Raw genomic sequence first — 1,041,494 nt, 5'->3', positions numbered from 1 at the left:
ATAAAATGTTCCCTTAACCCTCACTCTGGTAAAAAAAAAATCCAGCTGTTTTTCCTTTACTAATGTACTTTTTAAAGAATATTAGCATTTTAGAAAATGCCCTAGTTAAGAACCTATGCTCTAGTTTAGATTCTGGCTCTGCCACTTACTAACTTGGGCAGGTTTAGGCAAGTTACTTGACCTCTCTGTTCCTGCATTGTAAACTGCAGATATTACTTTCCTCAGCGTTGTGGGGATTATAAGAGATAATACATATAAGTGTTTTCTGCATCTAGTAAACACTCCCTAAATGTTAGCTTTTGTTATCATTGCTCATCTGCCACACCCCTTGTAGATAGATGGCAAGCTTCTTTTGTCTAGGGATCTTACCTTGTATAAGTCTCCCTCAGTTTCTTGCACTTATTAAATATTTAGTGAATGGCGGGAGGAGGAGTCAATTCTCTTGGTGTGTCAGAAGAAAACAATACCTCCGCCTCTATTCATTGGCTAATACAACAAATCCCCAAATGAATTTTCCATTCAAAGTAATGAACACAAGCCAAAAGAATTTTGTGCAACACATGCCAACCTTTGATTGCCTGCTTCTTTTCAGAAATGTTGCCTCTGGTTTTTAAAAGTAACTGCCCACGGTGTTTCATTAACAACAAACACCTCTAAGATTGCAAGTTTAAAGGTGAAATGAAATGAACTTTCGGTGCTTCCGAAAGCACAGGCAGAGGGCAACTGCTGAGCCTGCCTAAAGTTTGATTTAGAGATACAATCTTCACAACATTGGCCAACAACCTCAGGGTTACTCCTTACGTCATTCCCTGGAGGGAAAACAACCCTAGGTTCACCAAACACTATCAACTTAGCTAAGTCCAAATAAATATTTATTGACAACCTAAGCAGCTCCGTAACCGAGTCAGTACTGATAGGGGCAAAGAAAGTGCCATTTGCATGCAGTGTTCCTCATGTCTCCGTATCTGTTCTGAATTTTAGGAAGAGGAAAACAATTATGGGAGTGGGGGAGAGGTCTCGGGGGGGGGGGTAAGACAATATATGTGGAATCCAAGTCGCAAATGTTTTTCCCTTGGGAATATGAGGTTCTTGGAGATTGCTTTAAGTTCAGTACCCTTCTGTCTTGAGCCCTGCAGACTGCTCCTCTAAGCAAAATGCCAATCTTAAAATAAACAGAATGCTTTCCAGGTCATTGCTAATTTTAACACTTTGACTTAGAATTGATGCAACACTGCCTCCCTGCTGAATGGATAATTCAAGCAAAGACTCTTGAGAGGCAAACACTGCCCAGACAATTAGGCAGCCAGGTAAGGTGAGTGTTCAGGGAAAGGGCAATAGGGTCAAAAGAAAGATGGGCTAATATACGCCCTGCCTCCTAACTTTGCTCTGGCTTTCTGTTTAAGCACTTAATCATCCTCCCTACCTCGTCCTTCTACCTTTACTTTTTTTTCCTCGTCTCCTCAAAGGAATTGTAGGAAGAACTGGAAATGGCATCATTTGGAATGAATCCCTTTAGAATATACTCTCTTGGAAATCTGAAACCTTTAGGGCTGAACAGCACTGCCCCATAGCATAAAAAGCAGGCCAGGCCAGGGCGACAGTGGGCACTGCATGGACCTCTAAGCAAACCCACACCTGCTTATTGACTGCAGTCTTGACCCTGATACCCAGAAGGTCTAAATTTAAGGACAAGTCAGAGAAGGAAAGAGTTTTTCACACTTTACATTCAATTGCAAAATGGTTGAAATGGTTATATTTGGCTGTATGCTGTCATTAAGAGTAGGATATTTTTTAGTAGCTGAGCTGTGTGCTGAATAAATGTTTCCTTAAAAAGCAAAGCTGTAGCTTCCAGTTCCTGGCACTTTGAGAGCTACAGGCTTTGGCACAGATATTACCAAGTCCAAGAACCGCACCATGCACAACTAGTTCCAAAAATAGCACAGAAACAGCCTCAAGAAACCCTGATCACAAAGATATAGATCTCAAAGGGGTAGATCCCAAGTTCCTGAGGAACATGTGCTTCACCAGAAAAGCACAACATGAAGGGCCTGGAGAAGATGCAGGCCAATGATGCCAAGTCCAGGAGTGCACATGCCAGGGCTGTCAAGGCCCTTATCAAGCCCAAGAAGGTCAAGCCCAAGATCCCAAATGGTGGCAGCTGCAAGCTCAACTGACTTGCCCACATAACTCACCCCAAGCTTGGGAAAGTTGCTTATACCTCAATTGCCAATGGTCTCAGGCTCTGTGGGTCAAAGGCCAAGGTCAAGGCTCAAATCATGGCCCAGGCTGTGGCTGCAACTCTAGCTGAGGTTCAGGCGCCCGAAGATGCTCAAGCCCCAGAAAGGCTCCAGAGTTGAAGCCTCTGTCTGCCGATGTGAGCACAGAAGGACTGGTGTGGCCCCTGGGCCGTTGTCTGCATGGGGTTGGTATCCTCCTGTGCTATTTGTACAAATAAACCTGAGGCAGGATCTATAAAAAAAAAAGAAAAGCACACCAAAAACCTATAAGAAGAAATCTGTTCCAGAGTCACTGTGTGGCTAAATAGTGAGTGATAAGCATAGAGTCCCTACAGTGGTATGGTTCTCACACTGCGTTAAGTGACTTGCTAAGGAAAGAGATTGCTTATCAACCCCATTAACTGGCTTGTTTTCTGGGTGGGTTTTGGTGGAACCATCTCCTCTTGCTTCTCTTTCGCTGCTTCTCTCCTTCCTTAGTATGACCCCTTGCCCCACCAGCTCACAAGTGAGGCTCTCTTGCTGTTCCCTGTCTTAGGAAAGCATGTCCAGTGGAGCCTGGAGTGGACAGGATCTAATATTAGTTCCTGAACCAGGCACCCACATGAGCAGAACTCTTTTATTTTTTTAGAAAAATTAATTTAAAAGGGTGACCTTGATCAATAAGAATACATAGGTTTCAGGTAACCATCTCTATAGCATTTGAACTGTTGATTGTGTTGTGTACCCATCACCCAACATCAAATCATTTTCTGTCACCATATATTTGTCCCTCTACACTCTTCTTCCCACCTCTGTACCAACATCCCACTTCACTTTTATCTATGTCCATGAGTCTCAGTTTTATATCCCACCTATGTGTGAAATCATATAGTTCCTAGCTTTTTCTGATTTACTTATTTCACTCAGTATAATGTTCTCAAGTCCCATCGACATTGCCGTAAATGTCACTATGTCATCATTATTTATGGCTGAGTAGTATTCCATTGTATATATATATCTTCTTTATCCAATTCTCTATTAAAGGACACTTTGGTTGTCTTCATGCCTTGGCCACTGTGAATAATGCTTCAATGAACACAGGGGTGCATGTGTCATTACGAACCAATGCTTTCAACTGAGATCTTTATATAACAGAGATATCAACAAGATAACAACTATTGGTGGCTTTGTCTACTGTTGAAAGTTATTAAGTTCCAGGGTACCATTTAAAAAATTGTTCTATATAGTTACTTAAAAAACAGTATAGCATAATGGTTAAAAGCATGGCCTCTGGAACTGTATATCCTCTATGCCTCAGTTTCCTCATCTGTAACATGGGGATAATAATAGTTCTACCGCGTGGGCTTGCTCTGAGGCATAAATGAGTTAATTTAATTAAATAATTTAATGCAAAATGCTTTGAATTGTACTTAGTAAATACTCAGTATGCTAGCTGTCACCACCATAATCATCATCATCACAGATGTCTATAAGCACTTGCCTTTGAAATTTATTTACTTTGTTCATTGAATGATGAGCTGCATAACAGAAGAATGCATTGGCCTTTTATCCTCAATGAAATTGTAGTTTTGCCTCTTACTATGAGTTATTTACTTAATGTGTCTAACTTTTAGTATTCTTAACTGTAAATTGAGGCAAAAATAATAATACTCACATACCTTTAACATAGTTGTAAAAATTAAGATTGCCATAGAGATATACTTTAGTCCCTGGGTAACTAGGATAATGATTAGGCTAACCTCTCTTTGAAGTCTTTCTGCTCTGTCCTCTTGCAGGCATATACGCTGAAATTTTTTTTAAATGGAAAAGAAAGCCAAAATCACAATTTTTAAAAAATATTTAAAGTTCTTCAAGAAGCCTTTGTGGTGATCTGTAAAAATCTCAAAGCAATTTAAAGGTAACAAGATTATATATTTAATAATTAATTTAAATGAAGCACTGTTAGTAATACTCTTTGTATTTCCATATTATCTTTTTTGAAAAGTAGGAGGTGTTTTAGAAACACTATTCTTCTACTCTCTCAACATCTCCAGGTAACTGTCCTTAGGTCTAGTTGAAGAACAAAGGAACTGGATTGACTTAATAAAAGCAAATGAAGACACTCAGATGACAGAAGGACTGTGAGGCTACAGACTTTAGTGTCAGAAGATAACACTGGGGAACAAAATTTTTGTTGCATCCACAAAAAACACTTGTTCTTACCTAATTCAAGTGTGCTGATCTCAAGTCTGACATTAGTTTTTCTCTGTAAGCTACAGTATTTTTGCAATTCAAGATTTTAGGTTTTCATCTTATTGTAAAATTTTCAACACTTAGTTTAACATAATGAAGTAGAATGTCTTCTTGGGCATCATCTTTGTGACAATATAATAATTTATATAATGCAGTAAATACACTAATACACTAAAAATATGATTGCATCAGAATTTGTCTACAATTTCAAAATAGAACATATTAAAACACTTATTTTAATCATAAAATTTGCGCAAAACTTATTTAAATTCTATACAGGCAAAAATTTGCATTTGTAGCTCTTGCGTTTGTGTACTTGTTGAGGACAATCTCGTTTGATGCTCCAGCAGTAGTCTGCTCATCACTAACAGCTCCAAGGTTTTCAGGAAACTTATCAAGGTGACTGTTCAGAAAATGAATCTTAACGCTCATGTTACATCCAATGACGTGGAAAGCCAACAGCATCCTTTGAACCAGAAGTTCATAGTTTTCTGCTTTTTTGTTGCCAAGGAAGTTCTTTGTAACTGCCACAAAAGACTGCCATGCTGCTTTCTCCTCCTTATTCATCTTCCTGGCAAATTCTTTGTCACGTATGAGAGTTCGAATTTGAGGTCCATCAAATACACCTGCTTTTATCTTCTCGAAAGACAAGGCAGGAAAAGCAGAAATAATATGTTGAAAGCATTCACTTTCTCTATTCAAAGCCTGAACAAACTGCTTCATTAAGCCAAGTTTGATGTGAAGTGAGGGAAAAATGATCCTGTCTCGATTAACTACAGGTTCATTCACAATATTTTGCATCCCTACTTCCAGAGCTTCACATTTTGGCCACTCCTTCTGTGTCCAGTGTTTCTCCCAAGCTTGGCTGTCCCACAAACACAGAAAGTAAGAATACTTCATGAAACCTCTCTGTTGTCCTAGCAGGAAATTTACCATTTTAAGATCCACACAAATGATCCAGTTATGCTCCTCATACTTCAGAAAGCTGAGGACAATTTTTATGGCATTATAATCTTCTCACAGATGAGTTGAATAACCAATTGGAACCACTGAAAATAGGCAATATATGCACGTGTCACAAATGATGAAATATTGCACCTTTGACATTGAAGTGTGTAACAGCCACATATATAACAGAAGGTGTCAGGACTATTCTTACATTTACACCTACTCGAAGAAGCCATGATTCAATCTTAAAACAAAATAAGTGGGTGTTTTTTATCAGATAATAATTTTTTACATTTAAAAATAACTACAATTATGTAAAAGTGATGTTTGTAAAACATTAATTGCCTTGTGGTTATGTTCAATCCAAGAGTCGTTGCCCTTTAACTCCAATTTAAAGACCAATGCATGAAAACGGATTTCAGATTTGGAATCAGCAATGCAGAAATATATAGAAAGAGTTCTAAAACTTCATGCAACAGAAAATGAAAAAGATTGTTCCCCAGTGTAATTTCGTCTTCTTTCCCTGTTTCTCCCTAAATGCATCATAAATACAACCTCTTACTTCTAGAATAATGTGTTAAGCATTTTCCCCCAAGTTGTGATGTCCTATGCTTTGGTACAAAATGAAGGTAGATGAAAAGATAATGAAGGAGACAAATTCAATGTGTTTGACAAGAACACATTTATTTTAGACTAAAACAATGTAATAGGTTGTCTTAATCCAGTGGTGGTCAACCTGGTCCCTACCGCTCATTAGTGGGCGTTCCAGCTTTCATGGTGGGCGGTAGCAGAGCAACCAAAGTATAAATAAAAAGATAGATTTAACTATAGTAAGTTGTTTTATAAAGGTTTATTCTGCCAAACTTAGCAAAAATTCGACATAAAGTACTTGGTAAGTAATTATTATTATATGCTTTAACTTGCTGTAACTCCGCTTTATAAATTTTATAAAGTAAATTTACTTCCCTACTTTATAAATCACCATTACTGTGGAACCGGTGGGCAGTTAGAAAATTTTACTACTAACAGAGATACAAAAGTAAGCGGTAGCTATAAAAAGATTGACTACCCCTGTTTAATCTATTTCACATAGCTAGCAGGGAAATAGAACTATATTGTCAACATTTCAATATCCAACAGTAGAGGGCAGCACTGCCCTTCTTTTGCAAAATATGTATTGAGTGATCATGTGAAGAAAAATAAAAGCAGTCTTGATCACTGTGTCTGTGTGTTTACTTTTACCTAATGCTTTTTTAAAGTGTTTTTCTTATTGTTTAGGTGATTATGTAGAACGAACGTCAGAGCCTGTATTTCCTTGAAGGACCTGGTGGAAAACGCAGAAGCTTTCAGGTACTCGGTTCAGGATATGAGTTCTGTCTGGCGTAGATAAAGAGCAGCTCGACCCTGGACAATCAGATAGGGTTATTGTGTGAACAGAGCTAATGCTCCTGCACTTTCTGGGCAGAATTCAATCTACTGAACTAGAAGGATGTGGTTTTCAAATGTGTGTAACTCACACGGTCTGAGCTCTGATAACTGCTTTTAAATTATAATTCACTGACTTTATTGTGCTGTCTGTGTTAGTTTTTTCCTATCACACCTGAGTCAGATCAGACCTATCTTCACAATACCACGTGTATTGTGACTTTAAAGAATGATGTCAGGCATGATGGGGAGGAATGTCTTTAATGGGGTTGCAGTGGGCTGAATGGCTGTGTGTATATAGAGGAGAAATTGAAGCCTTGAATGCTAGTCCTCATTCTACTGCAGTATGATTTTTCTATGCAGTAAACAGCCAGAAAAATCTGTTGTTTTTTACTAAAAATTCTATGATGCTCTTGGGCAGAATGATAGAGCAGAGAATAATCCTAATTCTAGCAAATATAAACCACAGCATCTTTAGTATATTTGGATTCTGCTCTAGCCCTCAAAACTTTTTTGGCAGCAAATCTTCAGTGCCAATTTTAAATAAATCCCACCAGGAGTAAGAGCTGGAAGACACTGAGTCTAGTTCCCAGCTCTGCCTTATGAACTTGGGAAAATTATAACCTCTGAGCCTTTGTTTTTTCATCTGATAAATATAGATAATGCCTCCCACATCTAATAAAAGGGCCAATTTGGAATATATATATTAAAATGCTTTAAAAGCCATTTAAGTACCGAACACATATTTCTTTTGCTGTAGCTCAAAGAGATGCTTGCCTTTTCTAAACTATAAGACTTTGTGTCACATCTCCTCATTTAATATCACTATATTGCCTGAGATTGTTAATTTTGATGGGTACTTAACTTTTTCTTCCAACTTGATTGTTTGTTGAGAACTGAAACCATCAATTATGCCTCCACAGCAACAAGGTAATTTATACAGAGCAGGTACTCAAATATTTGTTGATTGATTAAAAACATAAATACCTGTGCAGAATTAACTATTTAAATTTAATTGTGGCAATAAATAAATAAATAACATAAAATTTGCCATTATAACCATTGCATTACTGTTATAGAACAGTAATGTTAAATCTATGAGCATTGATGTGCAATGAATCTCTAAAACTCTTCTACCAGAATTAATTTTAATAGCTGTCTTCCACATCCCCGTTTCCAATTCTCTTCTTTGGTGAGCACAAACAGGAGAAAGATACAGAACTTGCACTCTGTAACTAGGGATGTCTGGAGAAAGCTCATCAAAGATATCTATTCTGTTTTAAGCTCTTCCCCCCTCATAGAGGTTCTGCCCTGTAACTCAGCCATTTTATATAAAATTATTTTCTTTTTTAAATATTTTTTATTTATTCATTTTAGAGAGGAGAGGGAGAGACAGAGAGAGAGAGAGAGAGAGAGAGAGAGAGAGAGAAGAGACAGAGAGAAGGGGGGAGGAGCTGGAAGCATCAACTCCCATATGTGCCTTGACCAGGCAAGCCCAGGGTTTTGAACCGGCGACCTCGGCATTTCCAGGTCAATGCTTTATCCACTGCGCCACCACAGGTCAAGCCCTAAAATTATTTTCTTAATGCCAAAAAAGAAGACACCTTTATAAAGTGCTTTTAATAATATGTCAAGCATATAATTAAACATTTATATGAAGGAAACCATCACATTAAAATATAAACTCACTTGCCAATTATTTGATTTTCAGAGTATCTGGCTTTTGTTAATTACTGAAGGTAAGTGCTATTTTTAATCACTAATGCTATAACAGTAACATTTTTATTTAGCTGCTTTGTGTGAGGACTGGAGCTAGGATATGGAAGGAAACTGTCCCAGAAGAAGATCCTGCTGTAGCTGCAGATTTATATGCTTCTGGGACTCTCTCAGGATAGCACGATCATATTTAACTCTCGACGTGTGCCGTTAGAAACAATGCACCTTTTCAACCATATACCTGCATCTACTATGATTGTCAATCATGTCAAGTTTATTCGGGATAAAAAAATTGACTTTCTCCTTTGCATCAAGCACAAAATAAATTTTAGATAGATTTAAGACTTAAATATTTTAAACTATAATTTCAATAGGGAAAATAAAGGAGATTTTTGAAACAGTATTAGGATAGAATAGATTTTCCCAATCATGACACAATATCAAAAGCCATAAAGAAAAAAAATTGACTTTGTATGGTGATACACACCATAAATAAAAATATGATAACCTGGAAAAAACATTTACAACATGATTATCAGATGCATTCAGTATATATTCAAAGCTTCATTGTATTGATAAAAAAATGATTTAAGGATATAAAGAAATCAATCAGAAAAGAATAAATACAAATCACCAATAAATGTACTAAAAGTCATCCTCATTATATTGAAACCACATCAATTTTTCCACTTTTACCCATTGGATTAACAAAAATAAAAAATACTATTAAAATAGTGTTGTTGAGAATGCAGAAGAAAAGGCATTTTCATGCACTATTGGTGAGAGTGTCTATTGATAAAACCTTCTCAGAGTGCATTTTGGCAATATCAGCCAAAATTAAAATGCAGACACCATTTTACCAACCAAATTTCTCCTCTAGGGATCCATTCTAAAGAAATTTATACAAGTTTGCCGAAATATATAGTTAGGCATAGAGGTATAGAGTTATGCATTGCAGCATTGCTTTAATAGAAAAATAATAAACAATGACATACTTCCCAAAAAATGTGTTATTCATAACCTAAAAATCAAGATTTTATTGAAAAGATAAAAAATTTGAAAGAAACTTTACAAGAATACAAAATTAAGAAAACCCCTAACAATGATAATTAAATAGAACAGAGGGCAGAAGTAGTGCTTTGAAACTTCAGAAATCATGAAGACTGTTTTGATAAAGAAAATGTAGTGTGCTACTGTTTAGAGCAGATCTGGAAATTGAGGGAGTTATTAAAAAGCTCTTGATAGTAAAATAGTGATTTACAAAAATAATAATAAATTCCTGGATGCTATATCCCAGGACCTAAACCAGCTCCTAACATCTAGTAGACACTCAGTAAATATTGGCTGAAGGAATGATGAGGATGACATCTCCACCAGGGTTGTCATAAAAATTGATGTAAAGTGCCTAAATACAAGCACTTGATGCATAGCAAGCGTTAAGTAGTTCATTACTTTTTGGGGAACCTGTTGGTGCCTCATACCTGCCTACCATATAACAGGAGTTTGTTTATTTAAAACTATGTATATTGTGCTATTATTATATGCCAGGTACTGTTCTAAGTGCTTTACAAACACTGAATCATTTAAATTACAAGAATAACTGAAGTACATGGTCTTCTTATCCCACTTAACAGATGAAGCAATTGAGGCAAAAGCAATTGAGCAATTTGCCCAAGATGACACAACTAAGACAATGGTGGGCCCTGCTCCACTGCGCCACGTTGCCTCTGGTGTGACCCAAATTTATTGAATGAAAGAATGAATAAGATTGTACTGTTTTTATATTGTGCTTTTATTCCAGAGAGCTCAGAATATTTTCTATTAAATCATACCTGAAAATCAATACCACAACTTCTCTTTTGAGGTAGAGCATATTTTTAAAGCATTTTAAATGTATTTCTAAGTCATTAATTATGTTTTAAAAGACCATGGGAGGTTCTTATTTTCATGATGAACTCACTGCATTTGCTTTCTGACATCATATTAATTTCCATACAACAGTTCCAAGTTCTGAACAGAGACATCCTGCCCCAGAAGTGGGAGAGGCATTAGGGTTTACAGGGGCTTATAAAACAATGTCAAAATTATTGAAAAGGGTAAGGTATTGTGTATGAGTTTTAATCTTCCACATGACTGAAGCAATGGATCTCCAACTTTTCCTATCAGGAATCTTTCTTCTGTAAGCTAAGCTCTGTAGACTTCTCGAGAGTTGATTTTTAGTTTTAGTTTTAATTTTAGTTTTAGCCTTAGTTTAACTTCATCTCCTAACATACTATCATTCTGTTTCTTTTTCTTTATGACTTATTCATTCATTTGATTAATATTTACTGACAATCTACTGTGAGCCAGGCATTGCACTAGGGCAGTGGTCCCCAACCTTTTTTGAGCCACAGACCGGTTTAATGTCAGAAAATATTTTCACGGACCGGCCTTTAGGGTGGGACGGATAAATGTATCACGTGACTGAGACAAGCGTCAAGAGTGAGTCTTAGACGGATGTAACAGAGGGAATCTGGTCATTTTTTAAAAATAAAACATCGTTCAGACTTAATGTAAATAAAACGGAAATAATGTAAGTTACTTATTCTTTCTCTGCGGACCCGTACCAAATGGCCCAGGGACCGGTACCCCGGGGGTTGGGGACCACTGCTCTAGGGGGTAAGGGTAACAGGGTGAACAGAAAGACAAAGTCCTTATCTTCATGATTTCTATAATTTAATGGGGAGGATAATAAGAACATTAAATAAACACAATTACTAAAATTATAGCCATGTTAAGTGTTACATATACTTTCATGGAAAAGACACATGAAAGCATATAATAGGGGGAAATTATTTAGTTGAGACCTGTTCTTTCCCCCTCTGAAAGTTCCCTCCAGCATGGCAGCACTCCACTTCTAACTCCTCCCCCAGCGGTGCCTCCTAGGTCCTACAGCCCGCATATACTAATCTTCAGTTCTTGGGATATATATTGCCAGCCAATGTCTTCAAGAGAAAATAGCTCATTAAAAATAATGCTTTAAATTTATTATTTTATTATGACTTCTGGTTCTTTGTTTTAAAAGATAAAAACACAAAAAGATCATTTTTAAAAGTAATTTCCATTAGTAAGATAAAAATATTTTTTATCTTTGTGATTCAGTTGAGAAACAGGAAGCAAGAAATTTAAGAGTAACAAAGTTTGATTACATTAAAGAAAGAAGTATCAAGAGAAGAGAGAATCAGAAACAGCTACTTGTGTGTTTATTATTCTTATCCAACATAGGACAAGAATCTCTAATGGCTGAGAGGAAAACTGAGGACAGGCACTGTCCAAAGAGGCCAGCCGTGTCATCGAGGATGAGTAGATATCACTCACCTTCCTGTCTGATGACCATGGAAGCCAGTGATAGGTGCAAAGTCTCTTCTGGAAGACCATTGACCCAGGAAAGAAAATGGTGAGCAGAGACAAGCCAAGTTCAGAGCTGGGGCCTCTGGTTCCACGTGGGAGGATTGGGCATGAGAGGCAGTGGAATGAATACTAAGAGCCCCATGAGCTCCCCAAAAGGCAAATTATAGTCAGAGAAAAGAAACAGTATTGGGCAAGCTTTAGAATTATAGATGGGCCCTGGCCGGGTAGCTCCATTGGTTAGAGCATCATCCTGATGGCACCAAGGCTGCAGGTTCGATCCCCGGTCAGGGCACATGCCAGAGACAACCAGTGAGTGCACAGATAAGTGGAACCACAAATAGAATTATAGATGGTATGACAGCCAATAAGCTTAGAATCTTTTTAGTGCTATATTCAGGATATATCTCTGTGACAACCAGTTTCTTCTGTTGAATTCAGTTCTTCGTTACTACTTACTACTTTCCATCCGAGTGCTTACTAATCAGAGCTTGGTCCTCAGACCAGCAGCATCAGCATCAGCTATGTGCTGTTCAGAAGTACAAAATTTCAAGCCCCACCCTAAGTATCGCAAGTCGACATCTGCATTTTAAGAAGATCCCCAGATTTTTCCCTAAGCACATCAAAATTGAGAAGCACCACTTTACCCCCATCAACTTCTAAAACTGTTAAATAGAAATGGTCATTCCTGGCTCAACTTGCTTATGGCTTTGAACTCTATATGCCCTGAGATTTAAAAAAAAAAATAATAATAATAAATAATAACAAGCCCTGGCTGGTGGCACAGTGAATAAGGCTTGATCCCAAGATTGAGTCTGAGGTTGCCAGTTTAAGCCCCCATCAGGGCACCAGTGAGAAGTGATCAATGGGTGCACAACTAAGTGGAACAATGAGTTAATGCTTCTCTTTCTCTCTCCCTTCTTCTCTCTCTCTCCCCCTTCCTATCTCTCAAAATCAATGAAAAAAGTAGTAGTAGTAGTAGTAGTAGTAGTGGTAGTAGTAGTAGTAGTGGTGGTGGTGGTGATAGTAGTAGTAGTAGTAGTAGTGGTGGTGGTAGTAGTAGTAGTAGTAGTGGTAGTTGTAGTAGTAGTGGTAGTGGTAGTAGTGGTAGTAGTAGTAGTGGTGGTGGTAGTAGTAGTGGTAGTAGTAGTGGTAGTAGTAGTAGTAGTGGTGGTGGTAGTAGTGGTGGTGGTAGTAGTGGTTGTAGTAGTAGTAGTGATAGTAGTGGTAGTAGTAGTAGTAGTGGTAGTGGTAGTAGTGGTAATAGTAGTAGTAGTGATAGTAGTAGTAGTAGTAGTGGTAGTAGTAGTTGTAGTAGTGGTAGTAGTAGTAGTGGTGGTGGTGGTAGTAGTAGTAGTAGTGATGGTAGTAGTAGTAGTGGTAGTAGTAGTGGTGGTAGTAGTAGTGGTAGTAGTAGTAGTAGTAGTAAGTAAAAAGGAAAGCATTTTCAAAAGAAAAATGCTATACAACTATTAAGCATCAAATTTGTTTTCACCTGGACAACTTGATTTACTCCAGCTCTTCTCAGAGTAGACAATCAGTGACTATTTGACTGACTCAGTTTCCATAGGTGCTGTACTATCTTAAAGTGCTCTAGAATTCTATTCTGCTTTGTTTAATGTATAAATCAATGATTCTGCATTTTTCCGCACATTAGAATTTTCAGATTTTTTCCGTGACAGTCCAAAGCCTAAGCCTTTTCCCAAAGATTCTGATTCAGAGGGTCTGGGCTGCAGCCTGGGCATATGTAATTTTTAAAAAAGTTCCTCGGGTGAATCTGATGTACCACTGGGGTTGACAACCATTAATAGAGATGAATCGAGAGATGAACAGAATTAGACATATCATGCAGTAAACAAATGTAGAAGCGGTAATGAAACCAAAAAGTGGCTTGAACTTTGCCCTTGATCTTGCAATTCTGTGTCCAGGAAATCTGTTCTACAAGAATATGTGTACACAGAGGCTCCCTGCAGCACTGTTTGCAAGAGCAAACACACTGGAAGCAATTTTTTTTTGTGTGTGTATTTTTCTGAAGCTGGAAACGGGGAGAGACAGTCAGACAGACTCCCACATGCGCCCGACCAAGATCCACCCGGCATGCCCACCAGGGGGCGATGCTCTGCCCATCCTGGGCGTCGCTATGTTGCGACCAGAGCCACTCTAGCGCCTGAGGCAGAGGCCACAGAGCCATCCTCAGTGCCCGGGTCATCTTTGCTCCAGTGGAGCCTTAGCTGTGGGAGGGGAAGAGAGAGACAGAGAAGAAGGAGAAGGGGAGGGGTGGAGAAGCAGATGGGCGCCTCTCCTGTGTGCCCTGGCCGGGAATCAAATCCGGGACTTCTGCACGCCAGGCCGACGCTCTACCACTGAGCCAACCGGCCAGGGACCATGGAAGCAATTTTAATATCCTCCAATTAGTGAGTGCTTTCATAAAATGAATGAGGAAAATATATCTACTTCCACAAAAATATCTCCAACATATATACTCTTAAGTTTTTTAAAAGTTACATAACGATGTGTGACATATCATTTCATTTATGTGAAAAGGTAAGTACGCATACATTTAGAGAGATGACTGAGGATACTCACCACACTGTTGATAGTGGTTACCTCTGGGAAAAAAAATGGGAGGGAAAGGGACTTTTTTGCTGTGTAAACCTCTAAATATTTTACAGCAAGAATATATTCACGCACTACTTGTGTAACTATCCAAAACACATTCCAGGGCTGTTGGCTGTCATGCCCTCTGTAATCCTGGATTAGAGACTGTTTAAACTAATTATTATTTAAATATTATAATCTTGAATGTGTAATTTTATACTAAAGTATATTGGCTGACAAAAATAAAATAAATCTATATAATACCTACACAAAACCAAAACTGCTAGGACACCCAGGGTTTTTTAAGCCTGTCACTTCTGGACTCTGCCAACACTGGAACTGTGTTGCTCTGACTCCCCCAGACACCCTCCCTTATAGACTTCTACTGGGCATCAACTCTAACAACCTCTATGGTTCCTCTGATAACATCCCTGCAAGCAGATCCCACCTCCAGAAGGATCCCTGCCTTAGCACTTTGTAAATTCTCCCTTGTTCCACCCCTAAAAGTCACTAGGAACAGAAGGCCACCTACAGCTCGGCCTAGCTGAGAATCAGGTCGCCCCCAGTTTGAGCAGGTAAGAAAAGCAGGCTGATTAAGTTGCAGTCTGGAGGGTTGGGCGTCCTTTCCAGGGCAGAATTCTCCAAGGCTGCTCTGATGGCTCTTCCTCTTTGAAATGGTGATTAAGCGCTGGAAGTGTATAATGAGAGAAATTACTTATGAATCTGCACCTCTCAGCCCCAGGCCACTGCTCTTTCTCTGAGAGAAACTCAAGGATTTTACCCTAATAGCACTGGAACGAAGTCAGGGCTGAGGCCAGCCCACAAAGAGGGAGGCTTCCAGCCCTCGGTGGGGCCCTGCTGACAGCTCATTAGAAACTGTCCCTCTCCTGCTCCTCCTTTCATTTCTTCAAGTTACAAAGCCTGACAGGGTTTGATGGGAGAGCCAAGGAGGTAACACCCCCCGCGGCAACCCGGTCCCTTCTCATCTGTCTTTGTTTGACAGATAAGGAGAGTGGATGTCACCTACAAAACGCTTCACTCACCTGAGCCAAGTGTTCCAGGACAGTCCTGTCGCCTACAGGACCATACAGGAGGAATCTAGACAAAGCCCACCGACCTCAATTAAGATTTCGCTCAAGAGAAAATTATTTTAACTAGACAACCTGAAAACCAAATGCCCACTGTAGTTGTCCTCAGAAAAGTACATAACACCTGATAACTGAAAGGGAGTCGTGCTTTGATTCACAGAAGTCTTTTTCTGGTTTATACTCTCCACCTGCTCTTTGATGGCTGGTGACCGTCTAAGGTCTGACAAATCAGACTGAGGTTCCAGGTGAATGTCTGGGACTGCAACTTGGCCAGAATACCAGGAAGGGGAGTGTGAAAAGACGAAACTAAAACACCTCCCTGCCCCAGATGGCCGCTGAGGCCCACCAGTATCTCAGCTTTCTGCCAGTGGCTCTTTGATTTTAGCACACCTCAGAAAAGTCTGGGAAGCTCATTTAAAATGCAGACCCTGCCCTGGCCGGTTGGCTCAGCGGTAGAGCGTCGGCCTGGCGTGCGGGGGACCTGGGTTCGATTCCCGGCCAGGGCACATAGGAGAAGCGCCCATTTGCTTCTCCACCCCCCCCCTCCTTCCTCTCTGTCTCTCTCTTCCCCTCCCACAGCCAAGGCTCCATTGGAGCAAAGATGGCCCAGGCACTGGGGATGGCTCCTTGGCCTCTGCCCCAGGCACTGGAGTGGCTCTGGTCCCGGCAGAGCGACGCCCCGGAGGGGCAGAGCATCGCCCCCTGGTGGGCAGAGCTTCGCCCCTGGTGGGCATGCCGGGTGGATCTCGGTCGGGCGCATGCAGGAGTCTGTCTGACTGTCTCTCCCCGTTTCCAGCTTCAGAAAAATACACACACAAAAAAAATTTTTTAAAATAATAAAATAAAATGCAGACCCTGACTTGGTAGGTCTGGAGTAGGAGCAAGGAATCTCTGAGTGACTCTAGAGGCAGGTGCCCTGGGGTCCCACTTTGAGAAGCACTGCTGCTACTTGGGTTAGTGCCTCCAGCAAGGACTCTTACTGGTATTTCCATCATATCCTTAGCAAGAGTTCCCTCAACAGGCCCAGAGCCAGTTCTCAGCAGTTGTTCCTGTTAGAGGTAGATAGAGTCAGTTGTCTCTAGGATTCTCCTGGTGGTAACAGTAATCCCAGAGGCCACATCCAACAGCAGAGGCATCTCCCAGAGACTGTTCTCTCAGAACCCTTTTTAGAAGGCAGCTCCCGGCATTGAGCCCGGTGCTGCCACATGGTCTTAGTAGCTGTTGATTTTAACCAATTTCTTTTTATTAGATTACAGGTTCTTAAACATTAGTATGCATCAGAATCATCAGGGAAGCTTGATAAAGTCTGTGGACCCAGGCCCATCCCAGAACCACCTAAAAATATGACAATAGTTTAACAAGCTACCAGACGATGCAGATGCACACCAAAGGTTAGGAACTATTAATACCATCAAGAACAAAAGCAACAATCATAAAAACACTGCTTTAAAAGTCCAACTACTGCATTGCAAAAACAAATCTAGAGAGCATTGTTAACATTGAACACAATCGGTTCTCCTTGCTCTCTTACTGTCCCTCATAAGTTCCCACCCAACTGTTCAAATACTTTCCTAGAGAGAAAAGCTACTAGACTAGCTGACTTATTAAGTACGGATCTTCTGTGGTTTAAGAAATCTATACTCGGAAGTCTAAACTTTTAAAATTAGAGATCTTTATCAGTATAAGAAATTAAAGCGATAATAAATATTTATGTTATTATTATGTTCCAGGTACTGCTCTAAGCATTATTTTTCTTTTTTTCTTCTTTTTTGTATTTTTCTGAAGTTGGAAACGGGGAGGCAGTCAGACAGACTCCCACATGCGCCCAACCAGGATCCACCCTGCATGCCCACCAGGGGGCGATGCTCTGCCCATCTGGGGTGTTGCTCTGTTGCGACCAGAGCCATTCTAGTGCCTGAGGCAGAGGCCATGGAGCCATCCTCAGCGCCCGGGCCATCCTTGCTCCAATGGAGCCTTGGCTGCAGGAGGGGAAGAGAGAGACAGAGAGGAAGGAAAGGGGGAGGGGTGGAGAAGCAGATGGGCGCTTCTCCTGTGTGCCCTGGCCGAGAATCGAACCCGGGACTCCAGCACGCCAGGCCGACGCTCTACCACTGAGCCAACCGGCCAGGGCCAACTCTAAGCATTTTTACGTGTCAAAATAGTTAATATTTATTGAGCACTGCTTTGTAACAAAAAAGATTATTTTGGTTAGTCCTTCATTTCCTCTAAGCATTTTAGATGGTCTAACAGATGAGGAAACTAAGGCACAAATAAGTTAATTTACTTGCCAAAAGTTTCCCTAGTGTTAAGCAGTAGAGGCCAATTCTTAACTATTATGTCACCTCATTCATGTTAATAACAAACAATAATGCTTTATCATCAACAAACATCTAAGATGATTAAGTAACAGTATTGGAGGTTATGTTCTAAGTATTGGGGGTTATGTTTTATGTATACAGTGACAGACAGGACAAATATGCTCCCTGCTTTCATGGGGCTCATGATCTAGTGAACAATCCAAACACACTGCTCACAAAAATGAGGGGATATTTCAAAATGATTATGAAGTGATAAAATATCCCCTCATTTTTGTGAGCAGTAAACAAGCCATCCAATGCAGTGAAGAAGGCAGAACCAGACCAGGGGAAGCAAGGAGGGTTTCCCAGAAAAACTGAGATATAAGATGAGATCTAAAGGATGAGTGTGAATTAATCAAAAAGGAGAATGAAAAAGGAGGCTCAAGGCTGAGGAGACAGTAGTGGGAAAGGCCCAGAGCTCAGAGAGTATGTAACATAGTTAAAGAAATGAAAAATGGTTTCATGGCCTGGAGCAGAAAGAGAGGAGGGAATGTTTAAGTGATGAGATTAGAAAGATAAACTGCAACCAGATTTTGAAGGGCCACGTAAAGGGCTTTAGCATGTGGGAAATGAGGATCCCGTTAAGAGGCACTGGGCAGAGCATGTAGCTGAGGAGAGGGACTGGCCTGATCCATTGACTTTGATGTCATGGCATGGGTGGTAACTGAATCCTGGAGAAGATAATAGTATTGAAGGACGGGAGAAGTGGGCCCCAGGACAGCAGCCTTGGGAACACCAGCATTTCCGGGTTGGAAAGGGAAGGAGGAGAGGAGCCTCACAAAGAGATTCATAAGGGGTAGGAGGAAAACAATGAGAGGTGACATACAGTAAGTCCTTACTGGAGGTCGTTGATAGGTTCCATCACTACATCCAATGAAACCAATTTTACCATAAGCTAATCAATAAACAAGAGTTAAGTTCCCAGGCATCTCACCAATGTTATAACCAAATGATGTTGAAAGAAACCACCTTATTTGAAGACCTGCTGTAATTTGCTGAAGATCGCAAAGCTAGTAAGTAGCAAACTTTGAATTCAAAATGTCTCTATCCTTCTTCCAAAGCCATGTTCTTACCTTCAACATCTCTTAAATGTTGTTTTCACCTACTGCCTAAAATTATGGTTGACATAAAAGATTGTATTTGCGCATATTTTTTCTAGGAGTTCATTTATACAACAAAAAATTTTGTCAAGGGAATTTTGTTCAATGCATCCTTGAGTTGCATTAGAGAAGCAAACTCATGAAACACGCTTCTAGCCGCCTCCTCATCTCTCTCCTTGGTTACCCTGCCATATCTTTGGTTTAGATATGCTTTTGTGCTAGGGAAGAGTATGTGCCCTAAGGCAGAGCTGTACCCATACACAGTCCATTGGTAAATGTTTAGGATTTCTCTTCAGAATTCTTCCCATCTGGCCCAAGGACACTTACACAAATTCAAGAACCACTCTGGATATCCATAATTCTCCAAGAAGCAAGCCAAACATTGGTGATGATCTTGTTTCCTACAACATGCATGCCTTCTCGGAAAGACAGATTAGTGAAAACTATGGCTGCCTTTGTTAACTATTTATTGTCTTATTAAATCAATAAATAATCATTTTAAATACATATGTGTATACTGTTCACAAAAATTAGGGAATATTTTATTTCTTCAAAATTAGAGAATATTTGCCCTGGCCGGTTGGCTCAGTAGTAGAGCATCAGCCTGGTGTGCAGAAGTCCCGGGTTCGATTCCCGGCCAGGGCACACAGGAGAAGCGCCCATCTGCTTCTCCACCCCTCCCCCTCTCCTTCCTCTCTGTCTCTCTCTTCCCCTCCCGCAGCTGAGGCTCCATTGGAGCAAAGATGGCCCGGGCGCTGGGGATGGCTCCTTGGCCTCTGCCCCAGGCGCTAGAGTGGCTCTGGTCGCAACAGAGCAACGCCCCAGAGGGGCAGAGCATCGCCCCCTGGTGGGCGTGCCAGGTGGATCCCGGTAGGGCGCATGCGGGGTTCTGTCTGACTGTCTCTCCCCATTTCCAGCTTCAGAAAAAATACAAAAAAAAAGAAAAAAAGAAAATTATAGAGAACATTTTATGAAGCGATATTTTTATAAGCTGTATATATGTATATAATTAAGTGCAGGATATACAACGGTTCAGAAGTTATAAAGTAGAAATAAATTATTAAATTCCCCTGTCTCTGACCTGACCAGGTAGTGGCACAGTAGATAGAGCGTCGCACTGGGATGCGGAAGGACCCAGGTTCAGGACCCTGAGGTTGTCAGCTTGAGCATGTGCTCATCTGGCTTAAGCAAAAAGCTCACCAGCTTGGACCCAAGGTCGCTGGCTCGGGCAAGGGGTTACTCGGTCTGCTGAAGGCCTACGGTCAAGGCACATATGAGAAAGCAATCAATGAACAACTAAGGTGTCGCCACGAAAAACTGATGATTGATGCTTTTCATCTCTCTCCGTTCCTGTCTGTCTGTCCCTAGCTATCCCTCTCTTTGACTCTCTCTCTCTGTCCCTGTAAAAAAAAAAAAAAAAAAAAATCTTAAAAGTAAATTCCCCTGTCTCTGTTCCCCACTCTATTGCCCGTAACCCCACATAGAATTTCCCAGAAATATCATTGTTAACAATTGCTATATATCCTTACATGCATTTTTCTGTACACATATAAATATAGATTTTTAATGAAAAGGATCATGTTATCTGTATTGTTATGAGACTTGCTTCTTAAACAATGTAGTGGCCATCTCTTTACATCAGTGTATGTAGTGTTACCTATGTTATTCTTTCCACATACCCGTTCACTATATGAAGTTGCCATTATTTCTTTAACCAGTCCATTGGTATTGTTTCTGATTTTTTTGGAAGATGAAGGGGAATACTCTTATTCTACAGAATAGGAGGAATCTTAAAGAATGTTGGTTGGGCTGAGGTTTGGAATGAGCATTTTTCTGACTGCTATTGACTACCTTTACCTTTCCTCCCCTTTTGAGTGTGTTGGATGTTTCTTCCTGCTGTTCACTATGATCTTGCCACTACTCAGTTTAAGGCATGTTTGTTGCTTTAAAGATCTCCTTACAGAGTCTAAGGTTCTTTGGAGGAGGTAAGTTCAGCAAATAAACAAACTATTGTCCTAACTTTACATTCTTATTTTAGAGGTTTTCAGAGGCACTGGAAGAAGTTTTCTTGTTATCTGGGAAGCAGCTTAAAAACCTCACCTTGTTTGAACTGTGTTTTTCATCTCCTTTTAAAGAGCATCCTAGATAGAGATTGACTGAATATATTTAAAGAGAAGGCATATCCTATAACTTCAAAGAGTTTACTGTCTCCTACAGTCTGTTGGGAGGCAAAATTAACATTAGGGAAACAATTAGAGAGCAGTTGAGTGGTAAATTATGCATTACAAGCCCCTGGGCAAGAGGAGTTCAAGGAATAGAGACCTTGAAGGCGTTCTGTGCCTCCGAGGAAAAGGTGGAACTTGAGCAGGAGGTAACGCTGGGAAAGTCTAGGCAGAACGTGAAAGGATTTCAAGTATCTGGTAACTTTTCATGCCTTTTTATTTTCTGACATTTTAAATTTTTGTTTAGGGTCTGCCTAACCCCATAAGAACAAAAGTGTGATGAGGGCAAGGACCATGTCTGGTTCACTGCTGACTCCCCAGTTCCTGGTATATAGTGGATGGTCAACGGATATATGAAAGAATGAATGAATGAATCAATCAATCAATCAAAGAACAAACTACCTTGAGGTGAGTGGGGAACAGTGATAAGACTGGCCTGTTTGAAAAGAAGTGTCTCCCTGGAGAAGTAGAGGACTGCCCAGCAGACTGCCAGAGGGGGCAGCTATGTGGGCCTGTGTGAGATTCAAAACACAGGAGTAGGTGGAACCAGCTGAACAGGGAATGGGGACCCCTGACAATTGCCAAGGTGAACCCTGCATAGAATGCAATAGGGGCTTGAATCTGAAATGAAATTAAAGCACAAACAAATAAGACAAAATTGTTATGTACAGCCTCCTGAGTTCTGTGCTTGGTCATCTGATAGTTACATTAAAATAAAATGAAATGGATTTGTTCAGTCCTACCCTCCCCTTGTTAAGAACATAGTAAAATGTTAATACTTTTATTAATACTTACTATGATTATATTCACTATTAAAGCAGATTGGTTCCTTGTTATCTCACATCAAACCAGTTGTTGACCAAAAAATGTTTTGGTTGGTTTTTCCACATAAAATGTTGTTTTGTAGATCTTTCCATCCTATACTTATACAACTGATTAATGGATCAAAATGTGGTGCTGCACATTACTGGTGCATCCTGTCTTATTGATTTTAGGCCATCTTTCACCTCCCAGAATTCATTGTAAACCTTAATCCTATCGTTAATCACAGTAGTTATTCCTCTTAGCTTGGTGTCATCCATATATATGATCTGCAATCCTCCAGAGGTTTGGATGCCTCAAGGTAACGAGGTAAGGTGGGGAGTTCTAAGGGGCAAGGGTGTTTACCAGCTGATACACCACCAGCCTTGGGGAAAAAAGAAAGAACCTTTGGCACCAGGACTTGGGTGCGCAGTGCAAAATATAAGCGTAAAGTAGAGAAAGGAGAAACTGTTGGAATTCCAGGAACCCAAAAAGATTTCTTCTAGTGAGCAGCATTTTAGAAATGAAAGCGGGGAAGGTAGCTTGACAAGTTTTGAGGCAGGCAGGAAGGGGAAAGGGGCATGTTGTTCAGTTTAGAAGTAAAACTGGGGCGGAGGGCGGGGTGAGAAAAAGATGACCAGCCCACCTAAGCTGTGGACCTCATTCCTGGGCAGGCAGATAATATACAATATTCTTAGCACCACGGACTACTTTGAATATTCCTCCGCTCTAACGCTCCGGGGTGAATCCCACTGTGGTGTTTCAAGATGTTGCTCCTTTTAGCCACTCTCCAGGTTTTTCACGGGACTTCCAAGTCATAGAGTCTCCTTTGCCCCTCTCCTCGCGCTCTGCGTCTGCTGTAAAATCAATTACAATTGGCTTAGGCCCCCAGTTATGGCTACATTTTCCATCTGCTTCAAACATGCACACCCTTCGACTGCACCGTTCCCCGCTCCACCCACCTCCCCCACCCCATTAACTTTATCTTCTTAAGCAGCTCAGGAACACAGATGTTTTCACCCTGTCGCTCCAGCGCAAGGGTATTTTCTCAGTGTCTCTCTGTGTGTACGCTCCAGGCACTGACTCTCCAGGGAGGGAGAGAGTAAATGTTTTCATTCCAAACCCTCAGGGTCAGGTCTTGTTTGTCTAAACTGTGTTTGTTGCCATAATTATCAGATTAGCTGATCTCTGGCAGCAAGTTGGGGGGCAGGAGTGGGGGGAGTATTAACCCTTTGAAGGATGGTTGCTGTGCTTTGTCATGGGAATACGGTGGGAAGGAGCTGTCATTTCTCTGCTAACCGGGAAGATTTGGCTAGAATTCTTTTTGCCAACCCTAATAGACCTCAGTTAACAGTCTGCTCTGAGTCAATCCAGCCATCCAATGGGCTTCACTGCTGGGATCCAAAAGGCATTTAGCAGAAATGGAGGGTTGATAGGGCATCTCTCCAGGGATCTGCTGGAAAAAAAGAAAGAAATGGAGCTTAAAGAGGATCTGAATAAGTAACTCAACAAAGGGTATGGGTGCCTCCCAAGCCAAATAAGGAAACCAGGGGTATGCATTGGAGGTCTTCAGTTTGTCCATCAACCCCTCCCCCTCAGCATAAACACTGTGAGACTACCAGGCCCCGTTTAGGTTTGTTTGGGGATTTTCTGTTGCTCCAAAGAATATTAAGATCATTTTTCACCACTGCTGTTTAAAAAAAAACAAAACAAAACAAAAAAAAACACAACAAAACAAAAGACACCAGTTCTCCCCTTATTAAGCCATTTGCAAACCTTTGTCATCAGATTCAAATGGCTGGTCATTTCAAGATTTTCTCATCTGTCTTTGCCTCCTACCCACAACACTATTGAACTTCTTTCGTCAGGTCTCCAAAGAACCATAAATGCAGAGATAGCTCTTGCCTTACAAGTCAAGAGCAACTCTTTCACCTTTTACTTATCTCTTTTACAAGTGAATAAATCTGGTCTCCTCAAAAGGTTCTTTGAGGATAAGAACTATGCTTGAGTCTCATTCATTGATTACCTGATGGAGGACCTAAACATTTAAATAGTGTTTGGTAAATACTTGTTGAGGAACATTTCTCACCTCTGTTCCTTTCTGTTTTGTGTTTGATTTTTTTGTTGTTGTTTTTTATTGTTTACAGATCCTTTATTTCTGGAATGGTCCTACAATTTCTCCTCTTCAACTCAGTCCCTCCTCTTCACTCCAAACACACACACATGCGCGCGCGTGCGCGCGCACACACACACACACACACACACACACACACACACACACACACACAGAGGAGCTAGCATTTACTGAGGGGCTCTACTGAGTGAGCACTATGCAAACATATTTCATGTGCTTTTCAAATGTCTTTTTTGAAACCCACATTGGCTCATGTAAGATAAGTGTTATCACATCTAAGGAAGCAGAGACCTGGAGAGTTAAGTCACTCTGGAAAATATACAAGCTCCTATGATTCTTAGTGGAAGAATGAAGATTGAGCCCCAGTTGTGTGTGACCCTAAAAAATCCATATAAATTCCATCTGTCTAGTTACTGAAGAGAAGTTCAAACAATTAAGGAAAATATCCCTTTTGCCCAAAACCTAACTAAAAATTAATGAGTCTCTCTTCAGTATTTTTCTCCAACCAATTCAACTATAATAATGTGTATTTTTTAAAATCTAAAACCCAATAACAAATTTTGAACAATATTTTGTACAATAAAAAAGTTTAGGAATTGACTTAACATTAGTTATAAATTAAATTGGACTATTTTATGTCCATGTCCATACTGTTTATAAAGCTGTCATTGCTTGAAGGCAATTATGACTTTAAAATAGTCTATGTAGCCTGCACACTCATGTACCAAACTCATATTCAAAACAAAAACAAAACAAAAACCAGTTTCTTATGTAGAATAAGCCTGTGTTCTGAAAGGACAAGTCTTTTTTCTCTGCTGATGTTTGCAGACCTGGTTCCAAATGTGGATAAGGTCCTTAGGAAGAAACGTTAACAACCAGAACTGGGCAGGCATTTCCATGTTGTGTTCCTGGCCTGTCCCAGGATTCAGGTAGATTTTCTTTTTTTTCTTTTTTTTTGTATTTTTCTGAAGCTGGAAACGGGGAGAGACAGTCAGACTCCCGCATGTGCCCGACGGGATCCACCCGGCACGCCCACCAGGGGCAACGCTCTGCCCACCAGGGGCGATGCTCTGCCCCTCTGGGGCTCTGCTCTGTCGAGACCAGAGCCACTCTAGCGCCTGGGGCAGAGGCCAAGGAGCCATCCCCAGTGCCCGGGCCATCTCTGTTCCAATGGAGCCTTGGCTGCGGGAGGGGAAGAGAGAGACAGAGAGGAAGGAGGGGGTGGGGTGGAGAAGCAAATGGGCGCTTCTCCTGTGTGCCCTGGCCGGGAATCGAACCCGGGTTCCCTGCACGCCAGGCCGACGCTCTACCGCTGAGCCAACTGGCCAGGGCCAGATTCAGGTAGATTTTCATGGAAGCAAACAGCCAGCCATCTCCCTTCTCTCCTGCCACAGAGGTGTTCTGTTCAACATGCAGCCACTCACTCTGCCCAAGGTCCACCCCTCCCTGACACCTGCTCTCCCACTGCCTCTTACATCCTTCACCACAAGCCACATAGGAGGAAGGTCCAGCGGATCCTGACTAGGTCAACTGAACTGTGCTGGTCAGTTGTTGAGATAAGGGAGTCAGTGGCAGAGAAGTTTCAATGATTGTTCTATTCCCGATCCGGAAATCGAACTCTAACTTGGAAAGAAATTCAACTTGGCTAAACTAGAAAAGTTTTTAAATAGACTGAGAAATAGGAGAGGACAAAGTGCCTGGAAGGAAATTCAAAGAAAAGCTTATTTTAAAAGATAAAAAGATATGAAAAACAGAACAGTGATTTGGGCACCTGTGGCAGAGTATCAGCCACATAAAGAGCAAAACAAGACAGATATTTTACAAAAAAAAATTTCAAGTTCCTGAAATATTAAACTTGAGCTTGGCTATGAATGATGAGTCTTGTTATTATGTCATTTGAGATCCCACTCTACCACTAATAACTGTGTGACGTAAGGTGAGGCATGTACCCTCCCTGGGACTTAATCTGGAAAGTTGGAGATTGGACTAGATGACTAGATTCCATCTTTTGTTGATGTGCCGTTATATTCTGGACCCCTGTACAGAAGCAAATAGTAAAAGTTATTGAGAGAAATCATGTTTTCTTAATTTAATAAATGAAAAATGCTTGGAGCAATGCCTGGCATGTGGCAATTCTATGGAAGTGTTAGCTATTACTATTATATGTGATTATGAGGTTGATGAGGAAGGATCCATGCAGTACAAACACATTTTTACCTCCACATCTGTAAACTTTAAAAAAACAAATAATCCACCTGACCAGGCAGTGGCACAGTGGATAGAGCGTCGGACTGGGATGCAGAGGACCCAGGTTCGAGACCCCGAGGTCACCAGCTTGAGCAAGGGCTCATCTGGTTTGAGCAAAAGCTCACCAGCTTAGACCTAAGGTCTCTGGCTCAAGCAAAGGGTTACTCGGTCTGCTGAAGGTCCACAGTCAAGGCACATATGAGAAAGCAATCAATGAACAACTAAGGTGTTGCAACGCGCAATGAAAAACTAATGATTGATGCTTCTCATCTCTCTCCGTTCCTGTCTGTCTGTCCCTGTCTATCCCTCTCTCTGACTCACTGTCTCTGTAAAAAATAAATAAATTAATTAAAAAAAAAATTTTTTTTAAATAAATAAATAATCCAGTATTCTGATCACTTACTTGAATGCCCTTTCTCTTGCAAAGATCTTGATAGGAGGGGAATGATCTGTGGCTACTGAAAATTAAGAATAACTATCATTCATGGAAAGATAGTTTGCTAGTCAAACAACCACCATGACCAAACATAAGAACGTTTTCTTTAAAAATTCAGCTTTCTTATTTGGCCATGTAATGAATTTGGCTGCCTTGGGAGTAGTAAGTTTCCCTTCCCTGGATTCAGGGACGTCAGGTGGCTGGATAGACAGCACTGATTTTGAAGGACTTTCTGCAAAGTCTCTGTAATTCTAAAGCGAGGCCTGCTCAGAATTTCTAAATGTCCCAGTGCCTGTGGGCAGTACAGTGGCAGAGGCTGGGGCTACAGTCAGGATACTGTCCTGTAAGAGCTTAATGTCAGCCTGGAACATCTTGTACTTTAAATTGTGAAGCTGTGTCTTCTAACCTTGTAGTCAAAAGGCACTCTGTGGAGCATGTTACCGGCAGTATCCAGTTCATTCTCTCTTTCCAATGCTGATACTAAGATTGAAAAGACTGGGGGGAAAACAGAGCCACATAATGAAAGAAGAGCCAAAACCCAGAACTTTGTTTTGTTTGTTTGTTCTAGCTTTTCCTCCTCATGAAGAAAGAGGTGGAGTTATCTTGGGTTGAAGATGTAGACTTTAATAGGAGTAGAAACTCATATGCAGTATTAGAGCAAGATGAGTGAAAGTAAAACAGAAAAGGAAATAAATAATAATAATAATAAAAGAACAGAAGGTCAAAGGGGCAGGAGATAGAGAATTGGAGAGGCAGAGGAAGAAAAAATAAGGAAATGAAGGGACTTTTTTTTTTTTTTGCAATAGAGAAAGAGAGAGTGGAACAGACAGAAAGGGAGAGAGATGAGAAGCATCAGTTCTTCATTGTGGCACCTTAGTTGTTCATTGATTGCTTTCTCATATGTGCCTTGACCGGGGGGGCTCCAGCCAAACCAGTGATCCCTTGCTAAAGCCAGCGACCTTGGGCTCAAGCCAGCAACCTTGTACTTCAAGCCAGTGACCTGTAGGCTCAAGCCAGCGACCATGGGGTTATATCGATAATCCACACACAAGCCAGCAACCCCATGCTCAAGCTAGTGAGCTAACGCTCAAGCCGGGAACCTCAGGTTTCAAACCTGGGTCCTCAGCATTGAAGGTCAATGTTCTGTCCACTGCCCCACCACCCAGTCAGGCATAAAGGAACTTTAAAAAAATGTTTATACTCTGAATGAAAGAGAGCTATAAAGAGACAACATTTTAAAAGGACAGAGATTGCAAAGGAAGAAAGATGGTAACCTGCATCAAGTACTAAGAAAGCTAAGTGAAAGAGAGAAATTAGGGTTAAAAAAAAAGAAGTCTGTTGTAATTTAACCTAGGTTGTCTACAGAAGATGATAGCTACTTCTTTGCAAAAGAGATTCTCAGCCAGAGAGCTGTAGACAGAGATCTTGTCTACTCCCCAGGGATCTCAGCGTATCCAATATAATATTGATCAGTTGTTAATGTTGTAACTAGAAGCAAAGCTTCCATTGAACCACCTTAGAGCCTTCTACCCCTTCCTTTCCTTGGAGGGCTCCCTTCCTTCGTCCCTTCACTTCTCTCCAGTTTCTTCTTGACATCACCATTACCACTCTTAATTGAGTGTGGGATGGTTGCTTCAGAGAACCTTCAATACCTTCCAGTCCTCCAAGTCAACAATTCTCTACCTGTGCTTTCATATCTTTCTTTCTTTCTATGCTGTCTCCTTTATTGGGATCTGAGGTTCGGGAAATGATGTAAGGATATGCGATGGGAGCTGGGGCAACTCACATGGCAACTTAACTGTATTGCTATGGCTCAGCTATCTGCTTTTTCTGGCTTAAAAAAATAGAAGAGTTGGTGTCAGGTTCCTAGAGAAGTTGGTTGGGATTAGTTTTAGACATCATTGGAAGCAGAAAGAATGTTTCAAAATAGATGAATGTTACTTTATTAACAACAGTATGATAATGAACTAAGTAATTTAATGAATAAAGATAAAACCATAGAACCTGCCCTTGAAGAAGTCACAAATCAAAAGTGGTAGCCTCGGGTCCCTCCAGTTCAGTAATAATAATCACCACATGGTATTGAGCACCTAGGTGCTGAGTACAATGTTGGGGCATGTGACATTCATCTAGTTATTTAATCCTCATAACACCCCAGTGAGGCAGATACTGTTGCTGCCATCCCCACTTTACAGATGAGGAAGTGGAAGCCTAAAGGTTAAATGATTTACCAAGATCACTCAACCTGTGACAGATTGGGATTCAAATAGCTTGGAGGCACCTTACTAGACTGCCTTTGAGAGTCCCCTTTCTGAATTAGTCAGAATTCATTTAATGACTCAAAATTGACTGTGAGAGGAATGAGGTCCCCACATTCATCTCACTCCTATTCAAACACTCATTTTGAGGATTCATGCTTGGGAGCCACTCCCATGAGCCCTTTCTCACTGTGTCACCTGTGGTCCAACCTGCTTTAACCTGTCTGTTATCATACCTGTCTGAACCTGCCAGTGCCCACCCGGAGGGATCCCTGGCCCGAGGTTTCTCCCTCTCTACCCCCCGCCACCCCTCCCACTTCTCCACCAATCCACCTACAACCCTAACTGCATCAAACCTTCCTAGCAGTGCTAGCGGTACTCCCAATTACCCAGGCATGCCTTTGACCTTGGCATGCCTTTGACCTTGGCATGCCTTTGACCTTGGCATGCCTTTGACCTTGGCTGCTTGTCCCCTTCCTAAACCAAATTAATAACTGTCAAGCAGCATGAACCTCCTTCAAGATACAAAGTCCAGCTCTCTGGACTCTTGTCCTCCAGTCCAAGGCATGGTATCTTCTTTTCAAGTGCTTTCTGCCCATAACAACAGTCCAATAAAAACCTTTGCTTGGGCTCTGCAATTTTGGAAGTTAAAATCACTAGTTTTGGGAGATTATGCTAAGTATTCATGTAATCAGGATTTAGGGATAGAATAGAACAGAAATGTTTTCACACAACAACTACTGATATGGTTATTACAAACCATATCATGTGATCAGTTTTTACTTTCTCTAACAATACTATTTTTAGCCCCGTTTGAGGATTACAATTAGCTGAAAATAATAAAATAATATTAAAAATAATAATTCAGACTTTATTTTGTTTGGACCGACCTCCCCATTCCTTTAAATCCCCCTACCCTGCCTCCCCCAGTCCCTCCAGGCATCCTAGTACAATGTACATGAATAGGGCTGGGTATCTTATGAATACTCAGTAAATATTAACTAGTTGTCAAAATGAATTAATCTATTGGCCTCTGGTATAAGTGCTTTCTCTGTCTCTAATGCAGATCACTTCCTCTCCTTTTCCTAACATGGGCATTCATGCATTCAATTCAAACAGCCGTTTACTTAGGGCTGCTCTGGCCTCTACAATGCACAGCCTGGTAACCATGCAAGACAGTATGAGAGCAAGTCCCCACGTGAGGGCTGCAGCAGTGGGCAAATGAAAAGAACACGGTCCTTGACCACGCCAGACCTGGGCCCAAAGCAGGCCTCATCTGTGAAGTGGAGTATTGACACCCGGCTCATAAGGCCGTTGATTACAGTGAACATTTTGGGAAGTTGTTGAGTTCCTGTTCATTTACCTCTCAGTCTTCCCTGATGCTCTACATCAGAGGGAAATGGCACTTGGAGAGGCAGAACTATTTGCCCAGCCTGAGGCCTCATAGCTAGTGGGGGAGCTGCTGGAATTTGAGCACACTCCTAACTCTTCCTTATAATACCTGGTTTGTGGGATGGCCTGGAAAGTTAGACCGTCAGTTCCTTTCACACTGTGTTCAATGTGTCGGTGTTCTCTCGCCCTTGTCAGGAGAGAAGGACATTAGGTTCCAGGTATGGAAATCCATCATGTTACTTAAATGCTGGAGAGATGTGAAGATTCTTTCTCTGGGGGCAATCATCCATTTGGTCCCCAGACCATTGTTGGCCCAGAAAGAATGAAGAAATCAGGCCTGACCAGGAGGTGGCACAGTGGATAGAGTGTCAGACTGGGATGCTGAGGATCCAGATTCGAGACCCCGAGGTCGCCAGCTTGAGCGCTGGCTCATCTTGTTTGGGCAAAGCTCACCAGCTTGGACCCAGGGTCACTGGGTCGAGCAAGGGGTTACTTGGTCTGCTGAAGGCCCACGGTCAAGGCACATATGAGAAAGCAATAAATGAACAACTAAGGTGTCACAGCAAAAAATTGATGATTGATGCTTCTCATCTCTCTCCATTTCTGTCTGTCTGTCCCTATCTATCCCTCTCTCTGATACTCTCTGTATCTCTAAAAAATAAAAATAAAAAATAAAAAAAATTAAAAAGAAATAAAAAAAATTAAAAAATTGGTTTAAGAATGAAGAAATCAGGATTCTGCTTCTTAATCCTAAGGGGTTTGGAGGTGCAGCCCCCAAATGGGACGGCAGCCAGAATCGACCTGTCGCCCTCTGGAAGGACAGCAGCTGAATTACAAAGAGGATTCTCCCTGTCAGGGCACCTGCTCTAAAGCTTTTATCTTTCCTGGTTGCAGTTTGACTTGACTTCCTCTTATGTTCACAGTCAACATTCCTTTACTTTTGAAAAGTGCTCTCCTTGTTTCTGTTCGACTCAAGGAGAGGATTGAAGCATCTGTCCCTTGAATTAGGTGACGTCAGTGGTGGGATTCAAATAATGTATCAATAACAACTGGTTCTCTGCCCTAATGACCGTTTTAAGTATAAAAAAATGATATACCAAAAGATAGTTTATTATTTCATGCATTTAATAATTAAATAAGAACAATAAAAGAGGTACACAAAACTAGATTATGTTATAAGAAAAAGTTTAAAAATATTAATGAAAAAATATTAAATAATACCTGACAAAAAACAATAAAACTGTTACTTAAGATATTTCCATATGGCTTTTTTTTTAACCCAAGCTATAAATATTTTTTTCTTTTTTTTTTTTGTGACAGAGACAGAGAGACAGATAGAGGGACAGATAGGGACAGACAGAAAGGAAGGGAGAGAGATGAGAAGCATCAATTCTTTGTTGCAGCACCTTAGTTGTTCATTGATTGCTTTCTCATACGTGCCTTGACTGGGGGGCTCCAGCTGACTGAGTGACCCTTTGCTCAAGCTAGCAAAGTTGGGCTCAAGCCAGCGACCTTGGGCTTTAAGCCAGTGACTTATGGGTTTAAGCCAGCGATCATGGGGTCATGTCTATGATCCCATGCTCAAGCCAGCAACCCCACGCTCAAGCTGGTGAGCCTTTGCTCAGGCCAGATGAACCCGCTCTCAGGTCAGCAGTCTCAGGACCTCGAGGTTTCAAACCTGGGTCCTGTGTTCCAGTTTGACGCTCTATCCACTGCACTACCACCTGGTCAGGCTCCATATTGCTTCTTGATTGACGTTCTCGCTTGCAATTTTTTTCACCTATGGACGAAATGAACATTACTACGGGCAATGAATACGCTATTGCACAGATGAACGTTAAAGAGTAAGGAATGTAAATTTGTGATTTCCACATTGGGTGGCTGCCCAGGCGCCCACCTTAAAGAGAGCCCTGATTATAAGTGCCATTTTAACAACTGGTTTGCCAAACTCAACAAGAAATTAGGTATTGGCTCTACTGAACCGGTACGAACCAGCTGAATCCCTCTACTGGATGAGGTGATGGTTGTGGGAGAAGAAAAGGAACTGAAGGGAACAGGGCAGATGGAGGAGACAGAAGGTGGGAGGTGAGTCATCTCTTATTGTATCTTATTTTAGGATTAGATGAGGTCATGGGAGTTCCCTGAATACCTTTAAAAGAAAGAACACCAAAGAGTCTCTTTCTCTCTCTCTCTCTCTCTCTCCCTCTCTCTCTCTCTCTCCCTCCCTCTCTCTCTTTCTTGGCTATGTTAGGACATGGCAAGAAGGAGGCAGTCTGCAAGCCAGAAAGACAGCCCTCACCAGAACTTAACCATGGCATCCTTATCCCTCTGAAATGGTCTTCTCACAAGCAGGCTAACTTCGGGGGGCTCTGAGAGCGGCACCATCACCTAAATAAATAAAGACGAGGAAGAAATCCAAGGAGGAAGGGGAGGGAAGAGGAGGCGAGAGGCAGCATGGTGAAGTGCATTACTTCTCACTCGCTTCCACCAGCACAGCAGAGAACAAGGAAGCACACCGTCAGAAAGACTGGGGACACGGCCAGAAACATCTTTGTGCTAATATCTTTGAAGTCTTTTATTTTATCGTAAAAAGTCATGCAAATTCTGCATCTTACATTATAATGTGACTTTACACTTTTATTTATTTATTTTTTAATTTTATTTATTCATTTTTAGAGAGGAGAGAGAGACAGAGAGGGAGAGAGAGGAGAGAGAGACAGAGAGAGAGAAGGGGGGAGGAGCTGGAAGCATCAACTCCCATATGTGCCTTGACCAGGCAAGCCAGGGTTTCGAACCGGCGACCTCAGCATTCCAGGTCGAGAGCTTTATCCACTGCGCCACCACAGGTCAGGACACTTTACACTTTTATATCGAAATGTTTCCCCCAAAATATTTGCAAAGTCCCATTTTATGCTAAACCTTTGAAATAATCTCCTGGCCCTGCCTGCCTCTCCCGGCTTTACCCCGATGTGAGCAAAACAAGTGCATCAGAAAGAGCACGGGACTGGGAAATTTAAATCAGGTTCTTTTTCTGATTCCATTTTTCCTAGCCATGGGACCTCACAAGATCACTCGCCTTCTTCAAGCTTCTCTTTTCCCATGAGTAAAAGGGAAGAGGGCACCATTTCTACCATTCTTAGAGGGCTGTCAATCTCCAAGAAGTTAATGCAAAAGAAAGAATTTGGAGACCAGGAAGTTCTGGCTCCTTCGTCCTGTAAGGTGGTATCAGTATTCCAAGGCCATTCTGGAAGTTTCCCCAGCCCAGATTAATTGATTCTAGGACTAACCTTTTCTATTCATTCAGATATCTTTTTGTCCCAGTCCTTGCTAGGAAGAGGAGTACAGGGGTCAGAAAGGATGAAGAGGGGCTATTTAAAATCAGCCGTCAATGGGGATGAGAGAGAAGTCAGATCCTAATCTCATGTGATGCTACATCTCTCAGTTCCCCTCATTTCTACATCTTCTGTTTATATTATAAAATCTCAAGTTTCACTACTCAGAGGAATTTCAAGCCTGTACCTTTGTACTTGCCTATGAACAAATCACCTAAGATCTAGGGTAGAACAAGAAAGACAAGTTGGTTTCATCTTCAGCACCAGATCTGATACACTGCTTTCTTGGAACACTGTATTAAGGAAGTAAAAACAGCTCAATGGGAAAAATTATAGAGATCGATTTGAGATGTCTGCCACAGGCACTAGGAGTAAGAACTGGCTACCCCTGGTTCAGAGCTTCAAGATGAGTCAACTCTAAAAAATGCAGCAAATATTGAAAGCTGGAACGTTTTCAGAAAAATCTCAAACGTGGGAGTTTTCACCCTGGGTTCTTAGACCCCTAGGATATTTATAAAGTCAGAATTAATGGCTATGTCTATTTTTAATAATATGAAGGGCCAGCTCCTTATCTGTAAAAGAATTGATGAGGTTAACTAAATGTCAAGTTTCTTTCCTTTTGGATAGAATAGTATCAGCTCCATTCACTAACCCTGGGTGTATCATGTTAGTCGCTATGACTTATACTTGTAGAAATTATAGATGTTTTTGGAATGTTATTGGTCAACTTGACAGTCCAGCATCAAACCCATGAGCAACTGTGGACATGAATATAGAGCGAAGACCTAAAATAAGTAACTGATCACGGGGAACAATTAAGAGGTTGGAAATCGCTGTTCTAATGCAATCTGTTGTCAATCTTAAAGTAAGTGCTTCAAATCCTACCCCATATCTCTGAGAACTCTAAGGGTTTCAGGTTTGGATGAACACTCTACAAGTTTATTTCAAAATGCTTATTTCTATTTTAGTATGTGTTACTTGAGACTCTTTAAAAAATAACAAATAGCTTCCATTAAATAATTAAATGTCTTTTTGTTGTGGAATTCTAAAGGGTGAGCACTGTGTGCATGCATTGAATTCAAGCTTTTAGGAATTCATTTTAGCACTTTAATGCTTTCAGTTTGCTTGAGAGCAGGCCCTTGTGGGTGAAAGGTCCGGTGGATGTTTAAAAGCTGTCAATTTGCCTTCATCTGCTCATTCGGCCACTAGACTTCCTGGCTGTGTAGAGTGTGTTTGTTTAGTTTTAGTCGTGTCCTATTGTGCGACAAGAAGCCACACAATAACAACAAAAGGCATACCGATTAAATAATTTTGGGATTTCTTATTTTATGTTTTATTTTTTCTGGATGTCTTTGGGGCCTACTTTTATTTCTATGTTCTGAGCCTCCCTTGCAAATGAATTCCTGTATTTTAAGTAAGAGCCATGGAAGATAGAGCTGTGAGATGGCTAACATGTTACAGAAAACTCCCTCGGAGAACGCCATGGGGGGTTGGGGAGGCCGTTAGTGGGAGACAGGCAGGAAGGAGCTCTCAGGCGACGGGGTCTCTCCTACAGGCCAGGGAGGGGCAGTTCTAGTAGCAAGGAGCCTCTTGATTGGTTGTTTCCTGCTCCCCACTTTCTTTTCCTTGTTCTTTTTAAATTTTCCTCCCTCTCTTTGCATCCCTTTCTCCTTTCCTTTCCCTGTTGTCTTTCTGTCCTTTCTCTTATTTCTAATATCCCTTATGTTTTTATGCTTTCGCCTCCCCCCCCCCTTCTTTCTGCCCCATCCCTTCTTTTCTGTCCTCGCTCCTATCTCCTTCCTTCTCTGGGAAAACCATTTTCCACTTAGGGCATCAGACTGTGCTTCTCAAGTGGGGGAAATAAAAAAGATGTGGGCATGGGAGCTGGATCTGTGGTTAAGTGAGCTGAGAAAACATTGCAAACCACACACACACACCCCTTGGAGGGTCCCCACTGGCATTTGACAGGTTCAGAGAAATCCTGCTGTGAAGAGAATGGTCTAGTCTAGTTTATCCCATTCTTCCCAAAATGTCCTTGATCTCAGGGTCTGTTTTCTCCAAATAAACGGATCTCAATGAGAATACCGAACAGATGAGATCGGGCACGGACAGGGTAGTATGGCCGTAGATGTCTATTTGACTTTGGGTGATGGGTATGCAACATAATCAAATGTCAGAATAACCTGGAGATGTTTTTTCTGAACCTATGTACCCTGATTGATCAATTCACCCCATTAAAATTAATTAAAAAAAATTTCATGCAGGACAAAAAAAAAAGAGAGAGAGAGAATACGGTACATTTTGAAATCCCCCCCAGGGTAGACAGAGCCTCTTGTCTGGGTTCCCTGGGGCTGCAGAGCACTGACTGTATCCAGCACAGATGGTGTCAAGGTGTCTTCCCACGTATCTCAGCTTTTCTCAAGACTGTCCCAGCCAGCAGCTCCTTTTCCGTCTGTCCCCTTCACTGCCCAGTGTTGCAACCACCTACCGCTCAGGCTGGCGAAACTTCCGTATGTCTTGTGTTCAATGTTTATGGATGGTGGTTCTTTCTTTTTCCCTAACAAATTGTCAGAGGACATTTTTGAAGAAGACTGTGCAGCATGGCTGAGGTACAAACAGGGGACTGTTTTGATTCCCTGCTGGCGGCAATGGAAATTGGTATAATCATTCTGGGGGTAATGTGACAACATGTAGCCAAAAATTTTAAAATTCTAAACTTGGGACTTTATCCTAAGAAAATAATTAAGAAATGTAAGCAAAGATCTAGCTATAAGGATTTTTTTTTTTACTGGACTATTGTTTATAATAGCAAAACCCTGGAAACAACCTGAATATCCAATAGTGGGAGCTGTGTGAGCACACTGCAGCATATTCATATGACGGGGTGGCATGCAGCCCCGATAACTAGTATTTAGGAGGATTGCCTGACCTGTGGTGGCGCAGTGGATAAAGCGTCAACCTGGAAATGCTGAGGTCGCCGGTTCGAAACCCTGGGCTTGCCTGGTCAAGGCACATATGGGAGTTGATGCTTCCAGCTCCTCCCCACCTTCTCTCTCTGTCTCTCCTCTCTCTCTCTCTGTCTCTCTCTCTTTCTTTCTCTCTCCTCTCTAAAATGAATAAATAAAATAAAATTAAAAATTAAAAAAAAAAATACAAACATTTAGGAGGATATAAAATAGATGCCCAAAATTAATTCTATGTAAAAAATACACAAATGTACAGTGTGAATCGTTTTTGCAAAATCAGCATTCACTGAGTGTGATACTTGCACATAAATATGTAAAAGCTAGAAAGAGTATTTACCAAAAATTTGCAGTAATTATATCTTACTGTAGTGGAATTTTAGTAGTTTCTTACTGATCTGTACTTTTTGATTTTTACATAAAGAGCATGTGCTTTTTGTATATTAAAAGGAAACAATAAATTAGAAAAATTAACAAAAATGATTGGTGATCCGGTTGAACTCCCAGATCACTCCAAATAGGGCCCCATCAACACCAACTGGGACTTCTCTGCCTCCTGGGGGGTAAGTGCTTCATGAAGAAGGTCAGAGAATGTCAACCTTCCTTCTGCTATCTGAGGAAATCTGGATACAAGAACTGGCTTCTATGTTGTGATGCAGCAATTTACTGGGGGGGGGGGGGGAGATCAACACACCCCACCAACTATTTATTTAATATTAAAAATAATATTTCACTGAGTTTGGCTGGCGTCGGCTCGAGCAGTTACTCATACAGGAATTCAAACAAAAGCAGCATTGGCGCCAGGCCAGTGGGCTGGTGCTGGGTGGTCCATGTCCATCCTGAACCCAGAGTAGCTCCTAGGCTGCTTTCAGACCTGCTTCGGGTTGGGAAAATGATGTATTCATTTATTTATTAGAAATGTTTTAACAGGAAATGCTAATAGTTTGCATTTAGGGAAAATTGCCGTGGAGACAGCTGGCGGAACCCGGCAGACGTGGCTGGGAAGAGACTGTTGCTCTTGGCCTTGCGCTAGATCAGGGCCTGTTGTAGGCGTCTGCAGTGCAGCCCAGCACATCAAGTTCACCGGAGAGATTCTGGTTGCTTTGCGCCAGAAGCAGGGCCATTCTTTCAGGCCCTTGATTTCCCTTCTCTGTTGCCATTTGTTTTTGCTTTTTTTGTTGTTGTTGTTTTGTTTTTTTCTTTTTTTTTTTTGTATTTTTCTGAAGCTGGAAACGGGGAGAGACAGTCAGACAGACTCCCGCATGCGCCCGACCGGGATCCACCCGGCACACCCACCAGGGGGCGATGCCCCTCCGGGGCGTCGCTCTTTTGCGACCAGAGACACTCTAGCGCCTGGGGCACCGGGCCATCTTTGCTCCAATGGAGCCTTGGCTGCGGGAGGGGAAGAGAGAGACAGAGAGGAAGGGGGGGGGGGCGGGGGTAGAGAAGCCAATGGGCACTTCTCCTATGTGCCCTGGCCGGGAATCGAACCCAGGTCCCCCCGCACGCCAGGCCGACGCTCTACCGCTGAGCCAACCGGCCAGGGCCGCCATTTGTTTTTTAGAAGCCTCTTTAGGCTTTGTATGTTTCTGATATGACTGTGAGCATAGATGTTGGCCCCACGGGGGAAGAACAGATCCTGTGTGCACAAAGCTCCAGGTGGGAGCCCAGGAGCCCAGGTGGGAGCAAGCACGTGTGTAACTCGAAGCCACTTTTAGTGGGACTGTGGGCTGGTGGAATCATGTATGAGTTCAGGGGTTATATGTGCTCATCCTTTCTGTGTATGAGGAAGAACGAAAGACAAGTGCTTGCAGGGGATTTCGGGCGTGTCTTCAAGCTCCAGGGTACATTCCTTAATTCTAGCCATTCATGAGTGATTTTGTGGAGCCCTGAGGGAAAATAACTGCGGAGGGGCCTAGGAGTCAAGCTCAAATGTGTGTATGAGAAGAACATGAGCAGGTTTGTGTGCTTTTAAAAACTCTCTTCCAGCTGTTTGGAAGAGTGTAGAGCTCCGCTTGTGCGGGAAGGGTGTGGCTATAGTGCAATGGGGAGCGGGGCCCAACGTCTAACCCCGTCTGGCACGACAAAAAGGCTGTTCCTGTGCTTCCAGATAACAATGGAGGTAAAGCCTGACCCTGGAAACCAGTCAAGATTCCCAGAGATAAACCGTGGGGTAGCAAGAACACTGTCAATGAAAAGAAACTGACCTTTCGCTGTCTGGAGTCACAGAATTCCCACAAAGGCTGGGTCCTCCTCGGCTCCGGCAGGCTTCTCCAGCACAACCCCAGACTTCGACACCAATTCACAAACAGCGCGCAGGGCGCTGCTGGAGCCTCCAAGGAAGGGGCTGTGCTAGAAGTCAGGGCCTCTTCACTTCAGGGCCTTGAAGTGCAGGACCCCCCTCCCCATTTTCCTCCATGCTCACAGTTCTGAGAGAGCCCCTTAAAGGGTTTTACATTGACGGTGTGGTCTGGTCTGCTGCTGCTGCTGCTGCTGCTGCTGCTGCTGCTGAAGGTACCTCAGGTTAGCCTTTCTTTTTTTTCTTTTTTTATTTTTTTTATTTTTTATTTTTCTGAAGCTGGAAACAGGGAGAGACAGTCAGACAGACTCCCGCATGCGCCCGACTGGGATCCACCCGGCACACCCACCAGGGGGCGACGCTCTGCCCACCAGGGGGCGATGCTCTGCCCCTCCGGGGCGTCGCTCTGCCGTGACCAGAGCCACTCTAGCGCCTGGGGCAGAAGCCAAGGAGCCATCCCCAGCGCCCGGGCCATCTTTGCTCCAATGGAACCTTGGCTGCGGGAGGGGAAGAGAGAGACAGAGAGGAAGGGGGAGGTGGAGAAACAAATGGGCACTTCTCCTATGTGCCTTGGCCGGGAATCGAACCCGGGTCCCCTGCACGCCAGGCTGACGCTCTACCGCTGAGCCAACCGGTCAGGGCCACCTCAGGTTAGCCTTTCACCTGACAGAAGTATGGTGTTCAAAATCTGAACTGAGAGCCTTTGGAGGGATTGCACAGCCCTGAAACAGAGGCAGGAAGGGTGGTAGAAGTCTTGGGGTCCAGTGAGAAAGAGCAGGATGAGAGAAGTTTATGTCTCTGACAGTAACGGTAAGTAGAAGGTTGAAAACTCATTAAATTGCTTGTTTAAGGTCACAAAATTAATCTCTTTGAGCCCTGGGTTCTTCAGCGAAATGAGAATCTTAGAGTTTCTGTTTGATTGATTGATTTGAGAGAGAAAGAGACAGATACATTGGTCTCTGTTCCTATATGTGCCCCTGACCAGATATTGAACCCATAACATTTGCATTTGGGGATAATGCTCTAACCAACCCAGCTATATGGCCAGGGTGAGTTTCTGGTTTTTAAATCCAATAATTTATGACTTTATTCCTTAACAACTGCTTTCCCACACAATCCTAAAAACCATCAAGCATCCCATAAGCTGCTAGAACAATGGCTTTCAACCCTGGCTGCATGTGGAACCACTTGGGAAACTCTCGACAACATTAATACTCAAATCTCACTTCAGAGATTCTGTGGAATCAGTCTGGATGAGGACTGCACACCAGGATTTCTTTCTCCTTCCTCAAGTCCTTTCTCAGCTCCTACCCTACAATACAGGTATTTTCTAAACTGTCCTTAACTCATCTTTCTCTATATTTTTTCTATATGTCTCTTCTCATTCATTCTCACATCTTTGACTATCATTTCTTTGGGTAGAATGGTCAAATCCGTCTAAGTCTCACTTATCTGGCTTTCTTTTGTCTATCTACACCTGGAATGATGCTATGTCCCAAACTCAACATCTTGACCCCAGTTTTCTTGCATTCCTAGGCTTACCTATGTCTGTAATGATAGTTCTTCCATTCTCCTCTTACCAAGGCTCAAATCTTAGTGATGGCTGGTGGTGTAAAAAAATGCATTACACAAAGGGCTAACACATAACCTCTCTGTCACCAACCCCTCCCCATGAAGAGAATTTTGTCTTTGACAGCTTTGGGAAACCTCTCCTCTAAGGAGAGTGTTGCCTTTTCCAGGATGGCTCCAGGTTTTGTGATCCCAAACCAGGAGAGTGGGTAAACAGAGACAAAACTGAAGAGGCAGAAGGAAAGGGGGAGGGGACTAAAGACCAGGCCCCTGTGGGCTGAGGTTGTTGAGAGTTTCGGGAGAGAAGAAATGGAAAGTGAGGGGTGAAGAGAATGAGAAGCTCCCAGAGCTGATGAGATATAAGAATTACTGAGGAGAGCAAAGGGGATTAAGAATTGTTCCTAAAGCTTATGAAATGAATGCTTTTTAATATTGTTGGAGAATGGCAAGCTAAATTTTGAATTAGTTCTAAAATAGTTTGGATTGTTAGACTTTTTCTTCTTAGCTCATCATTGCTTTGAGACTAGGCCATGTGGAGCTCATATTTCGGTTATATATGACACCTCCTTCCCCTCATTTGCCAAATCTAAACAGTTGCCAAACCCTACGATTTCTTTCCCTTCCAGCCTTATCACTCTCTACTGTTCAGCAACACCATACATGCCAGCTAGATTTCCACATATTTCCAACTTTTTTTCTTTGAACTTTGGCTCATTCTGCTTCCTACTCCCAGAATCACTGCCCATTTCCATTGTTCGAAGTTCTTTCTAAGATTCAAGCCCAGCTCAGAATGTACCTTCTTAAGGAGACCTTCCCTGCTGATGCTGTACATTCCACATTCCTTCCTGTCTTTGCACATGCAAGTCTCCAAAGCAACAGTAATAACGATGATGACGACGATGATACTGATGATTAGCGTTATATTGAGCTCCTTATGTCCAGGCACTTTCTAGGCTCTTTGCACATATTATTTTACTTAATTTTTGTGTGTGACAGAGACAGAGAGACAGACAGGAAGGGAGAGAGATGAAAAGCATCAATTCTTTGTTGCAGCTTCTTAGTTGTCCATTGATTGCTTTCTCATATGTGCCTTGACCCAAGGGGGTGCTACAGCAGAGCGAGTGACCCCTTGCTCAAGCCAGTGACCTTGGGCTTCAAGCCAGTGACCTTTGGGCTCAAGCCTAAGACCATGGGGTCATGTCTGTGATCCCACGCTCAAACCGGTGATCCTGTGCTCAAGCTGGTGAGCCCGCGCTCAAGCCAGCAACCTCGGGGTTTCAAACCTGGGCCCTCTGCATCCCACTCTGATGCTTCATCCACTGTGCCACTGCCTGGTCAGGCTATTTATTTATTTATTTATTTTTGCTATTTTACTTAATTTTTATAACAACCTTATGAAGTAGTACTGTAGGAACTAACACAATGAAGAATCAGTGACATCCCCCAAGGTTACATAGCTCTAATTGTTACAGAGAAGATTTGAATCTAGGCCTTGGAGTCTGCATTATTTCCATAGTGTACTTATACTTTAATAGATTGATGCGTACCTGAAATAGCCTTATCGTTCTTCTCTGTCCACAGGCAGTGTTCATTTGTTATGACCTCCCATTTTGCACCTCCTCCATTCAACATTATCAAATAAATGCTTGTTCTTCACTGTCGTCAGATTTACATAGTCACTTAACAATTCCCACTGGTATCCAAATAGACGACATCAGCGTGCGTATGATCAGGATATTGACTTACAAAGATCCACTTTAGGTGGAAGTCTTCAGGGACACTTAATCTAAGAGCAGGGAGCATATGTTTATAAATCTTACCTTTGAGTTTCATCTTCTTCCTCATAATGTCTTTGACATGTCAGCTGTAAAGCAAACCACAGAATCGCTGTACTTGAGTGAGGTGAAGATTTAATGCTGCTGCTCTAGTTCAAGTGGCTCTACCTAGAACTACAGTTGTGTTTTGCCAGTCACTGTGAAGTACACACACAGTGATTTAATGCAGCTTGGTTTATATTCAGATGCAGCTCTACTTTAACATCTTGGAGTAAGCGATGGGGTTGCTATTAAGACAAAGGGCAATTCATTTGGTCACGAATAGTTTTCAGGTGAAGAAAACTAGAGTTTTCATTGAGAAATACATAAATCAGTTATTTTTAATTCTATAAACTATATAAAGAATTTTTATGATAGAAGTGTGCTTTAAATTTTAAATATGGACTTCCATTCAGACCAAGATGCAGGCTTGGTCTACCCCTCAACCTGAAACAACCCCTAAAATAGACAAAATATCTAAAGCAACAGTTTGAAAGGCACTGGGTATTAGGCCAAGAAGGACAGTGATCCCTGAGAGAGGTGAAACAAATGAAGTAAGCACTACAATTGTCCTCAATTCCTGCCTTGAGAGTTTCTAGGTCATAGTATGGAGAAGGGGGACCCAGGCAGATCTGGGTAAACTCAATCAGTTGAGAAAACAAAGCTGATACAAGATCAACATGTGAGAATTACTGTAATGTTATTTCTATATACTGGCAATGGATAATCAGAAATCAAAATGACATAAACAATGTCATTTATAAGAGCATCAAAAGATGTAAAACATGTAGGTATAAACCTAACAAAAAAGATGAAAGAATTGTACATTGCAAACTATAAAGCAATATTGAGAGACATTAAAGATGTAAATAAATGGAGAGATATACCATGTTAATGACTTGGAAGACACAATACTGCTAAAATGTCAATTCTCTAAAAATTGATTTATAGATTATATGCAATCCCAATAAAAAAATCCCAGCAGGCTTTTTACTAGAATTTGAAAAGCTGCTTCTAAAATTTATATAGAAATGCAAAGGACCTGGCACTGTCAAAACATCTTTGAAAAAGAAAAGCAAAGTAGAAGGACTCACACTATTTGTTTTTTAAAGTTGCAGTAATTAAGACAATGTATCATAGTAAAAACAGACCATTAGATCAATGGAACAGAATAGAATCCAGAAATTAATTCACACATTACGGACAACTGATTTTCCACAAAGGTTAAAATACAATTAATAGATTGTGTTTTTAACAACAACAACAAAAGATGAAAAAATTGGATTTCTATGTACAAAAAAAAATGGTCATAAATTTAAATGTAAGACCTAAAACTATAAAATTTTTAGAATGCACAAGAAAAAAATCTTTGTGATCTTGGATTAGGTAAAGATTCTTAGACACAACCCCAAAGCACATTCCATAAAAATGAAGATTGATAAATTATCTTCATCAAAATTAAAACTTCTCTTTGAAAGACTCTACTAAGAAAATGAAAAAACAGCCACAGATGATCGAAAGGAAATATTTTCAAATGATACATGTGATAAAAAGTCTTATATCCAGAATAAAGAACTTTTAAAACTTAATAAGAAAAAACTCAATAATAAGCATTTAACCCACACAATAAGAAAATGGCAAGAGATTAGATTTGGATAGATGCTTCGTTGAAGAGGATGTATAGATGGTAAATAAGTACATGAAAAGATGTTCACCTTCATTAGACATTAAAGAAATGCAAATTAAAAACACAATGAAATACTACCACATACCTATTAGGTTGGTATAAAATTAAAATACAGACCACACCAAGGATTGGTAAAGATATGGAGAAACTTGAACCCTCATCCACAGTTGGTAAAATGTAAAATGATCCAACCAATATGGAAGATACTTTGGCAGTTTCTTAAAAATATAAACATAACTCTCACATGATTCAGCAATTCCACTCCTAAATATTTACCCCAAAGAAATAAAGGTCTATGCCCATACAAAGACTTGTACATGAATGGTCAGTCATAACAGCTTTGTTTGTAATAGCCTGTTTTGGTGTAGTCCCTGCACCAGCACTATCAAGATCACTTGGGAACTTGTTAGAAATGCAAATTCTTATACCCCACCCTAGACCTACTGGATGAGGTTGGTTTATGGGTTTACCAGTTTCCCTTTGAACTGGGAATTATCCGAGCAATCTGAGATTAACAGACTTTTTGGGTAATTCTGATACAAGTGTAAGAATCACGACCCCCAACTTTATCCCATCACTTACCTCAGATGATGCTGGTACCCAAAACACACTTTGAGAACAACTACTTCAGAACAGTGCTTCACCAACTTCAATGTCCATGAGAATCACCTGGGATCTTGTGCAAATACAGATTCTGATTCATAAGTGTGGAAGGGTGGGGGCTTGAGATTCTGTATGTCTGATAAGCTCCCAGAGCTTATTGATTCTGCTGGTCCTGGAAACTGGTGAAGACCATCCTTGAAAACGCCCTAATTTCTTGAAAGCAGAGCACACAACCTCTCCTCCGTTCTGTCACAGAGAATCCATCAAATGTTACAATAGAATCTAGCCTTTCTTATTTTCTTCTTCTCTGGTACCTATGCAGTTTTAGAAGAGAACTAAAGCTCTTCCCTCTTCAGCAAAAAGAGATTCTGTTCTGGAATATTCTCTTCTAAAACATTCTGACATTCCTTTAGAGCAGGCGTCCCCAAACTACGGCCTGCGGGCTGCAATGCGGCCCCCTGAGGCCATTTATCCAGCCCCCACTGCACTTCTGGAAGGGGCACCTCTTTCATTGGTGGTCAGTGAGAGGACCACTGTATTTGGCAGCCCTCCAATGGTCTGAGGGACAGTGAACTGGCCCCCTGTGTAAAAAGTTTGGAGACCTCTGCAAGTTTAGAGCCTAGCCCAGAGGTTCCTGACATTAAATTCACCTATGAGCTTTTAAAAATATTGATGCCTGAGCCCCACCCCAGAGATTTTGTTTTGGTTGGTCTGGCATGGGACATTCGCATCACTACTTGTAGATTCTCAATACATAGTAACTGAATGAAATATCTCTGCTGTAGCCTGGGACATTCGCACCACTACTTTTAAAGCTTAACTCTGGCAACCTAACTGTGAGCCAGAACTTGGACTCCAAGCTGATGAGCCTTACGTGTATCCCCAGACTCTCCCCTCCCTCTCTAATATCCATTCCACAGCTATTGAAAGCCACCTTCTATTCCCCAGACCCTAAGCTAATGTTCTGGGGATACCAAGATGAGTAAGTCTGCCCTCAGGAAGTTTATATTCTGGTGGGAGTGACAGACAAGTCAATACACAATTTTTACACCTATGATAACTACTCCAACAGAGCTATTTCATTCAGTAAATATGTATTGGGAATCGACAAGTTTTAGGCACTAGGAATATTATAATGAACAAGACAGACATAATCCCCACCTTCATGGAACTCATGTCCAATAGGAACCTCAAGTCACAAGGAACACAGAAGAGGGGCCCCAATCCAGATTAAGAATAATCAATAAAGGTCCCTCTAAGGTCCTGAAGCTTCTGTTGATTTTTACAACCTCGTATCATTCATGCCTGAGAAAAGGGGAGTGTACTCCAGGCATAAGAGCAACATGGCAAAGGCACAGAGGCATGAAAGAACATTCAGAGTACTGACAATACCTTTGCTGAGGGTCTTCCCATAAGCCCAACCCTTGGAATCTAACAGCTTCTCCCTCCCTCCACCCCCATGCTTAAGGCATCATTCCCTCCTTTCCTTTAACAACACTCTCCAGGATTCCATCAGACATGCAGTTTTCTACCAGCCCATTCTATCCACTCAGAACTCCACAGTTCGGGCACTGTTTGTGAGGGAGTCTCAGGCAAGAACCCGCCTGGTCCCTTCAGACCACGGCCTAGACACCCTCAGCCTTTTTTCTGCTACCTCCGCCAGAAAAGGCCTCCAGGTGGAGCCCTTTCACTCAAATCGCCTATTTTCAGACTCGCTCACCCATTTTCGGTTCCCCTAATTTCCTCTCCCCTGAATTTCCTCCCCACAAACCCCTGGACTGGAAGTATAACCATCTTTACTCTAAGGAAGAGGATCATAGGAAGCATGTTCAAGTCACAAACCAGTTGAGTTGTGCAGTTTGCACCTTTCCCTTCGTTCAAGCAGCGCGGGTTCATTCTCAGTTCTCTCCGCCCTTCCACAGCTCCTGTTGAAGGCCACTGTTCTCCTACAGTGAGACTTCCCAACTCCACCCACCATGAAACGGATGCTCCCCACTCCCTGGTAAAGATTTCTTTTCACCCAGGCAATGCATGCGCAAAGAATTGTTTCCTGGATAATCTGACACCTGGATACATTATTTTAGAAAAAAAATTAAGATCCAACATACCAACCCTCTTCCCTTGTTCTCTGCCTAAGAGAACAAGAATGATGTTTTCCTCACATAATGTGTGCATCCCCTCATGGAACAGCCATTTGAACCTGTTTTAACCATCACAGCAATCATTTCCTGACCATTTTCCTCGCCACCGAGGGCATCTCCATTTTTCCGGTCATGCTTAACACCCAGGATGGAAAATCAGCAGAAAGGTGGGGAGGAATTGTTACCAACATTCCTGAGAGCAGGAGCCATGCAAAGTCATCTTGGTATTCCACGTAGCACTTAGTACAGTGCCTTGTCTAGTTCAGACAGATTAGTTTGTAACAGGCACAAATATAGCTAAATAAACAAATAAATAAATAAAACTATGGATTCTGATCTATTTGAAGAATGGACCCTGCAGCAAAACAAGGCCAATTCTCAGTTTTCCCCTATAGTCCATAGAGATATTCACTACTTCCCATTGATTTCCAGTTACTATGGATGGGTTGAGAAGGTGATTCAATTGCTCTATCAGACAACATCTATTGAGCATATGCTGCCTAATGGTGCTATGGCACTGTAACCAGATGAAAAGTCCCATAGGGCCAATTAGACATAAGGACTTACCCTACAAACAACATTTCTAACGAGGTCTTCCTTAACATGCCTATCCACCAACCTACAGGGCAATTGTGGTGGATTAATGATAACTGTCAGACTTTTGGTTCTATTTTTCCTTGTATCTGGCTGGCTAGAATGACTTGCTTGACCGATAGAATGTGATGAAAAAGATATTCCTGGACTTTCAAGACTAGATCATAAGAAGCCTTGCTGCTTCCCACAATCCTCTTGGAAGAATTGCTCTGGAGGATGCCAGCCGCTGCGTGATTATCTGAGACCACCCCACTGGCAGGAAGCTGGAGCCGCGAAAGGCCGCTTGGAGAGAGATAACTTACCAGCCCAGCTCCACAGGAGGAAAGAAACTTTCAGGTGACTCGAGTATCAGTTGTCATCTGATGGCAACTGAAAAAAAGATATCACAGGAGAACCAACTGAGCTCATCAAGCCCTGAAACCACCATAGATAATAATAAAGTATTTGTTCTTAGATGGTACATCTAACAACTACGATCAGGTAAGAAATCATCACTGGGGGAAGCTGGGGGAAGGGGACGCAGAAAGTATATGTACTATTTTACAACTAAATGTGAATTCTAATTTATGTTTTGCTATTAAAAATAAAGCACTATGCTCCCGTCCCCCCTGCCCCCCCCCCCATCTGAAAAAGAGCCATTTTGAAAGAACTAAAGACAGCTGGAGATTTCCCGAGCCATGTTCCAGATGCTGACAGAACCAGCACTGGCTGCCACCAACAGTGGCTGGCTTTGAAAGCTCAGGGAAAGGCTATGATTTCCCACCCTCCCAATGCCAGTGACTCAGCTTCTGTCCTAATGCTTCTTTCATCACACGTGGGTCTCCTACCAAGGAAACACCCAACTCTTCTTTTTGTCTAATGAGGAAGGAGACTGCTTTAGCTTTTCATTTTTCGAAGACTGACATAATGATATGAACAGGCATGAAATGTCACTCAGCCTAAGGAGAGAGCTTTTCTCTGCTAACATTTTTTTTAAAATACCCCTTTTCTTTTGTTCAAAAAAAAAAAATCTCATAACAAACAAGTGAAATCATGTCCTCATTTTGCTGTACCATGGAGCTGTTTCCCCTCTTCAGCTCTCCAGGGAGGCTGTGCCTCTCCCAGACAGCATCCCCAGAGAACAGACCTTGGCCTCACTCCCCAGATATGGCTTCCATCCCCTGTGATGTCCACTTGCAGACTCATGGGTCATGGCAAGCGGCAACAGCCACTTTGAGTTAGAGAAGATGGGACATAGGGGGGGGGGAAAATGAAGGTCTGATGAGGTCAATAGAGCAATCTACAAATAATTATTGGAGTGTCTAATTTTTCTCAACTCTGAACTAGTTACTGCTGGCATACAGAAGTGCGAGATAGAGACAAAAGACTATAGTGGAACAGCTATTGACTTCCAGGCCCTGGGCTGACATGCCAATTTTGTCATTTGCAATATGGCATTAGGCTAGTTTTTCTTTCTCTCTGAGGGGACAAGAATATTTTCCTTACCCATCTCAGGAGCTTACAAAAAAATCACAAGTGAATGCAGTGCTTTGTCAACCACTAAGCCAATGAAGGCTATTATTATCACATGCCATTGTGTAGTAGGAGGTCAGAGAAGGAAGAGGGAACTGGGCAGGAGCTGTCAGGGAGGACTTGATGGAGGACACTGGTCTAAAGTGGACCTTGGAGGAAGGAAAGGATTGGGAAAGGCAGAAAAGCCATTCCTCCCAAGGGGATCCAAGGGATTTGTATCCTGTGGGGGAGGGATGAAAGTAAGGAAATTTGACCTAACCTGGGAGAGGGGTTTTGATTGAGGAACCGCATGGAAAGTAAGTTTACGGAGATAAGGGAGCCTCTAATTTTGAGGGATCCAGAAAAAGTAAAGACATAGGAAAAGGTGAAGATGCTGAGGGAAAGATGCTCATCAACTTCTTCTTACCTGCACCATATGACTAACTCTATCAGTTTCATTCTTCTGAAATATATATTGTTCAGGTCTATATTGAAAAATGCCATAGAAAACTACATTTGACCATGAAAATTATGACAATAATAATATAATCAGTTACATTGACAGATGTTATACATAGAAGAAGGAGCACTTTGAAAATTATTCTTTATACTCTCAGAAACAAAATGATCTTTATTCAGTTGAATGCCTTCTAAAAGATGCAACAAAGCATCTTCCTAATTATAAGTTTCTAGGAAAGAAAACTTGCATCTCTCTCTTTTTCTTTTACACACTGATCTACCCCAGTACTAAATCAGCACAAGAAGAAAGGGCAGCATGTGTCCCTCCAAAGTCCTTCACCCAGATTGGCTAGAACCCCACAACTCCAATCTGTCATTTCCCCTAATCGTGGAACTATTTTTGGATGGGGGTATTCTAAGGTGGGAAATAAATTCCCTTATAGGTTAAAGACTATGAATCATGAGAGGATCTCTTTTTTTTCTTGTACAATTATCCCTAATGTTTCTTTGGCATCATACTACTTTGGGGAGAGAGGGAACTCCTTTTATTTAACCTGTATTTCCTCCTCATGGAAAGAAAATCTCCAGAAAGAGTCTGTTTGAATGCTAGAGAAATGCAGGGATAACAAATGTAAGAGTAGATCCAACCATATTATGGCTAATGACCATTTGAAAAGAATCACGTAAGACTTCCAAAGCTGCTGATTCTTATGGCCCTTGCAAGAATAATCTGACAATGTTTCACAAAATTATGGCTATTCTTGCTAGTCAAATTACTGCTTGCAAACAACTACAAAGCCAAAATAAATCAAATGCTTTTAAAATGAGGAAAACTTGGTTGATGCCTCAAGACCTAAAGTCTGAGATTGTGTCTTGTTATTTTTATATTCCTGTTACCTAGCACAATAAACATTTGTTAAATAAATACACACAGTAAAATCTATTGATAATGGTAAATACATATCATAAAAATAAGAAAAGGTGATGGACTTCTGCATCCAACACAAAAAGCAAATGAAAATGATTAGTGAAGAAATCCCGTGTACGCGATGTGAGTATAATCACATCACCACCGAGAGCAAACATCAACTAACTTCCCACAGTCCAAAAATAACTACGCTAGCTTCTTAGAGCAAAGTATATTTCCTATCCTGAGGGAGCTTACACATTATTGGAGAAAACAATACATGAACTCATTCAACAGAGATATTTGAAAACAATTATCTACATGCTGGCGTGAGAAAGACGGTATGTCAGAAATCGTGCTGGCAAGTTGAAGACTAGGTGGGGATGCTCAGGAAACATGAAATTCCTTACCATCAACTAGTGTTTATTGAGACTGATTCTTCCTGATCACAGGGAGAAGAAGATGAAGTTAAGACTAAGGTTGAGACTGAGAATAAAGTTGAACATAAAATGGCAATGAAGATGGATAATGAGGGTGAGGCTGAAGAGAAGAGAGTAGAGAATGAAGCTGAGGTTAAGAAAGACTAGGACTTGGTCACCCATACATTCTGGGATATTCTTATAAAAGGAATAGTGAATAGATTTCTCGCTAGTTCTTTAAGCAAATAACTCATCCATTTGAAATCCTGGTTTCCTTTTTTGTAAAATGAGATAAAAAGTCATTCCCCCACGTAATCACAATCCCATGCACTTTCTATGACCTAAGATGTGTTAGTATACATAAAGCACCTCCCACAGTGAATGGCAAAGAGTAGGTACTCAATAAATTATGGCTCTCTTCCTCAAATATTTGTCTGATGAATCCTTTTAAGATAATTCTACAGGTTTTCTAATCTGTCCTTTGTCTTATTAATTGTCAAAAGCTGTTGGTCGTGTGTGTGTGTGTGTGTGTGTGTGTGTGTGTCTGTGTGTGTGTGTGTGTTTGTCTGTGTGTGTTAGAGACAGAATGAGGGACAGATAGGGACAGACAGACAGGAAGGGAGAGAGATGAGAAGCATCAATTCTTCATTGCAGCTCCTTAGTTGTTCATTGATTGCTTTCTCATATGTGCCTTGACCGGGGGCTACAGCAGTCCAAGTGACCCCTTGCTCAAGCCAGCAACCTTGGGCCCAAGCTGGCGAGCCTTGCTCAAATCATATGAGCCTGTGCTCAAGCTGATGACCTCAGGGTTTCGAACCTGGGTCCTCTGTATCCCAGTTTGACGCTTATCCACTACGCTACCACTTGGTCAGGTTGGCTGTTGGCCCTTGCTCTAATTCCACCTCTAATTCACCAGATGACCTCAGGCAAATCTCATGTCTTCTCAGAGGTTGGGCTTTTCACTGATGAAATGGGGACAATAGCATCTGTTCAATATACCCTTCAGGCTTATGAGGATAGCATATGTGAAAGTACCATGATATATATCAAGTACCCAACAAATCTAAGATATTATTAAAATTAGGTCTGTATGTGATATTCCTCAAAATAGTATGTCCATCACCCAGGGCTGAAGTGAGGCTAGAGAAAGACTAGGTAACTTTGGTGAACTAATTATTGCACAAATTCCCTGGGATTGTATCACCAGCTCTGCATGCTTCTGCGGGGACTTTTGCACACCAAAGATGTTTAACTGAGTCTTTTAAATATTAAGTTGTAATGATAATTTGACTTTAGAAGAACAGAGGGAATCAAATAGTTCACAAGTATTTATCATACATATTCATATTATTGTTGTAAAAATGAACATAGCCTCTTACCTCAAAGAGTTTAGCAGTGATTCCAAGTTAGTAGAAAAGATAAGGCCACCAATGATAAGATACATGCACACAGACATCCATATTTGGGCACACAGATAGGCCAGGCTTATTTGCAGGTTAACAAACTGATTCATGGCCCAAGGCCCCAGGAAAATATTCTATCAAATTCCCCAAGAGGAGGGGGATTCGACGGTTATGAACATAGAATTCAGCTTTTGTTCACTTTCCCCAAACATGCTGAGAATAAATAATGGAGTTGATTTTTTCATGGGATAGTTAAAGGTTTCTTTTTTCTTGTTTTTGTTTTTATGTTACAGAGGTCTTTTATTTTATTGTTGTTTGTTTACACTTCTTTTTTTTTATTATTCATTTTAGAGAGGAGAGGGAGAGACAGAGAGGAGAGACAGAGAGAGAGAAGGGGGAGGAGCTGGAAGCATCAACTCCCATATGTGCCTTGACCAGGCAAGCCCAGGGTTTCGAACCAGCAACCTCAGCATTTCCAGGTCGACGCTTTATCCACTGCGCCACCACAGGTCAGGCTGTTTGTTTACACTTCTTATGCAATGAATTCATAGAGAATAGGCTCTGGCAGCTCAGGCTCCTGTCCCTTGGTTCTCACAAAGTGCTTCGCTGGGTGGAGCAGGCTGGCACTCCAGTTGAATCTGGGCACCCCTCTTTTTGGCATCCTTCTTTTTCTGGTCATTTTCTTTCATACTTTTCAGGAAGCTATCTCAGCCCTTAGACTGCTTAATATGTTCAATTAGTACATTAATTCTTCTGGCAAGAATCTTGCCCTTAACTTGATGTAGAAAATAAAAGAAAAGAAAAAAGAGAATCTTGCCCCTAACTTGATTATTTACAACAATGCCAATAGCATGCTGGGTAACACTGTAGACTCCTCCAGTTTTACCATGGAAATATTTGTGGGACATTCCTTTTTCAAGAGTGCTCATTCCTTTGATGTCAACAATATCACCTTGTAGATTTGCATGTATGTGGCCAAAGGAACAACTAAATGTTTTCTAAAAGGCTTTGAGACCATGTAATGTGTGTTTCTTCTCTTTCCCTTGGGTTGGTCATTGGGTGAATTGCTGAAAGATGGCAGTTCTGGCTGAAAAAAGGCAGATAGTTACATTTTAAACTGAGCTTACATGGTGAAAATCATGAATGCTTGAAAAACTATGCTTGAAAATCCTTAAGTCAGCCATAAAGTAGATAGATGTGCCTCTTCTCTCACACGCCTCTCTAAGATGTCCCCATAACTCAGCCTAGTCAGAATCTTTAAACACCAGGATCATGCTCACTGCAGCAAAATGCTTCCAGTAGGACAGGCACAGGGCACATGAGACCAAACAAGCGAAGAGCAGATTCACCTCTCTAGTCTCACTTCTTCTCCAGATGGAATCACCCCTGCTAGTTAAGTTTTTGCATTTTAAGTCTCAACTCTCTTCTCGGGAAGAGTTTATTTGGCTCTTTGCAAAGAGGCAAGCCTTTTTCAAAAAGTCTCTTTTTAAAAAAAAATATAATCTACAAACAATAAAACACATCTATCTTAAGTATATGGTTTGACGAGTCTAATAAGCGTATATACATCCATGGACTCATCACCACATGAAAGGGATAGAACATAACCATCACTGCAGAGAGCTCTGTGTGCCCCTTTTGCAGTAAATTTCTACCTCTAATGCTAGGTAACTATTGCTATGTTTCTCTTTTCTACAACTTTCTAGAATTTCTTAGAAATAAAATTTCCTTTTCCTAGAATTTCATATAAACAGAATCATATAATATGTACTTTCATTTCTGTGGAAATGACCCATTAAACAAAGGTTTAACTTTTTTTTTTTTTTACAAAGACAGAGAGAGAGAGAGAGTCAGAGAGAGGGATAGATAGGGACAGACAGACAGGACCGGAGAGAGATGAGAAACATCAATCATCAGTTTTTTATTGCAACACCTTAGTTGTTCATTGATTGCTTTCTCATATGTGCCTTGACTGTGGGCCTTCAGCAGACCGAGTAACCCCTTGCTCAAGCCAGCGACCTTGGGTCCAAGCTAGTGAGCTTCGCTCAAACCAGATGAGCCCGCGCTCAAGCTGGCGACCTCAGGGTCTCGAACCTGGATCCTCTGCATCCCAGTCCAACACTCTATCCATTGCGCCACCACCTGGTCAGAGATATAATACTTGCAGTAAGTGGCAAGGCCTTTGAATATAATATACAGGGAAAAAGGAACTTAGCATTGCAATAAAGAAGGGAAGTTGCTCTATAAATATGGGACAATTTGCTTAATCCCATAAAATAGGAGAATCAATTAATAATCACACTCAGAGGACCTCAATAAGGTCAACTTTAGTAGCAGGACGGTTCAGGATGGGTTACTGTGGAAGATGAAGGCAGATAAAAACTATTAAGAAGGATGTGGAGGTGGGAAGTAGAGAAAGCCTGGGAATGAGTGTCAAACCTTATTTTCAGTCATGGTTATATCACTGACAAACAATATGACCTTAGATAATGCCTGTTCTGATCCTGATTTCATTGTCTATATAATAACTGGACTGCAGACATGATTTCTGTGTCGTTGCAGTATTAGACATAAGTTTCGTGAGGGCAGGGGCTTTATATGTACTGTTGTGATCCTAGCACCTATCAAAATGCTAGCACTCAATAAATATTTGTTGAATGAATAAATAATCTAAGATCTCTTGTGACTCTGACATCTTATCACTTTTGTTAGAATCACTCGATATAATGTCAGTTCCTCAACTCTGGCCAGTTCCCCAATGAGTCTTGGCCCAAACTACACTTTTTGCCACACAACCTATGTACACATGGAGGCTAAAAGTTAGTCTTGCCCACCCATTAAAAGCCATTGAGACAAACACTTCCAATTACTAAGAAGCAGCAGCCTCCAGACTCCCAGAAGAGCCAAAGGTGCAGGACAAAGTGAGAAATGATCTGGCCCTAGAATTTGTGGCAGTACAATTAATGGCATACAGGTCTTTTAATGTGGTACACTCAGTGGACAAATAGGGCTGAAAGATCAGGTGTGTGACCTTCTAGAGTTACTAAGATGGTTGTAAGTATAGTTTTCCCTGGCTCAACAGCTTTCATTATGAAAGTTTGGCAGGTTCTACCACATGACAAAAGCCCTATCCCAAAGGTCGCAAACTCCAAGACCTTTAGGGGCTGGATAAGTAAAGAATGAAGTATGTTAAAAATATGCCAATATGGAATGTGAGAAGTATGGTGATCTCAGCAGGACATGTTGAAACTAAAAAAATAAATAAATTGTATTCAGATTTTAAAATGATTTGCTGGAAAAAAAATATTGCTTCCAGAATTAAGTCCCTGGGTTTGCAATTCAGGTGTTACTTCGTGATTGTATTCCTGATGGCAGGATCCTCGCCAGTGGCAGCTCTTTGAAAAGCCCAGGGCACACAGTTAGAGCTTAATGAATACTTTTTGAATTAACTGATGTGGTGATGGTCTGGGGTTTTATTGGGCTGGAAAATCTGATGGAGTGAGTCCAGTGATGGGATTTAGCCAGTTCGCACTGACTGGTTCAGCAGAACCAATACCTAATTTTTGTTGAGTTCGGCGAACCAGTTGTTAATATGGTGCTTGAAATCAGGGTTCTCTCTAAAGTGGGCGCCTGGGCAGCCACCAGTGTGGAAATCACAAACTTACATTCCTTACTCTTTTATAATGTTCATCTGCGCAACAGTGTATTCTAAGTGCCTGTAGTAATGTTCATTTCGTCCGCAGGTGAAACAATTGCAAATGAGGATGCCAATCAGGAAGCAATACGGAAATATCTTAAATAACAGTTTTATTATTTTTGTCAGGTATTATTTAATATTTTTCCATTAATATTTTAAAGCTCTTTCTTATAATATAATCTAGTTTTCTATACCTCTTTTATTGTTCTTATTTAAGTATTAAATGCATGAAATAATAAATTAATTTTGATGTATCCTTTTTTATACTTAAAACAGTCATTAGGGCAGAGAACCGGTTGTTTAATCATTTGAATCCCACCACTGAGTGAGTCTCTCTTATCATCTCTTCTCTCTACCTTGCTTCTCAGTAAAGTGCTAGTTTCAATGCCTGGCTGTTCATTCATTTCCACACTTTCAGCTTGGCAACCTTGAAGCAAACTTGACTGCAGTGGACCCAAAACACTCCAGTTCTCATTTGTCATTTCCATCTCTCTGCCTCCTTCTCTCTCTCTCTCCCTCCTCACCATGGCCTTAGATTCTCAGGATAGAAGCTGGGTCATTCTATTCCTCATTCCCCCATTTTCCTTCATGATTTTTGACCCTTGTATTTCAACTTTATCTTTCTTTTTTTATTTACTTTTATTGATTTGAGAGAGAGAGAGGAAGGGAGAGAAAGAGACTGAGAAACATCAGTCTGTTCCTCCTCCTATGTGCCCTGACCTGGGCGGGATCCAACCAGCAACATCTGCGTGTCAGGACAATGTGCTAACCAACTGGGCTCTCCAGCCAGGGCTTCAGCTTTCTCTTTATTTATTTATTTTCTTTTTAAGACTTTCTTTGTTGATTAGAAAGAGAGAATAGTTGCTTCTCATATGTGCCTTGACCGGGCAAGCTTGTTGTTTTGAACCAGCGACCCCTGTATTCAAGGTTGATGCTTTATCCACTGCACCACCACAGGTCAGGCAGCTTTCTATTTCCTTTTTTTTTTTTTAATTTTTAAAAAAATTTTATCTATTCATTTTTAGAGAGGAAGGAGAGAGAAAGAGAGAGAGAGAAGGGGGGAGAAGCAGGAAGCATCAACTCCCATATGTGCCTGGACCAGGCACATATGTCCAGGGTCTCAAACCAGCGACCTCAGTTTTGGAGGTCAATGCTTTATCCACTGCGCCACCACAGGTCAGGCAAGTTTCTATTTCTTAACCCTTCAAGTTCATGCATTTCTTTCTATTAAAAAGAACTAGCCAGTAAATCTATTCACACAAAGGTATTCATGACTTAATATGTTTCTTCTCTTAAGAATGTTTAGTTCCGAAAGGTTATGGCAATACTGAACGCAAAGGAATATACCCAGGTAACAACAACACAAAAAGCTGACCTTCTAGGTGACTCTCAGATCACAGGACCACTTTGACCTTACCAGTGGAATAAAGTAAAAAAAGAGCCAGGCAAACTTCCCATTATGGAGTAGGACGAACAAAGCTGACTTAGCGGAAAGTTTAGTAGCTATTTACTTAGGTTCGCATTCCAATTTTGTTTCTTACTAGAAGATCTTGGGCAAATTACTTAACATGTCTTTGACTCAGTTTTTTTTTCTTTCTTTCTTTCTTTGACTCAGTTTTACCGTCTCTAAGATGGAGATAATAATATGTAGTACCTACTTTATAGGTTACTGTAAGAGTTAAAAGAGTTAATATATCAAAAGTCCAGGAAGGGAGTTTGGCACATACTAAGGATACATTGGGAGTTAACTATTTTTGTCTGCATACTAGGCAGTTCTTACTTCATAGTGTTGGAGAATTAGAAGAGTACTTGTATTAGCGCACTTAGCACAGTACTTAGCACGTAGTAAATGCTCAGTAAATTCCTATAGGCTGAATTATGACCCTCAAAAATATCCAGATCCTAATCTCTGAAACCCGTAAATGTTTTTTTATGTGGGAAAGGAGACTTTGGGAGATTCCTCTGAATTATCCAAGTGGACCTTAAATGTAGTCACAAGTGGCCCATAAGAGGGAGGCAGAAACTCACTAACAGCAACAAAAAACAACCCATTCCAAAAATGAACAAAGGACTTGAAAAGACATGTATCTGAAGAAGATAAACAGCCAATAGCACATGAAAAGATGCTCAACAACATTGATCATTAGGCAATCACAAATCCCAACTATAAGATAGTACCTTAATCACACACCCATTAGAACAGTGACTATCAAAACAACAAAAAGTGCCTGACCTGTGGTGGCGCAGTGGATAAAGCATCGACCTGGAATGCTGAGGTTGCTGGTTCAAAATCCTGGGCTTGCCCGGTCAAGGCACATATGGGAGTTGAAGCTTCCTGCTCCTCCCCCCCCCCTCTCTCTCCCCCCTCTAAAATGAATAAATAAAAATAATTAAAAAAAAAAAACCAACAAAAAGTAACAAGTGTTGGCCCTGGCCGGTTGGCTCAGTGGTAGAGCGTCGGTCTGGCATGCAGAAGTCCCGGGTTTGATTCCCGGCCAGGGCACACAGAAGAGGCGCCCATCTGCTTCTCCACCCCTCCCTCTCTCCTTCCTCTCTGTCTCTCTCTTCCCCTCCCGCAGCCGAGGCTCCATTGGAGCAAAGATGGCCCGGATGCTGGGGATGGCTTCTTGGCCTCTGCCCCAGGCACTAGAGTGGCTCTGGTCGTGACAGAGCAACACCCCGGAGGGGCAGAGCATCGCCCCCTGGTGGGCATGCCGGGTGGATCCCGGTCGGGCGCATGAGGGAGTCTGTTTGACTGTCTCTCCCCATTTCCAGCTTCAGAGAAATACAAAAAAAAAGTAACAAGTGTTGGCAAGGGTATAAGGTAATTGGAACCCTTCTGCAATGTTGGTGGGAATGTAAAATGTGCAGCTGCTGTGGGAAACAGTGTAGCAGTTCCTCAATAAATGCAAAATAGAATTGCTATATGATACCACAACTCCACTTCTGTATGTATACCCAAAAGAATTAAAAGCAGGGTTTCAAAAAGATATTTGTTCATCCATGTTCACAGCAGCATTCTTCATAACAGCTAAAATGTGGGAGGAACCCAACTGTTCGTTGGCAGATGAATGGATAAGCAAAATGTGGAATATACATATAATAAAATATTATTCAGTCTTGAGAGATCAAAGGGACCAGAAGAAAAGAGGACAGAGGGAAAGGGGATGATAGGATGGGATAAATCTGAAGGGAAGGGGAGAGGGCACAATGGGGAAGGGGGCAAGGGAGATGTTGAGGGGAATATGGGGGGAGGGGGATGCATTTGGGGCAACACTAGAATCTATGTAAACACAATAAATTAAAATCAATTAAAATATATTATTCAGTCTTAAAAACAGTATTTCTGATATATGTTACAACATGAATGAAACTTTGGGGACATTATGCCAATGATATAAAGTGAAATAAACTAGCTGCAAAATGACTGTATTATTCCATTTATATGAGATACTTAGAGTAGCCAAAATCATAGAGACAAAAAGAAGCATGGTGGTCGCCAGGGACTGGGGTGGGAGGAAATAAGGAGTTATTATTTAATGGATATAAAGTTCCAATTTTTGCAAAATGAAAAGAACTATGGAGGGATGGTGTGATGGTTGCATAACATTTGAATATATTTAATACCACTGAACTGTACACTTAAAAATGGTTAAGATAATACGTTATGTGATATGTATTTTACCACAATAAAAAAAACATTAGGGGAATAAAAGGAAGCAAGGGGAGATTAGACTACAGTGGCAGAGGAAAGGAGATGCAAAGCAAGATGCTAGGCTACTTGTTTTGAAGGTAGAGGAAGGGGCCACAAGCCAAGGAATGCTGTGAGCCCTCAGAACCGGATGAACCAAGAACACATTCTCCTCTGGAACTTCTGGAAAGAACAGCCCTGCTGGAATTTTGATGTTAACCCCGTAAGACTCAAGTAGAACTTCTGGTTTCCAGAAATATTAAGAGAATGAATTTCTGTCACTTAAACCTCTAAAGTTTGAAGTTTGTTACGGCAGCCATATGAAACTAATACAGAGAGCTTGTTTCGTCCTGAATCTCCTTTGTTTATCTCCTTGGGGATAAACAAAGATATGAACATGTTTGGGAAAACACGTTTTTGGATCTCTAGTGACCATTGGTGGAATTCAGTTAAACTTTCTTTTGCCTTAAAGTTTGCCGGGAGGTAAAGAGCTGACACTTCCAATCTATTTGCAGCCACGCAAGAGTCAACAGCAAAAATTGTCATTTGTGCAGTTTTTTTTTTAAACAATGAAGTTTATTTCTTTTCTAAATGCATCAGCAGGGCCAGTGAAGAAGGTCTGGAAAGCGATAGCTAAGATTAGCTTCCAACCTCCCCACCGAGACCTTGAGGGGCTGTCAGCTCTGCCCAGAACAGCAGCAAACCCTCACGCAAATGGCCTATAAAAAAAGGCCTTGTCAGAGGCACCTTGACCTGCGGGGCTTCTCTGGTACTCGGATTCCCAGCGGCCCTCCCAGGGTTACGCTCCCTCGCATGATGTATTTCCCCTGCCTTTTTTAGAGCTGCATTATGCTTGCTCCAGGAAACAGCCTCTTCCTTCTCATAAACACAGCCTTGGGTTCCCAACCAAGTGCTCTGCCACTCCACGGCTCCTTGTCCATCCATCACACCTTGCTGTCACCCTGGCCATGATTGTGGAAAACTGGTCCAATTCCAGAGATGAACCCAGGGTGGGGAGAAGGAAGGGGAAAGCCCTGGGAGCAGCTGAGGGTCACACACGCCCCAGTTCCAGCTCACTGATAAGTTCCCTGGAAGCGGCTGGCCTGCACAGTGAGCAAGCCTTTCCGATGACCCAGAGGGTATGATGGAAAATCTTGATAAGGTCACCACCAGAGCTAGGCTTGGCGTCTTCACTCCATCAGCCGAGTGTGCCGTGTCCAGAGACGGGAGAGAAGAGAGACCCCATGAATAGCCTGAGAAGATGTAGTGAAAAACCCCGGCTCCTTGTAAGCAAGGTGGAAATGACTAAGGGTGTGTTTAAAAGGTCATCAAGACCAACCCCATATATGATATATGCTCCATTGCTTCTGGCAATGCGGCTGGAATTACCACCAATGGCTTAAAAAGAGGTAACATTTTCTGAGTGCTTATCATGTGCCAGGCACTGTTCTCGGTACCTCATTTAATTTTCTCCATCATCAAGTAGCTACCACTTTGCCCTATTTTACAGGTGAAAAAAACTGAGGTACAGAGATGTTCCGTAAGTTGTCAAAGGTCACGGAACTGAAATTCAAACCCAGGTGGTAGGCTGGTGTCCACATTCCCCCCATATTGTATCCTGCTTCTCAGGGACAGCTAAACATTGAAATCAGGTCTTCCCACCATAGGTTCACACCTGGAGTTGGAACAGTCCTCTAAAATCACAACCAAAGACACTGAGAGCACTTTCTAAAGTGCTGAGATACTCTATACCAGGATGTGAATAGTGACTATCCAGGCATAGACTGTGTAAAAAATTCATTAAGCTGTATGCTAAAGATTTGTGCACTTTCCTATATGTATGCCACCTTCGTGAAACACATACTTGATCTATCTATCTATCTATCTATCTATCTATCTATCTATCTTACCTTATCTATCTGTGATCTATGTATCATCTATCATTACCAAGAGCTTCCCTATTAATATTTTGGAGCACACAGCTGTAGAGGGCAAAGAGCCTTGTATTATAACTTCTTGCCAATATTTTTATTTAGCAAGGTGGTTTAAATGAAAAGTAGCAGATTTGAATATACTATGTACTTGCAAGAGAATGGCAGCTGGGACTTGGAGCAGCAGGAAGAGAGGAGGGAGTGCCCCATTCCTTTGCTGTGGGAGTGAGCCAATTTCCTTGTAGAGGAACATAAAGTGATGATGGAGGGATTTATGCTTATTTTGTCTCTACTTGACCCCATTCATAACCCTTCAATGTGATTTCCACCCCTTACTCAGTTCAGTAGCACACTCAGCTCTCATCAACACCCAATGGCCCTTTCTCAGTTCTCATTCTTTTCTACCATCCTGCAACCTTTGGTCTATTGATTAGCTCTCTGCCTTTCTTAAATTTTTTTTATTTATTTATTTTATTTTTTATTTTTTTATTTTTTTTTAATATAATTTTATTTTTTTAATGGGGTGACATCAATAAATCAGGATACATATATTCAAAGATAACAAGTCCAGGTTATCTTGTCGTTCAATTATGTTGCATACCCACCACCCAAAGTCAGATTGTCCTCTGTCACCTTCTATCTTGTTTTCTTTGTGCCCCTCCCCACCCCCTATCCCTCTCCCATTCCCCCTCCCCCCCCGTAACCACCACACTCTTATAAATGTCTCTTAGTTTCACTATTATGTCCCACCTACGTATGGAATAATACAGTTCCTGTTTTTTTCTGATTTACTTATTTCGCTTCGTATCATGTTATCAAGATCCCACCATTTTGCTATAAATGTTCCGATGTCATCATTTCTTATGGCTGAGTAGTATTCCATAGTGTATATGTGCCACATCTTCTTTATCCAGTCATCTATTGATGGGCTTTTTGGTTGTTTCCATGTCCTGGCCACTGTGAACAATGCTGCAATAAACATGGGGCTGCATGTGTCTTTACGTATCAATGTTTCTGAGTTTTTGGGATATATACCCAGTAGAGGGATTGCTGGGTCATAAGGTAGTTCTATTTTCAGTTTTTTGAGGAACCACCATACTTTCCTCCATAATGATTGTACTACTTTACATTCCCACCAACAGTGAATGAGGGTTCCTTTTTCTCCACAGCCTCCCCAACATTTGCTGTTACCTGACTTGCTAATAACAGCTAATCGAACAGGTGTGAGGTGGTATCTCATTGCCGTTTTGATTTGCATTTCTCTAATAACTAAAGAAGATGAGCATCTTTTCATATATCTGTTGGCCATTTGTATTTCTTCCTGGGAGAAGTGTCTATTCATATCCTCTTCCCATTTTTTTATTGGATTGTTTGTTTGTTTGTTGTTGAGTTTTATGAGTTCTTTGTATATTTTGGATATTAGGCCCTTATCTGAGCTGTTGTTTGAAAAAATCATTTCCCATTTAGTTGGCTTTCTGTTTATTTTGTTATCAGTTTCTCTTGCTGAGCAAAAACTTCTTAGTCTGATGTAGTCCCATTCATTAATTTTTGCCTTCACTTCTCTTGACATTGGAGTCAAATTCATAAAATGCTCTTTAAAACCCAGGTCCCTGAGTTGAGTACCTTTGTCTTCTTCTATGTACTTAATTGTTTCAGGTCTTATGTTTAGATCTTTGATCCATTTTGAGTTAATTTTTGTACAGGGGGAGAGACTGTAGTCCAGTTTCATTCTTTTGCATGTGGCTTTCCAGTTTTCCCAGCACCATTTATTGAAGAGGCTTTCTTTTCTCCATTGTGTGTTGTTGGCCCCTTTATCAAAAATTATTTGACTATATATATGTGGTTTTATTTCTGGACTTTCTATTCTGTTCCATTGGTCTGAGTGTCTATTTTTCTGCCAATACCATGCTGTTTTGATTGTCGTGGCCCTATAATAGAGTTTGAAGTCAGGTATTGAAATGCCCCCAGCTTCATTCTTTTTCTTTAGGATTGCTTTGGCTATTCGGGGTTTTTTATAGTTCCATATAAATCTGATGATTTTTTGCTCTATTTCTTTAAAAAATGTCATTGGAAGTTTGATGGGAATTGCATTAAATTTGTATATTGCTTTGGGTAATATAGCCATCTTGATTATATTTATTCTTCCTAGCCAAGAACAAGGTATATTCTTCCATCTCATTATATCTTTTTCGATTTCCCTTAACAATGGTTTATAGTTTTCATTATATAAGTCCTTTACATTCTTTGTTATGTTTATTCCTAAGTATTTTATTTTTTTTGTTGCAATCGTGAAGGGGATTGTTCTTTTGAGTTCCTTCTCAGTTGTTTCATTGTTGGCATATAGAAAGGCTATTGACTTCTGTATGTTAATTTTGTATCCTGCGACCTTACTGTATTGGCTTATTGTTTCTAGTAGTCTTTTTGTGGATTCTTTGGGGTTTTCGATGTATAGGATCATATCATCTGCAAAAACTGATACCTTTACTTCTTCTTTTCCGATATGGATGCCTTTTATTTCTTTGTCTTGTCTGATTGCTCTGGCTAGAACCTCTAGTACCACATTAAATAAGAGTGGAGAGAGTGGACAACCCTGTCTTGTTCCTGATTTAAGGGGGAAAGCCTTCAGTTTAGTGCCATTTAATATGATGTTAGCTGATGGTTTATCATATATGGCCTTTATCATGTTGAGATATTTTCCTTCTATACCCATTTTGTTGAGAGTCTTAAACATAAAATTGTGTTGTATTTTATCAAAAGCCTTTTCTGCGTCTATTGATAAGATCATGTGGTTTTTGTTCTTTGTTTTGTTGATATGGTGTATTACATTAACCGTTTTACGTATGTTGAACCATCCTTGAGATTCTGGGATGAATCCCACTTGATCATGATGTATTATTTTTTTAATATGTTGTTGTATTCGATTTGCTAGTATTTTGTTTAGTATTTTAGCATCTGTATTCATTAGAGATATTGGTCTGTAGTTTTCTTTTTTTGTGCCATCCTTGCCTGGTTTTGGTATGAGGGTTATGTTGGCTTCGTAAAATGTGTTTGGAAGTATTGCTTCTTCTTCAATTTTTTGGAAGACTTTGAGTAGAATAGGAACCAAGTCTTCTTTGAATGTTTGATAAAATTCGCTGGTATAGCCGTCAGGGCCTGGACTTTTATTTTTGGGGAGGTTTTTAATGGTTTTTTCTATTTCTTCTCTACTGATAGGTCTGTTTAGGCTTTCTGCTTCTTCTTGACTCAGTCTAGGAAGGTTGTATTTTTCTAGGAATTTATCCATTTCTTCTAGGTTGTTGAATTTAGTGGCATAAAGTTTTTCATAGTATTCTACAATAATTCTTTGTATATCTACGGTGTCCGTGGTGATTTCTCCTCTTTCATTTTGGATTTTGTTTATATAAGTTCTTTCTCTTTTTTCCTTGGTAAGTCTTGCCAAGGGTTTGTCAATTTTGTTGATCTTTTCAAAGAACCAGCTCCTTGTTCTATTAATTTTTTCTATAGTTTTTCTGTTCTCTATTTCATTTATTTCTGCTCTGATTTTTATTATCTCCTTTCTTCGGCTGGTTTTGGGTTGTCTTTGTTCTTCTTTTTCTAGTTCCTTAAGGTGGGAAGTTAAGTGGTTCACTTGGGCTCTCTCTTGTTTGTTCATATATGCCTGAAGTGATATGAACTTCCCTCTTATCACTGCTTTTGCTGCATCCCATAGATTCTGATATGTCGTATTGTCATTTTCATTAGTCTGTATATATCTTTTGATCTCTGCACTTATTTCTTCTTTGACCCATTCATTTTTTAAAAGTATGTTGTTTAGTTTCCACATTTTTGTGGGATTTTTTTCCTCTTTTTTGCAGTTGAATTCTAGTTTCAAGGCTTTATGATCAGAAAATATGCTTGGTACAACTTCAATTTTTCTGAATTTGCTGATGTTGTTTTTGTGGCCCAACATATGGTCAATTCTTGAGAATGATCCATGTACACTGGAGAAAAATGTATACTCAGTCACTTTGGGATGAAATGTCCTGTAGATGTCTATCATATCCAGGTGCTCTAGTGTTTTGTTTAAGGCCACTATGTCTTTGTTGATTCTCTGTTTGGATGACCGATCTAGAGCCGTCAGCGGTGTATTGAGGTCTCCAAGTATGATTGTGTTTTTGTCAGTTTTTGTTTTAAGATCAATAAGTAGCTGTCTTATATATTTTGGTGCTCCTTGGTTTGGTGCATATATATTAAGAATTGTTATGGCTTCTTGATTCAGTGTCCCCTTAGCCATTATGAAATGGCCATTTTTGTCTCTGAGTACTTTTCCTGTCTTGTAGTCAGCATTATCCGATATGAGTATTGCTACACCTGCTTTTTTTTGGATGTTATTTGCTTGGAGTATTGTTTTCCAGCCTTTCACTTTGAATTTGTTTTTATCCTTGTTACTTAGATGAGTTTCCTGTAGGCAGCATACAGTTGAATTTTCTTTTTTAATCCATTCTGCTACTCTGTGCCTTTTTATTGGTGAGTTTAATCCGTTTACATTTAGTGTAATTATTGATACTTGTGGGTTCCCTATTGCCATTTTATATCTTGCTTTCTGTTAGTTTTGTGTCTTGTTTGATCCTTCTCTTTTGTTTTTCTATCTTTTGTTTTTATTTGGTTGTATTCCATACATCTTTCCTCTGTTGCTATCTTTTTTATCTCATGTGCTTCTGTGGTGGTTTTTTCAATGGTGGTTACCTTTGAATAATGAAAAGGGTCCCTACCCTGTTCATTGTAGCGAACTATTTTGTGAGTACTTTTGCACTCCATCGTCCTTTGCTACTGTTAATCTCCATCTTCTCCCCCTCTTTCTTTTTGTTGTTGTCACAGTTTAAATTTGGTTTTATTGTGTTCTTCTTGGACCTTTTACTTGTGGCTCTGTTTTTTTTTTTGTTCTTTGTATCTGATTGGAGAACCCCCTTTAGTAATTCCTGGAGTGGGGGTTTTCTGATGATAAATTCCCTCATCTTTTCTGTATCTGTGAATGTTTTTATTTCTCCTTCATATTTGAAGGATAGCTTTGATGGGTATAGTATTCGTGGCTGAAAGTTCCTCTCTTTCAGGACTTTAAATATTGGGGTCCATTCTCTTCTAGCTTATAGAGTTTCTGCTGAGAAATCTGATGATAATCTAATGGGCCTTCCTTTATATGTTGTATTCTTCTTTTCCCTGGCTGCCTTGAGAATTTTTTCTTTGCTGTTGGTCTGTGTCAATTTCATTATGATATGCCTTGGAGTAGGTTTGTTGGGGTTAAGAAAACTTGGAGTTCTGTTTGCTTCTTGAACTTGAGGCTTTAGTTCTTTCCACAGGCTTGGGAAGTTCTCATCTATTATTTGTTTGAGTATGTTCTCCATTCCATTTTCTCTCTCTTCTCCCTCTGATATACCTATTATTCTTATGTTATTCTTTTTGATGGAGTCAGATAATTCTTGTAGGGCTATCTCATTTTTTTTTATTTTTGAGTCTCTTTCTTCTTCTCTCTGTTGTGCCTCAAGTTGCTTGTCTTCTATTTCACTAATCCTCTCTTCTATCTGACCTGTTCTATTAGCTAAGCTTGTTACTTCGTTTTTCAGCTCGTGAATTGAGTTTTTCATCTCTGTTTGATTTGTTTTTATAGTTTCAATTTCCTTGGACATATATTCTTTGTGTTCATTGAGTTGTTTTCTGAGCTCCCTAAATTGCCTTTCTGTGTTTTCTTGTATATCTCGGAGGATTTTTAGGATTTCTATCTTGAATTCTCTGTCATTTAGCTCCAAGGTTTCCAATATATTAAATTTTTTCTCCATAGATTTTTCCTCATCTAGCTGTGTTACCTCTCTTTCTTTTGTATCCATGATATTCGATTTTCTCTTCCTTAATGGCATCTGAGGGTGGTTTTGTTGATAGTATTAATGAGATTTAATAAAGAATAAAAAGTTTAAAAAAATAATAAAAAAAAATCGAAAAAAGTTGTTTTTTTAAAAAAAATTAATAATGAAATAAAGAAAAATAAAATAAAATAAAAATTAAAAAAAAAAAAAAAAAAAAGGAAATTATTCCCCCCCTCCTTTTTTCCTCTCCTCTCCTCTCCCCTCTTTCTTGATAAAATCTTGTGGTGGACTGTGAATTATAACAAACAATGCCTGTGATGGAGGGCCTGAATTGGGGAAAAGTAAGGCAAACAAAAAAAAAAAAGAAAAAAGAAGAAAAAAAAAAAGAGCGTATGGACCCACAAAAAGCAAATAAGGAAAAAATTTGGGTCAAGAATAAAATGATTTGCTTTTAGGTGTTGGTTGTCTAAGAGTTATGATGAGAGGATTAAGAGGAAAACGGAAAAATGGGGGGACAAATTAAAAAATTACTATTGTATTTAGTGGAACAAGAACTAGATAATATGGAGAGCCAGGGATGGGAGCACTGCTAGTGAGTTAAAAAGGTGAAGTAAAAACCCCCCAGAATGCCACAAACATAAGTTTGAGTCCCAGATAAGATAATTTGTTTGTTATTGAGGTTTGAGTGAGAGGAGATGTAAAGGAGAAAGGAAGAAACTAATATAGAGGGAGAAAAGAAAGAGAGAGAGAGAAAAAAAAGAGGGAACCACTAAAAGAAGAAAAAAGAAAGGAGAGAGAGAGAGAGAGTTAAGGGTTTTGGAGTGCAACCCTCATAGAGAGAAAGGAAGAGAAGAGAAAAGATAATGGGAGATGTAACACTTATGGGTAGTGTAGTTCAAGGAGAGGAGAGAGTAAAACCGGTAGAGAGTTAATCGGCCAAATTGGAGGAGGAAAAAAAAAGTATCAAGAATGAAGATAAGAGAAACAAACGAACAAATATAATAAAATGGGATAGGTTATAAAGTCTGCAGATTATTCTTGATTTTAAGAGGTTATCTTCTTGCTTTTTCTTTTCTCTCCCTCTTCCTGGTTGGTGACTCTGTACCCCGGGTTTTGACCCTTTGCCACGCTCAGGTGGAGGTTTGCAGTTGATAAGTCTCTATGGCAATGTCATGTATTGTGCTTTAGTCTCGTTGGCAGTCTAGGCTATTAGCATTTATAGGCTCCGACAGTGAGAGAGTCCGTGTTCCTAGAGCCTTTCTCCTAGTCTTTCCTTCCTCAATTAGTAGCCTGATAATCCAGCTATGGGGTTGCTGCTGCCTCTGCCTGGATAGTAAGAGGCTCAAAGAGCTGGCAACTCCCCACTCTATTTCCACTCAGCACAGGGCTCTGGGTAAGGCTCAGTCAGTCAGAGCTGCTAGCATAATCAGGCGGGTTTTCCGGCCATTCAAAGACCTCTGGCTCTGCCACTCTGTCCGGTAACACAAGCGGGTGCCCACTTCCAGGGCGCTTGGAGGAAACTCTCACTCACTGGCTGCGCGCGCAGACCAGGATATCCGGCCAGCAGTCTCACGCTCTGAGTGAAACCCCCTACCGCAGGGAAAAGTTGCAGCGTTGGAATTGAGTCTCGCTCCGTCCCCGTGCGCGGCTTTTGCAAGGCGCTGGGGCGGCCCGAGATTCCGCTTTGGCCCACACAAAGGCCCCTGACTCTGCCCCTCTGTGCGATAACACGGGCACGCACTGCCGAGGCACTCGGAGGAATCGCTCACTCCTTATCTGCGCGCGCAAACCCGGATATGAGGCTGGCCGCTTTCCCTCTGAGTGAAACACTCTCCGGCAAGGAAAATCTCCACCATTGGAATTAGTTCTCACTCCCTCCCGTGCGTGGCTTTCCCAGGGCGCTGGGGCTGCCCAGAGACTCTGCCCTCGGCCCACAGAAAGGCCTCTGACCCTGCCTCTCCGTGAGGCAACACGGGCACTGACTCCCGGGGCCTAGGAAGAAATCTCTCGCCCACTAACTGCGCACCGACCAGGAGACCGGGTAAAATGGCTGCGCCGCTTGTCTTTCTTTGTTTGGGTTTGGCGCGAGTGTTAGCTTGTATTGCCCGGGTTGCCACAGGATCAGATTTTCCTCGGCTTGGATCTCCGTGCCACAGCCTGGTTCGGCCGTTTGTTTCGCGGCCTGGATGTATTCACCCCCTTTGCCCGCCTCAGTTTCTATATTCACAGTTACCAGAGAAAGCCGCCCTGTTTAGGTTAGTGAGGAAGGCGGAGCATTTCTTACTCCCTATTTCCTTCGGGGTTTGGTTATATATTTAGCCAATTTTTCACTCAATCATACCTTTGGGTGTATTGCGAAGCATCTGGAAGCTCCAAGTATAGGTTTTTCTGTTTCTGGTTGAAGATCTTGTTGAGTTTTGGGGGAGATTTATCGGTATCGCTTCCTACCCCACCATTACTCTGACGTCATCCGCTATTTTTTATTTTTTGTATTTCTCTAAAGCTGGAAACAGGAGAGACAGTCAGACAGATTCCTGCATGCGCCTGACCGGGATCCACCTGGCACACCCACCAGGGGGTGACGCTCTGCCCCTCCAGGGCGTTGCTCTGTCGCAACCAGAGCCACTCTAGCACCTGGGGCAGAGGCCAAGGAGCCATCCCCAGCACCTGGGCCATCTTTGCTCCAATGGAGCCTCGGCTGCGGGAGGGGAAGAGAGAGACAGAGAGGAAGAAGAGGGGGAGGGGTGAAGAAGCAGATGGGCGCTTCTCCTGTGTGCCCTGGCCGGGAATCGAACCTGGGACTTCTGCACGCCAGGCCGATGCTCTACCACTGAGCCAACCGGCCAGGGCCTCTGCCTTTCTTGGTGGCAGAATCCCACCCATTCTCTATTCCCATTCTCTCTCTCTCTCTCTCTCTCTCTCTCTCTAGTGTTTCTCTTTTTTCTTTGTTCTTGGTTTTTCTCCTTCCTTCTCTTGATGACCCTACCTATGACCTCATCTTTGGTCCTCTTCACTCTCTCTGTCTCCACCTATCTCCTACCATGGCCTCTATCTACCATCACTTCTACTTCAACAATTCCTAACTCTATAGCCGTGCACATTCCACTCCTGAGCTGCAATTCTGAATCTCCAAATGACCACTTGACACCTCTCTCTAGATATTTTCCCAAGGCAATGTGCCAAATCATCAGGTACTGTGCCCATAATCATCCGGTACTGTCCTCCCTTCCCCCAAATCAGCTTTAAGCCCAAATTCTTCCTCTCAACTAAGCTCAAGTCTTGGCATCTTCTCTGATGCCTCTTCTTCTTTCCAAGTTCCAGAAAATTCCCAAATCATTTTAGATCTCCCTTTGCAAAATCTTCCCAAGAACTTCCTCCCCAAAAGCAGTCCCTCATGTGCTCACCTCCAACTCCAGGTGGAACAGTCAGAGATTGGTCTTTGGAAAGGTAGTTTTTCCCAAAATAAATTTCTCTGAAGCCCAGAATTCCACATCACAATTCATCACTGTGGTGGGAGTATAAATCGCTATAACCTTTTTTTTTTTTTTTTTTTACAGAGACAGAGTGAATCAGAGAGAAGGATAGACAGGGACAGACAGACAGGAACGGAGAGAGATGAGAAGCATCAATCATTAGTTTTTCATTGCGCGTTGCAACACCTTAGTTGTTCATTGATTGCTTTCTCATATGTGCCTTGACCGCGGGCCTTCAGCAGACCGAGTAACCCCTTGCTGGAGGCAGCAACCTTGGGTTCAAGCTGGTGGGCTTTTGCTTAAACCAGATGAGCCCGCGCTCAAGCTGGCGACCTCGGGGTCTCGAACCTGGGTCCTCTGCATCCCAGTTCGATGCTCTATCCACTGCGCCACCGCCTGGGCAGGCTCGCTATAACCTTTTTGGTGCATAATTTGGCAATACCTATTAAAATCTTAACTGCTTATAGACTATTTTTTTAAATAAAAATTTAAAAGAAGAGGGGAAAAGAGTAGGAAATAAAGTCTTCAAGAGAAATAGTAGAGATAAAATAACAAAAGATTTTCAATAGCAGATTGGTTGATTACCCTATGGTCCAAAGCGCCACTCCTGCTCTCAGAAGTTTTTTTTGTTGTTGTTTTTCTTGTTTTTGTTTTTTTGTGAGTGTGTGTGTGTGTATTTTTCTGAAGCTGGAAACGGGGAGAGACAGTCAGACAGACTCCCACATGCGCCCGACCGGGATCCACCCGGCACGCCCACCAGGGGTGACGCTCTGCCCACCAGGGGGCGATGCTCTGCCCCTCCGGGGCGTCGCTCTGCCGCGACCAGAGCCACTCTAGCGCCTGGGGCAGAGGCCAAGGAGCCATCCCCAGCGCCCGGGCCATCTCTGCTCCAATGGAGCCTTGGCTGCGGGAGGGGAAGAGAGAGACAGAGAGGAAGGAGGGGGGTTGGTGGAGAAGCAAATGGGCGCCTCTCCTATGTGCCCTGGCCGGGAATCAAACCCGGGTCCCCCACACGCCAGGCCGACGCTCCACCGCTGAGCCAACCGGCCAAGGCCTCTCAGAAGTTTTTATCATCACTTTAGGTGCCCATTCTTAGTCATTCTAGTATTGCCAGACATCTGAGGAAAGCCATGATATTGAAATACAAAGGCAAAAAGAAAATGTAACTTGATAAAAACATCAACTATGCAGAGAGAAGAAAACAAAACAAAATAAAATGATCAATATTACCTTCAGAAAAATAAGAGAAAGTTATTGCAGTCAGGAAATAAGAACAAGATTTGTATTACAACAGAGTAACATTCATAGGACAAAATTAAAGAGAACTTTTGAGAATTAAAAACATGGCAGCAACAATGTAAAGCTCAGTTATTAAGCCAGAGGATGCTGTGGAGAAAATCTCCCAGAACAATGAGCAAAAAAGTGAAAGAAGTTAAAAAAAGAAAGAATGAAAAGAAAATAATGGAGAATCTGTGTTAAAGATCCAATATTTAAATAATAGAAGAGAGAAAGAAGAAAACAGAGAGAATAAAAACCAATGAAATAATCCAAGAAAAAATTCCCCAAACTGAAGGACATGAACTGGTAGACTAAAAGGGTGCACAACAGGCGAACACAGATCCACAATAAGGCATGCTGTCACAGAATTTTATAACGATCGGGCAAAAAGAAAAGTTTCTACAAGGTTCCAGAGAGAGAACACAGGTGATTTAGAGAGGAATAAAACTTCTTTTTTCTTACATTTATGAAAGAACACAGGTGATTTAGAGAGGAATAAAACTTCTTTTTTCTTACATTTATTTTTATTTTTTAGATCTTATTCATTTCTAGAGAAGGAAGAAGGAGGGGAGAGAGAAAGAGAGAGAGAGAGAAGGAGGGAAGAGCAGGAGAAAGAGAAGGAGGGAAGAGCAGGAAGCATCAACTCCCGTATGTGCCTTTACCAGGCAAGCCAGAAGTTTTGAACTGGCGACCTCGGCTTTCCAGGTTGACGTTTTGTCCACTGTGCCACCACAGGTCAGGCGAGGACTAGGACTTCTTCACGCTAACGAAGAAGCTAGAAGACAATGAAGCAACATTTTCCAAATTCGGAAAATAATTTATTTTCCAAATAAGAATTCTAGATACATATAAATGATCAATCAAATATGAAGGTAAAATGAAACTCATTTTTAAGATATTCAAAGTCTCAAACTGTTGAATTCCCACACACCCTTCCTTTAAAACAAACAAACAACAACAACAAAAATACCAAAACAAAACCCTCTTGGAAATAGTGACCCTACAAAATAAAGCAATATGCCCTGGCCGGATAACTCAGTTGGTTAGAGCATTGTTCCAATATGCCAAAGTTGTAGGTTTGAACCCAGGTTAGGGAACATACAGGAACAAATGTCTGCTCTCCCCCAGCCTCTCTCTCTCTCTCTCTCTCTCTCTCTCTCTCTCAAATCAATCAACAAATTAAAAATAATAATAATAAAGTAATAACCATGAAGAGAACATGGGATGCAGGAAACTATAAGCTAACCTAGGAGAAGGCCGAAGGGAATTCCTAAGAGAGCATTGGAGATCCCAAGGGAACAGCGTGCCCCCATTGGAGAGGACAGCCAGTTCAGACTGAGCCATGAGATTCCCGGACAAGCCATCTGAGAACTATCCTCACCTGGACTTCCTCCACCACTGCCCCATCTTCTAAATCTAAGGACAGAGTTCCCAGATAAGCCTGGCCCAAAACCTTTTCTACACTCATTTGCCCTGACAATGTGTGGCTCCAATTCTAGCACAGGATCTCTCTCTCTCTCTCTCTCTCTCTCTCTCTCTCTCTCTCTCTCTCTCTCATGCTGGCTGCATGCATCAACTGAAGACATTCATTTTACTCCATGGAAGTCTTTTTGAATCTACTCATGAATGTTAGAGGGACTCTAGAGGAGCTTAGAAGCAAAACACACAGAGCAGCCCATTCCCATTGCCCATATGTCCACTGACTATCCTGTCTCTGTCCCACACTACAGCCCAGCTAGTTTTCCAGGTTCCAGAGCCTTAGACTTTCAGACTTATCTCGAGTCTTGCCCATTGATGTCTCCCAGATGGTTCAGGTGAACTCTCAGGAAAGCTGCAGTAGGACTATAAACCAAAGACTCTGTATACATACCCTCCTCTGGGCACCTCCATCTCATAGTGGCAATATTGTCCTCTCCTCACACAGTTAATTTTGTGATTGACACTCAGTTTTTCCCCTCAAATTAAGCAACATGGTACTTAGGAATATATACACATGTTAAAAAAAACCTCTAAAGACATACTTAGTACTAGCTGGGTGGGGAGAGAAGGCATACACTTGGGAAGGGTCATACAAGAGACGTCTAAGTACCAACGTTTAATTTCTTTACCTGGGTGATGAGTTCATAAGTGCCTATATTATTGTTGTTGTTGTTAAAATAAAACATATGTATTTTAGACATTTATATCTAGGTATTTAGTACACAGGCACATACACAATAATTTTATAGAAGAAACAATCTATAATCCCAACACCTAGATGCAATGTGTTAATATTTTAAATTATTTTCTGTCATCCGTTTTTCTGTGCATTTTATATCATTGAGATTATACTGACATATACCTTTTTTTGAGAGCCTGTTTAACATAAGCACCTTATGTTCTTAAATACTTTGCATATTTATCATTTTAAGGATTATTGTAATATTGCACTGAAACTCTTCACTGCTTCAAAGAGCATAGCTCCTGGTAACGACAGATTGAATCTTTGTGCTAGTAGAAGCTTGTACCTGAAATGTTTCCAGGGTAATCCAGAATTTCCTCCCAGCACCCGTTCACTCTGTCAAAATCCCACCCTACTGCAAGGCCCAGCTAAAATTCCACCACCTCCAGGAAGCCTGACTACCATTCAGGGAAACCTCCTTTTTTTTTTTTCTTTTTTTTTTTTTTTTTCATTTTTCTGAAGCTGGAAACAGGGAGAGACAGTCAGACAGACTCCCGCATGCGCCCGACCGGGATCCACCCGGCACGCCCACCATGGGGCGGCGCTCTGCCCACCAGGGGGCGATGCTCTGCCCATCCTGGGCGTCGCCATATTGCGACCAGAGCCACTCTAGCGCCTGGGGCAGAGGCCACAGAGCCATCCCCAGCGCCCGGGCCATCTTTGCTCCAATGGAGCCTTGGCTGCGGGAGGGGAAGAGAGAGACAGAGAGGAAAGCGCGGCGGAGGGGTGGAGAAGCAAATGGGCACTTCTCCTGTGTGCCCTGGCCGGGAATCGAACCCGGGTCCTCCGCACGCTAGGCCGACGCTCTACCGCTGAGCCAACCGGCCAGGGCCTGGGAAACCTCCTTTTTTAATCTGTTATCTAGTCTGCCTCTTTTTATAGCTATTTGCATTCATTTATTTTTCCTCTGGAACACTATAAATTCTTGGGAACAGAGACCTATGTCTAGAGGCCCCAGAAAATACTAAGTGCTCCATAAGTAATAAGTAAATAAATTTGAAAGCTTGCTTTTTTATTTTTTGCTTCCATATCCTGCATTACCAGTAGTGTTTGTCTATATAATTAAGTCACTTATGGGCTTTCACCCAAATTGAAGGTTCTCAAATGGAAACACATTCTGTTTGTCCATAATTGCCACATCCAGAAATTGGGAACATGACCACCCCTGTTGTCCCTGTTAATAGATTTGATATGTGCTTTGAGGGTTGGATTAAAGAATGTTTGTGCTCTAAAAACAATTTGTGTTTATTGAGGGCCTATTATGTGCCAGACACCAGCTTGAGTAGTTTACATGAATCTGTGATTTAATTCTCACTGAAACACTAGGAGAAAGAAAGCTATTTTGTTTCTTCATCTTACACCTGAAGAAACTGAGTCACTTGCCCATAGTCAGCCAGGTTGTGTATGGAGGAATTAGGACTCCAGCCTAGATCTGCCTGAGGCTCATGTTCTTCGTTTCCAGACAACGCTGTCTTCTCAGAAATAAAAGAATAAAATGTAAATCTTGATCTCCAACTCTCACTTCCATATTGCAAATCTAGTTGCCTACCAAATAGCTAACACTTGTGAATATATATTTATTTTTTAAATTTTTAAAATTGATTTTAGAGAGACAGAAAGGGAGAGAGAGAGAAAAGAAGTCAATTTATTTTTCCACTTATTTATGCATTCATTGGTTGATTCTTGTGTGTGCCTGACTGGGAATCAAGCCACAACCTTGGCCTATGGAGGTGATTCTCTAATCAAATGAGCTACCTGGCCAGGGTTACATATATTGATAAATGCAAAAAAATAATAGATAATGTTTAAAAGAAAGATAAGAAAGAAATCCATAATTTCACACCTAACAAATACTATCATTTTAGAGTACTTTCTTCCAGTTTTTTTTCATATGTGTATACCTTTTTAAAAATTCTCAGATAGTTGATATGTGCTTTTAAGCAGAAGAGTCTTTTTAGTGGTAAAGACAACAGTGGCACCAATGACAAACATCAGCTGTCCCACAGCCTTCTGGGGTCCATCTTACATCAGATGGAAACCTGGAAGTATGACAAATATAAGTGTAATGAACAAGCAGTTGATTTCCTATACACTCAAACATAGCGTGTGTGCAGAGGGGGACTCCTGAATGAGAAGAGGGGGTGGACCTGAATAGGTTTGTGCTTTGAGTTATCATATCTTATGTCTATAGCTACTGACTATGCAGTAAAATGCAAAATATAATTTACTAGAAAATGTTGAACTTTATAGCTGATTTTTAATTCTTAACGGTTCTGTTGTTGGAAGTCCATTTTTCTGGGAAAGACATCAGGCAAATGTTTCTCTTGCAGGCAAAATAATGGTCTCAAAGATGCTTATACCCTAATCCCTGGAACCTGTGAAACTGGTACCTAACTTGGCAAATTTGCACTGTGATTAAGGGTACAGACCTTGCTATGGGAAGATTATCCAGGTGAACCCAAACTAATCACATGAATACTTAATTTCCAAGCTGTGGTCAAAGAGAGACTTGACTACGGGAAAAGGGCCAGAGAGGGAACCAGGGAGATGGCAGCCGAGAAGAACTTAGCCTGTCACTGCTAGCTTTGAAGATGGCACTTGGGGACTATGAGCCAAAGGATGCAGGCAGCATCTAGACACTGGAGAAGGCGAGGAAATGTATTTTCTCTAAAAGCTTCCAGGAAGGCTAACACTTTGATTTTAGCACAGTGAGACCCATGTTATATTTCTGACCTATATAGAACTGTAAGATAATTAATTTGTCTTGTTTTAAATCACTAAAGTTTATGGTATTTGTTACATAATAACTAGTTTTCTCTATTTCTATCTCGCAGCCCTTCCTCTTTCTCCATCAGTTGTGGTCCTTATTGGTGGGTGTACGTGACTGTGCTGTGCTTGATTCTCCAGTCCAGGCTCATTCACTGCAACAAGATCCTGGGTTTGCTCCAGATTCTCAAATCCACCCCCCCCCTTTTTTTAATTAAGTGAGAAGCAGGGAGGCAGAGAAACAGACCCCTGCATGCATCCTAACCAGGATCCTTCCCCCCACCCCAGCAAGCCCCCTACTGGGTGATGTTCTGCCCATCTGGGGCTGTTACTCTGTTGCTCAGCAACTGAGCTATTTTAGTGCCTGAGGTGAGGCCATGGTGCCATCCTCAGTGCCCAGGGCCAATTTGCTTCAACCGAGAAGTGACTGCCAGGGGCAGGGGGAGTTGGAGAAACAGATAGTTGCTTCTCCTGTGTGCCCTGACCAGAAATCAAACCCAGGACCTCCACACACAACAGGCCAACACTCTACTGCTGAGCCAACTGGCCAGGGCCAGACCCACTCATCTCAAAAAGAAAACAAGGAGCCCTGGCCAGTTGGCTCAGCAGTAGAGTGTCAGCCCAGTGTGTGGAAGTGCCAGGTTTGATTCCAGCCAGGCCAGGGCATGCAGGAGATGTGCTCATCTGCTTCTCCACCCCTTCCCCTCTCCTTTCTCTCCATCTCTCTCTTCCCCTCTCGCAGCCAGGGCTTCACTGGAGCAAACATTGGCCCAGGCACTGAGGATGACTCCATGGCCTCTGCCTCAGGTGCTAGAATGGCTCCAGTTGCAGCAGAGCAACGCCCCAGATGGGCAGAGCATCGCCCCCTGGTGGGCATACTGGGTAGATCCCAGTCAGGTGCATGCAGGAATCTGTCTCTCTGCCTCCCTGCTTCTCACTTCAGAAAAATTTTAAAAGGAAAGAAAGAAAGAAAGAAAGAAAGAAAGAAAGAAAGAAAGAAAGAAAGAAAGAAAGAAAGAAAGAAAGAAAGAAAGAAAGAAAGAAAGAAAAACAGAAACTCTAGGTGTCACCCTTGGCACTGGCTAAAAGGACTGATGACAGAAATCTTGTCTGTCTTGTTTAGTGCTGATTCCCCAACACCTATTGCAATAGAACAGTGCTTGGTACACAGTACTAGGTCAATAAACATTTGTTGATTGATTGATGGATGGATGGATAAATGGTCATTTAGAAACTTGTATCTTTTCTCCAAGCCATGTGCTGTTGCCATTTGCTACTACTGACTCTGTGAGTTTTATCATGACCCCATCTTTACCAGGGTGAGGGTGAAGGCAGTGGTGGGCTCACTGAAGTAAAATTGAGGTTGAAATTAACATAGGAGTAGCCCTGCCTAGCCAATGAGAATTTTGTGTAAATATAGCTTACGCGAGGCTTTATGACATATATACAAAGCTTTCTTAATAATTCATTCAACCAAAATTAAGAGTCTGCTCTGTCCAGGACCCTCTGCCATGTGCTAAAGACACAAATATAAATAGGACACAGTCATTGCCATCCAACATCAACAACATAGAAGTGGTTGTTGGCTGCCTTACAGTGCAATGTAGCAGACACTCTTCTATATGCAATGATTTCATTTACATCTTAGAACAATGATCCAGAAAAATAGGTATTATTAGTCTCATTTTATGGATGAGAAAAGTGAGCCTGGAAAGTTAAATAACATACAAATGGCAAGTCAGTGGTTCATGCCAGGCTTGGCATCCAGGTCCATTTGGCTCCAAAAGCATATTGCATAGTGACTTACAGCTTAAGAAGCACTTTTATCATACATGATTTTTCTTACTTCTTCTAACAAGTATCTGAAATAGGCATAACTACACTCCTTTTACCAAAGAGAAAATTCAAACTCAACTATTTGCCTGCGGCACAAGTTTTTATGAAGACACACATTGGAATACAGTGAGACAAATGCTTCTGCTAGAGCTGAAGCTCATGCCAGGTGAAAATTTGTTAGTTAGAGCCGTGTTCACTCTGTGCATTCAATTATAATCACTTGCTTGATCTGGGGCCAACAATTTCATAATCATTGTAAGTGTCATGTTGGGTGTATCATGCACATTTCTTACATTTAGAAAAGCCCCACTTTGTTCAACACTTTAACATTAAAATGGTGCTCATCAAAGCTCATGGTCTAATTAGTCACCTTTTACAATAGAAAAGACAAGTTCCCAACTAATCAACATGCTACAAGCTCTTCCTCCCTTCCAACAAGTTTTCTGTTGCCTTTGGTGATTGTATAAACATCAAATCAGACCTGGTTTAAAATAAAAGAAAGCTTGATGCTTATCAGGGTTACTTAAGATTGACAGTGAGGAGCGAGGGCACCTGTGCGAATTCCATAAGGGTAGTGAACACTTTTTTATTCATTTCTGTACCTTTCAGAGCACCTAAAATAAGGTCTATTTCATGGTATTCATTGAGTGAATAAATGAGTGAATAAAAGTTCCAAAGGTGCCAACAGGGAAGAATTCTATAAAGGGCCTCAGAACTCAGAAGTACCTAAAAGCTAAAAAGAGACCAGTGCAGAATGCTGATGGAGAAGTTTACATAGGGCCATAGTGACATGGCTTGCCACTGGCCATGCGCTGTGCCCTGAACTTACCACCAGCAAGTGTGAGGGATTAAGCTTGACATTTTAGTATAGTGGACTATAGACCTGCCTCTGCCACTAGCAATGTTGCCTTCAGTGTTTCTTTATATATAAAATACAGGATCAAGGCAGAGGTGGGGACCAGTTAATTTTTGAAGTTTTTTCTGAGCCTCTGCTAACACATGGGGACCCTTCACCAAAATGTCCCATTCCAGCTTCCTTCCATGGTGTTTTTCCATGCCCCAGCCTACTGTGCCCACCAAGTTCATGTGCACCACATCAGATCGGACTCCACGGAAGAGCTTCTGCTCAAAATTCCTGCTCTCCTACCCCACTCCCACCTCTCTAAGGTGATATTCTCTTCATCATCCAACTGGCCAACCAAAATGATGATGCTGACCAGTGAAGTCCAGACAGAAGACATTCCACACTTTGTATGAAAACAATCCTTGGAGAATTCAGTTTAAAATGTAGTTTTCTGGGTCTACCCACAGAGTAGATCTTAGAAGGGGCCCTAGGACTTTCTCACAAGCACCCCTAGCCAATTCTGATACAGGTGATCTGAAAACCATTCTTTGAAAAGTAAAGTGAATGAGATTTTTTACCCTAAACCAGGGATTCTTAACTTGCAGTTTATGGGTTTCCAAGGTCTCTGAGGCTAGAATTCAAGGGTCTGTAAACTTGAAAGAGAAAAAGTCATCTTTATTTTTATTAATTCTAACTGTAATTTAACATTTTATTCACTTTTGAATGTTGGCAACAAACCCAGTTGTATTAGTAGTACCTATGACTTTGTCATCAATTGAAGTCACAGATATGTCACAGCACATTACTGTTCCTGCAGATACCTTGAAATCCCATTCACAGTCATTACTGCTTTTAAATGATGGTTGTTGTTAGACTTGCCATTGAATTATGTTCTTTAATTAAAAAGAAGCACATATATTATTATATTGTTATTTTAAAAAAAGATTTTATAACTGTATTTTATCAACAACACAGTATTTATTTTATGCATTTAAAGATATTATTCTGAGAGGGCATCTATAGGCTTCACCAGACTGTCAAAGTTGTCAAAGAGGTCCTTGGCAGAGGAAAAAAAAAAAAAAAAAAGATAAAAATTCCTTGCTCTAGGTAGAGCTAGTTATGCCAAAGGACCAAAAACAATTTCTGGCATCCTTCTGCTGTCTGTTTTTATTCTGTTGTCCCTCCCCCAAAGCCAACACTTTAGCCAGGTGAAGGCCCTCACAAAACTTACTAAATTCTCAGGGCTAAAGAAGGAGCAGCCTCCTGTTTTCTGAAAGTGATCTTGGCAAAAATTAGGAGAGGTCAGCTCCTCCTGAAGCTTCTCACGGCCTGGAGAACAAGTCCTTTTGTTTCCTCGATCAAACCGAGCCATTTTTCCTAGTTCATAATCCACTATTTTATCAATACAAATATTGACTTGAGGGAGTAAGAAAACCACACTCTATGATGAACAGAAACTTCCTGGACCAGGTCCCTAGATACTCATCAGAAACAGAAACTCAGAGGGGTGGAGAGCAAGGATGGTCTAATCCGCTGTGTGCTGGCACCATCGTCCTGACTTGATTTCATCTATAGGCTAGCCCAGGGGTAAATTAGATAGGCATTTATTTATATTTTTTTCTTAATTTTTTTTAACTTTTATTAATTTTTAGAGAGGAGAGAGAATGAGAGAGAGAGAGAGAAGGGGGAGGGAGGAGCAGGAAGCATCAACTCCCATATGTGCCTTGACCAGGCAAGCCCAGGGTTTTGAACCGGCAACCTCAGCATTCCAGGTCGACGCTTTATCCACTGCGCCACCACAGGTCAGGCTCTTAATTTTTTTTTTTTTTTTTTTTAAGAGAAGCAAAAGCAAGGCCACACAAGCCAGCCAAATGACGACCCTAGGTCACAGGCCGTTTGGGCAATGCCCACCGATTACTTCACAAACTCCTGTACTTCATAAACTCCTAAGTAGCTGCTGAAAGCACTATCCAGTTTACAAATGAGGAAGGAGCCTGAAACACAAGCATCCTGGCTGGCCCCTGGCACAATCTCCACTGGTTGTTCTCTGTTAAGGGTTTATCTGTACATCCACAGCCGGAAAGAAATCAGCATTCCTGGGCTCCTGGCTTAAAGAAAATTAATGACTAGGCTAGACGAGTCCTGGGGACTCCCTACCCTCGCAGTCTTAACACCCAGGGCGGGATTTCTAGGCTCGGGGAATGCCCCACCTTCTGGTTTTGGTCAAGACAGGGATTTCTTAGAAGGTTGGGGGGCCAATCAGAGGCCATAAATCTTGGAGAACCTTCATGGTTTTACAAGGGAGTTCGCGGGGGCCCGCTCTTCTCCCTCTTGAGGTCTATTTACAACGCCAAAATCTCCGTGTTAATGGACCTGGGATAATGGTGTTTACTTTACCGCGATAAAGCGCTCAGCTTCCTGGGGAGCGGCTGTAAAATGTCCTGGAGGTAGGGCGTGTAGGAGAGCGCCGTTAAAGGGGGCGCTGGAAGAACCAGGGCACCAGGTTCTCTTCCAGGCAGGGCCCCCGCCCTCCACCCCTAGACCCGGCTGAGCGGCCCAGGCCTCACGGGTGAGGACGGTTCCCACATAAATCACCAGCGCCAGAGTCTCGGGAAAAGGCGCATTTTTCATTGCTGGCTGCAGGGCAACTCCCGACAGCGAACGAGAAACAGAAGTTGTCTTTAGATAAACCGTTTACCGGAGCGCGCGTCCTGGCAGCGTGGCCTGCAGAGCACAGGGCAACGGGGTCTTGTTGCTGTGCAACACCCCCCCTAGCCCAGCACCTTGCAGAGGCCCCAAAGAAAAACCCAGATACTCCCGAACGAATGGCTGGCTCCACGTTCTCCCATCGACGGAAAGTGAGAACCAAGAGGGAAAGAAAAGGAGGACTTCAAGATTTGGGGAGACTGGAGAAGTGGTGTGCCCACGAAAACTCTAGAGTCCTAAGACCTGAGAGCTCAACTCCACATTTACAGCTGTGTGGTCTCCAGCAAGTGACTTGACCTCTCTGAGCTTCAGGAATCCTCAGTTAGATAAACGGATGTAAAAAGTACTATCTTCCTAGTCTATGTTCAAAATTAAATTAAATGGGATTTGCATAACCTGTAAAGCCAAAGTTATTTATCGGTGGTCTGTGTATGGGCCTAGTGGGTGTGAAAGTCTTAGAATCGTCAGTTGCTCAAATCCCAAAACGTTGAAGAACCACCACGCTCGTTCTGTAGCTAGTTCTGCAGCTGGACTGCAGAGCTCTGGCTTTGACACTAGCTGTGAGACCTTGCCGTGACTTAAACCTCCTGTTTCCTCTTCTGTAAATGAGATAATAGTTCCTAGGATTGTTGTGGAGAGTAAAAATGCTTAGCATGGTGTCTGGCACTAATAAAAGCTAACTGTTATTTTTACACATCAGCCCTAACCCCGTAGCAGAGACGCGTGGCTCCCACGCCAGGAATTCCAGGTCTAGTCCTTTTCGAGCTGAAAGCTGCTGCCAAGATCCCAGAAACCTTCGGTGGGCGCCAGCGGGTGGGCTACCTGCTCGCTGGCGAGTGGCGGCCTTTCCATTGTGCGAGGTGGGTGCAGAGGCCGCGTTTTGCTCCGGAGCAGTACGTGGACAGGCAGGTGCTCACCCGGGGCCGGGGGCCGTGGGCCTCCCCAATTCAGGGAGCGTGGCGACTGCTGGGCGGCCGCCCTTTGAAGGCGGCTCTCACCTCGCGGACCGCCAGGCGCCCGGGGCTCAGCCATAATCCGGATCTGGAGGCCGCAGCACTACACTGACCGCCACCAACACGGAGAATCAAAGCTACCGCTGTTCTAGTAGCTTCAGGTCTTGTTGACTTGTTGACATGTGCGAACCGGAGCGAGACGATCTCCAGTTTGGAAATCAGCCTTGAGAGAAAAGGGGCCGGGGAGGCCTCCTAGGAGCAGGCACCTCCAGCCGCCACCCCACCGAGGCCAAGTTTCCTATCGCGGGCAGACACGTTTCCTTCCCTCCCGAGGTCAGAGGTCGAGCCCAGGAGAGGCCTGCTCGCTGTTCCCTCCGGGCCCACCCCGTGTGGCCGCCCCGGAGCCCCGTTTCCAGCCCGCCTCCTTCCCCCCCTCCTAGCTTACCATCCATTAGTGTAATCCCCTGTCCAAACACTGCGGCTAGGACAGCCAGACGTTGGTGTAAACAGACCCAGGGGGACAATTCTAACGATATAAATAAAATAAGCATTAATAGCGCAAATTGTTCGATGAGCCGGAGGCCGAGCACTCAGGACTCCAGCCTCGTTGGAGTTTGTGTACACAGCGTGGACACCGCGCATCCCTCAGGTAAACCGAGGGTTCTTGCCTAGGCGGAAATCTAAATCCACGCGCAGGTGAGGTCTCCGCAGGCGCGCCAATCCGGCCCCAGACGCGCACAGGCCTGGGCACGCACGTGGCTTGGGACAGACGCACACGCGGGGACCGCCGCGCCGCTGCGGTTGGAGTTGATGCAACCGCCTGAGCCCCCAGACACAGCGGAATCGGAGTTAACCCAACTCGTCTTCACAAAACTTCGCGCACCTGTGTGTCCAGCCACGGCCCACCGGCGCCACCCGGCCCCGTCCGCCGCCTTAGTGCGCAAGGGACACGGCGCTCGCACTCAGAACGGGGAGAATCAGCCTCTACTAGCCCCGGGGTTAATACTAATAAACTAACACGTATGGAGGGTTTATTGTGCTAGTCACTACACTAAGCGCTTCACAGAGGTCATCTTTAATCCTCAGGGCGACCTACAAGGTAGTTACTTTTAGTATTCCCAGTTGTACAAATCAGAAAAGCAGAGCTCAGAATTCAGGAATTCGCCAGGAGCCAGAGTGGAGACAGTATTTGAACCCACCACTCTGCACCAAGAAGTGCATTGTGCACTCCTGAGGGGCAGGCGTTTGCTCAGTTCCGACTAACCAGGTTTCCAAGGCCTGGAGCTTGGTTCCAAGGCGTCCCCACCACCACCACCACCACCACCCCAATCCCAGCTGCAGTCGATGGTTTCTAGGGAGAAGTTCCTTCTTCGGAGAGAGTAGGCAGAGTGGCTGAGAAGTCTGAACAGAGAGGGAGGGAACCATCTCCAAAAGCCTTGTAGGCCAGGACGGGGAGAGGGGGCTCCCGGCACCCCCAGAGCTAGACCTCTGGGCTCCTGGGTTAGGGCAGAGGCCCAGACGCCTGCTGGCGCTAGCGTGGTCTCCTTGGGGGCAGGTGGCCTTGGAGTCCTGTTCCCTGGAATCCGGCTGGCTGGGGTAGAACGTTCTCTACAGCCCACCCAGGAGGTGGAGCGGCAGGTTCAGAGCAAGGACCCGGAAGTGTTGCATCCATCCCTTACCTGCTCTATGACCTTGGACGAGTCATTTCATTTTGGGGACCTCAATTTCCATGGCTTTAAGTTGAGAAGCAGAAGAGCAATAATATTTGTCTTAGGGATGTGACGATCGTGCATGTGGAACATTTTGTTTACCAGTGGGAAGTTTATTATTATAATTAATATTAACTTCATGGGGGCCACTTCAGAAGGCAGAGCCTAGGGTATAGCAGTATCCTCTTCTTTTTTAGGAGAAAGCAAAGAAGGCAGCTCTGAGTGCATGCCCTGGGGTGGGGGACTAGAAGGGGGGACTCCACATGGCTCCACCCCACCTCCCAGCAGTGTTTATCTTCAAGGCAGCTTCCAGCCAATCCCGACACCTGGGCACATTCTAATACATTCTTCTGGAGGGCTGTGGACAGCCACCTGGGCCCTACAGAAAGGTTTGGGGTGGGGGAGGATTGTCAAGCTGGAATTTGCTAAAACAGAGAGAACAGTGCCTGGGCAGATAGTCCGTGCATAGAGCTCAGCCTGGTAATGCTGGGGCTGTCCACAAAAGAGACAGAAGCAAAGAGAAGGGCTAAATGTGGAATGCAAGGAACTTAAACTTGGGCAAGTTACCTCACCTCTCTGAGCCTCAGTTTCCTCCTCTGTAAAAATGTTTACGTGAGTAGGACCATAGACAAGAGCTGTTGCAAGAAGCAGAAACAATAACAGTGGTGGACACTTAGAGAGGATTTACAGCACTCCTGGCACTGTTCTCTGATCTTCATAGCCAGGAGTTTCCTAGCCCCCATTCCTACTGAGGTCACTTGCCAGCGGTCTGACAGTTCATGTGGGAGTTGAGAGTGAGGAGCTTCTTAATCACTGCGCTATACATGTGCTTGTAGGAAAGCTGTCAAAGGCAGCTAATGTTATCTATATGACCATTGTTGGTGGGAGTATTGTTGTTGCTATTGTTATCAGCAGTATTATTTCTATTATTGCTGCTGCTCCTTCCTCCTTGAGAGGTAAGTCATCAATAACTCCTCTTTATGGAAAAGGAAATAGGCTTTAAAAGGGTAAGTGACTTGTCTGAAGTCACAGGGTAGCTCTGGGACAGAGTGAAGAGATAAGAAACCATGCAAATCAGAAGGCCAGACCTTCTTACCCACAGAAGGAAAAGGAGAAAATGAAGAGTATGGGACATTGCACCAAGGCAAGGTGGGGAAAGGGACGCCCACCACCCACAGGCGTAGGTCCTGAGCAGCCAATTTATTTACATTCCAGTGTGGACACTAATTAGCCAGATCTTTATCTAAACACGCTAACAATGACGTGAGACTTCGGAAATTTGTTTACTGCAGCTAGAAGTGATGCATTTGTGGGATCGGAAAGCTGGGTCAGGGTGCAGGATTTGTTTGCTATGGCTGTGTGTGTGTGTGTGTGTGTGGGGGGGTGATCCAGGAGGAGGCTGTCGATGGTTCCATATATCCTAAAGTGTTAGTATATACTAAAACTCCAATGATTGCCCTGGCCGGTTGGCTCAGCGGTAGAGCGTCGGCCTAGCGTGCGGAGGACCCGGGTTCGATTCCCGGCCAGGGCACACAGGAGAAGCGCCCATTTGCTTCTCCACCCCTCCGCCGCACTTTCCTCTCTGTCTCTCTCTTCCCCTCCCGCAGCCAAGGCTCCATTGGAGCAAAGATGGCCCGGGCGCTGGGGATGGCTCTGTGGCCTCTGCCCCAGGCGCTAGAGTGGCTCTGGTCGCAATATGGCGACGCCCAGGATGGGCAGAGCATCGCCCCCTGGTGGGCAGAGCGTCGCCCCATGGTGGGCGTGCCGGGTGGATCCCGGTCGGGCGCATGCGGGAGTCTGTCTGACTGTCTCTCCCCGTTTCCAGCTTCAGAAAAATGAGAAAAAAAAAAAAAAAAATTAAAAAAAAAAAAAAAAAAAAAAAAAAAAACTCCAATGATTAAGAGAACTAGTCTCCTTTGGAGGGAGCAAAAAAAAAAAAGTGCAAAATTTTATTTATAGTTAATGTTTGGGGGGTTTTTCTCCAAGTGAGAAAAAGGGGGACCTGAGAAGCCTGCTCCCTGATCTGCTCAGTGGAAGAGGTTCAGAGCCTTCCTCCTTGTACTTAACAATCACCCCTCTTACCCACCCTCAGACCCATCACAAAAACACTTAGCGCATGCCCCTCTGTGCTGAGATCTATAAGCACTTTCCATCATTTTTTAAAATCCTTACTGCAGGCCCATAAATTCTGCACCCTTATTATCGCCTTTTCTAAGTGAGAAAACTGCTGTTTATCAAGGCTGAAGGACTGGCTCCAGGTTACAGGATTACAAAAGTGGCCCTGACTCAATGCTTTGGCCCAAGGCAGAGACATGGGATGTGACTGTAATTTAGAGAAAGCCATGTCTTCCCAGTCCCTCATCTCAAACCCAGCCTTCTCACTCTGTGGGCTCTACCTGCAGAGAAGTGTGTTACAGCTGCCAACTCTTACACATGTGTGCTCATGAGATTTGGGTACATCCATTCATAGACATACTTACTGGTTTACTGGTGTGGGAGATGTAAAAAAATCATATGTGCCCATATCTGTGCTCACTCAGGATGAGGTGTACAATACTTACACTCACATACACACAGACTCCCCCCCCACCACCACCACACTATACTAATGGGAAGAGGGGCACGTGGAGTTTTCAAAAGTCTAAATTGCAGAATAATTTCAATGTGGTTTTATTACTTACAAGAACACACACAGTCATTACAACTCTGGCAATAAAAATCTATTCCCTCTTCTCTGACTACAGCTTAGACAGGTCCTTATGGGACCACTTTGGACAAGACTAATTGTAATGATCCCATAAATTGCCTGAATGGAAATGGTGCATCTGATACTCATGAAACCTAGTTTTCATCTTGGATCATATAAACACTTTTATCCAAATCTCATGTCACTACCAGTAATTCACATTTTTTTGTGTGGGGGAAAGGAAGGGAGGGTTTTTAGAATGAGTGTTGGCCCAGTCCTCCTGTTTTGGCCACACTCTCTGGAAGAGCAGAGCCCTGATGTGAGTCTACACTTATAGGGAGTATTGAGTGCCCTCTTTCTCATGCCTATCCACATATGCACACTGACGTGTTCACACAGGAAAGCCCCTGCCTTTTCATTCAAGGAGAAAGATAAGTCCATAGAAACATACATGTCGGGTGCATCTCTTAGAAACCCAGATTTATCAGAGTGTGGCAACTGCCATCAGCCTCAGAAACGTGGTTGCAGATGGGAGGTAAAGGGGTAGAGCGACTGGTTGGCTGCCTACTATGCAGCTGGGGAGCCCAGTTCACAGGGTAGAAGGCCACAGGCTGCGCCTCCTCTCCAGAGGCCTGTGACTCAGAGTCCCCACTGGTTCCCTACCCAGCAGCTAGGAAGTTAGTAAAAGACTCTAGGTGGGCTAGGAAAGACTACAGAGTGCTCAATCCCTGTCCCTCTGGCTGGTGTGAAAGCAGAGAACCCCACTTTCCTCTCCCGGATTTGGCCCTCTGTATTTTTTTTTTTTAATTTAGAAAATTAAATTTAACAGGGTGACATTGATCAATAAGAGTAGATAGGTTTCAGGTAAACATTTCTATAGCATTTGAACTGTTGATTGTGTTTGGTCCCTGTATTTTAAGGCAGTCTGAGAAATACTTCAACACTTCCCAGCTGGGGTGATCTCCAGGCTAAACAGCCCCTTCATCTAAAGTGGGGATGGCAGAAAAGAAAGAGAAGGGAAGGTTAGTTCTGGGGGGTGTGTGTGTGTGTGTGTGTGTGTGTGTGTGTGTAGTAGGGTGGGTTGGCTCTGGCCTGAGAGCCCCCATCGTGTTCTCAAGGGAGGCCTGGGGCCCAGGCCCTGCGGTCCCCTGTAGCTCCTCCGTGATCCTCTCTGTGCTGCCACAATAGAAGGAAATGGAGGCTCCGCAGGATCTGCCTGGAGTGGGGATTTCCACAGGGAGGGTGGCCAAGTCTGCCACCTGGAGCCCCACAGATCAGTCAGGGTCCACAGCGGAGGCTGCCGCAGCTGTGGGGGCAGGGAGATGGGAAAGGTCCTACGGGATGGAGCAGGGTGCCGAGGAGAGTCCCTATTACACAACCAAGGGGCCTGGGCGTTTCTATGAGCAGCTCCCAAGACAAAGTAAGCGAAGGACTGAAATGGAGGACAGGGGTCTGGAGCTCAGGAGTGGGGCGAGGCTCCACAAGTGTGGCCCCAGCCTTCCCGGGCAAGGGAGGGGGATGCCCTCCACATCAAACACCTGCAGTGTCCAGGGACAAAAAACATGAGAGCTTCAGAGTGGAGGAGTGAGGATGGAGGGGGAGAGAAATAAAATAAGATGAGGAAAGGAAGGATGGATCGAAAAGATAAGGAAAAATGAAACAGGTGGGGAGGAGCGGAGACCTACTAAGAAAGGAGGCAAGGGAGAGGAGAAGGTGAGGGGAGGAAGAAGGGGAAGGAAGGGATGAGGTGATGGAGCAAGAGATGGGCCCAGTGAAAGAGGAAGGGGCCGAAGAAGAGAGAGACTGGCTTTGAGGGGAAAAAAGAAGACTGCCACGGAAGTTTCAGGGTCCCGGACTCCGAGGCTCTCCCGTGTCTCTGTGTACCGCGGGCCGCCAGAGGTAAGGTTTGTCTTCTCGGTAGGCAGGAGTCCAAGGAGGTCGAGGGGAGCTCGAGAACCTACAGGCAGGTTCAAGGACAGAGGCCCAGCCAGCGTCTTCCGGGGCTCCTCGCTGGGCCCCGGCTTCTTGGCCGGCAACTGGAGAAAGACGCGCCCGGGAGAAAGCCCGCACTCAGTCCCCGACCGGGGCCGACAAAGAACGCTGGCTTGGAGACGCGCGCCGGTGGCCGACGCGTGGAGTGAGGCCTGGCCACCTGACAGTCTCCGCAGCCTCGTGCCCTCAGACTCAAGATCTCCGACCTGACACGGCAGCGTCTCTGCAAGCTCTGCAGGCTGCGAAGTCGAGGCCCCGAGCGCCGCCCGGACCTGCCTCCTCCCGCGCGTCGTGCCTTTTGTCTTGACGGCTGTGCGCCCTGGTGCCCTGCGGCTACCCGGGACCACGATCTTCTCCAGGACAGGTCGGGCGCCAAGCCTGTGCTGATCAAGGCCTGCAGTCTACAGCACCCGGACCTCCAAGACATCCTCTCGGGGTCAGGCAAGCTGGGGCTTTCGCCAGGGCAGTGCTAACTGTTGGTTGTTCCTCAGAGCTTCAGAGAATCAAGGGCAAGTTGGCGGCTCGGCCGGTAGACCCTGCCGCGCACTGACGGAGCCACCTTGGGAACCGCTCTCCGTTTGCGGACCAAAGACCGGGCCTTCCAGGCCGGACGCTGCGAAGAAAAGACAAGGAGTTGTTTAAGCGACAAGACTGCGGCAAAGATTTCTTTCCAAGTAAGAAAGGTCTTTTTCGTTCTCAAATGTTTTGACGTTATTTGCTCCAACTTGATCCCCACGGAGATTTGAGAAAAGATTTCTACGTCCGTAGCCAAAGTCCCACCGCTTGCGGTTGAGAGCAGACAGGGTTGAGAAGATCGCAGTAGGAAGAGGCACGAAGAAACTCTGCTTTTTGAAAAGTAATGACCACATTCCCCCACCTCCCACCATTACAGCTCGGGGATCTGCAGAGCAGGCAGATGCTCTGGTTTAAGGGAATTTATTTGCCAAAGACTGCAGCTGCAGTTCTGAAGTCAGACTATATTTTAAAAAGTCTATAGACATTGAAATTTCACTACAGGAAGTTACACACACACACACACACACACACACACACACACACAAAGTTAAGGAATGCATCCAGAATTCCAATTTAATCCCCAAGTTAAAAACCTCACTGCACTTCGAAACAGCAGACACAAATAGTACAAATACATGTCTGTGTTTAGGCATCTTTTATTTAGGCATTTTTTGTTTGAAAAAAATATTGCATTAATTTGCATTCGACAAAATGAACCTTTCCGACTTGTGTGTTTTATTGGTAGAATAAAACTTGTTAAGGTGACAAAAGTTGTATTTACCTTGGTATCTTAAATTATTTTGAAGTGAAGCAGATACAAATAGACGTGCAAGGTCCTCTCCCTGAGAAATCGAAACTCATTTCCTCAGCAAGGGCCTGTAATTTGCAAAGAATTACAGTGATTACCGAACCTGGACTGGTTTTCTCCCAGAGAAGGGAAGCGGTGACTTATTTAGAAAACTCAATTCCAAACACAAAAAGGAAAAAATCTGGCCTTTACACGAGCTCATGCAACACAAGCGAAAATGCTCAAAACACCATTTTAAAATTGCTTATAAGATTTCCAAAGTGAGGGAAAAAATTTCCTCTGAAGGAATTTAATCAGCTCAGTGTTTCCTGGCCCTGACCTTCCAAGTTGTCGTTTCTTGAAAATTAGAAAATGTATTCAACATCTCACAAAACACTATTGCCTCTAGATTGCTTTAAATTTTTAAATAGCTTTCTAACCTCTCTCAACAACAAAAGACAAACCAGAACACACGCACACATACACATCACCACCACCAACAACAAAATAACAAAAACCTATTTAGTGATACCGCTAAAGAGGACATTTTTCCTTTTATCCTATTTCTTGTTTATTTTTGGTAAGAGCCATCAAAAGTAAAATTTATAGGAAAGCGGTAGAAAATGAAAACATTCTATTAAAAAAATTCTGCTGAAATATGCAGTTTTGGCTAGTCGTGAGTTCTCGTCACAGGATGGTTTTTCTTCTTCAATAGAAAACTCAACTCTAACTTTGGTGCAATGTTTAGGTTAGAAACCGTGATAACTTTCAACTTTTTTGTGGTCTTGATTACATAATTAACTTGTTATTCCGAATAGTTGGAAATTCACAACATATTCAGTGGCATATATAACTAAAATGATTATCTGCCTATATTTATATGTATATTAATGAAGCAATTTTGGAGAATAATAACTTATGAGAACACTTTATATAGTTTTCAAAGAAGCATCACATTTTTATTTTATATATTTATTGTAGTGATCAGCATGTGACCTATCTCAAAAAAAGATATAATTTTATTTACCCCTCAGGCACCTATTTAGCACTTTTCCTTCATAGAACTTGCCGTCATTTTACTAAGCTCTTTAATCACAGATGGGAAGATGTATAATGTAAGTGTGTATATATAATGTGACATGCGTATGTAGGCAGATACACTCAATTAAAATAAAATCAAATGCTTCCATGGATGCAATGAAATCTACTTCGTCTGATAGTAATTAGCTAAACTGTATGAAACGAAAACCTATCATTAGTTGAGCACAGCTCTAGGATTGTAAAGATCCTCCTTTCAGACAAGAGAATGCAAATGTCCCAGAACGCGATCGTAACTGGATACTCCTTCGAACCAGATTCCACATTCTGATAAGTGATTCCGGAGAACCCACCAGGAAGGAGAACGAACGCGCGCTGTAATGTAACTCCTGCTCTATCGCTTTCTTCCCGGACAGCGGCGCGCAACTGGTGGCGTGCGCTCTCGCGGGCTTCGGGGCGGCTGGCTGCAGGCGGGTGCCAGAAATGCAGATCATTTAGATGGGATTTACCTGGGAAGTTCCGCTTGGAAAGAACCAGACCCCACCAAAAACAACCCAAAGAACCAGGGGAGGACAGCCGTAGATGACTCGAGCCCCTGCTTGGTACAGAAGGGCCAAGAGCAGCTCTAGGTATCAGAAATCCCCCCGCCCGCTCGATCTGTGCGCAGGGCTGTGTGAGAAAAGGGCACAGAAACTGGCTGCTAGGCCCCTGCATCTGAGCTCCCCACGCTCCGGATCCTCACCTGCCTTCAGCGGCTCTGAACTGCGTCCCCACACAGCCAGCTGAAGGGCAACACGGTCGGGGGATGCCGGAGATAACCCACTGAGGCCTGGCCCAAGGGTATGTGGCTGGATCGTGGTGGCAGGGGGTTTGCAGGCGGACGACCGAGAGGGCTTTTCGGTGGAGAGGAGACAGTCTTCTTCATGCTCTGGGAAGAAGCAACCGGGTCGAATCCAGTGGAAGCAGCCGGTGTGTGTGATATTCCCAGCGGCACTGGACCGCCGGCTCTAAGATAATAAGGGTTCTTAGAGATGGAGGCCTAGGAGCCAAGTACTGCGAAGTAAGAGAACGCAGTTTCAGGTGGATATGCGAGAGATTGTTGGGGTAGCTTTTTTTCTTTTTCTTTCTTCCTGAGTCTTGAAATCACGTAAGAAAAGCACCTAGATAGGCGTAAAAATAATGGGGAGCAGAGAGGAGCAGAAACATTCCGCTCTCGATGTCCAGCCCTGGAGATGGGGGTGGAGGAGTGGAGCTGGAGTCCAGCTTCCTTCTTTAGGTTTGCCTCCCACCACGATGCACATACTCCAAAACCCCGAACCTGCAGTGTTGCGCACTCACCCCCACCTCATTCTCGATCTTTGCACCCAGCATTCTCCATCTGCAGCAAAACCAGGCGCGTCCTTTTCTCTGCAACACCTTGGACTGGTTTGGAGACGCCGGCCCGCCTGGAGCGTTAGAGCCTGAGAATTCAAAGCAGAAAGGCTCGGGTGCCCCTGTCGCTGAGGGATGGTCTTCCCAGCGCCAGGCCGTGCCCATAGAGGGTTCCCAACAGCCCATCGGCCACAGCCACCTAAGAACTTCCTAGCGCACGCACGTGGCTGCGCTGCCGCATCCCAGCTCCCCCGGCGCCCTAGGGGTTGACTCCCCCACCGTTTCCGCTCCCTCCTGAACAGCCCCGCCTCTCTCCCCTCCCGACTGACCGGCTGTTCTTTCTCTCCTTGCCTTGGACACCTACTCCTACAGCCGTTGAAGGGGGAGGTGGACGAGTGAGGTACAGAGCAGCTCTCCACTCTCACCTCCTCCCCAAAAAAACCCCTCCCATTTCATGTCTACCACCGCCCAGGAGAGGAGGTCCCCAGCCCTGCACGGTTCACCCCGCTCCTTCCAGCTGAGACCAGTATCCCCCAGCTCCCCCTTCCCAGCAGCCAAGAAATGCTTGGGCCAGCTAGGGGCAGATCACCCGCATCAAGTTTGGGCGGGAACAGATCTCACATGGGTCCTTTTGTGGGGGCCTCATAGCAACACCAGCTGCTCCTCGCTGGGCTAGCCGTGCTGGCAGGCGAATGCCTATTGGAGAGAAGATGATTCCTACTGGCGAGGAGTTTCCAGAACCTCAGGGACCCCACAGACTGGCCCAGAAAACAACTAAGGCCGCACGGGGGCGCCAGAAGTAGTGGGTTGGAAAAATTAGATGCCTCCAAGGGTCAAGGACTAGAATCAGGCGCCCAATTTCAATAGGCGGAAAAGACAGCCTCCACGGTTGGGCCACCTCCCTTCTGAGGACAGATCCTGCACTCAAGACCTCATGAAACCACCCCCTGTTCACAGCACCACAGCTATGTCATCACCAGTGCAGCCAACAAACACTGCTTGACCTCTGATATTGAATAATAGTAATTGACATGTATTCGAGTATTTAACATGTGCTAGACCTTCCCCCTAGCTCCTGGCATGTTTTGCCTCATTTATCTCTGGCAACAACCTTGAAAAGGGTATTACCGTCTTCTTTTTGTAGACAAAGAAAATGAGGCTTAGAAAAGCCCAAGGCCACACACTAACTAGGCGAGGATTCAAACCAAGAGTTGTGAGTTCAGTAACTCCATCGTACTGTCTCACATACCTGCTTGGTGCAGCTGCTGCAAGGGCTACAAGGGCAAATGCAACCAGTACCCCACCCTCAGGGACTCATAGTTTAGCCAGGTGGAGCAGGTGGGCGATTTAGCTATAGTACTAGGTGTGAAGAAATAAATGACACGAATGTCCTTTACTAACACACGCTGCAAGTTCAGATTCGAGAGAGATGACTTCTGGCTAGGCGATCAGGGCGCACGGCTATTTGAAGGAGGTGGTATTTGAGCAGAACCTTGAACACACTTTTGACTCATGTAGACAAGGGTAGGGAAGACGTTCCAATGGGAGAGAACAGCTTGAGCAAAGTCAACGAGTCAGGAATGTACGCGTCGCTCATCCATAGATATAGAAAACATTCTGTCTCCTTGGGAATCCACTGCCCGGTATTTACAGGCCAGAAAGCTTTCCTGCCCCACAGCAGCTGGAAAAATTACGTTCCTGGTTCATCCATTCTTCCTGGGATTGGTTTGCAGACAGGAAACCTCCCAGAACCGGAGCTGGCCGGGAAGGTGTAGCAAGGAGGGGCGGGAATCGGTGTGCGGGCACCTGAGGCTGTGCAAACTTCACCAGCAGCGACTTGGACTTGGAGATTCTGGACTAGTTCTTGTCTATTTCTGGTAGCGCCACTAAACCCCACTCAGTGATGCGGGGGCGTGGTCCATGGGATAAAAACCAATGGGAAGGGAGGCCGAGGCGAGAGCCCCGCCCCCGACGTGACGCACGAGCTCCAGACACAGGCTTCGCAGCCGAGGCCCCAGTCCCTGCAGTGGCTGTAACAAAACCCAGACTCCCAGGTCCGGGCCAATGGAGGCGATTTAGACTGGAGCGGGATCGCGTCTGTCAAAAGCTCCACTCGGCAGCAGCGGTGGAGTCCAGAAGGAGAACTGGAGCCGCCACACTGCCTCCCGCCCCCGCCGGGATTTATTGAGTATTTGGACTGGACAATTAAGTGGCCCTGATGATGTTACCAAGCCCGGTCACCTCCACCCCTTTCTCAGTCAAAGACATTTTGAACCTGGAGCAGCAGCAGCAGCAGCAGCAGCACTTCCACGGCGCTCACTTGCAGGCGGACTTGGAGCACCACTTCCACTCTGCGCCCTGCATGCTGGCCGCTGCCGATGGGACGCAATTTTCTGACGGAGGGGAAGAAGACGAGGAAGAAGAGGGCGAGAAACTGTCTTACTTGAACTCACTAGCCACAGCCCACAGCCAGGGGGATGCAGGGCTCTGTCCCCAGAGTTACGTCCACGCAGTCCTGCGAGACTCGTGCAGCGGGCCCAAGGAGCACGAAGAGGAGTCCGAGGTCGTGAGGGACCGGAGCCAAAGTGAGTAGAGGGGGAAAGGAAACGCGCCCGTGCATCTGGAGCAATGGCGGAGCTCCCGTAAACAGCTCACACACTCGCCACCTCTGCTGCCTGCCCCTTCAGCCTCTGGCTGGGGTCGTGCCTCGCTCTGGCCACCGACAACTCCACAAAGAGCAGGTGCCTGAGAGGGAACCGGGGCGGAGGGAGAAGGACCAGATGAGCCCGACAGTTCCTCCTCCCAGAGAAGGGTCGATGCAGCCCCCGAGGGAAGGGAACGTGGCAATTGCTGCCCTGAGGCTAATAAGCAACAGGGGCTCAGCTGCTGGGTCCGGGCAACTCGCTGTATTTTTGCTCTTTGCAAGAGCTAGAGGGGCAGGAGCCTGAGTCTCTTCCACTTTCCCTCTAGGACAAGACAAATTTTCTGATGCCAGAGCAGTGGTCCCTATTCTCAGAGAAGAGGGTCCGAGCAGGTCGTGTCCCCAGCGGGTTGTGTCCGCTTGGCACAGGAACTTTGGTAGAAACCAGCTGAGTGATTTCCTCACCTCTCTACTTGGAACTCAGCGTCCTCGCCCCGCAGCCCCCGGCAGAGAGGGAGGGGAGAGCCGGAGAGTGCGTGGGAACACAGTCAATTCCTCAGAGCACTCGCACCCCTGAGGCGCTGGCCTTAAAAAAAAAAAAAAAAAAAATCATAACGTTCTGCTTTGTGTCCCAGGCTGTGCGGCTGCAGGCTGAGGAAAAACCGCCCTGAACTTAGTCCGAGGTCCTGGCCGCTCACGTCGTGTAGGAGATGACTTGGGTAGGAAAGTCGGATTACTGCATAATATATCCAAGAAAGCGTTGGTTTCTGAGGGGACACAGTGGAATCTCTTCCTCCAAGAGGTTTGATCTGGCCGAAGTCAAGGCCTGCGCTCTGACAGCTCCTCTGGGCCTAAAAATCAACGTGAAACTGTATAACCAGTCAATCAAATTTCCTTTTCTCTGTGAGGTAGCACAGATATCATAACACAGACATTTAGTCGTAAGTGTGTAAGAGCAAAATAGTCCCTGGGCTAGGCACGAGCGTTATACACTCAGACGTTTCCTAAAAGATTTTTGCGCAACTCTCGCATTACCGGGCCCCAAATAGCAACATGCCTCACACCTTCAGCTATCCGTGACGGTGTGGAAGGCAAACGAGTTTGCAAATGCTCGTAGTTATTATGTAGTTGCAAACTTGTATCCTGAAAATAGTCATTAGCACGCTGAGCCTCACATTTAATACAGGGTAATCTCTTCTCTCGCAGATGCTCAAGTTCTAAATAAACGCGCACTAACTACCCCTCCCAACGGAACGTGCCTCAAGGGCGTTCTGACTGTACTTGGGCGATCGCAGGGTCCCACGGCGCCAGGAGCCACAAACTTTCCAAAAACTCCAGGCGTTTACTACCGCACTCTCTGTGCTGCTACTACATGGGGCCACAGTGCTCCGGGGTCAGAGCTACGGTGAGGCCCGGGACATCTAAGTGACGCTGTTGTTTTTGCTTCTTCCGCAGAAAGCTGCCAGCTGAAGAAGCCTTTGGAGGCGGCGGGAGACTGTAAGGCAGCGGAGGACAGCGAGAGGCCGAAGCCACGCAGCCGCCGGAAGCCCCGGGTCCTCTTCTCGCAAGCTCAGGTCTTCGAGCTGGAACGGAGGTTCAAGCAGCAGCGGTACCTGTCGGCGCCCGAGCGCGAGCATCTCGCCAGTAGCCTGAAGCTCACGTCCACACAGGTGAAGATCTGGTTCCAGAACCGCAGGTACAAGTGTAAGAGACAGCGGCAGGACAAGTCTCTGGAGCTGGGCGCGCACGCACCCCCGCCGCCTCCGCGCCGCGTGGCGGTGCCGGTGCTCGTGCGGGACGGCAAGCCGTGCGTCACTCCCGGCGCGCAAGCCTACGGCGCGCCCTACAGCGTGAGCGCGGGCGCCTACTCGTACAACAGCTTCCCCGCCTACGGCTATGGGAACTCCGCCGCGGCCGCCGCCGCCGCCGCCGCTGCAGCCGCCGCCGCCGCGGCCTACAGCGGCAGCTACGGCTGCGCGTACCCGGCAGGCGGCGGCGGCGGGGGCGCAGGGGCCTCGGCGGCGGCCGCGGCCATGCCGCCCGCCTGCAGCGCGGCGGGAGGCGGCCCCTTTGTGAACGTGAGCAACTTGGGCGGCTTCGGCGGCGGCGGCGGCGCTCAGCCGTTGCACCAGGGCGCGGCGGCCGGGGCGGCTTGCGCGCAGGGCACCTTGCAGGGCATCCGGGCCTGGTAGGGTCAAGGCGGCCGGCGCCCCACCGCATTCTGGCGCCGCGGAACTGAAGCGCGAGCAAGGCTGGATTCAAGAGCCAGGTCCCCTCGTTAAAAAAGAAAGAAAAAAAAAAAAAAAGAAAATACACGTCTCATTCCCCAGGGCGCCGGAGCGCAGCTCACACGAGGCCTGAGGAAGGGGTCTCAGGGGTGAGGAGGATGCCCGGGACCGGTCGCGATCTGGGTGCAGGGCAGGACGATGGCCCGATCTGACCCCGAAGGGAGTGCGAGGGGCTGGGAATCTAGCTGCCGTCTGGTTCTCCCGAAGCGAAAAGGCTTCTCTCCCTCGGCTTTCCCATCGCCTTCTCCAGGCGTTGAAGGAGAAGCCAAGGACAAACAAACAAACAAACAAACAAAGCATGAAGGAGAGAAAAATGGGCGTCGTGGCTTGAGAAATCTCCAGGCCCGTATCGACCTTCTGTCCCCTTCGCGGGCCCGGAGCGTCACACTACAGTCGAGTTCCCTTTTTCCAACTGCTTCTCCTCAGCAGCAGATTCCTCGGCCTGGATCTCCGAATCGTCAGATGATTTCGAGAAAAACCAGCGGAGTGAGATATCAAAAGTTTGGGGGCTGAACAAATCCGGGACCTGGTGGCCCCTGGGAGGCGTTACCGGGTTCTTTTCTGTTTCGTATTCTGTATTCAGCACATATAATATATATAACCACATCCACACGCCATGTACACACCCGCTCCCATACACTACAGGAGTCAATAAACAAGGTGCAATATTTCCAAACGTTTGCCTGCTACAGACTGTGTTTAGCCCCCCAGAGTGGGAAGGGATCCTTTAAATAGGGCGAGCAGGGAAGGTACAGGTGGGGAAGGAGAGGCAGTAAGTACTCCTTGGGCGATCGCAGGCCAGGCTGCAAGTCTGGGCTCCTCATGGCTTTGTTCATCAATTTCTTTTTACTCTAGTGGGGAGAACAGGTCGGAGACTCAGGACCTTTTGAGGTCCGGGACTTTGTAATCTCCCTAATTTTTACCCAGATGCTTGGGCTAGTGCTCGAGCCTGCGTTAGATCAAGGTTTAGACTCTGCCCCACCTCGAGGTTCGCTCGGGAAAAGAAAACCTTGTCTCAAACCCAGCCGGTGGCGCCGCAAAGGTGGCTGCTTCTTCGGCCGCCGCCGCCAGGGCTTCCAGCGCGCCCGGGAGTGCTGCGCCCCGCCGCGGCCGGGTTCTCCCCCTCGGCCGCCCTCCCTTCTCCCCCGGCGGCCGTGGCTTTATGCCGCTCCTTGTCACTTGCGGAGAATGCCTGTGCGAGGTCTGTGCTGCCACACGGCCGATTGTGAGTGTGCCAAGGCGGGTGAATGGGGAGGCCTCAGAGCGCCGCGCCATTGTGGGGCCGGGCCTCGCTGAAAGGCGGCTCCGGGCCGGGAAGGTGCGGAAAGAATGGCTTTTTATTGGAGTCCCGAACAAAAGGTGTGGTAGGAAGGCGAAGTCTCCTGCGCGAACAAAAACCCCAGCGCGTCGGGATTGACGTCCCCCCCGAGCTCCCCATTGCTTCTCAGAGCGGGGGCTTTGTGCAGCAGTCTGCTCGACAGAGGGACGGAGAAATGCGCGGGGGTTTTGTTCCCCACTTTCTGTGCGCTGGGGGAGGGGGCGGCCAGGGGGAACGGGGGCTGGGCGGGCAGCGGGGAGGAGCGCGCTGATTAGGCCTGGCCGGCCGGGTCGCCGAGGCTTTAAGCGGGAGTCGGCGGCCTGAAAGCAGGGTCATTATTGCTACAAGTTTAGCAATTTCTCCTTTACAGGAGGGGGCGGAGGCTGCTAGGCTGCTGCAGGGCCGCCGGGCTGGGTAGCAGAAGAGACCACGGGGAGGAGGAAGAAAATAAGGAGGGGAGGAAGAGAGGGGAGGCAGGCGAGGGAATCCTCCAAAACCCGCTGACCGCCCAGGATGAGGCTTGGACGCAACCGAAAAGCCTAGAGGGAGCTTGAGAGGTGGCGCCTGGGGAGCGAAAACCCTCCCTCCCCTCGCGTTTCTGAAGGCAGAAAGACCTTGGAGCCTAGCCTGAGTTACTGCACCAAACCCACGGTCCCTCAGTTCTTTGCTGCCAGTTTTCTACTTTCTGAAAAGACGCCCTGGAGCTGAGATACCGCTTCCCGCCACCGCGTTCACCTCCATGACGCCCAAAGCCCCGTTCCAAGCAGCCCTTTCTTTTGGAGCTATTATCTTTCCATGAGCTGTTTAGGCTAAGGGCTAGGAAAGGAATTCTCGCTTCTTAACACATTCCTCATTGCTTGCAGCTGCTAACGACTCATTCACTCATCCATCCATTCAACTGCGTTGACTGAGCACCTACTATTGTAAAATGTGGTCACTTGCTGTTCTGGGTGCTGAGGACGATGGGGGGGGGGGGTGTCTGCCGGTGTATGAAGTTTATTTTCAGGGGTGTTTGTGGCAGAGAGGTAGACAACAAATAAATAAATGTTAAGAATAGTAGATAAATTCTAAAAATGAAATAGAACCAAGTGCTGGAGGGCAGGTTCTTTTGGAGAAGGTGGTCAAGAAAGTCACGTAAAGGAGATTACATTTAAGCTGATGTCTGAGTGACAAAGGAAGCCAGTCAAACAGTGCCTAGCTGTTGCGGTCTCCATGCCTCTGCACAAGGCCCTCCCTGCAGTCTGGAATGCCCTTCACCCCATCTATCTGGTGAACTCTTGCTCCTCCTTCAAGGCCAAGCTTCTTTCCTGAACCTCCCAAGTGGAGGTAATCACTCCCTTTTTTGTGTCACCAGAGTCTTAGGTACTTTCCAATATCACAACATAGAGTCGAGCAAAGATTTATTTGTCTCTCTCCCTCCACATGAGGTCCCAGTGAGGTGTGTGTGAGGGGGAGCAGGTTGGCATCTCTTTCTTCTGGGACAGATAACACAGAAGGAGATCATGGGGGCCAGGCTTCCTCAGGGCCACCTTTCTCAGTGCCCTAGGGCCATGCCGGTAGCCTCAGTGCTTTCGGGCTGTGCAGCATTGGTTGCTGGCTGCAAGGGAGATGCTTACCAGACTCTTGGCTCACATGGGCAGAGCCAGGAAAGCTGAAATCACTAGCGGAAGACATGCAATCCAACCAATCCAAGAGGAATGTCCCCCCTTTGGTACCCTACGATGCTGCCTAGGGATATGGCTTTCCTGGGAGGTTGTTGCTTGCTCTACAGCACACTTCAAAACCTAGGAAAGGAAGCTGAGAACTTGGTAATGACCTTGACACCAGGATGCAAAGTTTAAGTCAGGGGTCCCCAAACTACGGCCCGCCAGCCGCATGCGGCCCCCTGAGGCCATTTATCCGGCCCCTGCCGCACTTCCGGAAGGGGCACCTCTTTCATTGGTGGTCAGTGAGAGGAGCATAGTTCCCATTGAAATACTGGTCAGTTTGTTGATTTAAATTTACTTGTTCTTTATTTTAAATATTGTATTTGTTCCCGTTTTGGTTTTTTACTTTAAAATAAGATATGTGCAGTGTGCATAGGGATTTGTTCATAGTTTTTTTTATAGTCCGGCCCTCCAATGGTCTGAGGGACAGTGAACTGGCCCCCTGTGTAAAAAGTTTGGGGACCCCTGGTTTAAGTGTTAGGGATAACATGATACAGGGATAAGGTAGAGTGAGGACTGGGGGTGGCAGTGGAAAGCTGAGATGTATAGGATAAATCCTGGGCCTACATCTAGGACTTGATTTGGCTTTCCCTTCATTCACTAGGTGAGTAGTATGGTAGGCAATCAAGATGCTACCCTTGCACACCCCCAGCTCTCTCTCCTACTCCTCCTCCTTCTCCTCCTCCGTTTCTTCTGTATCATGACTTGATTCTCATCCGCCTCCAACATGAATTTAAATTTCTGAATGTCAACGTGTCTTTGAAGTTCTGAATGTCAATCTGTTGGCATGGAGATGGAAAAAAAAAAAAAAACCAGCACCAGGTGTTAGACCAGTGCAGTCAGACAGGACCTCAGCTCAGCAATCTCTATACTTGCGTTCTGGCTAAGAAAGAAGTCAGAGACAAGACTCAAACTCTAAGAGAACCGTTTATTTAGAAAGTCACAGGGGTAGAAGAAATGGACCTGGGAAACAAGTTACAGAGGCAAAAGAAGAGCCCTTGGAGCCTAGGAGAGAAAAAGGTAAAAGTAAGGTGCCTGGTGGAGGGGAGAGAAGTGGGTCAGGAATGGAGCCTAGGAGAGAAAAAGGTAAAAGTAAGGTGCCTGGTGGAGGGGAGAGAAGTGGGTCGGGAAAGACGCGGGAGCGCTCCCAGGAGGGAGAGCGCCAGAAGCGAGCACTTCTGAGGCAGGGTTTCAGGGCCTGCGCACCAGGAGCCCGAGACCCCGGGAGCAGACGCCCTTGCTCCGCTGGGGGTTTTCTAAGTAAGCAACTTTTTCTCCAGCCTAGTCTGTATTCTGCTGGGCCCTGGCCTCTCGGTACCCCCGGAGATAGATCCCACCTTCCTTGGCCAGGCGTCCTTCTGGCCCACGTTTATCTCCTTTACTCTGCACCCCCTCCTGTTCTGCACAAGAGGCGTATGACCCCCTGAGAGGAACCAGGGCTGGTTCTGTGGGTAGGCTTCCATGCAGTTTGCATGTCTTGGTATACTTAGAGCCAGTCTGGACCCAGCCCCTTTCTGCTCCCTACTCTTCCCTAGCCTGAAGTCTCCAGGCTAGGCTCCTATCTCTTCGCCCTAGGATTTCGGTACTGCCTCTTGCTGGGGTTCCAGGGCCTTGGCATTTGGAGGGTGAGACCCTTCACCAATACAACAGCTATCTCTCCCCTAAGCGCCCTCTGCAGGGGAAAAGATCTCTCCCAGGCTCAAACTGCTGCTGGTTTCTCCTGTGAGTCAGAAGGGATGGTAAAACCCAAGCAGGTCTACTAATGACCCATGAGATTTTGAACAGGTGAAGTAAGTCGTCCCTTTGGGCTCTGGTTTTTTATCTCTCAGGCAGAGAGAAGGATGAACTATATGATTTCAGAGTTTACTTCTGGCTCAGGCCTTCCTCGCTTCCCTGAATGGGTGGCTAATCCCTCTCCACCCTCTGACTGGTGCCATACCGAGTTTACGAAGTGAGTATGTGCCACTGGTGGAGGAGATGGAATAGATTCTGGAAGGCCAAAATTTTTTTTTCTTTCTGCAGAGCCCAATCTTGGGTCAAGAGGCTAAACTCTAGAGTAAGCCTGCCTCCATTCTAACCTCAGCACCACCACAACCAGCTGTAGAGACCTTGAGTAAGTTAGGAGCAATCTGAACCTCAATTTCCTCCTCTATAAAAATGGGTTTTTTTCATAGCACTCCTCTCATAGGTATTTTAAGCTACAATAAAATGCACAGATTTTAAGCATACAACTCTATTTGTGTTTATATATATAAACACTCATGTACAAATCACCTTGGCTTTGAAAATCAAGTGAGATGGTCCATGTAAAAGCAGCTTAGCGCCCTGTTTGGTAAGCACCAGGCACCGAGTTCATGTTAGAGGCCAGGCCGGTGCTAGGCGCTGTGCACGCCCCAGGTCTGCAGGGGTAGGTGGGCGGGTGTGGCGGGGCAGCGGCAGGCTGGAGGATTCAGAGCCCCTAGACCGCAGGCGCGCGTCGCCACAGAGGCGGCTCGGAGTCGCAGCTGGCAAGCCGGGGGAAAGCGGCTTCGTACAGGCTTGGACTTCTGCTGGGTTGATTGATTTCGAAGGAAGGGGATGGTGAAGGGAGGTTCCAGGTGGAGCCTTGGGTCCCCTCTGGCTCGTCGCTGCCGGGAGGAGGAAAGGTTCGGAGGGGAAACGCAGCCCGCTCGGCAGGGCTTCTCCGCGCCCACCCGAGTGGTGTGGCCGCGCGCCTCCGCGAGGGCGGGCCGGGTGGCGGGCGCTTCCCCGGCGCAAGGCTCTTGCTGGACGACAGCGGGTTCAAGGTCTCGAGCGCAGCCTCCTCCCCCTTCACTTCATAGCTCGGAGCCCGGGGCGGGGCCTTCCGGGGCGCCTTCTCCCGACTCGAGCCAAGCCCTGGAAAGACCGCGGATTCCCCGCGACCAGGAGTTCAGTGCCGGGCCGGAGCCTGGCTCTGCGCGAAGGGGAAGGACCCTGGGAACCGCCGGGGCAGCTCCGGTGACGCGGCCCGGACGCCTCCTCCCAGTCCGGCCCGGGCGGGCAGAGCCCGCGGGGCGGGGAGCGCGCCGGCGAGCCCCGGTAGAGCCTGGCCAATCCTCGGGCCGAGAGTCAAACTCGAAGAGCCGGCGGTCCTGACGAGCGCAGCCCGGGCGCGGAGCCAGGCCCGGCGCGCGGCGGGGAGGCAGGACGGCTGCGCAGCTTGGGTGAGTCCTCCAGGCCCCTGCGGGAGGCGGGGGCAGGGGGCTGCCCTGACCCCCAAACCGCATTTGTTTCATTGAAAGGGCGGGCTTTTTAAAAAACCTACACTGTAGGTAACGTTAATGACAGCAGTTTCTACAGGAGCTTATCGAAAATCTATTGAAGTACATACAGAAAAGACGTGAGAGTACAGCTCCCCGAATCTTCATCAACTGAACACGCCCCTGAGACCAGCTCCCACGTGAAGGAAGGGTGTTATTACCAGCCCCAAAAGTCCCCTCTGTGCTCTCTCGTCACTACCCCCACAGCTATCCTGCGTAACCACAATCCTGGTTTCTAACAGTAGCCAGGGTAGATTAGTTTTGCCTGGTTTGAAACATTATATATAACTGGAATCATATAGTATTTATTGTACGTTTATGTGCCTGACTTTTGGCATTGTGAGATTTATTCGTATGGCTGCGTAAAGTTGTAGATTGTTCCCTTTCCTTACTGAGTAGTATTCCATTGTGGGAACACACCACGATTTCTCCATTCTGCTGTTTGTGGGCAGTTAGGTAGTTTCTAGTTCGGGGCTGTGTTGAACAGCGCTGCTACAAACATTCTAGAGCAGGATGCAGTAGATCTGTCTGCAGTGTGGAAATGTGCTCCATCCGGGCTCTCCAACGTGATTCCCACTAGTCACATGTGACTGACGAATTGGATTTTACATTTTCTAAAATTATAATTAATTTAAATAAAAAGAGCCATGTGTATTGGACAGCACAGTTCTGGTATGTATGTCTTTTGGTGACTGTAATAAATATTTCTCTTTACCTGGGAGGGCAATGGCTATGCCACAGAGTCTGAAGACCAGCCTTAGTAGATTCTGCCAAGCAGTTTTCTAAAGTTGGCCATATCAGTTTACACTCCCACCAGCGGTAGTGCCACATGCTCCCCAGTACTTAGTATTTTTATTTCATTTCTCTCTCATTTTAGCCATTCTACTAAGCATGTAATTTAAAGAGGCTTTTGTCCACTTTTAAGTATGATTATGAAAATTGCCACATAACCATACTAAAGACGCGACTGCTGATGGTTGGAGAGATCCTTGGGAACAGAGAGCTGTAATAAAGGTCTAAAGTTCACCCTTTAGACCAGCCCTGCAGTCCTGCCTCCTACCCAATCAGCCTTCTCCCCTAGGAACCTGATTAGTGCTGGCAGGGCATATGGAAGGGGCTATGTAAATATTTGGAGATGATCTTCTCCTCCCACAGCTCCCGTTACTCTATGCCTTTTTAAAATCAGCGACACTCTTCCTCTACTGTTACTTATGGGAATCTCCCACCAGAGGAGATGGCGAGATTGCCTGGCAGGCTACCCCCATGGCAGAGAAGCCAGGTTTTGTGCTGCCTTAGTTTAAGTGTGTAACTTAGCTCTGCCTTATATAAAACGGCATTAACGGCCTTTAGGTGTGCTACCTTCCTTGGCTTGTTGAGAAGCACAGTAAGCCCTGGGAGGCCGCAGAGGGCCTGCCTACCATGTGTCAGGCTGTGTGTGTGCTGCTTTGTAGACATGCTCTCTAATCTTCAGAATTAACCATGTGTGTTAGGTATCCCTTGTTTACACATGTAGAAACTAAAGCTGAGAGATTAAGTCACTCTCCTCAAGGCCACACGGCTGGTAAACAGTTGCAGTAATCCCAACAGGGCTTTCCACCCAATGCTGCTGAGAACATTTCTGACGTTTTCTCTGGGTAAACAGAGCCCTGGCTAGTGTAGATCTTGAAATTCTTTATCAAATGAGATGTCCTCTGCTAAGCCTCTCTTTGGACTGGACCCAAACTGATCATTGATCATTTGTGAATGGCCAGTTAGGCAGAGGAAGTGTTTGTTATGTTGTAATACTAATGAAATTCACTTTGTGTGACGTACAAGTTCTTGAAAAGGACTTGTGTGCAAAGCGCTTTTTGCTTGTGGGGAGTGAGAAAACTGAGTACATTTTAAGTTCATCCTTGGAATTTGTTGCTTAAATTATCCCAAAATGAATTATTTTGTAAAGTGAGGAATCCTTTAAAAATATTAATAATAACCCAGAATTTGCTTTGTAAGTTTGTATTTTCAAGTAATAAACAAGGGTGAAGAGCAACTCAAAATTATATACAAGATTTATCAGTATTTCCTCTTCCATTGAGAAGGGTTCACATGAAAATTTTACCCAGACCATCCTGACAGTGAGTTCTCTGGGAGGTCCACAGATTAGTTCTCTTTCCAGATGACAAGTAATTAGAAACCCAGTGCTTCCAGTGGCTACTTATGGATTCAGGCTTAGCTTAGATGCATTTTACAGTTCCTGATCACTTGGTGAGCCTGTCATGGAGGCAGCTCAAGAGTCAAATGGGTTACTAGATTAGATGACCTTTAAGGTCCCTTCCAGCTTTGAGATTTATTATTATTATTATTATTATTATTATTATCATCATCATCATCATCATTCAGTGAGGAGGGGAGGCAGAGACAGACTTCCATATGTGCCCTGACTGGGATCCACCTGTCAAGCCAACTAGGGGTTGTTGCTCTATTGCTCAGCAACCAAGCTCTTCTTAGCACCTGAGGTGGAGGCTATGGAGCCATCCTTAGTGGCCGGGGCTAATTTGCTCAAATTGAGCCATGACGGCAAAAGGGGAAGAGAGAAGGAGAGACGTGAGAGGGGGGAGGGTAGAGAAGAAAATGGGGGCTTCTTCTGTGTGACCTGACCGGGAATCAAACCTGGGACAGCCACATGCTTATTAGGCCAATGCTCTACCGGCTAGGGCCCAGCTTTGAGATTCTTTAAGTTAAATTTGTTACATGCCTAAAGATTTCATTTGTGCTGGTTGGAAGGACCTTAGAAACCACCAAAGTCCAACTTTTTTCTGATACTAAATACTGTCTGTAACATTTTTGGCAAGTAACTGTCCCATGTCTTCTGGATGCCATTGAGAACCACTCACCTCTCCACAGGTGTGAGGAAGTTATGCCTTATGTTGGTGTGGAATCTGCCTCCTGTACCTTTTATCACATGCTCCGCCTTTTCTCACAGATGTTTACTCATGTGTGGTTCTTCAAATATTGGAAGCCAGCCATTGATTCCCATGTAAACCTCCTGTTCTCTCGGTGAAACAGCCTCAGTTCTTTGACTGTCTTCAGCCTCCTGGCCATTCCTCAGTGGGTGTTCTCCGGCTCTCTCATTTCTTCTGTGCCTGGGCTTTTCTGATGTACTCCCCACAAGCAGTCCCCTCTTCCTAATGCTTTAAACAGTTCCATCTTTAAGTACTCTTCTGAGAAGGCTGAAGTCCACTGAGAGGCTGGCCCTCATGGGTCCCACTCTCCTCAATTCATGTTTTTTATTCCTCTGTTTTCAGGGGAATAAGCATCTATTCTCTCTAAAAGTAACACTTCCCCTTAAAATCTAGATACAAATTCTTTCCTACTTCCAAAAACAATGCTTCTAATTTTGAGTCCTGAGGTCCCCCCACCCTACAATTTAATATTCTCTACCTTTCTTCCTTTCACCCCCAAACATATAGCAATCTCTTCATATTCTCCTTTAAGTCAGATTTTTGAATATTTTTCTTCACCAGCTACTGTCCTTTCCTTCAGCCTGAGAGATGCTTACCCACCAAGTGGTAACTATCGATGCCAGCTGGGAGTTACCGTGGCGGTCAGCTGGTTCAACTCTTTCCCGGGTGCCTGATCTCCTTCTCCAGCACTCCTGGGGAATTCAAGTCCTGCCACTTCCCCTAATTATCTGAGATGCTGTCTTTGTGATCAGGTGGCTTCTCTTCAGGCTTGTGTTCTCTTCAGTGTTTGGCAGAATGCCTGTTGTTTTTTTTCCTGGAAGGTCTTATTGTGGTTTTGACACCCTGTACTATCCTGATCATTTTATTTCTTTTTTTTATTTTTTTATTTTATTTATTCATTTTTAGAGAGGAGAGAGAGACAGAGAGGGAGAGAGAAGAGAGAGAGACAGAGAGAGAGAAGGGGGAGGAGCTGGAAGCATCAACTCCCATATGTGCCTTGACCAGGCAAGCCCAGGGTTTCGAACTGGTGACCTCAGCGTTCCAAGTCGATGCTTTATCCACTGCGCCACCACAGGTCAGGCAATTTTCTTTCTTAAAGAATAGTCACTCCTCTTCCTTCTCCAGCCCCACTGAATACAACCCTCCCAAGTCCCAGTGACTTTTCTACACTCTTGTTGTTTTAACGTTTATCTTTGCATACACAGTGTCAGCTGTCACTTTTATACAAAGAGTCCTGAATCTACAGATTTAGCTTGGTTGCCCTCTAATACCATACTTTCAGGTGCCTAGAAGATAATTCAACTTGTACCCCTTACCATTGCCATTTCAAGTTCATCGCTGTTCCGCCAAACCACTCACATCTCAACTTCTGTCAGTGGAATCACCTTTCCTTGTCCTCTTCCCTTTGGTTGGAAATAGTCAACAAAGGACTCCCCTGAGAGCTTCTCTTCACTTAGAGCAGAAGGAATAAAAGAACTAACATTGACTGAACACCTAATAACCTTTCAGCACTGCACTCTGCCTATCCTGACTGGCTTAGTACTGGAACCATCCTGAAACCTAAGTTCTGTGATCTCTATTTTACAGGTTAAGAAATTAAAAGTTGAGACTATAAACACCTTGCTCAAGGATATTCCGTTCTTAAGTGACAGACTCCAGAGTTCAAATCAAGGTCTTCTAGCTCATTCTAATGACTAAGCACTTTACTATAAAATGGCCTCCTAACTTATCACATTGGATTGAGCAGATCACTGATAAACTCCATCCTCATACCAGCACCAGAACCATTATTTCCAAATGCCTCTTAATCAAAGCTGCCTACATTTTCTCAATCATGCTATGGCTCCTCACTGTGCAAAGATCAAATATACTCTCAAGAGCACTAGTGAACTTGACTTGGGGTGGTGAATGCATGGTGCAGATGTATAGATTATTTATTATGGAATGGTACACCTGAAACCTATGTGATTATATTAACCAATGTCACCCAAATAAATGCAATTAAAAAGTAAAAATAAAATTAAAAAAAATTAACACAAAGAACCACTAGTGAATCCTTATTACTCTACTCCATCAATCAAAATTTTCATTATTTTTAAATGATCTATACAATCTCCTTACTGTCACAATTATAAAGTCTTTTCCAGCTACCACAGTCACCGTGATGGCACGTCACATTTTCTTAACATAGATGAAACGGTCTCATCTGCAAAATTTAGCTGTTGATCCAAAGAGTTTTATTGGCTGTCTCATTATCTTCATCCTTAATTAAAAAATAAACTCATTTAGGGTAAGGATCATATTTTATGCTTCTTCCCTATTGCCTACAGAGATAGACATAAATAAAATCATTTAGGAAAAATGCTTAGAAAAGTATAAAGTGCAAAATAAATGAAGTGTATTATTCTTAAAATTACTAATGTTATAAACATTGCCAAAGTGTATTGCCTGGTGGCTATAGGGCACAGGTTCAGCAAACAGTCAGCAGAAACCTGAAGGATTTGATAAATAAGTCAGACTCAGAGCTCTTCCTCCTCCTCCTCCTCCTCCTCCTCCTCCTCCTCCTCCTCCTCCTCCTCCTATTAAACCCTTAACAATACCTTCCTGCTCTCTCAGACTAAACATATGAAAGGAGAGGCATCTACATTGCCCACTAGATGACCAGGCAAGCCCAGGGTTTTGAACCAGCAACCTCAGCATTGCAGGTTGATGCTTTATCTGCTGCAGCACCACAGGTCAGGCAGATGACTGGCTTCTTAAGGATAAGGAATACTTGTCTTGTCCATCCAGTTTTTCCCCAGCACCTTAATACAGTACCCAGACATGCTGGATGTTTGATGCATGCTTAATAGAAAAATGAACAAGTGGCCTGACCAGGCAGTGGTGCAGTGGGTAGAGCATCAGCCTGGGACACAGAGGCTACAGGTTCGAAACCTGAGGTCGCCAGCTTAAGCGCGGGCTCATCTGGCTTGAGCGCAGGCTCACCAGCTTGTGCACAGGGTTGCTGGCTTGAGCATGGAATCATAGACATGACGCCATGGTCGTTGGCTAGAGCCCAAAGATCACTAGTTTGAAGCCCAAGGTCTCTAGCTTGAGCTCAAGTTTGTTGGCTTGTGCAAGGGGTCACATGGTCTGCTATAGTCCCCCCCATCAAGGCACATATGAGAAAGCAATCAATGAACAACTAAAGTGCTGCAATGAAGAATTGATCCTTCTCATCTCTCTCCCTTCCTGTCTGTCTGTCCCTTTCTCTGTCTCTCTTGCAAACAAACAAACAAACAAACAAAACAACAACAACAACAAAAAAAAAAAAACCAAGCAAACAAAAAAAACAAACCACTGGAAATGTAACTTGGAGAGGATGTTGGTGTTGTCCTACATTTCTACTTCCTTTGGGATTCTCTTCCTGCTTCCCTATGTGGAAAGAGAGAATGTTAGAGCTAGAAGAGATAAGCCCAACCTCTGCATTTGAAAGATGAGAAAATGATTCCAAAGAAGAGAATATGTATCCCTGGGTCACCACTTCTATTAATGGCTTTCTGACGTCTCATCCAATCCAGTGCTTCCCCCACTGTATTTCACTAACTCCTGCTTTCAGTGCTCTGTCCCTGCACCTATCCCCAGCCCTGCTTCCTCTTTGGCAGTTTTCCTTTCTCCACACCCCCCCTCCCTGCTCTGTACTCCACATGCCCCCAATTTGTGTTTCATCTTGTACACAGTGCTTTTGGACATGTAAACAAAAAGTACTTCCAAGGCTGTAAGCATACACACTTTAATAATGGTGACCATTTGGGAAGAACACAACCTCCAGCAGGAAGTTACAATTCAGAATCTCTTCGTGGGCTCTCTCTAGGGCTCAAATACCCTTTTAGAATTTCCCTGAGTCTAGAACATGGTAAGATTTTTATAACAATGAACTATAGTCTAGATCCGTAAAGTGCCAGGCAGTGTGCAAGACATTCTAGGAGACTCGTGGCAATCTGCAGCCCTAAGTCATAGTAGCTCCATTTTACAGATGAGTGAACTGAGGGCTCAGCTAGTATCAGAGCAGGTGATTGAGCTGGTCTATTTGCCTTCTCCAGAAAACTTTTTTTTTAATTATAATTTTATTTTTTTTAATGGGGTGACATCAATAAATCAGGATACATATATTCAAAGATAACATGTCCAGGTTATCTTGTCGTTCAATTATGTTGCATACCCATCACCCAAAGTCAGATTGTCCTCTGTCACCTTCTATCTAGTTTTCTTTGTGCCCCTCCCGCTCCCCCTTTCCCTCTCCCTCTCACCCCTCCCCCCGTGACCACCACACTCTTATCAATGTCTCTTAGTCTCACTTTTATGTCCCACCTACGTATGGAATAATGCAGTTCCTGTTTTTTTTCTGATTTACTTATTTCGCTTCATATAATGTTATCAAGATCCCACCATTTTGCTGTAAATGATCTGATGTCATCATTTCTTATGGCTGAGTAGTATTCCATAGTGTATATGTGCCACATCTTCTTTATCCATTCATCTATTGATGGGCTTTTTGGTTGTTTCCATGTCCTGGCCACTGTGAACAATGCTGCAATGAACATGGGGCTGCATGTGTCTTTGCGTATCAATGTTTCTGAGTCAGAAAACTTTTTAAAACATACTGACTGACTGTTGGCTACTTCACTTGGATGCCCACTTTCTCCTCGATGGCTGCTCTTGGTGAGGTCTCTCCTCTAAGAACTGCTTCCATACCTTGGCTCTATTACTGATCCCATCTGTTGAGCATCGCTGGAGCCAGAGAAGTAGTACCCTGCACGCGCCCTCTAGTGGTCACAGGCTGATGCACAGCACTTTTTGGTACAGTCTCTGAGGACCTCTGTCAGCACCCTCTGGCGTGTGCCGGGGACCCAAGGCCATATAGAGTCAGGCTTCAGCGGTGCATATGTCTCTCAGGTTTCCCTGCGCTGAGGAAGGACCTGAATTCTCTAGGTCCCCCACCCACACTAGTCCTTTGAGGAAGACCCACCCATGCCTGAAAGTAACCAAATTAAGATAAGAGTGGGACTTGGCAACAACCCCAAATTCCTCTCCAGAGAGTCAGCAAGAGCATCTGACTCAGTCGCTATAACTGATGTCTATTCTTAGCCTCCACAGTTCTTTGTTCATTGGCACACCTCTGCCTGGTATCGTGCTAATTTCCAGGTTTACTTATTTTACTTGCCCGTGAGTAGGTCTCAGTCTCTCCGAGCATCCCATGTGCAGATCGAGCCTCCAGAGCTGCCCGCAGCCTCCCAGCCGCCCAGCCTCCCTCAGATAAATAAGCCAACCTGCTGTCAATGGAGTCTGGCTCACATAGGACCACTGCCCTTTGGGAAAAATTAGAAAAAGGCATTGCTTCCTCCAAGTGCTTTGCCAGGTGCCTGGCTTGATGGGTGGGTGTGAGAGTCTCTTGGGCTGACCACCCTTGTTCATTGAATAACTCCCACAACAAAATGTGGTGGCTTTGGTGTCACACACATCTATCTATTCATTCCTCTCTCTACTCCTGGAATTATATGGTGCTAAATGGAGGTGCTGACCCCCTTTACGGGACACCGGAACAGTCGCTGGGGCAGAGTTCAGGGGAGGGACAGTCCAGCCCTCTGCCTGGGTTTGCTTGATTCCCATAAGCACTGGGACCAGTGTTGTTCCTGTCACTGCCCCTACAACCCAAAGAAGAATTCCTCCCTTAACTGACTGCAATCCTACAGTGGATTTAATCCTTAAGTCACAAAAAATACAGATGAAGACGGTTTATAGACAATGTGAATTAGAGACTTACAATTTGAGGGCAGGTGTGAACAAATAACCCTGTGATGAAAGACGACCACTCCGGTGATCAGCAGGGCTGATCAAGGGCACTTCTGGCTCTGCTTTCTTCTGTTTCCCCTGATGCTCTTTTCTCTCTCCCCTCCTCTTCTACCTACCTCTCTTTCTTCTCTCCATCTTTCCTCCTTCTCTGCTTTTCTGAATCTTCCTCTTGAAACCTTCACTTGTCATTCTATCATCCCCTCTCTCCTTTTCCCTTCCTTCTTTCTTTTCTCACTTCTCATTTTATCCATTTATAATATGGAATTAAAGAAGATTTAATAGCTTTATGTATTTTAGTGTTTGTAATTAAAAACAAGACAACTTGAGCCAATCATTATTCTTTCATGAAAAAAGCAACTATATTAAATTGCCTTTCAAAAAATTTTTATTGATTGATTTTAGAGAGAGAAGAAGAGAGAGAGAGACACACAGAGAGACAGAAAAGTTCATCTGTTTCTCTATGTGTCCTGACCAGGGATTGAACCAGCAACCTTTGCATATTGGTATGATGCTCTAACTAACTGTGTTATCTTGCTGAGGCTAAATTGCCTTTTTATTTGTGTATAACCCATATTAATTTTTTTTCTGTGAATGAGTGATCTTTACTTAAAGAAAAGTCCTCCCCCTGTACAAGAATAGGGAGGGAAGGAAAGCCAGCAAGGAGACACTCAGCTAATTAGCACCAAGGGGAAATCCTCGGAACATCAACAGCAAGGAAGGTGTAAGACCATGGAATATTGAAGGTGGAGCCTTTACTCCAAGCTCCTTACTTTATTTCAGGCTCCCCCCTCTGGAGTTTTCTGGAGAAGTCAAATGGATCATTTCAGTGCCCCTAAACAGAAATGGAATGCCAGAGAAGTTCCTGATTTGTCCAAGGTCACATAGCCAGTTATTTCATGGCAAGACCTTGCATAGAACCTCTTGGTATTCATTGGACACACAAATATATAACACAGAGTATTTATATGGAAGCTATAAGAGTTCAAATTAGCTTAATAAGACCCAGTTACCACTTAAATGGAGTAATGACCTCTAGGGAGAAGATAGATCACTTAACCAACACTCATTTACCAGGTGGACAAAATCAGATTTAACCCCAGTCTATAGATTACATGTCAAAATCACATTCATACACAATAGGTCACTCTAATGGAGTGGTCAGGGATATGGCATACAGAAGATGATCTGTTTTCTTCTCAGCACTCAGCACACACCCAATGATGACATGTTAGACAACAGCTCACCGCAAGCAGCTGTTCCCATTACTGTCCACCCTTGTGCATCCTCTGAGTACCTCCTGCAATAAGCCATGTGATTCCTCTGTCTGAGTAGGTTGTGATCTGCTATTATAATGGCAGTCCTGCTGACTGGCTTCGAGCTGATTAAGTCCTGAATCCCAGAGCACTTTTCTCTCTTTTTCTTTAAAGATGTAAGTGAGAAATGAGCCTGTAATCAATCACACAGGACAGAGTGGGTGGGGGCACTGATACTTTTCAATGTATACACTTCTCCTATGTTGCTATTTTTCACTCTGAGGTGTGGGGGATGAAGAGATGAGAAGCATCAACTCGTAGTTGCATCACTTTAGTTGTTTATTGATTGCTTCTCATACATGCTATAACCAAGGGGCTCCAGCTGAGCCAGTGACCCCTTACTCAAGCCAGTGGCCTTTGGGTTCAAGCCAGTGACCTTGCGCATCAAACCAGTGACCTTCGGGTTCAAGCTAGCAACCAGGGGGTCATGTCAATGATCCCACACTCAAGCCAGTGACCCCACCCTCAAATTGGTGGGCCTGTGCTCAAGCCAGATGAGCCAATGCTCAAACCAGTGACCTTAGGGTTTTGAACCTGGGACCTCAGCATCACAGGTTGACATTCTATCCACTGTGCCACCACCAATCAGTCTCCTTTTTCTTTTTAATGGCATCAATCATTTTCTGTTTGGTCATATATGGATTATTTATTATTACCAAGCACTGTGCTGGGCACTAAGAACAGACACAATAAACCAATCTAATGGGGGGTGGTCACATTCTTGTTCTTGTTGTTATTGTTGTTTTGAGAGGAGGGTGGATAGAGAGACAGACTCTGTAAGGTGCCTGGACTGGGATCCACCTGACAACCTCCATCTGGAGTCCAGGCTCAAATCAGCCAAGCTATCCTTAGTGCCTAAGGATGATGCTCAGACCAACAGAGCTATCCTCAGTGCCCGGGACCAATGCTCAAACCAATGGAGCCACTGGCTGCAAGATGGGGACAGAAGGAGAAGAGGAAGGGGAAGAGAAGCAAATGGTTGCTTCTCCTGTGTGTCCTGACTGAGTATTGAACCCTGGACATCCTCATGCCAGGCCAACACTCTATCCATTGCGCCAACTGGCCAGGGCTGGTAGCCACATTCATAAGGAACATTTTCCTCCTTCTGAGTTGGGAAGGGATAACCTGTGGTTTGCATAGTGTGATATTAGCCCAACGAGAAGGGCACAGGACTGACTTCTTGGAGGAAGTAAGATGAAAGCCAAGTTTTGAGGCATGAATAGGAGCTAACCAGGTGAAGGGAAAAAGAGTAAAACTAGTTCTGATAAAAGGAAAATGGGGAGTTGGTGAGAGAGGGGGTGAAGAGAGAGCTAGAGGCAGATTGTGTGCCTTGTTATGTCACTATGAAGTTTTTCACATTGAAACCATTTCTCTGGACCTGATCAGATAGTTTAGATGGTTAGAGCATCATCCCAAAACACAAAGGTTGAAGGTTCAATCCCGGATCAGCGCACATACAGAAACAGATTGATGTTTCTGTCTCTCTCTTTCTCCCTGCCTCTCTTTGTAAAATCAATCAATACTTTCAAAAAAACAAAGCAAACATCTCTTTGTGTTGGGAAGAAACAGGTAGACATGCATAGGTTTTGTTTTGACTCTAGGAACAATTTCCTTTGGCTTTAAGACTTATGTTGGATTAATAGGGGTAATTGTGTGCAGAAGAGAGGGGTATATGGGAACTACTGTACTATCTGCTCAATTTTTCTGTAATTGTAAAACTGTTCTAAAACGCCTGACCAGGTGATGGCGCAGTGGATAGAGCATTGGCCTGGGATGCTGAGGACCCAGGTTCGAAACCCTGAGGTTGCCAGCTTAAGCGCAGGCTCACCAGCTTGAGCACAGAGTTGCAGGCTTGAGTGTGGGATCATAGACATGACCCCATGATCATTGGCTTGAGCCCAAAGGTCGCTGGCTTGAAGTCCAAGGTCTCTAGCTTGAGGAAGGGTTACTCGCTCTGCTGTAGCCGCCCTGGTCAAGGCACATATGTGAAAGCAATCAATGAACAACTAACGTGCCGTAACTAAGAGTTGATGCTTGTCATCTCTCTCCCTTCCTGTCTGTCTGTCCCTGTCTGTCCTCTCACTCTCTCTCTAAAACTAAATAAATAAAAATTAAAATGTTCTAAAATAAAAATAAAGTATATTAATTTTTAAATACCTTATGGTGGGTTGTTTAATTTAAGGTATTTACTGAGGAAGAAGCCAATGTTATATTCATTGTCACTGAGAACATGGACCTTCATAGAGGTTATGACCAGGAGCCTTGCTTCTCTTCTCTCCCCTGCTTCTCCACAGCCTTTCCCCTTCTCAGCAAAAGCACCAGCATCACCCTGCCCAGGCCAGCCTGCCTTGGTCATCCTTGATCCCTTCATCTCCCTCACCCCATCTAGACCATCACCTATTTCTACAGATGGCGCTTTAAGCTCTCTCTGGAATTCATCCAGTTTGCTCCATCTCCTTTTCCTCCCTTCTAAAATGAGCCAACTTCATCTTTCTCCCAGCTTGGCTTCTTCAATGGCCTCTTATATGAACACCCCTGTTGTATTTGCCTGTTTAAGTTACTAACAAAGTACTGCAGACTGGTAGCTTAAACAGCAGAAACCGACGTTCTCACAACCCCAGAGACTGGAAGTCTAAGATCATGGTGTCGGCAGGGTTTGGAGGCCTCTCTCCTTGGCTGTCTTCTCCCTGTATCTTCACATGGTGTGTGCACGTGTGTGTTCTAATCTCCTCTTGTTATAAAAGGGCACTTACAAGGCTCCCCTTAAAGACAGTGACTGTGTTGAAGTTCCCATTAAAAAAAGTTTGCACGGCCCTGGCCGGTTGGCTCAGAGGTAGAGCATTGGCCTGGTGTGCGGGGGACCCGGGTTCGATTCCCGGCCAGGGCACACAGGAGCGCCCATTTGCTTCTCCACCCCTCCGCCGCGCCTTCCTCTCTGTCTCTCTCTTCCCCTCCCGCAGCCAAGGCTCCATTGGAGCAAAGATGGCCCGGGCGCTGGGGATGGCTCCTTGGCCTCTGCCCCAGGCGCTAGAGTGGCTCTGGTCTCGGCAGAGCGATGCCCCGGAGGGGCAGAGCATCGCCCCCTGGTGGGCAGAGCGTCGCCCCTGGTGGGCGTGCCGGGTCGATCCCGGTCGGGCGCATGCGGGAGTCTGTCTGACTGTCTCTCCCCGTTTCCAGCTTCAGAAAAATACAAAAAAAAAAAAAAAAGTTTGCACACAGTTGGCCCTCAGTAATCCCAGTTGGGGACAGTGTATGCCCGCCTCAGTCTCATGCATGATGTCAGTTGTGGAGACCCTCACACCTGCCTAACACCCTAGGGATGTTGGTTCTCTAAATTCCCATGTCACTCATATCCTACAGCCCTGTTCTGCCCATTCCATTCCTGATGGCCTCTCACCCTTCGCTTGTTTTCAGCCCTGGCAGAAACAAAGCAAGCCCAAAATACACCAGCCAACTGGCAAGTGATGAGTGATTAGCTGCCTGGCTCTAAAAGGCTGGAATGAGGCAGCCTTTCAGTGCTAAGTGCAGTAACCCTAGCCCTGGCTTGCTGTAACTCTAGATGGAGGTGGTCTGGGACTGGGCGTGGACAGAGTAACATGCACAGACCCTAGAGGTCCTCAGTCCGGCAGTGGGACGAGAGTGCATCTCTCTGCGGTCAATCGAAATGTGAAATTAACACTCAGATGGAGGTAGAGAAGATGCACTAGATTGTGTGAGAGGATGAATGATTCCTTTTATTAAGGGACAGCTCTCTGCAAGGTATAGGGTGGCAGGATCGGCGGCCCCACTTAACCTCTTTCTTGCTCTACACCTAAGATGAGATACCACATTTACAGGAAGATTCTCATTTCTTTATTCTTTACTTTGGTTCCATCAAATACCCTATAGCTCTGTGGCTTTGAACCTGTTTCCTCGCTGATGAAGTGGGAGTCATAGCCCATGCATCAAAGGATTGTTGTGAGAACCTAAATCAGTGAACATATAGATAAGTGGAACAACTCGAAACTCCCTCTCCCTCCCTCTCTCTAAAATCAATCAATCCAAATAAATAAATAAATAAACCATTCAGGGGATGGGGTAGGGAAGTGGTGGCAGGAAACTTTCTTTTGACATTGATTGTACAATACCTCCTGATTTCATTGTATTTTGAAAAAATGTTTATTTAGGCCCTGGCTGGTTAGCTCAGTTGGTTAAGAGTGTTACCCCAAAACAACAAGGTTGTGGGTTCGATCCCCAGGCAGGGCGCACATGGGAAGCAACCAATGAATGCACGACTGAGTGGAACAACAAATGAATGCTTCCCTTTCCCCGCCCCCTCTTCCCCTTCCTCTCTCTGTCTCTGAAACAATAAATAAAGAGAAATTAATCCCTGGCTGGATAGCTTGGTCAGTGGAGTGTCTCCTGGATTGTGGAGGTTGCTGGTTCGATTCTCTGGTCAGGGCACATACAGGAGCAGCTCGATGTTCCTGTCTCTCTCCCAAAATCAATCAATAATAATAATAATAATATGTTTATTTATTGATTTTAGAGAGAGAGAGACAGAAACATCGAGCTGCTCCTGTATGTGCCCTGACTGGGGACTGAACTGGCAACCTCTGCGCTTCAGGACAATGCTCTACCGACCAAACTATCTGACCAGGGAAATACCTTCTGATTTTAAAATACTAAATTGTTGGCAGAGACGTATTGTTCCATTTTAGAGTTGGGGAAATGATAGCCTTAAATTTAAGGGTTACCTCAGAGTCTAACCACATATCACCGAGAAAGAACAGGAGGGCTGGCTCCATAGTCAGGCCTTTACACTGAAGCCACAGAGAGAGAGGCGTAGACACAAAAGCAGCAGACAGGGCTGGGCTGTGGTCCGTCCATTGAAAATCTCTGAACTGGCCTCTAAGGCCACCCTGTGGAGGGAGAGGTTACTCAGTGCACATCAGACACTAAAGCTAAGAACCTGCTCCTTAGTTCACTATACCGTGCAGAGGCTTAGGGGCCTCTGGTGGCGGGACCCAGAGAGCTCTGGCTTCCAAGCCTAACTCTGTTTCTTCCATAATGCCACAAATTGCTTCGCCTCCCCAGGCCTTGGTTTCCTGATCTGTGCAGTTAGGAGAGTGATCCCTTCCTGGCCTGTCTCTCTGGGTTGTTATCAGGACCAAACCACACGAGATCATAGGGAGGGGAGCATTCTTTAAAATGAATACATGGTGGGTGATGATTTAGTTTGGGCCTGGATTCATATAAACTCATTTCTCTATTCATGCCACAGGTATTAATGAATACCTACCTATCTAACTTCAAAAGCTATTCCTTAGGCCTCCTAGAACTCATGCCTAATAACCACACCTTTCTGAAGCTTTGGGCTTTTCAGTAGTCTCCTTCTGAGGACTTTTTCAGTTTATTTATATTTTGGCTGAGGTCTCAAGGTCAAAACCATATGTAAAATGCACTATGGCCTGCTGATCAACAAAATACTCTCCGGTTTACTTTGAGTGCTTTCTCCAACAGTGCCCAGCGGACACCTTCTAAGATGGGTGAATTTTGCAACCTTTTTTTCTTTTTTGAGAGCAAAGAGGAAGGGAGGGAGAGAGAGGAAGGGAGAGAGAGAGAAGAAGGGAGAAAGAGAAGCATCATCTCATTCCTCCACTTAGTTGCGCATTGGTTTCTTTTTATATGGGCCTTGACTGCGGATCAGACCAGTGACCTCAGGCTTAAGTTGGTGACCTTGGGCTCAAGCCAGTGACCTTGGAATTGTGTCTACGACTCCATGCTCAAGCCAGTGACATCAGGTTTCCAATTGGCGACCTCAGCATTCTGAGTCAACACTCTGTCCACTGTGCCACCACTGGTCAAGGCTTTCAGCCTTTGATGAATATTGAAGAACTTGAGGTAATGTCTCCAAAGCATGCACCTCATATTGACTCTTTCCACTACCATATGCTCGGCTCACAAATGAGACACATATCACCCCTTGATGTTCTTTTTTTTTTTTTAATTTTAATAATTTTATTTTTTTAATGGGGTGACATCAATAAATCAGGATACATATATTCAAAGATAACATGTCCAGGTTATCTTGTCATTCAATTATGTTGCATACCCATCACCCAAAGTCAGATTGTCCTCTGTCACCTTCTATCTAGTTTTCTTTGTGCCCCTCCCCCTCCCCCTTTCCCTCTCCCTCTTTCCCCTCCCCGCGTAACCACCACACTCTTATCAATGTCTCTTAGTCTCACTTTTATGTTCCACCTATGTATGGGATAATGCAGTTCCTGGTTTTTTCTGATTTACTTATTTCACTTCGTATAATGTTATCAAGATCCCACCATTTTGCTATAAATGATCTGATGTCATCATTTCTTATGGCTGAGTAGTATTCCATAGTGTATATGTGCCACATCTTCTTTATCCAGTCATCTATTGATGGGCTTTTTGGTTGTTTCCATGTCTTGGCCACTGTGAACAATGCTGCAATGAACATGGGGCTGCATGTGTCTTTGCGTATCAATGTTTCTGAGTTTTTGGGGTATATACCCAGTAGAGGGATTGCTGGGTCATAAGGTAGTTCTATTCTCAGTTTTTTGAGGAACCACCATACTTTCTTCCATAATGGTTGTACTAATTTACATTCCCATCAACAGTGGATGAGGGTTCCTTTTTCTCCACAGCCTCTCCAACATTTGCTATTACCTGTCTTGTTAATAATAGCTAATCTAACAGGTGTGAGGTGGTATCTCATTGCAGTTTTGATTTGCATTTCTCTAATAACTAAAGAAGATGAGCATCTTTTCATATATCTGTTAGCCATTTGTATTTCTTCCTGGGAGAAGTGTCTGTTCATGTCCTCTTCCCATTTTTTTATTGGATTGTTTGTTTGTTTGTTGTTGAGTTTTATGAGTTCTTTGTATATTTTGGATATTAGGCCCTTATCTGAGCTGTTGTTTGAAAATATCATTTCCCATTTAGTTGACTGTCTGTTTATTTTGTTATCAGTTTCTCTTGCTGAGCAAAAACTTCTTAGTCTGATGTAGTCCCATTCATTAATTTTTGCCTTCACTTCTCTTGCCTTTGAAGTCAAATTCATAAAATTCTCTTTAAAACCCAGGTCCATGAGTTTAGTACCTATGTCTTCTTCTATGTACTTTATTGTTTCAGGTCTTATTTTTAGATCTTTGATCCATTTTGAGTTAATTTTAGTACAGGGGGACAAACTATAGTCCAGTTTCATTCTTTTGCATGTGGCTTTCCAGTTTTCCCAGCACCATTTATTGAAGAGGCTTTCTTTTCTCCATTGTGTGTTGTTGACCCCTTTATCAAAAATTATTTGACTATATATATGTGGTTTTATTTCTGGGTTTTCTATTCTGTTCCATTGGTCTGAGTGTCTATTTTTCTGCCAATACCATGCTGTTTTGATTGTCGTGGCCCATATAGTTTGAAGTCAGGTATTGTAATGCCCCCAGCTTCATTCTTTTTCTTTAGGATTGCTTTGGCTATTCGGGGTTTTTTATAGTTCCATATAAATCTGATGATTTTTTGCTCCATTTCTTTAAAAAATGTCATTGGAAGTTTGATGGAAATTGCATTAAATTTGTATATTGCTTTGGGTAATATGGCCATCTTGATTATATTTATTCTTCCTAACCAAGAACAAGGAATATTCTTCCATCTCATTATATCTTTTTCGATTTCCCTTAACAATGGTTTATAGTTTTCATTATATAAGTCCTTTACATTCTTTGTTATGTTTATTCCTAGGTATTTTATTTTTTTTGTTGCAATCGTGAAGGGGATTGTTCTTTTGAGTTCGTTCTCAAATGTTTCATTGTTGGCATATAGAAAGGCTATTTTATTGACTTCTGTATGTTAATTTTGTATCCTGCAACCTTACTGTATTGGCTTATTGTTTCTAGTAGTCTTTTTGTGGATTCTTTGGGGTTTTCGATGTATAGGATCATATCATCTGCAAAAAGTGATACCTTTACTTCTTCTTTTCCGATATGGATGCCTTTTATTTCTTTGTCTTGTCTGATTGCTCTGGCTAGAACCTCTAGTACTACATTAAATAAGAGTGGAGACAGTGGACAACCCTGCCTTGTTTCTGATTTAAGGGGGAAAGCCTTCAGTATTGTGCCATTTAATATGATGTTAGCTGATGGTTTATCATATATGGCCTTTATCATGTTGAGATATTTTCCTTCTATACCCATTTTGTTGAGAGTCTTAAACATAAAATTGTGTTGTATTTTATCGAAAGCCTTTTCTGCGTCTATTGATAAGATCATGTGGTTTTTGTTCTTTGTTTTGTTGATATGGTGTATTACGTTAACCGTTTTACGTATGTTGAACCATCCTTGAGATTCTGGGATGAATCCCACTTGATCATGATGTATTATTTTTTTAATATGTTGTTATATTCGATTTGCTAGTATTTTGTTTAGTATTTTAGCATCTGTATTCATTAGAGATATTGGTCTGTAGTTTTCTTTTTTTGTGCCATCCTTGCCTGGTTTTGGTATGAGGGTTATGTTGCCTCATAAAATGTGCTTGGAAGTATTGCTTCTTCTTCAATTTTTTGGAAGACTTTCAGTAGAATAGGAACCAAGTCTTCTTTGAATGTTTGATAAAATTTGCTGGTATAGCCGTCTGGGCCTGGACTTTTATTTTTGGGGAGGTTTTTAATGGTTTTTTCTATTTCTTCTCTACTAATAGGTCTGTTTAGGCTTTCTGCTTCTTCTTGACTCAGTCTAGGAAGGTTGTATTGTTCTAGGAATTTATCCATTTCTTCTAGGTTGTTGAATTTAGTGGCATAAAGTTTTTTTCATAGTATTCTACAATAATTCTTTGTATATCTATGGTGTCCGTGGTGATTTCTCCTGTTTCATTTTGGATTTTGTTTATATGGGTTCTTTCTCTCTTTTCCTTGATAAATCTTGCCAAGGGTTTGTCAATTTTGTTGATCTTTTCAAAGAACCAGCTCCTTGTTCTATTAATTTTTTCTATAGTTTTTCTGTTCTCTATTTCATTTATTTCTGCTCTGATTTTTATTATCTCCTTTCTTCGGCTGGTTTTGGGTTGTCTTTGTTCTTCTTTTTCTAGTTCCTTAAGGTGTGAAGTTAAGTGGTTCACTAGGGCTCTCTCTTGTTTGTTCATATATGCCTGAAGTGATATGAACTTCCCTCTTATCACTGCTTTTGCTGCATCCCATAGATTCTGATATGTCATATTGTCATTTTCATTTGTCTGTATATCTCTTTTGATCTCTGCACTTATTTCTTCTTTGACCCATTCATTTTTAAAAAGTATGTTGTTTAGTTTCCACATTTTTATGAGATTGTTTTCCTCTTTTTTACAGTTGAATTCTAGTTTCAAGGCTTTATGATCAGAAAATATGCTTGGTACAACTTCGATTTTTCTGAATTTGCTGATGTTGTTTTTGTGGCCCAACATATGGTCAAGTCTTGAGAATGATCCATGTACACTGGAGGAAAATGTATACTCAGTCACTTTGGGATGAATTGTCCTGTAGATGTCTATCATATCCAGGTGCTCTAGTGTTTTGTTTAAGGCCACTATATCTTTGTTGATTCTCTGTTTGGATGACCGATCTAGAGCTGTCAGCAGTGTATTGAGGTCTCCAAGTATGATTGTATTTTTGTCAGTTTTTGTTTTAAGGTCAATAAGTAGCTGTCTTATATATTTTGGTGCTCCTTGATTTGGTGCATATATATTAAGAATTGTTATGGCTTCTTGATTCAGTGTCCCCTTAGCCATTATGAAATGGCCATTTTTGTCTCTGAGTACTTTTTCTGTCTTGTAGTCAGCATTATCAGATATGAGTATTGCTACGCCTGCTTTTTTTTGGATGTTATTTGCTTGGAGTATTGTTTTCCAGCCTTTCACTTTGAATTTGTTTTTATCCTTGTTACTTAGATGAGTTTCTTGTAGGCAGCATACAGTTGGATTTTCTTTTTTAATTCATTCTGCTACTCTGTGCCTTTTTATTGGTGAGTTTAATCCATTTACATTTAGTGTAATTATTGACACTTGTGAGTTCCCTATTGCCATTTTATAGATTACTTTCTTTTAGTTTTGTGTCTTGTTTGATCCTTCTCTTTCATCTTTCTATCTTTTGTTTTTATTTGGTTGTATTCCATACATCTTTGCTCTGTTGCTATCTTTTTTAAATCATGTGCTTCTGTGGTGGTTTTTTCAATGGTGGTTACCTTTAAGTAATGAAAAGGGTTCCTACCCTGTTCATTGTAGTGCACTATTTTGTGAGTACTTTTGCACTCCATCGTCCTTTGCTACTGTTAATCTCCATCCTCTCCTCCCCCTTTCTTTTTGTTGTTGTCACAGTTTAAATTTGGTTTTATTGTGTTCTTCTTGGAGCTTTTACTTGTGGCTTTGTTTTTTTGTTGTTGTTGTTCTTTGTATCTGATTAGAGAACCCCCTTTAGTCATTCCTGGAGTGGGTTTTTTCTGATGATAAATTCCCTCATCTTTTCTGTATCTGTGAATGTTTTTATTTCTTCTTCATATTTGAAGGATAGCTTTGATGGGTATAGTATTCGTGGCTGAAAGTTCCTCTCTTTCAGGACTTTAAATATTGGGGTCCACTCTCTTCTAGTTTGTAGAGTTTCTGTTGAGAAATCGGATGATAATCTAATGGGCTTCTCTTTATATGTTGTATTCTTCTTTTCCCTGGCTGCCTTGAGAATTTTTTCTTTGCCGTTGGTTTGTGCCAATTTCATTATGATGTGCCTTGGAGTAGGTTTGTTGGGGTTAAGAAAACTCGGAGTTCTGTTTGCTTCTTGAATTTGAGGCTTTAGTTCTTTCCACAGGCTTGGGAAGTTCTCATCTATTATTTGTTTGAGTATGTTCTCCATTCCATTTTCTCTCTCTTCTCCCTCTGATATACCTATTATTCTTATGTTATTATTTTTGATGGAGTCAGATAATTCCTGTAGGGCTATCTCATTTTTTTTAATTTTTGAGTCTCTTTCTTCTTCTCTCTGTTGTGCCTCAAGTTGCTTGTCTTCTATTTCACTAATCCTACCTTCTATCTGGGCTGTTCTATTAGCTAAGCTTGTTACCTCGTTTTTCAGCTCATGTATTGAGTTTTTCATCTCTGTTTGATTTGTTTTTATAGTTTCAATTTCCTTGGAAATATATTCTTTGTGTTCATTGAGTTGTTTTCTGAGCTCCCTAAATTGCCTTTCGGTGTTTTCTTGTATATCTCTGAGTATTTTTAGGATTTCTATTTTAAATTCTCTGTCGTTTAACTCCAAGGTTTCCAATATATTAAATTTTTTCTCCATAGATTTTTCCTCATCTATCTGTGCTACCTCTCTTTCTTTTGTATCTATGATATTTGATTTTCTCTTCCTTAATGGCATCTGAGGGTGGTTTTGTTGATAGTATTAATGAGATTTAATAAAGAATAAAAAGTTAAAAAAATAAAAATAAAAAATCGAAGAGTTTTTTTATTTTATTTATTTTATTTTATTTATTTATTCATTTTTAGAGAGGAGAGGGAGAGACAGAGAGAGAGAGAGAGAGAGAGAGAAGGGGGGAGGAGCTGGAAGCATCAACTCCCATATGTGCCTTGACCAGGCAAGCCCAGGGTTTCGAACCGGCGACCTCAGCATTTCCAGGTTGACGCTTTATCCACTGCACCAACACAGGTCAGGCCGAAGAGTTTTTTTTTTTAAATTAATAATTATATAAAGAAAAATAAAATAAAATAAAATAAAGGAAATTATTCCCCCCCCCCTCCTTTTTTCCTCTCCTCTCCTCTCCCCTCTTTCTTGAGAAAATCTTGTGGTGAACTGTGAATTATATTGTACTAAATTGAACAAACAATGCCTGTACTGGAGGGCCTGAATTGGGGAGAAGAAATAAAGGGGCAAAAAAAAAAAAACAGAGAAAAAGGGGGCATGGACCCACAAAAAGTAAATAGGGAAAAACTTGGGTCAAGAATAAAATTATTTGCTTTTAGGTGTTAGTTGACTAAGAGTTATGATGAGAGGAATAAGAGGGAAACAGGAAAATGGGGGGACTAATTTAAAAATTACTATTGTATTTAGTGGAACAAGAACTAGATAAAATGGAGAGCCAGGGATGGGAGCACAGCTAGTGAGTTATAAGGTGAATTAAAAATCCCTCAAAATGCCACAAACATAAGTTTGAGTCCTAGATAAGATAATTTCTTCGTTATTGAGGTTTGAATGAGAGGAGACATAAAGGAGAAAGGAAGAAACTAATATAGAGGGAGAAAAGAAAGAGAGAGAGAAAAAAAGAGGGAACCACTAAAAGAAGAAAAAAAAAAGAGGAGAGAGAGAGTTAAGGGTTTTGGAGTGCAACCCTCATAGAGAGAAAGGAAGAGGAAAGAAAAGATAATGGGAGATGAAACACTTATGGATAGTGTAGTTCAAGGAGAGGAGAGAGTAAGACCGGCAGAGAGTTAAATGACCAAATTGGGGGGGGGGGGAATCAAGAATGAAAATAAGAGAAACAAATGAACAAATATAATAAAATGGGATAGGTTATAAAATCTGTGGATTATTCTTGATTTTGAGAGGTTATCTTCTTGCTTTTTCTTTTCTCTCCCTCTTCCTGGTCGGTGACTCTGTACCCCGGGTTCTGCCCCTTTAGCACACTCAGGTAGAGGTTTGCAGTTGATAAGTCTCTATGGCGATATCATGTATTGTGCTTCAGTCTCGTTGGCAGTCGAGGCTCATTAGCATTTATAGGCTCCGACAATGAGAGAGTCCATGTTCCTGGAGCCTCTCTCCTAGTCTTTCCTTCCTCAATTAGTAGCCTGAGAATCCAGCTATGGGGTTGCTGCTGCCTCTGCCTGGATAGTAAGAGGCTCAAAGAGCTGGCAACTCCCCACTCTATTCCCACTCAGCACAAGGTTCTGGGTAAGGCTCAGTCAGTCAGAGCTGCTAGCATAATCAGGCGGGGCTTCCGCCCACTCAAAGACCTCTGGCTCTGCCACTCTGTCCGGTAACACGGACGGGCGCCCACTCCTGGGGCGCTTGGAGGAAACTCTCACTCACTATCTGTGCGCAGTCCAGGATATCAGGCTGGAAGTCTCACACTCTGAGTGAAACCCCCGCCCGCATGAAAAAGTTCCAGCGTTGGAATTGGCTCTCGCTCCCTCCCCGTGCATGGCTTTTTCAGGGCGCTGGGGCAGCCTGGAGATTCTACTTTTGGCCCACACAAAGGCCCCTGACTCTGCCCCTCTGTGGGATAACTCGGGTGCACACTGCCGAGGCACTCGGAGGAAACTCTCGCTCACTATCTGTGCGCACAGACCAGGATATCAGGCTGGAAGTCTCACACTCTGAGTGAAACCCCCACCCACACGGAAAAGTTGCAGCGTTGGAATTGGTTCTTGCTCCCTCCCCATGCGCGGCTTTTTCAGGGTGCTGGGGCTGCCCAAGATTCTGCTTTTGGCCCACACAAAGGCCCCTGACTCTGCCCCTCTGTGGGATAACATGGGCTCCCACTCCTGAGGTGCTGGGAGGAATCTCTTGCCCTCTCTCCGTGCGCGCCGACCAGGATATCAGGGCAGCCGCCTCACCCTCTGAGTGAAACCCCCACCCGCACGGAAAAGTTGCAGCATTGGAATTGGCTCTCACTTCCTCCCCATGCATGGCTTTTTCAGCGCGCTGGGGCGGCCCGGAGATTCCGCTTTCGGCCCACACAAAGGCTCCTGACTCTGCCTCTCTGTGGGGTAACATGAGCGCCCACTGCTGAGGCACTCAGAGGAATCTCTCACCCACTATTTGCGTGGGCCGACCCGGAGATTGGGGAAAATGGCTGCCCCGCTTGTCTTTCTTTGTCTGGGTTTGGCGCGAGTGTTAGCTTGTATTGACTGGGTTGCCACAGGCACAGTTTTTTCTCGTCTTGGATCTCCGTGCCACAGCCTGGTTCGGCCGTTTGTGCCGCGGCCTGGATCTATTCACCCCCTTTGCCCACCTCAGTTTCTATATTCTCAGTTCCCAGTGAAAGCAGCCCTGTTTAGGTTAGTGAGGAAAGCGGAGCATTTCTTACTCCCTATTTCCTTCAGGGTTTGATTATATATTTAGCCAATATTTCGCTCGACCATACCTTCGGGTATATTGTGAAACATCTGGAGGCTCCAAGGATAGGTTTTTCTGTTTCTGGTTGAAGATCTTGTTGAGTTTTGGGGGAGATTTATCGGTATCGCTTCCTACCGCACCATTACGCTGACGTCATCACCCCTTGATGTTCTAATGGCTTTGTAATTATACAAGTGGCAAGAAAAGAAACTTGAAAAGTCCATCTATGGATGAATAGATAAACAAAATGTGACATATCCATACAATAAATAATAGACAGCAAAAAAAAAGAATGAAATTCTGATACATGCTACAACATGGGTGAAACTTGATGTTATGCTAATTGAAATAAGTCAGCCACAAAAGGACACATATTACATGATTCTACTTATGTGAGGTACGTAGAGTAGTCAAATTCATAAAGACAGAAAATAGAATACAGGTTATCAAGGGCTGGGGGGACGGGAGAATGGTGAGATATTTTTAATGAGTATAGAATTACAGTTTGGGTAGTGAAAAAATTCTAGAAATAGTGGTGATGACTGTACAACAATGTGAATGCACTTCTTGTGAGCAAATTGTACACTTAAAATGGTTCAAGTGGCCCTGGCTGGTTGGCTCAGCGGTAGAGCGTCGGCCTGGCGTGTGGGGGACCTGGGTTCAATTCCCAGCCAGGGCACATAGGAGAAGCGCCCATTTGCTTCTCCACCCCCACCCCCTCCTTCCTCTCTGTCTCTCTCTTCCCCTCCCGCAGCCAAGGCTCCATTGGAGCAAAGATGGCCCGGGCGCTGGGGATGGCTCCTTGGCCTCTGCCCCAGGCGCTAGAGTGGCTCTGGTCGCGACAGAGTGATGCCCCGGAGGGGCAGAGCATTGCCCCCTGGTGGGCAGAGCATCGCCCCTGGTGGGTGTGCCGGGTGGATCTCGGTCGGGCGCATGCGGGAGTCTGTCTGACTGTCTCTCCCCGTTTCCAGCTTCAGAAAAAAAAAAATGGTTCAAGTGGTAAATTTAATGTTATGTATATTGTTATGGCTTCTTTCCAGGATTTGACTTTTATGAATACAGCCACTGAAAAAAAGTTAAAGGCAGCCTTTAGAATGTATTATATAGTAAGGAGAAAAGTGGATTATGAAAGACTAACTAACATGCTTGCCAGCACCTTTCTGTGGTACCATAATGGTGCACACGAACATCCTGGCCACCTCTCAAGAACATCAGCCCCAGGTTGAGAAGAGAGGCAAACATCAGGTTCTTACTCGTTCTGCTCCAAAGTCATTGTCTGGTTTCTGACAATGACAATTAGTAATCACAGAACTGGAGAAGTTGTGAACCTTACAAGCAGGTTAAACAAAGGTGGAGTGATCAGCTCCAGATTTGGTGTACAAGTCAATAATCTAGAAGAAAAACAGACAATCTGCTTCCATCCATCAGTTCGGTTTCATTGTACTAATGACCTCAGCTGGAATCATGGAGCCCGAGAAAGCAAGATGAAACTCACAGGAGGAAAAATCCTGCGATTCTTCTTCTGGGAATGTAATACCTACTTGTAAATATAATACTTCAATGAACAATAACAAAAATGCTATAATTTCTATCTTAAGAAAACAATGATATGTACTATTATATATACATAGTAAAACATATTGGATAATATTCAACAAAATGCAAATAGTGAATAGCTCTCCATGGTGGGATTATGAATAATTTTGTTTTCCTTGCCTATTTCTGTCTTCTAATTTTTCTACAAATAGTTTTAATTTCATTATTTGTATGGTACAAAGATTACATAAAGTTATTTTTGAATGTGTATGTCTGCTTTCCTCTTGCCACAACAGAAAATTTAAGGAGGAATGGATTTCCCTTTCATTGATCTTACTGCTTCTTCCCCTCGTGTTCCGTGTGTACATGTTGAGAGGAGATGTGGTTCAAGAGGGGAGCTTGTGACCTTGCAACTGTCCCTTACTCTCTCTGAGCTTAGGTCCTTCACCCATTATATGAGAATAGTATTAATAATAACTCCTTCTGTGCCATGCAGAGGACTGTGAAAGCACTCAGGAAATACAACCGATGTTATTCCTCATTACAGAAAATCCATAACAGCTTATCACAGGAAATAGTGTTGAAGCTAATATTTTCAAAATTCTTCCCAAACCAATCAACTGTAGTGAATGAGGCTGTCACTGCCTCCACCATCATCGGTCCATTGCTCACATTCACCTCCCGCTCTTTTAACTTGAATATCCTAGAGAGTGACCACGAGGGGGCACAATTTCATCACTTGAAAGCGTGAGTCCCATTTTCCCCAATTTCTTACCAGTGCATTTTCCCATAAAAAATCATGTGAATAAGAACCTAAGTATTAAGGAAGCTTTCAGGTGGAGGGAAACTCAAGGTCACAGGCTCACAGTTCCATCCTTTTATATGGCTCCTTTTTCTGGCCTCCTTCCCTTCTGTCTGTCATTACTGGCACTAGTTCCCCTGGCCTTTGGTGACAGGGTCTTGCTGTACCTATTCAGCCAGACATTGCCAAAAAGGAACTTTTCTCCCTTGTGGACTATGTAGTTAAATGTATTTTGTTATTTTAAAGCACTGCTTAAGGCTGCTGTGGGCCATTGTTTTGTTTGAAGGATTTTTTTCTTTGCTTTGACCTAGCTCAGGTAGGCTACCAAGTTCAGAAACAATCCCCGTTTCTTTTCAACCTACCAATTTCTTACCAGATGTTTTTAGATCATTCCTTATCTGACCAGGTGGTGGTATAGTGGATAGAGCATCGGACTGGGACGCAGAGGACCCAGGTTCGAAACACCTAGGTGGCCGGCTTGAGCGTGGGCTCACCAGCTTGAGCGCGGGGTCTCTGGCTTAAGCATGGGATCATAGACATGACCCCATGGTCGCTGGCTTGAGCAAGGGGTCACTCGGTCTGCTGTAGCCCCCCAGTCAAAGCACATATGAGAAAGCAATCAGTGAACAACTAAGGAACCACAATGAGGAATTGATGTTTCTCATCTCTCTCCTTTCCTGTCTGACTATCCCTATCTGTCCCTCTCTCTGTCTCTCTATTTCTTGCACACACAAAAATAAAATAAAGATAATTCCTTAAAATATTTTTATTTGGAGGGTTGTCAAACTTTTCCCATGCCTCTCCCATTGATGACGCCACTCTAGATAAACCCGTGCTGTGCTCACTACCCCTTCTTTCTGCTGCTAAGATTTCAATAGAAGTACTACTCTCAAACTTTGGTGTAAAAAAAGGATCACGTGGAGGACCACAAACGTGCAGATTCTACCACTTTCCACCCATTAGGATAGCTATTATAAAAATGAAAATTAAAAGAGGAGCAGAAACTGAGTATTGAAAGGGATGCGGACAAATTGGACCCCTTATGCATTCTATTGAAGATGTAAAATGATGCAGCTGCTAAGGAAAAAAGTATAGCGAGTGCTCGATAAGTTATACAGAGGATGACCATGTGATCCATCAATTCTGCTTCTGGGTGTATACCCAAAAGAACTGAAAGCAGAGACTTGAACAGACTTTTTTCACATCTGTGTTGATCACAGCATTCTTCACAATAGCCAATAGGTGGGAACAACGCAAATTTTCATCTATAGAAGAACGGATAAACACAGTATGGTAGCTACATACAATGGAGTACTTTTCAACCTTAAAAAGGAAGGAATTTCTGACACATGCTACAGCATGGATGAACCTTGAGGATGTTATGAGACACCAAAGACAAATATTGTATTATTCCACTGACATGAGGTACCTAGAACACTCAAATGCAGAGAAGCGGAACGTGGAATGCGGAGCTGCTGCTTAATGGGTGCCGAGTTTTGGTTTGGGAAGATGAAAAACTTCTGGAGATGGATGGTGGTGGTAGTTAAGTACAACAATATGAATGTACTTATTGCCACCAAATTGTACACTTGAGAGGGATTAAAATAGTAAATTGTTATAATGGATATTTTAATACAATAAAAAAAAGGTGAAGATAATTTGTGCAGATTAGCGAGTTGCATGCTGCTGCTTCCATAGGTGTAGATCGAAGCCGAGGAATCTTCCTTTTTTAAGCCCCTGGGGTTCCTGGTACAAGTGGCCTTGGAGAGACATAGGCTTTCTGTGGCGATGACTGTGTTCATGCTTTCTGAAAGCCCTGCATGAGGATTTTCCGCCATCGGGCCTTTAGAACACAGACTGCCAAAAGAATAAATAAATACAAATACAAATAAAATACGGACTGCCACTTACCAGGGTGTGGCAAGCATTAGCCCTCTATGTGTCTCCGACTCTTCATCTCTGAAATGTGACTGCCAATCCCAACTGCCTAACAGGGTCTTTGTAAAAACCGAACAGCTGACAGCATGCAAAATGATTCTAACACCTAATGGCCGGGTCTACTAATTAAATGACTGCTTGTGAGTATGCTCCACGGCCAGGTAGCAGTTGCATTGGCAGTTCATTCAGTGACCCAGGGTGGGGTTTGGAAGCATCGCTGCTTCTGCTCAGGGTTTGAGGGTGAGGATCTGATCCCTTGGGAAGCACTGACCGCCTCTAAGGTGGGGGAGGGGGACATGAGACATCCCATAGACTTCTGGCAGTTTTATTTTCAATTATTCAGAGGCACTTAAAAAATATCAGAGGAGTAAGATTTGTGGCAGAAAGTAAAGGAGAACTTTCACTTTTCACCCTATTTACTTCTGGGTTGTTTATTTTACATCGTGAGGCATGTATTACTTTTGTACTTGGGGGGAAAAGGTGTTCTTAGTTTTGTGGATATTAAATATGGCTGCCTTCTCTTATTCAAAGCAGCACTGTCAGTAAACACACAAATACTCAAAATAATATCCTTTTATAATGCTATGGATGATGCCCTGGCCGGTTGGCTCAGTGGTAGAGCGTCGGCCTGGCGTGCAGGAGTCCCGAGTTCAATTCCTGGCCAGGGCACATAGGAGTAAGCGCCCATCTGCTTCTCCACCCCCCCCCCCCTTCCTCTCTGTCTCTCTCTTCCCCTCCTGCAGCTGAGGCTCCATTGGAGCAAAAGATGGCCCGGGCGCTGGGGATGGCTCCTTGGCCTCTGCCCCAGGCGCTAGAGTGGCTCTGGTCGTAGCAGAGCGACGCCACGGAGAGGCAGAGCATTGCCCCCTGGTGGGCAGAGCATCGCCCCTGGTGGGCGTGCCAGGTGGATCCCGGTCGGGCGCATGTGGGAGTCTGTCTGACTGTCTCTCCCTGTTTCCAGCTTCAGAAAAAAAAAAAAAAAAAAAAAAAAAAATATATATATATATATATAATGCTATGGATGATGATATCTTAGTCATTGGCAATTTACAAAGCATGTTCGCATCTATTAACTCATTTAATCTTTGGCATATTTTGTGAAGTAATATTTTACCCATTTAACAGCTGAGAAACTAAATGCACAAAAAATACACGTCACAGTTGTCTAAGTTGCCTCTTTCTCCCTCCTCATGTTCTGAGTGTTGTCTCTGGTTCCCTTTGCTGCAGTGTTTCTGGCACTTGTTCCAGTCCCATGTAAATATATTTATAGTCCATTCACTTGCAAATAAGTATCCTTTGCTGAAACTGCCTTATCTGATCCTCAACTTCCTCATTTTGAAAACAGAAATAAATATAGTACCTCTCTCACTGAGTTGGTTTAGAAGTAAATAAATGTAAAGTGCTTAAAACAGTGCCTACCACATTGTAAATTGTTGTTATTATTTACCCCTAGCATGGCCGGCTCATCTGTGTTTGCCAGAGATTTTTCTGATTTCATAACTGGAAGTCCTGAGAAAAGTGGGACACTCGGTCATCCTTAGCCCTATTGTCACATGCATTGTTTTCTTTTCCCCCTATCAAAACCATTCTATTCAGTACTTCCATTGAGTAGCTCAATTTTTTGCAGAAATATCACCAAATGCAATTTTTTTCATAAGCAAAAATCCATGCTCTTATCCCATTCCAATTTAGTGCCCCTCCCTGGGGCTGGTAGACATTCTTTGGCCATCAGAGCTTAATCTAGGATTTCCTCTGGTTTCCACCTGAGCCAAGATCAAAGAACGCCCCCCACCTCCTAGAAGGGGAAGGTGTGGGGGAGATAGAATTGGGGGTGAGGGGGTCAAAACAGGGCTGGACGAGATGACAGGGGCAGAATGACTCCAGAACATTGGAGACCCGGAACCGTTGGCTTCTAGACTAAAGAAACAGCCCTCTTCCTGGGACCCACTTGCCAGATTATAAAGAGCAGTTGCCTCCTTACTCACTGGTCACTGTAACTTCAGCCCTGTAATAGACTAGGATGCATCTCACCGGGGAGATAGCACAGTGTGTCTTTCTCCAATCCCTCCACCGAAGCTGTGCCAGCTCTGCAGAGGAGTGTAGAAGGCTTTGGACCCAAAAGGACAAAAGTGCCCAGGTCCTTGTTGATTGGAGGGGGGAGGGGAGTGGAGAGAAGATTCTTTGTATTGGAGAAATCAAGTCTTGGGCTTAATTAGACTTAATTTAATGGTGTAACAAGCAGAAGCCTGGACTGCAAGTCAGAAAACAAAGCTCTCATCCTATCCCTTTTGTGAACTAACCCCCACCACCCACTTCTCCCAGAGCCCTGTGCAACTCCAGGGGGTGCATGTCATTCACTGAGACATGTGACTGTGCCCCCCTGGAGCTGGCAGTACAGGACCCCCTATATCCTCTCTGGTCCTCTAGTTCTCCCTCTTTATAATGAAGAACTAAATTTGATGATAGTCTTTATCACGCCGTTGACATTCCTTTTTTTTTTTTTTTTTTTTTTTTTACAGAGACAGAGAGAGAGAGTCAGAGAAAGGAATAAATAGGGACAGGCAGACATGAATGAAGAGAGATGAGAAGCATCAATCATCAGTTTTTTGTTGCAACACCTTAGTTGTTCATTGATTGCTTTCTCATATGTGCCTTGACAGTGGGCCTTCAGCAGACCCTGGGTCCTCCGCATCCCAGTCCAAGGCTCTATCCACTGCGCTACCGCCTGGTCAGGCCGCCATTGACTTTTTTTTTTTTTTTTTTGTATTTTTCTGAAGCTGGAAATGGGGAGGCAGTCAGACAGACTCCCGCATGCGCCGGACAGGGATCCACCCGGCATGCCCACCAGGGGGCGATGCTCTGCTCATCTGGGGCGTTGCTCTGTTGCAACCAGAGCCATTCTAGCGCCTGAGGCAGAGGCCATGGAGCCATCCTCAACGCTCGGGCCAACTTTTGCTCCAATGGAGCCTGGGCTGCGGGAGGGGAAGAGAGAGACAGAGAGGAAGGAGAGGGGGAGGGGTAGAGAAGCAGATGGGCGCTTCTCCTGTGTGTCCTGGCCGGGAATCAAACCCAGGATTCCTGCACGGGAGTCTACCATGGAGCCAACCGGCCAGGGCAACATTATTTATGGTTCGCTTCTAATCACCAAACTGGGAGAAATGGGATTCTCTCACACAATGCTCACTTAAAAGTGTTGGTTGAAAAAACACTGTATTCTGATATTAGTACCACCAGGGATTTTTGACTCCTTCCCTAGAAACAAGATGAGGAAGAAAGTCAGAAGATAGCATGTCAAAAATCTGTTGTTTCAGCCTCACCCGCATCCATTCCTTTTTCTTTTGGTGACTGTTCTTAACTTTGCTTTGTGGAATCACCTCTTCTAATTGGACAAAGTCCAGGCACCGCATTCTCCCTTGGCCAAAGAATGAGCAAGTGACCCAAGTTTTGCCAATCAAATGCTCTCTCCTTTAAATTGGAATCTTTTTTTTTTTTTGCTTTTTTGTATTTTTCTGAAGCTGGAAATGGGGAGAGACAGACAGACTCCCGCATGCGCCCGACCGGGATTCACCCGGCACGCCCACCAGGGGCGACGCTCTGCCCCTCCGGGGCGACACTCTGCCGAGACCAGAGCCACTCTAGCGCCTGGGGCAGAGGCCAAGGAGCCATCCCCAGCGCCCGGGCCATCTTTGCTCCAATGGAGCCTCGGCTGCAGGAGGGGAAGAGAGAGACAGAGAGGAAGGAGAGGGGGGAGGGGTGGAGAAGCAGATGGGTGCCTCTCCTGTGTGCCCTGGCCGGGAATCAAACCCGGGACTTCTGCACGCCAGGCCGACGCTCTACCACTGAGCCAACCGGCCAGGGCCTAAATTGAAATCTTGAGCCAAGTGATATAAGGATCACAAATAGAACAGACTCATGCCAAAGGTTATATAGTCTAAAACAAGGATCAGCAAATTATGGCCATATACCAACTCCAGCCCTCCAGCAATTTTTGTAAATAAATTTTTATTGGGCCTGACCAGGCGGTGGCGTAGTGGATAGAGCGTCGGACTGGGATGCAGAGGACCCAGGTTCGAGACCCCGAGGTCGCCAGCTTGAGCGTGGGCTCATCTGGTCTGAGCAAAGCTCACCAGCTTGGACCCAAGGTCGCTAGCTTGAGCAAGGGGTTACTTGGTCTGCTGTAGCCCCACGGTCAAGGCACATATGAGAGAACAATCAATGAACAACTAAGGTGTCACAACGAAAAACTGATGATTGATGCTTCTCATCTCTTTCTGTTCCTGTCTGTCTGTCTGTCTCTGTCTGTCCCTCTCTCTGACTCTCTCCCTGTCTCTGTAAAAAATAAAATAAAATAAATTTTATTGGGACACAGGCACCATCATTTCTTTCGGTATTACCTATGGCTGCTTTTATGCCACAAGGAGAAAATTGAGTAGCTGGACCTTTATAAAAAAGGTCTGTTAATCTCTGTCTGAAGGGATTGCCCATGAATTCCTGCTGCATAGCTCCCGGGAGCCGTCCTGGTTCCTTTCCCTTCCCAAGCCTGGGTCTCCAGGATTTCCTTGAATTCTGTGAGCTCCTCCATATTTTCTGAGAAATTCATTTTTTCCTTAAGTTAGAGTGACTTGGTTCCTGTTTTATAACTAATGAAGAAGGCTAAACTTTTGGGGATTTAAATGTTTTTGATTTTTAAATTTCTTAGAGAAATGAGTATTTGATTGTATTTTTTAGTCTGACGAGGTGTGACCATTTAGGATAGCATCAATGGGGGCGTAGCCACATTTCTGTGGAGCAGCACTGCATGGCCATACAAATGACCCGTGCTGTGCTCTTTGACCCTATGCAGGATTTTTTTTTTAAGTGGCCAATAATCTATATCAAAACACACAGCGAGCCTGACCAGGTGGTGGCGCAGTGGATAGAGCGTCAGACTGGGATGCGGAAGGACCCAGGTTCGAGACCCCGAGGTCGCCAGCTTGAGCACGGGCTCATCTGGCTTGAGCAAAGAGCTCACCAGCTTAGACCCAAGGTCGCTGGCTCCAGCAGGGGGTTACTTGGTCTGCTGAAGGCCCGCGGTCAAGGCACATGTGAGAAAGCAATCAATGAACAACTAAGAAGTCGCAACGCGCAACAAGAAACTGATGATTGATGCTTCTCATCTCTCTTTGTTCCTGTCTGTCTGTCCCTGTCTATCTCTGCCTCTGTAAAAAAAAAAAAAAAAACAGTAGCCCTGGTCGGTTGGTTCAGTGGTAAAGCGTTGGCCTGGCATGTGGATGTCCCAGGTTCAATTCGATTCCTGGTCAGGGCACACAGGAGAAGTGAACATATGCTTATCTACCGCTCCCCCCTCTTGCTTCTCTCTCTCTCTCTCTCCCCTCTCTAAAATGAATAAATAAAATCTTAAACAAGTAAAGTTTAAAAAAAAAAGCTCACAGTGACGTCTAGTATGACTATGCCGGTTTACCCAGGACTAGGGATTTGTCCAAGACAAATCCCCGGTTTCCTGGGACTAAGGAGTTTGTGGACTGCAAGGCATTCCATTTCAAAACTGGGACAAAGTCCTAGGGAAACCAGGACAATTTGATCACCCTAGGATAGTGCATGACCAATGTTAAATATCTGTTATTTTTAAAAATCAAAATAAGAGTAGTATTTTTTAAAAAAATATGGAGTATTTTTAAAAGTCCCATTGCTTTCATTTATTTCTAGTCACACTACATTAAGTATTTTAAATTTTCAAGTTATGTTAAAAGAGAGCATCGATTTTCATGTTTGGCTAAAGGAGACACAAGTTTACTGTGTTTAAGGAATTCTATGCTATAATGGAAATAGTATTAATTGAATCACGGCATCATAGAATGAATGTGGGGTTAGGAATCTGCAGTTCTGAGTCCACATCCCGGCTCTGGGACAACAGCTTTTCGTATGTGAACATAACTTCTGAGAAGCATGAGCTGCCCCACAAATGCAATATGTTATAATTATTGGTGGAAGGAAAAGAGTACAATCACAGATAATTTCTGAAACCTCAGCCAAGAGCCAGAGCCTGGCTGCTGCCGGTGATTTCAGAAATGAATCCAGTGCCGATGCTTGTGTGAAGGAAGGAGACTGATCCTCTGGATTTGCAGAGTCCTGGAAAATACCTTCGGTGATGAAAAACATCTATTTGGATAAGGCAGCCTCCAGTAAGTAGGTGGATTATCCAGCTTCCTTCGTTCAGAACTGACTGGACTTGTTAGACGACTTTATAACGATCAGGAAGGAAGAGGGAGGGATGTGCAGATAATGTGCATGTTAAATCTAGTGCAAATATGAAACAGGCTGAGTTGGAAGATGGCAAGACGAGCTTCTTTCTATGTATGTGCAGAGGATGGCCAAGGAGCAGAAGGGTTTGGGAACCGGGCAGATGCCTAGAGATGGGAGAAACCCCAAAATTCGTTTTGAATCATCTCCTAGTCATGGAGGTTGTAGATCAAGGGTCCCCAAACTACGGCCTGCGGGCCACATGCGGCCCCCTGAGGCCATTTATCCGGCCCCCGCTTCACTTCTGGAAGGGGCACCTCTTTCATTGGTGGTCAGTGAGAGGAGCATAGTTCCCATTGAAATACTGGTCAGTTGGTTGATTTAAATTTACTTGTTCTTTATTTTAAATATTGTATTTGTTCCCATTTTGTTTTTTTTACTTTAAAATAAGATATGTGCAGTGTGCATAGGGATTTGTTCATAGTTTTTTTTATAGTCTGGCCCTCCAATGGTCTGAGGGACAGTGAACTGGCCCCCTGTGTAAAAAGTTTGGGGACCCCTGTTGTAGATGCTGGTAGTTTGAGTAGAGTGCATAAAAAAATGAAAAGGGAAAAGGGAAAGAGATTTGGAAATAATAATCTTCCCCCTTCACCTTTCCTAGGCTATTAAATATAGAAATTCTGTATAGCAGATGTCTGTTGACCTAGAACCCACTATTCTTTTAGAATTCAGGAAATCTATGAAGTTGGAGGGGGAAGAGATCTTTGTTTTACTAACATAAAATAAAATGTAGCATTTCCTTCAATTACAAATGTCCACAACTGACTGCCACTCTATTAGTGGACCTGAGGCTCATCACCAATGGAAATCACAGATGTTTTCGAGTCACATTATCAGGTTATGATATGAAATATTTGTGTTCACCACTAGTTTGAAATTATGATAGAAATTAGACTTACTATTAGACTATTTCTTAATGCACAATTAAGTATATTTATTATTACTATATTACATATTTTGATAATTGTATTTCCCTGTTATCAGTTTCTTTTATAGTCATCTGTATTTTATTTTTTACATTTCAAAGTATTATTCTGAGAAGGGGCCCCAGGGTTTGGCCAGCTTGCTAAGAGCTCTGGCCCTAGAGCTCTGCTCTGGACACTGCCCTGTGGCACAACCTAGCACCTGCCAGCACCCCCACGCCCTCCACCCATTTACAGACGCTTTTAGGGAGCTCTGTAGAAACACGGACCAGCATTTCAGATAATGTGATGAGGGAGTATTTCAGCATGGTTGCAGCTAAGTAAAAATATTTGTTTTACCTCTTGTATGTGGACAAGAACTGGAAAATAATTTTCAAAAAAGGAAACTAGCAGTGTTTACTTTTAAAGTGATGTTATATCTCTTCAATACTATGATATTTGTTTAAAGTCTGTATGATCTGTTTTTTACATAAGTAATATACATTGTTGAAAAATTACAAAATACAGTTGTATAAAAAGGAAAAATGCTTGGTCTTCCTTAACCTGTTAAAAAAAAAAGCATGCTGAATTTTTTAAAAGGACATGTAGCATTTCTAAAAAATGACATAGAGCTATATATATATTTTGACCTGGAAAGATTTCTACTGTATATTAAGTGAAAAAACAAGAATAATACATAAGTGAAATTAAAGTGAAACCCCACTTTAATTTTTTTTAAATAGACCATTATATATATATGTATGTATGTATGTGTATATATATATATATATATATATATATATATGAAAATTGTTTAGGAGACCACACATCAAACAAGCATCAGCATTATTAACAGTTTATGATGATGTGTTAATATTAGCCAGTACCAGTTTTGTTGAAGGAAAGGAAATCCTTCAGGGAAAAGCACAGTGTTGATGCTAGGATTAGCAGCCTCAGGGTGTCCCGGGCATATCCTGTGGCAGCCTATAAAGGTGGCTCCATGCATTAGATGGCTGGTGCCTGGGAGGGGCCCACTGGGCACCCCCACGCAGCCCTGAAGAGCCTGAGCCTCAGCTTTGCAGGCTGGAAGGTACTATTTGGTTTCTACACCCAAGGAATGGCTTCTCTCTAGGCAAATGACAAAACTTACAAGAAGCAAATAGATAAAGCAGAATTCAAATGTTTAAAAAAACTTTTTTATTGATTGATTTTAGAAACAAAGGAAGAGGAGACAAATACAGACAGACACATTGATCTGTTTCTGTATTTGCACTGACACGGGATTGAACCAGCCATCTTTGCATACTGGGACAGCACTCTAACCAAGCAAGCTATCTGGCCAGGACCAGAATTCAAATGTTTTAAATTAGCGTGATCACACCTGCCTAGCAAGGTATATAAAAACTGAACAAGAGAATATACTCAAAGCTGTTAGCAGAGCGCATGGCGGAGTGCTCTTGGTAAAGTGTGGGAAGCCTTCAGTGAAAGAGAACAGTTGTTCTTGTGAGGGTTCCCAAGAGTTATCTGTAGAGAGGTTAAGCTGCTCAGTATCCGTGAGCAACTATGGAGGTTTACTTTCCTTGTGCATGCATGCTGCTAAGGGCTTTGAGTGTATCTTTTCATTTCATCTTCACACACACCCTCAGGTGTTGTTGCCATTTTACAGATGAGGAGCTGGGGCATAAAACAATTAAGAAGCTGAACTGTAAGAGAACTGAGATTCGAACCTCATGCTGCTGACTCTTAACCAGCTTTGCCTTTGAGGATGACTCAGCAAGTGTGAGCTCAGAGCATGGAGATCACCTTGATGGTCTTAATGGCAGTATCATGCAGCTGTGGGTACTAGATAGCTCCATGTCCACTATCCAGATATGGCTTTGAGTGGTCACTTACCTCTCTGTGCCTCAAAGTCCTCATATGTAGAATGGGGATAATATTAGTGCCTACCTCCTGGGGTTGTAAGGATTAAATGTGTTTAAAATGGTGACTGGCACATAGTTAGTATTCAATGAATGTTAGCTGTTGTGATTGTGGTTGTGGTTGTTATCCGTCTCCAGAGCTGATCTCTAAGTTCTGGGTCTGGGCACTTTGTCCCCTACTTCATACTGAAAGTATAATGCCTCCCTCATTATCAATATCCACCATCAGAAAGGCACTTTGTTACTGTTGGCGCACCCACATCGACACATCATAATCACCCACAGTCCATAGGTTACATTAACGGTTCATTCTTGGTGTTGTGCATTCTATAGATTTGGACAAATGTATAATGACATCTATCCACCATGATAATATGATACAGAGTATTTTTACTGCCCTAAAAGTCCTCTGTACTTCACCTATTTATACCTCCCCAACCCTGGGATTTTTAAAGATGGCCACTCTCATTCCTAGAAACTGGGCCCAATCCCTTTTCATTCTCAGAGTGTGACATTAACCGGAACACACATTCTTTTCTCATCCCGTGGTATCAAATCATCCATCCCCAGGGACCCTGAGGCCCATTGACAAATGCAGTGTGAACTGAGCGGGCGTGGGGGTGGCCCCACACATGTGGATGTGGCTTCGGAGGCAGTAACCCCTCTGAGCTTAGTCCACCCAGGCTCCAGGCCCGGCGGGTGAGACTGAGGAAATCCTGCCCTTGCACAGCTGGGACCTAGCTCTTTGGCCGTACTAGGATCTGTCCTTGGACACCAGGCTCGGACAAGCACAGTTCTCTCCATGTGTCTACAGCAGGGCTGGCTCAGGTGTTGGGCTGAGTGTGGTCTCACTGGGGCTTGTTGGGGCTCGAAAGGGCTGGTGAAACTGCTGGTTCCTTTCCTCGGCGGGACCTCACTGCAGGCCCAGGAAAACTCAAGGATGTGCTGGTTTCATTCCTGGCCATTATTCCAAGACAATGTAGTTCTTTATTATTGAGAGGCAACTGCTAACAAGAATGCTTCCATGAAATCCTCCCCTCTGCCTCTGACCTTTGACCTTTGCATGAAGAACACCGTCCACCCCCTCTCACTGCACCCTCAGGGTACACCCAGGCCCTTATCATCATGTTGGCCATATCTAAGTTCCGCTTGTACTATGTATTATTTCCTTAATGTTTTGCTTTAAACGTGCTCATTTTTTTCTCAAATAAATTAATTTGCTAGGAGTTTTATATCAGAAATATCTATAAAATTACAGATTTAAAGAGTTCTATTTTTCTTAATATACATTAAAATGATATAAGTATTAAAAATTTTTAAAGTTTTCCCATAGATCACCTAAAACCACCTTGCTATGTGGTCCCCACCAGTGGTATCACAACCCTGCCACGGGAAACCGTGTCAAGGTTTGTAAACTCTTTGGGAGACCCTTCCGAGTCACCCATGTTATCGCTGTTGACTTCTCTCCCAAAGACCACTCAGTCTGAGCCCTGTGGGCAGCTTAGCGGGTCTCCTCTACTCAGAGTCCCCACCCTGTGAGTGGTGCCCTCTTCCATTCAAACTTGGATTTCCTTCCTATTGGGCAGATAGACAGCCATTCTTTTATTTATTTGTTTATTTATTTATTATTTAAAAAAAATTTTTTTATTGATTTTAGAGAGAGAGGAAGGGAGATAGAGAGAGAGAGAGAGAAGGAGAGAAAGAAACATCGATCTGTTTCTGTATGTGCCCTGACCGAGGATTGAACCAGCAACCTTTGCATATCAAGATGATGCTCTAACCAACTGAGCTGTCTGTCCAGGGCCCCGTTCTTTTATTGATCAGTGATGAAAATAGGGTGATGATTCTAATTGGCTCACCTCCCTGGGGAATGATGTGGCTAGACAAGACCCTGGGAAAGATGGCATTTAAGGCAGACAGAGGTTGGTGGCAGCTATAAAGAGAGGATGAACATGCCCAACTGTCTGACTGAAGGACAGATATTTGCCTCTTTTCACAAAAGGAATTGATGGATAAACATTTGCCTCTTTTTCACAAAGAATTTGAGGCAGGGAATGGATGTGGAAACACAAAGGCTATGTGGGTCCCAGCTCCATAAATTACTAGCTATGTAACCTTGGGCAAATCGTGTCACCTTTTGAACCTCAGTTCTCATAAAATGGGACTGATGACACTGAGTCCCACTTTTCTTAACTGCTGTCCAGGTGCAGTAAAGATTGAATTAGCGTGAGTGTTCCGTAAACTCTAAGGCAGGATACTCACCTATGGATGCACTCTGGAATAACCTGGGGAACCGAAAAAAGATGCCGTAAGAGGTCCGGAGCGGGTCCTGGGCATCTGTATTTTTTAATGTGCTTCTGGTGATTCTAACATGCAGCCAGCCTTGAGGACCACTTCCCTAGAGCTGTGCCATCCAATATAGTTGCCACTAGCCACATGTGGCTATTTAAACAGAAATTATTTAAAATTCAATAAAATTTAAAATTTGATTCCTCAGTTACATAAGGCACATTTCAAGTACTCGGGTAACTACATGTGGCCAGTGGCTGCTATGTTGGACAGTAGAGATACGATCGTGTCCTCCATGACAGGGAATTCTGCTGCCTCTGAAAGTGTGGTCTGTGGCCCAGCAGCACCAACATCATGTAGAGCTTGTAAGAAATGCATCCTCTTAGACCCATGCCCAACCTACCAAGGCAGAATCTGGATTTTAACAAACTTAAACAAAATCTCTAGGGACAGGATGACTACTTTAAATAGGGGCAAAGGAGGGTCAGAGTGCATCTCTAAAAGGAAAGGACATTTGAGTGGAACTGGCCTTCTAGACAGAGTTAACAGTGAGTAAATATATCACGAAAGTAGGTTGCAAATAAAAATACAGAATGTTCACTTAAATTTCAACTTCGACTGAACCAATACTTTCTAGTATATCCCGAATATCACATGGGACATACTTATACTGAACAAAGTATTTGTGGTTTACCTGGAATTTGAATGTAACTGGACATTTGTATTTTGTGGAGACCCTCTCTGAAAGAGGACCCAGAGGGGAGCCAAGCAGGCGAAGCACGAGGAGCAGAAGTGTGGCAGGTAGTCAGGTGGCAGCCCCCCCCCCCCCCCACCTCCCCACCCCCACCCCCACCCCCCACCCCACCCCCGTGGGCAAGTCCCCAGAGCAGGGCCCAAATCTGGGGCTACACAATGGCAAGTTTTAAATAACAAAATGGTCATTAAGAACTGTACTGACCTCTGCTGTTTCTTCCCCTTGATGAAGTCACTGGCTTTACCTTCCTGCAACCCTATGTTTTCTGGGAAGGGCTTCTTGGAAGATGAACAATTGTCCGGGCTGTTAGCCTGGGTGGTGCTCAGCGAGACCGCGGGCCGCTGGTTGACCTGCCCAGCATAGCGTGCAGTATACATTGTTTGGTCTGAGCTTTTAAGTGCTCTTTCCCTGTTTGTTTGTTTAATTCCTGTGCTTTTGTATGTGATCCCCTATAAATCTCCCTCTCCTTAAGGACTATGTTTGACAACTTCATTTCCCCCCAACTGGAAACATTTCCCTTGCTAGGGGTCAAAAAGACTAATTACCCTAAATTGCCAGTCGGAGACACCCTCAGGCTCACTCACACAGGACCCAGAAGTACATGATCCCGGCCATATTAATAGAAGAATACAATGAGAGCAGGCCTGTGCCCAGAAGCAATGACATCCTCAAAGCCCAAATGTATTCCTATTGGAAAATAAACTCCTGACCCCTTCAACGGCAAATGTGTGGAACTCATAGTGGAAGAGGTCATGAAAGAGATTCTGTTCGGACACTTTAGTATACATATGAATAAACTGAGGCCCTGGGAGGATCATGATTTGCCAAAGGTCCTAAAATTGATGATGGGGCTGGGACCCATGGTCAGGGCTCCTAACTCCCTGTCCAGTGCTTCTTTTACCCAAGTTGGGCTTGGTGTGGGGGGTGGGGGTGGGGAGGGGTTGTGGGGGCTGTGGGAAAGGCAGCAAAAGAGCAGCTGACTCTCATAAAGTGCTCTAACATTTACGAAGCACTTGCCTACATTATCTCATTCAAGGCAGGTACCATTTCTGTTTTGCAAGTGGCGGAGATGTATTTCAGAGAAGTTCAGTGACTTATCTAAGATCACACCGCTGTTAAGTGACAGAACCAGGATTCAAACCTAGATTCAGGCTCCTTGGTCTGTTTCCACCGTAACCTGGAAAAGGGGGACAAGGAGAGAGCAGCATTCTGGTCACCATTGTTTTCAGATCAAGGGCATGAAGATGTGAGAAGACTGCTTGCCTGGAGCCGCGTTGGGCACTTCACGTGCACAATCTCCTTCAATTGTCTCATTAAATTTATGAAGGGGGTATCAGCATCCACCTTACAGTTGAGGGACTGAGGCTTGGTTAGGTTAACTGGCCACCCAGTAGGTTACAGAGTTAGGACTTAAATCCAAACCTGTCCAACTTCAGAGCCTCGACAGGTCCCCACTGGGTTTGTTTTTTTGTTTTTTGTTTTTGTTTTTTTTTGTATTTTTCTGAAGCTGGAAACGGGGAGAGACAGTCAGACAGACTCCCGCATGCGCCCGACCGGGATCCACCCGGCACGCCCACCAGGGGGCGATGCTCTGCCCCTCCGGGGCGTCGCTCTGCCCAGAGCCACTCTAGCGCCTGGGGCAGAGGCCAAGGAGCCATCCCCAGTGCCCGGGCCATCTTTGCTCCAATGGAACCTCGGCTGCGGGAGGGGAGGAGAGAGACAGAGAGGAAGGAGGGGGGGGGGGTGGAGAAGCAAATGGGCGCTTCTCCTATGTGCCCTGGCCAGGAATCGAACCCGGGTCCCCCGCACGCCAGGCCGATGCTCTACCACTGAGCCAACCGGCCAGGGCCCCCACTGGGTTTTTGTTGGTGAGAGGGTCACTGGCAGTCTGCAGGGTGAAGGTGGGCGGGAGGGGGGCACAGAGAGCATGCAAGGAGAAGGGACCAGAAGGGCTTATGGGTGTAATTAATGAACCCTGGAGGGGGGGGGGGGCTCATCATCTCTGTATGCAAATAGTGTCTCAGATGCATCAGTCAAATTCCCTCTTCTTTTTACAGCCTGTAGATTTGCTTGGGATCTGTTCTGAGGCTCAGCCTATGTTGTGGGTAGGTTCCACTCTTGGGACTTCAGCGTTCTGCACCCCCCTGCCTCCCCCGCTTCTCTGGCCACGCCTCACAGGGCTCCCTTCCTCCCAAACTACCCCCCTTCCAAAGACCACCAGCATTAGGCAGGAAACAGCTGGATTGCCTTGTTTTTAGGCGAGAACTTGTCCCATCTTGTTCTGCCTCCTTCTACCTACCTCCCAGCCTCCTAATTTTGTTTCCAAAATAACTGTGAATTTTTCCCCAACTGAGGTTTCTGATCTGGCTACTCGTGGGGAAATTCCTACCAACCCTCCCTTATCTTTCCCTGTCAGCCATCCCAGGTTTTCTGTTGTGAGAGGCAGCACCACTGGCGATCCTTACCATTTGCCCTAGAACTCAGTTCAGTCCTTAAACATAGTAGGTTCACAGTAAGTCTTTTTGCCCTGAACTGACAGCTCAAAGAAAGAAGAGGTGAAATTATTTTGAAGGGCTGTCATTGCATTTATTTCCCTTGTTTAGACATCTTTTGAAGCTTGAATTTCTCAAGCCCAGCATCTGGGACGTTCCTCAGAAGCCTCCCCATTAGGAGAGTCACTGATGACCCTCTGTCCTCTGGGAATGCTGGGAGTCAGCACATCTGCTCCAGGGGCTCAGGGATCCCACATGGACAATGGAACCTGTGCCCACCGGCCAGCTGCCACATCCCTTTGCCTCACCCCCAGTGGGGGCCTGCGGTCCCCAAAATCCAAATAAAAATTTAAGTGCCAGAAAATATTAAAATGTAATCACAAAAGCTAACCAATATTTATCCCCAGCTGTAAAAGGCCAACATTTGGGACATGTGGATGAAAGATAGATATATGGAGACATATTGTACTGTTTTTGTGAAATTTCTGTTCATCTGAAAATATCTCAAAATAAAATGTTAGATAAACAAAATATGCTTTGTGACCAGGTTGAGTAAGAGTGAGCAAGAGCATTAGAGGCAGTGCGGGACAGACGGAGTCCGGGAGTGGGGTTAGCCTCTTGCTTTCCCATTTAAGAGCAGTCATACTTTGAAGGGGTTACTTAACCTCTTCAAGTTCCAGTTTCTTCATTTGGAAAATAAGGGTGTTAATGTCTCCCTCCCTGGGATATCAGTTTAAATGAGATAATGCCTGGGCAGCATTTAGCACCATGTCTAAATTAGTAAGGGTAAAAAAAAATATGGAAGAGAGCAAAAAGAGACACAGAAAGGACAAAGTCCTCCTGTATGGCTAGTAGTCGCCACCGTCGTGGCCATGCACATGCAGGTTCCCACTGAACTCGGGAAGACAGTAAAGAAACAGTGGAAGGCCCTGGCCGGTTGGCTCAGCGGTAGAGCGTCGGCCTGGTGTGCGGGGGACCCAGGTTCGATTCCCGGCCAGGGCACATAGGAGACGCGCCCATCTGCTTCTCCACCCCCCCCCTCCTTCCTCTCTGTCTCTCTCTTCCCCTCCCGCAGCCAAGGCTCCATTGGAGCAAAGATGGCCCGGGCGCTGGGGATGGCTCCTTGGCCTCTGCCCCCAGGCGCTAGAGTGGCTCTGGTCGCGGCAGAGCGATGCCCCGGAGGGGCAGAGCATTGCCCCCTGGTGGGCAGAGCGTGCCCCTGGTGGGCGTGCCGGGTGGATCCCGGTCGGGCGCATGAGGGAGTCTGTCTGACTGTCTCTCCCCGTTTCCAGCTTCAGAAAAAAAAAAAAAAAGACTCACACCAGCTGACGAGCAAACACACAGGGAAAACATACAGGGAAAACACTTCCCTCTTCATTCAGAGTTCGCAGAGCTACTGACACATTAGCTGGTTCCACAACCAGGAGAATCTTCTCCGGTTCCTCCTAGAATCAAAGGCCTCACCAGTCCCAAAGCCCCTCACCTCTGGTTCCCCATCTGCCAACATGGCTTCTTACTCTGCAAAACTGGCATCTTCTCTCTTTTTCTTTCATCTTCTCTCCCTCTTTTTTTAAAACTTTTCTGGTGCAAAACCTCTCCTCCATCAAACATTAACAAGACAATGGCCCTTCTCAAGCAGGAAGGTAATCTGCAATTTCCCAGATCACATACTTTTGAGCAAACTCAGAAAATATAAATTTTACAAACTCATTTGCCCAACACCTCCTTTAGCCAATCTCAATGATTTATCAGTTTCTGCCACATAAGGGCCTGAACCCCACACCAGGGACCACATTGTCTATTATAACCAGCCCCTGGCTTCAACCTCAGTTGCCCATGTGATGAAAGAGGCCAGGGCTGCTTCCCATAGAATATTTTCTGATATTCCCAAACTGTCATTTTATAGGCCAACAAGATGGTGTTTACAGATTCTTCTTAGCTTGTAACCTCGGGGACATATTCATTCATTCAGTCATTCAGTCAGTCAGTCAGTAAAACTTTACTGGAAAGAGTGGAGGGAACCATGAACCAAGCACTGTACTTGGCATGGAGATATAGCAGGGAATGGAACTTGGTCCTTGCCCTCCAGCTGCCTACATTCAAGGATCTAGTTCCCTATGGCCTTCTTTGGCTCTGTTCCTCGGCTCCATCCAGCCTTAGTCACTCCTCCAGAATGCAGAACTCCTTTACTGCAGCGTGCAGACAAGTCAGGCTCACCGCAGCCACAGAAAGCAGGGCACACGACAAGATGTTGGCAATGACTGGGCCCGATCATTCTTTGGCCGCAGGGCTAATTGTTCAGCCTCAGGAGTTTGGGAGGAGCTAACAGTAGCCAGTAGGGCAAAGCTGAAACTGCCTTATCTGCAAATACTTGAACTCCAGTTAGCTGCTCTACCACCCCCATTTCAGGCCCACTGTATTTTTTTTAACCTAGTCTTTCTCTTCCTTCTCTGTCCGCCATCCCTTTCAGCCTGAATTTTTTTTTCCAAACAGTTTTCCTTTCACAAGCGAATATGCTCTCTGCTCCCCCGCCCCTCTTCCTGCCCCACCCTCCCCCTGTCTCTCAGACCAGCTCCACCGAGAGCTCGTGCTTTCTAGTACCATAGCTACCAATCAATCATAAAACTGGCCTCAGCAAACCTGCCCAGCCTCTCTGTGTGCCAATTTTTCCACTCATTCGTTTTACGGAAAAACTGGAGTAATAACCCAAAACACAATTCAAATTGAAGGAGGAAGAATTTTATCTTTCAACCCTCATATTCACCATTATTTTAATAAACCTCTCATTTGTGAAAACTGCTTATATTGAATATTCTCAAAAAGAAATTATTTTGTTCCTTTTATTTTGTTCCTTTTAATATTACTTATTGAGAACTGCCTATATTTTAAAACCTATAGAGTCTTATATATTCATAAATAAGACCTACCCTATAACAAAACTAAAACTAAATACATCCTAAAGAAGAGATTCAGAAACTCTAAGATTGTGGGGTATGTGTGTGTGGTCAAGGAAAAAAGGGATATTTACCAATTATTTTGTGATTTTTTTTTATGTCATTAAAACTAAGTCTCCATGAAGCCTAAAAAATAAAAACAAAAAATTTTTCATAAAATAAAAAGGCTCTGGAGTCAGGTTTTATTCTCCTTTCCACTATGTACTTGCTTGTCGAATTGGTGCAAGTAAAAATTAAAAGGGATAATGGATATAAACTGATTATCATAGTACCTCAATAAATAGTAGCACAGGCTGTTAGCTGTGTGCCCTAAAATCTATTCTCCACTTTTTTTTTACTGACACACCCCTGATTTATCTGAGCCTACAGACTTCCTTGCAGGTCGGTGCAACCATGAGACTAATCCAATGAGTGCTGAACAGAAGCACTGCCTGGGGTTTCTGGGCAGTCTTCCTAAATAGAGGGACACTCTTCACCAGGGGTCCCCAAACTTTTTACACAGGGGGCCAGTTCACTGTCCCTCAGACCGTTGGAGGGCCGGACTATAAAGAAAACTATGAACAAATCCCTATGCACACTGCACATATCTTATTTTAAAGTAAAAAAAACAGAACGGGAACAAATACAATATTTTAAATAAAGAACAAGTAAATTAACAAACTGATCAGTATTTCAATAGGAACTACGCTCCTCTCACTGACCACCAATGAAAGAGGTGCCCCTTCCGGAAGTGTGGTGGGGTCCGGATAAATGGCCTCAGGGGGCCGCATGCGGCCCGTGGGCCGTAGTTTGGGGACCCTTGCTGTTCACCATCCTTCTGCCCGTTACTGGTCTAGACTCCCCACGTGATGGCCAGTGTCCCAGCTTAGCTGTTTTGGAGCATCTGGAGGGCCATGTCCTGGCGAAAGCATCGCAGAGAGCTAAATTAAAGACCTTGGGTCCTTGATGAGCAGGGAGCTGCCATTCCAGCTCTGGACTTCCTGAACATTTCTTTTCATAAAGTATAAATTATTTTTTCTCATATTTAAACCATTATTTTTCTGGTCTTAGTTTCTCAAAGTGAAGCTAATCCTAACTAATATACTATAATTATTATTGTCATTATTATTTTATTAACCCTGGCCCACAATCCTGTTCTTGTTCCCTCTGTAGGCCATTAGGAACAGCCTGAATGTCATCAATAGCACAAAGAATTTTGCCTTGGCTCTAGCTGCTGTTGCCAATCCATGCATGCATTTGCTGTGGGGGTGCCTTGTCCTCCTGGCTCCTGATGCAAGCATGGCATCCCCACTGCTTTCCCTCCTTTGCCCCCCCCCCACCTCTTTCTATATTCCTGATTCCAGATCTTTTCCCACTTTCCATGGCTCTTCTTTCAGAATTCTCATCCAAGTGGGTGGAACTGAGCCACCCTGACAGTGGAGGATTTGCACTTGACTAGACAGAAAGGAGGGAGGCCCTGGCTGGTTGGCTCAGTGGTAGAGCATCGGCCTGGCGTGCGGGGGGACCCGGGTTCGATTCCCGGCCAGGGCACATGGGAGGGGCGCCCATTTGCTTCTCCACTCCCCTCCCCTCCTTCCGCTCTGTCTCTCTCTTCTCCTCCCGCAGCCAGGGCTCCATGGGAGCAGGGATGGCCTGGGCACTGGGGATGGCTCCTTGGCCTCTGCCCCAGGCGCTGGAGTGGCTCTGGTTGCGGCAGAGCGACGCCCGGAGGGGCAGAGCATCGCCCCCTGGTGGGCAGAGCGTCGCCCCTGGTGGACGTGCCGGGTGGATCCCGGTCGGGCGCATGCGGGAGTCTGTCTGACTGTCTCTCCCCGTTTCCAGCTTCAGAAAAAAAAAAAAAAAAAAAAAGGAGGGAAGTATTCCAGGTGGGAGAGAACACAGCAAATGGGAATGCCGCAGATGGACATAATTTAGGAACAAGAAGGGAAGTGACTGAGGGTTCCTGCTGAGTGTGGTAGGGATGGGGAACGGTGGCCGGACCCAATTACATGAGGGTCTTCAAGGCCCAGTAGAGACGTTTGGACTTGATTCCAGAGGAAATAAAAAGTCATTAAAAGTTACTGAGCAGGATAGTGACACAAGGCAAGTGGTGTTTGCAAAGGAATTAATCTGGCTGAAGTGTGCAAAACAGACTGAAGGCAGGAAGAGCCCGGAGACAGGGAGACCAGGATAAATCTTCCACCCAGTAAGCAGATGGTCAAACATTGTCAACATTGACTTTGAAAGGGGCCATATGAAACAGCAAAATTAAAGTGTAGCGTAGTGATTTCACTTAAACAAAATAAAAAGCCTTAAACAAAGTCTTTCCCCAGAACTTCTCACACAGAAAAAGTAGTAAGCTTCCAAAATGCAGAAACTGGTTCAACCCTTCTGAAAAACAACTTGGCACTATGGATCAAGAGCCTTAAGAATGTTCACACCCTTTGACCCAGTAATTCAACTTCTGGGAATGCTAGGGAAATGATCCAAACCAGAGAAAGAAAATAACCCAAAAACGAAAAAACAAAAAACATGGAGATCTTAATCACAGTACACTTGATAATACCAAATAATTAGAAACAATCTAAATGCTTTGCAGTCGGGGTTGGTTAAGCAAATGACAGCTCTCATTCAAATGTTATCCAGCCATTAACTCCCAGGGATAAGACCAGGCAGGTGACATGGGAAATGCCCTGGCGCAATTAGAGGAAAGCAGGCCTCAAAATACAGCCAGTGTATATCACACAACAAACACCCCCCGTGTGGACTAAACCAGACTGAAAAGTACTATTCTAAATTCTGCCCAGTTGTTTTATTAAGGTCGAGGGATAATAGACTTTGCTTCTTTTCTCTTAAAAAAAATTTTTTTCGGCCCTGGCCGGTTGGCTCAGCGGTAGAGCGTCGGCCTGGCGTGCGGGGGACCCGGGTTCAATTCCCAGCCAGGGCACATAGGAGAAGTGCCCATTTGCTTCTCCACCCCCCTCCTTCCTCTCTGTCTCTCTCTTCCCCTCCTGCAGCCAAGGCTCCATTGGAGCAAGGATGGCCCGGGCGCTGGGGATGGCTCCTTGGCCTCTGCCCCAGGCACTAGAGTGGCTCTGGTCGCGGCAGAGCGACGCCCCGGAGGGGCAGAGCATCGCCCCCTGGTGGGCAGAGCGTCACCCCTGGTGGGCATGCTGGGTGGATCCCGGTTGGGCGCATGTGGGAGTCTGTCTTACTGTCTCTCCCCGTTTCCAGCTTCAGAAAAAACAACAACAACAAAAAAATTTTTCTCCAATATGCTCTTGTTACATTGATATTTTTTAACATAGAGAATGTCAAAGAGAAGTCTTACTCTTTATTCTATTCATCTGAGTTGTTTTGCTTTATGATAATGTATAAAGTACAAAGGGCTTGTATGTTTTTTTACATAAATGATTTTTCAAAGACAAAAGTATATTAATATAGGGAAACCATGCGACTGCTCTTGTCTTCATAGGCACAGTTGGTTATGTTCATCTTCTCTCTATGATGTGTTAAAAAAAGAAAGTTATAGGTTTTGGAGTGTAGGGGGTCTGAGTTTATTTATTTTATTTATTAATTTAAAAATTGCAATTACAGTTGATATTTAATATTTTATTAGGTTCACATGTACAGCACAGTGTTTAGACATTTCTGTAAAACTTACGAGGTACGCCTACCCAAAAGTCTAGCACCCACCGGCCACCATACATCGTTATTACAATATTATTCACGATATTTCCTGCGTTGTATTTTACATTCCGTGGGGCGGGGCTGAGTTTAAATCCCACTTTAGCTGGATGACCATGGCTAGCTAGCTCATCTGTGAAGCCAGGGGCAATGCCTTCCTCGCGTAATTATTGGGGAAACCATGTGAGAGAATGTAAGGAAATACCTTAGTGCAGGGCTCTGCAGTTAGGAGACATACAGTAGATATCGACAGCTATGGTTTTCTCCTTTCTGTTTTCTGCCTCTTGCAGGTGGGGAGCTGTGTGTTTCTGGGATGACTGGCTGAGGAGGGAGACAAAAACCCTGACAGCATCCTCAGTCTCAGCCATCTCACATCCCTGTGCCGCAGCCACCCGAAGTCTTCCCCACTCTGACTCCACTGGGCCATTCTGCCTTAGCTATACTTTCCCCTCTGCCCGGACCACGCTTGAAGTGTCTGATGAACTGATTGTACAAGACAGAGTTTATTTTCAGAAGGCAGTTTTATTTTTCATATAATCAACTGGCATGTATTTAAGAATGGTTTTATGTTTCGACACTTAGGTTGGAATGTAAAGTGGCCTTTGTTTGCATAAATCATTCTGTTACGTCTCCCTTGACCCCAGTTTTTTATGCAAGTCCCAGTTTACAACCCTGCTCAAAGCTGCGCAAGTCCCTTTGAAGGAAGTTATATGATTTTAAAGGGTCACTGAAATTAGGAGAGAAAGAGACAGGGAAGAAGACAAGGATGGATAGGAGACCACCTAAGGCAAAGCAAATTCATGTAAAAAATTATTTTGAGGGAGGAGCTACTGTACATCATACACTAATTTCTCCAACATCCTGCTTAAGAAAACTTTCATACTCAGCCATATTTTCCAAGTTTCTCAAGGACTATTTAAGTGGGAACATATTCAAAACCATTCAATAAACATCATTGCTCTGCATGGTCAAATAAGTCTTCGGTCTGTCAGGGAACGCTGCTCATTGACTCTAGGATGTCTGTCCCTAGCACATGGGGCACTGACTCTCTGAGAGGGAGGAAGATCCTTCTTCCTCCCCCTCCCCCCCCATTCTGGTCTTGAACCAAGGATGTGACCAGTCTGGGAATAAAAACACTGTATATGACCTTTGGACCACAGATCTGCTCCTCCGAGATGAGGGAAGCCAACAGGGCTGGTCACATGAGAGGAAAAAGCTGGGCTGGGGCCCCCCTTCCCTCGCTGCTGCCTGTTACCCCTTTTGCCTGGGCACTTGCTCATTAGCTCACCCAGTTTTATTTTCTAGTCTGCATGATGCTGTGCTGTGAGCTGACCTGGAACAAAGGCAGGAATCCCGTCTTGGGTGCTGCTGAACTCCCAGCATCAGCCACCTACTGGATGTTGACTGACCATCTGAAGAACACCTGAGCAGCAACACTGCTTCCCATTCACTCCACCCTGGGGCCCTCTCCCCTCTTTTCTCCTTTTCTGTTCTTTTTTTAAGTGAAAGGAGGGGAAATAGAGAGACAGACTCCTGCAGGTGCCCCGACCAAGATCCACCTGGCAACCCCTGTATGAGGATGATGATCTGCCCATCTGGGGCTCAAGCTCAGAACCAAGCTATTTTTAGCACCTGAGGTAGAGGCTTCACAAAGCCATGCTCAGCACCTGGGGTCAACATGCTCAAATCAATTGAGCCATGGCTGTAGTGGGGGAAGAGAGAGAGAAAGAAGGGGGAGGAGGAAGGATGGTGAAGCAGGTGGTCACATCTCCTGTGTGCCCTAATTGGGAATCGAACCTGGGACTTTCACACACTGGGTCAATGCTCTACCACTGAGCAAACTGGCCAGGGCTCCAGCCATTTTTCTTGTGACTGATTTTTAATAATTTTTTTTTTTTTTTTGTATTTTTCTGAAGCTGGAAACAGGGAGAGACAGTCAGACAGACTCCCGCATGCGCCCGACCGGGATCCAACCGGCACGCCCACCAGGGGCGACACTCTGCCCACCAGGGGGCGATGCTCTGCCCTTCAAGGGCGTCACTCTGCTGCGACCAGAGCCACTCTAGCGCCTGGGGCAGAGGCCAAGGAGCCATCCCCAGCACCCGGGCCATCCTTGCTCCAATGGAGCCTTGGCTGCGGGAGGGGAAGAGAGAGACAGAGAGGAAGGAGGGGGGGGTGGAGAAGCAAATGGGCACTTCTCCTATGTGCCCTGGCCGGGAATCGAACCCTGGTCCCCCGCACGCCAGGCCGACGCTCTACCGCTGAGCCAACTGGCCAGGGCCTCTTGTGACTGATTTTTAAAAGAATTATAATTTTATAAGAAAAAACTAGAGCTTTATTTGTTTGTTTTTAGAACATTACACTGGGGAACAAAATTTTTGTTGCATCCACAAAAACACTTGTTCTTACCTAATTCAAGTGTGCTGATCTCAAATCTGACATTAGTTTTTCTCTGTAAGCTATAGTTTTTTTGCAATTCAAGATTTTAGGTTTTCATTATATTATAAAATTTTCTTTTTTTTTAAATTTTATTTTATTTATTCATTTTTAGAGAGGAGAGAGAGAGGGAGAGAAAGGAGAGAGAGACAGAGAGAGAAGGGGGAGGAGCTGGAAGCATCAACTCCCATATGTGCCTTGACCAGGCAAGCCCAGGGTTTCGAACCGGCGACCTCAGCATTTCCAGGTCGACGCTTTATCCACTGCGTCACCACAGGTCAGGCATAAAATTTTCAACATTTAGTTTAACATAATGAAGTAGAATGTTTTCTTGGGCATCATCTTTGTAAAAATATAATAATTTATATAATGCAGTAAATACACTAATACACTAAAAATATAATTGCATCAGAATTTGTCTACAATTTCAAAATAGAACATATTAAAACACTTATTTTAATCATAAAATTTGCGCAAAACTTATTTAAATTCTATTCAGGCAAAAATTTGCGTTTGTAGCTCTTGCGTTTGTGTACTTGTTGAGGACAATCTCGTTTGATGCTCCAGCAGTAGTCTGCTCATCACTAACAGCTCCAAGATTTTTGGGAAACTTATCAAGGTGACTGTTCAGGAAGTGAATCTTAACGCTCATGTTACATCCAATGACGTGGAAAGCCAACAGCATCCTTTGAACCAGAAGTTCATAGTTTTCTGCTTTTTTGTTAACAAGGAAGTTCTTTGTAACTGCCACAAAAGACTGCCATGCTGCTTTCTCCTCCTTATTCATCTTCCTGGCAAATTCTTCATCACGTATGAGGGTTCGAATTTGCGGTCCATCGAATACACCTGCTTTTATCTTCTCGAAAGACAAGGCAGGAAAAGCAGAAATAATATGTTGAAAGCATTCACTTTTTCTATTCAAAGCCTGAACAAACTGCTTCATTAAGCCAAGTTTGATGTGAAGTGGGGGGAAAATGATCCTGTCTCGATTAACTACAGGTTCATTCACAATATTTTGCATCCCTACTTCCAGAGCTTCATGTTTTGGCCACTCCTTCTGTGTCCAGTGTTTCTCCCAAGCTCGGCTGTCCCATAAACACAGAAAGCAAAGATACTTCGTGAAACCTCTCTGTTGTCCTAGCAGGAAATTTACCATTTTAAGATCCACACAAATGATCCAGTTATGCTCCTCATACTTCAGAAAGTCGAGGACAGTTTTTATGTCATTCTTACTAAGTCATTCAATTTGTGTTGGCTAAACTGCTGAGGGGTTAATGACTGCTTGACATCAGAAGAAGACCCTTCAGATTCTACAACCATTTCCTCGTGCATCTTATCAAAATACACTTGATTACCATGTTCACTTTCTTCGTCCTTAGAAGAAATAAAACCATTGAAAACTGGAATTGGGAGTGTCTCAGAGTGTGGGATAGGTTGTATTGCTGAAGGAATATTAGGATATGCAATCATATGCCATTTTTTCTTGCCGATGCCCTTTGTATGGATCAGACAGAAATAACAGTCACTGCTGTGGTCCTTAGGTTCACGCCAAACCACGGGAATACCAAAAGGCATTCTTTTGCGTTTTCCTTTTGTCCAGTCACGAAGCATTTCCTCACAATTATGACACACATATGAGGAGCCCAATTCTTGTCTTGATCTTCAAGGGGAACTTGAAAATAGGCAATATATGCACATGTCACAAATGATGAAATATTGCGCCTTTGATATTGAAGTGTGTAACAGCCACATATATAACAGAAGGTGTCAGGACTATTCTTACATTGATGCCTACTCGAAGAAGCCATGATTCAATCTTAAAACAAAATAAGAGGCTGTTTTTATCAGATAATAATTTTTTACATTTAAAAACAACTACAATTATGTAAAAGTGATGTTTGTAAAACATTAATTGCCTTGTGGTTATGTTCAATCCAAGAGTCGTTGCCCTTTAACTTCAATTTAAAAACCAATGCATGCCATTAACTGTAACAAAAAGAAATTAAAATTGTATAAAAACTAGAGCATGCACCAAAAAACAGACTTCAGATTTGGAATCAGCGATGCAGAAATACATATATAGAAAGAGTTCTAAAACCTCATGCAACAGAAAATGAAAAAAAAAATTGTTCCCCATTTAAATGCAAACAAGAAATCTTATGATGTAACCACATGGAGCAGAACTACCAAGTGAACTGGAACCCCTGTGCTGAACTGTGTGTGGTGAGAGGAAAAAGTCTATGTTCTTGAAACAAAGAGAGAAATGAAAGAACAGAGAATGGGTGGGAGTACTCCCAGCAGGTATTATTTTATTATCCCCATTTGACAAAGAAAGAAGGGGAAAGAAGCAGAGAAAGACTGAGAAAGAAATTTGAGTTCTGGTGTGTGGCCCTGGCTCATGGCTTTGTAACCCGAGTCTCAGTGTTTCTATCTATAAAATGAGAGGTTGGACTGGACCAGCTCTCAGTCTCTGAGTACATCACAGTCACGTGCAGGGGGCTGTTAATCATGCAGATCCCTGAGCCCACCCACAAAGACTTTGGCTCTGGTCTGGGGCCCCGAGAACCTTCATGTTTAACAAGGCCAGCTGCAGTTGTCACAGAGGTCACTTTGGGACTACAGGACCTTATGGCCTCAGAGAGTCCATGGCTCTGACTCTTCCTCAAGGACAAGTCAATACTGGAGATGAACCAGTACAGGTATTCCTTATCTCTGGGGATAGTCAACCACTTTGGGGCATGCTTTAGCTGTGGTTCAGATGGGGATGACTCATTAATAAGTGCTAGAGGCAAAGAGAATGGAACATTAGCATCTTAAAAACTAGCAGACTCTTTCAGGGTAACCCTGGCCTTCCACTGTTAGAACTTGTTAAATGGGATCGGGATTAACACAGACAGACAGTGCCTTACAGTATCTCCCATCAGGAGTTAATTTGTGTATTTTCTAAGCACTTTCCCCTAGTGATCTCATTTGAAGGCATAAACCAGGGGTCTCAAACTCGCGGCCCGCCGAACAATTTTGTGCGGCCCGCAGACTAATCCACGAAGTTCAAAATATTTTGGATAAAATTAAGTAAGCCTAGGGGCCTACTTGTATTTTTCATTTCTCTAGCATCCTAGCTAGATATTAGCTTAGTTAACAGCAGTTATGATGCGAACTACAGTTTCTGGTCGTTTTGTGACACTGAAAAGTGTTGCGTAACAGTTGCCTTTTGTAGACCTAGTGCGGCCCGCCTAACGGCTGTGATCTTGCTCTGCGGCCCACATGCTGAGTTGAGTTTGAGACCCCTGGCATAAACTATCACCCTCATTTCACAGATGCGGAAACTGAGACACAGAGGCTTCTTGCTAGATTATACACTGCTCTTAATTGGGAGACACAGAGAAAGGGCTTAGCTCTCCTGATTCCTAGTATAATGGTTTTCCCTGCATACCATGGTGCGATAACTGTGTATTTATTAAACTAAAGGACTGAAGAGTTGTTAACAGTACATTTATTTATTTATTTATTCATTTTAGAGAGGCGAGGGAAGAGAGAAAGAAGGACAGGGAGAGAAACAGGAAGCATCAACTGCCATGTGTGTCTTGACCAGGCAAGCCCAGGGTCTCAAACAGGTGACCTCAGCATTCCAAGTGATGCTTTATCCACTGCGCCACCACAGGTCAGGCAACAGTACATTTCTAAAACTTTTTACTTATAACAATGATAAAGTTCCAGTGTGAACTGAGATGTCTGCTCTGATGAGATTAATGATAAAAATTCTAAGAAGCCCTGAGGGTACAGTTCATGCAATCCAGTCTCGTCGTAACGGGCTTACATGTATATAATAAAGATTTGCATAGATGTGCTTTGGATAAAATATTGAAAGGGGCCTGACATGTGGTGGCGCAGTAGATAAAGCATTGACCTAGAACGCTGAGGTGGCCGGTTCAAAACCCTGGGCTTGCCCGGTCAAGGCACATATGAGAGTTGATGCTTCCTGCTCCTTCCTCCTTCTCTTTCTCTCTCTTCCTCTCTCTCTGTCTCTCTCTAAAATGAATGAAGTCATTAAGAAAATTTAAAAAATATATTAAAAGGGATATACAAAATGGTAATAGTGACTATGAGTAGTAGAATTATAGGTGGTTTTTACTTTCTTCTTTATACTTTTTATACAGTAATATCTTGGTTTTCGTCGATAATCCGTCTGAAAACAATCGGCAAAATCCAAAACCAACGAAAACCGAGGCAATTATTTCCATATGAATCCATGTAAATTCAATTAATTCATTCTAGACACTCCAAAATAAATACCAAAAACACATTTTATAGAGAATAAATGTAGTTTAATACTAAAAATAATAAGAAATTAATATAAAATGAATATAAAAGACTAATGTAAAGAATAAATGAACATTTAACATGGCATTTACATTTCTGAAGACTCTTCTTGGCGTATGGAAGATGGCTAGGAGGGGAGAGAGAGGTGCAGATATTATTGTTTGGAAGGGGAATCCCCCTTCATAAGGATCTTAGGTATCAAGGCACTATCTGGGGTCACCTCCCTTCTTTGTCTTTTGGCACTGGGACCAGCTTCAGAGTCAGTGGACCCGTGTCACACAAGAAAGCTCAAAGAGGTCTGTTTCTGCCGCCTCTTTAAGATCTGCCTAAAATGGGGCAAGACATTATCATTAAACAAGTTGCAACTGGGTGATTTTTCTCCACAAACCCCTGTACCTTACTCCACATGGAGAAGATGTCCTTAATCTCTGAAGAAGGCGCATTCTCCCCTGTCTCTTCCTCCTCATCTGAAGCAACTGCTTCCTCTGCCGTCTGCTGCACTTCTAGGTGTAGATCTTGCAGCTCTTCAGTGGTGAGTTCTTCACTGTGGTCATCCACCGACTCTTCCACATCCTCACCACTCACCTCCAGACCCATGGACTTCCCCAAAGCAACAATGGACTGCACCACATGTGTAGAGCCATCAGGGGAAAATCTCTCTCGTGCACACACCCTGGCCTTAATTTCTCCCAGGAAGAGTTCATCATCCTGGATGTCACTCCCTGCCACGCCTTATCTATGAGGCTGATGCAGTTGAGAATGTTGAAATGTTTTTTCCAGAACTCTCTTAAGGACAATTCTGTATCTGATGTTACCTCAAAGCACCTTTGAAAGATTGTTTTTGTGTACAGTTTCTTTCTTTCTTTCTTTTTCTTTTTTTTTTTTTTTTTGTACAGTTTCTTGAAATTTGAAATGACATTCTGGTCCATGGGCTGGGTGAGTGGTGTGGTATTAGGGGGCAAGAACTTCAGTGTGATAAAACTGAACGCCTTGAACAACGTGTCTTCCAAACCTGCAGGATGTGCAGGGGCATTGTCCATTACCAGGGGGCACTTGAGGGGCAACTGATTATCCTGGAGGTATTTTTTCACACTCGAGCCAAACACTTTATTCATCCACTCAATGAAAATTGGCCTCGTGACCCATGCTTTCTTGTTTGCCCTCCACATCACACACAATTTACTGTACTTTTAATCACATTGTTTCTACTAAACACTCTAGGAGTTTCTGAATAGGTACACCAGTAAGGGCTTCACTTGACCATCACCACTAGCATTTCCACACAACAAAAGAGTTAACCTACATATCTGTCATAGGCTTATGTCCCTGATAGTGCCTTTTCCTCCTGTGTAATGAATGTCCTCTTTGGCATTTTCTTCGAAAAGAGACCAGTTTCATCACAGTTGATGACTTGTTGGGGGATGAATCCGTCAGCCTCTACATAATCATTGAATTCGGACATAAATTTTTCAGCCCTAGGCTTGTCCGAACTCACAACCTTCACCGTGCCTAGAATCACTGTGTATGCCAGTGTGCCTCTTGAATTTTTCAAACCAGCCTCTGCTGGCCTTAAAATTACCAAATACACTAGCACTTGTCCCAAGCATTTTCTTTTTTTTTTTTTTTGTATTTTTCTGAAGCTGGAAACGAGGAGAGACAGTCAGACAGACTCCTGCATGCGCCCGACCAGGATCCACCCGGCACGCCCACCAGGGGCTACGCTCTGCCCACCAGGGGGCGATGCTCTGCCCCTCCGGGGCGTCGCTCTGCCGCGACCAGAGCCACTCTAGCACCTGGGGTAGAGGCCAAGGAGCCATCCCCAGCGCCCGGGCCATCCTTGCTCCAATGGAGCCTTGGCTGCGGGAGGGGAAGAGAGAGACAGAGAGGAAGGAGGGGGGGGTGGAGAAGCAAATGGGCGCTTCTCCTATGTGCCCTGGCTGGGAATCGAACCCAGGTCCCCCGCATGCCAGGCCAACGCTCTACCGCGGAGCCAACCGGCCAGGGCCCCCAGGCATTTTCTTAATGTGACTAGCATACAACAGCCTGGCCTTTTAACATATGATGGCCACTGAAACAGAATCGCCACCTAACTGTTTTTGATTGATTCAAATTTATACTGTTTGACATCTTCAATTGTTTGTGATCTCTGTTTCATTAGCACATTCACACCTTTCACTACATTAGCCTCCTTGACTGCTTCCTTTTTCGCCACAGTGGAACTTATCATGGATGGCAACTTCCCATATATGCGGCCAATTTCAGCAATCTTGAAGCCGCTCTTGTACAGTATTTTTCAATGATCTCTTTCTTCAACTCGATTGTGTTCCTGGCCTCTTCTTTGAAGGGCTGCTGGCTCTGGAAACTTTCTTTGGTCCCATGATGGAGCTAAAAGGAAAGGGTTAACTTATTAGCAAGGGAAACACTTAACAGGGACAATGAGATTTGAGCACATGTGATTTTATCTTATGTGCATTACATACATTTTGAATCTGAAAAACACAAAATGAACAAATTACATCGAATATTGTATACGCAGTAATCACTTACATGTAGTTGTAGTATTAGCACTCACAATCAATAAAAAAAAAGCACAAAAACACTGGAAAGCAATGGAATTGTTTGGCTAGACGTGCGAGGTGATGCTCACACAACGAGAAACAACGCCACACTGAGCAGGAGAACACGTGGGTCACCCTTTGTTTTCGCAAAATCAGCAGCGAAGTCATCTGGGCACGCTGACAAAATCCGAGGCAACTGACAAAAACCGAGACAAATTTTTCACAGAAAAAAAATCAATGAAAACCGAAACTGACAATAACCAAGGTCAACGAAAACCGAGGCATCACTGTATATTGATTATATTCATGATCTTTTCCATGGAGTCATTTTTCCTATTTTAATCAGAAAAATATACACACATCTCTGTGTTTATAGTTTCTAAGATGTTTTTACATATTTGTCATTGAATTTTATCACCACTTTGTAAGAAGTACTCTCAACAAGTATTACTTGACAAAAGAAGTGACTTCCCTGTTGTCACCGCACACGGACACTAGGTGTCTGTAAGAGGTGGATGGGGGTACAGACCCAGACCTCCCAGCTGCTTTGGACATTTCTTCCTCCTCAGATCCCTGTGTCTGTTGGAGTTAGTGAGCTCTGAAGCACTCTGGCTTCTCACACTCACACTCGGGCCTAACTCACGCCCCTTCCACTGCCCCATACAAGGAACCCACGGTGGTGGTGGTGGGGGGGATGTCTTCCCACTGCACAGTGCCGGGAGGAGCCTGAGGTCCTCGGAGGGCAGATGTCCTCCTGTCAGCGGGTTGGATTATTTCCGTCAACGTGGGCCCTGTTTGGACAGAAGCATGGGAGCCCTGCTGCAGGGCACCAGGTGAGTGCCAGGAGGGATAGAGGCAGGTTTCCCTGGCAGCACGAGCAAGATTGAGCCACTCTTGTTGTTGGAGGGTGATCCAGGTGTGGCCCACTGCTTGGCTGGATGCTAGGTGGCAGCTGGAAGGGAGATAGTGACAGCGATGCTCTATTGTCCTTCTGCCCTGCCCAGGGACTCTAAATGGCTGTCTGGGTGTTGTGGTTTTCTTTCCGCTATTAGCCTACAGTCCCTGGACCACTGAACCGTGAATTGAGTCAAAGGAGCAGAGGAGGGCAATGCTGGGCTCAGAGGGCGGCATGGGAATGAGGGGCCTAGAATACATCCACATTGACAGGTAGGTCCTGCATCGATGACTTCAACTTGCACATGGCTTCTCTATGCCCTTTCCCTTATTTTTATTTTTTTATTTTTTGTCTTAATTTAATTTAGTTTTATTAATTTTAATTTATTGTGTTAACATAAATTCAAGTGTCCCATTCAATATAACTCCCTCACTCCCCACCCCCATGTTACCCCATTATAGATCCTTCCCTCCCAACCCACTCCCTCCCCTCTTTCCTCTGGGATTTGCTGTCCTGTTATCTGTATCTCTGTGTTATGTATATATAATTTCACTAATCCCTTCTCTGATCCCATCCCCTCATCCCCCTTCCCTCTGACAGCTGTCCCTCTGCTCCCTGTGACCCCGCCTCTGCCTCTATTCCGTTCCTCAGTTCACTTTGTTCATTAGATTCCACATATATGTGAGATCATATGATATTTGTCTTTCTCTGCCTGGCTTATTTCACTTAGCATAATAATCTCTAGGTCCATCCATACCATTGCAAAAGGTAAGATTTCCTTCTTTTTCATGGCTGTGTAGTATTCCATTGTGTATATGCACCACAGCTTTTTTTTTTTTCTTAGATAATTAAATTTAACAGGGTGACATTGGTCAACCAGAGAACATACATAGATTTAGAGAAAACATCTCCACATCATTTGGAAAGTTGATTATGCTGTATACCCATCACCCAAGGTCAAATCATTCTCTGTCACCCTATATTTTGTTTCTCTTTAAGACCTGCCCCTTTCCCATCCATCTCCCTCTCCTCCCTTCCCTTCCCCTTGTAACCACTGCACTCTTATCTATGTCCATGAGTCTTAATTTTGTGTCCCACTTATGTATGGAATCATACAGTTCTTAGCTTTTTCTGATTTACTTATTTCACTCAGTGTAATGTTATCAAGGTCCATCCATGTTGTCATAAATGATACTATGTTGTCATTTCTTATGGCTGAGTAGTATTCCATAGTATATATGTACCATAGCATTTTAATCCACTCGTCCACTGACAGACACTTGGGCTGTTTCCAGATCTTCACTACTGTGAACAATGCTGCCATAAACATGGGGGTGCATTTCTTCTTTTGAATCAGTGATTTGGATTTTCTTAGGATATATTCCTAAAAGTGGGATTCCCTTATTTTTAAAATGGTAAATAGGTTCATGATGTTCCTAACACCTTCCTTGAAGGATTATTGTAAGGCTAAAATTGATTTACTTCCTCAATGAATTATTTATTATCTCTTGTGTTCCAAATCCTGTTCGAGGTAGTAGGGGTAGAACAGTAAGTGGGGTAGAGACAGAAAAAGGCTCAGTTTTCACTGGGGAAGACTGACAATAAGCAGGTAAATACATAATAAAACTCAGACAATGATGAGTGCTGAAAGAGAAATGGAGCAGAGGGAAAGGCATAAAGAGATGGAGAAGGTGGCCCTGGCTGGTTGGCTCAGTGGTAGAGCGTCGGCCTGGCGTGTGGGAGTCCCGGGTTCGATTACCGGCCAGGGCACATAGGAGAAGCACCCATCTGCTTCTCCACCCCTCCCCCTCTCCTTCCTCTCTGTCTCTCTCTTCCCCTCCAGCAGCCAAGGCTCCATTGGAGCAAAGTTGGCCTGGGCACTGAGGATGGCTCTGTGGCCTCTGCCTCAGGCACTAGAATGGCTCTGGTTGCAACAGAGCATCGCCCCCTGGTGGGCATGCCAGGTAGATCTCAGTCGGGCACATGCAGGAGTCTGTCTGACTGCCTCCCTGTTTCCAACTTCTTTAGAGAAGGGATTCGAGGATGACACAGCCATCTCTTAGATTAGAACATCTAGGAGATGGGCAAGCAAGCTAAACCTGAATCTAGCTCCTCGCTCTCTAGCCTGTTTTAATGTCTTGTTCTCAGATGAAAAACCTGTCAAGCCATTAACTTGACAGGGAAGGTATACAGTGCCTGCTCTCTGCCTGAAGCGAAGAAGCAGCCCGTTTCTTCCCACCCAGGCCTTGGCTGTCTTCCAGCTCCTGCGCCTAGGGCCTCCTCCCTCTCTGGAGCCACAGGTGGGGCTTGTACTCACTCTGCCCCCACCCTGCTCTCCCCCAAGCCCATGGTTGTAACCATCTCTGTGATCCGTAGAAAGTGCTCTTAGAATCAGGTGAGCCAGGTAGAAGTTAAAGCAGAGAGCTTAGGATTTAGCCAGATACAAAGCATACCTTCAGTCCACATGTTCCAAAGGTGAGACTAGCAAGAACTATCTCAGCTCACAATTCCCCGTGTAATTGTGTGGCTTAGAGAAATTGAAACAAGTAGTTCATGGTCCTGGAAAAGAGAAGATTTGAGGGGGGCAGGGGAGAACACCTCAAATGGAAGAACTTGGTGCATATGTGGCCAGAGCTGGCTGGGGAGTGGATTGGGGGTGGCTGGCAGGGGTATCTGCTGGACAAGACCTCGGAAAGTGCTGCCCAGGATCTATCTCCTCCTTGCTGGCTCTAATCCCAAACCACTGTCAGCATTTTGTTTGCTTTCCTACCCAATCCTGGCCTGAAGGAATAAAGGTGACCTTAAGACCTGCGTGCCCTCACTCTGCCTGTGTCTTGTGCAACCAGATCTGTTGCAGATCAAATGTGCCTTCCGCATTCTGAGCCCCTCTGAGTCGGGAGTGGGAGAAACGGAAAGTGTTCCGTCTTATAAAAAAAAGACCGGGCGGTGACCGGGAGGGCCGGTTCCCTGGCCATCACCTCTGCTCTGTCCCTTGGGCACTCTGTCCAGGTGGACCAGAATCAGCTGAGTGGCCCAAACCAGCTCAGCTTCTGACCTTTGGTAAACCAGTGCCAGGAATTTGGTGTGTTTAGCTGAGGTGGGCGACAGATCTAAGTCACAGTGGTCTTTTACACTGGAGGACTCTGTTAACACTGCACGTGAAATCAGAGTGAACCATAGGGGGTAAGGAGCCCCAGACTAAGGGTCCAAAGAGCCAGCTGAGGAAGCTTGACTCTGTGGCCGTAAGCAGTGCTTGGCCTTTCTCAGCACCCGTTCTCTCATCTATAAAATGAGGATAATAATTCCTGCCACACCTAACACACAGGATTCTTGTGAGGCTCCCATTTGAGCAGATTTACAACACCTGCTACAAAGTGCTAGCAAGTACATGGTTTCCCACATAGTTCCCTCAGTGGTTGCGACGTTCACCCAAGTGATTAACTCAATGACCAGCACATAACAAACACTCAATAAATTATTATAAATATTTCTCATTGTAAGAATTCTAGATGTGCAAATATGATCTTAGACCACAGAGCCATATAAAAATGTAAATTCTTATTTTCACCTTTTATTGAACTGCTAGTAGGTAAGGTTAACTGACCATCACATTGCCACCAGTCCTAGCTCAAGCAAATTTCTCCCACCCGGTGACTTATGTTACCTCCTTGCCATTCTTTTTTTTTTTTTTTTTTTTTATTTTTCCAAAGTTAGAAGTGGGGAGGCAGTCAGACAGACTCCCGCATGCACCTGACCGGGATCCACCCAGCATGCCCACCAGGGGGCGATGCTCTGCCTATCTGGGGTATCACTCTGTTGCTGCCAGAGCCATTCTAGCACCTGAGGCGGAGGCCATGGAGCTGTCCTCAGCGCCCAAACCAACTTCGCTCCAATGGAGCCTTGGCTATGGGGAGGGGAAGAGAGAGATAGAGAGAAAGGAGAGGGAGAAGGGTGGAGAAGCAGATGGGCGCTTCTCCTGTGTGCCCTGACCGGGAGTCAAACCCGTGACTTCCACACGCGCGGCCGTCGCTCTACCACGGAGCCAACCGGCCAGGACACCATGCTTCTCGTATCGGTAAATTCCCAGTTCAGCCTCACACACAGTCTTTCTCCAGCATCATTCTCATCACAGTGCCCCTCTTGAAGCACAATGTCTTTTATGGGCATATGACCTCAGCAGCCTCCAGTTGGGTGTTTGAAGCAACCTCTTCTCTACTGTCAGGATCAGCCATCTCTCTGTACCTCTGCTTATTCCTTGAGCCAACCCTGCCTAATGAAACACTCCAGTCTCTTCTCCCTTCTTCAGAATCCATATCAACTCCTTCCTCTAGGAAACTTCCTCAGACTTGTCCAGCCCCTAGATCACTCAGCTGGTGTTGGCTCACTTTCTGTTCTGTGATTTTGCTTTTGCCTGCACGTGACTTTCTAAATATTCTTTGAGCCACATGGCAGGGACCAGGTCTTCTGTCTTTTTGGGTTCCTGACCAGCCCTTAGTGGGATGTGCTGTACTTGGAATCATTCGGGAGGGCCTGTCCTTGCCCACGAGGCCCTCACCTCGTCATCTACATTCCTAGGCCCCTCATAAGTGGCAGCAGCTCCCTGAGGAACGGTGCCGCCCTTCAATGACACATCCTGTGCCAGATGCCAGGGTGGGTCCCCACCTCCCACCACACCCAGGACAGCTTTCAGCTGGTGCCTGCAGGGGGCAAACCCTCCCTGACTCACAGCTTCCCTGCTCAGGTTTAATGGCTCCTGTTCTCCTATCTGACAGAGATCTTACAGCCAAAAGAAACCTATGCAAGGAGTATGGTAGAGTCCTGGGTCATTGTTTCTGCACCAAACTGAGATTTTCTCCTAGTTCATTTTTCTGTGTTTATCTGTAGGCAAATGCCGAGGGTGTGTCTTCCCTGGCCACCTCTGGTTTGGTTCCAGACCTCCCTGGGAGGCCCAGAATCTAAGCCATGTGACCTGATGCCATGTTGTCACTGGTAGGGAGGCCCTTAGGAAGAAGTGCAGTCCTGAGCTTGCTTCAGTGTGCAGAATTGCTCCCGAGTTCCTCTTCTTCCCTTGGGTTCCTGTGCACGTGGCCTTTGTGTGTGTGCTCGGCAGTGGGGCGATAAGATGAGTAAGATCCTGTCTGCCCTGGAGAGTCTCGCAGGCCGATGGGATTCCTAGCCCACTGGTGGGAGGCCTCTCCGAGGGCCCCTGAATTGCTGCGCTTTTCTCTCACTTCCATAAACCACTTTGAGAATATTGTGAAAGTTATGGATTCTCTCTCTAGAAAAAATACACACATATCCAATAGTCTGCATGAAAGTCCAGGAAGTTCACAGACCCCAAGCAGCCCTTCCAGAAACCCCAGAAGCCCTCGGTGAGGAATACTGCTCTTTAAAAAAAAAAAAAGAAGGGCCCTGGCCGGTTGGCTCAGCAGTGGAGCGTCGGCCTGGCGTGCTGGGGGACCCGGGTTCGATTCCTGGCCAGGGCACATAGGAGAAGCGCCCATCCGCTTCTCCACCCCTCCCCCTCTCCTTCCTCTCTGTCTCTCTCTTCCCCTCCCGCAGCCGAGGCTCCATTGGAGCAAGGATGGCCTGGGCGCTGGGGATGGCTCCTTGGCCTCTGCCCCGGGCGCTGGAGTGGCTCTGGTCGTGGCAGAGCGATGCCCCGGAGGGGCAGAGCATCGCCCCCTGGTGGGCAGAGCTTCGCCCCTGGTGGGCGTGCCGGGTGGATCCCGGTCGGGCGCATGTGGGAGTCTGTCTGACTGTCTCTCCCCGTTTCCAGCTTCAGAGAAATACAAAAAAAAAAAAAAAGAAGAAGAAGAAGGATGAGGTGAGGAGAAAAAAAACAGAACACCTAAAAATGAAATGCAAACATAAACAAATGAAACAATCTGTTTCAAATAAATAACATTACCTCCCTGAAGGGAGAATAAACAAAGAAAGAAAAACCAACGAATATAGAACTCTAGTTAGAAAGAGTTTTTCCATGGTGGTATGGGTTAGCAATCTTGAAATACTTTTTGTGTGCCGTAGAATTGAGCAAATGAGTTAAGATATTGGGGATAATGGGAGTCAGTACTTGCTGGTGGAGAAGAGAGTTACAAATGTGAAGAAAGGGAAGACTAATTGAATTGGAACTGGAGGTGTCTGTATGAGTTCATGGTTGTGTGTGTGTGTGCATGCAAACGTGTGTATACAGGTATAGACATGAATTAAGATATAAGTGTTTATTTAACCCTGGCCAGTTGGCTAAGTGGATTGAGTGTCAACCCAGCATGCAGGCGCCCTGGGTTTGATCCCTGGTAAGGGCACACATGAGAAACAACCATCTGCTTCTCTTCCCTCCCTCTCCCCCTTCCCTCTCTCTTCCCCTCTCGCAGCCAGTGGCTCAGTTGGTCTGAGCGATAGCCTAAGTGCTGAGGATAGCTCGGTTAATTTGAGCATCAGCCCCAGACAGGGGTTGCCGGGTGAATCCTGGTCAGGGCACATGTAGAAGTCTATCTTACTATCTCCCCTTCTCTCACTTCAAAACAAACAAACAAAAAAATTTATTTATATTTCTTAGTTCTGTCTGCTAACAGGCTTAGAGGTAGACACCCAGTTGCACTGTACAAATCTGGCAACCAGATCTTGGTTTCTAAACACTGAACCATAGTCCACTTCGAGGAACCAGGGCTTCTTGGAGAAATGCCTGGTTTCAGGGCTGAGAGAGAAAATACAAGATGAGCCTAGAATATTCTGTTGTACCAGGAAGCAAGGAAGTGATAAAAAGATAATGGTGATACATCAAAAGTACAGGAATCAAAAGGGGCTCTCACTGGTCAAATCTGGAACAATATGAATATCAAAATAAGTATCGAAGGTAATATTACCATAGAATAGTCGTAGAATAAAATAAAAATCTCTAACCTTATACTAATGTAAAGAAATAAAGAAGATGGAAGAGCTTCCCCTTATTGCAGAATATCAACTAGTAAATATTGACGGAATAATGAAGTTAGAATATTGTCATTGTGCAACTGTTATAGTAATAACTGATGTAGACAAGAATTATCAATGGTTATTAAAACTTGGAAGCTTGGTGAAGAATAGGATATTTGCATAAACTGAAGGTTCCTCCTTACAAATTACTTATTAACTACAAAAGGAAAATTAGCAATTCTAAAGTGGTCTAACCTAGTGAATACAACCATAAACATTTAATCAAAGTTAGCAATACCAGTAAAGACACAAACTGGGTGGCTTAAAACAATAGAAGTTTATTCTTTTACAGTTCTGGAGGCTAGAATACTCAAATTAAGGTGACTACAAGGCCATGCTCCCTCGGGAAGCCTGGGGAAGAATCCTTCCTGCCCCTTCCAGCTTCTCCCGGCTTACAGCAAGCCTTGGGTTCCTTGGCTTGCAGCTGCACCTCTCCACTCTGGTTCTTCTTCTCCCTGTGTCTCTGCCTCCTTTCTCTTCTCATAAGGACCCCAGTCATTGAATTTAGGGCCCTTCCTAATCTAGTATGATCTCATCTTGATCCTAACTAATGACATCTGCAAAGACCCTATTTCCAAATAAGATCACATTCTGAGGCTCTGAGTAGACATAAATTTCAAATTTTAGGACATAAATTTCAACCCACTACCCTCTCCCTTCACAAAACCATCTGCTGGATGCCAGAATAACCTTTTAAAAAACCCAAATCTGACTACAGTCCTCCCAGAATTAAAATCCTTTGGGGATTCACCATGGGGCCTATGAGAATTAGTAAAGAAAACCTCAACTAAAACTGGAAACAGAAGGCCTGTTGAAGAAGTTCTCACACCCTACCAGAGGGGTCCCCAAACTTTTTACACAGGGGGCCAGTTCACTATCCCTCAGACCGTTGGAGGGCCGGACTGTAAAAAAAAAAACTATGAACAAATCCCTATGCACACTGCACATATCTTATTTTAAAGTAAAAAAACAAAATGGGAACAAATACAATATTTAAAATAAAGAACAAGTAAATTTAAATCAACAAACTGACCAGTATTTCAATGGGAACTATGCTCCTCTCACTGACCACCAATGAAAGAGGTTCCCCTTCTGGAAGTGCAGTGGGGGCCGGATATATGGCCTCAGGGGGCCGCATGCGGCCTGCGGGCCTATAGTTTGGGGACCCCTGCCCTACCATTTGCCATTAAACACCCTCAACAAGGAAGAGGCATATCTTGCATCTCCAACAGAATGGTGTATCTATCTTGGCAGGAGGAAAGAAGATTTTCTTTTAGGCCAGTGACAGGCCCAGCCAATGGAGCTCAGCCAGTGAGAAGCCTGAATGTCACTTTCCTCCAATGAACTTTTATTTTATATTTTTGGGAATGATTTCCTTGCCCTACCATCCTTTCTATAAACAGCCTTTCATTTTATATAACTCCTTAGGGTATCTCTGTTTGCTAGATAAAATGCTGCCTGATTTATGAATTGTTTCATAAAGCCAATTCGATCTTCAGATTTACTTAGTTGAATTTTGTTTTTTAACAGATCAGATGACAAAAAATAAAACCCAGATTCCTTAGCATTAGGGAATGAGTTTAAAAAGAATTTGGCTTTTGTCCTCAAGTAGTGTATAATTGAATTGGTACATGAAAGATAACAATACAGTAGAGTAAATAGTGAGTCTAATTTATGGCACATTAACAACAGCAAATGCTTACACAGTGCCTACTATGTGCCAGGCCTGGTTTTAAACACATGCTTCATATTAGTTCAGGTAATCCTCACAACCTTATAAGACAGCTGCTGTTATTACTTTCACTTCACAGACGAGTAAACTGAGGAGGCAAGAGGGGCCAGGAACTTGTCCAAGGTCATCCAGGGGTCCCCAAACTTTTTACACAGAGGGCCAGTTCACTGTCCCTCAGACCGTTGGAGGGCCGCTACATACAGTACTCCTCTCACTGACCACCAATGAAAGAGGTGGCCCTTCTGGAAGTGTGGTGGGGGCCGGATAAATGGCCTCAGGGGGCCGCATGCGGCCCGCGGGCCGTAGTTTGGGGACGTCTGCGTGAGTAAAGGGTAGTGCTGGGATTTGAACCCAGTAAAGCCAGCACCACATGCCACACAGCCCAGAAGACGACACACCTGATTCAAAGTGAACATTCTGACTTCCATGAGCACTGAGACTTGAATCAGATCTAAATATCCCACTGGACAATTGCCATGCTGGCCACTTATCTATCTCTGTTACCCATTTGACTTTGAATTCTTGGGCAGCAGGAACTGGGTCCAGTTCATTCATTCATTCATTCTTCATTCATTCATTCATTCTTCATTCAACAGTTTTTTTTCATTTAACCATTTTTGAATGCCGGCCTTATATACATTGGAATGTTGTGTGGTTATTTGCACCGAGTTGATGAAAGAAAACTACACAGGTAGATAAGAGATGCTGATTGGAGATAGAGTTGATGTTCAGGTTGGACGTACAGTATTTTGTTACTTCCTGTCACTTTAGACTGGTAAGTAAAGATCAAGTTCTGATAGTTAAGACAGAATATCATTTACCAACCCTCCTAAATCAATGAATGAAGACAACATAAAGAATGTTTTGAGATTTTCAAGAAAATGTGTTGTTTGGAATGACTCATTGTCTATGTGTAGGTTTGGGTTGGAGAAATAGACAGGGGCCAAATTACGTAAAGCCTTGTTGAGGTAAAGCTACCATGAGGAATCTGGCAGCAGAAGCAGAGGAGTGAAGTGACCCTAGGAAGGAAGCAGGAGACCATGAAAAATAAACTTTCTGACTTTGCAACAGTGACATGGATAGTCTCGAGCAGCAGGGAGCTCTCGAGCATGGAGCAGGGGTGAGGAACCTGTCAGTCCAGCATGCTTCAGAGTGAGGCTAGGCTCCAGGAAGAGTGTGAAGCAAGATGACTTCTAAGAAATCACTCTCTCTGCCTCTGACATTCCTGCTGGCCAGCTTCATCCCTTCCACCCGCTACCCACACGCTGGTCCCGTCAGGATCTCTTCAGCACCCGCCAGGAGGTGGCGCCAAACTCCTCATTCTGAACCCCTCCACACTTAACCCCACTCTCCTCTTCAGTCATTCAACAATGCTCTTGACCAGGGGTCCCCAAAGTACTGCCCGCAGGCCACATGTGGCCCCCTGAGGCCATTTATCCGGCCCCCGCTGAACTTCCGGAAGGGGCACCTCTTTCATTGGTGGTCAATGAAAGGAGCACATTGACCATCTCATTAGCCAAAAGCAGGCCCATAGTTCCCATTGAAATACTGGTCAGTTTCTTGATTTAAATTTACTTGTTTTTTATTTTAAATACTGTATTTGTTCCCGTTTTGTTTTTTTACTTTAAAATAAGATATGTGCAGTGTGCATAGGGATTTGTTCATAGTTTTTTTTATAGACCGGCCCTCCAACGGTCTGAGGGACAGTGAACTGGCCCCCTGTGTAAAAAGTTTGGGGACCCCTGCTCTTGACAATAATTTATTAGAAAGGTGCAGCAAGGACTGACTGAATCAGCTCTTGTACATTTGTACAATGGAATATTGTGTGGTTATACACATTGAGGTGATGGCAGAGAACTTAATAATGTGGAAAGATGAGCACTATATACTATTATGTGAAAGATCTGATTTTGGAAAATTAACAAAAATAAGCAGGAAAATACTAGATGTGTACATCAAAATGTTGTCAGACCCTGGCCAGTTGGCTCAGTGGATAGAGCATTGGCCCACCATGTGGATAGCCCAGGTTCAATCCCCGCTCAGGGCACACATGGAAGCCATCATCTGCTTTTCTTCCTTTCCCTCTCCCCCTTCTCTCTCTCTTCCCCTCTTGTAGCCAGTGGCTCAATTGGTCCGAGTGTCGGCCTCAGGCACTGAAGATAGCTCAGCAGATTTGAGCATTGGCCCCAGATGGGGTTGTTGGGTGGACCCCGGTCCAGGAGCATGCGAGAGTATGTCTCTTTATCTTCCTTGCTCTCACTTAAAACAAAAACAAAACCAACCAACCAAAAATGTCATATTCTCTGGGTAATGGGACTAGAGGTATTTTCTTGTTAACTGTGATTTCTAAATTTTATAAAATTAGCATTACTCAACTTTTAATTTTTTATTTATTTATTTTTAGAGAGGAGAGAGAGACAGAGAGAAGGGGGGAGGAGCTGGAAGCATCAACTCCCATATGTGCCTTGACCAGGCAAGCCCAGGGTTTCGAACCGGCGACCTCAGCATTTCCAGGTTGACACTTTATCCACTGCTCCACCACAGGTCAGGCCTTTTACTCAACTTTTATAAAAAAAATTTTTAATTCTACTATTCAGCAAAGCCACCTTGTTTCTGTTAACTCTGACCTACACTTACCTCATCTTTTTGGTCTGTAAACCTCATTGTTCATTCTGTATAACCCAGTACTTGGCTATACTTGTGTTAGTACATGATTCTTTTATTCCCTGTGTGTCTTGTACCTCTAATTAAGAAAAGTTTTCTCTAGTCAAATTGTGACATTTTTTCTCTGTGCTCATTATGTAGCACTATGCAGGAATTGGCCACTTGATGGTGGCTTGATCCTGGTCCTCAAGACTCCACAGAACTTACCTGGCTTTCCAGAGAGGCCCCCAAACACTCACAGCTCTCACGGGGATGGTGCGCCCGTGGACGTGAGGCTTGCTTCCTGACCCAGCCGTCCACTCCCAGGCGTTCCAGACTGCTCCTCCTTATCGTCTGTTCCACCTGTCTTCTCTAGTGATTGGGCCAAGCGACAGGCAAATCCTAATGTACTGTCCAAATCTCAAACTAACTGTCCTCAATTAGCTAGAGCATAGTGGGATTGGAAGATCAACTTTGCATTTTTTTTCTCATTATTTGTGAACAGCATTAGAGCTCAGGGAGTCTTTAGTGACTACCATTCCTTCAGAAATTGCCCATAACCATTCTTTTTTTTATAATTATTTTTTTATTTTATTTATTCATTTTAGAGAGGAGAGAGAGAGGAGAGAGACAGAGGGGAGGAGCTGGAAGCATCAACTCCCATATGTGCCTTGACCAGGCAAGCCCAGGGTTTTGAACTGGCGACCTCAGCATTTCCAGGTTGACGCTTTATCCACTGCGCCACCACAGGTCAGGCACATAACCATTCTTGAAAAATGAGCCTTATTGTCATAGTGCCTGCTGAGGTCCGATCCTCTGTAGTAACTTAGTAAAGGTGACTTCAGGGGCAAGGTCCGGAGAGCATCCCTTTGTTCTCATGCCTAGTCCGTGCTGAGAGGCAGCTGCTCTCCTCCGTTTTTACTAGCAAACCCTCTGAACTGGCCTCTGCAATGATTTTAGCATGCCCTTTTACTCCACAGGCGAGTCAAACTACAGTGACCGCCACTTGGCACGATTAACATCTTTCTTTTCCATCGCTAAATCAGGGGCGACATAGCTTACTTAAGCAAGGCTTAGAACAGAAAACCCTGCTGTTTTCTTGACAGTTTTATTTCAAGTGCATTCAGACATGATTCTCCATAGATACTTGAAGGGCTGTCAGGTGGAAGGAGGACGAGATGTGTTCTGTAACCGAATCGTCTTGATTCTGCAGCCCTCGCATTGCTCCAGTCTCACACTCTTCTCCCTCTCCCTGCATGGTCCCAGTCCAGACCACCTTCCAGCCTCTCCTGAATGGCTGAGGTAGCCTCCGAACCGGTCTGCCTGCCTGTCCAGTCTTGCTCCTCTAATCCTTTCTCAGAGAGCCTCAGTAATCTGTTTAAATTGTCAATCTGATCACACCACACCTCTGCTTAAAATCCTGTAATGCCTCTGCATTGCCTTCAGGATAAGCTCTACACTCCTCAGCGGTGCTCTTGAGGCCCAGCCCCTGCTTAGCTCCCCAGCAGCGAGCCTTGCCCTGCTTGTCCGCTCCCAAACACCAACTCTTCTTGTTCTTCTACCTCCAGGTCTTCGCCTAGAACCTTTCCCTCTCCACTTAGTTAGCATATGTGTCTTCCAGGTGTCACCCAGATGTCACTTCCCGCAAAGCCTAGCCCCAGTCACCCAAGGCCAGGCTGGGTATTCTTATGTAGTCCAAACGAGTGTTCTAGGGTTAGCATACCACATTTCTTGTCATTTTATCTTCTAGTTGCCTGTTTGCATCTATCTCCTTCTCCAGACAGTAAGCTCCGGGAGGGCTGGGGTGGTCTTATTCACCATCACGCCTCCCAACCCCAGTGCTTGCACGCAGACCCTTTGTAGTTACAGAATGAATAAATGACGTAACAAGGACTTTAGGTGGAGGTCCCGTAGGTTTAGGGTTCTACTCTACGGAAGAAGTTGCTAATAACAACTGATGTCTCAAAAAAGGAACAGATGGGCGCAGAAAGCACAGTGAGAGCCCAATCCCTGAGTCTCCACGCAGAGCCCAAGTGTTTGTCGGGCAGGGAGCTCCCTCAGGAGACGGCAGGCTGGAGTCCATGCCCTCTGTTCAAGTCCTATCTGCAGGATGGCAGTTCGCTTCACTCCGGGGACAAGAGATCTGGGTTAGGGCCCAGTGCTATACTTACTAGGCCTTGAGCAAGTCATAGCCTCCGTGAGCTGTGCTTACCTATACAATAGGTATCTGCAGATGAGATCACATACGCTGAAGTGCTTGTAAAAGCCTTAAAACCGAATGAAAGATAGTCTTATTTACCACATAATCTTCAGGACTTGCAGCTTCACTAAATTTTAGTTTTGCCCTGGCCAAGTAGCTCAGTTGGTTAGAGCACTGCCCGATATGCCAAGGTTTGATATCCAATCAGGGCACATACAAGAATCTACTAATGAATGCATAAATAAGTAGACCAATTCACTATTTCTCTCAGCCCTTTCCTCTCTCCCATTCAAATCAATGAATGTAAAAAAAATTATTTTGCAACTCCATTAGAAAACAAAGTGCCATATGGAAAGTTTTACTGCTGCAGGCAGAGCTGAGAATTAGACCAGCGAGAGCTACCTTCCCTGCTTCCCTGCGCCACACCGCCGCCCCAGGGAGAAGGCAGCAGTGGAAGCAAGAGCACCTATTAGCTTCGATCAGTCAAAGGCCCATTGTTCCTGTCACCAGGGAGACTCCTTAGAGCCTAATTACCAAAACAAGGGGACTAGGGCCCCAATTTCTTACTCACTATGAAAATCAGCAAAAACAAAAATGACAAACACCTGCAGCAGACCTTCCCCGTGGGCCCCTTGTTTACACTTCAAGTCAAGAATAGTAGCCTGACCAGGTGGTGGTGCAGTGGATAGCGCATCGGACTGGGATGCGGAAGGACCCAGGTTCGAGACCCCGAGGTTGCCAGCTTGAGCACGGGCTCATCTGGCTTGAGCAAAGAGCTCACCAGCTTGGACCCAAGGTCCCTGGCTCCAGCAGGGGGTTACTCGGTCTGCTGAAGGCCCGCGGTCAAGGCACATATGAGAAAGCAATCAATGAACAACTAAGAAGTCACAACGCGCAACGAGAAACTGATGATTGATGCTTCTCATCTCTCTCCGTTCCTGTCTGTCCCTATCTCTGCCTCTGTAAAAAAAAAAAAAAAAAAAAAATAGTTGACAGGGCCCTGGCCAGTTGGCTCAGTGGTAGAGCGTCAGCCTGGCGTGCAGAAGTCCCGGGTTCGATTCCCAGCCAGGGCACACAGGAGAAGCGCCCATCTGCTTCTCCACCCCTCCCCCTCTCCTTCCTCTCTGTCTCTCTCTTTCTCTCCCGCAGCGAGGCTCCATTGGAGCAAAGATGGCCCGGGCACTGGGGATGGCTCCTTGGCCTCTGCCCCAGGTGCTGGAGTGGCTCTGGTCGCAACAGAGCGACGCCCCGGAGGGGCAGAGCGTCGCCCCCTGGTGGGCGTGCCGGGTGGATCCCAGTCGGGCGCATGTGGGAGTCTGTCTGACTGTCTCTCCCCGTTTCCAGCTTCAGAAAAATTCCAAAAAAAAAAAAAAAAGAATAGTTGACAGCATTTCACTTCCCCTTTGGCAGGACAAACTCAACGACCATTTAATTTAAAGGCGTTTTATTAGGAACCAGGGGAATGAGCTGCTCCCTCTGTAACAGTTGAGCAGGTCATCAGGCCCGGGATGGAGAGAGGTCGTCGAAGGTGCTGTGGTGTGCTTTGTCGCACTTGCTAGGGCCTGGAAGGAAAGGTGGCGGCGACAGAGCTTGGCAGGAACTGGTGTTAGCCAAAACACCAATAGCCTGGGGAGAGCCCTCTACCTTCCCTCCAACTGCACTCGAGGCTGGAGCCCGCCAGGAGGCGGCGGTGGCCGGAGTGGCTGGGGGCCCGCAGTGCTGCCTGCGCCCGGCTGCATTCAGTGCTGCTCACTTGCCTGCCCTCCACTCTTCCTGCCGTTTAGTGATCAGGTATTTGAAGAACTCATACACAGACCACGCGATGGCTGTGGAGGGGATCTGGTAAATTACCCTAGCTTGCACCCCTCGGAAGTAGGCGGTCACCCCACCTACTTGGTATACCGTCCTGAAGGCACTAGCCATGCCTGTAATATGTCCTGTGAAATTCGAGTTCAAAGCCAGGGACTCCTGGGTGTTGAGCAGTGTCTTGCAAACGTCCAGTGGGGTTGTGACAGCGGCAGCTACAGCTCCTGCGCAGGCTCCGGAGAGGACGTGGGAGCTGGGGTTGTACCGTCTCTGGGGGTTAAAGTGCTCCTGCAGGAATTCATAGGTCATGAAGTGAATGGCTTGGAAGGGAACGTTCATGGTCAGCTGGGTGGTGTAGCTGCGGTAAAAGGCCCCGGCCCCTTCGTTTTGCCACACTGCCCGTACACAGTCTGTGACCCGGTGGTAAGGCGAGTTGTACATCTGCATCCTCTGCTTGACCACTGGCAGTGCCATCAACAAGAAGGAAGAAAGGGTGACAGCAACCAGCCGGTGAGCAAGTATCCAGATTCAGAGTCCCGAGTCAGCGGATCGGCCAATGGAAGGGAGACAGAAAACACATGAGTGAGCTGCCAGCCTTTAAGGTAAGGTTTCCTTGTTTTGAGAGAAGGGGATCAGAGAGGGTTGATAAAAAGGCAAACAATAATGACTCATTTCCAGTAGGATTTCTTTAAAATCAGCTAGCTAACACCTTAGAGGGTTTCCTTGAAATACGCAGTACCTATTATCATTATATCATTATTATGTTACCTTTTTGTAACTCCTAAAGCAAGAAATGAGTTGGTGGCACTGAAAATAATTATGAACACACCGCCCTGACCATCCCAATCCTGAAGTACTAAGGGCACCTAACTGCCCTGGCTGGGAGGCTCTGTTGGTTAAAGCCCTGTCCGACATGTCTAGGTTGCAGGTTCAACCCTCGGTCAGGGCGCATACAGGAATCAACAATGTCCATAAAGGGAGAGATCAACAGACACTGGCTGATTCTTATATGTGCCCTGACCAGGACTAAACTCACAAACTTGGTGTATCAAGACAATGCTCTGAAACCTATATAATTTTATTAACCAATGTCACCCCTATAAATTCAGTTTTTTGGGTTTTTTTTTTTGTATTTTTCTTCAGTTGACAATGAGGAGGCAGTCAGACTCCCGCATGCGCCCAACCAGGATCCACTCGGCATGCCCACCAGGGGGTGATGCTCTGCCCATCTGGGGCATTGCTCTGCCGCAATCAGAGCCATTCTAGCACCTGAGGCAGAGGCCACAGAGCCATCTTCAGCGCCTGGGCAAACTTTTGCTCCAATGGAGTCTTGGCTGCGGGAGGAGAAGAGAGAGACAGAGAGGAAGGAGAGGGGGAGGGGTGGAGAAGCAGATAGGTGCTTCTCCTGTGTGCCCTGGCCGGGAATCGAACCTGGGACTCCAGCACACCAGGCCGACGCTCTACCACTGAGCCAACCAGCCAGGGCCTATAAATTCAGTTTTAAAAAAAGAATCAACCAATGAATGCATAAGTGGAATAAATCATTGTTTCTCTAAAAACTCAATAAAAAAGACTGAGAGACTGTATGTGTGTGTGATCTTCACATATCAGTTTCTTTAAAAAAAAAAAAGGGCACCTAAATCTTATGACAAGAGGATGGTTACAGCCTCCCACTGGAGAGAAGAGTGCTACTAAAAAGAAGACAAAATCTTTAGCCAAGAAGAGTGTGGCTTTAGTTTCCAAATATCTCCTACTCCCTCCAGTAGATTCCACGGTCTGAGCTCTGTGGGTCTGCACCTTAGCTTGGGTCCTCATACACCATGGCCTTGCCCAGACAGGCAAAGAATTAGAAATGAAGGAACACGGCAATTATGCTATCCCTTTGTATTTGTTTGAGTGCCTCGTTATCCAACGAAAACAACAAGATCCAAGCCACAATATAGGGACTGAGTTTTACAATTTACCCTTTCACTCCTATCTCAACTATCTTCATTCCAACAAGGCACTGGTATTTTCAAACGTCAAAATCCTCTTTGACGTTAAATAATCTACTAATATTTCAGATGGTATCAATTCCAGTACAAAGGGGACTTTCAAGAAGGCCCCAAAACAGGCTAAGTAGAGCCATCTTTTTCCAGGGAAGCCCCAAAGATGAATTAAATCTCCATGAATATGCTACCTGTCCAAGGGGCTCCTTCTAAGTTCGGACAGGGATGGAGCGCCCTCTAGTGGTATGACAAGGTAACATGGCAGGATTTCCCACCAAAACTCAGGTGCTTCTCAGCTTTCTTCTGCAAACCAGAAATAAAACAAAAGCCAAGATGCAGCTGCAGCTGCCCAGAGAGGGGAAGGCTGAGGAATCATTACCTTCAGCTGGATTCATGGCTGCATCATGAAGTAACGTTGCTACACACCCGGCCGCACCTGCAAAGGAGAAAACAACTGCCACATGGAGGGCCTGGAGAGCCCACCGGGGTCCGAGCGAAGGCAAGTGGCTGTGTTAACACAGGGGCTGCGGGAACGCCAAGAGCCAGTTCAGAAGATGGGAACCCACTGCTCCTAAACTCCGATTCTGAGAAACGCAGGTATTTGTTCCCACCAACTCAGTGAGGCCACCAATGTACGTTCCACATCTAGAATACCAGGGCAGGAGGGGGCAAAGCAAGCGGCCGGCTTCATCAATAAAGATGGTTCCCAGAATAAATTCGGTTCATGCCCCGAGTAGGAAACAGACACGCTGCTGAAGGGAGGCCAGCACGTCAGCGGCCTTCAGTGGAGGGAGAACAGGAGGGGTAGGTGGCCAGACCTTCACCACAGAATCTCACCTTCTATCCTGATGCCCTTCTGCTGCCCAGCCCACCTGCAAACCCTAACACCTGTCCATACAGGCCTTTCCTCAGGTCCCGAACTACTGTATTCCTCACCCTCCGCTCTCTACACTCAGCTCGGTGTTCATACAATCCTCAGTCTCAGCTGCTCTCCATTCCCTTACTTCCCACAACTTCCACCCCTCCCGTTTCTCCACACAGAAGCCCCTGGGCCCCACCCCCCATTCCTCTGTTGAGGCCTTGTCATGTCCTCAAGGATAAAAACTGCCTCTGGTCAGCTGGGATCCTGAAAAGGTGAGGCGAAGAGCTGGGGCTCCATTAGCGTCTTCCTTGTGTGGCTGGGGCACCTCCAATCCTGCCCTGAGGAGCAGGACACCACCCGACTATTAAGAAATGTACAGCGGGGGCAGTTCAGTGTGTCTCCACTTTACCAGGGCACTAGGAGTTGATGCCAGGGAGAAGATGAGAGGAAAGAGTCAAGCTGGTAGGTAAGAGAGGATACTGTAACCCTTTGTTGAGGCGCCCCAAAGGAGGGGTGGGGTTGAAGCAGCCCGTTGTCTGAGAACATCAGGTCTGGAAGTCCCTCCCCTATAATCTGGCCTACCCCAGCCCAAAGCTTCAGCTCCAAACCATGCTGAGATTGGAAAGCATTGATAGCAGCAAAGCCCAAAGAGTTGGGAAAATGGAGGGACCAGCACAGGAAGGCTCAATACCATTGGCAATATGGCTATTGCCCCCAGGATGGATTACATCACTCAATGTCTTTTTTAACTTTTCGTAGCAGGCAAAATAGAGGGCATGGGCAGGCCCTGCGCCTGTTGCTGTGACATTCAGCCCCCGCATGGGCCTCCATAGGCCCTCCGTTCTTATAATCCTCCAGAGGGCCTCCAACACATTGCGATAGCGGGCTGCTGGGTCAGGCTGTAGGCTCTGCATTCGTGTCTGAAATTACAGAAAGGAGAAGTGCAATGTCAGTGACGCCAACTTCTTGCTCAACCTCAACAGTCAGGCTTTGGGCACTGGGCAGACCTCCTTTCTTGGTGGAATCATGCCAGTGTGCAGGAGCGATACCTGGCATCCAGTTTTCCTTCCTTCCAAAGCTATATCCAATCTTTCTAAGCCTTGAACTTTCCTTTCTCTAGTCACCTATGACCCTAAGAACAGAATACCATTATTTTCCCCCAGAATATCACCCCTTGGTAAGTGTCCTTGAACTCCAAAATGATTCATAGCCCCAGCAACAAATATCAAGCCTGTGTTTCAGAAATTGCTTTGTGCCTTGATAACTCAGGCTAAGTCTTTACAAATGGATTCTAAAATCAAGTATTTGTCATCTATACATACTTCAGGCATTTCTGAAGACTGATCCTGGGCTTGCTTCTTGACCAAATACTATAATGACTAATGAGACGATGATGGCTCATACTTTGAAAAAACTGAGATGATTATCAGTCTTTTTCACAGTATTTGACATTGGCAGCTGGGTCTGTAAGATAAAATCTTGGCAAATGTAGCATTCGTCATAGATGCTAATTTCCTGGGAAGAAAGTTTACCCTGAAATTTTGAAGGTGGAAAATCGACCTAGTCTCTAAAACCGAATGGACTTCCAGATTTCTAACCTATCTAAATTGACCAAATCCAAAAATTGGCCATCAATCACTCTCAGTGAAATACAATCCTTGGAATCTCGAGAGGATTCCAAGTTTACAGTGAAAGTTTATGGTGGTCTTTTTTTTTTTTTTAACTTCTGTTACATGTAGTACCATCGATGAATCTCACAGGCATAATGTTAAAAATGCAGACACAGGAGTATATACTGCATGATTCCATTTATATGTGTTTGTCAATGGAAGAAATGTCCAAACCCATAGAAACATTTTTATAGTATATTTGAGCCACACTGACAACACGTGCTAGGGAACAAGTTCTCAGTGCTCCCAGTAGACATTTTTATATTCCTTGACAAAGTTTTTATTAAAGTGTGGGAAATTAACCTTCTTTGAAAACTCTGAAGGGTGTGTCTCCCAATGAAGATCTCTTTACTGACCTATTTAAAGGTTAAGGTGGCACTGGGACGAACAGTTAATATAAAATCAATATCCAGTGCCTGGAACACAGTCGGCACTCAAGATGAGTTTGCTGAATGAATGAATAAATGCAAGAATAACTGAATCTCATTGTGTCTGCACCAGTTCAGAAAGTAGAAAATCAGCAACTAGAGAGCCAGTAGGGGTTGATGCCCAAGGGCAGTTTAAATTCCTACTTCATTCTAACCACTGATGGAATCTGCATTTAAAGGAGTGAACCTTCCTGTTGGCCATCTGGAATCCAAGAGTAATACCTTTTCTCAAGAGCTGGGAGCAAAGAAACGAACTGGATTAACAGAAACTAACCAAGTTTTACAGGCCCTCGTTAGCCACGAGCAATCCACATTCCTCTATATTATTTTTTCTTGCCTGCTATCAACAAAGCTTGAAAGGCTAATTACTGGAAGTTCAGCCAGAAATACAACAGTATTACTTAATATAACTTTACGTATTCATTTCCACTTTTCAAAAAGCCCAAAAACTAAAAAAAATAAATATCCAGTAAAAGGTGTGCTTACTACTGATCTTTCACATCACCAGGGGGTATAATATCCATCAGATGAGTTATTCAGAGACTACAAGTCTTTGTTGGCTATGGCGACTAAAAGATAAACTGGGCCTAGTGGCTCAACAATGATGTTTCTGTACATTTGAAACTGATCTTGTACAAGGAGATGTTCAGAAATTGCACTGTTTTGCTGCAGTCAATGGCATATGTAGGCAAGCAGTCTTGAAAGGTTTGGCCTCAGAGGCCTGGGACCCTTTACTCCCAGCAGAAACCTGGCCTGAAGGTTAAGTGACTCTGAACATTTTACACACATGTCTAAATCTAACTCACAATTCTAACTCAATGAAAATAAACCTTTATAGAGAGGACCCAGGCATAAGCTATGCCAAATATAAAAATGACCTGTATGGCTCCCCAAATGTATGGGCCAATAAATCTATATTTTTGGGAAAAAATGACATCTATAAGACTTAATAGCTTTCAATATAAAAACCCCAGCTTTGAAGAAAAGCCAAACAAACTAGTAGGGAGATAAATGGCTTAGTAAAAGACAAGCCACACTGAGTCAGAAGGCCTGTGTTTAAGCCCCAGCTTACCTAGCTGTGTGGTCTTGGGTAATGTCAACCTTTCTGAGCTTCAATATTATCACCTATAGCATAAGACCAAGAATGGCTGGCTCACAGAGCTGTTGTGAGGACTCAAAGAGCTAGGGCATATAAAACCCACTGGTAATTGATAAGGTGCTAGAATAGAAGGCTTTTCATTGTATTCATACAGGATTCTCAGAAATATTAGTTATATTTTAGAATTTACAGATCATGGCAGTGTTGTCTCTTGTATAAGTCATTTCACAAATATGCATGGGAAACTAACTGGTCCTTAACCACTTAGAGATCAGGTTTAATTTAGTATTTTTTGTCTTCATTTTAAAGTTTCTCTGTGGCTACAATTATTTGTATGTCTAGCTATTAATCTGAAGGTCATTTTTAGGAGTATTACTGTGAAATTCTGTGCCTTGCTTGATTCTGGAATTCTGCTTTTGGGAGGCTGTATGGAAGTTCTGGGAGTCAGAATGGGTTCAGATCATGACTCTGACACTTAAATTATGTGACCCCGGACAAGTTACTTAATTTGCCTCCTTTTCTTCATCCGTAAAATACTGAAAATGGTGTCTACTTCATGAAGTTGTTTCAAGGATTAGATGAATAAATGAATATAAGTCATGTCAGATAGTGCTTGACAAATAAGAACAATTGCCATTTATTGAATATTTATTATTTTTATATACAAGAAAATCAAGTAAGTCAATGTTTCCATTTTTTAACCTTTCATCAGTAAATGTGTATAGATACCCATTTACATTTGGCATTTGGAAAAAATTATTTTCCTTTGCTCTTCCCCTCTTTAACGTACTATGGGAGTAGATTATTTGCTTCACCACAGAGCCAAAAAGCAGCACCTTGGTGCCTATTTCGAAGATGGTTTTAAGAAGAGTTCTGACTACTCTGAGTTGCAGAGCCTGTCCCTATAGATCAGGCATCCCCAAACTACGGCCCGCGGGCCACATGCAGCCCCCTGAGGCCCCCTGCCGCACTTCCAGAAGGGGCACCTCTTTCATTGGTGGTCAGTGAGAGGAGCACTGTATGTGGCGGCCCTCCAACGGTCTGAGGGACAGTGAACTGGCCCCCTGTGTAAAAAGTTTGGGGACCCCTGCTATAGATGAAGTCTGGTGCTTGCCTCTAAGGTGCAGAAAAGGAAAACTGGGATTTATCTGGGCTCTCAAAAAGCTCTATGACCATGAAAACACTTGGCTGAATAACTATGGCCTAGCAAGGCTATGTTGACTTCCTATGGTCCCTCCCCAAAGACCCTGATAAGTGGCTGGTGGTACACAGCAGGAATACCTGCCTCTCCTTAAGGTAAATACAGTTGAGCTGCTCTTCCTCCCTACAACTCATTTATGGTCAAGAGGAAGAACTGCCAAGGGACAGGTGAATGGGCAGCCTTTTCTAAAGGAAGAGATTTGAATTTTACTTTCATGTTTGCACAAGTGTTGAACATACTTGCTGACACTAAATCCTACTGGACTCACCTGGATCTTCCCTCTAGTCATTTAAATCCCAGCATTAATGGCAAGTGAACATTATTCTTCTAAAATAGCTTCTGTGTTTTTGAAGACTCCTGAGCATTCTATCCTCCAGATCAAAAAATTATTTCTTTAATGTAGGGCTCTGAGGCATGAGTATAATGTTGTATGACTAAATTTAAAAAAAAAAATTCCAAAGCTTATTATGTAAATGAGTAAGAACTGTTCTTCAAATATACGGTAGCTATCTTGGAAGTGACTCCGGCAATTCCGTGGTTATGCAAAACATTACTGGAACTCTTCTTCAGAAATGGCTCCTTCAGTAGATTACCAGCCTCAGCAGTTAATCAGTCTCCTCGCTTTTTGGTCCTACCTTATCTTTGACACTAACCAGTATTAACCCGTTTTGACTTCCCACCTCATCTGACATACTTGATTCTGAACGGTCTCAGTTACCATTCCATCTTGACACAGGACAAAGATTTACCCCAATAAGGATATGTACCCAGATATTCTAGAGACATTTCTAACAGAGAAATTTGTAAAATGTTTACAGCAACAATAGCATTATGCAAATCCATGGAGTAAGGAAATAGTCTCCCAAAGTAATGAGACACACTTAAATTGATAAGCTGTAGTAATATTTCTAAGTCAGTTATATTACATCATATTTTTCAAGTCATTAAATAATTTTCATTGTGTTCCTTGTTCTAATTTTCATTTGATACCTAGACCGAAAACACAGCACCCTAGACACTGCTCTCAGTCACAATCTGAGTACACTGACATTATTTTGCAGTTGGAGTGTATTAACTTTTGCATATATAGCATTAACAATTCAGTCATTCACCCTAGACTCTATTACTTAAATGTCTGAATCTTATTTATTTGCAGTTATCCATTTAACATTTCAATATTGTTAGAGCATTAACCTCTTCTTATTCCTCTCTAATAGATTTTACTGTTTATTTCTATTCCCAATTGCCGAGTGCATTTAAAATTCTAATGTCCACTTTCTCCAGGGCAAAGCACCCTTTCAATGGGTATGGCCCTTGTTAAGGAGTTACTTTCCAATGTGCTAGAATACTATAAACTCAGTGTCATCCACAATGCTTAATGAGCCCTTTCCTCATTTCATCATCCACATCACCAGTGAAAACATGAAACAGTACTGGAACCAGGGAAAGGCAGGAGACAGACTTTGCATTTCCCAAGGTGATACTCCCCTCCTTTTAAATATATAACATTTTCCTAAGATGAGGAGAAAACGTGCATCAAGGAGCTGACTGGATATTGTTTGACTCTACCCTCAACATGAAAGGGAAGCACCAGTCTGTCAGAGGCATTCTGAGTTTACTTCTCAATTTGGTTCTCATTTTTTTTCGTGGTTGGTACCTTAGTTCATGTACAAGAATAAAAACTGTAAAGAATAAACTGTTCCCTTCCTCATCCAGCTTTTTTCAGAAGCAACTGATTTGTGTATCTACTAACAAACAGCCCGGTGGCCGTGGATGCAATTACTAGATTTACCTTCATCCAAACCACGCCCTCGCTTTGAGCCCATTTCATTTTCTTCACACTTACACCCACTTTCTGATATCATAATGCTTCCCTTCTAGGCAACTTTTCCCTTTCTGTCAGCTTCAGATGGCCAAAGAACTAAGCTATCGGCTCCACTTCTCGGTTAGGAGCTGATGTGCTCCCAGAATATACACAGTCCTAACCCCAACTCAATTTTCATGCTCAGGAAATAGGTGGGGTGTCACCCTTGTTGCAGAGAAACCGAAACCTTTTCCTGAACAAGTCTTTTCCACATTATTTCCAGTCTGGTAGTCTGAATCAGGACCGCACAACGTTTTCCAATCACTCATGGGCTAAATTTCTTAAGTGAAATCTCTTATCTACATATAGTTGAGAGATCCCAGATTCTGGTTCCTGACCCCATCACTTTTAAGGGAAGACACAGCAAGGAGCTTGTAAAAGCACTCGCCCAGAGAACGTCTCAAGCCACTAAGGGTCTGATTCATGCCAGCTGGCTTTCACCTTAATCAAATTAGAAGCACTTACCTGGTCTCATCCCATCCCACCCTACTCCTGTTTAGTCCCAGCTGAGATCCAGGGCTTGGGCTGACAGATTTTCGTTCCAGAGTCCCGCTTCAGATCTCACTGACGGTTACAAATGGGTCCTGGTTCCTGACTGGGATCAACTCCCAGCCGGGACCTTGCTTGCATGGAGTATCTGTCGAATAGTGTGGTGGTAGCAGGAGCAAGGAAGGAACTCATGTCGGCTCCGGCTCTCGGCCGGGATCCTGGCTCCGGACTGGAACCAGGGGTCGGGTCAGCCCCAGGTCGGATTCGGAGCCGGTCCAAGTCTCACCTTGACGCAGTCGATGGGGTACATCACGCAGTGCTCCAGAATCCCTGCCACGGCGCCCGCCACCATGTGCGTGGTGACAGTGGCTCCCGCTGGCAGCGCCTCGTAGTCCGGGTCGGAGTCTGGATCCTGCCGGACCGGGGGCCTGCAGGCCCCGGCCTCCCCGCCGCCGGCCCCCCGGCCCACGCCCCGCTGCAGCCACCCGTCCAGCAGCGCCGACTCCCCGGGGCTCCGCCCCGGCCCAGCCGCTGGCCCTCCCGCCACACTGCCAGCACCCCGCCCCTCTAACTCCATCCACCCGGGCCAGCTGCGGCGCCCACCCTCGCCGCTGCTGCCGCCGCCGCCGCCCCCCGGCCCCGTTGCGTCTGCCTCAGGCGCTGCCCAGAGAGCCCCGGGCCTCCTGCTCCGGCTTGGCCCCGCGGACACGCCTCCAACGAGCCATTGGTGCCACCGCCAAATTAGCCCCGCCTTTTTGGTAACGTAAAAAAAATGTCTCTGCGCTATTAGTGAACTTGCCTGTCATTCTTCCGTCCCGCGGCGTTGCTACCACTGAGATCCCACCCCTTCCCCTTTGATCTTGGAAGCTTCTTGTTTATTGGCCACTGATTGGCCTACATATAAAACTTAAGGCTGAACTTTGATAGGCTCAACCACCCTTGATACTTGACCGCGGCCATTGGCCCGCACCACGTCTGGATCCGATTGGCTACAGGTTAGCGAGCGAAGCGCCTAGGGGCGATAGAGGCTGGATTTGGGCCTCGGACTTGGCACCTGTGGAGTCATCGCCGCTGCGAGTGGGATCGCCTGGGGGAGCGGTGCCAGGCCTCAAGGTCAAACTGCTGACTGCTACCGTTAAAAACCCGCGCTCGAGCGCCCGCCCCAAGTCCCGAGACGCGCGGGTCCCGAGACCGAGAGCTCTGTTCCCGCGGGATCTCGGGCTGGCATGAGGCCGAGCCGGCGTGAGCTGGGTATCCCCAGTCATTGCCCCCGGCTCTGTTACGGAACCTGTTGCGACAAGGACAGGCGGCGGCTCATTAGACTCCGGTCGAGTCTGGAGTGTCCGCCCCTCAGGGCCGCGCGTGAGCTGACTCCTGAGCGCCCGGTGTTCCTCAGGCTCCAGCGCGCCGCACTGAGCTTGCATCCGCGGTCGCCCAGTAAACCCCGCCGTTGTTGAATGAATGAGTTCTCCAGGTGCCGGCTGTCATTGGGCCCTGCGCCTGGCGGAGAGCCGGAGGCAGGGAAGGGAGGTGGCAAAATAGGGCGGGATGATTCTAAGATTTCGACAGGTGGAGAGGCCAGACCGGAGGCAGCTGCTTAAACAGCGGGGAAAGTACGGAAACTATGGGGAAGCTCGGGTGCACAGCTTGTCCCTGAGCTGACGTCCTGATGACAACTCCACCGCCTGGTGCGGAAAGTCTTTCGTGAAAAGACCGCTCCTCCCAGGTGGGCCGGCTGGAATCTGAGGGGTGCTTACTGTTTAAAGAACAATGCCGGCAGTTCCCAGCCTCGAGCACCACCTCCTGGGCCGTGACGTTGCACGGGACCTCGGCAGGCTCGGTTGAGTAACAGGCGCTTTCCCCACTGCGTCCTTCCCGGCATCGCAGTTTCCATTCACTGGAGCGGGCTTGCGCGAGCCTCCGCGCTGCTCCCCGCAGCCTTGACGACCTGTTTCACTGAGAAGATAACGCAATCGTGAACTTTTCGCTCTGACGAAAGCTTTTCCTTAAGATGAGGAAGAGATTTTCCCTTTTCTCTCCAAAACAACCCTTCTCTAGGCCTGTGGGTTTTTGTTTGTTAAAAAAATTTTTAAACTTATCTATTGTCTTTCTCTTCCAAATGGTTATTAACCTTTGAGTCCGACCTTGTGGAAAACAATGAAGCTACAAATCCTCATCTCCTCCCCCACAGCCCACGTGCAGTGCACGCACAAAATGTCACATGTAATTTCTGAGTTTGCAGAATCTCTGAAAGTGATTTGTGGACCCCTGAATGGCCCCTTCATCTCAGGCTAAGAAACCCTCCCAGAGCACGTCCAGTCTTCCCTGTTTTCTAGTTCATTTTCCTTGGAAATGAATACGTTTCAAGAAACCCACTCAGCCTGCTAGAGTACTGATTCTCTGCCAAACTACTCCTGATTCAACTACCAACGATTTATACCTGCTATGCCCTTTCCCTTCTAAAACCCTACATTGTTACACCTTTCTTCAGTGGTCACAAATCACCCTACATTGTTACACCTTTCTTCAGTGGTCACAAATCACCTTTCCAAATCTCATGGTCTTTTTCTTATTCCCATTATTCTTGACAAAGAGATGACAATTGCCCCCATTGACCTGTGTCTCGCTGAAACGTTTTCCTAGCTTTAGGAACCACTCCATCCTACCTTTTAGACATCTGTCTCCTACACCTCTCTACCCACTGGGGGAGAACATTCCTAAAGGTTTAATGCTCCTTGTTCCTCGTTAACATCTTAAAGAACTTGACCATTCCAAATGTTTTCTTCATTTGAGCTGTATGTGTATTTCTCTTACTGCCTACTTTTTAAGTGAAATTTCCATTTCCATGTGATCATTCAGTTAGTATTTATTGAGTACCACCTCCGTCTGACACTGTACTTGAAGCCGCTGGTACAGTATCAACTCTATGCTCTCAGGAAGTTTACTTTTTTTCTTGTGCTGTGTGCTTGTTGTTTATTTTCTGTTTGGAAAGGCTGTGTGTGTCTTGGATAGTGAAGAGCCAGGCTCTCTCAACTTCCTTTTTGGTATTTTGCTGTTTAGATAGAAAAGAAGCCCACGGTTCCTGCTTCCGGCAGCCTGCCTAGTCTGGGAAGCGGTGGGGTAGGGAGAAGGTAGAGTGGGATTGGAGGAGGGAGGGCTTCTAGAAGTCTAGTGGCTGGTGGTGGCCACTCAGGTTGGGAGCCCAGCCTTGGCCTTACTGTGCTGGCTGCCAGGCTGCTTCCTTGTGGCTTCCCAAGTCAAATCACAGGTGATCATGCTGCTGCTGGAGGCCTGGGGAGATTCTGAGTGCTCTGGGGACGTCAGCACTGGGGAGTCCGTGAACGGGAGCGTGGGCATCCTGAAAAAGAAGCTCACCTACCAGTGAGCAGGCTCAGCCTTGGGGAGGCCAGGATGGTAGGAGGATGGCTTCCCCAGGGCACTGGCTCCTCCACAGGGGCTGCTGCTGGAAGTGGAACCAAGCAACACTGGGAGTAGTCATGGGTAGCCATGAGGGAGGCAGTGGAAGGGATGGCTGCCAACTCTTGCTTGTGGGCTGGTGGAAACCTCCATGGCAACCCCTGGAGGGTCCTGGTGCGCTATCAAGGGGGGCGGGGACTGGGACCCTGGAGCCTATTCACAGAGCAAACTCGAGGCTGCTCTGTGACCAAGACAAGAGGAGTCATGGAGCTTACTTTTTAATGGGAAAGGCATAGACAAATAAGAAAAATATCAGGTACTAAGCCCATAGTGAAATAGGGAGGCGTGATAAAATGGGACTCAGTGGCTACATTTGTATGACCAGGAAAGGCCCTTTTGTTTTGTTTTTTATTTTTTTTGAGATGAAAGGAAAGAAGATAGTGAGGTAGACTCCCACATGCACCCTGACTGGGATCCACCTGACAAACCTATCTGGGGCTGATGCTCAAGTACTGAGCTATTTTTAGTGGCCAAGGCTGATACACTCCAACATAGCTATCTATCCTCAGCACCCACGGCCACGCTCAAACTGGCCGTGGGAAGGGAAAAGGGAAAGAAGGGGGAGAGGGAGGGAGGAAAGCAGGTGGTTGCTTCACCTATGAGCCCTGATCGGGAATTGAACCCAGGATGTCTGTATGCTGGGCTGATGCTCTATTCACTGAGCCACCAGTAAGGCTTGTTTTGTTTTTTAGAGAGAAAGAAAGGGAATGGAAGGGAGAGAGAGAAAGAGAATGGAAGGGAGAGAGAAGAGAAGCATCAACTTGTAGTTGTGTTACTTTAGTTGGTCATTGATTGTTTCTTATATGTTCCTTGACCAGGGGGCTCCAGCTGAGCCAGTGACCCCTTTCTCAAGTCAGTGACCTTGGGCTCAAGCCAGCAACCTTGGGCTTCAAGCCAGCAACCTTTGGGCCCAAGCCAGCAAACTTTGGGCCCAAGCCAGCAAACATAGGATCATGCTGACAATCCTACACTCAAGCCAGTGATCCCATGCTCAAACTGGATGAGCCTGTGCTCAAGCCAGTGACATTGGGGTTTCGAACCTGGGACTTCAGCATCCCAGATTGACACTCTATTCACTGTGCTGCCACTGGTCAGGCAGGAAAGGCCTTTTGAAGGAGATGTCAAGTTCTGAGTGACAGGAGTTCTGCTGGATTCAGAGAAGAGCATTCCAGAAGAAACGATATGACCACCCTCAGGAGAGAACGAGGTTGGACTATGAAGGAACAGAAAGATCAGCATAGCTGGAGCATGGTGAGTGAGGGGAGCAATGATACAAGATGAGGTTGGAAAGTAGGCAGAGGGTGAATATCCACCTTAATTTCTGACTCAGCACATCCAAAACAGTCTCAGTCTTTCTATTCCCACCCCAACCAATTTCTCCCAAATATTTCTTCTCTATGAAAGTCTTCTCTGTTTGCCCAGTCAGACTCTAAAGCTGAAAATCTCTTCTGCCTACTTCTTCAGAGTAATTATTCTGAAATATTCCTTTTATCATGCTCTCCTTTTCCTTCCTATTGATACACTTTTTCAGTTTCTGATCACTTTACATCTGTGTTGTAACAACTCTTTGAAAGGCCTCCCTACCTCAAGGATCTTCTAGCTTTACCAGCATTTTGACTTCCCTCCTTCCAGGTATATAGTAGGATTATTCGTCTCACCTTTTTGAAGATAGGCATGGTCATGGGGTTTGCTTTGGCCAATGAAATGGAAGAGAAGCATGAGAGCCACATATTAACTAACCCTGCCATGTGAGTTCTGATGTTCAAATGGTGGAGGCTCTATCAGCCCAATGAGGATGACAAGCAGAGTCTCCTAACTCCCACCCATTTCATCCCAGATGGACTTTTAGTATGCATGAGAAATAAATCTTTGTTCCTAAAATACAGAGATTTTAGGATTATTCCACCCATAGCATAATCTAATCCAGTGCTTCTCAGACTTTAATGTGATATTAGTTACCTGAAGAATTTGCTAAACTACAGATTAGAATTCTGTAGGTCTGGGTCAGGGCTGAGATTCTGCATTTCTGACAAGCCCCCAGATGATGCTGATACTGTGAGACCCTGGACCACACTTTGACAAGGACCTAACACATCCTGACTATCTGGCACCCCCCCCCCCAATATATCTACACACTATCCTACATCTCAAAAGCACTAAACCTTCCTAAAAAGCAAATTAGCAAGCAAAGAAACAACTTTCTTGGTAACACTCTTTCTGTGCTTTGGAACAATGCTCTAACCAACTGAGCTATTCAGCCAGGGCTTGTAATATTCTTTGTAAACCCTCAATAGCTTCCCACAGTGCAACTCCTTATTTAGGCACTGTACACTCTTACTTTCTTATACTCCTAAGACAGTTGTTTTCTACATTCTCCCTTCTAGATCCTGTAATTTTCTGTTCTTCATCTATCTATGGGACTACTAGTTGTCTCATCAAGTCTCATTTATTTTCTTTAGTAATCAAAACCTCAAGTTTTAGCTTGGGCCCATTGCTTCCCTGATGAAGTCCACATTATCCCCAGCTTCCCTTGCAGCTCGCATTGGCGGTGTGATCAAGTTTTGGCTAGTGGGATGTCAATGTAAATGACACGAAACATCTGGGTTCTGCCTTTAAAAGGAAAGATTATGTCCTCTTTGAATATTTTCTTCATTTTCTCCCTTCTTGTCATCTAGTCTACATACCCAGAAGATGTCAACCATTTTTGGCCAGAAGGACAAAGCCTGAACCTTAGCAGGTGGCAGAGCAAAGGGTAGATGCAACCTGCTGCCTATAGATGACAGTAGTACCATTTGACTACTTACGTTCTGATACATGAGAGAACTCATGTATGTTAGTCTGAATCTCTGCTTTAGCAGCTGATTTATATCCTAACTGACACATGTTCTTCTCCAGACTATATTCTCCCTCTGTTCTTAACAAAATTTTCACTGTTGAAGATCCCACTACTCCTTCCAGCGTATATTATCCTCTTTCCCTGAACTGCCATTGTACATGACCAGCATGAGGTATGATTATTGTACAGAAGGATATGGATTCCAGCAGCCACACATGAACATAAGACTGATTTCTTAACAGTCGCTTAAAGAGAAATTGCTTCCTAAATTATGAAGAATAGATCATAACAGCTGTAGGAATTCAAAAATGGGACAATCAGTGAGGACTGAACGGATGAGAAGCTATGATATATTTAAGCAGTTTCAAATGGAAGAATGTAGAATGTATACAGGAAGGCTTCCCAAGGGGTCTGTGGGGCACAATTTCAAGGGAATCAGTTTGCTATTACTCATCATCTGCTTCTTTCCTAAAACCCATCTTCCTGAGAAAGGAGTTGAGGCAGCTCTCCTTTCCTCCCTCCCATTTCTCAGTCTGTTCTCCCACCTCACAAAAGAAAAGTGTGCCTCTACCCACCCTTCTCTCGGTACAGTTCATTCCCTTGGTGTGTAAAAACCTCCAGGTAACCAAACAATCCTAGTGTGAACAGGCTCTCTTTAATCAAGGTATAACTAGACTTCCTATGTTCCCCTGACTTATATATATATATTTCTCTTAGTGCAAAATATGGCTTTAGGAGTGGATTTTAGTCCTTGGGGGATATTCAGTGCATACATATGTTGTACAGTGAAGCAGAGGGTTTTTAATTTACATGATCTATTCTAATCCCTGACTTTTATCAAAGAATACATTTTCTTTAAAGATTTTATTTATTGATTTTACAGAGAGAAGAGGTGGGGTGGTTGGGGGGAAGGGGAGCAAAAAATATCAACTCATAGTTGCTTCACTTTAGTTGTTCATTGCTTGCTTGTTGTATATGCCTTGATCAGGCAAGCCCAGGGCCTTGAACCTGCGACCTCAGTGTTCCAGGTTGACATTCTATCCACTGCCCCACCACAGGCCAGGCAAGAATACATTGTTTCTTAGGGAGATTCCACTTAGAACAAAGCAAAAAGACCATAATTAGATATTAAAAGTGGTAGCGCCTTATATCATTAGGTGACATTCATGGCAAGATCTATGTCATCTATCTGGGGACTAGGGACTAGGATATCAGGATTTTTAGAAATGCATCATAGGAAGTAATAATGTGCTACAAAGTACAATGTTTCTCCTCTGGTCAGAAACTAGGAAGAGCTGACCATACTCTTCATTTAGTCATCTCAGCTTGGGTCTCAATTTTATACACACACACATACACATTTTTTTTTCTGAAGTTAGAAGCGGGGAGGCAGTCAGACAAGAGTCCTGCATGTGCCCAACTGGGACCCACCCGGCATGCCCACCAGGGGGCAATGCTCTGCCCATCTGGGGTGTCGCTCTGTTGCGGCTGGAGCCATTCTAGCGCCTGAGGCAGAGGCCATGAGCCATCCTCAGCACCGGGCCAACTTTGTTCCAATGGAGCCTTGGCTGCGGGAGGGGAAGAGAGAGACAGAGAGGAAGGAGAGAAGGATGGAGAAGCAGATGGGTGCTTCTCCTGTGTGCCCTGACTGGGAATTGAACCCGAGGACTTCCACACGCCGGGCTGATGCTCTACCACTGAGCCAACCAGCCAGGGCCTTCAATTTTATATTTTGCATGACTTCTGGAATTATAGGGTAAGGTATGTGTTTAGTTTTCATAGATCAACATCATTAAAATGGTTAATTTTATGTTATGTGACTTTCATTTCAATTTAAAACCCAAAATATTGATGAGCACCCAACAGATGAACTGAATAAGTATCTCCTTATCCTCTCAAATGTCTATGCCTCTGTTAATTCCAAGCAGTGGCTCTAAACCAGTCATGTAACTCCCAGGTTGCCCACATCAACCTGAAGAAAATCTACTTTAGACCAAAGCAGTGGTTCTCAAACTCTTTGAAGTTGGGGCACATTTAAAATCCTACAAATAATTGTAGGAGCACTATATACAAATTTCTGAGAAAAATGTTATAATAATTGTCAACTATTAAAGAAAAATATAAAGTCCAAGTGTGCTTTTATGGTAATTAAATGAAATGAATACAACAAAATTAAATTTATTCTGACATTAAAAAACATTTTTGTTACTTTTTTGAGTTATACTTTTTAGAATTCATAAAAAAGAGGGGTTAAAAATAAAATGACAAAAAAGTTATGTTTATATATAGATACATTCTTAGTAAGATTTAGTAAATTCGGCAGGTCCCGGTGCAAATGTATTAAGTTTTTTCATCCTTGTGTTTATGAGAAACATGAGCCTGATGTGTCCTAGCGATTTCTTCAATGTTTAGGCATATATTTGAAAGGCAAACTCTCATTTCCTCATCAATATATTGAAGAATTCCTCTCTTTTTACTCTTGTGTTGAGTGCAGAAAACCCCCACCATACATATCATCTTAACTTTACACCAAACAAAGGATAGAAGAAACTTGCTTCCAGTCTTTCTGGGGAACTTGGGGGGTAGTGTAAACAATCCAGCACCACAGCTTAATAGCCTTTTACAACCTAATCAGCAAGTGAGGTGGGGGTTGGGTAGACCGACAGTTTACAGCCAATTCTCCATACCCCTGTCCCCAAAAAATCTAAAATCCAAAAACCCTGTTGTTTTTTGGTCCCCAACAGGTACATATTTCTCTGGAATACCATAGGGTGCACCTGAAATCTATGGCACACCAGTGCACCCTGGCGCACACTTTGAGAACCACTGGACCAAAATGAAAGATCTGAGAAGTGATTGCTAAAGGATACACTTTCTTTTTGGTTAATGCAAATGTTCTAAAATTATATTGTGATGATGGCTGCACAGCCCTGTAAATACACAAACCATTGAATTGAGGTAAATTTTATTGTATAAGAATTGTATCTCAATTAAGCTGTTTTTTATAAAGTGAAAGATGTAATTGACGTGTGTTGAAGACTATCTTCTTTTGGACCTTCAGTTTCATCATCCTTTAGCAATAAACTGTTTCCTTTGCACATCTTTCTGCGGGGGGGTGGCAGCAATGGTAGTCACATCCTTTCTTATTAAAGTTTTTCCTAAGGGATCGTATTTCTAAAAGAAAAGGCAAAGCAAGGAAAATTAATGATTTTGACCTATCTAAGAAACAAACATAATGTCATTTTTGGATCACAGGCAAAAATCCAGAAAAATTACTTTAATTGCACCGGTTCTTTTCTATTAGGAAGTGTCTGTTCATTACATACTCTAAGTTGAGAAAGATACAGTTAGAAAAAACTATTCAATATGGTAAATCCATATTCATTCTTATTTGGGCACAAATCTCCCTGCTACTCATTTCCCCTCTCAGTTATTAATTTCTATCATATCTCTGTTACCTGGGCAGAAACATGTAAATTCTGTAAATAATGCCCCTAAATAATTATTTTTACATCTTACCTACTAGCCATATAATACCTTCTTTTTTGCTGTTTATTTCCACTCTTAAAAGCTTTTACTTATGTATCTGGTAGGTAAAATGCAGTATTCCCAAAATGTAATCTAGGATATAATTCTTTTGCAATCTTAAAAGCATCTACTTATGTACCTAGTAAAACAAAATGTTCCCGAAGTATAATCTAGAATATAATGTCCTAAACTTTAGAAAATTGCTTCATTTAATTATAACTAATTTCTCTTCAGAGGTTGACAAGTTCTTTTCTTTTCTTTCTTTCTTTTTTTTTTTTTACAGAGACAGAGAATCAGAGAGAGGGATAGACAGGCAGGAACAGAGAGATGAGAAGCATCAATCATTAGTTTTTCGTTGAGCGTTGTGACATCTTAGTTGTTCATTGATTGCTTTCTCATATGTGCCTTGACCGCGGGCCTTTAGCAGACCGAGTAACCCCTTGCTAGAGCCAGCGACCTTGGGTCCAAGCTGGTGAGCTCTGCTCAAACCCGATGAGCCTGCGCTCAAGTTGGCGACCTCGGGGTCTCGAACCTGGGTCCTTCCACATCCCAGTCCGATGCTCTATCCACTGCGCCACTGCCTGGTCAGGTGACATGTTCTTTAGTGCTGTCTAATGTTTGATTTTAAATTTGTTCAAATCTTGAAATAAAATTATAAATAAACCTGTATGTAATATTTTTACATTACCAATTTCTGCCCATCTGTAATATCTTAAGGCACTTTAACATGACCTAAATAATTGAAATAGGTCTTTGTTTACAATCAACAAACTTTGTCTTACCAGTAATAAACCGCCAAAATAGAGTTAGTTAAAATAATTTTAAAAAAAGAAGAAGAAACAGAGCCTTATGTCTGACTCACCCTCCTTTGACTTGGTCATGACTCTGTCAGAAAATGTTAGAATGAAGAAGGAAACAGAGTAGCTAAAGTTCCATGACTGAATCTAAGTTTCAGTTACCTAATGTGTATAAGGTAATAGCGATAACAGGTACTTCACTGGATTGTTTGAGGATTCAATTAGAAAAAAGAATATTAAGTTATTAACAGGATTAGGCATATAGTAGTTAGAACTCAACAAATGTTGATTATTATTACTATTATAATTATTATGACCTATTTTTCCTTTATGAATGTCTGTCCACCCTTCACAGAAATTGATGGCATATGTTGTTACCTAATTGCGAAGCAAGAAATCAAGATGATCGACTAGTCACTGTCACTTGTTAGCATAATCAACTGGTTGGTAGACTAGAACAACAAATTTGGGCTATCTCACAAATAAGCCTTCTTTTCTCCTAACAATAACCTTACCTTAGGCATGTTATAATGACCTCAATTATTTTATGAACTTTGTATCATAAAGAGTAAACTTAAATGTTTTTTAATTTCTTAAGTAAAATGGCTAGAATTACAAAACTTTCCTTGAATATTATCAAATAACGTAATGTCTTTTGTCCTTGACATACAAATAAGATAAGCTATCAGCAGGGGATGAGGTTTGGGTTATTTATCCAAGTACTTATGATGTATTTTTAATGCTCTGTGGTATTGAATTCTTCATAAATGTAGGATATATTCTCAAAGCAACTAGCTAGGATTATGGAGGCAGCAAACATTATCAACAACATCATTGACAGAAAACTACTTATGCCAGCAGATGTGAACCTCAAATCAAATCCATGAAACTTGAAACCGTGAGTTACTTCTGTGATTTCCTTGGCTGTTCTCCAGGTCCTATTCCCATTTTTTTACTCTTTACTACTAGCGCATCCTAGTCTTCTGCCTTATCCAATGCTCATTTCTTCAATGCCTCTTTTAATCAGTCAAGTCTCTCTTCTTCACCCCTTGGTCTTTCTTGCCTTTTCATCTTACTAATTACAAACTAGCATATAAAAGCCCCAACGTTTACATCGACTGCAACAAAGAAGATAATCAGATATTTTAGGAAGTGGAAAGTTATATTCACAGTGACAAAGGTAAATTGTTTCACCTTTGGATTTAATTCCCTGCTTTTGAGAGTTACTTATTGGGCTTCTGTTACATGTGTGCCCAGCAGTGTGCTAAGGGGCGGAGCAGGATGAGGAGAGGCAGATAGTGCAAAAAAAGGGAATGAAATTTGCAGTTGTTGGTGAAAAAGGACATGCATGCACTATACAACAACAATTACAACTAACTTCTATGAAGGGCTTACTATGTGCCAGCCAACATATATATTTCTTTTCATCTTATGTGGCTCTATATTATTTACTGCTACCGAACAAATTACTAGAAAACATCATGGCTTCAAACAGCAATTAATTTATTATAAGTTTCTATGGGTGAGGAATTTGATAGTGACTTAGATGAGTCATTATGGCTTCGGCTATCTCATGAAGTTTTAGTCAAGATGTTGGCTGGAACTACAGTTATCTGAAGGTTTGACTGTGGCTGGAGAATCCACCTCCACAATGGCTCATTCACACGACTGTCAGGTTGATGCTGGCTGTTGGCAGGCCTCAGTTCCTCACCATGTGGGCCTCTCCAGAGAGCTGCTTAGGGGGCCTCATGACATGTAGCACATGGTACCGCTTTCTTGGAAAATTATTGCATGTCTTTTTAATTATAGTTATTCTAGTGGGTATGGAGTAGTATTTCATTGTAGTTTTAGTTTGCATTTCTCTAGTGACTAATGATATTGAACATCTCATGTGCTTATTTTGCCATCTGTATATCTTTCTGATGAGGTGTCCATATTTTTTTGTCCAATTTATAATTGGGTTATTTGTTGTCTTAGTGAGTTTTTTTTTGTTTGTTGTTTTTTTTTTACAGAGAGAGAACGTCAGAGAGAGGGATGGATAGGGACAGACAGACAAGAATGGAGAGAGATGAGAAGCATCAATCATCAGTTTTTCGTTGCAACACCTTAGTTGTTCATTGATTGATTTCTCATATTTGCCTTGACCGCAGGCCTTCAGTAGACTGAGTAACCCCTTGCTCGAGCCAGCAACCTTGGGTCCAAGCTGGTGAGCTTTTGCTCAAATCAGACAATAAACCAATAAGAAAAACATGTTGTATGTAAAATGGCGATTAGGCAAGGAAAATGGTGATATAGGAAGTGTGAGTGGGAAGGAAAGTTATAATTTTAAATAAGATGGTTAGAGGGGGTAAAAAGGGATTCCTGGACCCAATTCCAGTGTGTGTGCATGTGCGTGTGTGTGTGTGTGTGTGTGTGTGTAGACTTCCTCACACAAACAAGTAATTCTAAGGACACCAGCAGGGTGTCCGACAATTCAACTCAATTCTACCACAATCTACCCAGAGATTGAATCATATTCCACAGGAAAAGGGCTTAGTTCCACAAGGCCACCCTCCACTTCAGACACCAGTCACAACCCCAGGTTGTTACCTGTGCTTCTGACCAACTGGCTACAAATTGGAGCTTCCAACGACTCCCTCCTACTCAGGATGCCAATCACAAGGTCAGATGTTACCTATATTACTGACTATAAATCAGAGGTTCCTAAGACCTACCCCTTGGGTTTGATTAATTTCCTAGAATGGTTCACAGAACTCAGGAGAACACACTTACTCAATAGATTACTGACTTATTACAAAAGATATTAAAGGATATGAATCAACAGCCAGATGAAGAGATATGTAGGGTCTGTCCTCCTGACGCTTGGGACATGGCACAGTGGCACACAGAAGCATTCTGGTTCCCCAGTGTGGAAGCTCTCTGGAAAAGGACCAATGAGCTGTCCTTCTAGGTTTTTATGTAGTCATGATTCACTAAGTTATTGGCCATTGGTGAGAATTCAACCTCAAGTCCCATCCCCATTCCTTGAAATCCGGGGTAGGGCAGGACGTTCCAGTCCTCTTATCACATGGTTGGCTCCTACTGACATCCATTTCATACTGTTGGGTGGAGTCCAAAAGTCACATCAGTAACATAAAAAAAGAGACACTACTGTTGCTCTCATCAGGAAATTCCAAGGGGATTGGGAGCTGTGAGCCAAGGACTGTGGATGAAGACCAAATACACCTCAGAAATATATTTGGCTCATCTGAATGACTATATTTCTTCTTTTTTTTTTTTTTTTTGTACTTTTCTGAAGCTGGAAACGGGGAGGCAGTCAGACAGACTCCTGCATGCGCCCGACCAGGATCCACCAGGCATGCCCACCAGGGGGCGATGCTCTGCCCATCTGGGGCTTCGCTCTGCCGCAATCTGAGCGATTCTAGTGCCTGAGGCAGAGGCCACAGAGCCATCCCCAGTGCCCGGGCAAACCTTGCTCCAATGGAGCCTCAGCTGCAGGAGGGGAAAAGAGAGGGAGGAAGGAGAGGGGGAGGGGTGGAGAAGCAGATGGGCGCCTCTCCTGTGTGCCCTGGCCGGGAATTGAACCCGGGACTCCTGCACACCAGGCCGACGCTCTACCACTGAGCCAACCGGCCAGGGCCTGAATGACTATATTTCTTATAAGTCATAATATCACAGTGGGTCTCACTGAGAAGTTGATGCTTTAGTAAATACTGAAGGAGGTTAGAAAACAAAGCCTTCAGTAGGGAGAACAGATGTACAAAAGCTCTGGAGAAAGGAACACTAATTACAAAACGTAAAGCAAGAGAGGACCTGTCATGTTCTAGAAACAGTAAGGAGGCCTGTGTGGCTGATGTAGAGTGAGCAAAGGGAATAATAGAAATGAGTTTAGGGAAGTTAGAGGTGTGTATGTTGTAGGTTGTTATGAGGAATAGAGCTTTCACGCTGAGGTGAGAAGGTACTAGAGTTGGAAGGAGTAACATCTTATTTACACTTAAAAGGATCATGTTGATTGTAGTGTTCAGAATAGACTGTAGGGGGCAAGGGTGGCATAGAAAGACCAGGTAGGAGGCTACTGCAGTAATTCAGTAAGAAATGGAGTAGTTTGGACCAGGGTGGTAGCAGTGAAGTTAGTGAGAAATGGCTTGTTTCTGGATACATTTTTAAGGTCATGGCAACAGATGTTGCTCATGGACTGGATGTGGGGTTGGGAGCAAGAGCGGGATTAAGGATAACTCCCAAGATTTTGGACCCGAGCATGTGGAAGAATGGAGTATTTTTTACCCCTTTACTAACAATATATTATCAAACAGTTAAATCTTTTCCAGGGTGATAATTTGTTAGCCAACTGTACACAAATAATCCCGGACTCTCTCATAGGCCCCTTTCTGCAGTTCTGTCTGCTGCTGCCTTGCATGGGTCTCTTCTCTTTTTTTTTAATCTTTTTCTTTTTTCCTTACCAAAATTCCCCAAACCCAGTCTCTAGAGAGAATGCTCAAACTTCCTGTATTATATTAGGCAGAGTAATTTATCTTGGTCTAAACTTCTCCCATTTAGGCTAAGTCCAGGAGATCCCACTTTCTCTAACCAAACATACTCATTGAGGTCGAAAACCTAGATATTCTGTCTTCCTACCAGATAACTGGTAGCAAGTCCACTCAAACAGCTGCCAGCTTTTGAAACAGTTATTCTTGTCCTAATAGAAGTATACATGAGCAAAGTGCTATAAGAACAAAGAGGAAAAAGGCCTAAGCTGCCTGAGGGAGTGCACAGAAGAAGTGACATTTGAACTGTGTTTTGAGGGATAAGTAGGAGTTCATTTAGCAGAGGAATGAAAGTCATTTATGCAGAAGTAAGAGTAATTACAAAGGCACAAAGGTGAGAAAAGGCATAATTCTGAGACTTGTAAATATGGGTTGTAGGTAAGAATACCTATTGGGGTGCTTGGAAGATATTGGGGTCTATTTCACATTAGGCAATGTAAGCCACATGCATCAGGAGAAAACAGGTAACAATCCCCTGATTCAAGTGACTTAAAAATAAGAACAATAATAAATTTAGTGTCTCAAATAATGAATCCCTTGGTAAAGCTGCTCCCATATTGGTTAACTTAGCAACTTAATGATATTGTCAAGGACCCAGGTTTTTCCTGTATTTCTATTCTGATATTCCCAGGCTTGTCCCCCCAGCATAGCTGTAAGACACTAAAGCAGACATATCTTAAAAATTACTTTCTTAGGTAGAAGAAGGGTTTTTCTTTTCTTTCTCTTGTGTAAACTTTTTATTGACTTACACTCTTTTGAGTTTGTAGAAAACCTTTCCCAGAAATGTCTTTTCTTCTCCTCTTATTTCTTCCAACAGCTGATTTCCTTTCAATATCATTGGCTAGATTGCATCATATGTCCAGGCTCAATATTTGGTGAGGGAATGGGCCACCATGATTGACTTAGACCAGGGGTCTCAAACTCAACTCAGCATGTGGGCCGCAGAACAAGATCACAGCCGTTAGGCAGCCACACTAGGTCTACAAAAGGCAACTGTTATGCAACACTTTTCTCACTGCAGTTGAAAACAAAAAAAAATCAGTACAACAAGCACAATCGTACATGCAGTTTACTCAGTGTCACAAAACGACCAGAAACTGTAGTTCGCATCACAACTGCTGTTAACTAAGCTAATATCTAGCTAGGATGCTAGAGAAATGAAAAATACAAGTAGGCCCCTAGGCTTACTTAATTTTATCCAAAATATTTTGAACTTCGTGGATTAGTCTGCGGGCCGCACAAAATTGTTCGGCGGGCCGCATGCGGCCCACAGGCCGCGAGTTTGAGACCCCCGAGCCTAGCACTCTTTAAGCACATGGCAAAGTATAGGAGTATAGTTATGCAAATGAAATTGGGATTCTGTTATCAAGGTGGAAGAGAGATTGTTGGCTTTTTCGGTAGGCAGTCAGCAGAATCTGCCACACCATGCCAAAGGACTTGGACTATATCCCATTAGGATGGGGAATCACGGAAAGATTTTAAAACAGGAAGAGGTATGGTTGTATTTCACTAGGTACTATAATGGAGGGGTACCGCGGAGGGGCATGGATCTGGAGGCCGTGCCACAAGTTAGAAGCCTTCATCAGAAGATATTGGAGATTTTTAGGCACTTGAATTAAGAACACCTAGTGACTAATTGGATAGAATGGTGAAAGGATGTAGAAGGAAGACATTCTACAATGACTGCAGATTTCTGCTTAGGTGACTCATAGGGTATTTAATCAAAGTTGGGAATATAAACAGGTTTGGGTAGATAAGGTAAAGAGAAAATGAACTTGGTCTTGGACAGTGAGTGAGGTGCCTTCAAGACACATGAAGAGAGATGAATAAACTTGGAAGAGAGAGTGCAGACCACATTGCTTAAACTCCTTTAGAGGTTAGGGCAGAATGGAGTGTGGAATGAAGGAAAATTGGTGAAAGAAATAAAGCAACGCAGACAATTGACACCTCGTGTGGGACTGGTTTGGCTGATTTTGCTCAGGGCTGGGTAGAGTCAAGAACTGCCCAAGAAAATTGCAAATATAATTGTAGACAAGCCTTTAAAAAGCAGTTAAAAACCTGTTTTGAAATATGGATTTCTGTAATTTGTTTCAACATGTTGAGTTACAGCAAATGACATGGAGAAATGATCTCACCTCCCCCCCCCCCCTTTTTTTTGGCTCTCTGACTGGAAACCTCAGAACTTAGCCCAGTGAGCTGTTAATCAGATAAACACTGCAGGCTTTTGTAAAGAATCACGCTTTACAAATGCCTGAAGTTAGATGGACTTATTGAAGGAAGTATTGTCCAAACCAGGCAGACAAAAAAGTATAAGGAGAAAGTGTTGGGATTAAAATGTAGGGTCTTTTTCTGTTTTATTATAGTAGTTATGAACTGTAAATTAGATGTTTCAATGCACCTTCAAGTTCTAAGTTAATACAGTTCATAAACCATATGAATTAAGTAAGACATAAGTAGGAATTTTATTTCCATTCAAAAACACCCATTTGGTGGAACACTGGAATTTGAAATACATGTAGATTAGACCTAGAACTGCACAGTTGGCAGGCAACACTAATTTTTTTAAAAAATTAAAGCGATTTGTTTTTTCCATGTCTATTTTGTCTGGGTATTGAAGCGGGCTCTGGAATAATAAAAATACCTGACATTTGTATAGTTTTGTGGTTAAACATGACTTTCTGCAACTATTTTACTCAATGTGATTTCTGGGGGTTCAGATAACATATAACACTTGAAGAAGAATAGGGACTGAGAGACAGAGATGACCATTGTAACTGATGATTGCAGCATCTGAGATCTTGCTCCCCAGCATATGTTGTCAGTTTAGCTCAAATGAACTCTTATAAACATTCTCTATAGGTTTTTTTTTTTTTGTTTTGTTTTTTTTTTCCTGAAGCTGGAAACGGGGAGAGACAGTCAGACAGACTCCCGCATGCGCCCAACCGGGATCCACCCGGCACGCCCACCAGGGGCGATGCTCTGCCTACCAGGAGGCGATGCTCTGCCCCTCCGGGGTGTCGCTCTGCCGCTACCAGAGCCACTCTAGCGCCTGGGGCAGAGGCCAAGGAGCCATCCCCAGCGCCTGGGCCATCCTTGCTCCAATGGAGCCTTGGGTGCGGGAGGGGAAGAGAGAGACAGAGAGGAAGGAAGGGGGGGGGGTGGAGAAGCAAATGGGCGCTTCTCCTGTGTGCCCTGGCCGGGAATCGAACCCGGGTCCCCCGCACGCCAGGCCGAGGCTCTACCGCTGAGCCAACCAGCCAGGGCCAACATTCTCTATAGGTCTGGATGTTTCTCACCTCGACACAGGTACGGGGGTCTGTTCCACCTGCAGCTACTTGCCAGTCCATGTAGAGCAGGACGACAGCAGGCAGGCCAGGGCCCGGTCGGGTTGATCAGAACATAAACCTGGACTCTGAACCTGCACACTCATGAGCATCGCCAGTACCTTGTGTTCATGATGGTCCTAGAGATCATTATGTGCTCCGAATCTCTTAGGTTGATCACATTTCCTTTCATTTTTTTTTCAGATGTCTACATGAAAACACAAACTTCACTGAAATATATACTGCATCTGAAAGAAAAAAAAAGAAGAAACTGACAATTGAGGGAGAAAGACAAGTTAGGAAGTGCTGAGACCAGCTCAGCCGTGGGTGTGCACGAAAGGAAGGCACTGCAGGACTTCAGAAAAACACACAAGAACAACATAGAGAAAGGATGGGTACAGGGGACTCCCAGCCTCTAAGACTGAGAGCCCAGCTCTCTGCAGCTTCATTGTATTTATTGGTCTCTTTGCTCATCAAGCAAATTAGCAGAGCTTGGGTCAAATTAGTCTACAATGGATTCAGGTGCAGAGAAATATGACCAACCGAGGCCCCCCAGGCATATAGGAAAATAGCTATAGGGACCAACTCCTTCCTATAAACAATGTTAGTAGTGCTTGCCAGAGCAGCGTTCTGCCCCCCACAGAACTTGGCGTTCCATTTTCCTACATATCCCCTTTTTTGTTTTTGTATAGCTGCATAAGCAGTTTTTACCAGCCTTCTTCTGCACCAATTGTTGGAGGGTTTATTATGAACATCTGAGGACTAAAGAAAAACATATTAAAATAATACATATCCCAATGAGAACTCCCAATAATCCAGCACCCCATTGTTTTATCCAAGAAATATGATTGCAGGATTGCAGACCATCAGAATAGCAGTATGGTTGTAATCAGACACACGCCATCATAAAGCTTTATGGGAATTGCAGGTCTCATTCTCCTTGCTACAGTCTCGAACTGCATACCCCTTGGGGGCCTAGTTGATCACAGTTCCACAGGAACCATTAAGTAGCAAAATACTACTAGGCCCGTGACAGTCTTCCCAATGCATTTTTTCAATGGATGGAGTCTAAAGTGTAGGGATGGGCAGCTGTAGCATTGCATGCAGCTAAGGGAAGATTAGTAAGCGAATGAATGAGTGATACAGAAAAGGAAGCGGCATTGTCGGACAGTTTGGTATAATTGAGAAAAATGATTAATAAGAGGTTGTGGTTAAGAAGGTTTTAACAAAGCTGTTTCAATCATACTGGGGTTTCCACGCAAAAGAGAATAAAGAAGAGAGCTCACGTGTCATAATTCCCACTTTTGGGCGAAGCCGATTAATATCTCCTAATAATTTCTGTAAATCATTTAAGGTCTTAATGCTATCTCTGCATATTTGCATTTTTGGGGGGGTCGTATTGTAGTGCAGTCTATGATAGTGAGCCCGGGACAGTCTGTTAAATCTTTTCAGGTGCTACTTTTAAGCCAACAATTTGCACCTGTTTCTCTAAAGCAGACTAGACTTTAGTTAATTCTTCTTGGTTTCTTGCTGCTACAAGAATATCATCCATATAATGGAGGATGTAGCACTGAGGGAATTGTGACCGAATAGGTTCCAGGGCTTTAGCTACAAAGTTTTGACAAATAGGAGGGCTGTTAAGCATGCCTTGTGGCAATACTTTCCACCAAAATCTTTTCATTGGCTCTTTAGCATTAAGGGAAGGTACAGAAAAGGCAAATTTTTCTCTATCTTCCTGTGCCAAAGGTAAAATGAAAAAACAATCTTTTAAATCAATCACTATTAAGGGCCATTCCTTAGGTATTAAAGATGGATTTGGTTACCCTGGTTGTAAAGCTCCCATAGGTTGAATTACTGCATTTACTGTATGTAAATCTGTCAAAAATCTCCACTTTCCCGATTTCTTCTTAATCACAAACACTGGAGAATTCCATGGGCTAAATGATTCCTCAAATGTCCTTTTTCTAATTGCCCTAATACTAATTCTTGAAAAGCCTCCGATTTTTCTTTAGTTAACGGCCACTGTTCAATCCAAACATGCTTATCTGTTATCTGTTTTAAAGGCACTGCTTGGGATTTAGAGAGAAGGCTTTTGTGAAGAGAAGATGTGACGGATACTCTATTCCTTGTCTATGGCCTCTTATTTTAGGCTAAAAGTTTTGATTCACTGGCTTTAGCCCCGCCAGCCTTCAACAATTGTTTTAAGAGACAGATATAGGCCCTGGCCGGTTGGCTCAGTGATAGAGTGTCGGCCTGGCATGCAGGAGTCTCGGGTTCAATTCCCGGCCAGGGCACACAGGAGAAGCGCCCATCTGCTTCTCCACCCCTCCTCCTCTCCTTCTCTCTGTCTCTCTCTTCCCCTCCCGCAGCCAAGGCTCCATTGGAGCAAAGTTGGCCTGGGTGCTGAGGATGGCTCTATGGCCTCTGCCTCAGGCGCTAGAATGGCTCTGGTTTCAACAGAGCAGCGCCCCCTGGTGGGCATGCTGGGTGGATCCCCATGGGGAACATGCGGGAGTCTGACTGCCTCCTTGTTTCCAACTTCAGAAAAATACCAAAAAAAAAAAAAAAAAGAGAGAGAGAGAGAGAGAGACAGATATAGGGACGGAATTTCATAACACTGTCCCCATCCCCCATTGTTACCCTGTATTTTTCTGAGGGTGTCCTTACCACTTTCCTGTGACGGACTGAACTGAGGCCTCTATTTCCCCTTGTGGTCCAGCAGTTACTTCCTTTATCACTCTGGCGATCCTTCTTCCAATCGGGTCACTGTTCCAATCTGGTCCCTGTTCCAGTCGGGTCCCTGTTCCGGTGCTACTTGCCGAGGCAGCAGGACTTGGCGTTCCGAAGTCCACACCAACAACTTGTCTCAGGGCTGTAGTTTAATCTATCAGCCATTTTCCTACAAGGAAGCCAATTAGGTTGGGAGGTAATAGAAGGGAAAAACAATACCATTGATCCTTGAACAACAAAGGGCTTAGGGGTGCTGACCCTATGCAGTTGAAAATTCCCATATAACTTTAAAAAATGTATTTCTTGATTTTAGAGAGAAAAAAAGGAGAGAGAGACAGAAATATCAACCTGTTTGTGTATGCACCCTGACCAGGGATCAAACCGGCAACCTTTGTGCATCTGGATGTCACTCTTGAGTCTAACCAACTGAGCCATCCAACCAGGGCCGCATATTACTTTTGACTCCCTCAAAACTTAACTATTAATAGCCTACTGTTAACCACAAGCCTTACAGATAACATAAATAGTCCATGAACACATTTTTTGTATATGTATTATATATACACTGTATTCTTACAATAAAATAGCTAGAGGAAATAAAATGTTATTTAAATCATAAAGAAAATACGTTATAATACTGTACATATTTATTGAAAAAAATCTATGTGTAAGCAGACCTCTTCAGTTCAAACCGGTGTTGTTCAAGGGTCAACTGTAGTCATGAGACACAATATAAAAACTGGATAATGGCCAGACATGACAATTAGAACTCTGACCCACAACCTGTGCAGCAATCAGCCTAGAACTCGACTGGTCAAAAGACTGTTTCCCTATTTTTTGCCCCTCCTCCTCCAACTCAGGACCAACCAGAGAAAGCCAAATATGCTCTCCCCCCCCCCAACACAATTACATAATTTGCCGTTTCTAGTTAGTCACCTCCAGCTTCTTCATGCTAGTCCTCTCAAATCAGAGCGTGCGTGAAACCTTCCTCCCCCACCTTTTTCATTTTTAGCTTTCCCATTCCCGATACCCTTGAGTCTCTGCCCGACACAAGTGATGGTGGCTGACTGTCTTGTTATAGCAGGTGTGGAATAAATAGCCTCTTTTTGTTCTTGAGTTGTCTTCGTTTAATTCCACAGTTATTCACTTATATATCATATATTAGTGTATTTTATGTGCCAGGCAGTGCCCAGCATTGATGTGGAAGCAGATAGTACCCCGCCCTCAAGAATATTCTGTCCACTTTGACAGACACATAAACAGCATTGTAATTCAATGTGGTAAACGGAACAGTAGGCATATATAAAGGGGTGTAGGTCAAGCAAGGCTTTTAGAAGAGGTAACACTTAAGCAGAGTGCTCAGTGATGGGTAGGATTTGGCCTGGCTAAGAGGGAAGGATATGCAAGACAGTTGAAGGGGTTGAAGGAGGCAGAATGAGCAAAACCAAAGAAGGCCGAAACCCCAGAGGTGCGTTGCTGGAGCATAAGGGAGATAAGGAGCAGCAGAAGATACTGCACGGGCGGGTCGTGGACAGCCATATTATGTGCCACGTTTGTAAGGAGCTGGACTTTATCCTTTCCAAGTGGCTTCTTCCCGGAAATGAAACGGCTTGTGTAAGCAAGGAGGGAAAAACAAAAACCCAGCATTAAGGAAACATTACGTTTGTATATATTACTGTAAGGTCTGGTCAGGTATGGACACAGCTGCTCATTATGTGTGACATACAGTAGACAGTCAATTAATGTTGAATGAATGGATATATGCGCTTCAGTGTAGACCTCACTGTCTTCAATTTATATTTTTCTCATGGAAGAGAACAGGCCGAGGCATCAGTTTGGGAGGCTATAGAAAAGGTTTGAGGTGGGAGAACTGTCATTCTGCCGGGTAGGTTTGGTGGACACAAAACCTCTAATAGATTATAGGCAAGGGATGCACCACTGTCGCAGACACCCCAAGCCCCACCCACCGGTGTCGCCGTGTCCTGGAAGCTGCTGTGGAGAAAGCAGCGGACGGACTAATCCGGCCGCCGAGAGGGGACCCTGAGCAGGGATCCCCGAGCTCCCGTACCGCTCACCTGTGAGCCCTCCGCCCGCCCCTCCAGGAGGAGCCGCCGCACGACGCCCTTCCGGATTGGATGCACTCGAAATCTTGGGGCGGGCATGAGAGGTCGAACACTCTTGGGGATTGGCCACCCTGACGGACGGACGCGCGGCCGACGGAGCTGGTTCGCCGGTGGCCCTAGATCCCCTGTCAGACATTGGCTCCCTGCGGTTTCCTTGGGGACGTGGCGCCGCAGTCGGCGCAGACCTTCTTCCGGCTGGGCTAGAGGCGGTGGACAGTCGTGCTGAACCGAGAGGAGAGGTGCTGAAGGAGCTGGCGGGCCGGTCGACCCGTGAGTGTAAACGCCGGAGGCTGCGGGGCCTGGAGGGACGTGAAGGGAAATGGGGAGCCTCACCCTGCCGCCTGAGGACTGCTGGTTTCTCGAGGACATCGCTGGCCCTTGAGGACGCCCCGGGCCCGGGGAGCTGGGGTAGGGTCAGCTGGGCCCCAGGAACCGGGGCGCACGTGTCTGGGGTGGGCGCGCTGGCCTTCTCATGGAAGTCTGGTTTAGCGGGCACTCCTGAAGGTAAGTCTGAAACCCAACCAACTCTTTCCAGGCTGCAGGCTTAGGAGATGTCGAAGACAAGGAGACCACCTTCTCAGGGCAAAAGGAAAAGGAGGTGACAGGTGTTGAGACCACTGAAGGGAACCCATGGCTAGGTAAGGCTGCGCACTTTCTCCTCAGCTGGGGGTTCGGTGGGGGGCGGCAGGCAGTTTGAGGGGTCCTGGGAGATTGTTACAAGTGAAGATTGCCCTAGGGCTGCACCTGAACTTTGCATCTGGACACATGGATGCAAAGATCAAAGTTGCAATCTTTTGAAGGCAGATAGAATCGTTTCCAGCCCATAACCCCGTACTCACTGCTTGCTCAGCTCTGTAACGTGCTAGATTGTAGTGTTCTTTCAAATTGACATTTGAGAGGGGCTAGGTTTCTCTAGAAGAGGTTAAACAGATTTTTTTTACAATGAACTTTGAAAAGAGGTCCTTTTGAATCAATATAGAAAGTGAACTTAACAATCGAATAAACTTTTCCATACGTTGTAATGTTCTGAAGCTTTCAGAAAAGATTAATGTGGATCTGTGAGTACAGGACAGTTGTCAAATAGAGTAACCAGGGGGAAGATCCAGAACAGTATGAATGGTGTAAAACCAAAGAAGTGGAGATTCACACACACACAGACGTATTTTACCATATATGATCCATATCTGTGCTTGTGTATACATAGAATATCCCTGGAAAAATACACAGAAACTGTGTAGTAATTGTTGCCTCTCAGAGGGAAATGGTTGGGTTTGGACACAAGTCTCACTTTCCATTATGTATCCTTTTACACTGTTAGATTATTTTTTTTTACTATGTGAATAAATTACTTATTAAAATATTTTTAAAAATCAGTTGAATAAGTTTTCTGACTATCCAGTTGTTTTTTGACAGCATTCTTGGTGGGCATGTTGAAGTACTCTGATTCTTAAGTGTTATGAGGTTGCTCAGGGAGACTGATGATCTTTTCATTAAAATAAGATTAATTCCTTGAATTGCACACCAAAGTGCAGACTTGGGAAAAAATCAGATAATACTTTTTCTGATTTATGTAGTAGAAGTACCATGAACCATATAAATCCCTTCTCTAAAACTTGATACTAAAAGAACATTAAAATTTCCGGTGGCATGAATTTTTGCCTTTATTAAGAAGGGGTTTAATCTATGTATCGATAGTTTAAAGGGTATTTTTTATTATTCAGTTGTAGAGACTTTTCTTACTTAATAATGTTTGTCTCATTTCAGGATCAGTTTTTCCTACCTCTGCCCAGCCTCCTGGTACTTTACTGTGCCCACAGTGAGTCCATTTCCCCGTCAGCGAGTGGCATTCCTAGGACTCTTTTTCATATCCTGTCTCCTTTTACTTATGTTAATCGTGGACTTTCGACATTGGGGTGCTTCATTACCACGAGACAGGCAATATGAAAGGTGAGTCAGCTTTAGATCACTTTGATCAGCTTTACATTGAAGTCATAAATATTTTGATAAGCTGTTTTACACATAGCTACCTTTGACCCTTTTGGAGAATACTGCACTTTTATTAGTAAAATTGCATGCCACGGCCTGACCTGTGGTGGCGCAGTGGATAAAGCGTCAACCTGGAAACACTGAGGTTGCCGGTTCAAAACCCTGGCTTGCCTGGTCAAGGCACATATGGGAGTTGATGCTTCCTGCTCCTCCCCCTTCTCTCTCTCTCTCCCCCCCCCCTCTAAAAAGAATTAAAAAAAAATTGCATGCCACTTATTACATAAAGATCTTGACAACTTTTAGTTTTTATTTAGCAGTGATGATGCTACATTTTAACCATGAAAGGCATCTTTCTATTTTCTTGTTTTGGCGTACTAACTTATTGTGTATATAAGTGTTTAGAATTGTTATGTACTCTTGTTGAATTGACCCTTTTTATCATTATTAAATGATTCTTTATCCCTGATTATATTCTTTGCTCTGAAATCTACTGGTCTGGTATTAATCTAGCTACTTGAGCATCTTTTGATTAGTGTTAGCATGACAGATGGTTTTCCGTCTTTTAGTTTTAGCCTGTTTGTGTCTTTATATTTAAAGTGGGCGTCTTATAGGCAATGTTTAACTGAGTTTTGTTTTTTATTGCAGCTGACAATATCTACCTTTTATTTGGGGTGTTTAAGCTGTTTGCATTTAATTTGATTATCAGTTAAGTTTAGGTTTAAATCTATCTGTCTTGCTATTTCTTTTCTGCTTGTCACATCTGTTCTTTGTTTTTCCTCTTTTTTTCCCTTTTGAATTGAGTACATATCTTATGATTCTGTTTTGTTTCCTTTGTTGGCTTATTAGATATTACTCTTTTTATATTTCTTTAGTGATTACTTTAGGATTTAGCCTTTGTAGTACATATCTTTTTTTTTTTGTATTTTTCTGAAGTTGGAAACGGGGAGGCAGTCAGACTCCCGCATGCGCTTGACCAGGATCCACCCGGCATGCCCACCAGGGGGTGACGCTCTGCTCATCTGGGGCGTTGCTCTGTTGCAACCAGAGCCATTCTAGCGCCTGAGGCAGAGGCCATGGAGCCATCCTCAGTGCCCGGGCCAACTTTGCTCCAGTGGAGCCTTGGCTGTGGGAGGGGAAGAGAGAGACAGAGAGGAAGGAGAGGGGGAGGGGTGGAGAAGCAGATGGGCGCTTCTCCTGTGTGCCCTGGCCGGGAATTGAACCCGGGACTCCTGCACGCCAGGCCGACGCTCTACCACTGAGCCAACTGGCCAGGGCCTGTAGTACATATCTTTAACTTAGTATTGTCTACCTTCACTTTAAGTAATATCATACCTCTTCACACATAGTATAAGAACCTGCCCCTTTGGTCTTGGTCTTTGTGCCATTGTTGTCATACATTTTACTTATCCATATGTTATAAGTGCCACCATATATTATTTTAAACATTCAGTTGTCTTGCCTGACCAGGCAGTGGTGCAGTGGATAGAATATCGGCTTGGGATGCTGAGGACCCAGGTTCGAAACCCTGAGGTCGCCACATTGAGTGCAGCCTCACCAGCTTGAGTGTGGGGTTGCTGGCATGAACAAGGGGGTCACTGTCTCAGCTGGAGCCCCCCAGTCAAGTCACATATGAGAAAGCAATCAATGAACAACTAAGGTGCCGCAACTATGAGTTGATGCTTCTCATCTCTCTCCCTTCCTGTCTGTCTCTCTCTGTCTCTCTGTCTCTCTCATTCTCACAAAAAACAAACAAACAAAAACATTCAATTATCTTTTAAACAGATTTCAGAAATAAGAAGAAAAGGTTTGCATATTATTTCTGGGCCTCTTCATTACTTTGTGTAGATTCATATTTCCATCTACCACCATTTACCTTTTGCCTAAAGGACTTCCTTTAACATGTCTAGTAGTTTGTGTCTGTGATTGGTGAATTCTTTCAAATTTATATGACCTAAAAAGTATTTATTTTGCTTTCCTTTTAAAAGAAATGCTCATCTTTATTATATGCGGCTTAAGTGTCTGTTTGTCGCCGATAGCTTATTGGTTGCTTGCGTAACTGTACTAGCCAATGGGGTGAAGTTGCCACGGCATTCAAATAGTCCCGCCTTCTGGCATGCCACCTCACAAATTGAGGTTAAAGATTGGAGCAGTTATTATGCTGTTAAGAAATCTTAACACCAGAAGGGGTCTTTGCAATGGTACAAGACTAGAGGTTCTCCAATTGAAAAATGTCATAATAGCTAAGTCTTTGGCTCCTCTAAAGGTGAAATACATGTCATTCCAAGAATTGATTTGGCTCCATCTCAAACAGGGTTGCCGTTTCAATTGAGATGTAGACAATTTCCTGTAAAACTTGCCTTTGCTATGACCATCAATAAATCTCAGGGCCAAACGCTTAAGCGTGTTGGCATTTTTTTACCTGAGCCTGCATTTGGACACGGTCAACTTTATGTTGCCTGTTCAAGAGTTCGTGAAAGAACGGACGTAAAATTAAAAATAATTGATGGTCCTCTGCAAGACGAGCTTAAAAATGATGGAAAGATCTACACAAGAAATGTTGTGTACAAAGAGATCTTTGACATGTGAATTAACATTTTATTATTTAAATCACCTTTATTTATTGAGCTAGCGGTGGCTCTTAAGAAATGTACTGCCAGTGGTTTCCTTCATTGCACTCTACTTTAAGCAATTAAGCAAGTAGAAGGGGGAAACCCCGTGGGGCAGTAAGCAAAGGGGCGTCCTCGCCGCCTGCCTTGGGTAATTCAGTTTGAATTAGCAGACACCTTTGCACAAATCATTTTAATTACAATTTATAATATCTAGAACAGCGGTCATTTCATATGACCGCCGGGCTTTCTAGTAGGATATAGATCTCTAGGATGAATAGTTTTCTTTTATTGCTCTAAAGATGATACTCTGTATTTTGGCTTACATTCTCTTATTATTTTTATTTTTTGATTGATTTTAGAAAGAGAGAGAGATGGTGGGGAGGAGCGGGAAGTATCAACACCTAGTAGTTGCTTCTCATATGTGCCTTGACCGGGCAAGCCAGGGGTTTCCAACTAGTGAGCCTAGCATTCCAGGCTGATGCTCTGTCCACTGTACCATCACAGGTCAGGCTGGCTTGCATTCTTTCTAAGGAGAAGTCTGTAGTCATTTTTATCTTTCTTTCTTTCTTTCTTTCTTTCTTTCTTTCTTTCTTTCTTTCTTTTCTTTCTTTTCTTTCTTTTCTTTCTTTTCTTTCTTTTCTTTCTTTCTTTCTTTCTTTCTTTCTTTCTTTCTTTCCACAATGTGTATTTTCCTCTGTCTGTTTTTAAGATATTCTTTTTATCACCGGTTTTAAGCAATTTTCTTATATGTTCATTGGTGGAGTTTATATCATGATTCTTGTGCTTGTGATTTTTTGATTATTGAATCTCTGGATTTATAATTTTTAATCAAATTTGAAAAAATTTTGACCATTATTCATTCAAATACTTTTTCTGTGCTCTCCTACTTTATCTTTGAACTCTCTAGTATGTTCTTCTGTAGAGTCTAATAAGCTACCGTTAATTCCATCCAGTAAGAGCTGAATGATACCTCTTTTCACAGAAAATACATCTGAATTATTTGATATAGTTTCAATGACTTATCTATTGCATAGAAGATCTACATTTCTTTGTAAGAGTGATTCATTTTGGTATTTTTTTTTAGCTTAGCTTCTGATTAGACTACAAAATGAAATAATGACATGTTATGTTCATCTTCATCGTGATTTTCTCTCTAATACTCAGATGTATATCAGTTAGAAGGCTTTGGCCTGCAAGTAACAGTCAAACTGGCTTAAATAATAAGAAAGTTTATTGGCTCATATCACTCAAAGCCTAGAGGTCGCAGGACCACAAGTTCAACATTGGCTGGCAGGGTGGGAGTTTTTGTCTCAGTTGTCCAGTAGCAATAAGGGCTGCATGTATCCTCATTCCTGTCATATAGGAGAGAAATAGGCCTTCCGTGCTCTCCTGTAAGAATGAAGACCCTTCTCAGACACCTGTAGTAGCCCTCTTCTTGAATCTTTTTTGATTAGAATTGGGACACACGCCTACTCTCAGTATTTCTGGGTTCTGTCTCCATAATTTCCCATTTCTTGTTCAGTTTGCTCATTCATCCATTCATTCAATAAATGTTTATTGAGCAGCCACTATGCGCTGGGTGATAATGGGCATGAAGCCATGGAGACTTTGATACCTTTCTCAAGAAGTTTATGTTTTCAGCCTTTACTCCTTTAGTAGTACTGTTATATTTTTTACTCTTGCTTTCTAGAAGAGGAAACAGTTGTTTAGATGATTACAGTTGTCAATAACTGGCCTTAAGAAGCTTGTTAGCTTTAGAGAACCAAATCTATAATTTGAGTTTCCTTAATGCTTATAGGGATTTTTTTTTTCTTTTCTTTTTTTTTTTTTTTCTTATTGGGATTTTTTTTTTTTTTTTTTTTTTTTTTTTTTCATTTTTCTGAAGCTAGAAACAGGGAGAGACAGTCAGACAGACTCCCGCATGCGCCCGACCGGGATCCACCCGGCACGCCCACCAGGGGCGACCCGCTCTGCCCACCAGGGGGCGATGCTCTGCCCATCCTGGGCGTCGCCATGTTGCGACCAGAGCCACTCTAGCGCCTGAGGCAGAGGCCACAGAGCCATCCCCAGCGCCCGGGCCATCTTTGCTCCAATGGAGCCTTGGCTGCGGGAGGGGAAGAGAGAGACAGAGAGGGAAAGCGCGGCGGAGGGGTGGAGAAGCAAATGGGCGCTTCTCCTGTGTGCCCTGGCCGGGAATCGAACCCGGGTCCTCCGCACGCTAGGCCGACGCTCTCTTATTGGGATATTTTTGATAGACCTGAGCATAGTGTCCCCCTGGAAGACAGCGTGATCTGCTTATGGAATTCTGTGCAGGTCAATATGGCAAGAGTGAAGATTGTTAGGGAGTCAGTAGTGAGCTCTGCAACTGGAGAGCTAGACCAAGCTAGGCCTGTTAAGCCATTTTAAGGGATTTAGATATTATTCTATGGGCAGAGGGGAAGGCTTTCTAAAGGCTTTGCAGAAGATATGATCTGAAATGCTTTTTAATGAAAACTTATTTTGGTGGCATTATAAAGAATGAATCAGAGAAGAATAAAAGTAGAAGGGAGATGAATTGGAATACCCCAGTAGAGAGATGACAGTGGCCTGAACTTGTTTGGCAACCGTGACAATGGAGAGCAGTAAATGCATTTGAGGGATACATGGGAGGTAGAGTGATCTAATAGTTCTTGTCTGCTACTATACCCCAAGTGGCCAATAAATACTTGTTGAGTTGAATTAATTGAAACATTTTAGCTGCAGGGTTAAGGAACACTCAGACTGTGCCGATGTGGTGACCTTACCAAAGTCTTGACACCCTATAATGTCTGGCTGAGCAGCTAGCAGCTGTGTAGCATAAAGCTTCTTGTTTTTTAATAAAAAGTTATGTGTATATTGTCACAAATTACCCTATTTGAGTAGTTAAACTACTTATGGCAGCTCCCATGAGTCACTTAGGAAGCAAACTTTTGTTGAGACTTTGCTGTGTGTGTGACATTGCTAAGACCCTGAGGTACAAATATAAATAAAATGTGGCCCCTGAACTCATTGAGTTCATAATCTTGTTAGGGAAGCAGACACGAAGGAATAATTATTTCCCAGTGAGAAAATAATTTATGTATAGCTGTATGGAATCAGGAATAGAGAATCAATCTGTATACTTTCAAGAATCAGGAACAAAGTTAAGAATCGGAAATTAATCACAAAAGGCCCATGAGTAACCAAATTTGTTATCACTAAGTTCCTGTACTACAAACCCTTGTACTTTACTGATAAGATAGGATCTTATAGAGAGCCTGTTTGCTTTTATTTTACATACTGTTTTAATTAGCTGGGTTCTCTGTTGTCTCAGAACGCAGCAGATGACAAATTAGAATGGTGGTAGTGGGAGTGGGTGGTGGTTATGAGATGTAGGCTCTGATAATAACAATACTATCCAACATCTTTAAAAATAATCTATTGCTTTTATTAAGAGGAAGGGTTGGAGTGGGGCGGAGGAGAAAGACATCAGTCTGTTGTTCCACTTATTTATGCATTCATTGGTTGATTTTGTATGTGCCCTGACCAAGGGTTGAACCCCACAACCTTGGCATATTGGGATGACACTAACCAACTGCGCTATCCGGTTAAGGCTAACCTTGAATTTTCTGTTCTCTAGTTCTTTTTTCTGCCATACAGATATACACTGAAGATAATAGGCAGTATTGTCTCCATTTAAAAATTTCCTTCCAGAGTTTCTTTTTTTGTGGCAGCAGCTACTGCTTAATTGCCGGTGACCATTAGCTGATGATAAAATCATTAAGCAAATAATTAGGAATTGATGGCAACATCTATCACTTTAGTTCACCAGCTTATAAAAAATTTTAAGATAATGCTTGTGTTTGTGATTTTTTTTATTATATACATATAATATAGTCATATTTTTTCTATTTAAATTGTTCCTAATTTACACAATGAATTATGTCAGTATTTTGTGATGTTCCACAAAGAGTGTACAGCAGGTCCTTGAATAACATTGTTCCGTTCAATGTTGATGAGAAAAAAAAAATTGATTCTGGTCTGGGGCCACTGTCTGTGTGAAATTTGCACATCCTCTCCCGGTCTGTGTGGGTTTTCTCCGAGTACTCTGATTTCCTCCCACAACCCAGAAGTGTGTACGTGAGGTGTCTCAGTAGTCCCAGTGTGAGCGTGGGTGGGTGTGAGTGTACCCTCAGTGGAAGGGCATCTCGGTCATGTGGGTTTCCGTCTTGTGTCCTGAACTGCAGGGTGGACACTCTCTACCTGGGACCTTGAACTGGAGTCCGTGGGCTAGAAAATAATTATTTTCTTGTTTTTATTCATCTTTCTTTTTTTTTTTTTTTTTGTATTTTTTTTTCTGAAGCTGGAAACAGGGAGAGACAGTCAGACAGACTCCCGCATGCGCCCGACCGGGATCCACCCGGCACACCCACCAGGGGCGATGCTCTGCCCACCAGGGGGCGATGCTCTGCCCCTCGGGGGGGGGGGGGGGGGCGTCGCTTTGCCAGGACCAGAGCCACTCTAGCGCCTGGGGCAGAGGCCAAGGAGCCATCCCCAGTGCCCGGGCCATCTTTGCTCCAATGGAGCCTTGGCTGCGGGAGGGGAAGAGAGACAGAGAGGAAGGAGGGGGGGAGGGGTGGAGAAACAAATGGGCGCTTCTCCTATGTGCCCTGGCCGGGAATCGAACCCGGTTCCCCCGCACGCCAGGCTGACGCTCTACCGCTGAGCCAACCGGCCAGGGCTATTCATCTTTCTTAAATGTTATGTATAGCTCACATTTATTTCAGTGTTTAATATTAGAAGTGTTGTTTGGGGGTTTTACTTAGAAGTTGCTTATGTTTTGATGACCAGAAATATGCAATAGGAATTTAACTCTTGTTTATATCAATTAGCCTATGGTACAGTTGGTTGTGTTATAAGTAGTTTTGCTTAAAGTTACAGTTTCCAAGTACCTACTGATGACGTTATGTAGGACCTACTATACTCTGTTGCCAGGCACACTGACTTATAGGTGTCTTCACAGGAGCAAGTCTGGAAACCCTTGATCAGAAAAATATACCCATAAGAACACTGAATTCATAATATTGTCTTGATAAATGAGGCATTGCTTTAGTTAGAAATTATAATCTCTCTTATACACTGTAACTTTGTATGTTAATATATATGAAAGTAGCTAATGTTTAATAAAATCTTTATCTTTGTATTGAAAAAATTATTTCAATTCGAAGTTTTTTTCAGCCATTCATGGAACTTAGCATATCACTTTTGAGATGATAGTGTCCCACAACTACTTTAGAACCCTATGTGTGGGTTTTTCCCATCCGTAGTTTCAAAACTGAAAGTTTTTTGTTGTTGTTTTTTTAAGTGAGAGAGAGAGAGAGAGTCAGGAAAGGAGAGAGATGAGAAGCATCAGCTCATTGTTGCAGTGCTTTAGTTGTTCATTGATTGCTTCTTATACATGCCTTGACCAGGGGATTCATGACAAGCCAATCAATGACCCCTTGCTCAAGCCAGAGACCTGGAATTTCAAGCCACTGACTTTGGGCTCAAGTCAGCGATGGTGGGTTCGTGTCGATGATCCCATGCTGAAGCTGACGACCCGCGCTCAAGCTGGTGAGCATGCGCTCAGTCTGGATGAGCCTGCACCCAAGCGAGTAACCTTGTGGTTTCGAACCTGGAAACTCAGTGTCCCAGCTCAAAGCTCTATCCACTTTGCCATCGCCGGTCAGGCCATTTATTTTTCTTATGAATATATACCCACATTGCTTCTGAAAGGAGAAAGCAGGAGGTTTGCATTAGAACTAAAATTTAGGGAAGGGTAAACTTAGAGTGATGGGATGTCAGTAAGAATAGAATCCAAACTGTTTTGTTTTGTTTTAATAGTTATTATTATTTTAGAGTAGTTTTAGGTTCACAGCTAAATTGAGCAGAAAGTACAGAGATTTCCATTATAGCCCCTGAGCACTCCTCACCCCTATGCATAGCCAAGCTGTTTTTAAGAATAATTTTGGTTACATGTGTGTTTTCATTAACTTTTCACTTGGAGTGTGCCATATATTATAAGACATGCTCCAGCAACTTCTTTAGACTGAATACATATTTTACATTCATTTATTCACTCATCTATTTACTTATTTACCAATTAATACTGAATTGATATTGAATTTATTCAGTGGTATCCAGTAGAATAGCCACACAAGGGGTTATTTTAAATTAAAAAAATGAAATAAAATTAGTTCCTCACTGCACTAGTCACATTTCAAGTGCTCACTGGCCACATGTGGACCAGTACTGGCTTTCCTTAGCAGTTTCAATTTTGTTTAAAGCAAGTCAAAAAGAGGCATTGTTTTTGGTTAGAAAAAAAATTATTAACTTTAGGATATGCAGATAAGTATATTATTAACTTTAGGATATGCAGATAAGTGTTCTTATATACCATAGAACATTTCAGAGATTTTTTTTTTTCATTTCAGAGATTTTTACTCATGAAATGGAAGGCATTTATTCACATTTATTTGTTTATTCTCTTATTTGTTCTTAGTAGTATTTATAAGCAGAGCTTTAATTTGTAAATGTTCCTGATTGCTCTGATTAATCTTGTTAGGAGATAGAGTAACCTTACAAGATACTTTTCTGGGCATGTATTACTAACATCAGTCATGCACAGCTACTTTGGATTTAATGTCATTAATAATTGGTCTGAGCCTTGAATGAAGTTGAAGAATATGTGACTTTCTTTTTTATTTTTGGGTGAGAGGAGGGTGAAATAGTGAGGCAGACTCCAGCATGTGCCCCAACCAGGATCTACCTGGTAACCCCATCTGGGGCTGATGCTCAAGTACCAAGCTATTTTAAGCACCTAAGGCTGATACACTCCAAGGGCACTATCCTCAGTGACCCAAGACCCCTCTCAAACCAGCTGAGCTACTGTCTGCTGTAGTGGAAGAGGGAGAGAAAGGTGAAAGGGTGTGTGTGGGGGGAGAAGCAGATGGTCGCTTCTTCTGTGTGCTCTGACTGGGAATCGAACCTGGGATGTTTGCACGCTGGGCTACCGGCCAGGACCAAATATGTGACTTTCAGCAAAGACCTGGTAGCCCCATGCTGATGAGAGGTACTTTAATTGACCTTTGACACATTACTGAGTTCTGTTTGAACTCTAGAAGTGATATAATGAGATTTGATTTTGTGAGGTAGATAATGGTTCAGTCAGTTACTGCACTGCTCTGATGCTGTGAATGTTTTCAGGATAATGGCAGTGAAAAGCCAGTGTCTTCCAGTTCTACCTTGGGGAAATATATATGTGGGTAACTTGCTTATCATCGACTCAGCAGTGACCAGATGGGAAATAATGTTTCTTAAATAAGCAGAGAGACAATGTGTATGTGAGGGGGAGGGAGATAAGTATGTGATGGTGAATCAGATCTCTCCCGGGAAGGTGGGGATGAGGGATGCCAAGGCTCTCGGAACTTCTCTCTTGGGCTTTAGTTCCTCTTCAGGATTAACTTAGTGCAGCATCAGCAAAGCAGGAGGGTCCATTAATGCAAGTAATTGACCATGATGGCTAAGGCCAGGACTGCAAATCATGAATGAAAACATCCAAGAAGGACCAGTGATCCGTCTATGTTAGGAGCCTAGCCAGAGGAAAACCTTCAGGTGGCTGAAAAGTGTAAGAAATTTGATTAGGTCACAAGATGTCAAGAGATCCAGAAAGAGGCGATATTATTACTTCGCAGAGGAGAAAATTATTCTTCAGTTACTCATTTGTATGCAAAATGGGAAAAATGGAGATGTTCTGCCTGTAGCATTGATCAAAGACTCAAGTGGGAAGTGTAACCTAAATGCCTGTGGTCCTACCTTTCTCCTTTACGTTCTCATGTCAGCTGATATTTTTCTGCCAGTGTATAACGGGAGACTTCTAAGGCGAGAAAAAGGAAGTTGAGCTGCACTCAAGTTAGAGCTATAAAGTTATTTATTAACAGGAACCAAAGAGGGTGACAGGATTCTTTGGAAAACCATTGAAAGTCTCTAAGAAGACCAGTAGATTTTGACTATAGCAATACAAACATAGAGGAGTAAGTAACAAACCAACAGTTCATATTGCGAGCTCTAGGACCAGACTAATCACATATCAGAAATGTGAGGAACACTGTTACAGTATCAAGGCAGTGCATTAAGGTACCTACTCTTGAGAAATAACCTAAATGGAGAGGTAAAGCAAACGTATCTGAAAGTAGTGTTAGGTTCATACGGAAATATAAGTAAAGTACTCAAACAGTGAATAATAATACTGCATGTTTTGCGACAGAAGGAGGTGACCTTTTCAGATCATTGTGACTATTAAAGAGTCAGCATTGTGGAGTGGAGGCTTCTTGAGGACTGGGCAGTCATGTCAAAGAAGAGAAAGGAGAATGAACAGGTAGAGAGAGAAGCAGATGAATGTTAAGAAAGAAAAAAAGGTAACATTAGAGCATGGGTTCTCAAAGTGTTTACTGACTCTTTGGAGTCTTTGAGACCCTTACAGTGGATCTGTGACGCCAAAACTATTTTTATAATAATACTAAGATATTTGCTCTTTTTTAAAAATTGTGTTAACTTGACTAGGTGGTGGCGCAGTGGATAGAGCATTGACTTGGGACGCTGAGGACCCAGGTTCAAAATCCTAAGGTTCCCGGCTTGAGCACAGGCTCACCAGCTTGAGTGTGTGGTCACTGCCTTTAGTGCAGGACCATAAACATGACCCCATGCTTGCTGGCTTGAGCCCTAGGTCACTGGCTTGAGTAAGAGGTCACTGGCTCGGCTGGAGTACCCCCTACCCTATTAAGGCGTGTATGAAAAACAATGAACAACTAAAAGTACCACAACTATGAGTTGATGCTTCTCATCTCTTTCCCTTTTGTCTGTCTCTGTCTCTGTTTCTCTCTCTCTTTCTCTCAAAAACAAACAAAAAAACTGTGTTAAAAAACAAAATTTACTGTCTTAACCATTTTAAATGTCCAGTTCAATAGTGTTGTGTATTCACAATGTTATATAATCAATATCCAGAAGTTTTTTTATCTTGCCAATCTGAAACTTTCTTTTTAAGACTTTATTCATTTTAGAGAGAAGAGAGAGGAGGATAGAGAGGAGGGGGGAGGAGCAGGAAGCATTAATTCCCATATGTGCCTTGACCGGGCAAGCCCAGGGTTTCAAACTGGTGACCTCAATGTTCCAGGTTGACCCTTTATCCACTTTGCCACCATAGGCCAGACTCAATCTGAAACTTTATACCCACTAAACAACTCCCCTTTCCCTCCAAGACCCTGGTAACCATTATTCTGTTTTCTATTTCTACAAATTTGACTACATAATTCATATAAGTGGAATCATACAGTATTTGTCTTTGTGACTGGCTTATTTCCCTTAGCATAGTTTGCAATGCTCAACCATGTTGTAGTATGTGACAGGATTTTTTAAGCCCTAATAATGTTGCCTTGTATGTAGACACCACATTTTGTTTATTCATCTGTAATGGACATTTTAGTTGCTTCTACCTTTTGGCTATTGTGATGTTACTTGTTGACCTTTTCACTAGTTGACATTTACATGGATGATGCTAGAACAATGGTGGGTGTTGGGGGAAAGCCCCAAAAGTCCAAATTCAGGATCAATTCCAAAGAACTGACACATAGCCTTTTTTTTTTCTTTTTTGTACACATACGTGCACGAGAGAGACAGACAGGAAGGGTGAGAGATGAGAAGCATCAGTTTGTAGTTGTGGCACCTAAGTTGTTCATCGATTGCTTTCTCATATGTGCCTTGATGGGAGGGTGCCTCCAGCCAAGCCAGTGACCCCTTTGCTCAAGCCAGTGATCTGGGGCTTCAAGACAGTGACCTTCGGGCTCAAGACAGCAATCGTGGGTGGGGTCGTGTCTATGATCCCACACTTAAGCCAGTGATCCTGGGCTCAAGCATGTGAGCCTGCACTCAAGATGGAAACCTTGGGGTTTTGAACCTGAGTTTTCAGAGTCCCAGATCATCAGCGCTTTATCTGCTGCACCACCACCTGGTCAGGTCTGACACATAGCCTTATCCAAATTCATAGGAACTTAAATAGGGGAACATACATACACACGGGCACAGCAGCTGCTCTCTCCAGTGGTGGCCAGCTGGGTAAAATCCACCCCCTCCCCAGAAGGGTCTCCTTCATATAGGGGGTTAATAGCAAAGCCATATGGTGGGTAGTCAGGAAGATCATCAGAAAGAACAATGCATTTCTAAGTTGAAAGGTAACAGCAGGCAATTGTTATACTCTATACATTCATCAGCCTCCCTCCTGGACATGACGATTGTCTTCAGGCAGTGGCATTCTTGCTTTAGAGCAGCCAGCACAGTGTGAAGTTGTAGAGAGTCACAGAAAGCACTCACTGAGAGTGCAGCACTACCCACACACCGGTGCTGAAGCCATATTGCATCTCTATAGTGAGTTCTCCTACAGTGGATAAAACTACTGGTGCCTTAAATCAAGACAGAGATACCAAATTGTACTAGTAGTTATTGTAGTATTCATTGTCACACAGTTACATTGGGGAAAAATATCCAGTTAAGAATATCAATATTGGCCCTGGTCAGTTGGTGCAGTGGTAGAGAGTCGGCCCAGCATTTGGATGTCCTGAGTTTGATTCCCAGTCAGGGCACACCGGAGAAGCACCCATCTGTTTCTTCACCCCTCCCCCTATTACTTCTCTCTCTCTCTCTCTCTCTCTCTCTCTCTCCCTTCTCCTCCTGCAGCCTTGGCTCAATTGGAGCGAGTTGGCCTCAGGTTCTGAGGATGGCTCCATGGCCTCCGCCTTAGGCACTAAGAAGAGCTCGGTTGTTGAGCAATGGAGGAACGCCTCAGATGGGCAGAGCATTGCCCCACCCACCAGTGGGCTTGTCAGGTGGATCCTGCCCAGGGTGCATGTGGGGAGTCTGTCTCTGCCTCCCCTCCTCTCACTGAATAATAATTAAAAAAAGAATATCAGTATTCTGTATAACAAAATGGGAAATATACATTAAGCATTTCTGTTGCATATTGAAATCGTCTCAAGGAAAAGCTCTTAGGCAGTTGTTGAGTTATGAGCTAAACCTTGGAATACTGTTTTTACTTGAAAGAATGACGGCCAGAAAAAACTGTAGTGTTCAGACTTGGGTATTTCATAGACATTTGCTTTAAAATTCTTTTAAATTTATTTTTATTGATTTTAGAAAGGAAGGGAGAGAGAGAGAGAGAGAGAGAAACATCAATGTTGTTGTTCCACTTATTTATGCATTCATTGGGGTTGATTCTTGTATGTGCCCTGATCTGGGATCAAATCTGCGAACTTGGTATATTGGGATGATGCTCTAACCTATTGAGCTCTCCAGCCAGGACTCATAGACGTTTTCTTGAAAATGAATGAAATAAAAGCCTGTCACTTTAAGGAAAACAACTGCCAGTATTTATTGCCAATGATAAGATTTGAGCTTTCAAGTTAAAATCAGAAGTTTGAAAAATTCGCACTGCCACTGAGTTTACTAGCTTTCCAATACTTAACAGACTTTTTGATAAAGTTGGTAGTGATGTTAGTGAATGTTTTTTTAATACCATAGAATGATATGTGTGAACATTAGGAAGATTTGCATAGCTCAGTGAACCAGTATTTTCCAATATATGATGTTACAAAATTATTAATGGGTAAAAGCCATAGGAAGTGCAAGAGAACCAATGGATTTTAATGTTACAGAATATAAAAAGTTCCAAGATAGAGTTTTAGATTCCACATTGCAGCTAACCTTTGAAGAAAGTACACTTGAGTGTTAGTATTGTATCAAAGAAGAATATCCACAATGATCTGAAACGACTGCTGAAATGCTCTTTCCTTTCCCAACATGTGTATGTGAAGCTTGATTTTCTTCATATAATTCAATATATCACAACAGATTGGAGTACTGAAGCAAATATGAGAATCTAGATGTCTCCTATTAATCAAGATACTAAAGAGATTTGCAGAACTATAATACAACACCACATTTTTGCTTTAGAAAACAGTTATCTTTCATAAGATATATTAAGATGTAATAAATTTATTATCGTTATATCTAAATAATAAATATTTTTAAATTTCCTGTTCTATTTTCTAATATAATAAATATAGATAGATGTAATGGATGTACACAAATGCTTTTTGGGGTTCAGTAAGTTTTAAGAAAATAAAGGGGTCATAGGCCCCAAAAGTTTGAGAACTAGTGAACGAAAGAAAGATTATTCATTAAGCAGTGGGAGATGGGATCCAGAACGTGTCTGCGAGAAGTCAGAGGGTGGTTTTCAGAGAAGCGAAGCGGAGAAAGCTCTGTGAAGAACTGACATACAAAGGTGCCTGTGATGGGAAATGAAAAATCACTTTGGGCTGGAGATGGATTATCTTGCCTGTTTCTTTTCTATTTGTGGTATCTTTGAAGTCAGTATTTGCAAGAGTTCTGTAATGAACCCGGAACTCCACCCAGCTTTCTTGTCCTGGGAGTGAGCTATTCCAAGTTGACTGGTGGATTGTGAGTCCATCCCAGCCCAGTAATTTGACTAGCCTGGGAAAGAATGTGGTGAAATGGAATCTTTAGGACTATAAACTTTCCGTTGTGTAACAGATTTTTACCACCTGTTTCATTTCCCATAACTTGCTTTCATATCAAATCCAGAAAAAAGTTCTACCTGACCCCTATACTATGCAATAATTTACAGCATTGTATTGAAGCTCAAATAAGTCTCTTCTCTTAAAAAATAACATTTTGCATTGTATAATCGGAAAGATACTCAGGTCTACTTTTTTATTTTTAGAACAGTTTCTGCATGTTCTTCTTTTTAACAAGTTTGCTTTTCTGTCCAAAGGAACTTTGTTGTCGGTATAGCAATGTGAAGTCACCAGTCAGCACAGGCTAGATTGTTCTGAGGGGCATGGCCTGTGGCTTAGTGTTCTGACTAGAGGTGGATTTACTACGAAGCTAATGATACTTACACTTTTATGAAACTAATGATACCTCATTTTAAGCGCCTCACTTGCGTGGACCCCTTTTATATTTGTGATGTTGAATCTTTTTTTAAAAAGATCCCCCCCCTCCCCGATTGTATTAGCTTCGGGCTTTACAAACCTAGTCCTAAGAAGTTGAGGAGTTCTGTGTAAGGGGCTTGGTGGTCTAGGAGTTAGCTCTAAAGACAGATTGGATGAGTAGGACATATTTTGTAAGGAAGGGAGTTGAGCTGTAATTTTTTTTCTTTTATAAATTTTTGTTTTTTATTTATTCATTTTAGAGTGGAGAGGGAGAGACACAGAGAGAGAGAGAGAGAGAGAGGGAGAGGAGAGACAGAGAGAGAGAAGTGGGGGAGGAGCTGGAAGCATCAACTCCCATATGTGCCTGACCAGGCAAGCCCAGGGTTTCGAACCGGCGACCTCAGCATTTCCAGGTCGACACTTTATCCACTGCGCCACCACAGGTCAGGCCTTTTTTTTTTTTTTTTACAGAGACAGAGAGAGAGTCAGAGAGAGGGATAGATAGAGACAGACAGGAACGGAGAGAGATGAGAAGCATCAATCATTAGTTTTTCGTTGCGACATCTTAGTTGTTCATTGATTGCTTTCTCATATGTGCCTTGACCATGGGGTTACAGCAGACCAAGTAAGTAACCCCTTGCTCGAGCCAGCAACCTTGGGTCCAAGCTGGTGAGCTTTGCTTAAGCCAGATGAGCCCACGCTCAAGCTGGCGACCTCGGGGTCTCGAACCTGGGTCCTCCGCATCCCAGTCCAATGCTCTATCCACTGCGCCACTGCCTGGTCAGGCAGAGCTGTAATACTTGAATAACTCCACAGCATTGCTTTCAGGGCATTGATGCAATTATTAACTCAATAATACTCAAATTTAAAAGGGTTTAGAAGACAAAAATTTTAGTATGTCTACCAGGTAGTGTATATTCTTAGCACCAAGAAAAACTCTCTTTTTCTGAATAATAAGCTAAAAGGCATTCTCACAGGACCCCTCTCAAGTGAAACCCTTGGGCTCAGAGGGAACTTTAATATTATTTAAAGTCTCAGGGCTCAGCCTGACCAGGTGATGGCGCAGTGGATAGAGCGTCAGACTGGGATTTAGAGGACCCAGGTTCGAGACCCCGAGGTTGCCAGCTTGAGCACAGGCTCATCTGGTTTGAGCAAAGCTCACCAACTTGGACCCAAGATCGCTGGCTCGAGCAAGGGGTTACTCAGTCTGTTGAAGGCCCGCTGTCAAGGCACATATGAGAAAGCAATCAACAACTAAGGTGTCGCAACAAAGAACTGATGATTGATGCTTCTCATCTCTCTCTGTTCCTGTCTGTCTGTCCCTATCTATCCCTCTCTCTGACTCTCTCTCTCTGTCTCTGTTAAAAAAAAAAAAAAGTCTCAGAGCTCAGAAGTATTTACCAACTCTTCACCTCTTCTTTCTGGATTTTTTCAGCCCCGTCTACTTTTTGCTCCCCGCTCTTATCACGCGGTAAGAGCTGCAGGGCCGCACACACTGTGCTGACTGCTGGGCTCCGTGTGTCTGAGGGCAGAGGCTCCACCTGCCCTGTTTCACAGCGGAGGGAACAGTCTGAGAGAATAGGGAATTTGCTGAGGTCCCACAGTGTAGACAGTGCTAAGAGCTGGGGCTCAAACCTTGGTGTCGCTGGTAACATCTTTTACTTGTTTCATCTTCCTGCTATCAGTCAGGTGTCTTAGAATGAGAATCAAAAGAAAATCTCAACACAGAGTACTGTCTTGGGCCTAGAAGCTTCTATTTTTCACAGTGTATTATTTTATTTATAGTGTTACACAGTGTATTGTGGTAAGTACAAAGGCATTGTTTTATTTTTCTTCTTTATACCATATACTACATACTTTATGAATATTTTTTATAGCTAGAAAACTTTGAAAAGATTGTAGAAAAGAATAATTTTTATGAAATATACTTTAATTAATGCAGTTTTAGCAATTTAAAATGCAAAGCAAAAAAAAATCCCATAGAAAATAATGTCATTCCATAGTGTGTGTGTGTGTGTGTGTGTGTGTATTTTTTTTTTTTTTTTGAGACAGAGACAGAGAGAGGTACAAATAGAGACAGACAGACGGGAAGGGAGAAAAATGAGAAGCATCGGTTCGTTGTAGCATCTTAGTTGTTCATTGATTGCTACCTCATATGTGCCTTGACTGGGAGGCTCCAGCAAATCTAGTGACCCCTTGCTGAAGCCAGCAACCTTTGGGCTCTAGCCAGCAACCATGGGGTCATGTCTATGATCCTGCACTCAAGCTGGCAACCTCAGGGTTTCGAACCTGGGTCCTCTGCGTCCCAGTTTAACGTTCTATTCACTGTGCCACTGCCTGGTCAGGCTCCATAGTATATTTTATGTTTATATACTGAAAGGATAAATAGATAGATAGAAAAGAAGTTATTAGGATTATTTTAGTTATTTAGTGTATACAGCAAACCACCCCAGAAGTTAGTGGCTTATAACAAGAAAAACTAGTTATTTACTGAGGCCTAGAAACTTGTTAATGCTTGGTAAAAGGTTTGTTACCTCAGTCAGTTTCAGAGCTGCCCCCAGATATGGAGGAGTCTATTAGTTCTCTAACTTTATTGACCTCTAGGCAAAAGACCAGCAGTTGTCTCGTAGGCATCAGTACATATGGTCAATATTGTTTCATTGTTTTGTTAGGACCCATCAGTCCCATGTGCCTGGCACATATAGACAGTTAATGAAGAATTATGAATAACGAATGAAATGGTGGTGCCTTCTTTGGACCTGACTTCTTCACACTGAGTTCTCTTTTTTGCCTGGCTTAGGTATTTGGCTCGAGTAGGGGAACTTGAAGCTACTAACACTGAAGACCCAAATCTAAATTATGGACTTGTTGTGGACTGCGGCAGCAGTGGTTCCCGGATTTTTGTTTATTTTTGGCCAAGACATAATGGGAACCCTCATGATTTATTGGACATCAAACAGATGAGAGACCGCAACAGCCAACCAGTGGTTAAAAAAATCAAGCCAGGTACTAACTGGAATACTTTTTGTTATCCATCTCTTTATCTGCTGTAGGCATGAGAGAGGAGAGTAGAGAAGGAGGAGAAAGCAAAGCTACCCTTTTTTCTTGAGATTCTTGGACAATGGGAGAGATATCATTCATTGCCTTGCCCCCTCAAATAAATGTTTAGGACCTTAAGCAGAACCCTGTGGGCTATTAGTCTTCTGAGTATATGTGATCTGCTTTTTAAAGAAAATACTTTATCTTTACTAAGGAATCTCTGCAATGGCAGACACTCCTGAACATGCCAGCGATTACCTTCGTCCTCTGCTGAGCTTCGCTGCTGCCCACGTGCCTGTGAAGAAACACAAGGAGACCCCCCTTTACATTCTGTGCACGGCGGGCATGAGGCTTCTTCCTGAGAGGTGAGCTGCAGGGCCTGAGAAACACAGGAAATGGGTGGCGAGAGGGTGGGAAGGCCGATTCCATATGTGTCCTCTGTGGTTCCTGGTCTGAAGGTGGGGTGTGAGTGTACCGCAGAGTTGAGAGGTGGCACTGAAAGAGTCCTTGCTGAAAAACAGAGCCAGTCTTCCTCTCCATCCAATTATTTCACAGTCACTGTTCACACCCTCATTCACTTGCTTCTTTCAGATCCACATCTATCTGAGATGCCTGTAATGATTCTGAGTTTTGGTTGAGGGTTTGGAGCAGTGGTGATGGTGTTACATTAGGATCAGAAGGCGCCTAGAGGGGGAGCATAATGCGTCAGTAAGAGGGTCGCCGGAGGGACTGGGTACCTGGGGGCCGGTAGGAGGGCTCTGGTAGAAATGCTGCTGCTTTCTCTGACTGCCTGGCTCCCTGGTGTAGTAGGTGCTACTTGCAAAGCTCAGGCTCCATTGCTTTATATCAGTTTTTTCAACCCCAGCCAGTCAAGTCTTTCTCCTCTTGACCTTGGCAGGTTAGCCTGGCATCTTGCCATCTGATCCCCCTTTCCTCACTGGCAGAAGAGGAGGAAGAGGCAGTGGCTGTACTTAGGTTAGCCCGCTCTCCTCTGACCGTCTCCCTGACCCCTCCACAGATACGATCATGGGATGGGAGTGAGCTCCCTTAACTTAGAGTCCATCCTTCTGGAAGTTCTTAGTCTCATAGGCATTACGTATTTCTTTTTTTTTTTTTTTTTTATGATTTCTTTTTTTTTTTTTAACAGAGGCAGAGATAGACAGGGACAGACAGACAGGAACGGAGAGAGATGAGAAGCATCAATCATCAGTTTCTCGTTGCGCGTTGCGACTTCTTAGTTGTTCATTGATTGCTTTCTCACATGTGCCTTGACCGTGGGCCTTCAGCAGACCAAGTAACCCCTTGCTGGAGCCAGCGACCTTGGGTCCAAGCTGGTGAGCTCTTTGCTCAAACCAGATGAGCCCGCGCTCAAGCTGGCGACCTTGGGGTCTCGAACCTGGGTCCTTCTGCATCCCAATCCGATGCTCTATCCACTGTGCCACCACCTGGTCAGGCAGGCATTTCTTATTAGCTTAAATATTTTTCTTGGTAAATAGCAGTTCCCCTTGCCACAAATTTTATTTTGTGTACTTGGCCAACAACAACAAGACCTCAGCCATGCATGTAGGGCTCCGTGCGGCTTATCCAGACGTGCGGGCAGTCTAACGTGTCAGCACCGCTTTCCGTGAACTTCTTTCCTTCTGTTTAGACCGAAGTTACTGGTCTACTGTCTGATTTACTGTTGAGAAGCAGATTATTTTATACAGCCATCTGTCAGCATGAGAGGCCTTCTAGCTCCTTGTTTTCCCATATGTCCTGGTCTTTACATTTCTTTTTTTTTTAACTTATTTTTAAAACCAAACTAAAATATTATCCCTACCACTTTACATTATTAAAGGAAATCATAAAAGTATAAAAAACAAACCCAAAACAAAAACCCTTATAATCCTACTCTCAAAACTGTTTTATTTTGTCACATTCCCTTCTTCTCTGTACATCTGTACACAATTTGTACAAGTTGCAATCATAATGCACAATTTAAAATTTATTTTTGACTTAAGTAATATTTACATTGTTCAAAATTTTAGAAACCCAGGGAAGAGTACAGATGACAGAGGTAGTGCCACATCACAAGTCTGTGAGTAGCCTGAGCTCTCGCAGGGAAGGAGGGGGCAGAAGGGCCCGCGGGGAAGCTGACTGGGAGGTCAGAAAGGAGAGCCAGCCAGCAGGGCGATGGTTTGGCCACGTTCTGTACGTCTGGAGCAGGGAGGATCGCCTCACCCCCTGGCACTGCTCAGCACACCTCAGTTTGTCAAAGAAGTTCTCTCCGAACAGAGTCCCTGGGACCTCCGCCCCTGTCCTGGGCTTATGAAATCATCGCTCCCTCTAAGGCATCTGTAGTTGACATAAGTGTGACCAGCACTGCAAAAACCTGTTTTGTATAAGTGGTTTTCTAATTTATTAGCATTTTTGAGCAATATTCAGAATTGGATTTAAATTAGCTAGACTATATTTTGAATTTATTGGCACTAGGTTTAATTTCTTTGACAAAGGCCTGGACTAACAGAATTTGTTTCACTTCCTTTTTATTTTGTAGTGGAAAAACCGTTTAAAAAATTACAAAAGTGCTTGATTGGTTATGGCACAGTGGATAGAGAGTTGGCCTTAGAAAGCTGAGGTCCCAGGTTTGAAACTCTGAGGCCGCTGGCTTGAGTGCAGGCTCACCAGCTTGAGCGTGGGGTCATTGGCTCAGCTTGAGCACACCCCCCCATCAAGGCACATGTGAGAAGCAATCAATGAACAACTAAAGTGACACAACTACACAACTACGAGTCGTGTCATCTCTCTCCCTTCCTCCCTCTCTCCCTCTCTCTCTCTCTCTCTCTCGCTCAAAAAAAATACAGAGGTGCAATACAAGGTGATATTTAAGGAAATAAACCGCTTTTATTATGGGAAATTTCAAACATATATAAGAGTAGAGAATGATGTAATGAATCCCCATTTACCCACCACCCAGCTTCAACAGTTGTCAACATTTTGCCACTAAAAGGTTTTTTTTAATAGAGTATTTTAGAAAATGGAAGTTAGTGTTTTGTTTTGTTTGTTAACATAAATTAGGATATCATATGTTGTTTTGTAACCTATTAGAACTCAAAATGTATTGGGCAAACTTTCATGTTAGTAGATGCAGCTGTAACTTGGCCTCATTTCTTTTTTTCTTTTTTTTTCTTTTTTCTTTTATTTTTTACAGAGAGAGAGTCAGAGAGAGGGATAGACAGGGACAGACAAACAGGAACAGAGAGATGAGAGGCATCAATCATTAGTTTTTCGTTGCGCATTGCGACACCTTAATTGTTCATTGATTGCTCTCCCATACGTGCCTTGACTGCGGGCCTTCAGCAGACCGAGTAACCCCTTGCTGGAGCCAGTGACCTTGGGCTCAAGCTGGCGACCTCAGGGTCTCGAACCTGGGTCCTCTGCATCCCAGTCCGACGCTCTATCCACTGTGCCACCGCCCAGTCAGGCTTGACCTCATTTCTTTTAACCATGTACATAGTGTTACATTGTGTGGATAAGCTATAAGTTATTTAACTAATTGGCCTGTTTATGTATTTTAGGTTACTTCTGGTTTTTCATTGTTTAAATAATGCTGCAGTGTTCTTCCTCTTTGTATTTTTATTTGATGATTTCCTTGAAGTAGATTTCCAAATGTAGCAGCTGGGTCAGAGGTTAATAAGCACATTAAAATCTCTGAAGCAGAGTTCTAGATTGCCCCTTAGAAAGATCGTAGCAGTAATTGGCATTCCAGACAGCAGTGTGTTGGTGCCTGTTCTTCCATTCTTCTGTATCATAACTCAACCTAGCAAGCCTCTTTTCTGGGGTAGTTAAAGCATATCCCATGGGGAGAGCGAAAGAGCTCTTGCTGTTTCCTATGTGAAATTTATATTGCATGACTTTTATATGTATACCAATTTCTTAGAAACCGTATTTGACATTATACTGGAAGATTATGACAATAAATGTAATTTGCCCTGGCTGGGTGACATGGTTCATGGCAGTGTGGTCCCTGTGCACTGGGTTGCAGGGTTCTCCCGTTGGGGCACATGCAGGAGTCGACTGGCGAATGTGTGGTTAGGTGGAACAACAAATTGATATTTCTCTCTCTCCTTCTTTCTCTCTCTTTTTTCCTTCCTTTTCTTCCCCTCCCCTCCCCTCCCTCCTTCTTTCTCTCTACAAAAATCAAAAAGTAAAAAAAAAAAGTTAAATATAATTCTTCACTTTGAAGTGGTAAAAACATTGTTCACCAAGTCATGCGGACAACTGTCTGAACCGGTAGAATATTTTTGTAATGAGTAATTTTTAAAACCCAAGATAATTGGTCTTATTTTTAACCACTTTCTCTAGATTCATAGCGTAAGGTATTTTCCCCGCCAAGGAAGAAAGAAGGACGAAGCCACCAAATGTGGAATAGCAAAAGCTTTATTTAGTAGAGCGCATCCCGGATGAGGTTCTCTGGTCTGCAAAACGGGCCAGAGAAGTTGCACAGATTCTCCCTTTTGGGGGTAATTTATAGGGTTGGTAGGGTGAAGGCGAATTGATATGATGTGGTGAAATTTCATTGGCTGACACAGTGGTTCTTTTTCAAAGGGCTCCCAGGCGTTTGTTTTGGCGGGCATGGAGATGGGCGGTTCCAGACAAAGCTCCTGGGCCTGGTTCCCCACGTGACTTTCCCCCGTTGCCAACTGACCTCACACATTGTGTTACTTTTAGCTTTGTTTCTTGCTTTTTTTTTGTCTGATAATACTGATAACGTAAAACTTTAGAAGAAAAAAAACAACCCTATAGATACTAAGCTTCAAATGTTATTCCCAAATTGTTATGACCTTTGGGTTTTGATTCTGATCTGGGATTTTCAAATAGTAAGATTTTATAAAGAAGAAAAAAAACAGCTGTGAAATATAGAAAGGGAGATTAAAAAGTTTCTTACAAGCTTATGTAAAGGATTATGTAAAAACCGGTGGACCCTACAGTGCTTCTTGTGTGGTGAATGAAGTGAGGCATTGTTTCCGAGATTGTGTTCCTCAATTTAGCAGCTTTCTTTTGTAGTAGTTAGTTATAATGTAATTACATCTGTTTTATAGATTGTGAAACTGTGCTTCAACTTCCTGTGGCTTATGCAGCCTGTGAGAGGCATAAAACCATAATCTCATCTTTTAACACTGTTTGAATTGTAACATTATATAAAGGAAAAGTATTGCTATTAACCATAATTGCCTTTTAAGTAGGAGGTTATATTTTGGAGGCAGTTTAAACTTTTGGCATCAAAGGAGGTACCCGAGAAAAGCAGGGCTCAAAGAGATGGCATGACGTTGGTGAACAGTGAGGGCATAGCAAGGCTAAGTAGAAGGTCAAATTGAGGGTGTTTATGGGAAGAGAATTTAACAACTGACTTCTGGATTTTTTTGTTCTTTCTTACAGGAAGCAGTTGGCTATCTTGGCTGATCTAGTGAAAGATTTACCACTGGAGTTTGACTTCCTCTTTTCCCAGTCTCAGGCAGAAGTGATCTCTGGGAAGCAGGAAGGTACTGGGCTTTGGGGGGTGCGCTGGCTCACCTGCCGGCCAGCCAGCCATGACATAGTCTCTCTAATGAGTGTTGAGCATTACTTCTATGTATTTGATTTTTGTTTTTCTGACGGTAATTTTCTTGATTCTGCTGCGTAGTTTGATTATTTGCATGTTATGCTTTAGAAAATGTGCTTCTAGAAGTCATAAAATTATATGTTTTTAACTTTGTGCTAAGGACTACGTTAATAAGAATGTATTATTATTTAATGGTGATTCTAAATGGGTCTTTGGTTAGCCAAATGTGGTTTTGAAAACATATGTAGGTCTAGGAGTTGTACTGAGTTTGCCAAATTCAAGTGTAAAGCAAATTATTAGGTAAAAGTAAGGGGAAACTTTAATTCCGGTAGCTGAGCAGGATGAATTACTTTTGTTTTCTTATGGGCTCTCCCTTTATTGCATTTACTATGCAGTATTGATACTTTCCTTAAAAACGCACACTGTTGGGTTTGTAGTTTGGGGATGGAGTAGAAGGAGTGGAATGTGTGTCCTCATATCGCCCAGATGTGGAATGTGTGGTGAACTATGTTTTCATTTCTTGAAAAATAAGACCTTGTACGTCTGCTAGTTGCAGTCTACATAAGGGAAAAGATTTACCTTCTTCAGTTTCAACATTGCATTTTTCAGTCCTAAAATTTTTATTTGGCTCTTTTTATATTCTTTTCTTTGTTGAGACTTTCTATCTTTCCATTCATTGTAAGACTGATTTTATTTCTTGGTTATATAGCTGCTTGAATATCCTTGATAATTCTTATCTCTGTCGCATCATGGTTGGTGTCTTTTGACCATCTTTTCCCTTATGAGTTGAGATTTTCCTAGTTCTTTGTATGCCAAGTCATTTTATATTGTATCCTATACATTTTGAATACTACATGATGAGACTTTGGGTCTTGATTCAGTCATAAGAAGAATATTGATGTTTGTTTGAGCAGACAGTTGACCTGGCTAGGTTCAGGCCTCAAGTTCTGACCTGCCTTCTGTGGGCTGTGATTCTTTTGGTTCATTTTTCAAAGCAGTGGCACTATTTGAACTTGTCCCATGTGTGTGCTAGCTGTTGACCATTCTGGATCCTGAGTATAGTCCAAACAAATGGGTTGTCTAAACCCCTACCTCAGTTCTTAAAGCCTTTGATGTATTGTTTAGAGTCAGATTCATGCATGCATAGCTTGGAGGTGAGCCCCAGAGTTCAAACACAACTTTATTCCCTTCTCTCCACGACCTCCCCCGTTACTTTCTGGTTGCTCAGGGCTCGCTTTCATGATCCTCTGGTCAGAAAGCTAAGAGTTTTAACTTGTCCATTCTGCCATGCAGTCCATGATTGTGTCTGCATCCAGGGCTGAGTGGGAGAGGGCAGAGGGAAAAAATATGCAATAGGGATTTGCTGCAACTCTTGAGGCTACAGCTCCTCTGGTCAGAGAGAAGGATTCACATCCCTCAGGGTTTTAGTTACCTGCCAATATTCACCTTTGTTGCTGTAGGATTGCCTGGTAAGAGAAAACAAAGTAAAAAAAAAAAAAAAAAAGCAAGGGATTTCCCCCACTCTCCCTAAACCTGTAGTGTCAGTCCCCCTTTCCTTTTCCTTGGAACAGAAAGCAAAGTCTTTAAAGTTCTTTTTGTCCATACCCGGTGTGGACTTTTGTGTTGCAATCAAGCTGCTTTTGAGCCCAAGCCGGGCAGTATAAGAGGGGAAATAGGGAAAGCTCATCACTGGTTTAGTGGTTCTTTAAATCCTGGTCTCTGTCCCAGTGTGTCTACTATCATTTACTTTCAGCATTCTGAGAAAGCTGCCCCCACATCTATCCAGAGTTTAGACTTGTGTTCAGTGGGGAGTGGAATGTGCTTACTCCATCTGTCCAAACCAGAACTCCAAGATTAGCTTTGTTTAACACTTGTTTCTACAACAATGATTCCTATTCATTGTAGGAAATTTTAAAAATGCAAATGGTTTTAAAAGGGGGAAAAGAAATCACAAGATAAAAGATTTTACATTCATACACTGAGTGTATAGAGTAAAATACTATTAGTACTTTTGTCCAAGAAAAGGAGAATAAGCAGCCCTGTGGACAGAGAGGTGTGTACATGGCGTAGCTGTAGAGAATTAAGTGAGGGCTTTTATGTTTCTCTCTTAGGGGTATATGCATGGATTGGAATCAACTTTGTTTTGGGAAGATTTGACCATGAGGATGGTGAGTAATGTTGTCTTGTGAAGGACTAAAGGTTTAAGTCATACTCTATCAATAGCATCTAAGTGCTAATATGTTGAGTTGTTTCCATTTTTGTTTCTTAAAACTTAATTTGCTTCCTTTTTCAGCCTGATTTTTTCTTTTATTTTTTAACTTTTTAATATGGAAAGTTTGAAACTATCACAGAAGTAAATAATAAAATGAACCTTTATGAATCTGTTACCCAGACCCAACACTTACTAACATTTTGCCATCTTTTAGTCTTCTTTTTCTGATTGAGAGGCGAAGAGGCAGAGCGTCAGACTCCCTCCCGCATGCACCCCGACTGGGATCCACCTGGCAAGCCCATGAGGGGGCAATGCTCTGCCCATCTGGGCCCGTTGCTCAGTAGCTGAGCTATCTTATCTTAGTGCCTGAGGCAAGGCCATGGTACCGTCCTCAGTGCCCGGGTTCATCTTGCTTGAATGAACCATGGCTGAGGGAGGGAGGGAGGGAGGTAGAGAGAGAGAGAGAGAGAGAGAGAGAGAGAGAGAGAGAAGGGGGTAGGGGTGGAGAAGCAGATGGTCCCTTCTCTGTGCCCTGACTGGGAATTGAACCTGGGACCTCCACATGCCGGTTGACGCTCTACCACTGAGCCAAACGACCAGGGCCATCTTTTTTTTCTTTTTTTTTAAATTATTTATTTATTTATTCATTTTAGAGAGGAGAGAGAGAAAGAGAGGAGCAGCAAGAAGCATCAACTCCCACATGTGCCTTGACCAGGCAAGCCCAGGGTTTTTGGGTTTTTGAACCAGTGACCTCAGCGTTCCAGGTCGAGGCTTTATCCACTGCGCCACCGCAGGTCAGGCCCAGGGCCATCTTTTAGTCTTCATACTCCTTCCACACAACACAAGTTATTTTTTTCCCAATGAATTTTTTTTTTTTGAGAACAATAAACACCTTTACTACATGAGCTAAGATAGGAGGAAAGAGGATTGATGTGCCTTTCCAGGCCTTGATTTTGTCCAGCTAGAACTCCAGCTCCTGACCCTCCAGCTCAGAGCCATCTGCTTGGCCACACGGCCTCGTCTTGGAGCCATGCATGCAGGATGCTTGCCTTGCTGGAAATGTTCTTCCAGAAGACTGCTGATTTTGGCATTCCTTTTCTTTTCATCATATTTCTTCTGAATTTTCTTTGACTGTTTTTTGTTTAAAATTTCTATCTCCTCAGTAGTCAGTTTGGTCCCCTTCTTGTGACCAGGGGCAGTGTCTAGTGGGACTCAAACCACTGTCGGTATGGTGTGCTGTCAGTGAGCACATGAGTTCTTTACTGAGGTGTTAGTGCTGACCAGATTATTGGTGGATGCATTGTAGACAACATGAGTAACCTTTGTTTTGCCCATGCAACAATGTGAGCCCCAGGAGAAGTTGCCCACATCCATCCTCAAAACACGATACTTTTTGTGGCCTCCCCGCACGTGGACTGTGTGTCTGCGGTGGGGGCCAGTCTCAGTGTTGGCGGCAGGGCGTCCCAGCTTCTATTTTTGCTTTTTGTGCTAAAGCTTTCTCTTGCCCTCGGTCTTGTGGCGCTGTGACAGTTGTCCTGAGAGATGCCTATGGCTTGGCACCCACTGGAAAGAGCTTTCCTGTTAGATTTTTAAAAGCAAACTCTAGACCAGGGGTCTCAAACTCGCGGCCCGCGGGCCGCAGAAACAATTTTGTGCAGCTCCCAGACTAATCCATGGTGGGCGTGCCGGGTGGATCCCGGTCGGGCGCATGCAGGAGTCTGTCTGACTGCCTCCCCGTTTCAAGCTTCAGAAAAATACCAAAAAAAAAAAAAATATATATATATATATATATATATATAGATAGATAGATAGATAGATATAGATATAGATATAGATATATAGATATATAGATATATGTATGTAGTACGTATTGCATACACAGGTAGAAACTTCCCTGATTGTCTCAAGAATATTTATTTATATCTGTCTTCTTCAAATCAGAATCTAAACAAATTTCACAAGTTTTACTTGATTGATATGTCTCTTTTAATCTAACAGTTAACCTTCCCCCATCTCTTTTTCTTTCTTAAATCATTTATTAAGAAAAACAACTAGTCACTAGATATACTGAATTTTCCGTGTTCTAAATTTGGTTGACTGCATCTTTGTGGGGTCTTTAATGTTTCTCATCCCCCTTATATGTCCTATAAACTGGAGATTAGATATAGAACCTTTATTATTTTTTTATACTTATTTTATTTTTTCAGCGAGAGAGTCAAGGGACAAACAGGGACAGACAGAAAGAAGGGAGAGAGATGAGAAGCATCAACTCGTAGTTGTAGCACTTTAGTTCACTGATTGCTTTTTCATTTGTGCCTTGACCAGAGGGCTCCAGCTGAGCCAGTGACCCCTTGCTCAAGCTGGCAACCTTGGGCTCAAGCCAGAGCCCATGGGGTCATGTCTATAATCCCACACTCAAGCTAGCTACCCTGCGCTCAAGCTGGTGAGCCCGCGCTCAAGCCAGCGACCTCAGGGTTTTGAACCTGGCTCCACTTTATCCACTGCATCACCACTTAGTTAGGCTAGAAGCTTTATTAGACACCCATTCAATTCTTTCCAGAAGAATAAAGCGTAGATAGTGCTAAATGTTTCCTACTGCGTCACATCAGGAGTCTGGTTGTGATGTCTGGTTGTCTTACATTTAGCCATGTTAAAACTGATCAGGTGTTTGTCCATGGTTCAAGTATTGTCAGCCTGATATAATCTATTATAAAAATTCCCCACTCACTTTTCACCTAATGGTTTAGTAGGCAGTTATCTGTTGCTTAGATTTGTTTTTTCACTGGAAGTTGCAAAATGATAATTTGCTAATTCTGTCATTCCTTTTGCATCTGACGGCTGGAATTTTTTTTAATGTTTTTTTTTAACTTTTTTAAAAATTATTTTTATTTATTCATTTTAGAGAAGAGAGACAGAGAGAGAGAGAGAGAGAGAGAAGGGGGGAGGAGCAGGAAGCATCAACTCCCATATGTGCCTTGACCGGGCAAGCCCAGGGTTTCGAACCTGCAACCTCAGCGTCCCAGGTCGACACTTGGTCCCCTGGACCACCACAGGTCAGGCCGACAGCTGGAATTTTTATAAAATGAAATCTTCATCAACTATTTAATTACCTTGAAATATATAATAGTTCTTAGGGGAAAGACAGAATAAATCCTTGATTCTTTCCCTTTATTTAGCAAATTTTGGAATAATGATTTGGTATCCTAGCAGCTTCCATAGGTAACCAGTGAAGGGTTTTGTTTTATTTTTTTCAGCATTATTATGAACTTGTAGATTTTAATGTAGTTGATGCATTACGGTCCATCACATCACAAATTGTAGCATCACTGGTGAGTAGGAACACCTATAGGTTAGCTCTTGTACCTTTTAACATGATCCCAATAGTCTTATATTTCCCATGCTGTTTGGCACACCAGGGTATTCCATGTTCATCTTGTATATTTTTTTTTTTAATTTTTTTTTTTTTTTTTTTTTCATTTTTCTGAAGCTGGAAACAGGGAGAGACAGTCAGACAGACTCCCGCATGCGCCCGACCGGGATCCACCCGGCACGCCCACCAGGGGTGGTGCTCTGCCCACCAGGGGGCGATGCTCTGCCCATCCTGGGCATCGCCATGTTGCGACCAGAGCCACTCTAGCGCCTGAGGCAGAGGCCACAGAGCCATCCCCAGCGCCCGGGCCATCTTTGCTCCAATGGAGCCTTGGCTGCGGGAGGGGAAGAGAGAGACAGAGAGGAAAGCGCGGCGGAGGGGTGGAGAAGCAAATGGGCGCTTCTCCTGTGTGCCCTGGCCGGGAATCGAACCCGGGTCCTCCGCACGCTAGGCCGACGCTCTACCGCTGAGCCAACCGGCCAGGGCCATCTTGTATATTTTTATCCTAGACTTGATATCAGGATAAAAGTCATTCTTTTAGCCTTGGCTGGGTAGCTCATTGGTATGTTAAGATTGTGGGTTTGTTCCCTGGTAGGGGCACATATAGGAATCAACCAGTGAATGCATGACTGGGTGGAACGACAAATCAATGTCTGTCTCTCCCTCTCCCTAAAATCAATCAATCAATTAAAAAAATTTAAGAAGTCATTCTTTTAGTGGAAGATGGTATTTAGAGGCTGTTGTCTAAAATACTGGGAGTGCTCATTGTTCCCAGATTATCATTGCTTCTAGGCCTAGGCAGTCTGTATTTTTTAGAAAGAGAAAAATAAATTATGAGTTTATAGTGACATCTCCAACTCGTATTTAAGGTTATATAAGGTGATTAATTTACTTGATTTTATACTTCTATCTTGTTTCTCTTATGTTGAAGATGGTAACATAAATATTTGCTTCATTCCATAATATATGTTTAATGGTTTTAGCCTGACCAGGCAGTGGTGCAGTAGATATACCATTGGACTGGGACTCAGAGGACCCAGGTTTGAAACCTGAAGTCGCTGGCTTGAGCACAGGCTCATCCAGCTTGAGTGTGGCCTCACCAACTTGAGCGCTGGGTGATTGGCTTGAGCATAGGATCATAGACATGACCCCATGGTCGTTGGCTTGAGCTCAAAGGTCACTGGCTTGAAGCCCAGTGTTGCTGGCTTGAGCATGGGGTCACTGCTCTGCTGTAGCCCCTAGGTCAAGGCACATATGAGAAAGCAATCAATGAACAACTAAGGAGCCACAATGAAGAATTGATGCTTCTCATCTCTCTCCCTGTCTGTCTGTCCCAATCTGTCCCTCTCTTTGTCTCTTGTCTGTCTATGTCACACACACATACACACACACAAAATAATAATGTCAATACTATTACCAATAAGACTGTTAGAATGTAGTTTAAGTTACTTGTTTGTTTCCTTTATCATTAAGATATATTCAGCCTGACCAGGTGGTGGTGGTGTAGTGGATAGAGCCTCAGACTATGACGCAGAGGACCCAGGTTCGAAACCCTGAGGTCGCCAGCTTGAGCGTAGGCTCATCTGGGTTGAGCACAGCTCACCAGCTTGAACCCAAGGTCGCTAGCTTGAGCAAGGGATTACTCGTTCTGCTATACCCCCCCCCCCAATCAAGGCACATATGAGAAAGCAATCAATGAACAACTAAGGTGCCGCAATGAAGAATTAATGCTTCTCAGTTCTCTCCCTTCCTGTCTGTCCCTATCTGTCCCTCTCTCTGTCTCTGTCAAAAAAAAAGCATATATACAGTATGTATATATATTTATATTCTACAAGTGATACATTATCAAAATGCCATGTTTTAAGTCACTTGAAATAATTCTTTTCTATATAAATAAGAGTTGATACAGTTAATTTCTCTCAGTTTGCTTTTAATTTTTTAAGGAATTCCTGTTTTTTTCCCTTTTTGACCTAATTTTGGTTTTAAATTACTAGACCCCTTCTGTTCTCTTGTTCATTTTAGAATCAGATGCTGAAGCTCCCCAGGAATTGGCAACAGGACGCAAAAGGACAGTAGGAATACTGGATATGGGAGGAGCCTCTCTCCAAATTGCTTATGAAGTTCCTACCTCAACCTCTGCCCTTCCTCCAAAACAGGTATTTTACCTTTTAGGGAAAGTTGCTAGGAATGTCAGTATTTAAAAAAGAAGGGTACTGGCCCTGGCCGGTTGGCTCGGTGGTGGAGCGTCGGCCTGGCGTGCGGGGGACCCGGGTTTGATTCTCGGCCAGGGCACATAGGAGAGGTGCCCATTTGCTTCTCCACGCCCCCCTCCTTCCTCTCTGTCTCTCTCTTCCCCTCCCGCAGCCAAGGCTCCATTGGAGCAAGGATGGCCCGGGCGCTGGGGATGGCTCCTTGGCCTCTGCCCCAAGCGCTAGAGTGGCTCTGGTCGCGGCAGAGCGAGGCCCTGGAGGGGCAGAGCATCGCCCCCTGGTGGGCAGAGCGTCGCCCCCTGGTGGGCAGAGTGTTGCCCCCTGGTGGGCGTGCTGGGTGGATCCTGGTCGGGCGCATGCGGGAGTCTGTCTGACTGTCTCTCCCCGTGTCCAGCTTCAGAAAGATACAAAAAAAAAAAAAAAAAAAAAGGTACTGTGCCTGGCCTTTGGTGGCGCAGTGGATAGAGCATTGACCTGGGACGCTGAAGTTGCCGGTTCGAAGTCCTGGGCTTGCTCGGTCAAGGCACATATGACAAGCAACTAATGAACAACTAAAGTGAAGCAGCTATGAGTCGATATTTCTCCCTTCTCTCCTCTCTCAATAAATAAAATCTTAAAAAAGGGCGGGGGCACTGTCTTTGGATTTAGACCGACTTGCCTGGGTACAAGTATTTGTTGAGATACTTGCTAGCTTGTATGATCTCTCTGAGCCTTACTTTCCTTATATGTAGAAAGGGAATAATAATAGTATCTACTTCATAAAGTTGTGAGGATGAAATACTGCCATGTGGGTAAAGCACTAAGCAAACTGCCAAGCATTATAAATGTTTAATATATTTTAACAATTATAAGTATACTGCTTGTCTTCTAGGGTTGCCTGAGAACTAAACATGATAGTACGAATAAATCCCAGAGCACAGTATTTGATACACACTTATTCATTTAACTTTTAGTCCCTTTTCCTTACCAATAATACCATTCTTAGAATATTCCTTACCTGACTACAATGTAAAGGATGTAGTTTGAGGAAGAAATTTCATCTTAGAGAAGAAAGAAAAAATACAGACATTTGTGAGCACCTATTGCGTTCACGGAATGAGACATGTTACACTGATCCAAAAAGTTTGTACTCTATTAGTGGAGACAGTGTGCAATAACAGGCAAACCGTGACAGTGCTGTAATTTGATGAAAACCAGGGTTTCTTGTCCTTGGCACTATCGACATTTTGGGCTGGATAAGCCTTTGTTGTGGGGATTGTTCTGTGTATTGTATGCTGTTTAGCAGCATCCCTGGCCTGACCAGATGCTACTAACACCCCCACCCCCAACTCCCAGATTTGGTGATCAAAAGTATCTCCAGATAGTGCCAAATGGCCTTGGGGTTACAAAATCACCGTGTTTAGAACCTTTGGTCTAAACAAAGCTGTGGCAATGTGGAAACTGGCAGGGTAACTCCATTTGCAAGGCTTGAATGGAAGGCATGCCAGCTTCATGGAAGGTAAGACATCTACCTGGGCCTTGGGTGATGATAGTGGAGGCTGAAGGAAGGCCATATGTGTGGAGTGAACAGAATGCACAAAGGCACAGTGAAAGCAGAGAGCCCAGGGAATGGTGAATAGCCCGTTGCAGTATGGGACTTTCCATGGAGGTGAAAGGTAAGGCTGGGAAGATAAGATGAAGTAAATCATGAGGCTCTTGGGTGCCATAGGTGCCATGCTGGGGGATTAGGCTTTTATAGCTACAAATAGTGGGAATTCGCAAAGGTTTTTGAATAGGGTATTTGTAAGGACCTCAGTTTCATCATCTATGAAGTAATTAAACCCTGATGGTCCTTTCCATCTCTGAATTTTATGACTTATGTTAATTGTATGGCTGTGATCCAATCAATCTGTTTTTTAGGAAAGTAATTTTGGTGTTAAGAGAAAGAAATGTAGGGTCTGATCAGGCAGTGGCACAGTGGATAGAGCATCGGGCTGGGACATGGAGGACCCAGTTTCGAAACCTCAAGGTTGTAGGCTTGAGCATGGGCTCACCAGCTTGAGTGCGGGGTCACTGGCTTGATCGTGGGATAATAGACATGACCCCATGGTTGCTGGTTTGAGCCCAAGGTTTCTGGCTTCAGCATGGGGTCACTCGCTTTGCTGGAGCCCCCCAGTCAAGGCACATACTGTATGAGAAAGCAGTCAATGAACAACTAAGGTGCCGCAATGAAGATTTGCTGCCGCAATGAAGATTTGCTGCCGCAATGAAGAATTGATGCTCTCATCTCTCTCCCTTCCTGTGTGTCACTGTCTCTCTGTCTGTCACAAAAAAAAAAAAAAAAAAAAAGAGAGAGAGAGAGAGAAAGAAGTGTAGGTAAGGGAACCTTGGATGAGAAGTAATAAGGGGCTAAAGTAGATGATCTAAGAAATGGAAGGGAAGGGACAAATTTGAGATATTTTAGAGTGAAAAAACAATGTAATGGGGTGGTGTGGGTAGATCAGAGAGGGATGGCCAGTGGTTCCAAGGGGTCCAGCTCTGAGAACTAACCAGCAGGGTGAGGAGCCCGGTCACTGAGAGAGACCACAAGGGGAAAGGGCAGGGTTAAGACCAGGCAAACCAGAATGTCTGGCAGGTTTGGATGAGAACATCTTTCTAATCTCTAGCTGAAGTCCTACAACCAATGAGTTTACTTTTGAGTATGTTGAGTTTGAAATATCTGATGAACATATGTATCCAAATATCCTGCAAGACCATTGGACATTTGGGTTTGCCTATCCGCCAAGAAGTCTGTACTAGGGTTGGCGGTTTTGGGAATTAGGTTGAGGGATGTTTTAGTCTCTATTTGTTAGTATGTATGCAGCAGGTAAAATGAAGACATGGATCTGATACGAAGAGATAAGTCACAGCACTGGGCCTTAAAGTCTTGAATGACTTTTGTGTGTGCAGATTAAAAAAGCAACATTGGTATAAAAATACACTTGTGGACTACAGATTACACATAACATAATGGATCATAAAGATGGGTCTTAGTGCTTCATAAAAAAACGGAAGGAGACGAGGCATACCACAGTAGTACTTATAAAAATTTAAGTCATCCTAAATGCCTAATACATTTTTTGTACAATTCACAAAATTCTGCACATTCACATAATTATGCAACCACCATTGTTGAATTCTAGAATGTTTTCATCATCCCAAAAAGAAATTTTATATTCATTATCAGTCAAAAATAAATACATAGAGAGAATCTTTTCATTGGAGGTACAATAAAATTGAACTTTCCCAATTCCAAATCTGTCACAGGGAACATTAAGACTTCTTGAATAGTTTTAGAAAAACCCATAGAATAAATCTCATAAAAAATAATCTCCCAAATTCCATAAATTTGCTTTTACCAGAGGATTTTTTCCCCCCTAATTACAAAAATAGTACATTTCCATTTTGGAGAATTAGAAAATGAGAAAAGTACATGCAAGGTAATGACAACATCGGTAATGATTCTACCTTCTACATAACTACAAATAGTGTTTTAGGGGCCCCGGCCGGTGGTGCAGTGGATAGTGTCTTCCTGGAATGCCCAGGTTACTGGCTCAATCGGAGGGGAGGGCGCTGGCTTGATCCTGAGGGAGCTGGCTCCACCCCAAGGTCTGGTTCAAACCCAGGTCGGGCACACGTGAAGAGCAGTCAATGGCTCCACAGCTAAGTGGGACAACGAGTTGATGCTTCACTCTCTCTCCTTTCGTGTCCCCCTTTCCCTTCCACTCTCTCTCTCTCAAAAAAAAAAAAATAGTGTTTTAGCCTCTAAATTGGTATTTAGCCTCTGATTTGTTCTTTCTTGTACAACTTGTCATTTTATGGTTTTGGTTTTTTTTTAAATAATGCTTTATGGACGAAAGAATGTTATATTTTAAAGAGTAGTCAGTCAATGAAACTTGGTGTATTAGCAATGCCATAGCTCTAAGAATCAGCCTAAACTAAAATTCCCTTGTTTCTCTGTACATTTTTTTACAGGAAGAAGCTGCAAAGATCCTGCTGGCTGAATTCAACCTGGGTTGTGATGTGCAACACACCGAACATGTGTATAGGGTTTACGTCACTACCTTTCTGGGCTTTGGGGGCAACTTTGCCCGGCAGCGCTATGAAGACCTTGTGCTGAATGAAACTCTTAACAAAAACAGGTAGGTTTGATGTGGGATCTGTGCTTCCGAAATATGATGTTGTCAGGTTGCAGGGATTAGAAATGTTCATATCCTACTAAGATACATCCTTGCTTCCTCCTCCTTCCTGACCAGCCCTGCCAGTGGGGTGGCATCTCACAGAGACCCTCTGTTCATTGATCTGGGTCAGAGTGCATTCTGATCTTTGTTATTATGACTCATAATAACAAAGTTATTATGAGTTAATAATAGTTGTTAATTTTAAATGTGCAGTATAATGTAGATTCTAGCAATTCCTTCTACATGAAAGTGCTCAAGACATGTTTGTTGAATGATAGTGGAGTTGCATTTTATGCTGGAGTTAGTGTGCTTTTTTTTTTTATAATTAAATTTTATTTATTTATCCATTTTTAGAGAGGAGAGGGAGAGACAGAGAGAGAGAGACAGAGAGAGAGGAGAGACAGAGAGAGAGAAGGGGGGAGGAGCTGGAAGCATCAACTCCCATATGTGCCTTGACCAGGCAAGCCCAGGGTTTTGAACCGGCGACCTCAGCATTTCCAGGTCGACGCTTTATCCCACTGCGCCACCACAGGTCAGGCCTGGAGTTAGTGTGCTTTAAAAGATAAAAAGCATGTGTAGTCAAAATTAACCTTTAAATGTTCTGTTAATGCCAGAATCTGCAGCGTTTCCTTCAGTGGGGACCAGGTTTTCATTTGAGTATCAGATAACATAGTTATAGCGTAATATACAAACAGTTGTGGGGTTTTTTTTAGCATTAAAATTATCTTACTATTGTGTATATTGAAGGAAAGCATAGTAGATGGCAGAGTTCTTTTCACTGTACAATTATTTATCCCCATTTGTTTAGCTAGAAACACCAGTTTGAAAAGGTATTGATATAGCCCATTTGTAGAGGTCCTGGTGTATGCCAGTTCTCTGCACCACTCAGTCATGTTGTGTGGGAATCATGTTAAAAACATTTTGTCTCATATGTCTTTTTTGTTTTTGTAAGTAAGAGTTCAAGAAGTTTTGGCAGAATCCTGTTATCCTGGATAGTGATAAGTGCATTAAAATCAAGCAGTGTGGTTATATTCTGAAAGTACTCCTAAAACCACACAACTGTTGCTTGGGTTATAGAGCTCGGATCACGCCTGCTGGCACTGACATCTGAACAATTACTATGAGAGTTTCACACCAGTTTTGTTCCTTCATTAGCCACTGTGCTTCCATTTCTACTTTCTTCCTTGTTCTGCTGCTTTTTCTTTTCCGTTTTCTGCTGCCTCAGACCTTGCCAGGCTGCCTCGTCTCCTTCCCGTGCTTTGGCGTTTTCTAACCGTGGACCCAAGTCACCTAATTCACAGGAGTGATGACTCATCTTGTGTAGCTGCTAAACTAGAGAAACCTGTGTTTCCTGAGATGTCAGAACTTACTGGTTCTCTCTTCTTAATAACGATTTTCTAAGTTTACCTTGTAGTTGATGTCACATCCCAAAACTTGGTCCAGTGTGTCCAAGCATTTTGTTGTGTCGCTGCATTCCCATTCCCTTCTTCTGCCTTCATGCTTGTGTGGTGTCTGCATCCCAGAAGTGCACTTGTCAGTGTCTGTTCAGGAACTGCTGCAGATTTAACCTCAGTTGGCAGTCCCTTGGTCTCCACTTAATTTTTGTCCTTGGCAAGATGTGCATATTAATCTCTTCAGGAATGAGAATACTGTGGCTGGGCAGTCCAGACGAAGTACCCAGAACTGTGCGATGGTCGGGGTGGGGCTCAAACCTGCCCCTCCCCTCCCCTCCCCTCCCCTCCCCTCCCCACTCAGAGCCAGGTACATGCACCTCACTATTGCCAGCCTTTGACACTGGCAGCTGCCAGGTCCCCTCCTCAGGAAACTCCCCCAGCCCCTCCCACTTCGCCTCCTCCCAGCTGTTTTTTGAAACTTTAGAACCACACTCAGCAGGGTGCAATTTTGCACTTTTATTGTTTTGTTGTTGTTTTTTTGTATTTTTCTGAAGCTGGAAACGGGGAGAGACAGTCAGACAGACTCCCGCATGCGCCCAACCGGGATCCACCCGGCACGCCCACCAGGGGCGAAGCTCTGCCCACCAGGGGGCGATGCTCTGCCCCTCTGGGGCGTCGCTCTGCCGCGACCAGAGCCACTCTAACGCCTGAGGCAGAGGCCACGGAGCCATCCCCAGCGCCTGGGCCATCTTTGCTCCAATGGAGCCTTGGCTGCGGGAGGGGAAGAGAGAGACAGAGAGGAAGGAGGGGGGGTGGAGAAGCAAATGGGCGCTTCTCCTATGTGCCCTGGCCGGGAATCGAACCCGGGTCCCCCGTACGCCAGGCCGACGCTCTACCACTGAGCCAACTGGCCAGGGCCCAATTTTGCACTTTTAAAAGGCAAACAGGAATGAATACCCAGAGAGTGGGTAGCAGATTCACATCTGCAATTTTACATTACACTGGGAAATCTACATGTTGACTAAAAGGTTGAACAAAATTGAACACATATTTCTCTCATTTTCCTTTTTTCGCTTCCTTTGTCTTTTTTTGCTAAATTGAATTTGCTTAACTTAAATATTCGTATGACTCAACTCCATGGTTTTACTCTGTCCTTGTTTCTAGGGACATCATGTAAGACAGTAACAAGGTGTCTGTGAAGCACATTCTTAGACCAGGTTTCAACTAGGCATCTCTTAGAGCGGAATGAGTACAGCAGTGATGTGTTTTGTTCTTGTCACCGGGATAGGTTGCTGGGCCAGAAGACAGGTCTGAGTCCTGACAATCCGTTCCTAGACCCTTGTCTGCCCGTGGGACTCACAGACGTGGTGGAGAGGAACAGCCAGGCCCTGCATGTCCGGGGGAAAGGAGACTGGGCGACTTGTGGGGCAATGCTGAGCCCCCTGCTGGCTCGCTCCAACACCAGCCAGGCCTCGCTGAATGGCATCTACCAGTCACCAATTGACTTCAACAACAGCGAGTTCTACGGTTTCTCCGAGTTTTTTTACTGTACGGAGGACGTGCTGCGCATCGGCGGCCGCTACCACAGCCCAACGTTTGCCAAGGCTGCTCAGGTAAATTATTAATAAGGAAGATGACTCATGCCATCAGGGGCTATTTATTGGGTGCCTGACTTTGCTCCAGGTGTTGTGCAAAGCGCTTTGCATGCATGGTTTCACTTGGCTCTGTACAGGAGCCCTGTGAACCCTCATTTACAGATAAGGAAGTGGAGTACTTGGAGAAGGTAAGGGACCTGCTATGCTCTGCTGCCTGCAGTTGATTAAACTTAGCTTCACCAGGGTCTGAAACTGTTGTGGCAACTAATAGTTTTCCCTCCAAGTTACCAATAGTCGTGCTTAATGTTTGTGGCCAAGTAGTGTCATCTTTAGGTATTTTTCCTCTTCCTGGGAGTTCCCATTTGTAATGTGCTTTTGGAGATAATGTCCCACATCCATTTTCATTTTTTTGGTTTGAGGTATTAAAAAGTTGAAGTAGTATAAGGTCACTCAGAATATTAGAAAGGTGTGAAAATGTGCAACAATGGTGGAAATATTCTTTAAATTTAAAATGCAGAAGTAAAATTTCACTTTGAGCATATATAGGACTTAAGCATCCTATAGGCTTGAATCATTCGTTACCTGGGGGTGAAAGTTCAACTAGCTTTCTCTAGTTCCTGCTTTAGTTTAGATTCGCCAGTTGGCATTTTTGTGTATATCTCTCTGATCTTTTTTATTAGAGAAACTTACGGGAGGAACCTGTTTTCTCTTACAGTTTTTATTCTTCCCTTTCTGCTTTATTGTAATTCTCTGGAGTTCTCTTGGTGGAAGACTTCCAGGAGAATAATACCTTCAGTGTGTGTGCTGTCCTGTTCCCTAAAGGCAGTCCCCAAGAAATCCTGGTTTGTGTTTGCTTTTTCCTCTCCAGCCTCCAGGAATGCTTCCTATTCCCTTTCCTTTCCCAGCACACAGGGCTCCCTACAGTCCATGGCCTGAATTTTTCTCTCATTTTGAAACTTTTTAAAATTCTATTCCCTTGAATACCAAAGGACTCAAGTCGTTGCTTACCCAAGTTGGTAGTGGCTTAATGTGTTGTCTTTCCCAGGTCAAAGAGATGATTTTATTCCCTTACTTCTTTTACTTTGACTCTTATCTTCCCAGTGACTCCTTCCCTGGCCACCCTGGCCAAAATTGCAGCCCTCCCCATTATTACCTATTTCTCTTTCCTGCTTTATTTTTCTTGTGAGCATTTATGTCATTTAACACATTCCATATATGCATGTGTATACGTATGTATGTAAATTTGGTTATAATCAATCTCCTACCACTAGAACATAAGTTTCTGATAAATGCAGAAAATTCAGCAGCAGTTTTGTCTGTTGTATTTTCTGCTGGGTCCTGTGGCACCTGGAATAGCACCTGGCACATATCAGATATTTGGGAAGTGTTAGTTTACTGAACAAAGCAAAGGGAGTGATTCCTGTGGTGAGCATTGCCAGTGGAGGCAGGCCAGTGCCGGTGTGACCAGTCTGCTCCAGCTGCTTTACCTGTTCGTGTCAGTCCTGTGAAGAGCAGAATGAAGCTCTCTTCAGATTTTGATGTTGGCGTTGGCATTCCTGGTCCTAACCTTACCCCGTTCTGAAGTCTAAGAGGCTTAAGAGTCACCTCAGGCTGGTTTTGTTCTGGACTTGGAGGTGCTAGGAATAAAAAGGAGTATTTCCGATCCACTCAAGTCACGCTGCAGCCTGAGTTCTGGGACTTGCGTTGCATGGGACCTGGCGCAGTGTTTTGTGAATGAATATGCCATTTCTGTTTTCCTTTGTCAACCAGTAGCCCACAGGTCACTTTAGAACTGGAACAGCTGTGACTGTGGGGGACGCTGGTTTTCCTCCAGCTTCATGTTGCCCCATTTCTCTGTGGTCGTTCCAGGATTACTGTGCCATGGCTTGGTCAGTGCTAACTCAGAGGTTCAAGAATGGCCTTTTTTCATCACATGCAGATGAGCATCGACTCAAGTAAGTAACTCCCTTTCCCCCTTAGCTGTGGGCATAAAATGTAGATCAAGAATAATGAAGGAGATCAAGAGAGCAATAGTACAGATGGGATTGTATATTGAAGGAGAATTGATTACATCAGATTTTGATTTTTCTGAACAATAGGGGTTAAATAATGAGCCTATTTTATCAAAGCCAAAGGAAGCCAGTGGTTACCAGAGTTCTCTCCAAGTGTTTTGGAATCAAAAGTGGTGGTCTTTTGAAATAAAATTTTTTTATTACAATATCAAACATGTAGAAAAGTAGAACTAATGTAAACTCTGTAACTATCACCCAACTTCAACAAACATCAGTATTTTGTCAGTTTGGTTTCTCGGCCCTCCTATTTTTTTAAAAGATTTTATTCATTTTAGAGAGGAGATTTTATTTATTCATTTTAGAGAGAGTAAGAGAGAGAGAAGGGAGAGAGAGGGGAGAGGAGCAGGAAGCATCAACTCCCATATGTGCCTTGACCAGGCAAGCCCAGGGTTTTGAACCGGTAACCTCAGCGTTCTAGGTCAATGTTTTATCCACTGCGCCACCACAAGCCAGGCAGCCCTCCCGTTTTGTAAACATTTTAGTTTAAAACATTTAAAACAAATAAAAATAGTACACAGGGGGTCCTTGGGTTACGACAGTCTTGACATATGACGTTTTGAGTTCATGATGCTCACTCCCATAAAAATTTTTTTAAAAATTGAGACATGAGTATATTGGCTTACGCTGTTAGCATCATACTTACAGACTATGTGGGTGAACTAGTTTGGTTGCGCGGTGGAAGAATACACAGTATTCTTTTTCTGTGGCTTAGTTGTGCTTTTATGTTCTAGATTATGATTTTACAACTATGTTAGGGTAGGTAAATGACTTAGGCTAGGGTGTGATGCAGCTTACACCAAAATTCAGGTTATGTGAGTGTTGTTGGAATGGAACTGTGTCATAACCCGAGGACCCCCTGTAATGAACTTTTTTGTACCCATCACCCAGCTTTTCTACTAACACCAACTCCTGGCCAGTCTTGTCCCATCAATTTTTGCACCCATGACTCCGTTCTTATCATAATTGGGTTATTTTGAAGCAAATCCCAGGCTTCATAATTACATATGTAGATATTTCAGTATGTTCTTTGAAGAATTCTTTAAAGAAAAAAAGAAAGAAAGAAAAGGAAAACATAACCATAATATTATTACTACATAAATGAGTTCTTCACATTTGTGGTAAATGTTAAGAGAAAGTAGACTCAAATTTGGCTCCATCTAGAGGTGAGGAAGGTGGAGCCGGGAGAATAGATTTCTTTCTTTTTTTAGACATTTAGTGGGAATGTGCAAAGGAAAGCATTAGAATTTTCTTCTTTTAAAAATTTTTAAAATTATTTGTTTCTTGTCACACAGATATCAGTGTTTTAAATCGGCTTGGATGTACCAAGTCCTTCATGAAGGATTCCACTTTCCCTACGATTACCCAAACCTACGGACAGCCCAGCTGGTATATGACCGAGAGGTTCAGTGGACGCTGGGGGCCATTCTGTATAAAACACGATTCTTACCACTCAGGTATGGTGGACTAACCAAGCTGGCGTCTTGAGCTCAGAAGACGTTAGCACCTCAGAATAAGTTTCATAAGCGACACTCCCAAAACAAACAAACTCCCTTTATTGCTACCTGATGAACTGCTGTTACTACCAGGCATGTTGAAACAGAAAGAAGGTTGAGCATTATGGGTCTGGAGTCTGTTCTTCAGCATTGCAGTATCAGAAATTCAGTTTTATTTGCTAATCCACAACAAACTGGTCTCTAGGAATGAACTCTCACTAGCCACTCCAGCATACTGACTGACAAACTAAAATGTCATTCTTAAGTTACCCTGGAAAATATATCTAAGCAGAGAACTGGGGCGGGCAGGCTGTTTGAATAGAGCCATCTCTCCGAGGGGTAGCTCTACTCTAGAGATGCTGTCATTGCTTAGGAAGGCTTTTGGTAGGCCAGAATTCGAGGTTTTTCTCAAGCAATGGTAGCCTGATGTCTTGCTGTTGTGAACCATAAGATATTTGGCGTAGTCTGTAGGTGCTCTCTCCCCGGGTTATTTCAGATACCACTCAGAAGCTGTGCAGATGACAGATGTCAGAGAAGTGGGGAACCGCAGAGGTGTGCTCTTCAACTGTCACACACAAGTACTGTCCCTGCATTTGCAGTTCTCATTGTCAGAAGCCAGAAACCCATATTTTATATGCAGTCTCTCAGTTTGGAGTCACAATAAAAAACAACAACAAAAAGCCCACTGCAGGTCACACACACAAGACAAAACCGATCTGGCATCATGACCACCAAAGAATGGCTTCTGTTCTAGACAGGCAGACCACTGTACTTAGCTTTACATAGCTCTTCATTTTTGTTGAGCTTACCATAGAATTGATCAAGTGATGGCTTTCTTTAGCATAACCTAAATCCTCAAAAAGCACTGCAACTTTTTTTAGACATGCTCTGAGTTCTTGTTTGGAATCAGGGGCCACCCTCGTCTCATTAATACCATAGTTACAGACTGTATATAGGCCAGAGTGGTGTGGGGCCACTATTAAGTCTTACCTTACTGTTCATTTTTTTGGCTTCTGATTTTGTCCCCAGATTCTGGAGGGTGTAGGCCTGTAAGGCTTCCTCTTTAAGCTTGGAAAGGAAAGTACAGAGATTCACACAGCAGCACTGGGGCAGGGGACAAACTTCAGCATTTTTTTTTTTTTTTTTTTTTTTTTAGAGAGAGAAACACAAGAAGGGAGAGGAGAGAGAGAGGGAGGGAGAGAGAAGCATCAACTTGTAGTCACTTCACTTTAGTTATGCATTGATTGCTTCTCGTATGTACCTGGACTGGGGAATCAGATTTTGAGCTCAAGCCAGTGATCTTGGGATCATGGCAACAATCCATCGACCTTGCACTCAAGCCGACAAGCCACGCTCAAGCTGGGGACCTCCAGTTTTGAACAGGCAACCTCAGCATTCTGAGTTGATGCCCTCCACCGCACCACTACCAGCCAGGCTGTGCTCTATGGAACTGACACCATAGAATGCTTGTGTGGACGGAATAAATGGGCTAACTTCACTGAGCCTTTAAAATCAGCATGGTTTCTCTTTGAAACTAACACTTCTTTTCACCTTCAAACTTCCTTAGGGATCTACGGCAAGAAGGTGTCCGACAGGCCCACAGTAGCTGGTTCCGCCTCTCCTTTGTCTACAACCACTATCTCTTCTTCGCCTGTATCCTGGTGGTGCTACTGGCCATCATCCTGTACCTTCTGCGGCTGCGCAGAATTCACCACCGACAGACTCGAGCCTCAGCTCCACTGAACTTGCTGTGGATTGAAGAGGTGGTGCCCATGATTGGGGTACAGGTGGGGCCATGAGGCTGGGCAGGGACTCAAGTACCCCAGAGTTGCTGCTCATCGAATTCCACTACTTTCTTATACTAGCTTCAGATGCTGCTTCGCCTGAGCTTATGGATATTTGGCCTTGAAATTTCTACTTTTAATTCCTTCTCAATCTCCAGGTCCTCTTATCTGAGAGAAGCTACAACTTTGCCTGTAAAGAACCAAAAAATGAGACTGGTGCTGACAAAGGTGACCAGCCTTAGTCTAATTGAAGCACGCTTCTCCTTTATCTGAGAGATCTGGTGTGTTCCTGCGATCTAGACTTTTCTCCTCTTGCCAAAGCAAGAAGTTTGGCATTGGGCACACTGGAAGCTGGAGTGAAACCAAACTGGGAGCATCTGATGCAAAGCCGAAGACATTCTAGCAAGTGCAGCAGCCCCTTCTTTCTCTGTAACAGAGATGTCATTTATGTGGAGATCCACAACCTTCAGTAGGGACCCAAGATAATTTGCAGTTCAGTGGAACAAATATGAATTTACAGGCAACCAGAATAACACAGCCTGCGTCCTTGACAAAGAAGCCATTATGAGTGTGATCCAAGGTCCCTGACCTAATGTTGCTGATGTTAGCATGTGATTTTAAAAGGTTAGAACCTCTCCTAAGTGAATGGTTCATCGAAGATTTTGACTGTATCTTACATGATGTCTTGTATGACCAGGACAGAAAATTTTTTTATGTCTATGTGCCTGAGAGGCTATTTGGGCATTAGTTTTTCTAATTTTTCTTTTTGAGCCTTAAATGTTCTTGTAGGATGGAGAAACTGTGATGGGGATTGGAGACCTGGGTTTGGTTTCAGGTCACTGTTCCCCAGGCCTATTTTTTTTTAATTTAATTTAATTTTTAAGGAATTTATTGGGGTGACATTGGTTAATAAAATTGTTTCTGGTGTATAATTCTATAATACATTATCTGTATATGGTATTGTGTGTTCACCACCCCAAGTCTCTAGGCCTATTTTTATGAGGTCCATATGCAGGAAGATTCAAAAGAGTTCCTTTATTTCACTGCTAAGATAAAAAATAGTTTGGGAAGGGATGTATTCGGATTGTTTTTTAAAAAGGAAAGAACAGTACAAGGTTAGTGGGCAAAAGCAATAAAATCCAAGCTCTTATTTATTGTTTTTCTGAGAAATAGAAATTTTCTCTGTTTGACTTGGAATGTCTGAAAAGAAGCAAATTCTAATCCTTGGAATAAATAGATATATCTGTAAACAAGCCACTTGGAAACTTTCAGAACCTGCGCTAGGAGATTGCTCAGTCACAAACAGCATCTCCCTTCACCGGGAGAGAGGAAAAGCCATAATGAGTTTTCAGCAGATCCCTCAGGAGCTCTGCTCCTCCTCCTGTAGCCTTTACGCGGCACGAGGATTTCTCAATAATCAGCTCCCACCTTCCCTCCCCATGGAACCGTCTTTATACTGTATCCCTTCCTATCTGTAGCCGTGGATGTCTTGCCCAAGAATATACTCCCACAATCGAAGCAGCTGTCTTTGCTTTTTTTGGTCACCTTTGATTTCTAAAATTAGATGCACAGGAGAGATGGACCCTGACTTGAAAGAGGAAAAAGTGAGTTTCTTAAATTATAAATTTCATACAGGGAGAAGGGAATTAAATGCTTTGTAAAACAGGAAAAGAAATCAAGATACTTCTTCAAATAAACAGGAAAATGAGTACTGACCCTTAGTTGGCAGGTAAAAAGAAAACAAATCTTGAAATTGTTTTCAAAGTAGATATTAATGGCTCTAGCAAAGAATTGTATAGTTGTTGTTTGGGTTTTGTTTTGTTTTTTTAGGAAATACTGTTTTGGGACTTGTATCACAGCAATTTCCATTCATTTTTAAGACTTTTTATTTTTTTGTGACAGTGTCAGACAGAGGGACAGACAGGAAGACAGAGAGATGAGAAGCATCAATTCTTTGTTGTGGCATCTTAGTTGTTCATTGATTGATTTCTCATATGTGCCTTGACCTGGGGGCTACAGCAGACTGAGTGACCCCTTGCTCGAGCCAGCGACCTTGGGCTCAACCTGGTGAGCCTTGCTCGAACCAGATGACCTGTGCTCAAGCTGGTGGACTCAGGGATCTCGAACCGGGGTCCTCTGCATCCTAGTCCGACACTCTATCCACTGCATCGCCGCCTGGTCAGGCTCATTTTTAAGACTTTTAAATTGCCTTGATTTTCTTTGACTTCTTTCTGTCATTGTGAGTGAGCCCTCACCTGATGAATACTGCTTATAAATAATGTCAAAATATGTTTTTCTCAGCTATTGCTTACTCAGGTAGCTCTTTCTTTTCTCTTCACCTTGGCTTCCAAATAATATTTGTATTTTTCTTATAGCTCTAGTCAGTGATCTAGTCGAAAGCTCAATTCGACTGTTAGAATGTCTGGAAAGAAAGCGATTGCTTCCGTATTTCAAAATGAAGTTGAAGCGAGGAGGAGGTGATTTAGTCCCCTTGGAAAGCTCTTAGGAAGTTAGTCTTCATCCTGGCTAGAATAGCTATCATGTGTTATGCATTTATTGTGTACCACTCTGTTAAGAATTCTATATATATTCACCAGTCATTATAACAGCCTTTCAGATTGATCTTATTGTTCTTTTCATAGTTGAGAAACTCAGGATACCTGTGTATATCATTTTTTCACTGTAAATGTATTTCATGTTCTTAATTTATTTTAATTAGTGTTTGAGTTTTTGTTTCGTATGCTATATCCTGTACAGTATTTTCCTATTATAGGATCTAGGCTTGTCTTTATTACTGAGGAAAAGTTCTGAGTTCCATGGTATAAAAATAAGAACAAATTTTTATCACGTCCCTCAGAAAAACTGAATAGATCCTTAGTTAGTATTGGTTCCTGTGCTTCTCCCCTTGCTCCCAATTAATGATCTTAAATGAAATCTCATTAGCTAGAAACAGAAGCCATTTATTCCTTGCTGAGTGCCAGTTACTTATATATATATGTATTGCTTTCTCTTAATGACATATTCTTGCTTATAGTACTCAGTTTCTAAAGACTTTAAGAGTTTTTTATTTGCAGTTCTGCATTTTGAGTGACTCCTGTGAATAATTATGGTTTTGTAAAATTCAAATTCCACAGGCTTCTTTGCATCCTACAAACCAGTCTTTTTGCTAATAGCAATAGTGAACCTGAGCTGTTTTAGTACTTTTTTATTACTGAGACAGATCACAAATGCCAGCTCAAAGTCAAAGGCTTATAGGGGTGATGTTTTATTATTCTTAAGATAGCAAACCCATCACTTTTCTCTGAATTCTTATCACTAAAAATAAGGACAATATGTGTAATATACAATTATAAGGCTTTGCATTCACTTAAGTTGCGGTTAATTCTAAGGGAAATTATACCATCTTTCTCTCTCTGTACCTTAGCTCCTTGAATTGATTTCCCTTGGTCAAGGAAATTTTAATCACTTTCTACTGGTCTTGTATTTATTCTTTTAATGCCACCCAAAATACTCTGACTCTCCCCTCCTCAGTCTAAGAAAGCTTCCTTTAACTTCAGAGGAAGTGACTATTAAGATATAGTTGATTGAATCTGCCATCCATTGCTAAGCTCGTCTTTTTAAGCATTAATATTCTCATATCCATATTTACTTTTTTGAAATAACATATTTCTCACCGGTATTATCCAAATAGATTCCCCCATCCCTATTTTCATAGTTTTGCGTTTTGCTCTTTGTCAAGAGTGAAAAACAGGTGGGTGGTATGATTTAGGGGAAAGAACAGTAGACTTCATGAACTCGGATTCCAGCCCTGGCTGTCATTAACAAGCTCTGTTACTCTGGCGAGTCACTTGCCCTCTCTGGTTCGTTTCTCATCTATGAAACAGGGTGGCTAGACAAAACAATCTGAGGTTAGTTCCCAAGGGAGAACCACTGGCCTAAGGCACTAAAGGCAGGAGGGAAGATAGAAAAGTGATAAGGTTTCAGGAGGAGGATTTTGGTATTTGGTTTAGAAACCAGGCTGCCTCAAAGAGCCAGTGGTCATCTCCTAGTTTATTCATTACCCTGACATTCCCTAATGGGAATGGAGTTTCCAGCAGCCATCACTGTACATACATTTCAGAACATGAGATTTTAAAAGGGATTTTGGAAGTCTGGTTAACCTTGATTTTATGGATGATGAAACTGAGTCCCAGAGCAGTAGTAATATGTAGTTACTATTAGCAGTGACAGCTACCATGATATGCTCATTGACAGAATTTTCTGGAAGATTGTGTGTTTCAATAGAATCTATTTATGATACAGTGGGCTGCAACTAATCATGCCTAATCCTTATAACTCCTTCTGTTCTTCACTGTGATTGCTTTGCTCATATTTAGGCATAAAATACGAAAGACTTTGCTAGAAACAGTACCAACTTCTCACCACATCTATTCTAGCTTCTGTATTTAATACTTTAACATTTTAGAAGTCTTTTAAACAATTTACTTAATTTTGTACAATTTCCTCAAGCATAGCATCAAGTAATTCATATGATGGTTGCAATCTAAATTATCTAAGGCATAGATGCTTATTGGATCTACCTCATTCAGGAACTTGGTTGTAATTCTTGGGCAGTTTCCAGACTCTTTCTGGATTCCCTTTGCTGTCTTTAAGATATAGTTGATTGAATCTGCCATCCATTGCTAAGCTCGTCTTTAAAGATAGAAAAGTGATAAGGTTTCAGGAGGAGGATTTTGGTATTTGGAATCCAACAGTGGATTCCCTTTGCTGTCTTTAAAGCTCTTCATAATATTCAGAACTGGTATCTAATTCCCCTTCTTGCTGTGGCATGTAACTTCAGTTGGGATTAAGAATTAAAGTAGAGGCCCTGGCCGGTTGGCTCAGCGGTAGAGCGTCAGCCTGGCGTGCAGAAGTCCCGGGTTCGATTCCCGGCCACGGCACACAGGAGAAGCGCCCATCTGCTTCTCCACCCCTCCCCCTCTCCTTCTTCTCTGTCTCTCTCTTCCCCTCCTGCAGCCAAGGCTCCATTGGAGCAAGGTTGGCCCGGGCACTGAGGTTGGCTCCATGGCCTCTGCCTCAGGTGCTAGAAAATGGCTCTGGTCGCAGAGGAATAATGCCCCAGATGGGCAAAGCAACCATTGCCCCCTGGTGGGCATGCCGGGTGGATCCCGGTCTGGTGCATGCGGGAGTCTGTCTGACTGCCTCCCCGTTTCAAGCTTCAGAAAAATACAAAAAAAAAAAAAAGAAAGTAGATGAAGCAATGGATGTTTCAAATTCTCCCAAATTTGTTTCTGCAATTATGGTAGCTTCAGAATAATTACCACAAATCTTCCAGTCCTGCCACCTGGGCCATATATATGCTTTCTCGAACTTTGAGAATTTTGTTGGTGTTACAAAAACTATTTGTTAAAAAAATGAGGACTTCCTTTTTTGTATCCTAATAGACTTCCCTTGTATTAGTTCCACGTGTTTCCTTTGCTCTAATAGTTCTCAGTACTTTTATTGGAAGGACAGAGGGGAAATACATCTGTGGACCATTTTGTTTCTCTGGAAGTCTGAGCAATAAGGAGGTCCTTTTATTTGTAAGATGAATTATGTATTACTCATACTCTAAGGGCTTTCTACTTTTAAAATGTATTCAATCATTGGTTGCCATTTTTTTCTTTATTGCTTGCCACTTTTTAAAAAACCAAAGTTGAAAGAAATTTCTGAATCACAGGATGTTTATAGCCATGCGTGTCTGAGTCAGGCAAGCCTGGAGACATCTGCTCCTGAGCCTCTTTTGAAGTAGCACAGCCACTCGTACACCCTCCAGTGGCCTGCCAGTCCACCACCACCACTCCAGTGTGAAGGGGCCGATCCTTCCCTAAGCAGCTCCTGCAGAGCGCCTGCTTAGGTCTGCCCTGTTAAGACTACTGGTGCTGAAGGCTCTGCTGTTTATTAGCTTCATGTAAGTCTTTCTGTGCAAGCAAGGATCCAGAATACTTTGATTTCTGGTATTTGTCATTGTTGTGTTTGAAATTTTTATTCTACAATTCCTCTTTTGTTGACTCCGTGAAGTATATGCCTTGTCACCATTGTTTCTGCCTTGAGCGATGGGATTCAGCAGTATTGAAAGGCATCTTTTTCTTATGATCCACAATAAATAGACACTCCTTTCTGCTTTAAAAAAAAAACACCAAAGGCTACCTGTATTGCTTCACCTTTGGGAGTTACTAAGATTGTATGTTTTTTCTAATGTTTCACATTCAATAATTTTGTTGGAACAGTTCTTAAAATTCTCACTGATCAATACTGTTAAATCACTGGTGAGCAAAATGTGCAATGCATATTAGACAGGGGAGGCATTCTCCCTAATGCTGGGATGTGGGTATATGTGTTCCATATGCCAACGGACAACCCGCCATTCATTCCAGGACTGGAGAGATCGCTGCAGATAAACTGGTTATCCTAATATCATGATCATCAGTGTTAGTCTTTGCAACCAGCATCACTTTAAGGCTAATCGTTACCCCTGACATGTAGATAGCATTTGTCACTGTGAATTAAAGACAAAAATATTCCAGGTTGATTAAGAAAGGGAGGTATTTTAACTTCCTTTGATGTTTGAAAAACTGACAGAATTGTTGAGGGACCTTTGAAAATATGTAAAATTCATTCAATCTTCTAGGTATGTGATTTGTTTTGAAAAAGGTGTCAGAGACATCAATCTGTAATCATGTTCCCTTCACTCATGCAGTGTTCGCTATGTGTCTGATGCTGGGAATAGTGCAAACATAACATTCCGATCTCCGTCCCCACGAGCTTGTAGATAGGTATAATACAGTTATACGGCTAAATGCAACCAGCTCTGTTTTCCCAAACTTATTCGTCTTTAATAAAACAAAAACGAAGTAAAACATCTGCAACTTGAACTTCACTTTATTTGTTGCTACTCTGTTGGAGGGAACTGTAGAAGTATTAGCATATGGTCCTTGGTTGGGTCATACTGCCTTCTGCTGACCGTTACTAACTAAGGACAATCTTAGTTTGGGGATCAGGAGATAATGGTATGGGAATGTACCCCAGTGACTGTAGTTCCCTTTTTAAAAGAATTCTGTCAGGAAAAGTGATGTCCCATTAAAAGGAGAAACACAGCAGATTAAACAAGATATAGTGGGGTGGAAATTTGGAGAGAATGGGGAAAAGTGATGAAAACTTTCTAAGGTAAGTAGGCTCTTAGGCCTAGGCCAGTCGTTCCCAAACTTGTCAGCACAGGAATTACCCGGGGAATGGAAAAGTATGCCTAGTACTGCATCCAGAAATTATCATTTAATTTGGCCTTGAGTGAGGATTGGGCTTTAGGAGTTTCAAAGATTCTAATGTGAGAGAAGTTGTGAACCACTTCTAACCATAACCATACATAAGTATGGTTAGAAGTAAGTCCCAGGGTCTGAGATTTTCTAAAACTGAAAGACAAATTGTCTACTTCTGTTTTGCTAAGAACAACCTGAGAATGGTGCACTCACACCGAAGCTCGCAGAAACCCGCAGAACTGTCGACGTTGAAAGGGAGCTGAGATGCTCTAGTGCGGACTATAAATGGGCAAACCTTAGGTCGTTTACAGTTCCCAAATGTGTCCTCCCTGCATAGTGTCCTAAAAAACTTGAAATTAGTTGCCAGCACTTGAGAGCATTCACATAAAAATTCAGATGTTTGACTTCTTTTAAAAACCAGATCTGACAACCCTGGACATGCAGAGCAGCATGTCCAGAGCCCAGCAGTGGCTCAGCCCACGCACTGGGGCACCTGCTCTACAGTTTGCCACTGTCTCAACAAGAATGACCTTAGCGGGCATCTGATTTGGTCCGACTTTCTCTTGCCATCTACAAAACTGAAAACTAACTTCTGCAACCTTCACCCATTGCTCCAGCTTGACAGCACAATGGAAGCTCATTCCTTCTGCATGAGAAGCTTCAACTTGTCAAGGGAAGAACTGTGCTCTCTAAATGTTCTCCTCCAGTTAAACACCCCTAGTTCCTTCAAGTATTTCCTGTGATATGGGTTCTGGACTCCTCACCATCCTGGTCCCTTCTTGATACATACTTGGTGGTCCATGTCCTCCTTACATTTGGTACCCTAGAGCCCTGGTTGGCAAACTGCGGCTCGCAAGCTACGTGTGGCTCTTCCACAAAATACCACATGCGGGCGCTTCTTCGGTAAGGAATGTACCTACCTATATAATTTTAAAAATTTGGCTCTTGCCTGACCTGTGGTGGCGCAGTGGATAAGCATCGACCTGGAATGCTGAGGTCGCCGGTTCAAAACCCTGGGCTTGCCTGGTCAGGGCACATATGGGAGTTGAGGCTTCCAGCTCCTCCCCCTGTTTTTTTTCTCTCTCTCTCTAATAAAAAAAAATGAATAAAAAAAATTTTGGCTCTCAAAAGAAATTTCAATCCTTGTACTGTTGATATTTGGCTGTTGACTAATGAGTGTGCCGACCACTGCCCTAGTGAAATGCAGGGCTTACATTGAGGTATTCTGACTATAGCTGTGACATTTCTATTAGTAAAATCTGAAACAGCACTAATTTTTATTGGTATCATCACATTGTTGGCTCATGTTGAGCCTATGGTCAATGAAATCCCTGTATTTTATATGAAATGATATGAAGCTAAGTTTCTCCACCCCAAGCTTATACAACCTACCAAATTTAAATGAGGGTGTTCTATTTATGATCTAATTTCATTTTGATCTTGTCACTCTTGGAATTGTTTTGAGCTGTGACTGTCATCCGTTATATTAGCAGTGCTGGCGCCTCTACCAATGTAAAAGCCCTTGCTCTTTATTCAGTCACCTTTCAGGTAAAGGCTTGTTCTTTAATTCAGGTCCCAAGTCTCTCCTTTCTTCTTTTTTTTTTTTTCCAGAAAGTACTACCTGTGCAGAAATACAAAAATAAATTTTCTGCAGTCACAAATGTCACACATTATATTCTACTCTTTTATATACACATTTGTGTTACTAGCCTTTTAAAAAAAATCTATTTTTCTTCTCATTGCAACACTCATCTTTTGAAAAAAAAAATATTAGCAATGTTGGGTTGCTTCATACTCAGATCTGATCCAATCCCTTCATCCAGACACTGCTTTAAAAAATAAAGTAGATTATGACAGAGATCCCTGTGAAACAATAGAGACAAAAATCATACCAATTCATTAATCAACAACTTGTTTAAATTGTCCATGTCTCCCATTAAGGCCAGGTTTTTCTCATCCACAAGGAAACCCTTTCAGGAATTGATTTATATTATATTACCTATGCCATTCATTTGACCTAGCAATGTAACAGCACTCTATAGGATAGTGCTTGATGAATCCAAGTGGGTCATGTGATTATCTCCTTTTCTAAGTACCGATAATCCATTTCGCTGCACAGGTACCAAGCTTGTCAAAATCCACCCTACCCATTTTAAGTCAGGATACCAGAAGACAGTAGCTATTTCTTGTTGAAGGCTACCTGGCTGTTTTAGGGTGTGACAATCTTTCCCTATGAATCTTCACCTGATAGAAGTGGAGATCATAAAGAATTTCTACTTAGAATTCAGGACTCAGGAGGTCAATAAGACAGATGATCCATGTAGAACCAAAAGCTCGTCAACATGAGGAATCTGAGACAGAACCTATTAAGAAGCAGCAAAGTATATCCTTTTCTAAGTTAAAAACTGATTTTCAATGTGAAAAGTACAGACTTAAAAAAGAATCTTTAATGCAGCCATACCTAATGACATTCTTAATCCAGTGACTTTCAAAAACAGAAAAAGGATTTTTTAAAGCTTGACCGATCCGGAAACCACTTGATATGCCAAGGTCATCCTCTTAGCAAAACCCAAGTCCCTGTGCTCTTACTAGTTCTCAAATGCAGTTTCAGTCCTATGCAGCTGGTCATCTTGGAATTATTTTGGGACTCTTCGGAGTTCATTCATGAGCCAGAGGGCAACACTGAGCAGAGCCAAGGAGCCTGACTGGTGGGTGGCAGCCAGAGGAGTCGGAACGTACAGCAGCAGAGTGCTAATGCCCAAGCCCACCTGTGGCAGAGGAAAGAAAGCAGTAAGCAAAGCAGGAACCACAGATTCCGAGCTGAAATGACTGGGCACCGACAGCCAGATACACAAACCTAGATCTACATTCTCCCATCAGAACACTGGAAATTTTTATTTCACAAGTAAGTATACTTACCATGAATTAAAACCAACAAGTGTAAAATTTCCCTTAATCATCCTTCACCCTATCCAGTTTTACCAAAGCTAGTCTGTTACTGGTTTCTACACACTTCTGATTTTGTATAAATGCTTTCATAAAAACATAGTTTTATGCTTTAAAAAAAAATACATTGTTTGGTCACTTGCCTTTTGTCACTTAATATATGTCTTGAGATCTTATTTTAAACTGCTGTACGCCGTTCCACAGCATAACTTTACCATAGTTGTTTAATTACTTAAGTTGTTTCCAATTTTTCACCATAACAGCAATTCTATAATGAATTTCCTTACAGACACATTTAACATTTTAAAGGATACTGCCAGCCTGACCAGGTGGTGGCGCAGTGGACAGAGCATCAGACTGGGATGCGGAAGGACCCAGGTTTGAGACCCCGAGGTCACCAACTTGAGCGCAGGCTCATCTGATTTGAGCAAAGCTCACCAGCTTGGGTCCAAGGTCGCTGGCTCAAGCAAGGGGTTACTCGGTCTGCTGAAGGCCCACGGTCAAGGCACATATGAGAAAGCAATCAATGAACAACTAAGGTGTCGCAATGCGCAACGAAAAACTGATGATTGATGCTTCTCATCTCTCTCCGTTCCTGTCTGTCTCTGTCTATCCCTCTCTCTGACTCTCTCTCTCTTTGTCTCTGTAAAAATAAATAAAATTTTTAAAAAAATTAAAAAAAAAAAAAGATACTGCCAAACTGCTCTCTAAAAAATGCCAAACTCGCCTGGCCTGTGGTGGCACAGTGGATACAGCATCGACCTGGAAATGCTGAGGTCGCCGGTTTGAAACCCTGGGCTTGCCTGGTCAAGGCACATATGGGAGTTGATGCTTCCAGCTCCTCCCCCCCTTTTCTCTCTCTCTCTCTCTCTCTCTCTCCCCCCCCCCCTCTCTAAAATGAATAAGTAAATAAATAAATAATTTTAAAAAATGCCAAATTCATGCTACCCCAAAGAATATATGAAGGTATCCATTTTCTTATATCTGTGCTAATACCTGATTATCTTTTTCATTTTTTCCCAATCTGACAAGCACAGAATGGCATGCATTGTTTTCACTCGCTCCTTCGTGATCATGGGGAGACTAAACAGCTTTTCATATTTATTGGTCACTCATCATGCCTCTTGTGAGAACTGTGTATTTTCTGGTTATTAATCTTCTGGCCTATTTTAAAAGTATTGAAAATATTTTCTCTTTCCTGTTTAACCTTGTTTGGGGGACACCCTCAGGCTGAGAAGGAGTGGCTTATACCTGTGTATACGCCAAAGCTAGCAGGGTCAGTGCTGCCACTTTGGTCCTTCGAGGAAGGGGAACTCTCCGGGACAGGAAGTAGAGCGCTGTAACGGCAGTAACTGAAGAGATTCCCTGCAAGGAGAAAGTCCCATCAAGCGGCAGGAAGACACGTCCCACCCTCCTGACTGCCGCTCACCTTACACGGATTTCCTCGAGAACCAGTGAGTAAGGGCCAGGCACTCTCCTGTCCCAGAGCGCCACCTGCAGTCCCCTTGGATCACTGCTCCTGTCTCTTTCCCGCCCCCTGCCTGCTTGCCACTGAGTCGGTGTTCCCCAGGGCGCCACCTAAAGTTTCCGTCCCTGTCACTTTATATGCTCTCCATGATCTTACCCACCTTTCACTGACGAGTTCCCCAGGCACGGCCCTCATGTTATATTCATTCCCTAATTTTACCTCTACTCTAACCCTGTATTTCTAAAGCAGGGCTGGCTCCAGCCATGAGGGTTGTTATTTTCCTAGGCTGGGAGCAGCGGAGGCGGTGGTGTTGCCAGCTAGTGCTAACAAAGATCCCAAGTCTCTTCATTCCCGCCCCTTCAGAACGAGGTATGGGGCCGGCAGTAGGGTCTCCATCCCCCCACATGATGCCGAGGATGTTCCTCTGTCGTAACTGTACATCTGCTTCAGTGCTTCTCCTTCTCAAAGCTGTCCACGATTACAGTTTCAACCAGACTCTGCTCAATCTAAAATGCATGGCGGTGGGGACTGAGCCCCCACATGGCGACTTTCGCGGCCCCAGCAGCCCCTGTGGACAGCTGCGTCTCTGGACATCTCTGTTTACATGTATGCTATACGGTCACACTCAGCACACCTCAATCTGATGACATCCTCCCATCTCTAGCTCGTTCCAATAGTCTCATTTTTGCTGATCATGTTTTAAGTACTGCCCAGAGGAAACTTTGGGATCTCCCTTGATCTTTCCTCTCCTTCATTTCTACAGCCCGTCTTCTATTCCTTACAGCGTCCCTCGGATTCATCGTTCTTCTTAAGTCCACTCCCACCATGAATCCCTGCACCCCATCACGCTCCCCTGCTTTACTGCAGTAGCACTACTGCTCCTGGTCTCCTTGCTGACCCTCCCTGCTCCTGTTCGTCATGCCCGGGCCCCCAGGCCAATCTTAACACGACCCACAGCAGGCCCTTACAAACATTAGCTTACACAAAACAAAGTATGTATGATGCTCTTGACTCCCTGGGGTTCTGGTTCAGTTCTAACAACCACTGTCTTTGTCCTCTCTTCTCTACTCAGCCTGTATCTGCTAAAATGACTCTCCTACATGTGTGCAGGACAGAGAGAGGTTATTTGCCAGATGCTAAAAGGCAGATTTGAACTTTGAGAAGCTGGCAGTATCCTGAAAGCCAGAATTTGGCTGGAAGGTGTGTGGGTAATTAGGAGAAAAACATCACCTCCATTTCTTCTGAAACGGAAAAGAAATCCAGTGTCCACTCTACCCTCTCACTGTCACCATCAGTGCTTTGAACACCCCAAAGCCTGTGAGAGGCTCCCTGTGCTTAGTAGCCAGTGACCACCAGCCAGGCTTACCAGGATCCGGTGATCAAACTGCACCATGGTGGGATTCTCAAAAGCATTCCTCAGGATGGGGGAGAAGGTAAAGAGGTCCTCCGGGATCCAAGATTCTCCCATCTTGGGGAAGGAGTTGTAAACAAGCCCAGCATCCAGTCCTGCCACAAAAGCCCCTATAAGCCAAGGTGAATGGTATTTATTAAAATGAGAGAAGAGGCCAAATACTATTTTGACATAGAAAAAGTTTATTATCCCAGAGTTAGAGAAAAGGAAGTGCCAGAGAATGACACATAGAAATATTTACTGTAGGGGTTCTCAAACAGGTAATATACATCATGATCACCATGAGAACTGAAAAGAAAAGCAACTACACCCTCACTTGTTCCACGCCGAGTTTGGCACGCCTCCCCTGGAGAAGTGAACTAGAGGCTCTGGCGAGAGGCGTACTAATTTGGAAAAATTCCCTTAGTGATTCCCACACTGGGAACTACTGATCCATTCTGGAGTGCCCTTCCTCCAGACATCTGCATAATTTACTCCCTCACTTCCTCAGGTCTCCACTCGAATGTCACCTTGTCAGGGACCTCCCCAATGACCCTGTGTAAGACTGCACCCCTCCAACCCACCTCTGCCTATCGGGCTTTCCTCTTCTTCCCAGTGCTGAACACTGGCGTATTGTTTCTATTGTCTATCTCTTCCCCAGGTGCTCAAACAGTGTTCGAATGAACAGAGAAATGAAAAAAAACCTTATAAACTAAGTCCTGCATAAACACATGAACAGTGTATTCTTGAATTATTATTAAGGTCAAATTATTATTTTGATTCCATTACTTATTATCCCATTATTTGTGATCAAAGAGCATTTGGAGATGTTTAGATCACATTCCTTATTTTGTAATACCACTTATCAAGTCAAAATTCATTCTCTTTCACTAAAATAAAGGGGGGGAGGGTTGGGGAGATCACTGGTCTGATGATTTTAAAGCAGTGCTGTCCAACAGAACTTTCTGGGGTGATGGCAATGTTCTGTATCCGCCATGCAGTACCACAGCTGCTGGCCACAGGTGGCTCCTGAGCCCCTGAAATGCAGCTAGTGGGACTGAACACCTAACTTTTAAATGTTATTTAATTTTAAATAATTTAAGTTTAAATAGTCACACGAGACTACTAATTATTGTACTGGATAGCACAGTTCTAGAATGAGAGAGGTAGAAGTGTGACTTGAAGAATGAGAAAGACCTGTGCTGGTCGCTTTGCCCCAACGACCTCCCTACCTTAGACCTCCCTCCCATCTTTGAGGGAAGGCCTTCTGTCGGACCCATCTTGGTATATGTAATAATCACAATAATGTTTACATAATAATGGCAGTTAACACTTAAATAGCTTTTGTTACATGCCAGGTACTGTTGCAAGCACTTCACATATTCTACTCATACTATTATAACATCATCCCCATTTTACAGATGAGGTTACTGAGGCCCAGAGAGGCTCCACAGCTTGTACAAGGTCAAAGAGTTCACAGGTGGTGAACCAGGGTTTGAGTCTATGCAGAATGGATCCAGGAACACGACCAATATTTTTGTTCAACTGACTGGAAAGCAGGTTTTTTGGAAGGAAGGAACAGAAGACAGGGTAAAGATGATGGGTGAGAGAGAGGCAGCTGTGAAAGGGAACTATGAAGACACAGGGACGAAGGGAAAAGGGACTAGACAAGGGGCCCTCGCTGAGTGGAATGAAAACAAGCCATCTTGAAGGGTCCTACCTGAGAGAGCCGTGAGGAACACCAGGCCTGCTGTGCCATGAGCAAGTCGTCTCAACCACAGGAGTTGACGGGTTTCAGGCAACTGAAGAAGAGAATCATCAGGTTAACTGTACTGCAGGAGCTACAAGAGGCAGCGAAGACCTCCAAGGCAACTTGAGCTCACATTAGGTACTCCCAGCACGCATTCTCTTCTGACGGGCATCATATTTTGTTAAATGTGTACACCTACTACAACCTGTCTTCCCTGCTAGCCTGTGAGTTTTGTGAGAGCAGGAACTGCCATCTGTCTTGCTGATTACAGTAGTCCTGGCCCAGGGCTTGGCTGTAGGTATCACTATGTGTCTACTGAATACCTGAACGGTTTGCATGGTCCAGGGAAAAATGCTTCACCATGGTTGAAATGATGTGGTCTAAGATACAGGACTGGATTTTCATCTTTTGTGTGATATTTAGTGCTTAACAAATATAGTCAGAATCAAAATTGCATAAAATGCCTAGAGTGGAGATTCTTGCATTTCTTTCTTTTTTTTTTTTTTTTTAACTATAGCTAACTTCTGATACTAATCAGCAAATCAACAAATATTTACTAAGAACTTTATAAACAGGTAAACATAAAGATACAAAAAGGTTAGGTCAGAGTGCTGCCCACAAATGCTTTATAATCTAGTATGTGAAGGATTAGGTATCATCACTAAAACTTTATAGCACAATATGTCAGTGCTGTCAAATAGAACTTTCTGCGATGATGGAAATGTTCTATTATCTGTGCTGCCCAATATGTGGATAATGAGGACTTAAAAGAGGCTAGAGCAACTTAAAATTAAATAAAAAGTTTCTTTTATTTACAGCTGAAATAAGTAACAAGTTTGTTTAAAGTTAATTTTATTTTAATATTAATTAAAATTTAAATAGCCACATGTGTGTTGGACTATCATGTCAAACCTCTTCTGTAATTAGTGGAATATAAATAAATTTTCAGAAGAGGAAAACATTTAATGGATAATTAAAAAGTCATTAGTAACCTGTAAAATTCCATTTCAGTAGAGGGTGAGTAGGTGACTGTGGGGTTCTGTGTGCACAGGGGTTGGGGGAGCCAGATGATAAGAATTGAACAGATGGGCTGTCTGGATGTACATCTATTGATATAGCAATTCATTTTAGGATTTTGGCTTTGAAAGCCAGGAGAATAGGAGTTATTCAGATGTGGACTTGTCAACCATACCAGTGTGTCAGCTCCATCTGGCTTCCCTGAGGGGTGACTGCCAAGTCAACATCTCCTATCCTTACCAGAGTCCAGGCCACTGGCTCTAAGTACCTACTGGTGATTCTACTTAAATTTCCTCCTGTTTTCCGAAAATCCACTCCATGAACAGGTTATCTGGGTCAAGGATGACTTCAACACCTAAACTATTATTAATTTAAAAAACAAAACAAAACTAGAAAAACCTTTAATCAGCCTACTGAGAAAATCCTTTAAGGCAAGATCACTAAGGTTTACTGTATTGTTCGACTTGATGAATGGTACCTCCCCTTCTACAGAACAAACCACCCACATGGCTCTTGTGCGCCACCATGGGGCCAGAAATCGTCTCGCTCTGGCCTTCCTCACCTCACCATCTACCATCCCTGGGGGAGTCAGAAGTAGAGCAGTGGGGATACTCTTGTTGTTGGTACTCCTTCCCACTTTTTCTAAAATTCTTGTTTTCACCTTTCCCAGCAGGCAATGCTGACAAACTATTAGGCTCCTAAAACTACTTCTTTGCATGAGCTGCTCCAGTTCAAATTAACTCTGCACATTGTGGTCCCAAAGCTATATCCAGTCCCAACTTCAGTGTTCCTCTAACCTTTGGTTATACCTAGTTTCTGGTTAACTGATAGATGTCACTAAGGGAATATGTTCATCTTGACACAACTTCCTATCAGAACCAGAAGTGCTGTTTCTCGGACCCTGTCCGAGTCCGTGCGGATGTGGTAACAGCACAGACTGACTCCTACCTTGTGCTGAGGAAGCAGCAGTGAGAGTGAGGTCCACAAGCTGGCGCAATAAAGGACAAGGGCTGACCCCAGGTGGGCAGCAAGGCGGTACTGACTGACCCGAGGGATGTCATGAGAATCCGGTTTTTCTTCTAATCCACTTTTCACCATATACCACCCCAATAGGCCCTAGAACCGAAAAAGAGAACGAGCAAATAAAACAAAGTTGAAAGGATCTATTCAACTCTACTCTCTAAGAAAGTGAGTAATCAATTATCAGATGTAGTCCCCACTAGATCCCTCCTTTCCACACCGCTCCCCTGTCCCCAGTATCCTAGGAGTCATGACCTATCTACATCTCCACACACAGCTCCATAAATATTTAACCACTGACTAGATTTTATTGCAGTATGGTCAAATATAGAAGCGTACAAAAAAGTTCATCTGTGGGCAAAACCTTACATACACTTGATATGATTTAACCTATAAATCAGTGAAATATGAGAATAAAAAGAGAGCTGTTGATATGATTTAACCTATAAATCAGTGAAATATGAGAATAAAAAGAGAGCTGTTTGTATAAAAACTAAATTGAATGTTTTAGAAAACTTGAGAAAGCTTAAAAACTATGGTCAAAAACAAAAACAAGCCTGACCAGGCGGTGGCGCAGTGGATAGAGCGTTGGACTGGGATGCAGAGGACCCAGGTTTGAGACCCTGAGGTCGCCAGCTTGAGCGCGGGCTCATCTGGTTTGAGCAAAAGCCCACCAGCTTGAACCCAAGGTCGCTGGCTCCAGCAAGGGGTTACTCGGTTTGCTGAAGGCCTGCAGTCAAGGCACATATCAGGAAGCAATCAATGAACAACTAAGGTGTCGCAACGAAAAACTAATGATTGATGCTTCTCATCTCTCTGTTCCTGTCTGTCTGTCTCTGTCTATCCCTCTCTCTGACTCACTCTCTGTCTCTGTAAAAAATAAATAAATAAATAAAAAACAAACAAAAAAACAACAAAAACCCCCACAACTACTCTCAAGTTAGGTGGGAATAGGAAATTATACAAGTTTTGTGGGGAAAGTCATAAAAATCTGTAAGGCTTTGCAGTCAGATTGCTTTATAAGTATCGAAGTTCTCACTCCTCTTTAAGGAAAATGAAACCAAGTGATAGTTTATGGGGGTGCAAGAGATCTGAGGTTGAACTTCAATCAGAGGACTAAAGAACAGGCCTTAGCTCTACATTAAAAAAAATTTTTAAAAGACCCTGGCTGGTTGGCTCAGTGGTAGACTGTCAGCCCGGTGTGTGGAAGTCTGAATTTGATTCTCAGTCAGGGCACACAGGAGAAGCAACCATCCATTTCTCCACCCTTCTCCTCTCCACCACCCCCCTCATTTCCTCCCGCAGCCATGGCTCGAATGGTTCAAGCAAAGTTGGCTCCAGACGCTGAGGATGGCTCCCCAGCCTCAGCCTCAGGCACTGAAATAGCTCGGTTGCTAAGCAATGGACCTGCAGACCAGCTGGGCATAGCATCACCTGGTAGGGGCTTGCCAGGTAGATCCCAGTCTGGCACTTGCAGGAGTCTGTCTCTGCTTCCCTGCCTCTCACTTAATAATAAAAGTAAAACTTTAGAAAATAAAAAAATAAATAAAAATACATGTTTAAAAGTTGAAGCAATGTATTATTATTCTCTGATTCCCGCTTTTACTGACTTTTTCAAATAACACAAGCAAATGTCAGTTCCAATCATATCAGATACAGCCCTTTCACCCCACCCTGCCAAGCCAATAGAATCTCCCACCTCTTCTAAATATATTCTCTTCCTGAACTCTTTCTGCACATTTCCTTCCCCCGCCTGACTACCCTGGATGTAAATTATCTTCATTTCCTCTGCACAGGACACTGGAAGATGAAGGGTTTACGCGGGATTTGCAAGCCCTCACTTTCTGCCCTCCATCACCTATTTGCATCTTCAGTTTTCTGGCTCCCTGAGAGGCTGTCTTCAGGGGGCTTTCTTCTTCCCATTCTAAAACAAACTTTTGTTTTGTTTCACCCTGACCCCCACTTTTTTTTTTTTTTTTTGTATTTTTCTGAAGCTGGAAACGGGGAGAGACAGTCAAGACAGACTCCCGCATGTGCCCGACCCGGATCCCACCAGGGGGGTGACACTCTGCCCACCAGGGGGCGATGCTCTGCCCCTCCGGGGTGTCGCTCTGTTGAGACCAGAGCCACTCTAGCGCCTGGGGCAGAGGCCAAGGAGCCATCCCCAGCGCCTGGGCCATCCTTGCTCCAATGGAGCCTTGGCTGCGGGAGGGGAAGAGACAGAGAGGAAGGAGAGGGGGAGGGGTGGAGAAGCAGATGGGCGCTTCTCCTGTGTGCCCTGGCCGGGAATCGAACCCGGGACTTCTGCACGCCAGGCCGACGCTCTACCACCGAGCCAACCGGCGAGGGCCTGACCCCCACTTTCTATTAGGCTTTTCTTTGTCTCATTCTGTATTATTTCGATTGCCCCTATTTCATCTCTTCCATCTCTCTGCTTAATTCCTTCTACATATTTGCTTCATATTCTCAGCACTTCAAATTAAATGAACCAATGCACTTTCTCCTGATCAAATTTGGTATTTCTTTGATGCTCTGATACTCTCCCTTAGGGCCTGTATACTTTTTCCTTTTCTTGGCTTTCAGCCTCCCCTTAACTGTGACAGTTCTTCAATACTCTTTTCCGTAAAAGGAGTTCGACTCACATGATTTCAACCACCATTTAAACCAGGGGTCCCCAAACTTTTTAAACAGGGGGCCAGTTCACTGTCCCTCAGACCGTTGGAGGGCCGGACTATAAAAAACAACAACTATGAATAAATCCCTATGCACACTGCACATATCTTATTTTAAAGTAAAAAACAAAAACAAAACGGGAACAAATACAATATTTAAAATAAAGACCAAGTAAATTTAAATCAACAAACTGACCAGTATTTCAATGGGAACTATGCTCCTCTCACTGACCACCAATGAAAGAGGTGCCCCTTTCGGAAGTGCGGTGGGGGCCGGATAGATGGCCTCAGGGGGCCGCATGTGGCCCGCGGGCCATAGTTTGGGGACCCCTGATTTAAACAGTACTTGAATATCTCTGCGCTACAGCTATTATTTTAAGATTCCTCATCCACAAACTGTTTCTCTGTTTTGGAATTTTCCTCCTTGCTTCTGCGGCCGTTCTACCACAGGGATCCAGATGCTCACAGAGAAGGCAGGTCAGGAAAGGGGAGGAGAGGAGAACCCAAGAGGGGAGCCACAGTAGGAAAGAAACTATAATGCTTGTGACATGGAAATATATTTACTGCTAACTGATTCCAGCCTGAGTACCATATTCCCCATGGATAAGATGCACCCTTTTCTGAAAGATTTGGGGTCTAAACACTGGGTGCGTCTTATACAGTGGTTGTAGTCTTTTTTTACTTGCATTTCCTGCTTTCTCACACTTGTTTTTGCGCTCATTGTTGAAGACACTGATTCGTCACCAGACTCAGGTGAGAACAAGCTAATGGATGGGAGTTTTGATAGTGATGAGTTGTATGAATTTTATGATGAATAACTTTATGTAAGACATTTTTTTTCCAAATATCAGGTCCCAAAATTAAGGTGCGTCTTATACATGGAGAAATATGGTACTTTATATGCATGATCTCATTTAATATTCACGCAACCTAAAGAGTTAGGCACTATTATGATCCCTGTTTACAGGGAAGAAAAGCATAGCCTACAGGGGTTAGAACTTGCCCTACTAAGTGGCAGAGCTGGGCCCTGACGCCAGGAATGTGACACTAAAATCCACGCTCTCACCTCCTCTGTTATAAAATTACTTCCTTCAAAACAATGCCAACTAGGAAGCTCTTGGGAGCATCTTGGTTTCTCAAACTTGAATAAATCTCACCTGGAAGCACACTAACCCACAGAGGGCAAGCACACGTCCTTTCATGCCACGGCTGAGCCAGCCCTTTCTCCAAAAGTAGGCAGCAGGCAGGATGTATGCGAGGCCTACCAGGCGACCCCACATGCGATGTGAGTACTCCATGTACCAGATGAACTTGAATTCTGCCAATGTCATATCATGATTCAAGCTGAGTGAAAAGAGAAGTCAAAAAATAAGAAATAGGAAACATCCATCTGATTTCTACTTCCCAGTGGAATGCAGGAACATTCTCAGCTTCAAAGCTTGATAGGTCTGCCCTCTTCCTCATCAGTGACCTCACGATCACTTTGGAATTGGAGGTTTAGAGTAGGAAGCTCACTGAACATAACTAAGCCAAATGTCAACAAATAATGGAATCTAATCATCTGACATGTTTAAATAAGCAAAAGACTGAGTGGATCTCATGGGATGTTTAACTGGTTTTCTATAATACTTACATTTTAAATTCTGGAAATTGCTGATATTTTTGGAATTCTGCTTCCCATTCCCCTTGGCTTGTGGGTGGCTTCATCTCTTTTATTAAATGCCAATCTACCATTGAGAGGCCAGACTCTGTCAACCTTAGGAAAGGAATTGGAGAGAGTGTGCGCATGTGCACAATGCTGGATCACGCACGCACAAATGGTTTACAAGTGGATCTGGATACAAACCCCTCTAAAGAGAAACACATCGTTTCCTCTCTGACACCGTCCTCTTTTCTTACTACTTAGAATTTTGACAGAAACAGCAAAATCAACCTTAGACCAAAGAAATTTGCCCTAAATGCATAACCAGCCTTATGTACACAAGGAAAAGAGATTTAAGTATAAAACATTTTAGGTTCTTGAGGGAATTTAAAAATCATAAAACTCAAATTTGTCAGTTTCCCTTTAACAGCCTATCTAATACATACAGTATTTTGATATAAGGGTGTGGAAATATGGAGAGAATTTGAGAACATATACTTTATTAAAACCAAAAGGAGTTAGGGTCCCTAAAGTAAAAGGCTGATTTTAGGCCTGAGGCAGGAACCGGACAAGAAGAGCCTGGCCTAGCTTACCATCCAGAAAGCAAGGAATCAAAGGTTATTGGGGTCCTGTCATGACTCTGGAGCTGACTTGAGAGGCTCTCACAGACTAAAGATGGGACAGTTTGAGCAAAGCATCATCATTGCAAATGAAATAAAACATTCCAAGAATATTTTGACCTATGAGTTCATAATACTTAAAAACTCAAACACTTTTATCGGTTACCTTTGGAGGATGCTTGGGAACCAATTTATTATTTTGAAAATTGGTAAATAAAGGGAGAGAATCAAGTATTTACCCTTCCTTTCCTATACACATTGTACCTTAGGATAACCCAATTATTGATGAGGGAAGTTTCCCTTTAGAGCTGAGCTAATAGAATAATATTACAATTCTGCAACTCTCATGAAATAATGGATCTAGGCAATGACTATCGATGGCGGCTGACGTCTCTAATAGATACCAGGAATTTACAAATGTTATGATCACTTACGAAGTATTTTGCCCCCTGACCCAACCTGAATCTGATCAAGCAATGACCAGTTTACAGGAAATACAGGGGACCACGGGACTTGTTCAACACCACCACAGAATGCAATCAGGAAAAGCCAGCCTTGAAACTCTATAGGACAGCCCTGGCCGGTTGGCTCAGCGGTAGAGCGTCGGCCTAGCGTGCGGAGGACCCGGGTTCGATTCCCGGCCAGGGCACACAGGAGAAGCGCCCATTTGCTTCTCCACCCCTCCACCGCGCTTTCCTCTCTGTCTCTCTCTTCCCCTCCCGCAGCTGAAGTTCCATCGGAGCAAAGATGGCCCGGGCGCTGGGGATGGCTCTGTGGCCTCTGCCTCAGGCGCTAGAGTGGCTCTGGTCGCAACATGGCGACGCCCAGGATGGGCAGAGCATCGCCCCCTGGTGGGCAGAGCGTCGCCCCTGGTGGGCGTGCCGGGTGGATCCCGGTCGGGCGCATGCGGGAGTCTGTCTGACTGTCTCTCCCTGTTTCCAGCTTCAGAAAAATGAAAGAAAAAAAAAAAAAAAAGAAACTCTATAGGACAAATGATTTGGGTTTCTTCAACAAAAAACTGCAAAGATGAGGCTGGGGGGGAGGGGGAGGTTTAAAGAGAACGAAGAGGCATAAGAACTAATTGTGATGCATGGAGCTTATTTGGGTTGAATTCAAACTGTACAAAAATTTGGGGGACAAATTTGAACTCTGGTTGTAGGGGGAAATATACACAATGTATAGCTAATAGTTAAGATCTAAACCAGTTTTGTGAAGGGATCCTACTAAAAAAACTCGCAACTCTTCTCTATCAGGGCAAGCCATCAGACACATTCCCTTCGTAGGCCTCAGTTTCTGCGTTTGTAAAATGAGGGAGCTAGGATACACGATTCCCGGGGTCCCTTCCCACTTGGTCATCCTTTGCCACTACTGACTCAAAACAACTGACACACTAAGAGAAAATTACTCACCTAGTTACTCCACCAAGAATAACTGCTCCAGCCACTGCTCCACTGCAGACCAGGAGCCATCGGCCCACCACCCGCTCTGCAGCCTTGGAGGGAAGGGCCACTGTACCCCCTCCAGATTGTAAAGCTACTTCAGAGATGGTGCTGTATTGCCCTGGCCTCAAGAGGCTCCTCATCCCACCGCTGCAACCACACTAAGGATCAAGACAGATAAATTACAACTGGAGAAAGAGGGAAAGACCTCGCTCCACTGCCACGCACACTCAATCCACTCTGGAGTTGAGTGTGCTGTACAGCAACATCTCCACTGCTACTGTCCCGGGAAATCATCTCTTCACTGGATTATTGATTGCATCTTCCTTCCAACTGGTTTCCCTGCCTGCAGTCTAGGCCTCGTTCCCATCCATCCCCACACTGCATGAACCTAGTCTCTGCATACTTCCCCCACACTTAACCCCACACCTATATATGGGTTCTTTTCTTTCTTTGAGGGCCTTTCAACATTTCTCTCTGACTGGGACACTACTTGTCCCAACTGAAAATACAGGCATTTCTCATTTTACTGCACTTTGCAGATACTACTTTTTTTTCTTTTTACAAATTGCATGTTTGTGGTAGCCCTGAATTGAGCAAACTGAAAACCTACCAGAAAGGATTCATCACTCTAGATACCATTTAGAACATTCATGATTCATAGAAAAAGGAGAAAATATCAACATAACAGGAGCTTGGAAGAACTTAACTCCTGCTTGTGGATGACACTAGGGGGGAACCAAGCCTTTAGTGGAAGAAAGAATTCCAGATGTGGTAGAAACAGCAAGAGAACTAGAAGTGGAGCCTAGGCCCTGGCCGGTTGGCTCAGTGGTAGAGCGTCGGCCTGGCGTGCAGGAGTCCCAGGTTCGATTCCCAGGCAGGGCACACAGGAGAAGCGCCCATCTGCTTCTCCACCCCTCCCCCTCTCCTTCCTCTCTCTCTCTCTTCCCCTCCTGCAGCCAAGGCTCCATTGGAGCAAAGTTGGCCCGGGTGCTGAGGATGGCTCTCTGGCCTCTGCCTCAGGCGCTAGAATAGCTCTGGTCGCAACAGAACAATGCCCCAGATGGGCGGAGCATCGTCTGCTGGTGGGCATGCCGGGTGGATCCCGGTCAGGCGCATGCGGGAGTCTGTCTGACTGCCTCCCCATTTCCAACCTCAGAAAAATACAAAAAAAAAGCAGTGGAGCCTAAAGATGTAACCCAATTGCTGTAACCTAATCATAAAACTTCAATGGATGAGGAATTGCTTCTTATGGATGAGTAAAGAAAGTGGTGTCTTGAGATGGTATCTACTCCTGGTGAAGACTGTTGAAATGACAACAAAGGATGTAGAATATTATGTAAATTTAGTTCATAAAGTGGTGGCAGGATTTGAGTGGACTGACTCCAATTTTGAAAGAAGTTTCACTGTGGGTAAAATGCTATCAAACAGCATCGCATGCTACAGAGAAATCATTCTCATGAAAGGAAGTCAACCAATGTACTAAACTTCATTGTTATCTCATTTTAAATAATTGCTACAGCCACCCAACCATCAGGAACCACCACCCTGATCAGTCAGTCAGCAGCCATCTATATGTACCAAGGTAAGCCCCTCCATCGGCAAAAAGATTATGCCTCACTGAAGGCTTAGATGATGGTCCCCATTTTTTAGCAATAAAGTACTTTTAAATTAAGGTATGTACATTGTTTTTCTTTTAGACATAATGCTATTGCATACTTAACAGACTACCAGATAGTGTAAATATAACTTTTATATGCACCGGGAAACCAAAAAAATTCACGCCACACGATTTATTGCAATATTTGCTTTATTGCAGTGGTCTGGAACCGTACCTGCAATATCTCCGAGGTATGCCTGTAGTGCCTACTGCAGACCTCAGCTTAGATGTCACCTTCTCTGGGAAGCGTTCCCAGACTTTTCTAGGCCTGCACCAGGTCACTCCCAGCACACTTTCCTCCACTATCAATTCCAAACACACTCCAGGTTCTTCTCTATCTCCCACTAACTGTGAGCTGGGGGACAGCAGTGTCTGGCCAGCCTGGTTCTTTCCCTCCTGCTTCCTTTGTTTCAAGTACAGCTCCCTTACATAACGGGTCTTTAATAAAGCCTCACTAAATGAATTATAAACAAATAAACTGTAGCTTCCTCCAGGGCAACAGCCTTTTGGTATTTGTCTTTTGCTTCCCAGTTCCTAATACATAACAATCACTCAATACAGTCATTACTAGTTGAGTGGACACACGCCCTCTTCTAACTCTATCCCTCAGGGTCAAAGACCGGCATTTGGTTGTCTGCTTCTAATTAAGAAACTTTAGAAAACTTAAAATTAAGTCTCAATTTCCTTCTTTGTAAAAGGAGGTTATAATCTCTAACACAACTACCTGGGAAGTTTCAGCAAAAATCAAATATCTGGGTAAAATTTACCGAGCTTTTACTCTTTGCTAACTGCATGATGTGTATAGAATTTACTCCTTCCAGCAGTCTTAATAAATTAAGTACTGTTCTTATCACCATTTTTAGATGGGGACATTAAGGCACAGAAAGGTTACAGAACTTGGCTAATAGTACAAAGCTAGTAAGTGGCAGGTCCAGTTCAGAACTCAGGGACTCTGGACACACAAGGAAATGCGTTTTGAACTCTAAGGAGCTACGGAAAATCATGTGGGGTGACCTACTATCTTTCTCCAGCCCCCACCCCCCCCCCCCACACACACACACCTCCGCCCCAGGCCCGTTTCCCCGACTCTGAGTCCGCTGCGGAGCGGTACCTGTGCTCCAGGCGCCGCCCTCGGAACCAGGAGACGGAGAGACGGGCGCCCCATCAAGGCCTTCAAGGGCGGAAAAAGTAATCGCTGCATGCTGAGGACAGCGCCCGAGCGCGCCTCCACACCCTAGCGCTCCACGGTCTCCTCTCTCTGCTTGGAAAAGGGGAAGCACTTCCGGATCGCACAGCGAGCCCCTCCTCGTCAGACTGCGGGTGAGCAGTGACTGCGCCTGCGCTAGCGACTGGCTTTTCGCGGAGGCTGCTGGGGCGTGGACGTCGGGGGCGCGCAGGGGCGCGCGCAGCAGTGAGAACGAGCTTCTCTGGTCGCGCGCGCCCGGACCCGGACTCTGAGTGGAAACGGTCTACGCGCAAGGGAGGAACGCGTGGAAGATGGAGAAGCAGGGGTCCTCCCCCGAGCGGAAACGGGCGCGGATACCGTCTGGAAAGGCCGGTACGGAAGGGAGTGGAGAGGGGACGGTCGCCCATCCCTCGCTCCCGGGGCGGGCCAGCAGCGGGTTCTGCCCCGTGGTTTCGTGGCGATTCCCCTCGGAGCCCCCTGCATGACACGCTCTGTCATTCCGGCTTTAAACGCCTGGGAACGGATGGCCTGAGAAGGAGCAGGTAGCGAGAGGGGCCGGGCTCTGGAGCCGGACGTGTGGGTTCGACGCCACCCTGCGTTGTCGTGCGACCGTGTTCAAGTTGGTTAACTTCCCCAGCCTCTCGTTTCCCGTCGCCGCGCGAGGACCCCTGTACCCCTCCAGGCATCGCTGTGATAGTGGTTGACCTGAGGTCACCGCTCAATAAGCTGCGGCAGCGGCGGCGGGGATTGTCCCCAAAGCCACGCAGCTACCAAGGGGCAGAGCTGTGGCTGCCACAGTCGCGAGTTCTTCCTGCCGCGCCAGGGTAGGATGGCATGGCAGGGCCCTCCTCCGTGCACTCGTGGTTCCTCCGAACCAGCGGTCCTCGAACTTGGATCTCAGGACCCCTTTACCTTTCTAAAAATTGAGGACCTCAAAAGCCTTTTATTTATATAAGTTAAATATATTGATATTGACTGTATTAGGAATTAAAACAAAATTTTAAAATAAATATTAACTAGAAAATAAGCATGATAAACCCATTACATGTCAACGCAAATAACATTTTTTATGAAAAAGAACTACTTTCCTAAGGGAACAGAAAGACAAAAGAGAATAGTGCCAATGTTTTGTATTTTTGCAGATTTCTTTGCTATCTGGCTTAATGGACTTCTCATACCTGTATTTTTACACCTGCCTCTGCATTCAGTCTAACATGTCAGGTAACCTTCCAAAGACTCCACTGTGAAACAATGAGAGTGAAAAAGGCAAAGTTTTAATTAGTATCATTATGAATGATTTCACTGCAGACTCTGAAAGGATCTTCTAAGATTCTGAGATCCCTAGGGCAGAGCTAACTGACCTACCACACGTTGAAAACTTGCTGCTCCAAACAAATATTTTTTTTTCTTTGATCCCTACAAATAACTTCGTTTCTTAGGACAACTGCCCCACTCTGCCTTCTGTCATAGCCTGTGGTGTGCCCCCCACCCTCTCCTAGGCAAGGCCCTTTCTTGCATGAGACAGATGGTACCCCTTCAGCCTTGTCCCGTGAGTCTGACCTGACAGCTGGTGTGGGTGATGTCAGGAAACTCATGGAATTAATGCAGTGCTATTGGTTAAGAGCATAGGGTGGCACTTTTAACTCCTTCACCATTTGAGACTCATAGTCTTTTAAATAAATGAGACAGTTGCAACTTGATGTTAGCAGATGATAGATTTTTGTTTTTAAAATTAAAAATTGCTCAGCGGTAGAGCGTCGGCCTGATGTGTGGAAGCCCTGGATTTGATTCTTGGCCAGGGCACACAGGAGAAGCACCCATCTGCTTCTCCACCCCTCCTCCTCTCCTTCCTCTCTGTCTCTCTCTTCCCCTCCCGCAGCCGAGGCTCCATTGGAGCAAAGTTGGCCCAGGCGCTGAGGATGGCTCTATGGCCTCTGCCTCAGGCGCTAGAATGGCTCCTGTTGCAACGAAGCAAGCCCCCTAGTGGGCATGCCAGGTGGATCCTGGTCCGGCGCATGCAGGAATCTCTCTCTACTCCAGGAGTCCCTAAACTTTTTACACAGGGGGCCAGTTCACTGTCCCTCAGACCGTTGGAGGGCCAGACTATAAAAAAACTCTGAACAAATCCCTATGCACACTGCACATATCTTATTTTAAAGTAAAAAAACAAAACAGGAACAAATACAATATTTAAAATAAAGAACAAGTAAATTTAAATCAACAAACTGATCAGTATTTCAGTGGGAACTATGCTCCTCTCACTGACCACCAATGAAAGAGGTGCCCCTTCTAGAAGTGCGGCGGGGGCTGGATAAACGGCCTCAGGGGGCTGCATGTGGCCTGCGGGCCGTAGTTTGGGGACCCCTGCCCTACTCCCTACTTCTCACTTCAAAAAATTAAAAAAAATTTGCTTTTTTAAAAATGATAAAAGCAATGTTAAGTAGAAAAAAAAAATCAAGCAATATTAAAAGTAAAAGGAAGAGAGTAAAGGTGTTTCAAATCTCAGCACCTACTTGTAATCATTATCAGTATGTGGTAACTTCTTTCAGGTATTATTGCATGAAGTATGCATTCAGAATTCTTTAAGTAAACATTTAAAAAAAATTTTTATTTATTGATTAGAGACAGAGAAACATTGATTTGTTATTCCACCATTTATGCATTCATTGGTTGATTCTTATATGTGCTCTGACTGGGAATCAAACCCACAACCTTGGCATTATTAGGACACTCGAACCAACTGAACTATTCAGCTAGGACTCATCATACTTTTTAGTGTAAATTCCTGACTTTTTATGAATTTGTAATATTCAGCCTTTAGTAGATCTTTGCCTATTGTATACCAGCCTGTTTGCTGTGGATGACAATAAAAATTTCTCATATAAAGACCTTACTTAACTTAAATCAAGTAAAAGTGATCAGACACTTATCTACTTAAATAATAATAGAAAACAATTAGTGTTTTTGGCCTGGCCGGGTGCAGTGGATAGAAGGTAGACCTGGGATGCTGAGGACTCAGGTTCAAAACTCCAAGGTTACCAGCTTGAGCTCAGTCTCATCCAGCTAGAGCGTGGGATCATAGATATGACCCCATGGTTGCTGGCTTGAGCCCAAAGGTTGCTAGCTTGAGCCTAAGGCAGGGATCTCAAACTCGCGGCCCGCTGAACAATTTTGTGCGGCCCGCAGACTAATCCACGAAGTTCAAAATATTTTGGATAAAATTAAGTAAGCCTAGGGGCCTACTTGTATTTTTCATTTCTCTAGCATCTTAGCTAGATATTAGCTTAGTTAACAGCAGTTGTGATGCGAATTACAGTTTCTGGTCGTTTTGTGACACTGAGTAAACTGCATGTACAATTGTGCTTGTTGTACTGATTTTTTTTTGTTTTCAACTGCGGTGAGAAAAGTGTTGCATAACAGTTGCCTTTTGTAGACCTAGTGCGGCCCACATGCTGAGTTGAGTTTGAGACCCCTGGCCTAAGGTCACTAGAACTGCCACAACTACAAGTTGATGCTTCTCATATCTCTCCCTTCCTGTCTCTGTCTCTCTCTCTCTCTTGCTAAAAAAATAAAATAACTAAATTAGTGTTTTGAAGAGGTGTTTTAAAGATTATACTTAGGCCTGGCCTGTGGTGGCACAGTGGGATAAAGCGTCGACCTGGAACACTGAGGTTGCTGGTTTGAAACCCTGGGCTTGCCTGGTCAAGGCACATATGGGAGTTGATGCTTCCTGCTCCTCCCCCTTCTCTCTCTCTCTCTCTCTCTCTTACTCCTTCTTCCTCCCTCTCTCTTTCCCTCTCTCTCTCTCTTTCCCTCTCTCTCCTCTCTGAAAATTGAATAAAGTCTTAAAAAAAAAAAGTAAAGATTATAACTTATAAAGAGTTGTGTGAGTTCAAAAAAGAGAGATACAGTATCCTAGTTTGGGAAAGAGGAAATATGGAATATGATTTGACGTGTATCTTGGAAGAGTTTAGCAGTCAGAGATGGAGCTAGAAGGACTTTGTGGATTGAGGAGATGGCATAAGCAACTGCAGGGATGGGGATTAGGGGGAACTGGAGGCATAGAGAGAAAAGACCGTGTAGTTAATGAAACTAACAGTTAGTTAGTAGTATCCACTTTACATGAATTACTTCTTTATCTTTACTGCTCTGAGGTAGGTACTCAAGCTTAATCTGTTTTATACAAAACATAGGCTAAGTAATTTGTCTAGAATTATACAAGTATATGGTGGGGCCAGGATTTGAAGTCCTTTAAACATATTCTGCAGGTATTTATTGAGAAGCATTGAAAGAATCTTGGACTGGAATGTGATGATGAGATCTGTGTTTTAGGAAGATTAGTTTGGCATTTGGTATATATTTTTCTCAGTATAATTTCTTTCTTTTTTTTTCTTTTTTTTCAGAGGCAGAGAGAGAGTCAGAGAGAGGGATAGACAGACAGGAACGGAGAGAGATGAGAAGCATCAATCACTAGTTTTTCATTGCGACACCTTAGTTGTTCATTGATTGCTTTCTCATATGTGCCTTGACGAGGGGTGGGGGCTACAACAGACTGAGTGACCCCTTGCTCAAGCCAGTGACCTCGGGTCCAAGCTGGTGAGCTTTGCTCAAACCAGATGAGCCCAGGCTCAAGCTGGCGACCTCGGGGTCTCGAACCTGGGTCCTCCGCATCGCAGTCCCACGTTCTATCCACTGCACCACCGCCTGGTCAGGCTCTCAGTATAATTTCTTATACATATGTTTATGTTCTTGTTTCATAGTCCAGAGACATTAATTTTATAATTAACATGGTATTTTATTGCATTCATGGACCTTAGTGTACTTACCTACTTTCCTTTTATTGGATTTTGACAGCAATATATAAAATGTTAGTGGTAGCTTGGTCTGAATGAATAATCTCATCATGGCATTGCATTTTTTTTTTAATGTATTTTAGGGACAGCAAATGGATGTCTTATGGAAGTGTGTGTTGATTCGGTGGAGTCGGCTGTAAATGCAGAAAGAGGAGGTAAGAGAATTAGAGAATGAACGACAACTTACAGTCCTGTTAAGAGTCTGAAAATTGTCTTTCTGGTGGTAGTGCAGTGGATGGGGCCTGGACCTGAACACTGAGGTTGCCAGCTTGAGTAAGAGGTCGCTGACTCGGCTTGAGCCTGAGGTCACTGGCCCAATCCCCAGTCAAGGCTCATATGAGAAACAATATACTCAACACACCACTAAGTAGAACAATGAATTAATGCTTCTCTCTCTCTCCCTCCCTCTCCTTTCCCCGTGCTCTCTCTTCCTTTCTCTTTCTTTTTCTCTAAAAAATAAATAGTCTTTTTTTTTTTTTTTTTTTTTTTTTTTTTTTTCCGAAGCTGGAAACAGGGAGGCAGTCAGACAGACTCCCGCATGCGCCTGACCGGGATCCACCCGGCATGCCCACCAGGGGGCGATGCTCTGCCCCTCCAGGGCGTCGCTCTGTTGCAACCAGAGCCACTCTAGCGCCTGAGGCAGAGGCCACAGAGCCATCCCCAGCGCCCGGGCCATCTTTGCTCTAATGGAACCTCGCTGCGGGAGGGGAAGAGAGAGACAGAGGAAGGAGAGGGAGAGGGGTGGAGAAGCACATGGGCACCTCTCCTATGTGCCCTGGCCAGGAATTGAACCTGGGACTCCTGCATGCCAGGCCGACGCTCTACTGCTGAGCCAACCAGCCAGGGCAAAAATAAATAGTCTTTTTAAAAAAAAGTCTGAAATTGAATATTGTGAACTGAACTTGGGAGCCTTTCTAATTTGGAAGGATACTAGTAATCCCTTTGAAAACAATCCACAAAATAAAAGACCTGGAAAACTAGGATCCACTCTTACTCCTCTAGTAGGTCACATTCTGAGTCAGTGTTCACAGTAACGGTGCTTATTCACCAACTTCTTTTTTTTAATTGAACTTAGCAAAGATTTTTTTCCAAACCATTGATTTAAAGGTGATTTTAGAGATTTGTTGCCATTTTCTTCATTAGGACTTTTATCTTTTGGCAAGGGGGGAAGAGAAAAGCATCAACTCGTTGATCTACTTAATTGTGCCATTGATTGTTTCTCATATGTGCCCTGACTGGGGCTGGAACCAGCACCCTCAGGATTAAGCCTGAGACATCAGGATCAAGCTGGCAATCTTAGACTCAGCAACCCTGGGCTCGAGTTGGTGACCCTGGGATGCAGCTGGTGACCTTGGTGCTCCGGGATAATGCTCTATCTACTGCACCACTGGCCAGGGCCACTATCTTTTTTATTTTTTTTTTACATTATTTTACCTCAAGGTTTCTTTTGCACTGTAAACTTTATTTATTTTTAAAGATTTTATTTACTGATTTTACAGAGAGAGGAGAGGAGGGTGGAGGATAAGACGTATCAGCTTATAGTTGCTTCACTTTAGTTGTTCATTGATTACTTCTCATCGGGCAAACCCTGGTTTTTGAACCTGTGACCTCAGCATTCTAGGTTGACACTCTATCCACTGTGCCACCACAGGCCAGGCTATAAACTTGCTTTACATAGAATTTCCCATTATTTCAGGATTGGAAAAAAGTGTTAACTTTTTATTATGGAAACTTTTGTTTTGTTTTGTTTTTTTGTTATATTTTTAAAATTTTACTCTATGAGAAGCATCAATCATCAGTTTTTCATTGTGGCACTTTAGTTGTTCATTGATTGCTTTCCCACATGTGCCCTGACAGTGGGCCTTCAGCAGACCAAGTAACCCCTTGCTCAAGCCAGTGACCCTGGGTCCAAGCTGGTGAGCTTTGCTCAAACCAGACGAGCCCGCACTCAAGCTGGCGAGCCCAGGGTCTCGAACCTGGGTCCTCTGCATCCCAGTCCGATGCTCCATCCACTGTGCCACTGCCCGGTCAGGCTATTATGGAAACTTTTAAAAGTTTATAAAACTAAACAGTGTAATGACTCCCCATGTACTCATGGCTTAGCTTCGCCCACTTCAGTACCTGGCCAGTCTTTCTATCGCCAGGTGAGGGGCAGGGGACGGTCTGCAAACTGTTTTGTAATAGACAAATTTATGGAGACAAAGTAGATTAGCGGTTGCCTACTACATTAGGGCTGAGGAACATGAGGAAAGAGGGAAGTGGCTGTTAAAGAGTGCAGGGTTTTGGGGTAATGAAAATGTTCTAAAACTGATTATGGTGATGGTTGCAAAACTCTGAGTATACCAGCAACCACTGAACTGCACACTTTAAATGGGTGCATTGTATGGCATGTGAATTATATGTCAATCAAGATGTTAATTTGAAAAACACAAACTTTTTTAACTTGTAGGCCATAACAAAAACTGTGGGTCTTTGGCCTATGGGCCATAGTTTGCTGACCCTGATCTGTGTAACTACCTTTCTTTTTCCACCCCTAGATTATTTTGAAACAAATCCCAGACATCATGTTATTTGATCCTCAAACATTTTAATATGTGTCTCTAAAAGGACTATTTTTAAAAATAATAATAACCGTAATATCACTAACATATTTTAAAAACAGTAATTCCTTTTTTTAAAAAAATTATTTTGGCCCTGGCCGGTTGGCTCAGCAGTAGAGCGTCGGCCTGGCGTGCGGAAGTCCCGGGTTCAATTCCCGGCCAGGGCACACAGGAGAAGCACCCATCTGCTTCTCCACCCCTCCCCCTCTCCTTCCTCTCTGTCTCTCTCTTCCCCTCCCGCAGCCAAGGCTCCCCTGGAGCAAAAGATGGCCTGGGCGCTGGGGATGGCTCCTTGGCTTCTGCCCCAGGTGCTAGAGTGGCTCTGGTCGGGACAGAGCGATGCCCCGGATGGACAGAGCATCGCCCCCTGATGGGCATGCCGGGTGGATCCTGGTGGGGCGCATGCCGGAGTCTGACTGCCTCCCCGTTTCCAGCTTCAGAAAAATACGAAAAAAAACAACAAAAAAAACACTTTTATTTTAGTTTTATAATTTGATTTCTTCAGTTTAACACTCTTTGTGTTCTCTATTTGGAAATAAATTTTTTTTTTATTTTTTATTTTTGAGAAAGAGGGAGAGAGGGACAGACAGACAGGAAGGGAGATGAGAAGCATCATTTCATTGGGGCACTTAATTTGTTCATTGATTGCTTTCTCATATGTGCCTTGACCCAGGGGCTACTGCCAAGCCAAAGACCATTTGCTCAAGCCAGTGACTTTGGGCTCAAGCCACCAACCCCACGCTCAAGTCATCAACCTCGGAGCTTTGAACTTGGGTCCCCAGCATCCTTGGCCAGTGCTCTATCCACTGTGCCACCACCTAATTAGGCTGGAAAAAATACTGTTTGCTATTTAATAAGAGTTTATTTTGGGCAGTAATTTTTGAGCAGTAATTTATTTTTCTTAATTAAAACTTTTGTGCTGAGCAGTGCTTTTTTTCTTTTTCTCTTTTATAAATCACAGGTGCTGGTCGGATTGAATTATGTTCTGGTTTATTGGAAGGAGGAACCACACCCAGTATGGGTAAGTGTCCATTTTTTGGATTGCCTGGAAATAATTGGTAATCTGTTCCATTGGAATCCTTTACTGATGTTACTAACATTTCACTGTTCTATGGATATTGTATCAGTAAGAACTGTGTATGGTTGTAAATAAACTTGTCTATCAAAATGTGATCAAGTAGGGGTTTTTTTCCTTATATATAAAAAAATTGAGAGACAGGTAGTTACTCTTAGTATTGATTCAGTCGCTGTGCATTAATATTAAGGACCAGGATTTTTTATCTTTCCATTTTAGCATTTTCAGTTTACTGACTTTTCTTCATTTCCCCCTCTGGTCTGTGTGTTGTGGTCATACATTTTACTTCTATATGTGTTAAAAACTCCACACTGCGTTGTTGTTATTTTCATTGGGGCATTTTATTTGCACATATGTATTACACTCCTAGAAGAATTCCAGGATTTTCCCTCCTGTGTGTTTTGGTATTACTTCTTTGTGGCCCGCTGACATTGTCAGTGCAATGAAACCAAACTGACAGGCAGAGAGCAGGTCAGTAGGCCATTTTTTAGATCTTTGAGTTATATCTGATCATTCCACACTTGTTTGACCTGCCTGTGAGGTTCACAACAGTTTTCACAGCTCTGTGATTTTTGTTTAAAGATTAAGTTATCTTTTAAAGAGATTGAGATAATAAGAGAACAACTACATATTTATCCATGTATAGTTACCATTTCTGGTGCTTTTATTTATTGACTTCCTTGAGCTTCTAGCTCATATTTGCATCTTAGTTAGTCTGATTCGTGTTTTTGTAGGTGTCCTTCGAGTAGTGAAGCAGTGTGTCCAGATCCCAGTTTTTGTGATGATTCGGCCACGCGGAGGTGATTTTTTATATTCAGATCGTGAAGTTGAGGTGATGAAGGCTGACATTCGTCTTGCTAAGCTATATGGTGCTGATGGTTTGGTATTTGGGGCACTGACTGAAGATGGACACATTGACAAAGAGCTCTGCGTGTCCTTTTTGGGTAAGAATTTGTATCTGAGACCAAAAAGCCTATAATGATGATTGCATTTAGTATTCCTTAATAAAGAAAACTGCAATCACAGAACTGACTTTTCAGTCACACCTGCAGGCACTTATACTAACCTGTAATAAACAGTAGTTATTTCGGTGTTTGGGCGGAGGGTATGTGTGGTATAGCCTTCCTGGCTCTTTAATTGCTGCAGATCAGGTTTTGCTATTGTTCCTAAAGGGTTTAAGGAAAGTTTACCTTGATTCCTTTAATAATTGCACCAAAAACCACAAAAGCTATTGCACTTGGTAAGGATGGGGAGATGTGGAGAGGACAGAAGCAAACTATTTCTATTACTAGGCCAAATATTTCTTGAAGATTCCCAGAGGAGTGATTAACAGGTATAATGCTGCCCTTAGAGTTGCTAAAGTATATAATTTTTATTTGGTGCCTCTAAGGAGTGGATGATCACTTTTTTAAATTTAAAAATCAAGTTAACAGAAACAGGACTTTTGAATTTGGAAGGCTGCCATTTTATATTTAGTTTACTTAAGAGAAAAAGATATAAAAGATCCCATCTAACATGGAGAATTCTATCCATAGCAATCAGTGATGATCTCTTCACTCATGCTGTTATGTGACTTTCTTTTATAGCTCTGTGCCGTCCTCTGCCAGTCACTTTCCACCGAGGTGAGTCATTTCCATTTTAGAAGTTTTATTGAATAGTGTCAGTTTTCTAATTGGAACACAATTCTTTAGTGTTACAGTGTTACCAATTGGTTTCTTTATACTTATCTTGGGACTAACAGTTATAAATTTAGAAATGCACAATTTCTAGAATATATGAAGCATTCACTGTGAATTGTTAAAAGTAGACAATGGTAAAAAAAAATAGGTGATGGTGGTGGTGTGATATAGTAGAAGAAGAGAGTAAGTATTACCTATAAGTGTATGTAATTGTTACAACATTCCAAGCAAGAGTCCTGAGATTCACTTTTATTAGACTGCCTTAGGTCATATACAACCCCCAAAAGAATAAATTACTATGTCCAGTGAAATGAAATTTACTGCTTGGCTTAAGCTGGACAAGACAATTCTTGGAGCTAGGAGTGAAATTAGCTTTCCCAGAAAAAGATGTTTCATGGGCAGAGAGGGGTAGATATCTGAATAAGAATTGGATTCTGTTAGGAAGGAGGAAAGAAGATATAGATGCTAGATGGTCAGTGAACAGAAAGATGTTCACTATAGTACACAAAATTGCTTTTCATTATTGATAGCTTATCTACATCAGAATAATTTCTAAAATGTATCTAATTTCATATAAAAATACTTTTATGTAGCCTGACCTGTGGTGGCGCAGTGGATAAAGCATCGACCTGGAATTCTGAGGTCACAAGTTTGGAACCCTGGGCTTGCCTGGTCAAGGCACATATGAGACTTGATGCTTCCTGCTCCTCCCCCTTCTCTCTCTCTCTCTCTTCTCTGTAAAATGAATAAAGTCTTATAAAAAGTTCTTCTATCTATAAATCAGATAGTTATAATTTTCATGTACTTTTGTCAAATGTTGGTGAAACGAAGGAGCAGGTGTCAGTTTTGCCTTCAGAGGGCACTGCTATTGCACAGTAAGTGTTCAGTAAATTTCTTTTTCTTTTTTTTTTTTTTTTTAGTGAGAGAGACAGACAGGGACAGACTGACAGGAAGGGAAAGATAAGAAGCATCAATTCATAGTTACAGCACTTTAATTGTTCATTGAGTGCTTTCTCATATGTATCTTGATGGAAGGAGGGGGCTCCAGCCGAGCCAATGACCGCTTGCTCAAGCCAGTGACCTTGGGCTTCAAGCTAGCAACCTTGGGCTTTGAGCCAGCAACCTTTGGGCTCTGAGCCAGTGACCTTTGGCCTCCAAGCCAGCGACCATAGGGTCATGTCTGTGATCCCACACTCAGGCCGGCAACCCCACACTCAAGCTGGTGAGCCCACACTAAGGCTGGAGACCTTGGGGGTTTCGAATCTGGGTCCTCAGCATCCCAGGTCGATGCTCATCCATTGTGCCACTTCCTGGTCAGGCTCAGTCAATTTTTTTTTTTTTTTTTTTGCATTTCCCTGAAGCTGGAAATGGGGAGAGACAGTCAGACAGACTCCCACATGCGCCCGACCGGGATCCACCCGGCATGCCCACCAGGGGCGATGCTCTGCCGTGACCAGAGCCACTCCAGCGCCTGGGGCAGAGGCCAAGGAGCCATCCCCAGCACCCGGGCCATCTTTGCTCCAATGGAGCCTCGGCTGCGGGAGGGGAAGAGAGACAGAGAGGAAGGAGGGGGGGGTGGAGAAGCAAATGGGCGCCTCTCCTATGTGCCCTGGCCGGGAATCGAACCCGGGTCCCCCGCACGCCAGGCCGACGCTCTACCGCTGAGCCAACCGGCCAGGGCCAGTCAATTTTTTTTTACTTGATAGTATGCTTGAAAAATTGTCGAATGTTTTTCTGATCTTTTAAGTAAGGATTTAGAAATTAAAATAAGACTAGACACCAGCATTTGCATCCATTTATATAAACTAGAGGTAAAACATTTATTACTGTGTTTTTCTTTAGATGGATAGATAATACCACCAGAAAACTGTTTTCTTGACTTGCTATTCAGCATTGTTTCTCATTAACTAAAAGATGTTATATTGCATAAAAGTCAGAACTTTGAGGCCAGTCAAAAAAAGTTTTTAAATATTAAAAATAATTTTAATTAGTAAACATTTATCTGGAAAAGATAATTTAAATTCAACATGCTAAATAATTCAAAATAAACTCATGTTGAATGTATTCTTTTGTTCTTAAACTAAAAATCATTTCAAATTTCTGTTCTTTTCCTTTATAATCACAGAACTGACTTTTCAGTCACACCTGCAGGTATTTATACTAACCTATTATATATATAAATTTATTAAACTACCCAACAAAAATATTTTAGTATTCCCTAAACTTTATATTGGCCTGGGTTCCACATCTTTTTCACGCACGTATTTAATGAGATAGTATGAGTGTGATCACTGATGAGAGAGTGCTGCCACCCAAAGGAAAATCTTCTGTAGTAGATTGAGCTGCCTCCATACACTCGGGTGGGCATACGGGGCCTCGCAGCCCACCCACCACCTGTTAGAACTTCCATATCCTGTAGCAGTGCTGAGAACCAGAGCAGAAGTAAGTTTTCTCCTTGAAGTTCTTAGTGCTACTTTCCTCTCTGAGGAGGAGAGAAGTCTCTTAGAGAGTAGGATGGAGCCTGACCTGTGGTGGTGCAGTTGATAAAACATTGACCTGGAACGCTGAGGTCACCAGTTCAAAACCCTGCACTTGCCTGGTCAAGGCACATATGGGAGTTGATGCTTCCTGCTCTTCCCCCCTTTCTCTCTCTCTGTTTCTCTCTCCTCTCTCTCTAAAAATGAATAAATAAAATTTTAAAAAAGAAAGTAGGATGGAACTGTCTGTTGTAAACAACTGTTTTGTACAGTGAGCCTTGAGTATGCGACATAAGTAGATTAGTATAAAATATTAGTCAATAACAAGGATGTGATCCAAGACATTTTCTAGACTGGTGAGTAATGTTTCACTCTACTTGTTTAGTTTGTCTAAAGCCTTAGGGCTGAATTTCCCAAATTTGAGTTACTTGCCCATCACATTTACCATTTTACCATACCTGATTGCTACCTGTGCAAATTTATTTAACAATTTTCTTAAATTCTAAATAAATTTATTTTAAAGAGAAACTTTTATAATGAACGAAAAATGGAAACTTTTTCTCTAATCTGCATTTAAGTAAACACATCTATTCAAATGTGTACCACCTAAATCAGTGATCCCCAATCCCTGGGCCGCAGACCGGTACTGGTCTGCAGAGAAAGAATAAATAACTTACATTATTTCCGTTTTATTTATATTTAAGTCTGAGTGATGTTTTATTTTTTAAAAATGACCAGATTCCCTCTGTTACATCCGTCTAAGACTCACTCTTGACGCTTGTCTCAGTCATGTGATACATTTATCCGCCCCACCCTAAAGGCCCGTCCGTGAAAATATTTTCTGACATTAAACCGATCTGTGGCCCAAAAAAGGTTGGGGACCACTGACCTAAATGATCATGTATACCACCAGTTGTATGCATACTGTGGTGTGTTGTAAACTGGGTCTTAGGAAGAAAAGAGCCCTGATTTGTAGCATTTGTTGACTTCTGTAGTTTAACTGCCCCTACCCTAAGTGATTTTAAGCTCCTAATGATTAATAATCATGCCTGCAAAACTTCTGAATATTTAACAATTGGCTCTTGCAAGCCAGTACAAGCCAAGTCCAGCACACCACTGAGTATATAATACATTTTAGAAAGCATGGTATTAGTGATATCTGTTCAAAATTCAAATCAATTTTATTTATTTCAGCCTTTGACATGGTTCACGATCCAACAGCAGCTCTAGAGACTCTCTTAACCTTGGGATTTGAACGAGTATTGACCAGTGGATGTGACTGTTCTGCACTAGAAGGGCTACCTCTAATAAAGCGACTCATAGATCAGGTACACAAATTTGTCTCTTTTCTTCCTAATACTTTTATGGTTATTCCTTATATTCTGCTGTTCAGCTAGGTTGTGAAGCTAAATATTGCTGACATCGTGTTTACTCTATAGGAAAAAATAGGTATGCAATAAAATATTTATATAATTCTTGTTTCTTTCACATGAGCATTCTTAGTAACCAAAGCCTCCCCCCCCTTTTTTTTAGCAAGAGAGAGGGACAGACGGACAGAAAGGGAGAGAGATAATAAGCATCAATTCTTTGTTGCAGCACCTCAGTTGTTCATTGATTGCTTTCTCATATGTGCCTTGATGAGGTGAGGGGATTGGCTACAGCAAAGCGAGTGACCCTTGCTCAAACCAGTGACCATGGGGTCATGTCAATGATCCCACGCTCAAGCCAGTGACCCCACGCTCAAGCTGGTGAGCCCGTGCTCAAGCCAGCAACCTCGTGCCCAAGCTGGTGAGCCTGCGCTCAAGCCAGCAAACTCAAACTTGGGGTTTCAAACCTGGGTCCTCTGTGTCCCAAGCCAACACTATCCACTGTGCCACTGCCTGGTCAGGCACCAAGGCTCTTAAAATCAGATTATAGACAGTGCCTAAGGATCTTATCTAATTAGGTGACCAGAGCAAATTTTACTTTTTCTCTGCCATCAGCATTGCCTACTTTAAAGCCACATCATCTCAATGGCAGTCTGAGTATACTCAGGGGTCCCATATAAAATTTGAAACAATTATCATTTTTAGGCAAAACTGAAATTATATTCTTCTCTCATTTCTTTCTATATATCATGACAGGAGGAATACAGTGTTTTTCTCTTGGATGCCCTGAAACGTTAGCATCATTTGTAGAGCAGTTGGAATATGGCTTTGTAATTGGGGCCTGTCTATATTTTTCTGACAACAGTCCAGAGGCATTCTAAGTTAGTGAGTATGGACTTTGAGAAGAAAGAATTTTGGATTTGAGACTCAGGTTTGAAATTTACTTGCTCTGTAATGTTGAGTGGATTACTTACTTTTTTTTTTAATTTTTTTATCCAATAGCATTGACTTTTTTTATTCATTCATGTTAAGTCACCTGAAATGATATGTTTGCATTTAAATGCTCATTAATGTAAATGGCTGAACAAATCCATTTCAATGGATACTCAATATCCCACACAGTTAAGTCACTTCAACACAGCCTCATGACAACTCCCACACCAAAACAGTACTTTATTTTATAAATTTAACCCATTATTACTCCCATATTATGGTTTCTTTTTAGCTGTCAAGTGTACAAGGTGAAGAAAAAATTTAGTTTGAAGGGGGTTGCACCTGGAAAATAAAGTTCTTAAACTCCATATACATGTTTAAAACTGCAGGGTCCAAAGCCCATATATGAACTCCAGGGTGGCCAGTATCATGTGCAGCATATTAAAGCTACACTATCTGGATAGCTTATTAATTCTGCATAAATCAGGTCAATCAACGTGTCAGCCTGTAACAGACTGTGCACTTTTAACTGAACATGGCAAAATATTCACTCTTTTGAAGTTTACATCATCATTTGATGTCAAACAATGAAGCAAATCCCAACAGTATATACAAAAACAGCTTTGCATTTACAAAAGATTGTTTCCCATACTGATTAATCCAGGCAGTTAACTCATTGGTTTATGCAACTTTGTTGAAGAAAAATAAATCAATTACTAGCAGAGCTATTAGTTGATCACTCATCCATTGACAACTTGCATCATTTATTCAGTGCTGTATTAAACACTATATTGGAAGATAGATTAACTAATAGCTCCAAGCCTCCTCTAACAATTTAAATGAAAATTACAAAGATGTTTGAGACCCTATTTTGGAATACAAAGGGTGTTTGACTTCCAATTTCTATTCTCTGTAGAACAAGAACAGGTTATTCCTTTATTGACATGCATAAAATACATCACATTTTCTGTTCTGCTGATGCTATAAATTCAATACCAGTTCTCCAGCCACATCAGTTATGAGCATAAAGTATATCATGTAACCTCAGATCTCTAACAGTGGAAGGCTTAAACAGAATGGATGCTGCTAGAATAATGCTGCTTCCTTTGATGCGACAACTGAGCATCCATCTCCCTCCCCCTCAGATGATTTCTTCAGCATGTTAGAGCAGTGAGGAATGGTTTTAGTCTCATAACCAAGTTAGAGTGAAGACATTGGCCACATAATACACATGCTCCATTTTTTAAAAAATTCTGAATCTTGGGCAACTGTTCTCTTGCAACTACTTTACAGTTTCTAAAAGCAGTTATTGTCCAAAGCTGGAAGAACTTAAGTCTTCTCAGATGAGCATGTGAATGAATGGAGGGAGGTAAACAAAAAATAAAATAAAAAAATATGAGGTCTGATAGGGGAGCAGCTGGATAAGAAAATCAAAAAAGGAACAGTAATTTAAAGTTTATTCCAGCTATAATGCAGGTTATTCTGACTTTAAGGTAGCATCACATGGCATACTTCTGAGTCCATTCCCGAGATACTCTGTTGTACTTACCTCTGTTTTATAGATCCGTGCAATCTCTGGCACTAGAGGGTCATCTGGGTTTGGATCACATAGCAGTGAACAAATGGATAAAAGAACTTTAGAAATAGTTAAAGCAGGAGACCACTGTGATCTTAGAATATTGAGACAAATGCTGCCATTACTGTTAATATTTGGATGATAAATTCTTGTTGTAAATGCAACCTTAGGTGGTTTGAAGGGGTAGTCTGTAGGAAAATAAATTGTCAAAAAGAATACACCGCCTTGATATGGGCTGTCATTAGGTCCCATAATTGTGGCTTGCCAATGAAACATATCATCCCCAACTGGACCTGCAGAACATTGTGCTGGAGGGTCACGGGCCAAATCACTAAGTTCCTTATTAATCCGTTTCAGCGCCATAGTCTGTGCTTTGAGTCCGGCTCCTCACTATCTCGGTGTGTGCTCAAAGGTCCGGCCAAAACTCTTGATTATCCCGGTGGCAGGGAAGGATTGTCTCTTCGTCTCACACCGGCTCTGCCAGACACAGGCGCTTGGTATTGAGGCGGATCTCGCGATAACCTTGTGGCTGGCTTCTGGATTACTTACCTTTAAACCTTGTTTTCCTCAAGTGTGAAATTGAGATAAGTTTAATATTTCCTAATTAAGGTTGCTCTAAGGGCTGGTAGAGGTAAGATATCTAAAAGCCTTAGCACAGGGCTTCACATATAAAACATTTTAATACATATTAGTTTCTATTATTATTACTACTGCTTTTATTAATAGTATTATTTAGTGCTTCTGGGTAGACATCTGCACACCTGCTTATGTTTGCTTTCTATAGCCATGAAAATAATTTTTAGAAATTTTGCATAAGGATCTGATGTGACTTTGTTAGTCTGGAGTTTACAAATTCTAAAACTTTTATGAATATTTATTAAGTATGTAGTAGGTACAGGGCCTTGTATTATGGTGATGGCCAAGGGGCATGTGTTTGTGTGTAATTGTTGCCCTTACAAGTTAGTGCACAGTAGGCACTTTTAATAGAGCAAGCAGTTTTCTTTTTCTTTTTCTTTCTTTTAAGTGAGAGGAGGGGAGATAGAGACAGACTCCTGTATGTGCCTCAACCGCTATCTACCTGGCAACCCCCATCTGGGGCCAATACTGGAATCAACTGAGCTATCCTCAGCGCTTGAGGCTGACACTTGACCAACAGAGCCACTGGCTGTAGGAGGGGAAGAGGGAGAGCAGGGGGAGAGCGAGGAGGCAGATGATCGCTTCTCATGTGTACCTTGACCAGGGATTGAACCTGGGACATCTGCATGCAAGGTCAAAGCTCTATCCACTGAGCCAATCAGTCAGGGCAAACAAGCAATTTTCATAAAATGCTATAAAAAAGGTACTGTGGAAGCACATCGGAGAGGAATTAACTCCAGATTTGGGGATGGGGGTTGGCAGTAGTTAGCTTCCCAGAAGAAAAGACATCTACACTGCAGTGTCTTACTCATTTGAGAGATGATGAGGAGTTATCCATGTAAAAGGGGGTGGAGGAAAGGGAGATGGGGAAATGCTCCATGTAGAAGAAATGGTTTGTGCAAAGAAGTGGAAACAGAAGTGAGCATAACTTATGACACTGAAGAATTACTGTAATGTTGAATGTGAAGAGAAAAATACTGTCCAGAGTACTATTTAAGAGTTTGTATTTCATCCTTGGTATACTTGGGAAGTCTACAGGGTTTTAGTGGTATGGGTAATTTTTTTTAAAGACTTTATTTATTCAACTTTCAGAGAGGAGAGACAGAGAGGAAGAGAGAGAGAGAGAGAGAAGGGGGAGGAGCAGGAAGCATCAACTCCCATATGTGCCTTGACCAGGCAAGCCCAGGGTTTCAAACTGGCGACCTCAGTGTTCCAGGCCAACACTTTATCCACTGCGCCACCACAGTTCAGGCTACAGGGTTTTAAAGTAGAAGAGTTAATGAATCAGGTTACCATTTGAACATTTTTCCTTACCATGTAATAGAGAATAATTGCCATTGTCACATACTGTTTTTCAAAATCTGTGTGTGTGTGTAAGAGATCTGTAATTTAATTGTTGGCAGGAAGAGCTGGGCTGAGTATTATACACTTTTTAAAAAAATAAAAATTATATATATTTAAGGTATATAACATGTTTTGCTATACATATAATAAAATGATTACAGTCAAGCTCATATTTGTTTATATAGTTAGTGTGTGGGAGTTTGTGTGTGAATGGGGAATGTACCTGAAATCTACTCTCAGCAAATTTTCAGTACTATTCAGTATGGCATTATTAACTCTATTATGCTTTCCTCATCCCTCAAGGTTCTTCTGGCTGGTCTAATAATCAAATAGGTATGAGGCAGACTAGCAAGAGAAAATAACCAAATTTAATACATACCATATTTCCCGATGTGTAAGACACTCCCATGTATAAGACACACCTTAATTTGGGGGCCCGAAATTTGAAAAAAAATGTATTAATAAAGTTATTGAACTCAAATTTTATTCATCATAAAATTCATACTTCTTATCACTGTCAAAACTCCCTTCCATTAGCTTGTCCTCGTCTGTGTCTGATGATGAATCACTGTCTTCAACAATGAGCACAAAAACAAGCGTGAAAAAGCAGGAAATGCAAATTTAAAAATCTACAACCACTATATAAGACATACTCAGTTTTTAGACCCCAAATTTTTCCCAAAAAGGTGCATCCTATACATGGGGAAATACAGTACATATGTATGGGAACCCCACATACATGAGGGAGTCAGAGATCCCACCTGCAGGAGAGCTTCAGAGGTAGAAAGGGAACATGGGCCTGACCAGGCAGTGGCGCAGTGGATAGAGCGTTGGACTGGGATGCAGAGGACCCAGGTTCGAGACCCTGAGGTCGCCAACTTGAGCGCGGGCTCATCTGGTTTGAGCAAAAAGCCCACCAGCTTGAACCCAAGGTCACTGGCTTGAGCAAGGGGTTACTCGGTCTGCTGAAGGCCCGCCGTCAAGGCACATATGAGAGAGCAATCAATGAACAGCTAAGATGTTGCAACACGCAATGAAAAACTGATGATTGATGCTTCTCATCTCTCTCCGTTCCTGTCTGTCTGTCCCTGTCTATCCCTCTCTCTGACTCACTCTCTGTCTCTGTTAAAAAAAAGAAAAAAGAAAGGGAACATGGGTTATATAAGACATACTGAGCTAATAATGCACCTTGGGGGCTTCAAGGGTCATGGCAGGATGATAAGAACAGAGGTTTAGTAAGTTGAACTTTGCCCTTCCTATAGCTAGGTCAAAACAAAATATCTGGTAGTAGCTTATTATGGGCAAGGCCCCTAATTAATGTTCTTCTAAATAGTTGAATGGAGGGGCAGGAGTTAGAGGGAGCTGCTAAAAGTCATGTAGCTCGCAGTAATCGACATACCACTAAGTCACATCTTGGGGTGACTTGTTCTGACCCCCACAATGCTCTCCATTAGAGCTCTAGACTTGCTCATTCTACATAACTGAAGCTTTGAACCCTTTGACCAGCATTACCCTGTTTCCTCCAGCTCCCCTCCCCTAGTCACCACCATTCTCCTCTCTGCTTTTGTGTAGTCAGCTTGTTTAGAATCCACATATAAGTGGGATCATGCTATCTTTATCTTGAAGTAATTACCTTCAAGATATACAATATACTGGTTAAAGCCTACCTGGGCTTTGGGGTTAGAAGGTCTGTGTTTTAGTCCTAGTTTTGCATCTTATTTATAGTGACCGTGGAGAAATTAGTTAATCATCCTCAACTTTAGTTTCCTCCTCTACAAAGTTAGCATAATAATGGTAGCTACCTCCTAGAATAGTTATGGATTACTTCAGATAATAGTGCAATGTGTGACACTTAGTGCTTTAAATTGTTAAATTACTTTAATAACCTTAGGCAAGCATATAGTTCTAAATAATCCAAAAAAGTGATAGAATTAATCTCTTGAAAAGTATCATTTGTCTGTAGGGGTTTTTTTTATTGAATTTATTAGGGTGACACTCACTAACATAATTATTCAGGTTTCAGATACCCAATTCTACAGCACATCTCTGTACACCATATTGTGTTCACCCCGCCAAGTCAAGTCTTCATCCATCACCGTTATTGCCCCAGAACCTTCCCCGACTCCCAGCAATCAATCGCCTCACTCTTGTGTCCTTAAGTCATTTGTCTGGGTTGTAGAAAGCTTTCACTTAGAAGAAACAGTTAAATGTTACCTTTCCCTCCAAAAATCATTTAAGCTTTTTAGGTAAACATTTTGTTTTATGGATGCTTCCTTTAGTACATTTGAGAATACTAAAGTCTTGTTCCACTTATTTCTCTAACAATTACTAAATTTTATGAAATAGCCCCTCCCCTTTTACTTTACAATACCTTGCTTAATTTCTTTTCCCATTGTACTTATTGCTACCTGAAATTTTATTATATAAATATACCTGTCTGTTGTCTGTCTTCTTGAACTTGTAAACTTCGTGAAAGTAGGAACTTTCTCTGGTTCACCATGTCAGGGAAGAAAAACTTTTTCTTTATCCTCTATGTTCAGTATTTGAGGGCCTGCAAATTAAACTGACAGAAGACAAAGTAACAAGAAAAAAAAACCAGATTCTGATCACATAGGTATTTATGTATGAAAGTTCACAAAGAAATGTGATTCAAAAAGGTGCTTGGAATTTGGGGCTTCTGTACCATCTAAGAGGAGGAGGGAAAGAGCACTTAGGAACTTAGAAGAAATAGAAAAGGCACTTAGGGGAAAACAAATGGCTTTTTGGAAAGATAAATGGACCCTTAGAGAATAAATAGTAGATACAGTTTTATAACAATGTCTGTTTGGGTGTAATACTGATTAGTTGTTCCCAAGGAGGGGATTTATGGCAATTAAGTTCTAATTTTTTTAGTTCTTTGGGAAGCTCTACTTTTAGGCAGGTAAGGAATCCAGAACTCAAATGCCTTCAGCTCAAAATAATTTTTATGCCACAGTGGCATATTCTGGACCCCTTTAGCCACAGTACTTACCATGCCTAGAACAGTGCCTGATACGTAGTAGGAACTTAATAAGTATTTGATACATGGACGGACAAATGAGTAAATGACATTTTATTTATTTATTTTTGAGAAAGAGATATGAGAAACATCAACTCATTGTGGCACTTTAGTTGTTCATTGATTGCTTTCTCATACATACCTTGACCAGAGGGCTCCAGCCAAGCCAGTGACCCCCTTGCTCAAGCCAGCGATCTTGGGCTCAAGCCAGCCACCTTGGGCTTCAAGCCAGAGACCTTGGGATCATGTTGATGATCCCACGCTCAAGCCAGAGACCTTGTGCTCATGCTGGCAAGCCTGCGCTCAAGTTGGCACCTTGAGGTTTCAAACGTGGGACCTCAGCATCACAGATCAATTCTCTATCCACTGTGGCACCACTGGTCAGGCGAGCAAATGATATTTGATAAATACTTTCATAATAAGGTCAATTTGATGAAGGGTTAAAGAAAATTGTTCAAAAGGGGATTCTCTGAAAAATCTAAAATCTACAGATTTTCATAGAATAATATTTACATATAATCTTTTTTGCTAATTTTGGAGCTATTTTTCCAAAATGACATATAACCTAGCTTCCATGAGAAATTGTTTACCTGTTCAGTGAGTGACATATATGCCAGAAGTTAAGGTGTGAGGTCACTTTTGATCATTTTATTGAAGTTCTGTTACTTAAATTCTAGTCTGGGGAGTTCTAATTTTGCATAGTATAGGATACAATTTGTTGTTGACTCATACTGTACAAAAGAGTATGGGGTTTTATTATACCTTAATATTGTAACGTAACTTTGTATCAATCCATTTTTTGTGATGACCACTCTTTTCAAGTCATTTATTGGTCTCTGTTAACCTTTTTTGCACCAACTAATCATTTCTTACCCTCACTGTCTTTAAAAATTTTTTGGAATCCTTTTAGGTGTCTTCTACAATATGTCTGGCTCTTTGGAGCTGCCTTAGAATTTGTTGCTTTGCTATATGAAATCCCTCAAAGGCCAATCATATTGAACATTCTCCTTAACTTTACACTGATAGTTACTTAGAGCTCATTAAAGTATTTGATAAGTGAGGAGAAAGGTTGTTTCTCCCTCTACTAATGACTATCTCCGTTCTCTTCCCTACTGTTATTACCTTCTCTTTTCACTGCTTTTATGCTATCTCTGCTTTTGAGACTTTCTGCCCTGCTCCTTTTTTTTGCTTTTATTTCTGGAGTTAGTCAATTTTATTTTCTTCTTTTGGTTTCTGTTTTCTTCTGTCCTTTTATATCCTCTTCCTTCTTTACCCTCCTGCCCCTCTTCTCACACTGGCCATGGTACCTGTTTTTATCTTCTCCCCATTTCTCTTCCCCACATTAAGCCCATCTTTCATTTACTCACTTGTCTTAACTGGTTATGATGTAGAATTAGTAGAATTAAGTATTTTTTTCAACATTAATTAATTATACACACACACACACACACACACACACATACACTCTATACACACAGAGACATTAGTTGAATGTTTTTTAATTTTATGGAAAAAGAAACCAAGTTATGGGTGGTTCTTAACTGAATTTTTTTGTTGTTCAATAGTACTTAATAGAAGAAAGATTGTCTACCCAACCCTCGGACTCAAAATAAATTTTTAAAAAATCGGAATCCACATGTAAAAAAATTAAATTTGCCTGACTGGTGGTGGCGCAGTGGATCAAGCATTGACCTGGAAATGCTGAGGTTGTCGGTTCGAAACCCTGGGCTTGCCTGGTCAAGGCACATATGGGAGTTGATGCTTCCTGCTCCTCCCCCTCTTCTCTCTCTCTTTCTCTCTCTCTCTCATCTCTAAAATGAATAAAAAAATAAAAATAATTAAAAAAATTAAATTTATGTATAAAGGTTAATTTATTTTTTATTTTTTCATTTATATGAGAAAGAGAGAAGGGAAGGGGGAAAGATAGTGAAGCATCAACTTTTTGCTCCATTTAGTTCTTCCCGTTTTGTTGTGCACTCATCGGTTGCTTTTCACATGTGCCCTGACTGGGGATCTAACCCACGACCCCAGCATGCCAATATGATACTGTATCCGTTGAGCCACCCGGCCAGAGTTATAAAGATTTCATTCTGCAAATTAATGAACCTGACATAATATGTAATTTTTATTCTGTCTTTTCTATCTTCTACTAGTAGTTCCACTAAGTATGCATTATAATGGGATGATTTCCTTTTGCCTTTCAGTGATATATCACCAAAGTTTATTTAGGAAATATGATGGAAATTGGAATAAAAGTAAGGCAATTTCAATACCTATTTTCTAGAATTATGATAAATTAAATCAATTCATGTAGTCCAATTTTATTACTTAAAACACAATTAAATGGACCTATGGTTTTATTTAATTGATATAGAAAGCTAGAAAATTTAGTTGAGGATACAAAATTTGAGTAGATTTTTTTCCCAGTAATTTACAATTATACTACATTCTTTCTTTCCTGCTGAAATCTTGTTTAAGCTCACCTACTTCCATCCCATCACATACCAAGAATTCAGATTAGTGTTATTTTCCAGTAATAGCTTTTCTTAAGGAGGTATTATTGATTACTCAGTATTTATATTGTGTTCTTCTGTTATTTGTGTTCATAACAGTACACGTTTTAAAAGTAATACCATGAAGTAACTGGATGGAAAGGCTTTCTATGCTGAACATCTTACTGAAGATCCCAAAGAAACAAAAAAAACTATTGAAAATTAAATACTAATAGTAATTTTTAAAATTTAATATACTTATGTTTCTGTTTTTACCACTTTATTATCTCATTGAGAGAAAGGTTAAGATTTACTTATTTTTTCTTTTTTCAGGCAAAAGGCAGGATTGTGGTAATACCAGGTATTTATTTATCTATCCATTCACTAGTGTAACACTGAATTGTAGTGGAGGAAAGGCAGCATGGGAGAAAGTTTTAGTACATGATGCTCAGAAAGAAGAATATATGTATCATTTGATAAAAATGTTTAAGATTGGTAGATCTCTGCTAGAATTTAAAATGTTACATAAAGAGGAAAACATTCTAGCAAGGGTAAGCTCAGAGAAAAAGCAAAAAAAAATAAAGGTAGATTAGAATTAGACTTTCTCCGTGTTTGTTCTACCATAATTGAGTATTTTGTGAATGTGGATGTTCATCTCTGGTGAGGCACACCAGATTTGCTGCTACACTGTGGTAGGGCCAAATGTCCAAGCTGTTAAAAAGGTGTGAGTAAACATAATATCCCTGGATAAATATAATACTTAGTTCTTGAAAATCTCTGATCACCAGATTCTTCCTTGTAGTCAGAACAATCGGAGCATGTGTTCCTGACAATGAGATCAATTAAGTACATAATGGCTTATTAGAAATGAGCAATTTTTAAAGAATTAGATACGGCAACCTAGAATCAGAGGGAGGCAAATATAACGAGTATCTTAATTATTTCTTATTAAATTTCTCAAATATATGAGTAGAAAATAGCATGTACTTATTCCATAGATTTACTATTTCATAACATTTGTCTCATCTTTTCTTCCTTTGAGGTATTTTAAAGTTCATGATATTTTATCTTTATGCATCTTAAAAAATAAGAGCATTGTAGTATAATTACAATATCATTATATTTATCAAAATAAACACCAATTCTTTAATACCATTTACTATTCAATCAATACTCTACTTTCTCTAGTTGTCCCCAGAATGTGTTTTATAGCTGATATGTTCAAATCAGGATTCTTTCAAAAAATAAGTATTGCACTTAGTTGTTAGTTTTATATTTTTTAATATAGAAGTTTTCTTTTTCTTGAGTTTTAAAAAATGAAATTTAAATTGTTTGGACCACCTACCCTATAAGATGTCCTTCTTTCTGGATTTACCAAATTGTTTCCTTATTTTATTGTTTAGTTTGTATTTCCTAGCCTCTGCATTTCCTATAAACTGATAGCTGAAAGTAAGGCTTGATTAGATTCTGGTTAAATATTTTTGATGAGAATACTTCATGGGTGATACTGTATATATCTTAACACATCAGAAGGCATGCAGTGTCTGATTGTCTCACTACCAGTGATGCCAAGCCTGACCAGGAATCAAAATGCCACATAAATGCCAGCTTTTAAAAAGAGGCCAGATAAAGGGACAATGTTAGAAATTTAGGAAAGTTTTAACCTGTAGCAAGTCCCTGAAACATGAGTAAATAGAAAGTACGTTATCTGTCAAATTGAGACCCTTTATTAATTAATCAGGGACTGTTCAAGAGACTTAACTGAGTTTAATGCAATTCCATTTAAGACTAAATGTATTTAATTTTGACAACTAATAGCCAGACGTAGACATTGTTAATATAAGATTGCCTTTGCTTACTATGTAATTATTAAGTTATCTGCTATGTGCAGTGCATTACTTGGGATTCAGAGTTATACAAGAAACTACTTCCTCGCCTGACCTGTGGTGGCGCAGTGGATAAAGTGTCGACCTGGAATGCTGAGGTCGCCGGTTCAAAACCTGCACTTGTCTGGTCATGGCACATATGGGAGTTGATGCTTCCTGCTCCTCCCTTCTCTCTCTCTCTCTCTCTCTCTCTCTCTCCTCTCTAAAATGAATCAATAAAAAAATAAATAAATAAAATAAAATAAAAAACAAACTACTTCCTCAAGAGGCCAATAGTCTTAGGTGAGAAGACACTGAATACAAAAATATTTGTGGTTATTTAATAAACCTTACGAAGAACATGATAATTATATGCCAGGTTCTGTGGTAGATATGAAAAGAAAGAAATGAATATGGAGTGATCTTTTTACTGGAGGAGCTCACAAAATAGATCAATAAACAATTACAGTTTCATTAAAATAAGTAGCAACAGCCAAAATTCCTAGATAAACAAAACTGAATGCCTAATGAGTATTTATCATTGAGATATATAAAGATAAGTAGAACATAGTAGTTTCCTTCTAGAGACCTTCCAAAATGAAGTTTACAACATATTTAGGCCCCAGTTTCTTCATCTGTAGAGAGAGGATATTGAACTAATTGTCCTCTTAGGTTCCAGCTGTAAAGATGTATTACTCTGTGTTTGGAAAATGTATTAACTATGTCGTAAAGTTGCTGAGAACTGGAGCATCATGGTTTCAGTAGTTAGGTATCTTATGTGATAGAAGGAAATAACTTATTTGTGTTTCAATCCTTATAATAGGCAGATATCGCTCTTTTATTGATGAAAAAAATTGAGTCTCAGTGGTTTAAATAATTTATCTAAGATCACATAGCTGAGAAGAATTACATTGGTGAAACCAGGATTCCAATCTAAATCTGACTTCACAGTCTGTATTCTTTTTACTTCTTAGGGCTCAGTGATGTTAAGGTACCACTAGGAAAGAAAACGTTAATGAACCCAAGTGTATGTGAAGTCAGGTTACTTACTTAAGCAGCTTGAACAGCCTGAGTTACAAAGTACATATTTTATCAGTCATTAAAAATATTTATTGAATACTCATATATTAGGAGACAAGGATATAAAAATGAATAATCTAATTTTATGTTTATAATCTGATATCAGTTGAGAATATGATTCTTTATAAATACAGAGTTTGTTTGTCAAAACAAATGAGTCATAAAGTACTTGACTGTGCAGTTTTAATAAAGTAGATTCAGATTCTTTTGTGAAATGAAACAAAAAAATTGATATCATAGTGAATAAACTGTATAACACCTGGCCTTAGAGGGCTTGCAGCCATCCCATGAGCGGGCTCCTCCTGCAAGGGCGGGGCAAAAGCCTGGAATCAGGCAGAGACCCGCAGCTGAGCAAAGGTGCTCACCCCTGCCCTCAGGGCCAAACATAACACCACCCGTGGGGGCGGGGCGAAGGGCAAGTCCACTGAGGCTTGTATACCCGAGCATGTGATCACAGCCACTCCCGTGAAGGAGAGGCAGAAACCACAGCAACAGCCCCAGTGGGCAGGCAATGCCCATACCTGAACGCCCTAGGCAGCAACAGCAGAGGGGGTGGTGGGCCTGCAAACAGACCACACCTAGGGAACACAGAGGACACACCCAGTGGACTCCAGTGGCCAAAACCTTCTTTTACACAGACAAAATGAGAAGGCAGAGAAATGTAACACAAATGAATCAAGAGAAATCCCCAGAAAAGGACCTGAATGAGTCAGATATAACCAAATTACCAGATGCAGAGTTTAAAATAACAATTGTTAGGATGCTCAAAGAACAACAATAGATAGTCATTACGAACACCTAAATAAAGAGATAGCAAATACAAAAAAGGACATTGAAATAATAAAAAAGAATCAGTCAGAAATGACAAATATAATATCAGAAATGAAGAACACAATGGAAGGAATTAAAAGCACGATGGAGGAGGCTGAGAATCGAATCAGCGAGTTAGAGGACAAGATAAAGGCACGGAAACAGAAAAGAAAAGAGACTCAAAAAGTCTGAGGAAACTCTAAGAGAGCTCTGTGACAACATGAAGAGAAATAACATCCACATCATAGTGGTTCCTGAAGAAGAAGAGAAATAACAAGGGATAGAGACTTTGTTCAAGCATATCATAGCTGAAAACTTCCCTCAATTAAGGCAGGAAAACATCTCACAAGTTCAAGAAGCACAGAGAATTCCATTAAAGAGAAACCCAAAGAAATCTACACCAAGACACATCATAATTAAAATACCAAAGCTAAGTGATAAAGAGAAAATATTAAAAGCTGCTAGACAAAAAAAGACTATCACCTACAAAGGAGCCCTCATAAGGATGACTTCTGACTTCTCTACAGAAACACTTGAGGCCAGAAGGGAATGGCAAGAAATATTCGAAGTAATGCAAAACAAGAACCTACAACCAAGACTACTTTATCCAGCAAGGCTTCGTTTAAAATTGAAGGAGAAATAAAAAGCTTTCCAGACAAAAAAAACCTCAAGGAATTCACTACAACCCAACTAAGGCTGCAAGAAATACTAAGGGGCCTGTTGAAAACAGATCAAAGAAGAAAAAGAATATAGCAAAAGAGGAATACAGTTTTAAAGAATAAAATGGCAATAAACAATTACATATCAATAATAACCTTAAATGTAAATGGATTAAATCAGGGGTCTCAAACTCGCGGCCGTGCGGCCCGCCCACCAATTTTGTGCGGCCCGCAGACTAATCAAACTTCGTGGATTAATCTGCGGGCTGCACAAAGTTGGTGGGCGGGCCCATGCGGCCCGCGAGTTTGAGATCCCTGGATTAAATGATCCGATCAAAAGACATAGGGTAGCTGCGTGGATAAGAAAACAGGACCCATACATATGCTGTCTACAAGAGACACACTTTAAAACAAAAGAGGCACATAGACTGAAAATAAAAGGATGGAAAAAATAGTTCACGCAAATGGAAATGAAAAAAAAGCTGGGGTAGCAATACTTATATCAGACAAAATGGACTTTAAAACAAAGGCTATAGTAAGAGATAAAGAAGGTCACTACATAATGATAAAGGGAGCAATCCAACAGGAAGATATAACCATTATAAATAACTACGCACCTAATATAGGAGCACCTAAATATATAAAGCAGACTTTGATGGATTTAAAGGGCGAGATTAACAGCAATACTATAATAGTAGGGGATTTCAATACCCCACTAACATCACTAGATAGATCCTCAAGAAAGAAAATTAACAAAGAAACAGCAGACTTAAAGGACATACTAGATCAACTTGATTTAATAGATATCTTCAGAACCTTTCACCCTAAAGCAGCAGAATATACATTCTTTTCAAGTGCTCATGGTACATTCTCTAGGATAGACCACATGTTAGGGCACAAAAGTGGCCTCAACAAATTTAAGAAGATTGAAATCATATCGAGCACTTTCTCTGATCACAATGGCATGAAACTAGAAATCAGCCACAATAGAAAAACTGAAAAATGTTCAAACACGTGGAAACTAAATAGCATGTTATTAAATAATGAATGGGTTAACAATGAGATCAAAGAAGAAATTTTAAAATTCCTAGAAACAAATGATGAGTATACATCAACTCAAAATTTATGGGACACAGCAAAAGCAGTCCTGAGAGGGAAGTTCATAGCATTACAGGCATACCTCAAGGAGCTAGAAAAAGCTCAAATAAACAACTTGACCCTGCATCTAAAAGAACTAGAAAAAGAACAGCAAGTAAAGCCCAGAACTAGTAGAAGGAAGAAAATATATAATAAAGATCAGAGTAGAAATAAATGACATAGAGGCTAAAGAAACAATACAAAGGATCAATGAAACCAGGAGCTGGTTCTTTGAAAAGGTAAACAAGATCGATGAACCTTTAACCAGACTCACCAAGAAAAAAAGAGAGAGGACTCAAATAAATAAAATTAGAAATGAGGGTGGAGAAATAACAACTGACACAGCAGAAATACAAAATATTGTAAAAAAAATACTATGAAGAACTGTATGCCAAAAAACTAGACAACCTAGATGAAATGGACAAATTCCTTGAAACATATAATCTTCCAAAAATTAATCTGGAAGAATCAGAAAACCTAAACAGATTGATTACAACAAATGAGATTGAAACAGTTATCAAAAAACTCCCCAAAAAGAAAAGTCTTGGGCCTCACAAGTGAATTCTACCAAATATTCAAAGAAGAACTAACTCCTATCCTTCTCAAGGTATTTCAGAAAATTCAAGAGGAAGGAAGACTTCCAAGCTCCTTTTATGAGGCAAGCCTAATTCTGATTCCAAAACCAGGCAAAGACAACACAAAGAAAGAAAATTATAGGCCAATTTCCCTGATGAATTTAGATACTAAAATCCTCAACAAAATATTAGCAAACCAGATCCAGCAATATATGAAAAAAATCATACACTATGATCAAGTGGGATTTATTCTTGGGAGGCAAGGCTGGTACAATATTTGCAAATCAATCAATGTGATTCATCATATAAACAAAAGGAAGGAGAAAAACCACATGATAATTTCAATAGATGCAGAAAAAGCATTTGATAAAATCCAGCACCTATTCATGATCAAAACTCTCAGCAAAGTGGGAATACAGGGAACATACCTCAACATGATAAAGGCCATCTATGGCAAACCCACAGCCAACATCATACTGAATGGGCAAAAATTAAAAGCAATCCCCTTAAGATCAGGAACAAGGCAGGGGTGCCCCCTTTCACCACTCTTATTCAACATAGTTCTGGAAGTCCTAGCCACAGCAATCAGACAAGAAAAATAAAAGGCATCCAAATTGGAAAAGAAGAAGTAAAAACTATCATTATTTGCAGATGATATGATATTGTATATATAAAACCCTAAAGTCTCAGTCAAAAAACTACTGGACCTGATAAATGAATTCAGCAAGGTGGCAGGATATAAAATTAATACTCAGAAATCAGAGGCATTTTATACACTAACAATGAACTGTCAGAAAGAGAAATTAAGGAAGCAATCCCCTTTACCATTGCAACCAAAAAAATAAAAGTACCTAGGAATAAATTTAACTAGAGAGATTAAAGACTTGTACTCAAAAAATTATAAAACGTTGATAAAAGAAATCAGGGAAGATACAAACAAGTGGAAGCATATACCGTGCTCATGCTTAGGAAGAATAAACATTAAAATGTCTATATTACCCAAAGCAATTTATAAATTCAATGCAATACCGATTAAAATACCAATAACATACTTCAAAGATATAGATCACATATTCCAAAACTTTATATGGAACCAAAAGAGAACACAAATAGCCTCAGCAATCTTGAAAAGGAAGAATAAAGTGGGAGATATCACACTTCCAGATATCAAGTTATACTACAAGGCCATTGTACTCAAAACAGCCTGGTACTAGCATAAGAACAGGCATATAGATCAATGGAACAGAACAGAGAACCCAGAAATAAACCCACAGCTCTATGGACAACTGATATTTGACAGAGGAGGTAAGAGCATACAATGGAGTAAAGACAGCCTCTTTAATAAATGGTGTTGGGAAAATTGGACAGCTACCTGCAAAAAAATGAAACTAGACCACCAACTTACACCAGTCACAAAAATAAACTCAAAATGGATAAAAGACTTAAATGTAAGCCATGAAACCACAAGCATCTTAGAAGAAAACATAGGCAGTAAGCTCTCCGACATCTCTCGCAGCAATAAATTTGCCGATTTATCTCCACGGGCAAGTGAAATAAAAGACAGGATAAACAAATTGGGACTATATCAAACTAAAAAGCTTCTGCACAGCTAAAGACAAAAAGAACAGAATAAAAAGACAAACTACACAATGGGAGAATATATTTGACAATATGTCTGATAAGGGCTTAATAATCAAAATTTATAAAGAACTTTTAAAACTCAATACCAGGAAGACAAACAATCCAATCAAAAAAGGGCCAAAGAAATGAATAGACACTTCTCCAAAGAGGACATACAGATGGCCAATAGGCATATGAAAAAATGCTCAACATCACCAATCATTAGAGAAATGCACATTAAAACCACAATGAGATATCACCTCACACCAGTCAGAATGGCACTCATCAATAAAACAACACAGAATAAGTGCTGGCGAGGATGTGGAGAAAAGGGAACCCTCCTGCACTGCTGGTGGGAATGCAGACTGGTGCAGCCACTGTGGAAAACAGTATGGAGATTTCTCAAGAAATTAAAAATAGAACTGCCTTTTGATCCAGCTATATCACTTTTAGGAATATACCCTAAGAACACCATAGCACTGTTTGAAAAGAAGAAATGCAGCCCCATGTTTATGGCAGCATTGTTCACAATAGCGAAGATCTGGAAACAGCTCAAGTGTCTGTCAGTGGACGAGTGGATTAAAAAGCTTTGGTACATATATACTATGGAATACTACTCAGCCATAAGAAATGATGACATTGGATCATTTACAACAACATGGATGGACCTTGATAACGTTATACTGAGCGAAATAAGTAAATCAGAAAAAACTAAAAACTGTATGATTCAATACAGAGGTGGGACATAAAAATGAGACTTAGAGATATGGACAAGAGTGTCGTGGTTACGGGGTGGGGGGGAGGAGAGGGAGGAGGTTGGGGGAGGGGAGGGGCACAAAGAAAACCAGTTAGAAGGTGACGGAAGACAATTGGACTTTGGGTGATGGGAATGCAGCATAATCAAATGTCAAAATAACGTAGAGATTTTTTTCTGAACATATGTACCCTGATTTATCAATGTAACTCCATTAAAATTAATTTAAAAAAAAAAAAAAAACAAAAAAAAACACCTGGCCTTATTCCCATTTTCCCTGACAGCAGAGTAATCTTCGAATACTGGTCCAGGGAGAATCTTGGAGGTTCTCTTTCAGACACATTTCTGAGGCTGTGCTTTTGCAGCCTTGTCCTTGAGCTTATCCTCCTTTTGTTTCTATTTGATCTCTCTTTAATTGAGGGGAAGCAAGGATAGAGTGTTTGATGATTTTCCTGGCCCTAGAATAATCTTTTTAGATTTCAAGTCTGTATAATATAACATTGTTATATAAACCAATGAACATAGCCTGACGAGGTGGGTAGCACAGTGGATAGTGTTCAACTGGGATGCAGAGGACCCAGGTTCGAGACCCCGAGGTCACCAGCTTGAGCACGGGCTCATCTGGTTTGAGCAAAGCTCACCAGCTTGGACCCAAGGTCGCTGGCTAGAGCAAGGGGTTACTCGGTCTGCTGTAGTACCCCGGTCAAGGCACATATGAGAAAGCAGTCAATGAACAACTAAGGTGTCACAATGAAAAACTGATGATTGATGCTTCTCATCTCTCTCTGTTCCTGTCTGTCTGTCCCTATCTATCTATCTCTCTATCTGACTCTCTGTCTCTGTTAAAAAAACAAACAAACAAAAAACAATAACAAAATACCAATGGACATAGAAGATTCCATCATAGGTTCTATGACCTTATCAGTTCTTCAAAATCTATAGTTTGTCTTTCATCATTCTTTTCTAATATTATTCTAGCTTAGTTAGAATAAATCTTGAATTAATGAGAAATTTCAGTATTAGGATTCTATATAGAACAAGCAGTCATTATTCATAAAATTTTATGCAAAATTCTATTCTACTTAATGTATTGTTTATTTTTTTCAACAGGTGGTGGTATAACAGAAAGAAATCTACAAAGAATCCTTGAGGGTTCAGGTGCTACAGAATTCCACTGTTCTGCTCGGTCTGCTAGAGATTCAGGAATGAAATTTCGGTAAAAGTGTATACTTTGACTCATACAAGAAGGGATGAGATTAATCTTCCCCACATAGGAAAACCTTAGTTAATGGCATGATAAGTGAATGGAATGTTGTGATTAGTACGTAAGTATTGCAGTCATTTTGCAATTTTCAAAACAAAATGGTTTTTATTGTGCTTTAAGCAGGCTCTTTTGAACATAGGTCACCATTGTATCATTAAGTTATTGTTCAACTTAGATTAGTTAATAATAAACTAATTTAGCAGCTAATCTTCAGATGAGTCGGATAAGTATGTGTGCTCATTCACCTGTGCTTTCCTCTAGCTGACTTAATAATGTGGTGTAAGGATGGGAGAGTCGTCGTTATTTTTATCCCTCCTGCCTTTAATACTTCTCCCTTACCTGCGTTCTGTATTTTCAGTTATTTTGAAATTTTATCACCATTCAGGAATTGAAACTATTATGTGTTTTTTATTATACTTCAGAGAACTCTAACTTAATAGTTAGCAGTTGATTATTTATAAATTGGGAAAAATAAATGCAAAAGCCTTAGAACTTATATTTCTAGATGCAGTCAATTATACTGTCTGGTAGATTTGGCTACTAAATGTTTCAATTAATTAATTAATACAAATTTATAAGTTCTAGGCCATGAAATAGCTTATAAAATGAAGTGCCAGTAAGAGGGCTTGTTTAGCAATTTATATAATTATCTGTTTCTTTATTTCTGTTGCAGAAATTCCTCTGTTGCCATGGGAGCCTCGCTTTCTAGCTCAGAATATTCTCTGAAGGTAACAGATGTGACCAAAGTGAGGACTTTGAATGCTATCGCAAAGAATATTCTGGTTTAGCCAGACCTCTCTGAGAGACATGGATTCACAAGATGAAGGCAGAAGAGTAGTCTACACTTCTCTGTGACACAGCTTTACCCTTCTGCTCTGGCCAGGACAGTCACGGTCTTTGTTTTAAGTCTCACATGGCCATTGAGAATGTTTCCAAGAAGAAAAAGAATGTGAAACAGCTACAATCACTCTCTTTGCGTCATCTTGCCAGCCACCTCCATTGTCACGGTTAAATCTAGTCTATGCTTCTTCTGTAGACAAGGGCTTAGTTTGTTTTCAGTGGAATTAATCGATGAACTGAAGATTTGGCTGCAAAGTATGAATTTAGAGAGTGACCTCAGGGCCGATATCATAGCTCTATTTTGCATTTTCATTTGTAATATTAAACTGTTCATGCTATTATAGTGGAGTCTCTTATTTTTACACTGAATACAGTCTAACCAAATATGACAGGAAAGATTTTTGTTTTGTTTTTCCCTTCATTTTTTCTTTTAATTATGTATTCATTAGATATGCCCTGAGCAAGATGCCAAGGATACAGAATAAAATGATACAGCATAAGAATTCCCAGACTTGGGAAGCAGGATGTTAAAGTTCCCGGACTTTATAAAGCAGAAGTGATCTGTGGTGTTCACCAAGTTACTTCTACCTCTGTTCCAGATAGAAAAATGGCTTTATCATGACATTCATCGGACAGTTTACAAAGACCTACAATAAAAGTAGGGGAGGCTAGAGAAGTTATCAAAATAGCTACTATATACGTATATTTCTTTCAGTTGAGGTTACAGATAGGGAGAATGCAGTCTAATGATGAAAGATTAATTTTCCTATGAGCAGGTCCCACATGGTGAAGCTCATCACTAGCTTTATCTGTCCTTCTCATAGTTATAATATCATTTTATACTGACAATGCACTGATAATAGAACTGTTGTGTCTATTTTAGGAGAGTAACTGAAGCGTACTATAAAGGGCTTGCCCTGGGTTAGGAAGCTAGTTAATGGAGCCTCTGGAAATAGCTTGCACAGGTTTGGGTACTTAGGAATGTATATACGAAGAGCCTTGCCTTTATTTAAAAGTGTTCCTTCTCTCACCTTTAAATCTTTGTTTCTTTCCTCACTTGTTCAAGTACAATTTCAACGTAGAATTCAACTAAGGAATTTATGAAAAATGAGAGGCAACTATTTTAAAAACCAACAGTAACCTCAGTGGTTTCTTTTCTTGCTTATTCAGACTATTACTAAAGATAATAAATATTTTAAAAACTTGTTTTCATGATGGACTTTGGAATATAGAAACAGATGTGTAAGTATTACACACACACATCTAATCATATTTAATATTTTGGCCTAACCCTCCCCCATGCTTGGACTTTACTATATGATTTTCCAAAGATAAGAGCTGACCATCTCTACTGTATTATCAAGCTCTGTTCTATTAAAACAGATTAGCTAGGGATTTGAGAGGTGGTGGGAGTAGCTCAGAGTTTAAAAACAAATTAACATTGTTCAAATACTAAGCTACTAAATTCCAATCTTCTGCTTTAAGGTGCTTCTGATCTGTAGATGTGGAACAGAGAGCCATACTCCTGGACAAATCAGACACCTGATATCCAAATTTAAGCATGGGAACTGGCTTTAGACAGTTCTTGGACTTTAAGAAGAATTAAAGTTCTTGAAATTTAATTTTCTCACTTGTAAATCAGGAATAATAACTAAACTATGCTTTTTGGTTAAATGACATTTTAAAGCCACAAATACATGATAAGTAACCATTAAATGTATAGGTTAACCTTCTAGTAGCTATCTTTGATAGTTTAAAAGACCTTCCCAGGAAGCCATATTGAGTATTGAAATACTTTGTGCCTTCCACTGTGTAAATTGAAAGAAACGTAAAGGGAGAAGGTTGATGGAATAAGGAGAAAAATGATGAAAGGAATGACACTTATCCCCTCAGCAGTGGCTGGTCCTTGAGCCAAGAAAGAGGAGAGGCTTTAAATTCAATAGGAGTCTGTTTTGTGAGTGATAAAAATGTTCCAAAATTGTACAACTCTATGAATATGCTAAAAACCATTGAATTATATGCTCTAAGTGGGTAGATTGTATGGAATTCATATCTCAATAAAACTTTTAAAAAAACGAATGTGAACTCTGGCCAAATAACTTAGTTGGTTAGAGCATTGTCCTGATATGCAAAGGTTGCCGGTTTGATCCCTGGTCAGGACACATAGGAACAGGTTGATGTTTCTGTCTTTCTCCCTCCCTTCTTCTCTCTAAGGCAGGGTTTGGGAACCTATGGCTCACAAGCCAGATGTGGCTCTTTTGATGGCTGCATCTGGCTCGCAGACAAATCTTTAATAAAAAAAATAATAATGTTAAAAATATAAAACATTCTCATGTATTACAATCCATTCATTTCCTACCGCTCATGTTCATGGTTGCGGGTGGCTGGAGCCAGTTACAGCTGTCCTCCAGGACAACACCAAATTTTTATTGGATAATGCATAATGTACACAGGTCGTTGTGAGGTCAGGAAGTAAACTTCCCTCCTTTTAATCAAGTAATCAGCTAGCTAATTGCAGAAACCCTTTTGATGAAGATGGCTAAAAGAAAAAAAGATGAGGAGTATCGTACTTTTCAGCAGGAATGGACAGAGGAATTTGCCTTTGTGGAGAGAGCAAGTTCTGCAGCGTGTCTAATATGCAATGATAAAATTGCATCGATGAAACAGTCAAATATAAAGCAGTACTTCGACACACACCATACTACATTTGCATCAAAATATCCAGCAGGGAACAGCAGGAAGAAAGCATGTCAAGAGCTACTGTGCAGAGTGCAAGCTAGTCAGCAGCAACTTCATGTTTGGACCCAACAAGGTGACTGGAATTTGGCTAGCTTTGCTGGTGCTTTAGCAATTGTGAGAAACAGAAGCCATTCACAGATGGGGAGTATGTCAAAACATTCATGCTTGATGTTGCCAATGAACTTTTTGACAACTTTTTGGATAAAGACAAGATAATCAAACAAATAAAAGACGTGCCTCTATTGGCAAGAACTGTTCACGATCATACCATCATGATGGCAAATCAAATTGAGACAACCCAAGTGAAGGACATAAATGCAGCACCATTCTTTTCTCTCGCTTTGGATGAGTAACAGACGTAAGCTATTTATTCCAGTTCAGCATGATTGCAAGGTATGCTGTCGGTGACACACTACGTGAGGAAAGTCTTGCTGTTTTGCCTATGAAAGAGACAACAAGAGGAGAGAATTTATTCAAGTCTTTCACTGAGTTCACCAAAGAAAAAAATCTACCGATGGATAAACTTATTTCAGTGTGTACTGATGGTGCTCCGTGCATGGTGGGGAAAAACAGAGAATTCATAGCGCTTCTTCGTGAACATGAAAGGAGACCCATCCTAAATTTTCACTGCATCCTACATCAAAAGGCACTTTGTACTCAGATGTGTGGCGAGCAGCTTGGTGAGGTGATGTCGCTGGTCATTTGGGTGGTCAACTTTATTGTTGCCTGAGCTTTAAATGATCGCCAGTTTAAAACACTGCTGAATGAAGTTGGGAATAATTATCCTGGTCTGCTTCTGCACAGCGATGTGCGTCAGTTGTCAAGAGGGAAGGTGCTCAGCTATTTTGTGGCTCGTCTGAGCAAAATCCGGACTTTTCTTGAATGAAAAACATCGAGCATCCTGAGTTAGCTAACACTGAGTAGCTCCTGAAGTTCTACTATCTCGTGGACATGACTGAACATCTGAACCAGCTCAATGTGAAAATGCAAGGTGTTGGAAATACAGTCTTATCCCTTCAACAAGCAGTGTTTACATTTGAAAACAAGCTGGAACTCTTCATTGCTGACATTGAAACAGGTTGTTTACTACACTTTGAAAAACTGGGAGAGTTTAAAGATGCATGCACAGCAAGTGACCCTGCTCAACATCTTGATCTCCAGCAGCTAGCAGGCTTCACATCTAATCTCCTGCAGTCATTCAAAGCGCACTTTGGAGAATTTCGTGAGCACACTCGTCTTTTTAAGTTCATCACCTATCCACACAAGTGTGCAGTGGACAGCACCGACCTGAGTTATATCCCCGGTGTCTCTGTTAGAGATTTTGAGCTATAAGCTGCTGACCTGAAGGCCTCAGACATGTGGGTGACTAAGTAGAAGTCACTGAATGAAGATTTGGAAAGACTTGCACGACAGCAAGCAGAGTCTGCGAGCAAACACAAGTGGGGAGAAATGAAAAAACTTCAACCCACGGACCAGCTGATTGTCAAAACTTGGAACGCGCTTCCCATCACATACCACACACTGCAGCGTAAGTATTGCTGTACTCACAATGTTTGGCTCTACGTATGCATGTGAGCAGTCTTTCTCACATCTAAAGAACGTTAAGACTAATCTACGATCACGTTTAACAGATGGAAGTCTCAACGCCTGCATGAAGCTTAACCTCACCACGTATCAACCAGACTACAAAGCCATCAGCAAAACCATGCAGCACCAGAAGTTGCATTATTGGTAAGAAGTACTTTATTCATCAATGGTTAGCAACAGCCTAACAACGTTATTAAAAAGAGTTCAGAGGTTTATTGTACTTTAAAAGTGTTGGTCTTTCATAAAATGCACACATTTACTTGTATTTAGTGTTAAACATATTGTATGGCTTTCATGGAATTACATTTTAAAATATGTGGCGTTCATGGCTCTCTCAGCCAAAAAGGTTCCCAACCCCTGCTCTAAGGTCAAATAAATTTGAAAAAATAAAAATTTAAAAATGAATGTGAGAATATTTTAAATTAGTTTAGATTAGCCTGGACCTTTTAATACCTGAAAGAGACTAAAAAGTTATAGGATCTTTCTGAGATGTGGTCAAGGGCAGGAGAGGAGTTTTGATAGCATAGTTGAAGACAATAGTAGAAGCAAAATATTTCTTGTTTTCTATTAGTTTTACATCTTTCAATAAATTGGCTACACTGATTTAAGTAGATTTCTGTTCCCGGTAACCAAGAATTGTGACTGGGACACCTGAAGAATATTCATTTCTTCCATTCTTGTACAGGGTGGGGCAAAAGTAGGTTTATAGTTGTAGATATGTAATACCAGTTTATTACACCATTCTTTGTTAATTATTATATATTTCCCATGCAAACAATTGCAAACCTACACTTGCCCCACCCTGTATAGATGCTAAATATTATCCTTGGATAAAATTACAAATAGTGGTATACTTGTATTACATTGCTTGAGTCCTCTGTAGAGTTAAAAAAAAAAATCAAACCATGTTGACATTAAGCCACTTGTCTACATGGACGATATAATAGAAAAACAATATAAAATATTTATACAGATGTGTTATTGAAGACCTAGTGGAGGCTGTTTTTTTCTTACATGTTAGTCTGAGAAGTAGTTAGGCTTCTAAACAATTGATTTGTTTTATATTTGATGTATATGGAATTACATCATTATCAAGACATTTTGTCTGCTTGTTCTTTTTCTGCAGTGGCTCCTGAAAGGATGCCATCCTGGAGGGACGGCCAGTCACTTAGCTTCACTTTCCCGCCCCTGGGAGAGGGCACGGGACTCAGACTAGCCAGTTAGAGTGCCTCATTCTTTTGTCCACATTGATTGGTCTGGAGATGGGAACACAACACAAATAAGAGTCATTCAGAATCCTACCAAGGATTTTTCTGGAGTTCTCAGAGAAGAGATGCTCTCTTTACTACTGACCATCAGAACCCTGTAAGCTTAGAGCTTTGATGGTCATCTTCGCCAGCAAATGAAAAGAGCCTACTTGAGAATGAAATCAACAGAGGTAATGCCCTGAGGACATTATCTGAGTCTCTGGACCATCTGTGTTTAAAGCCAGTTCCACTCATGGTCTTTTCTATTAAATGAGCAAATTAATTTCCCTTTTTTGTTTACACCAGTTTGATTTGGATCTCTGCCACTAGGAACCAAAAGAGGCCTGACAGGTTCGGTTACGGATAAGGTTTTCTTCCTTTCATCGACAGATAGGAAGCTCGAGAGTCAAATTTGCACCCCACATGCAACATCATAGTGAATAAATTTAGTCTCAATTTCTTTTCCTATTCTTTTTTCCCCACTCATTTAATCTTGTTATAATTTATATATTTTTGTAAGCCATTTCAAATTCTTTTTATAATAAGGCAGTAAATAGCAGGCATTGTTTCCCATATTATCCTGAATCTGGACTGGAACAAAACTAAGAGTTTGCTCCTAATGGACATCACTGGTTTCCTACCCATACTTCGTTTCTCCTTTCTTCTCCCAATTCTGATCTTTTTTTTAATTTTTTAATTTTTTTAAAGATTTTTATTTATTTTTATTCATTATAGAGAGGGGGGAGAGAGAGAGAGAGAGAGAAGGGGGAGGAGCAGAAAGCATCAACTCCCATATGTGCCTTGACCAGGCAAGCCCAGGGTTTTGAACCGGCAACCTCAGCGTTTCCAGGTTGACGCTTTATCCACTGCACCACCACAGCTCAGGCTCCAATTCTGATCTTGTTGTAGAAGTCACCCATGAGTTTTAGTGAAGGCTGAGTCACCCACAGCTTCAGGGATGGGCCTGCTTAAGGGTAAACTTATTCTCCTTGCCAGGAATTGATGAGGGAATTTGGGCCATTGAGATGCCAGGAGAAAATTTGCTGGTGGCTTCTATTTCTGGGAGACCTGCAAGTGACCCTTTCTCTCTCTTGCTATACATTATGATGTGTGGGTATGAGTCCTGAAACTGTTTCAGGCACCTCACCACCTGTTCGAGAATAAAGGTGTCACCAAATGAGAGCAAGGCCAAAAGAATGAGAGGGAAATGAGGCATAGCCATTGGAATGAATTAATCCTGAGAACTGTACTATCTCTAGGTTTTTGAGTATCTGCACCAATAAATTCATTCAAATCACTTTAAGTTGGGGATACCTTTTATAAAGGTCCAAATGTAATTGGAGAATGTCAGTTTCCCTCCCAGCAATTGCTATGAGGGTTCTTAGTAACCTTCTTTAGTAAGGTTAAGATCTCGGTATGTACAGTGTGACAATTACAAGGGAAGTCCTAGCTTTAGAAAAATAATCTCACTGGTAAGTCACTTGGTTTGACTGAGCTCAAAGGTCTCTAAGTTTCTTATGGCTTAATTAAGCTGGTCAGAGTTCAGCCAACTTTGGACATCCATATACTTTATATATGGAACGTACTTTATACCTTGAATTTGTTCAGACGTCATAATTTCTATGAAGACTTTTCAACCCATTTAAAAATGACCCCCTCATAATATGCTGAAGAGATGACCTTTACCTTGCTTATTGGTCTAAGGCAGGGGTCCCCAAACCTTTTACACAGGGGGCCAGTTCACTGTCCCTCAGACCATTGGAAGGCCAGACTATAAAAAAAAACTATGAACAAATCCCTATGCACACTGCACATATCTTATTTTAAAGTAAAAAAACAAAACGGGAACAAATATAACATTTAAAATAAAGAACAAGTAAATTTAAATCAACAAACTGACCAGTATTTCAATGGGAACTATGCTCCTCTCACTGACCACCAATGAAAGAGGTGCCCCTTCCGGAAGTGCGGTGGGGGCCGGATAAATGGCCTCAGGGGGCCGCATGTGGCCTGCGGGCCATAGTTTGGGGACCCCTGGTCTAAGGGAAACAGTAGTCTCTCATGCCAAAAGTCATTATGAAAATAGCATACTTTATTTAACCTATATCCTTATGCCCAGCACTGTACTTGCTCTATGGATATAAAAGGATTTAAAATTGAAATTATATAACTGAAATGACAGATTTTTTCCTTTAAATAAAGCATGGGCTTCTTCAGAATTACCACTTGGTAATTCTTCTCAAATATGTTTATTCAGTGCTAATAAAACACTCTCCCAAAATTTCTACATGTATGCGTGGACATATATGTAAAGATGCAGAGAAATGCATATTTTACAGTCTTGGCAGTAGGCTAAATATTTGTTAAGCAAAGTTTTTTGGGCCTACTAATTTGAGCATTTTCATGTTCTCAATTCACTAAAACTGTATAATAATAATAATAATAACAATAATAATCCAACCATAAATATAAGAATGCATTTGGTATTATGAGTTTAAACAACTTCATAGTAAAAAGGCAAGGTGTGCTTTCTCTTACTGTGATAAGACGACAGTGATATTCAAGCTTTGTCTTATTAACAGGTTTTGATCAACAAGTTGTTTTGGTACTGCTTTGAGGGAACTAATATTCTATCAATTCAACATCTTATATGTAGTTATGCACCATGTAATAACGGGAATATGTCCTGAGAAATGTGTCGTCAATTTTGCCATTGTGCAAACATCATAAAGCACACTTACACAACCTAGACGGTATAGCCTACTACACACCTAAGGCTTTATGGTATAATCTGTTTGCTCCTAGACTACCAACCTGTATGGCACATTACTGTACAAAACAACACAAGATCCAATCAAACAAGAGAAATGATGCAATCAAGAGACTTAGTGAATATGAGATGTATGAAGCTGTTGTTGGCATACCACGGACCTACTGTTGCAGCAAACTTTTTACAAGTAGGGTACACGCTAAAATAACAATAAAAAGCCTGACCAGTGGTGCAGTGGATTGAGTGTTGGCCTGGGTCACTGAGGGCCCCAGTTCAAAACCCCAAGTTCGCCAGTTACAGCACGAACTCATTGGCTTGAGTGCGGGATCATCAACATGATCCAAGGTAGCTTGGCTAGAAGTCCAAGATCACTAGCTTGAGCAAGGGGTCACTTGGCTCAGCTTGAGCCCCTGGTCACATATGCAAAGCAATCAATAAATAGCTAAAGTAAAGTGAGTACAAGTTGATTCTTTTCATCTCTCTCCTTCCCATCTCTCCCTTCCTGTCTCTCTCTCTCAAAAAATGAAGTAAAATAAATTAACAATAAAAAGTATAGTATATTTGTATTGGCCAAGAGTTTGCTTAAAGGCTTTAATCACAGTAAAAAAAAAAATAAATTAAAAAAAAAAAATATATATATATATGTATATATATGACTGGATAAAGAAGATGTGGCACATATACCATAGATATACTACTCAGCCATAAGAAATTATGACATCGGATCATTTACAACAAAATGGTGGGATCTTGATAACATTATACAGAGTGAAATAAGTAAATCAGAAAAAAACAAGAACTGCAGGATTCCATACATTGGTGGGACATAAAAACGAGACTAAGAGATATGGACAAGAGTGTGGTGGTTATGGGGAGGGGAAGGAGGGAGAGGGGGAGGGGAGGGGGAGGGGCACAAAGAAAACTAGATAGAAGGTGACGGAGGACAATCTGACTTTGGGTGATGGGTATGCAACATAATTGAATGACAAGATAACCTGGACATGTTTTCTTTGAATATATGTACCCTGATTTATTGATATCACCCCATTAAAATTAATAAAACTTTATGTATATAAAAAAGTATAGTTTAGTAAATACATATATCAGTAATATAGTCACTTTGTCTCATTGCCCAATATTCTGTACCATATATAATTGTATATATATGCAACTGGCAAAGCAGTAGATTTGTTTATATCATCACCACAAACACTTTAATAATATGTTACACTACTACATTATGACGGCTATGATGTCACTAGGTAACGGTTATTTTTCAGCTCAATTTTAATCTTTTTTTTTTTTTTTTTTTTTTTAGAGAGAGAGAGAGGGATAGATAGGCACAAACAGACAGGAATGGAGAGAGATTAGAAGCATCAATCATCAGTTTTTCATTGCGACACCTTAGTTGTTCATTGATTGCTTTCTCATATGTGCCTTGACCGTGGGCCTTGAGCCTGCGCTCAAGCTGGTGACCTTGGGGTCTTGAACCTGGGTCCTCCGCATCCCAGTCCGGCGCTCTATCCACTGTGCCACCACCTGGTCAGGCTCCATTTTAATCTTATGGAACCACCATGGTAATACACTGTACATCATTGACCAAGATGTCATTATGTGGCACATGGCTGTATTTTCCTTTAGCTTGTTTTTTTATTCCTGAAATCAACCATTATGAACAATTTCTTGTTGGTAAAGCTATGTGTTTTACCATATGATAATAATTATTTATATTGCTCCCCATGTTATTTTGTCAGATGTATTTCTTGTGTTTGTTTTTATATTAATATTTGTCTTATAAAATTCTTTTGAAAATTAAAGCAAATTTTAAAGACATTTCTGTTTTCTGCTATCACCTCCTTTTTCTCCCAGAATTCAGAAGAGTATTTTTTCTCCAGTGCATTCTTTTTATGCTAGTCCATTTTCTTCTGTTGTCTTATAACCTGTCAAGAATATATTTAATAATAAGTAGTAGAGAACTAAATTAATTACATTTTTATGTTGCTACGCTGCTGTTCAAAAAACATTGATTAGTTAATCCTATTCTCTCTAGTTTGTCTAAAGTTAAAAGTATATCCTTTTACTGTACTAGGAACATTATTATGTATGATGGATAACTTTTATTATTTTTTAAAGTATGCAGTATATTCTTTTTTTAAAGTACATAAATCTTTTGTAGTTGACTGTTTTTGGAAGCTTTAAGTCTAATTCAGTGAGTTCATTCATTATTTAAATCTATTTCTTTTTGCAATTGGTTAATTCTTCCAGAAGAATTTCACTATATTTCAGGTTTTAATTATTAAAGGGCCTTGGCTGGTTGGCTCAGTGGTAGAGCATCAGCCTGGCATATGTCCCAGGTTCAATTCCCAGTCAGGGTACATAAGAGAAGCGACCATCTCCTTCTCTCTTACTCCCTCTCCCCTTTCTCTCCCTCTTCCCTTCCCACAGCCAGTGGCCTGATAGGTTTGAGCATTGACCCCAGGTGCTGAGGATGGTTCAGTTGGTCCAAGTGCATCAGCCTCAGGTTCTAAAAATAGCTCGGTTGATTCAAGCATTGGCCCCAGATGGATTTGCCAGGTGGATCCTGGTTGGGGCACATGCAAGATCCATCTCACTATCTCCTCTTCTATTACTTAAAAAAAAAAAAAAAAGATGTTGCACAAGAGAGGAAACTCATTTTAAGTCTATTTGTAATCATTAACTAAAAACATACAACTCTTTGGTTACCTTGAAATTGAACTTTTGTAGATTTTTCAGTTATTGAAATTCAGCCATTTATTAACATTTGCTTACTTAGTAGAAATGATTCAGCATATTTTCTCCTGAGTCATTGTGATCAAACATTCCTACTGAGTCATTTCTATGCAGTCAATTATTTATAGCACACACACATTGAACTATTAAGAAGAGATTTTTGGAGACCATTAAGAAGAGATTTAGGAGAAATATTTTTACATAAGACCAGCAGAGCTCAGGCCAGAATCCAGGTTTCCTAACTTCTGAACATCTTGTAGTCTTTCCTAGTGCAGTCTTTGAATACCAATAACATTTAAGAGGGGGAAATCGCTTCTCAGCCTTTTGGCTAAGATTAAGTGTAGTTAACTGTTCTTATCAGTTTAAAAAAGGGGAATTCACAGAACACCTTCTCTGATAGAATGACATCCCTCAAAACCTGCATATATTTGACATTCGGATCACGTTTTCAGGGCACTAGGAGAGCTTGTGATTTAAAGAAATCTTATGGTGTATCCTTAGATAAAGGGAATCCTCACAGTATTTTGTCTTTTGTGTAAATATTATATATATTAAATTATAAAATCTTCAAGATCTTCTAATCAGACCTTCTACCCAGAGCATATATTCTTTCTTCAGTGTTCAATTTTCTTAACCTTTCCGAACCTTAGTTTCCTAATTGTTAAACTGGAATTATAATACCTACCTCATAGTATTATTGTGATGATTAAATGAGACAAAAATTTCAGAGTGCCTAACATAGAAATATATTCATTATCTAAGAAATCTATGTGAGGTTAACATATAATAAACACCAATTAAGTGAATTCTTTTAATGCCAATCAGTCACTGATAAAAACGTTGAAGGTGCTGAAGTTACTGCTGACCCTTGTTCCTTCTTCAGTGCTCTTCCTTTCTTTATGTAGATCCAAGTTCCCAGGCTTTATAATTTTCCTTCTTTTTAAAGAACTTTTTAAAAACAATTCTTACATGGCAAGAATACTGGCAACAAATTCTCTCAGCCTTTGTTTGTCTGAGAAAGTTTTTATTTCTCTTTCATTTTTGAAGGATAATTTTGCAGGGTACAGAATTTTAGGTTGTTTTTTCTCTCTCTCAACATCTTAAATATTTTACTCCACTCTCTTCTTGCTTGCATAATCTCTAAGGAGAAGTCAGATGTAATTCTTACTTTTGCCCCTCTATAGGTAAGATATTTTTTCCTTTAGCTTCTTTCAGGATTTTTTCTTTATCTTTGATTTTCTGCAATTTAAATATAATATGACTGGGTGTGGTTTTGTGTCTCTGTGTGTGTTTATCCTGCTTGGTGTTCTCTGAGATTCCTGTATCTGCACTTTGGTGTCTGACATTAATTTGGGGGAAGTTCTTAGTCATTATCCATGTCAGTACATATCTATAACCAAAACATTTGTTTTAATGATTACTTAGATCCTTCACCTTCTCCATTTTTGGCTATTTAGAATGTTTTAAGCACAAACAAGTACAAATCCTCCTTGTTTTAAACATGATTATAATTCCTATCAGTCACTTTTTGTTCCTCTTATTTGCAGTAGACATCACAGGGGGCTTTAATTTTTTTTTTTTTAGAAAATGATCCCCCTCACACCATACCACTCACTAGGTCCTCTCTTCAGTCTCAATGAACATTTCCAAGCATAAGCAATTTCCTTTTTTATTTTTATTTTTTTTCTGAAGCTGGAAACAGGGAGAGACAGTCAGACAGACTCCCGCATGCGCCCGACCGGGATCCACCTGGCACGCCCACCAGGGGCAACGCTCTGCCCACCAGGGGGCGATGCTCTGCCCCTCTGGGGCGTTGCTCTGCCACGACCAGAGCCACTCCAGCGCCTGGGGCAGAGGCCAGGGAGCCATCCCCAGCGCCCGGGCCATCTTTGCTCCAATGGAACCTTGGCTGCAGGAGGGGAAGAGAGAGACAGAGAGGAAGGAGGGGGGGTTGGAGAAGCAAATGGGCGCTTCTCCTATGTGTCCTGGCCGGGAATCGAACCCGGGTCCCTCGCACGCCAGGCCGACGCTCTACCGCTGAGCCAACCGGCCAGGGCAGCAATTTGCTTTTACAACTACTTGCTAGACAAACCCATTCAAGTCAATAGATATTCTTCCATCTGCTACTGAAAGAGGTAGAGGACTGACATCACTGTCAAAGAACATCTTAGATATTTAATTAGATATCTGTATGCAAGTTCTTTTTTACATGAGGGAGATTGTTATTACACTGTTGTCGGTACACAAAGGCAAAACTAGGCTTTATGAAAGAGATGGGAAGAGAGGAAAATGTAGTTTGGGAAAAGTGAGGGTTTTTCTTAAGCTGATAAGCTGAAGGCCATCAAAGAGGTAAAGTATGGGAAGGCCAGTGTTGAGAAGGCTGGTTGGGTAATCATGGAAAACAATTTTCAGATATTTGTGAATTTTCTGAAAAGCCTTTGGAGTTTGGCTTTGAAGCATTCATGACAAGCTGTCTAATGCCTGCTGCATCACCACTTTAGGTAAGCCAGGTTAGTACCATTAATTCTCTCATCAGAATTGCTCATTGTCCCTCTTTGGTCAAATTAGCTCCTAAAGGAATGAATTCTAATGAGAGGATTTCATTCCCTTATTGAGACAATATCATCAGTTGGATGTTGACTTGGAGTAATGGCCATATAACATTTAATCATTCAGATATTTAACATTGAAGAAGGCAGCAAGTATGAGGACAATCATAGGTCCCTAACAAGCATTTGACACCCTGTTTCTATGCAGGTTTTCTTTATGCATTTATACATTTATGTAATAAGTATGAGAAGACCGTTTGAGTGTGCATATGGAAAAATGAGAAAGTATACATGAAAAAATTCTGTCTAAATTTAGTTGATTTAATCATGGAGAACAAATCCCTTGGGTGTAGACAAATCATAAACCGTAATCATGTGAGAAAATAATTGGACAACTGCTTGCATTATGTTTCTGTCTTTCTTGGTGTTCTTTGGGTTTATTTAGTATGCTAATCAAAAAAAGCTGACCCCTGTATGTTAAGGATTTTGTTCCTGTCTTTTAAGGCTCTCCTAAGATAGTGTCCTTTATTAAAGTTCAAAGTTTCTGTAGAGACCTACTGTATATTTTCATCATACCTGGTACAGGAATTCCATTTTTCAGATATTGACAACTAATGGGTAAAAATGAAAAACATCTAGAGGTTTAGTGGGAAGAAGAGGCCCTGATACTTAGAATTTTAGGAACTCATGTCTATATGAGTTCTATATGTCTATATGATTATCATTTTTTCAGGTTGTTTTTGTTGGCTTGGTCAGAGGTCTGTACCAAAGCCAGTATACTGATACTATGCCTCCATCGGCCCTGGGATCTGTCTTTATCCCAGGGCCTAAATCATTTTAACCCTGTTAGAGACACACAGAAAAGTGTAGAAGTCCATCTACCATTTTAGTCTCATTGGATATAACTGAATAAATGTCCTAATAAAATTGATATATCTTTCAATGTTAATAATCCAGAACAAATTCACCGATACCAATGGTAAATATTTTTATTATTTGTGAATTTAAAGTAACCAGAGATAGAGTTATCCTTAGGCCAGGTGTTAAGTATACATTAGACTATGTATGTATATATGTATGTAAGCTTAAGATATACGCTACTTTCTTGTTAATCTCTATAAATACAGTCTGTGTTATACTCACAGAACACAGAAATTTTTTGTGTGTGCTGATGACCAAACTGATTCCACATGATCTTCCAGATGATGGTGTTTGCCCTTTAATATATTGGCAAACATGTCTGGCTGCTATTACTTTAGGATGCCCTGATTTAATTTTATTTATTTATTAAATTTTAATGAGGCAACACTGGTTAACGTAATTATACAGGTTTCAGGCACCCATTTCTACAATACATCTTTGTACACTGTATTGTGTGTTTACCCCACCAAGTCGTCTTTTAAGTTTTTGGCCATCACCATTCTCCCCCTGTACCCTCCTCCGTTCCATCACATATTTATTTATTTATTTATTTATTTATTTATTTATTTATTTTAAAAGAGCGCTTTCTTTAGTGGCAGAAGAAGGTAAGGAGGAGTTGTTGTCTAATGGGTATTGAGTTTCAGTTTTGCAAGATGAAAACGTTCTGGAATTTAGTTGCCCAGCAATGTAAATATTTAACACTACTAAACACACTTAGGAATGGTTAGGATGGCAAATTTTAAGCCATGTGTATTTTTTTTACCACAATACAAAAAGTTGCTTTAAAAATATTATTATATGACTAATACTTGATAATTATGGAAAACCCAGAAAATACAGATAAGCAAAAGGAAAATAAAAATCACCCACAATCCTACAGCTAAAGTTACCATTTTGTTGCATAAATGTATAAATTATACATGCCTAAGTTCACATTGAATATGCTATTTTATAACCTGACTTTTTCAAAGTTTACACTATTTTTAACCATAATTAAGTTCTATGTTCTTGACTAAAAATCCATAGAATAGGATAGTTCACATTTCAGTGAACTCTCCGGCCTAAAACAGAAGTAAAAGGGCACATTTAGGGTGCACACCCATCTACTGACACAGCTATAGAGGTTTTGGTACTTGTGTGAACGGGGACAGACTACTTGTCCTGCGTCTTCTCAGTGGTATTGTATCCACTGGGATCACGTAAACATCACTTTGTGCTAGGTTAACGATTAAATTGTTGGGATGAAAGGTCAGGAGGCTTGCCTCCGGTTGAAACATCAGAATCGGAGCTGACACATCGCCTTCTACGATCTCTGAGGAAGAGTAAGTAAGAAACAACAGAGTCATACAGCAGTCTTCATTGCAGAAGACCAGGAATCATGCTGGAGAAGTTCTGCAACTCTACTTTTTGGGTGAGATACACTTATCCTCCTCTCAAACTCAAAACAACTAGTAGATTAGCCTAGAGTGGCCACCAATAAGGACCAGAAAAATTAGATATGCAGTTGTTCTAAAGCTCAGGGAAAATTTTTTTAATAAAAATACCTTACTATCTCTAGAGAATATTCTTTTTGGGAGAAGTAATATATTTATTTTGTAACATGTGTTTATTGTATCCCAGACTCTTTCTTGAACAAGCTACCTACAAAATTGCCTCTCTAAAGAGGAATAGAGAATGGCTTCCAATTTCATCAATGTTGGGAGTGGGAATTTTGTAATCTGTGGGGTAGGAGAGAGGAGAGAAGGCCTTTGATTGATTCCTGTTGAGATATGCTAATGTTGGAACAATAATGCACTATTCTGAAGGAACTGGCAATAAGCCACATGGACTGGAAGTTGAGGCCAGGGGTGCAAATCTGGGCATCATGGGCACTGAGACAATTTTTTGAAACATTAGAACAGAAAATTTCAAGAAAGCAGGGTGAGCAACAAAACCACATGGTTTAGTGGAATAGAGAATAAGAATTAGTGATTTTATATAGGTGTGGTCTACAAACTCCTACCATCAGCATCAGAATAACCTAGATTGTTAGAACAGTTTTAGTAAGTCTTCTTAATTCTAGGACAGGGGTCGGGAACATTTTTGGCTGAGAGAGCCATGAATGCCACATATTTTAAAATGTAATTCCATGAGAGCCATACAACGACGTGTGTACCTTACGCATTATCCAATAAAAATTTGGTGTTGTTCCGGAGGACATCTGTGATTGGCTCCAGCAACCCGCAACCATGAAATTGAGTGGTAGGAAATGAATGGATTGTAATACATGAGAACGTTTTATATTTTTAACATTATTATTTTTTTATTAAAGATTTGTCTGAGAGCCAGATGCAGCCATCAAAAGAGCTACATCTGGCTCGCGAGCCATAGGTTCTTGACCCCTGTTCTAGAGTGAGATAACTGTACGGAGAGGTAAGAAGAGCAGAAACGAGATAGCAGAGCACATGGGCAGCACTTCTCAATCTTACAAAGAACCTGGGCCCTCAAGGCCAGGAGATGTATGCCCTAGGAAGGTAGGGCTCAATAGGCCAGCCTTTGAGAATTCTCTCTGAGAATTATCTGGCAGATCATCTTGGTCAGGGCACCTCAACCTTTTCTCTAAAGAATCTGTGCAAACCATCATACAAAATAATTTAACAATATTTATTGGGAGAGAAAAACCTACCTTCACATGACTCAGCTATAAGAATTAGTGCCTCCCACCTTCAACTCACAAAAGTGCTTTGCAGAATGCAAAGACTAGCGTACAACTTCCCGGGAATAAGCCTTCGATCTGACAGTGTCATCGCTGCTTCTGTGCTGAAGGCCGCCTCGGGTTCTGTTGTAAGAAGCCCTCAGGAGTCTAGATGTCGTAGTATGACCAAGCATTCTGCCTGCCTGCACATTTGAATGTCTGGCAGTGAGTTCATTCAGAGCTGAAAACTCTGAACAAGAAGTTTTTATATTCCAGGGAACCATTCTCTCCTTTGGATTGGGGAATGAATGGTCCCTCTTCTTTCTACAACTTGGCAAATGCAGTGGTGAAGTTTAGTCAGAATAACTGGTGGGGAAATTTTACTTAGAATCACAGGAAGGAAGGTTGCATTGGCCAAACGAGTCACTAAATGTCATTAAGTAGTATATTTATATCAATGGAGACGAATAGAAAAATACAGTTAGTCAAAGGGCCAGGCCGGAGGTAGGTACAGGGGATCCTCAGGTTATGACACAGTTCCGTGCCTACGACAGTAACATAACCCAGATTTTTGTGTAAGTCAAAACACACCCTAGCCTAAGTCACTTACCTATCCTAATACAGTTGTAAAATCATAATCTAGAACATAAAAACACAACTAAGCCACAGAAAAAGTAAAAGGACGTGAGTATACTGTACTGTACTCTGTACTTATTCTTTCGCTGTGCGCAACCAAACTAGTCTGCCCACGTAGTCCGTAAGTATGACGCTAATGGTGTAAGCCAAAACACTCACGTCTCAATTTTTAAAAGTTTTTATGGGAGTGAGCGTTGTCAGTTTGAAACGTCGTCATATGTTGAGACTGTCATAACCCAAGAACCCCCTGTATAGAACTGAGTTAGCATTGTTTGGAAACGGGTTAGGGGTAGAGGGTGTGGGTAAGGGCTGGTCTTTAACAATCTTTACATTTTGGTCCTCCAGAATTCCTCCTTGCTGGATAGCCCAGAAGCAGACCTGCCCCTTTGCTTTGAACAAACTGTTCTGGTGTGGGTCCCCTTGGGCTTCCTTTGGCTCCTGGCCCCTTGGCAGCTTCTCCATGTGTACAGAACCAGGACCAAGAGATCATCGATAAGCAAACTCTACCTTGCTAAGCAGGTATGGGAACCCCACTTCTTTAAAATTGCTTCCTTGGTGCACCACAGAGACATTTCTTGGTGGTTAAGGAGTCTTCTTCCTGGTCTTTAACCAGCTTTCCCAGGTACTGGTGTCTCAGGTAGAGCCATGCTCTGAGCCATTCCTTTCTCTACCTGCCCCGTGCCTCACTGGTCCCTTGCCAGATTTCTTAGTTAAGGTGACTTTAATTTTTTTTATTTATTTATTCATTTTAGAGAGGAGAGGGAGAGACAGAGAGAGAGAGAGAGAGAGGAGAGACAGAGAGAGAGAAGGGAGGAGGAGCAGGAAGCATCAACTCCCATATGTGCCTTGACCAGGCAAGCCCAGGGTTTCAAACCAGCGACTTCAGCATTTCCAGGTCGATGCTTTATCCACTGCGCCAAGGTGACTTTAATTTTTGCAAAAAAAATAGTGGCTCAGAAATATTCTGGATAGTGGATACTCTAAACACCAGTAATGGGTACTCAATGAGTCAAACATGTAGTTCTTATCTTTTCAGTATTTGAGAAGCAAACACTGGATTGCCTATCTTTAAGCTGTTCTAATACATCAGGAGACTGTAATTCAGTTGGCATGTACCATGAGGTGAAAATAAATTATATAATGTGTCCTCTGCACCAAGTGGGTGATCTGACCATCATCATCATCACCCCCAAATTGGACCTGAAATAGGGCTCTCATTCTCCCACAATCTTCCATAAGTCTATGATCACTCACAGTAGAGGGAGAAAGGGTGAGTGCTCCCAGTGACATGCCTGAGCAGGGAAATAATGTCAAGGACAGGGCAGGGCCTGCAAGTGAGAGCCCAGGAGGAGTGAGGGGAGGAGCCCCCTCAGCCAGCTGCACTGATTAAAGCAGAGTGTCATGTGGGAAACGAAAGACCCTCAGCTGAGGTTGCTATCTCAGAAGATCCACCTGCCCTCTCACTAGGTTGTTCCCTATCCGTCCTGATCTTTATTTAAAAAAATTTTTTTAAAGATTTTATTTATTCATTTTAGAGAGGGGGGGGGAGAGAGAGAGAGAGAGAAGAGGGGAGGAGCTGGAAGTATCAACTCCTATATGTGCCTTGACCAGGCAAGCCCAGGGTTTTGAACCAGCAACCTCAGCATTCCTGGTTGATGCTTTATCCACTGCATCACCACTGGTCAGGCTGTCTTGATCTTTAAACAGGGCTTTAGAAAGGTGAATTAGACTCGGAGATCTGTGAGCAGACACACCAACAATATGAGGTTATCTGCCCTCTAACAGGAAAAAAGAAAGGAACTTGGCCAACGGAACTGGGATTCGCATTGACACTCAGAGGTGGGGCTGTCAGGGATTTTGTAGGGCTCTGAGACCCTGGGGCAGGGTCCCTGCCTGCCCTGCTGACCAGAGTTCTCAGCACAGGACCAAGCACTCGTTAAGACATTTGTCGAATGCTGGTAGTAAATGCACTATAGAAATAGGGCTTGAGGCAAGAGTGTTTTAGACTGAACATTGAACAATATACCTCAGTACCCTTGGAAACGAGTCAGCATGGTGAGCATGGGAGCACACCTGAAAGGAGTCACTCACACATGTTTGTGTCTTTCAGTCACTCACACATGTTTGTGTCTTTTCATGACACCAGCTTTATTAGGGGAAACCTCCCAAATAAGCCGATAGAGTCACATGCAGGTTACACACAGAGAGGGTGAGCTTACAGGATAGGAGCCAGCAGGGTGAGTCTCATGGGAAGTGTCAGTCACTGGGGGTGTCCCGAAGTAGAGAGGGGGACTGGGTCTCAAACCCCTGGAAGTGGCAGTCCAGGTCTGATGGAGTGGGAGTCTGGCAGGGCTCCACGTGCAACCCTTGGCGCAGCTAAGCTCAAGCGTTGGTGGCCAGAGCTCTAAGTTCTCATAGCCCACCAAGGTGGAGGTCTCACTCCTGTCGGTGTCCAGTTGAAGTTCTTATTCAAGTGTCCAGACTTGTGGCTTGGGGCATTCTGGGCCCCTCCTAAGGGTGTTCTGTTATACTTTATTGCCTCAGTCTTGACATAGCACTTGACATAATTATCATGGCCGAGAGTGACTCCATATTGGATTGTCAAGTGTTCAAAAGGTCCACTTCGCTCTTGCTCTATAGAGTCAGTCAAATTGGGGGGATTCTGCCACTTTCTGAAGCGACCAAGGAAAGCCTGGGTAATAGGTAAAAATGAGTAAATCAGTTTCCCATCCTAATCATAGCTGTTAAATCACCTTTTTTTTTTAGCCTAGGAGAGACAGAGACAGACAGGAAAGGAGAGAGAGATGAGAAGCATCAATTTGTAGTTGTGGCACTTTTAGTTGTTCTTTGATTGCTTCTCATATGTGCCTTGTTGGGGCGGGAGCCGGCTCCAGCCAAGCTAGTGACCTCTTGCTCAAGCCAGCGACCGTGGGATCATGTCTATAATCCCACGCTCAAGCCAGTTTCAAACCTGGGTCCTCAGCATCCCAGGTCAATGCTCTATCCACTGCGCCACTGCCTGGTCAGGCTGTTAATTCACTTTTAGAAAACGGCTTTTTTGAGATATAATTCATAGTACCATACAATTCTCCTATTTAAATACAATTCTTTTTTTTTTTAAGTATATTCACAGATGCAACCATCACCGCAATTTTAGATCATTTTCATTCCCTCAAAAAGAATTCCCCTATCTCCTTGTAAACCCTTAGCTCTAGGTAACTGCTAATCTACTTTTTGTCACTCCAGTTTCCCTATTCTAGACTTTTCATATGAATGGAATCATATGTGGTCTTTTATGATTGGCTTCTTTCACTTAGCATAGGGCTTTCAAGGTTAACTATGTGATAGCATTTACCAGTACTCCATTCCTTTCTATGGCTGAATAATAGCCCATCATATGAATGTCACATTTTGTTGAACTTTTATAAACACAAATCTCTATGGAGAAAAAGAAAGGCAATGTATTTGTTTTTTCTTTTTATAGAGAATTAGCCACCACTCACCCTTGCTCATAGTCTCAGGAGCTCCATTTATAATTTATATTTTACTTTTTTGTCCTTGAGAGTGACAGACACAGATTAGCTTTCTCTTAAATTTTTCAAAACACAACTAGTCTCTGAAAAAATCAGAAGTATAAGTCCTCACAAAGTAAAACTTCACTCCTTTCACGAGAACCTTCTTCTAAACTCACGCCTCAATTTGATTTTTGTTTTTTTATTTGTCTGCTTTCTCTACTTACCTGCCTTTGGGCTGTTTGTTCCTCTCTCACTCTCCTGAATCATTGTTACTGCTGCTCTCGGTTAGTCACTAACGCAGTGTTTACCTCATCTGAACTAAGTCCATTGTTCGCCCATGCTGGCCAGCGACACTGCAGTGACTTGTTTCAAGGTGCACAGTAGGTGACTGAATGGACTGAATTACAAAATGAGTGAATAAATGTCTGAATGAGCTCGAAGTCCTAGGGGAACAGAAGAGGAATCTGGTTCTGGAGGTTGTGGAAGTGCAGAGGTGAGAGAAAAGTGTGCAACAAAAATGAGCTCGGTGTTGAGCCAGTGAGATGTGGGAATCACCTTCAAGTATTTGCAGAAGTATAATCTAGAAGTTCGCCTAGCTTGTTCTGATAAATTTCAGAGAGCAAGATCAAAGTAAATGGATGGGGGCTGTTCCAGGGAAGTGGGTTGGATATACAAAAGAACTTTCTAATAATAATAGCTGTTTGATAATAGACTAGAAGACTGTTAGGGTATATGGTTCCTGAAAATATTAAAACTTAAGTTAGACATTTGTCTGCCAGGAAGTGATGGAAGTTGACTCTCTCTGTAATAGGTAAAACATTCAACCAGAGTACCTTGTCAAAAAAGTACTAGAAAGCCCTGGCTGGATGTCTCGGTTGGTTGGAGTTCGATCCAACCTCTGTATGTGGTCAGGGCACGGAAAAGAACAGACCGATGTTCCTCTCTCTCTCTCTCTCTCTCTCTCTCTCCTTCCCTTTCTAAAATCAATCAATAAAATAGAGAAATAAATAAATACATACATACATACTGGGAAAAAGAGGGCTGTGAAGAGATGGAGAGAGGTTAAACACGGCCAAACCATTCTCCTTTCTTTTTTAGATCCCAATGTAATTATATCTCCTTAGGAAGTTGAGTTTAGCAAACTCCATGTGCGCTTGAAGTTCTTCCAATAAATCAGAGATCAAGGGCAAAGACTGTTAATGACCTGGTAATCATTAAACAAACACAAGATTTCCCTAATCCTAAATAAGCAGTGTGTGTGTGTGATTCTGATTTTTAAAATAATGCTTGGCTATTGTAGAAAGTTTGGGAAATAGAAAGAAAATTTAATCTATTGATAATTGTATCACTTTGATATATTCTTGTTGACATTTTGGTATGTTTTCTTCCACTCTCTTAGAAAAGTAAAAATGTCTGCCTTGGCCAGCTAGCTCAGCTGTTTAGAGCATCATCCCAAAGCACAGAGGTTGATAGTTCAATCCTCGGTCAGGGCACATACAGGAGCAGATCAATGTTTCTGTCTCTCTCCCTTCCTCTTTCTCTCTCTAAAATCAATTCAATAAACATTAAAAAAAAGAAAAGAAAAGAAAAGTCTCTCATCCTACACCTTCCCAGTCCCATTTTCCAGGCTTCCATTAAAAATTATTGTGATGACTACCTCCATATCTGCAAATAATGTATTTATCTTGTATTTCTTGATCTATCAATTAAAGAAAAAATCTATTCCTGCTTTTATTGACACAACTCACAGCTTCCTTCTCCTCTCCTCCTCTTTCTCTCCATCTTTCTATTCTATATGACTATTTCCAGTTCTTCTGTTGGTTACTTTATAGCTAAAAATAACCTGCCATCGACTTTAGACTCTACGTCTTGATGCCTCTTTGTGAAAGATGAGAGAATTAGTGCCCCCAAATTTCTTGGATCTGGAGAACATCGACAAATTTTAATGTCAGAAAGCACAACAATAAATAGTCTCTAAACCCTTGCTTTCTGGAAATGTTCATCTGAATATGGAATGTTAAATTAAAAAACAAAAAAAAAATGTTTTAACTCTGAAGATGTCACTATATCTTATATATATGCCCCAGAATCCTGAGCTACTAAATTAGTTTTTTCATTCCTTGTTATCCTCTCTAGAAGCTTTTATTCTCTTTATTCTTGATGTCCTGAAATTTAATGAGAGTCTGTTTATGTGGGTCTTTTTTCATTCAAAGGGTTCTACGGTCTCAACCTAAGAACTCATGTCTTTCTTATCTCTGAGAAATTTTCATATATTATTCCTCTTATTTTTTTCCTTCCAATTTGGAAACTCTCTTTCTCCAGAACTTCTTTTAGAAGGGTGTTGGACTCTGAATTGAACCTTCTTCTTTAACTTCTCTCTCTCTTTTTTTTTTTACAGAGACAGAGAGAGGGATAGATAGGGACAGACAGACAGGAACGGAGAGAGATGAGAAGCATCAATCATCAGTTTCTCGTTGCGACACCTTAATTGTTCATTGATTGCTTTTTAATATGTGCCTTGACCATGGGGCTACAGCAGACCAAGTGACCCCTTGCTCAAGCCAGTGACCTTGGGCTCAAGCTGGTGAGCTTTGCTCAAACCAGATGAGCCCGCGCTCAAGCTGGCGACCTCGGGGTCTCGAACCTGGGTCCTCCGCATCCCAGTCCGATGCTCTATCCGCTGTGCCACCGCCTGGTCAGGCTCAACTTCTCTCTTTTTTAAATTTCTTTTTCTCTTTTCCCCCAAGTTCTGAGAGATTTCTCAAATTTTTTCTTCCTGTCATGCTAAAGAGCTTTTATTTTAGCAGTCACTGGTTAGACCTCTAAGAATTCTTCTTAATTTTTGAATATACCTCTTTAAAAAAAACACCCAGCAACCTATTAATGGGTGCAATGTCTTCTCAAATCTCTCATAGAACATTAATTTTAAAATAATTAAATTTTTTTCTTTCAGTTAATAATTTGTTTGTTTCATCCCAGAATCAATTGTTCTGATTAATTATATTGATTATCTTCTTTGATAGTACTGTTTTTCTCAACTTTCTGGTGGTTATTAGTGTTCTGTTTTTAAAAATATGTTTATATGTTAATGAACGTAGGTGGGAATAAATGGTCCCTCTGCCATTACATAAGTCGGCTTTCCCCTCTGGCCTCTTCTCGATGGGAGGACGGCCCATGAGCTCTGCGTCCTGGGTGACTGTCTGGACGTCCTGGGTGACTGTCTGGACTTACGGGCTTCCCCCGAGAACAGGATCCTGAGCTGTACCTCTCCACCCCTACTGCGCGCCACATGAATTTACTGGGACCAGGTTACTCTGGGTCAACAATACCCACACTACCCACTGGGCTTTTTTCAGGGACAAGGTTCAGTTTCTTTAGAGAGCACTTCCGCTTTAGACTGTTTGGGGTGGTGGCGGTACGTACAGTTGTCAGTGGATCTGCAGTGAAGGCTGGGGACCAGGGGAAGGAAGTGACTGGCGGAGCTGTACCAGGTCTGTACACAGAACTTCAAGTAAGACTCTGATTTCTGTCCTGTTTCCCATTCTTACTCACCGCCAAGCCTGACTACAGAGAATAGATTTATAGCTGTTAAGACTCTCTCGTCTGCAAGTCATACTTGTTGGTTTAAACAATAAATAATTTATTACTTTATATGAGAAGCAGTTCAGAGCTGGTGCAACTCCAGGGTTTGTTAATGGAGCAGCTCAACAACATCAACAGGCAGCTGATTATTTTCATCCTTCTGATAATCTCCACATATCGAGTGGATTACAGGGCCAGTGCATGACTGCAGGATGGGGCAGCAGCTCTGGGCACCACGTTCTTGTGCCAGTGTCCAGAGGCTGATAAAGAGGCCACGTGTCCTTATCACTTAAAAAAATAAGCTTTATTGTGATATAATCCACATGCCATAAAAGTCACCTGTTTAAAGGCGTATATAATTCAGCGGTTTTTAGCAAACTCACCATCACCGCTGTCTAATTACAGAACATTTGCATCACTCCAGAATGAAACCCTATACCTATTAAGCAGAAACACCCTCTTCCCGGCCCCGTCTCCTCCAGTCCCTGGTGACTATAAATCTTTCTGGGTCTATGAGTTTGCCTAGACAGAACATTGCATATACTTGGAATTAAGCAATATGTAACCTTTATTGTCTGACTTATTTCACTTAACATGTTTTTTCAAGGTTTATACATATTGTAACATGAATCAGGACTTCATTTTTTAAAGTTTTTTATTGCAGTAGAATATACATAAGATAAAATGTTTAACCATTTTAAAGTGTACAATTCAGTGGCATTAAATACATTCATAGTGGTGTATAGTCATCACCACTATCTAGTTCCAGGACTTTCTCATTACCTTTAATGGGAATCTGGTACCGGTAAACCAGTTACTTCTCATTCCCTCTTTCCCCTAGCCCCTGGCAACCACAAGTCTGCTTTTGGTCTTCCTATATGCCTAGTCTAGGTAGTTCATATATAAATGCAATCATACAATATGTGGCCTTTTGTGTCTGGCTTCTTTTATTTAGCATTATGTTTTCAAGTTTCATCCAAGTTGCAGCTTGTATTAATATATTTCATTCCTTTTTATGGCTGAAAAATATTCCATTGTAGGGGTACAGTATACCACATTTTGTTTATCTAGCCATCGGTTGATGGACATTTTGGTTGTTTCTGTTTCTCGTCTATTTTGAATAATGATGTTAGGAACATCTGTACACAAGTTTTTGGGTGGACACAGGTTTTCAATTTTCTTGGATATATAAATAGGAGTAGAATTGCTGATTTACTTGGTAACTATGAGAAACCCCATATTGTGAAGAACTGACCGACTGTTCTCCAGAGTGGTTGCCCACTTTTATATTCCTGCCAGCAATGTATGAGTTTCTAACACAACAGTCTCTCTAGTCTCCCCCCCCCCCCACCACCTCGTTCTTTGCTTTCCATGGTTTCAGTTACCTGAGGTCAACCACTACCTGGAAATATTAAACGGAAAATTGCAGAAATAAACAATTCATAAGTTTTATATTGTGTGCTGCTCTGAGTAGTGGGATGAAATCTCTCACCATCCAGCTCCATTCTGTCTGGGATAGGAACCCTCCCTTTGTCTCCATGCTGTATACGCTACCCATCTGTTAGTCACTTAGTAGCCATCCAGGTTATCAGACTGAGTGCCTCCGTATTGGGGCGCTTGAGTAAGTAGCCCTTATTTCATGTAATAATGGCCTCAACGTGCAAGAGTAGTGATGCTGGCAGTTCAGATCTGCCAGAGTGAAGCCATGAAGTGTATGCACATACATGAAAAAAACATAGGTTCTATAGTGTTCAGTACGATCTTCCGTTTGGGGCATCCACTGAAGGCCTTGCAACATATTCCCCTGAGGATAAGGGGGAACTACTGTACTCATCCTCATCAATACTTGTTACTGTCCATCTTTTATTTTAATTTTTATTTATTGATTTTAGAGAGAGAGGAAAGAGAGATAGAGACAGGCAGAAACATTGATCTACTCCTGTAGGTGCCTGACCAGAGATCGAACCGGCAACCTCTGCATATCAGGATGATGCTCTAACCAACGTAGCTATCTGGCCATGGCTTGCCCTTCTTCTTGATTGTCGCCATCCTAAGTGTGAAGTGATGTCTCATTGTTGTGGTTTTTGATTTGCATTTCCCTAATGACTAATAATATTGAGCACTTTTTTCTTATGCTTTTGGCCATTTGTATACCTTCTTTGGAAAAATGTATTATCTGAATAAACTTATTGCCCATTTTCAAAAAAGATTTTATTTATTGATTTTACAGAGAGGTGGGACTAGAAGTAGTTGCCTCACTCTAGCTGTTCATTGGTTGCTTGTCATATGTGCTTTGACCAGGCAAGTCCAGGGTTTTGAACCTGTGACCTCAGCGTTCCAGGTCAGCAATCTAGCCACTGCGCCACCACAAGCTAGGCCCTTTACCCATTTGTAAATTGTGTTATTGACTTTTTATTGTGGAGTTATAAAGCATTCCTTATCTTCTGAATTTATGTATCACTTTGAATGGTGAAGAAAACATGTCCAAAAAGTCTCCACAAGCTGGTTCCCACAAGCTGTCCCCCACTTCTCTTTCGCCAGAATTGTGTCATATACGCATGGCTAAAGCAGTCACAGGCCAGGGGAATGGGATCAGCTTGGCTGATTTTAAGTTACCTCATGGTGTTGGACATAAGTCCAGCTTCCATGCAAACATATGGCTGAGCTGAGTACAGTAGATATTTCACAAAAGGCAGGTTTTGGTGGGAAGAGGAGAATGGCTTTGAAGAGGCAACTCAAGCAGTCAGGGAGGGTCCCAACAGAAACAGATGGCTGAGGCAAAACTAAAGGGAGGAGGTTGTATTTACAGAGGGACCTGGGCTCAAGCAAACTTACCACTCCCGGCTTGGGGGAACGAGAGAGGTGAGTGAATCTGGTGGGACCAACAGAATATACAAGCAGCAGCAACCGGTGATGTTGATCACAACCCCCCCTTCATTCTTGCCTCTTCTTGTGTGTGTTTTGGGTCATGGTTTTCTCTGCTTTTACCTGTCACTGTTGACATGTTTGCTTTTCTTACTAAAATTTTTTGCTAAAATTTACCTGGTCTACTGTGCTCACCCTTCTTTATTCATATTCTCAGTGCCATTATAGATGTATTTCTTGGATACTTTGCTGTTATTTCAATTGGTTTGGGAAAAATGGGAGATAAAAGTACTAAGCATGGCATCTTGGACAGGAAATTACTGTCTTTTTCATTCATGTTTTTAAAATATAATTGAACTCATTGTATATGCTTTTTTTTTTTTTTACAGAGACAGAGGGAGAGTCAGAGAGAGAGATAGACAAGGACAGACAGACAGGAATGGAGAGAGATGAGAAGCATCAATCATTAGTTTTTCATTGCGACACCTTAGTTGTTCATTGATTGCTTTCTCATATGTGCCTTGACCGTGGGACTACAGCAGATTGAGTGACCCCTTGCTCAAGCCAGCGACCTTGGGTCCAAGCTGGTGAGCCTTGCTCAAACCATATGAGCCCGCGCTCAAGCTGGCGACCTCGGGGTCTCGAACCTGGGTCCTCTGCATCCCAGTCCAATGCTCTATACACTAAGCCACCGCCTGGTCAGGCTTTATATGCAATTTTGTAGTCTGCTTTTTTCACTTCAGATGATATAAAAAGCATTTCCCCATGTTAACTTTATTCTTAAACATAGTTTTGATGACTAAAATTGTTCATCAGAGAGTACACCATAATTTATTTTAACCACTCTTGCAGCATCAACTCCTCTCAACAAACCTCTCTACTACTGTTTTCTGGGTTATTTTAGGGTCTTCACTATTAAAAATGAGACTCCAGCTAATATTCTTGTACATAAATATTTGCCTGCAATCAGATTATTTTCTCAGAATAGATTCCTAGAAGTAGAATTACTATATCAAAGTATATGAACAGTTTGTTTTTTTTAATTTTTATTTTATTTATTCATTTTAGAGAGGAGAGAGAGAGAGAGAGAGAGAGAGAGAGAGAGAGAGAGAGAGAGGAGCTGGAAGTATCAACTCCCATATGTGCCTTGACCAGGCAAGCCCAGGGTTTTGAACCAGCGACCTCAGCATTTCCAGGTTGATGCTTTATCCACTGCGCCACCACAGGTCAGGCCAGTATATGAGCAGTTTGAAGCCTTTGAAACACAATGGAAAAATTTTATAATCTAGGAAGATTTTTGAAAATTTCTAGTCTCACCAAAAGTGTGTCAACATGCATTTTTCGGCACCCTTCTTATCATTGTGTAATATATTTTTCTTCAATTTTATATGCAAAATGGCATCCTGTTTGTTTACTTTGCATTTCTACATGTACTAATGCAACTGATTTTTTAAAATTTGCTAAGATTATTTTTTTAAATTTGTTAACTGTCTATTCACATCACTTGCTCATTTTTTTAAAAAAAAACGGGGGTTAGCGTATTTTACTTTTTATCTTTTTAATAAATAATTTACGGAGGGTTACAAAACTTAAAAGGTTCAAAAGAGTACATGATACTCTAATCACTTTTTGAGTTGGCAACCATCAATACTAGTTTCAGAGATAACTCATGTATATACAAATAACTGCCTACATATATTTTCTCACACAAATGTTAATGTCACATATGTACTCCTCTGTGACTTAAAGATTTTTTCATGTGGCACATAAAGATTTGCTTCTTTTTTTATTGGCTACTTGAGATGTTATTTAGATGTACCATAATTTAGGTGCCCTAATGATAGAAATTTAGGTGGTTTCTAACCTTCATAAGCAATGCAGCAATAAATAGCTTTGTACATGTGAGTGTGTCTGTAGGATAAACACTTAGAAATGAAATTACTGGGTTAAGGGTATGTGGACTCACATTTTATCTTTTTAATGGAGAGGAGAGGAGGTAGACAGACTCCCACCTGTTCCCCAAATGGGATCTACCCAGCAATGCTCAAATCAGCTGAGGGTCAATGCTCAAATCAACTGAGCTATTTTTAGCACTTGAGGCTGATGTGCTTGGACCAACAAAGCCATCTTCAATGCCTGGGGCCCACTCTCGAACCAATCCAGCCACTGGCTGTGAGAGGGGAAGATGGAGAGAGAGAGAGAGAGAGAGGGAGAGGAAGAGAAACAGATGGTCACTTTACTTATGTACTCTGACTGGGAATTGAATCCAGGATGTCCATAAGCCGGGCAGATGTTCTATCTAGTGAGCTACTGACTAGGGCACAATTTTTATAGGTAGTGTAAATTTCTCTCCATAAAGGTTTTTCCTCTGTCTAAACAACTTTTTATTATCAAACTTCTTGATATTTGCTAATCAGTTAAGTGAAAAATGGTATGTCATCACTTGAAATGGCACTCTTTTATTATTAGTAAGGTTAAACATCTTTTCATATGTTTAAAAGTCTTGTGATTTTTTTTTCCTTTAAATTATCCATTTATATCCTACTTTTCGCATCAGTTGTTGGTTTGTTGGTTTTTGAAACTTGCTTTGTAGGAGTTCTTTATAACGTAAATTAGTCCTTTTGGATATGAATTGCTTCGTGTGTTCCCAATCAGCTTGTACAAGTTTCATACACGGGCGTCCCTGACGAGGACGTGTATGAAAAGGACGTCCGCTGTCTAAAAAGTTGTTCTCTCGATGGAGAGAAATTTACACTACCTATAAAAATTGTGCCCTAGGCCCTGGCTGGTTGGCTCAGCGGTAGAGCGTTGGCCTGGTGTGCGGGGAACCCAGGTTCGATTCCCGGCCAGGGCACATAGAAGAAGCGCCCATTTGCTTCTCCAAGCCCCCCTTCCTCTCTGTCTCTCTCTTCCCCTCCCGCAGCGGAAGCTCCATTGGAGCAAAGATGGCCCAGGCGCTGGGGATGGCTCCTTGGCCTCTGCCCCAGGCGCTAGAGTGGCTCTGGTCGCAGCAGAACGACGCCCGGAGGGGCAGAGCATCGCCCCCTGGTGGGCAGAGCGTCGCCCCTGGTGGGCGTGCCGGGTGGATCCCGGTCGGGCGCATGCGGGAGTCTGTCTGACTGTCTCTCCCCGTTTCCAGCTTCAGAAAAATACAAAAAAAAAAAAAATTGTGCCCTGGTCAGTAGCTCACTGGATAGAACATCTGCCCTCCCTTCCCTTGGCCTGGGGATGCTGGGCTGGTTAGTATTCTCCAGTCACTCTCAAGGGTGGGTGCCTTGGCTCCAGCATGCTCTATTTCATTTCCTAATTTACCTAAACTCAAATGTAGCTTTCTACTTCAAAAGCAATAATTTTTTTCTAAGAAAACCAAAAAATAAAATAAATTCACAGTCTCATATGAGGAAAGCACGATACTGTATAGCGTCTTATATACTTGAAAAACACACATTTCCCTTCTTAAAGTGTATTTGACTCTAGCCTTGTTAAGTAATAACACTAGTCCTCGAGTTAAAAATAATTCATCTCCCTCCTTGGTTGATTTTCATTACAAAGGGCCAGGTATCTTTGCCTGAGTCATTCTGGATGAATGAGACACAGGAATGAGTAGAAATAAATGAACAGGAGTAGAAAGGGTAGGCAAGATAGTATTAAAGATCTTCATTTTTAGGGTTAAAATACTGGTGGGCATCCTTAGCAGATGTAGTAATTTTCCATCCTGATAGGTGGGGAGGGAGGTCCTTTAGAACATGTGTCGTGCTCATAGGACAAATATTGATTGCCTTGGAGTCCTCTTAGGACAGTGGTTCTCAAACTTTTTGAACTCAGGACGCATTTAAAATCCTACAAATAATTGTAGGCGCACTATATACAAGTTTCTGAGAAATATGTTATAATAATTAAGTCAAATATTAAAGAAAAAAACATAAAGCCCAAGTGTGCTTTTATGGTAATTAAATGAAATAAATGACAAAATTAAATTTATTCTGATATTATAAAACATTTTTATGTTACATTTTTGAGTTATACTTTTTAGAATTCATAAAAAAGAGGGGTTAAAAATAAAAAACGACAGAAAGTTATATTTTTAGATATATAGATACATTCTTAGTAAGACTTAGTAAATTCGGCAGGTCCCGGAGCGAATGTGTTAAGTTTTTTCATTCTTGTGTTTATGAGAAACATGAAACATCTAGGACCTGATGTGTCCTAGAAATTTCTTCAATGTTTGGGCATATATTTGAAAGGCAAACTCTCATTTCCTTGTAAATACATTGAAGAATTCTTCTCTTTTTACTGTTAATTGTGTTGAGGGTAGAAAATCATAATTCACATAAATAGGATGTTGAAAATCGTACTAAAATGTTCAAAGCTATTTTAGATATTGCCACATATTCTTCTTTTATAGAAATCCAAAAGGCTTCAAGAGACAATTCCGATGTTTAATCATCAATCCACGATCAGTGGATATAGCTGCCAGTTTTTCTTCTTCTATTAATGTTAAACCAAAATCACTTGAAGCTTCATGAATGGGTTTCTAATCCAATCGTATTGTTCAGTGTTAAGTGGTGGAAAAGGCTATAAATTAAATTCTTCCCATCAACCTTCAAGTCCTATTTTATTTACACTTAACTTTTGCTCACTTCCAGAATTGGATTCTTTTTTTTTTTTTTAATTTTTATTAATTTTAATAGGGTGACATCAATAAATCAGGGTACATATATTCAAAGAAAACATGTCCAGGTTATCTTGTCATTCAATTCTGTTGCATACCCATCACCCAAAGTCAGATTGTCTTCCGTCACCTTCTATCTAGTTTTCTTCGTGCCCCTCCCCTCCCCCCTCCCCTCTTCCTCCTTCCCTCCCCAACCCCCCATAACCACCACTCTCTTGTCCATGTCTCTTAGTCTCGCTTTTATGTCCCACCAATGTATGGAATCCTGCAGTTCTTGTTTTTCTCTGATTTACTTATTTCACTCCGTATAATGTTATCAAGATCCCACCATTTTGTTGTAAGTGATCCAATGTCATCATTTCTTATGGCTGAATAGTATACCATGGTGTATCTGTGCCACATCTTCTTTATCCAGTCTTCTATTTTTTTTTTACAGTGATTAAAGCCTTTAAGCAAACTCTTGGCCAATACAGCAAGAATCCATAAAAGAGTAGTGTCCTTAACATGTTCACCAAGTCCAAGTTGGCCCCAACACCATGCCAAATCCCTGAAAAATGCAACCCAACCCCAGTTCAGTCTGTTAGGAGCTGTCACTAGGAGCAGGAGTCCAGGGCAAGTCCACCTCCAGGAAAAGTCCACATGGCCCTGGAATTGTTGTCACAATTCTATACTTTGCAGCTCACGTCCAAGTCCCAATGACCACTGCTTCTAGCTGGTAATGATTCAGGTAGACTGGAAAAGCCATCTGCAGCATGTGTGGAGATGGAGCTTCTGTTCTCCTCTGCCTGGAGAGATGAGACCAGGTTGCTTTTCCCTGGAGCTCTGCAACTGTGGCAGAATTGGATTCTTCAATATCACACTTCTTTTTGAGAAATCTATCCATTTTATTTGGGTGTATTTATCTAAAAATAATATAATGATGTGTTAATAATAAATATAATAATGATGTATTAACAAAAAGAGCGGTATTTCTGTAATGAAATGGTATAATAGAGTAACTGTATTTATTTTTATATCTGTGCACATGCCACAAACCAGTGCAGCTAGTAATTCCAGGTCCCAAGTGGTAACGGTGCAGAATTAAGAAAATATGTGGAATTAAGAAAATACAAGGTCAGGAGAGCCCTGTAATTGCTGCTAGCAAGAACAAAGCATGCCCAAAAACCACATCTTGCTTTATTTATAGGGAAAAGTGGGCCATTAGCAAATCAATGAGATTTTTGATCATGTTTCCAAGGCAATCCAAGAATTTTTACCAAGTGCAGAAAACCCCCACCATACATGTCATCTTAACTTTACACCAAACAAAGGATAGAAGAAACTTGCCTCCAGTCTTTCTGGGGAACATGGGGGGTAGTGTAAACAATCCAGCACCATAGCTTAACAGTCTTTTGCAACCTAATCAGGCAAGTGAGGTGGGGGGTTGGGCAGACTGTCAGCTTACAGCCAATTCCTCACACCTCTGTCACCAAAAAATCTAAACTCCAAAAACCCTGTTGGTTTTTTGGTCCCCAACAGGCACATATTTCTCTGGAATACCATAGGGTGCACCTGGAAATCTTCTAGGGCAGTGGTCCCCAACCCCCAGGCCGCAGACCGGTACCAGTCCGTGGGCCATTTGGTTCCGGTCCGCAGAGAAAGAATAAATAACTTACATTATTTCTGTTTTATTTATATTTAAGTCTGAACGATGTTTTATTTTTTTAAAATGACCAGATTCCCTCTGTTACATCCATCTAAGACTCACTCTTGACACTTGTCTCGGTAATGTGATACATTTATCCACCCCACCCTAAAGGCCGGTCCGTGAAAATATTTTCTGACATTAAACTGGTCCGTGGCCCAAAAAAGGTTGTCCTAGGGCACACCAGTGCACCCTGGTGCACACTTTGAGAACCACTGTCTTAGGATGACAGAGTTGCAATCATTTGCAATATTAACTTCAAAGGTTATATGGGGGAAAAGCCTGGGACTACCAACCAAAGAAAGGTAATAGCGCCATTCCAACTGGGGTGGGGATCTTTCTAAATCTATTGTCTTACTTATCAGTTGCTGGGTTACCAATTACACCAAAACTTAGCAGTTTAAAAACAGTTTTTATCTCTCCATTTCCCTGAGTCAGGAATTTGGCAGCAGCTTATCTGGGTTCTGCTTCAGGATCGCTCATGAAGCTGATATAGTCACCTGGGACTAAGGTCATCTGAAGTTTTTGATTGTGGTTAGAGGAACTGATTCTAAGACAACTCATTCACCTGGCTGTTGGCAAGAAGTCTCATTCCTTACCAAGTGCAGCTCTCCATAGAGCTACTTGAGTGACTTTGTGATGAGGCTGGTAGCTTTCCCTGCTGTGAGTGATCTAAGAGAGAGAACAAGGAGGAAGCCACATTGTATTCTGTAACCTAGACTTGGAAGTCACACACTGTCACTTCCACCACGTTCTACTCATTAGAAGCAAGTCACTAAGTTCAGCTCACACTCAAAGTAAGGGGTGCTTTCTTGAAGGGAGGATCAAAGAATGTGAGGACTTATTTTTAAACCATCATACTCAACATTCCTCAAAAACGCTTAAAGCATACTTTGAACTTTATTTCATTGCTTGAACTCCATGTGTCATTCATGCCAGAAATATTTATTGAGTGTGTTATCTGAATCACTGCATATTTACTGGAACTGTTTTTATTGTAAAGAATGATCTCCTCCTAACAGTGGTCTTTTTTTTCTTCTCAGGTGCTTGTTGGGCTTCTTCTTATTCTAGCAGCCATAGAGCTGGCCCTTGTCCTCACAGAAGACTCTGGACTAGCCACAGTCCCCGCCGTTAGATATACCAATCCAAGCCTCTACCTGGGCACATGGGTAAGCCCCATCACCACTTCTGCCCTGTTTATCATATCTCTATTCATAGCCATCTAGCTGAAATGTACTCTTTTGGAATGGAATAAAGTTCAATTTCATCTACCCAAGGGATTTGTGATTAGCAAAGCTTGATTATAGTGGAGTGAAACAAATTTTAGCTTTTCATCTTCTTTTTTTATTTATTTATTTATTTTATTTTTCTGAAGTTGGAAATGGGGAGGCAGTCAGACAGACTCCCGCATGCACCTGACTGGGATCCACCCAGCATGCTCACCAGGAGGCGATGCTCTGCCCATCTGGGGCGTTGCTCTGTTGCAACCAGAGCCATTCTAGTGCCTGAGGCAGAGGCCATAGAGCCATCCTCAGTGCCCAGGCCAAATTTGCTCCAATGGAGCCTTGGCTGCGGGAGGGGAAGAGAGAAACAGAGAGGAAGGAGAGGGGGAGGAGTGGGGAAGGAGAGGGGGAGGGGTAGAGAAGCAGATAGGCGCTTCTCCTGTGTGCCCTGGCCGGGAATCGAACCCGGGACTCCTGCACGCCAGGCCGACACTCTACCACTGAGCCAACCGGCCAGGGCTTTCATCTTCTTTTGAACACTAGTTTCTAGAGCCTTGTCGTTAAGGTAAGTAGTAGCTTTAGTGGCTAAGATGTGTATCTCATGCTCTCATATCTTGCCATCTAAGGATCACATGTGAAATTCATGTTTATTATTGTAATCCAAAAGAATCTTCTTTTTTATAATAGTTCTTATCCTTTATTTCTATTTATTTTATATTTTTGTGACAGAGACAGAGAGAGAGACAGATAGAGGGATATATAGGGACAGACAGACAGGAAGGGAGAAAGATGAGAAGCATCAATTCTTTGTTGTGGCTCCTTAGTCTCCTTAGTTGTTCATTGATTGCTTTCTCATATGTGCCCTGACCGGAGGGGCTACAGCAGAGCAACTGACCCCTTGCTCAAGGCAGTGACCTCGCACTCAAGCCGGTGATCTTGGGTTTCAAACCTGGGTCCTCCCTGTCCCAGTCCAATGCTTTATCCACTGCGCCACCGCCTGGTCAGGCCAAAAGAATTTTCTTAAATGCTGTAAATATTACTTTTAAATTGATTGACTCAATGGATCACTGTCTAGAGTTGTTTGTATAAACTTGATGGCAGCAACTGATGTTTCTTCTGCAAGCATATTTTTGGGGGTCTGCCTATGCAGTGTTTTAAAAGCAATTGTACTAGATGCCGTCATTTTAAAAGGAAGATGCCTCAAAATTATTTGGATTTGCAGTCTATCTGGAAAAATCAGGATGTCTGGCTACTATGGGCCTACGTTCCCACAGGGCAATGGTCAAGCAGGACTGAGTAGCAGTTGCTACCATGAGACCAGGCACGTGCTCAGCACAGTCTCCCACGCCTCATTCAGTGATGTGGTCTGCCCAGCCGCTGCAGGCATGTGTTAATTCTGTTTAGAACAAACAAAGAAGGGTCTAAGCAGCAGTAAGCTGTGGGCGGCTCACCAGGCTGACTGGGGGCATCTATTCCCAACCCTGCACCCAGCGGCATCATGCTGGAACTTGGAACCCACCACAGTGGCAGTTGCCTCAGAAATTGGCAACTGCTACAAATCATGGCTTTATTCCCCCGCCCCCTCCCTGCCCCAGGATATTGTTTTACTAGCACAGGTACAAATCACAGGCTTTCCGCCCCCATCCAGAATATGGCTTTACTGAGTTTAGAAAACCAACATTTAATTAATTTTATCTAAGTGAGATGTTACAAGGGAAGTGGTTTCTATGAATAGCTTGGTCTGTGATATTATTAGAAACTCATGATTCTGGCCCTGGCCGGTTGGCTCAGCGGTAGAGCGTCGGCCTGGCATGCGGGGGACCCGGGTTCGATTCACGGCCAGGGCACATAGGAAAAGCGCCCATTTGCTTCTCCACCCCCCCCCTCCTTCCTCTCTGTCTCTCTCTTCCCCTTCCGCAGCCAAGGCTCCATTGGAGCAGAGATGGCCCGGGCGCTGGGGATGGCTCCTTGGCCTCTGCCCCAGGCGCTGGAGTGGCTCTGGTCGCGGCAGAGCGACGCCCCGGAGGGGCAGAGCATCGCCCCCTGGTGGGCGTGCCGGGTGGATCCCGGTCGGGCGCATGCGGGAGTCTGTCTGACTGTCTCTCCCCATTTCCAGCTTCAGAAAAATACAAAAAAAAAAAAAAAGAAACTCATGATTCAGACACTTTATACCTGTCTAGCAGAATCTGCCTCCACTACCTGCCTACTGCAGTGCCTGAAGTTAATGTGCTTGGGTCTAGAAAACATTTTTCTGGCTCCCAAAGTAACTCCATTAAAATGCAGATGGTGAGCCTCTGCCTTTTTAGCTAAGCCTCCACCCAAGTGTGGTGAGCAGAGACGGGGTGGGGAAGGGGACCCTGGGGAAGCATGGAGGCTGTGACAAGAGAGAGCTGGATGGTGACAGGAAAGAAAGCTACAATTTGGCACTTGCGTGCTTTCTGCCCGGACAGATGCAGTCCAACAGTCCCCTCCCCTAGCCCTCCTGTCCTTCTCTGTTTTCTGACATTTCTTTTTGCCTTTTATCCTTGGCTAGTGACAGTATTTTTTCAGAACTCGATGTGACTTTTTCTCCAGCTCCTGGTTTTGCTGGTCCATCATAGCAGGTTATGGTGTGTGCAGAAGGACTCCTGGATCCTGTCCCTCTTCTGGATTCTCTCCATCCTCTGTGGCACTTTCCAGCTGCAGACTCTGATCAGGATGCTCCTGAAGGTGAGGAGGAGAGAGGGGTGGCGGGACGAGAACCTGCTAGCCAAATTCTCAGTTGGAGCCCATGGCATAAAGCAAGTTGAGCTCAGGATAGACTTGTATTTAGGGGATTTGATACAGGCTTTGATCACAAATATGGACATACGTGGGCTGTTTAGACTGAAGTTGGATATAAAGCTCATTTTCTCTTTGTTTGGTGTTTTGTTTTCCCACAGGGTGACAATTCCAGTCTAGCCTACTCCTGCCTCTTCTTCATCTGCTACGCACTCCAGATCCTGATCCTCATTCTTTCAGTGTTTTCAGAAAAGGATGACTCAGCAGATGTGAGACTTAAAATAGACCCACCTCATAAATTATTCAATTGGATGGCCCCTTGACAACTATAGTGTCAGGTGTCAGGGTGAGGTGTCTAGATCTCATACAGGTCCCTCGAGCCCAGGATGGCATAAGGAAACAGAATATGGGAGTATTGACTTTGACATTTACCCACTAATCTTTAGCATAGATGATTATTTCATACATCTATGCCAGAAGATCTGATTATCATTCAACTGGTGACCCTTAGGTCTCCAAATAAATTTATGTTGACCAGCTTACTTTAGTATCATATCTAGTTTCTAGCGCAAAATTATATCAGTTTTTGATTTTAGAGGCCCATAGAGTTTCTGTTTCCAGTGGATATATTTTCTGATTTTTTTTTTTTTTTTTGTGTGTGTGTGTGTGTGTGTGTGTGTGTGTGTGTGTCTTTTGCAGAATCCATCACACACGGCTTCATTTCTGAGTAAAATTACCTTTAGCTGGTATGACAGGTAAGAAACACCTGGGGGAAGGGTTGACTGTAGCCCCGCCCCCTCACTCTTCTGAAAGTGATGAAAATCTTCATGTGTCAAAATGCCTCCTGCAGCCTCCATTTCGCCTCTTCTTAGAATTCGAGAATGTTAAAGCTTACAGATCGATCTAGTTCAGTCCCTTCATTGGGCAGACTCCGACGCTGAGGGAAGATGGAGGGAGATTTGCCCTTGGTAACCTGGGGGTTCCCTGGAGGAAAGGAAGGGCTGTAAGAAAAGGAGGTGTTAGTACAGGAACAGGGCACTGCGGGGGCAGGTGCGGTGGCACAGATGTGGAGGGTTAAGGGTGAATTAGTTGGCCTGGGCTTCCAGAGGATCTAGAGCAGGCGTTCTTGTCCTTTGTAGTTTCACAGACCCTTTTGTCTGGTAACGACCACGAACCCCTTCTCAGAGATTTTTTTTTTTTTAAATTTTAATTTAATTTAATTTTTTTACAGAGAGAGAGAGAGAGAGTCAGAGTGAGGGATAGACAGGGACAGACAGACAGGAATGGAGAGATGAGAAGCATCAATCATTAGTTTTTCGTTGCGCATTGTGACACCTTAGTTGTTCATTGACTGCCCTCTCATATGTGCCTTGACCATGGGCCTTCAGCAGACCGAGTAACCCCTTGCTCGAGCCAGTGACCTTGGGTCCAAGCTGGTGAGCTTTGTTTAAACCAGATGAGCCCAAGTGACCTTGGGGTCTCGAACCTGGGTCTTCCGCATCCCAGTCTGACGCTCTATCCACTGCGCCACTGCCTAGTCAGGCAGAGATTGTTTTGAATGCATAATGTAAAAATATAGACTGACCTGGGCACTGAAGATGGCTCCATGGCCTCTGCCTCAGGTGCTAGAATGGCTCTGGTTGCAACGGAGCAGCTGCCCAGATGGGTGGAGCATCACCTCCTGGTGGACATGCTGGGTGGATGCCGGTCAGGCACATGCGGGAGTCTATCTCTGCCTCCCCGCTTCTCACTTCAGAAAAATACAAAAAATACCAAAAGAAAGGTATAAAATTATAAAGGAAAATAAATATATTGAAATACAGTTAAATATTTTTTTAAAAACCAAATGTGTGATATAGTAATACAAATGCTTCTTTATTAATGCATTAAATAACAATATTCAGTGATAGGTCTAATAATGGCCATAATTTCAAAGTAGTGATTAGTATAAATCAGCCATGAAAACATCAGTGATTTCTCCCAGGGACAAAGGCATGTATCCTTTTTACAACTCTAGTTGGTGGCCTTTGCTCACAGTAGAGGGAAAGGCGAAATATCATTTTGAAGCTATTAAGAAGAAAGACATGATTTATTTTCCATTCATTTTCTCAAATCTTAGGTTGAGGAGCTCTCTGATCTAGAGAGATAGTATGAAGGTGGCCCCCGGGTCTGCTCAGTTTCTTAAGGGCATCGTGGACGCCCTTCAGGGAGATGTTGGAGCAGCAGCATGGCAGCCAGTGGCCGAGCAGGGGTGGAGGAGGCGATGCTCGCTTGGCTTTTAATTCAGTAGAGCCCCGCCCCTTCCCTTCTCTCGTCTTCTACCAACCTCTGCTACCCTACTCCGCATCCCTTTCCTGCTCTCCCCACTCTTCTGTCCAGATCAGAGGGTCCGGATATGGAGTGGTGGAGCAAGGGAGAGAAGTCTTATTTTTCTGTCCCTCCATTCCACAACTGGGAGGTGGGTTTTTTGTTTTGTTTTGTTTTGGGGAGGTGAGTTTTGATAGAGGCATTCAGGAGACAGCCTCTGACCCAGTCTGCAGGGTCTCAGCCTGGGTCTGGGTCGCTCTTATTCCAGCATTGTTCTGAAAGGCTACAAGCAACCTCTGACAATTGAAGATGTCTGGGATGTTGACCAAGAGAGTAAAACCCAGAGTGTGGTCAGCAAATTTGAAAAGTACATGGTGGGAGAGCTGTCAAAGGCCAGACGGGCACTCCAGAGACGGCAGCAGAAGAGAGCCCAGAGTCACTCGGGAGCCAGGCTGCATGGTCTGGACAAGAACCAGAGTCAAAGCCAAGACATCCTCGTCCTGGTAACTGTCCCCTGGGGGTCTGGGCAAATGTGCTGTGTGTTTCAGGAGAGAGGACATCAGTGTCACGGTGATTCTGTCCTCCCATTTTTTACATCACTTTATATTTTGCATTGTGTTTTATATTATCAGTAGTATTCAGAATACGAATAATACCTTAGTGGTGGATATATGTGGGGTATAATGTACTATATGCTCTTCTTTTTGCGTATATTTGAAATTTTCTCTAATAGAATGCTTTTTAAAATAGAAAGATAAAATAAAATAATACCTTAGCATTACTAGAATCTGTCCCTTGGTGGAATTTAGCAATAGCAGCTAATTCATTTACTTTTCCACTTGAAAATATCTACTGAGTGTCACCTAACCCTGTCCTGAACAAGGAAGGCAGTAGGGCTCAGGGGCTCACCACACAGGACTGTTCAGTGCAGGACGAAGTCTTCCACTCCACAGCTCTGTGGACACCCATTGCTTGGTTTTGTACCTAGGAAGAAGCTAAAGAGAAAAAAAAGAAGTCTGGATCCAAGAAAGATTATCCTAAGTCCTGGTTGATCAAGAGCCTTTTTAAAACGTTCTACGGCGTAATCCTGAAAGCATTCCTGATAAAGCTAGTCCACGACTTGCTCCTGTTTCTGAACCCTCAGCTGCTGAAGTGAGTGAGTCTCGGAACCGTGGCCAGCTCAGGGCCCCTCTGTCGTTCTACTTTTTGTCCCTCGTGTCTGCAGGCAGAAGCTTACCATTACATATCTTTTAAATTCTCGTTTTTAAAAACGCTCACAATTTTCTTCCACCTGACAGCATTGCGTTTAGGAAATGTATGATGCTGTGTCCTTTAGCCTCTTCCCTCTTTTCCATGTTTCCCCCAGTCCTCGCCCCATAAGAAGCCAGGTACCTGTTAGAGACTCTTTCATGTTAAACAGAACTGCTGTGGGCTGAGCCATGTCCAAGAGGTGGGCAGCATACCCCAGGAGAGCCCTGTACCTGGTGTCTGTAACCAAACTGCTCCACATTCAAAGCCTTCAAATGGGAGGTTCAGATTCATCATGACAAGATGTACCTGGTTCTATGGAATGAACTATCCTCCATGGGAAGCCCTTCCAACTCATTCTGGATACATATCCTAATTCCTTTCCAGGCTTGCATTGTCTGGGAATGAATTGACTTGTTCTACACAGCCTCTTTTCCCAGGGGCTGGGGGGCAGGGGGACACAGGGACCAAGCCTTGCCGCGGCAGCTCTGAGGGTCATTCATAGCCCCTCCCACAGCCATGGCCATCAACCCCACGCACTGCCTCTTGCTCCTCTTCAAACCTAAGCAACAGCACTGGCCCCACCGCGGCACTTGGTCTTCTAAGAGCATTGGGTAATTCTGGCCACATTTGTTACCCACAGGATAGGGTGGGCAGCTGCTGTGCACATGGCGTGTGGAGCCCTCAGGGGCTTGGTGGCCATCACTCACTCGCTCGGTTTTGCTCTGGCAGATTACTCATCTCCTTCGCAAATGAGAGTGACAGCTACCTGTGGATCGGATATATCTATTCCATCCTCTTCTTCGTGGTGGCCCTCATCCAGTCGTTCTGCCTCCAGTACTACTTTCAGCTGTGCTTCCTGCTGGGCGTAAACGTCCGGACCACCGTCATGGCCTCTATATACAGAAAGGTAAGTGGACTGTGTCGGGCATCACCAAAGAAAGCCCCCTTAGTGGACATGAGCACTTATTCCGAGACTGAGGAAAATTTGATGAAAATGATAATGAACCTGGCTCTGGCGGGTTGGCTCAGCAGTAGAGCCTCGGCCTGGCGTGCGGGGGACCCGGGTTCGATTCCCGGCCAGGGCACATAGGAGAAGCGCCCATTTGCTTCTCCACTCCCCCTTCCTCTCTGTCTCTCTCTTACCCACCCCCACCCCCACCCCCCGCAGCCAAGGCTCCATTGGAGCAAAGATGGCCCGGGCGCTGGGGATGGCTCCTTGGCCTCTGCCCCAGGCGCTAGAATGGCTCTGGTCGCGGCAGAGCGACGCCCCGGAGGGGCAGAGCATCGCCCCCTGGTGGGCAGAGCATCGCCCCTGGTGGGCGTGCCAGGTGGATCCTGGTCGGGTGCATGCGGGAGTCTGTCTGACTGTCTCTCCCCATTTCCAGCTTCAGAAAAATACAAAAAAAAAAAATGATAACGAACCTTAACATTGGATTTTTAAAATTTAATTTATTGCGTTTACATAGATTTTAATGTTGCCCCGATTGCATCCTCCCTCCCTTGTATTCCCCTCAACATCTCCGTTGCCCCCCTCCCAAAAGCTCCCCCCCTTCCCTTCAGGTTTAATTCCGTTCCTCAGTTCACATTGTTCCTTGGATTCCTCAAATGAGTGAGGTCATATGATATTTTCTTTCTCTGCCTGGCTTATTTCACTTAACATAATAGTATCCAGGTCCATCCATGTTGTTGCAAAAGGTAATATTTCCTCCTTTTTCATGGCCACATACTATTCCATTGTATATATGTACCATTGCTTTATAATCCACTCATCCACTGACGGACACTTGGAGTGTTTCCAGATCTTGGCTATTGTGAACAATGCTGCAATATACATGGGGGTGCATTTCTTTTTTTGAATCAGTGATATGGTGTTCTTGGGATATATTCCTAAAAGTGGGATGGCTGGGTCAAAAGGCAGTTCCATTTTTAATTTTTTGAGAAATCTCCATACTGTTTTCCACAGTGGCTGCCCCAGTCTGCATTCCCACCAGCAGTGCAGGAGGGTTCCCTTTTCTCTACATCCTCGCCAGCACCTATAGTGTGCTATTTTGTTAATGAGTGCCATTCTGACTGGTGTGAGGTGATATCTCATTGTGGTTTTAATTTGCATTTCTCTAATAATTAGTGATGTTGAACATTTTTTCATCGGTCTATTGGGCATCTGTATGTCCTCTTTGGAGAAGTATCTATTCATTTCTTTTGCCCATTTTTTGATTGGATTGTTTATCTTCCTGGTGTTGAGTTTTACAAGTTCTTTATAAATTTTGGTTATTAACCCTTTATCAGACGTATTGTAGAATATGTTCTCCCATTGTGTAGTTTGTCTTTTTATTCTGTTCATATTGTCTTTAGCTGTGCAAAAGCTTATTAGTTTGATATAGTCCCATTTGTTTATCCTGTCTTTTATTTCACTTGCCCATGGAGATAAATCGGCAAATTTATTGCTGTGAGAAATGTTGGAGAGCTTACTGCCTATGTTTTCTTCTAAGATGCTTGTGGTTTCATGGCTTACATTTTAAGTCTTTTATCCATCTTGAGTTTATTTTTGTCACTGGTGTAAGTTGGTGGTCTAGTTTCATTTTTTTGCAGGTAGCTGTCCAATTTTCCCAACACCATTTATTAAAGAGGCTGTCTTTACTCCATTGTATGCTCTTACCTCCTCTGTCAAATATCAGTTGTCCATAGAGCTGTGGGTTTATTTCTGGGTTCTCTGTTCTGTTCCATTGATCTATATGCCTGTTCTTATGCCAGTACCAGGCTGTTTTGAGTACAGTGGCCTTGTAGTATAACTTGATATCAGGAAGTGTGATACCTCCCACTTTATTCTTCTTTTTCAAGATTGCTAAGGCTATTTTGTTGTGTGAGGGTTTTTTTTTGGTTCCATATAAATTTTTGAAATATGAATCCTATATCTTTGAAGTATGTCATTGGTATTTTAATTGGTATTGCATTGAATTTATAAATTGCTTTGAGTAGTTTAGACATTTTGATGATGTTTATTCTTCCTAACCATGAGCATGCTTCCACTTGTTTGTATCTTCCTTGATTTCTTTTATCAATGTTTTATAATTCCCAAGTACAAGTCTTTAACCTCCTTGGTTAAATTTACTTCTAGGTACTTTATTTTTTTGTTGTTGCAATAGTAAAGGGAAATGTTTCCTTAATTTCTCTTTCTGACAGTTCATTGTTGGTGTATAAAAATGCCTCTGATTTCTGTGTATTAATTTTATACCCTGCCACCTTGCTGAATTCATTTTATCAGGTCCAGTAGTTTTTTGACTGAGACTTTAGGGTTTTCTGTATACAGTATCATATCATCTGCAAATAATGATAGTTTTACTTCTTCTTTTCAAATTTGGATGCCTTTTATTTCTTCTTCTTGTCTGATTGCTGTAGCTAATACTTCCAGTACTATGTTGAATAATAGTGGTGAAAGGGGGCACCCCTGTCTTGTTCCTGATCTTAGGGGGATTGCTTTTAATTTTTGCCTATTAATTATAATGTTGGCTGTGGGTTTTTCATAGATGGCCTTTATCATGTTGAGGTGTGTTTCCTGTATTCCCACTTTGGTTTGGTTTGATCATAAATGGGTGCTGGATTTTATCAAATATTTTTTCTGCATCAGTTGAAATTATCATATGGTTTTTCTCCTTCCTTTTGTTTATGTGATGAATCACATTGATTGATTTGCGAATATTGTACCAGCCTTGCCTCCCAAGAATAAATCCCACTTGATCATAGTGTATGATTTTTTTCATATATTGCTGGATCCAGTTTGCTAATATTTTGTTGAAGATTTTAGTATCTAAATTCATCAGGGAAATTGGCCTATAATTTTCTTTCTTTGTGTTGTCTTTACCTGGTTTTGGAATCAGAATTAGGCTCGCCTCATAAAAGGAGCTTGGAAGTCTTCCTTCCTCTTGAATTTTTTGAAATAGCTTGAGAAGGATAGGAGTTAGTTCTTTGAATATTTGGTAGAATTCACTTGTGAAGCCATCAGGCCCAAGACTTTTCTTTTTGGGGAGTTTTTTGATAACTGTTTCAAATTCATTTGTTGTAATTTGTCTGTTTAGGTTTTCTGATTCTTCCAGATTGATTTTTGAAAAATTATATGTTTCAAGGAATTTGTCCATTTCACCTAGGTTGTCTAACTTTTTGGCATACAGTTCTTCATAATATTTTCTTACAATATTTTGTATTTCTGTTGTGTCAGTTGTTATTTCTCCACTCTCATTTCTAATTTTATTTATCTGAGTCCTCTCTCCTTTTTTCTTGGTGAGTCTGGTTAAATGTTCATTAATCTTGTTTACCCTTTCAAAGAACCAGCTCTTGGTTTCATTGATCCTCTATATTGTTTCTTTAGCCTCTATGTCATTTATTCTGCTCTGATCTTTATTATTTCCTTCCTTCTACTACATTTAGGCTTTACTTGCTGTTCTCTTTCTAGTTCTTTTAGATGCAGGGTTAGTTTGTTTATTTGAGCTTTTTCTAGCTTTTTAAGGCATACCTGTAGTGCTATGAATTTCCCTCTCAGTACTGCTTTTGCTGTGTCCCATAAATTTTGAGTTGTTTTATGCTCGTTATCATTCATTTCTAGGAATATTTTAATTTCTTCTTTGATCTCATTGTTAACCCATTCATTATTTAATATCATGCTATTTAGTTTCCATGTGTTTGAGTATTTTTCAGTTTTTCTGTTGTGATTGATTTCTAGTTTTATGCCATTGTGATCAGAGGAAATGCTTGATATGATTTCAATCTTTTTAAATTTGTTGAGACCTCTTTTGTGCCCTAACAGGTGGTCTATCCTAGAGAATGTACCATAAGCACTTGAAAAGAATGTATATTCTGCTGCTTTAGGATGAAAGGTTCTGAAGATATCTATTAAATTCAGTTGATTTAGTGTGTCCTTTAAGTCTGTTGTTTCTTTGTTAATTTTCTCTCTTGAGGATCTATCTAGTGATGTTAGTGGGGTATTGAAATCCCCTACTATTATAGTATTGCTATTGATCTTGCTTTTTATATCCATCAAAGTCTGCTTTATATATTTAGGTGCTCCTATATTAGGTGCATAGATATTTATAATGGCTATATCTTCCTGTTGGATTGCTCCCTTTATCATTATGTAGTGACCTTCTTTATCTCTTACTATAGCCTTTGTTTTAAAGTCCATTTTGTCTGATATAAGTATTGTTACCCCAGCTTTTTTTTTTTTTTGTATTTTTCTGAAGCTGGAAACAGGGAGAGACAGTCAGACAGACAGTCAGACAGACTCCCGCATGTGCCTGTCTGGGATCTACCCGGCATGCCCACCAGGGGCGACGCTCTGCCCACCAGGGGGCGATGCTCTGCCCCTCCAGGGTGTCGCTCTGCTGCGACCAGAGCCACTCTAGCGCCTGGGGCAGAGGCCAAGGAGCCATCCCCAGCGCCTGGGCCATCTTTGCTCCAATGGAGCCTTGGCTGCGGGAGGGGAAGAGAGAGAGAGGAAGGAGGGGGGGTGGAGAAGCAAATGGGCGCTTCTCCTATGTGCCCTGGCCGGAAATCAAACCCGGGTCCCCTGCACGCCAGGCCAACATTCTACTGCTGAGCCAACCGGCCAGGGCTACCCCAGCTTTTTTTTTTCATTTCCATTTGCATGAAATATTTTTTTCCATCCTTTTATCTTTAGTCTATGTGTATCTTTTGTTTTGAGATGTGTCTCTTATAGACAGCATATGTATGGGTCCTGTTTTCTTATCCACGCAGCTACCCTATGTCTTTTGATTGGATCATTTAATCCATTTACATTTAAGGTTATTATTGATATATAGTTGTGTATTGCCATTTTATTTTTTAAAGCTATCTTCCTCTTTTACTATATTCTTTTCCCCCTTTGTTCTGTTTACAACAGGCCCCTTAACATTTCTTGCAGCATTGGTTTGGTTGTAATGATTTCCTTGAGTTTTTTTGTCTGGGAAGCTTTTTATTTCTCCTTCAATTTTAAACGATAGCCTTGCTGGATAAAGTAGTCTTGGTTGTAGGCTCTTGTTCTACATTACTTTGAATATTTCTTGCCATTCCCTTCTGGCCTCAAGCGTTTCTGTTGAGAAGTTGAATGTCATTCTTATGAGGCTCTTTTGTAGGTGATAGTCTTTTTTTCTCTAGCAGCTTTTAATATTTTCTTTTTATCTCTTAGCTTTGGTATTTTAATTATGATGTGTCTTGTTGTGGATTTCTTTGGGTTTCTCTTTAATGGAATTCTCTGTGCTTCTTGAACTTGTGTGACTCTTTTCTGCATCAATTTAGGGAAGTTTTCAGCTATGATTTGATTGAACAGGTTTCTATCCCTCGTTCTTTCTCTTCTTCTTCAGGAACCCCTATGATGCGGATGTTATTTCTCTTCATGTTGTCACAGTGCTCTCTTACAGTTTCCTCAGACTTTTTGAGTCTCTTCTTTTTGCTGCTCCACTTCCATTCCTTTTTTATCTTTTCCTCTAACTCGCTGATTTGATCCTCAGCTTCATCTGTCCTGCTTTTAATTCCTTCCATTGTGGTCTTCATTTCTGATATTGTATTTGTCATTTCTGACTGATTCTTTTTTATTATTTCAATGTTCTTTTTTATATTTGCTATCTCTTTATTTAGGTGCTCATTATGTCCATCTATTGCTGTTCTAAGATCTTTGAGCATCCTAACAATCATTATTTTAAACTCTGCATCTGGCAATTTGTTTATATCTGACTCATTCAAGTTCTTTTCTAGGGATCTCTTTTGATTCATTTGGGTTGCATTTCTCTGCCTTCCCATTCTGTCTGTCAACATTGGATTTTGACTAACCACACAGCCTTTTTTAGATGTTTCTTGGAAATTCAAAGATGAAACATGTGTACATAGACCTAAGTGTGTGTGCAGGGGAGAGGGGCAGTAATTTCATGGAAAAACTGCAAGCTGTTCTATGCCCAGCATCTGCCATTTGGAGTTTGCCTATCTTGAAGGTTTGCCTATCTGTCCTTCTCCTTACTCTCCCAATAAGGTATAAATGCCTTGGGAAAGATGTAAAATCGGAAAAGAAGCTGACCAAGGGCAGACTCTTAAAACCACCAACATTTTAATCCAATACTACATAAAACAACGTGTATAAGGCTTGGTACATCCATCATATTAAAATTTTATGATAGACTATAATGCTGTATGGACCAGGGCTTCATCACCCCAAACGCACTTTTGCCTACTGACTTTCATTTTCTAAATCTTTAGTGAGTGACCAACCCCTTCTCTGCCTATTCCATTTATTTATTTATTTATTTATTTATTTATTTATTTATTTATTTATTTTGTAGATATGTCCACTCTGCCTTCTTAGTTTGGCAGACTTGGGGGCTTTTCCATTTCATTAAGATGATTTTGCTTACCTTCCTTCTGGTACATCGCTTTTAACATTGAACTTTCTCAGGGCAACTATATTTTTCTTATATTCTAGATACCAAGCTGAAGTCTCAATTTGTCCCTAAGAAATAAAAGTAGTGTCAGTTGTATCTCAATAAAGAAGAAATAAATAGAAAGATAGAAATAAAAATAAAATAGTTATGATCAGTGACTATATAAACCTGGGGAGAAAATTTCCACATGAGGAGATAGGAATTTTTATAGGTCAGAACATCAGTTGCCTTTTCTTCCTGGTTTTTGTCCACCAGGAGAGAGTTCCATCACAGCGATTTCTCTGTTACAGTCCCTGGGGTCTCCTTTGCTCTCCTCTCTTACAACACCAATGTGTCTTTGTCTTCCCTGAGTAGATGTTGACTTATCAAGGGACCCAGGCAGGTAATCCAAACATCTTTAGGTCAGAAGTCTGATCTAGTCCTTAGAACTTCAGTAGTGGATTCCCTACTGTGTACCATGTGACACGATAGTGAAATGGACAGATGTAGCCTTTTTCCTCACAGAGTTTACATCTGGTGGGGAAATGGAAAATCAAAACAATTACAGTTCAGTGTAACAAAGGTAATGGCAGAGGTAAGCTCACACTGGCATTTGCCTTCTCCCAAATTCATGTTCTAACCCCTTATTCCTTTGGAGATCTATGACTTCTGCTGGTTTGCAGGATATCAGGTCACTGACTAGGCTGTCTCAGCCCTTTCTATGAATGTACACTTTTATAATTGTGATGATTCATTACCATTATTTTGATTCCTAATATATTTCAGAGTTTGCAACTGTTATGATCCATAAGGAATTTGTAAAATAGAGTTCTTAATGAGACAAATAAATATTACTACTAAAATAGAATTAAAATGGACTAATTTTCCATGTTTATGTTCTTCATTTATGAAATGTTATGAAACATTTTTTATATCTACCATCAATCCTTAGCCCTATGAAATAATTTTTAGCCCTATGAAAAAAATTTTAATCTATTATCTATCTTTAGCCTTATGCATTGTCCCTATTTTACAGAAAAGTAAGGCTTAGAGCAACTCAGTGCCTACAGTCACATAGCCAACACCTGCTACCAGACAGGGACTAGTGAGACAAAATTAAAGACTTTCCCACTTCAATGAGATTTATTGAGTAAAGAAAAGCATCACGATTACCTTAAAGGCTGATTAAATGTTACCTTTTTGTTTGTTTGTTTGTTTGTTTGTTTTCCATATCTAAGGGGAGGTGTAGAAGTGGACTGATTTCTCTAGGACCTCAGTAACCTAACATTTTAGGAAATTTTCCTCTTTTTACTATACAACCAAGAATTCTGGTATGTTCCAAAGAAGAATGTGTTGGTAAATTAAGATGACAGAGGATCTTCTAGGAAAAGCATTGAAGTGAATATCTTTGTGTGAATTAGAAGAAGGTTCTCTTTTCTCCTGGAAAATGGTGACTTGGTGAGCATAGTGCCAGCTAGTTTCAATAACCCTGACCCCAACCCAAGTTTCTGAGCTAGGTGCATTTGTGTCTTTTTTTTTTTTTTTTTTGTATTTTTCTGAAGCTGGAAACAGGGAGAGACAGTCAGACAGACTCCCGCATGCGCCCGACCGGGATCCACCCGGCACGCCCACCAGGGGCGATGCTCTGCCCACCAGGGGGTGATGCTCTGCCGCGACCAGAGCCACTCCAGCACCTGGGGCAGAGGCCAAGGAGCCATCCCCAGCGCCCGGGCCATCTTTGCTCCAATGGAGCCTTGGCTGTGGGAGGGGAAGAGAGAGACAGAGAGGAAGGAGGGGTGGGGGTGCAGAAGCAAATGGGCGCTTCCCCTATGTGCCCTGGCCGGGAATCGAACCCAGGTCCCCTGCACGCCAGGCCGATGCTCTACCGCTGAGCCAACCAGCCAGGGCCATTTGTGTCATTTTTTTAAAAATTTTATTTATTGATTTTAGTGAGAGGAGAGAGAGAGAAAGGAGGAAAGCAGGATGCATCAACTTGTAGTAGTTGCTCCTCATATGAGCCTTGACCGGGAAAGCTCAGGGTTCCAAACCAGCATTCCAGGTTGGCATTCTATCCACTGTACCATCACAGGTCAGGCTGTGCCAGGCATTGTTGTGATAGACCTGTGGGTATCAGCCTTCTGATCTCTTTAACATGAGAACAGGAGGCTCATACAATAAGATTCAGGTATCTAGACATTGCCTGCAAATTTCTCACAATAAACAAGTCATTTGCTTCAAATGTGTAAATCTGCGGCTTTCCTCTCCACTCTAAAATTTCTGTCCTTCTTGGGAATGGTCACAACCTCCTCATAGGAGTATGGCTCCAAATAACATTGTGAAACCAAAAGTCTGCAAGGTCAGAATCAGTACATGCTTCCTCCCTTCAACTTCCATTTGTTCCATCTTTCACTAGTGGATTCCCTACTGTGTACCATGTGACACGGTAGTGAAATGGACAGGCGCAGCCTGTCCTCACAGAGTTTACATCTGGTGGGGAAATGGAAAATCGAAACAATTACAGTTCAGTGTGACAAAGGTAATCGCAGAGGGTAAGCTCAGGATGTTATGGGAGAACACAGGAGGGGCATCTAACCCAAGCTTGAAAATTAGAGAAGTCTTTCAGAGTATGTTCTATCTAAGCTGACATAAAGGATAAATAAGAATTTTCTGAGCAAAGAAGTGTGTGTGTAAGGCAAGGGTGGGGATGTTGAAGAAGGTGAGACTAGCAGAAAAAAATGGCCAAGAATGAGAGAACACTGTGTGTAAAAATTGGAGGCAGGAAAGTATAGCGTCTTGAAACAGTTATGTCCATATGGAGCCCATCTTTCTGCTGTGTTCTCACTTCCTGGGTTTCTGCTTTTAATACTTTTAAGTATGCTTGGCCTTGTCCAGGGATCCCAATCCCAATCTTTATCTTTAGGCACTGAGCCTGTCCAACCAGGCGAGGAAGAAGTACACCGTTGGAGAAACAGTGAACCTAATGTCTGTGGATGCCCAGAAGCTCATGGATGTGACCAACTTCATCCACCTGCTGTGGTCCAATGTTCTACAGATTACCTTATCCATCTACTTCCTGTGGAGAGAATTGGGACCCTCTATCCTAGCGGGAATTGGGGTGATGTTGCTCCTAATACCAATTAATGCGATAATGGCCACCAAGAATAAGACTACTCAGGTAAAGAAACAGTCGCCCTAGGGATGCATACACCTTCTTCAAAGTCTAAAGCCTTTGCTTATTTTATCTAACTCTTGGTGGCAGTGTGGGCAAGGCAAAGCTGGTGGAAGACTTTCCACCATCCCAAATGAAGCTGCTTTTTTCTATCTTCCCTTGTCATGTTCTCACCCCTCTTAGGGTTTATATACTCTGTCTTCATGCATGTTAGAGGAAAGAACTTGATTGGAAAGAGAAGAGGAGAGCTTCCCAGGGACCCTGAACATAACTTTTCCACTTTGCTCCACTGGGCCCTTCTTAGGACAGTGATTATTGGCCCTATTTCTTCATCGTAGCAATCAATACAAACCAACCACACAGCAGTCACGGGAGTGACTCAAGCTTTAAACCTAAATCCTAGCAATGAACCTTGCTACCGCTAGGTGGCAGGGTTCCATGTGGACGTCCGTAGTTCTGCCAGAAATCATAAGTTGGTTGGATGGACTGTATGGCCTGCGTAATATATTCATTCGTTTTGCATTCATTTAGTTACAGAATATTTTTAAAATGCTAATCGTGCAGCCTGCTTTTCTGGGAACACAGCAGCATGTTAGACAAAGCTCGTGTTCGTGTGGAGCTTACATTCTACTTAGGATGGAGAGTCAGGCCATAAACACAAAAGCCGGGAAGAAAAAAATATCAGATCGTGATAAGCCCTACGCAGAGGATTAAACAAGGTGACGTGGTAGCGAGTGAGTGGGTGGTTGTTTCAGATGATCGGGCAGGAAAGGCTTCTGTGAGGAAGGGCTATTTGAGCCGAGCTCTGTCTGAACCACATAAGCCCCATGTGGAAGAGAGCTCGGTCGGGCCAGTGCTGAGGGGCAGAAACAAGAGTGGCATGTTCAAGGGTCAGAGAGAAGGGGATGTGGCAGGGGCAGAGTAGGCGAAGAGGAGAGCGGAAGAGACACATCTGGTCACTGGGCACCTCAAGCTCTTACCAAGTGACAGCCACACATGCCACCGAGACCTACCGTCTGCAGCAAATCTGGACCCTCTCACATGGAAGTGTTTTCTTTTTGTTTTCCTTTTTCCTGGCAGGTAAAAATTATGAAGCAGAAAGACAAACGTTTAAAGACCATGAATGAGATTCTCAATGGAATCAAGGTGAGAAGCCGAGTGCAGGTGGCCCGCCTCGGTGCGTGCGCAGAGATAGCGGCTCTGGGGCGTGGCCATACCGAACCCTGGCGGAGGCTGTGGGCTCCCTCTTCTAGGCTCCTGTGTCGGGTGGTTCCGGAGTACTCTACCCACCAGTCTCCTGTTTCTTCTCTTGCTCTCAGACCTTCGTTTGAACCTTCATTTCTATTTACTGACCATAACTGGTTTGTTTTGTTTTTATATTATTAGCTTCCAAATTATTCTATGTGCATAAAAGTAACCAGAATGATATAATCAACTCCTGTGAACATTACGCAGCTCCAGCAATTATCAACATGACCTAACTAGTTTCATCTATACCCCTCCACCCCCACCTCATGCCCTGATAAATTATTTTCAAGCAAATCTCAAATTATGCTGTCATTTAATTAGTAAACACTCTGAATATATTTGTAAAAGAAAGACTTGGTTTATAAACATAACCACAATACCATTATCACGCCTAAAAAAATTAACAACTATTCTTTGGTATTATGGAATTTCCTTAATTACCTCATACATCGCTCAAAAATAACACACAAAAAAAACCTGTTGGTTAGTTTAAATAAGGATCCCAAGATTATCTACACCTGGCATTTAGTCGGCAGTTCTTTTAATCTACAATGGTATCCCCCTCCACCTTTATTTAGTGATACTGGAGAACCAGGTTGCCTATGTCCTATATCTCAGGTAAATTGGTAGTTAGATCTAAAACTTGACTAGATTTAGTTATGATATTGGCGGGGTGGGGACAGGTGAGGATGCTTCCAGGTTGTGCAGTGTACTTCCAAACATCAGCGGCAATGAGTGTGCCAGCGTCCAGGTGCTGTCGGCCTAGATCCATCCCTTGTTAAACGTCCTGCCGTTCTTGCACCTAGAGCACTGCTCTGTGGCCCTGGCAGCGCATTTTGATCCCTTGGTAAATTTGTTACACCCACTGAGGCTTGGGCCCTACTTCAAACCATTTAAAATGGACTCCCTAGCGATGAGCTCCAGACATATATAGTATTTTAAAAGCTCCCTAAGTGATTCTAACATGCAGCAGAGGTTGAAAAACCAGTCATTGCCTTGATCTATTATTTCATTAGGAGTTACAAGAGGGTGATATTTTAATCCTATTACTCTTTTGGTGTTGATTAGCTGGAATTCTATAAAGAAGAATTATCTTAATCAATTAGTTGATCACCTTAAAATAAAATTTGTATAGGATAGGAAGAATAAATGCTTTCTTCTTTTCTCTATTTATCAGTTTTCAAAATAATGCATTTCATCCTCCAAAGGCGATGGATGAAATCTTTTAAAATATATATGTTGTTTTGAATTCATGGATTTTACGTTACCACAGAGTTCTTGAAAATGAAACAGAGGACCCTTTGAATGCCCTGATACTTCTCCCCCCAGAGTTCTGAAATGCCTTCCTGCTAACGTGGCAAAATGAACACCTGGTTTTGAGTCTCAGCTCTATGACTAGCTAGCTGTTGACTTCGGGCAAGTTACCTAGCCTCTTTCAGCCTGCTTTCTTATCTTTAAAATAAATACAGTAATTCTACAGAAGTAGGAAACTAACTCTCCCTAGTTTCCCCAGAACTCTCCAGGTTTAGCACTGGGAGCCCTGCTCCTGGGTAGCCCCTAGTCCCAAGCAAACTGGAACTGTTAGTGACTCTTAGATTTTATAGGGATTAAGTAAAATAATGTCTATAAAACGTTTGTACATTGTAGGTTGTCAACAAAAATAAGCTACCTTTCTTTTTTTTTTTTTCATTTTTCCGAAGCTGGAAACAGGGAGGCAGTCAGACAGACTCCCGCATGCGCCTGACCGGGATCCACCCGGCATGCCCACCAGGGGGCGATGTTCTGCCCCTCTGGGGCATCGCTCTGTTGCATCCAGAGCCACTCTAGCGCCTGAGGCAGAGGCCACAGAGCCATCCTCAGCACCCGGGCCATCTTTGCTCCAATGGAGCCTCGGCTGCAGGAGGGGAAGAGAGAGACAGAGAGGAAGGAGAGGGGGAGGGGTGGAGAAGCAGATGGGCGCTTCTCCTGTGTGCCCTGGCCGGGAATCGAACCCGGGACTTCTGCACGCCAGGCCGACGCTCTACCACTGAGCCAACCAGCCAGGGCCAAGCTACCTTTCTATAATCATACTTTATAATCTGGATTTCTCCCCATCCCCCAAATTTAAGGGCTATATCCTAAAACCTGGGTGGATGAGGTCTACCTGGTGTCCTTTGGGGACAATAGTGTGAGCTGTGTTCTTTTTTATCCCATTAGATCCTGAAATATTTTGCTTGGGAACCTTCATTCAAAAACCAAGTCCACAGCCTCCGGAAGAAAGAGCTGAAGAATTTGCTCACTTTTGGGCAGTTGCAGGCTGTGATCATGTTTCTCCTATTCTCAACTCCGATCCTGGTGAGTGACACAAGTCTGTGGGCTGGGACAGCTTCCTGAAGAAGGTCTGTCCTAGGTAGACTGCCCAGAGCCTTTAGCCCTGACCCGGAAATCCAGGGAACTCCACCCCCTTCCTCAACTCCCCATGCTGCTCTTCCTACCTCATGCTTCCAGCTCTGATTTCACCCTTCAGTACAGTTTGGTGGTCTGAGAGCCCAGAGCACATTGCCGGGATATTCAACATGAATGTGATCTCCAGGAATGGTTTGCGAAGGAGGGTTTCTTGTCTTCTTGGGGACGTCATGTGGGTTGATAGTGGAAGAAACACTAGAACTTGCCAGAGACCCAAGTTCTAGTTCCAGCAATGCCATTAATTGACTTTATGACTCAGGCAAGATATTTTGTACTTCTCTCAGGCTCAGCTTTCTCATCTGTAATATGAGAAGGTCGAGATAATCTCTAAGATTCCTTCAGTTCTAATCTGTGTTCCTGAAATTTAGCACAAGGCTGCTTGAGTCCTTTTAGGAATAAATTGTTCATGACCTTGCTTTTCTAGGTATCTGTGACCACATTTTCAGTCTACGTCCTGGTGAATAGCAATAATATTTTGGATGCAAACAAGGCCTTCACCTCCATCACCCTCTTCAATATCCTACGCTTTCCCCTGAGCATGTTTCCCATGTTAATCTCCTCCATGCTCCAGGTAGGTAGGAACTTCCACTGCTGATTATCTCTGATTAAAAGCCTCAGGTTTTAGGACAGGGGTCCCCAAACTTTTTACACAGGGGGCCAGTTCACTGTCCCTCAGACCGTTGGAGGGCCAGACTAAAAAAAAACTATGAACAAATCCCTATGCACACTGCACATATCTTATTTTAAAGTAAAAAAACAAAGCAAAACGGAAACAAATACAATATTTAAAATAAAGAGAAGTAAATTTAAATCAACAAACTGACCAGTATTTCAATGGGAACTATGCTCCTCTCACTGACCACCAATGAAAGAGATGCCTCTTCTGGAAGTGCGGTGGGGGCCGGATAAATGGCCTCAGGGGGCCGCATGCGGCCCGCGGGCCGTAGTTTGGGGACCCCTGTTTTAGAATGACTAGCCTATCATAACTCATCGCTAGCTTCTGCTGGTGAGCTTTCACCTAGAGAGAGTTGTCTGGTCTCTAAAGAAGGGTGGGTGGTTTGATCTTAGTAAAATCATAGGCCCTCTGAGCCCATGTATCTGACTATAACGGGAGGATTCTCTCTCCCTCACGGGTACAATGCTTGGGACCACATCTGTGATTCACCCTGGTATCTGGAACATTTCTAAACCCTTTCCCAACCGAGTTTTTCCCACATTTCCATGAGGCTCTTGGGGGCATTCACACAGCATTAGGGAACTATAGAAAGAAGGGAAAGAAAGAGCCCTCTCTGTATGAAGCCAGGTGGTGGTAAAACCAAAGGCAATTTGGGGACCTCAAGCTATCAGAAAATGAATTAGGAGGTCAGGAGAACTAGGGTGGGCCAGAGGGGACATCTGGGTCCTGGAACCTGAACCCAGTCTCTGAGATGGACCAGACCGTGCGGAAGATCACAGGGCAGACTGGCGAGCAGCCGGGACGACAGAGTGTGGTCATTGGCATTCATCTCAGAGGTGGCTGACTTTAGACTGCTCAGGCCACAGGGAAGGCTGGGGTTTAGGAGAAGGCATCCCTGTCCTGGAGGGTGTTAAGAAAAGCTGACAGGTATGGCCAATAAAGAAACAACATGCTCTTTTTGGATTAAGTTTATTATGTAGATAGCAAGAGTAAGGTCAGCAAAATGCAGGGTCAGCTCCCTGCATTCCCTGTCCCAGAAGATGACACTGAAACAAAAGTGACCCGATGCCAATGTAGCAGGACAGCAGGGTGCCCTGTTTCTGAGGAGCCAGTCCCTGCAGCAGCTGAGCAGCTCTATAGTCTGTGGTCGCACCCTAAGGAGAGGGCGGGGCAGAAAGCCTCACACGTCCTCAGAACCCCGGCGGTGAGACACTGTCTCATGACAGCATCCCTGGACGCCAGAGAGGCAAGTGAGAAATGTCCTTGAAAAGCTCCTGGAAATCTTCCCAAGTTCTCATGTCCCAGGGGGACCACAGGGTGTTCTGCCAGCACTTAGATCAACTGCAATATAAGCTTGACCTCTGTGGCCTATGTCAGAGTGTGCCATGGCCAGTTCCCCTCCAGAGTCCCGGTATGGGCTCAGTTAGAACACTGAATGGCTCATTAAAGCATGGACCCAGTAACAGAGGGGCATGCCAGGGGCCTAGTGGCCAGACCAGGTAGGAGTTAAGGCTCTATCCCAGAGAGAGGCAAGAGACAGTTTCTGGAGCTAGGAACAAAGACGGGGAGAGAGAGAGAGCAGCAGAGTCGCCCTCCTTCTCCCCGCAGTTTTCTGAAAGGTTGAAGCACAGTATCTCCATTGGCCTCCGTCAGAGGGATGGGCTGGCTGTCAGGGTCGAGGTGAGGTTGATTTGAGTCTGTAGTGGGGTCAGGAGGTTCCAGCGGCAAGTGCCAAACTGTGGGCAAGAAACCTGGCAGGTTGACTCTCTCCTTCCACACCCACGTCTGGTGACAACGTCAAAATCCTCTCCTGTTCGTGCTGTCATTGGATAGTTCATTCTTTTTTTTTTTTTTTTTTTTTTTGTATTTTTCTGAAGCTGGAAATGGGGAGAGACAGTCAGACTCCCGCATGCGCCCGACCGGGATCCACCCGGCACGCCCACCAGGGGCGATGCTCTGCCCACCAGGGGGCGACGCTCTGCCCCTCCGGGGCGTCGCTCTGCCGCGACCAGAGCCACTTTAGCGCCTGGGGCAGAGGCCAAGGAGCCATCCCCAGCGCCCGGGCCATCTTTGCTCCAATGGAGCCTTGGCTGCGGGAAGGGAAGAGAGAGACAGAGAGGAAGGAGGGGGGGTGGAGAAGCAGATGGGCGCTTCTCCTGTGTGCCCTGGCCGGGAATCGAACCCAGGTCCCCCGCACGCCAGGCCGACACTCTACCGCTGAGCCAACCGGCCAGGGCTGGATAGTTCATTCTTGAAATCTTTTGTGTTCTTCTCTAGGCCAGTGTTTCCACAGAACGGCTGGAGAAGTACTTGGGAGAGGATGACTTGGACACATCTGCCATTCAACAGGACCACAATTCTGGTAAATGAACTTGGAAACGGTTTCCCCAACTTACCCACAGGGCTGGCACCAGCCCTTTGACATACAAGGGCTCAGCGGCAGCAAACTGATCAAAAAGGAGAGCAAGGGGACTTACCTTGAACCCACATTTGCATAGAAGCGTGCTGTTTTTACTTAAATTATGTTTTCACGTAGAACCAAGTGGTTGGCCAGATGGCTAAACGAAGCTAAGCCAGCTGTTCTGAGGATAAGCAGGAATCTTGCAAAGGATCTAGAGGGCAGAGGCAGGATGGAGCTGAGCCCGTGGTGCTGGGACAGTAGGCTGGAGCAAGGACAATGCAGGTTCTGGAGGTTTAAGGGTTGGGGACGTCCACGGCCAGAGTGAGCTGCGGGTCTGTAATCCAGGGTAGGGAGTCAGTGGCTGTATATATGTAGGTGGACTTATACCGGGACACTCCTTGACAGGGCCTGGGAATGTACCCAGAGGGTCTATAGCAGGGGTCTCAAACTCGCGGCCCACGAGCCGCATGCGGCCCACCGAACAATTTTGTGCGGCCCGCAGACTAATCCACGAAGTTCAAAATATTTTGGATAAAATTAAGTAAGCCTAGGGGCCTACTTGTATTTTTCATTTCTCTAGCATCCTAGCTAGATATTAGCTTAGTTAACAGCAGTTGTGATGCGAACTACAGTTTCTGGTCATTTTGTGACACTGAGTAAACTGCATGTACGATTGTGCTTGTTGTACTGATTTTTTTTTTTGTTTTCAACTGCAGTGAGAAAAGTGTTGCGTAACAGTTGCCTTTTGTAGACCTAGTGCGGCCCGCCAAACGGCTGTGATCTTGCTCTGCGGCCCACATGCTGAGTTGAGTTTGAGACCCCTGGTCTATAGGTCTGAAATCTAGGCTCACAACAGGCTTGGCACTCCTGAATCAGAAAGGGCTTGGTACACAGGCCACTTCTGGTCTCCCCCAGGACGTTTCGCTAGCGCAGGGGCCAGCACCTGCCAGAGGTGATCGGGATCTGCTGGAGGAAGCGGAGAGGGACACGTGAAGGCTGTGAAATGGCAGACAGGCAGGTGGGCACCTACATCTGACTAAAAGAGAGCCTTCTTCTCAACAGACAAAGCCGCGCAGTTTTCCGAGGCCTCCTTTACCTGGGACCGTGATGCGGAAGCCACAATTCAAAAGTGAGCTGCCTCCTTTGCATCCTGCTGTTCTTTAGGACTCTCCCTGCTTGTCCCGTGAGCGAAAGAGTCCATGTACTAGAGCACATAGGGAGACGAGCTGCGTGTGCATCTTCAGTTAGATACCAGTGCAGGCTCCACCGCTGCAGGGCTGAGCTGACAGCGAAGATCCTGAGCCTCTTTGCTCGTAAATGCATCTGCCACCTGCTTTCCTATGGAGGGACCACATGGGTCCAGCTGAGAACCCATGACAACATTTGTTCTCCAGATTGTGGCTGGAAGCAGTGTGTGGTGGACAGGTGGCCTAGGTCTTCAGCTCAGTAGAGGATACACGCCAGAACCTGAACTCAATTGAAGTTAATTCATTCATTTAAGAATGTAATTAAAAATGTTGGAGCTTGACTGGTGATGGCACTGTGGATAGAGTGTCAACCTGGGATGCTGAGTTCCCAGGTTCGAAACCCCAAGGTCGCTGGCTTGAGCACAGGCTCGCTGGCTTGACTGCCGGATCATTCACATGATCCCAAGGTCGCTGGCTTGAGCAAGGGGTCACTGGCCAGTTAAGGTACATATGAGAAGCAACAATGAATAACTAAAGTGATGCAACTATGAGATGGTGTTTCTCATCTCTTGCCCTTCCTGTCTCTCTCAAAAAATTTTGTTTTAATTTTTTTTTCTTTTCCAAGTGAGAGGAGGGGAGATAAAGAGATAGACTCCTGCATGCACCCTAATTGGTGCAATCCCTGTCTGGGGCTGATGCTTTGCCCATATGGGACCATGCTCATAACTGAGCTATTTTTAGCACCTGAGGCAGAGGCTCCATGGAGCCATCCTCAGCGCCCAGGGCCAATCCGCTAGAACCAATTGAGCCATGGCTGTGTGAGGGGAAGAGAGAGAGAGAAGAAGGGGAGCAGGAAGGAGGAGAAGCAGATGGTCGCTTCTCCTTTGTGTCCTGACTGGAAATCGAACCTGGGACATCCACACACCAGGCCAATGCTCTATCCACTGAGCCAAATGACCAAGGCCAAAAAATTAAAATAAAAAACAAACAAAACATTGGAGTTCCTTCCTCAGAGTGGACAGTGGGAGCTGCCTCTGTAAGATTCAATTTCAGGTCTGGAGTTTTACATCTAAATAACCCATCCCTGCATTATACCCCGGAGGCCGCCTCCTCTGCCCTAAGCCAACCCCTTTTTTCCATGATGTTGCATATAATGTGTTTCTTTTTTTTTTTTTTTAATTTTTTTTTAAATTCATTTTTTAGAGAGGAGAGAGAGAGACAGAAAGGGAGAGAGAGAGGAGAGAGAGAGAGAGAAGGTGGGGAGGAGCTGGAAGCATCAACTCCCATATGTGCCTTGACCAGGCAAGCCCAGGGTTTCAAACCGGCGACCTCAGCATTTCCAGGTCGACGCTTTATCCACTGCACCACCACAGGTCAGGCCCATATAATGTGTTTCTTAAGCACTGTGTGTTACACAGCACCCGGCTCATCCGCTGAGCCCAGTACCCACAGAGAAGACCAGGAAGGAGCCTGAGCACACAGATCTTTCTTCCTAACTGAGCACCCCTTAGCATCTCCCTGCAACCACAGGCCTTTTCACCCTTTCTACTATTTCTACAGCCTTGAACACGGACTCTGGAGCTTGCTCCAGGATTTTTCAGGCCAGAAATTCCTCTGAACCCCAACCTGAAAGCTTCTCTTTGCAGAGAGGAGACTGGACACAGACCCCCTTTGCTCATATAAGTCTAGAAGAAGTTCAGCTTGATGGGCAGGTTCAGAAAGACTGTGAACAAGTTCCTGAGGTTCCTAATATTCCAGGAACTCAAACAATAGGGCCGGCACACAGATTTTCCAGGAGCCTAGCCCAGTATGGGCCCCTCCCCAGCCAGACGTAGCTAGACCTCCAGGAGAGGAGGAGTAGTCTATACTTTCAACAAGTGTTTCATTGAATGGCTAGTCTTATTGAAGAACCAAGTTTGGGAAACATTAATCTAGTGGAACACCAGAGGATGTGATGTTTTAAGATTACACAGCTTGGCAGTGACGAAGCTGGGACTTGGACTCAGGTCTCCAGACTCTCACAGGGGTGTTATTCAATAGCACCATATTAGCTCTAAAAGAATTTTTCCAGTGGAAACCCAAGTTTGCCACAAATGCTTAAAGATGAGTTGAATACATTAGGGTTCACTCTCTAGGCTCTCAGAGATTAAAAATAAATTAAAGAAGCACGTTGGAATCTTGTATATCCAAGACAAATTTTCCAGTCCTGAGAGAAAATCTCCAAATGTCAGATTTCCCATGGAGAGTCTGAGAAGTGGTTTGAACTCCTCTTGAATAAATTTCCTCATCTCCTTCGTATACACTTTCAGCGTGAACCTGGACATTATGCCAGGCCAGTTGGTGGCTGTGGTGGGTTCGGTGGGCTCCGGGAAATCCTCCTTGATGTCAGCCATGCTGGGAGAAATGGAAAATGTCCACGGGCACATCACCATCAAGGTGAGAGGGAATGCCCGGGAGAAGACTGTGACACTCACATGTGGGCTGCTTCCTGCTGCTCTGTCCTGTGGGAGAGGGACAGAGGACGACAGTCTGGCTGCCACTGCTGTTGTGTTGCTGTCTAGGTGAAAGGTCTTGGGGACATCTGGTAGACTTGTAACCTATGGATTCTTTGCCTGACCTCACATACATAATCAGGCTCAAGGGGTAGATTCTAAGACTGCAGTTTTAATGAGCTACTCAGGTGAAACTGTTGAACAGGATACCTTCTTTCCAAGCATAGGCGATTCTGCTATCTCTATCTCTGTGTTTCTGAAAACTTCACATTCTACAAAATTATGCAACAGAAATAACAAGACCTGGGGGAAAGAGCTGGAACAGATTATTAAACTTATGTAACTTTTTTTTTTTTTTTTTTTTTTTTTTTTTTTCATTTTTCTGAAGCTGGAAACAGGGAGAGACAGTCAGACAGACTCCCGCATGTGCCCGACCGGGATCCACCTGGCACGCCCACCAGGGGCGGTGCTCTGCCCCCCAGGGGGCGATGCTCTGCCCATCCTGGGCGTCGCCATATTGCGACCAGAGCCACTCTAGCGCCTGAGGCAGAGGCCACAGAGCCATGCCCAGCGCCCGGGCCATCTTTGCTCCAATGGAGCCTTGGCTGCGGGAGGGGAAGAGAGAGACAGAGAGGAAAGCGCGGCGGAGGGGTGGAGAAGCAAATGGGCGCTTCTCCTATGTGCCCTGGCCAGGAATCGAACCCGGGTCTTATGTAACTTTTTAACCAGGACACCAACCAAAACAATAACCAATAACAATAAGAACAGGAGCATGTAAAATCTCACGGCAACTGTACCCAGCATCACAGTTAGTTCAGGGCCTCCCCCTCCTCTTTTGGGGGCACTAGTTTCCAATACAGAAATTTGCTGCAAGGTGTAGACATCTGTATCAATTATGATGCTTTTAACAGAGAGGACATGTTTACATGGCAACTTCACCAGCGGTCCAGCTTACGGAGAGCTAAGTGTAGGGGTCACTCTAGGTACTTTGAATCACTTCACCTGTGGTTGCTTATGCCAAAAAGAGGCCTCAAGACCTTTATATATTGCTAATTCTTCTTTCTAATTATGAGAAATCTCGCCCCTGATTGCTTTTCATTTACATGCTCAGACCATTTTTAAGAACTTCTACTTCATGGCCCTGGACGGTTTGCTCAGTGGTAGAGCGTTGGCCTGGCGTGCGGGAGTCCCGGGTTTGATTCCCGGCCAGGGCACACAGGAGAAGCGCCCATCTGCTTCTCCACCCCTCCCCCTCTCCTTCCTCTCTGTCTCTCTCTTCCCCTCCCGCAGCCAAGGCTCCATTGGAGCAAAGTTTGCCCGGGTGCTGAGGATGGCTCTATGGCCTCTGCCTCAGGCGCTAGAATGGCTCTGATTGCAGCAGAGCGACGCCCCAGATGGGCAGAGCATCGCCCCCTGGTGGGTATGCCGGGTGGATCCCAGTCAGGTGCATGCGGGAGTCTGTCTGACTGCCTCCCCGTTTCCAACTTAAGAAAATCCCAAAAACAAAAAAAATAAAAAGAACTTCTACTTCATACTGATATTATTCCCTGATTTGCCAATCACCGATGAGCAAATTTGCATTAAATTAACATGCAGTGTAGCAGAGCAGACTCTACAAATACGTTTTTCCATTACAGTTGACATGCAATGCTATTTTATATTAGTTTTAGGTATACAGCATAGTGGTTAGACAATCATATACTTTATAGAGTAGTCCTCAATATTTGCAGTACCCACCTGGCACCGTATGTAGTTATTACAGAATTACTGACTCTATTCCCTATGCTGTACTTTATATCCCTGTGGCTATTTTATGACTACCAAGTCGTAGTTCTTAACCCCTTCACCTTTCTCGCCTAGTCCCCCAACCCCCGCCCCTCTGGCAACCCTCAGTCTCATCTCTGTATCTCTGCAGAATGCACAGATTTAACTCTGTCTCTTAACTCCTCTTAGGAAGCTTTTCTTGCTGTGTCATAACTGAGCTTTTCCTCAGACAGGCATATTTCAGGTTTATCTTTCTTCGGACGTGACCTGCTCCATGCGTCAGCCTGCACCCTAATCCCATTTCCTAGTTCTCGCTTCCTCTGATGTCGCCCATGCGCCCGGCAGTGCTAGTCCTCGGTCGGTCCTTGTGCACTCACTAGGGTCTGACTAGAACATTATTCTAAAAACTGCATGTGTATTCATCCTCCCGTTTTCAGGATCATGGCTAGAAAGTGAGAGTCAACGAAAGGGGACTTCACGTGATAAGTAGGACTTTGCATTCTTTCTCCCTGGTTGGTGCAATAAGCACATTTAGAAATAGATGTTCAGTTAACCTGACATACGTTTCCTCAAATCTAAGTTCTGTCTGTCCCTGCCTGCTCTGGCCACCCGTCCTTCAGCCCTGCATGTGTGGAGGTACAAGTGTCGTGTGGTCTGGTCCTCTCCCATCCAGGGCACGATAGCCTACGTCCCGCAGCAGTCCTGGATCCAGAACGGCACCATAAAGGACAACATCCTCTTTGGGTCAGAGTTCGAAGAAAGCAGATACCAGCAAATTCTAGAGGCCTGTGCCCTCCTCCAAGACTTGGAAGTGCTGCCCGGAGGCGACCTGGCCGAGATCGGAGAGAAGGTACTCAGAACCTTGAAGGGTGAAGAAGTAGGAAGGGAGGACGGTGAAGACGTGTGGGCAACAAAACAGTTGAGCAACTTGGATGGTGATGTTTGGAGCAAACCCCAGGAAACCTGAGTTTGCACTGTATTTTAGACAAATAACTCAGAAACTTAAAAATATTACTCTTGGCCTGACCAGGCAGTGGTGCAGTGGATAGAGCGTTGGACTGGGATGCGGAAGGACCCAGGTTCGAGACCCCAAGGTCGCCAGCTTGAGCATGGGCTCATCTGGTTTGAGCAAAAAGCTCACCAGCTTGGACCCAAGGTCGCTGGCTCGAGCAAGAGATTACTCGGTCTGCTGAAGGCCCACGGTCAGGGCACGTATGAGAAAGCAATCAATGAACAATTAGGGTGTTGCAACGCACGACGAAAAACTAATGATTGATGCTTCTCATCTCTCTGTTCCTGTCTGTCTGTCCCTGTCTATCTTTCTCTCTGTAAAAAAAAAAAAAAAATTACTCGTGGAAGCACATATAATGATTATGTCATCTAAAGGAAGATAATGCCTGACTAGGCGGTGGCGCAGTGGATAGAGGTCAGATTGGGAAGTGGAGGACCCAGGTTCAAGACCCCGAGGTAGCCAGCTTGAGTGCGGGCTCATCTGGTTTGAGCAAAAAGCTCACCAGCTTGGACCCAAGGTCGCTGGCTTGAGCAAGGGGTTACTTGGTCTGCTGAAGGCCCGCAGTCATGGCACATATGAGAAAACAATCAATGAACAACTAAGGTGTCTCAACAAAAAGCTGATGATTGATGCTTCTCATCTCTCTCCGTTCCTGTCTGTCTGTCCCTATTTATTCCTCTCTTTGACTCTCTCTCTGTCTCTGTAATAAATAAATAAATAAATAAATAAAATAGAAAAGGAAGATGATGAGGCTAGAACCTGAGAGGTTACATATCTGGTGACAGGCCCAAGGTGGACATCATGGTGGAGGGAGAGCAAGCAGCTTGGGTGTTCCGACTCTGCTGGAGGTCAGTGGACATCAGAAATGTTCCAGTAAACTGCTTCTAACAGTCAGATATGTAGTGTGAATTCTTTCCTCATGTTATTAAATGCCTTTCTTTTTCGTTTTCATTTTTTATATGTGCGCACATATGCACGCAAGAGAGAGAGACAGACAGGAAGGGAGAGAGATGAGAAGCATCAACTCATCATTGTGTAACTTCAATTATTCATTGATTGCTTCTCATATGCCTTCCCCAAGCGGCTCCAGTCAAGCCAGTGACCCCTTGCTCAAGCCAGTGAGCTTGGGCTCAAGCCAGCTACCTTTGGACTCAAGCCAGTGACCATGGGATCATTTTAATGATGCCACACTCAAATCAGCAGCCCTGTGCTCAAGCTGGTGAGCCTGTGCTAAAGCCGGATGAGCCCATGTTCAAGCTGGCGACCTTGGGGTTTTGAACCTGGGACCTCAGCATCCCAGGTTGATGCCTTATCCACTGTGCCACCACCAGTTAGGCAAATGCTTTTCTTTAGACTTTACTTATTAACCTTAGAGAGAGGAGAAAGAGAGAGTGAGAGAGAAAGGGAAGAGACTGAGAGAGAGCAACTCATAGTAGTTGCTTCTCATATGTGCCTCGACCAGGCAAGCCCAGGGTTTTGAACCGGCGACCTCGGTGTTTCAGGTTGATGGTTTATCCACTGCGCCACCCCAGGCCAGGTGCAAATGCTTTTTTAAAAAACAGATTTTTAATAACTACTGTATATCATATCCACTATATAGATGTAGCATAATTTGTTTAGAAATCCCTGATTATTACATATTTAGGATGTTTTCATTCTCAGTCCTGTTAAAAAACAAAATTCCACCAAGTAAATTTTTTTTTTTTTGTATTTTTCTGAAGCTGGAAATGGGGAGAGACAGTCAGACAGACTCCCGCATGCGCCTGACCAGGATCCACCCGGCACGCCCACCAGGGGCAACGACGCTCTGCCCACCAGGGGGCGATGCTCTGCCCCTCCGGGGCGTCGCTCTGCCGCGACCAGAGCCACTCTAGCGCCTGGGGCAGAGACCAAGGAGCCATCCCCAGCGCCCGGGCCATCTTTTGCTCCAATGGAGCCTTGGCTGCGGGAGGGGAAGAGAGAGACAGAGAGGAAGGAGGGGGGGGTGGAGAAGCAAATGGGCGCTTCTCCTGTGTGCCCTGGCCGGGAATCGAACCCGGGACTTCTGCATGCCAGGCCGACGCTCTACCACTGAGCTAACCGGCCAGGGCCCCACCAAGTAAATTTGAGACCTGGCTTTACTGAGCGGGGCAGCATCATCTCTAACAACTCCTAGAGCACTCGAAGGGCTGTACAAAAAAAGAGGGTGGGGAAAGGAAACTATTAGCAAAACATAAATAATAAAAAACGATTATTTGGGGGGGGCCCTGGACATCTGTGGGGTTTTTTTTGTTTGTTTGTTTGTTTGTTTGTTTTGAGGGGAAGTGAGCAGGGAAGAGTTTTATCATGCAGATTACCTGGGGTGGGGGGGTGCAGCGTTATATAAGGCCCGCAGGACAGATGACCTCATTGGCATTGTCCAGAAAATTTCACACTGGTTGATTAAGACAATCTTCTGGGAAAGGCTGAAACAGGTACTAAATCTAGATTTGGCATTCTACCTGGGTTTTAGCACAAGTGACACCATCTTGGGCCTGAGGTTTTCTCTTTCACAATCCCCATTCCTAAAACTGCCTTGAGCCCAGTCTTTGGGGACAAGGATCTTGAAGTATTAGAAGACTTGTGAAGACACAGCTCTAGGGTGACTTTGTTCATTAATTCAACATGCATTTATGGAGTACCTGTGTGCCAGAGACTACTGTAAGTGCTGGAGTTACACCATGAGTAAAACAGGGGAAGTCTGCCTGGTATATCACCACTATGTTCTCATGGGACAGGCAGCAACAAAGAGAATAAGTAAATTATACCGTAGGAATAGATAAATTGGGTCTACTTTTATTTATTGGGCCTAAAGTGATTTATCTGAATCAAAGTTGTTTATTTGTTTAAAGGAACTTGTTTTAAGCCCTTGAGACCATATTGAGGCAATCTGTTCCTTACCTTTCCCCGGTAGCCTCAGTGAAGGCGTGGCGTGGCATAGTGCTTGAAGGAAATGGGTTTTTCTTCAGGGAATAAACCTCAGTGGCGGTCAGAAGCAGCGGATCAGCCTGGCCAGAGCTACCTATCAGAATGCAGACATCTATATTCTGGATGACCCCCTGTCAGCCGTGGATGCTCACGTGGGAAAACACATCTTCGATAAGCTCTTGGGTCCCAATGGCCTATTGAAACACAAGGTGAGAAGTCATTTAAAGTGACAAAAACAGGTGACACGTGGGAGACGCACATCTCCCAGGACAGCTGCAGTCCTGGAAGTAGATGTCCTTCTGTCCCTGCTGCCTGCAGCCCTGGGCTTCTGAGGAGATACTGTGTCAGACTGGCTTCTAGGAGCTGACCCCGGGAGGGCTCCCAGTTTGACGTCATGACTAATTTTAGCTTTATTCTGTGGCGAGGACATGGAACCCATTAGGATGATTGATTAGGATAAAAAGTACTTTGAAACCTGTGGTATAAGAAGTAGTATATGTGGCCTTTGTCTCTAGTTTCTGGACTGAGCTTCTAACCTTGGAATTCCCTGAGTGAGACTAAGAGTAGCTTTGGTTATTCATAAAAATCCCCTTTAGATATCATGTTACTAAGTGACATACCGTGAAGTTTCCAAATAAGAGAAGGCTGTTCACCAGAAAAACCAAGTGATGAGAGGGTTGGAACTATTAGCCACACTCCACACCCGCTGCAGCCTCTGGGAGGGGTGGAGGAGCTGGATATGGGTAATAAAGATTCCTAAACAAGGAGACTCAGAGAGCTCTGGGTAGGTGAGCGTGTGGAAGTGCCGGGAGGATGGCACACTTGGTGAGAACATGCACCCCCGCACCACCCCCACCTTGCCCCATGCTTCTCTTCCATTTGACTGTCCGGAGTTATATCCTTTATAATAAACTGATAAACATAGATCAAGTATTTTTCTAAGCTCTATTTAGTCAGCTAGCAAATTATCAACCCCGAGGAGGGGTCTGTGGGATCCCTGATTTATATAGCTAGTGAGTCAGAAGTGTGGGTGGCTCAAGGCTTGTGACTAGCATCTGAAGTCAGGGCAGTCTTGTGGGATTGAGCTCTTTTCTCCTCCTTCTCCTTCTCCTTCTCCTTCTCCTTCTCCTTCTCCTTCTCCTTCTCCTTCTCCTTCTCCTTCTCCTTCTCCTTCTCCTTCTTCTCCTTCTCCTTCTCCTTCCCCCTCCCCTTCTCCTTCTCCTTCCTTTTCCTCTTCCTCTTCTCCAAGTGAAAGGAGGGAATATAGAGAGACAGACTCCTGCATGCGGCCTGACTGGATTCCACCCAGAAACCCCTGTCTGGGACTGATGCTCTGCTCATCTGGGGCCATGCTCACAGCTGAGCTCTTTTTAGTGCCTGAGGCGAAGGCTCTACAGAGCCATCCTCAGCATGCACTCGAATCAGTCATCGATCAAGCCATGGCTGTGAGAGGGGGAAGGGGTTGGGGAGAAGGGGGGAGAGAGAAGCAGATGGTCAGGAATGCAACCTGAGACATCTTCACACTGGGCTGATACTCTACCACTGAGCCCACTGGCCAGGGCCAAAACTGAGCTCTTAAACCGTGGAGTCTGTGCTAATTCCAAGCAGTTAGTGTCAGTATTGAATTGTTGAACGCCCAGCTAGAGTCAGAGAATTGGTTGGTGTCAGAAAACACCCCAGGGGACCCAACAACTCACCTTCTAGGTTATCCTGCAGGTAATAGAGCTATGCTCTAAGAAGACACTTTCCTGGAATCCTTGCAGGATGTAGGGACACTCTGCCCAAAAAGGAGGTCTCAGCCTGATCATAGACATAAAGCTGACACTTTTTGAGTAGTTATTATATCCCAGGCCTGTGCTAAGTGCTTTGATTGCTTTGTCTCATTCGATTCTCACAGTGCCACTGTGAGATAGATAAAGTGGCCAGAGCAAGTCACTAGAACTGCTCGTAGGTGGAGACCAGGCTTTTTTTTTTTTTTTTTTTTGTATTTTTCTGAAGCTGGAAATGGGGAGAGACAGTCAGACAGACTCCCACATGCGCCCGACTGGGATCCACCCAGCACGCCCACCAGGGGCGACGCTCTGCCCACCAGGGGGTGATGCTCTGCCCCTCCGGGGCATCACTCTGCCGCGACCAGAGCCACTCTAGCGCCGGGGCAGAGGCCAAGGAGCCATCCCCAGCGCCCGGGCCATCTTTGCTCCAATGGAGCCTTGGCTGCGGGAGGGGAAGAGAGAGACAGAGAGGAAGGAGGGGGGGTGGAGAAGCAAATGGGCGCTTCTCCTTTGTGCCCTGGCCGGGAATTGAACCCGGGTCCCCCGCACGCCAGGCCGACGCTCTACCGCTGAGCCAACCGGCCAGAGCCAAGACTAGGCTTTTCTTACCATGAGCAAGTTAGCACGTTTGTGCTGCCGCAGTAGACTGCTTGGGAGAGGAGCTGCACACGCTCTTCTTCACCAGCAGCAAGGATACATGGGGACTGCCATAACCACGTCTCCCTCAGCACAAGCAGTCGGACTCCATCTGTATTTGACCAGTTCCCTTCAAGGTTTCTGGAACGTTGCCAGTCACGATGGCAGGGTTGACGGCTGCTGTTCTGAAATCTCTTGCTTCTCTGTTGGATCAGTGAGTCAACAGGAACTCACTCTCCCTTGTTTTCCTGGCCCTGACTTCAGTCCCTGAGGTCTCTTGGCTCCATTCACTAATGACCTGGATACCTACCTTGTGCCTGATTTGTTTTCAAGCCTGGGCATGTATAAGTTAAAGGTCTGGTCCCTGCCCTCATGGAACTTGCAATCTAAAGAGAATCAGACAGAAAAACAACAATATAATACAAGAATTATTGGCCCTGGCCGGTTGGCTCAGTGGTAGAGCGTCGGCCTGGTGTGCAAGGGGTCCCGGGTTCGATTCCCGGCCAGGGCACACAGGAGAAGTGCCCATCTGCTTCTCCCCCCCTCCCCCCCTCCTTCCTCTCTGTCTCTCTCTTCCCCTCCCGCAGCGAGGCTCCATTGGAGCAGGGATGGCCTGGGCGCTGGGGATGGCCCCTCGGCCTCTGCCCCAGGCGCTAGAGTGGCTCTGGTTGCAACAGAGCGACACCCCGGAGGGGCAGAGCGTCGCCCCCTGGTGGGCATGCCGGGTGGATCCCGGTCAGGCGCATACGGGAGTCTGTCTGACTGTCTCTCCCTGTTTCCAGCTTTGGAAAAATACAAAAAAAAAAAAAAAAAGAATTATTTTATGGTGTGCTATATAAACTACAGTGGAAGCATTGGAAGAATACTCAAGTTTTGCCTGGGGACCCAGGAAGGGCTCCCAGATGAGCTGGCTTTAAGCTGAGACTTAAAAATGAGCACCTCCCAGGTCTTCGGGTAAGAAGGACCTGTGGGTTTGTGTAGTAGACAGAGACAGTGAGCTTGGGCTATCTCTCCAGAGGGCCTTCTCAGCCCCAAAGCCCCCATCTGAGCCTGATTACTGATCCATAAGTGTTTGTGTTTCTTTGAGTAGGATCCCTGTTTCAGCAGTCAATGTGGTTCATCAATAGGCAGGAATACAGGGAATGCCGTATCCCACACCAGGAAGGGCTTGGGCCAAAGACAAGATTTCCTGCCCCACTATGTCACTAGCATGCTGAAGAAATCTGGGCAGTGTTTGTTAGCTCAGGTCACGAACTGGTTAGGTTAGGGCAGGGGTCTCAAACTCAACTCAGCATGTGGGCCGCAGAGCAAGATCACAGCCGTTCGGCGGGCCGCACTAGGTCTACAAAAGGCAACACTTTTCTCACTGCAGTTGAAAACAAAAAAAAATCAGTACAACAAGCACAATGGTACATGCAGTTTACTCAGTGTCACAAAACGACCAGAAACTGTAGTTCGCATCACAACTGCTGTTAACTAAGCTAATATCTAGCTAGGATGCTAGAGAAATGAAAAATACAAGTAGGCCCCTAGGCTTACTTAATTTTATCCAAAATATTTTGAACTTCGTGGATTAGTCTGCAGGCCGCACAAAATTGTTCGGTGGGCCGCATGCAGCCCGTGGGCCGTGAGTTTGAGACCCCTGGGTTAGGGAAAGGGGCAGTTAGTTAACTGGTTAGTTACATCAGGTGACATCCCTAAGCCCAATGCCCGGCTACCTGAGAAGCTGGAGGATAACCTGTGTTGGGCACACTCTGTTGTCCTTAGAAAATATAACTTGGAAGATATCTACGATGACAGGTTTCTCATCTTAGGCACGGATCAGTTTTAGGAGGTGGTGGTCGGAAGGAAAGAGGAAGTAAAAGAGGCCCGGTGGTCAGGGCCACATTTTGAAGCAAAGCTCCACAGTGAGTTGAGGTGTCTGTTTTTCCGTCTCTAGAGTAGGACAGGGAAGGTGGTGGGCACAGAGGTATCAGCACTTACTGTTATTTTCCACAGACGCGCCTGTTGGTTACACATAGCATTCACTTTCTTCCCCAAGTGGATGAGATTGTGGTTCTGGAGAATGGTACCGTCTCAGAAAAGGGGTCCTACAGCACTCTGCTGGCCAAGAACGGAGTGTTTGCCAAGAATCTGAAGACATTTATCAAACAGACGGAGCCTGAAGGCGAAGCCACAGGTGTGTAAGGGATACCTGGGGTGGGATAGAATTTGGGTATGGCAAGGGATGGGAGTGGCAAACCGATATCTGCCTCCTGAATGGCTCAGGGGCCAGTGAACTAGATTTGAATGTGAATCACTCAGAGACCCCACGTCTGTTCTTTCTGTGTTTTGTGTCTCTGTAAAGAAACACAGACATAGAAACTTGATGTGTGAGCCAAACTGGAGGTTCATCCTGCTCATCTGCTCTTTGTCATGTAATCAGAGGGCACTGTTTAGAAGGGTCTGACTGGCCCTGGCCAGATAGCTCAGTTGGTTAGATCATCATCTCGAAGCAGAGGTTGCCGGTTCAATCCCCAGTCCTGACACGTACAAGAACAGATTAGTAGTGTTCCTCTCTCTCTGTCTCAAGTCAATAAAATAAACAACAAAAAAAGAAGGGTGTGACTGGAGGTTTGAGGTGATTGGACTCTGTGGAAGAAACACCAGTAGCACAAGAGTGCCCTTTTAAGGATACCCTGCTTCTAATGATTTAAGTCACACATAACACCTGCCTACCACCAAATTCATTAAAACAACTTCCTGGATGACTTCATAGGCTAGTACTAAATTCTTGATAAGTGTACTGCTAAATTATTTTTTCCCTCTTCTTTTCCAAGTGAGAGGAGGGGAGATAGAGAGACAGACTCCTACATGCACCCCAACTGGGATCCACCCGGCAACCCCCATCTGGTGCTGATGTTCTGCCCATGTGGGGCCATGCTAGCAACCGAGCTATTTTTAGTGCCTGAGACAGAGGCTCCAATGGAGTCATCCTCAGTGCCCAGGGCCAATGTGCTCAAACCAATTAAGCCATGGTTGCGAGAGAGGAAGAGAGAGAGAGAGAGAGAGAGAGAGAAGGGGGAGGGGTGGAGAAGCAGATGGTCACTTCTGTGTGTCCTGACCAGATATCAAACCTGAGACATCCACACAACAGCCCAATGCTGTAGCCCTGAACTAACCAGCTAGGACCGTGTACTGCTAAAGTCTTGCTAAGCCCTAACAAAGGAATCTTGACTAATATATCAAAAACCACTGGGCGTTTTGAACCAGAAAAAATTATACTAGGTGCACAGTATAACTCATAGTATAGCACAGAAATTGCCCTCTAATACCACCACCACTGGAGTCACCCATTAGCTTCTGCCAGTAATGGAGCCCTGCTCCCCAGGGTCCTTCCCAAGAACCTTCAGTAGTGCTGTGCATAGTTCCGGGCATTCCCCTCAGGAGCAGGCATTGACAGGAGGTCCAGACTGACAAAGCAAGATCTGGAGGGCACAGGCCACTCCAGAGCACATTCAGGCTTCAAGGTCAGTGATGAAGTTTTAAACCTTCAAGTGATTGGCCCTGGCCGGTTGGCTCAGCAGTAGAGTGTCGGCCTGGCGTGCGGGGGACCCGGGTTCGATTCCCGGCCAGGGCACATAGGAGAAGCGCCCATTTGCTTCTCCACCCCCCCTCCTTCCTCTCTGTCTCTCTCTTCCCCTCCCGCAGCCAAGGCTCCATTGGAGCAAAGATGGCCCGGGTGCTGGGGATGGCTCCTTGGCCTCTGCCCCAGGCACTAGAGTGGCTCTGGTCGCGGCAGAGCGACGCCCCGGAGGGGCAGAGCATCGCCCCTGGTGGGCGTGCCGGGTGGATCCCGGTCGGGCGCATGCGGGAGTCTGTCTGACTGTCTCTCCCTGTTTCCAGCTTCAGAAAAAAAAAAAAAAAAAACCTTCAAGTGATGGTTTAAAACCACTCTGGGTGCACAAAAGGGGAAAAAGAAAAGGCCGGGAAGTCTGTAAGTGTTGGAGGGAGAAGGCAGGAACAAAGAACAGGATGGTGTGGGTGGCAGGGGTCCAGAGCCAGCCCAGGATTGCAGGGCAGGGACATCAGGAAGCAGCAGAAGGGAATGGGTCAGAGCTTCTCATCAGCCTCAATATGCTCAGGGACTGGCCTGGAGACCACAGAGAGCGCCTGCCCCGGGGTGAAGGTCCAAGCAAAGGACAGAGTCTGATGCTGGATCCCTCTGAGTTACTGTCCAGGCAACCAGTCACCACAACCTGGATAGTTTTTCTATGCCAGTTGCAAACTTCTTTTTTTCTAATTTGTCTGAATCTGAATGTTTGGGTTCTGTTATAAACCCCCATGGGTGGATGGCCTTTTTGAAGAATCCTATCTTTTATATACAAAGGACAGTTTGCAAAATATCTCATTAAGCCCATGATCTGGGGAACGCTGATAGGCCGTTTCCGAGCAGCGGGGTAAGCCCAGTGCCTGGCGTGCCGAGGCGTCGGCTCTGGAGCTTGGGGCATGGACCGCAGGACAGTAGGGTGAGGGGAAGGGCATTGAGAATAAGAAACAGGGTAAGGGAGGAGCCTGTGTTAATATTGGCTCTATCTATTAGCTTCCTAATTAGCTAAATCAACAAAGCACTACAAACTGGGTGGCTTAATCAACAGAAATGTATTGTCTCAGAGTTCTGGAAGCTAGAAATCCAAAATCCAGGTGTTGGCAGAGCTGAGTCCTTCTGAGGCTCGCAGGGAAGACCCTGCTCCCGGCCTCTCCCAGCTGCTGGTGTTTGCCGGCCATTTCTGACATTCGTGGCTGGTAGACACATCCCATTGATCTGCCTTCATCTTCACATGGTATTGTCCCTGTGTGCATTTCTGTGTCCAAATATCCCCCCTTTTTAAATAAAGACATCAGGTGTATTAAATTAGTGGCCTATCCTGTTCTAGTCTGACCTCATCTAACTGAACTGATTACATCTACAATGATCCCACTTCCACATTCTGAAGAAGTGCGGATTAGGATTTCACAATATGAATCTGGGGGGAAACACAATTTAATTAATTAATTAATTCTTTTTCCCCAAAGTGAGAAGCAGGGGTGGGGTGTGGGAGGATGGGAGAGGCAGAGAGACAGACTCCCACATGCGCCCGACCCGAATCCACCTGGCATGCCCACTAGGGGGCAATGCTCTGCCCATCTGGGGCATTGCTCCGTTGCCACTGGAGCCATTCTAGTGCCTGGGGTGGAGGCCATGGAGCCATCCTCAGTGCCCAGGCCAACTTTGCTCCAGTGGAGCCTTGGCTGCAGGAAGGGAAGAGAGAGACAGAGAAAAAGGATGGGGGAAGGGCAGGAGAAGCAGATGTGTGCCCTGACTGGGAATCGAACCTGGGACTTCCAAATGCCAAGCCGATGCTCTACTGTTGAGCCAACAGGCCAGGGCCCAATTTAATTTGTAATATCTATCTTCTGGTATACCAAATTTGTGTGTTTCCCATGTGCAAAATATATTCACCCCATCCCAACATTCCCAAAACTCTTAATCATTTCATTATCAACTCCAAGTCCAAAATCTCATCTAAATGTCAACTCAAAGTCCTTAATTTCATCTTCTATCTCACACAGATCAGTTGTGGGTGAGACTTGGTGTCCTGTGGCAAAATTCTTCTTCATCTGGGAACCTGTAAAACCAAACAAGTTATCTACGTCTAAAATACAACAGTGAAACAGGCACAGGATTTCTCCAAAAGGGAGAAATCGGAAGGGAAAAGGGGTCACAAATTTCAAGCAAGTGCAAAACCTAGGAGAATGAGTTCCATTAGATTTTAAGCTTTGACAATAATCCTCTTTTGCTCTATTCTCTGGGGTCACCAGGGTGGTGGTCCCATCCCCTCCAGCCTTGCCTGTTGGTTCCAATCTCTGGAACTAAGCTGCAGCCAGCCACTGAATTGCCTTCAGGGATATACGCGCTCACAGCTAGATAGCTCTATCGACTCGTTTTCTTTCTGTAGAATCCCAGAACTCAGCAGTGCTCCTTCACTTTGTCTCTTCTCTGTCCCCTATGGTCCAGCTGGCAAGACTTCGTTAAGATGGATGATAAGATCACATCACACACCTAACCTCTAGGAAATCTGCTGTTGGACTTCTCTAGTAAACTTTTTATTTTAGTTATTGTACTTTTCAACTCTAGAATTTTTATTTCTTGCTCTTTAAATAATTTCTTTTCTTTTTTCTTTTTTCTTTTTTTTCTGAAGCTGGAAACGGGGAGAGACAGTCAGACAGACTCCCGCATGTGCCCGACCAGGATCCACCCGGCACGCCCACCAGGGGCGACGCTCTGCCCACCAGGGGGCGATGCTCTGCCCCTCCAGGGCGTCGCTCTGCCACTACCAGAGCCACTCTAGTGCCTGGGGCAGAGGCCAAGGAGCCATCCCCAGCGCCCGGGCCATCTTTGCTCCAATGGAGCCTTGGCTGCAGGAGGGGAAGAGAGAGACAGAGAGGAAGGAGGAGGGGTGGAGAAGCAGATGGGCGCTTCTCCTATGTGCCCTGGCCGGGAATCGAACCCGGGTCCCCCGCACACCAGGCCGATGCTCTACCGCTGAGCCAACCAGCCAGGGCCTAATTTCTATTTCTTTGTTGGTGTTCTCTATTCAGTGAGAACTTATTCTCATACTTCCCAGTAGATCTTAAGACATAATTTTCTTACGTTTTTTGAACGTATTTATAAGAATTGACTTAAAGTCTTTGTTCAGTAAGTCCAATATCTCCACATCCTTTTCCCTGTGTATGGCCCCATAATTCCCTGCTTCTTTATATGTCTCATAATTTTGTTGTTGTTAAAAACTGGTTATTTAAAATAACATAACTTCTCTGGAAACAGGATTTCTCTCTCCTCCTTTCTCTGCTGGAGTTTGTTGTGTTGTACCACCTGTTTAGTTTCCCGAACTATTCTGATAAAGTCTGTATTCTTTGTCATATGTGGTGACTGAAGTCTATACCTGGTTGGCTGAGGGGTCAGTTAATGATTGAACATGATTTCCTTAAATGCTGGGAACTAATAAGTATTTCTGCCTTTTCTGAGAGGCCGGGGAAGTGGGGGCATGTCTTTAACACACCAGCAGGCAATTCACAATTCTGTCTCAGGCTTTGTTTTCTGCTTGCACAAAGCCTGAAGGTTAGCCAGAGCTAAGATAATAGGGTCTTGTCCAGTTTTTCTTGGGCATGTGCACAGCCCTACACGTATGTGTGACATTCCAGATTGCCAGGAATATATTGAAGATATCAAAGCTTCTTATGACTGTCTTATTCCCCAGCTTTTCCTTTTAAGGTTTTGGTCAGCTTCTTATATTTACCTTAACTGTTATGATGATTTCAAGCCGCTGAGATATTAAACAATTGCTACTGATGATTTGAGCAAGTTCCAAGTCACATCCAATAAAGACCAGCCCTGTGAATGGGATTTTCCAGGAAACTGCCAGATAGGTCAAATAATAAAAATTCTCCAGGGATAAAGTGTTTGTAGGGAGTGTCAAACCAGTCTGTTCCCTCCTGCTAGGCTGCTGCTTAGCATGATCGTGAAGCTGTTGGTTTTCTAGGCCACAGCCGGTATGCAGAGAGGAGGATGGGAATAGAGTAAATTAAACTATCACAAAGCTTACTATTCTTACTAAGGTTTTTGTTTGTTTGTTTGGGTTTTTTGTTTTTTGAGGGTTTTTTTCTTTCTTTTTTTTTTTTTTGTATTTTTCTGAAGCTGGAAACAGGGAGAGACAGTCAGACAGACTCCTGCATGCGCCTGACTGGGATCCACCCGGCACGCCCACCAGGGGCGACACTCTGCCCACCAGGGGGCGATGCTCTGCCCCTCCGGGGCGTCGCTCTGCCGCGACCAGAGCCACTCCAGCGTCTGGGGCAGAGGCCAAGGAGCCATCCCCAGTGCCCGGGCCATCTTTGCTCCAATGGAGCCTCGCTGCGGGAGGGGAAGAGAGAAACAGAAAGGAAGGGGGGGTGGAGAAGCAAATGGGCGCTTCTCCTGTGTGCCCTGGCCGGGAATCGAACCCAGGACTTCTGCACGCCAGGCCGACGCTCTACCGCTGAGCCAACCGGCCAGGGCCTGTTTTTTGAGTTTTTTTACAGGGACAGAGAGAGTCAGAGAGAGGGATAGATAGAGACAGATAGACAGGAACGAAGAGAGATGAGAAGCATCAATCATCAGTTTTTCGTGGCGACACCTTAGTTGTTCATTGATTGCTTTCTCATATGTGCCTTGACCGCGGGCCTTCAGCAGACTGAGTGACCCCTTGCTCAAGCCAGTGACCTTGGGTCCAAGCTGGTGAGCTTTTTGCTCAAACCAGATGAGCCTGCGCTCAAGCTGGCGACCTCGGGGTCTCGAACTTGGGTACTCCACGTCCCAGTCCAACACTCTATCCACTGTACCACCACCTGATCAGGCTCTTACTAAGATTTAATAATTTAAAAAAATGTTCCTTGGATTGTTGCAAGTCTTTGACTAATGTCAGGATTATGAGAAGGTTGACTTTGACAATTTTTGGCCAGTGTTCTCATTGCTTTTATGGAGGTGCCAGGTCTCTGGAGGTCCTTACCACTCTGCCATCCTGATGCCCAGGTTATGTGTACATTTTCTTTTCTTTCCAGAGTATGTTTTTAAAATGCTTTAAATTTATAAAGCTTGTCAAATTATTTTAATTTCAAGAAGAGCATTTTAAATCTACACTTACTTCTTTAATCAGTTCTGGGGATTATGACCATGTTTGTCTACTCTAACCCTTAAAAGTTCTTTCCTGCTCCAAAGGACCTTAGAAGATTGTGGTGATATCTTTCTCCTTTTAACCATTTTACTTTCCCGCTGAATAGAAAATCCTGGCATTTTATCCTGGTATTTCTCAGTGAGAAAATGTACCAATAAGTAGTATTTCTGGAGTGAAAGATTCCAGCCTGGCGTCCACCTGGGCTCTCCTGCTGAGCCCAGCGATGTCAGACAAGACCTCTCTTCCTGGGCCCTGGCTGGTTGGCTCAGCAGTAGAGTGTCGGCCTGGCATGCAGGGGACCCAGGTTTGATTCCCGGCCAGGGCACATAAGAGAAGCGCCCATTTGCTTCTCCATCCGACCTCCTTCCTCTCTGTCTCTCTCTTCCCCTCCCGCAGCCAAGGCTCCATTGGAGCAAAGATGGCCCAGGCGCTGGGGTTGGCTCCTTGGCCTCTGCCCCAGGCGCTAGAGTGGCTCTGGTCGCAGCAGAGCGACGCCCTGGAGGGGCAGAGCATCGCCCCCTGGTGGGCAGAGCGTCGCCCCTGGTGGGCAGAGCGTCGCCCCCTGGTGGGCGTGCCGGGTGGATCCCGGTCGGGCGCATGCGGGAGTCTGTCTGACTGTCTCTCCTCATTTCCAGCTTCAGAAAAATACAAAAAAAAAAAAAAAAAAAAAAAAAAGACCTCTCTTCCTAGTTCGTCGGGCTGTGAGAACTCTCTGCAGCTCCCTCTCTAACCGCTGGTGTGTCTCCTAGTCAATGAGGACAGTGAGGAGGAAGATGACTCTGGGCTGATTTCCAGCGTGGAGGAAATCCCTGAGGACGTGGCCTCCCTGACCAGGAACAGAGAAACCAGTTTCCGTCGGACACTCAGCCGCAGGTTGGTCGTCTACCCAGCTGGCAGCCCTCATCGCTTTCATGTTTCCCCTTGATCCTTCTGATTTTCTACGTGGATAGTTCACACCACGAACACTCCCAGCCCTCCCCTTGTTTCCTGGTGTGGGGCGGAGGGGGCAGTGTGTTTCCCCGAGGCCGTCTGCTCTGAAATGAACTCCGGTGCAGTCAGAGCGGCTGTGACCTTAGCTTGTGAGGAGATCGGCAGGATGCACCGCGTGCTCAGGAGAGCTCTCCCCTTTTCAATCTCTCAGATCTAGGTCCAATAGCAGGTCTCTAAAGCCCCTGAGAAACTCCTTGAAAACTCAGAATGTGAATACCCTGAAGAAGGAGGAAGAACTAGTGAAAGGACAAAAATTAATTAAGAAGGAAATCGTAGAAACTGGAAAGGTGAATACAACAGTAAAAAGTACCAGTAGAGGTGATACAAAGCTTGGGATCCCCACATTTCAAAGTTTGATGACTTGATTACATATTTACAGAAGGGCTATGATGACTTATGATTGCTTTGTAAATCTTAAAATTCATCATTGAAATGTTGGTAAGGGCTCTGGGATTTCTATCGAATCATATTTCCATGAAGAATGACCTGTTTCCTCTGAACACATTCATGGCACAATTCATGAGTGTTTGATTCTATTCTGATATGTGGAGCAAAGAACAAAACTGCTTTGAGATGCAATTCTGGCTAATACAGCAAACTCAGAGTACATAATTTAATTTAATTTAATTTAAAACTAAGGTCTTATATTTAAGGTCTTAACTTAAATCCAAATTACTGAAACAAATTTCAGTGTCTGCAGTATAACCCCACATGTCCCATTCCATTTTTCTACCTTCCTCTCTTAATTGCATCTAGAAGTTCATTAATAATCTGATAATTACTTATCTTGCATTGTATTTAAGGATTAATTATTATCTTGGCCCAATGCAGAAATGATAATCACAGACTACCAAATTCTGCTACCAGCAATCCATTTTTGCAGAGGACTCCACTCCCCCTTGTGATTGATATTCTGTGTAATTCCCCACCAAAAGCCTATTAATATTGAGATGGGGGCTTCGCAGGTCAAGTTCTCCATCTACCTGACATACCTACGAGCAGTAGGATGGTATTCAATTTTCTTCATCAACCTGGCCTATATGATCAGTTTTGTGGCTTTGATTGGATCCAATCTCTGGCTCAGTGCTTGGACCAGTGATTCTAAAAACTTCAACAGCACCAACTATCCAGCCTCTCAGAGGGATACGAGAATTGGCGTCTATGGAGCTCTGGGTTTAGTGCAAGGTATGTCTGATGGCTACACTAGCCATTTCTCACATAATCTGTCAGTCAATGTACTTTGCTTGGCCTCAGGGAAAAGAATTGCCATTATATCCTTGGCAAAAGACATCAGGGACCCCTATGCATGGTGTTGACTAAACTTCTTCCATTTCTAGGTTTATTTGTGCTCATAGGAAATACCTGGAGTGTCTACGGTTTCACCCATGCATCAAACATCCTTCACAAGCAACTGCTGAACAATATCCTTCGAGCACCCATGAGTTTTTTTGATACGACACCCATTGGCCGGATTGTGAACAGGTTTGCTGGTGTAAGTATCTCAAGGGCTATAAGATTATGTATTTGTATGCTAAGGATCTTTTTATTTCTGACAGGGAAAGAATGCTCACGTCCCCCTGGACAATACTGTGTAGTGCCAGTTCTTTTGCCCTTCAGCATGCAAATTAGTTCTTGAGTACCTTGTGTGAGGTCTCAAGGATCCTGGGGATACAGGCCTGAACAGTTCTGGCCCTTTAAGTAGCTCGCCATCTAGTGAGTAAGAGAGCCAAGGAAATAAAGGCTTGCGATAGAATATGGCAAAGCCAAAATAATGATGTGTCCAATGGTGTTCTGGCAGTACAAAAGAATGACAGAGAAAAGAGGTACTAGCTCACCCTCAATTTCCCACAGCAAGGGTGGGAAATGTGCAAAAAGGTGAGACGAGTGAAGTTAGGGAAGTTAGCAGGGAGATGGCAGGGGAGGGGTACCTGAGCGGCAGTAGAAGCAGGATGAGAAGAATCACTCTGCAGAGGGGAAAACACAGGGAACGACCCTATCACTGGCCACAACAGTGAACAAAAGGAACAGCAAGCAACTCTTTGCTTTGTCTCTGCCTCCATTCCCAAAACCTCTACCTTCTATGCTTTAAGAATGAGTAAACGAGGTCTGGATTGTAGAAGAGAGCCACTGGTGACTTTAATGAGATTGTAAAACATAGTCTCCATCTACTACAGATCCTGGAATTCTTAGCATGTATTCATTTGTTTATTCAATGACATTTATTGAGCACATTCTATGAGCCAAAGACTATACTACCATTGGGATGCTCAATAAATGTTAAGGTTATAGTCAGACCAGACTCACTGATTCCTGGTGCATATGAGATGGAACTTTTAGGAACACAGGCAGATACTAAGCAGTTCTGAGTAATATTCAACTATCACTAGCACAGTTTTCAATCCTCTGTAGAAGAGGGAACACATAGCTTAAAGTGTCTGAGCATCTCTGGACCCTTATTTGTATGGTCCTGGGTCCTGGGTGGACACAGGAAGACTAGCTCCCAGCCCACTGCCAGGTTTTGGGGACATAGTGACTGATTCTAAAGTGGGCAGATGACTGGTCCTCATTCATCACCTTCCTCTGGGACAAAAATGGTGGGCATGATGACATTGGAGACAACTTTATTGGACACTCTGTTCTTTATAGTTCTATACCAGTTTAGATAGGGAGATTTCACACAGGAATTTTGTAAAAATTGCAACTCATTTCTGATGTTGTAATATGTAATTAATCTTCTGAAAAAGAGAACACAGGTTTTTCTGAGTCATTAGGCAACAGTCGTATTTTGCAAATTGCGTTTGCATGAAAAAAGAAACTGTCATTAGTTATACAGTGAGTTTTGTAGGGTAAGTGGCTCAGGCCCATAAAGGACAGTTCAATCTCGGGTCCTCTAGAGCTGAGGGTTGAACCCTTAAGAGGGGATGCAGGAGGAGTGGAGGAAAGAAGGAGAGTCCGTGCCAGGTAAGAGTCAAAAGTAATGTGCAGAGGACTGATAGTGGGCAGGGGTTTCTTTTTTTCTGCCAACCTGGACTTAACTGTTAGCTGCATTGTGCTGTGACTTTGGGGAAGAGTAAACTGGACTCAGGAGTCACCCACTCTTCAGTACGCTCTTAGGAAACTGTTACCCCTTACCCAGTTTGGGGCACTCCAGAGGTAATGTGGACTCAGTTTGATACTCACATATTACTGATCCTAGAACCAACCTAACTTGAGAAATATAGACAAGGGAAACGAAAAAATATAATTCAGGCTTCCTGTGTGTACTAAGCCATCCATCCTCCCTCCCTTCCTTCCTCTCCTTCCTTCCTCTCCTTCCTTCCTCCCCTTCCTTCCTTCCTTCCTTCCTTCCTTCCTCTCCTTCCTCTCCTTCCTCTCCTTCCTTCCTTCCTTCCTTCCTCTCCTTCCTCTCCTTCTCTCCTTCCTTCCTTCCTTCCTTCCTTCCTTCCTTTCTCCCTTCCTTCCTTCCTTCCTTCCTTCCTTCCTTCCTTCCTTCCTTCCTTCCTTCCTTCCTTCCTTTCTCCCTTCCTTCCTTCCTTCCTTCCATCCATTTGCTCATTTATTCATTTATTCAACATGACATAAAGGTGACATAGCAGTAAGACCCATCCATTTTCTCTGGTTAGCACACTAACCAGGCAGGGATCACATTCATTCTCCACATCCTTCTTCCCTTGAAGCTTTACATTTGACAGAGGAAACAACTTTCTAGGTTCCTCAGTCAAGGAGGGGTGACAGGGCTTCTTGACTGAAGCCTCTAAACAAATGTTTATTGAATGCTTGTTATATGCCAGGCTCTGTTCTAAGTACTCAGTGAAATTAGGACCTGTGTAAAGTTAGAATAATTGAATTGACTTGGCTCTAGGAGGATTTACCATGTAAGGCTCCATTAGCTTAGGGTGGTTATGAATGGTTTAATACATTTGACAAATTCTACTGAAGGAGCGGTTTAGAAAGATTTAGAAAGATAATGAAGTTAAACTGACCAAACAGTGGCACAGTGGACAGAGTGTTGGCCTAGGACACTGAGGACTAGGTTTAAAACCCTGAGGTCGCTAGCTTGAGGGTGGGATCGCTGGCTTGAATGTGGGATCATAGACATGACCTCATGATAGCTGGCTTGAGCCCAAGGTCACTGCCTTGAGCAAGGGGTCACTGGCTCAGCTGAAGTCCCCTGGTCAAAACACATATGAGAAAACAATCAATGAACCACTAAGGTGCCACAACGAAGAATTGATGCTTCTCATCTCTCCCTTCCTGTCTGTCTGTCCCTATCTGTCCCTCTATCTCACTAAAAAAAAAAAGATAAAGTATAGAAATGAGGTGGATTATTAGAGTGAGAACAGTCTATTGCAAATGAATATCCTGAAATGATTAAATGAAGGAGTCACTGGGAACTCAGAATTGAACACATTTCCTGCTGGAATGAGGAAGATCTAAAATGCCGTAAGAGTTCATTAGTTCACCATGTCCCAATCCTGTGTTCCTAGGACATTACCACAGTGGATGACACCCTCACTGTGTCCTTGCGCAGCTGGGTTTTGTGCTTCCTAGGGATAGTCAGCACCCTTGTCATGATCTGCGCGGCCACTCCAGCCTTCATCATTGTCATCATTCCTCTTAGCGTCATTTATGTGTGCGTTCAGGTAGGTTTGGAAATGGCTGGGTCTCCTTTCCTCCCTAGTTGCAAAAGCCCAGGCTCCTTCCTGAGCATCTTCTCTTCTGTTTATTGTTAGTCACGGCTCCTCTCCAGCACCTTTGTCATCTCCTCATAGATCGATATCCGAGCAGCCAACAGGCCACTGTCTGGAGCTAAAGTGTCAGCACCAACTGGTGTATGGCTCACAGCAAATCTCCCCCTAACTGCTTAAGTGGGGCATATTTATGTTTAGATCCAAGATTACCATGAGGTTGGCTCTGGACAGATTTGAAGCTCTGTAAAACCCCACACAGCGGTTAGGTCAGGGGTGGCTATGGCTGCTTGCTTGGTTGACTTGGGCTTATCTACTTGGAGATGTCTCTCAGCGGGAACTAGAGCTTTCTTCAGGTCAGGGCAGTTCCAGTTTCATGGGAAGTGGGGGTTGTCTTTGGATGGCTCAGGTTCATTTCCAGTGTGTTCTTGAGGGACCCGGTAGCTCGAGTCCCACGCCTTACAGAAACACTGGAGCAAGTGGAAGCGACTCTATGCCTGTCTGTCCGTCCCCAGGGCCGGGAAGCGTGGAGAGGACTCTTGTCCCACCCATTACCTTTGGGATAAACAGGAAAACAGGTCTGCCCTTCAGTCCAGGACAGCCTGTGGCCTGTGGTAACGTGACACCTCCTGGCCTGTATTAAGTTCTTCCTCAGATACATCCTCATCTTGGCAACAGCCTTTCAAATGTTAATGACAAACCAATAAATAAGAAGCAGGATATTTGAGAACACTTTCAGCTAGAACTTCTTGAATTCTGACTCAGATGCTGAGCTCTCCCCTGGTCTCCACAAACCCTCAGGGAATCTAGTGACCCCGCTAATCCGTTCCCCAGGCCTCGCCCCGCAGCCTCGTGGCGCAGAAGCCTGCCCGCACTCTGCCACCTCTGGTTCTGGTTCTGGTTCGTAGACCCTCAACATCCCACATACCTCCAGAACTATCTTCTCACACACCGTGCGGGCACGGTTTTGGTCACTGACCTGTATCCAGTCACTTTTTTTTCAAACCTCCTCATGACTTTCTCTGACCATCTCCACTTTCCACACGCCTTTAGGTCCCGGCTGCATTCACACAGTGGGTTTGGAGACCATTTATTCTAACTACTACTACTACAAAAAAACTGTCATTTGGACAATATATGCAGATTTGGGGGAGAATATGGATTAGGCTGTGGGATTGCCTCCTCACTGTCACCCTCTGTTCCCCACCCCCCTCAGATCTTCCCACCATCCCCCTCTGGGCCTCTGTCATCCTTGCTCTAGCCAGCGGTGAGCCTGGAGACCTCTGTCCTGTTCAGATGTGGGCTGTGACCATCTCGGTGAAGAACACTGGGTCATGGTCATGAAGGAAGAGGTGCAGCGGCACATGTGACATGATTGTGTGTCTGACTGGCTCCTTACTTTTCGGGTCCAGATGTTCTATGTGGCCACTTCCCGCCAGCTGAGACGTTTGGACTCTGTCTCCAGGTCCCCGCTCTACTCTTTCTTCAGCGAGACCGTGTCGGGTCTCCCTGTCATCCGCGCATTTCAACACCAGCAGCGGTTTCTCAAACACAGCGACGTGTTGATTGACACCAACCAGAAATGTGTCTTTTCCTGGATTATCTCCAACAGGTGAGGCTTCCCTGGGTATCTGCCCAAACGAATGCTTTGGGGTTCTGCATGTCTGACACGAGGTGTGGGAGAACGGGCACGGCCAGTGAGGTGAGCGTCACTCTAGCCACATACGCCTGTTATGTCAGCAGAGAGAAGACAGCATGAGCTTTGGAGTCAGAGACTGGGTCCCTGTGCCAAGCTGGGTGAATTGCCTTCACCTCTCTAAGGGAAATCTCATTTTCTTGGTGTTTCAATGGCTGGAACACAGCCTACCTCACAGGCCTAGGGTGCAAGTCAAACGGCATCCGTGAGCAGTGTGACATCCAGGTACTGCACAAGTGCTGGGTGAGCTGGATATTCCATTTGCTTCCCTGAGAGTGAACGTCAGCTTCTCCACAGTCGGGACAACTCTGGAGGGTAGGGAACAAAGCAGAGGCTGGAGTGCAGAGATTTGGGAATTTTTAGGGAAAGTCAATGATGACACTGGAAAGCTCACATCCTGCGGGTCAAACCCTGAGAAGGGTGAGCTTTCGCCATTCCTCCAGCGTCACTAGACCCTGGCATGAAGGCATGGGTCCTTGAAGGAAGCAGGTCTTATGGACTGAGTGACAGTTCTTGAGCACCTCCCACACTTTCTTGAGGTAGCAAGAGCAGGCCAATGATCTCAGTGTTGTTTGGAACATGGAGAGGTCAGGAATTTGATTGTAAAGATATTTTCTTTCTGAGGTACTTTTCAAGAAGGAAAACAGTCAATCCTATTGGATGCCCATTGTAAATATGTTTCATATTTGTTTATACAATGCTAGAATTATTGGTGCAAATTTATTTAACTACATTTTATCTGAGAAACTCTAATTTTATAAACCAGCCCTGGCCGGTTGCTCAGTAGTAGAGCGTTGGCCCGGCGTGTGGAAATCCTGGGTTAGATTCCCGGCCAGGGCACACAGGAGAAGTGCCCATCTGCTTCTCCACCCTTCCCCCTCTCCTTTCTCTCTGTCTCTTTCCCTCCTGCAGCCAAGGCTCCATCAGAGCAAAGTTGGCCCGGGCGCTGAGGATGGCTCCATGGCCTCTGCCTCAGGTGCTAGAATGGCTCTGGTAGCAACGGAGCAACACCCCAGATGGGCAGAGCATTGCCCTCTGGTGGGCATGCTGGGTGAATCCTGGTCGGGCACATGCGGGATTCTGTCCCTTTACCTCCCTGCTTTTTATTTCAGAAAAAAAATTTTTATAAACCATGTCTATCTATATCCTATTTAGTTCTCCATAGTTGATCTCCCAGTGAACAACTGGGAGATCTTTTTATTTTATTTTATTTTATTTTAATTTTATTTTTGACAGAGACAGAGAGAGGTTCAGAGAGAGGAACACATAGGGACAGACAGACAGGAAGGGAGAGAGAAGCATGAATTCTTCATTGTGGCATCTTAGTTCTTTATCAATTGCTTTCTTCTATGTGCCTTGATAGGGTAGCTACAGCAGAGCGAGTGACCCCTTGCTCAAGCCAGAGACCTTGGGCTCAAGCCAGTGACCATGGGGTTTCGAACTGGGGTCCTCTGTGTCCCAGCCCAACGCTCTATCCACTGCACCACTGCCTGATCAGGCTCTACCTTTTTAGGATCATGAAATCTGACGGGACACATAGTACCTTCCTGTGCCACTTACATGTGGTTCTCTGTGGCATTATTTCCCCGCCTAATCAGAAGAAATCATTTGGAACATTTGCTAAAAATGCAAGTTCCTGAACCCCATCTGAGGCCCCCTGAGTCACAATCTCCTGGGAAAAGTCCACACATTTGTTTTGCATGATTTTGTAGATGTTTAACAATTGCCCCAGATGATTTAGGATTTGGCACATTTGAGAGGCGCTGCACCATAGGATTCCCTTAGTTTAACAGACTCCTCTAGTATCTTTAAAGTGCAAATTTATTTCCCAAAATTCAACTTGAAAGACTTTGGAAACACATGCTACTACAGTCAAATTGAGGCACCTGCTAAGAACACTGGTCTACCAACTCAAGGCCTCTGAGAATGTCCTATAAACACCTCACTGCTGGGGCGCAGGCTACCGCTCAGTGACACCCCTCTCTCTGCTTCTGTCGTCCTGCAGGTGGCTCGCCATTCGTCTGGAGCTGGTAGGAAACCTGATTGTCTTCTTTTCATCCCTGTTCGTGGTTATTTATAGAGATACTGTGAGCGGGGACACCGCGGGCTTCGTTCTGTCCAATGCACTCAATGTGAGTCTGAAGGCTGGGAGTTTGGTTAAATTAATGCACTTATTCTTAAACTGTGTCTAGAGTGTGCCATGAGGTTTGTGCTCTTGGTTCTTCTCCAGATCCAGAGGCACTAGGGGAGACTGAGGTTCAAATCTCAGCTCCATCTCTTACTATGTAACCCATGGACACGCTCCTTACTCTGTTTAAATAGGTGCCAGTGTCATCTGGACATAAATTTTGTTGCCGTTGGGAGCTAAGAAAGCAATTTTTTTTTTTTTTTTTTTTTTTTTCCGAAGCTGGAAACGGGGAGAGACAGTCAGACAGACTCCCGCATGCGCCCGACCGGGATCCACCCAGCACGCCCACCAGGGGGCGACGCTCCGCCCCTCCGGGGCATCGCTCTGTAGCGACCAGAGCCACTCCAGCCCCCGGGGCAGAGGCCAAGGAGCCATCCCTAGCGCCCGGGCCATCCTTGCTCCAATGGAGCCTCGCTGCGGGAGGGGAAGAGAGAGACAGAGAGGAAGGAGAGGGGGAGGGGTGAAGAAGCAGATGGGCGCTTCTCCTGTGTGCCCTGGCCGGGAATCGAACCCGGGACTTCTGCATGCCAGGCCGACGCTCTACCACTGAGCCAACCGGCCAGGGCCAGAAAGCAATTTTATATTATTCAATCTAATAGTTCCCTCTCTCTTTGCCTCTTTGCTTGATCCTAGTCAAAAGAGAAAATAAGTTAGTTTCTTTTCCATAATATAGCAGTAACCAGAAATCTTTTGAAAAAATAATTTCTTGTTTATTTTTTTTTTTAGATCACAGAATAATTGGAAATCATTCTAATACAGAATATAGAGTCCAGTGAAACTATATACTGCGTCCCCAACATGACTAGGTGATAGATGTTAGACATTATTTCCTAGCATCTAGAGAGTGGCTGGCACTACAGGAAATGTTTAATAAATACTAAGTTCATGAATCATTTGGCCATCTTCCATGGCATCTTTTGAACTAACATGCTGTAGGTTTGCATGCTGCTGGCACGCTCTACATCAGGGGTCCCCAAACTTTTTACATAGGGGGCCAGTTCTCTGTCCCTCAGACCGTTGGAGGGCCGGAGTATAAAAAAAAACTATGAACAAATCCCTATGCACACTGCACATATCTTATTTTTAAGTAAAAAAACAAAACGGGAACAAATACAATATTTAAAATAAAGAACAAGTAAATTTAAATCAACAAACTGACCAGTATTTCAATGGGAACTATGCTCCTCTCACTGACCACCAATGAAACAGGTGCCCCTTCCAGAAGTGCGGTGGGGGCCGGATAAATGGCCTCAGGGAGCCACATGCGGCCCGCGGGCCGTAGTTTGGGGACCCCTGCTCTACATGGTGCTGTCTTTAGTACTAGTTGGTGAGGCCCAAGGCGATCCTGGCAGGCACCCTAAAGGACCCTGTGTTCTCCGCAGAGCCACTCGATTCCTGGTGCTGCTGCTGCTTCCTCCGTCCATTTCTAGGCTTATTAACCTAAGGGAGATGGGGCAAAGAATTAGAGAACTATTCTACTGAACCCAAACAAAAACATTATCAACCATCTCATGTGGTTCAGCCTACACTGCGTGGTTACTCTCGGTCCCCACAACCCGGCATTCTCCCTCTCTCCAACCACCATTCACTCAACAAAAACTCCCTGGTGTGAGTCTCTGTCTGAGAAGCCTGCATCTGACTGATCCTCAGATTCCCCAGACCCGAGACTGGCTCCGATCATGACAACCCCATTACTGGTGGTTAGTTGCATCTTTGAAATGGAAGGAAGGCAACTGTCATTTACTCGGGCAAGGAGGACAAGGATCCATGTGGGCGTCTCACCTTGAGGGCTGGGTTCTCAGTCAAGCTGCTGTTCATTGAGAGCAGAGAGAAGAGGCAGCATTTTAGAAGGCCTTTTCCTACCTTGTATCTTTTCTTCTATAGAAGGCCACCCACCACCTAGAATGCTAGGTTTCCCAGCAGGAGAGCCAAGTTCTGGTCCCATTCCATCAACTGCCAGGCTCTCCCACCCCAGCCGCCGCCCCAAGCCGCCCGAAGCTCACATTGCCTCTCATGTGAGCCCCTCCGAGTTGAGCACTTGTTGTCCTCCCGTCATTCACTGCACTGGTCTCGTTTCCTCCCACAGGGAGGTGAACATGGTGCCTGTGCTTCCCTTGCTTTCTCATAGAGCTCGGCAGAATGCTGGGTGCAAAGGAGGCGCTGGATGGACCTTGTGGTTGGCGCATGGCATTGGTTTCTGAGCCTGAGATGATCATGAGTCTTCTGCTTTTTCTGTAGATCACACAAACGCTTAACTGGCTGGTGAGGATGACATCGGAAATTGAGACCAACATCGTGGCTGTTGAGCGAATAAATGAGTACATAAACGTGGAAAACGAGGTGAGAGGGCATTAGAGAAACGCAGAGACAAAGAAAAGGGTGTGACTCCCTTAGAGAGAGCATCTTCACCTGCGCTAGCCACTACACGTGGGGCTTAGAAATATTCTCCAAAAGGTCCCCTTGTTCTAACTCAAATGACTTAATTTCTTGAAACTTAGACTAGGGAATGGTTTGGGAGAAGTCAGGTCTTGGAATGTACCAAGTGAAAGGGTGGCTTCATTCTGGAGATCCGCGGAGCAGACTTGTGGGGTAGGGTTTCTTTGATTGAATAAGGTAGGAACCTCTGGAATCCCAGTGTAGTTCAGTCTATTTCATTCAGGTGCCTGCAGGTGGCTGGGACACTACTACCCCCCTACTGCTCTGCGACATGAGTCCCATGGGGACTGTTCAGCGAGTTGACAGGTAAAGCACTTCTCCTTCTGTCTCCTTGCCAGGCACCCTGGGTGACTGATAAGAGACCTCCGGCTGGTTGGCCTAGCAAAGGGGAGATTCGGTTTAACAACTACCAAGTACGGTACCGGCCTGAGCTGGATCTGGTACTGAAAGGGATCACTTGTGACATCAGGAGCCAGGAAAAGGTAGGTGGAGCTGAAGAGAGGCCTGGGTGTGAGTCCTTGTGATGAGAGGACAGTTGGACACAGACGTGGTAAGCAGCTTTCATCATTCTGGGCTTTCATCATTCAAGCAGAGTGACAGATTCAGGGCACTGCCTTTACCGGAGAAATGTAAGGACACAGTGTGGCCACTAGAGGGCAGGATATCCACATGGGATCAAACAGACTTACTGAAGCTGTAATGCTTTCTGCTCAGCCCTTCCCTGCCTCCTTGCCCACCTGGCTTCTCCAGGAGCTGAGCAGGGTTGATTTCCTGAAAGGGCCGAGGGCACGGAGAGAGGGAGTCAAGAAGCATGTGGCCCGGGAGAGAACTGGTGAGAACAGCGGCCTGGAGGTTCTCCCTACACAGAGAATGGCCTAGTTCTCCTTCTGGTTTGCAAAGTCCTGCACTCCCGTTTAGTGTTCTTGTTCTCTGAAAATTTGGGGTCTGATGTTTGGGTAAGGATGCTGAGGTCCAGGTCAGGGTGGGGCTCTCAGCTGATGGCAAGCCCGCTCCTTCTCTTCTCATTTCTAAAAAAGGACTTGAAAATAAACTATAATTTCCAATAATAATTATGATAAGAGCTGTTGATGTGACCATGCCCAAATGTCACTGTAGTTCTCAGCAAGCAACAATTTAGGAGGTGGGAGAGGACCGCCATGTTTGTCTGACATTTGGGCCCTTTTTTCCCCCACTCAAATCAAAATCAGTTTAACATCTTAGAGATGAAGTGGCCAATCTCTGCCTCTTTCCGCCTGTGATTTGGACTGCCCCAGGCTAAATTCTTACCCATTAAGAATTACGTGGCGAACTAACCTGCAAAGGCCCTCTTTCCAGATTGGTGTGGTGGGCAGGACAGGAGCTGGGAAGTCATCCCTGACGAGCAGCCTCTTCAGAATCCTCGAGGCTGCTGGTGGCCAGATCCTCATCGACGGGGTAGATATTGCTTCCATTGGGCTCCACGACCTCCGAGAGAAACTGACCATCATCCCCCAGGTGAGCTCCAAAGCCTGCTGTCACACTCAGCGGGAGACTGGGGCAGGAAACGTACGCATCTCCTTCTTGGTGTAGAGTCAATTGGCAGTGTCAGTTCTGCAGTCTACCCAGGGTACCCGAGCAGTTCCCGAGACACACTGTTTCCAAAACTTAAAAAAAAAAATAATTCTGCGGCGTTTTGTTGTTGTTTTTGGTTAGATGCTTATGTGACTACCAGTATCTAGCCAGTAGGTGGCAGCAACACAACAGAAGTCAAATAAAGCAGCTGATTAGCATTTCTACAGCCCAGCATGGTTTGCAGGACCCTTTGCAATCAGCATTAGCAGTTTTCCCGATGAAGCTTGAAACCATTAAGCTTTATATTCCCCATTTGATGTGGTTAAAAGATAGGGCAGGGAGTGTGCTGCAGGTTTCTGCCAGCAAGCCAACGCTCAGTGCATCAGCAAGAAAGGCTTCCCCTCGGCTTCCTCTCCGGACCCCACCAAACCAGGACTGCGCCGGAGGCCTCTTGGTGGCACGTGGGCGCTCATTAGAACATCCCTCCTCCGCTCACTGCAGCCGCGTCTCTGGGGGTGGTTTTGGTTTGGCTGGCGCTCACTCCGCTCAGCGTTCTCTTCTCCAGCCTCCTCAAAGGCGTAATAAATTCTTCCGCTGTGACTGTACCACCCCTGATCCCTCCATCTCCACACCGTAAGACTTATTTGGGAGTGTGGGATGTTCATTTCACCTTTTAAAGAGGCGCTGAGGCAATTTTGGGAAATCCATACATGAATCTCAGAATGAAAAACAAAACAAGAGAAACAAAGACAAACCAAGGACCCGTCTGAATCGGGCTTAGCTCTCTGCTGGCCGCCGTGCTGAGCCTGCTGTGGGAACCCTTACAAAAGCTCGCCCGCTGGCCCTGGCCGGTTGGCTCAGCGGTAGAGCGTCGGCCTGGCGTGCGGGGGACCCGGGTTCGATTCCCGGCCAGGGCCCATAGGAGAAGCGCCCATTTGCTTCTCCACCCCCCCCCCCTCCTCCTTCCTCTCTGTCTCTCTCTTCCCCTCCCGCAGCCAAGGCTCCATTGGAGCAAACATGACCGGGCACTGGGGATGGCTCCTTGGCCTCTGCCCCAGGCGCTAGAGTGGCTCTGGTCGCGGCAGGGCGACGCCCTGGAGGGGCAGAGCTTCGCCCCTGGTGGGCGTGCCGGTGGATCCCGGTTGGGCGCATGGGGGAGTCTGTCTGACTGTCTCTCCCTGTTTCCAGCTTCAGAAAAATACAAAAAAAAAAAAAAAAAAAAAAAAAAAAAAAAAGCTCGCCCGCTGACCACCTTCCACTCTCTCTGGCCACAGAGTGCTGCTGGTCCCTTTCTGTCATCAGCCCCATTAGCCTCTTCCTCCCTTGACTTGCAGGATCCCATCCTGTTCTCTGGAAGCCTGAGAATGAATCTAGACCCTTTCAACAGCTACTCAGATGAGGAGATTTGGAAGGCCCTGGAGCTGGCTCACCTCAAATCCTTTGTAGCCAACCTGCCGCTTGGTTTGTGCCACGAACTTGCAGAGGCCGGTGACAACCTTAGGTAAAGTTTCCTAACCCACTTCCCCCACAGGCAGGGAGAGGCTCTTTGTGCTAGAGGGTGCCTGGCATCCCAGAATCGTCACTCCTCAGGTCTAATTCCTAATGCGTAACATGAACCCACTGTGAACGAGACAGGAGAGAGTAGGTGTGAATGTACATGGTCATTCTTGAGAACCTTTGCTGGTCCGTGTGCCCTCACGAGACACTACACCAGCAAGCTCACAGGTCCGCCACTGTGGGGGTTCCCTCTGAGCTCACTGCAGTCAGGACGGACAGTCCTGCCGCCTGGTCAGGCCCCAGGAAGTCTGATTCCACGGGGATGAGGCGTAGACTGGACGGGGAGTTCCCGAGGACCCCCAGTGGGGGCTGGGGCCATCCCAGTTTGAGCAGCACTGTCTAAAGGGCATGTGGATGACGGGGACATGGTGTCCTCAGAACCCCCGGGTACCTGAAACCCCTTCAACCGGCAGAGGGACTCTCAGCATCACCATTCTTGTTACCTTTGCAAAGATTTTCTATATCTGTTGACATTTCTGGCCTTCACTACGCTCTAACCTGTCAGTTAATAGGTTGGCCTGGCATTTTCCCTATGACAACTGCATTTTCTCCTCCACACCCTGGTCAGCCCTCAGCCAAAGCCCACTGCTCAGAGGTAGTTCTTGCTGCTGTTCAGCCTTCAGAGCGGTGTCGGGGGCCGGACCACCAGCAGGTGGAGCTCATTAATGGAGGGTGGTCAGGAACTCAGTGCATCAGCAGCTCCACCTGCGAACTTGTTTAAGTGCAGAATCTCAGGCTCCTGACCTGAATCTGCATTTTAGTAAGAGTTGCAGGTGATTTTTGTGTATATTACAGTTTGAGAAGCACTTTGATCTGTAACGAGGCTGCACACTAGAATCACTCAGGAATCTTAAAAAAAAAAACAAAAAAAACCCCCACAAATCTTGGCCCTGGCCGGTTAGCTCAGTTGGTTAGAGCACCATCCCAAAACACCAAGGTTGCAGGTTTGATCCATGGCGAGGCACACATGGGAAGCGACCAATGAATGCACAACTAACTAAGTGGAACAATAAATGAATGCTCCCCCCCCCCTTTCTCTCTCTGTCTTTCTAAAATCAACCAACCAGAGCCTTTAAAATCAATCAATTAAAAAAAATCTCAGCTCTGGCCGGTTGGCTCAGCGGTAGAGCATCGGCCTGGCGTGTGGGGGACCCGGGTTCGATTCCCAGCCAGGGCACACAGGAGAAGCGCCCATTTGCTTCTCCACCCCTCCCCTCCTTCCTCTCTGTCTCTCTCTTCCCCTCCTGCAGCCAAGGCTCCATTGGAGCAAAGATGGCCCGGGCGCTGGGGATGGCTCCTTGGCCTCTGCCCCAGGTGCTAGAGTGGCTCTGGTCGCGGCAGAGTGATGCCCCGGAGGGGCAGAGCATCGCCCCCTGGTGGGCAGAGCATCGCCCCTGGTGGGCGTGCTGGGTGGATCCTGGTCGGGTGCATGCGGGAGTCTGTCTGACTGTCTCTCCCCGTTTCCAGCTTCAGAAAAATACAAAAAATAAATAAATAAAAAAATCTCAATGCTCAGGCTGCACCCCAGACCAACTGAATCAGGGGCCCAAGGTGATTTCAGTGTGTGGCCCCAGAGAACACTTGGAAGCTTTGGAATGGAAGTCTGCCATGTTTGTTTTCCCTCAGCAACGGAGCTAGGAACTAGCAGGGCCAGTGGGCCTTCAGTCCTATGAAATAGACCATTCAGACATTCAGCAGACAAATATACATTGAGCATTTACTACAGGAGCATTTATGCAGGGACTGCAGAAACAGAGAGAAACCACACAGACACACCCCTGGCCTCCTAGCACTTACGGCATAATGGAGAAGACAGAGCCCGTGCACACTATGCAGTAAATGTTGCAGACGTGTGGGGCCATGTGGGATGCTCTGGCAGGATCTGGTTTGTAAGAACAAAAATCTCACCATCCTCCTCTGTCCGTGCTGGGAGCCATTTAAATGGTATTAACAGTGCTTCGATTTTAGACCTGCTTTGGGGGTGTTGAAACTTACATTTCTCTGATGAGTGATCAGAGATCAGAGCTCAATCATCTCGGAGAGGAGAGACAGCAGCCAAGAGCCGAACTGGGGCCCGGCCGCAGCCTGGGATAGGAAACCCGGCCGAGCCAGGCAGCAGTTTGGGACACAGTAAGGACATAGGTTTGCAGTTAGCTGCCTCTGCTTTTCTAGTACAGAGAAAAACTGGAAGTTCATCTTGGGTGACTTCTCATCTCCTACACAAATTTTCTCCCAGAGAACTGCAGAACTTTTAGTCTAGCCACCCTCTGTTTAATATGTTCCCTAATGGCCACAGCAGGAAAGAACAATTAGCGACCTACTGAATATTTCCTCCACATCATTTCCCAAAGCTTCTTTATGTAAGCGAGAGGTCCAGCCTTCATTACCGGCTTTTCACAAATTAAAGTGATTTGCATTTCACGGGCATATTCAAGTTTCACTTACATTGCATCTCACACCAAGACATCGCGTTCATTAGAGAGCTACGTCTCTAATCAAGGCAGAAGGCCTTGAACGAACAATTGGCCTTGAGACTAGCATTACACATTAAAATAATGAGTGGATTTGCGAAGGCTGCTAAGAAATGCCACTGAGGCATTCTGGTGCCATGTCACCTTATCTTAATGGTATCAGGTCAAACACAGCTGAGATGAACTTGGGGCATCCATCTTATTTTGCAATTGTTGTTGGTGTTCTGCGTTACCACTGTAGCCAGATACAAAGCACTATTCCTGGGCTAGTGTTTTCCAAACTTGTTAAACATGAAAACCACTGGGCTGCTATTAAAAATAAACATTCCTTGGCTCCTCCCCATTCTGATTAAGTAGTGTGGGGCCCACAAATATGAAATTTTACAATAAGTACTTGTGGGCCCTGGCTGGTTAGCTCAGTCAATTAGAGTGTTGTCCCGACATGCCAGGGTTGCAGGTTCAATCCCCGGTCAGGGCACGTACAGGAAGCAACCAATGAATGCACAGCTAAGTGGAACAACAAATGAATGCTTGGTTCCCTTTTCTTCTCTCTTCCTTCCTCTCTCTGTCTCTCTAAAATCAATCAATAAAAAAATAAATTTGTTGGCCCTGGCCTGTTGGCTCAGTGGTAGAGCGTTGGCCTGGCGTGCGGGAGTCCCAGGTTCAATTCCCGGCCAGGGCACACAGGAGAAGCGCCCATCTGCTTCTCCACCCCTCCCCCTCTCCTTCGTCTCTGTCTCTCTCTTCCCCTCCCGCAGCCAAGGCTCCATTGGAGCAAAGTTTGCCGGGACGCTGAGGATGCCTCCATGGCCTCTGCCTCAGGCGCTAGAATGGCTCTGATTGCGCAGAGTGATGCCCCAGATGGGCAGAGCATCGCCCCCTGGTGGGCGCATGCGGGAGTCTGTCTGACTGCCTCCCCGTTTCCAACTTCGGAAAAATTACAATAAATAAATAAATAAATAAATAAATAATAAATTTGTTAATGAAGTGCTTGTGGTGGGCCTTCTAATGAACTGGGGAAGTTTGGCAAACATTGCCCATGACAACAAGGAACAGGGAGGGGACGAGGCGAAGGCATTCTGGGCGGAGTTAGGAGTGTGGGTTTTCAATGTCTGATCTGATCGGCCCACATCCCTTCCCAGGCTATTCCTTGGTTCTTGGGGGCTAATGCTTGGTTTCTTCCATTGGCTGCAGCGTCGGGCAGAGGCAGCTGCTGTGCCTGGCCAGGGCTCTGCTTCGGAAATCCAAGATTCTGGTCATGGATGAGGCCACGGCTGCAGTAGATCTTGAGACAGATCACCTCATCCAGATAACCATCCAAAAGGAGTTCTCCCATTGCACGACACTCACCATTGCCCACAGGCTGCACACCATCATGGACAGCGACAAGTGAGTAGGGGGCAAGAGCTTGACAGACCCCGCTTAACCTTTGTCAGCAGTAATAGAAACAGCGGTGAGCTCTCTTACAGCACAGGAGATAACCGCCATCATTTTACTGAGGAGGAAACGGAGGCCGAGAGATTTCAAGTAATTTGCCCAATATTACATATCAAGCTAATGAAAGCCAACAGGGTTAAGGGAACTGCCTAGAAGAGGGAACAATGGAAAGCTGTGGAGCATTATAACTGCATATAGGAAGGTGGAGGCTTAAACGAGGAGAGCAGACGCTGGCTACAGAGCTTCCCAACCAAAGATCTCGGCTGCTACCCCTGTAAACTGCCTTCAGTTCCTCTGACGGATGGCATTCGAAATGGGGTAATGTCAGTGATCTCAGAAACTGGGTAGGATAGGCTCCCTTAAATCATGTGTATCTTTCAAAAAAAAAAAACTTATGGGCCCTGGCCGGTTGGCTCAGCGGTAGAGCGTCGGCCTGGCGTGCGGGGGACCCGGGTTCAATTCCCGGCCAGGGCACATAGGAGAAGTGCCCATTTGCTTCTCCACCCCCCCTTCCTCTCTGTCTCTCTCTTCCCCTCCCGCAGCCAAGGCTCCATTGGAGCAAAGATGGCCCGGGCGCTGGGGATGGCTCCTTGGCCTCTGCCCCAGGCGTTGGAGTGGCTCTGGTCTCAGCAGAGCGACGCCCCCTGGTGGGCAGAGCGTCGCCCCTGGTGGGCATGCCGGGTGGATCCCGGTCGGGCGCATGCGGGAGTCTGTCTGACTGTCTCTCCCCGTTTCCAGCTTCAGAAAAATACAAAAAAAAAAAAAAAAAAAAAAACTTATGTAAATTGGTTCATACTGCAGGTATTCCTCTATTTCTTGATTCTTTTGTTCAACATTACATATGGTTTTTGTAGCCTTGTAGGAATAGATGTACCACCACGTAGTGCTGGCTATTCTTACAAATGCCAAGATTTGACATGCTGCTGTCTAAGACCTGCACTTCCTTCTCCTTTGTTTCAGAGTAATGGTCCTAGACAACGGGAAGATCGTAGAGTATGGCAGCCCTGAGGAACTGCTGGAGAAACCTGGCCCATTTTATTTTATGGCCAAAGAAGCTGGCATTGAAAATGTGAACAGCACCGCTCTCTGACAGACGGTCCCATGGCTCAGAAAAGGACTAGAAAAATCATTCCTTTTTTAATTTTGTTTTTGGGAACTGTATCATACGTAGAGAAGTGTGTGTAGAAGGATCGTACATGAACACCCATGTGCCCACTACGAAGTTAGGCAATGAATATTATCAGCTACATTAGAACTCCCTGATGCTCCCACATGGATCCTACCTCTCTGCTAGCTTGCTGCTCACCCCCCGGAGGTAACCACTCTCCTGAATTTTGTGATAATTATCCCCTTGCTTTCCATTTTAGGTTTACCACTTTGTATGTGTCTTTAAACAATGTGTATCTTTTAAGAAACTTATGCAAATGGCCTGACTCATACTGCAAGCATTCTTCTATGACTTTTGTTCAGTATTACTTTTGAGATTTATCCATGTTGATGCCTAGCGAGGGGTTAGTTCATTCGCACTGCTCTGAAGTATAGCAGTGTGTGAACACGTCAGTTTTTCTATTTTAATGTTGGTCAGCAGTAGGGTTACTTCTAGGGTTTTTTCCCAATGATGAACAATACTGTTATGAACATTCTAGTATATCATTTCTGAGCTACATGTGCAAGACTTCCTTCGAGTATAATGCAGGAATGGGGGCTATGCACCTGTGCACATGCATATATTAGCAATGCCAATTTTAAAACATCTTGTCAATCCGATGAGTATGAATTGGTATCTCAATGAGGTTTTAATTTCTATTTCTCTGGTTACTGTTTAGGTTTCAGGGAGGTTTCCACTGGTTGTCTTTCATGGTGCTTTATCTCCTTGTGTGCCTTCTGAAGTTTTACAGCGAGCTGCTCACTCTCCTTAGCATTTTGTCCATAAACACTCTTGAGGTCTCAGTTGAACCTGAGCTGTGCTAAGAACTGTGAAAGTGCCTGCCTGTCACTTGGGGACATTTCCCAGAACTTTTTTGAATTAAATTCTCCTCTAAGGAGCCTGACCTGTGGTGGCGCAGTGGATAAAGTGTCGACCTGGAATGCTGAGGTCACTGGTTCAAAACCCTGGGCTTGCCTGGTCAAGGCACATATGGGAGTTGATGCTTCCTGCTCCTCCCCCCTTTCTCTCTCTCTCTCTCTCTCTCTCTCCTCTAAAATGAATAAATAAATAAAAATAAAAATAATTTTCCTCTAAGGAGTCTCAAACTCTATAGTTAGTGTGACTTTAGACCACAATCCTATGCAAGAGCCAGCCTGTGGTTTACAAATTTCCGCAGGCGATTCCTCCCCTTGACCTAGGTCAAGTTGGAGACAGCCGTGTTGCCTTGTTGACCCCTCCTTCACAGCAGTGTTTCTTCCCACTACTCTTAACCTTCCCTTTTCCAACCACATCAGTCATTGGGCCCTTCCAGTTTTGTTTCTCTGCCCCCATCACTTCTGCCATCATTCAGGTTCTCATCACATCTAACCTGCACTGATGGCACCAGTATCCCTACTTCCTGTATTGCTTTTCTCAAATCCATCCACCCGGAGATCTCAGGGTTCAAATATGCAGAACTGACCGGTAACTCTTCTGCTTGAACCCCTCCTTCAGTGGCAATCCAGAGTAAAGGTATAAAATTCCTTAGTATGGTTTAATAAAGCTCCCCGACATCCAACCTAATCTCATTGCTTCTAACTCCTGTATCTCACGTTAAGCTCCAGCAACATTAAAATGCTTTTAGGTTCACACACGCGCGTGCACACACACACACTGTTACCTTTTGATTCTAGCACTTTGCTTATCTATCCTGTCTGCTGGAATACTCTGACTGTGCTCTGGCTATCTCCAATTCATTAAGACTCAGCTAGGAGGTCATCTTCTCCTGAGACTCCCTCTCCTCTTATGCCCCAAGCTAGCTTCAGTGCTGTAGTGGATTTGCAATCTTTTGAGTAGCTTGGCACCTGAACCTCAGTTCTCCATTTGGGGACTTTCCTAATTTAAGATCATTGGTGGGAGCCCAGGGGGGCAGCCATGTGACTAGGTTCCATTAATCAGATGTGCTAGTGCCAGATTTTGATTCAGGTGCTGGTAACACAGAGGCAGGGAAATCCGTTACGGGGAAGGCGATGGCAGTCTTGACAGTCACATCTATTGTCCAGGGGTGGCAGTGGTGGTGGTTCTAGCAGCCAGGTCCAGTGACACTCAATATGACGCTGAGCATCACTGCTAGCTTTAAACACTCAAATCTGGCTTTCTCGCTCTCCTAGCATTAGTGAGATGCCTACTATCATTTGAGAACTTCCTTTCTGCTTAAGTTCAGCAGAGTTGGGAACTGTTGTTTATAACTAAAAAATATGCCCCAGCTAACTTGCTCTTATTGCATTTGTTACATTGTCGGATAATTCTCTGCTTGGGTGTCCCTCACTAAGCTGTGAGCATCCTGAAAATAAGAATCATTTCTTACTTATTTTTTTCTATCTCCAGTGGCTAGAATATAGCAAGTACATACATATTTCTGAATGTTCAAAAAATCTTTAAAAAGTTCACTGGGAAAAATGTAAGCCAAGATTGCAGCAACAGAGTTGAATAAAACAAAGTAACTCCACACTGACACATCGATACAAACAGGAAGAATAAATACCAATCAGACCTCAGTTTTTTGCAGGTGAGTTTTGTAAAAGTGCCTTTGGAAATACCTTCTGAAGAAATTTGTTTCATTTAGGTAATGGGATGAGAATATGTTTAAACACAAATGTATACTGATCACATCTTTATTTACAATCAGCAAACACTATGGTACAAACATTAACATCGAGGTCTCTAAAACTTTTACAATTTAGATTTAGTTAGCAAAGACCATGTTCAACTATAAGCATGAATTTAATCTTCTACACAGATGAGACACTAAACTGTTTCTAAAAGGCTTCACACTGTTCTAAGATACATGTAAAAAAGATTGTAAAAATGCATAAAAGAATTAGAAGCACTCCATTTTCATAATATTCCTTTTTTATTGGTTATGCTGTATAATTTACGGTAACTGTTACAGTGAGAAAGCAACTAGTTAGGGAAGAAGTAGAAAAAAGAAAGAGAAGTGGAGGGATGTAAGGCAGTATTTCCTCTAGGTAAAATTAAGCATAAAAATAAGAGTTACAGGAAGAAAAGAAAAATGACAAGACTATTTTGGTTCTTACTAGTTTTATTTTATCATGGATTTGAGAGAGGGAGAGAGAGAGAGAAGTATCAACTCACTATTCCACCTAGGTGTTCCATTGAGTTGTGCACTCAGTGGTTGCTTCTCATACGTGCCCTGAGCCCCAGGGATCAAACACAAGACCTCAGTGCACCAGGATGATGCTTTATCCACTGAGATACCCAGCCAGGACCCAGAGCTCCCTTCATTTCTAATAATCAAGGTCTTGGTCACATATTGGTAACCTCTTGGATAGTTGCCATGACAGCCATTTGGTTATTCTGCTCTTGGGTGTCCACTGGGAACGCTGGGCTCTGTTGAAGCAGCCATCTGTGGTATATTCACCTGCTGCTTAAGCCCATAGCTACTTGTTCTCTCTGGGCAAGAACTCTGTTGGTATCCATCTGTAGAGATTGTCAAGTTGTCCACTGGTTGTACCTCTGGACACAGAAGTCTCTCCCCATACGTGGTGCTAACACCCTTGCCGGCTGGCTTCTTTATTACTGAGCACCCATGTGCTGCTAAATTGTGACCTGGTTTGTCAGGGTTTACATCATAAAGACACCTCCTAGTCCTATAAATATATGCCTGATACATTTATTAGTTAGCCAGTTACCCATTTACTTTTATTTACATTTATCTGTAAAGCAATTACACTTTGGCAGGCATTTCATTTTCCTTCTTCGAAAGGTTTAATTTCTGCACACTTGACTTCAGTGTTAATGGCTGACCAGAATCCTTTTGTATTAGGTGGATCTAAAGTAGGTGTGTGGCTCAAGAACCACATCTGTCTTGTTTTTGTAAATAAAGTTTTTTGGGAACAGAGCCACGATCAGTTGTTTCTGTGTTATCTACGCCCGCTTCTGTGTTACAGTGGAGGAGTGGTGAGAGGGTGAATGGACAGCAAGGACCAAAACACGTGCTGTCTGGCCTTTTACAGAAGAGGTTCACTGACCTCTGTTCCGGAAACACTGGTATAGTCTGGTGTCGGTCGTTTCTGTTCTCAAAAAGACATTGGTCTAAAAAATGTTGTGACTTTATTCCCGTGGTGGATAAAATGGTCCCCAAAGATGTCTATGTCCTAATCCTCAAAACCCTACATGGCAAAAGGACTTTGCTGATGTGATTAAGGGTATGGTGATGGAGAGATTATCAAGCCATTTTAGGCCACGAATTTGTGGTAATTTCTGAATCTGTAGAGGATCACGCCATCAGTAAGCCCAGCCAAAAGTGCGTTCCAATGCTTATCTCATATCTGTTATCTTTCTCTCAAATAGCAAAGATCTTATTCGGCCAGGTCATATTTGGAGGTAAATCTTTTTTCGATCTTACCTGAAAGGCTGTCCCTGGTTAAAGTGAGTCATGGTGTGTCCTATGATCAGAAGAGGCTGGGACAGGTCGGGAGTCTCTCATTGTCAGCTTCCCTGATCTTGGAGCTGAGGAGGTGCCGCTGTGGGAAAGGCTTGGAGCTCGACTCCTCCTGGGGTCCTGGGATGCGCCGCCTGGCCGGGGGTGGGGGAGCACAGGTCCTGACACGGTCCTGCGGAGTCAGGGGCGGGGTCCCGCGGGTGCCTGCCAGCATCCAGTGAATGTTTCTGAAACACCCTGCCACTGCCCAGTCAGCGCCCGCCCGCTCCCTCCCACCGCCACCCACCCGAACTTCCCCCTGGGAAGGCGCTAAGGCCACTCCGCGCTCCTCGAGGGGCACCTCTGAGTGGTGGTATGACATGGATAGCCCTGTGTGGCTGGCCAGGCCAACCCCGCAGTTAGCTGGGGAAAACTCCGTTTTCGATACGTGCAAAACATGAATATTGGTCCTCACTAATAATGGCAAGAAGTGTCCGTGGGGTCAGTGAGATAACGCAGGGCCCAGGTCGGAGGTCATTACCCTGCTCTGTGGCACTAGTGAGTGCAGCACTAGCAAAGGTGAACAGTTAACATGTCAACGCGACACACTAACAGAGGAGAGGCTTTAACCCTGTGAGTAGCGTTCGGTGACCAGGGGTTTAGAAGGCTGTCTGTAAATCGGCCAGTTTCTCGGTCCTCAAGCCTAAAGTTCTGCAAGTGAAACAGAGTTCAGAGCACAGTGGTGTTCTTTCAGGGCCTGTTTACATTGCTGACCCTGAAACAAAACCCACTCAAACAGTCTCAGCTTCACAATTAAAACAGGGTGACACAAAATTCAATCCTTATTAAAACCTTGTACTTCTAGAGCTCAGAGCGCACAAAAATTTGCAGACATCGTCTGCAATAATCCCGAGAGGCCAGAAATCTCCACTTTACAGATGACGGTTAGATTTCCCCGAGCCCCACCCGTTCCCCGGGACTCTGGGATTAGAGCACACTGAAGCCGCTCCCAGACAGGAAGGGGAGAAAACTCGGGAGAGGAAGCAAGCCAGCGAACCGGATTTGGAAATTTGCTTCAGTAACACTTCCTCCTGTTGTGTCTGAAACATCTGACACCCTTTTCCTTCCTTAGTTTTTGTAACTCCGACTTTTCTGGCAGTAGAAAGTGCCATTAAAAACATCGCCCAGACGCTTCTCACACTTTAATAACATACAACCCCCTGGGGACCTAGCGAGGTGGGTGGGGCCTGCGTTCCCAGCCGGCGCCCAGGCCACCTGATGGAGATGCTGCTGATCTGAAGCCCACACCCGAGGGGCAAATGAACACCTGGCGTTTTAAAACAAAATCCATCGTTTTGTACACGTGCCCCTATCCCAGTGACCTCGCTTTTGCCATCGAGCCCATCATTTCTTCAATTTCATATGCTTCGCAGGATGCTCTTTTCCATTTATTCTTAGCTATCTTTTGCCCAAATCAGTTCTCCAGTAATTAGATTTTCTTGCCTTTGATCTTCCTCCGTTCTCTAAACTATCCTGTTACCTTTATCTTTCCTAACACAGGCAAGCCACTGAAGAACCTAGTTTACTACCAGATTCATCAAATCTAAATTCCTTGCTTGGACCACAAGGCTCTCCAATACCGTTTACTGTGCATCAGACTATGTTCTAGCACTCTCCATGAGCTAACTCATACCATCCTAACTCCACAGGTGGATAGTATCACTATCTCCACTGTAGATGAGGAAACAGAAGCATGGTTAGGTAAGTTGCCAAGGTCACAAAGCTCTTAAGTGTCTTAAGTCATGATAGTCTGGCTCTAGAATAAGGTGTAAAAACTCAGCTTGAGGGCCTGAGGCCCGAGTTTAAATTCAGGATTCATCAGCATGATGCGAGCAAGTCACAATGTCGATGGACCCCATTTTCCTAATCCATAAAGTGAAAGAGCTGACCTATAAGTTTCTTTCCCAGTCTACCTATTCAGCCATTAGTTCTGTCCCTTATCAAGATCATGTGATTGCCTGTCACCGTGCGTTGCCCTCAACCCCGCCTCTGCCAGCACCCCTGCTCTGCGGCCTCTCCCACTCCCAATCGTGCCGGAGCTACTGCCATAAGGCCCATCTAACCTCGCAGATGTCCCCAAACTTTTTACACAGGGGGCCAGTTCACTGTCCCTCAGACCGTTGGAGGGCCGCCACATACAGTGCTCCTCTCACTGACCACCAATGAAAGAGGTGCCCCTTCCGGGAGTGCGGCGGGGGCTGGATAAATGGCCTCAGGGGGCCACATGCGGCCCGCAGTTTGGGGACGCCTGCGTGCATTCGTTTCCACAGTTCAGGTATCAGGAAATACTAACCTTTTAGGAATTCAGCTCTTCTGTTCTGCCAGGATTTTAGAGTATAAAACAAAAAAAAGCAATCGCCTATAGTATAGACATCTTGAATATACAGTAATCCCCTTCATATTATATTTGACAAATGAATTTTTGACCTGAATTTCTTCAGTTCGCCACTCCCATCTTCTGGAATTTGGGCATCATTTAACTACCAGGAAGGTACCCTTGGAAACCGGAGAGGATGGATGAGTTAAACATAGAAGTTAAGAAAACACACTCACAGCCCTTAGAAATGCTTTTATTTATAAAATTACTACTTCAATAGAAACACCTCTAAATATAAACACTATTCACAAGAGGCTCACATTGCTGCCTTCTGACTGACCTGCCTGCACACAGGGGCTCGGAGTCCACAGCTACCTCCCAATTCATAAGGATCTTTAGGCCGAAGGTGCGCTTAGAAGAGCAGGGGCTGTAAGGCTATTAATTCCCTTCTTAAGACAAAATTCATAGTTTCCTGTTCCAAGGTAGGCTTTGTATCTGGGGCAGAGCTTAAGTAAGAGCCCTGCTCAGATAAAATCTTCAGGGGGAGAGTCTTAGTGTGAGGATTAGCAAATGTCTTCCTGAGGCCGGAGAAAGGTACGATCAGGCACTTTAAAATGTTTCTGGCTTAGACTGTGGTCTCTGAAGCTTGGAGGTTAGAGGTAAAAGAGGAAATGCTTATTTCCCAGTCTAGGATAAGCTACTTTTGGGACTGCTTATCCTAATTCAAATAAGACACGTGTTAGTTTTTTGTGTCTGTGGACAGTCGTGAGCTCGGATGGAGAATGGTACCCAGTCTTCCACCAGCTGGACTGGCCCCCACTCACTGCAGAGCGAGCCCTTCCGATGCAGTGACCAAGCTCTGAACCTGTTCTTCCAGGAAAACCTACTAGTTTTTGGGCTGCAGAAAAGCAGGCCAGAGAGATTACACACACAGACTATATGAAGCAGAGTTGACAGTCAGAAGGTATAAATGACTACACCTAAAAGAAACGACAACCTTTAGATAAAGGTTGAAGGAAAATAAAGACACTAAACACTTTCAAAAGCAGACAGAAAGCTGAATGCATAACCAATCTGAAAACGCAGTGAGACAAGAAAATGATTATATGTGGTAGGGTTTTCAGGACTTTTAGAAATCGGGATAGGCACATACGTGTGAATATATGCAAGATACTGAAACTTTAAAACACCAGAACTGGTACAATCTCAGCAAACTCCTTGCTACAGACAAAGGCACAATCTAAAAGGGTTTCCGGAGAAATTTTCATCCAAGTCGGTTTCCGTTAGGTGATTGTGGAGCATGGGGCCATCCAAACTCAGTGCAACCACCGGCAACACCTTCTAATGCTGTTGCATAGCTCCCAGCATGCACGGCGTGCCAACCTTCACTGGAAATCCCTCAGTTCCACCGGCTAAACCTCAGGGCTTGCTGCTCTTCTCATGGTCACAAAATTATTTTCAAGCCCTAGGGTTCATTGCAAATTCCAGAAATTCTAGTAAGAATCAAGGTTGGGAACCCAGTTGAGGAGAACAAGATGTGTCTGTGCCCCCGTGGCATGGCTAAGCGATGCGGACAGGGCCTATGTCTCTGGAGCAGGGGCCCCGTGGGCCACCAGACCCCTCAGCAGAGGGAGTGAGGGCGGCAAGGTCGAGTGGGCAGCAGAACAGTTTCAGGTGTACTCAGCTTTGCGAATATAATTGGATGGAACATAGCCCTTCCTCCCATTAACTTCGGCTAACCACCATTCTGTGTTTCCTGTAACATCTTTAAAGTCCAGGATCTTCAGTCTCTGATTGGCTGACACACTCAGCTCATTTGGGTTCCGCGCTTTGAAGGTATAGACAGCAAAGTAGACCTGTGTGAGGGAGGAAAGACGAGTTAGGCAATGGGAAACTGCTTGGAGGGCCGCTGTCCCACAGAACTTCCTGCAGCAATGGGGCTGGTCTACATCTGTCCCTTCCCACAAGGTGGCCCCCCTAGCCACATGTGGCTATGGAACACTTGAAATATGGCTAGTAAGACAGAGGAATTTGGTTGTGGGGTGTTTTATTCTTTTTTTATTTTAAGATTTTATTCATTTTTAGAGGGGGGGAGAGAGAGATAGAGTGAGAGAGAGAGAGAGAAGAAGGGGAGGAGCAGGAAACATCAATTCCCATACGTGCCTTAACCAGGAAAGGCCAGGTTTTGAACCGGCGACCTCAGCATTCCAGGCCGACACTTGATCCACTGCACCACCACAGGTCAGGCGAGGAACTTAATTTTTTATTTTTATTTCATTTTAACTGAAATGTTATCGTTACCTACATATAGCTGGTGGTTACCATAATGGACAGGACAAAGTCAAAGAAAATCAAAATTCACAGCATTGTTGCCTTGAAGGGTAGAAGGAAACCTCAGTCAACATGGAAGATGGATGAGATCTTAGGATACCCTTCTGTTCTCCAAATACAGAAATTCCGAATTTCAAGAACTTAAGAAAAAAACACACACAACTAACCTCAAAGCTAAAAAGGATAATCTGGTGCCAACAGCAAAGATATAAGGTGAAGAGAGGGTGGTACTCAGTGATTGGGGGAAGCCACGAGACCACTGGGCATAGATTGGGGTTGTAGGACCCGGTCAGGGGCAGGAGCCGATGAGGACAGACTGAGCTCCCCGTACAAAGTCAGAATCTAGGAAAGGGCCATTTGTCCCTCAACTCATCTAGGAAAGCTGTCCCCCGGCAGGTGCAGACCTGGGTCTGCCCGGGCTGTGGGCAGTAACGGAACCAGCAGAGAAGCCGCGGCACCGCGCTCTGCTGCAGCGCCCAGGAGCACAGCGGGCACGTCTGGGCTCAGAGACTGGGACAGCTGGCCTTCTGGAACCCAGAGCTTGGCAAAGGCAACCGCCTCCACGGCCCAGGGCATGACCGAGTCCTTCAGCAAAGGCCACCCCCACCGGAGACGAGCTCCCAGACAAATGCTGTGAAACAGACATGCAGCTCCCTGCTGCGGGACTGAGCAGGGGCACTGGGCAGCGAGCCAGGGGCTCCTCAGCTGGGGACATGAGAGTGGCTCTGAAACATGCGGGCACAAAAGAAGTGGGAAAAACTGAAACAGAGCCAGAATTTTATTTCTAAAATCTAGACCGAAAAATACAGTACTTGAATAAAAACTAAATAATGGGTTGAACAGGAGACTTGATACAACTAGGGAATTAGTTGATTAGAAGAGTGGGAAAAGGTTTCATCATCACACCTTGTAAATGCCCAATGACACGGAGAAGGGGCTCAGAAACAGCCCGGGAGGAGTCAGACACAGAAGGGGCCCCGAGGCGCTGAGGTGACCACACTCCCCATAGTGAGTTTCCACGTGTGCTTTACAACGTCGTCTGTGAGCCCATCTGCAGACCACACCCCGGGTCCTGGCAAGCCCCCAGCGCCACCCCCCCTCCACCCCTGGAAGCATTTCATGCACCCTCAACACGCCCACCACCTGTTCTGCATGGGAGCAGGCGCGCTCACCTGGCTGCCTTCTGCCTCACTGCTCTCTGCATCCTCGTTTTTGTCGTCCAGAGACGGAGCTGTTCTTGCACCTCCTTTCCCGAGGTCTGTACCCTGCCCGTCTCGCTCTGGTACGGAGCAACTGGCCACTTCTGGATGCCTGGGGTTTCGGGAGCTCCTCAGGGTGGGGGCAGGCTGGTCACTGTCTCGGGCCACATCTGCGCAGTCCCAGGACCTGGCCTGGGAGGTGGGGTGCGGGACTGCCAGGCAGCTGGGAGGACCAATCTCCGAACTGCCCGTGTTTAAGGAAGCGCTGAGAGTTTCTTGGTCAAGTTCCCTCAATGAAGATGTATCTTGAAGCTGCTTCTGGCAAGGCCCCGAGGTAAAAGACACAGCCATGCTGCTGGGGTTGAAGGTCAAGGTGCTGTTGCTGTTCTGCGGGGGGCCCCTGGGGGAGGAGCCACTGTGCTCGGACTCCGTGGAGGAGTGGCTGCCCACGGACACGTCCGAGTGGCTGCGCCGCGCGTTGTACGGCTTCAGGAAGGAGCTGTACACAAAGCCTTTGGTGACTGTGGGGAGGAAAATACACACGAAGAGCCTTTAGCAGAAGGCGCAGGGGAGAGGGGGAATCAACAGAGAAGAAACTATGGTTTAAAAGACACAAAATAAGATGCTCAGTGACAACCCAGGTTAGACATTCAATTCCTGGATACAATGTGGGTGGGTGGAGACGGCACGCAGTGACTGCCAGTCCATTCCTGTCACAACCTCAGAACAGAGGAGTGATAGGAGGCCTTGTGGAGTCGAGGGAACAGTAATGAAAGGCCCAGCTGGAGGAGCACCGGAGGGCGGTTTAACAGGATACGGAGATCACGAGATCACGGAAAAAGAGACTGAGGGACAACTTAATGACGGGTGTGTTCAAACACACAGTGTGGTGGGGAGGGAGCTGAAGAACCACCCTCCCCGCAGCAGGCCCCTCAGATGTGCCTCCCTGCCTGCTTTCATCACGACACTCGAGTCTCTGTGTCTGGGTTAGCAATGCGGTGGACTGCCGTGAGGAGTCAAGTGGGGCGCTGTTTACATCCACGAGACACACACATAACACACGCACGGTGCTTGTCACTTCCACATGCTGCCTGAGATGACGACAGGGTGCCCTGAACTAAAGCTCTGAAGCATAAATCAGTCAAGTGGGGCGCTGTTGACACCCATGAGACACACACATAACACATGCACAGTACCTGTCACTTCCATACGCTGCCTGAGATGACGACAGAGTGCCCTGAACTAAAGCTCTGAAGCATAAACCAGGAATTGAGAGCCCTAGTCCATAGGAAAACGTCTAACAGTGTTTTTCAACCGCAGGTCTGAGGACCAATGCCAGTCTGCTAGAAATTCCGTGCCAGCCACTGTTGTATAATACTAAGAAAGAAATATCTGTCCAGGCAGAGACCCAGAGTATGTACCCCATGTGAGCAACAGCCATCTGTCTTGACCTTCCACGTGTTCCTTGTAGCTGAAACCAGGCTGGCACACTAGGTTCTACCTGCTGAACGATGGGAAGGGGTCCCCTGGGCAGATGGCGAGGATCAGAGTCTCACAGCTGATCGTGATACTGTGGGCTTCTTGCTACCACTTTGTTCATCCGGGTTGATTGAATACAAACCCCAAGGATGATGGAACCCTCTGAACAGCTTGGATCTTTACAAGGAGTTCCTCTGTCCATGAACCCCTCAGTGTCTCACCTGTCCACCACCCTGGAAGGCCCCAGCCTTTGACCTTCCTTTCCCATTCCAATCTCTATATTTTTGGTAAGCAGGAATAGGGGGAGAAAAAAAAACCCCAAATACTTTTAAAGAAATTGAGAAATGCTAAAATGTTGTTCAGTTCTGGTCAATGAGAACATAGATATTTATTCTATATGCCCACAATCCATATCTAAAATGCTTAGGACCAGGTGTGTTTTGGAATTTATATATACTGTATATTTCATAATATGCTGAACAGGGTCAGTACCCCATATTAAAATCCATTAATATTTCTGTAACAAAATCTGACTCTTCACAAAGGACCAGTAACAAGTATAAATAGCCTCATATTATCATATTCACTTTTTTGCGACCAAATAAGTTCAGATTAGGCAGGTTATGGCAAACAAGTTCTGAAAAAAATAAAAACTTCGATTTTTCCCAGCTTTTGAGATTTTGGAAATGTGGGAAAAGGATTATGGATCAGTATTATTCTTCGCACTTTTCTCTATATTCTGTACATCTTCCTCATGCCCCCCACAAGACAAAAAAAGCTATGGGCTGTGCCTGACCAGGCAGTGGCGCAGTGGACAGAGCGTCGGACTGGGATGTGGAAGACCCAGGTTTGAGACCCCGAGCTCACCAGCTTGAGCGCGGGCTCATCTGGTTTGAGCAAAAAGCCCACCAGCTTGAACCCAAGGTCGCTGGCTCCAGCAAGGGGTTACTCAGTCTGCTGAAGGCCCACGGTCAAGGCACATATGAGAAAGCAATCAATGAACAACTAAGGTGTTGCAATGCGCAATGAAAAACTAATGATTGATGCTTCTCATCTCTCTCCGTTCCTGTCTGTCTGTCCCTGTTTATCCCTCTCTCTGACTCACTCTCTGTCTCTGAAAAAAAAAAAAAAAAAAGCTATGAGCTGTTTAAAGGTCATTCCCTGAATGGTCATGAGGTCATATTGTTATAGGGGAAAAAAAAATCTCAAAAAGCAAACAAAAACCTCTTTCCTACAGTTTTTTTTTTTTTTTAGGGACAGAGAGAGAGTCAGAGAGAGGGATAGATAGGGACAGACAGACAGGAATGGAGAGAGATGAGAAGCATCAATCATCAGTTTTTCATTGTGACACCTTAGTTGTTCATTGATTGCTTTCTCATATGTGCCTTGACCGTGGGCCTTCAGCAGACCGAGTAACCCCTTGCTCAAGCCACCGACTTTGGGTCCAAGCTGGTGAGCTTTTTGCTCAAACCAGATGAGCCTGTGCTCAAGCTGGCAACCTCGGGGTCTCAAACCTGGGTCCTTGGCATCTCAGTCCGACGCTCTATCCACTGTGCCACCGCCTGATCAGGCTCTCTCTTACAGGTTTTAAATTTGCACACTCATAAAACACATTCTCAGAACACGGAAGAGGGCAGCTCATGGTGTGGTTTGCTCAGACCAGGACGTGAGGGCACAGTCCCCACCAGGCAGCACCCACCGCCTGTCGGAGCTGGAAGACGTGGGCAGATCTTGCAAGGGAAGAAACGGAATCCCTCTGGAATTTGTAAAAACAGAAACAAAACTGAAGACAGGTTTTGTTTCAGTGATGACTTGGGCATTACACTCACTCTCTAGCGATGAATAGAACTTTCAAGGTTACATTTCCCTTTAATCAAAGGCTCTCATATTTTTTTTCCTGGCCTGGCCAGGGTTCAGGTGCAGCCCAAATCCTCCTCACTTAGAGTTACAGTAACCTGATGCCCACACTCTTACCTCCATTGTCAATCAGCCAGCGGTTCTGACTGCCCATGGGGTCCTTCTTTTTGATCACGCCCACCAGGTCACCTTCCAGAAGAGAGACATCCAGGTCTTGGGCAGCATTGAAGTTCCGGTCCGCCTGGAAGAGTTTTTCTGGGGGGTACCTCGCCAGAAGAGAGGCCCGGAGCTCTTCCGACTGCAGCAGGTAACTTGGCTGAAAGGCAATGCAAGAAATCCATACCATCGATGAAAGCCCTCCCCATCCCAGCTGCCACACTGAATCCTAACACCAGAGTCTAGAGATGGGGCCGTGACAACCGGCTGCTCGCTACCAGACAGACGTGCCTGTGCCTGAGCCCTCAGGCAGCTGGGTACAAATCATGATCTCTTAGTCACGCTTTGGTGCCTTTGTAGCTGTTAAGAAAAAACACACAGTTGTACCCTGTTACCTTGTAATACAAAAATGTGGTTAAAATTAACCAGGTCTTCTTCTTGTAGTTTGCTCTATGAAGCTAAACAACCGAGACTTTCCTCATGCTGACCTTCCCCATCTATAAAAACCAATAATAATCATAAAAATAAAATAAAGTAAAAAAATAATAATAAATTTGATTCTCCCTTGTAAGGTAGTATCAATGAATGTCTATGAGATTACATGGGGCAAAAATACTATAAACAAAGGCAGTCTCAGTCTTTCAGATTCTGACCTGATGTCATCCGGCGTATTTTACCAAAGGTTTCAAAATACGGAGGAATTGCATTTACAAATACATACAAGTCCAGGTGAAAAAGCAGTCAGCCGTGAACTGTGTCAGTAGATCAGATAATTACCTCTTCTAATACCTGATCAAAAACAGGGAGGCGTGGCAGAAGGAACACACCCTTAAGTCAGTCCCTTCATTCATTCATCAAAATACTAACACTTTCCTAACTCCTTTTACTGTCTAGACTAAAATCCAAAAACGCTTTCAGAGCCATTTGGAAGTCCCCATCAAGTGCGAGGGAACCATAGGTGGCCCCAGCAGGCACATCTGTGGTAGGTGATGCTCAGTAACAGTGAATATTTGCGTGGATGAGCCTAACAGATGGGAACTCAACAACCTTTAGTCTCCATTTACTGTGAAGTATTTAAACTGCTATTAAATTGCTAATCTGTAGAGACAGAGCTGGATCCATCAATATTAAAAATAACAATGACAACAGCTTACTTATAGAGTGCTTATTAATTGCCAGGCAATTTCTGAGTGCTTTGCATATATGAACTCAAACCTCATTATACCTCTATGATGCAGGCGTAATTATCACCTGTGTTTTAAAGACAAAGAAGCCAAGGCACGGAGGGTAAGGTCCTTGCTCAAAGACACACGGTGAGTGAAGCGTCTGTGCTGGGATCTGCGCCCAGGTGGCCTCGCTCCATGGCTCACCTTCTCACACTAGGCCCTGGGCCCCTTCTCTAGCTCTGGACTCACCAGGCCCAGGAGCGGCTTCCGAGCAGACTGGCGGTCCACGGTCCTCCTCTCAAACGGCCTCCTGCTCGCTGGGAGAGTCTCTGGGAAGAAGGTGAAAACTTGGAGTTGCTGCAGAACTCGGCTGTGCTCTTCATGGAAGACGGCAATCAAATTCCCCTCCCGGCCGGCGACTTTGAGTAACTGGAGTCCGTGGGAAGCGCGGAGATAGAGGAAAGACGAGAACACGCGTGAAAGATCCCAGGACGGGCAGCCTCATGAAGCCACTGTGAGCTGAAGTTCAGCAGCAGTCACTCCGTGTAAGCTACCAGCGCGGCAGCCCGGTGCGAGCACCTGGCCGGCTCTCCTAGGGACTGCGCGGGGCGGAGGGCCGTTACAAGCCCTGGGCTTCACCGCACCATCAAGGGATCAAGAATCCAATTCCTACCGGGCTTGACCTAATAACACAGTTCATCTACCTAGTTTGCATAATGTCTCAAACAACCCTACTGTGCCTTTCCAGAAAAAAAGCAGGGGAACTACCGGGGAGGAACTCTCCGCAGGGGGAACCAGGGACTCACCGAGAGCAGCGGCTGCAGCTGCTCCAGGGCCTGGCGCACGAAGTCGCAGTGCGCCTCGGCGTAGCCGTGGATGCAGTTGGTGAAGAGGCTCTGCGCGTACTGGTGGAACTTGGGCAGCTCGTCCAGCAGCTGCGCATTCAGGGCCTCGTAGTTGTTCCGGGCCGACTGCAGCTCCTCCAGAGTCTTCTTGTCCTTGAGCTTCTCCGCTCGCTCCGTACAGTTATAGAAGTCCAGCAGCTTGTCGAAGCGCTTCTGCACCAGCTTGTGGGGCCCCGTAAACATGCTCAGCAGCTGATTCAGGGGGGAGATGACAAGCCGCTCCGTCCTCTCCTTCTGTAGGGAGAAGAAAGGCGCGCTGCTCAGTAGTCCGTGGTTGTTATTTTCCAAAATACTCCTCAGGCTCATTTTGTTATGTCCTGTACCACCGGCTTTATTCCTAGAGCACACGGGTGACCATGACCCAACAGTGTCCTACTTACCTGATACCAGGGGCATGTACCTACTCCACAAAACTGCTCAATGTACAACTTTTCACCCAACAATTTGCTCACACCAGAGTTTATAAAATATGCTAATCCCTCCTTAGCTATGCAATTGGTATCAAATGCTAAACCACACACATTAATATGATGGTTGCAATGGCTGACCAGGCGGTGGCGCAGTGGATACTCATAAACCTGGGATACTGAAGACCCAGGTTCAAAACCCCAAGGTCGCTGGCTTGAGTGTGGGATCACAGATGTGACCCCATGTAGCTGGCTTGAGCCCAAGGTCTCTGACTTGAGCAAGGGGTCACTGGCTTGGCTGTAGCCCCACCCCCCGGTCAAGGTAAATATGAGAAAGCAATCAAAGAACAACTAAAATACTGCAACTACAAATTGATGCTTTTCATCTCTCTCCCTTCCTGTCTGTCTCTCTCGCTCTTTTTTTTTATTTTTTTATTTATTCATTTTAGAGAGGAGAAGGAGAGAGAGAGAGAGGAGAGACAGAGAGAAGGGGAGAGGAGCAGGAAGCATCAACTCCCATATGTGCCTTGACCAGGCAAGCCCAGGGTTTCAACCCAGCGACCTCAGCATTTCCAGGTCGATGCTTTATCCACTGCGCCACCACAGGTCAGGCTCTCTCGCTCTCTTGAAGAAAAAAAAAATTATGATTGCATTACAACCCAGATGTAACAGTCTGTCTGGTATCACTTCCTATGCACAGATGTCTCTGTAGCTTGAATTAGATTTAGTTGTTTACATAAACCAAGGCTAGAGAAACTTTCTCACACCTTTTCTGAACACGGCTAGTTGGTAATATCTGTTTTCATTTTTCAAAGGATTTTTCTCTTTAATTCTTTCCAGTGGGACAGACATTGAGGGCAGGGTATCGACACATAAAAAACATAAATAGGAACTTAGTTATTTTTTAAAATGCTAATGTTAGGTCACCTGTCAGGTCCTGAGTGCATGTTTTCTTCAGCTTCAAGCCATTCAGGTATCTATAAGATACTATCAACCCCACCAATGTCCTCCTACTTGGGACCAAACAAATACCACATACACTTGACTCTTGAACAACGCAGGGGTTAGGGGTACCGACTTCCTGTACAGTTGAAAATCCATGTATAACTTTTGACTCCCCCAAAACTGTACTATTAAAAGCCTACTATTGACTAGAAGCCATACCAACAGTCAATTAACACATACTTTGTATGTTATATGTAATACAATCTGTATTCTTACAGTAACGTAAGATAGAGAAAAAATGTTAAGAAAATCATAAGAAAAATCAAATACATTGATAGGATTTATTGAAAAAAGTCTGGCCTAACCAGTGTTGATGCAGTGGATAGAGTGTTGACCCAGAATGCTGAGGTCCCTAGTTTGGAACCCTAGGTCGCTGGCTTGAGTGTAGGGTCGCTGGCTCGGCTTGAGCACCCCAGTCAAGGCACATATGAGAAGCAATCAATGTACAACCAAAATGAAGCAACTACAAGTTGGTGCTTTTCATCTCTCTTTTCTCTCTTTCTCTTTCTCCCTCCCTCAAAAAAAAAAAAAATTTAAAAGAAAAAAGAGAAAAGTCTGTGTGTAAGTGGACCCGTGTATTTCAAACCTGTGTTGTCCAAGGGTCAACTGCGTATCTATTTAGAATTTCCCAACAATTTGGCCTTCAGTACTTCTTTAGTTTGTACAATCTCAAAGATCTATTTGTTAACCTCTTAACAATTCTCAAACGTTGCTTTTTTTTTTTTTGTGACAGAGACAGAGTCAGATAGGGACAGACAGACAGGAAGGGAGAGAGATGAGAAGTATCAATTCTTCGTGGAGGCGCCTTAGTCTGCTTAGTTGTTCATTGATTGCTTCCTCATACCTGCCTCAACCAGGAGGCTACAGCAGACTGAGTGACCCCTTGCTCAAGCCAGCGACCTTAGGCTCAAGCTGGTGAGTCTTGCTCAAACCAGATGAGCCCGTGCTCAAACTGGCGACCTTGGGGTCTCGAACCTGGGTCTGATGATCTATCCACTGCGTCACCTCCCGGTCAGGCTCAAACATTCCTTTTTTTTAAATTAATTAATTAATTTATTTTTTTATTTTATTCATTTTTAGAGAGGAGAGAGAGAGACAGAGAGAGAGAGGAGAGAGAGACAGAGAGAGAGAAGGGGGGGAGGAGCTGGAAGCATCAACTCCCATATGTGCCTTGACCAGGCAAGCCCAGGGTTTTGAACCGGCGACCTCAGCATTTCCAGGTCAAACGTTCCTTTTTAAGTTATTTGTATGAATACAAATAGGTCCTACCTGTCCCTTTAACCTACTGAAAGTCCTGTTTGAATATAAGATCCTGACAGAAGTGTCCTGGAGGGTGGCCAGGACTCCGATGCAGAGCATGTTTTGTGGAATTCCCTTTTCCATGAGCCAGACGTCAGAAGGGGCCCAGGAAGAGGAGCCACCCACGACAAGTGTGTGGAAGACAGTCACTTACAAAACCTGTGAAGAGCTGGTCACTGATGTAGCGATGCACCTTCTCGAACTGTTCCAGGTCCTTGTGTCCCTTCTCCACGCACACGTCCCACATGCTCACAGCGGCCACCACTTTGACGCAGGCTGATTCCTGGAGCCAGGCAGAAACAAACACAAACGAGCTCAAACAGAATGCTCTGGCTTTCACCATCCATCCTGGAGAGCAGCTGGGACAAAAGGGCTCCGGAATTAAAATTTTTCTGTATCGTGTAGCATTTCAAGCATACTCTCATGAACTATGGTTTACGAGCACATGAAAAAACTTTTAATTACGGAAAAATTGGTGACAGCTTTTATCATCTCTTTAGCATTTCTCTATGTCCCTAATTTGAGGTTTCTGAATGCATCAAAAAGTAAATTGCTGAATTAGAGTCAAGAAGATTCCTGTAGGATTATAATAATAAACAGTCACCCTGCTCTCAAGTCTTAGCCCAAGCTGTCACCTTCTCACAAACAACTGTCCCTGCCCTGTGGGTAATGACAGCCTTGCTCTCCACACTCGGCCTCAGCACTCCTGATTGCTCTTGCTAAAACACCGCCTTACACACAATACAATTTACTAATGTGGAGGCAGGACTTAATTATAAAGATGCTGAAAAAATAACAATGCCTAGCAAATACCTCCTGGCGGTCCCGACAACTTTTAAATCCCAAGCTGATTCTCTTTGGCTACTTGAAAGAATGCTGAACTTCTGCCTTCTTTACTTGAGTTCTGGGAAACCTTATTATTTTGATGTTAACCCAAATAAAATCTAAAAGTCTATTAATATATATCAAAGGTAAATGAAGTCCCTGAAACAAAAATCTCAGTGCCTCATCCATTGGTTTGATATTTCATTTTACCATATTTTAGACTGCTTGTCTGTAAGTCCTCTGTCTGTACACATAAATAAAGTCAGTGTTCCACTGGAAAGGCAAAGTGGGAAAGCTTTCTAATTTCCCCCAAGTGAGAGAATTAATGTGAAACATGATGTCCCCTTATTCTTTTACTTTTTTAAATTGTACTTTATTTTATTTCTTGATTTTAGGGAGAGAGGAATGGAGAGAGGGGAGAGAGAGAAAGAGACAGGAACATTGATCTGTTCTTGTATGTACCCTGACCAGGGATCAAACCTGCAACATTCTGTGCTTCGGGATGATGCTCTAACCAACTGAGCCATCCGGCCAAGGCTTCCACTTATTCTTTTAAAGGAATGTTGAAGTCGCAATATGTCAGTCCATATGTCAATGTAGAGACCAAATTACACTGTCAGTGACCCTCAGCTTACGTTCTCGCTGGCTCTTTCTATCAGCCAATCTATTATCTAATGCTATTACTGGCAGGGCCTTTTCATTTTATGTCAGTGATGAAACTGTTCAACATTTTCTCCTTCAACTTCCACTGTTAGTAGTCCGAACCAATCTCATCTGCCCTTCAAATGGCTGTCAATGTTACTTGTGTCCCACCTCAAAATGCTACCACCCACTGCTATGCAGATGAGCCTTTTAAGAGGTGGGGTCTTGGGTGTACACTTGCTATACATTTAGAAAACATGGAGAGAAAACAGCCAACAGGGGAGGTACCAAGTAGAGGAACGATAGAGTCAAGTCTCAAACAAGGGAACATACGTGGTGGTTCTCCGAATATTTTTTTGTCAAATCTCTCACTTGCAGCCAGTGTGCTCCTTAAATTTCATAAACCCTAATTTTTAATAAATTACTTTCTAAAAGGTATAGTAACGAGTTTTTACATGTGAAGGGAGAGAGTTTGATATTTAAAGGAAATGTAGGGGCATTTCAAATCAATGGGACTACTTAATAAATGGTGACAACTGGATAGCCAATTGTGAAAAAATAAAGGTGAATCCCTACCTAAAACCCTTTATATACTAAAGTGAATTCTAACTAAGTCATTAACACTAACATTTAAAAAAACGATAAAGGCACTAAAACATAGGAGATATTTGTTTTTATTATCACAGAATAGGAAAGGCCTTTTTAAGTGAGACAGAACTAACAAGTCATAAAACTTCATAGACTACACAAAAGTGAAACTTATACACAGAGAAAACACTTTAAGTGAACTCAAAAGCAACAAACTTGGGGGAAATATTTGAAAACCATCATCTCAGACATAGGGCTATTTTCTCCAACTAACAAATCAGTAAGTAAGTACCCCCCAAATAGAAACAAATCACAGAAAAAGAAATACAGTGACTTAAATAAGAAAATATCCTCAACTTTCATTCAAAGAAATGAAAATTTTAATTATATTAAAATAATGTGTTTATACCCATCATTTAGACAAAATAAGACACCTTAATTTTGATAACACTGTGCATTAGCCAGGGACGGGGAAACCGTTTCCTACATTAATATATATTTTATACACACATCAACAATATCTAGCAAAATTTACACTGTCATGATTTGTCAGAAAATCGAGTACTCTGGCTTTCAGATATACTCACATAAATCAGAAAATTATGCATCTACAAGGATATTCCTGTGCCAATGTTTCTAATTTTTGTAACTAAAATCCAAATGACTATCAATAGGGGACTAGTTAAATATATTATCCATCCAATGAAATATTATGCTGTAAAAAGAAAAGAGTAAGGCAGCTCTTGTGCGTACAGGTATAGACTGACTTCCCAAATGATGCTATTATGTGCAAAACCTAAGCTACTCACCAATGTGTAACACACACACACACACACACACACACACACGGCACTTGCCTCAATTAAAGACGACTAGGAGACCGGCGGGAAGAATAATTATTTTTACTTGTTACTTATCCCTTTGGTACCTTTTGAAGTTTATACCATTTACTTAGTAAAAAAAAAAAGATTCTTTTTTTTAATTTCTTGGTTTTTTTTCCCAGAGACAGAGAGTCAGAGAGAGGGATAGACAGGGACAGACAGACAGGAACGGAGAGATGAGAAGCATCAATCATTAGTTTTTCGTTGCGCATTGCAACACCTTAGTTGTTCATTGATTGCTTTCTCATATGTGCCTTGACCGTGGGCCTTCAGCAGACCGAGTAACCCTTTGCTTGAGCCAGCGACCTTGGGTGGGTCCAAGCTGGTGAGCTTTGCTCAAACCAGATGAGCCCGCGTTCAAGCTAGTGACCTCGGGGTCTCGAACCTGGGCCTTCCGCATTCCAGTCCGACGCTCTATCCACTGCGCCACCGCCTGGTCAGGCAAAGATTCTTTTTTTAAAAGCAGAGGACCTCTTTTTAAGAAAACTTTCATAGGATGAGATTTTTATATGTGAGGGACAGGGGTGCATCATATAAGTATGTTAACACCATTCTATAAACTGAACAGAGAAACGAGAAATATGAACAGAACGGAGCCTGGCCGTGGTTCTGACTTCATGAGGAAGCACTGTCCTGGGATGAGGCAGGACGCCCAGGCTTGATCCCCTGGGCGCCGCTGGCCCTCCAGACCCCACCCAGTCCATTGACCTGAGGCCTTCTGAAGACCAGCCAAATAAACTGGAAATGAATGTTATTAGAAAGACCTCCATAGGAACTCTTCAAAATGATTTGACAAAATGGACTGTGATAAGTGCTTCTTACGTAACTGGACACAGGGGGAAAATAGTGATGAGGATTGTGACGGAGGAAGGGCTGGGCCACTTTAAAATGAACACAACAGTGCTGACCTTCTAAAGGTTATTAACTATACAACCTATAGGAATTCCAATAAAAGTGTGTCATGGCATAATGGTCATTTGAATCCAACAACATGCAGAATGAACAGAAAGAGGACTGAATAACACCATATGTGACCCTCACTAGTGCGATGGCTTCACTCACCCGGATATGCTGGAGGTAGAGAGACAGGTCTCGGATAAAAGATTTGATCAATCTTTCTTGCATTCGGAAGTTCTTTTCTGTTTCTTCAAATGCTTCATCTTTTATCTATTCAAAATAAACAAGTGCTATTAGCAGATCTTGAATTCTCCCTCAATCTACCTTATCTGTTGGCAAAAGTATCTTTCTTAGGACATCTTTTATTTAAATTTTAAACCTTTGATGTTTCCCAGAATCATACTAAATTAAATTTAAACACCTCTTTTTAAAAAATTTTTATTTTATTGTGTTTACATATAGATTCAAGTGTCCCAACGAATATACCCCCCCCCGTGTCCCCCTCAACATCCCCCTATCCCCCACCCCCAATGCCCTCCCCTCTTCCCTCCAGGATTTGCTCTTCTGCTCTCTAACGCTGTGTTATGTCTATATAATTTCACCAACCTCTTTCCCTTCTCTGATCCCATCCTCTCCTCCCCTTTCCCTCTGCCCACTTTCCCTCTGGTCCCTTTGATCCTGCCTCTGCCTCTATTCTGCTTCTCAGTTCACATTTAAACACCTCTTGATGTTTTCCTGAATCGGAGGAAATTAAAACCTCTAAATGGCTTTGAGAGATCTCCAAAATACACCAGCCCCTCTGCCCCAGCCCACACAGCTTCCGCCTCGGCTCCTGACGGAGGCCCTGGGCTCTGGCCAGGTGGCTTTCTTCACCATCCTCTCTGGCACCTGCCACATTGGCCGATTCTGTGACTTCGCCCCGTGTTGCTGCCTTGCCTGGCTTGCCCTCGCTCTTCCTATGCCTACCCTGTCCCCTTCCTTACTTAAGGCTTAGATTAAATCTCTTGCCAATAGGCAGCTCACGCTCACTGAGCTCCTGTTTTCTTAAGAACTACAGCATGTAGCAAACAAACTGCAGAACTTAGCAACTGACTTTTTGCCAGCTTGCATTTTCCATGACTGGTATCGTGTATACACTGTATCATGAATGAAGTCTGGAGACTTCAGATCTACCCTCAGCACTGTCCATTAATTGTTTTTCAAATCACTAAGTCCCTTATGTGTGACATATGGTATTGAACTCAGGTGAGCTCTTAAATCCCTTCTAGCTGAATGGGTCTGTAATTTTCATTTTATCTCCCTAAATAAATTATAAGCTTAGATGGGTGTCCAAAACCACAATAAGTATATAGTGACTGATTTGGCCTTCTGACTTGCCTTTGTATGCTGGCACCTCACCAAGGCATGGACAGAAGACCGACATACCCAGGAGCTGCAGGTCCTTTATCTACCAGCCAGCAAACACCCGGGAGGGACTACGAGGGGAGTTGTGCCAACTGACACCATGCAGGCTGCCCCGTGGAGCCCTGAAAAGCTGCCAAAGACATGGTGAACCTTCCAGTGCAGGACTCTCACCTGTGGAGCAAATCCAGTGAGGTGCTTCAGGTGACTGCTAACTCGGTTGGATTTCTTGATGATGGAGTGGATGTTCAGTTTAGAAATTTTCTCCATGAGACTATCTTCATCGCCCTTCCGGTATTTGAGGACTAGGGAATGAGTCAAATTGGTGAGTTAAGAAAGCTCTTTCCTGGCCCAGGCCAGTGGTTCAGTAGATAGAGCATTGGTCCGCTGCATGGACATCCTGGGTTCGATTCCCAGCCAGAGCCCACAGGAGAAGTGACCATCTGCTTTTCCTCCCTTTCCCTCTTCCCCTTCTCTCTCTCTTCCTCTCCTACAGCCAGTGACTCGATTGGTTCAAGTGTGGCCCCTGGGTGCAGTGCTAAGGATAGCTTCATTAAAGCACATCAGCTTCAGGTGCTAAAAATAGCTCAGTACTTGAGCATCAGCCCCAGATGGGGTTGCTGGATGGATCCCGGTTGGGGCACATGTGGGAGTGTGCTTATCACCTCTCTCACTTAAAAAAAAGAAAGAAAGAAGGATCTTTCCTGAGCATAGATAGACTACAAAACACGCTACAGAACAAGACTAACAACCCCAACAGAGCTACTGCCTAATTTCAATGCACTTATAATGAGTAAAGACAAATTATTAATCCAAATCACCATTTATGAACAGATAGAATATTCAACAGCAGAGAAATACTGTACACAGACCAGTTAGAGATGAGGAGGAATAGTAGCAGGTGTAAGGACAAGAGTTAAGAATTGGATTTCAATCCCTGGGTCTGTCATTTCATCAAAGTGTAGCCTTTAAGTCACTTAACTTCTCTGAACCTCATTTTCTTCTCCAATAAAATGTAGAAAGTAACAGTATTTGCCTCGTAAGATCAACCTAAATGGTCTCATATACAAATGAGATATTTCTATCCAATTATCTCACACAGTCACGTGTTATACAGGAGTTATGTGATTAACCACCATGTCATATATTTGGCACAATCTTCAGAAAAGACTGGAGATCGCAGTAGAAGAATCTCCAGGGGAAAGTGGGGGGGCAGAAAAGTGATACACTTTATCATTGTGGAAGATGAAGATGACATTACACTAAAAAACATGAACCAGGACAGAGGGTTAGATGACCAGAAAGCTTTCATGGCCACGAGCAACATGACATATGAACGTGGGTGACATGGTTGAAGTAGAAGGCAAAGAAAACAGTTTTAGGTAAAGTGGGGAGAAGAGGGGAGAGACAGGCGAAGAGGATATACTCTATTACAGATTCCTTCAGGATATCAATAATGCATCAGTTTAGCATGGTCACCATACTACTCGAGTGTTCAAACTAGAGCCTTGACAACATATTTGATCAAAAAGAAAAGAAATGGGCCTGACCTGTGGTGGCGAAGTGGATAAAGCGTCAACCTGGAAACGCTGAGGTTGCCGGTTCAAAACCCTAGGCTTGCCTGGTCAAGGCACATATGGGAGTTGATGCTTCCTGCTCCTCCCCCCTCTTCTCTCTCTCTCTCTCTCTCTCTCTCTCCTCTCCATAATGAATAAATAAAAAATCTTAAAAAAAAAGAAAAGAAAAGAAATGGTTCCGTTCATTCCTGGGCAGTTTGACAACTGACTGTATAGGTTGGGAGAGGGAAGGAGAGGCTCGGACCAGAGAGGCAGGTTACTGGGCATAAGCAGGACTGATGAGACTCAGAGGTATGGGCACATTAGGCTTTTCTGGGAGAAGACCAAAAGTCCTAACTTAAGTGGAGAAAGTAAAATATCCAACCAGATGTGCAGAGCAAACAAATGTAAACACAGATTGAAAAGGACTGCCTTCAATGAGCTGAGGAGGCAATCACCTGTGCTTGAAGAAAACTCTTGACCAGCCATTTTTTCACCAGTCCCCCTATCTCTTGGGAAGGACTCTTGTTAAAAGCTTTATCAGAGATGTCTATTCCCAATACTCTATGGTTGAATTTTTATTATTATTGTGTTCTTTCTCATATCACATTTCCCCCAAATTCTATTACCATTTTTTCATCACAACCTTATGACCTACCATCTGCCTCGTTCATCTCTGGTGGAATAATTCTTTAGAGAAGAATGTTCTCAAGAGCATATCTCCTTTGTAGCAAGTATGCTTTTCTTACCCAGATCCTTTCGACGTTTATATTCATTAATGTTAACGTTGATTTCCTTGACTGCAAGGACTGCACTGGTTAAAGGCACTTTATCCGGGTGGGATTCCGGGGTGGAATTCAGCAACTCCATTAGCAGCAGTGGGTAACGCATTACTCTCTGTACTGGCTTGATGAGGAAGGAGCCCAGGTTAATATAATTTGTGCATCCCCTATAAGAGAAGAAGAAACAGAGACTTTAGTCCACTGTCAATAACCAACACAGGGCCGACACATAGTACTTGTCATTCCTGAAGACAGCACTGTCCTTTCATCTGCTTCCCACTTTCATTCATTCATGGTTACTGGCACCTAATAAGTACCAGGAACTGTTACAGGCACTAGGGATTTAGTGGGCACCCAAGAGCCCCTGCCCTGATGGAAGGAGACTGGCAACCAAGAAACAAATACAGAAAGTGTCGTTTGGTGGTAAGTGCTATGGAGAAAACTACGGCGAGGTAAATCTGTCTCTAGATTTCTGTCTATAAAGGAAGCAAATAAAGAAATGAGCTTGTGCAGCGGCACAGGGACTCACCATTCCTTGTACAGGCTCCTACGGGGCAGTGAGCATGAAAAGAAAAGAGACAGCTGGTTAGACACAATGCTGATTTTCACATTCTTCTTGGAAATATCAGGTGAACGTTAACGCCTATTAGTTGGGAGACAAAAATCACACGGGGTAAGAGAGAAATTATGAATGTCTATGGTAACATACCTATTCTGTTTTAACAAGTTAGTAAGCCCCTAACTTCGCTTTTATCTGCTTAGATACATACATCACCCTGCCTCCCTAAGACCAGGAGATTCTCACCTCATGGTCACGAATAACTGAATTTGCTCTTTTACCTACGCTCTTGTTTACTGGACCAAACTACCTTCCTGGCTACTTTTCCCCTGAAAATGCTAACTTAATACATTGGATGTATATATAAAGTGACCAAAATGGATAAAAGTACAAGCAGGAAGCCACTTAAGATGTGTATAATATATGCCTGGGAAAGGCAGGTTACCTAACAGAACCTATACTATAAGGTCTACCAGAAAGTTCTGTCCGTTTTTGGAATAAAACAAAATACAAATTTTTCTTACCATCAATAAACTTTATTAAATAATATAATTGCCATTATTATTAATGATTTTTTGCCAGTGTGAGGGCAATTTGTATATCCCATTTTTGAAAAATGTTTTATCTTTTGATACGAAAAATTGAACCAGTGCTTGTTTGATATCTTCTTAATTTTTGAATTTTTTGCCCTTCAAAAAATTTTGTAAGGACAAAAACAAGTGATAGTCGGTATTACTCCTTCACCAAACACTTTCAATAAATTTCTACATGCTTCTGTAGCATTTCTTCCTTGTTGAAATTCGTAAAAATTACAGTGGTGTAAATGAACTTTATCAGTAGCCATGGGTACACTATCGCCTCACACATAAGACTAACATGAATCAACTTTGTTCTAGTTAATTTGCTACGTCAGTATGTATACATTAAGTGATAAAAATAGAGAGGCACACATGCGCCAAATAAACGTGCTTATGTGTCAAAACTTGTGATAGAAACGGACAGAACTTTCCGGTAGACCTTATATATCATTTAAGTTTACAATAAGCTGGACAAGTAGATAGCATAAGAAGTCTAGACATATATATGGGAGTGACATTCAAAAGGCAGAAGTGAAGAGCTATGATGGATGCGAAGTGGTCACAACCCCCACCTGAGATCTGCCAGCGAGTCCTGAAGATGCTTCTGGACCCTCTCGTCCTTCTCATAGACCTCCAGCAGAGAGATGGCCTCGTCGTGGTTCTGGCAATAAACCTTGTACGTGCCCTCAAGCTCATCCCGGTGATCCAGAAACACGGGCCCTTGGAAATAGCCACAGACAGACAGTGTTTTTAGACTTCCTTCTCAGCATCCTAAATGTAAGGTCTAGTATATGTGCTGCCAAAGTGAGCACTAAATGTAAGGTATATCAGCAAACTTTTATATCAGTTGAATCCTATCCCAGGAAATGACAGTAAGACAATCTGTCGAGTTAATAAGAAATTTCCAAGTTATGGGTTAAAATTCTACATATTTAAAGCAAAATTTAAGAGAACCAGGCCATCCATGTATTTATTGTTCAGTACACACACACACACACACACACACACACACACACACAGCTGGATCCAGCCCTCTGCAGTCAGGCGGAGGAGGGAGCGTGCAGCTAGCTACTCTCCACACTGGTGTGTGATCCGACCAGTGAGGACCTCCACTCACTAAGGCCTGGGAAAATCTCCACAGGGATGACAGCATCAGTTTCCAATCTCTTCTCCATGCATAAATTAAATCCCCAGGACTTTAAATGAAATTTATTATATTAAAATATCTATTATATAACCCTAGACTATTAACATGTATTAATTAGCAAAATGTAGCAGTGACTCTAATGATAATCACCATAATTTCGAAGTATGATGAGTGACATAAGACTCTGGTAATCTGGTTGCTTCTGGTTGATAATGGCAACAATCTAATGTGCTACGAATGTGTGACTTCAGTTGATCACCTCACAGGTAGTGCTAACAGTAAGCGGTTTGTTCCCAACATGCACACCTTAGAAATGCTAAATTTCAGTTGAAAATAAAGATGTAATCATCTTTTTTGGTCCAAGTTCAAGGGCTCTTTGAAATGTAGCCACAGACAGCGGTCTACAGCCCATCGGGCAGAGGAACGGCTCCTACTTCATTCCCAGCTGCGACCGGACTGTGCTGAGCCCTTGACTTACTGGAACTGCTCTTCCTCCTCCCCTTCTCTCCTTCTCCTGGCACCCTCGGACCTTCCTTCTTCGGCTTGTACTGCTCTCCCCCAAACAGGGCTCCTCCCAGCCTCCCCTGTCACTAAGCCCCTCCCTCACGGACACCAGTCCCTGCTCTACAACGCCACCTCTGCTCCCTCTGTGTTGTGTCCTGTGGAATCCTCTAGTCTTGTGCAGATCAGTTTCTGTTTAAATGGAATGCATTTCCTTAATTACAGATTGGTTTTGTTCATAAACATCACACCCATGCTGCCCTGACTCACTGGCCACCTCACTTCTGTCTAATCCTGCAACTCAACAGGCACAGCAGCGGGCATGGGACTGGCTGCCTTCTTGACCTCAGGGCCACTCTGAAATCCCTGAGTCACCTTGTCCGCATCTAGTTTTACCACCTGATATTTGTCTCCTTCTCTTCCCTTACTCCCTTGAATCCATTCACTGGCAGCATCCCTAGAGCCTTCGCTATTATACAGATGATTAATTATTCACACTCCTCTACTTGCCATTCTTCCATCTTCCTGATAGTGACTACTTTACAGTAACTACAAACTAGCAGAGCTACACCTTAATTTCCAGCCTTCCAAACTGTGGGTCACAACCCATAAGTGCGTCATGAAATCTACTTCACGCGTTGTAATCAGCACTCTTTTAGGAAAATAAAATAGAAAATATCAGACATTAGACACAGTAAAAGTAAGCACAGACAAGTATGTACACACAAACACATAAATGAATATGTAAATATTTATCTATTTCTTTCTGCGGAACATGTTTAAAATCATTTAGAAGCCAGTTCCTGCCTGACCTGTGGTGGCGCAGTGGATAAAGCGTCGACCTGGAAATGCTGAGGTTGCCGGTTCGAAACCCTGGGCTTGCCTGGTCAAGGCACATTATGGGAGTTGATGCTTCCAGCTCCTCCCCTCCTTCTCTCTCTCTCTCTCTGTCTCTGTCTCTCTCTATCCTCTCTAAAATGAATAAATAAAAAATTTTATAAAAAAAAAAAAAAAGAAGCCAGTTCCTTTACACATTACTGCAGACGCAGGCTCCTGGTACTTCCTCTTCCTCTCCTCATCTTCTAACTCAGGCAAGCCCTGTACACCTCCCTCTCTTTCCTTCCCCACTAGACCAGTCCTGGCTGTGCTGGGGCCCACCCCGCTCAGGAGTAGTTAATTCAGTGTGCTTTCTCCAGCACCCTCGATTACCTGGACTTTTTGCTGAGTCGCCCTCTTTCCTGGGTCATTGAAAAAAGGCTTAGTGCACAACAGTTTGAATAGTATGCCGTCATTGGTGTAATTTATAAAAATGGGGATGGCAAACTGAGGTAGAAAAAATATACATGTAGCACCCTGGCTGGTGGCACGGTGGATAGAGCGCCCTCACAAAGCACCACTCTCCTCTCAACTGACCTGTGGTGGCACAGTGGATAAACTGTCTACCTGGACGGCCGAGGTCGCCAGTTCGAAACCAGTCAAGGCACATATGGGAGTTGATGCTTCCTGCTCCTTCCCTTCTTTCTCTCTTTGTCCCTCCCTCTCCTCTCTAAAATGAATAAATAAAGCCTTAAAAAACATTTCTGTAAAGTAAAAGAAAAAAAAAAGGGCACTGTGGTCACTGGTTCCATGCCAAGGGCACCAGCCCAACCCCAAGGACGCTGGTCAGAGCACGTGTGAGAAGCAATCAATGGCTGCACACAAAGTGGAACAGTAAGTTGATGCTTCTTTCTCTCCCCCAAAATAAAAATTAAATGAAAAAATGTATCCATGTAATCACTGACTATGATGAACGATCTCTGGAAGGAGATAAAAGAAACTAGTAACACTGGCTGCTTCTGGTTGAGCTAGGGGACGGGCAGGGCACTTTTCACAGCTTCTGTCTCTTTTTAACTCTGTGCCATGTGAATGTGCTAACATAAGTTAAACTTAAAATAAATTAACCAAAATTTAAAAGTTGCTTATATAATTCATGTCAATCTGCCGTTTGCTAATGCTTCAACAAAGCTTTATTTTCCCTTTCTCTGATTCTCAAAACTTTCCCTTATCAGCTGTTCCAAATCTGGTCCTTTATTTTGGTCCCCAATGAACCCATGACCCGGCCTTCTGGTTGACCAGGACTGGCGACCCCACACAGTGCTCTCATACAGTCTCCGCTCCACCCCATGCGCCCACAGGCCCTCTCCTCCTGCCAGGGTCCTGAGCCTTTCAGTTCCCAGGACCTCCCTCCACTACGCTCTGTGTACCTCCCGCACGTCTCCATCTGCTACCTCATTCCTGTCTGTCTTGGGAAAAGTCAGGGAAGAAGAAAAAATAAACACAGCTGGTATCTTATGGGGGTGATATTATGGATTTTTTTTTTTTTTTTTTTTTTTTTACAGAGGCAGAGATAGACAGGGACAGACAGACAGGAACGGAGAGAGATGAGAAGCATCAATCATCAGTTTCTCGTTGTGCATTGCGACTTCTTAGTTGTTCATTGATTGCTTTCTCACATGTGCCTTGACCGTGGGCCTTCAGCAGACCAAGCAACCCCCTGCTGGAGCCAACGACCTTGGGTCTAAGCTGGTGAGCTCTTTGCTCAAGCCAGATGAGCCCGCGCTCAAGCTGGCGACCTCGGGGTCTCGAACCTGGGTCCTTCCGCATCCCAGTCCGACGCTCTATCCACTGCACCACCACCTGGTCAGGCGGATATTTTGTTTTAATTTCCTATTTTATTGTTATAATATATAGATAAAAATAAAATTAAATATACATATTATAGATAATAAAATATATTAGAAAAAAATAAGTTTTTGATTAATTTTTTTTAGATAACAACCAATTTGTCTTGCTTCTTTCATAATTCAAATAAATGAGGCCCTGGCCGGTTGGCTCAGCGGTAGAGCATCGGCCTGGCGTGTGGGGGACCCGGGTTCGATTCCCGGCCAGGGCACACAGGAGAGGCGCCCATTTGCTTCTCCACCCCCCCCTCCTTTCTCTCTGTCTCTCTCTTTCCCTCCCGCAGCCAAGGCTCCGTTGGAGCAAGGATGGCCCGGGCGCTGGGGATGGCTCCTTGGCCTCTGCCCCAGGCGCTAGAGTGGCTCTGGTCGGGGCAGAGCAACGCCCCCGGAGGGGCAGAGCATCGCCCCCTGGTAGGCGGAGCTTCGCCCCTGGTGGGCGTGCCGGATGGATCCCAATCGGGCGCATGCGGGAGTCTGTCTGTCTCTTCCCGTTTCCAGCTTCAGAAAAATACAAAACAAACAAACAAACAAAAAAAACATAATTCAAATAAATGACCTATAGATATTTTTTCAATGCCTTATAAAATTTTATGATTTGGCTTTTTTATCATTCTGTTAAAACAGGATCACCATGACTTCATTCTAATCAATCAATGTGTGCTTTCCTTCCTCAATCACTCTGACCTTTCCAGTTAAAGCAAGACCCCTGGCTTCAGTTTCTCTTACCTTACTGTAAAGTACTGGACATATAGCTATTCTGCAGAGAAGTTAACAGACAAGCAGGGACAACAGAAAGACCTGAGTGTGAACAGCAATCCCATCAAGTACTAGCCATGTGACTCTGGGCCAATCACTTTCCCTCTAAGTCTCAGTTTCCTCATCTGTAAAGTAAGATTACTAGTAGCACCTAAACCTCAAAGGGCTGTTGTAAGAACAACTGAAATCAATCTTAGCATATCTGGAAAGGGTGTGTTGTGTATAATATAATACCACCGGAGAAGCATTAACCATGTTGTACTGTGACCTAACATCCTACAGCCATTCCCCCTTCCCTGAGGAGAGCAGAGCCCTGATTCTACTCCCTGATTTCTCTCCAAGGTGAGTCATGTAAGTACTGCCTAGTGTAAGCCTAATCATGATCGTGGTGCCACTTCTAGGGATTTGTTCATGTGTACGCATGTGACCCAGTTCTGGTCCACGAAAAACAGAGAATCTGATTAGGGAGCTCTGAAAGAGATTTGCTTACTCTTATGACACAGGGTCACTTCTGCTTTTGCTGGATGCTGTCATGTGTGTTAGTGGGACGGTAAGAACTATGGTAGCATCTTATGATTATGATTCCAATAAAATAGTGAAATGATAAGATGTCTCCTCCCACACTATAGCTGATCTGTATGACCAATGACATATGGCAGAAGTGATAGTATGTCACATCCAAGATCAGGGTTGGAAGACACTATGGCTTCCATCTTGAGCCTTCTCCGTTCCTTGGATCACTGACTTTGGGTAAGCCAGCTGCCACGTCACCAGGTCAGCCATGGGGAGGGGCTGGGCCTCAAGAACTGAGCACATGTTCTTGGAAGAGGACCCTAAGCCCCAGGTGACGACGGCAGCCCAGGCACCAGCTTGACTTTGGACTCCAACCTCATGGAAGACCCTGAGCCAGAGCCACCCAGCTAAGCTACTCCCAGATTCCTGACTCAGAAACCGTGATATATGTTTCTTGAGCTAAGTTGTAAAGTTTTAATATAATTTGTTATATAGCAATAAATAACAAATATAATTCCCTTGTTCAAAAGAAACAGATGATTGTTTTTCAAACACTTTTGACAATGACTCACATGAAAAAATGCATTTTAAATCAGGATTCACTACACATATGTAACTGAAATAAAAGTTTCAAGTAACTGTAGTTATTATTCATAGTACATTCTGATATTTTCTATTTTATTAAAAATATATATATACTGGGTGCAACCCACTAAACTGATCTCATGACCCACTATTTGGCTGCAATGGTCAGTTTGAAAAACATCTTACTAAGTAATAGCTAAAATTTCTTCTATTGATAACATCCTAGATCACCTCAAAGTAGGCTGTAGACAAAAGGAGAAGCTTTCAGACAAAAGAAGAAGTTAAGGGCCAAATAACCTCTGAACTAAGTAACTAAAATTTCACTTCTTAACTACTCAGTACCAGCAGGGCCCTTCTCCTGCCTCCTCCTATCCATGAAGTTAAGAAAACAAAAGCTGCTTCTGAAACAACGGCAGGAGCTCATACCTACAGCATCGCTGATTTCCAGGTCGGCCAATAATTGCTTTGAGACCTTTATCACCATCTGCATATTTCCAAAAAGTCCCTCAAAATCAATGTTTGGGATCTGAGATGGAGAAACAAAGTGTAAAAATGCACGAAAACAAAATTAATAGCATATCATTCATATTAGAAACACCTCTTCAAGGATAATACAAAAATTGTTCAAGATCATCTTCGCTTACAAACTTATTTCTGAGTAGCTTTAGTGTCACCCTTCATCCTTGATCCAACTATTCTGTGCTCCTTCCTTCCCACTCACTCCCTTAGTAAAATGACTGTGGGAATGATGTGATCTATAATACTGGCAATACATAGCCCCACCCAGGACTCAAAGTCTGATGGCACTGCCCACTTCCTATAGAAGTTCCTGGAAATGACTGCTCCCGAGATACAAACCCAAACCCAAACCCTGTCCAGGTGGTCGAGTAACAAGCAATAAGGGCTGTAAATGCTCAGGAACTGATAACCTCGTTTTCTATCTCCTGCATCTAGAAAATACCTAACATATGTGCATGACAGTTACTAGTTTCCTTAAGCCTTGTGCCATCAGGTGCTAGCACCAGTAACCCATAATCCTCAGACGTCATCATATTATTATACAACCTTTCCAGAAGAGTGACAACCCAGACTCCCTGGTACTGTTTTCAGGAGCCAAATAAAACAGAAATGGGTGTTATTGCAGTAAGCCCAACTAGTTAACAATGAACTTGGATGCTGATGGCTTAAGTTGACACACATATGTTGGGACTCTTGAATTAAGAGCATCAGCCACAGCCTTTCCTCAAACCCAACGAATCTCTGTGGTGAAAGCTCCCGTATCCCGATACTTCAGGCCTGGAGAGCTGTGTTCAAGGCAAAGCTAACTCTCCCGTGGTTCCCACCTGTGCCTGCTGCAGGGGCACCATGATCCGCTCAATACACATTTCCAGATCCCGAACGTAGTCTCGTTCCGTCTGATGAAGTTCTTCTACCACCTTGGCTCTCTTCTCCAGCATCCTCTGCTCTGGGTTTTCAGTGGACACAGACCCAGACGGGGCTACCGGTGACGAAGACTGGGAGGAGAGGAGCGTCATTTCTAGAAGGGAAGAGAACTGGTCAGCATCGCCCTGTGTGCTACAGCAGGACTCTTCACCAGTTTGATCTGAAAGGCTCACAGTCCTTGAGAATCAAAGGCCTCACAATTGTCAACAATCAGGAAATCTGACCCCGCACGTCAACTCTAATCATGAACAGATGAAGAGCTCAGGAGGCCATCCCTGAGAGAGCACTTCTCCTGGCCGTGAGATACCATTTAGAATTCGTCCTAAAAAAGAGTAGCTGGCCCATTTTATGAGGACGAATCAGTGAGGGTGAAAAGCTGCTGTTCACATCAAGAACTGCTCTCATTTAATTAGTTATGAAATCCATTCCTGATCTCAGCAGGAGAAATACTAAGCTGGAAGTTAAAGAACGTTGATCTAGCACATTAAAAAGAACATCACGGGGAACATAGTAAGAATTAGGCAGACATTATCCATCTGAGAGCTGGGTGACTGCAGGACCCACTGTGTTCCTTCCAGTCACGTGGTGGTGCATTAACATTAATATGTAATGAAATATGCAAAAATTATTTAGTCCCCCCTATCAAAACATTAATGGAGCATCACAAGCAGGTTTTGTTACTTTGAATGTCCCCAAAGATAGAAATGTACTATAAACGTGAAGTTCTTTAATGGTATTTTCAATTAAAAGAAACCTTCTATAACCACACTGCATGACCTAAAAATGAAATAAAATATGGATCTTGTCATTAGCATTTTCATTTACCTGTTAGAATCATATGAGTTATTTATACAGATGAGATGGCATTTGTTCATTAAAATAGACATTAAATACTAAAATAAACTACTGAAAATTTCAACAGTGAAGCAATCTTTGCTGTTTATTTCAAATTCCTTAAGATCCACTTCAAACAACCACGGATTTGGTAAGTAAATATATCAGTAAGTATAATCACAAGAATATTTTCTCCAGCTGGAAGATGCAAAATACAAGTGTTCAAACTACTTACTAAAACTAAACTTTCATAGTAGACTTTAGTCTCCAGAAATCTTTCCCACTGCCCCTTCTCTAAGAATTTAGGAATTCCTATGTTTAAAAAATGCAATGCAGATTCTGATTTCTAAAAACCACTCTCCACTAGGCCCTGGCTGGCTAGCTCGGCGGTCGAGTGTCGGCCCGGTATGTGGAAGTCCCGGGTTCAATTCCCAGCCAAGGCACACAGGAGAAGCGCCCATTTGCTTCTCTACCCTTCCCCCTCTACTTTCTCTCTGTCTCTCTTCCCCTCCCACAACCAAGGCTCCACTGGAGGAAAGTTGGCTTGGGCACTGAGGATGGCTCCATGGTCTCCACTTCAGGCACTAGAATGGCTCCGGTTGCAACAGAGCAATGCCCCAGACCAGGGGTCGGGAACCTATGGCTCACGAGCCAGATCTTTAATAAAAAAATAATATTAACAATATAAAACATTCTCATGTATTACAATCCATTCATTTCCTACCGCTCATGTTCATGGTTGCGGGTGGCTGGAGCCAATCACAGCTGTCCTTCGGGACACCACCAAATTTTTATTGGATAATGCATAATGTACATAGGTCGTTGTATGGCTCTCATGGAATTACATTTTAAAATATGTGGTGTTCATGGCTTTCTTAGTCAAAAAGGTTCCTGACCCCTGCCCCAGACAGACAGAGCATCACCCCCCAGTGGGCTTGCCAGGTGGATCCCAGTGGGGTGCATGTGGGAGTCTGTCTCTCTGCCTCCTCACTTCTCACTTCTGAAAAATAAATAAGTAAATAAGTAAACAAACAAACAAACCACTCTCCACTAAAAGAAAGCCTGAGGGACAGTTCCCAGACAAGACAGCTGAAGAGATGACAAACAAGTGCAATGTGTGATTCTAATTGGAGCCGGATCTGGGGGCAAATTGCTACAAAGGACATTGCTAGGGCAACTGATAAAACTGTAAACTATAGATTATATTAATGACTAAATCAGTTTAAAATGTCTTGGCCCTGGCCACTTAGCTTAGTTGGTTAGAGCGTACGTAGTCCCGATATGCCAAAGTTGTGGGTTTGATCCAGTCACAACACATACAAGAATCAACCAATGAATGCATAATGAGTAGAACAACAAATCAATGTTTCTCCTCTCTAAAATCAATCAAGAAAAAAACTTAAAATGTCCTGAAATGGCAAATCTACGTGGTCATGTGTGTACACATGGAGAGAAGGAAAGCTAACACAAGGCAAAGTGTTCAATACTGGCAGACCCGAATAAAGGGCACACAGGAGGTTCTCTGTACCGTAGCTATTTTCTATAAATTTGATATTACTCAAAATAAAGTTTAAAAAGACAAAGAAAAAATACCTTTCGTGAATTTATTTTTGGTAAAATGGATAATGACGTTTCAAACATAACTCTTATTTCATCAGAGTGCTGAATTATAATTCTAAACTAACTGTAGTGTATGTAAAATTTATTCTCAATAGCCTTGTTTTACATTTCTTTTGCAATTTCAAAGCAATAGAATCCCAGGCCCAAATGTGGTTTCATAAATGGTAAGTTGAAAAGAGAAAATCTTTTTTTTTTTTTTTTTTTTCATTTTTCTGAAGCTGGAAACAGGGAGAGATAGTCAGACAGACTCCCGCATGCGCCCGACCAGGATCCACCCGGCACGCCCACCATGGGGCGACGCTCTGCCCACCAGGGGGCGATGCTCTGCCCATCCTGGGCGTCGCCATGTTGCGACCAGAGCCACTCTAGCGCCTGAGGCAGAGGCCACAGAGCCATCCCCAGCGCCTGGGCCATCTTTGCTCCAATGGAGCCTTGGCTGCGGGAGGGGAAGAGAGAGACAGAGAGGAAAGCACGGTGGAGGGGTGGAGAAGCAAATGGGCGCTTCTCCTGTGTGCCCTGGCCCGGAATCGAACCCGGGTCCTCCGCACGCTAGGCCGACGAAAAGAAAATCATTTTTATTTATTTTATTTTTCTGAGGTATAAATGACAGAAAGCACTGTATTAGTTTCAGGTGTATAACATAATGATTCAGTATTTGTCAAAAAAACTCATTTTTAATACAAGACTGAATGAAAAGCTTTTAAAATAAAGAACATTTATTGAATTCCAACCATGTGCACTTTATATATTATGTTCCTAAACTAATTTAATATTCACACCCAGACTTTGAAGTAGTATTATTACTCCCATTTAATCGACCTAGGCTTTGAGAGGCTGACCAACTTGTCCCAGGTTAGTAGTGAGTAAATGGCAGGATGGAATTTGAATCTCAATATATTTAAATCCAAATCCTAAATACTTAATCCTGCACCACTTTGCAGCCCTAGCCTGGAATCTCAACCAGAAAAGGTCAGGGGTTTATTTGCCTCAAAATTAAAAATTCCCTGGAAACTATTATCTCCCAGAAATCAAAGTTCTATTAATTAGAGTTTTTGAAAGCATTAAAAACCAGCAAGTACTCGTCAGAAGCCAGTAACTTACATTAAGGGACTCAGTCAGATTTTTATTTGTATTAAAAGAAAGAAAAAAAAAAGTTAACAATTCTTTAAACTACCAGCATGCTTTCTTTCTTTTTTTTCTTTCTCTTTTTTTTTGCAGGTGAATTTATAAAACTCTTGTATGGCCTTTAAAAAATAAAACCAAACACACTTCAGTGTGATTAAAGCCCTGTGGGGTGTTTTTGTTAAACTGCAGTTTCCCACACCACTCCTGAGATTCTGAGTCAGCAAATCCGGTGGGACTCGGGTATGTGCAATTTTAACAAAATCCTAGGTGTTTCTGAAGACACAGGTTTCCTGCAGGCTCCACACACTTATTAAATACTTAAAAGATTAGGTCAAACTAGAAATATCTGGCTTGAAGCCTCCAAATGTAAGGCTGTTTTCCCATTATTTCAAATGTAATCTAAGGAAAAAGCTTACCTACAATGTTAGTACCCAGGACAACCAGTGTGAGAAGGCAGCCTCCCCCCTCTTCCAGCGCAGCAGAGGCCAGAGGCTTCCAACCTTGCACCCCCGCTCCCCCCCCCCCGGCTCTTTAGCTGGGGAGCCCCCACCCTCAGGAAAGTCCACTTTTACCTCTGGGCCACAGTTTTCTCATCTGTAAAATGAGTATAATAATACCCGCTTTGTAGAATTGTTGAGGGAATTGAACAAGGCAACAGACACACCAGGTTAGCCCTTTCCTCACAATGGGCTAGAAAATGCTGTCTGCACCAGGGTATGGTAAAATGCAGCACGTAGAAATGCTGTTCAGATACCTTACAATTCTGCTTTTCTTTAAGAAAGTCTGGGGATGAGGAAGCACATGAGGAAGTTGTGGCCCAGCACCAGTCCATCAATAAAACACGCAGAAGTCCCACTTTCATCCTAGGGTGGCCCTGCAGGTGTTAGAGGCTGGGGCTGACGGCACAAACTCACTGTGGTGATTAAACAATTCGTGGCGGGTGTCTCTTCCCTTTTGTTCCCAGTTCCAGCTCCCTTCCAACCCCACCCAGTTGCAACTCCAGTCCTTCTCAGGTTAGTACCTCACCACTGGGCTCATTCCTCAGTGTGCGAAGGGCTAAGGCAGGGGCCCGGGCAGCCTGCAGCTTCCCACAGCTCTCACGCACATCTGGAGTCGAGTTAAAGAGAAAAGCCTCTCACTTCTTCCCGTGCTCTGAAAGTTGGCTCCGTCTTTGATAAGGAAAGTCTTGGAATTCCTGGCTTGGTCCCAAGCTGCACTTGAGCGAGACAGAGGCTGACATTCTAACCTGCTTCTCAGTGGATTGCAGCAACCCCAGGAAGCACCTGCAGCGCCAAAAGTGTGATGGGTGCTCGGGTGCCAGGAAGCATTAGCAGAGTGTATCTTCCCAGAGCTCAGGAATGTACGCAGAGCCCCTAAAATTCCCCCAGGCTTTCCCATATTTACATATGAATCGCCCCAGTCCCCCAGGATATCAGAGCAGGGCCAGTTCTAAAGGATGGCGCTGGAATCTTCCGCTAACTGGACCGAGATGCAGAAGAGGGGCCATGCTTCTGCTCAGGACCAACACCTTCCCTGTATTACCTCTCCTTTCATTACCCTAAACAGCCACAATTCCCCACCTGGAGCTTTTAATCCAAGAGTACTATCTCTTCCTTTCCCTCCCTCTGCTAAGCGTTGCTTTTTGGGATGCTCTTTTCAGGGAAGAATTCTGAAGGCACATCCATTTCTTATAATAAATACGAGGCAACGCTGGGAGGCCGGCAGCAGCTGTCTCCTTTGTCTGCACTAGGACTCAGTGCAGTCCCTCTCCCAGGCCAGGCGCAGCCCTGGCTTTGCCAAGGGAGCCAGACTTCACCAAAGGCTTCAGAATACAGCTCCCAGCTGTCTGGTCCCAGCGCGGCCGGGACAGCACAGAGTAATTCACAGGGACTGGGGACCCTGCTCAAAGCTCATAAGCACTTAGATTAAAAGAAAAACAATGAAAAGAAAGTTGCAGAACAATATGCCATTTTTGGAGAGACGGAAAAAGAATGGAAAAGACAGAAAGAAAAAAGAAAGAGCCTGACCTGTGGTGGCACAGTGGATAAAGCATTGACCTGGAATGCTGAGGTCACCGGTTCGAAACCCTGGGTTTGCCCAGTCAAGGCACACAGGAGAAGCAACTGCTTCCTACTCCCCTTTCTCTCTCTCTCTCTCTCTAAAATCAATTTTAAAGAAGGAACAAAAGAGAAAACCTGCAATAAAACCCTACATATTTTCATATATACAGGGGTGGGCAAAAGTAATTTACAGTTACAATACAAATAAACAATACAACAATTAATAACAATACAAAAATGAACTCTTCTGCATACTCACAACTGTAAACCTACTTTTGCCCACCCTGTACTTATAACCTAAATGCACAGAAAAGGTCTGGAAGGAGAACACACCAAACTCATTAGAGTTTGCCTCAGGGAGGAAACTGGGATTTGGGGCTGAAGGATCAATGTGAACTTGATCTGAATCAGTACTTTCTAATCTCACAAGAATCTATTAATGTAGTCCCAGTAATTTAAAATGAACTGCATGCTAAGATACATCTCTACTGGTGGCATTCTAAGCAATCTGAATGGGCATTCTTCCCACTGCTTCTAAAATCGCACCATTAACCTGTGAGGCTTTATTGGATGCTAAGCCCCGGGGCTGTTGCTTCCCTCCATCCTTTTAGCTTTCAATTTTATTTTAACAAATATTTATATGGCACTTACCACGTGTCAAGCACTATTCTGAGCACTTTACAAATATTAGCTTATTTAATCCTCAAAATGACCCTACTAATGCCTCCATTTTACTGATGAAGAATGAAGAGAAATTCAGTAACTGGACCAGCAAGTGGAAGACTGGGATTGGAGCCCATGCTGTGCTCCTGACCAGTAAGTATTCTGCCTCCAGGCAAATCATAGCAATTGTGACCTGGAATTCTACTTGTTTGTGACTTTTGGTCACCTGGTAGCTAATGCTGGAACAGGGCAATTCTAAAGCACAACTTACCCTACAGAGCTACCCTAGAGCTACAGTTCATCCACCATTAAGACTGAACAATTACGTATTTAAACATATATACATATGTTCATATGATTATAGCGATAAAACTGTAAAATGTAAATAATCCCTTAGCAGAATCTAATCTGTGTAAGTGCCATACACAGTAAATATTTTTTTTGTTTTTTTAAAATTTTATTTATTGATTTTTTAGAGAGAGAGGAATGAGAGAGAAAGAGAGAGAGAGAGAGAGAGAGAGAGAAAGGGGAGGAGCAGGAAGCATCAACTCCCATATGTGCCTTGACCAGGCAAGCCCAGGGTTTCGAACCAGGAACCTCAGTGTTCCAGGTTGATGCTTTATCCCACTGTGCCACCACAGGTCAGGCCACAGTAAATATTTAATAGTATTCCAGATAATTTATGGCAGAAATTATGTGATATAAAAGGAAAGGCCTTTCAACTCCCCCTGCCCCCACTGATGTTGAGAGAGAGGAAAGGAAGACGAAAGAGAGAGAGAGAGAAGCATCAACTCGTTCTACTTAGTTGTACACTCATTGCTCCCCTGACCAGGTTTGAACTGGTGCCCTCAGGATCAAGCCAGCACTCCCTGGGATTGAGCCAGTGACTCCCAGTATCCAACCAGCAGCCTTGGCACTCCAGGACAACGGACAACTCTGTATCCACTGCACCACCAGTCAGGGTGGGAAAAACTTTTTTTTTTTTTCTAAATCATGTCCTTTCATAGATCTTTCTTACTTACGCATTGATCATATTACTCTGGACAGGGAAAGTTCCCTTCATGAAACCTCAGCTCCTCCTTGGTAACCTTGAGAAACTTGGCACCCAAAGGGATAGGGCAGTAAGTGAAAACCTTTAGTACTTTCTCTACTTCTTAAAAAGTAAAAGGTAAGCCTTTTAACCAAGGAATCTACTTTTAGGAATTTATTTTATGTAAATAATAGGGTAAGTGCACAAAGATGTACATATAGGAATGTTCTTCATTGTATAAAAAAAATTTAGAAATGACCTAAACAGAAACAGCCAAAATTTCTCCCCAAAGGGGCCTGGTTAAATAAATTATGGCATATCTGTGTAACAGAGTATGATTATAGCCATTGAGATATGGATATTTGTTTATTTATTATATTTTTAAGTGAGAGGAGGAGGGTAGGGAGACAGAGTCCCACATGTGTCTCGACTGGGATTCACCTGCCAACCCAGTCTGGGGCCAATGCTCAAATCAGCTGAGCTATATCCTTGGTGCCCTGGCTGATTCCTGAACCAATCGAGCCACTGGCTGAGTGAGGGGAAGAGAGAGAAGGGGAGAGAGAAGGGAGAGAAGCAGGTGGTTGCCTCTCATGTGTGCTCTGACTAGGAATTGAACCTGGGACTTCTACACACCCAGCCAGTGCTCTATCCATTGAACCAACTGACCAGGACCAGATTTATATTTATTAATATGAAACATTGTGTATTATTAAATTTAAAAAGATTACAAAGTTTATGAAAGAAATAAATTTTGTTTAAAAGGGAAAAAACATTTTCAACACAAATATTTGAAAATGAAAAAGTTCTGAAAATAGAAATTTGATTTTTTTTCATTTCTTTTCACTTACTGTATTTTTTTCTGTAGTGAACATGTAATATTGATATAGCAAAGAATAATAAATAAAAGAACATTTGCTATAAATGAGAATGTTGTAATGCTAGCAGCTCGCAATTACCTTGTTAATCCATTCCAAATTCTTTCCTCACTTTTTAATAATCTGAGGTTTCTTTTCTGACTTAAGCCTTTACATTGCTGAAGAAAATGAGTAATAAAGTGCAGTTGAAATGACAACCTGCTAGTTTTATGACAAAAATACAACACAACCGCCTCCTTCACAATCTCTCTAGAAAACCCTGAGAGGAAGCAATCTATAAATCTCTGCTCAGCTTCTCCCCGGGCCCAACGGGAGGAATCACAAATCCTGGTTTTCCATATCACCAGCCACTCCAGCCAGCCCACCCAGGCCCCACCCCTTCTCCTCTGGTTAGCACCTACACAGCTTCTATTCGCAGAAAGTTTGCTCAAGGTAAAACTTTCAGCACTGTGGTCACTGGCTCTCCTGCAGGACTCACAGATGGCTCTTCCAAGATCACCAAACTTCTGGTCCTGAATCTCAGCAGCAATTGACAAAACTTTCCCTGTGGCTTTTGCTCAGCAACTGCCCTGCCTCTTTTGGCAAACAGCCTGGAGTACAATCCCCGCTGGGCGGGTGTCCACCTCGGGAAACCCATCTCGAAGCCTCTCACCTCCCTCTTCCTTTCCCAGGCGCTAGCCAGAAGGGCAAACACGAGGCAAGTGCCCAGTGTAGAGTCTGCAGTTTCTTACCCCGCCAGGGTAGCGAGCTTAAAACTAGGATCAGGCCCTGGCCGGTTTGCTCAGTGGTAGAGCGTCGGCCTGGCATGCAGGAGTCCCAGGTTCGATCCCCGGCCAGGGCACACAGGAGAAGCGCCCATCTGCTTCTCCACCCCTCCCCCTCTCCTTCCTCTGTCTCTCTCTTCCCCTCCGGAAGCCAAGGCTCCATTGGAGCAAAGTTTGCCCAGGCGCTTAGGATGCCTCTGTGGCCTCTGCCTCAGGCACTAGAATGGCTCTGATTGCAGCAGAGTGACGCCCCAGATGGGCAGAGCAACACCCTAGATGGGCAGAGCATCACCCCCTGGTGGGCATGCCCGGTGGATCCCGGTCAGGCACATGCAAGAGTCTGTCTGACTCCCGGTTTCCAACTTAAGAAAAATACAAAAACAAAAACAAAAAAAAAACTAGTATCAACTGAAACACCATTTTGAACGCTCAATTAAGCTGTTGGTGTGCTTAAACCTGTGAAGCTGTTATTATGTCATCTTTATATAGCAGAAGTGAAGTTATCAAAAAGGCAAAAATAGTTTTCATAAAATAATTCATTAGAAATAAGTGATCACTGCTTAATAAGCAAGATTTGATTATAATCAACCAATAAAACTTCACCTAAAAAGCTTTATTTTCTAAACACACACATGTAACCTGATGTTATATGTAACAAGTCTTTTGAGGGAAGGTATTATTAATATTCTCATTTTACAAACGCACACAACACGATGAATGACTTGCCTGGGATCACACAGCTGCATATTAAAAACCAGCATTCCAAGCCAGCGCTTCCCATTAGATGCAAGTCCTGCCCTGGGTTATGTGTTTTTTCCATACGAGCACGACCATTTCCAGCATTATATTGTCATATATAATAACAACACTACAGTGATGTTTCAAAATGTGCTCATCTGCATGGCCCTCTGGCTATTTTCCTATCTCACTCTATAAAACCAGACATTCTTCAGCATCTATTAGGCGGTTTACTTTTACTACTTCCATTTGCTCTCATAACATTTTACGTATGTCTTATAACTGTGCACCAGAAAAAATCAGTTTGATCTGAATTATAATCCTCTTCCAAGTTTTAATTACAGAAATGTATAAATACCGAAGAGAGAGCAACCACCAGAGATGCCAAGGTGGAAATGCCCTCCAAGCTCTGCAGTCTCAGGTGAGTCACTTCATCTACTTGGTGTTCAAGAGCAGCAAATTGAGTGGCATTCAACTAGCTGGTCTTTAAAGCTATTTCCATTTGAATGAATGAATTTAGTTGAACAGACCAAACACAAATTCATGAAACAAAAGGATACTATAAAATGGAATTATCGTAAGCATGAAGTGTTTTTTATATATGTATTTATTTAAAAGGATAAACCTGGTCTCGCAAAATAAGGCTTATTTCTAAGTAACAATATTCTGATGGTAAAGTCTGATTAAACCTAGGCTATAGGTCAGTACTGTCTTATTTTCTGGCTGAAATGTGGAAAAAAATAGAACCTCAGTACAAGAGAACATAAGTTGGGTTTTCCCTGGACCCCAGTCATACTTGCTGTATAGGTTTAAATGAGCTCTAGCATCCCAACAGTTATTCCATTCTCCCATCTCTCCCCTGGCTTCCATTTCCCAGGATATCTGTGGAGCTTCTTCTAGATCTAGCCCTCCTGTCGCTCCTCCCTGTGTGATCTTGGACATGTAACAGAACCTCTCTGGGCCCCTGTTCCCATTTGTATGTATAACAAAGGGGTTGGGCCTTGTTCACTTCCTGGCTCTGAAATCTTACATGATGTGCATGTTCAGTACCTCAAAACAGAATATTTCATTTGACAACAAGTAGTCACTGAGCACCTACCGTATGCTAAGGTACTATGCAAGGGTCTGGAGATACCATCTTCACTGCCATTGTGGAGCTTAGACTCTACTGGACTTTTCTGCATGTGTCATGCGTACCTAATCTACAGTACTTAGCACAGTGACTGGCACTTCAATAACAGCAACTATGATTATTTAAAGCAATTATTATTATTTAGAGTGCCTCAAGCATGGCTGTGATGAAAACAACCACCCAAAGATTTTTAAGAGTCATTAAATACTCTAACTTTTGTTTGCCTTAGCTACACAGCTGCCACAACTGGTTAGGATTTAGAACCTATGGTACTGGAGTAAGTCAGATTTCAACCTTTCTCTAAGGGGAGGGGGCAGGGGGGCCAGAGAGCGAGGGAAATGGAATCCCTCATCTTCAAATCACCAAGGAGGGCCTGACCTGTGGTGGCACAGTGGGTAAAAGCGTCAACCTGGAATGCTGAGGTCACCAGTTCAAATCCCCGGGCTTGCCTGGTCAAGGCACATATGGGAGTTGATGCTTTCTGCTCCTCTCCCCTTCTCTCTCTCTGTCTCCTCTCTCTAAAAAATGAATAAATAAAATCTAAAAAACCCCCACAAATGTCTTTAAAAAAAATCACCAAGAAGGAAACTAGAGGAATGTTACAATACATCCGATTTTTGGTCCAAGTACTGCTGTGAGATCAGCATCAAGTGGAAGCATCTTCATATTTCAATAGATGCAAGATGTATTTTCCAACAAACAGTGCGTTCATAGAAGTATTCTAGTTTAATTAGAAGCCTTCTTTCTTTTTAATTTTTTTTTAAATTTTATTTATTCATTTTAGAGAGGAGAGAGAAAGGGAGAGAGAGAGGAGAGAGAGACAGAGAGAGAAGGTGGGGAGGAGCTGGAAGCATCAACTCCCATATGTGCCTTGACCAGGCAAGCCCAGGGTTTTGAACCGGCGACCTCAGCATTTCCAGGTCGACGCTTTATCCACTGTGCCACCACAGGTCAGGCGCCTTCTTTCTTTTTAATGCACATAAAGTTATTCAGTGCCTTACAACAGATGGTGCTTTAGATTGAACGAAATGCAATACATTTCACCTGTCTGTCCCCTCTCAGTTTATGATGAGAAGAAAGGGGTTTCTTGATACCGTAGAATAAGGTCAGCTGGGAAGCCATGGACACAAACAAGTACCATCCCATCAGAAATGACTGTGCATTGGCATTATCACACTCTTGTGACTTGACAGCCTGATGTTTATACAAGCGCTTCCTGGTTTCTCAGGAAATTTCAAATTGATAAACTCTGGTATCAGGGAGGGTGTGTCCAGTTTCTGAGCTCTCACCCCAGCTTCCCATGGAAGACAAGTCTGGCTTGGTATTACACATTAGCTGCTTTGACTCACCCCTCCTCCCTCCACACCTGTTAACATCTTTATGTCCATATAAAAGAAGCTGCCCTAAGATATTACCTCTTCCTAACCTACCTCAATTTCTTGCCTTTCCTTAATATCTCGTTCTTTTAGAGGCATGAATTCCCCCAACCCATATTCCTTTATTATTGATTCAATACAGTATTATATAAAAATAATTTACATAATGGCTTGTAGAGAAAACAGCGCTGGCCAGATAGTTTAGTTGGTTAGAGCATCATCCCAAAGCACAGAGGTTGCCGGTTCAATCCCGTCACGGCACATACAGGAGCAGATCAATGCTTGTCTCTCTCTCCCTGTCTCCTTTCCTCTTTTTCTCTCTCTAAAATCAATACAATAAACGCTAAAATTAAAACAAAAGAAAACAGGCAACCTAGCTTCTTCTTTTTTTTTTTTTTTTTTGGTGAGAGAAAGGGTAGGGGGAGATAGGCAGGAAGGGAGAAAGATGAGAAGCATAAATTCTTCACTGTAGCACCTTAGTTGTTCAATGATTGCTTTCTCACACATGCCTTAACCAGGGGGCTCCAGCAGAGTGAGTGACCCCTTGCTTAAGCCTGCGACCTTGGGCTTCAAACCAGCGACCTTTGGGCTCAAGCAAGTGACCACTGTCTATGATCTCACACTCAAGCCAGTGACCCCACACTCAAGCTGGGTGAGTCTGCGTTCAAGCTGGTGACCTTGGGACTTTGAACCTGGGTCCTCAGCATCCCAGACTGATGCTCTGTCCACTGCGCAACTGCCTGATCAGCGCAATCTAGATTCTTGAGACTTCAACTCATGATCCCAATAGGCAAAGTCTTTTGAGTTGGGTGGAGTCTGCCAGATTGGATCATTCTAATCTCAGGAGAAGGATGCCTTATTTTTGATAGATAAAATGGCTCCTCAACTGCCATCCCAAGAATAATGCAGGCCCAAAGGAGGAGGAAGGGCTTGAAACAGAACATTCCCTTCTCCCACAGTAAAGTTATAGTTAATTTGCTTGCTATTCTCTCTCAATGGCTTCCTGGCCTTTACTTTGAAATGTAGCAAGAAGTTTACCTTTGCAGAAATATCAGAAAAAGTTTACATTGGGGAGGAACCTGACAATTAGGGAAGTTTAAATCACAATACTTGTTTATAAAAACCTAGCCACAGGCCCAGAGGCACCAGGACCTGGCTGTTCCTGGGAGATACCTGATCCCAGCTGTCTTGGAGATTTACCAAGGACACCAGATAGGACCACACTGATTAGGCCTGTGCTACATCAGAAGAACTTGCAGAGGAGGTGTTTCCACAGCTGAACCCCCAACCTCCTACTCATTAAGTCAGTGACCAAAGCCATAAACCAAGATATGCTAATCCACCCCTAACCCCTATACCTAATGCCTCCTCCTGCAGCTCTGGGGATGACACCCTTTGTTAGTCTCAGCCCGCCTGCACCCAGGTGTTTTAAAATAAATTTTCCTTCTGGAACACACTAGCCTCGTGTTTTCAGTTCAGCCTGCAGTTTCTGCCTTTCAATTTTCTCTAAAGCTTCAATTATCTCCTAACTCTTAGAGAAATATGGCCCTCCATGTATTTCTTTTTGCTTCCACATTCTTTCTCTCTCTCTTGTCTCCTATCCACACATCTATCTTCAAACAAACACTGACAACACTAACACCTTGATTTTAATTTTTTTGAGAACCTGTCTGAAGCCAAATTTTATTTTTTTAATTTTTTTCTTTTTTATTTTATTTTATTTTATTTATTCATTTTAGAGAGGGAAGAGAGAGAGAGAGAGAGAGAGAGAGAGAGAGAGAAGGGGGGGGAGGAGCAGGAAGCATCAACTCCCATATGTGCCTTGACCAGGCAAGCCAGGGTTTTGAACCAGCAACCTCAGTGTTTCCAGGTTGACGCTTTATCCACTGTGCCACCACAGGTCAGGCCTATTTTTTTAATTTTTTAAATTAAATTTTATTGGGGTAACATAATTATACAGGTTTCAGGTACCTAATTCTACAATACATCTCTGTACACTATATTGTGTGTTCACCCCTACAAGTCAAGTCTTTGTCTATCACCCTGAATTTATTTTATTTTATCTTTTAAAATTTTTCCATTAATTTGGAAGAGAGAATGAGGAAGGGAAAGAGACAAAGTGGGATAAAGAGAGTAAGGGGGAGAGAGAAAGAAGCATCAACTCATTGCTCCAGTTAGTTGTGTACTCACTGATTGCTTCTCGTGTGTGCCCTGACTGGGAATCTAACCTGTGACCTTGGGGCAGTGGGGCAGTGAGCCACCGGCCTGGGCCTGTCGTCCATTATCCTGATTTGAAAAAGTAAGCACGTGAGCCCTGACTGGATAGCTCAGTTAGTTACAGTACCGCCCCAAAGCACAGAGGTTGGCAGTTCGATCCCCAGTCATGGCACATAGAGGAACAGATTGATGTTCCTGTCTCTCCTTTCTTCCTTCCTCTCTCTAAAATCAATTTTCAAATAATTAAATTAAAAAGTAAGCACATGAGGCTTCCAGTGAAGACAGCATGGAGTAACTAAACATGCTTGCCTCCTCCCACGACTACATCAAAATTACAACTGAACTATAGAACCCTTGAAAACCACACAAAGACTAGCCAAACAGAACTCCTGGAACTAAGGACATAAAGAAGAAGCCACCTGAGACTGCTAGGAGGGCAGAGGTGCAGAACAAGCTGGGCCCACACCCACTGTGGCTGCTGAGAATCCTGAGGGAGTATCTCGGCTGTGGAGGTCCCCCCGAAGAGTGAAGGGTCCCAGCCCAGAGCGCCAGTGCCGTGAAGAGGAGTCCCCACGAGGGGTGGCTGTGAGATGAAGGCGGCTGCAGACCCGAGCCTCCTCCTAACGGCCCCGCGCACAGGCTCACTCACTCACAAACACGTGCCCTGAGCGCCCATAAAGCAACAGCACAGCCTGCAGGCACAGGCGGGCACCCAGTCTGTGTCTCCCTTAACCCAATAATGCCACTCTCACTGTTGGGCAGATAAAATGTATTATGCTCACTTTGTTAAAGATGGAGGCCGTCGCCCAGGTGATATTAATGTGTGTTGAGAATCCTTGTAGCCTGGGGCTTGGTATTGGGATTAAGCCTTTCCCACCCTTGATGTGGGGTGATACAATCCAATCATGCCTCAGAGAAGTAACTTTGTATTAGAGACTTCCCTATTTTATATATTGGATTAGAGGTTGTGAAGCTACACTATAAAATGAGGGTAGAACGAGAGCTTACGCTCTTGGTTCCTGAGGTTAGCATGAGAGAGGAGAGAGAGGAGAGCCAGAAGCAGAAGGAGGCCACGTGGAGGAGGCCAGGAAAAGCAGCCAAGATGGCGGAGTGCTGAGTGAGATGCCAGTTTGTGTAGAGTTTGTATCTGGGATAAGGAAGGAGATGGGGAACTGAGGAGAATAAGTCTGGTGAGCTAGAAACCTTTGATTCTAGGAAACTCGGATAAGTCAGTAGCTTTGTGAGCACTGAATGTGACTGGGTTTTGGAGCCCAGTGTGTGTTTTTACTTGCCCGCCAGGTGCAAGCTAGAATTAAAGACTATGGCCCACCAGTTTGTGGCTCCGTTGTTTCTTTACCGACTGTCCGAATCCAATGCGAACCTGCATAGGCCAGAAGGCTGCTGTGATAGTGGCCCTGGCCCTGCCTCCTGGCTTTACACTCACCCTCCCTGGTGGCTCCCTGCCCCACCCAGTTCACGTGGAACTGCTTTCAGAGGCTAACCCAGAGGAGGGGCCAGCCTGGGCCAGTGCTTCAAACTTTCCTGAAATCTCTCAAAGGTCCCCAAATCCCAAATGAGCAGTGGCCAGCCTCAGCTGCCCCTCTTGGTAAGTGGCCCCTAGTCCAGCAGTAGCGACAGCCAGCCTCAGTTCCCAGCATAACCACTCCCAGGTGCCTGCAAGCCCAGCACAGGCAGCTGCCAACTGAGATAGCTTTGTAGCTCCTACCAGGTGGCCCCAGGCAGGACAGAGGCAGTGGCTAACCCTTGGCCTACACCAGAGCCCTTCCCCCACGAGACCCCAGAATGAACACACCCGGTGACCAGCTTCAGACTAAACCAGAGCACCACCTGGTTAGCTCCACAAACAACACAGCTAAAGGGTGACCTCAAGCACCCAAGACCCGCTAAAGCAAACCCTGTTTTGTGGGGTCACCCTCTGCAGAACAGTTTGTCTGCTGAGGTCTGGGCCAGTCCTCACAGCCAGTCAGCCTGAGGGGAGGGTCAGTCCCACTCACTGACATGCCAGCAGAATACTAAGGCTCAACTACAGCAGGAGGGCACACACGACCCCTCAAGGGACACCCCTGGAACACGAAACAGAAAGACTGTGCCACTGGGCCCCAGAAAACAGCTACTACATAAGGCCACTCTGGCAAGACTGACATAGCAGATCTACTTAATACATAGAAACAAACACAAAGAGGCAGCCAAAATAAAGAGACAGAAAAACAAAACATACAAAAAAACATGTCCCAAATGAAAAAACAGAACAAAACTCCAGAAAAGGAATGATACAGAATGGAGACATGCAATCTACCAGATAAAGAGTTTGAAATACTAGTTATAAAGATGCTCAGTGAAGTTAGGGGGAAAATAGATGATCTCAGTGAGAACTTCAACAGAGATAGGAAACATTAAAAAGGAGATAGAAAACAAAAAAGAACCAGTCAGAAATGAAGAATACAGTAACTGAAATGAAGACTACACAAGATGAAATTAACAGCAGACTACAGAAAGCAGAGAATCATATCAGTGACTTGGAAGACAAGGTAATGAAAAATACCCACTCAAACAGCAGAAGGAAAAAGAATTTTTAGAACTGAGGATAGATTGAGGCAGTGATTTTCAACCGCTGGTCTGCAAATTGTTGTGGGTCCACCAGAAATCTCATGACAGTCTGCAGAAGAGTTAACCACCTGATGTTGTATGGTGGTTGAAAACCACTGATTTGCCTGACCTGTGGTGGCGCAGTGGATCAAGCATTGACCTGGAATGCTGAGGTCGCCAGTTCGAAACCCTGGGCTTGCCTGGTCAAGGCACATATGGGAGTTGATGCTTCTTGCTCTTGCCCCCTTTTCTCTCCTGCCCCCCCTCACCCTCCCTCTCTCTTCTCTCTAAAATGAATAAATAAAATCTTAAAAACACACACACACAAAAACACTGGTTTAAGGGACCTCTGGGACAACATCAAGTGTAGCAACATTGGCATCCTAGAGGTACCTCAAGCAGAAGAGCAAGGAACTGAAAACCTATTTGAAGAAACAATGACATCCTGCTTCCTGTGACAGCTCCTAACAGACTGAACTGGGGTTGGGTTGCATTTTTCAGGAATTTGGCATGGTGATGGGGCCAACTTGGACTTGGTGAACATGTTAAGGACACTATTCTTTTATGGATTCTTGCTGTATTGGCCAAGAGTTTGCCTAAAGGCTTTTAATCACTGTAAAAAAAAAAAAAATAGAAGACTGGATAAAGAAGATGGAGCACATATACACCATGGTATAATGACATCGGATCACTTACAGCAGAATGGTGGAATCTTGATAACATTATGCAGAGTGAAATAAGTGAATCAGAAAAAAACAAGAACTGCAGGATTCCATACATTGGTGGGACATAAAAACGAGACTAAGAGACATGGACAGGAGTGGGGTGGTTACGGGGGGTGGGGGGAGGGAAGGAGGGAGAGAGGGAGGGGGAGGGGGAGGGGTACAAAGAAAACTGGATAGAGGGTGACGGAGGACGATCTCTCTTTGGGTGATGGGTATGCAACAGAACTAAATGACAAGATAACCTGGAAATGTTTTCTTTGACTATATTGATATGTACCCTGATTTATTGATGTCACCCCATTAAAATAAAAATTTATTTATAAAAAAAAAAAAGAAACAATGACTGAAAACTTCCCTAACCTGGTGAAGGAAATAAACATACAAGTCCAGGAAATGCAGGGAGTCCCAAACAAGAGGAATCTTCAGAAGCCCACACCAAGACAAATCATAATTAAAATAGCAATAAGCAAGAGAAAAGTAGTTAGTTACATACAAGGGAGCTTCCATAAGACTGTTGGCTGACCAGTCAACAGAAACTTTGCAGGCCAAAAAGACTGGCATATAATATTCAAAGTGACGAAAAGCAAGGACCTATAACTAATATACTCAACCCAGCAAGGCTATCATTTAGAATCGAAGGACAGATAAAGAGCTTTAAAGAGCTTCTTAGACAAGAGAAAGCTGAAGGAGTTCATTATCACCAAACCAGTATCACAAGCTATGTTAAGAAAGTTCTAGAAGAAGGAAGAGGAGGAAAAGCAGAGGAAGAAGAGAAAGAAGAAGGGAAAAAGGAAGGGGAGAGGAAGGAGAGAATGAAATAAAAATATGAATAGAAAAATAACACAAAGAAAAAGTTCTCACTGACAAAGAAAACACATAATAAAAGCAGTGGATCAACCAACACTAAACCTAGTACAAAGGTTAGAAGGTAAAAGTAGGGTAATCATGTGTAATTACAACAGGAAATTATGGGATACAAGCAAACACACACAGAAGAGAAGTAAAAAAATAATGACAGAAACATTAAGATAGAAGTGAGAGTAACAATGGTAGTGATTATACAATGTGTTCAAACTTAAGTGACCACCAACTTAAAACAGACTGCTATAAACATAGCTTGATATACAGGAAGGCATAACAACCAAAACCCCAAAATAAACAAGTGAGATTCAAGAAATAAGTAAAAGGAATCCAAATACAATACAACAGAGAGTCAACAACATAGAAGAAAGAGAATAAGAAAGAACTATAAAAACAACCATAGGACAATTTATAAAATGGCAATAACTACATTTCCAATAATTACTTTATATGTAAATGGATCAAATGCTCCAATCAAAAGACAAATGGATAAAGAAGTGGTACATATTACAGTGGAGTATTACTTGGCCATAAAAAGAATGAAGTCTTGGCCCTGGCCGGTTGGCTCAGTGGTAGAGTGTCGGCCTGGCGTGCAGGAGTCCCGGGTTTGATTCCCGGCCAGGGCACACAGGAGAAGCGCCCATCTGCTTCTCCACCCTTCCCCCTCTCCTTCCTCTCTGTCTCTCTCTTCCCCTCCCGCAGCCAAGGCTCCATTGGAGCAGGGTTGGCCCAGGCGCTGGAGATGGCTCTATGGCCTCTGCCTCAGGCACTAAAATGGCTCTGGATGCAACAGAGCGACACTCCAGATGGGCAGAGCATCGCCCCCTGGTAGGCATGCCGGGTGGATCCCAGTCGGGCACATGCGGGAGTCTGTCCAACTGCCTCCCCATTTCCAGCTTCAGAAAAATACAAAAAAATATAAATAAAATTTTTTAAAAAAAGAATGAAGTCTTACCATTTGTTACAACTTGGATGGATCCAGAGGGTACTGTGCTAAGTGAAATAAGTCAGTCAGACAAAGATAAATACCATGTGATTTCACTTATATGTGGAATCTAAAGAACAATATAAATGAACAAACAAAACAGAGACAGACTCATAGATACAGAGAACATTTTGATGGTCGCCAGATTGGGGGAGGCGGATGAAAAAGGTGAAGGGATTAAGAAGTACAAACTGGCAGTTACAAAAATTATGAGGAAGCCTGACCTGTGGTGGCGCAGTGGATAAAGCGTAAACCTGGAAACGCTGAGGTTGCCAGTTCAAAACCCTGGGCTTGCCTGGTCAAGGCACATATGGGAGTTGATGCTTCCTGCTCCTCCCCCCTTCTCTCTCTCTCTCTCTCTCTCCTCTCTATAATGAATAAATAAAATCTTTTAAAAAAATTATGAGGATGTAAAGTACACTTTAGGGAATATATTCAATACTGTAATAACCATACATGGTGTTGGGTGGCTGTGAGACTTACTGGGGGAGTCACTTTGTAAGTTATAAAAATGTCTTTCTTACCACTATGCATATAGCTAAAACCAATACAACACTGAATGTCAACTGTAATTTAAAATTTTTTTTAAAAGTAAGCATGTTGTTCAACTCTGTGCCCTCCTCAGCTGCAGTAAATCTCTTTTTGTGAAAGGTCTTGAAAGATTGGTCTTCATGCCTTCTCTCTATGACTTCATCCCTCAACTAAATCCTTTGCAATTAATTCTGTATCATCACTATTCCAGTAATATGGTCTTTCCAGTCAACCAATAACTTCCTCAACAAATCCAATGGTATCATCTTTGATTTTCTCATGGCATTTGAAGGTGTTGGTCATTCTTTCTTACTTTCAATTGTTTTCCTCCTCCTGACAACCTCAGATGATCTTGCCCACTTCCTAGCCTCCCTCCTCCTCCTGTCTCCAAGCAGTGGGCAACTCTTTGGCTCGGTTCTTAGACCCTTGCTCTCTCCTGGGCGTTTCTTTCCTCAGAGAAGTCACCTACTCACAGTTTCAGTGATTACATCTAAGAGGATGACTCAGCATATGCAGATCCAGCTCTGACTTATTCCTCAGGCTCCCACATGGTTTCTAAGATCTAGTATTTTAGTTCTTCACCCCACTGTGTTCCTCTTTGTCACCACAACTATGTATCTTTGCTCATATAGTTTCCCCAACCAGGAATGTTCTCCCTGCTTCTATCTCAACCCCCATTACTCCTTTAAAAGCTTTAGCTCAAGTTCAAACATTTTCCTAAAGTCTTTCCCAATAACTCAGGTAAAAACTGAGCTTTCTCCCTTCTGATTGCCCATAGCATTTATCATCTATGTTATATACTTTTACACTTTATTTAACTATTCATATTTTATATTTTGTCTCTTCAACTGATCTGTAAACGCCTCTGTGTCGGGGTCTCCACTCAGGATCCCCATGGTTGGCACAGTGCTAAGTGCAATTACAAATTAATAAATACCTGTTGGATTGAATTCAGAGGGGATGTGTGATCCATGATGATGATGGTGATAGCAGCTCATGTTCAGTTAGCATGTACTATGTGCCCAGACTCTACAGCACTAATCTAAGAAGTACTTGTTTTTCTATAAGTAACTTAAGCCTCTTAATACTATCATGTAGGTACATTATCTGGTTTTATTGATGAGGAAACTTCAACAAAGAGAGTAAATAATTTTTTTAAAATAATTTTTATTTATCATTTTAGAGAAGAGAGGCAGAGAGAGAGAAAGAGAGAGAAAGGGAGGAGGAACAGGAAGCATCAACTCCCATATATGCCTTGACCAGGCAAAGCCAGGGTTTCGAACCAGCGATCTTAACGTTCCAGGCCGACACTTTATCCACTGCACCACCACAGGTCAGGCTAATCATTTGTTCATATGTTGTTTTTGTTTGAAATTGTCAGTTCCTGAGGCAGGCACAAGTCTGACTCCTCTTCTCCAGGAAGAGGAGTGTCTCCAGGAAGACACAACTGGCACTTGGGCAGGACAATTCTTTACTGTGTAAGATGGTCCTAAATACCTAAGACATTTAGTGTCCCTGGCCTTTGCCTTCTACATACAGTAGTGCCCTGCACCTTGCCAATGTGACAACCAAAAGATACATTCACCTACTTTTAAATGCCAGGGCTGGTCTGGGCTAGCCAAGTGTCAGAATGCCTGCCCCCCGGCACACACACCCAGAGCCCAGTACATACCAAATTGGCACCATTAGTAGTCCCTGTAGCTATAATTTAAACTAGATGACTCCCATCCCGAACTTCACAACTGCCACTAGACCATGGATGCGTACCTAACCAATAAATGGTTAATTCTTATGGAAAGGCCTAAATAAGAAATTCAAGATAAGTCGATTATACTTGCTCTCCTGGGAATCTGATTTAAGAGCTGTCAGGCAGATCAGATAGGAAGAGAAAGCAGAAGCTACAAGGTTGCCCCAAAATAGTACTGGGACAGCTGTGCTCACGTGTAATCTAAAGAGAAATGGGAGCAGAAACTATGAGTCAACAGAAAGCATCGGTCTACAGTCAGAGGAAGCCAGAGCAGAAGCTCAGAAAAGCAAAGTGGTCAGGAGAGATGGCCCCTGAAAGAGAGAGTGGACAGCTAGTCTACACAGGATACTGCTTTTAGTCCACTTGCATTGGAGCAACGGCCTCATCCCTCCTCGAGCTCTTAAGGTAATCTTTGTCGAGAATGTAACATAGCATTTGGCACTCAATAAATTTCTGTTAAGTAAAAATACATGAATGGCATGTTTATCATAACAGAATTAAATTAGATAAGAGCTGCAAAAAGTGCTCTGAAAACTGTAAAGCATGTAAATTAAGTTGGTACTTTGATCACTATCTCTACTACTACTACTACTACTAATAATGAAATTCCATGATTGTTTGGATGGCTATTTGTCACTGTCCAGTTAATGCCTGTGAGTATGCTCCCCGTCTCCACAGTGGCAGAGACCTCATGACATCTGCTAGCCGCTTGTAATCAGAATATGAAATTAACCTGATAATATACCAATGTCTTGGATTGACGGGCAGGTATTTTATTCCAGTAGTTTGCATACACACTGCAGCTACAGAGGTATCAGGCTCACATACTTGCAATGAGAAGAAACCTTGACTATCAGAATCCTACAAACTTTGAATTATTTGTGTAACACTGGCAAAAGTGCCTTCTGAACTGTTCAGGTTCTTCTTATCTTGGGAGAAAAACAAAGCAGCAGGTTTTCCTGGATTCTGCTGCTCTGCTGCAATTACTGTCCAAACTTTTAAGAAACTGCTTTTACATCTTCACCACTGCTTCCCTCCTAAACTCCCGAAATATCCTTTGTGCCTCTGCTACCCATATGCCTTACCTCACCTACCAACCGCAAAGGTCCTTCCTCAGCCCACGCCCTCTCTGTGTCTCTGCTGCAGCCCTCCATCTGAAGCCCTTCCTCTGACTCCCCTAACACGATGCTTACCTGCTCTTCTAAGCTCCGTTATACAGAATAAACCCACAGCCGCACTCCTGGCTCCAGCTCTGGGATGTAGGAAACGTACTGGTCAGGGCATCAAGTGGCCCAGATTCTATTTCTGCTCTAAGGAGAGACTGGTTACCTCGGACACACATCTCAATTTCTCTGAGCTCTGTCTCTGTGTTTATAAAATAAATAGGTTGGGTTTAAGTGTTTTTCAAACATCTTTTCCTGTGACCCACACTTTACACTGTGACTCGGTGTATACATTTATTTACATAATGCATGTATGCATGTGTACATACACACACACAAAAGTATTACAGACCCACCTACTTCCACTACATGAGATATGCTTGAAATTTTCTATTTACCTCTATTTTATTTTTAAATTTTTTTAAATTTATATTTATTTTTTACAGAGTCAGAGAGAGGGATAGACAGGGACAGACAGACAGGAACGGAGAGAGATGAGAAGCATCAATTATTAGTTTTTCGTTGCGCGTTGCAACACCTTAGTTGTTCATTGATTGCTTTCTCATATGTGCCTTGACCATGGGGCTACAGCAGACCAAGTAACCCCTTGCTGGGGCCAGTGACCTTGGGTCCAAGCTGGTGGGCTTTTTCTCAAACCAGATGAGCTCGTGCTCAAGCTGGGGACCTCGGGGTCTCGAACCTGGGTCTTCCGCATCCCAGTCCGACACTCTATCCACTGCGCCACCACCTGGTCAGGCACCTCTATTTTATTTTTCAAAAACACTAACTCACTAAATAGACTTCAAGACCCAGTCAGAGCTGAGTACCCATTATTTTTAAAACACGACTTGCTGATATATAAGGTCCTTCTAGTAACAATACAAGGGGATTATATGTGGTAGCCACCCAACCCTGAATCACTAGCCTGAATTCTCACCTGAATTTCAGTTTCCTATTTCCCTCTGAAAGAGTTCTTCATTTCCATATCCTAATATCACTTGAATGACCCTGTTACCATGGAGTCTGAAGCAGCAGGTTCCCTTCCCAAAGTAACTGTTTAGATCAGGGGTCCCCAGACTACCGCCTGCAGGCCGCATGCGCCCCGAGGCCATTTATCCGGCCCCTCTCCGCGCTTCCCGCTTCCGGAAGGGGCACCTCTTTCATTGGTGGTCAGTGAGAGGAGCACAGGATGCGGATGCTCCTCTGGAGCATCCTGGAGTACTGTATGTGGTGGTGCTCCGACGGTCTGAGGGACAGTGAACTGGCCCCCTGTGTAAAAAGTTTGGGGCCCCCTGGTTTAGATCATCAGCAAGTGCAAAACCTTAGTGCTGACTTTTGATCTAGTCATAGAGAGTAGTAGTTTACATCGTACTGACCTCTATTAGCAACTCTGAACAAGAGGTGTTTTAAAATAACTATACAAAAATATTGGAAAACAGCCAAAAGCAGGCAGAAACTGGAGGAGACTGGAAATGAAAGAAGCGAGCTAGGTAAAATCCATATTTATCTGATTTCCTCTCCTGCCCCACGGCAAACCCTAGTCTTTTAGCATGAGAGGGAATAAAGCGAAACAACTGGCAATCCTACTGGGCTGAGAAGTCAAAGGTTCAAGTCTGGGGCTCTAAAGTGGCATGAAACTGAGAAAAATCCTAAAAAAGAGGAAGCCAAAGAAAGAACAGCCTCAAAATCTGTGTTCTCTTGAATTGTGCGGGGAGTGAGACGCTGGGGAGCTCGGCAGAAAGCAGGAAATGCTGGTGGCCTGAGCAGCCACAACTGTCCACAGCTGGGAAGACAGAGTTCGAAATCTGAGGCCCTCCAAGTTGGGAGGTTCAATAATAAACATCTTGAATATTCCACCGAGGCTCCAGAAGAGCAGCACCTAGGAGTACGGATCACTGCCCAGAGCTAGGGGTCACAGCCACGGACTAAGGGAAACCCCAATAGACCTGCCCTAACAGTAAGACAGGTGAGGGGACAGGCAAATCCTGATGAAACAGCCCTGGTTTCTAGCCTGGAGGCAGGCTGGGGGCAGCCACAGAACAGCTCTTTGTTTCCCAGAGGAGTGGGGGAAGAGTGAGAGAGTGGGAAGGGACAGGCCGTTCTACCGGATAATTACACCTGCAAACACAGGGCCCCTGGGTAGATGCCCAGGGGGCTCAGTGAGGATCTTGGGAGGGACCGTGCAATGACAGCCTGGTGGGGAAGCTTGTAAGTGGAAAGAAAGGTAGGTCATAAGAAACAAAAGAAATAGTCATTTATGAGAACCTACTATGTTCCAGACATATGATTAAATGTTTTATTCATATCATCTTACTGTGAGACAGTATTATTTATTTTACCAATAAGGAACCCAAAGCTCAGAGAGGTTCAGTAGTTCATCTAAAGTTATACTGTTAGTAAATGGTTGAGCTGAGGTTTGAACACCAGGTAAACACCCAACTTTAACCCTTGCTTCGTCTCTGTAATTACGTGTTGTGTCTATACACAGTTCAGGAGGGCATGTGCTGTAAGACACCCAGCAGAAAATGTTAAAGAACACAAAGATTCTGGGGAAAAAACAAGATTTTGTTATACGTTAAGGAAGATATCAGAGGTATAAAAAAAGGGGTATTGATCGAGGGAAATATGAACATACTATCAAAAGTTAAGTCCTCAAACAGAAAGAAAGTTTTAAAAACAAATGATATAGATGGAACTGAGCTGGTTTCTGAGAGATCAGAGGGCACTTTCCACACTCCCGAGAGAAGGGCTTGACTCCTGTGAAGTCAAACAGAATAAACACACTTTGATTACAGTTAGGAGACTAATGTAATAAGGAACTAAAGGTAGAAAACAAAGTTCATCTAAGAAACAGCTGTGGGGGAAGGAGATAGGAACAATATAAAACCAACCTCAGGAATCCTACAAACAGACCGTTTTTTGAGCTGCAGGTAATTTGGAAGTCATCCAATCCCTATCATTTCAGAGCAAAAATGCACCTAGAAAAAAAGTGGCTAGCTGCTAATTACCTAGTCTCCCAACTAAAGCCAGGTTTGGTTTCGGTTTCATCTTTATCTGTATAAACCAAGACAGAGAGCCTGCTCTGTCCACAATAGCAATTCAAGTTCAGTCAAGCCTGTGTTGGAAGACCATGGGATAAACCGCTGGCAGTTCCAGGATCACCCCGGGGACTTACCTCTCCAGTCTCTGCTGCCCCCCGACCCCCGCGGCTGCCGGTCTAATCAGAGAGCCTATTCTGCACTAGACGCAGGCAAGATACTTTCCACTTAGGAGGGAAGTGTCAGGTGGATTTCTCAAGTGCTTCACATTTTCTGACTCTAACCCACCCCCCCAGTCAGAACCTGGACTATCCCAAATTGGCCAGAACCAGAATGTCTGCTTGGCATAAGGGTAACATATATAGTAAATGCAAAGATTTAACAGGAAGTCCAGTAATTACAAAACCAACAACAGCAAAAATAAACAAATAAAACATAGTTCATTTCAAAGAACTAGAAGAAAGAAGACACATTGGCAAGAAAGAAATAACTTGTACATAATAAAAGACTCAATGTCCTCATTTTACAGATAATTTACTTAAGGCTCAGTGAGGTGAAACAATTTGAATACTGAACCTTGTACAAAGCACCAAGAAGAATAAAGAATCTTCTGAATTCCACAAGAGTTTCAGTGCTCATCATTCACTTACGGTTCCTGAATGTCAAGGAATGAACAATCTATAAGACAAGTCTTTTCCACCAATGTCTAAAGAAGTGTAGGAATTCAGAGAAAGAACATGCCAGAAAAGTAAACTTCTGCTTGGTGCCTGTTAATGAATTTGCCATCCCCTTAAGACAAAAATCATAAGTAAGAATAGAATATATTTGGGATTAGAGATGCCTGACAAAACCAAGAAAGGTAAAGGTAAGTTTCCATGAGAACACTGATTTTGAAAGCCACGTTACATATTTATAGCACTATATATGTCCATGCTTTATAAAGTGTTTCCCAAAGGAATTAAATCTCTAATGTTGTCCCTACTCAAGATACACGTAGTAAGAATTCTGGGAGCCCAGGTTCCTTAAGTACACAAGTGTTCCTGGTACCGGTATCACCACTGTTTTCATCTGTTTTTATGCTTTATACTTCTAAGAAGGCTAACTGCGCTCTTTCTTACCTTGGGTTCTCTTCCTGTTTTGCACAAATTCTGAGCGTCTCAGGGTGCTGGGTGCTGTGCGACGAAGGCAACTATTCCTTTTCCAAGTGTCTGGGCCATTTAATGTTCTCTCTTGCTCTAAATGCCAGCTATCACTCTCCGGTGAGGAGCCCTGAGGAAGGCCACAAGGCTCTCCTTGGTCTCCCCTGGCCCGCTGACTCCACGGCACATCTGGGGTGATCCCTCCAGATGTGCTCCCACGTGCTATCATTCCTGGTTTGTCAATGCCATTGGACCCCAAGTTCTTCATTTGGTGGAGAGAATCTGTCCCTCTATAATTCTGAAGTTCATACTCACAGTTTGCAAATAAAGTATCATTGGCTTTATTTTCTGTCTCAAAATTCCTCTGATCCATGGCACAAGTCTTTGCTTTGGGATGGATTTTATCATTTCGATAAACATTTCTGTCCCCTTCATAGTATTTGACAAATTCCTTACTTTCATTGACACCATTCAAATCTACAGGTGGACCATTAGTATAATTCCGAGGAACATGATATAAATCATTGAGGTCATTGTAATAAATACTAGTTTCTTTACAATCCTCAAGATTATAATTAAAATTCCTGTGGTCCCTATGCCAGTTTTGAGGTTGACCAAAATCCCCCAGGGAGTCATCCAAGCCCCTGTAGCCAGTCCATCGTTCAGCTTCCTTAGAGCCTTTGGGATTGTAATTCAGATTCTTACAATCTCTGTAGCCATTTGTCTCCTCATGTCCTCCAGTTTTCCAGGTCGCACCGGGGCTTCCTGGAAGCCAATTATCCCTAGTTCCAGGGCTTGGGTCCCCATAATCTACATTTTCTGAATTCCTATAACTGTTGTAGCCTCGAATCTCACTTGTGTGGTACATACAGTCCTTTCCACTTTCCTTCGCTTCTTCGTAGTCCAGAGAGCTTGGTTCACTCTGCTCAAAATCCCAGTATCCACAATGCCTTTTTCTGTAGGGCCGATTCCACCCTGCGCCCCCATACCTGGAATCCAAGTCATCCTCTCTGGAGAGTCCATCCAGCGCTGTAAGGCCCCCTTTCAGTAGACCCCTGCAATCTTTGTACTCCCAGCTGGAGCCCCAGGGACCTTTCTTCTCGGTGTCTCTTTCTTTCCTAATCTCCTCGGTTTCGCACATATTCAGTGTGCTGAAAGACACAAGCTTTGCTTCTTTCTTCCATGGGCCTGGGTTCGGCTGAAATGTGGACAGGTGCAGTTTGGCCTAAGGCTGTATCTGTCTTTAAAATGTCTCCCAAAGCTTTGAAGTCAGTCTTCTTGCTGCTCTGGCTGGAGCGCGGAACATGTGGAGTTATTTCAACCTCAAGATCCAATCAGTGAGCAGTTATATCTTTCCCCACAGAGACCAGGAGATAATTAGTAACTAGTGTTCATGTGATTGGAGTTGGCAGCCTTGTTCAGTGTTTCCCTCAAGCTGGTCAAACTGGCTTGGCTGCTTTAGGAACTGAAGGTGGAAGCATTCTGCTGCTCTAAAGGTTTTGTAGAAAAAGCAGTGGGAAAGAAACAGCCCCTCTAAAAGCCCGAGGCAAGGTCATAGATCAGTCTCATCTATCCTCTAAAATCCTTCAGCAATCAACCAGAGGTATAAACAAACACTTTCCTGTGCAGCTCAAATGGGACCTTCAAGCCCTGTCTTCCAGTTTGGCTTTCTAACCATCAGACATCTGAAACTCTGGGACTCCCTTCCCTTCAGCTAGAGGCAGAACCCTTCCTCCTTCGAGAGTTCTGTTCTACCGACTCAAGTTACCAACTAGTGCAGACTCAAATCACAAGCTGTTTCAGCTCCTCCTGCAGACACGCAGGACATTCCACTGAAGAGGAGAAAGTACCGCCTCTTACTCAGACTCGCTGCGTGGGTAAGTTCATCGTGCAAAACTCTTCGCCGGAAGAATACAGTTACGTGTGCTCCCACGTTCCTTGATACTCCTCATGCCAGAGAAGCAGCAAAATCACTCATTCCCAAATCTCTTTTCCAACTAATTCATACAGCATATTTATAGGACCTAAATGGAAAATGACGCTAGGAGTCAGAAAGTGGGGCATAAAAATACCTACTCGAACTAACAAACATTAGAGGGTAGCCTGACCTGTGGTGGCGCAGTGGATAAAGCGTCGACCTGGAAATGCTGAGGTCGCTGGTTCAAAACCCTGGGCTTGCCTGGTCAAGGTACATATGGGAGTTGATGCTTCCAGCTCCTCCCCACCTTCTCTTTCTCTCTTTCTCTCTCTCTCTCTCCTCTCTCTCTCCCTCTCTGTCTCTTTCTCTCCCTTTCTCTCTCCTCTCTAAAATGAATAAATAATAAAAAAAACAAAACATTAGAGGGTATACGTGAGGCACTGTGGCAGAGAAAAAGACCTAGTTGGTCCTTGCCTCTTACAATGCAGGAGCAACCCGCTGTAAAGTAAGACTGACTATGATAAGTGCCATAGCAAATACCAACGGCCAAAGCAACAAAGCAATGTCCCCAAGGGGGCAAATCGAGAGTTTGGGGAGGTGGTGGCCTTTGAACAGTGCCTGCAATCATAAGCAGGGTTTCCGTAGACTTTCTACATATGGAGAACAAGGAAATAGGGAACAGTTTGGAGGACATAATATGTGGGGAAAGTAATAGGAGGTAAGGATGGAGGGGTTGGTTAGGGCAGATCCCAAGGGACCTGAGTGCCATTTATTTCATTCAGTGGATAATGAAGAGTCATTGAAGGTTTCTGAGTAGGAGAGTAACATGCGAAGGGACAGTCTTCAGTAAGATTATACTATATCAGCTATCTGGTCATCATGTCCAGGAATGACTCCTTGAACTTCTATCTCATCCCTATTTGTAAAATAATATAAAGAACTCTAAGGAGACCAGGGTTATATGCTTTGCAATAATTAGATGTTTACTCTTGGGAAAACCACTCATTCTCTCTGGGACTCCATTACCCATCCATAAAATGAGCAGTGGCTTCAGTGATGTCCCTCCTTCCTTCAGTTTTAAAAACCCATGGTTCATGTTCTTCACAACTTCCTTTTACTTCCCTCAAATACTGCGTGTACTCTTATGCAAAACTCCTGGACTCTCTAAGTTACTGAATGAGCGTGTAGACTTTCAAAGCTTCTGATTTTTCACTCAAAGATTTTTGTTCATTTGTGCTGTTCCCTTACACCTTCCAAACCAACAGCAGAAGCGGCCAGAGCTCCCATGCTCTGAGTGTGCGCTGTGTGTGAAAGCAAGGCTAGAAGCTGACACGTTTTCTTTCATCTTCACTACCCGGCAAGAAGGGTCTTGTATTGTCCTTATTTTTACCGCAGATAAAGAATCTTTGAGAGTCTGAACAGCCTGCCCCAGATCACCAAAGCTAGTACAAGGTAGGGCCACAATTTCAACCCAGATCTGTTTGACTTCATCATGACACTAGACTATCTCAAAATAGAGTAAAACCTTAATTTTCCTCAAGCCAGGTAAACAAATAAACTCTATCATGGTCAAATTTAGAGGTGGCCCGTTATTACTGAGGCCAGGTTGCCATACCCCTGCCCATCTTTATTTCTCACCGCCGACCACAGGGGCACCGCACAGTGACAGGAAGAGTCAGTGCTGACTGACTCGGCAACCTAAAACCTACCGCCTAAACTCAATAAAGATTCCGATTTGGTTCGTCATTGAGGAGCCACTGAGCCATTTCACCCGCAGGTGTTGTAAAGTACCAAAGGCTACAGAATTAATATTAATATTTTAGGAGGCTTGGAGAACATTTTATTAATTTGGGTTAAGGTGTGCAGAGAAATTGTGAGAAATAGTCTCTGTGCTGTGTGATTGGCATAACCAGGATGGCCCTTGGCATTGTATTGTAAATGCAAGGGGAGGAAAACATGGATTCCCAGACATTCCACCAATGCCTGTGGGGAAAAGGGTGAATGGCTAGCCAGGTACAGGGAGAGAAAAGCCAAAATAAACCTTTTCTTTTTTTTTTTTAATTTATTTTATTTTATTTTATTTTACAGAGACAGAGAGAGAGTCAGAGAGAGGGATAGACAGGGACAGACAGACAGGAACAGAGAGATGAGAAGCATCAATCATTAGTTTTTCATTGCATGTTGTGACACCTTAGTTGTTCATTGATTGCCTTCTCATACGTGCCTTGACCGAGGGCCTTCAGCAGACCGAGTAACCCCTCGCTCAAGCTGGCGACCTCGGGGTCTCGAACCTGGGTCTTCCACATCCCAGTCCGGCGCTCTATCCACTGCGCCACTGCCCGGTCAGGCCAAAATAAACCTTTTCTTATAGCAATGAGCCATTTGCAGGCATTTGTCCCCACCGAAACTACCTCTCCTATGTAAATGCGTGTGTGACTCTGGACAGAGAGATAGCAGATAAACACTAGATAATATAGGAATGCCTTTAATATGTAAAGAGACATCTTTCTACCATTGCGTTGGCTTGTAAATTTGTTTTCTCCAAAATGATGTATGGTTTGCAAATTGAATGTGGTCCTATCATGTTAAAGGACATATGACTATAACCAATAGCGGTAAGGGGCTCCTAATTGCAATTTTTGCTTCTGGACTTCCCACTTACAAAACTATAAAAACTAAGTAGAACACAGGGCTGGCGCACTCTCCGTCAGATTTCTGTCGGAGTTCCCGTCGCTTGGCCAAGCTAGACAATAAAGCTTTGATGTGTAAACGACGGACCTTGCTCCTGTCTTCCATATTTCGGGTTCCTCCGTGTAAAGCCAGCAGGCAGGGCCAGAGCCACCATCAGAGCAGCCTGGTCCATGCAGGTTCGCATTGGATTCGGACAGTCGGTAAAGAAACAGCGGAGCCAAAAACTGATGGGCCATAGCCTTTAATCCTACCTTGCACCCGGCGGGCAAGTAAAAATACACACTGGGCTCCAAAACCCAGTCACACTCAGGGCTCACAAAGCCACTGACTTATCCGAGTTTCCTAGAATCAAAGGTTTCTAGCTCACCAGCCTTCTTCTCCTCAGTTCCCCATCTTCTTCCTTATCCCAGATACAAACTCTACACAAACTGGCATCTCACTCAGCACTCCGCCATCTTGGCTGCTTCTCCTGGCCTCCTCCACGTGGCCTCCTTTAGCTGCTGGCTCTACTCTCTTCGCTCTCTCATGCTAACCTCAGGAACCAAGAGCCCAAACTCTCGTTCCGTCCCCATTTTATAGTGTAGAAATCCAAACCCTTAATCCAATATACATAACAGGGAAGTCTCTTAATACAAAGTCACTTCTCTGAGGCATGATAGGATTGTACCGCCCTACATCAAAAAGGGTAGGAAAGGCTTAATCCCAAAACCAAGCCCCAGGCTAAAGGATTCTGCCTGCCTTTAGCCCACCCCAACACACATTAATATCACCTGGGCAACGGCCTCTTTAGCAAAGTGAGCATAATACATTTTATCTGCCCAACACTCCGAATTTGGATTAACAGTCATGAGTGACACAGAATGACTGTATAAATTCAATTTCTGCTAATAAATAAGTCGTAGCTGCATTTAACTTTTCTGGCTGTCAGTTTTCTTACGTGTGAAATGATGAAGCTATTGGTTTCTCTGCCATTTAAACATCTAAAATTCTCTGGTCTCACTTATTTCTAAATAGAGATTACAAGTAAAGATTAATCTTTCCCTGTTACAGAAAACAAAGTTCCCTTTAGCAACCTAGTATCTCAGATGAAGCTAGCATGATAAGGAACACAGCCTAGTAAATCAACAATGAGAAGAGATAAAAAGAGAGGATAAATTACAAGTAAGGAAGTATACTAGTTATAAAATGACCCAGTAGAAGAGTTACATGAAGCTAAAAGAAACCATCTTTAGATAAGTAGAGAGTGAGCTGCTGGTTACAATATGGGATCCCTCTTCCAACAACCTCTCCTTTGCTAAATTCTATTGCCTGCAGGGCACTGAAGAGAGTTTGCATCAAGAGGGTGGTAAACTGCCTCAGCTCTGCCTCCATAGTACTATAGCCTTGCACGAATGAAAAGCTGGGAACTGTTGGCTGTTTGCATGTGATAAAGCTGTGGAAAGAGACATGGCCTGAGAGCAAAGAGAGAGCAACTTGTCTACTTTTTTCAACCCCAGTACTGCTGGTGAAATTCAACCTGGTGGACCTCCCGCTCTCCCTTTCACCTGACCCAACAGTAACACCTACCCTTCCCCAAAGTCCTGAGGCAGCACTCCACCCCTGAGGTCTGTTGTTCCTTACTAGAGTGTGGGCGGATGAAAGCCCTGCTGTGAATACTACTAGAAGTGCAGATGGGACAGCAGGGTCTGGAGGGAGAGGGGGGGGGGGAGAAGGGAGAGGAAAGGTTAAGGAAGAAAAGGGAGGAGACAGTAAAACAGCCAGAACAGGGCCCTGGCCGGTTGGTTCAGTGGTGGAGCGTCGGCCTGGCGTGCAGAAGTCCCGGGTTCGATTCCCGGCAAGGGCACACAGGAGGGGCACCCATCTGCTTCTCCACCCCTCCCCCTCTCCTTCCTCTCTGTCTCTCTCTTCCCCTCCCGCAGCCGAGGCTCCATTGAAGCAAGGATGGCTCGGGCGCTGGGGATGGCTCCTTGGCCTCTGCCCCAGGCGCTGGAGTGGCTCTGGTCGCGACAGAGCGACGCCCCGGATGGGCAGAGCATCGCCCCCTGGTGGGCGTGCCGGGTGGATCCTGGTCGGGAGTCTGTCTGACTGCCTCCCCGTTTCTAGTTTCAGAAAAATACAAAACAAAACAAAACAACAACAAAAAACAAAAAAAAAACACAAAAAAACCCCAGCCAGAACAGGTAATTCCCTAGATTCTGTTACTAGTAGTCTCTGGAATGGCCTGTGGGGGTTCAGAGCTGGGCACCCCAAGATGTGCTTCTGTGGTATGTGGATTGTTTTGAGCTAAAGGCGACTTCAGCTGACAGCTCAGGAGAAACTTCTGTTGACTAAACGCCTGCTCTTCTTATTCTGCAATGAGCCTTTGAAGCCCTTAAGGCCCCTCACCTCATCCCTAGCTCAGAGGGTCTGTGAACCCATTTCCTCTGTCTCTGACCCTTCTGTGCAAAGAGGTTCTCGGGTTCTCTCAGGTATGCGGGGTTCCCATACCTATGTACATACATGTATACATTAAATTTGATTATTTTCTCTTGCTAGTCTGTCTCATGTCTATTTGATCATTAGACCAGATAAAGGAAGCTTGAGGGGGGAGGCAAGTTTCTCCTCCCCACATGTCCATGTCCTTCCTCCAGGCTGATGCTCCCTCCTCCTCACCTTCTAAGACTCTGCCCAATGACATTCTGTGATCCTAGAGTTCTTCCTATTTTCCGGAGAACTGCCACCATCTCATCTTGCCTGTGCTACTTTACAGTCATGGGCCACTTAAGTATAGGGATGTGTTCTGAGAAATACGTTATTGGGCGTTTCTGTCCTTGTGCAAACATCACAGGCTGCATTTACCCAAACCTAGGTGGTGTAGCTACCACTGTAATTGTACGTGTTATACTTTTCTGTACGACTGGCAGCCTGTCAGTGTGTTTGCACCAGCATCACGACAAACACGTGAGGAATTGCAGTGGAAGTCCTGACGGCGGGCTTTTCCTTTTGTCATGCAAGCGCCTGACTTAAGCTCTGATTGCTGAGGCATCCACTTCAAAGAGGCCTCCGCCCCAAAGGCAGCCCTCTGAAATAAACAGGAGGCCAGCTGCAGGACTAGCAAAAGACCAAGGCCGCCTCCCCGACTGAGACCCCTTTGTCTTACAGATCTTGATAACTGACACTTTGAACCACTTTCCACATTTTTTTTCTCTTCCTGAACTTTAAATTTCCACTCTTAAGTTTTAAATTCACCAATAAAGAGTAAGCCTGACTGATACGTAGTGGTGCAATGAACAGAACGTCAACCTGGAATGCGGAGGTTGCTAGTTCAAAACTCTAGCCTTGCCCGGTCAAGGCAAATATGACAAGCAAGTAATGAACTAAAAAAAAAAAAAAAAAAAAAAAGTGAGCCTGCAGAACCCTAAGGCCTCCGCCCTTGACCCCCGAGAAGAGCAGGACCCTAGATTAACTCTTTCTCTGTCCTCCACCCTCTGTGTGCCCACTGGTGTGCCTTGTATCGTCCAGGGCCTGTAAGTAATAAACTCTTTTTTTCTTTAAAGTTTCCAATGGTTGTTGCTGAAGCGCGTCTTGCGATCATAAAGAAAAGACCCACAGGGTTGGTCAGTCTTGACTTGACCTGACGTTGGTTTAGAAAGGGCAGTCTAAACCAACTCTCTGGGAACCAGGTGAGTGCCCCTGTCCCCCAACACTACTGAGCCAACAGCATTACTATGGACAGAGTGAGACAGCACAAAACAGTAATGCTTGGAGCTAGGACGTTACCATGGCTACCATGTCACTAGATAATAGAAATTTTTCAGCTACATTATAATCTTATGGGACCATCATCATATATGTGGTCTGTCATTGACTGAAACATGTGGCATGTAACTGCATTATACTTATTTCCTTTTATTATACTGCAAATTCCTTGAGGGCAAGGACTGTGCCTAATTTACCTTCCAATCTCCAACACAGCTCTGTATGTGGGGTATGTACGTAGTAGGTACTTACATGTTCAATGGGTTGATGCTTATAGCTCTTACTGGGCACATGCTAGATGCGAGGCAGAGGGTCGTGCGGTGGACAGGTTAAGAGTACAGGCTTTGCTAGCCCTGACTTTGAGTCTTGACTTTGCCACTTACGAGCTGTATAATCCCTAAACCTGTTTCTCCATCTTTTCATTATCAAATCTCCTGTCCTTCCTGTATCTGTGTCCACACACTTCGCCTTACCACCTGTGACAATCGGGGGACTCCAATAAGGCTTTTTGTCTCCTCATCACCACTCTACTGAAACTGCTTTTGACAAGGTCACTGAATCCAGTGGTCATTTAGATGACCACGGAGGTCACTGAGGGTAGAGAGATAGCGGCCCCAGGATTCTGCTGTTATTGGGGTCGAGGGTGGGGGCCTTATGTTTTGCAGGCTCACTCTTTATTGGTGAATTTAAAATATAAGAGCGGGGCATTAAAAGTACAGGAAGAGCACTGTGCAAACACCTCTCATCAAGTATGACTTCATCTTACCTGGCCTCTAAACTGCTTTAGGACAGCACCCCTTTCTCCTTCTTGAAACTCCCTCCCTAGACTGGCTGCTCCTTCCCCTTTGCTGGTTCAACTCCCTCGTTGTTCACACTCCTAAACACTAGCATGTCCCAGGGCTTCTCCTACAGACCCAATTACCTAGCACACAGTAGGAATTCAAGAAATATTGGTATCAGTGGGAATGTGATTTCTACGCCGATTCAGTGCGCTGCCTCTCAGCCTAAGGGCTGGAGAGAAGTTTTAAAAAAGACTCATCCTTCTGGCTAAAGTTACTCATAGTGTTAATGTGAGTACAGTCTCTGGAAGTGTAGGAGGAAGGTCTGGAAATGAGGAAGACGAAACACCTACGGTCTAAAGGTGACTGACCCAGCGGAGGAAGAGACCAAGCGCTGATGAAAGGAGACAAATGACTGGGAGAAGGAAAGGCAGAGACACAGGGAACCTGAGAGTATTGTAAGAGGAAATAAAGACTGGAACATGGGAAAATAAAAGGTGCTTGGGGGAAATCTGATACACTCACTCTCAAGGGTATAAATGTTCTAAACGGAACAGGGCTATGAGAAGCATTTAGGATGTTTTAAGAGTTTAAATGCTAGAATGAATTTAAAAGGTTATGGTTAAGGGAAGGTTCAAATAAGAGAAAATAAAACTGTGAGCAGCTTGGGGATGTTACTAGCATGAAGGGCTAAACATTTTGGAAAATTGAGTAAATTCACAAGCTAGCAGTCAAAAGTATTTCTGTGAAGAAAGATTGAATAGTTTAAAAATATTTTTAACAATGGCCTGACCAGGCAGTGGTGCTGTGGATAGAGCTTTGGACTGGGATGCAGAGGACCCAGGTTTGAAACCCTGAGGTCGCTGGCTTGAGCGCAGGCTCATCCAACTTGACCGTGGGGTCTCCGGCTTGAGCATGGGATCATAGACATGACCCCATGGTTGCTGGCTTGAGCCCAAAGGTCGCTGGCTTAATCAAAGGGTCACTCGCTCTGCTGTAGTCCCCTGGTCAAGGCACATATGAGAAATCAATCAATGAACTAAGGTGCTGCAACAGAGAATTAATATTTCTCATCTCTCTCCTTTCCTGTCTATCCCCATCTTTCCCTGTCTCTGTCTCTGTCATACACACACAAATATATATATCTTAAATTCATGGACATCTGTAACCTAGCAAATTATTTCAACATACTAACAAATACTATAACCGGTGTAAGGTTTTGGAAGATGGCATGAGTAAGTTGGACACTAACAGATCTAATTGTTTTCAAGTGTTACTTCCTACCACCCAGGCTCAGAGAGCAGGCTGTCTTTAAGCCACAACACACTGATACTCCAGTGTGACCCAGTGAAGGCCATAGGCCATGCAATGAACAGACCTGCATTTGAATCATCAGCTGTAAGACTTCGGGCAAACCTCAGGTTTCTCATCTGTCAAATGTAGACATTTTGGGAATTAGAAAAGGTGCATAAAAGCACCTAGTACTCTGTTTGACAATAATGATTGCCAATTAGTTATAATTACTGTCATCGCCCTACCTTTTCATTCCCTCTCTTCCAGAATGCTCATGGTGAGGCTTAATCCTTGGACCTCTTCTCTTATTCTCTATCTATACTCTTTTTTTTTATTTTTAAGTAATCTCACTAAATGTCATGGCTTTAAATAATGCCTATGGGTTATCAACATCTATTTGTCCCAAACCTTCAGCCCTAACCTCTCCCTTGAAGTTCAGGCCTGTATACCAAACTGTGTAATCAATACTTCTACCTGGTTGTCTTATGGGCAATCAACATAACCAAAACTGAGCTCTTGATCTCAGCCCTGTCCCATCTCCCCACCAACCAACATCTCCTGCAATCCTCACTATTAATTAAGAAATTACTGGAAACTCCAATCCTTCCAGCTGATCATCCTCAGGGTCATTTTTGACTCTTTTTTTTTTTTCTCTGTCACCTCCTGTCTGCTCCTCCAGCAAGTCCTACTAGCTCTAATTCCAGATACCAACAACTGAGCACTTCTCCTCATCTCTACTCTACCATCCTGGTCCAAGTTGCCATTTTCTCTTGCCTCCTTAAATGGTCTCTCTTTGTCTTTCCTGTCTATTAGCGACACTGCAGCCGGAGTACCTCTGTAAAATTGTAAGTTAGATCCTACCCTTCCACTGCTGAAAGACTCTCAGTGGCTTCTCATCTCGCCCTGAATGTCCTACAAAGCCCATGCCTTGCTGTAGCTGGACTGGCTTCCGTACTAGTCCTCCAACACCAGACACACTCTTGTCCTTACTGTCCCATCTGCCTGGAACAATTCCCACCCACCCCCAAAATGGCTGGCTCCCTACAATCATTCAGATCTTCAATCAAGTGCCCCTTTTCAGTGGGGTATTCCCTGGTTCTATGGATTCTTTTGCCTCTAATACATACACATCTTTACTTCTGGTTTGTCTCTCCCTGTGAAGGCAGATATCACTGCTGTCACTTCAGAACACTGTCTGGAATATAGTAGGAGCTCAATAACAGTTGTTGAGTAAATGTCTGCCTCAGAGTTTTTAGTCTTTTGGGTCTCGCTACATCTAGTGAAGGAGGCAGCCCACTCAGATATGGCCTGGTGGCACGAATGCTTGCAGCTGAGGGGTCTAGTCCCATGCCAGCAAGAGACAGGTCCTTTCACTAGGTACTGCAAAGCCTCAGTGAAATCTGAAACTGATACTTGAAGTCCCTGGATCTATTCCAGCCTCTCCACCCCTTGGCCTGGAGCTGAGGGTAAGAAAGTATTTCAAAGCCACACCACAAACTGCAAAGAAAAGTGATTCACAGGTTAATTATAATGAAGCTAACTATTCTAAATGACATTTCTTGACATACATTGAACCATCTATCCTAAAGGAAAAACTAGTTTCTGTCCTGAATTAACAGAAACTACTAATGGCTTCTGACTAGAGTTGCTGTTTGATACCAAGATAAAGCCCACTAGAAGTAACTGAGCTCATTTTTACCCAGGCAACACCCCAAACCAGATGTTATGCAGTTGAGGATACTTGTTTTTTATTATGTACTGACAAACTAGAAAGAAAGGTTACTATTTCTTTTACATAAACTTTTATCTTGAAAGACCACAAAATTACTTGGCTATTTAAATCTACCATATCTTATGAGTTTAAGAAAGAATTCTTATACCCAAAGCATTCTAAGAAGTCTTCAGTATAAGAACTTGCTTCTGTATGTAGAAAAATCATACTTTCCAATTTTAAACATCTATTCAGAATATTAGGTATCACTGTAGTATAAAAATTATCCCATATCAGTAATTCTCCAACTTGTTAACCTAATGGCTCTCTTCAATGAACCTTAGGTCCCACTCAATATCTTGCTGAACATGTTAATTTCCTGAAAAACATCTTCTGATTTGATTTGCTATAGTCACTTAAAATGAAAAATAAAAATTACCCTGAGAGTTTCTGGTCATCCTTCCTTTTGGCATTACCTTAAAGGGAAGAGAGAAGTGTAGGGCTGACTTACTCTACAGGTTACCATTCACTGATTCAGAACCACGGGGCCCTGGCCCACACCAAAAGTTACTACACCCACGATGCAAGGGCAGCAAGACAGATGGTGATTAAACGTAGAGATTAATATCAGTATAATCAACAGTGTTCCAAAGATACACAAATACGAATGATACTATGACTATATCCTTTTTGTTAATCAGGACAGCTAGTGGCTGGCTCACAGTATGTACTCAAGAAATCTTTTCTGATTAAAGAAACAAATGCACAGCCCTACCTGTCAGATTCAGGCATGTGACCTTCTCCTACAGAAGGAACCGGAGGGAACAGGACTAGGACGTGCTAAAATGAGCTTCTCTTGGTTCAGTGTAGCGCTTGTCAGGGCTTCCCAAAGTAACTTGTGCTGGGACATCTGAGTCTGTGGACTAACCCTGAATGTTCCCATGGCTTCAGAAGTCAACCTGTCTACCAGGTTTGAAGGTCCCGTGCTTTAGATATGACCTTAATTTATTAATTAGAAATTCATTTGACCAGAAGTTCCTGGAGGGCGGAGAGCATGTCTACGTTTATGACTGTTCCCCGCACAGTGTCTGGCACATGGTAAAACTCAACAAACATTTGATGGATGAATGAGTAGTTGAACCGAATACCATCCTGAAGCCAACAACGTGACATTTCATTCCCCAACACATTGTAATCCTAAATGCCCCCTAATAGTCTCTGCTGACTCTCCATAATGATAACAAATATAAAACTCCTAATTCTCAGAGCCAAACATTGGCTTACCTAAAACTACTAATACTGGGATTTTTATATAGTTCTAATAATTGAAGTTTAGGTTATTTGAAACAATCCTCACACAGAAAAACAGCTTAAAAAATTGGAGGAAATATTTTTTAAAAAATCTTAAAACTGCCCTGGCCGGTTGGCTCAGCGGTAGAGCGTCGGCCTAGCGTGCGGAGGACCCGGGTTCGATTCCCGGCCAGGGCACACAGGAGAAGCGCCTATTTGCTTCTCCACCCCTCCGCCGCACTTTCCTCTCTGTCTCTCTCTTCCCCTCCCGCAGCCAAGGCTCCATTGAAGCAAAGATGGCCCGGGCGCTGGGGATGGCTCTGTGGCCTCTGCCCCAGGCGCTAGAGTGGCTCTGGTCGCGGCAGAGCGACGCCCCGGAGGGGCAGAGCATCGCCCCCTGGTGGGCAGAGCATCACCCCTGGTGGGCGTGCCGGGTGGATCCCGGTCGGGCGCATGCGGGAGTCTGTCTGTCTCTCCCTGTTTCCAGCTTCAGAAAAATGAAAAAAAAAAAAAAAAAAAATCTTAAAACTATCAACACACTGACAAGATGGTCATGTACGGGCCAAAATCAAACGTAAAACTCGAGTTCAGAGAGGTGGATAACCACAGACACGGCACCGCCCCAGGGCGCTTACCTGTCCTACAAGATGGAACTGTCAGCTCAAGGCTGTGAGGGGAGGAGGAGCCCGACACTGCAAGCTAGGGCTGCCAGGTGAGAAGCCTAAACGGAGACCTTTAATGTAAGAAGCTAAGCTCCTAAAGGACTCCTGAGAGTAAATGAGAATTGGACCAGCCTTGCAAAATGACAGCTGGGGTCCCTGGTCATCCAAGGTACATTAAGCCTTGAAATAGTTTAAGGTGGAACTAGACTGAGAATGACTAGTGTTTCCATGTGGGAATTCTTTCTCAGCTTTTCTGGGGAAATGTATGTCTTTTTGAATCCTAAGAAGAATCAGCTGAGAAATCTGGGAACTCGGAGAAAACACTATAATACTCCTGTGAGAATAAAGCTCAACAAAGAGTGTAGAGACAGCACTGGTTTGAAGGAATCCACAGATGTCAAGGTGAAGGCGAGAGCAGAAAATACTGACACAGAGTAAAAGATTAAGGTTCACCAGGACAAGAGTGCAAAGGAAAGAAGTTATCAAAATCTAATCAGTTTACTTGTAGCTGTTGCTATGCTATGTGTGTATGTGTGTGCTTGCTAACAGTGAGTCATTCTTGCAAATAAAATTAAGAAGTTTATTTGTACAGTATATTTTACGCAAATCTTATAAGTGATGGTCCAAGAATATCAAGTTTTAGAAGCAAAATAAGTCCTTAAATTGGCAGTTCTGACACATATTTCTGTGTAGTGTAGTTAAATCTTGCACAGAGAGGTGAGTGTCCCATTGTTTGAACACTACCCACAAATGCCCAGTGTTTTCCAATGTTCATTTGCTGTGGGTTATAGATCTTTGTAAATATTTTAACAGAAGAAATGCAAAGAGAAGATGTGAATATTGTCACAAATTTATGTCTAAAATTTGAATTAGCAAAAACAGTATGCATTTCGATGGCAAAACCAAAATCAGAATAAGCAGATAAAATATTTTCATTGTTAAAAAAGAGAGTGAGTTTATACGGAGCACAATGTACCCTAATGGCCCCACCTGTAGGTGCTTTTGGATACACTCAACAATTCACTCAACATCCATGCAAAATGGAGACTTTTTTCTATATCTGGAATATTACTCACAAAACAAAGAGCAATACCATTCGATAGGCCACATAGTGCCTTGTGTATTTAATATTTTATTTTAAGGACTAAATATTTGTGGTTTTATTTTATAATTTTTAAATGATTTTTATTTAACAATTATTTTGTGTTAACGTTCCCTTCTTTTAAATGTTCTATATTATCAAATGTCTATTATGTTAATGTTTTGATTTTTATAAATATTTTATAGCTATGTAAGACGTCAGGGCTGGGGAAGCTTCGTGAAAGGTATATGGGAACTCTGTACTATTTCTGCAACTTTTCTGTCAACCTAAAATTATTTTAAAGTAAAAAGTAAAAAACATTTTAAAAGTCTGTTATCAGGAAGAAAATTCTTTCACATGTCATTAAAGTACATACTCTTGTCACAATATTTTGGTTCACAATAATAAAAAACTGCATTTATTTCATATGTATTTCCCACACATACTCAAACTTTTAGTACAATCCTAATGCAGGGAAATATTCACTGCTCACTATTATGGTCACTGCTATTATCATTTCATGGTTTTCTTTGTTGATTTGAGAGAGGAGAGAATGAAAGAAGGGTGTGGGGAGGATCCGGAGGCATTAACGCCTAGTTGCTGCTCCTCATATGTGCCTTGACTGGGTAAGCCTGGGGTTTCGAACTGGCGACTTCAGCATTGCAGGTCAATGCTTTGCCCACTGCCCCACCACAGGTCAGGCTATTATCATTTAAGAATACATAAATAAAGAGTTTTTGAAAGTACTTTTATACTTTTTAGGAACTGCCAGGAATTCTTTATAATTTATACTTTTAGGAATTGCCAGGAATTCTAATTTCTTGTTCCTGAACCCCAAAGATTGCTACCCTTTTGGGAATCTGAAACAGCTGACCACAAACAACTGAAGAAGACAAATGCAAATCTTTTCTGGTCAGGTGCCTTCCTCTCAGGTCTTAAAATTTTCCAAATACTATGACTAACACACAGTAAAAGATAGTTAGGCACACAGGGAGTCTAGACCACACTAACGAGAACCATGTGGCATCAAAAAGTTCCACTAAGGCCTGACCTGTGGTGGCGCAGTGGATAAAGTGTTGACCTGGAAATGCTGAGGTCACCGGTTTGAAACCCTGGGCTTGCCTGGTCAAGGCACATATGGGAGTTGATGCTTCCAGCTCCTCCCCTCTGTCTCTCTCTCTCCTCTCTAAAATGAATAAAAAAATAAAATAAAATAAAAGTTCCACTAAGACTTAATATCTTGGAATTACCAAACACAAATTATAAAACAACTATTCTTACCTATATAAAGAAAATTTTTTAAAAAGCTGAAGGGTATCTGCAGCAAACAAGAAACTATAAAAGGTAACTTACCGGATTTGTAAACAAAAAAAATTAATCCTCCTCACTTCGTCATTCCATAGTCTTAAGGATATAAAAACTAGTACAAATAATATATAGACTTAGGTGTGAACTATTATGAAAATGTGTGTATCATCCCATATTTCAATTTAATTTAAAAACGTACTACGGCCTGACCTGTGGTGGCGCAGTGAATAAAGCATCAACCTGGAAATGCTGAGGTCGCCAGTTTGAAACCCTGGGCTTGCCTGGTCAAGGCACATATGAGAGTTGATGCTTCCAGCTCCTCCCCCCTTCTCACTCTTTGTCTCTCTCTCTCTCCTCTCTAAAAATGAATAAATAAAATTTAAAAATAAAAATAAATAAATAAAAAAACAAAACAAAACAAAAAAAACATACTGCCTACAGAACACTAAGCCAGGTGCTGGGAAATGACATACTGACTAATACACAGTATCCGTCTGCTCAGTGGGCTTAAAATTTCATTGAAAGCATAGACACAACAAAAAATAATACCAATCAGAATTAGATAAATGCTATACTGAAGGTTCTTTAAATCTTGGGCCTTAAATTTCAAGATTAGAGATTTTACGAGACTGTATTTGAGGGATAAAGACTGGTGTTTAAACTGATTAATTTCTTCCTCTTTCAAGGGACTAATTATATTGTTGGATAGACTTTTTATGAAGACAGAAAAAGATGACGTAAGGGGCACTGTCAATGATTGCAAGGAATAAGTAATTTCATTATATTAGCAATTGACATAAAAATACACTTATTAAAAAACAATCAAGCCTGACCCAGCGGTGGCGCAGTGGATGGAGCGTCGGACTGGGACACAGAGGACCCAAGTTTGAAACCCCAAGGTCGCCAGCTGGAACGCGGGCTCATCTGGTTTGAGCAAGACTCACCAGTTTGTGCCCAAGGTAGATGGCTTGAGGAAGGGGTTACTCAGTCTGCTATAGCCCTCCGGTCAAGGCACATATGAAAGTAATCAATTAACAACTAAAGTGTTGCAATGAAGAATTGATGCTTCTCATCTCTTTCCCTTCCTGTCTGTCTGTCCCTGTTTATCCCTCTCTTTGACTCTCTGTCTCTGTCAAAAAACAAAACAAAACAAAAACAAAAAAAACAAGTCAACATTGATACACTGAATGTGTATTTGGTAGGTTCAAATAAAGGAAAGTCTTTCTGATTAAGACCCTACCCCCTTACTGTAGGTCTTCCACAGTATTAATCTTTTAGAATTAAAAAACACATAGTAAGAACACTGACTGAATTGTTAAATTAGTCCTGAAAAAGAGTATCAATTGAATAAAAAAGAACACCAATTTCATCATTTAGTACCAGTTCTTCAGTCCACATATTATTCACTGAAAACACTGCAGGGTGTTCTTAAGGATAGAAGACGTAACATTGCTGTGAAACATTGTTAATTCTTGAAAGGATCCTTACTGAGAAATTCCTGCTACCTGGAATGTGGGAGACTTGTTTTTCCACCTGCATATCTAATACAGAATAATTTATACGCTTATCTCAAACCTCGTAGGTCTGGAAGGCAATGGAGAGTCCTGGGCTTGCTGTGGCTTTGGGGATGAAGTGCCGAGCCGAAGTTCCCTTAGAATTCCTTCTCAGGCATTCTGAAATCATCAAGGTACCCGGCATTCCCCAAGAGTTCAAGTACTCCTATTAAATGTGCACCCTTTTAGGACATGTTTCAGAACCCACCCTCCTACTTGACCATGCGGGCTAATGCTGCTGCCCTGATTGAGCGCAAGTGCCCCAGGGGCCCAGCGGCCTAGCTCTTCCCCAGTTCGGCACACTGCACCTGTTCCCGGACGCCTACTCCCGTGCCGCTGCGTGTGGGGTTCCCCCAGAACAGCAGCCACATGCACAGCAGTCCTCTCCCAAGCAGACTTCAGGTAGAGGCTTCCCCTGTAACATCCCCCACTTTCCATCTTTCCGAAAATTACTCTATTTCTGGCCTTCTAATATTATTCTTTCTTCTTGGAATTTTTCATCGTGTCTTTCCACTGACTTTTAGAGGGCTAAAGGACAAGCGTCATAGTATGTATACTTGGTCTGCCATCGTGATCCAGTCACTCTGGGCTACCATTCTCCTGCTTTTATCTCTTATTCGTGCACTGCAATTTCTAGACCCAGAGAGTACTTTTATTACTCACTTTCCTGACGACGTGCAGGTGCAGAGCGCTCAGACACACATACCAAAGGCATGAGGTCATATTCTCCTTGGGTCTAGAACAGCTGCTGTTGTCTCACTCTCTTAGTGTTCCTACTTTGAAAATTATTTCTCCTGATAGCCTGGTGAATACAAATGAAGTCTCCAGAGGATGGTGCCCCTAGATTAAGAAATGGCATTTGACCCTATGAATGTGCAAGGTGGGAAGCAGTAAACTGGCGTGGTTAAAAACAAGTTTGCTCCCGGTTCGATTCCCGGCCAGGGCACATAGGAGAAGCGCCCATTTGCTTCTCCACCCCTCCGCCGCGCTTTCCTCTCTGTCTCTCTCTTCCCCTCCCGCAGCCAAGGCTCCATTGGAGCAGAGATGGCCCGGGCGCTGGGGATGGCTCTGTGGCCTCTGCCTCAGGCGCTAGAGTGGCTCTGGTCGCAACATGGCGACGCCCAGGATGGGCAGAGCATCGCCCCTGGTGGGCGTGCCGGGTGGATCCCGGTCGGGCGCATGCGGGAGTCTGTCTGACTGTCTCTCCCTGTTTCCAGCTTCAGAAAAAAGAAAAAAAAATAAATAAATAAAAATAAACAAAAAAACAAGTTTGCTCCCTTGGCAAATGACTTAATCTCTACAACTATTAGTTTCTCCATCTAGAAAGTAGTCATGAATTATTACAGTACCTCCAGGGTGGTTGTGACGATTCTTTGTATAAGTAAATAGTAACAAATCCTTATTAATAGGTTAATGAATGTTAACTGCTGTTATTATTGACATCTAGTCCCTACACCACAAAGATACAAGATGCAGTTTTCTCATGAGTCTTAGCCTAGACATCTTCAGCCCTTAGTAGAGCCTGGTTAAAGAAAGTTCTATTTGGGGACTTCCCGTCTGCATGACCTCTATGGACATCATAGTAGCACAGGAGGTGTGCCTGTCAGTGAGGTTTGAGCTTCTTTCCCTGAGCTGTAAACAAAGTCAGGAGGCCACAGTGGTTATAGGATACATCTAGACAGAGCAGTCTAATCATGGTGATAGAAGAAATTAGTTAATGAAAAAGCAAATCATCCTTTAACTGTCGATCAAAGATGGTAACATATCCCTAAAACACATGGGTAAATTGCTGCTTAGACTTATGTGTGTCAAGAAACAAGCATATATTTCCTCATCACTTACCTCTAAGTTGCTGGAGTTCAATATTCAAACTTTCTATGTTGCTCTTGTAGAACTCAAGATTCTCAAGGGTCTCTGCCCTTAAGGATTCCTCTTGCTTCTCCTCCAGCATTAAGTTTAGCTCTTCCTGAGCCCGGCTGTACATAGCCAAGTCCTGCTCCACTTCCTGAATCCTCGCCAGTACTAGCGGACACAGGGAAGTCTCGTCCAAAGTCTTTTCCATATTTTCAGCGGCCTCCTTTTCTAGGGTCTCACAGCTGGGACGGGTACAGGTCAGGAGCTTGGGGAGCACCACATTCACTCTCTGCTGTACTGCGGGAGGCAGGGGAGCTGGGCGGGAGGGCCGCACTGCCAAGGGTGGCGTGGGTCTCGGGCTCTGGTCCACCTGCAGATGGGGAGAAGCGGATGCTGGCATACAGGGACGGGGTGGCGGTGGCCTTAAGGCCTTTCTCCGCTCAGGCAGCTCCTGCTGTGGGATTAGCTTTGAGGAGCCTCGGACAATATCCTTCTCAGAGTTAAAGTCCATGATTGAAAAGTGGCGCAAAATTTTATCTGGTTCTGTGCCAGACCCTGACAAGCTCTTCTCAAACTCTATCAGCTGTTGTGTCAACTTAGAATCCAAGTCAATGTTGCCATCTCCCTGTGGAACGGCCAATGCTTCCATGGCGGGCGCCTTGTCCTGCGCACCAGACTTCATTTCCAAACATAAGGGGAAAGTGCTTCTTTCCTTGGGTGGGCAGTGCTTTTGGGCACACCTTGCCATGCCCTGGAGCTGAGGGCTCCACTGGCCAGGTCTGCCCACCCCAGAGGCTGGAAGGGAAGAGCCGCTGCGAGAAGGAGACACTGGCTTCTTCAGGGTTTTCGGCTGTGAGTATGTTTTTCTGGAAGGCAGGCTGGAATAGTCTCTAGCCCTTGCTTCTAGAGGAAAAGGGTCAGAGAACCGCTCCGAGCTTGGGTGGCTCCCTCCTGCCCTAGAAGAACACTGGTTTTTCTGCAGTTGGGGATGAAAAGGTATGTGAGGTTGGGAGGAAACACCATTGACTACCTCGGAAGGGTCCTTCATGAAGGAGTCTTTGACAGGAGGCTGTTGATGCCCTGTGTCTGGGCTTCTTAGGGGCCACCAGCAGGTGTCCTCATCCCAGGGAGAGATTTTGTTTACTTCACATTCAGAGGTCAGGTGATCCAAGGGAGAAGCAGATGTTTCAGAAATAATATAGTTGGACTTCTCTGCTTCATATTCATGACATTCATACCCTTTTTCCTCCACTGCTAAGGAGTTCTCTGAGCGATCCAACGATGTTTCGGGGACCCTGGTAAGACTGCTTTCCTGTGGCAGGCCCACGGTGTCCTCCACCCTTGTGTTGGGACATAACTTTACGAACCGGTAAGGAAAGATGCCCGTCCTGCCCTTCAGCGATCCTTCTAGCCAGCCATCCTCCAGGGTCCCCAGAATTTGGATCTTATCGCCTACCTCGAAATCCAGCTCGTTCGGCTCCAGGGCTTGGAACCTGTAGAGGGCAATTCCGTAGCCCCCTACGTGCTCCTCCTCCTCCTCTGGCCCTCTCTCCTCTTCGCCCATAGGGATGTCGACTTCACCGTTTGCAATGCAGTCATCGTGGTTTCCAGAACTAACCGACTCATCCACAGTCCTCAGGGGCCCCAGAAGCTCTACAAAACCTTCTGGGAAAATGCCTCTTCGACCCTCCAGTTCCCCTTCAAACCAGCCCGGCTCAGGAACTCCGATGATGGTAATCACGTCCCCTTCTCTGAAGTCCAGCTCTTCATCCAGCTGGGCAGAAAGCCCCATCAGCGCCCGGGCTTGGCCCATCGAGTAGTCAGGGATCTGGAGCAAGGCGCTCTGCGAGTGCCACCGCCGGCTCTGGGAGGACAGGCAGAGCTCCCGGACACACGAGGCTGGGAAGAAGCCCCGGGCCCCCCAGCAGCTTCGGCCCTGCAGCCAGCCGGCAGTGGGAGTGCCATCGAGGATCACCAGGTCACCTGAAGAAAGAGAAGCAAAGGTAATGACCCCACTCACCACCCCAGAAGGATATTACCATAACTAATAGTGCAAAGCATCATTTTAAACATCTACCAAAGTCAAGGAAATATACACCTAGAGTTTTAAGGAATGAACACTTTGGACAACTTAGTGAATTCTGAAAACATAGTGACTATATTCTGAAAATTTCTGCAAGCCAGTGGTTTTCAAAGTGTGGTCCATGTTGGATGTGGGGGTGATCTGACAGCGATATCTGTCACCCCACTGATGGCCAGGGTTGATCTGGCTGATCTGGCTGGCTAGGCAGGTGTCCCCTTCCTCCCTCACCGCTCCATGTGCGTCCCTCCCGAGGCTGCAAGCTGGGTCAAAGAGGACGACCCTCCCCGGTAGAGGAGAGGACCGCTCTTCAGCCAAGGGGATACGAGCAGCTGCGCTTTGTGGCTAGCACCCCCAGACAAGCCCAGGTCCATGTTACCTGGGACAGAGGGTCCCGAAAATCCCTTCAGAGAGTTTGTAAGGTCAAAACTGTCATATTGTCTTCATATACTTCAGTCAAATCAACATATTGCAGCAGACTAAAAACAGATACTACTAGGAAAATCCAGCTTTCTTTCATTAAACCAAATATTAATGAGGTTTGCAAAAATATAAACCAATGTAGTGAGAACCAAATGTTCGTTGTTTAGAAAACTAGTTATTTTTCATAAAAATATGCTATTTATGTTAATGTCATAGGTTTTAAAAAAGAATTGATAGGCCCTGGCCGGTTGGCTCAGCGGTAGAGCGTCGGCCTAGCGTGCGGAGGACCCGGGTTCGATTCCCGGCCAGGGCACACAGGAGAAGCACTCATTTGCTTCTCCACCCCTCCGCCACGCTTTCCTCTCTGTCTCTCCCTTCCCCTCCCGCAGCCAAGGTTCCATTGGAGCGAGGATGGCCCGGGCGCTGGGGATGGCTCTGTGGCCTCTGCCTCAGGCGCTAGAGAGGCTCTGGTCGCAACATGGCGACGCCCAGGATGGGCAGAGCATCGCCCCCTGGTGGGCAGAGCATCGCCCCTGGTGGGCGTGCCGGGTGGATCCCGGTCGGGCGCATGCGGGAGTCTGTCTGACTGTCTCTCCCTGTTTCCAGCTTCAGAAAAATGAAAAAAAAAAAAAAAGAATTGATAAGTATTTTCTAATTTCTCAGTTTTTATGGCTTCTATGGTAAAATATCAATAAACCCACACAAGCAAGAGCTCTGTAGGGTTTCAACAACTTTTAAGAGTATAAAGGGATCCCAAGATCAAAAAATTTGAGAAATGCTAATGTAAACAATGTTCTCACAATCTGTGTCACTGAATTAAATTACAAATGATAAAGAATATATTCATGTCCATTATAGTCCTTTGAATAGATGGAACTAATATATATATATTTTTTGTATTTTTCCGAAGCTGGAAACGGGGAGGCAGTCAGACAGACTCCCGCATGCGCCCAACTGGGATCCACCTGGCACGCCCACCAGGGGGCGATGCTCTGTCCATCTTGGGGCTTCGCTCTGCCGCAATCAGAGCCATTCTAGCGCCTGAGGCAGAGGCCACAGAGCCATCCTCAGCACCTGGGCAAACTTTGCTCCAGTGGAGCCTTGGCTGCGGAAGGGGAAGAGAGAGACAGAGAGGAAGGAGAGGGGGAGGGGTGAAGAAGCAGATGGGCGCTTCTCCTGTGTGTCCTGGCCGGGAATTGAACCCGGGACTCCTGCACGCCAGGCCGACGCTCTACCACTGAGCCAACCAGCCAGGGCTAATATTTTTTTAAATCATCATTTATTGGTTTTAGAGAAAGAGAGTAAAGGAGAGAGAGAGAGAGAGAGAGAGAAAGAAATATCAATTTGTTGTTCCATTAAGTTATGCATTCATTGCTTGTTGCTTGTATGTGCTCTGACCAGGGATCAAACCCACAACCTTAGTGTATCAGGACCATCCTCTAACCAATTGAGCTAACCAGTCAGGGCTAGATGGATTTAATTTCTCACACTAAATTATATTCAATATCAAATATGAAACAAAGAAAGAAATCTCCAGAAAAGAGGTACAGGGTATGGGCAATCAACTCTTCAATAATTTTCTCCAGGGGCCTGCCCAGGCAGTGGCACAGTGGCGAGCATCAGCCTGGTATGCTGAGGACACGCAGGTTCAACGCCTCAAGGTCACCAGGGAGTGCGGGCTCACCAGCTTGAGTGTGGGGTCGCTGGCTTGAGCATGAGATCATAGACATGACCCCAGGGTCGCTGGCTTGAAGCACAAGGTCACTGGCTTGAGGAAGGGGTCACTGGCTTGGCTGGAGCCCCCGGTCAAGGCACATATGAGAAAGCAATCTAATGAGCAACTAAGGTGCTGCAACTATGAGTTGATGCTTCTCATCTTTCTCCCTTCCTGTCTGTCTCTTTTTTTTTTTTTTTTTTTTTTTTTTTCATTTTTAGAGAGGAGACAGAGAGGGAGAGAGAGAAGGGGGAGGAGGAGGAAGCATCAACTCCCATATATGCCTTGACCAGGCAAGCCCAGGGTTTCGAACCGGCGACCTCAGCATTTCCAGGTCGACGCTTTATCCACTGCGCCACCACAGGTCAGGCCTGTCTGTCTGTCTCTTAAAAAAAGAAAAGAAAAAAAAATCATTTTTTCCAGGGGCCTTCTTAAACTATACATATCTTAAAAATGCATGATAATAAAATCTTAGAATTTTCTAGTAATTTTCCTTTTAAAAACAACTTAGAGTTCCAGCATTGGTGTTTCAGAATTATCTCATAAAATACCTGCTGAAAATTTAGCATCTATCTTACAGCTGAAAAAGTTCAGGTAAAGAAAGGATAGGGGCAGTGTTTGTTTCTGAAAAAAAGAAATCAAAGTTCAGTTTTAAAAGATTCACCTCATTTAAAAAATAACTCCATAGTTTTGCAAAAAACTGTTTTATAACAAACTCTTCATTATCTGATTATAAACTATTCACTTTGTAGATTATCAGTTTTAATCTTATTTTAACTTGCCTCTTACTTGACACCTAAGCCAACTTTACTTTCATGATTATAGGTGATCAAGAAATGCAATGCAATAGCCCCAAATAAAATAAAACCAGAAGAGCTGATCTTTTTTTAAAAAAAAATAAGTCTGTCCCATCTTCCTACCAAGTGAATTATAGATTCCTTAATGTCAGATACCACTTCTCTGTAGTACCCTAAGGGCCTGGTACAATGCCTTTCTCACAGCAGGCCCTACTGTCCATTTGCTAATGATGACTCTTCAGTTACAACTCTCAAATAAATGAATTATACCTTTCCTCCAAACGAGCACCATGCTGCCAACTTCCTTTATTTCCTCTCATTCATCTTTCAAAATGTGATACATATCCCACTCCTTACTTGCTCTTCGCTACCACCCTAGTCCAATTCCCATCATCTCATCTTATAGAGCTTGCCCTTAGATGTTGTCTCTTCTAGTCTACCAAATGATCCATGCCTAAGACTATAATTATACCAATTTTATCATATCCTCTCCATGCTCAAACTTCTACCACGAGGTATGAAGTTTTCTTCCTCATGGCCAAAGGCTTCCTCTCTAAAGAGCCTATTCACACTGCCTGAAATACATAACAAATAAGTTTGCTCTGGACACTCTCTACAGAGGTTTAGTTACTAAGGTACATGTTTGCGCCTCAATGTAACTTGGCATTCACATCCAGTCGCTATACCCCCTGCCCCCACTCCCAGCTAGCCAACACTATATCACCTTTGAGACCCTATTCCACATGAGGGGGCTCTCATTGTCTCCTATACAAGTCTCTTTATCTGAAATCTTAGCATGCTTCTCTAAAAAGCCTAAGAGCACACATTAATCTTGGCCATCTATAGCCTCCTAAAGAAATTATCATTTTTTAAAAAAAATTTTTTTTCCCTGTATTTTTCGGAAGCCGGAAATGGGGAGGCAGTCAGATAGACTCCCGCATGCGCCCGACCGGGATCCACCCGTCACGCCCACCAGGGGGCGACGCCCCGTCCACCAGGGGGCGATACTCTGCCCCTCCAGGGCATCGCTCTGTTGCGACCAGAGCCACTCCAGTGCCTGGGGCAGAGGCCGAGGAGCCATCCCAGCGCCCGGGCCATCCTTGCTCCAGTGGAGCCTTGGCTGCGGGAGGGGAAGAGAGAGACAGAGAGGAAGGAGAGGGGGAGGGGTGGAGAAGCAGATGGGCGCTTCTCCTGTGTGCCCTGGCCGGGAATCGAACCCGGGACTTCCGCACGCCAGGCCGACGCTCCACCACTGAGCCAACCGGCCAGGGCCAAGAAATTATCATTTATATCAGTGTTTTTTAACCACTGGCGGACCAGTCCACCAGAAATTTCATGTGGTCTGCAAAACAGTTAACTGCCCTGATGTTGTATGAAGATCACAGACCCAATGATCTTGGTCAATTCACTTATGCTCAGGGTGGTTTCTGCTGTAGCAGTCCCCAAAATAATTCCCTATTGTCACCGGTCCCCAAGTGTAAAAAGGTAGAAAACAACTGATTTATATCACTAATTTTGACACTTGTATTTTTACATACTCCACAGTAGCTAATGCAAAATTTTGCACTTAGTGGCAGGCACCCAATACATTTTCACTGATTCGATGCTGTTTTGTTTTGATGTTCCTGAAAAATGGGGTTTTGGTCCTATATTTCTATCTTCCTTTATGATTCAGTGTTCATCAGTCAGAACTTGTGGTCCTGAGAATTACAAGCGACTTTTTACCACATTAGCTCTAAGGCCATTCCATCAGGACCACAAAGGAAACTCACTGGAGACACGGCTACTGTTCAGACATAATAGGCCTTTGGTGAGTAAGAAGAATAAAAGCATGCCGTCCCTCCTACTCTGCTGGCTAGGAAATGAACTGAGTTTCTAACAGCTGTAGAATGACAGTATTTTCCTTGTTTGCCAGATCTCCATGAAACCCTGATAACAAGCCTTGTTTTCCTATTTTCAGCTGGGTGACTATTTTGTTAAGCTTTATTACCTGGTAAATTGTCATTCTGTTGGTTATTTCTATATACTATAGGTGAAACTTTTTTTTTTTAAATCATCATTTAGATCCTTTAGAAAGCACTTCAGAAAGCACTGTTTAGAAAACACTTTAGAGCCTGACCAGGCGGTGGCGCAGTGGATAAGAGCGTCGGACTGGAATGCCGAGGACCCAGGTTCAAGACCCCGAGGTCACCAGCTTGAGCGCAGGCTCATCTGGTTTGAGCAAAGCTCACCAACTTGGACCCAAGGTCGCTGGCTCGAGCAAGGGGTCACTAGGTCTGCTATAGCCCTGCGGTCAAGGCACATATGAGAAAGCAATCAATGAACAACTAAGGTGTCACAACGAAAAACTAATGATTGATGCTTCTCATCTCTCCTGTTCCTGTCTGTCTGTCCCTATCTATCTCTCTCTCAGACTCTGTGTCTCTGTAAAAAAAAAAAAAAAGAAAAGAAAGAAAAATACTTTAGAGATGACTGTCCACAGCCTTATTTCATAGACCTGTTACTAACTGTTTTGCATGAGTCTCTCATTTTCATCCGAAGGAGTCACGCAGCTCTTCCCCTGGCATCCCAGGTGATTCCTTAAGAACGGAGGCTGCCTAGGGGTTATTCCTAGTCTTCTGAAACGACAATATGAGGAACTCGTGGAGTACAGTGACCAGATTTTGAGAACAGAAAAATAGAAAGTGTGGTGACTCTTAGCCAGAGCCTTTCACTCATGTGCAATTCATCCCAGCAGCCATACTGCTTGCTGCTTCTGATTGGACTGTCTTATATGAAAAAGAAATGCATTAGGAATAAGATGATAAGAATAAATGCAGGGATCCTTAGAATCTGAATATAAGTATGTGGTCTTACTCTGAGTATTGGGTCCCTCACTGAATCCTAATGCACAGGGGACTATTGTGCCTTCTGTGGATGAACCATATAGTTTACTTAGGTTTACATGAGCCATATCAGAACCTTAATCCTGATATCTCACATTGCAGATTTGACTGATAAATATCATTTATCAAGTTATTGTTGGTCCCTTTTGGGGAGTGAGGCGGTGGCCTAGAAACATGAAGTTCTAGGCGAGGGATAAGCATTCTGTTATAAAGGGCAATGGTCAATGACATTTCACCTCTCCCGCTAATTTTTTTTCTCTTTTCCTTGTAAAACTCTCGTTTTGTTTTTTTTTCTGGAAGGTTCTCTCTTTTTCTTTTATTCCCCTCTCCTTTATTTTTTAGGATATCCAGTGGCCTTGGCTGCATTGATCCTTCTAAGAGATAGCCTTGTTGCCGAGTTGAAATACAATATAAAATACAGGGAGCAATCTAAAACAATCGGAGAGCTTTGGGAAGAGGAGAAAGGGTGACACCTGCTGGAAGAACCAGCAGGGTTCTGACTCCAGCTAGACTCTCCCTGGGAAAGTGTGCATACACCCAGAACTCCCCTAATTACTGGGAAGCAAGGTCCCTTGAAGCACAGCTAGGAACTCCAGGAATCCCAGGTTAAGAATAATAAAATAGCTAATCTTTACTAAGTGCTTACCTTGTGCCAGATGCTTTATATGTATGACCTCATTTATTTCTCACAACTACCCCCAGAATAGGTATTATTGTCCTTGTTTTATAGATAAGGAGGTTGAGGTCGAGACAACTTCAGGAAGAATCCAAACTGTGGATTTGGATTTAAATCTAGGGGTGTCAGAATGTGCATCCCCTAAGCTATACTGTCTGCTTTAAATACATATATATCATTCTATATGGATATAAATTTTATATAATATTATTTTATAATTAAAATATGTAATATTTTTCTCTTATGAATCCCAATGATATTTCTAAAAAGTAAGTAAATAACAACTCAGGGCAGTATGATAAAACAAAACAGATTTCAAACATTATCCCACATGCTCTAAAGCAGGGGTCCCCAAACTTTTTACACAGGAGGCCAGTTCACTGTCCCTCAGACCATTGGAGGGCCGGACTATAAAAAAAAAACTATGAATAAATCCCTATGCACACTGCACATATCTTATTTTAAAGTAAAAAAAAAAAAAACAAAAAAAACAAAACGGGAACAAATACAATATTTAAAATAAAGAACAAGTAAATTTAAATCAACAAACTGACCAGTATTTCAATAGGAACTAGGCTCCTCTCACTGACCGCCAATGAAAGAGGTGCCCCTTCCGGAAGTGCGGCGGGGGCCGGATAGAGGGCCTCAGGGGGCCGCATGTGGCCCACGGGCTGTAGTTTGGGGACCCCTGCTCTAAAGGATTCCAATTCTCCTCCTGATATGTATTGAATCACCAGAGTTTTATTTTCACAGAACAGGAGCAGCTTCACTGCTACACTGAAGGTACTAAGGAAAGAAAGAAACAACGGGATTAAGGATACTAAAGCCCAGGAATGAAGGAGTGTGTCCTACCACTCATGAGCTGAGAGGCTGATCTAAGAGGAACAGCCATTTTCAGTCTTAGAAGTAGACGGGCCATTCCAAGCACTAGACTTGAAAGTCAGGAAGCCTAGACTCAAGTTTATTCAACTATATGTGGTATAAAACAGTACTTTCATTTTTTAGCAACTGTGTTTTCAACCACTAAAATTAATACCTGTTAATGTGGACTGTCATGTAGAGAAAACACAAGGAATTAAAACCATTTCTGTGCCTCATGCTAAACTTCCCAGAGAAAGACAAATTGCATAGGTACCCCAACTTCCCCACCCTTAAAGGCTGGGTGTTCTGATAGGAAGACAGAGAGAGCCCGAAGGATGAAAAGCATAAAAGGCAAGGGAGCTGGAGAGTCAGCGGTATTCCCTGGCAGCAGCGAATCAGAGAAGAGGAGGAGACAGAACCACCGATACCCAGCACATGTCTTCCGACAGCCCTTCCCTATGTATCCCCCCTGCCCTGTAACTTCTTCCCTTGAGTTCCACTTGCATCATGAACTCATCAGGCTTAATTGATTAAGAGCTAGTCAAAATAAGATCTACAGATTCCAGGACCCAACCTGACCCTGATACAGGTGATGCACGCCAGGGTCTCCTTGTGAATCTGGGACTCCTGAGGTACATTTTTTTTTTTTACAGAGACAGAGAGAGAACCAGAGATAGGGATAGATAGGGACAGACAGACAGGAACGGAGAAAGATGAGAAGCATCAATCATCAGTTTCTCATTGCGATATCTTAGTTGTTCACTGATTGCTTTCTCATGTGTGCCTTGACCGTGGGCCTTCAACAGACTGAGTAACCCCTGCTCAAGCCAGCGACCGTGGGTCCAAGCTGGTGAGCTTTTGCTCAAGCCAGATGAGCCTGCGCTCAAGCTGGCGACCTCGGGGTCTCAAACCTGGGTCCGACGCTCTATCCACTGCGCCACCGCCTGGTCAGGCCTGAGGTGCATTTTAACTTTAAAACATGTTCAGAACACATGAGACAAGTCTTTCCATGGAAGGCATTCAGCTGAAAATCTCTCCTTTTAGTACCTAAGACTTGACTGCCTAAGATGTAATTATGAAACAAAAATGCTACTTTCAGAAGCCACATCCTCAATTCCACTGCATATTCCTGTACAGTATATTCTTACCCCAACTATCTTCTCCTGGAGCCAGATGTGAGAAAGGACAAGTCCATGCCATCCACATCCTTGGCACAGCTCTGAGGAGGCCCTTCTCCACACCCTTTGACTGGGCGATGTGGATCACAGCCCTCCAATGGGAGGTGACAGGGACAGATAAGGTTTCTTGCTATAACATGTCGATCTATTTCTGCCTGTCTTCCCAACACTGGTTAGCAAGGAGTCTCAATGTAAAGTGATGTGCAAGAAACTCTCAAAATAGATTTTGAGATTAAGGTCAAAATCCAGTATTTTCTTTCTTACTGACCAAGGGCTAAGGACGCGTGTAAGATTTCTCCCTCTCCCCACCTCTTCTCTCTCTCTCTCTTTTCTCTCTCTCTCTCATATGTGCATAGCGTTTAACCCTACTTGCTCAAAAGAGCAAGTAACAATATTAATAATATATTCAATAAATTCTACCATTGTGATGACTGCTCTCTGAGTCATCACAAAATTGCACTGATCACTATCTGTTAGCATGTGGAACACTACCGGGGTCTACGCTTATGCAGAAATGCATAGACGTCATCAGTATACTTGTTGAGAGAGTTTATAGCAGGGGTCCCCAAACTTTTTACACAGGGGGCCAGTTCACTGTCCCTCAGACCATTGGAGGGCCAGACTATAAAAAAAACTATGAACAAATCCCTATGCACACTGCACATATCTTATTTTAAAGTAAAAAAACAAAATGAGAACAAATACAATATTTAAAATAAAGAACAAGTAAATTTAAATCAACAAACTGACCAGTTTTTCAATGGGAACTATGCTCCTCTCACCAACCACCAATGAAAGAGGTGCCCCTTCCGGAAGTGCGGTGGGAGCCGGATAAATGGCCTCAGGGGGCCGCATGCGGCCCGCGGGCCGTAGTTTGGGGACCCCTGGTTTATAGTCTACCTGTAGAAGTTCACATGTCTATCAGAATGCAAGAAATGAAAAATACTTGGAATACCATTGAAACCTGGCTATGATGATCCATTTTAAACTACCTTTAAACTTCTGATGAGAATTTTAATAACATTACCTAATGTAGAATAGTATAATGGGGTTATTTTATATCTGTCTCTTAATTTCCATTCCACAATTTTTGTCATTAATACATTAATAAACAGTTATGTAGTTAGCAGAGCAATATTAGTTTTTACAAGAAAAAAGACAAATATAGTCTGCAGCATGGTCACAGCACGGGGCACTAGAAGAAGAACACAAGCAACTGTATCAGTCAGTGTCGTCCCAATACGCCATGGCTGTGGGGTTGATCCCAAGTCAGGGCACATATAAGAATCAACCAATTAATGCATAAATAAGTGGAACAACAAATCAATGTTTCTCTTCCTGTTTCTCTCTCTCTCTCTCTCTCTCTCAAATCAATAATAATAATAAAAAGAATACTGGACTTGTAATCAGATGATAGACCTTCACATTCTGAGGCCAAAACTTCTATCTGCAGGTAACACTGTTTGAATTTCATTTTCATCATTTATTAAATGCAGTTAAATACTCACTTTGCTACCTCCCAGGTCTCTGTTGAAGACCAAATGAGAATTTATTTGTGAGGAAATACTGTGGAAATTGTACAACGCTGCTAACATATGAGTCATTGTCTTTGTCAGCGCTCTCTCGGGATTGCTGAGGGCCTTCCAGAGGTTAGCCACTTAGAAAATTTTCAAAAAAAGATCTAGTTGTCAGAATGGACCAACTCCACCAAGCTAATTTTAAACAGTGTACTCCTGATGATCAACTTACCTCGATGGAGGGAAAGACTGTTCAATTCCTGGGATGTAAATTCACAGACACAGACAAACAGCCTCTCTCCCTCTTTTAGGCTGGGAATGGTCAAAACTTCCACAAAACTACTGGGGAACTGTCCTGAAAATAAAGGAAAACATTTCCAGTAATGAAATTTCTTTTTATGTCTGTGTACCAGGATACAAATCTTTTTTCAGGTCCATTTATGAGGCCCAATTAAAAACTGATGGAGTAAGAACACAGAGAATGCAATTCGATAAGCATTTACTGGGTGTCACTCTATGCAAGGCACACTGCAGAGGGAAAAACAAGGAAGACAGTCTGGGCCCTCGAAGATCTGAAAATCTAGTTCAGACATAAACAAAAATTCAATTCTAAAATCTAGTGTCACAACATAGGTACACAAGTTGCTACGGGATTTCAGAGATGGGAGAGAATGAATCAGGAAGAACATGAAAAAGCAGAGTCTAAAGATGGGAAGGGTTTCAAAAGGTAGTGGTAGAGAGATACAGCCTGTAGCTGGAAAGCATCGTGTTTAACTGACTCTACCTTCTAAATATCGCTGGTATCCGTCTACCCTCCTCCAGACCCACCGCCTTGGTCCAAGCCATCAGCAGCTCTCACCGAGATTATGGCAACAACCTCCCATTCCGCCTCCCCGCTTCCAGTTCTGCCCCTTTTATCATCCTTCCTCTGTAGCTGTGAGCTCCTAAAAATCTGATTAAAGTATTTTTTAACATTAATAACTCTTTATTTAAATGTTCCAAGGATCCCAAACACCATTTAAAAATCAAAACTGCAAAGCTCTTTATTTAATAAAAGACATAAAAACCTCATAATGTGTATCACAGTTCCCGATGCAGATTTATAAACTCTTTATTACAAAGGCGCAGAAATCATCTGAGACCTCAGATATCTACCCTAGAGCACATTAATGTTTCACTACTAATGTGCAACTTAATACAAATATCCAAGCTCATAGTACAGTTTTCCAATAACTCATCAGGAAATATAGTCTTTCTACAAATAATTAAGAGAAATACTGGACTTGAAGAGCAATATAGGCATAACAAAGGGAACCTGAAAATTTCTGCAAGGGTAGTTATATTTCTTGACAGAAGTTATCATTTTAACTGTGAACACCGACTACCTACAACAAGCACACTGTACCCAGCTTTGTCAAAGAACAAAGTGAAATGAGCAACTTCTTTTTTTCTTTTTAAAGGTTCAGATTCTTTATCAAATTTTGGGGGTGACATTGGTTAATAAAATTATATAGGTTTCAGATGTACAATTCTATAAAACATCATCTGTATATTGAACTGTGCGTTCACCACCCCAAGTCAAATCTCCTTCCATCACCATTTACCTCCTGTATAACCCTCTTCCACCTCCGAGCAACTTCTAACAAGCTAAAAAAATACTTTTCGTAAGCTCTGTATGAAAGCAGTAGTGAGATCATTTATAGATGATGCTATCATTCCATCAGTTTTCAGTCTTTAGAAATATTATGGCCCTGGCTAGTTAGCTCAGTGGTAGAGCATCGGCCAGGTGTGTGGAAGTCCCAGGTATGATTCCTGGTCAGGGCACACAGGAGAAGTGACCATCTGCTTCTCCACCCCTCCCCCTTCTCTCTCTCTCTCTTTCCTCGTTCTGTAGCCATGGCTCAAATGCTTCAAGCAAGTTGGCCCTGGGTGCTGAGGATGGCTCCATGGCCTTGCCTCAGGTGCTAAAATAGCTCAGTTGCTGAGCAATGGTACAGCAGCCCCAGATGGGCAGAGCATCACAGGGTAAGGGGCTTGCTGGGTAGATCCTGGTTGGTGAGCATGCAGGAGTCTGTCTCTCTGCCTCCCTGCTTCTCACCCTCTCACTTAAAATATACGTAGAGGGGAAAGACAGGCAGCTTTAATACATTTGGGCCAACCATGGATCTAGAAAAAGTGAACAGGCTGCATCACACTCCCTTTAATAAGCGTTAAAAGAAGACAGCCAGAGAAAACAAAGTGGAGAAAACCTTACGTTCCATCCACTAGAGATAAAAACTGGCAGTGAAAGGCTATGGCAAATAGAAGGGGGGTTCCGAAAAGAGGAATAATGCATATCTTCAGAAGAGAAATAATGATGCTGAATACAAGGGATAAAAAGGGGAGGCGGCCCTGGCCGGTTGGCTCAGCAGTAGAGCATCGGCCTAGCGTGCGGGGGACCCGGGTTCGATTCCCGGCCAGGGCACACAGGAGAAGCGCCCATTTGCTTCTCCACCCCTCCGCCGCGCTTTCCTCTCTGTCTCTCTCTTCCCCTCCCGCAGCCAAGGCTCCATTGGAGCAAAGATGGCCCGGGCGCTGGGGATGGCTCTGTGGCCTCTGCCTCAGGCGCTAGAGTGGCTCTGGTCGCAACATGGCGACGCCCAGGATGGGCAGAGCATCGCCCCCTGGGGGGCAGAGCCTCGCCCCTGGTGGGCGTGCCGGGTGGATCCCGGTCGGGCGCATGCGGGAGTCTGTCTGACTGTCTCTCCCTGTTTCCAGCTTCAGAAAAAAAAAAAAAAAAAAAAAAAAAAAAAAAAAAAAAAAAGGGGAGGCAAGGGATGGGGAAGAAACGAATAGAAAACTGGGCGGCGGCCCTGATATCTAACCACTGCAATCTTTTCAAGGAACCATTAAGGAGAGATGGAATGATAACAGACATTCTCTCCTTGCTGGCAGAAATCACAGTAAATAATACATATGGAAAACACAGGAAGATTCTGAAGTTTTTTGACTTGGGCTTCCCATTCAAGCTTTCTTTTCAATATGGAAAGAAGGGAGGGCTTGAGGTCCGTTTTGTACATGAAGAATTATGAGCCTCTTACCTGTAACATCCTCTTTCTTTCCTAAAAGCCAAAATTCATCCACCACTGCCAACACCTCAATAATATCTCCCACAAAGAGCGGCAGTTCTTCTGATACGCTAGGGCAGAAGTCAAAGATGGCTCGAACCACTGAGCCAGCCTCCATGTTTTCTAACCTGAAGAGAAAGGCCAAAATAAATAAATATTTAAGACAATGTAACATAGAACATATAGAGCATGACAAAGCTTAAAATATAAAGATACTTCTACTAAGGTCAAAGCTAGGCAAATAAAAAACTATACTTAAAAAATTAAAGGAGGCTCTGGCCAGTTGGCTCAGTGGTAGAGTGTCAGCCTGGCGTGCGGGGGACCTGGGTTCGATTCCCGGCCAGGGCACATAGGAGAAGCGCCCATTTGCTTCTCCACGCCCCCCTCCTTCCTCTCTGTCTCTCTCTTCCCCTCCCGCAGCCAAGGCTCCATTGGAGCAAAGATGGCCCGGGCGCTGGGGATGGCTCCTTGGCCTCTGCCCCAGGCGCTAGAGTGGCTCTGGTCGCAGCAGAGCAACGCCCTGGAGGGGCAGAGCATCGCCCCCTGGTGGGCAGAGCGTCGCCCCTGGTGGGCGTGCCAGGTGGATCCCGGTCGGGCGCATGCGGGAGTCTGTCTGACTGTCTCTCCCCGTTTCCAGCTTCAGAAAAAAAAAAAAAAATTAAAGGAGTCTAATTTATTTATATTAAAAATTATAATTTCCTCATACATTTTTTATTTGATTCTCAAAGTCATTCTGGAATTGAACCAAAAAAAGTGAACTATACCTGCAAGTTATAGAAAAACAGAAAAACTTGGGAAATATGGACTTTTCAATATGCCTGAAGAGGGCAATCAGGAAATGAACATTTTTCAAGTACCAGGAAACAGGGTATTTTTAAAATACGGAATTTAAAAAGTAGGGATTTTAAATATGGCACTTCATTTATTCCCTATAACCATCTTAAAAATTAGGCTACTGAGGCTGAGCAGGTTAGAAAGCCGATTTGTCCAAGCTCAGAGTCAGTTCAGAGCAGCAGGGCCAAGTCTGAGACAGGGCATCCAACTACTACCTTCTGAGATTGTGTCTGGAGGAAAAAAGGAACATGATGTAAAGAACAGCAACAGGACCACGCCTCAATGGCTGAGATCTCAAACATACTGAAAAAGTAAAAATTCATAAAAAAAAACAAAAATGGGCTATGCGAATGGCACTTCCAGACAAGATTTTATACACTACACCAGCTCAAGGATGCGTTTTTGGTTCAAAGCCATCATGGCCCAATCTTACATAGTATTCTTGTACTACCACCGTGCCTGTGCTATAACAAGATGATGTGTCCGTTACTTTGACATATGTGGTCAGGGAGCCTAAGCACATATTTAAGCAATAGAAACGGAGGAAATAAATAGAGGGCATATGCCCGCCTGTAAACATTCAGCCATGATTAGCTACATGTCTCCCTGGGTCTTTCATGTCCAGACCCCAAGTCTATTTTTCTTTACTTGTCAAATATTCATTTGGTGTTGGGACAGATGAGGATTCTAACTTTCATCATAGAACTACAATCAAATCAAAAAGCACTAACTGCCTAATTACGAAAAAAGAGATGGTTCTAGCTATTAAGTTTATAATCTAAAAAACAATGATATGGACAAACACGTCAAGCATATGATAAATAGTTCAGTAGATTAATTCAGAGTACTGATAAGATTTTAATAAATCTTGCATAATATATATTTTGCAACACAAACATTACATATTTAATTTGTACTTCTGAGTAAAAACTTAACATCTTTGTGTTACTGGGACTTTTTCTATAATGACATGACTTGGGTCTATAGTGGAAAAGAGAAGTGGCTAGTAACATTTCCCACATCCCCTGCCCTCTCCTACCACATATTTTCCTTAAGAATAAAAAAACAAAACACTAACTATAATCATACACCAAGGAGGCAGCATAATGTGAATGCAGAGTTTGAGGCTTCCAGAGTCAGAGACCAACGTTGAAATCCCAGCTCCACTCTTTATTAGCTATTTCACCTTGGACATATTATATAAATAAGCCCTCTAGGCTTTAGTTTCCTTATTCAAAGAAATGGAGATAATCATACTTTCATATCATCAAGAGAATAACAATAATGATAAAATGATAATAAAATAATCATGCCTAATATTTAATGAGGATTTACTATGTGCCATTCATTGTATTATGTACTTCCTTCACTGAGTCTTCACAACAACCTGATTATATATTATTAGTTCCTATTTTACATGTGAGGACACAGGTTCAAAGAGGTGATGTCATCTGGCCAAGGTGACACAGTAAGTCAGAGATAGAATTTGGAACTCAGATCTGTCTGTCTCCAAATCCTAAGGCAGGGCTGGTACAATAGGAGTGCCATAAATGTTAGCAATTATTACTACACAATCATTTCCATAGTCAGCTACAAGCTCAAATCTGTGTCACTGATAGGGAATCACTAGAGAATACTATTTCAAGTATAGAAACACTACAGACTTTACCATTTCAACATGTCAAAACTTGGTTAATTTGGACCATGCTTAAAAATAGACACAGTATGTATCTCTGCTTTTTTCAAAAGAAGACACTACACATGAGTTACTCTTTGGCCGATGGCTGCGAGTTCATTATGAAAACCATACATTACTGTACCTTGTTGTAACATGTAACACCAGTACTGTAGGTCTTTCTCTTTTGATGGCAGCCTTCCCTCTGCTATCAGTTTATCTCCTCTGTCAACTTTTCCAACCTCTTCCTAGATGGCTGTTTATAATCTACTGGGCAGGGGAGACCATACATACACCGCCAAAAACATCAAACGTTCTCAGAAAAATAAAAAGTAAACAAGCCCTAAATGAGAGGCCAACAAAGTCTTCTGTGGTGGTAAAATACATGTGTTAGTGCTAGAGTTTTTCAACAGTTATTTTTTATGTGCTCTGAGGCCCTGTTCTTAGTTTCTGGCTGTCTTCCAAAGGGCTGAAGTTGCCAGATGTCCGATTTCCACATAAGGGTGGTGGCATAAATATTTTTTTCTAAAACAAACATAATATTTTGTAAACCTCTTAGCCATTTTTACATCATTAAATCAACTCAAGATTGGTACAAGGATATTATTTTCCTCCTACTACATTTTCTCAAATTCCATTTCACTCTCATATTAAATATATACCTTGTTATCTAAAATACCAAGCAAAGAAAGCCCCTGCCAGATAGCTCAGTTAGTTAGAGCATCATCCTGAAGCTCAGAGGTCGTCAGTTTGATCCCTGCTCAGGGCACATACAGGAACAGCTCGATGCTCCTGTCTCTCTTTCTCCCTTCCTCTCTTGCTGAAATCAATAAATAAAAATGTAAAAATAAAATAAAATACCAAGTAAAGAATTGGTATAAACCCTGTAGGATTACTTAGAGAGCTACTCTATCACACCGACGAGTAACCTTTGCCATCTGAAAGAGTTAAAGCTTCTCCCTGAGAACTTCTTCGCTTTACCAGAAAATGACTCAGAAGCAGAGGAGGGTCTGGCTCAATAAATTCTTTTACTGACTGACCTCCTACCCTATTGGGATGAGTGTGTAATCGTCAAGGGATACACACCCTGGAAGGACGCTGAAGTCACAGCCTGGCTGAATTACAGAATTCATGCAAGAGACCAGAAAGGATATCTTAATGTCCTCTGTTTTACATGGAATAGCGTGAATTTCATCTCAGTCTTCTCTGTTCATAGAATACACTATGAAAAGCCACTATAATTGTTCCTATCTGGCTCATTTTAGAAGCCTGAACATATATTTTGAAACAATCGTAAATAGCTTATATAAGCTGTTCCACCAACTCCAGATGGAAGTCAAAAGAAGTGCAGAGGAAACCAGAGCACAGATGGGCTTGAGAGAAAGCAGAGAAAAGAACTGCCTACGCGGCATGGTGTCACAGACGTCAGAGTCGGCTGTGAAAACAACACCTTCTTCTCTCACTGCATGTCCACGTTTGCAGAGTCACTCTGCACTGGAGCTATAAAGATCCTTAATTCTTTACCCTGTAGAATGTGACCCTCTATAAGGAAGGAGACTTTCGTATGTTTTGTTCACTGGTCTACAGCAGTGCTCAGCACATGCAACACACTCAAATATTTGGTGAGCAGAGCATTTATTGAACTTTAGAAAAATATATGAAACCCTTCATAGCAAAATCTTTCCTTCCACTTTTCTAAAATTAAATCATTTCTTCTCCACAAATACTGTTACTTTCCAGCTTGCAAAACAGTGTCATATAAATCTTCCAGATCAAACATTAAAATCTTAGACTTCTCCACTTCATCCTCTGCAGCCGGCAGATGGTACACTAATGGCAACAACTATCATTTGAGAACCTAAAACATGCCGGACACTGAGCTAGGAGCTTGTATCATCACTCCACTGCAAGGTAGGGACCAAGGCACGAGAGTCAGGGCGCATGGGTTCAAATCCCAGGGCTACTGATATGCAATATACTTAACTCTCTAGTTAAGCCAGAACCAGAGCTCAGATCTGTCTGCCTCCAATGCCCATGTTATTTTTACTATAAACATTGCTTCTCTTAAATCTTAATTGATTCTTCCTTCAAAATTTTCTAGACTTTCATTTTCATCTCTTTGGTTCTCCAAAATTTTATTATAAAAAGTTTCAGTGAATTGAAAAAAATTTTACACCCATCTCTGAGATTCCACTATTTATATCTTAGAGCAGTCGCTTTAATCACTTATCGTCTTATCATTTTATCTGTCAACTCATGTTATTTTTGATGCATTTCAAATAGTGTTTTATTTTATTTTTGATGCATTTAAAAATAAACCACAGACATTTCCCCTGTACTTCAGCATGTCCATCTTAACTAGAGTTGATTACTTGTTTATAGAGTTTTTCTGAAAGTACCCTTTCCTCTCTTCTTGGCCAAAGATATAATATTGGTCAGTGAACCTGGTTAATCTTTTAAACCATTAATTTTTGTTCAGTTGCTTAAGAATTTACAAGACCTTTGTATTTTCCCCTATTCAACAAATATTTATCAAGTTAAATGGAGTCAAATTCCTATGTAGGCTAGAATTTTGGCCCTGGTGGGTAGGCTGATCATCTGATGACCCTTTAACCCAGTATTCTTTAAACGTTTATTCCCTAATCCTGTTGGTGGCTGACAAGAGCATTTAGACTCTCCTCTATTGTCCTAAGGCTAAGCAACCAGACTCTTATCCCAAAGTACCTACCCCACACAGGAAAAACAAAACCCAGCAGATAGCCTGACCACTGACCACTAATCTTAGAAGGAGGTTCTTAGGCTGATTTTAGAGAGAGACTGCCTGGATTATAAACCATAACTGGTCTTGGAGGGGTATAAAAATACTATTATATCAGAGACTAAGGCAATCTAGCCAAGAACCCTTTTTAATCCAGATTTTCTAAACTTGTCTGGCACAGTACCCTTTTTTTTTAGGTCAAACTTCAAATGTTTTTAAACCATATCTTACCCCACTTACTCATACATAGTCCTCAGTGCAGTCCTACCCAATCAAAACACTCTCTGCCTCATAAAGCTCTGTCCTGTCCAGAACCTTTTTTGTTTATTTGCTATTTCTTTTGTCCATGGGGGGGGGGGGGTCTTCCTGTCTTTCCACACATTTAAATACTCCCCACTCTCCACTTCCTCCAGTGATGGCCCCTCTCCTCCCCAACCCTCCTCACCATTCATGTTTCAGCTCCTACAAGCCTTACCTCAGCCTGTAGATCTGTGAGACATCACACTGCACATGTCAAAGGTAAAACCATGAGAGTAAAGGTATTCATACTCAGAAATAAAATAACATTTAAAAATGTGAATCATGCAACCTGAGTCCTTTTTTTTTTTTTTTTTAAGATTTTATGTATTCATTTTAGAGAGGAGAGAAAGAGAGAAGGGGGGAGGAGTAGGAAGCATCAACTCCTATATGTGCCTTGACCGGGCAAGCCCAGGGTTTCAAACCCGCCACCTCAGCATTCCAGGTCGATGCTTTATCCACTGCGCCACCCCAAGAGCCCTTTAAGAGATGAATGGATAAACAAGATGCAGTGTATACATATCATGAAATATTATTCAGCCTTTAAAAGGACAATCTGACACATGCTATAACAGGAATGAACCTTGAGGACATTATGCTAAGTCACAAATAGACTAACACTATCTATATAATTTCACTAACATGAGGTGTCAAGAAGTAGTCAAGTTCATAGAAACAAAAAGTAAAAGGGTGGTTACCAGGGGGCAGGGGAGGGGAATGGGTCCAGTTTCAGTTCTGAAAATGGTCGGTGGTGAGGGCTGCACAGCAATATGAGCGCACTTGATGCCAGAGAAATGTACCCTTACAATGGTAAAATGGTCAATTCTATGATATGTTTATCACAATAAAAAGATTTTTCCAAATGTATGTCATAAAATGTAAGAGGATATAAAAGAAGGCCTGGGAAACTTCAGTAATGTTTAAGAAGCAACATATCTACAAGTTTGGACATACTTTACTAAATATCTCCTGAGATCACAAACTATAAACATTTACCCTGCCACAAACTATAAACATTTACCCTGATAGATCTGTTATCAAACAACAAAACAAGTCATATCCAATGCAGCCTTTAGAGAAGAGGTCTGAACCTGGGACAGACTGAGGACCCTGAATGACAAGCAGGTGCTGTCTCACACTTCCTCTCCCAGGTCTGTCCCCCACACTCCCCACCCTAGCCCCCAAGAACCCCACCGAGGCGCTGCCGGTCTCTGGCTTCCAGCTGGGCTCAGACAATGGGTGACCCCAGCAGGAGGTCTGAAGGTAGAGGGCGGTGAGGCTGAGGCATTTAATCCCCTGGTCCCATCATGCTGGGCTGTGAATTGGCTACTTAGTTCTACTAGAGGCCACAGCTCCTTCAGAAGGCCCCCCACAAACAGCTCCTCTCCTGAGTCAGGTAACCACCGGTTCCCTGGCCCTCAGGCCTGGGGTGGCTCTCTTGCTAGCCCTGGGGTACAGTATAATTCTTTGTTATTTCCTCCAAAATTTGTCCATTCCATTTTAAGTAGGACCTCCTCAAATTACCCAATTTTGGTCTGCCTTCTACAGTGTGCTGGGCCCCTGATGGATACATGCCCAAAAGGATTTTTAGGATTTATGAGAACCATCCTTGAAAACAAAATAGGGAGAGTATAGGAAACTACAAAATTAGTTTCCTAAACCTACCATTCTAAATCTAGGCAAGAGACAGAGCTAGAGATATACGTATCAAAGGCTTTAAAAAGTATATATTTAGAAAAATACTGATGCCTGGGTCGCCCTCTCCCAAAACTACCCCCACTTTTGATGAGTTTGTTCCATAGGACTCAGACTCTAAATTCTCATTGTGAAATTCTGAGCAGTCTATTATACCACTAGAAAAGTAGGGTACAAAGTGCGAGAGATTAAAAAATTTACTATATTCTTTCAGAAAGCAATGATGACATTTTCTACATTCTTCTTAATATTTCCAATTCATAACAAGTCTAAATCCAAGACTCCCAGAAAAAACATCTGGAGGGTCCCGTGTCATCTGCTCCCACAGAGCGTTGCCGGGGAGCAGGGGTACCTCCACCCACCCGAGGGGCAGGGGGACGTGCTCTTTGCGGGGACTCTGCAGTATGGCTTCCTCCAGAGGAACATGCTTTTGTGAGCTTTGGGAAATTTCCATGTCTTGGAACTGAAATCTCCAGAAAACATTATCTTTTGGGAATGGGAATCCATTTTTAAAATTTCAAGCCCTAGCAATGAGAATATTTAATCACAAGAAGAACAGCATAGTTTTCTTATTCTTGACGATATAGGGCTAAAAAGAAGTCTCTTTCCTTCATGTGATAGGATAGAAGGTGTCATAAAATGAAGTCTAAACTTTTTCAGGAAGGAAATGTGAAAAGCTAGGAAAACAGCATTTCCTCCTCTGGTTTGTGTCACTGGAGCTCATTTTGGACAGAAGGTCAGCAGTCACTAACAGGTAATTACTCTGAGAACTTGCAGCGGGTGAAGAGGAAGAGAAGAACTCATCTTGACTGTGCTCCCCGTCCCCCCCCCCCCCAGGCTGAGGAGTGAGGCTTGTGCCCAGTGTCCTCCTCCAGCCTCTTCAGCCTACCCCCGCCCTCCTGATGACAGCAACACTGATTCATGTCCTTCGGTTAAACAGGCTACGGAATGTAGGACTGTAAGAGAAAATGAAAGCCTGTCTGTCTTACTTAGGTGGGATGATCCAAGAAATGAGGGAAGAAAAGGAAAGGAATCTGCTCTCATAAACTGTCTTACAATTTATATTAGATTTTGCTTCTTTCAAACGTTCCAAGTTGGAAAGCAATAACTGCAACAGACAGAACAAGATGTACATCAGAATTTCTGCCAGTTATGAATGGACCCATTGGTCCTTTTCAGAATTTAAACTGAACAGCTCTTAATTAAAACACCCAAATACATATATATTTAAACTAAGGAAGTTTCAAGATTGATTCTTATGGTATAGCCGTTTTCACCAACATAAGGATTCTACCCTTACCTCCCACCCCAACATTAAGTTGCTGCTTTTAAAAAATTTGTTTATGAACCTCTACATCAATTTTGTCTTTTGATTAAACTGCACTAGTGGAGGAAGTTTCCAAGACCTACAAAATTTTAAGAAATTGACAGTAAAGAAACATGTTCAAATGGGGTAACCTAAGAGTTCCTTAAATACTCTCTCAGATTCACATTTCTGATTCATGAATCTCAATTACGGAGGAAATTAAAGAATCACTGACTCATAAGTAAATACGTGGACATGTCTGAGCTAAGCAGCTTAGTGACACATTAACACTAACAGCTTCCCTACACTACACATGTAATACATGCCCAGATAATTCATACGATAGCAGTTGCAGAAGTGCAGAGTCAGGTAAAACTAAAATGAAACTTTAGGGTGAGGCTGCATCTAGCAAGGAGCCCAACACGTGAAAACAGGCAGCGTTTCAGACAGTTTCCAGGAGAGGCCAAGAACATTTACTAACCCAGGGTTCCAAGCTAGGAGGATAAATGTTACCGAGATCCGGCGATAGGCATCTTGTTTCTTTTCCTTATCTGTTTGAAGTACGTACAAGCTAGTTTTTTCTGCTAAAGAAGATTAAAAAGGACAGGGGGAGTGTCTCTGCCCTTCAGCCTCTCTTACAGTATTAAAGAATTCTTGGTATTTTAGAAGACTCAGGAAAGGAATTCAGAAAAGTAACAATTTGGAGGAAAAAAAATAAGGAGAAAAAAAACTGTGCAATTGGAGTTTAAAATAACTTCATCCTCAGGGTGGTGATTTAGATCATTTTAAGGAGCACCAACATCCAAGCACCTGGAAAACAGGGACCAGTAGCTTTATACAAACAACTGACAAAAACGAAAACTTGCCATTTATAGAAACTAGAAAGGAAACTTGGAAGGAAAATGTTTACACGGAATCTTCCAGTTTCTATTCAAGATGTACCAGAGAGTTCTGCCCAGACACCGCAAACCCAATGAATTGAATGGAGGATTCCTCAGAAAGTGTCGTGACAAGAATTTAATGTCCTGGATCAGGATGTTCAAACCTAAAATTCAACAATGAAAAGGTTCACCTGATATAAAAGAGATCTCTAACAGAAGAGAAGAGGCAGCATTAAAATGTAAAGAAAATAATATATTTATATGGATATCAGATATAGGGCTATTCAAATTCTCCATTTCTTCCTGTCTCAGTTTTGGTAAATTGTGTATTTCAAGAAATTTGTCCATTTAATCCAAGCTTAAATGTGCTGCATAAAGTTGTTCACAATATTCCTTTATTAACCCTTTAATATCTGTATGATCTATAATATTGGAAATTTGTGTTTTCTCTCCTTTTTTCTTAGTCTTGCTAGGGCATTATCAATTTTGTTGATCTTTTCCAAGAACCAACTTGTGGTTTTATGAAATGTCTATTGTTTTTCTGTTTTCTATTTCACTGACTTCTATTATTTTTGTTATTTCATCTTTCAACTTTAGGTTTAATTTGTTCTTTTTCTCATTCTTGTGAATACCTGTATAACAGATTTTAAACCCTTCTTACTATCTAATACAAGCATCTAAAGTTATAAATTTCCCTCTAAATACTGCTTTATCTGCATCCTAGATTCTAATGTAGGGCCTTCTTTTTCATTCAACTAAAAATGTTTTCTAATTTTCCATATGATTTCTTCTTTTAACTCTAGGTTATTTATAAATAAGTTATTTGCTTTTCAAATAGTTCAAATATCCAGAGATCTTTCTGTTATTAATTTCTAGTTTAATTGTGCTGTGGTCAGAAAATATATCTTGTATTATTTTAAGTATTTTTAATTTATTGAGATGCTTTATGCTCCTAGTGAGCGCTCTATGTTTACTTAGATAGAATATATATTATGCAGTTGTTAAGAATAGACTTCTATAATTATCAGTTAGGTTAAGGTGACTGATGGCATCATTCAGATCATATATATCCTTGCTGATTTTTAGGCTTTTCCTTGTATTTTTTTTTTTAATTTTTTGTATTTTGCCTAAGGGAACGGGGAGGCAGTCAGACAGACTCCCACATGCCCCTGACCGGGATCCACCTGGCACGCCCACCAGGGGGCGATGCTCTGCCCATCTGGGGCATTGCTCTGCCACAATCAGAGCCATTCTAGCGCTTGAGGCAGAGGCCACAGAGCCATCCTCAGCACCCGGGCAAACTTTGCTCCAATGGAGCCTCGGCTGCAGGCGGGGAAGAGAGAGACAGAGAGGAAGGAGAGGGGAAGAGAGAGACAGAGAGGAAGGAGAGGGGGAGGGGTGGAGAAGCAGATGGGCACTTCTCCTGTGTGCCCTGGCCAGGAATCAAACCCGGGACTCCCGCACGCCAGGCCAACGCTCTACCACTGAGCCAACCGGCCAGGGCTATCCTTGCTGATTTTTAAATCTATATCAGTACTGACAAAGGGGTGTTAACTCTCAAACTCATATAGGGATTTGTTTTTCTCTTTAATTCTGCCAGTTTTTGCTTTATGTATTTTGAAGCTATGTTATTAAATTGAATGTACATTAAGGATTTTTATATCATCCTGATAAATTAACCCGTTTATCATAATAAAATATCCCTCTTTATCTCTGGTAATGCTCCTTACCATGGAGTCTACTTTTTCTGAAATTAAAATGGCCACACTGCCTGACCTGTGGTGGCGCAGTGGATAAAGCGTCAATCTGGAGAGCAGAGGTTGCCGTTTTGAATCCCTGGGCTTGCCCAGTTAAGGCACATACAGAAAGCAACTACTACGAGTAGATGCGTCCTGCTTCTCCCCCCTTTCTTACTCTCCCTTTCTCTCTCTCTCTCTCTGTGTCTCTCTCTCCTCTCTCCAAATATCAAAAAATAAAATTAAAAAAATAAAAATAAATAAAATAAAAAAAATAAAATGGCCACACCAGCTTTTTTGCTTACTATTTGCATGATATAGCTTTTTCTATTTTTTACACTTTCAATATATCTATGCCTTTATATTTAAAGTGCATCTCTCGGTCCTGGCCGGTTGGCTCAGCGGTAGAGTGTCGGCCTGGCGTGCGGGGGACCCGGGTTCGATTCCCGGCCAGGGCACATAGGAGAAGCGCCCATTTGCTTCTCCACCCCCCCCTCCTTCCTCTCTGTCTCTCTCTTCCCCTCCCGCAGCCAAGGCTCCATTGGAGCAAAGATGGCCCAGGCGCTGGGGATGGCTCCTTGGCCTCTGCCTCAGGCGCTAGAGTGGCTCTGGTCATGGCAGAGCGACGCCCCGGAGGGGCAGAGCATCGCCCCCTGGTGGGCAGAGCGTCGCCCCTGGTGGGCGTGCCGGGTGGATCCCGGTCCGGCGCATGCGGGAGTCTGTCTGACTGTCTCTCCCTGTTTCCAGCTTCAGAAAAATACCCCCCCCCCAAAATTAAAGTGCATCTCTCTTTATATACGTGTGTGTGTGTGTGTATTGGACATATAACATTGTGTAAGTTTAAGGTGCACAACGTGATGATCTGCCTCCTGCTCCATTAGGGTCATCCAGTTAATCTTTATTTCAGCAATTGTACTTTTCAGTCCTAGAATTTCCACTTGGCTCTCTTCAGTAGTTCAATTTCTCTACTGATGCTCCCCATCTACTCATTCATTATGTTCATCTCTTCTTTTAAATATTGAAATATATTTATATCAGTTGTTTTAAATTCCTTGTGTGCTAAATCCATTACCTGGGCCGTTATATCATGTGTTGTTTGTATTTTTTCCTCTATAGGATGGGTCACATTGTAGCATATTTCACATATTTTCACTTATTTGTATACTAGTAATTTTTATAGCATGCTAAATATGTGAATAATCTGTTATACATGGTCTGAATTATGTTGGTTCCTTTAATGGTGTTGAATTTTTGTTTTTACAAGCCATTAAATTACTAGAAGGTCCTCTTGATCATGTTAAACTTGGTTCTATGCCATGTTGGGTGAGTCTATTTTGATTTTGTATTAAAGTGTGGCCCTTATTCTAGGATGTTGTTGTCATTCCTAACGTTGTCCTATCTGGAGTCTCAGATGAATGCCTTTAAGTGACCATCAAGGTCTCTCACTAGGGCTGGTCTAGAACGCCAACATTTCTGAACACTGCACCCTAACATGTCCTATTCAGCTCTCCGGCCCACAGCAGCCACTGAGTAGCAGATCTCCCAGAGTCCTGCCCTATGCATGCTCCTGCTGAGTCAGCTCAGCCTTGGCCAAGGACTTGAGGTAAATCTGTTCCTGCTTTACCCTGTCCTGCAATCTCAGCCATCGCCCTAGCCCCAAACCCTGATGTCTGTTCTGTGAGACCACTGCATCCACTTGCTCTCCATCCCTGGGCTGTAGTTGGGAAAGTGCCTCCAGGCAAAGAGCCAGGGTGACCATAGGGCTTATCTGGTGTTTCCTTTTTCTCAAGATCACATCCCTGTGCCACCTGCTCAATGCCTGAAAAAAGCCGTCTCACATATTTTTCCCAGTTTTATAGTTGTTTGGTTTACAGTAAAAGTGCAAGTCTGATACCAGTTACTCCCTTAGAGACAGAACCATTTTGTAATATTTTTTATTTGAAAATGTTTCATATTAAACTTCTTGGATACATAGATTAAAACTTTTTTAACTGTCTAAATCTAAGTTTGTATATGTGAATGGTAGGGTTTTTTGTAATATTAGGAAGCAGCCATTGTAACCTAAAGACTCAGCTCTTCCACTCCCGTTTTCTAGAAACATGTCCTAGATCTAGGAATCTCTCTGACGCCACTGGGAGCAGGGAAGGAAGACGGGCTCCAATGATGCCTGAAACTGACCTTCCAACCGCCAGGTGGAGAAGAACGTAGAATAGGTCAAGTATGATTTAGATAAATCAAGATATACTTAATATCTTTATACCACAGAGGTGTAATTAAAATTCATACCAGCAACACTGAATTAAAATAAGCCAAGAATCAATGAATCACCAGAATTCACAATTTGCCCCTAATCTTCTAATATTCTTGGCATACCCTGACAATTTTCAGTCATTCCTTTACCCATGTCCATTCACATCCATGTTCATGCTGGGTTCAGCTATTTCTTGTATTTATAACATACACTCTGTAGATCAAATTGCTATTCAAAATCTTTACCTTCTTTTAATAGAATTATATGCCCATGCCCTGTGCTGTATATAGTACAGTGCCTCCCACTGTGGACAGAGTGAACTTCCCTGAAACATTTTGTTGGACTTGGCCATGTGACTTGAAAAATGAAGATAACATAAGTGAAGCTTTAAACCATGTTTTCTGGTTTAGACTGTCCCCTTGTGCTCCTCTAAACTACCAGGAGAAGTCACTGTTCCTTTAGCCTGGGCTCCCAGAATGAAGACACTTGAACTTGAATGGAAACCTATAAAGTTCTGCCTGGTCCAGGCTAGATCAACCAAACTGCAGCCAGTCTTCAGACCTATAAAAATAAATGCTTGTGATAAGCTATTGAGATTTTGTAGTTGTTTGCTATACAGCCAAAAAAGAAAAGAACAATATAGATGTTGGATGTTTTGACTGGAGCAGCTCAGCATCTCACTCTTCCATCAAATACACATAATTCATCACCTGAGTAAATGTCTATTCTCTTTTAAGATCCAATTCAAATGATACTGCCTCTGTGAAGCCTATAAGGTGAGTCCTTATCCCCTGTATGCTCTGCAGGACAGGGATCCTTTTTGCCTATTGTATTCACTGATGTCTTTCAAGCACATAAAGCACACCTGGTACATAGAAGGGCCTCCATAAATATCTGCAGAGTGATTTAACACACTGAACTACTTAAAGTTATATATCAAAATATAATATATATTCACATCCCCAGTGATCATGCTACTCTTTCCCACAGAGCTGTACAAGGTCTCACAGGCCTAACTATCAGGTTAGCAATGTTAGACTTTGATTTTTAGGTACCTGGAAGCACCTGAAATGTTTGAGTAGGAAAGTATAATGGTCAGAATGAGAACTGGATGCAAACGACTGAGCACCCTAAATAAAGGGGAACCGAAAGTGTGTTTATATGCATGTGTGTGTGTGTGTGTGTGTGTGTATATATATATAATTTTTCAGATGAAGATAAAGAGAGTCTAAGAAAAATCATCCTGATTGTTTCTCTTCATACATATTTTAAAACAGGTTTCTTGAATTATAATTCACATACTATACTATTCCTTTAAAGTGTATAACTCATAAGGTGTTAGTATATTCACAACCTTCAGAACTATCAATATTAGAACATTTTCACTATCTTGAGAGGAAACTCCATCTCCAATAGCAGTCACTTCCCATTTCCCCCAATACTCTCCCACCTACCTGCAGCCTAGGCAACCACTAATCTACTTTCTGTTTCTATAGATTTGCCTTTTCTGAACATTTCACACACTATGTGGCCTTTTGCGACTGGCTGTTTTCACTTGGCATAATGCTTCCAAGGTCTTCAGACCATTTTGAAATATGATCAGCTTAAAACATATAATATTAATTAAGAGCACACAGTACAGGACCAGATGGCTCAGATGCATATGCTAGCTCCGACCCTTCGCATAGTTAAATGATTTGAGGCAACTTACTTAACTTCTGTGCCTTAACTTCCCCATCTGTAAAAATAGGTTTACTAACAGAACCTGCCTCATCGGGTCATAGTGAAATTTAAATGAGTAAATATATGTAAACCACTTAGAATAGTACATTACGTAAATAACACACAAGTGTTGTTATCTGCATTAATGAGAGGGGGGGTTTTGGATAGATATTCTCAAAATATTTTTCATAGCTTTGGGATGTATTTTGGCATAGAATAGGTTTGAAAAGTATCCCAGGAGGGAGAAATGGGGAATGACTGTTAATGAGTATGGGTTTCCTTTCAGGGCAATGCAAATGTTCCAGATGGAACTAGACCGTGATGATGGTTGCAGAACTTTATGAATATGCTAAAAAAAATCCCACTCAATCACACACTTTATTTTATTTATTTATTTTTTTTACAGAGACAGAGAGAGAGTCAGAGAGAGGGATAGATAGGGACAGACAGGAACGGAGAGAGATAAGAAGCATCAATCATCAGTTTTTCGTTGTGACACCTTAGTTGTTCATTGATTGCTTTCTCATATGTCCCTTGACCACAGTGGGCCTTCAGCAGACTGAGTAACCCCTTGCTTGAGCCAGCGACCTTGGGTCCAAGCTAGTGAGCTTTGCTCAAACCAGATGAGCCTGTGCTCAAGCTGGCGACCTTGGGGTCTCGAACCTGGGTCCTCTGCATCCCAGTCCGATGTTCTATCCACTGTGGCACCACCTGGTCAGGAAATCACACACTTTAAAGGGGTGAATTTTATGGTATGTGAGTTACATCAGTTTTTAAAAATTTGTTTCTCTATTTCAGAAATTTCTATACTTCAAGCAAAACAGTGAAGCTGTACATGAATAATCTGCCTTGAAAAAGATAGAAATCTAAATAGCTTCTGTATTCTACGCCTCCCCCTGTGAAGTTTTCCTGCACTTCATGTTTGAAAATGGTCTACACTTGTGTTTTATACCTGCTCTGACCTAGGAATGGAGGGGAGGTAGGTAATATAGTGATTACATGGACTTTCACTGGGCAGGGCTACATAAAAGGGCAAATTTAAAAAGAGAAATAATATTTGTTATTAAATTGTATTAAGTAATAACTACATTCGTAACAGTTGAGAGCTCAGACTCAAAAGTCAGAAAGAATTAGGTGCAGTCGCTGGCTCTGCCTTTCCTCTTCACGAGCTATGTCACCTTAGGCAAGTTATTTAAACCCTCCTGAACCTTAGCTTAGTTTGCCCGTCTGTAAACCGAAGAAAATAATAGTAATTTACTTCATAGGCAGTTACGAGGATTAAATTTGAGAATGTCAGTGAAGCATTTAATACAGTTCCTGGCAAACAGTAAGCACTCAGTAAATGCTAGTATGAGAAAGGCCTGATGATAATGGAGGAGGAAAAGATGGGGGAGAGAGGGAGGGAGAGGGGAGTTGTAGGGGGGAGGCGGAGGAGGACTCCAGTCATCACCCAGACTGATTGTAACATAAATAATACAGATGAGGCAGCAACTTCTGGGAGGGACTAACTGCTCAAAACTGCTATTGTCTTCTTGAGAGGAAGGGGGAGTAATGTAATTCTGTGGTTACCGGACACAAGGACAAAGCAATTGACATCCCCCTCGACTCTAAGCTCTAAATGAGCTGTGTATTCACAACAGACCCACAAGGATTTGGCAGCAGTTTACAAACGAGATCTTTGCATATGGGTCCAAGAAAACCTTTGCCAAATGCCTTCCAGGGATAGGAGAGGGATATGAAATTAATTGATTTACTCTTCCAAAAAAATTATCCTGTACTTCTAGGAAAACCATTGGCATTACTGTTAAATCCTTCAAATGCAACAACCTTTTACAGTTTTCTTTGGGGCTTGAAATTTACATATTTGAGATTGCCAGTGTCCCACTTGACTCTTGCCATCTTTTCTTTGGGACTACTGTGATAGCTTCCCAAATGGGTACCTACCAGTTTCACCTCCCTCTGCTCCACACTGCAACTAGGATGCTCTTTTTAAACACAAAATCTCATCATTCTCTACTTCTTGAAGTTGCACAGGGCTTGCCATCCCTCGCTTGTAGGAAACCACCACTAAAACTCCTTTGCAGACCACACAAAACCCATCATGACCTGATCCCTACCTCATTCCTGAACACTCTCTTCCTGAACTACCATACACCGTGAGCTCTAGCCTCACCAAAACACTGGCAGTTCTCTGCAAGCCACAGCTTAACAATACGACACAACGACGTCTACAAACCATTTTCCAAACACATTATTTCACGTGTGTATGGCGGCTACTGTAACTGGGTACGAATATGAAGTGTCTTTTTTTATCGTTAAATGACCACTGCAACAAAGAATAATCAATAAATCAGCAAATCACCTCTGGTTAATATTTTTATTGTGAATAATTATATTTTAATTTTTAATCATTCGAAGTCACCAGAAAAGAATATTGGCCAAACCTGACTCCCATTTATGGACTATAAAAATGGACATATTGGTAAAATTTAACATGATTTTCATTAATTTACTGTTATCAATGCCTTTACTTAAAGCAAATGTCTTTCTTAAAATAACCAATTAGTCCTGTAATAAAAGTAAAAGTAGGGTTGTAATAAACTTATTGAATGTCTTTCTCATTCTGCATTAGATTTTTAGCCTTGCTTTATTTTTATTAACCCTTTGGCTTTAAAACTAGATGAAAATGCTGACATTGAGATACTTTATTCTTACAACCTTCAAATAAGTAAATACAAACCTAGGTTCATACTTCAACAATTTTTATTCCTTCTATTTTAACATTGACTCACTACCCTGAAGAATTATCACAGCTGAATAGCAGGTCAAGGCAGCAAAACTGAAAAATAAAAGAAAACAAAACCAAAATTGGTTCTCTTCATGTCTACAGTGGTCCAGATATAATGTTTGATCAACAACTAGGTAGTAGTAGCAAAAAGAACAGGTAGTAAAAAACTATAGGTTTGAGAAACATATGTATTTGTGTGATGCCTCACAGCCTAGCTAGCTTCTCAAGAATACAGGACCCCAACAGGTACTACAAAAGTCTGGTTTTAATGTAAACTCATTCTCTTCTTACTTGACCCTCCAGGATTCTGTTTCCTGATAAGCAGATCTAGAGTGTAAGACAGTAATAGCCCAAGGAGGTTCTGGCACTGAGCCCAGCAATCCTTAAAGAAACAAACACTGCTTAAAAGAAGAAAACCACCAGACGACTCACTTCTCAACTTGCTCCCATAACTCAAGGGAACAGGAAAATGCCTGGCCATATAGAAGTTATAAAATTCCTTCAGAGGCAAATGTTTTGAAATAGAGATGGTCTGCTGTTGATAATGTCAGTCCCTGACACCTGGGACATTTTGGAAGACTCCTCAGAAATGACCTCTGAGCCAGACTAAGCTATGTGGGTCAGTTCAACCTTTCTATTTATGGAAGCTGAGCAACTTGGAAGCTCCTGTAGTGACCGACAGAAGAAAGGGTGAGTTTACACCATAGGTCAATCAAGTTTTGTCAAAAGTCATTTTTAAAATTCCAGAATGTGGGAAACAAAAAGCTAGTTTTTTCAACAAATAAATGGTAATCAAAACATTAAACTTAAAAAGAAAAGGGAAGTTACCAATTAAAAGCCACTTAAGAAACATTAACTAAATGCTATGTGTACAGTATACATTTCTTGGATCCCAATTCAAGCAAATTGATTGTTTAAAAAAATTGAGACAAATGGGGCAACTTTGAATATTGACTATATTACTGATTATATTATGAAGTTACTGCTTCTTTTTTTAGGTGACAATCATGGTATCATTGTCATATGTAAATAAAAGGGAATCTTTTTTATTTTTTTTAAGTGAGAGGAGGGAGGCGGGAGGCAGAGAGGCTCCTGCCTGCGCCCGACTGGGTGTTGGCAAGCCACTTACAGAGCAATGCTCTGCCCGTCTGATGCTCGGCAATTGAGCTATATTTCAGTGCCTGAGGCAAGGCCATGGAGCCATCCTTAGCGCCTGGGGCTAACTAGCTCAAACCATTCAAGCCATGGCTGTGGGAGAGGAAGAGAGAGGGGTAGAGAAGCAGATAGTGGCTTCTCCTGTGTGCCCTGATGGGGAATTGGACCGGGAACTTCCACACTCCAAGCAACACTCTACCACTGAGCCCACCGGCCAGGGCATAATCAATTTTTCTTTCTTTCTTGGGTATAATCAATCTTCCTTCCCTCTCTCCCTCCCTTCCCTCTTCCTTTTTTCCTTCCTTCCTTCCTTCCTTCCTTCCTTCCTTCCTTCCTTCCTTCCTTCCTTCCTTCCTTCCTCCCTCCCTCCCTCCCTCCCTCCCTCCCTTCCTTCCTTCCTTCCTCCCTCCCTTCCTCCCTCCCTCCCTCCCTCCCTCCCTCCTTTTCTTCCTTTATTTTAGTCATTAGAACAAGGTCTACAAAAGGCCAAAAGGAGGTGGAATATAGAAACCAACTCAGCTTTATAGGTCTTAAACTGAGTGTTGGATACATGGATATTTGTCTTATTATTCTTTTTTCATTTTTGAATGAAACTCAGTAAAATGGGAAGAAGAAATACTCATAATTATAATTCACAATATATTTATTGCTTCCATTATTGTTATAGAAAATAAAAAGAGATCCATGTGATTAGAGCAAAAAGTGGAGACAGGGAAGCAAATTAGTATTAGTATATATGGTAGATTGGATCAGACTTGCAGGCCAGGTAGCAGAGTTTAAGATTGGTTGGGGGGCGGGGCAAAGATTGGTTTGAAGTAATGGTGGGTAAAAAGTATCCAGCCATAGAGTAACCCACTGAGGATACAGAAGCAGCAGAATCCAAAGCTCCTCCTTCTTCTGGGACGAGGCAGCAGAGCAATGCTGGGTGAGTGTGGCGTGGACTTCCGTGGGTGAATCCCAAAGGGAGCAGTGGAGACCCAGGCATTCACTTTGCCTTACACAGAGAAAACACGGTGGGCCCCGGGCATGTGTAGTCTGATAATGGTTTATACAGGATAGCATTATGGTGTGTTTGTGGCAACTTTTTAGCACTTTATACTATTAATATGATTACTTGGCCTTGCTTTATAATAAAGTGACCAGGTACACACAGAATGACTGTTCATCATGACAATCCTGAACCAGATCCAGAAATGACGGAAAAGCCAAAAGGTTTCTGCTGGGAACAGGAGGAAAGAATAAACTAGAAAAGGGAGGACATGGCATGTGAGCTGGGGAGTTCAGCAGCACTTGCCACATCCACTGCAACTTTTTCTGCTGATGGGACACATCCTTTATCCTAGGAGAATCACCTCATGAGAACAATGCAGTGGGTGCTGGGCCCAGAACCCATGGCGAGAACGTCAGCACTGATTATTCTCCCAGGCCCTACTCCCACCACGTGCTTGTCAGCAGCACAAACACCGGCATACCCCTTTCAGAAACCATAGGCTGAGCAGCTAAAACAGATGTAGAGGTTAGCCCTGTGGCTGGGGGGGATAGTAAGGCATACACGGTCCGGTCCCTGTGGAAATGAGGATTCTGCTAGCTTACTGAGCCCATGTATTCAAGGAGGCTATGAGAACTTCCTTTCCTCCCTACTCCCTTAGAGTCCTCTTCTCTGTATCACAGCGCCGCCTCTTTAAGGATGGATTTGCTTTATGGATCCATTTATCGAGGGCACACTACATGCCAGGCGCAGCTCAGGATGCTTAGGATCTATCAGGAAACAAAACAAAGAATCCTGCCTTGTAGAACTTTCTCCTTGACAGATGGGGAAGGAAGACAACTGCGGTTTACAAGGTGACAGGTGTTCCTGCAACATGAACAAAACCGAACATGGTTGGAGACTGACTCTACCCGCCGATGGGGATGTTAGCTTTTGAATTCTGTCACCGCCCTCCGCCACCACTCTCCCTCACCCCTCATCACACTAGCCAAGGTGATTGGGGAAACAAGACAGTTGTGTTGGGTCTATTTCAAAGTCAAAGAAAAATAAATTACAATTACTTCTCCATACTCTTTAATTTTCTGAAAGATGAAAGCAAATGTGTTCTAAAGAAGGAAGGCGCTAACTGAGCTGATGCAAAAGTGACATCGAATAGATTTCTCGTCCCCTAAGCTAGTCTGTGGTTTGTTGGCATTTGAACTAGGACTGCTCCATATTGTGACAATGAGGCCAGGCTGTCATGCACAGTAGCTCCCTCAGGCACAGCCTGTTGGGAATTGCCAAGTAATTAGCAAGCTATTACCCAACTCCTATAAACTAATCCTATGTTTTCCCCCCAGAGGATCACTCAGAGCAAGACAAAAAAGATGTGATGATCTAACCTTGAAAAAGGGAGGGGGGTGTGTGATACAAATTATGCAGCCCAATTTTAAGTGCATTCTCCTCCTCCACAAACATCCCCCCCCCAAAAAAAGAGCAGAGGAAAAACCCAACATTCTAACAGGGGTTTGTGCCAAACAGCAAGAGTAAAGATTTGCTTCTCTCTATTTTGCAAATTTTCTACAATGAAAAGATAGGATTTTTACAATTAGGAAAAAAACAACCCAACCACAGAGAGATGCTTGAGAGCTGGCCAAAGAGATGGCCATGCAAATCAACTGCCCGACACCCTAACAGTTATGATTGCCAAAGAACTACCCACTGAACTCTTCACTACCTCATGAGATAACTTAGGTTAGATTTCTACCCAAAGTAGTGACTGATCCACAAAGTAAGAAAACCATAATCTTGCATATCTGATATTTATAATCATGCTGACAATTATAGTTATGATGTTGAATCTGGCGCTCTCTCTCATTCTTCATATCAGCTATTTAAATTCTGATTCTTAACAGCCGGAGGAAAAAGCTGCTCTAACAATGAAATAAACTTATATTGGACTCGAGATATTTACCATAAATTTATATATGTAGGTATCAAAAATATTGAAGATTTATTCCTCTTTTTTTTTTTTTTTTTGTACTTTTTCTGAAGCTGGAAACGGGGAGAGACAGTCAGACAGACTCCAGCATGCGCCCGACCGGGATCCACCCGGCACGCCCACCAGGGGGCGATGCTCTGCCCCTCCGGGGGGGTCGCTCTGCCGAGACCAGAGCCACTCTAGTGCCTGGGGCAGAGGCCAAGGAGCCATCCCCAGCGCCCGGGCCAGCTTTGCTCCAATGGAGCCTTGGCTGCGGGAGGGGAAGAGAGAGACAGAGAGGAAGGAGGGGGTGGGGGTGGAGAAGCAAATGGGCGCTTCTCCTATGTGCCCTGGCCGGGAATCGAACCCGGGTCCCCTGCATGCCAGGCCGACGCTCTACCGCTGAGCCAACCGGCCAGGGCCTCCTCTTTTGCTTGAAACTTAACCTTGGCATAGGTTTAGGATTTTGACAGGCAGTCTCTGAGACATGATTCACAATAGCAACAAAACAATGAAGTATTTAGAAATTAATTTAACCAAGAATACCCACTAAACCTTTATGAAGAAAACTTTTTAAAAGGAGCATAATGTCTGCAACTAACTCAAATGGTCAAGAAAAAATATGCACAGAAATACAGAGAGAGTAATAAAGCGAATATGGCAAAATGCTAACGTTGGTAAATCCAGGTGAGGAATACACAGAAGCTCTTTGTACTAATCTTAGCACGCTTCTGTTAGTTTTAAATCTTTTCCAAATAAAACAAAAGTTATTTTTAAAAGTTGAGCTGAAATAAATGGGAGAGACACATTACATGCTCTTGGAAGAAATGAGTTAAAAAGATGTCAAGCCTCTCCCAAGTAACTTATAAATTCAATGCAATCCCAATAAAAACTCTACCAAAAATAAAAGTTTGGAGGAACTTAATAAACTTATTCCAAATTTTATATAGAAAAATCATTATATGAAAAAATTATTTATTTCAGGATAGCTGAGTAAACTTCAAAATGAAGACCAGATATAGGGGCACTTGCTGTGCCAGTCATGAGGACATTTACAAAATCAGTGTAATAAAAACAGGACAAAGAAAAAATAAAGCAAGAACTGACTGACAGATGAATGGACCAGAGCCCTAGACAGACCAGTGTATCCATGAAAGAGGGTACCACAATTCAGGGGAGAAAAGCACAGATTTTTTTTGGAGATGTTATTGGAAAAAATGGAGAATAATGGGACTGGATCACTATCTAGCACCACATGCAATGTGGGCTCTAGATGAATTAGAAATCTGGCTGTGACCTAGGGACAGGGAGGGACTTCTTATACAAAAGCTGACAAGCATAAAACAGTCAAGGAATTTATTTATTTGATTACATCAAAATTAAGAATTTTTCTTGATCAAAGGACAAAAACAAAATCAATAGATGACCAATGAGAAATTATCTGTAAAGCCTAAACGTGACAAAGAGTGCCTGTCTATATTACAAAATGACTTCTACAAGTCAATGGCGACACAGATAGCAACTCCAACAGAAAATGGGCAAAGATATACAGATAGTTAAAATCATTAATAATCAAGGAAAAAGCAAAGTAAAAGGACAAGATATCACTGTGTACCTGTGAGATTAGAAAAGGTGAGGAGCTGAAGGAAGCTGAGTGTTGGTGGGACATAAGGACAGGGAACCTCGAACTCTTCTGGTGGGAGAGAGACTGGTGCGCCGTGGAGAGAAAGCCGGCACTATTTACTCAAATTCTGTACATGCAAGCCTGTAATCCAGCAACTCCCTTCTAAGTATATATCGCACAGATAAATTACACAGTCACTCAGCAACACCGACGGTGTTAGGGAGCAGGGATAACCTCAGTATCTACCACAAGGAGAGCAGATGAGTAAAACCATCATGCGCTCACAGCCCAGTGTAGAATGCAGCATTCAGAAACAAGGAAATAGGAGTACATAGAGAAACAGGGAGGGATCTTAAAAACTACTCAGAAAAAACGCCAACTGAAACACAGCATTACAAAGTAAAATAGGTATACACATAGAAAACAAACCCCCCCCACTTTGCAAGATCCAATACAGACAAAAAGAAACACATTAAATTCATTAGAGTGAGAGTATCGCCTGACCTGTGGTGGCGCAGTGGATAAAGCATCGACCTGGAAATGCTGAGGTCACTGGTTCGAAACCCTGGGCTTGCCTGGTCAAGGCACATATGGGAGTTGATGCTTCCAGCTCCTCCCCCCTTCTCTCTCTCTGTTTCTCTCCCTCTCTCTCTCCTCTCTAAAAATGAATAAATAAAATTTAAAAATATATATATCTAGAGTGAGAGTATCTACGAGGCAGAAAGTGAACGGGAAGGGGTAAGGAAATTAAATACAGAAGATATCTTTTCTATTCCTTATATGTTAAAAAGAAGAATTCAAATGACCTATGATAAATAGAAAAGTAGAATTGTTCCTTTCCCCAGTTTTCAACTTGCCTAACAACAAAAGCGGCGCTGGTTGCCAGCTCTGTTGATGAGTAACAGCTTTTCATCCTTCTTCAAGCAGGAAAGGAAACCTCAGGGACCAGCAGAGAATATCCATGCAACAGCGTTTTTGTTTTCATGACCTGACACCCTGACTGAAAAGCCCGATCACCTCTTGATTTGGAGTGACTCAGCTAAAGGTGTGTCAGCAGCCTCAAGTTTTCAGGTCACTTGAAGTTCTTTACTTCCAGAACCTCTTCACATGCTATCCTCTGGCCTCTCCGTGGTAATATTCCATACTAATTAGAATCATAAAATTCTGGACTATAGGTTAGGGTCACACGGCTAGTATAAAAGGGAAGTCGCTTGACCCCCTTCTGCCTATTCTTGCCCAACAGCTACAGTGACCCTGTTAAAATGTAAGTCATCATGGCGCCTCTGTTCAAAACTCTCTAATGGCTTGCTTCCCCCTCACTCAGAGTAAAGGCCAAAGTCCTTACAATGGCCTCCAACGATGTGCCCCCTCCCACTCCCACTCCCACCACCTCTTATCTACTGCTGCCAAGTACCCCTCGCCCACACTGGCGATGCCTGGTCACCATGACCTCAACGTCTCTCACACATGCTAAACATGCTCCTGCATCTGGGCTTGGAACTTGCTTATCCCTCTGGCACCTGTTTGCTCCCTCATTACCTACAAATCAGAGATCAAAAGTGATCTTAGCAAAGGCCTTCTCTGACCTCTTTGCATAAAAAGTAACCCTGCCCCCCAACACACGCCCCTTCCCACTTACACCTCTTCGAAGTTCTTCATAGTATTTATGATTATGTGGCCATCTGTCTGTTCACATGGTTATTTAGAGTCTATCTCCACTCCATTAAAATGTCTATTGTGTGAGGGCAAGCCTTTGACTGCTTCACTCACAGCTGTGCCCTGAGCACCCAGAACAGTGCCTGGCACATACAGGTGCTCCCTGAATATTTGGTATTTGGTAAATGAATGAACTAGTCAGGAGCAAAACCTACATGTTCAAACTTCAGACTCCTGGTACAATGCCTGTTTGCTCCACTGTGCTGCCTTGGTTCTTGGTGGTCACATCCTTCTTGTTAGAAAGCCCTACAAATCTAAAAATGAAGTAATACACTTTCACTACTCTATGTCTATTTTTCGTCCTGTGGCTGATTTTTATAGCACTGAGGATAAAGCACCCAACCAAAAGGTAACACCTTGGTTTGTTTAACGGCTCTTTCATTACAGAGGTGTTCTATGATATGATTTTATGGCTGCAACTATAGACCTTTTTGCTTTTCAGGCAAGAGACTGATTATCTCTTGATTAACTCCTGACCAAGAGTCTCCTGTTATCCAGTCTTGAAAATTCGTTTATTTAGGTGTTTTCCTGGGCTAGGTATAATCAACTAGTTAATATTAGTTGATGTGAAGATTCTGCAAGTATTCTAAAAGAATTTTAATAATGCTTTAGCTGAAGACCAAGCACACTTAAAAATTTCAGAGCAGAAAATCTTGTAATAATACTATGTTGTAGGAAATCCATTAACTGACGTAAAAAAAAAATGACAGAATAATAAACCTAAAAAATAATTCAAGCCTTATACTTGGCAATAGGTATGCAAACCTCAATTTGCATTCTATTTTAATTGTGTTTATCATCTTAAAATATGTCTCTATACAAACTTAATACTAAAGTATCTAGAATTTGAAAAATCAGTTTTCACTGATTTTAGCCCAACACTGATCAAGTGACTTGTGAGGGTTGAGAACAATAATGAATTTGAAGATTCACTAAGCATCCTGCAGAAAGGATTTGCCCCTGAGGCAAAGATAAATGACTTTTATTGGCCCTGCAGTCTTTCTAGATTGTAGCCTCCGAGCACAAGGAGGATACAAATCTAAACTGTCTACTTGACCTTCAGAACCGCCTCATGGAGTCTTGCACTATGTTCTAAAAATGAGTAATCATTCTTAGATTTTAGATTTTTTTTTTTTGAATTTTCACGAGAGATTATTTGAGGCAAAATGAGGACATATGCCTGGGAGCAAGATCTCAAATGCTCCTAGTGTTTAGATCTTAAATGGTGACTCAAGAATTATGACTTCTGGCCCTAGTCGGCTGGCTCAGTGATAGAGCATCAGCCCAACCTGTAGAAGTACCAGGTTCGATTCCTGGTCAGGGCACACAGGAGAAGCGACTATCTGCTTCTCCACCCCTCCCCTTCTCCTTTCTCTCTCTCTCTCTCTCTCTTCCTCTCCTGTAGCCATGGCTCAGATGGTTTGAGCAAGTTAGCCCTGAGCGCTCTAGGAGCTGAGGATGGCTCCACGGCCTCGCCTCAGCCACTGAAATAGCTCAGTTGCCGAGCAATGGAGCAGTGGCCTCAAGTGGGCAGAGCATCACCCTGTAGGGGGCTTGCCAGATGGATCCCGGTCTGGAGCATGCGTGAGTCTGTCTCTCTGCCTGCCTGCCTGCCTGCCTCTCACTTAATAATAAAAAAAAATTATGACCTTTATTCTCTGAGTGGATAAAAAGTAATGTAAGTTCAATCAATCAGTGCTTGAAAGAAGCTATGAATATTGCAACGTGGGGGAAAGGAATGTGACAAGGGTCTCTGCAGGTAAGAGGGACACTTACAAGAAAGGAGCCAGGAAAGAAGAAACAAGAGGAAGGGAAGGCTCTGCTTTGGGTCTATGAGACAGAATAAATAACTAGTACATATTTGTATAGCTTGCCTATAAACATTATTATTATATCTCAGCTGAAAATACACACCATATGAACACTGTTGAAAAGATATCATCACATTTTCTGAGGCAGAATGTTCTCATCTTATTGCAGAAGATGTCTATGCACTATACAGGCCCCACCTCGGGTCAGACTTTAGCTATTCTCTATCATACGCAAAGCGCTCCATTCCAACCTCTGAATTTAAGTGAATTTAACACCAAAGGATCTGTAATTCGAAAAATCACACTGATAAATAACAGGGAGGGCTGAGTATAATATTGAATTTTAAAATTCGCTATGCATCATGCAGAATTTTCTTAAACCTGTCTTCTTAAAACTTTTTGTTGTCACAATGAGTGACGTTTCAAATTAACACATAAAATGAGAGAACTTCAGAGATGGAAGGGGGCCTTAGAGAGTCTTTAATTCAATAATCCAGAGAAAAATGGGTACTAGGGGGTTAACGTGCTCACCACCTGGAGTCTATTCATGCTGAGAGTTATAAATGCACCATGAACTCTGTGAAACCATGTCTGTATGCTGACAGGTACTTCAGTCTTGCGAAATACAACTATGGATTTAATCAGTCCTCCTCTCCCCCTGTAAATCAGCCACGCAAAGAGTTGAACTATACTCAAACCCTAAGTAACAGTGTTAAGGCTTGCCATATACCACAGCATCACTAATTATGGGGGGGGGGGGTGCCTGACCTGTGGTGGCGCAGTGGATAAAGCGTCCACCTGGAACGCTGAGGCCGTCAATTCAAAACCCTGGACTTGCCTGGTCAAGGCACATAGGGGAATTGATGCTTCCTGTCCCTCCTTCCCCCCCTCTCCCCCATCTCTAAAAATTGAATAATTTTTTTTTAAATTTTAAGTTTCAATACACAATGCTCTTATTACTGTAAAAGAGACCTGAAGGCAAGTTACCAATATTACAGAATAACGTTTTTATGTGTCCTTCATTATTGTAGAAATGAGGCACACAATTAAGGGTTGCTTTTAAAGTGGGGTGGGTTTCTCTTGCATTTAAAATTTAACTCTATAACCCAAGCATTCTCCACAGTGCCTAATTTGCAACAGACCTGGCGTCTAGAACCCCGATATTTCTTCATTCAACTGACATCATGAACCTTTTGGGGATCATGTACTTTGAGAAATTGATGCCTGGTGGACATCAATCAGTACCTGTGGCAGGAATGCAGCTGTCTGCGGGTAACTGCAAAACTCCACCATAATCAAACTAGCATCTCTAGCCAAACAGGTCTTACTCTTGCTTTGGAAATCATCCCTCCCAGCCTCCCTGACACAGAATCATTAACTCCTGCACCGACTAGATGTGTCTCTGAGCATGCCAGAAGAATGTCTCCATCTGTAAAATAGGAGGCTGGGCTGTGGCTGAATTCTTTTCCAGCTCTCAAATTCAGCCTCTTTGCCGGATGGCAGGGCGGTGCAGTGAAAAGAGCCCTGGGCTTGCTTGACACCATTTAAAAAGCCCACGTCCGCATCCCTCCGACTGCGGGCCGCCCAGCCCCTCCAACTCCCTGGGACTTCGCAGGACCCGACCTGGCCAGAGACCTGAGGACTCCGAGGCGGGCCGCCTTCTGGGCGCTCTCGGCCCGGACAGCGGCCGCCGCGGGGAAGGGGCGGCGCAGGCCCCGCGGCGCGGCGCGTCCCCAGGGCGCGGGTTCCCTTCGCCCGCGGCTCGGGACAACTATCTGGGCTCCCCGCCCCGCCTCGCCCGCCCCTAACCTGATCTCCGCCGCCCGGCGGTCCCTCGGCGCGGCGGGCAAGTTGCGGCCGCCCGTCCCGGGCCGCTGTCACCTCCGCCCCTGGAAGCAGCGGGTGGGTCAATCCAATGTGACTCAGAGCGGCCGCCCCGCCTCCCGCCCCCCGTCCAGGCTTCCGCCCCGCGCGGCCCGAGGCGCCACACTGGGTTCGGGCGCCCACCTCCCGGCCCCGCCCACGCCGCGACGTCAGAGGGGGCGGTGCCCCGAGGACCTCCGCCGGGGGAAACCGGGACCTGGGCCACGCCGCCCCATCCCTAGTGCGGCCCGGGCGCCCTCTGCTCGTGCGGGTCGGTGCTGCACGCAGCTCCGGCTAATGGCAAGTTCCGCTCCTCCCTTGCAGCCCCCCCACCCCACCCCCAACGACACAGAAAACTAAAAATTCTGTGTAGAGGAGGCCAATGCAGCCCTGTGTGCTGTTATCACCGTCTGCAACACGTGGCGTTCGCTTCTGTCTGTCCTGTTTTGGGTTTTTTTTCCCCTGAACAAAGTCTCTCAGAGCATCGTTGAGAATTTAAAAGCAGGAGTGACAGAATGCAAGAACTGAGCAGGGCTGAGAGAACGTTGTTAACTCGTTAGTGAAGTCCCCTGTACTAATGGTCACCGAGTCATGCTTACTTGAATGTCTGTGCCCTAAGTTTCTGAGATCTACATAAGAGAGTCTTAGAATTCAAGAAATCGATCAGTGTGTGTACATAGCAGAGATAGACCTCTATTTCAAAAATTTCCCCAGGATATCATTTCTTTCCTTTGCTTTAAAAAAATTGTGATAAAATATACATACCATAAGATTGATCATATTAACCATTTTAAGTGTATGGTTTTGTGGCATTAAGTATGTTCACACTGTTGTACAACTATCACCACCATCCACCTCCAGAAATTTTCATCTTCCCAAACTGAAAGAGTATTCATTAAACATTAACTCCTCATTCCCCTCCTCCCAGCTCCTGGCAACCACAATTCTACTTACTGTCAGGGCCTCCGTTAAGTGGAATCACACAGTATTTGTCTTTTTTTGTGACTGGCTTATTTCACTTGGCATAATGTCCTCGAGGTTCATCCATGTTGGGGCACCTGGCAGAATGTTCTTTATTTTTAAGTTGGAAATAATAGTCCGGTATATGTCTATATCAAATTTTGTTTACCCATTCACCAGTTAATGGATGTTTTCCACCCAATATTTGCTTCCACCTTTTGGCTATTAAGAATAATGCCGCTGTGGCCCTGGTTTGTGACTCAGTGGATAGTGTCATCCTGGTGCACGGAGATAGAGGGTTCCATCCCGGTCAGGGCACATATGAGAAGAAACCAATGGGTGCACAACTAAGTGGAACAACCAGTTGATGTTTCTCTCTCTCCCTTCTTCTCTCTCTCTCTCTGCCCTCCCCTTCCTCCTCTCAAAATGATAGAAAAATTAAATAATAATGCTGCTGTGAGCATGTGTGTACAGATATGTTTGAATCTCTGCTTTTGGTTGTTTTGTGCCTATACCCAGAAATGGAATGGCCAGCTCACATGGTAATTCTATATTATGTATTTTGAGGAATCTCTGTACTGTTTTCCTCCTTTCATTAAAGAAAAAAAAAAGGATAAAATCAAAATTTTAATACATGTACATGGGGAAATTCATATAAGCGTGAAAGTCCAAAGACAGTGAGGCAACATTGGATATATGTGACATTTTTGGGCAAAGGAAAAAGAGTGGGGGTGAGGTATTAGATTTCCAAAGTGAGAATTGGTGATTTACAGGTAGTTGAGGGAGAGTAACACATGTATGGCAGAAACATACTTGCTAGGCAACTCAGAAACAATGGGACATAGTGGGTATCTAGCTAACAGGCTTGAATTCTTCCTGACTAATGCTAGGGTAAAGATTCTTAAAGTAGTTCAACCAAGGCTCCCTTCCTAAAGCAGGTTTTTCTGTCTGAATCTGTTGGCCAGGAAAGGGAGGAGGGCCAAAGGTTCTTTCTGAGTCTTTTGTTTCTTAATAAATATGTTAATATCAATATCCCAAAAGACAGCTTCAGGGTGGCAAAACTTTGGTTCTCCTTCAGTCCTGCCTTTAAAATTTTAAATAAAGCTTCATATTCCGGAAGCTAAGTTGGTAGGTTGCTCCATATTTATTGATCCAATCATTCAGTCCTGAGATTAAGTCAGTCCAGTTAAATTTCTGAGTCTCATTTCAGGAGGTGGTGATGCAGAGGGGCTCCCAAAGTGAGGCCCTACTGTGTAAGCAAGCAATTGGGTATTAAATAAGAGGCGTGTCTATGAAAACAAAGAGAAAAACAAAGCTTAATGATCAGAACAAATTAGAAACCAGTTTCTGAGTCGATAAGACTGTCAGTCGAGGCTAAAAGCTTCTTTTGCTGGAATGAAGGCAGCAGTGACAATCTGATAGATTCTCCTGGTCTGCAGTTTGAATGTCTCTGATGATATGATTCGGCTACATATATCCCTTGGCAATATTTGATCCGGGCACATCCACGAAGCTTTACGACATTGTGATCTTCAATGTCCTTCCTGAAAATGTGCCAGGAGTGGTATAACACACTCCAGAGGAAGCCTGACTCCTTGTGGGGCCTGGTGGTACTGTGCTATTTGGATGAAATGCTATGCTTCTAAAGCACACCCTGGGAATGCATTATCTACTAAAGCAATTGGACCACACTACTATCTCCTGTTGAACTATGGTTGTTTATGATCCCCCCCCCACTCCTCCACCCCCATATGATAATTATCTGTTTGAAATTAGTGTACAGTATTTCACAGAAATGAATCATCAACTTCCTACTATACTGACAGGCCAATATTAGCCAAGCAAAGTAGGGCACTGAATGATAATGTAGGTGATCATTCTTTGGCCTGCAACAGGGCTGGTCTCAACTGCTTCACACACTATTGTAAAAAGTTTTCTACCTCTCAGGGACAAGTGAATTTATCTTTGTATCCCTATTGCCTAGCAAAATGCCTGGCACATCAGTGGGCCTAATAAATGTTGAATGATTGAGTTTGCTTGAGTTAATAAGAGTCACAGTCAAAATGATGTGGCACTTGAATTTAATAAAATTGTAATGGCCTTTTATTGTTTTTCTCCATAACCATCCATTCTCCTTTATTTAGTAACAATGTTTTGGTTTTTTAAAAAATGGGAACCTGCCCTGGCCGGTTGGCTCAGTGGTAGAGCGTCGGCCTGGTGTGCAGAAGTCCCGGGTTCGATTCCCGGCCAGGGCACACAGGAGAGGCGCCCATCTGCTTCTCCACCCCTCCCCCTCTCCTTCCTCTCTGTCTCTCTCTTCCCCTCCCGCAGCCAAGGCTCCATTGGAGCAAAAAATGGCCCAGGCGCTGGGGATGGCTTCTTGGCCTCTGCCCCAGGCGCTAGAGTGGCTCTGGTCGCGACAGAGCGACGCCCGGGATGGGCAGAGCATTGCCCCCTGGTGGGCGTGCCGGGTGGATCCTGGTCGGGCGCATGTGGGAGTCTGTCTGACTGCCTCTCCGTTTCCAGCTTCAGGAAAATACAAAAAAAAAAAAAAAAATGGGAACCTGTCCTCTGCCTTCCAGGAAGGAGCATATAACCCTAGACTGACCAATCATAGTCAATATGACAATTTTAGGGACAGGCACATAACCCAATGTGTGCTATTGTCAGGCCCAATAGTTTGTTGCTAGACTGGTAGAATACAAGGTGGAAGCTACCTTATCTAGGTTGGTCATCTAGTGCCTTCAGGGGGAAGCCTGTATGAAACTGATGTCACCACCAAAGACAATGACATCCAGAAATGGAGAAAGATTCCAGACCACGTAATGGGACACCTAGATCCAACTGTCTGAAACCCTTCTTATACATTTTTATTTATTTGAGCCACCAAAGTTCCCATTTTTAAACTACTGGTTCCCAAATGCCAGTCTGAGATGAAATATTTACTGTTCCCAGCAAAATGAGAACTTTTTAAAAAATAACATCTTCCCTAATTTTTGGCATTAGAATATTTATGAATTGGTGGTGATAGTAGATAACAATTGTATTTTTTAAACTGTTCTTAATAAAAAATTAGAAAGTCCAAAATAGAAAGTTAGTGGACCCTGTATCTACCCCTCTCTCTTAGTCTGCTCCAGCTGCTATAAGAGATCACCACTGGGCAGCTGAAATAGCAAACACTTATTTCTCACAGCTCTGGAAACTGGAAGTCTGCGATCAGGATGCCAGCATGATTGGGGTCTGGTGAGGACCTACTCCCTGGCTTGTAGGTGGCCTTCTTGTAGCCTCACATGGCAGAGGAAAAGGGGGTACCATCTTCCTCTTCTTGTAAGAACATTAATGCCACCATGGGGCTCCCACACTGCCATCACCTCATTACCTCCCAAAGGCCCCACCTCCAAATATCACCACATTAAGGCATTGACATATAAATTTGGGGGATACACAAGCATTCAGTCCATAGCACCCTCCATTAAAACTTTTTTCATCAGTCTGAAATAAGTCTTTTATCAACTAAAGTATGCACAAAATACTTTATCTGAATATACAAACAAAAATAATAAAATTGTGATCCTTTTATTTTTAGTTTATTTATATTTCCTCTGATTCCAAAATGGATTTAAGGAAACTCACTCAACTCCTTTGATCTAATACCCAGGATGAGCTCATCATTCCTAAGGCCTCACATGGGACGATCCAAAATGAAGTCAAGAAGGCCTTTCCTCTCTCCTCCTGGGGAGCAGACATGGTTCCAAGCGTTGGTTTTCCTCACTCCTCCCGGGGACTGTGCAGGAGGAAGCAGCGCATCCGCAGAAACAAGCCCCACCCCTGAGGGGTTGCCCTCCACAGCTGGTCCTCTATTCAGTAATGAATCAAGTTGCCCCGCTGGCAGGTGACACTCCGTTCATAGGTAGCAGGGCCTTGCTGGGGGGCGGGGTAAGGGGTGCCGGGAGCGTGTGGGAATTGAAGAGAATAAAGGTAGGAGAAGGAAAGATCCTGAAAGGAGGTGCGGGTGGAAGAACATTACACGGTGAGGAAGGACTAGGGAAAGTGAGAGGGGAAAAAGCCTTTACAAATAGTGGAACCTAACTTTTGGGAGGAGGAAAAGAATTGATGTTTGTTTAGACATTTGTCCAGGGGGAATGCTTACTCATGGTTTATAAGCCAGAATAGAGTTAGTGTTAACGTGGAAGTGAAGAAATATTCCAGGCAGGAGGTGGGCATGATGGATTGTCAGTGCAGGTGTGTGTTGAGAGTGTGTGTATTTGACAAATCATGGTACCACATATGAGAAGATGATGCCCTAGAGACACTGGAACTTTGACTTTCTTTCGTTCTGATGGCAGATTGGTCTCAAGCTATGCTGTTTCTCAATCCTTGTGTTTTTGAAATGCCTGGCCGTGTTAGGGGTGTTTTCTGTGGCCATGGAAAAAGTGAATTTCATAGGCTCGCTTGTGACTAGACTCAGTGTGGTTTGGATGTTATCCTGTTTCTTGGATCTATGCTGGGTTAGGCTTCTAGCATGTTAGATCATAGATCAGGAAGCCATGCGTGTGCACGTACACACACACACACACACACACACACACACACACACACACCCTTAGACCCAAGAGATGCAGCGGCTATAAGCAGCCAGGTTCCTTCTTGCCACAGGGTACTTGAACTTGCTAGCCTTTCAGCCTGAAACTTTTACTCCTCATTTTGCAAGCCTTCCTTTTTCTTATCCTTCACATCTGAGCCCCATTATCACCTCTTCTGAGAAGTCTTCCTTCACCATCCTATCTCAAACGGATCCCCTGGCATTTCCTCTCTCAGCACTACTTCTCACATACTCATTTTTAAAATGTATTTGATTAACTTATTTGATTCTTTGTCTCTCCCTCCAAAGAAGTGGAGTGTGCCTCTCTGGTTTGCCTCTGTCTTCCCAGCTTTTAACACGGCATGTGATTCAGAAATGGGACTCAACTATTCATCAAATGAATGAATCAATACATGAGCTGCTGTGAATTCTTATCCTGGATCTTTAACAGATACAAATGTGACACAGTTGTGTTGGGATCTTATTGTCTTACAATAACAATTCAAACTGTGGGAAACTATGTTTGGCTATTTCAAAGGGCTCGGGCTCCTGCTTTTCCTTCCAAGTGTTTTGAGGTGGATAGAAGAGGTTGAGATGTTACATATTGTTTATTGATTTTGATCCTTTGAGAAACAGAGAAGAGGCTTAGTCTCTGAACATGCTTTACATTTTCTCTTGTTTTAGTATTTCTGCCAATGGTGCATATCTACAATCCAGTAACATATAATTTGGTGCAAATAATGGGAATTATTTGAGGCAAAACACTATAGTTATCCAAAGGCTGAACTCCCTGCTGCAGAGACATGTGCTCTTTAGAGAAAGAAAATGCTGTCACTGTCACCTACTGGGGAAAGTTGACACACCAGCCTGCTTATTTAAAAAGTTACATGTTCTTGTTTTTTTGCTGTATTTTGTTTTATACACACTCACTCAAGGTAGGAGCATGGCAGCTCTACCACTCAGTACAATGGTTATAATTGGTGACTTGTGTTTTATTTATTTATATCCTACCTAATTTACAAAAGCATTTGGAATAGTTTATATATTAATTTCCTAGTACTGCATAACAAACCAACCCGCAGGTAGAGGCTTAAAACAGCAGGAATGTATTATCTCTCGGTTTCTCTTTTGATCAAGAGTCAGGGCATTGCTTAGCTGGGTCTTCTGCTCTCATGAAGCTGCCCTTGACTTGAGCTGGTTGAGATTGTTCACATAACTCATTTCCTTGTGGTATGTGACTGTGGTCCTCATTTTTTTGCCAGCTGTTGGTCGGGGCTAGTATCCTCAGCTCCTAGGGGCTGCTCCTCTTCACAGACAGTTCACGACCGAACTGTCTGCTTCTTCATCCGGGCCACCTGAGAAGCCCTCTGCTTGTAAAAGTTCATCTGATTAGGTCAGGCCCACCCATGATAGTCTTCCTTTTGATTAAGTCAGAATTAATTGACTTGGGACCTTGATTTCATCTGCAACATAGTCATGGGGGGATATCTCATCATAGTCTCAGGGTCTTCCCATAGGCAAGAGAAGGAGTTATATTGGGCAGAACAATATAACAGATCAATATAATCTTTTCATGAAGAGTAATTTTATAATTGTGCCTAATATGGTTTATAATAATTTTTAAAAAGATGCTCTAGCCTGACCAGGTGGTAGCTCAGTGGATACAGTGCCAACCTGAGACACTAAGAATCCAAGTTCAAAACCCTAAGGTTGCCTGACCAGGCGGTGGCGCAGTGGATAGAGCGTCGGACTGGGATGCAGAGGACCCGGGTTCGAGACCCCGAGGTCGCCAGCTTGAGTGCGGGCTCATCTGGTTTGAGGAAAAAAGCCAGCAAGGGGTTACTCAGTCTGCTGAAGGCCCGTGGTCAAGGCACATATGAGAAAGCAATCAATGAACAACTAAGGTGTTGCAAAGCGCAATGAAAAACTAATGATTGATGCTTCTCATCTCTCTCCGTTCCTGTCTGTCTGTCCCTGTCTATCCCTCTCTCTGACTCACTCTCTGTCTCTGTAAAAACAAAAAAAACCCCTAAGGTTGCCAGCTTGAATGCAGGCTCATCCGGCTTGAGCATGGGCTCACCAGCTTGAACACGGGGTCACTGGCTTTAGTGTGAGATCATAGACATGACCCCAAGGTCGCTGGATAGATCTCAATGTCTCTGGCTTGAACAAGGGGTCACTGGCTCAGCTGGAACCCCTCAGTCAAGGCACATATGAGAAGCAATCAATGAACAACTAAGGTGCCGCAATAATAAGCTGATGCTTCTCATCTCTCTTCCTTCCTGTCTGTCTGTCTGTCCCTCTCTCTCTTGCAAAAATAAAAAGATGCTCTAATAAAAAACAATAGTGAAAGAGAAGAGAAGGAGGGGAAATGCAAAAATAATCCTGGAAATCACTCACTCAGCCAATACATATGATAAACTTATATAAGCCAGGTGGCCTTCTGAGTGCTAAGTGTCTTCACTAAAATGAAAAGACAATGTGGTTACAGTTTATCGGAGCAGAAACCTCTTTGGGAACTAGAACCAGGTCCAAAAGTTATTAGCTAGCTTCCTGTCTGAAAACCAGAAATTCTCTTATCTAGTCATGTAAGGAAGAGAATTATTATGTTACAAAATCTTCAATTTAGAAGGAAAAGTGCCAGGAAGAATAAGGAACTAATAAAGGCCATCTAGTACATGAGATTTTTTAAAAGGGAGGGTGGGCTTGGTTCAGATCCTCAGGCCCCTCACTCCAAACTCCCATTTGGATCCTAAGTCCTTGATGTCTCTCTCAGGCTTAAATCATCAGCCAAGGGCCTGGGGCAGAAGCTGTTCTCCCCTCATTACTGATTTGTGAGTATTATCATCAATCCTCACAAACTCTGAAGGAGGTAGATATTATTCTTATTTTTTGTCCAGATGTAACTATGACTCAGAGAAGGTAAGTTACTTGTTCAAGGTCACACAGCAAATAAGGAGCAGAGCTAGGATTAAAACCCAGGTCTGTTAGAGTCCCAAACTCATGCCCTTAACTACAGTATTGTAACCTCTTAAAAAACAACATCTATCGCCCTGGCCGGTTGGCTCAGTGGTAGAGCGTCGGCCTGGCGTGCAGAGGTCCCAGGTTCGATTCCCGGCCAGGGCACACAGGAGAGGCGCCCATCTGCCTCTCCACCCCTCCCCCTCTCCTTCCTCTCTGTCTCTCTCTTCCCCTCCCGCAGCGAGGCTCCACTGGAGCAGAGATGGCCCGGGTGCTGGGGATGGCTCCTTGGCCTCTGCCCCAGGCGCTAGAGTGGCTCTGGTCGGGGCAGAGCAACGCCCCGGAGGGGCAGAGCATCGCCCCCTGGTGGGCAGAGCGTTGCCCCCTGGTGGGCGTGCCGGGTGGATCCCGGTCGGGCGCACACGGGAGTCTGTCTGACTGTATCTCCCCATTTCCAGCTTCAGAAAAATACAAAAAAAAAAAAAAAAAAACCCCCCAAAAAACCCCAACAACACCATCTATCTAGGCTGGTATTCTACGCAGAAGATTTCTTCTGTAAAATAAAATCCTAGATATGAAATAGGAAGGGCAACATCCAGGAAAATGCCGAACTCAGAGCTGGTGGACTTTCCTTTGTATCCTTTGAATCCTGCCCTCCCTCTCCCCTGGTTGCTGTGATTTCACATTCTTCCTCAATATGCTACAAGAAACTTTTATACAATCATGGCCAGACCCTGTATTTTCCACATAATACTCTGTCCGCATAGTCACGTCCAACTTGAATGAGTTTTACTCAGGACAGTCTTGAGGATTTGGCTGAAAGCCCGCATCTCCTTTAGTGCTTAATAACTTCAGAGTGGCTGGCCGAAGGCTCTGAGTGAGAAGACCAGAAGTCTTGAAGAGGGCATGAAGCCCTAGGGGGCTGACAGGAAGCTCTCCGGATAACCTGGGTGGACTCAGTAACTTGTGAGTTGCCTAGTGTGTCCCCATCTGTGTTGCCCTGCCTGGGTCCAGAGCGCCTTCTCACCTGGCTTCCAGCAGCCTCCTCACTGACTCAGCCTCGCCTGCTCCTGCCTGCTCCACAGGCTACAGCAGGGTGATCATTCTAAATCCGATTCTGCCACTCCCCCCAGTAGGGCCCTACAATGGCTCCTTGTTCTTCTTAGAATAACGTCCAAACTCTGTAATATGGTTCAAAGGTCCTTCATGATCTGGTCCTTCCCGACCCCATTGGCCTCGGCTATCAGCACCTCCTGTCAGCTCCCGCCAGTCACTCCTTCGGGCCATGGCAAATTTCCTATCAGCTCCCGCCAGTCACTCCTTCCAGCCCTGGCGAATCTCCTGGAAGTTCCTGGAAGGCCGCACTCTTCCGAGCCTCCAGACCTCTGCACTTGCAGTCTCCCCAGCCAAACTCTTGCTCCCCCATTCCTTTCCACGCTGCCCAAGCCTCTTTCTCTGACCTATAGCTCACCTTCTGCTTCGCTAGCTCTGAGATGCCTTTCCTAATCTTCCCAGCTCGATAGTAGGGCTCTTCCAAGGGCTCCCTGCCTCCAACCCCAGAGTTCACTGAATCATAGTAATTATGACAACGCAGTGTCATAATGATCTGTTGTCTTCCCAAATAGACCATAGCTGCCCTGAGATCACTGGCTGTATCTTCTTTTCTTTGTATTCCTTTTTTTTTTTAGGTGACAGGAGGGGAGAGGAGTGGAGCAGACTCCCTCATGTGCCTGGACCAGGATCCACCTGACAACCCTTTCTGGGACCAGTGCTCAAGTACCAAGCTATTTTAGTGCCTGAAGCTGACCCGCTTGGACCAACTGAGCTATCCTCAATGCCCGGGGCCACACTCGAACCAATTAAGCCACTGGATACAGGAGGGAAAGAGTGAGAGAAGCAGGAAAGGGAGAAGGGAGAGAAGCAGATGGTCATTTCTCCTGTGTGCCCTGACTGGGAATCAAACCTGGGACATTCATACATTGGGTCGATGCTCTATCCACTGAGCCACCAGCCAGAGACTGTATTCTTTTATTTTATTGAGAGCAAGGACCCAATAAGTGCCCCATAAATGAATGAATGAATGAATAAAGTATGTGGCTGTGCCAGGAAAAGCACTGTGACCATACTTTGGAAACATAAGCTCTGTCAAGTGATTATGTACCAGGGAATCAGAAAACAAGTAAGTGATATTCAGACAATCTGGAAAAATTGAGTGTATCTGTCAACCTCAAGTACAGAGTTTCACTGAATTGAAAAGAGCCCTTTCCAGTAGCTTCTTCTTTATAACAAGGGAACAAAGAAATATGGAATTAAAAATGGGAAGAAAGAAAAAAATGTAAAGATTAATTGCCTGAGGCGAGAATACCTTTTCCAAATGGGAAAGATATATTTTTGTCTGCTTTCCTTTTGACCACAAACTGAGAGATTGCTCAAGTAACAGAAAAATAAATCATGTGTTAATCCTAATCTTGACTGGCCTCCCGCAGAGGGTGGGCTCTGCCAGCCGGCGCACCTCTGTTTTCTGATGGGTAGGACTACTTGTTGAGAGGAGCCAGATTGCTCAGAATTAAGAAAGGGCTGGAGGCCTTGACCAGTTGGCTCAGTGGTAGAGCATTGGCCTGGCGTGCAGGAGTCCCAGGTTCGATTCCCGACCAGGGCACACAGGAGAAGCACCCATCTGCTTCTCCACGCCACCCCCCTCTCCTTCCTCTCTGTCTCTCTCTTCCCCTCCCGCAGCCAAGGCTCCAATGGAGCAAAGTTGGCCTGGGCGCTGAGGATGGCTCTGTGGCCTCTGCCTCAGGTGCTAGAATGGCTCTGATTGCGGCAGAGCGACGCCCCAGATGGGCAGAGCATCGCCCCCTGGTGGGCATGCCGGGTGGATCCCGGTCAGGCTCATGCGGGAGTCTGTCTGACTGCCTCCCCGTTTCCAACTTCAGAAAAATACAAAAACAAAAACAACAAAAAAAGAAAGGGCTGGGCCCTGGCCGGTTGGCTCAGCGGTAGAGCGTCAGCCTAGCGTGCGGAGGACCCGGGTTCGATTCCCGGCCAGGGCACACAGGAGAAGCGCCTATTTGCTTCTCCACCCCTCCGCCGCACTTTCCTCTCTGTCTCTCTCTTCCCCTCCCGCAGCCAAGGCTCCATTGGAGCAAAGATGGCCCGGGCGCTGGGGATGGCTCTGTGGCCTCTGCCCCAGGCGCTAGAGTGGCTCTGGTCGCAACATGGCGACGCCCAGGATGGGCAGAGCATCGCCCCCTGGTGGGCAGAGCGTCGCCCCTGGTGGGCGTGCCGGGTGGATCCCGGTCGGGCGCATGCGGGAGTCTGTCTGACTGTCTCTCCCTGTTTCCAGCTTCAGAAAAATGAAAAAAAAAAAAAAGAAAGAGCTGGATTAGTTAGAGACTGAGGGGGTGAGGAGTGGGGAGGCTGGAGGGGTCAAGGTGGAGCAAGTGGGAGAAACTGGAGCCGGCCCCATCGAACTGAGGCTGAGCCCTGAGCTAGGGTGCATGGTAAAACAAAACAGAAAACATCCCACCAAGCCCTCACATGCCCAGTGAGGGTTATAAACTTGTGTGCTGTGTGGTGTGTGATGAAGGACTACACATTCCCTCACAATCTTTAGTAACATCTACTGTCCTCAGTGACACTTTTAGAACAAATGAGTTTATTCTGGGGAATTGAACAAGATTGCTGCATGTTGCTGACATGGGGCAGGGCACTTCCATGCCACAGGAACGTCAGCCTTACCCTGCCTACCCAAAACGTGTGTTAAAGATGCATACTGTTTCAAATGCTCATGTGCTAAAATGGGTAGCCGTGTGACTAGGTGTTTGTGTGTGAAAGGCCGGTGGCTCAGAGGATAGAGCAACGCCCGGCGTATGGACATCCTGGGTTCAATTTTCCCTCGTGGCACACAGGAGAAGCCTCCACCCTCTCCCCCTTTGCTCCTCTTCTCCTCCTGCAGCCAGTGGCTCAATTGGCTCCAATGTGGCCCCAGGCACTGAGGATAGCTCAGTTAATTTGAGCATCAGCCCCAGATGGGGTTGCGGGGTGGATCCCAGTTGGGGCGCATATGGGAGTCTGCCTCATTATCTTTTCCTGTCACCTAAAAAAAAAAAAACACTACTGGCTATTGTTGAAAGGGTCCTCCGGGATTTCTGATTTGGTCAGAAACCTGGTCTTGTTATGGGAGCAACATCAATGATGAATCATCTCAGCCTTTCAGCTCTCCATTCAGAAATCTTCCTTGAGTACCTATGACGCTGCAGACACTGTGCTAGACTACTGACCGAGTGGCCAGCCAGCCAGAACCAGTCGCTGGATGCAGTCTGGACTGGTGTGGAGCCTTCAGGGCCTATACCATTCCCCCACAATCGGAAAATCTCACTGAACACTGCTGACTCTACACACTACTGCATCAGAGGGGGCTACATCTGGAACAGATGGAGACCGTTCTGAGTTGTTCGGAATACGTTTATATTTAAATATGACCCAGGTAATAAAATAGAATGCTTCATCTGATCGAAGAGCAGGACCAGAGCCTTTCTGAGGTGTGTGGCCCGAGCCACTGTGGGTTGCCGTAGATTTCAGGCAGGGACTCTGCCCTGCCATCTCTGCATCCGTTTACCTGGCTACCCAGGGCTGTACTTGCTTTGGTAAGACTGCCTCCAGGTGCTGTGCTGGGACCTCGGTTACTTGAAGAATGCTTCTCTTGAGTTGGAAGTCAACCTGGAAGAAAAAGAAGAGGAAACAAGAAGAACAGAAGAGTCTGTTTTTGACTTCCTGGAATTGAAATTGGGGGAAGGCCTATTTGGATCTGGTTTTCCCACAATTGCAGATTCTGAGAGCAGGAGACCAAGAAAAAATTATCACAGCAATGACCCAGAACAGCATTGCTGGTGTCATATAGGCTTGGCTAATATTTCCCCTCAGAGTGGCACATTATCACTGATGATTCATAGGGTGTGTCTGGATGAATTTATTATTCGTTTATTTTATATGTGTTAGGAAAAAAATAGATCCACACCTCCAACTATGATTTCACCAATGATGGTGCCGTACTAATCCCCTTCATGCTGACTGTGTGAATCACAGGTGTCATGCTCAGGCAGGCATTCGCCTTGGACCTTTAGACCTAAACTTTGCCATAATCATTCAAAAGTGTAGATAGAAGAGATGATGTGGATTGTTAGTGTAGATTCTTTAATTCCAAATCTCCATGTACATTAACACATCATTTTAACAATGCATTAAAATTTTTTCTCCTGCTGTGGCACACGGACCTGAAAGGTGGTACTGACTGACCAGTTGGGCTTTGCCGGCTGTGCAGGAGCTGTAGGACCACCCCAGAAACGACAGGCAGAGGGAGTGGCTCGGTGTTCTAACCGCACTGCCCCGAGGCATCCTTGGCTTTCAAGCCCTTGGAACAATTTGAGCTGCTGAAGCCAGCTGGGAGTTGAAAAACTTGCAACCAAGAGGCCTCTCCATGGGCTATTTCTTGCCCGTTACACGCCAATCCCAGCCAGCTTTTCTGCTAGTTCCTCAAAGCCGGTGAAGCCAGAGCCGATGGCACTGCCATTATCATTTCCTATAGAGCAGGGGTCTCAAACTCGCGGCCCGCTGAACAATTTTGTGCGGCCCGCAGACTAATCCACGAAGTTCAAAATATTTTGGATAAAATTAAGTAAGCCTAGGGGCCTACTTGTATTTTTCATTTCTCTAGCATCCTAGCTAGATATTAGCTTAGTTAACAGCAGTTGTGATGCAAACTACAGTTTCTGGTCGTTTTGTGACACTGAGTAAACTGCATGTACGATTGTGCTTGTTGTACTAATTTTTTTTTGTTTTCAACTGCAGTGAGAAAAGTGTTGCGTAACAGTTGCCTTTTGTAGACCTAGTGCGGCCCGCCGAACGGCTGTGATCTTGCTCTGCGGCCCACATGCTGAGTTGAGTTTGAGACCCCTGCTATAGAGTAACACAGGACTCTAAGGAAGGAAGAAGAAAGAAAGAGGGAGAAACAACAAAGCGAGTAAAAGACAGAGGGAAATAAAAGGAACCTGGCACCTGCAAGGCTGGGGGGAAAGCAAAGGGGAGAGCACCAGACTGGGCGGCAGCTGGGGGGAAAGCAAAGGGGAGAGCACCAGACTGGGCGGCGGTTGGGGGGAAGCAAAGGGGAGAGCACCAGACTGGGAAGCGGCTAGGGGGAAAGCAAAGGGGAGAGCACCAGACTGGGCGGCAGTTGGGGGGAAGCAAAGGGGAGAGCACCAGACTGGGCGGCGGTTGGGGGGAAAGCAAAGGGGAGAGCACCAGACTGGGCGGTTTCTGACAGGGTCTTCATCGTAAAGAACCCTCCAGTCAAGGATCTTTGTCTTCTCTCTTCCCCCAGCCACGTGGGTCTCTGCTTTAGGATGGGAGGAGAGACTCGACTGTGATCAATAAATGAATTCTTAGTTGTTATGCTCTCTGGGAATTGTATCCAAACAATACAATAATAGGTTATGAAAATTTACTTAAAGGCCATATGACAAAAGAACTGAAATATTCTGAAGCAGAGGATGTTACTGAAATTTGCCATTGGTTGCATTTGGCACCAAGTAGACCTGCTTTCAAGCAAGACTCATGCACGCAGCTGCCTAACCGCCGCTGATTTTAGGGCAGATGAAGAACAGAGCATCACAGGACAAAAGGGAAAGAGACGGTGTTGGTTGGGAAACTGGGACTGGGGAGAGGCTGTGATGAAAGAGCTGCTCTTTGCTTCCTGCCTCTGCATGGCAGTCACTTCTAATGTGCAGGAGAGGCAGTGGAGGGACTGGGAGAGGAGAAAGGGAAACTAGAAATTTCTGAGGAATCTTCAAAGGATTTAAAAAACTCTACTCTGATCCTTGTGTTAGAAGGGGAGGGGCTTATGAACAGATTATAAATTTAGCATGATGCCCTATACCTCGCTGGCTAACTAGGCGGCCTGGAAAGCCCGGCAGATTCGAATGGTGGCTCCCACCACTTAGTCACTATAATATTGAGCGAGTCATAGGGAATATAGTCAATAATATTGTAATAACTATGTATTGGTGCTAGGTGGGCGCTGGAAATATTCAGTTTATAATTATGTAACCACTATGCTGTACACCTGAAGCTAATACTACAAAATTATGTTGAATGTTAATTGAAAAATAAAAGAATAAAAAAAATATTGAACGAGTTTCTAACCTCAAAATGCCAGGTTCCTTAGCTGCAAATGAGATTAGTTATATCTACTTCATAGGGTTGTTGTAAAGGTTGCATGAAATAGTTCTGGAAAGCTCTCATATAGTGTCTGATACATAGTGACTGTTCAATAAATAGTTCAAAACAAAATTCCTACCTATAACTGTATTTGAAAAGACAAGCGGGGAGGGAAGGTCTGCTAAGCTCTAGGGTTGTACAGAGAAGGAACCGGACAGACGAGGAGCCCCTGGGAAAGAGCTGACTCGTGGGAAAGCAGGTCTGTAGATGCTCATTAAATAGGACTGTCTTGTTATCTTTTCCTTGTCTGAGAAATTGAAGGATTAGAGTCCATGATTACTGAGTCTCTTTAGTTCTAAAATCTTAATTTAATATGAGCAGAGCTCAAAAGGTTCAGGCTGTAGATGAAAAAAGTTCTTTGCTTCTCACATAAAGAATGCAGTGGCGCCTGACCTGTGGTGGCGCAGTGGATAAAGCGTCAACCTGGAATGCTGAGGTCGCCGGTTCAAAACCCTGGGCTTGCCTGGTCAAGGCACATATGGGAGTTGATGCCTTCAGCTCCTCCTCCCTTCTCTCTCACTCTCTGTCTCTCTCTCCTCTCTCTCTCTCTCTCTCTCTCTCTCTCTCCTCTCTAAAAAATGAATAAATAAAATAAAGAAAAATTTAAAAAAAAAAAAAAAAAAAAAAATGCAGTGGAGAGTTGTAATATTGGAGAGCAGCTGGTCTTGGCTGAGGTCAGTGGAAAGCAAGGCACCAGAAGGGGGCAGAGCGCCATCTGGCGGTAGTCCTTGCTGATGGCACGGAAGAAGGCAGACCATGGGAGCCAGTGTATCAGGGCAAGGTCTCTGGGAAGTTACAAACGAGCACGTGTCGGGTACTTTCTATGTGTCAGTCCTGCACGCTTCACATGCACGTTCGCACTTCAACCTCCTGTGAAGGAGGTACTATTATCGCCAATTTACAGAAGAAGAAGATAAGAATGAGAACAATCGGGTAATTTGTCCACAGTCTGGATTTAGAAGCAGACGGTCCTTTTAATCACGATGCTATGTTAACCAGAAGAAAAGAAAAAGTCAAAAGGAAGTGGAGAAAGGTATAAAGGGAAAGTGGCAGAAGAAAAGTTAGCATATGAGAGCAATGAATTTTTGTTTATGGTGAAAGAGGGAAGTCTGGCAAAGATTAAAACTATGAGACTCTATAAGTGACTTTTATAGGGCTCTGTAAAGTTGAGCCTAACTCACCAGTTTTGGTTCTCCGGGACCCACGGTCACACTCACTGTCTCTGGGTCGAACCCAGGTGCTGTGGCAGTGACAATGTAAGTACCTGGAAGCAGCAGCCGGAAGTAATCACCGTGAACACCTAAACATTACAAGAATTGAGCTCAGTCTGCAGATTAGAAATTACCCCAGGCCCTGGCCAGTTGGCTCAGCGGTAGAGCGTCGGCCTGGCGTGCGGGGGACCCGGGTTCGATTCCCAGCCAGGGCACATAGGAGAAGCGCCCATCTGCTTCTCCACCCCCCCTCCTTCCTCTCTGTCTCTCTCTTCCCCTCCCGCAGCCAAGGCTCCATTGGAGCAAAGATGGCCCGGGCGCTGGGGATGGCTCCTTGGCCTCTGCCCCAGGCGCTAGAGTGGCTCTGGTCGCAGCAGAGCGACGCCCCGGAGGGGCAGAGCATCGCCCCCTGGTGGGCGTGCCGGGTGGATCCCGGTCGGGCGCATGCGGGAGTCTGTCTGACTCTCTCCCCGTTTCCAGCTTCAGAAAAAAAAAGAAAGAAAGAAAGAAAGAAATTACCCCAAACAGGCCTTTTATATGAAAAACAACTGAGTGTTTTAGTTGACCACAAGCTTGGTTTCTATTATTAGTGTGACGAAGCTGGTTAAGATCTAACAATCTATGCCCGTTTACAGACCAGGAGTATGGGCCTTGGCTTCTGGGAAGTAGGAGTCTCACAGGTGCTCTGTACTGAGACTACTGTGCTTAATTCTAGACACTGTGTTTTCAAAAACTCATGTCCAATAAAGGGTCACTAGGAGAAAGGCTGACTATCTATACATGTTTTTGAATATCTATAAATGTTTTGCCTGGTAAAGAGGACACATGAGACCTCTGTTTCAGCGATTGAAAAGTCCTATGAAGAAATGTGCACCTAAAGAATTAAGCATGAGAACTTTGCATTGAAGTTGACAGGAGGAACATTTTGCTTGTCAGAAGCAAAAACTATTGTGACACACAGAGCTTCCAAAAAATAAATGGAGTCCTTTGTGAAACTGTGAGTACTTAAGCAGAGACCGAACAAGGAGCCCAGGAAAATCTACACAGCTGTGCAGTGCCCAACCTGCGCTAGTGGGGGAGGGGCCTGGGCTGGGCCACCAGCTGCCTCAGTGGTGGTGTGTGTGCGTGATCTTATACTGGGGGTGGGGGCGGGTTGGACTAAATGACCACTAAAGGCAGACCTATCTGAGAACCCTATCTTTAATATTTCCTCCATCACCTTCAAAAAAGGGAAATAAAATTCAAAAGAAGGCCTGTTTCTCTGTGGCAGGGATGTCACATTTTGGCTCTTTTGTTTTGTTTTGTTTTTTCATTTTTCTGAAGCTGGAAACAGGGAGAGACAGTCAGACAGACTCCCGCATGCGCCCGACCGGGATCCACCCGGCACGCCCACCATGGGGCGACGCTCTGCCCACCAGGGGGCGATGCTCTGCCCATCCTGGGCGTCGCCATGTTGCGACCAGAGCCACTCTAGCGCCTGAGGCAGAGGCCAAGGAGCCATCCCCAGCGCCCGGGCCATGTTTGCTCCAATGGAGCCTTGGCTGCGGGAGGGGAAGAGAGAGACAGAGAGGAAAGCGCGGCGGAGGGGTGGAGAAGCAAATGGGCGCTTCTCCTGTGTGCCCTGGCCGGGAATCGAACCCGGGTCCCCCGCACACTAGGCCCATTTTGGCTCTTTTGAATCAATGGTGACCATGCTTTAAATTTAAGTGTATAGCAATGAATAATTGAAATAATAAATACAATTAAGAATGAGACAGACAATAGATAATGGGAAAGTCTTTTTTCTGCCCCCTATCAAATATCTGTAATTCACTTTAAAATGCTTTAGCAGAAGCAGTATCCTATTATACATGTGGCGGACAGTTGAAGCCATACCCAAGGCTGTCGTTTTCTTAACAGAGAGCTCTCGTCCAGAAATGGTAGCTAGCATTGCATCCGAAAGGCCCAATTCCAGATGCAGTTGTTTGGAGGGCTTCAGCTTTTTTCTATCTCTAGTCAACACTAGATGCTTTGTTAAATAATATAATGAATGTTAGCAATGAGTTTTTTCAGTGGTGAAATGAGCAATTTATTAATTTAGCATAATGGGTATTGGAAGTTGGTCCTTACTGGTGAAATTAGTGGTATTCAATATATGTTGATTGGCTATAATATTTCAGAGTCATTCCCCACCCTTACATGAATAAGGTTTAAGAGTCTAGCAAGCCCTGAAGTTCTTAGGATTGCCTGAAGTTTGATCCCTAAACAGTCCTGGGTCCAGCCAGTGGTGTAATACTTGACTATGTGGCTACAGAATTCTGTCTTTAGAATATCACTGCCTTTGTCTTGAATGAGCTTTTCATGGAAGACATGTTGGGATCATCCTAAAGTACATAATTTATCTCCTTAAAGCTGAGATTTCATCCACTTTAAAGAGATTGTCTGAATTGTAAGATGCCTGCTTGGTATGGCAGAATGTGGCTGAGCCTTGCTGATATCGGGGTTGTGAGAGGCAGGCAGATCTCATCTGCCCCTAACCATTGCTAATTACTGCTTTACTCTAAAAACAAAACAATCCAAAACCCCTACAAGTTGTGCGTGATCAAACTGGACAGTTTGCAACACCATTGTGCCCATTGTGCTATGAGATATTCTGTATCATTCTAGGAGGTTCTATCCCTCTTGCCCTAAAACAAGTTTATAGAATGCATCTTGCTAACTTTGCCCTGAATGGAGGTGTAGAGAGACACTTGGGTCAGAGACAAACTTAAACATCTGTTTCACAGTCCCTTTCTTTTTTTTTTTTTTTTTGTATTTTTTTTTTTCTGAAGCTGGAAACGGGGAGAGACAGTCAGACAGACTCCCGCATGAGCCCCACCGGGATCCACCCGGCACGCCCACCAGGGGCGACGCTCTGCCCACCAGGGGGCGATGCTCTGCCCCTCTGGGGCATCACTCTGCCGCAACCAGAGCCACTCTAGCGCCTGGGGCAGAGGCCAAGGAGCCATCCCCAGCGCCCGGGCCATCTTTGCTCCAATGGAGCCTTGGCTGCGGGAGGGGAAGAGAGAGACAGAGAGGAAGGAGGGGGAGGGTGGAGAAGCAAATGGGTGCCTCTCCTATGTGCCCTGGCCGGGAATCGATCTGAGGTCCCCAGCACGCCAGGCCGACGCTCTACCGCTGAGCCAACCAGCCAGGGCCTCACAGTCCCTTTCTTTTCTACCCCATCTCACACTATTATGTGAGCTAGTGATAACTTCAAGCCCAGAAAACACCCTTCACAAAGTGGTATGAGGAAGGAGCTCCTGAATGCTGAGAGAGATGTTACATTTGCATCTTCCTGGCCCTCGCCTCTTCATTCACTGTTCCCATTTCTATTACCCTTCCTTCCTCCAGTCCCCACCCCAGTGGCCAGCATATCCCTGCTAGTCTCACTGGTTTAACAATTTGGCCTCCTGATTATGCTGAAGAAGTAGAGGGACTGGAAGTTTCTTTCTCATCCCATTTGGTTGTGGCCACCTACCTGAAGTGACATCATGGTTAATCCCACTGACAGAAATGACAGCCTCAGGGACATAATTATTATTCTCATCAAGCACCATTCCTTTGATGCCATGGTGGACCTGTAGGAAAACCTTACAGTATAACTGTGGTCATAAAACATTGTGCAGCATTTGAGAGGCCCCAAAGCCTGTCTCATAGGCTTTTTTGCATTTGGTCTTCACAAAGATTATCCTAATAACCCCTTCCCCGGGCTATCTGTCTCCTCCCCTCACCCCCTAATAATCTCTTCTCAATAGAGCAGTCAAAAGGATCCTGTTAAAATCTAAGTCAAATCATGTTATAGGTCTAATTGACCCCAACTCAGAGCAAACGCTAAAGTTCTTATGATGTCACATAAGACAGCATAAGTCACAGCCTCAGTTAGCTGACTGATCTCACCTCCTGCTCCCTTTCCCATACTCTCATGATTATTCCAGCCACACTAGTGTCCTAACCTTGTCTGTCTTAAAATTAAAATTTTTTTTAGCCTGACCAGGCAGTGGTGCCGTGGACAAGAGTGTTGCCCTGGGATACTGAGGACCCAGGTTTGAAACCCTAAGGTCTCTGGCTCGAGTGCAGGTTCATCCAGCTTGAGCGCAGGGTCCCTGGCTTGAGCGTGGGATTATAGACATGACCCCATGGTCACTGGCTTGAAGTACAAGGTTGCTGGCTTGAGCAAGGGGTCACTGGCTCAGCTGAAGCCCCTCCACCTGGTCAAAGCATGTATGAGAAAGCAATCAATGAACAGCTAAGGTGCTGCAATTATGAGTTGACGCATCTCATCTCTCTCCCTTCCTGTCTGTCTGTCCTGTCAGTCCTTCCCTCTCTCTCCCTAAAAAGGAAAAAAAAGTCTTTTTAAAATTGTGATAAAATACCCATAACATACAATTTACTATTTCAACCATTTTTAAGTGTCTAGTTTAGTCATGTTAAGTATATCCAATCTCCAGAACTTCTTCATCCTGCAAAACTGAAACTCTGTACCCACTAAACAGGTCCCATCTCCTTCTCCACCCAGACCCAGGCACCATCATTCTACTTTCTGTCTATGAATTTGATGACTTTTTCTTTCTTTTTTTTTTTTTTTGTGGCAGAGACAGAGAGAGTCATAGATAGGGACAGACAGACAGGAAAGGAGAGAGATGAGAAACATCAATTCTTCGTTGCAGTTCCTTAGTTGTTCATTGATTGATTTCTCATATGTGCCTTGACTGGGGGGCTACAGCAGATGGAGTGACCCCTTGCTCGAGCCAGTGACCTTGGGCTCAAGCTGGTGAGCTTTGCTCAAACCAGATGAGCCCACGCTCAAGCTGGCGACCTCAGGGTCTTGAACCTGGGTCCTCCGCATCCCAGTCCGACGCTCTATCCACTGCGCCACTGCCTGATTAGGCATGATGATTTTTGATGATATGTCGTATAAGTGAAACTATAGGGCATTTGTCTTACTGTGATTGGCTTATTTCACTTGGCCTAATGTCCCCTGGGTTTATTATTTTGTAGCATGTGGCAGAATTTCCTTATTTTTTAAGGCAGAATAACATTCCATTTTATGTATAGACCATTTTGTTTATCCAGTTGTATCTCATTGAATACTTGGGTTGTTTCCACCTTTTGGCTCTCATGAGTGTGTCTGCTATGAATAAATAGGTCTTTGAGATCCTACTTTCAGTTTTGGGGGGTATATAGCCTGAAGCAGATTGTTGGTTCAAATGGTAGTTCTATTTTTAATATTTTGAGGAACTGTAGAACTGTTTTTCATAGTGGCTACACCATATACATCCCCACCAATAATGTACAAGGGTTCCAGTTTCTCCACATCCTTGCCAACATTTGTTATTTTCTGTCACTGTTGTCTGTTTTTTAATAGCTGCCATCCTAGTGGGTTGGTATCTCACTGTGGTTTTGATTTGTATTTCCCTAATGACCAGTGATGTTGAACATCTTTCATGTTTGTGGTTAGCCTGGTACTTATTTTTGTGACCTCACTGGGGAAACCCTTTTTCTCTAGACATCTGCATGGTTCTCTTCCTTACCTCCTTGAAGTCAGTTTAAATGTCACCTCCTCTGTAAGGCCTTCTTCTTTGCATTTAACATGCTATAGAACTTATTTTATTACTTTGTTTATTGTCTGTCTCTTTTCACTAGAATATAAACTACATGTAGACTAAGCTATTTGTTTGTTTGTATTCATAATCCCCAGCATACAGTACACTATTTGACAGATAGTCATGCTCAGTAATGGTTTTTGTTTGTTTGTTTGTTTTTGTTTTTTTAGCAAGAGAGAGAGAGAGAGAAAGAGACAGACAGGGGCAGACAGAGAAGAAGAGGAAGAGATGAGAAGCATCAACTCATAGTTGCAGTACCTTAGTAGTTTATGGATTGCTTTCTCATAAGTGCCTTGACTGGGGGTTCCAGCCAAGGCAGTGATCCCTTGCTCAAGCCAGCGACCTCTGGGCTCAAGCCAGCGACCATAGGGTCATGTTTATAATCCCACACTCTGGCCAGTGACTCCACGCTCAAGTTGGTGAGCCTGTGCTCAAGCCAGCGATCGTGGGGTTTTGAACTTGGGCCCATAGGGTCCCAGGCCAATGTTCTACCCACTGCATCACCACCTGGTCAGGCTCAATAATGTTGAATGGATAAATTTCAATGATAGAAGAAGCCCAGATCAACTGATGAGAGCAAAAGTCAGACCTGAGCCACACAGAAAACTCTGCCTACCATCGGAAAACTCTTCTCTTTCTGTAACCACGAAAGTTAAAGAATTCCATTTCACCTGTTCCAAGAATTGGACTAGGGCTTCCCGATTCCCCAACCACTCGCGCTGTAATTCCTCTTGGTGGGGAAATTTGTCACAACTCAGTTCCAGTGTGATCTCGAAACAGTTGGTGTGGAGATAATTAAAGTCTTGCATTCCTAGGGGAAAGAGGGCAGTGGCAAATTTGTACAAGCAGGTTCCCACCCAATGCCCCATCTCAACTCCCTTTAATCCCAACTTCTCCACACACACCTCATTACCGTCTGTTTTACCTCTTTGTCTCCATTTACTTCTCCTCTATAAAACCTTTCCCCAGGCCCTGGCCGGTTGGCTCAGCAGTAGAGCGTCAGCCTGGCTTGCGGGGGACCCGGGTTCGATTCCCAGCTGGGGCACATGGGAGAAGCACCCATTTGCTTCTCCACCCCCCCCTTCCTCTCTGTCTCTCTCTTCCCCTCCCGCAGCCAAGGCTCCATTGGAGCAAAGATGGCCCAGGCGCTGGGGATGGCTCCTTGGCCTCTGCCCCAGGCACTAGAGTGGCTCTGGTTGCGGCAGAGTGATGCCCCAGAGGGGCAGAGCATCGCCCCCTGGTGGGCAGAGCGTCGCCCCTGGTGGGCGTGCCGGGTGGATCCCGGTCGGGCGCATGCGGGAGTCTGTCTGACTGTTTCTCCCCGTTTCCAGCTTCAAAAACAAAGAAAAAAAAAACACCTTTCCCCAATTTTCCAGTTCACATGCCTTTCTACTGTTCCAGTTTTCTCTTTTCAAAAATGCTCATTTTGTTATCTCCACCCTCAACTTCTTTCCCATTTAATGACTTAAATTCACTTCCTGTCTCTCTTGGCATGTCCAAAATCTGCTTACTGGTTGTGCCTTAACATTAGACTATGCACATGTACTGCTTTCTGGGGGACAGATTTCCTCTTTGGACTCTGATGTCCTTCAGACCTAGGGGGTCAGAGATGAGACAAAGATCTTGCTTTCACATCCCTCTTTCTGTCGGGAACACAGCACTAGCCTGGAAAATAGTTATCCAGGAATTCAGAACCCTGAAAGGCAGAAGGCAGCAAGATTTTCCTTTCAACAGCTGCTGGTTTGCTTCTATCTTCAATATTATTCAATTGAATTCATTACTTCAAAATATGTTTCTGATGATGAGAATGGTGTTTATATCAGACATTTATTTGGGTTAAAAAGTGTCCGTTTATACCCTGCAGGAAAGCAGATCTCTTGCTATGAGAGGACACAGGAAAATTCCTACATCTAATCTGTCAAGTTAAGATGAAAATCCAGACTCTTTTTTTACAGTGACAGAGAGAAAGTCAGAGAGAGGGATAGATACGGACAGACAGACAGGAATGGAGAGAGATGAGAAACATCAATCATCAGTTTTTCGTTGTGGCACTTTAGTTGTTCATTGATTGCTTTCTCATATGTGCCTTGACCAGGGGGCTACAGCAGACCAGGTAACACCTTGCTTGAGCCAGCAACCTTGGGTTCAAGCTGGTGAGCTTTTGCTCAAACCAGATGAGCCCGTGCTCAAGCTGGCGATCTCAGGGTCTCAAACCTGGGTCCTTCGCATCCCAGTCTGACGCTCTATTCACTGTGCCACCGCCTGGTTAGGCGAAAATCCAGACTCTTATGTTAAATCTTTTAGTTTTAAAATTCTGGGAACTGATGGAAGCTTACACAGAAAACTCTGATTATTTAGTGACTCATCACATAGTCATAGTATTTGACATTAGCTTGTACTTTATTTGTTGTTCTGTGATTGTTTGCAGTGTATATTTATTCTCTCTAATAAAATGATAGTAAGTTTAAAAAGTATCCATTTAATTAACTTTCACCTGGTACTCTGTGTGCAAACAGCTGTTCTGGGAGGTTGGAGAACCTATAGCCTGTTACATCAGTTCTCTCTCAGCAGCAGAATCATCTAGGGCTGCACCTTCCAGCCAAATACAGGTTGTTGGGCTTTAGCCCCAGAGCTTCTGATTCAGTAGCTACAGAGTGGGGCCCCCAACTTTGCGTGTCTAACAAGTGTCAGGCAGCGCTGAGGATGCTGGTCCAAAGGCCACACTGCTGGAACAATTGTTTTAATGAATTGTTTTTTTTTTTTGTTTTTTTTTTGTATTTTTTGTATTTTTCTGAAGCTGGAAACGGGGATAGACAGTCAGACAGACTCCCGCATGCGCCCGACTGGGATCCAACCGGCATGCCCACCAGGGGGTGACACTCTGCCCACCAGGGGACGATGCTCTGCCCCTCCGGGGCGTCACTCTATCGCGACCAGAGCCACTCCAGCACCTCTGGCAGAGGCCAAGGAGCCATACCCAGCGCCCGGGCCATCTTTGCTCCAATGGAGCCTCGCTGCGGGAGGGGAAGAAAGAGACAGAGAGGAAGGAGAAGGGGAGGGGTGGAGAAGCAGATGGGCGCTTCTCCTGTGTGCCCTGGCCGGGAATCGAACCCGGGACTTCTGCACACCAGGCCGACGCTCTACCCCTGAGCCAACCGGCCAGGGCCTGTTTTTTTTTTTTTTTAATTTTATTTATTCATTTTAGAGAGGAGAGAGAAAAGGAGAGAGAGAGAGAGAGAGACAGAGAGGGAGAGAGAGAGAGAGAAGGTGGGGAGGAGCTGGAAGCATCAACTCCCATATGTGCCTTGACCAGGCAAGCCCAGGGTTTCGAACTGGCGACCTCAGCATTTCCAGGTCGACGCTTTATCCACTGCGCCACCACAGGTCAGGCTAATGAATTGTTTTAATAATCTTGAAATTGTACCAGCTCAATTTGGGGCAATGATCCTCAGTGGAGGCATGGACTATGCTTTCCCAGAGGATGGAAAGGGAGGAACAAGTTTAATTTGAAAAAGTTTATTTGATATTTTATTTTTTGGCACCTATTGCTTTCTTAATGCAAACTAAAGAAAAAAATTCAACAAAATCTTCTCACTTTGTGTTCAAGTGAGTTTTTAGGCCCTTTCCCAGCACATGGCGATGCCCTAACCTTCTTCCTTCCCACTCTCTACAGCAGGGGTCCCCAAACTACGGCCTGCAGGCCGCATGCAGCCCCCTGAGGCCATTTATCTGGCCCCCGCCGCACTTCCGGAAGGGGCACCTCTTTCATTGGTGGTTAGTGAGAGGAGCATAGTTCCCATTGAAATACTGGTCAGTTTGTTGATTTAAATTTACTTGTTCTTTATTTTAAATATTGTATTTGTTCTCATTTTGTATTTTTACTTTAAAATAAGATATGTGCAGTGTGCATAGGGATTTGTTCATAGTTTTTTTTATAGTCTGGCCCTCCAATGGTCTGGGGGACAGTGAACTGGCCCCCTGTGTAAAAAGTTTGGGGACCCCTGCTCTACAGGACCAGCTATCAGCTCAGTCTTCTCTGATGAGCTTTCTGCTCCTGGGGCTCCGGCCGGTCTAATTAGGGAGGATAGGGAAGACAACTGCTGAAACATGATTCCTGAAAGATCCCAGCTTCCTGCTTCTGCCCCTTCCCTCTCCTTCGGTTCCCTATCTACTGAAGGTTCATAAATAGAGGTTCTATCTCAACCCTTGGGGCTGGGGAAGGCCCAGGGAGCAGAGAGAGAAATCTCTTGTGGGAGGTTTCTGGCTGCATTCTCAATGGCCAGTGTCCAGACACACTCCTGCTCCTGGGACATGGGCAGCAAGGTGCAGAGCGCCCCCCAGAGGAACTGTTCATGTACAGGCCAGCACCCCTGCTCACCAGTTGCTATGTGAGGCAGAACTCTGTGCTAGTTAGAAAAAGTCTAATATTTATAAGCCAGGCATTTCCAGGTGCTTTGTGTGCATTATTTATCAAATACTTACATCAAAATTATGGGGCAAGTACAGTATTGTTACTTTTTTTGTATTTTTTTTTTCTGAAGTTGGAAACGGGGAGAGACAGTCAGACAGACTCCCGCATGCGCCCGACCGGGATCCACCCGGCACGCCCACCAGGGGGCGATGCTCTTCCCCTCCAGGGGGTCGCTCTGCTGAGACCAGAGCCACTCTAGCGCCTGGGGCAGAGGCCAAGGAGCCATCCCCAGCGCCTGGGCCATCTTTGTTCCAATGGAGCCTTGGCTGCGGGAGGGGAAGAGAGAGACAGAGAGGAAGGAGGGGGTGGGGGTGGAGAAGCAAATGGGTGCTTCTCCTGTGTGCCCTGGCTGGGAATCGAACCCGGGTCCCCCGCACGCCAGGCCGACGCTCTACCGCTGAGCCAACCGGCCAGGGCCAGTATTGTTACTTTTAATATGCACATAAGGGAACTAAAGCTCAGAGAGGGTACGTATTAGCCTGAAGCCACCTAGCTGGTAAATGGGCAAACTGGGTTTCAACCCAGTGTACCCTTGAAGCCTACACGTAACCACTTGATTACATTATTTATCTCCTATGCCCCAATATTCTGAGTAAACCACCAGTTTTAAAAGGTCACAAGGTGTCCCTGCCTTCATTTTAATAAACCACAAAATGCCACTAAATGCTAATAACATAAGACTTGCCACTTTCTTATCTCTGCTGAAATGCAAAATTCGACAGTATTCCTGTCATTTCTCAAATGACAGGAAAAACAAATGACAGTTCAGAAGGAGAAATGAGCCCTGTCTTCCTGCAGTGTGTGCAGCGTGTCGCACTGCTGTGAGCAGGCCTCCCCTTACCCTTGCTGAGAGAGTACCAGGAGGCCCCATTGGTGATGCCATCGGAGAAGTAATCCCCACAGTTCCAGCCGTGGTGCATCCACCCATGTGCATAGGAGTAGACCTTGGCCAGCTGTAGGGAAAGGGGGTAGAAACGATTTTGAGTGTTCCCAACTCATATGGTAATGCTCAGACTCAGAAGTAGGGTAAAGCCAAGAAACCCCACTAGGTATAAACAACTGATTGATTTGCTGTAGTGAAAGAAAATACCAGCAGAGATAGAGATTGTGTGTGTGTGTGTGTGTGTGTGTGTGTGTGTGTGTACTAGAGTTAAGAAACCTATATTCTGCAGTTTTGCGCAGTGGCAGTATTGTAGCCAATTAGGTTTATCCGAGGCATGATACTGTAGCTAATTGAAAAAAGAAATGTGCATTTTGATGTTCGACTATCTTGGGATTAAATTCCTCAAGTGCAAAGTGAGGGGTGGCACTAGGTGATATACTATTATAAGCTCCTTTCTAAGTGTACCATTTTCTTTTTTTAAATGTATTTACTTTTCAATTACAGTTGACATACAATATTATATTTCAGTTGTACAACATAATGGTTAGACATTTATCTACCTTATGAAGTGATAACCCTGGTAAGTCTAGTACCTACCTGACACCAAACATAGTTATTACAATATTATTATTATTATTATTATTATTATTGGTATTTTTCTGAAGCTGGAAACGGGGAGAGACAGTCAGACAGACTCCCGCATGCGCCCGACCAGGATCCACCCGGCACGCCCACCAGGGGCGAAGCTCTGCCCACCAGGGGGCGATGCTCTGCCCCTCCGGGGCGTCGCTCTGCTGCGACCAGAGCCACTCTAGCGCCTGGGGCAGAGGCCAAGGAGCCATCCCCAGCGCCCGGGCCATCTTTGCTCCAATGGAGCCTTGGCTGCGGGAGGGGAAGAGAGAGACAGAGAGGAAGGAGGGGAGGGTGGAGAAGCAAATGGGTGCTTCTCCTATGTACCCTGGCCGGGAATCGAACCCGGTGCCCTGCACGCCAGGCCGATGCTCTACCGCTGAGCCAACTGGCCAGGGCCTAATATTATTGACTATATTCCCTATGCTGTACTTGACATTCCCATGACAATTTTTATAGCTGGCAATTTGTACTTCTTAATCCCTTTCTAAGTATGCCATTTTCTAGCTGAGTTTTATAAAAGAAAGGAGCAAGTAAGACAGACTTCTACCAGGAAAAGAACTGTTTTAGGGTGAGAGATGTGTGTTGGAGAAATAAGAATATATTTAGAATCGCTATTAATTCCCTTTCATTACTATTTTATAACAGTGAACATAATGAGATATACTTGCTTTGCAAAACAACAACTGGCATTATTCTCTATGCAATTAATTAAATGGTGCATTAATAATTAATGTCATTGTAATTATAATAAATTAATATAATGAATTATTTAAATAAATTATATATTAACATATTAACTATAAAGTAATTAATCTGTTAGTTTTTTATTGCTGTTTTGAACTATCATGTAAACATTTTTATGTGCATGGTCTATTTTTCATTAATAAAATCTTACTACCAGAAAATTGCAAGTTAGAGCAAAATTCACATTTAATGCCCCTTGCTTACCACCAGTAGTACTATTAGTCTTTTGGCATATTTCTTGCTAGTCATTAGTTTAAGTACCTTTATATTACTGTGGTAATTGTACTATAAAGATTTCTTACATATTTATTTTTTCATGAATTTTTGACTTATCACTCAAAACAAAATGTAATTTACTAGACTCTAAGCTCCTCATGAGCAAGCGGTGTTTTCAATTATTTTCTGTGAACTTGTACCTTCTCTCTCCTGAACCCCAAGTTCCTGGCTGGCCAAACCAGCATTCTGCATACCTTCTGGAAAAGCTTGTCATCAGGCGTGGGGGTATAGGCAGTGCGGCGGAAACCTCGGATCCGATGCTCCAGGGACTTGTCATACGGGTAATTGGCCACCACTGCCCCTCCATGGAGATTGGCTGAAAGGACAAAGTTGATGGATCGTATCCACTGGATCACAGCCCGGGTCTCAGGTTCAACCTGAGGAGAGATGAGAGCCTTTTGAAAAGTTTGTCAGGAAGTGGCCTAAGGAGATAGCATGTCTGAATAAGACAGGCCCTACCAGATATGAGAAGGATAGATGGGGAAATTTTGATCTTTTGCATGATGGTTTTAAAAATTAAGTGACAGAGGCCCTGGCCAGTTTGCTCAGTGGTAGAGCATCTACCCTGTGTGTGGATATACCAGGTTCAATTCCTAGTCAGGACACACAGGAGAAGTGACCATCTACTTCTCCACCCTTCCTTGTCTCCCTTCTCTCTCTCTTTCTCCTCCTGTAGCCATGGCTCAATTGATTTGAGTGCACTGGGGCACCTAGGCCGAGTGCTGAGGATGCTGCCTCAGGTGCTAAAAATAGCTCGGGTTGTGAGCATGGCCCCAGATGGGCAGAGCATTGGCCCCAGACAGGGGTGGCCAGGTGGATCCTGGTTGAGGTACATGCAAGAGTCTGTCTTTCTATCTCCCCTCCTCTCACTTAAAAATAAAAAGTAAGTGACAGGACCCTTTTTCAAAATGAAATCTTATGTGGAATCTTAATATATAAAAAACAGAAAAAAAAAGTGAACCTTTAGGGCAGTGAAACCACTGTGTATGACACATGGCTTACTACATTTGTCCAAACCCATAAAATGTACCACACACATACTGAAGACTATGTAAACTATGGACTTTGTGTATGTAGTAAGGATGAGTCAACATAAGTTCATCACTTGTAACAAATGCACTGCTCTGATGCAGGGCGTTGGTGGTGAGAGGAAGCAGGGGGTATATGGGAACTCTGTACTTTCTTCCCTTCAAAGAACTGTACTCAGTTTTACTTCAAACCTAAAACTACCCTAAAAAATATACCATATTTCCCCATGTATAAGGTGCACCTTTTTGAGGGAAAATTTGGGGTCTAAAAATTGGGTGCGTTTTATACAGTGGTTGTAGAAGTGTGGCATTTCAAATGCTATAGATAGAACTGAGGACAAAGCAATGTATGAAGACAGTGATTTGTCATCAGACACAGATGAGGACAAGCTAATGCAGGGGTCTCAAACTCGCGGCCGCCGAACAATTTTGTGCGGCCCGCAGACTAATCCACGAAGTTCAAAATATTTTGGATAAAATTAAGTAAGCCTAGGGGCCTACTTGTATTTTTCATTTCTCTAGCATCCTAGCTAGATATTAGCTTAGTTAACAGCAGTTGTGATGCGAACTACAGTTTCTGGTCGTTTTGTGACACTGAGTAAACTGCATGTACGATTGTGCTTGTTGTACTAATTTTTTTTTGTTTTCAACTGCAGTGAGAAAAGTGTTGCGTAACAGTTGCCTTTTGTAGACCTAGTGTGGCCCGCCAAACGGCTGTGATCTTGCTCTGCGGCCCACATGCTGAGTTGAGTTTGAGACCCTTGAGCTAATGGATGGGAGTTTTGACAGTGATGAGGAGTTGTATGAATTTTATGATGAATAAAACTTGAGTTCAATAACTTTATGTATTACATTTTTTTCAAATTTCAGGTCCCAAAATTAAGGTGCATCTTATACCTGGGAGCATCTTTTACATGGAGAAATATAGTAGTCCATGAGAGAGAGAGTGAGAGGAGCCCAAGCTTGGCCTCTCTCTGGCCCCTAGGAAAGGGTTCTCCAATTTACCCACTGCTTCAGTGGCTTCTGAGTAAATAATTGTGAAAAGCACTGGTTTACAGTAATGGTTTTCAACTTTCTCCTTTCCATAACACACCTACCGTAATGTTGACATGTAGAGCACTTCTGTGGTCATACCCAAATTTCATGGCTTAGAAATAGTGTAATATGGACCAGTCTCGGTTAAGTAGTGGAATTCCACCCTTTCGATGGCATATTACAGTGCTAGTGAGTGATGGTATTCTAAGAAAAGCCATGAACCACTTGGACTTGCGGTATAAATAATTTACAGTCTTCAGCACTTTTCCTCCTCCCAGAGTGGATGTGCTTAGAGGTTATGGGATGACAGTGTGTTAACAGCTCCTGGACCAACGGTCAGCTGTGAAGACCCCATCACTTTTATCCCAAGAGGGAGTGGATGAATAGGGTTGAGTTTCACCCAATCAGAATGGATATAATACCAAAGGCATCAGTCCTGCTCTGCGACCAGGACTTAGCCCCTTTGAAGCAGTCCTTTCTCTATGCCCCAAGCCTTTATCCACTCAAAAGAGCCGGCTTCTCGCTGTTCCTCCCCATCAAAGCTGTCCCATCAGGCGTGACAGAGACCTCTCATTCTCTTTTTGATCTTCTAAGATTCAGACAGAGGAGCAGGTGGGAGTCTAATCATTATTGACTCAGTCATCTTATTTTATTTCAACATTTAATAAATCAGAACATTCTTCTGGCTGGATATGCTGACTAGTACCATGTTATTTGTGATTTATTCTTTTTTTTTTTTAATTTTTTTTTTAATTTTTTTTTTTAGATTTTATTTATTCATTTTAGAGAGAAGGTACACAGGGAGAGAGAGAGGCAGAGAGAGAGAAGGGGGGAGGAGCAGAAAGCATCAACTCCCACATGTGCCTTGACCAGGCAAGCCAGGGGTTTCGAACCAGCGACCTCAGCATTCCAGGTCGATGCTTTACCCACTGCGCCACCACAGGTCAGGCGTGATTTATTCTTTACTTGAGCCAAGAGCATAGCTACTAGCAGAAACCTAAATAGGTCAGCATGACTTTTGTTTCATTTCCAACTGAGACTATTTCATCTAGAAAACTCCCAATAGAAAGCCTTACACCTGTTTTATATTTCTCTCTAGTCTCTAAGTTAAGATATTCACAAACAGAACATTTAGAACTATCTCATACAGTGTGAAAAACAGGGTGGTAGTGATGTTCTGAGGATGCCATCAGTTACTTTATTTGTTTGTTTTTGTTTTTTGTATTTTTCTGAAGCTGGAAACGGGGAGGCAGTCAGACAGACTCCCGCATGTGCCCGACCGGGATCCACCCGGCACGCCCACCAGGGGGCGATGCTCTGCCCATTCGGGGCGTCGCTCTGTCGCGACCAGAGCCACTCTAGCGCCTGGGGCAGAGGCCAAGGAGCCATCCCCAGCGCCCAGGCCATCTTTTGCTCCAATGGAGCCTCGGCTGTGGGAGGGGAAGAGAGAGACAGAGAGGAAGGAGAGGGGGAGGGGTGGAGAAGCAAATGGGCGCTTCCACTGTGTGCCCTGGCCGGAATCAAACCTAGGACCCCTGCACGCCAGGCCGACGCTCTACCACTGAGCCATCTGGCCAGGGCACCATCAGTTACTTTAAAGAGCAGGCCCACCAGCAGGATGAAGCCATCCACATTACCAAGGGTGATAGTACAGGCCTTCTGGAGCAATAGGCTGGGGAGCATCGAATGGGATCCTCTGACTGGGGGACTGAGGGAAATGAGAGTATGGTAAAGCAGTCAAGGCTCTTAAACAAGGGAAAAAGGACAAATTAGCCATAAAGGCAACTCTCTGAACTTTTTCCTATAACTAATTTTTGTTTGTTTGTTTTTTAAGTAAGAGAAGGGAAGATAGCGAGACAGACTCTCACATGCACCCCAACTGGAATCCACCCAGCAACCCCTGGCTAGGGCTGATGCTCAAATCAACTGAGCTACCCTCAGCGCCCAGGGTTAGCACTTGAACCCATTGAGCCACTGGCTGCGAGATGGCAAGAAAAAGAGAAGGGGGAGAGGGAGAGGGGGAGAGAAGTAGATGGTCACTTCTCATGTGTGCCCTGACAGGGGATCGAACCTGGGATGTCTGCATGCTGTGCTGGTGTTCTATCCACTGAACAAACCAGCCAGCGCCTTATAACTAATTGTTGATGAGCATATAGTTCACACATAAGAGAGACTTTCCTATAAAATGTTAGAGCTCTGTGTCAACAGTACAGTGCAGCACGAAGAACAGTGGATTAGGAATCAGAAGACCTGGGTTTTAACCCTGATTCCATCAATTATAGCTGTGTGGCTTTAAGTTAATTTTTCTGTAAGCATGATATCCATACAACAGGGTTGGATAACACTGACTGACACATTCACCACACAGAGTTATGATAATCAACTGAAATGTTGGCTAAGAAAGAATTTTATAAAATACTGTGCAACTGTAGGATAAAGCTTTTACCTCCCTTACTACCGTGGCCACTAACATCAAACATTTTGTGAGCAGGTGCTTCATGGAGGGCTGTACGCTGGGGGAGGGAAGGAATACAAAGAGGCATAAGACACAGTTATTACTGCTCTGGACACATTAACATGGAGTTGAATTGATACCTAATTCTTGTTTGCTTAGTTGATGTGAAGATTGCCAGAAGAAATTCCAGATGTTGGTTTACCTGCTTTTGTATGCAAATGTCTTCTCATACCTGTTTTTTCCAGTTGTCCGGAAGGGGCAGGTGGTGGTTGGGGCCTCCGTACTTCTCATTGTAGTAGATGTAGGTATTGAGGTCAGGGAAGTTGCGGTTCAGGTCCACTCCATTCGCGTTGTTCCTGCCAACCAGGTACCCGGAAGCATCTGGGCCCTAGGGAGAAATGGAGAGATGAAACATGAAGAGTTCAGGCTGAATCTTATATTTAAAGAATACTGTATAGCTCTTTTTAGGTGTTAATCTATCATCAAATGACATAGCCTTTTCTTCTTTAACTTCTCTGAAGTCCCAGTGGTATGGTTAAAGTTTCCCAAGTGGTGGAGATATAGATTCCAGGAGAAGCCCTAACAAGAATGGGGTGTTTCAGGATAATGGGAACCCCTATTATTTATAAAAACAGCTTTATTGAGATATAACTTACACACCACAAAGTTCACTCTTTTGAAATGTAAATTCACTCTTTTGAGTGAATTTTAGGATGCTAACAGAGTTATATAGCCATCACCACAATCTAATATGAGAACATTTCTATCACCCTGAAAAGAAACCTCATGCCCATTTATAGTCACTTCCCATTTCTGCTCTAGCCCTGTCCCTGTAGATTTGCCTTTTGCAGACATTTCACATATGTGCAATGACACATTATGTGTTTGGCTTTTTTCACTAGACTATGCTTTCAAAGTTCCTCCATGTTGTAGCATGTATCAGTCCTTCATTTCTTTTTATTGATGAATAATTCCATTATATGGATTTACCACGTTTGTTTACCTATTCACCAATTAATAGACTATATCACGGTTTAAAGTTAGGCACACTGACATTTTGATTTTATGTTAATAAAGAACGTAAAGGCTCATAGACATTTTTTTCCTTCTTTCCCCTGAAAGCCCAACTCTAAAGAATTAAGAAGCTGAGTACTATACTAGTAGAGGGAAAAAACCAACAGAAATAAAATAAAGTATGAAGCTCTAGAATTAACTCCTCACTCTGCAGTTCGGGGGGGGGAAAGCTTAATCTCTCTGACACCCCTACTCTCCAATGCAAATGTAAGTCTCTTGCGGGAGGAAGCAGAGCATTTAGGGTTGGAAGCTAAAAGTTTAGGGAAGGAGATCTATTTTGTAATATCCCTTCATGCCAGTATCCTATTTTCCAGTTTACAAAGTGTCGCAAATATTGCCTCATTGACCTTCCCAATTAAACCGGGAGGCCAGCTGGAAAGGTGAGGTGGGAATTGAAGCTCAGAGAGAGCCCACATTTATTGCATAGGGTTTTACAGGCTTGAACCCATCTTCATACTTCATTATATTTCTACCGTTTTTTTCCTCGATTACACAGTGACACTGACAATGGAACAGAGAGGACAGGTTGTTTACTGGCTTTTACTTGATTCCTTAAGATGGCTTTGTTCTCCGCACAGCTCAGTACCTGCGCGGCGGCCACCTCATAACCATCTGGGTTCATGGACGGCAGGATGTGAATGCGCGTGTCCTGGACCAGCTGGACGATGCGCGGGTTCCGGTTCCGGAACTCCTCGCACAGGAACTCGGACAGCTGCAGCAGCAGCTCGCGGCCCAGCACCTCGTTGCCGTGCATGTTCCCCACGTACTTGACTTCAGGTTCCACTGCAAGCACGAGAAAAACACACGTCATGGTAAAAGACGGGGAAAGTTTGCACGTGCCATTGGTTCCCTTGCGAGGAGCCCTTTCCCCTCTTTTTAATAACGAATCAAAGAAAAATCTCATGTGTCCATTGGGTCTTTTCCGACTATCCCTGAGCTCCTTTCAGAAAAACTGCAATGACAAATGCTACAAAAATGTATGTCACGTATATTAATGACTACCAATTATTGAAACCCTACTGTGTACTAGGAGTTCACTCTACTATTCACTACTACTAATCTTCACAGGAAACCTGTAAAGTCATTATTAATCTCAGGATGAGGGTACTGGGGAGGGATAAGGTTAAGTAACTTGCCTGAAGTCATCTAGCTAAAGTAACTTGCCTGAAGTCATCTAGCTAATTAATCTGATAGAGGCCAAAGCCCAGGGATCATTAACAGTCGCTGGCTGCTTCTTAGAGACACATTGTTTTAGCATAAGGGCAATGTTTTCTCAAGATCTGCTCACATAAAGTGCTTTAGATTATAGCATGACAATTTTTTTTATTAATTTTAATGGGGTGACATTGATCAATCAGAGAAAACATCTCCAGTTTATTTTGACATTTGATTATGTTGTATACCCATCACCCAAAGTCATGTTGTCTTCCGTCACCTTCTATCTGGTTTTCTTTGTGCCCCTCCTTCCCCTCATAACCACCACACTCTTGTCTATGTCCCTGAGTTTTTTGTTTGTTTGTTTGTTTATTAATTTTAATGGGGTGACATTGATCAATCAGGGTACATATTTTCAGAGAAAACAAGCATGACAATTTCTAATGATCTCGGTTGAAAACGTAATTTTCCCAATACGTAGGAAACTCAAATCTCTTCTTAGTATCTGAGAACATTGTGTTTTGAGGCACAGAGTAGGAAGGAATCTACTTACATCTCACTCCTTCATCTTCTCTCTGCTATGTTAACTGCTCAGTCAAAGTAAGAACTGAGGCCATGAAAAGAGCCTCTAGAACCATTTAAAGAAAATCATTCTTGCCTCCTTTAGAAGGAAGAAGAAAAGCTCTGGCCAAGATATCTATCATCCACTCCCCCACCCCCCCAGGATTTCCCATCCACCCACAATTCTGATCCTGGACCCCTTCTTTTCCAATGTCAAATCCTCCTCAACATCTGGGGAGCCATCCTGGGTTCTGTCTGCTGGAAGTGAACTCACTGTTGAACTTCCCTTTTACCATACTCAACCACTTTCTACTCTGAGTTTCACCTAACTTTGCACATGTCCTATTTTCTTTACTGGACCTGGCCTTTGCAAGATATACAATTTTCAATTTTCTTTAGAATACAATTTGTTGTTATTTGTCTTAGTTTCCTTACAGCAGTTTTTCCCAAAATATTTCTGTTACCCACAAGGATCATGTTGTAAATTTTCTACAATGTGTACTCTTTAATCTTAGTGCATTTTTTAAATCTTAGACCAAGTCTTTCTTACTTTTCATGGTGTTAAAGTATCCCTTCTTTTAGGAAAGGATGGTGATAGCAAGTGGCAGGTAGTATTCTTCAACATCCTTGTTCAGTAAAATAAAATTCGGGGGATATATTTTAGTTCCTTTCAATCTCTCTTATTTATTAAAATGCTTTAAGCTCTGTGAAACCCAAAAGTTGGCAGCTACTGTCCTATAGAAGCTTAGCATAGTGCCTTGAAGTTAGCAGGTGCTCAATGTCAAATTCTTTTGTCTTTACTTTTAGTAAAAGCCAAATATGCCCACTTCTCAGCAACCACTCATCATTTTGGTTTAAGCCCCAGACTCTCATATTTGGACTCTTACAATAAATCTCCTACATAAATTCCTTGTATCCACCCAGCTCCGTTAAAGAGTATTCTCCTAAGTCTGGGGTCTGCAAACTTTTTCTGTAAAGGGCCAGATAGTAAATACCAGATTTGTGGGCTCTATTGTCTCTGTCACAGCTACTCAACTACTGCAGCAAAAGCTGCCAGACAACACAAAACATAGACTATACAAAAACAAATAGGTGGGACTGTGTTTCAAAGAAACTTTATTTACCAAATAGATAACTGGCCCTAAGGTTGTAGCCTACTGGATCCTGCTCTGAGTGATCTTTAAAATTTTTTAAGTCCGAGCATGTCACTGTTCTGTTTAAAATGCTCTAGTGGCTTCTGGCTTCACTAATAGAAAAAGCCAAGACCACCTGACCAGGCAGTGGCACAGTGGATAGAGCGTCAGACTGGGATGCGAGGACCCAGGTTCAAGACCCCGAGGTCACCAGCTTGAGTGTGGGCTCATCATGTTTGAGCCCAAGGTTGCTGGCTCGAGCAAGGGGTCACTCAGTCTGCTGTAGCCCCCCCTCCCCCGTCAAGGCACATATGAGAAATCAATCAATGAACAACTAAGGAACCACAATAAAGAATTGATGTTTCGCCTGACCTGTGGTGGCGCAGTGGATAAAGCGTCGACCTGGAAATGCTGAGGTCGCCGGTTCTAAACCCTGGGCTTGCCTGGTCAAGGCACATATGGGAGTTGATGCTTCAAGCTCCTCCCCCTTCTCTCTTTCTTTCTCTCCTCTCTCTCTCTCTGTCTCTCCCTCTCCTCTCTAAAAAAAAAAAAAAATGAATAAAAAAAAAAAAGAATTGATGTTTCTCATCTCTCTCCCTTCCTGTCTGTCTGTCCCTCTCCCTGACTCTCTCTGTCTCTCCCTCAAAAAAAAGAAAAGAAAGGAAAAGAAAAAGCCATAAACCTTTACAAAAGCCCATAAAGCCGTGTGAGATCTCTTCCTACAGGGCTTCTAAACCGCTCTCTGGCTCTCCCACTGTTCAATCTGCCAGAGCTGCAGGGGCCCCCTGGCTGTTTTCCACACAGGCCACGCTCCTGCTCTGTCCTCTGCCTGCAGCGTTTCCCTCCCCAGTATCAGATTTTTGACCATCACCTGCTCAAATATCACCTTGACAAAGAAGCTTTTCCTGAGTAGCACTGACCTCTCCCCTACTCAATCCATAGTACTTTATGAGATTCTCTATTTCTCTTCCCTGGTTTATTCTTTTCTATAGCAGTTATTTTCATCCAATACAATACATATATTTACTTAGTTATCCACTAGTCTTATCCAGCTACAGTTAAGACCCTGAGGGCAGGTTCTTTGGTTTATTCTCTGTTGTATATTCAGAGACTACAAAAGTGTTAGCTTATAGTAGATACTGTCATATTTGTGGAATGAATAATGAATAAATGAAAGGAATAAATGGATAAACAACCAAGTTATAGGTATCAGAGAAGAAGGATCTAAGTGAAAAAGCCTCAAGGAAGATTTGAGTGCTAGAAAATAGAGGGGGCTCTCAGAAGGGGGCATGGAGTAAGGAAGCTGCCACGGACAGAATTTACCTGCTGTCAGGTTGACATCGAAGGTTTTAAGGAGAGTGAGAAGGTTATGTCGATATTTGGGAAGATTATTCTGGCACCTGTGTGCTAACTGGAATGCTCAGAGTGGTGGCAGTGAAGAGTTAGGAGGTCAGTTAGGAGCCTAGTACACTCATTTTGGCAGGTTGTGATGAAGTCTGGGCTAGGGTCGAAGGTGTGGAATTGGAGCAGAAAAGAGTTTTGTGATTGACACTTTGAAGGAGGAACTGACATAACTTGAATGTCACTACTGTTACAAGTAAAGCAATGAGAAATTAGAAATAACTTAAATGCCTACCAGTAAATGAACAATTACCTACAACCATGCAAGGGAATGTTATAGCCAAGAAATGGTGATGTAAGATCTACATTTACAGTCGTGGATGCCATGCATAAAAGACTATGAAATGAGAAATGCAGTTATACCACGATTCCAATTTTATAAAATAAAATATGTGTGAGGGGGTTTAATTGTGTATAGAAAAAAGTCTTTGGGGATGGCTCCTTGGCCTCTGCCCCAGGCGCTAGAGTGGCTCTGGTCGCAACACAGCGACGCCCCTGGTGGGCAGAGCGTCGCCCCTGGTGGGCGTGCCGGGTGGATCCCGGTGGGGCGCATGCGGGAGTCTGTCTCTCCCCGTTTCCAGCTTCGGAAAAATACAAAAAAAAGTCTGGAAGGATATACATCAATATGTTAACAATAGTTATTTGTGAGTGGTGGGATTATGAGTGAGGTTTTTTCCCCTTCCTTAATTTCTAATTTTAATCCAAACTTTGATTGCTTTTATAATAGAAACAAACTAACAACAACAACAACAAAAAACCCAGTGAATGAAATTAATACCTCAAGACCTCACACTTTCTCCAAGATACCACATTCTACCTCACTGTCATTTCCCAAAGAAATATCCCTAAATGTTTCTAAATTTCAGGGCAGAATTAGAAGGAGTAACTGTTTCCGCTTCTGTCTGCTGAGGCGCTGGAGAGGAACAGACAGAATAACAGCAAGGGGAGAAAAGGGTACTGTGAGGAAAGGAAAGGGCAGGATGGGAGCAGGGAAGAAGATTCATCTTACCTTTGAGGTCTTGAGCAACCAGAACTCACAAAAAGAGGAAGGAACTGGAGTCTGAACTGGGGTTGCAGCTCCCCAGAGGAGGGGCCCTTTGAGGGCTAAGCAGGGAAAACTACTTAGCACAAGCTGAGGAGGAGGTGATACTTTATAGGCGGAGGGCCCATAGATCTCCCCACACAACACCCCACTACTAGATTTGTAAGGAAGGGTCCTGCCCTATAACTCAGGAACTGCTTAGGGCTTACAGGGCTCGTGGATTCCAGGGTAGTCGGTGAATTCCAGCACGTAGAGGTGTCTCCCCTTCACACTGCGCCCAATGCTGTAAAGCCGCGTGATAGAGGGGCATTCGTTGTGCACCTTGTACAGTGTCCGCACGAGGTCATCATAGCGGTGGTGGCGAAAGGTCACCGGGGCAACCAACTTGAAGAGAAGGAGGAGGTGGAGGAAGACTGAGAGGAGGCCTGACATCTCGCTGGGCCTTCCAGAGACAACCACTGAAATGAGCCCCACCTCTCCCAAAGTCCTGTCTTCTTCACCAGTCAAAATCCAAGAGCCAGGAACCAGCTCTTCCCCATTTGGGGCCAGGAAACACCAGACTGACAGCACCTGGGAAGGAAGTTCAGAACTGTCCCATCCAAAGCTGGAAATTATTTATGTAGCTCTGGAACAGTCACTCACTTCTCCCCTCACCTCTATTTCCCTGCCTCTCTTAATGCAGGGAAACCTTTTGAAGAGTTTTTGCACTCCCCCAGATTGGGTAGTTTCACTGATTCTGGCTTACTGATTAACTGCACTGTAAACAGGCTTCACTAAATAGCTGCTTATAACCCTTCGATTCCCAGAGGATTTTGAGAAAGTTGGTCTATGCTTGTTGCCTACATTTAAAGAAGTATAAAGAAGTATATTCGAATAGTGCCTTCAGTCCCTTTCTGCCCATCACACATACTGCTGCCAGACTATCTCTCTGAAACACAGCTCTCTCTCCTTCCTTTTATCTTCAAAAATCTTTCAACAGATACCACTGAGAAAATGAGAAGATATGCAACAGGGTGGGAGTTCACAATTTAAAATAATATATCTGACAATATATCCAGAATACATCAAGAATTCTTACCACGCCATAATAAAGCAACCCACCCAATTTAAAAATGGAAAAAAAATATTTGAATAGACATTTTATTAAAGTAGACATATGAGTGGCTAATAAGAATGGCTATAAAGATATTCAACATCACTGGTCATTAAGGAAATACCACCTAAAACCACAATGAGTTATCACCTCACATCCACTAGAACAGCTATAATAAAAAAGACACAATAACAAGTGTTGGTGAGAATAGGGAGAAACTGGAACTCACATACAGGGGTGGGCAAAAGTAGGTTTACAGTTGTGAGTACACAAAACAGTTTATTCTTGTATTTTTACTTATGAATTATTGTATTATTTATTTGTATTAGAACTGTAAACCTACTTTTGCCGACCCCACATACTTCTAATGGGACTGGTAAATAATGCAGCCATTTTGGAAGACAGTTTTGCAGTTTCTTAAAAGGTTACTTACTATATAACCCAGCAATTTCACTTCTAGATTATCTGCCTAAAAGAAACAAAAACATATGTCCATACAAAAACTTGTTCATGAATGTTTATAACAGTGTTATTCACGCTTGGCAAAAACGATCCAAATATTCTTAACTGCTGAATGGGTAAACAAAGTATGGCCTATTTATACAATGGAATATCATTGACATGAAAAGGAGTGAAATCTTTATTATATGCGGCTTAAGTGTCTGTTTGTCACCGATAGCTTATTGGTTGCTTGTGTAACTGTACTAGCCAATGGGGTGAAGTTGCCACGGCATTCAAATAGTCCCGCCTTCTGGCATGCCACCTCACAAATTGAGGTTAAAGATTGGAGCGATTATTATGCTGTTAAGAAATCTTAACACCAGAAGGGGTCTTTGCAATGGTACAAGACTAGAGGTTCTCCAGTTGAAAAATAATGTCATAATAGCTAAGTCTTTGACTGGATCCTCTAAAGGTGAAATACATGTCATTCCAAGAATTGATTTGGCTCCATTTCAAACAGGGTTGCCGTTTCAATTGAGACGTAGACAATTTCCTGTAAAACTTGCCTTTGCAATGACCATCAATAAGTCTCAGGGCCAAACGCTTAAGCGTGTTGGCATTTTTTTACCTGAGCCTGCATTTAAGCGTGTTGGCATTTTTTTTACCTGAGCCTGCATTTGGACACGGTCAACTCTATGTTGCCTGTTCAAGAGTTCGTGAAAGAACAGACTTCTGCACGCCAGGCCGACGCTCTACCACTGAGCCAACTGGCCAGGGCCCAGAATGTTTTCTTAGGTCACAAGTGGATGAAAATTTCCATTGTATTTTAAATATGTCTATGATTATTTAAACACTTGGTATTTTATCCAGGACATTGGTACACATCTTTACAATCTCTGAGATCTTTCCTAGTTGACTTTTCTGAGTATGTTACTTGCAGTCAAAGCTTATCTAAGGAAGTAACTCACAGCATATTTTTAACTTTTCACCATGAAGGATTTGCTATCTTATAGCAAGATAGATATTTTTATACATATAAGATGGCCAAGAAAGTCAGACATACTTGTTAATTTCATGAATCAAAACCAAAGAGAAAGTAGTAAGTTAGATTGTCAGTCTGTAAGAGTAGATCATCATCAAAATTGATCCTCAACTTGGTTCTAAGTTCCTGGTGGCTAAAGAAACCCAAGTTTAAATGTACCAGCCCAGCAACCTTGCCTTATCACTTGAGATTGAAATTTCAGAGCAAGGAAATGGAAGCAGAGAATGGGAGCAAATAATATTAGAGAAGGAAGGAAAGAAACTGCAGAAATTTAGAGAAGGTCAGGGACAGAACCTAAGGATCCTAAGTGCTTGGTCTAAAATATTGTTTGAACTCATGTATTTGTATATATCCATCTATAATGAATTCTTAAAATAAATCCTTCTGCATGTATCAGACAATACAACCTAAATATGTTTACGTGGAAGATTATTTAATACCACAGTCTTAAATCTGTCTTTTATCACAACAAACTAAGTGAAAACAAATTATCAAAGATTGTACAGAATGAACCAGACTTTATTTCAAAATATACATCTATTATCTATACTTAGACCATTGTTTCAAGTATATACAATAAAATATTATCAGTGATTATCTCAGTAGGGTGAAATTGCAGATGATTTTTATTCCTTTTCTGTTTTTGCATTTTCCATCTTTTATGTTGGACATTTATTATCATTGTAATTAGGAACAATGATATTAACTGTTATTTTTTAAAATCCTTATCAAATGATTGGATAAGGTAAGGAAAAAGAATGTGTGTTGACTGACCCTAAACTGTCTTTATGATCTTATAGAAAATAGTAACTTGGAGAAGAGGCAAGGATATGTGGGACTCAGATTTTTAGAGGAAATGAAAAAAATATGAAGTAGGCAAGGTCTTGTTGATGGCTTCTGGTTCTCAGAATCAGAAAGTTAACAATCGTTAATAATTTAAAAAGAAGAAAAAAGCTTGTACATTTGTTTTGGAAAAGTCAATATTACAAAGGGGAGATCAACAGATAAGAGTTTGCAAAAGCAGGTGTCTTTGTCATCTGGTAATACGTGACATTTAAATTGGATTGACTGACTTTGGTTTCTTTAAAAAACTGTCATTATACTCAGTCACCCAACAACAAAATAGTCCCTGGGTGATTTACCTAATCCTACTGGTCTACAGACTTATACGGCTCCATACAATTACATCAGAAAGTGTAACAGTTTCACTTTGACTAAGTGAAATACTTAGTTATGCCATGAATTCAGTGAAGCTTAAAATTGTCCCAAGTGTGCATGTGTATGGTTTGGATGGATTTATTTGAATTTACCGAAGGAGAAGGGTATAAAGTAATCTGTTTTCCTGATGCTGCCATTTTCATCCAAAAAATGGCCTGGGTCAAATTTCTCTTGATTGGGGAACTCCTGGGCATTAAACAAGACTGAAGACAATAATGGATATACCGCAGTGCCCTGGAACCAGGAAAAGAGAGGGCAGTTGTACTGTATCATGCTTATTCTGGCTTCATAAACAAGCTACTGTTCTTAGTTATAGTAGATTGAATAGGACTGAGCACTCTTAAGCTTGATTTGTCTCAAATTATGGCTATTTTACACAGGCCATCATGCAATATGCTTTATCGAGTAATAAGAAGGTTCTCTTTGGGAAGAGCGAAGTTATGGTCAATGTACAACAATCAGTTATTGATAAATGGTGTTTTGCAACCCACATGTCTATACATGAGCTTTACTGAAATTGCTGCCTAAGATCAGATGAGTCTCCTTTTTCATAATTTGTTCCTTTCTGAATTCAGGTGTGAATGGAAGAGAGAGAGAGACATGAAACGTTGACTCCATTGGATCAGACTCACTTATTTGTAAAATGGGATGGGGCAACAAAAATACAGGTTTTTCTCCTAATTTACAAAAGATTTTTGTGAGGCTTAAATGACAAAATAAAACTGATAGCTACTATATTGGATGCTTCACATTTGCCAGACACTGTACTTAGTTTGCTGTTTATAAATTGTATTTAATTCTTACTTCAACTGTATCCAGTAACCTCTCTTTTTGTTCCCATTGTATAAGCGAGGAAATTGTTCAGAGAGGAAAAATAACTTACATGAGGTTATTAGCAAGTGGCATGTTTAGAATCTGGCCCATTTTCTATCTGATCAGAAAGCATCCCTGTTGAAGTGAGAGCTCCTTTTTTCCATTTTTAATTTATTTTGTATGTTCTTAAACATACTTTTAGAATTATTGGAGAAGACAATACAGGCACATGAAATAATACCAAAAATATGTACAAAAGTGTATGAAGTGAAAATAAGTCTTTCTTCTTATATTCAAGTCCCCTGGTTTTCTTTTTGTTTTGTTTTGCTTTTTCTTCTTTGTTTTGCTCTGGGTTTGTTTTTTGTTTTGTTTTTGAGTGAGAGGAGGGGACACAGTGAGACAGACTCCTGCATGTGCCCAGACATGGATCCACCCAGCAACCCTGTCTGGGGAAAATGCGAATCAACTGAGCTATTTTTAGTGCCTGAGGCTGACATGCTCAAACCAACCAAGTTATTCTCAATGCCTGCGGCTGATGTTCCAATCAGTCGAGCCACTGACTGTGGGAAGGGAAGAGGAGGATAAAGGGGAAAGGGTCAGGGAGAGAAGCAGATGGTCACTTCTCCTATGTGCCCTGACCAGGAATTGAATCCGGGACATCCACATGCTGGGCCAATGCTCTATCACTAAGCCATGGGCCAAGGCCTGTTTTTCTTCTTGATGTAATTGCTATTACCATTTTATGATATATCCTTTGGGAGGTATCTTATGAATTAAAAGAAAAGGACATACATGTATGTATATCCTCCACTATTTTTACACAAATTGCACATCGTATAGTATGCTGTAACTTGTGTAGTATTCCACTTTATAGAAATAAACGGATTTTTAGAGTTCTTTGTAAATGAACATTTACGGATTTTCTAATCCTCAAATATTACAAATATTGCTTCAATAAATATTCTTATTTTGGAGAAAATACACACAAAATATTCACAGAATACTAAATTCCTAGTAGTAAACTACTCTTCTAATTGTGTGTTTTGAATTTTGATAGCTATTACTTCATTGCCTTCCATAGAGTTTGCATCAATTTATACCACTAGCAAAATGATAGGCTTTTTTACATCCTGCCAACATGGTATGATAAGTAAAAAGAATTTTCTTTATAATTTTTATTTTCAATATATTTCACTATATGAGTATATTTTTATATATTTAAAAACCATTTGTAATTAATTTTACTCAAATTTTAATTTTGTTTTTCTTGTACTGCCTCTGTTGGTTTGAGGGTTTGCTCACACTGACTATAGAAGTTCATTTTATTTTTCAGTAATTAGCACTTTGCTCTCATGAACCATGCAAAATTTCCTCTCAGTTTGTCATTTATCTTTTGGCTTTGTTTCTTTTTTCAGACAGATTTTTCTTATTTTCATATAGCCAAATTTATGAATGTTTAAATACATAGCCCTCTTATTCCTCTTTTTTATTTGTGGGGGGTCAATGTTAGAAGTCTTTTGGAACTCCGAAATTCTCAAAAAATATATTGCTTTTATTCCTAGTACTTCCGTAGTTTAATATTCTATGTGTATATATTTGAGTAACCAAGAATAAATTTTCATGTAAGGTGTGAGGTAGGGATCTGTTATTATTATTTTCCAACTTCCCCAAGAGTTTTCCAACCTCTATTGAATAATCTATAATTTCCCTCTAGGGAAAAAGCACCTTTATCATGTAATCAGTTTTTATGTATAATTAAGTTTACTTCTAATCTTTATTCGTTTGATAATACAATGTCTGTCTATTCAAGAAGCTGTATTACACATGCTTTATATTATACTTAATAGCTGTGACTTTATATTACATTTTAACATTTGGCAGGACCTATCCTTGACTTTTTTATTTTTAAAATTTTTCGTATCAAATTTGGGATCTACCAGTTTAGTTCCAAAAAATATCTGGTTGATATTTTCATTGAGATCTCATAAATGTATAGATTGATTTTGGGATAACTGTTCTTTATCTACCCAAACAGAGTAAGTTTTATAATTTATTCAAACATTTTATATCTCACATTAACATTTTAAAGTTTTCTTTCTATAGATCTTGAATTTTTTTGTTTAGTTTATTCTAAGTATTTTATCCTTGTGTTTATTAATGAAAACTTATCTTCATTATATTTTAAAAAATAGTTTTATTTTATATAGGTGGCAATTGATTTTTCATCTGATAATAAAAGAAATATTTGTTTATTTACAAAATTTTAAAAATAAAGACACATAGAAAGAAAAAAGTTAAAAACTACTAATAATTTCATCACCCAGAAATAATTATTATTGACAATGTCATATAAAATATTGCAGACTTTAATTTGTCTACATACCTACCTTCCTAACCACCCATACAAAATGTGTATTAATCTACCTTTTCCAAATTATATGATATGTATGAACATCTTTTTCCATATTAACAAATACAGTTTTACATCTTCAATTCTAATGACTGTGAAGCATAGTTATACTATGACTTTCCTACTTAAATTCCTGACAATAGGGGATAAATAGAGAGGTTAATCTTTTTTTTTTTTCTTTTCTTTAAAAAAATTTTTTTTATTCATTTTTAGAGAGGACAGAGAGAGGGAGAGAGAGAGACAGAGAGGGAGAGAGAGGAGAGAGAGAAGGGGGGAGGAGCTGGAAGCATCAACTCCCATATGTGCCTTGACCAGGCAAGCCCAGGGTTTTGAACCGGGGACCTCAGCATTTCCAGGTCAACGCTTTATCCACTGCGCCACCGCAGGTCATGCGAGAGGTTAATCTTTTAAAATTATTTTTAATAATGCTATGTTGAACATTATTTAACATTTTGCATGGTTATCCAGTTATACTTGTAGGACAGAATAGTAAAAGTAGAAGTGTTAGTCAAACAAATACATTTAAAAACATTTTTTCTTTTGCTTGTAAAAATGTCTGTATGTCTTATATTAAAAAATCAGCAAAGAACAAAGTGAAGATTTCCCATAATCCATTATTCAGTGATGGCTTCTGTTAACATTTTGTTAGATATATAGCCACCAAGTGTTAGTGCACATTTTTAAAATTTTATTTAGACAATTATGACGTTGATCAATTAGAGTACATAGATTCAGAGAAAACATCTCCAGATCATTTTGACATTTGATTATGTTGTATACCCATCACCCAAAGTCAAATTGTCCTCCGTCACCTCTTATTTGGTTTTCTTTATGCCCCTCCCCTTCCCTCACCCCCTCCCTCTCCTCCTTTCCCCTTCCCTTGGTAACCACCACACTCTTGTCTATGTCCATGAGTCTCAATTTTGTGTCCCACCTATGTATGGAATCATACAGTTCTTAGTTTTTTCTGATTTACTTATTTCACTCAGTATAATGTTATCAGAGTTTTTAAATAATAAATTTGTACCTAACCACTGAATAATTATACAGTATTTTTGCCTGGTGCTTCAGTTAATTTTCTTATACAGTATTTTCCATGTACAATTATATCATTTACAAAGGTGCTTCTTTCTTTTAAATGTTTTATCTCATTACATTTTCCTAATTCTACTTGAATACTATTAGCAGTGGTAGGTAGCCTTGCTTTATTCCTGATACTAGAAATGCTTTTTGTCTTGCATCAATGAGTATGATTTGCGAAATATGTGGTTTTTTTTTCTGGATAAAGAGCTATTCATCTATTCCTATTTTATTAAGGGTTAAAAAATTAAAAATGAAGTACATGTTGGCAGTTACAAAATAGTCACAGGGATGTAAAGTACAGCATAGGGAATATAGTCAATAGTATTTTAATAATTACGTATGGTGTCAAATGGGTCCTAGACTTATCAGGAGATCATTTCTTTCTTTCTTTCTTTTTCTTTAAATGCTCAATTTTATTATTTCTATTTATCTCTAAGAAAAAGAGTTAACCAAAGGGCCAGAAGTCATTTAATTTGTACAAGTTTCCCAACACAAGGAAAACTGTTCACATATGGAACATGAACACATCTTTTGAACATTTCCCCAAAGCATTAAGAGTAGATAATACATTATCACCTGGATTCATAAATCTTTTGCATACATACACTGTACAAAGAAGTCTTAAGATCGTGCTCTTGTAGTTAGGAAGATCAGCTTCCAAAACACCAGCCAAGCCTTCTAGGTTGCTCTCCAGAGAGTGGGCACTATTTTCTTCTACTCTGCATATTAAAGATTCCAAATGATCTTCAGTTTTATTTGCATCAAAGGTCTTTCTCCTTTTGTGCGGCTGTCCTCCTTTTGTGCCGCGACATGCCTGCCGCACACTCCGAGCCGAGCCGCCGGGCTGAAACAGAAGGAACCGTCCGAACGCCGGCTGGCCCGACGACAGTGGCGAGGCGCGTGGAGTGGCCGGTGCGCAGGCGCACTCGCTTCTGACGGCTCCCGGAAGCGCAAGGAGGAGATCATTTCATAAGTTATATTAATGTCTAATCACTTTATTGTATACCTGAAACTAATATAATATTGAACGTCAACTGTAATTGGAAATAAAAACTTAAAAAAATGTTTCTTTTATTGATTTTAGTGAGAGAGGAAGGGAAAGAGAGAGTGAAAGACAGAAACATCCACTGGCTCCTGTATGTACCATGACCAGGGATTGAACTGGCAGCCTCTGCACTTAAGGACAATGCTCCAACCAACTGAGCTATCTGGCCAGGGCTAAAATTTTTAAAATTAAAATTGACATAGAATATTATCAGAAGCATTTTCTGTACAAATGAGATTATCATGTATTTTTCTTCTAATTCTATTTATATGGTGAATTTTATTAAACTAGGTTTCCTGGTGTTAGACAATTCTTGTGTTTCTGGTAAGCTTCACTTATTGGTGGTGTAGTGTTTGAATGTGATGCTAGACTTCATGTACTTATAGACTTTTTTTTTTTTTTGTGGCAGAGACATAAAGAGTTACAGATAGGGACAGACAGGAAGGGAGAGAGATGAGAAACATCAATTCTTTGTTGCGGCTCCTTAGTTGTTTATTGATTGCTTTCTCATATGTGCCTTGACCGTGGGCCTTCTGCAGGCTAACTCCTTGCTCGAGCCAGTGTCCTTGGGCTCAAGCTGGTGAGCTTTGCTCAAACCAGATGAGCCGGCGCTCAAGCTAGCGACCTCGGGGTCTCAAACCTGGGTCCTCCGTGTCTCAGTCCGACGCTCTATCCACTGTGCCACTGACTGGTCAGGCCATGTGCTAATAGACTTTTGCATTGAAATTTTTAAGTAAGATTGGTGGCTGTTTTGTAGTATTTTTATTCTGTTTTACAATATTATGATCAGGTTCGGCGACTTTTCTTCCTCTTCTATGGTCTTGAACTATTTAAATGTAAAACTGAAGCCCCTAATCACCACAGAAAACTGACTCCATCTCCAGTGTGCATGGAAAGGCTTTGGTAAATGCTAAGTGTCCTACAAATGTTAACTGTAAGGGCAGCAATATCCCAAATGTCCTGGTACATAAAGATTTGGTTAAGAAGTCTGATACTTGGCTTGATTATATTAGAGCTAAACAATTCCCAATTCCCACTTTTTATAACCCATCGTGAAAAATCAAATTTCAGTTCCCATAGGATTCTCATTAATGGAAACACAACTCCCTTAATATATTCAATAAGAGAGTTGGTGGAGGCCTTGGAAGTCCCAGGTCAACCTCCTACGTTCTAGGAAGGCAGAGACCTGGTGCTTTCCGCGACACTCGACTGCTTCCCGTCCTGCCCCAGTACTGAGAGCATCTCACAGCCCCACCACAGGACCGGCTACCCCTTCCAGCCCAGTTTTCCCAGACACATCTTACCATGAGGATGATGTATTGTCTGATTCTGTGTCCCGGATCACAGCATGGGGTGCCACAGAGGGAAGAAGGTGATATATCTTTGTATCTCATGCCAGACAGCCTCTGTGTAGGTCAGCTTCCTTCTGTCCTTCATGGAGCAGCTCTGGTTGCATCCAATCATGCGGTCAATTTCTTCATGAACTCTGGCTGCAGAGGAATGAATCATGAATGCTTCTCAAGAGATGTGTTCCCTGGACACCTGGAAATTAACTGAAAGCAGCCTAGGAGAGGCTCTCAAGGTCAAAGACATGGTGCTCAACAGCCATTGCTTTGCTCCTGGTGGAATTTCTATTTTGCCGTAAATACCCAAGAATTTGCTGAAGGAAACATCAAGGCTGGGTTAACTGTGTCCTCAGCCACCTGGCTTCCTAGTCTTGTTCTCGTGTACAGGTGAAGCAGACCTTTGTGGCAGGGATTGCGGCTTATCCCATGGTTCCTGGCAAAGCAGTTGTACGGGGAGTTGTTGAGCAGTACAAATACTGGCTGTAAGGCCTGTGCTCAGACAAGGTGCTTGAGAAAACTGAGCTACTACAATTTCATTTTTGATTGTTAAATTATATCACAGCTAAATATATTTCCCTTTGGGGAATCTGATCAATTTTTAAGATGGGAAAACGGAGGCCTGAAAGATGAAATCATTGTTTTAGGTAACATATGCAGGTATTGACAAAGCTAGGATGAGACTCCAGCACGGGGACCCATGAGCCACTCACCTAAAAAGGGCTAACTCTTTGTCACTGCACCTCATACATGAGTCAGGGTTCAGACGCTCCTCTTTTTTCAACTTAAATGACAGCCTGTAAGTTCTTAAAGGTGTTTCTTCCTTATCAGCATTATGAAGGAGAACTATGATCTGCAAAAGCAGAACCACATACATGGTCCTTTGTGATGCTCTACAAGGGCTGCCCAGAGAAAGCGAAGCAGTCACTGCCAAGAGCATCTTCCCACCCTCGTCTAGTGCACAAACCTTATTTCCTCTGCATCACTAGAGCAGGGGTCGGGAACCTATGGCTCGCGAGCCAGATGCAGCTCTTTTGATGGCTGCATCTGGCTCGCAGACAAATCTTTAATGAAAAAAATAATGTTAAAAATATAAAACATTCTCGGCCCTGGCCGGTTGGCTCAGCGGTAGAGCGTCGGCCTGGCATGCGGGGGACCTGGGTTCGATTCCTGGCCAGGGCACATAGGAGAAGCGCCCATTTGCTTCTCCACCCCCCCTCCTTCCTCTCTGTCTCTCTCTTCCCCTCCCACAGCCAAGTCTCCACTGGAGCAAAGATGGCCCGGGCGCTGGGGATGGCTCCTTGGCCTCTGCCCCAGGCGCTAGAGTGGCTCTGGTCATGGCAGAGCGACGCCCTGGAGGGGCAGAGCATCGCCCCCTGGTGGGCAGAGCGTAGCCCCTGGTGGGCGTGCCAGGTAGATCCCGGTCGGGCGCATGCGGGAGTCTGTCTGACTGTCTCTTCCGTTTCCAGCTTCAGAAAGAATACAAAATATATATATATATATAAAACATTCTCATGTATTACAATCCATTCATTTCCTACCGCTCATGTTCATGGTTGCGGGTAGCTGGAGCCAATCACAGCTATCCTCCGGGACAACACCAAACTTTTATTGGATAATGTGTAATGTACACGGGTCATTGTATGGCTCTCACGAAATTACATTTTAAATATGTGGCGTTCATGGCTCTCTCAGCCAAAAAGGTTCCCGACCCCTGCACTAGAGTACTTGCTGCCCCTTGCACCTCTGGATGTTTCTTTAGGAGCAGAAGCCTGTAGGTCAGGGTGGAACTGGCTGTCTCTGTTCCTCCTGCAGACAGATTTCATCCACCGACTGCCAAGTTCTCCAAGTCTAATTCAAACACTGGGCTGTGTTTCTCCCATAGGTGGTAGAGGTAATGGCTACGGGAGTTAAAAAGGAGGCAGTGCTTATCAGAGCTCCACAATCACACTCCTTTAGGCTTCATTTTGTGCACTGTTGTGTAGTGGATTAAAAAAAAAGTCAATCATGGAATCAAAACTCCTAGGTTTAATCCCAGGTAAGTCAATAAACAGATGTGTGCCCTTGGCAAGTTACTTTACCCTCTACTCAGTTTCATCATCTGTTAAATGGGGATAAAAAATAGAACATACCCCATAGGCTTATTATAAAGATGAAAAGAGTTAATGGGTGGAAGCTCTTGGAACAATGCCTCATATATACAAATACTCAGTGCATGGTATCTTCTTTTATTATATTTAATGAAAAAGATCATATGACAAACTCTGTACAAGCAGAACGTAGGAAAATCACTGGTTCATGATTGGTCTGCTTCCTTCACTGACACTGACTTTGTGCCCTTGGCCCCACCCTCTCACCTATGACATTCATCATTCTATGGCATTTCTAACATGAAGACTGTACTTGTAGGACAATTTTTTATATGGGATCTACAAAGTGTTTAAAAAATAAATTAAGCCTGGACTTAAAAATAGTGAGCGAGCTTTCTATTATATTGGGTTGGGGAATAAGTTCGTAGCGTTTTTATATTTTCTTTTATTTTACGATTTGTTTGCTGTTTGGCAAAGGGTAAGTATTCATTCGATAAAACTCTTTCTGCTCTACAAAACTATGTTAATTGTATTTTTGAGTTATTTAATTTATTATTATTATAGTTTTGAGGCTTAGAAATGGAATACCCAGGAGGCAAAAATCAACATTTTCAATACCTGCTCTTCTTTGCTTGTCATCGAGGTCAAAAAGCTGCCGAAGCAGCCCGGGACATTTGCGACGTGTATGGAGAAGGTGTCATAGGCGAGTCTACAGCACGGAAATGGTTTGCAAAGTTCAAAAATGGCGACTTTGACGTCGATGACACGTGCCACAGCAGAAGGCCTTCTGAATTCGATGAATAACTGGGAAATGCTCGAAAAGAATGCCACAGTCAACAAGGAGCTCTACATTGCCCAGCTACACCACGTGAATGAGGCTATTCGACTGAAAAGACCTGATCGACACGGTTAAACCATACTCCTTCACGACAACGCCAGGCCCCATGTTGCACAAGTCGTCAAAGCCGCACTCCAAGAGCTCGAATGGGAGATCCTTCAGCATCCCCCGTATTCTCCGGACCTTGCACCGACTGATTACCATCTTTTCCGCTCCCTGTCAAACCATATGAAGGGCGTTACCTTCGATAACAAAGAGGTCCTTAAAAACTGGCTCAACAACTTCTTTGACACCAGACCAGGCGATTTTTGGCGGAACGGCATCAACAAATTGGTCGAGAGGTAGGAAGAGGTTGTAAACAGCAATGGCGAATATATAATTGATTAACTTATTGATATAATTATTGTTTTTTGTTTAAATAAAAGTCTTCGGTAAAAACGCTACGAACTTATTCCCCAACCCAATATTTTAAATGGTTCTACCAAAAATAATAGGCAGGCTCTGGCCGGTTGGCTCAGCGGTAGAGCATCAGTCTAGCGTGTGGATGTCCTGGGTTTGATTCCCGGCCAGGGCACACAGGAGAAGGGCCTATCTGCTTCTCTACCCTTCCCCCTCTCCTTTCTCTTTATCTCTCTCTTCCCCTCCCTCAGCCAAGGCTCCATTGGAGCAAAGTTGGCCCGAGCGCTGAGAATGGCACAATGGCCTCTGCCTCAGGTGCTAGCATGGCTCGGGTTGCAACAGAGCGATGCCCCAGATGGGCAGAGCATCGTCCCCTGGCAGGTATGCCTGGTGAATCCCGGTCGGGTGAATGCGGGAGTCTGTCTCTCTGCCACCCTGCTTCTTACTTCAGAAAAATACAAATAATAATTAGTAATAATAACAATAGGAATTAAGTCTTATTTGTTAATGTATCTCCCACAGCTGGTATAAAAATAAACACTAAGCATTTGTTAAATAAATGAGTGTTTGATGCTATTACATTAGCTAATAAAAATTTCTGTATTTCTATATATTTATATTATTTTCATTGCTGATTATTTTTTGGTGGGCTTTTAATACCATTGGTTTTCAAAGTTGAAGAAGAATTAGGGTGCTTGTTTTTTAAGTTTGCTTCATTTTTAAAGCTCTGAATCAAGTTTTTTTTTTTTTGTTTTTTTTAAGATTCTTTTCTTTTTCCAATTTTTTTTTTATTCAATTTAGAGAGGAGAGGGAGAGACAGAGAGAGAGAGAAGAGACAGAGAGAGAGAAGGGGGGAGGAGCCGGAAGCATCAACTCCCATATGTGCCTTGACCAGGCAAGCCCAGGGTTTTGAACCGGCAACCTCAGCACTTCCAGGTCGACGCTTTATCCACTGCGCCACTACAGGTCAGGCCTGAATCAAGTTTTTTTCTTCACTCAATTTCTTTATGCTACATCTCTCCTATTTGTTTCAAAATGGAATTATTTCTGCACGTGGAAACCCAAACTTTTAGGCACTTCCTACCTATAGTCTTCATTTGGAATAAAAAATATTGAGCATTTAAAATAACTCCCTCACAAAAGCAAGTCCAGTTAGTTTGCAAAAGTTTTTGCTGATGAAGAGAGAGAGACAATGGAAATACTATCACATATTTTATTTATGTTCCAACTCTATAATATCACTAACTAGGATGAACTCCACCACTTTCTTAACACACCCAAATCTACTATGCAATAAGGTTTTAGAGATTTAATATTCATTTAATATTAAAACAGAATAGATTACAGTGTATTTAAAAAACAGAATGGAACAAAACTTATAGGAGAGCTGAAATACTTTAGAAGCTTCTACCCATCTTCTGTTGATAGTTATTGTATGGGAGAAAGACATGGACAGGAGGAGGGGGAATGGTTGAAATCCAGACACGGGCATATCAACTTTCCTTTTCTGCCTCCATCCGGCCTAGTTCGGTGAATCTCAGTGCTTTAGCTTGTGTGTTCACAACTGCCCATGGTCCCCGTCCAGGGTTTCCTGTATTGATGAATGAATGACCCCAACCTCTATCCAGCAGACAAACCAGGAACCTAGTGCCTCATCTCTTTTATTTCCCGACTTATCACCAATACTGTTAATTTTACCTCCTAAATATCTCTCAAATCTATCCATGTCCCTTCATTTCTACCACCAGCACACATGACCCTTCTCTGCCTTGAGCTACTGCAATACTGTGGTCTCGCGTAGAAGATGCTGTAGGTGCTCTGCCCAGATCCCTTTTTCTTTCTTTTTTTCTTTTCTTTTTTTTTTTACAGAGAGAGAGAGAGAGGGATAGACAGGGACAGACAGACAGGAGCGGAGAGAGATGAGAAGCATCGATTTTTAGTTTTTCATTGCGCGTTGCAACACCTTAGTTGTTCATTGATTGTTTTCTCATATGTGCCTTGACCACGGGCCTTCAGCAGACCGAGTAACCCCTTGCTGGAGCCAGAAACCTTGGGTTCAAGCTGGTGGGCTTTTTGCTCAAACCAGATGAGCCCATGCTCAAGCTGGCAACCTCGGGGTCTCGAACCTGGGTCCTCTGCATCCCAGTCCCACGCTCTATCCACTGTGTCACCGCCTGGTCAGGCTCCAGATCCCTTTTACTGGTTCAGGTCGCCTATCTCCAGCCTCTATGACCCAACCTGCAGCTTTCTTGGAAAAGTCCCTTGGGCACTGGAGTAACATTGCCAGGAAATGGCTGGGAGTTAATCAGCCTCAAACACCACCGCCAAGGGGGCTGCCTGTAGCCAATGGCTAATGGGTGCAGGGGTACAAACTGCACTGTGTTTTAGCAGGCGTCCCCAAACTATGGCCCTCGGGCCGCAATGCGGCCCCCTGAGGCCATTTATCCAGCCCCCACTGCACTTCTGGAAGGGGCACCTCTTTCATTGGTGGTCAGTGAGAGGACCACTGTATTTGGCAGCCCTCCAATGGTCTGAGGGACAGTGAACTGGCCTCCTGTGTAAAAAGTTTGGAGACCCCTGCAGAGGATCCAGCAGAGACTAGACTTAACATGAAACTACATCAATGTTTAATTTTTTCCTATTTCCCTTCTGTTTCTTTCCACACCCAAGTTTCTCCAAATGGAACTCTCTTAATAAACAACTTTCATATAAATCCCTATTTTAGGCTCTGCTACCAAGAAACTAACTTCAGACAACTCCTAGATGTTCTCTCTGTATCTACTGTTGACCCCTCCAGGATGTCCTTCACATCACAAATATGGCCATTCCTTACATAGTGCTTAAACCCTGTAAACAATTTTCACTGTTATTAGCATAAAAACTAAACTAACCAGTATGACCTGCAGGGCCCCTTACACACGGTCTGCCTGCTGATCTGCTGCTTCCGCTCTTCTCCGTCACTCTCTCCTGCTCTCCCGCTTCCAGTCACACTGGCATGCTTTCTATCCCTCACCTGCCAACCTTCCTTCTGCCTCAGGGCTTTTGCACATCGTGTTTCTCTGCTTGGTTGTTTTCTCTGCCACTTTTACACAGATAGCCCCTCCTCACCCTTCAGCGCCCAGAAGAATGATCACCTTCATAGGCAGGGATGTACACAGTGGGCCTGGGTTTAGACATCCCTCCCTAACTCACATTAGACTAAGCAGTGTTCCTGCCACATTCTCACATAGCAACCTGGCCTTCCCCTGTTAGCGTTTCATTGTTACCACTGGTTTTGATACCGCTGCACTGGACTGTAAGCTCCATTAACTCAAGGACTTTATCTTTATTAATCAGTAAATTTGTCCAACAAATATTTATTGTGTACCTATAACATTCTAGGCCTTGTGCTAGTGGCTAGTGACATAAAGTGTGGAAAATTAACAAACCCCAGCCCTCTTGGCATATACAGTGCAGCAAAGAGTGCAGAAGTAAATTAAATATTTCCTTACACTGTGACAAGGGCTATGAAATAAAATTTTAGGGTATTATTTGATTCATTATTTTACTCCCTTTACCAAGCATCATGTCTGATACATAATTGGTACTAAATAAAAATTTTGAATGATTGAATTAATAGCCTAACTATGGGTTTTCTTCCTCCTCCTCTTTCCCAGAGAAGCATCCAGTTCCCTGAAAGTCAACAACAAAATTTTCCTTCAGATTGAAGAAGATACTTTGATGCACAACCTTGGTAAGTGAAATGAGTTGAAATGCCTCTGCTGAGCCAGGAAAACTTCTGAGCAGTATTAGGGGCACTGGCACCCCTTTCTTGGACATGTTTTCTAAGGAAACCAGGAAATCCAAACCAGCCCTTTCGTGCTTAACACTAAATAATTTGTTAATAAGTAAATGTTTTCTATAACTTACACACTTCTGATTGATATTTCTTTCATTTATATATATGTGGAGGAACTTTGCATGAACAATGTTAGTTTACAGGGGTCAAAGAATAATTTTTGTATTTTTAGTTGTTGTATATGTTTACACATGAATGATCTTTTTTTACAATCTATCGCTGGCTACCGTCTTGGTTGTTTTTCTCAGTACTGATGTGCTTATGGACAGTCCTGCTGGTATTTTATTTTACTTTATTTTTTAAGAGAGAGAGATAAGAAGGGAGAGAGATGAGAAGCATCAACTCATAGTTGTGGCACCTTAGTTGTTCATTGATTGCTTCTCATACATGTCTTGACTTGGGGGGGGGGGGGGCGGGGGTTGCAGCCAAGCCAGTGACTCATTGCTCAAGCCAGCAACTTTGAGCCCGTGCTCAAGCCAGATGAGCTCACACGCAAGCCAGCAACCTCCAAGTTTTGAACCTGGGACCTCAGTAGAGCAATAGGGAAAATGGGTTTAAGCAGAGATGAATATTGCCCCAAAGTGTCCTTGCATATGGACTTTTTTTCAATACTGTAAATGTATTTTCCTTATGGTTTTCTTAATAACATTTTCTTGTTTCTAGCCTACTTTATTGCAAGAATACAATATATAATACAGATAACATATAAAATGTTAATTAACTATTACAGTTTTGGAGAGTCAAAAATTATATTCAGATTTTTGATGGTGCAGGGGTCGATGCCCCTAACCCGATTGCTCAAGAGCCAACTGTTGTTCTAAATTCTTATTCAAAGACAAGAGACTAGGAGAAAGCTGAGAAGTAGGGTCAGCTTGTTGAGATTTTCCTGGGGGGCTGTGGTCAAGGTTTAAAATCCAACTAGCTTAGCTCACGGCTGTTGAAGACATAATTCAATGTCTTTTTTTTTCCATATTGCTTTTTTTTATATATAATTTTAAGGACTTTATTCATTTTAGAGAGGAGAGAGAGAGAGAGAGAAGGGGGGAGGAGCAGGAAGCATCAACACCCACACGTGCCTTGACCAGGCAAGCCCAGGGTTTCAAACTGGCAACTTCAGCACTCTAGGTCGACGCTCTATCCACTGCGCCACCACAGATCAGGCCATAATTCAAGTCTTTTATGATACACTCACATATATCAGGCCCTGTGCCCTCTCCACTACAGGAACCAACAGTCTATTCAGAAACATATACTGATTACTGATACTGAGTGAACTAACACTCCCAACTGTTACCACTATGTTACACACATAAACATCTTGCATCCACTGAAGAGCCCTTCAAGAATGGGTGAACAGGTTGAGATGTTAGGTAACTACCTATGGTTCACATGGAGTCCTGACATGGACAATCTACCTTAATTTCTATGTCCTTCTTTTCTCCACTAGTCACTTAAACTGTATTTCACATTCATCCTTTTGTTCTTTCATGCAACAAAAATGACTAACTCAAATGATCCAGTCACCATATCAGGCATGAGCAATAGATACTACCCCAGGGAAGACCACAGTCCCAGTCCTGGCCCACAGAGAGCTGAATTGTGAGAACAGACATTAAACAGGTGACATGAAGCATGTAAAATATTACAAAAGGGGAATCGTGGAGTGCTGACCCGGGCAAGCAGTGGCGGGTGGCCTCTCAGAGAAGTCTCCTTTAGGAGCTAACAAAGGAAAGTTGGAGCTATAGGGGAGAAAAAATGTGCCAGCCAGATGGAAAAATATATACAGAGAAGGTTCATTCAAGGATATGGGCTGGAGGTCAGTGGGGGCCAAATCACAAAAAGCCTTGGATGCACACATGTGGGACTCAATCCTAACCCAATCAGAAGTCACAGCTTGTAATCTGAAAATCCCTTGCCCACAGCAAGAAATCACTTAGCTCCAAATCACTTTAATACCTACCAAAAGCCTACAGGATAACTGGTTTGAACTAAACTTCCCTGGTCTGCAGTAGCAGGTATAGGATACTATGGGGTTGGATCCTATAGGAACCTGAGTAAAACGCTGCTTTACTCAAACTCCCTACTAGTAAGACCTGCTGCCCCGACATCACTGTGAAACTGTCCTCAGGAGGGAATGTTGAGAGCTTGGGAAGAGCAGGTCCAACCCTGGCTCTCCGGCTAACACCTGAATTAGTGAAGTTGGTTATAGCATACCACATCATTGTCAGTATTTAAACAACTTGTCCTTCCTCTGCCTCAAGTTCACTGCCCCTCCCTTCCTCCAGCTGTCAGACAGACTCCATCTTCCCTCTCCCTTTCTCCCTTCTCTGCAGCTGGCTGCATCCCAGAGAATCAAAACATCCCTAAATTCTGTGAGGCAGGACAGTGTAAGCCAGGGGTAGTCAACCTTTTTATACCTACCGCCCACTTTTGTATCTCTATTAGTAGTAAAATTTTCTAACCGCCCACCGGTTCCACAGTAATGGTGATTTATAAAGTAGGGAAGGAACTTTACTTTATAAAATTTATAAAGCAAAATTACAGCAAGTTAAAGCATATAATAATAACTTACCAAGTACTTTATGTCAGATTTTTGCTAAGTTTGGCAGAATAAATCTTTATAAAACAACTTACTATATAGTTAAATCTATCTTTTTATTTATACTTTGGTTGCTCCGCTACTGCCCACCATGAAAGCTGGAACGCCTACTAGTGGGTGGTAGGAACCAGGTTGACTTCCACTGGTGTAAACCCTTTCAATTCTTATACCAGGTACTAGTGATCACTTTGTAAGTAACATAAATGTCTAATTGTGGACAAGGCCCACCGGGGGTGAGGACGATGGAGACGCAGAGACCCGACACTGGGGACCAGGTTCAGTGACGCAGATCCAATTTATTCAGGAAGTAAGCTAGCTTATATACACAGGTTCAGCCTATAGGGTGTTACAGCATGTCCTTCACAGCCAGTGGCTAAAAGATCAGGGAACTGCCTGGTTAGTGCTGAGTCACTTCTTTATAGTGGGTGAGCTCCCTCCTGGGTGTGCCTAGGAGGGTTTCAAGTGCTGGAGTGTCCTCACAGCATTACATCAGCCACAGCTGTTAGGAATGTGCTCTGTGCTCTACCTACATCTAATCATGCTTGTACACTTGAAACTAATATATATCAACTGTAATTGAAAAGTAAAAGCCTTGGCCAGTTGGCTCAGTGGTAGAGCATCGGCTTGGTATGTGCATGTCCCGGGTTTGATTCCCGGCCAGGGCACACAGAAGCAACCATCTGCTTCTCCAACCCTCCTCTTCTCTCCCTCTTCCCCTCCTGCAGCCATACCTTGATGATTCTAGCGAATTGGTCTCCGGTGCTGAGGATGGCTCCTGACCTCCACCTCAGATGCTAAAAAAAATGGCTCCGTTGCTGAGCAATGGCCCTAGATAGGTAGAGCATAACCCCCTAGTGGGCTTGCTGGGTGGATCCCAGTTGGGTCACCTGCAGGAGTCTTGTCTCTCTGCCTCCACTCCTCTTGCTAAAATAAAATTAAAAAAATAAAAATTACAAGTAAAAAAATATTTAAAAATTCACATATCAGGGAGGTGGTATTCAAGAGTTTTAAGAAAAGCCTCTAACCTGACTGGTGGTGGCAGAGTGGATAAAGCGTCATCCCAAATGCTGAGGTTCTGGGTTTGAAACCCTGAATTTGCTGGCTTAAGTGTGGGCTTGTTGGCTTGAGTGTGGAATTGCCAGCTTGAGCACAGGCTTGACAACATAATGCCAAGGTCACTGGCTTCAGCCCAGGGTCTCTGGTTTGAACAAGGGGTACCTGGTTTGGCTTGAGCTGTTCCCCTGGAAAGGCACATATAAGCAGTAATAACTGAACAACTAAAGTGAAGCAACTACAAGTTGATGCTTCTCATCTTCCTCCCTTCCTAAGAATCACTAAAAAAAAAAAAAAAAAAGAAAAAGAAAAAGAAACGCCTGACCAGGCAGTGGTACTGTGGATAAAGCATCAGATTGGGATGCAGAGGGCCCAGGTTCAAAACCCCAGTCACCAGCTTGAGCACGGGCTCACCAGCTTGAATGCAGGGTCGCTGGCTTGAGTGTGGGATCATAGACATGACCCCATGGTCACTGGCTTGAGCCCAAGGTTGCTGGCTTGAGCAAGGGGTCACTGGCTTGGCTAAAGCACTCTAGTCAAGGCACATATGAGAAAGCAATCAATGAACAACTAAGGCACTGCAACTATGAGTTGATGCTTCTCATCTCTCTCCTTTCCTGTCTGTCTATCCCTATCTGTCCCTCTGTCTCTGTTGCAAAAAATGAAAAAATATAAAAGCCTCTAGAGCAGGGGTCGGGAACCTTTTTGGCTGAGAGAGCCATGAAGGCCACATATTTTAAAATGTTTAACACTAAATACAAGTAAATGTGTGCATTTTATGTAAGACCAACACTTTTAAAGTACAGTAAGTCTCTGAATTCTTTTTAATAACGTTATGCTGTTGCTAACCAATGATGAATAAAGTACTTCTTACCACTAATACGACTTCTGGTGCTGCATGGTTTGCTGATGGCTTTGTAGTCTGGTTGATAGGTGGTGAGGTTAAGCTTCATGCAAGCGTTGAGATTTCCAACTGTTAAACATGATCGTAGGTTGGTCTTAACGTTTTTTAGATGTGAGAAAGACTGCTCACATGCATACGTAGAGCCAAACATTGTCAGTACAGCAATACTCACGCTGCAGTGTGTGGTATGTGACGAGAAGCGTGTTCCAAGTTTTGACAATCAGCTGGTCCGCGGGTTGAAGTTTTTACATTTCTCCCCACTTGTGTTTGCTCGCCAACTCTGCTTGCTGTCGTGCAAGTCTTTCCAAATCTTCATTCAGTGACTTGAACTTATTCACCCACATGTCTGACGCCATCAGGTCAGCAGCTTGTAGCTCAAAAAATCTCTGTTGGAGACACCCGGGATGTAACTCAGGTCAGCGCTGTCCACTGCACACTCGCATGGATGGGTGATGAACTTAAAAAGATGAGTGTGCTCACGAAATTCTCCAAAGAGTGCTTTGAATGACTGCAGGAGATTAGATGTGAAGTCCACTAGCTGCTGGAGATCAAGATGTTGAGCAGGGTCACTTGCTGTGCATGCATCTTTAAACTCTCCCAGTTTTTCAAAGTGTAGTAAACGACCTGTTTCAGTGTCAGCAATGAAGAGTTCCAGCTTGTTTTCAAATGCAAACACTGCTTGTTGAAGGGATAAGACTGTATTTCCAACACCTTGCATTTTCACATTGAGCTGGTTCAGATGTTCAGTCATGTCCATGAGATAGTAGAACTTCAGGAGCCGCTCAGTGTTAGCTAACTCAGGATGCTCCATGTTTTTCATTTCAAGAAAAGTCCGGATTTTGCTCAGACGAGCCACAAAACAGCTGAACACCTTCCCTCTTGACAACCGACGCACATCGCTGTGCAGAAGCAGACCAGGATAATTATTCCCAACTTCATCCAGTGGTGTTTTAAACTGGCAATCATTTAAAGCTCGGGCAACAATAAAATTGACCACCCAAATGACCAGCGACATCACCTCACCAAGCTGCTCGCCACACATCTGAGCACAAAGCGCCTCCTGATGTAGGATGCAGTGAAAACTTAGGATTGGTCTCTTTTCATGTTCACGAAGAAGAGCTACGAATCCTGTTTTCCCCCACCATGCACGGAGCACCATCAGTACACACTGAAATAAGTTTATCCACTGGTAGATTTTTTTCTTTGGTGAACTCAGTGAAAGACTTGAATAAATCCTCCCCTCTTGTTGTCTTTCATAGGCAAAACAGCAAGACTTTTCTCACATAGTGTGTCACCGACAGCATACCTTGCAATCACGCTGAACTGGGATAAATAGCTTACGTCTGTTGACTCATCCAAAGCGAGAGAAAAGAATGGTGCTGCATTTATGTCTTTCACTTGTGTTGCCTCAATTTGATTTGCCATCATGATGGTACGATCGTGCAAAGTTCTTGCCGACAGAGGCATGCTTTTTATTCGTTTATCGTCTTTATCCGAAAAGTCGTCAAAAAGTTCACTGGCAACATCAAGCATGAATGTTTTGGCATACTCCCCATCTGTGAATGGCTTCCGTTTCTCACAATTGCTAAAGCACCAGCAAAGCTAGCCAAATTCCAGTCACCTTGTTGGGGCCAAACACGGAGTTGCTGCTGACTAGCTTGCACTCTGCACAGTAGCTCTTGACATGCTTTCTTCCTGCTGTCCCCCGCTGGATATTTTGATGCAAATGTAGTATGGTGTGTGTCGAGGTGCCATTTTATATTTGTTTCACCGATGCAATTTTACCACTGCATATTAGACACATTGCAGAACCTGCTCTCTCCACAAAGGCGAATTCCTCTGTCCATTCCTGTTGAAAAGTACAATACTCATCTTTTTTTCTTTTAGCCATCTTCTTCGTCAAAAGGGTTTCTGCAATTGGCTAGCTGACTACTTGATTAAAAGGAGGGAAGTTGCCCTGGCTGGTTGGCTCAGCGGTAGAGCGTCAGCCTAGCGTGCGGAGGACCCGGGTTCGATTCCCGGCCAGGGCACACAGGAGAAGCACCCATTTGCTTCTCCACCCCTCCGCCGCGCTTTCCTCTCTGTCTCTCTCTTCCCCTCCCGCAGCCAAGGCTCCATTGGAGCAAAGATGGCCTGGGCGCTGGGGATGGTTCCTTGGCCTCTGCCCCAGGCGCTGGAGTGGCTCTGGTCGCAATATGGCGACGCCCAGGATGGGCAGAGCATCGCCCCCTGGTGGGCAGAGCGTCGCCCCTGGTGGGCGTGCCGGGTAGATCCCGGTCGGGCGCATGCGGGAGTCTGTCTGACTGTCTCTCCCTGTTTCCAGCTTCAGAAAAATGAAAAAAAAAAAAAAAAAAAAAAAAAAAAGGAGGGAAGTTTACTTTCTGACCTCTCAACAACCCAAGTACATTACGCATTATCCAATAAAAATTTGGTGTCCCAAAGGACAGCTGTGATTAGCTCCAGCCACCCGTAACTATGAACATGAGCGGTAGGAAATGGATGGATTGTAATACATGAGAATGTTTTATATTTTTAACGTTATTATTTTTTTTATTAAAGATTTGTCTGTGAGCCAGATGCGGCCATCAAAAGAGCCACATCTGGCTTGCGAGCCATAGGTTTCCGACCCCTGCTCTAGAGTTAAGTAAGAAAGCTTAGGAAGCACATTAAGACAAAAGAAAATGGAGACATACAGAAAACACAAATCACTGATAGTAAAATAATTTTATTTCATTTCTTTTTTAAAAAAGGTAGCATTTCACATATAAATTTAGACTCAAAATTACAGTGTGCATTTGTCAAAAGAAACATCCCTGAAGGAGGGACAGACCTAGAGCTCGAGTGAGCACAGGGGAGCACACTCCGTGGGGAGCTCGAGTGGAAGGACTTTAAAACCGCACAACGTGGTTTCCCTGTTCCTCAACTCTGCCACCGGGACTATGGGGCATACGGTAACCCACATCCATCACTCTGGGGCAGCAGCTTGCAACTCATGGGAATAGGCAACATCTCTAGGAACAAAAGCACAAAGATCAATGACCCAGACTTCCCACAATCATTTATCTGCAGCAACAATGACAGGTGAGGAGTTTATTTTTATAGTTCAAACGTTCTCTTAAGGAGGGCTAGAGAACACAAAATTCACTCAAAAAATAATGTATACAATTAAATGAGCAAAAAAACGAAAAAAGTATTCTCTCCATATTACAAATGCCTCTCTAGCATAAGGCCCAGGGAAAAGACCCACTCAGGTCTGGGGTTCCTTTCCCATATAACATGTTTGGCACACCCCAGAAGCTGTCGTCAGACTGACAGGACTGATAGTCAGCTGAAAGGTTGCTAAAGTGGCCCTGGGACTTTGCTGTCTGGCTTGAACCAAGTCTACACAAAAGACTTTAACAAGCTGCACATCCTCAGACCTCACCAGGGGACGTTTCGGGGATGTTTATCTTAAGGGAGAAAAAGTCTAGGTGAAATAGGTCAGCCACAGCCTCAGCTACTCTGTCATCCTCTTGGAAGACTGAGAGAGCAGCTCCAGGAAGTCAATGGGGACCTGATCTCCTAGGGAAGGTGACGCTGGAGAACAACTTTGATTTCAGCATCTCAGGGCCAAAAGGGAAGGTGACAAAAATATCCAAGGATGCTTTCTAAGTTCCTCTTTGTTCCACACTGTGTGGGTTCCTGATGAGCAATATTGAGGAGAATCAGTGAGCTAGTAACCACGCAGCCTAGAACACAGCCTTTAGGCAGAGGTACCGGGGCACACGAACAGACCCCAACTCCAGTTTTAAAAATAAAAACTTCCTGCAGTTATGATACAATACTGTGCAGTGAAGAGCTAGGAACTGTATGCTGCTCCTATTTCTGGTTAAAGCCCTGTCTTGCTCTTGGCCAGACAGAGCTGAGAGGTGACATAAAGGGAGCTGTGACTAGAACCAGGTACCTTAGTTACATGCGGCCTGGGGCCATGACACAGACAGACAGTCATCATCCAATGGAGGAGAATGCAGGTTCCCAGAGCTTTGGTTCAAAGTAAAGGTTTCATCTTCCCACAAACTTCAAACCAAGCTCTACCTTTGAGCCTGCAAATGCAATAAACTAGTGACTAGGAATCTCTACAAGCAATCTGGTTGAGTGGCAAGGTGCATGTCCCAGGAGGCCACCAACCTGACTGTAGGAAAACAAAAAGGTGCAAATCATATCAAGTAAATGGTTGCTCAGTGGAAGATCATTTCCTGGGGAACTTCGGCAGACTAGAGGTCAATCATGGATGAACGCTGGAACTGGGCCCCAAAGAGAGCCTGGGTCCCCGGTGCAGTCTTTTTCACACTTACACATCCTGGCCAGCTTCTCTCTGGCCTTCTATCTCGTGAACGTCTGAGCACACATTTCCCCAGGGACCAATGTAAACATTATTCAATAGATCTCAGCTTAGAAAAACACAGCTTGTTATGTATTAGTGTTGAACATTCCAGTGCAGGCAGTATCTAGCATCGACTTTCCCTCTGTCACGAGTACCAGTTTAGAAAGAAACACATACAGCATACTTGATAAAACTGCGGCTGAAAAGATCACTGGGTGCCGTAGAGCTGGCTCCACCCTGATCAGCTGGTAAGCCAGGACTTCCACAGGAGGGGCAGAACGCACGAGCACGAAGAGTCGCATAACCATTGTTCCCACCGAATCCCTTGGGCAGCATCTTGATATGAGAGAACGTGTCCTCCTCTTGTATCAACCTATGCTCTCCTTCTTTTGGACAGGGCTCTCTCCAGAGGGTTCAAGAGCCTCCTTAAAGAGCAGAGGAGAGCTTTTCCTTACAGTCCTACCATTTGAATACTTCATAGCACAGGAGGAGTCCACGAACATGCTAGGAATGTTGCTGCCAAAGTAGATCTTACTGTTAGAAGCAATGGCCTGGTACCTTCTGAGCTCCAGATATTCCGGGGTCAGTTTGTGCTGTATGGGTTCAAACAAGAGCAAAGGCATCAGGACACTTTGGGGCAATATTTCTCTCTCTCTTTGCTTAAACCCAGTTTGCCTATTGCTCTGCTGAGCGGCATTATTCAAATGTGCATTGCTGCCAGACCCTCTCTCACTTCTGAAGTGTGGCTATCACAGTGACAGCTACATTCCAGACTTGAAGTTCCTTCCACAAGCTCTGTCCTAAAGTAAAAGCTATTCATTTCCTTTTTAAAATTTATTTATTTTATTCATTGTAGAGAGAGGGAAGGAGAGAGCGAGCGAGAGAGAAAGGAATATCAATCTGTTCCTGTGTGTGCCCTGACAGGGGACTGAATCATCAACCTCTGTGCTTTGGGACGGTGCTCTAACCCAGTGGTCCTCAACCTTTTTTGGGCCACGGACTGGTTTAATGTCAGAAAATATTTTCATGGACCGGCCTTTAGGGTGGGACGGATAAATGTATCACGTGACCAAGACAAGCATCAAGAGTGAGTCTTAGATGTAACAGAGGGAATCTGGTCATTTTTTAAATATAGACTTAAATATAAATAAAACAGAAATATGTAAGTTATTTATTCTTTCTCTGTGGACCGGTACCAAATGGCCCACGGACCGGTACCAGTCCGCGGCCCGGGGGTTGGGGACCACTGCTCTAACCAACCGAGCCTTCTGGCCTGGGCTGTTCATTTCTTAATTTAAAAATAAAAAAATTGGGAGATGGGGGTGGTTTGGGGGAACAATGAATAATAACTCACTAAGTAATGATAATAACTAATATTTCTATAGTGACTTGTGGCCGATAAAGTACTTTCATATATACTTCCCCATTTAATCTAGCTGAATCAACCTGGAATCAGTATGGAATTTCCGCTGGCTCTCCTGAAAGCTGGACAGTTGACGGATGAGAGTGATAGCTTTGTAAAGAGGGCCTGGGCTCCTTACTTATAATCAACCATCTGTGGTTCTGCTTTTCCTAGTCACATTCCAGAACTGGAAAGATCTCAAGAGACACCTGGTTTAGCCTCTTGGCTCTACCCTGAAACTGGATATTTAAACTGTTTGTGATGGACAGATGTTTGTCAAGCATGAGACCTGCCTCCATCGGTGCCTTTTTTTTTTTTTTTTTACAGAGAGAGGGATAGATAGGGACAGACAGACAGGAACAGAGAGAGATGAGAAGCATCAATCATCAGTTATTCGTTTTGATACCTTAGTTGTTTATTGATTGCTTTCTCATATGTGCCTTGACCGCGGGCCTTCAGCAGATGGAGTAACCCCTTGCTCGAGCCAGTGACCTTGGGTCCAAGCTGGTGAGCTTTTTTTTTTTTTGCTCAAGCCAGATGAGCTTGCGCTCAAGCTGGTGACCTTGGGATCTCGAACCTGGGTCTTCCGCATCCCAGTCCGACGCTCTATCCACTGCGCAACCACCTGGTCAGGCTCTGTTGGTGCTTTAAATCATGATGCTAAGATATATCCAACCACAATCTCCCTGGGTTTTATTAAAGCTCATTCATTTCCAATGTTCCTTTAAATGTTCCTTCAAAGCCCCTCAGAACCTTCCCTAGTGATTCTCTCCTCATCTCAAGTCCCAGTCTGTCCTCCAGCATAAGCCCATCTTGTCCTTCACAGCCCTCTGACATCTTCCACTCCCTGGACCTACACTTTTTCCAGTTGATTCATAAGCTCTGCTGAAATACTGCCATCAAATCTGGTCCCAGGGCACAACCAGACTACTTCCGAAAGCTTTATTAATATAGCTTAATATCTGAACAGCACTTTTCAAAGTGGCATAAAACTACTTACTGCCCTTTTAGCATAAGGCTGACCTCAAAGACAAGGGTGGGATATTTGTGCCTGGCCAGCCTCTCTCATGACAGATTTGGAATGTTAGTTTTGTAAACTCAAGTTTCTCATCTCACCATTTTGACCTAACTCCATTCTGTTTCTATAGAGCTATGTCCTTCAATATGTTAAGTGTATTTCTAAATTTCTACTGGATTTTACAGAACTGACAACTCTCATTCTGTCACCTATCATGTCCTATCATTTCTTTTGAATGCAGGTTAGGCTGTTCCTCTCTAAATCAAGAGTTTAAGCCCTGTCTATACCTTTAATATTGCCTCTAATCCTTCAAACTGTATCATAGACCTTAGCAACCTCTTTCTCCATTCTTTCTCTGTCCCAATCTACTCTACAATTAATAACCTTACAAACCTTGGTCATATCCTTTCCTTCTCATAAAACTAGAAAAGTTCTAGCTGCCTCTTAATTAAATAATTCCTGGTAACTAGTCCTGTATTCTCTGGACCTACACTTACTGCAGTTCCTACACAAAAACTGGTCACCCATACATCACTCAACGTCCTGTCTCAAGTTACTACACATGAATTCCTCATGACTAGAACATTTTTTAAATCCAGTAAACAAGAGGTACTCAGAGGCAGCTGGACATGCATGTGTGGGGTAGGGTGCTGACTGTTAAGATAACTGGCAAGCACCACTGACATTTAGTAGGCAAGGGCCTGGAATGCAAAATATCCCATCATACATGAGGTGATCTTCAACAATGATAAAGTATCTCACTCCAAAATGCCAAGAATGTCTCTGATGACAAACACTGCTTTAAACAAGCTTAGCACCTACTCAAAAAATCTACTGTCTCTGGGAAGCAATTCTAAGTGAACCCAACTCTTCTCCTGTCCCTCCTGTTATTTCAGATGTCCCTCAACTTTCTAGATTATTGAGCTCTTAAACAGCGGTACAAATGAACAGCTATATGGCATTGGTTATTACATATTTATTTGCCTTTGTCAAAGCTTCCCATTTTTATAAGAAAATATACAAAACTCCCTACCCAATATGTGTACAATATATCTTGCTAAGTAACTGGCTGAGTCTGAAGGGTGTGACAGTAACGGTCCTTCCTTGACACTGCATGAAATCCCCTCTATCACATTAGAGACCCCCGGCAAGGAAACAAAGCCCGAAACGGTACTACTAGGAAAGTGGCGCGGAGAGCCGTCACCTTGTTTGCGGCGGCATATTTATGAGCAGCATAGTACTCGGCATCTGCTTTTGCCTTCTCTCGGGCCAGGAACGCAGCATCTAAAACACAACAGTCAGGATTTAAAACAAAGAAAACTTGCGATCCATTTCCTCAGCTGTACGAGTTTGCGTAAGCAGGAGTCCCCTTCTCCACTGCCTGATATTTTGATCACTTACTTTACTGTAAAGGCATATAACAACATTAGCAGTTTTCAAATCCCAGTCCTCAGGTGGCTTGTTCTTAAAGGGGAATACTCTTGTCAATGTCTAACAACTCTCAGCTTATCTGAGCCCACTTCATTTTCCACCTAAAGCTGCTCTTTCTTTCTCCAACCCCCATCACACAAAGCATCACCCCCCCCCCCCCCCAGGCTCCAGGCTTCAAGGGAAATAACTCAATCCAGACACAAAAGCTCTGCTATATTTATTGCACTGTCCCCCACCCCTTTGAATCTGATCTCAAATCAGTTAATGCAGAACAATAAGAAGCAATGGTATATAAGCACAAGAACAGCAACATGTGAAACCAAGGAGTTTGAGAGCCTCTGTGAAAACCAGGTTCTTCTTTCCCAGCTAATTTTTTTGTTTTTTTGTGTTATTTCACAGGTAGAAAAGAAAATGGTTGTGGTGGGCTATCTTGTCTTGTATATTCTAACAACTGATTATGGGCAATTATCACACTGCCTTAAGAACAAAGTGGGAGCTAGTAAGCCCCATTTTAAGTTGGAAAAGGAAAGGCTGAGTTAGCCAGAGTCACAAACCACACTGAGTTAGATGTGTAATGGCAATTTTTAAAAAAAGTGTCTAGAATGTCAAGTCAGCTATGTCCTCCAGATTAGATTATTCTGCCCATGTCTATCCCAGCCACCCCAGGAGCCCGACCCCTGGGGCAGACGAGGACAGTCAGGCCTCTTTCCCCCACGTACCTTCAATTTCAGAAATGCGCTTTTCAGTTTCTTTCTCCATCACCTTCTGCTGAAACCGAATTTTTGCCACTTCTGCAATCTTCTCGGCTTCTATAATTACACACAAAAGAAGACACATTCAAACACATTTCCCTAGTTCTGCAGGTACTTAAGACTCAGCAGCACAAAGTCTAAGGTTAAACTACATAAGGGGTATTGGACTGTTTCATTACATTTTATCTACCCAGACTGTAAACTCCTCAACAGACAAAAAGGGAATTTAGTCCCTACTTTACAGTCCTATTTTGACAGTGCTGATTTTGTGAGAAGGGGGAGTACAAAAGGTAATAGGGCCAGTTCTTCAAGGGATTAAAAAGCAATGGTCCATGAGCTAATGGAAAAAAAAAAAAGACACTTCATGAAAGTACTCAGAACAAAAACAGAGCAACATAAATGCATGGCAAGGTTGGACAATTATATAATGTGGCAGGAGAGAGAAAGAATAAGATAACTTACACCAAGGAAGGCCTTCTAGAAGAAATCTTAAATAAAAAACATGGGCATGACCAAGGAGGACATGGCAGAAGGCATAAACAAAGACAAGAAGGTATGAATGAGCAACTCACAGTGAAGAGGGAATAAAGAGCCAACTACAAGAGAACACAACAAAAAAGAACAGAAAGAGGGCTGGAAGACCCGTCCTAAGTGGCAGCCTAAGGAATTTAGCTTCAGTATACTCAGAATCAACTGTTAAACTGCCATCAAGGAAATGACACGATGAAAGTAACACCAGAGAAGGAATATTCTGACTGCTGTGGAAGACGAAGAGAAAGCAGGGATATTCACCTGGGAATGTAAAAACGATGCTGGGAGTGAACGGGTGGACCGCAGCGGCCGCCACAAGGAAGGGAAAATGAGGGACACTTTTAGTAAAAGCTCAGGCCTAACCAAAGGATCCAGGACCAGGGAAGACTCTAATCACACTTTCATTTTAGTCACTGCAATTCTTGAAGAACATTCTCAACTCTCCTGTTCAGCCAAAGGTGAGCATTTCAACACATTTTAAGCTCTTCCCAGAGGAAATACACAATGGAAAGAAAATTTCCAAGTGGTCTCTTCTTTCCAGAAGACAGTAGCCTTTATCAACTACTCCAGGGCATACAGCCCTATCTCCCCATCAGAACAAAATCGATCTGTATCATACCATTCCCAAAATAGACTACTTTGTTCAAATGGGCTAGAAATTTAGTTATAAGCAGAAACTCAAGATAAAACTTGAATCAAGAATCTGCAGCTTGCAGCTAGAACCCAGGGAAACAGTGTCTCAGCATAGAGGAACTACAGCCATAACCCTATTTCACACAGCTCTTTGACATGTGGGGATAAGCCCATAAAGAGTGTGACCAAACTTCTAGTCTAGAAAAATGGTAGAGTGGACTAATGAAAAACCCTTCAGCTAACACCATAAAGCAGCAATACTCAACCTTTTTCATCTCATGACACACATAAACTAATTACTAAAATTCTGCGGCACACCAAAAAATATATATATTATTTGCTGATCTGACAAAAAATAGGTATAATTTTGATTCATTCACAGGGGATGGCTCTTGTTGTGTTGCCTATTGTCATTTTTTTATTCAACAATCTAAGAAAAAAGGGGTCAGTGCCCCTGACTAAATAGTCAGGTACTGCATGTTTTAAACATTCTTGCTGCATTCTTGCAATCTTGAAAATTGCTGCCTTAAAGTGCTAGATAAAATATAACTGATTTTTTTTTTAATTCCTGGCTGAGATTGTAAGGAAGAATGTGAGCTCCTCAAGAGAGATAAGCAAAGGGAGAGCTGAGAGCCTGGATGGGGGCGACCTATGACGGTCACGAGACAAAGGCAGGAGACCCTGGGCTCCCGGCCAGGCAGGGCCCGGAGGTGAGGTCCTGAGATACTGGAGCTGAGATTCCTGTGCACGACAGAGACAGCTATACGGCTGCCACTCCAGGAGACTCAATAACTCTCCCTACCAGCCCTGGAGGAAGTAAGCTTTTCTCTACCTAGACACATCATAGTGAAACTGGAGAAAACCAACGAGAAAAATATTAAAAGTAGAAAGAGAAGAAGAGGCAAAACAAAAATAAAATAATATTGCTAAAGTAACAAAAGAATAATAATAAATTTAGTTTAGAACTATAGGCTAAATTATAACAACAATAAAACAAAAGCATTTCAGACCAGGAAGACTGAGAAGTTTCCACTCCTTATAATTCACTGAAAAAAAAATTAGCAGGGGAAAAAAAAAAAAAAGAATTGCCAGATACAATGGAGAAGAAAAAAGTACGTAACACATATAAATCAAAATAAATGTTTACTGTAAGAATCGATGATGATAATTGGTAGAATTAAAACAACATGAAACTAAAATACTAGACAATAGTAATATGAAAAAGTGGGGGACAGTGATAAGAATTAAAGCATTCACGACTAGTTATACATTCTAGAAATTGAGTGTAATACTTCTAGTCAATCAAAAGAAAGAATAAAGAAAATGTAATCAATTCAATACCAATCAGAAAAGAAGGAAAATAAGCAGAGAAAAAGATGCATGGTGAATAGCACAAAAATTAAATGATATAAACAAATCCAAACACAGCAGTAACCACAATAAATATAAAAAGACTAAACTCACCAGTTAAAAGACAGATTCTCACATTGGATAAGATAACAAAATCCAACTATATGCTGTTTACAAGAGACACACCTAAAACATAATGACATAGAAAAGTTGAAAGTAAAAGGATGTGAAAAGATACATCAAGAAAATAACTAAAGAGAAATCTAGTATAGCTATATTATCATCAGACAAAACAGACCATAAGCCAAAAAGCATATTTGAGATAAAGAGGGTTATTACATAACAGGTGCAATTTCCCAGGGAGGTGTAACAATCCTAAACCTGAATGCTCTAAATGATATAGCCCCAAAACATACAAAGAAAATAATTATAAGTTAACAAATCCATGGTCATAGTGGGATATTTTAACATACCTCTCTCAGTAATTGATAGCTCAAGAAAGCAAAAATTATAAGAATACAGAAGATGTGAACAACACCAGTCTGACCTAATGGATATTATAGAGAAACCTGCATCCAACATACACAGAATATACATTCAACCTTTTCAAGCACACACAACATTCACCAAAAAGGGACCATGTATTGACAGGCCACAGAACAAATTTCAACAAATACTTAAGAATCCACATAACAGATCATATTTTCTGATTATTACAAAATAAAACTGGAAATCAACACTAAAAAGGTAGCCCCTGGAAACTCATTCAATCAGAAATTAAAAACATACTTTTAATAATTCATGAGTTGAAGAAATCATAATGGAACTGTTTTGCAAAAAACTGAACACCATAATAAACTACATTTTAAAACTTGAGCTACACCTAAAGCAGAACTTAGAAAAAAATAACTTACAATTCCCATTGGAAAGGACTAAAAACTAAAGAATTAAGTAACTCCAGATGTCAGAAAAAAACCAGTAACTCAAAAGAGGTAGAAGGAAAAAAATAATAAAATCAAGTATAGGTAATTGAAAAGAAAGTGACAAGAGTCAACCAAATTAAAATCAGTTTTCTGAAAAGATGAATAAAATAACACAGACCTCTGGCAAAACTGATTCAGCAAAAAAGAAGGTACAGATAAACAATATTAAAAATAAAAAGGGAGCATACAGATTTGGTAGAGGGTTTTAAAAACCAAAAGAGAATTCTACCAATTTATGTCCCCAAACTTGAAATAGCAGATGAAACAATTTTCTAGACAAACATAACTACTAAGACTGACCTAAAAAGAAAATAAGACCTGAATAGACCCATACACAATAAAGAAATTAAATCAGTAGATTAACTATTACTGCAAAAAACACAAACATAGAAAAAAAGCACAAACCCCACTAGACCAAGATGGTTATTACAAATAAGCCCCGCCAAATCTACAGAGGAGATTAATATGTATTTAATACAAAATGTTCCAGAAAAGAAGAAATGTTCTGCAATTCATTTTGAAGCTAGTATAACCATGATATACAAAAGAATCCCTGACATTAAGTAGAAGGAAAAAAACTATAAGCTAATCTCACTTAAGAAAATAAAAGTAAACATTTAACAGAAATCTTCAGCCAACATACAGAGAAATGTACTGGGATAAACCTCCCACATTATAATCAAGTGGGTTTATCCTAGGAAGACAAAATGATCCAGAACAGTAACAGAAAAACCATTAATATAGTTCATCCTGTTAACAGCTTTAAAAAGAAAAGGTATGTATATGGTCATTTCAATAGACACAGAAAAAAATTCTGTAAGTTCTAACAGTCATTCATGATAAAATCTCTTGGCAAGCAAAAGGCAGAGCAAACTTCATTAACCCAATTAAAGTTAAGTACAGCCAACAGCATCAGGACTATGTAAAGTTAGGAATAAGACAAGAATGCCCATTACCATCTTTCCTTTCAACAAGGCATAGCCTAAGGCTGTAAAATAGAACTAAATAGTGTGGGACTACAAAGAAAAAACAAGAGCTGATCTGAAGACCATGTGATTGCTCACATGGGAAATTCAAGGGACTATTAAAAACATTTTGAGCAAGACTGCAATGTAAAAAAATTAACAGCATACCTTATACAAAAGCAAAAAAACAGAAAAATACCTTCAAAAAAGGAGCATATTTAAAATAGCAAAAAAGTTATTAACTTTATAGAAATAAATCTAAAAGAATATGTAAGAACTTCAAGAAGATATTTCTCATAATGGAGAAATAGAACCGATTTGTAAGACTCAATATCATAAATATTGTAATTCTCTTCAAAGTGACATATATAGATAATGTAATTCCAATCAAATCCCCAATACTGTATTTTACAGGGAATTTGAGGAGCTGGTTCTAAAATATATATGAAGGAATAAAGGGCCTGGAATAGTTCAAACCAGTCTTAGGAATAGTTAGGGACAGTTAAGAGAAATAGGAGAAACTTGCTCTCCCAAATAATAAGACATAAAAGCTACAATAATTAAAACAAGGTAATACTGGAGAAAGCTAGATCCAGAAATTGAAACAATAGAGACCTGAGCAACAGAACAAATCATATACAAGATATAGAACAAATCATATATAAGATCTTGTTATATGACCAGTGTGGTGTTGGAAATAAATAGAGGAAATAATAAACTATTTAATAAAGTAGTCTGAAGTCAATTGGCTTGTCATTTGAAAAAAAAAGAAATTGAATTACTATGTCACCCTAAGCACTAAAATAAACTCCAGACAGATTCAAGACCTAAGTATGAAAAGCAAAACTATAAAATTTTTAGAATAAAATTATTCCTTTGGGGCTAAGAAAGAACTCTTAAACAAGACAGGAGAAGCACAAAACAGAAAGGAAAATATTGGTGAATCTGATTAATTTAAAATTAAATATATACATATGTCAAAAACATCATAAAGTTCAAAGACAAGCCACAAATTGAGAGAAGATATTTGCAGTGTATAAACCTGAAAAAGGATTAATATTCAGATGAAATAAAGATCCTCTACAAATCAGTTCAAAAAAAGTAATCAAATAATGGACTAATGATATTACCAGGCAATTCACATACTACAAAAAAGGGGAAACCTAAATGACCAGTAAACAATATGCAACTTTATAGTAACGAGGGAAATTCGATTGAAATTATGTGATACAATGTCCACCATCAAACTGGTATAAAATTTAAAAGTCTGATTAACTCCAAAGGTTAAGGATGATGTGCAGAAATGGGAATTCAATATGGTAGCACAGGAACTCAAACACTGCTGAAGAGAAGGCAGAATGGAAAAATCACTTTGGAAAACAATTTGGCAATAGATTACAAATTTGAAGATGTGTAGTAACCTGTGACACAGAAATTCTGCTACAATATATGTGTTCTAGAAGAAAAGGTGGGAAAGCACACTTCTTTAAGGGTATTCCAATCTATTATAAATTATAATAAAAATGAATTACTAGGAAAAATATTTAAAAACAAAAGCACAAGCTCCAGTTTTTTTATTATTAGAGTCAACAGACATTTAAAAAAGCCCTAAGAAACTCTAAACACCCATTCTGCATTTCGGTACTTAACTCATTGTAGATCAAAAACAAAAAGCTAGGCCCTGGCCGGTTGGCTCAGCGGTAGAGCGTCGGCCTGGCATGCAGGGGACCTGGGTTCAATTCCCGGCCAGGGCACATAGGAGAAGCGCCCATTTGCTTCTCCACCCCACACCCCTCCTTCCTCTCTGTCTCTCTCTTCCCCTCCCGCAGCCAAGGCTCCATTGGAGCAAAGATGGCCCGGGCGCTGGGGATGGCTCCTTGGCCTCTGCCCAAGGCGCTAGAGTGGCTCTGGTCGCAACAGAGCGACGCCCCGGAGGGGCAGAGCGTTGCCCCTGGTGGGCGTGCCAGGTGGATCCCGGTCGGGCGCATGCGGAAGTCTGTCTGACTGTCTCTCCCCGTTTCCAGCTTCAGAAAACAAACAAACAAACAAACAAAAACAAACAAAAAACCCCAAAAAGCTGACCCACATCACATGCTGAGTAACACTACTCTAGGAAAAATCTTACATGTGTACAGAAATACCTAGATAAGGGCATACTGCAGTGCCCTCTGTAATATGGAAAAACTAGAAACTACCTAACTCTTCATTAATAATCCATCAGAATAAATCAAGGTTCACTCACAGTAGAAAGAACACACAGTAGTTAAAAATAAGCTAGATCTAGCCAGGTGGTGGCGCAGTGGGGGCCAGTTCACTGTCCCTCAGACTATTGGAGGGCTGCCACATACAGTGCTCCTCTCACTGACCACCAATGAAAGAGGTGCCCCTTCTGGAAGTGCGGCAGGGGGGCTGGATAAATGGCCTCAGGGGGCCACAGTTTGGGGAAGCCTGGTATAGAGCATCAGTCTGGGACACAGAGGACCCAGGCTCCAAATTTCAAGGTTGCAGGTTTGATCGTACGCTCATCCAGCTTGAGTGCAGCTCACCAGCTTGAGCGTGAGATCATAGACATGATCCCATGGTCACTGGCTTGAGCCCAAAGGTTGCTAGCTTGAAGCCCTAGGTCGCTTGCTTGAAACCCAAGGTTGCTGGCTTGAGCCCAAGGTTGATGACTTGAGCAAGGGGCCACTAGTTTGGCTGAAGCCCCCCCACCTTGTCAAGGTACATATGCGAAAGCAATCAATGAACAACTAAGGTACCGCAATGATGAGTTGATGCTTCTTCATCTCTCTCCCTTCCTATCTATCTGTCCCTGTCTGCCCCCACCTCTCTCTCTCAAAAAAATAAATAAACAGATCTACATATATCAATATGAACAAAATTCAAACAATGTTAGTTTAAAAAGGCAAGTTGTGAAATAAATGGTAGTGTTTGATACCATTTCTGTAGTTTAACACAATCTGAATTGTTTATTACATACTTATAGTGCAAGCATAAAAATATGGGCAGAAAGATATACATCAATTTCAGAACAGAAGCTACTCTGAGAAGAAAGGTCAAGAAATAAGATCAGGGAAAGGAACAAAGGAAGTTGCAAACAGATATATAATTTTTTTAAAGCAGGGGTTGGGAACCTTTTTGGCTGAGAGAGCCATGAATGCCACATATTTTAAAATGTAATTCTGTGAGAGCCATACAACGACCCGTGTACGTTACACATTATCCAATAAAAATTTGGTGTTGTCCCGGAGGACAGCTGTGATTGGCTCCAGCCACCTGCAACCATGAACATGAGCGGTAGGAAATGAATGGATTGTAATACATGAGAATGTTTTATATTTTTAACGTTATCATTATTTTTATTAAAGATTTGTCTGCGAGCCAGATGCGGCCATCAAAAGAGCCACATCTGGCTCACGAGCCATAGGTTACCGACCCCTGTTTTAAAGCAAATATGATCTGAAAGAAATATGGCAAAAAGTTAGGCCTTCATTATACTGTTCTCTGTACGTTCTGCATATTTGAAATATTTTATGAAAAACAGTTTCAGCATCCAAGGAACAAACAACTGTGAGCCTAAGCTGGCAGTCTAATAATAGAGTACCCTGGAGTATTAGGGTAGTCACTGATTCAAAATGAGCAGTAAGCAATTCTGCTGCTTATAGAGATGGTAGTATTTATCTATCCAGATAAAACTAGGTGCATGTCAACAGCAAAGATGCACATTATAGTCCTGAGCTTTCACAAAAACTCCCCTACTCTTAATCTGTATAAACAAAACCCCTACTCCACAGAGGCTACAGCTGCCCCCAAACCCTATCCACCTTCCACGACACTTGTGGCAGCCAATGACATAGTGGAGAGATAGACACTTCATTAATTATTAGCCTCATCTGCTTTTAAAGATTTTAGGACATCTGACTGTACAAAGAAGTTTCCAGAATTCTAAACTATGTATGATGTAATCTTACATGAGTTCCATCAACATCTAGGAAGAAGCTGACAATGAACAGGACAAGCTCACAATATATGTACTTAGAGACAATCATTTCAGAAAAAAATGCAAGTACCTATAATAGCCTTTTTCCTCTCTGTCTCAGCCTCTTTCTCCACCACCTTTTGCTTCTGAGTAGCAATAAGAAGTTTTGTCTTCTCAGCCTCCCTGTGGACAAAATATTAGAAAAATTACAAATGATGTACAGTCACAGGCAGTAATTCTAAGTCTATAGGGGGTCAAAGAACCATATTCAACAAGAACTTTTTGACCCATTAAGGTAGCAAGAGAGGCATTACCCTTTTTTATATAAAAAGAATCTGAGGTTGAAGGTTAAATGATTTGTCCAAAGCCACCCAGAGATGGGAATCCAATTTAGTACATTTATATTTGAATCTGACTTTTTCCTCTAACTGTATCATGGAATGGTCAGTGATCTAGAAGTATTTGGAGTATATAAATGCTCCTTTGCTGTTAGACCTCCAGCTAGCCCATACAGCACCTGTCAGCCAATTAGCAAAAGGCACCAACCTCTGACAGATGCAGCCCCTTAGGTACCTAGTTTGGCAAGCAGAACAGGGCTGGATTTCAGCCCCTCCTCAGGCAGATACCCTTGTGCACTGGCCATATTTGCTCTTTGTAGATGCAACTAGATGGCAGTTTAGTAGGTGGTGCACTGGTGCTCAATGTAAGAAAAAATTTTCTCAGAATCTGAGCTTTCTGGTCCTGGCCGGTTGGCTCAGTAGTAGAGCGTCGGCCTGGCGTGCAGGAGTCCCAGGTTCGATTCCTGGCCAGGGCACACAGGAGAGGCGCCCATCTGCTTCTCCACCCCTCCCCCTCTCCTTCCTCTCTGTCTCTCTCTTCCCCTCCCACAGCCAAGACTGCATTGGAGCAAAGATGGCCCGGGTGCTGGGGATGGCTCCATGACCTCTGCCTCAGGCGCTAGACTGGCTCTGGTCAACAGAGCGACACCCCGGATGGGCAGAGCATCGCCCCCTGGTGGGCGTGCCGGGTGGATCCCGGTCGGGCGCATGTGGGAGTCTGTCTGACTGCCTCCCCATTTCCAGCTTCAGAAAAATACAAAAAAAAAAAAAAAATCTGAGCTTTCTAATAATGGAAATGTCTGGCCTATCACTAAGCATGTACAAGTGGCAACTGGGTGACCATATGGCAGGAATATTACTAAAAAAATTACTATTAGGTGGGAGGATAGATGATCCCAAGGTGGCTTTAATTCTGGAAATCAAATAGTCTATAAAATTAGGAAGGATCCAGAAATATCTGAAAAGTAACTCCAGTGGTTTCCCCAAACATTTATCCAAAGTTCTACCTTTCCTCCTACCAACATTGATAGACATAAAATGACAGTCTAGATATGATGAGGAATTTGAGGGCAGAGAACACAGTGTTCTTTTCATCTTTCCATCTCCAGAAGCCATCATATTGAAAGCCTAAGGCCATACTGAGCCTTCAATAAATTTTTTTTTCTATAAATGGATCAGAGCCATGATCTACTCAGCATGGCACCTGTGCTTTATAGTTTTCAAAAAGAGTTCCTTTTCTCCAATGAAAAAAGGGAAAATAAAACTCTGCCTGATAGAAGATACAGACTTGGGAACAATAGGAGTAGGAGGTATATCACTTCAAAAAGTATTATTATTTCATCTCGGACCCCTTGTATGTATACATATTATATTAACTTTTGCAAAGCTACTTTTCCAGCATTTCTTATTCTTTCTCTTAACATGTCAGCCAAATTTCCTGAAGACTTTTGTTTCTTCTTCTCAGTACAGTCATGAGAATATTGCCATTTTAACTATACTAAGTATTTCCCTAAAAGGGATCTTCTAAAACACTTAGAACCTAATTTCATGTCAAGTAACTTCTCACACCCAGTCAGCCTTGGACACATAAAAGAGAATACTACTAGGCATCAACTCAGGCAAATTATAATTTAGATATACAATCACATACAAACCAAAGACTATACCAATAAGGTGTCCCTTCTTACTTACTATTATAACACAGTCACAAAGTATAGGCTCTCTCTTCAACCTTAACAGCTAGGAATCTTTCTCTTCCCAATTAATATTTAATTCAAGATATTATTCACAACAAAATTATAGCTCCTTAGGCTTCCAACACTAGTTCAAAAGCAAATGGCATCCTTAGCCTTTGAAGCTGCTCCTAAAATGTCCATATATAAAGAGAAAACTAATGAGTCTGGTGGGAATTAAGACACTAAAATAGACAATATTACTAGAATTAAAGTGTGAAAAACAGACATATAACACATCCCAGAGTGTAAAATCTCACATATACGTTTCCTCTAGACTGATATATTCATATGCAGACAGCCCTAAATAAAATATTGGGATCTCATGCATATTACTCACATTAACTCAAAATTTCTTCTTATGGCTTCTGGGATTTTGGGTTTTGTAACACGCACAGCCTAAAAAATAAAAGTGAAAAAGCCAAAGTGTATTTGAAAAATAAATCTTCAATCTAAATCTTCTATAGAAGAGCTCCTCAAATGAATCTAAATCTTCTATAGAAGAGCTCCTCAAATGAAACTAACAAAACCACTATGACATAGCCGTCTACGAACAGCTGTGGGGATCCCATGAGAAAAGCTACTTTCGGCCACTGCACCAAAAATCAAGGATAAGCTGCCTCTTGTCTCCTTTAAAAAAATAAAATATAAATAAATAAATAAATAAATAAATAAATGCCTGGCTATAGGAAAATCACTACCAGTTAAGGGAAAAAACTCCTTTAGAGAAAAAGTTCTCTCTTAAAGACCTTTCACAAAGCTCTTTAGTTGGATACTTTTGTTACCTTTTCCAATTTGCAAACCAAAGAAATAAAAGGAAGGCAAAATCCCAAGATTTAAAATAGGTAGAAAACAGTCAAAACAGAAATGAAGACAAAATATCCAGGTTGGTATAAGCAACTGAAAACATAGTGGGCAGTATCGAATTTCCCACTCTCTCTACCAGCAGACATGCAGTACTCACTGCCTATAAACAATTAACCAAAGGCTGAACAGAGTCTACATGCCTTTGTAGACATTGTTTCCTAGAAACTTTGTTTTCCTAACCAGTGTACTTTGACATAGGAAAGTGCAGTTTTTTGAAGGCTGATTTTTCTACATCAAGGACTTGATCTCAAAACTTTGACTTTACTAAACATCCCTTACTCCCTCCTACACTGCACAAGCATACACACAATTCTTGGCTGATCTGAAGAAAGTTAATTTTTCTCTGTAAACTTTTAAGCAACGAAGACTTTAAACACATACTCTTCCTTAAAGGCATTTGGAAAAAAACACTTTTTAAAATGTTTAAGCAGCATAGCCCTTCACTACGTGAACGAGAACAGTTAAATCTGTACGTACTTTTGAGAACTATCACAATTAAATGCAAGAGTTAGTAAAATAAAATAAGAAACTGGGGACTGAGGTGAAAAACTCATTACACATGCTGAAGGTACGGCATGTGAGACTATAAGGAACTCATGTAGTTTTCCAGAAGGCAAAAATTCAGAACCGAACCAGGATTTGGGAGAGATGCCGGAGTTCACCATGTGATGACTATCAGAAATACAGATGATTTCCAATACACTTCAATGTGACTCAAAGGGAAGCGCTGTCATATTGCATTTAGTTAAGAGACTAGCCATCTATCTTTTGGTCTTACAAAAAAGCAAAAACAGAACTGCCTTCCATAAACTTCTATCTTCTGTCTGAGGCTGAAGAATATACTACATGTTTGCCAATCTTGGGAATTCTCATACTTTTCAAATATATGAAATTATAAACATCTGTAACAGATACCATGAGTAAGTTGTATAAGAGATTTAAGAAATAAAAAATATGCCCAAAACAATGGCCAAAATAAATGAATACACACACAGTAGTAAACAGAGTAAAGAAATGAAAAAGCTAATGAAATGAATTTATCTGCTGAATCTTACCTCTGGTTTATAAGAATATATTTTAAACCAAACCCAGCATATAATATAGTCACTCCCCTAAACATTAAAAAGTATCATGGATGCTTATTTTCACCATTCTAATTTGCCATAGTAGTTGTTCCAGGAAAATGGGGTATAAATATAGAGAAGGGAAAAATACTGACTGTTATAGAGAATATTCATTTAACAACGAATAGTAATTGGGTGCCTAGTCTGTGGCAAATGCTGTTTGTTCTAGGCCCTATAGATACATCACTGAACAAGGCAAGACTGCTCTCATGGAATTTAAAATTTAAGAGGGAGAAAACACATTAGACAACAACAACAAAAAGACAGACTAAAACCACATCAGACAACAACAAATAAATGAACAAGAGAATTTCAGATAGTTGTAAGTATTATGTGAAGAATTAAAATAGAATAATTTTGCCTGACCAGGTGGTGGCGCAGTGGATAGAGCGTCAGACTGGGACGCAGAGGACCCAGGTTCGAGACCCCGAGGTTGCCAGCTTGAGCACGGGCTCATCTGGTTTAAGTAAAGCTCACCAGCTTGGACCCAAGGTCACTGGCTCGAGCAAGGGGTTACTTGGTCTGCTGTAGCCCCACGGTCAAGGCACATATGAGAAAGCAATCAATGAACTAAGGTGTCACAACAAAAAAACTAATGATTGATGCTTCTCATCTCTCTCAGTTCCTGTCTGTCTGTCCCTATCTCTCCCTTTCTCTGACTCTCTCTCTGTCTCTGTAAAAAAAAAAAAAAAAAAAAAAAAAAAAAAAATAGAATAATTTTGTCTGGCCTGTGGTGCCACAGTGGATGGAGCGTTGACCTGGAACGCTGAGGTTGCCAGTTGGAAACCCTGGGCTGGCCGGGGTAAAGGCACATATGACAAGCAATGAATAAACAGCTAGAGTGAAGCAACTAATAGTTGATGCTTCTCGCTCCCCCACCCACCCCACCTGTCTCCTCTTTCTGTAAAATCAATAAATAAAAGCTTAAAAAAAAAAAAGATGATTTGGGGATGGGGAAATACTAGGCTGTAGAAGAGAAAATCAAGATTTTTATTTTGGCATAATTATGTAACTAAAACAAATCTAAGGAAATGTATAAATTTCAGTCAAGCAAGATAAATAGCTCTTGCGATCTGTCCATTTTACCTATAGTCAATAATGATGTATAGTACACTTAATTTGTTAAAACAGTATCTCATGTTAAGTGTTAACATGTATACACACCCACCTTACTAGACAGTGAATTCAGCAAACTTGTAGATACACAATAAATTCAGTGACCCATTCCTCAGGCCAGAGACCATGGGATCATTTTGATGACTCCATGCTCAAACTGGAGACACCGTGCTCAAGTCAGCAACCTCGGGGTTTTGAACCTGGGACCTCAGCATTCCAGGTCAATACTCTATCCATTGTGACACCACCAGTCAGGCACTATGTTCCCAACTTTAAAAATTATACACTAATTGAGGTACCTGATCTAGCTTAAAAATATCAATAATGAAAACTCATCTGGCAGAAATATCAATGACCATTATTTCTGAAAAGATTATGTAACTCACCAGATTTTAAAAGTGAATAAAACGTTGAATTATCATAACCAAATGGTAACATGTTAAAAAATAGGAAGGCTGAAAAATAGACTTAAAGTTCTAAAAATGTATTCCAACTATCAAAAGCAAGTATTTTATAACAAAACTAAAGCAACCAAAACTATGGAGATCTTTTTTTTTTTTCCCAGAGACAGAGAGAGAGAGTCAGAGAGAGGGATAGATAGGGACAGACAGACAGGAACAGAAAGAGATGAGAAGCATCAATCATCAGTTTTTCGTTGCAACACCTTAGTTGTTCATTGATTGCTTTCTCATATGTTCCTTGACCATGGGGCTACAGCAGACTGAGTAACCCCTTGCACAAGTCAGCGACCTTGGGTCCAAGCTGGTGAGCCCGCACTCAAGCTGGCAACCTCAGGGTCTTGAACCTGGGTCCTCCGCGTCCTAGTCCGAGGTTCTATCCACTGTGCCACCGCCTGGTCAGGCAAAACTATAGAGATCTTGATCTACCAGTTAAAAAATGTATTATAAAGTGACACTTTTTTTTTCCATTCAATGATTGTTTTTATAAAAACAACAAAGATAGATAACTAAATTTAAAAGATCTTTCTAGCTGCTGTGCAGAAAAGAACATGGACAAGAGTAAAAGTGAAATGTGGAAATAAGATGGAAGACAACTCTAGAAGTCCAAAGGATTGCGGCCTGGCTTAAGGAGGTGGCAGTGAGGAGGGAGACGTGCACAGTGTTAGATTTGTGCGGTAGCATATAGGGACTGACTGGTGAGGCCAAATATGGTAAAAGGTCAAATATGCCTCCCACACATACTGGTCTTAGGGGAAGAAGGTGTCATTTACTAACAAGAAGGAAAAAACAGGAGAGAAGTAGATTTGATGGGAAAAGACCAAGGGCTCAATAACTAATGAAAAGATAAAAAAACAGAAAGAAAGATCAATGCAACAGAACAAAGTCCAAAAAAGACTACTATATAATGGAATTCAGCATATAATACAAAAGCATTTCAAACAAAGGGGGGGAGGGAGACTGGGACATAAGTTATTCAGTAATCACTGTTGTTACTAAATTTGGGGGTGGTGATTGGCAATTTGAAAGGCAATTTGGCAATGTCTATCAAAAAAACCCCAAACAGGGCATATACTTTGACCCATAAATTCTACATTTAAGAATTTATCCTGGAGGACCCGGGTTCGATTCCTGGCCAGGGCACACAGGAGAAGCGCCCATTTGCTTCTCCACCCCTCCGCCGTGCTTTCCTCTCTGTCTCTCTCTTCCCCTCCCGCAGCCAAGGCTCCATTGGAGCAAAGATGGCCCGGGCACTGGGGATGGCTCTGTGGCCTCTGCCTCAGGCGCTAGAGTGGCTCTGGTCGCAATATGGCGACGCCCAGGATGGGCAGAGCATCGCCCCCTGGTGGGCAGAGCGTCGCCCCCTGGTGGGCGTGCCGGGTGGATCCCGGTCGGGCGCATGCGGGAGTCTGTCTGACTGTCTCTCCCTGTTTCCAGCTTCAGAAAAATGCAAAAAAAAAAAAAAAAAAAGAATTTATCCTAAGGGAAGGATTTTAAAAGCTGTATTTATAAACTTGGTCATTATAACACATATATTACAGTAAAAATTGGAAGCCGTATAGATTAATTACATAAAACCATTAAAAATGATAATGCAATTTGTATTTTGACCTGAAATGAAGCTTATGTATGGCATTATTCACTTTAGTTTAACATTATTTATACTTATAAACAAATATGTTCCTCTAGATTAAGAAGAATCTGGAAAGAGAACAAATTCTTATCTCTGTATAGTAAGATTACCAGTTAATTTCACTTTGTTATTCATCCTTTTCCTAGTATCTATTTATTTTTTTACAACATACTATATAACCTGGGTAAAAATATCCAGAATATACGAAGTAGTATTACATATCAAGGAAAAAATCCAACAGATAAATGAAAAAAAGGATATGAATAAGCAACTGAGAGTACGGCCAAAAAAAAAAAAAAGAAAAGCTCAACCTCATTAACAACTAAGGAAAACAAATCAAAGAGAGAACTTCACACCTATCCAGTTAACAAAAATTAACATGTCTGATTGCTTCAAATGCTGGTGTAGTTGTAGAGAAACAAGCATTCCCACATACTACTTGTAAGAATGTAAATTTGTACATCCACTTTGAAAGATAATCTGAATATACAAGAAAATGTATCAGGAATGTTCACTACATTATTGCTACCATCAGCGGGGGGGGGGGGGAGGGGGGGAAGGGGGGGGGACACGACACACAAAAAAAACACACAAAAAAACAATAGGGAAATGGTTATATAATATGAGTCATGAGCTACATCTCCAAGTAACAACCTGGGAAGAATCTAAGAATCTGTGACATTAACATTTATTATCTCCACAACTGAAAAGCTACTGTGGCCACAACTGAATTTATAAACAAGGGGATTTTATAAAGTTAGCTCTGGATATTTCAAATGACCCCTTTAACTTTGGGGGCTCCACCTCAAGTACCCATCAGAGATAATGGCACAACATATGACCACAGGAAAAACCCTGTCTTTCCTCCAGTCTTGTTTATGAGATAACACAAGATCACTCACAGAGAATGCACACTGTCAGTAGCAATGCGACACTTGAGACATGTGACACCACACAAAGCTTTATCTTTAGCTGTTCACCACAACGATCAAATGATCTCTTAGAAACTCTAAGAAATGACACTGAAGAAGCCATACTACCAATTCTCAGGTAATCCAGATCCAGAACTGTGGCTTTCAAATGTGACCATGACCAAAGTAAAAAATCACATTTAACAGTGATGCCCAATATAAACACCTACCCACATACTGAAATTTCACAGAATATTTAAACTTACTACATGGCATGTGCTGACTTCTTTTCCTATTCAATTCCATTTGACTTAAAATGTTGGTCATGGGCCCTGGCCAGTTGGCTCAGCGGTAGAGCATTGGCCTGGCTGTGGAAGTCTGGGTTCGATTCCCAGCCAGGGCATACAGGAGAAGTGCCCATCTGCTTCTCCACCCTTCCCCTTCTCTCTCTTCCTTTCCCGCAGCCAAGGCTCCATGGAAGCAAAGTTGGCCTGGGTGCTGAGGATGGCTCCATGGCCTCTGACTCAGGCACTAGAATGGCTCTGATTGCAGGGGAGCAATGCCCCAGAGGGGCCGAGCATCGCCCCCTGGTGGGCATGCTGGGTGGATCCCGGTCAAGCGCATGCAGGAGTCTGTCTGCCCCCTCCCTTCTCACTTCGGAAAAACACACACACACAAAAAATGTTGGTCATGACCCACTAAAACTGATAGGATAATCTACTAACAGATGTCAATCCAATCTGAAAAAATACTGACCCAAAAAAGCAGGTATATAAACTTTCATCATTCTATCTCCCACCACCACCACCACCACATTAATTTCATGAGCTACTTTGCTTTTACTCAAGCCATCCCACCCACGTGAAATGTCTTCTTGACTCCTTTTCCCCATATAAATCCCATTAATTCCAGACCTACCTAAAAATCTCAACTTCATTGTCATTTCTAGGCAGAATCCCTTAAAAAGTTCTTTAAACTTTTTTTTTCTTTAATTCTAAACTCTTATAGCAATAATCATCCAATCAATTTGTCAATTAATACTTTAGGACATCTACTTTGTCTAGAATTATTGTTCAAACCTTATACTTAAAGTCCTTTTTCATAATCTTACCAAGGGCAAGAAATCTTACACTGATTTATAACCATTACTGTATCTTAGTAATGCCTCACATGTGAATTTCATTTCTTTGTAAGAGCCTCAGCTTATTTGTTCCAAGAGTTCGTAAGAAGCTACAAGAGTATTTTATTCAGGCAGAGACCTGACATCTAAGTGAGGAAAGCACTCTATAAATCATAAAACTTCAATTAAATAATTACTAAATAAACAGTTTAATGAAAAGATAATTAAATTCAAAGCTCTCAAAATTCCCAGAGATTTCTCTAGGAAAAAGGCTTACCTGTATGGTGAGGCCTGGCGCCATGACGTTTAAATCTTTCTGCAGAGCTTGCTTCAGGTTTTCATCTATTTGATCTGTTTTTGGAGCCAAAAACAACAGCACTCGTGATACTCAAAATTTTCTTTACATTGTATTAATATTCAAACAAAACTAACCATTATTAGACCTAAAGTTTCCATCATACTAGTCTTTTATAGAGCTTAAAGTGCTTCATATATATAGCTATATATATAAGTAAATACAGGAATATTATATACATATTTAGTTTTCCTTTTTAAAATTTATTTGTTCATTTTAGAGAGAAGAGAGGAGAGAGAGAAGAGGGAAGGAGCAGGAAGCATCAACTCCCATATGTGCCTTGACCAGGTGAGCCCAGAGTTTCGAACCAGCAACCTCAGCGTTTCCAGGTTGATGCCTTATCCACTGCGCCACCACAGGCCAGGCTAATTTTCCTTTTGTATGTGAGAAAGTGTGAGAGATATCTCTAATATCAATTTAGCATGTTTACTTAATATGTGTCCTGATTCTCGTTAAAAATATTTCTATCTTTAGTCAATCTTTACCCCAAATAACTAAATTTCATGCAGTGGACCCCTGCCTATTACTATGGATTTAAAAATAGATAGGGCAGGGGTGGGGAGGCTCACAGGAAGGTCTTTGAAGCACACAAGAATGGACAATAACAATGTCATTTCACTTAGCCTTGGAACTCATGAATTTTCCATCTACTTCAACAGTACTTTCACCATTATTAAAAAGGTGCGTGAGCCTGACCAGGCAGTGGTGTAGTGGATAGAGCGTTGGACTAAGATGCGGAAGAACCCAGGTTCGAGACTCCAAGGTCACCAGCTTGAGTGCGGGCTCATCTGGCTTGAGCAAAAAGCTCACCAGCTTGGACCCAAGGTTGCTGGCTCGAGCAAGGGGTTATGTGGTCCGCTTCTGCTGAAGGCCCGCGGTCAAGGCATATATGAGAAAGCAATCAATGAACAACTAAGGTGTCACAACGAAAAACTGATAATTGATGCTTCTCATCTCTCTCTGTTCCTGTCTGTCCCTATCTATCTATCTCTCTCTGTCCCTGTAAACAAACAAACAAACAAAAAAGATGCGTGACACGACAAATCAGGGCAGATCAGTTTTCTCATACGCCATCCCAATAGCAGTCAATCATCAATGATGAATCAATTGGTAGATTCCTAAACTGATTAATCACCCCTATGCCTGCCTCTAAAGAATTCACTAAGAATTCCAGGAAGAAGTGAGCAGCCAATAACAACCCAATCCTGGTCAAAGCTTTCGCTATTTTTTTAAAATTTCTTTATTGACTTTAGGGAGGGAGGGTGGGTAAAAAAGCAAGACAAAAGCATCAATTTGTTTCTGTATGTGCCCTGACCAGGGATGGAACTGGCAACCTTTGCATATCAGGATACTCTAACCAACTAAGCAATCCAGCCAGGGCAGACCTTTCACTACAAATGAAATGTAATTTCTGCAGAAAAAGAGTTAAAAACAGAAAGCCTGAAGCTGTCATCCTTAGAAAAGCCTGTTTGCAAGCCTGCTTTCCTTTTGGGAGTCTGGAATTTTGATATGCACCTGCATGACCAGCCCCCAGTAAAAATCCTGGGTAGAGTCTCTAATGAGCTTCTCTAGCACACAACATTTCACATGTTGTTACAATTCGGTGCTACAGTAATTAAATGTGTCCTGCTTGACTCCACTGGGAGAACCCCGACTCCTGAAAGCTTGTGCCTGGTTTCCTTCAGACTTCACCCATGGGCCTTTTCCCTTCGCTGATTCTGCTTTGCATCCTTTTGCTGTAACTGTAAAACATCTTGGCTGTGAGTGCTATTATATACGGAGTCCTGTCAGTCCTCCTAGCACATCATCAAACATGGAGGTGGGCGCTGGGAACCTCCAAAACACACACTTCTCAATTTCCTCAAATTATCTATTAAAATAGCAACAAAGCTCATTTTTAATAAGTTATCATAGCAAAAACAGAATATAGTCTGTAATGGTCTTTTTCCAAATCCACCCTGTTAATATATTAATGCATTTCAGAAAATAGTTTTCATTCTTAAAATATCTTGTCTGAGCAACTACTTAATTTAATCATAACAAATTTTAAGCTTAAGATAAAGAATATTTTAAGCCTTGCCCATGGGTGGCACAGGGGATAAAGCATTGACCTGGAATGCTGAGGTTGCCAGTCCAAAACCCCAAGCTTGCCTAGTCAAGGCATATACCACAAGCAACTACTGTGAGTAGATGCTTCCCGTTCTTCTCCTCCTCCCTCTTCTCTCTCTTTACTTTCTCTAAAATCAATCAATTAAAAACAAAAAAAGAATATTTTAAGGACAATTCAGAAGAAATGCTCAAATTGCGTAATGTCTACTAATGCTATGATCCATAAACAAGCTGAACAAGATTTTCAACCGGTTATTTACATATTTAAAACAAATAAGACACTTACCAAACAATTCAATGTAAACTTCTTGAAGTGTGTGGACACTACAAAACTGGTTCAGCTCATGGTGGATTTTATTGAAGATTAAGGTCTTATCATAGTCTGCAGTGTAGTTCCTCACGATATTAAACACTGAAGGACAGGTACAATCAAGGTTTACCCATTATCCTCTAATTCAGCCAAGATAAAAGTTATACTGATAGAATACACATGTGGAAAAGTGCCACAAAACCGTGAAAACACGAGACACAGAGCTTGATATATTCCTAGTACTCAATTTTCCAGATATTACTGCATTTATAATTCTAATAGATAAACTTTCATATTAAGATGAGTATATATATCTTAGAGGTAATAAGGAACTGAAAGTTTTTAAGCAAGGACATGCATGACACAATCAAATTTATACTTTGGAAGCAGTATGAAGCTGAATTGTGAGGCACAAAGATCAGAGGTTACTGCAAAGCAAAAGTTTACCTAAGAGGTAAAGAGGGCAGGGCCTGAACTGAGGAACAGTGGGAATAAAAGAAGGAATCAGCTGCAAAAGAATGTTTTCAAAAAGGTATTTATTTTTTTGGGTGACAGAGACAAAGAGAGGGACATAGGGAGAGAGATGAGAAGCATCAATTATTCCTTGTGGCACCTTTAGTTGTTCATTGATTGCATTCTCCTATGTGCCTTGACCATGGGACTACAGCAGAGCAAGTGACTCCTTGCTCAAGCCAGTGACCTTGGGCTCAAGCCAGCAACCATGGGGTCATGTCTATAATCCCATGCTCAAGCCAGAGGCCCCACACTCAAGCAAGATGAACCCGTGCTAAAGCCAGCGATCTTGAGGTTTTGAACCTCTATGGGTCCTCTATGTCCCAGTCTGACGCTTTATCCACTGTACCACTGCGTGGTCAGGCTCAAAAAGGCAATTTTTAAAGGCTGTCAGAAAAGACATCAGGCTAGAAGGGAGAGAAGCTAACATTTATTGGGCCAGCAGGCAATTTACATAAAGTAGCATTTAATTCTCACAAAAAATCTAAATGAGGAAATTCAGAAACAGAGAATTTCAAAAATGTGCCTAAGGGCACAGACTAGACCATAGCAGAACCTGTGCTTTACCTATTAAAACATGGGGGTTGGGGAGATGGGTGAAAAAGGTGAAAGGAAGAAGTACAAACTGGCAGTTACAGAACAGTCACTGGAATGGAAAGTACAGCACAGGGAGTATCGTCAACAATACTGTAACAACTATGTATGGTGTTAGATGGGCACTAGATTTATTGAGGTGATCACTTCATAACTTGTATAAATGTCGAATCACTGTGTACCTAAAACTAATATTGTACGTTAACTGTAACTGAAAAGTAAGACATTAAAAACATGCTGCTTTCTCCCTTCAGACCCAAGGACTTGCTCTGCTGGCCTCCTCTTGAGAGACAGGCCATCAATAAACTTGCTAGTTCATTTGCTTGGTCATTTCCAAATGAACTGGTGATCCAATAGCTTCCTCTTTATCTCTGGCTAGAGAACAACAATCTCCCCTTCTTTTATTTTTCCAGTCACAATCCATTCATTCCACTGATTTGTTACCAGCAAAAGTAGGTGAAAAAAGACAAGAAAAATACTTAATCACTGAAAAATATAATCCAAATCCACTTAGCAATACTGTAACAGTTTGCCCTCTGCTCTGAAATCCTTTTGCTACATGTGCCTGTTCCAGTGACATAAAATTTAGCATGACCTTACATTCCAATATACATATATGGTATGTCTTCTTAAAGTAAAATTAAAACCCTTACAGCAAAGATTCTAACTTAACCTTTTAAAACTGCTTTGCCGAACACAGTAACCTGTACATACTACGCGAGCCAATTTTAATAAGGATAAAGATAAAATGGCAGATCTTTCCATTGAAAGCAGGGTCTTGAAGAGACCCATGTACATCCATGTTCATAGCACCGTTATTCACAAAGCTAAAACATGGAGGCAACCCAAATGTCCACTGACAGAAGAATGGATAAACAAAATTTGGTATATACATACAACAGAATATTACTCAGCCTTATAGAGGAAGGACATTCTGATACATGCTACAACATGGATGAACCTTGAGGACATTATGCTAAGTGAAATAAAGTCAGCCACATAAACACAAATACTGTATGATTCCACTTATATAAGATTCTTAGAGCAGCCAGAATCAGAGACAGAAAGTATAATGGTAGTTGCCAGGGGTGGAGAGAAAGGGAAATGGGGAGTTATTGTTTAATGGGTACAGAGTTTCAGTTTTGCAAGAAGAAAAACGTTATGGAGTTGGTGATAGATGCTTAACAATATGAATATATTTAACACCACGGAACCGTATACTTAAGAAATGGTTAAGATGATTTATGTTATGTATATTTTGCCACAAGAGAAGAGGGGGGAAATCAAATAAAAAAAGGCAGATTTTCTTCAGAACTAATTAAGTTTTTTAATAGTACCCACTCCATCTCTGTGCGTATTCATTTTTTACCAAGAAAATGTTTTCCCCACACTGAGAATTTTCAGATTGCTTTGCAAGTTATAGCAAATCTGAACCAGACGAGAATTTTCTATGGCCACAAATCAATGTGGCCCAGGAATTTTGATCAGTTATAGATTTTTAGCATGCATGGAAATGCTCTCATCCTGACTGGATAAAATACTGCTTTCTAGAAATTCTAGAAATAATCAATACTGTCTTGCTTTTTCTTTTTTTAAATACTGTCTTGTTTTTGTTTGTTTTTTTCATTTTTCTGAAGCTGGAAACAGGAAGAGACAGTCAGACAGACTCCCGCATGCGCCCGACCGGGATCCACCCGGCACGCCCACCAGGGGCGACACTCTGCCCACCAGGGGGCGATGCTCTGCCCATCCTGGGCGTCGCCATGTTGCGACCAGAGCCACTCTAGCGCCTGAGGCAGAGGCCACAGAGCCATCCCCAGTGCCCGGGCCATCTTTGCTCCAATGGAGCCTTGGCTGCGGGAGGGGAAGAGAGAGACAGAGAGGAAAGCGCAGCGGAGGGGTGGAGAAGCAAATGGGCGCTTCTCCTGTGTGCCCTGGCCGGGAATCGAACCCGGGTCCTCCGCACGCTAGGCCGACGCTCTACCGCTGAGCCAACTGGCCAGGGCCACTGTCTTGATTTTTAAAAACAGAGTAACTCATAGTTATAGAAAGTGAGCTGTCGAGAACTTGTGACCTATTTTTGCCATCATTCCCTAGAAATGGAAAATATTCCAGTGATTATTTTTTATACATATTAACAATAAATGAGGTCATAAAACTGTATAATACATTATTCCTCAGGGAATCTCTCAGATATAAATACTCTGATTATAACTATGAAAACAACAGAACAGGTCGGTAGCATACCTGCATAAGGGGCCAACATATTAACCACTTCTATTCGGTCAATATAGATCATAACTCCGCCACTAAAAATAAAAAGAAATGAAAAAACTGTGAGCCAAATACAAATCTATTATAATCTCAGACCATCAAACATATCCTACACAATAGAAATTTAGAAGGAAAATCTAAAGACATATACTACTGATTAAAATGATTCCAGTAATCAAGACTCCAATAACCCTACACACACACTCACCTAGTTCCTCTCATAATAAAAGATCCCTCTGTAACTGCTGTGATCAAATCAGCTCACATGATGACTAAACCTTTAACCTAAAGCTACTCAGCATTTTGCCCTTACTAACTGAAGCCAACAGATAAAGCAGTGCTCTTCTCAAAGTCTTTCATCAAGAACCGAAGTAATACAATTTCTCAGGAGATAGGAAGGTCAGCCACAGCCTAAAATTCTTTTGGTTTCCTGCCTTATCTTAATAATTCATCAAGAGTATTTATATATTTTTTATCTGTATTTATTCTAGTATAAAAAAGAAATTTCCTCTCAAGTAAAACTGACACTCTACAACAGGGGTCTCAAACTCGCGGCCCGCAGACTAATCCACGAAGTTCAAAATATTTTGGATAAAATTAAGTAAGCCTAGGGGCCTACTTGTATTTTTCATTTCTCTAGCATCCTAGCTAGATATTAGCTTAGTTAACAGCAGTTGTGATGCGAACTACAGTTTCTGGTCGTTTTGTGACACTGAGTAAACTGCATGTACGATTGTGCTTGTTGTACTGATTTTTTTTTGTTTTCAACTGCAGTGAGAAAAGTGTTGCATAACAGTTGCCTTCTGTAGACCTAGTGCGGCCCACCGAAGGGCTGTGATCTTGCTCTGCGGCCCACATGCTGAGTTGAGTTTGAGACCCCTGCTCTAGAAGGACAGGTTTGGTTAACTAGTGACTTCATATACTTCTTGGTCTACTCTAAGGGGCACAAGAACTTAAAATTTAAGATACTTGAAGTTAGAGATTTTGAAACTAAACCATTAAGCCTTTCTACTAACTTACAATGACACTTCCCTGATTAAAAAAAAAAAAAGAGTAATACATACTCACTAAAAAAAATCTGAAAGAAAATAGAAAAGCATGAAGATGAACGTAAAATTTACCCAAAATGTCACCAGCTGCCAATTGAGTCATCTCTAAAGGGAATCCATATAGAGAATTACAGCTAGACCTAGGGAGAACTTATCAAATATGTTAACTTAAAACACAGAAAATTTGCTCCCCTTTAAATAGGTTTTCTGTCTTTCCATTGAGGTCAAAGCCTCTTTTATATAGGCTTGTCATAAGATATTTTAGTCATTTAAAATAAAGCATACCTTCAGACTTAGCTGAGTAGTAGCTCAGTTGCTTAGAGCATCATCCCAAAAAGCCAAGGTTTTGGGTTCAATCCCCAGTCAGGGCACATAAGAATCAACCAATGAGTACATTAATAAGTGGAACAACAAATTGATGTTTTTTTCTCTCGCGCGCTAAAATAAAATTTAAAAGAACACCTTCGATTTTACCTTCTTTTAATACAATTCAACGTACTGATTATATTCTAGAGGCAATTTGGGCCTTGTTTGCCTTTCTTTCCTTAAAACTCTTTAGGGGCCCTGGCCGGTTGGCTCAGTGGTAGAGCGTAGGCCTGGCGTGCAGAAGTCCTGGGTTTGATTCCTGGCCAGGGCACACAGGAGAAGCGCTCATCTGCTTCTCCACCCCTCCACCTCTCCTTCCTCTCTGTCTCTCTCTTCCCCTCCCACAGCGAGGCTCCATTGGAGCAAAGATGGCCCGGGCGCTGGGGATGGCTCCTTGGCCTCTGCCCCAGGTGCTAGAGTAGCTCTGGTCGCAACAGAGCGACGCCCTGGAGGGGCAGACATCGCCCCCTGGTGGTCAGAGCGTCGCCCCCTGGTGGGCATGCCGGGTGGATCCCGGTCGGGCGCATGCAGGAGTCTGTCTGACTGTCTCTCCCCGTTTCCAGCTTCAGAAAAATAAATTAAAAAAAAAAAACAAAACTCTTTAGGGCAGTGATTTTCAAAGTCCTAAGACCAGGAGCATTAGCACCACCTGGGAACTTCTGCTAGAAATGCAAATTCCTGACCTACTGATTCAAAAACTCTACATTAGATGGCTTTTAATACTATAGATGACAGGTGAGATGATTTCATATTAAACTATCTGTTATTGAACACTTAAACTTTGTTTGGATCAAGTGCTGGGTTAGGCACTTTTATTTTTCATTTTTTTTTTTTTTTGTATTTTCCAAAGTTAGAAGCAGGGAGAGCAGGGAGCCAGTCAGACAGACTCCCACATGTGACGGACCGGGATCCACCCGCATGCCCACCATGGGGTGATGTTCTGCCCATCTGGGGCGTTGCTCCATTGTGGCTGGAGCCATTCTAACACCTGAGGCAGAGGCCATGGAGCCATCATCAGCACACAGGCTAACTTTGCTCCAGTGGAGCCTTGGCTGCAGGAGGAGAAGAGAGAGATAGCAAGGAAGGAAAGGGGGAAGGGTGGAGAAGCAGATGGGCGCTTCTCCTGTGTGCCCTGGCCAGTAATTGAACCCAGGACTTCCATACGCCAGGCCTACTCTCTACCACTGAGCCAACCAGCCACTCAGCTGGGGCCTTTATTTTATTTTTTAGTGAGAGACAGAGAGAGGGAGAGAGACAGACAGGAAGGGAGAGAGATGAGAAGCATCAATTCTTTGTTGCAGCACCTTAGTTGTTCATTGATTGCTCTCTCATATATGCCTTGATGGGGGGGGCATGGTTCCAGCAGAGTGACTGACCCCTTGCTCAAGCCAGCAACTTTGGACTCAAGCAAGCAACCTTGGGCTTCAAGACAGTGACCTCTGGGCTCAAGTCAGGGACCATGGGGTCAAGTCTATGATCCCATGCTCAAGCCAAATGAGCTCATGCTAAAGCTAGTGACCTCAGGGTTCTGAACCTGGGTCCTCTGCATTCCAGGCTGACGCTCTATCCACTGCGCCACTGCCTAGTCAGGCTGGATTAGGCACTTTATATACAGTGATTCTATTCCTTGGAATAGCTCTCTGCAAGATAGGTCTTATTAACTGATTTTTAAAAATGAGGAAACTAAGCTCAGCAAAGTCAATAAAGGGATGTGTGACAGCAAGGAGTATATGGGAATTCTCTGTACTTTCTGCTCAATTTAGCTATAAACCTAAAGGTGCTCTAAAAAATAAAGTCTAGATTAAAAAAATAATAAAGCAGATGTGGCAGTGCTGACCTACAAAGCTAGGTCAGGTTTCTTCTTTTTTTTTTTCCCCTTAAGTGAGAAGCAGAAAGGCAGAATCCCGCATGCGCACTGACTGGGATCCACCTGGCAAGCCCCCCGGGAGATGCTCTGCCCGTCAGGGGCTGTTGCGCCATTGCTTGGCAACTGAGCTATTTTAGTACCTAAGGGGAGGCTATGGAGCCATCCTTAGCATCCGGGGCCAACTTGCTCCAACAGAGCCATAGCTGCAGGAGGGGAAGAGAGAGATAGAGAGAAGAGATAAGGGAAGGGGTGGAGAAGCAGATGGTTGCTTCTCCTGTGTGCCTTGACTGGGAATCAAACCTGTGATTTCCCCAAGCCTGGCCAACACTCTACAACTGAGCCAACTGGCCAGGGCCTGGTTTTTTCAATAACACCTAATAACTCCTAAGATGGAAAGCTCCTATTTGGAGACAGGGCTTTCCTTAAATAATGCTCAAAAGAGAAATCTCCTTGACTTACTTTCAGGTCTATTTGAAAGATGTTTAAGTGATCACAGTTTATGAACAGAAACTCCAGCTGAACTAAAAGGAGGTTGATAAGTGAGGGGAAAGCTTACCTTGTTCCACAAGGCACATTTTTAACTTCATCAGTTTGCAGAGTTGTCTGGGGAAGGAAAAAGACCTCATCAATACTCAGGACACAAATCGTCAAACAACTGGTCCCAGAAGAAAACCTCTGGAGAACTGCTGAGAGGTAAGTATAGGATCACCAAAGATTAGCTATCCAAGTTGTTTCTTTTTGTGTCCTAGTAGACATGAAAGCCTTGAGACAAAATAGCTAATGCTTGAATCAGGATGCACTAGGAAAGTTTCAATGTTTACCTCTTAAAGTATGTCCCTTATTGGCCTGGAGCTGGCCTGGATTACAAACTACATGGCTTCCCCACAAGGATACTACTACAAGGACTTGTGCTCTGAACTTTGATTCCACTGCTAATATTACTGCTTATAATAAAGGTAAAAGATAACTATTATATGCATATGAGTAGTATAAAACTCAAAGATAAAAACTGAACACCGATCTTTTCCTCTAAAGCAATAGAAGATATTTTAGTTCAGGGCCTAGTGATCTTTCAAATGGTCTGTTCAATTTCCTTTTTAACAAAAGTGCCACTACCAGCACTGCTTCCTTTTAGTGCATCAAAAACCTGGTACTTAATTACTCTGCCCCTTTGTTTGGATCCAGAATGATTCTTTATTGCACTCTAAGGCCTCCAATAGGTGAATACAAAATGGGTATATTCTAGACACACTGTACCTTATTAAGCACACAGAAACATATTACTTTATGGAATTCAAAGGAGAAAGGAAGCATTGTCCCTGCTTCCAAAGAGCTTATTATCCAACGAAGAAGATAAAATCCTTATAAACCAATCAATAACAGGTATAAAATAACAGAGTATAAACTGAATTGTTAGGTATTGAATGCCAGAGAGTAAAATGATAGGCTGAAAGGCTCTCTGAGGTGAAGTACTTAAAAGCCAGGTCTAGAGGAGGAGAAATAAGAACAGATGTGGCAGAGGAACATCTTAGATTCAATAAATATCCTATTTAGAATCACACAGCTGAGGACTAATCACGTGTACAAGTGACAGGAAGCAGACTGGCTTGCCTGCAGCAGAAGGGGCATACAGATGAAAGTTGAAATTCTGAGAGGAGAACACAGTGACATTAGGTAGAGGGCCCTGCATGTTCGTGGGGATGGGGGGATGGAGGCTACTTAGGCTTTTCCCAGTCTAACTTATATGTAGCCAAAAATAAACCTTTCAAAAATATGTTTTTCCCTTAATTCCTCTGCTCATATGTGGTACAGTTCTCAGTATCCATCATATTTAGAAACAAGAGAACCAGCTGGGAAGCTAAAGTATTAAATTATTTAGGTTGATTTAGAAAAGAGCATGGAAATTAAAAGCTGTCAATCCAGGAAATATAATAAAGAAAAGATTTAATAACTGGTTGCATAGAAAATTCCAGGAAGGAAAAGAACAGAATGTAACTCTACGGCTGAGAGATTAGGGTGATGGGAAACACAGAATCCAGGTAGAGTGAGAGAAGTTGATGAAGAGATGAGTTTAATTTATTGTATTTTCTTCAAACATTAACAAAACTCAATTTCCATATTCCACATCAACATAGAAGGCTATCTCTTCTAATGTGTTCCAAAATTTTTATGTTTCATTCGTATAAGAACAATTTCTTAAAAAGATTTTATTAAATATAATTCTTTCCTAGAATGTTACTGTTTCACATAATAAAAAAGAACATTCCTATTTAGTCACACTGGCTCCACCATTTAATTTTTTTTGTAAATCAAAGTATATTTGTTTACAATGAAATCTCTTTACTCATTTCATTTCCATTTCTTGTAAGTATGATAGTTTATTACAATATATGCATATACATATGTACACGCTATATATTGTATTTGTTATATCTGCAATTAAACTCTAACATCTATTTAATGTTTATTATCTGTATCTCTTCTATATATCTCTGCATCAGTACGATTCAACATACTAAGCTCCAAGAAGGCAGAGACAGATGTGTCTGGTTTTGAACGTATCTAAAAAAGCCCCTAATCTCTAAAGGTCTGATGGTGCCACTGACAACATCATTATAATATAAAGAGTTTAGGCTGTTGGTGAAGTCAGGTAATTAAAACTGCTTCTTTCACAGAATAACTGAAGTCTACAGTAGTGAAGTGACTTTTGCAAAGTCGTGTAATTAATTGGTGTCAGAGCCAGAACCCAAGTCTCTAGGCTCCTGGCTCCATGTTCACCACATCACACTGCTTCCTGAGAAATCAGCTCAATTTTACAACTTTCAGAAGTAGAAAGGTCAGAAATACAAATTGGTTACAATCTCTGTCTTCAAGAAGTTTGGAGATGTTCTGGAAAGAAAATACACACAAAAACAGAGAACACAACAAAAACCAAGTAAGACCAAGGGCCAAAATGTACAATACAGACATTCAGCGCTCTAGATTAGAAGAGGGATTTGCAATGAGCCTTAAGAAAGACAGGAGAGAAAAAAATGAAGGGAAAGATGTGGAGAGAAGAGGTGATGGCATGAACCAAGGCAAGAGTGAATAAAATAAATATGGGAAAATAAACATGGAAACCAGTCTGACTAAAGAAAGAACGAACATATTGTACTTTATAAGATACAAATTCTTACCCTAAGTCATATAAAAACAAATTGAAAGGAAACCTGCAGGATATAAGTATTTATAATGAAACTCTCGCTTAGCAAGAAGCTTAGACTTAAATTACAAGATTAAATATATTAAGTTTTCCTCAGTCCTGAAAAATTAGCAGATAGTTTACAAAACTAGTCATAATCTAATTCTATTCTGCCATCTTGTTATGTCAAAAGATATTTACTAAGTGTCTCCCAAGGCCAAGACACTGTTCTCAATGATCAAGTGCTATTTCAAATATTCTGGAATGCTATCAAAATAGAATATTCCCTAAGATTCCACATAAAATTGTGCTTAATGTCCCTGAAAAAAATGGGAGGCAGAAAAGCTGTGAATAAAAATTCAGATCCTCCATGTTAACAGTCGTCCAGGAGCTTGCCGCTATGGAAACCAAACACTGTTCCAAACCAAGAAATCACTGGTTTGTATTTCTAGTAGTGTTCTGAAGTCCTGCTTTTATTTTGACAGCAGCAACAGAAAACCTGTTGCATACCACTATACAGATGGGAGAAGTCACTTCTTCCAAGCTGCCTAGCTCTTACTTCTAATATACTTCAAGAGAGGGAGGTGCTCAAAACCAGAACCTGTGCTATGACAACCGTACTTTGTACTTTAACCCTTACAATGAAGTAAACACTGCCATTTGCTTAAGCAATACGGAAATCTACCTCCACCCACAAATGGGGCAACTGTTCCTGTCACACCTGTCCATCCAGCGTAGGCCTCCCCTAGAAATCACTCACCTGCACAGATCTGAACGTAGTAATGAAAGGCAACATGATATGATAGCCTGGTCCACTGGGGCTAGTTAGTAAAGCTCCTCCCCTGCAAAAAGATGTTTTAATTTGATAAGATTATTAAGAGAAATTCTCTTTCAAAATCTAAAATGCTGTAATAAGTATTCACTCTTACTCATGCTATTGACCTATTAAAGCCTCAATATGAATTACTCATGATAAACAACTGCTGGTCCCTACACTATCTGCCACAGCTGAGGAGGTGAAAAAAGTCCCATTAAACTGCTGATGTTACACCTTGTTTCATAAGCTGGACCAACCACGCCTCTGGGTCTCCAGCACTGCTCTCAGCTACAAAGGATTTTCCTTGGTCTTTAACCATCTGAGAAACACGAAAAAAAAAAAACTCTAATGGCTCTTAGTTGCTATATTTTAATTGTGCATAGCATGAGCTAGTTCAAAAAATAATACACTTAATTATGAGGTTGAAAAAGAAGATAAAACAAACTTTCAAGAAAGGAGAACATTTCTGAGGCTCAAGATTCTTCCAATCTACCTATAAGGAAATAGAAGTACTGGAAGCATAAAGTTTATTTACTTATTTATTTTCTAAACTTTTTTCCCCTTTAATTTTAGAGAAACAGAGAGAGGTATGGGGCAGAGGGAGGGCGAGTGGGAGAGAGAAAGAAGCATTCATTTATCATTCCACTCAGTTTATGTTCCCTGAGCAGGATCAAACCTTCAACCTTGTTGCTTTGGGACAACACCTGAACCAACTGAGCTAACCAGCCAGGGCTTGGGGGCATAGTTTATTTTTAAAAATGAACAAGCCTGACCAGGCAGTGGCGCAGGGGATAGAGCGTCGGACTGGGATGCAGAGGACCCAGGTTCGAGACCCCAAGGTCACCAGCTTGAGTGTGGGCTCATCTGGTTTGAGCAAAGCTCACCAGCTTGGACCCAAGGTTGCCGGCTCGAGCAAGGGGTTACTCTCGGTCTGCTGTAGCCCCCCAGTCAAGGCACATATGAGAAAGCAATCAATGAACAACTAAGGTGTTGCAACGAAAAACTAATGATTGATGCTTCTCATCTCTCTCCGTTCCTGTCTGTCTGTTCCTATCTATCCCTCTCTCTGACTCACTCTGTCTCTGAAAAAAAAAAAAAAGAAAGAAAAAGAAAAAAAAAGAACAATTAGCATGGAAAGATAAGGGATGAGATAATACGACTTAAGTACAGACTTGTTCGCCAAATAAGTCTGTGGGCTTGTTCACCAAATACTGGAATGTGAGAACTATGACAGCACATCTTGGAAATTAAAAAAAAAAAAAGAATTCTGGGGGCAAAAACAAAAAAGAAGTCCTATTTTACATAGTGAAGAGTAACTTTACAGAACTTAGCTTTCTATTGGAAAATATAAATAGGTTTCCAAAGAATTCATAACAAATAACTAAGAAAAGATAAACTGAGGTCTTTCCCTAATTATTTGACAGCCATACCTTAAAAAGCTCTTTTCTTGGTTTTATTACCAGGATGACAATGCCAAACTAGGTGGAAATTTGAACTAATCTGTCATTTTTTATGCTAAAGCTCTACTTGCTAAGACATATCACTAAAATTACATTTGAAATGTAACATTTGAAACAGAAAAAACTGTTTCAAGACTCAGGATGGTTTTTAAAAGTAGAAATATTAACCCTGGCCGGATAGCTCAGTTGGTGAGAGCATGGGCCCTAAGCGCAGAGGTGTTGGTTTGATCCCCGTTCAGGGCACATACAGGAATGCATGGATGTTCCTGTCTCTCTCTAAAATAAAAAAAATAAACATTAAAAAAAGTAGACAAGGCCTGACCTGTGGTGGCGCAGTGGATAAAGCGTCGACCTGGAAATGCTGAGGTCGCCAGTTCGAAACCCTGGGCTTGCCTGGTCAAGGCACATATGGGAGTTGATGCTTCCAGCTCCTCCCCCTTCTCTCTCTCTCTGTCTCTCTCTCCTCTCTCTCCCTCTCTGTCTCTCTCTCTCTCTCTGTCCTCTCTAAAAATGAATAAATAAAATAAAATAATAATAATAAAAAAAGTAGACATGTCACTTTTGGGGAATGATGGAAACAAGCAAAAAGCTGAAACCCTTTCAAATACATACATCATTATTGGAGTTTCTTCAGATTGTCTTCTCTCTGTCTCTGTCAAAAGGAACTGGTTGTACCATGTTGAAAGAAAAGCTATTTGAGCTTGACTAGAGAGCAGTATATTCCACACTATTCCTTTCTCAATCTGAAAAGGGTAAGGTGGGTGGGTCATCAATGCTGTTTATGCGTCTCAAGGTCCGGGGATATAAAAGTTGTCATGGTCATCATGTTTTGACCTTACAAGCCCAAACTAGACACTACCAGGTGCTTTTGAAGGAAAAAAGAATCTAAACAACCGTCACAAATAGAACCAGAGATTCCAAAGAGCACACAAAGCTCAAACTGAAAGCCTGTACGCTGTATGGAATACAACGATTTACCCATCTCTTCAGTTTACAGGGGTAGTGACCACTGCCTACTTTTCTCTACTCATTTTCTTCTGCAAATAATTGAGCTTACAAGGAATAACTGCAGGGACTCAACCTTTGCGCAGAATATACACAGCACTGTAACTGGCCAACACCAGGAGGGCGCCCTGCAGAAGTCTGCCTGGGCCCCGAACTCTCCCTAGAGCTGCGACGAAACCCACTGCCTGCAATCGGAGAGGGCTCCCCCGCCGTCGCAGAGGGAACACCTTCCCAGACGCCACTCAGCCGGCAGTTCTCTTTCTACCTGCTCTAGAACCTGAGCTGACTGCTCACCTGTAGTACACAGCCAGGTGTCCTTCCTCGATCTTGTGGATAGAGGCGTAGAGAAGGACGAACACCAGACCCACCACTGCAGCCACCAGAACCCGGACTTGGGTCATATTCATCCTTGTTTCTCCTGGTAAGGGAGGAAAAGAGCCCCCAGCCCCGTAAGAGATAGGCCTACCCTTTCTGGTTTCCACCCTCTGCGTCCGGGCAACTGTCTCCCTTCCTCACACCGAGCAGGGGAGTCTTGTGCCCCCTTTCCGTCATTCATTTCCCCTCGCAGAATCCGTTTTCCCCTCGCTAACCCCTCCGCTGAAGGCTGCCCTCAGTCAGCCCTTGCTCGGTGAGCGTCGTGACACCCCTTTCCCGAACAGCCGCTCCCCCAGCAGAAGGTACTAAGAAGGGGGCGCAGCTGCAACGTCCAAAGACAGACCGACCCCTCTACCGCGCCTCACCGATCAGTGACGCATCGCCTCCGCCCGCACGTGCAGTCGCCTCCCCGCCGAGCCAACCGCCACCAAGCGCCGACCCCGCCCACTCTCCCAGCTCTGCGGCTGCGCAGGCACGCACGCCGACGCAGGGCTCGCCCCGCGACTAAAAGAGACGGAGAGCGGACGGGACAAAATTCCCCGTCGGCTTCCTGCGCAATTTCCTGCCAAAGTAACTCGGGCTCTTTTCTGTGCACTGCGGGTTTCTTGCTTCTGAAGAGAAGTGGGCAATCTGGAGCAAGCAAGGTGCTAAGAAGGAGACGGCCTCTGGGACGAGGGACTGGACAGTTTGTTCTTGTGTAAAGACCCACTCCCTCACTCAGTGTGGGACCTGTTCCGTTCATTTGTCCTGTTCTAGCTTATACGGAAGCCTATGTGGCAATCATGTGTTTCAGGCACAGGTCCAGCACTTAATTCAGGTGCAACCAGACTTGTTGCAAGGAAAGTGGAAGTTCTGAAGTAGAAGATATTCGATCGAACAGCATATCATCAAATATTTTTCTGAATACCTATTAATGTGCAGGAATGTAATCTTGTGAGGTCTGTATGAAGGCCATCCAAGGAGTTGGAATGGGTCTTCTAGGAAAACGAAAAGGAGTACTGAGCAGCAGCTTCCTTGAAGCCAGTTAATGAAAGGAGTGGGATGATAGATTAAGCATAGTTTTTAAAAGGCTAAAATGAACCTTTTCTGTAGGGAGGGGGTACTGGATGGCTAGAGGATAGAGGCAGGCTTTCTTTTTACTGCATATTATGTTCTTTTAAAATAAGCATTAAGTGCATATATTATCAAAAACAAAAAGGAGAGTAAAGAGTAGAGATAGGAGTGAGATGGACGAATACGAATAACGTATTAGAGTAAATTGGGCAGTAGTGTTTACTATAAGCCTTCAAAGGCTAGCAGTGGGACCATAACAGGACAAGTAGACGTTGGAGCAGAGAAATATGGGGAAGCAGTGCTTTAGGGCTGACGAGTCTGCAAAATGATTTAAAGTGGAAGCAGATTGGAGGCCGGGAGCAAAGTGGTTAGAAGCAACAGGCCCAAAGTTACCATGGTGGTAATTGGAAATCGGAAGGGGTAGACGTCAGGTCTTCATAAAAGCAAGCCCTCCCAGACCATTCTATCCTCTCCCTTCAGCACGATACAGTAAATACCTGAATCATTCATTTGCCTTTTTACCTAGAAATGTCTAGGACTTTGTTCCAGATAAACTAAACTAATTGCAGAGTTTTGCGATTTTAACTTTCAAAAAGCAAAAAGAATAAAAAATAACTTGTTCCAGCCCCTGTTTTCTGGATGGATTCTCTTAGTTTTTCATAATATTGCTTGATGTAGGGAATGAAACGTATACAATTCTCAACTGCCATTCAACTCTCAAAAGTTGTCAATCAATAAAAAAACAAAAATAAAGTGGTCAACTCATACATCAAAGGCAAGTCTGGCCCTGGCCAGGTAATTCAGTTGGTTACAGCATCGTCCGGATAAGTCAAGGTTGCAGGTTTGCTTCCTGGTCAGAGCCCATATAAGAATCAACTAATGAATGCATAAGTGAAACAACGAATTTTCTCTCTCTCCCACTCCTTCCTCCCTCGCTAAAATCAATAAATTTAAACAAAAACACATTTAAAGCAAGTCTGAGGTGATCTTACTATGATCATCTGTTCTGAATCATACCACCTGCCTATATCATATTGATCAGGCTACCTGGATATCCATCACCTGTGCCACACAACATAAAAATGCCCCACCCAACAGCCGATCTTTCATCAGTTATTATAATATTTGTAATGTATACAATCGTTTTAAAAGTCCATAAACAATCATTTCAGTGCTTGGATGGATTAGCATTCAGACTCCCAGATAAGCACCTTTTTTTTTTTACAGAGACAGAGAGAGGGACAGATAGGGACAGACAGGCAGGAAGGGAGAGATGGGAAGCATCAATTCTTTGTTACAGCATGTTAGTTGTTCGTTGATTTCTTGTTCATTGATTGCTTTCTCATATGTGCCTTGATGGGGGGGGGTATACAGCAGAGCAAGTGACCTCTTGCTCAAACCAGCGACTTTGGGTTCAAGCCAGTGACCCTTGGGCTCAAGCCAGCGACCATGGGGTCATGTCTATGATCCCATGCTCAAGCCAGTGACCCCATGCTCAAGCTGGTGAGCCCACGCTCAAGCTAGATGAGCCTGTGCTCAAGCCAGCGACCTCAAGGTTTCGAACCTGGGTCCTCCACGTCCCAGTCTGATGCTCTATCCACTGTGCCTCAACATCTTTGAAGCAACGGGTACCCAATAAGTGTTTCTTGATTTAAAACCTTCTAGAACTAGAGAAGCAGAGTAAAACAGCTGATAGTCAAATTTTTATATTTAGAGAAAGTAGTATCAGATGACTAAAACATTAGATGACAACCTCAAGGTCTCAAACTTGGATGACTGGGAAAATGACACTGTAAGAAAAAAGGGGATGGTGTGACTAAGACATTGGTCTATTAGGGCATGATATGAGCATGGTTTTTAGACATGGATAGTGGTGATAGGACACCTTCAGGTGAAAATACTATATTAAAGAAGCTACAAATACTGTCTTTAGTATAAGTCCTGTATAATTCCTAAGGAAAGTATAGTGAGAGCTCATTGTGTTATTCTCTGCTCCAATTCTACTTCATGGAAACTTTACGTTTTCCCAAACCATATTCAACTACAGTTGATCCTTGAACAACATGGGTTTGAACTGTGTGGGTCCACTTAGTTATTTTTTCTTCTTCCTCATTTTTATTTTTCAATTACAGATGACATACAATATTATATTTGTTTCAGGTATATGCCCCAGTCATTACACATTATGTAACTTACTAAGTGGCCATCACAATAAGTCTTGCACCTGATACCATACATAGTTGTTAGAATATTATTGACTATATTTCCTATGATGTACTTTACATCCCTATGAGTATTCTGTAACTACCAATTTGTATTTCTTAATCCCTTCACCATTTTCACCCATATTCCCAAACCCCTTCCCTATCTGGAAATTGTCAGAATGTTCTCTTTATCTCAGTCTGTTTCCATTCTGCTTATTCATTTAGTTTGTTTTTAGATTCAATTATTGATAAAAATGTATTTATTGCTATTTTATTGTTCATATTTTTATTATTACTTCTTAAAAGACCTTTTAACATTTCATATAATACTAGTTCGGTGATGAATTCCTTTAGCTTTTTCTTGTCCGGGAAGCTCTTTTATCTGCCTTAATTTCTAAATGATAGCTTTGCTGGGTAGAGTAATCTTGGTTGTAGGTCCTTGCTTTTTTCATCACTTTGACTATTTCTTGCCAATCCCTTAGGGCTTGCAAAGTTTCTGTTGAGAAATCAGATGACAGTCTTATGGGAGCTCCCTTGTAGGTAACTAACTTTTTCTCTTGCTGATTTTAAGATTCTCTCTTTGTCTTTAATCTTTTGCATTTTAATTATGCTGTATTTTGGTGTAGGCCTCTTTGGGTTCATATTGTTTGGGACTCTGTGTTTTTGGACTTGTCTATTTCTTTCACCAGGTTAGGAGTTTCCTGTCATCATTTTTTCAAGTAGATTTTCAATTTCTTGCTCTCTCTTCTCCTTCTGGCACCCCCATGATGCAAATGTTAGTATGCTTGAAGTTGTCCCAGAGGCTCCTTATACTATCCTCATATTTTTGGATTCTTTCTTCTTGCTGTTCTGTTTTTTGCTTCCTTATATTCCAAGTCACTGATTTGTTTTACCTTCTCTATAGTTGATTCCCTGTAAATTATTCTTCATTTCAGTTAGTGTACCCTTCACTTTCTGACGGCTCCTTTTTATGCTGTTGAGGTTCTAAGTTCATAGAGGAACTCTATAACCAGTTTTTTAAACTCTGTATGTAGTAGATTGCTTGTTTCCATTTCATTTAGTTCTTTTTTTCTGGCATTTTGTTGTTCTTTTATTTGGGACATATTTGTCTTCTCATTTTGGCAGCCTTCCTGTGTTTGTTTCTATGTATTAGGTAGAGCTGCTGTGTCTCCCAGGCTTGGTAGAATGGCCTAATGTAGTAGGTGCTCTGTAGGGTCCAGGAACACAGCCTCCCAAATCACCCAAACTGGGCACTCATGGTGCACCCCCAACCCCCACAAACTGTGTGGGCTGTGTGCCCCGTCCTCTTGTAGTTGAGCCTTGATTATTGTTGGCACATCAATGGGAGGGATTTAACCCCTGGCTGATCAGCTACAAGGACTGGCTGTGACCACTGACCTTCAAAGCCTGTGGATTAGCTGGTCAGAGCCCACCCCACAGAGCAGGACTTATTTTAGAAGGGCTCTGGTGTCCACTGTCTGCCCTTCGTGTTGCTTGTGGAGATGGTTGCATGGCAAAGCTTTGATGTGGTCTGAAGCTGTTCACTGGCTGTGCTGGCTCTGGGGCCTCCTAAGAGGTGCAGACCAAGCTCAGCCATCACCTGGGGGCCACCAGGCATCAGCTACAAAGCGCTCTGCAGACGGCTGCTACTTGTGCTAGGCTTGGAGATGCCCAGGCAAGGCCAACCTGTGAACCAAGGTCAGCTGCAACTAGTGCCTGGGCTGGGGCAACTTCGTGAGAGGCATGGGGCATGTTGAGACCAGATGCTGCTTATTTGAGGGATTTTTAAAGGAAAATGTGAAGCATGAGCCCAGACAGGCCATGCTAAGGAAAAGCTACTAGAAACAGCTTGGGTGCGCCTGAAAGTCGGGTGGAGCGAGGCCTCAGCAAATCACCAGGGTGGGGTGAACAGTGTGAGCCAGGTTGATCGGAGTCTCAGATATGGTGCCCGCCTGCTGGTTTTGTGGGGGAGGGCTCATCAAAGAACAATGTTTGGGAGAAAGCTGCCCCCCAGGTCTTTCTCTGATGCCAGTCAATTCAGTTCCTTGTATGTCTCTGGTGCCTTTCAAGCTGCTGCCCCAGCACTGGAGCTTAGAGGGAGTGAGTCTGAATAAGTCCATGCATGGGCTCTTTAAGTACTGTCTGTCCAGCGGCCCTCCATCTCACTCAGCCTCAATCCCTGCTGATTTTTACAGCCAGAAGTTATGGTGACTTCTGGCCCTGGAACTCTGGGGAAGGGGGTGTGGTGTGGGGGTTAGGACCCCTCACTCATCAGGGGAGACCTCTGAAGCTGAGATATCCCTCCCAGTTTTTATTCACCACACATGGGTGTGGGACCAGCCTGTTCTGCGACTCTCTGCCCCTCCTACCAGTCTCAGTGTGGCTTCTTTAATTCTCCAGTTGTAGGACTTACATTCAGCCAGATATCAGGCAGTTCTGAATGATGGTTGTTCTGTAGTTTAGTTGTAATTTTGATGCAGCTGTGGGAGGAAGCAAGTACTGCGTGTACCTATGCTACCATCTTGCCCAGATACACTGGTTTTTAAAAAATAATCAGCCTTTCTTATTTGCTGGTTTCGTGTCAGCAGATTCAACCAACCACAGCTCAAAAACAATATTTTTGCAGTCCTAACCTCTGTTGAATTCATAAATGTGAAGGGCCAACTACAGAGGCAAAAGTGATACGCAGATTTTCAACTGCATGAGGGTGGGGGGTGTCAGTGCCCCTAAACCCCCATTGTTCAAGGGTCAACTATATTAATTTGATTTTAATGAATAGAGGCAAAAGGTAATTTAAAAATTATTTAATACTCAAAGTGAAAAACTATAATACAAAAGCATTTCACATTTTTTTTTAAAAAACAAGTATCTTCTAAATTACTTAAGGGATGACAGATCCACAATTCTTTACTTGAAATTGTTAGAGCAAGATGCTTCAGAATTATAAAATTTTCAGATTTTAGAAAGGTAATTCAGTGCATAAACCATATACATAAACACCCAGCAGTATCTGTGGCGGCAGCCTCCCCCACAAATAATCAATCATGTTAAAATTTCCGCAAGATAAATGAATATTCACAATAAATGGGACAAGTAGAGTCAATTGTCAGTTCCGGTTAGATTTGTATGCAAATGAATTTTGTCACCAAGCTTATGAAAAACCTTGCTTTCAGAGCTTTTTGGATTTTGGAATTACAGATAAGGGAGTGCAGACCTTTATTTGTATGATGAGATATGAAAGATTCCTGAAACAAATGATTCATTTTTACAAGTGAAAAAAACAGATAAGCTTTCAAATACATTATAAATTAACAGACATCTTTTCTTTGATATTACTAAATGTACATCTTAAATACATATACACATAGCATACTATGTCAGTCCACTGGTATTAAAAGCACAGGTGCACAATTCCTTCTGTAGGAAAGGAATACTGTCAAGTGTGCTGTAGAACTGAAAATGGGATTGACCGAACTCCTTAGGACGCCAGAAAGAGCACTGCTGAGTGCAACACAAGGAAGCAGAGTTTATCCTTCCAGAACTACGATTTTACTTGAGAACAGTCTCTTCCACAGAAACACAGGCAGGAAGGATTTACTTGGAACACGTGTTTTCTGAGGTTTTCTTCTCTGTATATATTAATTTTGGTCTTATGCCCAAAAGTTAAATATTAAAAGGCATTCTTTGTCAGTTAAGTGATGTTTTACCAAGTTTTAAGACAAATATAATGATGCTCCTCAGTGGTTGTAGTATTTAAGCAAGTTCATGGACATTAAATTCTTTCTTTTCAGTGGTTAAAATTACACAAACCCAAAATATTGGCCTTTGTAAAAACATGCGTCGTTTTTGATCATAGCCATTTCTTCCATTGAATGGTGTCTGAAGAATGGTTTCATGCGAGAAAACAAATTGCGAACATGTGCAGCAACAACTTCCACTGGTTTGGGGACAGTGAGTAAGTGGCAAATCATTCTGTTAACCAACTCCAATCAAGATTCTAAAACCAGGCATGAAAAAATTACAATTAGATGTTGACTGTAAGTGGTAGGTTTATGAGTGCTCATTTTTGCAAGTTTTTGTATGACATTTTATAGTCACAAGTGGAAAAATTAAAAGTATTTATGCTTATTTATAAGTTGCAATTAGAATTTAGTTCACTTTATGTTCTGCTAAGTAAAAAATATTTCAGTTTTCATAAATATTTGAAGCAAACAATGAAAGAGGAAATACAAAGAGTTGACAGAGACTAAATGTAGTAAAAGTAAATCCAGTAAACATTTTATTGTAGTTTCTCCAAGTTTTAACAAATCAGTAATCTACAGTAACTAAATCTTCTTAATATAAATACTTCTATTAATTACAACTATATTAACAATACTCATTTTGTATATAGCAGTTACTGTATTTGAATTATAAATCCTGCCCCATCTTATTGGATAAAATTGATTGTTGAAGTAAAAAGGTACAACCATTCAATTTCAGTCATCACATCACAAAGAAAGCTCACCAATCTTTTAATTTGATCAAAAATGCTATTGTTGAAGATTACTGATGACATAATCCTAGTATATCCATGAGTAAGAAAAGATTCAGATTTAAGGTTGAAGATAATCCTCAAATCCTCTTTCTCTGGGTTCTTCTATTGCAGATCCACAGGCATCCCAAATGCCATGTAAGGCTAACATGAAAAGTCAAACCCAAATACTTAAAGCACACATCCACATCCCTATATAACTTACCATCATCCTACTGCTCTGTTCCTCATTTACTTCATGAATAATAGTGCTTAAATGGCCAAGACAGTTCAAATTTTCTTCTATCATTTGTGCCAAAGTCCCCCTGTGAGACAAAAGAGAAAAGCCTTTTCATATTCACAAAGGGACATACGAATTTCCTCCACTTTTTGGTCTTCAGTATCAGGAAGATCACAGCCCTTCATGTAACTCTGCAACCCTACACCCCAAAACAGCAGATTCCTGTGGTCTTCAGTTTCTTTATTCTTCCCACCCAGTGTTGCTTCTGCCCTGCTTTAATAAGTAGTCCACTATAGCTCCATTCTGATTTTCCTCTGAAATAAAAGTGGCACTTATATACAACTTTTTCCCCCAAAAGTGATAACTGGTTTGGGGTGTGGGGAGACATCCTATAGCACAGACAAATGAAAGATCTCTTTTTGTTTCTGGAATATTTCCCTTTCCTTACAAGTAGTAAGAACTTCCTTTTCAGAAACACAATTGTAGGGGAAAAGATACAAAAGTACCATCTGTTCTGCAACGATCAGGGAAGAGGAAAAACTCTGGTTGGAAACTATAGATGACAGCAATGAAAAAGTGTAACAAGCAAGCTGATTCCTGAGGACAGCAGGAGAAAACAGTGTGATGGGAGCTGCCCAGAACCAAAAAGATTCCTGGAAGTTTAAATGTGAAGGAAATCCTGATTCTGGTTTCTGCCTTCCCAATTTTCCTTTTCCATTTGGCCTATCCTCACCTTTCACTACTCCTCAGACTCCCTATCCCATTAGAATCAGTTCTAGGCTATGGATGAGAGCCACTATGAGCTTAGATCTAAATTCTAATTCAGCTCTTACCCAACAGATGGAAAAATTGAGGCCAACAGTTCCCAATCCTTGGTGGTTAAGTATTATGGGCATATAACAACTGAAATCAATTTTCCTTTATAATGTATTCCTACTGGAAATACATTTAAAATTCCTGTCGAATACACTTTTGCAAATAACCACAACCTCAATTCTCAAATTCACGGTATAGAAGTGACATCTGCAACCATTAGCATCCCCTAACAAAACTAAATGCCTTTAATGAAAGCATGACGGTTAGTAATGTACTAAATTTAATCTGATTTGAATCCAATTAATGGAATTATTTCCTGAAGTCTATATAATTAATTATAGCCTGTGCTGTAGCTGTGGATGGATTACACTGGGCCAAATCTACCATGAACCCAAGATTTAACCTGGAACTAGCTTTCTTTAAAAAAATAAAATACCTGGTTATTAGCTTGCCTTCCTGCCATGTGCTTTTCTCTCATAAAAGTAGAGCACAGAATGTACAAACTGCATGACCTCCTGAGCAGTGATGTGACATGGCTGCACTTCTGCAAAACTAAGTATGGGCAGAGCTCCCGGATGTGCTGGTGCTGCAGAGGTCTCCAGGAGTTGGGAGAAAAGCGACAATACACAAGCTAGCAAAGAGCCACAGGCTCTGGATACGGCACATCTTAGGCTGAGAAAAATCACAGAAATGAAGAGTCATTCAACTTTTAGCAGAAGAGTAGAAATAAAATATAGGCTTCAAACATCAGTTCTTATTTGCAAAACTGAATTAAGTCATTTAAAAAGTATATTAGAAATATTAAGTTATAAAATAGAGTAGACTCAATAATTCATTAGAGGGGTGATCAAGACCCCACAATGATAAATGCAAAAAACATATTTTTTCAGAGATTAATGGTTGATAAAAGAATAAAGTTTGGGTAAAAGAACTGATAAGCCAATAACAGAGAGAGAACTTAGAACTTGGATTGAGCTATAAAGTAACATTTGCTGAATATTTACTTCCCAGTACCTTACATATGTAGTCTAACTGAATTTTCACAGCAGTTCCCATTTTATGGGTGAGGAAATGTGAACATTAAGAGAGTTAAGTTAGGCCCTGGCTGGCTGGCTCAGTTGATAAAGCCTCATCCTGATGCACCTGAGGTCACAGATTTGACCCCTGGTCAGGACATGTACGAGAAGCAATCAATGAGTGCACAACTAAATGGAACAACTAAGTCAGGGGTAGTCAACCTTTTTATACCTACCGCCCACTTTTGTATCTCTGTTAGTAGTAAAATTTTCTAACCGCCCACCGGTTCCACAGTAATGGTGATTTATAAAGTAAGGAAGTAACTTTACTTTATAAAATTTATAAAGCAGGCCTGACCTGTGGTGCCACAGTGGATAAAGCGTCGACCTGGAAATGCTGAGGTCGCCAGTTCGAAACCCTGGGCTTGCCTGGTCAAGGCACATATGGGAGTTGATGCTTCCAGCTCCTCCCCCTCTTCTCTCTCTCTGTCTCTCCTCTTTCTCTCTCTGTCTCTCCCTCTCCTCTCTAAAAAAATGAATAAATAAATAAAAAAATAAAAAAAAATTTTAAATTTATAAAGCAGAGTTACAGCAAGTTAAAGCATATAATAATAATTACTTATCAAGTACTTTATGTCGGATTTCGCTATGTTTGGCAGAATAAATCTTTATAAAACTTACTATAGTTAAATCTATCTTTTTATTTATACTTTGGTTGCTCCACTACCGCCCATCATGAAAGCTGGAACACCCACTAGTGGGCGGTAGGGACCAGGTTGACTACCACTGATTAAGTGAAACTAGTTCATGCTTCTATCTCCCTTCCACCCTCAAATCGATGGAAAAATTATTTTTTTATTCTTTGTTTCCTTCTTTTCTAAATGAGAGGAGAGAGAGACTCCCACATGCACCCCAACCAGGATCCACCTAGCAACCTCTGTCTGGGGCTGATGCTCTGCCCATCTGGGACTGATCTCACCAAGCTATTTTTAGCACCTGAGGCCAAGGCTCCATGGAGACATCCTCAGCACTCAAGGCTGATGTGCTCAAACCAATCAAGCCATGGCTATGGGAGGGAAAGACAGAGAGAGAGAAGGGGGAGAGGGAGGGGTGGAAAAGCAGATGGTCGCTTCCCCTATGTGCCCTGACCAGAAATCAAACCTGGGTCTTCCACACGCCGGGCTGACGCTATGAAAAAAATTTTTTTTTAAATCTTTTTAGATTTTTTTTTTTAATTTGTTGATTTTTAGAGAGAGGAGAGAAGAAGAAGGGGAAGAGAGGGAAGCATCAACTCATAGTACATAGTAGCTTCCCGTATGTGCCTTGACCGGGCAAGCCTGGGTTTTGACTCAGTGACTTCAGCATTCCAGGTCAACGCTTTACCCACTGTGTCACCACAGGTGAGGCCCTATGGAAAAATTGTTTAAAAATAAGTCAATTGCACAAGGTTATTACAAAGGCACAGTCAAGACTCAATCCTAATCTATAGGGCACCGAAGAGTATGCCTTAACCACTATTCTCTACGGTATCATTCCTATCACTGCTCAGGAAAACACAACTATCTATTGTTACAAAGTGAACCCACCCATCTTGAGGAGTTACCACGCATGACAGGGGATGTTCACGTTCTGCTGAGGTCGGGGGCAGCCATGCTGATGCCTGAGGGGTGGTCACTGCACCTTCTAGACTGGATCCTACAAGGGACCGAGCCGAACTCTGTGTCTGAGAAAAAATAAAAGTAAGACTACAGGCAAGCATCTCCACTGATTTATACAACTGCCTACCATATTCCTAAGACTTGCATTTCTATTACAACTTACATGCACAACCAGAGCATTTCTGCAGAAAACTATCCCTAGGCCCTTTCTTCACTGGCCAAAACCAAATGTACCTACCCATCTATTTCCATTTTAGTTGGAGGGAAAAACCATTTGAAAAAGGTTTTTATTAACTAGTCTGGCATATCTATCCCCAAATCAAGTTTGGATATCACAGTGGTCTAGGGTTAGGAGGAGTATAAAAAAAAGGAGACTGGAAAGGAAAGATAATGAAGGGTGATCATGAAGTCCTGCATCTGAACTGCTAATCAGACACCAAGCAAAGAACATGAGCATCAACCCAACACTAAACATGCACGTCTTTAAGAGGACCGAGATCATGAAACAAACATCCCTTTTTCAGGGAAAAACAGAAAATCAATGCCATGTTAAATAATTCATTAAAAGTTACTTACACAGCCCTGGCCGGTTGGCTCAGTGGTAGAGCGTCGGCCTGGCGTGAAGTCCCAGGTTCGATTCCCGGCCAGAACACACAGGAGAAGCGCCCATCTGCTTCTCCACCCCTCCCCCTCTCCTTCCTCTCTGTCTCTCTCTTCCCCTCCTGCAGCCAAGGCTCCATTGGAGCAAAGATGGCCTGGGCGCTGGGGATAGCTCTGTGGCCTCTGCCTCAGGCGCTAGAGTGGCTCTGGTCGCGGCATAGAGATGCCCCGGATGGGCAGAGCGTCGCCCCCTGGTGGGCGTGCCAGGTGGATCCAGGTGGGCGTATGCGGGAGTCTGTCTGACTGTCTCTCCCCGTTTCCAGCTTCAGAAAAAAAAAAAAAAAAAGTTACTTACACAGGCAATTTTAAGGAGATGCCATATTTCTTTCTGCCTCTTTCCCTGCATAAACATGACAGTACTGTCAGCTTCTTTGATGTTACTGAGGGCGATTTCCACCTTGGGCAGTAGATCAATAATCTTCTGCTTACAGCCCAACAACTTGCTGGAGAGATGAAATCAGCATCAGACACTTACACATTGCCACCTTGTACACTTTCCTCCCAAACCCAGGTGGGGAAATAAACCATAGCCAGTCAGGTTTACTGACTGAGCTCCAAAGCAATGCACAGAACTAGGACACCTGAATGCACACGGCTGTGGTCAAGCTACCCAAGGTACTGCTAGAACTCTTCCTGGTCTAGCATATTTACCAAAAAGGGGTATTACACTTTGAAGGGAAGATGATAAAAATACTTTGGCTTGTCAAAGGAGATAAAATGCCTTTTTTACCTCAGATGACCAAACAGCTCCTTCAGAACCCGGTCCTGACTCTGCACAGTATGCACAATGATCTTCACCATCTCCGTGCTGTCACTGTAGGAGTGATCTATAAAAGATCTCGGTCAGTAGGTAAAAACCTGTCTCCTGCACGAACATGTCAGCCTCCTAACAAAAGATTCCTAAAAATCTATAACTAGTTTTAATTAATAACATCCTATTTATTTATTTATTTATTTATTTATTGTGTGTGTGTGTGTGTGTGTGTGTGTGTGTGTGAGAGAGAGAGAGAGAGAGAGAGAGAGGGAGGGAGGGAGGGGCAGGGAGAGAAAGAGGCAGGAACACTGAGTTGCTCCTGTGCCCTGACTAGGAAATTGAACCAGGAACCTCTGCACTCCAGACAACGCTCGAACCAAACGAGCTATCCGGCAGTCATTCTTTTACATAAAAATGATGTTCCACTAAAGAAGTCAGTCTATAAGCAATGTAAACAATCGCTGAAGTGGTTTTCCTTAAGACACCCATCCTATTTCAGTACATAACAGAAGCACTTATGAGTACTCCCATTTCATCACACAGAAAATATATATATATGTATTTTTTGTGTGTGACAGAGACGGAGAGACAGAGAGAAGGACAGACAGATAACTTTCTTCTTGAAACTGTCCTGTTCCTATCATATCATTCCCTCTACATATTCTGGCATTTCTCAATCTTCTTTGAAGGCTTCTCTGCTTCTAGCCATTTCTTAAATGTTGGTATTCCCTAGGATTCTATCCATCTTTGGCTTTCTTAGTCAATCTACTTTTTCAAGATGATCACTTTATTCCTATGGCTAAGTACTCTCAAAATAGCTAAAGATCACCTGGCCTGTGGTGGCACAGTGGCTTTGGCACTGACCTGGAACAATGAGGTTGCCAGTTCGAAAGCCTGGCTTGCCTGGTTTAAGACACATACAACAAGGAACCAATGAACAGCCAGAGTAAAACAACTACTTCTCATTCCCACCCCCAACCCCATAAAATCAATAAAAAAATCTTAAAAAAAAAAAGCTAAATATCTAGCTCAGACTTCCTACTAAATCCATATGCATATGTATGTATGTATGTATGTATGCATGTATTTTATTGATATATATTCATGCATATATATACAGCAAGTCCTCAAATAACGTTTTGTTCAACATCATTTTGTTCTAAAGTTGATAAGATGTCACAGGAACTTAACTTTTGTTTAAATCAAGTAGCCTATGGTAAAATTAGTTTCATTATATGTCATTTCACTTCAAGTGACAGAACCTATTGACAACATTTAGGGCTTCCTGTACATACATACATATCTAATCTAATATTATTTATTAGATATCTCTACTTAAATGTATCACTGACACCTTAACATCCACATGTACAGAAATGAACATATCTTTTCCGTCCTTGTTTACTTCATATTATGGTGAGTGGTCCTCCCATGTGCCCAGCTGCCCTAATCAGAACCTCGAGAAGCATCTATGATTCCCTACCTCCATCTCCAGCCACCCATGTTCAGTCCATCAACCAACACTATCAACTCTTCCTCCTAAATCTGTCTTGCTCTTACCCTCCTCTTCACCACACTGCCTTAGCTCTCTGCCTTAGCTATGATTGTTCTAATACCTTATCACTAATGCCTCTGTCTCTAGCCTAGCTACAGTTACATCCATTATCCACATGCTATCAGAGCAGTATTTCTAAAATGCTAATATGATCATGCTATTCCCATGTAAAACTTTCTAGGGTTCCTCTTCGCCATAAGGATGAAATCCAAACCCGTTACCATGACATACCAGATCCTTTATGATCCAGGCACATCTTTCTCCTCCTGAAACTACAATCCAGTCATACTGCATCTCCTCAAATGTACTAAGTGCTACACACGCATGTCTTTGCTTGTTAGACTAGTATATCAAGAGCCCACCTCCTTTCACTTAGCTATGACCGATCCTTTAGGGCTCATTCATCTCAGATGTCCTCTCCTAACGGACATCTCTAACCATCCCTCACCCCTAGTCAGGGTTAGGTGCCTACCTTCTATGTTCCTCAAAAGTGTTTGCAGAAATAAACTGAACAAACTCCTCTATAATAAACACTATGTAAAGGAAACCATGTTATTTGTTAAATACAATTTCATGGCTATATATACATGTGTTTGTAAATTTTAAAGTATAAAACATTTCTTTTTTTTTTTTACAATTTAAATATATAAAAAATGAGGGCACAGACTTCACCTTTTATTTTTTCTATAACCCTTCCAAACAAATCAATTTTTAACTGAAGGATAGAATCTCGCAGGTACAAAATACTTCATAGTTTCTAAAGCATTTTCATAAACATCTTAAAAAATACAATACCACACACACCCACTGAATTTCCCATTTTGCAGAAAAGGGAAAGAGATGGAGAGATTAGGTAATTGGCCTAGCACGTGGGCCTTCCCTGTGACCACTCCACATCTGAACCCACAACATCAACTTCCTTGCAACCTCTCCAATCTTTTTTTTTTTTTTTTTAAAGATTGAAGGTGAACACATTTCAGCTACAGAAGTTAGTCTTAGGTTTTTTTATTTATTTATTTATTTATTTATTTATTCATTCATTTTAGAGAGGAGAGGGAGAGAGAGGAGAAACAGAGAGAGAGAAGGGGGGGGAGGAGCTGGAAGCATCAACTCCCATATGTGCCTTGACTAGGTAAGCCCAGGGTTTTGAACCGGCAACCTCAGCATTTCCAGGTCAACGCTTTATCCACTGTGCTACCACAGGTCAGGCAACCTCTCCAATCTTAACAGAACTCAATCCCTACCCCATCTTTCCACACGTTTTCTTGCCTCCTTGTTCCCTTCTTTGGGTTCCTTTATTTCTTTTTCATTCATTTCTTTTACTTCTCTTTAAAATTTTTTCCATCTCAATATATTTTTAAGACAGAGAGAGAGAGAGAGGGACAGACAGGAAAGGAGATGAGAAACATCTACTCATAGCTGTATCACTTTAGTTGTTCATTGATTGCTTTCTCATTATGTGCCTTTACCAGAGGGCTCCAGCTGAGTCAGTGACCCCTTGCTCAAGCCAGCAACCTTGATTTTCAAGCCAGCAACCATGGGGTCATGTTTATGATTCCACACTCAAGCCAGTGACCCTGTGATCAAGCTGGTGAGCCTGCACTCAAGCCAGTGACCTCAGGGTTTCGAACCTGGTTCCTCAGTGTCCCAGGATGATGCTCTATCCTCTGCGCCACGCCCTGGTCAGGCCCATCTCAATTTTCTTGTAACTTTGCCTAACTAATCTCTTATCTTCTCATAAACTAAAATCTATTGCACCAAACACCTCAATGGAAATACCAAAACTAGAATTTATTCTGAAGCTTGTTTAAAATCAGTCTCCAGATGTCCTGGCTGGATAGCTCAGTTGGTTATAGAGCATCATCCCAAAACGCAAAGGTCCCCAGTCAGGACACATACAGGAGCAGATTGATGTTTCCGTCTCCTCTCCCTCTCTCCCTTCCTCTCTCTTCCTCTCTCAAATCAATATAAACATTTAAAAAAAGAAATCCAGTCCCCAGAATCTGTTAGGACAGGGATGGTTTCCTAAAATGCCTTTGTGTACTGTGGTGACAGTGTCTTACCTGAAGGTCTGTGCTTTAACTGCTTATATAGATCAATGGCACGCTGTTCCCTATAAAAGACAAAACATGCTTCTATGTGTAGATAATCGAATGACTCTAATAATCTACAACTTGAAATGAACAATATCATTTGAAGAGACTAATGACCCATTTAAAGCTAGTATGTATTACCAACAAACATTTTATAGAGAATTTCATTAGGTAATAAGCAAGACCTTAAAATACAAAATTTAACATACTTCTTATCTGCTGTGATCTAACTTACCACATATCTGATCCTTGTACCAGAAACACATACATGAACAAAAATTATGGCCTGTGATTAGAAAAAAAACCCCTGAAGTTTCTGATTCAAACATTTAGGAAGTTAACCTCATTTACGGCATTTAATAGACAATACCTTGGGCCAAAAGTACGGTAAGTAGGAAAATAGTTTGTAACTTAGAGCACTTAAATAATTCTTTATTTATTTATTTATTTATTTATTTATTTATTTCATTTTTCTGAAGCTGGAAACGGGGAGAGACAGTCAGACAGACTCCCGCATGCGCCCGACCGGGATCCACCCGGCACGCCCACACTTAAATAATTCTTAACACTCACATGAAGAGATTCTTTAATTAACACAGAAAAGATCAATCCAAAAAGTTAGTTCTAAAATTTCTGGTGACTAAGACTTTCTTTTTAAATATGATGCCAATATATTTGGGGAAAGGAGAACTATAGAAAATAACTACATATAGACTTAATTCGCCAGATGTACACAGAAAGCTCTGCTACAAAACAGATATCAAATGACGACATGGGAATGTCCTTACAGAGATTCCATCAAGTCTCCCTGACGTCTTCCATAAGGGCTTTTCTGTAGCTCCATGATCTCAGTGTGCAGGCACATGATCTGATCCTCCAGGTATCCAATGACACCTACCTACAATAGGATGGAACATAAAATAAATGACCAGCTCACCACCACACAACACAGAAAAACATTCGCACAAAGGCTGACTTGCTGCTGCAGAACCGCATGATTTAATATGAAACACTGATTCTGTTCAAGCCTTTTTATCTCTCAGATCCTGACAATCTTTCACATGAGAACATACTTATTCCTATGCTTCTCACTTTTCCCTCCTGATAACAGTAAACTACTAGCACTTTCTTTCTTCTCCTAAGAAGCAGATATATGTCACTAACAAGATGAAGAAAAAATGGTCATCAAACTCACTGCATCTCAGCTTGATGGGTTTTGCTGCCTCTCCTTCAGAGTGCCGTGAAACCAGGATGCAGAAAGACAAAGACTCTGGATTTCCCACCCCAGCATACCACTGCCTCTCCAGCGTCCTCAGGGTAAATTTTGGTACCAAGGACAGCAACAATTTAGTGGGACCATGGACAGATGTAAAAAAAGAATCTGTTACCTAGAGAATCTATACCTAGTGTGACAATATTGTTTGTCCAAACCTGCATAATTTTGAAAGTGAAAGAAAGTACTATTGATAATTATAGCAAGACAGGTATAAAGGGACTGTCCTATGTAAACCAGGACAATCACCCCGTCTAAACCAGCCATAAAAATAGCAGTGGTAATTACCATTTAATCTGCATAACCTTACTAGAAGAGGTATAGTTCCCATAATATAATATGGAAACTGAAGCTCATTGAGACTTTAGTCTCATCTGCCCAATTCCCTTATTTTTATCCATTGCGGTACTTTCCTCTCTACACTAAACATCCATTAGATATTTGTATGATATTCAGGCTGTCATGAAAAATACTCTACATACCAAAACCAAAGAAAGTTTCTAAGGGAGTCCTTAAGAATAAACAAACACATATAATGAGCTTAGTGATTTTACCTCAGCATAGTGGATGGCCTTTTCTTCCATTTCCTTCCATGCTTTTAACATTTTTTCTGAGGCTAAAAACAAACAAAAAAAGTCTTAATTAGTTATCTCAAAAGCAGCCATAGCTTCATTATTGAGCTACCCACCTCCCTGCCATATCAGCATCAAAAAATGGTGTTATGGGTTGAGCTGACCCCTTAAAAGTTACGTTGAAGACCTAACTCAGTACATCAGAATGCACCCTTATTCGGAAATACGGTCAGTGTGGACAGTAGGCTAAATTAAGATGAGGTCAATCTGGAGTAGGTGGATCCTTCATCCAGTATGACCAGTGTCCTTAAAAGAAGAGAAGATGCAGACGTATGAAGAGAGAGCTCCATTTGACAAAAGAGGTAGAAACTAAAGTGCCACAGCTGTAAGCCAAGGAATGCCAAGGACTGCAGACAATCCATGCAGAAACCAGGAAGAGGCAAGGAAGGATTCCTCCCCACAGGTCTCAGAAGGATCCTGGCTTTGCCAACACCTTGATTTTACATTTAGCTTCTGAAACTGAGATGATCAAGTTTTTTGTTTTAAGCCACCCTGTCTATATTAATTTGTTATGGCAGCCCTAGGACACTAATATAGATGGCTTCCTAAAAAGAAAACTCTTTCTCCCCTCCACACTCCACCTTATGAAATCTTATTTAATCATCTGTATACAGAAACCCGTTTCCTTCACAAGTGAGACCATGTATACAAACATTTCTTTCTTTGCTTTCTTCCTTAACTTAAAACATCACTGCTATGAAAGATCCAAGTGATCTTTTAGTATCAGCACACACAGGTCTACCTCATTTTTTTAAAAGCTGTATAAGATACACAACTGACAAGATAAATCAAAGATAATTTGATAAGCCTGACCAGGTGGTGGTACAGTGGAGAAGAGTGTTGATCCAGGACACTGAGGACCCAGATTCAAAACCCCGAGGTCGGCGGCTTGAGTGCAGGCTCATCAGCTAGAGTGCGGGTTGCCAGATTGAGTGTGGGATCATAGCCATGACCCCATGGTCACCCCATGGTCACTGGCTTGAAGCCCAGGGTCGCTGGCTCAGCTGGAGCCCCCTGATAAAGGGACATGTGAGAAAGTAATTAACTAACAACCGAAATGCCACAACTACTAGTTGATGTTTCTCATCTCTCTCCCTTCCTGTCTGTCTGTTCTGGAGAATTTTCTCAATCTGTTGAGATTTTCCTTCCTGGCAACTGTCATCAGTTTGGCTCAAATAAACTCATAAAAATCTTAAAAATAATAATTATTATAATGTTTTGCCATTACGAGCATTCACTAGAATGCCCATAATACACAACTAGAAATAAAACATCAATCATAATCAGCTCTAGTGGATAAACTTATTCATACCACTGGACACTGCTGATCATTTATTCTAAGATACACATACCTTGTTCAAGACAAATATACAAACGGGATCTATTTCCCAAAAAAAGCATTTGCTTCAATAGAAAAAAAGAACAGAAATACTGATGGTGACTTCTTCGGTTTATTATTTGCGTTAACCCTGCTCTTTACATTTCCTTAGTGTATCTGAAGGGAGATAAACTGCAAGTCAAATACTAAAAAATTAAGGACTGTGTGCAATCAAAAAGTGGGACTACACAGTAGGTGGTTAGGGAAATCAACCCAGAATTATTTGTGTTATTATTTACAGAAAGATAAGTAGTTTAGGATTTCCCTGGCTAAGAAGTCACCCCAATATACATTTTGTATCTATTTTTTTTATATGTAGCTTAAAAATCACAAATTCTAAAACACTTCTGTATTTTTCTGGAGCTAAACAACTTTAGTCCAATTGTGGGGCTGGGAGTAACCCTTTAAAGTTGCTCAACCAAAGGTTAAAAAAAACAGCTAACATTCAAACTAAACATGGTTGACGATGATCTGAGGTGCCTTGTCTCAACAACTGGCTATGAGGCAGGAAGGCAAAATAGTACATGGCTTCAAAAGACTAGACACTTCTTTCAACACATTACCCGAAACTTACATATCCCGTAAGTCATCTGCTCACTGTATCTTTCCAAGTCAAGCTGAATGCTTTTGTGAAAAAACTCCAGTTTAGCTTTCAGTTGCTGAGATGCTGAGATCAAAGCATTCTTCATTTTTGTCAAGTTAGTATTATATCTAAGAAGACTTAACCTAAACCATAGCAAAAAAAAAAAAGAGAAATATTAGCATTTCATAAACATTGGACAAAAGTGGAAAAACTTAAGTTGCCATAAGCCCAAAGCCTAAGTTTTTATTATCGATCTATGAGAAATAGTTGATCTCTAGGATATGGTCTTTCAAAGACTTTCTGCCTAGGATAATATAATTTTGTTCATACTAGGATGTTCTGCTCAGGAACTACTCTCACATCACTGAAACTGGACGGTTTCAGACCATTAGTAAGACTTCTACAAGTCTGATCAGAATATTACATTTCAAATTGTCCCAATATTTTAGTACTGCATGGAACATTGATTAGTGAAAACTGGCAAGATTAATTCTTGAACATTCACGGGTGTGACGCTGCTCTTATACGCAGAGTCTGCTTACATTGCAGCTCGCTGTCCCTGGAAGAGCCTGCTGTAGTCTTCTTTCAGCCCCGATACATAGTGCACTGCTTCAGCCCATACTTTACGCAGCTGTATAATGGGAAGCTGTATTTTGCTGTCCCGTACTATATGTAAGAACATGGGGAAAAGATAAGAGTTACTTTTTAAGATTTTCTTTTTCTTTTTTCTTTAGAGACAGAGTCAGAGAGAGAGATAGATAGAGACAGATAGGAACAGAGAGATGAGAAGCATCAATCATTAGTTTTTCATTGCGACCTTAGTTGTTCATTGATTGCTTTCTCATATGTGCCTTGACTGCGGGCCTTCAGCAGACCGAGTGACCCCCTTGCTCGAGCCAGCAACCTTAGGTCTAAGCTGGTGAGCTTTGGTCATACCAGATGAGCCCGCGCTCAAGCTGGCGATGTCGGGGCTCGAACCTGGGTCCTCCGCATCCCAGTCCGACGCTCTATCCGCTGCACCACTGACGGGTCAGGCCTTTTTAAGATTTTCACTTTCATTAAACATTCTTTGTGATTTCTGGTCCTTACAAATATGATTCCCATAGATGCCAGAAAGAACCACTTGTTACTGTTTCATTCAGTTCAGTATACATTTACCAAGCACCTACAATACATAAGCTCTGCTCCAGACCCAACGGGAAATAAAAAGGAGTAAGACATAATCATTACATAATCACAATGGTGATTCCTATATCTTTTTTTCTTGCTTTCCTCCAACTTAGAATATTGTTTTTTCTCTAATTAATATAAATTCTTTATTTATTTCAAATTTTAAATCAAGACCTATCTCTTCCACAATCTGCCATGGTCTTTCCTGCCTCTGAGTAATAAATTTTATCTCCTGTACTACCAACCCAGTGTCAGAAAAACACACAGGGTCAACAGCAGCTTAATAAGACATGCTTTATTCATTTCCAGACTTACAAAATTATCTATTTATGATTCTCTTGCTCTATCTTTGGTAAAGAAAATGTTAGTTTTTAAAATCATGGCAGGTGTGTATGTTAAGTTCAATAAAATACCATTTTAATGTTAGGAAATTATGTAGATGCTCTTCAAAAATGAAAGTGTCATCCTGTACTTTAAGAAGGAAATTATATTTATTCCTTTCCAATAAAAACCTTCAGAGAAAGGTTGCTACACTAGGGTTCATAATGAGAAAACATTATCTGAGGCAGACTTCAAAAATATGAAGTTATGCCTGACCTGTAGTGGCGCAGTGGATAAAGCATTGACTTGGAACGCTGAGGTCACCAGTTCAAAACCCTGGGCTTGCCTGGTCAAGGCACATATGGGAGTTGATGCTTCCTGCTCCTACCCCCTTTCTCTCTCTCTTTCTCACTCTCTCCTGTCTCTCTAAAAATGAATAAAATCTAAAAATTAAAAAAATATATATAGTTACATATCTAGAGCCTAACCAGTGGTGGTGCAATGGATAGAGCACTGACCAGAGACGCTGAGGTACCAGGTTCCAAACCCCGAGGTAACAAGCCTGAGTGCAGGCTTACCAGCTTGAGTGCAGGATCACTGAAATGCTCTTATGGTCGCTGGTTTGAGCCCAAAGGTCACTGGCTTCAGCAAGGGTCTCTGGCCAGCTTGGGCTCCCCAGTCTAAAAGCATGTATGAGAAGCAATCAATGAACAACTAAAGTGATGTAGCTGTGAGTTGACACTTCTCATTTCTTTTACTCTCTCTCTCTCTAAAAAATAAAGTTGTATCTAGAAAAATTTTTGTCTCCCCTAATAATTATTAATAGCCTCAACCTTTCTGCTTATATACCCACACTTACTCCTGAGGCTTCCTACAATAGACAAAACAAAAAACTAAGCACTTTTTAAAAAAGTCAAGGGCCTGATCAGGCAGTGGCACAGTGGATAGAGCATTGGCCTGGGATGCTGAGGACACAGGTTCAAAACCCGGAGGTTGCCTGCTTGAGCATGGGTTCATTCGGCTTGAGCATGGGATCATAAACACGACCCCATGGTCGTTGGTTTGAGCCCAAAGGTCACTGCCTTGAGCAAGGGGTCACTAGCTCTGCTGCAGCCCCCCAGTCAAGGTACATATGAGAAAGCAATCACTGAACAACCAAGGCGCTGCAACAAGAACTGCTGCTTCTCATCTCTCTCCCTTCCTCTCTGTCCTTATCTGTCCCTCTCTCTCCTGCTTAAAAAAAAAAAGTCGAGGAAGGAAGCCTAACCAAAATAAGTAAACACACGCTGAAAAGTAACTTGTGAAAGGGCCTAAAAATGATACCCCAGCAGCAAGAAGCACACGTAGTGTCCAAATCTTGGTTTCTAATACTGTTCCAATACTTGAACTAAGACTAGGGCAGGAAAGCATGTATGAGAAGGACTGGGGCAGGAAAGAGATAACAAAGGCCTTGAGCACAACGTAATACCAGGAAGTAAGGAAGTGATAAAAAAAAAAACACCCCAAACAAACAACCTTCTTTGATGGGGCAAGTAAAAGAGGCATAGGAAGCCAACTAAAAAAGCTCCAAATGGCCAAAGCTGCAACAATTTGAACAAAATAAACAACTTAGAATTGGATTATAACTCAAAGTATAAAATAAATATCCATGAATCTATATTGGTATAATAAATTAATTAAATTAATTAATAAACAAAGAGAGAAATCTCATGTGCAGAAGAATGCCAAATAAATTATGTAGATATTCTATCCTAAAGGATGGGCAGCTTAACTTCCCACTTCTTAAGTGTGGGTTCTGCATAGTGACTTCTTCCCAAAGAGCACAGTATTGAAGGGGGGTGGGAAGACTAAAGTTCAAGTGGAGAAACCTGACAAACACTACTTTAGCCAAGTGATCAAGGTCCACACCAACAGTCACACATCATGTTGACAGTAAGTACCCTTTATATAATGTGATAAAAATGGCAATTCTGTGATCTTTCAAAAACGCATAATCCTAGTCTAATAATGAGAGAAAAATATCAGACAAATTGCAACAGAGGGTCAGTGTACAAAATACTTGACCAGTAGTACTCCTCAAAACTGTCAAAGTAATCAAACACAAGGGCAGTCTGAGAACTGTTACAGCCAAGAGTAGCCTGAGAGACATGACAACTAACTGTGATATGGTATCCTGGAACAGAAAAAGGCACCAGATCAAAACTAAGGAAATCTGAATAAAGTATAGACTTTAGTTAACAATATTGATTCATTTATTGTAACAAAATGTACTATAGTAATGTTAAGATGTTCAAAACCGGGAAAACTGTGTGAGAGAGGGGGATAACATGAGAGCTCTGTACCACTATCTGCTCATTTTTCCCTATAAATTTGTCTTAAAAAAACTAGTAAGACAGAGGCAGGATCAAAGGATCCAGAAGGAAAGCAGACAGAGGGAAAGGGGATGATAGGCTGATAGGATGGGATGAGAGCAGGAAAGCAAATCCTGGAGGGGAGGGGGAAGGGCATGACAGGGAGGGGGAGGGGGGTATACTGGGGAACACAGGGGAGGGGAGGATGAATTCGGGGGGACACTAGAATCTATGTAAACACAATAAATTAATAAAAAAGTAAAGACAATGAAGTCAAAACAAGAAGCATAAGTTTTATAAAACATGCCATAGAAAGAAAACGTAACAGACTATTATAAAAAAAGCTAATAAAAAGATAACAGGAAATATTCAATAATTTTAGCCCTTATGTACAATTTGTTCTTCATTTGACAATTTTATGCTTGATTCTAGCTTGAGGTAGACAGAAATTGACCATTACCTTCTTCAAAAGAAAAAAATAATTCTCACAGAATAAATGAAAACATTTAAACAGTAAGCAGAATTCATAGTATAAACTCAAATACTTAAACACACTTTACTAATAAAGAAACTAAAAAAGTATGTTTAATGAATAATGGAGATTCATTCTTCTACCTGTGAGAGGCCTATCCTCAGGAAATTAAGTCTTCCCAAATGAGGAATTCAGTGGGATTTAAAGCCTACCTTTTCACCTTCCAAACTACAGAAATTCATTTTTCACCTCAGGTAGTTAAGCTGACGTATGAGATACAGAACAAAAACACCAAAGACCATTTCTATCAATCATGTTGAATCAAAATTACATTATTTCAGGTTTAAATCTCAGTCAGTAAATGGACTAGACTTACCAATATAATTTACACAGTCAGATAAACTTCTGGAAGCAAATGGTCCTTCATATACAGTCTTACTTTTATCAAACAAATAAACCATATAACTATCACATCCTCTCTGAAAAAGAAAGAAACAATTTTTAAAAAGATCCTTGAGAATCCTAGGTTCTCCAAGTACTTAAGTATCAGATTTCTGCCCATGAAATGCAAACTAACAAAGTCAATGTTCATCAGCATACATCTTACAGAGTTAAAGATCTAAACTCGTGTTTAGGAAAAATAAGTAACTTCAGTAAGGGTTCAGGTGACAAACAATGACCAGACCAAAGAGGACAAAGACAACACTACTCAGTAATCAAAAGAAATACAGGTGCACACTATGACAAAAACAAAACTACATGCAAAAACTTTGACACAAGAGATTACAGGTTTTATGGTCCATTTATATGAAATGTTCAGAACAGGGAAACGTATAGATGTAGAAAGTAAATTAGTGATTGCCTGCGATGGCAGAATTGAGATTAATGGACATGAAAACTCTGAGACAGAAATGCTTTAAAATTGATTTATGGTGATGGCCATACCATTAGGTAAATTTACTAAAACAAACAAAAAAAACCCCTGAATTATACACTTGAAAGGGATAAATTACCTAATATATTATATATAAAATATGTCTCAAAAAGTCAAATAAAATAAAAAAGGAGTCATGACCACAATCATATTTTACCATCCATCTATCTTCTCGTAGAAACTATGAGACCACTGGTCTAATTTCAAGATTCTAGGCTTCAAGTATATAAAGGGAAAAGGAGGAGAGAACTAGCACCAAAAAGAAAGTTATACCAAGTTCAAAATAACACGTTTCACTTCTAACTTGTTCACCTTGCAAAGCAATCAGAGAAATGAGGATAAAACTAAAAGAGTAAGAGGTACATCACCCCGAAGGGATTCCAAATATGCAGCCCAAAGTGCAGGGCACACAACCCCTCTCCTCAAACAGATTTCTAGTCTTCTTCTAGGTATATTAGAATTTTCTTACTATTCCATCGAGAACACATTGAGAGGCTGGTTTCCGAGGATCCAGAGAAATTCCTGTCTCTGAAAGAAGCTCCTGAGAAGCAGTATTTATGCCAGTTTCATGCTCAATACGAGACTGCAGTGAATGGAGACTTTCATCAGATGGTAACAGAAAAGAAATGATTTTTGCAGAAGTCATATTTAGGATGTGTACTATCTGTATAAATAAGAAAAAAAAGAGAAATAATTATTAACCATCTGCTATATAAAATATTAAGTGTTAGATACTAAAGGTATTATGAGTAAAAGGCATGATCTCTGTACTACACAAGGTTCAATCATTTTCCAAAGTGAAATCTCCTTCTATAATTATAAAATAACACCTGAAATCTCAAGAGTTTCCTTTTTTACTACAACAGATGTTAGTTCCATGGAATAAAGTTTCAAAGTTCTAGGGATGCACAAAAAACCCAATTTAAAATGGCAACATTTATTCTGAGAAACACATAGGAGACCTGGAAGAAAACATTTTCATTTATGAAACACTTTATAGACTCTGGCAGGTAGGATTAGTAGTAAAGCACTGGCCCGGCATATTGAAGTTACAGGTTCAATTCCCAGTCAGGGCACACAGGAAAAGCAACCATCTGCTTCTCCACACCCCTGCCCCCAGCTCCCTCTCTCTTCCCCTCCCACAGCGATGGCTTGAATGGTTTGAGCAAAGTTGGTCCAGGTGCTGAGGATGGCTCCATGGCCTCTGCCTCAGGCACTAAAATAGCTTGGCTGCTGAACAATGGAGCTGCACCCAGCAGGACCATGCCCTGGTAGGGGGCTTGCTGGGTGGATCGCAGTCAGGGCACATGCGGGAGTTTATCTCTGTGCCTCCCTGCCTCTCAATTAAAAAAAAAAAAAGTGCTTTATAGATCTAACCACAGAGTTAAGTACTTTATGTTTAACATAACATACAATTAATTAGTTAAGTTATATTTAACATAACACTGTTAATTAGATATTCTAATCACCATTTTGGCAGGAAAAAACCAGAGCTCTGGCCTGACCTGAGGCACAGTGGATGGATGAAGCATCGGACTGGGACGCGAAGAACCCAGGTTCAAAACCCCAAGGTCGCCAGCTTGAGCACGGGCTCATCTGGTTTGAGCAAGGTTCACCAGCTTGAGCCCAAGGTCGCTGGTTTGAGCAAGGGGTCACTCGGTCTGCTGTAGCCCCCCTCCCCAGTCAAGGCACATATGAGAAAGCAATCAATTAACAACTAAGATGCACAAAGAAAAATTGATGCTTCTCATCTCTCTCCCTTCCCGTCTGTCCCTATCTGTCTCTCTCTGTCTCAAAAACAAAAAACAGAGTTCTGTTGATAACTGGTAGAGCTTAGATCTGAGCTCCTATTTGTTTGACTACCTTACATTTGTCTCAGGAAATAATCATGACAGAAGAGGTACGCCTCTCTTTAAATAAGAAGCATTGTTATCCTCATTTTTTCAGATAAGAAAACCAAATCCCAGAGCAGTGATCCGCCTAAGGGCCCAAAGTTAGATAAGAAAATAGTCTTATTTCTCTTACCTAAAGACACACTGAAAGCAGGGGTAGCCTAATACAGGATACCTGAGTGTGTAACTGGGTTAGGTGGGGCTCTGCCCAGGGAACCAAGGACAGCCAGGAGTAAGAGGTCAGTCTTCTGAACAACATGATTTTAAATCCTCTTTCTACTGTTCTTAGGTATGTTATACAAAATTACTAGCTATATTTCTCCAATGCCTTACTCTCACAGTGTACAGGAGTGGGTAAAAGTAGGTTAATAGTAATAGTAATAATAAATAACAATGATTAATAAAGAATTAACAATACAAGAATAAACTCTGTTTTGAGTACTCATAACTGTAAACCTTCCTTTGCCAATCCCTCTGTACTAGTGATTAAAATTATCTCTGCTGGAAGTGCTTATTATAAAGGTAAAACATTAACTTTGCTTTAATATATAATAATCTTTAAAGTTTAAGAAAGGTGGGGGGAAAGAAGGGACTCTTCAAAGTTGACATAAATACACTTTACATATATGAAAATCCTAAGATAAACATTTACTTTTATATAGGGTATATGTCAAACTAGGGTAAGGGACCATAGCATCCCACTACCACAGCTGAGGCAGAAGGGGACCAAAAGAATGGGAAAGGAAATATAACTTCTAACTTTATCTTTTTGTTCACTAAAATATTTCATGAGTGCCTACTATGGTGCATATTAAGTGTATTGTGGTGACAGTGGGTATACAAATTGAGTAACTTATGATCCTTGCTCTCCATAGAATAATGCCAAAAAGAAGACAGTAAAAAACATTAAGAGAAATAAAATACAAGGGAAAAAATGCAACAGGTGCTATAATAAAGTACTGTATAGATTCCAAGGGAGATAGTTTGGTAGGAAGAAAGGGATGCTTTATAAAAGAGGCACTACTTCAGCTAAGCTTTGAAAAGAAAGATTAGAAGAAGAGAAAAACTGAAAGAAGAAAGGTTCTTTTAGGCAAAAAACAAAGTAGGCAGAGAGCTATAAAGGGATGAGCGTAATCAGAGAATAAAATCATCCAGTTCAGATGTACCTAACACAATGCCCCCTGGGCCCAATATGAGATAGGGCTGGAAGTGTAGGATGAAATGAGACCAAGATAAACTCTGAATACCAATGTAAGGGTTTGGACTTTATTCTGTAAGCAAAAAGGAACCGTGGAAAATTTTCTAAGTTAAGAAACTGACAAGCTCTGAATTGTTAAAACATTTAAAAGATAAATCTGACAAAATAACTGAATATGCAGATTGAAGGAGAAGGAATATTCAGGAAGCCAAAGTTTCCAACCGAGGAAACTGGAAAGGCGATAGTGCAAGCAAGAAGCACAGGAGAATTTTGTGTTCTGTTTTAATAAATTAAGCTTCGGTGCCAGTGGGACCCAAGGGGAAGTGATATAGCAGTTATAAATACTCTGCAGAGAAGTCATAACCGAGGAGAAAATTTTGGAGTTATATATATTCAGGTATAGTTGAAGTGAAACAACTGAAGAAATAGCCAAAGAAATGAAAGAAAAAGTAACATGGAAAAAGGAAGCCCAGAAGAGACTCTGAGGATATAGTTAGCAGCATGCAAGAAAGAAGAGTCAAAGGAGGAATAATTACAGATTCCTGTTTCACATTCTCTTCAGTGGCAAGTTCAGTATATTAAAAAATTTTTCTGGCCCTGGCTGGTTGGCTCAGTGGTAGAGCGTCGGCCTGGCGTGCAGGAGTCCCGGGTTCGATTCCTGGCCAGGGCACACAGGAGAAGCGCCCATCTGCTTCTCCACCCCTCCCACTCTCCTTCCTCTCTGTCTCTCTCTTCCCCTCCCGCAGCCAAGGCTCCACTGGAGCAAAGTTGGCCCGGGTGCTGAGGATGGCTTTATGGCCTGCCTCAGGCGCTAGAATGGCTCTGGATGCAACAGAGCGATGCCCCACAGGGGCAGAGCATCGCCCCCTGGTGGGCATGCCGGGTGGATCCCGGTTGGGCACATGTGGGAGTCTGTCTGACTGCCTCCCCGTTTCCAGCTTCGGAAAAATGCAAAAAAAAAAAAATTTTTTTTTCTACAAATTTAAAGTTTTTCATAATAATTAGTTGGAAAATATGCAATCAGACTCTCTAAACTATTTTTTTAAAAGAAAAAGAAACATTTTAGTAAATGTTGTGGTTTGATTTTAAATGAAAATCAAATAGACATCATTCCCTCATTGACCAATACAGTAAACACCTTAGAAGAATGCCCTTCAGTAACACCAAGCTATTTTGCAGTCCATGCTTCTGTGTCTATGATGTTCCCCCAACTATAAATCTTTCCCCTAGCCCATACCCCTCATTAACTTGCACTTATCCTTCAAAATTTAATCATATTATCATGTCTAGGAAGTACTCTTGAACTACTAAGAATAGTCCCATATGCATATCTTATTCTGGACAACCTCGAAATAACACTGACCCTTCACTGTATCTGAACTATAAATGAATAAATATTTGCCCAGATTCACATATAAGTAAACAGTGGTGTCACAAATTGAACTAAAGTCTATAGACCACAGGACACAAAGAGGACTCTTTCTCCACACTCTATGAAAAGCAGATGATTCACAGACACCTTCAAAGTAGAAATGATGTTACAAGTACCATGACAAGTCTGAAAAAAATCTGAGAAGAAAACAAAAATTTACTGGACCTGGCTGGCTGGCTCAATGGATAGAGCATCAGCCTGGCATGCAGATGTCCCAAGTTCAATTACTGGTCAGGGCACACAAGAGAAACAACCATCTGCTTTCTCTCCCCCTCCCTCTTCCTCTTCTTTCTTTTTTCCCCTCTTGCAGTCAGAAGCTCAACTGGTTTGAGCATCAGCACCGGATGCTGAGGATAGGTCCTTGGTCTAAGCATCAGCCTCAGGCACTAAGGATAGCTTAGCTGATTCAAGCATCAACCCCAGATGGGCGTTGCCAGGTGGATCTTGGTTGGTCCACATGCAGGAGTCTGTCTCACTATATACCCTCTTACTCACTTAAAAAAAATTACTGAGGCCCTGGCGGGTTGGCTCAGTGGTAGAGCATCGGCCTGGCGTGTGGAGGACCCAGGTTCAATTCCCGGCCAGGGCACATAGGAGAGGCGCCCATTTGCTTCTCCACCCCCCCCCCCCTTCCTCTCTGTCTCTCTCTTCCCCTCCTGCAGCCAAGGCTCCATTGGAGCAAAGATGGCCCGGGCGCTGGGGATGGCTCCTTGGCCTCTTCCCCAGGCGCTAGAGTGGCTCTGGTCGCGACGCCGAGCGACGCCCCGGAGGGGCAGAGCATCGCCCCCTGGTGGGCAGAGCTTCGCCCCTGGTGGGCGTGCCAGGTGGATCCCGGTCGAGTGCTTGCGGGAGTCTGTCTGACTGTCTCTCCCCGTTTCCAACTTCAGGAAAAAAAAAAAAAAAATTACTGAGGCAAGAGAGCTAAAAGTTATCACCAAGTCCTGTTTGGCTAATGCACTGAGGGGTGATTTATTCCTTGGCACAGAAGAAAACCAAACCAAGAAGACAGATATCTTTCCAATGTTAGTCATGAATAACATCAACACGGCCTTAAAGTCCTATTTTAAAAATGTATTCCAGCCTGACCAGGAAGTGGCACAGTGTATAGAGCGTTGGACTGGGACATGAAAGACCCAGGTTCGAAATCCTGAGGTCACTGGCTTGAGTGCAGGCTCACCAGCTTGAGCGACAGGTAGCAGGTTCGAGTGTGGGATCATAGACATGACCCAATGGTCACTGGCTAGAGCCCAAGGTCGCTGGCTTGAGCAAGGGGTCACTTGTTCTGCTGTAGCCCCCTGGTCAAGGCATATATGAGGAAGCAATCAATGAACAACTAAGGTGCCACAACGAAGAAGTGATACTTCTTCGTTGCCCCAGGTTTGATTTCCAGTCAGGGCACAAGGAGAGGCAATAAACATAGGAAGGATAGAACTATAGAGGCATGTAAGCAGGTAGAAATCTTTCTCACCAAACCAAACTCAGACCTAAATGAATGAGGTGACATGGCACCAATCTGAGGATTGGCAATATCCAAAAGATGCTTCAAAGGAGTAATCAAAAAGACCACGTAAGACTGAGAAGGCTTACTAAAAAAATAAAAACATATCCACTCTAAAAAATATCATTTTCAAATAAGTATGAGGAAAAAAATTATGAAAATATATTTATGCTAATTTTTCAAATAAACTTGTTAACTAAATAGACCTCATTCACAAGAAACTAACCTTCAAATTCAGAATGTGATCCATTAATACAAAACATTTTGGCTGCTTCAAAGTAAGATCGACAGGTCCTCCTCTCTGCTGAGGATCCCAATTCAGCATCAACTGTAGCCAATTTTCCATGGGTTCTACTATTAAACTGGAAAATGTACAGAAATAGGGTCAAAATCCTTGTTTCAAATTTCCTTTAGTTCTTTAAAAAGGATAAATTCATAGGTGGCCCATTCCTTTCTCATTACTTGTCTGTACCATTTTGTATCTTACTTTCAAATAATTGACAAATGATAGGGGACACACTTTTTCATAAAAAACAACCCAAATCTACAAATGTAAGTTAGTTAGTGGCAACTCCAGGAGGAAAGCCCAGTTCCATTTTCCAAGGGAGCCATTTACTTCAGTGTCCCCAGGGTCTCTTAGCACCTAAGCCAATCAGATGGATGGCAGGAGTTATTGTTTCCACTAGATTTGTGCTGTCCAATATGGAAGCCACCACTCCCAAGTGGCTATTTGCACTTCAGTTAATTAAAATTAAATAACCTTTACAATTTACTTCTTTAGTCACACTAACTACCCTTCATTGCTCAGTCACCTCATGTGGTCAGCAGACATAAAACGTTTCCATCATCACAGAAAGTTCTACTGGATGATGCTACTTGAAACAGACAACTCTGCTGTCCTTTTATGCCCTGAAGAAACCGGGACAAATGTCCTCAACTGAAACACAGTACTTACCTACACAGGTTATTTGGTTGAGGTAAATGACTACTAAACCGAACTTCTCCTGTCATTTCTTCACATGCAAATATACACTTTGGATCCTTCTTCTTAATCTTCTCATGCCTATAAAAAACAAAAGCTACCTCAGTGGACAACCTAACTCACAACTCTAAGATTTTTGCTATTTAGTTTTATTCAATTATGTGTTTAAAAGGAAATGATACCACTTAAAGAGAGGAGAGAAAAAAAGCAGGCAACTGAAAATTTCCATTTTCATTAAGCACACTCAAGCTCTCTTCCATTTCTTACCAGGTAAATGGCTGCAGATGATGTAAAAAAGGCCTATATCCAGCAATACATTCAAACACCATGGTCCCAAAGCTCCAGTAATCAACAGTGGCTGTGTAAGGCTTATTCTCAAAGAGCTCTGGGGCCTTAAAAAGAAAAAAATGCTTTAAACATCATACTGTAAGCCTGGCCTGTGGCGGTGCAGTGGATATAGCATTGACCTGGAGTGGTGAGGTCACTGGTTCAAAAGCTTGGGCTTGCCCGGTCAAGGCACATACAACATCAATGAACAACTAAAATGAAGGAGCTATGAGTTGATACTTTTCACTCCTCATACCCCTTTCTCTCCTCTCTCTGTAAAATTAATAAATAAAATCTTTAAAAACAAGAAAGTTACTTTATTTTCAAACTATATACTATATTCATGACCTTCAGAAATAAAGAGAATTTTGTACACTTAAAGAAACATCCTGGCTGGTTATCTCAGTGGTCAAGTGTTGACCAGGTGTGTGGAAGTCCCAGGTTTGATTTCCAGTCAGGGCACAAGGAGAGGCAATAAACAATCTGCTTCTCTCTTCTCCCTCTTTTCTCTCTTTCTCTCTTCCCCTCCGGCAGCCATACTCAATTAGTTGGAGTATGTCAGCTCCAGGTGCTGAAGATGGCTTCATGGGGCCTCCGCCTCAGGTGCTAAAAATAGCTCGGTTGCGAGTGGCTCCAGATGGGCAGAGCCATCAGCCCTAGACAGGGTTTGCTGGGTGGATCCTAGTTGGGGTGCATGCGGGAGTCTGTCTCTGTATCTCCCCTACTCGTTTAAAAAAATTTTCAAAGAGCCTGACCAGGCAGTAGTGCAGTGGATAGAGCATCAGACTGGGATGCGGAGGACCCAGGTTCGAGACCCTGAGGTCGCCAGCTTGAGCGCAGGCTCATCTGGTCTGAGCAAAAGCTCACCAGCTTGGACCCAAGCTCGCTGGCTTGAGCAAGGAGTTACTCGGTCCGCTGAAGGCCCGCAGTCAAGGCACATATGAGAAAGCAATCAATGAATAACTAAGGTGTTGCAATGCACAACGATTGATGCTTCTCATCTCTCCGTTTCTGTCTGTCTGTCCCTGTCTATCCCTCTCTCTGACTCTGTCTCTGTAAAAAAAAAAAATCAAAGAAACAATACATGTCTTACCAGATACTGCAATGTTCCCACAAAAGATGTACACAGACTTCCTTGATCAACATCTTTAGCATATCCCAGGTCAATTATTTTATGTATAATCTATGAAATAATAAACATTACATGGTTGAAAGTTTTGAAATGGAAGGGCAACAATGTCCTAATAAGGTTCTGGAGAGGGTGGTGGTGAAGAGCTTGGGCTCTGGAATACCATAAATGTGATCTGCCTTGTGATCTCGTTTAGTTTCCTATATGACATTACTAACTACCCCTACTTCACAGAACTGTTATTAGGATTCAATGAAACAGCCAAAGAAAGGGATTTAACACAGTGCCTGGTACATGGTAAAAACTAAATATAGAATGGCTATTAATTTTTGTTTTGGTATGTTCAGAATAAACTTGATCCATTATTCTGAAAGACAAAGGTAAAGGTGACTCCCACACTTGAAGCCGCCGCATACCATCTTACAGTGTGTCAATGTGAGTCAATTCCAGTAGCATGGGGGGGGGGAGCGCAAGAGGGTCTATCATGGTCCAGGTGCCGCTCGCAGAGGGGCGCCAAATTATCTCCAAGACAAACAAGAAAAGCATACTACGCCCTCAGGGGGGCGCCAATAAAGTGTTGTGCCTCAGGCTCCAGTTGTGTTCACTAGGCCACTGGTAAATACCCATCTAACTTCAAAAATATCCAGAAGTCATCAGCTACAAAAAGAGGGAGAGATAGTTTCAAGCACACATGAAAGCTTTGTAAGAGAAGAAGTATCATCTAGCCTTCATCACTTCCAACTAACCACCATCTTAACCAACTATAAGACCACACAATGCAATTCAAAGTTCAGCGTCTTGGCTTTACACCTTTACAGGATCAAATTTCAGTGCTAAAAGCAAGCAAACTGTTCAAATGATTCTGATAAAAAATATCTCAGGGGTCAATTCAAGGTTGTGAATTTTAATATAGAACTTAAGACTTTTGTGGAGAGGAAAATGAGTTGGGTTTTTTTTAGTATAAAACATACTTAAGTAAATGTACTCTTTTTCCCTTAAAGTGAAGCAGACCCAAAATACAGGTATTTTTTTAATGTGCTTGATAGGGATTAATAAATTATTTACTCAGTACCTACTGCCCCTGCTAGAAAAGCAGGTGAACAAGACGGAGCGGCTCATTCTCTACTGCATCTACTGCGACAGCAGAGGAGACAGACAACCAAACACCAAACCTCAGCTAAGTGCAGGGAGGGCTGTGTGGGAAACCTGAGCGTGCGAGGAAGGCACCAGCCCTCAAAGGAGAACTACCTCAGGGAGACAGTACTCAACTGTCATGGAACATGTTTTCAGTGTCCACCTACCTTTCCACCAACATCCTGAAGAACTATGTTTTCAGGTTTTAGATCACGATGTATAATTTTGTTTTCATGCAAATACCGGATCCCAGACCCTAAATAAAATTTAAAATGTATTTTGAGGTAAGAAAAAATACCAGATTAAAAAGAAAAATTCATCTCATAGTTTGTACTTCTCTAATACTCAAATTTATAGCAACAAAGGTAAGTACTCGATTAATATTTCAGCAGTTCAGATTTCTCCACAGAAAATCCAGTAATATTTAACAAATACTAGAGAATTATACTATATACTCATTTAACTTATGAGAAATAGCCTTCAAATGAAAAGGACCCTGTCAGTGGTGGCATAGTGGGTAGAGTGTTGACCTGAAATGTTGAGAGCCCAGGCTTGAAGCCCCGAGGTCACCAGAAGCTGAGTGTGGGTTCATCTGGCTTGAGCACAGGATCATCAACATGACCCCATGGTCACTGGCTTGAAGCCCAAGGTTGCTGGCTTGAGCAAGGGGTCATTGGTGTGGCTTGAGTACCCACTGGTCAAGGCACATATGAAAAAGCAATCGACGAACAACTATATTGATGTTAACTATGACTTGATGCTTCTCATCTCTCTCCTTTCCAGTCTCTCTAAATAAATAGATTAATTGATCTTTAAAAATTTAGAAAAGATGGAACAATTTAAAAAAACCATTTATTTATCCTTATAGCCCCCCCCCCCCCCGCCTTCAACTAGGCTTTATAGCCTACATGATCCAGGAAAAGAAGCAAAATCAAAATACATAAGGAAACATATTCTTGGCTTTTGAGCTGGCCCAAAGGCCTAGGTCCTGATAATTTTAGGATTTTTCAGGAGTTATTCTGATTAAAAAGAGATGTCATCCTAAGAGTTGACTTGAAAACCTATTTAATAGATCCAATGCCACTGTTAAATAAAACTACTATGGTTAATCAAGGAGGGAGAAAGAATAGAATTAAATTAGGTCACTTAATATCATTTTTTTTGGTCAGCAATTTGAGCATTAGCCAAAAATAAAAAATAAGTAACAAAATATCCTAGTTTTTACTTAGCATCAACAATAACAGTTAAATTTTTCTGATAATTTCTTATAGATGCTAAAAATCTATGCTTTATAGTATATAGAATCTTTTAATAATCATTAAATTATAGTGGTATTTCATGTTGATTACATACCTATATCACTCAGTAAAGAAAGTATCTGGCTTTCTTTAAGTCCACAGCAATTTTCTGGTTTGTTGAGAAGCTAAAGAAAAAGAAAGTCTAAAATGTATACTGCCAATGTTGCTAGGCAGTAACAATGACACATTAATCACTACCACTACACTCTAAGAGAATATTCAAAGAAGAAAATAAGTCATGTAAAGGAAATATAAGAGGGGGAAAATTACCAAATCCACACAGAGAATGTGTAAATTTCATGACACGGCTTATACAAGTAAAGATAAAGGGAGAAAGTATTAAAAACTGAAAAATCTCACAGATATGAATATAAAATCTGTATGGCAGATTTAAAATAAGGCGGGAAAAGATTTCTAATAGAGAAAAAATTTTGGGGGGAGAAAGAAGTGAAGGGATTAACAAGTATAAACTGGTAGTTACAACATAGTCACAAGGATGTAAAGCAAAACAAAGGGAATACAGTCTATAATATTGTGATAATTATGTATCGTGCCAGCTGGGTCCTGGAAATATCTAGGAGATCACTATATAAAACATATGATTGTCTAACCACTATGCTGTACACCTAAAACCAACAGAAAATAGTATGTGAAGTAAACTATAATTTAAAAAGTCTTTTTTATAAACACTTTAATAAAATTAAATATTGATATTTTTATCTAACACCATCAATATAGTCCCATCCTGCAAACACCATCAACAACAAAAAAATGATTGTTCTAAATCAGGGTTCAGCATATGTTCCTTGTAAAGAAACAGACTAAATACTTTAGGCTTCACAGGCCATGTAGTCTCTGTCACAACTACTCAACACTGCCGCTGTACTGAAGTAACAGACCCTGGTTTATTGACCTTCATTCTAGATGGTCATAGTGAATGTGATTCAAATACTGTTAAAGTCCATAATTTACTATCTCATCATCTCAAAACAGCCATACTACCTTTCGGAGATCTCCTCCAGAACAATATTCCATTGCTAGAAGAGGGACATCGTTAATTAAAAAATTCAATTCCTCAGGAACATCACAGGCCTTTACAACATTAGAGTGATCCAACCTAATAAAAAGGGGAAAACATTATAATCAAAAATTCTTTTCCAATGAAAAGAGACTGGGGTAGTTAACAGAGGGGCAGTGAAGGAAGAAAGGCTGGCATTATTTGTAATATTCTACTTTCTCATTTGTATAACTAAAAATTAATTTTAAGGCCCTGGCCGGTTGGCTCAGCGGTGGAGCGTCGGCCTGGCGTGCGGGGGACCCGGGTTCGATTCCCGGCCAGGGCGCATAGGAGAGGCGCCCATTTGCTTCTCCACCCCCCACCCCCCTCCTTCCTCTCTGTCTCTCTCTTCCCCTCCCGCAGCCGGGGCTCCATTGGAGCAGGGATGGCCCGGGCGCTGGGGATGGCTCCTTGGCCTCTGCCCCAGGCGCTAGAGTGGCTCTGGTCACCGCGGAGCGACGCCCCAGCGGGGCAGAGCATCGCCCCCTGGTGGGCAGAGCGTTGCCCCTGGTGGGCGTGCCGGGTGGATCCCAGTCGGGCGCATGCGGGAGTCTGTCTGACTGTCTCTCCCCGTTTCCGGCTTCAGAAAAATACAAAAAAAAAAAATAATAATAATAATAATTTTAAGAGAAAATACAAATAAAAACACTATCACTACAATTATATTTCTTTAGCCAAGTAGTAAGCATCTTATGTACATTAACTCACTTACTTATAATAATAGTCCTAGTATATGTAGATTTGTTAATAGTCTGATCCCACAGGAAAAAACTGAAGCATAAACTGATTAAGTAACATAAGAGCACAGAGCAAGTAGGTGATCAAATAGGAATTAAAGTGTGGCTCCAAAGTCTGCCTTGTACTGCCTGTCCTATGATCACAGAGTTACCCAGAGATGAACACTATTAAAATTTTGGCAAATTTCCTTTCAGTTTTTAATTTGTGCACAAATATTTTTCAGTAAATAATGCACCATGCTATCATCATCATCCAGTGGATCTCAAAACTGGAATAGATTCCCAGGTCCTAGGGACCTAAAGAAACAGAATTTCTATGTGTAGGATCTGAAAATTTATAGTTATCAAGCTTTCCTGGTGACCATGACTTACAGACAAATTTGAGAAGCATTAAAGTGAACTGAGAACAGATACTGAAGTCAGAAAGTGCTTATTTCAAAGCCAGACTCTCTCACCTACCAACTTTATAACTCTATGAGCTTCAACTTCCTCATCTATAAAATAGAAATGATACCTAAATATAGGGTTGCTGTGACAACTAGAAGAATCATTTGTAAAATACTTAGCTTTACTACCTGTTGAGGTTCTAAAATATGTCCACTTCTCCCTTCAAGAACTTATGTCTTCTCCCCAAAGGTGTGGGCAGTACTTAGTGACTCCTTTAACAAGTAGAAATTGGTAGAAAGAGTGGAGTACAACTTCCGAGGAAAGACCATAAAAGATACATCAGCTTTGGAGAAAGCAAGCTGCCATGTCATGAAGACATTCAAACTCCCCACACAGGCCCGTATAGAGAAAACTGATGCCTCTAGCCACCAGCCAAATAAATAAATGAGCTTGGAAGTGGATACTCCAGCCCCATTCAAGCCTTTGGATGACTACGGCACCAAGTCAACATTCTGGGATGTTTCAGGAGAGATTTGTGTTAAAACCACCCAGGTTAAGTCATCCCCAAATTCCTAAACTTCAAAAACTGTGAGATTCTAAATGTTTGTTGTTTTAAGCCACTAGGTTTGGAGTAATTTTTTACAAAGCAATAGATACACTATTTAATAAAAGTGGGTGAAAGTAAGAAATGAGGATAGTTACTGCTATGTAACTAGCAAGTCAGAGGAGCACTGCCCAAGATCCAGAAGAAGCAGATTCTGCCCTCATACAACTGAATCGAACAATACTAGCTGATTTATAAAACGAAACCTAAGTAAGCATGTGATGTTTTCTGAAATAGAACACATCTATCTAGTGAGAAAAAGAGAAATATATTCCCCAAAAGATCCTAAGAAGAATGGATTCTTGACCTCCTCCTCTATGATGACACCTGGATGGGCTGCAGAATCAGGAAATATAAGTCAAGTACACTTACTTTTTCATGATCTGGATTTCGTGGCACCACCGTTCTCTGTTTTTGGTACTTAGCTCTAGGCGACAAGACTTAATTGCTATTTTGAGTTCAAGTTCCTAACAAAATAGAAAATCAACAGAAAAAAAGATAAATTAGGTTCTTGTGCAGATTTACTTGCTATCAAAGGAACGCCAACCTGGGGCAACAAAACCCTAATTTTACTAATTAGACATACTTATCCACAGCTCTCTTGAACCAATGCTTTTGTTAGGTAAACCATGAGAACCAATGCTTTAAAACTGACCAAACAGGCCCTGGCCGGTTGGCTCAGCGGTAGAGCGTCGGTCTAGCGTGCGGAGGACCCGGGTTCGATTCCTGGCCAGGGCACACAGGAGAAGCGCCCATTTGCTTCTCCACCCCCCCCCCCCACACACCACTCCTTCCTCTGTCTCTCTCTTCCCCTCCCGCAGCCAAGGCTCCATTGGAGCAAAGATGGCCCGGGCGCTGGGGATGGCTCTGTGGCCTCTGCCCCAGGTGCTAGAGTGGCTCTGGTCGCAACATGGCGACGCCCAGGATGAGCAGAGCATCGCCCCCTGGTGGGCAGAGCGTTGCCCCTGGTGGGCGTGCGGGGTGGATCCCAGTTGGGCGCATGCGGGAGTCTGTCTGACTGTCTCTCCCTGTTTCCAGCTTCAGAAAAATGAAAAAAACAAAAAACAAAAAACTGACCAAACACACCAAAGCACATAAGCAAAAAGTGACTCAGGCTGATACTATAACAGGTTTCTTCAGAATACTGTTTCATAATATATGGCTAGAAAATTCAAAGACCCTGCCTTCCCAACAAACCTCTTTTTGAGCTTAGTCAAGACAGCTAATAAGACCACCAGCCTCCAGCAGAACTAGAATGAAGAGGATAATTCAGGGCTCCCTGGCCTCAATAACAAGTAATTTTAATATGACCAAACCTGGTAAAAACAAACAAAACCCCCCCCTCCAAATTAGGTTATGATTTCTCTGCATTTCAAATGACATAAAAAAAACTAACAATAATTGTACTTCTGTTTCCATGTTTATAAAATGAACCTAATAGCTCTAGCCTATGATTAGTAATTTACCCAATTCTGACAAAACTAAACCCAACCTAATGTACATCACAAGAAATAGCCAGACTTCATCACATTCTGGCAACAGAAATAATGCAGCTCAGGACAGCAGGTGGGACCAAACAAGAGCAAAGAAAATATATATAGATGAGGAAGCAAGACATAATTTGTATGGGGTAATCTAAACGTGGGGTAGGGGATAGAAGATGGGAGGAAAAAGCTAGAGATAAGAGAACAGATGTATAGATAAGTGGAAAGGAACTAAAGCTACAACCCAGCTTAACCACAGTACTCACACCCTTCAACCTTTATTTTGTTTTAAGCAGGTACCTGGTTGTAGCTAGGTCCCAAGTAAGTTTTTACCACCATGGAAATAATCTGGCACAAGCATGAACATTAAAACCAGACTCTGATATGATTGAGGCAGGAAGCTATCTATTTCAAAAAGATCCCATTCTGTTAAGATACTTCAACTCCTCAGTTTCTATCTCACCTACTTTTAAAGGCCTTCCTCACTTTACCTTTTCACAAAGAATGTCCTGTGGAAAGTTTACAGATGTCCAGCAAAATATTTTAAAAGTTCCATTGTTTGAAAAACTGGGAATTTTCCAGAAATAGATAGTGATAGTTCCACAACAACGTAAATGTATGTTAGGTCACAGAACTATACACTTAAAATTGGTTAAAATGGTAAATGTTATGTATATTCTATCACAATAAAAAAAAGGAAAATATTAAGTTAAATTTGTTTTATTATAGGAGTTCTCAGAGCTTTTAAAACACTAACATGGGTTTTGACTCTCCAAATGAAGGAATATTATATGTGCAGCATTAACCCAATGTATTTGACCACAGTATCCTTTTTTCAAAGTGTTTCACAGGATTAGTTATTACAAAAACACTTTGAGAAGTGTCACCCGATTCCATAGAAAGAGTTTTTTGGTTATTTTGCCATGCTTCCATATTACTTTACAAATACCTTTGTTAAAAGGTTACCACATTGCCTGACCTGTGGTGGCGCAGTGGATAAAGCATTGACCTGGAAATGCTGAGGTCGCCGGTTCGAAACCCTGGGCTTGCCTGGTCAAGGCACATATGGGAGTTGATGCTTCCAGCTCTCCCCCCCCCCCCCGTCTCTCTCTCCTCTCTCTCTCCTCTCTAAAATGAATAAATAAAATAAAAATTAAAAAAAAAAAAAGGTTACCACATTGTACTTAAAAAGTGCCTACCTCTCCCACTAGACTTGAAATCTCTTTGAGGGCAGAAAACTCTGTTTTTTGTTCATTTGGACACCATCGGCCCTCAGCATTAAAATCAGCTAAATAAACCATCTCACTCACATCCTTTACTCTTCTTCATTGAGATTTAAAAGGTGTAGATGAAATACCAGGACACAACTTCCACTAAAACACAAGGATCTTGAAAGCTGGAAATGCAAGCCCTAAGTCAGGCTTAGACAAGTAATGATGCTGTTTCCAGGTCTCTTGACAGGGTATTTCTTCTCTTCTCAATATATGCCCAGTGTCAAATGTCCCAGTTTTGGGGAAGTCCACTCTGGACACCTGGAAAGTTTCTGAGATAATTCTAAGATTCTAGAGCAGGGGTCCCCAAACTTTTTATACAGGGGGCCAGTTCACTGTCCCTCAGACCATTGGAGGGCCGGACTATAAAAAAAACTATGAACAAATCCCTATGCACACTGCACAGATCTTATTTTAAAGTAAAAAAAACAAAACGGGAACAAATACAATATTTAAAATAAAGAACAAATAAATTTAAATCAACCAACCGGATAAATGGCCTCAGGGGGCCGCATATAGCCCGCGGGCCGTAGTTTGGGGACCCCTGTTCTAGAGGATCCAAATTTCTTCCATTTGAAAAAAAAAAAAAAGTGATAAATTCCATACAGAAAGTAGAATGGTGGTTGACTGAGGCTCTAGGGAGGAGGAAATGGGGAGTTATTTTTTTAATGGGTACAGAGTTTCAGTTTCAGAAAATAAAAAAGTTCTGGAAATGAATGGTGGTGATAGTTGCTCAAGAGTGTGAATGTACTTAATGCCACTGAACTATACACTTAAAACTGATTAAAATGTAAAATTTTATGTAATACATATCTATATATTTTACCACAATTATTTTAAGAAGTGATATATTAATCCATCCCAGCCAAGGTCCAAGAAAAGCAGTCACAAAAACGTAACAGCATGCATACTTTTTCTTTCTTATGACCAGGCTGTCAGGCTTTGATAAAAAGTCCACAGGCAACATCTGCTGGGAGTGCTTGGCTCCTCCTCTTTTCTGTTTTGAGTGCCTTTATGTCCTGACGATGAGAATTACTAAATTTATTACTTGTGCAGCTGTCAAAGTACTTAATGCTTTAGTCCTCACCTTCCACTCTCCCTCTCTCCAAGATTTCCTCCTATGCTCCATCTGGAAATCTATCTCATAAAATTTCATCAGTTCCATAAGTGACATTTGTCATTAAAACTGCCACACAAACATGCCTATTCCTTCCAGGTCCACTCCCATCTCCCCTACCTCCCACCCTATATTATGGGCTCTCATTCCTGTTATTTCTTTCTTTCTTTTTTAAATTTATGTTAGAGAGAGGGAAAGGGGTAGAGAGACACAGAAACACTGATCTGTTCCTGTATGTGCCCTAACCAGGGATCGAACCGGCAACCTTTGCTTATCAGGACAATGCTCTATCCAACCAAGCTATCCCACCAGGGCTCACACGTTACTTCTTTTCTTTTTTTCTTAGCGAGAGAGAAAGAGACAGACAGACAGACAGCGAGGGAGGAAGAGAGATGAGAAGCATCAATTCACAGTTGCATCACTTTAGTTGTTCAGCCAAGCCAGTGACCCCTTGCTCAAGCCCAGCGACCATGGGATCATGTCAATGATCCCACATTCAAGTCAGTGACCTCAGGGTCCCAGATCGACACTCTACCCACTGCTCCACCACCAGTCAGGTTCACAGTGTTACACTCGTTATTTCTTAAGACAGCAAATCATGATTTTCCTCTTGAATTCACTTCTTCATTCACAGGCCAATTACAAGCATTTTGATTATATCTTAACTGCTCATCTCGTCCCATGGTTTTGCACTCAGATTTATCTTTCACAAAAAAGATCTTCCCAGAACACTTTTATCTTGGCATTTCCTTTTCTTTTTTTAATTTTTAATTTAATTAATTTTTTTACAGAGACAGAGAGAGAGTCAGAGAGAGGGATAGACAGGGACAGACAGACAGTAATGGAGAGAGATGAGAAGCATCAATCATCAGTTTTTCGTTGTGGCACTTTAGTTGTTCATCATTGCTTTCTCATATGTGCCTTGACCGTGGGGCGACAGCAGACCGAGAAACCCCTTGCTTGAGCCAGCGACTTTGGGTCCAAGCTGGTGAGCTCTGCTCAAACCAGATGAGCCCGTGCTCAAGCTGACGACCTTGGGGTCTTGAACCTGGGCCCTCCGCATCCCAGTCCGACGCTCTATCCCCTGCACCACTGCCTGGTCAGGCTTGTCATTTCCTTTTTAAGGTCAATTAATGATTATCAAGATTATGAAAATATCAACAACACAGCAGCAGGAGCTAATATCTGATAGCTTAACATAGGCCAGGTATTGTACTTAGCTTTACTACATTAGTTTTTCTAACTCTCAGACTTATATACATTATTAAAACCATTTTAAAGATGCCAAAACAAAGGCCATACTGCAGGGGTTATTAGTCCAGAGTTTATACATCTAAAAGGTCTGTGAATGTCCTTCAGGAAAGCATGAACTTCCTCAAATGTAAATGCATAAGGCCGCACAAATGTGCCTCTATGCATTTTTCTGGGGAAAAGTTTCATAGCTTTTATTGGTATAGCAAAAGTGCATAGCTCAAACATGATTATTAACTGCTGCTACATTGGTTAAACATTTTTAATTAAATCAATGTAAAATTCCCACGTTATACGTTGTCTTCAGTTAATTAGAGCATCTCATCCCAATCTATCTCTTTCCCGTGTGAAGCCACGATCATTATCAACAGCTGATCCTCATACTGTTTCCTACCTGGAACCCATTCCCAATTCCAAAGCCAACCCAATGTTTCTAAAAGCTTAACTGTAAACCCACCAGGAAATCTTGCCTACTCCAGCACCACTGATATTACATAGCCTCCAAACGCACGCAAGTACACACACGTTCCAACAGGAAGCCCCCTCTTCAGCCCCATTTTCTCATCTACTTGTGCTCACAACACACACTTTGATGTGCATCTGCTTCACATACCCTCATGCTCTCTACATTCAGGGGGACACATATGCACTGTCGCACTCGGTCAACACCTTGCCACATCTTGACACTCGTACTAGTCTCCCTAATAGCTCTCACACACGCTGACCTAGGACCTCAATCACCAGGCTCACAATCTCTCTCTCTCTCTCTCTCTCTCATACACAGGCTCACTGGCCCACAATACTGCCCAAGGTCTCACCGACAATCTTTCCCACACTGGCAGTCGCTGTGTTCCACAGACGCTGACAAACACCCACAGCCGCTCCCTTGCGCGCCCCGCCTCACCCGATGCTGGTACAGGCAGACGTTTCCGAAGCCGCCGGTGCCCAGCCGCTCCCGCATTTCCCAGGGCCCGCCCGCGCCCGGCCGCAGCCCCGGGGGCCGCTCCATGGGGCGGGAGGGCAGCGGCCTGGGGTTCCACCACTGTTCCAAGGCCGGTTCCGGGCCGCCAAGGCTCGCGCGTCTTTCTTCTCGCGATATGAATGCGTCACTTCCGGTACGCCGCAGAAAAGTCCCGCCCCAAATTCTCCCCAGAACTGAAGCTGCGCGGAGAGGTAGGTGGGGGGAAGTAGGTGGTTAAGTACCGTGGTCATTTTCCTAGTTGAGAGAACCCACTTGTTTTAACCAGTTTTCAAAAATGTTAAATCTCGGCCCTGCCTGGGTAGCTCAGTTGGTTAGACTAGAGCATGGTCCAAATACACCAAGGTTGCGGGTTCCTTCCCTGGTCATATACGAGAATCAACCAATGAATGCATAAATAAGAGGTTCAACAAATCCGTATTTCTCTCTCTTAATAAATAAAAATTTAAATAAAAATAGGATGACTCCAGACCCTACAGTCTCTTCCAATCACTTTCCAAATGAGTCTTTCCTATGTTGGTCTCTTCTAAACTTCACATTGCCTCCACCCCTACCTACACTCTTTAAGTTCATTCTTCTGCAGCCTATCCGCCATCCCCACCACCCGCTGAGCTTGCTCAGGCAAATGCTAAAAATGGTTTAAATATTTCAGGATCTGAAGAACTATAAAGAATCCTTTCCTAATAGGCCCACTGATCATTAGCCTCCATAATTCACTTTTTTTTTCTTAACTAATTAATCATCTTCCACAGGGGAATCAGGCTCAGCTCTTCTTTTGCTTGACTTGCTATACACCTGTTCCAGGATATCCCCTGTGGTCCCAAACAACTCAAGGATATGATGCTGTTCCAGAGTAAAGAATGTTACCCCTGACTTCAGGAGCTTTCCCTCAGATGCTTTACGGAGCTGTCAAGTAGTCCTACAGATACAGGTTTGCCAGTGCAGTAGTTCCTCATTATGGGGATTGTCTCGTGTGATGCAGGACTGTGGAGGCAAGCTTCAGAAATACTGTTTGTGTAGCAAGAAGTGCCTCTGGTGGTGGATTGCCTTAGCATAGGGAAACCAACTCCCCATTTTTGCTGAGTCCATCATATGCTTCACGGAATTGGGGGATCTCCTCAATCACTCCAGGTATAACAATCAGTGTGGGATCAAATTCTCTGAAGAAATGTCAGTTGGCATTAAGTGTGGTCATTTGAGCCGCCTTTGAGATCATGTGCACTTGGACCATCATTTGCACAGCTTGGCCTGTGAATTCAGTACTTGGAATTCCTACTAACCCTTGGAGGCACACAGTTGTGCCATCACAGATGTAGCATGTGAGACATTTAAAGTAGATACAGGGTCTGCATCACAGCAGTATCTCTGGCTGCTCTGAAAGCACTAAATGGGCTTTTGGCAGAGCAAAGGTGTCTCGTCACCAAAACCCTTGAATAGTGCAGATTGGTGAGCACCGCATTATGCAAAGCGAGTCATGTAGGTCATCAGTAACGCACGTGGTAGTGGAAAATCTGGTTTCCATGAATGCTTGGTAGCCATGGAGCTGGAGTATCAGACTTGGAAGTAATTGCAAATGGTACCTCCAAGAACACATCTCTTAGAACTGGGCAGACTGCACTGATGATTGTGATACAGATTGTACTAACAGTAAGAAGCCCTCATTTGCTAGATACACATCATCACAGTTAGCACTGGAATGTGATCTCCACAGATGAGACCGAAATCTAATTCTCGTTTGGAAGAGCCAGGGAATACATGCTGAGGGTCTGAGGTTTCTGATGATTGGGTTTACCATGAAGAGGCCATCTTTGCAGGAACCTGGTTATTTCTTATAGTTCACTCTTTGAACATCCCCTATTCACATGGACATTGCATAGTTTGTTTTAAAATCCTGAACCAATTGACTCCAGGTTCCATAATCTTCAAGTTTGCCAGTCCATTTTTTTATGTATAAAATGGAAGTAATAATGCCTACCTCGTGTTTTGTGAGGATTAAGTGAAATCATGTCTTGGGCATAAGTGCCCAATATATAAGAGCAATTATTTTTCTTTTGGCCTCCAAAATATGGCATTCTCCAGTGATGTCACTCTGCTCCTTCTCCATATACTTGTTGGATCAGTCTTTTTTTTTTTTTTTCTTTCAGGGACAGAGAGAGAGTCAGATAGAGGGATAGATAGGGACAGACAGACAGGAATGGAGAGAGATGAGAAGCATCAATCATCAGTTTTTTGTTGCGACACCGTAGTTGTTCATTGATTGCTTTCTTATATGTGCCATGACCGCGGGCCTTCAGCAGACTGAACAACCCCCACTCGAACCAGTGACCTTGGGTCCATGCTAGTGAGCTTTTTGCTCAAGCCAGATGAGCCTGTGCTCAAGCTGGCAACCCGGAGTCTCGAACCTGGGTCCTGCCTCATTCCAGTCTGACGCTCTATCCACTGCGCCACCGCCTGGTCAGGCTTGGATCAGTCTTATTTCTATGGTAGTTATCTTCAGCTTAGGACTCTATTCACCCTATCTTATTTTCATCTATTCTCATATTTCACCTATGGCCAATACCCTGATGATCCCCAAAGCCCCATCAATAATCCAAATCTCCATAAATTTATAACTGTCTAATGGCACACTAAAATTCAACATTATCGAAAGCAGAACTCATCTTTTTTTAAATCTGCCTCTTCTCTTCCCAATTAGACTGTAAACTTGGGGACAACAGACACCATGTTGGGACTCGGCTATCCTCCTGGAGCCTAGAAAAAAGCCTGGCACATAGGAGTTGAGTATTTGCTGAAAGACTGAATGACTTTTTTTTATATATGATGAATGCTATAAGAAAAATGGCAAAGGCCCTGGGTCCCTTCTCCATCCTAGGTTGCTCAGGGAGAAGCCACCTGTGAGATCCTGGAATAACAGCCAGGCCTAAAGTCCTGGTTCCTCCTATTACACACACACACTATTTCATTTCAATGGTTATAAGTAACAAAGATAAGATACCTCTCAACCATGGAAAAGTATCTGGATTTTATTTGATAATTTAAATGTTTTTGAAAATGTTGATAGACAAAGGATGTACTTGGGACTGGATGGCAAACATGCTTTTAATATAGGATTGTCATCCTAAAATGTGACTTTTCCCAAAAAACATTCAATATTCAATCTTAGGCCTCTTGCTACAGACAGGTTCCATGGGAATGCACCAGGAAGAGGCAGAGAAACAGTCCCCATGGGAGACTGTAGTTTCTTTTAAAAAACAGGCTGATGCAACTCCTGTGAAGTTCATAAAGTGCCTTGCCCTTTGCTTAATCATCCAGTGTAAAGTCAAAGGGCTCAAAGTCTTTCCGGAAGCGGCGAGCCAGGGTCTCCTCTTCTTCCTTGCTGATCTGACACTGCCTCCAGTCGGACTTGTCAGGAATATTAAGGATGGCTTCACTTGCCAGGACTTCCCTGCAGAAAGAGCACAAGGAAGTCAAAATAGACAGTTATCAGTGTGACACCTCCCCCTGCCCATTCCTCTCCGGCCAGAGAGCTCTCCTCAGCATCACCGAAAGAAGGCATGCAAACTCTTCTGACTGCGCAGACTGTTTTCTCTTGCCCTGAGTGCCATCTCTACCATTTTATCAAAATCACACCCATTTTAAGTGACCAGCTCAGGTCCTCTTCTTAACCCCTCAAATTCCATTTACTTTTCTGACCAACTTGGAACTACATTTTTTGGAACTTAGAGAAGCAACATGGCACAGGAGAATGGGGGCAGGTCCTGGTCCCAGAATATCAGAGACAATTCCCTTCCTGGTTCTGCCACTTGCTTTCTATGACATGAACAGATGAATTCTCTGAGTCTTGATTTTCTCACCTATGAAATGCAAAATAAGGATTTTGTGAGGTATGGTTGTAACATTAAAGCACCAAACCAAGGGGGTGGGGGAGGGGCACAAAGAAGGCTAGATGGAGAGTGACGGAGGACAATCTGACTTTGGGTTCAATGTATGCAACAGAATTGAATGACAAGATGACCTGGACACGTTTTCTTTGAATATATGTACTATATGTACCCTGATTTATTGATGTCACCCCATTAAAATAAAAATTTATTTATAAAAAAAAAGAATTTACAGTTAAAAAAAAAAAAAAGCACCAAACCAGCTGTGATTGCACACTGCCTTAAACTCTAGCTCTGTCATCCCCATTAGACCATGAGTTTGCTAAAGGCATTGTGCAGTCAGACACCTAGTGCCATAACCACTCTGACTTTCTGCCTCTCCTTTTAGCGGATTCAAGCCAACATAGGCACAACTACACAGGCTCACTACAAACAATAACAACAAACAAAACCTTATCTTGGCTCTTAGCACTAAAAAAAAACAACCCAAAACTACCGTACTTCCCCATGTATAAGACACACCTTTTCCCAAAAACTTTGGGGTCTAAAAACTGGGTGCGTCTTATACAGTGGTTGTAGATTTTTTTTTACTTGCATTTCCTGCTTTTTCCTGCTTGTTTTTGCGCTCATTGTTGAAGATGGTGATTCTCATCAGACACAGATGAGGACAAGCTAATGGATAGGAGTTCTGACAGTGATGAGGAATTGTATGAATTTTATGATGAACAAAACTTGAGTTCAATAACTTTATGTAATACATTTTTTTTCAAATTTCGTGCCCCCAAATTAAGGTGCCTCTTATACATGGGGAAATACGGTACATACAGACACATATACAAGCTAGCTTTTAATTGCCATTGCTTTATCTTTTACTTATTTTGCTATATTAGAAATAACTCTGTTTGCACATCTATATTTCCACTTTGAAGCTACAATAAATAGAGTTGAAAACAAATTGCATGAATTTTTTTTTTTTTACAGTGACAGAGAGTCAGAGAGAGGGATAGACAGGGACAGACAGACAGGAACAGAGAGATGAGAAGCATCAATCATTAGTTTTTTGTTGCGTGTTGCGACACCTTAGTTGTTCATTGATTGCTTTCTCATATGTGCCTTGATCGTGGGGCTACAGCAGACCGAGTAACTCCTTGCTTGAGCCAGTGACCTTGGGTCCAAGCTGGTGAGCTTTGCTCAAACCAGATGAGCCCGCGCTCAACCTGGGGACCTTGGGGTCTCGAACCTGGGTTCTCTGCATCCCAGTCCGACGCTTTATCCACTGCGCCACCACCTGGTCAGGCTTTTTTTTTTTTTGAGTGTAGGGAAGATACAGAGACAGACTCCTGCATGTGTACCGACCAAAATCCACCTGGTGACCGCCATCTGGGGCCAAAGCTCTGCCCATCTGGGGCCACACTCGCAACTGAGTTATTTTTAGTGCCTAGGTGGAGGCTCCATGAAGCTATCCTCAGTGCCTGGAGCCAATGTGCTCAAATCAGTCGAGCCATGGCTGTGGGAGGGGAAGAGAGAAAGGGAGAGAAAAGGGGGAGCAGAAGGGGTGCAACAGAAGCAGATGGTCACTTCTCCTGTGTGCCCTGACCAGGAATCGAAGCCAGGACTTCCCCATACTGGGTTGATGCGCTACCACTGAGCAAACCAGCCAGGGCATGAAAATACTTTTAAAATAAAACTATACAAACCTTCCAAACTGCAGAGGAAAATTCTTTTTAATTCTGTGGAAAAGCTTCTCTCCTGTGTCAAGTTCAACATAAAAATATGCTGCTCCTGGCTGCGCAATCTAAAGTAAACATAGTTGCATAAGGACATACAAAAGTGCTTTAAACATCTAAAATCCTAGCTCATCTCTTAAATACTTGAATTTGGCAAAGAATTCAGTCTAGCCGCACAAAGGATGTATGCAGCCATAGATCCCAAGCTGCTCAGTGGAACTAGAGTTTAAAAAGCCAAACTGGCAGATATTACAAAGATCTGCCCAGTGGCACCGTCTTTCTAAGTTACTGCCTTAAAAAATTTCTAATTTCTTGCTCTTCCAAGGAAAGCACTGAGGTGTTGCTATAGTTCCATCTTTGTCTCCAGTCTAATCAACACTCCAAGCTCTTGTCCAAAATTGTCACCTATTTAATGTTTCTGGAATTCCTTGACAGTACGTCAGGCTCAACATGTCAGAAATGAGGTTTTTTACTTTTCCCTGAACATCACCTTCCCCTCCTGTTTTACCTGCTTGATGTCAGAGTGCTCTGGGATTTCCAACAGCTCTATCTGTTGCTCCTGTGCCTGGGCAATGAAGGCGTCTTTAATGTCATCAGTAGCACAGCGGCTAAGTGGCACAGGAATGACCTGGAGGGAAGGTTGGGGAGGTAGGAGAACTTCTGTATACAGGTTCCAGGGAGGCCATGCCTCCTGTAGTTCCTGAGAAATAGCAAATCCATCACAGGGGCGTAGAAACACCCCTCAGCAGAGATTTTCCTCAGGCCAGACAGGTCCGTGTCTGTCTGTAAGGACTTAAACTTATGAGATAGCCTGCCACCTGTGGGAGCCAACCTCTGATGCAGGAAAGGCTAGAGAGAGATCTCTTTGTCGTCCAGCTTTTGCCAGCTCCTATGTAATATATGTGGCAGAGTCAGGCCCATTTGAAAACTTAACAAATGTGCCAGAAAGAAACCCACCACAACTACAAACAAATTATCCATAACAATCTCCAAATCACTGAGCTGCTAACCCCATGCAGGTTCTGAGACTCTCTCCTACCTCTTGAGTGTGGTCACTCAAACTGGGCTTCATACAAAATACCTACCCTCTTCCAAATTCTACCTGTCAAGACCCAAGTCTTTCTTGGAACCTTCCTCAACCTACCTTCCTTTTCTAAACAAGGTACTTACTGTCTGCAGTTCACTTATACTGACCATGCATTTCCCAGTAAAATCTCTGCAGTTAACCACCAGAGACTCTTTAACCTTTTAAATAAACATTTAAATATCAATATAAAAATTCATGTTAAAATTTTTAAATATAAAATATTTAGTTTTATATTGGCATTAAATATTTGTCAAATTAATTATTAAAATTAACATTGTTTTAAATTTTATCAATATCTAGCTCCTCATAAGGCCCTTCCAAGTTCTTGGGCAGAGAATGCCTACCTGTAGCTGGAGGTGATGGCTCCTATAATTTCTCTCAAATAGGATACACCGTTTCCCCCGACTCTTGAAGAACCTCCTCAACGTAGCTTTGTACTTCTCCACCTCTTCCACCACCTCTGCTGAAAGCTCTACCACTGACTGGTAGTGTCCAATGGGCAGGATAAGGACATGGTCATCGGACAAGCCTCCTTTGGCCAGGGCAAGGTAACACTGAAGATGAAGTGCCCAGACATGAGACATCAATACTGCATGTTTGATTCTTCAGGGAGAAAAGTCTACACAGGGAGTGAGCCTGGGGCAGAGGGTGCAAAAAGAGCTCAAGAAACTATTAATAGAAATTCTCCAACTTTTAAAAATCTGATTTTAGAGATTACAACAACAATGTTCTCAAGTATGTGTTGAAGAACAGGATTAGATGCAAATTTCTACACAAGTATCAAATGAATTAGGAGCAAATGAGCAGCACACTAACAAGCTTTGGCCTCAAACACACCAGAGCCAAAGGGGACCAGACAACAAATAGTTGGTTTTCCTTCCCAGGCTCCAAACTTAGAAACAATTTTTCAGTTACTATCACCTTCAGCCACAGAAAGATAGCACTTCTGATTTCAAAATGACCACTCTCCCTACAGTAACATGCAGTCCCACTCCAAATACACCATCAGGCTCACAAAAAAGACTAGGGTGACATGATTAGCATCTGCTGTCCCTATTGCTATAAGCTGCTAACTAACCTTTACAAAATGAAAGCAAACATATAACCTAATGGGGTGGAAGAAAGGAGAAACCTCAAGTACTATATCCAGAAAGATAGGAAACTGGTTTCTACAATGGATGCTGGCAGCTAAACAGCAATAAAAATATTTGCCAAAACCAAACCACGTAAGTCTGCTGTACACTCAGTCTTTGAAGGAAGAAACACCGTGAACAGGTGAAGGCCAGTGTATACCAATACAGGCAGATGAAGGTACCAGAGGTTTAGAAATAACAGTCCAAAGTATAATTTTAGTGTGGTGTTCACAGTTAAGGCTGAAGGAAAGAGCCATTTCTTTTTCATTACACTAAGAAAGTCCAGTGGAATGACAACATGGGTAGTGGAAACAAACTAATGCATGTTCAGCCTGATCTACTTGGCATAGGGGACTGAGCACATCTACAAGGCTAATTTCCTTTCTTTTTTAAAAGATTTTATTTATTAAGTTTTTTAGAGGAGGGGGAGGAGCAAGAAGCAGTTGCTTCTCATATGTGCCTTGACCCGGCCAGCCCAGGGTTTCCAACTGGCAACCTGTGTTCCAGGTCGAGGCTTTATCCACTGTACCACCACAGGTCAGGCTACAAAGTTAATTTTCCAGATGATTGAAGTTCATCAAAACCTCATAAGCACTAATGCATTTTCTTAATTTTTACAGTAACCATTTTTGATTGTTTCTTTTAAAGGCTTACTCTAGAAGCCTGCGTCTTCTAGACTTTTCTTTTTTCTTAAGTTGGAAACGGGGAGACAGTCAAGACAGACTCCCGCATGCGCCCGACCAGGATCCACCCGGCACGCCCACCAGGGGCGATGCTCTGCCCATCTGGGGAGTTGCTCTGTTGCAACCAGAGTCATTCTAGTGCCTGAGGCAGAGGCCATAGAGCAATCCTCAGCGCCCGGGCCAACTTTGCTCCAATGGAGCCCCAGCTGCGGGAGGGGAAGAGAGAGAGAGGAAGGAGAGGGGGAGGGGTGGAGAAGCAGATGGGCGCTTCTCCTGTGTGCCCTGGCCGGGAATCGAACCCGGGACTCCTGCACGCTAGGCTGACGATCTACCACTGAGCCAACTGGCCAGGGCCTAGACTTTTCTTTATATCAGAGGGTCACTGCCATAAATAGCAGTTTTTATATTGTGATGAGTATTGAGGCTACTAAAACTTTCTAGTCTAGACTTAATAGCAACCCCCAATACAGTGCCTTCCGGTTCTTGTAAATAGTTTCACACTTGTCCAATCTTTTCCCTCCCTTTCAAGCTCTCACCTTCTAATCTGTTCTATACTTGAATCATGTCTAATTATATCCCAAATGTATAAATAGGAACTGAATGAATGCATCCCCACAGTAAAATGTATGGACTTTGAAGGAGTTACTTTGGACTCATAGCAGGCTTCTTTTCCTTTTACCAATTAGTGGCCATGAGCCGTTAACACAGTTCTATGTATGTCCCTTGAGGAAGGCATGGCAAAGACAGAAAGCCAGGGGGAAAAGAGATGAAAGGAGAGCAAGAGAAATGGATGTAGAGAAGAGACTCTAAACCAGGGGTCCCGAAACTGCGGCCCCCTGAGGCCATTTATCCAGCCCCTACCACACTTCCGGAAGGGGAACCTCTTTCATTGGTGGTCAGTGAGAGGAGCATAGTTCCCATTGAAATACTGATCAGTTTGTTGATTTAAATTTACATGTTCTTTATTTTAAATATTGTATTCCCATTTTGGGGTTTTTTTGTTGTTTTTTTTTAATTTAAAATAAGATATGTGCAGTGAGCATAGGGATTTGTTCATAGTTTTTTTTTATAGTCTGGCCCTCCAATGGTCTGAGGGACAGTGAACTGGCTCCCTGTGTAAAAAGTTTGGGGACCCCTGCTCTAAACCCTTTGCTAGACACCAAAGGTCACCAGAGGTTCCCAAGAGGTCTCCCCCCAACAAAGGAGAAAGTAGGTAAGTATAGGTTTAATTACTAGGTAGATGCTAAAATCCTCATGTGGCCTCCTACTTGGGGTGCTGGGATGGGCCACAATCAAGACCTGCGATGTTTTCTGCCCAGATGAGAAACAAACAGGGCTCCTTGATTATCTCCTCAGCTCATGTGCTGGACAACAAAAAGTCGATGGAAAGGAAAGGTCACTTCTCCCTGAGGCCTAGAGCAGCACTGGCCTAACAAGATAACATTCCAAATCTCTTGTCCCTGCATGGCATTTTGAACCTATTGAAATTTCCAAAATAGAAGGCAGTCTCAAGCCTGCCTTACTATTCAATGTGTGAAGGAGAGAAGAAGGGCATAAATTAATCCAGAGAAAACAAAGTCCAAAAGAGATCATCCAAAAAGGACACTCCTGTCAAAGCAAGAGCTTTTCCAGTGTGCTTTTCTTCCCACTGAAGAGTTCATCACAGGCTCTGTGTGTGCACAGGCCTTGTCACCCATCAGTGTTCCCCCTGGACACAGGATTGTACCAATAATAAAGACCAAAATATTAAATGTAAGAGACTGGGACTATTCAGTCTGGAGACCCATACCTATTTATCAGAGAGGCAGGAAAGGGATGTCACAACGTGTAAGATGAAATTGAGATTCTAGTTGGTCAGTGTAGGAGGCCACAATAAAGGGCCATCAGGTTGTCAGGATAAGTTGAGGAAAAGGTCACATTCAAAAACCAAAATTAGAATAAATCAATGAAAAACAAATGCAAAGTATCTGTCTGCTGAAGCACCACAGACTAAGAAATGGTGTGTAAATATTTCCTCAGGAACCTTGGAAAAGCCAATTCCAGTCGGGTGACAAGGGTGTAACTATAACCCTGAACATTAAGCATTTTCATTCTAAATGAATGAGAAAGGATGATGGTCTATACGGATTCCAGTGAAATGAGAGTCAAAGACTAGTACTATTCGGTACCTAATTGAGCTATGTCCAAGGAAAAGTATCTGGGAACACTGAAATAGGAGACTCTATTGTGAGACACACATACTTCATCAGTTTCCACAGCGTAAGTAAAAGCATCCTCAAGATCATCCAGTTCTCATGTCTGATTCAGTGCTTCCCAAGCAACCTTATAATTATTACTTGGGTTCCTGGATACCCACATCATTACTGTGAATACAGGGATTCCTGTCATTAGGAAAGTATATCCTCTTTACTCCACAACACTGAGAATGTACTGCTTTTTATAGTATGGAATAAAAATGTGGTGTTCAAGAAGTATATAAAACTATCACCGTAGGAGATCCATACCTATTTATCAGAGAGGGAGGAAGGGGGAGCAACCCTGTGAAACTGGTACTATAAAACCACACGAGCACTGCCCTAATTGCTGGGGAAAATAAGATTGTCCAGTCGTGTTGGAAAATAGTTTGGCATTTTCTTAAAATGTTAAACATAAATTCCACTCCTAGGTGTCTCTCCAAAAGAAATGATACAAATGTCCACACAAAGACATGCATGTAAATGTTCACAGCAGCACTATTCCTAATGCCCATAAAGTGGAAACAACCCAAATGTCCACCTGTTGACGGATACAGAGACAAAATGTAGTATATATCCATATAATGCAGTGGTTCTCAACCTTTCTAATGCTGTGACCCTGCAATACAGTTCCTCATGTTGCCGTGACCCCAAACCAAAAAATAATTTTGGTGGCTACTTCATAACTGTAATTTTGCTACAGTTATGATTCGGAATGTAAATACCTGATATGCATTATGTATTTTCCGATGGCTTTAGGCGACCCCACCGGGGTCGCGACCCACAGGTTGAGAACTGCTGATATAATGGGATACTACCTGACAATAAAAAGGAATAGAATGCTGATAGATGCTACAACGTGGATGAGCCCCAAGAATATGTTAAAAAGACAGACACGAAGACTACATATTCTATGATTCCCTTTAATATAAACTGTCAAGTAAAGATACACTCATGGAAACAAAAAGTAGATGAGTGATTGCCAGGGGCTGAGGGTGGAAGTGGGGATTAACTGTAAATGGGCACATGGGATCGTATTGGAGTGATGGGATCGTATTGGAGTGATGGTTGCACAAGCTGGTGCACTTACTAAAAACTGTTGAATTGTACACTTAAAGTGAATAAATTTTACAATATGTATATTGACTAAATAAAGTGATAGAAAACAAATATATCTGTAAAAAATGCATGAAAGTAACTTACATGTGTGCCAATGTTGACCACCAAATGCTTCTCCACTTCGGGGCTGGCAAGGCAGAACCAGCAGGGTCCTGGAGGCTGAGCTTCATGTGGAAGAAAGCCACATGTTACTGCGGCCCAAACATCCCAGCATATAACCACCCTGTCTGACCTTTACGTCTTGCAAAGACTGGTATGCGGCACTGCCACAATGGGCTGGGCCTGCTGTGCTCCCACTCTGACCCCTACCCTATCACCATTATCAATGAGACTAAATCTCTATGAGAAAAGTGGTGAATTTGTAACCATTCCACAGGTAGGTAATCACAAGTGATAACCACACACTGACTAAAGTGCCATGTAACTGCCAACATACTGCAATGAAAGAACACTGACCTGGGTGTCGGGAGCCCCAACTTTAGTCCCAACTTTGCCCCTAACTAGCCAGATGATTCTGGGCAATAAGTTTTCCCAAGATCAGCTTCTTCATCTTTGAAATGAGGGGTGGATAAAAAGGATCTCAATGAAATTGTCTTAAAGTCTTTTCTACCATTTTGATTATCCTATTATTTTGTGAACCTATTGATATATTAGTTTCTGTAGGTTTTTGTTTTGGGGGGTTTTTTTGAGAGAGAAATGAGAACCATCACCTCATAGCTGCAGCACTTTAATTATTCTTTGATTACTTTCTCATTCATGCCTTGAGCAGGGGGCTCCAGCCAAGTCAGCAATCCCTTGCTCAAGCCAGTGACCGTGGGCTCAAGCCAGCGACCTTGGGCTTCAAGCCAGCAACCTTGGGATTATGCTGATGATCCTGCACTCAAGCTGGTGACCTCGGGGTTTCGAAACTGGGACCTCATCATCCCAGGGACAATGCTCTATCCACTGTGCCACCACCAGTCTCTAGGCTCTTTAGCTCACATTTACAACATGAATGAAAGAGCTGTTTCCATTGTTTTCATCGGAATAGCCTCAGACCACCTCAAAGTCAGGCCATCTTTGCATTATTTCATTTTTATTACTTGTTCTAATGACTTACTATACAATTTCTATACCAGAAGAGGTTCTCTGAGCAATGCTGCTTCCCCAAAAGACCTGAAATAACAGTTATTGTTCACATCTGGAACCGAGGTACTTACGAGGTTTGCGAGGCTGCTTTGAGTGAGGAGAAGACTTGCTATCTCTGCCTGTAAACGAACGCTTCCTTCCTTGCCTTTCACTTAAGTCAAAGAAAAATTGACAGGCTGACTCCTCCTGGAACAACCAAAGACAGAAGAGTGGATGTTATTAAACCTCTAGACAAGTACCAACCATTCATGTACAAGGGAACATTCCTCCCATGTCATGTCTAGCTTTTCTCCCAGCCCTCTCTGCCTATTCTATTAGGATGACGCTCTAACCAACTGCGCTATCTGGCCAGGGCCCTTTCTGCCTATTCTAGAAAAGATGTCTGGATTCTCAGTCATATTTCTCAGCACTTATAGAAGCTGCCTCAAAATTCATTCCTTTGGAAAGACAAGGTAAAAAACAAGGTAACGCCTGACTGGGCGGTGGCGCAGTGGATAGAGCATCGGACTGGGATGCGGAAGACCCATGTTCGAGACTCTGAGGTCACCAGCTTGAGCACGAACTCATCTGGTTTGAGCAAAAGCTCACCAGCTTGAGCCCAAGGTCGCTGGCTCCAGCAAGGGGTTACTTAGTCTGCTGAAGGCCTATGGTCAAGGCACATATGAGAAAGCAATCAATGAACAATTAAGGTGTTGCAATGCACAACGAAAAACTAATGATTGATGCTTCTCATCTCTCCGTTCCTGTCTGTCTGTCCCTGTCTATCCCTCTCTCTGACTCTGTCTCTGTAAAAAAAAAAAAAAAAAAAAAAAGGTAAAATCCAAGTTATAGAGCAATTCGTTTCTAAAACAACAATATGAACTTATCTGAATTCCTTCCCTTTTTCTCTCAATAGGGCCATAATGCAGCTCTACATTTCATAGGTAAACTTCAATTGAGCTTTAATTAAAAAGATAAGTCCTGGCTGGCTTGCTCAGCAGTAGAGTGTCACCCCAGCATGTGGATGTCCCAGGTTCAATCCCCAGTCAGGGCACAAAGAAGAAGCAACCACCTGCTTTTCCAACCCTCCCCCTCCCCTTTCTCTCTCTCTTTCCTCCTCCTGCAGCCATGGCTTGATTGGTTTGAGTGCATTGGCCCCAGGTGCTGAGGAAGACTCTGAGAAGCCTACACCTCAGGTGCTAAAAATAGCTCAGTTGCGAGCATGGTCTGAGATGGGCAGAGCATGAGCCTCAGATGGGGGTTGCTAGGTGGATCCCGGCCGGGGTGCACGTGGGAGTCTGTCTATCTCCCCTCCTCTCACTTGGAAAAAGAGAAAAACAAAGATAAGAAGGTTGCTCATAAAGAAAAAAAAAGTCTGAGAAAAGTACACTAATTTTTCCCTCATTTGACATTCCTTGCTGTCATGAGGAGGAAAATAGTTTCAGAAAAGTTTGCTATTTAGAAATTTCTTCAGAGTGAATCTTATTTACCTACTAGCACTCATTATAAATCACAGATTACATTGCTACCAAGCAGTTCTTGGATCCTTGCCTGAAAAGTTAATAGAGACTCAAGTTTGGATTAAAAAAAAAAAAGACTTAAAATATGAAACTGTTAAACCCAAACCAAAAAAACAAAACAAAATAAAACAAAAAAAAATACCCAACACTAAGCTTACTTAAAATTTAAGGCTTTCTAACACCACCATCATCTCTCAAGGAGGAAAAAGGACTAGATTCTAGGGATTAAACTTGTCTTACAAATTAAACTATAACACGTGTAAGAGGCAATCCTGCACAGAAAAGGTCACCTCTCCATCAGAACATACCTCAGGGGCAGGAGGTAGCTTTCCTACAGATGCTTCCTTCCCAGATCGTCTGTAAGGGTTCTCAGTGACATCTGGAGGCTGTTTTACCAGATCTGCTGCATCCATTAGTTTCATGGGAATAATACTGAATGCATAAAGATACTTTGGAAAAAAAACAACATAATAACATTAAGGGAAATACTGTTTATACAAATGTAGTCAATCTATTTTATTGTAAAGATTTCACAGAGGCTTCCGAAACTAAGTAAAATTAAAAGAATAGCAACTGGCCCATCTGTGGCTCAGAGAATACCTAGTAAATCAAATGCCAATTCAGTGATCTCTGCAGGTGCTAAGGGTTGACAAGAAATGAGCAACAAAACCAAGTCCCCACCTTCCAAAATACAACCATCACTACAAAGCCCAGAAAGACCTGCCCCATAACCTTTGAAGACAAACTGCCTTTGTCTTGGAGTCCTGTATCTCTGTGTACTTCGTCAACAGAATCATGGCACTGATATTCTTTTTCTCTAATGAAAACTAAATTGGACACTTAGTGTTACCCTCTGACATTATACGGTTTCTGCTGTACATACTACAAATTTTATTTCTTCTTTTCCAAGTGGGAGGAGGGGAGATAGAGAGACAGACTCCCACATGTGCCCCAACCAGAATCCATCTGGCAATCCCATCTGGGGCTGATCCTCTGCTCATGTGGGGCCATGCTCGCAACAGAGCTATTTTTAGTGCCTGAGGCAGAGACTCCACGGAGCCATCCCCAGCACCTGGGGCAATGCGCTTGAATCAGTTGAACCGTGGCTGTGGGAGGAGAAGGGAGAGGGGGGGAAAGGAGGAGAGAGAGAAGGGGGGATGGAGAAAGAGATGATTGCTTTTCCTGTGTGCCCGAACTGGGAATTGAACCCAGGACATCCACATGCCAGGCCAACGCTCTACCACTGAGCCAACTGGCCAGGGCATATGCTATAGATTTTCTTAGGGACTAGGAGCAAATAGGTAAATATTCATATGAATATCAAAAATCTCAGACTAAGTGTGCAGTTGAGAACTTTAGATGAGATATAAATAGTTGCCTAACCTCACTATTAAAAATAGAAATACAACTAATTAACAATTGACACACCATCTTCATCTATCAGAATGACAAAAACTAACAAAAATTTGACACTACCGAATGAGAATGTGGACAGAAAACAAACTCATACACTGCTGGTGGGGGTGTCAAGTGGAACAAAATATTGAAATGAATAATGCTTCCTAAATTTAAAAATGCATATTCTTTGAACTATGAGTTGCTTAGGGCTGAGGCTAATACATCCCTGAGAGTAAAACAACAGCCTGAAATTACTATGAGCGATATTTGGTCTTTAAAAGGCAGTAAAAAATTTAAAATCTGAACTTGCTAAGAATATCTTGGGCTTACAAGCTTAAGATATTACGAAAAAAATAAAATATGTATTCGCTTATCTTTTGCATGTACATTGCTTATGGTATGTTACAGTGAAATAATCTCCAGATTATTTATTTTCCCACTTGACTGATTGTTCTGATTTTAGCTGTCTCATCCACAATATCCTGCTTTTGGCCCTATGGAATAAAAAATGTGCTCAAGGAATTAAGAAAAATTATGTACTTTTCTGGTATCTTCTTTCATTCACTGGCACTGTTTTCCAGTACAAAAACAGATTCCAGGTATCACTCTGATTTCTCAAAGCCAAGGAGGGCTTAGATAAATCCTTGGGAGGATTTTATTATTTCTGCTAAAAAAAAGTTGCTAAAACAAGCCAAGTAAGAGTACCTTCTGAGGGCAAACTCATGAATATTCACAGAGATAACCACATGGATGTGGGAAGAAAGAGACACCATTCATTTGAAAATTTGCTTTTGTTCCACTGGCCTATTTTCCCAAACCCTTCTTTCAAAGCACCTACAAAGAATCCAAGAAAACCTGAAACTTTCATTACATCTTTACAGAGGAGGCACTGAGGTGCTGGGGCACCGCGGTTGGGGAGCAGATCTGAAGGCTAAACTGGAAAAGAGAAACATTGATCAGCAAAGATTGTTAACCTACCCCCAATACGCAAATCTTTACCTTTTTCTTTTCTGGATTTCCAACATTTGCCAGAGCTATGAACCTGGTGGCATGCTGTGCATTTTCCTGCAGAACGATGTGGTTTCTATAATGTATTTGAGAAATAACAGGTTATCAACAACTTTACTTTTGATCTATAATTATAAAATATGTACACTCCACGGGTCATGAAAAGAGTTCTAAGTCCATCATCATCAGTAACATAATCACAGGCATCACCTGTCTATTTAATAGGATACCTACCTTCCAGGAATGTTAGGGGAAAATAACATCACAAATATGAAAAGCACAAAAACTATAACTTTTGGTTTTAAAAGAGTTATTGAAGAGTTAGTAATTGTCCAGAATAGGACATTACATATCAATGGAACCATATAATATGTCATCTTTTGTGTCTGGCTTCTTTCATTCAGAATGACGTTTTCAAGGTTTACTCATGTTGCAGCAGGTATCAGTACTCCGTCCCTTTTTCTTCCTGAACAACACTCCATAGTGTGGATATGCGTCTTTTTACTTATCCATTCATCAGGTGATAGACATTTGGGGTATTTCCACTTTCTTGGCTATTATGAATAACTATGAATAATGCTGTTATAATCATTTGTGTACAACTTCTGTGTGGACCTATGTTTTCATTTTGCTTGGAACACGAGTAGAATTACTGGGCCATATGGTTACCCTATGCTTAACCTTTTAAGGAAATGCCAAAAAGTTCTGCAAAGCATCTGTACCATTTTACATTCCCACTAGCAAAATATGAAGTTTTCAATTCCTCCAAACTGCCTTGCCAACACTTGTTATTATTTGACTCTTTGATTGCAGTCATCTTAGTGGATGTGAAGTGGTCTTTCCTTGTGGTTTTGATTCGAATTACCCTACGAGCCAATGATGTGAGCATCTTTTTAGGAGCATATTAGACACTGGTGTATGTCTTTCAGAGAAATGTGTATTTAGATCCTTAAAAGTTAAATAGGTTTTTAGTTTTTTTTTAAAAGGTTGTACATAGTATTTTTTTAAAAAAACTTTATTAATTTTTTAGAGAGAGAGAGGAAGAGAGAGCGAGAGAAAGAAGGGGGAGGAGCAGGAAGCATCAACTCGCATATGTGCCTTGACCAGGCAAGCCCAGGGTTTTGAACCGGCGACCTCAGTGTTCCAGGTGGGTGCTTTATCCACTGCGCCACCACAGGTCAGGCCCAAATAGGTTTTTTTTGTTGTTTTTTTTTAATTTATTTATTTTTCTTTCTTTTTTTTTTTTTTCTGAAGCTGGAAACAGGGAGAGACAGTCAGACAGACTCCCGCATGCGCCCGACCGGGATCCACCCGGCATGCCCACCAGGGGCGTCGCTCTGCCGCGACCAGAGCCACTCTAGCGCCTGGGGCAGAGGCCAAGGAGCCATCCCCAGCGCCCGGGCCATCTTTGCTCCAATGGAGCCTTGGCTGCGGGAGGGGAAGAGAGAGACAGAGAGGAAGGAGGGGGGGTGGGGGGTGGAGAAGCAAATGGGCGCTTCTCCTATGTGCCCTGGCCGGGAATCGAACCCGGGTCCCCCGCATGCCAGGCCGAGGCTCTACCGCTGAGCCAACCGGCCAGGGCCCCAAATAGGTTTTGAGCGGCGTGCTCCCATAACCTCTATTTCTAGTGCATGATTTTAGAGAACAAAAATTTCTGGAATGCAGATGGAGCTATAACAGAAAAACGTGTATTAACTATGGCTATATCTTACACTGTGTTACTATGGGGAAAAGGCAGGTTATTTTCTTCTTTTTGCTCAGCTATATTTTGTGAACTTTCAATAATACATATATTACTTTTGTGTAAAAAATTTTTTTTATAAATTATTTAAGAGATTATCCATGCTCTATACAATAAAGATAATTCCAAGTTAGCTTTACTTGACTCTACCACTTATAAATCACTGGTTTTATTTTCTCTGCCATACATCCTTTAAAAACTCCACCTTCAAACTCAAACTAAACAAAATAAAATGATACAAGTTCTTGATCCCCAAATTGAAATACTTCTAAAGTGATTATACTGATATTAAGACTTTATACAAAAGTACAGTTTGACCTGATCAAAACAGGAGTTACTGTATTACATCAGGCTATGATGATTAAACAGGATTGTTACTTCAGATCCTCAAACCTTTAAGGTGCTCTCTATAGTACAATCCCTTAAATTTCAAATTAGGAAACAAACTCAGAGAAGTTCGATGACTGAGTTATTCATTTCTGTGCCTGAGTTAACTAAAAGCAATCAAGATGTTATATGGCTGAGCCTGACCAGGCGGTGGCACAGTGGATATAGCATTGGACTGGGATGCAGAGGACCCAGATTCGAGACCCTGGGGTCGCCGGCTTGAGCACGGGCTCACCTAGTATGAGCAAAGCTCACCAGCTTGGACCCAAGGTTGCTGGCTTCAGCAAGGGGTTACTTGGTCTGCTGTAGCCCCAACGTCAAGGTACATAAGAGAAAGCAATCAACAAACAACTAAAGTGCCGCAATGAAAAAACTGGTGATTGATGCTTCTCATCTCTCTCCGTTCCTGTCTGTCTGTCCCTATCTGTCCCTCTCTCTCTCTTTCTGTCTCTGAAAAAAAAAAAAAAAAGATGTTACATGGCTGAAATGAAGATCAGAAGTTAACACAGAAGATCCAAGGCTCGGTCTGCTGTAGCCCCACCGTCAAGGTACATATGAGAAAGCAATCAACGAACAACTAAAGTCCCACATTGAAAAAACTGGTGATTGATGCTTCTCATCTCTCTCCATTCCTGTCTGTCTGTCCCTATCTGTCCCCTCCCCCCCTCTGTCTCTGAAAAAAAAAAAAAGATGTTACATGGCTGAAATTAAGATCAGAAGTTAACACAGAAGATCCAAGGCAAATTCTTCAAAGTCAGAAAGAATGAATGCTCCTCACCGATACGGAAGCCTCTCGTAATAGGTCTTTTCCAAAGCAGCAAAATGGTATCTTGGTTTCAAGACTGTGGCAAGACTGGAGACCAATGCAGAGCCACATTTTTTGGTATCCACTTCTCCCTAATAAACAGAAACTCAGTCATCTTAACAGACCTAAGAGTTACCAAGAAGTGCAAAGAAATAACAAGACATTTTGAAATGTTTTTGAGACTTGTATGTTGATACAAATGTGGCAGTAGAATTTGCATAGTAAATTTCAGACTACCCAGTCAGAAAAACCTCAAACATACAAGGGGAACTGGGCTATTAGGAATGCAGAAATTGGAAATGCTGAAAGCCAGGGATAAAAAGGTAAGTCCTTCATACTAATACCCAAAACAGGATTCATTAAACTTACTAAAATCTTTTTTGGAAAGTAAGCGCTCTCTCTGAAGCCTATAGTCTGTGCCCCTATACTTTGTTGTGTACCTATGCAGATAATTAGTCAATGAACAAAACAGAACTTAACACTAGCTTTCAGAGCCCCTAGAACCTAGAGTATCGGTAGGGAGTATTCAAGGACTTCTTTATTATATGCGGCTTAAGTGTCTGTTTGTCGCCGATAGCTTATTGGTTGCTTGCGTAACTGTACTAGCCAATGGGGTGAAGTTGCCATGGCTGAACGCAAATTGAGCAGGTCAGGGGGAAGGTGAACATTTGTTTGCATTGGCAATCATCTGTTTTACATAAAAACTACGTCTTAACGTAATTTCTTTTAAGAATGCCTCCTAGAAAATACAGCACTGAAGAGGAGAGAAAAGGAGCTAAAGCTGCACAAAAACGGCTTTCTCGACAAAAAGAAACCACTGAGCAGAGAAAGACAAGGCTTGCTTCAGTCGCAGAGCAAATGCGTCTTTCTCGGCAAAGTGACACTGATGAGCATAGAGAAACAAGGCTTGCCTCAGATGCAAGACAAAAAAGCCTTTCTGACAAAATGAGTCCCTTGAACAAAGGCAGGAGAGAAATGCAAAAAAACGACAGAGTAATGCTGACCGAAACGCAAAAAGGATTAAAACAGTTTCAAACGGAAAAACTTTCATTTTTGAGCATTCCTCTGGTGACATGAATATTAAATGTGAACACTGTCAGTCCTTAAACTTCAAGTTAGAAACTAATCGACCGTGCAAGAAAGGATTTTCTCAATGTTGCAAGTACGGAAACATTGTAGTTCCACTAATTGAGAATTATCCACCACTCTTGAATAAATTATTGACTAATCAGCATCCAAATAGCAAACAGTACATGGATAGCATTCGATCCATTAATAGTTCGTTTGCTTTTGCGTCCATGGGAAACAAACCAATTGACTTGCCTGGACCAGGACTTTATCGCTTTCGACTTCGTGGTTTCCTTCATTGCACTCTACTTTAAGCAATTAAGCAAGTAGAAGGGGGAAACCCCGTGGTGCACTAAGCAAAGGGGCGTCCTCACCGCCTGCCCTGGGTAATTCAGTTTGAATTAGCAGACACCTTTGCATAAATCATTTTAATTACAATTTATAATATCTAGAACAGCGGTCATTTCGTATGACCGCTGGGCTTTCTAGTCATCACATAAGCATGTAATCCTTTATTTTGCTTCAGTTAAGGAAAATGTGGTTTGTGGAAGGGCACATGTAGCCCTTGTTAAAAAGTTTGTCAGCCCTGGCTGGTTGGCTCAGCGGTAGAGCGTCGGCCTAGCGTGCGGAGGACCCGGGTTCGATTCCCGGCCAGGGCACATAGGAGAAGCGCCCATTTGCTTCTCCACCCCTCTGCTGCGCCTCCCTCTCTGTCTCTCTCTTCCCCTCCCGCAGCCAAGGCTCCATTGGAGCAAAGATGGCCCGGGCGCTGGGGATGGCTCCTTGGCCTCTGCCCCAGGCGCTAGAGTGGCTCTGGTCGCAACATGGCGACGCCCAGGATGGGCAGAGCATCGCCCCCTGGTGGGCAGAGCGTCGCCCCATGGTGGGCGTGCCGGGTGGATCCTGGTAGGGCTCATGCGGGAGTCTGTCTGACTGTCTCTCCCTGTTTCCAGCTTCAGAAAAATACAAAAAAAAAAAAAAAAAAAAGTTTGTCAAGCCTGACCACACGGTGGCACAGTGGATAAAGCGTCGGACTGGGATGCTGAGGACCCAGGTTCAAGACCCCGACGTTGCCGGCTTGAGCACAGGCTCATCTGGTTTGAGCAAAAGCTCACCAGGTTGGACCCAAGGTCACTGGCTCGAGCAAAGGGTTACTCGATCTGCTGAAGGCCCGCGGTCAAGGCACATATGAGAAAGTAGTCAATGAACAACTAAGGTGTCACAATGAGCAACAAAAAACTAATGACTGATGCTTCTCATCTCTCCGTTCATGTCTGTCTGTCCTTGTCTATCCCTCTCTCTGACTCTCTCTCTCTGTCTCTGTAAAAAAAAAATAAATAAATAAAAATAAAAATATTCTGACTTAAAAAAAAAAAAAAGTTGGCCCTGGCCGGTTGGCTCAGTGGTAGAGTGTTGGCCTGGCGTGCAGGAGTCCCAGGTTCGATTCCCGGCCAGGGCACACAGAAGAAGCGCCTATCTGCTTCTCCACCCCTCCCCCTCTCCTTCCTCTCTGTCTCTCTCTTCCCCTCCCGCAGCCAAGGCTCCTTTGGAGCAAAGTTTGCCCAGGCGCTGAGGATGGCTCTGTGGCCTCTGCCTCAGGCACTAGAATGGCTCTGGATTGTGGCAGAACAATGCCCCAGATGGGCAGAGCATCGCCTCCTGGTGGGCATGCCGGGTGGATCCCAGTCGGGTGCATGCAGCAGTCTGTCTGACTTGCCTCCCCGTTTCCAACTTCAGAAAAATAAAAATTTTTTAAAAAATTAAAAAAAAAAAGTTTGTCAAATTGGGCTCGTCCCCAGTACATCGCTAGCTTCCATTAACAACAAACTATATTATGTGAGCTCTCATCCATAATGTTAATTATGAACTCTAAGAGAAGGTTATTAGCTGATAATCAATTACCAAAGTTAATTTTCCACTAAGTAAAACAAGAATTCTCTTTTGTCTTATGCTTGCCTCCATCCAGTTTCTGCTAAAGGCCAGAGAATTGGCCTCGAGGTTAGCGTGGCATCTTAGGGATTGGTGGACTATAGTGTTTTCTCTCCTATAAATATCTTGTATGGTTATTTATAAACTTGAATTACAATTATTTTTAGTACCCCCAAAATGAAGGAGCCCCTTTCTTCTCATCCCTCCTTACAGAGTGTCATGTATGTCTTGCTCCCTTCCATCATCAGCTTAGCAGTCCTGTGGATCCCCCCTAGTTTGCTGTGTCCTCTCTATGCTGCACTCAGCATTGTCCCCTGTATTTTAGGTGAAGAATAACCTTGGGTTTGTGGAAGGGGCAGAAGACATTGTCCCTTTTCCTTTCTTTTTTTTTTTTTTTTTTTTTTTTTTTTTTTTTTTTTTTCATTTTTTTTTTTTTTTTTTCATTTTTCTGAAGCTGGAAACAGGGAGAGACAGTCAGACAGACTCCCGCATGCGCCCGACCGGGATCCACCCGGCACGCCCACCATGGGGCGGCGCTCTGCCCACCAGGGGGCGATGCTCTGCCCATCCTGGGCGTCGCCATATTGCGACCAGAGCCACTCTAGCGCCTGGGGCAGAGGCCGAGGAGCCATCCCCAGCGCCCGGGCCATCTTTGCTCCAATGGAGCCTTGGCTGCGGGAGGGGAAGAGAGAGACAGAGAGGAAAGCGCGGCGGAGGGGTGGAGAAGCAAATGGGCGCTTCTCCTGTGTGCCCTGGCCGGGAATCGAACCCGGGTCCTCCGCACGCTAGGCCGACGCTCTACCGCTGAGCCAACCGGCCAGGGCCCCCTTTTCCTTTCAACATCCTTTCTGACAACGCCTGCTAGCTTGCTGGGCCTTTCAGGTCACAGACACACCATGCTAAAATGGCAGCGAGTACTCTACCAGACCCTTTTCCGGATCATCACTGAAAAATCTGCATCTATCAACTGCTATTTGCCTTTAACTGCATTCTGACATTTCCCTTCACTGAAGCTCACCTGATTTCTACCCCCACACACCACCTTTCCAGATCTTCTTTATGCTTATTTTGACCAATATCTACTGCTCACAAAAATTATGGAACATTTCAAAATGAACATGAAGCAATAAAAAAAAAGAAGCATTTGATTATTTTTTAGTAAATAAGAACATCAGAAAAGCAAATGACGCCTGACCAGGCAGTGGCGCAGTGGATAGAGCGTCAGACTGGGATGCGGAAGACCCAGGTTCGAGACCCCAAGGTCGCCAGCTTGAACACGAGTTCATCTGGTTTGAGCAAAGCTCACCAGCTTAGACCCAAGGTCGCTGGCTTGAGCAAGGGGTTACTCGGTCTGCTGTAGCCCCACAGTCAAGGCACATATGAGAAAGCAATCAATGAACAACTAAAGAGCCACAACGAAAAATTGTTGATTCTCATTTCTCTCCCTTCCTGTCTGTCCGTATCTATCCTTCTCTCTGATTCTCTCTCTGTCTCTGTCAAAAAAGAAAAAAAAGGAAAAGCAAAGCAAATGACAATTCAAAGAAAGTTGTTCAATTATGCAAATGAGGTGGAAAACCAACTTTTATTTCATTGGTGAAAATGCACTATATAAAAGGCTGAAAGTACTGGAGTATCTGCACGTTCTCTAATCCCCTAATTTTTGTGAGCAGTGTAGTATTCCCTGACTCATGACAGCTGTCAGTTACCAACCTGGTATACACCCTCTTCTAGATTGCGCATAAAAACATTAAGTGCTTTGCTGAGCTCCATGCATCCCAACATCAAAGCTTTTACATCAGAGAAGTACCAAGTTTTCAGTATCTCATTTCCTATCTTTAGTCTTTAGTTCACCATCTTTAATCCTATAATGATTCCATCTAAAAAAATATTTTGATCACCAAAACACTATAATCTGGAATGGAAAGGAATAAAATACAACTGCAGAGCTGTCACTTGATGTAAATCTTTTCACTGAAAATTAGTGAGTCCTCAAAACATATTAAGAGGAAGCTTGAGAGAGGGCACCTGAAGCAGAAAATATAAAGAATCATTCATTTATAATTAAGATTTCAGCAATATCAACTCTGAATCAAGCTTTTGTAAGATTGACTTTTGCTTTGTTCAGTTAATAAGGCTTTAAGTATACTGAAAAAATTTACAAAGAAAATTCTACTGAAATATACTAAGAGCTGAAATACTTAATATAAAGAGAAAAAATAAAAAGCCCAAATTAAGCCAATGTAATTCACTTTAAGAAATTCCAGCTGAACAAGTACTACTCACAGAAGAATTCCCAAAGTTCCCCACATACTTGGGCCAAGGGGTTGTGAGCAAGATATCAACACCCTTAAACTGGGGTGTCGAACAAAGCATTGTTCTCAGGGAAGACACGTCCTTGGGACTGAAACTGTAACCTGGGGCCGGCTCACTCAAGGACTCTGTCCCGCTAAGGTACACAATCTGCAGTCCTGAGCTTCCAGTGAAGACGCCTTTCCGACCTGGGTGCAAAGAAAAATGGACAAGTTTTAGTCAAAACTGCCAAATAACATGTCATTGTGGTGACAAGTACCTTTCCCCATGCCACAACTGTCTTACCTCCCTGCCTTTCTACACATCTGAATGCGCGTCAAGTCCTAGAGCCCCCTCTGGCTGCTCGGTCTCTATGTGGCATGGCTACAATACTGGCCAGTCTGTGCACCGCAGGGGCAGACTAATGAAAATGCTGGGAAGCACTGATTAAGAAAAAGACTTTCTGCCTTCCAGAGGAGATGCTACATGGATTAAAAGAAATCCCGACACCTGGACATAGGAAGAGGCAATGAAAAGGAAAAAATAATGGCAGTTCTGAGGAAGGTATAGTGTAGATGTGCCTTCATGCAGGCAGCCACTACCTATTGAAGGAAAACAGCTGTTTGGGAAAAATTAGAGACTCCACTCTCTTCTATACTTATTCCTGGCTTGTGCCTTCAAAACCTTGCTGCATCAATTTTCACCCTCCTTTCATCTACTGAGTCTCTTCTCAACTGGTTCTTTCCACTTGGAAATAAGAGTATTAAATATACTAACTAATATATATACTAACTAATATAGGCACATACTAATTAATAAACATATATACTAACTAATATAGGAACACCCATACTAACTGATAAAGAAACCTCATCTTCAATTTCAAACTTTTCAAAAGTAGTCCGTCCTAAGCGCTTTACCCTTTAATCAGTTCTTTAACCCACTGCAACCTAGTTTCCCTCTCCCCCCACTCCCTTAACGGTCACGGTCACGAATAACCTATGGTTTCTACTCTTGAAACGCTCTTTCAGGGGTTGTCAAACTTTTTATAGAAACCGCCCACTTTTGCAGTGCTGGTCAACCTGGTCCTTACCGCCCACTAGTGGACTAGGGACCAGGTTGACCAGTACTGCATAAGTGGGCGGTTTTTATAAAAAGATCAACGACCCCTGAATTAGTCTGATAGTCTGAACTAGAGAATATCTTCACCTCTCCCAACACTCCTCTAATTCCTCTCTCTGCCTCCTTCGAGGTGAAGATATATGCCCTCACAAGATACTGTCATCTGCTTGCCTACTGTGGGGCAGCTGTTAGGCTTGCTTGCTGGTTTACCAGCTGCAAGCCCTTTGCCTGATTGGTACAGGAGAGGTTGGCAGTCTATCTAATCTACCATGGCCTATCTAAGGCTATGGGTGCTTGCCCTTGGGGGCATTGTGGATGGCGGATTGCCTGCCTGCCACTGTGAGGGGACATTCTTGCTGTTTCTTTGCCTGAGCAGCGGTTTTCCCCTGCCTGTGTGCTTGTCTGCCATTGTGAGACTTTATTAAATGGAATGGCCCAACGCTTTCTGGCTCCACAGTTTCTTTACCATTGCCTGAATCCAATGTGGACCTGCCTGGCCTTGGCTACCAGCATTATATCTGGCGTAGTAGGCAGGATTCAGAGCAGATTGGTATGGAGCCACCAACACCCTTGAGGGGTGGAATAGAGGAGTGGCTGTTCCCGGTGGCTCTCCTGTTGGGGACTGTTGGCTAGGTGTTTTTTATAATCCTGCAAGAAGAAACCAAGAGCTCTGTGCATGAGGCTGCACGAGGTAGAAAGCTCCAGGATGAGCTGCAGACTGAGTGGCAATGGTGGTGTGAACTGGAGGAGGCTGACTGGGTTCAAGAGTTGCAGGCTGAGCATCAAAGGCATCTAGAACTGGAGCAGTCTCTGAATAAGGAGATGGGTTCATGAATAACAGTTTGCCCTGGAAGTTGAACATTGGCAGTGACAGCTGTTGGAGAAACAATTGCAGGTTCAGGAGCTTGAGAGTCAGCTTCAGGCCAAGAGCCAGCAGTGGGCTTGGAAGACGGAGCTGCATTCCTGTCTGTGGAGTGGCTCTGAATCACAGGGAGCAGGCGTTTCCGACTCTTCTGAGGGGGAAGTTTGAGCTGCAACTGCCATCTGCAGATTCAGAGCCCAGCCACTGGTTGCCAAGAAGGTAAAGACCCAGCAGTCATGAGTCCGCTCAGGGGCAGCCACAACCTCTTCCCCAGGTAGTGCAGCACTCTGTGGTCTGGCCCTACACCCAGGTAGAGCTGATGGAGTTGGGGGCACAATTCAGGCAGAAACCCACAGCTGCTGGCAGTCTGTTTGCTGCAGTTGCAGGACATAAGGGTGAATGGCATCATGCTCTCTGGAACAGGCTGTGAGGGCTGCTGCCTGTGCTGCCACCCCGACTAACAGGAGAAATGGGTCTGTAAAGGTTACCAGAACACAGATGTGGATTTGACTGCAGCCAGGACAGATAGGGAGAAATTAGATGGCAAGTCAAATAAAGTCCTGTTGGAGCTTTGGTGAAAGCTTGAGTGGGAACAGAGGTTCAGCCACTGAAATGGGAGAAGCGGGTGGCCCTGGCATCTGCCCGGAAAATGGCTGGCGTTCAAGTTCAGCTGAGAGAACTGTCAAGGCAGCACAGGCTTTGAATCTGTTTGACTCTACCAGGCTGTATGAGCTTGGACCTGTAAGAGGTTTGGATGGGGCTTGTGGCAATGAATAGCATACTTATGGACTTAATAAAGAGCTATATGGCTAGTTGCCTGTAATGGACTTTTACTTTGGTAATTTGCACAAACAGCTGGGCTGTCTATCATGGACTGATCTTAGACTGCAACTATGAGAGACCCTGATGGTGGGGAGCCTTCTGCACCAGAAAGCTGCTCTCACTCCATTGCAGAGACGCACCAGGGTCACTTTTCTCAAAGGACACAGCCTTGGACAATATAGGCCCTCCCACCTACCATGGGGTGGGGAACTAGAGGCGGGTCTGCAGTTAACTCCCTAGGCAGAGTGCTCAGGGAGACATTGTGAAGGGCACCTTTGTAACTGTCATTTTTGGTATGTATGTAATGTACCTATTGTGAGGCGAGCAATCCTAAAGGGGTGGAATGTGGGGCAGCTATGTTAGGCATGTTCGCTGGTTTACCGGCTACAAGCCCTTTGCCTGATTGGTACGTGAGTGTGTGACTGCGCCATGTGTGTATGGCCTATATAAGGCTATGAGTGCTTGCACTCAGGGGGATTGTGAATGGCAGATTACCTGCCCGCCACTGTGAGGGGCCATTCTTGCTGTTTCTTTGCCTGAGAAGTGGTTTTCCCCTGCCTGTGTGCTTGTCCGCCATTGTGAGACATTACTAAATAGAATGACCCACTGCTTTCCAGCTCCACAGTTTCCTTACCATCTGCCCGAATCCAATGTGAACCTGCCTGGCCTTGCCCACCAGCATCATACCTCTCTTCTCATTATATTTCTTGCTTAACAATTTGATCCCCTTCTCAGCTTTGTTTCTCATCATTATGGAACCAGCTCCCCAAAATCTATACTCTTGAAAGCTGACCTCATTTATAAACGCTAGAAAAATCAGCCCTACTCAATGGTGGATGCTATGCCAGCACTGTGAGCTCAGTATCACATATTCACTAATATTCACTAGTAAGTTCACTGTTTGCTCCTCCTACTGGATCTCAAAATAATCTATTTCACAGAAATAACCCAAATACCTCAGCTGCTCTTCCCACTCCTGCCACTAAATTCATGATAAAATGACTGCCATAAATATCTACAGCAGTGGTCTTAATCCAAATCTAATAACTACAGTGAGAACTGCCATAAGTTAGGCCCAAGTTAAGAGCTACAAGAGGATTTCAAAATGTATGTCTTACAACTGGTTAAAAACAACAAATAAAAATCTGTCCCGCAATTTTCTGTTTAAAGGGGCTCCATATGATTGCAACAAGAAAAGACTGCTTACAGGAGGGCCAGATGTAGCGAATCAAATACAGGCCAAGATGGATGACGGTGGGGAGGGAGGGGAAGGGCATTTAAAACCAAGAAAATTTAGAGGTTTTCCAAAGAAATGAGACCAAGAAAGAGGAAATGTGAAGAGCAATGAAGTCATTTTAGGGGGAAAAATGAGCTGAATAATCCAAGACTATAGACTGACAATAGGTGACGAAAAAACAAAATGGCCAGAATTGAGAAAACCACTAAAAGATTCAAGGGGGTGGGAGGGAACAACTTTAACCTGAAATTAAAGAGTGGACCTGGAACCAGAAAAAAGACAGAGTGAAAACCCAAGGATGAGCACTAAAAACTTCAGTTTCCAAAAGCTCAGTGAGCCCTAGAGCTATAGTTGGCTAGGAATCTAATATGTCAGCTATGTGTTATATGGTGATACCACATACAGTACACAGATTTTTAAAAACATAGTTTATACCTTAAATACTCTAGATATACACTGTAGTCAAGATAAGTTATTCCTGTTTGGCTGAAAGAGTATGTATTTGGTGTGAGAACACAAGGCAATTGAGGGAGGTGGGACAGACCACAAAGGAAAAAATGCTATAGTTTTAAGGGTATAGACACAGACTTTGGGCAAGAATACCCTGACCCCATTCTCTCAGGCAGTAATGGCAGAAGAATCCAGCCACAAATCTTCTGGGAGACTTTATTATGTTCATTACAACACAAAAAATACCAACTTACCCAGATAAGTAATGTTTTCAGCTAATTCACAGCCATCAGCATCTTGAAAATATTTAACTGTTTCCTGGTTATTGGCACCTAGCACATATGTCTGAATAGGAGCTAGTGAGAGAAACAGACATGACACTTTAGTTACCAGATCTGCTTTTGAACTGGAGAAATGTTTTGCCATAGGAAAAATAATCATAGCAAAAGTAAAGAGTCTGCAATACTACATGTGGAATATGATCACCAGTTAGGATATCCGATACCCAACCTTGTGGCCTGATTATTAAATGGTATCACTTGGATGATGAAGTGACATCTTAAAGAGGATGGCCAATGTATATTCCAACAAAATTCAAAATGTAAACATTTAGATGCATATACATCCCTCTCAGCTCAATGCAGAGTTCAAAGGAAAATTCTTAAATAACTAACACTTGGAAAAAACAAACCAAAAAAACATACAAACAAATAAAATGAAAAAAAAAACCTGTGTAGTCTTGAAACTTTGTTAGAAATCATTTGTTAAATAAAAATAATTGCTGTACCTTTTTTGATGCCAGTTTTATATTCTTCCCATTCAGCATCTGGGGTAGAGCCAAAGAAGTTTCCTACACACAACAGCAGCTAAAATGAGTTTTTTAAACAGATATGAGATTTTTTTATATCAAATAGTACATCATTGATAGTCACATTAATCAACTATTTATCCTAATAGTCTCAAAGCAGGTTTTCTCCTCAATCAATTTGCAGAATTTTAATACATATGTAACTCTTTAGTAACAATTGTATAAATTACTAAATTTTGTCTCACTGACTATCAAATTCAAGTTAGGGATAGGAAGGAGGTCCAGGGAAAGATGGAGAAGTCAACCTTGAAGAATCCCTTGAGAAATACAGGGCATTAAAAAACACATTTCCTGCCTGTTGTCTTCACTCAACCTTCAACCCAATGAATATATTATTCCCACCCCGAGAATACTATTCTGTGCTGTAGCAGTTTACAGTCTAGTTGGCAACCACAAATAACACTTAAGGCTCTTTGTTTTGTGAAGCATTTGCTCATGTTATCTGCCTCAATCTACACCACACACTCATGAAATCTATGCTTCCTGAACCCAGTGGTCAGAATCACTAGATGTTCTGCTAGCCTCTTTTCACATTTGTGTACAATAATAAAGTAACAGGATTGAAATGAAAAAAGCATAAAGAGGTAAACAGGTCTCCCTTCCCCCGTTTCTCCACAGCTGCTCAAATTTCTATGCTCACAAGATATCCAATCTAACAAAAAAGAAGTATATGTTCAATCAAGACATGAATAAAGGAATACAAACTTTATTTTAGTATGTCGACAGTAAAATTAAATTCAGAAAAAGGAAACATCTTACGTCAAAGTTTCCACTTTTCTTCTGAATTGCTCGAACTCTATTGAATAAAACATCAAACTTCCCTTCAACATCTCCACAAGCCAAGCTGCAAACAAAAGATAAACATTACGGCGATTCAGGAAACATGAACAGGCCAGCCAGGTCTTCCTGGATCATGCAGATCTATGATCCAGTCTCTCTCAGGTTACCAGGAAAGATCAATACAAGCAAACTATTACTGACCACTGGGCAACTTCAACATAGTACTCACCAAGACCTTCAACCCACCATATCTAAAGTTTACCTTGTCATTTCCTCCATAATTGGAACAGCTTATCCTCACTTCCCAAGTTTTGTTAATGGGTCTATCACCAACCTGGTCACCAAGAGTCAAAAATCTCCTTTCTAGTCACCAAGTCCCATTGATCCCTTTCTCCAAACATCTTACATATTCATTCTGTCCTTTTTATTTCCACTGTCATTATCTTAGTACAGGGCTTCAATCATCCATTCAACACACACTGAACTCCAACAATATACTAAGTGCAATATGCCAAGTACTATGCTAAAAACACATTAGGAGTAGTATCAAGAGGAGGAAGACAGTTTAGACTTCAGAGAGTTTCAATCAGGGGAGAGGAAGAGAAGATACTCTGATAGCCATAAATTTATACACGGTTGGGCAAAAGTAGGTTTACAGTTGTTTGTATAGAAAATAATGCAATTAATATATATACAAGAATAAACTATTTCATGTACTCACAACTGTAAACCTACATTATGGCCAACCCTGTATAAAAAGGGCTACAATAAAAGGTATGTGTAAAGTGCTGTAAGTCAGGGAGGTAGAATGTGGCAAGAGCAAAGGTTCGTAAGGCAGACTGGCCCTAAGTTGTGAAGTAACTTGTTCTATCATCTTGTGGGGAAATGGCCTGAGAATGGAATGTTGCCCTGAATAAATATCATTCAACGTGGACTTAGGAACGCTGGGTCCCTGACATGATTGTCTGCACAAGAGCTTCTGTACTGTTTGTCATTTCCTATCTCCCCCGAGTACGTGCTTATTTGCACTGGTGTACCAGAGGATGATTACCTCATGTACTGAAGCTTTATGATAAGTAGATAAAGAAGACAAATAAATACAATGAGGACTCACATATCGGGGCTCAGTCCTTGAAGCTGGGAGACCCCTAGTCCCACCTTTTCTACATCTTGTGTCTGTGATTTCCTTCAACTTTTGTGGCACCTTCCACTTGGAACTGTCCTTGGCAGAGCTGGCCTCTGCATCATCTCATTTCTGAGTTTTTATAATTCTTATTTATATGGTTTTTCCACTTCTCATATCATTTGTTAATGTCTTTTTTTTTTTTTTTTTTTTCATTTTTCTGAAGCTGGAAACAGGGAGAGACAGTCAGACAGACTCCCGCATGCGCCCGACCGGGATCCACCTGGCACACCCACCATGGGGCGACGCTTTGCCCACCAGGGGGCGATGCTCTGCCCATCCTGGGCATCGCCATGTTGCGACCAGAGCCACTCTAGCGCCTGAGGCAGAGGCCACAGAGCCATCCCCAGCGCCCGGGCCATCTTTGCTCCAATGGAGCCTTGGCTGCGGGAGGGGAAGAGAGAGACAGAGAGGAAGGTGCGGCGGAGGGGTGGAGAAGCAAATGGGCACTTCTCCTGTGTGCCCTGGCCGGGAATCAAACCCAGGTCCTCCGCACGCTAGGCCGACGCTCTACCGCTGAGCCAACCGGCCAGGGCCTTGTTAATGTCTTTTAACTCATCTTGAAACATATTTTTTACTGTTTTGTCATTATATCTTTCTGGTGTGCTTTTATTGTCTGTATCACCAAACATTTTCAAGCTGAGCAGTGACATGAGCATATCTGCTTTAGAGAACTTTTTCCCCATCAATTTGAGAAAGAGAGAGAGAAGCATCAACTCATTGTTGCACTTAGTTGTTTCATTTAGCTGTGTACTCACTGACTGCTTGTCATAGGTGCCCTGACCCGGATGGAACCTGTGACCTCCACACATGGGGGATGATGCTCCACCCACTGTCTCACCAGGCCAGGGCTGAGCATATCTGTTTTAGAAAGATGGTCTGGAGGAACGACTGACTATAGGCAAAATTATCAGTGAAAAGGGCAATGTCAAATGAAGATGGGGAAGAGAGAAACAAATGGGAATTTTAGAAGCTCTGAACAGAAACTGGAGTGGAGAGTAGGATGGGAAACAAGAAGCAATAGAGGTTAGCTGTGAGCGGCTGAGAGTCCTGTGATTAAGGCAGGGGTAGCATGAGAAGTACAATGAATCTGGAATTGGATACAAAGTAGAGAATATACTTACACTTCCTCCAAGGCCTTCTTTTCTTCCTATCATCCAACATAAAGCCAACAGTTTACTGTTCTTTCCCCAAAAACATTAAAAGAACTCCACTGAGTGCAGAACTACTGCCATCCACAAATCTGGGAAAGCTCTTCCCAGTGATTTCCCCAAGCTTCCCAACAGCAACCTTTCCTACTGTCAATCTGATCACTCCGCCCCTGCCATTCCTGGGGCTGCTCCTCCTCCTCCTAATAGTCCCAGGCTACCCATCCTGCGTCTCAATTTTTCCTATGCTTCAAATCCTGGCACATCTCTAAAGTGATCCTAATCAGTAAGAAAGTCACTCTCAAAACTTCAGAAACCCATGTAACATTTCAGAGCAAGCTCTGTAATAACTTATTAAATATTTTTATCTTCTGAACACCACCTCTTCTAGGAAACCCTCCAGTCCCTAACGAACATCAATTCCTGGTGCTCCCACAGGATTCTACAGTTCCTCTATTATAGTAGTTGTCACATGGAATTATAATTATTTCTGGGAGAGCCATGGTTCACTTCGCACATCATAGGACACCTCAAAATTCATCATCTCCTCGTCTGGGCTCTTTCCCAGTTTCCTAGCCCACTGAAGAAAAAAGAAATCTAGGACCCCAGGAGTGCAGATTCCTTCTTACAACCAAATCATCTCCAAGACTTGATTTTATCTCCTTAATAATCCATGAATCCTTGTACTTTTTTCCTGCCATCACCATCTAATCCTAGCTGTCCTCTATTTTGGCTCTAATTCATTCTCTACATTGCAGCCAGAAGCACTTTCCAAAAGGAAAACTTGATCATGACACGTTGTTCTTAAACATTTCAATGGCTTTTTATTTTTATTTTTTTAATTTTATTTATTTTTTACAGAGACACAGAGTGAGTCAGAGAGAGGGATAGACAGGGACAGACAGACAGGAACTGAGAGAGATGAGAAGCATCAATCATCAGTTTTTCGTTGTGACACCTTAGTTGTTCATTGATTGCTTTCTCATATATGCCTTGACCGTGGGCCTTCAGCAGACCGAGTAACCCCTTGCTCAAGCCAGCGACCTTGGGTCCAAGCTGGTGAGCTTTGCTCAAACCAGATGAGCCCGCGCTCAAGCTGGCAACCTCGGGGTCTCGAACCTCGGTCCTCCACATCCCAGTCCGATGCTCTATCCATTGCGCCACCGCCAGGTTAGGCTCAACGGCTTTTTATAAGGATAATTATTAATAATTAAGACTCAATCCTCACTCCTGGTATTCCTCACATTAAGCCAAATACTCCTATTATACACCCTCCCAGAACTGTGAACCTTTTCATCCTAACATTGATCACTACCGTAATTTTACATATATTTTTGATTACTCTCTTCACTGTAAGTTCCATCAAGGCAGGAACTCCATCTGCGCAACGCCAAGCACAGTGCCTGGCACACTACAATTGTTCAATAAATGTTTGTTGAATGAATGGATGAATGGAATTTCTCTCTTCAGGGTCCCAGCGCCACGCCCCATCCCCCACACCAGGGGTCCCCAAACTTTTTACACAGGGGCCAGTTCACTGTCCCTCAGACGGTTGGAGAGCCGGACTATAAAAAAAAACTATGGGCCCTGGCGGGTTGGCTCAGCGGTAGGGCGTCGGCCTGGCGTGCGGGGGGACCGGGGTTCGATTCCCGGCCAGGGCACATAGGAGAAGCGCCCATTTGCTTCTCCACCCCCCCACCCCCACCCCCGCCTCCTTCCTCTCTGTCTCTCTCTTCCCCTCCCGCAGCCAAGGCTCCATTGGAGCAAAGATGCCCGGGCGCTGGGGATGGCTCCTTGGCCTCTGCCCCAGGCGCTAGAGTGGCTCTGGTCACGGCAGAGCATCATCGCCCCCTGGTGGGCGTGCCGGGTGGATCCCGGTCGGGCGCATGCGGGAGTCTGTCTGTCTCTCCCCGTTTCCAGCTTCAGGAAAAAAAAAAAAAAAAAAAAAACAACTATGAACAAATCCCTATGCACACTGCACATATCTTATTTTAAAGTATAAAAAAAAACAAAACAGGAACAAATACAATATTTAAAATAAAGAACAAGTAAATTTCAATCAACAAACTGACCAGTATTTCAATGGGAACTATGGTCCTCTCACTGACCACCAATGAAAGGGGTGCCCCTTCTGGAAGTGCGACGGGAGACGGATAAATGGCCTCAGGGGGCCGCAGTTTGGGGACTCCTGCCCCACACCTCCCTCAAACAGTGCTTCAGGGCAGAAATTCTATCCACCCATCCTGTCCATCTCTGCCCAGGGCCCATCAACCCACCCCCGTCTCTAGAAATTCTGGTTAAGTAAATGGAGTGCGGGAGAAAAGAAGGGGAAACGATGTCTCAGAGGCCAGCATTGGCCTAATACGAAAGAAGCCCAACGCTGGGAGCTTCCGCTTCTCTCAGCAAGTGTCTATCTCCAAGATCCCTGCTCGGAAGCAAAACCCGCGGAGGAAAAGAGGCCGGCCTCGGCCTGCCAAAGATGACATCGGAGCAGACTAACTGCCGCGCTGCTCCCACCCCCGCCTTTTCATCCTCCTTTCCGGAGAAAACGCTCCGCAGGCAGACACACGTGCGCGCGCACGCACACAGCGGCTTCCGATTCAGAGTCACTCACAGGCGCAGCGGTTTCTGAGCCATGGATCCAGAAACCTGGGATGGGACCACCACCGAAAAATAGGCCGCCGCACCGCGTTCCTCTGAAAACGCGCCCGTCTCACAATAAGACGTCAGCACATCCCAACCAATGACGGTTCAGTGATCTACGGAAAGCGCGGAGGAACAGAAGCCTCTCGCAGTGATTTCTCCTCAAGGAAGAATTAAAAGAGCAGAGAAGGGGAAATGACAAAAAGAAATCCCATTTTTATTAAAAATTTTAAAATTTATTGATTTTATAGAGAAAGTAAGGAAGAGAAAAACATTGATTTGTGTTCCAGTTATGTATGCATTCATTGGTTTCACTGGTTGATCCTTGTGCGTGCCCTGACAAGGAAAGGTACCCACAACCTTTATGTATCAAGCAGGAGGATGATCTAACCCAGTGGTTTTCTGGTTCCCAAGAGTTAACCACCCTGATGTTGTATGACGATTATAGAGTCTATAATCATTGGGCCTATAATCTTCATACATCAGAGTAGTTAACTCATTTGTGGACCTGCATTCAATTTCTGGTGCCTCAAACCGTCTGCGGGCTGGCAGTTCAAAACCACTGCCTAGGAACCATTAGAACTTTTTATTTCTGGGCAACTGAAATGACTTAGCTACTGGAAAATTCCCAGCACAATGTTGGGCCCTAATGTATTCTAACCTAACCACAATGCGCTAGTGAGCAGGACACTCGGTCCACACATGCTTTTCATAGATTTTGAACCTATCGAAAAATTATAATGGCCATCGCCTTCAAGGGGCATAATCACTTTTTGTTTGTTTTTGTTTTAGCAGAGCCAGAGATAGGGACAGATAAACAGGAAGGGAGAGAGATGAGAAACTTCAATTCTTCATTGTGGTTCCTTAGTTGTTCATTGACTGATTTCTCATATGAGCCTTGGGGGGGGGGGGGGCGCTACAGCAGACCAAGTGAGCCCTTGCTGGAGCCAGCAACCTTGGGCTCAAGCTGGTGAGCCTTGCTCAAACCCAATGAGCCCGCGCCCAAGCTGGCGACCTAGGGGTCTCGAACCTGGGTCCTCCGCGTCCCAGTCCCACACTCTATCCACTGCGCCACCGCCTGGTCAGGTAGCATAATCACTTTTATTCTGAGTCATTTGAAAGTAAACTGCAGACATCAAGAATACCTCTGCATGCATTTCCTAAGAATAAGGACTATCCTACATAACACCATTAGCACACCTAATAAATATTAATTCAATAATATCACCTAACACACATCCATGTTTATAGTTCTGTTTGCTCCCACAAATGTTTTTATAACTTTATTTGTTGTCATTTGGGATCCAATCAAGTTTCACACATGCATTTGAATCTATTTAGCCTCTTAATCTACAATAACCCACCTATCTTTTTGGTTTTGTTTTCATGACATTGACTCTTTGAAGAGTTCAGGCCAGTTGGCAGTAGACAAGTGTTTTAAAAAATGGAAACAAAGGTGAGAGCTCCTAACAACTGAGGGCCATGGAAGACTCACCAGAGACAGCCAAGCAATTCATAATTAACTAAAACTTAAAATAAATTTAAGAAAGAACAAAGTTCTGGTTTTCCTCACAATTTCTGTAATGCTTTTTTGGGACAATATCAAGTTCTCTGCCTCATAAATATTGATGCCCCTGCTTTGCTGGCACACTAAGCATGTGTTTTTTTTCCATTTTAGGGTAATAGAGCACAGCCCAGGAGCAGATATCAAGACTGTCTTGATAAAGAGTACAAGTCTGCCAAACATGAACAGGTAAAATTTTCAATAAGAAAAAACAACAGTATGAAATGAAAACTCATCCATGGAATTCTGTATTATCTTTAAAACTTCTCTGCAAATCTAAAACTATTCTAAAATAGAAAGTTTATGAAAAGAAACTCATCCATGGGAATTAACAAAGATCAAGATAGCTGAACACAATGTAAGTATCAGAGTAACAAAAAATAATATTGAGCCTGACCTGTGGTGGCGCAGTGGATAAAAGCGTCAACCTGGAATACTGAGGTGGCCAGTTCAAAACCCTGGGCTTGCCCAGTCAAGGCACATATGGGAGTTGAAGCTTCCTGCTCCTCCCCTCCTCTCTCTCTGTCTCTCTCTCTCTTTCTCCCCCCTAAAATGAATAAATAAATAAAAATAATTTAAAATTATGAAATCTTTAAAAAAAAAAAGATATTTAAAAAAATAAAGGAAAAAACCAGCAGCCTTGTATGCATGCCAATCTGGCTTTAGAATACACATTCTTCCCAAGTGTACATGAAACATTCTCCAGGATAGGTCATGTTAGGCCACAAAACAAGTCTCAACAAATTCAAGATGGAAGTTATATCAAGTATCTTTTCTAACCACAATGGTGTGAAAGTAGAATTCAATAACAGGAAGAAAACTAAAAAATTGATGAATATGTGGAAATCAAAAAATATACTCCTCAACAACCAATGGACCAAAAAAGAAGTCAAAGGGAAATAAATAAAAAAAATCATGAGACAAATGAAAATGGAAACACAATATACCCAAACTTATGCATGTAGAAAAAGTAATTCTAAGAGGTACGTTTATAGCTATAAATGTCTATATTAAGAAAAAACATCTCAAATAAACAACCTAATATTACACCTCAAGAAACTAGAATAAGAGCAAACTAAGCTCAAAGTTAGAAGAAGGCAGGGAATAATCAAGATTAGAGCAGAAATAAATGACACAGTCCAGAGGAGCAAAAGATAAACAAAAATAGTGAGAAATGACAGAAACAAAGTTAACGGTTTTGAAGATGGAATTAAAAACCTCAGGCACCTTCCTAGCTGCTAACCTAACTCTGGATAAGGCTACCTGTCTTCTGAACTAGTAGTCAGTATCCTCCATCCACTGACATCTTCAGTCTGCACGGACAATGATCGGATCCCCAGGAGCTGCCTTACCCTGCAGACACAAGTAAGAGGATATTTTATAAAACACTTTGTGAGTGGCAGCCCCACCTCCCCACCACACACACACACATCTTGTCTTTATCACATTTCCAAAAGGGAGTACATACACGTCAAGATGTTGCCCTGGCCGGTTGGCTCAGCGGTAGAGCGTTGGCCTGGCTCTCTCTTCCCCTCCCGCAGCCAAGGCTCCATCAGAGCAAAGATGGCCCTGGCGATGGGGATGGCTCCTTGGCCTCTGCCCCAGGCGCTAGAGTGGCTCTGATCGCGGCAGAGCGACGCCCCGGAGGGGCAGAGCACCGCCCCCTGGTGGGCAGAGCGTAGCCCCTGGTGGGCGTGCCGGGTGGATCCCGGTCGGGCGCATGCGGGAGTCTGTCTGACTGTCTCTCCCCGTTTCCAGCTTCAGAAAAAAATACAAAAAAATAAATAAATAAAAAGATGTCATCCATCCCGATTATCTGACTCACAAAGAAACAGGAGGGACCCATCACATACACCAAGCTACCGCAACACTCCTTTCACTTTTTCTGCTCAGTCTAGAGAGCTCAGCCTGAAATTATGTTAAGGTTTTCTATTATTTGCAATGATATGGAAAAGTGAATTATTGACTCAAAAGATGATAAACTGTAAAGAAGTTTGTTTGGTTTTCATTTTTAATTTAGAATCTTGTTAGCAATACATTAGCATCAATAGAAAAACCAACCACTTACACAGTAACTCAAAATTCCAGCCAGTTTTGAAAATAATGTAGAGAAAAGAAGCCCTCTCATTTGATTCGACTGAACAACCCAGCTTTATCCTGAACTTTGAGAGACTCTGTGTCCTAAGTGGATAATTAAGCATTCAAATAAAAGGTAAGGGGTTATAGTGTGTGTTTCCGAGGAATATTGCCGCCACAGAAATTCAGGGGTAGCCACAGTTCTCCAGTTTCCTCTAATGGTGGGATGTTTCTGGGATGGCCAACGTGATTTTCTTTTGAGGAGTTTTAACAATTCATCAGCCTCAGGATTCAGGTCCTTATAAAACATTCTTCCATATTGAAACTGACGTTGTTCCACAGGAATAAGTTTTTCATCGCTTCTCCAGCTTCTTGTACTTGGCTTCTGCCAGGGGCAGGGATGGAAAAGGGGAGAGAAGGGAGAGGAAGTTATATTTAAAACTGGCTCTTAGAGAGATACTTTTTTGTTAGTATTTCCAAGCAAATTAAAAAACATCTGTTACATTTTTATAAAATGTATTGGCTTCAATCTCATCAGCTGTCCAAACTTTGTCCAAATTGTAGGCACACCATAAATGTTAACTACCACCTTAGCTAAGGATAGCTACTTGGGTATCTGTCCAAATTTTATAGATAGGCACAACTTAAGGTAAGAAGTCAAACACATGCACATAGAATAGAACCCAACACAAGGTCACTGTTCTAACCCTGTCAACAGCCCCTGCTCAGATGGCTCCATCAGGAGTAAGCACATCTCCTGGCACCTGAGCCACCAAGAGCACAGGAAATTGCCTCTCCAGTCACTGTGCCAGACACCCTTAGGAGCCAGACTGGAACTTTCAGGAATTAAAGCTATTTTGAAAGATACAAAGATTTAAAAGACCATGATATAGGCTTCTTTTTTTTTATTTTTTTTATTTTTTTATATATTTTTTTATTGTTCCGAAGCTGGAAACGGGGATAGACAGTAAGACAGACTCCTGCATGCGCCCAACCGGGATCCACCGGCACGCCCACCAGGGGGCCACGCTCTTCCCACCAGGGGGCGATGCTCTGCCCTCCGGGGCGTTGCTCTGTCGCCTGGGGCAGAGGCCAAGGAGCCATCCCCATCGCCCGGGCCATCCTTGCTCCAATGGAGCCTCGCTGCGGGAGGGGAAGAGAGAGACAGAGAGGAAGGAGAGGGGGAGGGGTGGAGAAGCAGATGGGTGCTTCTCCTGTGTGCCCTGGCCAGGAATCGAACCCGGGACTTCTGCACGCCAGGCCGATGCTCTACCACTGAGTCAACTGGCCAGGGCTGATATAGGCTTCTTAACGGAATGGATTCCCTTTTCTTTTAAAACCTTAAACGCATCTTGGTACAATGCCTTCTTCACAGTCACCATTTGGTAATTTAATTGTGGACAATGAAACAGTTAATCACCACCCACAACCAATCTCAGTCTGCTACAAACCACTCTTTTTATCCTCCCCATAAATGTCAGAATTCTCGGTCAGACTTGAAAACACTTTGAAACAAGTCCTTGGCAATTTCCAAATTATTCTCGGTGACCTTGCTATCCCTCTGGCCATAATCTTGGGACCAGAAGGGTATATAAAAAGTCACCTTTACAAACCACTCTCTTGAAGTAGCCAACAATTGTCAATAATGAAAATAAAACAATCCGTAAATTATATGAAGGATAAAAACAACTTCGTTATTTTTAGTCATGGATATAAGAGCCAGAACCAGTTAGCAAGCTATCAACACAAAAAATAGTTTCTTTCTTAAAGAAAAAGTAAGCCTACAAGAAAATCCTTGGTTGACTATTCTGATTTTTATGACATGTATCTACAGTATCAAAGATGCTTTAGCCTGCTGAACTGCAATTAAGAGCTTGAGCTTTGCAATCAATCAGACCTCGTTTGGAATACAGCTCTTCCATACACTAGCTTTGCATCCTTTTTTTTTTTTTTTTTTAACAGAGACAGAGAGAGGAATAGATAGGGACAGACAGATAGGAATGGAGAGAGATGAGAAGCATCAATCATCAATCATTAGTTTTTGTTGCGACAGCTTAGTTGTTCATTGATTGCTCTCTCATATGTGCCTTGACCGGGGCCTTCAGCAGACCGAGTAACCCCTTGCTCAAGCCAGCCACTTTGGGTCCAAGCTGGTGAGCTTTGCTCAAACCAGATGAGCCCGCACTCAAGCTGGCGACCTCAGGGTCTCGAACCTGGGTCCTCCGCATCCCAGTCCGACACTCTATCCACTGCGCCACCACCTGGTCAGGTAGCTTTGCATTCTTATGCAAGTTATTTAACCTCTTCAACCACAGTTTCCTCCTCTATAAAACTGGGATAAAAATCATGTACTTAACCTCATAGGTTACTAGGAGGATAAAAAACATAATATAGGTAAAGCACCAAGAACAGCGTCTGATATATCAAGTACTCAGGAAATGTTTTTATTACTACTACGTACTACTAAAAAATTATTCTCACTAGGATTTTGTGAAGATTAAAATAGATCATCGTAGGCACAGCATAAATGTTAACTATCATATTATCTACAGTCATACTGGCAGGTACTCTTATTAAATCAAAACAGAAATAAAAATGGTTACCCAGTTTTTTTGAATATGCATCCAACTTGTACGCTGCCTGCTCGAGAGCAGCTACCTGCTCCTCAATTACATTGATTTGATCCAGATAAGGCTGTAGTTCAGCATCTTTAAAAACAAAGACAGACCACATGTTTGCACGGCCTCAACAAGTTGAACAGAAAAGAATGAAAAAGTAAAAACGCTAGTATCTCTCCAGCTCTGCCCAAGAAAAACAAGGTAGGGTGACATGACTCCGACCATTAGCTGGACAAATGCTTTAAAAAACAAATGCTAGCTGATCAGGCACAACTGTGACCTAGACCAAGCAAGTCTCTCTCATCCATTAACTTTGTCTCTTTTAAATTCCTTACTCCTCTAAGGTTTTGTGTGTTTTCTGAGAACATGGACAGTGTCTCCCAGCCCCGAGCCTGTTGCTCTCTCAGCACTCCGTCAGTTGCAAACCCTGTCCAAGGGCGAGTGCATCAGTTACAATGCCCTGGGAGCTGCAGACTTGAATGTTCATGTTCTCTAAAAATCTTAGGTCTGACCCGAGTGAGTGTAAAAAGATGAAATGTATATTTGTATAGCAAATAGCAAAATCCTTTAAAAAAAAAAATTCCTTACTCCTCAAGCAATCTTTCCATTACTGATTCTATTTCTTGGGTTCCCAGATAAAGAAAGAGACAGGAACACAAATATAAGTTAATGGAAAAATATAGTCTACCAGCCTTAATTAGCAACTTCCATTTATAGATAGACGTTCTGGTTTTCTGTTTATAGAGTAGCCCTTTATGGATTTCGCTGTTAAGTCAATTCACTGATATCCCTGTTAAATCCGAATCTGGCCACTCTTTCTCTCCCCTATCCCTTTCCAGGAATAAACTAATCAATCAAGATTCAGAAGCAGAAATAACCACACCAAAACATGCTGCTCCTCAGAAAAGAAGAAATTCACCTTAACTTTGTAATTCACTTTTAGAAAAATGAGCTCCCTGAGTACAGGGTCCATGTTCCTCTCATTATCCATATACCCGAGCACAAAGAACATTTAATACAAACACGTTTAATTATAAAAATTATCACTTACATTTCTGGTTTAAGTCCTTTAAGTTTCTACTAATGTTTATAGCAATATCTTTCATTTCAAGATACTTCAGGCTGGTTAATTTATTCATATTTTCCAGGAGCTTATAGTCTTCGCTGGTGGCTTTAAAACAAACAGAAGAAGATGTGCCATTAACATTTGTCTCATATCACTGGAATGTGGAATTAGAGGCCAAATGGTAGTTCAAGGCAGGACTTAGGAAATGTGAAAGGAGCAAGCCACTTTTGATCTGTGACATTTATACTCAGCCTGTGTACTCTGAATGCTTCAGCAGCAACTCAGGCGACAAGCAGTAAACTATTTAAACCAAGTAAGATCCAGAAAACTTCAGGATCTGAGTTAAAAAAGGGATGTGATATATTTATGTTCTAAGATAGGGGAAGTAAAATAGTCTTGGTATTTCTACAGTATGAAACACTTAAATAGGGAGATTGTGTCATAAATATCTATAAAATCAACGAGGACCTCACCACTTCTTAATAACTCATTTATTACTGTGTGATTCTATATTGCATTTTATGCACTGGCTTTTCTAAACCCTTTGCCTGCTTCTCATATCCTCAATTCTCTTTCCCATCCCTACTCCTAACACATGGCTTCTCCAATTTTCCTGAAAGCCAAGCCGCTTACATACGCTGCCTCAAACCTTTTGCCTCACTTCAAAATTTCTCTGTACCTTAATATCTTCCCAAGAGGCAAGTGCTCCTATTGCTGCCAAGACAATTCTTTCTCCTGTGCTTTTGATCCCATACCCTCTTTAGCGCCTCTTTCCAACGATCTTTCTCTTGCATTTCCACTATCTTTCCACCCTGGACCTTCCTTTCTATCTAGAAATATATTCAGGTTTCCTCCAGCCCAGAAGCACTCTTTCTATTCTCCCTCATTTGTTCAGAAAAGAATAGGAGCTCTACCGCTAACCCTTCTGAAAGAGTAGCCTCCTTCTTCCTCACTATTCACTCATGTGAACCCTGGCAGTCTGGTCTCTGCCCCCACCATCCAGAGAAATTACATGCTCCAAGGTTATCAGTGCTCTAACCATGAGATCCATAGTTATTATCCTCCTGAACCACTCCATAGTATCTGACACTATGATCTCCCTCTCTTCATGAAATTCTCCCTTGGCTGTTATAGATCTGTATACTCTTGCTATACTGATTTTTATATCTCCTTCTAACTGTTTTTGTTAGATTTCTATGTCAGATTTTTTTAAATTTTATTTATTGATTTTAGAGAGAGGAGAGTGAGAGAAAAGAGAAAGAGAGAGAAGGAGTGGTGGAAGGAAAAGTGGGAAGCATCAACTCATAGTTGCTTGTCATATGTGCCTTGACCAGGCAAGCCTGGCATTTGGAACCAGCAACCTCAGTGTTCCACGTTGACATTTTATCCACTGCACCACCACAGGTCAGGCTATGTCAGATCCTTTTTAATCCAACCTCCACAACTACCAGTTCTCAACTTTTCTCAGCTATGACACATGACTGATGCTTATACGGGTGGCACATTCCCAGGGCACTCCCATGGTATTTATTCCCTTTCAAACTCAAAAAGGCCTGGGTGCAAGTAAGAATGACAACTTGGGGAAATTATAATCTGCTTAAAATTAATTTTATTAGTTAATCATTTGAAAACCTAAGTACTTCAAATACTGTTATAAAAACAAATTAATTGTGCTATGCCAACACACCCTGAGATTTTGGTCAAGACTCTCTTATATACCTCTTAGCTCTTCCTTGCCAATGTCATCCTGCACAGCCTCAGCTCACAGCACTATGCAGGTGACTCCCAGACCTGTTTCTCCTGTTATAATCACTCTTTGAGCTCTAGATTCCCGTAAGTCACCTGAGCATTTTGATAACAGGCAACTGAGTGTCCTGGTAATATCTAAAATCAGCAAAGACAAAGATGAAAATATTACTTTCACACTAAACATGGTTCCTCTTTCCAACTTCCCTATTTTGATTGAAGGTACTAGCCAGGTTTATAGCTCAAACACATCCATTTTCGGCTGCTCCCATGCCTCATTTAACAAATCCTATAAATTCCACTTCTTTCATGTTCCTGCACCCAGGCCCTCCTTTCCATTCCTTTTACCATCACTCTGTCACAGATCATCATTACTTCTCTTCTGGAATACTCTTCACCTGTCTCTGTCGCTCTCCTCCATACCCATATGCTCTATCAAATTAGTCTCTTTAAAACAGACACTCGGCCCTGGCAGGTTGGCTCAGCGGTAGAGCGTCGGCCTAGCGTGCGGAGGACCCGGGTTCAATTCCCGGCCAGGGCACACAGGAGAAGCGCCCATCTGCTTCTCCACCCCTGCGCCGCGCTTTCCTCTCTGTCTCTCTCTTCCCCTCCCGCAGCCAAGGCTCCATTGGAGCAAAGATGGCCGGGGCGCTGGGGATGGCTCTGTGGCCTCTGCCTCAGGCGCTAGAGTGGCTCTGGTGGCAACATGGCGACACCCAGGATGGGCAGAGCATCGCCCCCTGGTGGGCAGAGCGTCGCCCCATGGTGGACGTGCCGGGTGGATCCCGGTCGGGCGCATGCAGGAGTCTGTCTGATTGTCTCTCCCTGTTTCCAGCTTCAGAAAAATGAAAAAAATAAATAAATAAATAAATAAATAAAACAGACACTCAAATACTTAGGAGCCATCCAGATCATGTATATAAGTAAAGCAAGCCAGGTGTTTGCATATTAAACACATAAGATAACTCACTTCCATCAAGAAATATGCTCTCTCCCCTTTCTTGGAATATGTGGTCCTTTAGTTGATCATTTACTTTACTAGTTTTAATAATGATATTGGTGCAGAAAATCATTTCTGTACCAGTACTAAAAACACAATATAAGAATGGTGGTAAATGGCAACTGACACCAAGTCTCAGTAAAAAGGAGAAAACAGAGAGTGGTGGGAACAAAAGGCATAGAACTATCCATGTAAAGGAGACCGCTGCTCAGCTCCAATCACTCATTGCCTCACAAGAATGAGGGACTAGTATTGCCAAATCTTAAAATTTCTATTTTTTTTTAGCATGTGTGTGTGCACAGGAAAGAGAGACAGATAGACAGACAGACAGGAAGGGAGAAAAATGAGAAGCATCAACTCATAGTTGTGGCACATTAAGTTGTTCATTGATTGCTTTCTCATATGTGCCTTGACACATATGAGAGGGCCCCAGCCAAGCCAGTGACCCCCTTGCTCAAGCCAATGACCTTGGGCTCAAGCCAGCGACCCTGGGCTCAAGCCAGTAACATGGGGTCATGTCTATGATCCCACGCTCAAGCTGGCAACCCCGTGCTCAAGCTGCTGAGCCCTCGCTAAACCAACAATCCCAGGGTTTTGAACCTGGGTCCTGAGCACCCCAGGCCGATGCCGATGCCGATGCTCTAACTACTGTGCTACTGCCTGGGCAGGCTCTTTAGAACTTTAAAAGAAAAGCCAGGCCCTGGTCGGTTGGCTCAGCGGTAGAGCATCGGCCTGGCGTGCGGGGGACCCAGGTTCAATTCCCGGCTAGGGCACATAGAAGAAGCGCCCATTTGCTTCTCCACGCCCCCCTCCTTCCTCTCTGTCTCTCTCTTCCCCTCCCGCAGCCAAGGCTCCATTGGAGCAAAGATGGCCCGGGCGCTGGGGATGGCTCCTTGGCCTTTGCCCCAGGCGCTAGAGTGGCTCTGGTCACAACAGAGCGACGCCCCCTGGTGGGCAGAGCGTCGCCCCTGGTGGGCGTGCCGGGTGGATCCCGGTCGGGCGCATGCGGGAGTCTGTCTGACTGTCTCTCCCCGTTTCCAGCTTCAGAAAAATACAAAAAAAAAAAAAAAAAAGAAAGAAAAGCCAAAAATCTAGTTTTTAGTTTCTCCTGCTCAGAGATATATAGATATATAGATAATCAAACTGATAGACTCACAAGCTCTTCTATTGTACATCAAGACTTTTCTCATAGATTCTGGCTCCTAAATTTAGCTCACAGCACTTTCCCGTATGAGACAATGGAATAACTGTGTATGAGAGGCCACACGGGACCAGACTTCACCTATTAGACCCTCCTCCACACATAGATCATGTATCATCTGGAAATACACTATGAACCAAAAACTTAATCATGTCCCTAGGGGTGAGTCACCAAATCCTCAAACCAACCTAATAGGTCCCTAAATCTGCAGGCCACTCTCCAGTCCCCAATCCCTTTACTTTTTGCGCAGTAAATACAGCTGTTTTAGCCAAAAAAAAAAAACTACGCCCCTGCACCACTTCATTCACTAGCCATTTCCCACCCCCTTTTGGCCAATCATTCCGTTCACAGCCCTGCTCCAAATACACTTCCCCTAAAGAAGCTCTTCTTGATGAGTTATGTCTTGCTTTCTCAGCGTTAGTCTGCAATATAGAGGCTGTAGAGTTGTATTAAGCATTCTTTCGCGAACTTCTCCTAAGAAGGAATGGACCTCTTTCCTTCCCATTCATGACGGCCCAAACTTTCAACAGGCAAGTTTCAGGGCAGGTGGGGTTAGGAGGGTGCCGCAGACCACGTCTGCTGAAGCACCTCCCACGTCTCCCCCAGGCCAAACCGCAGCTCCAGTGAGGGGTGCACCGCACTACCCGAATCCACCCGACCGTGCCTCACCCGTCAGTTCCCCAGTCAGGTAAGTTGCCATTTTGGAGAACATGTCCCGGCAGAGCTCAGTGATGTCGGCCTCAGCGGGCTCCTTTGCTTCCTCGGCTGTCTCCACGGCGGCATCGTCTGGACCAAAGCAGAATGAGTTAAGTGTCCCGCCCCACGCCCGGCCCTAATCCGGCAGCAGCATCTGCTGCCCACAGTCCTCCGCCTGTCCTCATTCGATCAAGTCGGCTAAATTCTCCATGTGCCATAGTTTCAAGTCCCTCACTTCGTCCTTGCCCCACCTGACACATCAGCTGTGCTTCCTCGCTCCGGCTCCGGCTCCGGCTCCCACCCCATTCCGCGGCCAAACCATCTCATTCCCCCGACAGAACAAACACTTGCACATACACAGGTACTCCCCTCCGACCTGCCCGCTCCTGCCAGGTGAGGCCGGCATCCGGGGCCCCATCCGGAGCCCCAGGTCTCCATCTGGACACTACATCCCCATCCACCTCGCCTACCTCTAACCGGCTCCTCTCGTTGGCTCGCCAAGACACTTTCGGCCGCTGCAGCCGCCGCCATGCTCGGCTCTGCGCTGCTTCCGGTTCTGGAGTGTGTGCGCATGCGCACCAGGAGAGCTCTCTCCCCCCCCCCCCCTTGGGGTTCTCAACACCGTCTGTTTGCTAAGGCATTCCTCCCGATAATGAGTAATAAAATGTAAGCAAGAAGCCGAAATTAAAGGCTACTGTAAGTCGATCCTCTGCCAAAAGTCGCGACATTGGAACTGAGGATGTCCTTAACCCTGTGGCCACTCCCTAGCAGGGGTCCCCAAACTTTTTACACAGGGGGGGCCAGTTCACTGTCCCTAGACCGTTGGACGGCCGGACTATAAAAAAAACTATAAATAAGTCCCTATGCACACTGCACATATCTTACTTTAAAGTAAAAAAGTAAAATGGGAACAAATACAATATTTAAAATAAAAAACAAGTAAATTTAAAATCAACAAACTGACCAGTATTTCAATGGGAACTATGCTCCTCTCACTGACCACCAGTGAAAGAGGTGCTCCTTCCGGAAGTGCGGCGGGGCGGGATAAATGGCCTCAGGGGGCCGTAGTTTAGGGACCCCTTCCCTAGAGGGAGGTCACTAGTGTAGTAAGACTGACCACCTGTCTGGAGTTGTTGGTCTGCTGACCAAAGGCGCCGGACACAGGTTACTGCCTCCCCAGAGACTCCGCCCTCAGGCTGGTATTAGTTGCCAAAGACTGCTCAAGGGATCCATCCTTTTGAAAACAGTCTCCTTCAAGTTCTAGGGAAACCTTTAGGCATTGATCCCTGAGCCAGAATACTCTTCCCTCCAATGTCCTAGATTAACACCGATTCTTCGGCCCCTTTTCCTTAAAACTGTAGGCTAGCACCTACTTCTCTTCGGTTGCTAACAGCCTTTCTATCAGAAGGATTAGATGTTAACTTTCTTAGGGCTGAAGATACACACTTTGGCTATCTTAACTGCATCTAGCTATTTCACAAGTCTCTTAGGAGTCAAGTGTACTTGATGGGGTGGGAGAACAAGGATGTGTGAAGGGAATGGATGAGGAAAAGCGATCCGGTAGCAACGGAAAGTGCAAAATGAGGAAGGGATAAAGACAACAGGGGAAGGGAAAAGGAAGGTATAGCAGGTCTTGGGATGCAGGCCTGTACACCCAAAATCTTGGTGTAGAAGTTTTGAGTCTTATCCCTGATTATCCTCCATCTGTACCCTCTCTCCCTCCCACACACACCAGCTAGCCCCCCACTCCAGAGTAAGGGGGCTACCTTACTCTCTTTATCCTGAGGACTAGGGCTCACTACGTCGTTGTGTTGTGTCTAATGGTACAATCATTAGTGCCTACCAGTTCAAACCACTTCTGTGAGCCAGAAGTTATTTCAGGACTCCTGGGGCATCCCAGCTCCTTCACATTGTCTTTGCCTTCACTCCAGACCTCCTGTCAGGGATGAGCTTTCTCCAGCCCTAGTGTAAGGATGCTTACAGTTCCACCTCTCTTTTCCCCCCATACAGTCCCCAAAACAAGTGCAAAGTCCTGATTTTCTTAAGGATTTTTATTGATAGTCACCAGGGAAACCCACACTGTCCTATGGAAGAATAGAGTCAGAGCCTAATACATTTTAGTTCAAAAATCCATGAATCTTCGGTCATTTATTTGCCTAATTCCCCTCAGGCTCCATTTTCACCCTGGTTTACAGCCTATCAGTTCCCAGTGTTACAGAGAACCTTAGGAGCTAGCTCCTCCACTGAGCATTAGTGATCTCCTCAGGTAGGGGAGGTTGTCATTCAAACTCCTCTGCAACATTGTAATCTTCTCACAAGAGAAAGTCCTCTCCTACATGGCTTCCCCCTCTCTTCTACAGGGAAACCCTATGGGGAAGACAACAACCCAATAGGTTCTAGCAGCAGATCTCTAAATGCACAAAGGGTATGATTCACGGGCAAGTAGGAAGACCTCTAGATACCGCTACTCTTGGCTTCTACTTTTTTCACAAATCATGGCTATCCAGATAACTTGGGGAAGTCATTACCCTCCCTTTCTTCATTCTATTTGTTATTGACCTTTTTGTTTGTTTGTTTGTTTGTTTGTTTAATCACTACAGCAGAGATTGGATTCACAGGGAGTGAGAGGCTCAGTGGGAGATGTTATCTCACAGAGCTGAGCAGAGCTACACTACACACAGAAACACTGAGTCACAAGCCTAAGCATTATGCCCAGTAACATACAAAAACATTGGCTCAAAAGGCCAAAGACAGGTTAGGACTTGGCAGCAGCAGTGGTGGGAATGGTTGCCCTAGAAGTGGAGGGCATGTGCAGAGGAGACCCCTGGGGAGGCAGTGAGAGAGGAGCCTGATGCTTTATGAGACCTCCTTTAGCACTGTCCTGCCCACCCTGGACTCCCCAGAGGCCGGAGTCACAGCTGGGGTTGGCTGCAGGTGCTCCTGAATGCCTGTTTCCCCTATTGGAAAAAAAAGGGACAGGTAATTAGGACGAGGACTTTGTGTCCCACTTTCCTTTTATCTGTATCTCATTCTCCAATCCCAGACCATCTCCTAGAGGCCAAGGCAGCCCTCAGGCCAGAGCAACCACCTTTAGGCCTTCCCATCATCCCCCACCTTCCCTTATCCACTGATTACTGTGAAGAACATGTTGCCCCAATCGCCTGAAAACAGGTCTTTCAAAAATGTTTTGGCTCTGGCCGGTTGGCTCAGTGGTAGAGCGTCGGCCTAGCGTGCGGAGGACCCGGGTTCGATTCCCGGCCAGGGCACACAGGAGAAGCGCCCATTTGCTTCTCCACCCCTCCGCCGCGCTTTCCTCTCTGTCTCTCTCTTCCCCTCCCGCAGCCAAGGCTCCATTGGAGCAAAGATGGCCCGGGCGCTGGGGATGGCTCTGTGGCCTCTGCCCCAGGCGCTAGAGTGGCTCTGGTCGCAACATGGCGATGCCCAGGATGGGCAGAGCATCGCCCCCTGGTGGGCAGAGCGTCGCCCCTGGTGGGCGTGCCGGGTGGATCCCGGTCGGGCGCATGCGGGAGTCTGTCTGACTGTCTCTCCCCGTTCCCAGCTTCAGGAAAAAAAAAAAAAAAAATCAAGGGGAAGGAATAGTCGGGGATTCTTGAGCAATTGGTTCTTTCCTCCTAGAGACAGTGCTGATTCTCAGCCTTGGCTATGTATTGGCATCACCTGGGGAGTTTCAAAAAAGTACTGATTTCTGGGACTCCAACTTCCCTCCAACAGAGATTCTGGCTTAGGGTGTGTGGCCTCAGTATGAGAATTTTTTTTAAGCTCCTGGGTATTCTAATGGGCAGCAACTTGAGAACCACTATTCTAGAGAGCTCTTTCCTGCCCATCTATGGGAGGGTTTTCAGTTTAGGTTTGTGTTCTGGGAACGCAGACAAGGAGGGGAGCAATGTCCTTATACTACCTCTCCACCAACCAGCTGGGCTCACCCTTTCCTCCTCCAGGTCCTGTTTCATTTGTTCCTGCTCCTTCTCATCCAGGACATGATTCCCATCTTCATCAAACCTGGTGAAGGTGGCTGTGAGCTCAGTGATCTCATGCTCTGTGTGCCCCAGTCTGAGGAGAACAGGGTGGTAAAATAACTTCTGACATGCTGTGGCTGTTATGAACTCCCTCTTCTTTTAGCCAGCCTCTGGCAAGAGTCTCATTCTCTGAGGAAGAAAGGGACCACATAGGAAAGCCAGGATCTTCAAGATCTAACAATTTTACCCCCAAGAAACCACTTGAATCCATTTCTTTCATCCCTGTTTCCTACTGACTTGATTCAGGCCCTTGGGGTCTCCCATGGGGATTAGCACAAAATCTCTTTGCCTATAAATAACTGGCTATCACCCACTCAGCTACCCTTTACTCCCTACCTGAAATTCATTCTCTATAATGCAACTAGAGTAGAGTAATTAATCTTTCTAAAGCGCAGGTCTAAATATACCCCTTCCCTGTTTAAAGTGCCTCCTGGGAACCCTTTTTTATAAAAAATAAAATAGTGATGTTTGAGACTTTCCCAATGTGGCCCTTGCCTTTTTCTATGGCCTCATCTCCTGCTATGTCCCACCTTTTATTGGATACCTTAGTAATGACCAACTATGTATTACTTGATGTCTGGTCTACAAGTGGTGCTTACAATATATTTCTTCAGTGTTTGTTAATATGTTTTACTGGGAAGCTTGGAGAGAGTAGCTAAGGAAATAGAACAATGTTTGTGAGTAAGTATAGAACCAAGATGAGAGTTTTGTGGGAGTGAGGGATGTATACAATGACTAGGGAATTATATTACATTAGTCCTAAGAGTTGGTTCAACAGGATCCAGAACATTGTAGAACATGGTCAAAGACCTTTAAACCAAGGGCATGATTCTGAAGGAAAGTATCGGAGACCTATTGGCCACGGGCAAAGGGCCAAGGTTCAGAGGTCCAAAGGCAAAGGTCAGAGGCTTATAGGCAAAGGATGTATGGTTGAGGGTCAAGGACTTATAGACCAATGTCAGAGAAAGTTGGATCTGTTTGCTCACTCCCTCAAGGTGTTAGTGAAATCCTCACACTGGATCTCCTGCTGCCCACGCTGCAGGACCTTCTGCACGTCCACAACCCGTTCCTTCCTGAGACGCAGCCTCAGTAGGGTCTTCTTGTAGCCCTGGAAGGGGAAAGGAAACAGGTACCAGTTCCCACAGCCTCCTCATCATCCCTTGCCCCCACTCACAGGATGCCAGGCTTCCAGGGATAAACTGAAGGCACGCAGGGTCACAGGCCCCTAAACTAGTCGGGAACAGACCAGAACAGAGAGCCTCGGACCTGGGCCCTGATGTCGGTATGCAGCTCAAGGACATTGAGTAGTTACCTGTTTTAGGAGATCAGAAATCTGTAGCTCATCCTTCTTTCCAGCCAACTCCTCCTTGACCTCTGAATATGTGTCATTGATGATAGCAAGAAACATGTGCTAAAGGGGCCCGTGCTTCTAACCCCAGCTCTGCAGGTCACTAACCCTGCATCTCAGGGTCCCCAGAGCCCAGCCTTTCAGCATAGTTCCATTAGTGATGGATCATGCTCCCTCATCAACTTGATGTCCTCGCTCAATTGCTGCAGTAACCTGGTCAGAAAAATACCCCAACATATGCCACAGACCCCCTCCATGTAAGAGCCCATAAAGCACTGAAACCAGAAACTTTTCAAGGTGTTAATATAATTGGGCTCTCTTTATCACCTACCCCTAAACCATATCTGTATCCCCATCCATTGATCAAATAAAGAAACTTGCTGCTTTGTTAATAAAAATCAAACCCATATCCTTCATGGTTGTCAGGAAGAGAGAACAAATACAAAGCAATGGTAGTAAAAGTAGCCAGTGATCCCCAAAGGAAGGGGAGTTTGGGATAACTGGTGTAGAAGCTTCCAGGTGCAGCCTCTTCTCATGAGCGTTTTTCTCTCCCTTTCTATCCTTGGAGGGTAGGGGTTTGATGTTAGTGAGGAGCCTGCTGATTCCCTTATACTGTGCAAACTACCTAACTGTGATGACCACCCTGACCGATCATGTTAGCCAGCTCTCCAGATCCACCTCCCCCACACACACACTCCCCATCCTTGATTTAAGAAACCCACTGTAATCCCGAATGCAGAACAGAGTGGGTGTGTCAAAACCCCACCCTGCATGCCCTCTACATCTTCCCCCCTCAAGTTCCAAATTCCCACCTCTCAGAAGGATCCTCACCAGGAGCACGAAGAAGACGAAAAAGACATAAGTAACAAAGTAGACAGGTCCCAGGATGCGGTTGGCATTGTCGATAGCATTGTAGTCAAAGTCCCCAAGGATGATCCGAAACTGAGTGAAACTGAGAGACCAGGGTCTGGGCTTTACCCCAAGCCTAACCGTAACCCTGAACCCAACCCACACTCTCATCCCACTTTCCTAGCTGTTCTTTAGTGCACTCAAACAGACCCCTCACTGCACCTCCAACCCAATCTTGTAGAGACAGAGCAAGGTGCACAGACACTTGAGCACACACATCAGGCTCTCTAGAGACTGTCACATAGATGCTTCAAGCACAGACATGCTCACACGAATACACCCAGCTTCCCTAAGGATACATACACCCATGGAGCTGACCCAACCATGTGTAAGGGGCAGGACACACACATGCACTTGACAAAAGTGCTGAAATTTTCCACTTGGGTCCCAGAAAGCAGGTAGCCGAGCTGGGCATAGGCAAAGAAAATGATGAAGAACATGACAGTGAAGCCCAGGATGTCCTTGGCACAGCGGGCCAGCGTGGAGGAGAGCTGGGTCATGGTTTTGTTGAAGCTGATGTACTTGAATATCTGGAAGGGCCATGTTGAATGAAGCAATTAAGGAAGAAAAAATAAAACCTTTAAATAGTCCACTCCAATGGTCCTGACCGGTTGGCTCAGCAGTAGAGCGTTGGCCCAGTGTGTGGAAATCCCCGGTTGGATTCCCATCCATTGCACACAGGAGAAGTGCCCATCTGCTTCTCCACCCATCTCCCCCTCCTTCCTCTCTGTCTCTCTCTTCCCCTCCCGCAGCCAAGGCTCCATTGGAGCAAAGTTGGCCCGGGCGCTGAGACTGGCTCCATGGCCTCCAACTCAGGCACTAGAGTGGCTCTGATTGCAGTGGAGCAATGCCTCAGAGGGGCTGAGCATCGCCCCCTGGTGGGCATGCCGGGTGGATCCCAGTCAGGCACATGCGGGAGCCTGTCTGTCTGCCTCTCCCCCACTTCTCACTACGGAAAATTACAATAAAATTACAATAAATAAATAAATAATAAATAAATAATCCACTCCAGGGGACGATGGAGGCCTCAGGAGTTGCCAAACCAGACAGGGAAAACAAAACAAGTATTGAGGAAGGGAGAATGAGTGACCTGAGGTGAAACTGGCAGGGAGGAGTCCCAGGGTACCTTGATCCAGGCAAAGAAGAGGTTAACAGCGTTCATGTTGTTGTACTGTGTCTGCCAGAAGGCGAGGAACTCGAAGTCAGCATAAGTGTTTGGTTACTGCAGGAGCTTCCCCATCAGCCGATTCACCTCAAGGGTCCGGAATATGTGGAAGCCCACAGCCACAATGGAGAACTGTCATCACAGGGGTAAGGGTGTCAGAGAAGTCAAGGGAATCTCAAGGTGAGTTCAACGATGAAGTCACAAGGTAGGTAGGACAGATGGGAAACAAAACATCTTTCGCTGCTGAGTTGTTGGCTATGCCAAGGTCAAAAGTGGATAGGGTTATTGGGGAATGCCTTAAAGACCAAGAGAAGTTCTCGGCCCAGTGGTAAATATCTAGGTTGTAAAGGGCCACAGAGAACTGGAGCCAAGTAATGTTATTTCCCCCACCACTTCCCAGCCCTGGGTCAGGAAATTGATTTGTCCTGTAAATAAGGAGATAAAGATGAAGAGACATAATATCTTAATACAAGAGAAAAGGCAGGAGTGTCAAGGGGATAGATCATAAAGGTAAGAGACAGAAGAGGAACAGAGTATCAAGTACATAAAAAGGAACAGGGGCTGGATCACTGCCTAGAGCAGGGGTCCCCAAACTACGGCCCGCGGGCCGCATGCGGCCCCCTGAGGCCATTCATCTGGCCCCCGCTGCACTTCCGGAAGGGGCACCTCTTTCATTGGTGGTCAGTGAGAGGAGCATATTGACCATCTCATTAGCCAAAAGCAGGCCCATAGTTCCCATTGAAATACTGGTCAGTTTGTTGATTTAAATTTACTTGTTCTTTATTTTAAATATTGTATTTGTTACTGTTTTGTTTTTTTACTTTAAAATAAGATATGTGCAGTGTGCATAGGGATTTTTTTATAGTTTTTTTTATAGTCTGGCCCTCCAACGGTCTGAGGGACAGTGAACTGGCCCCCTGTGTAAAAAGTTTGGGGACCCCTGGCCTAGAGGAAGAAGGGATGTGGGAGACAGGGCTTTCCCAGGACTGAGCCACGGGAATATCAGCTGCTTGCTCAGAGAACTGTTACCCAGAGATTTGACCAGAAGTTGTCAGGAAGACTTGGGACTCCAAAAGGAATAACTCAGAGCCCCTATCAGGGTGGATCCCCCATCTCCTTCCACTATGTCTTAAGTCCAAGATATCTGTTCCTCACCAAGATGACCACCAGGTCCAGAATGTTCCAGATGCTGCTGAAGTAGCGAAGCTGGTGGATGTGGAGCTCCAGGAGCTCCTCCACCACATAGTAGAAGATGAATATGCAGAAGATAATCTCACAGCCAACAATAAAGAAGTCCCAGTTGCTGAGATAGCGGATCAGCTTAACTGTGCGGATTTGCCAGGATGGGATGGCACCTCCTGTAGCTAGAAACTCCACTACCAGTCTGTGGGAGGAGGGAAGGTGTCTGGTGGGTGGGTGGGTGGGTGGGGGAGCCTGGGCTGGGACAGTTCCTCCTTCCCCTTTTCTCCCCATCCCCACCACAGGGAATATGTTGAAGGAAGGATCTCAAGCAGAGGAGAAGGGAACCAGGAACTATGGATGGAGGGTTACAATAGGGAAAGTGGACCCACCTCAAAACACAGAAAAGATTGATGTTGGCATTGTAGACTGAGAAGTCAATGAAGGCCCTGGCTGGTTGGCTCAGCGGTAGAGCGTCGGCCTGGCGTGCGGGGGACCTGGGTTCGATTCCCGGCCAGGGCACACAGGAGAAGCGCCCATTTGCTTCTCCACCCCCCCCCTTCCTCTCTGTCTCTTTCTTCCCCTCCCGCAGCCAAGGCTCCGTTGGAGCAAAGATGGCCCGGGCGCTGGGGATGGCTCCTTGGCCTCTGCCCCAGGCACTAGAGTGGCTCTGGTCTCGGCAGAGCGACGCCCCAGAGGGGCAGAGCATCGCCCCCCTGGTGGGCAGAGCATCGCCCCTGGTGGGCGTGCCGGGTGGATCCCGGTCGGGCGCATGCGGGAGTCTGTCTGACTGTCTCTCCCCGTTTCCAGCTTCAGAAAAATACAAAAAAAAGAAAAAAGGAAGTCAATGAAGACCACCCGAGTGCCCCTGTCTAGCTACAGGCCCTCTTGTAGTTCCCGGAGTGCCTCTGCACTGCCCTGTCAGGATCCCGGAAGGTCCAATAGTAGCCACCTCCACTGTAGCTTGTGAGCTGGCCCCAGCGAGAGGAACTCCCCAGCTCATCCTCTGAGTGGTATGTCCACTTGCCAAGGAAGAAGCCATCCAAGCAGAAGTCTGAGCCAACCTAAAACTGATCTCCCCGGGCAATGGCAATATCTGATGATTATCTGGGCTTTACCGTTTCACGTATACGTATTATATATACATACCGCATTTATGTATATTTCACGTATATTACCTTGTTTGATGTTAACAACTGTTTGAGATTTGAAGGTGAACAGTATCCACAATTTGAAAATAAGGAAACCAAGACTCAGAGATGTCTTGAGATTATCCAGCTAGTTAGGAGCTGAAATGAAATTTAAATGTAAATCTCCTGATTTTTCATGATGTCAGCCAAAACTATGGATGAAAAATCCAAGCCCCGCTTTTGACCCCTGCCTGAGTAGTCCCCATAAAGGAAAGCACCTGGCCCGTATGATCCAGTAAAGACCCTTTCTGTCCTTGTGATTGTGCACTTGGGTGCATAACCCCACAACTGTTCTGATTACAAACTTTCTGCCTTGGACTCTTATTTCCTGCCCTGCCTTTCCTGTCCTAGCCATCCCCTCCTCTTCCCGAACTCGACCCCCTGCTGCGCTCCCTATCAGCTCCCAGGGTCAGACTTCCAACCATGACTCACAGGGCAGCCAGTGCTTCGTCAATTCCCTATGCCCCGAGGGACTTCTGGGCAAGAAGAAGTGCTGTCTCTGGCAGGCCTACCTCCAGAGTAGGGCAAATGTCACTGTGACCTGTGTCTGGAAACAAGTCCAGAGGCTTGTGGTAGCCTTCCTGTTCCTGACTGATCCAGACCAAGGTCTCCAAACAGTCACATCTGGGACTCAGAGAGATGTCCCCATTTCCCCGGAGTGCTCCAAAGCCCTACCTCTGCTTCTCCTGAAGGCTCTGGGGAAGTGGTTTCCAACCTTGGGGATGATGTCAGGCTCAGAGGGGCACCCTCTAACACTGGTGGGGGGACTCACTCACACGGTGCCATTGAGGGGCCCAAAGGGGAGCTGCTCTTCATTGTCCAGAGAGTAAACGTCATAGCAGCTCAAAATGCCCTCGCGGAAGTCCTTGTGTACCATGCAGGAGTCATTGCGGACCCAAGGCTGCCGCAGCCTTGGAACCCCCAGGAGCAGGTTTTCATAGTAGATGAAAGAGTGGGAGCCACGGCCCAGGCTCTGGTTGTTGTACCATTTGGTCCAATACAAACTGTCCAGCAGTGGGCCCTGGGCAAACTAGACCACAAGCAGGGCCTGACCCAGCCTCATCCCGACTCCTACCCTTAGAATCACCTTTGCCCTCGCTCCCCAACTTCCCAGCTGACCCATGAACCTTGACCAGATCTTCATCTAACGTGGCCTTATTCTTTTTTTAAAATGTATTTAGAAGTTCAGCCTTACCTCTGACTTCCAATACTAGTCTAACTACTGGCTTGACACCTTGATCATCATCATCTCTCCGCTGCCTCCACCGTAACTCTAGTCTGACTCATTCATTCTTTTTGACCTTCTGACAGCCTGATCCTGGAATGACCTAGTTTTTAGATATGGCCTCAATCCACTGAATGACATGCCTGAATTCTGGCCTGTGGTCTCATCCCTTAAGCCAGTGGTTCTCAAAGTGCGCCCTGGAAGATTTTGTTGTATCTATTTTGTTTAATTACCATAAAAGCACGCTTGGACTTTATATATTTTTCTTTAATATTTGATCTAATTATTATAACATATTTCTCAGAAGTTTGTATATAGTGCGCCTACAATTATTTGTAGAATTTTAAATGTTTGAGAACCACTACCTTAAGACATTGAGAAGGGTAGGGAGAGAGGAGGTAGAGGTACCACATACTCACATCCCAGAAGTCTGCCATGCTGCTGATGGCCTGGAGGGAGACTCTGGTGTCCGATGGGGTGTGTAAGAAGAGCTCAGACATCACTTTGATGTAGTAATAGGCACTGGAGCTTGTCATTCCGTCGGTCACTAGAAACCAGATTAAGAGACTGTTCTGCTCACTGTTCCCATCTCCATTCTCCATAAAACAAACAAAAACAGGAAATCCCATTGCCCTGGGGCCAGAGGGAGAGCATTGGCCTCAACCTCCCGAGTTGACCGGGGAGGCTGATGGTGGCACTGGGAAAACCAGAGATCCTTTAAGGAAGAGTAGTGGCTACAAGGTCTCTTCCGTTCCTCCCACCTCACCTCAGAAAGACTGAACTCCACTCAGTAATTGTCTCTTGACGTTGCCATTCTGAAAATTCACTTTTCCTTTCTGAACAGCTTAACCTCCTAATTCTTATTCCTGAGAGCCAGGAAACTTTTACCTTCTGCCCCAGACAGTGCTTCCTGTTATCTGTTTTATATTTATTCCCCTGGGGAAAGTGCCTCCAAATTCTAGAGTACTCCAAGGCGATGGCCAGACAACTGACAGTAGAGACGTGGTCTCCTGGACCCTGGAGTCAATGACTGCAGCCATAGGAGTAAGAGGTAAGCACGGTACTGTTGGCCCGGTGCATCCTGATGGGCACAGTTGTTTCCGAAGAGAGGAACTCAGAGCATCCCAAGATAAAAGAAGACCTGGCCTTTGCCCTGAAGAACCGTGGTCTTCCTCAACCACGCTGAGACAGACACTCAATCTAAAGTACGGCTGTCAAGGGAAGGTGTAAGTTTTTGCAAAGTATAAGTTATTTATATATATTATAGTTTGTCCCTCAATTTATATTTGTGTGATGTTTCCTTGTGGTTAAAAAGAATTTGCAAAGTAAAAGTCATTTATATATATTATAGTTTGTCCCTCAATTTATATTTGTGTGATGTTTCCTTGTGTTTAAATTCAGGTTATGTCTAACCAGGCGGTGGCGCAGTGGATAGAGCGTTGGACTGGGATGCAGAGGACCCAGGTTCAAGACCCCGAGGTCGCCAGCTTGAGCGCAGGCTCATCTGGTTTGAGCAAAAGCTCACCAGCTTGGACCCAAGTTCGCTGGCTCGAGCAAGGGGTTACTCGGTCTGCTGAAGGCCCGCGGGCAAGGCACGTATAAGAAAGCAATCAATGAACAACTAAGGTGTTGCAACGTGCAACAAAAAGCTAATGATTGATACTTCTCATCTCTCCGTTCCTGTCTGTCTGTCCCTGTCTATCCCTCTCTCCGACTCTCTCACTGTCTCTGTAAAGAAAAAAAAAAATCAGGTTATGCATTTGGTGAGAATACCAAAGGCATACATTTAATGTTAACTTGAATTCCTGTTAAGACGGTATCTTTCAGCTTTTTTTTTTTTTTTTTTTCCTGTATTTTTTCTGAAGCTAGAAACAGGGAGAGACAGTCAAACAGACTCCCGCATGCGCCCGACCAGGATCCACCCGGCACGCCCACCAGGGGCGATGCTCTGCCCACCAGGGGGGCGATGCTCTGCCCCTCTGGGGCGTCGCTCTGCCGAGACCAGAGCCACTCTAGTGCCTGGGGCAGAGGCCAAGGAGCCATCCTCAGCGCCCGGGCCATCTTTGCTCCAATGGAGCCTTGGCTGCGGGAGGGGAAGAGAGAGACAGAGAGGAAGGAAGGGGCGGGCGTGGAGAAGCAAATGAGCGCTTCTCCTGTGTGCCCTGGCCGGGAATCAGCTTTTTTCAATGTAAAATTATTTTTCTTTTTGTAATTAATACATAGTTTATGGGAAGATACTTTGTAAATATTCTGTTACTCATCAACCTTCAACCTAATAGTTTTAGCATCCATTAATGACTTTTGATTATTATTATGGGCATAAAATTGTGATTTGTTCATCCCATCATTTTGTCTGCATTTATTAAAAGAGCTTTCCTTTCTTCCTTGTTTATTCATTCATTTATGTATGTCAGTATAAACTCATGGATTCTTATTTTTTGCACTTTATAGTTTGCTAATGTTATGATTTATTTTATTACCAAATGTTTTAGCTAGGTCATAGAAAACCAAAAAAAGACTAAAGAATTGTTGTAGATTAAAAGAGGGTAAAGAGCCTGACCGGTGGTGGCACAGTGGATAAGGCATCAACCTGGAACATTGAGGTCGCCAGTTCGAAGCCCTGGGCTTGCCTGGTCCGGGCATATATGGGAGTTGATGCTTCCTGCTCTTCCCTCCTTCTGTCTCTTTCTCATAAGCTTTCTCTCTCTCTCTCTCTCTAAAATGAATAAATAAAATCTTTAAAAAAATTTTTTAAAAAGAGGGTAAAGAAACATGAAAAGTAAATGCAATATGTGCATTTAGTTAAAATTATATCCTAGGTTGTGTGTGTGTGTGTATTTTGCTATAAAAACTACTAGTAAAATAATTGGTGAAATTGTAATAAGGTATGATTATTAGATGATAGTACTGAATCAATGATAATTTTCTGACTTTGATTTTTAAAAAGTCCTCGCCTGACTAGGTGGTGGGGCAGTAGATAGAGCATCGGACTGGGACGTGGATGACCCAGGTTCAAAACCCCAAGGTAGCCGGCTTGAGTGAGGGCTCACCAGCTTGAGCACAGGGTGGCTGGCTTGAGCCCAGGATCGCTGGCTTGAGCAAGAGGTCACTTGCTCTGCTATAGTACCCCCCTCCCCTCAAGTCAAGGTGCATATGAAGAACTCAGGTGCTGCAAGGAAGAATTGCTACTTCTCATCTCTCTCCCTTCCTGTCTGTCTGTCCCTGTCAGTCCTTCTCTCTGTTGCTCTCTCTGTCTCTGACACACACACACACACACACACACACACACACACACACACCCTTGTTTTCAGAAAATATACATTAAAGTATAGGAATAATGGAAATTTTGTCTGCAATTGACTCTCAAACAGTTGTATGGATGTAGATAGAGATAGAGAGAATGATAAAGGAAGAGCAAGCATGGTAAATAGCTCATATTTGGGAAATCTGGGTGAATGTCCTATTTAAGAATTCTTTGTATTACCCTTGCAACTTTTCTTTAAGTCTTTAATTACATCAAAAAAAGTTTAAGTAGGGTTTGTTGGCCTCTTATGAGCAATTCCCTTCAAGATTTTTTCTTTTTTTTTGCTTCTGTTCACTTACTCATTAACTCAGTTCTGACACACCTTTTGGGAAAAACTGGCGAGTTTTAACAGTAATTAGGTTGATAGCATATCCAAGTCTTAAATGTTGAAGAACTCCTGAGTATGCAATTACCTCTTCTCAAACTTTTTTAGAAAACCAATTAATTTAGCCTAATTAGATCAGCCCTATTAGGCTACAGATTGAGTATCAAAATGGAAGCCAGTCCAGCTGTGCACAAACATGAAACCAGCGCTGAGAGCTCGCATCAAACAGGCAATTGTTCAACACCAAGACAGCAGAGGTCTTTTCTCCAGTCCAGAGGAGCTCGTCAGATTCAGCAGCTGGTAGAGCATGGCCCTGTGAAGAGGTCTGCCTCACAGCTCTGAAGGCAGAGTTGGCCTTACTCCATTGTAAGATTGAGAATTAGATTTTAAAAGTTATTCTTTTGGCCCTGGCCGGTTGGCTCAGCGGTAGAGCGTCAGCCTAGCGTGCGGAGGACCTGGGTTCGATTCCTGGCCAGGGCACACAGGAGAAGCGCCCATTTGCTTCTCCACCCCTCCGCCGCGCCTTCCTCTCTGTCTCTCTCTTCCCCTCCCAAAGCCAAGGCTCCATTGGAGCAAAGATGGCCCGGGCGCTGGGGATGGCTCTGTGGCCTCTGCCCCAGGCGCTAGAGTGGCTCTGGTCGCAACATGGCGACGCCCAGGATGGGCAGAGCATCACCTCCTGGTGGGCAGAGCATCGCCCCTGGTGGGCGTGCCGGGTGGATGCCGGTCGGGCGCATGAGGGAGTCTGTCTGACTGTCTCTCCCTGTTTCCAGCTTCAGAAAAATGAAAAAAAAAAAAAAAAAGTTATCCTTTTGGTCACAACTATTAAATAAGGACTTATACTACACTGAAGAAAAAATATCAAAGGATCGGGAACTACATTTAGTTTGTTTATGAACTTGATGTCTAATGCTCTGTCTGAAATGTGCCACAGCGCTCATGTGGGAGTATACATACATGCTTGTTTTGCAACGAAAGTACGGTTTTGCCTGTATGGTACTTTTTTTTTATGGTTGTTAATAAAGTGCACTACCCTCCCCCCAAAAAAAGAATTTTCCTTTTCAAACCTTGGACTATATTTTTCTCCCAACACCCCATCTGGAAAGGGAATGACTTGGGATGGACTGGAGCTTATCCATAATTTGGAGGAAAGAGAGGTTGATATGGGCCTCAGATTAGACACAAGTAGCATTATACTTTTCCAGGGGGGAAATCAGAGAAGAAAGAATCTTGTTACTTCACATTTCCTCATTCCATTCAATGAAGTCCAAGAAACAACTGTACTTCTCTTTAACCCAAAATCTGTGATCACCTATCTTAAGTATATGAAAGACTCAGACTCAACTTTTCTAGATCTGAAAAATGGGCTGGAATATTTTTTTTCTGTCTGCTGAGAGCCCATTTCATTAACCCAGAGCTGATGGTCAGTGAGCTGCACTTCTCCTACGGACAGGCCGATTCAAGTGTTGCACCTTCTGGATGGCCACTAGGTGGCACTCATTGCCATATCTTTTTCATTTCTCTAATTCAAATCTGTTACCGGTCAGAATTAATATTGCTCTGAACTGGCTGTCAGCCCTCTCTGGAGGCATAACATCTCTGATTATTATCTAAGACAGTAAAAACAATGGCTTCTGAGAAAAATGGTTTCACCTGGTCAAATGCTTACGAACACTCAGAACACCTATTCCATGTTGAACATACCTATTTTATTTAATCCTACAGTAACCCTGTTATCAGAAACTAGTATCATCATTCTCATTTACCAGTCTCAGAGAACTGAACTTCCTGACCACTTGTGCTTTCAATTATGAAACAGACCACTCACAAATGTCCTTTTTACCTCTGAGAATGTCAGCAAGGGGCTGAGGAGGGAGTTCCTACCTTCCTGGCTCCCTCCATTAAGATCCAGTGAAGGAGTGAAATTGCTGTGTGTTTCAAAATGGGACACTAGACCAGAGAATAGGTGGGAACTGGAAGGAGTTAGGATTTTAGTCAGAATGTCAGTCATTACTACCTTTTTTTTTTCTTTTTAATGTATTGAGGACCTCATTCCAGGAACTTTTCAGACACTAGACAATGACTGTATGAGGATGGTATGAAGGAGATTCAGAGACCAGGTGATGATTTCACCAGCCAATACAGAGTATCTGATTTTTTTCTTCTCCTGGACAGAAAGTAAGTTCTCCTAGACCAGGGATCAGGAACCTTTTTGGCTGAGAGAGCCATGAACGCCACATATTTTAAAACGTAATTCCGTGAGAGCCATACAACGACCCATGTACATTATGCATTATCCAATAAAAAATTTGGTGTTGTCTCGGAGGACAGCTGTGATTGGCTCCAGCCACCTGCAACCATGAACATGAGTGGTAGGAAATGAATGGATTGTAATACATGAGAATGTTTTATAGTTTTAACATTTTTTTTAATTAATTTATTTATTTTTTACAGAGACAGAGAGTGAGTCAGAGAGAGGGATAGACAGACAGTAACAGAGAGAGAGATGAGAAGCATCAATCATTAGTTTTTCATTGCACGTTGCAACACCTTAGTTGTTCATTGATTGCTTTCTCACATGTGCCTTGACCGCGGGCCTTCAGCAGGCTGAGCAACCCCTTGCTGGAGCCAGCGACCTTGGGTCCAAGCTGGTGAGCCTCGCTCAAACCAGATGAGCCCGCACTCAAGCTGGCGACCTCGGGGTCTCGAACCTGGGTCCTTCCACATCCCAGTCCGATGCTCTATCCACTGCGCCACCACCAGGTCAGGCTATAGTTTTAACATTTTTTAAAAATAGATTTGTCTGCAAGCCAGATGCAGCCATCAAAAGAGCCACATCTGACTCGCGAGTCATAGGTTCCTGACCCCTGTCCTAGACATACCATTTCATGTCTTTTAACCTTGGCCTCAGATCATATTCACTGTTGCTGAATAATAATGATAACCATCATTTATTAATACTTATTGTTCACCAGTCTTTGCATACATTGTCTCCCATAATGCTGAAAAATAACCTCATAAGGTAAAAACTACTATTTGCATTTTATGCAGATAACTGAGATACAGAATGTTATTAGATAACTTGTCTAAGGATCATATAGCAAGCAAGTTCTACTTGATTTCAAACTCAGGTCTGCTTTACTTCAAATATCATGAATTCGGTCACCGCTCCACATTACATTAATATATCACTTCATCATTCAAAATCTTTCTAATTAGGGACTCTGACTCTCCTTCAAAAAAGTCAATCCAAATGGTTAGGATTATGCAAGTTTATAAGGAGTTCTTATAAGAAAACTCTATTTGAAGAGTTTAATATTTGAATTGCAAAAGCACCTGGTAAACTCAAAAGATTATCATCTTAAAAGAAGCTTCAGGCCTTGGCCAGTTGACTCAGCAGTAGAGTGTTGGCCCAGCTCCACCCAGCATGTGGATGTCCCAGGTTCAATGACCAGTCAAGGCACACAGGAGAAGTGACTATCTGCTTCTCCGCCCTTCCCCGTCCCCCGTCTCTCTTTCCTTCCTGCAGCCATGGCTCGATTGGTTCTAGCACATCAACCCTGGATGCTGAGGATGGATCTGTGGAGCATCTGCCTCAAGCACAAAAAATAGTTTAGTTCTGAGAATAGTCCTAGATGGGCAGAGCATCTGCCCCACACAGGGATTGTCAGGTGGATCCTGGTCTGGGCACACGTGGGATTTGGTCTATCTCCCATCCTCTAACTTGGAAAAAGGAAATGAAAAAAGAATAATATGAAGATACAGATGAATACCAAAAAAGAACAAAACACATATGCACAAAAATGTTACCTGGGTTATTTATAATATCAAAAAATAACAAATAACAATCTAAATGTCCTATAGAGAGGCAATAGTTAAGTAAATTATATCATTGAGCCCCTTAATGGAGTATGATACAGCCATTGAAATGGTAATAAAACAATGCAAAATTGTTTCAATACTATCATTACAATAATGATTAAATACTTTTAAAAAAAATACTAAGTGTAAAAAATGAAGGTAAAATGAACATTTTTATGAATGACTAGTATAATAGGTAGATTTTATTTCTCTTTATTCCCACGGAGTTCAATTAATTCTATAATAATAATATATAATAAAATAATTTTAAAATCTTTCTACCTATTTGTTTCCAACTTACAGGCTTAAATTTCCAGGTGCTGGATGCTGTACTGAACTTTGTGACTGCTTCCCTAAGATCCTCTCTTAGTTAATCCCGTGATTTTATTTGAGGTGTCACACCCGTCTGAATCATCTCACCTATGTTGCTAGAAGTTGAATCCAAGCCTGGCTCTAGGACTCAACAGAAAGCTTAAACCTAAACTAATCCACAAATGCAACCTCCCTTGGCACCATTACAATTTCGGGTATGTAACCCATTTCAGACCAAGGAGTCATAAAGGCAGATATCTGGAAGCTTTTAGAATCTTTTCTCTCATATTAATATGAATGAGAAAGCCCCAGAGGATCTGCCTTTGGGTGAAGGTAATAGTGAAGTTGGTAGAACTAAATAACAGAAACAGATGGGTCTTTGATGATATCTTTAAGCCATTGGATTGATCAACTCTGAGCCCTGTCCTTCTTTAACTTTCCTTACCTAGACCAGTAATTTTCAACCTTTTTCATCTCACGGCACACATACACTAAGTACTAAAATTCTGCAGTACAACAAAAAATAGATTTTTTGTCAATCAGACAAAAAAAATAAGTATAATTTATATTCATTCGCACTCCATGGCTATTGTTATGTTGACTGTTGTCATTCTATTTTTTTTAAGATTCTATTTATTGATTTTACAGAGAGAGGAGGGGAGGTTGGAGTGAGAAGTAGCAACTCATTATTACTTCACTTTAGTTGCTGTTTAATTAATTGCTTGTCGTATGTGCCTTGACCGGGCAAGCCCAGGGTTTCAAACCAGCGACCTCAGCATTCCAGGTCAATGATTTATCCACTGTGCCACCATAGGTCAGGCAACTGTTGTCATTTTCTATTTGGCAATCTAAGGGAAAAGAGGTCAGAGTCCTTGACTAGATAGTCAGGTATGCCATGTTTTAAAAATTCTTGTGGCACACTGGTTGAAAATAGCTGACCTAGACAATAAATCCCATTATAATTTAAGCCAGTTTTTATTGAATTTTACTTCATTGTAATATGGTTTTTATTTATATGGAAACCATGACATTTTTAAAAAGATTACATTATTTCTGAGGAAAATGGAGCTAGAAAGGCTTCTGCTAACTGCCTGAACATCTCTAGAGAAGGGTGGATAACTTTAGCATATGTGTGCCAAAGTCTACATTAATTAAAATACATTATCACCCTATATTACAAGGAGCTTGGTGACCAAGGCAATGGTGATAATATTATATAACAATACCTACCATTAATTCCTCAAGGCTCATCGAGCTTTATTTCTGGGTAAAGCAGATCTCTAGAATATAATGAAATATATATTCTAGAGTATATATATACACACACACATCCATACATATGCAGCTAGGTATGTATATGTGTGTGTGTGTGTTAATAAACATTTATATATGTATATATACATACATATATATCCTTACTGCTAAAAATTGCCCTTATAGAATGAGGATTTAATATTGATTTTAAGAGAGGCAGCTATAAGAAACAATAAAAAAAAACTTGCTTTAATTTTTAACATTGCTTTATCCATTGTGATGTTTCATGTCTCTTACATAAAATCCAAGGCCAAGTCTTCCCGGAGTTACCACCTCTGTATTAACTTGTATGCTTTCTTACTCAACAAGGAGAACTATACAATCTGTGTTTTCTTCTTTGCTTTGGTTGCAAGGAACTCAGGCTTTGTTCTCACTGGCAATGCTTCTGTTTATCTTAAGCTTTCCAGTATCAGTTATCTTCCTGCATTATCTCTTTCTACTTCTTTTACTGTGTTTTTTCACTGTAGTTTCAATGGGTTATATTTTATTGTGCTTTTTAATGTAAGTTGGCTCAGATCCCTTTTAGACATAGGTGTGGTATAAATATACTGCTCACAAACATTTGGGGATATTTCAAAATGAATATGAAGCAATAAAAAAACATTTGATTTTTTAAAATTAAACAAGAACATCAGAAAAGCAAACGATAAGTCAAAGAAAGTTGCTTGATTATGCTTTTGAATACAAAAGGCTGAAGTACTGTAATATCTGCACATTCCCTGATCTCCTAATTTTTGTTTTTAAAAGGTATGACTATAATAGTTATTACAGGAGGTCTTCAGGTTGGGACAGTCTTGACATACTACATTTTGAGTTTATAATGCTCATTCCCATAAAAACTTTAAAAAATTGAGATATGAGTGTTTCCGCTTATGCTGTCAGCCTTGTTCTTATGAACTATGTAGGCAAACTAGTTTGGTTGTGCACAGCAGGAGAATAAGCAGTAACCCAACATATAAGTGAGGGAGTTGACATCCTCTAGTATGCTTACCTACGCCATTTTGGACTGTTAAAAGCACAAGTGTTCTGTTTGTGTTATGTTAGGGAAGTGGTTCTTAAAGTGTGCACAGGGTGCACTGGTGCACCCTAGAAGATTTCCAGGTGCGCCTTATGGTATTCCAGAGAAATAAGTGCCTGTTGGGGACCAAAAAACCAACAGGGTTTTTGGAGTTTAGATTTTTGGGGGACAGAGGTGTGGGGAATTGGCTGTAAGCTGACAGTCTGCCGAAACTCCCGCCTCACTTGCCTGATTAGGTTGCAAAAGGCTGTTCAGCTGTGGTACTGGATTGTTTACAGTCCAGTATTTTTCAACCAGTGTGCCATGAGACATGGTCAGGTGTGAGTATAAATACATTTAGAAACTATATTATTAACTATATGTATAATATGTACTGTGTTAGAGTGTCATTTTGTGTCATTTTGGTAGGTGGTGTGCCCCAGGATTTTGTAAATGTAAAAAATGTGCCGCGGCTCAAAAAAGGTTGAAAATCACTGGTTACACTACCCCCATGTTCCCTGGAAAGACTGTAGACAAGTTTCTTCTATCCTTTGTTTGGTGTAAAGTTAAGATGATATGTATGGTGGGGGGTTTCTACACTCAACACAATTAAGAGTAAAAAGAGAGGAATTCTTCAATGTATTGACCAGGAAATGAGAGTTTGCCTTTCAAATATATGCCCAAACATTGAAGAAATCGCTAAGACATATCAGGCTCATGTTTCTCATAAACATAAGAATGAAAAAACTTAACACATTTGTGCTAGGATCTGCTGAATTTACTAAATCTTACTAAGAATGGATCTATTGATATATAGCCTGACCTGTGGTGGCGCAGTGGATAAAGCATCGACCTGGAAATGCTGAGGTCGTGGGTTCAAAACCCTGGGTTTGCCTGGTCAAGGCACATATGGGAGTTGATGCTTCCAGCTCCTCCCCCCTTCTCTCTCTCTTCTTTCTCTCTTTCTCTCTCTCTCCTCTCTAAAAATGAATAAATAAAATTAAAAAAAAAGAATGTATCTCTATATATATAAAAAAATAACTTTTTGTCATTTTTAATTTTTTAACCCATCTTTTTATTAATTCTAAAAAGTATAACTTAAAAAATGTAACATAAAAATGTTTTTTAATGTCAGAATAAATTTAATTTTGTCATATTTATTTTGTTTAATTACCATAAAAACACGCTTGGACTTGATATTTTTTTCTTTAATATTTGACTTAATTATTATAACATATTTCTCAGAAATTTGTAATTGAGCCTATAATTATTTGTAGATTTTAAATGCGCCTGACTTCAAAAAGTTTGAGAACCACTGGGTTAGGGTGTGTTTCAACTTACACCAAAATTTGGGTTACGTCACTGTCATAGGAACAGAACTGTGTCATAACCTGAGGACACCCCTGTATTAATTATCATCATTGTGAGCTTGGATAATAACCTGACTTTATCCATTCCAATGTTTATAGTAAGGATTAAATATTGAACTGCTGGAAGACCCTCCCAGATCAGATCATTAACAAGAAGTCAGCAGTTGCTTTGTGCTTCTCCTTTTGTTATTCAGGCCATTGTATGTTACTGAGCCCCTTCCTTGTTCCTAATTACTATTTCATAGAGTGTAGCAGTTCTTTTCTAACAGCACTTTCCCTAGTCAGGAATGAGATTTCTTCTCCCAACTAATTGACAAAGAACCCTAAAGAGGCAGGCAGGATGCTTCTGCCAGCGAGTACGTATATAATTCCTTCATGTGTCTACACTATTCCTGGGATGGAAACTCTGTGCTTTCAAGTTTTTTCCACTCAGAAGCCAATTGCTCCTTCCTAAACTGGACAGCTCTAAGAAAAAGGATTGAGAATGATTCTTTAGAAACCTGGGGGCATTTTTATTTTTTTATTTTTTTGTATTTTTCTGAAGCTGGAAACGGGGAGAGACAGTCAGACAGACTCCCGCATGTGCCCAACCGGGATCCACCCGGCATGCCCACCAGGGGCGATGCTCTGCCCACCAGGGGGCGATGCTCTGCCCCTCCGGGGTGTCGCTCTGCCGCGACCAGAGCCACTCTAGCGCCTGGGGCAGAGGCCAAGGAGCCATCCCCAGCGCCCGGGCCATCCTTGCTCCAATGGAGCCTCGGCTGCGGGAGGGGAAGAGAGAGACAGAGAGGAAGGAGGGGGGTGGGGGGTGGAGAAGCAAATGGGCGCTTCTCCTATGTGCCCTGGCCGGGAATCGAACCCGGGTCCCCCGCACACCAGGCCAACGCTCTACCGCTGAGCCAACCGGCCAGGGCCTGGGGGCATTTTTAACCCCCAACCCCAGCCCTGACAGTCATTCTGTGAATAGAACTTGCACTGTTCCACCAATCCTCCAACTATTGAAGAATTCAAAGTTCCTTGGGTCTTACCAGTTCTATTAGTTTACCCTGTAGCTCTTCTGATGGCCTCTTCCTGAGCCCCTCTTATCACCTGGCTTGCTGAGAAATTCTCTGAAAACATCTCTATTTCTTGGCATATAATCCAGTTTGGCTTCAGTCATAAATAATCTGGGTAGGAAAAGAAGTTTTATAGATATCTAGACAGAATTATTCTACTTCTAGTTAAATAAAATACAACGCCCTGAAACTGCCTCTTCTTATGTCTCCCCAAACGCCTCTGATAATAGTTTCACAATAGCTTAGCTAAACACTTTAATGCCCACTGCTAATGGAAGAGAATCAGGCCCATCAGCTTCCCTGATGATGTTGTTTCAGGGAACTTTTAACTGCCTTAATTATTCTGAGTTCCATTAATTTTTGTAGCTCTCATTCCAAACAATGGAGAAGATTTCTTACCCCTCTATTTGGCATAGACTACTAGTTATTCCCTCATACATTTTCTTTCATTTCTATACAATAATGTCATTTTATTGAAGGGCATATTTCTGCCCAATTAAACCCCACATCACCCAACTTCCTTTGCAGCTAGGTATAGTGACTCTGAGTAAATTCTGACCAATGAAATATGAGTGCTTCCACTTACAAGTTCTCCTTATGTCCTTAAAAGCAATAAATGTGCTTTCCCTCTTCTTTCTTATTTCCTGCTAGCTAGTGTATTGACATAAGAGCAGGAGCTGGAGCATGAGATAGAGGCTGTATGTGGAGGATGGCGATGCAATAAGATAGAAAGAGCCTGATTGTGGAGGCCCATGTTGGTCCAGGACTTCTTCTTCTTCTTCTTCTTTTAATTGATTTTAGAGAAGGGAAGAGAGAGAGCAGGAAAGAGACTGGACCATCTGTTCCTGTATCTGCCCTGACTGGGGATTGAACCAGCAACCTCTATGCTTTGGGACAATGCTCTAACCAACTGAGCTATCTGGCCAGGGCAGTCCAGGACTTCTTATACCCAGAATGCAGACTGTTACATGAAAAAGAAATAAAATTCTGTCTTCTCACTATTATTTTAAAGATTACTGTTATTATAGCTAAATCAATATTTCAACTGAAGCATTTCATATGAATACATCTGTGTCAGATGGGTACCTGGCGAAAGGCACTTTTCTAAGAAAATTAAAGTAGGCATAGAGAGGAAAAAAGAGTTAAAGCCAACAATCTGATAACACAAAATTCCTATCTTAAGAAAGGTCAAATCTAATTGCAGATCTCCTGGTTAAAACCCTGTATGGGGTACACAGAACCCTTTTCCTTTTCTTTGTAGGAAGTCCCCTATTAAGAAATTGTTTTTTGCTGTTCTTGACAGGGAAAGGCTATCAGGCAATGGACCAGAGGAGAAAGAAGGAGAGTCCAAAGCTGTGGGCAGGTATAGGTGAAAAGAAAGCAAAGTGCCTAAGGAAAAAAAGGAGAAGAAAGGAGGCGTTGGCAGAGGCGGTCCAGAACCCAGAAGTATCCAGCAAGAAGCAACGTTCTGGATTCGGCCTTTGCTGCAAGCTGGCAGGCAATGTTCTGCAGCTATGTTGAAGGATTGTTAATTTCCCATAAAGCATATCAAAACATCCTCCTACACTGGCTGTATTCCATTGATCATTAACATCTTTGGAGAGCCTTCTACACTGGCTTCATTACCATCAGTGTATATTTCATCTTATAGCCAGCATTCATGTGAATGAATGCACACACCTTTCTTGAGTAAGCCAACCAAAGCCTCCTCTCTAAAATTGATGTATATTTGTATGTGCCTAGAAAATGGCTAAAATTATATATACCAAAATATTAACAGTGGTTAATAGCAGTGACTTTTCTTTTTGTTTCTTTTTCTTTTTTTTTTTTACAGAGACAGAGAGAGAGAGTCAGAGAGAGGGATAGACAGGGACAGACTGACAGGAATGGAGATATGAGAAGCATTAATCATTAGTTTTTTGTTGCGCATTGCAACACCTTAGTTGTTCATTGATTGCTTTCTCATATGTGCCTTGACCACGGGCCTATCACAGCAGACCAAGTAACCCCTTGCTCGAGCCAGTGACCTTGGGTCTAAGCTGGTGAGCTTTTGCTCAAACCAGATGAGCCCACGCTCAAGCTGGGCACCTCGGAGTCTCGAATCTGGGTCGTCGGCATCCCATTCTGATGCTCTATCTACTGCGCCACCGCCTGGTCAGGCAATAGCAGTGACTTTTAACATTCTCTAAATTACTTAGCTTTTTTCTTTCTTTTTTTAAACAAGGACTATGGCCCTGGTTGGTTAGCTCAGTTGGTTAGAGCATCATTTCAAAACACCAAGGTAGCTGGTTCAATCTCAGGTCAGGATATTTATGGAAAGTGACCAATGAGTGCATAACTATATAGAACAACAAATGAATGCTTCTCTCTCTCTCTCTCTCTCTCTCTCTCTCTCTCTCTCTCGTGTCTTTCTAAAATCAATCAATAAAATAAATAAATAAATAAATAAAACAAGGACTATGTATTACATTTTTTTAACATTCTCTGTTGCCTTTAATTTTTTTGTCTTCATTTTTTCTATTTTTTTATTCTTTTATTTTTATTGAATTCAGAGAGAGGAAGGGGGGTAAGGGGGAGACAGAAGCATCAATCTGTTTCTGTATGTGCCCCAGCCTGTAAGGTATTTTTCCCCGCCGAGAAGGAAGGAATGGGGCTAGAGCCACCAAGTGTGTTATAACAAAAGGCTTTATTGAGTACAGAGGGCACATCCCACCTGGCAAGGTTCCCTGGCCTCGAGGTAGGATGGAGGCCAGGGAAGTTGCACGGATTAAACCGTGTGGGAGATATTTAAAGGGGTCCCTCTAGGAAAGTCGAGCTAACATGACATGGTGAAATCCCACTGGCTGGCAGATGGTAGCTTTTTTCCAAATGGTTCCTGTGAAGCCTCTTTTGGTGTGCTTGGTTGTGGGCGGTCCTAGCCAAAGTTCGCGGGTCTGAGTTCCCCAAATGACCATCCCCCATTATCCACCGACCTTACACAGCCAAGGACCGAACCAGCCACCTCTGCATTGCAAGACAATGCTCCAGCCAAGCGAGCCATCCAGCCAGGGCTATATTACATTTTAATTAAAGATATTCCCAGGGTTTGGGGGGAAGGGGTATAATTGTTTTGTAGAGGAATGAGAAAATACTCTCTTTTGCATTTTCCCTTCATACTTGACCTTTGAGACTCTCATGATGGCAAAGCCCTGATTCCTGCTCACTCTTCCAATCCCCATGTCCTCCAGGCTGAGAGCCAATAATGGTAAAACAAACAAACAAGAAAACGGCAATGACTTTAGGCCTCCCTGGCGATGACTTTGGGCCTCTTCACACTTGAATGGTTGTCTTTCATTGGGATCTGCAAGAGTTCCCAGGTCACCTTGACCATTTTGTCCCCCACATCTTGTCCTGGTCCCAGAGCAGCCCTGCACCACTGTATTCATCACGCTGCCTGTCACTATTGGCATGTCAACCTCCTTTGCTCCTTGAAGGCAGAGGTTGTGTTTCATGTATTTTAAAGTCTGTAATAGTTGGCCTAGGGCCTGACACACAGTGAGACTTCATAAACGCTTGAATGAATGTGTGAATACTCAGAATCTTGTACTTACTTTGAAGCTTTTGCTAATAAGTCTTATTATTTCACTAGAAAGCCCGGCGGTCATACGAAATGACCGCTGTTCTAGATATTATAAATTGTAATTAAAATGATTTGTGCAAAGGTGTCTGCTAATTCAAAATGAATTGCCCAGGGCAGGCGGTGAGGATGCCCCTTTGCTTAGTGCCCCACGGGGTTTCCCCCTTCTACTTGCTTAATTGCTTAAAGTAGAGTGCAATGAAGGAAACCACTGGCAGTACATTTCTTAAGAGCCACCACTAGCTCAATAAATAAAGGTGATTTAAATAATAATGATGATTAGTCAATAATTTATTCAAGAGTGGTGGATAATTCTCAATTAGTGGAACTACAATGTTTCCGTACTTGCAACATTGAGAAAATCCTTTCTTGCCATGGTCAAATCGATTAGTTTCTAACTTGAAGTTTAAGGACTGACAGTATTCACATTTAATATTCATGTCATCAGAGGAATGCTCAAAAATTAACGTTTCTCCGTTTGAAACTGTTTTAATCCTTTTTGCATTTCGGTCAGCATTACTCTGTCGTTTTTTTGCATTTCTCTCCTGCCTTTGTTCAAGGGACTCATTTTGTCGAGACAGGCTTTTTTGTCTTGCATCTGAGGCAAGCCTTGTTTCTCTATGCTCATCAGTGTCATTTTGCCGAGAAAGACGCATTTGCTCTGCGACTGAAGCAAGCCTTGTCTTTCTCTGCTCAGTGGTTTCTTTTTGTCGAGAAAGCCATTTTTGTGCAGCTTTAGCTCCTTTTCTCTCCTCTTCAGTGCTGTATTTTCTAGGAGGCATTCTTAAAAGAAATTACGTTAAGAAGTAGTTTTTATGTAAAAGAGATGATTGCCAATGCAAACAAATGTTCACCTTCCCCCTGGCCCGCTCAATTTGCGTTCAGCCATGGCAACTTCACCCTATTGGCTAGTACAGTTACGCAAGCAACCAATAAGCTATCGGCGACAAACAGACACTTAAGCTGCATATAATAAAGATTTGTCCTTTTGCTTCATGCTGTGAAATAATCTGATTTGACCAGATGGGACTCATTATCAAAGCCAGTCGTTCTCAAAACATGTAGTGCTCAGGATTCCTTTGTAACTCTTAAAATTATTGAAGACTCCAAAAAATGTTTGTTTATTTGGGCTATATCTATCAATAATTACCTTATAGAAATTAAAACAAAAAACTTTAAATATTTGTTTATTCATTTAAAAATACTAATAATAACATACTCAATACATGTAAACATAAATAACATTTTAATAAAATACAACTATATTTTCTAAAACAAAGATTTTATAGTTTTGTAAGTCTCTTTAATGTCTGGAACAGTAAAAGACAGCTAGATTTTCACATCAGCTTCAGCAGTCTGCTGCAATATGTCTTTCGATTGAAAAATATAAAGAAATAATGACCTGCCTGACCAGGCAGTGGTGCAGTGGATAGAGCGTCGGACTGGGATGCAGAGGACCCAGGTTTGAGACCCTGAGGTTGCCAGCTTGAGCGTGGGTTCATCTGGTTTGAGCAAAAAGGTCACCAGTTTGGACCCAAGGTCGCTGGCTTGAGCAAGGGGTTACTTGGTCTGTTGTAGCCCCACAGTCAAGGCACATATGAGAAAGCAATCAATGAACAACTAAGGAGTCCCAACGAAAAATGGATGATTGATGCTTCTCATCTCTCTCCGTTCCTGTCTGTCTGTCCCTATCTATCCCTCTCTCTGACTTTCTCTCTGTAAAAAAAAAAAAAGAAATAACGACCTGTCAACATATGTAGTTGGGTACGGAGAACCTCACAAACTTTCAAAAAGCATCTCAGGAAGATCCAGGAGCCCTTAAAGCACACCTTTAAGAACCTTGTCCTCTGCCTTATTTCTGTAACTAGAAACTCTGCCCAGTCCTAAGGAACTGCCTGAATTTAAAACCCTAGCCTTCCAACCCAACCAGTGGTGGTGTAGTGAACAGAGCATAGACCTGGGATGCTGTGGTCCAAGGTTTGAAATCCCGAGGTCACCAGCTTGAGCACAGGCTTGCCAGCTTGAGCATGGGGTTGCCAGTTTGAGCGTGGGATCATCGGCATAATCTTGTGGACTCTGGCTTGAGCCCAAAGAGTGCTGACTTGAAGCCCAAGGTCACTGGCTTGAACAAGGGGTCACTGGCTCAGCTTGAGCCTCCTGATCAAGGCACATATGAAAAGAAATCCATGAACAACTAAAATGACACAACTACTAGCTAATGTTTTTTTATCTTTTCCTTCCTGTCTCTCTCTCTTACAAAAAACAAAAACAAAAACAAAACAAAACAAAAAACTCTAGCCTTTCTGCAGCTACCACCCAATAGCATAAAGAGATTACTATCATCATTATCATAATCCCTTTCATGGTGATCAAAGAGCTTTCCTATGCAATGTTTCCCAATAACTGTCAAATATGGCCTGATTATTATTCCATCTTACTCATGAGCAGTTTCTTAGAGTCATGAACTTCAGAGTGTATATGACTTGCTCAGGGTCATTCAGGCTTGAGCAAGGGGTTACTTGGTCTGCTGTAGCCCCACAGTCAAGGCACATATGAGAAAGCAATCAATGAACAACTAAAGTGCCACAACAAAAAACTGATGATTGATGCTTCTCATCTCTCTCCGTTCCTGTCTGTCTGTCCCTATCTATCCCTCTCTCTGACTTTCTCTCTGTAAAAAAAGAAAAAGAAATAACGACCTGTCAACATATGTAGTTGGGTACGGAGAACCTCACAAACTTTCAAAAAGCATCTCAGGAAGATCCAGGAGCCCTTAAAAGCACAGGCTAGAGGCAGTGTAGTACTCAGACTCATGCCTTACCAATAGAAGCTACATGTTCTTTCTCTGGCAACTTATACTAGCAATGCCAACAGCCTAATCTCGTCTACCAAATTTAGATGAGATCTTGTAACTATCTAAATATCATCAGCTAATGAAGCCTGCTCTTCTGTACTTGATCGAAGCAGAGTTCATGGTAAAAACTCTTTCTCTAATCCCAAGATCTGGCCCTTATATGTACCACTGTTTTCCTAGAGATCATGACAGCCCCACGTGGGAGAAAACTTAAATGTCAGGCTGTCACTCAGCATTGGACAACAGGATATGTTCAGGACCACCAGTCTTGTAACAGAAATCTAGGCCCCAGTAATTCTGAGATACCAGGAAATTCTGCTACAGAAAATACAGACCAAAGCCTGCTGGTGGGGCTTAAATCCCTATTATTAAGGGTAAGCTGGCTCAGATCACTTCACCCTGGTACTAAAAGGACCTTGTAACTCTCTGTGTCTAGATGGGCAATGGCAACTGAGTATGCTAGGAAAGGCATGAAGTCATTTTATGGCCATTCTTAATCTCTGGCAGACACTTCTGGAAGGCTAGTGTTTCTTATCCTTGGTGTCATCCTGATGCTTTCAAACCGATCTCAGTCTTACAGTGGGTTAAACTTTACATTTCAATATTTTTAAATTTTATACCTTGGTACGGAATGACAGCTGATGTTTATTGAAAGCCCACTAATACTAGGCACTACACGAAGTACCTTATTTGTTTTCCACCAATCCCACAGAGGCAGACATTATCCTTATTTGATATATAAGGAAATTAAGGCTTCCAGAAATATAAGGGTCTTGATTTATTTTACCAAAGGCACATGGCTAAAAACCGGTTATACTATCATATGAACCAAGTCATCTTATTCCAGATTCCATGCTCTCTCTATCATCATTGCACCTTCACTTATGTAATAGTTCAATGTGACCAATTATTATCTGCCATTATTATGTGGCTGTACCACATAAGAAATAGGAGCTCACCCACAACTTCGCGAACCTCTAATATACTTCTGTTCTATTCCTTTGTCAATTCTCAGTCAAGAAAGGTAATTTCTGTGGAGGGTCCTCAAAAAATTTAAAAAAAGAATTAATATATAATCCAGCAATTCCACTTCTGGGTAGTTATCCAAAGAAAATGAAATCACTGTCTTGAAAAGATATACAAGCACTCCTATGTTCACTGTAGTATTATTTACAATAGGCAAGACATGGAAACAACCTATGTATCCATCAACAGATAAATGGATAAAGAAAATGTGCTGTGTATAAATGCAATAAAGTATTATTCAACCATAAAAAAGAAGAAAGAAATCCTGCCATTTTCAACAACATGGATGAACCTTGAAGGCATTATGTTAAGTAAAATAAATCAGACAGAGAAAGACAAATATTGTATACTTTCACTTATATGTGGAATCTTAAAACTGCCCCCTTCCAAAACTCAGAGATACATAGAACAGATTAATGGTTGTCAGAGGCAGGGGGAAAGGAGGTATAAAATAATGAAGGTGGGCCTGACAGGGGATAGAGCATCGGCCTGGGATGCCGAGGACCCAGGTTCCAGACCCCGAGCTCGCCAGCTTGAGCGTGGGCTTATCTGGTTTGAGCAAAAACTCACCAGGTTGGACCCAAGGTCGCTGGCTTGAGCAAGGGGTTACTCGGTTTGCTGAAGGCCCGCGGTCAAGGCACATATGAGAAAGCAATCAATGAACAACGAAGGTGTCGCAATGAGCAATGAAAAACTAATGATTGATGCTTCTCATCTCTCCGTCCCTGACTATCCCTCTCTCTATCTCTGTAAAAAAATAAATAAATAAAATAAATAAATAAATAAATAAAATAATGAAGGTGGTCAAAAGGTACAAACTTCTGGTATAAGATAAATAAATCCTGGGGGTTTAATGTACAGCATGGTGCTCACAGTTAACAATATTGTATTGTGTATTTGAAGGTTGCTAAGAGAGTAAATCTTAAAAGTTTTCAAGACAAAATAATTGTAACTATGTGTGCTTATGTATGTTAACTTATTGTAGTAATCATTTTGCATATATATAAAGTCACATTGTACACTTACAACTAATACAGTATTATATGTTAGTTATATCTCAATTAAAAAGAAAAAACGTATCTTCTTTCTGAACTCCAAACTTACTTCAACCTCACCTGCTAATGCAAGATTCCATCAATCTAAGGACTGAACCCACGAAAAGAAAGCAGAATGATCAGAGGCAGGCATTTCCTTACAACCAGTGATAGATAAAGAACATCCAGCATTCAGTTGACATTAGTTGTCATGTAGATACAAGTCACCAAAGACCGAGGGTCTCTGCCCTTTTCCCCAACTCCATGGTGACCATGGAGCCTTGTCCTGGCCCAGAGTCACTCCTACACAAGGCCAGTCCCAGGTGCACCTTTGAGATAACAATACTGTCTCCTAAAACAAACAGCTATTGTTTCCACACAAAGACCTTCAATGTTTCCTGCATCAACAAAAGGCTACAGCCATTCTGCCTAGAAGACAAAGGGCTGGAAGCCATTTCACAAATGTCATGATGGTGAGAGGGGAGGGTGGAGGCAGAAAGATCATTCTCCAGCACTTTCTCTGCCTAGGGATAGGACCAACTTCACCTACTAGGGACCACTATGAATTACTGGTCATTCCAAGACTATTTATATTGAAAATAATAAAAGCTTCCTGGTCCGTGAAACGAAAACAATAATATCTATCCCTTACAGAACTGCTGTCAGGATCAAATGAGATAATAGGGGTGAAAGCTTTTTGTAAGTAATAAAGGGTTGCACAATGGATAAGGTTATTATGAGAAGACTGATGCTTTACCTACATTGCCTGCATTAAAAAGATACAATAGCTCTGTTTTAGCCAGATGAGACTCGAAATAGCCCTGGTGTCTAGGTCCACCAAGTTCCTAAAATATAGCATAAGGGAGAAGAAATGTGGTCGTTTTGAGGGACCATCCCAGTACGAATTGCTGTGCAGGTGACATCTAACTTCTTTGGCTGTTCTTTTCAGCCCCAAGAAACCAGGTCGTGGAAATGAGCCCCCTGGTGGTTGATCCCTCACCTAGGGTCTAATGCTCCTAACTTCATCCCCTAATTCAGGGGTCCCCAAACTACGGCCTGCGGGCCGCATGCGGCCCCCTGAGGCCATTTATCCGGCCCCGCCACGCTTCCGGAAGGGGCACCTCTTTCATTAGTGGTCAGTGAGAGGAGCATAGTTCCATTGAAATACTGGTCAGTTTGTTGATTTAAATTTACTTGTTCTTTATTTTAAATATTGTATTTGTTCCCATTTTGTTTTTTTACTTTAAAATAAGATATGTGCAGTGTGCATAGGGATTTGTTCATAGTTTTTTTTATAGTCTGGCCCTCCAACGGTCTGAGGGACAGTGAACTGGCCCCCTGTGAAAAAAGTTTGGGGACCCCTGCCCTAATTGCTCCCTTGCTCCTTTAAAAACATCTTTCTTATGCAATTAACAAAAAAGTAAATACACATAATAAATTAAAACATGAGAAAGTTGTTCATCCTCACTAGTGATCAAGATAAATAAATTAAGGAAAGTTGTATCATTTTGTGCTTATTTAATAATTAAAGTTACAAAAGAGACCGTTTAATGTTGGTAAGGCTGTGACAAAATTGGTGTGACCTTACAGTATAACAGCATGATAAATATGCGTGATTCCTTACAGAGGCAAAATGACAATACATAGAAAGTACAAAGAAGATACGCCTATCTTTTGGCCTAGAAATCTCTCTCCTTGGAAATTCCCAAGGAAGTAATTCAACAAAAGTGAGGGGGAAAAAAACCCACAAGGATATGTATATATTTACCTCTTAAAGGCAAAAATTGAAATAACAATAGAAACATTTTAGTTAATTGTGGTGTAGCTGTAGTGGAAATATGAAAACGTACAAACACCATGAAATGTTTATGATATAATTGTAAGTAGAAGTGTAAAATATGCTACAACTAGGTAAAATATGTAAATATATATATGGACAAAGACTGGTAATGTAAAAAAGTGAAAATATCTTTGGTGCTATGGTGGTGAATTATAGGTGAATTGTATTTCAAAATGTTCTTTAATGTTTATATCAGCTTTTTTTTTTTTTCTTAAGCTGGAAACGGGAAAACAGTCAGACAGACTGCAGCACGCTCCCAACCAGGATCCACCCGGCACGCCCACGGGGGGGGGGGTGCTCTGCCCATCTGGGCGTTACTCTGTTGTGACCAGAGCCATTCTAGCACCTGAGGCAGAGGCCATGGAGCCATCCCCAGCGCCCGGGCCATCTTTGCTCCAATGGAGCCCTGGCTGCAGGAGGGGAAGAGACAGAGAAGAAGGAGAGGGGGAGGGGTGGAGAAGCAGATGGGCGCTTCTCCTGTGTGTCCTGGCCAGAAATCGAACCCAGGACTTCCGCACGCCAGGCCAACGCTCTACCACTGAGCCAACCGGTCAGGGCCTTATATCAGCTTTTAAAAACAGCAATACAAAGAAAGAAAAGTAATCAGTTAGTAGAATTCTATTAAGATTCTGCTTCTGTTAGGGTGGGGCAGGGAGTTATCTTTTCTAAGATGTTGATAAATTAATGTGTGACATGTCTCCAAGCAGAGAGGTTGTAGTAGACTCCAGCAGATAAAAGCCTCAGAATATGAGTCAGACCAACAGTCACTGAATTGGATTCCTGCTTCTGTGTGGCCTTTGGCAAGCTCTCTGACACATCTAGAGCTTTCCTGATTTATATAATGGGAGCAATAACAGAACCAATCTCATGGAATCGTTGGGAGTAATCACTGAGGCACTGTAGATAGCATAGTGCTAGGCACATTGAAAAATTATTTAATAAAGGTTTGCTGTTTCTGATGTTAACAACAATGATGGTGGTGCTGCTTGTGGTGATAAACTGAGGTCTTCTGGAGAAAATACCTTAACTTAAAGATCTAATGTCAGAAGTGGATGCTGCTCAAATGACACTACTCTTTTTTTTTTTTTTTTTTCCCCTGAAGCTGGAAACGGGGAGAGACAGTCAAACAGACTCCCGCATGCGCCCGACCGGGATCCACCCGGCACGCCCACCAGGGGGCAACGCTCTGCCCACCAGGGGGCGATGCTCTGCCCCTCCGGGGCGTCGCTCTGCTGCGACCAGAGCCACTCTAGTGCCTGGGGCAGAGGCCAAGGAGCCATCCCCAGCGCCCGGGCCATCTTTGCTCCAATGGAGCCTTGGGAAGAGAGAGACAGAAAGGAAGGAGGGGGTGGGGGTGGAGAAGCAAATGGGCGCTTCTCCTATGTGCCCTGGCGGGGAATCGAACCCGGGTCCCCCACATGCCAGGCCGACGCTCTACCGCTGAGCCAACTGGCCAGGGCTGACACTACTCTTGTATGTGGAGCTAACGACAAACCTTGAAAGGTATTTTTAAAATAGACTCTACCTTTTAGAGCAGTTTGGGATTCAAAGCAAAACTCAGTGGAAGGTACGGCAATGTCCTACAGGTCCCTTGCCCCTATATAGCATAGCCTCCTCCACTATCAAAGTCCCACACCAAGGGGGCACATTTGTCACAATCTATGAACCCCCACTGGCACATCATTGTCATCCAAAGTCTATAGTTTACATCAGGGTTCACTCCTGATGTTGCACATTCTATGGGTTTTGACAAAGTTCAACATGTATCCATCATTATAGTGCCATGCAAATAGTTTCACTGCCCTAAAAATCCTCTGTGTTCCACTTACCCATCTCTCCCTCCCTTTGCCCCCTGGCAGAGGCTGATTCTTTCACTATCTACATAGTTTTGTCTTTTCCAGAATGTCATATAGTTTGGCTTCTTCCTTGAAAGGTACTTTTTTTTTTACTACCAGTTTAGAAGAAAAAGTGAGTGTTTTGAAATTTCATTAGGTAATGCAAAGATGATTACTTACAGTGGTTGTGTTAGATTCTTTATAAATGTTATCACCATAATATGTGTTATTGCTCTTGTTCTATCAAAAAAAGAAAGTGCCCAAGGTCACAAAACCAGTAAATGGCAGAGTTGGTTTCTGAATCCAGTTTGACCTCAATGTTCAGATCTTTCCATTATGCCCTAGTGTGTACCCTAATACCAAGCATGGGGTCCTGGAGCATTTGAACCCAGTCACAGGAGCTGACAGAGACAAGCTCACTGGTAAAGGTGCATGTCCAACCACATGTCACGGCAGCCCTTGGAAGACAGCATCCTGGTAGAACAACAAGACAGCCACCCTGTAGACTTGTATCCCTATCCTTAACAGAAGAGCTTAGCATACTTTGTCAGTATACTACCAGCAAAATGAGGTGGGTCTAGTTAAGTGTCTCTTACTTTTTTTGCATTATTCTCCAACCCAGGAGCCTCTTTAGATTTTTAAAAAATTATCCCCCACATCAGTTACTTTTTTTTTTTTTTTTTTTTTTTACAGAGACAGAGAGAGAGTCAGAGAGAGGGATAGATAGGGACAGACAGACGGGAACGAAGAGAGATGAGAAGCATCAATCATCAGTTTTTTGTTGCGACACTTTAGTTGTTCATTGATTGTTTTCTTACATGTGTCTTGACCATGAGCCTTCAGCAGACTGAGTAACCCCATGCTTGAGCCAGAGACCTTGGGTCCAAGCTGGTGAGCTTTGCTCAAACCAGATGAGCCCATGCTCAAGCTGGCGACCTCGGGGGTCTCGAACCTGGGTCCTCCGCGTCCCAGTCCAACGCTCTATCCACTGCGCCACCACCTGGTCAGGCCACATCAGTTACATTTTAATACCACATATATACTCTTTTTTTGTTTATGTACTGTGGCCCTTTGGAGGCCCAAAATCTATTGTAAAAGATAATTTTTTTTGCCTTTGAAGAAACTATTTACAGCCCTTAGGGGCTATGTCATCCTCATTAGGATGCATAGTCTAACTGCAGATGGCCAGAGTTCAGAGAGGCTGCCAGGGTGTTGAGATGTCAGGGAGGTGAGGCTAGGACCTTGGAGAGCGCCAAAGTAGCCCTACTGTGACCATGTACAAGGCGTGAAGTTGTCTGAAGATTTGCCCAGAAGAAGGAAGAAACCTGGAAAGGATGGGGTCTGGGAACTAGTATTAGTACTCTTTTAGCAATTGCTGTAGGAACCATCAGAATGTCAAAGCCTCTCATTTCACTTTCATAAGAAAGTTCTTGAGGGGGCTGACACCTTGTGGACATGGAATTTTCAAAGTCAAAGGCAGTTAATTGCATAGCTTCAGATAGTTAAAAGGTTCCAAAATCTTTATTAAGAACCCAATTCCATAAGAGTTGGAAGTTTTCAGAGTTTTAAAGGTATCAGGTTAATTCTCCATCACCCTCCATTACTTACCGGGTTCATGCCACTGCAGTATAGTTTTAGAGTGTCTGTTGTGAGTTGAAATTACTAATAGGTAATATTTATCATGTGTTAAACACTGCACTAAATACATAAGTGAGTCATTTTATTTAAGCTCTCAACAATATTTTCAGGTGGGTTTGATCATTAGTCAAGGCTAAGAGAGGATTGCAGACTTGCCCCAGATCACACAGCTGATAATTGGAAATGCCAGACCTTGAACCCATCTGGATTTCAAGAGAGTAACACAGAAGAAGATGGCTCAAAAGAAGAAAGATCAAAAAATGAAAATATAAGCACCTGAAAGGCCCAAGAGTCAGTCATTTCTGTATCCCTCAATTCAAAATCTGGCACAGAGGATGGGGGTTCCATAGATAGATGGAAATAGAGCTTCCCGGCAGTAGAATGCATTCCCATGAAACAGTGAGATCCCCATGGATACTCCCCAGAACCGGGCTGCTTTGACACTTGATAGAGCATGATAGGAGGAATCATAGAGAAGGGATTTCTGTATCCTTAAACTTGATGACTTCTAAAGCTCAAGGATTCTGCAATTATTGGCCTGAATTTTATGACTCAGACTTGGGGAAGTCACAGACTACCTAGCATATTCAGCAGTGTACTGAAATCACAAAACATGGAGAACATGAATAAATGAGACTTCTGGGCTCCCAGAACCCACACTTCCACCCCTTACAGCCCTTTCCAGAGGAGTCAGAAGTGGTTCACCATAACTCTGGGGAGCTAGAAACCTCCCAATCTTGATACAAAAGCCAATCTGGAAATACAGACATTTGAATCATTTATAGAGAAAGGCTCTGCCTGTGGGTTTCAGCTGCAGTCATGGGATCTGAACAAGAAGAGGAACCCTTCTTCCTAGCAGATGGTAAAAACAAAAACTCAGTGTGTCAACAAATGAATTTCTGAGAGTCGTTTGCTGAAAAGAATCAAATGGGCCCCACAAAATGCACACTGGGTGGACCGTTGCTCACCACAGGCACTGTCCCTTTTCAGTCCATGCTGGCCCCCAGTAAACACTCAGAATTGCCCCATCTGTCCCCACAGGGTGAGTCCCAACAGAGTACAGCTAGATGCAAGTTGAGCTTTCTGCTCAACTTTCCTAGAAGGTTCACACAAACGTGAGCGGCTCACAAAGATAACAAATTTTTTCATCAACACTGATGTTATCAGACCTTCAGATTTCATTTACAAAAGAGTCATGCATCCTAAAACAAACAAACAGGCAAACCAGACAGAGAATTCTGTGGGGCATAAAGCCATCTGTAATGGAGGCAACTTAGTGGTATCATTCAAGCTGCAGCTTTAATAAACACACACATGCACACACAATTCTATGAAATTGTGTGTGAAACTAGGCAAACTTCACTTGTGCAAATTTTTAAAGAAGTAATTACCTGAGTACAAAGTAACCTTATGTATAGGCCTTACAGAATCTGTTAGGTCCAACTTTATTATCTACAGTTTTTTGCTTTTATCCTTTCATGATTCACCAGTCTATCTTTTTACAGGCTTCTCTCAACATAGAGATAAAATCTTCCCAGTTTGTGTCTAGGGGTAGAGCTTCACATGCTCCCTCAGATCTTGTGGCATGGCGGTCTCTCATACAGGAGAACCTTAGCTGCACTGCCCATCGCCGCACCATTTCCAACCCTTCTTCTCAGGGGTCTGAGCCTGAAGATCTGCTGAATCTTTTTCTTCCTGCCTCTAAAGAAACACGGAACAGACATAGTATAATAACTATGTGAAACCCACCAAAGTATTTTTTCCAAACCAAAAGGAACGGTCTTCCACTCTTTACAGAAGAGTAAAAATTTCCATCCGCCACTAGAAAACAGTGACTGCTGAGTAGGCGTCAGGAACTTGAATTTAAAAACTTGGTTTCCCGGCCTGACCTGTGGTGGCGCAGTGGATAAAGCGTCGACCTGGAAATGCTGAGGTAGCCGGCTCGAAACCCTGGGCTTATCTGGTCAAGGCACATATGGGAGTTGATGCTTCCAGCTCCTCCCCCCTTCTCTCTCTGTCTCTCCTTCCTCTCTCTCTCTCTCTCTCTCTCTCTCTGTCTCTGTCTCTCCCTCTCCTCTCTAAAATGAATTAAAAAAAAAAATTAAAAACTTGGTTTCCCTTGTAACTCTGGACAAAGCAACTTCTATTAAAACTTTCTAACAATCTGCCTTCTTCTCCCAAATTCAGTGACTAATTCTTTTAAAACAAAATATCTTAAGTTGAAAAAGTAATAAATAGAATTTTATTATTGATAGAAAGATCCTTGGACACAGCCGGCTCACACAGATGGATGCTGTCCCCACAGATGTGACCCATTGAAGTATGTGCACAGATGCTGTGCACATAGATGCTTCTCACAGACAGATGTTACTGTACACGGAGACAGATGTTACAGAAACAGATACCCACCAGGAACACGATGTACACACCAAAAGCTCCCATAGGGTGGTCTTGATATCAAGTTCCCGGTTCTCAGCTATGTTCTCAGTCAGGGTTGTTCCCCAAAGTCCTAAGAGACATCGGAAAGATGCCCAGTGACCCAACGGCAGGGTCCCTCCCAGTTATCCCCACCCATCAGCCCCTGGACTTTACTCCCATTTCCACTGCTGCCCCTTTCCTCACCCATCACCTTATTCCTTGGCTGAATTTAGCTACTCTACGCATGCCTGTCATTCCCCCATCAACGTCCCTGAAGGAAGGCAGGGAAAGGAAGCACTTGCTCCAGGTGGGGCAGCCCAGAGCACCGTCACATCCATGTCTTTCCTCAAACTATATACATACCCGCTGGGCCTCCAAGTGAGAGCCATGCCCGGCTTCCCCTCTGGGGAGCACAGACTGGCTTCTGTGTTCTGGGCCATGCAGCTCTAACACAGACAATTCCCAAAGTTCAAAGAGACACTGAGATTCCACCTCCTCTTCAGGTCACATTTCCCCCAGAGGCTTTTGGTGACCCCTTCTCCTGACTCCAGCATCCTAGGAGAACCCTCCCCCCACCGGCTACCTCTAATGCCTCGACGAATCTGGAGGCGGCAGCTGGACACCAAGGTCCTGTGTGCCTTCTCCTGGGGTCTATCGTCAGGCTTCTTGGGCTGGGGCTGGGGGGGGGGGCTACCGAACTGGAGATGGTGCAGATCCTCAGCGGCCCGTGCAGGGAGGGTGGGGCACTGTAGGCAGGGTTGTCCAGGCTTCGCTCCCCAGGTTTTGCAGCTTCTGCTCTTCGGGACTTTCCACAGCATTCATGGGGAAGGAGGTGGGCGACCTGACACCTCAGGCCTCCACTCTCACCTGGAGAAAGAGGGAGCTAAGGCCCCGCCCAGCTTAGCCAGCAAAGGGCAAAGGGAGTCTGGGAGCGGCTGGTCTCATACAGCCTCTGCCTCCTACCTTTTGTAGGGGGAAACCCCTGCTCGCTTGCGGGAGGGAACAGAGGAGGAGGAGAAGGGTGGGGAACGACCATCAATCTTGTCAAGGGCTCTCTCTCTCTCTCCCTTCTGCTGCAGGTCCCAGGGGGCAAGAAGAAAGGGGTGGGAGGGAACTATGAGGCAGGGCTTTGACCTGGGAGAGAGGGAAAATAGGGACAATGTGGAGACTGGGGGTGGTAGGATGGGGGGGTGAAAGAAGCAAGAGCTGGGGGGAGAGGAGAGCTGCTTGCAGATGGGGCCTGATGGAGGGATGTCGGAGTGGAGTGAGACAGAAAAAGTGATGAAAGAGCAATGGGAGGAGCTGGGAGAAGAGGAGGCTGGCAGACTCCATTGCGGGGCTGAGCTCATTTCCACTAAAAGCTCCTGAAAGGGCCGACATAGATTGGGGTGGGGACCAAGGCCAGGAACTGGAGACTGAAGAATGCGGCCTCCCTACCAGGCTCAGCTAGTGGTGCCTGGGCTGCTTCACTGTCTCACCTTGAGCTGTCCCCTGGTGGGATGCAGATGGGGAGCTCCCCTTCCTCCCATCACCATAGCTGCAGGAGGGCCCCTGTGTCAGACACTTAAGGACAGGGTCTCTGATGCTGATGAGGAGGGGAGAAGGTCTGCAGAGTTTCAGATTGTATTCTTTTATCTGAAGTCTTGATATAAAGTTCCCACTTCTCAGCTGTGTTCCTGGCTTGGAATGAGCTGTACCAACAGAAAGGTGCTCCTTTAGGGTATAGGGCTCAGCCTAGGGAAAAGGATAAGCCCTGATTGGAAGGGTGGAGCAGAGAGTAAAGGGCAAGGACAAGGTGACTTGGGACTCCTTTAAGGGAAGTGGATTTCTGAACCCAGCTCAGTTGACAACCTTACCTTATGGGCTTGCTTAGTACTGGATTTGGAACAATAAGCATGAGCACAAAACAGAAATATAACAGATATCAGACTGGTCTGCTTTCTTTCCATTCTCAGGTCCCTGAATTTATATGTTGTTCCCATTTTTATTACATTCATTGGGGTGACATTGCTTAATCAGATTATGAAGATTTCAAATGTACATTTCTATGATACATGATCTGTATGTATATTGCATTGTGTCCCCACCACCCAAAAACAAATAATCTTTCATCATCATATATTTAACCCCCTGTACCCCTTACTACCTACCACTCCACCCCTTCCCTTTGATATCAGCAATAATGTTGTCTATGAGTTTCAGTTTTATATCCCACATATGAGCAAAATCATATGGTTCTTAGCTTTTTCTGATGAAGTTATCTTGCTTAGCATAATATTCTCAAGGTCCATCCATATTGTCCCAAAAGACAGGGTTTTATCTTTTCTTATAGATGAATAGTATTCCATAATATATATGTATCACATCTTTTTTTAAACTTTTCAATTGATTCGAGAGAGAGAGGGAGAGAGAGATCGAGAGACAGAGAAGCATCAACTTGCCCACTTGTTCCATTTAGTTGTGCACTTGGTTGCTTCTTGTAAGTGCCCTTACCAGGGATCAAACTCATGACCTCTGTGTACCAGGATGACACTCTATCTACTGAGCTACCCAGCTAGGGCCCACATCTTCTTGATTCAATCCTCTATCAAAGGGCACTTTTGTTGTCTCCATGTCTTGGCCACTGTAAATAATGCTCCAGTGAACATAAGGGTGTATATATATCTTTGCAAATAAACATTTCCGAGTTTTTCAGGTAGATACCCAGAAGAGGGGTTGGTAGGTCATGTGGTAACTCTATTCTTCTTCTTCTTCTTCTTTTTTTTTTTTACAGAGACAGAGTCAGAGAGAGGGATAGATAGGGACAGAACAGGAACAAAGAGAGATGAGAAGCATCAATTATCAGTTTTTCGTTGTGGCACTTTAGTTATTCATTGATTGCTTTCTCATATGTGCCTTGACCGTGGGGCTACAGCAGACCAAGTAACCCCTTGCTCGAGCCAGCGACCTTGGGTCCAAGCTGGTGAGCTTTGCTCAAACCAGATGAGCCCGTGCTCAAGCTGGCGACCTCGGGGTCTCGAACCTGGGTCCTCTGCATCCCAGTCCGACACTCTATCCACTGCACCACCACCTGATTAGGCGGTAACTCTATTCTTAATTTTTTTTCTATTAATATTTTAAGAAACCTCCCTACTGTTTTCCATAGTGGTTGTACCAGTTTACATTCCCAGAAGCAGTGAACGAGGGTTCCTTTTCCTACACAATCTCTCCAACATTTGTTATTACCTGTCTTGTTGATAATAGCCATTCTGACAGGTGGGAGGTGATATCTCATAGTGGTTTTGATTTTCATTTCCCTAATAGATAGTAAGGTTGAGTATCTTTTCATATATCTGTTGGCCATTTGTATGTCTTTTTGGGAGAAGTGTCCTCTGCCCCATTTTTTAATTGGATTGTTAGTTTATTTGGTGATAAGTTGTATGAGATCTTTATATACTTTCAATATTAACCCCTTGTCAAAGCTGTCGTTTGCAAATATCATCTCCCATTCAGTTGGTTGCCTTTTTGTTTTGTTGTCAGTTTCTTTTGCTGTGTAGAAGCCTTTTAGTTTGATATAGTCCAGTTTATTTATTTTTGCCTTTACTTCTCTTGCCTTTGGGGTCAAGTTTATGAAATGTTCTGTATGACCACAGTTCATAGGTTCAGTACATAGGTTTTCTATGTAATTTATTGTCTTGTATTTAGGTGTTTGATCCATTTGAATTAATTTTTGTATTTTTCTGAAGCTGGAAATGGGGAGGCAGTCAGACAGACTCCTGCATGCGCCTGACCGGGATCCACCCGGCATGCCCACCAGGGGGCATCGCTTTGTTGCGACCAGAGCCAGTCTAGCACCTGAGGCAGAGGCCATGGAGCCATCCCCAGCACCCGGGCCATCTTTGCTCCAATGGAGCCTTGGCCGCGGGAGGGGAAGAGAGAGACAGAGAGGAAGGAGAGGGGGAGGGGTGGAGAAGCAGATGGGCTCTTCTCCTGTGTGCCCTGGCCGGGAATTGAACCCGGGACTCCCACACACCAGGCCGACGCTCTACCACTGAGCCAACCGGTCAGGGCTTAATTTTTGTATATTGGACAAACTGTAGTCTAGTTTTATTGTTTTGGGTGTGGCTTTCCAATTTTCCCAGCACCATTTATTGAAGAGGGTTTCTTTTCTTCATTGTGTGTTTTTGGCTCCTTTTTCAAAAATTATTTCCTTGTATATATACATGTAATTCTACTTTTGGGATCTCAATTCTGTTCCATGTGTGTGTCTGTTGTTCTGCCAATACCGTACTGTTTCTATCATCATAAGCCCTGTAGTATAATTTGGAGTCAGATATGATACCTCTGGTTTTCTTCTTTTTCCTCAGGTTTGCTTTGCTTATTTGGGGTCTTTTGTGGTTCCATACAAACCTGGTGACTTTTAGACCTGTGGTGGTGCAGTGGATAAAAGTGTCGACCTGGAATACTGAGGTCGCCGGTTCAAAACCCTGGGCTTGCCCAGTCAAGGCACATATGGGAGTTGAAGCTTCCTGCTCTTCCCCTCCTCTCTCTCTCTCTCTCTCTCTCCCCCCTAAAATGAATAAATAAATAAACAAACCTGGTGACTTTTTGTTCTATTTCTTTTTAAAAATGACATTGGGATTTTGATGGGGATTGCATTAAATCTGTATATTGCTTTGGGTATTATGGCCATTTAAATTATGTTGATTCTTCTAATCCATGAATACAAAATATCTTTCCATTTCATTGTATCCTTTTCAATCTCTTTTAATAATGCTTGGTAGCATAACACATAATGCTTTCAGCATAACACATCCTTTGTTAAGTTTATTCCTAGGAATTTTATTATTTTCATTGTAATTGCAAAAGGATTTTTTTCACCTTTTTCCTCTGAAAAATTTCATTGTCAGGATACAGGAAAGCAGTGGATTTTTGTACATTGATTTTATATCCTGCAACTTTACTGTATTTGTTTATTGCTTCTAATAGTTTTTGGTGGAGTCTTTAGGGTTTTTTGCATACAGAAGAATGTCATCTGTGAAAAGTGACACTTTTACTTTTTCATTTCCAATTTGTATGCCTTTTATTTTTTTCTCTTGCTTTATTGCTTTGGCTAGAACCTCCGGAACTATACTGAATAGGAACGGTGAGAGCAGTCATTCTTGTCTTGTTTCTGATTTTAGAAGAGAAGTTTTCAGTTTTTTACCATACTAGAACATTATGAAAGACAAAGTGCCACCAAATTCAAATGACCTAGAAAAATTGGATAAACTTCTAGAAATATATAACCATCCTAGACTGAATTATGAAGAATTAGAAAATCTAAATAGATTGATCAAGAGGAAATTGAAACAGCCATCAACCCCGCCCTCAAATGTCCATGACCAGATAGCTTCACTAGTGAATTATACAAAACATTCAGAGAAGACTTGATACCTATCCTTCTCAAATTCTTCCAAAAAATTGAAGAAGAGGCAATATTTCCTAATACGTTTTTATCAGGTCTCAGAATTTAACCCCTTTCATGAGCCCTCAAGCACAACTCTGACTCATCCCATCTCCAGTCTCTGATCACCTTCCCTGGATGACCTACAGGTATGTGCTGTGGCCCAGAATGGGGCTGGTCCCACAAGTGAAGGTGGTTTTCCCCTTCTTGATGGCTAGAGAGGGGGCTGCCCTTTCCTCCAACTCCTGGATCCCCATCTGGGCTACTCTATAGCTGCAGTGGCCAAAGCCCCTCAGTTTCACACTCAGTAAAACATCAGCCTGGTGGAAGTCATTCATCTTGAATGTCCTCACAGAGATATCCTGACCCCAGACAAACCAGGGCTAAGCTCATCTCCTTGATAAATAAGTGTACCCCAACATGTGAGACAAGGCTGCAAATGCAGCAGCTGTCCTACCACTGGGTCTGCTGTATCAATTTCATGACCCAGGTCAGACACTATTAAGAGAACTAACTCTCTCTGTGGGCTGGTGCTAAGCGCTCTCTGAGTCTTCCTACATGGAGGAGTTCCCATCTTTCCATATTATTGGCTACTGAGACACATTCCAAGGTGCTTGTTTTCTCTGGCAGACAAAATATAAGGAACTCTGCCAGTAAGGACTATTTTGTGTAAAATCAGTTGATTTTCTTCCTCTTACCCACAAGCTTTCAAACAATTGCAAAAGGACCTCTGGTTCGCAAAGCTGAACATTGGGACAAGGGTAGTGAACAGGGTTAGGAAGCTAGCAGTGTAGTCCACAGAAGTGGGGAGAGGAACAGGAGACGGTTCTTAATTTCTTTGAGGTAATTTTGTATTTTGAGGGAGGTCTATGATCAGCTGGGCTTTGGATGGACTCATCATCTGACAAGTTCATCATATGACAGCTCCCATACTCCTGAGAGCTTATGGTCAGAGCTGGGCTGCTTTTATTTCTATTCATCTACCTGCACAACGTTGCTTTTCTCTGCTCAGTCTTGAGCATTCTCCATGTGCATGGATCAACCTATTATTCCCTCAGGAACACACATTATGTAACATAGCTTGAGAAATTTTCTCAAAAGGCGCCCTTCATTTCTAGCATGTTTAGTCTTACTCAAGAAGTTGTTAATGTTGTAATCAAGTAAGATCTCCTGAGGGCTTTGTGTCTAGCAGTTCTCCATGTCCTCAAGCTTCAATTGGCACTTGACTTTACTTGAGTGACCATCTCCTATTAAAGAGGGCAACTAATATCAGGGGCAACCCATGGCTCACGCTGCCTTTTATCTGTTCAGCCAAACCCAAGAGACTTGAACTTGAAATAAAAATTTCTGGGTGTAACTCTTGACTCAGCACTTTACTGTATGGTTCTGGCCAAGTCCCTTTTGAGACTTAGTTTACCTCTCTGTCAAATGTTGATAATAAGGTCTATCCTGCTGACCTTAAGGACTGTTTTTGGATTAAAACAGTAAACTATAGAAGTATTTATAAAGAGCGCCCCATAAAGCATGAAACAAATTTATCTTACCACAGCATTTTTTCTTGGGCATTCCACTCAAACACAGCGGTTCAGGTTTAGGGTATAAATAACTTTATCCAAGACTCTGCTATTATTGATACAGAGGCACAAGAGTCCCAGAACTCTCCACATTCACTCCCATTCCATTTCAGCTCACACCAATGAAACAGAACAGGGGCATTTCAGCTGGAGAGCATTATAAAAGTCTTGGAATGAAAGCATCTCGAGAAGAGGCTTATAACCACATAAAAAGCCTTGTTGTCCATTAAAACCAAAAGAACTTTAATTATAATATCTCTCAGCCCAGGCCTGATGAGGTGGTGGTGCAGTGGATTGAGCATCGGACTGGGATGCGGAAGGACCCAGGTTCGAGACTCCGAGGTTGCTTGCTTGAGCGCGGGCTCATCTGGCTTGAGCAAAAAGCTCACCAGCTTGGACCCAAGGTCACTGGCTCGAGCAAGAGATTACTCAGTCTGCTGAAGGCCCGTGGTCAAGGCACATATGAGAAAGCAATCAATGAACAACTAAAGTGTCGCAACAAAAAACTGATGATTGATGCTTCTCATCTCCGTTCCTATCTGTCTGTCCTATCTATTCCTCTATCTGACTCTCTCTCTGTCCCTGTAAAAAAAATACAAAATAAATAAAATAAAATATCTCTTAGCCCACTTAAAGCATTGGTCCTATTGACCTACTGGGATAAATTTTTTGGTCACGTGCTATCCTAGCTTAGACACTGAGAAGAGAATTGCCCATTTCTGCCACCAGTGCACTCCCCTTCCACACAATGCCCGTCCAGCCAGATTCTTCAGTGCTAGTCAGATCTACTAGGCCTGACAAAGAGTCTGGAGACATCAAAGTCTATAGGATGAAAACTTGTGGTCCATTTCCCTATAAGTTCTCCATATAAGTTCCTCTGAGATAAATCATCTCCCATATTCTAGAGCAGTGGTCCCCAACCCCTGGGCCGCAGACCGGTACCGGTCCGTGGGCCATTTGGTACCGGTCTGCAGAGAAAGAATAAATAACTTACATTATTTCCATTTTACTTATATTTAAGTCTGAATAATGTTTTATTTTTAAAAAATGACCAGATTCCCTCTGTTACATCTGCCTAAGACTCACTCTTGACACTTGTCTCGGTCACGTGATACATTTATCCGTCCCACCCTAAAGGCCAGTCTGTGAAAATATTTTCTGACATTAAACCAGTCCATGGCCCAAAAAAGGTTGGGGACCACTGTTCTAGAGGAAGGAATCTTTGGGGGAAGGGGGTTCACAGTCCAGATTCTACAGGGAGAGAAGCAAGCCACAAACCACCTTCTGTATTCTACTGAGTGACTCTGATCCTTTTCTACCTCAATATATTTATATATAAATAGAAGGACATACTCTACAAGTAACAATGGCTAACTAAGGCAATGCTTTTCAACGAAAGACACCTTGCATGTAAGATCTTAAGCTTCACCAATGTATCGCCAAAGTCATCTGCATAGCAAAAATTCTGAAATTTGAGTAGCCCAGGTTTTCAGCAACAAACATGGCAGACCAAGCAAGCAGATCGGAGTGGGCTAAGCCCAAGGGAGTCCTCCCCTACCTATCTTTATGTAACAAACAGCACAGCACTGCACCAGGCACTTCCACGAGCCCTAGATTCTCAATACACCAGAATGGACAAGTCAGAGCCATTAGAAGGTTTGGGTGTATTATTCCTGTTGCAATTGTCCCAGCCTAGGAAGCCAAGAAAATGGCATTTTGTTCTATTTCATCAAGGACCTCAAAGAATCGCTGTAATAACGCCCTCTCCTCATCAAAATGACCCACTTTAGCTTTTACTTTCTTCCTAGCACCTCCCAATTTCACAAGTCCTGCTAGAATATTATTTGCATCTTCCATCTCTCCAAAGAGAAACTTCATGAATGTGACCTCCAGCTTACCTCCCATTTCTAGAAGACCCTCTTGGACATCTATATTCATATGCTTTCTACAGAAGATTGGACTCATGGAGAGAACCAATCAAACCCAGGTTATGGGAGACAGAGGATGCCATCAACAAAAATGAGGAAGTTAGTCTTCAGTTGCCTGGAAATTTGAGTCTGAGGCCATGACCATGTTCCCTCGAAGAGTATCGACCAGACCTGGAGTGCTCACATGGTTCTGAAGTAATCCATCAGCAAAGCTCCAGCTGTGGCTATCAGAGTTCTGTAGCTGATGTAGAGTGTTAAATCAGGCCACCTGCTGAAGGGGGCAGCATGGGGAAGAAAAGAGCTCCATGTGAGTTTGAGACACCAGGCTAGAAAGAAAGGAGAAGGGAGGAGAAAGAAAGGCATGAAAGGAAAAGGATGTATGATAGAGAGGCATGGAGAAGAGGGCCTGAGAGAGTGAGATTCTTCTTTCCCTCGAAGTCACTCATCAAGTTTCACATGAGGCATGGCTGACTGAATGTCCCTGTGAAGAGGGGAGACTGGAGAACTCGCGCAGATCCCCCTGGGGCTCACTCTTCTAGCATCATATCAGGGTCTCAGGGCAAGCACCCCAAACACCTCCCGTCCCAGCGTTTGAGGACCCCATTCCAGGAGACACATATTTTTCCATCCTGAGTCCTCATTCCATAGTTAGTTACTGTGTGCCAACCATATGGTAGGGACTGTGCTTAACTCTAGAGATGAAGCAGTGAATAAAACTATCAGAAACTTACATTCTGCTGAAGAAGATAAGCTCTAAACAAATACACAAATAATTTATCATCATAAAAAAGTTCTGCAAGGGAGAAATAGGGTACTATGAGGATATACAGCAGGAAACCTGAATTTCTGAGGCTAATGAGAAATGAAATAATGATTTCTACTGCTCTTCCTTCTTCTTGTCCATGCAACAAACAAGTTTTTCTGAAATTCAAAAACGTTCTACTGCAAAAAAAAGAAAGAAAGAAAGAAATAAAGAAAGAAAGAAAGAAATGTTCTACTGCTGATATATACAAGGAAACAGACCGAGTTACGAGATCAAACCAGGAGAAACTTACAACACTGCAAAAAGTGTTGAGACTTAAGTAATGTTTATCTCTCATGGTCACTGGAATGTGAGTTGAGCTCAGCTTGAACTCTTGCATTAGATTCTTTTTTAAGACATGAAATCCGACCACATTTTCATTTCTGAAATTGGTGTCTCCTCAACACTTGGAAAAGAGATAGAAATCAAAAAGAGCTAGAATAGCTGGTGAAACTCCATATTGATTTAAAACTTTTTAAGTGATGATTTTACACATGTACTTGTCTCCAAACTCAAGTTATACACATTAAATATATACAAACTGGTGTATGTCAATCATACCTTAATCAAAGTCAATGATACTTCAACTTTTTTTTAAATTTCATGAAGAGGAATTCAGAACCAAGAGTTTTAATTTTTTTATTTCATTGGCCCTTTAATCCCAAATCTGGAAATCTATCCTGATATTTCTATCAGCATAATTGATAACATTTTTTTTTTAAAAAGCTGAAAAAGAGGAAGCCCAAGTATCCAACAATGGAAAAAAAATTAAGTAAGTTAGGATACATTCACATAATGAGTTATTGGGAAGAAATGAACATTTTAAATAATTTTTAATGCCATGAGAAAATGCTCACCACATGTTATGTGAAAAATTCTGGCATATACATCCACAGAATCCAAAATTTATGTGTATATTATACTTATTGCATAGAAAAAGAGACTAATATTGAAGAATATAAAATTTAGTAGTGGTATTTCTGGATGATGTGATGACAGATACTTGTTTTGTTATTTTTTTTCTATGGTTATGACTACTTTTATACTCAGAAAAATAATAATTTTTTTTAGGGGGGGGGCCTTCCGGCAAACACCGGAAGACCTACTAGACAAATTCAAAAAGAGCTGTAAGCACTAAAAAAATAATTATTTTTTAAAAGCCAATATAGTCAGTAGCTATATTCATAAAAACTTGAGGTTCATTTTTTTATCTCAGACCCAGAGAACCTCACGGCTGGCTACTTTCACCACAGTAGCTCCCCGCATCAGCCAGAAATCATTATTGTTCATTTGTTGACATGGGAGCCATTTATGCAATAGATTTACTTATCAGCTGCTTGCTCCAAGTCTTTGTGGTAATTGCTACTTGGTCTGAGGTTACATTGGGGAAGAATATGGGTGAAATGTGTAACAAGTTATGAGAACAGCTAAAATGAGAAATAATGTATTAAAAAGTATAGAGATTCAAAGGAAGAAAGGTGATTAATTGGGGTTGGAAGTGGGATAGTCAAGAAAGGAATTTTGGCCTGACCAGGCAGTGGCACAGTGGATAGAGTGTTGGCTGGGATGCTGAGGACCCAGATTCAAAACCCCAAGGTCACCATCTTGAGCACGGGCTTACCAGCTTGAGCGTGGGGTCACCAGCTTGAGCGTGGGGTAGCTGGCTTGAGTCTGGGATCATTGGCATGACCCCAAGTTTGCTGGCTTGAGCCCAAGGTTGCTGGCTTGAGCAAGGGGTCACTGGCTCAGCTGGAACCCCCCTGGTCAAGGCACATATGAGAAAGCAATTATTGAGCTTAGTTAGGTGCTACAATAAAGAATTGATGCTTCTCATCTGTCTTCCCTCCTATCTATCTGTCTGTCTCTCTCATACACACACACTAAAAAAAAAAAAAAAAGGCCCTGGCCGGTTGGTTCAGTGGTAGAGCGTCGGCCTGGCGTGCAGAAGTCCCAGGTTCGATTCCCGGCCAGGGCACACAGGAGAGGCGCCCATCTGCTTCTCCACCCCTCCTCCTCTCTTTCCTCTCTGTCTCTCTCTTCCCCTCCCGCAGCCGAGGCTCCATTGGAGCAAAGATGGCCCGGGCTCTGGGGATGGCTCCTTGGCCTCTGCCCCAGGCGCTAGAGTGGCTCTGGTCGCAGCAGAGCGACGCCCCGGAGGGGCAGAGCATCGCCCCCTGGTGGGCAGAGCATCGCCCCTGGTGGGCGTGCCGGGTGGATCCCGGTTGGGCGCATGCGGGAGTCTGTCTGACTGTCTCTCCCCGTTTCCAGCTTCAGAAAGAAAAAAAAAAAAAAAAGGCATTTTGAAGGGAATGGCATTGAGATGAACCTTGAAAGATGGATAATATTTTAAAAGACAGAAATAAAATATTGCCACCATTTATTAACCACCTCCATGGCAGACTCTTTGCAGTACATTATCTTAGTTAATTCTCATACCATCCTATGGGATAAAATTTTATTATTTCCATTTACAGGTGGGGAAACTGAGAATCAGGGAGATAGCTGATGGTAAAATCAGGCTTCCGAATCAGGTCTGTTTGATTATAATGCTAACGACTTCCTGTGTGTCATCCATGCAGGGACAGCAGCATGTGCAAACACATTGATTGCTCTTTTAAAAGAACAATCCCACTTTGGCTAGAGAATAGGGAGCCTGGAAGGAGAATTAGGAGCAAATATGGAAGGCCTCAAGTGTCAGACATTTAATTCATTAGGCAACAGACAGACAAAGAAGGCTTCTGAAGAGAATAATAAAATCAAAGCAATATTTATGCAAAATAGTCTGACAATAGAATGGGTTGGGTTGAGGGGAAATTGGAAGCAAGGAAATCAGTTAGCAGATTGTTGTGCTAGTTTAGGGACAGATAATGGATGCCTGAAATATGGTGTGGGAATAAGAACAGAAATGAATGGAAAGACATATGAGACATCTCATGGGCAAAACCTGCTGGATGAGCACCTGATTGGAGGTGCAGTGCAAGGGACAGAGAAATCAAAAGTAGATCTAAGGTCGGGCAGAGGGAAAGGGAATAAGAGCAGAAAAGCAAAACTAGGGGAGAGGGCATTGCAGGGAGGAGGGCAAGTGGGATGTGGTGGGAAACGTGGGGCAGGGGGAGCTATTCGGAGGGGGGGCACTAGAACCTATGTACACCCAATAAACTAAAATTAAAAAAAAAAGTAGCCCTGGCCAGTTGGCTCAGCGGTAGAGCGTCGGCCTAGCGTGCGGAGGACCCGGGTTCGATTCCCGGCCAGGGCACACAGGAGAAGCGCCCACTTGCTTCTCCACCCCTCCGCCGCGCTTTCCTCTCTGTCTCTCTCTTCCCCTCCCACAGCCAAGGCTCCATTGGAGCAAAAATGGCCCGGGCGCTGGGGTTGGCTCTGTGGCCTCTGCCTCAGGCGCTAGAGTGGCTCTGGTCACAACATGGCGACGCCCAGGATGGGCAGAGCATCGTCCCCTGGTGGGCAGAGCTCGCCCCTGGTGGGAGTGCCGGGTGGATCCCGGTCGGGCGCATGCGGGAGTCTGTCTGACTGTCTCTCCCTGTTTCCAGCTTCAGAAAAAAAAAAAAAAAAAAAATGCAAAAAAAAAAAAAAAAAAAAAAAGTAGATCTAAGGTCTCAAACCGGGACAAATGGACGGACAGAGATGCAATTAAAAGGGGGTGGGGAAAAAGGATCAAAAGGAGCAGGTTTCACCTGACCAGGCGGTGGCACAGTGGATAGAGCATCAGACTGGGATGTGCAGGACCCAGGTTCGAGACCCCGAGGTCGCCAGCTTGAGCACGGGCTCAACTGGTTTGAGCTAAAGCTCACCAGCTTGAGCCCAAGGTCATTGGCTTGAGCAAGGGGTCACTCTGTCTGCTGTAACCCCCCAGTCAAGGCACAAATGAGAAATCAATCAAATGAACAACTAAGGAATTGCAACAAAGAATTGATGTTTCTCATCTCCCTCCCTTCCTGTCTCTCTGTCTGTCTGTCTACCTCTCTCTCTCTCTCTCTCTGTCTCTGCCACACAAAAAAAAAGAATTTTAAAAAAAGGAGCAAGTTTCATCAGGAAAGTGATAAATTAATTTTTAGGTATCTTTGAGTCTAAAGTGTTAAGACTCAGATGATGAGCTAAAGCTTGAGAGAGTTAACAAAGACTGGGGAGAGTGAGGTGGGGATTGCATAGCTAGGTGTTTACCGGAGCAGCACGAACAGCTGAGATTACAAAAGGACTGCATAAAGACAGAAAAGAGCATAAGGAGTTGGAGGAAGGAAGAGCAGCCAGAAAGGGAGAGAAAGAGTCCTAATAGGAGTTGAACTAAGGATTTTCAAGACACCAAATCAGAGGTGTGTTTTAAGGAGATGGCAATTGACAGTATCAAATGGTGCTAACAGGTCAGGGGTTCTGATAAAAGCATTTGGTTGTTAAGACTAGACCAGCGGTTCTCAACCTGTGGGTCGCGACCCCCGCCGGGGTCACGACCCACAGGTTGAGAACCGCTGGACTAGAGTCTCTCAGGTGACCTTGGAAAGTGAGAGGGCTGTAGATGCTAATTTGGAGAAGTGGGGCTGTAGAGGTTAAAGGGTGGGTAGTGTGGCAATGAAAAAAGTGGTTCCATTTAACTGCACAGTAATTGATTAAGTATCCTTTGAATATCTGCTATGTGACCTTCTTATATACATATTTGTTTGGGGATGTCCCAAGAAACTGAAACCAACCATTCTCACCCTCATGTTCTAAAAGCCTCAGTTCATTCAAATTACTCTTTGGTGCTGATTTTTTTTCCTTCTGATTTATTTCACTTAGCATATTCTTTTTTATTATTATTACATGTATTATCAACTTTAATTTATTGCAGGGGTAGTCAACCTTTTTATTTATTTATTTATTTTTAAAGGAATACAATTCTTTTTTTTTCTTTTTCTTTCTTTATATTATTATTATTATTATTTTTTACAGAGGCAGAAAGAGAGTCTATCTCAGAGAGAGGATAGATAGGGACAGACAGACAGAAACGGAGAGAGATGAGAAGCATCAATCATTAGTTTTTTGTTGCAACACCTTAGTTGTTCATTGATTGTTTTCTCATATGTGCCTTGACCGTGGGGCTACAGCAGATCAAGTAACCCTTTGCTCGAGTCAGTGACCTTGGGTCCAAGCTGGTGAGCCTTGCTCAAACCAGATGAGCCCGTGCTCAAGCAGGCGACCTCCAGGGTCTCGAACCTGGGTCCTCCGCATCCCAGTCTGACACTCTAGCCACTGCACCACCGCCTGGTCAGGCGTAGTCAACCCTTTTATACCTACCGCCCACTTTTGTATCTCTGTTAGTAGTAAAATTTCTAACTGCCCACCGGTTCCACAGTAATGGTGATTTATAAAGTAGGGAAGTAACTTTACTTTATAAAATTTATAAAGCAGAGTTACAGCAAGTTAAAGCGTATAATAATAATTACTTACCAAGTACTTTATGTCGGATTTTCACTAAGTTTGGCAGAATAAATCTTTATAAAACAACTTACTATATAGATGTTAAATCTATCCTTTTATTTATACTTTGGTTGCTCTGCTACCACCCACCATGAAAGCTGGAACGCCCACTAGTGGGTGGTAGGGACCAGATTGACTACCACTGATATATTGTGTTAACATGGATTCAAGTGTCCCACTCAATATAAAACCCTCACCCGCACCCCAGTGTCCCCTATTACACCTCCTTTGCCTCCCTCTCACTAACTCCCTCCCCCCTTCCCTCTGGGATTTGCTGTCCTGTTATCTGTATCTCTGTGTTATGTATATATAATTTCACTGATCCCTTCACTTTCTCTGATGCCATCCCCTCATCCTCCTTCCCTCTGAGTGCTGCCCCTCTGTTCCCTGTGACTCCGCCTCTGCCTATATTCTGTTCCTCAGTTCACTTTGTTCATTAGATTCCACATATAAGTGAGATCATATGATATTTGTCTTTCTCTGCCTGGCTTATTTCACTTAGCATAATGATCTCCAGGTTCATCCATGCCATCACAAAAGGTAAGATTTCCTTCTTTTTCAAAGCTCTGTAGTATTCCATTGTGTAAATGTACCACAGCTTTTTAATCCACTCATCCACTGATGGTCACTTGGACTGTTTCCAGATCTTGGCTATTGTAAACAATGCTGCCATAAACATGGGAGTCCATATCTTCTTTTGAATCGTTGATTTTGTATTCTTTTTTTTTTCTTTATTAGAGAATTCTTTTTTTTTCTCTCAGAGACAGAGAGAATCAGAGAGAGGGATAGATAGACGGACAGGGACAGAGAGAGATAAGAAGCATCAATCACCAGTTTTTCGTTGCAACACCTTAGTTGTTCATTGATCGCTTTCTCATATGTGTCCTGACCGTGGGCCTTCAGCAAATCGAGTAACCCCTTGCTCAAGCCAGCAACCTTGGGCTCAAGCTGGTGAGCTTTTGCTTAAACCAGATGAGCCCGCGCTCAAGCTGGCGACCTCGGAGTCTCGAACCTGGGTCTTCCGCATCTCAGTCTGACACTCTATCCACTGCGCCACTGCCCGGTCAGGCTGATTTTGTATTGTTAGGATATATTTCTAAAAAGTGGGATAGCTGGGTCAAAAGGCAGTTCCATTTTTAATTTTTTGAGGAATCTCCATACTGTTTTCCACGGTGGCTGCACAAGTCTGCATTCCCACCAGCAGTGCAGGAGGGTTCTCTTTTCTCCACACCCTCACCAGCACTTATTGTGTGTTGATTTGTTAATGAGTGCCATTCTGAAGGGTGTGAAGTGGTATCTCATTTTGATGTTAATTTTTGAAAATGATTTTATTGAGATATAATTCACATACCATACAATTTACCCATTTAATGTTCATAGTTCATTGGTTTTTAGTATATTCACAGATTTGTGCAATGATGGTGCTGATTTTATTTTATTTTATTTATTTTTTTACAGAGGCAGAGAGAGAGTCAGAGAGAGGGATAGACAGGGATAGAGAGATAGGAATGGAGAGATGAGAAGCATCAATCATTAGTTTTTCATTGTGCGTTGTGGCATCTTAGTTGTTCATTGATTGCTCTCTCATATGTGCCATGCCAGCAGGACTTCAGCAGACCGAGTAACCCCTTGCTTGAGCCAGCGACCTTGGGTCGAAGCTGGTGAGTTTTTGCTCAAACCAGATGAGCCCCCGCTCAAGCTGGTGACCTTGGGGTCTTGAACCTGGGTCTTCCGCATCCCAGTCTGACGCTCTATCCACTGATGGTGCTGATTTTAAAGGACAAATGCCTTGGATGGAAATTTTGGAATTAATTTATACTGTAAATGAGGGAGAGAGAGGACCCCAAATACCGGAACAAATTCTCTAGTCGTATACCCTCTTGAATAGAATCACAGAATGGAATGGGAGCTGCAAAGGTGCTTACATTGGCCACCAGATGGCAGAAGGACCCTTGTCTTGTGTCAATAAAAAAAAAAGATGAAGCAGTTTGGGAGACTGTTTGGTCAGGGGGTTCCCAACCTAGGAACCGTTTCTATTCCTAGCTCCGTCCTATTACTCTTCTTTTCTTCTGGGTAACACCCAAGGTTCATGCTAACAGGTGTTAAGCCACCGGGTTGATCATTCTGGAGGCCTAGTTGCCTTCTGTGTTAACAAGCATCCTCTTAGAAGCAGACACCAAGACTGAATAATGGCTTAAGGGGGTTAGTGAGGAAAACATTTGTGGGAGAAAATAGTCAGGGAGCCAAGGCTGGTGGGGAGAACTGTCAGACCATGACATAAGTCTGACTGACGGAGACAGGGGAGGAAGTTTGGGTGGATTTCTGCAGTGTAGTTAGCCTAGGAAAGTTTTTTCAAGACTTTCAGGGAACCAAATAATCCATCAGAGGAATTCTGTGTCTCCAAGGAAGGAAGCTGCCTTAGTATTCCAGTTAAGTTCAGTTATTGGTTGGACTGCTCCTAGGATGTGGAAGTTCTTCGGCTGCTCTCCGGGAAGTGTGGCCTAGGTGAATGCTGTTGCTCAATTATCCCATTGGTGGCTGGAGGTCTTTGAGGCTCATTCTTGTGACCTCCACATCTTCCAGTGAAGAAGGGATAGCCTCATCCCTCAAGAGTCTCTACCAAATGCTCTCTGTATTCTCTATCATTGAGGGGGACAATTTTTTTTTAAAACCGAGAATAGGGGAGATACAGAGACAGACTACTGCATGTGCCCCAACCACGATCCACCCAGCAACCGCTGTCTGGGCTGATGCTCTGCCCATGGGGGGGGGGGGATCCTCGCAACTGAGCTATTTTTAGCACCTGAAGTGAAGTCTCATTGGAGTCATCCTCAGTGCCCAGGGCCAACGTGCTTGAATCAATTGAGCCATGGCTGCAGGAGGGGAAGAAGAGAGAGAGAGAGAAGGGGGAAGAGGAAGGGTAGAGAAGCAGACGGTTACTTCTCCTGTGTGCCCTGACCAGCGATTAAAACCAGGACTTCCACATGCCAGCCAACACTCTATCACTGAACCAACCAGCCAGGGCCAAAAGGGACAATTTAGTCCCCACCTCTCACCTCATGTGCTGGCTTTACTCTCCTCTCTCCACTCCTCCCCCAGGGACCAAAGAATAGGCTCCTCCCATCCCCCCCCCCCCCACATCTGACTCTGCTCCTGCTCTTCTGGATGAACCCAGGTACACACACCTTCCCAAGCAAGCCCTACCTTTGCCATAACTCTACTTTTGGCTCCTTCTTGCTGAAAAATGAAGGAGATAATGGGATTAGTTGGGTCTTGGCTTCAGCCAGCTACCCTGACAGGAAGTCGGCCAGCCACAGGCATCCCCTACCTGGAATCCTACTATTTCAGATGACCTTCCCTTGGCATCAAGTTATGGTCTCAGCCAAAGCCAAGTACATAATAAGGCAGCTATAGCTTTGTTAGGTAGTCCAAAAGTTTGGTAGCTTGTGGGGGTCAGGAAGAAGAAATCGGGAATTGGCCCTGGCCGGTTGGCTCAGCGGTAGAGCGTCGGCCTGGCGTGCGGGGGACCCGGGTTCGATTCCCGGCCAGGGCACACAGGAGAAGCGCCCATTTGCTTCTCCACACCCCCCTCCTTCCTCTCTGTTCTCTCTTCCCCTCCCGCAGCCAAGGCTCCATTGGAGCAAAGATGGCCTGGGCGCTGGGGATGGCTCCTTGGCCTCTGCCCCAGGCGCTAGAGTGGCTCTGGTCGCGGCAGAGCGACGCCCCAGAGGGGCAAAGCATCGCCCCCTGGTGGGCAGAGCTTCGCCCCTGGTGGGCGTGCCGGGTGGATCCCGGTCGGGCGCATGTGGGAGTTTGTCTGACTGTCTCTCCCTGTTTCCAGCTTCAGAAAAATACAAAAAACAAAAAAAAGAAAAAGAAAAAAGAAATCGGGAATTGCCAATTTCTGGGGAAAGCAGAAGTTTGGTGAGGAGGGTGTTAGGGGAGAAGACTAGGTGCCTGGCATGGCAGAGACTGACTGGGTCAGTAGCCTCTGTGGCCTCCCTGATGTCTAGGGTCTGAGGGCCCTACTGTCTCTCCTGCTTCCACCTTGCCGGTCCTCAGCTGAAAGACAGGCTTGGGAGGGATGGGATGAATATCGTTGGCTCTCTGGGCTACTGCTTGAAAGGAGGACATGGGGAAACAGAGGATTCTGCAAGAGCATGTCTGAGCCAAGATGACATTGCAAATCCATAGTCTCCTGGGGAAACAGAAGGAAATAACTTTGGGTTTTAAAAAGGAATCCAGCCAAAAAAAAAAAAAAAAAAAAAAAGGAATCCAGCCAACTCCTGGTGTGGGAACAACAGAGAAGTAGCCTGATAGTCCACCATGATGACATTACTTTACATCTTAGTTATCATCATTTTACATCTTAGGTGAAAGTAAGGGCAAACGTGGGGGTTTTCCTAGTAAAGGGTAAGATGGAAAAGCCAAGGGGAGAAGGAGACTGGAGTAGATGGAAGATGTCCCTAGGTGACTCAAGGGGTCTTCCAGACTGGAACTTGCCCAGGGGCTAGAACCCTAGGCTCCAGGGTTTATGGAAGCTGGATGAGACCACCAAGGCAGTGGTGGATGGTGGGAAGACAGAGGAAGAGCAGGACCCAGCAAATCTCCTTCCCATGATCTGTTTAGCATGTTTGTTTCTGTGCTTAGAAAGAAAGGCTTGCTATGCAAAATCTATGAAGGACTCACCACACGCTTAGCAGATGTGACTGATACATCCTTACCACATCATCCATCCTCTACTTCAATAAGGCCATGCTGGTACAACTTTCCTGAGCCTTGTTAAAGAGGGGTAAATATGTGGGTAAATATGAATAGATTGCGAAAGCACATAAGTTGATGTATATTTTTTATGTATTCATTTTAGAGAGGGAAGAGAAAGAGAAAAGGGAGAGAGAAGGGGGAGGAGCAGGCAGCATCAACTCCCATATGTGCCTTGACCAGGCAAGCCCGGGGTTTTGAACTAGCAACCTCAGTGTTCCAGGTTGACACTTTATCGACTGTGCCACCACAGGTCAGACCATAAGTGTGTGTGTGTGTGTGTGTGTGTGTGTGTGTGTGTGTGTATTTTTTATTTATTTATTTTTTACAGAGACAATGAGAGTCAGAGAGAGTCAGAGAGAGTCAGAGAGAGGGATAGGCAGGGACAGACAGACAGGAACGGAGAGAGATGAGAAGCATCAATCATCAGGTTTTCCTTGCAACACCTTAGTTGTTCATTGATTGCTTTCTCATATGTCCTTGACCATGGGCCTCCAGCAGACCGAGTAACCCCTTGCTCAAGCCAGTGACCTTGGGTCCAAGCTGGTGACCTCGGGGTCTCAAACCTGGGTCCTCAGCATCCCAGCCCAACGCTCTATCCACTGCGCCACCACCTGGTCAGGCCATAAGTATATTCTTTAATAATGCCAAATGAGTGTGTTTCAAGCCGATTTTCTTCTCCTAACTCTAGGAGCCTCTCTAGGAGGAAGGGTCCCCTCCCTTGCCAAGCCCATCCCCACTTAATATGGTTCATTTCTCCTCCGCTGACATCAGATACTATCCTGCCCAGTTGGCTATTGTGCTTTGTCCTGTTTCTCCTAAAGATCTGGGAGCTTCCCAGGGGGTGGGCCCAGGACTCTGGCTTCATTCTTTCTCCCAGAATTGGGAGGGAATTAACTGACTTTCCCCTGGGCACATGGAGGGTCCAGTCAACACTCAATCCTCAGCTGAACACATTGGCTCCGAGGGACAGAGTAGGAGAGCAGCGGACGCTTGGCCAGGAAAGGCTGGAGGAATTGGGGAGGTTGGGGCAGGGGAGACGCAGAAGGAAGCTTGGCTCCCACACACAGCTGCTGCCCTCTGGATCTTGCAACCCCGCTAAGCTCCACGGAGTTGCTGTGTTAATGTAAAGCCGGGTGACATCAGCTGGGGAAGAGGTCAGTGTCAGGCAAAGGGGAGGTCAGGGGAGAGTGGGCTGACTGTGCTCCCCAGTGCGAGAGGCTGGGTGACGGGTGAAAGGTTGCCTTGGGGGGAGGGGAAGAGTTCTGGCAAGGGCCTGCTCCTAGGGAGGGAAAGAGGGGAGGAGAGAAACAGGGTGAGGGGGCTCAGGGCTGAGATGGGCTCAGGGCTCATACTTTTCACACATGGGAGAGAGGGGGGCCCTGGTTCGAACTTCTGGAAGACGGTTGTGATCTCTCTCAGGATACTCTTAGCAACTACAGAAAGGAAATGGGGTACACTTCTCTGACCGCAAAGGCAAGGCTGGGGCGAGACCCTCTGCTCTCCGCCCTTTGACTCCAAAGCAGAGACAAGGCAAGAAAGACTTCCCTTTCTGCTCATTTATTTCTTGGAAATCCTGGGCCTGTACCTGCTTGTCTTCTCTGTGTGTATGAACTGTATGGGATGCTCTGGTGTGGGGCTGGCTTCCCAGGCTGGGGAAAGGTCCCTGTGAGGGGGTCATGCCACCACAGGAATCGCCAGAGTGGCCCTAGTCCTAAGACTTTTGTCTCCAAGTCTCACCTGCCCAGACTGTCTACCCTGGGCTGTACATTCTGCCTCAAGAAAGTAACTGTTCCCAGTCACACACATGAGCTGACCTGTAGAAATACACCTAGGTCTAAAATATAGGTAGTAATAACCTGGTAGAAACCGACCCCCTGGTCCATACAGTAGTGCATGCAAATGTGTGCACATGTACATAGACACATGCGCGCGCGCGCGCACACACACACACACACACACACACACACTGCTTCTGCGCTGGACAAGGGAGAACTTTGGGGAGAACGGCTAGAGAAGGTGGGAGGTCATAGCTCTCTGGACAGTATAGTAACACAAGGAGCTGGCTGGACAAGTGCACCAGCCTCACGTCCACCAGGCCACACTGTCTGTCTGGTCTGGAGACCAGGAGGAGCCATACTCGAGAGTCCTACTCAGTGGCATATAAATTTACAGTCTCTTCCCCTTTTCTGGGTCTCTCAACATGTCAACTGCTCTTCTCTGCATCTACCCTCCATCAGCCCCTTGGGATTTAGCACTATAATCCCCTCCAAGAAGTCTTCCCTGGTTCTCCCAAGCTGGTCTTGTGTGCCTCTCCGCTAGAGTCCGTAGCATCCTGAGCTGAGCGCCATCATCCGTCATCATAAGGATCTCCTCCACTGTGCTGAACTGCCCAAGGTCAGGATCTCCTTAGGACTTACCACTGTGCCTGGGTCCATGTGGTTCCAGAAACATCTGCTGAGTGAGAGTGAATGAACCAATATACTCATGGAGATGGGGCCCTATCTTTTGTTTCGCTCAATCTTCTCCAGAAGCTGGTGGTGCCCAGATAGAATCCAGAAGGGCAAGCCAGCCTTGTCCCCTCTCCTCTGGGCAGAAGGAGGGGGCTCAATCACACTAGCTTTCCTGCATGCTGCTGCCTGTGACTCAGCTTGGACCATGAGATAGAGAAGAGCCCACAGCCAGGGAGGATCCTGCCACTTTCTCTTGGCACAGAGAGCTGGCTGGGACAGACGCTGGCCCAGACTTAAGAGCTGGTTTCCATCCTTTGTGTTGCCTTCTGTCCCATGGTAAAGCCGGAGGCCAGGCCTGAGGACAGTCTGTACAGCTCTGGCCTTTTGCCCTGACACCACGATTGTCTTGGATGGTGTAGCCGGACAGATAGGTGGGGCTGATTCGGTGCTTGCCTCAGTGTGCTTATTTATTTGAGCAAAGAGGCACTTTAATCTCAGGATCTGGAGGAACTGATGTTACAGCGGCTTGGAAGACATTTTACCTAGTCCCTGTTAGTTACAGGGCAGGAGATGAGCCTAGTTTCTGTCACTCATGGGGTAGGGCCTTCGATCAAGGGCATGTATTATCTTTACTCATATACATTCAAAGTTTGGCTTAGTTCTGTGTTAAAAAGTACAAGAGAATGAGGAAACATTAGGTAAGGAAGGACAGAACTTAGAGGGCAGTCGGGATAAGAGATAGTCCCGAGGTCCCTGAGCACCTCTGGGACTCATAGCAGGTCCTTCAGTAAACCTTGCCACCTCAGGCTCCAAGTCTTATGGTGGCTGTCGGCCTCTCCATGCAAGGAGCCCAGTGGGCAAAAGGAAGGCCATGCTGAGTGGGTTGTCCAGGTTGCATGAAGATCTGTGAACATCCTACTCCCTTTGACATCTGGCAGGAAACAGTCACAGACCTTGAAAAGAGGTGTTATGCAAAGACCAGCCCCCACCCCTGAGCTGTAACTCCATTTCCCTCTTTCATGTATAATCCCAGGTATATGTGCCTAAACTCGCTCTTCCCACACATGTCAAGAAAAGAGAAGAGGGAGGCCCAAACTGCCCGGTGCTGGGCCTGTAAGTATGTCATAAATAGGCATGCATGAGAACCCCATGATTTCCTGGGATAAAGGTCACTTAAGTGCAGAAAGTCTATCACAAGGCCTATTCTCTTTTTCCCAAGCCTCCCAGGGACCAGAGCTAGACAGACTGACTTCCCACCTGTGAGGGCAACACACGATCATCAAAGTCAGCTTGCTCCCTTTCACAGAAGAGAAACTGAGGGACAGAGCATTGAAAGAGCAAGGCAAAGACTACAATTGGAAGAGAAAGAAACAGACTCCAGAATCTTGTTATTTTCCATCCTCCCAAGTGTCAGCTTATTTCCTGAGCATGGTCGGCTACGGTGTCACCCCTCTCCTACTGTGACATAGGAAAAGAAACTGAAACCGACAAAGGGTGTGATTTTTGTCAGCCACCAAACAAAGCAGCAACGGTATCATAATGCCCAGGATTCTGGAGTCTTCAACGTGACTCCAGGAAGTAGAGAAGCCTTACAAATTGAGGAGTGTGCCCAAACATTCTGAAACCCTTGTTCCTCTCCAGGTCAGAATCAATAACAGGGAACATCTTGATAGACACGGCAGATTATTTTGCAGGCAGTAGTGAACTCACAGCCGTAGGGAGTGAGAAAGAGAGAAGCGACAATGCCCCAACAGTCTGCCTTCAACTGAAAGCTCTGAGATTGAGCCGCCGTTCGCACCCCTGATGCCTGGATGACTCCCCTTAGAGAGATTGTGACATCCCAGGGAAGTCCACTGCACTGCTGCTGGGGTGCTTAGAGTGAGAAACCCAAACCAGGCTTGAAGCAGTGAGGGGGTGGGAGGGCTGACACAACTCTGAGAAGTGCCTCCACATTCAAGAGGACAGCGCTCTCACCTCTCTCGGCATGGTGACCTGCTTGGGGTCATATTCTTTCTTTGTGGGTAGAAGGGAATTTTGACAAAATAATCAACAAGTTTGCCTCCTAAGCAGTGGAAAGAGGCAAAGAATTCTTCAAACTGTCCTCCCTCTTGTCAGGCGGACCTGTGAGACAAAGGTCAGATCAATGCAACAATTGCAAGGTGCTGGGGAGAGTTCAGCTGTCAGGACTCTGATGGAAAGAGACATCAAATAAGAGCCAGGACACAGAATTCCTCAGAAGGACCCTCACCCACTAGGAGGCCAGGATGGGATGAGAGGCCAAGTGGGCACCTCTAGTGAGCTCTGTCCTAAGGCTGTTCCCTGTAACCAAACTCTAGCAATCAACCTCACCCAAGGGAGCCTCTGGGGCCAGCCCTGTAAACACCCAGAAGGGCAAGTCCTGATTACGCTATTGTGACCCAAGGGGAGCCAGAAAAGTCTCAGCCAAGTGAAAACTTAGCTAGGAGAATTCTTTGGCACAAAGACTGAAGCACCAGGCTTATAGGGCAAGTAGGAAGCAACGAAAAAGAAGAAGAAACAAACAAACTCTGGGTTCCTCTTGAGCAAGATCAGGCCTAGAATCTCCAGAGTTTCTGCATTTAGTAGAATAACGTACTCTAAATGCCCTTTTCCATTTCCCCTTTACCTTATATTATATATCTGTTTATTTTCATTGTCAATCCCACCAGAACGTAAGCTCCAAGAAGGCAACAACATGGGACTTATTCACCAGTGTCCCCGCCTCCCAGCATTGTGCCTGCTCTGCAGTAGGGGCTCAATAAAATATTTACTGCAGTGAATGAAACAAATTTTGGGACTCTATTTCCTGGGCTCATGCTCTGGTTCTCACTGCTTCCTTAGTTAAGTAGAGGTATAATGACCATATAATAAAATGTGCAGATTGTAAGTGTTTAGTTTGATAAATCTTAATAATTATATATACTTAGGTAACCAGCATCCAAAACAAAATATAGAACATTTAAATCACCCATAACTTCCTTCGAGTCCCTTTCCAAATCAAATCGACCTCTCCTAGGCAACCATGTTCTGACTTCTCTCATCGTGGGTTAGTTATTCCCATTACTGGATTTCATATAAAGGGAATCAGTCAGTATGTACTTTTGGTCTCTAATGTCTTTGGTGAGCACGTTTTTGAGAATTATCGGTGTTGTTGCATGTATTTGTAGTTCATTCTCTTTGATTCTGAGTACCTATTTTATGACTATGCCATCAATTGTTTATTTGTCCTTTTATTGGTGATTTTTTTGGATGTTTCCCACTTGAGAATATAATAAATTTTAGCTGCAATGAATTTTCTTGGATAAGTCATTTATTTTATAGGCATACATTTTTATTTCACTTAAGGAAATTCCTAGGAGTAGAATCACTGGATCTTAGGATAGATGAATGCTTAATATAAGAAACTGCTGCCTGAGCAGGCAGAGGCGCAGTGAATAGAGCGTTGGACTGGATGCAGAGGACCCAGGTTCAAAACCCTGAGTTCACTGGCTTGAGCGCGGGCTCATCCAGCCTGAGCATGGGCTCAACAGCTTGAGCATGGGGTTGCTGGCTTGAGCATAGGTTCATAGACATGATCCCATGGTCGCTGGCTTGAGCCCAAGGTCGCTGGCTTGAGCAAAGGGTCACTCGCTCTGCTGGAGCCCCCGGTAAAGGCACATAAGTGAAAGCAATCAATCAGTACCAATGAACAACTAAGGTACTGCAATGAAGAATTGATGCTTCTCATCTCTCTCCCTTCCTGCCTGTCTGTCCCTCTCTCTGACTCTCTCTCTGTCTCTGTCAAAAAAAAGAAAAAAGAGAGAAAGAGAGAGAGAGAGAGAGAGAGAGAGAGAAAGAAAGAAAGAAAGAAAGAAAGAAAGAAAGAAAGAAAGAAAAGAAAAGAAAAGAAAAGAAAGAGTGAGCCCTGGCCAGATGGCTCAATTGGTTAGAGTATCGTCTGGAAGCACAGAGGTTGGTGGTTCAATTCCCAGGTCAGGGCACATACAGGAACAGCTTGATGTTCTTGTCTCTCTCTCACTTGCTCTCAACTCAATAAAAATAAACATTAAACTATAAATTAAAAAGAAATGCCAGGGAAGAAAGTTGAATTCAAAAAGAAATAAAGGGAGAAAGAAGGAAAGAAAGAAAGAAAGAAAGAAAGAAAGAAAGAAAGAAAGAAAGAAAGAAAGAAAAAAGGAGCTACCAAACTGTTTCCAAAGTAGTGGCACAATCTTAAGCTTTCACCAGCAATGTGTAAGAGAGTTTCAATTGTTTCAGTTAACCATATATGTTTGGTATATTTCTGAAATTTCTAATGTCTTTAATCTATTTGTGTTCACTTTTGCTAACATCACACTGTCGTGACTATTTTAACGTTATAATCTCTCCAACTTTGTTTTTCTTTTTCAAGATCATTTTGGCTATTCTAGACCCTCTGCATTTCTACTTAAATTTCAGAGTCAGCCCTGGCCGGTTGGCTCAGCGGTAGAGCGTCGGCCTAGCGTGCGGAGGACCCGGGTTCGATTCCCGGCCAGGGCACTCAGGAGAAGCGCCCATTTGCTTCTCCACCCCTCCGCCGCGCCTTCCTCTCTGTCTCTCTCTTCCCCTCCCGCAGCCAAGGCTCCATTGGAGCAAAGATGGCCTGGGCGCTGGGGATGGCTCCTTGGCCTCTGCCTCAGGCGCTAGAGTGGCTCTGGTCGCAACATGGCGACCCCCAGGATGGGCAGAGCATCGCCCCCTGGTGGGCAGAGCATCGCCCCTGGTGGGCGTGCCGGGTGGATCCCGGTCGGGCGCATGCAGGAGTCTGTCTGACTGTCTCTTCCTGTTTCCAGCTTCAGAAAAATGCAAAAAAAAAATTAAAAAAAAAATAAAAAAAAATTTCAGAGTCAGCCTGACCGGTGGTGGCACAGTGGATAGAGCATCAATGTGGGACACTGAGGTCCCAGGTTCGAGATCCTGAGGTCACTGGCTTGAGATCAAAGATTTCTGGCTTGAAGCCCTAGGTCGCCGGCTTAAGCCCAAGGTCATTGGCCTGAGCAAAGGGTCACTGGTTCAGCTTGAGACCCCAGTCAAGGCACACATGAGAAGCAGTCAATGAACAACTAAAGTGATGCAACTAAGAGTTGATGCTTCTCATCTCTCTCCCTTTATGTCTACCTGTCTCTCTCTTGCAAAAAATATTATTTAGAATCAGCTTGTCTATTTCCTCAAAGAAACTACTGAATTTTTACAGGAATTAAATTAATCTATAGATTAGCATTGAGTTTTCCTATTCATGAACATGGTATGTCTACATTTCTTTAAGAATTTAAAAATCTGCCTGACCAGGTGATGGTACAATGGATAGAGCGTTGGACTGGGATGCCGAGGACCCAGGTTCGAGACCCCGAGGTCACCAGCTTGAGCACGGACTCATCTGGTTTGAGCAAAAAAAGCTCACCAGCTTGGACCCAAGGTTGCTGGCTCGAGCAAGGGGTTACTTGGTCTGCTGAAGGCCTGCGGTCAAGGCACATATGAGAAAGCAATCAATGAATAACTAAGGTTTCGCAATGCACAATGGAAAACTAATGATTGATGCTTCTCATCTCTCCATTCCTGTCTGTCTGTCCCTGTCTATCCCTTTCTCTGACTCTCTCTCTGTCTCTGAAAAAAAGAAAAAGAATTTTAAAATCTCTCAACAATGTTTTGTAGTTTTCAGAGTAGATATTCAGCATATTTTTTGTTAGACTTATTCCTTTGTGTTTTTGTTTTTTGGTTGTATGGCAAACAGTATATTTTAAATTTCATTCTCCCATTGCTCTGTAATAGCATCTAGAATAGAATAAATTTTTATATTACCTTTCTATTCTTTAGCTTTCTAAATTCACTTACCAGTTTTGGCAATAGGGCCCTGTCTTAAGGCACTTGAAGTTTGATAAGAGAAATAAAATACATACAAGTAACAGTTTTTAAGTCTGTGTAAGAAGTACCATAAACAATGAAGTAAGCTTTCTGGAAGTCCCAGGCACAAGAGAGAAAGGGAGAGCATATTCCAGCAGTGGTGAAAATCAGGGGAAGCTCTAAGAGAGGAACAAAGCTTAAATTGGCCTTGAAGAATGAGTTATATTTTGACAAGCAGAGTTGAGGGGAGAAAAAGTTGAGAAAATGAGCATATTTAGAAATCAGCGAAAGAGTAGCTTGATGAAGGTTTAAGTTATATGAAGCAGGTAGTGAAAATTAAAGCTGAAACAGGAAGTCTAGGATCAAATCATGGAACACTTTGAATACTATAATTGCAGCTTACTATGTGACCAAAAGTGTGTTAATCACCTTAATACATTATTTAATATTCACAATTTTGGGATTTTTATAGGTAATCTCTCTCTCTCTCTCTCTCTCTCTCTCTTTGTATTTTTCTAAAGTGAGAAGTGGGGAGGCAGAGAGACAGATTCTCCCACATGCGCCCAACCGGGATCCACCCAGCAAGCCCACCAGGGGGAAATGCTCTGCCATTCTGAGGCATTGCTCCATTGCAACGAAAGCTGTTCTAGCACCGGAGGCAGAGGCCATGGAGACATCCTCAGCGCCCAGGCCAGCTTTGTTCCATTGGAGCCTTGGTTGCTGGAGGGGAAGAGAGAGATAGAAAGGAGAGGAGGAAGGGTGGAGAAGCAGATGGGCACTTCTCCTGTGTGCCCTGGCTGGGAATCAAACCCAAGACTTCCACATGCCAGGCCGATGCTCTACCACTGAGCCAACCTTCCAGGGCATAGGTAATCTCTTTTTTAAAAATTAAAAAGAGCCTGACCAGGCGGTGGCGCAGTGGATAAGGCGTCAGACTGGGATGTGGAAGGACCCAGGTTCAAGACCCCGAGGTCGCCAGCTTGAGCGTGGGCTCATCTGGTTTGAGCAAGGCTTGCCAGCTTGAGCCCAAGGTCACTGGCTCAAGCAAGGGGTTACTCGGTCTGCTGAAGGCCTGTGGTCAAGGCACATATGAGAAAGCAATCAATGAACAACTAAGGTGTCGCAACACACAACAAAAAACTAATGATTGATGCTTCTCATCTCTCCATTCCTGTCTGTCTGTCCCTATCTATCCCTCTCTCTGACTCTATCTCTGTGTGTCTCTGTAAAAAAAAAAAAATTAAAAAGAATTTTTAATTACAGTTGACATGCAATATTATTCCAGTTTCAGGTATGTATCCCAGTGATTAGACATTTATGTAACTTGCTAAGTGATCACCCAATGACATCGTAACATAATTACAATATTATTGACTTCCCTATGCTGTATTTTAAATCCCTGTGACTGTCACAACAAATATTTTTGCAAAACAAATATTATTTCCATATTACAAATCAGGATATTAAAGCTCAAATAACAAATTAAATTGACCAAGATTAGCTAGTGTCTCAACAAATTTTTAGAACCAAGATATCTCTGCCTAATTGTGCTTATTTTCCTTCTCTTTTACAATGTTATTCTACATAGTTATGATTACAGAAATACATGTTTTTATCCTACCTTGTTAACATTATAGCATGATGATTTTCCCATGTCATTAGAAATGCTTCTTATACAATGTTTTTATTGGTGTTGACTGCATAAAACTATGTCATAGTTTACAGTTTTTATAATATTTTAATAATTATTATTTTAAGATTTTATTTTGATTTTATGGGGGGGGGGAATGGGGACAAGAAGTAGTTGCTTCACTTAGCTGTTCATTGACTGCTTGTAATATGTGCCTTGACTGAGCAAGCCCAGGGTTTCGAACCGGCAACCTCAGCATTCTAGGTCAGTGTTCTATCCACTGCACCACCACAGGTCAGGCTTTAATAATTATTTTTAACATTGAAAGTAATGCTACCATGAATATGTTTGTGAATCAATTTGCCCTCTTACCAAGTATTCTCAAGTCTTTGGTAGTGACATATCATTATTATTTTGAATAATTATTAATTATTGAATAATTAGCAGAGTTTAACCTGTTTCAAGTGTCTGTTTGCCATCTGTATGTCTTCTCTAATGAAGTGCCCATTCAGTTCCTTTACATCTTTATCATTTTGAGTGTCAGCTAAATTTATTAGTCTGTAGGAGCCTGTTATAAAGAATGGCTGTTAAGTTTATGCTGTGATAATTGTTGGGACAATCTGCTGCTTTTTCTGCCCCTTGACCAAGAAACAAACTCAGAATCTAAGTCAGTGTGTTGGTTTGACTATTGTCACTTGAGAGTCATTGTATGATCAGGACTCCAGGAGTGGAGGTGATCTCTGCTCCAAGGAGAAACAAATTCCTTGTTAAGGAAACAGAATAAAAATATTCTTATATGGATGGAGGGTGGCGGAGGATGATCTCTCTTCGGGTGATGGGTATGCAACAGAACTAAATGACAAGATAACCTGGAAATGTTTTCTTTGAATGTATGTACCCTGATTTATTGATGTCACCCCATTAAAATAAAAATTTATTAAAAAAAATAAAAAAATAAAAAAATAAAGATATATTGGCCTTAAAAAATATATATATATTCTTATATGTTTAATTTGAGGTAGCTTTTTTCTCCAGCATAAGTACCTCTATTTTTTTATGCTAATAAAGGAGAAGGGAGTGTTGGCTGAAATAGAAGCAAACACTGTCTCATTTAGTTCTAAATTTTGTTTTCATCAAGTTCATGTCAAAAAAAGTAATGAGAAATTCCCAAGGGGATGGATGAAAAGCAGTTATAATCCTGGCAAACTGTGCAGTGAAATATACTTCTGGGTCCATAAGAGGGTCTCGGGATTCTCAGGCTCAGGACACCCAGAGAAACGGGGGACCCGCGAACATTTCCCAAGCATAGATTTGCATTCCCAATCCTGAATATGAACAATTCCTTGCTTATAATAGCCATGTCCTGAAACATAGGAGACAGGCTGAATGAACAGGGAAATGGTTTTCTGTGACTTCCTGCGATCGACACCTTATTTATGTAAGATGGCTAAAGGAAGGGCTGTTTCTTGCTCTCTTGAGTTCAAGAATCAAAATGAAATTTAAAAACTGCCCTGGTACCTTGTGCCTCTTTACATAGAGGAAGGTTTATAGCTCCAATCTCCATCTCCCAAACATATATTGTACTTTCCTCTTATATACCAAAATATCTATCACCATATATATAAACTCTATGGTATACAGATGTTGATCACATATGATACTTATTTATAACTTCTAATTTGCCACTGACGTAATACTTTTTGATACCAAAGCTCATGCTTTTCTCATAATCTTACTTCTACCACACAGCCATATTTTGTAGGCAGTAGCAAGTTACTGAGAGTTTTAAAGTAATGGGTGAAACATTCATAGCCATGTGATATATGCCCTGGGTGAACTTCAGGGAGGAAGTATAAGCTACGGAACCAGCCATCTTTCTATCGTAGTTATCAACAATGAGATAGAAAGATCTGACCATTTCTCCCTGAAACTCTCTCTCTAATCCATACCTGCCCTAGATTCCCAAGGTTTGCCCTTTAGGGTAGCATCTTATCTTTAGAGAGAAATAAAATACTTCAGCTTTGGCCTGATAGCTCAGTTGGTTGGAGCATTGTCCTGAAGCACAGAGGTTGCTAGTTCAATCCCCGGGTCAGGGCATATACAGGAGCAAATGGATGTTCCTGTCTCTCTTTCACTCTCTTCCTTCCTCTCTAAAATAAAAAAATAAGCATTAAAAAGATACCCCATTTCTACATTTTTGTCTTGACTGGCCTCCCTTTTTTTCTGGCAGCAAATGAATTATTACTAACACCAGCACTAAGTAATAACAGCCTTAGTATTTATCAGAGTTTAAGTGGTGAGGAGAGCAGTTTTCAGTAAACCTTGAATTTTTAGATTGTTTCGTGAAGTCCAGGGTCTGGAGAAAACAAGGTCAAACATACTTAGGCAGTTAAAGAGATAGAAAGCTGTTCTCAATGGCAAAGCCAGTTTCAGCCACAATTAAACGTATACCCCAAAAGAAACCCTCAATCTCTTTACTTGAAGAGTAACCCTGTGGTTGGCAGAGGAATTGGGCAAATCAAACACGCAAAGAGAGCCTAAAGAGTAGACTTCTCTTCCACATGCCAAGCATTTCTGAGCCGTGACAGGACAGGCTGTCCATTTCTGAAAACATCTAGTCTCTTTCAAAACTTCTGCACTGGAGAGGGAGCCAGGGCTGGAATGGAGGTACCTGGTAGCTGACCAGAGAATTGGCCTGACCCTGAGACCAGTATGTGACAAGGAGCTCCTTAGTCCTCGTCCCAGGTGATGCCAGGCACCTGTCTTCCTGAGAAGCCAACAATTGACACACAAGTCCTTATTTTTCCGTCTTCCCAGAGGAAGGATCCTGGGATAGTGTTTGGGGAAGCTGAGGAGTGGAAGGAGGCTGGGGGAATACACAACCTGCTGGTTCTCAGCTTACTCTCATGGTAAGGCTCCCTCAGGCTTAGAAAAGACAGGGGGTCATAAGGGACAGGTCGGTGAGGTCAGACCACTTCAAGAACCCAAGGTTCTGCACAGGAAATAAGACTTTAACATTACACTTCTGGGTTCAGCTCCACTTACTAGCTGCTGTGACCATAGGCAGGTTGTTTAATCTACCCATATCGCACTTTCGTCATCTTTAGAAGGGAATGCTGAACTACCCACCTCACAGGGTCACAGTAAAGGTTAAACATAAATGATTCTTGCGAATTGGCTTGCAGTAATAATTCCATACCTGTTAGCTATCCCTGTTCCTTATAGTCCTTTCTCCTGCTTCTGGGTGAAAGCACATGTCTGTGCTTTCTGTCTCTTTTCCATTAAGATATTTCAAAATTACAACGTGACCATCTTAAGAATCTCCAAAACATCTCGCACACGATCTGGAGGCGTGGGCATGGGGATGGGATGGCTCACTGGTGCCTGGCGGTGACCGACCCTTCTAGGCATGTCTAGTGGCTGAACATCGTGCGCGCGTGCAGGTCCACACATATGTGGATGAGCGTGCGTACGCTCCACCTCCCGCCGCGAGACTCAACGAGTTCAGTGGTCCCTGGTTCGCTTCGCGGAGCTGGTGGGAGGGGCAGAGCCATTGTTCCGTTGTGGACCGAGCCCCCGGGGCTTGCTAGGGAGGAGGACCGGCTTCGCCGGTCGGGTACGACCCGACCCCAGGTTTAAAGCCGCGGCTTCCTTCCCACGTGTCTCCGGGAAAGGGAGGGAAAGCAGGATGGAGTTGTGCGTAGTGGAAGCCCCCGTGGCTTCACAACTGTTTCCAGTAAAACTTCCCCAGTGCCCATCCATACGCAAAGAGCTCAGGGAACCAGTCCTGGGCTGGTATCCAACCCCCATTCCCGGACCAGGTCCTCTCCGTCTTCCAGAGAGAGATCGCCCGAGTGCCTCCGAGGCCGCGGGGTGCCGGACACAGGCCCAGCGGCCGGTGAAACACAAGCCGAGGAGAAAGAGATGGGAGGGGGAGCGAGGAGCTCGCGGCAGAGGGAACAGCAGATTGCGCCGAGCCAATGGCAACGGCAGGACGAGGTGGCACCAAATTCCCTTCGGCCAATGACGCTTCAGAGTCTACAGAAGCCCATTAGCATTTCCCCAGGGGCAGGAGCTGCGGCGGCTGAGCCGCGGTGTGTCTGCAGCATCCAGTTTTCGCATGTCCAGCCCCTAGCACGCCTCGCCTCTGTCTCCTCCCCTCTCCGCCCATGCGGGGCTCCCACGGCGAGCCAACTCTGCGCACTTTGCCCCTGTTGGCAGCGAATAAAAGGGGTCTGAGGAAATACAGGACACGGACACCCACTGCCAGCATTAGCCTTTAAATTCCCACCCTCCGGAGTCCACACACAGCGGATCGCGTCCGGACACCGATCCAGCGCGCACGGCGATAGATCGCCGCGCAAAGGCTGGCTCAGCCACCGAAGTCTCTCTACTGTCTCGGCTGTCCCGAACTCCGCTCCGCAGTCTCAGCCCTGGGAAAGTGATCCCAGCATCGGTGAGCCCAGATGCCAGCCCACTTGCTGCAAGAGGAGGTGAGTTTCCCAGCATGGCTCCCAGACCGCGGGGTCGCCGGCACTAGCTGGGCTTCTAAGTGACTCGTTGATAAAGGACTTGAGATCTTCGCGGGGGACACAGCCATCTTTTTCGAGCTGTACTGCCTTCATTTGTTGGGAATGTGGATTGTTATTTAGGGACTTGGTTCCCGAACTTTTTTTCCCTTAAACTTAAAAGAAAAACCGGGTCGTGCCGGTACCCTTATGTGTGTATGCCTGCGGTGTTCCTTCGTGTGTTCGGAGGAGTGAAAGTGTTTTACTCCTTACTATTGCCCCTCCACCTTGAGGTTTCACCCCCTCCCCAGTCTGTCTGCACAGTGCCTGGGGACTTCCTTTTCTTCCATCTGGTTTAGACCCCATCCTCAGTTAACCTGGGTATTGGGGCAGGGTCTGTGCCAATACTTCCCCCAGCTTGATTAGAGAGTGAAGTAAGTGGCCACCGCTGGCTCCACGTGTAGTCTCCTCTCTCCTGACTCCTTGCTTTCTCTCCCATCCAGATTTCTAGCTCCTACACAACCACCACCACCATCACAGAACCTCACTCCAGGATCCTGCAGAATGGGGAAAGCAAGTTGGAGAAGAATCCCCTACACGTGGGAGAAGACATCCGCCCTGAGATGAAAGATGACATCTATGACCCAAGCTACAAGGATAAGGAGGGCCTGAAGCCCAAGATCGAGTATGTTTGGAGGAACATCATCCTTATGTCTCTGCTACACTTGGGAGCCCTGTATGGGATCACATTGGTCCCTACATGCAAGATCTACACTTGGCTCTGGGGTAAGAGTTATTCTTGTCCTCCTGACCCAGGACCCTTGCTTCTCTCCACTCTGTAATGAGGTAGGAGCTTATGAGGAACAGAGGCACCAGTCCCTCAGGGCTTAGGTTTTCCCAGCCATATCTAAGAGGCTGAGTAGGCTCGGAACAGAGCCTAGGGGGACTGGGAGGAGGAGTGGCAATGCTGCAGGGTTTGAAGTGAATAGACCTGTACTAGAGTCACCTTTCCCTGAAAGAGCATTTTTCCCCCCCTACCTGTTTGCTTGCCTACCTGTCCCAGGCCCGCCAGCCACAAAAAAATAGAGGCCCCTACCTGGGAGGCATGGGAACATGGGATGGGACCAGTGGTGACAGGGGGTATATGCTGAGCACAGTCGTGGGACAGCAAGAGAAACTGATCAGGATGAGAGTAGGAGATGGAGAGACGGAGAAGTGGTTACTCACAAAATCATTTGCCCTGACTCTTGACCCACCAACCTCCTTTGTGAGAGAAAAAGATGAAGGCTCCTGTGGGATCCCAGTTAAACAGATGTGGTACTTTGTGGCTCCATGTAGGTCTCCGGGGAACTGTATGCACCACTCAGTGAAATATCCTTTGATTGAAATAAGGTTGAAGAAATGTTTCATGTCCCACTCCCCATCCAGCCTGCTCCAGCCCCTGTGTCCTGATGCCATGCAATCTCTCCGTGCCAGGGAAGCCAGGCCAGACCAGAAAAGAGGCTGCTGCAGTGAGGGAGACAGTACCCGAGCTGTCCCTGACCTGCCCCTAGCTCAGCTTTTTCAGGGATGCACGAGGATGAGCTGATAGCCTACCCTGCCCCCTGGATACACACACGGCTTTACAGGCATTTTCACTCTGCCGCCTGCCCTGCAGCCTGAGGTGGGAGGGGAGAGCAGGGAATTCTAAAGACCCAGGGGGGCCCCCGCACTGCCGCTCTCTGAGGGTGGGGAGCCGGAACTCGCCAGGAAACACGTTAGGGTTTCTGGAGTAGTCTCACCTATGGAGTGCTTGCTGACAGTTGTGCTCTTGGACCATAGTTATATATGTAGAGAAGCCAGTAGGCCACATTTTAGCTGATTCTCCTAGGACCTCTTACATCTTAAAGGTGGTGGGACCTGGTCCCTAGAGCTTCATGTGGGGAAATCCTCTCAATGCCTCAGACAGTGAAATGCAACTAGGTAGATCCCCTCTCTCAAGATTGCAGTCTTTCTAGGTACACACTGGGACAACAGTACTTTCTTAGGGTCGGGAGGTTAGTGCTCCATAGTACAGGAGCCCATTGCTGGGCTGGCCAGGAGCAGGAAATCAGTTCATCTGCAGACCAGGAAGGGCTCTTCTATTTGTAAGGGGAAGGGGACTTCTGTTCTCTAGCCCCTTTGAGAACCCAGCCGAACTTCATTTGCAGCATGAGGATTCCCCAGGGAAACTGTGGGCTCCTCTCTCCACTCTTTTTTTTTTTTTTTTAACCTCTCTCCACTCTTTCTCCCCAAAAGAGGAGTCTTCACAAATAGTTTTATTGCCTGCAAGCCCCTTCCAGCCTTAGCACTCCCTATAGGTCTGGTCAAGTCCAGAGTCTGGCCAGACGGCTACTGCTGTAGGGGGCAGTGCTATCCCCAGATCAAGGTTGTGCCAGCCCATTTTTTGTGCCCTGCCCATGGGTATATACTATGCCTTTGGACAGAGAAATGTTGCACAGAGACTAAATGGTGACCATTTGTACTTCTTTTCCTGGGCTCTGTGGTAGATGGGTTAGCTGACTGAATGACCATCCTGATATGGGGATATCAGGATTCTTATGTCTTAAGAAACGAGAAAGAGGGATGGTCAATGGTCCCATTTTCAGAGTTTAGGAGCTTGACCTCATCTCTTCTTTTATCCTCAAGGACAACGTTAAATTAGCAACTGGTTCTGATTACAACATTTGTTTTGGGCTGAGCAATTTGGAGAGGTGTCTCAGAAGGGCTCTTGAGGCAGGCTGAAGGGATATTTCTGGTAACACTGAAGGCCAAGAGGCAAAACCTCTCATCCCATAGAGCAGCGGTTCTCAACCTGGGGGTCGAACGACCAAAACACAGGGGTCGCCTAAAGCCATCAGAAATACATATTTTATTTTAAAATGTATTGTATAATAAATATGTATTTTCCGATGGCTTTAGGGGACCCCTGTGTTTTGGTCGTTCGACCCCCGCTTAGGTCGCGACCCACAGGTTGAGAACCGCTGCCTTAGAGCCAAAGCTAGGAGATTTTGTTTAACCATCAATTTGGACATTAGCCGAGAGTGGGTCTCAAAGTGACGTAAGGCCTTCTGGCTGACAGGCTCAGAAGTGTTGATAGAAAAGGCACCAGGGTGCCTGGGTTCTTTTCCCAATCCCCCTGTTAATAGTAGGATCTCATGTGCTTTCGGAGTTAACTTGCCAAGGTCATCTGTGGCATGAAACAACCCAGTCACTCCCTTGGTTCTGAGCCAAGTGCTTCTGCTTTTGTGCCCAGATCCGTTGTTCTTCTTCCTTCTTGATTCGGGAGGCTGTGGCTCAACTGTCATTTTTCCAGGTGCAGATGCAAGCAGATATTGCTTCTGGGAAGATAAATGCCACATGACTTGAGGCCAGAAAATCACCTGGGGCCCTAATGTCAGCGCAGAGGGATTAGGGACAGAACTCTGGCTGGTATAGACTGGCTCTATGACTCTCCTTGGGATCCTGTAGGCGGAATAGGATAGAGTGGAGGAAGACAGAGGAGGGGAGAGAAGGGCAGAGAAGGGCGCTGTTTGGTTGAGCAACTGCTGTCTATGGCCAGAGAAGAACACAGGACAATTTGTTACAATGTGTGGTGTCTCCAACTGCAGCTAAATTCTGTGGCCACTGAGGACCCATTGTTTCTAGCTGTTTCCCTAGGAATGAAACATTGTCAACAGCCAATTGCTCCACCAAGGCCTCACTAGCTCCTACCTCCTAGCTACTGCAGAGGAACATGGGTACACATAGCAACCCACTTCCCGGTTAGAGGTGATAGCTGGCACCTCCGAGATGGTGGGCCTTCAGGAAGGTTAGGGAGGGCAGTTTTGGGGATCCCCACTGACAGCCTTGAGCATATCCCACCAGTGTCTAAAATTAGCCTTGCCAGAGAGAGTACGGGCTGACAGGGACATGGCAAAGCGAAGATACAGGAACTGCAGCTTCTGGGGGAGCTGGCTGGTATAGATGGAACAGGAATGCTTGTTGACAGAACTAGTTTCAAACAATGGCTCCATTTCTTATTAGCCTTGTGACCACAGATCAACACAACCTGTCTGAGCGTCTTTTTCTTCAACTGCGAAGTGAGGCTATTTAAAGCCCATTCAAGGAATATAGAGAACATAAAATTCTTGGCTAAGCTTAAGCCATGGCAGATATGACCTGTATACAGGGCAGATTGTCCCCTGATAGGGCCACACTGCCTGCTAAAATAGTGAAATGCTTTTGTACCAGTTGGCAAATTAGCCATAGTTCTGAGCCCCCGAGTGTCCTCTGGAACCCAGGGCCTTGCGAATTGGTGAGCGCCCAGACCATACTGGCTGCTAGATATTTTAAGATCACCCTTGTTTATGAGTCCTAAGCGCTGCAGGTGTTGTCTGTGGTCCTTAAAATTTGGAGGAAGCTTAGCTGGAGGTCAAAGGAGAAGGGACGTGAGATAATGTTCCCTCACAACTGAGAGTGACCAGTGGCTGGTTAGTAAGCTCTCTCTTCTCTGTCCTGTCTTTCTGAAGTTCCTGGGACTCCTTAACTTATTCCAATTCCTGGGTGGAGAGGATGTGAGGGGATGGTACTTCTAAAGTATTTATATTAATTAAACTCAGAGAGACGTGAGAAACCCGGGTGTCCCTGCACTTAAGGGAAAAGCAGAGCCTCACCCACAGCCTCTGAAGACACACGTGGCATACAGAGAACTACATGTGTTCCAGGTGATTGACTCCCACTCTTCTCGCCTGGCAGGGTTTTGCTACTATGTGATTAGTGCCCTGGGCATAACAGCTGGAGCCCATCGCCTGTGGAGTCACCGGAGTTACAAAGCTCGGCTGCCCCTGCGGTTCTTCCTGATTATTGCCAACACGATGGCATTCCAGGTAGGAAGGCGGCTCTGCTCAGTGCTGTCCTCTACTCTTTCAGTTATTGGGCAGGATGGAGGAGGGGGTCAGCACCTGGAGAGGAGCAACACCTGGACAACCATTTCACTTTCTTTCTTCTTGGGCTCACCTTAAGTGCAGGCCTAGTGCTTAAGTCCATAGAGCACAGCACACTACTGAGTCACTAGAAAAGGGAAATAGGAGATAAATAGGTGCTCCTCTATTTATCCTAACGTTTCTCTGTTGTAACACAGTCTGGCTGTTGGGGCCCTTCATCTTCAGGGGTTAAGATACATAAGCTTTAATTTATGATGTTGGTTTCCTGGGCAGACATTGGACAATAGAGTCACCATTGTAGGTGAAGACCTTATGACTCCACCACAATGACGTTGAAGTGGATGTTTCAGACTCATGAATTCTGTTGTTTTCTGATAGTGAGAGCTAATACTTTTATAGCGCTGAGTATATGTCTGGTACTGTTCTAAGTACTTGGCATAGATTACTTCATTAAATTCTCTTAGGAGATAGATAGTATTATTATTCCCATTTTACAGATGAGAAAATTGTGTCACTCAGAGATTAGGGAGACGTACATTGTGGTCCTATCTGCCAGGGTCGAGGTTTGTTGAGGTAAAAAGTTTAAGCCTGACCTGTGGTGGCACAGTGGATAAAGGTGTCGAACTGAAATTCTGAGGTCACTGGTTCAGGACCCTGGGCTTGCCTGGTCAAGGCACATATTGGGAGTTGATGCTTCCTGTTCCTCCCCCTTCTCTCTCTCTCTGTCTCTCTCTCTGTCTCTCTCTCTCTCTTTACCCCCCCCCCCCCTCTAAAATGGAATAAATAAAATCTAAAAAAAAAAAGTTTATAGCAGAGGTAGAATGAAAGAAATTGGAGAAACGGAACTGACAGTGATTAAGTGGTAGCAATGGGCAATAGATAGCATATGATATGGAGCTTAGCTTGGAGCAAAAGGAAAAAAGAGGCAACCAATTTGTCCCTTTCTTCATGGCAATATTCCAGGTACTTACCATAGTTGCAATATCATATGTGCCATAGTATCATACTTTATATCTTGAGAGCTTCTGATGTTGGAGCAAAGATAAGGAGGAGATATTGGCACAGTCTTTAAGGAATGGAAGGAGTCCCAGAGGAGCCCAGAGGTCATTTGGGAATATGGCCAAGCATGTGATTTATATGCCTGGCCGTGTTGAGTTGTGAGCTGTCTCTTGCCAAGGCATCGAATGGAGCTCCCTGCAGCCTCCTCCACTGACCAGGACCTCAGACGCTAGGCTGCCTGCCTCGTTCTTTCTGGCAAGGGATTAGGCACCCCATGAAGACCCCTTCCAACATTTCTTGCTTGAAGAATGCAATGTTCTCTCCTAATGAAACTGAGCTCTGTGTGATCAACTGCCATTCTGCCCACTGTATAACCTTCATGAAGCAACCAGTCCTATTCCTGTGGTCCTGGGACTTTAAGTTGCTTTTCCACTTAAGCTTCAGTGTAAAGGTTGGGGAAAAGAGGAGGAAATTCCATGACCCTCTTTTGGAGCCCTGACTCCTGGGTATTTTGTGAGGGTGGGCTGAGAGCCGTGGGCTCTTAAAAACATCTATCCTGGCCTGACCTGTGGTGGCGCAGTGGATAAAGCGTCGACCTGGAAATACTGAGGTCGCCAGTTTGAAACCCTGGGCTTGCCTGGTCAAGGCACATATGGGAGTTGATGCTTCCAGCTCCTCCCCCCTTCTCTCTCTCTGTCTCTCCCTCTCCTCTCTAAAAAAAATGAATAAATAAATAAAAAAACAAACAAACAAAAACATCTATCCTGCCTGACCAGGTGGTGGCGCAGAGGATAGAGCGTTGGACTGAGATGCGGAGGACCCAGGTTCGAGACCCTGAGGTTGCCTGCTTGAGCACCAGTTCATCTGGTTTGAACAAAGCTCACCAGCTTGGCTCAAGCAAGGGGTTACTCGGTCTGCTGAGGGCCCGCGGTCAAGGCACATGTGGGAGTTCAATCAATGAACAACTAAGGTGTCGCAAAGAAAAACTGATGATTGAGCTTCTCATCTCTCTCCGTTCCTGTCTGTCTGTCCCTATCTATCCTTCTCTCTGACTTTCTCTCTGTCTCTGTAAATAAACAAATATCTTTAAAAATTAATTAATTTAAAAACAACAACAACATCTATCCTCTGGGATTCCCCTAAGAGGGTGTCTTTTCTCAGGCCCATATTCTTCTTTGTCCCTCCAGAATGATGTTTATGAATGGTCCCGAGATCACCGTGTTCACCACAAGTTTTCAGAAACGCACGCTGATCCCCACAATGCTCGACGTGGCTTTTTCTTCTCTCACGTGGGTTGGCTGCTTGTGCGCAAACACCCAGCTGTCAAAGAGAAGGGTGGTTTGCTAGACTTGTCCGACCTAAGAGCCGAGAAGCTGGTAATGTTCCAGAGGAGGTGAGTGGAGTGGTGACAGAACTGGGCATCTGGTATTAGGGGAAACCCTTTTTTCTCCCAGGACTTATAAACAGAAGCTGAGAAATGTACTGGGTTTGTATATTCAAAATCATAATTTAAATTCCTAATATTTAACAGCCTGCAGGTTCACAGCCATAGGCTATTGTTCTTCCTGAGGAGCTATTTTAATTTAACCAACTAAATTCAGCGTTTACTGACCTAGGAAGTCATGGATACAAAGATGACTGTGTCGTAAGTCCTTACCTTCAAGAAGTTTGTAGCCTGTTGAGGAATGAAAGGATAAGTCAAGTATCCAAATAACTATTGTAGGTGGCAAAATATATTTTGTTCCAATAAGAGGCATGAAGGAGAGGGAGACTTATACTGGGGAACATCAGGGAAGGGTTTAGGAAGAAAGTAGCTTAGGAATCCACTGATGGGTAGAGATTTTCACAGGTGTCGGCGGGGAGAGAGGGGTACAGTACAAACTGAACATGAGCTAAGGCCCAAAGCATGGTCCACCAAGAGTCCTCTTGCTTGAAGTATAGCATGTGGTAAAATTAAGGCGAGTCCCTGGCCTGGTCTACAGTTGAGAGATTGAATGATGGGACAGGGCCTCCAGAAGATCAGAGACCTGAAGGCATTAAGGACCCTAAGGGAAAAAAAGAAGGATTAGAGCAGGGGTCCCCAAACTATGGCCCGCGGGCCACATGCGGCCCCCTGAGGCCATTTATCTGGCCCCCGCCGCACTTCCAGAAGGGGCACCTCTTTCATTGGTGGTCAGTGAGAGGAGCATAGCTCCCATTGAAATACTGGTCAGTTTGTTGATTTAAATTTACTTGTTTGTTATTTTAAATATTGTATTTCTTCCCATTTTGTTTTTTTACTTTAAAATAAGATATGTGCAGTGTGCATAGGGATTTGTTCACAGTTTTTTTTGTAGTCCGGCCCTCCAACGGTCTGAGGGACGGTGAACTGGCCCCCTGTGTAAAAAGTTTGGGGACCCCTGGATTAGAGGATGGCTGGTGGAAATGGAGGCAAGACGTTGAACATGAATTGCTAAGTACACTGACCAGAAAGAGAGAGGGGCCCAAAGGCAGAATGGAAACAGCCTGGGCAGGAGAACTCAGTGTCTTCATTTGTAATTTGGACCTCACCTGTTTTACCCACATGGAATTATGCTATGGTAAAAAAAAAAAAAAAAAAAAAGGAACAATGAATTTCATGTCAGGAGACCAGCATTCCAATCCTGGCTCCACTGGTTCCTAGTGGTGCAATCCTAGAAAGGTCATTTAACCTCTTGTTTACCTAATCTAAAAAGTGATATAATAACACTGCATTCTCACAAGATTTCCCACCCCATCCCTCTTGCTGTTTTCTGCCACACTGTCTTTACCATGTAGAAGGAAAGAGACAGCCCAAACCAATGATAATCAGGTAGATCGAGTCCTCTCTCCACTGACTGGTTGTCGTGATCTTTCAATGTAGGTATTACAAGCCCGCAGTCCTGGTGATGTGCTTCATCCTGCCCACACTTGTGCCCTGGTATTTCTGGGGTGAAACTTTTCAACACAGCTTGTTTGTTGCTACTTTCTTGCGTTATGCCATTGTGCTCAATGCCACCTGGCTGGTGAATAGTGCTGCCCACCTCTACGGATATCGTCCTTACGACAAGAACATTAACCCCCGAGAGAATATCCTGGTTTCCCTGGGAGCTGTGGGTAAGTCAGCAGTCCACAGCAAGACCACATCTAGTGGTCTGCTGTGTAGGGTATTGGGCTGGGAACTAGAAAAACCAGACTAACGTGTTTTTTAACCTCTTTCTGTCTTCCCACTAAGGGGTAATGTATTAGAAAACTCTTGAGTCAGGCAATAAGTCTTATATAAAAAGGAAAGGGTAAAAAACAACAATGCCTTTGATTCCAAGTTCTAAAACAATCCCCAAGTACTATGTATAAAGAGTCCCTTTTGGTTCTTCTAATCACCTCTGGGCTGGACTGCAGTCTTGTTTGGGGCAGGGAATGTATAAATAGAAGAATCTGGGTGGCCAGTATCCTAGTGGTTTATGGTTAAATATGCCATATAAAATGTAGAATACTTGTGATTTAATTCAATAGACTTTTATCATTTTGCTGGATTCACATAGGCCATCCTTGAACTGTATGCCATGGCTGTTGCTTGGTAATGCCAATATGAAGGACATCAAAGCAACTGCTGTTGGTCCTTTCCCACCACCTACCATTCTTGTCTCTTGTCCTTGACTTTTCTCTTCTGCTTTAGTCTGTGCTAGGAACACCCCCTCCCTCCGATATGGCTTAGGGAACCCCTGATGAAGCAGTTAATTTGGTCACAAGTGCCTATTTGCTGATGTAATGCTGGCTATTTCTGAATTTATTTCTCTCTATAATTTGAGTCTTAATAGCCTGTGTCTAGGATAGCAAGTTCTACCATCTTGTCTCCATTGTTTTGTCACTCTTTTCAGCTAAACATAGACCTTTAGTAAGGCCTAGAATTAGCTTTCCTTAAGCAAATCCGATGCCTCTTCTCCCCAGTGATCAGTACTGTTGTTTTTCCAATATATCTAGGCAACCTCGCTATACCACGTTTATGCACATCATTGCCTAACAGTCACTTTTTTTTCTCTTTAAAATCTTTTATTCTCAACCCTGACCATCTTAACTATATGTACTAAAAGTGGTTTTTTTCCCTCTTTAACTTTCCTATTCCCCTCCCCCTCTCCTTTCAGGCAACTTTTACTATCGTGCATGTTCTTAGTCTGAACCATGTTTGAAACAGATCGCCTAGGCCACGGAAGTGAGGTTTTTCCTAGAAATGGAAGTTTCTCGAATGAAATTTGATCTATACTGCAGATGACTCTATAGTGAGCTTCCCCAGTGACAGTCTCTTTCTGACCATCAGTTCAAACGGGCTGCCCGCGTCTTACTTTGCCTCAGTTATCATTTATTTCTCCATACCTACAGCTCTCCTCCCTTATCACCTAGCTCTTTGTTATCCCTGGCTTCCTGCCTCTAATCTTTTCTTCTTGAATTACCTCCCCCACAGTCACATGCTCGTCTTCTCTCTGTCTTCTCTCTGCCGGAGCTGACCTCCCCTGAGCCTTTTTTGGGCTCTATCTTGCTGCCCCAGTTGCAAAGGCTTATTCTTCTATCCATTGGCCCTCCTTCTCTTTTTTTTTCCCCCTTTGGCTACGTGTGTGTCTGATTCAGTTTTATTTATTTTTTAATTGAATTTATTGTGGTCGTACCGGTTAACAAAATCACACAGGTTTCAGGCGCCCAGTTCTACAGCACATCCCTGTACATTGATTGTATTGTGTGCTCACCCTCCCCCCAGGTCAAGTCTTCATCCATCGTCCTTTATGCCTCCAAACCCTCCCCCTCCTCCCCCAGCAATCACCACACTGTTATCTATGTCTTTTTTTCTACTGAGGTTCTTTTATCTTCAAAGGGCTCAGTATGCTCTTTTATTAGCTATTCTTTACCCGGCTTTACCCCAGCCTCATAAGGGTCGGTATTGTTATTGTTGAACATGGTTCAGAAAGAAGACTTCTGCCAAAGGTTGGAGAACTCTCCATGGAGTTTCCAAAGTTTTAACCCTTACAGAAATGATCATAAATCCAGAATTTCTTCGTTTTTCCTCCATCCATCCAGCAAACTGAAGTGTTCATCTTAGAATCTCAGAAGTCAGAGGGACTAGCTAAGCATTTTTGGTTAGCTTCTGTTTTACCTGCGTCACCACCACGCCAGGGTCAAAGCTTAAAGAATTTGAAGTCAGAGAGTCTACTGAATCAGTAGCGGCTGAGGACACTTGAGCCCTGGGCGGGGCCTCCTTTCTTCTGACTTTTGGCTGTTGCCGCCCTGTCTGCCGGTCTCTTGCACCCTTAGAAGCAGGACATTGCAGGTGAACTCCTTCATTCACCTTAGTAAGAAACAGTGGAAGTTCTTCAGTCTGTACTCCTCTCTCTGCCCTAACGCACGCACATATATGTGGAGCCTTGAGGATTGCAGACCAATATACTTAGTGAAGCTCTGGAATTTTCCCAGCTAAAATCCATTTCCAGAGATAGCAGTTTCTTTTTAGTCATCTTATCCTTTGAAACTGCCAGTCTTCCTCGTACAAGGGCTCCCAGATAGCCCTGAGTGCCCCAGGTTTCCCCATTCATTTCTTAAGAAGCCTCTAAGGTTGCTGGCTTGAGCAAGGGGTCACTCGCTCTGCTGTAGCCCACCCCGCCATCAAGGCACATATGAGAAATCAATGAACAACTAAGGTTCTGCAATGAGGAATTGATGCTTCTCATCTCTCTCCCTTCCTGTCTGTCTGTCCCTGTCTGTTCCTCTCTCTCTCTCTTGCTTGCTTAAAAAAAAAAGCCTCTGAGGAGATCTATTTGGGTCAGAGTAGAAGAGACTGGTTTCATTCACTCAGTCAACAACAGCAAGTTTCTACGAGGTATGAGTTACTCTGCCGGGTAGCTGGTGTTCTAAGATCAGGAAGACAGCACTTCGCAGCAGTGCTCTATAACTTTCTTCTCTGCTTTTGTTCTAGGTGAGGGCTTCCACAACTACCATCACTCCTTCCCCTATGACTACTCCACCAGTGAGTACCGCTGGCATATCAACTTTACCACATTCTTCATCGATTGCATGGCTGCCATTGGCCTGGCTTATGACCGGAAGAAGGTATCCAAGGAAGCTGTCTTGGCCAAGGTGAAAAGAACTGGAGATGGAAGCTACAAGAGTGGCTGAGTTTTGGGTCCCTCAGGTTCCTTTTCCCAAACCCAGCCAGGCAGAGGTTTAATGTTCTGTTTATTAACTACTGAATAATGCTACCAGGATGCTAAGGATGATGATGTTAACCCATTCCAGTACAGTATTCTTCTAAAATTCAAAAGTATTGAAAGCCAACAACTATGCCTTCACAATGCTAAGCTGTTAGTCTTTTTTCTTCTTTTTCTCTTCCATTTCTTCTATAGACTCATTGTCCTATTCTTGGCTTCGTTTCTATCACTTTCCTTTCTCTTCCCCTCGCTGCCTCTCAAACAAGCATTGTGAGGTGTGGGTGGGTCTCCATCTTCTGAAGCTTAGACACCTTTCTATCATCCAAAATGAGTAGCTTTGCCCCAGATGACTTTCCTTGAGCTGTCCTGAGCTTCAGGGTGGGTGGCTCAAGGTAGAGATTTGATCAAATCTGGGAGGACCCCTATTAATTCTCTTTATTCCTGACTTTTGCTAGATGGAATGGAAAAACAACTCTATTTGGCACAAAGCTTCTAAAGCAAGTCCATTGTCAGGGGAGAGAGTCAGCATGCGTGATGATTGATAAGTAAGGACAGGATGAAGTGGGAAACAAAGCAAGAAGCTCCTGACTGAACACATAGCTGCCCGCCCGGGGGGGGACATTGAGCCCCCACCACACCGCATGCTTCCTCTCTCTCCTGGCTCTGCGTAGGGAATGGCCGTGGAGCTTGGCAATGCTAGAACACAATAGCAGATCTTACTTATTGTCCCAATAGAGTCTAGGCTAGGGATAAAGAAGATGCATTTAGTTTATAGGAAAAGCGGTCTTTTTAATAACAGGAAGATTTATTTCATAGATCAGGAAATCTCGAGTTTGGTTGTTTCCAGAATTGGTTAATCCAGCAGCTCATGGAATCATCAAAATTCTTTCATCTTTCGGCTCTGCCATCTGACCTTTGGAATGTTGGTGAGCTCCTCTCATGGTAATATGGTGGCTGCAGTATTTTCAGACATCCAAAAAAAAAAAAAAAGGAATGCATTGATGGTATAGTGGAGAGCATTCCAAAATGGAAGAATTTTAGGGTTTAGGTCAAACATAAATATAAATATATATATATATACAGATATACTTTGCTTAGAATATTAAATAATTCACTTAAGAGTATTTCCCTCTGAGAGAGGGATGCTTAAAGAGGAGAAGGAATTAGGTGGGTTGTCTAATTTCCCCCCATTATTGGCCAGGAAATAGAGAGGCTGGAGCACAGGGCAGTAGGTAGTTCCTGATAGATAACCGGAAGGGTACTGAGTAAGTTATTGGGTGTCCAAATATGAAAAGAAAGCTGGTTACCCAAGCAAGTTAGTTGTTAGGTTCATTCATTGACTCTTATTTCTCCCTGGAATGAGTAAAAACTAGAAGGCTTCTCACCATAGTGTCAGACCCTTTCATTCATTTCTTCTCTGTTAACATCCACTGCAGCAATTTTCAACCTTTTTCATCTCGTGGCTCACGTAAACTAATGACTAAAATTCTACAGCACACCAAAAAATATATTTTTTTTGCCAATCTGACAAAAAAAAAATTGGTATAGTTTTGATTCAGTCATATCAGACTGCTGTTGTTGTGTTGGTTGTTGTCATGTTTTTATTTGACAATCTAAGGGAAAAGAGGTCATCGCCATGACTAAATAGTCAGGTGTTACATGTTTTGAAAATTCTTGCAGCTCACCAGTGTGCCCCAGCACAGCAGTTTAAAATCACTGATCTAGCCTAAAGTATAGGACTGCCCGGGGCGGGGGGGGGGGCAAGTGAAAGTCTTTGCCTTGATGATCGATTCCTGACTCTACCCTACCTGCCCGTTTTCTCTCACCGCTTCCATCTATTCCCTGATGTTTTTCCTTTCCTCTGGACAGGCAGCCTCCTTTGTGTATCAGAGGCAGTGATGGCTCTTCCTATCCAGGAAGACAGAATGCTCAGGGTCACTGAACCACTGTTTCTTTTTATAAAGTTGAGCTAGCTGCCACTTTCATTTGGCCTCCAAAGTCCACCTACACCCCTGTGGTCCCCTGCCACACAGATGACTCAAGACAACGCTGGCAGACCCTATCAGAAACATCCCTGGCTCCGGCGCGCGCTCTCATGAGACACAGCCAGGCCAAATGCTTGTGTCATGCCAGCGAGCCAGTCATGGAGCAAAAAAAGAGTTTGTTTGCAGTCTCCTTGGTCTGGGTCAGAACCAGAGAGCATGCTGGACGGCCCCTACTTGCTTATTTACCCTGCCCAGCTTTGTCTGTGCTCCCAGCTGACTGCAATGCTGGCAGAAGGAGGGAGCCTAGTCTTCACTGGGAAGTACAAGAAACTAAGGCAGGTTCCAAAGTGCCTCACTTGAAAGGAGGCCCTGTTCATTCCCTGGAGCCAGGGCACACTACAAAGCTTTGACTGAGACTTGGGATCTGAGATGCCACAACCTTTGCCTGAACAGCGTTTCTGTTCAGCAAATTAACCAGCATTCCCCACAACACAGCCTAGGGTAGACAATAGTGTAGAAGAAGCCCGGGGCGGGGGCGGAATCAGTGTTTTGAGAACCTTGGACCACACTCCTGTCCCTGTACCTCAGTCATCACTGCAAAAACCTGGCTTTTCTCCATGCAGACTGGAAATATACTATATCAAATGCTCTGTCTATCGTTGAACCCCAGTGATGGAAGGGAGGAAAGCCTTTCTTCTGTATTAACCGAAATAGATAGAGGCTACAGGGGTAAGCCTGGACTAAAGGCATATTTGTCTTTGGAGCCATTCCTCTCAGTAGAAAAGAATCTAATGGAAGATCACTGTAGTTTTGATCTGCTGACCTGTGCAGTTAGTTACCCCCTGGAAATGTCTGTTGGATAGTTTTAAATCTACGGGTCATCAGATGCCTGATTTATAATTAATAATCAGAAACAACTTTATCTGTCTATTCTAATCGTGTTCCATGGATCTGACCCACACCATAACCCTATACAAGGCTGGATGGGGTCCTCAGGCTGAGGGCCCCAGTGTGTATGTGGATGTGTAGGGGTCTGTGTGGGAGGAGGGGGTGTTACTAGATAAGAATACTTTCCAAGATTCTAAAGCTGAATTCAAATGATGCATTAACGATCCAGAAACTCAGATCTGATCAAGTCTGAATTTCACACTGTCCTTGCATTGTGGGTGTGCTGACAACTTATTTGGGTGCCTTACGTCTTTCAGTGTTGCAAATGAGCCTGCTCTCACTCCCTCCTCGCTCCTCTGTGGAGTTCCTTTGCACCTGAGAGCCTACAGGAGTGGCTGGTAGAAAAGGGGCCTGGCTGGAGACTTATCCGTACAGTTGTTAGCAGGATTCCCTTCTGCGCTTCATTTTGGAAACTTTTCTTAGAGCTGTGTTTATTAAGTACCCACATTTGATGGAGGGTGGAAGTTATTTGAATGTATTCCATTTATAATTTCTTTTTGGTTTTAGATTAAAAGATGGTTGTAGCATTTAAAACAAAAACGTTTTCTCCTTGGTTTGCTAGTATCCTGAGTGTATTTTCTAAAAGTATAGCTCAAATGGGTCAGCATGAAGGGTTAAAGAAAGCAAGATGTCAATGTTACCTGGGTGGTTAAGGCCAAGGCCTCTCCTACCACTGTGCCACTGACTTGCTATGTGACCCTGGGCAAGTCACTTAACTATAATGTGCCTCAGTTTTCCTTCTGTTAAAATGGGGATAATAATACTGACCTACCTCAAAGGGCAGTTTTGAGGTGTGACTAATGCTTTTTATAAAGCATTTTGGGATCCTTCAGCAGAAGAATTCTCTTCAGTCCTAAGTATTTTTATAGTAGCAGTATCCACCATGAAGCATGTGTCCCAGATGCTATCATTCACCTATACGGTTCTCTCTGAGAGATTTGAGTAAATCCATTGGATAAGTGGTGGATAACTAGCCAGACAAAATTTGAGAATGCATAAACTCATTGCCATGGAAACATACACAGGATACTTTTTCCTTGATTGGTTGGGATTTTTTTCCTTTTTTATGTGGGATAGTAGTTATTTGTGACCTAAGAGTAATTTTGGAATAATTTCTATTAATAACTTTGAAGCTAGTTGTACTTATCTGAGATTGTGTTTGTTCATAATAAAAGTGAAGTGAATCTGATTGCACTGTGTCTGGGAGTTTTTATGGCTGTGATTCAAAGTTTCCTAGGACTTATCTCTAGGGCAGGGGTCCCCAAACTACGGCCCGCGGGCCACTTGCGGCCCCCTGAGGCCATTTATCCAGCCCCCGCCGCACTTTCAGAAGGAGCACTTCTTTCATTGGTGGTCAGTGAGAGGAGCATAGTTCCCATTGAAATACTGGTCAGTTTGTTGATTTAAATTTACTTCTCTTTATTTTAAATATTGTATTTGTTCCTGTTTTGTTTTTTTACTTTAAAATAAGATATGTGCAGTGTGCATAGGGATTTGTTCATAGCTTTTTTTATAGTCCGGCCCTCCAACAGTCTGAGGGACAGTGAACTAGCCTCCTGTGTAAAAAGTTTGGGGACCCCTGCTCTAGGGTCTACCATGATATTTAGGTCCTGTTCCTATACCTTTAAGAGTTAAAAAAAAAAAGAAAAAAAAGTAAAAGCTACAAAGATTGACTAATACCCCAGTAATCCATCCTGTCGTTCCTAAGGGTAACTTTAGGTTAAATTCAGTCTTGGTAACAGGAAAGTAGGAGTGTGCTGCCATTAAACCAAAGACTTTTAACATCAGCTGACACTTTGGCCCTGGGGAAATGCCAGGTCTCTTGTGTGTCATATGGTCACATGGACCCAAGAGGAAGTTAGCAGCAGGAAAAATGCTCTGGGGAAGCAGGTTTTTTTTTTTATCTTGTAATCTAGGCTGGGCAGTTAAGGTCATTCCTAATAAAATGCAGTTCTTCCCTAGAATAAAGTGGTTTCCTGGAAATGCTAATTAACAACAGAAAGAAAGGAAAAACAATCCAAGGGAAGGCGTGTAAATTCCTGGAATAGAAAGGGCCTCACAATCATAAGGTGGAAAAGGATTTAGCTGTTTCTGCTTTATCTGGGAATCCTTGTATGGAAAAGAGAAGGTGGGCTTTTTACAGTTTGAAGAAGCTCCATCCTCCAACAGGAGCCACCTTGACAATACCGAGGCTCCCGAGTGTTTCCTAGAACCAGCTCCCCTCACTTTCTCATATAAGGTTGCCCTCACTTCGGACAAGAAGCAAGATTCTCCAGAGTAATTCAGCACATCCAAAATCAAGTCTATATATATTGACACCTTGCAAGACCTTAATAATTTAAGTTGATGGTGTTTTCTTTGTCAATATCTGGCTTTCCATTTCTTTCCTTAAACTTTTTAGACTACTATTTTTTTTCATTTCTATAATTGCACTGTTCCACATCTGTTTTATTTCCCATTAACCTGCATCCAAGGTAAAGAATTTATCCTGTTATATTTTCTTTTCATTTCCTCCTGTTTGATACCTGGCTGTCCTCACTCTGGTTAAACATGTTTCTATGTGTAAAGCCAGTAGCCAGGGCCACCATCATAGCCGTCTGGCCCATGCAGGTTCGCATTGGATTTGGACAGATGGTAAAGAAACAACAGAGCCAAAAACTGGTGAGCCATCATCTTTAATCCTAGTTTGTACCCAGTGGGCAAGTAAAAACACACACTGGGCTCCAAAACCCACTCATTCAGTGCTCACAAAGCTACTGACTTATCCCAGTTTTCCTAGAATCAAAGGTTTCTACCTCACTGGCCTCATTCTCCTTTGTTCCCCATCTCCTATCTACACCTTCTTTCTGCACAAACTGGCTTCTCACTCAGCACTCCACCATCTTGGCTGCTTCTCCTGGTCTCTTCCATGTGGCCTTTCCCTGACCTCCTTTTCTGCTCTCTCCTCTAATGCTAATCTCAGGAACCAAGAGAGCAAGCTCCCGGTCTGCTCCACTTTATAGTTCAGAAATCAAAACCTTTAATCCAATATACAAAATAGGGAAGTCTCTGATACAAAGTCCACCCACATCAAAAAGAGTGGGAAAGGCTTAGTCCTAAAACCAAGCCCCAGGCTAGAAGGATCCTGACTGCCCACAGCCCGCCCCCAACACACATTAATATCACCTGGGCGACGGACTTCCACATGGGCAGTGCCGTCTTTAACAAAGTAAGTATAATATATTTTATCTGCCCAACACTGCTTTTATAAAACCAGTAGCCACAGCCACCATCACAGCTTCCTGGCCCGTGTAGGTTCGCATTGGATTCAGACAGATGGTAATGAAACAATTGAGCCAAGAACTAGTGGGCTATTAGCTTTAATCCTAGTTTGCACCTGGCGGGCAAGAAATACACACAGTGGGAAAACACTTCCCTTTCCATTCAGGGCTCCCAAAGCCACTGACTTATCTGAGTTTCCTAGAATCAAAGGTTTCTAGCTCACTAGCCTTATTCACCTCTGTTCCCCATCTCCTTCTCTCTGCACAAACTGGCTTCTTCAGAACTCCACTATCTTGGCTGCTTCTCTCTTCCACATGGCCTCTCTGTTCTCCTTTCTCTGCTCTCTCCTCTAATGCTAATCCCAGAAACTGAGAGAGCAAGTCCCTGGTCTGTCCCCATTTTATAGTGTAGAAATCAAAACCTTTAATCCACCCTGGCCGGTTGGCTCAGTGGTAGAGCGTTGGCCTGGCTTGCAGAAGTCCCGGGTTCGATTTCCGGCCAGGGCACATAGGAGAAGCGCCCATCTGCTTCTCCACCCCTCCCCCTCTCTGTCTCTCTCTTCCCCTCCCGCAGCCAAGGCTCCATTGGAGCAAAGATGGCCCGGGCGCTGGGGATGGCTCCTTGGCCTCTGCCCCAGGCGCTAGAGTGGCTCTGGTCACGACAGAGCGACGCCCCGGAGGGGCAGAGCATTGCCCCCTGTTGGGCAGAGCGTTGCCCCTGGTGGGCGTGGTGGGTGGATCCCGGTTGGGCACATGCGGGAGTCTGTCTGACTGTCTCTCCCAGTTTCCAGCTTCAGAAAAATACAAAAACAAACAAACAAACAAAAAAACCCTCCTTTAATCCAATATACAAATGATGAAGTCTCTGATACAAAGTCACTTATCTGAGGCATAATGGGATTCCTCATGAAAGTGTACCACCCCACATCATCAATCAGTCAAGGGTGTGGGGAAAAGCTTAGTCTTAAAACTAAGCCTTAGGCTTAGGCTATAATGACTGCCAGTTTACAGCCTGTCTCCCACACCCAATGCAAACTATAAGCAAGCAAACCTATATATCATATTTACAAACTTATTTGACCAACAGCTTTCATCAAACATTCTGTACCTTATATGCCTGTTATCTCATCCTGAGGCTGTTTTTATATTCCTATCTGCAAAGGTTCTAAGAAGGAAGGGTAAAGGGAAGAGCTCTTAGAACTGGATTATTGTGTTTAGTTGAGTTCAAGATTGAGAGGGAAAGGAAATTGAGTATGAGTTTACCTTTAAGAGTGAGTTGTAGCCTGACCAGGCGGTGGCGCACTGGATAGAGCATTGGACTGGGATGAGGAGGAGCCAGGTTCGAGACCCCAAGGTCGCCAGCTTGAGCATGGGCTCATCTGGTTTTGAGCAAAGCTCACCAGCTTGGACCCAAGGTCACTGGCTTGAGCAAGGGGTTACTAGGTCTGCTGTAGCCTCATGGTCAAGGCACATATGAGAAAGCAATCAATGAACAACTAAGGTGTCGCAACGAAAAACTGATGATAGATGATTCTCATCTCTTTCCGTTCCTGTCTGTCTGTCCCTATCTATCCCTCTCTCTGTCTCTGTAAAAAAAAAAAAAAAAAAGCCTGACCTGTGGTGGCGCAGTGGATAAAGCATCGACCTGGAAATGCTGAGGTTGCCAGTTCGAAACCCTGGGCTTGCCTGGTCAAGGCACATATGGGAGTTGATGCTTCCAGCTCCTCCCCACCTTCTCTCTCTGTTTCTCCTCTCTCTCTGCCTCTCTGCCTCTCTGTCTCTCTCTCTCTCCCTTTCTCTCTCCTCTCTAAAACGAATTAAAAAAAAAAAGAGTGAGTTGTAAAATAAGAGTACTTAGGGGGCAAAGTAATGAACTCTTGTTTTTTTTTGACATATTTTGTATGGGAATATAAAATCATTAAGGCTCTATTTAATAATCAAGAATTTAACTGTGGGACAAGAAATAAAGAGCAATTTAAGAAAATAATGAGCTTGACTGGTGGCGCAGTGGACAGGTTCCAGGTTCGAGGCCAAGAGGTTGCCAGTTTGAATGCAGACTCACCAGCTTGAGTGTGGGGTCACTGGCTTGAGTGTGGGATCATTGACATGACTCCATGGTCACTGGCTTGCCCTGTATGGCCAGTGGCCACGGCCACCATCACAGCTGCCTGGCCCATGCAGGTTCACATTAGATTTGGACAGATGGTAATGAAACAACAGAGCCAAGAACTGGTGGGCCATTACCTTTAATCCTAGCTTGCACCCTGTGGGCAAGTAAAAACACACCCTGGGCTCCAAAACCCACTCATTCAGTGCTCACAAAGCTACTGACTTATCCGAGTTTCCTAGAATCAAAGGTTTCCACCTCACCAGCCTTATTCCTGTTCCCATCCCCATTCTCTCTGCACAAACTCTGCACAAACTGGCTTCTCCCTCAGTACTCTGCCATCTTGGCTGCTTCTCCTCTCCTCCATGTGGCCTTACCCTGCTCTCCTACAGCATGGGCTCTTCCTAGAACATAATCACTCTTCCCCCGGAACAACGTGATTTCTCCTTCTTTTAAAACCTTTTGGCGCCTGACCAGGCGGTGGCTCAGTGGATAGAGCGTTGGACTGGGATGCCGAGGACCCAGGTTCGAGACCCCGAGGTCACCAGCTTCAGTGCAGGCTCATCTGGCTTGAGCAAAAAGCTCACTAGCTTGGACCCAATGTCGCTGGCTTGAGCAAGGGGTTACTTGGTCTGCTGAAGGCCCACGGTCAAGGCACATATGAGAAAGCAATCAATGAACAACTAAGGTGTCGCAATGAAAATCTGATGATTGATGCTCCTCATCTCTCTCCCTTCCTGTCTGTCTGTCCCTATCCATCTGTTGGGCAGATGGAATGTATTATGCTCACTTGGTTGAGGATAACATGAGGAGGCCGTCGCCCAGGTGATATTAATGTGTGTTGGGGTGGGCTAAAGGCAGGCAGAATCCTTGTAGCCTGGGGCTTGGTTTTGGGATTAAGCCTTTCCTACCCTTTTTAATGTGGGGTGGTACAATCCAATCATGCCTCAGAGAAGTGACTTTGTATTAGAGACTTCCCTACTTTGTATATTGGATTAGAGGTTGTGAAGCTACAGTATAAAGTGGGGGCAAAACGGGAGTTTGCTCTCTTGGTTCCTGAGATTATCATTAGAGGAGAGAGTAGAGCCAGCAGCAGAAGGAGGCCACGTGGAGTAGGTCAGGAGAAGCAGCCAAGATGGCGGAGTGCTGAGTGAGATGCCAGTTTGTGTAGTGTTTGTATCTGGGATAAGGAAGGAGATGGGGAACTGAGGAGAATAAGGCTGGTGAGCTAGAAACCTTTGATTCTAGGAAACTCGGATAAGTCAGTGGCTTTGTGAGCACTGAATGTGAGTGGCTTTTGGAGCCCAGTGTGTATTTTCACTTGCCTGCCGGGTGCAAGCTAGGATTAAAGACGATGGCCCATCAGTTTGTGGCTCCGTTGTTTCTTTACCAACTGTCCGAATCCAATGCGAACCTGCATGGGCCAGGTGGCGGCTGTAATAGTAGCCCTGGCTAAGGCTACAGCCTTTACACCATCTCTCTCTCTGACTCTCTCTCTGTCCCTGTAAAAAAAAAAAACACAAGAAAACCTTTTGGCGCAAAAGCCCTCCCCCATCACATATTAACATAATCATGCCCATCCCAAGCAATCACCTGGGTGACGGGCTTCCACGTGGGCAGCACAATCTTTAACAAAGTGAACATAATATATTTTATCTGCCCAAGAAGCCCCAAGGGTCACTGGCTTGGGCCCAGGGCATTGGCTTGAGCAAGGGGTCACTGGCTCTGCTGGAGCCCCCTGGTCAAGGCACATATGAGAAGCAATCAATGAACAACGAAAGTGCCACAACTACAAGTTGATGCTTCTCATCTCTCTCCTTTCCTGTTTTTTTCTCTCTTGCTAAAAGAAGAAGAAGAAAAGGAAGAAGAGGATAATAATAGGCATGTCAAAGGCTTGTAATATGTTGTGATAACTTGGTTTAATAAGTACAATATTAAAACAAAAGCCATAAGTCTTTTAAGCCCAATGTGTAAAGACATACTCTGAGTTATATCTCAGTGGCACAACTGGGGGAAAAATAATGAGGGGGAGAGGAGCACAGAAATAAAATTCCTGATGCCCAGTGACCACCAGTTTTCTTTCTATTTCCTAAAGGAAAAATCAAGATAGTCCCTGTTGGTCAAATAAGTTTGTAAATATGATATATATGTTTGCTCGCTTATAGTTTGCATTGGGTGTGGGAGACAGGCTGTAAGCAGGCAAAGTCATTATAGCCTAAGGCTTAGTTTTAAGACTAAACCTTTCCCATCCTTTTAATACTAAGATCTTCTCAACACTAAGCTTTTCCCCACACCCTTGACTGTTGCATGATGTGGGGTGGTACACTTTTATGAGGAATCTCATTTATGCCTCAGATAAGTATCTTTGCATCAGAGACTTCCTTATTTGTATACTGGCTTAAAGGCTTTAATTTCTACACTATAAAATAAAGTGAGACCAGTGGCTTTCGCTCACTGGGATCCTGAATTTAGCATTGCAGAGGAGAAGCAGCCAAGATGGCAGAGTGCTGAAGGAGAAGCCATTTTGTGCAGAGTTTGTGCAAAGAGAAGGAGATAGGGAACAGAGGTGAATAAGGTACAAACCTTTGATCCAGGGAAAACTTGGATAAGTCAGTGGCTTTGGGAGCCCTGAATGGAATGGGAAGTGTTTTCCCACTGTGTGTATTTCTCGCCCACCTGGTGCGAGCTAGGATTAAAGGTATGGACCACCAGTTCTTGGCTCCGTTGTTTCATTATCATCTGTCTGAATCAATTGTGAACCTGCATGGGCCAGGCGGCTGTGATAGTGGCCATGGCTACTGGCAATACAGTCCCTAAAACAAAGTCTGCCAGGGCATAAAAAGAAATAAAAGGCATTCAGATAGAAAAAAAAATTAAACTATCTCTGTATGTAGAGGATATATATGTCTTTCTATGTTAAAAAACCCTAGAGCCTGACCAGTAGTGGTGCAGTGGATAGAGCATTGACCTGGGACACTAAGAACCTAGGTTTAAAACCCTGAGGTCACCAGCTTGAGTGTGGGCTCATCTGACAAGCGCCAGCTCACCAGCTTGAGCACAGGTTCACTGGTTTGAGCATGGGATCTTAGGCATGATCCTGTGGTTGCTAGTTTGAGCCCAAGGTCACTGGTTTGAAGCTCAAAGTCGCTGGCTTAAGCCCAAGGTCACTGGCTTAACTGGAGCCCCCTGGTCAAGGCATGTATGAGAAAGTAATCAATAAACAACTAAAATGCTGCAACTATGAGTTAATGCTTCTCATCTCTTTCCCTTCTTGCCCTACTGTCTGTCTCTCTATCCCTCTCTCTCTTTTGCTAAAAACAAACAAACAAACAAATAAAAATAAAATCCTAGAGAATTCACACAAAAACTTAGAACTAATAAACAAGTTTAGTAAGGTTGCAGGATATAAGATCAATATACAAAAATCAACTGTATTTCTATAAACTAGAAATAAATAATATGCAAATGAAGTTAAAAGAATTCCATTTATAACATCAAAAAGAATAAGATAAATAGAAATATATCTAATAAAATAAATATGGAGCCTGACCAGGCAGTGGCGCAGTGGATAGAGCATTGGACTGGGATGCAGAGGACCCAGGTTCAAGACCCCGAAGTCGCCAGCTTGAGCACGGGCTCATCTGGTTTGAGCCAAAGCCCACCAGCTTGAACCCAAGGTCACTGGCTCCAGCAAGGGGTTACTTGGTCTGCTGAAGGCCCGCGGTCAAGGCACATATGAGAAAGCTATCAATGAACAACTAAGATGTCACAACGAAAAACTAATGATTGATGCTTCTCATCCCTCTCCGTTTCTGTCTGTCTGTCCCCCCCCCTCTGTCTCTGTAAATACAAAAAGAAAAAAAGAAAAAAAAAAAAAGAAAAAAAGAAATTAAAGAATACCTAAATAATGGAAAGAAATCTCACAATCATAGATTGGAAAACTTTAAAGTTGGTAATACAACTCAAACAGATCTACAGATTCAATGTGATCTTTTTAAAAAAATTTATTCATTTTTTAGAGGAGAGAGAGAGAGAGAGAGAGAGAGAGAGAGAGAGAGAGAAAGGGGGGAGGAGCAGGAAGCTTCAACTCCCATATGTGCCTTGACCAGGCAAGCCCAGGGTCTTGAACCGGTGACCTCAGCATTCCAGGTCGACGCTTTATCCACTCAATGTGATCTTTATCAAAATTCCAACTGCCCTTTTTAAAGAAATTGAGAGCTGATCTTAGAATTTATATAAAACTTCAAGGGACCCAGAATAGCCAAAACAAATTTGAAAAAGAAGCACGAAATTAGAGTATTCACATTTCCCTTCAAAGGGTCAGTAATTGAGACAATGTACTACAGGTATAAAGACAGCAAACAGGCCCTGGCCGGTTGGCTCAGCGGTAGAGCGTCGGCCTGGCGTGAGGGGGACCCGGGTTCGATTCCCGGCCAGGGCACATAGGAAAAGCGCCCATTTGCTTCTCTACCCCGCCCCTCCTTCCTCTGTCTCTCTCTTCCCCTCCCACAGCCAAGGCTCCGGGGCGCTGGGGATGGCTCCTTGGCCTCTGCCCCAGGCGCTAGAGTGGCTCTGGTCGTGGCAGAGCGACGCCCCGGAGGGGCAGAGCATCGCCCCCTGGTGGGCAGAGCATCGCCCCTGGTGGGCATGCCGGGTGGATCCCGGTTGGGCGCATGCCAGAGTCTGTCTGACTGCCTCTCCCCATTTCCAGCTTCAGAAAAATACAAAAAAAAAAAAAAAAAAAAAAGACAGCAAACATCAATGGAATAACATTGAAAATGTAAAAATAAACCTATGCATTTATAGTCAATTGATTTTTACAAAGGTTCCTAGACAGTTCAATGAGGAAAGGCTAGTGTTTTTTCAGTAGATAGGTATTAGGACAACTGGAAATCCACATACAAAAGAATGAAGTTGGCTCACTACCTCACATCATATACAAATACTAACTCAAAATGGATCAGCTAAAATGAGAAAACTGTTAAGAGAAAATAAAGGTATAAATCTTAATAACCATGGATTAAACAATGGTTTCTTAGCTATGGCACCAAAAACTTAAGCAACAAAAAAATAAATAAACAAATTGGACTTATTCAAAAATTTTAAATTTGTGCTTCAAAAGATACTACCAAGAAAGGAAAAAGACACCCTGTCTGGGTAGCTCGGTTGGTTATAGCATTGTCCCAATATGCCAAGGTTGCTGGTTCCATCCCTCATCAGGGCACAAACAAGAATCAACCAATAAATGCATAAATAAGTGGAACAACAAATCCATGTTTCTCTTTCTCTCTTCCTTCCCCTCTCTCTAAAAAATTAATAAATAAAAAAGAAAGTAAAAACACAACCCACAGAATGAGAGAATACACTTGCAAATCTTATATCTGATAAGAGATTAGTAACCAAATATAAATGGAAATTACAACAAAGACAATCCATTTAAAACAAGGCAAAGGATCTGAATAGACATTTCTCCAAAGGAGATACATAAATGATCAATAAGTGCATGCAAAGATGCTCAACATTACCAGTTCTTAAGGAAATGCCAATAGAACTACAATGAGATATCACTTCATACTCACTAGAATGATTACAATAAAAAAAGATAGTTGCTTGACCAGGTGGTGACACAGTGGGCAGAGTATTGACCTGGGATGCTGAGGATCCAGGTTCAAAACCCTGAGGTTGCCTGACCAGGTGGTGGCGCAGTAAATAGAGCGTCAGACTGGGATGCAGAGGACCCAGGTTCGAGACCCCGAGGTCGCCAGCTTGAGCACAGGCTCATCTGGTTTGAGCAAAAAGCCCACTAGCTTGAACCCAAGGTTGCTGGCTCCAGCAAGGGGTTACTCGGTCTGCTGAAGGCCCGCAGTCAAGGCACATATGAGAAAGCAATCAATGAACAACTAAGGTGTTGCAATGCGCAATGAAAAACTAATGATTGATGCTTCTCATCTCTCTCTATTCCTGTCTGTCTGTCCCTGTCTATCCCTCTCTCTGACTCACTCTCTGTCTCTGTAAAAATAAATAAACAAACAAACAAACAAAAAAATAAATAAATAAAACCCTGAGGTAGCCTGACCTGTGGTGGCGCAGTGGATAAAGCATCGATCTGGAAATGCTGAGGTCGCCGGTTCGAAACCCTGGGCTTGCCTGGTTAAGGCACATATGGGAATTGATGCTTCCAGCTCCTCTCTCTCTGTCTCTCTCTCCTCTCTCTCTCTCCTCTCTAAAATGAATAAATAAAAACAAACAAACAAACAAACAAAAAAAAACAAAACCCTGAGGTCGCTGGCTTAAGCGTGGGATCATAGATATGACTCTATGGTCACTGGCTTGAGCCCAAAGGTCACTGGCTTGAAACTGAAGGTCGCTGGCTTGAGCAAGGGGTCACTGGCTCAGCTGGAACTCCTGTATCAAAGCACATATGAAAAAGCAATCAGTGAAAAACTAAGGTGCCACAACTATGAGTTGATGCTTCTCATTTCTCCTCCTTCCTGTCTGTCTGTCACTCTCTCTCACTTAAAACAAAGAACAGTTAATAACAAGTGTTGGTGAGGATGTAGAGAAATGGGGACCCTTATGTATTGATGGGGGAATCTAAAATTGTGCAGCTGCTTTTAGAAACAGTTTGGCAGTTACTCAAAAGGTTAAAACATAGCTCTGGCTGGTTGGCTCAGTGGATAGAGGGTTGGTCCAGTGTGTGGATGTCTCAGGTTCGATTCTCTGTCAGAACACACATGAGAAGTGACCATCTGCTTCTCTTCCCCTCCTTATTGCCCCTCTGTTTCTCTTCACCTCTCACAGCCAGTGGCTCAGTTGGTCCATCAGCCTCAGGAGCTGAGGATAGCTGGGTTGAGGATAGCATCGGCCCCAGAGGGAGGTTGCCAGGTGGATTCTGTTCAGGGCGTATGCAGGAGTCTGTCTATCTCCCCTCCTCTCACTTAAAAGAAAAAAAAAAAAAAGGTTAAAGCACAGAGTTACCATATGACCCAGCTACTCCCGAGTATCTACCCATGAGAATTGAAAACATAGGTCCAAGAGTGTACATAAAAGTTTATAGCAGGATTATATACTATATAATAGCCAAAATGTAGAAACAACCCAAATGCCAACCAAGAGGTGAATAAACACTATTTGTCATAGCCACATATGGAATATTATGAAGCCAGAACAAAGAATGAAGTACTGATGAAATCGGAAAAATGACCTGCAGGTCTGGCTGCCTGTCACCATGACAACCAATTACATGACACAGGTGCTGGTGCACTGGAAAGAGGTTTATTCAAGTGCCAGCCACCTGAGAAAATGTGGGGACTCTTGTCCTCAAAAGCCCATCTTCCCCTCTGGTACAGGCAGAGGTTTCTATAAGGAGAAAGAAGGAGGGGGAGATAAGCAAAACTAGAACAAAGGAATCAAAAGGAGGAGGTTGAGAATTCTTTGCTGAGGGGATTTAGTACGGTTTATTCAGATTAGTAAATGAGGGTCCTGTATTTCTCAGAACTGGCATATCTGAAGGTAGGAGTCTGTTCCACTGTTACAGAAACAGAAGCTAGCAAGTCACATGAATTAGAATTTTTGTTTCATGTAACAAGTGTCCACAGATTCCTACAGTCAAGCTGTCCTCTTTGGCCTTGAGCGAGTGAGAATCAGAACTGCAAGCCTCAGCATGGTGGGAATGAGGGGAAGCAGTTCTTCTTCATGCTCGATGTTAACCCTTGATGTGCGTCTGCCAGGGGAGAACAGGCCTTTTAACTGTAATGAGAACTTGGCCAGAGGTGAGGGTACGGAATTGATTATATACTTCTGATTTGCCACAGAATATATAACTGTGGTTATAAAATTAGTAATATTGGATCATGGTTATAAGAGCAACAAACTGGATTTAACATTTTACAGGAATTCTTTTATAAGCTTATTTTGTTAGTACATTCTTACTTAGCTCTATTTTATGGCTAGTCAGACTAATGTCAGTAAATCAGTAATATAGGATATTTATTCCCAGTTACATTTCCCCACTGTTAATTCTGGTTTCATTTCTATGGAGCGGTTAAGGGGGTGGGGGAAGGGAAAGAGAGAAGTATCAACTTGTAGTTCCACTTAGTTGTTCAATGTAGTTGTGCATTTATTGACTGCTTCTTGTATGTGCCCTAACTCAGGATCAAACCTGTGATCTACCCACAAACTTGGTGCTTCAGATGGATGTTTTATCTACTGAACCACTCAGTCAAGACTTAGTTTTTAAAGGTCTTATACAAGAAAAACAGGTTATAAAGCTTTGGGCCTGACCCAAATGGATAGAGTGTCAACCTGGGACACTGAGGACCCAGGTTCAAAACCTTGAGGTCACTGGCTTGAATACAGGCTCTTGAGCTTGAGCATGGGGTCACTGGTTTGAGCATGGGATCGTGTTGAACAAGGTCTCTGGCTTGAGCAGGGGGTCACTGGCTCAGCTTGAACCCCACCTTCCTGCCCACCCGTCAAGGTACATAAGAGAAACAATCAATGAACAACTAAAGGGCTGCAACTATGAGTTGATGCTTCTCATCTTTCTCCCTTCCTGTTTCTCTTTCCCCTTACCTCTCCCTCCCTTCCTGTCACTCTCTTTCTCTCTCCTTGTCTCAAAATACATAAATAAAAATAAAAAGCTTTGGCATCGCTGGCCAGGTGGCTCGGTTGGTTAGAGCATCATTCCAATGTACAGAAGTAGCCATTTCTTGTTTTGTTTTTGACACAGAGAGAGTCAGAGAGAGGGACAGATAGGGACAGACAGACAGGAAAGGAGAAAGATGAGAAGCATCAATTCTTCGTAGCGGCACCTTAGTTGTTCACTGATTGTTTTCTCAGATGTGCCTTGACCGGGGAGGGGGCGTCCAGCAGAGCAAGTGACCCCTTGCTCAAGCCAGCGACCTTAGACTTCAAGCCAATGACCTTTGGGCTCAAGCTAGCGACCATGGGGTCATGTCTATGATCCCACACTCAAGCCAGCAACTCCATGCTCAAGCCAGTAAGACTGTGCTCAAGCCAGATGAGCCTGTTCTCCAGCCAGTGACCTTGGGGTTTCCAATCAGGGTCCTCCACATCCCAGTTCGATGCTCAATCCACTGCGCCACCACCTGGTCAGGCCAGAAGTAGCCAGTTTGCTTCCCAGTCAAAAACAGATTGATATTTCTGTCTTTCTCTTCCTTCCTCTCTCCCTAAAATTAATGAATAAAAATTTAAAAAATTTTAGGCAAATACAGACAAGTAAAATTAAACACAAGAGTTAGTCCCAATTAAAAATCTTTCCAAAAAAAAAAAAAATCTTTCCAAGTGTGGACCAGAATCCCTGAGTTATCTATGAGAGTCAACTTGTAAAGTAGGCTCCAGTCCCTGTGTCCTCCAGATTTTTAGTAGAACCATATCTTCCAGTTGGAATGGATGCAGAAGCTCATTGTTTACTTTGCTGGAAGAAAACAAGAAGTGGCAATCTGATGGATCCTTCTCATTTGCAGTTTGAATGTCTTTGGTAATGTCATCAGGTGCTCAGGTAAATTTAGTGTGGCTTAAACAGCATTAGTCACTGAGATTGTTCAAGTTTGTCATGTTCTTCAGCTGAAGTTTGCATTGCAAAGCTCAGAAAAAAATACTTTGTTTTCAATAATTCCAACTATTGTTTCAAACTAATGTTTCAAATTGAAATATTTCAGATGGTTGCAGCCAAAATATTCAAGAAAACTAGATCCTAGAAAAATTCAGGATCTAGTCTAGTTTCTGATATTTATAACTGTGGGTCAAAGATTTTAGTGAAACATAATTTTTCCTCTCAAATCACCCTCATTTATATTAATGATAGTTAAGACTATTATTCACTGTATTAAGTCTAGTTTTAATTTGAACTGATTATTTGCATAAACACAACAAGAATAGTAATTAATCATACAGGGTTTTTCAAATCTCCTTTGCTAGAATCTTATAAGGAATCTCTAGATTCAGTTTTAATTAGCCCCTCACAGTGAAGAGGCAAGTCACATGGTTGCCATTAGGCTTTGCCTGCAGTACTTATAGCTTTGGGTGAACCTCAAGCTCTTGAGGTCCCCCAAAATGTCTTGAGATGCCTTCCTTGCCATCTCCCAGGAAAGTAACCTTTGTTCCTCACCTGGAGAGACTGCCATGCAACCAATGTACAATACCAGGCCCTTTCTCCACTGACTGTCATTGGCTTCAAAGTTAATCTCATTTTCTTGTTTATTCTTTTTCTTTTTCTTCTTTTTTTTTTTTACAGGAACAGAGAGAGAGTCAGAGAGAGGGATAGACAGGGACAGAGAGACAGAAACAAAGAGAGATGAGAAGCATCAATCATCAGTTTTTCGTTGCAACACCTTAGTTGTTCATTGATTGCTTTCTCATATGTGCTTTGACCGCGGGCCTTCAGCAGACCCAGTGACCCCTTGCTCAAGCCAGAGACCTTGGGTCCAAGCTGGTGAGCTTTGCTCAAACCAGATGAGCCCGCGCTCAAGCCGGCGACCTCGGGGTCTCGAACCTGGGTCCTTGGCATTCCAGTCTGACGCTCTATCCACTGAGCAACTGCCTGGTCAGGCTCCAATTATAGTTTTATTAACCAAGATGTTGACTGGAACGTTGTGCCTAAAAAGGACATGGACTCTGAATGTCACCAGAAACTATAAGAAAATGAGATTAGCCTGACCAGGCGGTGGTGCAGTGGATAGAGTGTCGGACTGGGATACAGAGGACCCATGTTCGAGACCCTGAGGTTGCCAGCTTGAGTGCGGGCTCATCTGGTTTGAGCAAAAGCCCACCAGCTTGAGCCCAAGGTCGCTGGCTCCAGCAAGGGGTTACTCAGTCTGCTGAAGGCCCACGGTCAAGGCACATATGAGAAAGCAATCAATGAACAACTAAGGTGTTGCAATGCGCAATGAAAAACTAATGATTGATGCTTCTCATCTCTCTTCGTTCCTGTCTGTCTGTCCCTGTCTATCCCTCTCTCTGACTCACTCTCTGTCTCTGTAAAAAATAAAAAAATTTAAAAAACCAAAAAGCTATAATTGGAAACTGGTTCTATGTCTTATAAAGAAATCAAATTATTATTGGATTTATAACAAGCATATTGCCATGAAAATAATAATACTTATTCAATAAGAGTTGCCAGGTTCTACCTGACCAGTGGTGGTGTAGTGGCTTGAGCATCGTCCCACAATGCTGAAGGCTCCGGTTTAAAATCCTAAAGTCACCAGCTAGATTGCAGGCTTGCCAGCCTGAGTATGTGGTTGCTAGCTTAAGTGTGGGGTCATCAATATGATCCCAAGGTTGCTTGCTTGGTCCCAAAGATTGCTGGCTTGAAGCCCAAAGGTCACTGGCTTGAGCCCAAAGGTCGTTGGTTTCAGCAAGGGGTCACTGGCTTTACTTGAGCCTCCCCGTCGAGGCACATATGAAAAGCAATTAATAAACAAATAAAGTGAAGCAACTACAAGTTCATGGTTCTCATCTCTCTCCTTCCCCCTCTATCTCTTCCTTTCTACCTCTCTCTAAAAAAAGAAAACAGGTGTCACCACCTGTTTTCTGGAATGATTCTGGAATGATCATTCTGGATTCTGGAATGATCAAGTAAGTAATATACCATATTTATTCCTGGTTACACTAAGACCCCTATGACATGGATGAACTTTGAAAATATTATTTTAAGGGAGAGAAGCCAGATACGAAAGACCACCTATGAAATGATCCCATTAATATTGACTGTCCAAAATAGAAAACAGATAGTTGTTTGCTAGAGATTGGGTGCAGGGAGTAAGGAGTGGCTGCTAGTGAGTATTTGGGGGGATAATGGAAATGCTTTAAAGTCATATTGTGGGGATGGTTGTACAACTCTGAACATGTGAAAACTGAATCATATACTTTAAAGGGTAATTTTGTGGGGTATGATATTTACCTCAATGAAAGTATGTGAAAAAAAAATTCCAGGGGTTCTAATGTTTTTACCATTTATTGTAAATAGCTGAGATTCAACCCCAAATATAATTAAAAGAAGCACTTCATATTCTCTTATATAGCAATATGGTCCTTGTTCTTAAACTACAAGGAGACAAAAACACCAGCCACATGAGGAAAGGCAAGCTGTAGAAACTAGAGTCTAGGATGATATTCTTGGAAAAATCTGTATACCATTTTCTACATTTTAAAGAGTGTGAGGTCACTGCATAAACACACATCTAACTCACCCCATTAAAATAAAAATTTATTAAAAAATAAATAAATAAACACACATCTACCAACCTTTCAATGCAGAAAATCCAAGTTCTGAGTGCAACAGACCTGTAAACACAGTGAGAACAACATTCACCATAGCCAGGTATGGTACTGAGTACTGGACAGTGTATTACCTCATTGTATTGGAAGCGAGTGGTGACATCATTACTTCAGTTTTATGGATGAGACAACTGAGTTTACTTGGGGAGAAAGTAAGCTGTGAGAGAGCGAGTAATGGGGCTGTGATTCTGCTCTAGAACTGTGTCATTAACCACTCTCTGTTGAGTGTGGGATAGATTATAAACTAGATAAACCCAGCATGCATAATCTCTTATATATTCAAGTAGATGACTAGTGATATTTAATTCTACTCTGAGGCAAAGCCTGGTTTTAATGGCAGGGAGCTTAATTTATGCAAACAAAGTCAAACAGCAGAAGCATCCTCTGTTCTGGAAGAACCTAACTCACTCTACCTGATTGTCCACTTAATATTCAATCACACCTAAGAGTCAGGCTCTCTCAAACTATGGAAACACTCTTGACATTTCCTCTATACTTTTCCAAACAACACTCCACCCTCCTGTCAGGTTTTGAGATCCTTAAGGGCATCTTTTTTTCTTTTTTTTTTTTTAAGAAATGCCTCCTGTACCTAAACAGTCAGTGCTTGATAAAAAGTATTGAAAGATCTTTTGTTTTCAATTTTCTCTGCAACAAACTGTGTGAAACGTCACAGGGTGTGGTAGTGTTGACCTGTAGTTAACTTTCTCTGCGGCATGCAAAGTGCTGATTCTCGTACACTGACTTTGGGACAAATGCCACAGGCCTTAATTGCAGGCTCCGAAGAGCTGAGATTCTATACTGGGGTTGCTAGAGGCAGAGCCTTCTTTTTTTCAGGACCCAGGCCTGTCCCTCCCCCACACAGTCTTGCTCAGCCTGCTACACCCAAGCCACAGAGAGAGCTCACAAAGGCCAACTGTCTGCTGTGCTGACTCACCATGGGTCCCAGCCCAGGCTAGGATGGTCTCAGAGGGACCAATGGGGTCCTCTCCCTCCTGCCCATTTCCCATAGGAGCAGTGAGTATCCAGGGCCGTGCCAGGCTTTAAAAGATTTTGTGACCAAAGAGCAAATGAGCAAGGAGAAGTAAGTGAAAGTGAAAGGCAGTGGAGGGCACAGAATTTCTCATTATGGAAGTTCTATTCCATTCTTAGGGAATTCTGCACTTGATCATAGCCAAAAGGCTGAGAATCAGTTTTAGAGAATTCTGGACAGCAGTAAGGATTCACCCTTTAGTCTTTTTGTTTTGTATATATACATACATGTAAAATTTACATAACATAATATTAACCATTTTAAAGTGACATTTAGACAATTCACAATGTTCTGCAACCACCTCCTCTATCTAGTTCCAAAATCTTTTCATTACCCCAAAAGAAGACTTTGTACTTTTTTTTTAAGTTTTCCAGATTTTTTTTTAATTAAAGTTTTTTTTTAAATTATTTATTTATTTATTCATTTTTAGAGAGGAGAGAGAGAGGGAGAGAGAGAAACAGAGAGAGAGAAGGGGGGAGGAGTTGGAAGCATCAACTCCCATATGTGCCTTGACCAGGCAAGCCCAGGGTTTCGAACCGGTGACCTCAGCATTTCCAGGTCGATGCTTTATCCACTGTGCCACCACAGGTCAGGCCAAGACTTCGTACTTTTTAAACAGTCACTCTCCATTTTCTGCTTTTCCCCCAGGCCCTGGCAACCACCAGTCTACTTTCTGTCCCTATGGATTTACCTATTCAGGATATTTTATATAAATGAATCTTATAATATATGACCTTCTGTGTCTGGCTTTCCTTTCTTAGTGTTATGCTTTGGAAGTTCATTCACATTTAGCATGTATCTGTACTTCATTCTTTTTTATTGCTGAATAGTATTTTATATTGTATGTATAGAACACAACTGTTTTCTCTATTCATCTATTGATGAACACTTGAAGTGTTTTCATCTTTTAGCTGTTATGAATAGTGTTGCTATGAACATTGGTGTAAAGCCAGTAGCCACGGCCACCATCACAGCCGCCTGGCCCATGCAGGTTCGTATTAGATTCGGACAGTCGGTAATGAAACATTGGAGCCAAGAACTGGTGGGCCATTATCTTTAATCCTAGCTTGCACCCGGCAGGCAAGCAATACACACAGTGGGAAGACACTTCCCTTTCCATTCAGGGCTCCCAAAGCCACTGACTTATCCAAATTTCCTAGAATCAAAGGTTTCTAGCTCACCAGCGTTATTCACCTCTGTTTCCCATCTTCTTCTCTCTACACAATCTCTGCACAAACTGGCTTCTGCACTCCACCATCTTGGCTGCTTCTCCTGGCCTCTCCATGTGGCCTTTCTCTGCTCTCTCCTCTAATGCTAATCTCAGGAACCGAGAGAGGTCTGCCCCACTTTATAGTATAGAAATCAAAGCCTTTAATCCAATATACAAACAAGGAAGTCTCTGATACAAAGTCACCTATCTGAGGCATAATGGGATTCCTCATGAGAGTGTACCATTCCACATCATGCAATCAGTCAAGGGTGTGGGAAAAAGCTTAGTCTTAAAACTAAGCCTTAGGCTATAACAACCTGGCCTGCTTACAGGCTAAGCAAGCAAACATATATGTCATATTTAAAAACCTGACCAGGCAGTGGCGCAGTGGGTAGAGCGTTGGACTGGGATGTGAAGGACCCAGGTTCGAGACCCCAAGGTCGCCAGCTTGAGCGCGGGCTCATCTGGTTTGAGCAAAGCTCAAAAACTTGCCAGCTTGGACCCAAGGTCACTGGCTCGAGCAAGGGGTTACTAGGTCTGCTGTAGCCCCACAGTCAAGGCACATATGAGAAGGCAATCAATGAACAATTAAGGTGTTGCAACAAAAAACTAATAATTGATGCTTCTCATCTCTCACCGTTCCTGTCTGTCTGTTCCTATCTATCCCTCTGTCTCTCTCTCTGTCAAAATAATAATAATAATAACAAAATTAAAAAATTAAAATAAAATAAAAACTCATTTGACCACCTGACCAGGCGGTGGCACAGTGGATTAGAGCATTGGACTGGGATACATAGGACCCAGGTTCAAGATCCCAAGGTCGCCAGTTTGAGCACGGGGTTGTCTGGTTTGAACAAAAAAGCTCACCAGCTTGGACCCAAGGTCGCTGGCTTGAGCAAGGGGTTACTCGGCCTGCTGAAGGCTCGCGGTCAAGGCACATATGAGAAAGCAATCAATGAACAACTAAGGTGTCACAATGAAAAACTGATGATTGATGCTTCTCATCTTTCTCCATTCCTGTCTATCCCTCTCTCTGTCTCTGTAAAAAAACAAAAACAAAAATAAAAAACAAATAAAAACTCATTTGACCAATAATTGGTGTGTATTTGAGTACCTGTTTTCAGTTCATTTGGATATACACTTAGGAGTGGAGTTGCTGAGTCAAATGGCAATTCTATGTTTAGTTTTTTGAGGACCCACCAAACTTTTCTACAGTGGCTGCAGCAGTTTACATTCCCACCAGCAATGTGTGAAGGTTATCCTTTATTTAAATTTTTTAAAAATTTATTCATTTTAAATTTAGAGAGGAGAGAAAGAGAGAGAGAGAGAGAGAAGGGGGAAGGAGCAGGAAGCATCAACTCCCATTATGTGCCTTGACCAGGCAAGACCAGGGTTTTTTTTGTAGTTTTGTTTTGTATTTTTCTGAAGCTGGAAACTGGGAGGCAGTCAGACAGACTCCCGCATGCGCCCGACCGGGATCCACCTGGCACGCCCACCAGGGGGCGATGCTCTGCCCATCCGGGGTGTCGCTCTGTTGCGACCAGAGCCACTCTAGCGCCCGAGGCAGAGGCCATGGAGCCATCCCCAGCGCCCGGGCCATCTTTGCTCCAATGGAGCCTCGGCTGAGGGAGGGGAAGAGAGAGACAGAGAGGAAGGAGAGGGGGAGGGGTGGAGAAGCAGATGGGCGCTTCTCCTGTGTGCCCTGGCCGGGAATCGAATCCGGGACTTCCGCACGCCAGGCCAACGCTCTACCACTGAGCCAACTGGCCAGGGCCAAGACCAGGGTTTTGAACCAGTGACTTCAGCGTTCCAGGTTGACACTTTATCCACTGCACCATCACAGGTCAGGCATTCTTTATTCTTAACTTGATCCCATTTGCTCCTTTTCTCCTCCCTACTTCCAGATCCCACAGACTTCCCTTTCCCTTGGAGAGTAGAAGTTGCACCACTAGTAGAAACACTATCATCAGATGAAGAGAAGCAACAGGACTCTTTCTGGCTTTACGCTCTGCCTTCACTTTTGTCCTATCCACAAATAGGATTCGTGACCAGGAGCAGGCAGGACAGGCTCCCATCTCAATGTGGCACATCCACCACAACCATTAGTTAACCCATAAAACTACACTCCTGACGTTCTCCAGCACCTCTGTTCTTGCACAGAACACGCGATTAAACCCTCTTAAATAGTCAAAGCCAAGCGTGGCAAGGAAGCAGTTGTGTGTGGAAGCCGCCAGCCCCCTCTAAGACCTGCGGGTAGATGTTTAACTCTCAGCTCAAGATCTGCGAAGACACAACCTCTAGCCTCGTCCTGCCCAGCCCCCTCTGCTAAAGAGCTTGCCTGTCAAGGCCTGGCTGGTAGCAAACATGAATGGAGAGGAAAAGCCTCCCTCTCCACCCTCTCGCACCGGGGTTACTGCCGGTCACAGAGCTATTTACATTTACAACAGCCCAACAGCGCCTGACCCAACCAGAGCCAATCAGCAGCCCCCAAGCTTGTCTGACTCCGTCTGCTCCAATCAGGAGGCGCTATCCTTACAGACTCTCTCTCTTTGAATCAAAGGTCAGCTGTCGCTTCTTATGGGGAGGGGACCCTGACTCAGAGCTCTGCTCTTCTTTATCTGTCTCATTGCTATTCTCTAGTATGGGGGAAATGCTGAAATAATCTAAAGGAGAATCTGCTCTAAAGAACTCTGGGGGAGTTTACAACGGAATAGAGAACACTGTTCCTTCCAAGCACATATCCAACGCTTTTCTGCTATGAAGAAATGTAAAGAGATTTTAGCCTCCCTCACGGCTGGCCGAGCCCCTCCCTAACTCTGGATTATCCATATGGGTTCTTAATCCACAATTGCCTTTAAAGTGAGACCTTGCTAACCAGGACAGGCCAGTAGGCAGACTTCCTGTCGTGTCTGCTATAGTGAAGACACCTATCACGTAAAAGGCGAGAGAGCAAAGAACCCGCAAGATTGGCTAGCCACGGGGTAGAGCAGAAGCAGGAATGTGTGCTCCGTAATGTTCATGGTTGATGTAACCCGAGCAGGAAAGTGGAGTGGGAGAGTGGGAGGAAAAAATAGAAAGGAAGCCTTGAAAGCCTGCTTGGAAAGTTTATGGATCTTTTTTTTTTTTTTTTTTTTTTTTTTAAGATTTTATTTATTAATTTGAGAGAGAGAAAGGTGGAGTGTGGGGGAAGAAACAGAACGCATCAATTCATAGTTGCTTCTCATTTGTGCCTTGAACACACAAGTCTGGTGTTTCCAGCCTGTGACCTCAGCGTTCCAGGTGGATGCTCCATCCTCTGCACCACCACAGGTCGGACGGACTCTGGAAAGTTTACACTTGTGTCTGATTTAGCAAGTGATAGGAAGCCATCAGGTATTTATCAAGCAAGAGGAAAATATTTTTTTCTCCTCCATGTTTTAGAAACTCTGGTGGCAACATCAAGAGCAGATCAAAGGAGGACCAGAATAAGACTGGAAGATCAGTTAGGCGGAGGTGCTGGGATCTAAAATATAGGATGGTGATGGTGGAAATGGGAAGGAAGGGCACGAGCTGAGAGACATTTTGGAGTAAAAGCAGTAGCACTTAATTGATTGGATATGTGAGATGAGAGAGGAGAGGAGTCAAATATGACTGAGGTTTCTAGCCTGACTGGAAGGGTAGAACCTCTGCTAACTGAAAAAGGTAGTAAAATTTTAAAAAATAATAAGAGAAGGAGATATTGGAAAGGGAATTTTTAACATGTGGAGTTTCAGCTGCTAATAGAATATCCACATGGAAATAATACCCGAGTAGACAGTAGGAAATAAGGATTGCAATGTTCAGAAAAGAGATGCCATCCAAAGCGTTTATAGTGAAAGTAGACAGAAAATCTATCTCTATCACTTAGGAAGGGATTATAGAAGTAAAAAGGTTGAAGGACAGACTCTTAGGAAGTACCAATACTTAACAGGTAGAAAGAGGACAGAGAGTTAGCAAAACAGACTAAGAAGTATCAGATAGGAAAAAATAACAAAAACTAGAGCCTTGGCAGGATTGCTTGGTTGGTTAGAGCACTATCCTGATATACTAAGGTTGTGGGTTCACTCTCCAATCAGGGCATATAAAAGAATCAAACAGCCTGACCAGGTGGTGGCGCAGTAGATAGAGCGTTGGACTGGGATGTGGAGGACCCAGGTTCGAGACCTCGAGGTCGTCAGCTTGAGCATGGGCTCATCTGGCTTGAGCAAAGAGCCAGATAGAGCGTTGGACTGGGATGCGGAAGGACCCAGGTTTGAGACCCCGAGGTCGCCAGCTTGAGCGCGGGCTCATTTGGCTTGAGCAAAGAGCTCACCAGCTTGGACCCAAGGTCGCTGGCTCCAGCAGGGGGTTACTAGGTCTGCTGAAGGCCCACGGTCAAGGCACATGTGAGAAAGCAAAGTAACGTGCAACGAGAAACTGATGATTGATGCTTCTCATCTCTCTCGTTCCTGTCTGTCTGTCCCTGTCTATCTCTGCCTCTGTAAAAAAAAAAAAAAAAAAAAAAAAAAAGAATCAAACAATGGCCTGACCAGGCAGTGGCCCAGTAGATACAGCGTTGGACTGGGATGTGAAGGACCCAGATTCGAGACCCCGAGGTCGTCAGCTTGAGCATGGGCTCATCTGGTTTGAGCAAAGCTCACCAGCTTGGATCCAAGCAAGGGGTTACTTGGTCTGCTGAAGCCCCACAGTCAAGGCACATATGAGAGAGCAATCAATGAACAACTAAGGTGTCGCAACAAAAAACTAATGATTGATGCTTGTCATCTCTCTCCGTTTCCGTCTATCTGACTCTCTGTCTCGGTAAAAAATAATAATAATAAAAGAATCAAACAATGAGCCTGACCTGTGGTGGCGCAGTGGATAAAGCTTCGACCTGGAACTCTGAGGTCGCTGGTTCAAAACCCTAGGCTTGCCTGGTCAAGGCACATATGGGAGTTGATGCTTTCTGCTCCTCCCTTCTCTCTCTTTCTCTCTCTCTCTCTCTCTCCTCTCTAAAATGAATAAATAAATAAAGTTTAAAAAAATTAAAAAAAAAGCCTGACCTGTGGTGGCGCAGTGGATAAAGCGTCGACCTGGAAATGCTCAGGTCGCCGGTTCGAAACCCTGGGCTTGCCTGGTCAAGGCACATATGGGAGTTGATGCTCCCAGCTCTTCCCCCATTCTCTCTCTCTCTCTCCCCCTCTCCTCTCTAAAATGAATTAAAAAAAAAAAAATTAAAAAAAAAAAAAAGCCTGACCAGGCGGTGGCGCAGTGGATAGAGCATCGGACTGCGATGCAGAGGACCTGGGTTAGGGACCCTGAGGTCGTCAGCTTGAGTGCGGGCTCATCTGGTTTGAGGAAAAAACCCACCAGCTTGAACCCAGGGTCGCTGGCTCCAGCAAGGGGTTACTCGGTCTGCTGAAGGCCCGCGATCAAGGCACATGTGAGAGAGCAATCAATGAACAACTAAGGTGTTGCAACGCGCAATGAAAAACTAATGATTGATGCTTCTCATCTCTCTCCGTTCCTGTTTGTCCCTGTCTATTCCTCTCTCTGACTCACTCTCTGTCTCTGTAAAAAATAAATAAATAAAAAATTAAAAAAAAAGAATCAAACAATGAATGCATAAATAAATGGAACAACAAAATTGATCTCTCTCTCTCTCTCTCTCTCCTCCTTCCCTTTCTCTAAAATTAATTTTTTTGTGTGTGTGTGGCAGAGACAGAGAGTCAGAGAGAGGGACAGATAGGGACAGACAGCAGGAAGGGAGAGAGATGAGATAAGAAACATCAATTCTTCATTGAGGCTCCTTAGTAAAATTAATTTTTAAAAAAGACATTAAAGAGATTACTAAAAATGTAAAACAATACTCTCACTAAATTATTTTTGTTATGGAAAATAGTTATTTTTCATAAAAATTTATGTTAACATGCAATAAGTTCATTATTTCAAATAAATAAATATTTAAAACATTTATGTTTTAATTTCTAATATGGTGATTATTATTATTTTTAACCAGAAAGGAAGGGAGAGAGAGAGAGAAAGAGAGAGAGACAGGAACACCAATCTATTCTTTTTTTTTTTTTTTCAGAGACAGAGCGAGAGTCAGAGAGAGGGATAGATAGGGACAGACAAACAGGAACAGAGAGAGATGAGAAGTATCAATCATCAGTTTTTCGTTGCGACACCTTAATTGTTCATTGATTGCTTTCTCATATGTGCCTTGACCTTGGGCTTTCAGCAGATTGAGTAACCCCTTGCTCAAGTCAGAGACCTTGGGGCCAAGCTGGTGAGCTTTTTGCTCACATCAGATGAGCCCGCGCTTAAGCTGGCGACCTTGGGATCTCGAACCTGGGTCTTCCACATCCCAGTCCGACACTCTATCCACTGAGCCACCACCTGGTCAGGCAATGGTGATTATTTAATAGATATAACTCACATAAAAAAACTCTTCATGGTCCTCATTTTTTTTTGAGAGAGAGAGAGAGGAAGGGAGAAAGAGAGGGAGGAGAGAAATGAGAAGCATCAATCTGTACTTGCTTCACTTTAGTTGTTCATTGATTGCTTCTTTTTTTTTTTTTTTGTATACAGAGATAGAGCGTGAGTCAGAGAGAGGGACAGATAGGGACAGACAGACAGGAACGGAGAGAGATGAGAAACATTAATCATCGGTTTTTGTTGTGGCACTTTAGTTGTTCATTGATTGCTTTCTCATATGTGCCTTGATCAGGAGGCTACAGAAGACCGAGTAACCCCTTGCTCAAGCCAGCAACCAAGCTGGTGAGCTTTGCTCAAACCAGATGAGCCTGCGCTCAAGCTGGCGACCTCGGGGTCTTGAACCTCAGTCCTCTGTATCCCAGTCCAAAGCTCTATCCACTGAGCTACTGCTTGGTCAGGCCATTGATTGCTTCTTATAGATACCTTGACCAGGGGTTCAAGCAGAGCCAGTGACCTTGGGCTTCAAGCCAGTGACCTTGACATGATCCCATGCTCAAGCCAGTGACCCCAGGCTCAAGCTGGTGACCTTGGGGTTTCGAACCGAGGACTTTAGCATCCCGGTGACCTCTGTCTATTGCACTACCACTGGTCAGGTGGTCCTTGATTTTTTTTTTTAGATTTTATTTATTCATTTTTAGAGAGAGAGAGAAGGGGGGAGGAGCAGGAAGCATCAACTCTTATGTGTGCCTTGACCAGGCAAGCCTAGGGTTTTGAAACAGCGACCTCATTGTTCCAGGTCGACGCTTTATCCACTGTACCACGACAGGTCGGGCACTCAACTTTTTATAACAGATTAACTGAGATAAAGTTCACACACTATAAAATTTACCCATTTAAAGTGTATATAGTTCAATGGTTTGTAGTATATTCACAGAGCTGTGCAACACCATCACAATCAAGTTTAAGACATTTCATTACCCCCAAAAAGAACCTCCTATCTATTATCAATTACTCCTTATATCAGTGGTTCTCAAACTTTTTTTTTTTTTCTTTTCCTGAAGCTGGAAACAGGGAGGCAGTCAGACAGACTCCCGCATGCGCCCAACAAGGATCCACCCGGCACGCCCACCAAGGGGCGATGCTCTGCCCATCCGGGGCGTCGCTCTGTTGCGACCAGAGCCACTCTAGCGCCGGAGGCAGAGGCCATGGAGCCATCCCCAGTGCCAGGGCTATCCTTGCTCCAATGGAGCCTTGGCTGCGGGAGGGGAAGAGAGAGACAGAGAGGAAGGAGAGGGGGAGGGGTGGAGAAGCAGATGGGTGCTTCCCCTGTGTGCCCTGGCCGGGAATCGAACCCGGGACTTCCGCACGCCAGGCCAACGCTCTACCACTGAGCCAACTGGCCAGGGCTCTCAAACTTTTTAAAGTCGGGGCGCATTTAAAATCCTACAAATAATTGTAGGTGCACTATATACAAATTTCTAAGAAATATGTTAAAATAATTAAGTCAAATATTAAAGAAAAAATATAAAGTCCAAGCGTGTTTTTATGGTAATTAAACAAAATATGACAAAATTGAATTTATTCTGACATTAAAAAACATTTTTATGTTACATTTTTGAGTTATGCGCTTTAGAACTTGTAAAAAAGAGGAGTTAGAAAATTTTAAAACGGCCTGACCAGGCGGTGGTGCAGTGGATAGAGCGTTGGACTGGGATGCCGAGGACTCAGGTTCAAGACCCCAAGGTCGCCAGCTTGAGCACAGACTCATCTGGTTTGAGCAAAAGCTCACCAGCTTGGACCCAAGGTCGCTGGCTCAAGCAAGGGTTACTCGGTCTGCTGAAGGCCCACGATCAAGGCACATGTGAGAAAGCAATCAATGAACAACTATGGTGTCACAATGCGCAACGAAAAACTAATGATTGATGCTTCTCATCTCTGTTCCTGTTTGTCCCTGTCTATCCCTCTCTCTGACTCTCTCTCTGTCTCTGTAAAAAAAAAAAAAAAAAAAAAAAATTAAAAACGACAAAAAGTTATCTTTTTATATATATATATATAGATACATTCTTAGTAAGATTTAATAAATTCGCCTGACCGGGCGGTGGCGCAGTGGATGGAGCGTTGGACTGGGATGCGGAGGACCCAGGTTTGAGACCCTGAGGTCGCCAGCTTGAGAGCAGGCTCATCTGGTTTGAGCAAAGCTCACCAGCTTGGACCCAGGGTCGCTGGCTCGAACAATGGGTTAACCGGTCTGCTGAAGGCCCGCGGTCAAGGCACATATGAAGGGGCAATCGATGAGCAGCTAAGGTGTCACAACGCACAACGAAAGGCTAATGATTGATGCTTGTCATCTCTCCGTTCCTGTCTGTCTGTCCCTGTCTATCCCTCTCTCTGAATCTGTAAAATAATAATAATAATAATAATAATAAATTCGACAGGTCCTGGCGCAAATGTGTTAAGTTTTTTCATTCTTGTGTTTATGAGAAACATGAGCCTGTTGTGTCCTAGTGATTTCTTCAATGTTTGGGCATATATTTGAAAGGCAAACTCTCATTTCCTGGTCAATACATTGAAGAATTCCTCTCTTTTTACTCTTAATTGTGTTGAGTGCAGAAAACCCCCATCATACATATCTTCTTAACCTTACACCAAACAAAAGATAGAAGAAACTTGCCTCGAGTCTTTCGGGGGAACATGGGGGGTAGTGTAAACAATTCAGCACCACAGCTTAACAGCCTTTTGCAACCTAATCAGCAAGTGAGGTGGGGGGTTGGGTAGACTGTCAGCCTATAGCCAATTCCCCACACCTCTGCACCCCCAAAATCTAAACTCCAAAAACCCTATTGGTTTTTTGGTCCCCAACAGGCACATATTTCTCTGGAATACCATAGTGCACACCTGGAAATCTTCTAGGGCGCACCAGTGTGCCCTGGCGCACACTTTGAGAACCACTGCCTTATGTCCTTCCAGTGATATTCCTCCCAACCTAGTCTTACTATTTTACTTTCTGTTTCTAGTCATATAAATGGGATCATACAACATACAGTCCTCTGTGACTGGCTTTTCTCAGCATAATGTTTTCAAGGTTCATCCATGTTGTATTGTATTATATGTTAATATTTTATTCTTCTAATTGTTGAATAATATTTTACTATATGAATATAGCACATTTTGTTTATCCATTCATTAGTTGATAAACATTTGGGTTGTTTCTACTTTTTTAGCTATCCTGAATAATACTGCTATCAACATTCATGTATCAGTTTTTTTGTTTGTTTGTTTTTGTAGGTTTTTTTTTTTTTTGTATTTTTCTGAAGTTAGAAGCGGGGAGGCAGTCAGACAGACTCCCACATGCGCCCAACCAGGATCCACTTGGCATGCCCACGGAGGGAGGGGGCGATGCTCTACCCATCTGGGGTGTTGCTCCATTGCGGCTTGAGCCATTCTAGTGTCTGAGGCAGAGGCCATAGGGCCATCCTCAGTGCCCGGGGCCAACTTTGCTCCCATGGAGCCTTGGCTGCAGGAGGGCAAGAGAGAGACAGAGAGGAAGGAGAGGGGGAAGGATGGAGAAGCAGATGGGCCCTTCTCTTGTGTCCCCTGACTGGGAATCAAACCCGGGACTTCCACATCCTGGGCTGATGCTCTACCACTGAGCAAACTGGCCAGGGCCCATGTATCAGTTTTTGTGTGTATACACATTCAATTTTCTTGGGTATATATCTAGGGGAATTGCTGGGTCATATGGTAACTCTGTGTTTCACCTTTGAGAAACTGACAGTTTTCAAATGCAGGAGCAACATTATACATGTTTACCAGCAGGTTTCAATTTCTCTGCATCCTTACCAATGTTTGTTAGTATGTCTTTTTGATTATATAAATGGTGAATTGTGAGTGTAAAGTGGTGTCACATTATGGTTTTCATTGGTTGAAGGGGTTCAGAACACGCCTCTCTAAGATGTGCTACTTGGCATGTAGATTATTTTGAGCTAAAGGCAATCAAGACCGTGCAGGCCCAAGAGAAATTTACCTTTCCCTTAAAGAATTTAAAATTGGAGCCTTGCCCATTGCAAGAGTTATCACCAGAAATAACTTTTTCATGACTCATCTATTAGGCATGGAAAACATCTAATTACTGAACATCTGCTCTTCTTATCGTCCTGCATATGATCTTCCTTCTCTCTAAAGCAGTGGTTCTCAAACTTTTTGAAGTCGGGGCACATTTAAAATCCTACAAATAATGTAGGCGCACTATATACAAATTTCTGAGAAATATGTTATAATAATTAAGTCAAATACTAAAGAAAAAAAATATAAAGTCCAAGCATGCTTTTATGATAATTAAATGAAATAAATACAACAAAATTAAATTTGTTCTGACATTAAAAAACATTTTTATGTTACATTTTTTGAGTTATGCTTTTTAGAATTTGTAAAAAAGAGGGGTTAAAAAATAAAAAAGTGACAAAAAATATATCTTTTTATATATATAGATACATTCTTTTTTTTTTTTTTTTCCTGAAGCTGGAAACGGGGAGAGACAATCAGACAGACTCCCGCATGCGCCCTACCAGGATCCACCCAGCACGCCCACCAGGGGCGAGGCTCTGCCCACCAGGGGGCGATGCTCTGCCCCTCTGGGGTGTCGGTCTGCCGCAACCAGAGCCACTCTAGCGCCTGGGGCGCTGGCCAAGAAGCCATCCCCAGCGCCCGGGCCATCTTTGCTCCAATGGAGCCTTGGCTGCGGGAGGGGAAGAGAGAGACAGAGAGGAAGGAGGAGGGGGGGGGGGTGGAGAAGCAAATGGGTGCTTCTTCTATGTGCCCTGGCCGGGAATCGAACCCGGGTCCCCCACACGCCAGGCTGACGATCTACCGCTGAGCCAACCGGCCAGGGCCATAGATACAGTCTTAGTAAGATTTAGTAAATTCAGCAGGTCCTGGAGTGAATGTGTTAAGTTTTTTTTTGCATTTATGAGAAACATGAGCCTGATGTGTCTTAGTGATTTCTTCAGTTTGGGTATATATTTGAAAGGCAAACTCTCATTTCTCATCAATACATTGAAGAATTCTTCTCTTTTTACTCTTAATTGTATTGAGTGCAGAAAACCCCCATGTTGGTCAAATAAATTTGTAAATTGATAAATATGTTTGCTTGCTTATAGTTTGTATTGGGTTTGGGGGACAGGCTGTGGGCAGGCTGGGTCATTGTGGCCTGAGGCTTAGTTTTAAGACTAAGCTTTTCCCCACACCTTTGACTGTTGCATGATGTGGGTGGTGCACTCTTATAAGGAATCCCATTATGCCTCAGATAAGTGACTTTGTATCAGAGACTTCCTTGTTTGTATATTGGATTAAAAGGTTTTGATTTCTATACTATAAAGTGGGGCAGACCGGGAGCTTGCCCTCTCTCGGTTCCTGCTATCACCATTGGAGGAGCCTCCCTGATCCCTTGCCCTTCATGGGAAAAGCAGGTTTTCTGCTTTTCCCTTGTCTTCTCTTGTGGCCTGCCTGTCTTGGTGAGACACCAATAAGCAGAATGGCCCACCATCCTCTGACTCTGCCATTTCTTTACCGTCTGCCCAAATCCAATGGGAACTTGCATGTAAATGGCCACGATGGGGGTTCCTGGCCCTACACCCCACCATACATATCATCTTAACTTTATACCAAACAAAGGATAGAAGAAACTTGCCTCCAGTCTTTCTGGGGAACAAGGGGGGGGGGTAGTGTAAACAATCCAGCACCACAGCTTAACAGCCTTTTGCAACCTAATCAGGGAAGTGAGGTGGGGGGTTAGGCAGACTGTCAGCTTACAGCCAATTCCCCACACCTCTCTGTCCCCCCAAAATCTAAATTATTTATTTATTTATTTATTTATTTATTTATTTATTTATTTATTCATTTTAGAGGGGGAGAGAGAGAGAAGGAGGAGGAGCAGGAAGCATCAACTCCCATATGTGCCTTGACCAGGCAAGCCAGGGTTTTGAAACGGCAACCTCAGTGTTTCCAAGTTGGCGCTTTATCCACTGCGCCACCACAGGTCAGGCCCCCCAAAAATCTAAACGCCAAAAACCCTGTTGGCTTTTTGGTCCCCAACAGGCACATATTTCTCTGGAATACCATAAGGCGCACCTGGAAATCTTCTAGGGCGCACCAGTGCGCTCTCGCGTACACTTTGAGAACCACTGCTCTAAAGCCACTGGCTCCTGATCTCATTCCTTAGCTCAGGATGTCGTATATACCTCATTTTACCATTCTGTCTCTGACACTCTCGTATACCCGTGTATATGGGGTCTCTGACTCTCTCATATGTGTGGAAGTTCCTACATGTGCGTATATAATTAAACTTGGTAATTTTCTTTTGTTAACCTATCTCATGTCAGTTTAATTATTAGACCAGCCAGAATAACCTAGAAGGATAGAAGAAAATGTCTTTCTCCCACATATTGATATTTACTTAATGACTAATGATGTTGAACATCTTTTCATGTGCTTATTGCCCATTTGCATATCTTCTTTGGAGAAATGTCTATTCAAATCCTTTGCCCATTTAACAAATTGATTTATTTTTCTAAATTATTGACTTGTATAAGTTCTTTGTAAATTCTAGATACTAGTCCTTTATCAGACACATAATTTGCAAATATTTTTCTCAATTTATGGATTATTTTTTCACATTCTTGATAGTATCCTTTGAAGTACAAATTTAAGAAATTTTGATGAAGTCTGCCTGACTGTGGTGGCACAGTGGATAAACCATAGACCTGGAATACTGAAGTTACTGATTTTAAGCCCTGAGTTTGCATGGTCATGGCATAGACAAGAAGCAACTACTATAAGTTGATGCTTCTTGCTCCCCTTCCCATCTTCTCTCTAAAATTGATAAATAAAATATTTACCTGACCAGATGGTGGCACAGTGGATAGAGGGTCAACCTGGAACACTGAGGACCCAGGTTCGAAAGCTTGAGGTTGCCAGTTTGAGCATAGGGTCACCAGCTTGAGTGTGGGATCATAGACATGATCTTATGGTTGCTGGCTTGAGCAAGGGGTCACTGGCTCAGCTGGTGTCCCCTGGTCAAGGAACATATGAAAAAGCAATCAATGGCCGACCAAGCGGTCACACAGTGGATAGAGTGTTGGACTGGGATGTGGAGGACCCAGGTTCAGGACCCCAAAGTCACCAGCTTGAGTGCGAGCTCATCTGGTTTGAGCAGGGCTCACCAGCTTGCGCACAAGGTCGCTGGCTTGAGCAAGGGGTCACTCAGTCTGCTGTAGCCCCCCAGTCAAGGCACATATGAGAAATCAATCAATGAACAACTAAGGAGCCGCAACAAAGAATTGATGCTTCTCATCTCTCTCCCTTCCTGTCTGTCTGTCCCTATCTGACTCTCTCTATCTCTGCCACAATAAATAAATAAATAAGAATAAGCAATCAATGAATAACTAAAAGTGCCACAACTATGAATCGATGCTTCTCATCTGTCTCTGTCTCTCTGTCTCTCTTTCACTAAAAATAAAATTGCTTTTGATGAAGTCCAATTTATTTTTTCTATTGTTGCTTATATATCATATTTTTATATCATAGCTAAGAGATCATTACCTGATCCAAAGTTAGTCACAAAAATTTACACTTAGGTGTTCTTCTAAGAGTTTTATAATTTAGCTCTTACATTTTGATCTTTGATCCATTTTAATTTAATCTTTGTATATGGCGGAAGGTATCTCAAAAATTTTAAGAGTGTAAAGGATTCCTGAGAGAAAAATGTGTAAGAATCAGTGATATACTTCTCTGAGCCTCATTCTATCATCTTTGAATTGGTGATTGCAATTGACCTATAGGGCAGCTATAAGTTAAACATATCTGCTACAAGTAGATGGATCCTGGGGCCATTCTTTTTTCTAAAGGAGGAGAATCTAGAGAATGAAGTAGAAAGTACATTTAGAATCAAGGGTTTTGGCCTTTGCTGGTGGCTCTGTTGGTTAGAGCATCCTCCTAAGAGATTGCGGGTTCAAGCACCCAGTCAGGGCACATACCAACCCATGATGGCATGAATAGGTGGAACGAGTCGATGGTTTTTTCTCTCTCCCTTTTCTCTCTCTAAAAACCAATCAATCAATGAATCAACAAAAACGTAAAAGAAAAAGAATCATGGTTTTTGATATTAAGATATTAAGTGGATTATAAGAAAGAAGAAATGCATTAATAGAGAAATGATTGACTGTGGCCAGTTGGCTCAGTGGAATGTTGGCCCAGTGTATGTACATCCTGGGTTTGATTCCCTGTCAGGTCACATAAGAGAAGCGACCACCTGCATCTTTCTCCCTTCCTCTCCCACTTCTCTTCTCTTTCCCTCCTGCAGCCAGTGGCTTGATTGGTTTGAGTGTTGCCCCAGGGACTGAGGATAACTCAGCTGGTCTGAGCGCTTCAGCCTCAGGTGTTAAAAATAGCTCAGTTAATTCAAGTATCAGCCCCAGACGGGTGCATGTGGGAGTCTGTTTCACTATCTCCTCTCACTTAAAAGAGAGAGAAAAAGAGAAAGAGAGAGAGACAAACAGACAGACAGAGAGGGAAATTATTGGCCTGGGCTGGGTGGCTCAGTGGATAAAATGTCTCCATATGCTGATGTCACAGTCTTGATCCCTGGTCAGGACACGGAGGAGAAGCAATCAATGAGTGCACAACTAAATGAAACGAGTTGATGCTTCTCTTTTTCTCTACCTTATCCTTCTCCCTTCCCTCCTCTCTCAAATTAATGAACACTTTATTTATTTATTTATTTATTTATTTATTTATTTATTTATTAACAGAGACAGTAAGAGTCAGAGAGAGGGATAGAGATAGGGACAGACAGAGAGGAATGGAGAGAGATGAGAAGCATCAATCATTAGTTTTTCTTTGCAACACCTTAGTTGTTCATTGATTGCTTTCTCATATGTGCCTTGACCATGGGGCTACAGCAGACTGAGTAACCCCTTGCTCGAGCCAGCGACCTTGGGTCCAATCTGGTGAGCTTTGCTCAAACCAGATGAGCCCGCGCTCAAGCTGGCAACATTGGGGTCTCGAACCTAGGTCCTCCGCATCCCAATCCAATGCTCTATCCACTGAGCCACTGCCTGGTCAGCTGAACATTTTTTTTTTTAAAGGAAAAAAAAATACATAAAAGAGAGATAAATGATTGGCCGTGATTAATTAAAACACTATTCAAATATGTTATCAGTATTGCCATTTTCTTTTTTTTTTTTTTTTTTTTTTTTTTTTTTCATTTTTCTGAAGCTGGAAACAGGGAGAGACAGTCAGACAGACTCCCGCATGCGCCCGACCGGGATCCACCCGGCACACCCACCAGGGGCGGTGCTCTGCCCCCCAGGGGGCGATGCTCTGCCCATCCTGGGCGTCGCCATATTGCGACCAGAGCCACTCTAGCGCCTGAGGCAGAGGCCACAGAGCCATGCCCAGCGCCCGGGCCATCTTTGCTCCAATGGAGCCTTGGCTGCGGGAGGGGAAGAGAGAGACAGAGAGGAAAGCGTGGCGGAGGGGTGGAGAAGCAAATGGGCGCTTCTCCTATGTGCCCTGGCCGGGAATCGAACCCGGGTCCTCCGCACGCTAGGCTGACGCTCTACCGCTGAGCCAACCGGCCAGGGCCACTATTGCCATTTTCTATGTATCAACTTCTTTTTTTTTTTTTTTTTTTTCGTTGTGACACCTTAGTTGTTCATTGATTGCCTTCTCATGTGTGCCTTGACCGTGGGGCTATAGCAGACTGAGAAACCCCTTGCTCAAGCCAGTGCCCTTGGGTCCAAGCTGATGAGCTTTGCTCAAACCAGATGAGCCCGCGCTCAAGCTGGAGACCTCGGGGTCTCAAACCTGGGTCCTCTGCATCCCAATTTGACACTCTATCCACTGCACCACCTCCCGGTCAGGCTATGTGTCAACTTCTTGAAAGATTCTTAAGTTCTTCCTCTTCACCTGTCATAACACATTCCTCATAGCAGACACATTGCAGATCCTCATTAAGTATTGACCCAGATGAACCGATCGACCCAGAAACAATTTTGCCTATGTCCTCTGAGAAGTAGAAAAAGAAGCATTTTTTGCCTGACCAGTGGTGGCAGAGAGGATAGAGTGTCAACCTGGGATGCTGAGGTCCCAGGTTCAAAACTCCGAGGTCAATAAACAACTAAAGTGATGCAACTATAAGTTGATGTTTCTCATCTCTCTCCTTTCCTGTCTCTCAAAAAAAGGCATTTTCTCTCTCCTTTCTTTTAATAAACCTAACTATTAATCTACATCAGGTTCATATTTTTTTTTAATTTTTAATTTTTATTTTATTTATTCAGTTTTAGAGAGGGGAGAGAGAGAGACAGAGGAGAGAGAGGAGAGAGAGACAGAGAGAGAGAAGGGGGGAGGAGCTGGAAGCATCAACTCCCATATGTGCCTTGACCAGGCAAGCCCAGGGTTTCAAACCGGCAACCTCAGCATTTCCAGGTCGACGCTTTATCTACTGCGCCACCACAGGTCAGGCAAGGTTCATTTTTATAAAAGAATTCTAATGGCCTGACCAGGCGGTGGTGCAGTGGATAGAGCGTTAGACTGGGATGCGGAAGGACCCAGGTTCAAGACCCCGGGGTTGCCAGCTTGAGCGCGGGCCCATCTAGCTTGAGCAAATAAAAAAGCTCACTAGCATGAACCCAAGGTCACTGGCTTGAGTGGGGGGTTACTCGGTCAGCTGAAGGCCCGTGGTCAAGGCACATATGAGAAAGCAATCAATGAACAACTAAGGTGTCACAATGAAAAAAACTGATGATTGATGCTTCTCATCTCTCCCCGTTCCTGTTTGTCATTCCCTATCTATTCCTCTCTCTGACTCTCTCTCTGTTCCTGTAAAAAAAAAATTAAAAAAAAAAAAAAAAGAATTCTAATGCTATAACAATCTCACTCATCAATATTTTAAATTCTAGGAAAAGCATTCTTGTTATTACTTGATATATGTGCAACGTTTAATGCCTGTTACTTAACTGCTGTTTATTTGCTCTTTGTAATTCTAATTATGGTGCCATTTCCTTTTTTTCCCCCAGCAGTTTATTTGTTTATTTTTTATCTTCTTGTGTGTTTTTTATTTTTCAATTACAATTGACATTCAATATTACTTTAAATTAGTTTAAGGTGTAGAAACATTTATTTATTTGTTAGTTTGTTTGCCAATCATTCCCCAGATAGTCCCTGCTATCAAATTACTAAACTTACCGTTACCCAAGACTTACAGCTTTTTTTTTTTACTTGAACTTTTAAGGTAAATCTCCCTCGTGCTATATTTGTAAAATTAATTAAAAAATTTTTTTTTAATTTATTCATTTTAGAAAGGAGAGAGTGAGGGGGGAGAGAGAGGGGGGGGAGGAGCAGGAAGCATCAACTCCCATATGTGCCTTGACCAGGCAAGCCTGGGGCTTCGAACCGGCAACCTCAGCATTTCCAGGTCAACGCTTTATCCACTGTGCCACCACAGGTCAGGCTGTGAAATTAATATTTTGAACATAAGCATGGGACTTTAAAAGTGTCCCTGGTAAATTTCATTTATTTGTTAATCCTAACTTTGGAAAGTGTTGAGAGCTTTTTAAATTCCTATTCTTTCTTCCAAGATATTAAATATCTCTCCTAGCTTTGTTAATTGAAAATTGGATAAGCACACCTTTTCTATCACAGATAAGAGGGTAGGTTGTCTAGGTCAGAGCCAGGGACTGTGTGAAATGTTTTGTTTTGTGTTCAACTAGTCTAAAACGAGACATTCTTCTTTATGAGTACTGTGCAATGAATGGGTGAGCATACCTGATATACCAGGGTCACTCTAACTTTGTCTTCCAAATAGTTCTCCTACTTATGTCATGGACCAGCCTTAAAATCAGAACCAGTAGAATTGCTAGTGAAAGAGAAAGGAAAAATACAGGTAATGTTCTATACAAAAAAAATAGCTGTAGCTAATTGTACCTTTTATCTTTGGTGAAGGCAATCTAGTGAGGTAAATGGGTAACAAAATAGTCTGTTACCCACGTGTTCAAGACTCAGTAATGTGACTACCTGCCAAAAGTAGGTGGATCTTGAGGTCATTCCTGCTCCTAAAGGAGGAGAACCTAAAGAAGAAGGAGTAGAAGCTGCATTTAAAATCAAGGGTTTTGGAATCAAGATACCAAGAGGAATGTAAGGAAGAAGAAATACCATTAGGAGAGACAATATGGTTTTGCTATTTGTAACTTCAGTAGATATCCTTTAAACTGCCTAGAAAGAAGTTATCTATTGATAAGAGACTGAAAAATGACCCAAAATTCTGGCAGACAGCTCCCAGACTCAACCAGTGTCTCTCTTTCCTCTCTTAGTAACCTGGTCTTGGGGGTTGAGGTGGTGGCAGTGGGTGGGGGAGGTTGATGAAATGAGATAAGACAATGTTTGGGTGGGTGGGAGTGGTGTCCTAATGGGCTCTGTTCACTTGAAAACTCTTGTAGTTTCTTTGCTTTTTGTTTTTATTTTACACCTAACTTATACTTGTCCATAGTTTAAAGAGTCAAATAGTTTTATAAGGCTTGTTATAAAAACAGTAGTAGGCCCTGGCCGGTTGGTTCAGTGGTAGAGCGTCGGTCTGGCGTGCAGGAGTCCCAGGTTCGATTCCCGGCCAGGGCACACAGGAGAAGCGCCCATCTGCTTCTCCACCCTTCCCCCTCTCCTTCTTCTCTGTCTCTCTCTTCCCCTCCCGTAGCCGAGGCTCCATTGGAGCAAAGTTGGCCTGGGCACTGTGGATGGCTCTGTGGTCTCTGCCTCAGGCGCTAGAATGGCTCTGGTTGCAACAGAGCGACGCCCCAGTTGGACAGAGCATCGCCCCCTGGTGGGCGTGCCGGTGGATCCCGGTCGGGCCCATGAGAGAGTCTGTCTCTTTCCCTCCCCGCTTATCACATCAGAAAAAAAAAATTAAAAACAAAACAAAACAGTAGTAGCCCATCCACCTCTTGTCACCATTTTCTGCTTCTAATAGGTAGCCATTTTCAACTCTTTTTAGCTGACTCTTTTGGCATTTACCTCTGTATCTCTAAATGGCATGCTCATATGGCTACTTAATGATTTTTAAGAATGCATTATTTACTGACTTCCCACCATGGAAGATAAGAATTTCACCTTCTTCACCATCGCCACCACCACAAACTCATTCGCACAGGCATGTGCATACTTCTTTTTCTTTGACCTCCCAATAAGGTTGTGTTGTAATTTTTGGTTGTAGTGATTTTCAGTGTTTATATTACTATCACTATGTAAATATTGTTCACATTGACATGTAATAGATCGGTGATTTCTCTCTTTCACAATTTTTTGTTTTCTCTGGATCTAATATTCCCTTTTTTGTTTGTTTTCTATCTACTTATCATTAATTCAACCCAACCTCTCAACCAATTGTCTATATCTATTCTCTTTTATTTCTTTTTTGTTGTTTTTACTTTCTTTTTGTATTTTTTCATATTCTTTTTTGTTTTTTTTTTATATCTCTTAGTACATCTGGTTGCATTTTTTCTTCTTCTTGAAGAAATCTCTCCTGGAGCCTTCCACCTGCTCCAACTGGAATGCTTGCTGAGCCTGCTGCACAGCTTTTGTCCTGGGCATTCTCTTCAACATCATTCTAGAGATGGCTTTTTCTTTTCTGCCAGGTTGAATTTCCTGCTCCTGGATCTTTTTCACTCATTTTTCTTGGTTTCTCCTTATTTTAAAGAGATGAAGTCTCTTAAAAAAGATTAAAAAATTTTTTTTTATTGCCCTGGCTGGTTGGCTCAGTGGTAGAGCGTCGGCCTGGCGTGCGGGAGTCCCGGGTTCGATTCCCAGTTAGGGCACACAGGAGAAGCACCCATCTGCTTCTCCACCCCTCCCCCTCTCCTTCCTCTCTGACTCTCTCTTCCCCTCCTGCAGCCAAGGCTCCATTGGAGCAAAGTTTGCCTGGGTGCTGAGGATGGCTCTGATTGCGGCAGAGCGACGCCCCAGATGGGCAGAGCATCACCCCCTGGTGGGCATGACGGGTGGATCCCTGTCGGGCGCATGCGGGAGTCTGTCTGACTGCCTCCCCGTTTCCAACTTAAGAAAAATACAAAAAAAAAAAAAAAAAGAAAAAAATTTTTCTTGATTGATTTTAGAGGGAGAGGAAGTGATTGATTTGAGAAAGAGAGAGAGAGAGAAACATCAATTTGTTGTTCCACTTATTCATGCATCCATTGGTTGATTCTTTTTTTTTTTTTTTTTTTTTGTATTTTTCCGAAGTTGGAAACGGGGAGGCAGTCAGACAGACTCCCGCATGAGCCCGACCGGGATCCACCCGGCATGCCCACTAGGGAGCGACGCTTTGTCCATCTTGGGGCTTCGCTCTGCCACAATCAGAGCCATTCTAGCGCCTGAGGCAGAGGCCACAGAGCCATCCCCAGTGCCCAGGTAAACTTTGCTCCAATGGAGCCTTGGCTGCGGGAGGGGAAGAGAGAGACAGAGAAGAAGGAGAGGGGGAGGGGTGGAGAAGCAGATGGGCGCTTCTCCTGTGTGCCCTGGCCAGGAATCGAACCTGCGACTCCTGCACGCCAGGCCGCCACTCTACCACTGAGCCAACTGGCCAGGGCCTCTTTTTTTTTTTTTTTAAGATTTTATTTATTTATTTTAGAGAGGGGAGAGAGAGAAAGAGAGAGAAGGGGGGAGGAGCAGGAAGCACCAGCTCCCATATGTGCCTTGACCAGGCAAGACCAGGGTTTCAAACCCACAACCTCAGTGTTCCAGGTCGAGGCTTCATCCACTGCGCCACTACAGGTCAGGCCATTGGTTGATTCTTATATGTGTCCTGACCAGAAATCAATCCCACAACCTTGGCATGTTGGGAAGGTGCTGTAACCAAGTAAACTCCCTGGCCAGGGCAAAAAGACTATTCTTTTCATCTTTTTTTTTTTTTTTACAGAGACAGAGAGAGAGAGTCAGAGACAGGGACAGAGAGAGATGAGAAGCATCAATCATCAGTTTTTTGTTGCGACACCTTAGTTGTTCATTGATTGCTCTCTCATATGTGCCTTGACTAGGGGCCTTCAGCAGACCGAGTAACCCCTTGCTTGAGCCAGTGACCTTGGGTCGAGCTTTTGCTCAAACCAGATGAGCCCGTGCTCAAGCTGGCGACCTTGGGGTCTTGAACCTGGGTCCTCAGCATCCCAGTCCAACACTCTATCCACTGCGCCACCGCCTGGTCAGGCCAAAAAGACTATTCTTTTATTTATTTATTTATTTATTTTTTTACAGAGACAGAGAGAAAGTCAGAGTGAGGGATAGACAGGGACAGACAGACAGGAACAGAGAGATGAGAAGCATCAATCATTAGTTTTTTGTTGCGCATTGCGACACCTTAGTTGTTCATTGATTGCTTTCTCATATGTGCCTTGACCGCGGACCTTCAGCAGACCGAGTAACCCCTTGCTTGAGCCAGCAACCTTGGGTCCAAGGTGAATTTTTGCTCAAACCAGATGAGCCCACGCTCAAGCTAACGACCTCGAAGTCTTGAACCTGGGTCTTCCGCATCCCAGTCCGATGCTCTATCCACTGCGCCACCGCCTGGTCAGGCCAAAAAGACTATTCTTAAGATATTTTCTTTGTCTTCAGTTTTCTAAAATTTTATGATGTGTGTTGGTATGGATCCATTATCATCCAATATCAAGGATGTTTAGGGGACTCTTTCAATCTAGAAATGCTTCTGAGCATTTGGGTGGGGATTAATTAATTAGTTCTCCCCACCCCTCCCCCACTTTCTTTGTTCTTTCTCTCTCTCGTCCTCATCTCCAGAATTGATCCTCTATGTTTTTAGTCTTTCTCTTCTGTCTTTTATTTTTGCTTGGTTTTCTAGGCAGTTTCCTCAACTTCATCTTACAAACCTTCTAATGAATCTTACAGACTGCTATCGTACTTTAATTTCCAGAACTGCTTTTGGAATTTTTCTTCTTATTGCATCTTGTTCCATGGACGCATTATTTTCTCTTACTCTTTTAAAGAATGTTAATTATAGTTTGAGGGAATATTTTTCTTCTCTCTGCATAGTCTTTTGTCCTTTAAGGCTTTTTTTCCCTTTTTATTTTTTTCTGTATTGGCACATCTACTTTCTCAGATAACTAAGACAGCATTCACTCATCCATATGTTTTCCAGCTTCCAAAGTCTTATTGTGGTGTGTTCTCCCATTCTTTTTGGATTTGCGGGATTATGGAGAGATATGTGTGTATATATATATGTAATAAATATATAATGTTGCCATATTCTTTGGGGTAAGACATCATTCCCGAATTTCAGGTTCTCCATTTGTGCATGGGAATAATGGCAAACTGCTGGACCCCATTCCCTTCCTGGAAACAAAGTACCCATAAGCTTCTGTTAGTAAAAGAAAAGTACAGTGAAAATTATGGTATTATCATAACATTTCTAACGAGAACTGAGTGGCATGGCCTACATTTTTTTGTTGGCAGGGAGAAAATAGTCAACTTATCATGGGCTGTAGAGAGTTACTTTGGGGTGTGTTGAAGTAAACTGGTTTGAATCTACCATTTCTACTCACCCACCCCTCAAGCCCCAATGTACATTCTTGTAGGCTGGCTTCCTAACCAGATGGTCAAGTAATGTTCTTCTGTTCACGGTCACGCTCAAAGGAACTAACTTTAAGTGAGTACTTATGTGCCCAGCACTCTGCTGGTGATTTACTGGTTGATATAATATCCTGATGAGACATAAGTTACTAGCCCTGTTTTCAAATAAGGAACCTAAATCTTGAGAGATTAAATGACTTGTCTAAAGTCACACTGCTGGGGGGGGGGGGGGGCGCGGTAGGGAGGGAGGCAAGGGAGATGTTGAGGGGAATATGGGGGAAGGGGGATGCATTCGGGGTGACCCTAGAATCTATGTAAACACAATTAATTAAATAAAAAAATAAATATAAAAAAATAAAGTCACACTGCTAATAAGTGACACAATCAGAATTTAACCCGTATCAGTCTGACTCTCAAGGACAAGCCCTGTCTGTACCACATTGCCTTCTGAGGGCAAGCTCCCAGAGTTGCATTTCAGAACATTTGATGATGCATCAAACACGGAGATACCAAATCGGAGAGTTTTTCAAATGTGAACAAATTGAGCTTAAGAAAACCAAACCTTATTTTATTTGGTAAGTACATTAGTATGACTTCTCCAAAGAAGGAATGAGTGTCATAGCTATCCAATAGACTATCTTCTCTATCTAACATCATTTCTCTCTCTCTCCCCACACTGATCTGTTGATCTATCAGAAGACTTACTATAAGGAATTGGCTCATGTGACTCTGTGGAGACTGAGAAGCCAAGATCTGCAGTCAGTGAGCTCAAGACCCAGGAAAGCAAATGGTATACTTCTAGTCTGAGTTAGAGTCCAAAGGCAGGAGAAGACCCATGCCCCAGCTCAAAGATAGCCAGGCAGAGAAAAATTCTTTCTTTCTTTTTTTTTTTTTTTTCAGAGAGAGAGAGGGATAGACAGGGACAGACAGACAGGAACCTTCGTTCCTGTCTCCGAGATGAGAAGCATCAGTCATTAGTTTTTCATTGCGCGTTGCAACACCTTAGTTGTTCATTGATTGCTTTCTCACATGTGCCTTGACCGCAGGCCTTCAGCAGACCGAGTAACCCCTTGCTGGAGCCAGCAACCTTGGGTTCAAACTGGTGGGCTTTTTGCTCAAACCAGATGAGCCCACGCTCAATCTGGCGACCTCGGGGTCTCGAACCTGGGTCCTCTGCATCCCAGTCCAATGCTCTATCCACTGCACCACCGCCTGGTCAGGCAGAAAAATTCTTTCTTACTCAGCTTTTTATTCTAGTCATGCTTTCAGTGATGGGATGAGGCACACCCACACTGGGCCAGGCAATCTGCTTTACTCCATCTCCTTCAAAATTTTTTTTTGTATTTTTCTGAAGTTGGAAATGGGGAGGCAATCAGACAGACTCCCACATGCATCTGACTGGGATCCACCCGGCATGCCCACCAGGAGGCGATGCTCTACCCATCTAGGGTGTCGCTCTGTTGCAACCAGAGCCACTCTAGCACCTGAGGCAGAGGCCACAGAGCCATCCTCAGCACCCGGTCCAACTTTGCTCCAATGGAGCCCTGGCTGCGGGAGGGGAAGAGAGAGACAGAGAGGAAGGAGAGGGGGAGGGGTGGAGAAGCAGATGGGCGCTTCTCCTGTGTGCCTTGGCCGGGAATCAAACCTGGGACTCCCGCACGCCAGGCCGACGCTCTACCTCTGAGCCAACCGGCCAGGGCCTCCTTCAAATTTTAATCTCATCCAAAACACCCTTGCAGACACACTCAGAATAATGTTTAACCACATATCTGGGCACACTGTGGCCCAATCAGGTTGGTACGTAAAATGAACCATTACAGTGGGTAATAAATTTAGGAAATTTATTTCAGTAAGAGAAACTATTGGATAAAAAAAATAGAAAAAAATGTTTATATACATAGTGTAAATACTTCATTTGTTGCATTGATGTATCTATTAAATATTTGTGTTCCTTATAAATGGTTTTTTGTTTTTTGGGGTTTTTTTGTATTTTTCTGAAGCTGGAAACGGGGAGAGACAGACAGACTCCCGCATGCGCCCGACCGGGATCCACCCGGCACGCCCACCAGGGGGCGATGCTCTGCCCCTCCGGGGCATCGCTCTGCCGCGACCAGAGCCACTCTAGCGCCTGGGGCAGAAGCCAAGGAGCCATCCCCAGCGCCCAGGCCATCCTTGCTCCAATGGAGCCTCCACTGTGGGAGGGGAAGAGAGAGACAGAGAGGAAGGGGGGGGGTGGAGAAGCAAATGGGCGCTTCTCCTATGTGCCCTGGCCGGGAATCGAACCCGGGTCCCCCGCACGCCAGGCCAACGCTCTACCGCTGAGCCAACCGGCCAGGGCCCTTATAAATGTTTTTAAAATGATTGGAGAAGCCTGACCAGGCAGTGGCGCAGTGGATATGGGTCCAAGCTGGTGAGCTTTTTGCTCAAGCCAGATGAGCCCACACTCAAGCTGGTGACCTCGGGGTCTCGAACCCGGGTCTTACACATCCCAGTCCGACACTCTATCCACTGCGCCACTGCCTGGTCAGGCCATATGCTATTTCTAAAACACACTTATTTCTAAAAAGGAAGTATACATTCTGTATTTCTGTTATTTGATCATGATAATGATAGAGTTGAAGTGCTTGTCTGCAACTAAATAGAACTTTTTGAAGAACAGACTTATAACTATTACTTATGTTTACTTAATCACATGGAATTGATTTATTTGACCCATACTGATAAAATGCCTCCAAGGCCCTGGCCAGGTAGCTCAGTTGGTTTGAGTATTGTTATGATATACCAAGGTTGCGAGTTCAATCCCAGGGTAGGGCACATGCAAGAATCAACCAATTGCCCTGGCCGGTTGGCTCAGTGGTAGAGCATCGGCCTGGCGTGCGGGGGACCCGGGTTCGATTCCTGGCCAGGGCACATAGAAGAAGCTCCCATTTGCTTCTCCACTCCCCCCCCCTTCCTCTCTGTCTCTCTCTTCCCCTCCCGCAGCCAAGGCTCCATTGGAGCAGAGATGGCCCGGGCACTGGGGATGGCTCCTTGGCCTCTGCCCCAGGCGCTAGAGTAGCTCTGGTCGCGGCAGAGCGACGCCCTGGAGGGGCAGAGCATCGCCCCCTGGTGGGCAGAGCGTCGCCCCTGGTGGGCGTGCCGGGTGGATCAAGGTGGGGCGCATGCGGGAGTCTGTCTGACTGTCTCTCCCCGTTTCTAGCTTCAGAAAAATACAAAAAAAAAAAAAAAAAAGAAATATTTAAAAAAAAAGAAAGAAAAAAAAAGAATCAACCAATTGTAGATGAAAAAGGGGTCACATGGTGAGGCTGACAAGTCAGGGTAGGCCTACTTGGCAGCCTTACAAACTCAGAGATCTAAAGTAACCACATATGATGGTCTGAAATTAAAACTACCTGTGGTGGCGCAGTGGATAAAGTGTCAACCTGGAAACACTGAGGTTGCTGGTTCAAAACCCTGGCTTGCCTGGTCAAGGCACATATGAGAGTTGATGCTTCCTGCTCCTCCCTCTTCTCTCTCTCTTTCTTTCTCTCTCTCTTCCCCCCTAAAATGAATAAATAAATAAATAAAAATTTAAAAAACATAAACACCTTTATAAAAACTTTCTAACTAAAAGCAGTTGATGGTGGGTAATGATGTCCTAGGGTGAATTTATCTCTAACAAAGGCCAATGCTACCTGACCAGGCAGTGGTGCAGTAGATAGAGTTTTGGACTGGGATGTGGAGGACCCAGGTTTGAAACCCCAAGGCTGTGGCTTAAGCGCGGGCTCATCCAGCTTGAACACAGGCTCACAATCTTGAGCATGGGGTCACTGGCTTGAGCATGGGACCATAGACATGACCCCATGTTTGCTGGCTTGAGACCAAAGGTCATTGGCTTGAAGCACAAGGTCACTGGCTTGAGTCCAAACATCGCTGGCTTGAAGCCCAAGGTCGCTGGCTTGAGCAAGGGGTCACTTCCTCTGCTGTAGCTCCCCAGTCAAGGCACATATGAGAAAGCAATTACTGAATGTGAAGCCAGTAGCCATGGCCACCATCACAGCTGCCTGGCCCATGCAGGTTCGCATTGGATTCGGACAGATGGTAATGAAAACAACAGAACCACGAACTGGTGAGCCATTATCTTTAATCCTAGCTTGCACCTGGCAGGCAAGTAAAAACACACACTGGGCTCCAAAACCCACTCATTCAGTGCTCACAAAGCTACTGACTTATCCGAGTTTCCTAGAGTCAAAGGTTTCTACCTCACCAGCTTTATTCTCCTTTGTTCCCCATCTCCTTCTCTCTGCACAAATTCTGCACAAACTGGCTTCTCTCTCAGCATTCCGCCATCTTAGCTGCCTCTCTCTGCTCTCTGCTCTCTCCTCTAATGCTAATCTCAGGAACTGAGAGAGTAAGCTTCCCGTCTGCCCCACTTTATAGTGCAGAAATCAAAACCTTTAATCCAATATACAAAATAGGGAAGTCTCTAATACAAAGTCACTTATCTGAGGCATGATGGGATTGCAGCACCCCACATCAAAAAGAGTGGGAAAGAATTAGTCTTTTTTTTTATTTTATTTTAATTTTATTTATTCATTTTAGAAAGGAGAGAGAGATAGAGAGAGAAGGGGGAAGGAGCAGGAAGCATCAACTCCCATATGTGCCTTGACCAGGCAAGCCCAGGGTTTCGAACCGGCGACCTCAGCATTTCCAGGTCAACACTTTATCCACTGCGCCACCACAGGTCAGGTGCGAAAAGCTTAGTCTTTTAAAAAAATTTTTTTTTATTCATTTTAGAGAGGAGAGAGAGAGAGAGAGAGAGAGAGAGAGAGAGGAGAGAGAGACAGAGGGGAGGAGCTGGAAGCATCAACTCCCATATGTGCCTTGACCAGGCAAGCCCAGGGTTTCGAACTGGCAACCTCAGCATTTCCAGGTCGAAGCTCTATCCACTGTGCCACCACAGGTCAGGCAAAAGGCTTAGTCTTAAAACTAAGTCTTGCCTGACTTGCAGTGGCACAGTGGGTAAAAGCGTCGACTTGGAACACTGAGGTCGCTGGTTCGAAATCCCGGGCTTCCCTGGTCAAGGCACATATGGGAGTTGATGCTTTCTGCTCCTCCCTCCCTTTTCTTTATGTCTGTCTGACTCTCTCTGTCTCTTCTCTCTAAAATGAATTAATAAAATCTTTAAAAAAAAACCCCAAAACTCCTCAATGCCCTCAACGCCGTGGACGGATAGCTTCGTTAATTAGAGCTTCATCCCAAAGTGCAAAGTTTGCACATACAGGAATAGATTGATGTTCCTGTCTGTCTACCTACCTACCTACCACCTACCTACCTATCATCTCTCCTTTCCTTTCTCATGAAAAACAAAAACAAAAACAAAAAAACCCCTAAGTCTTAGGCTATAAGAATCCTGCCTGCTCACAGCCTGTTGCCCCACACCCAATGCAAACTATAAGTGAGCAAACATATATATCATTATTTACAAACTTATTTGACCAACACTGAACAACTAAGGAACTGCAACAAAGAATTGATGCTTTTCATCTCTCTCCCTTCCTGTCTGTCTGACCCTATGTGTCCCTCTCTCTGACTCTCTCACTATCTCTGTCAAAAAAGAAAGGTCAGTACTTACCTCAGTTGATCCTGTCTGTTGTCTTTTTGTATTTAAGATAACATGCCTGATTAGAGGAGTAACATGCCCTTGAAATTAAAGAGTACCGGTGGTGATCTTTATTCCCAGACACCTCAGTGCACTACAGCAGAGACCACAAATCCGCTCATTGTTATTATTATCATGTTAATTACTAACTGTTAACTATTCTATACTTGCCTATGTAAAAGATATATGTGTCTATACATTTTACTTTTTATCCAGTCCCAGAGAGTTCCCCCACTTTGCTTTGCTTTCTCCTGCCTCCCAAATCTATCACCAGTGGATTTCACCTAACCCACTAATGTCTTCCCCTTTTATTCTGATGTATAAAATACATTTTCTCATTCTGTTGAGATTTTGTTTCTTGGCAATTGTCAACAGTTTGGCTCAAATAAACTCATAAAAATTCTTATGGGTTTGGACATTTATTACGTTGACACAATGAATGCATAAATAAGTGAAACAATGTTTCTCTCGCTCTCTCTCCCCCTTTTCTCTCTCTAAAATTAATAAAGAGAAATTTAAAATGATAATAAAATAAAATGTCTCTAATAGTCCTGAAGTTGTGCCAGGCATGGGAAATGCAAAGATAAGTTAGACATAGGTCCTGCCCTCAAAAAACAAAACTCTCTGTAGAAAGTCAGAGAGATCTTGAGGAAGAAAAAGGAATAATCACTACTTTCTTACAGTTACTGCCCTTTTGTTGTTGTTAGTGATTGCCCTTTTTAATGAGACTAGAGCTTCTTAGCTAGATCCCACAGGACAGCCTACATTTCCTTCCCACCGTGGGGCTGTCCTTATTGACCTGAGGAAGCAGCTCGATGAGGTGGGATGAAGTGCCTGAGCTCTAGAGCCAGTCAGCCTGGCTTTGACTCCAAGCTCTAGCATTTACTTCTGGCAGTCTTTTTTTTTTTTTTTTTTTTGGCAGAGTCTTTTTGAGCGAGTTATTTTTATTTATTTATTTATTTATTTTTACAGAGACAGAGAGTGAGTCAGAGAGAGGGATAGACAGGGACAGACAGACAGGAACGGAGAGAGATGAGAAGCATCAATCATTAGTTTTTCATTGCGCGTTGCAACACCTTAGTTGTTCATTGATTGCTTTCTCACATGTGCCTTGACCGTGGGCCTTCAGCAGACCAAGCAACCCCTTGCTGGAGCCAGCGACCTTGGGTCCAAGCTGGTGAGCCTCACTCAAACCAGATGAGTCCGCACTCAAGCTGGCGACCTCGGGGTCTCGAACCTGGGTCCTTCTTCATCCCAGTTCGACGCTCTATCTACTGCGCCACCACCAGGTCAGGCCTGAGTGAGTTATTTAACTTATTTCTGCTTCAGTTGATCTGTTAAATAAGGATGATAATAGCACACATCTCATAGCTTTGTAATGAGGATTAAATAAATGTTTACATGTAAACATTTTAGTTTAGAACAATGTCTGGCACACACTAAGTGTTTAATAAGTATTAGTAATTAGTTAGCTGTTATTGTAGGCTAAATGTTGTGCTTTGTTTTAGACTGTGTTGCAAACACATTTGTCTTAGAAGTTTTTAATAGAAGGTTTTGATTTAATCAAAGAAGGCTTTGTAGCAAAGATAAATTTAGGAAAACTTTTTTTTTTTTTTTTTACAGAGACAGAGTCAGAGAGAGGGATAGACAGACAGGAACCGAGAGATGGGAAGCATCAATCATCAGTTTTTCCTTGCAACACCTTAGTTGTTCATTGATTGCTCTCTCATATGTGCCTTGACCGCGGGCCTTCAGCAGACCGGGTAACCCCTTGCTCGAGCCAGCGACCTTGAGTCCAAACTGGTGAGCTTTGCTCAAACCAGATGAGCCTGTGCTCAAGCTGGCAACCTCAGGGTTTCAAACCTGGGTCCTCAGCATCCCAGTCCAAAGCTCTATCCACTGTGCCACCTCCTGGTCAGGCAAATTTAGGAAAACTTTTAAGGCTGGAAATGAGATACCCTGAAATGAGGAATGACATAATAAATAAATGATCAGGAGGTAAGAACAGGGAAACTGGACAGAGTGAGTGTTCAGGGGGTTTTATAAGAATAGATGAAATGGCCTGACCAGGTGGTGGCGCAGTGGATAGAGTGTCGAACTGGGATGTGGAAGGACCCAGGTTCGAGACCCCGAGGTCGCCAGCTTGAGTGAGGGCTCATCTGGCTTGAGCAAAAAGCTCACCAGCTTGGACCCAAGGTCGCTGGCTCAAGCAAGGGGTTGCTTGGTCTGCTGAAGGCCCCCGGTCAAGGCAACATATGAGAAAGCAATCAATGAACAACTAAGGTGTTGCAACGAAAAACTGATGATTGATGCTTCTCATCTCTCTCTGTTCTTGTCTGTCTGTTCCTGTCTATCCTTCTCTCTGACTCTCTCTCTGTCCCTGTAACCCCCCCCCCCCCCCAAAGAATAGATGAAATAGAAAAGAATAATAAGAGTTGACAGAAGAACCTGGAATCAGTAGATTAAAAATACTTATACTTTTAAGAAAACAAAGCAGACTATTAAAGATTTAAAGGAACAGTGTATGGTCAGAGAAGTAGAAAGAAAAAAGGAGTCCACCTCATATCTAGTGACATAGCATTAACACTTTTTTGTGATTTTTCCCAGTATCTTTTTTTTTTTTTTTTTTGAGAGAGAGAGAGAGACAAGGAAGGGAGAGAGTAGGGGAGGACAGATAAGAAAAATCAACTCATAGCTGCTTCACTTTAGTTGTTTATTGATTGCTTCTCATATGTGCCTTGACCAGGGGCCTCAAGCCAAGCCAGTGACCCCTTGCTTAAGCCAGTGACCTTGGGCTCAAGCCAGTAACCTTGGGCATCAAGCCAGCAGCCTTGGGCTTCAAGCCACCACCAACCTTTGGGCTCTAGCCAGAGACCTTAAGATCATTGTTAATGATCCCGTGCTCAAGCTGGCAGGCCAACACTCAAGCCCACAAGCCCATGCTTTAGCTGGCAACCTCAGGGTTTTGAACTGGGACCCTCAGCATCCTGGGTTGATGCTCAATCCACAGTGCCACCACCAGTCAGGCTGCCCAGTATCTTTAAAAAAATTTTTTAATTGAATTTATTGGGGTGACATTGGTTAATAAAATTATACAAATTTCAGGCATACAATTGTATAATACCTCATCTGTATATTGTATTGTGTTCACCACCCAAGTCAAATCTCCCTCCATTATCATCTATTTCCCTCCGCCCTTCTCCACCTCCCTCCACCCCCCTTCCCTCCTGCAATCCCCACACTGTTGTCTGTGTCTGTAAGTTTATTTTTCTTTGCTTAATCCTTTCACCTTTTTCTCCCAATCCCCCAACCCCCTGACAGCTTTCAGTCTCTCTTTCTCTCCCTGCCTCTCTCTCTAAAAAAATAAAACTAAAAAATGATACTAAAATAAAATGCTGCCAATAGGCCTGATATTATACCAGGCATCGGAAAAGCAAAGATAAGTTAGACATGAGTTCTGTCCTCAAAGAACAAAAGTCTCATTGGAAAGTCTGTTCTCTGTATCTATGACTCTGTTTCTATTTTGTTAGTTTATTTTGTTCAGAAGATTCCACATATAAATGAAACCATATGGCACTTGTCTTTTTCTGACTGGCCACCAGTCTATTTCATTTAGCAATTGCCTAATATCTTATATCACACTAGTCTAAGCTGACTTGAATCATGCCTTTGATATCTTTTACCTGCCCCAGAGCCAGCAAGAATTTTCTGTTAACTACCAAACAATATCTAAACTTTTTAGCATGATATTCTAGCCCTGCCATAATATGGGATCTAATTCACTCTAAAAACTGTTTTCTGTAATAGTTAAGATATATAGACTCTTTAAAAATAATACAACAACAGAACACCCATTTATCCTGCATCACATTTAAGAAATAAAACGTGGTCAACTGAGTTGAGGCCCTTATATAAACTTCCCTGATCACATCTCCTTCCCTGCTCTCTTCTGAATTTGGTATTCATTCTGCTCAAGTACTTACTATCTATCTATCTATCTATCTATCTATCTATCTATCTATCTATCTATCTATCTATCTATCTCTTTCTCTATCTATCTATCTATCTTTCTATCTATTCACATGTATTTATATACAGATATATATCTATATCCCTAAGTAATACATAATACTATCTTATAGTATTTTAATATTTATAGATATAAAAGAAAAGGGTTTTTGTTTCTATTTCTGTTTTTTTTACAGAGACAGAGAGAGAGTCGGAGAGAGGGATAGACAGGGACAGACAGACAGGAACGGAGAGAGATGAGAAGCATCAATCATCAGTTTTTTGTTGTGACACTTTAGTTGTTCATTGATTGCTTTCTCATATGTGCCTTGACCACGGGCCTTCAACAGACCGAGTAACCCCTTGCTCAAGCCAGCGACCTTGGGTCTAAGCTGGTGAGCTTTTGTTCAAACCAGATGAGCCCACACTCAAGCTGGTGGCCTCAGGGTCTCGAACCTGGTTCCTCGGCATCCCAGTCCAACGCTCTATCCACTGTGCCACCGTTTGGTCAGGTGAAAAGAGATTTTTTTGCAGCTTTGGTTTTTCTTTTCCACTGAATATTATGTTTATAATATTCACCATGTTGATATATCTATATTTATTATCATTAATATATCACATATATAATAATTAGTACAATATATATTATATATATTAATATAATATATCACATATATAACTAATAGTATAGTTGTTCATTCTTCATTATTAATATAGCTATAGTTATTCATCCATTTTGCTGATGGACATTGAGTTTGTTTCCAACTTTTTACTATGAATATTCTATATCTGTCTCCTTGTATACATGAGAGTTTCTCTAGAATTAGAATATCGAGGTCACAAAACGTGAGCATCATTGACTTTACTGGACATGGACAAATTGTTCTCCAAATGGACGCACTGACTTACAGTCTCTCCAGCAGCGTAGCACAGTTTCCATGGCTCCACTTACTAACCAACACTTGATAGTATCGGACCTACTTTCCAACTTACTTTGATAGCTTTAATTCCCACTGCTCTCTTCCACGAATCTTTGATTCCAGTCAAATTGTAGTACTCACTGATCCCTGAATGTCTTCTGTTGTTAATTTCCCTTCTCCCTTCCGTATCTATTGAGTAGGTACCTTATGTCAGAAACCTTGCTAAGTGTTTGGAAAACAAACACGAAAAGACACAGTCCTCTTGTCCTAAAGGACTTGATAGTTTTCTGGAGAGACAGATTTGCAACAATTAGAATATAATTGTCAAAATGAAAATCTGTACCAATTACAATATTCAGTAAGGAATAGGAGCACACAAATCTGCCTCCACTTGGGGCAGGAAGAGAAAAGGAATGGGGAGAAGTTCAGAGAAAGCTTCAGAGAGAAGGGAGTTTGATCATGTTTTCATTTAGGCAGCTACTTCTGGAAGATCTCATTCTGTTCATGGCCAGCTCAACAACGCCTCACAAAACATCCCATTCACCCAGGAAAGTACTATACTTTGTACTTTTCTTATAGCCTATATTACATTGTCTTGTATTGTAGATATTTGTATATGCATATCTTGTATTGTAGATATTTGTATATGCATATCTTGTATTGTAGATATTTGTATATGCATATCTTACCTCCTCTAATAAATTATAAACTTGGGGAGCATTTGAGATCTTGCTCCCTGGCATATGTGGTCAGTTTGGCTCAAATAAACTCTTATAAAAAATTTTTTAATTATAAATTCATTTATAGTAGAAGGTGCTGCCCTCTTAGACACCTCTGTATCTCCCACACAGCCTCAAATGTTGCTGACACACCCTGTGTAGTCAGTAAATGTTTGCTGAATGAAAGATTAAAATAAAGAGTAGGGTCTACATCATTTGACTCCCATTCTCCCCTTCAAACATTTTAAGTAATTGCTAAATCGGATGGCTTTTTGCTATTTGTCAAAGTAACAGAAAGACTTTAAAAAAACTTTAAAGTTGTCTGCCCTATTTTTTGGGGTGTAAAAACATGTTATGTAACATTATAAAATCTGTCCAATCAAGAGAGTTTCTCTAGTTTCTGTTTCTTGCTTCTTTAATAAACTCTGCATTGTCATTTCAACAGATCTTGCCAACATTAATTCATTACCACTGTACCCATCAGCACAATGAAAAATATTTGCATATCTCTTTGGTATAGCAATGGGGAAATGAGGTCAGAAGCAATTCAGGGCTTGGAAGTGGTGGCTTTTATACTCTCTATATAATGAGTCTTCCTCTTTATTTTCTAAACTGAGCTCCTACTCCATATTGAAATAGGGAGTTTGATTTTGTTCCACGATTTTTTGAGAAATACATACTAGCTACTAACAGACCTGTATAAAATATTTTTATTCATAGTTTTTTATATATATCCACTTAATAATACTATTTATATAGAGGAAATCAGAAAGCTATGTAAACTTAGGTGAAAATATTTTCATGTTGGCTTATTAAAAACCTGACTTGGTCTGACCAGGCAGTGGTGCAGTGGATAGATAGAGCATTGGACTGGGATACCGAGGACCCAGGTTCAAAACCCCGAGGTCAGCCCTGGCCGGTTGGCTCAGTGGTAGAGCGTCGGCCTGGCGTGCAGGAGTCCCAGGTTCGATTCCTGGCCAGGGCACAGAGGAAAAGCACCCATATGCTTCTCCACCCCTCTCCCTCTCCTTCCTCTCTGTCTCTCTCTTCCCCTCCTGCAGCCGAGGCTCCATTGGAGCAAAGTTGGCCCGGGTGCTAAGGATGGCTCTATGGCTTCTGCCTCAGGCGCTGGAATGGCTCTGGAGGCAAGGGAGCAGCGCCCCAGATGGGCAGAGCATCGCCCCCTAGTGGGCATGCCAGGTGGATCCTGGTCGGGTGCATGTGGAAGTCTGTCTGACTGCCTCCCCATTTCCAACTTCGGGGAAAAAATTAATTAATTAATTAATTAAAAAAAAAATATATATATATAAACAAAACAAAATTAAAAAACCCCTGAGGTCACAGGCTTGAGCATGGGCTTGTCTGGTTTGAGCACAGCTCACCAGCTTGAAGTCCAAGGTCGCTGGCTTGAGCAAGAGGTCACTCAGTCTGCTGTAGCCCCCCCCCCCCCGTAAAGGCACATGAGAAAGCAATCAATGAACAACTGAAGTGCTGCAACAAAGAATTGATGCTTCTTATCTCTCTCCCCTGTTCTCTGTCTGTCCCTATCTGTCCCTCTCTCTGTCTCTGTCACAAACAAACTAACAAACCACAACAACAACAATAACAAAAAACCACAAAAACTGCTAACCTGTGCCCTTGCTGAATAGCCCAGTTGGTTAGAGCATATTCCTGATAGGCCAGGGTTGTGTGTTTGATCCCATGTCAGGGCACATACAGAAACAGATCAATATTGCTGTCTCTCTTTTTTTCCTTCTAAAGTCAATAAATAATTTTTTTAAAACTAACTAATTTGCGCCTGACCAGGCAGTGGCACAGTGGATAGACTGTCGGACTGAGATGCAGAGGACCCAGGTTTGAGACCCTGAGGTCTCCAGTTGGAGCGCGGGCTCATCTGGTTTGAGCAAAGCTCACCAGCTTGGACCCAAGGTCGCTGGCTCGAGCAAGGGGTTACTTGGTCTGCTGAAGGCCTGCGGTCAAGGCACATATGAGAAAGCAATCAATGAACAACTAAAGTGTCGCAACAAAAAACTGATGATTGATGCTTCTCATTTCTCTCTGTTCCTGTCTGTCTGTCCCTGTCTATCCCTCTCTCTGACTCTCTCTCTCTGTCTCTGTAAAAAAAAAGAAAAAGTGAAAATAAAACTAACTAACTTGCAACCTTCCCAGATTCTAGGTTGGCACAGAGATAGAACAAATACCAAAGATGCCCCTTAAATTCTTTGGTGCCATCTGAACCACACTAGTCATGTGAATATAGCTGTGGAAGCGAATTCTAGAATCAAAATATACTAACAAGCTTACTCTAGGAGGCTTCACAAAAAATCAAAATTGCAATAGGAAACATGATCTTTCATTAAGGAAGATAATAGGTGAGTACTGCATATCATAGTAAAAATTCTCAGATTTCCTTCACAAGGAAAATCCATTTGTATGGAGTCTTAAGATCAAGCTGAGAAGTTCTAGGGACAAAAGATTTTTTTCATGAGGACATTTGCAATAACAACTGCAATATTTTTAAAAAATATTTTACAGGAAGAGTTATTTTTACAATGATTTAGTTACCACGAGAATCAGCAGGAAACACTCAGGAATTCACTCATTTCATTCTGATGAGGAGGACCCATATACACAATCTATGAATATTTTTCCAAACTTCCAGATGAGTATAACGCTTATTTCGGTTGCTGGACTTGTATGAAAAAAGTGAGCCTCTTCACAACATTTTAAGCAATAAGGGACTTTGTAAGGATGCAGCATGGAATAAAGAGGACAAAGGCAAGTCTCTCCAGCCAGCGATGGGCTCTGAGATTGAGTGGTGAGAGGTTGATGCCAGCTAAGGACTACATAGGGCAGGAATAAATGGAGCTACCTCTGCTCCTTTTGTCAGTAGTTCTCCTTTCCCATTGTATGAGACATAAACTTTTCTGTCAAAATAAAGAAACAGGGCCTGACCTGTGGTGGCGCAGTGGATCAAACGTCAACCTGGAATGCTGAGTTTGCTGGTTCAAAACCCTGGGCTTGCCCGGTCAAGGCACATATGGGAGTTGATGCTTCCTGCTCCTCTCCCTCTTCTCTCTCTCTCTCTCTCTCTCTATTTCTCTCTCTGTCTCTCTTCTCTAAAATGAATGAATAAATAAATAAATAATTAAAAAAATAAAGAAACAGGTCCTGACCAGTTGGCTAAGCGGATAGAGCATAGGCCTGGTGTACAGACTTCCTGGGTTTGATCCCTGGTCAGGGCACACAAGAGAAGTAACAATCTGCTTCTCTCCCCTCCCTCTCCCCCTTCTCTCTTTCTTCCCTCCCACAGCCAGTGGTTTTTTTGGTTCAAGCGTTGGCCCCAGATACTGACAATAGCTTGGTTGATTCAAGCATCAGCCCTAGACCGTGGTTGCAGGGTGGATCCCAATGGGGGCACATGTGGGAGTCTATCTTCCCTCCTATCACTTAAAAATAAGAAAATTGAAATAAAAAAGAAAAAACAAACAAAAACCAACTTCTTTGTGCTCAGTATGTTTATCACACTCCTTCTGTCTGGGAGGAAACAGACACCAGGTGGACCCATTATAGTCCTGTTCTTGGTATAATACTGAAAGACTTATTTTCAATTACCTTTAGTTTTGGAAATCTGTACTTCTTTCTCCTAACCCTGCTCATTAAATGAGTGATTCAGTAAAAGGAAAAAGTGTTGGTCAAGCTTTTATGAAGCCAGTAAAAGATCTGTCTTCCTATTTATTGTATTCATCCAACAAAGCTAATAAAATTTAAAAATCCCTATATTTGTAATACTGTAAAGCCACAACTGACGTAAGCCCAGATTAAGTTCTAGTGTCAGATTCAACCTCAGACTAACTGGGCTACGCCAGAATTTTGACAATAACACGGAAAAGTTCTCCTGTCCAACTGAACATTTCTACTTCCAATTGCTCCAAAAAATTAAAATTCTAGAATTTTAGAACAGGAAAGGATCTTTTGTCTTTGTGACTGCCCCTCGATCTTGTTCCCCATGAGTCTTGCCTCCAAAAATGTCTCTTTTACGTGAAGTGGGACTCAAGTGCAGCCAGAATTTTTGTCTTTTACCTCTTTGTAATCAGAGAAAACACAACTGGCTGAGATCGTTGTCAGGACGTGGGTGTGGCTGGAAAAAAGTACCCTCTGTGACCAATAGTTCTTTCTTCACTGTACTCTGCTTTCATACTGTTTCTCATGAATAAAACATATTCACATGACGTTCTGTACTTTTCTATCCTCATTCAGTTTATGCAGATAGCCACTTCCTTTGGGCAGCAGGAGAGAAGGGTCAGCCCTGTGCAGCTAGAGATTAAGAAAGAGCTACAGAATTTGCTTAAGAGTGCATGATGGGACCCTCTTAGAAATGAGATGAAAAGTCAGCATCCTGGACTCTGAGTCCATAAGTTAGCCTGCTTGCTTCCTTCACTATAAAAAAAAGCTTGTTTTCTTTCCAGGACAGAAGAGATTCCCAATAACTTTCTTTTCTGGGAATGAATTTCTATGTACCCTGTCTTCTGGAAAAATGAGAAAAGAAAAGAGAGAGAGAGAGAGAATAAGAGTTGTTTCAAATTCAAACTTTTTACATAAATACAGGCTTGGGCCAGTTTGAAAATTCAAGCCTTTGGTAGAGTGAACATGATAGCTTTGTTTTTGTAGAACAAGGAAAATCATTTGGAAGGTCACCGAAAACAAGAGCAGTTAGGTTCAATCTGAGCATAGTTAAGACAGCAACATGCTCGTCCTGAAATGTTAGAGGGAGATGTGGCTTATCTCACCAGGTCAGACCATCTCCTGTCACTGACCTTTGGGTTCTCCGAAGCAGCTGCTTGGCACGTGGTTTTCCCATAGCTGAATTACCCCTGAGCTAACGTGGCTCATGGCATGTTTACAAGCAGTTTAGAACACTGTGATGAAAGGTACAGACAGGTTCAGAGGGCTTTGAAACCATATTTTCCTAATGTATTTTTTTTAATGATAAGGTAGAAACAAAGGTTACCAGGAAGATTTCAACAGGTTTGCCCCTAACCTTTGCAGAGCTATGACATAAGCACAAACAATGTCCCACATATTGTTTAAATATTTAAACTTTACAAACCAAGCTAAAAAACTGTTAAATAAAATAGGATAAAGACATAATCTTTCCTTTTGCTTTGACACATATGCCATCACATTCTAGAAAGCTAGATTTGGATTTAGAATTCTCATTCTTTTATTTTTTATTTTTCCAAGTGAGAAGAGGGGAAACAGACTGACTTCAACATGTGCCCCAACCAGTATCCACCCGGCAACCCTGTCTGGGGCCAATGCTCTGCTCACCTGGGGCCATGCTCATAACCAAGCTATTTTTAGCACCTGAGGCAGAGGTTCTATGGAGCCATCTTCAGTGCCTGGGGTGAAGTGCTCCAACAAATCAAGCCATGGCTGTGAGAGGGGAAGAAAGGGGGGGGGGAGAAGCAGATGGTTGCTTCTCCTGTGTGCCCTGACTGGAATTGAACCCAGGATTTCCACATGCTGGGCTGATGTTCTACCATTGAAGCAACTGGCCTGGGCTGCTTTAGAATTCTCAAATGGCTTCTATTTCCACACTGGACAGTGTGGGAAAAGCTGGCTCCCACTCCCCAGCCTCTAGCACCTCCTCTCCCTACCTCAGCTGTTTTCCCCTGGGAGGGTCCTTGTGCTCATTAAGGTGAACTTACTAACTTGTATGTTTCAGTTCCAGTCACACACCCTTCACACAGCCACTCCGGCGTCTGGCGACGTGGGCCCAGGTGGCACCATCGACCCTTGGAGAACAGATCCAGGGAAGAGGTCCACACAGGCTCTGGAAGTGGGGCTTGGGGGCCATTTGGGCAAGAAATGCTGGGGTTCCAGGTCCCAAAAGCTAGTCTAGTCAGGGGTGAACATAGATCTGGGTGGACAGTTTGAACCACTTCCAGCATTTTCTTCCATAACCCTAGATTATGTTTTTACCTCTATTTATTAATTTATCAACTTTAGATATTATCTTCTTTATATACACAATCATAAACTTTACAAAAGTTATAAGTATAGCACAAAAATACTTTTCTGAAATATTTGAAAGTAAATTGCCAGTATGATATTCCATCACTCCTATATATATTTTTAAGGTTTTTAGTATTTCCAACATGCAAGGGCATTCTCTTATAAAACTAGATAGCAATCATCAATCCTCAGATTCCATCCAAATTGTCCTAATAATGTTCTTTTTAGCACAAGAATCCAACATGGAATCATGCATTGCACGGAGTCATCACGTCTCTTTTGTTTCTCTCAATCTAAAACAGTCTTGTCTTGACTTTCATGACCTTGACACCTTTGAAGATTAAAGGTCACATATTTTTTAGAATGTCCTTCAATTTGGGTTTGTCAATATTTCCTCAAGACTAAATTCAGATTATGTGCCTTTGGCAGGAGTATCACAAAAGTGCTGATGCTGTGTTATCATTGCGTACCCTTCAGGTGCCATATTATTTAGATGTGTCCCATTATTAGGGATATTAATTTTGTTCACTTGATTGAGGTGGTGAAGGAAGAGTAGCACTTAAAATTTTTTCTGTGGGGAAAATGCTTTGAAACTATTTATATATCCCATTCCTCAGCAGATGAATGCCTTCTTCATCACATTTGCGATCCAACATCCAGTTTTCAGCAGCACCTTGTACAGACACGCCCTCACCTCCTTAGACTCCAACACCTCACTCTAGACATCACTGCCCCCCAATCGCACCCACTGTGAAGAGACCGACTTACACCAACTGCCTTTTGGGTTGAAGTTGTTTATAAAGGGAAGTTGAAAAAAAACAGTAATTTTGATTTATTTTCATTACGAAGATTATGGGAATAATCTGAACTACTGTTAATTTAACATTTCCTTTTTTTTTAATTTTTTAATTCATTTTAGAGAGGAGAGGGACAGAGAGAGAGAGAGAGAGAGGAGAGACAGAGAGAGAGAAGGGGGGAGGAGCTGGAAGCATCAACTCCCATATGTGCCTTGACCAGGCAAGCCTAGGGTTTTGAACCGGCGACCTTAGCACTTCCAGGTCGATGCTTTATCCCACTGCGCCACCACAGGCCAGGCCTTAACATTTCTTTTCTTTACAGAGAGAGAGTCAGAGAAAGGGATAGACAGGGACAGACAGACAGGCACGGAGAGATGAGAAGCATCAATCATTAGTTTTTCATTGCACATTGCGACACCTTAGTTGTTCATTGATTGCTTTCTCATATGTGCCTTGACTGTGGGCCTTCAGCAGACCAAGTAACCCCATGCTAAAGCTGGCAACCTCGAGGTCTCGAACCTGAGTCCTCTGCATCCCAGTCCGATGCTCTATCCACTGTGCCACCGCCTGGTCAGGCTTAACTTAACATTGAAAAGTACTTCTTAATTTCTAAATAAAAAATATTGTAAACAAAAGAAAAAAGAAAAGCACTTTTTTTGTATCTGAAAATAAAGGTTTCTTCTTACACTAACTCTTAATTATTGTTTTTCCTCATTGGCAAGATAAGCGTGTACTATGATATTCATTTTTTTTTTAAATTTTAATAATTTTATTTTTTTAATGGGGTGACATTAATAAATCAGGATACATATATTCAAAGATAACAAGTCCAGGTTATCTTGTCGTTCAATTATGTTGCATACCCATCACCCAAAGTCATATTGTCCTCTATCACCTTCTATCTTGTTTTCTTTGTGCCCCTCCCCCTCCCCCTTTCCCTCTCCCATTCCCCCCTCCCCCCCCCCCCCCGTAACCACCACACTCTTATGATATTCATTTAATGTGGAAAAATGAATTATTCTAGGTCAGGTGGCAAATGATTTGCTTGAGCTAGAATAAAAAAATTGTGGGGTCAAGTCTATCATCATCTTACCTCTATTACTTTCACCTAACTCCTGCCTTTTGTTTAGAGTACAGGTAGAGTTAGTGCCTCTATGGCATGACTCGAGGGCTACCTGAGGTACCAAACACCTGTTAAGAAACACATTCCCCATTGATCCGTCATATCTCCACTTTCCCTTCCCATGTACCCTGAAATTCACACGATTTGTCACACATTTTGAGCAGTTAAAAAAAACTGGAATACAGCCTGACCAGGTGGTGGTGCAGTGGACAGAGCATCGGACTGGGACATGGAAGACCCTGAGGTTTAAAACCCTGAGGTCCCCAGCTTGAGCATAGGCTCATCTGGTTTGAGCAAGGCTCACCAGCTTTAGCCCAAGTTTGCTGGCTTGAACAAGGGGTCACTCAGTCTGTGTAGCCCCGCCCCCCACAGGCACATATGAGAAAGCAATCAATGAACAACTAAGGTGCCACAAGGAAGAACTGGTGCTTCTCATCTCTCTCCCTTCCTGTCTGTCTATCCCTATCTGCCCCTCTCTCTTTCTCTGTCACACAAAAAAACAAAACCCAAAAACCTGGAATATAGCTTTCAGGAAGTCTTTATTTAAATACACATTTACTGCCTTAAAGACAGCAGGCTTTAAAGAGTTTTTTGTTTGTTTGTTTTTGTATTTTTCTGAAGTAAGAAGCGGGGAGGCAAGGAGATAGACTCCTGCAGGCATCCAACTGGGATCCACTCGGCATGCCCACCAGGGGACAATGTTTGGCTTCTGTGGGGCGTCGCTCTCCTGAAATCAGAGCTATTCTAGCACCTGAGGTGGAAGCCATGGAGCCATACTTAGTGCCTGGGCCAACTTTGCTCCAATGGAGCCTTGGCTGTGGGAGGGAAAGAGAGAGACAGAGAGAAAGGAGAGGGGGAGGGGGTGGAGAAGCAGAATGGGTGCTTCTCCTGTGTGCCCTGGCTGGGAATTGAACCCAGGACTTCCACACGCCAGGCTGACGCTCTACCACTGAGCCAACTGGCTAAGGTGAGAGTGAGTTTTTTAAACATTGGTTTATGCAACAAGTTCAGCTCAATACCTACATACTGAATACACCCCTTGGGTCAGTCAGTGAGACAGACATGGTCCCTTGTCTTCATGGAGCATCACTGTACAAATGCAGTGAATGTCACAGAAACAGAAGCAACTGGGGGCTTGGAGAGTGTATAATCTGGAGAGCTGGATCAACTTTCTGGAGACATGAAGAAAATAGGAATTAAGTGAAAGATTAGTGGGAGAAGAAAGAGGGGCAGCAGAGTGCTCTAGGCTAAGGGAAAGGAATGTGCTAAGGCTCAAAAAGGAGAGTATCCTGGGAGTAGAGAGCAAGGAGGAAGGGTGGCCAGAGATAAGATAAATTTATAAGAGCCAGGCATAAAGGACTTTGTCCGCCAGCGTAGACTGGCAGTTGGCCCTCTGTACCCATGAGTACTGCATTCATAAATTTAAAAGTATTGGGAAAAAAATGTTATGTTATTACTGATGTATATACTATGTAGTTAGACCTACAATGGTTGCATCTGTACTGAGAAGATAGACTTTTCTTATCACTATTACCTAAACAATCAAGTATAACAACTATTTACATAACATTTTATTGTAAGGTATTATAAGTAATCTAGAGATGATTTAAATTAGACAAGAGGATGTACACAGATGATAGGCAAATACATTCTACATAATTTTATTTTATTTATTAATTTTAAAAATCTATTTTATACATACTTTTATTTATTTATTTATTTTTATTATATTTTTTTGTGACAGAGAGAAACAGAGAGAGGGACAGATAGGGACAGACAGATAGGAAGGGAGAGAGATGAGAAGCATCAATTCTTTTTTTTATTTTTATTTTTTTTTTTTTATTTTTTTTACAGAGGCAGAGATAGACAGGGACAGACAGACAGAAACGGAGAGAGATGAGAAGCATCAATCATCAGTTTCTCGTTGCACGTTGTGACTTCTTAGTTGTTCATTGATTGCTTTCTCACATGTGCCTTGACCGCGGGCCTTCAGCAGACCGAGTAACCCCCTGCTGGAGCCAGCGACCTTGAGTCTAAGCTGGTGAGCTCTTTGCTCAAGCCAGATGAGACCGTGCTCAAGCTGGCGACCTCGGGGTCTCGAACCTGGGTCCTTCCGCATCCCAGTCCAACGCTCTATCCACTGCGCCACCACCTGGTCAGGCTAAGCATCAATTCTTCATTGCAGCATCTTAATTTCTCATTGATTGCTTTCTCATACATGCCTTGACCAGAGTGCTACAGCAGACCAAGTAACCCCTTGCTCAAGCCAACAACCTTGAGCTCAAGCTGGTGAGCCTCGCTCAAACCAGATGAGCCTGCACTCAAGCTGGCAACCTCAGGGTTTTGAACCTAGGTCCTATGTGTCCCAGCTCGACGCCCTATCCACTATGCCACCTATGGTCAGGCTCTACACAATTTTATATAAGGGACTTGAACATCCATGGGTTTTGATGGGGCATGTGAGTCCTGGAACCAATCCCCCATAGATACCGAAGAACAACTGCATATACTGTATCCTACTGTAGGGTTTTAAACATGTAGATTTGCATTTTAAGAGATCACTATGGATATAGAGTGGTGAGTAGACTGCAGGTGCAAGGGGAGACAGGGAAAAACCTGTCGGGAAGCTATTTCAGTAGTCCAGATGAGAAATATTGGTGTCAGTGGCATGGAGAACAAAGGACAAACTGAAGGGCTATTTAGGAATTAGAATTGATAGGATAGATAGAATTGATAGGTGATACAACGTAGAAGGAGGAAGAGTAGAAGATGATTCTTTGATGGTGCGTATAACAACTATGACTAACTAGTTATTTGTGCATTTATTTATTTATTTATTTATTTATTGACAGCAGAATCAGAGAAAGAGACAGGGACAGACAGACAGGAAGAGAGAGAGATGAGAAGCATCAGTTATTCATTGTGTCATCTTAGTTGTTTGTTGTTTGCTCACTGATTGCTTTCTCTTATGTGCCTTGATTGGAGGGGGGGGGGCTACAGCAGAGCCAGTGACCCCTTGCTCAAGCCAGCAACCCTGGGATCTAGCCAGGGACCTTGGGCTTTAAGCTAGTGAACTTTGGGCTCAAGCCAGCGACCATGGGGTCATATCTATGATCTCATGTTCAAGCCAGAGACTCTGAGCTCAAGCCGGTGACCTCAGGGTTTCAAACCTGGGTCCTCTGCATCCCAATCTGACGCTCTATCCACTGCACCACTGCCCAGTCAGGCAAGGGAGAATGTTTAAAAAAAGAATGAATCAATAGTGTCCCATGCTCTGAGAACTCAAACAATGGAGATAATTATCATAATAACCAGTTTCAACACAGTGGTGGACAAAAGTCAGAGTGGATTAATATAAAAGTGGAAAAGAGAGCCTGACCTGTGGTGGTGCAGTAGATAAAGCGTCGACCTGGAAATGCTGAGGTCACCGGTTCAAAACCCTGGGCTTGCCTGGTCAAGGGACATATGGGAGTTGATGCTTTCTGCTCCTCCCCCTTCTCTCTCTCCTCTCTCTCTCTCCCTCCCCCTCTCCTTTCTAAAATAAATAATAATAATAATAATAAAGAGTAGTAAAAGTGGAAAAGAGAAAATGGATTTAGCAAATGGAAGCAACTCATTAATTTATCAGTTTAGGTAACTGTCATCCTTAAAAACAATTGCTGATCCAAAGAGAATAAAACACTTGTCTGTGTGTTGGGAAAATAAGTTTGTAAATATGATGTATATGTTTGCTCGCTTATAGTTTGCATCAGGTGTGGAAGACAAGCTGTAAGCTGGCAAACTCCTTATAGCCTAAAGTTAGTTTTAAGACTAAGTCTTGCCTGACCTGTGGTGGCGCAGTGGATAAAGCGTCTACCTGGAATGCTGAGGTCGCCGGTTCAAAACCCTGGGCTTGCCTGGTCAAGGCACATATGGGAGTTGATGCTTCCTGCTCCTCCCTTCTCTCTCTCTCTCTCTCTCTCTCTCTCTCTCTCTCTCCTGTCTAAAATGAATAAAGTCTTAAAAAAAAAAAGACTAAGTCTTTCTCACCCTTCTAATCCTAAGATCTTCTCAAAACTAAGCTTTTTCCCACACCCTTAAATGTTGCATGATAGGGGGTGGTACATTCTTATGAGGAATCCCATTTATGCCTCAGATAAATGGATTTGTATCAGAGACTTCCTTATTTGTATATTGACTTAAAAGCTTTAATTTTCTACACTACAGTGTGTCCGTAAAGTCATGGTGCACTTTTGACTGGTCACAGGAAAGCAAGAAAAGACGATAGAAATGTGAAATCTGCACCAAATAAAAGGAAAACCCTACCAGTTTCTGTAGGATAATGTGGCAGCATGTGCACATGCGCAGATGATGATGTTAACACTGTGTATACAGTGGAGCAGCTCATGGCCATGCCAGTCGAGATGTGGACGGTACAGAGGAAAGTTCAGTGTGTTCTGTGGCTTGCTAAATTCAAATCTGTGACCAAAGTGCAACGTAAATATCAGCGTGTTTATAATGAAGCGCCACCACATAGGAATAACTTTACTCGGTGGGATAAGCAGTTGAGGGAAACCTGCAGTTTAGTGGAGAAACCGCGTTCTGGTAGGCCATCAGTCAGTGACGAGTCTGTAGAGGCTATACGGGATAGCTACCTAAGGAGCCCTAAAAAATCTGTGCGTGAGCCCACATCAAACTGCACTGAATAGGTATGAAACTGGGAGAGTTTTCCTTTTATTTGGTGCAGATTTCACATTCCTATCGTCTTTTGTTGCTTTCCTGTGACTGGTCAAAAGTGTACCATGACTCTACGGACATACTGTATATAATAAAGCAGACCAGGGGCTCTCTTGATTGGTTCCTGTCATCAGCACTGCAGAGGAGAGGCAGCCAAGATGGCAGAGTGCTGAAGGAGAAGTCAGTTTGTGCAGAGTCTGTGCAAAGAGAAAGAGATGGAAACAGAGGTGAATAAGGCTGGTGGGGCCTTTGATTCTAGGAAAACTCAGATGAGTCAGTGGCTTTGGGAGCCCTGAATGGAATGGGAAGTGTTTTCCCACTGTGTGAATTTACTCACTTGCTAGGTGTGAGCTAGGATTAAAGGTAATGGCCCACCAGTTCTTGGCTCCGTTGTTTCATTACCATCTGTCTGAATCAAATGCGAACCTGCACGGGCCAGGCAGCTCTGATGGTGGCCGTGACTACTGGCTTTACACTGTGTCTATAAGTTTTTTTCCTTTGCTCAATCCCTTCACCTTTTATACCCAGCCTTCGAGCCCCCATACCTTCTGACAGCTGTCAGTCTGTTCTCTGTATCAATGAGTCTGCTTCTACTTTGTTTGTTAGTCTATTTTGTTCACTAAAGGGAAAGGGGGTGGGAGGAGGTGTTGGGCAGATAAAATATATTATGCTCTGTTGGGCAGATAAAATATATTATGCTCACTTTGTTAAAGACGGCGCTGCCCACGTGAGGCCGTAGCCCAGGTGATATTAATGTGTGTTGAGAATCCTTGTAGCCTGGGGCTTGGTTTTGGGATTAAGCCTTTCCCACCCTTTTTGATGTGGGGTGGTACAATCCAATCATGCCTCAGAGAAGTGACTGTATTAGAGACTTCCCTATTTTGTATATTGGATTAGAGATTGTGAAGCTACAATATAAAATGGGGACGGAACGAGAGTTTGGGCTCTTGGTTCCTGAGATTTTCAGCAGAGGAGAGAGTAGAGCCAGCAGCGGGAGGAGGCCACGTGGAGGAGGCCAGGAAAAGCAGCCAAGATGGCGGAGTGCTGAGTGAGATGCCAGTTTGTGTAGAGTTTGTATCTGGGATAAGGAAGGAGATGGGGAACAGAGGTGAATAAGTCTGGTGAGCTAGAAACCTTGATTCTAGGAAACTTGGATAAGTCAGTGGCTTTGTGAGCACTGAATGTGACTGGGTTTTGGAGCCCAGTGTGTATTTTTACTTGCCCGCCGGGTGCAAGCTAGGATTAAAGACTATGGCCCATCAGTTTTTGGCTCCGCTGTTTCTTTACCGACTGTCCGAATCCAATGCGAACCTGCATGGGCCGGGCGGCTGTGATAGTGGCCCTGGCCCTGCCTCCTGGCTTTACATGCTCACTTTGTTAAAGATGGCACTGCCCACATGGAAGCCTGTCGCCCAGGTGATATTAATGTGTGTTGGGGGCGGGTTGTGGGCAGGCAGGATCCTTCTAGCCTGGGGCTTGGTTTTAGGACTAAGCCTTTCCCACCCTTTTTGATGTGGGGTGGTGCAATCCCATCATGTCTCTGATAAGTGACTTTGTATTAGAGACTTCCCTATTTTGTATATTGGATTAAAGGTTTTGATTTCTACACTATAAAATGGGGGCAGAATGGGAGTTTGTTCTCTTAGTTCCTGAGAATATCATTAGAGGAGACAGCAGAGAGCAGAGAGAGGCCACGTGGAGGAGACCAGGAGAAGCAGCCAAGATGGTGGAGTGCTGAAGGAAAAGCCAGTTTGTGTAGAGTTTGTGCAGGGAGAAGGAAAGGAGATGGGGAACAGAGGTGAATAAGTCTGGTGAGCTAGAAACCTTTGATTCTAGGAAACTCGGATAAGTCAGTAGCTTTGTGAGCACTGAATGTGAGTGGGTTTTGGAGCCCAGTGTGTGTTTTTACGTGCCCGCCGGGTGCAAGCTAGGATTAAAGATGATGGCCCATCAGTTTTTGGCTCCGTTGTTTCTTTACCGACTGTCTGAATCCAATGGAACTTGCATGGGACAGGCGGCTGTGATAGTGGCCCTGGCTACTGGCTTTACAGGGGGAGTGGAAGAGGGTAGAAAGGGCACAGATGGTGATAGATAGGGAATTCGACTTGGGTGATGAACACACACATGGTGCCACATGCAGGGGATATGATAGAACTATACACCTGAAACCTGTATAATTTTATTAACCAATATCACCCAAAGAAACTCAATAAAATTTTTTTAATGAGGATAAAACAAAGAACTTGTATTTTTTAAAAAATGAGAGCGAGCCGGACCAGGTGGTGGCACAGTGGATAGAACATCGGACTGGGATGCGGAGGACCCAGGTTCGAGACCCTGAGGTCACTAGCTTGAGCGTGGGCTTATCTGGTTTGATCAAAAAGCTCACCAACTTAGACCCAAGGTCGCTGGCTCGTGCAAGGAGTTACTCAGTCTGCTGAAGGCCCGCGGTCAAGGCACATATGAGAAAGCAATCAATGAACAACTAAGGTGTCACAATGAAAAACTGATGATTGATGCTTCTCATCTCTCTCCGTTCCTGGTTTCTGTCTGTCTGTCTCTATCTATCCCTCTCTCTGACTCTCTCTCTGTCCCTTAAAAAAAAAAAAAAAGAGAGAGAGAGCGATAGTCCTGGCCAGATAGCTCAGATGGTTAGAGCATCATCCCAATACACAAAGGTTGTGGGTTGGATCCCCGGTCAGCGCACATACAGGAATAGATCAATGTTTCTGTCTCACACTCTCTCTCCCTTCTTTGCTCTCCAAAATCAATAAATAAAAAAAAATTTTTTTAAAAAGGGAGACAGCCTGACTAGGCGGTGGCACAGTGGATAGAGCGTCGGACTGGGATACGGAGGACCCAGGTTCGAGACCTCGAGGTTACCAGCTTGAGCGTGGGCTCATCTGGTTTGAGCAAAGCTCACCAGCTTGGACCCAAGGTCACTGGCTCGAGCAAAGGGTTACTCGGTCTGCTGAAGGCCCATGGTCAAGGCACGTATGAGAAAGCAATCAATGAACAACTAAGGTGTCGCAATGAAAAACTAATGATTGATGCTTCTCATCTCTCCCCGTTCCTGTCTGCTGTCTGTCCTTATCTATCCCTCTCTCTGACTCTCTTTCTGGCTCTGTAAAAAAAAAAAAAAAAAAAAGGGAGACAGCACAGAGTGGGAGTGTAGTCAAGCCCTTGATGAGGCGATAACAGGAAGGTTCAGGGCTAAGGAGGAGGTCCCTAGGATGAATAGCTAGAAGTGGGAGGAAATTAGGGTAGATAACTTTGATTATTGCATCATTTTGCCTTAGGTCAGCCCTAGTGCTTAGCTTCAAAGAAGGTCAAAGGATTTACTGCCAGGACTTAGTTAACCGATGGAACACCTTTCACAGATTTTATTCAGGTTCTCACTCATACAGCGAGAAGATAAAGCTTTGTTGAGAAATTTTAGGGCATTTCTCGTGCTTCTCAACCTCTTCTCTACAAATAAGCTCTCCAGTGAGGAGAGCCAAACATATTTAAAAACAACAATTAAAACCCGCATAGTTGAGAAACTAGGGTTATTAGTTAGCTAACATTTTTTTTTCCTTTTTTGGTTCAGCAATTGATTTATATGTGCATCACCACTCTTGCCCCTTATCTTATTATAGGGATGTGACAGAACTAATAAAACTATTTGTGTGAAATGCTTAAAACCTTAAGATCAATGATAAAAATACAAGGTGGCACCTCCTTTTCTAAGAGTTAATAGATTAAACATTAACCTAAAGAGACATTTACTACTGGAGGCTTATATATTCAGCCCACTGGCTAACTAGGAAAACAAAAAGATAAAGTTTCCCTGATCTAGAAATTTTTCAATTTATTTATTTTTTACAGAGACAGAGAGTGAGTCAGAGAGAGGAATAGACAGGGACAGACAAACAGGAACGGAGAGAGATGAGAAGCATCAATCATTAGTTTTTCATTGCGCGTTGCAACACCTTAGTTGTTCATTGATTGCTTTCTCATATGTGCCCTGACCGCGGGCCTTCAGCAGACCGAGTAACCCCTTGCTGGAGCCAGCAATCTTGGGTTCAAGCTGGTGGGCTTTTTCCTCAAACCAGATAAGCCCGCATTCAAGCTGGCGAACTTGGGGTCTCGAACCCGGGTCTTCTGCATTCCAGTCTGACGCTCTATCCACTGCGCCACCGCCTGGTCAGGCCCTGATCTAGAAATTTTTAGAATGATAAGATCAGGAAAAACTGGCATGAGAAATGCTGTTCCAAGCCTTAAATAGAGAAAAGCAGATCTCCACCACAGCCCTGACCTCTGAGGTCTCAAACTGACCTCCAAGGAACCTTGAATGCAGTGAGGAGGCTGCGCACTCCATCCGGTAGATGTGTTGGTGGGCTAGCCAGTCAGTCCCCGTGCCTTTGTTTGCCCAAGGCAACCCCTGCCTTAAGGGGTTGGGAAGTCTCCTCTTCTCTGTGTTCTCTATGTCCAATCATTTTTACAACCTTGTGATCACTCCTGCCATCTAAATTCTTGTTCAGAAGAGGTTAAAGTTGATTTGAATAGAAATCTGAGTACAGAAAGTCAAATTTCTACCCAGAAAGCAATAGTTCATGGCACATAAAACTCCTGTTAAGCCTGACCAGGTGGTGGCGCAGTGGATAGAGCGTTGGACTGGGATGCGGAAGGACTCAGGTTCGAGACCCCGAGGTCGCCAGCTTGAGAGTGGGCTCATCTGGCTTGAGCAAAGAGCTCACCAGCTTAGACCCTAGGTCGCTGGCTCCAGCAGGGGGTTACTTGGTCTGCTGAAGGCCCGCGGTCAAGGCACATGTGAGAAAGCAATCAATGAACAACTAAGGTGTCACAATGAAAAACTGATGATTGATGCTTCTCATCTCGCTCCGTTCCTGTCTGTCTGTCCCTGTCTATCTCTGCCTCTGTAAAAAAAACAAAAACAAACAAACAAAAAAAAACTCCTGTTAAGAGGAGTGTTAGTTCAGGAAGTAGGCAAAATTAGGAATAAAGAAGAGATAGGAATGCTGTCCTTTCCATGCACTTTGGCAACAGCAAATATTTTTGCGTGTATGTGTTTCTGGCAAAGGTCTGTTCTCAATGGACATCCAAGATAATGAGGATTAAAGCAAGCTCAATAATATGCAGGATTGGAGCTTTAAAAAACTAAATCTTCATTTCCTTTAATCTTTACCTAAAGTTAAGTTTTCCATCTATCATTGTAATTTAGAAGAGGGTCCATAGTCTTCCCTAGGTTTCATTCATTCATTCATTCATTCATTCATTCATTCAACAAATACATCTAAAGTTCCTCTTATTTTTTACCATTGTGCCAAGCACTACAGATACAGAAGTGAATTAGACCTGATCCTCAGCCTCAAGGAACTTAACGGTGTAGTGGTGATCCAAGAAAAAAGAAACTCAAAGAATTCTGGCAACTTAAAGCATTTTTTGGAATATGAAAGTAATAAAACACTGGGTCTACTTTTGTAGATAAGTACCATCTTCTCATTTTGTCTTATTGAAACCAGGACTCCAGCTTGACCAGGTGGTGGCACAGTGGATAGAGCATCGGACTGGGATGCAGAGGACCCAGGTTTGAGACCCTGAGGTCACCAGCTTGAATGTGGGGTCATACGGTTTGAGCAAAGCTCACCAGCTTGGACCCAAGGTCGCTGGCTCAAGCAAGGGGTTACTCAGTCTGCTGTAGCCCCATGGTCAAGGCACATATAAGAAGGAAATCAATGAATAACTAAACTGCCACAATGAAAAATTGATGCTTCTCATCTCTCTCCCTGTCTGTCTGTCCCTATCTGTCCTTATCTCTGACTCTATCTCTGTCTCTGTCAATATGAAAAACAAAAAACAAACAAACAAACAAAAAACCCCAGGACTCCAAGTCTAAATACACTTGTGTATGCATATAACTTAGATGTTTACACTGTTAAAGTTTAAACTAGTACTTAAGTAGAGGGATTTTGCAATTCATTTATTCTTGGGTTTGTTACTGAGGTATTTCTTAATACTGAAGCACTTATCAGATTATTTAAGCAAACCCACTAATTTTGAGAGTCAAAGGGCAGAGCTGATAATAAGTACAGGATACACTAAGCCAGAATTATTTGTTCTCCCTGGTTCTGATGGCTGTTTTTTCTGTTTGTTTGTTTGTGTGCCTTGTTTGCAGAGACATGTTTAAATATTATGTAGAATTCACATTTAACAAACAGCTTTGCATAACTGACTTGTGACATTTTCTATTTTGTTGATTCATTTGACTATCTGAAGAGTACTTTTACAATTTAATACCTAGGCTTCTCACTTCAAACACTTGGTGTTAGAAACTGAGATATACAAAATGAAAGAAAAGTTCAGGATGTTTTATTACAGTAATTATTTAATATTTATCCTTTTACTATTATTTTCTAATTATGAACTCAAATTTTTTACCCATAATAATTCTAACCTATAATCTTTATACTTAATGAATGCTGAGTAGATTAACGTAGAGCCATATGTAGCTCATGCGCTCAAAATCAAGTTACCTTGTATATAATAAATATTTCAATTTCATTCATTCCTTCATTCAACAAACATTAATGGAAGGTCTCCTAAGAGGCAGGTATAGGCCCTGGCCGGTTGGCTCAGTGGTAGAGCGTCGGTCTGGCGTGAAGAAGTCCCGGGTTCGATTCCCAGCTCAGGGCATACAGGAGAAGTGCCCATTTGTTTCTCCACCCCTCCACCTCTCCTTCCTCTCTGTCTCTCTCTTCCCCTCCCGCAGCGAGGCTCCATTGGAGCAAAGATGGCCCGGGCGCTGGGGATGGCTCCTTGGCCTCTGCCCCAGGCACTAGAGTGGCTCTGGTCGCAGCAGAGCGACGCCCAGGAGGGGCAGAGCATCCTCCCTGGTGGGCAGAGCGTCGCCCCCTGGTGGGCGTGCTGGGTGGATCCCGGTCGGGCACATGCGGGAGTCTGTCTGACTGTCTCTCCCGGTTTCCAGCTTCAGAAAAAAAAAAAAGAAAAAGAGGCAGTTATAGTTCTAGGTGTTGAGAATACATCAGTGAACAAAACAAAATTTCTTGCCTCTAGGGAGCTTACCTTTTTGCGGACCTTACATTCATTTAACCAAAACTTCCAAATAACCAATTCTGAGAATGGAGTCCATTTATTTTTAAATTTATTTTAGAGAGATAGAGAGAGAGAGAGGGAGAGAGAGAGAGAAGGGGGGAGAAGCAAGAAGCATCAACTCCCATATGTGCCTTGACCAGGCAAGCTCAGGGTTTTGAACTGGCGACCTCAGCGTTCCAGGTCGATGCTTTATCCACTGCACTACCACAGGTCAGGCTGGAGTCCATTTTTATAGAGGAAGAAAGACAAAAGACAAGAATCTCAAATCATCAGAAAGTTGCAGCATGGAGGAGCCAAGGGCCACTGGACTTGCTATCAGGAGACATTGATTGTAGTGGAGCGGTACTAATCCTCCCTATTATTTTCTGGGTCTTAGTTTTCTTATCTGTTAAATAATGGCATTGAATTTCATAATCTCAAAAGTCTCTTCTGAATTGAAGAGTCTATTATTCTGAGATACATAATAAGCATTTACTTATTTAATTGATGAAGGTAAATTTACAGAGTAAAGTGCACATACCACAGAGATTTATTTTTTTTAAGTATAAAAATGTTCAGGAGTCATCTTAAACTATACCTTTTGTAGCTACAGTACAGAATAGACTTATGTATTATGTTCAGAGTAATGATTCTGAGGCATTGCAGAGTGCTGAATCAGGAAGAGAAGATTTAATTATGTTCATTAGACTACTTATTAAAGCAAGAAAATGCACTGAGGCAATTTAGAGAGATTTCAAACAAAAAGTACCTTCTCATTAACACATAGTTAATCAGAAACCCAATTAACCAGTATGCTCTATTCCAAGATGTTACTGATTTTAGGCTTATGTAGTCTTCTTTACAACCATGTCCAAATCACTGACCCACACCCCAGCCATTTTGCATTTATACTACTAAAATCAATGGATTATTTCTCCCTTAAACAATATAAAATGCTTCCATCAAAACAGTCACTTCAGAATAAAAAAAAAGGCAATTATTTAAATAAGAAATTGATACAAGTAAAGTGATAAAATTCTGAGTTTTTTGTTTGTTTTATTTATTTATTTACAGAGACAGAGAGAGTCAGAGAGAGGGATAGATAGGGACAGACAGACAGGAAGGGAGATGAGAAGCATCAAGCATCAATCATCAATTTTTCATTGCGACACCCTAGTTGTTTATTGATTGCTTTCTCATATGTGCCCTGATCATGGGCCTTCAGCAGACCGAGTGACCCCTTGCTTGAGCCAGCAACCTTGAGTCCAAGCTGGTGAGCTTTGCTCAAACCAGATGAGCCTGCACTCAAGCTGGCGACCTCGGGGTCTCGAACCTGGGTCATCTGCTTCCCAATTCGACACTCTTTCCACTGCGCCACCACCCAGTCAGGCAAAAATTCTGAGTTTTATTTAAAAAAATAAATACAGGGGCCAAGGCTAGGATAAGGTAGATATTTAAAGGGACAGGTACCCCAAAGAGAAGAGATTTAAAGGTGCCGATGCCCAATACAGAGCAGACACTTGAGGAGAGAACCTTAGCAGACTGAAGACTTTTAATAGTAGGTGACCAGAAGAGCAGGACATTTTAAGAAAACTAGAGCCAAGTATAGAAGACATTTAAAGAGTCAAGGACTGAAGTTTGAGAACTTGTTTATTAAAGAGGCAAGAACAAAAGAGTCACTTGTCAATGGCGTGGTTCGGAAGATTCTGAAAGAAAGAACATGCTCTCCTGCAATCCCCCATTATAATTTTTTTTTTATTTTTATTTTTTTTTACAGAGACAGAGAGTCAGAGAGAGGGATAGACAAGAACAGAGAAAGATGAGAAGCATCAACCATTAGGTTTTCGTTGCAACACCTTAGTTGTTCACTGATTGCCTTCTCATATGTGCCTTGACCGTGGGACTACAGCAGACCGAGTAACCCCTTGCTGGAGCCAGCAACCTTGGGTCTAAACTGGTGAGCTTTGCTCAAACCAGATGAGCCCGCCCTCAAGCTGGCGACCTCGGGGTCTATCCACTGCGCCACCACCTGATCAGGCTATAAAAATTATTTAGTAAAATAAAAAATATATAGACATAAGTGAAGTGATAAAATTATCAATTTTTATTCCATTGAGTATATGTGCAATTAAAAAGCAAGTAAAAAATAAAACATAAGACATTCACTTCTAAGTAAGCTATTCTTTGAGTAAATCTTAATTCTTTCTAGAGTCTAAATATCCCTAAGCATTAAACTATGCTAAATAAATGTTCCTGGAAAATGTACTTCACTGATGAGATTGAGTGTGGAAAATGCTAGGCGATGTTCTTTTTTTTTTTTTTTTTTAATTTAATTTTTTTTTGTATTTTTCCGAAGCTGGAAATGGGGAGGCAGTCAGACAGACTCCCGCATGCACCCAACCGGAATCCACCCGGCACGCCCACCAGAGGGGGATGCTTTGCCCATCCGGGGTGTCGCTCTGTCGCCTGGGGCAGAGGCCAAGGAGCCATCCCCAGCGCCCGGGCCATCTTTGCTCCAAGGGAGCCTCGGCTGTGGGAGGGGAAGAGAGAGACAGAGAGGAAGGAGAGGGGGAGGGGTGGAGAAGCAGATGGGCGCCTCTCCTGTGTGCCCTGGCCGGGAATCGGACCCAGAACTTCAGCACGCCAGGCCCACGCTCTACCACTGAGCCAACTGGCCAGGGCCGGCGATGTTCTTTTATCTACTGTACCTAAGAAGCTAAAACAGAATTCTTTGAAATCTTAGTGGACACTTAAACTGGCTCAACTCTACAGACTTATAAAGAAAGATTAAAATTTTTTAATTTTATATATTCAATTTTTGATTCTAGCATTCAAGGAAGATTTCAAGCTTGGGCAATTGAATTAAATCTATAGACTCATTCATCAATCTGAACTCATTTCAAAATTACAAATTTCTTTCACAGGCTATCCCTGTAGCATTTATTTTTGTCTTTAACCAGCAAGGAAATTTTAGTTTGTCTTATATTTACCATAGAATAGCTCCTTGGAAGTTATTGTTGTCCACAATAACATTTCAACCTTTTTTTTTTTTAAAGAAACTAGATTTTAATTTCCTTTCTTCACATTGCTTTTGATTAGCACTTCTCTTCCATTTCCCATTTCTCAACTACTTCCTTTCAGTGATCAGTTAAGTCAGTCTTTCAGAAGTATTATTTTTTATCCCTTTCTGGTTTTATCTGGTTCTCCTTTACTGCTCACTCTTTTAAAACACCTCTTCTCGTTATTCAACTTGTCAACCTAAATATTTTTTTATTTTATTTTATTTTTTACAGAGACAGAGAGTGAGTCAGAGAGAGGGACAGACAGGGACAGAGAGAGATGCGAAGCATCAATCATTAGTTTTTCATTGTGTGTTGCAACATCTTAGTTGTTCATTGATTGCTTTCTCATATATGCCTTGACTGTGGGCCTTCAGCAGACCGAGTAACCCCCTGCTGGAGCCAGGACCTTGGGTTCGAGCTGGTGGGCTTTTTGCTCAAACCAGATGAGCCTGCGCTCAAGCCGGCAATCGCGGGGTCTCAAACCCGGGTCCTCTGCATCCCAGTCCGACACTCCATCCACTGCGCCACCGCCTGGTCAAGCAACCTAAACATTTTAATTGAGCAACTAGTGCATGTTCAACAATGTGGGAGATGAATGTGCAAGATCCAGGTGTAGAGTCTGTAGAAAAGGGTTTACTGCCTAGTGAGCGAGACAGCATACATATCAGAGCAAACAAAACCATGACGAAACTATTAAATGAAGCCATGTGATCTTGGTGACCAATATCATTCTAATTCAGAAAAGCAAGTAGCTTGCAGAGAAACAAAGGCCATGCCATCATCTGCCAGGAAATTTTATGCAAATCTGCAGAGGTGTGCATCCTTCTAGTGCCCCCTCCCAACTTTGAGCCTTACATGCAGCTATTGATAAATAAAAAGAGAATGTAACCACATAGACTGGTAGATTTATGTAAATTTTAATATATTCTCTTTCTAACTGTATTAATTTAGGTGGGTCCTTAAACATGATTAGGCCATTGAAAAAGTGTCCAGGTTATAAACAACTATCAATATATACCAACAAATCAGACATTCTGGATGAAACTGATAAATTCATAGAAACATATAATCTTCCAAAACTGAATCAGGAAGAATCAGAGAATCTGAATACATTACAACTAATGACATTGAAGCAGTAATAAAAAAAAACTACCAACAAAGTCCTAGACCAGATGGCTTCACAGGTGAATTTTACCAAACATTCAAAGAAGAACTAACACCTATCCTTCTCAAACTATTCTAAAGAATTCAAGAGGAGAGACAACTTCTAAGCTCATTTTATGAGGGCAATATTATTTTAATTTTAAAACTAGATAAAGATACTACAAAGATAGATAATTATAGGCCAATATCCCTGATAAACATACATGCTAAAACCCTTAACAAAATATTAGCAAACCAGATTCAGCAATACATTAAAAGGTCACACACCATGATCAAGTGGTATTTATTCCAGGTATGCAAGGTTGATACAATACTCAAAAATCAATAAATGTGATACACCACATAAACAAAATGAAGGGTAAAAATCATATGATCACATAAATGGATACAGAAAAAAGCATTTGATAAAATCCAGAACCCATTTATGTTAAAAATTCACAGCAAAGTAGGAATAGAAGGTACATACCACAACATAACTAAGGCTATATATGACAAACCCACAGCCAACATTATACTCAATGGGCAAAAACTACAAATATTTCCCTTAAGATCAGACACAAGACAGGGATGTTTGCTATCACCACTCTTATTCAACATAGTTCTGTAAGTCCAGCCACAACAATAAGACAAGAAGAAGAAATAAAAGGCATCCAAATTGGAAAGGAAGAAGTGAAGCTGTCATTACTTGCAGATGACATGATACTGTATATAGAGAACCTTAAAGGTTCCAGCAAAAATCTACTGGAACTCATAAACTAATTTAGTAAAGTAGCAAGATTCAAAGTAAATATTCAGAAATCAGTTGCATTTTTATACACCAATAATGAAATATCTGAAAGAGAAACTAAGAAAATCCAATCACAACTGTTTTAAAAATAATAAAATAGCCTGATCAGGTGGTGGTGTGGTGGATAGAGCTTTGGCCTGGAACACTGAGGACCCAGGTTTGAAACCCCAAGGTTGCAAGCTTGAGCACAGGCTCATCTAGTTTGAGTGCAGGATTGCCAGATTGAGCATGGGACCATAGACATGACCTCATGGTCGCTGGCTTGAAGCCCAAGGTCACTGGCTTGAGCCCAAGGTTGCTGGCTTGAGCAAGGGGTTACTGGCTGAACTGGAGCCTCCTGGTCAAGGCACATGAGAAAGCAATCAATGAACAACTATGGCACGGTGACAAAGAGTTGATGCTTCTCATCTCTCTCCTTTCCTGTCTGTCTGGCCCTGTCTGTCCCTTTCTCTTTCTCTCCCCCTCCAAAAAAAGAATAAAATACCTAGGAATTAATTTAACCAAAGATACAAAAGACCATACTCAGAAAATTATAAGACACTGAAGAAAGAAATTGAAGAAGATACAAATAAGCAGAAGCACATTCCATGTTCATAAAAAGGAAGAATCAACATCATTAAAATGTCCATATTACCAAAGCACTCTAGATTCAATGCAATTCCTATCAAGATACTAATGGTATATTTCACAGAACTGGAACAAATATTCCAAAAATTTATATGGAACCACAAAAGACCCTGAATAGCCACAGCAAACTTGAGAAAGAAGAACAAGGTTGGAGGAATCACAATACCTAATATCAAACTAGACTACAAGGCTATAGTAATCAAACAGCATGGTACTGGCATAAAAACAGACATATAGATCAATGGAATGAACTAGAGAGCCCAGAAATCTACCCATGTCTTCATGGTCAATTAATATTCCACAAAAGAGGCAAGAACATACAATGGGGTAAAGACACTCTGTTCAATAATTGGTTTTTGGAAAATTGGATAAATATGTGCAAAAAATTTAAACTAGACCACCTTCTTACACCATACACAAGAATATACTCAAAAAGGATTAAAGACTTAAATATTAATCTCAAAATTATAAAAATCCTAGAAGAAATCAGGGGCAATAAAATCTCAGACATTTCTCATAGCAATAATTTTTTCCACCTGGGCAAGGGGAAAAAAAAAACACTAAAAGAAACCAAACAAAAATAAATTAAAGAAACAAAAACTAAAAAGTGTTTGCACAGCAAAGGAAACTCAATAAATTGAAAAGACAACATACTGAATGGAAGGACATATTTGCTGATACATCTGATAAGGGTTTAATATCCAAAATTTATAAAGAATTTATAAAATTCAACACCAAAAAGCAAACACTCTAATTGAAAAATGGGCAAAGGATCTTAATAGACACTTCTCCAAAGAGGACATACAGATGACCAATAGACATATGAAAGGATGCTCATCATCACTAATCATCAGAGACATGCAAATTAAAATCACAATGAGATATTACCTCACACTTGTCAGAATGGCTATCATCAATAAATCAACAAACAACACATGTTGGCAAGGGTGTAGATAAAAGGGAGCCCTTGTGTACTGTTGGTGGGAACGCAGATTGGTACCGCCACTGTGAAAAGCAGTATGGAATGACCTCAAAAAATTAAAAATGGATCTGCCTTATGACCCAGCAATTCCACTTCTGGGAATTTATCCGAAGAAACCCAAAACATTAATTTGAAAGAACATATGCACCCCTGTGTTCATTGCAGCATTATTTACAACAGCCAAGATATGGAAGCATCCTAAGTGCCCATCAGTAGGTGAGTGGATATAAAAGCTGTGATACATTTACACAATGGAATGCTACGTGGCCATAAAAAGGAGATCTTACCTTTAGTGACAGCATGGATGGACCTGGAGAGCACTTTGCTAAGTGAAATAAGCCAACCAGGGAAAGACAAATACCATCTGATTTCACTCATTTGAGGAATCTAATGAATGAAATGAACTAACAGGCAAAACAGAGACAGACACATAGAGAGTGGGCTGACAGCTGTTGGGGTGGGGGATACTGAGTGAGGGTGGTGGAGGAATTGAGGGAAAAAAGAACAAAAAATTAAAATAAAAAAACCTCATGGGCCCTGGCCGGTTGGCTCAGTGGTAGAGCATCGGCCTGGCGTGTGGAAGTCCCGGGTTCGATTCCCAGCCAGGGCACACAGGAGAAGCGCCCATCTGCTTCTCCACCCCTCCCCCTCTCCTTCCTCTCTGTCTCTCTCTTCCCCTCCCGCAGCCAAGGCTCCATTGGAGCAAGGATGGCCGGGGCACTGGGGATGGCTCCATGGCCTCTGCCTCAGGCGCTAGAGTGGCTCTGGTCACAACAGAGCGACACCCTGGAGGGGCAGAGCATTGCCCCCTGGTGGGCGTGCCGGGTGGATCCCGGTCGGGTGCATGCGGGAGTCTGTCTGACTGCCTCCCCGTTTCCAGCTTCAGAAAAATACAAAAAAAAAAAAACCTCATGGACACCAACAACAGTGGGGTAATTGCTGGAGAGCTGGGGGGGAGGTGGAGAGGAGTATGGGAGGATAAATGGTGACGGGCAAAGACTGGACTTGGGTTGTTAAGCACACAATACAGTGTACAGAGATGTGTTGTAGAATTGGGCACCTGAAGTCTTTATAATTTTGTTAACCAGCTTCACCCCAATAAATTCAATTAAAAAATTAAAACGAAAATGTGTCCAGGGCCCTGGCTGGTTGGCTCAGTGGTAGAGCATTGACTCAGCATGTTGAAATCCTGGGTTCAATTTCTGGTCAGGGCACACAGGAGAAGCAACCATCTGCTTCTCTTCCCCTCCTCCTGCCCCTTCTCTCTCTCTTTCTCTCTTCTCCTCCCACAGCCATGGCTCAATTGATTTGAGCATGTTGGCTCCAGGTGCTGAGGATGACTCCATGGAGCCTCTGCCTTAGGCACTAAAAAGCTTGTTTGCAAGCATGGGCCCCAGATGGGCAGACATTGACCCTAGACGGGGGTTGCTGGGTAGATCCTGGTTGGGGCACATGAGAAACTGTTTCTCTATTTCCCCTCCTTTCACTTGAATTGAAAAAAAAAAAAAAGGTACCCAGATACAAATAACAGAAAGTATGAGTGTGTGTGTGTGTGTGTGTGTGTGTGTGTGTGAGAGAGAGAGAGAGAGAGAGAGAGAGAGAGAGAGAGAGAGAGAGAGAGACGGAGGGGCAAGACAGAACAGAGAGACACTTACCCAGGTAGGACTCAATCAAAAGATGAATAATCATACTTACCTCGCAGGGAGGATACCACGATCACAAAGATGGCTTCTCAGGACAAGATTCACCCACTGCACTTAAGGTGTGCTGACTCCTGCGATTTCCTCAAATGTGGGAAACTCAATTGCATGATTTGTGGTAGGAGGGGACTGCATTTGTGCTCTCCCCTAATTAAAAAAAAAAAAAGATGCATAATCAGAACAATACTATAGTGACCCAACCTGCTCCACCAATATAAACCATTGTGTCACTGGGTAGCAATATCACCAGACAAGAGGCCTGATCTAATAATTAATGCATGGCTCATGGGCACTATCTGAAGCCAGTACTACCACAGGTAGACATGTCTTTATAAAGTCACATATTGACTTGGGGACCACCTATGTATTCTTACCCTGACCAAGACTCTCAGATATACAGATGATGTATTATAGAATTATACACCTAAAACCTATATAATTTTATTAAACAATGTCACCCCAATAAATTCAATTAATTTTTTTAAAAAAGGAAGACTACCTCAGAGACTGGCTTTTAACTTGATCAGCAGGTTGTACCCACTAAGCACCTGGCCTCTTCCCCAGTTTATTCTAGTGTTACAGAATCAGTTTTTGATTTCTGACCTGGCAGGGATGTTCCATCCCATGCTCTTTCCCAGGAGATGTTTACTGAGATCGTCCAGGTAGGGAAGGGGGAAAAAAATCATTTAAAAAATGTAAGGAAATGGTGCACTCTGTAGGACAAAGTGGCAACTGCAGCCTCTGTTACCTGTTAGGATAGTGTCCCGTGCTTCTGTAGGATGGATTGTTTTTCTCCACAATGTGGCGCTGCTGTTCTAAGCGTCATTTACAGCCAGTTGAGTATGGGAAACACCTGATGGCCAGGAAAGGTATGTAGCAGGGATCCCCAAACTGCAGCCCGCGGGCCGCATGCGGCCCCCTGAGGCCATTTATCCGGCCCCACCGCACTTCCGGAAGGGGCCCCTCTTTCATTGGTGGTCAATGAGAGGAGCATAGTTCCCACTGAAATACTGGTCAGTTTGTTGATTTAAATTTACTTGTTCTTTATTTTAAATATTTTATTTGTTCCCGTTTTGGTTTTTTACTTTAAAATAATCTTATTTATTTTAAAGTGCAGTGTGCATAGGGATTTGTTCATAGTTTTTTTTATAGTCCAGCCCTCCAACGGTCTGAGGGAGAGTGAACTGACCCCCTGTGTAAAAAGTTTGGGGACCCCTGGTATGTAGGGTAGGGGCACGGAAGAATTAGGAGGAAGGAGAAGTTTAAGGAAGACAGCAGGCTCTTTTGGCTGTCTGGATTGAGCTTCCCTAGCAACCCAAATCAGACCCACTGCAATTAGGAAATGGTTCCCTTAGCCCAAGCAATTCCTTTTGAAATTATTATTCCAATAGTTCCCAAACCTGACTGACTCACAAAATCACCATGGGAACTGTTTTATTTTATTTTTTAATTTTATTTATTTATTCACTTTTAGAGAGGAGAGAGAGACAGAGAGGGGGAGAGAGGAGAGAGAGACAGAGAGAGAGAAGGGGGGAGGAGCTGAAAGCATCAACTCCCATATGTGCCTTGACCAGGCAAGCCCAGGGTTTCGAACCGGCGACCTCAGCATTTCCAGGTCGACGCTTTATCCACTGCACCACCACAGGTCAGGCCATGGGAACTGTTTTAAAGATACAGATTCCTAGAGTTTACCCCAAGAAACTCTGATTGAAAAACTGAATCATCTGTCTTTCTAAAAAGCTCTCCCAAAGATTACTGGTGTCTTTTTTATAGACAATTGGAAGGGAAAAATTATTTTAAGGGGAGTCAGTCCTTTACAGGATTTGGTGAACTCAGCTTCTATTTCTCAGTTCAATAAGAAAAAACATGGTTAAGAATATATTCTGTGTCTGTGAGTTTCCTAGGAAATAAAAGCACAATTTATTGAGTCAGCCTATTTATACTTTAAAGGAGTTTACTGATCAAACTTCTTTTCAGTGTTTTCTCCCATCTGTTTTGGCAAAGAATTTATGACCCAACAGATTAATAATTCACCAGATCTCACTTCTATGTACTACTGATCAACCCATTTAGGGAACAGGGGTGGTCTGACAAACTTTTGGAACTAAATTTGAATCTTAATTCAACCACTCATCAACAGTGGGACTTTTAAAAGTTACCTAACCTTTCTGCACCTTTATTTATAATAGGAGATAGTCACACTTGTTATAAGACTCAAGTTATCCAAATTTAAATTCTTTGCACCTTGCCCAAAACATTGTGTTCAATAAATGTTATTTATTAATGATAGTAGTAATATTAGTCTGCTACCCTGACTCCTAGAACTCTCCACGACCTGTGTAATCTAATGACTCACTGTGTCCTACTGCCCTGCTTTGAGAACCTCTTGGCCTTGCCTCTAATAACCTGTAATGAAAGTGAAGTAAGGACAGCGAGTGTCCTTCCCTCCTCAGAATTCCAGCAGGTAGATGAAATAAATACATTTATTAATCCTCAGTTCCATTTCCCACTCCCCTCTCTGTCTATAATGTTAGAATGATTAAGCTTGGACTTACCTTGGTAGGAGATTTCCAACTTGGGTGAGCAATCCCATCAGGAGCACACATTAGAAGTACAGTTCCCTAGCCTCTCAGCAGGATTCTGGTTAAGTAAACCTGGGGTAGAGCCCAGGATCCTACCCTTGAACAAACTTCTAGGTCACAATTTGAAAAATATGGCCTTAAAAAGTACCTAGTCCCAGGGTAACAACCTCAAAAGCTTTCGGAGGCCAAGTAGATCACGCATATCTATGAAAGGGCGGGGTGTAAGATAAAACAGGAATGATGCTTACCCAATGGAATTGGAAAGTGCGTGCCCTACATAGCTTCTTTCCTTTTTTAAGAAATTAACTCATAGTACATTTGAAATAATTTAAAAGACAAATAAAAATATTTCTTGAGCCCAGAAATGTCAGATGACTTGCTCAGGTTAGTCCAGCCCTGATATAGCTGGGTCTAGAACCTTTCTTTCTGAATGCTGTGGTCACCATGCCTGTTAGAACCTCACGAGTGCAACTCTTCTTCTTTGGCCCAAGACCAAATCTCATACCCAGTTGAAGAAAAGGAAAAATAGTACGGAAAAAGCCCAGCTCAGATGGTTAATCTAGCCTGGGCTGTTCCCAAAACAGAATGTTCCTAGAGCAAGGCAGCCAAGAGTTCATGGAGGAGGTCTTCATGCCATGGTCCTGAGTGCCAAAATCTTCAACCTGCACACACATACCATCAATTATTTTTTGATGGACTTCAACACTATTTAAATGTTTATTTTCTTTTTTTTTAATATTTTACTTATTGATTTTTAGAGAGAGAGAAGTGAGAGAGAGAGAGAGAGAGAAGGGGGAAGAGCAGGAAGCATCAACTCCCATATGTGCCTTGACCAGGCAAGCCCAAGGTTTCAAACTGGCAACCTCAGTGTTCCAGGTCAACGCTTTATCCCACTGCGCCACCACAGGTCAGGCTAAATGTTTATTTTCAAAGCAACCAGAAGCAGTATTTATCCTTCCTGAGAGAACTATCCCCTTGGCAATGGTGACCAATTACAAGAACTACCAGGCTCTATTTGTCCTTAGAGAGGTCCTCAATGTATCACCAAGTAGAAAAACCAAAATGCAATAAAATGCGGATAATAAAGCAGCAGAATGTGTGTGTGTGTGTGTGTGTGTGCGTGTACATGTGCGCACGCATGCTCACACACAGAATGAAAGGAAAGAAAAACGTTTGAAAGCATATCTATCTCCTAGCAATAAATACCTCAGGAAAATGGAACTGAGAAGAGGGGAGAATTATCTTTTATTTTATATGTCTCTGAATATTTTTCGCCTTTGAATTTCTTTAAACAACTAGAATGGATGATTTTTGTACTTTAAAAAAAAATACAGATATTAGATGAAAGTGATAATGGTATAGTTATTTAATCTTTTCAAATCCCCACCTACAAACCAAGACAGCAGCAGTTAGCAAATTCAAAACCTATGGGCCACGTCTTGCAAAACTAGGTGACAAGGTATCTTGGTGAACCCCATACATAAACAGGTGAGAGCAAGTCACCTACAGCCATATCTGCATAATTTCAGCATCTGTGTGGGAGAAATCAGAAAAAGCCACAGGCCATCTGACAGACCCCAAAACTGGAAAAACCCCAAATAAGCAATAGGAAAGTGAGGTGAGTCAATTTAAGAATAAGAGATTAAACTGGAGGAGTTTGGCCTAATCCTATTAGTGAATGAATGCACAGGGCCCAGGCTCAAATCTGAAGTGGCTAGGACAATCTAGCCTTATACACTCTTGAAACTGACCAGCCAGGCCCCGTTCCAGGGCATGGCCACACACTGAGTAGAAACTTCTGGGTGTAGAATAAAAATTAAGCAGGATTAGGATAGTAGAGCCAGGGAAAGAGAACGTCTGGATCAAACGAGGGAAGGAAACTGTCAGGAAGTTGCAAAAAGCAAGCATCCATCTTTTTTTTTTTAATGCAATAAAAGTTGTTTTTTTTGTTGATTTGTTTGTTGTTGTTTTGTTTTTTGTTTGCTCTGGCAGGATAGCTTGGTTGGTTAGAGCGTTGTCCTGAAATACAAAGGTTTCAGGTTTGATTCCTGGCCAGGGCACGTACAGGAACAGATCAATGTTTCTGTCTCTCTCTCCTTTCCTCTCTTGCACCATCTTACATAGGCTTCTGGAAAATAGGGCCCAGAGCATGCCAGCATCACAAACTCTGTTGGTTCCTGGTGGAACTTCAGCCTCAATCCCTTTGTGTTCTTTTGGTCTGGCAACCTTTTAATATGGAAGCTTTAGGATCTTCTAAAGCCTCCAACTTTTATATTCTTTTTTTTTTTTTTGTATTTTTCTGAAGTTGAAAATGGGGAGGCAGTCCGACAGACTCCCATATGCGCCCGACCAGGATCCACCCGGTATGCCCAGCAGGGGGCGATGCTCTGCCTAGCTGGGGCGTCGCTCTGTTGCAACCAGAGCCATGCTAGTACCTGAGGCAGAGGCCATAGAGCCATCCTCAGCGCCTGGGCCAACTTTGCTCCAAAGGAGCCTTGGCTGCGGGAGGAGAAGAGAGAGACAGAGAGGAAGGAGAGGGGGAGGGGTGGAGAAGCAGATGGGCGCCTCTCCTGTGTGCCCTGGCCAGGAATCGAACCCGGGACTCCTGCATGCCAGGCTGACGCTCTACCACTGAGCCAACCGGCCAGGGCTAAAGCCTCCATCTTTTATTTTTTATTTATTTATTTATTTTAATTATTTATTTATTTATTCATTTTAGAGAGGAGAGGGAGAGACAGAGAGAGACAGAGAGAGAGGAGAGACAGAGAGAGAGAAGGGGGAAGGAGCTGGAAGCATCAACTCCCATATGTGCCTTGACCAGGCAAGCCCAGGGTTTCGAACCAGCGACCTCAGCATTTCCAGGTCGATGCTTTATCCACTGCGCCACCACAGGTCAGGCAAAGCCTCCATCTTTTAAAACACTACACTCATATATCTTAAAATTCCAGAAAAATTAACAGCACATAACAATAAACAACAGAAACATATCAATATTAAATCCAGCCTGACCAGGCGGTGGCGCAGTGGATAGAGAGTCGGACTGGGATGAGGAGGACCCACGTTTGAGACCCCGCGGTCACTAGCTTGAGCGTGGGCTCATCTGGCTTGAGCAAAAGCTCACTAGTTTGGACCCAAGGTCACTGGCTCGAGCCAAGGGTTACTCAGTCTGCTGAAGGCCCATGGTCAAGGCACATATGAGAAAGCAATCAATGAACAACTAAGGTGTCAAAATGAAAAACTGCCTGACCAGGCAGTGACACAGTGGATAGAGCATCAAACTGGGATGCTGAGAACTCAGGTTTGAGACCCCAAGGTCGCCAGTTTGAGCGCAGGATCATCTGGTTTGAGCAAAAGCTCACCAGCTTGGACCTGAGGTCTCTGCCTTGAGCAAGGGGTTACTAGGTCTGCTGAAGGCCCATGGTCAAGGCACATATGAGAAAGTAATCAATGAACAACTAAGCATTACAACAAAAAACTGATGATTGATGCTTCTCCTCTCTCTCCGTTCCTGTCTGTCTGTCCCTATCTCTGATTCTCTGTCTCTGTAAAAATAAATAAATGAATAAATAAATAAATAAACAGATAAATAAATAAATAAATAAATAAATAAGAAAAAAGATTAAATCCAATAAATACAACCCCGAGGTCGCCAGTTTGAGTGCAGGCTCACTGGTTTGAGCAAAGCTCACCAGCTTGGATCCAAGGTCGCTGGCTCGAGCAAGGGGTCACTCTGTCTGCTGTAGCCCCATGGTCAAGGCACATATAGAAAGCAATCAATGAACAACTAAGGTGCCACAACGAAGAATTGATGCTTCTCATCTCTCTCCGTTCCTGACTGCCTGTCCCTATCTGTCACTCTCTCTGTCTTTCTCTGTCCCTGTCATAAAAATATTAAATTAAATTAAATTAAAATTTATAAACCAAACAGAAATAGAACAGATTAAACAGAAACTGACAAATATTGAAGACAATATAAGAACATCCAAATTAAGGATAATGAGAAATCTATACTCTCATTGTTGGGAGAAATCCCAACTCTATTGATAACATACATTTTTTTTTTTTGTATTTTTGTTTGTTTCTTTTTACAGGGACAGAGATAGAGTCAGAGAGAGGGATAGACAGGGACAGACAGACAGACAGGAACGGAGAGAGATGAGAAGCATCAATTATCAGTTTTTCGTTGCGAGACCTTAGTTGTTCATTGATTGCTTTCTCATATGTGCCTTGACCACGGGCCTTCAGCAGACCGAGTAACCCTTTGCTCGAGCCAGCGACCCTGGGTCCAAGCTGGTGAGCTTTTGCTCAAACCGGATGAGCCCGTGCTCAAGCTGGCGATTTTGGGGTCTCAAACCTGTGTCCTCTGCATCCCAGTCTGACACTCTATCCAGTGCGCCACCCCCTGGTGAGGCGAAAACAAATGTTAAAATTTTTTTTAACTTTTTAGCTTAATTTAAACTAAAAAAGATGAAAATTCATTCAATGCTATTGCAATTGTTTCACTAATCTTCCTTTCTAGAAAAGATATCCTCTGGCTTAGTTACAAAAACAAACAAGAGCCCTGGCTGGTTGGCTCAGTGGTAGAGTGTGGGCCTGGCGTGCAGAAGTCCCGATTCCCGGCCAGGGCACACAGGAGAAGCGCCCATCTGCTTCTCCACCCCTCCCCCTCTCCATCCTCTGTTTCTCTCTTCCCCTCCCGCAGCCGAGGCTCCATTGGAGCAAAGATGGCCTGGGCGCTGGGGATGGCTCCTTGGCCTCTGCCCCAGGCGCTAGAGTGGCTCTGGTCGCGGCAGAGCGACGCCCTGGAGAGGCAGAGCATCGCCCCCTGGTGGGCAGAGCGTTGCCCCCTGCACGGGTGGATCCCAGTCGGGTGCTTGCGGGAGTCTGTCTGACTGTCTATCCCCGTTTCTAGCTTCAGAAAAATACAAAAAAACAAACAAACAAAAAAACCCAAACAAACAAGAATAAAACCCCTTTTAGGCTTAAAAGAGGAATACAGATCAGCACATCTTGGACCGTCAGGATCTCCTTATATCTTGGACTGATCCAGATTTTACGGATCCTATACCTTACAGACTTTGGTTAGCCCCCATTAAGAAAAAAATTATAAAAACCTCTTATTTTTGTAAATTTTATAAAAACATATGGCAATTCACCCCGGCTGGGTAGCTCAGTTGGTTAGAACATTGTCCTGATATGCCAAAGTTGTGGGTTGAGTTCCATGTCAGGACACATACAATAATCAACTAATGAATGCATAAATAAGTGGAAGAACAAATTGATGTTTCTCTCTCTTTCTCCCTTCTGCTTTCTCTCTCTCTCAAATCAATAAATCAAAAAAGAAGAAAAAAGTGCTGTTCACCTACTTTAGTCTTATGGAAAATCCACTTCTGCTCATACCTACTTCTAATACCAGGATAGGCTATCTTCTAGGTGTTTTTTTTTTTTTAATGGCTAGTTTTAAAAGGCTATTTTTTTTTATTCATTTTAGAAAGGAGAGAGAGAGGGGGAAGAGAGAGAGAGAGAGGAGAGAGAGAAGGGGGGAGGAGCAGGAAGCATCAACTCCCATATGTGCCTTGACCAGGCAAGCCCAGGGTTTCAAACCGGCGACCTCAGCATTTCCAGGTCGACGCTTTATCCACTGCGCCACCACAGGTCAGGCAAAAGGCTTTTTTTTTTTTTTTTGTATTTTTCTGAAGCTGGAAACGGGGAGAGACAGTCAGACAGACTCCAGCATGCGCCCGACCGAGATCCACCCGGCACGCCCACCAGGGGCGATGCTCTGCCCCTCTGGGGGCGTCGCTCTGCCGAGACCAGAGCCACTCTAGCGCCTGGGGCAGAGGCCAAGGAGCCATCCCCAGCGCCCAGGCCATCTTTGCTCCAATGGAGCCTTGGCTGCAGGAGGGGAAGAGAGAGACAGAGAGGAAGGAGGGGGGGGGGCGGTGGAGAAGCAAATGGGCGCTTCTCTTATGTGCCCTGGCCGGGAATCGAACCCGGGTTCCCCGCACACCAGGCCGACGCTCTACCGCTGAGCCAACCGGCCAGGGCCAAAAGGCTATTTTTTTTTAAAGCAGTTAGATTTACAACAAAATGACAAAGATGGTTCAGAGATTTCCCATATACCCCCTGTCTCAACACATGCATAGCCCCTTCCATTATCAACATCTGCCACCTCAGTGGTGTATTTGTTACAATTGAAGAACCTACAGTAACACAGAATAATCACTCAAAGTCCATAGTTTACATTAGGATTCTCTCTGACAGTTGTACATTCTATGGGTTTGGACAAATGTATAATGGCATTATCCATCATTGTGGTACCATACAGGGTAGTTTCACTGCCCCCCAAAGCCTCTGTACTCTACCAATTCATCCCTCCCTCAATCCCTGGCAATCACTGATCTTAGTTTCTATAATTTTGCCTTTTTCAGAATGTCATATAATTTGAATCACACAGTATGTACCCTTTTAAGATTGGCTTCTTCCACTTAGTAATAGCATTTAAGTTTCCTCTATGTCTATTAACGGCTTGCCAGCCTATTTCTTTTATTTATTTTTTCTTTTTCTTTTTTTTCCCTGAAGCTGGAAACTGAGAGAGACAGTCAGACAGACTCTCGCATGCGGCCGACCGGGATCCACCCGGCACGCCCACCAGGGGGCGACGCTCTGCCCACCAGGGGGCGATGCTCTGCCCCTCTGGGGCATCGCTCTGCTGCGACCAGAGCCATTCTAGCACCTGGGGCAGAGGCCAAGGAGCCATCCCCAGCCCCCGGGCCATCTTTGCTCCAATGGAGCCTCACTGCGGGAGGGGAAGAGAGCGACAGAGAGGATGGAGAGGGGGAGGGGTGGAGAAGCAGATGGGCACTTCTCCTGTGTGCCCTGGCCAGGAATCGAACCTGGGACTTCTGCACGCCAGGCTGACGCTCTACCACTGAGCCAACTGGCCAGGGCCAGCCTATTTCTTTTAATAGGTGAATAATATTTCACTGCCTGAAGCTACTATAGTTTATTTATTCAAATCCTAAACATCTTGGTTGCTTCCAACTTTTGACAATTATGAATAAAGCTGCTATAAACATCCATGTGCAGGTTTTTTTGAATGAACATAAGTTTTTAACTCCTTTGGTTAAATACCAAGGAGTATAATTGCTGGGTTGTGTGGTAAGAGTATGTTTAGTTTTGTAAGAACTGCCAGATTGTCTTCCAAAGTGGCTGTACCATTTGGCATTCCCACCAGCACCAGCATTTGGGGTTGTCGGCATCCTAGGTAGCTGATAGAAATGTAAAATGATATAACCACTTTGGAAACATTTAGCAGTTGCTTAAAATGTTAAGGATATGTCTACCATATAAACTATCGATTCCATTTCTCAGTAGCCCAAATAAATGAAAGTACATGTCTATACAAAGACTTATATCAAAATTTCATAGCAGCTTTCTTTGTAATAGCTAAAAACTGAAGCAATCCATCCACCCATAAACAGGTGAACGCGGAAACAAAATGTGGTCTAGTCATACAGCGGAATACTACTCAGCCATGAAAAAGAAATGAAACAAGCAACAATGAAGAATCTCAGAAACATTAAACTGAGTGAGATAACCCAGACAAAAAGAGTACACAATATACAATCCATTTTCATGAAATTCTAGAAAATGCAAACTAATCTATAGTGACCGAAAGCAGATCAGTGGTTGTTTGGAAAAGAGGATGGGAAGTGGGGAGGAGTAGAATTGATAACACTGAATCACATAATTCAAATTTGCTAAGAGAGTAGAATTCACATGTTTTCATCCCTCCCCCAAAAAGATAAATATGTGAGGCGATAAATGTGTTCATTAACTAGCTGCAAGGAACCCTTTCACAGTACACATATATCAAATCATCAAGATTTATATTTTAAATATCTTACACTTCTGTCGATTATAATTCAAAACCGGGGAAGAAAAATAAAGACTAGGGCATGTCTGATGAGGAAGAGATAGCCGCGACTGGTGGGAAGTACACCAATAGAACACCCTCTCCGGAACCCACCCGGCTGGTGCTTAGGGAACTGAGGTTGCTAAACATAGAGACAATGGTCAGGCAAGTAGCTGTTTATAACCAGAGGTGAGTGTAATCTCATCCTTCCGCCCCTAGTGCAGTAGCACAGGTATGAGCAGTTGGGTGGGAACATTCTGTGTGTGACTTCTTGCTCATTTTAAAAAAATATAAAACATATCTTCAGGATTCCAGAGAAAAACAAAATCCCAGAGTTTCCTGGTGGGCTGGCTTGTGGACAAGCTCATGTGGTTACACTCCTGTAGGACTTTAGCAAATGTCTGTCTCACGTCTTTCTGACTTGCCCTCCAATTCTCCAAACTAAGGCATTCTTCTCTCTCCATCTTGTCCTTTAGCACATTACCATTGCTGACACAGAATTACTTTATCTTATTTCCTCTTTTTTAAAAGATTTTATTTATTGATTTTTACAGAGAGAGGAAGTGGGGACCGAGAAGTATGAACTCATAGTTGCTTTAGTTGTTCATTGCTTGCTTGTCATATGTGCCTTGACCAGGCAAGCTCAGGGTTTCTATCCAGTGATCTCAGCATTCTAGGTCAATGTTCTATCCACTGTGCAACCACAAGTCAGGCTAGAATCTGATGTGGGAGATTTGACCACTCAAGTGAAAGAGTCCAAAAGTGTTAAATCTGTTAAAATCTGAGATTATACAACATCTGGAGTGTTAAAATCTGAGATTATACAACATCTGAATAAGAGTACAAGATTTGTTGGAGTTACATGTTTAAAGCTATATATACCATGTGTAATGAGATCCATTGTGATTCCAAAAAGATATGTTGAGCCTGACCAGGTGGTGGCGCAGTGGATAGAGCATCAAACTGGAAAGCGGAGGACCCAGGTTCAAGACCCCGAAGTCACCAGCTTGAGCATGAGCTCATCTGGTTTGAGCAAGGCTTACCAGCTTGAGCCCAAGGTCACTGGCTCGAGCAAGGGATCACTTGGTCTGCTGTAGCCCCCCCTTCAAGGAACATATGAGAAAGCAATCAATGAAAAGCGCCACAAGGAAGAATTGATGGTTCTCATCTCTCTCCATTCCTGTCTGTCTGTGCCTCTCTCTGACTCTCTCCGTCTCTGTCACAATAAAAAAAATGGAAAAAAAGAGCTTTAAAAACAAACAAAAAACCCAAAAAATATATGTTGAAATCTTAACCCTTCCCCCCATACCTTAGAATGTGACCTTATTTGGAAATAGGGTTACTGCCAATGTAATTTGTTAAGATGAAGTCATACTAGAGTAGGGCGGGCTCTCTATTCAATATGACCAGTGTCCTTATAAGAAGAGAAAAGGCACAGACACACAGGGAGTGCACCATGGAAGCACAGAGGTAGAGATTGAAGTGATGTGTCTACAGGCTAAGGAATACTTGGGATTGTTGACAATCCTAGAAACTTAAAAAAAAAAAAAGTCTTGGAACAGATTGTTCCAATGAGCCCCCAAGGAGGCACCAATCCTCCTGACACCTTAAGTTTGGACTTCTGCCTCCTGAACTGTGAGAGAATACATTTCTGTTTGTTTTTTTTTTTTTTTTTTTTTTGCATTTTTCTGAAGCTGGAAACAGGGAGAGACAGTCAGACAGACTCCCGCATGCGCCCGACCGGGATCCACCCGGCACGCCCACCATGGGGCGACGCTCTGCCCACCAGGGGGCGATGCTCTGCCCCTCCTGGGCGTCGCCATGTTGCGACCAGAGCCACTCTAGCGCCTGAGGCAGAGGCCACAGAGCCATCCCCAGCGCCCGGGCCATCTTTGCTCCAATGGAGCCTTGGCTGCGGGAGGGGAAGAGAGAGACAGAGAGGAAGGCGCGGCAGAGGGGTGGAGAAGCAAATGGGCGCTTCTCCTATGTGCCCTGGCTGGGAATCGAACCCGGGTCCTCCGCACGCTAGGCCGACGCTCTACCGCTGAGCCAACCGGCCAGGGCCAATACATTTCTGTTTTAAGCTTCCTAGTTTATGGTACTTTGTTATAGCATCCTTAAGAAACGAATACATCCATAGAAGTGGCACCCAATATCAGAAGGTGTGGATTAGGATATCAAAATTTAGCATAGGGGCCTTGGTAGCTCCTGCTACCTCAATAATGCATTGTGCAGACCCAATTACTTGGAAATCAGATAATCCTGTATGGGTAGACCAATGGCCCCTTTCTCAGGAGAAACTTAGGGCAGCTGCTCAATTGGTACAAGAGCAGCTACAGCTTGGGCACATTGAACCATCTAATAGCCCATGGAATATACTTCCATATTTTGATCTTGTTGCCTCCTGGATTATCAAGGGGCATAGGCGACCCTTACAGCTTATAGGTTTTGAGACTTAAAATTATTGTTGTTCCTTTTTTTAAAGGATCAACAACAATGGCTCTGGGAAACTTCCACTAAATGGCAAATCACTCTTGCAAATCAATGGATAACTTTATACTGAAACTGTCAACTTAAAATCAGCTCAAAGACTAGAATTATATGCCATTATCATGGCTTTTCAGCATTTGCCATATTCCTCCTTTAATCTATATACAGACAGCAAATATTTACTTATGGTGTTTCCACTATAAAGCCTGCTGTATTAGGGACAAATGCTGATGAACTATTTCAGCAGTTCTTCCTTCTTCAAAGACATGTATGTCAACATAGAGCTCCATGTTTTATAGGACATACTCGAGCTCACTCCATGCTCCCTGGAGCTTTAGCACAAGGGAATGCCCTTGTTGATCAAGCTACCCAAAAGAAAATTATTTGGAGCAACCATGACAGATCGAGCAATTCAGTCTCATACTATTCATCACCAGAACGCTGCAGTCCTGTGTAAACAGCTTCAACTTTCTCAGGAAGCAGAACGGCAGATTGGGAAATCCTGTCTAAGGGGTCCTATACTAAAATCTGTCCCTTTATTTGGAGTTAACCCTCAAAGTCCCCTACCAGGACAACTTTGGGAAATGGATGTTACTCATATACCTTCATTTGGCAAACAGTCCTATGTCCATGTTACAGTGGATACATATTCTGGATTTATAGTAACCTCTGTCAGAATAGGAGAGGCTGCTAAGCATGTTATAGCTCATTGTCTGTATGCATTGTTCTATTATTGGATTTCCTAAACTGGTTAAACCAGCAGTTCTCAACCTGTGGGTCGCGTCCCCAGGCTTTAGGCGACCCCTGTGTTTTGGTCGTTTGACCCCCCGCCGGGGTCGCGACCCACAGGTTGAGAACCGCTGGGTTAAACTGACAATACTCCTGCATATGTAGCAAAAGCATTTACTGTATTTTGTCAAACCTTCTGAATTATGTGTATTTCTTACAATCTTTAAAGTCAAGGTATTATTAAAGTGTACCCAGCAAATATTTTAAGGTCAATTTAAAAAAATTTAAAAGGAGGGAGTCATATCCTGGAACTCCTATAGGTCTACCATATCATGCTTTTTACTTAAAAATTTTTTAATTTCTTTTGAATGCTCATGAACAGGAGACGCTAAATCTTTTCCTCCTGCAAACTTCTACCCTCTTTTATTTGATCCAGCTAATAACACTGTTTTGTCTTTTTCCAAATAGCTCCAGATATATAGAAAAGGTTTATATAGGCGGATGGGGATCCTCAAACCCCTCAGCGAGATCTTCTGAGCATGGCTTTTAAGATACCAAGAGGCAGAAAAAGCCCAAAGAGATCAGGTGAACTACCAGCTTTTAGGATATGCCCTTAAAGGCTCCAATGCCCCAAAGGGGTCTCATAGGATATCATCTGGGTCCTGCTTCAATAGTGGAAAGGAAGGTCATTGAGCTAAAGGCTGCCAGACTTACATGCCTCTGCTGTGAGGAAACAGGGACACTGGAAGGTAGGCTTCCCCCTCACTCCTCTAAGGAAGGGTTCAGTCTCTTCCAGCCCTGCACCAGCCACCTATGACCTAACCTTGCCCAGAATGCTGGGGTTTGCCACTGAAGGCTGAAGGTGCCCAGGGCCATTGGCCCCATCTACGACACTGTGGACGAGCCTAGGGTATTTCTTCCAAGAAGCAGGTAAACTGATCTCATTTGCACAAGGGCCACTTAACTATGTCTTGCCTGAATAGTCAGATTTTTTATTCTTCCCTCAAAGATCTCTGTTGTGGGTGTTGATAGTCCTATTTTCTGCTGCTTTGTTTAATATATAGTGTTTCCTTTATTCTTCCTACCTCAATGCCCCACTCATATTTCAGGTGGGACCTACTCCTAATTTAGAGCTCTCTTTCCCCCTTTTGCCAACTTCTATTATGAATCTACCTTTGCCACCCAGCTTAGTGTATCCCAAGGTTCTCTTTACCATGCCACAGTTGCAGAGCTCCAGGGAAAAGCAACCTGGTCTCATCTCTCCAGGCAGAGGAGAACAGAAGCTTCATCTCCACACATGCTGCAGATGGCTTTTCCAGTCTACCTGAATCATTACCAGCTAGAAGCAGTGGTCATTGGGACTTGGACGTGAGCTGCAAAGTATAGAATTGTGACAACAACTCCATTGCCATGCGGACTTTTCCTGGATGTGAACTTTTCCTGGACTCCTGCTCCTTGTGACAGCTCCTAACAGACTGAACTGGGGTTGGGTTGCATTTTCAGGGATTTGGCATGATGATGGTGCCAACTTGGACTTGATGAACATGTTAAGGACACTACTCTTTTATGGATTCTTGCTGTATTGGCCAAGAGTTTGCTTAAAGGCTTTAATCACTGTAAAAAAAAATAGAAGACTGGATAAAGAAGATGTGGCACATATACACCATGGTATACTATTCAGCCATAAGAAATGATGACATCAGATCATTTACAACAAAATGATGGGATCTTGATAACATTATACGGAGTGAAATAAGTAAATCAGAAAAAAACAAGAACTGCAGGATTCTATACATTTGTGGGACATAAAAACGAGACTAAGAGATATGGACAAGAGTGTGGTGGTTACGGGGGGGAGGGAAAGAGGGAGAGGGGGAGGGGGAGGGGCACAAAGAAAACTAGATAGAGGTGACGGAGGACAATCTGACTTTGGGTGATGGGTATGCAACATGATTGATAAGATAACCTGGACATGTTTTCTTTGAATATATGTACCCTGATTTATTGATGTCACCCCATTAAAATTAATAAAAATTTATTTATATAAAAAAAGAAATGAATACATGTTATCTTTCTATATCAATCTTTCTTTCTCAGTCTTGGCACAATTCTTCCACTCTTAAGCATCCTTGAAAAACTAATCAAAATGGAACGGTAAACTAAAAAGGCATGGGTCAAACAGGACCATTGGGTTACTAATGACTTCCTGTCTAGGCTTTCTCCACAAAGAGAGAGAATTCTGAGTAGAGGACATATACTGTGAAAGAGGATCATAACCACAAGTTGTTTATAAACATTAAACAGCCAAGTATTACTATTTTTAAAGTTGATGTAGTCCTTTTTGGTTGCACAAAGAATTTGGCCCCTTCCATCTGCTATTATAAGACTTCTGAATTCTTTAAGTCATCTATTTTAGAAAGGATTTTTCTATCCCCTGCTATCTGGTTTTGAAAAACAAAACAAACAAACAAACAAACAAGAAACATGGAATATTCAGGATACACTGAGAAGTGTAACTTGATAGAAGTACTATTTCCTCTCTCATTGTCCCTTTCATCCAAATTCCCAGGGTAGGAAACATGGGATTGGCTCAACTGGGGTGAGTACCAACTTAATTTGTTTTGGGGGTAGGACAGAATGCTCCCCTGTGGTATAAAATCTACTGAAGGGCCCCCATTGGAGGTAAGGTAGCCCATAAAAGCAGTCAATATGAGCTGGGTAGACACCCAAAAGTGTTCTATTTATGCTATTATTTATACTGATTTAATGAATATCCTTGTATATACATCCTAATAAACATTATCTGATTAATTCCTTAGGATAAATTTCTAAAGGTGAAGTTATTGGATCAAAATATATTCATATGAATAAAGTTTTAAATTCATGTTATCAAATTGCTTTCCAAAGATCGAATTAGTTCACATTTTTACCAGAGTATATAAAAGGACCATTTGATTAAATGCAACACATTTATCAATATTGGATCTCATTTTCTGTGACCTTTGCTAATTTGATAAATAATGGTGGTATCTCATTATTTTAATCTGTCTTTTCTTTTATAGTCAGTAAAACTGAATTTTTCATCTGCTTTTATTATTATTTTATTTCTTCATTGTTGCAGAGCTTATTCATATGATTAGTTATTTTTAAGTAGGGCTTTTTTTTTTCATCCTAATGGTTTATAATAACTCTTTACATATTAAAGAAATTAATTTTTAACACATATATTGAAAATATTTCTATTAATATATTTTCAAAAATACTTGCTTATTGATTTTAGCCAGACAGGAAGAGAGAGAGAGAGAGACAGGAACATCGATCTGTTCCTGTATGTGCCCTGACTGGGGATTGAGCAGGCAACGTCTGCGCTTTGGGCTGATGCTCCAACCAATGGAGCTATCTGGCCAGGGCTCTATTAATATATATTTTTTTCAAATGATATATATTTTTTAGATTTTATTTATTCATTTCTTAGAGAGAGGAGAGAGAAAGAGAGAGAGAAAGAGAGAGAAGGGGGGAGGAGCAGAAAGCATCAACTCCCATATATGCCTTGATCAGGCAAGCCTGGGGTTTTGAACCAGCGACCTTAGTGTTCCAGATTGATGCTTTTACCCACTGCGCCACCACAGGTCAGGCTCTATTAATATTTTTATTTTTTTTTATAAAGTGGGGATTTGGGGGGGGGGGGTTCTTGGTTAAATCTAAAAGGATTCTTTTTTTTTTTTTTTTTTTTTTTTATACAGAGGCAGAGATAGACAGGGACAGAGAGAGATGAGAAGCATCAATCATTAGCTTTTCGTTCCGCGTTGCGACTTCTTAGTTGTTCATTGATTGCTTTCTCATATGTGCCTTGACCGCAGGCCTTCAGCAGACCGAGTAACCCCTTGCTTGAGCCAGCGACCTTGGGTCCAAGCTGGTGAGCTTTTTTTTTGCTCAAGCCAGATGAGCCCACGCTCAAGCTGGTGACTTCGGTGTCTCGAACCTGGGTCCTTCCGCATCCCAATCTGATGCTCTATCCACTGCGCCACCACCTGGTCAGGCTCTGAAAGGATTCTTTAACCTAAATATTGTTATCAGATCAACTTTTACAATAGATTTAAAAATACTTTAGCCTGACCAGGCGGTGGCGCAGTGGATAGAGCGTGGGTCTGGGATGCAGAGGACCCAGATTTGAGACCCTGAGGTCGCCAGCTTGAGCACGGGCTCATCTGGCTTGAGCAAAAAGCTCACCAGCTTGGACCCAAGGTTGCTGGCTCAAGCAAGGGGTTATTAGGTCTGCTGAAGGCCTGCTGTCAAGGCACATATGAGAAAGCAATCAATGAACAACCAAGGCAGGCGTTGGGAACCTTTTTGGCTCAGAGAGCCATGAATGCCACATATTTTAAAGTGTAATTCCGTGAGAGCCATACAACGACCCGTCTAAGTTACGCATTATCCAATAAAAATTTGATGTTGTCCTGGAGAACAGCTGTGATTGGCTCCAGCCACTCGCAACCATGCACATGAGTGGTAGGAAATGAGTGGATTGTAATACATAAATATATATATATATATATATATATATATATATATATATATTTTTTTTTTTTTTTTTTTTTTTTACAGAGACAGAGAATGAGTCAGAGAGAGGGATAAACAGGGACAGACAGAAACAGAGAGAGATGAGAAGCATCAATCATTAGTTTTTCATTGTGCGTTGCAACACCTTGTTGCATTGATTGCTTTCTCATATGTGCCTTGCTGGAGCCAGCGACCGCACTCAAGCTGGCGACCTCGGGGTCTCGAACCTGGGTCCTCTGCATCCTAGTCTGACGCTCTATCCTTTGCGCCACTGCCTGGTCAGGCAATGTTTTATTTTTATTTTTTATTTTTTTTATTTTTTTTTATTTTTTATTTTTTTCTGAAGCTGGAAACAGGGAGAGACAGTCAGACAGACTCCCGCATGCGCCCGACCGGGATCCACCCGGCACGCCCACCAGGGGCGATGCTCTGCCCATCCTGGGCGTCGCCATGTTGCGACCAGAGCCACTCTAGCGCCTGGGGCAGAGGCCACAGAGCCATCCCCAGCGCCCGGGCCATCTTTGCTCCAATGGAGCCTTGGCTGCGGGAGGGGAAGAGAGAGACAGAGAGGGAAAGCGTGGCGGAGGGGTGGAGAAGCAAATGGGCGCTTCTCCTGTGTGCCCTGGCCGGGAATCGAACCCGGGTCCTCCGCACGCTAGGCCGACGCTCTACCGCTGAGCCAACCAGCCAGGGCCAGGCAATGTTTTATATTTTTAACGTTATTATTATTTTTTATTAAAGATTTGTCTGCGAGCCAGATGCAGCCATCAAAAGAGCCACATCTGGCTCACGAGCCATAGGTTCCCAACCCCTGATAAGGTGTCGCAACAAAAAAAACTGATGATTGATGCTTCTCATCTCTCTCTGTTCCTGTCTGTCTGTCCCTAACTATCCTCTCTCTGACTCTCTCTCTGTCCCTGTAAATAATAATAATAATAATAATAATAATTAAAAAATAAAAATACTTTAGAGAACAATAGATTAAATATTAACAATTGAATCTTGAATACTTAATGAGAATGAAGTGCCAAGCAAATTCAGTCATAGCAGCCTCTGTAATACTAAGTAGCTATCTAATTTCATCCTCTTACTCCCATAGGTCAGCCTTTGTTTCTTCTTACCTGGACGTCTGCAAGTGGCCCTAAATTGTCTCTACCTCTGATCTCATCTAAGCCACCTTTCATCACGGCCCCCCCCCCCTCAAAAAATTCTTCTGATATACAAATTTTATGTCCTATATCTGCTTAATCCCCTTGGATGGTGTCCAACTGCCTGCATCATGAAAGTCAAGCTCCTTAACACATGGCCCTTCCCCATCTGCATCCTACCTGATTGCTTCTCTGGCCTTCCTTCTATCTTCATGTCATCATATTCCAGCCATAATGGGCTAATTATAACTCTTCAAATGTACCCTGTTGCTTCACAGTTACATTTGTAAAACCTTAAGTTATTCCTTCTATGTGGAACCTCCTTCTTCTCTTTCACTACTGATAACTCTTTTTTAAAATAAATTTTTATTAATTTTAATGGGATGACATCAATAAATCAGGGTACATATGCTCAAAGAAAACCTCTCTAGGTTATCTTGTCATTCAATTATGTTGCATACCCATCACCCAAAGTCAGATTGTCCTCCATCACCTTCTATCTGGTTTTCCTTGTGCTCCTCCCCCTCTCCCTCTCCCTCCCTCTCCTCTCCCCCCCCCCTCATAACCACCACACTCTTGTCCATGTCTCTTAGTCTCGATTTTATGTCCCACCCATATATGGAATCATGTAGTTCTTGTTTTTTTCTGATTTACTTATTTCACTTCGTATAATGTTATCAAGATCCATCCATTTTGTTGTAAATGATCTGATGTCTTCATTTCTTATGGCTGAGTAGTATTCCATAGTGTATATGTACCACATCTTCTTTATCCAGTCATCTATTGAAGGGCTTTTTGGTTGTTTCCATGTCTTGGCCACTGTGAACAATGCTGCAATGAACATGGGGCTACATGTGTCTTTACGTATCAATGTCTCTGAGTTTTGGGGGTATATACCCAGTAGAGGGATTGCTGGGTCATATGGTAGCTCCATTTTCAGTTTTTTGAGGAACAACCATACTTTCTTCCATAATGGTTGTATACTTTACATTCCCACCAACAGTGAATGAGGGTTCCTTTTTCTCCACAGCCTTTCCAACACTTGCTATTACCTGTCTTGTTGATAATAGCTAATCTAACAGGTGTGAGGTGGTATCTCATTGTAGTTTTGATTTGCATTTCTCTGATAACTAATAAAGATGAGCATCTTTTCATATATCTGTTGGCCATTCGTATTTCTTCCTGGGAGAAGTGTCTGTTCACGTCCTCTTCCCATTTTTTTATTTGATTGTTTGTTGTTGAGTTTTATGAGCTCTTTGTATATTTTGGATATTAGGCCCTTATCTGAGCGGTTGTTTGAAAATATCATTTCCCATTTAGTTGGCTGTTTTTTTTTTTTCCACAATACTTTATTTTATTTTATTCATTTTTGAGAGGAGAGGAGAGACAGAGGGAGAGAAGGGGAGAAGGAGCTGGAAGCATCAACTCCCATATGTGCCTTGACCAGGCAAGCCCAGGGTTTTGAACCGGCGACCTCAGCATTTCTAGGTCAACGGCTTTATCCACTGCACCACCACAGGTCAGGCCTGGCTGTTTATTTTGTTGTCAGTTTCTCTTGCTGAGCAAAAACTTCTAAGTCTGATGTAGTCCCATTCATTTATCTTTGCCTTCACTTCTCTTGCCTTTGGAGTCAAATTCATAAAATGCTCTTTAAAACCAAGGTCCATGAGTTTAGTACCTATGTTTTCTTCTATATACTTTACTGTTTCAGGTCTTATATTTAGGTCTTTGATTCATTTTGAATTAATTTTAGTACAAGGGGACAAACTGTAGTCAAGTTTCATTCTTTTACATGTGGCTTTCCAGTTTTTCCAGCACCATTTGTTTAAGAGGCTTTCTTTTCTCCATTGTGTGTTGTTGTCCCCTTTATCGAAAATTATTTGACCATATATATGGGGTTTTATTTCTGGACTTTCTATTCTGTACCATTGGTCTGAGTGACTATTTTTCTGCCAATACCATGCTGTTTTGATTGCTGTGGCTCTATAATATAATTTGAAGTCAGGTATTGTAATGCCCCCAGCTTCGTTCTTTTCCTTAGGATTGCTTTGGTTATTCGGCATTTTTTATACTTCCATATAAATCTGATAATTTTTTGTTTCATTTCTTTAAAAAATGTCATTGGAATTTTGATGGGAATTGCATTAAATTTGTATATTGCTTCAGGTAATATGGTCATTTTGATTATATTTATTCTTCCTATTCAAGAACAAGGAATATTTTTCCATTTCATTGTATCTTTTTCGATTTCCCTTAACAATGCTTTGTAGTTTTCGTTATATAGGTCCTTTACAGTCTTTGTTATGTTTATTTTTTTTACAGTCTTTGTTATGTTTATTCCTAGGTATTTTTTTGCTGTTGCAATTGTGAAGGGGATTATTTTTTTGAGTTTGTTTTCTAATGTTTCGTTCTTGGCATATAGAAAGGCTATGGACTTTTGTATATTAATTTTGTATCCTATGACCTTACTGTATTGATTTATTGTTTCTAGTAATCTTTTTGTGGAATCTTTGGGATTTTCAAAGTATAGGATCATATCATCTGCAAAAAGTGAAACCTTTACTTCTTCTTTTCTGATATGGGTGCCTTTTATTTCTTTATCTTGTCTGATTGCTCAGGCTAGAACTTCTAGCACCACATTAAATAAGAGTGGAGATAGTGGGTGGACAACCCTGTCTTGTTCCTGATTTAAGGGGGAAAGTCCTCAGTTTTATGCCATTTAATATGATGTTAGCTGATGATTTATCATATATGGCCTTTATCATGTTGAGATATTTTCCTTCTATACACATTTTGTTGAGTGTCTTAAACATAAAGTTGTGCTGTATTTTATCGAATGCCTTTTCTGCATCTATTGATAAGATCATGTGATTTTGTTCTTTGTTTTGTTGATATGGTGTGTTATGTTAACCATTTTATGTATGTTGAACCATCCTTGAGATTCTGGGATGAATCCCACTTGATCATGATGTATTATTATTATTTTTTTAATTTTTAAAGATTTTATTTATTCATTATAGACAGGAGAGAGAGAGAGAGAGAGAGAGAGAGAGAGAGAGAGAGAAGGGGGGAGGAGCAGGAAGTATCAACTCCCATATGTGCCTTGACCAGGCAAGCCTAGGGTTTTGAACTGGCAACCTCAGCATTTCCAGGTTGATGCTTTATCCACTGCACCACCACAGGTCAGGCCATGATGTATTATTTTTAAAATATGTTGTTGTATTCGATTTGCTAGTATTTTGTTTAGTATTTTAACATCTGTATTCATTAGAGATATTAGTCTGTAGTTTTCTTTTTTTGTGCTGTCCTTGCCAGGTTTCAGTATGAGGGTTATGTTGGCCTTATAAAATGTGTTTGGAAGTATTGCTTCTTCTTCAATTTTTTGGAAGACTTTGAGTAGAATAGGGACCAAGTCTTCTTTGAATGTTTGATAAAATTCACTAGTGTAGCCGTCTGGGCCTGAACTTTTATTTTTGGGGAGGTTTTTAATAGTTTTTTTCTATTTCCTCCCTGCTAATTGGTCTGTTGGCTTTCTGCTTCTTCATGACTCAGTCTAGGAAGGTTGTATTGTTCTAGGAATTTATCCATTTCTTCTAGATTGTTGAATTTGGTGGCATATAGTTTTTCATAGTATTCTACAATAATTCTTAGTATATCTATGATGTCTGTGGTGATTTCTCCTCTTTCATTTTGGATTTTGTTTATATGAGTCTTTTCTCTTTTTTCCTTGGTGAGTCTTACCAAGGGTTTGTCAATTTTGTTGATCTTTTCAAAGAACCAGCTCCTTGTTTTATTAATTTTTTCTATAGCTTTTCTGTTCTCTATTTCATTTATTTCTGCTCTGATTTTTATTATTTCCTTTCTTCAGCTGGTTTTGGGTTGTCTTTGTTCTTCTTTTTCTAGTTCCTTAAGGTGTGAAGTTAAGAGGTTCACTTGGGCTCTCTCTTGTTTGTTCATATAGGCCTGAAGTGATATGAACTTCCCTCTTATTACTGCTTTAGCTGCATCCCAGAGATTCTGATATGTTGTATTGTTATTTTCATTTGTCTGTGTATATCTTTTGATCTCTGAGCTTATTTCTTCTTTGACCCACTCATTTTTTTAAAGTATGTTGTTTAGTTTCCACATTTTTTTGGGGTTTCTTTACCTCTTTTTTGCAGTTGAATTCTAGTTTCAAGGCTTTATGATCAGAAAATATGCTTGGTACAATTTCAATTTTTCTGAATTTGCTGATGTTATTTTTGTGGACCAACATATGGTCAATTCTTGAGAATATTCCATGTACACTAGAGAAAAATTTATACACTGTCACTTTGGGATGAAATGTCCTATAGATGTCTATCATATCCAATTGCTCTAGTGTTTCATTTAAGGCCAATATATCTTTATTGATTTTCTGTTTGGATGAATGATCTAGAGCCGTCAGCAATGTATTGAGGTCTCCAAGTATGATATTTTTGTCAGTTTTTGTTTTTAGGTCAATCAGTGGTTGTCATATATTTTGGTGCTCCTTGGTTTGGTATATATATATTAAGAATTGTTATGTCTTCTTGATTCAGTGTCCCCTTAATCATTATGAAATGACCATTTTTGTCCCTGATTACTTTTGCTGTCTTGTAGTCAGCATTATTAGATATGAGTATTGCTACACCTGCTTTTTTGGGGATGTTATTTGCTTGGAGTATTGTTTTCCAGCCTTTCACTTTGAATTTGTTTTTATTTCTTTTTTTTGAATTAACTTTATTTTCCCTACCATGTTTTTATTCTTGTTGCTTAGATGTATTTCTTGTAGGCAGCATACACTTGGATTTTCTTTTTTAATCCATTCTGCTACTCTGTGTCTTTTTATTGGTGAGTTTAATCCATTTACATTTAGTGTAATTATTGACACTTGAGGGTTCCCTATTGCCATTTTATAAATTGCTTTCTGTTAGTTTTATATCTTGTTTGATTCTTCTCTTTTGTTTTTCTATCATTTGTTACTACTGATAATTCTTATTCGTTCTTTTTCATTTTCAACTATGTCTTTGTATATTCTAAGAAACCTTCTGCTCCTCTCTCCTGTTCCTATAGGTATATGCCTCTCTGCTTTCACAGGGCTCCATGTGTTTCTCTCTTTCAGCATTTTTGAGTGTTTAGTAGTCTGTCTTCTCTATGACCATGACTCAGGGTTTTACACAGGGCTTGACACACCAGAGGCCATTAAGTTTTTGCCAATTAAATATATAGAAAAATAAACATTTCCATATTTTCTCAGGAGAAACTACAACAAAGCCAATATGCCATATTCAAGTTTTAAATAGGAATTAAACAGTATCACAGAGGACATTAATGATAATTTAAAGAGTAGTATCGCTTAAAGTGTTCAGTATTTGCTTTTCTACCCTGTGCTGTAATTTTCACATTTTTAGGTATAAAATAATAATATCAAGCAAACATCTTCCGAAGATAAAATAGGGTAGAAAGAAGATGTAATAATTTGGTTGTAGATGCTTCAGTATATTAGTTGCTAGTGTAAAACTCCAGGAGACCTAAGAACATCATATTTTCAAATATATATAATAATAAAAGTTATTGAATATTATAATAGAATTCATTTTTAGAGGAATATTGCAAATGCAGTTCATTTTTACATGGAACCCTTGATTTGAGGATACAGAGAGGAAACTCCAGAACTAAGATTTGAAAAAGATAATAGAAGCTTAAGAAACTTATATAAACTTCAAAGTTCTTAAGAGACTAGATCTTAATTGTTCTCACAATAAAGTTATACACCTTCGACCCTGACTGGGTAGTTCATTTTTAGAGTGTGTCCCAAATGTGCAGAAGTTGCATGTTTGATCCCTAGCCAGGGCACACACAAGAATCAACCAATGATGACATGAATGAGTGGAACAAAGACTTTATTTTCTCTCTCTCTCTGTCTGTCTCTCTTCCTTCCTCTCTCTCCAAAAATCAATTTAAAAAGTTATACATCTTACATATATATAATTTTTATTTGTTAATTATACCTCCATAAAATTGGAAGAAAAAAGAGAGACAGAAGGGTCTAAAAATTGTTTGAGTGGGAGTCAAAACTGCCCAAGATCATCTCACAATAAAGAATCCCAAATAAAGCTCCAAGCTAGAAAATTCCAAGTGGGTAACAAAGTTACTTGGTCAAAATATGCAGGTGACAATCCCTAAATCTAGATTAATAAATAATCTAGATAATGAGTTAATCTAATAAATCCTTTTTCTCCAGTTTAGTTTCAGTGTAGATCTGGTCAGAGGGGTTCTGAAGCAAGAGAAATAAGAACAAAATGAAGAATACAGGCAGGCCATTGTGTCCAGGAAGCCCCGAGGAAAGGTGGCTGCTCAAGTGGAAGATGTGGCCATGTGGGAGTAAGTCAGGGGCCCTTTGAGGACCCCTGCACCGTGCCTGAGGTGACCCTTGCTTTCTACTGGGACAGAAGGGACAGCAACTCAGAGATGTGTGAGCAGGAGGCTTGGGCGCCCTACTGGCATCACCACCCTAGTTTTAGGGTCATAGGAATTTGGCTGTCTATTGAAATCTCATCCTTCTTTGAAGTTCAAATTCTATCTTCTTCAGAAAACCTTCCCCAAATCGACCTATGTGATTTATAGTCAGTTTGTAGCAATTTAACACCTTATTAAATTGAATCCTTATATTATCACCTTACTAGGTTATAAATGTCTTTTGGGCAGAAATCATGTTTTGGGTTTTAAAAATGTCCACAATGCTTAGGGGAGGGTTGAGAATGTAATAGGTGTTCAACAAGTAAGGTTCTGATGGTAAAGCTGAAAGGAAGAAACCATCAGGCTCCTGAAAGTTTCCGAAGCTTCTTTCTAACTTAGAGGAAGAATACCAGAGACAGTTGGGTCCTATTCCCACATTCTCAAATCAGAGTGCTGAGGTTCATCTAATATATGGTATATTTTTCTCTGAAGAGAGCTATCCTAAATGCAAATTTAGTTTCACAGCCCTCCAAAGGACAACAGGGAAAGCACAGTCCCTTGTAAATCCCCTTGGGGACCAGGCTCTCCTCTCTGCATCCGAGTCTGTGTGTGAGTGTGCATGGTGGGGGAGGTTGTGGTGGGGTGGGAGGGCATTGGCAAGAGGGAGGAGAGAGACTCCACGCAGTGATTATGTGGAGGGGATTTGCTATGTCTCTTTTCCTCCCCCACCCCTCTTTCTTTGTCCTTTTTCTCCGTGTTCCTCTCTTTGTCCCCTTTTCCTCGTCCCTTCTTCTGCATTTGTCTGAGAGGATCCTGGAGTGTTCTTTTGATCGACTCAATCTTTCTCTGGCACTTGAGTCCTGATTGGCTGAAGGACTTAGAGGGGAAAAAAAACTTTAATTAAGTAGATAATCTCTTCTTTGGAAGTTTGGCAGCTCCATTTCACCTCCCCTTAGCTCTGTTTGGGATCGCTTACACACCAAGGAAGTTGGGGTTCGAGAAGAATTCCATCCCACTACCACGAAGAGAATACTTCCCCATCTCACCTCTCTGTCTCCCAAGATTTTAGAATTTTCTATCTCTGTCACTCCAGAGGATTATGTTACTTATGGAGCCTTCTGTGTGCATCATTCTTTTCACCTGTATCCTCCAACTCAGCCATACCTGGTAAGTAATCTGGACCTTGGAATTAGGTAAATGCCTGAAATATATGGGAGAGAGGTCATTTTCATTTCTAGGAATGTAGGATGCTTTGGGATCTCTCCTAGGAAAAGGTGTTCAAGGCAGTAGGGCTCTTCCAAATTTATGGCTGATTTCAGTAAATCTTTAGGCCCTGACTAATAAAAGAATTAAAATATGGGGCTCCTATTTTTCCAAATTGCTATATCATAAATATTCTAAGTGGTTTTGAGGAAAGACAGTAGCCCTTTCTATCAAATCCTGATTTTGGCATTGCAGAGAAGAGGAAGGTGGTTCAAAGCAGGTTCTACTGTGTGTTGAATCTGATCTTTGAGGTGAAGACAAAAATTCAGTGGGATCTTATTTTGCACTGTCTGACTTTAATGTTTTCAGAATATTCTAAGTAACAGCTTATAATATCACTTCTTAGAGGTTAAACATTAACGTGAGTTACTCGGTTAACAAACATTTGAAATAAAATATTTTAGAAATTTAAACTTTCCTACAAAACTGTTTAATTTATTCAGTTTACAAATATTTCTAAATTGCTCAGAAGGTAAAATAATGTGTGTGAAAGTGCTCTGTAAACTATAAACAATTGCACAAATGATAGATGGTATAATCATCATTCGCACTGAGCTCTGGGAAACCATCTAAACTATCTTTACATGGAGAAGTTAATAAGCAAGTATTCAATAATATACAGGGGCAAGACCTGGGAAAGGCATGTTGCTCGGGTGTTTGGAGTTTCTCCTCAATTAAGATGTAAGCTCAGTCTCTCTCATTATTAGTTCTCATTTTGACCATCTATTTAACCAAGATACGAATCCAATTGCTCCATAAACTGTTGAGGAAGCAAGAATAGGAATTTCTTTGCTGAAATCAGCATCCTGTGCTAATTGACAGTGTATTCTTATCATAAACGAGTATAGCCATCTTTATTAGAGAGTTGATATAAACTGCCAAATTAATACAATGATTTGCCAGTTAATGGCATAATTTGCAAAATTTCTGATTATAAATCAAACCACCAAATAACTGGTTAATTTTTAATTGGTGTTTTAATTAAATACTTCATTTAAAAAAAACCCTCTCTTCTCTCTCCCTCATGAGAACAAAAAGACAAAAGGGACAGGAGACTATTTCAGAGCGTTTCCACTGATGTTCATGGTATTCTTCAGCTGATTCAGTATCAGCAAAAGAGAAACACGAGATTCCTTCCCCCAGTCACCAGGGCAGTGTGAAGAATTGTTCTATAAAAAATACCTTTACTGTGTGTTCCTTCCCTGCTGGAGGGGGTCATGTTCATTTCATTCCGATACTGACACAGCCACACTGAAAGGTGGCTGGGTTGCTTGTCTGTCCAAATTCAAGTGTCTGGATTCAAAAAGAAAGAAGAAAAAAGAGATGTGAAAGAAAGTTCTAATTTAAAAACAGGGTTTAAGAACCTCCTTGCTTTGCCTGACTTGGAGGAGAAAAATGTACAAATCTGTATAATGCAATTAGATTTTAATCGCATTTTCCCCATAAGCCCCAATTTGAATTAAATATTTATACTTTGCCAAGAGTCTGGTTTTGGTAGCATTTGAAATGTGATTTTTAAATTTACCATCAAATCTTGATTATTCTTATAATGGAACTACCAGGGTTTTGCATAAGGTCATCTTTTCCTTTGTGCCATGCAGAGAAATCTGGCCAATCACAGTCTTTCAGATGTTTCTCTTAGTACTTCATTATCAACCTTTTATGTGAAGACCTCAAAAGCGTTTAACAAATAGAGAACCACAATTTCTGCTTGGCTGTTCAATTGTAGGCTTGCCTGAAATTACTGCCTAAAAGAATCCATCAACAGAAATTCCTGAGCTTGGAAAGGAGATGATAAAAATTACATGTGACTACAATATGCAGTTTAACTAGTTATCTCAGTGCAAAATAATTGGGAAAAAAGCATTCTCCACAGTTTAGGGCCCTTCTGAAAGAATTATCTTTAAGTAACTGGAGAAAAATCTTTACTGTGAATTTGTTTTTCTTAATTTTAATGACTCCAGAAAAAAAAAAAAAAGAAGGAAGGAAGGAAGGGATGGAGGGAGGGAGGGAGAGAGGGAGGGAAAGAAAGAGAGAGAGAGAGAAAGAGAAGAAAGAAAGAAAGAAAGAAAGAAAGAAAGAAAGAAAGAAAGAAAGAAAGAAAGAAAGAAAGAAAGAAAGAAAGAACCATGATACAACCAAGCAAATGGTGATGGTTATAATGGTGGCTAGAGATGAATCAATGTGACTTTCTACTTCCAATATATTTACTCATCTAGAATGAATGGACCTAGAACATGTTTTTCCTTAACTGTTGCCTTCACTTGACTCCATAATGATGTCTCATAATGATACTGGGTTTTACCCAGTTCTGTCCTTCTCTCTCTCTCTCTCTCTCTCTCTCTCACTCACTCATTGCTCAACTCAATCACCGAATCAGAAAGATGCAAGGGACTCATAAGTTAACTATGGCTCTGCTTGTAATCTTTAACAGAGGTCATTACCTTCATTCTTTTCCAAAGGATTTAAACATCTTTCTCTTTAAAATTCTTGCTCTTTTCTGTAATAGAGCAAGAATTTATCTGAAATCTGTGTGTTTTAAAGCAGTTTTTAAAAATAAATCATTCTTTGGTTCTCTACATTTATGTTTTTAGAGTAATCTGTCAAAACAGCTCTTGAAATCTCATCTGATAATGACATGTAAAACCCTTGATTAGAAAAAGCTTCTGTTATTGGGGGGGGGGGGTGTTTTTGAATCCATAGTCTCATCAAGCATCATCAATAACTAAAATTATTATTCTCTGCATTTATGTACAAAACTTATCAAATGCTTATATATTTAAATTTTTTCATTGACTTTATTCGGGTGACACTGATTAATATAATTACACAGGTTTCAGGTGCACAACTCTACAACACATCATCTGTGTATTGTATTGTGTGTTCACCGTCCCAAGTCGTCTCCCTCCATCAGATGTATATTATGACCAGTAAAACACACACTCATTTAAAAATCATTGAGTTTGTGGTAATTGGTTGTCCTATTAAGTTTTGGTTGAGTTTTCCCCATTAACAGATATAAAAAGAACAAGGGCAATCAAGTGAGAATCCACTGAGCTTTGTCACACTCGATAGGAATTGTCATCCTCACAGAGGCTGGGGATCTCTGAAGTTAGGGAAATAAAGTCAGGTATGAGAAATTGCTTTGGAATCTGCAAAATAATATACCAATAAAAGATTCACATTCCTAATAGCTTCCCTGGTCAAAAAAATTTTTTCTATATCTATATCTATCTATCTATCTATCTATATCTCCCATCTACCTTTCTATAGACAAAGGACCAGAGGAAAAAGAGTTTTATTTATTTATTTATTTTTACAGGGACAGAGAGAGAGTCAGAGAGAGGGATAGATAGGAATAGACAGGAACAAAGAGAGATGAGAAGCATCAATTATCAGTTTTTCGTTGCAACACCTTATTTCTTTCTTGATTGCTTTCTCATATGTGCCTTGACCGCGGGCCTTCAGCAGACCGAGTAATCCTTTGCCCGAGCCAGCGACCTTAGGTCCAAGCTGGTGAGCTTTTTGCTCAAACCAGATGAGCCCGCGCTCAAGCTGGCATCTGTGGGGCCTCAAATCTGGGTCCTTCCGCATCCCAGTCCGATGCTCTATTCACTGCGCCACCGCCTGGTCAGACAGTAAAAAGAGTTTTAATGAAACTCTTGTCCATGGACAGAGTTTACTTTTTTTCCTTTTACCAGCTGGGACAATTGGTTTATTGCTGCTCTATACTGGGCAGTGCTAGTTTCTCTTGGAACTGTTAATAAAATCCCTCCCCCCGCCTCCCCCAGGCTCCATTTACTCTTTCTATTTCCATCAGAAGTAGAGGAGAACTCAGAGGGCATAGAAAGAGTGGTCAATTTAATTTTACTTAGGATAAACCCTCATTTTGTCAGAAAGCAGATTTTCCTTCCTAGGTAAAAGATCAGGCTGGGTTAACAGTTGGAGAAATTCCGAGCTTGATCCACATAAATAACATTCCTCATTGCCTCCCATTTGAAATATACCTACATGCTAAGGCAGGGGTCGGGAACCTATGGCTCGCGAGCCAGATGTGGCTCTTTTGAAGGCTGCATCTGGCTCGCAGACAAATCTTTAATAAAAAAAATGATAATGTTAAAAATATAAAACATTCTCATGTATTACAATCCATTCATTTCCCACCGCTCATTGGCTCCAGGCGAGTGGCTGGAGCCAATCACGGCTGTCCTCCAGGACAACACCAAATTTTTATTGGATAATGCCTAATGTACACGGGTCGTTGTATGGCTCTCATGGAATTACGTTTTAAAATATGCGGCGTTCATGGCTTTCTCAGCCAAAAAGGTTCCCAACCCCTGTGCTAAGGGCTTCTTGAAAGAACCTATTATCCGCTCTGGACAAACCCTCTACTCTCATTATAAACCAAACTTTTATGGCTTGTTTTTCTCCATCTTTATTATAGGCCCTTCTTATTGATCATATCATTTCTCTACATGCTTCTTAGGTCAGATTTTCCTCCAGGCCAAGAGAAATCACATCATAAAGGGATCATTTAAATTCTCCATTATCTAACCAGTCCAAATTCACTTTGCTTACTAGGTTGTTGTCCCAATGTCAGCATGCTCCAGTCCCAGCACAGACGAGGCTATGTTCCAGTAGTCTCAGTAGACCCCGTAAGTAGACCAAGCGTTCAGTAGTTCTGTGCAGCTGCACAGATGAAATGCTTGTGTTTTCCAGGCCAAGCTTAAACCATCCTGCATGAGGAAAAACTTCCCCTTCATTCAAAACTGCAATTCTCTAATTGTCCCATAATATGCAACTAGATATCGACAATGACTGAATTTTTTAATAAATATTTTAAACCAAAACCCTGTAATTGTCTTTCACTACCAAAAATCTCAGTCCCTTTCCTTTACTCTTCGGGTTCACCATGTCAGACTTTGAACGTTCCATTGTATACCAAAATCCAGGGTAATAAATAGCAAACCAGGAGATTGGCCATATTATCCTGTCTGGCATTTCTTCATGTTAATCCAAGGTGTTTGGTGGAGCCCATATTGCATAGATTAATGCCTCAGGAATGTTCTGTGTCATTTTATATTATGAAAAATTTCATTTTTTCCCCTTGCAAACATTGAACAACATATATAATAAACCCCCATAACTCAGCTTCCACAGTTATCAACCCCTGTGTAAACTTGCTTCATGTATACTTTCTGTATCTTTTTTTTTTTTAACAGAGACAGAGAGAGTCAGAGAGAGGGATAGACAGGGACAGACAGAAGGAACAGAGAGAGATGAGAAGCATCAATCATTAGTTTTTCATTGCAACACCTTAGTTATTCATTGATTGCTTTCTCATATGTGCCCGGACCATGGGGCTACAGCAGACTGAGTAACCCTTTGATCAAGCCAGCAACCTTGGGTCCAAGCTGGTGAGCTTTGCTCAAACCAGATGAGCCCGTGCTCAAGCTGGCGACCTTGGGGTCTCGAACCTGGGTCCTCTGCATCCCAGTCCAACGCTCTATCCACTGCGCCTCCGCCTGCTCAGGCTGTATAATTTTTAATTGCATGTATTCTCTTAGTCAAAGTCTTCCAAATACTTCCATGGATCAAAATAAGAAGGACAGAAAAAGGAACCCTTTACCCCATGTCCAAAAGACCTAGTGCCAGTAATTAGGGTGACTCGTTAGGAATATCATACAGATATGACCGCCCTTGGAGAGGAAAATAAAAAATACAAATCAGTAAAAAGATAATTCATTCAAATCCATATTTGAATTTACTTCTGTTTGAGCTGTGGCTGGTTAGTAAAAGTAACAGAAACTGATAGTTGATCAGATTGAGGAGAGGACACTTTAGCATCCATTGGATTTACTTCCATTAAGTAGTGAAAACAGTACCAACGTGGCAAAGCCTGACCTACCTTGAACTGTTCACCTCGTTGTTTTATAGGACAATTCTCAGCGTTATCATGTACACCTACCTTCTTGATCTTGACATAAGCTGGTATTGCATCCATCAATGCCATTGAGAACGTGAATATTTTCTAAAATCTGTACTACAAGGACTAAGGTAGCAACATCAGAAAACAAAACAGAATGCTCTGCTTCCGTAATGCTCCTGGATGAGGGTCCCGCAATCCCAGGCTTGCTGGAAACAGTGGCTTGAGCTGTTCCTTAGCGGCTCTCACTTAGAGACCACGGAACAGAGAATGAGGCAGCTTATTCCCAGTTCGAGTCCTCATTTAAATGCTAAATGCTAAAGGACCTTTCTATAGCTCTGTGTTTCTCAGCAGAGTTTGCTCCAATACAAAAAAAAGAAAAAAGGAGGTGAGGACAAGAAAGACAGCCTATATCTCTACAAAATATCCTGGAGTACAAATGACTTTTCACTTTCAGGGGAAAAGAGTAATCCTTGAGAATTTGTGATTTGCTTGGGGAAGAATTGGCCCATGATTGTTTCGCAGGGACCCATGACACACACTTGTCCAGAGCGCTGTTATATGGTCTTTGCCAGTGATTCATTGCTAAGGACTGGATCTGAGATCATGTAGGATTTTAATATATATTTTAATAAAGGATAACTACCCAAACTGACACATCTGTTTAATTTTTCTTAGTCAACTGGGTTATAAGACGTTTCAAAATATATTCTAGGGCACTACCTTATACTATAGAAAATTCACATTTATAAAAAATGTTTTTGAGATTTTTTTGTGTGTGTGACAGAGACAGAGAGAGAGAGACAGAGACAGGGGCAGATAGACAGGAAGGGAGAGAGATGAGAAGCATCAATTCTTTGTTGTGGCACCTCAGTTGTTCATTGATTGCTTTTTCATATGTGCCTTGACGGGGGGCTACAGCAGAGCTAGTGACCCCTTGCTCAGGCCAGTGACCTTTGGGCTCAAGCCAGCAACCATGAGGTCATGTCTACGATCCCACCCTCAAGCCAGCAACCCTGTGCTCAAGCCGGCTGAGCCCAGGCTCAAGACAGCGACTTTGGAGTTTTGAACCTGGGTCCTCTGTATCCACTGAACCACTGCCTGGTCAGGCTTGAGAATTCTTTATAGGGCTGAATTCTCTTTGAAGAAAGAGATGGAGTCTAAGTCAGTGAAATAGCTATGAGGTATGACCAAAACCTGTGTAGTCCTTAACTTCTTCCTTTATACTCATCTTGAAACAATTTTCACTTGGCCCCAATCGTCACTGCATTTCTCTCTTTTCTTTCAATGCCGCCAGACTCCTCCAATGAGGCTACACTAGCGGCTTTCATTCCATAACTGGTCATCCACCACAATCGGGTTTCTGTTCCATCTCTCTACTGAACAGTCTCCCTCTGTTATCATCTCTGTTCCTTCTTAACAAACGGTTAAGTAGGAGGAAATTTATCTTTGAAATTTTGAGTACTTCTCTTCTCTATAAGACTTCAGATATCTCATGATTTCTACTTCCTAATCCTTCCCCTAGCTAAACAGGAAAAAGCCCAATTTCAATTACTTGTACTTTACAATGGGTAAGAATTAGTCATGCAGTGCACCCTTGAAAAGCACTTGCATTTTAAAACTGAACTCTATCTAATTGTACAGTGAATTGTACCTAGCTTAGTACCAATCCTTGGTATTGTCAGAGAGGGTAATAAAAAATTCTGGACCCATAGGATATGATTTCACAATGATTACTAGTAAGGCCTGCCTTCCCTGCAGTTGTGTGTGTGCTGCGGTGCATGTGTGTTATGTGGGGTGTATGTTACAGCAGATAGGATCACCAGGCAACATTCTCAGAAAGGGCTGCTTTGGGGCTGTCCGGGCCTGAGGCCTCTTGTGAGTTCATGAGGTGAAAAGCAGGCTGTCAGACATTCATTGTAAGAAGAGGTTGCATCACTGGGACACCTCTAGCTACAGCTCCTGGCAGCCCCGAACTCTGGTCCCTCCCCGTGACCTCTCCCCTGTCTCCTGTTCTCTCTCTCTGTACCAAATCTCCAGAGAAAGATGTGCATCTACGTTAACTCACTGCCCCTTCTGCTCTCCCTGGGCCATCACCCCCAATTAGAAAAATCACACGGGCCCTCCAGAAGTAGGCCAGTGAGAGCTTCGTGACCCAGAGGTTTTTTATGGACCTCATGAAATGAGATTAAAGGGTAGAGGGAAGGCAAACCTGTTATTCAAAGACTTTTTTTTTTTTTTTTCTGAAGCTGGAAACGGGGAGAGACAGTCAGACAGACTCCCGCATGCGCCCGACCGGGATCCACCCGGCACGCCCACCAGGGGCGATGATCTGCCCACCAGGGGGGGATGCTCTGCCCCTCTGAGGGGTCGCTCTGCCGCAACCAGAGCCACGCTAGCACCTGGGGCAGAGGCCAAGGAGCCATCCCCAGTGCCCGGGCCATCTTTGCTCCAATGGAGCCTTGGCTGCGGGAGGGGAAGAGAGAGACAGAGAGGAGGGGGAGGGGTGGAGAAGCAAATGGGCGCTTTTCCTATGTGCCCTGGCCGGGAATCGAACCCGCCCCCCCCCCCCATACGCCAGGTTGATGCTCTACCGCTGAGCCAACCGGCCAGGGCTCAAAGACTTTTGAGGAAAGTGGAGAGAGGGAGAACACAAGGGGGGTGTGTGTCAGAAGGCATTGAGATAGAAGTCTTGGGCATCAAGAGAAAAACACCAAATTCTGGACACGTGCAGAATCTTTGCCTTGTAAAAAGACATGTGGGGAAGGGTTAAGGGGAATCCTAACTGAAATGTAAGCTGCATCCGCACTGGGATTCAACCCACCCAGGCACTCATGGCAACCAGTGAGGCTGGCCTGCAGGAAGTTTGCTGCCTGACACTTGGGATTTCCTGGGAAGGAACTCCCACACTGAGGGGAGAGGCAGTCTGCACACACTCGTGGCCTAGAAACAAGGCCCTGGTTATGCAAAGGGAGAAGGAAGTCTGGAGGTAGCCTGGTGCTTGGCACTCCTGGCCCAGTGTTCATCTCTGTCATAGGCTATACAGAATCAGGCATATGTTCTCATCATGGTGGCCAAACTGCTGACCATACCATGTGATGTGCTGCAGGCCACCTCATGGGCTGTGCTAGTTTGGAGAACCACCCCCAAATAGAGGGAAATAGTGAAAACATTGGATAGTGGCTTAACCCCCCCCCCTGTCCACCATTAGATATGACTGACAGAGAATGGGAACTTCCTAAGGTGGTAAAATAGTAATAAGTAATGATTAAAAGTATCTTTAAATGGTATCAAATAAAGAGAAGCATTGAAAATTAGAGTGAGTGGGTAAATAATAAACATTAGGTAAAAAAAAAGACAGCTTTTTTTATCCACTCATCTACTGATGGGCACTTGGGCTGTTTCCAGATCTTGGTATTTTAAATAATATTGGGATAGGTACACGATGCAGTGTGCAAAGGACGTTTTATTGAGTTGCACACCCAAACCTATACCCAATTAATTAAAATTTAAAAAAGACAAATAAAAAACTTGGAGATTTTTCAAGAACTAAAAGCGAAGCTGTGGCATTTGTATTTGTTGATCCAGCTCCCTGAAAAAAAATTCATTGGTGATCACACAAATTATAGAATAGGCAATTTAGGAGATGGTACAGCCCCTGAGAGAAGCTGCAGAATGTTGAAAGTTGTGGGTATTTGAGGAGCTATAGTGTCCTAGATCAAGAAATTTTGCATAGTGGCTCGATTATAACTAGTTTATAGCCACGTTGTGTGGCAAAGTTAGAAGGTCCCTAGAGCAGACGCCAAGGGACTATGATAGAAAGTGCACAGGGCTCTGCTTTAGTGGTTATCCATAGCCTCAAAACTACTTGTGCGGGCCCTGGCCGGTTGGCTCAGCGGTTGAGCGTCGGCCTGGCGTGCGGGGGACCCGGGTTCGATTCCCAGCCAGGGCACATAGGAGGAGCGCCCACTTGCTTCTCCACCCCCCCCCTCCTTCCTCTCTGTCTCTCTCTTCCCCTCCCGCAGCCAAGGCTCCATTGGAGCGGGGATGGCCCGGGCGCTGGGGATGGCTCCTTGGCCTCTGCCCCAGGCGCTGGAGTGGCTCTGGTCGCTGCTGAGCGACGCCCCGGAGGGGCAGAGCATCGCCCCCTGGTGGGCGTGCCGGGTGGATCCCGGTCAGGCGCATGCGGGAGTCTGTCTGGCTGTCTCTCCCCGTTTCCAGCTTCAGAAAAAGAAAAAAAAAAAACAAACTACTTGTGCGTCTGTAATTTTCACTTAAAAATAGCTGAACAGATACTCAGCAATGAAGAGACTAGCAAGGATTAGACACACAAGGAAAGGAAGAGGAAAGAACTGGTCAATGCTAATATTAGGGGAGCTGTGGCAGAAAGCATCACTGAAGACAAGGACAAGAGGATTTGTCTACCCAGTCTAGACAGGAATGGGAACAGAAGTTACTAACAATAATACATTATTGTGAGAGTTCAGAATGAATGATGGAGAGAGAGAGAGAGGGAGAGATCTGACTACTCTTGCAAATTCTTACTATTGGTAAATTAACTTGGGAGAATGATCAGATGGCATTAGAAGCTTGTAGGAAAGCGTATAGACCAAAAAGTGAATTAAAGACTCATTTCATGATTGATGACAATACTGTGGAAGTGATCTAAGAATGTAAAATAATGGCAATGACAGGCCCTGGCCGGTTGGTTCAGTGGTAGAGCATTGGCCCAGCATGTGGAAGTCCCGGGTTCGATTCCTAGCCAGGGCACACAGGAGAAGCGCCCACCTACTTCTCCGCCCCTCCCCCTCTCCTTCCTCTCTGTCTCTCTCTTCCCTTCCTGCAGCCAAGGCTCCATTGGAGCAAAGCTCTCCCAGGCGCTGAGGATGGCTCCATGGCCTCCACCTCAGGTGCTAGAATGGCTCCAGTTATAATGGAGCAACACCCCAGATAGGCAAAGCATCATCCCCTGGTCAGCATGCCAGGTGGATCCCGGTCGGGCACATGCGGGAGTCTGTCTCTCTGCCTCCTTTCTTCTCACTTCAGAAAAAAAAAAAAAAAAAAAAGGCAATGGCATTAAAGCCTTCCTTGAGTGGCTTTAATGTTTCCTAGAGGGCTGATGGCCCCTTGATGAAGGCTCAGAATCCTTGTAGGTACATGTCTTCCCCTCCCCAATTTTATTCCTGGTATGAGGAATATGGGCATAAACAGCCATGACACAATTGCCAGGAAAACATTCTACACGACCAAGAAAAACTGCGAGGACAGAAAGAGATCCGTGATTTTAGTGCTCAGTACAGAAACCCAGCCCTTCGGGGCAGTGACCAGTGAGGGCTTTGAGAGCTACCCAAACCAGAAGATGCTCCATCCAGATAAGAAAAAAAAAAAGACATCCACCTATTTGTCACGGTTGCAGTTGGAGCAGCCATTTCTAGAAGACTGAAGCAATAATGTCAGTCTCCCGGGACTTCAAAGTATTCCTTAGGTATTAGAGGCTTGTTTGGCACCGCCTTATTCTCCCTCTGGACCAGTGTTTCTCACAGTGGACTCTGAGGACCATGTGCTATACAACCCTTTCAGGACCGTGGACGTGCAGGTTCCATTGCCCCTCCCCCCTCCCCACCAGGGATGGGATTCAGCCAGTTTGTACAGGTTCGGCAGAACCCATACCTAATTTTTTGTTGAGTTCAGTGAACCAGTTGTTGAAATGGCACTTGTAATCAGGGTTCTCTCTAAGGTGGGTGCCTGGGGCAGCCCCCCAATGTGGAAATCACAAATTTATATTCCTTACTCATTTTTAACATTCATCTGTGCAACAGCATGTTCTAAGCACCCGTAATAATGTTCATTCCGTCCATAGGTGAAAAAATTTGATGGAACTATGTTGTAATATTTATTTATTCATTTCACAAAACTCATTATACCTTTGATGAAATACCTCATTTTAATTCCCTCACGTTTGTTACTTCAGTAAACAAACATATAATGTAAAGAGAAAAAGTGCCAAACAACCAGGGAATGACAAGCTGTCATTGGAAATATCTTAAATAACAGTTTTATTGTTTTTTGTCAGATATTATTTAATATTTTTTTATTATTATTTTAAAACTCTTACCACATAATCTAGTTTTGTGTACCTCTTTTATTGTTCTTATTTAAGTATTAAATGCATGAAATAATAAACTACCTTTTGGCGTATCGACTTTTATATTTAGAACTGTTATTAGGGCAAAGAACCAGATTTTATATTATTTGAATCCCACCACTGCTCTACAACAGTCTTTGGAGCTAAGGCCCATGAATCTTTTTTTTTTTTGTGGCTGAGACAGAGAGAGTCAGAGAAAGGGACAGATAGGGACAGACAGACAGGAAGGGAGAGAGATGAGAAACATCAATTCTTCGTTGTGGCTCTTTAGTTGTTCATTAATTGATTTCTCATATGTGCCTCGACCAGGGGGCTACAGCAGACCAAGTGACCCCTTGCTCGAGCCAGTGACCTTGGGCTCAAGCTGGTGAGCCTTGCTCAAACCAGATGAGCCCACGCTCAAGCTGACAACCTCAGGGTCTCGAACCTGGGTCCTCCACATCCCAGTCCGATGCTCTATCCACTGCGCCACCGCCTGGTCAGCCCCATGGATCTTCTTGTTGAATAAACTCCCCAAAGGGTTCTTGTGCACTCTACTAGATAATCTATTTGAATTAATTTTCAAATGCCTATTCTGAATTCCATTTGCTAAATCTCCAGATTAGATATGCAGGTAACTTTTAATTTTTAGGTAGTCACCAATTTGCAGCAGGTTACAAAGAAATGTGCAGGGAAGTCCCATGCACCTTTTCCCAGCCTCCCCCGGTGTTAATATCTTACAAATAATGGTACAATATCTGTGAAGCCTATTCAAACTTTACCAGTTTTACATAGACTACAATTTGCACTCTACTGTCCTAGACTGATGGAACAGTTTTTTTAAAAAAAGTCAGTCACAGTGGATTAAAAAAAAAAAAGTCAAAGGAAGACAGACACCAGGAGAAAGGAGGTAAGGCAAGAATCCAGTCCCGTCCAGGCCGGCCCCTCTGGCCACCTGACAGTTAGGAAGTTGGTGGAGCGTGGTTGTTGTTCAGCCCTCCACCACTTGGACTCACAGAAAGGCCAGGAACAGATCTGAGGACAGGGGCAGGGTTAGAGCTTCTGTCAGAGTCTTACTGAGGAATTATCCTGTGTAAGAGGCCAGACCCTAGTTGTCACATATTTGTTTTGGGACAACGGAAACTGCCAGCTCCCTAGGTAATAAAGCGTCTTCCCTAAAATTGGAACATGCCCTGGATTATTCTTCAGAGAATTGTTATTGGGGAGGAAGAGGTCCAGAGTGGGTGAATCAATAATGGCCAGTGTGCCAGGCCAATCCATGCTACTCTAGGGTGAGCAAAGGCGTTTTTAGGCCCCGAAGGCTGAGCCCAGGAAGGGTATCAACAGAACACCAGTTAATACTTAGTTAATACTTTTTAATTTCCCGTTTCTTTGCCAGGATGGCACCCTTTGATAGGACTGCCCTTTGAAGAGGCTCCAGGCTGGGCCCGCCACCTGGGTGTGGCATCCACGGGCAGGTCAGGAGCACTGCTGTCCAGCAGTTTTTCTAAATGAGTGACTATGGAGGCTTCCTGGGGAGCGTTCGCTCCAAAGGACACGATTTGAGAAGACCCAGCAGTGAAGTTTGTCACCTGACTTTGTCAGCAAGCCCTCCCTTTTAGCCCACTGAAGAGGGTTGGAGGGTGACTAGAAGGTTATTATAAGCAAAAACCTGAAAAAACTATTTTACTAAAACTCTGTAAGAGTTTTGTATGCAAATAGCACTTTTGATACCCAAGTGGAAAAGTTATCCTCTAAAGGAGGTTAAAAGACATTTGTCCCTACATTTATAATAGACTACAGTTTTTTTTTGTAAATTTTTTTTTATTTTTTACAGAGACAGTGAGTCAGAGAGAGGGATAGACAGGGACAGACAGACAGGAACGGAAAGATGAGAAGCATCAATCATTAGTTTTTCATTGTGCGTTGCAACACCTTAGTTGTTCATTGATTGCTTTCTCATATGTGCCTTGACCGTGGGCCTCCAGCAGACTGAGTAACCCCTTGCTGGAGACAGCGACGTTGGGCTCAAGCTGGTGGAATTTTGCTCAAACCAGATGAGCCCGCACTCAAGCTGGCGACCTCGGGGGTCTCGAACCTGTGTCCTCTGCATTCCAGTCCGATGCTCTATCCACTGCGCCACCACCTGGTCAGGCTAGACTACATTTTTAGAGAGATGTTAGGTGTACAGAAAACCTGAGCAGAAAATACAGAGTTTTCATGTATTCCCTTGCCCTCCTCCCCTGCATTTTCCCCCATTACTAACATCTATTTAGTGTGCTATGTCCGTTGCCCTGAATTTTTAAATTTTATTGAGAGTGAGGGAGGGAAAGAGAGAGAGACAGAAATATTTATCTGTTCCTGTATGTGCCCTGACTGGGGATCAAACCCACACCCTCTGCATATCGGTTGATGCTCAATCAATGGAGCCATCTGGCCAGGGTGACCGGGCTTTATCTATCTATCTATCTATCTATCTATCTATCTATCTATCTATCTATCTATCTATCTATCTATCTATCTTAGTGAGAGGAGGAAAGGCAGAAACAGACTCCCATATGCGACCCTAGGGAGTGATGCTCTGCCCATCTGGGGTCCTTGCTCCATTGCAACCTGAGACATTTTTTAGCGTCTGAGGCGGAAACCATGGAGCCATCCTCAGCAGCCCGGGGCCAACTTGCTCCAATCGAGCCATGACTTCAGGAGAGCAGGAGAAGAGAGAGAGAGATAGGAAGAAAAGCGAGAGGAAGAGGGGTGGAGAAGCAGATGGGCATTTCTCCTGTGTGCCCTGGCCGGGAATTGAACCCGGGACTTCCACACGCTGGGCCAAGGCTCTACCGCTGAGTTAGCTGGTCAGGGCCTGCTCCCACTTTTTCAATGCATAGAACCCAGTGTGAACAGCAACAGTCTCCATAAAAACGTGCTAGGGAATGTGGTGGTACCCAGATAAAGCAAAGCCCATGCCTGGGCAATAGGGGTGCCTGGTGGACACGGAGGCAGAGGAAGGGTTGAAGCGATGGGAAGATAGAAACACAGTGGAGACGATGTGATAGTTAACTGGGCTGTTTATGAGTGAGACCTCCAAGAAATACTTCCCAAGAACTTTGGAGGGACCAGGATTCCTGGAATGTGGATGGGAATAAGAGCAAGAAATAAGGGTTGTGGGCAAGCAGAGCAGTGGAGGAGATGCTCTAGAATCAGACTGACAAGGTTCCAGCCCTGGCTTTACCACTTAACCTGCTGATGCTGGCTAACCACTCCGTGTTGCAGTTTCTGTGTCAGTAAAATGGAAGACATAATACTTCCTCCCTCATATAACTGTTGTGATAATCATGTGAGCTTAAAACAGGCAAAGCACTTGAAACAGTATTTGGTGTGCACAGGATAAACACTCAATAAATGTCAGCAGTACCTCCCCCAGGGGGTTGCTATGAAAACGGAAAATGAGGACCTGGGTCAAGTGCTCGGAAGAGTTCCCACCATACTTGATGAATGCTAGCTATTACTGTGTGATAGAAATTAAATTTGATATGGTGTCACTATATCTACTGGGAGACTAACAAAAGGAGAAAGACAACTTAAATAATTTCATTTGGCAGGTCAAAGCAAAATTAACTAGTTACTTATGTAAATTGCTTACCACATATGTCTAATTATCGCGAAGCACAACAATAATTATACATAGCGTTAAATGGTCATATTGACTTTGCTAAAAGTTTTATTTATTTTTTTCTTTTTTTTCCCTTTTTTTTCCAGAGACAGAGTCAGAGAGAGGGATAGACAGGGACAGACATACAGGAATGGAGAGATGAGAAGCATCAATCATTAATTTTTCGTTGCGCATTGTGACACCTTAGTTGTTCATTGATTGCTTTCTCATATGTGCCTTGACCACAGGCCTTCAGCAGACCGAGTAACCTCTTGCTCAAGCCAGCAACCTTGGGTCCAAGCTGGTGAGCTTTTTTGCTCACACCACATGAGCCCGCGCTCAAGCTGGAGTCCTCGGGGTCTTGAACCTGGGTTCTTCCGCATCCCAGTCCGATGCTCTATCCACTGCGCCACCGCTTGGTCAGGCTAAAAGTTTTGATTATAACACCAACCCCTGTGTAATATACTCAGTGTTCAGTGTCTGTTGCTTCTTGTATGATCATCTGCTAATGAAGCATGGTTATCTGCTCAGAGCATTAGAAAATTAATGGGAGCATTGGCTTGCCAGAGACTTCCTTCTCCTGACCCCTCAAATCATTTTTCAGTCATTATTCTCAAATTTTCTGTTACCTCTGATGACCCTTTTATCCTTCTTTCAAAAACACTTCAATTCAATGTATCTTTATTAGAGAACTTACCATGTCCAGGTGCTATAGTAGGAGCTGAAAAGGACACAAAGATAATTAAGGCAACCCTCACTTATAGTCAAGTATAAGGGAATAAAGGGAAAGCTTAATATGAGGCAGGGAAATAGTTGCGAGGCTTCAAGAAACACTGACTGTGGTTTTGAACTAGATGCTTATTTAAGAAAATGCAGGATTTTTACATAGTTGCTTTATTGAGACATAATTCACACACTATAAAATTCGCCTTTTTAAAGTGTACAAATCAGTGGGTTTTAGAATATTCACAAACTCGTGCACCCCTCACCACAATCAATTTTAAAACATTTTCGTCACCTTAAAAAGAAACACCATGTGCATTAGTGGTGACTGCCTATTCCCTTTTCCTTCAGTCTCCGGCACCTGCTGATCTTTGTTTCTACAGAATTGTCTATGCTGAACATGTTTGTTTGTCTGTTTTTTAAGAGAGAGATGCATAGTTTTTGGGTTTTTATTCATTTTTATTAGAGAGGAGAGAGAGAGAGAGGAAAGAGAGAGAGAACAGGGGGAAGAGCAGGAAGCATCAACTCCCATATGTGCCCTGACCAGGCAAGCCCAGGGTTTCAAACTGGCGACCTCGGCATTCCAGGTCGACGCCTTATCCACTGTGCCTACCACAGGTCAGGCTGGACATTTTTTTGTTTGTTTGTTTGTTTTGGGTTTTTTGGGGGTTTTTTTTTTGTATTTTTCCGAAGCTAGAAACGGGGAGAGACAGACTCCCGCATGCGCCCGACCGGGATCCACCCTGCACGCCCACCAGGGGGCGATGCTCTGCCCCTCCGGGGCATAGCTCTGCCACTCTAGCGCCTGGGGCAGAGGCCAAGGAGCCATCCCCAGCGCCCGGGCCATCTTTGCTCCAGTGGAGCCTCGGCTGCGGGAAGGGAAGAGAGAGACAGAGAGGAAGGAGAGGGGGAGGGGTGGAGAAGCAGATGGGCGCTTCTCCTGTGTGCCCTGGCTGGGAATCGAACCCGGGACTTCTGCACGCCAGGCCGACGCTCTACCACTGAGCCAACCGGCCAGGGCCAGGCTGGACATTTTTTAATAAGTAGAATCATACAATTTATGGCCTTTAGTGTATGGCTTCTTTCACTCAGAATGGTATTTTTAAGGTTCATCTATGCTGTAGCATGTACTTCATTCCTTTTTTTTTTTTTTTTTTTGAGCAAGAGAGACAAGAAGGGAAAGAGATGAGAAGCATCAACTCATAGTTGTGTCACTTTAGTTGTTCATTGATTGCTTTTTATATGTGCCTTGACCTGGGGGATCCAGATGAGGCAGTGACCCCTTGATCAAGCCAGAGACCTTGGGCTCAAGCCAGTGATCATAGGATCATGTCTATGACCCCACTCAAGCCAGCAACCCTGCGATCAAGCTGGATGAGCCCGTGCTCAATCCTGCAACCTCAGGGTTTTGAACCCGGGCCCTCAGTGTCCCAGGTTGATGCTTTATTCACTGCGCCACCACCAGTCAGGCCTTTATTCCTCTTTGTGGTCAAATATTCTACTGTATAGATATACCACATTTTATTAATCTTTACATCAGTTGATAGAGATTTTAGCTATTTTTACTTGGGAGCTATTATGAATATTGTTGCTATGAACATTCCTATACAATTTTTTTGTTGGACATGTGTTTTTATTTTATTTTTATTTTTTGTATTTTTCCGAAGTTAGAAATGGGGAGGCAGTCCGACAGACTCCCGCATGCGCCCGACCGGGATCTACCCGGCATGCCCACCAGGGGGCGATGCTCTGCCCATCTTGGGGTGTCGCTCTGCCGCAACCAGAGCCATTCTAGCGCCTGAGGCAGAGGCCACAGAGCCATCCCCAGCGCCTGGGCCATCTTTGCTCCAATGGAGCCTTGGCTGCAGGAGGGGAAGAGAGAGACAGAAAGGAAGGAGAGGGGGAGGGGTGGAGAAGCAGATGGGCGCTTCTCCTGTGTGCCCTGGCCGGGAATCGAACCTGGGACTCCTGCACGCCAGGCCAATGCTCTACCACTGAGCCAACCAGCCAGGGCCTGGACATGTGTTTTTAATTCTCTTGAGTACATACATACCTAGGAGTGGCACCACTGGGTCATATGGTAATTCCCTGCTTAGATTTTTGAGGAACTGCCAAACTATTCAAAACAGCTATACCATTTCACAATCCCACCAGCAATGTAGGAAGGGCCTAATTTCTTCACTTCTTTGCCAACAGCCGTCTTTGCCAATTGTCTGTCTTTTGTGTTTTATTTGTTTATTTGTTTATTTTTTTAAGTGAGAGGAGGGGAGATAGTGAGACAAACTCCCACATATGCCCCTACTGGGATCCATTCAGCGACCCTCAACTGGGGCCGATGCTGGAATCAACCAAGCTATCCTTAGTGTCTGGGGCCAATGCTCAAGCCAACTGAGCCACTGGCTTCAGGAGGAAAAGAGAGAGAGAGAGAGAGAAGGGAGAAGAGGAGGGGAGGAGAGGCAGATGGTCAATTCTCCTGTGTGCCCTGATCAGGAATCAAACCTGGGATATCCATATGCCAGGCCAATGCTCTATCCACTGAGCCAACTAGCCAGGGCCTGTCTTTTGTATTTTAGTTTATTGTATTTCCCTGGTGACTAATGATGTTCAGGATCATATCATACATTATTGGCCATTTGTTTTTCTTCTTTGAAGAAATCTCTATTCAGATCCTGTGACCATTTTTTATTTGGGCTATAACTGGTCTTTATATATTCTGAATGTAAGTTTTTTACTTGCAAATATTTTCTCTCATTCTGTGGGTTGTCTTTTTTTCTTTTTTTAGTGAGAGGAGGGGAAATAGTGGCTCTATTTTTTTCCCCCCGTTAGCTGGAAACGGGGAGAGACAGTCAGACAGACTCCCACATGCGCCCGACCGGGATCCACCGGCACGCCCACCAGGGGCGACACTCTGCCCACCAGGGGGCGATGCTCTGCCCCTCCAGGGCGTTGCTCTGTTGCGACCAGAGCCACTCTAGCGCCTGGGGCAGAGGCCAAGGAGCCATCCCCAGCCCCCGGGCCATCCTTGCTCCAATGGAGCCTCGGCTGCGGGAGGGAAGAGAGAGACAGAGAGGAAGGAGAGGGGGAGGGGTGGAGAAGCAGATGGGCGCTTCTCCTGTGTGCCCTGGCCGGGAATCGAACCCGGGACTTCTGCATGCCAGGCCGACGCTCTACCACTGAGCCAAATGGCCAGGGCCAATAGTGGCTCTATTAACAAAACATAGTAAAGTCAGGAGAAGTGGTAAGTTTGGCAGGGAAGATAAGGTGGCTTTTAGACATATTATCTTCACTATTTGAGACATGCCCAGAGAGAAGTCTAGCATTCATCTGGAAATGCAGCTCTGGGCCTCAAAATGAATATCAGCACTGGAGGTAAAGATTTAGGAGGTGTTGCATAATCATAATATATTGTTAAGACCATGGACGTGAATAAGGGATTCCTCCATTTCCCCTGTCTCTCTGGATAGTTGCCTTTCTGAATTTCCTCAGATGGCACTTCTCCCTATTCCCATCCTTAAATGGGAGTTCCTTCATTCTTTCGTTCAACACATATTTATTAAATGCTTACTATCCCCAGGTACTGTTCAAGGTACTAGTGCTACTTCCTGAACAAAACAGACGCCCAAGAATATCTGCCTTAACAGGCTAGGGGGAGGAGGCGAAGAGTAAAAAAATAAAGATGTGCAGCCTAGTGTTCAGATGATGACAGTACCATGGAGAAAAGTGATGAAGCAGAGAAAAGGGCTGGGGGAGAGTTGCGATTTAAAAGTAGGATGACTGCCTGACCTGTGGTGGCGCAGTGGGTAAAGTGTTGACCTGGAATGCTGAGGTCACCAGTTCAAAACCCCGGGCTTGCCTGGTCAAGGCACATATGGGAGTTGATGCTTTCTGCTCCTCCCCCCTTCTCTCTCTTTAAAATGAATAAATAAAAAAAAATCTAAAAGTAGGATGACTAAGGACAGTCTCAAGGAGAATGATACATTTGATTAAAAGGCCTGATGCAGGTGAAGAAACAAGCTATGTAGGTATCTGAATAAAAGTATTCCAGGCAAAGACAACAAGTACAGTAACTTGGAGGCTGGACAGTGCCTGGTATGTCTGAGGAACCAGGAGACCATGTGGCCGGAGCAGAGTAAGCACGGGGAGGGTGGCAGGAGACGAGGCCAGGAGACTAACTGGGGCCACATTGCGTAGGAGCTTACAAACCACAATGGGACTTTGGCTTCCCCTCTATGTAAGACAGGCAACCACTAGAATGATTTTGAGCAGAGAATGAAAATTTTTTATTTCTATTTCAAAGGGATCACTCTTAAAAGGGACCAATCATTTTGAGAGTAGAATGTGGGAGAATAAAGGCAGAAGCAAGGTCAGTTAGTAGGCTAAAGCAGGCAAGAGAGAATGACGCCTTGGACCAGGGTGGTGGAAGTGTCAGTGCTGAGAACTGGTGAGAGTCTGGATGTATTCTCAGCTGAAACCGGCCTGATGTGATGACTGATTGAATACATGGTGTGAGAGAAAGATAGGAGCCAAAGACGAGTCTGATTTCCATCTGACTTTCTTAGATGGGGTAGAGTATGGAAGGAGCAGGTTTGGGATGGTGGTCGTGAAGATCGGGGGTCCAGTTTGCAGTATTAAGCAAGTTTGAGATGCCTATGAAACACTGCAATGGAGACATCAAGAATATATTTGGAGGCCCTGGCCGGTTGGCTCAGCGGTAGAGCGTCGGCCTGGCGTGCGGGGGGCCCGGGTTCGATTCCCTGCCAGGGCACATGGGAGAGGTGCCCATTTGCTTCTTCACCCCCCTCCCCTCCTTCCTCTCTGTCTCTCTCTTCTCCTCCCGCAGCCAAGGCTCCATTGGAGCAAAGATGGCCCGGGCGCTGGGGATGGCTCCTTGGCCTCTGCCCCAGGCGCTAGAGTGGCTCTGGTCGCGGCAGAGCGACGCCCCGGAGGGGCAGAGCATCGCCCCCTGGTGGGCAGAGCGTCGCCCCTGGTGGGCGTGCCGGGTGGATCCTGGTCGGGCGCATGCAGGAGTCTGTCTGACTGTCTCTCCCCATTTCCAGCTTCGGAAAAATACCAAAAAAAGGAAAAAAAGCCTGACCTGTGGTGGCGCAGTGGATAGAGCGCCAACTTGGAAATGCTGGGGTTGCTGGTTTGAAACCCTGGGCTTGCCTGGTCGGGGCACGTATGGGAGTTGATGCTTCCAGCTCCTCTCCCCTGTCTCTGTCTCTGTCTCTCTCTCTCTGTGTCTCTCTCTCTCTCCTCTCTAAAATGAATAAATAAAATAAAAATTAAAAAAAAAAAAAAAAAGTTAAAAAAAAAAAAGAATATATTTGGATATATAAATCTGGAGTTCAAGAAAAGTTATGAGAACAGTTGGGAGGTTTCAGGAAGACATACAGCCTTTGACGACACCCAGTGTGGGTGGTATCATCAGTGATTGCACGTATGAGGAACGGAAGCTTGTACCTCTGCCTAGGGGTGTGCTGCTTGCACCACCTCTGTAGAGATCTGCCTCCAGCTGCTAAACAGATTTTAATCTTCCAGTATTTGTCAGCATCTTTCCTTCAGTCATATAGAACTGTCCACAGGTGGTACCTGCACAACACTTCAAATCCTTCTTTGGCTCTCTTTCTCCCTTCCACACATTCTGAGGCTGTCTCCCACCCATGATGTAACCAGGGCCGACCCGGCTTAGCCTCCGAGATCACGCATGTCGGGCGCTTTCAGGTTGTTATGGATTTAGATTCTCGTCCTCCCTTCTGACATCACTCACTCACCATGCTTTCTGTAATCCATATTATATTTTACCCCCAAAAGGAAATCTTGCCATTGTCACATTAATAAAAAACAAGATCCTTCTGGCCTGACCTGTGGTGGCGCAGTGGATAAAGCGTCGACCTGGAAATTCTGAGGTCGCTGGTTCGAAACCCTGGGCTTGCCTGGTCAAGGCACATATGGGAGTTGATGCTTCCTGCTCCTCCCCCCTTCTCTCTCTCTCTCTTCTTTCTAAAATAAAAAAATAATAAAAATAAAAAAAACCCAAGATCCTTCTTTGGTGCCCACCACAAGGACAGCAGTCTTTTTTTTTTTCTGTTTGAGAATAATTGATATATTAGTTTTTGGTGTACAACATGATTTCATATGTGTATATATAGTGGAATGACCATTACAGTAAGTCTAGTTAATATGTATCATGAGTCTTTTCTTTTTTTTTTTTAATTTTTTAAAAAATTTATTTATTCATTTTTTAGGGAGGAGATAGAGTGAGAGAGAGAGAGAGAGAGAGAAAGGGAGGAGGAGCAGGAAGCATTAACTCCCATATGTGCCTTGACCAGGCAAGTGCAGGGTTTTTTTGAACCAGCAACCTCGGTGTTCCAGGTCGACGCTTTATCCACCGCGCCACCACAGGTCAGGTGCATGAGTCTTTTCTTTCGTTGTTGTTTGTTTGTTTTACAGGGATAGAGAGAGAGAGAGAGAGAGAGAGAGAGAGTCAGAGAGAGGGATAGATAGGGACAGACAGAGAGGAACGGAGAGAGATGAGAAGCATCAATCATCAGTTTTTTGTTGCGACATCTTAGTTGTTCATTGATTGCTTTCTCATATGTGCCTTGACCACGGGCCTTCAGCAGATCGAGTAACCCTTTGCTTGAGCCAGCGACCTTGGGTCCAAGCTGGTGAGCTTTTTGCTCAAACCAGATGAGCCCGTGCTCAAGCTGGCGACCTCAGGGTCTCAAACCTGGGTCCTCTGCATCCCAGTCCAACGCTCTATCCACTGCACCACTGCCTAGTCAGGCCATGAGTCTATTCTTAAGATTAGATAATTTCTATATGAGTAAGTCAGCCATAATGGTTCTAATATGTCTGCAAATAACTCAGGGGTTACCAATACAAGTCAGTTTATGGGAATGTTGTCCAAATAAGGCTGACAGTCGTGTCTCATGGCAGGTGTTCAATTAAATCTGACTGATGAATTAATTGAACTAGACCTGTGTGACATAGAAATCTTTACCTATTGTTGGGCCTTTGAGGAAAAAAGAATCCTCTAGCATCTGCCCAGCACTCCCTGTGATTACAATTTTGTATCTTCTCACAGGAAGTCTCTTCACCCAGGCTCAGGGCAAAGCTTTCTCCTTTGTCTGCCATTGGATTTTTGCATTGTTGTTTTGCATACTTTCCTGATACTGCCTGTCCTGGGGAATGGGAATTAGCCTCTGTCTCACCTAGTAACATCCAAGAATCTTTGACAGCTAGTCCTGACATGCAGAATGCCCTTCTGAGCCAGAGCAAGCTCAAGTGCCTTTCTCTGAAATACAGAGCCTGGCTGACCCGTCTGATGCCAGTTTCTCAGGATCAGAAATTTATCTGCAAACCCATAATGGCTTCAGCAATTGTGAACCCATATAATTTGTTTTTAGTTTATATTATACTTCTCAGTCAAGTTAATTTTGCCTGCTAGGCTTTAGAAATTGGGCTTTAGTTTTGCTAGACTATGCAGTCTTTTATGATATCCTAAAATTCTATTACACCTATTTCCAAATCTTTTTCATCTTCTCTCATATGGCAGCTTCCCAGTATATAATACTGTTTTCCAAAAACTACCCCCATTTTAGGCATTGTGTGTGTTCTGTGTGAAGAGAGTCAGCCAATCTCTTTTGGCCTCTGACAGAAGACTGAACTTTCTCAGTCTCTTTAGTTTCCAAATCTGCTTTGTGATGATGGCCAGCACCATACAGGCCTTTACTATTGCAGGGTACACCAACTTTCATGGAATAATACCTAATGATCCCCATGTTACTTTCTTCTGTTATAATGGGAAAAGAAAGATAATAGGTAATATACATGGGTGAATTTTTAAATGCCTATCCTTAAGTCCCTCTGCCACACATCTCTGGCACTCCAGATTATGTAGGTATGCATTAAATTTTTTATTTTTTTTCTTCTTTTTCCAAGTGAGAAGAGGGAAGACAGAGAGATAGGCTCCCACATCCACCCCAACCGGGATCCACACAGCAACCCCCGTCAGGGGCCAATGCTCTGCCCATCTGGGGCCATGTCCGCAACTGAGCTATTTTCAGTGCCTGAGGCTCCATGGAGCCATCCTCAGTGTCTGGGGCTGATATGCTTAAACCAATTGAGCCATGGCTGTGGGAGGGGAAGAGAAAGAAAGCTAGAGAGGGAGGGAGAGAGAGAGAGAGAGAGAGAGAGAGAGAGAGAGAGAGAGAGAGAGACGGGGGAGGGGTGGAGCAGATGGTTGTCTCTCCTGTGTGCCCCGACTAGAAAATGAACCCGAGACATCCACGCACAAGGCCCATCTATGTTCTACCACTGAGCCAACCAGCTAGGTCCTGAATTTTTATGTAATTATAGACTTGCAGAAGGTTGCAAAGAAATGTGCAGGCAAGTCCCACACAAGTCACCCCTGGTGGTAATATCTTACAACTATAGTACAATACTTATAAAGTTTATTCAGACCACTCATTCTATAAACACCCATTCATGTAAGTATGTGTATGTATAGCTCAATGCAATTTTGCCTCGTGTATTTCTTTGTATCATCATACCACAGTCAAGACACTAAATTCTGCCATCACAAGACTCTCTTTATAGCCACACCCATCCTTCATCCCTAACCCTTGGAAACCACTAATCTATTCTCCAGCACTATAATTATGTATCTCATAATTGTTACATAAATGAACTCATGCAGTTTGTATCCTTTTGAGATTGGCTTTGATGGCTCCATATAATTTTCTTGAGGTTCGTTCAAGTTGTTGCTTGTATCAGTTGTTCACTCCTTTTCATTGTTAAGTAGTAGTTCATGGTATGGCTGTACCACACTTATTCCTGTGAAGGACACTTAGACAATTTCAAATTTGGGTTATTACAAATAAACTTGCTATAAACATCTATATACAGCATCCTAAATAAAAATAACTCTTCATTTCTCAGGGATAAATGCCCGAGAGTGGGAACTGCTAAGTCGTATGACAAGTCCGCTTTTAGTTTTGAAAGGAACAGCCGAACTATTTTACAGAGTCAGATGATTTGTTTTTGGATTTAATTATGACTCAGTCCCTAGAAAGATATTCCACTGCTTACCTCTTTATGACTAGAGAACTATCCTTCTCGGAGTCCAGTGGAGTCAGACAGACCTGGATTCAAATTATGATTCAATCATTGACTAGCTGGGTGACTTTTAATACTTTTTTTTTACTCTCACATTCCCTATTTGAAAACTAGAGATAATAATGCCCGGTAGTAAGTATTTAACAAGATCAACATGTAAAACACTGAGAGTAGAACATCTGGTACACAGCAGTGAGATGCTAGCTAGCTCTATTCCCACCCATGGCAAAACAATGATCAAGCATTACTCCCAACATTTTTGGTATTTGAAATTTTAAAAATCCAAAGGAAGCATTATACTAGTTCCTCTTATATATATTCCTTCTTTTAATTAAATAAGTAGTCTTTTAATAGATTCCTTATTATAATTTTTCCTTGGCAAAATCACTTTCCCTTCCTTTCTATCAATTACGTTTACTGAAGTAATCCTTACGACTCTTGGCGGCAAAAATGAGTTGGCGCATCTCCATTATGCTCTGTGGTTTTCCTCTCTTCTAGGTCAGTGAACAATTTTCTGATGACTGGCCCAAAGGTAAGAAAGAAATTATTTTGATTTGGTTGGATTTCACTATTTTCAGCTTCATGACTGAAGACAATACATGCCAATTTCTTTTGATTATATCTGCATCTCTTATCATGCTGTAACTAGAAAAGCAGTGGCACAGAGGGGTTTAGTGACGCCCCCCTGACCACACTGCAAACTAGTGTCAGAGCTAAGACAGGAACTCAGGAGTATCGATTCTGAATTCATACCCAGAATCTCCAAAGCCAGAAGCATTGATAGCCTGTCGCAGTGTCAGGCCGCAGTCACAAAACCGTCTCAGTGCAGTGGTGGGATGCAGTTTTCCATCCTTAAGATGTTGGCATTGTACTGCATTATCTCTAAGGACATTTCCAGTTCCAATATGTTATTTTCTAAGATAGTAATGGGATGAGGACATCTGAAAATTCATGAGCTGTGTAACTTGGAATCACGTTGGAGAGGTAGAATGGTACAGTGAATAAAGTCATGTCTAATGTCTGATAAAACCGAATTTCATTGCTAGCTGTGGGACCTTAGGCAAATTGCTTTAATTCACCTCTCCGATCCTCAGATTCCTAACCTATAAAATGGTTCCTATTTCACCAGGTTATTAGTAATGTTAAATGAGATAGCATATTTAAAGGGCTCACTCTGTTATTATTTTGGAGGGATGAGAGAGAGGGCAGGAAGAGAGGGAAGAGAGGGGCTTAGCCACTTTAGGGCAAACGTCTCCCAAGTCCAGCTGCTTTGAGTCTGAATCTGACCCATGTCCCTCAGGCTTACCTGATCTACTCCAGCAGCGTGGCAGCTGGTGCCCAGAGCGGTATTGAAGAATGCAAATACCAGTTTGCCTGGGACCGCTGGAACTGCCCTGAGCGAGCCCTGCAGCTGTCCAGCCATGGCGGCCTTCGCAGTGGTAAGGAAAGCCTCGGCCACCGCTCCCTGGACCCCCTGGCCACAGGTTAGAGCCCCGCTCTTCAGGGATGGCCCCTTGCCTCCTCTACACCCTAATTCCCCACCTGGTCTTGACTCTCAGGTCATCTCCCTCTCTGGGGTCTTTTCTGTTCCATCTCCAGCCCCTCTTTCCTACCTACAGAGTTTTATTCCTTCTTCCCCAACACCCTCACTACTCGAGAAATGGACCTTGTCTCACCCCCAACCCTATATCATCTTTGGCCTCCTGGTGGCTAAAGGCTTCCTTCTTCACAATATAAAAGAACATCAGGAGGTAGGTATGGGCTAGAATTGCTCGTTCCTCTTAGTCCCTTCCTTCAGCAGGCTCCGCAGAGAGGTACAAGGCAAGTGAGAACAGGCCTGGAGACCAAATTCCCATGGAGAAGACAGAGGGGCCATGCCAGTAAATAAAAGAGCTGGCAGTTGGAGGTTCTTTGCAGAACCAGCTGGCGCATGCCCCTTAGACTTCAACGTTTCCAGAGGAAATGGGGATAAGTTCGTGCTAACCTGGCCTTCAGATTTCTCTCTTCCCCATTTCTTCTCAGGCTCTTTCCCACCTAAGTCCTTTACAACCATGAATGTCAACAAAACTCTTGCCTCCTAACCAAAAGTGTATGACTCGAAAAGATGGGAGGGGAGAAGAGTAGGGCTGAGACCAGGGCTGGAACGGAGCTGGTTAAGAGTAAGGTACATTATAAAGGTGGCAAGTAGGATGGAGCTGGGGAAGGAAAGGATAACGACTGTATTGAAGGGAGGTGCGTGACTGGTATTTCTTTGGGTTACAACTCCTCCCTCTAACTCACCCAATTTTTGGTTCCTGCCAGCTAATCGGGAGACAGCATTTGTACATGCCATCAGTTCTGCTGGGGTCATGTACACTCTGACTAGAAACTGCAGCCTTGGGGATTTTGACAACTGTGGCTGTGATGACTCCCGCAATGGACAACTGGGTGAGTAGTGATATTGGGGTAGGGAGGGCAGGCCAGTAAAGTTCACTTGAAGAATGAACAGCTTGGTGAGTAGCTGGGAAGGGGAGGAGGAAGAAGAGTTGTATTTTTCTAAATCTGACAAGAATCAGGGCCAACCAGTTAAGTCCAAACCCTACAGTGTCAAACCAGGTTAAAAGCAGCATGGGTTCTCCTTTTCCTACTGAGTCGTCTCTTTAAACACAATAATAACAACAACTAAACAACACTCCCCATGCATTCAATCCAGTCACTCTCTCAAACATAGTGGGAACATCCTTCCACGTTGCCTCTGTTCCCTTTCCACTCTTTACTTCCACTGTCCCCTCTGGCTCAATTTCCAACTTATCAATACTTCAATTCCATATTACTTCAATTGCTCCTCTGTATCCCCCTCAATGTTCGCGCCATTTTGTCCCTTCTCTAAATCAGTCGCTGGCGGGCCACGTGCCCACTTTGCCCAAAGGCCAGAAATTTATGTAGAGGGACACACCGGCACCTTGCATAGAATTCACTCAGCAACTACTTATGTCATGGAGTCCTAAGTAGGGGATTGGCTGGACGTGAGCGCACAAAAAAAAAAAAAAAAAAGCAAAAACAAATCTAGGCTGAAACTGATCTGTAGACAAGCACTCATCCAACCTTAATCTTTTCCCATCCCAAAGCCCCAAAACCCAATTAGAAACAGCTGCTTAGGAGGCTCTGCACCGACTGCTCAATGATCTTTCCTCTCCCTGCACTTTTCTAGGGGGTCAAGGCTGGCTGTGGGGAGGCTGTAGTGACAACGTGGGCTTTGGAGAGGCAATATCCAAGCAATTTGTCGATGCCTTGGAGACGGGACAGGATGCCCGGGCAGCCATGAACCTGCATAACAATGAGGCCGGCCGCAAGGTGAGTTCTGCAGCCCCTGGCGTTAGGCAGTTGGCTTCATCCACTACCACTTCTACATGAGGACTCTTCGCTTCTTTTAACCATTTGGAAAAACGAGGTACTTACTAAAGCGATGTTGACTGGCTAGACGCCTCTCAATCCCCCAGAGGCAGACACCCCACGCGCTTAATCCCCGGCCCGCTCACTCCTAACTCTCTCCCCAGGCAGTAAAAGGCACCATGAAACGCACGTGTAAGTGCCACGGCGTGTCTGGCAGCTGCACCACGCAGACCTGCTGGCTGCAGCTGCCTGAGTTCCGCGAGGTGGGTGCGCACCTGAAGGAGAAGTACCATGCAGCTCTCAAGGTGGACCTGCTGCAGGGTGCTGGCAACAGCGCGGCCGGCCGCGGCGCCATCGCCGACACCTTTCGCTCCATCTCCACGCGGGAGCTGGTGCACTTGGAGGATTCCCCAGACTACTGCCTGGAGAACAAAACGCTAGGACTGCTGGGCACCGAAGGCCGAGAGTGCCTGCGGCGCGGGCGGGCCCTGGGCCGCTGGGAGCGTCGCAGCTGCCGCCGGCTCTGCGGGGATTGCGGGCTAGCGGTGGAGGAGCGCCGCGCTGAGACCGTGTCCAGCTGCAACTGCAAATTCCACTGGTGCTGCGCTGTTCGCTGCGAGCAGTGCCGCCGGCGAGTCACCAAGTACTTCTGTAGCCGCGCCGAGCGGCCGCGGGGGGGCGCAGCGCACAAACCCGCGAGAAAACCCTAAGCGTTTCCTTTCCCCGCTCTTTTTCCTATTTGGCCTTGGCTTCTTTTAGAGACCCCAGTAATAGAGGAACCTAGAGAATGCGGGTCCCGCACTCGCAGCGCAGGGATCCCGAGAGAGACTCTGCAACCTCCGGAGCTTGTCCCTTTCCAACCTGTTTCCCCAGTTCGGCCGCGCTCTCCTGAAGCTGTCTGAATCGTCCTCACAGCCCACACTTAGGTCTGAGAACTCAGATTTTGAACCATTATCTTTGGAAGAGGAAAATAGGTGTTCCTCTTCCCTTTCCCAGTTGCCCTAACGCTGGTCCTCCCGCCCCTCCCCCGCCAGGTCTGTATCGCTGCTGCCTTTTCCTTCGGCAGAGCCACTCCAGTGCTTCTGATTCCGTTAGTGTTGGCATAGACTCCCCAGGAATCTCTAATGCTTCCTCTCCCTTTCTCCCTTCCCCTCTTTCCTTGAAAACAAAAAACAGACCCATGGGGACGGGCTCCTAGAGGTAGGGGTTCAGAATGGGGAAAATGGGAGCCCTGGAGTGCTGCCTTGCTGAAAATCAAGGTGCTCCTCATCCTCGTGACACCAGCTCTAATGGACTTCACCAGCGGAACAGTGACCTTCCTAGACAATCACCCAAGGTGCTCCAGATACTTACCCACAGTCTAGAAACTATGTAAGGTCAGATTTCCAGTCATTTCCCACCCTTTGTAACCTTTTCCCTGCACCTAACCTATTTTCTCCTAACAACCATCTTTACCTCTCCTCCTTCCCCCAAAACCCTTGATCCTTGTTCCTCTGAGCCAAGACTGAGCTCTCTAAAGTCAGTTTCCCATTCAGACCCTGGTTTGCACTGACTGAAGCTAATCTGCCAAGGATTAGTGCATCGGCCACACAAACCTCTCACTAACACACTCGGCAGTGAGCTCGCTGTTGTGCGGGCCGAGTCCGCTGGTTCTCATCTCAGAAGCAGGAGAGCAGGGACTTGCTTATGAAGAGGGCTCTGGGAAGGGAAGAGCCAATCCCTGGCAGACACTGGGGCCCAAGGAGCAGCCCAGTCACCTCTCCCCCAGGCCAGCCCTGGGTCTGCTCTTCAGGAGCAGAACTGGTCAGATGACAGGCTACCTTTCCCCACTTGGTCCAGACAGGAGAAAGCACAGAGGTGTGGCTCCAAGTAAGAAACAGGGGCTGAGGCACTGGGGGCCAACCTGTGAGTGCAAGGGTTCCCATATTCCAAAATGAGACAGTGGCCAGGTCAGACCCCGAAGCCCTGGGCTCGTGCCTCCACCTCTCCTGCTCCTACTAACACTTGGTGACAGGAGAGGTTCCCCTTCCTTCCTTACAGGGACCTGCTTCCCTTCAGTGGTTCATTGCCAGCACTTCTGACCCATTTGTATCAGCAAAAGGCCTTTGCTTCTTCCCTCAGCTTTGATCTGGGCCTCTTGGTCTCCCAACCTGCCCTTCTTCCCTCATCGAGCAGCAGCTGTGATCTGAGTATGCAGTAGGAAAACCCGGCCAGGCAGCTAGGAAATATAAAAGAGCACAGTGTTGTCAGGACAGCTGCGTTCTCCCAGGGTGGGGAGGTCTCTCAGCACAAAAGGAGAAGAATTTTTATGCTTCATATTTGATAACTCCAGATCAGTACTCAAAACATGTCATACTGCCAGCAAGTTCTCTCACAGGTTGTTTTGTACTCCCAAATGGATATGATACAAGACTCATTTGAGTTCTATAGAGAAAACATTACTGAGCTACTTTAGATTTGTATTGCTCTCCTTTGACCCCCACCAGCTGCCTTGCATTATCCATTCATTTATTTGTCCAGTTAAAAAACAACAACAACAACAACAAAAACACAAAGAAAAGGAGTGGATATAGAGTGGTGAACCTTTCCTACATTCGTGGAGTTGAGGTCCTCTCTTAGACTCATCACCAGGACTGTGTTCCCCTTTACAGATGTGGACAACTCCAGAACAGCTACTTGGGAAGACATCTTCAGGTCAGCTAGTCAAACCTTATGTTTTACAGATTTGAACATGCTGAGAAAGATGTCTGGCTTGTCCCACCAGCTGTACGTTACCGTGGAGTGTGCAGTGCAACCCAGGCCCCTTCCCATCTCTGTGTGCTCTTTAGGGGGCCAGAAGCAGAGTAGTTTCTGAGAAGTGACAGGACATTGGGGGTGTGGGGGGCGTGCAAAACACTGTCTCCTTCCTGTCCCTGGCCTGTAAGCCTACACACAGGCAGGGCTTTCTTTTCTTGAAAAGAATCCCAGCCTCAACTGGCCTTAGCAGCAGGTTAGGGTAAAGACAGAGACAGGGTCGTGCTCAGCGCTGGTGGTGCTGGTGGTGGTGGGAGGGGAGGGCAGGACAGGGCACTCGCCTATTGTGAGTCTGGATTGGATGCTTCCACTCATTCACTTCCTTTTAATTAACCCACATTCCTGGAGGAGAAATATTTATGTTGGCTCCCATAGAGGCAATCTGCAGACTGGAAAGAAGGCGGAAGAAAGCCTGTCTTAGCAAAACAATATCTCTAAAGAGCTCAAGAAAAGAAAATGAGTACAAAATGCCATTAAAATAGCCTTCTACCCCCACTGGAGTCAACGAAAACTTCATTTCACATGCTAATCCCCCACTCCGCCCCTTTCTCTTCTCACAACACCTTTTCCGAAAGTGTTTGGGAAAAGTCTTCGCAGTCAGTACACAGCTCCCTGCAGCTCAGACTTCTCCTTGTGTTAGTTCAGGGCCCCAAGGGGGGCTCTCACTCCAACAGCGGCTTTTTTCTCCCCCCCTTTAATTTAAACAAAGACTTCGGAGTTCATCAACCTCCCACTGAAATTCACAGCTGCTGAACAAACTAATCCCCTCTCCCAGCCTTTCTTCCCTTCAATGGGCTCTTGGCTTCAAAGACACTTTGGGAAAGGACTTTGCTGGGGCTCACATTGCTTCATCAATAGAAGTTAGTGCAAGTATTATCTGAAGAGCAAGTGGCTTTACAAACAAATACTGCCTAACAATCCCGTCCTCCCAAACACACACATCTCGCCTGCAGACATGATGGGATCTACAACAGGATTAGAGGTAGTACCCCTGGCTTCACACCCAGCCCCTTTGTGCAGCTGAGCTCAGCCCTGAAGTGTTGTGGGGAAAACCCTGGAGCTGACTGGCAGGCACAGATGGAGACACGCGTGCCCACGCATGCACTCATACACACACACACACACACACACACACACACACACACACATACACACACACACACAGAATGTAATGGCCACAAATGCTGCAAGGAGAGTCTATTTCAGTGACTAACTTTCTTCAACTGTCTTGACTCCCCATCTGTCTCCAAGCCTCTCCCCTGCTTATTGGGGTGCAGGAAACAAGAACAAAGAGGACTAGGAAGAGAAGTAAGGGCAAAACAGGACCCAGGAGACAAGTATTGGGAGATGACTGAGGAAACCAAATCAAAGCAGCTTTATTGCACAGTAAGTAAACCAGTGCTTCAAACGCAGCGTCCAACCAGGAGAGTGCGGCCAGAGAAGGCAGCCCTGAGACATGGGGGGGGGGGCCTCCAACCCTTGAATAACAGTGCTAGGAGTCTTTAATACGGCTCCCATTCCAGAGCCGGGCTGACACTCACAGCATGAGTGGTCTCTGGCCTTGGACCAGGGCTCAGACAGGCCAAGTCAGGAGCTGTTCCCCACAGGCAGTGGTTGGTCTCTCTGCTCCTATCTCATAGGCTAAGACAGCTCCCAGCAAAAGGCAGTGTACCCCTTCCACCTCCCACCTAACCTTGCCCATCCTGAATAATGCTGGCCAATGAGACTTTCCTTTTGAAACGGGCCAAAGTTCCTTCTCTTGGTTCTGCTCAGCAGCCACACTTCATGTCCATGACTTGTTCAAAGGATGAACAGTCAACTCTACTCTAGCCTCTGGGGCTCAGAGAAATATGGACCCGGAAATATGCAGTCAGGAGCAAGAAGAAAGTAAGGTCAGGCTCGTAACTCACAGGACAAAAACAAGACCCAAAAAGTGGGCACAGCAGAGACAGACTTGGGTCCTGCTCACCCTCTTAGAAGCCACTGAAGCAGAATGTCCCTGGGGAAGAGGGTGCCCTGCCGCAGGTCCTGTCGGAGCACAGCATTAGGGGGAGTGCAGAAACGGCTCCGCTCTGCCTCAGAGGCGGGGCAGCCCTGGGCACACCCCAGAAGGCCAGGCACACAGGGGTGGGAAGCAGGCAATCTGATGGTTTGGAGTCAAGCCGATAGCCGTGCATACCTGGCAGCAAGAAAGAAGACTGGTAAAAACCAACAGAATCTGTTCTGAAATTCCTTTTTCTACAGGGGGCACAATTAGGTAACAGCAGACGTGGCCTGCTGGTGAGAGAGGCTACCTGGCTTAACCGTGCAGCTTCTGAGCAATGGTGAGGACGGCCTTCAGGACAGGCATGAAGCTGGAGACCTCGCTGAAGCGGCTGCAGCCCACCACCTGGGCGTGCACCGCGAGGCCCTGCTCAAAGCTTCCTGCAGCCGCACATCGGGCAACCTCGTGGAGCCCGGCCAGGACAGGAGGCGAGAGCTGTGGAGGGGTTGGCCCTTCGGTTAGTAAGCCCAAACCAGCCCTAAGCTGGCAGCATGGAAAGGATAAGAGGACGTAAGTTCTAGAGCCCGGTCCAGACAAGGTGGATCGATTCTGAGGGGAACCCAGGTCCATGAGCCCTAAGGGGAGGAGACACTGGAGTTCCCTCGGCCACGGGTGAAGGTGGAGAGGCAGAGGAACACCACTAAGGTACTTACCGTCCCCTCCCGGAGCTTCTCATAGAGACATTCTAGACGTTGTGCTGCCTCTTCCAGCTTCCGCGTTGTCTTCTGCAGGGAGGAAAAGGGATTCTGATTCTAGCCCCTCAGGCTAGCATCACAGGACTAGAAAGAATCTCGGTAGATTAGCGCTAGAACAGTTTAAGGCTGCTCCTTTCATTCCAGAGGGGAAAACGGAGGCCTGAGGAGGGTAAGTGACTTCCCCAGCTGGCCCAGCCAGTGAATGAATGGCAAGTCTCCTGACTCCTGGTTTCACCCTCTTTCCGGTACTCCCTGCTGTCTCAGTGCTGGGTCCTGCTACCAAGAAGCTGGGGACCAGGCAAGACCCCCACCCACACACACACACACACGGACATCAAATAAGTGTAAGATACAGACATGTCAAGGGACGGTGAAACAATGGTCACACAAAGACCTAGTTTATGGCAAAGGGGTCCAGGAACCAGCTAAGGGAGTGAGGAGAGCATCGTGGGGAAGGTTCAGACTTACTAAGTCTGTGGCAGACTGGGAGCAGCGTTGCAGAAGTGCCTCAAAGGTGGTTTTCAAAGACTGATGCTCTGGGGGCAGTTCCTTCCTGTCCATCTTCTCTGGTGGCCGTTGCTAAGGCAAAAGCAGGGAGACAGGATAGACAGGCAAGCTATCCTTCTCGTAGTTTCCCTGAGGACTAGTCCTCAGTGACTCAGCATCACACTGTTCTCACTAGAGCATAGCAGAGCCGGGAGGGGACATCCTCCACAGTAAGGATATTTGGTGTCTGTCCCTCCCCATCCCCCAGCTCACAGTCTGACTCCACTTTTAGGAATGAGGCCCATCTACCAAGTCCCTGCTTTTTTATACCCAAGGATGACTGGAAGGTTTCCAACGGGAGGGGGACACATTGTCACCTGCAGGCTGAGTTCTCCTGGCGCTCTAGGGGGAGCCCCTGCTTTTTCATACCCAAGGATGACTGGAAGGTTTCCAACGGGAGGGGGACACACTGTCACCTGCAGGCTGAGTTCTCCTGGTGCTCTAGGGGGAGCCCCTGCTTTTTTATACCCAAGGATGACTGGAAGGTTTCCAACGGGAGGGGGACACACTGTCACCTGCAGGCTGAGTTCTCCTGGCGCTCCAGGGGGAGCATGACCCACAGCAGGGACAGGTTGTAAGGAAAGGACCCTTCGTGGCTCAGAGGTGAGGCTCATAACTGGAGCAGTAATTGGTGCCGGGGACACAAATGTCTTTGGCAACTTAAGAGAGAGAAAGAGAGAGGCACATTAGTGTAAGCTGAGAGACTCCCTAGGCCCTGGTTTGAGAGAGTGGCAGAAATCATGAGAGAACCACGGACAGAATAGTGAGTGGGACACCAGGAAGTGGGAAGACTGGTGTATATGTAAGAAGGAAAGAGGAGGGGGCAGAAGGGAGAAGAGTAAGGGGGAAAAGAAAGGGCAGAATGCTTGCCTGAGAATGGGAAGGACTGGGCTGAATTCTGTAAGGAACTCAAGTGTGGCTCATGGGTAAACATGAGGAGGTGGGTGGGGCGGTGCACTGACCTGTGCCCTCTGGAGGTGTGCCCTGGGAGCTGGAGCATTTTTCAAGGGATCCTGAGGCCCTGTATAATACAGATAGAAGTATTGAGGGACGTGGTCAGAAACATTGGTAAATCTCAGTCTGACGGTCATCAAAATTATTTTAGCTAGAGTCCACCACATCTCCCTCTGCAGACCACTCATACTCTCAGCTGACGTTCTCCAACCCAGGGGCCCCAGTTCATTGGCTTGAAGAAGAGACTCCCAAGGTGGTTGTGGAGACAGAAGGAGAGGGAGGCAATGAATGAGCAAATGGGAAGCCATGGAGAAAAGACCAACCTGCATGAGGAGTCAAGATGCCAGTAGTTTGGATGGCACTAGAGCACGGGGCACTGGGTCCTCCTGGGGGGTGTGCTGCAGGGAAGCTGCCAGGAGGGGCTGGGGGCTGGGAGCTCGGAGGACCAAGACCCGGCGGTCTCACAGGGAGGAAAGGGAGCAGTGGAGCAGTCTCAGGCAGGGAGGCAGAGCCAGGCTGCAAGATGCTGGAGGGGGCCATAGGTGGTGAGGGACCAGGAAGAGGCCAGGTTCCAGGGAATCCCACAGAGTTAGGAGCGGGCACCCTTTGCCCTCTTAATAGCTGTGGCTGGGATAAAGCTGGAGGGGAACAGAAACAGGTTATTTGCCACCAAATTTCAATTGGGGAGAGACTCAGAGCACATGAGGGGGAATGAACGCAATGATGATAATTTTTAAAAAGCTAATAATAAGAAATGATTAATTAATACATCTGTATGTAGATCTACCACATACAAAGTACTTTTAACTAAATTCCTTATTTGACCCTTAAGATAATACTGTGGAGCTGAAATGAACAACATAACAACTATTACTACGTTTCAAAAGAAACAGCATATTGCTAAGTATATTGCCCACAGGCACAAAGCCAGTAAGTGATAGTACTGGGAATTCTGACTTCAGACTCCAAACTCCTTTCACTACACAGACACACTGCTTCCCAAATCCATGCTGGCCATGCCAATGTTTTGTGTTTTCCCAGACAGATCACTCACTCACCAGGCCTTACCCCAGGGTCCGGGGGCAAAGGCTGGGCTACCTGGGGCTCACATGCCCTGTAGTCTCTTATATTCTGCATTCTAGAGCCTTGATAAGGGGCAGTATGGGGAGGTGCCAAGGGCATTGCTAGTGATGAAGGAGGTGTGAAAATGCTTGGCCTTGTAGATGGAGTGGGAACCTGTAAAGAGAAAAAAAATTATTCTTGGAAAGGGAAAGAAAGGAAAGTAATTGAAAATAGAAAAAACTATAGAAAAAAATGAAACTAGATAATTCTTCAAAAAAATCAATAAAACTGATAAACCTCTATAAAAACCCACAAAAATAGAGAAGACACAAATCATCAAGGTTAGGGATGACTGATCTTGATGACTTCATTATACTACAAAGTGGCAATAATCAAAACAGCATGGTATATTGAGCGTGGGGTCACTGACTTGAGCATGGGATCATAAACATGACCCCATGTTCGCTGGCTTGAGCCCAAAGGTAGCTGGTTTGCAATCCAAGGTTGCTGGCTTAAGCAAGGGGTCACTGGCTCAGTTGGAGCCCCCCATTAAGGTACACATGAGAAAGCAATCAATGAACAACTAAAGTGCCGCAACTACAAGTAGATGCTTCTCATCTCTCTCCTTTACCTGTCAGTCCCTGTCTATCCCTCTCTCTTGCACGGACGCACACTAAACAAACAAAACAAACAAACAAACAAAAACCCAGCATGGTATTGGCTAGAAAGCAGACACACAGACCAAAGGGACAGGACTGAGAGTGAAGAAATAAGCCACATGTATATGGGCAAATAATTTTTGACAAAGGAACGAAAAACATACAGTGGAGGAGGGAAGAAGCCTCTTCACTAAACAGTGCTGGAAAAATTGGAAAGCCACATGCAAAAGAATGAAACTAGACTGCTATTTGTAACCAGACACAAAAATTAACTCAAAATGGAGCAAAGACCTAAATATAAGACCAGAATAAATAAATCACATAGAAGAAAATATAGACCTTATGGACCTTGGAGTTAGGCAGAATTTTATGAATTTGATCTCAAAAGCAAGGGAAGTAAAAGCATTTTGCTTTTTAAAATATTTTTTTAAATTTTTTAAATCAATAAACTAAAAAGCTCTGCAGAGCAAAAGAAACTGTCAACAAACAAAATGGCAACCAATTGAATGGGAGAAGATACTTGCAAACAACACATCCAATAAGGAATTCATATTCAAAATATATAAAGAACTTATACAACTTAAGAACAACAAAGAACAAACAATCCAATATAAAATTGAACAGAGGACCTGAACAGACACTTCTCCCAAGAAATATATGAAACGTTGCTTGACTTCACTAGCTACTAGGGAGATACAAGTCAAAACTACAAGGAGATACCACCTCACACCTGTTAGATTGGCTATTAGCAAATAAGACAATTAATAACAAGTGTTGGAGAGGTTGTTGAGAAAAAGGAACCCTCATTCACAGCTGCTGGGACTGTAAACTGGTATGGCCACTATGGAAAACAATATGGAGGTTCCTCAGAAAATTTAAAAAAGAGCCTGGCCTGTGATGGTGCAGTGGATAGAGTGTCGACCTGGGATGCTAAAGTCACTGGTTTGAAACCCTGGGCTTGCCTGGTCAAGGCACATATGACAAGCGAGCAATGAACAACTAAGTAAAGCAGCTATGAGTCGATACTTCTTACCACCCTGCTCCTCTCTGTAAATCAATCAATAAAATCTTTTTAAAAAATTAAGAATAGGCCCTGGCCAGTTGGCTCAGTGGTAGAGAGCATCGCTCAGCGTGTGGAAGTCCCAGGTTCAATTCCCAGCCAAGGCACATAGGAGAAGCATCCATCTGCTTCTCCACTCTTCCCCCTCTTTTTTCTCTTTGTCTCTCTCTTCTCCTCCCACAGCCAAGGCTCCACTGGAGCAAAGTTGGCCCGGGCGCTGAGGATGACTCCATGGCCTCTGCCTCAGGTGCCAGAATGGCTCCGGTTGCAATGGAGCAACACCCCAGATGGGCAGAGCATCGCCCCTTAGTGGGCTTGCCAGGTGGATTCAGGTCAGGAGCATGCAAGAGTCTGTTTCTCTGTCTCCCTGCTTCTCACTTCAGAAAAATACAGAAAAAAAAATTAAGAAGAGAGTTACCAATGACCCAGCAACCCCTCTTCTGAGTATCCACCCAAAAACTTTGAAAACATTTATTTGTAAAGCTATAGTACCCCTATGTTCACTGCAGCATTATTCATGATGGTCAAGACATGAAACAATCAAAGTGTCCTTCCATAGAGGATTGGATAAAGGAGATGTGGAACATATACACAATGAAATACTACCATTTATGGAAAGATGGATGGATCTTAAGAATATCATGCTAAGTGAAATAAGTCTGACAAAAAATTCAAGAACCATATACTTTCACTCATATGTGGGATATAAAACTGAAAGGAACAAGTAAACAAAGAGGACAAAAACTCATAAACACAGACAACAGCATGGTGGTTACCAGAGGAAAAGGGAAATATGGGAGAGACAGTAAAGGGCAAAGGGAGTCAAATATATAATGATGAAAGGAGATTTGACTTGGGTGGTAAACACACAATTCAATATACAGATGATGTGTTATAGAATTGTACACTTGAAGCCTATATAATTTTATTAATCAACATTACCCTGATAAATTTAATTAAAAAAATTTTAATGATCAGGGATGAAATAAGGAATATTACAACAGACCCTGTAGCCATTAAAAGCATAATAAAGGAATACTACAAAAATAACTTTACATTCATAAATCTGACAATTTAGAAAAAAATGGGCCAATTCCTCAAGAACCACAAACTACTAAAATTCAGTCAAAATAAAATAGATAACAAATAGTTCTATAACTATTATTTTAAAAAATATTTTATTTATTGATTTTATAGAGTAGGGAGGAGCGAGAAGTAGCAACTTATAGTTGCTTCACTTTAGTTGTTCATTGATTACTTGTGTATGTGCCTTGATCAGGCAAGCCCAAGATTTCAAACTGGCAACTTCTATAACTACATACTAATAATGAACAGTGGGAACCAAAATTAAAAATGCAATACCATTGGATTTTAAATTGTTCAAGAAAAAATTAAATACTTATGTTTGAAATAAACAAACCATGTATGATGAAAATGATAAAATGCTGATGGAGACAGCGTTGAAGAGACATACAATGTTCATGGATGGGAAGACTCAGCATGGTGAAAATGTCAATTCTCCTTACATAATTCTATAGTTTTGATATAATTCCTGCCAAAATTTCAGCAAGTTTCTTTGTAGACATAGACAACATTATTCTAAAATTTATGTGGGAAGAGCAAAGTCCTAGAATATTCAAAGAAATTTTTAAAAAGAAAAAAAAAAGTGGAAGAATTACTCTATCTCATGTCAAGGCATACTATATAAAATACAGAGTGGTATTGGCAGAGGGATAAACTCAAAGATCAACAGAACAGAATAGATAACTGAGAAATAAATCCATATAAACATGTCCAATTAATTTCTGATAAAGGAGTAAAATCAATTCAATGGAGGAGGGACAGTTTTTTCCATAAATGGAAATCCATTGGCAAGAAAAATAAAGCTTAACCTAAACTTCACACCTTACATAAAAATTAACTCAAAGTAACATGGATTTAAATGTAAAACATAAAATTATAAACTTCTACAAAGAACACAGGAGAAAATTTGTAGGACCCTAGATTAGGCAGAGTTCTTGGACTTGACAGCAAAAACAAGATCTATAGGAAGAAAACAATAAATTGGACCTAATAAAATTAAATTTGTTTTTTGAAGGACCCTGTTAAAAGAATGAAAAGACAAATTCTTACATAATTACACACACACACACACACACACACACACACACACACACACACACACAGTACATGTAGAACTGGCGAAATCTGAATCTCTGGATTGTACCAAGGTGAATTTCTTTTTTTTTTTTTTTTTTTTTTTTTTTTTTTTTTTTTCATTTTTCTGAAGCTGGAAACGGGGAGAGACAGTCAGACAGACTCCCGCATGCGCCCGACCGGGATCCACCCGGCACGCCCACCATGGGGCGACGCTCTGCCCACCAGGGGGCGATGCTCTGCCCATCCTGGGCGTCGCCATATTGCGACCAGAGCCACTCTAGCGCCTGGGGCAGAGGCCACAGAGCCATCCCCAGCGCCCGGGCCATCTTTGCTCCAATGGAGCCTTGGCTGCGGGAGGGGAAGAGAGAGACAGAGAGGAAAGTGCGGCGGAGGGGTGGAGAAGCAAATGGGCGCTTCTCCTGTGTGCCCTGGCCGGGAATCGAACCCGGGTCCTCCGCACGCTAGGCCGACGCTCTACCGCTGAGCCAACCGGCCAGGGCGGTGAATTTCTTGATTTTGTTATTGCATTGTGATTGCTGTTGGATGTTATGGGGTGGGGTTGGGATGCATGAGACTTTCCAGTACATTCCTTTGTGGCTTTCTGTAACTCTTTAATTATTTCAAAATATAAAAGATAGTGTGAGAAGGAGAAGAGAAGAATAAGGGAGAGAAAAAAGGGGAAGGCAAAAACAAAATTAGGGTTGGAATTGAAGGTGGGACAGAATGAATCAATCATCAGAACTTCTGCCTGATACCTGTTTACAATCTCATTGGATTTTGTTTGCCAGTTTCTCGAGTAGGCTCCTGGTATCATAAATTAATAGCACCCTATCCATCTAGCCAGAAAGCTAGAGGCCAGTCCCTCTACTTCACACACTCTACTCTGAACTATCACCAATCTCTGTCAATTCTACCTACTAAATATCTTAAATCCAACCTCACTCTCCAGCTTTAGGTTATTTCTTGTCTTCATCATGCCTTGCTAGATAGCCTCCTCAGTGCCTCCAACACTGCCCTTCCTGAACACAGAGCTGGTCATTCCCCTGCATAAGACCATTGCTCCTGACTGCTATCAATTTCACGGTCAAGCCTAAACTCTTTAGCTTAGACTACCAGGTCCTTCCTGGTCTAACTCCTGTTACTCCAGCTTCTTCTAAGCCAGCGGTTCTCAACCTGTGGTATATTGTATAATAAATGTGTATTTTCCGATGGCTTTAGGCGACCCCTGTGTTTTGGTTGTTCAACCCCCGCCGGGGTCACAACCCATAGGTTGAGAACCGCTGATCTAAGCCTACTTCACTGCCACAAAGAACTTTTTTGCAGCCTCATTAAAATATGTAGTAGTAGATCCTCAAATGGGTTTTGCTCACTCTTCCTTCAATGTTTTTGTACTTGCTGTTTCCTCTGCCTTCAGCCTTTCTTTTGCCTAAATTACTTTTAATCTTCAAGCCTGAGATCAAACATCATACTTATTCTGAAATATTCCCCAAACTTCCCACCTCCCAAAGAGATAACTGCGTTCTTTTGTGTGATCCTGTGACACTTTATCATACCCAAATCATGGCATTTACAAATTTTATTGTATTTTTTACATCCCTATCTTTTCACTAGGTTATGAGCTAATTAAGGGAAGGGATCATGGTTTGTGCACTTTTCTAAGAGCCTAGCAGTTGTTCGATAAACAATTATTAAAAAAAAACTGATTTTTTTTAATGATTATAAAAGTTATATTTATTCACGATGCTACATTTACTGCGTTCCCTTAGAAAAATGGAGAACTGTTTATGTACCCAATTTGCACATATAAAACCTGATACAAATTATGTGTAGCACATAAAGGCCTCTGGTACAGCTAAAATCCTGCCACTACAATTGGGGTAAATCTGCTGCAAGGTCTCCAGTTTATCAAGTCTGTCCACAGAAAATTAAACACTGGAATTACAGTCAGTCTTGTGGCTCAATGTAGAAATTATTTTAAAATATAATAAAATAAAACTTTCAATTCTCTAAAACTCAAAAAAGGTAAACTGGAAGGGGATACATTTTGTTATTCATTTCAATTTAACATGATAAATTCACACCTTAGAAAAATAACTGATCTTGTGAAGTCAGGAATTTTCATCATTTCTGTTCATTAATGTGTTCCCAATGCCTAGAACCATGCCTGGCACTTGGTAGACATTAGTGAGTATTTCTGAATGAATGAACAAATCAATGAAGAAACAACGTGTTACCTGGTGAGAAGGCTGTAATCCCAATTTGCAAGATGACGTCTCTTTCGAGTGGGGGGCAGCTCCCACAGTGACTCGGGGGAAGGGGAAAGGAGGAGACTGTTGGCCTACGACATAAGCACCCTGGGCATGAAACAGCCGATCCCTCAGCTGCTGAATTGATGGCTATAAAAATCATAATAATGAAGAATTAAGTAAAATTAAAGCAAGCAAACATCCTCTCTTAAAAGCCTGGCCCCATATAGCATTCAAACTTTAGCTGACCCTCCACACCCTAGACACCTTAGATGACTCAAAACTCCCTAATCCCTGCCATGCCTTCCTCCTTGCTGTTCTTTTTGCCTAGATCACTCTACATCTGCTGGTAAGCTACTTTTCTTTGAAGGTCCAGTTCAACAATTTCAACCACTCAGAAGCCTTCCTTGGCTTCTGCAGGCAAAACCAGCCCCTTCCCTGGAGTCCCACCCTGCTTAGTATAAGCTTCAGTTGAGGCAATATGAGTTAGTGACATCTGATTTTCCTCCAAAGGATTGTGAGCTTCCTGAGGGACTAGATCTTATTTATTCTGAGAGCTTCGGCATTTAGCACAGTGCCTAGAACAAGGAAGTGTTCAGCCAGTGTTAGATGATTAAATGAAATGGTTCGTTCTTTCCACATGGCACCACTCACCTGAGCACAGTCGCTGGGTACGTAGCTCATGGCAGTGGCCAGGTTGCCCTGGGCTGCCAGGAGGCTGGCATACTGAGTGATCCAGTAGGTTGTGGCAGGGCCTGGGCTCGCCCCATCAGGACCCCGCAGTAGCTCCAAGCTCCTGTTCAGGACCATTACCTTCTCCATCAGGTCCTAGAGGAACAAGGATGAGGACGGTCAGCCCTGTTCAAAGCACACCCTGCTCTCCAAGCCCAAGCAGCTCACCCAGAGATTTCCCAGGATGGGAGGAGGGCCCCTGGCATAGCCAGGTGAAGACATAAAATGATGATACATAAGAGACATGATAGTTAAAGAAGGGCCACTTGGCCTCACCTCTCAGGCTGTTAGCAATGGGCTCAAGTGGGGCCATTAGGGTCTTAGATTCTCATCTATCTCTGCCTTTTTTTGGCTTTCTTTATCCTTTCTGCTAGTACAACAGCAAATTCAGAATAAGTTATACTATTGTTTGTGCATGACTTTGCCTCCCCATAAGTCTGTGACCTCCATCTTCTCTGAGAGTATCTGGTACAATTAAGATCCACAAAAATTTTCACAGCAGCTAAGAGAAGACCCAAGCTCACAATTGCTCAGACATAAACTTGTATAGCCAAATCTGAAGTAGGAAAACATTATGAAGCTTAATACCTAAGCAGCTTCTGCTCAGTCTCCCTGCTGAGAAGGAGGGGAGGAGGGGAGAGCTCACCCTTGGGAGGGGTCCCAGACATTAATGGCCCTTCTCTCTTCCCTCATCTGACTCCAGCCTGGATCCCCAGAAGCCTTGCTCTAATGTCCCTGCACATCCCCACCACTAGCCTCTCCTCAGGGCCTGTGATGGGCGGGCCGGAGCCCTGTGAGAAGGGGTACCTGCAGAGCCATGGGGGATGAAGCCTGGTGGCACTTTGCCCAGCACTCCACCAGCTGCTCCACACTCCCTGAACACACATAACAGAGTCTGGCTTCGGAGGTGAGTGCCCTACCACCCTCCTGCTCCATGCGAGTACCCAGCATGTCTGCAGAGAGATGGAAACTTCTTTAATGTCACAGCTTCCTCTTGCCTTTTCCCCTTTTCCTGTTTGGAAATGGTTGGAAGAACATGAGCTATGGGACAAGTAGCTACAGTGGCTTTGCACAACATTGAGGCTCACCCTGCTCTATAGTGGAGGGCAAAGCTCTTCCTTCAAGATGTGACAAAAAAAAAAAACAAGGACAAGTGAAAGTAGGAGAATGCACTCTAGTCCTTGGCTCTGGTGACATGGCCTGGTCTCCCAGAGCTCAGGCTGCTCTTCTGCCTCCTCTGTCAGCATGTCCACAGACGCCACGCTGAGTCCCATCTCTCCACCCTAGGGCCCAGGGCCACCTACCGCAGAGCTCAGGGAATGTCTCTGGCCCTGAGTACGTCAGCAGCAAGGCCAGTGCCTCTCTCCAGTTCTGCAGGCTGCAGGAGCACACCATGTCCTTCCAATTCTTCTGCACAATACAGGCTAGCAGCTGTGAGGGGCAGAGAGGGAAGGAGGCCATCAGCTGCCCACCCTGCACAGGCAGCCGGAGTCATGCACAGGAATGTGCTAGAAAAGCCACTCATGAGTGGGCTTCACGTTAGACCATTGATTGACTGGGGGCTCTGTGTAAGGACAGGATGGTTAGAGTGGGAAGAGAGAGTTTGGCAGATCCTCTAAACACCAGTCCCAAGGTACGGGCATCCATCCAACAAGGTCCGAGTAACTCCCTCCTATCCCCTCCCCTCCCCTCCCGCATGGTGGGCAGTTACCAAGGAGATTCTGGTTTTCCTCTTGGCCAAGTACCGTTCCTGTGTTTGCTTGAGCAGATCTGCGCCCCCAGCCTGGGCCAGGATGATGGCTTCAGCAAAGCGCTCTTCCTTCAGACACAGCTCCACCGCAGGGCCCAGCTCACCAAGCAGGAGAGCCTGGCTCAGGAGTCCATCTGTGTCTGTGGGCGAGGCATCCCCCCATTAACCTGCCCTCAGCCCCAGCTTCCTGTCCCCGGCCGAGGCCAGAGCACACCTCCTGTATCTGTATCATCCGCCTCCCTCGCCCCAAACTCCCCAATTTCCTTCCTCAACAACAAAAGGTAGTAGGGTGTCCTGGGGTGCCCAGGTCCAGGGATAACTCTCTAAGGCGAGAACCCAAGATGAGAGAGTAACTCATGTGGCAGTAACATGGGTGTGATGTGTGATTGTTCAGCAAGCCCAGGTCACAGTCCTTAAAGCAAGAACACAGAAGGACCCCCCAAAAAAGAAGAAATCTAAGTAGAAGGCCTTCCATAGGAAGGACCCACCCATGAAAAGCTCTAACCAGTAACACAGTGCTCTAACCAGTAACAGACCCACCCGGCATTTTTGATGGCGAGAGGGAAGCAGGAGGCAGGGGACAAGAAGGAAATGTCCTCAAGTCTGAGAACTCTGAGCCCACCCACTCCCATGCAGAGGGTTTCTCTCCCTCAGGCTCAGAGTACCTTCTGTGGTGGGGATCTCCCATGGAGTCAAGTTCTGAGGAATCAGCTCATCAAAGAAGGCTGAGCAGGCAGAGGCTTCCTCTGTGGTGTGTTTGGAGGCCTTTACAAGGAAGGAGAGAGGTGGCTGCTTAGGAAATGAGCCCTAAAGACAGAGAGCTGGCTTAGCAGCTCTCTCTGGGAGCTCTACTATATTTGGCCCTAGATGGGTAAAGCTAAAAGGATAAACTGGTAAGGTTTGGGAGGGCTCTAGTTCATGGTTAAAACACAGCTCCACTCTATAAGCCCAAAAGCTTATCGACTTCGTGTCTCACTGTGGTTCCAAGTGATGAAGAGTCTGCACAATTCTACAGAAGCTGAGCAAAGACTTCATGAAAGCAAAGCAAAGGGCCAGGAAGGGGTAAAAGCCCTGGTAGCACAGGTCGGACTGGCTGGGCTCCTCCCACACCTGGCTGCAGAAGGCTTGTTGTCTGTTACTGTTGAGGTCATCTCCCTTGGGCTGAGGACTCGCCCCCCGTCCCGAGGCACTCTTCAGCCATGTGGCCACCTGCAGGGAGAGACCTATGAGTAACCCTTGCCCAGCACAAGGGCAAACAAGCAGTATGCTTTCTTCCTACCTCCAAACCCCACTGACTAGACTCTCTGAGATCCTTGAGCTAGTTTCCTGGGAAACAGCCTGACTCCAGGAGGTCAAATGTTCGCACATACGTTAGTGATGCCCAGGAAGAGGTATGCTGAGTGGGTTTCCACCAACAGAATTCTATTCTTCTCTATAATATGAAGTACATGATTCTGATGTGAAAGCAGCTTACCTTTTTCTGAAGTTCATCTTTACTGTATCCTAATAGCTTTAGGAATTTCATTCTGGAGTCTTGTTCCAAGGTCACCTAAAGAGCCACAGAACACAGAAATCTCCATCAAATGAATGTGAATGACCCTCTCCTGCTGTTAAAACTGGGTATCTGTGACAGTGTACCCTCAAATACAGTTCTCTGTGCTACCAGAAGCGCCTTACCAAGGCCAATACCACCTCTCCTTTTTCTCCCCAGATTTGATTTCTGCTGGGCTGTGGGCATACTGGTAACAAAACACTTTCTCCCTTCTGCATGAGAACTGAACTATCAGTTGACTTCCTAGATCTGTTACCCTGGTAACCTGACAAGAATAAAATGTTAGCTATGTTTCTAGGCAACATTGCATTTGGACTAGAACTATATAAATTATAAATAGTCAGTGTGGACGGCAAACGCTGGGCTTCCTTGATGGCAAGGATTCTTGTAACTGAACAGATCATTTGTAGAGACTCTAGAAGCTACGCTTTTGAAGTTGACACAAGAGATATGGGCTCTCCTGGGCCTGAGTCGTCTAAATCAGGGCAACTGACACACCTGCCTATGGACATCTCAACTCCTTGCACCTAAGCTACCTCCCTGGGAGCCGAGGAGGAGAACTCTGCACTGCTGCATGGATGCCGCATGGATGCTGCCTGGACTGCCCCAGAAGGGAACATTGATGATACCCTGCCGACAGGTTGTGCTTCCTGTCCCCTACCTTTGAGGAGATGATACCAAGTGAGTCTTCTAACTGTCAGGAGAAGACTCCTGCTAGGAGGCACACGGATATATAGTAAACAAAGTCAGCTTACCCATCCAGTGCCCCAGATACTGAGGACGAAGCTTTCCTGAACCCCTACCCTAACCTGGGTTCGCTGGCCCACACCCTTTATTTATCCTATACTGAACCATGAATTCTGACTACCACCTTTTTCATAGCCTCTCAGGCCCCTCCTTCTTCCATGATCGTCCCTTGGAAACGGTCATCCACACTCAGCTCCGTGACCACTCTAATGGACAGCTCCTGGGCAGCTTTTCAAACAGACCGCCTGAGGGAAAAGGCTGAACCCCTGATCCCTCCCCCTCCCTCTCGATCACTCCTCTTCTCGTTCCCACCTCGCCATTCCTGGAGTTATTACCTGCACCCTGCTTGTAACAAAAGCATCTTTTCTTACTCTTCCTTCCCACATCTTTTTCTTTCTTTTTTTTTTTAACAGAGACAGAGAGAGAGTCAAAGAGAGGGATAGACAGGGACAGACAAAGACAGGAACAGAGAGATGAGAAGCATCAATCATCAGTTTTTCGTTGCGAGACCTTAGTTGTTCATTGATTGCTTTCTCATATGTGCATTGACTGCGGGCCTTCAGCACCGAGTAACCCCTTGTTCAAGCCAGCAACTTTGGGCCCACGCTGGTGAGCCTTGCTCAAACCAGATGAGCCCGCGCTCAAGCTGGCAACCTCGGGGTCTCGAACCTGGGTCCTCTGCATTCCAGTCAAATGTTCTATCCATTGCGCCACCCCCTGGTCAGGCTGATTGTTTTCTCATATGTGACTTGACTATGGGCCTTCAGCAAACTGAGTAACCCCTTGCTCGAGCCAGCAACCTTGAGCTCAAGCCAGTGAGCTTTTGCTCAAACCAGATGAGCCCGCGCTCAAGCTGACGACCTCGGGGTCTCAAACCTGGGTCCTTCCGCATCCCAGTCTGACGCTCTATCCACTGCGCCACCCCCTGGTCAGGCTTCCCACATCTTTTTCTAGCTTTACTTTTATAACTGATGATCTTTCTCAAAACCCTGGCTCCTTCCCAGATTCCAGGTGTCTACCTCCACTGAGTTCTACTATGTCTGAAGCACAGACCCAAGTCCTTCTCAGGCCCCTAGGAGAAGGCCCTGTCCTTTTTGCATTCTTTCCTACAACCCCAAAGATTTCAATAACCATCTGTCTGTCGGTCAGTTGTTTCTCTTTCTTCTGTCAGCCCTCTGCTGCTCATTTCCTTTGACACCTGCAGCACTCCTCCTGGTGTCATAAGCAACTTGAAATTAAGATAGCACTGTAACTGAAGCCATGCCTCCAGAGCAGCGTACGGCTTGAGCCTGAAGTCCGCCACAACTGGCCTTGTGTTACTTGAAACAAATTCAAAGCCTACTTATGATGATACATTTTTTCAGCTAATCTTCTTCCCCTCCTTTCCCTTTCCTTCTTCTCCCTTCCCATCACCTTATCTGCCTTTCAGCATGGCCTTCACCTTGGCTCCAGTAAAGTACCCAGACATGAGCAAGAGTAGCAAAAAAGGCAAATGTCACTTGGACTCCTCAGCTCTCTTAGCTGCAAATGGTCTCTGAGCCTCTGGCTGATGATGAAAGTTCTGTGCGTAGCAGGTGTGTATTGTATGGGAGAAAACCTAGCAGGGGTTAGGGCCTCTGAAACCTGGCTCACACTGCGTGGTACACCCCCTGCAGTGGACAGAGGAGGGAGTGCCCGCTTCGGGGAAGCACTTCTGCGCAGCCAGCCGTCAGTCCTACCTTCAGGAACCGCCAGAGCATCTTTTCACTCTGCAGTAACGCTCGCTGGATCTTGTTCTGACAATAATTGAGGAGCTCTCCTGACCCCAGGGCTTCCTGTAGCTCAGCTGACCGCATCAGGAATTCGGAATCTGTGGTCACTTGACTGATGAAGACTAGGCGGAGGCAAGGCTGTGGCACCTGATGGGCAGGGGTGCTGGCAAGGCCAAAAGTAACCAGCTTCCCCCCAAACTGGTGAGGAAGAACAAGAAGGGTCAAGCTCATGTCTTCCAGCTAAAAGTTGACACCAAGTCAGCATCCTAGGAAAGGCTATCTACTGGTTAACCTTAGAACAGGAGATCCATATAAGAGAACTCCTGGGGGTGGAACAGGACTAGGAATTGAGTAGCAAACCACCTCTGCATTTCTAGCATCATCAGCTTAAAACGTCAGCACATGGTACTCATCTTCTCTTCACCCGTCCTGGTACCACCCTTCTCCCAGTCACCTGGACCAAACACCTTGGCATCATCAGCCCAGACACACTACAGCCAAGCAAAAACGAAGTCTTCCCTCTTCTCGTCCAATGTCTCACGCAGGCCCCTCAGTCCCACTCCCAGTGCTAGCACACCTAGCTTACCAGAGTAGTTTGCTAGACTCTAGGTTTTTTCCCTCCTCCAATCCAGCCATTAGGCTACCACCCCGTGGCTGCAGCTGCTCAGGAGCCTGTAATGGTTTCACAGGCCACAGGACAGACCGGAAGCTCCTCTGCCTGCTGTGCACAGAACGCTCCAAACTCGTGGCCAGACCTCCTCTGCAGCCCCTCCCTCCCTGCTCGTTCCTGTGATCGCTCACACCAAGCGCCCAGCTCATTCCTGCTTCCGTGCCCTCGCCCAGCACAGCACTTCAGCCTGAGCATCCTTCTTACCGAGTCAGGTACTTTACATAAAGCGCTCCACACAGACTCATCTTAGTCAAGGTCCTTTACTCCAGCACCTCTCCACCTTGGCCACATATTAAAGTCACCTGGGGAGCTGTTCTGAGTCACCACTCTGGGGTGAAACCCAGCATCAGTATTTTTAAAATTCTTCAGGTTATTCCAATTGCTTTATTCCCTAGCCACTCATTATTGCCCTCCCCATGACCCTCTCCTTAATGAACTTTCCCAAGCAGAACTGTTCTCTTGACTCCTACAGAACAAAAGCTACACTTGGATCAGTGCTCAAGAAGACCATCTTAATTTGGATTGGTATAGCACTGGATAGTTTGACAAAATGCTTACATATATTATTTGAGGTTCATGTCAACTCACAAACATAAGCTAGGCAGGTATCACTATCCCCATCTTACAGATAAGAACACTGAAGCCCTGAGTTAAGTGACTTGCCCAAGGTTACTCAACTGATAAGTGACAGATTAATAATAAGAATTCAGGCCTCTTCATCTCATAATCCAGAGGTCTCAAACTCGCGGCCCGCTGGAACAATTTTTTGCGGCCCGCAGACTAATCCACGAACTACAGTTTCTGGTCGTTTTGTGACACTGAAAAGTGTTGCATAACAGTTGCCTTTTGTAGACCTAGTGCGGCCCGCCGAACGGCTGTGATCTTGCTCTGCGGCCCACATGCTGAGTTGAGTTTGAGACCCCTGTCATAATCCTTCACTTCAATGCCTCTTGAGTGTGTTGGTCTTCTCACCTCCCTAATAAAATTCTGAAAACAAGAGTCTCTCCTTTAAGCATGTGTTTTCAATTCGAGCTTGCTATTTAAAGCACTGAGATAGGTATTTCAGGGCCTTGCTATTCCTTCGACCACCAGCACGGGCATTACCTGGGAACTTGAGGAAAATCAGAACCTTGGGCCCTCCCCCAGACCGGAAGAACCAGAATTTGAATTTTAATAAGATCCCCAGGTGATCTGGATGCACATTAAATTTTGAGAAGTGCTGCTTTAAGGATAAAACATGAACAAGATGTGGTCCCTATCCTCAAGGATTCTATTACTAACAGGGTGTGACATAGTCATATAAATAAGTTAGTACAGTTAGAATTTATCATTAAAAGAGTATAAATTTGTGACATAGTTTGACTAGGGAAGTGGTCGGCAAACTCATTAGTCAACAGAGCCAAATATCAACAGTTCAACGAATGAAATTTCTTTTGAGAGCCAAATTTTTTAAACTTAAACTACATAGGTAGGTACATTCCTTATCGAGGTAGCGCCCACACGTGGTATTTTGTGGAAGAGCCACACTCAAGGGGCCAAAGAGCTGCATGTGGCTTGTGAGCCATGGTTTGCCGACCAGGGGACGAGGGTAAAGAAGGGCCTCGCAAAGCAGGTGGTATTTAAGCGAGGGGCCTTGAAAGGCTGCAGCAGGATTCAATGGCCTGAGAGAGAGAGAAGCTGAAGAGTGGGGTGCAGGTGGAAGCAGCAGAGTCGGGGAGTTATTCGTGGAACAGAAGAAAGTCGCATTTATTTGGTTCCTAGAGAACACATGAGAATAAGGTGGGAATAAGAACTGGAAAGGTAAAGGGGCTCTGTGTACATTTGGCTTTGAGCCTATAAAGCAAAGGGGTTAAAGGTTTTGAGCAGAGGAGTCACAGGATGACTATATTATGTTTTCTTTCCTGCCTTGTAGTCTAACCCTTGCATAACTGGACTCACTACCAGTCCTGACACGTAAAGGTTAGAAAAACATCAGGTGCAACCTCAGGCAGTTCCCCATAACCAGGGGCGGGGGGTTTAATGCAATCTGTTGTTTTCATACATGACTGGCACAGCAAGCAGGGGAAGGGGCAGAGAAGGAAGCACTAGGAACTCTCTGCTTGAGCAGTTAGTGGGGCCTGTCCTGAGATACATCTAGATGGAAAAAAATACCTCCTACAGAACAAAGCTCCATGCTGGGCACACGGCAGGCTTCACAGGCACTCACATACCCAGCCGTGCGTGCGCGCGCGCGCACACACACACACACACGCGCACACACACTACACTTACAGCAAAGGAAACACCTGCTGGCCTTCTCATCCATTTGGGAGCTTTTTTCAGAGGAGGAATCGATGACGCTTGGGCCACTTGCTCTGGCACCTGCAATGGTGGGAGAGGCTGGCCTTTGCTGAAGGAAGAAGAGATCTGGGGACAAAAGGACACCAGCATCACCAGGCTGAAGTGGCAGCCTAGCCAGGAACTCCACCTACAAACTCCATTTTGGGAGGAACCCTTGAGATACCTAATCTGGCCCACAAAGACCAGATGCCCATATTCCAAGGGACTAATCGTGATCGTGGGATACCATGAAGTAGGCTTTCGGAAAGCCTACCGCTTCTAAGGTCTATAGAGGAGTGTGACACAAAATGGATCTATGGGAGAGAGGGAAGTGAGACAGTTCATAATTCCAAAATAATGGCTCCAGCATGGAGGTCTGATGTCCCTGGAATACCACAGGGAACATCTAAGAACAAAAGTCAAGGTGATGTCCTCCTTTGCATTGTGGCAGGAACTGACGTCCTCCCAGGACAATGGGCAGTGGAGCAGAAAAAACTCAGCCCTCCAAAACCCAGGGCCCTGCCCTCCCACTCCTTAATAGCTCCCACTTCTTCCCAAGCTGTATGTCCTGCTCTCTTCCCCCAGAGAGAGACAGCCCATCCCCTCCGGCCTTCCCCACTAAGCCCCTCAAACCTTGTCAGCCTGTCTCATCTGCTGGACTTCCCAGCTCCTACCCATCACAGAGTACAAACTGATCCAGCCATCGAAGGAGGCAGCTGAGAATACTGGGGGGTCCCGAGGGCACCACTGTACATCAAAGCACCAGCTGCTCTGTGTGGGTAGCTTATATACCACCTGTTAAGAGAGAACACACCATTAGGGAAACCCTGACATAGGGAAGGCAGCCCAGAATGCAGCGCTGCTGGTTTCCCCTCCCACCGCCCCTCCCCTCCCAGCACACCCACGGAAGGGCCAGCCTACCTCGCTGCTCCCCAGGTTCCAGCACAGGACCTGGCTGTCTTTGGCACTACTGAGCAGCAGCTCAGCATCGGCCTGGCTCCATGACACTGACAAGACACCCCTAAAGAGGAAGGAGGAGCTAACATTTGCTGAATGTCTCCTATGAGTAAAGTACTCTATATGTCTCTGATAAATCTCATCCCTACAAAGTGAGCAGCTTGATTTTATTTCACTAATGAGGAAAACAAGGCCTTGAAAAATTAAGAAACTTTCAGCAGCCGAGCAGCCAGAACCCAAGTCAACTTCCAGAGCCTATGTACTGTGCACCATCTCACTCTGACTCTCACAGGCCACTGCAGGACGGCCTGCTTCTTTTCCCTGATTGGAGAGTAGGGACTAGGAACATGACAAGCACTCATCCCTGTGGGTGCTTTCAGCCGAAGAGGGTAGTGAGGACCTAATTCTCAGAAATCCCCAAGGAAGTCTAAAGGCAGCACGACCTGTGAGTTAGAAAGAACTGACTTTGGGGCTGCGTTCTCTGCCGTGGGCCCAAGAGCTCAGCTTCAGAGGCAGGCCTGCGTGCAGGACACACAGAGCCAAGGATCTCTGTTAAGGAGAAGTCTTAGAAAGGGGGCAACCTTATCACCTAAAGAAATGAGCATTACCCTCAGATGGGAGCCTGGAGACTCTCCTAGGGGGTTGAACACTGGCTCCAATATTTCTCATGACTCCATCTCCACTCCAATTTCTAGAAGCTGGATGAAACCTAAGGCTCTGCTCCATAACCTCGGGTCTGAAGGAACTCCTCTTGGTTGGGGCTGGAGCTAGGACCGGTGACTGTGTTCACTGGGATGTCTTTGAAGACAGAGAGGATGTTTGGTAGCTAAAGTGAGGCATTCATTGCCCCCTACCTGGGTCATTATGCCCCTGCCCTCCACCAGGGACGCGGATGAGGTTTGAGATGCTACCTGCTATGGCTCTCCAGCACCTTCAGGGGTGAGGAGGCAAAGCGCAGGTCCCACAGCTGAATCACCGGGAGACGGTCGTCTTCTGAGCACAGCACCAACTGAGTGGCTATGTCTGGGTGCCAGGCCAGGCCTGAGCAGTGCATCTGTGAACAAAGCAGATGCCAATGGGCAACATAACCTGACTCTTTTAGTTACCGACTTTTTCTGTCCAGATGGAATGGGGCTTCTCCAAGGGCAGGTTATGCCTTTTCTAGGTGACTGGGAACACCATAGCCATCGGGAAATAAATGATGACCATGAATGAGGAAGGAGCATTAGAAGCCCCCATATCAGCTCTGTTTAGCTTCCCTAAGATGTCATCCTCAATAGGAAATCTGCTAGGTGCTGAATCCAGATGTGCAACAGCTGGAAACAGAATCCTGGTCTGGGAAAGAAAAGCTGCAATGACTAGGCATGAGAGAGAAGCCACAGCCCAAGGCTGTATTTTGCTCCATGACTTACCCTGTTGCTGTGATCACTGACTTTGATGATAGGTTCATTCTTCCTGAGATCCCACACAACTGCCTTGCCACTGGGGTGAGCAGAAGACAAAATATGTTGAACTTGCCGGTTCCAAGAGAGTGCCTTGATGTCTTCCAGGGGCTGCTGAGGGGGGGTGGGGCAGGGGTGGAGGACAACTTGTCACCCCAGACCAAAGGACAGCTGCTCTTCCACTGCTCCCAACCACCCTCAGAAAGACTAAGAGTAGACATCAGGCTACCCAAACCAAGATGGTCTCAGGTAGCTGGGAGCTGAATTTCCAGAGAGGAAGCTTTAGGGTACTGGTATAGAAGCTGAGACAATGGCAGGCACACCTGGGTTTTACTCTTATCCCAAGGTGCTCCTGAAAGGATAGAATCAAGATTAAAAAAAACAAAAAAAACAAAAACAAAAAACCCTCTCAGGGAGAGAAGGAGGAAGGTGAGGAAGGGAGGGAAACAAACACCCAACATCCCCAGACTGAAACAGAAAGAAAAGCCATTTAGGGCACAGACACTATCAAATTTATTAACTTACCTCACGGTACTGTAAGCGTAAGCCAGAGAAAAGCCAAGAAGCAAAAAGGCCCAGTTACAGACTGACACACAAGTACACTCAGAGACAGAGATACACGTGACCCCTGCCTGCATAGGGGACCCAGGTACAGAGACAAGGCTGACTGTCCCCACAGAAAGGACAAGGGTGTATCTGGGAGTCCCGCGCTGGCCCCTTCTGCACTGCGCTTGCGTAGCCTTGCCCGCACTGTGCTGTGATAAAACAGCACGCTCATTCCTCCCCTCAATGTCTTCTACTCCCCCACTCTCCTTCATTCTCCTTCCAGAAACCCCTGAGACAGTTAATGAGCACAACCCCCACCCACCCACACACACAGCCTCCCCACCCGTCTGTTATCATCTGGTAGCACATTAGTCTGTGGAGCTGTATTGCCCTCCAGTGGTAAAGCCGAAAACCTTTTATGCTTTGGCTCTAGAAGTCAAGACTTTTCTTTTTTCCTGGGCAAGTCAGCTGCACACTGTTCACAGCAGCTCCGGCAGCCTCCTCACCTGTGACTTGGATCCCGGGGTCATTGGCACACTCAGGTTATTCAAATCCCAAATGAATATTTCAGAATCACTGGCTCCCGAGGCCAGGAGGTTGCCCTGTATGAAACATAGGCCTTTGGAGACCACCATCCCAGGAAGAGAGGAGAGGGGAGAAGGAGAGGGGGGAAGAGACCCACATATTAGGCTTCCAAAGCCTCCCCCATAACAGCCTGGGATGGGTTCAGAGTTATAGACCGAAGGTCATAAGTGAATGCTTCCATTCAGAGCTCTTGTTCGAGGGCTTGGCCTTGTCTGACCAAATGAAACGTAGTACCTGGAAAGGATTAAAGTCCAGGGCTCTGACAGCACCCGTGTGCTTCTGTCTCTGGGCAATAACGGGCTCCTTCCCTGAAGACAGGATGTGGGCCACACTGTATAGAGTAAGCATGCCATTGTCCCCACCGCCTGCAATAACCCCGGAGCCTTCCAGAAGTCCATTGCCAGAGCTCCCCCAGATCAGCTTGTGAAACCTACAAAGAGGAGAAACTAGCATCAGCACCAATTCAGGTTCATATCAATACACATCTCTGTCAGCCCTTGCCTCTCTGCAAGCACCCCCCACCAAGCTGGGGCCTGCTGGTCTTCCTCATTCCCAGATACACAGTCAAAGCCTCCTCTGCCTGCTCCTGCCCTTTCTCTGAAAATATGTTCCCTCTGGCACACTAGAAGCCAGGAAGCCACTGCCTCAGAGTTGTGTGGAGATATATATATATATTTTTACAGAGACAGAGAGAGAGTCAGAGAGAGGGATAGACAGATGGGAACGGAGAGAGATGAGAAGCATCAGTTTTTCAATGTGACACCTTAGTTGTTCATTGATTGCTTTCTCATATGTGCCTTGACCATGGGGCTCTAGCACACTGAGTAACCCCTTGCTTGAGCCAGTGACCTTGGGTCCAAGCTGGTGAGCTCTTTGCTCAAACCAGATGAGCCCACACTCAAGCTGGTGACCTCGGGGACTCGAACCTGGGTCTTCCGCATCCCAGTCCAACACTCCATCCACTGCGCCACTGCCTGGTCAGGTGTGGAGATACTTTTTTAAAGTTAATATTATACTGCTCACAAAATTAGGGGACATTTCAAAATGAATAAAAAGCGGTAAAATATCCCCTAATTTTTGTGAGCAGTATATACAGGCCTAGTGATAAATACTTCAGATAGGTTATGTCACTTAACTCTCACAACTCAAATAACAACTAATAGTTATTGAATATTTCCTATGTACCAGGCACTATCTTAAGTGCTTTATATATATTAACTGATTTAACATTCAACAACCCCCAAAGGTGCTATTACTAATTCCACATTCAACTGAGGAAACTGAGGCATAGAGAAGTTTTGAAACCTCTGCATATACAACTAGTAATTTTATCCCCATTTTACAGCTAGGAAGTGGCAGAATCAAGGTTCAAAGTCAGGCTCATTTTATTTTAAAGCCTGAGATCTAGACTGCCTTCTGTTTAGAGGAAGATCCAAACTTTTCTGTAGTTGACTAGAAGCAGATTCCCTAGGCCAAGAATTGCAGTCCCCTCTTTCCTTTAAAACTAGAAGTGAGAAAAGAGCCAAGGATCTCCCCACCCTGGGCCTTGCCCAGGTGGCTAGCTATTGAAGCTGTTAGGTGGCTGCAATGGGCCAGCCCTAGAGACATAGGGGCGTGTAGAATAAACACGCCTCTTGGGAAACACTTTTCTGGCTTTCTAAGAATGCTTCTAACAAGACACTGTCAGTGTCTTACAAAAAAAAAAAAAAAAAAAGATGGGCAAGCATGGTCCTCTGCAAAGCCCGTAGAGAAAGCATGTGAAGTCCCCAAAGCCTCCTAGGTGGTCCATCGTCCAATTCTCAGCTGCTAGCCAAGGATATTTCCACAGCCCTTCAGAGAAGTCAGACTTCACACTGAAATGATTGATGTCCTAACATCCCTAACTGAAATAAAGTGTCTCCATACCCTAGGACCAGTCAGCAAAGAAATCGAGTGGGGTGATCAGGCAGGAACCTGTCTGGCCAGTCATACGAGCAGAGCCAACCTGCCGGAATGAAGAGCTGAGCAGCAGTTCAGACTAGGTTAGCACCTGAAGCAAAGCAGTACAGTGTAGTGGTTACCAGAGGGGAGGGGGTGGGGCGAGGATGAAGAAGGTAAAGGAGAACAAACATATAGTGATGGAAGGAGACTAGACTTGGGGTGGTGAGCACACAACACAATATACAAATGATGTGTTATAGAACTGTACACCTGAAATGGATATATTAATGAATGTCACCCCAATAGATGTAAAAAAAAACAAACAAAAAACAGTAGAGCTGACACAAATGGTGGCTCTGAAGCTACTGTCAGAAAGACTATGTTTTCTAAGGTTGTCTGATCCTAACAGGGCAGAAGAATGTGTTCCTTACTGGCTCAAGATGCTGCCATGGCATCCTGGGACCAGAAGGTGGTGTGGCAGAGGGCAAGTCAACAGAGCACCTAGAGAAGCCCATGGAGGTCCTACAGGAACCAGAGGAGAGGATGGCCAGTGAAAAACCCACGTGGGGATGGTAGAAGAGGTGCCTCTCTATGGTCAGAGCACATATGACAGACAGACCAGAAGAAAAGGTACCTGAGACCTTAAGGAGGGAGGGAGGGTCACCAAAGGGTTTGAGAAGAGGGCCCAGTTACTCCAGAGTGGCTGAAATGCAGAACACAAAGTATGACAAAATGATTTTCTTTCTGTAAGAACGTAGACAGTATATTCCTATTGTTAGACACTTCACTAGTGAGGGTGAAGCTGGATACCAAACAGGGAAGGAGGTGGCAGAACTGGGATACGAACCCGGTCTCTCCAGCAGCAACGCTCAAGCTCTCCCTATTCTGGGATCCTGGTGTCTTCTAGATAGAAGACAAGTCTTAGAAACAGTAAAACTAAGAAATAGATAAAGTGGTTGTTTTCTGCTTGCTGTTGTCCCACAGGCACCCACAGAGAGTTCCAAGTGCTCCCGCAAAATATAGAATTAAGCCCTGGCCAGATGGCTCAGTTGGTTGGAGCGTCATCCAGAAATGCAGAGGTTGCTGTTTGATTCCAGGTCAGGGCACATACAGGAACCAATAGATGTTTCTATCTCTTTCTCTCTCTCTCTCTCCCTTCTTCTCTCTAAAATAAACATTTTTTAAAAATGAAAAAGACTATAGAGTTGAGATAAAAGTACTGGAAGATAGATCACCTACTTGTGAAATATGTTACTAGAGGATGGGTCATACAGAGGTTACAGAGGTCACTCAGAGATCGAGAACCTCAGTGTAGACAGAGGTGGAGAGGAGATCACACATTGGCCTCTGACATCATTCAGCCACAGCACGTATGTCCTCAGTTCAAAAGTCAATACATAAACAATGTGCTCTTCTCCCAGAAACCTTTCTTCTTGCCTGAGATTGTCTAACAAGTCAAACATCACTTGCTTCGGTGACCATGCTAATCCATATTGACTCTGATTGTATCCAGTGACATTTATCCATGTACTCTCTTCAGTCTATTTTTAGCTTGAGGCTGTCCCTTCTGTACATCCATACCAGTATTTCAAAACATGTCAGTCAGGCATTTCTAAACGGGTACTTCTCTGATGCATCATGGGTTGAGGACAAGGGGATTTTCAGGATTCAAATGTGGTTTGGGGCATGGGTCTAGTGAAAAGGGCAGGCAAAGGAAAGGGATGATTTTGAAAAGTATATGTTTAGTTAATAATGAAGAGACACAAGGAAAAGTTTTCTTTAAAAATAAAGGGGAAGGGAGGAAGGAAACTGACCTAGAAAAAGAACTGAAGATTTGAATAAGATCTGAATTTCAAGGTTAGTAGGTTCCTAGAAGCCATCTTGTAAAGTCTCTTCTTTATACATCAGTGAGGAAACCCAAGATCACTGACAGAACTCAGCTTGCCCAAAGTCATATAGCTTTTGTCAAGGCTGCAATCCAACTCAGCTGTGCTCTCCACTAAGCCATGCAGAAGATAACACAAAATAAAGAGGAAAGCATAAAGCAAAGGATGGGTGGTCCTCTATCTACCCTGATTATCTTGGTCAATAGTCTGTGATACTGACTTTTGAGTAAGTGACCTAACCCAGGCTGGAACAGAAAGAAGTGGGTGTCTTAGACCTTAGTATGTCTAAGATGCCTTCTTCAGAAAGGACCCAACAGGACTGTGTCAAAGGTAATCCCTTAGGTCTTTGGGAATGAGAACCAATCTTTGGACACAATTATAGAGGTGGAAAAAGAAGGTAGAGATGAAATACTATCAACAGTATTAACTGTAGTATTTATTTTGGTTATAGCCTACAAATCCCTGCAGGCAAGATATGAGGTGAAGTTCATGACGCCCACATTCAGTACCAACATTTCAAAAAGGGTCCCTTCCACCTAGTTGGCTGCAAAAGAAACAGATCATCACCCTTGAAAAGCTCTTAGACAAACTGAAGACTAACTACAACTAACTGAAGTGGTGGACAGAATGCTCAATTTGGTAACCCAGATCATTGGCTCAAAAGGACCTCATAAGAATTTTCAAAATAATCTGGAGATGTTTTCTCTGAACCTATGTACCCTGATTGATTAATATCACCTCATTAAAATAAAAAAACACCTAAAAATAAAAGAATTTTTTTATATCACTTATTCATTCAACAAATATTTATTAAACATTTTCTGCCAAGCATCATGCTAGGTTCTAGAGATACAGCAGTGAATAAAACAGACAAAAAATTCCGCCCATGTGGGATTTTACAATTCAATTTCAAGATTTCTTAAGCAATTATATTGCTACTTTTTTTTATTCAGTGAGAACAGGGGAGGCAAAGACAGACTCCCACATGCACCTCAACCGGAATTCACCCAGCAAACCCACTAAGGGGCAATGCTCTGCCCATCTGGGGCGTTGCTCCGTTGCTCAGGAACCGAGCTCTCCTTAGCACCTGAGGTGGAGGCCATGGAGCCATCCTCAGTGCCCGAGGCCAACTCGCTCCTATGGAGCCATGGCTGCAGGAGGGGAACAGAGAGAGAGAGAGAGAAGTGAGGGGGAGAGGAGTGGAGAAGCAGATGGGTGCTTCTCCTGTGTGTCTTGACCAGGAATCAAACCTGGGACATCCACATGCCAGGCCAATACTCTACCACTGAGCAACCAGCCAAGGCCTCTTTTTTAGGAACTCTAGAAGCCAAAGGAGCTACTACTGTGCTGACGCTGCTGCTTGCCTGGCCAAGAATAAGACCCCTTGCCCATTGCCCCTTTTCTTACCTCCAGGAGTACAAATATTATTGAATTAGCTCACCCCCGTCAGGGGCCCTTTCTGAAATACTTGCTTAGAGGCTAAAACTATCTCATTATTATTTTTAAACCCTCCACTTCTTGCTCTTCAAAAAGGTACAAATACTGGAATACAAAGATATGTAAAAAATGTGAAATATGGATACTGTCATAAAGTGACACAGAGGCTCAAGAAAATGAGAACAATAACTAACCCTCATTATTAGATTAAACCATGAAAATAAAGAAGAGGGCACTTCTTTTTAAACATCTTAACTAATCTTTCAGATGAACCCCAAAATTTACAAGAGGATGGAACATTGTACTCTAAACTGGGATGGACAAGATAATTCTCTGGCTGTAAGAAAAATATTTATATGTTTAATCTAAAAAATGATAAAATTATATAAATTGCACTTTATTAATAGTACAATAACTGTACATTATTTGTACTGAATATATAACAAGTATAGGAATATTGACATTTTTCTGATGGCATAAAAATTTGGAGACCATTGCTTCAGACATAAGCCTCATGTTTACAAAAGCTAGACAAGAACAGCTGAATAATGGAGAGAAGGCAGGCTTTGGAAGGAGACAGATAGAAACTTAAGTGCTAGGTTCCCAGAGTTTTGGTTCTCGCCTATATGAACCGAGAATAATGTTATTTATTGCTTAGGCTCATTTAGAGAAATGAATAAGAAATACAGAGCCCCCAGCATAGTGCCTGGCATGTACACATGTGCTCATGAATGCTAATAAGGGAATGCTGCCCTGTAAGCCTACCAGAGCCGTGAAATCTATGAGCACCCAATCAATCCCTGAGAGCAGTGAGGGGAGGAGCATTTGTTCTCCTCCCTTTGACGGAAGAAGGGGTACTGTGTAAGGTTTTTATCTTCATAAGAGCCAAGAGAGGAAGGAGTCAACATCTCTGGGTCCCGAGAGAGATCAGGTACTCATGGCCCCAGGCTTGTGTAAGGCATCTCTATCACATGATTCTGTCCAATGCAGCTGCTGCTGCTGCTGCTACTGCTGCTGCCCAGAAAGGAGCGGGTGCTTTTCAAATTGTTTTTGCAAAATAAACCCAGAGTTAACTTCTCTCCAACTTGGTGAGTGTGCTTCTCCCCTCCTTTGTCTCCCATGAGCCCTGGGAAGCACACACTAGGATCCCCCATCAGGACCTACGTCAGGATCTGTCCTACATACGCATCAGCACTGCAGACATAGTACCTGATTGAGGCAGAAAGGACTCCCTTGCGTTTCAAGTCCAAAGAAGGGTCCCTGAAATCAACCTCAAAGATTTCCAATGTGCCATTTGTGCTAAAGGAGGCATCTAGCTGCTGGGCAGATGTTCCTAGGCACAAAAAAAGTTAGGAAGAGGCAGCATATGAGCAACAAAACATGCATGGAGTTGAGGGATAAATGGTTAGGGAGCGGAGAGAAGGAGAAAAAGGAAAAGACTGAGTGTACCCTTTTCCAAATGGCAAAGCATGAGGTGCCCAGCCTTGAGCCATAGTCCAAGGCTGCCCCCAGGTACCCAAACACTTAACATCCCCTTGCTTATGCAGACAGCCAACCCCCTGACTCGAAAGCTTTCTCTGATGCTCAAGAAAGAATAGTGCATACTAAGTTTCTCTTTGACCTATGTACTTCCCATGGCTCCTAGCCCACAGTATCACCATACCTGTGGCCAGATACACTGGGTACTGGCTGGCTGGACTCCACACTTGGACAGCTGGCCTCTCAAGTTCCTTCAGCTTCATGGTCTGACCTGTAGGTGGCAGAAAACTGACATGGCTCTCTGCTCAACGAAAACAGAAACCAGCAAGCCAAAGGGCCAGATCCAGGGAGCACCTGTATACACGAGATCTTGTTTCTCTCTGTCATGGGATGGGATATCTCAGGGCAACATAGGATGACAAACATATGGCCATTTGCATATCTGTAAGGACAGTCTAATTACCCAATTACTGAAATCTAAGGCTTTAAATCCAAAAAAATAACCAACCACACTGGTTGCCACAGGCCCCATGGTGGTGATAACCATCAAACCAGATAATCTCTCAGTGATTTTATTAAATTCCCTTGGCTTTAAATATCATTCAAATGCTGATGACTCTCAATTTTTTTTTTTTTTTTGTATTTTTCTGAAGCTGGAAACGGGGAGAGACAGTCAGACAGACTCCCGCATGCGCCCGACCGGGATCCACCCGGCACACCCACCAGGGGGCAACGCTGTGCCCCTCCAGGGCGTCGCTCTGTTGCGACCAGAGCCACTCTAGCGCCTGGGGCAGAGGCCAAGGAGCCATCCCCAGCGCCCAGGCCATCTTTGCTCCAATGGAGCCTCGCTGTGGGAGGGGAAGAGAGAGACAGAGAGGAAGGAGAGGGGGAGGGGTGGAGAAGCAGATGGGCGCTTCTCCTGTGTGCCCTGGCCAGGAATCGAACCCGGGACTTCCTCACGCCAGGCCGACACTCTACCACTGAGCCAACCGGCCAGGGCGATGACTCTCAAATTTATATCACCAATACAAATCCCCCCCTCTGAGCTCCAAGTTTTTATATACAACTGATAAACAAATATTTCCACTTGGATATAGCAGGTATCTAAGTTTATCTAAAATGGAATTCCCTCGGCCTGACCTGTGGTGGAGCAGTGGATAAAGCGTCGACCTGGAACGCTGAGGTCACCGGTTCAAAACCCTGGGCTTGCCTGGTCAAGGCACATATGGGAGTTGATGCTTCCAGCTCCACCCCCCTTCTCTCTCTCTGTCTCTCTCTCTCTCTCTCCTCTCTAAAAATGAATAAAGAAAAAATAAATAATAAAATGGAATTCTCTATCTCACATCTTCTCCCCCAAAGTCTCTTCTCCAGTATTCTTCATCTCTGTAAGTGGTTCCACTCTCCACCCAATTGCTCAACCCAGAAACCTGAAAATCACCCTTGATTTCCTCGCTTTTCCTTCATTCCCTTCTAACCCATCATTAAGTCTTCCAGATTTTACCTCCCAAAATGTATCTTAATCTGTCGCCTTTCCTCCATCTCCACCACCACCCTTCTATTTAAAGATGCCATCATCTCTCACCTGGATCACTTAAATAATCTTCCAATTTGACATCTCCTCGCTACTCATTCCATCACACAATTCATTTGCTACACAGCAGGAGTGAACTTTTAAAACCAAAACAGAATTTTCGCATTCCATGCTTAAAATCTTTCAGTGGCTTCTAGCACATTCAGAATAAAATTCAAACCCCTCATTATGGCCCTGCTCAAAGGCTCCAGCCCACCACTTCCACTTCATCTCTGCTACTTCCCCACTTATTCATTGTGTTCCAGCTGCACTCGCTTTTGAGCATTTCCTGGCTTTTTTCCACCTCACAGCTTCTGCAAACGCTCTTCCTTATGTTTTGAATGTTCTTCCTTTCATCCTTTGCATGTCTGGCTCCTCATCACATCTTTCTGGGTTCAGCTTCTCATCTCCTTAAAGAGCTACCCAATCAAAAAGAGCCTCAATTTTTTTTTCTTAGCAATTTATAATATTTAATTATTTACATTTACATTGGTGGTCTTATCCACAAAGTAAACTCCATGAGAGTTAGCACTGCGCCTGCTTTGCTCATGTTATAACCAGAACGTCTGACACATAGTAAGCACCGGAACGAAAACATCCATTTTAACTCTGTGGCTTCCAATTCAGTTTTAACGCACATTCATGGTACCATTCCAATGAGCTCACAAAGCGGCAGAAAAGTAAAAAATAAAAGTAAAAAGTAACAGTGGGACCCACTGCAACCTGCTTTAAGCAAACCACGGTCCGGTTACTCTCAACTTACAAAACAGAAAGTAGTATCACTTAATCTCTAATGTACTTTACAGCTTGAAGAAAGTTTAAGACCAACTATTTAGCCAAGATTTCCAGGAGGCCTCTGAACACTTGATGCTACATCAGAAATCTTCTGACACGTTCACCATACAGTTACCAGTGCCACCTGCTGGTCAAAACCATTTTCACGTTTCTGGGAAAAGATCCCTTAACAAAAGTAGGAGTTACTATTAGAACTGTACACTTGACAACCTTTTTAATTCTCACTATGGTTCTACACGGCAAGTACATACTATTATCCCAACTTTACAAAGAAGAAAACTGGGTAGGTCAAGGTGTGAACCCTTATGAGTCTTCAGGGCCCATTGCTTTGAAGTCTAAACTAAACTAAATTCCTTGAAGAGTTTAAATCCTAACAGTTTAGGAATTGGGACAATGGGCTTTTAATCTATTTGTTCAGAGACAGCTGTTCACAAAACAAAAGGCCCCCGCTGGCTGAGGGACGGGGCGTTGCCGGTGGGAGGGCTATGACCCTTCAACCAAGAGCTGAACAGACTTTTGCAGAGATGGAGGGCGCCGCATACCCTGGGCAGCCCAGGCCAGTGGGGGGCGGTCAGCAGAGTTTCTCTCCGCCTGCCCCGCAGCGCGGTGCGCAGAGACTCGGGGCGGGCCCCAGGGCCTGGCCAGGTCAGGGCCCAGGACAGAAAGCAAGGCGCGAGGGCAGCGCCAAAGGCGGCCCGGGGGCGGCAGGTGGAGCGCACCGGGCCTGATGCGAGCGAGGGCGCAGCGCGGGAGGCGCACGGCCGGAGCCGGGGCGGCCCGGGGTCTCCGCAGAGCGCGCGGTCCCCCCGAGGCAGGAGCGGCGGTCCCAGTGCCCAGCTCGGTCTCTGCTCTCTTGGGTTCCAGACTGCGAGGAAAACCAACCTGCCAGCAGAGCCCAGGTCAAGGGTCAGCCGCGGCGACCCGGGGCCGCTCTTGCTGGGCGCTATGGACGGCGGCTGTAGAGGACCAAAAGTAGTCCTGGCCCGCAGGGCCTCGCAGCCCACACGCGCCGCGAAGCTGGGAGCGGAGAACCGGGCCCGGCCGACCCACGAAGATATATGTAAGAGGACTATAGCTTTTAATGTGCCTCTCTCACCTGGCCTATGATTGCACAGTTCTGCCGCAGAAGGTCAGATTCTGCTGCCAGTATATTCTGGTTTATCAATTTGTGTTAGGCTATGAAACCAGCCTCTGAAAAGGGAAAATATCAATTCATTATCTCCTTATTGAAGCGGAGAACAACTGGCCCTAGCTCCAGGAGCTCTCACTAGAACCCTAATTGAAAAGGTAAAAACTCAGCAATCGAGGCCATAAATAGCTGTGGCACATTGCAGCCCCGAAACTACTGGCGCCCAAAACTATTGGTTTAACTAATTAAGGGCTATAGGTGTGCGGAGGGCAAGGTACTGTAGACCAGAGAGGAGCTTCCTGGAAGGTCTCAAAAACATGAGACAGGTGTTATACCTTGGAGCTGCAAGACAGGCAATGTCTCAGCAAGGAAGAAGGGGCCCAACGGGCTAATCGCTGACCTTTCCTGTATCTTGAATAAAAGAGGCTACAGACTGTGAAATACTGACTTAACTCAGATAATTAAGAGTTATTGAAAATCATGGGTAGGGAAGCAATAAGATATAAATTGTATTTTGAGACTAGTAATATGGATCCACCGAGGGAGAGAAGAGAGGGCTGGAGGCAGGGACTCAGTTAAGAGATTAGAACAACCTAGGTACCAGGTGATGAGAACCTGGATTAATAGTGACAATGTTTGTAAAGGGAAATTGGACAGGCTCTTGTGACTGATAAAGGAGTTGGAGGTGAAAAGATCATATGTATTTGTTAATTATGGCATTTCCAAATAAAATATCCTGTAGGCAGCTGAAGATCTTAGACCTAAAACATCTATTTAATGCATCAAGTCCACTGTACTCCTGCCTGATATCCTCCAAAGATGGTGAGTTATGACAGCCCCAAGTAATTGTGACACAACTCTAGATTTCCTTTCATGTCAGGACAGAAGACAATTTAGGGCATGGTTTGTGCCTGCCCACTCTATGTACTAAGCACTCACTAAATATTTAATTTCTTAGCACAATCGTGGATGAGATCTGAGGAAAAGGAAGCAGGCTGACAACTGAACATCAGGAAATACTTCACATTAGGGAATGATGAGGTACTCTGAAATAAATCTGAACCAAAGGCATAAGGTCAGTTTCAAGCAAGACATGGTTTGGTTTTCTTAGGTGCTTTCTTCTCTCAATTCACACATATTATAAATTCTTTTCACCTTGTTTTTTTAACTGCCAGTCCAGGTAACTCAATTGTAGGCAATTATTTTGTCTTGTTCAACTTTATATCCCCAGGGCCTATCAGTGTCTGAAGCACACAGATGTTTGCTAAATGGTTACCAAATGCTCTAAAGGACAGAGAATGAAGACACAAAAAGACATTGGAGATTTTGAGAGGCATTTTGGTATATATACTCACTCCCTGATCTCATAAGTCTTTCACTGCCTAGACAACTACTAAAGGATACCTTATCTGACTTGAATGAACTTGCTTGCTTCCATAGGTCTGTTGAATGTATGTTTTAGGGGTCAGGTTTTCAGGCAATATAATTGTAATCTAAAAAAATGTCCCCAAAAGGAAGAAGAGAAGTTGGTCCACTTACCAGATGCATTCAGATAAGACTCTCAAAAACATGGTTTTCTTCTTTCTAAGGTTATATAACAGGGGTCGGGGAACCTTTTTGGCTGAGACAGCCATGAATGCCACATATTTTATTTTTTCTGAAGCTGGAAACGGGGATAGACAGTCAGACAGACTCCCGCGCCTGACCGGGATCCACCCGGCACGCCCACCAGGGGGCGCGATGCTCTGCCCCTCCGGGGGGTCGCTCTGTCGGGACCAGAGCCACTCCAGCGCCTGGGGCAGAGGCCAAGGAGCCATCCCCAGCGCCTGGGCCATCTTTGCTCCAATGGAGCCTCGCTGCGGGAGGGGAAGAGAGAGACAGAGGAGAGGGGGAGGGGTGGAGAAGCAGATGGGCACCTCTCCTGTGTGCCCTGGCCGGAAATCGAACTCAGGACCTCTGCGCGCCAGGCCGACGCTCTACCACTGAGCCAACCGGCCAGGGCCACATATTTTAAAATGTAAATCCATGAGAGCCATACAACGACCCATGTATGTTAAGTATTATCCAATAAAAATTTGGTGTTGTCCCGGAGGACAGCTGTGATTGGCTCCAGCCACCCGCAACCATGAACATGAGTGGTAGGAAATGAATGGATTGTAATACATGAAAATGTTTTATATTTTTAATGTTACTATTTTTTTTTTAATTAAAGATTTGTCTGCAGCCAGATGCAGCCATCAAAAGAGCCACATCTGGCTCGCGAGCCATAGGTTTCCGACCCCTGCTATATAAGAACTTGGATGAATCATTAAGGCAACAAATGCCATAAAGGTTCAGTAATAACTCACTAAACTGTCCTCTAATACATAAATATAAGTAATGTTAGCTTTTAAGAAGCTAGGATTCAGAAGTTGCTTTGGAATAAGAAATACCTATTTATATCATATAAGACAAGTAAAATCAGAGGCAGTCACAGCCCTTGACCAGTCCAAAAACATCTATCTATCCTATACTATACTTATAACATGTTAAACTATAATTTTATTAGCTAACCACTATTATTAAAGTTTTTTTATAGGAAATAATTCTTGTTCCAACTTAGGAAGTCGGGAACATATCTTCCTTCTTCCTCAACCCTGTAAGTGAGAAAAGGAGCTACCCTTAGCACCTGGTGTACAAATGGACCCTCAGCTACGATACTTTCACAGTCCTGGCGACGGTAACATAGGACGTAAGTTTTGCTTAACTCCCCCCCACCCTCCCATCCTTCCAATCTCGGGGTGGGGGGAAGGATGAGGTTCCTCATGGCAGAGGCTATTCCTGGGGAAATGAGGCACAGATACCACAGCACTAAGTTTTATTAGGGATTTCTTTAAGGTTAAGTCTCTAGGAATGAGGGAGTCAGTTAGGGGGCACAGAGCCCACGAAGCCTCAGATTTCATAGTGAACCACAGGCTCAGGTTCTTTGGACGGATCACCGCCTCGTTCCAGGTAGAGATCATTATAAGGATACTGCTTTGGCCCCTAAGGAAAAAAACAGAGGTCAACAAGAACAACATGCATCCAGCCAACACCTGAGTTTAATAGTCACGCACAGTAAATGGGTACACGGTAGCCTCTGGTCAGACCCAGCTGGGCTAGAATGGCAGGAAGAGCACTCCTCTTCCCTGCTCAGCCCAAGGCAGAGGGAAAGCCTAGATTGTAAGAGAAGTGGTGCCTATACTGTGTGTGTGTGCGCGCGCGTGCGTGAGAGAGAGAGAGAGAGAGAGAGAATGAGGAGAGCACCAGGGAGAGCTTTCTAAATGAGACGATGCATCCATCCATCCCACTCTCTCTCGGGGTCGAGACAGACTCAATCTCCTTTAAGTCACTCAGCCTCTAATGGTTCCACCACTAAAGTGGCCTAGCAAATGAGGCGTGCAGGAGCAGCAGTGGGGGAAAGCACAGAGGAGACACGGCTGGGACGTGCTTTAGGGGCTGCTGGCTTTACCAACAAACAGCTGTCAGAGAACACAGCTCAAGGGGAGGAGAAAAGGGTGATGTGCTTACAGAACTGAAAAATGGAAGAGCCACACTGTGTTTCTTGCTCTCCTGAAGTGAAGTTAGTGCTCACACCAGCCCTACGTGCACTCTCCAGCCTGGGGCCCCTGGGGCTTGGTAGGAAGGCTCATGTCAGTGCACACAGCCATACCAGCTACCATCAGGACATTGATTATCTCTGCAGAGGTAGCACTGAGCAGCCAACTGCAAACACAGCAGCTTCCTGCCTTCAGTTCCTTTCCTTAGAATCTATTCTGTAGACTACTCCCGGATTCATCTCCCTAAAATCCTAGCTTTCATTACGTCACTCTTCTGTTTAAAAACCCAACATGGCTCCCAGCTGCCTAGAGGCAGACCAACTTACTGCTGTATCCCCAACCCCTAGCAAGGTCTGTATTTGGTACACAGCAGGGGCTTCATAAATATTTCTCGAATTAATGTGTTCCTGCACCATCAAGTCCAAGGCCCTTAGCAATGCAGGAAAAGGTGTCCAACCTAACTAATCAGCTCACCTCACAATAATTTTTAATACAGAAATTTTTTCATCTGGTTTCCCAAGACATCAGAATTACCTGGGAACTGTTAAATACTGATTTTAGAATCCCACTGTGGTGCTCCTGAATGAGGCTCTCCAGGAAGTCAAGCCCAGGAATCTGAATTTTTAGCAGTTCTTCAGGTTGAACCAGTGTAGCTAGCTAGTTATCTAGGAAATATTTCATCCAACTAACTCACTCTCCTTTTCCTTCCTTCATTCTCTTTTCTCTTGCCCCAAATGTTATCCAACTTCTCCCCAACATCCAAGGTGTATATATATATATATTTGGCATCTACTTTAACCCTTCTCCTTAACAGCACCTCATGGCTTCCCTTAGCACTGTGATGGCGAACCTTTTCATAAAAACCACTCACTTTTGCAATGCTGGTCAACCTGGTCCCTCCCACCCACTAGTGGGCGGGAAGGACTAGGTCAGGGGTCGGGATCCTTTTTGGCTGAGAGAGCCATGAACACCACATATTTTAAAATATAATTCCGTAAGAGCCATACAGCGACCTGTGTAAGTTAAGCATTATCCAACAAAAATTGGGTGTTGTCCCGGAGGACAGCTGTGATTGGCTCCAGCCACCCACAACCATGAACATGAGTGGTAGGAAATGAATGGATTGTAATACATGAGAATGTTTTATATTTTTAACGTTATTATTTTTTTTAATATTTTTTTTAATTTTTTTCTTTTTTCTTTTTTATTCATTTTAGACAGGAGAGGGAGAGACAGAGAGAGAGGAGAGACAGAGAGAGAGAAGGGGGGAGGAGCTGGAAGCATCAACTCCCATATGTGCCTTGACCAGGCAAGCCCAGGGTTTCGAACCGGCAACCTCAGCATTTCCAGGTCGACGCTTTTATCCACTGCGCCACCACAGGTCAGGCCACGTTATTATTTTTTTTATTAAAGATTTGTCTGCGAGCCAGATGCAGCCATCAAAAGAGCCACATCTGGCTCCTGAGCCATAGGTTCCCGAACCCTGGACTAGGTTGACCAGCGCTGCAAAAGTGGGCAGTTTTTATACAAAGGTTCGCCATCACGGCCTTAGCACAAACATTCATTACACACAAAAACTATGCCAAATTCCTAAATATTTGTTCAAATGTTGCTCATGTCATTTATCTAAATCTTCTTATTCAACTTTCTTACAGCTAGACAGTATTTTTTTCTCTTTTACATTCTCCAAAATATAACTCTCTATGCATATAGTAAACATTTAATTGCTTCCAGTACCCCATAGGAGGTACCCTTCACACCTCCAAAAAGCAAGGCTTCATCTCCATATTCCATGACTGCATCTTAAAAGATCTGATGAAATATAATTGGTAAGTCCCCAAATGGCAACTCTAGAGACTAGATGACTTCCAAGTTCTCATTCTTCACAGAGTCCTAAACTGTTTCTTCTCACACAGACTGATCTAACATGTAGGCATGGAGCAGTGCTCTGGTACTTGTGCCAGGCCAATGTGTCAGGCCCTCTATAGGCCTTACTGGGAAGCCAAGCTTGGTATTGGGTGGATCCCTACTCCAGAGATTTCACTCCTTCAGGAAAGAGGACTTAGTAAACGTGCCTAAGGGAGCACTTCTCAGATACTCACCACGGGCTGGTAGGAGGGATAAGTCTCCCCTACCCAAAACATGAACACCATGAAGGCCACGAAGCCGAAGAGGTGCTTACACATGACAGTCCAAGAAACAGGCGTGGGGGATGTGTCCACACGGTTCCTGATATACATATCTAGGTCCCAGTGAATCTAAGGCAGAAAGGCAAATAACTGTCACATATTGCACTTCTTGCAAAGGGCACGCAGTTCAGAGTGATCAGAGCCTGATACAGGGCTTGACGCAGGCATTCTACTGCCCTGGGCAATATTCTGAGCCAGGTTTGAGATATTCTGGCCCACAGGACTAGATGATGGTTTATGACTAGGGTCTACTGACCACAGACAGCCCAATCATGGAAGTTCACAACTTTCACAACACAGACCTTGTTAATTCCCAGAAGTTCCATTCCACATGCCACACATGGAACCTTAGATCTCCAATCAATGGATTTTGCTTCCCTGAGCAGAAAGCTTTAGCATTACTCGGACAGAGAAGTGCTATTTGAGCTAAAGAAAGAATCCCTGGGAATACATTAGGGAGAAGGAAGAAAGGTTAAATGGATTATGGCTCTCTCACCGGTTCACCAAAGTTTAATCTCAGGTCTGGGTGGTCCCAGTCATACCATGGATCCCTCTCATGCTGTGAGCGGTCAGGGAGCTTTGGGTAGTCGCCATACCTGAGAGACAACAAGAACTTCTGGAAAGGGCTCTGAGCAATATCTCAGAGAATTCAGAGTTTCCTCACCTCTAAGATAAAAAACTAATTGACAGAAATAACTGCCTCACATAAGGACAGAGGACCTGAGTTTCAAATCAAGATCTCAATTTCTAGACCCTAAACAAAGAACTAACAAGTCCAAATTGTAATTAAAAGTTCATGTCAGGCCCTGGCCGGTTGGCTCAGCGGTAGAGCGTCGGCCTGGCGTGCAGGGGACCCGGGTTCGATTCCCGGCCAGGGCACATAGGAGAAGCGCCCATTTGCTTCTCCCCCCTCCCCCCTCCTTCCTCTCTGTCTCTCTCTTCCCCTCCCCCAGCCAAGGCTCCATTGGAGCAAAGATGGCCCGGGCGCTGGGGATGGCTCCTTGGCCTCTGCCCCAGGCGCTGGAGTGGCTCTGGTCTTGGCAGAGCATCGCCCCCTGGTGGACAGAGCGTTGCCCCCTGGTGGACGTGCTGGGTGGATCCCGGTCAGGCGCATGCGGGAGTCTGTCTGACTGTCTCTCCCGGTTTCCAGCTTCGGAAAAATACAAAAAAAAAAGTTCATGTCAAAGTCTGAAACATTATAACATCATAAGCTTTTCTTACCTTCTTTCAACAAAAAGAAAAAAGTCACATGATGCTATAATGTTAGGCCTGGAAGGGCATTTAGTTATCAATCACTCTGATTTCCTCATTAGACAGAAAATTAAACTGAAGTTTATGGTCTGAACCCAAGGTCACCTAGCTAATTGAAATAAAAACCAAAAAGTACAGATAAGAAAATTATTCTTTTCATAGCAACTGTGTTCCTCAACCACCAGAGTGGCATATATCTCCATGTCTCAAACACCTGATGGGACTTCTTGCCAAGTTAGGTTTTTACCAACAAATCCAGGGTCAACTTATACAGGCGGCTACCAAGGCTGCTCTTGTCCACGACACAATGAAAGACATAGAAAATGATGACAACTTGATATATAATAGATCGCAGAAAGGGATTGGAAAACAATAGGACAAATAGGAGCTGCTGAAACCACAATTGAAAGAGTGATGCTAGGACAGAAAATGAGGGTGCTAGTAATTACTTCAGATAATTAACCACACAGAGATGTTAGGTGGCTATGGGGGCGAGAGGGGGAGGTATAACATCAACTGCAGTAAGAGTGTTGGCTGTTTAATCTGCTTTACAGTTGCTAGGATTTCCACAGCTCCAAGAGCAGTGATATATATATTTTTAAAAGATGGATATACACGAATATAGAGTACTCCATCTACAAATAAGGTTCTCAATGACAGGAGTCCAGCTCCAGCCTGGTCACGTGCCTAGATGACAGCACCTGAGCCCAGGAGATGCTCAATCCAAATGAAACCTTGGGCTCTGGATGGAGCCAAGGAAGGTTCGTACTATTCAGAGGTCCTCAGGGGAGCTATTAAAACCTTGCTTCCTCATTTGAGGAAACAGTCCGAGCCAAGGAGTAAATTGAAGTCCTCTCGGTTGCAGCTGCTCACCCACCGCCTCCCACATCCCTCCACCGAGAAAAGCACCCACACCATCGACTGAGAGGTCATAGGAAGGTTCAGGGAAAAGAGTCTGAGTCGAGCCCCCTAACGCTGTCGCCTTCTCCTATCACTACCCTGGTGCAAACAGACCCTCTCTATCTCACCCCATGCCATCATCCGGGTACGGCTCGTAGTCTTCCACTCGCATATTATACTTCTTGGCGGCAGCAGCCCTTTCTTCTGGGGACCTGGGATAGGGCCCAGGGAGCATGTCCTTGGTAATGTGGGAGGCTGCAGGGCAGACGAGGGTAGGTCAGAATGCACCCCGTTCCGCCTGCCGCCCCGAGGGTTTCAAGCTGTAGTGAAAGCCCGAGACTTCCAGGGACCAGCAAGACCCTACACTGGCTCTTCTGAATATACCAACTCCACCTCGTCCCCTCAGCCCGGACACGGCCGCCGCGGTATCCACGATACCCACTCGCCCCCGACACACCAACCCTCAGGGATCCCCTCCCCACACTGAGGCCTCGCCCGTTATCGCAGACCTGCCCGTGCACCCAGCGGCACCATGTTCCGGGCTGCCCTTTGCAGCATTCGGACTCCCAGGACCCCCACCCCGGCCGCCGCCATCTTGACCTTTTGCGGGATTTACTCCGCACATGCGCAAAGGGCTGTCACGGCGGCTGAGCCGGGCCAAACGCGACGGAGAAAGCAGGTAGCGAAGGAAGTCTTAAGGGTTCCACAAGGTGGGACTTAAACGGTGTGGGGAACCCGAGCCAAGATGTACGGATGGATGGAGGCAGAGAGGGAAAGCTTGAAGGAGAGAAAACCAAGGAAATCACTGCTTTGATACTTCAGATTGTTGTGTCTTTTTCTTCCTCACTTGACTTAGACGCACTCAAGGATAATGAGGACTCAGAACCTGAACATCTTATGTGGACAGTTGACCCACCTACCCCAGGAGCGGTACAAGTAAAGTGAGCCTGTGTTAATCTCTGACTGCTTGCATTTTTCCTCTTCTTGACTGGCACTTGCTCTATTCATTCCCAAACGTGATCATTCTTCAAATTCAGCGCTTGGTCTTGCTATTTTCCAAATTGGTTGATCCCTTTCACTTACATGCGCGGCGCAACAGTTAAATCGGCCTCGAACTGGCTCTTTTTTTCTTTTTTTTTTTTTTTTTTTGTATTTTTCTGAAGCTGGAAACGGGGAGAGACAGTCAGACAGACTCCCGCATGCGCCCGACCGGGATCCACCCGGCACGCCCACCAGGGGCGATGCTCTGCCCACCAGGGGGCAATGCTTTGCCCCTCCGGGATGTAGCTCTGCCGCGACCAGAGCCACTCTAGCGCCTGGGGCAGAGGCCAAGGAGCCATCCCCAGCGCCCGGGCCATCTTTGCTCCGATGGAGCCTCGGCTGCGGGAGGGGAAGAGAGAGACAGAGAGGAAGGAGGGGGGGGGGGGCGGTGAAGAAGCAAATGGGTGCTTCTCCTGTGTGCCCTGGCCGGGAATCGAACCCGGGTCCCCCGCACGCCAGGCCGACGCTCTACCGCTGAGCCAACCAGCCAGGGCTCGAACTGGCTCTTCATTTTCAGTCCATGTTCACATACAAGTGACTTCAACCCAACAAATGTAAAACCAATCCAATAACCAGAGGCAGCTTTTCCGAGCCCAACTAAAGCCTCAGATTTGCTAGGGCTTGGATAAATTCATTTCAAACCAAAACACAATGAACAAACACAAGCTTAATAGAAGAATGAAGGACATTATTATGTTTGCAAATGAATATGTTTCATTTTATTTGCACAAGTGGAATTTGCATAGTTTACACAGTACACATATGCACATATTTCCAGGAACTTTGAGGGTGATCGCTGTTTTGAAGCAGAATTCGTTATAGACATTCTCTAATAAATATCAGAGCAGTAAAAATTGATTTATACTATTCAGTATATAAATTTTGCAGGAAACTATTGTACTTCATAACAACTTGCCCTCTTGTAAATGAGCATCACTAGTTCATGTTGAGGATAATTGGACACTATCTATACTCAATAGGAAGCCCCGATCTAATTTGGGTCAAAAACAGTTGATCTACTTTATTTATTTTTGTTAAGATATAATTTACATACCATAAAATTCACCCCTTTTTAATGTGTATAACAAAATTATTTTTAGTGTATTTACACAGTTGTGTAATTCTCACCACTAATTCTAAATAACTTTGTTACCCCCAAAAGAAACTCCACACCCATTAGCATGTTTCCCTTAACCCCACCCCTTGGCAACCACTAATCTACTTTTTATCTCTATGGATTTGCCTATTCTGAACATTTCGTATAAATGGAATCACAGAATATGACTTTTTGTGTCACATTTCAGTGATATTTTCAAGGGTTGTCCACATTGTAGCATGTGTCAGTTCTTCATTTTTATGGCTAAATAATACTTCATTATACGAATATATAATATTTTGTTTATACATTCATCAGTTGATAGACATTTGGGTTATTTCCACTTTTGACTATTATGAAAAATGTTTCTGTGAACATTCTAGTATAAGTTTTTTTGAGTGGGGGGGGTTTAGAGAGAGACACACACACACACACAGGAAGGGAGAGAGATGAGAAGCATCAACTTGAAATTGCATCACCTTAGTTGTTCATTGATTGCTTCTCATATGTGCCTTGACTGGGGGGTGGGGGTGGCGCTCAAGGTGTGCCAGTGACCACTTGCTCAAGCCAGTGACCTTGGGCTCAAACCAGTGACCTTGGGCTCAAGCCAGCAATCATGGGATCATATGAATGATCCCACACTCAAGCCAGCGATCTCGAGGTTTGAACCTGAGACCTCAGTGTCCCAAGTTGACACTCTATCCACTGCGCCACCACTCGTCAGGCCTTGTATAAGTTTTTGTGTGTATGTATGTTTTCAATTCTCTTGGGTAAATTCTAGTAGTAAAACTGCTGAGTCATAGGATAATTCTATGTTTAACTTTCTGCAGAACTACAAAACTTTTTCAAAGAAGCTACATCATTTTACATTTCCATTAGCAGTGTACGAGTGTTCCAGTTTCTCCACATTCTCAATTAACACTTGTTATTGTGTTTTGGTATTTTTTATTATAGCCATCCTAGTGGCTATGAATGGTATCTCATTGTGGTTTTGATTTGCATTACCTCGACGACTAAAGATGTTGAGCAATTTTTCATGCACTTATTAGCCATCGTATGTCTTCTTTGGAAAAATGTTTATTCAAGTCTTTTGCCCATTTGCTTCTCCACCCAAGGCTCCACTGGAGCAAAGATGGCCCGGGCACTGGGGATGGCTCCTTGGCCTCTGCCCCAGGCGCTAGAGTGGCTCTGGTCGCGGCAGAGCGACGCCCCGGAGGGGCAGAGCATCGCCCCTGGTGGGCGTGCCGGGTGGATCCCAGTCGGGCGCATGCGGGAGTCTGTCTGACTGTCTCTCCCCGTTTCCAGCTTCAGAAAAATACAAAATAAATAAACAAACAAACAAAATACCGTATTTGATTTTAACAGAATTCAACTTGCCATGTATCTTTTGCCTAGACCTTCAAAACAACCTTTGTCCAACATCTATCAATCTGACAATTGCTTTTCTTTCTGACTTCCTTAGGTCAAGAGTTTGCTTTTCTCCCCATCCATTAGTGTAAAATTTAACGCCCCACTAAAAAACTTCCTCCTTCTTTGCCTTTTGTGCAGTCCTGGGCACATTGAGGTAGTAAAAATATTTTGTGAATTGGTTAACCAGGTTAGCAATTCTATACAGTTTAGTGGGCCTGACATCTGGCCCAGGTCCTGAAGGGCGGAGCCTAGCGTGTAGAACTGTTGGTCACCATTAGGCGGCGCTCCCCCAGGTCTCGGCTCCGCGTTTTCAGTGCCTCTTGAGCCGTTCTCGCAGCCCATCTCTATGGTTTCCGTTGTGTTTTTCTCTGGAATAGGCGGAGCTTCCGGTTCCGGCGGGCCGTCCCTAGCGGGGGAGATGGCGGCTACAGCTACGGAGGCTGCGGCCTCAGGCTCTGGAGAACCCCGGGAAGAGACTGAAGCTCCCGGCACTGCCTGGAATGAGTCCCAACTGCGCAATTATAGCTTCCCGACCCGACCCATCCCGCGTCTGAGTCACAGCGACCCCCGGGCGGAGGAGCTCATCGAGAATGAGGTAGGGGGCGGGGCCGCGTCCCGAGCGGGAGCGAGGGAGGAGGTGGTTGGGAGGCGAGGTCAGAGGCGATCGTTGATACAAGGGGGGCAGGCACTGGCTGGCTCGTAGACTAAGGCCTGAGGAGAAATGGAATTTGAGGGGTTCTGTTGGTTAACCAGAGAAATTATTCTGAAGTTGGGAAGTAGTTGGAATCATGGAACCAGAATCCACCAGCTCTTCAGGAAGACTTCATTTGTTTGTTTGTTTTTCCACCTGCTGTTTTCACTTAGGAGCCTGTGGTGCTGACCGACACTAATCTTGTGTATCCTGCCCTGAAATGGGACCTTGAATACCTGCAAGAGAACATTGGCAACGGAGACTTTTCTGTGTACAGTGCCAGTACCCACAAGTTCTTGTACTATGATGAGAAGAAGATGGCTAATTTCCAGAACTTTAAGCCAAGGTCCAACCGGGAGGAAATGAAATTCCATGAATTCATTGAGAAACTGCAGGATATACAGCAGCAAGGAGGGGAAGAGAGGTAAGTTCCAAAATGATGATTTTTTTAATGAGCTCTAAGTCATATTTTCCTTTCCTGTATTTGTTTGAGGATATGGAGGAGTTGGGTGAGTTCTCTAAATTGAAGGATGAAGGAATAGTGATGCTTGAACTGTGACTCCCTCATTCTTTGTTATTTTCATGAAGTCACAGCTGATACAGCGGTCAGGTAGGTGAACAAGATGAGTGAAATTTAGGTAAGAACTGATGAAGCTGAGTGCATACATCCCATTCAAAGAGGAAAGTCATTACTTGTTTCCATTTGGGAGTTCAGTTTCAGGATTGCCAAATAATTCAGATTTGGAAGAGAAGCCAGAAATCAGGATTTTTACTTCACATCTTTTAAACTTTTAAAGGTGTGCATCTAATTCAAATTTATAAAAAAGCTACAGCAGGCCAAACAAAATGTCTTTTTGGCCTTGAGAGTACCAGTTTGCAGCCTAAAATATTAGGCTGGCTGGGGATAGTTCAAGCTGAAAAGTTGTATAAATTGTTGATTCTGGAGTAAAGGGTATCAGGATCCTCTAGCTCAGGAGTCCCCAAACTACAGCCCGCGGGCCACATGCGGCCCCCTGAGGCCATTTATCCGGCCCCTGCAGCACTTCTGGAAGGGGCACCTCTTTCATTGGTGGTCAGTGAGAGGAGCATAGTTCCCATTTAAATACTGGTCAGTTTGTTGATTTAAATTTAGTTTTTCTTTATTTTAAATATTGTATTTGTTCCCGTTTTGTTTTTTTTACTTTAAAATAAGATATGTGCAGTGTGCATAGGGATTTGTTCATAATTTTTTTAATAGTCCGGCCCTCCAATGGTCTGAGGGACAGTGAACTGGCCCCCTGTGTAAAAAGTTTGGGGACCCCTGCTCTAGCTTATGGAAGATCCGATTAGACTGGGGCTATATTGATGTTCCACAATGTATCAGTGATAGCAAACACATGACACGCACACCAGTGATTTTTCCTTTCTGTTTTTATCCCTGTTTATGAGCTAAGTCCCTTAAGTAGGTCTCAGACCACATTCAGTTCTACTGTTGCATCTGAGGTACTGCTTTCACTAAGTTCTTCATGATAAATGACCATTTTTATCTCATTTGGTGTCCAGTCCTGGCCTTCCTGCCTCAGTTCTCCAAGACTCCCTCTTAGCGGTATGCGGCTGAGTGAAGGGATTTGAAATACCTTTTTTTCTGTCTTCCTGAGACTTAGCAGTTATCTCAATGATATGACTTTGACTAAAAGAGTTTCTAGAGCCTGAACTGTGATCGATCTGGTATTTATGTCTTATCAATACTGGTTTAGTTAAGTTGTCTCATGCATTAGTTTCTTTGAAATTATATGCATGCATATATGCATGTACACACATCAGCGTTCAGGTTGAGAACAATTTAAACATTGGTGGAGTGTAATTTCATTTAATGAACATATGCGCTGGAATCAGCATGAAATAAGACACATGAATCCTCTGGTTTCTCAGTCACTTTAAGTTTCTTATCGCCCACACTGAGAGCATTTTCCCTCACTAAGTATGAGCTATAAGTATAGTCTGTACTTTATGGGTGATTCAAGGAAAAATTTTTCCTGTGTCCAGGTTTTGCCCTACCAGCTGACTTTAGCACCAGCCATTTCCACTGCATAATTGTACAGGTTGTGATGATTCTGAGGTAAAGGGTGTTAGCATCTTCTTTGAGCTTTTTTGAGTATTTACTATTTAAGTATGACAGAAATTTAGATTCATGTTTCATGAGTGGTCCTGCTTTTAAGGTTACTTGCAAAACTTGTGTATGTGTATGCATATTATAATCTCTGGGGAGAGTAAAGGTTACATTTAAGTCTTGAGGGTTCCTTGTCCCCAAAAAGGTAGATAATGTTTCCAGCTTGAGAGGTTTCTAGTTAATGTTTTCCTTAAACATCATGATTGTAGGCATTGAGATACCTTTGAGCCTTTTGAAGGAGCTTTCTCAGGACCAGGAAAGGGCTGCTTCTGTCTCTTGTCTTCTGGTTTGTCCCCTTTATTAATGTCTATGGAGCTTGATTAAGTGTGTCTGGGTTTTCATTTGCTACTTCCTCAGGTGTGGTAGGAGCCCTGGGCCTGCAGAGAGCCTGATGAGACATCTTTCTTCAGCTGTAGAAGGCTGCTACAGAGAGGTGGCTGATCAGTTAAGATAAGCTAGGCTTCAAGTCAGAGCTCCACAACTCTCATTCATTCTACATGTTTGTCATTGGTCATCTGCAGGCTGTGCACTTACATCATCTTTTCCACTGTGGGACTCGGATTGCCCTTAGTAACTACTATCTGAAATTTTGCAGTTGTTGTGGCAGAAGGAAAAGATGTGGTGATAGTATGTACTGATTCTTTTTTTTTTTTCCAGTGAGAGGAGGGGAGGCAAAGAGACAGACTCCCGCATGTGCCCTGACCGGGATCCACCCGGCAAACCCACTGGGGGGCGATGCTCTGTTGCTAGCAGTGGAGCTCTTCTTAGCTCCTAAGGCTGAGGCCATGGAGCCATTCTCAGAGCCCAGTGCCAACTTGCTCTAATCGAGCCATGGCTGCAGGAGGGGAAGGAGGGGGGAGGGAAAGTGGGTGGGAGATAGAGAGGGAGAGGGAGTGAGAGAGAGAGAGAGAGAGAAGTAAGAAGGGGAGGGGTGGAGAAGCAGATGGGCGCTTCTCTGTGCCCTGACCAGGAATCGAACCTGGGACATCCATACGCCAGGCCAATGCTCTGCCACTGAGCAAACCAGCTAGGGCCTGCACTGGTTCTTAAAATTAACAGTTTGGAAGCAACACAAGTCACTTCCGTGGACATTTCATTGGCCAAAGCAAGTTAAATAAGCAATGTGTGTTAAATGGCTTCAAGGGGCTACAGAAGAATAACTCTCCACAGGGAAGGAACTAGCTCTTGGTGAACAGTAATATCTATTACAACAGCCTCAAGGGCCATCGGCGATGTCTTGGGCACTGAGAGTGTCTGGAACAGAGCTGATTCATCATTCTGGGGTCTCTGCATAGACTGAGGAATCTCTAAAAGAAATTGAAAGTTCTGTGTGTATGTGCATTTTTATTCAGAACCCTCCTTGGGTTTTTAAAGGGTTTATGCTGTGACCCAGAAAAAGTTAAGGATCACTTTTTAAAAATAAGTTTGGTGTTGAACAGTGTAAAGAAAGATAGGTAAAGATTTCGTTTCGTGAGAATCTGTGTTGGTTAAGATTCTCATGACAGTGGTTGTTCTCTGGAAGATGCTGCTGTGGGTCTGGGCTTAGATTTCCAGGTGTGGGGAGGCCATGCCAAGGGACGATGTGTACATGCACTAATGGGTTCTTCTTCTTGGGACACTTAGGTTGTATCTGCAGCAAACACTCAATGACACTGTGGGCAGGAAGATTGTCATGGACTTCTTGGGTTTTAACTGGAACTGGATTAATAAGCAACAGGGAAAGCGTGGCTGGGGGCAGCTGACCTCCAATCTACTGCTTATTGGCATGGAAGGTAAGAAATCTTTCAGAAAGCAGCATAGCTTGGAGTCGTACAAACCTGGTTCCTAATCCTGTGTCCACTATTTTCATTCCTTGATTTTGAACAAGTCACTTTTCAAACCTCAGTCTGCACTTTTCAAATCTGCAGAAGGAACATAATAGTATCTTATAAATAGCTGTGAAGATGAAATAAGAGTTGAGAGAGCAAATCTGGGGGGATGTCAGGGACTCTCAGCACTGAAGAAGGCGGCTGTTTTGGCCCACTCAGGCAGACCTGGGGATGTCTTCTATACACCAGGTCCTGTAGCAGGCCCTCTGCTCTCGAGGATTGTGGGAAGAATAAAGAACAGATGTGGCCCCATTATAAAGAGTATATAGAGCATACACACACTAGGGTAGAAGTAATTCAAGGTGGCATTTAAAAATAATTTTTCTTATTCAAATTATACAGCACTCTGTAGGAATCTGATATTCTTACCCCTCTAAGAATCAACAGCCTCATTGTTACTCTAAGAAGTGTTGCATCCACAGGAGTGTTTAAGAGGAGGAAAAGTTAGAATCTTTGCACTCCAAAAGAGCTACCCAAAGCAAGTACATATTCATACAACTTAAAATGACTGGTTAACTCTGTTAAAGAAGGCCATGTGTGCACTATTGATACCAGTCATTTCAGTTGTATCTAACTCTTGTTTTGTTGCCTTTGAATTCTTGCCATAGTCAAGAAGAGACTAAGTATATGTAATATATTACTTTACTAGACTTGAGTATCATTTTGTGGTATGCTGTTGCTTCTAGTAAGGTCAGCAACCATCAGTTAAGAAAGTCTGTTTTGCTAATTGATGCTGAATCCTTATTGCTAGACTTATTACTGATTAAAAGTGAACACCTAATTCACTGAGAGTTGTAATTGCCAGCTCCCAGATTCTGCCTGATTTTTTAATTAGGAATCCTTAGCTGATGCGGCAGCTGGATATCTCTCCAGCCCTGGGCCTTACGTTCCAACCTGTGCAATAAAGCCACTGCTCTGAATAAGAAAATATCTTCTTCTTACAGGAAATGTGACACCTGCTCACTATGATGAGCAGCAGAACTTCTTTGCTCAGATAAAGGGTTACAAGCGATGCATTTTATTCCCTCCGGATCAGTTTGAGTGCCTCTACCCATATCCTGTTCATCATCCATGCGACCGACAGAGCCAGGTGAGCTCCTGGGGTCTGAGGAAAGGATAGAACTTGGGGATCCAGGGCTGGCGTGTCTTTCCCCGCTCTGTGGGGTGTGCCAGGTTTGGACAAACTCCGAGGACAAGTCCACAGTGGGGCAAAAGTAGGTCTGCAGTTCATATGGAAAATAATACAATAATTAATAAAGAATACAAGGTTAAACTTTGCATACTCATAACTCTAAGCCTACTTTTGCCCCACCCTGTATATTCCAGGCCCCTGTGGCATTGCCCAGTTGTTTAAAGTATAAACAGCCCCGTAGAGCTGGTTCTGGAGGGCAGACCCTGTCACTGATGCTGATGGAGTCAGGTCACTCTATTTGATTGGATTACACGTCATGGGACAAAATGTTATGTCTCCACTGGATTTAATAAGTGTTTTCTTTTGTCATGGATGTTACTTCTTTTTGACAAAGAGGAGGGCCAGTAGAATTGAGCTAGATTACTTAATGTCTTTTCTGGATCCAGGTAGGTATATGGTTGACTTTGTGGCCAACCACAGAGGTCCTTTTCTTTCTTGAGGTGAAAGCTGCCCAGCTCCTTCATGTAGGAATCTTGACTGGTTAGAATATGTTTGAGAGAAAGCTTCTGATGGTTTGGGTGTCGGGTGAATCCCAATTCCTCTTATCTGCAGGCCATGAACAAGTTTTCTGACCTGCAAGCTGTGATGTTTGGCTCTGACCGCAGGAGCACTGAGGCCTAGTACTCACTCAGTGTTTGAGCATGGTCTGACCTCCAGTTGTTCTCTTAGGGAGTGTGTGTATGTTTAACCTGTGTGTGTCTTCTGCTGGATATAAATTTTAAATTCATTTTTTTAATGCATCTTGTTTGACTACTAACTTTCACATAGTAGTTAATGATAAAAATTTGGTGATTAACTGATCTTCTCTTTCTCTTGATTCTCTCAGGTGGACTTTGACAATCCTGACTACGACAGGTTCCCCAATTTCCAAAACGTGGTTGGTTACGAAACAGTGGTCGGTCCTGGTGATGTTCTTTACATCCCAATGTACTGGTGAGGAGGGGCTAGGGCTGGGGACTTCTTGGAGCTTTTCTTCCCATTCCCTGGAAAACGTTACTTGTGTCCCTTCTGAGTTGTGACACAGTTGGTCTTATGTAATCTACAGGAAGGTTGGCGTATCCAGATGTGAGCATTCTGAACACGGGGGGAAATGAGAACCTTATCTTTCTAGCCCCAGGGTGTGTTTGAGAGGATGAGCATAAAGATACTGTCTTCATGATTTCCCTTAGCTGGACTCTACCTAGTTCTCCATCCGTCCCTTTGGGCAGGGTTGATGGCAGACAGCCTGTTTATTTTCTTGCAGGTGGCATCACATAGAGTCATTACTAAATGGAGGGATTACCATCACTGTGAACTTCTGGTATAAGGTGAATATGGGTCTTTTCCTAGGCGGGACTGGGGTGAGGTAGGTGTAATTATTTGGGGGCGGGGTGGGGAGGTTGGCTGTCTCTGGAAGTGATTCCCAAATCTTTGGACAGATGAAGAAGGATGGGCTTGAACTGTGATTCTTAGAAGGGAGGGTGGTGCCTAGGAAATAGTGGGTGACACTGAAGCCTTCTGCTAAAGGCGTTTGCTGAGCTGTTGCTTCCTTTGCAGGGGGCCCCCACCCCTAAGAGAATCGAATATCCTCTCAAAGCCCATCAGAAAGTGGCCATAATGAGGAACATTGAGAAAATGCTTGGAGAGGCCTTGGGGAACCCACAAGAGGTATGTGGCTGCCCCAAGGTGGCACTCTTATGGTTCAATGGGCAGAGACCAGGGGAAGTCAGGACTGGTGTCACATTCTCCATAGCTCCTCTGTTTCAGTATCTGGTGTCCTCTCCATAGAGGTTATGGGTATGTTCAGAAAAGCTTTGTTTTCTGGTGAGAGCTGGGCTTGACTGGCGGATCAATTATAATCTGTTCCATGCTAGTGATGATGTTCCCCATGGGGCTTGTGTGCCAGCTGGGGACCCCCCCCCCCCCGAGGGGATTCTTTTGGAATGGGAAGCGAGCAGTAAAGCATCTCCTCACGCTCTCCCAGCTGTGCCAAGGCTGCTCTAGGTAATGTTGAGACCTGCTTCCCACACAGGTGTGCCAGTGGTCCAGCAGATAAATTGGGGGAGGAGTTGTATTTGTAATGCTCTTGCCTCTGTCCTGTGGGTAGCCCCAGCATACAGACGCCCTGTGGGGATGGGAGGTGGCACTTGCCTTAATTTTAGATGACCTTTTCAGGATATAAAGGCATGTAACTTTCTTAAGACACATTTTTGGAAATAATGCAAACAGTTTTTAGGTGTTTGGGGATTATTAGCTCCTCTGACCTTCTGTCTGTCAGTTTGGTGCTGCTTACAGATACAGGGTATTATGAGAGCGAAGCTAACACAAGGTGGATCCAGAGGAGAGAGCCATGCCCCACAGTACTGGGTTGATTTCCAGGAAGAAAGTTGGTTAGAGAAGTGTTTTTCAACCTGTCCATGGACTAGTCCTCCAGAAATATTGTGCCAGTTTGCAAAAGAGTTAACCACCCTGATGTTGTATGAAGATGACAGACCCAATGATCTTAGTTGAATTTGCTTATGCTCAGGGTGATTTCTGTCTCAGCAGTCCCCAAAATAGTTCTCACATTTTCACTGGTCCCCAAGTGTAAAAAGGTTGAAAACTACTGGGTTAGAGGGTTTACATGATTGAAAGCCTTGTACCTGCCCTTGACTGGACATTGAATGTCTCCAGACACACCCCTGTCTGGCTCCAGAGTCAGGGACTAGGCAATTCTGACTGGCTCCTCATATCTTTTCACAGGTGGGGCCCTTGTTGAACACAATGATCAAGGGCCGATACAACTAACCTGCCAGGAGTTGAGGTCTCCTGCCAGGTGATGCTAGCCCGTCCACACCGCTTCATCGATGAAGACAGGAGACTCCAAGCACTAGTATTGCACGCAGCACTTAATGGACTGGACTCTTGCCATGGCCCTGGAGGCAGGTGTTTGGGGCAAGGCAGGGTGGTTGGCACTCCACTCCCATTTGGAGAGACTTCATACCCTTGCCTCTGTGCCCCAGCACCTTCCTCCTGCCCCCCTAAAGTCCTGCATTCAGTGTGTGGAGTTCCAGCTTCTGGTTGTCATTATGTTTGTTTGTGTCAGTGTGTCAACTTTGGGATGTGTGTGCATGCACACGCACGTGTGTATCTGTTCCTTACGCCCTTCTGGGTCAGGACCGTACTTCTGGCTCTCGGCCCTATCTTCTGCAACCTCTGCCTCTGCCTGAGATAGGGAAGATGTTCTTGGGTGCCCGCTACATCTGGGCTGCAGGGCCAGAGCTATCCTGCCCTTGAGGTCAGTTGCCTTCCTTCAGGTTTCAGAGAATCAGGCTCTAGGGCGGGTAGGATTGGCTACTGGGACTCTAATGGGGAGAGTGCGAAAGAGGCTTACTTTGAGAGCCTAGAAAGCTTCCTATGAGAGAGGATTAGACAGGTTCCAACTTGGACCTTCATGCTTAAGCCATACATAGAAAAGAGCCTTGGGACGCAAGAACCAAGAACTGTACATAAGTTTCCAGTTGCAGACACATACAGCTTCTCTCTTTCAGCACCAGCTCTTGCTCCCTATGCTGGGTACTAAGGGAGTCCTTTTAGCAGTGGCCTCTCTGGTTCTCGGGGTGCACGCCTCTGTGCAGGTGCAGGGGTGTGCGTGTGTGTGTGTGTGTGTGTGTGTTCACACTGGCCTGCCTCTCTGCTTACCAAGTTTCTCTTGCTTCATCTTGTCCAGTGCTACATGCAGTGGGAACCCCAGGGCAGTCGCGCCTGCCCTAAGCTAAAGATTTTAAACTCGGTGTTAGCCATTGGACGTCAGGGCTCACTGCAGCCTGCCTGAGGCTGACTGGCTGGAACCTCTGTGCCCGGGCCACGGCCTCTGTGTCTGTGGAAACAAAATGGAATCATGCTTAGGCAGCTAACTTACCATCTGTTTTTCACCTCACGGCAAGGACAAAAATGTGGCCTTGTTCTTAAAGCCAGAGCCTCTGCCAGACCCCACTGTAATATTCCATAAACACTCAGAATTCTGTCAGGGCAACTGGTGGAGCACAGAAGTGTCGTTTCCTTTCTGTTCTAGCTACTCATGGGAACCCTCTCAGGGCTGCAGCTGACAACTGGGCAGCTGTGCACTGCACAACCTGAAGGGCCACCTTTCTCATCTGTTCAGTGGAAGTGGAGTCCCGGGGATCGGGCAGTGTGGTGGCCCTGTGTCTTGTCACCTCCACTTCCATCTCCATGCCCCTTTTCTCTGGAAGGAAAGAGGAGTTGGAGACTCTTGCGTTTTCTTTATCCTTCCTTTTTTTTTTTTTTTTTTTTGGCCAAAGGTTTACTTCTGATTTCTGAGCTATGGCTCTTACCCCCAAAGCTCAGTTTACAGTTTCAGTGCACTGATGGGCTGAGAAGACGTGTATGTGTGTCATCTGTGTATGTATAATATTTTAGGGAGGGCTGTTTATTCTTAGTACCCCGTTCTGGGGCTCTCTGATGCAGTGTGTGTGCGCAAACACGGTACTTTCTCAAGTGTAGTTCTTTCAAATATAGCCAATGCTGAAAAACGATGCCGTGATCTCCATCCCTCCATCTGTTTTGGGAAAGGAACACACAAAGAAAACAAGGCAGACATTAGTTAAACTTGACCATGGCCACACTCTGAAGGATAGATTATTGTTGTTCTCCATAGCAGGTCTGCTGCATTCCTGGCTCAGCCTGCAAAGTTCAGGCTGACGTGCAGCTGGGAGGTGTGTGCCACTCAGCTGGCCCTTGCTGGGGGCTAAGGGGACAGAGGGGCTAGGGCCTGCACAGGATCGGTTGTGACCCTTGGGTAGCATAATAGTGACCCCTGATTATTAGACACCTAATACGTGCTTTTTCTCTCTGTGCCTCACTATCCTGCACAGTAGGTGTTCTGAAGAAATGTGCTCAGAGAGGTTAAGTGATTAGTGGCAATCAGGATTCCAACCTAGTGCTGTTTGGCTACAAACTCACTGCTGCTCTTTTTCCACCATATTATACCAATTCTTTTTCTTCTCCTTTGTACTACAGGCCAGCCCTCAGATTTTACGGCACTAGGCATTGTGTGGTGCAGGCAGCTTAGCTCAAGATGGTGCAGAAGATAAAGGATAGGGTGAAAGCTCTTCTGGGCTCTGGCTGAAGACATCCAGGAGAAACTGCCAGGAAGCCATATGGGGAGACTGGGTTCTAGATCCCGTTGTGTTACTAGTGTGTCTGAATAGGTCCCGTAACTTCCCAGCATGCTTTTGCATCGGTAGAATTGAAGATCTAATTCTAGGTGATCACTGAGAACCTTGATTCATGTTCTGCTGTGTCCTTTTCCCCAAGGAAGAGGTTGAGGCTCTTCCCTCCACATACGTAGGTTAGAGCCATTCAGGCCCAAATTCTGCTTGGAGCAGAGGAAACATTTCTTCCCTGTTGCTTACCCCTATTGTGGAGGCAGACTCCATTGGAAGGCAGGGGTTTGGGCCTTTTTGGAGGTCAGCAGGTACAGAGGAAACTACTGTTTTATGAAGTCATATTTGTTGGGGGGTTGGAGTTGGGGATGAAGGAGGGGCTGTTCTGGGCATTAGTTGAGCAGATGCCCAGGATGCCTGGGGGAGACCAGCTTCCCCTACAAATCAGAGCTCTAAATTACAAGGTTTTTACCAGCGCGAACAGTTGGGGGAAGTCGTCTGCTCTCATTTACGTAATGGTTTCTGTCACTGGTGATTAGACACAGGATGAAGGAAAAGAAATTTGACAATTAGGAATGAGCGATCATTAATCTGAATCTGTTAGGAGACAGAGAGGGGAAGGATCCTTATCAATGGGCCAGCCCAATGTGGGCAGACTCTCCCTCTGCCCTCTTGAGACTGTTGGGTCACATACCCTTTTATTGTTCCCACAAGCAGGATGAGCTGGTATTTCTTAAGGAAGACTAGGTGGGCCAGTTCCCAGCTTGAGGTGGAGACGGGAACACATCTACAAGACTAGCCAACACAGAGAGATGGGTGTCATGTGCAAATGATAGGGCAAAGAATCACAATGGAATAGTTTTGATGTGCTATTTGTGAAAAATGTGTTTAATCAACTCTCCAGACAGCCAACCAATGACAACTGTTGAATTCATTCCAACACTGCAGAGTGTGGAGAAAACCTGGTCTTCATGCTCCAGGAGCTTTTGCTTAGTTGGAGCAGACACCACATGAAACACTAGAGGTTATGGAGTCTGCCTCTGCACCTTGTGAGAACAAGGTTAGAGACTGTGGAGGGAGGAGGATCAGTAGAAAGCAGAGCTTTTCCTCCAGGCTCCGCCAAGCCCCTGTACACCCCAGGGAGGGAGTCTGCAGTCCTGGCCTCCCAGCAACATTGACCCCCTCAGCGCAGCTGTAGCTGTATATGGAAGCACAGAGGCCCCTGCCCAGATGTGTGAGCAGGTGATGAGATTACTGAAAGGCTGTCTTGGGTGTGGAGTCACAACTTGGATCTTCCCGGGTCTCCACATTTCCTCCTCTCATCCCTCTGTCTCCTCAGACTTCAGGGGCAATGTTAACTTGCACTGGTTGGTATTTCTTCCTCTTTTTTGTGACTTGTGTGTGGTGGGTTCCTTAGAGGCTCCCTCAAGGATTGGGGGCAGGTTTAGCAGTGTAGTGGTTGTCTTCTGAGAAAGTGAACTTCCCAAGGATGAGGCGCCCCCTGGTAAATTCCCTACCCTTCACGATCCAGTGCTGAGTTTAATAGGGTTGCAGGGAATGGCCCTCAGTGATGAGCTTTACCCAAACAGGGTAGATGCTTGGATGCACCTGGAAGTGATTCATGGGGTTCCACAGGCCCTGGCCTGATGTCAGCCCATTTTCTCTTTTTCTTTGGGACCTCCAGTGCTTGTCCTCCAGTTCCTGCCCTTATCTCTGGTTCTCACAAAATGTCCTAAAAAGATGTCCCAACTCCCCTTTCCAGCCCCCCCCCCCCCCCCCCGTTTCTCCTCCTCCTCTCCTTGCCCAGTCTCTTCAGCAAGATCCCTTTTCTTAGACAGTTGCCCTTTTCTCAGAAGCTCCAGACTGCCAGTGTTTGGATAGACTTTCTCTAGGATCCTCCTCTCTGGGATTATTGCTATTGATCTTAGAGTCACCCTCCTTTCCTGACCTGCGATAATTCTGTTTACACAAGGTTAGCCCATTTGTTTTGTGTGTTCTCTGTCCTCTTGTCATTTTGTCTGTTTTGTACATTCCGGATTAGCTTTTCTATCTCTGGTGGCTCTGCCTGCTAGTCTTCGGGAGCTGTTTAATCCTCACAGGTCCCCAGCAGAGCCCTGCTGAGAACGTGAGGTGCATTTCTAGGGGAAGAAGCCTCGAACAATGGCAGCCTGAAGGCCCAGGGGCCTGTGGTCAGGGAGGCCTCTAGGGGTGGGGTGAGGGGCAGGTACCGAGAGAGGTGTGAACAGTGGAGAACCAGTGATGGGAGATGGGGCAGGAGACTCCCAGGATTGGGGCCTGGCAAGCCAGGGTGGAAGAACCAACTATGTTTCCATCTTTATGCAGCTGCGTGCCTTAATAGTTGAGCGTTTCAGGGATGGGGGGCATTTTATGATCGGTCTCCTAATTTCTCAGGTGTTTTGGCAGTGCTCTGGGTCATCAAGTTTAGCTCACTTCTGCATTTCAGCGTTTGCTGGAGGGAAACGGCATACTGAGTAGCTGAATGCCAGGAGTGAAGATCTTGGATGAGGGAGACCCGGGCAGCTGGGGCAGCAGGAATCGGGGACCCAGTTGTCAGCTTCTACCCAGACCGTCTTTTCACTCCCAAGTGTTCAAGTGCAATAGCTGATTATGGGCCTCACCTTTTCCCTACCTAACATCTGGTCTTTGGGCAATATTTTGGGAAGGAGAATGTCTTTAAACGTCAATGAGAAACACTAGTGTAGTGTTTAAAAGCATGGGTTTGGGAGTCAGGTGTCTTCAGTACAGATTTCTAGCCTTGCTACTTGCCAGCTGGGTTTGACCTTGTTGATTTGATTGAACCTCTCTGAGCCTGTTTCCTCAACTCTAATGCTCTGTGTGGTAGGGGAGGGGCTGTTGAACATATCTACCTCAGGGTGGTCGGATTAACCGAAACAATGTAAAGCTTTAGCACAGTGCCTGGCAGGCACTTAATAAATGGTGTGGTGGTGGTTATATTATGTGACTTATTCAGAAACTTGACTTTAGTGATTTCTAAGATTTCCAGCGATTCCTTCCTGCTCAATAAAAGTGTAGGGAAGAAGGAGGAAAATCTTCTGGATAAACCCATGTTGAGCTGGGGGCAGACAGAAGAGCCGTGGTACCCGAACCTGAGGGAGGGGAAAAGGGAACAGTTGGATGTGGTCTGCCTGCCCAGCCAGCCTTGCTGCTCTCCACACTAGCCTGGGGGCCGGGTGAGAAGCTGTCAGGTACAGCTCTTACACCTGGAGACGCTGGTGCCAACCTTACACTGAAACACCTTGGTTCAGTTTTACTCCATGTCCCGTGATGTGTTTAAGTTATATGTGTGTGAGGATTGTTTTAGGACAGGGGCAATCAGGAGAATTCAGAAAACTATAGATGAGATCTTCATGGCTACCATTTGTGCAGCGCCCTGGAGCATTTCTGTCCCAGACTCGGCTTGTTCCTGCCCATGTGCTCAGTTCAGTGGGGGTGACAAGCATGCAATTAGCGTACAGGCGCACAGAGGAGAAGCACCTGACAAGCTCAGGTGTTTGCATTAGGCTTCCTGTGGGAAGTAACTAATGTAGTTTAAGCTGATACACCTGAAGGATAACCAGGGGTTAGGGTGTAGTCAAGGCATGAATTTCTCTAGCTTTGTCTCTTTCTGTCCCAAAACACTCTGCTTCTCCGTGTTTATAAGAGTTTTGTTAATCACTCCTGGGAAAGGACCATCAGCCAGTCAATTGACCTCAAAAAGAAGAAAGCCCTTTGGTTACCCACAGAATCTTTGAAAATCAGTTTGGTTTCTGGCCCAGGTTTGTCCTGGGGTGCAGATGCGTTGGACCTGGCCACTTTCAGTCCCTCTTCTTCAGAAGACTGGCCTCTGGAGCTGCCCTGCCACCCTACTTGGAAGAGCCCCTGTACTTAGTTATTCAGAACTCAGTCTGAGATAAATTCTGGCTGCCTCAACTTCTCCACCTCTTCGCACTGAGATCCTGTGGTTCTGCCCGCATCACTAGTCACTGCCCGCACCCCACTCTGAACCAAGCCTCTGTACCATTTCCCGCTGTAGCCAGTCACATCCTCTTGCCTCTGACCCTGGTCCCTAGCCCCATAAGTGAAAAAGACTGCTCTCTAACTGCTAAGCCATCACTGAACTGCAGGCTATTCTATAGTCAGCTTGCGTTTACCTGTTTGCTTTTAGATTTCTTTGGCTCTGGGCCTTGGAAGCCTCTTTGGCCCCTGAAAATATTGCTGTACTGTATTTTATTCAGTTTGCTACAAACCTATTCACTTGGTCATTGAGGTCAATCCAGCCCTTCTCCTTAACCCAAAATCTAAGCTACAGCTGGGCCAGTTTTTATAACCTCAAGTATATAGTGTAGAGTGCAGTTAAGGGTAGTAGTTGAGAAGGAAATACCTACCTGGTTTTGAATCCTACATCTGTCATGCTGTGTGACCCTGGGCAAATGACAGACTGCCTGAAACTCATCTTCATATATGTGGGGATAACATTACCTACCTTGTCAGGGTTACAGGAAATAAGGTGTGTTAAGAAAGGCTTAGAGTGCTGCACGGCAAGGGCCCCAACACTCTTTGGAATCCTTACCTCTTTCCCATCTAGCTTTCTGACTAGCTTCTGTTTCTGATAACAGGGCGAGTCCAGTCAGCTCATCAGCAGAGCAGAGGGATGAGCATAAACTTTTGCTGACTTTATCAGTTCCTTTCTCTCCTTAGTGACCTCTGACTCAGACCAGTTAACACCCTCTTCACTGGGGAATGTTCTTCCAAAATTTCTTTAATATTAAAAATACATGAAACGCACTGTCAGTGAAAATAGAAGACATCAGACCTGCTGCCCCCAAGGGATCAGAGACTGATGGTGTGTGAACTGGGAGCACAGCAGACAGGGACGCAGGAGTCCAGGAGACTGGTGCCGAGGCTTCGTGCGAGTCTAGACCACGGGCTTGAGAAAGTTCCCTTCAAGGTTTTGAATAGTGAGCTTTTGGCAATACTGTTTTAGCAAAACCCCATCCACTGTACAATCAGTGTGGTCATTGTCCTCACGGGTCTGTGTAATGTCTTGACAAGAATGAGGCCTTGGATATTACTCCCGAGTTTGAATCTCTGTTTGCCTCTTACTAACTCTAACCTTAGGTAAGTTAAGGTGTCTAGATCTTGGACACTTCACCTATGAGGGGTGGGAAGTAACATGCCTAGCAACATTGCTATAAGGGTTGTGATGATGTTTTCAAAATACCCTGTTCAATGTGGGTACTAGGAAACCTCCACATTTCAAAGACCAGGTGTCTGAACAGTGTTTAGTGCTTAAATAGAAACTGTCGGCAACAGGGCTATCTTGATCCTGACTCTCAAGATACGATGCTCAAAGTGGAATCACAGAGGAGATTATTTTAAGATTGTGGAAGAGACCGAAAATCTGTGAAAATGGGACAGTTGACTGGGTGTGGGGTTGAGCACAAGCAGAGACCTAGGCTTTCGAATCCCCAGAGGAACAAAGGCAGTAGGGCAAGAGGGTTCTGTGGAAGGACACTGGCTGAGTGGGAAGAACACAGATTTGGAGCAGTGAGCCTACATGTGAATCTTAGGTGCACTTCTCTCAGGCTGGGTGACTTGGGGCATGTTCATCTCTCCGTGCCTCGGTCCCTTTGTATTTAACATTGGTTAGTAATACAGCTGCCTTGCCTACAGGTTGGGATGACATGTGAAAGTGATCTAAACTAAGCACGGTATGTTAACTGTTGGTGGTTTAGGAGAACTGTTCCAGTGTGGGTGGGTCACAGAATTGCAGGAGTTCCCAGATCGAGCCTCCCACACAGCCAGCAGGAAACAGTCAAGTGGCATTTCCCACCGAAACATTGTCTTCCACTCTGCCAACATCAGTAAGGAATGTTTTTGTTTTTTTTAAAGAAGGAAAAAGCACTGTGGTCAGAAAGGGCATAAGTTGTAGAACTACATGTGCTAGAGTTGAATCTTGGTTTCACCATTCCCAACATTGAAATGGTCAGATTACTTCCTGTCTCTGAGCTTTGATTTCTCAGCAGGTCTCCTTATGTGACTTGGGAATGAAACACCTCAAGGGAAACAACCCAGAGCCTACTGCCTGCCTAGGAAATGCCCAATAAATGTTAGTTCCCTTTCATTTCTTTTCTCCTTAAGAAGCATCCAGTTTACCCAGTATTCGGATTCAGTTGTCCGTGCCTTAGTGTAAACAATATCAGTTTCTCCTTTTCTAAGGTGAGATCAGTTGCCCTAAAGCAGCAATTTTCAACTGGTGTGTTGCAAGAGGCACACTGGTGCACCACAGGAAAATTTAAAATGTGCAGTACCCGATTGTTTAGTCAGGGTTACTGACCTCTTTTCCCTTAGATTGTCAAATTTAAAAATGGCAGCTGCCAACACAACAATTGCCATCCAGTGTGAATGAATGAAAATTATACCTATATTTTTGGTCAGGTCGGCAAGAAAATATTTCTGGTGTGCTACAGAATTTAAGTAATTAGTTTGTGTGCCATGAGTTGAAAAAGGTCGAAATTTGCAGCCCTATAGGAATAGGAGTGTGAATGGAGTATTTATGGAGAAGGGGGTAGGACTGTAAAGTATTGGAGACGGAGGGGTATGATCTGGGTGACCACCTCTCTAAGTAATAAAAGCCCTGGGGTAGGACTTTCACAGGCCACAAATAGACTTTCTGGGTCTCAGAATCCAGTCAGTGGCCCAACCCATGTTTCTGGTTGGTTTTCAACCTCGGCCATTTGAGAAGGCAACCTCCAAAAAGGACGTGGCAGCATCAGTTGTTGCCTCGATCAGTAAGCCTCTTTCAGTGCTGGGGGACTTAGAAGGAAGGACACATTTAAGAACATCTAACGCACAGCACTACTGTTTAAGGAATATATACAGTTTATACTTTATATCCTTGGCATGTGGAAGAGAATTTGCCTCTAAGTTTCAGGTTTACTTTGTAATATTAACTAAAGAGTGTTGAGTAATTCAATTGACTTGAATTTTAAGTTAAGTCTTGCTAAGTTTTTATATAGTTTCGGAACATTTAAAATTATTTGAAGATTTGCTATATTTATAAACTTAATTTATTGGAGTTACAATAATTAAGTACTTGGGAAGTTTTATTTTAGTCAGATTAATGACATGCTTAAGGAAATCGAGTATATGTCTTAATTAAACTCTTATAAGCAAAATAATGTTTGTAAAAGCTGAGCTTAAAAGCTTAGACGAGAACTAGGATTTTGAATATGTAACTATGAAAACTGAGTATAACTTTTAAAACCAAAGTAATTTCTGGATAACTGTTTCTATGCACAAAAGTAACCCTCCTGGGTATCAAAATTCTCGCAGGGAAACTAATGTAGTATTGCCGCAAACCCAAGTCACTTGGCCTGTCCAAGTGTTTGGCAACTGGCAGCAGTTAAGATGTCTGCCACGGGTCAAATGATCTACAGACATGTTTTGGAACATTTTGAATTAGTAGGAAACATTTAAGGTAAACTTTTTACCTATAAAAACTCGATTTTTGGCTTCTTTGGAAAACCAAGATCTGGCAGCAATGAACTCACATGCCTTATATGACTACAGTGAGCTGGAGCTGAGTAGCCACTGTCCTTTGGGCATGGCCTTCCAGCTTACCATAGTCACCTCCTCATTTTGGTACTCTATACCTCGTTTGTCTGACTCGTGACCTATGTGTCCCACATAGATTTTTGAACGTGTGAACCCTGAACTAGAGTTTCTCTGAGGTTCCTAACAGCTGATTCATAGCCTGGGATAAGGTCTCAGGAAAAGCACAGGCCCACCCTCCTCTGCCTTCTTATTTCCCTGCTCCA

At 43.5% G+C, this 1,041,494-nt stretch overlaps 18 protein-coding genes, 2 long non-coding RNA genes, 4 other non-coding genes and 6 pseudogenes across 39 annotated transcripts; 11 read left to right on the top strand and 19 right to left on the bottom strand.

Annotated features, from left to right (window-relative positions):
- Window positions 1–52,791: 52,791 nt before the first annotated feature.
- On the bottom strand, window positions 52,792–54,713 carry LOC136384721 (large ribosomal subunit protein eL21-like; annotated as a pseudogene).
- A 40,914-nt stretch (window positions 54,714–95,627) lies between these two features.
- Window positions 95,628–99,006, top strand: NKX2-3 (NK2 homeobox 3). The gene is made up of 2 exons (XM_066354899.1): window positions 95,628–96,176; window positions 97,688–99,006. The coding sequence occupies exons 1-2, from the start codon at window positions 95,810–95,812 to the stop codon at window positions 98,422–98,424; spliced, it is 1,104 nt and encodes a 367-aa protein (XP_066210996.1). The 5' UTR covers window positions 95,628–95,809; the 3' UTR covers window positions 98,425–99,006.
- Window positions 99,007–103,608: 4,602 nt separating this feature from the next.
- On the top strand, window positions 103,609–210,741 carry LOC136384884 (uncharacterized). Of its 2 annotated transcripts, none has more exons than XR_010747670.1 (3): window positions 103,609–104,729; window positions 180,584–180,717; window positions 208,426–210,741. It is a non-coding gene; the product is annotated as an uncharacterized lncRNA (long non-coding RNA). The 2 variants fall into 2 exon arrangements; XR_010747669.1 differs by lacking the exons at window positions 103,609–104,729; window positions 180,584–180,717 and adding exons at window positions 201,112–201,252; window positions 202,878–203,016.
- SLC25A28 (solute carrier family 25 member 28) lies at window positions 179,737–191,672 on the bottom strand. Its single transcript, XM_066355546.1, has 4 exons — window positions 190,003–191,672; window positions 183,657–183,885; window positions 182,483–182,539; window positions 179,737–180,576 (listed from the first exon to the last, which is right to left on the bottom strand). Exons 1-4 carry the CDS (start codon window positions 190,291–190,293, stop codon window positions 180,059–180,061), a joined length of 1,095 nt encoding a protein of 364 aa, XP_066211643.1. The 5' UTR covers window positions 190,294–191,672; the 3' UTR covers window positions 179,737–180,058.
- Window positions 192,906–194,869, bottom strand: LOC136384897 (pancreatic progenitor cell differentiation and proliferation factor pseudogene; annotated as a pseudogene).
- LOC136384883 (uncharacterized) lies at window positions 196,891–211,018 on the bottom strand. Of its 2 annotated transcripts, none has more exons than XR_010747667.1 (3): window positions 210,889–211,018; window positions 208,195–208,469; window positions 196,891–197,124 (listed from the first exon to the last, which is right to left on the bottom strand). It is a non-coding gene; the product is annotated as an uncharacterized lncRNA (long non-coding RNA). The 2 variants fall into 2 exon arrangements; XR_010747668.1 differs by lacking the exon at window positions 196,891–197,124 and adding an exon at window positions 198,999–199,203.
- Window positions 211,019–213,215: 2,197 nt separating this feature from the next.
- On the top strand, window positions 213,216–264,284 carry ENTPD7 (ectonucleoside triphosphate diphosphohydrolase 7). 2 transcript variants are annotated; one of them, XM_066355541.1, is made up of 13 exons: window positions 213,216–213,344; window positions 213,610–213,712; window positions 214,839–215,021; window positions 233,507–233,712; window positions 233,960–234,110; window positions 239,164–239,267; window positions 241,438–241,494; window positions 246,931–247,064; window positions 251,112–251,278; window positions 254,000–254,324; window positions 256,176–256,261; window positions 257,671–257,832; window positions 259,439–264,284. In XM_066355541.1, exons 2-13 carry the CDS (start codon window positions 213,705–213,707, stop codon window positions 259,668–259,670), a joined length of 1,815 nt encoding a protein of 604 aa, XP_066211638.1. In that variant the 5' UTR covers window positions 213,216–213,344; window positions 213,610–213,704; the 3' UTR covers window positions 259,671–264,284. The 2 variants fall into 2 exon arrangements, with proteins under 2 accessions (XP_066211638.1, XP_066211639.1); XM_066355542.1 differs by having other exon boundaries at window positions 213,344–213,482.
- On the bottom strand, window positions 242,353–244,214 carry LOC136384896 (small ribosomal subunit protein eS8 pseudogene; annotated as a pseudogene).
- Window positions 252,436–253,084, bottom strand: LOC136384895 (receptor-binding cancer antigen expressed on SiSo cells pseudogene; annotated as a pseudogene).
- Window positions 264,285–269,375: 5,091 nt separating the features above from the next.
- Window positions 269,376–285,849, bottom strand: COX15 (cytochrome c oxidase assembly homolog COX15). 2 transcript variants are annotated; one of them, XM_066355544.1, is made up of 9 exons: window positions 285,686–285,849; window positions 282,885–283,075; window positions 280,847–280,969; window positions 280,371–280,557; window positions 276,470–276,637; window positions 274,475–274,556; window positions 272,731–272,885; window positions 271,148–271,261; window positions 269,376–269,718 (listed from the first exon to the last, which is right to left on the bottom strand). In XM_066355544.1, exons 1-9 carry the CDS (start codon window positions 285,773–285,775, stop codon window positions 269,587–269,589), a joined length of 1,242 nt encoding a protein of 413 aa, XP_066211641.1. In that variant the 5' UTR covers window positions 285,776–285,849; the 3' UTR covers window positions 269,376–269,586. The 2 variants fall into 2 exon arrangements, with proteins under 2 accessions (XP_066211641.1, XP_066211642.1); XM_066355545.1 differs by lacking the exon at window positions 282,885–283,075 and having other exon boundaries at window positions 285,636–285,849.
- A 101-nt stretch (window positions 285,850–285,950) lies between these two features.
- Window positions 285,951–322,705, top strand: CUTC (cutC copper transporter). 2 transcript variants are annotated; one of them, XM_066355547.1, is made up of 9 exons: window positions 285,951–286,132; window positions 290,697–290,768; window positions 294,175–294,234; window positions 295,023–295,232; window positions 295,875–295,910; window positions 299,639–299,772; window positions 310,163–310,190; window positions 319,440–319,545; window positions 320,267–322,700. In XM_066355547.1, exons 1-9 carry the CDS (start codon window positions 286,072–286,074, stop codon window positions 320,379–320,381), a joined length of 822 nt encoding a protein of 273 aa, XP_066211644.1. In that variant the 5' UTR covers window positions 285,951–286,071; the 3' UTR covers window positions 320,382–322,700. The 2 variants fall into 2 exon arrangements, with proteins under 2 accessions (XP_066211644.1, XP_066211645.1); XM_066355548.1 differs by lacking the exons at window positions 299,639–299,772; window positions 310,163–310,190 and having other exon boundaries at window positions 320,267–322,705.
- On the bottom strand, window positions 302,166–302,847 carry LOC136384808 (ubiquitin-conjugating enzyme E2 D3 pseudogene; annotated as a pseudogene).
- Window positions 322,706–331,835: 9,130 nt separating the features above from the next.
- LOC136385205 (U2 spliceosomal RNA) lies at window positions 331,836–332,071 on the top strand (annotated as a pseudogene).
- Window positions 332,072–336,270: 4,199 nt separating this feature from the next.
- On the top strand, window positions 336,271–424,105 carry ABCC2 (ATP binding cassette subfamily C member 2). Its single transcript, XM_066355538.1, has 32 exons — window positions 336,271–336,408; window positions 338,653–338,826; window positions 355,669–355,794; window positions 358,423–358,557; window positions 358,770–358,877; window positions 359,308–359,363; window positions 361,184–361,418; window positions 361,904–362,067; window positions 362,896–363,073; window positions 372,484–372,738; window positions 373,813–373,878; window positions 376,177–376,314; window positions 376,850–376,996; window positions 379,379–379,463; window positions 380,565–380,631; window positions 382,999–383,125; window positions 385,619–385,795; window positions 388,945–389,112; window positions 393,310–393,490; window positions 400,793–400,916; window positions 401,185–401,320; window positions 401,999–402,218; window positions 402,371–402,525; window positions 405,521–405,676; window positions 407,134–407,333; window positions 409,423–409,549; window positions 411,844–411,945; window positions 412,380–412,523; window positions 413,377–413,535; window positions 414,927–415,093; window positions 418,815–419,009; window positions 420,018–424,105. The coding sequence occupies exons 1-32, from the start codon at window positions 336,376–336,378 to the stop codon at window positions 420,145–420,147; spliced, it is 4,635 nt and encodes a 1,544-aa protein (XP_066211635.1). The 5' UTR covers window positions 336,271–336,375; the 3' UTR covers window positions 420,148–424,105.
- Window positions 424,106–427,244: 3,139 nt separating this feature from the next.
- On the bottom strand, window positions 427,245–546,662 carry DNMBP (dynamin binding protein). Of its 2 annotated transcripts, XM_066355536.1 has the most exons (17): window positions 546,535–546,662; window positions 517,502–517,656; window positions 514,654–514,776; window positions 502,279–504,273; window positions 455,083–455,276; window positions 454,166–454,265; window positions 448,090–448,237; window positions 446,910–446,927; window positions 446,348–446,547; window positions 444,217–444,347; window positions 442,807–442,911; window positions 438,963–439,091; window positions 435,999–436,331; window positions 435,442–435,621; window positions 433,988–434,186; window positions 430,508–431,055; window positions 427,245–428,860 (listed from the first exon to the last, which is right to left on the bottom strand). In XM_066355536.1, exons 2-17 carry the CDS (start codon window positions 517,644–517,646, stop codon window positions 428,675–428,677), a joined length of 4,734 nt encoding a protein of 1,577 aa, XP_066211633.1. In that variant the 5' UTR covers window positions 517,647–517,656; window positions 546,535–546,662; the 3' UTR covers window positions 427,245–428,674. The 2 variants fall into 2 exon arrangements, with proteins under 2 accessions (XP_066211633.1, XP_066211634.1); XM_066355537.1 differs by lacking the exons at window positions 502,279–504,273; window positions 514,654–514,776; window positions 517,502–517,656; window positions 546,535–546,662 and adding an exon at window positions 482,392–483,721.
- Window positions 546,663–559,552: 12,890 nt separating this feature from the next.
- Window positions 559,553–587,785, bottom strand: CPN1 (carboxypeptidase N subunit 1). Its single transcript, XM_066355478.1, is given in 10 exon segments — window positions 559,553–559,747; window positions 559,749–559,813; window positions 563,548–563,666; window positions 567,077–567,176; window positions 569,873–570,012; window positions 574,514–574,625; window positions 576,403–576,585; window positions 580,959–581,114; window positions 582,387–582,583; window positions 587,302–587,785. Coding segments are annotated over 10 exon segments (1,326 nt in total). The 5' UTR covers window positions 587,525–587,785; the 3' UTR covers window positions 559,553–559,716.
- A 24,221-nt stretch (window positions 587,786–612,006) lies between these two features.
- ERLIN1 (ER lipid raft associated 1) lies at window positions 612,007–652,767 on the bottom strand. Of its 3 annotated transcripts, none has more exons than XM_066355017.1 (12): window positions 652,649–652,767; window positions 652,203–652,326; window positions 649,387–649,468; window positions 646,002–646,048; window positions 642,137–642,198; window positions 638,759–638,884; window positions 636,286–636,359; window positions 629,120–629,178; window positions 626,800–626,891; window positions 618,235–618,324; window positions 617,289–617,368; window positions 612,007–614,257 (listed from the first exon to the last, which is right to left on the bottom strand). In XM_066355017.1, the coding sequence occupies exons 2-12, from the start codon at window positions 652,313–652,315 to the stop codon at window positions 614,033–614,035; spliced, it is 1,050 nt and encodes a 349-aa protein (XP_066211114.1). In that variant the 5' UTR covers window positions 652,316–652,326; window positions 652,649–652,767; the 3' UTR covers window positions 612,007–614,032. The 3 variants fall into 3 exon arrangements, with proteins under 3 accessions (XP_066211114.1, XP_066211115.1, XP_066211116.1); XM_066355018.1 differs by having other exon boundaries at window positions 652,590–652,689; XM_066355019.1 differs by lacking the exons at window positions 652,203–652,326; window positions 652,649–652,767 and adding an exon at window positions 652,375–652,575.
- Window positions 652,768–658,329: 5,562 nt separating this feature from the next.
- Window positions 658,330–697,828, bottom strand: CHUK (component of inhibitor of nuclear factor kappa B kinase complex). Of its 3 annotated transcripts, none has more exons than XM_066354956.1 (21): window positions 697,663–697,828; window positions 692,008–692,102; window positions 689,853–689,967; window positions 688,906–688,975; window positions 687,720–687,808; window positions 686,383–686,472; window positions 685,230–685,354; window positions 684,936–685,043; window positions 684,207–684,342; window positions 678,430–678,624; window positions 677,403–677,505; window positions 673,255–673,378; window positions 672,704–672,855; window positions 670,674–670,735; window positions 669,635–669,744; window positions 668,817–668,866; window positions 665,175–665,271; window positions 664,740–664,887; window positions 663,713–663,849; window positions 660,280–660,379; window positions 658,330–659,537 (listed from the first exon to the last, which is right to left on the bottom strand). In XM_066354956.1, the coding sequence occupies exons 1-21, from the start codon at window positions 697,765–697,767 to the stop codon at window positions 659,508–659,510; spliced, it is 2,241 nt and encodes a 746-aa protein (XP_066211053.1). In that variant the 5' UTR covers window positions 697,768–697,828; the 3' UTR covers window positions 658,330–659,507. The 3 variants fall into 3 exon arrangements, with proteins under 3 accessions (XP_066211053.1, XP_066211054.1, XP_066211055.1); XM_066354957.1 differs by having other exon boundaries at window positions 663,730–663,849; XM_066354958.1 differs by having other exon boundaries at window positions 697,577–697,709.
- A 2,912-nt stretch (window positions 697,829–700,740) lies between these two features.
- Window positions 700,741–734,034, bottom strand: CWF19L1 (CWF19 like cell cycle control factor 1). 2 transcript variants are annotated; one of them, XM_066355242.1, is made up of 14 exons: window positions 733,940–734,034; window positions 728,974–729,058; window positions 728,134–728,212; window positions 727,601–727,702; window positions 722,848–723,062; window positions 717,541–717,659; window positions 714,626–714,710; window positions 712,537–712,677; window positions 710,801–710,915; window positions 709,686–709,765; window positions 704,777–704,986; window positions 703,854–703,973; window positions 703,316–703,413; window positions 700,741–701,182 (listed from the first exon to the last, which is right to left on the bottom strand). In XM_066355242.1, exons 1-14 carry the CDS (start codon window positions 733,960–733,962, stop codon window positions 701,038–701,040), a joined length of 1,617 nt encoding a protein of 538 aa, XP_066211339.1. In that variant the 5' UTR covers window positions 733,963–734,034; the 3' UTR covers window positions 700,741–701,037. The 2 variants fall into 2 exon arrangements, with proteins under 2 accessions (XP_066211339.1, XP_066211340.1); XM_066355243.1 differs by lacking the exon at window positions 728,974–729,058 and having other exon boundaries at window positions 733,940–733,999.
- LOC136385188 (small nucleolar RNA SNORA12) lies at window positions 704,162–704,309 on the bottom strand. Its single transcript, XR_010747788.1, has one exon. It is a non-coding gene; the product is annotated as a small nucleolar RNA SNORA12 (small nucleolar RNA).
- Window positions 734,035–737,525: 3,491 nt separating the features above from the next.
- Window positions 737,526–746,519, bottom strand: BLOC1S2 (biogenesis of lysosomal organelles complex 1 subunit 2). Its single transcript, XM_066354897.1, has 5 exons — window positions 746,406–746,519; window positions 745,909–746,025; window positions 741,278–741,397; window positions 740,212–740,316; window positions 737,526–737,993 (listed from the first exon to the last, which is right to left on the bottom strand). Exons 1-5 carry the CDS (start codon window positions 746,506–746,508, stop codon window positions 737,962–737,964), a joined length of 477 nt encoding a protein of 158 aa, XP_066210994.1. The 5' UTR covers window positions 746,509–746,519; the 3' UTR covers window positions 737,526–737,961.
- Window positions 746,520–748,684: 2,165 nt separating this feature from the next.
- PKD2L1 (polycystin 2 like 1, transient receptor potential cation channel) lies at window positions 748,685–786,609 on the bottom strand. The gene is given in 20 exon segments (XM_066354597.1): window positions 748,685–748,786; window positions 748,789–748,839; window positions 748,842–748,892; window positions 749,867–750,006; window positions 750,959–751,080; window positions 751,285–751,383; window positions 752,152–752,272; window positions 752,578–752,759; window positions 753,356–753,526; window positions 754,550–754,778; window positions 754,966–755,019; window positions 755,427–755,514; window positions 755,517–755,595; window positions 756,536–756,793; window positions 757,408–757,535; window positions 785,763–785,796; window positions 785,799–785,878; window positions 786,371–786,476; window positions 786,479–786,549; window positions 786,552–786,609. Coding segments are annotated over 20 exon segments (2,181 nt in total). The 3' UTR covers window positions 748,685–748,727.
- A 9,981-nt stretch (window positions 786,610–796,590) lies between these two features.
- On the bottom strand, window positions 796,591–796,653 carry LOC136385130 (U7 small nuclear RNA). The gene has a single exon (XR_010747739.1). It is a non-coding gene; the product is annotated as a U7 small nuclear RNA (small nuclear RNA).
- A 23,134-nt stretch (window positions 796,654–819,787) lies between these two features.
- On the top strand, window positions 819,788–836,466 carry SCD (stearoyl-CoA desaturase). Its single transcript, XM_066354666.1, has 6 exons — window positions 819,788–820,199; window positions 820,718–821,000; window positions 824,970–825,100; window positions 827,344–827,549; window positions 829,038–829,270; window positions 832,113–836,466. Exons 1-6 carry the CDS (start codon window positions 820,173–820,175, stop codon window positions 832,310–832,312), a joined length of 1,080 nt encoding a protein of 359 aa, XP_066210763.1. The 5' UTR covers window positions 819,788–820,172; the 3' UTR covers window positions 832,313–836,466.
- Window positions 836,467–842,506: 6,040 nt separating this feature from the next.
- Window positions 842,507–842,653, top strand: LOC136385185 (small Cajal body-specific RNA 1). The gene has a single exon (XR_010747786.1). It is a non-coding gene; the product is annotated as a small Cajal body-specific RNA 1 (non-coding RNA).
- A 74,926-nt stretch (window positions 842,654–917,579) lies between these two features.
- On the top strand, window positions 917,580–917,742 carry LOC136385196 (U1 spliceosomal RNA). The gene has a single exon (XR_010747795.1). It is a non-coding gene; the product is annotated as a U1 spliceosomal RNA (small nuclear RNA).
- A 26,835-nt stretch (window positions 917,743–944,577) lies between these two features.
- Window positions 944,578–974,395, top strand: WNT8B (Wnt family member 8B). Its single transcript, XM_066355433.1, has 6 exons — window positions 944,578–944,645; window positions 970,785–970,818; window positions 971,587–971,725; window positions 972,588–972,713; window positions 973,477–973,619; window positions 973,823–974,395. The coding sequence occupies exons 1-6, from the start codon at window positions 944,578–944,580 to the stop codon at window positions 974,366–974,368; spliced, it is 1,056 nt and encodes a 351-aa protein (XP_066211530.1). The 3' UTR covers window positions 974,369–974,395.
- Window positions 974,396–977,799: 3,404 nt separating this feature from the next.
- Window positions 977,800–1,010,973, bottom strand: SEC31B (SEC31 homolog B, COPII coat complex component). 5 transcript variants are annotated; one of them, XM_066354647.1, is made up of 27 exons: window positions 1,010,898–1,010,973; window positions 1,007,835–1,007,921; window positions 1,007,381–1,007,504; window positions 1,001,163–1,001,358; window positions 1,000,850–1,000,945; window positions 999,768–999,911; window positions 999,267–999,409; window positions 998,320–998,419; window positions 998,032–998,193; window positions 997,351–997,485; window positions 994,377–994,607; window positions 991,834–991,908; window positions 991,470–991,568; window positions 991,025–991,124; window positions 990,321–990,499; window positions 989,914–990,040; window positions 989,417–989,562; window positions 988,532–988,705; window positions 987,866–988,027; window positions 981,749–981,926; window positions 981,014–981,328; window positions 980,699–980,757; window positions 980,252–980,395; window positions 979,659–979,769; window positions 979,149–979,220; window positions 978,746–978,930; window positions 977,800–978,630 (listed from the first exon to the last, which is right to left on the bottom strand). In XM_066354647.1, the coding sequence occupies exons 2-26, from the start codon at window positions 1,007,911–1,007,913 to the stop codon at window positions 978,751–978,753; spliced, it is 3,531 nt and encodes a 1,176-aa protein (XP_066210744.1). In that variant the 5' UTR covers window positions 1,007,914–1,007,921; window positions 1,010,898–1,010,973; the 3' UTR covers window positions 977,800–978,630; window positions 978,746–978,750. The 5 variants fall into 5 exon arrangements, with proteins under 5 accessions (XP_066210744.1, XP_066210748.1, XP_066210745.1 ...); XM_066354651.1 differs by lacking the exon at window positions 1,010,898–1,010,973 and adding an exon at window positions 1,010,735–1,010,891; XM_066354648.1 differs by lacking the exon at window positions 1,010,898–1,010,973 and adding an exon at window positions 1,010,735–1,010,865 and having other exon boundaries at window positions 999,768–999,908.
- Window positions 1,010,974–1,013,966: 2,993 nt separating this feature from the next.
- On the bottom strand, window positions 1,013,967–1,019,729 carry NDUFB8 (NADH:ubiquinone oxidoreductase subunit B8). Its single transcript, XM_066355564.1, has 5 exons — window positions 1,019,572–1,019,729; window positions 1,019,191–1,019,317; window positions 1,017,408–1,017,507; window positions 1,016,825–1,016,980; window positions 1,013,967–1,014,168 (listed from the first exon to the last, which is right to left on the bottom strand). Exons 1-5 carry the CDS (start codon window positions 1,019,654–1,019,656, stop codon window positions 1,014,076–1,014,078), a joined length of 561 nt encoding a protein of 186 aa, XP_066211661.1. The 5' UTR covers window positions 1,019,657–1,019,729; the 3' UTR covers window positions 1,013,967–1,014,075.
- A 3,257-nt stretch (window positions 1,019,730–1,022,986) lies between these two features.
- Window positions 1,022,987–1,035,368, top strand: HIF1AN (hypoxia inducible factor 1 subunit alpha inhibitor). Its single transcript, XM_066355563.1, has 8 exons — window positions 1,022,987–1,023,204; window positions 1,023,474–1,023,724; window positions 1,027,073–1,027,221; window positions 1,028,262–1,028,407; window positions 1,029,336–1,029,442; window positions 1,029,753–1,029,816; window positions 1,030,046–1,030,156; window positions 1,031,231–1,035,368. Exons 1-8 carry the CDS (start codon window positions 1,023,028–1,023,030, stop codon window positions 1,031,273–1,031,275), a joined length of 1,050 nt encoding a protein of 349 aa, XP_066211660.1. The 5' UTR covers window positions 1,022,987–1,023,027; the 3' UTR covers window positions 1,031,276–1,035,368.
- Window positions 1,035,369–1,041,494: the final 6,126 nt, after the last annotated feature.

Source organism: Saccopteryx leptura, chromosome 13 (assembly GCF_036850995.1).
Source record: "Saccopteryx leptura isolate mSacLep1 chromosome 13, mSacLep1_pri_phased_curated, whole genome shotgun sequence".
NCBI lineage: Eukaryota > Metazoa > Chordata > Mammalia > Chiroptera > Emballonuridae > Saccopteryx > Saccopteryx leptura.
This window is presented reverse-complemented; position numbering and strand designations above follow the sequence as displayed.

Coding starts and splice junctions, on each gene's coding strand:
- NKX2-3 (XM_066354899.1), top strand. CDS start 95,810: ATGATGTTACCAAGCCCGGTCACCTCCACCCCTTTCTCAGTCAAAGAC. Junction 96,177..97,687: donor CGTGAGGGACCGGAGCCAAA/GTGAGTAGAGGG, acceptor CTTCTTCCGCAG/AAAGCTGCCAGCTGAAGAAG.
- SLC25A28 (XM_066355546.1), bottom strand. CDS start 190,293: ATGGAGTTAGAGGGGCGGGGTGCTGGCAGTGTGGCGGGAGGGCCAGCG. Junction 183,886..190,002: donor ACCCCATCGACTGCGTCAAG/GTGAGACTTGGA, acceptor CTGTAATTTCAG/ACACGAATGCAGAGCCTACA. Junction 182,540..183,656: donor CAATAGCCATATTGCCAATG/GTATTGAGCCTT, acceptor TCTCCTTTGCAG/GTGCGGCCGGGTGTGTAGCA.
- ENTPD7 (XM_066355541.1), top strand. Junction 234,111..239,163: donor ATGAGGCTTCTTCCTGAGAG/GTGAGCTGCAGG, acceptor TCTTTCTTACAG/GAAGCAGTTGGCTATCTTGG. Junction 239,268..241,437: donor GATCTCTGGGAAGCAGGAAG/GTACTGGGCTTT, acceptor TTTCTCTCTTAG/GGGTATATGCATGGATTGGA.
- COX15 (XM_066355544.1), bottom strand. CDS start 285,775: ATGCAGCGATTACTTTTTCCGCCCTTGAAGGCCTTGATGGGGCGCCCG. Junction 276,638..280,370: donor GTGGGTTAGTGTGCTTCCAG/GTGAGATTTATT, acceptor TTTCGGTTCTAG/GGCCTATTGGGGTGGTATAT. Junction 274,557..276,469: donor TGCTGCTTCCTCAGCACAAG/GTAGGAGTCAGT, acceptor TCTCTTCTTCAG/TTGCCTGAAACCCGTCAACT.
- CUTC (XM_066355547.1), top strand. CDS start 286,072: ATGGAGAAGCAGGGGTCCTCCCCCGAGCGGAAACGGGCGCGGATACCG. Junction 299,773..310,162: donor TAAAGCGACTCATAGATCAG/GTACACAAATTT, acceptor TTCTTTTTTCAG/GCAAAAGGCAGGATTGTGGT. Junction 319,546..320,266: donor GATTCAGGAATGAAATTTCG/GTAAAAGTGTAT, acceptor TTTCTGTTGCAG/AAATTCCTCTGTTGCCATGG.
- ABCC2 (XM_066355538.1), top strand. CDS start 336,376: ATGCTGGAGAAGTTCTGCAACTCTACTTTTTGG. Junction 379,464..380,564: donor TCAACAGGACCACAATTCTG/GTAAATGAACTT, acceptor TCTTCTCAACAG/ACAAAGCCGCGCAGTTTTCC. Junction 411,946..412,379: donor ACATAAACGTGGAAAACGAG/GTGAGAGGGCAT, acceptor TCTCCTTGCCAG/GCACCCTGGGTGACTGATAA.
- DNMBP (XM_066355536.1), bottom strand. CDS start 517,646: ATGGAGGCTGGCTCAGTGGTTCGAGCCATCTTTGACTTCTGCCCTAGC. Junction 448,238..454,165: donor GGAAATCAGCGATGCTGTAG/GTATGAGCTCCT, acceptor GCTATTTCCAAG/GGCCCGTGTTTCTGGATCAC. Junction 444,348..446,347: donor TAAACGTCGAAAGGATCTGG/GTAAGAAAAGCA, acceptor CTCATTCCCTAG/TCCTCAAATACCGGAAGGGC.
- ERLIN1 (XM_066355017.1), bottom strand. CDS start 652,315: ATGAATATGACCCAAGTCCGGGTTCTGGTGGCTGCAGTGGTGGGTCTG. Junction 649,469..652,202: donor CACCTGGCTGTGTACTACAG/GTGAGCAGTCAG, acceptor ATCTTTTTGCAG/GGGAGGAGCTTTACTAACTA. Junction 638,885..642,136: donor TATGTTGGCCCCTTATGCAG/GTATGCTACCGA, acceptor CCTGTCCTTCAG/TGTTTAATATCGTGAGGAAC.
- CHUK (XM_066354956.1), bottom strand. CDS start 697,767: ATGGAGCGGCCCCCGGGGCTGCGGCCGGGCGCGGGCGGGCCCTGGGAA. Junction 677,506..678,429: donor AATGTGTTCTCGATGGAATA/GTAAGAAAATTC, acceptor TTTCTTTTTCAG/AGAGGATGTGATAGTTATAT. Junction 663,850..664,739: donor ATCTCCTTAAAATTGCCTGT/GTAAGTAACTTT, acceptor ATTTTTTCTCAG/ACACAGAGTTCGGCTCGGTC.
- CWF19L1 (XM_066355242.1), bottom strand. CDS start 733,962: ATGGCTCAGAAACCGCTGCGCCT. Junction 717,660..722,847: donor GGAACTTTGGGAATTCTTCT/GTGAGTAGTACT, acceptor TCTGTTTATTAG/GGAGAAGTGGATACCAAAAA. Junction 714,711..717,540: donor TACGAGAGGCTTCCGTATCG/GTGAGGAGCATT, acceptor AATACATTATAG/AAACCACATCGTTCTGCAGG.
- BLOC1S2 (XM_066354897.1), bottom strand. CDS start 746,508: ATGCGCACACACTCCAGAACCGGAAGCAGCGCAGAGCCGAGCATGGCG. Junction 741,398..745,908: donor CCTGACTGGGGAACTGACGG/GTGAGGCACGGT, acceptor TTTGTTTTAAAG/CCACCAGCGAAGACTATAAG. Junction 740,317..741,277: donor AAAGGACTTAAACCAGAAAT/GTAAGTGATAAT, acceptor TTGTTTTTAAAG/ATGCTGAACTACAGCCTTAT.
- SCD (XM_066354666.1), top strand. CDS start 820,173: ATGCCAGCCCACTTGCTGCAAGAGGAG. Junction 821,001..824,969: donor GATCTACACTTGGCTCTGGG/GTAAGAGTTATT, acceptor CTCGCCTGGCAG/GGTTTTGCTACTATGTGATT. Junction 827,550..829,037: donor CTGGTAATGTTCCAGAGGAG/GTGAGTGGAGTG, acceptor CTTTCAATGTAG/GTATTACAAGCCCGCAGTCC.
- WNT8B (XM_066355433.1), top strand. CDS start 944,578: ATGTTACTTATGGAGCCTTCTGTGTGCATCATTCTTTTCACCTGTATC. Junction 970,819..971,586: donor TTCTGATGACTGGCCCAAAG/GTAAGAAAGAAA, acceptor CATGTCCCTCAG/GCTTACCTGATCTACTCCAG. Junction 971,726..972,587: donor CCATGGCGGCCTTCGCAGTG/GTAAGGAAAGCC, acceptor GGTTCCTGCCAG/CTAATCGGGAGACAGCATTT.
- SEC31B (XM_066354647.1), bottom strand. CDS start 1,007,913: ATGAAGCTGAAGGAACTTGAGAGGCCAGCTGTCCAAGTGTGGAGTCCA. Junction 1,000,946..1,001,162: donor TGGACTTTAATCCTTTCCAG/GTACTACGTTTC, acceptor TGTTTCATACAG/GGCAACCTCCTGGCCTCGGG. Junction 988,028..988,531: donor TACCCAGCGACTGTGCTCAG/GTGAGTGGTGCC, acceptor TGATTTTTATAG/CCATCAATTCAGCAGCTGAG.
- NDUFB8 (XM_066355564.1), bottom strand. CDS start 1,019,656: ATGGCGGCGGCCGGGGTGGGGGTCCTGGGAGTCCGAATGCTGCAAAGG. Junction 1,017,508..1,019,190: donor TACCCGGATGATGGCATGGG/GTGAGATAGAGA, acceptor GTTGTCTCTCAG/GTATGGCGACTACCCAAAGC. Junction 1,016,981..1,017,407: donor GATTAAACTTTGGTGAACCG/GTGAGAGAGCCA, acceptor TTTCTGCCTTAG/ATTCACTGGGACCTAGATAT.
- HIF1AN (XM_066355563.1), top strand. CDS start 1,023,028: ATGGCGGCTACAGCTACGGAGGCTGCGGCCTCAGGCTCTGGAGAACCC. Junction 1,023,205..1,023,473: donor AGGAGCTCATCGAGAATGAG/GTAGGGGGCGGG, acceptor GTTTTCACTTAG/GAGCCTGTGGTGCTGACCGA. Junction 1,029,443..1,029,752: donor CTTTACATCCCAATGTACTG/GTGAGGAGGGGC, acceptor ATTTTCTTGCAG/GTGGCATCACATAGAGTCAT.